The sequence below is a fragment of the Rhyacophila brunnea genome, unplaced genomic scaffold (assembly GCF_057557595.1).
Source record: "Rhyacophila brunnea isolate RB1 unplaced genomic scaffold, BYU_Rbru_1.0 scaffold_20, whole genome shotgun sequence".
NCBI classification, from domain to species: Eukaryota; Metazoa; Arthropoda; class Insecta; order Trichoptera; family Rhyacophilidae; genus Rhyacophila; species Rhyacophila brunnea.
The window spans coordinates 8,848,073-10,000,000 of record NW_028232860.1 but is presented as its reverse complement, the minus strand read 5'-3'; the positions used below and the strand labels follow the sequence as shown (position 1 = coordinate 10,000,000).

The 1,151,928-nt window shown below is 32.4% G+C and overlaps 4 protein-coding genes across 4 annotated transcripts; 2 read left to right on the top strand and 2 right to left on the bottom strand.

The window, feature by feature from the left end:
* Nucleotides 1-40,885: 40,885 nt before the first annotated feature.
* On the top strand, nt 40,886-66,627 carry LOC147071153 (uncharacterized). Its single transcript, XM_085948538.1, has 2 exons — nt 40,886-42,496; nt 66,517-66,627. Exons 1-2 carry the CDS (start codon nt 40,886-40,888, stop codon nt 66,625-66,627), a joined length of 1,722 nt encoding a protein of 573 aa, XP_085804664.1.
* A 34,106-nt stretch (nt 66,628-100,733) lies between these two features.
* LOC147071152 (uncharacterized) lies at nt 100,734-120,852 on the bottom strand. Its single transcript, XM_085948536.1, has 5 exons — nt 120,719-120,852; nt 119,640-120,016; nt 113,779-113,935; nt 112,649-112,851; nt 100,734-100,882 (listed from the first exon to the last, which is right to left on the bottom strand). Exons 1-5 carry the CDS (start codon nt 120,850-120,852, stop codon nt 100,734-100,736), a joined length of 1,020 nt encoding a protein of 339 aa, XP_085804662.1.
* Nucleotides 120,853-184,548: 63,696 nt separating this feature from the next.
* On the top strand, nt 184,549-708,886 carry LOC147071150 (cell adhesion molecule DSCAM-like). Its single transcript, XM_085948380.1, has 17 exons — nt 184,549-185,142; nt 242,857-243,251; nt 344,769-344,895; nt 524,977-525,185; nt 526,688-526,798; nt 527,792-527,998; nt 541,473-541,624; nt 544,455-544,599; nt 559,174-559,304; nt 639,701-639,860; nt 645,630-645,781; nt 647,425-647,575; nt 678,511-678,701; nt 680,481-680,661; nt 695,216-695,441; nt 705,420-706,348; nt 708,548-708,886. Exons 2-17 carry the CDS (start codon nt 243,065-243,067, stop codon nt 708,604-708,606), a joined length of 3,318 nt encoding a protein of 1,105 aa, XP_085804506.1. The 5' UTR covers nt 184,549-185,142; nt 242,857-243,064; the 3' UTR covers nt 708,607-708,886.
* LOC147071151 (uncharacterized) lies at nt 325,858-328,264 on the bottom strand. Its single transcript, XM_085948516.1, has 2 exons — nt 328,259-328,264; nt 325,858-327,780 (listed from the first exon to the last, which is right to left on the bottom strand). The coding sequence occupies exons 1-2, from the start codon at nt 328,262-328,264 to the stop codon at nt 326,329-326,331; spliced, it is 1,458 nt and encodes a 485-aa protein (XP_085804642.1). The 3' UTR covers nt 325,858-326,328.
* Nucleotides 708,887-1,151,928: the final 443,042 nt, after the last annotated feature.

The following is a 1,151,928-nucleotide window of genomic DNA, read 5'->3' as shown; positions in this document are numbered from 1 at the left end:
TCGTTCAATAACAGTACTAAGTTTAATAATATACCATAGTATTATAACCAACTGTGCTTTACAAGAAACATCGGCTGTTGTTTCATCCGCTTGGATTGAAACAAAATTCATGGTAGATAATATCTCCTCTTTGAGGAATTCTCTATATATCGTAAATCGTACATGGAATCGAAAAGCTCATTTTGAATTGTTATTGAAGTCCCTTTAAATGACGACGAATTTTCGTAATAGTACGTACATCATCTACAATAATCTACATAGTAACTGGAACACTGAGCGATTCGGAAGTCTCATCACGGCCACGGATTCCAACTTCGCACGAACCACAAAGGGTACAGTTCGGTTATGAGGAATACAGCGGAAAACACATTTGAAAATACCCGATATACTAGATTATTTGTTAGTTTGGGTTAGTTAAGGTTAGGTTAGGTTTGGTTAGGTTAACTTAACAAATAACCCAGTATATCGGCTATTTTCAAAATGTGTTTGCCGCTGTATTCCTCATAACCGAACTGTACCTACCGGTGAGGTCCTAATCGTTTCACTTTTAGTTTATCTTCAAATATCAATTATACTGAACTTATATTTCAATAAATAATCCACCCATTCATCATAGTAGGTACCTACTTAATATTTTTTATCAAAATTATTTTACTAACGTGAGATGAAAATTATCTACAAATAGTACTTTACAATATAAATAAAGAGTACCTATGTATTAACAAAAATAAGTTAAAACTTATTTTAGATAGATGACCGTTGGATCACGACGTCTGACTGGCAAACTAAAACGGCGTGTGACAGGATATGCTCCGACCCACAAATATAATAATAATACGTCAACTCTTACTTAGGTACTCACATTTATGCAAGACAGGGTATTTTGAACCGCATCCCCGAGCTAGCACTAATACATGTACGGCTAAACGTGCATATGACGCGGTTAATGTTCCACACAGTTACGTGATTCAGAATTTTGAAAATCATAACCGACAATCGCATATAGCATCTCATAATAAAATAAACATTGCTTTCATTCGAACGGGTCCATCTCCCAAGACCCTGCCTCAAGGAATTCATAAATCTGTTCTTAGAAGTTCTGTGCCCCGCCAGCATCGTGGAACATACCTGCTATGTAGGTAGACTGAGTGTGATAGCATTAACAGGGTTGCGCCAAGAAACAAGAATCAAGGATGGGCAAACAAACGGTACAAAAAAAATATATAATTAATTTATACTTAACAAAAGCAATGTATTGTGGCAGGCACGTGTAATATGAATATGTAATTGAATATTGATTATAGAATCATGGGGGGGGGGACCGTCCCCTCAGTCCCGTAAGGTAGAGCCGCCCCTGATAGTTTCAATACAAATGATTCGCGCTTTTGGACGCTCACGATGGCAGGCGGCTTACGCGTCAGCTTATAATGTCGTGGGTCCCAGGTTCGAATTCTGGATCTGAAAAATACACATAGTGTTTTTCAAATTGTGTTTGGAGTCACGAGTATTGGCCTAATAGGTTGAGTAAGTGGCTAACATTCATTTCTTGTAAAAACAAAAAAAAATCTGTTGATAAAAACCTCCATCCTATGGAGGGACATATGACATTATTATGATCGGACATGGTCTACGTCTTCGCAATTCCTGAAATTTTAACGGAACACCTTGCATATTTTGTCGGGTAGGTAAGTAATACATAAACAACAGAATTAAAAAAAAAATGAGAAAGAACAATAATTATTTATTCGGTAACTATTTTTGTTTTCGGTCCTTGAATAGAAAATCTTCTTGATATCATTTACAACATTAGAGTGTTGTATTCTTATACCTGGTGTGGCATCGAACCAGTTCCTGGACTTTGACTTAGTTACAGCATCTTAAGAAAATCCTGCTTTGCCTGTCATATGAAGTTAAACATCTTTGAATTTGTTGCAGCATATAAAACCACTCCAGGTTCTCCACGTAACACAGTTTGGGAAACCCTGGTCTAATGAATGATAACGGAGAAGCAACTTGATCAATCAATGCTAAAACATAGAAACCAACAGTGACGTCCCGAGACAAAATGCCGCCCATAAACAGCGCCAAAATGCCGCTCTATTTTTTTTATCATCCTTTCATGACTCCAATATCTAAGAAATGTGTTAGATGGATACATTGCTAAAATATAAATATATATATATATATATTATATGTGCCATTAAATCTAATTTAAATGCCATACCTATGTACTTCAGTTTACAATATTGCGTGTCCACGGTTTCATATAAATTTAAATATACACCTGACAACTTTCAAAACTCGCGAATGACTGGCAAACATATTTCGATAAATTAAGGTCACTACCTATAATTCAAATATACTTCGCAAATATGCACCTGTTATTGCTAGTCATCAAGGATGTGACGTCCAAGGACAACGGAAGTAAACTAGACATCGCGAACCCGACAAAAAAATCAGACCTGTTAAGCTTTTTATGTTAATTAATACGTACATTTTGTTTCTAATCAGTGAGGTCAATCTTTTAATGGAAAGATATTTCCGTTATTACTAAGTTTAGATATCTATTTCTATATACTTAACCTAATGATTCTCCTCGATTTGCCGCCCTTCGAGTAACTGCCGCCCCCAAGCGACGCTCAATCTGCCTACCCCCACGGGACGTCACTGTAAACCAAAGTAATTCATCATAATATTGTATTGTAATATTATACTTACTTACTGTAATATGGTTCGAAAGATTTTCTTATCAAAGTCCAAATAATTAATCATTAGGTATACATTCCCAGAGTCACCAACGAATCGAATTCCACCATATCGGCAAGTCTCGTGTCTGCCGGGTAGGAGAGAGCGGCCGGAAGTGATTTCTTGGCATTTTATATTACGCCGCTTCGATCCTCCGCCCCCTTCAGCTCCCCTCCCATTCCTCCCCGTCGCGCGGGTTCCGGAAGTCGAATACAAACGACCGAATTAAAACCGGAAGTTCCGGACCGGTTCATCCCTTCGCAGGAGCTTAACGCCTTCAGGCACAGATGAAATCGAATCGTTGTGGCTACATATATATTTTTTTAAATTATATCACATAGTGATTATTATAACTCCTACTAATTCTACACCCTATTACAGCATCCTGCAACCTGCAGCTAAGGCCACAGAATTCTTTAGGGTATGTCACAAGGATACAAAGTGTGGGATACTTGTCCAAGCCACGTGAAACGACTCTTCATGGTTACACCAGTCACCATTATCACTTAGTTTTCCTTCCACCATCTGCCACGTTTCCCCACGTGACGTAACGAAACATAGGTGCAATTGAAAGTTGTGTTAAGAGCATGGCCCCCACATCTTGAAGCGGGCCCCTAGATTAAATTCTTCGGCGGGCCCCCCTACCTATCGCTAAGGTGTGATGTGTGACGTGAAGATCTACAGTTATGTAATAGAAATAGTGTAATTTAGGGTAGGTATTTTATAGAGATTTTTTGTTTTTTTAATACACCCATTTGAATTGTGGAGTTGTCGAATATTAACAAACAATAATCGAAAATTGCATCGCACGAGTACCTACATATTTTGAAATGTTAGTATGCTTGAAGTGAAATAGCGCTGCAGGCGACATTTTTTACTAACAGTGCAATTTTGTAATGTGTATTTGTTTCATTTGGCTGGTCGGTCCATCACGCCGGGTCCCCAGGCTAGAGCCCTGTCAGCCCCCCCTTGTGGGGGCCATAGTTGAGAGTATTCTACATGCCCCCCACATCCTGAAGCGGGCCCATAGGCCAGGATGTTTTGCAGGCGCCCCTACCTATCGCCAAGGTTAAGGGCAATGTGACGTTCTACAGTAGTGTTCCCCAAATGGTATTCCGTGTATTTAAGCTATTTTCTATATCTTTTGAAATAAATCCCCTTGAATTAATAATTTTTCGGCACTCATATCATATTAATCATATTATGAACCACTGGTCGCGACCCCCTCTTGTGGAAGCCAAGTAGCATTCGACCCGTATATATTGAATAAATAATAATTTTTATTATTCAGTAAACACTAAAAATAAATGTAATATAAAATGATACACGTGAAATATCATTTATTTACTTATATCAATCATTATATCACATCAAATTGTATTGCAAAACTACGTATTATATTTTAATGTTTATTTTGAGAAAGTAGTATAGCGCAAAATATAATACAACAAGTTCATGGTTGGCAGGCACTAGTGAGTGTGCGTGATACCTATTCTGATATAATATAATATGTATTACGGTCAATCCTCGATGAGAAAAGACCTTTTCGATCGCTGTAAAGTGCAAAAAAAAAATTAATTGTAACCAGAGATATTTTTCTGTCATTGTTACCAATTGTCGCCAATTGAGTCGCCAATTGAACGTAGCTATGCAGAATGTAGCCAGTCCACAATAATGTCGAGCTGAGATAGTGGAGTGGCACTTTAGTAACAACATGATTATTAAAAATGTAAAATGTAAAATTGTAAATAGTATTTCATTTCAAGAATAATCTTTTTGCGGCTTGGCTATTTTCAGCAGAATGCAGAGAAAACCTTCTCGCATCTGATCTATATCAAATCTAATTTTTTAATTTTTTGTGGACTGGCTACTTTCTGCATAACTATGTCCAATTGAAGATTGGACCAACTTGAGGCTCTTCCCTTTTAACCATCATACGGGTATACTTCCAGAGAATGTGCTCGGCATCCTGCAATATTATTGTCCTCATTTGGTCCTGGCATTATTTTGGTCCTCACGGCGTTGATCTCCACGCGATTTTAAGTTGGCTGAATGCAGACTCCGCCATGCCAATGCGGATTCCAAGTTAATATTACAAAAATAAAAATGAAGAATTAAGAGATATTTGGCAACACTTAACGGTTATTCTTCAATATTTTTATTATGTTTGAATTGACAACTATAAAAAAATAATATTCTAATTAAAATAGTAATTTACATTTTGTAACAAGATACAAGTAGGGAAACGCGATGTTATAGAGGTCGCTATGGCAATAGTTTGTATATGTCGCTCGGCGTGTGGACAACCGCTGGACAAATGCTGTCATACAGTGGTTGGTATCCAAGGGGCACTGAGGGCCCACATAGACACCCTAAAACCCATTGGATAAACGAACTCATAAAGTTCGGTGGACGTACATGGCAGGGAAGACCTAGGGACCAAGAAGATTGAATGGAGCTTGGGGAGGATTTCATCTATGTATGTTAATACGGACGAGATTTCTTGATCGCAGCCTCTATACACAGTGCACGATGATTATTATTCACTAGACTAGAAGGAAAAAGGACGTAATCCACACAGATCAAATTTTACAGTAGGCACAAAAACGTTTTTGTTATGGTTTCCAGTCAAAGTTAAAATAAAAAAATAGAGACAACCGTGAAGTGTATGATAAATATTAATAATTTGGTTTTTATATTCCTATTCTGATATTAGTTATAGAGTTAATTAAATAAAAACCAACAAAAATTATGGTTAAGTCGTTTTTCCCAGTGAACTCCCTTCATTTTTTTTTAAATTTCGAGCTACATTTAGATAATAAATAGGAATTTGCAGCTTACATCCTTTGAACACAGCGTGTATTTAGTCGTGTTCAACGTTATTATCCAATAAAACCTATTTTGAAAAAACTGAGGGTTACGTCCTTTTTCATTTGTACAGTCGATATAATAATGTGGTTTTATTATAAAATGCATGTCAGTTTATCGCAAGCGGTAGTGTGTGTGTGTGTGTGTAAATAAATAAAATGTCATCACTCCATAGATTGCTGTTATTTAATCTCTTTGGGATAAATGATATTTCTTAGCAGTGTGGTTCGTGGTGTAAAAGGGTTAAGAAGAAGGTAGCTTCTTGGGGGTGAAAGTTAACCGATTGGCGCACTCCGGGGCACGGTGGCGTGGCAATACCAGAGGGGTAAATTGATTTCCGAGACGATTATGCTGGTGTAAGGATAACGGGGTAATGCCATTGGAGTTGCAACTTTGAACAGGGGAATCCAATTCAAACACCGCGGTACGATGGCAACATTAATAATTCACAAAAAATATCAATACTCAATACATACATGTTGACAACGCTGTTTCATATACCTACCTATTATATTATCGTTTAATTTAATAAAACGCATTTTTTTGTAGTACTTATTCCACTTTTAATCAATAAATTAGGACCGGTTTCGTCCGCCTCAGAACTACATTTTCAACTCTGAGGCGGACGAAACCGGTCCTAATTTATTGATTAAAAGTGGAATAAGTTCTACATAAAAATGCGTTTTATTAAATTAAGCAACCATACGATGCAGTTCCACCATGAATTGACAATTAAGGGGGGACATGCTCGTCGAAGGTCAAAATTGAGTTTTTATTGTATTTTCAAACCATGATCCTGGACACTCCTTAAACGTTGTAGATAATCTATTTATATAATTTTGAAGCCTTATTATCCTTTATAGTTATTTTAAACATTTGATGACTGCATAAAGTATTTTTGTTACATAAAATAGTATTCTTTTAAACCTCTCGCTCTAATGTTTTAGAATATAGTCATATTTCGGTACATAACTGTGCAGTGGTGTTAAGTTTTTTTACATTTATTAATTTTTAAACGCATTTATAAAACTATTAGTATAATTTATTACGAGATAATTTTTGTAAAATATTCACGATAAAAAATTATATTGATAATCTCTGTGATCCCAAATTTGACAAGAATTAGGCATTTTATTATTCAAAAAATCGGCAAGATTAACGCATTTGAAGATGATTCTAAAGATACTTATTATAAGCTATGTCTTTGACCATTCAAATGTGATAAACATCTTATGAATAATGATTGCTTTATAATAATTATTGACCTAAAAATAAGGTAGTGTTTTTTTGAAATACGCCATTTCTTTTGTCATTCCCCAGTGGTTACGCTACAACATACGGCCGTAGCCATAAATTGACAAACTATAATTAAAGTAGGGAGTAAAATGATATTAACGCGCGTGTTTGAACATGTACCGTTTAAAAAAAATTAAAAAAAAAATCGGTTAGGTACATGTTCAAACACGCGCGTTAACATAATTTTACTCCCTATTTTAATTATAGTTTGTCAATTTATGGCTACGGCCGTATGTTGTAGCTTAACCACTAGGGAATGACAAAAGAAATTACGTATTTCAAAAAAACACTACCTTATTCTTAGGTCAATAATTATTATAAAGCAATCATTATTCATAAAATGTTTATCACACTTGAATGGTCAAAGACATAGCTTATAATAAGTGTCTTTAGAATCATCTTCAAATGTGGTAATCTTGTCGATTTTTTGAATAATAAAATGCCTAATTCTTGTCAAATTTGGGATCACAGAGATTATCAATATAATTTTTTATTGTGAATATTTTACAAAAATTATCTCGTAATAAATTATGCTAATAGTTTTATAAATGCTTTTAAAAATTAATAAATGTATAAAATCTTAACACCACTGCACAGTTATGTACCGAAATATGACTATATTCTAAAACATTAGAGCGAGAGGTTTAAACGAATACTATTTTATGTAACAAAAATACTTTATGCAGTCATCAAATGTTTAAAATAACTATAAAGGATAATAAAGCTTCAAAATTATATAAATAGATTATCTACAACGTTTAAGGAGTGTCCAGGATCATGGTTTGAAAATACAATAAAAACTCAATTTTGACCTTCGACGAGCATGTCCCCCCTTAACAAAATAAAAGAAATTATTATATTATCATAATTAATATATTCATCAGTGGCGAAGAGATCTTTTAAGATACACTATAAATAGTGCACACTAAACGTTGTCAGTTATACGTATTTGTTTTTATTGTACTAAGACTACAATTTACAGATGGTGTTAGAAATTTAATTAAATTTAAAGGGTTAATGATTATAGGGTTAATGAAATATTATTATTTCAGTATCGAAAAATATTGGGATAGGTACCGGTTTTGAAATACTGGTATTGTAATCCCTAGACATATGGACAAACCTGTCGTTACTCACGATGCCATCGCATATAAAGTTGAGTTTGCGATTTGGAGAGACTGGTTGTGTTATTTGGCTATTATGAGCGTAATTCAATACACACTAATTAATATTTTAAAACGTTTAATACTCCTGTGAAGATAATATCTCGAAGGGGGACGACAAAGTTTGTAGGCGAAATACCCGAGAATGCGTTTGATTCACTTTAAACGTTACTTACTTCAAATTGCAACGAGCACTTCAGACGATTGGCGAAACCCAAGCGATTTCTCGATAAAAAAAAACGAAATTATTTATATAGTACCTACTAGGGACTCCAATCCCGGGATTCCGAGTTATTTTCGATACCTATGAATCCTGGAATTGATAAACATAATCCCGAAACTTTCGGCATTGATTTTTTTTATGAATTTTTATGGAAAATAAAATAAAAATGAAAATATAACAGAAAAATACGTTTAATAACAAATAACTACATTAGAAATAAACTGAGTTTGAATGAAGTTTGATTTATACCTATGTGTAACTTGCCGATTCATTTTATTTTTTCACATAAATGAGAAAGATTGGAAAAAAACAATGCTTCGTACTATTAACAAAGTAATTCCACCATGATCTCATACGTTTTACGGCAGTTTCATATTTGCTGACTAATTAGATTTATGAAGCGGAAACTCCACAAGTACACACTGATTTGCTTTACTATTTTAAATCTCGCTAACCCATTCATTAAGTCTTTACTATCAGAAACAGTAATATCATATTCAATTCACATTATTATTTATATTAAAATATTATTTACTCCATTAAACTTATGTATTTCCAAGATTGAGCGTATACAATATTAACAATAAATGTCTTAAATAGTATAAATTATACTAGATTTATTTTTGACCGATTTTATCAATGTTATTTGTAAATATACAATTTTTATATTAACAATGGAAAAAAATGCTAATCCCGGGACCAGCCATGACCAGATTGTCAAATTGTAATCCCGAAATCCCGGGATCAGAATTTTGGCTCGGGATTGGATTCCCTAGTACCTACTACTAGCAGTGGGGGCCTACTCCAAAGACGAGAAATGTATCCTGCCCATTTGAATTTAATATGTTTACCAAATTCTATTGAATCGCATCATATTATAGACATACCTACCATTAAAATCGTCAGGTGTTCGAATTTAGAACTAAAATCATCATAATATAAAAAGTTTTGAATGTTATGTTAAATGTTAGCATATTGCGCCCTCACTCAGCGGACAACTTATACTGGTGGATCTATAGATACATATATAAATTTTGGTGATAAACTACTTTTAATTATTAGATGCCCGACGTATTGTTTTTATCTGTTATAATAAAAATAATTTTTATTTAACAATTTTTTTATTCAGAATGCAGAAACATTTGTCATAAGTAAAATTTCCTTAGCAGAAAACACTATGCAGAAACATTGTCCTTAGTTAATATCATTTCTATTGAAAATAATACCATATTTAAAAATTCTCTTTCCTGTAGTTTAGGTAAATTATTTTATAATTGTTAAACGATGACAAAAATATGACAACTGCATTTTATAAACGCAATAACTATAACTATAAATACATATTAATATTTAATTATAATACTCTTATATTTCCGTTATAAGTCATCATACGTGATTCCACAGGCACCGCAAGATATTTTTTTTAACATGGTAACACTAGCGTCAAGTGTTATTCTATCACCAGTATCATCTGGCATCTTGTATTTCTGCGGGCTGGCGTATAAAAGTAAAATAATATTCTGCAAGTACATGCCTAACGAATTAACACTATCAATAGCCATATTGAGATAGGTACATTGTTAAATGAATTTGAGTGTATGAACTGTTTTATAGACATGCAAATTTATTTTGACAGCAGCTGTCAGTGGTAAATGGTAATACAGAAGGGGGCGTGCTCATATCAAAAGTAGTCTATGGTTAAGGATTCCTTAACTCTATACTCAGGATTGTCTTATAGTTAAGTCATGCTTTTCGGCGACTTATCCTTAGGATCGAAATCTTAGATTGTACATGCCGCTCAATATTCTAATTATTGAACATCCATCAATTTGAAAACACTTCTGAGTAAATATATTATAAACCAATAGATTTTTTTTTGATAAAAGTAGGGCACCCCGATCCCCAGGAATCGATTTGGAAAGCGCTTCAGTGAGAATTAAAAGCTATTAGTTGAAATTTGTCGCAATTAAGTAATCCTTTAGCATAGTGGTCTATGTGAGTGGGCGCGATACCCGAGAGATGCAGGTTGGATTCCTGCGGGGTATCTAACTTTTTTTCAAAAAGATTTTTTTTATTAGTTACAATATAATATATTTTCTCAGAAGTGCTTTCCAAATTATGTATGCTAAATATAATAATTGTCAAATTATATGTAATTATCTTAAAAAAACACCTTGAAATTCTGATGAAATTCTATCACAACAGACTGTAATTAAAAATAAAATATAATGATTTTATAAAGCCCCCCTCGGTTTTCAGCTGTATCTTTACTTAATTTCCATGGGCGGTCCTTGGCAGGGGGAGGGGGATACATACTGTCTACCCTTGGAGGAGATTATTTTTGAAAATTGCCCAGATTATCCCTTCGCGAGTTTCTTGAACACATGAACATCCTTACTACTTAATAGTCAGTAATCTCCGCTCGGGCAAGGTGTGGAAGTATTAGCCAGGGAAAATAATACTTTTAGAGGGCTGTTCAAGTTCACACAATTGGAGTAACTAGTACATATATTACGTGTATTATTTCCAAATGCCGATAAGCCCACAATTAATTATTTGAGGTAAATGTATTTTTTACAACGTTCTTATTAGCTCGTATTCTTGTTTGTCCGGTGGTTGTTTGTCCAGTACAAATCTTGCAATCGATTTTTAACTAACTTCCTGACTAACTAGACATTTGAAACTTTTACAATATATCAGAACACGAATGCCAATGCATTCTTTTAATACTTTTAGCAATATTTAAGGCAGAATTAATTCATTTTCAGTTAATTCTGTTTTGTATGAAAAGTTATTTCGGAAGAAATCCACTATTATTGGTTGCTAAGTGGGTGGTCCTAGCAACTAAATTATTAATATATACGTGCGTTACTATGGAAATCAATATGAAATGTCAAAATGACAGTGCAAATTTCAGTATTATTTCTATCAAGTACAAATTTTTTTGATCGTTTCAGCTAGTCAAGTCAAGTTTATATGATTCAACAGAAAATTTAAAAACGTTGTATATAAAAAGTTCTTTTATCTTGTAATTATTTTGTTTCAAGTAAAATGGTTGAGTAAAACTTTAGATTTGTTTATGGTGTATTTTAAAATTAGAACAATGAATTTATGTTAAAATTTTTGAATGTCCATTTATATTAACCGATAAACCCTTCCGTTCAATAATTAATATAATATCTGCAATTATTTTTATTTTTTAAATCATTTTTTCGTTTCGCACGCCAGACGATTAATCCTGATGCCGCCTACGAATCAACAATGCCCCGATTTAAATAAGATAATATTATATTACATTAGCCACTAATAAGGCTTAGTTAATTATACGCATACTAATGTTTTATTGCTCGAACGGGATTCGAGCCAAAAGTGGCGAGGGTTGGAGGTAGGCTGTTAAGATTCGACATAAATAGTGCACACTGTCAGTCAAACGTTTTTTTTTTCATTCATCAAGTCATTCTTATATTTTGTTTTCGTTGAATTAAGAATATGTAGGTACCTACATATTATTATTAGAGAATGTGTTGGTTAGTTTTTTAAATTCATTAAGCCATGCCTAAACCAAAACAATATAATCGATAAAAAATATTCTTATATCTATAACATATGCAAAATGATGTACCTATGGTTTAATGGCATAATTTTAGATATTTTATAGATAAACGAATATTTTTTTAACTTTTATCTACTATCTCTTTGACTAGGCAGGGTTTAATTATTGAATTTTAAAAACTAACACATACCATGTATACACTGTAGTCTTAGTTAAATGAAAACGAAAACGTTTCACTGACAAAGTTTAGTATGCACTATTTATTTCGGATCTTAACAGCCTACCTCCACTTATCTTAATATATTATTAAACTATCAACCCCAGTTTCTAATTACCTATGCTAAAAAATGGTTACGATATTTATTATTGAAATCAAGATGAAATCATTACTTTAATATAAGGATGGTGTCAGAAATATTAGTCATTTTCATATAAATATATTAATTTTTGAATAAATGCAATTGCTCTAAGATAAAACAAAATTTTAGAAATACCTATTACTTTAAGTTCATTTGCCTTCCAAGTAGTTAGATATTTTATGAAGTGAAAATATAAATAGATAAATATATATCGCATTTTAACTGCGAGCGTGAACCACCCCATGAATAATATGTTAAAGGCCTACTCCAAAGATTATTGGTGAGCAGTGTTTTGTGAAGATAAGAAGATACTTCTCCAAGTCTTGGGTGAATATTCATCAAGACAGCTTTTAAGATCGCAGATTGATGCCAGGATCCTGGTTCACGTGGATATGCGAAAATACCTTATACGAAATTAGGCGCGAACTTTTAAACGATATTAATATAATGACTCGATTTTTAACCTGGATGGCTTGAGCCTCATGTAGTTTAAGGGTTGAATGTAGAATTCAATTAATTTAACGCTAGCAGATGGCGGATTGAATGCGGTCGCTAGCAGTGGCGGGTTTTAAGTACGTGGAGGCCTGAGGCGATGACCGATTCGGGGGAACTAAAAATTGTCACTGCGATTAACCGTTATTTATTTATTAAAAAAAAACAACGCATTGAGCACAACAAATTATTAATTCAAGACGTTCACAACATGACATTTAGAATAAAAAAATACAGGTAAATCAACTCAGCAAAGAAAAAAAACAAAGCGAAAAATAATTACATAGTAAAAGAAATAAAATAAAAAAAAACAATAATTCAATTCAAGAAAAATATAAATTAAACAATAAAGTAGAATCGCTAAAAATGTCTACGTCTCTAGGGAGTGCATTGACCAGTCACATAGCTCTCGCTATTGGTGGCTGGTGAGCATGACATGAGAAAACAGCTTTTACCCAAAATAGATCATGGCTGCGACCACGCATGTAATTGACGGGTGCATAAAAATTTAAATTTTTCATAAAGAAGTGATTGGAAACTATACCACGTGAGAGCAAGGAAAAATGCTTTAAGAGCAGATGTGACCTACGAGCTATATAGGCGAGCCAGCCTTGAAGAAAGTTAGTCGGAAAATACTCGTTTGAGAAACTGTCAAAAGGAAAATAATTATTGAATATTGTCAATATAATAACAGCTTAATGTTGCCGCATTTTACATTGTTTGGTAATATATATAAGTAACTAGATGTTATAAAACATTCATATTATACATTTCATAACAAAATAATCATAGATAAGTATATGGCTATTAATTTTATTCATTAAAAATGAAATAATTGCCACTGTCTAGTTTATAATGGTAATTGTTTTTTGAGCATTTATAACTGTAATTATTATTATGAATATTTTATATAAACCGTATGCCGGAGTACATAAGTCATAACTGCCCCATTTTATTGTAAACAATTCCACAAAGTAAATGCCAAGCCTATGTTACCAGCCATTACTTAACCGAGTTGTTTGTGAGTTGATATCTAGACCAGAACTTCCCAACTGGTGTGTCGTAGGTGTATTAATACATCGTCTGTTGTACTACAAGATGTTTGCCTATCATTGCAGTTAGAGATGTAGTTTCCTTTGTGATTAATCTACTTGAGAATATTATTATTATACTAGAACCATCATAACTTGGTTACGATTTTATAGCGCTGTAACGGGGACGTAAATTATAACCTGAAAGTGCGGGGGATCCGTAGTTCCCTAGATCACCATTATGGCGTCCGTAGCCAAGATACGAGTATAATGGTCAGAAGTAAATAATTCAGAATATTTTTTATCATATTTAAGTAACCAAAAATACATGGAGACATAATATACATTTTTAAAATCTTAATCCTTGACAAAAAATACGTGCAGCTCTTTCGAGCATTAAGCCAGACGTAAAAGTTATTTTACAGGTCTAGAAGTTGTGAAAGTATCAGTTTGTATAGTCTAAAATAAAGAAAATATTTCCATTTATTTCTTTGCGTGGTATACATAAGAACTATGCCATTCTTGGTAGTAATGTCTGTGTATCCTTAGTAGAGATGTCTTCAAAATTGGGAGCATTGCTCTCCCAAGATGTCAGAATTAAAGTAGGTAATGCCAATTGGGAAATCGATAACTGTGTTCAACCACGTCCTTTCAGATATTGGATATATTTCACTTGAGGGTGAGTTTATGTAGACCTTGTTTAAGATAAGGCACTAGTTAGGTCATACGGTATAAATACTTCCTTGTATTTATAATTTTGAATATTTATTGTATACCTAATCAAACTGCTTTTTAAACTTATGTATATGCATAATACATATTTAAATTAATACATTCACTGCTGAGCTACTAATTACCTCTTAATTACCCCAATTCGATAACATGCTAATGACACCTAATGGCCTTGGACCAGGCGCATTGTGCGTACTCAACGAGTTAAGGGATGATGAATGCTGTTCATGTGACAGCAACACTTCGAAAACAGTGTCGTATGTCATTAACGACTGCCTAATACTAGCAAAATAACGATACGCTGTCGGAGCTTTGTGCAGATAACATAAATCCGAAATTAACCTTCGAAAAGCACATAAAATACTAAACAACAAAATAACACAAGAACACTACACAATATATTTAATTCTAGTCATTAGAAATGAAATAAATAAATTGAAAAAAATAATAACGACTTGGTACTCACTACATACACCATTTAAAACTAGCAATGTAGAAATACTACTTTAGCATTTAGGTATTTTATTTAACCAAACTATCTTTTTAAATGATTACTTTCTTAAAAATATGTCCATAGAAATTAACTAATGTATATATTGTACTAATAACATAATCACAAATATGGTTCATAAAACATTGAAAATAATATTGAATGTTTTCGTTACATTATATTATATTACATATATTTATTTAATAAATTATTTTTTGTGACATTTTGTGAATGTTTTGAACTTAAAATTCAAATTATTTGTAACGTTGACCCATGTTAATAAATAAAATGAATTATATTGAATTGAATCTCATTGAAAGCATCGATCAGACACCTGTCACTTAGCTGTGTGATTATTTTTGATGACGGTCCAATAACAAAATAAAAACATAATGAAGGTAGAAATACTTACCTATATTTTATTATAAATATACCCGATACGGGTGGGGTTCGATAGTTTTTGCACGAAAAAATATAGTGCAAGGAAGATTTGAGTGTCAGAATGAAAAGATTTTAGTGCCACACTTCTTTGTCTCGAAACAAAGCTACACAAGACTGATGTAGCAACCATTGCCCCCAAAAGGGGGGATGACAGGGCTCTAGACTGAGGGCCCGGCGTGGCGAATCGACCAGATAAATGATTTAAACACAAAAAAAATTCTCTCGAATAGTAAAAAAAGTCACCTGTGGCGCTATTTATCTTCAATATTAGTATTATTTAAAATTATGTGGTTGTACGATACAATGTTTGATTGTGTATCGATACCCGACAACTCCATAATTCAAATAGATGAATTCAAATAGGTATAAAAAAACACTAAATATAGGTACACATTAATTTTACCGCGTACCTACATCATTTGGAAAACGCTACTTAGAGCGTCACACTGCCTTTATCTTTAGCAATAGGTAGGGGGCCCCTCAAAGATCCTAGCCTGGGGGCCCGCTTTAGAATGTGGGGGCCATGGTAGCAACCATGCACTTTCGTGCTTAAAGAAAGAGTTTAGAAAATATAAAAAGAAACTTGACTTGCTCTGCCGTCATTTCTTATCTTTAATGACATCTGTAACCGTGTACTGAAACTCTGCCGAAACAGAGGAGTCAGGAGTTGAAAGTGATGAATCTAAAGAGGGATCGGAATTATTCCATCCTTCATATTATGATGCAGTTAATTTTTTAAATGTCTCAAGTTGGGCTTGATGGATATCAAGTCGCCGTGGCTAATCGAGTCCGTGTATGGACGGACCCTGGCAAGCAGCTTTGTCGGTTGGATCCCATCAGCGGGCGGTCCCAGAGTACGTGTTCAGCGTCTTGATGGTCGTGTCCGCATGTGCATTCCGGCTTATGTCCTATCAAACAAAAACCGCGCAGCTTGGCTGCAAAGTCACCATGGCCGGTCAGAAACAGGCTTACTTAGTGTGTTGGTCTTAGTTGTCTCATCTGAAGTCTGCAGGATACATCTGAAAAAAAAACAGATATGGGGAGAGTGAGAAAAAGTGATGCAATAGGCTTGATGTAAGTAACGTTGACAATAGCAATTGTCACCACAATATTAGCCCTGCATGCTTAGGTTACATGTAAATTATACGTCACCGTGGCACAGTACGATGAGAGCTTTCTTATTGGAAAGAGATGACCGTATACCAAACGGTTTTCAATTTGATTAGATTCAATATGAATATTAATTCAATTTTAATAGCTGATTTTGCCAAAATTCATTAATTCAAGAATAAAAACCTAACGTGACTTAACAAATAATCCAGCATATCGGCTATTTTAAAAATTTGTTTGCTGCTGGCTTTCTGCAAGTGTAAGTGTAAAGTGTAAGCCGACAAGAACCATGTTTTATTTAGACATGAATTTTAAGCCAGTACTATACGACCCAAAGAGATTGGACGGTCTTTAATATACGGCCATATATTTCCGATACAACATTCCACGGTAAAGTGTGATACGGCGAATTGCATACGCACAAGTTTCCGGACACGGCATGCTTACAGCGCACTGAAGAAATAGCATCTTTGCATAGTCAGGCTAAAAGCGCGTTGACACGGTCCAAGTGCACCCGTATGAGACATCTTCATACTAATTATTTCTATCCAAGCTACTTGGACCGCGTCATACTCATCCAAGTTAGCTTGGATAGGAATAATTAGTATGAAGCTGTCACTTGGATGGCACTCGGTCCAAGTGTACTCGGATCGTACTTGGACCGTGTCAACGCGGCTTAAATGTTTAAAAAAAAAAGTAATACCTGCGTAAGCATTCTTCAGTGTGCCATGAAAAATAATCTAAATATTGTGCCGCGAGGAGTTAAAGGTTAGGAAGCACTGATCTAGACAGGCGAGTTTTAATATACGAGATCAGTTTTCCGTGCACACGTAATACCACTCGCGGCCATGGCAGTGAGAGGTGTTCTATTTTCAATTCATTTATTATTTCCCGTCAAATTTACGACACCCGCGAGAGATTCCCAACACGAACACTTCATATAAAACGAATTTTCAATAAAGAAAGTGAGTGCATTTTAGTATAATATGCGTCGTATATTACAGGCCAACTTGTAGAGTTACAAGTATTTTGGTCCCAGATGCCGCATAAACACTTGCTATCGAGTGCGTATGCACACTTCGGTACGAGGCATTAAAGATACTGTTTGGTGGAATACATCAACTAACTATTCAAAACTACTACGAACAAAGCCTCAATCATACTTGATTATCGAGTAACAATCACATTGAGGGAATGTAAGAAAATTTGAAACAATATATCGTCTCTGTTCTGGCAGAACACACTAAATGGAGAATACTAGTTTTGAGTAATTTAACTTTGAAGTTGTTAAAGTGTTTGAAATGGTCTATCATGTGAGTATATTAAGTAATCTAAAAAGGATGACTTTAAAATAAAGACTGTTTATTTATTAAGAAGGTTTCCAGACGGTAAAGTTTGAAATAAGGAACATTTTGGTATGACTAACTCAATATGTCATTTTTTCGAATTAGTGTCTTCTGACAGAACAGTGACGATATGAGGGTCCTATTTGCAAACACGGCTCATTCCCAAAAACATAATTTGCGGCAAAATACAATACACTGTTTTATAGACTAATTAAAGACTTATTTGTTTGATTTATCAGTTCATTTGTAGTGTAGTAAATTTAAAATAGAATAATTACAAGATAAAAAGAACTTTTTATATACAACGTTTTTAAATTTTCTGTTGAATCATATAAACTTGACTTGACTAGCTTAAACGATCAAAAAATGTGTACTTGATAGAAATAATACTGAAATGTCATATTGATTTCCATAGTACCGCACGTGTATATTAATAATTTAGTTGCTAGTTCCCCCAGACCCCTACCAACCAATAATGGTGTCGAAATAACTTTTCATAGAAAACAGAATTAACTGAAAATGAATTCAATTCTACTTAAAGATAGCCAAAAGTATTAAAAAAATGCATTGGCATCGTGTTCTGATAAATTCTAAAAGTTTTAAATATATAGCTAGTCGGGAAGTTAGTTAAAAATCGATTGCAAGATTTGTACCAGACAAATATTAATACGAGCTTAGAAAAACGTTGTAAAATAAAATGTATTCAGTTGAAAATGTCCCACTGAGGCGGACGAAACCGGTCCTAATCTATTGATTAAAAGTGGAATAAGTACTACAAAAAGATTGCGATATATAGGATCGGACATGGTCGAAAGAAAGAAAAGAAGACCATCTACCTGCACCTCACCTCGCCACTCCGCCGCTACTATCTGACCACTTAAGATGCGATAAATTGTTGCAAGTGTGTTTATTTTGACAAGTTTTAAGTTGATTTTTGAACTTTTTAAGATATCGATTTTAAGATTCGACGTAATTTTAATGATTTACGTGTGTTTTTTTCCTCTTTTACGCTGTTTTTCGTTTAAACATTGTGAATAATCATATTTATTTTTTTGTTTTTTCCATGTCACTATCAGAGAGCATCTTGAATTTATATTTTTTTATATTCATTTCACGTAAATAAATAAATTTGGATTTGAATATGAACTTCAAAGACGTTGGGCCGCCGACAGTTTATGATAATATATTTTAAATGAATACTACTAAATTATTAATTACGTATTTGTGTAAATACAGCCTTGAATAAAAAAATCGGTGCGTGTACTTATGTACCCGCGTTAAAAGGTAAGCGTCAATTACATTGAGCTTCTTCACGAGCTGTTTGTTGGCGAATTTAAAAGCGGGCGATTCAGCTACTGCGATTTGATGATTACACGCAAAACTTTCCATTCGCTGAGAAGCCACAAGCCAGCGACTATTTTGACAGAACGTAGTTCGTTTTTTTACCGGGAGGTTGCTACTGCGCTCTACTGCGCAGACGCAGTAGGCCCACACGCCGGCGTGTAGCTTGTAAAGTTGACCGGCTTTCAACTTTTCTCGGTAGAGTGTTTACAACCTGCTTGTTAGCTTGTTCGATGATTACACTGGGCGATTTTACATGCAGATTGTAAAATCGCCAACAAACAGCTCGTAAAGAAGCTCAATGTAATTGACGCTTTATGCTTCTTTGGTGTAACAAAACAAAAACAAAACTTTTGATTGAAAACCTAGATTCGTCGACTAATTCTCTTAATTATCTTGTTATTTTTATTTTTAAAGTAACAACTGTCACTCTGGCGTTTAATCGTTTGTTTATGCAAGGAATTGAAAATGGCCGACAATAATAAATTCGTTGCCTAGGCAACGGAACAATTCTACTATCAAACTTGCGTTTGTATACAACTGACTGATTCGTAGCTATTTTAATACTGTCGTAACTTTGTGCGCGCGCAACTCTCAATTTACCCCAAAAGAGGTACCTATAACTTCAAAAATAAATAATTAAATAAAATTGTACAAATTAATTAAAACCGACTAGATAATCTTATTAATAGCACGCATTATATTATTATTTGTGCGTGCGCTTTGTGTAAACCGTCCTTAATGGGCGTAACATTACTCGGCAGGCAAAGTTTGCCTTCATAAGAGCTTTCCGCGGCAGCCTTAAACTTAATCGGCCCAATAAAAGCTCCTTCTCCACTCGCGTTATGAAATTAATAGTTGGGTTATCGGAAATCGTACAACTTTACACGCAGTGGCACTGCCAAATTTAATGCCAGCAAGGATCACTCGGTCCGCTATGCTATCAAATAATTTATTATTGTAGCCGTTTTAAATGACTTTTTTTTTTACTAACATCGTATTAATTTTACTCAATATTTGCAGCGGCGATTTTCTTTGACGCAGATTCACTAGAAAGTTCACAAGTTGAGTAGGTACCTACTAGGGATTGCAATACTGAATGAAAATTTCAATACCGGTGGTTCGGTATTTCTCATTGAATACCGGTATTAATACCGGTATTTCTTAAACATTAAAAAAATATAAGTAGGTGCTTATTAATAAATATAGCTATTAAAATCTTTGGTACTGTTCGGTTATACGGAATACAGCGGAAAACTTGGAAATTTTGAAAATAGCCGATAAACTGGATTATTTGTTAGGTTAACCTAACCAAACCTAACCTAACCTAACCCAACCTAACCTAACCTAAACTAACCCAAACTAACAAATAATCCAGTTAATCGGCTATTTTCAAAATGCGTTTTCCGCTGTATTCCGTATAACCGAACAGTACCAAATCTTTTTAAAATAATATTTTATAGCATAAATCTACAAACGTACATTTATTATGTTGACATTTAAAAATACGTATAGATTATTATTGTATAACTAGTGATTTTTTACAAATAATTTGAATATATTGATAATTTTAACTTAAGCCCTCAAAAGTCCATCAAGTGCAAATAAGTCCGGCTGCAGGAAAAGCTTCTTAAATTCAACGCTTGTACAGTCATCAATATAGAATAATTGAATATTTTTGTCACGGAAGTTTTCTATTTCGAAATAATATTATAATTCATCGTGACAATTACTTATATAAATATATTTGATGAAATTTGTTTTATTATTCTTTCACCTTTGTTGGATTCACTCAATATATTTGCATTTTAGCAGCACATAACTTATAATTCATTTTCAAAAACCTAAACGAGTGTGCTTTCTTAATACCGAAAATTCCGGTATTTTGGATTTTTAAAACCGGTATTTCGGTATTGATAAATACTGGAATACCGGTATTGTAATCCCTAGTACCTACAGAGTGGCCACTGAAAAACTGATGAGTTTATTAAAATGTCATAACTTGTTCATTTTTAATATTTTTGAACATACATTATTCTGAAAACACTCATGAGAAAAATATAATATAGTCAATAGAAAAAATCTTTTTTGAAAAACGTAAGACACCCTGCAAGAATCGACCTTACGCCTCTTGGGTATCGCGCTCTGTGCATAACCACTATGCTACGACTGCCATGCTTAATTGCGACAAATTTTAACAATTGGCCTTTTTAATACCTGCTCATAAGCGCTCTCCAAATTGAGTTACGGTAGGCGATCGGTTTTTGTAAGGCATGTAATGGCAGTAGTACATTTATATTAATGTTGTTGTTTGTTGTATCGGATCAATGTAATATAATATGTCCCTATAGTATTGAGATCAAATTCATGTCTACATAAAACACTTAAAAATACGTAAATACTATATAACACTATAAAAACCTTCGGTATATAAGGGAGATACAAGAAAATAAGTAGGTAAGTAAATTAGAAATACCATGATATCGTATAATATATAACCATTGATATACTACTGGATGAATCATATGATTCTTAAAATGACGCCCGATTTTCAGCGACTCGGCCAGTGTTAAAACTTACTGTTTTAATATCAGCGGACTTAACTCGATATAAGCCCACTTAATATTTGTCTCGAAAACGACCTGGCAATAATTATGAGTAAGCCCGATCTAGCTTGCATCTTACTCTAACCCAGTGCTCCGCAACCTTTTCTCACCCATGGCACACCAAAGGTATTCCCAGAATTCCGCGGCACACCACAGGTAAAACAATTTATACATCAAAATATGGACCCCACATGCTGAACTGGGCCCCCTACCTATCGCTAAGGTTAAAGACAGTGTGATACTCTAAAGTAGGTAGTGTTTTTCAAATGGTGTTCGAGGTAAAATTAATGGTATTCATTGTGTGTTTAGCTATTTTTTGTATTTACTAATATAAACACTCCCAGATTGGATATTTAAAAATATTAGTATCAACGCAGTAATATAGCGCCACAGACGACTTTTTTTTAACCATTAGAGAAAATTTGTAATTTGTGTTTATCTCACTTATCTGGTTGATCTGCTACGCTCCCCTTGAGCCTGGCCCCTCAGACTAGAGCTCTGACGAAAGAGAAACCCGAAGTTCTTATCATCCGTCAAGTATGACTGCTTATCATTTTTAATCATAGCTTGAGTTGAAAAAAGTTGCCCACATAGGTATATGTCGTATAAAATGGGAGCTGAACTGCGATAGCCTTGTCGGAAATCCGAGGATATTCTTTAAATTGAATTTAAATTTTTTAAATTTAAATTTAAATTTAAATTTTGAAATCCAGAAAATACCCAATGGCACATCGGCGAAATTCATTTTTAGCGTCACGTCGTTCCTCAATTCAACAAAATTCCTCACGAATATAATTATATTCGTGAGGAATATAATTATAGTGCTTCTATAGAATTTCCGGCATTGGTTGCAAAAGGATTTCGAATCCAGTCGTATTGATTGTATGAAAGTAATGATGAAATTTCTTTTGCAGCAAAGTTATGAAGTTTTGGGCCGGACCCAAAATTCATTGCTTGTTTTCAATGGCAGTGAATTTATTTAATATCCCTATGGCAGTGAAGCATATCAATATATTTTCATTCTGACCTTACATTTTCTTTATTAATTTTATTCAGGTGCTCAAATATATTACCAGCCATGCACGCAAATTTGGCCATTAAGTAAGTATTGTATAATATACAAAACTAAAACACAATGCGCCGCCGCATACCTAGCATCGTCTCGCGGCACACCGGTTGCGGAGCACTGCTCTCACTAATAGTCAGCGCATGACGACTTGCTCTGTCCGCTCAGACATGAATTTTTGGTAGCTTGCAAGCTTTGGGTTGCAGACACCCTTAGGGTCACTATTCCAAGAACGCAAAATTTAGTTTTACAGCCAGGGCAATACGGGTGAAATTCGGGAATCCATGTTAACGCTCTTAACGCATTATACCTACAAGGAAATACTATAAGACGATATTCGTAATATCTTCTTTTGTGGTACATTTTTAAAATGACACTTGTATGGGAACTCCTCATCTAGTAGTATATCAATGTATATAACATAGGGAATCCAATCCCGAGACAAAATTCTCATCCCGGGATTTCGGGATTACAATTTGACAATTCCGGGATTGGGATTTTTTTCCATTGTTAATATAAAATTTTTATATTTACAAATTACATTGATAAAATCGGTCAAAAATAAATCTAGTATAATTTATACTATTTAAGACATTTATTGTTAATATTGTATACGTTCAATCTTGGAAATACACAAGTTTAATGGAGTAAATAATATTGTAATATAAATAATAATGTGAATTTAATATGAGATTGTTGTTTCTGATAGTAAAGATTTAATGAATGGGTTAGCGAAATTTAAAATAGTAAAGCAAATCATGGTGTACTTATGGCCCTTCCGCTTCATAAATCTAATTAGTCAGCCAAATATGAAACTACCGTAAAACGTATGAGATCATGGTGGAATTACTTTGCTAAAAGTGGGAAGCATTGTTTTTTCCAATCTTTCTCATTTTTATTAATTTGTGTGAAAAAATAAAATGAATCGGCAACTTACACATGGGTATAAATCAAACTTCATTCAAACTCAGTTTATTTCTAATGTAGTTATTTGTTATTAAAAATATTTTTTCTGTTATATTTTCGTTTTTATTTTATTTTCCATAAATCCCGGGATTAATAGGTATCGAAAATAGCTCGGGATCCCGGGTTTGGAATCCCTACTCCAATCAATATCAAATTAATGTTTTTATTGAATCTAATAAAATAATTGGAACATTACTTATGTGTAGTTTTCCACGAATACGCACGCACTGTAATTTTTTTTCGTTAAGACAGCTCATGGTGAACTGTGCTACGGCGAATACGTACCTACAAGTTACATGTAGCCATTTACTATGCATGTGTATTTCTTGAAATCAGTAAGCGGTGTCTAATCATTCTAGACCAGTGGTTCTAACGTGAAATTTAACGGTGGCCGCACAATTAACATTGGCAGTTCTATGGAAACGTCTGGTGGCCGCACCGAATTTCACTTTTGTTGTGATTAAAAAAAATAAAGATAAAATTTTATTCACTAAAAAAATGGATCAATTTATTTATAGACAAGTCCATTTAATAAAAGACATTTGAACATTTTAGTACATATCTATTTATTTAAAAATAATGCAGATAGAAATTCCCCAATACTCATTTTTTCAAATGCGAGCCGCATGGTTGCTTCGAAGTTTACATCTGTCAACTGGCTACGATATTTGTTTTTATGAAGTGCATTACATTGAATGATCTTTCACAGTATACAGTAGTAGTAAAAATCGACAATACTAATAAAGCATTTGTTGCCAAATCTTTGAATTGACTTGATTCTTGGTCAACGTATAACTTCGACCAAAATTTTTCAACCGTGGTATTATTAAACTGGTTTTGAAATACTCGGTTATCACTCATTTCAATTAACGCATATTTAACGTTAACCCAGTTAATTTAATTAAATACTGAAAATTATGTTGATGGCCGCAGCAAAATCCTTTGGTGGCCGCACATGAGAACCACTGTTCTAGACCCTCCAGCATTATACAATCTGATAATTATTATCTTTGTAGTTGGTTTTGGTTTCTAGATAATATAATAGCAAGTTAGGTTGGTACTGTTGATTGGTACGTGAATTTCAGGATACGCCACTGGTACAATGGCATCAAAGCCTTAGGCGAGAGTTAGGTATAGATTGGAATCCTAGCGAAACACTAGCGACGATGGGTTCTGATCTAATCTCAATCCCAGAATACAGTTTGTAATCGAATGACGAGGTAATTGATACAGATACCGTTTGAGCGAATTCACCTGTTCAATTCTAATAGGCGAATTATGATTTGGCTTCCATTTCAGACGGTAACTTATTATAATAGAATTACGAGAAGTAACGTGCAGACGGCCCTTAATACAAGATAAACGAATAGACGTTGGAATCTAGATGGCATAACAAACTCTATGGCCTATGCGATAATAATTTTGAAATAATATATTATCGTTGATGCAAACTTTGATATCAAGAAACCAATAAAAATATTTGAAACAATTCCAACACATCCAGTGTTGGTTCTCCTTGAATAATTGGTGAGGCACTCTGTCCATAAAAATTAGTATTTTTCACAATTGGAGGGTTTTAAAATGTAAAAAATCTTTGCAGTATAAATATATCATTGGATGTATGTTTAATATTAATAAATTATAGGGCGCTTCTTACAATTGTTATATTCAATAGGTACATCCATTAAGGGGGGACATGCTCAGCGTAGGTCAAAATGGAGCTTTTGTTCGATTATTTTTTAAAACGGTACATGTTCAAACACGCGCGTTAACATCATTTTACTCCCTACTTTAATTATAGTTTGTCAATTTATGGCTACGGCCGTATGTTGTAGTTTAACCACTGGGAAATGCCAAATGAAATGGCTTATTTAAAAAAAACACTACCTTTTTCTTAGGTCAATAATTATTATAAAGCAATCAATATTCGTAGGATGTTTATCACACTTGAATGGTCAAAGACATGGCTTATAATTAATATCTTTAGAATTATCTTCAAATGTGTTAATCTTGCCCATTTTTTGAATAATAAAATGCCTGATTCTTGCCAAAAAGATTATCAATATATTTTTTTATCGTAAATATTTCACTATAATAATGTCGATATAAATTATACTGATGGTTTTATAAATGCGTTTAAAAATTAATAAATGTAAAAAATCTTAACACCACTGCACATTTATGTACTGAAATATGACTATATTCTAAAACATTAGAGCGAGAGGTTTAAAAGAATATTATTTTATGTAATAAAAATACTTTATGCAGTCATCAAATGTTGAAAATAAATATAAAGGATAATAAGGCTTCAAAATTATATAAATAGATTATCTACAACGTTTAAGGTATGTCCAGGATCATGCTTTGAAAATAGAAAAAAGCACAATTTTGACCAACGCTGAGCATGTCCGCCCTTTTAAATGTAATAAAATTAACTTAGTAAATTCTATACAAATAAAATAAAACAGAATCGCGTCGGACATACCGTGGAAAATCACAAAAGAAACCAATGGATGAGGAAGCAGACGTATGTATGTATGTATTATGTATGTTTGTTTGTGACTATGGTTATTTCAAATTATGGACATATTATGTTTAATAAAGATTGCGTCATTATTTAAATATTACTTTAATTAATGATTAGAAATATAACATATATATAGGTATTTAATAGTTCCACAAACATTCATAATTATTATATACATATATGTAGGGCCGGATTTACATTTGAAAGGGCTCTAGGACGATAATTTTCGGGATCCTCAAAAGAGAACTTACTTATATAGATGATTTAAAAATGTTAATTTTTAAAAATTAATTTTCTTTTTGTGCAAAATATCACTTATCATACATACTCTATTAATATTAATGACATTTCGATTTGACAATCAGTCAGACAGGAAAAAAACATACGTTTGGTAAAGTATCTGAAGATGGATTTCTATTTTATACCACGTTTTTATTAGCTCATATTCTTGTTTGTCCAATACAAATCTTTTCATCATCATTTTCAGTTAATTCTGTTTTGTATGGAAAGTTATTTCGGAAAAAAATCGTAAAAAGTAAAACACTATTATTGGTTGCTAAGGGGATCCTAGCAACTAAATTATTAATATATACGTGCTATTATATTATGTGTATACATGCGTTACTATGGAAATCAATATGAAATGTCAAAATGACATTTCAGTATTCTATATTTATTCAGTATTTATATCAAGTACAAAAAAAAAGTATTTATTAATACATAGAATTGTCAAGTTTATATGATTCAACAGAAAATTTTAAAACGTGGTAAGTATATAAAAAGTTCTTTTTGTCTTGTAATTATTTTAAAGTTAGTATGTTTGCGCATTTTTTGACAGTTCGAAAATAAGTATCACCTAGAATTAACTTCTAAAATTTATTTTTCGGCCGAGATGGCCGATTGGTAGCGTGTCGGCTTATAATATCGTGGTGCCCGGCTTCAAATCGCGGGCCTGGAAAATTCACATGATATTTTTCAATGTGTATGTGTATTTGAACCCAGAGTATGGACCTAATAGATTGAGAAAGTCGCTAACATATATATTATAGTAAAAATAAAAATCTCTTACTTAGAATTGAACTCGGTGGTGTAATGTAATATAAAAATTCAACTCTATATGAAAAGATACTATATTATGTAAGTAAGTACATACAAATAACAGCAAACTAAATTATTATATTTAAAGTCTATCGCACCCACGATGTCCGCGCGGTTTAAACGTTGGCCTAAAGCGTCGTGGGTCCCAGGGTTGAATCATTGGTCTAGCAAGTACACATATTGTTTTTAAATTTATTTATGAGTCAGAGTATTGACTTAATTAGCAATATTATTGAGCAACTGGTTGACATCCATTTCTCGTAAAAACAAAAAATCTGTTAACGCAAACCTCCACTCTGTGGAGGCCCATATGATCTTATTAGGATCGGACATGGTCTAAAAAAAAGTATATCTCATGGAACACAGCACAAACATGGACAACTCCAAACCAACCCAATTCAGGAGCAGATGGCCAAGACTGAGATCGCCACGCTCTCGAGTGAGCTTTCACTGAGTTTACTGAAAGACGTAATTTAATAAAAAGTGCCATGGAAGAGGAAGGCACGGAGACTGAATAATTGAATTTATTGATATCGACTGTAGAAAGGAAAAGGGATGTAACCATAAGTTCTTTCAAATCAGGTTTTATTGGATAATAACGTTGTAGCTACACGACTAAATACACGTTGTGTCCAATTGATATAAGCTGCAAATGCCGATTAATTATATAAATTTAGCTGAGAATTTAAAAAAAGTAGAAAGTGAAATGGGAAAAACGACTTAACCATCATTTTTGTTGGTTTTTCTTAAATTAACTTAATATTAATATCAGATTAGAAATATTAAAACTAAACTATTAGGTAATTATCATGCACTTCAAGGTTATGTCTATATTGTATTTTGACTTTGACCGAAAACCATAACAAATACGTTTTTATGGCTCCTGTAAAATTAGATTTTTTGTGGATTACGTAATTTTTCTTTTCTACAGTCGATAATATAAGATACAGAAAACAAAGCTAAAACCATACGGACAAACAAAACTGTAAAAAAATTCAAAACACACTTGGTCTAATTATCCAAAAAAAAAAAAAATATTATTTAAAACTTCAGTATACTCGTACAATATAAAGACCGCGAAATAAGAATCAGAACGTCGATTCAAAAATCAAATCAGAATTGAAAATGTTTATCGAGTCGATCGCTGCAGCGGTTTGGCATCAATCACGAATGGCGCCAATTTTTTTCGCGCCCCGGCAAAACGGAAACACGAACGAAGCCCGCCCAAAAATTCCCTGAAGGCTGACGCGGGGAAGACCAGGCCGCGAAGACGGGGAAATGTCCCATTACCGCGCGTCACGGGTCCGCGACCACGGCCTATTTTATTCCTCTCCTCGAATAATGTCTCAATTCTTTTCTTTGGACGGATTCGTCATCAGTCTCTTTATAGGTTCCGTTACTACGGGGAGACATTGTTGCTGACTAATTAATCGACGTGAAATATAATTGAAAAGATTTACGTTGTCATTAAAATTATATTGATTACTTCGGATCATTTACGAAGACATATACACTGAGTTGTAATAATACAGTTTGATTTATTTATTTGTATTTAAATTATGATGATCGTTAGAAAATAGTGACATATCATCAGTGACGTCCCGTGGGGGTAGGCAGATTGAGCGTCGCTTGGGGGCGGCAAATCGAGGAGAATTATTAGGTATATATATATATATAGAAATAGCTACATAAACTTAGTAATAACGGAAATATGTTTCCATTAAAAAATTCAGCTCACTGGTTGGAAACAAAATGTATTAATTAGGTACTTACTATAAAAGTTTTAACAGTATTTTTTTTTTGTTGGGTTCGCGATGTCTAGTTTACTTCCGTTGTCCTTGGACGTCACGTTCTTAGTGAACAGCAGTGGCACGTGCATACCTAATTTAAAATTTATTCAAATATATTTGCCAGTCACTCGCGAGTTTTGGAAGTTGTCAAGAATATGTGTATTAATTAAGGCGCTAAGTACCAAATTAATAAAAACTGATATTTTTAAAGAAAAATATTCTACATACCAACGCCAATAACTTCAACTATAGTCTAAGTGCCTCAAGCAAGTCAAAAAAACACAGCAAAATAATTAAACCTGTCGACGTTGTAAGTCCGTTGGCGTGTTTTATTTATAATGGTGTAAGTAGCACTGCAGTGGTCAACGGCATTAAATATAAAATAGCTGACGATGGTGTGTTGACACTTGCGAGTTCTTAATACCTAAAATTATAGAATCTGCCGTGATTACTTCACACTGTAAAACTACATTTTTCAAAAGGTCTGCTTCATGAAATTTTACTGCAATGACTCGGTATTTTGTATCTACAGGCAATACTACTTTTTGGTACTTAGAGCCTTATTTAATACACGTATTCAAGTGTATTTTTAAATGTACCCATCTGAAACCGTAAACTCGCAATATTGTCTATTTAACCAGAGATGCCATTTAAATTAGATTTAGTGGTATTTATCGTGTTAGTAATGTATCCATACAACACATTTCTTAGATATTGGACTCATGAAAGGATGATAAAAAGTACCGTATAAAAAAAAAGTGGCAGCATTTCGGCACTGTCTAGGGGCGGCATTTTGTCTAGTGACATCACTGCATATCGTCACCTTACTATTAAAACCTCGTAAGTATGTTTGGGAAGAATATTTAGGGGAAGGAAAAACATAATAAAAAAAAATATGTTAAACACTTTTCTAAACGATGAATCTGCTAACACTGATTGTGAAATACGAGGTTTCAATTCCATGTTTGAAACCACTAGACCTACGAGTTTTTAAAATTTGTCGACATATGGACAGCATAATAGTCTAGAGAACCAAGGTTTTGATATGATTTAAATTGTTTTTTTGTTTAAATTTTGTCGAACAAACTTATTTTTTCCATTATATCGGACTTATGAGGTCTTAATAGTAAGATGACGATACATAAGATTATCAAATTAGTACTATAGATTTTAAAATCGTCATAGCAGCCATTTTTTTTTTTTGATTTTCACCAAATTTTCATGACATTTGTGTTTGTGTAAATCATCATGGAAAGATATACAGTTGCACAGCGTATAAAATTGTTAAAAAATATTTAAAAAAAATTAATCTATCCGAGCTACGTTTCGGGCACTACGTGATATGTATGGTCAAAATAATCAAGCCTACAAAGCTTACTATTTATAATTTAATTGAAAAATTCGACTCAAATAGTAATGTTGGTGATGTTAAAAATCTAGTCAAAAGCGTAAAGGTACTGCTGAAAATATCGATGTTGTGAATCAAAGTGTGGATGAAAATCCAGAACAATTAATTACACGTCGTTCTCGAGAACTTATGGCACTACATGGAATATTCTTCATAAATATTTGTATTTGAAGGCGTATAAAATACAGTTAAATAGAACTTAAACCGAATGACCATTAAGTGCGTCGAAATTTTGCTGATTGGGTTTTAGAGTAACTTGATTATTTCACGAAAAAAATATCTTTAGCGATGAAGCTCATTTTTGGTTCAATAGCTTCGTAAATAAGCACAATTGTCGCATTTGGAGTAATGAAACCCACATGCAAGTTTTGAAACACGCCCACAAAAAATAACACTTTGGTGTGGTATCAGACTATAATTGGTGTAATTGGACAGAATTTTTTAAAAATCGAAAATGCCAATGCAGTTACTGTTAACGGAAAACACTACAGAAACATTCTAGCACGAATTAGCTGATTTTGATCTGGACGATATGTGGTTCCAACAAGATTGTGCAACATGCCATACAGCTCGTGACACAATCAACTTATTGAGAGAAAAGTCGGTACTGTTCGGTTAAAGCGGATACAGCGGAAAACACATTTTGAAAATAGCCGATAAACTGGATTATTTGTTAGGTTAACCTAACCAAACCTAACCTAACCTAACCTAACCCAACCCAACCTAACCTAACCTAAACTAACCCAAACTAACAAATAATCCAGTTTATCGGCTATTTTCAAAATGCGTTTTCCGCTGTATCCGCTTTAACCGAACAGTACCGAAAAGTCTCTTATTTGATAACCCTTCACATAGGTTAAAATTAATTTCAATGAAATCTATGGATTATTTTAATTTCGTTATATACTTTTATTTTGATTTATCTGTCTGTCTGTAATACAGTGCAACAAAGCACAACACACATATTCTCTCTGGCTGCTCGCCGAAAGTATGCAGCAGCTAACAATAAGCTATCTCTCTCTGACGCACGTCAATTTGCATGCGAAAGAGTTTGCGTCTTTCTTGCGCGATCGCATAAATGGAACAGCCACGTTCCATCCCTCTCGTGTGTGCTGCGTAAGCGTTTACACGTTTCATAACCAATTCACTGTATTGTATTAAGAGCGTACATAAGTGAAACGGCAAATAATTTTCAACTGTATGTGGAACGAAATTTCGGCCGTGTAGCCATTCTGAGAGCGATAGTCGACCTGTTTGCACGTCAATTTGTTTTGTGATGACGTCGGAGGAATATATTCTTAAATCGTGTAAAGATGACTAAAAAACGTTCCGCATGTACTTGAAAAAGAAAACATGTCAATGAATATACTATTATTATTACGAATATAATAATAAACATAACATAAAAACGACGCATGTTGAATTTTTATGACAAATTATATTTCGTTCGGCTCGCGTCATTTGCACAATCCGCGCATCGCCTAGTCACGATCTTTTCAGACCATGCCTCAGCTGAGGTATAGCCTTAAAGTTTCGTTATTTTTATGAATACAAATTCTTTTTAGACAATACCAATGAAAGTCACGTAAAATACACCAGCTTTATCGAAATATATACATATTAACCTACCTATATTGGTATTCTAATCGACGCATTTTTTAGCTATGCATATTGTTACCCTATATATTACTTTGCGTATGACATAAAGCATAGTATTATTCATTGGTAGCTAAATAGTACTATTATCTGCATCGGCGAGAATGTTGACATTACATATACCATATACCTATTGTTTTTGTTAGATATTCATCTGGTGACAGTAGTCAGAAGTGTAAGTAAGAACAATCTTTTTGGGTAGAATAAGTATGAGGTGAAATAGTAATTGTGTAATGCATGGTTTCCCAAACTATGGGTCCCGACCCACCAGTGGGTCGCGGGCGAATATTGAGTGGGACCTCGCCACTGTATACCTACATAAATTTAAAAAAATGGGAAGTGATAAATTTGATATTTCATTCAGCTATTTATAATACGTAAAAATTGAAATAAACTTAAGTTACGGAAAATATTGTGATAAAATAATGAATGTTCGATGAAGCTATGAAAGTCCTCCTCCTCTTAACTACCTCATATCTATGTGAGGTCGGATTTTCGGCTATGGTTAAGGTGACGCATCAGTGAAACGCCAAATAATTTTCAACTGTACGCGCGACGAAATTTTGTACTCGCTTCGCATTCATTGAGAGAACGTCGAGTCAGACATACGTCACTTTGCTGCGGGATGGCGACGGGCCAATTAATTCTAAAATCGTGTAAAGATGACTAAAAACGTTACCCATTTACTTTAAAAAGAAAACATGTCAATGAATATATTATTATTGTTACTAATAGAATAATAAACAGAACATAAAATGGACGTATGTTGGATTTATATGAGAAATAATATTTCGTTTGACAGACGTCTTTTGCACCCGCGACCCGCAATCCGCACATCGCCTAGCAACGATCTTTTTAGACCGTGCCTCAGAAATAAATTGGATATATCAAACTCACTGCGATTAAAAGTAACTAAAGTTGAAGTTGATGCTAAAACTGTAATGAAGAAAAATAAGAAACAAATACATCCTTCCCATTGAAATAACTTTGTAAAAAAACCTTGCAGGTGTAGGTATTTAATTAATATATTTTTTTTATTTAAGTTGTTTCTTATTTCAACAGTCTTTCATTCATATTGGTAACACTTATAAAAAATATTTTTTTTATTTCAATTAGAACAAATAAAACAGGATTAAGTAGTTCCACGACTCGCCACTAGGGAATATGAGCATTACCAATATGTATGCCCTCTTTTCTCTAAGACAGCTAAGAGGTGGGTCCCAAGATTGGAAATTTTTGTTAGATGGGTCGGAGCCCAGTCAACTTTGGGAACCACTGGTGTAATGCATAAAAAAAGAGACACTATTATATAATAATATTACGATTTTAATGGGGAATGTTTGGCCAATCAAAAAATATGGCCACAACTTAACGCGTTCGCGGAAATAATGGCGGGCCAGAAGAATATTTTATTTTATCGCCCTCTTATTCCAGAAACAAAACGAAGCATTAAAAATGGCGACAAAACGCTGCAGACCATAATAAAAGGAAGAAAAAAGGATATCAATTAATGCTTCTCGGCCCGCGGGGAATAATTAGCCCCCCCTCAAAGAATAAAGAGTCAATTATGATATTTTTATTGTGCCACATTACCGAAGGCCGTTTATAATATTTTTTTATATTTTAGTTCAGGGGCGGAATAATGATTTTCTTTATTTAGGAATATTTTAACCGTTTAAGATCCAGAGTTCAGAATATTTGATTAATATTTTTAATTAACTGCAGGGTACCAGGCATATAATACATTAAATGGGGAATGGGACAACTGGACGCCAGGACAATTGGACGCTGCACTGTCGTAGACACATAAACAGAACTAAGACGAGGAATTTTAATCAGTGTCTATCTACGTGTAGTTTTAATTTATTTTACTCTTAACATAATGTTTTTTTATTGCGGATTGAGAATTACCTGCTTAAAACTTTATATTAAAATAAAAAAACTCTTTTTTCGTTGGAACTTAAAAATGAATTAAAATGCACGTTAATTACATCGATCGGCCGCCTGGTCATTAGGCGCCGTGTGCGTCTTCCGCGTCCAAAGTATTAAACATATGCACGATTAAATCATTATTTAGGTGTGCATATTTAAATTCTCACCAACTATTAAATCATAATATAATAATTTAAATATAAATAACAATATTAAATATTTTTTTAAAAAGTACTTATAAGTACCTAACGTCTATTTATTCTCGAATTGCGTGGCGTCCAATTGTCCGGCGCCAAATCGTTTTAGACCCATTAAATGTAGCCAACGTAGAGCATTTTAATTTTCGTACGGTTGTAGCGCAAATAATTTTCATTGTTTGTTTCATATTGTCTGGAAATTTGTCAGGTGCCTTCCTACTAACTAAATTTCTGTTCGACTACCTTAAATATACACGAAACATCTTAAATTGACATACACACGACTGTCAGATGGTGGTGGTTTTAGGTACGTGGAGGTCTCGTGAAATTTTTGCTTGTGCAATCAATAGCTAGAACAATATACTTATTTATTATGTCATTATGTTATTTTGTCATGATTTTTTATGCTTCGATTATTTGTTAAAGTAAAATGTCAATATTTTATAATGAAGAAACCGTATCGTCTACTTCATGGAAAACCGCTACAAAGTTGAAATATTTGTATTCGTTACTCAATTCCCCGCACTTTTTTATGTGTCGCCACTATGCAACGCATGGCCTGCCACCTCTACGGAACGTCACTGAATACATCTTCTTACGAGACAGCATGTAAATAAATATAGTGTCATTTTGTACGTAATTTGGAATTCACCCACGGAATACGTTAATAATTATAGAAAACTGTTATTTTTTGCAACACGCTTCACATGTATTGGAATTATTTTAGTTACCACTTGCAGTCTCAGCCGGCTCTCATATCAAAACTCGTCTCGCCTAAAACTTGTCGATGTGACGTCATCGTTATACAAAAAATACACGTTGCCAAATGGAGCTCCGCAGATTGGTCGAATGCGACTGTTTCGTTTGAAAAAAAACATCTGCTGTTACAATCGACAAGATGCATCCTTCTCGGGCTCCGAGTCGAAGAGTCGAAGTCACATACGAACAGCTACAAATTGGTCATTCCTACACCGGCTCGCCGATCACCGCATTCAAATAATATCTATACGTTTCAAAGGCTACACGAGGTACGATAACATCTTCTTGGCTAAGCTTCTAGGCGCTGCTGTCTACTAAATGGGAGGAGCTTCTTAGTTTATAATGGGATTCCGAGTAAAAATGGGCGGAGCATGTAAGTTCACAGTATTAACACGTAGCCAAAAAGATTTTGTCATAAATACCAATAATTATCAAATCTAACCAATTTTTCATTATTAATGAAAAATTGCCATTCGAAATCATAGATAATCTGTTCACAGACCCTTAATTTCATATTAGGTAATACTATTAAAATGGTTCCTTGTTCTATGTTACAGTAACATTAATGGATACGTTACGAAAGAGCATGATAATAAAGAACATTGGTAATGTTTCACCACACATATGCATAGGAGTATTAAATAGTTTCATAAGCAATTAAATTCACCGAAAATTCCCTCATAATCCGCTGGAGCCGCGATCGGACCACAATGCGTTAATATTTATCTCAGGAAGAGGACCCCCTCATTTCGTCTGACTTGTGGCTTTTTCCACGCTTCGGTTGGCTGGCCCCCCATTTCCCTAACCCGCGTCACCCCCCGGATCCTCTTCGGGGTTGTTGTAAGTAGGAACTTCATCCCTAATGTAATTTGAAAAACATTCGAATAATGAGATTAGCTACGCAAAGAAAGACAGGGGTAATTTTTTCGAGCTTGTAATTAACATCGGTAGATGGAAGAGGAGGCGTCTTCGCCTTTAACTACAGAGTGTTTAAAAATTGGCTAAGGATATTTTTATCTAGGAAATATGCCAAAATATATGCATGCTAAAGGTTCGTAAGAGGATAACAAAACTGAACTATATAATACCCGTAGAGTAATATTTTAAAACCAATGTTAAATTTGACCTATACACAGAATAAGATAGAATAGTCTTGAGTGATTTCTTCGTTCCGTGCAACCATGCCGTGTTTTTGTCTTTTTTCAAAATGTAAATTGCCATTGGCGAAACTTTGTCTGACTTCAGCTCACTTTTTGTTTGGGCTACGTATACGAAATGTGTGATGTTATATTCGAACAACATCTCCTTGGATACGTGTTAAAACTGTGAACTAACAAGCTCCTCCCAGTTTTAACCGCAATTCCATTATAAACTTACAAGCTCCTCCCATTTAGTCGACAACAGCGCCTTTCGGCTTTTGCCTAAATCTTCTTGTTGGAGAGTAGTAGCGCGTCTGTGTGCCATGATTGTTTGGCAGAGGAACAAGTGTGCCGTTTTAGTAAAAGTTTAAAAACTAGACTTAAAACTATTTGCCAAGAAGCGCCAAAAAAAGAAGTTCCCCTCCTCCTATGATGATTTTAAAGAAGCAATTATTTTATATATGACGGCGAGAATAAGATAGGGGATGGGGGCGCCATCCGGTGGCAAAAACTATTTGATTACATTATTGTTTAAATATGAATTTACGTTATTGGGAGATAATAATGCTAGTGTATGAGTCCACACTCCACTCTCGACTACTTCAAAAGAAGGTTCTTATTCAGGTAGCCAGTCCCATGGCCGGTCTCGTCACTGGGACAAACATATTTATTTAATATTTTTTTTTGTCTCGAAAGCGCGAAAATTTAGAAATAAATAAATATACTAAACGAAACAATTATTTAGACCATAATATAGTGGATCGGAATATTAAATTTTTATAACTTTTGTGGTGTTCAATGTGTGGGTTATGCTGTTGAAGATGATGATGAAGAAGTCGAAGATGTATGCAGGAGCGAGTTTTATTTGCAGCGTAACGGTCGGTACGATAGTATAAATACAATGACAGTACATATTATGTACTGAGATAGTTACGAGCCAGGTACTTAGATTCGAGTATATAAATCATTATTCGTAATTTATACAGTCAAAAGTAATACCTAAACATTATATTCTAGTACATAATTATATTGAACGAGTCAGTGGTTTAAATACGAGTAGCTGTGAATTTTATTTATTATTACAGTGATAATATAATATGATACTATGGGAATGGATATTAGACTAATTTTCCATTGCGATACCGTATTTAATATCGCCAATCAATCTGCTGACACAGGTAAACAGTTGTTTACCGGTATATGAGTCGCTGGGAATTTATTATTGCGGTCGAAAATTTTGATACGTTCAAAATATACATTTGATCAATAATATACTGACAGCTACATTTTTTAAACCACCTGTGTATATATACGCTTACTCTCTGGGTAAAAAGGAGGCTTGTAATTTTTCTAACCGAGTTGGCGACCCTTCTCTCATTTTTTTGTATAAAAAGGAGAATAAAAAAGAAAACTGAGGGACAAGGAGCCAACATTAAAATAACACCGTTGCATAAAATTTTATGCTAAATTACTGTTAGTTATGTTAGTGTAGTGAAGAAAAAAGTGTCTCCTTACACAAAGGTTCCGTTTTATGTAACCACTTTTACTAACCTGATTTCACCGTGCTATCTCGAACTCCTTCTGTAGAAATATTATCTTCAAAATATCTGTAAAAATAAATATATTCATTTTCAGGTGTTATGTTTGAAACGATTATTAATTGCATTAATTGTCTGTAAATGATTGATATTTTATCGATTTGTTTAAAATATAATTTTTTGGTTCTACAAAATTTAATAGAAAAATGTGTTTTCCGCTGTATTCCTCATAACCGAACTGTACCGAAAAATATATAAATATAATAAAGCCTGTACACGTATATGGATTTACTTCCACCAATAGTGTGTATTTTTAAACTATCGCGATACCAACTGTTTACACGTAAAAGTTCTGACGGTCTCGCCAATATCATTCTTCAAAAGTAACCGAAAAGCGATCTTGTAATTTTATGGCACTTTTTGAAAGGTCGTGAAAATCGGTTAACCTCAAATGAGTATCTGCGCGGTGTAGTTCGTTTTTTTTTACCGACAGGTTCGCAACTATCGTTCTACTGCGCAGGCGCAGATTTTGCACGGTCCAATTGTGTATGCAATCTTTTAATTTGCACGATAATACATATTATTTAAACGTGCATTTTATGTTATAGCAGCGATAATACGTATTGTCAGTAGTAAATCCATGCAGGTCTAAAAGAGGCATAAATCTGAAAAAAAAGCAATATTACGGAGGAGTTTCAGCCATATACCAGGCCAAACCGGTGGATGTTCCGTGAATTGATGATGCTTGTCGGTCTCAATGTGCCTGTGATGTTCTGTGATTTTTATTTTTTCCATTCCGCCATCTATTAATATTTATATATTATGAATTATTATTTTTTTTAAATTCCACGGCGCTTCAAGGTATCGAAAGGAATACTTTGAAAACCTATGCTTAACTACATTTTATTTGTCCACTGAACAGTAAGGTTTTGAGCATATAATAGGTATGTCGGAATCAGTGACGATAATAAAATTTTTAGTAGAATTTATAAACTTAAAAAAATAACAAAAATGAAAGAGCTTTTCCTGTTACATTTTTGCAAAGTTTCAAATAGGGCCCATACGTCATTGTGTTGCCTTGAAAATGATAGCTTTCGCACTCTGGAAGTTGCACGGTGACAAACGAGCGTTTTGTTTAATCTCTCTCCTGGTTATAATCACGAAACAGGATCTCGCTTTGAGGTTAAAGGGCACCTTTGTTACTTCGTTAGGACATGACAGCGATTCCAAAGCGATGCCGCGAATTAAACTTTTATATAAAGCATCTCGAGCTTCGCGCAAAAACCGCCCGAAGTGTTTAATAGAAAAAAATAATGATACCTTCAGAGTTTCAGAACAGTGTCTAATATTACTTATAGAGAATTACTTGCTTCTGAAAATTGTCAAAATTATTATTAAAATATCATATATATAAAAAGTAATGAGCCCAGACGGGCCAGAAGGTATAGTAGGTAACGAAATATAGACGCAGGTAGTTAATTACAAAATAAATTTCTATAAAAATTACTGATACAAAATAACTTCGTATTAGTAGAGCTCTAGTCAATCGAGTCTTCTTCTTTTCGTGCGTGTTCTATTGAAGGTCAGCAACCAACTTGCAGTACACCTCCCTATCTTGGGTCAGTCGTATCAGATTACCAACGCCTTGGACATTGAGCCATTCTCTCTACTATCCATTGCACCATGAGTTGGAGTAATCCTATTTTTCACTGGGGAACATTTGACCAAAAATAGCATTCCTGCGATTGATAAAAGTTCTAAGTTCTCATTTTATTATTGGCTCGTCTTAAAACCTCTTCATTGGTAATACGATCAGCCAGTGAGAGCAGATTGAGCGTCGATTGGGGGTGGCAGTTACTCGAAGGGCGGTAAATCGAGAATAATCATTTGGTATATACGAGGGTGGGTCAATAAGTCCTTAGAAAAGCCGACAGGTGGCGCGACTAGTACTGCAAGCGGTTTGTTTTCATGCAGCGGCACTACCGATTCAGTATGCTGCGAAGTTTCAATCAGATTGGTCGGGTTGTTGTGTGTTTCTCGTACATTTAAAAAAAAAATTTGTTTGTGGAAAATGGAAAAATGGAAAATGGAGAAAATTGAGTTTAGAGTTGTTATTAAACATTTTAATATAAAAGGGTTAACAGCAAAGGAAATAAAAAATGAGTTGGATTTAGTTCACGGCATATCTGCTCCTTCACTTGCAACTATTTATAACTGGTTAAATGAATTTAAACGTGGTCGTACATCAACAAAGGATGAACCACGCTCAGGAGGTCCTGTAGAGGTGACTACACCAGAAATGATCAATAAAATCCACGATATGGTGTTAAGTGACCGAAGATTAAAGTTGAGTGAGATAATTGAGGTTACAGGGATCTCAAAAGGTAGCGTCATTTCTATTTTACATGACAAATTGGGCATGAAAAATATTTCTGCAAGATGGGTGCCGCGTTTGCTCACAGTCGACAATAAACGCAGTAGGGTGGTGGCCTCTAAAGCCCTGTTGTCGCTTATACAACGCAATCCGGATGAATTTTTTCGTCGCTTTGTGACTGTGGATGAAACATGGATACACCACTATACTGCCGAGACGAAAGAACAGTCAAAGCAGTGGATTGCGAAGGCAAACCATGTCCAAAGAAGGCGAAAACCGTAAAATCAGCTGGTAAGGTTATGGCTACTGTATTTTGGGATGCACGTAAAATTATTTTCGTTGACTATTTGGAAAAAGGAAAAACAATAACAGGGGATTATTATGCATCTTTATTGGACCAGCTAAAAAACAAAATTGAAGAAAAACGGCCTCACTTAAACAAGAAAAAAATCCTCTTTCATCAGGACAATGCCCGTGTTCACACATGTTTACGATCAATGGTTAAAATTGAAGAATTGAAGTTCGAATTGGTCGACCACCCACCGTATTCGCCAGATTTAGCCCCCAGTGACTTTTTCCTTTTCCCAAACTCCCGTGAAATCACCAAAGGTTACTAATACTACACAATGCCTCGGACATATGGCAACCGCTTCTAGACGACCCGGACCGAAAAATGGACTACGAATAGGATTTTGGAACGTACTCAGCCTATACCGAGCTGGCGCAGCTCAAAACCTAGTGGAAAAACTGTCAAAATATAAGGTCCAAATTACCGCCATCCAGGAAACCCGTTGGCCGGATAGCGGAGAACTTATAGTCGGACAGCATGTTATCTACTATAGCGGAAACACAGAGGGGAAACATGTTTTCGGAACAGGTTTTGTGGTCGCTAGAGAAGTAGCAGATGCTATACTTTCTTTTGAACCCGTAAACGAGCGCATATGTGTGCTCAGAATCAAAGGAAGATGGTTTAATATATCACTTGTGAATGTACATGCCCCGACAGAGACTTCAGGAGAGGCCGAAAAGGATAATTTCTATGATCTCCTTGAAGCGACTTTTGACAGGCTACCGGGACATGATATCAAATGTGTGCTAGGAGACTTCAATGCGAAAATAGGGAAGGAAGCTGTATTCAGACCCTTTATTGGAAAAGAGAGCCTACATGATCATTCTAACGAAAATGGTAAAAAAGTGGCTCTCTTCTGCATCGCCAAAAACTTAATCGCCCGAAGTACCACTTTCCCTCGTAAAAATATACATAAAGTGACTTGGAATTCAAGGGACAGGAAGACCTTTAACCAGATTGACCATTTTCTAATTGATAGACGACACCATAAAGCTATTGAAAACATTCGAAGCTACAGAGGCGCTGACTGTGATACGGACCACAACTTATCGATAGCAACCTTTAGGGAAAAACTTAAAAAGACAGCCCACGCAAATGCGAAGACGAGAGTGAAGTACCATATAGAAAAGCTGACAACTCCAAACGGAAGAGATAGCTACAGAAAAGAGTTAAAAAACCAAATCGGAAAACTCACCGAAGGAGAAGCCTGGAGTATCGATGAGAGGTGGAAGAGACTAAAAGAAGGAATGGTAAAAGCTGCGGAAGTCTCGATAGGACTGGCACCCAAGAAAGTAAAGTGCCCTTGGTACGACGACACTTGCCGACAAATGGTGGAGGAGAGAAGAGCAGAAAGAGCGCTCTATCTGCAAAATACGCAGAGCGAAGAAGCACAGAAACGATATAGCGAGACGTGCAAAAATGTCCGAAAGCATCTGAGAAAGTGCAAACGAAGCTTCATCAAAAGTAATTTTGAGCAGATGGAAGAAGAAGCAAAACGAAATAAAACTCGATCATTCTTCTCGAAAGTGAGCTTTGAAAAAAGAGGCTTTCAACCTAGCACGCTACAAATCAAAGATCAACAGGGTCAGATAGTGGCAAACAAAGAGCAAGTGCTAAACATATGGAAGTCCCATTTTGAAAACTTACTTCAACGCTCTGTACCAGATGAACCTTTGGAATCGCCAGAAATCGCGACAGCAGAACCTCTTATACCGCCACCAAATAAGGCAGAGTTGATGGGAGCACTGAGTTATTTAAAGAATAACAAATCGGCAGGAAACGATAATATTCCATCGGAGCTTCTCAAGCATGGAGGAGAAACCTTTCTTAGTGCCATGCTTGAGCTACTGCAACAAATATGGGAGGAAGAAAAGATCCCTGAAGCATGGAAAGAATCACTGGTCTGTCCTATCTTCAAGAAAGGGGACAAACTCAACTGTGCAAACTACCGTGGCATCTCTCTTCTTCCTACTGCATACAAAGTTCTGTCGAACATTATTCTCGAAAGAATTCTACCATATGCCGAAAACATTCTTGGTGACTACCAATGCGGCTTTAGACGAAACCGCAGTACTACCGATCAAATCTTTACACTGCGCCAAATCTTTGAAAAGAAATGGGAATACGCCCAAGATGTACACTGTCTCTTTGTAGATTTTAAAACCGCATATGACTCTATTGATAGAGAAGCTCTCTGGAATATATTGAAAGAATTTGAAATACCGTCAAAACTTATAAATATAATAAAAGTATGCATGGACGGATCCAGAAGTAGAATTCATATGCAAGGTAGTATATCAGAATCTTTTAAGGTGACAGCAGGACTAAAACAAGGCGACTCCTTATCACCAATGCTGTTCAACTTAGCTTTAGAGAAAGCCGTTAGAGAAGCTCTGAAAGCAGAAGGTGGAGTTACCCTGAATGGGTCCCATAAAATATTGGGCTACGCAGATGATTTGGTGGTGCTCGGAGAATCTGAAGAAGAAGTCAGAGATATTTTCACTCCTCTGGAGGACACAGCGAAAAGGTTGAATCTACGAGTAAATGTGGGAAAGACCAAGTATTTGAAAATGACAAGAGGCATTGAACCCTCTGGAAACATTGGAATAAGAAACTCCTCGTTCGAGAGAACCTCTCTCTTCAAGTACTTGGGCTCCAACATTACCTCTAAAAATGAAATGTCCCTAGAGCTCTCTGACCGACTGAGAAGTGGAAATGCAGCGTACTTCGCGCTGAGTCGTCTGTTCAGGTCCAAAATGCTGTCCATCAAAACGAAATTCCGGGTGTATAACGTGGTCATCAAGCCAATCGTCATGTATGGATGTGAAACGTGGGGTTTAACAGAAAAACAAGAAAAGGCGCTCCAAGTGTTTGAAAACAGAATCCTCCGGAGAATACTTGGACCCGTCAATGAGAACCACCGGTGGCGCATCCGCACAAACGCTGAGCTCTTCGACCGATACCAACCTAGAATCACTAATATTCTGAGGTCAAGAAGGCTCAGATGGGCGGGCCACGTTGTACGATCTGAACGATCTAGAACTCTCTATAGGATTTACAAAGGCACACCAGCTGGCACTCGACCTCTTGGCCGCCCTCGACGGAGATGGGCGGACAACATTCAAAGGGATGCGGAAAGGCTGGGGATAGTCAACTGGGAAGAGAGAGCGCTGGACAGAGATGCCTGGAAAAACGTTGTGCAGTCGGCCATGGACCTGAACGGCCCCTAGCGCCAGTTTAATAATAATTAAAAAAAATTGAGAAACGTCTAACCAAGTGTATTGAGCTCCAAGGAAATTATGTTGAGAAATAAAAAAAAAATACAAAAATAAAACCTGTTTTAATGCTTTTTTCTAAGGAATTATTGACCCACCCTCGTATTAGGAATAGCTACCTAAACTTAGCAATAACAAATATATCTTTCCATTAAAAAAATCCGTTCACTAGTAAGTTGGAGACAAAATGTATTAATTAACATAACAGGTTTAACAGTACCTACTGTTAACAGTTACTGTAATTTTTTGTCAGGTTCGCGAAGTCTAGGTTATTGTGTTTATTTAGATATTAGTCTGTATCAAAGCAGCGCGCCGTCATTATATCGATTTAGTAATATCTAAACCTTTGTGATCTCATACTAAAAATATCATTATAAATTTTACCAAGTTTTGTGAAGAAGAAAAGCGACACGGATCTCTCTTAATTCCTCAAGACGGAGCAAACTAATGTGTCGCATATACCCAGCATCAAAAAAATCCCCACTTTTGGGTAAAACATATCATACAACGTTTTTATTAGCTCGTATTCTTGTTTGTCCAGTACAAATCTTGCAATCGATTTTTAACTAACTTCCCGACTAGCTAGACATTTGAAACTTTTAGAATATATCAGAACACGATGCCAATGCATTTTTTTAATACTTTTAGCCATCTTACAGCTTACTTACATGCTTACAGAATTGAATGCATTTTCAGTTAATTCTGTTTTGTATGGAAAATTATTTCAGAAAAATCCGTAAAAAGTTAAAGATATTATTGGTTGCTAAGGGGGTGGTCATAGCACGTAAATTATTAATATATACGTGCGTTACTATGGAAATCAAAATAAAATGTCAAAATGACATTTTAGTATTCTATATTTGTTTGTTTTTTATTTACTTCATATCAAGTACAAGTTTGAGCATATTGAGCATAATAATTAAACAGAAAATTTAAAAACGTATATAAAAAGTTTTTTTTATCTTGTAATTATTTAAATTTAATTTTGTATGTTTTAGTGGTGCTTATATATTTTATAAGTAACGTATCTATACAACACCTTGCTTAGATATTAGAGTCATGAAAGATGATAAAAAATACTGTATAATAAATGGGACGGCATTTTGTCTAAGGAAGTCACTGTGATCAGTCCAGGATATCTTCATAGTACCTACGCCAATTTAGATTCAAATCAAATCTCGAAAGCATTCTTATGATAGTTCCTTTAACGCCTAGGCTTTAAGGCTATACTTCAGTTGAGGCATGGTCTAAAAATATCGTGGCTAGGCGATGCGCGGATTGTACAAATGACGCGTGCCGAACGAAATATAATCTGTCATAAGAATCCAAAATGCGTCCATTTAATGTTATGTTTATTATTATATTACTAATAATAATAGTATATTCATTGACATGTTTTCTTTTTTTTTTAAAGTACATACGTAAAGTTTTTTAGTCATCTTTATACGATTTAAGAATATTTTCATATTCAGAACAAATCGACGTGCAGATAACTAGACTGTCGGTCTCCGATTGGCGACTAGTGAGAAATTTCGTCGCACCTACTGTTGAAAATTATTTGCCGTTTCACTGAAGTACGCTCTTAAACTCTAGCATTGTTAATCTAGACTCAAGTAAAACTCAACTTATCGTTTTTTTAGAATTGTAAAACGATCAAACCCACACCTCAGGAGTTCGCAAATGGGCACTCTATTTACTACACCACCGTGAATTGTTTTTGAATAGAGTTTATTTTTAGATTATTGTATTTAGCATGTAAAAGCTCCGCCCCTGCGAGGATCCATTGACGTATTTGACATGCAAACCAAGACCCATTAAAGTCAGGCCGTGACACGAAACTGTAAATTTTTATGGTAGTTCTAGTTATTCCTCATACTTTGAATGCATTTGTTTGATATTTAAATAAATGGTAATAATATGAAAACAATATGCAGTCAACAATCTTCATGTATTGCAAACATATTACCGCATTGGATTTAAAGTTACGCATTGACTATCACTACCATCGTATCTCGCAATTAAGTCCCGCGGCTTGACTATGGATGGCCTTGACCTATCTGCATTATTACAATTAGGGATTCCAATCCCGGGATACCGAGCTATTTTTGATACCTATGAATCCCGGGATTGGTAAGCATTCCCGAAGATTTCGGGATTGATTTTTTTATCAATTTTTATGGAAAATAAAATAAAAACGAAAATATAACAGAAAAAATGCATTTAATAACAAATAAATAAATTAGAAATAAACTGAGTTTGAATGAATTTTGATTTATACCCATATGTAAGTTGCCGATTCATTTTATTTTTTCACATAAATTAATAAAAATGAGAAAGATTGGAAAAAATCAATCTTTTAACAAAGTAATTCCACCATGATCTCATAAGTTTTACGGTAGTTTCATATTTGGCTGACTAATTAGATTTATGAAGCGGAAAGGCCATACACCACGTTTGCTTTACTATTTTAAATCTCGCTAACCCATTCATTAGGTCTTTACTATCAGAAACAGCAAACTCATATTAAATTCACATTATTATTTATATTACAATATTATTTACTCCATTAAACTTATGTATTTTCAAGATTGAACGTACACAATATTAACAATAAAAATGTCTTAAATAGTATAAATTTTACTAGATTTATTTTTGACCGATTTTATCAATGTTATTTGTAAATATTAACTATGGAAAAAATGCCAAATTGTAATCCCAAAATCCCGGGATCAGAATTTTGGCTCGGGATTGGATTCCCTAATTACAATGTACTGAGATGACGCTTCAAAGTTATTTGTAAAAATTTAAGCAAAAGTTTTTACGGTTCAAAATATTTATTTGTGTTGAGTTGGCTATTGCGATTTCGCCATAGGTTGGCTATCCTAGGATTGACCCTTTAACAAAGCGGCTAAGAAATCATCCCACGCGAAAGGGTCAAAACGAGCATTTGACACTAATTGTTATGCTTTGTGTTTGTTTAAAATACAAATTTGATAAGATATAACAAAACCAACTACCGTAGAAACGAGCTAGCCAATAGAATTAAAAAAGTTACATATATAAGCATTATCTTATTTATACAAAGAAAAACCATTGATTATTAAAAAATGAAAAAAAAAAAATATTTGCAAGTTTTGCATAGATGACATAACAAAAATAGATTTGGATTATTCCCTGACTCTTGTTATAAATAATTACAAGATAAAAAGAACTTTTTATATACAACGTTTTTAAATTTTCTGTTGAATTATATACACTTGACTTGACTAGCTTAAGCGATCAAAAAAATTTGTACTTGATAGAAATAATACTGAAATGTCATTTTGACATTTCATATTGATTTCCACAGTAACGCACGTATATATTAATAATTTAGTTGCTAGGACCCCTGACCCCTAGCAAACAATAATAGTGGATTGGATTACGGATTTCTTCCGAAATAACTTTTCATACAAAACAGAATTAAGTGAAAATGAATTCAATTCTACTTAAAGATGGCTAAAAGTATTAAAAAAATGCACTGGCATCGTGTTCTGATATATTATAAAAGTTTCAAATGTCTAGCTAGTCAGGAAGTTAGTTACAGATCGATTGCAAGATTTGTACTTGATAAACAACCACCGGACAAATAAGAATACGACATAATAAAAACGTTGTAAAATCATGATAGTGATTCCATTCGCTACTGGTAACGATTTTCAGTGGACTGTAGAAAAGGGGGTTTCAGATGCTGAGGGAGGATGGTTGCATAGGGATTCAATCCAGGTACTAACTGTTGATGTTGAGATGGCTCGAGCACTGGAGCTGGTTGCGTGTTCACGCACTCACACAATTAGTACGATCACTTTCACAGTTACACTGTACTTATGGCGGAGACGTGGGTAATGAGTTTATGAATTACGGTAATTGACGCGGCGTTGGTCGAACCGTAATTCGTAACTGAATTACTGCTTCGATGATGCTATGGTGGTCAAACTAGTACATGTCTTGATGCTCTCATGGTCTACTTACAGGTAACTAACTTTTGCAAACACGGTTGAACAGTCACTCGATAATTTATTAAAGTGCCTGGATGGCAACAATGAGTATAATAGTAGGTAGGGTGGAAATATGGGACAGGGTTTATGCTATGATAATTGGCACCAACAGTTACATTGATTTTAATTAAAAGCTGATAGTCTTTCATTGGTGGAATTTGGGGCGCCTCAAATAAAATAGTAATTAGTAATAAATCGCATGGCATACACAGATCAGTAGCTTAAACTATAGTGTTTCCCAATCGCCAAAATTAAATTGTCGCCCATTTTAAATTGCATAGTATGCCAACAGTTAAATAAATATGTATATATTATATTATTAATTGTATAATGCTACTCTAGTGTTCAGACATAAAATACAAACAGTACTTCAGTTTTAGGTATTATTAAAATGTTAAAATATTGTCCGGATTTTCGACTATATTATATTATTGTGACTTTTTCGACCATGTCAGCAATAAAAACAAAATGTAGAAACCGAATGGATGTCAATGCAGCGCTTCATGTACCCGAAACAACACAGAGGCCGTGGTTATCAACTATTAGCAAAGATGCAGCTGCAGATTTCGCACTATTATTAATAATTTACTTACAGTTTCTGATTATTTCTGTTAACGATATAATTTTCATGGCTTATTATTATATTTTTGTATTCACAATCAGACTATCAGTTATAATACAAGATTTAAAAACTAATAAACAAAATACTATATAAATAATAGTTCTTTTGTTTTGTGTTAGCGGTCCGCAAAATATTTCCCAAATTTTCACTGGTCTGTAGGTGGGAAAAGGTTTGGAAACACTGGTTTAATGAATAAAAATATTCATTAGGTGCAACGCTTGCCCGCATTGGCCGCGTGGCTTAAGTGTCGGCCTATAGCGTCGTGGGTCCCAGGTTCGAATCCTGGGTCTGGCAAGTACACGTATTGTTTTTCAATTTCTGTCAGAGTCAGAGTATGGACCTAATAGGTTGAGTTCATAGATGTATTAAAAGTAGTTGAGCTAGTGGCTGACATCCATTTCTCGTAAAAACAAAATCTGTTAATACAAATCTCTACTCTGTGGAGGCGCATAGTATGATCCTATTAGTATCTTGATGGAAGGAATGAGGAATGAATGAAGGAGATGGAGGAATTTGATGCTTTCTATAATAAAATATGTCTAAAACGATCAGGAGTGATGTTAGAATCATTATTAGTATACTTTTGATTTATTGCGAAGAAGAAAAAAAGTCGCGCCTAAAAAGAGAGCCGATACATTATTTAAACACGCGTTGCCGCCATGACAGATACGTCACTGAGAAGTCTTCTATAAATGCGACTTCAGCGACTTCCTGTTATCGACGAGATCTTGTTGGCTGACAGTAAGTACCAAAATATATACTAACCCCTAATTAAGTATAGGTACCTAGTTACTGTTATTCAAATAATTTAGCGCCCTTTTATGTTAAATATGGCCAAAAATGTCTGAAGGGGGTTCAAAGAAATGTCGGATAATCTTTGAGCGTTGTGTAAGGTTGAGCAACGAGTTATACACTCTATTACAGTCTGCTCATATAAAATATTAGCCAATTTACCGCCAGACATTTTTCTACTCTCTTTATGAATAACCCATATATCTTTTCTACACTTAAAACGTTTACTCTAGCAGCAGGGACTCTGAAAGTGTCGATCGGAACCCGAACAAAAAATAAAGATACGTTTAAATGCAGGAAGTTGATACACGCATTTTGGCGCCTTCCGGAAATGATCTAGAACGACATAGGTATTAAATATTTTTTTTTATATAAACTAGTTTTAAAACCGGTTTAAAGCGAAAGCTGACAGAAAAACAGGACGCCTCCGTCAGAGCCGGGCACATATATATTATTATGTTTTTTTTTCTAAATAACAAATAGTGAATGGAGATAACCGCTTTGACTCCAGACCATTACACCAGTCAGTTCGCAACAGAACATAGTGTCTTCGCTGGCAGGCTTTATGAATTTGGTCTTGTTACCAGTCCAAATTGTACACGTAAGGTAAAATACATGATACAAACCATATCCCTTTGAAATTTCCTAAAATATATACGGAAAGAGAAGACCTGCTCAGATCAATCCAACAAACATAAAAGCTTTCATCAGTTTTGTATTAGCTTTTCTGGTGACTTCTCCCATGGGCACTCTTAACTTAAAGTCATGTAAATTCAGTCAAAGCACGCCTGAGTAGTGACCTCAATCTTAAGTAACTACTCCTGAGACATTCCCAGTCATGAAATTTTTTATGCTTTACATCAAACGTTGGGTTTCATGTTACGTTAGATTAAGAGTGAATGTCGTGCGGGACGTTTATGTGTTTGGGTGAAGTCATTAATCTCAATGTCTAAAATATGTATACCCTGAATTACGTCGGGATCGACTAAAACATTCCAAAAACCGAATCGTCACTCGGACCCCACCTATTTCATAATACACACTAGCTGTTTGTACTATCGGTTTAAAAATAAATACCGTTCTCCGCAACCATTTTTATCATTGATTGCATACTACTCAGCCTTCTGACTAAGAAATTCTACCGAACAACGCCCTATTTCAAACATTATCAATCTTAATTACTGTTAACTTTCGTTAGTATATAGATACTTTATTTTGCGTATTGCGCTCTGTCAATAAATAGAGACACTAATTACAAGGTAGATACTGAAGATCACTTGAGGAAATCATGTTTTATTACATAAAATTGAATGGTAAAATATATATCACAACATATTTTAATTTATTTTAAATAAGACTGAATTATTAACACAAATATAAAGTTTTAACTAGTATGAACATTATTAACTTTATAATGATTAGTTTCTTTGAGATATTTAAATACTTAACTCAAATTACGTAAAAAAAAATACAAAAAAACTTTGTGTCAAAACCATTATAATAGAGTTAGTTGTACTACATAAACGCCACTTCAATTACTAAGTATATGGCAACATTACCAACTGACCGAAAGGAAATCAAATGCCAGAATATTATTTATAAATTTAATATACAGACTAATATCTCATTAGTTAACCCCATCAATTGTTTTTCTTAGAATTGACGATTTACACCTCTTGAGTGTAGTATTTTTATTGTTTATAAAGAATAATGATCTATTATTAGGTTTTGACGATTATTATAATATGCTATCGAGTGTATTGTTATTAATAAGATAAGGTTTTTACTAATTAGGTTTTTAACTGACACTTCAACTATTCATAGTTTGTTTATTGTATTTTTTGTGACCTTTGACTTGATAGGTAGGTAATGGAGTTTTTACCTACTTTATTGTATTGATTTATTATATAAGCTAGAGTAAAGAGTGTTCGTTGTCAGTGTATGTTTGCCTTTAGTGAGTGTACACGGCGCCTGAAGATGCCGAAAGGCGAAACCCGAGTAGCAAAAAACGACTTAAATGGAATAGTACAGAGCTTGAATCCATTAGAATTTAAATTCAAATTCCATCAAGTACCTTCAGTCGATAGTATTAATATTGTATATACCATCATAAATCGTCAGGTGTTCGAATTTAGAACTAAGCTCATCACAGTATAAAAAGTATTCAGTTATATGTTAAATATTAGCATGTGGTACCTTCACTTAGCGGACAACTCATAGTATCAATTTATCGCAGGCTGCATATTGGAGAACTCTGTTTTACCTTATTACGGAGAGAGGCATTTCATATTCCTTTAGACGTCTTTAAAAATCTCTAGAGATTCAATGCTTGTTTTTGCAATATACGTTTTTAATTTACTGCCATCCCAACTTTTAGTTTCGGATTTCGTTCAAACTTCCTGGTGACACTGTTTACCTACGCCATTTTAAATATTACCAAAGATGTTAAACCTTTTTTGCAGATTGGGCTTTTATACACACAAATAAAGTTTATCAAAGCTGATAATTAACCTGGCTGCGATTTATTTTACGTAATGAAAGTTAAGTGAGATGTAATTTTCCTTTGTATTTTTTTTAACTTTTAAATCAACACATTCCATGTAACAGACACAGAATGATTGCACAGGAAATGACTTGTTCTATAAGATAAAATTTAAACATTCTAAAATAATAATACCTACGCATCGGAAACCTGGGCATTAACTCTGCAAAATCAACGAACTCTGAACATCTTTGAAAGAAAAATTCTCCGCCGTATATATGGACCAATCAAGGACGACACCAATTGGAGGAGAAGATATAATGCTGAGCTCTACGGGCTGTACGAAGATTGCAGCGCAGTTCAATCGATTAAGATTAGGAAACTGCGATGGCTAGGTCATGTGCACCGTATGAATGACAATGAACCGGCAAAGAGAGTGATGACCAGCAATCCAATAGGGCGTAGAAGAAGAGGCAGGCCAAAGATTCGCTGGTTGGATGGAGCTGCCAGTGACAGCCGTATTCTGGGGATACCGAATTGGAAAGCGACCACACTGAATAGGGACAGGTGGACGCAGCTGTTGGAGGATGCCAGGACCCACACCAGGTTGTCGCGCCCCTGATAACGATGAAAATAACTATAATGCAACTAGAAATTATTACCTAATGGCGGTACAACCTGTCAACATCACTCGTCCACTTCACTCACTTCATCCACTTCATCCACTTTGCCCACTTGATCCACTTCACCCACTTAAGCCACTTGATCTATTTTACTTATCTCATCCACTTTATTCACTTCACGTACTTCACCTACTTGATCCACGTCACCCATTTGATCCACTTCACCTACTTCACCCACTTTATCCACTTCACACACCTGGTCAACTTCATCATCCATATTTTTTTTACTTGTCTATTATTCTAATCACTCGATATGCTATTACCGCATTTTGATCATATTCTATCAAACTATTATGATAGTATAATTTGTTTTCTTTTACGATCCGAATAAAATTAACGATTCCTCTGATTTTTCAAATATGTATATAACAAGGAGGAAATACATAATATGCAATTAATAGGAACTGAAATACCTAAGGGGTATTAACAAGACACACACACATATATATTATATATATAAGATAATTAGTGGTACTTACTCTAAAAATCTTTGGACCCACCTTGGAAAATGGGAACTACAGAATAAAAATAAACCACGAGTTGGAAGAGCTGATTGAACAGCAAACAATCATAAGATACTGTAAGTCCCAAATACTACGATGGGCGGGACATGTGGAGAGAATGCCTGAAGTTAGAGCGCCAAGGATCATGACGAAGTGGCTACCCCAATGGAAGAGACCTAAAGGCCGACCAAGAAGAAGATGGGCTGACGACGTAGAAGTGGACTGGCTTCATAAAGGAAGACCCGGCAACTGGAGAAGTGTGGCGAGAGACCGGAGTGAGTGTAGAGCGGTTGTGTAGGAGGCCAAATCCCACCTCGGGATGTAGCGCCGTGGAAGAAGAACTCTATTGTAGTATGTTATGGTATATTAACATTCTTTTTTAAATAAAAAATAATACGGAGCAAAGCCGTGGAGAAGGATGTCAAACGGCCAAATATTCTACGTCACAATCCTCAGCAATGAGGTTCCCACGTAGAAGAAGATCGCACTTTGTTTATAGGGAGTGTTATGTCTAATTATTACTATGTCGACGCACGAAGTGCCACGTATCTTTCGCAGAGGGTCGAGTGTGCTGTTTTAGTAAAAAGGTTGAAAACACTTTATTGTTCAATGTCTAAAAGCATACATAAAACGCTCGCGCTCTCAAATTATGTACAAAAAATATTTTAGAACGATAAGTAACCTTAAAATAATAAATAATGCCTGTGTAGATCCTTTGGGCCATTCAACTGCTTTTCAAGGCGTACGTGTTAAAAATTAAAGAGCTCAATGGCTACTACTTGAGAGGTCTATTCACTTTCGTCGGGCTACATTTTACCGGTTTTCTACAGTGGAGTATCTATAACGCAATCGACTATTACGAAATATTATACTATTATTAGTCATGCACAATAATTTATATCAAACTATTTTTATTCAATGTAAAATACACAAAGTTTAAAAATGTAGCATTAACTTGGAAAACTTCCTTTATACAAAATGATAATAATATAAATTATATTAAATTGTGGGAGTCATGGTGTTGTGGATGAAGAGGTCGTCAGAAGGAGAGATGAGAAGTCGAGATTTGGTGGTTGCTCCGATGAATGGAGGAGCGAGTTTTATTTGCAGCGTAAACAGTTGGTGGAAGAGTATGTTACAGTAGTTATGTTACAATACTTATGATACTGTTCCGAGGTCCGATCTGGGTAGAATGAGATGTCGTGCGAAGTGATTTCGAGACTGAGATACTAACAAACCGGGAACTTATATTCGAGTGGCATGTCCAATGAATTATGATCCGCTATTTATTGACGTACTCACAATCAAAATAATATCTTGAAAGAATACTTAGGAAGGATATCGCGGAAACAATCATTGCAATCAGCTATCTACTGAGCTTGTCATAATTGGACACTACGGGAAATGGGTATTTAATATCGCCGATAAATATGCTGACAAGGATTGAGTTATTTATCGCCATAAAATTAAATAGGTGTTTTTTTTAAGTCGATAACTATTTCGGTTATCCACACCATTATCAAGACTACGCTTAAGTATACAGCCCATAGGCCTTGTCCACATGGCGCGTGTCTCGCCGCGAGTGCATATGGACACCTCAATGAGGTCACTATACCTCGAATGCGCGCGATAGTCGTCACGTCGCGAGTGCATCTGGGTGGCTCAATCAGGTCACATGTACCTGAATTGCGCGCGAGTAAAAACGTGCCATGTAGACAAGGCCATAGAGAGATTATTTGGAAACAGTATTAATTTAAAACAATAGCTATCGACTTAAATAAATCCTGTAGAATTTAATATTATAATTTAAATTATCATGTTTGTAAATGTAGCATTTGTTATTAAATGTAGATAATTTATGGAACACCTATTAGAAATATTAACATTTGAAATTTTTTCTATGCCGAATAGGATTTGAACTCTCAGCCATCGCATTTTATTGTTGTCAATGTGTTTTACTAATTAAGTGACCAGTGCAATATTAATCACGCTAGAACGCGTTTCAAATTAAATATAACTAATTAATCTGCAATCTCTTATTTCTTCAATAATGAGGATTGAATATTTTATTAATCAAACTGATGATACTAATGCTCTGGGTAGTCTTCTACGCTATAAAACCCACAATAGCCGGAAGTTACCCTTTTAATTATTTATTTCTGATTTTTTTTTAATAATAATTTCATTAGACGGAAAATGGAAAATACTTATTTATTTTATTATTCATAAAAAATGTAGTATAACAGTGATTGAAAAGTACAGAGTGTGCAATAACTGTAATTATTTATAAAAAAATAATATACAATAAAAAAACACGTTATTATTAACAAAGGATATAAAACAACAATAATAATAAATTTGAGGTAAAATAACAAAGCAATATAATGTCTTGTTGTGTATAAATAATAATGCACGAAAAAGATTACTTATTTAAAATATCTACATTGGAGTTAATGCAATTATACCAAAACCTGCATTACTAAAAGCTTTAGGTTTTTAAGACATCTACGGCTCGCGTAGAAGATCTACGCTCGAGCGTAGAGACTGTAATATCACAACTTATTGTTTACTATTATGATTAGAGTAATCCGAGGTAGATCTATTGCTGGATGAGGACCTTCATCTGTTTGTTGCCTAATTCATCACTGCCACATAATTCCACCGAAATTGATGTAATCATCGAACCAGCATGTTTCATGGCAGTCCTGTCTTTGATTAGTTCCTGCATTAATCCAGCAGATATCTACTCACCGAGCGCATATAATATAATCTATATTGATGTAAACTTCACGTTGACCACACGTTACGTATAATTAAAATTTGGTTTAAAAATGTTTTCTTGATATTTGGGGGTATCTGGTAGTGAAAATTTCCATACAAAATTTCTACTAGAAAACCAAACCATACTTTCTTAACTGAAAAAGCTGAAAATAAATGAAAAAATGCATTTTAAATGTCTAGAAAGTATTATAAGTTAATAAAGAGATTACACTTTTTTTCCATTATCAATAATTCTACTCGAATCTGATATAGAATTCTTTCTTTTCTTTCGACCATATCCGATCCTAAAAGGATCATATGGGCCTCCACAGGGTGGAGGTTTGTATTAACAGATTTTGTTTTACGAAAAATGGATGTCAGCCACTTGCTCAACCTATTAGGTCCATACTCTGACTCATACACAAATTGAAAAACAATATGTGTACTTGCCAGACCCAGGATTAGAACCTGGGATCCACGACGCTATAGGCCGACGCTTAAGCCACGCGGCCACTGTGGGCGTACGGATAGAGAAATAATTATTCATCGTTAATCCATCATCGTCGTAGATAAGGATGATTTTTTTTCTTATTGTCATCAGTTTCAGCTTTAACGTCACGTAACGTAACATCATTTTGTGCATTCAGTTTACTGATTATGACTATACCTTAACATCGATAATTGAATTTTTATATAAAAATTATGTAGGTCTGTTTAGTGACATTTCCCTTTAGCTATTTTTGTTAAATGCGCAAAACGTTACCCAGTTCCATTATTTTAGTAATGACAGTTCAATGCCCGATAAATTAATAGTGAGTATCTAATTTATCAACTATGGTTTTTTACAAAGACTTAAAACATTCCAAATTTGTTTTTATACCAATTGATCCTTTACATAGTCGGTAATAAGGTTTATACATTATTGTATTAATTTATTATTTTAACGTGAATTAACTGTATATTTGTTGTCAATGTGTATTTATAATTGTTGAGTGCGTACAGTGCCTGGAGATACCGAAATGCGATACCCGGGTCGCAAAAAACAATTTGAATCTCAGAGTAATAATACAAAGAGAGTGGGTACTGTTCGGAAAAATTAAGCCGTGTTTCTTGCGTATAACGCACAGTAGAACCTCAATTTTATTATTATTAACCTTAACTATGAAGCTTTATACCATCATGTTGCTTCTCAGTACGGCTACCAAATTTAAACACAACAAAGTTGACCATATTTTCTATTAAACTAATTAAAAATAATTACCACTAACTTTATATTCAACACAACAATAATATATTTTAGCAACACGTGCTCACAGTTTTTAAATGACTGTAGTCATCCAAATCAATATTTACCGGCGACGTGTACAAACAATATTTAATTCAGCCGTAGAAATTCTACCTTACTCTAACGAGTCAAAACTAACAACCGATTAGAATTTAACGTAATGTGGTAAATCATGATTTTTGCCCCTAAACAGAATATAATATGGGGCTCCACAAGAGTTTAAGTCATAATAATAGTTTTTTTATGAGGAATGGTTATTAGTCATTCGTTCAATGGCTAAATTAAGGCTATACCTTAGTTGAGGCATGGTCTAAAAAGATCGTGGCTAGGCGATGCGCGGAATGTGGAAATGACGCGTGCCGAACGAAATATAATTTGTCATATAAATGCAACATGCGTCCATTTAATGTTCTGTTTATTGTTCTATTAGTAACAATAATAATATATTCATTGACATGTTTTCTTTTTCAAGTAAATGGGTAACGTTTTTAGTCATCTTTACACGATTTAAGAATTAATACCCCCGTCGCTATCACGAAACAAGTTGACGTATTCACACTTCGACGTTCGCTCTCCGAATGCCAGCGAGTCCAAAATTTCGTCGCGCCTATAGTTGAAAATTATTTGACGTTTCACTGAAGTATCGTCTTAATCACATATTTTTGTTTTAACAGATGCGGGAATCAAACATGTAGTTAGGGTTTCAAAAATGGGTAAATGACCCACAGTAAAGGTATATCAAAATGTTATAACATTTGTGAAAGTTATCATTCAAATCAATTGCGTTTAGTTTACCTGGTACCTTACTAGAATGCTTTTTCAGCGCGCCACTGTATAAAAGAGGCGAACACTCCAGCTGATCATTAACAATGTATGAGCCGGCCAAGTCTTCTGGCCGTCTATAGATTCCTCAGCCTGATGAAATGTTTAAATATTCAATGTCGGTCAGCACTGCCGAAGTTGCCCATCGCTTTTCACGAGCACCCTCTAAAGAATGATTTTACCGCACGTCATTGAAAATTACTCAACTGGTTTAAGAATCAATTACTTTGTGTATTTTGAAAGATATATTATTTATATTCCAAGAATTAAGATCCCATAGATAGTTCATCACTTGGCAGTATATGACCAACGGACATGGAAGCATGACATGGATATTGTTATAACTTAATTTAATTTTTTACCACGTTGAATCAGGGCTCGAAATGGACAGGAGCGCACCGGAGCGCCGTTCCTGTTCGTGAAATCGGTAAAATTATCGGTCCGTCTCGTAGAAAAAATAATTAGACCATTTGAACCAGATAGGCCAAAAATAAAAAATCTAACACACTTATTTTTATGAAATACCTATATAATTTGATAACTATGGAAATATCTTCAGAAAACTGTCGAGCGCTCCGGTTCGTAAACTTTTCCATTTTGAGGGCTGCGTTGAATACTGTAGAAGCACCGAGAGATTGCCAACGAAGAATATTAATATAATTTACCATACTGTGGTGACGATTTTGTTGATTTGTGGTATCCATTAACACTCTGTAGCACTGGGGGTTGTGTGAGTGCGAGAACACGAAGCCAGCCAAGCGCGCCCGCCTTAACATTAAAAGTGTTGGGTCACCACTGTGGTGTTCGATGTGTGGGTTATGGTGTTGAGGATGATGATGAAGAAGTCGAAGATGTATGCTGGTGCGAGTTTTATTTGCAGCGTAACGATCGGTACAATAGTATAAATACAATGACAGTACATATTATGTACTGAGATAGTTACGAGCCAGGTACTTAGATTCGAGTGACAATTTGATAAATCAGTTTTCGTAATTTATACAGTCAAAAATAATACCTAAACATTATATTCCAGTACATAATTATATTGAACGAGTCAGCAGTTTAAATACGAATAGCTGTGAATTTGATTTATTATTACAGTCATAATATAATATGATACTATGGGAAAGGATTATTTGACTAATTTTCCATTGCGATACCGTATTTCATATCGCCAATCAATCTGCTGATCCAGCTAAACAGTAAACTTGTTTACCGTTATATGAGTCGCTGAGAAATTATTATTGCGGTCAAATAATTTGATACATTAAAAATAGATATTTGATCAATAATATACTGACAGCTACAAAGGTTAGTGCCCTCTCCCCAGCATTCAAATCATCCCCTTTCTATAGTCCACTAAAAAGCGCCGCCTTAAAATGGTCCTTCGAGCCGGATATAAGAAATAATACGTATGAATCATGGTCTGTTGAGAGCTTAGAGACCAAAGCACTCACCCGCAAAGTGAAATACATGAGTTCGAGACCCACTCGGTTCAACTTATTTTCTAGATATTTTCTAATATGTAGGTATGTGTCTTAAGTTTTTAAAAATTATATTTTTTCCATACTAAAAGGAGAAGATAATATGATAATATACGAGATAATTTGTAGCTTTTTAACCTTTTCCAAGAAGAATATAGGTATTTCCGTATCCGCACAAAATTGATAGTCTACAATGGGCGCACTATATAGCAAAAATGGACAGTACCCAATTGTCGAGGGTCATCCTGGATACCAGACCGGATGATCGGAGGTCGATTGGCATGCCAAGACTTAGGTAGTTGGACGGTGTTAACAAGGGTGCTAGAGCGGCTGGGGTAGATACCTGAAGGACACAAGCCCAGGATAGGTAACTATGGAGGAAGTTAGTGGAGAATTTGCTTTGGATTGTTAACCCACTGAGATGATTGTGTAATTGTTTATGACTGCACGAATGATATCGTCACCTCAATACTACAAATAGATAACCCTGATTTGGTCATTGTTGGGAAAATGAAATTTAAGCTTTTCTTGATTAACATAAATCTAGGCTATAATTATAATTTAAAATAAAAATGGAAAATCACGCTTGTCTAATTGGGAAAAATTAAATAAGGGTCAATTGTATGAAAAATATTGTAGATATATTATTTTATTTATTTAATGCATTTAAGGTTTTAAAGTTATCTAATATTTTCAAACACAAAATTAATACAGTTCCCATTAACTTCTGACTTCTACCATTTTGTAGAGAAGGACATGCAATATCTATCTCAAAAACAGTGAAAATCAAGTTATCTAGTATTGAGGTGACGATATATAATAATGTTCTTGTACATAAAACTTATTTTTTAATATACAACAAAAGAATTTTCTATAACTTTTTCACTTGTGTGCTTCATCCTTGAAAATAGTTGTTCACAAATGTTCGTGCTACCAAATATGTCATCAATACGCTGCAGGCCAGACACGATTGCATTAATGTTAAATAATTTATATCTACAATCAAATGAAAAAAAGTTACACTTTCTGCAATGAGAGATATGATTTACTCCAACTGACAACGCAGGGAAAGACAAACGGCGGAAAACGTCTCCGTCAGTGACTCCAAGGCATTGCAGATATAAAAAAACAGGTCCTTGGCAATATCATGTACTGCAATTTCGAATCGTAGTAGATTTTTGGTTTTCCATCGTGTGTTTTACTCGACGTTTAGGGCTCGTTGCAGAGGCCATTATCAAGAGATGATATGTTTTATGATGAAAATGTAGTGTAGGTATGTGAATGTGAACGTTGCTCTAAGAATGTCAAAAGGAATCCGATTAGCTAAGAGCAAACGTTGCTCAGAGTAATCTGTCAATCGTTACGACGAGGGATACCGGCTCGAATATTGGATTTTGCTGATAGTGCTGGAAACCATGACGTTTTTAACCATAATCCATCATTCCTATTAATATTTTCAGGGTTTCTACGGATTTCAATGGCCTCCTTTACCAATCGTACGAAATATCCTTTATTCCTAATATCTTGGTTTCAAAGTCAAATTTGTGTCCTGTATCCATCGAGTACTTGGCAATTGCCGACATCGTTTAATGTTTAAGCCGGTATGCGCTCTCGTGTTCACTCACACGCTTCTTTACTGTTCTAGAAGTTTGGCCTATATATTTTTTTGGGTATCCGTGACAGCTTAACTGGTATACACCGGTATGTCCAAAGGTTGCGAGTCCTTTACTGGTCTTAACATATTTCGGACCTTTGTCGATGTTGAGAATATTCTTTCGATTTCATGTTACGAGCCCGAAACGTCGAGTAAAGAAGGAAGAAGGACACACGGTGGAAACCCATAAATCTACTACGATAAAAAAATAACCGTGAAAGCCTCAAACATTATGCAATTTGGAAGTTCAGCTTTGATGGAAAACAGCAGCATGAAAAGAATAATGCATACACCACGTAGTTACCTGTTAAACAAATTTTGGCATGAGCTTACAAAACGACCAATTTAATGTTCATTACTGTTTCTTTTAAAAGCCATAAAGCGTATTCTAAAAAGTTAAACTATTAAAAAAAGATAAAGAACTTTTTAAAGAACTATCGTAAAGTCTTTTGTGTTAAGTATTTCGAAACTGTCTTTAAAAAAGATAATGTTTTAGTATTTTATAAAACACTTTGACTGCAAAATTTACCTTACAATGGAAAAAGATTATAAGTAGTACCTAGACTTATACTAAAAAATCGAGTGAATAGATTATATTTTATTCTCTTTCTTAAAAAAGGGAAAAGTTATGTTTACATACAGTGTAGAACTCGTAGTTCAGTTCGTAAGGCGCTGTTTTTTCATCTGGGGGCTCTGGGTTCGATTCCAGTGAGGTTACAAAAATATATCGCAAAGTCTGGGTGTTTGTGATTGATTCACATCAATTACTGTCAATGTTTTTATGGTCTCTTGAGGCCAATCAGAATCCAAGGTAGCATCCTTAACTAACAATTCGTATGTAGAGTTACTAATCAATATAATTTAAGTGTCCGTCTGTGATTCCGAAATATTTGCATTTTGATAATTGTTTTGACTATTTCCATGTAGGAAGAAGTCATGAAGTATTTCCATTTAGCACAAAATATTTTAATGTTTCTGTTTTTTTTTTCTTCCGTTATAACTAAATGAACCAAAATATATTAATCTTGACGTTATTAGTAACAATTAAGTAAAGTTTCATATCGATATCTCAAAACGTTCCAAAGTTACAAGATAACGCATTTGCAACAATTCGAACGCCCCGAGCTAATGAGTCAAAGCATGTATGGTACACTTTTCCGTCGGCCGCTACATTCTCAAGCCGCCGATACACATGTTTTTAGGACCGCAGCCATTTTTATGTACTAATTTATATCGTGAAATTATGCGTTGACTCATTAGCTCTGAGTAGGTAAAATGATAAGATAGCGGTGGGGTTGTTAGGTGAAATGCGGGTAGTAATGTGCGTGCCAATATCCAACAGCTGTCGATTGCGTGGGTCTATGACGAGTTAATAATTGAAGTGAATTGTGAGCAGGTAAAGTTGTTTTATAGTAGCGATGGGGTGGTGAGGTGAGGTGTGGGTAGAGGGCGCATGCCTGAATCCAACCATTTTCGGTGCGTATATATACGTGGATAAACTTTATTACTTTAAAATCGAATCAGTCTATTTCTTAAACGATCTTTTGTTATATTATGTAAATAAATCTAATATATAAAAATCAATATTTGTTTGTTTGTTTGTTCGTATTTTATGCGCTGCCATACCGTTCATCCGATTGCGATAAAATTTTGTCAACTTACTGCTTGCACTTGCGCGAAGGTTATAGGCTATATTATCTTATATGTAAAAATGAATGTCTGTCTGTCTGTTCCGTATGCAGTCCTGTACCATTCATCCGATTACGATGAAACTTTAGTGAGTTGTTGTGTGCACACCCGCGAAGATTTCTGAATGAGAAAAATCATGTTCTTCTTCTTCTTCTTCATTCTATATTATTTTATTCGTATGGTTCCTAAACCATTCATCCGATTGCGACGAAAATTTCGTCAGTTGTTGTGCGCATACCCGCAAAGGTTTCTAAATTAGTACAACCATAGTCTTCTTCTTCTATTCGTATGCGTTCCTATTCGTATAACGTTTGCATATTTTGGATTAGATTTTAATTTAGTGTTCTTTTGTTTGACCTTTACTCCTATTAGAATTACCTTCATATTGCCATATTGTATTACACAGATATTATAATATTAAAAAGATAATTACTTATTATTATTTTTTAAATATCTAAGATAAATGTATCCACAAAGCGACTTTGTCCGAAACCGGGTACTTCAGCTTGTATAGAATATAAATGAATGCCCAAAATTCAAATACTACAATATTATGTAAAGAAGTGGCATAGCTTTTTAATAGATTGATTGTACAGACATACATGAAACCAATGCTTGAATGTCATATAGCCAAACTAATATTATAATGCAAATGTGTTTGATCATAATTTGAATTGTAAAAGATTAACCATAATTATATCGTTTAGTATCGGTAAAAATGAAAGAAAAAACTCAATACAACAGACACGTAGATACTTAAAGAGGTATTTGTAAGGAAAATCGGATGTTTACACAACTTGTTTACCTGTTTTAGTGGGTGGTTTTTAATAGGGCTGTCACATGTCACACTCAAAAAATATAAATATTTAAATGTTTTGTTGATAAATTAATTATTCAGAGTGATTTATTTTTGTAAGTATGAATATTCTAGTAATATAAATCTACAATTGAAGCCTCTCCCTCCGTTAACACAAATGTGGGGCACTTTGTCGTTACTCTTCATCGTGTTGCTGGATTTCAAAATCAGCCAAGTCCACCTTTAGGTATTTTTGACTTATTTGTGAATTGTTGAAGAACTACTGCTCTCTAACATTTCTACATTATCGAAATGTGGAACTTATTAATTTTAAATATTCTATAATTGAAATAATATAAACTTTCACCCTTGTGACTTTAGAAAACAAAAAGCTGTTTTTCTCCTATTCATCCATTATGGACTTGGCTGATTTTGAAATCTAGCGACACTTATTCGTGACAAGTGACTAGTCCATATCAGTTGATGGGTTTTGGTAGATTTGGCAATGTTAACGATGGAAGAAAATAGGTAAGCAAATTAGAGATAAAAATACAATAGCATCGTGGATAATTATATGGTAGAGAAAGTATCAATTCGTATCTATCATATATCTGAAAATAATGATTTCGATATTATCAGAAATTTAATACCAAGCAATGTCAAATGGTATTATTGAATCTAATCAGAGTATAATTGTCTATAAATGAGTTGTCAACTCACAAAATCTGCTCTGGCTACTTTTTCTAATAAAAAAACACAAACAATAAATTTTTTTAAAAATCACACGAGTCATTCAATTTATAAAAATGGGGTTTTAAAATAACCAAAGCGGGTTTTGCGATTCGACTATTCAAATAAGTGTCGCATCCAAAATCAACAACAGATGTATTAAATTTGTAAAATGGGAAAAAATGACTTCACGGTCAAATGCTCAACGAAAAACCCGTCATTTGGTTTCAATGTTATACTGCCATCTTTCACTGGTGCCAAAGTTCAGGAAAACCAATGACATTAATATGGACGAAGCATCTGGAAAAAATGACACTTTTTTTGTCGGGTCTGCCGAATGGCATAATCTGTTCTAACGCCATTAAAATATAGGTGATATTGCTATAAAATCCCAATGCTTTTTTTTGGGCTGCAGAGTGGTTTGGTTCGAACGAGTTCGCTCAAATGAACATTGACACTAGAAATACTAACGCCATTACAATAAAGGTGATATTGCTATAAATGAGGCAAACTGCATACGTAACTAACTATAATTTTTATGAAACGCAAAAGATCATTCTGAAGGTGGGTTTGCATCTTGTAATCTGTCAACTTCAAAATCGGAGTCAAATACACAATAAATTTATCAAAATAACCATATCCTAATTTAATACTGCCGCAGGATTAGAACCTGTGACTCACAGTTTAAGAAACGAGCATACAAGAAGTTGTGTCGATGCCGATAGTGAAAGATGAACATCTCTTAAATTACAATTTAAATTAAAAAAAAAACAAAGAAGTCAGTTGATTGATGAATAAATAAAATGTTATTTTTTTGTGGTAACCCTTGATTCAAAACTAGGGCGGGCATCAGAGGCGCTGGGCGAAGGTGCTTAAGGGGGGACATGCTCGTCAAAGGTCAAAATTGAGTTTTTATTGTATTTTCAAACCATGATCCTGGACACTCCTTAAACGTTGTAGATAATCTATTTATACAATTTTGAAGCCTTATTATCCTTTATAGTTATTTTAAACATTTGATGACTGCATAAAGTATTTTTGTTACATAAAATAGTATTCTTTTAAACCTCTCGCTCTAATGTTTTAGAATATAGTCATATTTCGGTACATAACTGTGCAGTGGTGTTAAGATTGTTTACATTTATTAATTTTTAAACGCATTTATAAAACCATTAGCATAATTTATTACGAGACAATTTTTGTAAAATATTCACGATAAAAAATTATATTGATAATCTCTGTGATCCCAAATTTGACAAGAATTAGGCATTTTATTATTCAAAAAATCGGCAAGATTAACACATTTGAAGATAATTCTAAAGATATTTATTATAAGCTATGTTTTTGACCATTCAAGTGTGATAAACATCTTATGAATAATGATTGCTTTATAATAATTATTGACCTAAGAATAAGGTAGTGTTTTTTTGAAATACGACATTTCTTTTGTCATTCCCTAGTAGTTAAGCTACAACATACGGCCGTAGCCATAAATTGACAAATTATAATTGAAGTAGGGAGTAAAATGATATTGACGCGCGTGTTTGAACATGTACCGTTTAAAAAAAAATAAAAAAAAATTCGGTTAGGTACATGTTCAAACACGCGCGATAACATAATTTTACTCCCAACTTTAATTATAGTTTGTCAATTTATGGCTACGGCCGTATGTTGTAGCTTAACCACTGGGGAATGACAAAAGAAATGGCGTATTTAAAAAAAACACTACCTTATTCTTAGGTCAATAATTATTATAAAGCAATTATTATTCATAAGATGTTTATCACACTTGAATGGTTAAAGACATAGCTTATAATAAGTATCTTTAGAATCATCTTCAAATGTGTTAATCTTGCCGATTTTTTGAATAATAAAATGCCTAATTTTTGTCAAATTTGGGATCACAGAGATTATCAATATAATTTTTTATCGTGAATATTTTACAAAAATTATCTCGTAATAAATTATACTAATGGTTTTATAAATGCGTTTAAAAATTAATAAATGTAAAAAATCTTAACACCACTGCACAGTTATGTACCGAAATATGACTATATTCTAAAACATTAGAGCGAGAGGTTTAAAAGAATACTATTTTATGTAACAAAAATACTTTATGCAGTCATCAAATGTTTAAAATAACTATAAAGGATAATAAGGCTTCAAAATTGTATAAATAGATTATCTACAACGTTTAAGGAGTGTCCAGGATCATGGTTTGAAAATACAATAAAAACTCAATTTTGGCCTTCGACGAGCATGTCCCCCCTTAAGTGCGTAATTACGGCGGCCCTGTTTTGTTATTCAGGGTGTGATCTGTCGACAGATGGGCGGAAACAAGGCCAGCCCTAGAAATCGCCTAAACTTTGTCAGGGCCGGACTCGATCGCGGGGAAAGATCGATTAAGCCTACGTATTAAATTCGGTGCGTAATTAATATTACATAATAATTTACGTTTTGAAGAGGGTGGGAATAACCCTGGACCAAAATAGTTAATTATTAATCCAACTCCACAGTTTTTAAGTATGTAATAAATATTTTTATAAAAAAGAGAAAACAAGAAACAACGATCCAGTTTTAGATGAAATGAACACTCATCAAAGAATTTTGAGTATAAATGTGCCAGCTAGACGTATCCAATACCTCTCACTGAGGCTTGTTTTTTAACATTCTGGTATCTTCTATCAAAGGTTGGTTAATTTCTCAGCGTTCTTCACTTTAATGTCAGTTATCCGGATCAGTTCGGAGGAGCAATGCTCGTATCAATCACGGTGATTGTTAGATCAAGAAATTTAGTGTTGTCATCCACTTTTTTCCGTTATTTTATGAGTTAATGTGCTAAAGAGTGCTGTACTTATTATATTCTCTTAGAATAAGGCCAGAGCACTGTAACTTTATAGTTTTAATACTATCTTGGTCATTTCTCATTCGTTTGAGGACGTTAGCATTGGTCGTCCTGAAAGTTTAATTAATTTTGAGGATACGTTTATACAGCCATGTATTGAAGGCATCAACTTTCAGTATTATTTACTTATTTAACATACATACATCTATGTCAGAGAATATTATTTATAGGATATAATAGTGAAACAAAAGTAGCCTGAATTATTTGAAGATTCGATAGCGCGAAGGATTTTCGCATAATAGGCCCATAGATAGGAATTGAGGTGTAAAACGTAAAAAGCGTGGACATTCAGTTGTAATACGTGTGACCCAGTCGTATTACTTGATTCGTATTACATTACTCACGGCCTGTTGCTATAGTGAGAGAAAGAAAAAATATGATTTCTCGTGTTTTAAACTGACGCATATTTTTAAAAAATGTGATTGCGTATTTCTTTGTGTAGGGGAAAGATAAGTTTTGTTTAATTTTTAACGTTTTTTCAAGTTGAAGAAGGAGAATGCAGTAGATGATTATCAGTTTTGATACTGGATAGTAAATCACAGTGTACTTGAATTTAGATTATGTCTGCTTAATAATCAAATTATATTGGCAGATTGCGCCTGGCCCGATCGTCTGCCACAATTGCCAAAATGTATTATCTATGGTTTTACGGGATCGTGAACGATCATGAGCAAATTGGAACCAATCCTATTTCCGTCTGCCACGATACACGAAGATTGCCGAGAACTTACGAAACTATCCGAAGCTACCGCCCGCTTGCGAGGTTAGGTTTGACAGCTGAGTTTTGACGTAACATTGCGAGAGAAAACTGTTCAGTGTAGCCACCAATCTAATTATTTTAAACCAATCAAAAGCAAGGACCAACACCATCGAAACGTTGAGTATAATTGCTTATAGTGCAAAGACATTGATTGGTCACGACGGTCAGCGTGGATCGTTGGATCTGGTTGGATCTGCTCGTCTGCCTTAACCTCTACAGTGAACTGAATTTCACGTTTCTGTTTTTAATTGACTCAACATGTAAATTGGTTTTGAAAGGAAATATAATTTACGTATATACGAAATCTGTTCAAACTCATTTTCAGTAAAAACTGATAATATTCACTGGTTCTGATGTACAGGTATTATGACGAAAATTAATTGGTCATAAAACTACGGTGTTTTAAAATACCTTGACTCCGTCGCAGTTAAAACCGACCATTAAGTATTCGCCCCACTCTCTCTTTCAGAACGTATATACGTTACCAACTAAAATAGTTTACTTACGTGATGAACTAATTATTTGCCATTACGTCTGCGTCTACGTTTCGCTTGCATTTCGCTGGATGCAGAGTGCTGCTTAACTTTTTTTATCTTTCTCAAAGCCTTGTAGAGAATAACTGATTACCAGAAGAAGTCTTGAATCAATTTGAATTTAATGTTAGTACATTATTATTTAAGTGGTAAAAATTCTAGAATCTGATTTCAACTAATTTTATTTATACAAAATAAAAAACAAATATTTTTGTTAAGATATCTTTATAATCTGTCGCACAGTGGTGAAGGGTAGAGGTAGGCCGTTAAGATCTGACATATTATATAATGCACATCATTTATATTGGTTTTCATTTAACAAACGTTTAACTAACTAAAATTCGATAAGCATTTCATGTCACAACTACTACTTAAAATCATCGTAGTTCAGTAAGATGCCCGTAGCCTAATTAGAAAAACATACTGGCGCGAATCCAGCAGATACATGTTCAAGTCCCGTCGGCGTCGGGTGTCGTATTTTTTTCTACAAAATGATTTTTCCTAGTGTGTATATGCATGAGATGTTTTAAAATGATGTATAAATCAATTGTTGAGAGATAGCCGTCTAATAGAATAATATAACTGAATAAAGAAGTACGTGTTTACATCTAGCGCTCGCTGCGCGACTCTGCTAGATACCGACTATTGTTTGTAAGAGGGAGACAGATTCTTCTTCCCCCTCTTACGCCGCACCTGTGTGTGTGGCGTGATAGTATTTAGTTCTCATCGGTTATCTGTAACACGCGCATATAAAATGTGATCTTTCTGTATAATAATATTCATGCAGTTTAATATAAATAAAGTTAATCGTATATTAAAACTACGTTGCTTATTTACGATCCTCAAAACAATCCACAATTCCCAACATCAATAATGGTCATGTTTTTCCACTGACTGAGGCCCTAAGTGTGGCAGAATGGTGTGAAGGGTAGAAACACATAATATACAGTAGAAGGCTATCATGCTGCCAAATCATCAGCGTCTCGAACCTTACTAATATAGTCCCAACGAAGACGAAGTCAATGCATTGAATTTTAGGTATTCATTATTACACCTTTATGGTGTGCAATTTCAAGAGTAGGGATCATCGGCCCTTATTTATTTCAAGAAAACCGTTGTGCTGTAACCCTGCCCACACCGCCAGGGTTTCAATGATTTTTTTGAGACAAGCCTTCCCCGGGCGGCTGATCTCCCTGAGAGAGAATGTAAACTGGCCTGCGCGCTCGCCTAATTTAGCCCCCTGTGATTATTTTTTGTGAGATTATCTTAAATCCCTGGTTTATAACGATCGTTCACAGACCCTGGAAGACCTACAGAACAACATCCGAGCCGAAATTGCCAATATACCGGTCGGGATGCTTGAAAGAGTGAACCGAAACTTCCGAATTCGACTGAATCAGTGTATTGAAAATGTAGGGCGACATTTACAAGATGTTATTTTTAAAACGGTGTAAAATCAAATGTTAAATGTTGTGTGACAGGCAAAAACTAACAATAAAAAAATTTGAAACCTGTACAGTCTTTTGTTTTATTTTCAAAAAAGGAAGTTCTAACGCCCCACCCGTATATTTTGAAATAAATAATCCGAATCAAAAACATCATTAGTAAACAGTTAATAGTATTAATTAATTTAATAATATTCACAGATATAAATATGATAATGCAATTGTATTTAAACTACAAAGGTATTAGGTTCGTTGCATGCATAAAGCAGCATTTTCCAAATGGTGGTCCGTTAGGGTTATTGGTTTTTGTGACATATTGTGATTATCCAAAATATCAATTCAAAGAAAAGAAAAGAAAATTAAAGTATTTTTAAGCGAGAGATAAAAAAAAAATCACTGTCTCGTAAGTTGCAATTATCTCAAATGTGGAGACAAATAAGTCTCATTCAATGTCTGATCCTAATATGATCCGTATCCGGAAATTTGTACGTATACAGTTCACCGTATCACACTTCACCGTAAACATAAATGTTGTATCGGGAATATATGTCCAAGCTCTTTTTGTCGTATAGTACTGAGGTAAAATTCATGTCTAAATAAAACACGGTTCTTTTCTATTTACAGGAAGCCAGTGGCAAACAAATTTTGAAAATAGCCGATAAACTGGATTATTTATTTTGTTAGGTCAGGTAAGGATAGGTTTTCATTCTTGTTATTCATGAATTTTGCCAAAATCGGCTATGAAAATAGAGATGACTGTATAGTATACGCCGTATACGGTCATCTCTTTCCGATAAGAAAGCTCACGGTGAACTGTGCTACGGTGAAATGTAATACGTACAATTTACATGTAACCAATATGATTGTATGGGTTTCCAAAGTGTAGAGGTTTGTATAAACAGATATTTATTTTTATGAGAAATGGATGTTAGCCACTTGCTCAATCTATTAGGACCATAGTCTGACTCCAACACAAAATTAAAAATAATTTGTGTATTTACCAGACCCAAGATTCAAACCTGGGACCTTACGATAATCGTCGGTCCCTATTAAAAAAAGTCGGATCTGCAAAATGATATTTTTCAGTACGAGCAATCAAAGATGTTTCATCAAATATCCTTTGTGACCTATTGCTTGCCATAATGAATAAAAATATGGGTTATAGAAACTTTTCTAAACGTTTATAAAAACATCCGTCTGTCCGGTGAACATAGCAGCAACTGTCAGATCCGACGCATCTTACTCACCCACGCCCAGCCAACAATGTCGGTTGGTAAGAACCGACATTGTTATTCGGACACTCTCGGTAGATCCGTCATTTTTACCTTGAGTATCTCGAAATTTTTCAAACAAACAAAAAAAACTGTGATTGTGGTATAAATGTTTAAAGTGTTTAAATAACTTTTACGTAATAATCCCAAAATGACAAAATTAAAAGGGACCGACGAATTATTATAAGCCGACGCGTATGCTGCTGGGCCACCGTGGGTGAGGAAAAATTGAATATGCATTGCTATTGAGAGATTCCGTTATGTTTTAAATGTATGAAAGGGTTCCGTGACTGAAATTAATTGAGACACTTTGGCACAGAGTAACCACACTAGGTAGTGCGTTATTTTACCTGTTCAACTAATGCACTTTAGCTTTTGATATTAATTTATTACAGTTATGACTGCAGTTGAATTTTGGTACGCCTGTTTAAATTTTGATTAGTACTCACAGATGACGTAATAAATAATTTATAAGTAACCCAATTAACCTGAAATGTGTACGTAATAAATCCACACGCTTCACTGGATATTTGAATTTCAGGATTTAAAAGGAGAAAAAAATCACTCCTACCCGTATTATCAAACTTTATTTGTGGTAAAACAAAGCGGTAAACCAACTATTTATTTTTTGAATTCAAATGAATTCAATTCCACACCAGAATAAAGATAGTGGATGAATTTAGATTAATTATAACTCTTAACCTAAAACGTTTTTCAGTTTTTTGCTATTTTGCAACAAACAAATATAGAATACTGAAATGTCATTTTGATTTCCATAGTAACGCTTGTATATATTAATAATTTAGTTGCTAGGACCACCGCCTTAGCAACCAATAATAGTGGATTGGATTACGGATTTCTTCCGAAATAACTTTTCATACAAAACAGAATTAACTGAAAATGAATTTAATTCTACTTAAAGTTGGCTAAAAGTATTAAAAGAATGCATTGGCATCGTGTTCTGATATATTATAAAAGTTTCAAATGTCTAGCTAATTGGTAAATTAGTTAAAAATCGATTGCAAGAATTCTACTGGAAAAACAACCACCGGACAAACAAGAATACGAGCTAAGAAAAACGTGGTAAAATGACCTTTGGTATACTGTTTAAATTGTAAAAAAATGACTTCGCATTGGCAGAGGTTAATTTGAAGAGAACTTTAAACTTATGCTATGCTCTCGATGGCAGCGCGGTTGAAGCGTCGGCCTAATACCATCGTGGGTCCCAGGTTCGAATCCTGGATCTGACAAGTACACATATTGTTTTTAAATTTGTGTATGACTCAGAGTACGGACCTAAAAGGTTGAGAGGTGGCTAATATTCATATCTTGTAAAAAAACAAAATCTCTGAATAAACCTCCTTTCTGTGGTGGCCCATAAGATCTTATTAGGATCGGACATAGTCTAAAAAAATCTATTATGATAACAGATTCACGCAATTAATTAATTGTATCGATGATTATATTTATATACATATGCAGATATTGGCAAAATAAGCTTTGCATTCTTATATTCATAGGATTGGATAGTGTTTACTTAATTCAATTTGACATTTTACACATCTTCAATATTATTACCGTATAAAAACAGGCATTTGAATAAAAAAATAAATGTGGAAAAAGATTCCTTCATCATTTGTATATAGGCAGCCAAAAGCAATAGGTATTTTGGCCATTATTTTTAAGATGAATAATAATCACGCAAAATACCGAAAAATGTGTACGAAGGTAATATATACAAAGTAACAGGCTTCAAACCGGAACGCGAACCGCCATTTTATTTTTAAGGCTTCCAATAGAAGAAGAAACTAATGAACTTGTCACCAATACAACCATACATACGATTGATTCGTATATCGAACTACTTACTTTCAAAATTTCTAATTCGGAATGGATATCTTTTTCCTATATACCTAGAGTTCAAATTCTTTGTTTTGTTAAGACAAACCACGTTGTAACTAATACATGTATAAAATCATCAAAGATTTTTTTTACTGAGGTAATTCTATTCTATATACAAGACTACTATCGGCGGTTAACGAGGGTAATTGCATGGATTGCAGTATTATAATTGTTTCAATAAGTTGAATGGTCTAAACAGTCAAAACTGTCTATCTCGCTCTAAAATTTATCACAGCCAAGAGAGGTACTGTTAAAACATAGCACTTATGTAACAATTACAACTAAATTAAGTGCTAATACTTAGACACAAAGAAAAACTACCTTCGATAGCTGTCAATGGCGGCCGATAGCAGTCTTAGTCAGAATAGATGCACTGGAAGGTATTGAGCATCCTAATCGGCGAATACGTCTCATATGGGCGTGGGGAGGTGTAAGACGTTACTTATATGCTGATCAGTCCTAGTATTAAAGTCAAATACAAAGAAGATAGCCTGCTAAATACAAATAATAACAAGATAAAAAGAACTTTTTATATACAACGTTTTTAAATTTTCCGTTGTATTATTATGCTCAATTATGCTCAAACTTGTACTTGATATGAAGTAAATAAAAAACAAACAAACAAATATAGAATATTGAAATGTCATTTTGACATTTCATTTTGATTTCCATAGTAACGCACGTATATATTAATAATTTAGTTGCTAGGACACCCCCTTAGCAACCAATAATAGTCTGCTTAAAGATGGCTAAAAGTATTAAAAGAATGCATTGGCATCGTGTTATGATATATTCTAAAAGTTTCAAATGTCTATCTAGTCGGGAAGTTAGTTAAAAATCGATTGCAAGATTTGTACTGGACAAACAACCACCGGACAAACAAGAATACGAGCTAATAAAAACGTTGTAAAAATGACAAGGAGATCTCCGCTACAATGTTTTGGAGAAAGTGATGTGATTAGATATACTCTGACTAGGGATTCCAATCCCGGGATCCCGAGCTATTTTAGATACCTATGAATCCCGGGATTGATAAACATAATCCCGAAACTTTCGAGATTGATTTTTTATCAATTTTTTTTTTTAAGATGCCGATTCATTTTATTTTTTCACAAAAAATAATAAAATGAGAAAGATTGGAAAAAAACAATGCTTCGCACTTTTAACAAAGTAATTCCACCATGATCTCATACGTTTTACGGCAGTTTCATATTTGGCTGACTAATTAGATTTATGAAGCGGTACGGCCATGAGTACACCATGATTTGCTTTACTATTTTAAATCTCGCTAACCCATTCATTAATTATTTACTATCATAAATAGCAATCTCATATTAAATTCACATTATTATTTATATTAAAATATAATTTACTCCATTAAACTTATGTATTTCCAAGATTGAACAATACAATATTAACAATAAATGTCTTAAATAATGTTATTGGTAAATATAAAAAAACAATGGAAAAAAATGCCAATCCCGGGATTGTAAAATTGTAATCCCGAAATCCCGGGATCAGATTTTTGGCTCGGGATTGGATTCCCTAACTCTGACTGTCTACCTGTATTAATATGTTGGTAAAAATATACATACTGTATGTAGATGGCAAGTAAAGTTAATATAGTATGAATATGTAGATACTGCCCTCAAAGTAGGATATATCCATAATATCAGGTTTATTTTGCGTCTATAAACTGCATTACAGACGCAAGAAACTGAATATTAGATTCGCGTTTATGCGACGGATCATACTTTTATTTATACCTGATTCACGGTAGGTATTGTAAATCTCCAGCAGACGGAAAACGCTAGCGGTTTTCCGCGATAAAGTCGTAATCGCTAAAAGTCTCTTCTACTAAGAATGGTGAAACACTTAATGAATAAAATACATCAAAAGGAAAGTGAAACATTTGAAATCAAATCCAAATGGGTAATTTGATTTTGTAGGATTTTTCTGGTTGGTATGTTTTTGATGTTTATTAAAATAAATTATACTTGTATTACATATTTTCAATAAATTGAATATTTATTTTATAATATAATTCTTTGCTTAATATTTTCGTATATCTAATGTATAAATAACTGTATTCTAGGGAATCCAATCCTGAGCCAAAATTCTGATCCCGGGATTTCGGGATTATAATTTGACAATCCTGGGATCCCGGGACTGGTCCCGGGATTGGCATTTTTTCCATTGTTAATATAAAAATTTTATATTTACAAATAACATCGATAAAATCGGTCAAAAATAAATCTAGTATAATTTATACTATTTAAGACATTTATTGTTAATATTATATGGACGTTGTTATGCAGTAACCAGTTAAGCGACACTTTTGTGTTTTTGCGTTTTTCGATTTAACGACAATATGAATATGTTTTCTACGTTTTGCAAAAAAAATCGTGGTCAAATTCGGTCTGTATTGCCATCTATGAGACTTTAAAAAAAATGTGTGTATACAATATAAACAAATCCATTTTGCAGTAAACAGTTATCCACCAAACAACATGGCCGCTGTTGTAAAACTAAGATGTCAAACGTCGCCCTACTTACTTAAATTCATTATAATTATTGTTTTATAAGTTACAGTGGAAGTATAAGGCTAAGATAAACTGAATTGAATAATAAAAAGGGTTTTTTAGGATGTGTCACTTTCAGCCTTCACTAAACTGATTATTGCAAAAATTATGTTCCCACCTGATTATTGCAAAATGTGATTCACGTTTTTCATTTTATTTGGTGCTTAACTGGTAGTTGCAAAATGATTTATTGAAATATTTGGTTGTTACATAAATATTGCCTTAACAATAAAAATATTGTCTTTAACAATTTATTAGTGTATTATAAGGAGATTTTCTATAAAAATAATTTTATTTATATGTAAATGGTGATTATTGGTAGTAATATATTTTTTTCCCTTATTTCCAAGATGAATATAGGCAAACTCATGGTTGCTATGGTACGAAATGAAATGGCTTTGAAAAATAGAAGAGAAATTACCTGCTCGGCAATGATTGAAGAAGATATTGTTGTATTATCAGTAGATGATAATATTGATAATATTGTCAATGTTATTGAAGATACCGTTCTTAGTTTTGGAGGCACGTCAAATTATAATAATACATTAACATAGAAAAATAATCAGCAGAAAAAATAACTGATGTAAAAAAATTACTGAGCTTTGTACTCAAAGATGCCAAACCCTTCTACCAATTTCTCAATAATGACGGTGCTGATTATACTAACGATGTAGAAAGGTAGAGAATAATCCAATCTTTGGATTTTGAAATCGAATAGAACTCATTTTTGATTTTCAGTTATTCGTACTATATTGTAATAAACACATAATTTTGTAATAAATATTCTATATTTATATTGTTTTTTTAATAAACAAAACCAAATTCGTAAATAATTGATATGTTAATGGAAAATCAGTTAAGTCACACTTTTGGTGCATAGTGGAATACTGCAAAACTAAAATTTTTTTTTTTTGCAACAATTACAATTTTTCAGTAACCATTTACCTAATATGTTATAAACAACGGATCATATTATTAAACAAGTATGTATACAATCACAAGGTACGTTTTCAAGTAATAATTTACAAAAAAAATAAAACTCTATTCATTATCTTGACTAAATGGTGTACATTTTAACTTCAAATGCTTATAACTCAAAACTACATTTTGGTGAATAACTGGTTACTGCATAACACCGTCCATATATGTTCAATCTTGGAAATATATAAGTTTAATGGATTAAATAATACCGAAAGTTTCGGGATTATGTTTATCAATCCCGGCATTCATAGGTATCAAAAATAGCTCGGGATCCCTACTGTATACTGATGTGTATCCGACAGTGGCAAAGCGTGGATGTAGACTGTTAAGATCCGCCATAAATAGTGAACACTAAACTTTGTCAGTAATACGCATTTGTTTTCATTGAAATAATACTACAATTTACAGATGGTGTTGGTCAGTTCCTAGTTCGTTAGTTCTACACTTCTTACGGGGTACCCATCAGATTGGGATTTTTAATGTCCTATCATTTGGCATTCTTTCAATATGTATGGCCTGTCGTACCTCCACCGGACTTCCAATAGTTTGTTGTTCGACTAGTCAAGGGTACTCAACCTGGTCCCTACCGCCCACTAGTGGGCGTTCCAGCTTTCATGGTGGGCGGTAGGGGTTTTAAAAATATTTTCATTATGTTTTCATAAAATCCCCGTGACAATTTAAATTTCAGAAAATATACTATTTGTATCGCCATTGCATATGTTTAGTTCTTCTATGTGTGCAAAGTATAAATAAAAAGATAAATTTAACTACAGTAAGTTGTTTCATAAAGATTTATTCTGCCAAAATTAGCGAAGTCTTACATAAAGTATTTAGTAAGTAATTATTATTATATGCTTTAACTTGCTGTAACTCTGCTATATTAATTTTATAAAGTAAAGTTACTTCCCTACTTTATAGATCACCATTACTGTGGAACCGGTGGGCGGTTAGAAAAATTTACTACTAATAGAGATACAAAAGTAGGCGGAAGGTAAAAAAAGGTTGATTACCCCTGACTAGATTATCCAGCTTACGGTTTACCTTAGTTTTGTTGGTCCAATTTCTTAGTTTGAGTCCAAAAATTTAACGTAAATATTTTCTTTCCAAAGACTGCTATTTTTTCATCTTTTTTCTGAGTAAAGCATCGAGTTTCACTGGTTGTATTATGGTTTTATATAATTAAATGATTAAAAAATAATTTACTAAGTAAATCAACTGAGTTGCGATTTTTTGGCGGTAAACCTTTACCGCCATTCCTATTTTGAATGCAATGCAAACCTATGCATTCGCAGTTAGCTGCACAGCACTATGCAGCGGCAGAAATGGGAAATCATGAGGCCATAAGTCCGTGTTATTGGTTGATTTGAATTTAACACCACAACGGCTTAACACTTTGGCGCCGGAAAACAAACGAACCGCTGTCAATAGACTAATTTAAATGATAGCTCATGTCGCGGACGGCTGAATATATTGCCATACGATTCGATACAATATGAATGGAAAATTTACTGCATTGTTGTATTAAGGAGATCTCACACAATATAGTATGAACTCGAAGACTTATTCTTGTGACATTTCCAGTATAAATTTCAAATATGCTTATTGTTCTTTGCGATAATACGATCGACATTAGAATGTCAAACCCTCACCGAGCCCATATTGCGATTCGGAGTACTGGGAATTATCAAAAAATATTAGATGAAGCTGAATATATTTAAAATGGGGATTTTGCAAAGGATCTCCAGAGAAGAAGATACGACCGCGAATTATACATTATTCATCCCCTTATACTATTCGATATTCCAATTTTTAAATATTTTTTTACCATAGGTACTGATTTTATACAAACTTTTTAAAACAAATGAACATTTTTTATTAGCCGTAATACGTATTACTCACTGGTGAAGAGTGGGCTAAGTACTTTCTATTAAATTATATATCTACAACTTAATGATAAATAATGACATATTGTGACATTGATATTCTTAACCAAAATAAACTATACTAATTTAATTTTTCACTATTTTCAACCAGATCACTTCGGATATCGATATATTCCGTTTACGTGAGAGTGAGTTGACGTTGTTTTATGAATTCTTAAAATAGGGTCTACTTAGTTCATTCGCAAATTCATTCAAAAACTAGAATTGAGATCGCAAGGAGCGCTTTTCTCAAAATGAGACGCCTCCTTAGCAATCGAGATCTTAACTTAGGTCTGAGACTGCGTATGGTACATTATTATGTTCTCTCAATTCTTTTCTATGGCATGGAAGTATGGACGCTAAACCAAGAGATGTCACGGAGACTTGAAGCTTTCGAGATGTGGCTGTATAGGCGCATCCTCAAAATTCCTTGGACTGACCGGGTGACAAATGTTGAAGTTCTCAATCGAATGGGGAAGGACCGAGAAGTTCTACGTAGTATCAAAACCAGGAAACTACAGTACCTTGGCCACATTATGAGAGGACAAAAATACAGCATTCCCCAACTTGTCATTCAAGGAAAGATCAATGAGAAGCGTAGCAGAGGACGGCGCCGCATTTCGTGGCTTAAGAACCTCCGTGATTGGTACGAGTGCAGCTCCACTGAACTGTTCCGGGTAGCAGACGACAAAGATAAGATCGCCTTGATGGTGGCCGACCTCCGCTAGGGGATGGCACAAAGTTCATTCGCCGTACTTCCATGTATCTACTTTATGATTTCCATCTTATGCTGTGAACGCCTTGAATTTGTAAGTTGTAAAGTTTACTATATCTAAATCGAATACTAAATCGAATTATTATGTTAGGATATACCTATTGTAAATTAAATTGTTATAAAACCTTTGATATTGTATTTAAAAATATCCATTTAAAAACAAATTTGTTTTAATCACTAACATAAGTCTATTTCGATAACAATGTGCTAATGGTAAGTATATTTTATTCCAACAACAGTACGTGTAGTGAAACTATCACATAAGCAATGATTGGACCTAAATATCGTACTTATAAATTTGTATAAAAAAAATCACAAAATGATTTTATATACTATTGTATATTTTAGTTAGCAAAAAAAAATTGACGCTTTATGTTTGTGATACAATATAGTCTATTAAAATAAGTTAATAAAAAGAGGTATTAATTTATAAATGCAATTATTTTAAATGAACTGCCGCCGTGAGATGGAAACCTAGGAAATATTATTCCATTGTCCACACGATGCAATAGTTGCGTGGAATATTTCTCAACATAATTCTTTCAGAGACAGAACATTAGACTACATTGTTGGTGCCAATTGATTACACACTTCTCAAATAAAGCTGGTTAAAAAACGCGTGCCTAGAAATCGAGAAAATTCTGTCATTTATTTGCAACACTATGAAGTGAGATGTAAGTAGAGTAGCTTGCGCCCATAGTAGAACAATAATTTGGCTTTGAAAATGCGCAGATGCGATTTATTATATTGCGCAGGAATTACACAGTGCGAATGTGATTACTATTCTGGTTGCTATTCTCGATTACACTTATATCAAGCTAAATGTATCGATTTTTCTCACTCCGATTATGTCTTGTTTTTTGTGAAAACTATTGAACTTAACGTGAATGTGGTATGTTTATAGAGATCAAACAATTGATCAGTGTATCTCCAAATGTGCTCCGAAACGGAAGAGATGCTCAAGTTGGTCCAACCTGCTGTCAGGCCCATCGGGCTGTCCAACCTGGGGCATGCCGCCCGCTCGAGCGTGTATTGGCTGACGTCACAATTACGTCATGTCGTCTGGTGCCACACGAGACGATAGTTAGGAAATCGGGCTGCTGGTCGCCATAAATGCCAACTACAATGTTTAAAAAAAATCGGCGTCTTATTGCGTCAAGATCTCTTCACATAGTTTAGTACGTTCGTATTGTTTTAGCTTTGTTTTTACATACTATATGTAAATTAATTAGAATCGATTATTTTTGTTCATTCTCCGTACTCTTCTCTCGCATGGGCAATTTTTATTAAATAAAGTCTCAGTTAATTCAGTAAAATAACACTTTAGTGCGTGGTGAACTCCAAGACTTGGATATCTGATATTGAGACATTCCTAGGCATAAACAACTACTGATACTTCACACATAACGTATGGCCGCATTGGCCGAGTGTGGTGCTGGGCGGGTTTGTTTGGAGGGAACTATTTGGTAGTAGGTGTATATTATTAATTATTATATTATATCTGTCTTCTTTTTATTTGCGTATTTCACGCGAACGATAATGTGGATTTATTCTAAAAATTATAAGTGAAACCGAATATGACGTACATTACATGGCGTTCGTATATTGATGATCGCTATTTAAGTGTGTATTGTTATTCCTTCATGTTTATTGCGCCCGCTAGACGGCAGCGACTTGCCTGCGCGGTATAGTTCTGCAAAAAATATACAAAACAGAATTAACTGAAAATGAATTCAATTCTGCTTAACGCTTTCGCTGCTGAAGAGATAATGAGATTTAAATTGCCCCCTTTAAAATGCACGTTAATTACAACGATCGGCCACCTGGCCATTACGCGCCGTGTGCGTCTCCCGCGTCCAAAGTATTAAAGATGGCTAAAAGCATTAAAAGAATGCATTGGCATCGTGTTATGATATATTCTAAAAGTTTCAAATGTCTAGCTAGTCGGGAAGTTAGTTAAAAATCGATTGCAAGATTTGTACTGGACAAACAACCACCGGACAAACAAGAATACGAGCTAATAAAAACGTTGTAAAAAACGTTGTAACGTTGTAAAATAGTGTTTTATGCGCCGGCTAGACGGCAGCGACTTGTATAGACTTTTACAGCGCTTTTCGGTTTGCGCGAGCTACAGTTTTCCCGTCCATATATACGGACTTCCCGATACAAACCGGTTTGCGCAGGTAAGCTTGTGGTAAAGCATGAGCGTCTGGCCGGCGCTTTACATACAGTTTTCCCCGTTGGTTATAATATGTACAGTGGAGCTATAGAAGGCTGCCATGATCATTGAAGACTGTCAAAAGACAAGGATTCTTGGAGGCGCGTGTATACAGAAGAAGATTTTTTCAAGAAATATAAGCGAACCATTTCGTGGTTTCTGTCATCGAAATATATTGTCCAGTTGGGACTGGAATAATCAGGGACGATAAAGCAGAGTTTCTGAATTTGAATTTTATGCGCTCGGAAAGTTTTATACACTGCCACTGAATTAGACTTTTAAATGCGTAATCTAAATATTATTCCACTACGAGAATGGTCATCCGAAGCCGACAGATGCTGGCCAAGTTTCAAGCCCGGGCGTTTTGCAGCGACAGTATTTAGTAACTAATACCGAATGGAAGCACTGAAAGCTGCGCAAAATCAAATGGGACGGAGTTTTTAATTTTGCAATGGCGTATTTTTTTAATATTGAAAAAAAACCGGAAGTTTTAAACTATATCGGGATGTTGTAAGGAATAATTATTATGAAAATAGGTTGGAATAACACGATCCTGGATTCTTCCAACAATCTTCTCCAATCCAACAACGATATGGCATTACTGAATTTGAAGAAAATGAAGAATTTTTGGTATCTTTAGGAGCCCAAAAAAATTGTAGAAACATTTAGCGCTTGTGTATGTATGTACTGTAATTTGTGGGTGGTGGTGGATTACGGATCTGGGGGGGGGGGGGGGGGGGGAGTTTTACACAGGATGCCAGACACTGACTGACCTTTATATCGAGAGGGCTGGCGCACGCTGGAGCCGCTTCGGTGTTCACCTACTAATAAACGGACGGTACACTTTTAATGGATGGTATATTATGAGGTTGATGAATGATGATGACAAGTTCAGGATGGATGACGCGACGTTCGCTCAAACCGTATCAGATTTAGCGCAACGAAGGTCAAACATATACGTTTTGAGTCACTCGGTAGTTGACGACGGCTAACGGCTAGTCTTAGGTAAGCGCGTTCAGTGGCGCGATGAACCGCGCGCGCAACTCAAACGTATAACTGTATAAACGTATAATCAAAAAAGACTTTGTCTACGAACATTTTCACACACGGTTATACGTTTGAGCTGCGCGCGCCGCTCAACGCTTCGCCGACTTCGCCCACGTAAGACGCTATTAGAAGCCCACAACGCGATCGCTTTCTTGATGTCACTTGAGTAACTGAATGTAATTCAATCACGGTCGCCTGATGACCTGTAATTGCTCGTCATCTGGTCTTGTGACAATAATAAATAAGGGATTTGGAAGTAGATGGAAGAAAGGAATAAGGGCTAGCATATTTGACCCAACCATTATGTCATTATGATACCCTGTCTTTTCTCATCTTGGGAAACAATATTTTATGATCATATAATATATTATAATATATATCACATATATTTAATATAGAGTGTTTATTACAGAACAAACATAATGTTGAAAATCCTTAGAAACATACTAATTTTAGAAAAAAAGTTTGACATAGTGAGACTCGTTTTCGATGTTTACTTAGGTATGTATGTTGTTTTGATTAAAGTTTGACTGCATTCAGTTAATTGCAAGTATTTTCACCCCTTTTTAATATGAGAAAACAATATTTGAATAAAAAAAATATAAACTGCCTTTGTCAGTTGACTGATATACGATTATAGTAATATTCCAATATTGCACCAGTTTGTGACCTTCAATGCTTCCTCTCACAATTTAAAATGTTGAACAGTACCTATATCAAGTTAGCGATTGGCTTCGAAAATACTTTCAAGAGGATAATAAGGACTCATGGTGAGTTCTCTTAATATTTGAGTGAAATGACGGTGGTTATAGTGACGTTATGTGTGAGTAAGTCAATGACATTAATATGGACGAAGCATCTGGAAAAAAAATGACACTCACTTTTTTTGTCGGGTCTGCCGAATGGCATAATCTGTTCTAACGCCATTACAATAAAGGTGATATTGCTATAAATTCCCGAAACTTTTTTCGGGTCTGCCGAATGGTTCGGCTCGAACAGGTTCGCTCAAACGAACATTGATACTAGAAACACTGTTCTAATGCCGTTACAATAAAGGTGATATTGCTATAAATTCCCGATGCGTGATATCGTATAATGGATGTTGCGTGACGTCTACCTATGCACGTGCGAATGTCACTATGGGCGAATTTACTTGCTAGCTACTGTACTGAGTGCGTCGTCCATTAATAATGTCATTGGAGTATGTAGACTATGCGTTGTTTGAGGGCTATAGATTCTCAGGGGGCGGAAAACTAAGATAGAAATAATTGAGCTTTGAGAAAATTTTGAGAGTAGATTCCGTTGAAGTTGAGAAATGAATTATGTATCTTTGTGGATACGATTTTTTGGGTGTATACATTTAGGATTTTAAAATACATAAATCGATAATGAATTTACTTCAAATTTAAAATTAACTAACACACTGCTGTGTGATAAACAACTTTTCCCGGGTCTATTTTATTGTACGCCATGAAATTTTTTTTGTCGACTAATGGTGCTGTGGAAAGAAATATTTTGAAAACCACAGGCCTAGCTATGCCTAATATGGAAATTCCGACAGTGGAGAATGACTCGGCACGCGTGCTTAAAATGGCTCATCTATTCTCTATCTATTTGTCTGGACTCGCATTAAAATGAAATTAATATTTATGAAATCGTCTAGACACGTACATATGTTCGCTCTGAAATTACTCGTTTCTAGTTTTAATTCCATGTTACGAAAACATTTCGATTCTTTATCTGCTCATGTTATGAGTTTTTTTTGACCGTATTGCTTTTATGTTTCTAATTATTCGTATTTTTATATCAACGTCGTGTTCGGTTTCTATTCACACAGATTTTTTTCCCCATGAAAGCTACGTTCATTAAATATTTTATAGACGTCTTAAAATAAATGCGCCCACTGTCCTTTTTGATAGTTTTATATGACATGGTGACCATCTTTTCTAGGAAAAAACTAGGTACTAAAACTACTAAATTTGCTTCAGTAGGATTCCTCAAAAATTTGTATTTTAACGTCCTTAAATAATAATTTAACTTAAGTCTCACTGGTCGATAAGTACGTTTTGGCAATATTAACCTTCTGAGCCGAGTATATTTATTATGCCAAATCAAGATACATCTGACCATGAACAAATTATACAAATGTCTCTGTATTATAGCCATTCGTTAAAAACTAACTCACCTCCAAAATGCAAACATTGTTACCAAATTGAATATAGTTTAGACAGTCGTTATCGTACAACCATATTTCCCGAGAAAATCTCAATCTCAAGATTCGGGATTTCCCGAAATGATGAAATTTTTAATTCTCGAGATTAGGGATTTCCAGAAAAAAAATCTCGAGAATTCTCGAAAAATCGGGGAATTTCAAAAAAACCTGTAAAAGTCCTAAAATCTGTGTAAAAACAGACAAATTCCAAAAAAATATGATTTTTTTTGAAAACAAAAATAATTTAAAACGTTACTTATTAAAATAGAATTTCAAAAAACACAGACTGTCAATCGCTGCGTCTGACAATCGGGTACGCTTTTAAGACACAAAATTTCCTGATGTTGCAAAAATTGCGCTCATTTTGATTCGACGTTGGCTATATTGTGTTAAATGCCCCGATATGTCCTTGAATTTTGTGTTTTCTGTCCACTTTTTCCATATAGAAAGACGTTTTTTCAATTAATATTTGATAATAAAGAAATCCCGAATCCCGAGAAAAGATTTTCGAGATCCGGGATTTCTCGAAATGTTAAAAATTTCCATTCTCGAGATTCGGGATGGAAAATCTCGAAAATTTCTCGAGAATTCCTGAAACCCAACTCTACGTACAACGTTGAGAGTTTTAATATAAAACAACATTCTACGAGATCATGCGTCCCTAATTTTAGATAAAAAATTAAAATCCCCCACCCCCCATCAAAGTTTACATATGTTTATACATATACGGGAAACATACCTACAGAATAGGTAATACCTACAGAAAAGGTAATATATTCTAAAAAAATTTTTTTTACATAATATGTTATCTATTTATTTATTTATTACTACAAAATATATTATTATAAGTTAATATCATTTGATCTAATTTTATCCGAGGTAATCGTGCAGAGAGGCCTATCGGTGTAGTAAAAAGTGTAAAAAAGGCAAAGTTATAAAACGTATACTCTACATATTATAATATATCACCGTTTATTATATTGGTTATTTTTTATTCCATCAATGCAGAAATTAAAAAACGCATCTCTTCCAGCGTCGTTTGCCATGATCCCCGAAAGGTCTCGGATGTTCGCAATGTTATAAAATGGTCGATAGGTACTAATACATTAACAGCATTATTATTTTTTTTAATATCCGCAATCCAATCCAATCCAACTATGTAAGAACAACATTTTTTGAATTTCTTCATTATGCATAATGTACTACATTTTTAAATGTCGTGTACGTTAAGTATTGAATACAACATATTAGCTTAGAGCGGCATGCACAATCTAAGATTTCGATCCTAAGGATAAGTCGCCGAAAAGCATGACTTAACTATAGACAATCCTGAGTATAGAGTTAAGGAATCCTTAACCATAGACTACTTTTGCTATGAACACGTCCCCTTCTGTATTACCATTTACCACTGACAGCTGCTGTCAAAATAAATTCGCATGTCTATAAAACAGTCCATACACTCAAATTCATTTAACAATGTATCTCAATATGGATATTGATGGTGTTAATTCGTTTGGCATGTACTTGCAGCATATTATTTTACTTTTATACGCCAGCCCGCAGAAATACAAGATGCCAGATGATAGAATGACACTTGACGCAGGTGTTAACATGTTAAAAAAATATCTTGCGGTGCCTGTGGAATCACGTATAATGACTTATAACGGAAACATAAGAGTATTACAATTAAATATTAATATGTATTTATATATAAAATGCAGTTGTCATATTTTTGTCGTCGTTTAACAATTATAAAACAATTTACCTAAACTATAGGAAAGAGAATTTTTAAATATGGTATTATTTTCAATAGAAATGATCTTAACTAAGGACAATGTTTCTGCATAGTGTTTTCTGCTAAGGAAATTTTAGTTATGACAAATGTTTCTGCATTCCGTTCTTAATATAAATGAATAAAAAAAATATATACAATTGAAATAAAACTGATGATGATAGAACCGTAATATGCCACAAGTATTTCATCCCATGTATAGACAAAAGTCATACATAGCCTCTTGGCCACATTTCAAGTAGCTAGTTTGACCTGCAGGAATAACCTAATCTGCTCGTTGCTTTTATCTTTACCGTCTCGAGGGATTGCGAAAGAGCCCGGCGAACGGGAAGGGTTTAATGCATGTGGACGCTGGAACCGGACCGGACCGGAATAAATATATGTCGTAAATAAAGAAAGATGCTATACTTAAACATTATTATAATTTATGTCGTTATTAGTGAAGGTATTTTTCACCAAATTAAGTATGTAGAGGAATTTGTGGTACATAATATATCGTCTCTGTTCTGGCAGAACACACTAACTGGAGAATACTAGTTGTGAGTAATTTGACTTTGAAGTTGTTAAAATGTTTGAAATGGTCTATCATGTGAGTTTATTAAGTAATCGTAAAAAGGATGGCTTTAAAATAAAGACTGTTTATTTATTAAGAAGGTTTCCAGACGATAAAATTTGAAATAAGGAACATTTTGGTATAACTAACTCAATATGTAATTTTTTCGAATTAGTGTATTCCGCCAGAACAGTGACGATATGCGACGCAGTGTTTCTATATGAAATAATATGTGGATATATTGCGACAAATATTACATTATGTATTCAGCCAATTTGGAATTGCATAAAGGTCAAGGCTGTATTCTGTGAGGATCAAATGTCGTTTGTTCAACGCGTGCGAGCTACCTGTGCTCCTGTATGGCTGTGAGACATGGTATCTTACTAAGCTTCAAAGGTCTCGGATTTGAGTTTCGAGAATCGATGTTTCCGTCGAATTTTAGGGGTGCATTGGTACGACCGCGTTCGTGAGCGGACACAGTAGTCTTCGGTGATTGAGGAAATTACGAAGAGACGCTTTACGTGGCTGGGACATGTGTTCCGGATGTCGCCAGAGAGTGCGACACTTCTTACCCTTATGGTGCAGCCTCAAGAGTTCCGTCGCTGTGACCAGCCCTCTCTCAACCTGCAACGGTGTTACAAAATCGATCTACGCGCTGCAGGTCTGGTATGGCAGGAGGTGCGAGAGTTGAAAATTGACCGAGAGAAGTGGCGCGAATTTATGCTTTCCCTATGCCACAATGCTGGGTCGTGACAGGGTGAAAGGTGAAGATTACATTATATTGCTTATGTTAGTAACTTATTGATATAATCTGTACTACACACAAAGTTTTTCCGAGATTCAAATGCAACGAAATAACTGAAATTTTCTTTGCCAAAATTAGGATCAACGCTTGTAATAAACTATTTTTTTTTATTTAACGAATAAGAAACAAGATTTTATAATGTAACAGTCTATATAATTGAATATACATAATTTGAAAACACACTAGAAAAAATCATTTTGTACAAAAAATACGACACTCGACGGGACTTGAACCTGTATCTGCTCGATTCGCGCCAGTATACTTTTCCAATTAAGCTACGGGCATCTTAGTTAATTACCACGATTTTAACTAGTAGTTGTTACATGAAATACTTATCGAATTGCGTTATAATGTTGGATATCGGTTTTAGTATATTAAATTAAGGTGGGTATCAATTAATTCCTTAATTGCTAACCGACATGCATGAGATGTTTTCAAATTATGTATAATCAACGCATGTATTTTGAGGTTTTTGATAAACATTTGAAGTTTCGCATACATAGTCAGAATTTAAATTTATGGACGTACCTACTTAGTTCTAAACTATATTTCTTTCAAATTTCCGATTCCTGCCTGTCTTACTTTTTTCAAAAAAATTTTTTCTATTGGTTATAATATATTTTCTCAGAAGTGTTTTTCATAATTATAATGCATGTTCAACAATTGGAATGGTACATTCTTAAATCTTGTGAATTATGCGTTGAATAAAAGGAATAGTTAATTAAAAATTATTAGCAAGTTCGAATAAGTTACATCATAAAATATTGGAGAAATCCGAGACATCGGTGAGTAATTGAAGTAGTAGGTACCAACTTTGATTTAATAAACAAAAACCGATTGCCAGTAGTAGCTTGATTTGGAAGAGCGTTGATGAGCAGGTATTAAAAGGGCAATAGTTAAAATTTGTTGAAATTAGTATGTCACCTCGCACCATAGTGGATAATGCGCGGACGGGACGTAAACCCAAGAGATGCAGGTTCGATTCCTGTCGGGTGTCTTACTTTTTTCAAAAAGATTTTTTCTATTGGTTATAATATATTTTCTCAGAAGCGTTTATCAAAATTATGTATGTTCAATCTATGTTTAGATTATTATATTCATAACACGCCATTTAGTGTTATTTCTCCTGGAATTTTGTCAGTGCACGTTTGAAATAATAAAATATATATTTCTCGTCTAGTATAATATATCAACATTTTTCAACATTTTTACCCACTGTGTACCGTACAAAATTAGAAAACGGATAAACTGGCTCTTCTTTAAAATAGGTTGTGCACAACTGATATAAAGTCTTGATATTAGACAAGAGAACTAACAGCACAAATTCATTATTTTGTTTTTCGTAAAATAATATTGAAGTAGTAAATATAGAAAACATAAAGAAAAACCCCCAAGCAAAGCTGGGTACAACTACAAACCCTAGAGTAATATAAAATTTATTTCTTATTTAGGTAGGCTCTAAATAATTGCATAAAAAGAAGTAGTTTTTGCCACTGTTAGGAACAGATGGAGAGTGTTGATGGAGGAAGTTAGGATTTACCCCGATTTATCACGTTTCTGATTATGAATATCTCAAAACTTGTATTTATATCCTTAATTAGTACCGACTAATAACTTAATACTCTGCAATTAAGGCATATAATATATATATATATATATATATTGTAAAGCTGTAACCAGCTTAAAGGGATTAACTAATATTCGTTTACAGTTATCTGACGCAAGATTTCTGGTTTATAAATCATTGTTGTGGAAGGTTTGGTAGGTAATCCCCACGCTGTTGGTCGCGGTAGACACCGTGGTTAAAGGGTTACTTCAGTGCCATGCAACGGTACAGTTTTGGTTAATATATTTATCTTTGGATGAAACAAAGTGATCTATACTTGTATATAATTTGGAATAACCTCACACGCATAGCCAAGAGAAAAAAATATATCTACCAAGCGGAGTTCGAACATGGATCTAAGAATATGACGATTCCTAAAATGGTTGTGAAAATTAAATTAAAAGGATACACAAGTTAAGTGAAAGCTGCAAAGTAGGTTTCAAGATAGATTTCTCGAAGAAATCTACCATCTTTATTTATTATTTACATCCAGGCACTTAACAATCACGGGTCATCAGTAGACCATGATGTTATAATAGTCAGTTATTCGTAGACCACGACCGGATCAACATGATACAGGGTGACCGTCGTCCAATTGAACTAATCTGATATATGTCTAATTGTCTATGTATTGGCAGGCCGTGATATCGGCTCTTATGATTCATCAACCCTTTTCATCAAACGTGTTACAGTGGTATCCAAGGCACACTAAACTTAAGGATGCTTTAAAACACACTGGATAGACGTACTCATAAAGTTTGGTGGATGTACGTGGCAATAAAGAACTAATGACCCAGAAGAATGGGGGTTAGAGGAGGCCTTCATCCAGCAGTGGATCGACCCCGGCTGATAACAATGATGGTGACACGAATGAAACATATATAATCGCAATGTTTTGAGACATAACAAAAAGCTCATCAATATAACAAAATATGATTCTTTTGAATGATTAGTTTTTTATAATATATTATGTTTTGTTTATTTATCAATTATTCAGAGGTAATTTTATAACCAGTCGCAAAAAAAATACCAAACGTTTCGTTTTTGATTCTCTTCGATATTATATCGATAATGGTATCATTATTATGGGACTATTTTAAATTGAGTATAGAATCGCGTGAGCCCCTCCCGTTTCGGCAATCATTACAACGCATCTTTATCTCAGCCCAAAAATAATGAAAAATATATTAAAAACTTTAACTCTTTTACACAATAATTAAAATTTAAGAAATCTTTTTGTATCGTGCGTTTGATGGGAGTCCATTTAGTCACCGTGGAGGAATTCCGACGATTTCGCGACCATTGCAGGAATTTTAGATAATCGCATGCAGTTATTTAAAAAAATGTAGTATAAAGAACGTTGATTGGAATTCCACGGGTCCCTCTCGGTAGACACGCATATCTTAAAAAATATTTTTTCTTTGCACCTCAAGTAAAGCAGTCTCAAAATTTCTTTTGAACTTGCTCCATCATAAGGTCGTATTTCAACTGATACCTGGCCCAAAAAATCAATCCATTCTCAAGCCGGTTGCAAACTAAGGAGTTATAGAAAATTTTTAATACCGTAACATATGAAAACATTCGGGAAGTACGCAAGAAGAAGCCAAACATTTGTAGTGCCTTTTTACAAATGAAGACCATTTGACCACTAAAATATGTCAGCGTACTATCAAACGCAATGCCAAGATTTCTCTCTGCCATGCATCGAATATCGAAAAAATAATACTTTTGGGGCTCTAGTGAACGATAAAATATTGCATTTTTCAATATTGAAATCCAGTTTGTTTTGCCTGCCCCAATCTAATAATATATTATCTATATCAAGTTGGAGTTGGCGACAATCGTCCAAGGTGACAACCTCCATAAAGAGTTTCAATTCATCAGCGATAACAAAAACATAGTATTTGTAATGACCATTGCTATGTCATTTATAAAAATCATGAACAACAATGGCCCTAAGTTTGATCTATGAGGGACACCAGAAAATGATGTTTAACATTGTATAGTATAATACTCGTATATTCGGCAAAACTTTGCATTGAAGTTTGAAATTTACTCAATAGCCCCTAAAGCGCCGGCTAGACGCTCATACTTTACGACAAGCTTACCTGCGCAAACCGGTTTGTATCGGGAAGCCCGTGTGTATGGACGGGAAAACGGAAGCTCGCGCAAACCGAAAAGCGCTGTAAAAGTCTATACAAGTCGCTGCCATCTAGCCGGCGCATAAAACACTATTTTACAACGTTACAATGTTTTTAATTGCCCATTCAAGACATTTGAAACTTTAGAATATTTCAGAACACGATGCCAATGCATTCTTTTAATACTTTTGAATTCATTTTCAGTTAATTCTGTTTTGTATGGAAAGTTATTGCAAAAAAATCTGTAAAAAGTAAAATACTATTATTGGTTGCTAAGGGGTGGTCCTAGCAACTAAATTTTTAATATGTACGTGTGTTACTGTGGAAATCAAAATGAAATGTCAAAATGACATTTCAGTATTCTATATTTGTTTGTTTGTTTGTTTTTTATTTACTTCATATCAAGTACAAGTTTGAGCATATTGAGCATAATAATTCAACAGAAAATTTAAAATCGTTCTATATAAAAAGTTCTTTTATCTTGTAATTATTATAATATAAATTCATATTTTAAATTTAACATTTAAAAATATTACAGTATTATTTACTTTGCTGCTGCCACTGATTTAAATCCGCTTAAAGAGTTTTCCATCTCTACATAGGTGAGCGCAATTTTGGTACGAATTTTTAATCTGTTATAGTATTTAGGAGCTATGTAAACTGGGGCTGTTTCAACCCTTAGGCTTATATGATTAAACTTTTCATGGAGAATTGTAGCAATGATCTCTCAAATGAATAAATTATTTTTTAATTTAATTTATTATGATAACTGTAATTCTATTAAAATATACCCGCTTTAAAAGATAATTTTCGTGCTTAGAGATTTTTTTAAGTCTACTAGTAAAATGGGGAAAGTAACGTAATCCAAACCTTTCAAAAATCCACATATAATATTATCGTATTTAACGAATGCGGAGAAGTTAATGTGTCAGGATATCCGTGCAATCAAAAATTCGGACTGGGGAAAACAAAGCCATGACCCACCCAGAATATTATTATTACCTCATAATTGATTTGAAAAAATCTGTTTTAAAATTGAAAAAAAATCTTTTCTGTACAAATTTACGTGGATATGCTTTGGGGTTTTCAAGAAACTAAATTTAATGAACTGCATAGGCAGAGAAGGGTCGTAGGTATATCTGCCATGATATACTATAGTTTTTATTAATTTACAGAAGTTTGGGGAGAAATATACTCAAGAAATTGTCGTCGTAAATACAATATAACCGTCATAAGGTTTCCTCCAGCGAGACAGGCACCAGTGCCTGGTCTGCGACTCTCCTATTATCTCGGTTAGTTTTCTAGCCGCCAACATCAAATAAAGAATCGAGTGTCAGACTTGTCCTTACTAGGTCAGTCTCTATCCAGATTTTCACTGATTAAAAATGATTAGCGATATCATTAATATCGTAATTGCATTAGGAAGGGCCAATACTATAAAATTATGGACAACATTTGTATTTTTTAAATAAGAATATGTCAAGTTACATATTTACTTAAACTAAAACTAGGTAGAGGAATGATCTAAACTAAAAGAAAAAATACACACGATTGATTTTCTCTTTCACATAAAATGTAACGTTTGCTGCAAGAGAAAGGCTTTCGATTCCTTTACTCGGTCGCTTTCAGGACTCAAAATGGATCGGAGTGCACCGGAGCGCCGTTCCTGTTCGTAAAATTGGTAAAATTATCGCTCCGTCTCGTGGATAAAATAATTTGACCGTTTGAGCTAGATAGGCCATATAATACAAAATCTAACACACTGATTTTTATGAAATACACATAAAATTTGATAACTACGTAAATATCTTCAGAAAACTGTCGAGCGCTCCGGTTTGTAAGCCTTTCCATTTCGAGCGCTGGTTGCTTTAACCTTGACTTCACACATTGACGGATCTCTTTACTGAACAATCTATCTTGACGGTTGCTTTCAGATGGCATCCATTTAGATTCAGTGGAATATGTAGCTTATTTTGAAATTTTTAATAGCGTCAGTTTATAAAAGACGAAGAAGATTCATATAAGAATCTATGTACCTTTAATAATTATCTCAATATACTGTATCTGCAAACCAAAACTCACAAGTCTCAATTGATAAAAATACCATGTATCTTCTTTTTTCATTGATTCTAATTAGATTTATATGTTATAGTATGCTTGTAATAAATGTTTTTCCAATCACCTTAATTTCAGTGTTTTACTTTAACATCTGAGGTATTTCTTTGTGTATACATTTAGAAGATAACACTTAGCGCCCATTTTTTAAATACATACTTACATATATTCATATTTATTAAGTTTTCTATTTATACTATCATTGATTTATATATTATTATGTATACTTATAGGTAAATCTTTTTTTGTTAGATAAATCTACATGACAGCAAGATTTCACAGCCTGATATTAAGAGTCGAAAACTAATATCTATTCCAACCTATTTTTACTTCTATACCAACATTTACTTTTTTATCTGACAAAAAATAAATATTAAAAAAAATGGAATCTACGTTTAAATATAGGTGTTTTCGTGCTACAGTTATATAATATATTATGTATCCTGATCATCTTTAAGGATAGGTAAATCAGTTCCTGTGAATAGGATTTTATTCAACATTCAGCTCTTCGAACATATTCGAATCGATGATATATTATTATTATCCAGAATAGTTTATGTGGATTTTTTAGTGGTGTTTTTAAAATTTTTAAATATGCAGTTTAACATTATCTAGGTAATTGTTTTTCTCTGTAAATACCAAATAAATAAATGTTTGTCATTTTAATTAAATTAATGAAAAAATAATTACGTGAGTATTTTGTGTGTAGGTAGCTTTATTTGAATAATAGGTGAAATATAAAATTACACGTGCTTTCTTATATAAATAATACGTTGTGAAAATCTAATTACCACTAAATCTATTAACATTTGTTGTATAATATATAACTAATTATTTATTAATATTAGTTAACAGTTCATCAATGATTTTGCTATATCTAAAAATTGTATATAAGAACATTACTTGTAGACAAAAGTGGTACATTTTCTACATAATTATTGTACATAAACAGTATTGAACATAAAATTAAAACAGTTTATAATATTATATAAATTGTAAAATGGTCATACAATTACTATTTGAAGAATTATATTCTATTGAGTCTATACATCCAAATAATACTATCTATAGGAGAATTTATAATCCAAGACACTTGAACAACTCTACATTTCGCTAACTGAAAGCAACACTGAGATAAAATGAAAAAAATCGAATTTGAGATAAGTAATTCCAATCCATTGCTGAATGCTCTACCTAGGTATAAAATAATATATCTCTGCGACTCAAAAATAATAATTATAAAACTCCATTTACAAGAAAAATACCAATGTTGAATTCGTTAAAAAATATCCTGTAACTTCTTAGTAATAGTGGTATATCTTAAATAACCCACTGTTATTAATATTAATATTAATAAAATCAATTTTAAGCGTGTGTTTCTAGCGTTTTCAACATACATAATAAATTCGTGACACCTACTAATTTATATGATAAAAGTAAACCTAAATCTTACATTAAAAAACTTGTAATCGACAGAATCAAAATATGTGTAACTTTTAAAAGATCAATAAGTACTAGACGGAGATGCAAGACAAAGAATTCCACGGTTTTTTAAATGACGGAAGTACAGTTACCTTTATCCCTACAGGGCATGCAGAAAATATATCGAAAGCCACTTGAACCGCCGTTCAGGTGCGTCCAAACCTAATTCGCCACCCTTTTCGCGCCAACCAACCAGTCTAGTTTAAATAATAACTTGTAATCCAAATGTAAAGTCCTTAATTAATATTAACCAGTGCATAAATAAATAAAACAGTGTTTCATTCCTTATAATATAATAACAAAGTGCCATGACATATTGACAATTATTACATAAACTTTCACATATGTTTTTTTACTTCATCAACAAAATTTATGCCATATATTATAAAGTGTGAAAATAAAAATATAATATGTACGTAATATTCAAATGCCCCGATTCCAAGGTTTTAATAAAAATCGAAACAAATCTTCTTATCTCTAATTGATTTGAGTTTTGTACTATTCCAGTATTTACGTATATATAACACGGTTTTTAGTTCCATTGTCTCACAGTTAGTACTGAAATTTTAATGTGATTACCTATTGAATATATGAATAATATATAAGGTACTTACTACGGATATTTACGAACATTCAAAATATTAAAGATTTGATTTTATACCTGATCCCATACTTAGGAAATAAGATTTTTTCATTCTTTTATTGTATAAAATTGATATATAAACAAAAATGTCTTTACCGTTTTCCAGGGTCCAGGGTCGCAAAATATTACTTAAATAAAATAGTGCAAAACTTAAATTAATTAGAAGATATAAAGTTAGTCAACATATTTAAAGAGTTTTTTATTGCGTTTTAAATTAGCCTTGATTGTATATTTTGCGTAGAGTATTTCCAGCATTAAAGTACACGATGAAGCGACGTAACCCATGACAAGGAACTGATAAATCTCAATGAAATTATAATATTCCAATGGTTTTTCTTCGTTCTTCTTTCCAAACACGCGTTCTTTTTCACTGGACCTCATAAATAGTATTCCACTCTCAGATATCCTGGATGCTACCATTTGCATCTTCTTTCTTGCCGGGTAATTTCTCCACAACACGAAAATTGGATATCCAGATGTAACCTTTTGAGCAGTTGGGCATGTTAAAGGTAGTTCAGTTTTCGGCTTTTCTGTCCTCTCATAGTATTTTATATAACTCAAAGAGATTAGTAAAGCAAAATTCCATTTATACGCTGCTCGTTCTATGCAGTCTTTAATTGGAGTACAACTTTCGTAGTTTTCCATTGAGGTTACTTTACCTTTTTCTGACAATCCTGACAAATATTTATCCATCGGATGTCCACCATAATCATAACCTTCAGATATAATACCTTCCAAAGTGTACAAGTGTTTTTCTAATATCGAATTAAACAAATTACTTTGTAAAGAGCTTTGAAAACCTACATTTGTCACTATTGCTAATAACAACCAAGAAATAAAAATAATTCGAAATATGAATCGCTTTGGTGCAAACCGTGAAACGTTTCCTAACAGCATGGATAAAACGTCAAATGTTATACTAAAAATACATAGTGAACACACTCTGGACTCTTTTGACAATAACCACCGAAAAGAAATACTGACAAAGACGACCAAAAATCCCATTAATAACCATGATTGGTTGGTAAAACAAAGCTTAATGTTGGACCAAAACCTTGCCCTTGAAGCCGGAGGAAAACACCAAACTAAATGATCTTCTAAATGATACGTTATTGCATGAAAATCCCTAGTATATTGACTGACCAAGTATTTTCCACCGATTATATCCACAGTTTCATTAATAATGTTATCAATTGGGTCGTAGATAATTCCCATTTCATAGCTGACGGGAGCTGGAACTGCTATTAATGTCATATTTAGTCTCTGAGTGATTAATTTTATAAGCCTCATTTCGATACCATCTGTAAATATAAATCTACCAGTTTCATTATTGTATCTGGGAGGATTTATGTAAGGCGGAGAAACTATAGCCAGCATATTTAACGGACATCCGTGAAATTCTTCCGGGATTTTATTTTTGAACTTATTAATCTGAATTACTTTAGTGTCTTCGCATACGTCAAGATCGTATAATTTTTCACATGATTTTCCACACGAATTACCCTCGTACGGTAACCAAGTATACGACCATACTTTATTTGTATAAATTTTCATCACCAAAATGAATGCATCAAAAATTCTGTAACTCCGTAAGTCATTGAATATTTCGATGACATAATCTCTCTCTATATTTTCTTCTTGTATTGTGATGTAAAAGCTTGCTTCAGCATTCCAAGCTTCGCTGGTTTGCATCCGGAAGATATCTTCGAATATTTTATCTCTATGGCCGAAGAATATATATATTGAAACTTTGTCCTGTAGTTTTAGGTTATGGATTGATTCATTTTGTGCGTCAGTTGTGAGTACTGCAACTGAATTTGAGTCGAATATTCCTTCTAAGAAAAACTCTTGAGTGAATCTATTGACATCTTCAGATGTTTTTACGCAGATTAAATCAAGGATTCCAACAATTTGACCACTTTCAATGTATTTCTGTATTAAGTTGATCACACACTGGGAAGCCTCGTCTTTATTTTTCGAGTGTATTCTGCTTAGAAGAATATCAATACCATTAGAGGTTGTGTTCTTGAAAGAATCACTAATAATTGATTGAGCAGATCCCAGAATAAGAAATAAACTAAACAATCGCAGACAATACATAATAAATAATATTTAATTACACTTTTAATACAATATTGTTAATGCCAGTGATTCTTCGAAGTTGAAAATATTCAAAAATAAATGGTTTCGTCTCCGACGACTCAATATATGTTTCCGTATTAATTACATTTATCAACTGTTTGATGAATTTGATGGCATCTGATTTATAAAAGCCCAACGTCTTCTATATCATGGCTACGTGATGCGTATGGATAACCAAGCAAGTGAGAATCAAATCACCTGGTTTGGTGGTATCGAAATTGACTTGGAAGTTAATAGCTGAGAAGGAGAGCGAATAACTAATCAGAATGAAAGCTTTTAAAGTCTGCTTGAGATGGCCAGGGCCCAGAAGGGGATAAAGCACCACAAAAGAAATGTAATATTTAACTGCGACTTTTAAAAAGCGATTTCTTTTAAATATAATGTTGTACAGCTATATCATTGTTTCGTGTCAATATTATGTTGTAAGGCAATGGTTCCAAACAAATACTACATTAATAATTACTTATATTATAATGTATGTTTAAAAACAGAAAATTAGTATTTCACACCTAAGAGAAACACATTTATCTATTTAAGAAAACAAAACATTGTGAACATAGCAAATCTAAATTCAAGACTTTCACAATATGAGATTTTCATTATAATAAAATATTACCCTCACAAGAGAAGAAGAGAATATAATAATAATAAAAAACATAAGTACAATTTTATACAGAAAAATAAAATTTCGAATACATTGAGGAGCGCATTGATTGGTCTTTTACCACTCACTAATCGTGCCTGATAGACTTAACCCGAGGATCGGTTCAGATCCAGAATAAATCATGGCTGCGACCACGTAGGTAATTTACAGGCGCGTGTCAATTTCAATTCTTTAGGACACCCGTATTAGAAACCATCCCTCGCGATACTAGGCAAAGAAGTGACCTTTGAGATTCACGAGAGTGAAAAGTAGGCGTGCCTTGTAGAAAAGCAGTCGGTAATCATTTCACAAACTGTTGAAATGAAAATAGTTACATGTATGTCTTAAAATAAAGACATCGAAAAAATTTCTTCTGTAGGCGTTCTAAAATAAGCTTATAGGAAACTCCACACGGACAAAGGAAAAGATATTTTAATTTGTCCAACCAATTGGATCCATATTCTGGATTAAAAACAATTAATAACACTTATTTTTTGTTAACCGCATAGATGGCGTCAGTGATAATTGATCAACCATGCCACCGTCATTAAGTCGGTACAAAATTTGTAAATAGATTATTATAGTGTAATTATCTTTATCAGCATGGCCAGCGACCGTGCATGAATGATAGAAATTTAAAAGCTGCCCAACATAAAAAAAATATTGAAATCTATTTTTGCAAAAAATGTATGTTCAAATAACTTAATTGAAATATTATTATAAAGATGAATTTTTCTAAGTAGTTTTTTTTTGCGGGTTTTTTTTTCAGGAAATTAAACTAAAAAACAGCTCACAAAAGTGTTTTTTTGTAATGGTACATAATGCGAAATATATAGCATCCTATGTTCAAATTATACCTAATGATAATAAAAGTTTTTCAGCACTGATCTAGAGTAAGTAGGTTTTATTTATAATTGACTTATCAAACCCAGATTAATGTTAGAATTTTCCATACTGAATGTCATTAAATTATACATATTAATTTAATACGTAAGTATTCATCAATTTTTTAATTTGCTGTTTGATTGTATACCTATAATCATGGCCCCCACATACTGAACCGGGCCTCCATGCTGGGATCTTTAGCGGCCCCCCTGCCTATCTCTAAGGATTAAGGCAGTGTGATGCTCTACAGTAGCGTTTTAAAAAATAGTGTACGCGGTAAAATTAATGTGTATATTTAGTGTTTTGTGTTGTATGTTTTAATACATCTATTTGAATTTAGGAGTTGACGAGTATTGATACACAATTATTTTTGTTATCGTACAACCGTATAATTTTAAGTAATAACATTATTGAAGAAAAATAGCGTCACAGGCGACTTTTTTTACTATTAAAGCAAATTTGTGTTGTGCATTTATCTCACTTATCTGGTCGACTGGCCTCGCCGGGCCCCTCCTGAGCCCGGGCCCCCAAGCGAGATCCCTGTCAGCCCCCTTCCTTGTGGGGATCATGCTTATAATATAATATGCCACGTATTATAAAATATTATGTTTATTGCGTCACATATTCATTGAATATATGCTACGGTATGGGGGAAAAAGAAATATATGTAAGTACGGGATTTTATGACACCTCTGGATGATGAAACGTATACATCTAATGGTTCACATTGAGAAGATTAAGTATTTAATTGTATTTAGGAACAATAGACACAAAGGAAACTTTTTGGTAAGTAATACGACGTTCAAAAAGACTGCTATTTTTAAGAAGATCAAAGAGTGGAAGTGCAGCATTCTTCGCAATGAAGAATCTATTCAGGTAATAGATTCTGTCCAAAAAAACAAAAATCCGAAAAGATATTCAACGTGACTGTAAAAACAATCGCTCTGTATGTGTGTGAAACCTGGAGCCTAACGGAGAAATAAGAGAAGACTATCTAAGTATTCGAAATCAAAATTCTTGGACGAATACTTGAACCGGAGGCGGCGCATCTGTACGAATGCTGAACATTGCGAATCATTTAAGTTTGAGGACGCGAAACCTCAGAATTCTGATGTGTCGGTCACGTTGTTAGATGCGATGGGTCTAGAGCTCTCCATAAAGCTTATTAAGGAACCTCTGTGGACACTCGGTCCATAGGCTGCCCCTCGAAGAGATGGGCAGATAACGTCAAGAGAGACGCAGAAAGGCTGAACGCGATCAACATAAGATTGGGAGAGAGCTCGGGATAAAGAACTCTGGAGACGATTGCGCAGTCTGGCATGGATTTAAATGGTTTATAGCGCCAAGTAAGTAAGTTTATACAAGACATGCATAGTCGTAAAGGTTACCTGATTTAGATACCAAGATTAGCACACCGTCATATGGAACGGTTTATGTTGGGCATAACACGGTTACACCATAAAAAACCAATGGGCAAAGAAGCAAATAAAATATAATTATTATAAATATAATATATTATTATGTATAAATGATAATGTAGTCAGTAAATTTTGTCAAAATTTTTAAATCCATTATCATATTATCTAGTTATTTATAGTGTAGTGTTTGAAATGGTGTTGAAAATCGAACTATTTTCATTTAAACTAGTAAGGTATTTTAAAATTAGTTAAGTGTTGTTGCTTCACTTATAAATATGTAGGAGTCGTCGATGTGAGGGTCGATGGTGTTGTAGAAGAAAGACGATCGTGGTTATTCGTGATGATGGAGGGGTGAGAGTTTATTTATGGTTTCATAAGCATGAGGCTACAATCGGTACAATAATATAAATAAACTGACCATACATAGACTGAGATAGAAACGGACCAGGTACTTAAATTCGAGTGACATGTCCGATTAATTGTTATTAGATATTTATACAATCAAAATAATATCTTTCCGCTATAATTATTTAGGAAATAACTATATTAATTGAGTCAGCTAATTACTGTCATATGCGTCAATGGACATACGAGTAGCTGACTATTGTATAAAATACAGATATCGCGGAAATAACATTTGCTGTAAGCTATTTACTTATTGTTCTATAATTTGACACTACGGAAATGCATATTAAAGAATTTGTAATTGCGGTACTGTATTTAAAATCGCCGATCAATCTGCTGACACAGGTAATGAGTTGTTTATCGCCATAAATAATATAACCATTCGTAGATATATAACATTCATGACAAATATGTAGATATATTATAATTTAATAAGGTAGGTATTAACAATTCAATGCAACTTTACACAGTTAAAGGAGACAAAATAGTTTTGCTTAATTACAATGGTGGTTTATAACAGTTCTGAAAAGTTGTCTTATGTTCATAATTAGATATCATTAAATTAATTTATCGATTCTATTGAACTTATATAACGGTGTTAACTGTCAATTCATGATGGAAATTTAAATAAAGCACCATTTTATAGTACTATTTCCACTTTTATTATATATCGTCACCTCAATACTACAACTAGATAACTTTGATTTTCACTATTTTTCAGTTAGCTATTGAATATGATTTTACATTTCTTTCTCTACAAAATGATAAAACTAGGTAAGTCAGAAGTTAATGGGAACTGTATTAGTTTTGTGATTGAAAATATTGAATAACTTTAAAACCATAAGTGTATTAAATAAATAAAATAATAATATATGTATATATGCAATATCTTTTTATAAACACATAATATAATTCTTCCCAATTAGACTAGCACAATTTTCCATTTTTGTTGAGTGGAGATATTAACATTTTTTTAATGAGAAATAGTTATTAGCCACTACTTACAATGAAAAACAAAATGTGAATTTGGCAGTCCCAGGATTCAACCCACGAAATTATAAGTCTGCACTCAGACTCTAGGGTCAAAATGATGTAATATATTCTAAAAATATTTTTCCACATATTATTATCTATTTATTTATTTATTTATTACTACATATTATATTAATTCAAGCGAATATCATATGATATAATTTTATGCGAGGTACAGACAAAGAGGCATACCAGTGTAGTTAAAAATGAAAAGTTATGAAGCGTATAAGTACTCTTAATAGCTTGGCTATTATTAATTATTACAAAAATAAATTTATTAATTTCAGACATACAGATTGACAACCGTTGGAATTTACCTGTGGAAAATGTATCAAAAAATTTAACATGTTTTCGAACATTCATAATATTATGATAACACTTTAAACCATTGATATACTACTGGATGAATCATATACTTCCTAAAATGATGCCTGATTTTCACCGACTCGGCCAGTGTTAAAACTTACTGTTTTAATATCAGCGGACTTAACTTGATATAAGCTTACTTAATATTTGTCTAACGACCTGGCAATAATTATGAGTAAGCCCGATCTAGCTTGCAACTTACTCTAATTTATAATCAGCGCATGACGACTTTATCTGTCCGCTTAGACATGAATTTTTGGTAGCGTGCAAGCTTTGGGTGCAGGACCGAACTCACATGAACAAAAATAAAATGGAATGATAATGACATTGTGATGATACTTAAATTTGGCAAATTTCTTATTTAAATAAAACATTAGTCTCAATTTACAATATAACTACCAATATTATGAAAGTAATAATTTGTTTTACCATACGCTTTAGATATCGCATATATTATTTATGGTACTCAGTAAACTATAATGCCAGCGCTCCATTGGCGAGCCAAAAGTCCGAGGACAATTAATCTTCCGATTTGTCTATGCTCTGCTACTGATCAACGAACGAATAAAAAAGTCGAGCTGTCAAAAGTCAAAAGTTGAGATTATCGTAATGTCTTCCGATAATCCTATAATTTTGTGTTATTTATATGTAGACTTGCATAAAATAATAAAGCAGGGAAAAAAACAAGTTTTACGTTTTCTTTTATGAATTTTATAAATACAAATAAAAAAATAATTGTTAAATTTCTCATTTTCTAATGTCTAATTTAACATATTAATCAATGAAAATGTTTAAAACAATTACAGATTTTTTTTAGGTCTGAATGATTGCGTATTAATGTCAAATCGAATTTGCATAGTGATCGACGGACAAAGTCTGGCAGCTCGGAGAGGAAAATATCAAACATGTTTGACATCCAACGAGCCTGGTCTGCGGATTAAAAAGTCCGCAGATGTGGGGTGCTCCACGCGAAAAAAAAGTCCGAAGACTGTAAATCGTCTGACTTGCGTGCCAATGAAGCGCCGGCATAATGTTTTTCTTGTACCTGCTGTCATGTTTTCATAAATTTATTTATAATCAATTCAATAATTATTAATCTAGACATATATAATTGTCACTAATAGCTTTACCATTGTTTGTATTCCATTATAATTGTTATATGAAATATTAAAAAAAACATAGGTATAATTAATGCGATTAGATTTTCTCGCGGCGAAGAGGCGATAAAAATACATAAATACAGAGTTTAAATAAAATAATAAAAATATTACAATTTCCATTAGACTAATTTTTATATTTGGAAAAATCCATTATTTTAAAATTTCATTGTTGATGTTTCTTTGTTTGGAAATCATAATGGTTACATAATAAATATAATTAAGTTTTATTATTTATTTCAAATGTAAATACCCTAATTCTCAAATTTCGGCGGTTTCGTTGTTGACATGAACCGAAATTTTCAACTGATTAACTATCACTAGACATTTTAAAATGCTTTATTGATAAAAACAAAACATGGGAAAATAGGTATTATTAGTATAGTATTAACATAATATGTAACAATAATAACTATTGTTTCTTATCAAAATATGTTTAAAAGATCTTCAATAAATACATATCTAATATCATATGAAAATGTAATATTGTTTAATTTTCTATGTTAATATAATAATATGTATCTCCATCTCTCATATTAAGTACATTGAGACTTAATATATCAATGTGACAAATTATTGTATTCTTGCTCCTCAACACGGTTATTAATCTAACAATGCATAATATGTAGATTATACACAGTATACCAGCAAAGTCAATGTATACAAATGTAATAAATATACTAACATAATATTCAAAGTTATAATAAATGAAAAGTCATATTCTCAGCTCGTTCCTGATTATTTTTGAATAGCATAAAAAGTTTTTAGCAGAAACCCTTAGGGTCACTATTCCAAGCACGCAAATTTAGTTTTACAGCCAGTGCAATACGGGTGAAATTCGGGAATCCATGTTAACGGTCTTAACGTATTATACCTACAAGGAAATATTATAAGATGATATTCGTAATATCTTCTTTTGTGGTACATTTTTAAAATGACACTTGTATGGGAACACCTCATCTAGTAGTGACACCCCGGAAGTCCAGGTAGGGAGGGTAGTCGGGACCGCACAGCCCGTTCCGACCTCCGCACTCAGCTCTCCGGTCGACCTGGCGTTGATGACGCCGTTGGTAGCGCGTCGTCGGTCGATATGTGTAAGTTACACGACCAGCTTCCACCCTTTGACTAGCTCAGTGATGTTAAATTGTTCAAAGCGGTCAATAGAAGCTGGATTTTGTGTTGGTAGAGCACGTTCGGTGTAAGGTTAGTCTCGACAGTCGGGTAAATATAGGATGCCGGGATGATAAAAATGATGAACGCACCAATTAATTGACGCAAAGGTCAACGGTTTTTATTATTAATTATGGTTCACATTAAGGTTACATTTACAACACAACACACAGGTACACAATTATTAAGTTTTTCACAGTTTATAAAGTTACCGGCACATTCGAGTTTAAAGGTCGGTCACTGAAAATTCTATATATATTAATTAAATTTTCACAAGTTCATTCGTTAATATTTTTATTCGCAGTAATCGCACGGCTACACTATAATTTATAGAAGGGTTATCTAAGCTAATTTTCTCGATTTTTAAATTAGCTAGACAACTATGGGCGCCTTGTGTAGCTAACAAACAAAATAAACAAATCGCGATTCACGTCACTTAACTGATATGAGAAGTTGGTACGTACACGATCACTTTTGACTGATCGGTCAATTCCTGTCGACACAGAAATTGTTTTTAAAGAAAGTAGGTAAACAGCAAAATTATAATTTACACGGCGAGACGTGGTGTCCACCTCCGACCTCGGCTTACTGACCTGGCAGATGGGACATCTACCGCGCGCTGCGGCCATGTCCGCTTTTTTGGCTTTATCGCTGTCCCTCTCAATCTACCCCTGAACGCTCACCTCTCTCTGTCATTCTTGCTCGCGGCGGGATGCTTGGCTTCTACCTGCCATGGGTTTTTTTGGCTAGAATTCCAGCCAGGTAGTGGCGAGTTACAGCGAATTTGGAGAAATTAGGTATCCGCCGGACAATAGACATTGTGTTTGAAATATTTTAACCTAACTAAGCGCACAGCTATCGTTACAGCAAAACCTTAACATAAACAATTTAAAATCTTAAATTATTTCTTTGGAGTCTCGATTATTAATACTAATCTCGCGTGACCAACCTTTATCTCACCAATCTAGTAATTTGTACATTTTTTAGTTAATAAATAAAAGTACAGAGCATTTTATTTGATCGAGCGGCGATAGACGGATATTTGGCTTAGCGGACTATAAGAAACATGAATGTGGCATCCATAGCTTTGCTCGCATTTTACCTTAAAAGGGTCCTCCATATACGTAAAAACGTGTAGGTATCAGTAGTATATCAATGCTTAAAACATAGAAAATATGTCAGTTATCACGAGAGCTCTAGATTCATTATTAATATTCTTTCTAAAGTCAAAACGATGTATTTAACACAATACCATGTACCAACAAAGTGCGTAATTTATTGTGTTTACAATAAAACATGTTTTTAGTTTGTTGATAAAATCAAATGTATATTTTTTTAAAACCATTTCATACTTTGTTGGAGTGATAATTTTACAATACTGTACAATTTTATATTGTTTCCATTTATTTTAGTGTTTATAGGAAGGTACATGTTGATATTTTTGTTAGATAGCAGATAATATAAATCAATACATATAAATTATACAGAAGTAAAACCGATAATCAGTTTTCATTATAAATTAACGAAAGTGTTTGTTTATCATTGATTGCAGAGGCAAACTTTACAAATTGAATATAACAGGAAAAAATATAGTTATGAAAGTGAAAAAGAAGCTAATAATGTTATTATAATATAAACAATTTTTTGTTGGGAATAATAATATGCTATTGTATATATTATGATAATACCAGGGAATATATAATTAATGGGAACTGAAATACCTATCGGATGTGGAGTAACAGGCAACCGATATCGAGTGTGGAAGAACATGGGATAAACTTCAACGTGTTTCAAGAATATGTCATTCTAATCTTGTTCTTCGTTCTGTTAACTAATCTCAGTTTATGCACTGATGATTATTCAATATTGGTGTATTTGAAGGTTGAAACACATACTATCGCACTCTATAATGTGTTTCATTTTTGTAGGACACTCACACATTTGTGTTTTTAAAAAGAGTATTTTAACATTGTCTAGCAGTGGTTCTTAACCGGTGCACCGCGGAGCATTGGTGCACCGCTAGCTTGTTGCACCGTGAAAAAAATGATGAAAGCAGAAAAACCGCGAAATAGTGAAATCCAAAAAAGTCTTTCGCGAGATTATAAAAGCCCACAAAGATCTAATGTGATTTTGATTTTGCTGAAACCACTTTAATGAAAACATTGCCAAGGGAATTATTTTCGCTATAACAGAACATTTAACTTTCCTTCCTTAAATATAGAAAATTACGAAATCGATTTGCTACGATTGATACATCGAGTTGTAAATTTTTGTACCAAAAAGAAGAAAACTTGGTCATCTTGTGAACGGATCGTACCTATTCAAAATTAAAATTTCTGAAATAACTATGGAGGAATTTTGGATTTCTGTCCAAGACAAAAATAACAAAATATTCAGCTCTCTACTAACAGAGGGCACTGAAAATTTTGGTACAGTTTTGTATTCAACATTATATTTTTGTGTGAGCTCGGTTTCTCAACAATAACACTAATATAAAAACTAAAAAAACGAGAAAGACTTACGAATGTAGACGAAGAAATTGAGGGTAGCTATATCACATATTTGACCTAATATTTCTGAAATCTGCAAAATCAGAAAAGCTCAGGTATCACATTACTTGATTTTCATATCAAATAAATTCCATTTTGTCAAGGGTGATTTTAGTTACAATTTTTCCATATACGTATGATATATCGTTTCCTTAATATTTTTTTTCTTTGACTGTTATGTTATTATTATTATTAAACTGGCGCTAGGGGCCGTTCAGGTCCATGGCCGACTGTACAACGTTTCTCCAGGCATCTCTGTCCAGCGCTCTCTCTTCCCAGTTGACTATCCCCAGCTTTTCCGCATCCCTTTGAATGTTGTCCGCCCATCTCCGTCGAGGGCGGCCAATAGGTCGAGTGCCAGCTGGTGTGCCTTTGTAAATCCTATAGAGAGTTCTAGATCTTTCAGATCGTACAACGTGGCCCGCCCATCTGAGCCTTCTTGACCTCAGAATATTAGTGATTCTAGGTTGGTATCGGTCGAAGAGCTCAGCGTTTGTGCGGATGCGCCACCGGTGGTCCTCATTGACGGGTCCAAGTATTCTCCGGAGGATTCTGTTTTCAAACACTTGGAGCGCCTTTTCTTGTTTTTCTGTTAAACCCCACGTTTCACATCCATACATGACGATTGGCTTGATGACCACGTTATACACCCGGAATTTCGTTTTGATGGACAGCATTTTGGACCTGAACAGACGACTCAGCGCGAAGTATGCTGCATTTCCACTTCTCAGTCGGTCAGAGAGCTCTAGGGACATTTCATTTTTAGAGGTAATGTTGGAGCCCAAATACTTGAAGAGAGAGGTTCTCTCGAACGAGGAGTTTCTTATTCCAATGTTTCCAGAGGGTTCAATGCCTCTTGTCATTTTCAAATACTTGGTCTTTCCCACATTTACTCGTAAGTTCAACCTTTTCGCTGTGTCCTCCAGAGGAGTGAAAATATCTCTGACTTCTTCTTCAGATTCTCCGAGCACCACCAAATCATCTGCGTAGCCCAATATTTTATGGGACCCATTCAGGGTAACTCCACCTTCTGCTTTCAGAACTTCTCTAACGGCTTTCTCTAAAGCTAAGTTGAACAGCATTGGTGATAAGGAGTCGCCTTGTTTTAGTCCTGCTGTCACCTTAAAAGATTCTGATATACTACCTTGCATATGAATTCTACTTCTGGATCCGTCCATGCATACTTTTATTATATTTATAAGTTTTGACGGTATTTCAAATTCTTTCAATATATTCCAGAGAGCTTCTCTATCAATAGAGTCATATGCGGTTTTAAAATCTACAAAGAGACAGTGTACATCTTGGGCGTATTCCCATTTCTTGGTAATCTGCTTAATTTGTAATAAGAGGTATGTTCGAATATTTTTCTTTGTTTTCTAACCGTTTGATTTTGGTGCACCGCAATTTTTTCTTATGATCAAAAGTGCACCGTGACTTCGAAAAGGTTAAGAACCACTGGTCTAGACTCTAGGTATTTTTTTTCTGTGTACATACAAAGTATATAAATGTTTATCATTTTAATTAAATTATGAATAAATAAATTACGTTAGTATTTTGTGTGTAGGTAGCTTTATTTGAATAATAAGTGAAATATAAAGTGACACGTGCTTTCTTATATAAATAATAAGTTGTGAAAATCTTTTTACCACTAAATCTATTAAAATTTATTATATAATATATAACTAATCATTTATTGATATTTTAGTTAACAGTTCAACAATGACTTTTGCTTTAGCTAAAAAGTTGTATATAAGAACATTACATACATAATAATTTAAAGACAAAAATTGTACATTTTCTACACAATCATGGAACTTAAAATTAAAAGTGTTCATAATATAAAAAATGTAAAATGGTTATATACTTACTTTTTTAACAGTTATCTACTACTGAGTCTATATATCCAAATAATACTATCTATAGGACACTTCACCAACTCTACATTTCGCTACTTGAGAGCAACAGTAAGATGAGATGAAAAAAGTTGACTTCGAGATAAGTATGCCAATACTTTGCTGAAAGCTCTACCTACGCACATAATAAGATAAAAAAAAGTAAATCGTAAAACCCCATTTAAAAGAACAATACCAATGTTGCATTTATTAAAAAAAAATGTCCAGTAACTTCAAAGCATTAGTGGGATATCTGAAATAAACCACTGTTAATAATGTTATACAAAAAAATCTCCCCATTAAAACAATTTAACAGAACCTCTAGCGGTAACAAACTGAGCCGCATCATACTTAGCTCTGCAGTATTAGACGAAGTTATAATTTACTTGAGTTGTTGCGCCTCTCGGAAAATTGACACTCACACCGATACACCGACATATAGTTCGAAGAGAACACACAATTTAAGAACAAGGAGGCGTAAAATGTCAAAAAAGCAGGCAAAGTAAGTGGCAACGAAATGTACCTACTAATTAAAAGAAATTAGGTAAGTCAACTTGTAGAGGTTTTTATTCAACATTGGATTGACCTTGCCGGTGATAATTATTTTTTGGTAGTCAGTAACATTATTGTATTTCAATAACACATTCAATGCTGACCAGATAATAACCAATTAATTACCACATTTAAATAGCATGCTTATTATATCTAATGACCAACTAATGGCTACGCGCCTAGCGCGTCTTTTGCACCGAAAGACATTACAGCTAATTAAGAGCATTAATTCTTTATTTTATAATCATAATCATACTCACACATAATATTATTATAATTAGAAGTATTTTAATAAACTATTGAATTACATTTTAATATTTATTAATTCTATTATCTATGACAATAATTTTAATCTACTCATAAAAATTAGGCATTTCTGTCATATACTTCACAAAATCTCAGCATTAGGAAAATTAGGCAAATATATGAAGGCCAATTTGCAATATAAGCAACTGTCATTTTTCAAATACATTATTAATGAAATTTTATATATATATATATTATAAACAGGGTTGTTTTATTCTATAGATGCTGCTACACAATGCAGTAGAAAATCAATAATATTCCGATGAATTTATTAAATTATATCTTTCTTTATGGCTGTTGTACATATTATATAATTTGTACACGATTAAAAAAAATTGAATATTTTTTAACTGAAAATACTATTTTGAAAACTAACAATTAAAAAACAAAAAATTATTTTTAGACAAAAATGTATAATGAAAATTAGAGATATTGAGATTCAAACTACCATTTTTCACTTTATCCACGATATTGTGGATTACTTCTTATGACGCCATTTATAAATGAAGTAATTTACAACGTTATTACTTTGATTTAAATTAAACGAGTAGTAGCACTTTCTTAATGACATTTGAAACACTCAGATAGCGTAGTTACTATCAATTACTCGCAAAAATTACAGATGGATAGACACGCTAACGTACTCTCACTCGGGAAGGGAAAGATATAAGATCAATTTTAAGCGTATATTTCTAGCGTCTTCAACATACATAATATATTTATGTGTAGTGACAACTACCAATTTATATGATAAAAGTATACCTAAATCTTAGATTAAAAAACTTGTAATCGAGAGACTCATATTATGTGTACTTTTAAAAGATCAAGAAGTACTAGACGGGGATGCAAGACAAAGAATTCCACGGTTTTTTAAGTACAGTTAGTTACCTTCATCCCTACAAGGCGTTGAGAAAATAATATATCGAAAGCCTCTTAAACCGCCGTTCAGGTGCGTCCAAACCTTTTTCGCCACCCTTTTCGCGCCAACCTACCAGTCTAGTTTTAATAATAACTTGCAATCCAAATCCTTAATTAATATTAAATAGTGCATAAATAAATAAAACAATGTTTTATCCCTTATAATAATAAAATGCCGTGACATATTGACAATTATTACATAAAATTTCACATATGTTTTTCTACTTCATCATCAAAATTTATCTCTTATATTATAAAGCAAGAAAATAAAAATATAATATGCACGTAATGTTCAATTGCCCTGATTCCATGGTTATAATAAAAATCGAAACAAACCTTCTTACATAAATCCTTTCATATCAGTAGATATAGAAGTAATACAATCGATTGAGGGTACTTGAATGAATTTGAATTTAAATTCTAATTGATTTGAGTTTTGTACTATTCCAGTATTTACATATATATAACACGTTTCCTAGTTCCATTGTCTAACAGTAATGACATTTTAATGTGCTTGCCTACTGAAAGTATGAATTTTACGAATATTCAAAATATTAAAAATTTGATTTAATATCTGATCCCATACTTCGGAAATAAGATTTTTGCCTTCTTTTATTGTATTTAATTGATATATAAACAAAAATGACTTTACCGTTTTTCGTTGTCAGTGTGTATTTGTCATTGGTGAGTGCGCATAGTGCTGAAAAACGAAACCAGGGTCGCAAAAAATGACTCAAATAAAATAGTGCAAAACTTAAATTAATTAGAAGATGTTAGTCAACATATTTAAAGAGTTTTTTATTGCGTTTTAAATTAGCCTTGATTTTATATTTTGCGTAGAGAACTTCCAGCATTAAAGTACACGATGAAGCGCCGTAACCCATGAGAAGGAACTGAAAAATCTCAATGAAATCATAAAATTCTAATGGTTTTTCTTTGTTCTTCTTTCCAAACACGCGTCCTTTTTTACTGGACTTCATTAATAGTATTTTACTCTCAGATATCCTGGATGTTACATTTTGCATTTTCTTTCTTGCCGGGTAATTTCTCCACAACACGAAAATTGGATATCCAGTTTTAACCTTTTGAGCAGTTGGGCATGTTAAAGATGGTTCAGTTCTCAACTTTTCTATCCTCTCATAGTATTTTATATAACTCAAAGAGATTAATAAAGCAAATTTCTTTCCATACACTGCTCGTTCTATGCAGTCTTTAATTGGAGTACAACTTTCGTAGTTTTCCATTGAGGTTTCTTTACCTTTTTCTGACAATCCTGGCAAATATTTATCCATCGGATGTCCACCATAATAATAACCTTGAGATATGATACCTTCAAAATTGTAAAAGTGTTTTTCTAATATTGGATTAAACAAATTACTTTTTAAAGAGCTTTGAAAAGCTACATTAGTCACTATTGCAAATAACAACCAAGAAATAAAAATAATTCGAAATATGAATCGCTTTGGTGCAAACCATGAAACGTTTCCTAATAGCATGGATAAAACGTCAAATGTTATACTAAAAATACATAGTCTATACACTCTGGACTCTTTTGACAATAAATACCGAATAGAAATACTGACAAAGACGACCAAAAATCCCATTAATACCCATGATTGTTTGGTAAAACAAAGCTTAATGCTGGACCAAAACTTTACCCTTGAAGCCGGAGGAAAACACCAAACTAAATGATCTTCTAAATGATACGTTATTGCATGAAAATCCTTAGTAAATTGATTGACTAAGTATTTTCCACCAATTATATCTACAGTTTCATTAATAATGTTATCAATTGGGTCGTAGATTATTCCCATTTCATAGCTGACGGGAGCTGGAACTGCTATTAATGTCATATTTAGTCTCTGAGTGATTAATTTTATAAGCCTCATTTCGATACCATCTGTAAATATAAATCTACCAGTTTCATTATTGTATCTGGGAGGATTTATGTAAGGCGGAGAAACTATAGCCAGCATATTTAACGGACATCCGTGAAATTCTTCCGGGATTTTATTTTTGAACTTATTAATCTGAATTACTTTAGTGTCTTCGCATACGTCAAGATCGTATAATTTTTCACATGATTTTCCACACGAATTACCCTCGTACGGTAACCAAGTATACGACCATACTTTATTTGTATAAATTTTCATCACCAAAATGAATGCATCAAAAATTCTGTAACTCCGTAAGTCATTGAATATTTCGATGATATAATCTCTTTCTATATTTTCTTCTTGTATTATGATGTAAAAGCTTGCTTCAGCATTCCAAGCTTCGCTGGTTTGCATCCGGAAGATATCTTCGAATATTTTATCTCTATGGCCGAAGAATATATATATTGAAACTTTGTCCTGTAGTTTCAGGTTATGGATTGATTCATTTTTTGCGTCAGTTGTGAGTACTGCAACTGAATTTGAGTCGAATATTCCTTCTAAGAAAAACTCTTGAGTGAATCTATTGACATCTTCAGATGTTTTCACGCAGACTAATTTAGGGATTCCAATAATTTGAACGCTTTCGATGTATTTCAGTAATAAGTTGATCACGCACTGGGAAGCCTCGTATTTAATTTTTGAGTGTATTCTGCTTAGAAGAATATCTGTACCATTAGAGGTTTTGTTTTTGATAGAATCACTAATAATTGATTGAGCAGATTTCAGAATAAGAAATAAACTAAACACTCGCAGAAAATACATAATAAATAATATTTATTAAATTTTTAATACACTATTGTTAATGCCAGCGATTCTTCGAAGTTGAAAATATTCAAAAATAAATGGTTTCGTCTCCAACAATTTAATATTTGTTTCCGTATTAATTACGTTTATCAACTGTTTGACGAATTTGATGACATCTGATTTATCAAAGCCCAACGTTTTCGATATCCTGGCAAGTGAGAATCAAACCATCTGGTTTGGTGCTATCGAAATTGACTTGGAAGTTGATAACTGCGAAGGAGAGTGTATCACTAAGCAGAATGATAGCTTTTAAAGTCTGCTTGAGGTGACCAGGATCTAGAAGGGGATAAAGCGCTACACGGGAAAAATAAAATTAAGCTGTGACTTTTTATAAAGTGATTTCTGTTAAATATTACGTTGCATAGCAATAACATTGTTTCGTGTTGTATATTATGTTGTAAGGCAATGGTTCCAAACAAATACTACATTAATATACACTTATATTATAATGTATAAATGTTAAAAATAAGTAAATTAGTATTTCACACCAAAGAGAAGCACATTTATTTATTTATTTAAGAAAATAAAAGATTGTGCATATAATAAATCTAAATTCAAGATGTTCACAATATGAGATTTTCATTATAATAAAATATTACCTTCACAAGAGAAGAAGAGAATATAATAATAATAAAAAACATAAGTAAAATTTTATACAGAAAAATAAAGTTTCAAATACATTGAAGAGCGCATTGATTGGTCTCGCACCACTCACTAATCGTGCCTGATAGGCTTGACACGGGGAAACTGTTTAGCTCCAGAATAAATCATGGCTGCGACCACGTAGGTAAATGACAGGCGCGTGTAAATTTCAATTCTTTCGGACACCAGTATTGAAAACCACCCCTCCCGATAATAGGCAAAAATGTTTCAAGAGCAGAAGTGACCTACGAGATTCAAGAGAGTAAAAAGTAGGCGTGCCTTGTAGAAAGGCAGTCGGAAAATAATCATTTCACGAATTATTGAAAGGAAAATAGTTATATGTCTTACAATAAAGACATCGAAAAAATTTCTTCTGGACGCGTTCTAAAATAAGCTTATGGGAAACCCCACAAGGACACCAGATAATCGACCTTAATTTAAGAATGCTAGGTCTCCATGGAGAGGAGGATACATTAACAAATTTAACTTTCCGGTACATTTGCAGTGGCCATTTGTCCAACCAATTGGATCCATATTATGGATTAAAAACACTTAATAACACTTAATTTTAGTTAACCGCATAGATGGCGTCAGTGATAATCGATCAACCATGCCATGATCAGATTATTATAACGTAATCAGCTATGATTCACTAACGGCTTGCGACCGATCATTAATGATAGAAATTTAAAAGCTGCCTAACATAAAACATATTGAAATCTATTTTTGCAAAAAATGTATGTTTAAATGTCATTAAAAATGTATTCATCAATTTTTTTGTTTGCTTTTTGATTTTATATAATAATTTAATATGCCACGTACTATAAAATATAATCTTCTTTTATTATCTCTTCTATTATGTTTAATGCCTCATACATTCATGGAATATTTGCTACGGTATGGGGGAAAAAGAAATATATATACGGGATATTATCACACCTCTGGAGGATAAAACGTATACATCTAAAGGTTGACATTGAGAAGACTAAGTATTTAAGTGTATTTAGGAACAATAGACACACAGGAAACATTTTGGTAAGTAATACGAAATTCAAAAGGACTCTCAGAAGATCAAAGAGTGGAAGTGCAGCATTCTTAGCAATGAAGAATCTAATCTATTCAGGTACTAGATTCTGTCCAAAAAGACAAAAATCCAAAAAGGTATACAACGTGACTGTAAAAACAATCGCTCTGTATGTGTGTGAAACCTGGAGCCTAACGGAGAAATAGAGAAGGCTATCTGAGTATTCAAAAACAAAATTCTTGGATGGATATTAAATTTGTACCAGTTAAAGAAAACCAAACGTTGTGCATCCGTATGAATGCTGAGGTCTGCAAACCATTTAAGCCTAGTTTATTCAAAGTCATGAGGACACGAAACTTCAGATGGTCGGAACGTTGTTAGATGCGATGGGTCTAGAGCTCTCCATAAAGATTATTAAGGAATCTCTGTGGACACTCGTTCCCTGGGCTGCTCTTCGAGGAGATGGGCAGATAACGTCAAGAGAGACGCAGAAAGGCTGAACGCGATCGACATGAGATAGAGAGAGAGCTCGGGTTAAAGAACTCTGGAGGACGATTGCGCAGTCGGGCATGGACTTAAATGGTCTATAGCGGTAAGTAAGTTTATATGAGACATGGAGAGTCGTAAACGTTACCTGATTTAGAGACCAAGATTAGCATACCGTTATATGGAACGGCGTATGTTGGGCATAACACAATAAAAAAACCAATGGGCATAGAAGCAAATAAAATGTATTATAAATATAATATAATATATTATTATGTATAAATAATAAGGTAGTCTGTAAATTTTGTCAAAATTTTTAAATGCATTATCATACTACCTAGTTATTTATAGTGTAGTGTTTGAAATAGGGTTGAAAATGAAACTATTTTTATTTAAACTAGTGAGGTTTTTTAAAATTAGTTAAATGTTGTTGTTTCACTTATAAATAGGTAGGAGTCGTCGATATGAGGGTAAATGGTGTTGTATATGAAAGACGATCGTGGTTATTCGTGATGATGAAGGACTGAGAGTTTATATTTTATGGTTACATAAGCATGAGGCTATAATCGGTACAATAATATAAATTAACTGACTGTACATAGACTGAGATAGTAACTGACTAGGTACTTAGATTCGAGTGACATGTCCGATGAATTATTATTCGCTATTTATACATATCAAAATAATATCTATCCACTATAATTATTTAGGAAATAACTATATTATTCGAGTCAGCTACTTACTGTCATATGCGTCAATGGACATACGAGTAGCTGACTATTGTATAAAATACAAATATTCCGGAAATAACCTTTGCCGTAAGCTATTTACTTATTGTACTATAATTTGACACTACGGAAATGCATATTAAAGAATTTTTAATTGCGTTACAGTATTTAAAATCGCCGATCAATCTGCTGACACAGTCCCAGGATTCGGCCCACGAAATTATAAGTCTGCACTCAGACTCTAGGGTGAAAATGATGTAATATATTCTAAAAATATTTTTTCCACATATTATTATATATTTATTTATTTATTGCTACATATCATTTTAATTCAAACAAATATCATATGATATAATTTTACGCTAGGTACAGACAAAGAGGCGTATCAGTGTAGTAAAAAATGAAAAGTTATGAAGCGTATAGGTACTCTTAACAGCTTGGCCATCGTAGCCTTTGAATCCATATTATTAATTAATACAAAAATAAATGTATTCATTTCAGACATACAGATTGACAACCGTTGGAATTTACCTGTGGAAAATTTATCAAAAAATACAACATGTTTTCAAACATACATATAATGTTTACACTTAAAACATAGAAAATATGTCAGTTATCACGAGAGTTGTTAATTCATTATTAATATTCTTTCTAAAGTCAAAACGATGTATTTAACATAATAACATGTACCAACAAAGTGCGTAATTTATTATGTTTACAATAAAACGTGTTTTTAGTTTGTTGATACAATCAAATACATATTTTTTAAAACCATTTCATACTTTGTTGGAGTGATAATTTTACAATGCAGTACAATGTTACATTGTTCCCGTTTATTTTAGTAGTTATAGGTACATGTTGATATTTTTGTTAGATAGCAGACAATAAAAATCAATACATATAAATTACACAGAAGTCAAATCGCTAATCAGTTTTCATTATAAATTAACGAAAGTGTTTGTTTACCATTGATTGCAGAAGGGAACTTTACAAACTAAATTTAACAGGAAAAATATAATTATGAAAGTGAAAAAGAAGCTAATTTAGTAATTATAATATAAATAATTTTTGTTTGGGAATAATATGCTATTGTATATATGCTGGCACCAGGGAACATATAAATAATGGGAACTGAAATACCTAACGGGTGTGGAGTATCAGGCAACCGATCTCGAGTGTGGAAGAACGTGAAATAAACTTAAACGCGTGTCAAGAACATGTCATTCTAAGCTTGTCCTTCGTTCTATCAACTACTCTCAGTTTATGCACTGACGCTTATTCAATATTGGTGTATTTGAAGGTTGCAACACATACTATCGCATTCTATAATGTATGTTTCATTTTCATATGACACTCACACATTCAAAACCCTGCCTTAAAATGTTGTGTATTAATTGGGGGTATAGCCTATCTGAATTCTATTTATTAATCTGTTCTGTGGCTCATACTTATTCTGTAATATGTAGTATTTTTCTTAATTGGCTCTACAATCCACAAAGAGGTTTCATTGACTAGTAGCCAAATGCTCAACCTATTCAAAATCCACGATCTGGATCCAAAGACACATTGAAATAATAATATGTGAATTTGCCAGATTGGGAGTTAAACCCGAAGTCCATGACTTTATACGCCGATATGTTACCGATCCGCCATCAGAATTCATAATCTGTCATAATTTGTGACCATCATTGAAGTTAAGGCCCCAACAAACCACACCCAGTATTAATCGGGCGTATCACGGGACGCTACGTTTGGATATGAAGCATGATTTTTTAATGTCGGGGAATGTATCAGGAGCAGCTAACCAAGACTAAGGTCGCCATGTACTCAGGTGTGCTTTAACTGAATTTACATGATGATTAAGTTAAGAGTACGCATGGAAGAGAGGACTAGGTAGAGGCAAAATTAATTTTTTTAGTAACAATACAAAACTGCCGAACAATCTTAGTGAAGAGATCTTCACGTTGGCAATATGACACTGTAAGTTTTCTAAATGCAACGGTCCGATGGGCCCATCAGCTGGTTGAACCGACTTGAGCATCTCTTCCCTTTCCGTACACATTTTAAGACATTCCCAGAAGATGGTGGATAGTGGCCGTCAACTTAAAATGTGCAGTAGTCATCTCTTTTCTATCAGTTTATTTGGTACAGTTCGGTTATCAGGAATACAGCGGAAAATACATTTTGAAAATACCCGATATACTGGATTTTTTGTTAGGTTAACCTAACCAAACCTAACCTAACCTAACCCAACCTAACCCAACCTAAACTAACCCAAACTAACAAATAATTTAGTATATCGGGTATTTTAAAAATGTGTTTTCCGCTGTATTCCTCATAACCGAAATGTACCGTTTATTTTTATAGATTAAAAAAGTAATTTTGTAAAAAGCGAATACAGCGCTGTTGATTTTTAAAACTGATTTGAATATATTTGGTAAAATTTGGAAATCTATAAAATATTTTTATTACAATTATTGATGAAATTCCAATACTTTCTACGTCACGCATGTACATGGGTTTGCCATCGCTTTACTATAAATAGTATCATTTTATTTTTAAAGATGATTTGCAGGATGTAATCATCATTAAAGAATGCATATTGGCAGGTGTAAGAAATTGACTAACGTTGTTAATTCACAAAGGTAAAGTTTTTTTTTCTTTTATTACATATATATTTTTTACAATAATATATTAAAACCTCCATAATAAAAACAACAATGCATGTCAAGTAACCGATCGTTAACAACAAAAACGCTCCAAGCACGTGTTCTATGCCAAGAGGAACCATATCACTGGCTATAAGTCTATTCATATGCGTGAATACTTCATTGTTCCATTTCCAAATCAGACCGTTTTCAGAGACACTCCTCATATATCTATTAAATCTAGTGGTCAGAGGAAACCACTTTCTAAATATAACAACAACACCATATTTATAAATTCCAGTAGCTTCTGGAAAGCAATACATCAACGAAGTTCCATTCCCTAAGAATTGTTCTTGATACATAGCTTGTCTTTTTGATCCAGCTACAGCGAAATTCTTGTCAAAAGAAACGCGTTTGATACAATTTTGAAAAGAACTACAAGTCTCGTAGTAATTGTATAAATAGTTACTAATAACATCTGGATTTTTAAAGTTTCCTTTTAAAGCCTCCTTACCACCCACTTTGTAACGAGCATTAGCTATTTCAACATCAGACTCAACTTGTTTATCATACTTCGGATGAATTAGAAAACTCCTTAAAAGACTTTGGTAAGAGGTGTTCAAATTGATTGCAAATAATAACCAAGACATGAGTAATATTCTAAATGAAATTCGTTGAGGCTTAAATAATCCACCCCACCCTAATATCATTCCATATGTCATAAGTATAGATTTAGTAGGCCATTTAGTGGTTTTTGGGGTTTCGTTATAAGTAAACCAGTGTAGAATAAATGACACAATAATTACCGCTGCAAATGTTGTCAACCACGTTGACCAGGTGAATATTGTAATCAAATTAGACCAGGTAGATGCTGCTCCGGCTTTGGGTACGCACCACGTAATTTCATCTTGCATATAACTGCTTGAAGCGTCAAACCATTTTCTGATATCTTTGTTCACTTCCATATTACCCATGATAACGTCGACATCATCGTTTCTGAGTTTTCCAAAGAGTCCAGTAGCCGTACCATCACTTTCTAGATTCCCCCAATCTCCTGAAACGTTTGACATTCTAATGATAAGTGTCATATTGGCGAACTGAGATAAAGTCTTCATAATATTAACATCTATACCCAAATCAAATTTGTACTCATCGTTATAAATGGAATTTTTCTTCTTCCTTGAAGGTGGCATTACGTACGGTTCACTTATAACAGTATAAACTGTTAATGGACACCTTTTCATGTCCATTGGTATAACAAAACTCGAATGTTCAATTTCAGTAATCGTATCGTTCTGACATGTATCCATCAAATATATAGCATCACAAGGCCCTCCACAGTTTGTATCACTGAAGGGTTTCCACGTATAAGCACGTAGCTCTTTTAATTCAGGAAAATTTACAAAAACAGTTGTTTGCAGAAACTTATATTTCCTCAAAACATTAATGATTTCTTTCACCAAAGAATCAACTTCATATTTTGGTTGTAATTCTATATAAATACCAGCTTTTGCTAATGGATTCCATGATGGAAGCTTATTGAGTTGTAGTATATTTCGTTCTAATTCTTCCTTCTCCTCCAGAATCATCATGTAATTCTTGGCCTTTTCAGGAAAATGGGAAGCGTTTTTATGACGATTTGCTGAGTCTTTAACCATAACTGTCAGTTTATATCCATGGTGTATAGTTTCTAGTAGGGTTTGTTGTGTTGTTGAAACGTAAGAGTTGATATTTACAATGACGATGCTTCCACTAAGAGCAATTTTATCAACGAAATACTTTGAGCAAAATCTTAAAACGCACTTAGCAGTGTCTTCGTGTTCACCTTTCTTGCTCAATAGCAACGGATTGAGTCCAAAATCCTGAGCGTACGTAACGGTCAACAAATGTATAATTGCAAAATAGATAAACATTTTGAATTGTTTGAATGATACGCTGGACTAGTTTGTACACTATTGTTTGGTTTCAGGCAATAGCATGTCACCAATTATTTGACTGATTTCATTTAGATACATCAGTCAATTTTCTATATTTGATGTTTTTGATTAGTGATGTGACAAAAAATAAAACTATATTTTAATGTTCATTATGTAGGTTATTATTATTTTAAGCACACTACTGTAGTTAGATGGTAGATTAAACTTTTATGCCACAACATTCAAGAGAAAAATATCTGTTTTTTATCACTGACTTATATAATATATTCATTCAAATGTTAGTTACGATTATCGACCCAACAATATCATTGTATTTAAAGATGTCGCTGTTTCTAACGTTGTAATTTTGTTGATAACGAAAAAAATAATAAACAAAGTCTCACAATTTGCGACGGCTTTTTCTGTATATATTATGTTTAGAAAAGTAAAGGTATCTGTCAAATAATCGCTCAATACCTACAGTAACAACGCATATTATTTAATATGTCATTTTTATTAAAGTTATATTGTTATATAATTCACTTCACTGTAAGAATATCGTATTTTATTAATTATCAACAACCTGTTCGATGAGACACTAGCCAAACTTAACAACCGGTTTCACAATGCGTAATCTTGTTCAACAGCCGGTACGCATAGATTCACGGGAGCCCCCAACAGATGCACGTCACTGATACTATCTAATAATGTCAATGGTATATCTAAACCAAGAACACAATGCCGGCCGGGAAATCAATGTCCGCCTCGTCCGGGATGTTTCTCCCCCGCTGAATTGTACCTGGCCTCCAATCCAATTGTCTAGTTCTAGCGTCTATCATAGAAATTAGCTAATATTGGATGGTACACGCGGAGTGGACAATTATTGTGCAGTGGGCAAATCAGATTTGTTAGGTATTGTACTCTCGGGAAAAGGCACGATGTACTAACTGAATTCTATATTGTACACTGGACGCGAGCTTTGGTTGTCTATGGTACGCGATTGTGTGATATTCGATTCCGTGAAAGTGGATAATGATAGTGATTTGTTTACGGTCGCGATGGGAAATCAGCGGCGGCCGGTGAAATGGGAAATATATTTTGTTTTTGTTTTTTTTACATTATTATTTTTGAAGTTATACTTCTTTATGCGCGTTTGGAAAATCAGATCAGAGTGTATTTTTGGCGTGTAACATATAACACATAATTTTTTCACACGAAAAAATTTGCACTCGGTTGGATTCGAACCACGATTGTTCGATTATCAGCGGAACGCACTGCCTTTACGCCACAGTATGATAATGCAATCGTGACGATTATATAGTATACTATTATAGTTTATTCCGTTGCCTAGGCAGCGAATTTACTATTATATTTATGAAGAATTGTTCTGTTGCCTAGGAAACGAATTTATTATTGTTGGCCAAAATAAAATAAAAACTTCTTTTTATATATGATTAGCTGTCAAAACTAAGCTTAATATTTTTAAGCGTGATAGGTACGTTACTTTTGTTTGGTATTACATATTTAGTTTATGTGAAAACTATTTTCTAATTATTTGAATATTTTTGGTTGATATGAATTTTGACTAACGCGGTGTGCGATTATTTTATTTTGTTACGCCAAAGAAATATATCTTCTAACGCGCGTACATAATAATATGTACACACACCGATTTTTTAAAAATACAATACTGAATATACACATGGTCTAAGAATTTTAGATTATTTATTATAGAAAAAACACAATTTTGAAATCATTGCGAACATAGATCCGTCCATGATTCATGTAAATTGTTTCTTATATTTACATTATTTAATCTGAGATATTTCATATTCTACCAATCAGGAAGCTAGAAATTCTTTCTCTTCATTCTTGAACCTTATGTATATTATTCAGTAAATATATATTTTTTCATTAATAATCAGTACAAGAACGCCGGCAATCAAATTTGGCTGGCGTCAGACGTCTGTTAAGATATAGTTAGTAGTGTAATTTACCTTAATTGATCATAAAGAAGATTATCTAATTGGTGGAATTTAAAGTACCTCGGGTTAAACGTAAATTTTGTTTATATTCACCAAGAGTTTTCAGTAATACTGAGACCATTTAATTCAGGAATTTAACGGGATTGATATCCTTATTAATAACGGTTGCAATTCTTAACTGTATTTAAATCAAGATCATTGTATTGCTATCCTTCGCTTAGCGTTATTTTGTCTTGTTTCGTGTCAAAATTATCGTCAATCTAAACTGACAATGAAAAAATTTGATGAAAGAAAAAAACCGCACTTCTTGAAGACATCAAATCAATAATTATCGACGCTTAGGAATAGGAGTCACCTGAAATTTATCCGCCTAACAAAATAGTCATCATATTTTTCAAACTGCCTCCAATAATATTTGAATTGTTTTAATAATAAAAGTTAGGTATCGAATTAAACGTTGTTAGGGATGCTAAATTCCCTCAATTAAAAAAAAGTTCTCGCATCTCATGTCTGGAGATTTTCTTTCGTGGACGATCCCGATGTTCCAAGAAGAATGTATCTCTGCATTCGTTAAACTTGATAGACCAATAGGTGGGCCATGTAGCAAGAATGAAAAGTGCTCAATCGCTGAGGGGAATCCTGGATATCAGACCGGATGGTCGGATATCAATTGATAGGCCCAGACTGGTGATACTAGCATAGAGTAGAGGGAGATGGAGGAAGTCCTTGGAAGAGGCTAGGTCCCGCCTCAGGTTGTTAGGCCACGAATGATGATGATACAGATAGAAAAGCTGGTGTCATGGAAAGATTTCTGTGACGTAACGCTAAAGGGTTTGTAGTGTTCCTGTATTGTCATAATCATGGCCCCCACAAGGTGGGGGGCTGACAGGGCTCCAGCCTGGGGGCCCTGGCTTAAGGGGGGCCCGGCCTGGCAAATTGACCAGCCAAATGAGATAAACACACATCAGAAAATTGCACTAATATTAAAAAAATGTCGCCTGTGGGGCTATTTCACTTAAAGCAAAATTAAAAGCAAATGGTTGTGCGATGCAATTTTTGATTATTGTTTGTCAATATTCGATAACTCCATAATAATTCAAGTAGGTGTATTAGAGATACAAAAAAATCGATAAAAATACCCTAATTATTACCTCGAACACTATTGGAATACATTACTGTAGATAGTCACACTGCCTTCACCTTTAGCGATAGGTAGGGGGGCCCGCCAAAGATTCTAGCCTGGGAACCCGCTTCAGAATGTGGGGGTCATGGTTATAATATACTCCTGTAGTGCACTGTGATAGTGTCTATGCGCATCTTTTGCACAAAAGAAGAAAAGTAAACCTGGGGCAAAGAAGCATTCTGACAACCATCTAAAAAATATTTTATTCGAGTTAATTTTAAATAAATTTATTAGATATTTTATCAAAAAGATGTATTCTTTTTGAACTGTTTAGTTTCTGTTAAAATTAATTTTATGAATAGGTACGGCGGTTTTCTTTCTCCCCTTCAGTGGATAATGGGTAAAAAAAGTTAATCACTCAAAAATAATAATATGTTAACCGTTCGTTACTACATGCTAAATTATTTGTCACACATACTTAGATTTCAATTAAACAAATTGGAATATTTCTCGTACTATTTCACAGTATTAATTTACCCGCTTTGGTCTACACATACATGACAATAAGCGTTTAGCCTAAAAGCTTTTTATAGATCCCTTGTGATAATGCTCGAATGAACCGAAGGCACGGGTAAGTGATATATATATATATATATATATATATAATGTTATATTATTTTAAATATTTATCTGTACACGGTGAGATACCCTTATTGACTTGGGTGGTAGGTATTCCACGACAAAATACTATATTATATCATGGAATATACTATAGCTATATTATAGCAAAACATTGATGTTTTAAATTGTTCTTCTTCTTCTTCGATAGCGATACAGCTCAAATTAGGCCACGTCAATCTTCAGCCGACTGCCTCCACGGTACTTGTTTTTCTGCTGCTATTATCTGGTCGTCCACCAGCAATTCTCTGACGTCTCTAACCACATTGGTTGTCCAATTAAGTTCGGTATATAACCCTGGGAATCTATCGAGTATCTTCTTCATCCGCTGCAGGTGTTTCGCCCATGTAAGTTGAAGTAGTTAAATATGCATGAAAAGTTGCGGATGCTCAAAGAGATTAAGTATACTATTCATCATTGTACTCTATTGTCTCTAGTTGGTTTCGGGAATTTCCCGACGGGAATTCTCGAGAAACTTTCGAGATTTTCAATCCCGAATCTCGAGAATTTAAATTTTTAACATTTCGGGAAATCCCGGATCTCGAGAATCTTTTCTCAGGAATCAGGATTTCTTTATTATCAAATATTAATGGAACAATTGATTTTTCTATATGAAAAAAAGTAGACAGAAAACATAAAACGTTCACAGACTGATCGGGGCATTTAACACAATTTAGCCAACTTTGACTCAAAACGAGCGCAATTTTTCAACGTCAGGGAATTTCGTGTCTCAAAAACGTACGCGATTGTCAGACTCAGCAATTGAGAGTCTGTGTTTTTTGAAATTCCATTTTAATAAGTAATGTTTTAATTATTTTTGTTTTCCTACTTCTATTTGTTTGTCTTCTAACATAAATAAAAAACAAATTTTTTTGGAATTTGTGTTTTTAGGATTTTTTACAGTTTTTTTTTAAAATTTCCCGATATTTCGAGAATTCTTTTTTGGAAATCCCGAATCTCGAGAATGAGATTTTCTCGGGAAATACCCAACTCTAATTGTACCTACTAAATTTTTCATACGCTTACATTATTTACAGTTCATTTATGTTAGTTACATGTAAATTGCACGTATTACATTTCGCCATATCACAGTTCACCGTGAACTATCGTATGGAAAAGGGAGATCGTATAACATTCAGATAAAAATGTCTTCTTCGTAGAGCATTGCAGAGAGTAATGCTCCAATTCTATTAGATTCAATAAGAACATTAATTTTAAATTTATTCGTATCAAATATCTGATAATAACGCTGTCATTATTATGAAATATTTGATATGTACTTGCTAACCAACTTTTTGATTCATTCAGCATTTTATATAATTATATACCATATGATTGTATTTCTAATTTACTTATCTATCTATTTTCTTATGTCATTCCATTGTACTCCTGTTGTTTTTATTACATATTTTTTTTAAATTGTTTATATATGTATGAACTCGATCTCAATGACATACGGCGACCTGTTTTCAGTAAAACAGGTTACGGTAAACTGTGATACATTATTAAATATAATATGAAATGATTACAAGATAAAAAGAACTTTTTATATACGTTTTTAAATTTTCTGTTGAATTATTATGCTCAATATGCTCAAACTTGTACTTGATATGAAGTAAATAAAAAACAAACAAACAAACAAATATAGAGTACTAAAATGTAATTTTGATTTCCATAGTAACGCATGTATATATTAATAATTTAGTTGCTAGGATCACCACCTTAGCAACCAATAATCGTCTTTTACTTTTTACGGATTTTTATGAAATAACTTTCCATACAAAACAGAATTAACTGAAAATGAATTCAATTCTGCTTAAAGATGGCTAAACGTATTAAAAGAATGCATTGACATCGTGTTCTGATATATCCTAAAAGGTTAAAATGTCTAGCTAGTCGGGAAGTTAGTTAAAATCCATTGCAAGATTTGTACTGGACAAACAAGAATACGACCTAATAAAAACGTTGTAAAATACTTCCAAAATTTAAAAAATAAGACAGCAATCAAATGGCTGTAAAGACGTGTGGAAAGCAATCCATGCCTTCAAAATGTGATATTGGCGCGCAATGGTTCGTATTTCTTGGAATGCTTCGTATTTCCAGAGATCCCAGATAAAGAAACGGCTCTGCACAATATGTCGGAGACGCATTATGCAGTTTTTTCGACATATTATTTGACGTGGATCAGATATCCTAAGGAGACTGGTAGTTTTGGGCAGCCTTCGGCGAAGAAAAAGAAGAGCTTGGGCGTACTGGAGTAATCGAATGAAGGCGTTTACTAGGGATAGCCTTTACAGTCGTCTAAGAGAAACAGAGGGAGCCAAGAATACGAGTTAATATCAACGTTGTTACGATCCTCGGCCATGATAGACTGACCAAGAAGAGAAGAAAGGAATGAGAAAATAAGGTATACATAATTGTTTATCATAATTATTTTCCTATACCTGTAGTTGTTCGTTATTTCAATTATATTTTTATTTGGTTTTACGTTTAACTACAAAGTTTATTTTTTACACAAATACATATTATTTAATTAATTAACACATAACTGTTTTTATGGTTGTTTATTGTTTCATGTTTATTTGAATATAACATAATAATATGTATAATATTTTGGTTGTTTTATGTCTATTGCGGACAAACGTCGTATGCGAAGATTAACTTTTTGATTGATAGGTTTGATACCGACTACTACTTAATAATTAATATAATATACAATATGATAGGTTCAGTTAATGCCAGTTTATGTCAACTGTTTTTGTGAAGAGTACTTAATTATCCACTGAGATCGTTAGTTCCACGTTATGTCGATAGATGTATACTATATATTTTTTACTTAAATGTATCTTTGAGTTGAGTGAAATGTATAATATATTGAGAAACTAAGAATTATTATTTTATTCACTGATATTTCTAGACGGAAACACATTGCATAGAATTACGATATAGTAAATTCTTTTCTAAAATATTAGTATTTTCTTTGTCTACATTTTTTTATTTATCCTGCACTTTTTTGTGGACTGTATCAGACGGTGTAATGGGTGATGTGGATGATGGAGGGGGTTATACCAAGTATGCTAGGCACTGACCTTTTCTGATGCTGAAGCTGGCTCCGTGGTCTTGGTAGTCACTCACTCGCACTACCACTCTCGCGCGTTACTGTTTATTTTGAGTCACTCCGTAGTTTTTTGCTATGTTGTTTTGGACTTACGGTGCTTTCCATAGCACTGTGAAATTCGATAGTTCGTAAGCAAATTGTTTCTTTAATGCACGTCTAATCGCGTTATTGGTTTAGGTTTAGAGGTAACTAAATTTGTTTATACTATGCCTGAAAGCGGTGTGGTTGGTTTAAGAATTTGGTTAGGTTTGCGTTACCACAATTATTGGCCCAAATATACCCCATGGCTGGTTTTGTCTTTAATAAATTAAAAGCCGGACAATGACTAGGTAATTAAAAAAATAAAGGAATATAACAAACAATAAACTGTGATAACTAACAAGATTATATAGTGTGTGTGTTATCATTTCTCAAAACTAACAATCGTTCACGTTATTTCAGACGAAAATCCGGTAAAAGCTAATACTAGAATTCTGGGATTGCAGTCTAGTATATCGATGGTCTAATGTTCATTTTTACAAATTGTGCAGGAAGCTTAAAAAACTAAATATTTAATATCCCGTATCTACACATGCTGTAACTACATAGCATGCAAATAATCCGTCACGTAAAAAGTGGTAAAGCAAAGCATATAACGCCTAATATAATGATAACATCCAATAAAATGTGATATATATTATATAAAGATAAACATCCAAATTTGTTATAGTACCTACTTAATGTTTTTCCTTTTAAATAATTCGAAAGTGACATTTTGAAGCTGAATTCAACACATGACATGCAACACGCTTGACAGCTTAGAGGCAAGATAGATAATATATTCCTGCAATGTTTTGATATGGGAAATGACTAAACTGACTGTACCATTTTTGTTAAAATAACAACCTAAAGATATGGGAGTTTTGCAGTCGATGGGCAGTATTTTTGTTGTTTTTAGTACATCGAAAAGTCAATTTCGTCATATAGGTCAGATAGTTCCATGATAAAACAGAACAGCCAGAGGAAAAATAAAATATTAATTTTGTGGAATCTATTTATTATTTAAATACTTAAAAAACTTAAGTTTATAAACGAAATATAAATATTTTTTTTTTTATATTTTTAAGTGAAATCATCAACTGTTTATTAGGTTTATATACCTATAGGTACTTTTTTTTTACAAAACCGTTATTTTGAAAATAATGCATTTTTTTATATTTAGAGTAAGACATAAACTTTTGCATGATACGGAAGCTGACGACCCAGAAACAATATTTGCAATTGGGAATGATCTGCTATCAGAATTAAACAAAGATGTCATTTATGGGGATGGAACATTTTGATAAAGCACCCAGCATGTTTTATCAGCTGAATACCTACATAGCATGCCAAGATTGAAAATTCATATCTTCCATTTTTCAAAATAACGGTTTTGCAAAAAAATGTATTTCTACCTTATCAACAGTTGATGATTTCACTTTAAAAAAATATTAAATATTTATAAGTACTTATATATTTTGTTTATATAGATTCCATAAAAATGAATGTTTTATTTTTCACCTGGCTGTTCTGTTTTGTCGCGGTTCTGTTTTGACACTGTTCTGTTTTGTCACTGTTTTGTTTTGTCACTGTTCTGTTTTGTCCGGTTACCGACGTCATGTCGACCGGGCAACTTCAACTCGCAAGTTACAACATAAGGCCCCTGTGCGCCACAACTTGCGTCAAATATGACAAAATGTTTTTAGTGAAGAAAATTTAGAACTTCACTGGCGTAATCTTAACATCGCGTTTTTATAATATGTAAATCTGTTAACGGAACGTTTTGGCATATATAAGGTTAGTAGATACGTGTTTTCCATAAAACATTCATATTCTTAGAATCATATTTTCCAAGCAAAAGGTTACTGGAGCAAATAATGCAGAACAGTTGCCCTGTTTTCGATCGACATGCAACAATTATAATAATAATGCACTATTTGCACCGATTGTACGTACGAGGTATATATTGTATTCAACTATACTGTGTTTTTTAGACGCTAATAAATCTGTGATGTCATACAACTAGAGACGTGATACCTTTTTGATATTCGTCCATACAACATACTTTATATAATTGATTTCAAGTATAATAATTGTGATTTTAAGTAAATGAAATAATTGATACAATGTTGCAAAGTTATAGAAAAACAATTTAACCTTGAACGAGCGTAGATCTCAGAGTTATAATATAAAGAGAGTGGGTATTGTTCCGCAAAATAAAACCGTGTTTCTTGCGTTTAACGCACAGTAGAACCTCAATTTTATTATTATTCTAACTCAACTATGAAACGTTGTACCATCATGTTGTTTCTCAGTACGGATAACAAAATTTTAACACAACATAGTTAACCATATGAAATTAACTAAACATAATTACCACTTACTTTATATTTAACACAAAACAATAAATTTCAGCAACACGTGCTCGCAGTTTTTAAATGATAGTCAACTAAATCAATATTTATCATATATAAGTAGAAAGTCTATCTTACTCTAACGCATATTGCGGAGATATAAGCGTGCCAAATGCTTTCTCGCTCGCACTTATGGTTCGTTTTTGTTGAGGCCTTGGCGTAGATGTAATATATTCTACAGCGCAGGAATTATTCACGGCGAATATGATTATCGCTACGGTTGCTATTCTCGACGGCATTTACATTAAACCTGCGATGTTCATGTACGACTGATTGACTAGGTACATTGATGGTTTGTCATGCACAATATTCTATACGAATGCGTCATTGCTAAAAAGCTATGTTTCTATAGTCAAAGTCAGTGGCTGCTTGGGCAACAGTCACTAACTTTTATGCGATTGCAACAAGAGGGTTAGAGCGAACCCCTTTTGAGTTGCTCCACTCAAGCTCCGCTCCAGAACCTAATATTTGTTTGACCTCTGCTCTGGGTAAAAAGTTTATAAACTAAACAGTGGCGAAGACTCCATACTAGGCTATTATTTAAAGCCTACGTTCGTAAGAAAAATAATTTTAACCGCATATTACGTATTTAAATAATAACTTGATTATTTTATATTCTACAAAAATAGTTTAATTTGCCAACGACAGCAGACAATTCTGTCATATTTGTATAATGTATTATTACAAATATCTACATAGCCATCTGTCAAAGGTTAAAAATGCAACAGCGCCATCTCTCTTCAACTATTGTATGTATCGGATTATTGTGCGATGAATGTCAGATTTTTTTGTATGTACTTTACCTCACGGACCTCAGCCCAGTGTACGGTAATGTATACAACACGTTAGGCTCGAGAGGTGAAGCCTAAAATCTTTGCGCATAGTATTATTGTCGAAAATAATTAATAATAAGATAAATTAATCACAAATAAATATAGATTGTTTTTAAAAATAACAATTTAAATGATTTTTGATGTTTAGAAAAATACATAATTTTAACAGAACGCTCAATTTTATATCGTCAGCAAGCCATTACAATTTCGACGATGCAGTGTGTCTAGGTCATTAGTGTGTACCTATTCATCAGTATACTATCGTATTATTTTCTTATTTCCCGTAACTATACCTGACAAGTGTGCTATTTTTTTTTATTAAATTTGATGTCCACAGCATACCTCTTCCCAAAAATCACCCTTTGCCACTGGTATTAATTATTATAGGTACAAATGTAAAAAAATAAGTATTTTTGAAATAATGTTTATTTTTCCGTCCTTTTCATTATTAATTCTATGAAAAAAAATTCCGAGAGCAAATCGTTTTTCATTATCTGCCTCTTCTGTCAAAAAAGTGAGGTTATTTATCACTCGGTAGTGTTGCCGTATTTCAAATAATTCCAGTGTTGCGAAGTGTCAAATATAATATTTCCATTGGATTTTAGGATGAGAATTTAATAATAAAACATCTGGAGCAGTGGAGCACTACAAATTTTCGGTGCTTCCGTGCCTCTGCTCCTGCTCCGGGTAAAACCCCATTGCTCCACTGCTTCGTGGTCCTGCTCCAACCCTCTGATTGCAACATACAATTTCATTACGTCATAAGCAAGTTTCATGATTCATGACTTGATGATATGATTATTTCTTTGAGTAGGAATACTGAGACGTCATGTATGATGACGATAATAAAACAGACTCGCGTGTTAAAATGTTATTGCGCAATACGTTCAACTGACTCAAATACTTAATGACTCAAATAAAGTAACCAGTCGGAACGGATCATTACTTCGCTAATTAACATCAATCCTATTTTATTTCCTGTCAAAAAACGCTAATGAGGTACTTATATTAACTATAGGTAAAACTTTTGATACTTAAAAAATATATTTAACCAACATGATTGATTAGTGTTTATTATTTTCTTTCAACTGAAATTTAGACCAATCATTTTTTTTTGATATTAAATATAAACAATATTTAAAAAATTAATTTATTGAAAATATATAAGTACTTAAAACAAACATAATATTTATTTTAAGGAAAAAAGTTGGACCGAGCGAAATTCAACTTCAAATCATTCATAAATTTGGATAACCACTGGTCCGATATAATAATATATAAACCATGCTAGTAATATCATTCATTATCTTGATATCAATTATAAAGTTAGTTGCAATTCTTACACGTGGTTATACACACAATTACGTATTTAAGCTATAGAATTATGGTCATAAACAACTCAATCCGTGTCAGCATATTCATCGGCGATATTCAATATATTACCGGAATTACAAATTCTTTCCAATTATTGTAAACTCACTAAATGGCTTACTGCAGATTATTTCTCAGTTCTCAGTTTTTTCCATATAGTCAGCTATATCCGATGACGCAAAATCCATAGTAGCTGACTCAATTACAATAATTATTTCCTAAATATTCTTTTCAAGGTATTTTGATTGTGAGTACCTACATCAATAAATAGCGGATCATAATTTATTGGACATGTCACTCGAATATAAGTTCCCGGTCTGTTAGCATCTCAGTCTCGGAATCGCTCCACACAACATCTCATTCTACCAAGATCGGACCTCGAAACAGTATCATAAGTATTGTAACACTCTTGTACCGACTGTTTACGCTGGAAATAAAACTCGCTGCTCCATCCAACGGAGCAACCACCAATTCTCGACTTCTCATCTCTCCTTTTGAAGACCTTCTTCATCCACAACACCATAACCCACAGCGATGACTTCCACAGTATGAATGATATTTGGAACCATAATTAGAAATAATGGAGAAGACGCACGCGGAAGTTTTCTTTTTTTGAGACGAAAAGTTTATTGTATTGTGCCATTCGTCCAATCTATTAGTCAAATGCTTTGAATCTGAGCATACACCATAAAACATCACGAATTTGGCAATTAATATCTTTACATACAAAACATATTAACACTTTTTCAACTATTACGTATAATTATAACGCTGAGTATTTCTTGTACGTTAGGTGCACTAATATAAAACATTCATAGCATGTGCCTTAATATATTGGATTCAGCAGAAACTGGGAGGAGCGAAAAGTTTAACGCAATTAATGTAGCCACAGGTTTGCAGTTGGCAAATTCAAAGTTTATAAAACAGCCGCTAATTGTAAATTACATAAAAAAACAGTCGAATAAAAGGTTGTTTGAAAACCTGTCTGAAAATATGGAAACTAATTTTATAATACCTCACATGTATACTATTGTAAAGCGTTCTGGCTATCTCGTGAAAAAATGAAATAAAAGGGTCAAATCATAATGTTAAAATTTGAGGCAAATTTGTTTAGGAACGATAATTTTGTTGTTAAACTTGTCTATTTGGTTGAAATTTAAAAAAGTGAATAAATCAATGCAAGGACCACTAATGCATTCACTGATTTAAAAAGACAAAATGGTGGCATTCATAAAAAATGGAGCTTTGGAAATCAAAATTACAAAAAAATAAGTTCGCAATGTTTCCACTTAAATGACTTCTGCGCCAGATATCATGAAGCAAATAAAAATTTATTTACTGAGTTCTTGATTAATTTGCTAATGAACTTTTCACATTATTTTATTAATAGTAAAAAAAGTCGCCTGCGGAACTACTTTGTTTCAATGCCAATGAATATTTTAAATATGTGCTTGTGCGTTGCAATTTGATGTGATACCTAAATGATGATTGATATACTTAAATGATGACTCCAGTGTATAATTTAGGAAACACTACATTAGAGCAACTCACTGCCCTTAACCTCAGTGATAGGTAGGTGGGCCCGCCAAAGAACCTGGCTTAGAGGCCCGCTTTAGGATGTGGGGCTCATGATAGAATCCATTTGTCAATGAACGAGGATTGACTACTATTGAAATTGATTGTGCAAATAAACAAGCATATTCATCGCATGGAAAACAAATTAATTTAAAAATGAATATAATAAGTAGTAAAACTTTGTTTATTTTTTTCATTTTGTATTAGTATATTGTTGATTATTTAAAAAGGTGTCTGTATTATTTAATGATATAAGAGGGGGGGGGGGGGGAGGCGCCAAGATTAGATTTTTTTATAAAGGGAGGTGTAGTAACATAAAGTTTGGAGACCACTGGGATACAGTACCATCCAATTTCAAGATGCTCCACTCACCAGCTGTTATAGCCAGTTAATTTCCGCCATGGCAATAAAAGAAACTACCCAAGATAAGGCGTGATACATCGAATGTCTTCTTTCAGATTTATATGCACCGAGAATACCTGGTAAGATGTTTCATTTATAATGTAGAGTACATTTTTATACGAAATAACATATAACATTAGAACAAAGAAAATAAAAATAGGTAAAATAGATAGATAATAATTTTATAAACTATTTCTTTTATTTAAGGTGATGTCTTTACCTACCAGAGGCACCTAGCGGAAAAATACGAAGCTTGCAATTTGAGACATTTTTTTGATAATTTATAATTTAAACTATATTAATTAATACAATATATTATGTATCAGCTGAAAACATTAAAAAATATATTTTTTATTTTAAGTCAAAGATGATATGCTATAAACGTGTCAGAATGAAAAGATTTTAGTGCCATACTTCCTTGTCCCGAAGCGATGCTGCACGGGACTGATGTAGCAACCATGCACCGTAGTGCTTATATTAGTTAATACAGTTGAAATTGTAAATTATCAAGAAAATGTTTCAAATTGCAAGTTTTGTCTTTTTCCGCTGGGTTCTTCTGGTAGGTCTTACCAATAATTCTGAATGCTTAAAAATATAACATTCTTTACATTGAACATACATAATTTGAAAACACCACAGGTACCTATATCTACTAGAAAAAAAAACTTTTTCGCAGGTAGGTAGAAGTATGTCTACAACTTGAATGATCCAGGCGTCGGTAAAGCCGCGTTGACACGGTCCAAGTACGATCCAAGTAGACTTGGATAGGAATAATTAGTATGAAGATGTCTCATCCAAGTGACAGCTTCATACTATTTATTCCTATCCAAGTTAACTTCGATGACACTCGATCCAAGTACACATGGACCGAGTGCCATCCAAGTGCACTCGTATGTGACATCTTCATACTAATTATTCCTATCCAAGCTACTTGGACCGCGTCTTACTCACCCAAGTTAACTTGGATAGGAATAAATAGTATGGAGCAGTCACTTGGATAGGAATAAATAGTATGAAGCTGTCACTTCGATGAGACATCTTCATACTAATTATTCCTATCCAAGTCTACTTGGATCGTACTTAGATCGTACTTGGACCGTGTCAACGCGGCTTAAGTAATTTGGATACTTAATAATAATTATTGATTTTTTTTCCCGACCATGTCCGATCCTAATAGGATCATATGGGCCTCCACAGAGTAGAGGTTTGTATTAACAGATTTTGTTTTTTACAAGAAATGAATATTAGCCACTTGCTCAACCTATTAGGTCCATACCCTGACACACAAATTGAAAAACAATATGTGTACTTGCCAGACCCAGGATACGAACCTGGGACCCATGACGTGATAGTCCAACGCTTAAGCCGCGCGGCCACCGTAGGTATTATTATTATATTGTTGTTATTATATTGTGTGATTGTTGATTACCTTGATTTAAAAAACACAACCAATAGAAAAAAAGTATTTAATGTAAAATCTACTAGTTACAGTGATGTCCCGTGTGGGTTGGAAAGTCATGCTTTGCTTGAAAGGGCGGTAAATAAAGGAACTAACACGAATTTTACAACTTTTGACAGCAGCGGCGATTTTCCATGAAGCAAACAATGCGTCGATTCATTAAAAAGTGCCGACATCTTAGTATAAAAAATGATCGTAGCATTAAAAATTCTGGTAGCCTATCAGTATAATAATATATATATGAATTTAATCACAGTGATATACGGCCATTTAATCCCGGTACAGCAGCTCACGGCAGTGCTGCCCTTAAGCGAAGTGCCACCCTTACGCAGACTTAGAATGTCATCCAATTTCATTTTTAGTTTCAATTTGTGTGCAGCATTCTTTATTTTGAACATACATAATTATTTAAAAACATCTCAGATTGTGTTTGTTTGAAAACGTCTACTTTATTGAAAAAATACAACACTCGGTGGGACTTGAACCTGTATTCAGTAGATTCGCGCAAATACTCATTACTAAATAAGATACGGGTTTCCTATTTAGTTATGACGAAATTAACTAAGCAGTGACATCCCTAGGCAAATTGCCACCCTTAGGCAGACTTGAGATGTTACCCCCTTTCTTTTTACAACGTTTTTCTTAGCTCGTATTCTTATTTAACTAACTTCCCGACAAGCTAGACATTTGAAACTTTTAGAATATATCAGAACACGAGGCCAATGCATTTTTTTAAATACTTTTAGCCATCTTTAAGTGGAATTGAATTCATTTTCAGTTAATTCTGATTTGCATGAAAAGTTATTTTGACACCATTATTGGTTGCTAAGTGGATGGTCCTAGCAACTAAATTATTAATATATACGTGCGTTACTATGGAAATCAATATGAATGTCAAAATTACATTTCAGTATTATTTCTATAAAGTACAATTTTTTTTGATCGTTTAGGCCAGTGCTCCGCAACCGGCGTGCCGCCAGACGATGCTAGGTGTACCGCGGTGCAATAGCCAAATTTTCATACATGGCTGGTAATATATTTGAGCACCTGCATGAACTTAATAAAACAATGCAAGGTCAGAATGAAAATATATTGACGTGCTCTAAGAAATTAGAAGAAGTCAAAAATAAAATGGAACTTTGGCAGAAGGAGTTAAGACAAGGATCTCTACAAATGTCCCAGAGGAACTACCAGACCACCATTGAAAATACGCAATTCATTTTATATCCGTCTCAAAAACATTTAACTTTGCTGCAAAAGAAATTTCATTAGTACTTTCATACAATAAATGCGACAGGATACGAAACCCCTTTGCAACCAATGCCGAAAATTCTATAGAAGCGCTTTTCCTATAAATTCGAGAGGAATTTGTTGAATTGATAAACGACGGGACGCTAAAACTGAAGTTCACCGATGTTCCATTGGCTATTTTCTGGATTTCGGTTAATAAAAAATATCCTCGGATTTCTGACAAGGCTATCGCAGTTCAGCTTCCATTTTCGAGTCAAAAGTTAGATTTTCATTCTATGGCCTATCTAGCTCAGACGGTCAAAATATTTTTTCCACGAGACGGAGCGATAATATTACAAATTTCACAAGCCGGAACGGCGCTCCAGTGCGCTCCGGTTCATTTTGAGCCCTGGGCTAATGTATTATACAGCTATTTCCTCACATTTTTTCATTCACTATACTTATTCAGTTTTCAAAACCATACTAGGTATGTTCATTAGGTAGGTACTATTATATTTCGCAAATCTCCATTGTTTTTCTTCTTCCATTTTCTGAGGGTTCGTATTTATACTGCAAATAAATAAACAAGTGACAAGGGGTTCACGCGAACGACACGCAGCGCACACGGCTAGGTATGCTAACTGCCCGAATCTATCACCAGAGGGTCTGCGGGACAGGAGGAGAATGTGTTTGGTCAGCGCGGAGTGCGGACCGTTTAAAAATGGAATGGGGCGCTTTTATTTTGAGCGGGAAAGCGGGCGTACGCAAAATGGCGGACGGTGAGAGGTAATGGCCGCGTGTGAACGGAATATGGGTATATTATTTTTATTGTACGTAAAATTTTACGATGTCCATCGGATTGCAAAGTATGTTTATGTTATATTCATTCACTATGTATTATTTCGGACTTCGGCGTGTGTAGTTTTCTGTTTCAACTAGACACTTTGCCTGAAATGAAAGTACTTTTTATCGGTTTATATTGCTATGGTTTTCAACAACTGCTTTTATGCTTTCTTTCTACATCAAAACTGTATAAATTGTCCTAGTAAAAATATATTTTGGTTGTAAAGTAAGTAAATAACTAGGGACGTAAACCTTTTATTATATGGACAAGTATATAGTTTTTTAAAACTAAAATACTCATCATTACCAACCCAAACATGTACTAGTATATCCCAAGGCTCAAACACAATAGTTGGGTATGATTTTGAGGATTTGTAGGTATACTTAGATGCTCTGACTTCGTTCTATATTATGCCTGCAACGCGTAGAATCTAAAGTAAGTAAACTAAACTGAACTAAAGAGGTAAGGTTTTCGCGTAAAATCGGTACAGCTGTCTCACAAGAACGCAGTATATCAATTTTTTAAGCGGAATCTGGAGTATGTCCATTGTCTACGTACCAGTTACTGGAGGCATCTCTCATCATATCAGCTACCAAGGAGTGAAACGAACTCGAGGCATCATGACGTGAGTATACTAGTGCACATCTAAACCTAAAAAAAACTGACTTACTTAAGTTGGCGCTAAAGTATATTCAACTGCAATTCCGCACAATCAATCTATGTGGATTTTTCATTGATATTATCTGCCCATTTATCTTGGGTAGAATAAAGGACAGTTGGGATTCATTATCAGTCCCTAGTTCTTTGCTGCCGCGTACATCCATCGAAGTTTATGAGTTTGTCTATCCAACGGGTTTTAGGATGTCCCTGTGGGCGTATAGTGCTCTTTAGACACCACTGTATAACGGCATTTATCCAGCGGTTGTACACTCGCTGAGCGACACGTCCAAATCATTTCCATACTGTTTAACGACCTCTATCACATCGCGTACTCGTATCTGCTTCCTTATCCATTTATATCTCAAATGGGATTTTATGGTTAGAATATATGCATTAATCATCGGCACTTTAACCTACAGAAAATATCTCCACTTCTTTCTGTCTGCTAAAATCACCCTTTAAACATAAGAAATATTATTTTTCCGTTATATACAATCCAACTACCGCAGTTTAGATTTCCATAGCTTCATTTTCCCTTATGATATATTGAAGAAGAACCATACTTGAAATATGACCAACGGAATCACCAATAGTCGCCAAGGATAGAATTTATTTCATAAAACAGTAGCTCGGCACGTTTTTCAACATGAAAAGTGTATGCAGGGCTGCAATTCAGTAATTCATTCGCAATAGCCACTTTGGGCAAACAACAGTAAGAGATAGGTACGCAACAAACGGGAAGATAAAGAAGAAAAGAGAGAGAGAGAAGAAGCGCCGAAAGACTAGTCCGGGCCTCGCTTGTTTCGCAGGGTCGGCGTGAAGTGATATATTTTTTGCCTAACGCACCCATTTGTTTATTTATTGCTTACTTATTTACGCGGTTCTTGTGCGGAGACGCGCGTACCGCAAGGAATAATATCTGAGGCATTTTTTGCCACCCATTTAACTTCCCTGAATCCAAATTTTTCTATAAATTCATGGTAAATTATTTTAGTTTTGAAAACATTATATTTATACTGCTAAAATAAAGAGAACATCTACTGCATGTGCATGCTTTATAAAGTTTTTTGTGGTGTTACATCCAGCTATATACACTTCTCCATTTCGTTCGTGTGTCTTTCATTTTCTCCACCTGATGACTTACGTCACAGTGCGCGCTTTCCGTGTGTCATCAAGTCACGGAAGTCACGATATTCCTGCACTCCATTTTAAATGTAATTCACAAAAGGTGAGGTGATTCGCTTTGAATTTGATTGATTCGAAGTGAAGCGATACTTGACCATTGAAGGCTTAACCAACCCCATTGAAATTACGATGTAGGAATATCTAAAATCTTCCAGAAATCCAACCCAGATATCGACCGTGGACAGAATGAGGTCCATTAATATTCAAATTTTCAGTCTCATTACTTGTAAAGGAAATAATCAAGGTTAACTTAACAGGTTCTATGCATTCAGCAAGTTGCGGCCGTGATCTACAGGCCGCACATACAAATTTCGCGAGTTATCTCGTCCGACTTTTAACTCAAATTACTAGCTACTGTCGATTGATTTGCATATTCTAAAAAAATAAACACACAGTGACATCTGTTTGAATAATTATGAAATACTAAGCTACAAATTATCAGTATTACAGTAATTGAAGCAGGAGCTTCGCTCTACATTCGACGTGTATCATTAAAAATCAGATACTGCCAGACAAGAAAAGATGGGTGAGACAATCAGAGGTAGGGATTTGGTGCTTATGATAGGCCAATATGGATAATTTTAAAGGTGTCTTCTTCATCATGCAAATTTTGGTTTAATGTCCACATTACCACAATATGTCCACATTACAAAAGTTACACAGTTGCAAGATATCTTTAAATTTTATTTTAGTGTAAATCCCATTGATTGAATTTTGACACACTCGCAAGCATGGTCATCATGCGACCTCCTTTTTCACCATGATATTGTATTGGGTGTGCCTTAATACAGCTTTTAGTTTATTGATGGTTTTCCATGATCGGTTCTTGAGACTGGCTCCGCTGAGATACCCTGTCATTCTACCAGACCTTCAGAGACTAGATTCGCTACACCTGGGCACAAAGATAAATAATGTAATTAAGGTTATACCTCAGTTGAGGCATGGTCTAAAAAGATCGTGGCTAAGCGATGCGCAGATTGTGCAAATGACGCGTGCCGAACGAAATATAATTTGTCATATAAATCCAACATGCGTCCATTTAATGTTCTGTTTATTGTTCTATTAGTAACAATAATAATATATTCATTGACATGTTTTCTTTTTCAAGTAAATGGGTAACGTTTTTTAGTCATCTTTACACGATTTAAGAATTATTACCCCCGTCGCCATCACGAAACAAATTGACGTGTTCACAGCTCGACGTTCGCTCTCCGATTGCCAGCGAGACCAAAATTTCGTCGCACCTATAGTTGAAAATTATTTTCTGTTTCACGGAAGTACCGTCTAGTTTATTTCAGGTTACTAACACAAAGGAACTATTTTCCTGCCCATCATTTCTTACAGAAATGATTTCAAAAACAATATAAATACCATATTAAATTAATAACCAAACAATAATAATATTACATCGTAAAGTATGGACCTCGATAGGATAAGAATAAAATTATTTGCCCGTGTCTTTTTTTGCATGGGACGTTTTATTTTATTCGCGCGTTTCGTGTTTTATTAATATTTTATTGCTCTCCAGATATTCAACATGGACATAGACTGTTTTTATATAGTACCAGTATGATTTTAATGATATATATTTTTAGATGAAGTTATTATCATCAGAGACATTCATTTTCATGCATTTATATAGTGTAGGTATATTATGTAGCAAATATCGATAGGAATTATTTCCTGATTAAAGCTTGATTTCACTATTTTGAAAGATTTCCCCATTCGCCTACGTAAAAATGAGACGTATATTACATATTAAAAATTTTGCTTTGTAACAATGCCTGAACTTGAAAGTAACATGTTAATACTTAGAGGGCTCGCACATCAGAACTCGCCGCATGCGTCTTACGACGAATTCGTCGATGTGACGTCATCGTAAACCAAGAAACAAACGTTATCAAATGGAGCTTCGCAGATTGGCCGATGCAACTCGACGCTGCGACGATCCTGCATGCAACATGTCGCATTCTGCTACAGCCTGCATTTTGTATCCAAAAAAATTCGACTCCGCGCAAGCGCACAGCCCGCGGCCATCGGCCATTTCTGTCTCTATCTCTGTCTACACTGTCATTGCTCGCTCATCGCTGGTCACCGCGTTTGACGTTTGTTCATACAATCAACACAATAAAAATGGCAGACGAGAGACTCTCCTTTTTCGCGTTTGACGTTTGCCGCTAGGCAGATGTGCGAGGTTGTAGCATGCAACATTCATCGGCGGTCTCAGAAAATTTGATTTATGGCCGTCAGGCACACAAGGCGAGTTGTGATGTGCGAGCCGGCTTACACCCAGAAGCGGTTTTCTTTGACGCAGATGACGCGATCGATTCGTCAGAAGAATTAAAAAGGGTATTCAAAAGATTTTGAATTAGTAAATAATAAGTATTATTAAATTATATCCAAATTTTAAATGTTATCAATAAGTACATCAGGGCTCAATTTTACTAAATACAAAGAAAGTATTCCCTAACGGACCACGTGCGCCACGTAGGTCAAATGGAGATTTTATGGTATTTTCAGAGCATAAGCCTGGACATTCCTTAAACGTTGTAGAAAATCTATTTATATAATTTTGAAGCCTTATTATCCTTTTATTTTACACATTTGATGACTGCATAAAGTATTTTTATTACATAAAATAGTATTCTTTTAAACCTCTCGATCTAATGTTTTAGAATAAAGTCATATTTCAGTACATCCGTGTGCAGTGATGTGGAGATTTTTTAGATTTATTAATTTTAAGCGCATTTATAAAACCATTATAAATATTGTTTTTTTTATCATTATATAGTGAAATATTTACCATAAAAAAATATATTTATAATCTCTGTGATCCCAAATTTGATAAGAATTAGGCATTTTATTATTCAAAAAATGGACAAGATTAACACATTTGAAGATAATTCTAAAGATACTGATCATAAGCTATGTCGTTGACCATTTAAATGTGATAAAACATCCTATGAATAATGATTGTTTTATAAAAATTATTGACCTAAGAATAAGGTAGTATTTTTTTGAAATACGCCATTTCCCAGTGGTTAAGCCATAACATACGGCCGTAGTCATAAATTGACAAACGATAACTGGAGTAGGGAGTAAGATCATGTTAACGCGCGTGTTCGAATATGTACCTAACCGAAAAAAATCCTTTATTTTACTGAGTTTCATGTTTCGGATATATCTGCAGTGCTGAAGTGAATGTGGTTGAAGACTTTATATTTTAGGCACAGTGGAAGGTCACCAATGATATACTAAGTTCGTAGACGTGGACATTAGCTTTGTGATTACCTGAGGTTACAGGTATTTTAGTAACACATCTTATGCAATGTCGCAAGCCTCTACTGTGTGGATGGCTTCTAGCTACGCCGCTACAATCATGGTGTTAATAAGTTCTTTGTATGATAAAGCCAATGATATTATTAATGGACGACGCACTCAATACAGTAGCTAGCAAGTAAATTCGCGCATTCGCATGTATAGGTAGACGTCACGCAATTTCCATTATGCGGTATCACGCATCGGGAATTTATAGCAATATGACCTTTATTATAATGGCGTTAGAGCAGTGTTTCTAATGTCAATGTTCATTTGAGCGAACCCATAAAAAAGCATCAGAAATTTATAGCAATATCACCTTTATTGTAATGGCGTTAGAACAGATTATGCCATTCGGCAGACCCGACAATAAAGTGAGTGTCATTTTTTCCAGATGATTCGTCCATATTAATGTCATTGGATAAAGCATATTTTTGTTGGCCAGGAGGAGAAGGCGAGAAGATTTAAACTTTGGTGGCTTGGTGGCTGGAGAAGGAGAGTGGAAAGTTGACAAAAGTGGAGGAGGTTATTATAGACGGCCAACGTTTACCCGGGGCTGTTGCGCCATGAAAGAAGAAGAAAAGCCTCTTTGAAGACAGTATAAAGACGGGTTTCGTAATGTATCGAAGTTTATTCTTATTCTTTATTGCAATAATTCTCCAATAACTCACAAAACTCTCACATAATTCACAAATCGAAGCGGCGGTTGTACTGGAAGATTATCTCCCATACAAAAGTTACGGGACTTCCCCTCGCATGTAGCGCTTTTTTGCACGACCTGAGGGAAATGTTTCAGAATAAATATAATCGCTGGGAGAAAATTTTTCATTCCGGTCCCGGCCCGCCGTTTTTCTTACAATAACCCACGAATAAATTTGGAAAACTCCCACCCCTACGCGCCATCGCCCCGTAACCGCGCGACCCCTCTCCGGTCGGTAAATTCACCTCCTTTATTCCGAATTTTATTCATTTCGTCAATTTACGGCCCAGGTAAAGCATACATACATACATAACTTATGCGGTAATGACGGGATATCCCTTATCGGGATTTCTTTTTTATTATACGTTGGTTATCCGCAATACGCGCTTGTTTGAATATGCGAATGTTTGAACGCACCGAGAGTAATATATTTTACAGCGGGTTGTTAAATCAGAAATCAATGGTAATATTAAATTTATGTTACCCACGTTAAAATGGCAGGTATATAGTCTCACCTCTACATACTTAACGTTGGTATTAAAGGTGTTGGTCTATATTACTTAGTATAGTATAGTAATATATCTTGATCCTGCATCATCTAACTATTTAATTACCAAATTGCTACGGGATGCTGGTTTGACCTGGAACGATGCAAGAAGACTGGCGAGGGGCAGGGATTCTTGGAGGCGCCGCGTGGTGTCCATATTTTAGAATTTTGGCTGCACAATGAAGAATACATAAATAAATATTGTTACCTTGTTGTTTAATTTAATAAAACGCAATTTTTTGTAGAACTTATTCCACTTTTAATCAATAAATTAGGACCGGTTTCGTCCGCCTCAGAGGGACATTTTCAACTGAATACATTTAAAAAAAAAAACAATATTTATCAAACAAAATCCGAAGCGACAGAAATATTATAACAATAAGTACATAAATTATCCGTCCAATAATACCTTCCCAATAACAAATTAATTTTAAATTAATGAGGTTGGACATTAATATTTCATACTGCAGGGGGAATAAGCAAATTATTTAAAAATATTAACAAAACACAAAATATGAAACAATCAACACTTAAAATAACATTAATATCAACAAATATTTATGATTAGTCAAAATTTACAATAAAAAATATATAAAAAATAAAATAAACAATATTATCAATTGAAGTAAGATCGAATACAAAAACAAATACAACCAAAATTAAATAAAAATAAAAATAATAAATAATGCACAATATATAAAGTTATGTTATAACAATCCCAAATATTAAATAGGGTATAATAACGGAGAAGACACAAAATATAATTGATCATTTAACAAATTAGAATTGGGCAAAAATTTATACGTATCAATTTCTAGGATTTCCTGTTTATCCAATTTTATAGATTTCTCATTCAAATGCAGGATTTTAAAATTTTTAATTATATTAAAAAAGTGGAATAAGTACTAAAAAAAAATGCGTTTTATTAAATTAAACAACAATACGATGCAGTTCCACCATGAATAATTGACAGTTAACAAAATAAAAAAATATTGTTACCAATCAAATAATGTGTCGTCAGGCCCACGTAAGTCGACAAAGTTATTATTAGGCTTGGACGACATACAATCTTGGGAAAGCAACGTTTAAAAAAATATCAATAGACGCCACCCTAACTGCAGATGATCGAATTGATTCTATACTTTTACTCAAGCACACTTTCAAAAAAGTTTTTACGAACCCGTAGTTAAAATTGGGGGTTTTTTTTTTAATAACTGCATTCGTGATATTTATAGTGCAATGTAAATTCTTTGTTTCAAAAATATTATATAGCGTAAAAAAATAGAAAAATATATTTTAATTCTGAGCGTCTAGTGCAAGCACTAGCGAAATAGTCTATGGTCTCGAACATCTGTATACGAATGCGTTCGCTCCGCCACAAACCAAATGCACGGCACGCAGCGTCATTTAGCAATGCAATGGGTTGCGTGGCGTCTAGATGTATCTATAGTCTAAGGCAGGGGTTCCCAACCTTTTTGTACTCTAGAGCACATTCTAAAATATCGGTAGGGTGGCGGGCACCACCTATTTTTAATCGACAAACTCCTTCCATAACTTCTCATTTTCCCATAATTTATTTTCTTATATTCATAATTTATTAATAAATAATAAACAAAAATGTTTCAAAATAATAAAACTATTATTCAAATTGCATACATACAGAGAAATGTATTTACAAAACGTAAACAAAGTAAACAAAAAACACAAATACAAAGAAAACATTTTATAAATAAATAGAATATCAATATGTCAATGTGATCTTTGGCATTGCATATCATTGGCCAGTGCCTCATAATTAGTAGAGTATGACGATAATCATGTTAGCAAACAATCATGAAGATGCTCATCGGTGAGTCGAGATCTATATCTTGATTTTATTAAGTTCATGTTTGAAAACAATGATTCGCATAAATATGTCAAACCGAAAAATGATTCAATTTTATATGCCGCTTTTTTCAAAAATGGGAACTTTTATCTGTCCACTGTATTCCAAAAGTCCTCTGGTATTAAGGATTTAAGCAAAATATCATTTTTAAGCTCCAAAATTTCTAACTCTAGTTCTTCTGTCTTACCTTGAAATAAATCTGCAATACATGCGGCCATTTCCATTACATTTATTTGGCAAGTAAAACGATTGATACAGAAGGAAACAATTGGCTCGATATCTGTAAACTGCAAAAATCTCTCATCAAATTATTTTTTTAACACTTGAAGATGCCTAATAAATAATGACCCGTTTAATTCATTGTTACCTACCATTTTATTCATATGTGGGAAATGCACGAGAGAATTGATCTGCAGATGGGATACCAACAAATCCAATTTAGCTTTAAATGACTTTATAGAGCTTATCATTCAGCAATGTTTTTGTCTTTCCCCTGCAACTCCAAATTTAAAGAATTCAATTTTTCCATGATGTCTGTGAGAAATCCCAAATCAATCAGTCAGCAAGAGTCAGCTAGTTCATCATAATTTTCCTTTTTATCGTTTATAAATGTTTTTATTTCTTCAATTAAACTCACAAATATTGTAAGAACCTTTTCCTTTACTGAGCCAACGTACTTCAGTATGCAGAATAAGATCATGTATTTTATTTTCAGTATCTTCTCACAGGGCCTTGAAAAGTTGGTGTTGCAAAGGAGCTGCTCGAATAGAATTGATTATTTTTGTAACTATTTTCATAACGTGTTCAAATGGCAATATTTTACAACACAGAGCTTCCTGGTGGATAATACAGTGGTAGGACATAAACTTTGAAAATGATTCATCCTTCTTGCAGAGGGCAATAAATCCTTTGTTTTTATCTACCATTGCTGGTGCCCCATCGGTGGTTATCGCAGACAGCTTGTGCAAAGGCATATTTATTGACTTGGCGTATGTTCTGAATGTATTATAAATATCCTCAAACAAGGGTCCGTCCTTTCATAGGTAATATTTGCAACATATCCTCTTTTACTGTGAAGTTACTAAATACCATTCTCACCAAAACTGCTATCTGTGCGGTATCTGATATATCTGTTGACTCGTCAAATTGTAGCAAGAACCAGTCACATATTTCCAAGGCAGTCTTTAACTGAGTTTGTATGTTTGTTGAAATTGCATGTATTCTTCTTGTGACGGTGTTATTTGACAACTGTAAGTCTTGTATTGCTGAAACAATTTCACGTTTGTTAGAAAATCCATCAAACAAACAATCGGCACCAGTCAAAAATAATTTTTTAAACAACTCACCATCAATGAAAGGTTTCTTCATTTTTGCGAACATGTGAGAAATTTTGGAAGAAGCAATGGTGGCCTTTTTAGAATTTTCCACATGTCTAGTGAAAACAGTCTGTTGTGCAGTTAGACTTGATTTTACTTGACATATTTTTTTCTTTCTTACTTCAGATTTAAGTGGATAATTCACATCAAAATTAGAATGAATTGTCTGAAAATGTCGTTCAACATTATGTTTTTTCGGCACTGCAATACTACTACCACACAACAAACAGACGCATTTATTTTTCACATTAAAGAAACCATATGGTTCCTCCAAGTCAGTGTTAAAATTATAGGTTCGTTGTCTTCTACTCGGTCCACTCATTTTAGAACTATATAGAAGCAATATCCAAATTCCTAATTCGTGTTTCGTCAGACGAAGATGTCTCCTAGCTAACTGTCACGACCCGAACAAGGCAGCAATCGCAATCACAATGACAACAACGCGGTTCCAGGCGGGGAATGCTATTTGCACATCCACTCCTTGTACACGCCGAAAACCTGAACTGAGCCGATGATCGCCGAAACAATCGGGATGCTACGAGCACGTGACTACTGTCACGTGCTTCGGCGTTCATCGGCTCAGTTCGTGGCGTTCGTTCACTTCGGGTTTTCTGCCTGTGTCAGGCTAGCGTGAAAATTCTGTCTCTGTCGAATAGTGGCGGGCACACACGAATCGTTCCGCGGGCGCCATAGTGCCCCTGGTCTAAGGGATTAATCATGCAAATGGATGTTAATACATTATCTGTTAGCCTCTGCGATGAGTCCAAAATGTCAAGGAAAAAAAGAGGAATAACACCCCCGGCGACAACCCAAAAACTTATTACAATCATCCAAAAAAGTAAATCAATTCTGTTCCGCATATTGATTTGATAAAATTTCCACAGTTTTTTTGCGTAATTCGACGAATTATTAACACAAGATAACAGTTAGGAACTGAATAAAAATGCCACAGCCGAATAACATGTTTAGTATACACTGATCCAGGTTTCAAGGAAACAACAGTTATGTCATGAGAAGGCTTTTATGAGTTAAGTACAGAACGTTGTTTTAGTTTAAAACGTTATCGTGTCGTGTATATAAAATAATATATTGATTTGAAGTATGGCGATCAACGCGTCATGTGAAAACAAGCATTGTCAACAAAATCCGTGACATACGAAGCGATCGCGAAAATATTATTTATTTATTTTTATATAAATTTCCATAAACTGTTAGTGGGTATCGATTAGTGTTTACTCAGTGGGAAACACTGAATTTTACAGTCGCTTGGAGTGATAACTCACATATTGCAATTTTGACATTTTTAAGTTAAATGTGCCAAGTGATTCTAAATGCATTAATCTATAATACAGAAAAATAGTTGGGTATCAAAAGTCACTTTAAACCGTGTGAAAATCGTTGACAAAGTTCACTGTTGGTGTTAAACTCAAAAAAATAATGTGAGTTTTTTCATCAAGATCTTTCTAACCAATCAGGGAGCTTTATTTCTCATAGTATGCTGTATGTATGCAGCGTTATAAATTATATCTATATATTTAAAAAAAAAATGTAAATCGACTCATTCATTAATATTCAAAGGAGTTCAATACTTTTCTTCAAATTACAACATAAATGCTCTGGTGGTTTATTGCAATTATCTCAAAACTGAACAAAAGGAATATGTGAGTTATGATTCTAAGCGACTCTGATGGCGAAAAATAATATTGTTTAGTACACACATTTTTAACATAGAAATTTCACACGAATCTAATTACAAATTGCAAATAATAACTTTTACATCAGTTACCTATATTTATTAATATTATTTTATTATGTTAAAATGCATTTCTTACTGAAGGCATAGGATACTCAGTGTCAGCATTATTCAATCGTGAGAAAGAATATCGCACTCCGCTTTTATTTTGACCATGAAACAGTCACTCAGTATCGTCAAGCCTCGGGCTACATATCTCACTCGCTTTGTTATATCTCATTTTGCACCTATATAAACTGCACTGGTCCATGAATGTCGATGTGAACAAGACTCTTCACATCTCACATCATCAATTCTCATCTCCACACACACTTCCCACTGAAGAAGAAATATTTCCCCCCGCCCCGATTTAAGTAATATTAATACAAAGTATTATCTATTACAAAGCGATTATCTGTATCAATGGCACCCAACTCGAGCAAGTCAGCAGCTACGTCTATCTCGGACAGCAGGTGCCCATAGACGGAAGCACGCACGATTAAATTTCTCGCAGAACAAAGCTGGGATGGAGTGCTTTCGAACGTCTGAATAGTATCTTCAAGAATGACCTACCAGTATGTATTAAGCGTAGGGTGTTCCACCAATGTGTGCTGCCCGTGCTCACGTATGGCTGCGAGACGTGGACACTCAACACGAGAGATGTCCAAAGGCTAAGAGTCGCACAGCAAGGCATGGAGAGGTGTATGTTGGGCGGGACAGGACTGTATGAGAAGCGAATAAGTTAGGAAGCAGACATGAGTACGCGATCTAATATACGTTGCCAAACAGCTGAAATGGAGATGGGCGGGGCACATTGCTCGCCGAAAGGACGGCCGCTCTACAAATGCCGTCATCCAATGGTACCCAAGGGGCACGAAACGGCCACAGGGTCGCCCTAAAGCCGCTGGATTGACGAACTGATAAAGTTCGGCGGAAATACGTGGCAGCGAACGACACAGGACCGAGAGAGTTGGAAGAAGCTTGGGGAGGCCTTCATCCAGCAGTGGATTGACCCCGGCTGATGATGATGAATACAAAGTAGTTATTTCATAACATTTTTATTTATCGATCTCTCCGTACGAAATTGAATTTTGAGATAAAGATAATTTGGGCATGTTATCTTATAAGGCAAATTTTGATTCCATTCCTTTCCTTTGATAAAATTCTTCATATACCTAACCCCATGCCTCCCTACTCTCATAGCCATCAACTGAGTTTCCGGAGTTTTCCTATAACCCACCCTTTCAATTTTTATTCATTTTGTCAATTTATAGTACAGGTAGAGCATTATGGAAAATTCCACAATACGCTTAAGGCGAGGCAGAGAGGAAAGATTCGTTTTGATCGGTCTTGTCTTGTTTTAGATTTATTTATACGCCAACGTAGTGATAAGAAACATTTTCATAGTTTTGGCACATTCAATTTTTGAAAGTATACTTCTTTTGGCGCGTTTGGGAAATCAGATCAGAGTGTATTTTCGGCGTGTGACATGTAACACATAATTTATTTTTTCATACGAAAAAAAAACGCACTCGATTGAATTCGAACCACAGATTGTTCGGTTATCAGCCGAACGCACTACCTTTACCCCACAGTATGATACTGCAATCGTGACGATTATGCAGTATAATATTATAGTTTAGAATTGTTCCGTTGCCTAGGCAGCGAATTTATTATTGTCAACCATTTGCAATTCCTTACGTTAACAAACGATTAAACGTCATTGTGGCAGTTGTTACTTTAAAAATAAAAACAACGATAAATAATTATATAATTTAGTAATATAAGTTAAAATTTATAGAAATAAACCAACGGCGCTTCAAAAAGCGGCCGGTTTTCTTACGTGTGTAATTTAACAAGATAATTAAGAGCTAGTGGAAGAATCTAGGTTATCACAAGTTTTGTTTTTGTTTTGTTACTCCAAAGAAGTATAACTTCTAACGCGCGTACATAAGTACACACACCGATTTTTTTACACGACTCGTTCAGTAAAATTTATGTAAATATATAATGCGTTCAATATTCATAGTTTTGAAAACACTTCTGAGAAAATATATTATAACCAATAGAAAAATTCTTTTTGATAAAAGTAAGACACCGCAATAAACGAACCTGCATCTCTCGGGTATCGCGCCCATGCACATTGACCACAATGCTAAAAAAGTCATACTTAATTACGACAAATTTTAACTAATGGCTTTTAATACTCAATTAAGTGCTTTCTAAATAGAGCTACTTATTGGCGATCGGCTTTAGTATTTTAAATCAAAGTAGGTATTACTTTAATAACTAACCGACGTCACTGATCACCTCCAAGATTTTTTTGTTGTAACTTACTTGAACTTGCTAATAATTTTGAATTAACTATTTTTTTATTCAACGAATAATTCACAAGATTTAAGAATGCAACAATTCTGAGAAAATGTATTATAACCGTGAGGTATTTGTTCAATAAAAAAAATAGTTAATATAATGACGTGTTATTTGGAAATAATATTTAAATATTTTTTTGTCGAGCCTAAACACAACTGAAAGTAGAGATTTTTTTCATATTTTACACACCTTCTGCATGGTTACGTCATCTTCTCAAAATTATGAAAGCATAATATAATATACCAGTGGCAAGGGGTGTGGGTAGGTTGTTAAGATTCGACATAAATAGTGCACACTAAATTATTTGTCATACTTATTTGCTTTCATTGAACGAAGAATACAATTATTTGCAGATTGTGCTTGTTAGTTTTTAAAATTCAATTAAACACTGCCTAAACCAAACTATTATATATTAACATTTACTGGCGTATGCATATAACTCAGCAAACTGCATTCAAGCTATTTGATGCAAATTTGCTTGCATAAACCTAAACAGAGTCCGTTGAATAGTGACGTCACGTCGCTGACGTAATACGCGTCATGCCGTGACTAATGCTACCAACTTTTAAATTTTGATTCCGCAATAATTAATTTAATTTTTTTTGAAATTGCGAATAGGTGTAAAAATGTGCAAACGGAACCATATAAATTTAATAATTATCATGAACTTTAAATAATTTATTTGTTATAATATCATATTATAATATCATATAATTATTTGGTATACCCAGTAAACATTTTCATAATATGGCAATACAGCTTCGCGGACTCATTGACAATATTGACATTTCCATCGATCCTCGATATGTGTATACATTTTTACAATTTTAGCATGTTTACCATCATGTATCCATCTATAGCCCAACGACGACGGGCAGTTAACTTCAATCAAGACGAACTAAACCTACTAAACGCTTGTTGTAATGACCTCATTTTAGACGTATATTAAAGTGACACTGACAGATCGCGCAGATCGCCGCAATTTTAAGTTTGGTGCGCATTCCTGTACGCATCTTCGTGACGTATGCATTTCTTATAGTTTTCTTATTCGGCCGATGAACCACTAACTGCGTTGAGTGCGGTTCAAGACTGTATGAATACAGCTGTAGTTAAGCTATGGGTGATCCGACAAAAATAGTACATACTTTTTCAGTCATGCTTATTTGTTTTCGCTGAATTATTTTTTTTGTATTCAAAATTTAATATTACGTAGCATTATTATTATTTTTATTGTAAAACGTGTAGCAGATGTAATGTCTAATCATATGCAATATATATATGGTAGATAAATTTGGGGTAGCAAATAGTTAAAACTATAAAGTGATAGATTATAATATTGCAATGCCTACTGAAAACAGATCAAAGCTGCACACATAAATGACACACTTCTTGAAGCAATTTCAAAAAGCAATTTATCACCGACATCTTGTAAGAAACGGGGTGGAGACATACAAATTTGTGCCATTATAATTGTATTTCAGATTTATTAAAAATTCCACAATAAATAATTTTGTGTGCAATTTCTATTCTGCGCACAGTTCACAACATTGTTGCTACATTGATACATCTGAGCAGATTGGCGACACCAATGAAGATTATAATATCGCATTCTTCATTTGATTGGTCCAACGAGTGGATGTTATTCTTCTTCATATTGCGATAATCATGACTAGTCTCTCAAAGCTATTACCCTCCGAGCTCATGGACAGATTACTAAATACCTTCTTCATCTCAAAAAGATGGTTGAAAGTGTGTCCCTTATCCTTCTCAAGGCTCTTAAAGGAAGTATTCCTTGGTACTTATTTGTTTCAGATCTCTCATAATCTTTCACGCAGGGCTGTATTTACCATAGGGCCAAATAGGCTATAGCCTATGGGTCCTGAATTGGTAGAGTAGATGCTTTCATTACAATAAAACATACGGCGTCGGAAGATATATGTACAGTGCATAAATATATCAAATAATATCTCTGTAATATATCTCGTAATAACATGGTACGAGTATATTGAAGAAATCTTGTATTGCATTCACTACAAATACCTATAATATGTCAACTGCGTTCAAGTTTCATTAATTTCATGTTTGAATACGAAAGCTTCTTTCTTGTAGGACAAAGAGAATTAAAGAACATACTTTTTGCTAAATTATTATTTTATATACGCGGAGATTCGGAATAAGATACAAAAACATTAAATAATGCATGACATTGTTTAATAGTGTTTTATTTTTCACTAAAATAGGTACCGACCTACCTACATTAAGTATCTGATAGTCATTAATTTGATGCGCATGAAAATAAATAAACTAAATATCTAGCGTTTTTTCACATTTAAAGCTTTTGGAGGCTTCAAAAAATGCTGGTTAAAAGGCCACAAACCAGATGTGTTTTTTTGCAAGCTAGATGCTTATCGAAAAATGCCAGATCTGGCAAGATAAACGCAAGATTGGCAACGCTTTGTATAGTACCACGCGTTTTGGTTGCGTTCAACTGCTTCATGAAGAATCTACATATTGCATAAACAAAGCGTTACCTATACGCGCTTAACGTATTTTATGTTTGGGCATCTTATATTCAAATATTTGTAATAAACTGCCAAAGTTTGCGAAGCTTTAAATCGTACATATGAAACGGGGGGATTTATTTTCATAACGTTATGTCGGAAAACGTAGTCAAGTTCACCTTTAAAAGAGGCTGTTTGAGAATAGTTATTAGTTAAAACAAGCACAATGTTAAACATTCGTGGATTGGGGCGTAAAGAGAATTTGTATTAAATAATGTGTATCTAGTAGAACAGGGTTTCTCAAACTTTTTCTGCAATGGAACGCTTCGCAAACCCGGAAATTATAACGCAACACTTAGTTTATTTTGTAGGCTATTTATTAGCGCAGCTAACCGTTCTGCCAATTTTGGCAACTGTCGTCAAACTGACAAGACTTGTCAGCCGGTCAGTTAAAAAACAATATACCGCATATTTTTCATGCGCATGATGTGAGAAAAGATGGTCCTCCGCCTGTACCTAGATCATGGCCCCCACATCCCGAAGCGGGCCCCCAGGCTAGGATATTTGGCGGTTCCTTACTTATCGCCAAGGTTAAAGGCAATGTGACGATCTACTGTTGCATATTCCAAATGGTGTTCGACGTAAAATTAAGGGTATTTTTAGCGATTTTTTGTATTTTTAATACACCCACTTTTATGTTGATATGCACAATTATGGACATGTCAAGACATTTTTTTACTATTACTGCATGTTTGTGATGTGTGTTTATCTCACCTGCTGGTCGATCTCTCACGCCGCCCCCCCCCCGTAAGCCCAGGCCTCCAGGCTAGAGGCCTGTCAGCCCCCCGTTGTGGGAGCCATGACCTATCTAGACACTTGACGTCATAAACATCAGTGGAGATTGATCATCACTCGCCTTTCAATATGAAGTAGATTCTTTAATTATTTTAGTTTACTTATTTTACTTCTACTTAGTAGAAGATCATTAAATGTGTTGCAGTGTATAAAACCTTTCCAAATGGTCACGGAACACCTGTTCAGGTTCGGTGGAACATAGTTTGGGAAATCCTCTACTAGAATATGCAATATTTATAATAATTCACTTTATACGTAGTTTTTCTTTAACATCTACTATGTTTCCATTAATTCCATGAATAAACAGAACGGTGACAAAACGGAACAAAATTAGAAATTATAAAACACAGGCTTTATCAGAGTTATTAAAAATACCCGTTGCTTCAGACATCGAGTTCTCTCTGAAAGGCCTTGGCAGAATTTGAACAATAACTAGGGAAGTTTAAATTATAAACAACACATAATATATTATATATATATATTGTATTACCACGTCATATCGATATGCTATGATATACGACATTATAAGCCGACGTGGTGACTATCGTGTAAAATAAATCTACAATAAGAAATTATTTTCAGCCTATTTAATAATAAGCGTTAGTAACATTTTTTCAGTTTCGCTTTGATATATTTCGGCTCTGGAAACAGAGGTAAAAAGCCTCAAATGAAAATTTCAAAATATGTAAATTTTGGAAAAGTCTCTATGAAAAATACAAACGTCTCTACAATAAATAATTACAAGATAAAATAACTTTTTATATAAAACGTTTTTAAATTTTCTATTGAATTATTATGCTCAATATGCTCAAACTTGTATTTGATATGAAGTAAATAAAAAACAAACAAACAAACAAATATAGAATACTGAAATGTCATTTTGACATTTCATATTGATTTCCATAGTAACGCACGTATATATTAATAATTTAGTTGCTAGAACCACCCCCTTAGCAATCAATAATAGTGTTTTTACTTTTTACGGATTTTGAAATAACTTTCCATACAAAACAGAATTAACTGAAAATGAATTCAATTCTGCTTAAAGATGGCTAAAAGTATTAAAAGAATGCATTGGCATCGTGTTCTAATAATATATTCTAAAAGTTTCAAATATCTAGCTAGTCGGGAAGTTAGTTGAAATCGATTGCAAGATTTGTACTGGACAAACACCCACCGGACAAACAAGAAAACGAGCTAATAAAACGTTGTAAAATACAGAATAATTACTATAAAGTTTAGTTTAGTAGAAGGTTTACCAATTTGACCAACGTGGTGTATACCAGTTCTATATAATATAACAGTGGCGAAGGGTGGAAGTAGGCTGTTAAGATCCGCCGTAAATAGTGCACGTTAAACTTTGTTAGTCATTATTTGTGTTTTATTGAACTAAGATTACAATTTACAGATGTTGTTAAAAATCAATTAAACCATGCCTAAATCAAACCATAACAGTTTTGGAATATTATTATTTGGTATATATACAAAATTGTGCACACTTTTTTATTCATATTTATCTGTTTTCATTAGATTAAGAATACATATTACCCATATTGTTGGTTCATGTATTTAAAATTAATTAAGGCTTACCGAAACCAAACTATAATGAAAACAAAATGTTATTCTGTCTATAAAATAATTACAAGATAAAAAGAACTTTTTAAATACAACGTTTTTAAATTTTCTGTTGAATCATATAAATTTGACTTGACTAGCTTAAACGATCAAAAAAATTTTTACTTCGTAGGAATACTGAATAATGAAATGTCATTTCATATTGATCTCCATAGTAACGCACGTATATATTATTTATTTAATAATTTAGTTGCTAGGAGCCCCTAGCAACCAATAATGGTATCGAAATAACTTTTCATACAAATAGAATTAACTAAAAATGAATTCAATTCTACTTAAAGATGGCTTAAAAGTATTAAAAGATGCATTGGCATCGTGTTCTGATATATTCTAAAAGTTTCAAATGTCTAGCTAGTCGGGAAGTTAGTTAAAAATCGATTGCAAGATTTGTACCGTGCAAATAAGAATACGACCTAAGAAAAACGTTGTAATATCCGTTGTAATAAGTTATGTATGATTTATTTGTTGCATAATTTAAGATATTTTATAGATATACGAGTATTTTTTGACTATTATCTATTATGGCTTAGTTTTCTCAGGGTTTAGTTGAATTTTAAAATCTAACCAACACCATCTATAAATTGTAGTCTTATATAAATGAAAAAAATAAGTATGACTGACAAAATTTTATGTGCACTATTTATGGCGGATCTTGACAGCCTACCTCCAACCATGTCAACTGATATATAATAATATGTTATCACATAACATAAAAAAATAGTTATATTCACGATTTGTGATGCAAATGTGATCTACAATTTTTTGCCCGGGTGTCGTGAGACAAAACACTCCATACGTAAGCAGTTTATGGCCAGCGGCACAAACGTTATGTTTCATTTCATAAACTTTTATTCTCGTATCTCTTTCGTTTCGGGAGGGAATCATGTAACAGTAACGGGACCAGAAAAGGTACCATTGCAGTGGTTGAAATGGAAAAATAAGCTTTTTTTTAGAATTCCGATTTTTTTGATGTCATTATATTGTGAAAAATGTAGTTCTTTTACAACAGTCGGGCGGACAGACGCACAGTTTAAGCAAATTTAGGACATTATGTAAATAGATTTGTTATATACTTTATGAGAGAACGAAATAAAACTATGGCAATGCGTACACATTTTAAATGTGTACGCATTGCCATTTTCAAAAAAACAATGTAGAATTAAACCATGTATTTAGCCTGAATTTAAGGTCATTCATCAGTGAAACGGCAAATAATTTTCAACCATAGGCGCGACGAAATTTTGAACTCGCTCCCATTCGGAGAGAGAATGTAGAGCTAGAAACACGTCATTTTGCTTCGTGACGGCCGTAATAATTCTTAAATCGTGAAAAGATGACTTAAAACGTTAACCATTTACTTTAAAAAGAACACACGTCAGTGAATATATTATTATTGTTACTGATAAAACAATAAACAGAACATTAAATGGACACATGATGGATTTATAAGACAAATTATATTTGGTTTGACATGCCTCATTTGCACCCGCGACCCGCAATCCGCGCATCGCCTAGCGACGATCTTTTTAGACCGTGTCTCAACTGAGGTATGGCCTTAAGAATGCAGCATTATTCATTAAAATTGCACGATTTGAAAATGTCTCAGAAAAATTGAGGAAACAAATTTTTAGGTCTAGAAATCAGACGTTGTTTCTGTTGATTTAAAATACGTGATTATTAATGGAGTATCTCGAGACAGTAAAGTTGTTATTAGGTTACTCGTATCTACAAGGTGAGTTGGTAAATTTTTTACAACATAATTATAATATAAATTAGTATTGTTTATCACTCTACCTTCACAATAAAGTCCATAGCATGCTATTGTTGAGATATTAGGAAAACAGGAGAATGGAGAAAAAATGATATTAAGTCATATCTGTGGGCAGGGGCGGATTGACCAGTACTGTCGAGGGGCCACCAAGCAAAGCAAAAAATGAAAAAAATATATTAAACGTAGCAATGCTGTTTTTACAATATTATGGAACCGTTTGTAAAGAAAGAATGGAAAAGGTAAATATCTTTAGCAAATTTAGAAATATATTTTATGGTATTGAGTGAAATGCATGGCCTTTAACGGAGTTGAAAAAAATCGACAAATTTGAGAAAAGAAATCATTAAATTAATATAATTATAGAAATTATTAATTGAAAAAATTATGAGTTTCCATGTGTTTCGCCAAGTTTGATAGATATATTTTTTTTAAACCATATCCGATTCTAATAGGATTACATGGGCCTCCACAGAGTAGAGGTTTGTATTAACAGATTTTGTTTTTACGAGAAATGGATGTCAGCCACTTGCTCAACCTATTAGGTCCATACCCTGACTTAGACAAATTGAAAAACAATATGTGTACTTGCCAGACCCAGGATTCGAACCTGGGACCCACGGCGTGATAGTCCAACGCTTAAGCCGCGCGGCCACCGTGGCCAATAGGGTGTCCTAATCAGTACTGTGAGTAGGTCCTATGACTAGGTAAATCTGCACCTGCGTGAGTTGGGGAATGGGATAGAGAGCGATGTAAGCCGGGTCGCACATATAAACTCGTCTATACCGCAACATGTCAAATATATCGATATGATTTTCATGGTATTCACAACATACATTATAACCTAATGTACTTCGCACACTGCCCGAATGCAAAATTTTAATTTGACAAAAGTATCTAGTGTCACAAGCCACAAATTTCACTCGACATTTGTGGCGCAGGTATAGTACCAAAATTTGCACGTTGTCATTCATTTTGATTAATGACAAGTCAGACTAGGGATTCAATGTCAATAACTGAAGAATGACTACAGAGCTTTGCGCCGGGTAGAAGAACACAAGATTAGAAAGTTATAGTAGAAGGAGCAGAATTTTCAGTAATATGAAGCTCCTAGTTTCAAAACCCCCTAAAACGATTTTAGGTAGGTTTGAGTTTAGTTTAATGTGAAAAAACTGATATCTATTAAATCTGTGAACTTAATGTATTTATTATTTAATTCGTACATTTTAAAGAGTATTTTGGCTTATCCATTTTAGGGGTATTTGAAAAACACATCCAACCATTTTAGCGGGTTTTGAAATTTACCCTAATTATTGATCTAAAACGTATTGTTGGTTTTTGGCGTTTTTTTAAGTTTAATATTTAGCCATTATTCAGTAACAAAAATATCCATCTAAATACTCAAAAATTTTCAAAAACCGTTTTAGGGGATTTGAAACTAGGCGCTTCATATGTAAATAATATTTGATAAAAAAGAAACATTTCAATCACTGATTGTCAGCTACAAACAATTGAAATTTCCAGCTCGCTACTTGGGTGAGATGATGCGACGGTGAAAGGACAAGTAAGAGAACAAGATACAATTACGAAGAATAGACAGAGATATCTCGAGCAAAAAAGGTTGACAGCAAGGCCTGAACAAAAACGATGCATGAGTGCGAGTGAGAAAGTATTCGGCACCCTTACAATTTCTGCGACACGCGCTAGAGTAAGATAAAAGGTCTACTAGCTACAAGCCAGTTTCCAAAAGTATCGCCATCAAATCGGGGCGAAACGCTTCACATAGCGTCGATAACTTGCGAGCTCATGTTGCTAAAATTGATATTTTTTGTGTTAAACATAAAGTCAGTGGTAAATATTTTTGGTTAATTAAGTAGAAAATATGGTTCTGTGTGTTGTCTTAAAATGTGGTAGCCGTACTGATAAGCAAGAAGATGGTATTACGTTTCATAAGTAAGTTGATACATGTTCGTGATAATTTATTTGTATTTTATTATATATTTAAATATCAGTGACCTAGTATATCTTTAAAATAACTTAAATTATGGATATTTTTATCGAATGGTTGCATTTTGACCGCTTAAAAATACTATATAACGTAACAAAATAGAAAATTATATTTTAATTCTGAGCGTCTAGTGCGAGCACTTTGGGCGAGCACTAGCGAAATGGTCTATGGTCTCGAACATTTGTACACGAATGCGTTCGATCGCTCACAAACCAAACGCAAGGCACGCGGCTTCATTTAGCAATGCAACGGGTGGCGTCTATATGTATCTATAGTCTAAGGTTGACAGCAACTTTAGTTTAGTGCCGTGGTGCTCGGCAATATTGTTTTTCGAGTGCAATCAGACGAGACATGCGCTCAAGTGGCGGTGGAGTGTTATTATTTTGCACAAAAATGTGTACCGAGGTCCTGAATGATCTCGGAAGAAAACGTATCATTCTTTTATAGCTTGTCTGACTCCATCTTACATCAGAACATAAAAATACCCTAAAACACTGCTCACACTGCACTGATTTTTAGAAGAAATAAAATTAGGGGTGTCATTTTATTTTTCTTAGAACTGGCTCGTATAAGTCAGACAAACCAACTTGTTAAATCAGCGCAGCTGGGCGGTTGTCTCTTAAGGCCGGTTCGGACCGGTCGAGTGATTAAGTAGAGTGGCGAGTGATTTAGTGAATTAGTAACTGAAAAGTGTCCAACCACAGTGCATTAGTGAGTGACGTGTCAAAAAGAACAAAGCGACGGATATTTCAAAACGGACACCATTCGCGCGACACGAGAATGCTGCTGTCTGTCAGATAAAATTGTAACTTCAGAAAGAATTCGGATGTCTTTATGCTCCATGGTCTTTACTGAATATACAAAATAAACGGAATGATAAATGAATGTAACTTATAATAAATTATTCTTATGAACACTAAGATAACGTGTACCTACCTTTTTACCTATTCTCAATAACAACACATTTTCTGTGAAATATTGCCATTATTATTAATTATAAACGTATTAATCAACAAATTATCCACACTACCTACCGACATGACATAATATTCTTCATACTGAATATACAAAGTAAACGGAATAATAAATGAATATAACTTGTCTTATAAGATAATTTACCTATTCTCAATAACAACAAGCTTTTTGTAAAATATTGGAATTTATCTACGGATCTATCAACACACGTTTGCGACGGTTATCTTAATGTTTGTCATATTGAAGTATAATTATAAGTTATATTATTTCGAGTAGCATCTTCGCTCCAACGCTGTGTCATTTCTACGGCAGTCGGCGGCTAATGAACTCGCCTGTTCAAACTTGTTTCGTGGGTTATTTAGTATTTAGTGAGAGGTGGTGGGGGTCGCTACTCGGCCGAAATAATAGAATAATATGGATCGACTGGATTGACGATTTTACTAAACTACTCGACTAAATTTGTTTGTTCAGACACGTTTATTTACCAAATCACTCGCTACTCGACTAAATCACTGGAACAGTCCGAACAAGCCTTTAAGGATGACAACGGCGGTTCCATGAATAAACCGAACATAACACCAATAAACAGAACTTTGGCATTTCGGGAAAAATATAATATTTAATATTTAAATGGTCGTATCTCCATTGTTGTATAGTTTTTTAATAACACAGCTTTTCAATACACCGTAAAAAAATCAATTTAAATAATTTATGCATTCCCAATCGCTGTAAAGCCTCAATTAAACGGGACTCAACTCGGTGTTGCTGGAAAGCTAGATATATCATGTCTTATTCGATATAATATGTTTAAAATGCATGGGTGACTAGGTACAACGAAATAATGAGTTTAATAATTCTTTGGAGTTATGTATGATTATCAAAATCAAGCAGATAAATTGAGGTTTTTACGACGAATAGCTTAACATGCAGTAATTATCTATATTAAATATTTATTCATATTTATCTTATAAACTTAAGTTTTATAAATATTTAATTAATAAATACGACAACAATTTATGTTTTATTTATCCACTGGCTGTTCTGTTTTGTCACTGTTCTTTTTCTTCATGTTCTGTTTTGTCACCGTTCTGTTTCTTCATGTTCTGTTTTGTCTGGTTATCGACAATATCGCATGCTTGGTAGGAGTTTAGAATATAATATATAGTTAACACCAGTGATGTCTCGTGTGGGTCAGCAGATTGAGCGTCACTTGGGGGCGGCATTTACTTGAAGGGCGGCAAATCGAGGAGAATCATTAGATATATATTATAGAAATAGGTAAGTACCTAAGCTCAATAATATTGGAAATATCTTTACGTTAAAAAAATCAGCTCACTGGTTGGAAACAAAATGTATTAATTAACATAAAAGGTCGAACAGGATTTAAATTTTTTGTCGGGTTCGCGATGTCTAGTTGACTTCCGTTGTTACATTCGAATTATATATATTTGAATTATAGGAAGGTACATAAATACTCAAGTAATTACCTAAGTAATTAATTTATCCAAATATTCTTGCCAGTCATTCGCAAGTTTTAAATGTTGTCAGGTGTATTTTTAAATGTACCTGAAACCGTGGACTCGCAATATTGTCTATCGAAGTAGGATAGCATTTAAATTAGATTTAGTGGTATATATATTTTTCTAATAATGTATCCATACAACACATTTCTTAGATATTGTAATCATAAAAGGATGATAAAAACTACTGTATAAAAAATGTGTGCTATTTTAGCGCAGCCTAAGGGCGGCATTTTGTCTAGGGACGTTACTGGTTAACACTAGACGAAAGACAAGTTGAAATGATAATATGTAATAATTTTAGTATCATTATAATAATGGTTATATATTCGATTAAAAGTAGCTCTATCCATAAGTCAATCATAATAAGAGATTTTTTAAAAGTAATTTGCGTGAAGAAATATTATTACAATTTCAAATTAGCCCTATTTCGTGGAATTTTGATCGTGTGATAGGTCATAAAAAAATAACGGATCATCAAAACGGGTCTAAGAACATTCTTCACGTACAAAATATTCGACCACAGTTCTTTACGAATAAATATTTACCGCATAGGTACGAGTATATTGAAAAAAATATTTCTGATAAATCTATAGACAATTGTTATTTATACTTATCCACATTTATAAAGAAGAGTTTTACTGAAGTGTGGTATCATGAAATAAAATATCTATGCATAAAACATGGTTCAAGTAGCGTCCTGGCTCACGTCAATCCGTAACAGGCCTCGGTACTGTCAACAACACAGCCACAAGTTGTTGCAAGATAAACTTTCATAATTTTTAACCAACCCAAATAAATGGAAATGTTAAATGAATTTATTAAGAAAGTCGTGTAGGTTTTCATTAATTGAGCACAGCTTTGAATAAATGTAAGCCAAACACAAAAATGCCGTTATAAATAAAACCTGTCACATTTATCAAAAATACTTTTCAAGTAAATACGAAGAATTTTCTGAACATCACTAAAACGTACGAAATTATTATTTTCTTTATACGCTCTTGATATTGTATTATGGATAGTTCTACATTTTTTATTCTATACAACTCAATTATTATCTACCGAACGTTTTACTGTCTAGCATGAAAATTTTTGATATTATTTTGGAATATTTAAAAATAAACCACTTTTCTTCAATCATAACGAAGTGCCTTTGGGGAAAAACGTTGGGAGATTAGCATTTAAGGCAGTCTTGGTGTCTCATTTTTTACGTGTTTCCGTTTAAGCCACGATTTTTTAAAAATTGTACATTATTTTTTTATTCATAAAACCTACACATCCCCTCACTTGATGACCATTTTTTTCTATTCCGTTTTTCTCAATTCGTATTTACAAAAGAGCACACTTAAAAAAGGTTAATTAATATAATATTAAAATACGGATAAAAAAATACCTATAAGTACATGTATACTTCTGCCCGTTTACACATGCGTGAATTTACTGCTAACAATACGCATTATCGCGGCCATAACAAAAATGCACGCGTAAACACGTATTATTGTGCAAATTCCAAGGTTTTATGTTTAGATTAAAAAAGTTCAGAAGCTTCTGAATTTTCACGCGACAATTGGACTGCAACAGTTGATGTTTTTTTTAACTAAAAAGTCGCATTTGACCAATCTGCGGAGTTCCATTTGGCAACGTGTGTTTTGTGAATAATGATTACGTCCCATCGACGTATTCGACACGTTGCAGACGGGACGAGTTTTAATGTGAGAGCCGGCTAAACGAAACGCAAACATAATATTATTATTATTTAAGGACACAACCGTCATTAAGTCATAAACTAAAAGCCTTAGTTTATGGCGACTGACTTTAGCATTTCTATCTTACTACTCTGTACTGTGGGTATAAATACAGTAAGTATATCTAGGTGGGCGGCTTAAGCGTTGAACTATCACGCCGTGGGTCTCAGGTTCGAATCCTGGATCTGGCAAGTACATATATTGTTTTTCAATTTGTGTGTGAGTCAGGGTATGGACATAATAGGTTGAGCAAGTAAGTGGCTGACATCCATTTCTCGTAAAAAACAAAATCTGTTAATACAAACCTCTACTCTGTGGAGGCCCATATGATCCTATTAGGATGGTCGAAAAAAAATACCGCACGGTGTAGAATATGTTGCACGTCGCAATTAAAATTTATTATCCCATAAATTTAAGTTACTTTGGCTTGACAGGCTAAAAATAGGCTGATTTTGTAAAGTCATAATATATCTAAATCTAACTGGCAATTAAATTTTTGTTACTTATTAAAGTTATTACTTAAAATTTTAAAGTTACAGCTAGGGAGACATTCTATAATTAAAACTCATGAGGGTTTACTAATAAGCTATTAGTGTTGTAGTGGTTATCAACCCCTAAGAACGTTCACCCTCATATGGAGACGTCATTGATCGATTGGTAGTTATTTTTTTTTCTTGACGTGGCGGGAAAAATAAATTTTAGAAATATCTCGTCTCGGGCAATTACGGTGGTTTAACTCAGGCATGCAATGCATGAATTTCGTTTTGCATTTTGGTACAAGAGATAATTACCTAAGCCTGTGATATTCATTATTTCGAACCATATGTCTATAATCCTGTGCTCCCTGCATTTATAACCGATTTATGTAAACTATCTAGATTGTCTTCTATTGAATTAGCGATATTGAAATATCAAAAAATCGTATAATATAAATCACACATTTCTTTAAAAAACTACATAGCAATAAAATAAATGGAATGATGCTATAAAAAAAATGGGCCAAAGTATGTGGATAGATTTTCACTATAGGGCATCATTAGAAAAGGGGAAATGAAGTCTATTCTACCATCACCACGAGAGGTACCCTGGTTTATAGAGTCTACTTTGACGATGAATGAGCTTAAGTCAATACTGAGGATAAGAACAGGGCACATAATGGGCAAACGATTTGATGTACTCATGGGAAGAAGCAAATCGCCACTCTGCGATGGATGTCATGTTTTAGAGGACATTGTACATATAGCACTACAATACCCTAAATATGAACTTTACAAAGTACAGCTGCGAATTGGGGATATCTATGAGAATGTCGATGAATCGAAGGGTGTACTGGCGGTGGGTTTAGAGCTAGGCAAAATTGTAAAGTCATTTAACAGAATAGGAGTGAGGACCTGATCGACGGATCCCATTCTAGAACAGAAGAGGCGATATGACAGCGAGTCGCAGTCAAAGCCTCGGTAAAATCATGAAAAAATAATAAAAATAAAATGAATAGATCCAAATAGTGAGAAATTTTAAATTGAGATACTTAATAGTTGGGTACCTTCTTAAAAAACGTAAAAAGTAATTACTAATTATGCATTTACTTCGTAGAATTTGATTTTGTAAACAGTTTTATGTAAACACTTATTTATTTTGAAATTGATGACTGGATTACTGAGGATTTACGAATGTAACATTCTTTGATATAGCCTCGAAAATATATCTCGTAAAGCCAACCAACCAATCAATTTAAGCCATTTCCTATAATAGCGGCTTATTTAAGACTGGTTAAAATATTTGTTGAATCATTACTTTTGTGCCACCGTCGTATTTTTTACAACGTTTTTATTAGTCGTATACTTATTTGTCCGGTGGTTGTTTGTCCGGTACAAATTTTGCAATCGATTTTTAATCAACTTCCCGACTAGCTGGACATTTAAAACTTTTAGAATAAATCAGAACACGATGCCAATAATTTTGGCCATCTTTTAGTAGAATTAAATTCATTTTCAGTTAATTCTGTTTTGTATGAAAAGTTATTTCGCAAGAAATCCGTAATCCAATCCACTATTATTAGTTGCTAGGAAATTATTAATATATACGTGCGTTACTATAGAAATCAATAAGAGTGTCAAAATGATATTTCAGTATTATTTCTATCAAATACAATATTTTTTGATCGTTTAAGCTAGTCAAGTCAAGTTTTTATGATTCAACAGAAAATTTAAAAACGTTTTATATAAAAAGATCTTTTTATCTTGTAATTATTAAAAGATTATTTCTAGTAGGTATGTTTCTGATGTATTTTCATGTCAGTTTTGTATAATTTAATTATTTTTTATTATTTTATTCAAAGAATAATTCACAATATTTAAGAATGTAACATTCTGTATGTTGAACATACTCTATACATACACCCACTTATTATTAACGCAATTTTATAAGCATTTCATGTAAGAAATACCAGTTAAATTCGTCGTATTTAAATAGGATGCCCGTAGCTTAATTGAAAAAGTATATTGGCGCTTATCCAGAGTTAACAAGTTCAAGTCGCGTTGGGTGTCTTATTTTGTTGGTATAGTTGGTATACCTACTAATAATTATGCATGAAATGTTTTCAAATTATGTATGTTCAATAAATGGTGTGACATTCTCAAATCTTGTTAATTATTCGTTGAATAAAAAAGTAACTTATTAAATTATCATCAACAAAGTAAGTACGTACCTACCTATTATTGGTACCTACCTTGAATCAAACCATAAAAGCCGATTACCATTTTGATAAGCGCTTCAGCAGTATGAATACTAGTCAATTTTGTTGTAGACGCAGGTGGCTCAATTGGTGAAGGATATTGACCGGAATCCGACGGATGTTGGTTCTGTCTCGCTCGGTGTCGTTTTTTAAGTCGGTATGTACGAGTATGTTCAATATTGTCTTTTTTCAGACAATTAAATTATCTTTCTAAATAGGGATTGAAATACCTGTATTTAAAAACCGGTATTCAATTATTTATCGATACTAAAATCCAGAAGAAATGAAAAAATCCAAAATACCGATATTTTCAGTACACAATGCTTACGGGCCCTTTTAATTAATTTTGTAATTACCGTGTTATTTGCATTTGAAAAGTAATTAGCAAAAACACAATTTTGTGCGGCCCGTAAGCTATGGGTTGAGGAAACATACGCGTTTATATTTTTCGAAAATGAATTAAATGTTATTTTTTATTATTTCTGTATATACTTGTATATTCAATTTAGAATATAAGATTAATGCTGCCAAAACGCAATTATATTGACTGAAGTTGAAAAGTTAAATATTAATAAAACAAAATCCCTCAAATGTACTTATAGAATTGTCGCGATGAATTAAATAAATTAAAATATTTCGAAAAAGAAAACATTCATGGCAAATATTTCCAATCATTTTATAATAATTATTGATTCAACGTTGATAGTACATCTAACAACTCTGCCATTCTGGGCAGTGTTGACCTGTGTGTCCTTGATAACTATCTTGGAAATAGAGGACATCAGTTGTTTATTCTCCCAAGGTGCAGAACCAACCTGCCACTGGTAATGCCAATTGGGAGGGCGATAACTATGTTCAACGAAATTGCTTCGGGTGTTGATATATTCCACCTACGTGATGATGAGTATAGGTGGACGTTGTTTTATAAATTCTTAAAAAAGGGTCTGCTTAACTCATCCGGTGTACTTCCTTGTACCTATCTAATTTATATTTTTTGTATGTACATATTTCTACTGTTTAATAACATACTATCTATCTCTATACTGATCTATCTCTTTTTTTATGTAATACTGTTTTATATTTATTTGTTTCTAAATGTCATGTTATGAACGTCTTAAATTTATAATTTGTAATGTCCACAATATGTTAAAAATAAATAAATTGAAATTGAAATTGAACAAATATTGAATTTGAGAGAGATTTTTCTGTACCCGGTTGTACAAATTATCAATTCTAAAATATTATGATCTATACATACTATTTTAGATCAATATATTACATGATATATATGTAGGCACTTTAGGTTGCTATAAAATAGTGTATTAAATAGATTTTAATATCCATAATTATTGATATTTATGTTCTTCTTTTTTTCTTCAATATATTTTTAAGAATACCGGTATTCAATAATAAATACCGAAATACCGGTTATGATATATTCATTCGGTATTGCAATCCCTATAATATCTAACATTTGGAGTGATTATTACATACCTACTGAATATTTTTATTGAATATCTTTTCGTTAGGCAAATTGAATTACATTCGGAATACAATGAACAACGAGCGCATAACGGGCGACAGATATTCGTATTTTTGGAAACAGAATTTGTTTTGTCTCGGTGCATTTGAAAATTTTCGAACCGGAGACAAAAAAGGAATTTCACAAAAGTCTCCCGAAAGTCTTACAAAATTATTGTCGATGTCGCAAGGATTTATTGAGTTTTACCAATTTTCCTAAAATAGTAGCATTCTTTGTAAAATAAGAGAAAGTATGTTTTTTCAAGACTGCTTCATGTTTAAACTATTAAATGCGCCATAGTGTTCTGTCCCCTCGAATTTGAAGACAGGCAGTCAATCTTTCAGAGTAAAAATAGTTGAGAAACGAAAAGATTTTTCCTTCGAAATATATTTGTATGTCAACGACCTACGTGTAAAGACAGTCGTAGTAATTTATGATACACTTATATTAATTTGTAATACATTCAATTAATATTTATGGTTGTTGTTTATTTAAAAATGTGAATGTGAATATTAAATTCCCACTCAAATATATTTCTATGATTTAGTTTTTAGCACGAGATAGATGAAGTGGAACAATTTAACATTGAATAAGCGCAGAAATGACTTCTAAGCTGGAATAATGGGTTACATGTAAATTGTACGTAGAACATTTCGCCTTGAGCTTTCTTATCGGAAAGAGATGACCGTAGATATAGTATACGGTCTCCAATTTTATTAGATTCAATACGGACATTAAATCAATTTTCATAGCTGATTTGGGCAAAATTCATGAATTCAAGAATAAAAACCTAACCTAACCTTACACATAATCCAGTATATAGGCTATTTTCAGAAATTGTTTGCTGCTGGATTCCTGTAAAGTGTAAACCAACATGAACCGTGTTTTATTTAGACATAAGTTTTATACCAGTAGGTATTATACGAGGTTGGTAGGTATTATACGAGATAGGAAAGTTATAATATACATGCGAAGCAGTAGGTAGAGATACATTGACTCAAAGTATCGCTCAATAGCTGTTTAGGTGGACTAAAAACGTAGCTTCTTACTATTTGTAGTCTCAAAGCAAATACATTAGTGTTACATATAAGTACATAATAATATATTTATACTGACACACGTCTTGTCCAAAACTATTCGACAGGATAGGTAAGTATAGTGATAAATCAATATTGTGTAATAACTACAACGTTATCATGTAACATTTAAAAACGTCGACAGAAACAAAATGAACAGTGCGTAGTAGGTGGTGATATTCAATACTGACAACTGGTTTTCTCAATGTTTACTTTAAACTTAAAAATACTTATTTGTAGTACTTATTCCACTTTAATAAATAAATTTAGACCGGTTTCGTTCATCCCTCATACCTCAAATCTCCAGTTATAGTCGCAGGACCAGGCGACCAGCAATATTTGAGTGGTTCACAAGCATAGTCAACCAAGTCCATTATGGTTATTTTTGAGTAAGCTAAGTTCAAACATAATATTTGAGTACTTCTTATTCTGTATGGGTATACTTTTCATTACATAATAACTTAACTGTACTCAAAATAACACTTCTGAATTACAATAATCCCCTACAGAATTAGAAATACCCAAATATTATGTTTGAACATAGCTTACTCAAAAATAACCAGAATGGACTTAGTACACTATGCTTGTGAATCACTCAATTATGAGTTTATCAGCTGACCGTGATGGAATAATATTTAGTTACCTCAAGACAACGGGCGCGTTTAGGCTTGTTACAGCTAAACCGACATTATTTAACGATTAATTCGATTATACCGACTGTTAAGTGCATACCACGAGCGTGTTCAATGCAACCTCCATGGAAACCTTAATTCTATCCAAGTCTCCATGCAAACTCCGTTAATCAAATCACCTGTGTCCGTGTTACCAGCACAGTCTCCTCATTAATCAAAAGTGTACCGTGGAAGTGCCTACTACAACGTGAGGGCATGCCCCAGTGACCAGCTTCAGCCAGACATTATAAAACATTATAAAAGGTCAGTGCCTGGCATCTTACGTGTAACCACCCCGCAGCATCCACATCCACCTTTAGTCACAAAATGACAGTCCAATATGAAAATCGCGACTAGTCACGAAACTTTTCTTTCTCTATTACCAAATTTGTTTTAGGTTTTCAAATTCTCGCGGTACGCCCATTGGTAATCACTGAGTTAGAAGATATTAATATGTAATATGTATTTAATAATCTCCAGAGTGCGTTGTTATTTTTTTCCATATGGGATGATATAATTAAAGTTTACAGAGTTGACTTCAATATGTTTATAATTAAGCAACCATCTTTTTGAAAATTACTTTATACAAAAAATAATAAAAATATATACAGGGGACTACAACATTTGCAGGGAGGAGTTCGTACGCCAATTGAACCGTCAAATTTAAATGATGTATTCGTCAGCGGCGCTGTTTAAATGATGTAATTAAAGCCCACCAACAAACACGACTACCACAATTACCACACGCCCAAATCTTTCACAGCAGGACCGTAATGTGTTTGCAGTGATAGCGAACATTTATAAATAAACGTTTTTTTAAATATCCTACATAGACACTAATAAAGAACTTTTTTTTACACTCAATGACTTATAATATAATATATATGTTACGCCGAATGTGCGAAATTGACTATTTCATGAAATGGGAAAAATTTAATCTAATTTATGTAATAGTTAAGCCTGTTGCCTTATTCATGAATTAGATAAATTATCTGCCGAGTGTGTGAATTCGCCAGGGTATGGAATTCTTAAACTGTCAACATGACAGTAGAAAAAGTAAATTTAATACGGATGGTTTTATTAGTTATAATTGGACATAATATATTATTATTATTATTAGGTTAGGTTAGGTTTTGTAATTCTGAATTCAGCGGAATGTCTAATTTGAGGTTAGCTAACAAGTGTCAACAGACTATCAAATATATCATACTATCACAAACAAACAATCAACCATTGCACGATTGATACCCAAGTACGAATCAAATCGCGAAAATACCTTTTAATAAAATTATTCCGTTATCATATTATAGTTCTAGATTATTTTTGGACATAGTAAATGGATATGAACGTCATTATAGTTATTGATTGGTATATTTTTATATAATCAATGACATTTGATACATTTGGTTAGTTTGATTAGTTGCAAAAAACACCAACGGAGCGCGACCATCTATTTTGACCAATGCATGAGCATTTGACACATTTGGTTTAGTTGCAAAAACACCACCGTAGCGCTACTATCTAATCTGCCCAATGCATGAACTAGGCAGAAAAATTACTGCCGAATTCACGCACTCGGCAGATATTTTGCCTTATTCATGAATAAGGCAACTAGCTTGCATTTTCCATGATTTAGGCAAAATATATAGATAGCAATGCGATATTATTGAATGTATGTGAATGGTGATACCAAGAAGAATGAAAGGAACTCACATGTGGACTGGCGGGGTTCTTCGTCAGCGTCATTTCAGTTAGGGGTGTGGACATCACGGGATATAATATCGATAAAACACATTGTTTTGATTTGACAATTTCCCCGCGCAGGGACGTTTTATTTCACTAAATTATACAGACATCGGTTGATATTATATTATTGGTTACATTGTAGGTTACAACAGAGAAGACACATTATTATTACGGGCCATTGTCGTAACACTTTTAATTTATTCGGCGCTGACACTGGGGCGAATTAATTTATTTGGGCACATTGCCGGAGTTAACACCGAAACCCTTTGTCGGACACGTGATTCGTTTTAAGGGTGGTTATATGGATCACTATTGACGTAATAATGGTAACAGGGGTTCACAGAATTGAAAAAAACTAGGAACAAGCGCAGCCTGCATTATTGTATTGAGGAAAGCCGCGCGAGCCACGCGGCACGAAGCGCGCGGCACTCGGTACCTTCTTCCACTTTTGCCGGAGAATTTGCACTGTCTCACAATTATCTAAGTCACAGGTCTAAGGGATCAGCGCCCTTTCGTGCTCGGAAGGCGCGGTATCCGAGGGGTGCGGGGCGGGTTATTCGTCGCCGCTTCGAACTGTAAATTTTATGCGCGAATAGGCCCTTAGAAATTATCGGTCAAGCGAGGACGCCATCTCGCACGGCAGGGATGCTAAACTTTTGGTCGGGGCCCTCCTAGTGAGGACTTTATTAGATTGTGGATTTGGAATTTGAAACTGTCGCGCCGGGGTCTTTTTTTTGTCTGGTAACAATGGGAATGCGTATGTGCAGGATAATGGAGGTGTTGCTTGATGTTTGGAGGAGAAAGTTATCGATACAAGAATATAATATACACCTACAATAACAAAGATGACAGCATGCGATTATAATCGCAGATAATGATGTACAGGTAAAATCAATGTGATCAAGAGATTGATTATATTGATGAACTAAGAGACTTGATTCGAGTGGAATCTCGGCTGACTACGTCAAGTGAAGAGCTCGTGACGATAGTGACGGACTCGATGAGTGAGTGAAGATTCATACATTGGACTTCTAATTTATAGAAATGCAGTACATACATTCTAAGAGATATTGTCGCAAGTAGCAAATCATAACAGACCCTACTGATCTAGTTATGATTGAGGAAATGCTGATAATTATTATCGCTATATTGTTTTGTTTTGACGACAAAACATACATATTAATGTCTGTCACTCATTTGAATGCTTAGTAGTATGATTGCTACATTTTTAAAATTATTATATTATATGAACGCATCGAAGATATTTTTGAATACTGGGGTAAATATTCACAAGAATTTTATACAAACTTACTATACAAAGAATTTTGTATTTTTTTTACAAAAGGGGCTCGTAGTTTTCATGTTTTTATCAAATATTTGTTGGGTTACCAAAGTTGATAAAGGCATGAGGCCCCCTTGAGCAGTGGTTTCCAAACTTTACGTTACTACGCCTTCCTTTTAAAACAATCTAATATTGGTGCCCCCCCCTATATTTCATTAAATACATTTTTACATTAAAGTGTTTTTTTCTACTAAACCGGCTCGATATATGGATTTCATTGCATATAATGCAGAAAATTCCGTTTCGCATAAATATGATGTTGCAAATGGTAGCAGTACCTACTTGCATTGCTTTTCTTGACAAAGTATTGTATTATTCTTCAGTTCGATTCAACCAAAATTGAACAAAGGTTATTGTTCCCATATAGCCATTTTTATCAGTCTGGAAATACATTACAAATAATTATAAAATAATATTCTACATGTGAATTATCATCAATCACACACACCACACAATCACATCAAATTCTATCACAAAGACACATATATTATAAAATGTCAATAACCTGCAACCAAAACAGCGCCTTTTTTAATAATATAATGAATTTTTAGCGTATCTCACTTAACTGGTCAACCCGCAACGCCGGGCCCCCAGGCTGGAGCCTTATCAGCCCTCCTCTTGTGAAGGCCATGCACAATATTATAGAAATGAGGTATACTTAATTAAATTGGTCTCCATATCTGCATACATGTTTGCAAACAACCTAACTTTTATAGGAATGTTTTTTTATGTAGTTTATAATTAGCTGCCGTTTTATAAACTATGCACTTGAAAACTGCAAACTTGTGGGCCCTGTGGCTACATTATTGTGTTAAGCTTTTCAGGCCTCCCTTTAAAACAGTCCACGCCTAGAGCACGTGGAATGATAATGAATTAGCAGTGGATTTTACAGCTGCAGTAAATTACCTAGTGATACATATTTATCCACCTGGATGCAACAATGAATATACTAATATATTATATGTATCTTAAGGGGGGCATGCTCAGCGTAGGTCAAAATGGAGCTTTTGTTCTATTTTAAAAGCATGATCCTGGACATACCTTAAACGTTGTAGATAATCTATTTATATAATTTTGAAGCCTTAGTATCTTTTTTATTTATTTTAAACATTTGATGACTGCATTAAGTATTTTTATTACATAAAATAGTATCCTTTCAAACCTCTCGCTCAAATGTTTTAGAATAAAGTCATATTTCGGTACATAACTGTGCAGTGGTGTAAAGACTTTTTACATTTATTAATTTTTAAACGCATTTATAAAACTATTAGTATAATTTATGACGAGATAATTTTAGTAAAATATTTACGATAAAAAATTATATTGATAATCTCTGTGATCCCAAATTTGACAAGAATTAGGCATTTTATTATTCAAAAAATCGGCAAGATTAACACATTTGAAGATAGTTCTAAAGATACTAATTATGAGCTATGTCTTTGACCATTCAAGTTTGATAAACATCCTATGAATAATGATTGCTTTATAATAATTATTGACCTAAGAATAAGGTAGTGCTTTTTTGAAATACGCCATTTCTTTTGTCATCCCCCAGAGGTTAAGCTACAACATACGGTCGTAGCCATAAATTGACAAACTAAAATTGAAGTAAAGAGTAAAATGATGTTAATAAATAGAAAATAGAAAAAAGCTCTATTTTGACCCACGCTGAGCACGTCCGCCCTTAAGGCAAGGGATGGATTACGATATTTTGAAAATTTTAATGAGATGATTGGCATGGACAGACATCTGGTTAAATTTATTTCGGTAAGCGTCACGCATGCCGGTAATTCCGCCTTACTGTATATCAACTATGGCGTGTATGTCTGCTTATTGTTTCAGTATGTAATACGAAAACGATGACGAATCACTGAAACAAGGACAGAAAAAAATATTTTTAAATCAAGTTCATTGATATGGACTATCAGAGGAATAACAATTATTATAATCCTGCTTCTCCTACTATAGGAAAAAAGGTCACTAAGAAATGATTTTGTGGCTTTATAATATTTTGAATAAAGCAAGGGTTTTCCATTTTCCACCACTCACTGAGTTATAGGTGTTAAAGAAATATTGCAATATTATCATGTTGGAAAACTGTACCCACACGCAATTATTAGTCACAATGCGGTAAAAATGATTAAAATGGATTATAGACGATATCTTCTAATTTACTCGGTGGTTCTTTCGTACAAATCTTGCAATCGATTTTTAACTAAACGAAACTTTTAGAATATATCAGAACACAATGCCAATGTATTTTTTTTAATACTTTTAGCCATCTTTAAGTAGAATTGAATTAATTTTCAGTTAATTCTGTTTTGTATGAAAAGTTATTTCGACACCGTTATTGGTTGCTTAGCGGATGGTCCTAGCAACTAAATTATTAATATATACGTGCGTCACTATGGAAATCAATATGAATCTCAAAATATCATATCAATATTATTCCTATCAGGTACAAATTTTTTGGTCGTTTAAGCTAGTCAAGTCAAGTTTTATATGATTCAACAGAAAATTTAAAAACGTTGTATTTAAAAAGTTCTTTTTATCTTTTAATTATTTATAACATAATTTTTTTTAAAGAATGTTGAATTTTTATATAAGCAGGTAATTATATTATGTTAAAAAATGTTGTGAAGAGTTTTCAAAAGTATTTTGTTGCTTTTAACAACCACTTTTAAGGGCGTAAATATTAAACAAGCACATACTTGAAAATAACCGAAGTATCTAAGTTTTTAGTGTTTAACGTAATATTTCCCTCGTCATATTATATAGGTAATTGTGCAAATTTATGTGCCAGTTTGCACTACATTAAAAAGTCGAATTGAATGCAAAATGACACTGCATAACTTATGTTGTTTTTGTTGTTTATTTTAATTTATTAACGATTCAATGTATCTTATCTCACATATAAATGAATATATTATATAACTAGCATCATGCGGTGTTATTGCACCGCATTTTACGTATTATAGTTTATCATTTGAAATAGATGAAATATTATAATATTAAGCTTGTCGTGTTGGGTAATTTGTACGAAGGAAACTAACTGACCGAAACCATAGTGCCGATTCACAAAGTACAGAAGAACATTAATTACCAAACGGATATTTAATCGATCAGTTCTTTCATTATGCGGCCGTTATTTAGGATTTAAATATACATGGGACATAATAAATATTGTCATACAAGTTTTATTTGAAAATAATGAAAATGAAAAATTACTACATTTTAGTCGCCCACAAGAAACATTAAAGTACCACATCTGCTATGATATCGTCGCTATAGGATTGGTTTGTCGAATGTCCGTTTTTGTCAAAATCGACCTTTTTGTGCAAAATGATTTTTTATATCTAAATGGACCAGAACCATCCTTTTATTTAAATTACATTGTAATGAATACAGCATTCATATGATGTAAAAACAACAATTTAAATACCTCCATGTATTTAAATATAGGATAATGAGATTTGGTTTTTGTCTCCTGAACATTTGACATTTGGTCAAACCACAAGAAGCATTAAAGTACCACCTCTGCTATATTATGTAGCCTTTAATTTTATGTAAAATCATTATATACTACATTTTATTATTTCTGTGTGTCTCTCTTAAGCCGAATACATATTTAAATTTTTTTTATTTATAAATTCATAATTATTATCTATAGCCTATTAACGCAGTAGGTGATACAAATTATCTCTGCGGAATCTAATCTCAAAATTTGTGATATCCGTATTTGTTTTTTCTAAATTTCCGACGCTTTAAAACTTGCCTCTCATAAACAACGCATGATCTATCCACATATGATGTTACTGGCATTAGAAATGAGTAATTAGAAGTAGATTACTACTTATTATTGTTTAATTAAAACATATTAAAATAATATCATCTTAATTTACTATTTGGATACACATCTTCGTATATATTTCGATACATTTTTTCGCAAGTTCTTGTGAATTCTCACGAAAGTACATTGTTGATATTCACTGCCTTATAATATCATAGTTATTATAAGCAACGTTCCCTCTAATTTTTCTATTTTGTGTGAGGATCATCAACGCATCTGAGCAGTGGCGTAACTACTAGGGTTGGTGTCACTCGTCAGTGACGGGCCATCACCCAGTGCGGTAAATTTACAACCCCTCCCCCACAAACACACAGATACAATTTTTCATTAAAACTTATATTTTAAAGATATTTATTAATTAACTTGCTCGCGTTAGTCGCACTTGACCTTCGCCTTCCGAGAAATGAGTCGAAGAATTGTGCATATTGTGATGGTTTCGTGCGTTCGAGCAAAACTAAATCTGGCAAAGGAAAGTTTATTTTAGAATATTTTTGTGAGGACTGTACGGGGGATGAAAACATGTGTGCGGACACATTTTGGTAAGTGTGCGCGCGCACATGCGCACACCTTGCAGGGAACATTGATTATAAGTATTAATTTTTTAATGCATTTCCAATTCTCTAAATTAATTCTCATAATATATCTAGAAACTTTGTTTTAAAGTGGACGTATAATCTCAAATAAATGTAATTTTAAAATTCGAACAAATTACCTACCATGTCTGCAACCAGCTGACTCTAGAATGTTAAAATTTGATCATTTGTTTTGTGATCTTTAAGGCATAAAGTCCACTAAAGCAGGCTTGCGGGGCGCTCGCGCATTTTCTATGTGAATCATGGAAAACACAACGTAATCAAATACGCGAGCGCACACTGGATTTGACGACGCATTGTGCCCGCCTGCCCCATGAGTCACCGTTTTTTGGCTTCTCAGCGATACGAATTAACGAAAATACAACGTAGTCCATTCATTGAACACGGCAAGCAAAATCACGCTCCTCGAAGCGTCGTCGATAGACGGGCGAGAAGCCATTATTTAAGAACAGTGAACTCTTTGTTTAGTTATTGCGTGTCCGATATTAATTACAAGCCCCGAAAAATTTAATAATATTTTTATTGCTTTGTTATGAGAGACGCTGATAATAATAATTATTTTGTGCTCCTTGAGCCCCTTATTACATATGTGAAGGGTAATGCGCGGGTGGGAGGGGGCCTACTCAGTAGTGAGCGCACCGAACGCTTTTTTGGTGGGCTTTATGCCTAAGACTTCAGGCGTTAAAACATGTATCTATATAATGCGTGTCTGCGTGTATAATAATTAATACACTATGGTCACAGAATTATCTATTAATTTTAATAACCAGTATCGTTGTCAACTTTTTAGAGTACAGTGTGACACGCGACTCTTGACCTTATGTAACAATTATAGAACAGAATGGGCCGTTTAAATTTGGGGAGGGTCATGAGAGATGAGCATCATTGTACAATCTGTATTATTATTAAACCATTATTAGTTTGAGTACAAGCTGCTGTATATTTAAAATATTAACACTTACGAAGAATTACGTTTGAGTAAAATTATTATAATATACTATTACCTATTGGTATACCTAAGTAGATTAGGTATAATATAATAATAAAAACATATTTACAAAAAGCAAGTTCTGTACAGTGAATCTGAATCAACAGCAGGAAAACAAAACAATATAAAAGTCGTACACTAGTGTTACAAGCGTAAAAAAGGTTTTTAATACAATTACCATTTTTTAGAATGGTTAAGTCGCCAACGACGGCGGCTATAAATACGAGTTTAATAAACTATTTCTTTTATTCAACGAATAATTCACAATATTTGATAATGTAACATTATAATATATTGAATATACATAATTTGAAAATATATGTAGGTACCTACTTGAAATTATGTAAAGATACGACGCCTGACGGGATTTAAACTCGTTACCACTGTATTCGCGCCAATATGTTTTAACCAGTGAACATACGGGCATCCTATTTCATTACGACGAATTTAACTAGCAGTTCTCACATGAAATGCCTATAATAAAATCCTAGTGGTGACAGGTTCGATTCATATCGAACATAGTATTTTACAACGTTTTTATTAGCTCGTATTCTTGTTTGTCCAGTACAAATCTTGCAATCGATTTTTAACTAACTTCCCGACTAGCTAGACATTTGAAACTTTTAGAATATATCAGAACACGATGCCAATGCATTCTTTTAATACTTTTAGCCATATTTAAGCAGAATTGAATTCATTTTCAGTTAATTTTGTTTTGTATGGAAAGTTATTTCAGAAAAATCCGTAAAAAGTAAAAGACTATTATTGGTTGCTAATAGAGGTCCTAGCAACTAAATTATTAATATATACGTGCGTTACTATGGAGATCAAAATGAAATGTCGAAATGACATTTCAGTATTCTATATTAATTGTTTGTTTGTTTACTTCATATCAAGTACAAGTTTGAGCATATTGAGCATAATAATTCAACAGAAAAATATTAACATAAAAAAACGAAATCTGTCAATACAAACTTCCACTCTGTGGAGGCCCATATGATCCTATCAGGATTGGACATGGTAAAAAAAAATAAAAATAAAATAATAAAAAAAGGTTCTTTTTATCTTGTATTTTTTTTTAAATTTTTTTTAGTAGGTAAGTATATATCTGAGATGTATTCAATTTTCAATGTCTACGAATTCAATCACACTAATGACGTAATAACATTTCAAAATGAAGACTTGGTTCAACAGCTCTTTTGGATGAGTCTTACAAAGCCAACAATACGACTGTCTGTCCCCTGGGTTTCGAGAAATTTGGACCCTGGAGACCGTCTGCTCTGATAACGGTGGCTGATATCGGTCGTCGCTTGATTGATAAGACAGGTGAGTGTCGTTCAACTGAGTAGGTAGCGAATAAGCATATAAATTCAAAGAGGTAAAATGCAGTCGCTGTTTTAGATACTCTTGAGGTATTCAGGGGACTGGTAGGTATTTTATATACTTGAGAAAACCTAGTATATCAATAATTTTATAATTATTATTTTATTGGTTTTATATATGTGTTTTAGTTCTCTATAGGTACCTATAATTATTCTCAATGTAATATAGTACTATGTAGGTAAATGTTTGTTTGCAATATTAAAATTGACTTTTAAAGTTGTCTATAAAAAGTTTATGTGACTTCCTTCAATTATTGTGTAAGCTTAGACCAATGATTGTTCCCTTGAAAGAGCTTTCGATTAAGTTATATTGTGTAGTTTTTTTTTTAAATCTAAATAAAATTATGTAAGTGTCGTGAATATGTCGCGAGATCTAAAAAACACATCATATTCTTAGTAAACATAATAATGTCCGATGATGTTATGGCAGCTGGTATACTATATGTATATAATATGTATAAATATAATTTATTCAGTCATCGATTGTCTTATGAGAAAAATTAGCATACTTTTGGCAATACAATTCATTCTTTAGTGACTTTAGAAACGTATTTCATGAAAAGAAAACTTGCAATTCATTTCGTTGATTTGTCATTTAAAACACGTACGAAAACTACTTTGTTCAATAGAAAACATTTAGAAATACCACAAACAAAAAAATCACTAGTAAATACTGTATTGAACCATTATACTTCAAGGATTTTATGTGTTAACTTCTTATGTAGATATATTGGTATTTCTTTGATACTATAACACCTGCATTATGTAAATTATGTTATATTTCTCTTGTAAGTAACTTTTTTGGTCTATACGTAAAATATCATGTATGTAAGTGACAATTTTTGTTTCTTTATTTAGCATTTTAAATGCTATGACAGTTGTAAATACAGATATATTATACTTACATGACACAGCGCATTATAGTACATATTCGATATTAATTTAGAGTATTTAGACGATGTTATCAGAATGAACAATATTCGGTACTGTTCGGTTATGAGGAATACAGCGGAAAACACATTTTTAAAATACCCGATATACTGGATTATTTGTTAGTTTGAGTTAGTTTAGGTAAGGTTAGGTTAGAGTAGATTAGGTTAGGTTAGGTTAACCTAACAAATAATCCAGTATATCGGGTATTTTAAAAATCTGTATTCCGCTGTATTCCTTATAACCGAACAGTACCCAATATTCTTTTAATAATATGGCATGGAGGAGAAGCACGGGGGACATGAACAATATTAATATTATACAACTCACTAACATTAACCACAAATCCGTACCACTGATTATATAATTAGTATTCTGCACGTCAGTCGTTAATTTTTAAACAACCAGAGTTTTACATGTTCAAAATTGACGGCTTAGCGACAGAAAGGTTGGTTGGCACTGCATAATTTTAAATGTTCTGTTTTTATGTAGGTATCTTTAGGTATTCAAATTGAATGCCTCCCATTTTGTCGATCTGCCAGTGTCATAATCTCATCTTAAAGACTAAAAAAGACTCGTTTTCAACATATTATAAAGTCAGGGACACCCCTAAACATGTATTGTAATTAAATGTTGCATTACTAATAAACGCTCACTGGGCTGTTATAATAGATAAAAAAATATGTTTTAAAACAGGAAAATGGCGTATTTTTTACTGAATGAAGGTTTTGAAAAAAAGGGTGACATTACACATTTTTACTCCACAAGCATTGCTAAAGGAAGCAACAGAGGAATTCACTGCAAAACCAAGAGCCAGGTGGAACACCAGAAGCGTTCGATCCAAACGCTAGTTGGCTTGCAAAACCTTCAAACCTGTGAACAGTAGATCATGTAAGATGTTCTGTTATGAGTTAATACTCTAATCCCATTTTATCACCGATTTATCATGGTACAAACTGAATAATTTTTTTTCAAGTGTCTATTATTATCAGATGCCGAACGAAAGCCTTGTCTAGCTCTATTCACTCTTCACGGACATATTAATAAATATAAATTTGAAGCCAGTCGCCATATACCAAGGCTTAGAAGCCAATTTTGGGTAAGTAAATGATGACAGTCATACCATAAAATGCAAGAAATACAAAGTTTACACAGTGTCTTCAAATATTACCAATATTGAATAAGCGTTTCGTTTACGTGACAAAATTTAATGCATGTTATAATACGGATGAAACTTTTGAAAATGATATATTCCTTCTTCTTATTCTTTGTCATTTCCTCATGACCGAAGATCGTCGCTATCTTTGAATTTTGTCATCTTTTGAATGACCAAGACTTTCCACCCATATCGATCCTCTGTTTTTCTCAGGGAAGAGTGAACGCTGCTCCCAGTTAAGTCTTTCACTTCGTCGCTCCAGCGCGCCGACGCTCATACTCTGCTTCGCCTTCTCTGGACGCCACCCAAAACCACCAGTCTCTCCAGGTTGTCCGGTCCGCACCGAACAATATATCCAAAAAACTGCAGTGTGAGAATATTCCTTAACACATATTTAAGCTTATCCCATATTACTTCACACTCAAGAAATAAACCTTGTTTCAGCTCAGAAGACAACCCACTTCCCATTACTTCCTGGTATCACTCTGTATGACTGCATTTATCCAAACAAATATAATATCCCGTTTACACTTGCATGGATTTACTGCTGACAGACCTACGTATTATCGCACCATAATAAGAAAATCTACGTATAAACATGTTTTATCCTGCAGTTTCAAGATGGCATGCATGAATCAAAAAAGTTCGGAAGCTTTTGATTTTTATGCGACAGTTGAGAATTTTTCGATCCGTGCCTGCGCAGTTGAACGATATTGGGGAACCTGCCGGCAAAACGATCTACGAACGAATTTTGAGGTTAACCGATTTTCACTTCCTGTTAAATAATAGTATCTACCATCGAATGACAACATCGCGTCTCGCTCACTCTTGAAGAATGAGATTGGAGAGACAGTCAGCAATAATAATTATTATTTATTATTGTTTATTCAATTGAATATTTTCCAATTATTCAATTATTAGTGCTGTATAATTAATAGTATAGTCAACTTAGTTATTTAATATTTTGTACAGGTTTGTGCATACGGCGCGTGTTACAGAGTAAACGACGCAATATTTTATGTTGTATTTCGTCAAAAAATCGATATGCAGCATCCCGTTTAGGCTTAATTATCATCACCGTGTCTCACATCCGGTAGCGCGACACATCTCGCTGGATTATTTCGGGTCGGAACGCCGCATTTCTGTATACCAAAACTGAAAATACGACGTCGAGATTATCGCAAAGCTGCTCCGGCGCACGACGATCAGTCCGCGACGCGGCCTCCCTGCGCACGCGTCGATCTCGATCTGCGCTTACGAATTCGAAAAAACGTCAAAAACAAATTATTCGGAAGGAAAATCGATAACAGAACCCTGCGTAATAATTTATTATTAAACTTAATGTCAGTACTCATTACACCGTGTGTGCACTCTACCAAAGAAAATAAATGTTTATTGTGTTTTGAAATTTTGAATTTGGAATGCATGTCAGTGTTATTTTTCTTTTCTTCATCGTATAAAAGTGACATAAATAATCACACACCGGTATTAAAAAAATAAATTTAAAAAGTTGTTTTATAATAAATATTTCTAAAAGTTTTATCATTAATAAATAAACGAATAATAAAAACAATGCATCAATATATAAATCGCGTTTTTTTTTATGTTTGAAAAGAATGTGTTGATTTATTTTCATGGAAATGAACAAGTGAAAAAAAACATTCAGTGGAATTTTATTAACGTGAATGATAATAATTATGCCATAGTTATTTCAAGAAACTGTTTTGTGGAATATTTATACAGATACCTGTATCGAGTGAAAGAAAACATCAAAAACTATTCTGGGAAATGTTTCGCATAGGTAAATAGTATAATCTTGTTTTAAAGATCAATTAGTTTAATAGGCATGTCTATGTAAATATCTGTAGAAAATTACACATGAATTTGATCTAAATTTAGTAAACTAAATGATATTTTCAACATGTGCTAAAATTCTTAGCGTGGGAGTTACGTATAAAAAAATATTAAAAAAAACATCATAGGCCAAGTGTATTTATTAACTGACACGTCTTTTATTTTAATACCATTTTTACTGATACACGATTTTGAGAGCACTATTTAAAATTATTTACGTATTCATCTTTATACCTATGACGTCTTCAAAAGTTCTATATCTACTTATGATTTCACTCATAAGTTTTAAATTTATGGGATTTAATCGTACAGGTCCTTGCTCTGGATCAAACACATATAAAGTGTTTTTCCTTAATACGGTACTCGAACCCACACTTACGGGTTCAGTGGGTCTTTTCTATAAACTAGGCAGCTATCGGTGGCCATTGACGTTAGTTCATCATATTTATGTATTGTGGTGGTTAATTGTTTTTTTCGATCATGTTTGATCCTAATAAGATCAGATCGTTAACAGATTATGTGTTTACGAGAAATGGATGTCAGCCACTTGCTCAACCTATTAGGTCCATACTCTGACAAAAATTGACAATAAGTGTACTTGCCAGACCCAAAATTCGAACCTGGGACCCACGGCGCGATAGACCAAAGCTTAAGCCGCGCGGTCATCGTGGGTGTTGTGTTAATTGTTACAATAAGTTAACCGTCTAAATTAGTAAAAAGTGCATTGTAGTGCAGTGTTATTGTAACAATTATAATACCTTAATGCATACATATGATAAACTACCGCCGATAGCCGCTGATAGCCGCCGTGTGTATAAAATATACTCACAGTGACGTCCTGCCTGTCACTTCTATATTGTGGACACAACGTAACATAATTACGATATTCTAAGTCATTAATGATTGATATTACAGAAGTAGTCTTATTATGTTTATTTACCTGGTTGACAAAAACCGATTATAGTCAAACCGTGGCAATGAATTGAGAACTGTGATGGTAGTGCTAGTTATTGATTATCTTAGAATACAATGCAGTAACCCATGGCCCCACATCCTGAACCGGCCCCCCATGCTAGGATCTTTGGCGGGCCCCCCTACCTATCTCTAAGGACAAAAGGCAGTGTGATGCTCTACAGTAGGGTTTTCCAAATGGTGTACGCGTTAAAATTGATGTGTATATGTAGTGTTTTCTGTTGTGTATTTTAATACATCCATTTGAATTCAGGAGTTGTCGAGTGTCGATACACAATTAAATTTTTATTGTACAACCATATAATTTAAAGTAATAACATTATTGACGGAAAATAGCGCCGCGACTTTTTTTTACTATTAAAGCAAATTTGTGCTGTGTGTTTATCTCACTTATCTGGTCGGCTGGCCTCGCCGGGCCCCTCCTGAGCGCGGCCCCCCAGGCTAGAGCTCTGTCAGCCCCCCCCCCCCCTTCTCCTTGTGGGGGCCATGCAGTAACCTGTTTGCAATAAATGAATATTTTAGTTTGCCTATTTCGTATATTATATATTATACAATAATCATCATTTTCGACAAACAGTTAACCATATTATTATTTGCATTTGAAGTATGAGCAATAATTACTGTAGTGGAACAACCTAACCTTGAAATTGTACAAATTGCAATTTCATCTACTGCGGACGAATACTATAGGGTATATTTTATTGCTGTTACCATTATTATTTCCGACTGCTCTTACATGAAGCCTATTGCATCGTTTTCTCTGACTCTGCGTCGCTCTAACTGCATCATATTTTCCGTCAAAACTATCGAACTTCACGCTTATGTGGAATGTTTATAGCAACACATAATCGAAGTTTATAGTTTCATGTCACGCGCTGACTATAGTGTGCCTTGTTTGTAGACAGATACGGTAGTAAAAGAAATAATAAGCTTAGATTTTGATACATTTAAAAATTTTTGGCAATTTTTATGATGATTTTGTTTGTAGTACAATAAAAATCGCAGGTGGAATGAATCCGGTTGAAGTGTAACAAATAGTATTATAGACCATTATAAAAATGACAGAACTTGCCAGGGTAGGCTCGAACCGCTAACTTTTCTATTTGTAGTCGAATACACTACCAATGAGCTACATCCCCAGATTTATGCTGATGACAATATAATACATGAAACCGCGGAGAAATTTTGGTGAAACGTATTATTATATGTTTATATTATTATTAATACTATCGACCAAGGGTACTTGATGGAATTTTAATTTAAATTCTAATGGCTTTAAGTTTTATATTATTCAATTTGTGTCGTTTTTTGCGACCCGGGATTTGCTTTTCGGCATCTTCAGGCAACATGCACGCTCACCAATGGCAAATTCACACTGACTATGAATACAGTTAATTCTATCTTATATAATAAATTAATACTAAAAACTTTATCACCTATCTATTGAGTCAAGGATCAAAATAAAAATACAACAAACAAATTATTAATTATTTGAAGTATTTGTAGTGTAAATCAGTGTGTATTTGCCATTGTTGAGGGTGCATGGTGCCCGAAGATGCCGAAAGGAAAAACTCGGGTCGCAAAAAACGACTCAAATGAAATTGCTCAAAACTTAAGAATTTAAGTTGATGTTACTTTGCAAGGTCGTTTATTGTATTATTACAACGTTTTTCTTAGCTCGTATTCTTATTTGTCCGGTACAAATCTTGCAATCGATTTGACTTCCCGACTAGCTAGACATTTGAAACTTTTAGAATATATCAGAACACGATGCCAATCCATTTTTTAATACTTTTAGCCATCTTTGAGTAGAATTGAATTCATTTTCAGTTAATTCAGTTCTGTATGAAAAGTTATTTCGACACCATTATTGGTTGCTATCTAGCTACTAAATTATTAATATATACGTGCGTTACTATAGAAATTAATATGACATGTCAAAATGACATTTCAGTATTATTTCTATCAAGTACAAATTATTTTGATCGTTTAGGCTAGTTAAGTCAAGTTTATATGATTCAACAGAAAATTTAAAAACGTTGTATTTAAAAGTTCTTTTTAATATCTTGTAATTATTTTTTTATATTATTAAGTAATTTTTTTATTGTGTTAACTGTCAATAATTCATAGTGGAAATGCATTGTATTATTATTTTAATTTAATAAAACGCAAATTTTTTTTAGTACTTATTCCACTTCTAGTAAATAAATCTGGATTGGTTTCTTCCGCCTCAGAGGGACATTTTCAACTGAATATGTAATCTTTATGAAACAGGCATTTATCAAAGCAAATTCAAAAGGTGACACAAATAATCTACCAAGATATTGAATTATCCGTCCAAAAATACTTTGCCAATAACAATTGAATTTAATTAATAATACTCTAGTAATTGATACATTTTAAATAACAAGATTATTAAAAATTTCGGTAAAATACCGTTTATTTTATTGTATTGGTCATATTATAATCCTGACCATGTCCGATTCTAATATGATCATATGGGCCTCCACAGAGTATAGGTTTGTATTAACAGATTTTGATTCTATAGCATTGGAATCTCCACAGAATAGACGTTATAGTATATTATATTAAGTACTACATTATCACTCTAAGCAATGGGATAATGCAGCACCATCTTTAGATTAATAAAGCCTGAGCATATCTTTTTGCGTAAGCAACGAGTGGTCTACTGTTCACATGTCAAAATCAGATCCCAGATTGTTTGACATATTGATTCGCTCTTCCTCGTTTCAAATTGAATTATAAAAAATTCTCAAATCAAACATATATAAATAAATTATAAATAATATACATTCCTGTTATTCATCAGCTGTCAAAGTCAGACTAGACCGTCACATAAACCGGTGGTTATATCGATTTCCAAAAAAATATGTAGCATTGATCTATGCATTACATTTGTAGAAGGTGTGTTAATTCTGGTGTATTATTTATCATGTAACTTATCTATTCAAATCAAACCATTCCTTGTGTGAACACAACAAACGCGTCAGTATGAGCACTCTGTAGAAAAATGACAGGCAATGACAGGTCATCCTTAGACAACAATGGGAGGGGCGAAAAAAGTAGGGACCAGTCGTTGTGAATGTATCGGCTTTCTACTCGAGTCGGCAGTGGATAATGTCGTAAGACGATACCGGTTTTAGGATTACATAAAATTCTAAAGACCTAAAAATAAACAACACATTAACGAACATAATTGGTGTTTGTGATTTTTTAACTGATCTCTAGAACCTCTTTGTAAAAATATATTTTAATCGATTCCACATAATTGATGTATATCGGTTAAATACTATGGCTTGTAATTTAAATAATAATTCAATTTATTGTAAATAACATGTTTTGTAAAAATAACTTGGATATCTACTTAATATTTATGTATACGGTTTTCTTATCCAAACCGCAAGACGACTGATTCTGACGGCCATTTAAGTAATGAATTTAAGTGTTTCTTTATGAAAATTGATGTCGAAATTGCATGCGAAACGAAATATTTCCTGAACAAACACGTTTTAAAATGAAACTGTCAAAATGCATTTGCTTATTAAAAACGTGTCATTTTTTATTTTGTATTAGTTCAGTTACCTTACTCAGGTTTTTATTTTCGTATCCATAATTAATTATTAACAAAACAATTTGGAATATTAGAAACACTGTTTGGATTATGACCCCTTTTGAGAGTATCTTATTTTTCTGTAGCATCCAACAGTAATAGTTGCTTGGGTCAATAAAAATAAAATAATTACAAGATAAAAAGAACTTCTTATATACCTACAACGTTTTTAAAATTTCTGTTGAATTATTATGCTCAATATGCTCAAACGTGTACTTGATATGAAGTAAATAAAAAACAAACAAACAAACAAGAATACTGAAATGTCATTTTGACATTTCATTTTGATCTCCATAGTAACGCACGTATATATTAATAATTTAGTTACTAGAACCACCCCCTTAGCAACCAATAATAGTCTTTTACTTTTTACGGATTTTTCTGAAATAACTTTCCATACAATACAGAATTAACTGAAAATGAATTCAATATTTCATTTTGATTCCCATAGTAACGCACGTATATATTAATAATTTAGTTGCTAGAACTACCCCCTTAGCAACCAATAATAGTTATTTTGCTTTTTATGGATTTTTCTGAAATAACTTTCCATACAATACAGAATTAACTGAAAATGAATTCAATTCTGCTTAAAGATGGCTAAAAGTATTAAAAGAATGCATTGGCATCGTGTTTTGATATATTCTAAAAGTTTCAAATGTCTAGCTAGTCGGGAAGTTAACTAAAAATCGATTGCAAGATTTGTACTGGACAAACAAGAATGCAAGCTAATAAAAACTTTGTAAAAAATAAACAGTTATCGACGTAGTTATAAAGTTGTTATTTTTTGTATGTAATAATATTATTTAGTATGCTCTTTGTGACTAGATGAAACTAGATGAAAACTAGCAAGTTTTTAGTATCTGGTTCCAATGATGTCAGTGAGAAACAAAGATCGCCTCTATTCGCGATATGATGATAGTTACAACATTTTGATAATATATGAATAACTCGACTATAGTGGAAAAATTTAACCTTGAATACGCATAAACGTGTTTATTTTCTATTATTATTATTCTAGTGAGTAGCAGTTAGGCAGGGCAAATGTGATTATTACTACGGTTGCTACAACAATATTGCATCGTTTTCTATCGCTCGGCTTCCATATGCCTATTGCTAATTTTTTAAATCAGAACTATCAATCCAAACGCTAATGTAGTACGTTTATAAATCCAGATTCAACAAGAGTGAAAAATACAATACAATATAAAACACCCCTCTTAAAGAAGATGCCGACTACATTTAGGCCATGGCACTGAATTGCGAATTACGGTGGTAATGTTAGTTATTGATTATCTTCGAACGCAATGTGGTAATCTGTTTGCAATAAATGAAGATGTTCGATTGCATATTTCGTTCACATTATTATCATTAATCTCAATATGAAACGATCATCATTTATACAAACAATTTATTATATTGCATTCGAAAAATGAAGAATAACTGGCACTACCATCAAAGTTTACAATTTCCTGTCACGACCTGATTATAGTAGGCCCCTTGATTTAGCTCTTATACTAGTTTGCTATTGGATTCACTTTCATAAACTTCTAGACTCTAATATGAAGTTTTAATATATTTTATTTTCATTATTCTTGTTGTAGACGTTTGGTCTATTTTATTCAGTTTTTTTTTCAATTTATGTAATTGCTGTTTAAAATCAATAATTGGTCACGACAATTGGCTTGGATATTTGAACCTGGTTAGGTTTAAAATTTTGCTAAATAGAACTTTCCAACTACTTACTACATATTATATAATATTTAGTAGGAAGTCAATCCATAACGCGCGATTGTAGTATCATAAGAGGATCATCACACCAGTGGAGATTATAATGCCTGAACTGTTCCTCAAAACTCGGAATACCTATATAGGTATATAGGTAGGCGGGATAGGCTCGATGTTCATTCCGCCTATGCATTCCCCAGCTTAGTTATCTATGGATGTTCTAAATTTAAAGATACGCTATGACAAAGGAGATTTGAGGCCAAATAAATAAATATATTACTTTTTACAGAGTTTCGACAGTATTGCTATTTTTGGTTTAAAAATATCTATCAAGAAAGACATTAAAATGAAACCTTCTTATATAAAGATGGAGCCAAACAACATAGATTGGTTTTGTGATTGTGTATCTAAATTTAATAATCCACGATTGTCCAACTACACCAGTGTTGCTCAAAGGATCTGGGGGTGGGAAATTTCTGGCTTCATGGGTATTAGGGGCTTGGAGGAGTAAGTGGCCAATATAACAAATATATCATAATCTAAAAAAATGGTTTCAACTATTTATTTTTAATTTTTCTGGTACAATTTCTAATAATGGTCTGAAATAGAGTGTAGATACACTTTAATATGCGCAATTATATCTTTATTATATTGTTTAGTAAATATACTTCATATAATATTACGATTTCAGTTAAAACTCATTTAATTACAACGTTGTTATTAGGCTGTATTCTTATTTTTCCGGTGGTCCAGTACAAATCTTGCAATGGATTTTTAACTACCTTCCCGACTAGCTAGACATTTGAAACTTTTAGAATATATCAGAACACGATGCCAATGCATTTTTTAAATACTTTTAACCAACTTTAAGTAGAATTGAATTAATATTCAGTTAATTCTGTTTTGCATGAAAAGTTATTTCGGAAGAAATCCGTAATCCAATCCACTATTATTGGTTGCTGAGGGTCTGGGGTCCTAGCAACTAAATTATTAATATATACGTGCGTTACTATGGAAATCAATATGAAATGTCAAAATGACATTTCAGTATTATTTATATCAAGTAGAATTTTTTTTGATCGTTTAAGCTAGTCAAGTCAAGTTTATATGATTCAACAGAAAATTTGATAACGTTGTTGGTATATAAAAAGTTCTTTTTATCTTGTAATTATTCTTAAACTAGCTTTTTTAAATTCTTAGACTACACGTACCTAATTATTTTGGTAAAATTTAAAAACTAACAATTTTATTATTTACTTGTCATATAGAAAGAGAACTTTCCAAAAGGGGCGGTAAACTGAAAACATTTGAGAAACTATAATAACGGATCACCATTTAATAAATTAAAGTTTATTTTTGTTATGGCAATATCTAAATCACAGAACAGATTAGTAAATAGAATTCGGATAGACTATATTCAATATACTACATTTTGACGCAGGGTTTTAAATGTGTAAGTGTCCTATGAAAATGGACAACGCATTATGGACAACGCATTATGGACAACGCATTATGGACGTGCAATAGTGTGTGTAATACATAGATATAAAATGAGCGTCAATGCATAAACCGAGAGCAGTTGTCAGTATTCGACGAATGACGTATTATTCACACGTGTTTAAGTTTATCCCGTATTCGTAGGCACTCGAGATCGGTTGCCTGCTACTCCTTACCTTTAGTTATTTCACTTCCCATTACTTTTGAGTTACCTGATCTAAATAAGTCGTGGAATAATATATACAGTTCTTCATAAATGCACATGATAACTAGGGTGTAAAATAAATGTGCTACATAAAATAAAAATTAAGCCAAAATAAGCTAAATTATCATTCGTCTGACCCTTTTTCCAGCTTCATTTTCACATATTTATTACACAATTTTTCTTCAATGTCAATGATCAAGCGTTTCTCTTTGTTAAAAGTGAACCGGCGCATCCGCACATTCTACCGGAAGTAAATACAGCCTGCACGTTCGGCGCCGTGACGCCTCCGCGGGCACACTGCGCGGCGTCGCCTTGCGTTTTCCCCCGTGATAATTTTGACTGACCACTGCTGCCTCTGTTTTGATACGTGCCGCATGCCTGATGCAAATTCCACCCATCAATAATACGTACACCACAAATCCTCGATTTGTGGAAACTGCCTCTAGGTATTGGCGATACTGTAGGGTGGTTTGTTAAGGAATTCATTAATGGAGACTTCATGTACAACTATGGTTTTAACTATGTTGGCATTATTATATCCCTATTATGAAATATTTACTTCTGACATCAGTCACCACAGTTAAGTGATTTCCGTGAATGTAGTAACCATGTTTAATATACGACTTAAGCGCGAAATATATTATGGTGCATGTCGCGGACTATCATGTGACGTGACAGTAAGCTACCGTTTCGGGAAAAAAACTGTGTAATGTCGTTTTTCTTGGTGCTTAAAATGATATCAGATTGATGGTTCCATCCCGTAGCACATTTTGAACCTTTAAACGAACATTGTCTGTTGGCAATATCTGCCGGAATCACGAAAACAACAATGAGGTCACCTCGCGTTGAACCGCACTGCATCGACACCTGCATCATATTTTGAACGTTTTTATCATTTTCTAGATGTCTACACTTTTTCGAATCATGTCAAAATCACGTTTTTTGTTTTTAGTGGTTGGCACTACCTATGTATTTTCTATAAGAATATTGTCTATTATCTATGGTATGTAAGTTGGGTTCTGTTCAAAATATTATCTATGGATATCATTATGCAAGTAATTTTAACGTACGCACACGTAGATACTGTTAAAATAAATTGAAATTAGCATGAATAATTATTAATAATTCAAACTAATTAAATAAACTAATCAAAATAATTCACTCTCTATAATTGATTTTAGAGAGGTGGTGATCGTTCAAAATATTCTGCAAAATGACGAAACCATAGACTAAATTTCTCGCCGTGACAGTGACGTGACATGCATCTTAATTTTAACACAACTTAAGTCACCTATTTTTAAATTCACCTTGTCCATTTTGTTTTGTTTTGAGATATTTACAAAAAACGAGCATGGAACCTCTACATAACTAACTACTAAATAATCATTTTTTTCTTGAGCCATTAGGCGGGTGTTTTTAATATTTTAACTACAGAGCTTTTCCAATCAAACACTTGAAGGTTTTGCGGAACATGATATACTTTGACGTATTGAGCGAAAGTTTCACAATGCTCACTCTGTAATAATGGAAAAGATGATATATGAAAATTACCACCAGACAGACAAGATGCATTTTTAAATTTTATGTTATTTTTCACCATTATACTGACTGCAAAATACTAGTTTTTGAAATGTTTATTGAACACGTGTGTGCCACTTTGAATAAGGAATACAATTATTGCTTAATTAGTCAATTTTTGGTCAAAACTGGTCTAGATGATTTTTGGAAATGAGCGACTTAGTCATATTTTCATGATTATGACAGTTTTTTTTCTGACTATCGCAGCGATCAAACTAGTATGTGAGATTACTTAACCAGATCCAAGCCCTCGCATTACGAAAATCTTCCATTGAATAATACTATTTAGTGTATGTATGCTAACTATCTAGTTTTGATTTTTTTGATTATTTTTACAACGTTTTTATTAGCTCGTATTCTTGTTTTTCCGGTGGTTGTTTGTCCAGTACAAATCTTGCAATCGATTTTTAACTAACTCTCGACCATCTAGACATTTGAAACTTTTAGAATATACCAGAACACGATGCCGATGCATACTTTTAGCCATCTTTAAGCAGAATTGAATTCATTTTCAGTTAATTCTGTTTTGTATGGAAAGTTATTTCAGAAAAATTCATAAAAAGTAATAGACTATTATTGGTTGCTAAGGTGGTGATCCTAGCAACAAAATTATTAATATATACGTGCGTTACTATGGAAATCAAAAAAGTCAAAATGTCATTTCAGTATATTTGTTTGATTGTTTTTTATTTACTTCATATTATCAAGTACAAGTTTGAGCATATTGAGCATAATAATTCAACAGAAAATTTAAAAACGTTGTATATAAAAAGTTCTTTTTATCTTGTAATTATTTTGTTTTAATTAAAATAAACATACGATTATGACGTAGTAGTAGAGTTTCACTTATTTTAATACCAGTATTATATAGTTTATCATAATAATTATAGTGTATTGAGGTATTATTCTTGTTAGAGTTGAGAATTGACAGATTTTTTTTTGTTCTTTTTCATAATGTTTCATAATGTTCTTTCCAATTTTTACGGAAAACGAAGTATCCGTAGGTACGTCTATATTTCAAAAGCTTCAATCATCACGCTTCCCTTAAGTGCAGTACCACCGAAAGGATAGCATTTTATCATTTTAATTATGATTTCCATGGCATTGTTATGACCGCATAGTATGTTTCCATATATTATACAAAAAACTTAAAAAAATATATATAATATGACAGTTGACATAATTATGATGCCATACCGAACAAAAACATATAGGTAATTTTGATATAGTATCAGTTAAACCACGTATAATTATGTATATTAATTCTAGTCTGAGTAATGAGCAATTACAAGATCGTTTCAAGACTTCTTTAAATTAAATAATCATTTTGTCTCCTGAATAAAGATTCCAGGAATATGATGATTTACATAATTATAGCTTGTGGCAATAGTATGTAGTACCAGTTGGTGCAAGGCGTATTTGTTTCATTCCATGTAAAATGTAATTGGCTTAAATATCTTAATTTTTTCCACACTTCAACACTTAAAAATGCATTTTTTGGGTTAAGATTTCTGATTCTTTATAATATTAATTCATTCATAATTTCTAGTACATACTTTAATACCTACTTTTTAGTTATTTTTTGGCATACAAAGCATTTAACTCAACTCCAAAAACAGCTATAACAGTTGCTTGAAATTAAACTAATTATTATATAAGATGATGCACTTATTCATATAATTAGAAATAAATATTCGTAAACTTGATTAGGTACAGTTTTTTTTCGAAATTCAAATTATTATGACAAATTATAAATTATAAAAATACAGTGTTAATATGAGTAAATAATAGAAATAAAAGTACCTACATGGAAGCACAATGTGTGAACTAGGTAGAATCTATCTTAAAAACTCATAAAACAATGTCCACCTAAACCACTCTCTCGTAAGTGGAATCTATCAATATCCGAAGCGATTTCATTGAATATAGTTAGTTATTGTCCTCCCAATTGGCACTACTAATGGCATGTACGTTTTGCACCATGGGAGAACAAACAACAGATGCTCCCGATTCCTAAGATACATTATTAGATATAATACACACAAATCAATACTACAAAAAATGGTAGAGTTATTTACGTCGCGTATAAGTCGAAAAAAATATGTAACTAAAAAAAAATTTTTCTAAACTTTAAACTACAGCATGTAAGCGTATATACTATAATATATAAGACAATACAATATTTCAATATTAAAATAGGTAGCTATTTTATTAAGTTTTTGAGAATATATGAAACCAAGTAAAATTTGCGTGCCTTGGTCGGGAAGAACGGGTTCCAAAAAAACAAGAAGTTATCGCGGAGAACTGAGTTTTTTTGTAAAAATTACGATTATTGTATGATACAATCAGGTATTGACAGATCGAGAGTTAAAATCTGATTGACTCAGCCTAGGCAACTGGCCGGGTCTGAATTGCGATCGAAGGTACAGCCTGCCTTCTCGAAATTTGGCGGCCTCATTCTTGGCGGCTAATTTTGGTTACAATTCTAACAGCTAATTTTTACATATAATACATAGAATACATATAAAATATTATTATAGCTGTCCCAGGTAATCCGCTAATCCGTCAAATGTAGGTATTGGCATATTTTCAAAGGCCGCTGACAATATAGGTATCAGTAAGTAAGCACCTGTAAGATATTAGATAATTAAACATATATAATTTTAAAAAACACTTTCTGAGAGAATATACGAGTATTATTACCAATAGAAAAAATCTTTTTTGAAAAAAAAAAGTAAGCCAATCCCGTATCTCCCAGGTTTACGCCCTGATCCGTGCATTACCACTATGTTACGAGGTGACATACTAATTGCGACAAATTTTAACCATTGGTCAATTTTAATACCTACTCATCAGTACTCTTCCAAATCAAGCTACTTTATTAAATTACTCCCAAATTAAATTATATATTATGTTCAATAATCAGAATGATATATTCTTAAATCTTGTGAATTATTCGTTGAATAAAAGAAATAGTTAATTATATATTAGATAATATTCGATTCAACCAAAATATATAATACAATATTATTAATTTTGTTTGATAATATTTGAGTAAAGCAATGTTGTGTGGTGACATACAAAATAACATCACAAGTTGTCTAACCAAAAGGAAAAATATAATATTCTGTGGTTATGTATCACAATTTCTAGTAGGTACTCGTAGAGCGGCATGTTTAATAGAATAGTTAAAAAAAACATCTATGACTCTTATTTGGATGCGTCGGTACCATATTGAATAGAATACCCATCGTCATAATAAAAAAAATTTGACTGGTTGCTAATATAACGTGAGAATTTTTCGAAGGAATGGCGGCCCTCGTACGTAAGGCACTGGTTTCTCATCCGGGGGCTCCTGGTACGATTCTCGGGAATACATTTATATAATTTTTTCTTGTGTGGTTGTTTTATTTCTGCTACTTCAGTACTGTTTCACTATACAAATGTAATAGGGCGGCATGGTTTGCTGTAATGTTAAAAAATACAATAATTTCATTTACAAAGATTAATTACTATTGTAAATAAGTTGAGGGCAGTCGAACTTGGAATCAACCACCGCGCTGTCTCTGGGTATTTACTGTGGCACCCCCCCGTATGGACCCCATTTGAGGATGTCTCTGTGTATCTGGAGAGGCCCGAATCGGTTTCAAACCCAACAAATAGTAAAGCACTGATTACGAAAATAAATAATAATAACAGAGCCGAGCCGGCAATGCCGTAGATTATGACCGTTGAAATATTGCAACGTCGCCGTCTTTCGACAACGGCTCTCGTTGAAAAGCGAAAACACAAGATGGCGCGAAGAACGCTACAAACAGCTAAATCGCGAACACGCCAATTTCGTCCTCCGTAAAATTAATTTATTAAAAATGTAACTATTATATAATATTAACTTAAATATACCTTGCCGTTTCCAAAAAAATTCCGGTGTGTTATTTGTTCATCTCCAAATCCTAAAATCTAGACGAAAAACCATACTAAAAATAAAAGTGACAGTTTGCTATTCACATACCAAAATGGAGGGAAATGACACTACCTAACCTACTACTACTACTTTTGGAAATAAACAGGCTCTGGATATTAGACAAAAAGAGCAAACTTGTCAGGTATACTTACGGGAAACTAATGACGACACACTGAATCGATGAAATTTCAATAGACCACTGATGATATAAAATTGAGCGATGAGTTTAATTAACTCATTTAATGCTAACACCGCGACTGGCGCATTTTGAGTCGTTGGCCATTAGTTATAATTAGCGTGTTATTTAAATATAGTAATTAATTTGATAATCATTGTTAACCTTCTAATAACACGTTAATTATATCTAATGGCCAACGACTCCAAACGCGCCAGTCGCGGTGTTAGCACTAAATGAGTTAAATTATGTATTTTCCTAAAAATGTATACAAATCATTAGATAAAAATAATATATATTTAAAAAAATTACTATATTTATAATATGTGATTGAATGTAATCTAAATCATTAATCAAATCATTTTAAAGTTAAATCTTATTATTAATTATTTTTGACAGAGTTGCACTCATAGTCAATAATATTATGCGAAAAGGTTTTAGACTTCGTCTTTCGAGCCTACTGTATTGCATGCATTTCGGTAGACGGGGCTAAGAACATGTGACCTGACGGTCACGTAACAAAACATAACCAAATAATTGTATAAATACAATACTTGAAGAAAATTCGCGCTGTCATATATTTTTAACCTTTGATACAAATTCTAAATTCAATACTTTAAGATTCTGACGACCGACGCGTCGGTCGTCGTCGCAACGGGTCGGTTTATTTTCATTATAATATAATGTCTTTAATATATTGTTGGTACTGGTATGTATATTTTAATTTCTACTAGCGATGGCATGCGATTTTCTCCACGAAATAAAGAAATAAAAAGTAGAAAGATATACATAATTAAAATATAAACGGATTATATTTTATCAACCCATGTATAACGACGATTAGATAAAGGTTCGCAACACCCTTTTCGCACCTCACTTTCCTACTTTATCGCTGTTATCTGATAATTTTACCTACCTAATCATGATACATTTTTGCAAGTGTGTTATTCGACGACAGTTGGATGTAGGTACATACCCCCCTCCCCGCACCTCACCGCCTTCCTTCACTGCTACTACCAGACTAATTTACCTAGAGTATATGCTTCATAACTTTGCACTCAAGTTCTAGGATGAAAATGATGTAATATATTATTCTAAAAATACTTTTTGTTTTAAATATATTATCTATTTATTAAATTTTTACTACATATTATATTAATATAAATTAATATAATAAGTTATAAAACGTATACTCTACTAGTGATGAATTGTTACATGTGTATTATTTTTAATTAATTCGTCTATAGGCTGTGTAAATTTCAATAATATATTTTATCGAATAGTTTTTGAGTTACCTATGTGGTTATAGATGAGTCTAGAAATTCGTTTGCCTAACAAAGACCTGAAATGAAACTTGGCAATCGCTCGCTTAGTTAATGAAATAAAATGGCGGAGGGATTTTTTAGCAGTTCAGCTATCAATATGTCATTTATCAAACTGTCTTATTTGATTACATTCGCAATAAAATATTTACAGCTTACAAATACCATTGTGATATATCTTCGACGCTTTCTATTTTCAATCATTACCCATTCCACTAAAACTACGGTAGTAAAATAATCATCAGATGATCGTAAATTTTATTATTTTAGCATGGAAATTCATCTTCACACTATTTAAATTCTGCGACTTTGTCTTTGAAACTAATTTCAAATAGTAAGCAAGGCTTACTGAGAATTTTGGCATACGTAGTAATTGACGTGAGACAGTGAGCGAGCGTTGACACATCTATGTGCAGGAGATGACATTCAGAAATGCTGTACGGTTTTAGTTTGAAGAAAAAATTGTTATATGCAAAGAATTTGGACTCTAAATAGAATGAGTCTTATTATACACTTATTAGGAAATTTGAAGATAGTTCGATTTTCAAATCGAACGTATATACGTGTGGTTGTATTTTTTACAACGTTTTTCTTAGCTCATATTCTTATTTGTCCGGTGGTTCTTTGTCCGGTACAAATCTTGCAATCGATTTTTAACTAACTTCCCGACTAGCTAGACATTTGAAACTTTTAGAATATATCGAAACACGATGCCAATGCATTTTTTAAATACTTTAAGCCTTCTTTAAGTAGAATTGAATTCATTTTCAGTTAATTCTGTTTTGTATGAAAAGTTATTTCGGAAGAAATCCGTAATCCAATTCACTATTATTGGTTGCTAGAGGAGTCTGGGGTCCTAGCAACTAAATTATTAATATATACGTGCGTTACTATGGAAATCAATATGACATGTCAAGTACAATTTTTTTTGATCGTTTAAGCTAGTCTAGTCAAGTTTATATGGTTCAACAGAAAATTTAAAAACGTTGTATTTAAAAAGTTATTTTTATTTTGTAATTATTATCAAATTCATTGTTTTTCTTCTTCTATTGACAGCTCTAAAAACAAAATGACGGTTTAAGGCGTGATAAGGTTTGAAGTATTTTGCTTTGTTATCATAAAATACATTATTTATCTTTAACATAATTTCGTTTGATAGAACATCGGCCTGAATGCAGGTGTGGGCATGACCATTAAGACGCTGAACATATCTTCTGAAACCTGTCCGCTGATGGGATCCGACTGAAAGAAGCTGTTCGCCAGGATCCGTCCACACACGGGCCCGATTGGCCACGCCGATATGATATCAACCAAGGCCAACTTTGAGGCATTTGAAAAATTTGCTGCGTCATATGGAGAACGGAATAATTCTGATCCCTCCTTAGATTCACCACTTTCAACTCCTGACTTCTCTATGTCGGCATAGTGTCAGTACACGGTCACAGAGGACATTTTATGTCATTAAAGATAAATGATGGGAGAGCAAGTCAAGATTATTTTATTTTCTAAAACTCTTTTTTTCTGCACCAACGTATATGGTTGCTACATCAGTCCCGTGCAGATTCATTTCGGGACAAGAAAGTGTGGCACTAAAATCTTTTCATTGTGACACGTTTATAGCACCATGAAAGGCAACCGTGCACAAATCGCGGTTGCATATTCATGGCGGGTGGAGATGGGGTAATTTAAATCAAGGTCCATGTATTAATTTTGGCTCCATATATAAAACTGATGACAAATTATCTTTCGCCCACGTGAGATGCGCGAAATGTCAAATTTAATTATATACATTGAAATCGTACAAATTTAAGTATTCGATGTATATTTTGGCAATCTCTGCACATATAATCATGTGTGTAATTAACTAATTGGGTGAATCTCTAATTATAATGTAATTTCATAGTAGAAGTATGAAATTCTCTTCAAACGAAATTATATAAAATTTGATGATATTAATTTTATTGTAGAAAATAAAGATTTTTTTCCATCATTATAGTAACAGTATCCTTCGATTGAACAGAACTTCGTTCATCCTATCACTATTTGCTTTAGAAAATGAATTTTCTTTTAGGCGGATTGGGTTGTAAATTAAGAAAAACTCCTTTTCTATTAGTATAATTTGGTGAAATACCTGGATAAGTATTTCGTCTGTTTGTGTATAATCCAGTAAGGGTATGCCATGCAAAAATCGTCAAATCAGATGGCGTAACCAAGGATGTCCAATCTCAGATTGTAGAATAATTAATAGTGGAATTTAGATCCGAATGGTGACGATAAATAAAGGAGGTTTGGTTAAAACCAAATATATTGACAGCAATCCTTCAAATTTGGACTATTGATGTAATAGGACGAATAAGAAAATAATATGAATATCATACTTGCCAGTGTAGAACTTACCCTTTCTTATAATTCTATAAACGAAGACTATTATTCAAAATACTGCGACTAAAAACTTGTATACGGTTATTTTATTTTAAAACAAACATAAATGATTATTATTTATCAGCATTTTACACGTATCCGGAAATTTGTACGTAAACAGTTCACCGCAGGACACTTATTCGTGGGCCGCAGTACGGAAAACATGAGTTCGTGTATCATTCAATCAAATGACGAGTTCTTCGTTGAACATCTCACCGTGGAGTATATTTGTACGTATGCTACAACTTATGGCGAATTTTATGAAATGTCTTTACTAGGTTATGGTTAATCTAATTGGAATAGTACTATTTGCAAACTATCGCCATATTTTGTAAGATACGTACAAATGTATTCCACGGTGAAATGTTCAACGAAGAACTCGTCATTTGATAACATGTTATACGAATTCATGTTTCACGTACTGCGGCGCACGAATAAGTGTCCCACGATGAACTGCATACGTACAACTTACATGTAACCCATTTTACAATGATATAACTTAATAGGTACTATATATTATTATAGGGGGAGATAGGGTACATTGATACACGGGGCACATTGATTCACATGTAATATATCGAGTTATGGCATTGCTATGAGATTGAAATTTTTACTAATATATGACAATACTGGTACTGATTTTACCATTCAAATTTTAAATTTAACTGCCATCAAATTATCATAATAATCACATTATAAAAATAAACTAGCCTAGGTGTATCAATCTGTCCCTTTAAGTGTATCAATGTGCCCCGTCACCGGGGTACTTTGATGCAAATACCAAATTTCGTTTAAATTAAATTAGGTTTTAAAATTATTAATTAAGTTATTATTAATTAAGTTATTATTAATTAAGTTTAAAAAATATATAAATTGCAATGATAATTTTTCTTAAAATCATGACGTATGAAAAACCATACTTAACACTTTTAAGTAGATAATGTTTGAAACACTTAATAAAAATATTGTATTTAGGGAGATATTATAGCAAAAAAAAAATCGTATCATTGTGCCACGTCTTTCCCCAACCCTAATAATAGTTTTCAATATTGATTGCTGTAAATAAATTATTGGTATTCATTACTGTTAGACTTTATGATTTCCACATAAAATACTTAAATATCATTGGTAGAATTCAAGATAATAATATTCTAGCGAAATATTTTAAAATAAAATTATGCGTAATTAAAAGAAAATACGTCCGACATTATGACGGGATAAAAATATCAGTATCGCTAATCAATCATTCTGAAATATAAATCATTTTAAAAATCGCTTGATTTTCATTTAGATAATTGATATATTTATATTAACAAACAAAAATGTAACGGCTTAAATGTTTTTTTTATACACCGCCACTTTTGCAAATAAGACCACACATACCAGAGCAAAAAAATGAAGTGAAAATGATCTTAGTTGAAAGATTTTCATTTGTTTTCTATGAGGTAACTTACCTACGCAAATACGTACATTGAACTCAAATAACTGCCAATGAATAATAATTGTAAAAGTAATATTCGTAAAGTAGTAGATATTACAAAGGAATTACGTGTGCTTATTTAGTGTTTATAATTACTATTTTTTCTTGAGTTGCCGGTTAACTTTGGTTTGAGACAGTTTATGACTTGTGGATTATAGTTTGATCAGAATCTAAAGTTTGCTGATAGTTTAAATGTTACTCTATAGAAGATTGTCAAAATCGTTGCTGACATCTGTTAATGGTTATGGCACATGAAAAAGAAGTTTCTTAAGTAATTGAAAGTGATTTTAATAGGGTGTTTTATTTCTCCAGAAAGATGAATATTTTGTTATGAATAACTACCTGACTGAATTAAAATGCAAAAAATTCTAACGGATTTAAGTTTTGTATTATACCATTTGAGTAGTAGTATTTTTGGGACCCGGGTATCACCTTTCGGCATCTTCACGCACTATGTGCACACACCAAAAGGTGAATACACACTGACAACTAATACAGTTAATTCTAACTTATATAATACATTAATACAATAAAGTAGGTAAAAACTGTATCACCTGCCTATTAAGTCAAGGGCCACAATAAAAATATAACAAATAAATTATGAATAGTTGAAGTGTTTGTAATAAACCCCTACCTTATCACTAATAATACAATAAATAGGCGTATAAATAGTCAAAACCTTAATAATAGATCATTAGATAATAATTAATAATAATACTACATTCAACAAGTGTAAAATCGTCAATTCTGGGAAAACAGTTTTCAAATGAAATAGTAAAAAATTAAATTCCATCAAGTACCCTCGGTCGATGGTAATAATATTAAAATGCAATATTGAAGTCGTTTCGTGCGAGTGAGAAAACATTCGACACGCGTATAATCTCCGCAATTATAATGAAATATGAGAAGTATGAATAAAGGAGTTAGATTTTATAACGTGAAGCCGATAAATAACAATTTGATAGATGCACTTAGGGTAAACACTGCGGGTACGTGTTGCAAAAATCCTCTGGAAAGCGATAGCTGTGTTTTATAATCATAATTGGTCCAAGTTTTATTTTCTATAATTAAAAAAATAGGGATGTTACAAAGAATTTATTATGTACTGTAGGATGTATTGCGACTTTCTGGACTTTAGGCTTCAACAGAAATAAAATGACTTGTGTCTGGAGCAAACCTAATGTGGGTATTGCAGATTTGCTTGTATTATGTTTAAAGAGTTCCAACTTTGTGAGTGTAGTGGGATTGTGACCACAAAGCACATCACGGAGTCATGCAGCATGAATGTCTTCACCGGATGAGTTTTAGCCGTACACCAGGCCAAATCAGAGGCTATTACGTGGATTGATACGTTGCCAGTTTCAATGTGACTGTGACTTGTTATGTGATTAGTTCTGTGATTTTGTTTTCGTAATTTTATTTTAAAACAAATTTTTACAATTATCTTTTAATGAAGAATGTAAGGTTTTTTTTTTAACTTGTATACTTACCTGTATTCAGTCGTGAATAAATAATAATTAATTTAAAAAGTTTAGAAACATTTACACATGTAACTAAGGGAAAAGTAAAAGCTATATGAAAAGAAAAAGAGACATTACAATACAAAAAATGAGAAAAAAGTAAATTTACCTATATAAGTAACCCATCGCGCTCTATCGGCGCCAATTTGGCGCCGGTGTTACAGAATGCAGGACATGATGAAAATCAAAAAAAAATAATCATATTTTGATTTTTTTAAAAGTTGAAATTACTTAATAATATATGTAGCTATCATTTTATGATGTTAGTTATGAACAATTTAATATTTTTTTAAAGAAATATTTGATTTATATAAAATCTATTTTTATTTAAATTTGTCAAAATAATGATCAGTTCACTAAGTATGAGGTGTTTGAGACAGTAATAAACATTAAACAGCCCTCCATCTTTTAAATATCTTGAAGAGTATTATATTTAGCTCCAGTTTTAATATATCTTTTTTTTATTATTTACTTCTATCATGGACTTTATATCTATGTCATTTTGTATAAAAAAGGCTAAAAAAACCCAAAAACTATATTTGACAAGTTTTATTCATTCCACTTATACACAAAGTTTACTTAAAATATAAATACTTAATAGAAAAATTCAAAACCCATAAATATTTAAAAGATTTATTTGAATTGAATAAATAATACATGAGTTAAATCAATTTTAGTAATCAGTGTGCCTTTTTAAGTGATCCTGAAAAATTAATTCTGTCTGCAATGGGCAATAAATAACTATCTACTTTTTTTATTTTTATTATACGCAAGTATATTAAGGTATCTACTCAATATGCCTAATTTATAAGTTTATTTAACAATCGTTTGGCAATAGTCCCTATTTAAAACTATTAAGAATGGGGCATCAGAGTAATTTTGAAAGATTTAAATCAATAATCACTTCATCGGTATTTATTTTGACAGTGTCGTGTGGGTCAGCCAAAAGACTCGTCAGGGCGATGTTGTAAAATCATTTATTTGGGGAAAACTGTTGAAAGAGTAGAAAGAAGGATCCATTGGTATGCGGATTCTTTCGGTGAACATTTTACACTGCGGTAACATCTCTAATAGATTCTAGTTTGTCTCGAAAATGCGATGTATTAATATTTTAAAGCTATATGAATCGCTTGTCTGACAAAAATTAGAAATGGGCCGTTCCAATAATAAGGAATGTCATGTATAGCGATTTGTATAATCGTGAATGCCAAATGGGCGTAAATGAAGATTTGCAACTTTAAATTTTTAAGTATTTTAATGGTTTCGTCACTTTTTTTCAGAAACTAACCTATTAAGAGCGTACTTCAGTGAAACGGCAAATAATTTTCGACAGTAGGTGCGACGAAATTTCGCACTGGTCGCCAATCGGAGACAGATAGAGGTGTGCGTACGTCGATTTGTTTTGTCATGGCGTCGAATGAAAATATTCTTAAATCGTGTAAAGATACGTATGAACTTAAAAAAGAAAACATGCAATGAATATACTATTATTATTCGTACCTAATATAACAATAAACATAACATTAAATGGACAAATGTTGGATTTTTATGACAAATTATATTTCGTTCGACACGCGTCATTTGCACAATTCGCGCATCGCCTAGCCACGATCTTTTTAGACCATGCCTCAACTGAAGTATAGCCTTAATAAATAGTTTTTAATTAATTATTTTTTTTATTCAACGAATATTTCATTATATTTAAGAATGTAACATTCTAATTATTAAACATACATAATTTTGAAACACTTCTGAAAAAATATATTATAACCAACAGAAAAAATCTTTTTGAAAGAAGTAAGACACCCCGCAGGAATCGAACCTGCATCTCTCGGGTATCGCGCCCACGCACATAGTCCAGTATGCTAAAGGAGTCATACTTACGACAAATTTTAATTATTGGCCTTTTTATACTCACTGAGGCGCTTTCTAAATTGAGCTACTATATTCGCGATTGTGTTACTTTAATTACTACAAACCGACGTCACTGATCACTCCATACAAACAAAATATAAAAGCCTACAACACCATCTATACTAAAAATTAGTACGTTTAACTACGAGTATCTAATGTTTTGAACAACTCCACAACCACAGAGAATAAAAAAGCGTGGTATCTACAAAAGAAGATTAATAAATGGAACATGACTAAAATTTGTAAAATCGGTTTTTAAAAATGTGTTTACGAGAAATTATTTTTAGCCATTTGAATGAAACATCAAAAGATATATTTTTTTTGATGCGATCTCAGATATCATTTTTATTTTTGGCATTGCTATGAATTCTTCGCGCAATGAAAACATAAACTCTGGTTTTCATCGATTGGTTAACGGCTATTACGAATGGAAAAATCATCTATATACAAATGCGTTTTCACAGATAGTTAACGTTAAAACATATAACATAAGTCTAGCCTAATCGGACTAGCACAACTATATAAATATTGTGGTAGATAATTCGTTATTCGATTGAATAATCAGTGTTGGTTTTAAAAACGTGCAAAGCTCAGATTTTGAGCCATTCCAACGATTCGTGATCAGTAGGGTTAGCATTTTTTGGCAGGTGTAGATATAGATAACATTATTATTTAAAATTATATAAATATATATCAGATATTCGGGTAACTACATCATACATACTGTCACTGTACAGGCCAATTAAGTAATTTACTTTTCACAGAAGTGACATTTTGATGGCAATGGACTTAGTGCATACTCTTACACGAACTGGCCAAATATCATAAATATCGTAAATCCCAAAAATTATTTCATATCAAAGAACTTCATAACAAAATTTTAATCCATTTGTAACTTGACACAAAATATTCAGCTAAATGCAGTAACTGTAATGATGTTAACCACTTGCTTGCCACTATTAGGTCGATATTCTGGGTCGAAACACACGTTGGAAAAAAAATGTGAATTTGCAAGTCCCGGAATTCTATCACGAGATATTTATTTGAGATAGATAAAATAATATAATTATGATACTGTAGGCCAGTGATCGCCAAACGGTCGCTCGCGAGCTACCGGTAGCTCGCTTATGATATTTTATCATATTTATAAATTTGCGGTTTAGTGACTTTAAAAAAGTTGAGCTGCTTGGACAATTGGTTTCAGCTCTCTTAATTAATTTCAAATTATTGCGCTCAAAAAGAAGGCACTGTTTTGTTCTAAATATTATGTGAATCAACGTTTTCCACTATAAAGGTGGTTAAAAGTAAATACATATAGAAACAGACTCACACATGTACATCTTGATAAGTGCATTAGGATGGGAGTGACAAGGTACTCACTGACAATTTAAAAAAATGTGAAGGAAGGTGAATGCCATTCTTTTCATAAATTATATTTACTTTTACTCACACTTTATTCTAGATATTTTTTAATTAATATTTTGTTTATAAATAAATAATTAAAGTATGCATTTTATGTTTTATTGGAAATCCGATGTCCTAATTTATTTTAAGTAATATAATAATATTATTGAATGCTGCGATAAAGGACAATGATAAAAAAATATAAAGAAGGAATCTGTATAAGTAGCTAACCAGAAAATTTCAATTTCTGAAGGTAGCTCACATCCATATTGAGTTTGGAGACCACTGCTGTAGGCCGTAGAGCTATGGTACTTTACTGGAAACTCGATATGATTTAGATTCGAAAGGTAGGTAATTGATAATAGGTAGAGTTGGGTTTCGGGAATTCTCGAGAATTTTTCGAGTTTTTCCATCCCGAATCTCGAGAATTGAAATTTTTAACATTTTGGGAAATCCCGGATCTCGAGAATCTTTTCTCGGGATTCGGGATTTCTTTATTGTCAAATATTAATTGAATAAACGATTTTCCACATGAAAAAAGTAGACAGAAACACAAAACGTTCAAAGAAATATCGAGACATTTAACACAATTAAGCCAACGTCGACTCAAAATGAGCTGAATTTTTGCAACATCAGGGAATTTTGTGTTTCAAAAGTGTACGCGATTGTCAGACGCAGCGATTGACAGTCTGTGTTTTTAAATTCTATTTTAATAAGTAATGATTTGAATTATTTTTGTTTTCCTACTTCTATTTTGTTTGCCTTCTTACATAATTTAAAAAAAAAATATATTTTTTTGAAATTTGTCTGTTTTTACACCGATTTTAGGATTTTTACAGGTTTTTTTTTTAAATTTCCCGATATCTCGAGAATTCTCGAGAATTATTTTCTGGAAATCCCGAATCTCGAGAATTCAAAATTTCATCATTTCGGGAAATCCCGAATCTCGAGATTGAGATTTTCTCGGGAAATACCTAACTCTAATAATAGGTACTTACTTAAGTTATAGTGTTTCATTTAATTTAAAGTAAATTTGACTAGAAATAAAATATATCGTCAATATACGATTTCCAATCATATTACAATAAATTGAATTATACTTTTATTTAAACGTGTGTTAATAATGAGTGTTAATCGATTTTATCCTACAATTTTCTGATTGATACCATACATCTTTCTGTATTGAATAATGCAGATGTATGATTTATACAATATATTCGGCGGATGCACAGGTATATCCAGTTTATTATGATTGTTGCTATTTCATACCATTATGTGTGTCAAAGAGACCAGTTTATATTATAGTATAAAACAAGACGTTTCTGTTAGACTACTCCATTTATTAATAACACCAAGCTTATTTCTCAATGACAATAAATTAAAATATTCGTATGTTTTAGACATAAAACAACGTTCATGAAAAATTTTAGACATTGAATAATTAAATGAATTATGATGAATTTAATGAATAATGATTACAAATTATATAATTAGAAAAGATTTAATAAAATAGCCTTATAGTAAATAAATAAAAAAAAGCCTTTTTATTTCTTACAAACAAAAAAAGTAAATGACAGTGAATTGACTATATCTAATGTATATATAACCTATGATTTTATCTATTATGTATATATATATATCTCTCTATCTATGATTGTATTATCTACTTAGTATCTAGTTTATATAATATTAATTGTTATTATTTTTATATTTTTGTATAATAGATATATATATTAAGATTTTTATTTTGTATATAGTACTGATAAATATTGTTTATATATCAAACAGTTCTATGTAACGTTTATATTAGTATATATTTTTCTATTTGTAACTTAAATTGCTAAGATACTAGTTTTTTTGGTTTGTAAGAACCAATCTTCGGATGAAGGCTTCCTCTAAAGAAAGAAACCCCACAGCGTTTCCCTTTTGTTCTATTGTAGGTTAATATGTAAAGCTTGGTTGATGGGATAGATGCAAGGTTTGTTGGCGTGGTTGTATTTTTATTAAGAGGGTTATGATCAAGATCTTCCTCGGTGACCAGCCGTATTGGAAGATGGTTTTTGTTTCTTGTTATAATATGTTCATGTATGAGATCTTCGTAGGAGGGGTGGGTTGGTTGCTATGTGTTCTTGTCTATAGCCTTATAACGTTATAATAAACATGTTGCCGGGCGGGAGTCGAACCCGCATCTATCGGATTCCAATCAATGTGATTTACAAAATTAGCCACCTGCACCCTCTCTAATTACGATAAAATTAACTAACCACCACACAAATGAGGCTCTTGATACAGTGTAAGGCACGTTATTAATCAGAATACTGATTATAGTAATGCATTATAATATTTTTTTGATCTACATAAATTCGAAACGTACTCCTGGACAAAGTCGTACATTATCTGTTTTTGAATAGATTATTTCATTATTTTACACAAATAAGACAGTAATTATAATATTTATTCTTATATTCAATTAATTGACCAGTGTCCTTTCCATCTACAAGCAGCTCCAACCAAACTATTTCAGATGACAGCGGCAGATAGTCAGAAGAAAATAAATTGCTAAGAACAGTAGCGTAGCAATTAATATTAGGCCCCTATGAAAAAAATATGAAAGGCCGCCTCAGTTTTTATTTAATTTGAGAGCTTTTTATCTTATCGACTTGTTCCTTGATTTCCATGCTATTTATTATTATAATAACAATCGGAGCTTGTCCTAGCAATGTGAGACCTAATTGGAGCGTGCCTGTGAGGTCTCTAGGTAGGGGTAAACATATTATTAAATAATCCTTCAAAAATGGCTAGTACCTACAGGATACTAAAATAACATATATATTATTATTAATTTAACTCTCAATAAGTTGTTTGTGCCACGAGCTGTATAACATATTATACCTATTGTTGAAACCACATATCGTGCAGATCAAAATCATCTAATTCATGCCAGAAAAAAAAAGTAATCATGTTTCTGTAGCGTTCTCAATTTAAATGCCATTTTAGTTTTTAAAAAAAGTTCAATTACACCCCTAGACTATTATAAACCACAAACTGTTTATTTTTGTGGATGTAAATGTGTTTCAAGAATAGAATGTGGGTTTTCATAACTCAAAATGTGCTTATTTACGAAGTCGTTCAATAAAAATGAGCTTCATCGCTAAAAATGATTTTTTCGTGAAATAATGTGTCTGATTCAAGTTGCTCTAAAGGCCAATCAGCAAAATCCAGACCATAAACCACCCCAAACTGTTAATTTTTGTAGATTTGTTTTCATTACTCTAAATGTGATATTTGTTTTTATTTACGAAGCCTATAGACTATATAAAAATGAGTTTAATTGCTGAAGACGATTTTTTTATGAAATAATGAGTCTGTTTCAAGTTGATCTAAAGGCCAATCAGCAAAATTTCTTCGCACTAAATGGTCATTCGGCTTATGCAAATCCTAAGAAAGTCCAAGTTCTTGAGAACGACATGTGATTTTCATTTATATTTTGAATCACAACATTGAAATTTTAAACAGTGCGTTTTGCTGGTTGTACGTTGGATTCGTATCATTCACACACATTATCATTTGACTCAAAATTTTCAATCATACGAATAGTAAGGCCCTGTAGGTCGATTATTTTGACTATAAATTCTACATAGTGCCCGAAACGTAGCTTGAATAGGTTCATTATGGTTTTAATAAATTTTAACAATTTGTGTACCGTGTACAACTGCGTATCTTTCCATGATAATTTGCCAAACAATACTGAACACATGTAAATTTTGGTGGGAATCAGAAAAAAATGGCTGCTATGATGTTTTAAAAATCTACAATACCAATTTTATAACACTTTACCTTTAAGGACATGACAAGAAATAAATAAAATGCAAGATAGCAAAGTGTTTTCACACTTTTATTCGCCCAACAATATTGCTTTGTCATGCATCTTCCATGATGCCAATAAGCTAATTTTGGATGTGTTTTCCAATATAGTGGTCCTGAATATCTTTATTAGATATATGTTGTCTTCGAATTTCATAATACTATTCACCCTTAAAATGTTTATGTTTATTTTTATATTTTTGTATTTGTCTATTTTTATTGCGGTACCTACTGTCAAACAAGATGTTCTTGGCTATGTGTTAAAACTATAAACTAACAAGCTCCTCCAATTTTTAACCGCACTTCCATTGAAGCGCCTTTCGGTTAGCGATGAGTTGTCCACGTGTTAAAACTGCAAACTAATAAGCTCCTCCTACTTTTAACCGCACTGGCGACTTCTGGTCGTTGCCTAGATTATAGGTTTTATTATAGATTATAGGTCACGCTGTTCACATAGCGTGAAGTTAGATTGTGTCTAACAACCATAAGACTGGGCATCTGAAATGTAAACTATTAAATACAAATAAAATCATTAAACTCCTTTGGACTAAGATTTAGGGCCCCTTGTCTGACTGGGCCCCAATGCTTTGCATTTTCTTGCGACGAGGTATCTACGCTGCTGGGTGAGAGTATTCAGAGAGATTTCAGCAGTAGTTTGTTCGCAGATATTATAAATGGGAGTTCGTTCATAGCTTGGCCACATCAGCTATTCCTGTCACCCACGCGACTACTTACCACTCTGTACCGAAATAACCGCGCGATAATTTATGTCGCTCTCTATCGACGGCCACTCTACACTTGCACTTAGGCCAGTGAAATATGTAGCACTGTTTATGTATCATTCGTAATGCAGTCAAATTTATACACACGAATACGTTCGTACAGTTTTTCAGAGTACAGTTTAAGAATTGCGAATAAATTTCTGTATGTAGGTAACCGTGGCGAAGGGTGGAGCTAGGCTATTAAGATTCGACATAAATAATGCACACTAAACTTTATCAGTCAAACGTATTTGTTTTCATTGAAATAATACTACAGTGTGAAGATTATGTAGGTTAGTTTTTAAAATTTAATTAAACCTTGCGTAACCAGGCCATAATAGATAATAGTCTAGATAGAAGAATATTTTTTATTTATAATGGTTTGGTTTTTTCAGGGCTTAACCAATAAAAACCATGATTACTGAAAAGTATGATTGAAAAATGTAGCACTATTTTTGGCGGATCGCCAATAACATACCAAAACTATTATGGTTTGGTTTAGGCAGGGTTTAATGGATTTTTAAAAACTAACCTACAGTGTCTGCGCATTGTAGTCTTAGTTCAAAGAAAACAAATACGTATGAGTGAGAAACTTTAGTGTACACTATTTCTGTCGGATCTTAACTCCCTAGATCCACCCTTCGCCACTAGTAGGTGTGTACAGTTACAGTGGAGAGGTATTTGTGGGGTTCGATGTGGGTTACCACTGTGGAAGTCGTCGACGTGTCGTAAATCATGATGTTGTGGATGATGATGAAGTCATCATTAGGAGAGATGAAAAGTCAAAGATGGATGCAGGAGCGAGTTTCATTTGCGGCGTAATGTTCATTACAATAGTATGTTACAGTAGTTATGTTACAATACTTATATGATAATGTTCCGAGGTCCAAATCTCGGTACAATGAGATGTTGTGTGAAGCGATATAGAGAATGATATTTTAACAGACCGGGAACTTATATTCGAGTGACATCTCCGATGAATTATTATTCGTTATTTATACATCAAAATAATATCTACCAATTATAGTTTAGGAAGTAACTAGGTATATTAATCGAGTAAGCTACTTATTGTTATTTGCGACAATGGACATCCGAGTAGCTGATGATACCAAATATCATAATGCCTAAACCCCCCATCAAAAATCCTCCAATCGACAGAGTTGGGAATATAATGATAATATTATTGTAACTGTAAATGAATCAAGGCTAGACCAGGATGCACAGCGAAACAAACAAAAAGAAAGTTACCGTTATCTGTTTCTGGGTGGACGAAGGATCGAGAGTAGGTACGGTCGGTCGGTAACCTACCCCGAGCCTTGAACGTCGCTTCTAAATACGATTTGCCTCCTTTTCGCGCCAAAGCGTGCGTTTACAAATGTTTCTAATAATTAATTGTTACTTGTCAAGCGAAATATACTCACGTAATACTTAATGTCCGTCCCTGAATCCGTGTTTTTAATAAGTGGAAAAGTATAAATCAACACCCTACGTAAACCCATACCTATCACTGACTATTGTATAAAATATAGATATCGCGGAAATAACTATTGTTATATGATTTGACACTACGGAAATGCATATTAAAGAATTTGTAATTGTGGTACAGTATTTAATATCGCCGAATAATCTGCTGAAACGTAATGAGTTGTTTTATCGCCATATATTTATTAAAAAAAACAGGGTAGTCAATATCAATAAATCAGAGGATTATCTGACGTGAGCCGTGATACCCGACTACCAGGTATCGAAACGTATTCGACATTGGCGACAAACTAAATCAGATATAGGGTTACTGCATAACATAATCTCAACTTTCCGTATGTACTGTGATACAGGGGCTTATTGTCATTTAAAGGGGATGACATGAAACTGGACGTAATCACGATTTGAAGGGTAGTTATCGACGATTGGCACTTCCTTAGAAGTCAGGTTCGACCAAATACGTTTATTTTGATACTAATTTTCATAAAAGCATATTTATATGGTATTATACCTATAGGTTATTAAATTGATTTTTTAACCTTGGCCGAGATTTTGACATGCTCTCACAGCAAGCCTCGGGAAGTTACATTTATTTTTTGGATTGGCAGGTAGCAACTACTTAACACTTTTTCAGGTGCCTGCCTGAAATCCAAGCGTTTGTATTAAGTATCACTTTCGCAGAAAGAAAATGGGTCTTGTAAAAAAACGCGCTAATTTTAATTAAAATCAACTGGGTGTGCTTTGGTTAATCACTCATAATTACAATAATACATCGATTCACACGTACTATCGTTATTTACCTCTTTTTTATTGAATTAGTCAAATGATAACACCATTCTCATTGAATCAATCGATTAAAGAGTGTGACTTTTTAAAATATAAATGTATACATCACTTTTTCCAGGTATTTCGCTCATAGTATAAGCTTTATCAAGTTATACGTGTATCCTATTTCTATTTCATAGGTATACCTACTTCGTAATCAGAATTGAGATTTTGGAAGCTTTTTATGAACTGTAAATTGAATATTTCTCCGTCGTCTAAATCAAAATCAAAGCTTTTTTTTTTAAATTTAATAAAATAAATACGTACACAAAGTTTCAAGATAGAAGATTCTTTATTAAACTCCCATATCAATATTTATAACAATATTACCACTTTTTTGGCTTTTCTATATTTTTAGTATTCTTACACTTTAAATACCACTGATTTATTGAACATGAATTTAGTGGTTAATAGTCAGTAAAATTGTTACAAGTCTGTCAGTTACCAGTAACCATAATTCCCTTAATGTTTGAGGGGAGTTGAAAGAAATATTGTCTACTTAAAAGGGGGTGTGAACGGAAATCTGTAAGCCGCTGGTATTAAGTATGTGGCTAGCAAATAACACCCTAATTTATGTTCACGTACTTGACTGTACATAGGGTTGTTTTGTAAATTAATGTATAATTTTCCCATTGGATTTATAATTCGATGTGAATTTTGACTACCTCCCGAAGAAATTTTTCAGATTCCTATCATTTATGAGAAACTGTCGATAGCATTAATCTTATCCTCTAAGGTTAACTAAGTTTAAGGTAACTAGAGAGTTTGTGGAAACCAGGATCCACATTCGGTTGTAGCACTCCTGGTGATGATGGGCACTCAATTTAACATCTTCCAATGAAAATTCCAACATTGTATTTATAGTTTGAATAGATTTTCCTACAAAACACTGGTGTGGGAAAACGATAGGACTGTTTTTAAATGGCAAAGTGAATTTTAATAATTGTTTCATCAAGTAGGTTTTGTTTTTTCTCTTTGTCTCTCTCTTGTTATTCCGCGCAAGGCTGCTGTAGTAATATCCGTTTTGAAATTCAAATTCAGAACGTCTTCCAGGGCGCTGTCTATGCGCACTTCCGGTTTTCAATGGATACCTACACACAATCGCAAAATATTCAACAGTTCATATTATAATATACTCGTTTATTTTATTGTTGGCGATAAAAAACAATATGGCAATATTGTCCTAATGAAAGTAATATAATCTAATGTGTGTTGGAATATTTCATACCTAAAAGATACGGATCCTACATTCAGGATATTAATCTTGTAGATTTTTGGTTGTATATAATTTATTATGTTTGTATACATAATACAACATAATTGTATTATTTATTTTATTCAGACAATACTAATATTTTGCTTTATCGTAATTGCTGCTTGCATTTCTATACAAAATCCATAAAATTTAAAAAAAGGTTATTTAGTTGAAATCACTGCATTTTATATAGTATTTAAAAATTGTATTACAGCAATAAATGCGTTCTTTATCGGGATGAATAAATTTGAAGTTATTATTTAAATTCCTTGTTCTTTTGATAAATCCTTCAAGGTTAACTGTTTGTCGAGTAGTTTTTGTCACCTGTCGTTAAGTTAGTCGAATTTTATGATGCAGAGTGTTCATGACTTATTATTTTACGTAGGGTCGATCTATTAAATCACCAATAGTTTATTGTTATTATCTCAAAATATTATGCATATGTCTTGGACCCTGAAGGCAAGAGAACGGAAGGTAATTGATGCCTTTGAGATGTGGTGTTGGCGCCGAATGCTTCGTATTTCTAGGACGGAGAACAGGACGAACCAGTCAATCATCTTGACACTGCATATATAGGAACGGCTCTCAACAATATGTCTAAGATGAATTCTGCAGTTTTTTGGACATATTGTCCGGCGCGAACTGGACAACCTGGAGAGACAGGTGGTTTTGGGTGGCCTCCAGAGAAGGCGAAGCAGATCAAGAGCGTCTGCACGCTGGAGCGACCAAGTGAAAGAGCTGACTGGGGGGGGGGGGGTATAATGATTGTAAGTAAATAAATGTGTTATCTACAAGAAAAATTGCTGTGCGGATACATAGGAATTGTACAATATGCAATATGCAACTCTGCAATATTTTATAACGTAAACATATTAAGTAAATGTTTAGTATATATCTACTCAATTTAATGATTCTTTAAAAAATGTGGACCAAAAATTTAAATATTTGATGAATTCTATTATAAATATTAATATAGCATAGCAGTCCCAATTGTTATTATTACTGTCAGTGTCCGTTTGTGCCATTCGCGCCGCATCCTCGTCTTTTGAACATGCTGCATGACAACATTAATAGCAAACAATTCTTCCAATATCATTGTGGTATTTTTTCATTTCTAGTGGGGGTGTCTTAAGCCCCTTTCCCCTCTTTGTGTATTTCCTATTAGCTTATATTATTGTACCGACAAATAAACCGCACAATAAATTTAGTGTCAACAGGTAAGAATATTAATTAGATATATTGCAGTGTTCTTTAAACTTATAAAGATTTGATGAAAAATCTTTGAAATAAAACTCGCCAATTGACAATCTCCTTCGTAAATATTCGGCGATGTTCGTCTGCGTTCGGTGTGTCGGTATGACGCCGTGAAACAGAGTTTGTTTATTTATTTTGATAGCACGGTTAACTTTGTCGGTTATTTTCGTTCGCGCCATCTTTTATTTGATTTTTTTTTAAATTAAGAAAAAGTCCAAGACGCCCGCTTCACTCAACGGTTTAAAATATATTATGCGCGAGCGGCCATTTTGTCAAAACGATGCTTTTGTCTATTTGCATTCTAGTATACATACTTAATGATGTTTACACACTAATGTGTAGATCTAATGATGAAAATGCATAGGTACTAGTAAACAATAAGTTATAGGTTAAAGTAAATTGATTCTAAACTAACTAACTACAACCACTACTAATTGTTTGAGAGTGGGTTTCGTAAAAATTGTATAATTTTCAGTAGACGGCGTGTATGTTAATTTAAGATTTTTGGTGTATTTGTCTATTTGAGATAGCCGAAAAAATAAAATAAAATATGTATGTCGTACCTGCCTAAAAAAATAAAAATGATTTACGCAGGAGAATAGAATATTAATTCTTCTTCTTCATCAGGAACTCATGGCTGAGGGTTATCTAATTATAATTATGTAAGATGAACTTATAACTAATTATTCATTTTATGTGTATGCATGTATGTCTGGGTTCCATGAATAAACTGAACATGATATAACAGAATATGAAGAAACAGAACAGTGATAAATAGAACTATAACATTTCAGGAAAAATATAACATTTAATATTGAAATTGTCGTATTTATAACACAAATTTTCAATACGCGGTAAAAAAAATCACAATATTATTTAATTTCTGTATTCCTAATCGCTGGAAGCCACAATATTAAACAGGACTCAACTCGGTGTTGCCGGCAAGCTAGTTATATCTCGTCTTAATTAATATAATATTTTCAAAATTCTTAGATGACTAGGTACAACGAAATAATGAGTTTAATAATTCTGTAGAGTTGTAGATGATTATCAAAATCATTCTGATAAATTTAGGTGTTTACGCCGAATGACCAACATGCAGTGATTATTTATTATAATATATTAAATATCTACATATATATCGTTTATAAACTTAAATTTTATATCATCATGTTCATTATCATGTTCTGTTTTGTCACCGTTCTCTTTCTTCATGGTCTGTTTTGTAAGGTTACCGTATATTATTTAGATATATTTAGTGACTCATTTATTCCTTAAAATTGGTAGGTCATTATTAACTATTTTTTTAATATGTCGCTCGCAATAACAACGAAGTTGAACATCTCTGCTGTACATAGTATTATTATTATTGTTATTATTATTTGACATCTGTTCACGGATGAATACTGGTATAACATTTCATAATAATAGATTCATTGAGTAGCTGTGTGTTTATTATGATTGAGTAAACTGAGGGCTAAAGTTAAGGATTGCGTGATGCAGTAGCCACTTTACTACAGCTGCATGACAAATGACAATTTGTTTATTATTACTACCAGTTGTCTAAGGCCAAGACCATATCCTGTAATAATTTTTGAGTGGGCGAGGATGTTACGTGGACCTGATTGCCTTGCGGATAGTAAATACACAGATAAATAAAACGATCCATACCAAAGGGGACCTTATCTTCTGTGATGAAATTGTTTAGTAGAGCTGAACAAATCTTTTTGATACGAAATAATGTACTGTTTCTTTATGGTTTATGGTAAATGTCTCATCATTTGTCTGATAATGAAAATGAAATTGTATAATAAAAACATGAAAAATGTGTAGATTAACACTGACAATATTAATGGTGATGATTTTAAAGTCGTAGGGGTTAACACACGTCAAATAAATGTCTTTAATTGTTTTAACTATCAATTATTCTTTGTGGAAAGATATACTCTATTCATTACAATAAAACACAATAGTATGTTGCAATTATTCCACTTAGTTTAATAATAATTAGGACCGATTTCGTCCATCTCTAAGATAACAAGATACAAGATGTTTATTAAAACAAATTTTAAAGGTAAAATTATTAATAGGGATAATATAGACAATATATAAATAAAATTCTGAAAAAAAAATTAAATAAAATTTATCTAATTTTACAGACTAAACGGGTTTTAATTATTATCAAACCAAGTAGGATAAGTAGTTATATTACAAGGAAAACGCAATGAATGGGAACTGACTCGGGTGTGGAAAAATATGGGATAAACTTAAACACGTGTTAAAGAATATTGTTACGGAACAGCGGGATCAACTTCATATAAACACCTTTCAATATTTAAACTGGCTTTATTAGAAGGTAATATAATAGATTATGTTTTAGACAATTACTTGTTAACAGTCTTATTTGATACAGTGATTGAATGCAGTCGATGAGTCCTTCTTTAAGGTTTAGTTAAAACTGAATTTAAAAGCTATTTTGATTCTATATAAAAAAAACTTCATTAATATCACTTATGGCATACTCGGACGTTTTAGTTTAATAAGAAAAGTAGATACATATAAAACAATATCCGTTATGAGGAATTTTGATACAATGAGCGATAAAGATGCATTGCATTCAGTCGTTTAGATTTGATAAGAAAAATGGTGCGATAAAGCAAATCTTTATCAAACGCATTCTAGACATTCATTATGCTGCTTATTAATACTTGATAAGAATACAACGTTAGGCTCAAAGCTGCGGGGCTATAACAATATGTTGGTTTTCTCATCCATTATAATAATTAGTCACGTAAATACGCGAAAAGAAAAATAATGTTGAGTCAAACAGTATAAATACCAAGATATTTCATCTCGGATGACTAATTAATTATAGGTAATTGACTAAAATATATTCACAGTGTGTATTCAATGTACTACGGTATTTTTAAAGACTTCCAAAGGCTTCGAATATCCAACACTAGATTTGATACAAATGCTTCTTTATTTATTATTGTTTGTTAATGTTTGTATGTTTTTTTGTTGCATTCATTTGTTGTACAAAACATAAATTAATTAGAATTTAATTCATTTATTTACATGATATTTATACTGAACTTTACATTCAATAATGACATGAAAAAACTAAGAAATAAAAGCAATATTTGTTAAAGAGTAAATACAAACATATGAAGTAGATAAAAGTACCTACGCCAAGCCTATGAGCTAAGTATACCTACTCTATTATAAGAATTGATTCACGTACCCTTAAGGCTATACCGCAGTTGAGGCATCGTGGCTAGGCGATGCGCGGATTGCGGGTCGCGGGTGGAAATGACGCATGCCGAACGAAATAAAATTTGTCATATAAATCCAACATGCGTCCATTTAATGTTCTGTTTCACGCAACTCTACAAAGAATGCATGAGTAGTGGTATATTCCCTGATTGCTGGAAGAAGGGCCACCTCACGGTGATCCCCAAAGCCGGCAGTCACCCTCCTTGTGACCCGAAAGTGTATAGACCGATTACGCTCCTTCCCGTCTTCGAGAAGATATTGGAAAGATTGATAAACAGCAAGATTGAGTCCCACCTGTCGGAAAACTGTCCAATCTCGCAAAGACAATTTGGGTTTAGACCCGGAAAGTCCACCGAGGATGCGATTCGCTTTGTGATCAATTCTGTGGAGAGCTCTGGCATGGACCTCGTTGCCGGGATTTTTATCGACATCGCGGGCGCGTTCGATACTGCGTGGTAGCCCTTGGTTCTGGCAAAGCTTCGGCTGAGACAGATCCCCGGGGACCTCTTTGCCTTGGTTCAAAGTTACTTCAGCAATAGGGAGATAACCTACGACTCCGGCCCCAGTCTGATTCACAGGGCTCCGTCCTGGGACCTCTTTTGTGGAACATACTGTTTGATGACGTTCTGTCCCTGCCACTGCCTCCGGGCTGCACTCTCGTTGCGTACGCCGATGACTTGCTCCTGCTTGTTGGGGCGACGAGCAGCCGACCGGCAGTGCAGCCACGGACGCCTTGGGCAGAATCCTTAATTGGGGGTTGCTGAACAAGCCGACCTTTGCCCCGAGCAAGACGGAAGCTGTCCTCGTCAGGGGTAGTTCTCGGGTCAACATAACTCGACGGACGCCCACGGTTCGTTTTGGCCAGACCTCTGTATTGCATTTTGTGACGTTGTCGTCTACATTCTGTTGACTGTCGACATACGACTGAAATAATTATTACACCGACCACTTACGTTTTTTTATTATTAAGTCATTCATCGATGTTATATTACCTATTAGCCGGGACGTAACAGGTTTAGTCAAAAGCGTTTTGTGAATCGATCCAATATTATAATTTCTCATTTTATCCGCCAGAGCACTTAGCAAGTGAGAAGTAAGTGTATATTATATTTGTATTAAACTGTTGTTAAGAAGTCGCTACTTCCTGCCAAAAGCTCAATGGAATTGTATAATTATCAAAAAGGAGCTTTTAATGCGTAATAATTCTTACGAAATAACGGTGAATTAGCGTCGTTAAGTTATGCCAGATGGCTCAACACCCTACCCTTAACACATCCAAACCGGTAGCTGTTTATCTCATCTTATTTTTAATAATAATTAATGATAGCAAAACAATCGAGGGTTCTTTTGTTATTGGGATTTAGATTCATTTGTTATTTATCATTATCAACGCATGTTAACGATACATTAATTTGAATTACTTAGGGCCTCACGACTGTAGTCGGTTAAAACCGATTTTTATCAAGGTTCAGATCAACTGTATACTGTGTTTTGAAAATAGGTGTTTACGGCGGTGGTATAACTTGAGGTGTACCTAATGAGAAGATAAGAGAGCAGACGAAGCAGTCTTTCATCATGCTGAGAGTGAAGAGACATTGTTGTACCTGGCTTGGCCACATACTGCGGATAACTTAAGAGAATTTCAACCTTACTTGCCTATTATTCGAAGAGTGGCGGTATGCTGTTAAGATTCGACATAAATAGTGCACACTAAAATTTGTTAGTCATATTATTATTGGTTTTCATTAAACTAAGAATACGATTTGTAGATAGTGCTGGTAAGTTTTTAAATTCATAAATAAACCAAACCATAATAGTTTAGGTATGCTATGGGCGATCTGTCAAAAATAGTGCACACTTTTCAGTCATACTTATTTATTTTAGTTCAATAAAGAATATATAATTATTACAAATGGTTTTTGTTAGTTTTTTCGAATTCATTAAGCCTTGCCTAAGTCAAACCTAAAATTGTATAGATTAGCGAATATTTTTTGACCATTATCTACTACGGCTTGGATTAGGCAGGGTTTAATTGAATTTTAAAAACCAGCAAATATTATTAACACATTGCAGTCTTAGTTCAATGAAAACAAATACGTTTGGCTGAAAAAAATTTGTGTGCACTATTTATGTCGGATATTAACGGCCTACCTCCACCCTTCAACACTGATATTTTCTGTCAAGAATTGTCTGGTAATACCATTGAATGTTCTAAATATATATATGGCTACTTCAAAGCGACAGTGAGATAAAGTGAAAAAAGTCGATTTTGTTATAAGTATGACAGTCGATTGCTGAAAACTATACCTACGTAATGAATAACAGAGATTAAAAAAAAACAAATTTTAATGCTTATCCAATTTAAAAAAAATTACAAGATAAAAAGAAATTTTTAAATACAACGTTTTTAAATTTTCTGTTGAATTATTATGCTCAATATGCTCAAACTTGTACTTGATATGAAGTAAATAAAATACAATACTGAAATGTCATTTTGACATTTCATTTTGATTTCCATAGTAACGCACGTATATATTAATATCACCACCCCACCCCCTTAGCAACAAATAATAGTCTTTTACTTTTTACGGATTTTTCTGAAATAACTTTCCATACAAAACAGAATTAACTGAAAATGAATTCAATTCTGCTTAAAGAAGGCTAAAAGTATTAAAAGAATGCATTGGCATCGTGTTCTGATGTATTTTAAAAGTTTCAAAAAATGTCTAGCTAGCCGGAAAGTTAGTTAAAAATCGATTGCAAGATTTGTACTGGACAAACAGCCACCGGACAAACAAGAATACGAGCTAATAAAAACGTTGTAACGTTGTAAAATGCCGCTGTTGCATTAATTAATATTATTCTGTAACTTCAAAGCAACATTGGGATAACTGAGATACCCCACTGTTAATAATGACAATACCATTATCATCTATTTTATAAACAAAATAAAAATAATTTATTAACTATTTTATTTATATGACACAACACTAAACCTCAATTAATTATTTCAAAAATTTCATATTTCATTTATCCCACTGTTGATTTCAGAGAGCGATATGTTTAATGATTACATCATTTCCTTAGCGAAGCGTTTTCCAAACTGCGTTCTACCCTAAGTATTCGCTATGCATAAATCGTTAATTATTATGAAAATAAGCTTTCTACTACACCTCATTTTTCTCATATTTTAATTCAATGTGATAACTTTGCCTTTAATTTAAAAAAAGCTTAGTCAATGGTATTAATGCAAAGTGATTATATTTTGTGGACTTAGTGTAGTGTGCAATATTTCATGGAAAGGGTAGATTTGATATATTTAAACACTGCATTTAGCACGTGGAAACACTTTTATTCTTGCAGGCAAGTAAGTTACATTTGGGTATAATATTACACACTCTGCGAATAAATGCTACTTTGGCATGTTAAGACATTTTAAGTCCCGCATACTATCTCGCCGAACTAAAAGCACTCTTTACAAGACACTTGTAAAGCCAGCGCTCACCTACGCATCGGAAACCTGGACATTAACTCTGCGAAATGAACAAGCTCTGAACATCTTTGAAAGAAAAATTCTCCGCCGTATATATGGACCGATCAAGGACGGCACCAATTGGAGAAGAAGATAATTTATAATGATGAGCTCTACGGGCTGTACGAAGATTGCAGCTCAGTTCAATCAATTAAGATTGAGAGACTGCGATGGCTAGATCATGTGCACCGTATGAATGACAATGAACCGGTAAAGAGAGTGATATCCAGCAATCCAATAGGACGTAGAAGAAGAGGGAGGCCAAAGATTCGCTGGTTGGATAGAGCTGCCAGTGACTGCCGTATTCTGGGGGTACCAAATTGGAAAGCGGCCACACTGGATAGGGACAAGTAGAGGGAGCTGTTGGAGGAGGCCAGGACCCACACCGGTTTGTCGCGCCCCTGATGATGATGATGAGTGTAGTGTGATCGAAACAGTGTGTCACAGAAATTTTCATTACACGTAAACTATTATAATATGTTATTAAATTTTGTGTTTCTGCTTCGAGCAAATAAAAGCATGAGTAGTTTGTATTACAAATATAAAATTCGTCGGCGCCAGGAACGCAAAAATAATAGGAAGTCGGTTGCCTTCTGGGTAAGGCTGAAACAAGGGTTAGGTAATTCCCGAGAGTAGAAACATATCTCCTATATTATAGGAGAAACTGTCAAATGTGTTTAAGAATAAATGTTATTTTAAATGGTTATGCCTGTAATCATAATTTGCATTAAAGGTTCGTCACGTAAACTAAACGTTCATTCAATATTAATAATTTAAATTATAGGTATTATATTCTACAGGTTGTAGCTATTTCGGTTGTAACACCATTATGCTAGTCTTGATAAACGTCCTGTGGAATTGGATATAATTAATATTATCATTTGTAAAGTAGAGTTCTACCAAGTAAATGCTGATTCTATTAATATTGATACTACTTGAGGACCTTCTGGAGGTTTTGTATTTTTTTGGGTTTTATAATATGACTATCGTGAAGTCATAAAGGAAATCTCTTTTAATATTCTTGTTCTATTCGCATTAAATGTATTAATTTGTTCTGTGGTCGCCGTCCTTAGTGTATAAATTTTTTTCACGGCGTCGGAAATTATCAATATATTATTATGTAATGGATAAAGTCATTGCTATAGATTCGCTGTAATATAATATATGTTATATTATATGAATGCTGTCAGAAAAAGAATGAGATGCAACTATTGCGAGGAAATGAACTGAAACCAGTTTAATGTTAATTTAATAGCTAAATATATAGTTAATATAAATATAAATAGTTTCTGAGTTGAAAATCTGCATGAAAGGAAGAGCAGTATGTTATATATATTATAGAAAACAATCACCGAAGCATACAATAAATATATTATAATATTTTGTTTTTTTTTAAATCAATTACCTCCACGAATATTTATTTCAAGATAATCTCAAAAAGCGTGAAGTACATTTAGAGCCACTAATTTTTTAAATGTCGGCTGAGTGATATAGCCGACTTTGAACCAATCTCCCATTTTAATACGATTTTACTTGCAAAGGAGCTAGATTAATAATTGAATGTTTATTTATTTACACTCGTTATAATAGTAAAGACCTATAAACTTATCTGAAGAATGGGATGGAGGAGCCACTGTCGAAAACTACCCAACCAAGACTCGTAACTGGACAAAATCTGACATTCTAATGATATTTTCAAAATGGCGTCTTATGATAGTTCATAGTTCCATTTTTGGCCATTCTACAGATAAGTTTGTAGATCTGTTCTTAGAAAACCAGAAGCATGTAAAACGGAAATGAATAATCGTGATTCGTAGATTATTATAAAAACAATTATTCGTATATCGAAAATTACACTTTTGACCATGTCCGATCCTAATAGATTGTATAGGCCTCCACAGAGTGGAGGTTTTGTATTAACAGATTTTGTTTTTGCGAGAAATGGAGGTTAGCCACTTGCTCAACCTATTAGGTCCATAATCTGCTTGATACACAAATTGAAAAACAATATGTGTACTTGCCAGACCCAGGATTCGAACCTGGGACCCAGGTCCCGCGCGGCCATCGTGGGTTAGTCAGAAATAAAACATTATTAACTAATTTCAGTAGTAATTTTCTGGTAGATCTCCCTTATTTTTTACATAAAGTTATCGATGAATCGTTCTCGAGATGGATCTGTAAACCGAAGCCCCTGTCAACGTCAATAACTCAAAAAAGTAGAATTCAAATCAACTTTGTTTCAAAACCATTATTGCTCCGATAAAACTTAAATTTGATGTCTTTTTGTTCGTGATAGGTAAAATATTATATTATTTTAAAACGAGTATCTACAGTGACAGGTGTTTAATATGTTTTCAAGAATCGTTAAACATTTTTGGTTTTCAAAACCATACTGCCATGTCAAAACAAAAACATGAATTAAAATTTGACTTAAGGATAACTTAAAATAACACGGTTCTAACGGGCATTTTTTATAATAATCGGTTTAACGTATCAAAATATATTTTTTGGCATTTAATTGAAATTTAATAATAGTATAAATACCGACTCTGTATTGTCATTAGAATTCTAGTTACCATATAACTAACATCGATGGAGCTAACTACTACTAATTATTAACCCTAAGATTACAAATAAAAAAATATCCCTGTAGGTTTGATGATACGCATCAACGGAGACGATATATTTTTTAAGGACTTTTAGTTAATATTATTTTTTATCGCCTGTCAAAGCTTTTACGTTATGGTGTTTGTTATCTTGTATATACTATAACAGTATAACGTCTACATGTGTAAGTATCTATATAAGATAAAAACTCTACTATTATAATTAATATTGATCTGTATGCGTCTGATAATTTTTCTAAAATTTCAGGAGTATCTTTTATTTGTTTTCCTAAAGTGCAATAATAACCTGCCATTGATGGTGCCAATTGGGAGGATAATATCTTCAATATCTCATTTTAAGAATTTTAAAATATCTCAGGATTTCAGAAATATCTCATATTATAAAATATGTATTATATTATTATAAGGAATAAAACGTTTGTTGGAAAATATTTTACGTTATGTATCTACATTAAATTTATAAATATTGCGAATTATTCATTGAACAAAACAAATACTTTAAATAATTACAAGATAAAAAGAACTTTTTATATACAAAGTTTTTAAATTTTCTGTTGAATCATATAAACTTGACTTGAACAGCTTAAACGATCAAAAAAAATGTACTTGATAGAAATAATACTGAAATTTTGACATTCATATTGATTTCCATAGTAACCATAGTACCATATGTGTATCAAAGACATCAGTTTATATTATAATATAAAAGAGGACGTTTCTGTTAGACTACTCCATTTATTATTAACACTAAGCTTGTTTCTCAATGACAATAAATTATAATATTCGTATGTTTTAGACATAAAACAACGTTCATGAAAAATTTAAGACACTGAATAATTAAATGAATTATAATGAATTTAATAAATAATAATTAAATATTAATATATAATTAGAAAACAATTAAAAATAATTACTAGATAAAAAGAACTTTTTATATACAACGTTTTTAAATTTTCTGTTGAATTATTATGTTCGATATGCTAAAACTTGTACTTGATATGAAGTAAATAAAAAACCAACACACAAACAAATATAGAATACTGAAATGTCATTTTGACATTTCATTTTGATTTCCATAGTAACGCACGTATATATTAATAATTTAGTTGCTAGGATAACCCCCTTACCACTTAACACCAATAAATAATCGAAATAACTTTTCATGCAAAACAGAATTAACTGAAAATTAATTCAATTCTACTTATATTACAAAAGTTTCAAATGTCTAGCTAGTCGGGAAGTTAGTTAAAATTCGATTGCAAGATTTTTACTGGACAAAGAACCACCGGACAAATAAGAATACGAGTTAAGAAAAACGTTGTAAAATAGCTGTGTATATTGAGATCGTTTCGGGTATTGATATATTCCAGTTGTGTCAGTCGAGTTTAGATGTACGTTGTTTTATAAACACTACTTCTTTAAGTGCCGTCTTCTATCCAAAGGTTAGCTATAATTTTTATTAAACTGCTTCCTATTCATTGTGGCTCTGAAGATTTATTCTGTGCTTTGGTAGTGTCACTAATGCAGATTATTTAGGCAAACATACGTTTTTTCTTGATCTTCCTTTGTCCACTATCTTCCTTTGAACGATTAACTAAAGCAGTGTATACGTTTCCGTGTCCTCACTATGAATAAGATGATGTCTCTGTTATTAAATCGAATCTTTGGAGTGCTGTGTTGTTCCGAATTTTTATCTCCATGATATTGTTAGGATCCTTTGGTAAACCCACACCTCAAAAGACACCATTTTTACGGTAACCGGACAAAACAGAACATGAAGTAACAGAACAGTGACAAAATAGAACAGCCAGTGGAAAAATAATATTTTGTCGTATCTATTTATTAATTACATACTTACAAACCAAGTTTATAAAAGAAATATATTTATAAATAAATGTTTATTATATAATTAATCACTGCGTGTTGGCCATTTAGCGTAAAAACTTCAATAATTCATCTGCTTGATTTTGATAATCATGCCCAACTCCACAGAATCATTATTAACGCATTCGCTGCTGAGTAGATAATGATTTTTTAATTGGCACCTTTAAAATGCACGTTATTTACATCGATCGGCCGCCTGGTCATTACGCGCATGTGCGTCTTCAGCGTCCAAAGTATTAAACTCATTATTTCGTTGTACCTAGTCACCCAAGCATTTTGAACATATTACATTGATTAAGACGAGATATACCTAGCTTGCTGGCTATACCGAATTGAGTCCCATTTAATTGAGGCTTTTCAGCGATGCTTTCACAAATGCAGAAATTATATAATTTGATTTTTTTCGACGTATTGAAAATCTGTGATATTAAAAATCTAAACAACATGTAGAAACACGACGATTTTAATATTAAATGTAATATTTTTCTTGAAATGTCATAGTTCTGTTTATCAGTGTTCTGTTTTGTCACGGTTTGGTTTCTTCATGTTCTGCTTATTCGTGGTACCATTTCTTAATCGAGAGTCCATGTCGCCATTAAGGTGAATAAAGAAACCACACCAACTAGCTAATCGTGTCCTTAATACCAGGTGTAATCACGATTGGACAGAATTTAGTTAAACTTACTTCCATGTTTTGGTTGCAATTTCGATTCAATCATTAACAGATAAATTATTAAGATATAGTATTTAGTTCACTCGTTGTTGATTTTTTTTTCTTATTTTGCTGTGTATTGTTTAAATCTCGTCATGATGGCCAAGCTGTAACGCCGACAGCTTATAATGTCATGAGTTTGAATCCCAGGCCTGGAAAAGTTTACTTGTTGTTTTTCAATGTATTTAGGGACAGACTATATACCTAAGGATTGCAATACCGGTATTTCAAAACCGGTATCCCTGTATTTTTCGACATCGAAATACCGGTTTTAAAAATCAGACAATACCGATACATTCGGTATTGACAGTGGAAATAAAATGTATTAATTAACATAACATGCTTAACATAACTGTATTTTTTTATTGGATTACGCGATGTCTGGTTTACTTTCATCGCCTTTAATCATCCATGGCGACCAGCAATAACATATGCTATAAAATATTAATATTTTAAAGATATTTTTATTAGTAGATACCTACTTCTGTTTTTTTTTTTTTTTTAATTATTTTACGAATACCGGTATTGATATTTTCATTCGGTATTGCAATCCCTATATGGTCCTACTAAGAGATGAAAAAGAGGTTAATATCTATTTCTTGCAAAAAAGAACATCTGTTAATACAACTTTCACTCTATGTAGGCTTAGTATTGAACATGGTGATGTAATTTAAAGTAATATAATAAAATTATTTATTTTCTTAAATTTATAATTTTGGATATTTTCTACTCAAACTGGGCTGTAGTACCATTGACAATAATAATATTTTTCTCTTCTCAAAAGTTTAAAGCTCATTATCGTGCTTTCAAAATACAAACAATGCGCCATGGAACCTTGTTGTTCTGAAATCAGAATATTACCGCGAGATTAGTAGGTACCTTTGACAAAACTCTTGTTTTATGACAGTTTATAAAATAAATTTACTTTCCGTAGAACAACAATATCGTGAAGACGGCGGCGGTTGATGAAAGTGTCAAACTGTTCTCAGATAAGTCTCCCAGTTTCAAAAGCAACTATCTTGATTTGTGCCACTGAAAAGGACTCGAGTTAATTACACAAAATAATATTACAATAAAACGATAATGTCTAATTTTGACCTTGTATCTCTCTCCCTTTCTCTCTCTCTCTCGTATTAAAGTCATAAAGTCACTTAACTCTGGCAAAGTAAGTGAAAGGCGTATTAAATTTTATTTCACTCTCAAAAATTAAATGAATTTTTCGTAAGTATTGCTTTCTTTTTCTTTGTAACGACCTAATGTTATTAAAGTGTTTTATTATAATACAGCCTTTGTTCTTATAAAAAAATGCAATTTTAAAGAAATTAATATTAAAAAAAAAAAATGTCATAAGTTCATAAATATGGATCTCGTAAAGTATTCAGTGGTGTCCCTAGATAAAATGCCGCCCATAGGCAGCGCCAAATGCCGCCCCATATTTTTATACAGTATTTTTATCATCCTTTCATGAGTCCAATATCTAAGAAATGTGTTGTCTTTTGGTTACATTACTAATAAAATATCAGACTGTAATTATTCGCAAATCTGCACGTGTCGTTTCTGGTCACTAAAGACGTCGAAGAGCAACGGAAGTAAACTACACATCGCGAACCCGACAACACGAGTGAGCTGAGTTTTTTAATGGAAAGATAATTTCGTTATTATTAAGTTTGGGTAGCTATTTCTATATATTGCAAATGATTCTCCTCGATTTTTCACCCTTCAAGTAACTGCCGCCCCCAAGCGACGCTCGATCCACGGGACGTCACTGGATATATTGCTAGATGAAGGGTTCCACGGTTTTTGCTCTTATCGGTATAATTTCCAAACGTATAGTGTTATTCTAACATATCAATTAATTCCAAAATCAATAATATTGCGGCTTAAGCGTCGGCCTACTAACATAAATTTTCTCGTAAAAACAGAAATCTGTTAATACAAACCTCCACTCTGTGGAGGTCCATGATCTTAATAGGATCGTACATGATGATAAAAATGATAAGTCGTATTCAAAGATTTTTTCCTACCTTTCTTAACTATCTTCTCCGATTCACTGCAGATAATTTAATTACTTTTTGATTACCACATTTAAATAACATGCTAATTATATCTAATGCCCCCCCCAATCAGGATACACTAAGCACTACGGTGTATATGGTTGTAGCATCGGTCCCGTGCAGCTCCGTTTCGGGACGGAATGAGCACTTAAAATCAGTTCTTTCAGACACGTTTATAGCGTCATGGAAGGCGGCCTTGCATATCCACGGCTGTACATACATGACGGGTGGTGGTGGGAAAACAAAGTAGTCAATTATTAACCCGGGAAGTTAACTATCAGGCTTGATATTTTTAGGCCACCCATAACACCGTTAACCGCGAGTTGGCAAATGCCATTGAGTAACACAGTTAACACATCTTACTTTATTCCAAATGCATCCAATAGTAATATCTAATTGGAAGATTTGATTTTTCATCTAAATTATCATGGTGAATAACCAGTCAAACATCCAGAGACTGTAGATAAAGGAACAGGTCTCGAAAATATGGCTGAGAAGCATCCTGCAGTTTTTTGGATATATTGTCCGGCCACTCTAGGACTATTGAACCGGGCACTCTAGAGAGATTGGTGGTTTTGGGTAGCCTTCAGGAAAGGAAAAGCAGAGAAAGAGCGTTGGTGCGCTGGAGCGACTAAATGAAGGAGTTGACTGGAGGCACCATTCATTCTGCCCTAAGCAAAGCGGAAGATAGAGAGGGATTGAAATTCTTGGTCGCTCAAAGAATGACAAAATTCAAATGTGACGATCCACATCTATGAGGGTACGGCCAAGAAGAAGATCATGATGAATAATATATAGGTGTCGTGAAGAAACTATTTTATTCCATTACCATTCTTTCACTACTGAATATCATTCATACTACCAAGTATCCTGCCCATAATATTCTCATAAGTCGAGACATTTTGATGCCAGTATATAACAAATTATTAAAAGTTTTTTTGAACATTTATTATTGTTTGCTTCATTAATCACATCCTCTTTACAAAATTAAATGATGGATTTTTTCTAATTGCCATGAGGTTGAATGACACTTGAACACAATATTTATATGAAGCGAAAAACAGCCCACCTAACCGTATAATAAACAAAACTGAGTGAATGGAAAACACTTTGCTACATATTATTAGCATACTTTGTAAGCAAACGCTCGATTCTCTATTCACTGAGACAGGGGTAAACAAATTTATTATTCCTTTATTAATATCATCGATTGAAGTATAGGATGTCACTAATAATGTTACCTCTTTTTTTTCTAAATGAGATCGCAATCTAAACCAGTAACTATGGTTTGTTTTTATATCCCCCCTAATTATTTTATAACATATATGACATGATGGTAATACTGCAATCATTTTATAAAAGACGAGAAGGGATACTACACTGCGTTAAAGTGAAGCTTGCACAACGGACAAAAAATGTATATTGGCTCGTACGTTTATGTTGGCTGTATATTGTTTGTAATAAGGGTGGCAATTATTATCATTTAGTATTACATATTTTTTTTTATTCTACAATCAATAATTTTGTTAGTTAATTTATGTACGCCTTCCATTTTGTTTTTTGTAGTTAGCTGTCAAAACAACACTGGACTGAAAAAACTTTATATGCTATACTTATCTTGGGCTTCGTACTTCCCGGGTCTTTTCAGATGTTACGGTATTAAAACTTTTATTTAATTCTTTAGTTCGAAGCAGACTTGAGAGTGGGTCTATTGTTTGGGCACCGCATCAGTTGAAGTATGGCCTTATGGCGGAGAGTGTACAGAAGAAATTCTTGAAACTCCTTTACTTGAGGTTGTATGGATACTATCCGTGGCTTTATCCAACCGACTTTCTCTTAAGCATGCTTACATACTGCAGTCTGCAATTTAGAAGAAATCTTTATATAGCTACGTATTTTTTTTGACTTATACGAGGTATAAATGAGAACTCTGCCATTCTGGACAGTGCTGACCTGTGTGTCCCTGATAACTATCTTAGAAATAGAGACCATCAGTTGTTTATTCTCCCAAGGTGCAGAACCAACCTGCCACTGGTAATGCCGATTGGGAGGGTGATAACTATGATAACTAACGAAATTGCTTCGGGTGTTGATATATTCCACCTACGTGAGAATGAGTTTAGGTGGACGTTGTTTTATAAATTCTTAAAATAGGGTCTGCTTAACTCATCCTGTGAACTTACTTGTACCTATCGAATTTATCTACTGATCTAACTGTTTTTATATGTAATACTATTTTATATTTCTTTGTTTCTAAGTGTCATGTTGTGAACGTCTTAAACTTATAATTTTTAATGTCTACAATATCTTAAAAAATAAATAAATTCAATTGAAAACGTAATGTCGTTAAAATATGTAAAAGATTTTATTAAATATTATTCATAAAAGATATTTGTCAAAGATCTTTGATAGTTTTATAACACAGACCAGATTATTAATTAGAATTCTGATAAACTATACCCCAATACACTACATTTTGACACATGACTTATAATGTGTGAGTATCCTACGAAAATGAACCACATATTATAGACGTGTAATAGTATGTGTTGCATCCTTCGAATATACAAATATTGAACGCGCGTCAGTGCACAAACCGAGAGCAGTTGTCAGAACAAAGAACAGGTGTATTTTTGATACGTGTTTAAGTTTATCCAATATTCTTCCACACTCGAGATCGGTTGCCTGTTACTCCACACCCGTTAGGTATTTCAGTTCCCATTATCTCTGAGTTCCCTATCTAATAACGACCTAATACATAAGGAAGACAGGTAAATATCACGGAAAGTTAAGTCCTTTAGAGATGAACTTAGCTGTAACAATGTTCAAAATCCATAAAAATAATGATAATACTTAAAACCAGATTACAATTACAATTTCGGTGATTATCACAAGTACAGCTCCATTAAACTGATCTGGGCATCAGACAATAAAGTGATTACTGCCTTGCCGGTCACCAGCACATGCTAAAGAAGAATTTGTTATAAAAAATAGTTCAAGTTACCATACATTCTCTATAATTCAAATCTTTTCTATAGACTAAATTCGGGTTTGGGTCGAAATCCTGAAGGCCGGAATCACGAAGGCCGAAATTCCGAATGCTGAAATCCCGAATGGCCGAAATTCCAAATGGCCGAAATCCCGAATGGCCGAAATCCCGAATAGTCGGAATCCCGAAAAAAAAATACAAACAGTAATATTTGCGCAATCTTAACAATTATCTTGAATTGCGCAAATTTTACAAGAGAGACAAAAACCATTTCTATGGGAAAATGTTGTAAAATTTTCACAATTCAATATACGTGTTAAAATTGCGCAATTATTAATGTTTGTATTTTTTTTATTTTTCGTGATTCGGGATTCCGGCCATTCGGGATTTCAGCATTCGGGATTTCGGCTTTCGGGATTTAGGCTTTCGGGATTTCGGCCATTCGGGATTTCAGCATTCGTGATTTTGGCCTTCGGGATTTCGTCCGGCATCCACTAAATTCATCTAATATTATGACAACTCTTGTTCTTGGAAATACCTCATCATACTGTAGCATTCCACGTTGTCCCCATCTAATGATTATACTTTCTTGTTGCTACCAATACTCGGGTACCTTATGTTGTGCAGTGAAATTTTCGTCTCGCTTTAAAGCTAAACATATTAAAGTTAAATACACCAAATTTAAATTTTGTAGTCTAATTTCTGTATAATGAATTTCTATTGTATTCAATAAAACTATCGACACGGACAAAAACTTGTCCAGGCCGTGTATTTTGTATTTTTTTCTGTTAAATTTTTGCCTCTTTTTATTTCTAGCCATTCCGGCTGAAAGAGACACCATAAATTAATTTCTTCTTCCAAAAGACTATACACTATATATTATCATACAAAAATATATATCCTACATAAATCTATAATGATTCCCGATACCAAAAATGCAGCCTATTGTATATGTATACCTAGTATTTTTGTACATATTGATGATTTTAATTATTCTTCATATACTAATCTTATCACTACTAATTATTTTTTACTATGTAGACATGTGTAGGCAAGCTATTTTTGGAATTAAATAAATCCTTTAAAAAATAAGAAATGAGTACAGAATTATAAATATATGTGAAATTTACCAAATCAACATGTTTCTCGAGTTTATCGTGACTATTTTCACAGTAAAATGATATATATATATTGTTTAGAAAATATATACAAACAGTTTATTCAGAAATTATGATGTTTATGACTCGTCCATAGCCTGATGTGACATAAGTAGATACTTTGACAAGTTAACTCGACTCTAGGATCAGGTTAAGACATATAAAAATGTAGAAATAAACTCCTAAATATGGATAAAATTTAATTACTAAACTAACTAATTAAGTAGACCATATCTGCTACATTTTACAAAATATACGTATTCATTCAATATGTTTATACTAAACAATTAATTTCATGTATACAATAACTCATTATTGTTTTACAGGTTACTTCTAGTACCTACCTTTAAATTGACACAAGTATTTATACAGAAGAATACCAAAGCTTTTTTTAAGTTTAAAAGCTCTGTATTAAGTCGGCAGCGCTTGTTACTTAACGACTGTTCGGTCGTGGAATTTCCAATCTGGTACAACATTGCATAAACGAAAAAGCTCAGTGCGCTACATTTTTTGACTTTATTTATCGAGCTTTGCGAGAGCTTTTTTGTTAACATAGAATATCAGTATACAGTGATATCAATCGTATTTATTTTCAACGGAAAATGTATTGCTATGTATTTTTATTTGAATAGTTATAAATTTGTAATTCTTCGGAAAACAACCAACTAGTAACATAATGGAAATTTGTATATATTTAATATTTGCCCATACCATACATAATATAATTATTGTATATTATCAAGGATGCTTAGTGAAATATATGCCGAGAACCATGCTGTTTCATAAAATAGTATTTTTTTTTTAAATTGTCGATATATAAAAATACAAAACTTTGAAGAAGCCCAGAAACAAACCTACCCATTAGAAAAAAGGGTACTGTTCGGTTATCAGGAATACAGCGGAAAACACATTTTGAAAATACCCGATATACTGGGTTATTTGTTAGTTTGGGTAAGTTTAGGTTAGGTTTGGTTGGGTTAGGTTACGTTAGGTTAGGTTTGGTTTGGTTAGGTTAACCTAACAAATAATCCAGTTTATCGGCTATTTTCAAAATGTGTTTTCCGTTGTATTCCTGATAACCGAACAGTACCGAAAAAATCTTAGAAAAAAATATTATATACATTTTACTTTGCAAACGTCATTCGGTCACTCTTGAACAATGAAACCAGCTGACGATATATTAAAATTTAATATTTCCGTTAATTCCAACTATATCTCATGACTTTTATCACCAACTGCCTTCCAGAAACATACCTGATATTCATCCAGATTTAGTGGAAACATGAAAACTATAAAAAATATAAATTATATTTAATTTTCAATGATGTATGTATTTTTTGGTGTTTCATTTGTATCTTGGTGAATTTTTGAAGTAAAATTTTGTTTTTTATGTCTCCTGGTTCTTTTTTCTCTCTCATTCTTTATAAAAGATTAGGTTCCTCTTTGTAATAATCAATTATATTCAATAAATCTGGTATTCCTTGATAAAAATCAAATGTTTTCATTATTAATATGATTTTTTTTAATGTTCTAATAATTGGCCATAATCACATATGTCAGCCAAAAAAGAAAAAAACTCATGTGTATATACACATAAGTCAGTTATTTACTTTATTTTAAATATTTCATACTGTCTTATGAATTTATTACATATAAAATAACTATAAACTGAAAAAAAATTAATTGAATAGCAAAGTTTTCTTGAAAAAAAAGAAGATATTCACAAAAAACACTCTCCTGAAAAATGTTGTTTTTTGACTTATGTAGTTTTACACCCCGGCCACAGAAATATCAGAGAATTTAAAGTGAGAACCGTTTCCCTTATTCGAAATTTTTAAAATCATATAATTATTTCCTCATAATATATTTCCGAAAGTCTATTATATATAAGCGATTTTATGAGTAGGTACTTATATAGTAAGAAAGGGTTACCCCATTATTTTTTTTATTTAGACCTAAATTTCCCTATAGAATAATATGTTACCATTACAGCTTTCCATACAGTATAAATATAATACAAAACTGTGAAAAGCATGATCTCCGTGAGAAATTCTATAAATATCATCCGATTAAACATGGTTTAAAGAAATGATTGCCACAGTGCATATAATTTTTTAACTACTTGCCTATCAATCAGTATACACTAGAGTCAAGTGACTAGACCATATTTCACAGGACAGTGGAATTTTAAAAAAACTCACTTCATCAAATCTTAAAGTCAATTTTTCCTCAAATTTCTTCCTTTTTACCCACAAACCACACGCTTAAGTGATTAAATGACAAAATATAGGCTATTAAGTTGAAAATGTTCCACTCAGGCGGACGAAACCGGTCCTAATCTATTGATTAAAAGTGGAATAAATACTACAAAAAAAAATGCGTTTTATTAAATAAAAACAACAAGATTAACATTAAGATTAACCTTACATATTTATAATATTTATCTGTAAGGGAGTGACCAAGAAATAGGAAAATAAGGAAAGTGGGTGTGGCTGTGAGAAAGTACAATAATTCTCAAATGTTTAGAAATGTGGGATAAACTTAAACGCAGTGTGTTAAATAATAAGTTGGTTTCAATAATGACGGCTATATTAATTATAATATGCATTAAAGTTTGCCACATAAACGAAACGCGTGTTCAATTCGTCTGTGTTTTTAACTTCGTTTTTCTTTCGTCATAAACCAAAATTGTCTTTAAAGTCATAGCCTACGGCGACTGTCCAGTGTATAAAGTATTTACTGGCTTCTCATCCATGGGGTACAGGTTCGATTCCCAGTCCGTTAAATTATATTTATGTGATTTTCTCAAAGGTTATACGTGTTTATGTCATTGTTTCCCTTATACTACTATATTAATATTTTACTAAACTACTCTTATTGGGCTGTATGGCCTGTTATAGTGTTAAGACGAATATAATATAATATACATAGTAATAATATTTATTTTATTTATATGTTATATAGGGGGTACCATAGTGGGCATAGCCTCTATGCCACCCGCCTTTGTCACAGAACAATATTAACAGAATAATTATTGAAAATACATAATTTTGAAAACACTTCTGAGAAAATATATTATAACGAATAGAAAAATCATTTTGAAAAAGGTAAGACACCCCGCAGGAATCGAACCTGCATCTTTCGGGTATCGCGCCCACGCACATATACCACTATGCTAAAGGAGTCACACTTAATTGCAAAAATTTTTAACTAATGTCTTTTAATACTCTCTGAAGCGTTTTCCAAATTGAGCTACTATTCGCGATCGGCTTTTGTATTTGAAATCAAAGTAGGTATTACTTTAATAACAAAACGACAACCTACTTGAACTTGTGAATTATTCATTGAATATGAAAAATAGTTAATTAAGAATAATTATTATTATTTATTTATTTATTTAAGAATACAAAAAATTGTGGGCAAAACAAATCTAAATTCAAGACGTATACAACATGAGATTTACATTTTAACAAATGATACCCTCACAAGATAGAGGAAGACAATATAGAATATGATAATAATAATAACAGAAAAACAAATTAAATCAAAGCATACTTAAGTAATATTTAATACAGAGAAATAGAATTTTTAAAACAATAAACATACAATTTTACACAGAAACTCTTTGCTATTTATAATAGTGAAAGAGGTACATAGCTGAATAATGGAAAAACAACAAATTAACAGGTAGATAAATTTAACGATAACCTCCCCCTTTTGTAATTATCTGAATGTGACATTGATTAAATCTAATAATTGCTCCACGAATTTCTCACGAATGTGCTCATTAAAATAGCGGATATAATCTTGGCGCCATGCAATTGATAATATGACAGATTCACATGTGTTGAGCAGGCTGCGTCAGCCTGTCACGTGTCAGAGCGATGTCAAAGAGGAGCCTGTCAACATGGGGAGGGGGCGAAGTTGACTGGCGCGGTTTCCCCTGCTGAAGCACTAAAGCTCCCGTGGGATTAAGCCGTGATCTCGTTTTTATTTTTTGTGCGCTATCTGGTTCGATGATCTAGTTTTGTGGGTTAGTCATGTTATATGATTGTTTATGTAGTGAAAATTTTTGGGTTTGCTGTTTCATTTTCAATTCACAAGTTAAGCTGGTAAAATATTCGGGAAGTTTGATTAAAAAAAGTATTCGGTTGAGTTCGTGTTCTATTTTTAAATTAGGGGTGGTATATATTTTTTTCACATTAAAAAAAAGAGTACTTAATATCGTAAGCTGGACATAGAAATACTATTTTTCATTTTCAAATGGATCATTTCAATATAAAACTGGTATTATATACCTATCAACAACTTATATTTAAGTTATATTAATATCGAAAAGAACTATTCAAACATACATAATTTGAAAACACTTCTGAGAAATATATAATCACTGAAAAGATCTTTTTTAGACCTAGAAGCATTCAAACTTGCGACCTCCGGATTTGTGCCAATGTGCACTGACCACTAAGCTATACGTGACCTATCTAATTGCGACGAAGTTATCTAGTGTTTTTACAATACTCTCTGAAGCGCTTTCTCAATTGCGATACACTAATTGGCAATCGGCTTTTGTATTTTAAATCAAAGTATTGATTTATCTTAATTACTAACCGGTGTTAGGATCACTGCAATTTTTTTTTATAACGTACTTGCATTTATAATATTTAACTCAATAAGAAAAAAAAATAAGACCTGTATAAATTTAGCGATTTTTAATTACAACAATTATATCTATATAACATATAACTTCTCCTTTCTGTTCTTCTTGGGGCTACAGCCCTGTGTGAGTATTGGCTTTCTCCAGCATCTGCCTCTATCCAGATCTGTCCAAAGTAGCTTCTCTCCAGTTTAGAACGTCCAAAGTCTTCGTTTGCCTTCCGGTTTCCCGAAAGTCAGTTTCTTTGTCACGCGTCACTTGATATCTTATGCATATGCCCAATAATTTGTTGGACTGTACAATGTGCGTGCCCCAGTATAAACCGTACAGAATTTAATTGTAACTTCATCTCTATCCTAACTGTGTATTATTGATGTGTTCAAAGATACCACGCAGTTAGTTCAACTCAAATGAGCCCAACACTCTTTCGATACTTTTAGTCATGTATTATTAATGTTTTCTACAAGAGACATTTCAAGTAAAGCTTCAATGCATTGGAACGTAGCACCTCCATTAGACCAAAACGGCATTATTGTTATCTAGAACAATTCTTCTTTAATTTAGATTTATAGGTGACTCTCACTATTAATAATTGAGAACCCCATGTACACAAAATTGTTAACCCTCTCAAAATCACTGTTGTGTGTTTTGAAATTATCACAAGGTCTATCGGGCACTTGGTATAACCATATTTGGTTTTAACATTTATAATAGTGTGTCCTAGAGTGCTGGCACTTTCTTCAAAGTCCATAAATACTTCTCTGACAGTATTTTTGTTCTGGCCTATGGTATCTATAACAGCTGGATTCTACTGTGTATAGTATCATCATCATCAGCCTGAATATATCCACTGCTGGATCCACTTTTCTTGGACATGTGCGTTGCGTTTCCACGTACTTCCGCAGCACCTAATCATTTCATCAATCTAGTGGCCTTTAGGTCTACTTTGTGGACGTTTTGTGCCTTTTACCACTGGATAACTAGATTTGTCCAACGATTGTCCCTTCTTCGAGCTATGTGTCCAGCCCATTTCCACTTTAGGCTATTAGCGAATTCTATTACATCGCAAACCCTTATCTGTTTTCTTATCCACTCATTCCTCTTTTCGCCCTTTCGCGTTATGCCTAGCATGCACCTCTCCATACCACGTTGTGCTATTATTAGTTTCTGGATCTCTCTTTTACTTAGTTTCCATGTTTCACACACATGTGTGAAAGAACAGACTGTTTGAACACTTTGCGCTTTAGGCACAGTGAGAGGTCACTTTTCAGGCAGCAAAACTTACTATTTGTTAGTTCAATAATTTATTATTGTCTATGAAAATACAATATTGTAGTTTTTAAGAGATTCAACGTATTTTACTTGATTGTCATTTATTATAATTTATTATATTATAAACAAAAATATTGTGGGTACTAATTTAGTTTTTATCTTGAAGATCATAATATTGTATTAATAATATCATATTGTTGTTTGATATAATGAAAGATACTAATATGTTTTTTTTTAAATTTGTTTCAGATCATAAAATTCAACGATGAAGTGAGTGCAACATGTGAAAAAAAAGATCACACGATTTTCTCTACAAGAGCTTAAAAATAAAAATAAAAGCTTCAGTACCGATGTGTACAGTAATAATATAGTCAAATAAAATCAGAATAAATGTAAGCAGTATGCTTTTATGATGCAGTGATTACGAAATAACGGAGTAAAAACATTATTATAAAATATGTTTGTGACGATTTGTGAGTGTGTAAAAGCTAATAAGAAAAGAGCTTTTGCTAAAGTGTGTAATTGTGATGTAATAATGAAAGCTCGTTCAAAACACTTGAACATGATTTTCCTTTTGTGGTTAGTGATTTTGTGTCGATTTTCCGAAGCCGCCATCAACGATTCGGGAGAATTCGAAAAAGAAGGTAAGCTAGCAAATTATTTTGTTTTTTTTATTATAAATGAAAAAAAATCTATGGACAAAGGATTACTTACATAATACTTGCAATATTTCTTTATTCATGGCTCAACATCGTTATACCTATACATGTTTATAGAACCAATTAAATTTCTGCCAAATATTATAAAATGGCATATCAATTACGTTTTTTCGGATGTTACGGCTTAAAAATTCTTTATAACTCCTTAGTTAGAAGATGGTTTGAGAGTGTGTCGATTGTTTGGGCCCCGCATTAATTGAAATACGATCTTATGGTAGAGCGAGTTCAAAAGAAATTTTTGAGACTCCATTACTTGCGGTTGTGTGGATTCTATCCGTGGCTTTATCCAACTGACTTCTTATTAGGTATGCTTACCTACTGTAATTTAGACACTAGACGATATATATACTTGGCCATGTATTTTTTCCGACTTACACTCGGTGAAAATGAGAACTCTGCCTTTCTTGGTAGTATTGACCTGTGTGTCCATGATCACTATCTTGGAAATCGGGAGCATCAATTGTTTGTTCTCCAATGTGCAGAACTAACCTGCCATTGGTCATCCCAATTGGGAGGGAAATAACTTTGTTCAACCAAATCACTTCAGATATTGACATACCACCTGCGTGAGGATGAGTGTTCAGGTGGAAATTGTTTAAAAATTCATAAAATAGAGTCTGCTTTGCTCATTCGGTGTACCTACCTCCTTGTATCTTATTTATATTTTTCTGTATTTATACTTTTCTACTTACTACTATTAATACTGTTTTAATAATAATTTTTGTTTCCAAATATCATGTGAACGTCTTAAATTAACAATTTGTAGTGTTCACTATATTTATGTAAAAAAGAATTTTTAATTATATTTGATTAAAAAATGAATCTGTTACATTGCCCACTTTTAATATTTTAATTGATAGCTATTTCGTAGATATTTCTAAAAATACTTTTGTTGGAGACGGCCCCACGATGGTCGAACGGTAATGCACCGGCGTATAATTTCGTAGGTTTCGGGTTTGAATTCAGGGCCTGAGAAAATCAAATTTATTCTACTTATCTCGTGCCAAACTTTAACGAAGGTTGGCCACCATCAGAGCGATCCTTGCTTTATCATATTATTATACTGCCCGGAACAGTTCGGTGGAGTTGCACTCGTACAAACCACGGAGGTTCTGTAGCCACGAAATGCGGCGTCGTCCTTTGCTGTGCTTATCATTGATCTTCACTTGGATGTTGTGAAAATCAGTACTTTTGTCATCTCACAATATGGCCGAGGTACTGTAGTTTTCTGGTTTTGATACTACGCAGAACTTTTCGATCCTTTCCCATTCAATTGAGAACGTCAATATTAAATTTGTCACCATGTCAGTCCAAGGAATTTTAAGGAGGCGTCTATCCAGCTACATCTCGAAAGTCTCAATTATTCGTGAGGTCTTGTCGTACCTATTGCTTAAAAAAATAATTGTTGAAATAATTAAATATTAATTATGTTGGTTAAATTTATTATTTTTTGCACTTTTTTCAAATTTCTTTAAACCCACTATCCGTGCCGTTTTTCGATATTATCAAGTTATTTTCATATAAATGTGGAAACAGAACTGAAAATCATGGCCCCCACAAGGGGGGGGGCTGACAGGGCTCAGGAGGGGCCCGGCGTGGCGAGGCTCGACCAAATAAGTGGGATGAACATACATCATAGTGCTCTTATAGTAAAAAAAAGTTGCCTGCGGCGCTATTTGCCTTCAATCATATTATTTAAAATTATGTGGTTGTACGACACAATTTTTAATTGTATATTGATACACGACATCTCCATAATTCAAATGGATGTTTTAATATATACTACAAAACACTAAATATACCTACACATTAATTTTACCCCAAGTGGAAAACGCTACACTGTAGAGCGTCACACTGCCTTTATCCTTAGTGATAAGCAGGGGGGCCCGCCAAAGATCCTAGCCTGGGGGCCCGCTTTAGGATGTGGAAGCCATGCTGAAAATAATATTTTATTAAAATACAACCCAATTAGTATATGTTATTCCTATTTTTATTTAAAAATGATAAATGTCATAGTCGTGGATTTATGTTACAGAAAATTTTTTAATCTTTGAAGCTTGAAATATCACAAAGTTTGTCTAGCCATCTCGATAAAGAGTATATTATTTGGTTTTTCCACATTTACAGAGAATCCTAGTGTACTATCATTCTCCGCAATGTACACAAATACTTTTCTGACAGTTATTCATAATAGCTGATACCAGTTTCAATAAACCAATATATACAATCGTATCAAATATTAGCATATGCGGATGATATTAGTGTACCTAACATTAATGTAGAATTCCATTTTAACTGTAACACGAACAAAATCATTTTCCGACTCAATTCATTACTTGAGTTATATATACATACATTTCAACTTTTCCAAAAATCTTTCAAGACTCGTAGTTGAAATAAAATTATTTTTCTGGAAACAACGTAATAAGCAAATTGTAGAAATTCAGTTTTGAAATAATTATATTTAAGTAAAAGAAACGAGTTCTTTAAGTCTATTTCAAAGAGAGAAATAAAATTATTAAGTTTTTCATAAAAATTAGTTACATATTTCAATATATTATGTATACGTTGTGGAAACTGCTCCTAACTCATTTCATTACTTATATGTTACAGTCACAGTCAATGACGGCAGGCCCTTTAGATCAAATGGTCATTGACCCTCCAAAAATATCTATACAATGTAAAATTATAATTATTACTAGCGAAACAGGCTGGCGAAGATCAGCTAGTAATAAATTATTACCTATCGGCTACGCTAAAGCGTCAACGTTATATGCACGCTAATGTATATTATATACGTGTATGTAGTTACAATACTCGTCTCGTACAAGTCTCGCACAAGTCTCGCACGCAACGTCCAACTGCTCGTCTCAGCGCGCTTGGGTCAATTTACAATCTGCCGGAAATATTTTATATTTCTTTCTCTCTCTTTTTCATATGTGAGACGGAGAGTAAGCTCAAAGCATTTTTTTCTTCATATTATTTTGCCGCACTATTAGGCTTCGTTTCGTTCATTGCCGAAAATGAAAGACATACATATTTTATATCGTTGTACACACAGAAAATAATTATTTTTGAGTTCCCTGGTCATACAGTAGGTACCTACTACAGTACGCGATGACGACTTGCACTTCTGACAGTTGAAACAGTTGTTTTAATCGTATTAATAAAGTATAAATCGTATTTGGTACAGTTATTATAATAAATAGACACACAAAGTTTGGTTTTTAGTGATTTACTTTTGTGAAGTTTTGTGGCATTGGCGACATGGCAAGTGGACCTAATTTACAAAAAATTATAACGTGTTGTGTGCAATTTTGGTTAACGATGGTTGGCGGTGTGAAAAATGTAAATGTATGTAAGTATTTACTTATAACAATTTCTAGCAGTTCTTCTATAATGTATAAAAAGCCAATTTGCAATACGTCTTTTAAGTATACAACGAAAAGGCAAATTAAAATAATATAATCAAAATTGACCTACTACTTTTTTGGGCCTAAGGCCGCCAATGGTCACAATAATATTATGTAATCCTTTAATCCTTAAACGCTAAATTCATTTATATTTGCATTGTAAAACGTACGCTAATTAACGTGTTAACCACAATAATTATTACTCAGTCAGTTAAAAGTTATAGCGTTTGTCATTCTGATATAGTAATTAATTAAACAATCGCATTTAACCAGTATACTTTTAAATATCAAGTAAACATTTTGATGTACACAATTTTTATCTCTTCTATGGAAATGAAGCTAAACAAATTCTCACAAATTGGAGTCACTGTGACTCAGTGCAATTTAAGTCAATTGGCAGTGATTAAAAATTGTTTTTTTGGCGCCTAGCCACATTTGACTTATTACTTTAATAAGCGTTCATATTTTTTCAAATCAAAATATTATTTTCACGCTACGCTTGGTAATTTCTTCGTAGGTTTCTCTGAATTGAGAAAGTGTCATTTTTTTGGCAAGACGTATTGAATGTTGTGTCATTATAAAATATTTATAGAAATACGTATACACAGGAGCGGTCTATGGAAGTGCGAGGCTCAGTTATATTATGTGCGCGAGCACGTTAATTAACAATTTTAATAATTTAATCGACTTTGATATTTAAAAAAAAATCTACTTGAATTGTCGGCACTCAGTATCATAATATTATGATCATGGGCCCCACATCCTGAAGTGGGCCCCCAGGCTAGGATCTTTGGCGGGCCCCCTTACCCATCGCTAAGGATAAAGGCAGTGTGACGCTCTACAGTAGTGTTTTATAAATGGTGTACTCGGTAAAATGTTGTATTCTACATAATTTAAAATTATAACGCTGTCGAATGAAAATAGCGCTGCAGGCGACTTTTTTTGTTATTAAAGCAAATTTGTGATGTGTATTTATTTCACTTATTTGGTCGACTCGCCACGCCAGGCCCCTTCTTAGCCCGGGTCCCCAGGCTAGAGCCCTGTCAGTCGCTCCTTATGGGGGGCGTGATTATGATGCACTGATCACGACCCCCCTTTCGAAAGCCAAGTAACATGCGACCCTTCGCTCTATTGGATTAATATACATTTTCATTAATCAGGAAACAGTAGATAACAATAATTATAAACTAAAAACCTACACGTGAAATAGCGCTTTTATTTATCTCACTTGCCTGATCGACCCGCACTGCCAGCTCCCTCTTAAGCCCGGGCCCCCAGGCTAGAGGCTTGTCAGCCACCTCCCTTGTGGGGGGCTATGTTTAGTGTATCGTAAACTCGTGGCTAACGTCTTTATATAATATACTACTATTTTTTTTTTAATTCCTCGCTTGCCACTTATAAAGAAGTTGTGAATTGGAAGAAATCAGGGGAATAATAAAAATATGTATGCAAAGATAATAATAATATTAAAACGGTCAATAGAAATAAATTTAATACCTACATTAAAATAGTATAAAGAAAAAATGTTTCCGCAAAAAATATTACAGATATTTTGTCATACTACTTGGTTATCAATTATTATTGGAGTACAGTGACAGGTTTGCTTTGCAAGCTCTTCATCTACCTATAAATAATTCAGTGATCCTTTGATGGCCCTTAGAGGTCATAACACGAAGTGATATCAGTCACGTTCGATACATTATTACAGAGAGGCCCGAAAGCCTCCTCAACACGTGTCATCCTCACTTACCACGTGTGCCAATGACTGTCTTCGCGTGTACGGGGTGTTTGTAATAAATTATCCGGTATATTGTACATTTTATCAGTATTATCGTCAACACTATAACTCAACGTGGCTCATAACCATCACCAAGATACATCTTCAATTCTTCTGATGCTGCAAGTTCCATACTTTAATTATTATTCTACATGTTAATCCAACAGTCGCAGTCTAGGTTTTCCGACCTCATTTTTTAGGTACACATATTATAATATATTGAAAAATTTCCTCTTGAGTTATCAAAATTGAACGTAGTTAAAAATTTAAAAAAAGAAAAATAAATGTCAAAAATATTACATGTACAAAAAAAAAATACACGGAAGCACACTGACTGAACTAAGTCGGCTCTATCTTCAAAACTTATAAAACAGCGTCCACTTAAACTTATTTACACGTAAGTGGAATACAACGGAATTTGATTAAACAGTCATTGTTCTCTCAATTGGCATTGCCAATGGTACGTTAGTTCTGCACACTGGGATAACAAATGGTTCCGATTTCTAAAATGAGTAAAGTTAAGTTGCCATTTGCACTACGTTTCGCAAGAATGTATAGTAAAATATAAGTTTTTTTCTAACTTTATATAACAGATAATGGGGTGTCTTCTATCTATGAGAGATAACTTTCCCAATGGAGTCGCCCTGATTTTACTTATGAGACGAATGCGCCACCCTTTGTCGAATATGGCTCCGAAAACTTTTGTCGCTATTTACCTTTCAAAAGTATTTAGATTCCTCTCACTGTTTTGTTCACTCCTACCTATAGATCAATATACTCTTAATGAAGATTCCTTCGAGAATTATTTTATTTTTCTATGGTAATAAACTTGATCTAAACTCTAAAGTGTCTTCGAGTCCGTCAACCGTAGTAGAATTTGTACACTTTAATTTTTTCTACTTGATTCCATAACTGATGTCCTCTTGATGAATGATGTATAATCCCAATTAATATATGATGAAAGTGCGCCCTAAACATATTATTAATCCTATTCTCACAGAAAACATCAGTGCAGTATTCCCAGATAGTGAAAAATGAGACTTTTGAAAAATATTTCATCACCCAAATGGTGGAATATTATTTAGGGTTCGATGGGGTAGAGGTGATGACTCGAGAGGAAGAAAGTGAGTTGATTGAGGCGGCAGTAGTGGAGAGGATCATGTCGGCTTTGTTTAATCATGTCGTGGTCACCACTTTGGGACTCAATGAGGTGATGTGGTGATAAAGGCAGTGTTACTGGAAATGGATGTAAATGTTTATTGTCTTGATGCAGAATACAGAGAGTTACAATTGCCGGAGATTAACGGTAATTGCGTTGAGCTCCTCCTCAGACCATGCCATTATCCGGTAGTGACAATTAACGATTTTACTGTTATTAATTAAGGTTGACTCTATCGAGTGACCGGACTCGAGATATGTGGTAACGAGTGATGGATCTTCCTTGCTGTTTATACAAATGAAATCAATACATTACAAGTGTCATTGTCGCAATTAAATACATCATAATATACACTGTTGATCTAGGTTATGATTGAAGAAATGCTGATCTCGCATCCGACATATGATTTGTTTTGACAACAAATCATAAATATTGAAGTGTGTCATACTTGTAATGCTAAGTGATATAATTGCTACACAAATCTGATTAATTATGATTTAAATCAATATTTTTAGATACTTTCTCACATTATATTGTGTATTAGTAAAAAATGTAAAAAAGCAAAGGATTTCACGGTGTTGCTAAATGCGACGTTATTGTAAGGCAGTTCTAGCCAGAGGTTGGAGCGGATGCCTTTTTGAGTTGCTTCATTTTAATGGGTTTTATATTATTATGTATATGTTATAAAATTAAAAAATAAGTAGTTTTAAAATAAGGTTTATTATTCATAATTTTCATTATTAATTCTAATTAACAAAACGACAGCAAATCGTCTTTCATTATCTGCCTCTTCTGTCAAAAAATAGAGATAATATTTTCATTGTATTTTAGGACGACAATTTAATAATCATAAAAAAATATACGGAGCAGTGGAGCACTACAAATTTTTGGTGCTCCAGCTCCTGGTAAAACCCCATTGCTCCACTACTCCGTGCTCCTGGTCCGAGCTCCGCTACAATGCTCTGGTTCTAGCAATAACTCAAAGACAAATTCCATGGGTACAAAAGATTTTACAGATACAAAACTATTCGATCGCCCTGTAGATATCCGTATTTCATCTATGTGTTTAGTCAGCAGTGTATCAAACCGGTCCCTTGTACCACGTGACGCATTAGATTAAATATACTTTTTCCCATATAAATTATGTGACCCTCTTGCGCCACACTTGTGTATGTACGGTGGATAGCCAACTATACTTCACTCACTCTTAATCTCTTCGTTTGCGCTTTCTTTCTTTGCCCCTAGCTCATCGCGTACGGACAAGCGCAAGGAGGAATTGACAAAATAAACATGTTCAAAAAACTATAAGGACTTACAAATAACGAATCCATTTTTTGACGCAGATGACGCAATCGATTTGTCAGAAGATTTGAAAGGGGATCGCGAAACGGTTCAAAATAGTCATGCAAATATTGAATGCAAACACCGAATTCTTAAGGGGGAACATGCTCAGCGTACGTCAAAATGGAGCTTTTATGCTATTTTCAAAGCATGATCCTGGACATTCATTAAACGTTGTAGATAATCTATTTACATAATTTTGAGGCCTTATTATTCTTCATAAATATCCTGCATAAAGTATTTTTATTACATAAAATAATATTCTTTTAAACCTCACGCTCTAATGTTTTAGAATATAGTCATATTTCAGTACGTCCATGTGAAGTGGTGTTAAGATTTTTTATATTTATTAATTATTAAAAGCATTTATAAAACCATTACCAAAATTTATGTGGACATTATTATAGTGAAATATTTACAATAAAAAATTATATTGATAATCTCTGCGATAAATGAAGTAGGGAGTAAGATCGTGGTAACGCGCGTTTTTGAACATGTACCGTTTAAAAAAAATCATCTTCAATAATTCCTATATTTAGAAAAAATGTGATTCTAAGATAGAGTATATTGATATTTTTACTAGATATCAATATTAGAACGTATGAAGTCACGAAAATAGTTTTTATTGTGGAGTAGCTTAAAATCAGTCAATGCGTCGGATTTCCATGTCCTTGAGCCTGACACTGATTAAGTAATATATAATATTAATATTTAAGCAAGGGGTTCTCAACATGTGCATGGAACCTCTAGTAAATGTTTGGTCAATGCTGGCACCTACTACATAATCATTTTTTTTTCTATTATTAGTTTTTCCGCTCAAAAAATCAGAATACAAACCGAGAGCTTTTTAAAATTCTGCTTCGCATTTTCCTTCTAATTCCAAGTCTACTTTCACAAAAAATCAAGAATTTTTCTTCGACAAATTCTTTTCCACATTTTTGCACCCCATGGACTGGCATCTCACTGTCTTTGCGAAAACGTGTATTTTCCAAGTACATAATATTATACATAAGCAAACTGGTATAAAATTAATGACTTGCTTTCTTTAAACGCACTTTTACCAATTTTTCCCTACTCAAAAATCTCTTACACCGAAATGTATAAATTTCAAAAATACCTTAATATCAATGTTCCCTTTGTGTTCCTTAATAAAAATTGATTTTGTTTGATTCATATTTCAACACTGCCGCAGGAGTGACAGAAGAAGGATAAGTGAATTCCCGCGCTTTGAACGGAGTCGTAATTATTATCCTTACTCCACCAGTAGACTCTTTGCACAATAGGATAATAGTTTGAATTTGAGTGCAATGAGTGTCTAGGTTCGAATCCTGGATCTGGCAAATACACATATTGTTTTTCAATTCGTGTGTGAGTCAAGGGGTATGGACCTAATAGGTTGAGCAAGTGGCTGACACCCATTTCTCGTTAAAAACAAAATCTGTTAATACAAACCTCTAATCTATGGAGGCCCATATGATCCTATTAGGGTCGGAGTGTCGAAAAGAAGACTAAAGATTACGGCAAATAAGACAATGAGTATTTCTTTGTGATTATGAGAGACAAACGTTTTCTTATATTTAAAATGCTTCAGTGTCCAAATATAAAACGTTTTTTTCAAGTTGAAGAATGTCAATGGTGAAATGTAGTAAATCACTGTCAGTTTTGCCTCTGGGTAGTAGAACACAGCTTATTAGAAGTTGGACATGCCCGGAATGCTTCTCATACCTATATAAATGTATGTTTAGCGGATTGTATAAGAGCAAAAAGACGTGACATATTGTTCTTGTACTGGAAAAAGTTTATTTGATTTGTACACATGAATTTTGTATTTACAATTTTCAAGAATTCTACTACCCTCCTTGTTTGTCCAATTCTTTATTGGGATAACATGCGAAGAGCATGCATTGCATACTGAAAAATATATTGAAACTATTTTTTCCGAAATGGATTACTGAGGGGATGGAATATTTTTGCAAGTGAAATATACATATTTTTACAGTATCAAAACTTACAATGCAATCCACCATTATTTAAAACATTGATATGCAGCCTTTTGGTCAATATTTTAATTGCTCGCTGACTGCACGTTGTACAAATGCCATTGACGAGTTCCTGGTATTCAAACTATGTCATCTTAGAAGTGGAAAGTAAGTGATAAATAATTTTTTTTTAACATACATAATTTTGAATTCATAGATAATTTTGAATCCTCTCGGGATTCGCGCCCACGCACACCGACTACAATGCTATAGGTTTCCTATCTAATTGTGGAAAACTTTAACTAATGGCTCTTACATTACTCTCTGAAGCGTTTTACAAACTGAGTTACTATCAGGAATGGGCTTTTGTATTTTAAATCGATGTAGGTATTAATTACTTTAATTACTAACCGACGTGACGGATCTCTCCAAGATTTTGTAACTTGAACTTGCGAATAATTTAAATAACTATTTTTTTTTATTCAACGAATAATAATTGACAAGATTTAGAATTAGATTAGAATGTAAAATTATTTATACTGAGCATACATAATTTAAAAAATACATCATACATTCTTAAATCTTGTGAATTATTCGTTAATTAAAAAAAATAGTTAATTTAATTTTTTAAAGTCACGGTGTCACTCATTATTCTCATTTACCTCACCTACTATGTACTGACCATAGACTATTGATACATCTAGACGCCACCCGTTGCATTGCTAAATGAAGCTACGTGCCGTGCGTTTGGTTTGTGGGCGAGCGAACGCATTCGTCTACAAATGTTCGAGACCATAGACCATTTCGCTAGTGCTCGCACTAGACGCTCAGAATTAAAATATAATATAATATAATTTTCTATTTTTTTACGTTATATAGTATTTTTAAGCGGTCAAAATGCAACCATTAGGTAAAGATATCCATAATTTAAGTTATTTTAAAGAAACACTTGGTCACTGATATTAAAATATATAATAATATACAAATAAATTATCACGAACATATTGTATCAACTTACCTATGAAACGTAATACCATCTTCTTGCTTATCAGTACGTTTCCATATTTTAATACAACACACAGAACCATCTTTCATACTTAATTAACTAAAAATATTTACCACTGACTTAATGTTTAACACAAAAAATAGCAATTTTAGCAACACGAGCTCGCAGGTTATCGACGCTACGTGAAGCAATTCACCACGATTTGCCGGCGATACTTTTGGAAACTAACTCACACATAATATAATAGACCTTTTATTTTGCTCTAGCGCGTGTCGCAGAGATTAAAAAGGTGCCGAATACTTTCTCACTCGCACTCATGAATCGTTTTTGTTCAGGCCTTGGTACTGACAGTTTATCATCGCTTCAACCGCAATTTCCCGTAATACATTCCTCATACTCAGACACGTTGAATCTAGCTATGGAAACCTAGATGCTTGCATCAATTTACTTATGCGTGACACTGACACAGGACTCGTGTAGTAGAGAGGAGTGACACCGACCCGTTCTCACTGTTCGATGGTCAAATCATCCGGGTCATAATCCTCAGTTCTGGGTCCTGACAATGTAAAAATCTGACCGGGCTCGAAACCCACCCCACGAAAAGAAACCCCTTTGTGCGCACGTCTGTTTTCTTCAGTTTTACTTCACCGAATATATGTATATTTTTAAAATTCAGATCGTAGAACCAACGTGCAATAATTAAAAATATTAGCGTTTTTTTTGATTTTTACAACGTTTTTCTTAGCTCGTATTCTTATTTGTTCGGTAAAAATCTTGCAATCGATTTTTAACTAACTTCCCGACTAGCTAGACATTTAAAACTCTTAGAATATATCAGAACACGATGCCAATGCATTTTTTTAATGCCTATTTTATAAAAAATATTCAGTTGAAAATGTCTCTCTGATGCGGACGAAACCGGTCCAGATTTATTTATTAAAAGTGGAATAAGTACGAAAAAAAATCGCGTTTTATTAAATTAAATTATTAATACAATGCATTTCCACCATGCATTGATAGTTAACAGGTTAAAAATAATTATTTATTTTACAACGTTTTTATTAGGTCGTATTCTTATTTGTCCGGTAGTTGTTTATTATCCGGTACAAATTTTGCAATCGATTTTTTACTAACTTCCCAACTAGCTAGACATTTGAAACTTTTAGAATATATCAGAACATGAGGCCAATGCATTTTTTAAATACTTTTAGCCATCTTTAAGTAGAATTGGATTCATTTTCAGTTAATTCTGTTTTGTATGAAAAGTTATTTCGACACCATTATCGGTTGTTAGGGGTCTGGGCTCCTAGCAACTAAATTATTAATATATACGTGTGTCACTATGGAAATCAATATGACATGTCAAGTACAATTTTTTTGATCGTTTAAGCTAGTCAAGTCAAGTTTATGTGGTTCAACAGAATTTAAAAATGTTATATTTATAAAAAATTCTTTTTATCTTGTAATTATTTAAAAATATTTTGCATGAAAGTTGCTTGTGACAATAGTAATAATTACAAACTATTTATTTTGTAGCTACAGCAGAAATGCGGAAGATATTGCATTTATTGCTTAATCTTATTTAATTTAATATTGAGCTTAGAGCTTAAACTCTAAAAAAGTAAAGTAGTCAAAAATGTCTTTTAGTACATATTTCAGGACATATTTTATAGAGCATATTATAGGAAGAATCAATGTGTCTTACTGAAGAGATAACACACAAAATCTTAAAACCTGGATAACGATGTAGTGCGTTGTCTGAACCTAGTCTATATAACCCCAGTTAAGGAAAAACGTATGTAAGTAATTTATAAAAGTATTTATAAGTACATTCACAATTTCTACGTAAATATTTTACTGTGCAACAAGGCGTGACTGAAACGGAAGGACGTACGAGAAAAAGCGCAAAACTTACAAACGAAATGTTTCACGCGATTCTTAGAAAAATAATTTTGAAAGACGTGACGATTTATTTGTGTCAACTAGCGACAAGGAAAAATGTCCAGTAAGTAGATTATTTTATAAATCCATAGTCATTAACTACTGTATCAGTATGAGTATGAGTTTATGTAATTTCAAGGATTTATATTATCTACCCACTCATTTTTAATTCAATTTCAATATCAATTTCAATTTAATTTATTTATTTTTACATATTGTGGACATTACAAATTATAAGTTTAAGACGTTCACAACATTATATAAAAAAAGAGATAGATAGTATGTTATTAAACAGTAGAAATATGTACATACAAAAATATTAATTATATAGGTACATGGAAATACACCGGATGAGTTAAGCAGACCCCATTTTTAAAATTTATAAAATAAGTCCACCTATACTCATCCTCACGTAGGTGGAATATATCAACACCCGAAGCAATTTCGTTGAACACAGTTATCGCCCTCCCAATTGGCATTACCAGTGGCAGGTTGGTTCTGCACCTTGGGAGAATAAACAACTGATGTTCTCTATTTCTAAGATAGTTATCAGGGACACACAGGTTAACACTGCCCAGAATGGCAGAGTTCTCATTTATACCTCGTATAAGTCGAAAAAAATACATAGCTAAAGATTTCTTCTAAATTGAAAACTGCAGTATGTAAGCATGCCTAAGAGAAAGTCAGTTGGATAAAGCCACGGATAGTATCCGTACAACCTCAAATAAAGGAGTCTCAAGAATTTCTTCTGAACCCTCTCCACCATAAGACCAAACTTCAACTGATGCGGTGCCCAAACAATAGACCCACTCTCAAGTCTGCTTCGAACTAAAGAATTAAATAAAAGTTTTAATACCGTAACATCCGAAAAGACCCGGAAGTACGCATGACGAAGCCCAACATTTTAAGCGCCTTGTTACAAATGGTAACTATATGGCTAATAAATGTCAGTTTACTCTCAAACGTAATGCCAAGATCCCTTACAGATGACATTCGTGACAGAACTCTGCCATGCATCGAGTATTGGAAAAACAACACTTTTGAGGCTCTGGTAAACGACAAAAGATTGCATTTATCAATATTGAATTCTAGTTTGTTACGCCTGCCCCAATCTAATATATTATCTATATCAAGTTGGAGCTGACGACAATCGTCCAAGGTGACAATTTCCAAAAAGAGTTTCAAGTCATCAGCAAACAACAAAAACATAGCATTTTTTATTACCAATGCTATGTCATTTATAAAAATCGTGAACAGCAACGGCCCTAAGTTTGAGCCCTGAGGGACACCAGAAAATGTGTAAAATGTCTGTGACTGATAAAGGCCGTACAATACGTATTGTTGACGGTTCCTAAAATAACTCCCGAATAGCTTCAAAAATCGATCAGACAATCTAATAAGTTGGAGTTTTTCGATCAGGACATCATGATCGACTTTGTGAAATGCTTTAGAGAAGTCATTGTAAGAACAGTCAACCTGGTGGCCTCTATCCAGGGCCGATCACACATAATTGGTAAATACCATCAGGTTAGTTTCCGTTGATCGGCCTGCTCTAAATCCATGCTGTTCATTTATTATAAATGACTCAATTTTTGGAGAAATCATGTTGTGCATGATCATCTCAAGAACTTTTGCTGGTGCAGAGAGAACAGCTACCGGCCTGTAATTTTCCACTGATGACTCTGTACCACTCTTATGGATTGGAGTAACCTTCGACATCTTCCACGTTTCCGGAAAGATACCTGTCTCCATTGTAAGATTATATATATATGCAAGTGGGCCTTTGACAAAATCCACACACCCCTTTAAAAAAAATGTAAGGACGTTATCAGGTCCCGAAAAGTGAGTATTTTTTAGTTTTTTAATAAATTTTAACACATTACTCTCATCAACTGGAAAAATATCAATGGACTGGGCACCGCATGATGGCTGTCTCTACCGGCACTATAATCCAATGTAGGTCTTTACGCCGGCATGCATATCTAAACTGCATCTGCAACGTGTCGAATACGTCGATGTGACGTTATAGTTATTCATAAAACACACATTGCCAAATAATGGAGTTCGGCACATTGGTGCAATGCGACTTTTTTGTTTGAAAAAAAACATCTATTGTTTATAGCGACAAATCGCATGCGTCTCAAGCTGCGAGTCGAATTCACCAGTACGCATACATACGCACACGCTATGAATTGGTCATCCCTGTTTAAACGTGTCACTATAGGCGCCCATGTGCGCGGTCTTCATATGCGACATCGGTGCAACGTTCCTAGAAGGTTTGATTAATGGCTGTGCGGCAGATGAGGCGAGTTTAGATGTGCGACGCGGCTGCCATCTACAGGACTCCCTTCTATCACACTTACTTACTACACAGTCTAACCATCACATTATATGACTCCAAGTAATCCAGTCTATTGAAAAAGACCCTTTTAGTGGTTAGGTGTTTTTAATAGTTGACACAATATGACCTGCCTTATAGAGTCACCTTACTTTAACAAGAATACAGGTATATCAATGTACAATTACTCATATAGAATGTCACAAACAATTGTGAAGAACCTTGTCTATTGAAATATAATATTTTTAAAGATATACAGTTATTTTCCATATTTTTCTTTCTAAGATAAAGCATTTTGATCTATAAATCAATTTCTGCATGATGACAATTTTATAGTGATTTATTTTAGTTTATTTGGGGAGAAGTCTTGATCGGAGTTCCTTGGGCAGTGTAATTCTTCTACATATTGTTGTTTTAATTAAATAAAACGCATTTTTTTGTAGTACTTATTCCACTTGTAATCAATAAATTAGGACTGGTTTCGTCCGCCTCAGAGGGACATTTCAACATTTATTTATTGAATAAAAGTGGAATAAGTAGTTACTACAAAAAAAAATGCGTTATATTAAATTAAAACAACGATACAATGCAGTTTCACCACGAATTATTGACAGTTAACAAAATAAAAGAAATTTTTCTACTTGCATCTTGATTGATGTTTTTTTGATTATATAAAAGTGTATTATGGTATTTAAGAGATTGGCCAATGCGTATATACAAGTTATAAAAATGATATAATTACTAATAATAACCAATATAACAAGAAAGAAGAAGGGAAAGTGTGTTATTATGTAAATATTTGAGTAAAATGATTAAAAAAATAATAAATGTAACCTATTTAAAACGTTAATCGCATGATACACACCATCATGAAATATCACATCCGTCATGCAACAGGGTATCACGAAGACTGCAAGGTTACGAGTGATATTGATGGGAACATGAAGATTAATATTTGCCATTATGAACAGATCGTAAATGAATCCACGAATAAGTAAAAAAAAATGCTTTAAAAGTCACTCGTCGGGTGGACAGGGATTGCATTGATAGTATACCCAGAAGGAAATGAGTCGATTTTTGTTTTATTATCATTATCATAAGGAAAGAATCCGCATGTCCTTAATTGGAGATATCTAAGAAATATATCGTGGACTCAATCCAACTTCATTATGATGATTCGAGCAGTGATGTGTGGTACAGATGCCATTGATTATGAATGTAGGAGTTATGTTACCATGAAATTACGTTTGTATTATTTTTCTGTATTGTTGAAAGTCGTGACGTGTAATCTAGTCATCACCGTCGATGGTTCTTCGTTTTTTTTTATATTCCTAAACTATTTATTAAATAAGGAAAAAACTGTGGTGTCGTTCAACTTCCGATAAGGGGAGAGTAAACAATACGTAAGGAGAATATGTAAAAGAAGAAAGAGGAAAAAAATCAGTCTAGCCAACTATAAAATGAGAATATCCTCTTGCTCGTCCCATGTCAGATTAAAAAAATACCAAACGTCAAATTGGCGTTTGTATCATCAGATGGACCGGTGAGTTCAACAGCTGGTTGGTTCGTCTCCTTTGATACACATTTCAAGACATTCCTAAAGAGTATGGTTAGCATAATTTGGGTAATCTAAAAGTCCATACTATATTCAATATCAGATAAGTGCGGGATAAATAAAAAAATATTTTATAGCTAGACTCAGTAGAGATTCCCAAATCTGTTTGGCCCACTTCAGAAAAAAATACTCAACCTGGAAATCTACCTTCTTTCAGCGAACGAACAGAAGGATTCGGATATTTCTATCTAAGGAACATAGTAAAGAAAAATGTTATTGTAAATAACAAGTCGTGGTGCCTATAATAATATAAAATTATGAATATATGTACACCAACCGTAGTTACATTTGCATTAAACAACAATTAAGATACCAAAACATTAATTAATAAGGGTACACTGTATTAATGTTTGGCTCTATTTTTGTCAGCACCATTCTTAAATTACCGCGTTTAGTTATTTTTTTAATTAAGACATTAAATTTGTGAGTAGGTACATGTTTTGCAAAATATGATGAAGGAAATGAAATTAAAATTTCTCTACTATATTGCCAATAATCCAGGATACATTATTATATGTGCAATAATTGCAGCCAGATTCTTTTGTAGCTGTCTCTAAAGTAATTTGCATTTTTCCGACCATGTCCGATCCTAATAGGATCATATGGGCCTCCACAGAGTAGAGGTTTGTATTAATAGATTTTTTTGTTTATGAGACATGGATGTCAGCCACTTGCTCAACCTATTAGGTCCATACCCTGACTCACACACAAATTGAAAAACAATATGTGTACTTGCCATACCCAGCATTCGAACCTGGGGTCCACGGCGTGATAGTCCAACGCTTAAGCCGCGCGGCCACCGTGGGTGTTTGCATATACTGCCCTTTTATTTATATTCAACGCCCCCAATTGCTTCCTAAGCTACTACCGCCCTCCTAGATCATTGCAGCGCCCTCTTAGGGACGGAACTGCCAAATTTGGGAAACTGCTAGAGATACATAAAATTGTCTCATCCCTCATGATAGAGTACACCCAAATTGCTCATTTCTGAAGTAGTAAGTGTGGGATAGATGCAGTTGTGTAGTTTTTCAACTTATGTTTGATTAAGAGAAATCACGCAATTGCACGAATGGTTGACAATAATTCATGATAACAAAGCTTAGGTATGTTAATATACCTTATTTTGTAAATAGTAATTTGCAGTGACGTCCCTAGACAAAATGCCGCCCCTAGGCAGCGCCAAAATGCCGTCCCATTTTTTTATACAGTATGTTTTATCATCCTTTCATGACTCCAATATCGAATAAATGTGTGAACGAATTTGTATGGATTACTAAAAACATGGCTGAGGATCGTGACCACATTTAAATTTCGCCATCCTATGAGCGACCAAGACTTTCCATCCTTCTCGATCTTCCGCTTCTCTCAGGGCAGAATGGATGGTGCCCCCAGTCAGCTCTTTCACTTGGTCGCTCCATCGCGCAGACGCTCTTCCTCTGCTTCGCCTTTCCTGGAGGCTACCCAAAACTACCACTATACAACAAAATATATACCACTACCAAATTAAATTTAGATATAAAAAGCGAATAAATAAGATAAGTATGTTAGACACTTACCCAAACCATCAGAGTCTGAGGTACCAATTGGTTGCTTGTTCTGACACATTTGGTTTGTACCATTTAGCAATATAAAGATTTATTATTTTCACACCATTTTTACTATGCTATTATTGTACAACATGTAAACAAAATAAGTTTAGTTATTTCTATACATACCAAATGATTTTCCTCGATTTGCCGTCCTTCGAGTAACTGCCGCCCCCAAGCGACGCTCAATCTGCCTACCCCCACGGGACGTCACTCGTAATTTGCAATTAACATTTTTACGATCAGAAAGCTCGGTGTATAACCAAAATAAATACCGACGAATTAAGTCATGCTTTAAATTTAATAAATGGGTAGGCGTGGAAAAGCTTTCATTCAGCAGTGAAGCGAAAATATTTGCCAATGATGTTGTAATAGGAAAATTCGACGGATATATTTCAGTGATACGCCAGGTTTTTATTTTTTCCAATTTTATCAAAAAAAAAATGCTGTTCACAATTTTCTGAGCTATTCAATCGTAAATCTCAGGAAGATTTTCATATTTTGATTTTTTCGTGTTAACAAGGCAAAAAATGCGGTGGGACCACCGTAAGAGAAATGAGTATTTTTAATGCTAAACTGATGTGACGCAAAGATGTCTGCCATGATTAAGTACATACTACATACTCAAATAGTTTATTTTATTGCGGTATGTTAAAAATAAATCATTTAACTTTATATAGACCAGAATAAAAATAAACTTTTGGATGCTTTGACCTGAACAAAAATAAGATTAAAAAAGTAAGGCAGTCACGACTCACGAGTAATTATGTTATTTAATGCAATTTAAATTTATCTTAAAAATCATCACCTGGAAAGCATGAATGAAAACGTTATATGAAAGGCAAATCCTAAATTTGAAAAATAATTACAAGATAAAAAGAACTTTATATATACAACATTTTTAAATTTTCTGTTCAATTATTATGCTCAATATGCTACAACTTGTACTTGATATGAAGTAAATAAAAAACAAACAAATATAGAATACAGAAATGTCATTTTGATTTCCATAATAACGCAAGTATATATTAATAATTTAGTTGTTAGGACCACCCACTTAGCAACCAATAATAGTGGATTGGATTATGGATTTCTTCCGAAATAACTTTTCATATAAAACAGAATTAACTGAAAATGAATTCAATTCTACTGAAAGATGGCTAAAGTATTAAAAGAATGCATTGACATCGTGTTACGAGTATGATAATATATTCTAAAAGTTTCAAATGTCTAGCTAGTCAGGAAGTTTGTTAAAAATCTATTGCATGATTTGTACTGGATAAACAACCACCGGACAAATAAGAATACGAGCTAATAAAAACGTTGTAATATAGGAATAAAGTAATCATGTCGTAAAAGAAAACAAAATATGATTTTCTCATAATAGTATTATCTCATAATTATTGACAGATGCTTAAATTGTGGAAATGGTATATATCAGTAGCGAAAGGTGGAAGTAGGGTGTGAAAATCCACCATAAATAATAGTGCATATTAAACTTTGTTGGTCATAAGCATTGGTTTTTCTTCAACCAAGACTACAATTTGCAGATGGTGTTGGTTAGTTTATAAAAATCAATTATACCCTGTCTAAACCAATAATATAATGGATGATCTTAAGCATATACATCCACCCTTCGCCACTGACTGGTGTAGTTTATCATATTTATGTATTGAGGTATTATAATGTTACAATAAGTTAGCCGTCTAAACTGTCAAAACTGTCTATCTCACTCTAAAAGTTAACACAGCCAAGAGAAGGGCTATTAAAATATAACACTTTTTTTTCATATGAACTTAAAAAGAATTAAAAATATACCCATTATAGGTACACCTGGCCCTTAGGTTACTTTCTAAGGACAGAAGAGGGTCAAGTCGGAATGTCATCTTGGGGAGTGATGTTGCAATAATTGATAAGAGGTATTTTATCTACTCTATCTGAGATCCCATCAAACACATTAATTTTTGTTATGAAAATTATTCGACAAAGTAGATTTATAAGAACTTGTCTCGGTCAAACAATTATTTTTTTTAACATACTGGAAGGGGCTCGAGAGTAAAATATGAATGATGTCAGATTTTAAATATTACGTTTTTTTAAAAAATATTTTTTTTTCATATTTAAATTACGAAAATTTGGATTTATGATACGTCATAAATATTAATTAGTTTCGTATTCACGAACCGGAATGCTATTTTTAGATTTTACACAAGACGGAGCTGCACTCTGATGCGTTCCGGTTAATTTCTAACCTTGGGTTTTCTAATTGTATTAGATTGGAATAGGATCGAAAAGTTGGAAAACCGGAGAACCAAATCTTGCAAAGGAACGTTGAACCGAGGAAAAACATAACCAAAATATTGAATACAAAATATATTACACCACTAGAAGGCAAGTAAATATTATTGTTATTAATTTTCTCATGGTTTTATCTGACCACATTCCGTGTGAAAACTGACAGTAAAACAAATTAACAGCTTTTCGTGAATCACTGCAGAGGCGCTGCTCACCACACGTGTTCGTTCATCACAGAATTAAATAATAAACTAAACAGCATGTGAATATTCATTTTTTCTCATACAATACACCGCGAGGAGAGTGAGTGAGTTTAGAAGTGACTGTTGTATATCTTTTCCGAGAAAAAAAACATATCGGCTCCTTTTGTGAATCAGATCGCTAGCGGTTAGATGCGTTGTTTTATTTTTGTATGTGGTAATTTACGAGGGATCTTGATGCAGTTAATGAATGTGTATATAATATATTATATTAAAACAAGATTATTACAATCAAACGATTGAAATAGAGATTTCTCTACGCTGAACTGAATTGGAACTATTTGGTAAAATCGTGCAATAAAATATAAAGAAACTAGTACTTTCAATGCCCCGCATGGTACCACATATATTGACAAAACAGCTGGAGGAACTGAGGATTATTCACCTCCTGAACCTCTAATTCAAAAATAAGTCATCCCTACAATAAAAACAGCACCCGTATTTATTGCAAACACCATAAATTGTGACTTTGAAAAATTCAATGACATTATTAATGGACGACGCACTCAATACAGTAGCTAGCAAGTAAATTCGCGCATTCGCATGTATAGGTAGACGTCACGCAATTCAATTATGCGATATCACGCATCAGGAATTTATAGCAATATGACCTTTATTGTAATGGTGTTAGAGCAGTGTTTCTAATGTCAATGTTCATTTGAGCGAACCCGTTCGAACCGAACCATTCGACAGACCCAACAAAAAGCATCAGGTATTTATAGCAATATCACCTTTATTGTAATGGCGTTAGAACAGATTATGCCATTCGGCAGACACGACAATAAAGTGAGTGTCATTTTCTTTTCCAGATGATTCGTCCATATTAATGTCATTGGAAAAATTAGACAAATAATTATTGTTCTGTTGTTACTTATTTAACTATTATGGGGGCCACCAACAAATAACAGTATTCTTCTTTTTCGTCGAGACTTCATGACTGAGGATCATGGGTCAGATGATTTAGCCGCTTTAGCCTTCTTCACAGCTTTGCTTTATCCCTCTCGGCATTCAGCGGGAATATCTTGGGGCAGGGGCGGCAGAGCATTCGTTAATGTGAAACCTGTGGCACTCTTTCACCGATTTTAAGCTCTCTACTAAAAATCTAACCAAGCCATATTGACTGCGGAATCTGCAAACCAGCTAACTGCACTTTTGAGCAACATTGAGATTTTATGGTAATTTGTTATCAAGAATGTTTCATATTACTCACACAAAAATTTTAACTACTAAAACCTATAAATAAATGCGTTATCGTTCTTCACACACAACTTACTGCCAACTGCAGGTGCAAAATTTCTAATATCGTTAAGGCTATACATGAGTTGAGGCACGGTCTAAAAAGATCGATTGAAAAGCGACGATTTTGCGTAAACAAATATCACGTGGTCTGTACGTGTGCGGCAAACTTCGAATGTGTTTGTAATTTTGTGTATTTTATGTTTGTGTATCACGCATTGTCGGCCATATATGCCGGCCTTTCTGATTGCCGTGATTTGTTTGTTCCTGTCTTTTTTTATTCGTATAAACAAACAGTATTTTTTATTAGTTATATGAAGTTGGCCTTGAATCTGTAATAAAATAATACACAATTAAAAGATTTTGAAATAGAAAAAAACACATTTCCAAGCTTTAAGCCGTGCTCACTCATGAATGTCATTCGTCATTTAGATAAGTATATAGACATTTTGATGTTATCTTGCAAAGTGCGAATGTAATGTTTTCAAATAATTGATATGGATTAATTATACCATCGTATTATTTTCTCGAAATCATAAACATACTATAATAGTATTTGAGTATCAACCTATGTTCAATTTGAATTGGGTTATAATAATAATATACCCGTATATATATCAATAGTATGTTTGCTACAAAATCCACCCAAGTTATCAGTACGTACTTGCACAGGTTTGATTAAAAACTATGATGAAATTAACATTTAAAAAATATTAATTCTTAATATTATTTTGACAGCCCTGTTTTCTGATCGGCGTAAATCTTGCAGGTGTTTATAAAATAATAATAATGTTCAGCGGCAGACAATATCAATAATAATAATAATGTTTCTTAAAATAAAATCTCCGATGATTAGTGATTTTTGCGAAAAGATCGATTTAAATTAACGTACTTACGACGCCGAGGTCTTTTTTATACTAAATTATATTTGAATGTCGAGCTCTTCAGCCCCCCCTTAAGCACTACGGTGCATGGTTGCAGCATCAGTCCCGTGCGGTTCCATCTCGGGACGGAATGAGCACTTAAAATCACTTCTTTCAGACACGTTTAAAGTGTCATAGAAAGCGGTCGTGCATATCCACGGTTGTGCATATATGACGGGTGGTGGTGGGAACTTTACGTATGTTATATTAGTAACAATAATAATAGATTCATTGACATGTTTTCTTTTTCAAGTAAATGGGTAACGTTTATTGTCATCTTTACACGATTTAAAAATTAATACCCCCGTTGCCATCACGAAACAAATTGACGTGTTCCCAGCTTGACGTTCTCTCTCCGAATGCCAGCGAGTCCAAAATTTCGTCGCGCCTATATTTGAAAATTATTTGCCGTTTCACTGATGTATCGTCTTAATGGAACAACTCCGCTCTTTATATAAATTTTCTTTATACACAAAAGAGAAGGCAGCTTATTTGTAAAAAAATAGTTTTTCAAGTGTATTTTTGATATTGTTGAATTCCGGTCGATATTTAAATTATTAAGGTTTTTCACATTCCTGAACAATTTTCCCAAATGGAGTTAGCCGGTTTGCAGACTAAGCAGTCGTTATACGAAAATAATTTTCAAAAAATAAATTCGGTACCAAAACATCTTTTGCAAGTTTTCGTTTTTTATTTTAAAATATTTAATTCAGTTTAGGATAAATAAATTATAAAGACCGCGTTTCGATTTATGCCTTTCTGCACCGAGCTATCTAATTAATAGACCAAAGTGGCATCAACTATAAATGTCGCATCACAATCAAAATAATATGAAGACATATTTTAATCGGCATGACACCATTATGCCAGCCATGCTAATGCTAAACAGATACAGACAGAGGTTAAAACTTTATAGTGTTTTTATGGTTCGGATTTTTCTTTGTTCTATTTACAGAGATAGTAAATTTATTTCGTTGGAGAATTTCTTTTGTTTTTTTTAACCGAGGCTTTCACCACAACCTGCTGTCATATCGTTTTTTTCCTCATAGTAAAATCTAGTTGATCAGGTCCTCCCTGAAGAACCTTACACCTCCGCCGAGACCTTTCATCCTTCTCGATGTCAGGGTACATTTCAGTCTATGTACGATAGCTTCCTTTAAAATAATATTACATTTTTGTCACATAGTTGTGATTTACTCCTCCCAAAAAGAACGTATGTTTTTACTCATAGTATTAATATTATTTTTAACTAATTTCTACTCGAAAGAAGAACAAGGAATAGGGTAGATAAAATTTAACTCATTTACTCATTTTCTATAAACAGTAGATTACTAATTAACTAAATTGAATTCATAATTTTGTTTTAAAAAATAAATTGGACCGAGTAGGATTCAAATTAACAGCGTTCACTTCCAGGGTGAGTGCTCTTAACTTTACTTAACTTAACTTTAGCACAAGAGCATTTATTGGGACAGTAAAATAGGGGAGCCAGAGTCCCACTCGGTCCAAGTTTATTTTTAGAAATTCTATGTGGTTTTCAAAATAACTTATTTTTCTACAATAAAGAATCTAACATCTAATCTTGTATGTATTTTAGAATTATATACATATATTATTAAATTTGACGAATTAGTATTTTAATAGATATATATTTCGGCGATTACACCATTATCTAACTAAACTAAATGATTCTTCTGTACTGATTTATGTACAGATATAGGCGTATCTTCTACTTTGTTTTATTTGTCCCAAAGCGCTGACTAGACGCTCATGCTTTACCACAAGCTTACCTGCGCAAACCGGTTTGTATCGAGAAGCCCGTGTCTATGGAGGGGAAAACTGTAGCTCGCGCAAACCGAAAAGCGCTGTAAAAGTGTTTTGCACAAACTGTACCGCGCAGGCAAGTCACTACCGTCTAGCCGGCGCATAATAATTATTTCAGAAAAAATAGCGCAAAAACAATAAAATTAGGCATATATACATAAAAATACGTTTTTAATTGTTAGCCGAAATTGTTGAGCATAAAATTGGAACCTTTTTTGATAACTTAATGTCATAACAGTTAGTTCTTGGTGAAGAGGTATGATTATTTATTTAAAAATATGACCTATTGAGTACTTACTTCTTTTTCTTAGTTGTTCACTAATTCTTGAGGATCGTGGCTATTCTGAAATCCAGTCTTTTTTGAGCAACCAAAACACTCCATCCTCATGATTCTCTCAGTGTGAAGTGAATGGTGCATCCAGTAAGCTCATTTCTTCTGCTCTGCTGAAAGTATAATAATGTATTTTTATCAATATAACCATTTTTTTTAACTTTTAGGGCGAGTATATTATGCGACTTCAAAGTTAGTTAATTTTTTTTTTAATTTTATTTATTAAGGAAAACAAACAGTCACATATTGATTACAGAAATTTAAAATATAATAATAAAAAGTTATTGCAACCAGCAAAGTTTCCATATATACACTATAATATAGTTAAGCCTAACAAGATAGAGAGTACAAATAACATAAATATAAAGAAATTACATAAGAAGATTACATGAGAAAAATGAGGAAAAATAAAAAAATAACATAAAAAATAAAAGAATATAAATATAATATATATGTATAAGTAAATACATTATTTATCTATTTATACAAACTTTTGGAGATAGCATGTTTAAATGAAACAGGTGAATTATTAAAAGGATCAACGGTGGAGAAATACGTATTATAATTTAAACAAGAACGCCGAATAAAGGGTTTTGTGCATAATTAGAACCATTAGGTAACCCGTAGTTATTTCGAGATAATTGCAAAACTCCGTTAAACATATTGGAAAAAATCAATGGTGATATAAAATTACCCGAAAGTCTTTCAAGTTAATAGAAAATCATGTTTAAACTTACTGTGATAGGTGGATCTAATCGAATTTGCAACCAATCTTCGGTTTAATACTATTATACTGACACACAGAGTTGAGGTAGATAGTTTATGGATAGTACGATGGAAAAGTATTTATCCAACCAGAATCAAGACAAATATAAAACAAATAATGGAGGTAACCGACTGTTATCAGAAACCGATATCTTTACTCTGTCTCTTAACTGTTTTTGGCTGCTGAAATAGTATTATCTATTGATTTTATTTGAATTAATATAATTTCCAATATTGGCATATTACTTATATCGTCTATAAAAAAGTTTTGATTAGGCATATATTATATTTGTTTAATTTTCAAAGTACTTTTTCACATCGACATTATATTATAAAAAACTAAAATTATATCAAGACTTCTTATATAATTTATTTTTATTTATTTACAAAATTCTAGTTTTACTATAAATTATCAAATAATATTATTACTAAAGCACATATTATAACGTGTAACAAAGAAAATTTGAGTACTCTACGTGTAAAGTTTACGTTATGTGTTACTTTTGCTTAACCCGGATTATCTGAATATTTCTCCATGATACAATCTATGAATAGTTAAACTTACACCCCCTACGTATCATTTGTATTGCAATATTTTTTTTATAACAACAATATTTTAAACACATATTGATGTCTCCAAAACTAAATTATTATATAGATATAGGTAGGTACTATTAAGGATTACTCTATTATCTTATGGTGGCGCTTTTAGCAGTGGACTGTAATTTTAGGAATGCTGGTTGGTGGATTGATGATGAAAAGTTCAGGATGGATGATAGACGCGACGTTCGCTCGAACCGTATCGGATTTAGCGCAACGAAGGTCAAACAGATGCATTTTGTATGAAGCACTCTGTAATTAACGCGCCTCATTCGTATCGTATCAGATAAAGCGCGATAGTTTTAACAAACCTACGCACCCGGCTGTCTTCGAGTAACTAAACTTAACTTTCATCGCGGTGGATCTTGACCCGTGACTGGTGGTCTCGTGACAATAATTGGGGATTTGAGGTCGATGGAAAGAAAGGATGAATGCGAATAAAATTGGCCAATCATCTTATTTTATATATTTATTTTTTAATAGTTCCCGATATTTATTCAGGGTTAGAAAACAACAAGAAACCAGAATTCATATGTCGATAAGCAGGGCTCAATTTACACTTGGAAAGCCTTGTGCTAAGCTTATTGGGGCACCCGCAAACACAAAAACCTATAAATTAAAACGTATTTTAAAAGGAAAATTCAATTATTATAATATATTATATGCTAAAGATGTACAGAAAGATGCCCAAACTACAAAAAGAATAACTGATAATATGCAACACGAGACTTCCTCAATATATTTGTTAAATTAAATAATGGAATTTTCAATTTATGTTTTAGGCACTGAGGCCCGTAATAATTTTTAGGCCCATGAGTTATATATACGTAGCTCCTTTAGTCCTATGGTAACTCCTGCCTTGTTAATAATTAATAAAACACTACATTTAGTGAATATCAATTTATTTATTTATTGTCCTGTTGAAAGGATTGCTCGTTATCACATCGAAAACAGAAGTTACAGAACCACTGTAACTTTCTAAAAGATACCACATGCCAACATAGCCCATGTGGTCTAGCTCAACCAATACATTTGCTAGTGATGATTGTTTGCATCGTTGTTTTACGATCGGCTGGAATAAAAGTATACATTGTGATTTTACGACTTCAATCAGACTGATTAGCGAAAGCTTTTTGAAGTTTTTTTTTGTGATTTCTTGACAGGGCCACTTTATTTGAAATTATACTCACTGCTCCAAAATTTTGATACGTCAAAAATGACGCAATGTTGACTGGCAAGCTTCATATTAGATGACAGAATTTCATACACATGTTTGATGTTTTAAACATAACGCCATGACAACGAATTACTTAACACGATACAAGTAGTTGTATAAATCATTTTGTATAATTTAACAATATAATAGTCACTTGGTATTTAATCATTGTTATCAGTTGATAGTCAGAGAGTCAGATAGATATCACTGATATCAGTCAGTCTCTTGGTTGGCTGATGATAATGATATATATATATTAAACATACATAGCTCTGAAAACACTTCTGAGAATATATATTACAACCAATAGAAAAAATCTTTTTGAAAAAATATGACAACCCGCTGGATTGAACCTGCATCTCTCGGGTTTCGCGCCCATGCACATATACCACTATGCTAAAGGCGCCTTTGCTAATTGCGACAAATTTTAACTAATGGCTCTTAAAACTCTCTGAAGCGCTTTCCAAATTATGTATGTTCAATAATTAGAATGTTACATTCATAAATCTTGTGAATTATTCGTTGAATAATAAAAAGAGTTAATTAAAAATATATTTGTGTATTATAACGAATTTTAAAAACTAGCCAGCATCATCTGCAAATTGGATTCTTAGTTCAATGAAAACAAATAAGTGTATTATGACTTATGACTGTCAAAGTTTAGTGTGCATTATTTATATCAGATATTAACTGCCTAACACCACCCTTCGTCACTGATGTATGCCTATATGCCTATGTTATAATTAAATATATGGACATACGTGGCACCTTCGTCAATTTTCTTATAGAAAAAGGCACTAAATTTACACTTTAGTGCCTTTTTATTAGGGCTATACCTCAGTTGAGGCATGGTCTAAAAATATCGTGGTTAGGCGATGCGTGGATTGCGGGTCGCCGGTGCAAATGACGCATACCGAACGAAATATAATTTGTCTTATAAATCCAACATGCGTACATTTAATGTTCTGTTTTTAGCCAGTTCCTCACCGGCCATGGAAACTTCGCCGCCAGACTCCACGAGTTTGGCTTGATAGTAGATGGGCCGGGTTGTACCTGCGGGCATGATCACCAAGATGTTGAACATATCCTCTGGGATTGCGCGCTTATGGAACACGAATGAGCGGAGCTGTTTGCCAGGGTCCGTCCTCACATGGGCCCAATTGGTCATGGAGATCTGATAGTAACCGAGGCCAACTTTGCGGCATTCGAGAAATTTGCAGCGTCGTATGGGGAGCGGGATAGTCCCGACTAATCTGTAGAATCATCCATTTCAATTCGTGACACTCAGTATGCGGGTACACAAAGTGCTTAACGTCAGCGGACAGCAAAGCCAGTCCAAAAAACAAAAAAAAATCTTTCTTAACTTTCTTCTTTAAGCACTACGGTGCATGGTTGCAGCATCAGTCCCGTGCGGCTCCGTCTCGGGACGGAATGAGCACTTTAAATCACTTCTTTCAGACACGTTTAAAGCGTCATGGAAAGCGGCCGTGCATATGACGGGTGGTGGTGGGAACTTTAACGTTAACGTATGTTCTATTAGTAACAATAATAATATATTCAGTGACATGTTTTCTTTTTAAAGTAAATGGGTAACGTTTTTATTCATCTTTACACGATTTAAGAATTAATTCCCCCGTCGCCATTACGAAACAAATTGACGTATTCACACCTCGACGTTCGGTCTCCGAGTGCCAGCGAGTCTAAAATTTCGTCGCGCCTATAGTTGAAAATTATTTGCCGTTTCACTGAAGCATCGCCGTAAGCCAAAATCTGGTTGACTTGAAGAAAGGTATGTCAGAAAGAGACTCTTGAGGCATCTATAGCAGAGACAGTTTTAAAGCCTCATCTCAACCTTATATATTATGAGTAAATGATTTAATTATTAGATCAGTAAGAATATTTTAAAATTGTTTGATTCATCTCCGAACGCTGATAAATTGAACCACAAGTGTTATTTTTTTATCCTTAATTCTACATCAAAACATTAAACAAAACTAATTAAAAAAGGGTTTATTGACAAGATGTCTGCTCGAAGAATTTCCCTTAAATTTAGACAGTTAAACTTAATCAAATTTAATGAGGCGTGACTTTGAGCGACATTATTTCTTACCCTCATAGTTTATTATTGTTATTCCCTGAAAGACAGTTTTTTTATGTTTAAGGTAATAAAATGAATTACAATGAGTGGGAGACTCGAATGGTCATATTAAATTACAAGGGGAAGCTTTAATTAACGTCTGCCCGTAAAATGCTTTGTCTTTTGTCCAAATTGCATTACAAAAATAAAGAATGCAGTAGTTTTGTATACACAGGTTTAAATGTATGCATCGCAACTGTAGAGTATTTTAAATATTTTGTTGAGACATGGATGCGATTGTTAACGGGGGCTAACTGCAAATACTTCAGAGAGTTACAGAAATACTCACAACTTGATCACAGATATTATTTGAATAATTACAAGATAAAAAGAACTTTCTATATACCACGTTTTTAAATTTTCTGTTGAATTATAATATAAACTTGACAATTCTATGTATTAATAATTTAGGACAAATCAGTTTTTTGCTATTTTGCAACAAAGAAACAAATATAGAATACTGAAATGTCATTTTGATTTCCATAGTAACGCACGTATATATTAATAATTTGGTTGCTAGGACCACCCACTTAGCAACCAATAATAGTGGATTGGATTACGGATTTCTTCCGAAATAACTTTTCATATAAAACAGAATTAACTGAAAATGAATTCAATTCTACTTAAAGATGGCTAAACGTATTAAAAGAATGCATTGGCATCGTGTTCTGATATATTCTAAAAGTTTGAAATATCTAGCTAGTCGGGAAGTTAGTTAACAATTGATTGCAAGATTTGTACTGGACAAACAACCACCGGATAAACAAGAATACAATCTAAAAAACGTGGTAAAAATAAATACAAAAATAATATAAGTAAAATAAATAACAAATAAAGTTGAGTGAATCGATTTCTAAGTTAAGTTGTGCGGTCGTAAATTCCAGTATTAGGCTCATTTGAGCGGGGCGTGTTGCATGGTATCTTCGGACCGATCCGTCTCCACCCAAACACAATTTATTGGGGTGTGCGAGCTGTACGATTTGTACGGGATCCGCACTTTGTACAGTCCATCAAATTGAGATGCCTTAGACAGCTATGCCATACACAAGATGGACGAGTCACATATGAAAAAGAAACTGACATTCGAAAGGCCAGAATGCAAATAAAGACCTGGTCGACCTCGTCCAATATGAAGGGTTGAATTTAAAGATCTCGGGTGTCCTAAACTGAAACCGGCCTTGTACAGGCTTGAATGGAGGTAGATGCTGGAGAAGGCCATTACATTATGATATGAAGTTTGATATATGTAGTTAAATGATAATTCAGGTGTAGAATTTCATTTTATAATTACTTTTGGTGTGTTTCCTGACTATAAAAATGGCTATTTATCCAATATGTCAAAGGGTCGCATATTATATATAACTCAATAAATAAACTGAATTTATATATAAACTGAAAAATAGAAAAATCGCTAAGAATACGAGAAACACCTTTAATTTGACCTCAGAGAACCCTGGGGTTTCGCGGAATACCATTTGGGGAACACTAATGTAAAAAAATCACACTGCCCTTCACCTTAGCGATAGGTAGGGGGGCCCACCAAACATCCTGGTCTGGGGGCCCGCTTCCGGATGTGAGGGCCATTCATTATATTATTTATAATATACCGAGATCCGATAAAAGTCGTGTACACTTTGTCAGTCATACTTAATGGTTTTCATTGAATTAAGAGTACAAATTGGAGAAGATCATTTTTTAAAATTCATGTTACCCCTGCCGAACCAAAAGATAATATATACAAATATTTTTGACTATTATCTATTATATATTGGTTTACGGATAGTTTAATTGAAAAACACTATCTGCAATTTGTAGTTTTAGTTCAATGACAACAAATACGTATGGCTAACAAAATTTACTGTGTACACGTGGCAGTGGCGAAGACTCCATACTAGGCGATTATTTAAAGCCTACCTTCTTAAGAAAAATATTTTTTAATTGCATATTGACATATTTATATACTTAATCACTTCATTATTTTATTAAATTTAGTATTAGTTTTAGTAAATTAAATAATAAACGCCGCGACGTCTCGGCGTAAATAAATTTCCGATTATGTGTGAAATAATTCTGAATTTTTTTCGTATGGACTTTACGTCTCGTAACCTCAGCAAGTCTGCTGATTTGTACGAAATAAGGTAAGCTCCTATCGCAGAGCCTAAAACATTCGCGCATAATATTGTTGTCATGACTGCGCACTTTGTCCAAAATCATTAATAATTAGATAATTAAAAAAATAATTTCAACGGCGTTTAATCGAATATTAATAAATAAATAAGTATAGATTGTTTATAAAAGTAAAAATAAATTTTATCTAATGATTTTTGATGGGTATACATCTTTTGAAAAATACGCAATTTAAACACATCGCTCATTTTTATGTCGTCAATGAGTTTTTGAAGTTTCATTGAATAAGTGTGTCGTTGTCATTTATTAGTGTGTACCTATTCATTAGTAGTAAATATCATACTATTCTCGTAATTATACCTGACAAGTGTGCTCTTTTTGTCAGATCTCCACAGCCTACCTCTTTCCAAAAGTCACCCTTCGCCACTGACACGTGGAATCCTTCGCCACTGTCCTATTCTGATATAGGTCTAAAAATGGTCTGACCAAGTGAAGAATATTACAGTTTTAATCATACTTCTGTAAAAGTAGACAGACGAATGCGGAGATCGCTAAATATCGGAGAGTGAAACTTTTGAATATCATGATTTTTTGTATAAAAACTGACGTTTATTTGATTTTTTCGTATCCCCATCGCACCTATACCAGTGGTGAAGACTCTGTTTTAAATGTAAGTAAACGATGATCATAATAAAGGAGGGATTTGTCGACGGAGAAGAAACTTGTTATCGAGAATGTGTCCGAAAGTCTACTATAAATAATTCAGTGTCAATTAATTACACTACAAGAATAAATTGTCACATCAGTACGGTGACCATATTTTCTTATAAACAATAAAGGTTATGTTTACGTGATAAACTTTAATGCATATTATTATGAGACTAGGGAGCACAACATTAATGGAAACTTGCTTACCCCATGCGGCGTGGTAGTGGTTTTAAGGCAGGGTCTACTTTATTATTTTAAGCCATAAAACCAAGCTGACTATCCGCAAATATTGAATGGGAACTATGTTCAAGTGAAAAATTTAAATGCATATTATGAGACAGACGTACCTATCCATTGAAAATAATAAATTCTTTAACACGTGCTTAAGTTTATCCCATATTTTTCCATATCCGATAAGATAAGCCAGATTCCATTAAATTTATGTTTCCTGTATGAGAGAGACAAAAATAGTAATTACTAAGACGTTTTCCGATACGTGTTTAAGTTTATCCCACACTCGAGATTTGTACCTTGTTATACCACAACTGATAGAATAAGACAGTTTCGCCAGTTCCCATTTATTTATTCCCTGGTGACCTTGGATTCGAGTTCAATCCCGGTAAGGTCACAATATATTTATGTGATTTTCTCAAAGCCTAGGTGTGTGTGATGGTTTTACTTATATTACTGATAACACAACTGTTTCCACTACACTACTGTGTTTGGGCTTCACGGCCTGTTGTAACGTTAAAAAGAATATATATATTTTAATATGTAAAAGTATATAATTTATAAATATATAATAATATTCGACTGTGGGAAGGAAAAAGGACGTAACCCTCAGTTTTTTTAAAATAGATTTTATTGGATATTAACGTTATACACGACTAAATACACGTTGTGTTCAAAGGATGTGAGTATCAAATGTCAATTTATTATCTAAATTTAAATAAAAAAAATGAAATGAAGTGGGAAAAAACGACTTATCCATAATTTTTTTTAGATTATGGATATAAAAACCAAATTAATAATTATCGTGCACTTCATGGTTGTCTATTTTACAACGTTTTTATTAGGTCGTATTCTTATTTGTCCGGTGGTTGTTTATCCAGTACAAATCTTGCAATCGATTTTTAGCTAACTTCCCGACTAGATAGACATTTGAAACTTTTAGAATATATCAGAACACGATGCCAATGCATGCCATCTTTAAGTAGAATTGAATTCATTTTCAGTTAATTCTGTTTTGTATGAAAAGTTATTTCGGAAAATATCCGTAATCCAATCAACTGTTATTGATTGCTAGGGATCTGGGGTCCTACCAACCAAATTATTAATATATACGTGCGTTACTATGGAAATCAATATGAAATATTAAAATGACATTTCAGTATTATTTCTATCAAGTACAAATTTTTTGATCGTTTAAGCTAGTCAAGTCAAGTTTATATGATTCAACAGAAAATTTAAAAACGTTGTATATAAAAAGTTCTTTTTATCTTGTAATTATTATTGTATTTTAACTTTGACCGAAAACCATAACAAAAAACGTTTTTGTGCCTCCTGCATTTTTTTCTCTTTTTACAGTCCAATTATATACCTATGAATGAGCAAACAAGATATGAAGGACTAAAGTGGGTTTGTCATAAAAAAAAATAAAGGGCACCAATCTGTAAGAGAGGACTGACCTCTATAATATAAGATGCATGGTCACCGTACACATAGCTCAACATTGCCTACGTTGTCTGTCAATATCACGCGTAGCACGTCGCGTTTGACTCACATTAATTAACAGGACTTGCGAATTAATTACGACTAATAAACATTAATAAGCCCTTATGTTGAAATGCGCGGCGAACGGTGACGTATCATCGCTCAAATTCCTGGATGATGGGACTTGATGTGAACCCGCTTATTGCGCTAAAAATACCGCGGCATTTAGGCGAAATATGTTTGCGTCGTGCAATATTGCGGTCACGCTGAACAATTTAGACCAGTGATGTAAAACCTTTTTTACTTGACGGAAACTTTCAACCATTTTGTAAAATCTCAGGAAACCCATACTTGGATGACACACATTAACTACAAATCGTAACTTAATCTACTGTTGATGTTGCCCTCTTAAAATATCTTACACTAAGGAACGCATGACCTGTCTACCTTAAAATTACTGGCGGTAGGGTTAGTAAACAATAATGTTTTTTTATTGAACATACATAATTTAAAAACACTTTTGGGAAATATATAACCACAAAAAAAATGATTTTGAAAAAAATGCAGTAGGTATTCGAACCTGCGCCCATGTGGACTGTCCACTATGATTATACTTGTCCCATGTAATTACAACATGTTAAAAAATGCGTGGGGATTCACACCTTCTCTTTCTCTCACTCCTATGTATGATTACTAATCAAGTGATAAGACGATGTCACGCGGGTTTTCTCATGATTAATTACATAAGCTAGTGAAATGAATGGACACTTACCTACGTCCCCTTCAAAATCTGAATGAAATCGTATTATAATAGAGTAATAGTTTGGAATGATCTAAGCTAAAAACCTTTTTTACGTTCATAATTCAGATATCCTTGTTCTGACTCTATACCTATAGTGAATCAAAAAAGGATTTTTTTTATTACAATAAAAGTATTTTCACAAAAAATCAGTTAGGCTAGTTCTGTTCTAAGGGGACGAAATATTCTATTGAGTTGATAAAATCGGAATTATTTGTTCAATTCAACATGATAATAATATACCTACTCATGTGCTAAATTTTACCGATACATTAAGCAGCAGAAAAAAACTCTTCAGGAAGTAAAGTATTCAGCCAAGCACAAATAGGCAAGTTTGGCCTGTTAAGACATTTTAAGTCCCGCATACTATCTCGCCGAACTAAAAGCACTCTTTACAAGACACTTGTAAAGCCAGTGCTCACCTATGCATCGGAAACCTGGACATTAGCTCTGCGAAATGAACGAGCCCTGAACATCTTTGAAAGAAAAATTCTCCGCCGTATATATAGACCGATCAGGGATGGCACCAATTGGAGGAGGAGATATAATGCTGAGCTCTACGGGCTGTACGAAGATTACAGCGCAGTTCAATCAATTAAGATTGGGAGACTGCGATGGCTAGATCATGTGCACCGTATGAATGACAATAAACCGGTAAAGAGAGTGATGTCCAGCAATCCAATAGGACGTAGAAGAAGAAGGAGGCCAAAGATTCGCTGGTTGGATGGAGCTGCCAGTAACTGCCGTATTCTGCGTGTACCAAATTGGAAAGCGGCCACACTAGATAGGGACAGGTGGAGGAGGCCAAAACCCACACCGGGTTGTCGCGCCTCTGATGATTATGATGACAAATAGGCAAGTGGTGTCGGGAAAAAAATCTGCTTAATATTATAATTTTGATAATTAAAGAGTTTTAGTGTCAGTGTCATGTATGATTGATATTATAGAAAAATTAAACTGTGGGCAGTGATCTATGTGGTTTTTTGGTTGTCCTGCTTTTTGCTCCTAAATCCCAACGATCCCAAATGGCAATTCTGGGTGTTTCAGACGCGTTAGACACACATGTCATAACTTTATCAAGGTATCTATCAGTGGCGAAGGGTGGAGGTGGGCTGTTAAGATCCGACATAAATAGTCCACAATAAACTTTGACAGTCATACGTATTTGTTGTACATTGAACTAAGTCTTTAATTTAGAGATGGTGTTGGTTTTTTTTTTTAAATTTTAATTAAACACTGCGAAAACCAAGCCATAATAGATGATTGTCAAAAAAATAATCATCTATCTTTAAAATATCTTTAAGTATGCGATTAAACCATACATAATTTTGGATATTTTATAGATATAATAATATTGTTTATTTACTATGGTTTGATTTAGGCAGGGCTTAATGAATTAAAAAGAAATTAACCAACAACATGTGTAATAATATGTATTTGTATAACATACAAAACTATTATGGATTGCTTTAGGCAAGCTTTAATTAATTTTTAAAAACTAACTAACATCATCTGTAAATTGTAGTCTTACTCCAATAAAAACAAATACGAATGACTGACAAAGTTTAATGTGCACTATTTATATCGGATTTTAACAGCCTACCTCCACCCTTCGCCACTGGTATCTATTATCATACTGGTAATACTTATCATTGAAATTTATATATGTACCTATAAGCAAGCAAGAAATTGACGACTAATTTAGGGTAACTCTTACAGAAGATGTTACCATGTAGATATTATGACGTACATATATATGCAGTACGCTGCAAACCCAATCCCTGGGCATCCAAACTTGATAATGGATATTGCGGAGATAATATCACAGGTAGCCAAGGTGGCGTTTTAAAGTTTCAATCGGTAATTGCGCCTCGCGTGTGGCCTCCCTCATCCGTCTTCATTGCAGGTAGCCTGTCGGTCTCCCTCAAGTACATTATGCTAATTAAAATCAATCCCATGTAGATATATCTACCTGTGCGACGGGAGTGTGATTTGATACGTGCTAGGTTTGGTTAGGAACGAGTTGAATATTTTCATGACGGACGTTTATTGCAATGACATACGGAAATCGGAAATAATTTTTTTATAATATAAGTTATCACTATATTAGGAAGTATGGTAGGTACCATACAAAGAGATTGGTGTAACTAAAAGAAGTCGTATGATTTTTTTTGTATTACAGTGTGATTATAAAGGGTTATCAAATTAGTACGCCATTATATCTATCTTTAAAAAGCCATAGCAGCCAATTTTTTTCTGATTCCCACCAAAATTGACAAATCTGTTCAGTATTGTTTGGAAAATCATCACGGAAAGAAACACCGTTGTACACCGTATACAAGTTGATAAAATTTATTACAACAATAATGAATCTATGGGTATGACGTGAAATTTATGGTCAAGATAATTGACCCACAGAGCTTACTACTACTTAATTAAAAAAACTCGTGTCAAATAGTAATATTTATAATATTAAGAATACAATCCATTAAAAAACGTAAACATGGTGGTGAAAATATCGATGTTGTGAATCAAAATCTAAAAAAAAAATAATTACATGTCGTTCTCCAAGAACTTGGACTTTCTTATGGCACTACATGGAATATTTTTCAGAAAGATTTGCATTTGAAGGCGTATACAATATACCTAATACGAGAACGTAAACCGAATGATCATTTAATGGGAAGAAATTTTGCTGATTGGGCTTTAGAGCAACTCGAAACAGACCCAGCATTTCATGAAAACATCGTCTTCAGCGACGAAGCTCATTTAAGTGCTTCGTAAATAAACACAATTGTCACATTTGGAGTCATGAAAACACACCTATAAAATTAACAGTTTGGGTTGGTTTATGGTCTGGAGGTGTAATTGGAATGTATTTTTTTGAAAACGAAAATGGCAATGGAATTACTATCAATGAAGAACGCTACAGAAACAGAATTACTATTATTTTCTGGCTTGAATCAGATGATTTTGGTCATAAAGATATGTGATTTCAACAAGATAGTGTAACATGACATATAACAACTCATGACACAATTAACTTGAGAGAAAAGTTTCTGCTATAGGTATAAGTACAAGTAAATTCTTCTTTAAAACTGACTTATAATATTGGAAATAATGACGATTCGGTTATTTGGGTGCCTATGTATTTATAACACTTGCCCACGATCTGTCTTTTCACATTCAGTATAGCTTCTTATTAGTCGTACCCTAATGGTTGAGTTGATTGCTCTAACACGCTCTTCTGCTTAGCCTTCCCTCGAGGCTGCCCTAAAATACTAGTCTCTGTAGCAGAGCATCCAATTAACCGGGGTAAAATACTACCCGGTTTTCGATTTATTTATGAATAAATAACCGGTTAACCGGGTTAGACCATCCGATTGTTTAATTATGAGTTCTTATTTTTATAGTGCATTTGCATACAACAAAAAGGACAGTCGTTAATTTTTTTTATTACACTTTCAGAAATTTAACTTCTCTGCAGCAAGGGTCAGATGCAACAAAACTGACCTAGAATATTGACCTGGATAATAAATAAGGACTTATCTGTCCTTATCGTAAAATTTATTTATTGCAAATCTATCCTAGAGTCTATTTCTTCAAATACCTACTAAGACTTTGGCTGGTCAGCCGAGTAAAACTACAAGGTTCTCAGTAATTTAAAAACGGTTATCCAATTTCCGATTTCGAATTAACCCGGTTTGGAAGCTCTGCTTGGCACTTTTATTAAATTACGTCTTTCAGTAAACTCAGTCAAAGCTCACTTGAGAGCGTGGCGACCTCAGTCTTGGATATCTGCTACTCAGACATTCCCAGGTGTAAACAACTGCTGATACTTCTCAATCAAACGTAGGTTCTCGTGATATGCACAATTAAGACCGAGTGTGGTGCGGGGCGGGAGGGTTGGTTTGGAGGGTCTATCTTTGCGTTGGAAGCTCTGCTCTCCAGGTTATCTGGTCCGCACCGAATAAAACAGCATAATGCGTCTCAGACATATTATTGTCGAGAGACCGACTCTATGAGCATTTATTTTTATCCGGACGGTGAATAATGTGGGTTAAAATAATTATAATTATTCAGAATTAAAAAAAAAAAAGGCAATGGCTTTTACCTCTTAGCTTCCTAGACAGTTTTCTCATATATATTTACAGGCTCATACAATTTATTAATAGGTATAATAATCGAAGTCATTTCAAATTCTGTCTTTAGATGATCACCATATTTATCTTAAATCAAGATAGTAATCATTACTGAATTTGGTATCTTCATTACTCAATAATAATACAAAACATATATTTATCATGACACTCTGTCGTCATACAAGTGAATGAATTTTAACCAACGATTTACTTAGCTACTTTAATAAGCCCAAAATAGTTCAAGCAGTAGTCACTGTAGCCATAATAAATGAGTGCATTAAAGAAATTCACAGTGCAAGAAGCAGAGTCTGTCACTCGCGCGCAGTTGAAAAAACAAACAGGACTTCCCCCAAAAGCGGAATCTATTTCGGCCAACGGCATCGATTCCCGCCTTATTCGAACAAGGAATTAATTTTTATTTTATTTTCCCACGTCTCGGATGCACATGCATTTCTGTCGCTCGAGGTGATGCAGCTTTGTAGATAGCGACGGAGATGGCTGGTTTTATGCAGTTTGGAACCCGACATAACAGGAATATCGTACATAGTATTCTTTCTAATGGATTCCAGCTCTGTACTATTCCATTTAAGTCGTTTTTTGCGACCCGGGTTTCGCCTTTCGGCATCTTCAGGCGTCGTGTACACTCACCAAAGGCAAACACACACTGACAACGAACACCCTTAACTCTACCTTATATAGTAAAACAATACAATAAAGTAGGTAAAAACTCCATTACCTAAATGGAATAGTACAGAGCTTGAATCCATTAGAATTTAAATTCAAATTCCATCAAGTACCTTCGGTCGAAAGTATTAATATTATAGTATTCTTTACTTAACGGCTCACATGCTCAGCGTAGGTTAAAATGGAGCTTTTATGGAATTTTCAGAGCATAACCCTGGACATTACACTGGACTTAAACGTTTTAGATAATCTATTTATATAATTTTGAAGCCTTATTATCCTTTATATTTATTTTAAACATTTGATGACTGCATAAAGTATTTTTATTATATAAAATAGTATTCTTTTAAACCTCTCGCTCGAATGTTTTATAATATAGTCATAATTCGGTACATCCATGTGCAGTGGTGTTAATGTTTTTTAGATGTATTAATTTTTAAACGCATTTACAAAACCATTTGTAAAATTAATGTTAGCATTATATAGTGACATATTTACGATAAAATATTATATTTAATAATCTTTGTGATCCCAAATTTGACAAAAATTAGGCATTTTATTATTAAATAATGGGCTTGATTAACACATTTGAAGATAATTCTAAAGATACTAATTATAAGCTATGTCTTTGACCATTCAAATGTGATAAACATCCTACGAATAATATTTGCTTTATAATAATTATTGACCTAAGAATAAGGTAGTATTTTTTTGAAATACGCCATTTCTATTGGCATTTCCCAGTGGTTAAGCTACAACATACGGCCATAGCCATAAATTGAAAAACGATAAATGAAGTAGGGAGTAAGATCATGGAAACGCGTGTGTTTGAATATAGACTGTTTTTAAAAAAAAAAATTTTTTTTACGGTTAGGTTAGGACTCGAAACCAGATCAATCGAATTTCAGCTAATGCATTTTACCAATACTCTAATTACGACGAAATTAACCAAAAGTAATTTTTATTTATGGTAATTCTTACGACTATTGATATTATCATTATCAGCCGGGGACGATCCACTGCTGGATGAATGCCTCTCTTAGCTCCCTCCATTCTTCTCGGTCCTTAGTTCTTCGCTGCCACGTTATCCACTGAACTTTCTGAGTTTGTCTATTCAGCAGGTTTTAGAGCGTACTTCTGGACGTTTATTGCTCCTTGGGTATCAATGTATGACGGTATTTATCCAGCGGTTATCCAATCACCGAGCGACAGGCGGCTCTCGTGGTGCAGTTGGTAAGGCGCTCGCCTTCCACCCGAGAGTTCCTGGGTTCGATTCCCAGTCATGACAAAAACATTATGTGTTTTTCTCAAAGCCTGGGTGTTTGTGATTGTTCAAAATTACTAACTTGTACGAAAAAGCAAGGACATGGTTATTAATAATTAAAAAAAAAAAAAAAAAATCACCGAGCGACATGTCCAGCAAAACATTGATTTATTTGATTGATGATATTATGATATTTATGATATTGTTTTATTATATAAAACAAAACAAAGGTAAAAGTATACTTAACGGCCCACATGCTCAGCGTACGTCAAAATGGAGCTTTTATGCTATTTTCAAAGCATGATCCTGGACATTCCTTAAACGTTGTAGATAATCTATTTACATAATTTTAAAGCCTTATTATCCTTTATATTTATTTTAAACATTTGATGACTGCATAAAATATTTTTATTACATAAAATAGAATTCTTTTAAACCTCTCGCTCTAATGTTTTAGAATATAGTCATATTTCAGTACGTCCATGTGAAGTGGTGTTAAGATTTTTTATATTTATTAATTTTTAAAAGCATTTATAAAACTATTACCAAAATTTATGTCGACATTATTATGGTGAAATATTTACAATAAAAAAATATATTGATAATCTCTGTGATCCCAAATTTGATAAGAATTAGGCATTTTATTATTCAAAAAATGGGCAAGATTTACACATTTAAAGATAATTCTAAAGATACTGATTATTAGCTATATCTTTATCCATTCAAATGTGATAAACATTCTACGAATAATATTTGCTTTATAATAATTATTGACCTAAGAATAAGGTAGTATTTTTTTATGCAATAAAAATACTTTATGCAGTCATCAAATGTTTAAAATAAATATAAAGGATAATAAGGCTTCAAAATTATGTAAATAGATTATCTATAAAGTTTAAGGAATGTCCAGGATCATGCTTTGAAAATAGAATACAAGCTCCATTTTGACGTACGCTGAGCATGTCCCCCCTTAATACACAGTACCTTCATATTATTTTAAACCATTTTCATTAACATCTATTTGGGTAATATGGAAAAATTGGGGTTGCTTGTCATCTTAATAGATTTTTGGGTTTCCACCACGTGTTCTTTCTTCTTCGGCGTTTCGGGTTTGTTCTCATTCATCGATATTACAGTACTCTTCATCAACATAATATCTTTCAAAAATTGCCTCTACAACAGGCCCAAAACGTCAATGAAAGAAAGAGGAAGAACACGCGGTGAAAACCCAAAAATTTGTAATGATGCTACTACCTATTTATTACAAAGAAGTTAAAATTGTTAACGTATCAGTTAAATTTAGACCGATAAATTTAGTTACCCAAATGGATTATATTATGAAATAGCATCCCTTCATCGATATGTTATTTACAGTTTATCGCAAAACGACAAACACATCATCCCTAATGCACGAATTCCAAATAATATAACAATCGCAGCCAATTTCATGCCGTGGGTAATTTTCACAAGTAGTAATATGTACACATGAATGCCCACAATGGCGGAAAAATACGTTTTTTTTTCTGAAGGCACAGAATATTATATCCCCCTGAAAAGAGAATAATATATTCCTTGAAAATAGAATATAATATTTGAAATGCGTCAGGGCTGATACGGTCTGGTTGTCACATATAACGAAAATCGATATGATTTTTGACAAGCGTTTGTAGTCCCAAGAACTCTTATTATAAAATTGATGGGTAAAACATGACAAGGTTGAAGGGTGACCTATATTATGGCTATATTACACAACACGATTCGAATCTAAATTCTTATAATTCCTCACATATCGGATGATAGTATTTTACAACGTTTTTATTAGCTCGTATTTTTATTTTTCCGGTGGTTGTTTATCCGGTACCAACCATGCAATCGATTTTTAACTAACTTCCCGACTAGCTAGATATTTGAAACTTTTAGAATATATCAGAACACGATGACAATGCATTCTTTTATTACTTTTAACCATATTTAAGTGGACTGAATTCATTTTCAGTTAATTCTGTTTTATATAGAAAATTATTTCGGAAGAAATCCGTAATCCAATCCACCATCATTGGTTGCTAAGTGGGTGGTCCTAGGAACTAAATTATTAATATATAAGTGCGTTACTATGGAAATCAAAATGACAATTCAGTATTCAGTATTTCTATATTTGTTTGTTTGTTTTTTATTTACTATCACGTACAAGTTTGAGCATATTGAGCATAATAATTCAACAGAAAATTTAAAAACGTTAAATATAAAAAGCTCTTTTTATCTTGTAATTATTTCATTTACATGCATATACAGTTTAATCGAGACAATAATTAATTGTTTATTCTATTTCAATTTTGGTTTCACATTTAAGATTTTTTTGCAGTTATTGAAAACTGTCTGACTTAAATCATATCAACACTCTTGTTTTTCAGTAAATGGCGAAGGGTGGAGGTAAGCTGTTAAGATCCGACATAAATAGTGCACATTAAACTTTGTCAGAAATTTGTATTTGTTTTCAATGAACTGAGACTTCAATTTATAGATGTTGCTACTCGTAGTAAGTTTTTAAAAATCAATTAAACCATGCCTAAACCAACCCATAAGAGTTTTGGCATGTTATGGGCGATTCGACATAATAGTGCACACTTTTTCATTCATACTTAGTTGTTTTCGTTGAATTAAGAATACATAATATTACATAATATGTTGTTGGTTACTTTTTTTAAATTCATTAAGCCTTGCCTAAACCAAACCATAGTAGATAAAAATATTATTTTATTTATGAAATATCGAAAACTATGTATGGTTTATTGGCATAATTTTAGATATTTTATAGATAGACGATTGTTTTTTAACTATTATCTATTATGGCTTGGTTTTTGCAGTGTTTTATTGAAGTACTAACTAACATCATCTGTAAAATTGTGGACTTAGTTCAATGAAAACAAATACGTGTGACTGACAAAGTTTATTGTAGACTATTAATGTTGCATCTTCAGTCTACTTCCACCCTTCGCCACTGATGTTAGTAGAGCTAGCCAGTTTATTCACTACACGTAAATGTTTGCAGACTGCCACCCTGCTCATTAAATTTATTATTTGCTTATACATTTTTAACCGTGTTCGATCCTATTATCATAATAATTCCCCCCCCCCCCCCCCCCACAGAGTGAAGACTGTATTATCAGATTTTTGTTTTTTTTGGAGAAATTGATGTTATACACGTGGTCTACTAATTAGGTATATATTATGGGTCCAAACACACATTGAAGGTGAATTTGCCAGACCCGGGATTTGAATTCGGAATACACATCATTATTAGCGGGTATGTTATCGCTCAGTAATCAATAATATAGACATTGTTAACTTTCTTTTATTTTGTGTATAATAATTTTGTAGATACTAAATTATAGTGACGTTAAATAATTTTTACACGTTACAAGACATATTAGTTAGTGGATTAATTTACTATTGAACATGTGCAGATGCAATTTTTATATTGCGAATGAATTAAGTATCGTGAATGCGATTATTATTACGGTTGCTATTCTCAACACCCACGGTGGCCGCGCGGCTTAAGCATTGGACTATCACGCCTTGGGTCCCAGGTTTGAATCCTGGGTCTGGCAAGTACACATATTGTTTTTAAATTTGTGTGTGAGTCAGGGTATGGACCTAATAGGTTGAGCAAGTGGGTGAAATCCATTTCTCGTAAAAACAAAATCTGTTAATACAAACCTCTACTCTGTGGAGGCCCATATGATCCTATTAGGATCGGACATGGTCGAAAAAAAAAATAATTCTCAACTGCCTATTGCATCTTTTGTTTCTTAGACTGAGGCTTATTTAGCTGTACATTAATTGTAAACTGTTGTTCTTTTACATTTATACAGGATTAATGATTAACTTATATTTAAAATATAGAAGTATTATTCATAATGGGTGGATTAATTAATAAATGATTACATGTTAACTTCAACCATGTGGTATTATAACTGCTTACAGATAATTATATTACCTAAGACACATTTGGAGACAAAAAGCGCTTTGATGTTTGGCTGAGTTATAAACATCTCTAAATTAAGTGGTAATTTATAATATTGACTTAAAATTTCAATGAACTTTCATGAATGAATCATACAGCGATCATTGCCAAATATCGTAATTAATATTTTCATTGTCGTTTCCGCATTGACACTTAGGATCATTTTTTATACCTAAGTAAGCTAGGAATACTGAAATATTGTGTTGATATTTTTCATTAATAAATTATATTAAATGTATTGCATCTCTTTCCCTCGTTTGTTGTACCTATATTGTTGATTTTAATGATATCAAGATCATTTTTTTTCTAACGTATTGTAATTCTAATTTCTAAAAAGTATGCTAATTTTTATTAGGCAATAAATACTGAATTTTCATTAATGTAGGAAGAATAAAATTCTGACCAATTTTAATTTATTGGTTTCCGTAAGTCCATATTTGTACACATTTTATTAATATATCACACTTTTGGTAGGTTTCGAAAAATATACATAAGTCACATGTCGTAGATAATTATTATTTAAAATTATACATAGAATACTACGTATACCTACATAGTATTAATAATAATATATGGTATTATTTGCTGACCGAATATTTTTATTTTTTAAGAATAATATTTATATCGCCTGAAGACGAGACGTAACGATTTATTCATACGACACAAAACTGTCGGTCGTGTCTTTGGGTTCGGTTAACAAGATATAAGTCTTGTGTTGTAGTACTGATTGCTCGAGTTGTATGCTATCTCGATACTTTCATTTTTTATTTGTCTCAAAGAGATTCCGTTCGAGATTTATCTTACAATTATTTTTCGATTTTTTCCCGTTGTTATTATTTATTTTGTGCTTCTGAATAATTTATTGAAACATTCTTGTAATTGGATATAAAATAAAGGTTCACATTTATATTTTATTGTTAATTTTGTTTTTGTTAAGATAACTTTCTTTGTGTTTGAATGAAGACAGCTAATGGCGAGAGCATGGGACAATAGCTTGATGGGCAAACCGGAAATTGTGAAAAGAGTTTTTAAGTAAATAGGTAATACTGTGTTGGAGATAGTAGTATTTTGAGAATGAGTTAGGAATCCGTAAGGGTATGGCGGGTTCTGTTGTCTACCAACTTATAATAGCATGAAAGCGTTGTATTCAATGTAGCTATATTAGCTGTACCTACTTGACATCTAATGATAGAATTAAGATACATACAATTAAATACAACATAACAGGCAAGTCCAACTTCAAGTAGGTTATGCTTAGGGAATCCAATCCCGAGCCAAAATTCTGATCCCGGGATTTCGGGATTACAATTTGACAATCCCGGGATCCCGGAACTGGTCCCGGGATTGGGATTTTTTTCCATTGTTGATATGAAATTTTTATATTTACAAATAACATTGATAAAATCGGTCAAAAATAAATCTAGTATAATTTATACTATTTAAGACATTTATTGTTAATATTGTATACGTTAAATCTTGGAAATACACAAGTTTAATGGAGTAAATAATATTGTAATATAAATAATTATGTAAATTTATTTTGAGATTGCTATTTCTGATAGTAAAGACATAATGAATAGATCAGCGAGATTTAAAATAGTAAAGCAAATAATCATGGCGTACTTATGGCCTTTCCGCTTCATAAATCTAATAAGTCAGCCAAATATGAAACTGCCGTAAAACGTATGATATCATGGTGGAATTACTTTGTTAAAAGTGCGAAGCATTGTTTTTTTACCAATCATTCTCATTTTTAATAATCTATGTGAAAAAATAAAATGAATCGGCAACCTACACATCAAACTTCATTCAAACTCAGTTTATTTCTAATGTAGTTATTTTGTATTAAAAGTATTTTTTCTGTTAATTTCCATAAAAATTGATAAAAAAATCAATCCCGAAATCCCGGGATTATGTTTATCAATCCCGGGATTCATAGGTATCGAAAATAGCTCGGAATCCCGGGATCCTGGGATTCGGGATCCCGGGATTGGATTCCCTAGTTATGGTCTATATATGATCAAAACTGGCAGTATTGTTCTTTAAATGAAACAAATAAATTTGTGGCGCTTTTAGCAGTGGACTGTAATTTGAAGGTGATGGTGGATTACGAATCTAGAAGGGGGAGAGGGAGGGGGGTAACAGGACAACCGCGACCGTCTTTCATCTGCATCACCTATCCACGGCCGAAGTAGATACATACACATGCGCCTCCAGATGTTTTTTTCAAACTGCAATGTGTTATTCCAGCAGTGTGCGATGGTCCATAAGATAACGCGTGTTTTGTAAATAACGATGACGTCACATCGAAGTTTTAAACACGTTTTAGACAAGACGAGTTTAAATGTGAGAGCCGGCTAAGGAGTTTGTGTGTAGATAAAAATGATTCTCCTTCTTCGGCCATATTCGCCCCGTAGTTGGAGCATATGTACATCACGAGGGGAATCCATTAATCCCTGTCGCTCGTTAGTCTTCTTGCATCATTCCATGTAAACCAGCATCCCGTAGCTACGCCGTATATACTCTATAGATAGTATTTAGCGGTCTTCCAGGACGCCGGAATCCGGTCAGCTTGAAGAACAGGCAAGCAAGGTTAAAATTCTCTTCTGGCATCCGCAGCACGTGGCCGAGCCAGGTCCAACGTCGCTTCTTCACTCTAAGCGTAATGAGAGGCTGCTTGGTGCGCTCTCTTATCTCCTCGTTGCCCCTAAAGTCATCACCGCACAACCAGTATCCGTCGCAAACATCTGTTTTCAAAGCTCTGTATACGGTTGCTCTCAGCCTTCGTAAAGTGCCATGATTCACTACCGTAAAGTAGCACCGTCAGAATGTAAGCGTCAATCGTCAAGCGTTTTGACCAAGTACAATCGTGAGTCCCAGATACTCCGCATTGAGTTGAACGTTGCTCCAGCCATTCCCATTCGGATAGCGAGCTCACTCTGCAAAATGCCATCTTCCGTGATGTGTACCCCCAGGTATTTGAAGCTGTCGACGCTCTCGATGCATTGCCCTTCGCTAATCATATGGACATCTGGATTGGGACAGGTGCTGGTGTATAAAACGTTGGTTTTCATCGGGTTGATTTTCAAAACAACGCGAGACGAGTTGTCATGCAACCTAAAAGCATGCAAGATAAAAATGATTACGTCGAAATAAATATTATTGTATTGTTTTATGTAAATTTTGCGCTAATATTTACATCAACACGGGTGTTTTGTATTTATTATATTGCTCTCGTGGGTTTGCCGTAAAGTTTTCCCAGTAATTATTACTTTGCATGTTCGTCGCAAAATAAGCGGACGTCTAGATGACTGTGCAACACTTTGGTCGCCAAATGTTTTGAAAAGTTTTAATGGCTAAAACTAACCTGCAAATTAAGCGAATAAGCACTTTGACTGAAACGTGATTTAAACGTCCATGATAAATTATTTGACGTAACTACTTCTTGTCAATAGCTGTTCTTGGAAGTTGTGAAAAAACATAAATTTTCTACTTTATTCTTATTTAAATTTATTCTGTACACCAAAGGTCGAATGTCGGATAACCGTTTTTTACAAAACTGAGTTAAGTATAAATAATGTATCATTTTTTATCTATATATTGGTGTCCTACTACGGATGATATGTAAATATATATATTTTTAAATTGTAAACCATTCTCTTGATTTTTCGTATACGTTGATTATATTATTACATAGAGAGGTTAAAAATAGTACAAATTATCTAAAGTGAAGTTTGTAGTGAGTTATAAGTGCCACTTTTTTGAATGAAAAAATTTTGATAATAATTCGCACCGTGAGTGTAAAACCAAAGTATCTGCAAAAGACATATTTTAGATATATTACTGTTTGAAGTATTCGTTTTATTAGGAGAAATAGAGTTTCTAAAAAAAACCATATTATTTGGTTTATACCTACATTATATTGCATATTCTTTCAGTTACTTCACTTTTACATTATCAAGTTCACGACTTTTGCAGTTGTTTTGCATTTAATATCTAAATTGAAAAATTTGCAGATGCCTTGGTTTTACACTCACGGTGCGAATTATGTTGTGTAGTGTTTGTATTTTTTATTATTGTTTAGAATTTTGTTATTTATTTATTTGTTTTTAGGACGATACCTAGGTACTCTAGATTTAAACGGATATTGAAAAAACACTATATGATTTTTTCAGACCGTGAATTAGAACTCGAAACCTACGACTATTTATAAGCAGATGTGTTACCGCACGGCCATCGTGGGCATACAAAATTAAGAGCACAATAATATGAAGAAAAAATATTTGTTTATTTATTTATTTAAGATAACAAAACATAACAAATACAATTTCAGGACGTTCACATGAGATGACGATGATAACATGAGATTTAAATTATAACAAATATTACTCTCACAAGAGAGAAGAAGTAAATACCTAATAATAATAATAATAAACATAAACAATTTTATACAATAAAATAAAGTTTCAAAAACAAAATTCAAAGAACATCATTGAAAATTTCTGTCTTTTGGGAGCGCATTTACTAGTCTTGCACCCCTCGCTAATGGTGCTTTATAAGCTTGACTCGAGGAAATTGTTCTGACCCAGAATAGGTCATGGCTGCGACCATGTAGGGAATTGACAGGCGCGTATAAATTTTAATTCTTTATGATGACAGGATTAGAAACCATCCCTCGTGATAGTAACAATGAGAAACACAATACGTAATAATATTAAGTAGGTTACATTATTTTAAGTTGCAGAATTTTTAATAAATGACAGAATGACGGTATAAAACATTGTCTATATCGTTGTTAATTATTTTCTACAAACACGTATCTCAAAAAATACAACTTTTCAGGAGAGGCAAATAACAACTTTATTCTCTCGGTTTTTAATTTAGAAATAAATTGTCTTCTATAAAATATCCATTTAGTATAGTTACACATATTTTCATGAAAAAACTGCAATGATTCTTCAATTTATCGCATTATACTTTCGACCGATCAGTCATATTGTCGAAGATACGAGAATGCGTTGCAACTTTACTGTGAATATTACTGCAGTAAACACAAATCTTGACTTTCAAGAAAGAGCTTGAGTATAATCATCTCTCGGAGTTCAGTATTGTGTATAATAAACACGTAACTCAAATACGAGTTTATATTATTTAGAAAAGTCTTTTATTCTGATACGAGTTTTTGTAATTACTTAAATCTATTATGTTATAAAGTATGTTTTGAGATACGTGTTAGTGGAATATGTGCGTATTCAAATTCTGAATTCATTACATCAAACAACTCAAAACTGACAAAAATTGAGATACGTGTTTGTAGAAATTATCGACGATATCAGAAAACTACTCAGAACAAAACATGAAAAATATTCACGTACAAAAAACTAGAAAAGCATACATGGTGTAGAATTTGTGGTATTTCAGGTATTGTGTCAAAATTAAAAATCTATATGATGAATTATTTGTCATTTTTCTTAAAATATGTTAAGACAGTAAGTAAGCATGCGAAAATTAAATACATATCAAGAGTGCGACATCTTTTGACTGTGCTTTCGGGAAAAGAATTCACAATTTTGTACCGAATGCGAAAATATTATATAAGCCGTCGCCGCGGCGGGTGGGTATTTTTTTAATCATCTCAAACGGTTCCTGCTTTGTTCTTCTTCCATCTCCGTTCGTTTAATTTCCGCTTCCGCCGTTATAGAGCCTTCGCGTTGAGCAGGGACTCGAACCATAAAATAATTAGCGAAACTCTACCGCGATTAGAATTGATCGCGAGATTTCATCACTAAATGAAAATGTCAAAACCACGTTATCTTTTATCATTCACTTAAAGATTATTTAAATACGCCTCCTCAAATCCGCCACGTACGTCAATAGAAGCCTTCAACATGCGACCATAGCTACTTCCTGTTATAGCCGATTTCTTGTTGTCAGACAATAGTAACAAGTATTCAGGGTAGTGCATTTAGTGGGATTCGGATCGTCCACAAAACTTTAACATCAAGGTTACTGCCCATGGCCTAACACTTCCGCCATGAAAACCGACCCATCCATACAGTCCACTTAAAATGAAATCAAATGGATTGAAATATATTCGTAATCTAGTGCAGGGTTTCCCAAACTATGTTCCACGGAAAACCATTGTTCCGCCGAACTTGAATAGGTATTCCGCGACCATTTAGAAAGGTTTTATACACTGCAACACATTTAAAGATCTTCCACTAAGTAGAAGTAAAATTAGTAAAACTAAAATAATTAAAGAATCTACTTCATATTGAAAGGCGAGTGACGTCAAGTATCTAGATAGGTCATGGCTCCCAAAAGAGAGGGGCTAACAGGCCTCTAGCCTGGGGGCCTGGACTTGATACGTGAGAGATCGACCAGCCAAGTGAGATAAACACACATCACAAACATGCACTAATAGTAAAAAAATGTTTCACAGCAAACGTTTAATAATATGTGGTTTTACCATATTTACAATTTTTGATTATTGTCGATATTTGACATGTCCATAATTGTGCATATCAACATAAAAGTGTAAAAGTGTGTATCTTAAAAATACTAAAAATCACTAAAAATACCCTTAATTTTACCTCGAACACCATTGAGAAATATGCAACTGTAGATCGTCACACTGCCTTTAACCTTAGCGGTAAGTAGGCGCCCGCCAAAGATTCTAGCCTGGGGGCCCGCTTCGGGATGTGGGGGTCATGATCTAGGTACAGACGGAGGACCATCTTTTCTCACACGGTGCGCATGAAAAAGATGGGTTATATTGTTTTTAACTGACCGGCTGACAAGTCTTGTCAGTTTAACGACAGTTGCCAAAATTGGCAGAACGGTTAGCTGCGCTAATAAATAACCTACAAAATAAACTAAGAAGTGTTCCTTTAAAATTTCAAGGTTTGCGAAGTATTCCATTGCAGAAAAAGTTTGGGAAACTCTGATCTAGTCAATGATAGTCAATTGTGTAAACGTCATTTTGTGATGTTTTTAGTGTAATTGCATTTCGATATAATATATTTATTATGTACTATCAAGGTCCACTATAGTAATGCCGCGACATAAAACTGTAAACTTTGATGATAGTGTTAGTTATTCCTCATACTTGAGAATACAATATGGTAAACTGTTTGTAAATATTAAGATTGTTGCATATTGAAATAAATAGTAATAATTTGAACGAAAAATTAAATGGAAAATCTTTATTTATTGCGAATAAAGCTGTGATTATATTGAGATGCACGTCGCGTACTATCACGCTATCACGGCGACCAATTTAGTCTATGGTTTCGTCATATTTCAGAATATTTTGAACGATCACCACCTCTGTAAATTCAATGATGGAGAGTGACAACTCTTATGTATTAATATTTTGAATTATTATTCATTATTCATATTAATTTTAACAGTTTCTATGTGTGCGCACGTTAAAATTACTTGCGATATTATATCCATAGACAATATTTTTGTACTGAACCCAATCTGCAGACCGTAGATAATAGACAACATTCTTATAGAAAATACATAGTGCCAACCGCTAAAAACAAAAAACACGCGATTTTGACATGAATCAAAAATGTGTAAGCATGTAGAAAATGATAAACGTTCATTGAGTTATGCAGGTGTTGATGCAGTGCGGTACAGCGTGAGGTCACCTCATTGTTGTTTTGGTGATTTCGGCAGATTTTAGCAAAATCTGCCAACTGACAATGTTCGTTTAAATGTGCTACATGATGGGAGCATCAGTCAGATAACATTTTTAACACCAAGAAAAACGACATTCCACACTTTTTTTTCTTTAGCGGCAGCTTAGTGTGACGTCACGTGATAGTACGAGACGTGCATCTCAATATAATCACAACTTAAGTTTCCATACTGCATTAAAAAAATAATCAATAAAAAGCATTACCATCGCAATACGTAATACAGTTCGACGGCCCGAATATAGTCGGCATTGACGTATTAGATATAATATAAATACCCTTGACAATAAATTATTTGTTTATTATAAAATCTGCGTTTAATACATTCATGCAATCAATTTTCATAACCCTATTCGGAAACAAATCAGGCGTGAAAGACTGACTCCTTGTATAAAACTCAGATACTTACTCTTTGAACTTTAGTGTGTTTAATATGAAGTCAGTAGATAATGAAAACTGTAGTTTTCCATTTAAATAATGCAGAAAATAGTAAAAGCTTTTTCATATTTTCATCATAAAATACAGGCTTCGGAGAAGGGAAATGAAAATGACATATGATTGGTTTGATTAATTTACTGTAATTCCATATTTTATTTTTACCACTCATTACGTATCAACATCTTTGCAAGTGTGTAACAATCGAAAAACATTCTTCAACGTTGTACTGGAACCATGGCCCCCACATTCTGAGACAGCCCCCCCAGGCCAGGATTTTTGGCATTTCCCCCTACCAATTCTGAAGGGTGATGTGATATAACAGTGGCGAAGGGTGGAGGTAGGCTGTGGAGAAAATAATGCACCCTAAACTTTGTCAATCAAAGTATCTAAATAATTTTAAAGCTATATGAATATTTCTATTCTATAATGGTTTGGTTTCTTTTTTTGACCATGTCCGATCCGAATCATATGGGCCTCTACAGAGTAGATGTTTGTAGATATATTTTTTACGAGAAATTGATGTTTGCCACTTGTTCAACCGATTACGTTCATACTCTGATTCCATACAAAAATTGAAAAATAATATGTATTTGCCGGACCCAGAATTCGATCCTGAGACCCACGACATTATAAGTCGATGCGTAAGCCACTCGGACATCGTGGGCGTATAAATGGTTTGGTTTAGGCGGGGTATAATTGAATTTTAAAAAGATCTACAATAATTTGTATTCTTAGTTCAATGAAAACAAATAAGTATGACTGATAGTGTGCATTGTTTATGTCAGATCTCAACAGTCTACCTCCACCCTTTGCCACTGCTATAGAAATGTTGCACAACTGGTATTCCACGGAACCCTAGGGATTATCTTAATGTTTTCGAAAATCGAAGAATATGTACACAATACACGTTGCGCGGCTACGTAAATTTTATACACGTACAATTATTTACTTTCATGGTAATGTATGTAATGTATATATACAACAGTAATGTATGAAAATGTTACTTGTCTTATTATGTAGAATGTGTGTTATTGTTAACATTGCTGAAACTAGGATATCAAATAAACTTGATTTGTCATTATTTTGCATTGTTTATGATGATAATAATAATAAATTAGATGGACTTAGGACCTTTTTTTTACAATTAGAATTTTTTGATGGTCAAAGGGTGTAAATGACATGTGGGTAAAAATTATTATTTTATGGTACCTATTCGATTGTTTAGCTTAGGCTTAGACTATTGTAATATTGATCAATTTATTATTGGTAACATTGCCGAAACTAGAATACTTTTATTATACGAATAATTTTCGGTCTCACTATTTTGCGATGTTTATGATACTAATAATAATAATAATACTATAATAGAGATGGACTTGTGACTTTTTTATATTTAGGGTCAAAGGGTGTAAGTGACATATTGAAAAATATTAATTGTTTATGGTGTTTGATTGTTCAGCTTAGCTTAGACTATTATAATATTGATGCAGTCATAATAAATGAGTCTTATTTCGTGAAGAAATTATTTTTTGGTTGAATAGAGAAAAATATTTTTCATATTGGATTTTATTAATATGTGCTACTATATATATAGTAAAATACAAAGCGTACTATTATAATAGTTATTAAGACGGTACTTCAGTGAAACGGCAAATAATTTTCAACTATAGGTGCGACGAAATTTTGGACTCGCTGGTAATCGAAGAGCGAACGTCGAGCTGTGAACACGTCAGTTTGTTTCGTGATGGCGACGGGGGTATTAATTCTTAAATCGTGTAAAGATGACTAAAAAACGTTACCCATTTACTTGAAAAAGAAAACATGTCAATGAATATATTATTATTGGTTCTAATAGAATAATAAACAGAACATTAAATGGACGCATGTTGGATTCAGTTGGTGTTGGTTTTCGGCATGCGTCATTTTTACAATCCGCGCGTCGCCTAGCCACGATCTTTTTAGACCATACCTCAACTGAGGTATAGCCTTAAATATAAATTAATATAATTAATATGTGGAAAATTGTTAATTTTTTTTAAAAATTATTGTTCTCCCGTGGTATTGAAAATTTTATTGTCACTTACGTCGTTTTGCATTAAAATACTTAAACAAATATAACGTGGTATTTTACGGAGTTATTTCCAAAAATAGAAATATACGTCAAAATCAAGTGTTTTTCCATTCAGACTTGGATTTGAAGGCAGACAAAAATCATATTTAAAATTAATTCCCACACGGCAATTCAGCTCGGATGATAAAAAATACATTTAATTTCAGAAGAATAAAGCTATAAAAAAAAATCTGGTGGTTTTCCTTTCACGAGGATCCGGCGGCCCGCGAAAGCCTCTTTTCAGGGAATTTTTTTCACCCACGAAAAGAAGAAAAAAGCGAGTGATTTCCCAGTGGATTTTCCGAGCCCCCGACCCACGCGTTGGCGCACTCTGCGGAAAATGTCACAATACGCAACGCCGCCGAGTATAAAACGACTCGAGAAAATGCCTCTAAGAGTCTATTGATAGATTCAATGTTATTGTAAGTAAAAAAATATAAAACATCAGAAAATCGATTGGATAAGATAGCTCTGTATTTTTTTCATGTATCTACAGAACACTGTATTAATTTTACAACGTTACAACGTTTTCTTAGCTCGTATTCCTATTTGTCAGATGGTTGTTTGTCCGGTAAAAATCTTGCAATCGATTTTTAACTAACTTCCCGACTAGCTAGACATTTGAAACTTTTAGAATATATCAGAACACAATGCCAATGCATTTTTTAAATAATTTCAGCCATCTTTAAGTAGAATTGATTTCATTTTCAGTTAATTCTGTTTTGTATGAAAAGTTATTTCGGAAGAAATCCGTAAAAAGTTAAATTATTATTGGTTGCTAAGTGGGTCCTAACAACTAAATTATTAATATTTATATATACATGCGTTACTATGGAAATCAATATGACATTTCAGTATTATTTCTATCAAGTACAATTTTTTTTGATCGTTTAAGCTAGTCAAGTCAAGTTTATATGATTCAACAGAAAATTTAAAAACGTTGTATATAAAAAGTTATTTTTATCTTGTAATTATTAATACTACTGTATATTATTATGACTGTGTATGATTTCAAAAATCTACGAAAATACTTTGTAATAATTAACACACGTCAAGTGGGTTCACTGTGATAATTTTGTTGCTATCGTATCTTTTTTTTAATTGGATATTAGAAAAAGCACAAATAACAGTACGTGTTAAATAAAAATTAGTGACTTTAGGTTAACTCTATTAGTACGGTTTCTAAAATATTTATTATAAGTAATATTATGTATTATTTATGAAATAGTTGGTATTATATAGGAATATTTATGTGTTATTTAGCTATTATTAATAAGGATGATGCAGTCTCTTTCTGTGCAATTTTGATAATGGCGTTACCACTGAACTTTTGACTAATATACTCATTTTTGGAATTAGAAAAAGGAATTTAATATTAACTTAATTGTTTACTAATATAACGTATTTTTAAACATAACAAATAACAATTTAAAGCCACTTCTTAAGGTTCTAAATTTTAAAGTATATATGAATATAATTATGTATTTTCACGCATTATAAATTGGTTTTGTGATATATTATGTATATATGAAAATTGCATGTACGTTTTTATATATTAATCAGTTGATTATTTTAATAGGTCTGACTTGTGAGTATCTATAATTAAATTGCTGGTTATTTTGCAGTTTTTTTAAATCTATTTAGGCCAATCAACAGGATCAATCACAGAAAATAAGTACAATGAGAATAAATAATAAAATAATATCACGTGATGGTCTCAATAACAGGCGGACACAAAAAGCATTATAAATCAAATATTAAACACAAGTTATAATAATTTATGATTGTTAATATATTATTAGTTTTCGAAAATGTTAAAAAAGTAAAATAAATTAAGTAGACGTAAGAAAAATATAAATAAGTATATTATATGAAGAGAAGACAGGTAGTATAATAAATGAAAAATACAATAAAATATCAAATAAGCAGTCGTCCAGATACAATTAGTTTTTAAAGAGGCAATAGAACAAAACAGATCCACTCGATTACTGTGAAGATTCATGGTTCTGCAGAGTCGAGCACACAAAATCACTTATAAAATATAATTTATTAAAGTTTTTTTGGTACAATATTATTTATAGTTACTCTTTAAAAAGTAATAAATGTGGCATACCTATAGTCTTTATTAATATTAAAATGATTTTTTTAGCTTTACACTAAGAAGTCTTTCTATCATAGAAATACAATTTCGTCTCTATACGTAAGATATTCCATACATGTTTCCTTTTCACCACAATCACAATGACGATATTGCTATATTATATTCTCAATTATTCTAATTGTATTTTTTGTTTCGTATGTAGGTATATTTAGTGATATTTCTCATAAACTAATTTTATTATTCTACTTAATGACTTTTATACCATCGTTTTCTGTATTAATCTATATATATAAAAATTAATGTTTGTTTGTCTGTCTGTCTGTCCCGTATACGTTCCTATACCATTCATCCGATGGCGATGATAATTTGGTGAACTGTTGTGTGCACACCCGTAAAGGTTTCTGAATTAGAAAAACCATCTGCTTTTTCTTCTTATTCATTCTATTTTCATTTATTCGTATGGTTCCTATACCATTCATCCGATTACAATGAAACTTTCGTCAGTTGTTGTGCGTACACCCGCAAAGATTTCTGAAATAGTACAACCATATTCTTTTTCTTCTATTCGTATGCGTTTTTATACCATTCATCCAATTGCAATGAAACTTTTCTGAGTTGTTGTACGCACGCTCGCGAAGGTTTCTGAATCAGTACAACCATCTTGTTTTTCTATTATATCTTTTTCTATTCGTATGCGTTCCTATACCATTCATCTGATTGCGATGAAATTTTGGTTAGTTCTTGTGTGCTCATAAGTAGTAGGTATAGCCATATTCTTCTTCGTCTTCTTCTATTCGTGTGCGTTCTTATACCATTCATCCGATTGCAATGAAACTTTGGTGAGTTGTTGTGCGCACGCCCTTGAAGGTTTCTGAATTAGTACAACTATTGTCCTCTTCGTCTATTCGTATGCGTTCCTATACCAAAATTGGTATAGGAACGTGTACGCACCATATGACAAAACAAAAAATATTGTGTATCCAAAAGCACTTCAATAAACAGAATTAAAACACTTTCTTTCTTTGAGTGGCATTGCAACGAATGCCGGGTACTCGCTAGTTTATTATATAAGTAAGAATTAACATTATATTCGTTGTCAGTGTGTATTTACCATTGGTGAGTAAGCATAGTGCCCGAAGGTGCCAAAATATTGAAGATGACAGATGGAGTACAGAGCTTAAAACATTTTTTTTATAAAAAGAACTTTAAATTCAAATTCCATCAAAAAATACGCTCGCTCGAAAGTGTTATTTTTTTTACATGTACCTATACTAATTATTAAGTAACTGTATTCTAATAAACCACAATAACCACAATACGTTATCTGTATGGAATTAAAGTTAAGAATTGAACAAGCTATTGATTGATATTCAATTCAAATTATTATCAATGACTGAGGTGTTTTATACATAAAATTATAAAAAAGGCATTGTCGCTGAAAAAACATACTCGAATGAACAACGTATTTGTATCACCGATTCAATTTACTTCAGCAAAGAAAAGCACTGAAAATAAAAACTGCATCGGAAAAATTGCTCAACAAGAAACTGTGCAAATATTCAAAGCAAAGCAAACAAGTTTTTCGTGCGGCGAATTCTGACAGAAAGCTCGAGCCACCAATGCAGGGATTCATCAAAAAATTGGTTTGTTGATAAGTATATTATTTTGCAATGTGTTAAAAAACACACTGACTTATAAAATACCAGTTTGAGAAAAGCGTTGAATTGATACTTAAAAACGGCCTCGTTTAATATTTATTTGGGGCATAAAAACCGAACTAACTAAAATGTACAAAAATAAATAAATCATATTAAATTCTACAAGATTATTTTTTAACATCATTATCACGACTACAAAAATGAACGACTTGTATACGTTTAAGTGTAAAATTCATAGAAACAGACGAAATGATCTCTCTCTCTCACACTCTGTGACTATTCAAGAATAATACCTAACTTGAAAACCATATTATAAGTTTAAAACAATTAATTTACTTTCATGCAGGCGATTAAGAATATTGTTTGTGCGAATCTGAGCTATTCCTTGGTGTAGACAAGTCGTTTATTTTTGTAATCATGACAATGGTGTTACAACCGAAATAGTTATCGACTTAAAAACATTGTGTAGAATTTGATATAATTTAAATTGTCATTTGTAAAATGTAGTTTTATCAAGCTGTCTCAAACAATAAATTAAAACGTGTAGAGGTTTTACCCAACTCTACGACTGACATATCTATGCTCTTAAAATGAGCATAGACAAAAAGCAAACGGAAAAGTCAAAAACGTCAGTTGTCTAGAAATATAAAGATAACGAGGCACCCGTCCTTTTCTATAATATCAAGTTAAAAGTATCATTATAAACCTGTACGTGTGCATCATAGATTAATATAGGTACTAATTTTGTAGATTCTGCCATGTAATATTACCAGAAGTGTAGTTATTGTACTTTATATAAAATACAAAACGATATAAATACTCACGCGCGTTTCCTTTTGTAAGGACCCACATTATAATATCACATCGACCAGGGGCAGCTCTACCTCAAGGGTTCGTAGGGACCATCCCCACATCGTTATCATGTCAAAAATATACGTCCGATATTTTTATCATTGTCATAATATACCTATTTAATTACACGTTTAATTGAACGTTTAATTTTATTTTATCCATCTAAACTCGTCACGATTTTATGGAGATATTAAAATAATTAATTCAATTAAATACGCCCTATTTCATGGCGATGCCATGTACAAATTAAGAAAGCTATATCGTCTATTTTTGGCTGACCGGGGGTCACTCAGTCCCATCCCGTCGCCGCGGTACAAATCTCGTTCTACAAAGGATGTGAATGCATTAGCGTTAGTATGCGCATACTGAGGAGCGAATCAAATGACCCCTGAGTGAGTAAAAACGCTCGCTCTATGTCGTTGTTCGAAACTGATAATGGTAAGTCTATAATTATTTGATACGGTCACAAATTGTATCTGTTTGATCGTATTTCGCGATGTAATAGTAGAATTATTGAATTAATACTTCTTTTGGCGTGCTTAGTAGAGGGTAAAATTGAGAACTGCACGCGCACACCGTTACGAAAGTGCGACATGATGAAGTTAGCCGTAATCGCGGTATACCCAACGCGGATGTGCGAATCAGTCAGCTGTATACAAACGCAACGTAGGTACTTAGCATAACATCATTGTTAAAATCCATAGTGAAGCAGTTCATGTATTACATTTTATTTATATTTAATAATTTTCTATTTTGTTGAAGTTATACTTCTTTTGGGGCATTTGATAAAGAGTGAAATTGAGAGCTACGCACGCAAACACCGTCACGAAAGTGCGCATCAGTATGAAGTTAGCTGCGAATCAGTCTGCTGTAGACAAACGCAAGTTTGATAGTAGAATTGTTCCGTTGCGTAGGCAAAGAATTTATTATTGTCGGTCATTTGCAATTCCTTACGTAAGCAAACGATTAAAAGTCAGAGTGACAATCTGTAATTTTCTACAAACACGTATCTCAAAAAACACACCTCTTCAGGAGAGGCAAAAAAACTTTATTCTCTCAGTTTTTAATTTAGAAATAAATTTTCTTCTATGAAATATCCATTTAGTATAGTTATATTATATACTATATTATATTTTTATGAAAAAACATGTTATGTTTCTTCAATGTATCGTACTATACTTTCAACCGATCAGTCATATTGTCGGAGATACGAGAATGCGTTACAATTTTACTGTGAATATTAATGCAGCAAACACGTATCTTGTCTTACGAGAAAGAGCTTCAGTACAATCATCTGTCGGAGTTCAGTATTCTGTGTACTTACAAACACGTAACTCAAGATACGAGCTTTTGATATTTATAAAAGTCTTTTATTGTGATTTGAGTTTTTGTTATTGCTTAAATCCATTATGTTGTAAAACATGTTTTGAGATACGTGTTAGTGGAATATATGCGTATTCAAATTCTGAATTCATTACATCAAACAACTCAAAACTGACAAAAAATTAAATACGTGTTTGTAGAAAATTAGTGACGAGTTGTTACTTTAAAAATAAAAACAACGAGAAATAATTATATAATTTAGTAATATAAGTTAAAGTGTATAGAAATAAACCAACGGCGCTCCAATAAGCGGCTCTTTTCCTTGAGTGTGTAATATAACAAAATAATTAAAAGCCAGTCTAAGAATCTAGGTTATCAAGTTTTTTGTTTGTTACACCAAAGAAGTATAACTTCAAACGTGCGTACATAAGTACACACACCGATTTTTTTAGAAGCATGTCAATAGTACAGTGAACCCCCACAGCAGATTGCTTCATGTATGCCGAAACTTTCAGCATGTCTCTGCTGCGGATAAGAGATTTCTCCCATCCTGTTTGTTTATTGGGACATTCATTATTTGATCAGAGCGATGCATCTGTTCCGCATCAACATGCAAGTAAATCGATAATCGGAACTCGCGAACGTATTGACTGCTAAGGTTATTTCAAAAGTGTATACTTGTATGTGATAAAATATACCAGATAGTGTGAGAAATCGGCAGATTTTTTTTTTTCTAATAAATTTTTTTTTTTATTCACCGACTAAAGCGCAAAATATATTATGGTGCATGTCGCGGACTATCACGTGACGTCACAGTAAGCTGCCGCTACGGATAAATAAGTGTGTAATGTAGTTTTTCTTGGTGTTTAAAATGTAATTAGGCTAATGGTCCCATCCCGTAGCACATTTTGAACATTTAAACGAATTTTATCGTTTACCAGAGCCTCAAGAGTATTGTTTTTCCAATACTCGATGCATGGCAGAGTTCTGTCACGAATATCATCTGTAAGGGATCTTGGCATTACGTTTGAGAGTAAACTGACGTTTATTAGCCATATAGTTACCATTTGTAACAAGGTGCTCAAAATGTTGGGCTTCGTCATGCGTATTTCCCGGGTCTTTTCGGATGTTACGGTATTAAAATTTTTATTTAATTCTTTAGTTCGAAGCAGACTTGAGAGTGGGTCTATTGTTTGGGCACCGCATCAGTTGAAGTATGGCCTTATGGTGGAGAGGGTTCAGAAGAAATTCTTGAGACTCCTTTATTTGAGGTTGTACGGATACTATCCGTGGCTCTATCCAACTGACTTTCTTTTAGGCATGCTTACATACTGCAGTTTGCAATTTAGAAGAAATCTTTATTAAGCTACGTATTTTTTTCGACCTATACGAGGTATAAATGAGAACTCTGCCATTCTGGGCAGTGTTGACCTGTGTGTACCTGATAACTATCTTAGAAATAGAGGACATCAGTTGTTTATTCTCCCAAGGTGCAGAACCAACCTGCCACTAGTAATGCCAATTGGAAGGGCGATAACTATGTTCAACGAAATTGCTTCGGATGTTGATATATTCCACCTACGTGAGGATGAGTATAGGTAGACGTTGTTTTATAAATTCTTAAAATATGGACTGCTTAACTCATCCGGTGTACTTCCTTGTACCTATCTAATTTATATTTTTTCTATGTACATATTTCTACTGTTTAATAACATACTATATATCTCTATAAATACTGATCTATCTCTTTTTTTATGTAATACTGTTTTATATTTCTTTGTTTCTAAATGTCATGTTGTGAACGTCTTAAACTTATAATTTGTAATGTCTACAATATGTTAAAAATAAATAAATTGAAAAATAAATGAATTGAAATTGAATTGTCAGTTAGAAAAATCTGCCGAAATCACCAAAACAACCGTGAGGTCACCTCACGTTGTACCGCACTGCATCGACACCTGCATGACGCAATGAACGTTTATCATTTTCTACATCCCTACATATTTTTGATTCATGTCAAAATCACGTGTTTTTCTTTTTAGCGGTTGGCACAATGTATTTTCTATAAGAATATTGTCTATTATCTACGGTCTGCAGGTTGGGTTCAGTACAAAATATTGTCTATGGATATAATATCGCAAGTAATTTTAACGTGCGCACACGTAGAAACTGTTAAAATAATATGATTAATACTTTTAAACCTTTAAACCAGTGCTCCGCAACCTTTACACACCCACGGCACACCGTTGGATTCTGCAGCACACCACACGTAAAACAATGTAGGTATACACCAAAACATGAACTCCGCACCCTGAAGGGGGATCCCACGTCAGGATCTTTGGCAAGCCCCCTATCTACCGCTGAGGTTAAAGACAGTGTGAAACTCTAAAATAGTTAGAGTTCGTGAGAAGACACGGTAGCCTTCAGTGATAATAATCACGAAGAGACGTTTTACATGGCTGGGACATGTGTTCCAGATGCCGCCAAAGAGTGCGAGACTTCGTCATCATCCTCCATCGGTGCTATAAAAGCGATTTACGCGCTGCATGTCTGGGATGGCAGGAGGCGCAAGAGTTGACGATGGATCGAAGGAAGTGTTGCAAACTTGTGCTTGCCCTATTCCCCAATGCTAGGTCGTGACAGGGTGAAAGAAGAAGAAGGTTAAGCTACATTTCAAAAAGGCTCATTAATGCAAATTTTGCATTTGGCATATTCTGCGAACCCGTACGCTTAGATATTATAGTGGTTTTACATGAAAAAAAAAATCGGTACAGTTCGGTTATGAGGAATACAGCGGCAAACACGTTTTGAAAATAGCCGATATACTGAATTATTTATTAGGTTAACATAACCAAACCTAATCTAACCCAACCTAACCTAACCTAAACCAAACTAACAAATAATTCAGTATATCGGATATTTTAAAAATGTGTTTTTTGCTGTATTCCTCATACCGAACTGTACCAAAAAACCTTATAATAAGTAATAAACAACAAGGAAATCAGAGAAAATATTTACTCAAATAAAAATCACTTTATATATCTCACTAAACTGACAGCCCGTAAGAGAATCTGTTTCATAATATTATGACAGAATAATATACTCGTACGTAGGTGGTTCATTGGCCAATCTCTATCGTCAAATATACTCGTATTTATAATAATTATCGTTGTCACTATTATCACTTAAAAGACAGACCAATCATCTTATCCAACAATAATTGGGCTTCACTTATTCTTACTTACTAATAATCCTTCATGTCGCCGAGTAGGGATGAATATAGGGGGTTGACGGGCTGGAGGGAGGGTGAGAAATAGTGGGTTCTAGGGGTTGACGAAACTCATCTAGCAGGATGAAAGGTAGGTGGATTTGGATTGTCACCCTAGTTGGAATTACACATATTAAATTCGACGAACCAGGCAAATGAGCTCGCGGTGTTCGTTATCAAAATAGTATAATCCAGGGATACATAAATAATAGAAACATATTAGTAAATTTTCAAGTGTTGTAAGTAGCTATTTAGTAAATTCTCTTTTTGGAAAAATCGCAAAAAGAGATCTTCGTCAATGGCACTTAGCTCGAACACGTGAAAAGCTACATCTATTTGGAATAATAAGTGCCTATAGATGGATGTATATTAATGATAAAATTGTTCGCAGAGTAAAGCTATGCTGGAGTGCTTTTGGCCGCCTGAATAATGTCTTCAAAAGTGACCTTCCACTGTGCCTAAAGCGCAAAGCGTTCAGCCAGTTTGTGTTTCCCGTGATCACATATGCGTGCAAAACATGGACCCTTAGTAAAAGAGAGATCCAGAAACTTAGAGTAGCACAACGTGGTATGGAGAGGTGCATACTGGGCATAACGCGAAAGGACAAAAAAAGGAATGAGTGGATAAGGAAGCAGCCAGGGCTTGCGATGTAATAGAGTTTATTAAAAGCCTTAAATGGAGATGGACTGGACACATAGCTCGAAGAAGACACAATCGTTCGACAAATCTAGTCATCCAGTGGTATCCAAGAAGTACGAAACGTCCGCAAGGTAGACCTAGAGGCCGCTGGATCAATGAAATGATAAAGTTCTGCGAAAGTACGCGGCAACGCAATTCACAGGACCGAGAGAAGTGGAAGCAGCTTGAAGAGGCCTTCATCCAGCAGTGGATAGATTCAGGCTGATGATGAAATTGTTGAAAATTGATGAAAGGTTATCAGAAAAAGCTATACCAATAATTCCAAATACAGTGGAACCTCGAGTTAAAATTATATTATAAATAAATAATATTTAAATTATAAATAGTTGTTATCAATATAACAATGAAATTTTATTGCATATGCTCAAATTTTATGAAAAGATGGTTAATTCTATTCATATTTATAGCAATTACTATATAAATAGTGGTTGTGGTTTTTGCAGTGGACTGTTATTTGGAGATGCTAGATTAGCTAAGATTACGGATCTAGGGGTGGGGGGGGGGGAGTTAAACAGGATGTGAGACACTGAACTTTTATGTTGAGGGGGCTGACGTGCGCTGTAAGCTGGTTCGGTGCTCGTACTGGTAAACGGACGGCTTGGAATGTCATTCTCACAATTTCAATTGGGTTTTGGGATAAATGATAATGACGAGTTCGGGTTGGACGATAGACGCGACGTTCGCTCAAACCGTATCAGATATAGCACAGCGAAGGTCGAACAGTTGCGTCTTGGATGAGTCACTCTGTCGTTAACGACGGCTTTACTCTAACAAGCCTAGACGCGTCCGCTGTCTTGAAGTAACTCCATGTAACTATAACCACAGTCGAATAATGGCCAGTAAATGCTGGTTGTCCTGACTTACGAAAATAGCTGGGATCTTGGGGAAAAAATGAGGGCTATTATAATTTGCCCAACCAAATAGGTTGGTGTAAACTAATATCTTCACCTTTAAGGTAAACCACAGGTATAATTATATTTATTTATTTATTTATCAGAAAAAACAAAGTGGAGGAAAAAAAAAAAGCAAAAATAGTTTTATACAAAAGAAATAAAATTTAAAAAAAACAACAATGATTCAAAAAGTACAAATTAAACAATAAAATAGAATTTAAAAAACAGAATATATAATGGATCGCCAAACATATCTACATCTCTAGGGAGTGCATTGACCAACCGCACAGCCCTCGCTACTGGTGCCTGGTGAGCCTGACATGAGGAAACAGCTTTCACCCAAAATAGGTCATGGATGCGACCACGCATGTAATTGACGGGTGTGTAAAAATTTAAATTTTCTAGAATATCGGGATTGAAAATGATACCACGTGAGAGCAGGGAAAAATGCTTTAAGAGCAGAAGTGCTTCAAGAGAATGAAAGGCGAGCATGCTTTGAAGAAAGTTAGTCGGAAAATACTCGTTTGAGAAGGTGTCAAAAGGAAAATAATTATAAACTTTAAAATAGAGATGACGAAGAAATTTTTTCTGAACACGCTCTAAAACAAGCTTATAGGAAACTTCATAAGGACTCCAGATGATGGAGCCATACTCAAGAATACTCCGTACTAACGACACATAGAGTGTACGTAAAACACTATATGTACCTATACCTATACCTACATGGAGCCTAATATTTTGTACCACATTTGATGTATTCGCTTTCCATAATATGGATTATAATTTTTCCTTAATCCTTACAGCGCGAACGCCACAGCTGTTGAGTCATGATTAGGAGGCCATTAGATCTAATTAGCATGCTATTTAAATGTTTTAATTAAAAAGTAATGAAATGCTCCGAAGTAAATCGGTTATTTATTTAATTTAGTAAAATGTCTCATAACATATTATTTATATTAAGTGTTAAACACTTTACCGAGATCCATTGTTTATATTATAAGTCGTTTTAATGGGCTTGCTAAATGTATTAACAGTGGTTATCTAATGTACTACGCCCACGGTGTCCGAGTGGCTTACGCGTCGGCTTATAATGTTGTGGGTCCCAGGTTAGAGCCCTGGATCTAGAAAATATATAATATATTGTTTTTAAATTTGTATTCGAGCCCAGAGTATATGCAACTAATAGGTTGAGCAAGTGGCTAACATCTTCTCGTAAAAACAAAAATCTGTTAATACAAACCTCTACTATGTGGAGGCCCATATTATGATCTTATTAGGATCGGATATGGTCTAAAAAATCTAATGTACTACCTACGCCATTCTAAAATACTTTAAATTTCCAACAGTAGATGTTGAAATTTGCTTCTTTCATAGTAATTATTTTTTCATGTTTTTTTATTGAATTAATTTGATATTATATAAACAAAAAATACGTCTCAAATTTCTATTATCGTCACTATACAGGCCAATTGACGTAACCTTCACTTTTCACCGAAGTGATATTTTAATTTTAATGGACTTATTGCATACTCTTACACGAACTGGCCAAGTATCATAAATCCAAAAAAATATTCCATATCAAAATAATTCAAAATAATTTTGAAGCCATTTGTTACTTGACAAAAAATAGTCCAGCAAAATGCTGTTACCCTCTAAACGCAAGCCACTGGTGTGTCAATAAAAGAAAATTCTCAGTTTGCAAATCCAATTGGCGTACAGTTTTTTTTTCACTTCCTGAATAATTTGATATTTGAGGGTTATGCCAATTGGCCAGAACAATGACGTTAACTATTTATTGTGACGCATTTGGTTAAGAGCATACTTCAGTGAAACGACAAGTAATTTTCAACTATAGGTGCGACGAAATTTCGGACTCGCTGGCAATCGGAGAGCGAAAGTCGAGCTGTGAACGCGTCAATTTGTTTTGTAATGGCGACGGGGGAATTAATTCTTAAATCGTGTAAATATGACTAAAAACGTTACCCATTTACTTGAAAAAGAAAACATGTCAATGAATATATTATTATTATTATTAATAGAATAATAAACATAACATTAAATGGACAGTTGACTTTTTATTACAAATTATGTTTTGTTCTCCACGCGCGTTTGCACAATCGTCACGATCGTTTTAGACCGTGCCCCAGCTGTAGTATAGCCTTAATCATTTTAATGTCAATATTATTTTATCTAAAAATAATATAAATAACGAAATATTGAAAGTTTTTATTTACAACATTGATAGCGTTTCGAAATTTACTGCCCCTGAAATACTAAGCGGGATATAATAAGGGATGCTGTCAATTAATTAGGATATTCGCAGAGCGTTGAAGAGCGTCCCACACCGTGGGTTCCAGGTTCTCATCTATCTGCTTATTTCCTACTTTGTCATTCTGTTGTGTTGTAACAAAACAGAGACACTCCTATATGTAATTAATGTTATTCGCTCGAGAGTGCTTGATAGGTAGCTACATTTGCAAAGACACATTATTACTATTATGAAAATGGCTTATGTGAAATTCGTTTGATTATAATACGTGCCTATAAAATAACATGTTTTCAACGAGCCTGACATGTCTATGGAATTTAATACCGAGTCACTTAGTATTTTAGTTTCTAATGTGACATGATATAGTGGAATTATTTAATATGAATAACCATTCATCAAAAGCACTGAAGAAAACATTGTTCTATAGAGCCGGGGTGCATATTACCTAGGTATATGTGAAATTGAAACTGAAATAATTACAAGATAACAAGAACTTTTTATATACCACGTTTTTAAATTTTCTGTTGAATCATATAAACTTGAAAATTCTATGTATTAATAAATATAGAATACTAATATGTCATTCTGACATTTCATATTGACTTCCATAGTAACGCACGTATACATTAATAATTTAGTTGCTAGAACCCCCTTAGCAACCAATAATAGTGTTTTACTTTTTACGATTTTTTTTCCGAAATAACATTCCACACAAAACAGAATTAACTGAAAATGAATTCAATTCTGCTTAAAGATGGCTAAAAGTATTAAAAGAATGCATTGGCATCGTGTTATGATATATTCTAAAAGTTTCAAATGTCTAGTTAGTTAAAAATAGATTGCAAGATTTGTACTGGACAAAAAACTACCGGACAAATAAGAATACGACATAAGAAAAACGTTGTAATATACCTAATTATGCAGATAATGCAAGCAATAAAAGAAATCGCCGAAACAACCGATGATAGTCATCGGGTGTTATTTTGATCTCAAAATAATGCCATCTCAAAGAAAAACAAAACAAAACAATTCTCGTGGGTTTAAGGATACCCAGCCACAGTAATTGCAACTTATGATCATTGTGGATCAAGTTTTTGAAGAATGTCACAACCGGTTAAGGGTTGCAGTGACGAAATTGTGATAAATGAGAGAATATTAAAATAGTCTATTTAGAGTTTATTGTAATAAACAAAACAATTTCTATCAGTAATTCCAGTTTACTCAAGGAGGGTTGAAATTTTTTTCTGTCGAATTTCTGTATGTAAATCAAGAAGTATATACTTAATAAATTACTAATATGAAACATGTATATATTAGAGGAAAAACATATCGAAATAAAACTGGTGAAATCAATAATTACATGCCTACTAATAAATAACAATAATTTTAATGATTGAATTAGTTATTTACTCTAAAATGTGTTTGCACTTGCATAATAATGTTTTACATTGACGAAAGAAAATGCGCAAAGTCTAGTTAGTAAGTTGTAGTTAAAATTCTAAAAAAACTAGTGTGGCTGATGCATTTTGGTGTAACTTAGTGGCATTAGGGATTGCAATATCGGTATTAAATTATTTATCGATACCGAAATACCGATTTATAAAATCCAAAATACCGGTATTTTCGGTATTTAGAAAGCATACACGCATGTTGTTCAAAAATGAATTTGCTATTTTTTCATTATTTACTACTATAATGTATATTATTAAATTTATTGTATAAGTTTTTTGCTACCAAAATGGAAATATATTGACTGAAACCAACAAAAGTTACGAGTAAATAAGATTAAAAGAAAATCTCTCAAATACACTTATAGATTTGTCGCGATGAAGTAACGTATTTCGAAAAAGAAAAAATCGTGGCAAATATTTCCAATTAATCTATAACAGTTATTGATCCACAGTTGATAGTACATCCACCAAACGTTGAATTTCAGAGAGATTTTTTTTCTGTACCCGGACTTTTATACTATTTGTAAAAAATTCTAGATTTAAAAATTTTCTTAAAAATTAGCGTTCTAAAGTATTATTATCTATACATATTATTAAGGTCAACGTAATAAATGTAAGTAGGTATTTTAGGTTGCTATAAAATAGTTTGTTAAATAGATTTTAATTTATGTTTTGACGAATACCGGTATTCAATAAGAAGTATCGAAATACCAGTATTGATATATTCATTCGGTATTGCAATCCCGAAGTGGCATGTCACCACAAAGAATAAATAGAGGTTTGAAATGCATATAAGAGAGTCATGAATAGGTTAGGGCAGTGGTAGGCAAATCGCGGCTCTTTGGCCCCTTGAGTGCGGCTCTACCACAAATGCCCTCTGCTTATTTTACATGGCTACAAAGAAGAAGAAAACGGAAGATGAAAACAGTGAATTTAAAGTTGAATAGACCGAGACTTTCGCGTTTATTCAAAACTTATTATTATATCAAAACCTGTATTATTTGTTGGGAAAAATTAGCGCATAACAAGAAGTCAAATTTGGAGGGACAATTTACAACTAAACACGCGTCATTTAGTACTAAATATTCTGTCGGTGATGCAAGGAAGAAAACAGTTGAGGAACTTTAGAAGAGTCAAGAAAAGTCAAGTTCTGTATTGAATTACTGAATATAATCTTCCAAAAATATTAACATTGCATGCTTTGTGGTTAGAAAAGAAATTTTTAAGAGAGGAAATCAAGAGTAAATTATTGAGAAGTCGTCTTATTGATGAGAACTTAGAACTATCAATAAGACTTAAAATTAACATACAAACCTGACTTACCCAAACTTTCCAAGGAGATGGAAGGCCGTAATTTACATTGAGTGTGTTTGTCAGTCATTGTCATGATTTAATTTTATGGACACCTTACTTACAATTTAATTTTTATCAATAAATAAGGTCATTATTAAGTATGATACTCGTATCAAGTTTTATTCAGTGTACGTATAGTTTAAATAAGACTTACATCTTTAACTAAAGTTTATTAAGTTATTAACAGTATACCTATATAGGTATATAATTTCAGTTTAAGAAATTTGGCTCTCAAAAGAAATCTCAATTGTTGAACTGTTGATATTTGGCTCTGTTGACTAATGAGTTTGCCGACCACTGGGTTAGGAGGATAATGTGAAAATGATTCCACCGAATAGGATATTTAAAAACTGTGGTAGCTGAATATCGTATGAGCTGTTAGTGGTTTTCGTCGTTTACCTATTTTATATAACAATATTACACTTTTAGTACATAATATGTTATTAGATTTATTTTTGTAGACTGTAGACTATTTGAGTTACTTCCAATATTACATAATAAATTCTGGTTTAAACATGAATATTACATTTATTTGATAATGACTTTATCTCTCACTCTAATAGTTTCTCCGAAATTATAAGAAACACATATTATGAAGGGAATATTAGATATGTCTGTGTTTAGCGAGTAAAATGTATCAGAATGAGAAAGTTATTTATACGTACTAATACTAAAGACAAGTTTTAGTCTAATTGTAAATAGGAAGAGCTTTTAAGTTGGTTTGATCCTAGGTTGGACGGGTTAGTCATTTCGGCTTAGTATTTACGAGGGAATTTTTTTAGCTTTTCAAAAGTCACTATTTGGAGTTATTAAAAGGATTGGCCGTTGTAGATATCATTACAATATGACGTACATCCAAGCTTTTGAGAAGTTGCTCCTGGACACTCCCAGCACATATTTGAAGGGCGCCTAACGTTCGTTCCGTCACTGTTTATGTGGGCATAACGTATGTGTAGACGTGGAAGGTCGTGGAGAGAAAATCAAGTATAATTGTGAATAATTGAACTTTTACTCTTTGATTAATTATTTAAAAAAGCAATTCTTTTCTAATTCAAGTGGTGATATTTTATGTATTGATGTTTCTAGTGAAATTTGTTATAAATGTCGTAATGGCTTGTATCAAACAGTTAATTCTTCAACTCAATATTGGGATGATATTTCAATTATTATATTTTTACAATTTTAAATTATTTATTTAAAACCTTAGAATGATATAAATTTAAACAAATCTTAAAACAAAAGGTTAGACTAAGATCAAACACAGTGACCGAATATGTGAATTGCATTGGTCCAATTTATTCTAGTCTTTTTTTTAAATGAGTATATTAAATTTAGTAGGATATTATACAAAAAAAGCCTCATTCCATATACGCCCTTTATATTTTGAATGTATTTAGTCGTTTTGTTCATACTTTCAATAACTACTAAGACTCTGTACCTTTCATCCTACTTTTGGCGTGAAAACTGCCCTCAGTTACAAATAATATTGTTTGTAAAAGTAAGTACCAATAATATTATAACAGTGGTTTATAAATCTCCAATTAATTTTATTTGTATAAAATAGTTTATACCTACGAATTGCAATCTTGTATAGAACTTTCAATACCTACTTGATTTGGAAATAATAAATGGCGTAAATTGATTTTTGCGTAAAAATCTATGCTTTGTGTCGAAGAAAAAGTTTTATATAAAAAAGCATTCAACCTATAGCATCAATTATTGCATGACATTTTCTCATGTTTATCATCATCACCAGTCGCAGTCGATCCACTGCTGGATAAAGACTCCTCTGGCTTCCTACACTCTTTTCGGTCCATTGTTATTCACTGCTACGCACATCTACCGAACTTTATGAGTTCGTCTATCCAGCTGCTTTTAGCGTTTCGTGCGCCTTGAGTACCATGGCATTTGTCCACTCGCCGAGCGACATGTCCAATCCATTGCCATATTGTCTGCTTAGCGACCTCTTTCACAACATGTACTCTTGCTTGCTTCCTCATTAATTGGTTTATTTTGTGATCTTTCCGCGTTATGACCAAAAGTCCATGTTTCACAGACTGTTGTGTCCATGTTGTGTTGGTAGCACACATTGGTTGAAAACTTTACGCTCAAGACACAGTCGGACGTCACTTTTGAAGATACTATTCAAGCGCCCAAACGCACTCCATGACAGTTTGGTTCTGCGATATCATCTGTAAGGGATCTTGGCATTACGTTTGAGAGTAAACTGACATTTATAAGCCATATAGTTACCATTTGTAACAAGGCGCTTAAAATGTTGGGCTTCGTCATGCGTACTTCCCGGGTCTTTTCGGATGTTACGGTATTAAAACTTTTATTTAATTCTTTAGTTCGAAGCAGACTTGAGAGTGGGTCTATTGTTTGGGCACCGCATCAGTTGAAGTATGGCCTTATGGTGGAGAGGGTTCAGAAGAAATTCTTGAGACTCCTTTATTTGAGGTTGTACGGATACTATCCGTGGCTTTATCCAACTGACTTTCTCTTATTGTATGCTTACCTACTGCAGGTTGCAATTTAGAAGAAATCTTTATTTAGCTACGTATTTTTTTCGACCTATACGAGGTATAAATGAGAACTCTGCCATTCTGGGCAGTGTTGACCTGCGTGTCCCTGATAACTATCTTAGAAATAGAGAACATCAGTTGTTTATTCTCCCAAGGTGCAGAACCAACCTGCCACTGGTAATGCCAATTGGGAGGGCGATAACTATGTTCAACGAAATTGCTTCGGGTGTTGATATATTCCGCCTACGTGAAGATGAGTACAGGTGGACGTTATTTTTTAAATTTTTAAAATAGGGTCTGTTTAACTCATCCGGTGTATTTCCATGTACCTATATAATTAATATTTTTGTATGTACATATTTCTACTGTTTAATAACATACTATCTATCTCTTTTTTTTTATGTCATGTTGTGAACGTCTTAAACTTATAATTTGTAATGTCCACAATATGTAAAAATAAATAAATTGAATTGAATTACTTACATATCACTGTCATTTATAAATTATACTAAAATAAATAAAATAAAATATTTAATTGACTAAAACACATTTCTATACATTTTATTCTAATCCCGAAATTTCAGAATCCCAGAATATTATTAATCCTGTGGTTTCAGGATTAGAAATTGTATGATATTCTTGTAAATAGGTATAGTTAATACTATATACTAATAGGATGCCAATTTACAAAGAGCGTTTACTATTTGAATAGGAATGGATAGATCAGTGTTCAATAATTTAATGCGGAATATTGTCCCAACTTCGTCTATATTTTCTTAAAGCCAATCGGATTCTGGAATTCTGACGGATTGCTTTATGTGAATATTTCAATGCTGTCGCCAGATAAGTGAATGCATCCACATAATTTAATTTATTAGATATATAAAGAAGAATACTGTGTAATATCTAAATAATTGTATCTATATGACCTGGGAAGATGAAGGAAAACTAACGAAAGACGGGGATTCTTGGAGATTACTTGTGGTGTCTGCCTAAGGAATGGATATGTGCAAAAATAATAAAAATACAAGATTAATTTCTAGATGAAAAAAAACAACCACATGTTAACTATACATTTAAAGTAAGAGTAGGTACCTAATATTCTAACTTCTAACAGGCGAAAATTCTTGGAAGTGACTAGTCGACGTGGTGTATATAATATGTTGCAACTAACGAACGGAATTATTTTATACATACAAAGAAAATTTAAATTCAAACTGATAATTTTTTCAGATGAAAATAAGCACAAGTCCAATCTAACTAAGCACTTTGCGTACTATCCTAAGAGGCCACTTACGGGGGAGCTCGAGTCAGACTAACAATTTCGAATGCAAATAGTTAGTAATGCCAGCAATTCCCCTATCGTCAAGGTTATCCAGGCTTTGCTAGTCACATTATTTTCTCATGTCTATCTCTCTGTATGAGGAGGGCATACTTGTGAGTATACGAACATGTCGAATTGTAATGCGATTACATATGGACGTTTAGTCGAACATGGAGCTGACTTAATGTTGTATTCTTTATAAATGTTACAAAAAAATACACCTCTTTAACGGTAATAAGTGAGGATTTTTTGTAATAAAATAAAACACAGTGTGTTGTAAATGCTTACTTATTTTATATTATAACTAGTTTCGTCCACTTAATATGACATTTTCAATTGTTGGGCATCTAGATTCACCAGTTGATTTGATGTATCAGTTGAGAATGTCAAATTGAATCGGATATAACGATCGTTATTAAAATATGTGGAATAACTACACAATACTGTGTTTTATAATAATTTATAAATATTATATAATATAATATTATGTCACTAAACATGTACCTTACTGTACGACCAGTCGTTATAATATAGGTTTTAACTTTAATGGTATGTTTAATTATAGAAAATTTTTGATTTACAGCCCAATTGTTTTTCGATATAGGTACTGTCATAAAATATTATACATATATTATTTTTTCAAGATCGCGCAAAATATTGTATGTAATGTGGATAAACGGTAACACGTCGGTTTATAAAGTCGTGGGTCTCGAGTTTGTTTTCCGGGTATGGCAAAGTCACATGTTGTTTTTACTACATGTGTTTATACTCAGAGTATGGACTGTAGTAGAGTAGGTTGAGTAAGTCCAAGATCCACAAGATAGATCCACATAGGAATGTTATGGTAATTAAAAAAAGGATCTAAAACTGGAGCAAATTAATAATTAGAAATAGTAATATTTGGTGTGTATGCAGAACAATAGAAAGTCCGGAATATCTGAATTATAAATTTCGACAAATAGACGTGACAGGAGCTATATACTTTGAAGAATTTATCAACAACGCTTTATCATCGTCCGCTATTTTACAAGATGGCGACCCATAGAACAGCATATAAGAGCATTGATTTTTGGTATGTTATAATATATTATAATCTTTTTAGCATTTCAATAGGCCATGCGGCCTAATAACAGTAGTTAGACAGTTAGTAGATAGTGAAACAATCAGAAACACACAGGCTTTGAGAATATCACGGCCATGGCAACTTCGCCGCCAGACTCCACGAGTTTGGCTTGATAGTAGATGGGCCGGGTTGTATCTGCAGGCATGACCACCAAGATGTTGAACACATCTTCTGGGATTGCCCGCTGGGAGCTGTTTGCCAGGGTCCGTCCTCACGGCTCAATTGGTCATGGAGATCTGATAGCAACCGAGGCCAACTTTGCGGCATTCGAGAAATTTGCAGCGTCGTATGGGGAGCGGGATAGTCCCGACTCTTCTGTAGACTCATCCATTTCAATTCGTGACACTCAGTATGCGGGTACACAAAGCGCTTAACGTCAGCGAACAGCAAAGCCAGTCCAAACAACAAAAAAAAAAATCTATCTAACTAGAACTCTATATAAACTTTCTTCTTTAAGCACTACGGTGCATGGTTGCAGCATCAGTCTCGTGCGGCTCCGTCTCGGAATGGAATGAGCACTTAAAATCACTTCTTTCAGACACGTTTAAAGCGTCATAGAAAGCGGCCGTGCATATCCACGGCTGTGCATATATGACGGGTGGTGGTGGGAACTTTAACGTATGACCTTACCGGGATCGAACCCGGAGCCCCGGAACTGAACTACGAGGAGCTACGGGATGTTGTTTCTGGGTATGTTCTTGTACTATTAATATATATGATTTCCAGGTAAGGGGTAATTTTGACCTAATATGCATGGAGTTATAATATATGGAAAAGGTTATAACCAGTAGCAACGAAAACCGCTAAGTGTTCAAACAATATCTTATACTTAATAGTAATAATATTGATTGCAATTTGTAATATATTATGTATTCCACGGTTGTTAGATCTAAAAATATATTTCTCCTACGATTCAAGTTAATTGTTTACATGTAAACATATTCGAGATATAGACTTTCGTTGCTTCTCATAGAAACGTTATAGCAATTATAATTATATCACTAGAAGCTTACCGAACCGAAGTATTTAATAATTTATTTCTATTGTGGATTTCAATGAAAATTATCCGCGACAGGGCCCTGAACATGTCTAATATTAATGAAATGGATACGAGAAAATTTTATGTTAATGAAATTAATATTGAAGAAATTGAGTAGGTACATTACTGAATCGCGCGAGCGTGAGTAAATACGTACTGGAAAACTCAACTTTGGATTAGTATGTTTGAGGATACTAGATGCAAAATCAGTTATTCCGAGATACTCAGAAGATAGTCATCTATCATAGTAGGAGTTCCAGAATAAATATTTGTTTATATCTACAAATTCATTTTCATTTACTGACTTTATAATATTAATTACTAATATTACTTACTTGCAAATTGTTTAGTATAAGATGTACACAATAAAACTATAAACAATAAAATTATTGTGGAAATAGTTCTTTCAAAAAATTAACAAAATTAGTCGTTTAGATGTTAGAATCACATTATAATACATCATAATAAATCAAAAATTAAAAGATTTTTTCGACTTAACGGCCCACATGCTCAGCGTAGGTCAAAATAGAGCTTTTATGCTATATTCAGGGCATAACCCTGGACATTCCTTAAACGTTTTAGATAATCTATTTATATAATTTTGAAGCCTTATTATCCTTTATATTTATTTTAAACATTTGATGACTGCATACAGTATTTTTATTCCATAAAACAGCATTCTTTTAAACCTCTCAATCTAATGTTTTAGAATATAGTACATCCATCTGCAGTGGTGTTAAGATTTTTTAGATCTATTAATTTTTAAACGCATTTACAAAACCATTAGTAAAATTAATTTTAACATTATATAGTGACATATTTACGATAAAAAATTATTACCATAAAAATGGAAATACAAAGGAAAATATCATAAAAGCTCTATTTTGACCTACGCTTAGCATGTGGGCCCTTAAGTCTAATTAATGTTAACATTATATAGTGACATATTAACGATTTTTTTTTTTATATAATCTTTGTGATCCCAAATTTGACAAGAATTAGGCATTTAATGTACAGGATCATGCTTTGAAAATAGCATAATATCTCCATTTTGACCTACGCGTTGCACGTCTTCCCTTAAGTTATTTATTAGTTATATCTTATATCTTTATATTTTTTGATAGCATATGACAAAATCTGTGATACAAAATTTCAATTTCGTCAAAATGTAACCATGTAGCTACAAAATTTAATGTTTTACATAAAAATTAATTAATAAATTCAAACATAAAAATGATTACGTAATAATATGTAGTTAATTGATAATAATAATATGTCGGGTTTTTGTATAGGTATTAATATTACCGATAAATTGTATAGGAAAATAATTGTGTTTTGTTGTTAACTCGATATAAACGACTGCCCATAAATAGCGCAGCTTTTTATGATAATTTAATAGTAAATAAGCCCCAAAAATAAATTTAATAATGACAGTTAAACGAAATATTACATTAAATATTTAATTAGATTAAATTTAATTCGGATCGAAGGTTATCAAAAAAGGCACCCAGGCCACTCACCCACTCCCCCCGGATTATGGCCCTGTTTTCAGTGCCCCCCCCTCAGGGCTAATCCCCAAATGCGACAACAATTCTAATTAAGATGATTAGGGGCGCATGATAAACGCGTTTAACGCGTGACGCAGCTCCTGTAATTGCCGAAAATTCGAGGAGGGGCGAAGGGGGGGTTAGATTGCTCCCCTATTTTAACCCCAGGTAGACCCTTATTAAGAGACATGCCGTATACTTCCCTAGATTTTAATATATTGACCACACACTACTAAATTACAACCATCATCAGTATTCTACCAACATGGCTGCGATTTCGTAGTGATGTATGTAGTGTAAAGATCAAATGTGTTTTTTGGAGGTATAGATATATTATATTTACTTTAGAGCTATTTGGTGATAAATAATGTCGTGGGTCCCAAGTTCGAATCCTAGGTCTGGCAAATACACGTCATATTGTTTTTCAAGTTGTGTTTGCAGTATATACCCAATATTTTAAGCAGTGGCCAACATCCATTTTTTATAAAAACAAAAAAGAAATCTGTTGATACAAACCTCTACTCTGTAGTGGCCGATATGATCTTATTGGGATCGGACAAGGTCAAAAGAAAGAAAAAAGAAATTTATTTATTTCACATAATATAATGAACAAAGTGTTCATGAAATGACATAAATACGTGTTAACAATATTTAAATAAAATATATGATTGAGTTAAAAAGTACATGGAAGATCGTGAGTAAACTAAATTGATATTATCTTGAAAACCTGTAAAACAACGTCCACATAAATCCACGTAAGTGGAATATATTAATATCTGAATATCCAATTGACATTACTAATGGCGGATTAGTTCTGCACTTTTTGAGAAAAAAACAACGGATGCTCCCGATTTCCTAGTTATCAGGGACATACAATTCAATACTGACCAAGAATGACAGAGTTTCCATTTACTAAGTCGGAAAAATAAAAGCTAAATATAGATCTCTTCTGAACTTTAAATTATAGCAGGTACATACGAATACAGAAGAGAAAGTCAGTCGGATAGAGTTACAGATAGAATCCATATAGACAGACAATTTAGTAAACTACCAAATATAGAAGAAAGTATTTCCAGCATGCTGTCTTCAAATAAAACAATTTGCTTGAAAAAAACGGGACACTCTGGTGACCACATAAAAGTATGAGACAATAATTTTTTTAATTATTTTTCTATTAGAGATATTTTTTCATTTTATTATAGCCCAAAGTGAATGAGTCTCAAAATTGTCTTCTGAACACTCTCCGCTACAGGACCATATTTCTACTGATGCGAGACCAAAATAATAAATATATCCACTTTCCAGCCTACTACGAAATAAGGAATTATAAAGAACTGTTAATACGGTAACATCTGATAAGACCCAAGAAGTACGCAAAATGTACCGTAGCAAGTGCATTTGAGGATATCAGTTTTCTCATACATCATAATGTAGAAGACGATGGCTTATTTCGCTTGCCAGTGGCTTACGGATTATAATCCTACACCTACATGCTTGGTGAAATTCACGTGTTGTCTTTAATAAATAAAAAAAATGACGACACTATGCCCGCATCATGAAATCCCGCTTTATGCATCCTGTAATATGAATAATATACTAATAGAGTACGTATTTAAGGCAGCTAACATATTAAGATGACGGAATATATTTTGATTTTGATATCTGCCTCAAAATTAATCCATAGACTAAGCTAAGAAAAATAAAATATTTATTTATTTAAAAATGACACGTTGAGCACATAACAAATTATTAATTCAAGACGTTCACAACATGACATTTCGAATAAAAAGTACAAGTAAATCAATTAGAGAAAAAAGAAGATAGTGAAAAAAGCCAATGTAAAAATAATTTCATAGAAAACAAATAAAATAAAAAAACAACAATAATTAAAAAAAATACAAATTAAACAATAAAATCAAATTTCAGAAACAGAATACAGTTCGCTAAAAAGTCTATATCTCTAGGAAGTGCATTGACCAGACGCATAGCCCTCGCTATTGGTGCTTGGTGAGCCCAATGACATTATAAATGGACAACGCACTCAATACAGTAGCTAGTAAGTAAATTCACGCATAGCGACATTTGCACATGTATAGGTAGACGTCACGTAATTTCCATTGTACGATATCACGCATCGAGAATTTATAGCAATATCACCTTTATTGTAATGGCGTTAGAACAGTGTTTCTTGTTTCAATGTTCATTTGAGCGAACCCGTTCGAACCGAACCATTCGGCAGAACCGACGAAAAACATCGGGAATTTATAGCAATATCACCTTTATTGTAATGGCGTTAGAGCAGATAATGCCATTCGGCAGACCCGACTAAAAAGTGAGTGTCATTTTTTTCCAGATGCTTCGTCCATATTATTGTCATTGGGTGAGCCTGACATAAGGACACAGCTTTCAACCAAGATAGGTCATGGCTGCGATCACGCATGTAATTAACGACTGCATAAAAATTCAAATTTTCTAGAATATCGGGATTAGAAACTATAGCACGTGAGAGCAGGGAAAAATGCTTTAAGAGCAAAAGTGACGTACGAGCTTCATAAGAATGATAGGCGAGCATGCCTTGAAGAAAATTGGTCGGAAAATACTCGTTTGAGAAGCTGTCAAAATGAAAATAATTATATACATTAAAATAAGAAATAATTTCTGAACACGCTATAAGACAGCTCTAAATATATTATAAGTATCAACAAAACTGTATGTTTGAAGTTTTTTGAATTTCGTACTTTCGGGGGTGTAAATAGATATATATATATATAAAATCATTCGTATGTCCGGCATCCGGAGTGTCAAAAACGATTACATACACTTAGTCCGCATAACGTAAGGGTTGTTCGAGATGCCTTTGTGGGAGGGCGCGTCCTCGCATGAAAGCGCCCTGAAGGGTGTCATCAAATGAATTAAATGCTATATACGCTCAAACCAGAATAAAAACCTACCCCTCGGAGACACATTTGCAATATTCGTTTTATTAGAGCCATCTTGGCTTGGGGGGGGGGTAGGTATATGGAAAGGTTTTGGTTGGCAGGCATAGGAAATGAAACTCATATTGAAAAGCGTGTTTGTTATTTGATAGTGAATGCTTTTGATAGTTTTTGCAAAGTACGGTTTATACAGTCACATATAAATGAATCATATCATCGAACAATTTATGCATTATTATCTATATTGTATTAAATGGTTAGATAGTATTATAGTTGTTACACTTATTCAGGCAACTTGATAGGAATGACAAAGGGATCCCCATAAATGGAGAATACCTGAGTCATCTGCGCTTTGACATAGACATTGACGCGATGACATAGTAATTTTCTCGCAAGACTCAGAAGACCTCCAAAGCAGAATGCAGGAACTTGCTGAAGTAAGTCAGCTAAAGTAGGCTTGAAAATAAATGTGTAGCTGCAGAATAATAGCATATATCTATTGTTTATAAAAATATCAAATTACTTTGCAGTAATATATTCCCAACGAATCCATTTCCAGTAAACAACTCAGCTAGACCAGCAAGTCGATTGGCAAAATTAGAGACGGTGTATTATTACATCATATCACAGCACATTATACCATTACGATGTATTAGCCGAATAATCATTTTTCATAGTATTATATTTTCTTACGACTGCAATAACAGATAATATTTGAAGATCTTGGCATAAAAACAGCAAATGTCACAAAGGTCATTTTTTTCAGGAGAGGGTAAAAACATAATATCTTGGTTGTCAAACACATTTTTAATAATTTGACAATGAAGATTCATGGAGGAGCCTTATATGCACTGCATGTATGTAAATAAAATATCAAATTGATGTTTGTTAAATAGATATTTAAAAAGAAATGAATGTGACATTTGCTGTTTTTACACAATTTTTGGACCTTTGTCGTTTTTATAACAAAATTGAAAACATGGAAAAGCAAATAGTATGAATAAAATTATAATTTTATTAAATAAAACAAAAAATATATATTTCTGTTATTTTTTAATCATAATACTACATTTAAGAAGGTTTTGACACATCATAACCAATTATTAAGCTACATACTTACATGTTTTAAAAAAATCTTCAATTAAATATTTAAAATAAATCAATCATGTGCATATTACTACTGATTAGTCTTGATCACTCACACCTTCACTGTCTTCTTCAACGTTATCATTTGTATCATTGTCACACGGCAAATTTTCATAAAATGATGCATTTATTGGATTTTGTAAATACTTAGTTAATTTTAAAATATCTTTTTTCTTTGCGCCTTTCAATGGAATTAAGCCATCATATGCTGGCTTAAACGCAATCGTGACTGGCATTTGATGTCTTTTCACTATATTGAATCTATCCCACAGTCCAGAGAAACTGAGATGTTTGCAAAGCACTTCTCCCTTACAATCCTTGTCTATTTTGTACATTCTAACTTGCCTAAGATGAAAATCTCTGCCGAAGGATGACTTAAAGTAAGGCTTTAACGTATCTTTAATATTTAAAAAATCTTTTTGCTCCGGTTTCTCCAAAATAAAGGGCCCAGGAGTTTTTCTGGCATCCAATACAACTTTATCCCAATCCTCTGGCACGTCTGCAAGGATTGTTTTCCTTGCACTGCTGAACAAATGAAAGTCAGCGTCATTTGGTAAAAATGTGTGCCCTCTGATAGGAAATATATGGATGACTCGTTCAATTTTTTTTAATACATGTACCACCATATACCAAAACCAAATCATAACAAAATTTTTGTTTTGTCCAGCACATCCGTCACTCAAAATATACAATGTTTTCGTGCCTGCTGGCAGATGGTGGTTTATGTAATGTAGTAACAAAGATGTTACATCATTTTGACCTCGTTTGGCGAATCCTTCATGATACGTGTACATATATACATCATTTCTGGCCAAGCCATGTATCCCAAAAATGTAATACCATAGCTGTCTGGAATAAAATACCGCATTTGTTACCATATTCGGTAAAGGCAAATTTTGCATAAAATCAAACGATATGACTGTGGTATCACTTGAACCACTTGCGAGTTCTTTTAATCTTCGCTTCGTTGTAGTAAACTGTTGTGCTTTAGCCAGGTGAAGTTGATAATCTATCTCAATCTTACGTTTTTCATCTTCAGAGAGATCGGGTAATTTCAGTTTGGTTGTAACTGAATCACAGTATGAACACGTATCGCTTCGAGGAGCTCCAAATGACAAATTATATCTAGTTGTAAATACTCTGTAGTATGTGTCATAGTTTAGTTGAAGCCTGTATTTACTTAAAAACATCTCGTGCATTTTCATAATAGTCAAATTTTCCGGAAGATACCTAACATTCTTATTTTTCGCGAAAGAATAATGACTTTGACGTGCCTTAAATGATTGTATATGAATGTGAATCAACTGAATCACTGATTCAGGCACTGCTCTTGGGAGATTTGGATGCTTTCCTCGTTTGTCCATAGGAGCCGAACCCGAAAATGTGATGTTGTCTTGAATACGTCGCAGCCGGGAATGCGTAATACCATGTATTGCCACAAATGCCTTCATACAGACTTCTTCGTTAATACCATCAGATGTAGATCGTATCTAAAGTAAATAAAGAGAAAAAATAATTAATTTTTCAAACACATTATCATTAGGTATAATAGGTGTAATGCCTAATTTGAATGTACATTTTTTATTAATTCAATGAATACTCACTTTATATTTATATGATGCTGAATGCTTGAATATACCATGATCATTGACATCATTTATTATTATCGGAGTATTTTTTCTGGGACGTCTTCTCTTGATCGGTACCTACTACTTCTATACATCCAGATATATAGCCATCTTGTTGATTTTTAGAATCCATTTCATAAAAATTCTCAAATATTTCTTTCCGTAAATCTTCATTTATTTTTGTAAAACAATGAAACCTCTTGCACCTGGAAACATAATAATCAATTAAATACAATCCTACATAATATACTTTATTACAATCATACATACATTTACATAAAACAACATAGTAAATACAATGCTTTGCATTCGAAAGAAGTCATAACTTCAAAGTAATCACAGCCATTGTGAACTAAATTTAATCACACAAACTATTCAGCATAGTAAATATTTTAGTACGTATTAATAATGTATAAGTTTTTAATTGAATATATGTTATGAATACATAATTATTCCTACCTGCAATCTTCACCGATAACTTTTTTTGAGAGTCGTTTCCCAACATGATTGACATGATCACTTCCCTTTATTTTGGCGGTTTTTATTAATGTTTGCTTGGTTTTATTAACTTTTCTCTTACGAGGCGTTTCGGATGTCTGTATCCTATTACATTCCATGATAAAATATACAAACAATCGTTAAGGAACTTCATAAAATGGCAATGCCAATGACTGAACGAATGAAAGATAATTTTGACAGGTCAGGCACTAACAAGTATGGAATGTATACTAACGCCTAACGCCGCCTGGTGATAAAAGTGTGGAACTACTGGACCTTTGTTGTTTTCAAACAAAATTCCTTGGACTATTGCTGTTTTTAGAAAAGTGGCATATTTTTGAGAGCGGATTTGAGGGACTTATGATTTTTTTTAAAAATATATCTTTGCACAGTTGTATGTAACCATACATAGGGAATATAGAAATGCAATAAAATGAAAATGGAAAAAAGTGGACATTTGATTTCTTTTCGCTACTTCGCTACTCAATTTAAAACGCTGATTCTATAATTAGTCTAATATGATTATCTACCAGAATTTTATGTTAATGTGTTAATTTTTATTGTATAAATAACGAATAATAATTTATCTCAATGTCACTCAAACCCGAGTACTTAGCTCGTAACTATCATGTATAATATACTATTGTACCGATACGCTGCTAATAAATCTCACCCTGCTACATCGTAGACTTCATCATTATCATCATCCTCAACTTACACATCGAACACCACACTAGCGACCCAACAAATGTAAAAAAAGAAAAAAGTGATGTTCAACTGCTTTGTGGACCAAAAAGAGATCCTTAACCATGGTATCTATCTGGGACAACAAGTGTATATAGATGGATGTATATTTTGATGAAATTGTTCGTAGAGAAAAGCGAGGCTGGAGTGCTTTTGGTCACCTGAATAATGTCTTCAAAAGTGACCTCCCACTGTGCCTAAAGCGCAAAGTGTTCAACCAGTGTGTGCTTCTTCTGCGGAAGTACGTGGTAACGCAACGCACATGACCGAGAGAAGTGAAATCAGCTTGAAGAGGCCTTCATCCAATAGTGGATAGATTCAGGGTGATGATGACTAATATTAAAAATCACTACAAACTTGCAGCATCTTAGCTCGATTATGTATAACAAATGATCCTAAATGTCAACGCGTAAGCAACGATGAAGATATAAATCACGTTGCTTAACAATTTTCGCTTTATGATAGTCAATAACGAAAGCTCATTGAAAAAACTAAAATAATTGAGATCGCAAGGAGTGCCTTTCCCAAAATGAGATGCCTCTTTAGCAATCGCTTAATGCTCCGTATGATTTGTTGTTATGTTCTCTCAATTCTTTTATGTAGTGTGAACACTATGAACGCTAAATCAAGAGATGTCTCGGAGAGTTGAGGGTTTCAAGATGCGGCTGACAAATTATGATGTTCTCAAACGAAAGGGACATGGTCTAGAAGTTCTGCGTTTTATCAAAATCAGAAACCCAAAGTACCTCAGCCACATTATGAGAAGTACGCCATCCAGCATCTAACTTCTAATATAATATAATATAATGGTATGAATGTTAAATCTGGAGATGTCTCGGAGAGTTGAGGGTTTCGAGATGCGGCTGACAAAAATGTTGACGTTCTCAAACGAAAGGGACATGGCCTAGAAGTTCTGCATAGTACCAAAGCCAGAAAATAACAGTACCTCGGCCACATTATGAGAAGTATGCCATCCAACATCCAACAAACAGCATCCAATACGTTGATACATCATCCTATACGATTTATTCATCCATCCAATACGATGATACGTCATCTAAGTAAACGGTAAGCGTAGCAGAGGACGGCGTCGTATTTCATGGCTTAAGAACCTCCGTGATTAGTACGAGTGCAGCTCCACTGAACTGTTATCAATTAAAAATTAATCTTGAGATGTTTATAATTCAATAAAATATCTCAAGATTGATAAATGTTGATTTAGTGTGCTAATTTTCTCTATTTAAAGTTCTATCGGGCTTTAAAAACATCCGTTAACTATATTATGTTTTGTAATTAATTTCACTATTGATTGTGATTCACCTCACATGATATGATTTTTGCTATAAGAAAGCTCCGAGTCTTAAATCTAGCATAGCCTTTATATTACGAAGAAACATAAAATATTACATAGTAGGATACTTTAATTCCGTTGCATTTAAAAAATGCAATTCACAGCAGATTTATTACGTGCACGGCGAAAAGTCACATACGTCCGCTCTATGTCATCCGCCCCCTTTTTCCCACACTCGCCACCCTTGCATTTTGTGCATTTTTCACAGACGGCACAGTAAAAACGCTAAAAACCCGCACTGCCTTTTTTAGTTGCATGCCAGTGTCTCGTTGCGAGCGACTCGCCCATTTGCAAGACCACCCGAATAAACAGGAGGATGCCAGGGAAATTGCACTCAGTCATTCGCCAGCCAAATGCAGTCTATTTAATTGGTTTAGTTGGGTCGATCGCCAATTATGCTTTCCAAGAAATCTAATAAATTATCACTTAATATAAAGATATATTTTTCCATGGCGCTGTGAATTACGCCGATGACCTAATTAGGGTATTTTTTTATTTAATTTACCTATTTAGCAGCTAATTGATTTAACAATGTAATAGTATTTTTGCTTGCCAAGATACCGATCACATCATCATTACCACATCCAATACGTCAGTTAAAAAGATAGAGCAACTCAATTCTGATCTTTTGTTAAGCTGATCGGCTTTTGCGACCTGGTTTCCACGGTAATGGGACAACTGGGCGCTGCACTGTCGAATGAATTAAATAGACGTTCGATACGATTTATATACAAAGTACGAGTAGATAAGAATTTTTTATCAGTTTCTATCTACTACTTAGTAGTTAAAATTTATTTTGCTCTTAACATAATGTTTTTTATTGGGGATTGAGAATTATCATGCCTGACACTATATAATATAAAGAAAAAAGCTCTCTTCTTGTTGGAACTTAAAAATATGCAGAATTAAATCATTATTTACGTGTGCATATTTAAATTCTCACCAACTATTATATAATATTATAATAATTTAAATACATATTTTAAAAGTAGGTATATTTATAATTCATTTCATTCGATTGCGTGGTGCCTACATGTCCCGGCGTCGAATCGTCCTAGACCCATTTTGACAAATGTGTAGTGTAGCGACATTTATGATAAGAGAGAAAATTCATCCCCATCTTAAATCAACGAAAATAATAATATAAATATTCATATTATATAATGCCACACTCTGCAATACACGTTATTCATAACCAGAATCTTGTTAATATTTTACTGGGTCACTATCAGTATAGCTTTTAATGCGCCGGATAGATGGCAGCAACTTGCCTGCGCGGTATAGTTTGTGCAAAAAATACGGAATACGTTTGCGCGAGCTACAGTTTTCCCGTCCATACACACGGCCTTCTCGATACAAACCGGTTTACGCAGATAAGCTTGTGGTAAAGCATGAGCGTCTAGCCGGCGCTTTATAATAGTATTTTCATTCGTTACGCGATGATAATACTATTATATATGTACTTACCTGAAAGTATGTGTACACATGGGGGTAAGTTAAGTTACACCATGTAACCTATTTGATAGCACCATTGAGATTTATCTGTTTTTATAAATTATTTACATAGGTAATAGTTTTATTTTTCTAGATGCCTTTATGGATACCTCGCATTTACTATCAAGGTTTCTTAAAGGACTTTGGAATGCAAACTACTCTACTTGATGCATAGTAGCATAATAGCCCGTGTGCACGTGAAACTGCTGACAGTATACATTATCGTGGCCATAACATGAAAATGCGCGTGTAAACACGTATTATCGTAAGTTCCAAGATTGATCAAAAGCAGCGGCTTCTAAATTTTCACGTAGTAGCTGGTTGGGTCAACCGTTTATTTGCGCCAAATATCAAGAAACAGTAATTTGCATCACTCAATTGGGACAGTACATTTCAGAACGATGTGAGGGTCGATGGTGTTTGTTGATGAAAGACGATCGTGGTTATACGTCATGATGGAGAAGTGAAAGTTTATCTATGGTTACATACGTACAAGGGTACAATCGGTACAATAATATAAATAAACAGACAGTACATATACTGAGATAGTAATAAGCCAGGTACTTGGATTCGAGTGACATCTCCGATGAATTATTATTCGCTATTTATACAATCAAAATAATATTCTTTTTATTGAAATAATCGAGTCAGCTATTATCTGGCATTTGCGTCATTGGATAAAGTGAAAAACGGATATGCAGAGTTTATTATTGAGGTTAGCTCCTTACCGAGTTTGCTATAATTTGACACTACAAAAGATAGATATATTTAAATTGTAATTCTATATCTCTATACATATTATATTACACATTACATAATCTAATGTGTATATCAAAAATGAGATACAGAAGATGATTATGATTACCAGAAAATTATAACCGCCTTACAGCGTTATTTTATGCAAGAAGGCAATGAAGGGAGCCCTTAATCTGTGCTGAATACCTGAGGTGATTTTATAATAATTACAAGATAAAAAGAACTTTTTATATGCCATGTTTTTAAATTTCCTGTCGAATCAAATAAACTTGACAATTCTATGTATTAAGAAATACCTTTTTTGTATTAGATATAAATACTGAATAAATATAGAATACTGAAATGTCATTTTGACATTTCATATTGATTTCCATATTAACGCACGTATATATAATAATAATTTAGTTGCTAGGACCCCCTTAGTGACTAATAATAGTGTTTTACTTTTTACGATTTCTTTCCGAAATAACTTTCCATACAAAACAGAATTAACTGAAAATGAATTCATTTCTGCTTAAAGATGACCGAAAGTATTAAAAGAATGCATTGTCATCGTGTTTTGATATATTCTAAAAGTTTCAACTGTCTATCTAGTCGATAAGTTAGTTAAAAATTGATTGCAAGATTTGGACAAACAAGAAAAAATTGTACGGGACAAACAAGAAAACGAGCTAATAAAAACGTGGTAACAATGGAAACTTACAAAAACATTTTGCGGAATTAAATTGATTGTACATACTATTATTTAAATTTAGAATTTATTATTCTCCAGGCTATAGTATAATAAACTATTTTAAGTGAAATTCGTTTTATTAGGGCAACTGCTTAATTGGCAAAAATGACTTAGCTACCGATATGTTCCAATTAAGCGGAATCGACGTATAAGTAAAAGTAAATAGGTACTTTCACTACCTAATAACTATCCAATGCGGTGTTCTTGAAGATATTTTATAATATCAGTTTTTTTCCTAAATTACGTTTTAACTTAACAGCTTATTTTTATCAATGGCTTCATTGAAGAGTAATTTCAAAATAAGTCTATCACAAAATATTACAATAAAGATAACGAGGCAGCTCTCGTGGTGAAGTGGGTAAGGCGCTGGCCTTCCGCCCGAGAGTTCTGGGTTCGATCCTGGTGAGGACACAACAGGTATTTATGTGTTTTTCTCAAACCTGGGTGTTTGTAATTGTTCAAAATAATATAACAAAGCAAGGACATGGTTATTAATAATTCTGAAAAAAAAATGAAGATAACGAATTAGATACTTACAAACTTTATTTATAAAGCTTAGTTGGCTTTTCTTTCAATTGATATCAGACATCTTAATTATTTCGTGGTGAAATTAATAAAAATGCAATATAATGTGTTAAGTAGTTGAACAATTTTATTAATATGAATCACAAATTTAAAAAATACCTATATTTAACTTTTACAATATAAAAATAGCTAAAGAATTAACTGAAATTTACCTAAACATTATTTCCAAGAATTTTCTCAAAATATTTTATTTTCTGATGGAGTTATTTTTAAATTATACCTAGTTGTTGTTTTATCAATAAAAAATATTTTTGTTTTGTTTTGTTTTTATATTTGACAATTTAAAAAAAAAACATTAACAATTCTCGTGTAACACACATTAAAAAATCAAAGTGTTTTTATTTTGTAGAGACGGATTTAAGTTTTATCGTATTCGATCATTATTTGTAATAAAATCGTAGCTTTACAGATTTTATTTTACAGTCAGTACTAACCTGTTCGGCAATGGCGTAAAATAATTCGCAGGATTAATTTACACTATCATGATTACTTTGGAAATAATGTTCAGATTGACACTAAAAATGTACACAAATATATTACAATATATTTGTAGCTGTCAGTATATTAGCGATCAAATGTATATTTTTAATGTATCAAATTATTCGACCGCAATAATAATTTCTCAGCGACTGTTTACTGTTTAGCTGGATCAGCAGATTGATTGGCGATATGAAATACGGTATCGCAATGGAAAATTAGTCGAATAATCCTTTCCCATAGTATCATATTATATTATGACTGTAATAATAAATAAAATTTACAACCTACTCGTATTTAAACCGCTGACTCGTTCAAAATAATTATGTACTAGAATATAATGTTTATGTATTACTTTCGACTGTATAAATTACGAAGAAAGATTTTTCAAAATGTCACTCGAAGATACGTTTTCAGTCTGTTACCATCGCAGTCTCAATATCGCTTCGCCCAACATCTGATTGTACCGAGGTACGGAGCCGAGGTCCGCACCATTTAGTATTGTAACATAACTGAGGTAATATACTATTGTACCAACCATTACGCTGCCAATAAAACTCGCTCCTGCATACTTCTTTGACTTCTGCATCATTCGAACCCCAAATATTTAATATTGTAATATATTTGTATACATTTGTATATATAGATTCTCCAATTCTTTACATACCAACAATGGTTTTTCTGTTTTTTTTTTTTGTAATATATTAGTTTAGTATATAATCAGTAAGTAACTGTATTCTCAGTTATAATGCTATATAAGAATGTGCATAATATATTATATTGAGAATGCCAAAACGTGATTCAAATAGAATACCTCAAACAACACTTAAGTCTATTTTAATGAATTAGTGTATTTTTTGTGTAATTATTTCGAATTAGTATTTTTATGTTATCAGTAACGTTTAAGCTAAAACTAATGAATGGTAACTAAACTCCAAAGAGGTGCACTTTCTGTTAAAAAAACCAACATGCAAAGAATATGCTCCGCCTGGAAGTTGGGATGAATAACAATAATGCTTTCATCGGGAATCTTTACAGTATAAAGCGATGTCTAAAATCACAAGCCTCCTCTGGAAGATATCACCAGGACCGTTTATTAGAGTTATTTGTTGAGAAAGCTATAAATAAAAGGCAGGGAACAATTTCTGCCCACCAAAGCACGTTTCCTACATAATTTTACTTGCTTCTATAACTACCCTATGTTGGAAGGTTATTGGCCAGAACACAGTCTCGACTGGGAAATGCATCGATTGTTCATTCAAAATACCACTTGAAGCAATTTTACACGACATGAACAGCCTCAGACGTCATAATTATAGCCAATAATATCAAAATTCATACTATTGACTACGGGTATTTGAATATTTTTTTGCGGTTCGAGCTCTTGCTGTATGTAATTTGGTTTTCAATAATTATACTCTGTATTTGAATGTAACAGTTATTTTCTTAGGATTATCACAAAACAGTTAATAAGTAATTCGTAATTTAGTGTTCCACGGGTATGATACTAAGGTACAAAAGATTAGTCTGATGGTTATCAAGCAAACCTAGTGTAATATTCCAGCTTTTTATGAGGTGTTTTAACCAGCGGATTTTATATAACGCAAATGATGCAATAAATTCATAATAAAATTTAAAAGAGGGCCTCCAACATAGAATTAATTATTGATGTACCTATACCAAAACCTGCAAGTAACCTGTAAATAACATGAATTTCGATTTCACTGTTAAATCATGTTAAAATCAGTGACATCCCGTCGTACTAAGCAGGCCTTCCGCTGCCTAGGGACAGAAAATTCAGGTAGATAGTTCCAATATTAAATTATACATCTTTGATAGTAGAATCCTTGGAAATGATTCTTTTCGCCCGCGGTGCTTATGATGCGATCTGAAGTGGAAGTATATAAACTTACAAGCCATCCATAGACTGAAACCGCATGTGGTTTTGAACCGTGTGCCATACTAAACTTATGATTTCAGGTCATATAAATATATTTTCATAAAGTATAAGCATCTGATCGTATCCATTTTTACCGTACACTTACACTTACAAACTTAGTGAAAATATATTTTCATAAACAGAAATCATACGTTTAGTATGGCACACAGTTCTAAACCGCATACAGTTTCAGTCTATGGATGGCCTCTTACATTAAATATTTTCATTAATAGTTGTAGGTACGAGTATACTTAAAAAAAACCCCGTTTGAACGTACGGATATATTTGTGGAAAAATAAAATTTGCTTGCTTGCCCCAAAATCAGTCATTACGTTGGGCCTCTACGTCGCTAAACATGCCACTGTATTTGCGTTGTTTTAAAACGTTACATTTAATTCCATAAGCTGGAAGCTTAATAAAAATGAAATTGGTATTTGACAGAAGAAAATAATAATAACTTGCTAACGTTTATAAATGAGTATTTTTCTTTCAATGCAACTTGTCAACAAAAAATTAATTCAGTTTGAATAATTCATCACTGGTGATAATCCAAAGTAAACCTTGTAAGATTTTGATTAAAAGGATTTTTATAGTTTCAGGCTTACACTGGTATTATTTGCTCTTACTGACTACGTTTACTATCCAGCTAGGACGAGTTTCTGTTACGACAGCTTTTTATACTTCCTATAACTTGCTATATTTAGAAAAGACTGACAACGCAGTGAAAAACAATATTAATGATCTCAAAATGCTTCACATTAATCACAGTTATGTACTGAAGTTTGTAATAATATAGATAATTAATACAAACAGCAGTCATTATTTTGATGATTAGTAGTGAGAATATTTATATTGACAGCTAAATGTGACTATCTTTTTAGCAGAATTTATTATGTTATAGGTATTATATGAAAAATTGTTTAAATTCTAATTGTTTGAAGTGTGGGAGACGTGTAGGTCAAAAAGTGAAAAATGAACAATATGTTGACATGTTTCATTTTTAATCTGAAAAATAAATTAATTAAACTCCGGCTATCGAATCTTAATACACTAAAAATGTTCTAGAAAATCTATAATTAGTGTTTTAATAATAACATAGTTTTCATGTTATATATTATCAAACTCTGGGTTGAACACTACGCTTTAAGTTTAGGGATAGTGGGCATGACTGTTGTAAGTTATACTATTTCTTGGAAAATTATTGTGAAAAGTCAATAATGATTTTAATTATAATATCATAAAAAAATAATTGCATACAATATATTATTATTCAGCTCAGCTCGGCTCGAACAGGTGAAAAGCTACATCTATCTGGGACAACAAGTGTCTATATATGTATGTATATTTGATGAAATTGTTCGCAGAGTAAAGCTAGGCTGGAGTGCTTTTGGCCACCTGAATAATGTCTTCAAAAGTGACCTTCCACTGTGCCTAAAGCGCAAAGTGTTCAACCAGTGTGTGCTTCCCGTGATCACATGTGCGTATGAAACATGGACCCTAAGTAAAAGAGAGATCCAGAAACTTAGAGTAGCACAACGTGGTATGGAGAGGTGCATGCTGGGCATAACGCGAAAGGACAGAAAGAGGAATGAGTGGATAGGGAAGCAGACAAGGATTTGCGATGTAATAGAGTTTATTAAAAGCTTTAAATGGAGATGGGCTGGACACATAGCTCGAAAAAGAGATAATCGTTGGACAAATCTAGTCATCCAGTGGTATACAAGAAGTACAAAACGTCCGCAAGTTAGACTTAGAGGCCGCTGGATCGATGAAATGATAAAGTTCTGTGGAAGTACGTGGCAACGCAATGCACAGGACCGAAAGAAGTGGAAGCAGCTTGAAGAGGCCTTCATCCAGCAGTGGATAGATTCAGGCTGACGATGATGATATTATTATTATTATGAATAACAATTGTCGAATTTTACGCATTTTAATTGCCTGTTGATTCAGGGTGTTTTTTGGTTCATACTTTTTTTTACTCCACTTTGTAATTAACATTTTATTGTAAAGTGATATTCACACTTTGTTTAATGCATAATACACTCGTTAATTATTTTCACAGTCAAAATAATGTCGCAACACGAATTTTTACGCATTTTCCGGAACACGGTAACATGATTAAATATTCATATTTTTCAAAAATACTTTTTGGCAAGTATCCACATTGCATAAACAAGTCAAAGAGATTATTTGTTAATGTATATGAAAAAAGTATATTATATTAAAATTTACCAGACATTTCAATGACTTTTTCTATGTTGGTGTTGACATAATTAATTTTACATGCGTAAGTATTTATTCGCTTATTTATTTATTTTTATGTGAAAGAAAGAGTTACAAGAAGATTAAATAGAATATCATTCAGTAAAATAATATAATTTGCTAGATCTTGGAAGGAAAAGGAACGTACCACTGAACTATAACTTACTGGTATGCAGACGCTTTATTGACGATCCAAGAGTCTGAGAAAAATGAGTCGTTCGATTTGCCTATGCTCTGCTACTGACTAACGAATGAGTAAAAAAGTTGAACTTTGACAGTTGGAATAGTTAACAATATCATAATATCTTCCAATAATTGCGAAATATTGTGTTATTTACATGCATATTTTTACAAAATAATATAAGAGTGTAAAATAACAGAAATTTTACGTTTTCTTTAAGAATTTCATAAATTAAAATAAAAAAATAATTGATAAATCTAATATGTAAATTAATCAATAAAACGTTCAGAACAATTACAGGTATTTTCAGTCCGAATGACTGCGTATTAAGGGGGACATGCTCAGCGTAGGTAAAAATGGAGCTTTTATGGCATTTTCAAAGCATGATCCTGGACATTCCTTAAACGGTGTAGATAATCTATTTATATAATTTTGAAGTCTTATTATCCTTTATATTTATTTTAAACATTTGATGACTGCATAAAGTATTTTTATTACATAAAATAGTATTCTTTTAAACTCTCGCTCTAATGTTTTAGAATATAGTCATATTTCAGTACATGCATGTACAGTGGTGTTAAGATTTTTTACATTTATTAATTTTTAAACGCATTTATAAAACCATTAGTATAATAATTTATGTGGACATTATTATAGTGAAATATTTACGATAAAAAATTATATTGATAATCTCTGTGATCCCAAATTTGACAAGAATTAGGCATTTTATGACAAATAGAATTTACTCAAATTCAAATATTCAAAGAGAATATTTTAATATTTTTCCAAATACATTTATTAGTAAACGATTCGGAAAAGGGGATAGCATTAGTGAAAAATGTTTATACGTATACAAATAAAATACTCAACGTCGGTAAAATGAATAAAATCGTGTGTTTCACGGTAGCCACGCGGCTTAAGCGTTGGACTATCACCCCGTGGGTCCCAGGTTCAAATCCTGGGTCTGGCAGTCTGGCAAGTACACATATTGTTTTTCAATTTGTATCTGAGTCAGGGTATGGACCTAATAGGTTGAGTAAGTGGCTGACATTCATTTCTCGTAAAAAATAAAATCTGTTAATACAAACCTCTACTCTGTGAAGGCCCATATGATCCTATTAGGATCGGACATGGTCGGGAAAAAAAGATAGTACATATTTTGAAAATACCTCAGAGAAATATATGATTAAAAGAACCCTTTTATGAAAAATATGCGACGCCTATCTAATCACGACGAAATTAACTGCTTATGTCAAATTATGGACGTTCAATAAAGAATGTTATAATCTCAAATCTTCTAAAAGTTCTCAGTGGTTTGTTTGTTTGTTTGTAAATTGTATTAATGTTTTCATAAAATAAAATGTTATCCCTTCAATATTAAGGCTATACCTCCGCTGAGGCATGGTCTAAAAGATCGTGACTAGACGATGCGCGGATTGTGCAAATGACGCGAGCCAAACGAAATATAATTTGTCATATAAATTCAAAATGCGCCTTTTTTATGTTATGCTTATTAATATATTCATAATAATAATAGTATATTCATTGAGATGTTTTCGTTTTCAAGTACATACTGAACGTTTTTTAGTCATTTTTACACGAAGAATATATTCCCCCGACGCTATCACAAAACAAATTGATGTGCAAACAGGTCGACTAATGGCAACGCGGCCGAAATTTCATTCCATATACAGTTGAAAATTATTTGCCGTTTCACTTATGTATGCTCTTAAACAAAGTTTAATGCATTTTACGGTCACTTGAGCATACACATTATACATAGAATACTAATTATACAAAAATCATGATTGCACCTCTGAAGCTAACCTGAAACATTGTAGAACATATAATTAGGCGAAAGGGTGTGCAATTAAATCGCAATTAATGTGATGCAAATATGAAGCGCATGCCTCTCCTAAGCACTCGTGTCGAATGGCGTGCACTTATGTCAAATCCTTAACCGGCCGGCGTTTTCCTGAGTACGCCACTGATGTTGTGGGATGGTCCACTGTAAAGCTTACCGTACACATGATGAGACAACTAACTGTCAATAATTTTTTAAAAAATCTGCATTTTTACTAATCCTTAAAAAATAGGGAACGAATTAAACTTTCTCTTCTAGACGGAGCTTAAATAATATAATGGGATAGAAGATGAAAAAAAAGTCTCGTGTACCTACTAACGCTTAAACTATCTGCACGTAATTTTGAATCGTAGATTCGTTTGTAGCAGACTTAAGATTAATATCGTCCCCATCTGTCGAAAATCGCAGCACAATGTTAGATTATCACACATAGATGATATTGTTTTATACTATAAACGTGACCACTTTGACACGTTTGAATTGTGCCTCAACTAAAATGTATGCATTATAATGTATATGTTGAATATTATTTAATTATTTATACATATACTTCTTTTTAACACTAAAACAGGCTATGGAGCTTAATGACAGTAGTGTAGTGAAACAGTAGTTTAAATAATAATAGAAGAGAAACAATTACCAACACCCAAGCTTTGAGATAATCACATTAACTCATTCACTGCATACCTTTTAATTACTAATTCAAATACACAATTAAATAACATGCTAATTATATCTAATGGGCGACGCAATAGTTGCGTTGGTCGCACGTAATTAGTCAATATATTGTGATCTCATCGAGAATCGAACCTGGAAATGAATATCCAAAGACAGACTTCGTACATAGATATAATATAAGAGCAGCCAAATATACGTTTATTACTATACTATAATTATTAAGAATATTTGTATGAACTGTCACAAAAAAATTGTTATACTTATATTACTAAAATGTCAACTGCCATCTGTTTTAATACACGATGTTTTCCTCATTGGAAATTAGAAAATAATGTGTTGTCATATTATCTCTTTAGGTTTATAAATATAATAAAAAATGAGATGTCTGAATAAACGTAGGCTAGCAAGACACTTTTTGTGTTTTTACTTTTGAATAATTTATATCTTAAGGGCGGACGTGCTCAGCGTGGGTCAAAATGGAGCTTTTTTTCTATTTTCAAACCATGATCCTGGAAATACCCTAAAAGTTGTAGATAATCTATTTATATAATTTTACAGCCTTATTATCATTTATATTTATTTTAAACATTTGATGACTGCATAAAGTATTTTTATTACATTATTCTTTTAAACCTCTCGCTCTAATGTTTTAGAATATAGTCATATTTTGGTACATAAGGTGGTGTTAAAATTTTTTACATTTATTAATTTTTAAACGCATTTATAAAACCATTAGTATAATTTATGATGAGATAATTTTAGTAAAATATTAACGATAACAAATTATATTGATAATCTCTGTGATCCCAAATTTGACAAGAATTAGGCATTTTATTATTCAAAAAATGGGCAAGATTAACACATTTTAAGATAATTCTAAGGATACTCATTATAAGCTATGTGTTTGACCATTTAAGTGTGATAAACATCCTACGAATAATGATTGCTTTATAATAATTATTGACCTAAGAATAAGGTAGTGATTTTTTGAAATACGCCATTTCTTTTGGCATTCCCCAGTGCTACAGCTACAACATACGGCCGTAGTCATAAATTGACAAACTAAAATTGAAGTAGGGGGTAAGATCATGTTAACGCGCGTGTTTGAACATGTACCTAACCGAAAAAAAAAATTTTTTTTGGAGGTGGTAACAATATCTATAGATAGGTACCTATTTTACCATGTTTTTATTAGCTCGTATTCTTGTTTGTCCAGTACAGAGTTTTCTTGTGTGTCCGGTACAAATATGTTCTTGTTTGTCCCAAGATTTGTAACTTACTTCTCGACTAGATATTTGAAACTTTTAGAATATATCAGAACACGACGACAATGCATTCTTTTAATACTTTTGGCCATCTTTAAGCAGAATTGAAATTTATTTTCAGTTAATTCTGTTTTGTATGTTTCGGAAAAAAATAGTTAAAAGTAATATTTACCACTCACTATTATTGGTTGCTAAGGGGTCCTAGCAACTAAATTATTAAAATATACGTGCGTTACTATGGAAATCAATATGAAATGTAAAAATGACATTTCAGTATTCTATAATATTTATTCAGTATTTTTATCAAGTACAAAAAAAGTATTTATTAATACAAAGAATTGTCAAGTTCATATGATTCAACAGAAAATTTAAAAACGTAGTATATAAAAAGTTTGCTTAATCTTTTCAAGATATTCACGGTCGATTGATAGATCATAAACTATTTGCCGAACCCTGCTGTAGTGTTGAAATTTTATAATGGTTTCTCGTAGTAAATATTTGTGTAATACGTCCGTATACGGCTGGCATTATGGCAAGCTCTGTTACATTTTAATTGCCCGTTGTTGACAGAAAAATGTTTGCTAATTATAATGCATAGTGTTGAATTTTATTGTCTATGCTCGAAGCAATTTCTCTATTTTAATAAAAATATGCGCTGTGTGAGTTTTTTTTCGCAGGAAGCGTTTAAAAACATTTGCACAACTTTATATATTACCATGATCCATTTAAAGTCGGATTTTACACTTCATACTTTATAGCTTAGTTGAGTAGTTTGCGTAATAATTTTTTAACACACATTTAAAAATTTACAGAGTAGGGTAAGTATCCAAGGCGAATCAAGACAATGGTATACTACTGCTAAATATAAACACGATTTTTTGGGAAATATACAGAGGTACGCATTCTGATCGCGAAGGGTGGAGGTAGGCTGTGAAGATCCGACATAAATAGTGCACACTGTTTCAGTCGTACTTATTTGTTTTCGTTGAATTTAGAATACATACTATCTATAATATATGTATGTGCAATATTATGCTGTGTATTATGCGATTACCCTTTTTGGTGCCACCACAAACGTTTATATTATATTAATAATCTAATTTTATATTACATAATTACTTAATTTTTGTCAGTTATTATATTGTTTTAAGTTTATTAATTGTTATGATTGGTAAATACGTATATTGTAGTCTATAGTATATTTAATTTTTATAATTGAAGGGTCTGGAAAGAAAAGCAGTAATTTCGATTTACGAAAAATGTTGTATTATGCGATTACCCTATTTGGTGCCACCACAAACGTTTATATTATATTATATTCTAATTTCCTATTACATAATAACTTAATTTCTGTCTGTTATTATATTGTTTTACTTTTATTAATTGTTACTATCGGTAATTACGTGTTGTTATCTATAGTATGTTTAATTTTTATAATTGAAGGGTCTGGAAACAAAAGCAGCAGTTTCCATTTACGAAAAATGTTGTATAGTATTTAATATAAATGTCTTATTTTTTCTTGTGTGTATAATGTTTGAATAAAATATTATATTATTATGTTATTAGTATACAAAGAATATTTAAGAATTTTTTTAAGAAATCTTATCTTAAAATAGAGAAACGACATTTTTATTCACATGGAATTAATATTTTATGACAATGGAAACGTCCGTTTTTGTTTCCAGAGAACTTATTGTATTTTATCTATTTTGTATTATGATATGTATTATAGCGCATTTATTAATAACTGCTATAGTACATAAATAAGATTCGTTTATTATGTATTTTCTTTTAAAATTATGATGCTTTTCTACTAATTAGAGTGTATACCAGATGTTGACATCTTGTCCAGACCTGGCTTACACTAATAAACTTGCATATTATAATGTAACCTAATAATATTTCTCCAATGTCCACAATGTACCTATGCTAACCCAATCCCATAATTATTCTTGATAGTTCTCAATATATATTTTGTGTCAAATATTATAATTTCATAATTTGTTTGTTTTGTTATTTTCAGGGGAGATAGTATGGGCTAAAGCTGGCGGTGAGGCAATATTGCCTTGCGACGTCAGCGTGAGAACGCCTGGAGATGCTGTCAGCATGGTTCTTTGGTTTAAAGATTCCACCGGAATGCCACTCTACAGGTAATTTATTAATATATATATATAGGTATATTTTTATATTGATAATTTTAAATTTGCAATTTTACACAGTGACACGATAGGTATATGTGTAAAACGCACTGCGTATTAGTGTATTAGTAAAATAAATGCCAGGCGCCTGATTGGCTGATTTCATCAAATAAGTAGTTCAAAAAAATCTATTCCAAATTGCAAGGTTACGTGGAGGGTAGTATAAGTCGAGCGAAATGTTAAGGCTATAGGTACTTCAGCTGAGGCATGGTCTAAAAAGATCGTGACTAGGCGATGCGCGGATTGTGCAAATGACGCGAGCCGAACGAACTATAATTTGTCATAAAAAATCGTGCCGATACGTTGCGTTACCGGACTTACCTTTTGTATCAATTTCATGTGAGTATTTTAAAATAGAAATACCAATTTTCGATTTTGAATATAAATATATAAATTTATATATTTTATATATTTGATTTTAGTAATAGCTGAACAGTAAAGTGCGTGATGTGAAATATGACACATGTAAACATATATTTTGTAATACGTCTTGAAGTCACAGAACATTAAACGTTGATTTTAATAACTGGCAACATTTTTTTTGTAATATATCTTTTCATTTATTTTATTTTCAAGATTTTCACTGATATTTTAAATTGATTTATTTTTAAAAAATATAATAAATAATAGTGTTAAACGCTGTCAAACGTTTATTTTTAAAGGTCACTTGCTTTATAAAACTTTTCTAGGTATAACTAATTTTACTGCACATGTATGCCGCATGTAGTCAGCTTATATGTTTAAGGTTTTGGGTATATATATATATTATCTATTAAGATATAAGGATGCGGGTTCTGGGGTCAATTTCCGGGTCTGGCGAAAAATCACTGTGTGTTTGGACCCAGAGTATAGGCCTTATAGGTAAAGCAAGTGGCTAAAATTCATTTCTCGTAAAAGAAGGCCTATTTTATGATCTTCTTAAGATTTGACATGGTAAAAAATACAGGTATTAAAACTTTTTTACATTTCTTTATTTAAAGAATTTTTTAAAACAATTGAAGTCATATTTTACGTTAGAGGTAAAAGGATGTTTAAACTACTCTCTAAATGTACAAAATGATTTCCAGATCACAAGCAATCAGTTAAATTATACTACAAGCATTCGAAATATTTTTTTTAATACACAACAAATGAAAAACATGTGTTACGGTGAAGTTTTATAATAAAACTGGAATAATGCTCAGTTGTGAATATATTGGTAACATATAATTAGTTGGTAAATATTATATCTGGCGTGTAGGTTAGCCTATTATTATTTCACCCAATCTTTGGTGCTCCTGTTCTTGGATCACTGCGTACATATGTTCGTACACACGTCAGCAATACTTCTTTATGCCTGAGGTGACAATCGACCCGGAACTCGCCATACATTAAGGGTACTGATATTACTCCATCGAATACATAGTTCTTAATGTCGAAAATACCCTTTGAATAAGAAAAAAATCCTTGGTTTATATAATTTTTATAATACACATATCAAAAATTTTATTTTGTATTACCATATTCAACTGAATTAATTTTTTTTTACGATAATATTAATAATCCTATAAGTTATAAAGCTCAAAAGCTAACGTTAAGATTTTTGAAATTCATACTGAATGAAAGCTTGAAATCATAAACAAAGAGATTATGTTTAAAATCGATAGTTTTTTAAATTAATAAAAAAATACATTAAAATATGAATTATTCAAAAATCTCTATGTTATCTTAGAACGAACTAATTAAACTACATTTTAATGATGTAACTATCCTAAAATATGATAGAGATACTACTAAAACTGCGATTAATGTATTAAATTGCAGTTTTATGATTTTCCTGCAGATAAATTAAAATAGTAATCTTCCTTTTCATTGGAACCTTATCGTCGCTGTAGGATTGGTTTGTCGAATATACCAAAGGTCAAATGTTCAGGAGACGAAAAACAAATATCATTATCCTATATTTAAATACAAAGAGGTATTTAAATTGTTGGTTTTATAGCATATGACTACTGTTTTTATTACAAAGCAATTTTATGAAAATGATGGTTCTGGTCCATCTAGATCAGTGATACTCAACCTGCGGCCCGCGGGCCTCATGCGGCCATTTAAGCTTTTATGTGCGGCCCGAAACACATTTATTATCGGGAATTTCGTATACGAGTATCTTGAGATTCGTTCCGACTTTGACGCACAGATAGTGATACCCGAAGAGGATTGTAATTATGGTTCAAATCAAATCTGGTATAAGAGTGTTGCTGTTGAACATGATTTATTTAAAAAACACGCATAATTTTTAAAATTTCAAAAATTTTTTGTAAAAAAGGGGGGGTTTCATGATTTTTTTCGTTACACCAGTAGTGATGCGGCCCGCGTTACTTTACAAATATATGTATTTGGCCCAAAGAAAAAAAAGGTTAAGTATCATTGATTTAGATACAAAAAAAATATTTTGCATTGAAACGTCGATTTCGACAAAAACGGATATTTTCGACAAAACAATCCTATAGCGACGTTATGACGTAGGATCGCGGCCGGGATGATTTGGCCAGCGCGCAATCTTCTTCACAATATGCCTATCTTCTCCCGGATTCAGTCATGTTCAGTGGCAAATATTATATAAGGCTTGCTTGATTTAGTCTCTCAATCTGCAATCTACCGATTTCATCCACGAGTTTTTCCAGGTTGTTTTTATACTATAGAATGTCAAGTGATAGTATGTTACACACTAATTACCGTCCTAACCGGGCATGTTTGCGAGTCTGAGTATTCCGTTAAAATTAGCACGAAACTTTCTTTCCCGTACTTCATGAAAAATTCGCAAGCATCAGTTCCGTACATATCCAAAAAATGCGGCTTCCAGCCTCCGTCTCCCCATTTTGCAAAAGATAGATTTACCTAAAAGTATAAATTTCTTATCACTCAATATAACTCGGTGATATGTATCGCTACATTTCAAAATAAACCACGTCCACCTTTAGGTATTTTTGACTTTTTTGTGAATTGCTGAAGAACTACTGCTTTCTAACATTTCTGCATTATCAATATGTGGAATTTATTAATTTTAAATAATCTATACTCGAAATAATATAAACTTTCACCCGTGTGACTGTGTATTTGAGAAAACAAAAAGCTGTTTTTCTCGTATTCATCTATTATGGACTTGGCTGATTTTGAAATCTAGCGACACTTATATTGTGGTTACTCTGTTAACTGCAAAATGTTGAATTTACAGGAGTGCAGTTTTAAGCTTTGAATTGTCCACATAAATCTCGGTTCATTTTTTTAAAAATCTAATATTGAGAAAACATTATTTTATAATAAATAACTGAAGAAGAATATGATAATAATTAGATTGTCAATTATTCTACTAATTAGGAAAATAATCTCACTTAACAGTGATCAAACTATGATAAGGTCTTTAGTCATGTTTTGACCAAACTAAACGTTGTGTTTGTTCATATACCATCATATTATTACCATAGAATTTTGAGCATTTCAAACGAAATATAGATATCGGGTTATTACCAAAATGGAAAATAATAATATAGTGACCAAATTTTTACTCTTAACATAAAATGATCAAAAAATAGTTGTCAGGTTATGCCCAAACAACACCAAACTGAATATAGGTTTTGGTCTCATTCTTCATCTCTATCTATTCAGGTTTATCCATAGTCACTTCCTTACATTTTTTACGCTCGAAGTCTTTTTATCCGACTCGAAAATATCCCTCCATCTTGTTTGAGGACAACCAAGTCTTTATTTGTCTTTCGGCTTAAAACTAACAGTTGTCATAAGTTAATACAATGAATTTAAATGTAATATATATGGTTATTATAATACTTACTTCGAATAAAACATAAAAACAAATGCGCGATACTATATACGCACAATGCCGATATTATTACTAGCATTGATAATTATTTTTACTTTGTTTCTACAAAAACGGTCTAATGTTAATATTGATTGTTATAATAGATACTATTTAGACAGAGAGATTTGTGTATCCTCAATTCCATTATTAGTCGCATTAATTCAGTAAATTAGGTTGACTATTTGAAAGTCGCTTGGTAATTTTTTACAGAACACCACCATATTGCCTTGTGACAATACGTTTACGCTAAGCGTTGAAAAATTACGTCCTTGTCGCTCATCGGTGAGTCGATTACTAACTTTTTTTTTTTAGAATTATTAATAACCATGTCCTTGCATTTTCGTAAAAGGTGGTTGTAAGTACTTTGAACAATCACAAACACCCAGGCTTTGAGAAAAACATATAAATATTGTGTCCTGACCGGGAATCGAACCCAGAACTCTCGAGTGGAATGCAAGCGCCTTACGCACTGCACCACGAGAGCCGCCGATTATTAACTATTGAGATATATAAAATACATTATTTTGAAAAATATTTGTAGAAAAATTCTAGAAAAATAACCAATACCTTGGATAGCATAGAAATTATTGGCAAGAGTGATCATCAGTTTAGGTCCTAAGCGGTGTTCCTAAAAAGTGTTTCCCAACCGTTGATCCTTGGACCGGCGCTGGTTTGCAAATAGTTCTCTAATTTAAAAATGCGTAATATATTTTCAATTTCAAGCAAATCCTCATTCAAAAAACTAATCCTTCCATGGAAAACATCAATCGATACGCTATAAATTGATAGTCAAGAATAAGGAAAACTATTCGAGTTTTGATGTCTCTATACATTTCTATGTATTAAAAAGCCATTCAATTATTGCCCAAATTTTTGACTAGATACGTAATAAGTGACTATCCACGTAATAAGACTTTTTTTCACTATGTCAGTAAAAAAAATCGAAACATAAACCGAATAGATGAAAATGTGTTACTTCATCTCTCACTGGTGCCATCTCTATCAACAATTCTAGCAAATATGCAGCTACCGATTTTGCATAATTTTTAAAACAAAGTTTCTCAAACCTCCAGGAGTACTATTATTTACAAACTATTTACTGATCGGTTTTGATTATCGTTTGTTATTTGTCTTTTATGTATATATAATGTTAGCGATAGTGCCCACAGAACGCGTCGGGCGCGCGAAGTCCGCGTATGCAGTGTTTATTCATAACCATAATCACACGTCTCTCGCCGCGCATTACTTTTCACCTATGTAGTAAGCGGCTGAAGCAGCACAAAATAAATATTATTACAGCGCCTCTCATAACAAAGCAATAAAAATATTATATTATTTCGGGGCTTGTAATTAAAATTTACGACGACATTCTTCAACCAGCGATAAACTGAACACGAAATAAAATAAAACAATGACTTTTCTGTAATCAAATAATTGCTTTCCGGCCGTCGATCGACGATGCCTCGCGCAGCGTGTTTTTGCTCACTGTGTTCAATGAATGGACTCCATTGTATTTTCTTTCATTCGTATCGCCGAGAAGCGGTGATTCGCGAAAAAACGATGATTCATGCGGCGCGCGCGTATAATGCGTCGCCATATCCAGTGGGCGCTGGCGTATTTGATTACGTTGTATTTTCAATGATTTATGCGCCACTTGTAGAAATTTTGCGCGAGTGTGGCGCCTGACGCGTTCTGTGGGCACCATCGCTTAGATTTAAAAACCAATTAACAATATACTGTATTAATTTTTTCCGTGTTAACGGTCTTCGCAGTATTTCTCTTATGTTTACCAGCCCACAAGTGTAAAAAACGTTGTCTTAGAGCACTCCTGCGGGAAATGTAAGATGCACATTAAAACCAATTCTGTCCATTTTTCGATTTTTTTAGATTGGTGTGTTTCTGAGATTCTTCAAAATTATGTATATTTCATAGAAAGAGTCTTTTTACATTGCTGAATCTTGTATACGTAGGTATATTCAACATTATATTAAAAAATAAATATATAATAATGATAATATGTACTTGAACGTTATTTCCAAATTCCACTGGGTTCTCAACGTATACGTTGATCCCTTGGTGTGTTCTGTTTACTTTGTTAATTGAAATGTTGAAGACTACCCCAGGTCCATCATCACCACATTTTTCCATTCGCAATATTTGAATTTTCGCTGGACCCTAAAAACATATATTATGTTAGTAAACATTATTGCATAAAAAGTTTCATGATTATAGTAGATTTCTATTCTTTGGACCCAAGCATATAGACTTACACATAGTGGAGGTAACCTTAATATTTTTATATTAAAAGTATAAATACTGCATTAGGTAAATAAATTGAATAATTAAAAATTAAAAGTTAATGCCTACTAATAAACTTTTAATAACAAAACGGTTGCTTTATCACTGGTTAAATCTGAGCAAATGGATGCATCGCGGGTAAAGTATACTTACAGTGTTTTTATTATTTGTATATTTGTTTATTAACATAGCAAAGAAATTCATATGATATTAAGGGGGGCATGCTCAGCGTACGTCAAAATGGAGTTTTTATGCTATTTTCAAAGCATGATCCTGGACATTCCTTAAACGTTGAAGATAATCTATTTACATGATTATGATAACCAGAAAATTATATCCGCTTTACAGCGTTATTTTATGAAAGGAGGCAATGAAGGGAGCCCTAAATCTGTGGTGAATACCTGAGCTGATTTTATAAAAATGGTAACTAACAAAAGACTGGTTACACCTCATGCATTTTGCGGAATTATATTGATTGTACATGACTAGTATTATGTTAATTTAGAATTTATTATTCTCCAGGATATTATATAGTATAATAAACTATTTTAAGTGAAATTCGTTTAATTAGGGCAGCTGCTTAAGTGGGGACATGCTCAGCGTATCGTCGCTATAGGATTTGTTTCCCGAATAGACCAAATGTCAATTTTACAGGAGACGAAAAACAAATTTCATTGTCGTATATTTTAATATCAGTAGATGTATCAATCATTCTTTCTACACTGTAAGATTGCAACATTATCTAAAAATAGATTCCAAGAATAATATACTGGTATAAATCATTAAATGCACAGAAAATGCGTTTTATTTACAAGTACTCACTGTGGATATTCGGGAAATTTTTAGCGCTCTCTCAGAATAATGGATATTCGGGACAAAACATGGACGTTCGGGATTTAAAACCGTAGCGTATTGCTGCACGGCCCACAGATTACTGAGTGGTCAAAAAGTACGCGCCTCAAATGTTATATTTATTTACACGATAATTGTTAATAATTACCTCTACTATTTAAATACTTAATGATCGTAATTACCCAAGTTCGTATGTAATAATAACATGCGGCAATCGCTTTTTCGATTTTTTTCGGATTAAGTAATTAAATAGTTATTAAGTTTTCTTTCAAATGTATAGATTTCTGAAGTTGTGTCATAATACATAATATATATAATAAACTATTTTTTTATTGAACGAATAATTCACAAGATTTAAGAATGTACCATTCTAATAATTGAACATACTTACATATTTTTTTAAAATCACTTCTGAGAAAAAATATTATAAGGTATCTACTACTTCAATTACTAGCCGACGTCACGGTCATTTCTCCAATATTTTATGATGGTACTTACTCGTACTTGCTAACAATTTTATATTAATACTTTTTCAAAAAAAAAAAAAACTATTTTTTATATATCTGTAAGATTATTATATCTATATATTTCTATAATTGACAATTAAACTTATTACAAACCACCAAATAAATATTATATATTTACTATTAATTGTAAGGAATAACAACACAAAATAATAGCATGTATAAATTAATTACCATTGGCTGCTAATATTAGGTAGGTACCAATATCCTAAGTATATAATATCCACCAAATAAATAGTTACTAACATACATATTAAATTAAATTAACTATCAGCGCATTCAAAAATAAATAATAGCATCGCCTTTATTTTCATAGAAATACCTAGATTAAAACTAAAATAAAGACAAACAATGTTTGATTAAAAATAATTTGAAATAATAATTATTTTTTACGTCATAGTAGTTGCCGGGTCATACTGTAGAATTCATATAACCGTTGGGATTTTGTGTCATTTATCAAAACAAAATGCAGTTATTTAGGTTAAAATACTCACTTCCACAACTCTACTGTAAGTTCAGGGCAAACTAGAGATGTATCAGCTATGAATAATCTCTTAAAATTTGATGAATTCACTATTAAAACAATAGTAACGTTAAAAACAATATCAATAAGACGAAATTTGAAAGAAGTCTCCGGACGGCCAAAAAATATAAAAGTGGGCGTGATTGTTTTAGAGCTAGACAGCGTGAATGTGGGAGCGAGATGCACGGCGTGAGCGCAGTTTGATTGGCTAAAGTCGTATTCGGGAAATAAACACTCAGCCAAAGATATATTTCGACCGAAATTAACTTGGATATTCAAGTACGAATAGTTGGACATTCGGGAGAACACCACGGAGTAATTGTAACTTAACATGGCGTATTCGGGTTTTTTTAAAAAAATATCTCTGTTCCTAGATAAAAATATATTATTTTTATAAATGATTTCGGTAGAGTTCGATAAAAGAAATTGAACTGCATTAAAATGTCGATTTCGACAAAAATGGATATTCGGGAAACAAATCCTATAGCGACGGTATATCACCTCATACTACCTTATACTTAGGTCAATAATTACTATAAATTGATTATTATTCGTAGAATTTTTATCACATTTGAATTGTCAAAGACATAACTTATAATCAGTATCTTTAAATGTGTAAATTTTGCCCATTTTTTGAATAATAAAATGCCTAATTTTTGTCAAATTCTGTGATACCAACAGAGATTATCAATATAATTTTTTATTGTAAATATTTCACTATAATAATGTCGATGAGAATGAGATGGGCTGACGCCGTAGAAATGGACTGGCTTCATATAGGAAGATCCGGTAACTGGAGAAGTGTGGCGAGAGACCGGAGTGAGTGGAGAGCGGTTGTGGAGGAGGCCAAATCCCACCCCGGGATGTAGCGCCGTGGAAGAAGAAGAGAAGAATGTCGACATAAATTTTACTAATGGTTTTATAAATGCTTTAAAAATTAATAAATATAAAAAATCCTAACACCACTTCACATGGACTTACTGAAATAAGACTATATTCCAAAACATTAGAGCGAGAGGTTTAAAAGAATACTATTTTATGTAATAAAAATACTTTGTGCAGTCATCAAATGTTTAAAATAAATATAAAGGATAATAATGCTTTAAAATTATTTAAATAGATTATCTACAACGTTTAAGGAATATCCAGGATCATGCTTTGAAAATAGCATACAAGCTCCATTTTGACGCACGCTGAGCATGTGGGCCGTTACGTTGGTGTATGTTTACACATTATGATATGTTCATCTAATGTGGATACTAATATTATAATAAAGCGTAAGTATTTGATACTGATAGTCTTTCGTGTTCGTGTATATAATTGGTGCTGAAAACAAATTTGCTTTATTGGAAAGAATTAAACGGAATTGAAAAATAATTTTAAAATGTGACAGTTTTCTTTCACATTTTTTTCATTTTAATAACTTTCATCTCCTTCACTCAATTATGAGAATTATACTTTAGTTACCCACCTCCTTTTCTATATAGTATTGATAATAATAATTATAATATATACAACAACATCAAAATCAAAATTTCGGTAGCCATAATGGAAAAATGTTACCATATCGTAGAAACACGGGAATGGGACGATTTGGCACCGCGAACTGGCCTCCGCCGATTGGTCTCCGGTAATTGGCCGCCGGTACAATCGGACGCCGGCCCAATTGGACGCCGACCCAATTTGACGCCGACCCAACTAGCCTCCGGGAGATTGGACGCCGCACAGTTGAATTAAATGCGCAAAGGAATAGACGTACGTTACGATTTGTTGGAGTAAATAAGCAAGTCAGTTTAATATGCTTCTATCTTCTCAGTAGGTGTACCTTATAAATTTCGCGCTTGACACATTTTTAATATAGATTGAGAAAAATTATTATGCCTGATGATGTTTATTAAAAGAAAATAATTCTTCCCTCGCTAAAACCTAAAGATGTGCATAATCAATTAATTTATTGTCTATACATGGGTACTTATTTATATTTACAAAAAATATTTAAAATAATGTTAGATGTTAGAATGAAAATTACATTATATTTCAGCGTTTTATCGACTTAATATTATAATAAAGCTTAAATATGTATATTATTATGCATAAATGCGTATTTTAAGATAGTATGAAATTACAAACAAAATATTAAGTAAGTTATCTGCTAAGTATAAATGTTTAAGTAGTTTGATTGATAAACTACTTAGGTACTGGATGCCGGATGAAATCCCGAAGGCCGAAATCCCGAATGCTGAAATCCCGAATGGCCGAAATCCCGAAAAATGAAAAAATACAAACATCAATAATTGCGCAATCGTGCGCGCAATTTTTGTAAGAGAGACAAATTCCATTTTTTCTGATTGCGCAATTTTTTTTCAGGAGAGACCATTTTGTAGAACGAATGGATTTTGTGCATCTTATAAAAATTGTGCAATTCACGATTGCGCAATTATTTATGTTTGTATTTTACATTTTTTTTATATTTCCACAAAAAATGGGTTTTTGTGTCTCTTGCAAAAATTGCGCAATTATTGATGTTTGTATTTTTTTTTATTTTTCGGGATTTCGGCCTTCGGGATTCCGGCCATTCGGGATTTCAGCGTTCGGGATTTCGATATTCGGGATTTCGGCTTTCGGGATTTAGGCTTTCGGGATTTCGGCCTTCGAGATTTCGTCTGGCACCCAGTACCTAAGTAGTTTATCAATCAAACTACTAAAACATTTATACTTAGCAGATAACTTACTTAATATTTTGTTTGTAATTTCATACTATCTTAAAATACGCATTTATGCATAATAATATACATGTTTAAGCTTTATTATAATATTAAGTTAATAAAACGCTGAAATATAATGTAATTTTCATTCTAACATCTAACACTATTTTTAATATTTGTTGTAAATATAAATAAGTATCCATGTATAGACAATAAATTAATTGATTATGCACATCTTTAAGTTTTAGCGAGGGAAGAATTATTTTCTTTTAATAAACATCATAAGGCATAATAATTTTTCTCAATCTATTTTAAAAATGTGTCAAGCGCGAAATATATAAGGTACGACTACTGAGAAGATAGAAGCATATTAAACTGACTTGCTTATTTACTCCAACAAATCGTAACGTACGTCTATTCCTTTGCGCATTTAATTCAACTGTGCGGCGTCCAATCTCCCGGAGGCCAGTTGGGTCGGCGTCGAATTTGGTTGGCGTCCAATTGGGCCGGCGTCCGATTGTACCGGCGGCCAATTACCGGAGGCCAATCGGCGGAGGCCAGTTCGCGGTGCCAAATCGTCCTAGACCCTAGAAACACTATCTAAATATGATAAATGATGACTTGTTTTATAAAATATATGTACTTTAGTTAAATCAATAAAATTATTAGAGCACGATAATATAATATAATATTTTATTATGATTAAAACAAGTCAAATTATGTACTTACGAGAAATTGCGATAGACACACAGCAGGGACTATTAAGGCTAACATCAACCGGTACATGTCGAATATGTATGTAAAATGATTTTGTTGAGGGAGCAATTCGTAGTAAGTATAATTTGCAATAGGTAGTAATTAAGTAAATAATAACGGCTATAAAACAATTGTTTTTGTTTTGTTGTTTTAATTGAATCGTTTGTTTTAATTGTTTTAATTAATTGATTGTTTTAATTGAAATCAATCTAAATTTTGGTATTTGATAACCCTGCGTGTACACATCGAATTCATTTAAAATATTTATCTCATAATACTAATAATTAACACGTGTATAATTGCAAAATTTAGGTGTTGCACTTTTTACTAGATCAGAGCTGAACACACCGAGCACAACATATTGCGGATATCAAAAAAACCGACTGCAATAAGTTGGAACTGTTTCAAATACTTTACGCACAGCTGCATTTGCTTTAATATATTATTCTGTTGCTCAATCTTGTGCCACCGCCTTGTCCTGTAGACACAAGAGTTAATGCAGCTATCAGTAGCATTAGTGGTACTTTATCTTCTACGTTGCTTTTATAGCTGCCCGTGTTGTCAAGGATAATTCCACCGAAGATAAGGTCAAATATGTGGGTACTCATGGTGTTAAGGATGATGATGACGAAGTCGAAGATGGATGCAGGAGCGAGTTTTATTTGCAGCGTAAACAACCGGTACAATAGTATGTTAAAATACTAATGATAATGTTCCGAGGTCCAAATTTCGGTACAATGAGATGTTGTGCTGGACGATACGGAGATAAAGATAGTAACAGACCGGAAACGTATATTCGAGTGACATTTCCGATGAATTATTATTCGCTATTTATACATCCAAAATAATATTCTTTTTATTGAAATAATCGAGCCAGCTATTATCTGGCGTTTGCGTCAATGGATGACTGACTAAGTGAAAAACGGATATGCAGAATTTATTATTGCGGTCAGCTCCTTACCGAGTTTGCTGTAATTTGACACTACGGAAAATAGATATTTAATTATATTCTCTATAAATATGACAACATTAAGAAAGCATAATATTTTTTTAAACAGCGCAAAACTTCCGCTATGTGCTGATATAACGTCTCCACCGACGAAACGTCCTTCGTTGGAGGAATCCTTTCTTGGATGCAGGAGAGGACCAGCTTTAAGCTGAGAGCAAGCAGGAGGATGCCTGGCAACGCGACTTACATCTAATAATTGTGGATCTGCCAGATTAACTATCTTGGTATACTTATTTATTTTTTACTATTGCCATATTATGATCATAATATATCTGTCAATAACATAAAAGCACTTGGTATTAAATTTATTAGCTTAATTAAAACTGATTCCAATCCATTTTATAAGTGAGTCTTAGTTTATTTATTTATTTATTTAAGAATACAAAACATTGTGGACATAACAAATCTAAATTCAAGACGTACACAACATGAGATTTACATTATAAGTCAAACATTACCCTCACAAGAGAGAAGAGAATATAGAAAAAGAAATATATATAAAATAACAATAATAATAACAAAAAAAAAAAAATTAAAACATACTTAAGTATAATTTAATACAGAAAAATATAATTTTTGAGAACGGAAAATATACAATTTTATACAGAAAAATACAGTTTCAAAAATAAAATGCAAAGTACATCATTGAAAATGTCTATGTCTTTAGGGAGCGCATTTACTAGTCTTGCACCCCTCGCTAATGGTGCCTGATAGGCTTGACACGAGGAAACGGTTCTAATCCAGAATAAATCATGACTGCGACCACGTAGGTAATTGACAGGCGCATGGAAATTCAAATTCATTAGGACACCAGGATTGGAAACCATCCCTCGCGATAACAGGCAAAAGTGTTTCAACAGCAGAAGAGACCGACGAGATTCAAGAGAGTGAAAAGTAAGCATGCCTTGTAGAAAGGCAGTCGGAAAATAATCATCTGACGAATTATCGAAAGGAAAATAGTTAAATGTTTTAAAATAAAGACATCGAAGAAATTTCTTCTGGATGCGTTCTAAAATAAGCTTATAGGAAACCTCATAAGGACACCAGATAATCGACCCATATTCAAGAATGCTACGCACTAATGAGACGTAGAGTGTACGTAATACATTAGGATTCTTGAATGGTTTGGATTGTCGCATGATGAATCCTAGAAGCTTACTCGCACGTAGAGCCGTGGAAGTTATATGCGAGTGAAAGGATAATGAAGAATCAAAAATTATCTCAAGATCTTTCGCCTCAGATTGACGTTTTAAAGAATTTTTTGACATAATATAATTGTATTTAATCGGAGTTCTTGACCTATAAAAAGGAAAACAAAAGCATTTGTCAGTATTAAATTCTAATTTATTCTTTTTTGACCAACTTTCAATTGAACAGAGATTTCTCTGTAACATGCAACAGTCCAACTCATTGCGAATTGGTGCATATAATTTCAAATCATCCGCAAAAAGTAAAAATTCTACTCCATCCATGGCTTTAACTATATCATTGACAAATATGAGGATCATAATTGGTCCAAGATTTGATCCTTGGGGAACACCTGAAAGAGTTTGAAAGACTTCAGATGCACACCCAGCGTACTCGACATATTGACAACGATGCGAAAAATAAGATTTGAAAAAATTTACAAAATTAATAGATCCGCCTACTGCACTCAGTTTAGTTAAAAGAATATCATGATCAACTCGATCGAAAGCCTTTGACATATTCGTATAAATTGCATCAACTTGACAATGATTGTCTAGTGAACGAGATATGTATTCAGTGTACTCCATGAGGTTGGTAACTGTTGATCGAGTAGATCGAAAACCATGTTGAGCGTCAGTCAGCTGACCATCCACATGTGTATATATATATTTATGTAAAATGGACTCAAATAGTTTGACCGGTGCAGAGAGAACAGCCACTGGTCGGAAGTTAGTTATTTCAGATACCGAGCCTTTTTATACACCGGTCGTATACGAGTTAAGCTCCAACATTCAGGGAAGGTAGATTTACTTAAACATAGATTGAAAATATACAACAAAGGATCGCTTAAAAGTTTTTTGCATCCTTTTCATAGCCATGGAGGAATGCCATCTGGACCTACTGAGGATTTCGGATATAGTCTAGAAAAAGCATATTTCATATCTGACTCATCCAGAAGACCAATATTTAGTATGGGCCAAGAAGACGAAAAGTATTCAGGTTGAGGTTGAAGTTTTGGTAGAATCGTGGAATAAACTGACCTAAAATATTCAGCAAAACCGTCAGCGATGGATTTATAGCCATTCAATACACTACCCCCAAAAGACATAGACGATAGCTGTGCAGAAGAGTTACGTAAGCTCCTAACATACGTCCAAAAAGTTTTCGGGTCTGAGGTTAAATTCAAGGAAATTTTCTCAATGTACGCTTTGTGAGCAGCGTCAATGGCGCGATGAACTCTTCTGCGCATATCGGAGAAAGCACCATAATCATTCAGCCACTTCGAGCGCTTCCATCGTTTATGACAGATGGCTTTCAAGTAAATGGATTTAATAATGCTATGAGTGAACTATTTAGGGTAGCTGCGCGAAGTACCCGAAGACTTCTTAATGGGAAAAGACTTGGAAAATACACTATAAATATTTACATAGAAAACATCAATTGCACTATTAATATCATCGTTACTATATAAAGCATTCCAATCAATACTCTGCATTTCATAATACATTTGTAATAGGTCGCCTTTGAAGAAATTCCATTTATTAAAAAAGAAAGTTTCCGAGCTAACAGAATTGAAATTATTGCTATCGATAAGACGACTATTGGAAAAATTATGATAATTGATTGGCAACTCAAATAATAGAGCAGGATGGTAAGCGTCTTCCTGCACAAGGGGATCAACGCAAGCATTCACCTGTGCATTACAATCTGTATCCGCCAAGACCAAGTCCAATATGCGTGATTTCACATTTTTAATTTGAGAAAACTGTTTAAAGTGCATACAGCTCAGAAAGTGCGCAAATTCCAAATCAACATTGGCGGATGCCGAATAAAGATTGAAGTCACCGATGATTGCAATTGAGCTGCCAATAGACAAATTTTCAAAATATGAGAAAAACATATTATAAGTATTACACGATGATTGAGGCGGAAAATAAACACAGCTAATAATAAAAGGCGACCCATTACACAGCAATTTGACAATAATTACATCGATACCAGTAAATATATGGTCAATCACAGATACACTATCTACCCGATCAGAGCGAACGGCAATTAACACACCGCCACCCCTTTGACCAAATGAACGATCACAACGAAATACAATATATCTACTATCGAAAAGTTCACCATCACAAATCGAGTCATTGAGCCAGGTTTCAGTCAAGCATATGACAGAAATGTCACTTATCAGGAGAGTATTACGCATCTCGATTGTCTTCGTCCTGAGACCACGAACGTTCTGATAATAAACGTCAATGTATTTAGGTGACCGTCACGAGCTTTTGCTTGTAGTATGGGGTGAAGCTGACTTATTCCAACGCCATTCATTGACTATCGAGTCAACCGGCCAAATTTCAGGAACAAGAAAATGGCCAATAGAGGACTCTGAAACTGTTATCCTGAATGAAGAATATTTATTCTTTGTATTTAATTTAATTACTTCAAATTTTATATCACCTACACTCTCCTTCACATAATCAGTTAGGCCGCTTACTGTAGTGTTTGGGTGTAATGACCAAATATGTAGACTTCTGCGTTTTTTAACGCCAGAACACGATTTGGAACCAGGTTTGGAACCACATATTTTTTTGAGGGTAGAAGTTTGCAGTCTAGGTCGCTTAGATTCATTTCCAGTGGATAAATTACGATGACTCATTGGGCTCATTTTTTTACCGTTGACCATTCGCCAATGCTTGTAGATTGTGACTGAATGACGGTAATCTGTTCAGCAAATAGTGGCTCAATTTGTTTGTTTTTATCTTTCACAGCCGTAGATATGGACACCGGTGGTGACGGAGCTACAATAACTTCGTCAGGCAAAACGTCTAAGGGCGAAACCGAAACACTCTGTGCGTGTATGTCCTTGTACTCCTTGCTTGTACTCCTCAGGGTCTCGTTTTCAACCGTTAATTCAGCAACTGCAGCAATCAAATCATTCGAAGCAATAGCCAGTCGCCCTTGCAGTTCTTTTTTGACTTTAGATTTCACTTCAGCCAAAACTTTGAGGATATAGTTTAAAGAGTTTTTGCACGAAATCACTTGTTTGCACGCCATTTTTTATAAAATTATTTAATTCGTGAATGTAAACAAACACAATAATTATAACAGTAAATATCAGTAATCACAAGAATTAAATATATACTTAATGACCGGTAATTACGTTTCAGCCAGCTTGGCAATAGAGTCTAACGGTATAAGTGAAATTAATTAGTGGATTATGATTACTTATTAACAATTAAATACCTCTGATCGCTTTGAATGCAGTAGGTCAACAGCGATACCCTCAAGAATCCCTGTCAATTGTTAGTATCCAGGTCATGGCAGCACCTATAGGTATAATATAGATGATATTTAGCTGCCTTCCCGGATAGAAATGCGGTTGGATTGAAAAACAGGAAAGCCAGGTTAAAATTATCTTGGGGTATCCGCTGCACGTGACCAAGCCAGGCCCAACACCTCTTAGCTCTTAACGAGATGAGAGGCTGCTTGATCGTTTCTCTTATCTCCTCGTTTATCCCAAAGTTATAACACCGCATACCCAGTATAAGCTGTAAACATTTTCAAGCTTAGCATATGGTTATTCTGAGCTGTTATAGGTGCAAATAACCTCCAGAGTGCAAGCGTTGCATAGACGGGATTTGGTTTTAGCCAAGTTCAGTCGTGAATCCCAGACATTCCGAATCGAGTTGCTGCCAATCTCTCAATGATTTGAGTTACTCCATCTCTACCCGCCATGTATATGCAGTCGCGATTTGTGCACGGCCGCCTTTCATGACGCTATAAACGTATCAAAATGAAAAGATTCCAGTGTTACACTTCCTTATCTTGAAACGAAGCTGCAAGGGACTGATGTAGTCGTAGCAACCGTGGACCTTGGTGCTTACAGAAACAGTTTTAGAAGACAAAAAAATAATCTTGACTTTTATTTTTAATAACATGATGTGTACCAGTGTACTGAAACTCTGCCGAAACAGAGGAGTCACGAGTTGAAAGTGATGAATCTAAAGAGGGGTCGAAATTATTTCGTCCTCCATATGACGCAGAAAATTTTTTAAATGACTTAAAGTTGGCCTTGGTTGATATCAAGTCGGAGTCAAGTTTTTGAAAAGTTAGTCTCCCGCGATGTGGAGCTATGTGTATACAGAGCTGTTTCACTCATCATAATATTTTGTGCATTGCTAATCAGGAGGAAACGTGGATTTAGATTTAGTACCTATATTTCACAATATACTATCCGTCAAAGTTAAAGAACCATATTTTTGTAATTTTAAATCAAGGTTGGACTTAATAATATTTAAAACATTGATGTATTATATGGCGTCGGGAGATCTCCAAATCAACTTGTAGGTACTTGTTAATAAGTTAAAACTGTGTACCATATCAGTCGTAGCGGTTCTAATTATGCACAAAACTCCTTTATTCGGCGCTCTTGTTTAAATTATAATATGTATTTCTCCACCGTTGATCCTTTTAATAACTCACCTGTTTCATTTAAACATGCTATCTCCAAAATGTTGTATAAATAGATATATAATGTATTTACTTATACATAAATATATATATTATTATCTTTTATTTTTTATGTTACTTTTATATTTTACTTTTTTTCTTTTGTATATCATTTAATTATGCATTATTCTTCCTCATTTTTTTCATGTTATCTTCTTGTGTAATTTCTTTATATTTATGTTATTCGTACTCTCTTTCTTGTTAGTCTTAACTATATTATAATGTATATATGGAAACTTTGCTGGTTGCAATAAATTTTTATTATTATATTTAAAATTTATGTAATCAATATGTAACTGTTTGTTTTCCTTAATAAATAAAATTAAAATTTTTTTTTTTTAATTTAAATTATCTTTTATTGAATTTTGAACACACAAGGTCTAAGATTTTTTAAAAAAAGATTTTTCTTTAATTATTGTTCCTGATTCAGTTCCAAGTTATGTATTTTCAACGAAGAATGACACATTCTAAAATCCTGTGCATGATTTGGATTTGAATAAAAAAAATATTTAATTAAAATTATTAAACTAATGAAGCAATATTTTCAGTTAATCCGAGGGTTATTGTCAATTCCTGTATTTGCCGACATTGATGTGCACTTAGGCAAGTGATTGTCATTGGACATGCAATTTATTTGTGAAACAATAGCAAAAATCAGTTCTCGCAACGTTTTTGTAGTCTATTATATTAATTAAATATTTATAATTGTATCACATAATGTGCATTATTGCAGAACGCGTTTTTATCAAACTCAAGGTTATGTCAATATTATCGTTATTATGGTAATATTTGTTAATCACTATTGTTACAGAGATGATTCTATTATAAATTAAAACGCTGTTAAGTGGGATTGTAAAATTCATTAAGTACTTAATTATTTTATATATTAAGACAGACCCGAACGACTAGACGTTCATGTTTCACGACAAGCTTACCTGCGCAAACCGGTTTGTATCGGGAAGCCGGTGTATATGGAAGGGAAACTGTAGCTCGTGCAAACCGAAAAGTGCTGTAAAAGTGTTCCATATTTTTTGCACAAACTATATAGGTAGGTACCGCGCAGGCAAGATGCTGCCATCTAGCTAGCGTATTAAAAGTGAAATTGAACATAGTTATGCAGAATGTAGCTAGTCCACAATAATATCGAGCTGAGATAATGGCACTTTAGCAACAACATGATATTAAAAATGTATGTAAAATGTAAAATTGTAAATAGTATTTTATTTCAATAATAATTCGTTTGCGGCTTGGCTATTTTCAGCAGAACGTAGAGAAAACCTTCTCGCATCTGATCTATATCATATCTCACTTTTTTATTTTTTGTGGACTGGCTACTTTCTGCATAACTATGTCCAATTATTGTACAGGAAGAAACTACCAAGAAAATGGATGACTCGAGACAAAATACACACTTACGAGTGGCTTCAATCGTGCATCTTTGAACAGGGCTGGTGAACTTTTTTATGTTGAGGTGCCGAATATGGGTTTCATTCCATGTCAATATGTTTTGAAAAATATATTTTCTTATATTTAGTAGGTTTCTGAGGTATTCCAAATTAATGCTCTGTATTATGATATTGATGATAATATTTCTCTCCATTTAATTAAATATCAGTAGATTCTAGTTGAGCCAACGTTATGGAGTTATGTAATTTTTTTTTTTTTTTTGTAGCATGCCTTTTTCCACAATTTGGAAAATTTTGATTTATTATCTTGTACCCAGAACAGTTTGGTGATGGTGAACTCGCATTATACATGGATGATCTTAAACCACGAAATGTGTTGTTGTCATCTGTTAAACTTACAGTTGATTCTTCCTTGGGGTATGCTTTGCTACACATTTGTTCTCTATTTGGTTTTGGTTCTATAGTTTCATGGCCATAATAACACAGCTGAACTTTTGTAATTCTTAATTGTCCTCCAACGATGACCGAGCCCCTTAAGCGTCGGCTTATAATGTCGTGGGTCCCAGGTTCAAATTCTGGGTCTGGAAAATATACAAATTGTTTTTCAATTTGTGTTTGGAGTCAGAGTATGGACCAAATAGGTTAAGCAAGCGGCTAACATCCATTTCTCGTTAAAATAAAAAAAATCTGTTAATACAAACCTCCACTCTTTAGAGACCCATATGATCTTATTAGAATCAGACATGGTCAAAAAAAGCAAGAAAGAAATTGTATTAGGTATCCATGCCAGTTGGAAAAAGGCATTGCCTTGGTTTGGTCCCAGTAGACATTTTAATATACCTAGTGATAACTAAATTTCAAATATCATACTGGAGTATGCGAATTAGGATTTTAAAAGAATAATAGTATTCAGGAATAGCTAAATTCATCTTCATGATAAAATGGTTGAGCATTATGATATACCTATACACTTTAGATAAAACATCCTCTCAAAGAAACTAAGCCCATAGTAAGGTATGGGTCAGGATGCAGGACCTCATAAGAAAGATAACGGTAGTTGGACACCTATATAAGGAATGTGACCCGAAGCTGTAAGTATTTAAGCCTAATGGACCCTCCGGTCCATTTAGGATGTATTTTTTGTAAAAATATACTTTCTTGCCATGCTTGCACATTTTTCTGCCCGAGTTCGAATTGCGGTCGGGTACTACTTTTATTTAATATCTATTTGAGTGCTTATAATCTTTTTGTCATGCACTATTGGTTATAAAAAGGTAAAATATAATATTTTTTGTTCAGTAAAATACTGAAGATCAATAAAAAAAAAATAAAGTCAGTATGTACTGTAAATAATATGGCTGTCATGAAACTTTTTTCAGTTATCTATCCACAGCATACCTACTTACTTACTTACTTACGTCGGCAACTTTTTAAGAGACTATATTTTGTTAGTGGGTAAAAGTTTGAAACAAATTTTTATTTTAAAAAAATAAATATATATAAATATATATATATTAATACGGGGAAGAATGGGTGGAGAACTCACATGTATGCTGGCAGCATTCTTCACGAGTATCACTTTGATTGAGGGTTGTGTGGACATCAGGACATATAATTCAAGATAAAACACGTCTTTGATTTGACAATTTCCCTGCGCAGGGACGTTTAATTACATTAGGTTATACAAGTTTGGAGCACAAGGGTTCAGCATGAGCGGGATAAAGAAACATTAAATTGAAGAAGTTACGCAACGCATGTCGATGGCTGACGTGTACACGGCATTCCACTGGGGCACACTTCACTTTACTTGACTTGACTTTGGATATTCCTAGGTTATGGGGTTCCCGCACTTTCGTAGCTGATCCCCTTCATCTCTGGGATTTCATCTCTAGTATAGGTTTAGCTGAGTTTACGTGTGCGATTTTAGTTCGGATCTTGAGGAGATCTTTGTGAGGTTTTTTTTTGTCCTCATGAATGCAATTGGTGTTGTTGTAAGTAGTTTTTTTACGTAAAAGTAAAGTAGAAAGAGTTTATGATTTAAAATAAGTTAAGTGCTTTTAAGTAAAGCAGAGAAGATTTTATGATTTTAAGTAAATTAAGGGCTTTTAAGTAAAGCAAAAAGAAAAAATCTTAGAATTTCCCCCCGACATCCCCACTCGAGCCACCGCCCGGGCCACCTGGACCCTCCCTCGTGACGCTCTTCCACCCGCCAATCATCCGCCGCCGCAGACCCTCCGGTACCCAGACTTCTAATCCGGTGACTTCAGGGGAGGAGGAGTTTTGAGTTGGCTTCAGGGCGTTGTTCCAGACATCGGAAATCCTCCAGACATCGGGAAATTTTCGGCCGGGCCCATTCCATGCCAGCCCGCCTATCAGCCGGTTTTCAAAGGCGATCACCACACCAGCTCCAAGCGAAGCTCCAAGTGAATTCGAAGAAGAGAGGAAACCCAGTAAAAACCTCTGAATGATATTGAATCATTCGTGACTTTACGTCGTTTGTGCGCTCATCAAAATTTGAGCCGCGGTGGGGTGAAAAACTCCGATAGTGTGTGTGAGACACTCCCGGCCAAAAACCCTGCCGCTGTGATTTTCATCTGAAAGCTTTATTGTCAAAAAGAACAGATTAGTGTTTAAGGAAATACATGTATGGTTATGGTTATCGTCTGAGTTGTGGGTTCTTTGGTGGATCTTTGGTTGCTCCTCTCTGGTCTTCTGGTCGCTAAAGAGGCCCTTGCGCGCTCGACTCTGGTATTGAGGGCGGCTTTGGGCGGGTGACTTTTGGCAGCTTGGTGCTGAGAACAGAGGGGCTGTTAATGATCTGGAATCAAAATGGTCTATTAGTTTTATTTTATTGTTCGTCGCCGTGTTTGTTTCTTTTTGGTGGTTAAGTCCTTGTATCTCTTGAGTATCATTCTGGGTCTATCGTAATCCATTATGGCGTTTTCATCGTAGTCATTTAAGTTTTTTATCGTTGGGTTCGGATGGTTATCCAACGAGGCAAAGAATTTTGTGGCCAGTTTCTTAATATGCTCTTCTAGCGTTTCTATTTCAAAGTCTCTCTGCAGGGTTGTGTCTCTGACGTAGTTCGGTGCGCCTGTAATTGTTCTTAGAACTACGTTTTGTACTCTTTGCAATTTCTTAGTGAGATTTGGACTACTATGTGCCCATATGGAGCACGCGTAAGACATTATTGGTCTGATTATAGCTGTGAGTAGCAGCAGTTTGCCTCTCGTTGAGACTTTGCTGCGGCTACCTAACATTGGAAGTAATCTAGCTCTGACTATTCTAGCTTCTCTATCTTTTTCGTTGATATGTTTGAAAAATGAAAGCTCTTTATCTAAATGTAATCCTAGGTATTTAACTGTTTTTGACCACGGTATTGTCTTATTATTCATGACTATGCTTTGCCTGCTTTTGCAGAGTCTATCTGATCTGTGGCAGAATATGATTGCTGCGATTTTTTCTGTATTTATTTTGATGCGCCACTTGTCGCACCATTTGGCTATTTCGTTCGCGGCTAACTGGACTAGTTTAGTGGCCTGGTTATGTTGAATTGATCTAGATAGTATCGCGGTATCGTCTGCGTACTGTGCGACTATGCAGGATCTTGCGGATGTGTTTGTAGGAATGGTGATGTCTCTAGTATATAGGTTATATAAAATGGGCGCTAATACTGATCCTTGAGGGACTCCTGCTCTGGTGAACCTAATGGAAGATTTGGTTCCATGGTACTTAACTGAGAATTGTCTTCTGGTTAGGAAATAGTTTAGGATTTTAATCATTGGCAGGTCTACTTCTGCTCTGGAGAGTTTGACGATCAATCCCTCGATCCAAACCTTGTCGAAGGCCTTCGCTATGTCTAGGAACAGTCCTATAGTGAATTGTCTGTGGTTGAGTGCATCTTTAATGTACTCTGTGGTGCGTAACAGCTGGTGTATCGTAGAGTGGCCTTTTCTAAAACCATGCTGTTCGTCTGGTATGAGTTTTTTCTCATCTATAATGATTTGTAATCTTGATTTTATAGCTCTCTCTAGTATTTTACTCATCGTTGGGAGTAAACTAATTGGCCTGTGGTTCTCTGGGAGCTTTAAGTTCTTGCCGGGTTTTGGCAAGAGGATAATATCGGAAATTTTCCAGGAATCAGGGAAGTATTGCTGTTCTAAGCAGGCGTTGAGTATGTTGGTTAGATACTCAACGCCCGTGTCTGGGAGCTTTTTTAGGGTAAGGTTACTTATCCCGTCGATGCCAGGCGCTTTGCGGTTTTTAAGTCGCTTGATTAAGTGACCACTAGTAAATTGTGGTTGTTACGCAAAACTACTAAATTTTGATTTTGGAAAGGCACATATATTAACACAATTATATTTTTATGTTGACGAGTTGTACTAACTTTGGTAATAGTTTGGTGACGTGTTTTGTGTGATTTTTATTATCGACCGAGATAGTTAGTATTATTTTATTCCTATATAATTATGTTATTATGAGTTGATTATAAATATAGCTGTCGTTTCTACTAAAGAGTAATGGATGTTAGATCCTGTCTTGCATTCTTACTGTGTCTTTTTGGGAAAATAATGATACTAATGCCATATTTAAAAAAACTATAAAATGAGATGAATATTTTTCCAAGTTTAGAGATATTATGTGCAAAACAAAATTGCACTTGTCTTCTGACAGAAAGCTCCAGCTCTGCGTTGGGGTGTAATAGATGAATGCAAAATAATTAAAAACATTTAATAATTATTTATTTGCATGCAAAGAAAATTGTATTTTTTTAGTTAAATACGTTGAAAGTATGACATGAAAACATTAATATAGTAAGTTATTGACACTCTTATATTTAATAATATAAGTAGAACAAATAACAAGAAAGACGATTATTAACATAATTATATAACTGTAATGGAAGGCAGGTACTTATAAATACAATCAATTTATTCTTGATAAAAAGATGTTATATTAATTAAAATTATATTATAATGGAACATGAAATAAGAAATTGAAATTTCCCAGATTTCGATTTCTTCTAATGTGCACGAATTACAGTATATTTAATTTTTGTTACCGTTATTTCTTCCGACTGTTCTTACATGAATCCTATTGCATCGTTTTCTCTCGCTCGACGTCACTCTAATTACGTCACTCTAATTACGTCATATTTTCTGTCAAAACCATCGAACTTTACGCGTATGTGGTATATTATTGGTTTTACCTTTGAAGGACACATGTTGGTGTAAAATAAATACCCTTTTACATAAATATAAAATAATCCTTTTTTAGCAAACAAAAATGGTCCTGATAGTAATATGGGTCAATGAGAAATGGGACAAGTCTCAGAAAATAAAAACCAGAATTAATAAACCAATAGGTGGGTTTTTCAAAATATAATACCTCTTTAGTAGATTTGAAACTGTGTAGGTATGGTTTGCTGTTCTCTAAATCCTTTTATGTGTACAGGTAGACTTGGGAATTTCACGAGGAAATCTCAATCTCGAGATTCGGGATTTCCAGAAAAGAATTCTCGAGAATTCTCAAGATATCAGGAAATTTAAAAAAGAAACCTGTAAAAATCTTAAAATCAGTGTAAAAACAGACACATTGCAAAAAATATGATTTTTTTTATTTATGTAAGAAGACAAAACAAAAAAGAAGTAGAAAAACAAAAATAATTCAAAACATCACTTTTAAAATAAAATTTCAAAAAACACAGACTGCCAATCGCTGTGTCTGACAATTGCGTATGCTTTTTAGACCAAAATTCCCTGATGTTGCAAAAATTATGCTCATTTTGAGTCGACGTTTGCTTGATTGTGCTAAATGCCCCGAACAGTCTTTGAACGTTTTGTGTTTTTTATCCACTTTTTTCATGTAGAAAATCGTTTTTTCATTTAATATTTGATAATAAAGAAATCCTGAATCCCGAGAAAAGATTCTCGAGATCCGGGATTTCCTGAAATGTTAAAAATTTCAATTCTCGAGATTCGGGATGGAAAATCTCGACAATTTCTCGAAAATTCCCGTCGGCAAATTCTCGGAACCCAACTCTAGGTACAGGTATTAGGTATAGACTCTAAACCAGCAGATATCACGAAACATTGAGGCCAGTACAGTACCAGGAGTAAAGATCGTCAGTCGTCATCAGTGTTTCACCTCCGTTAGAAAATGTCACGGTAAGAATGAGATGTAGGTACTATTATATTGTGCTTGTTTTTATTATGTATGTATGGAAGGTAGTCCATTGATTGAGTTGCTTATGGGACGCAGAAATTTGTGTTTTTGCTAATCGCTTTTCAAATGCAAATAAAACGTTTATTATAAAATCTGTGGGAACTACATGGATCTCCAATCATAATTTTTTTACGTACCTTAGAACCTATGTTACTTTGTAAGAAAGCTAGTTGTTAGGTATGTCTTTTAATATCAGTTATAAATCACTTGTCAACGGCACGCTCTGCGGTCAGTGAACTCGGATGAGTAAAGCCACCTTGACGATGATTTCATAATAACACATAATATTTTTCTTGCTAAATTAACTGTTTATAATAATTCAGAATGCGAACATGATAATATCGAGTCATTGTTATTGTAAGTAAATACTTGCATCGATTGTGGAAGAATGCAAGTAGTGCAACTTTGTATCACAAAATATATTATTAATTATTTTATAATGCGATTTTGCAAAGAGTAATTTTTCCATGAATTGTTTACCAGGGCATGAACTCTGCATCGGTCATGCAGTAAACAATGACATGCATCTCCAGGTCGTTCGCCTTAAGCTAACATAGCATTTACTTTGTCTCAAATTACTATAAAAACCAAGGGAGCGAGAGACCTAATAACACAAGTCGTCAAATCATTCTAACATCCAGTCGAATCCACGATCTAACAATTGAAGATCTTGGCATAAAAACAGCAAATGTCACAAAGGTCATTTTTTTCAGGAGAGGGTAAAAACATAATATCTTGGTTGTCAAACACATTTTTTAATAATTTGACAATGAAGATTCATGGAGGAGCCTTATATGCACTGTATGTATGTAAATAAAATATCAAATTGATGTTTGTTAAATAGATATTTAAAAAGAAATGAATGTGACATTTGCTGTTTTTACACAATTTTTGGACCTTTGTCGTTTTTATAACAAAATTGAAAACATGGAAAAGCAAATAGTATGAATAAAATTATAATTTTATTAAATAAAACAAAAAATATATATTTCTGTTATTTTTTAATCATAATACTACATTTAAGAAGGTTTTGACACATCATAACCAATTATTAAGCTACGTACTTACATGTTTTAAAAAAATCTTCAATTAAATATTTAAAATAAAATCAATCATGTGCATATTACTACTGATTAGTCTTGATCACTCACACCTTCACTGTCTTCTTCAACGTTATCATTTGTATCATTGTCACACGGCAAATTTTCATAAAATGATGCATTTATTGGATTTTGTAAATACTTAGTTAATTTTAAAATATCTTTTTTCTTTGCGCCTTTCAATGGAATTAAGCCATCATATGCTGGCTTAAATGCAATCGTGACTGGCATTTGATGTCTTTTCACTATATTGAATCTATCCCACAGTCCAGAGAAACTGAGATGTTTGCAAAGCACTTCTCCCTTACAATCCTTGTCTATTTTGTACATTCTAACTTGCCTAAGATGAAAATCTCTGCCGAAGGATGACTTAAAGTAAGGCTTTAACGTATCTTTAATATTTAAAAAATCTTTTTGCTCCCGTTTCTCCAGAATAAAGGGCCCAGGAGTTTTTCTGGCATCCAATACAACTTTATCCCAATCCTCTGGCACGTCTGCAAGGATTGTTTTAATTTGTAATACATGTACCACCATATACCAAAACCAAATCATAACAAAATTTTTGTTTTGTCCAGCACATCCGTCACTCAAAATATACAATGTTTTCGTGCCTGCTGGCAGATGGTGGTTTATGTAATGTAGTAACAAAGATGTTACATCATTTTGACCTCGTTTGGCGAATCCTTCATGATACGTGTACATATATACATCATTTCTGGCTAGGTCATGTATCCCAAAAATGTAATACCATAGCTGTCTGGAATAAAATACCGCATTTGTTACCATATTCGGTAAAGGCAAATTTTGCATAAAATCAAACGATATGACTGTGGTATCACTTGAACCACTTGCGAGTTCTTTTAATCTTCGCTTCGTTGTAGTAAACTGTTGTGCTTTAGCCAGGTGAAGTTGATAATCTATCTCAATCTTACGTTTTTCATCTTCAGAGAGATCGGGTAATTTCAGTTTGGTTGTAACTGAATCACAGTATGAACACGTATCGCTTCGAGGAGCTCCAAATGACAAATTATATCTAGTTGTAAATACTCTGTAGTATGTGTCATAGTTTAGTTGAAGCCTGTATTTACTTAAAAACATCTCGTGCATTTTCATAATAGTCAAATTTTCCGGAAGATACCTTACATTCTTATTTTTCGCGAAAGAATAATGACTTTGACGTGCCTTAAATGATTGTATATGAATGTGAATCAACTGAATCACTGATTCAGGCACTGCTCTTGGGCGATTTGGATGCTTTCCTCGTTTGTCCATAGGAGCCGAACCTGAAAATGTGATGTTGTCTTGAATACGTCGCAGCCGGGAATTCGTAATACCATGTATTGCCACAAATGCCTTCATACAGACTTCTTCGTTAATACCATCAGATGTAGATCGTATCTAAAGTAAATAAAGAGAAAAAATAATTAGTTTTTCAAACACATTATCATTAGGTATAATAGGTGTAATGCCTAATTTGAATGCACATTTTTTATTAATTCAATGAATACTCACTTTATATTTATATGATGCTGAATGCTTGAATATACCATGATCATTGACATCATTTATTATTATCGGAGTATTTTTTCTCGGACGTCTTCTCTTGATCGGTACTACTTTTATACATCCAGATATATAGCCATCTTGTTGATTTTTAGAATCCATTTCATAAAAATTCTCAAATATTTCTTTCCGTAAATCTTCATTTATTTTTGTAAAACAATGAAACCTCTTGCACCTGGAAACATAATAATCATTTAAATACAATCCTACATAATATACTTTATTACAAGCATACATACATTTACATAAAACAACATAGTAAATACAATGCTTTGCATTCGAAAGAAGTCATAACTTCAAAGTAATCACAGCATTGTGAACTAAATTTAATCACACAAACTATTCAGCATGGTAAATATTTTAGTACGTATTAATAATGTATAAGTTTTTAATTGAATATATGTTATGAATACATAATTATTCCTACCTGCAATCTTCACCGATAACTTTTTTTGAGAGTCGTTTCCCAACATGATTGACATGATCACTTCCCTTTATTTTGGCGGTTTTTATTAATGTTTGCTTGGTTTTATTAACTTTTCTCTTACGAGGCGTTTCGGATGTCTGTATCCTATTACATTCCATGATAAAATATACACACAATCGTTAAGGAACTTCATAAAATGGCAATGCCAATGACTGAACGAATGAAAGATAATTTTGACAGGTCAGGCACTAACAAGTATGGAATGTATACTAACGCCTAACGCCGCCTGGTGATAAAAGTGTGGAACTACTGGACCTTTGTTGTTTTCAAACAAAATTCCTTGGACTATTGCTGTTTTTAGAAAAGTGGCATATTTTTGAGAGCGGATTTGAGGGACTTATGATTTTAAAAAAAAATATATCTTTGCACAGTTGTATGTAACCATACACAGGGAATATAGAAATGCAATATAATGAAAATGGAAAAAAGTGGACATTTGATGTTTTTATGCCAAGATCTTCGATTATCTACAGCGTTTAAGGAATGTCCAGGATCATGCTTTTAAAATAGCATAAAAGCTCCATTTTGACATACGCTGAGCATGTGGGTCGTTAAGGGAAATATGTTGGGTCTTTACCATAAATCAATTAAAAGTGATCGTAGCCATGATAATTGGGAACCGAAATTGATTCAGAATACTGGCGTCCACAGCAGTACTATAATAATAAAATACTACAATGGATCAATGCCTGCCTACCGAAAAGAAATCAACAGGTACATTAATTATTGTTTTGACATAGACAAGATTTGTGATATATTGTTGACACAAAAAACCGTTTAATCAATATTGAATGATATAATTATATTAAATTTAGGTGCTGAGACGTTCTTCATAAATGAGTTTAATAACATTAATCATCCTAAAATAAAGTTTCGTGGGTCGTTGTGAATGTAAATTTTCACACAAACCATTTGCACTCCATCTTGCTTGAGATTCATTTCGATCATAAAGTCGCCGTACATTACCGGAAAGTCTACGAGTCCATCAAAGACGTAGTTGGTCACTTCGTATGTTCCCTGAAAAGAAAAAGTTTTTTTAACAGTTACGAGTATTATTTTATTTTCAGGAGAGTGGTGAGCGCCGTGTGCAATGCGCCAAATTCACAAACTCCTCTATCGCAGCCAAGCTTAGCGGAAGTGGTTAGGAATTCCATAAAGTATACGATACTTCACTAACAATACACTAAGAAAGGTATCGATACTTTCTTATCGATATTTCGATATCTAATTGGATATTAACACTCTCTTACTGTAATGTCACAATTACTCAGACCATTAAACTGCAAATATTACCACATTTTTATTAGATCGTATTCTTGTTTGTACAGTACACATTTTTTCTTGTTTGTCCAATACAAATCTTGCAATCGATTTTTAACTAATTTCCTGACTAGCTAAATATTGGAAACTTTTAGAATATACCAGAACACAATGACAATGCATTCTTTGAATAATTTTAGCCATCTTTAAGCATCATTGAATTCATTTAATTCTGTTTTGTATGGAAAGTTATTTCGGAAAAAATTCGTAAAAAGTAAAACGCTATTATTGGTTGCTAAGGAGGTCCTCAGAGTCTCAGGTCTCTTCTACTTCCGCTCCTCGGTCCCTGTTCTTTGTTGTTACGTACATGCATCCTTAATCATTGGTTTATTTTCTGTTCTTTCCGTGTTATGCCCAACATTCACTTTCCATACCATTTTGCGCTACTCGTAGTTTTGAATTTCTCTTACATTAAGCGTCCATGTTTGATATATATACGTGTGCAGCGTTTTTGATTGGATACTTCACTATAATATATATTTATAAAAAAACGTAGGTATTGTGTACCGAAATTACTGATGTCTGGTATTTTTTTTTAAATTCCGTTCATATATATATTCTTATTGGTCATTATCTCGTGGTTGAGGATCGTGACCCCTTTAAAATTCGATCGTCTTTTGAGCAACCAAGACTCTTTTCTGCTTTCGGTCCATAATCTCTCTCAAAATAGAGTGAAGACTGCCCCCAGAAAGCTCCTTAACTTGGTCGCTTCAGCGCACCGGCTTCTGCTTCTTCTGCTTTGCTTTTCCTATAGGGTACCCAAAACCACCAGTCTCAGACATATTGTCAAAAGTTGTTCTATTATCGGTAGTCTCTGGATGATTGATCGGTTCATCCTGAGCTCTATCCAAGTAATACGAAGCATTTGATGGTAACACCACATTTTGAAGGCATCAGTTGTCTTCCGCACCCTTATCCTCAAGGTCTTTGAGTCAAAACCATATAAATATATCAAAAATACTAATATCTGAACAAGTATAATGTCTGTGGCAATAACACATATGGTTACAGTCTTTATATTTAAATTTGAATTCTAAATATTGTATACCTACCTTTATTCAGTATTTATTAATAATAAAATAAGTGAAAATTATTTACCTTGCTAACAGGACAAAGCTCTGGTAGACCACGCTCTTTCAGAAACGCTATGAATCTGTCTTTTGCGTACTTCATTCCCAATTCGCAAGCATTATTATCGACATAATCAAAAACGTGTGGTTTCCATCCACCATCTGCCCATTTGGAAATAGTGGCGTTTACCTAAAACAATATTAAAATATAATATTATTACTAAATTATTGTATGTCACTTAGAAATATCAAGGCCTAAGTCCCGAGTGAGCTTTCGGGGGGACATGCTCGTCGTAGGTCAAAATTGAGTTTTTATTGTATTTTCAAACCATGATCCAGAACACTCCTCTATTTATATAATTTTGAAGCCTTATCATCCTTTATATTTATTTTAAGCATTTAATGACTGCATAAAGTATTTTTGTTACATAAAATAGTATTCTTTTAAACCTCTCGCTCTAATGTTTTAGAATATAGTCGTATTTCGGTACATGAATGTGCAGTGGTGTTAAGATTTTTTACAATTATTAATTTTTAAACGCATTTATAAAACCATTAGTATAATTTATGACGAGATAATTTTAGTAAAATATTCACGATAAAAAATTATATTGATAATCTCTGTGATCCCAAATTTGACAAGAATTAGGCATTTTATTATTCAAAAAATCGGCAAGATTAACACATTTGAAGATAATTCTAAAGATATTTATTATAAGCTATGTCTTTGACCATTCAAGTGTGATAAACATCCTACGAATAATGATTGCTTTATAATAATTATTGACCTAAGAATAAGGTAGTGTTTTTTTGAAATACGCCATTTCTTTTGGCATTTCCCACTGGTTAAGCTACAACATACAGCCGTAGCCATAAATTGACAAACTATAATTAAAGTAGGAAGTAAAATTATGTTAACGCGCGTGCAAAAAAACACTACCTTATTATTAGGTCAATATTTATTATAAAGCAATCATTATTCATAAGATGTTTATCACACTTGAATGGTCAAAGACATAGCTTATAATAAGTATCTTTAGAATCATCTTCAAATGTGTTAATCTTGCCGATTTTTTGAATAATAAAATGCCTAATTCTTGTCAAATTTGGGATCACAGAGATTATCAATATAATTTTTTATCGTAAATATTTTACTAAAATTATCTCGTTATAAATTATACTAATGGTTTCATAAATGCGTTTAGAAATTAATAAATGTAAAAAATCTTAACACCACTGCACATTCATGTACCGAAATACGACTATATTCTAAAACTTTAGAGCGAGAGGTTTGAAAGAATACTATTTTATGTAATAAAAATACTCAGTCATCAAATGTTTAAAATAAATATAAAGGATAAAAAGGCTTCAAAATTATATAAATAGATTATCTACAACGTTTAAGGAGTGTCCAGGATCATGGTTTGAAAATGCAATAAAAACTCAATTTCGACCTACGACGAGCATGTGGGCCGTTAAGACGACGGATGGAAGTAACTGTCTCATAGAAAAGAGTCGCACCCAAAAATGGAAAAAAGAAATACACTAATACCAATCTGGATATAACTAACAGAGAAACTCTCCTCAGGATACTGAGTGTCTTCGATATTTGGAAGATAGACAAGGCGGACATGAACAGGTAGGTGATGTTATTTGGTGAGGATGTTTCATGTACGTATGGTAGTTGTGGATTATTAGCGCAGCTAACCGTTCTGCCAGTTTTGGCAACTGTCGTTAAACTGACAAGACTTGTCAGCCGGTCCGTTAAAAACAATATAGGTCCCTCTACTCATCGTTAAGGTTAAAGGCAATGTGACGATCTACAGTTGCATATTCCAAATGGTGTTCGAGGTAAAATTAATGGTAGTTTTTATTATGTTTATATGCACAATTACGGACATGTCAAATATCGTATATATAAGTAAGTATGGCAAAACCACATATTATTAAATGTTAGTATGCTTGAAGTGAAACAGCGCCGCAGTCGACATTTTTTTTTTACTATGAGTGCATGTTTGTGATGTGTGCTTATCTCACGTGGCTGGTCGATCTCTCACGCCGGGCCTTACGTAATCCCAGGCCCCCAGGCTAGAGGCTTATCAGCCCCCCCTTGCTGGAGCCATGACTTATCTGGATACTTGACGTCATAAACATTAGTGGAGATTGATCATCACTCGCCTTTCAATATGAAGTAGATTCTTTAATTATTTTAGTTTTACTTATTTTACTTCTACTTAGTTGAAGATCATTAAATGTGTTGCTAAAACCTTTGAAAAAGGTCGCGGAACATCTATTCAGGTTCGGCGGAAAGAAAATAACTTCTTTTTCTTACCTCTGTGCCCTCTCCGAAATCTTGCGAAGTTACAACATATACGCTTATTCCTTGATGGGTTCTATTCATCTTTCTAACGGTGAAGTTAACAAAAGTACCTAGTCCTTCTTCACCGCATTTCTCTACTCGTTGCAATTTTATCAAAGCGGGCCCCTATAACACAATTATTTAATTTATTGTTTTGTAGTAAGTGTCATACGAGAGATAAGACAAAGTTGTCCATTCCACGCCTTGTTCACTGTTATAGCCACGTCACCTACACGCGTATTACTGGCAACCAACCAGGGCCATCAAACAGAAACATGGATTAATAATAAGAAGTCTGTCTAGACAAAATTTTTGACGGCGTTTTTTGGCAGCAGGATTTGTACCTGCATCCTTCGGGAATCGCACACATGTGCATTGAGCAATATGCTATAGGTATCTTATATAATTGCGACAAATTGAAATAACGGTTTTTACAATATTCTCTGAACTGTTTTTTTTAATTAAGTTACTTATTACTTTGTGAAAAGCCAATGTAACATTTTTACTCGACTGTGAATAAGTTAATCTTTTTTGAACATTATATTATTTAGAAGAACACTAACTGAGAGAGTATATCACAACCAATAGAAAAAAAACTTTCTTTGAAAAAAGTAAGCCAACCGGTCGGGAATCGAACCCGGCATCTTTTAATTTATTGAAAATCTAATCTAAAATCTAAGCATTTTTTAATTTATTGAATACGTTATGAAGTCACCATCTTGCGAAATATACGTCATGATCTACAATTCTACACATATATATTGAAAGCAATGATCGGGCTTACTAAATATAATATTAATAATAATATCTACTAATTAAGAAACAAAGTTATTAAGGCTTTATAAAAACTGTTGTTAACGGAGTCGTTAAAAAACGAATTTCAATAAGAAGGTACTATAAGAGGTAGTTAATAGAAAACTAAAAAAAACTTACAAAGAAATCTGTGCCATATATCACCGGAGTCGAAATAATAAAAATAATTAGATACATTTTCAAGAGCATGGTGCTTTTTTTAATTCCGAAATTAAATGTTCACTAAATGGAATGCAATGTTCATCTGATAGAAAAAAATATTTAACTTTATTATATTTTGTCAAGAACAAATGACAATATTGTAATATTGTTGGGTATGCATGTTAGATTGTTATCGACAACCTTTCGTGTAAGGTCGTGTTATGTAAAAATATTTTTTTTAAAGCATAAATCACGTTTTAGCAACATGATAATCTATAGCAGGGGTCGACATCGTCAGATCTTTCATACGTCAGTATTTGGGAATCCAATCCCGAGCCAAAGTTCTGATCCCGGAATTTCGGTATTACAATTTGACAATGTCGGGATTGGCATTTTTTTCCATTGTTAATATAAAATTTTATATTTACAAATAACATTGCTAAAATCGGTTAAAAATAAATTTAGTATAATTTATACTATTTAAGACATTTATTGTTAATATTGTATACGTTCAATCTTGGAAATACATAAGTTTAACGGAGTAAATAATATTGTAATATAAATAATAATGTGAATTTAATATGAGATTGCTGTTTCTGATAGTAAAGACTTAACGAATAGGTTATCGAGATTTAAAATAGTAAAGCAAATCATGGTGTACTTATGGCCTTTCCGCTTCAAAAATCTTATTAGTCAGCCAAATATGAAACTGCCGTAAAACGTATGAGATCATGGTGGAATTACTTTGTTAATAGTGCGAAGCATTGTTTTTTTCCAATTTTTCTCATTTTTTATTAATTTATGTGAAAAAATAAAATGAATCGGCAACTTACACATGGTTTAAATCAAACTTTATTCAAACTCAGTTTATTTCTAATGTAGTTATTTGTTATTCGTAATTCGTATAATATTAGAAATAAATAGAGCACAGCTGCAAAGCTTACCTATATTGAACGATCAACTTAGCTTTCCTAGTAGTCCTTTGTTATATTCTATATGATGTTTTACATATGAGACTACATTATGGTCAATTGTATTGACACAAAATTTATATATGTTTGTATGAGAGTCTATGGATGAGGATTTAGGTATGTATAGTTGTATAATATATATATATATATATATTATATTAGGTGAGTAATATATTATATTATATTAAGCGAGTTTATATGTGTATATAAAGGCGGGCAAATGGTTGGCTAGGGCCTCAATAAAATGCACTAATGCCGATAGGTACATTTCTATAACACGAGAGATGTCCAAAGGCTAAGAGTCACACAGCGAGGCATGGAGAGGTGCAAGTTGGGCATCACGCGAAAGGACCGTAAGAGGAACGAATGGGTTAGGAAGCAGACAAGAGTACGCGATGTAATAGACGTTGCCAAACAGCTAAGATGGAGATGGGCGGGGCACATTGCTCGCCAAAAGGACGGCCGCTGGACAAATGCCGTCATCCAGTGGTACCCAAGGGGTACGAAACGGCCACAGGGTCGCCCTAAAAGCCGCTGGATTGACGAACTGGTAAAGTTCGGCGGAAATACGTGGCAGCGAACGACACAGGACCGAGAGAGTTGGAGAAAGCCTGGGGAGGCCTTCATCCAGCAGTGGATTGACCCCAGCTGATGATGATGATGATGATATGTATAATTTTGTTTTTGTTAAAAAATAATGTTATAAAAGTAGGTACCTTGTAAGAGTATTATTAAAGACTAATATCTCATTAGTTAACTCGATTAATTATTTTTCTTAGAATTGATGATTTACACCTCTTGAGTGTAGTATTTTTATTGTTATAAAGAATTTTGACCTATTATTAGGTTTGACGATTTATTATAATAATATGCTGTCCAGTGTATTGTTATTAATAAGATAGGGTTTTTACTAATTAGGTTTTTTACTGACACTTCAGCTATTCATAATTTGTTTATTGTATTTTTTGTTGTAATTTCTGACTAAAAAGGTAGGTAATGGAGTTTTTACCTACTTTATTGTATTGATTTATTATATAAGGCAGAGTTAAGGGTGTTCGTTGTCAGTGTGTGTTTGCCTTTGGTGAGTGTACACGACGCCTGAAGATGCCGAAAGGCGAAACCCGGGTCGCAAAAAACGACTTAAATGGAATAGTACAGAGCTTGAATCCATTAGAATATATTTTTTATGTGTATGTGTATTTTTTGCGGGTTGTTTTGTCTAGGCGGATTTTTCCGGGCGGTATTGATGAGCACTGGTACGAGCGGATTTGGTTTGGTGGTAATGTCTGGGCGGCAATGGCCGGGGGGTTTTGTCGGGTTACCATGTACTACCGCTGATGTATTCGTGTAAAATATTGAGCAAGATAAATCCAAATATTACGAGTAGCGCAATATGCTATGTGAATGGTAATATTGGACATAACGTGGAAAGACAACAAAATGGACAAAGAAGCAGACAAGATTACGCGATGTGATAATAGATGAACAGGTGAAATACCAATGAGCTGGATAAATCGATTGACGATTGGACAACCCTTGGTAAAAGGCCGTTATTCAGTGGTACCAAAGGGGTGTATTCTAGATGCTCTAAAACCCGCTAGATAGACGAAGTCATAAAGTTTGCTGGATGTATGTAGCAGCAAAGAACTATGCACCGGACCAGGTGGGCCTTCATCCAGCATTTGATCGATCAAGTAATACAATTAGGTAACAAACAAATACGTTTCATGTTTATTATTCAAGAATAAAATCAGATAATTCAATGACATTTTAATGATATAGTCGTTATTCGGTGGACCTTAATCATTGAGTAAATTAATAATCCTGGTATAAAGTTTTGCGGATCGCTAAACCCAACTTAACCTAACCTTACACAATTTATTTATGTTATTTAGTTTATTTAATCACAATACGGTAAACTCTATTTATGAGAAATTATACATACTTGGTTCTGGTTTACGTCTGATACAATTGAAATGATTGGACAGTCACCGTTCTATCCCTTTTCAAGCTCAGTCTTGTTGAATTTTAGACTTCATTTCAATGCATGTTGCCATAATGATATTGATATATATTAATATCGGATGCTTTTCATCGCACATTGGAGTATTATGAATAATTATGATATACAATTAGCTAAGTAGATTAAACGAGTACAACATAGTCAGTGTGTTGTGTGTAAAGTGTTATATCTCACTTATATCATATCTCTCAGAGTTAATTAACCTTTTAAGCCCCGGTTAGACGGCAGTGACTTGCCTGCGCGGTATAGTTTATGCAAAAAATACGGAACACTTACAGTGCTTTTCGGTTCGCGCGAGATACAGTTTTCCTATCCATACACACGGGCTTCCCGATACAAACCGGTTTGTGTAAGTTTGTGGTAAAACGTGAGCGTCTAGCAAGTATATTCTTAATATAATTTCCTAAAACAAGAAAAGCTGTAAGTCCATAGACATCAAGTGGATAAAAATCGTTAATTGCGTTTTACAGAAAGTCACTTTTTTTAAATAAGGTTAAACTAGCTCTCAGGTATAGAAATATAGATACAAATTATGCAGTTAAAGCCCCATGAAATATTTATGTGCGACACTGTATCTTTATCATAAATTATCTCATAAGTATATTTTTACCAATGGATTATATTACTATATTTAGAGGAAGGGCAGATTCTTCTGGCATTGCGGCTACGATGAAATCACTTTGGAATAGTTGTAATGTCATTATTGAAAGTAATGATCCTGACACCTGAATCTGAGACCATTCTACCTACTGAAAATTTATGCTTAAAACTTTGCAGACAACTGTTTCGGATAAGGCCTTAATTATTTTAGCAAAGATCATCAACGGTCACTAGTAGCTCACTTCTGTTAGAGGATAGTAGGGTAAGAAGAAGACGTAGGTAGGTACTATTATTATGTTTGATATTATTACGTTTTTTTATGAAAGGTTACATATCAATTTAGTTAGGATTTATTAGTTTTGTGGTACATAATCGAGAAATGGAATTGAATCTAAATACTGCGTATAAAAGAGTACAGTGGATCAAATTATAGCAATGTATACTGAAAAGAAATCAATACTTACATTTTTTTACAAAAAAGATTTTTTCTGCTGGTTATAATATTATATTCTCTCAGAAAAAGTTTTTCAAAATTACGTATGTCCAATAATTAGAATGATACATTCTTAAATTACGTGAATTATTCGTTGAATAAAAGAAATATTATAAATTATTAGCAAGTTCAAGTAAGTTACATCATAAAAAATATTGGAGAAATCCACGACGTCGGTTAGTAATCGGAGTAATAGGTATCTATCTACTTTGATTTAATAAACAAAAATTGATTGCCAAAGTAGCTTGATTTGGAAGAGCGCTGATGAGTGGGTATTAAAATTGGCTAATAGTTAAAATTTATCGCAATTAGTATGTCACTGCGTAGCATAGAGGTAATGCGCGGATGGGGCGTAAACCCGGAAGATGCAAGGCTCGATTCCCTGCCGGGGTGGCTTACTTTTTTCAAAAAAGATTTTTTCTATTGGTTATAATATGTTCTCTCAAAAAGTGTTTTTCAAAATTATGTACTTACTTACATTTTTGTATTGACAAAAATAGAGTTTATAATAATTGTTGACATAAAAAAAAGAATTTCCCTTATGATAAGTTAAAACTGGTTTAATCAATATTGCATCATAACAATTATAATAATATTAATTTTAGGTGATGAGACTTTTTTCATAAATGAGTTAATTAAAATTAATTATCCAAGCATTTGGTTTCGCGGGTCGCTGTGAATAAAAACTTTTATACAAGTCATATGCACTCCATCTTGCTTGAGATTCATTTCGATCATGAAGTCTCCATACATTATCGGAAAGTCCACGAGTCCATCGAAGAAGTAGTTGGTTATTTTATATGTTCCCTGAAAAGAAAAAGTTTTTTTTAACAATTATCATTTTATTTTTCATGAGAGTGGTGAGAGCCGTGTGCAACACATCAAATTCGCAAACCCCCCTATCGCGGCCAAGCTTAGTGGCCGTGACTAGGAATTCCATACTGTTGATTCTTAAAAAAAAAGTGTATCGATATTTCAATATCTAATTTGATCCACTCTCGTTACTATAATGTCACTTAGTTTATTCGGCTCATTAAACTGTTAGTTTGAATAGTTTCAGGGCAGACATGCTCAGCGTAGGTCACCGTTTAAAAAAAAAAAATCGGTTACGTACATGTTCAAACACGCGCGTTAACATCATTTTATTTCCTACTTCAATTATAGTTCGTCACTTTATGGCTACGGCCGTATGTTGTAGCTTAATCACTGGAGAATGCCAAAAGAAATGGCGTATTTCAAAAAAACACTACCTTATTCTTATGTCAATAATTATTATAAAGCAATCATTATTCGTAAGATGTTTATCACATTTGAATGGTCAAAAACATAGCTTATAATCAATATCTTTAGAAGTATCTTCAAATGTGTTAATCTTGCCCATTTTTTGAATAATAAAATGCCTAATTCTTGTCAAATTTGGGATCACAGAGATTATCAAAATATTTTTTAACGTAAATATTTCACTATAATATTGTCGACCTAAATTATACTCATGGCTTTATATATGCGTTTAAAAATTAATAAATGTAAAAAATCTTAACACCACTCCACATGCATATACTTAAATATGACTGTATTCTAAAACATTAGAGCGAGAGGTTTAAAAGAATACTATTTTATGTAATAAAAATACTTTACGCAGTCATCAAATGTTTAAAATAAATATAAATAATAATTATGCTTCAAAATGATATAAATAGATTATCTACAACGTTTAAGGAATGTCCAGGATCACGCTTTGAAAATGCAATAAAAGCTCCATTTTGACCTACGCTGAGCATGTCCCGCCTTAAGTGTTTGTATTAAACCCCCTACCTGATCAATATAATAATACACGCGATAAGCATAATATATAACTGGGATGGCCAGTGCGTCGATCGCAAACATAAAATATAATATTAAATATTGTACTATTTCTTGTTCAAACGAGTCAAAACTACTCTATGTTCCAGCTATAAAAATCCGCTAGTCCTTATCTCTTCTCTTCTATATCATCATCATCAGCCGGGGTCAATCCACTGCTGGATGAAGGCCTCCCCAAACTTCTTCCAACTCTATTGGTCCTGTGTAGTTTGATGCCACGTATTTTCGCCGAACTTTAGCAGTTCGTCAATCCAGCGGCTTTTAGGGCGACCCTATGGCCATTTCGTGCCACTTGGGTACCATTGGATGACGGCATTTGTCCAGCGGCCGTCCTTTCGGCGAGCAATGTGCCCCGCCCATCTCCATCTTAGCTGTTTGGCAACGTCTATTACATCGCGTACTCCTGTCTGCTTCCTAACCCATTCGTTTCTCTTACGGTCCTTTCGCGTGATGCCCAACATACACCTCTCCGTGCCTCGCTGTGCGACTCTTAGCCTTTGGACACCTCTCGTGTTGAGGGTCCACGTCTCGCAGCTATACGTGAGCACGGGCAGCACACATTTTTTGAACACCCTACGCTTAAGACATAATGGCTTAAGACATAATTAACATATCTTACATATTATATTTATCAAGAAATACAATCATGCGAAGAACACAAGTGATGAGCTTAAACTTGAAAGAAATTCTATAGGAAAACATTAATAAAATAAATGTAAATTCCTATCCTTGCAATTTGACGAGTCGGTAGATTACACGAATATTGTACGAGTACAACAATGCGTTATTACTCTATTGGTTTTTAAATACATGTCTGCTTCAGAAGAATTATTTTACCGATTTTATATTGAAAAATCGTTTTAAAAACAGTTTTACCAATGAAGGAACGATCCAAAAGAGAAGATATATTTAAGTCGTATATAAATCGTACTCGATATCCTATTCATAAACTAGTATTTGTAACGACTGATGTAGCTCCTGCTATGGTTGGGGATCATGTTAGGTTTATTACTTTATGTAAAAATGAGGAAGCAATGCCCACATTTATCAGCTATCATTGCATTATACACCAGCAGGCATGGCTCTTACAAGGGGGTCTGACAGCGCTCTAGCCTGAGGGGGGCCCGGTGTAGAGGGTCGACCTTGAAAGAGGTGTAAAATTGTCAGTCTCTGTCAGGATATATTGGAGACTGCCCCCAGCAAGCTTCTTCAGATGGTCACGTGGTCTGCTTCGCTTTTCTTAGAAGGTACCCAAAACCACTAGTCTCTAGTCTCTCCAGGTTATCCAGTCTGCGTTAAATTATGTGTTAAAGAACTGCAGAATGCGCCTCAGACATATTGTCGATAGCCGTTTCATTATGTGTAGTCTTTGAATAATTGATTGGTTCGTCCTGTACTCCGTTCAAGATAATATACGACACCGTATAAAAATATAAAAAAAAAACACTAATATCTGCACAAGCATAGTGTTTGCGGTAATTACACATACGGCTACGGTTTTTGTATTTAAATTCTAAATCTTGTATACCTACCTAAATGCAGTATTTATTAATAATAAAATAACTGAAAATTATTAACCTCGCTAACAGGACAATGCTCTGGTACACCAAGATCTTTCAGAAGCGCTATGAATCTGTCTTTTGCGTACTTCATTGCCACTTCGCAAGCATTATTATCGGCAAAATCAAAAACGTGTGGTTTCCATCCACCATCTGCCCATTTGGAAATAGTGACGTTCATCTAAAATAATGTTACAATAAATTGTATGTCACTTGGAAATCTCAAGGAGCAAGCCCAGAGACAGTTTTCATGTTTTTATGTGTGACAAATGTGCTCTTTTTCTCAGATCTCCACAGCCTACCTCTATCGAAAAGTCACTCTTCGCCACTGAATTATATTAATTATAAAAAATAGTAAATTTTATTTCTCAGTGCGACTGGGCAGAGTGGTGAGTAGGGAATCCAATCCCGAGCCAAAATTCTGATCCCTGGATTTCGGCATTACAATTCGACAATCCCGGGATTGGCATTTTTTCCATTGTTAATATAAAAAACATTATATTAACAAATAACATTGATAAAATCGGTCAAAAATAAATCTAGTATAATTTATACTATTTAAGACATTTATTGTTAATATTGTATACTTTCAATCTTGGAAATACATAACGTCGCTATAGGATTGGTATGTCGAATATCCGTTTTTGTCAAAATCGACTTTTTAATGCAGAATGATTTTTTGTATCTAAATGGACCAGAAACATCCTTTTCTTCAAATTACATTGTAATGAATACAGCATTCATATGCTGTAAAAAACAACAATTTAAATACCTCCATGCATTTAAATATTGGATAATGAAATTTCTTTTTTGTCTCCTGAACATTTGACATTTGGTCTATTCGACAAACCAATCCTACAGCGACGATAAGTTGAATGGAGTAAATAATATTGTAATATAAATAATAATGTGAATTTAATATGAGATTGCTGTTTCTGATAGTGAAGACTTAATGAATGGGTTAGCGAGATTTAAAATAGTAAAGCAAATCATGGTGTATGGCTTTTTCGCTTTATAAATCGAATTAGTCAGCCAAATATGAAACTGTCGTAAAACGTATGAGATCATGGTGGAATTACTTTGTTAAAAGTGCGAAGCATTTTTTTTTTCAAACTTTCTCATTTTTAATAATTTATGCGAAAACATAAAATGAATCGCCAACTTACACATGTGTATAAATCAAACTACATTCAAACTCAGTTTATTTCTAATGTAGATTTGTTATTAAAAGTATTTTTTCTGTTATATTTTCGTTTTTATTTTATTTTCCATAAAATTGATAAACCAAATCAATCCCGAAAGTTTCGGAATTATGTTTATCAATCCCGGGATTCATATGTATCGAAAATAGCTCGGGATCCCGGGATCTCGGAATTGGAATCCTTAGTGGTGAATGAGTGGTCTCTTGTAAATGGCATTGGCGTAGTGAGTGAGGCTTTATTTTCACCATAGATAAGGTCTGAAAGAATTGTTTCCTTGTATGGCCTAGAAAAGCTGTCTAAATCAATACCTTGATCACACCCCATTTTTTTTAAAGTTTACAACGTTATTATAAGAAAATAACATTTTTTTCTTACCTCAGTACCCTCTCCGAAAACTATCGAACTTACAATATATACGTTTATTCCTTGATGTGTTCTATTCACCTTACTAACGGTGAAGTTAATAAAAGCGCCTATTCCTTCTTCGCCGCATTTCTCTACGCGTTGCAATTTTATCAAAGCAGGCCCCTATAACACAATTATTTATTTAATTAAGTTATTGTTTTATAGTGTCGTACGAGAGATAGGACAAAGTTGTCCATTCCACGACTTGTTTACTATTATAGCCACGTCATCCACACGCGTCTTACCGGCAACCCACCCGGGCCTTATTAAGGGCCCACATGCTCAGCGTAGGTCAAAATGGAGCTTTCATGGTATTTTCAGAGCTTAACCCTGGACATTCCTTAAACTTTGTAGAAAATCTATTTATATAATTTTGAAGCCTTATTATCCTTTATGATTATTTTAAACATTTGATGACTATATAAAGTATTTTTATTACATAAAATAGTATTCTTTTAAACTTCTCGATCTAATGTTTTAGAATAAAGTCATATTTCAGTACGTCCATGTGCAGTGGTGTTAAGATTTTTTAGGTTTATTAATTTTAAATGAATTTACAAAACCATCAGTAGATCTTACTCCCTAATTCATTTATCGTTTGTCAATAATTTATGGCTACGGCCGTATGTTGTAGCTTAGCCACTGGGAAATGACAATAGAAATGGCGTATTTCAAAAAAATACTACCTTATTGTTAGGTCAATAATTATTATAAATCAATCATTATTCATAGGATGTTTATCATATTTGAATATTCAAAGACATAGCTTATAATCTGTATCTTTAGAATTATCTTCATATGTGTTAATCGTGCCCATTATTTGAATGATAAAATGCCTAATTCTTGTCAAATTTGGGATCACAAAGATTATAAAATATAATTTTTTGTCGTAAATATGTCACTTTATAATGTTAACATTAATTTTATTATTGGGTTTGTTAATGCGTATAAAAATTAATATATCTAAAAAATCATAACATTACTGCACATGGACGTACTGAAATATGACTATATTCTAAAACATTAGATCGATAGGTTTAAAAAATACTAGTTTATGTAATAAAAATACTTTACAAAGTCATTAAATGTTTAAAATAAATATAAAGGATAAAAAGGCTTCAAAATGATATAAATAGATTATCTACAACGTTTAAGGAATGTCCAGGGTTATGCTCTGAAAATACCATAAAGCTCCATTTTGACCTACGCTGAGCATGTGGGCCCTTAAGGCTTTATTAAAACAGTTGTTAACGAAGTAAAAAAGTATTATAGAGGTAGTTAATAGAAAACTAAAAAAACTTACAATGAAATCTGAGCCATATATCACCGGAGTCAAAATAATAAAAATAAGTAAATACATTTTCAAGAGCATGGTGCTTTATTTAATACTGAAATTAAATGTTCACTGAATAGAATCCAATGTTCATCTGATAGAAAAAAAATATTTTTTAGATTTCGTCAAGAACAAATAATGAAAATATCATAATATTGTTATGCATGCATTTTAGATTTTTATCGACAACCTTTTGTTTAAGATCGTGTTATGTCCAAATTAATCTTTTAAAGCATAAATCATATTTAAAAAACATGATAATGTATAGCAGGGGTCGACATCGTCAGGATTTTGATTCGTCAGTGTATATATTTCCATTTTAATTAATGACTTTCAGTGGTCGTTTATTTAATTTTAACCTAATGCGATTTAAGCAGGCAGGTATGGTTAATGATGAAATTATGTAATTATTTTTAAATGTTCTCATCTTGGCCCATTTTTGACAGTTTATTTCGATTTAAATAATTGATTGGTGAGGTGTAACAAATTGAATGTCATTATTGTTACTAGACCCTCAAGAGAATTTCTTTTTTGATCTTCAATAGATGGCCGGGTTCCAAAATAGGTAACCGGACAAAATAGAACCTGACAAAATAGAACAGCCAGAAGAAAAATGAAACATTATTTTTTGTAGAATCTATTCAGCTTAGGTTATGTTGGGTCATTATTTCGTTGTACCTAGTGTCACCTCCGAAAGGGGGAGGGGTGAAGGATGATGCGCTGGATCCCCTCTGATGATGTAAGGTCACGGTGATATCGTCTGCTGGCGTCTTCCTCCGGGGACATACTTATGTTGATTGACAACGCGAAAACAGGGTGTTAATTTGTCGGAATACATTTACAGTAAATTTACAGCTTAGAAAATATTTAACAAAAATATTAAAAAAAAAAAAAAATTTAAATGGCGGTGACGTCGGCGAGCGTGGCGCCGGCCGACGTCACCCTCGAGAGTTCGAAAACCGAATGAATCTTCTAGGGGCTGGGGTAGTATCAAAGTAGGTAATCATAATACACAACAAATAATTCACAATTCTATCACTGAAAAATGACAATAGGAAAGCCTTTACACCCTATGTACCTGGCTTGTAGGTACATTGGGTGTCATATTTCTGAGAATTTCTGGTCACAGAAACAGACCTTTTCCAGGTACATGCTTTGAAAGGGACTGTGCTGGGATTATCATTACTGCATTTCTTTGCTTGATAGGTACATATTTTGAAATCCCTACCACTAAAATACCTCCAAAATGAACACAGACATATTCTTATAAATAAAATCTTAATATACATAATTTTAAACTGAATACATTAGACATTGAATGGCTTGGAATTAATGGTTTTATAGGTATTTAATTATTATTATGCATGACTTTAATATAAGTAGGTAAGTGCCTTTAGGATGCTCTTTTTTTACGCTAGGTCAATGATTTTTTTTTATGCTAGGGACGAATTTAATGGCAAGGCTTCTGATAAAATTATTAATGCTGAGAAAGTAATTATTCTAAATACCTACGTATTCATGGAATAATACTTATTTAGTTTAGACTTTGTTGGCTATGTTTCTAAAGGGTGACTATACATTTTTATACGTCTAAGCTTACGGGCTAGAAATTTGTCTCGCAGTCGATCTGCTCATGTTTGCATGAATCCGCCCAATGATGATTCAGGCCTCATGGCCTTGGATCCTCTGAAGATGCCATGGTTTAGGCGGTAACACTAGTCACTCAATCATTTTTAACATATTATATTGATTAAGATGAGATATCCTAAGCTTGCCAGCAAAGTTCCGTTTATTTAAGTCTTTCTAGCGATTAGAAATGCAAAAATTAGGTATATAATTTGATTTATTATGGCGTATTGAAAATCTGTGCTATTAAAAATCTATCAACATAATAGAGATAGGACAATTTTCAATATTGAAATTAAAATTTTTCCTGAAAGGTCATAATTTATTTATCGTTGTTCTGTTTTGTCACTGTTATGTTTTGTCATGTTCCGTTTTGTCATGTTCTGTTTTGTCACTATTCTGTTTTGTCATGTTCTATTTTGTCACTGTTCTATTTTATCATGGAACCCGAAAATACTGTGTGAAAGACGTAAAGCCAACGGGAATCGGGTGTTGCAATAGCGCATGCATCATTTTGTCGAGCGATGTGGCCACTTATACAAAATACTTCTTATCAAAGTATAGTTACCACTCCAAGTATCGTTAAGAAGAATATGATGAGGCATAAGTATGCGAAAGGTTTTCTATTATTATAACTGTCAGTAACTATTGAAGTAGGTACGCAGATTGTGGTTGCTCCGTAAATATTATTTTTTTGCTAATAAACTTAACGGAGTGCCGCTCATGTTTTAAACTACCTAGTATTTTTATCCAGCTATTCTTCATGTCTAAATAGTTCATGTAATAAGCAGACTTGAGAGTGGGTCTATTGTTTGGGCTACGCATCAGTTGAAGTACGGCCTTTTGGTGGAGAGGGTCCAGAAGAAATTTTTGAGACTACTTTACTTTCGGCTGTATGGATATTATCCGTGGCTCTATCCCACTGACTTTCTCTCAGGTATGCTTACATATTGTAGCTTTAAATTTAGAAGGGATCTTTATTTATCTACATATTTTTTTGGACTTATACCTACGTGGCGTAAATGGAAACTCTGCCATTCTCAGTGGTATTGGCTTGTGTGTCTCTTGATACTTATCTTAGAAATTGAGGCCATCTGTTTTTTGTTCTTCCAAGGTGCAGCCTGCCATTGGTAATGCCAATGGGAGGGGGGCAATAACCATATTAAAAACAAAAGCTATCTGTTTGGACAACACTCGTGATCATTCAAAATATGGGTATATTAGCTTGACGATTGTCAACGTCAATATATCGACCAGTAAGAGATTTGCGTAAGTTTACAACTTTATTTTATAAAATAAAACACTTTTTTCCTTACCTCTGTGTCCTTTCTGATAATCATCGGACTAACTTTGAATACGTTGATTATTTGGTGGTTTCTGTTCACCTTATTAATTGTGAAGTTAACAAAAGCACAATGTCCTTCTTCACTTTTAATTAATAACGTCTATTTCGGTGGTCTCTGTACGAGGGATGAGATGAAACTGCCCATCCTCGTGCCATGCTCATTGTATAGCATAGTGGTGACAGTACCACCCTCTTTTCCCTCCACCACCCGCCACGTCTCCATACCCGTCATGCAAGCGTATACCTTGGCGTAACGAACGTTAGGCGCTCTTCAAATTTTTGTAGAAAGTGTCCCAGAAGCAAATTCCGAAGATCTTGGTTGGCGTGCACTAAATAATATTACGGTCAATTCTCGATGAGAAAATACCTTCTCGCTCGCCGTAAAATGTCACAATCTTTTGAAAAGCTGAGAAATTATTTTACCTCGTAGATACCAAGTCGCAATGACCGATCGGTCCAACTGAGGGTCGGACCGACTTGAGAAGCCCTTTCAACCGATATATGGGGACACTCCCAGAGGATGTGATCGGCATCCTGCAATTCGTCACATAAGTAAGTCGAAGATTCTATTAAACCAAGCTGATAGAGCTTGGAGGCAAAACCACCGTGTCCGGTTAAGAACTGAGAAGTCCAATGGTCTGGAGTCAATCTGGTTATTTCCATGCGCCACTTTATATTAGGAAAAAAGCAAATGCGTTTGTCTGCCCTTGGAAGAGGTGGTCTATTGCCCCTGCCATGCATGCAGCGCGGTGTCATACGCCAGTACAATAACTTTTTGAGCCCACCGGCCCATGGAACCAAGACTTGAAGGCGGCCATATTAAGATACCACCAACCTCCACTCCCAGACCTCCAAGCAAGGCGGTCGTGGCACCACGGACTTAAATGTGCAGGCCTTAGCCCGATAGTACCACTAGAATTCTAATGGATTCAAGCTCTGTACTTATTCCATTTAAGTCGATTTTTGCGACCCGGGTTTCGCCTTTCAGCATCTTCAGGCGCCGTGTACACTCGCCAAAGATGAACACACACTGAGTGTGTGTTTAAGGCAAATCCCGGATTGCAAAAAACGACTTCAATGAAAAAGTACAGAGCTTGAATCCATTAGAATTTAAATTCAAATTCTATCAAGTACCACTAAAAGCTTACAGATTGTCTGCACGTGGTTTGCGATTTCCTTAGTGGCACAGTCATACATAATATATGATTGGGATTATTAAATTTGAGTACCTAACATAATTTATTTACAATTTATTTGGTAATTACAATACTGTAAACTCCTTTTTTGAGAAATTATACATATTTGGTTCTGGTTTCTGTCTGGTACAATTGAAATGATTAGACAATCACCGTTCTATCCCTTTTCAAGCTCTATCTGGTTGAAGTTTAGACTTATTTCGAGGCATGTTGCCATAATATAGATAGCGGATGCCTTTCATCGCACATTGTAGTATTACGATTTATGAAATATAGCCAGTATTTTGGGTGTAAGGTGTCATATTTATATTGCAGAGCTAATCGTCTATTAAGTATATTCTTAACATAAATTGCTAAAACAAAAAATCTCTAAGTCCATAGACATCAAGTGGCTAAAAATCGTTAATTGCATTTTACAGAAAGTCACCTATTTGAAGCGCCTAGTTTCAAAACCTCCCAAAATGGTTTTAGTTAGGAAGTTTTGAGAAAGACGAGAGAAACGATTTTAGGTAGTTTTGGTAAAAATGAGAAACATCACATCTATTAAATCTGTGAACTTTATATTGTATTCATTATTTAATTCGTACATTCTAAAGAGTATTTTAGTTTATCCATTTTAGGGGTATTTGAAAAGCACAGCCAACCACTATAGCTGGTTTTGAAATTTACCCTAATTTTTGATCATACGTATTGACGGTTTTTGGTCATCATACGTATTTCATCTAAATACATATATAACTACAAAAATTTCAGAAACGTTTTTAGGGGGATTTGAAAATAAGCGATTCATATTTTGATCATACGATAAACTATCTTTGAGGTATAGAAATATAGATAAATACATGCAGTCCCATGGAATATGTACGTGCGACACAGAATAAGTATCTTTTTACCAATGGATTATACGAGGGTGGGTCAATAATTCCTTAGAAAAAAGCATTAAAACAGGTTTTATTTTTGTATTTTTTTTTTATTTCTCAACATAATTTCCTTGGAGCTCAATACACTTGGTTAGACGTTTCTCAATTTTTTTTAAACCGTCAGAAAAATAAGTTTTCGGAAGGTCCTCAAAATAAGCATTTGTCCGATCGATGACTTCTTCATTTGAAAAAAAACGTTGTCCACTTAGCCATTTTTTTAAGTTTGGGAAAAGTAAAAAGTCACTGGAGGCTAAATCTGGCGAATACGGTGGGTGGTCGACCAATTCGAACTTCAATTCTTCAATTTTAGCCATTGATCGTAAACATGTGTGAACACGGGCATTGTCCTGATGAAAGAGGATTTTTTTCCTGTTTAAATGAGGCCGTTTTTCTTCAATTTTGTTTTTTAGCTGGTCCAATAAAGATGCATAATAATCCCCTGTTATTGTTTTTCCTTTTTCCAAATAGTCAACGAAAATAATTTCACGTGCATCCCAAAATACAGTAGCCATAACCTTACCAGCTGATTTTACGGTTTTCGCCTTCTTTGGACATGGTTTGCCTTCGCAATCCACTGCTTTGACTGTTCTTTCGTCTCGGGAGTATAGTGGTGTATCCATGTTTCATCTACAGTCACAAAGCGACGAAAAAATTCATCCGGATTGCGTTGCATGAGCGACAACAGGGCTTTAGAGGCCACCACCCTACTGCGTTTATTGTCGACTGTGAGCAAACGCGGCACCCATCTTGCAGAAATATTTTTCATGCCCAATTTGTCATGTAAAATAGAAATGACGCTACCTTTTGAGATCCCTGTAACCTCAATTATCTCACTCAACTTTAATCTTCGGTCACTTAACACCATATCGTGGATTTTATTGATCATTTCTGGTGTAGTCACCTCTACAGGACGTCCTGAGCGTGGTTCATCCTTTGTTGATGTACGACCACGTTTAAATTCATTTAACCAGTTATAAATAGTTGCAAGTGAAGGAGCAGATATGCCGTGAACTAAATCCAACTCATTTTTTATTTCCTTTGCTGTTAACCCTTTTATATTAAAATGTTTAATAACAACTCTAAACTCAATTTTCTCCATTTTCCATTTTTCCATTTTCCACAAGCAATTTTTTTTTTTAAATGTACGAGAAACACACAACAACCCGACCAATCTGATTGAAACTTCGCAGCATACTGAATCGGTAGTGCCGCTGCATGAAAACAAACCGCTTGCAGTACTAGTCGCGCCACCTGTCGGTTTTTCTAAGGACTTATTGACCCACCTTCGTATAATATAGAGGAATGACAGATTCTTCTGGCATTGTGGCCACGAGGAAATCACTTTGGAATAGTTCAAATAGTTATTATTGAAAGTAATGATCTCGACACCTAAATCTGATACCATTCTACCTACTGAAAATCTATGCTTAAAACTTTGCAGACAACTGTTTCGGATAAGGCCTTAATTACTTCAGCAAAGATAATCAATGATCATAGCCGACCTCCGTTAAGGGGATACACGATAAGAAGAAGCGTAGGTACTATTATTATGTTTGATATTATTATGTGTGTATGGAAGGTAACATATCGTTTAAGTTGCGATTTATTCGATTTGTAGTAATCGAGAAAGGGAATTGAATCTAAATAATGTCCACGGCAGAGTTAAAAGTAGGTATGCGTATAAAAGAGTACCTACAACGCATCAAATTATAGCAATGTCTACTGAAAAGAACTAAGAACGACAATATGTCTGAGAAGAATTCTGAAGTTTTTTGGACATATTATCAGGCGCGGACTGGATAACCTGGAGAGACTGGTAGTTTTGGGTGGCTTCCAGGGAAGGCAAAGGATGGCGAAATTCCAATGTGGTCACGATTCTCAGCCATGAGTGCACGATCAAGAAGAGAGAGAAGAGAGACTGAAAAGAAATCAATACTTACATTTTCGTTTTGACAAGAACAGAATTTGTGATAGTACCTATTGTTGATATAAAAAAAATCCCTTATGTTTAATTAGAAACTGGTTAAATCAGGATTGAATCATTACAATTATTATATTATTAAATTTAGGTGCTGAGACTTTTTTTATAAATGAGTTAATTAAAATTAATTATCCAAGAATTTGCTTTCGCGGGTCGCTGTGAATAAAAAGTTTCACACTAGTCATGTGCACCCTTTTTTGCTTGAGATTCATTTCGATCATGAAGTCTCCGTACATTATCGGAAAGTCCACGAGTCCATCGAAGAAGGTCACTTGATATGGGCCAGTTGGTCACTTGATATGTTCCCTGAAAAGAAAAAGTTTTTTTTTTAAACAATTGTTATTATTTTATTTTTCAGGATAGGGGTGAGAGCCGTGCGCAATGCGCCAAAGTCACAAACCCCTTTATCGCCAAGTTTACCGGCCGTGACTAGGAATTCCATAGAGTGCTGATTCTTAAAAAAATGTATCAATATTTGAAGCACCTAGTTTCAAAAGCCCCTAAAACGGTTTTTGAAAATTTTTGAGTTAAATTTATTTATAGTTAGAGGGATATTTTTGTGACATACCTATATGATGGCCAAAGATTGAACTTTAAAAAACAAATTCGTCAATACATAGGATCAAAAATTAGGGTAATTTACAAAACCCGCTAAAATCGTTGGGTATGCTTTTCAAATACCACTTAAATGGAAAGCCAAAATACTCTAGAATGTAACAAATTAAATAATAAATACATAAAGTTCACAGATTTAATAGATATGATTTTTTCTCATTTTTCTCAAAACTACCTAAAATTGTTTTTCTTATTTTTCTCTGAACTACCTAAAATCGTTTTAGGGGCTTTTGAAACTAGGCGCTTCATTTCAATATCAAATTTGATATTAACACTCTCGTTACAATAAAGTCACTTAACTTATTCAGCCCATTAAACTGAAAATATTTCAACCTCAGATTTAAGCTAACTTTGTCATCTTCATATTTCAACTATTCCTAGAATCATAAATATAACATCTAATTAAAATTGTATCATTTAAAAAGTCCAATAAATACATATTATAATTGATAGAAATACATTAGATTTAATTTACGTGTTATATATAAATTATGAATGGACATTGCAAATAGAGCATCGCAGTCTATTACAAACAAATGAGATAGTGAGATAGATAAGTGATGAGATCAAGATAGTGTTTTTTTTTTAAATAATTAATAAACATGTCCTTGTCTTTTCGAACAAGGTGGTTGTTAGTAATTTTGTACAATCACAAATACCTTTGAGAAAAACACCACGAATTCTTGACTTCTGGTATTTTTTTAATTCCGTCAATATACTTGGTCACTTCAGCGTACCGGCGATTTACCTCTGCCTACCTCCTGAAGAGTACCCAAAACTACCAGTATCTATTCTCTCAGGTTATCCGGTCCGCGTCGAATATTATGTTCAAATACTGCAGAATGCGCCTCAGATATATTGTCGAAAGCTGTTCCATTATATTATGTAGTCTTTGGATTTCTAGTTTGTCGTGTGCTCTGTTCAAGAATTATGAAGCATTCGGCGGCAACACCACTATATGAAGGCATCAATGCTCTCCATGCCATTCCTCTCAGAGTCGATGGGTTGACACATGGCCCCCACAAGGGAGGGAGGCTGACAGGGCTCTATCCTGGGGGCCCGGCGTAGCGGACCGACCACACATCAGAAAATTTCACTAATAATAAAAAATGTCGCCTGCGGAACTATTTCACGAGTATACTAACATTGATTATTGTTTGTCTATATTCCACAACTCCACAATTCAAGTGGGTGCATTAAAATACAAAAAATCGCTATAAAATACCCTAAATTACACTATTTGTATTACACAACTGTAGATCGTTACACTCATTTTAACCTTAGCGATAAGTAGGGGGGCCCGCCGAAGATTCTAGCCTGGGGGCCCGCTTCAAGATTTGGGGGCTATGGGTTGACACCGTATACAAATATGAAAAACAGTAATATTTGCACAAACATAATGTTTATGGCAATTGCATACACGACTACGGTCTTTGTATTTAAATTTAAACTATAAATCTTGCATACCTATCTATATTCAGAATTTATTCATAATAAAATAAGTAACCATTATTTACCTTGCTAACAAGACAATGCCCTGGTAGACCAAGATCTTTCAGAATCGCTATATATCTGTCCTTTGCGTACTTCATTGCCACTTCGCAAGGGTTATTATCGGCAAAATCAAAAACGTGTGGTTTCCATCCACCATCTGCCCATTTGGAAATAGTAGCGTTCATCTAAAACAATGTTAGAATATAATATTATTGTTACCAAATTGTATGTCACTTGAAAGCCTCAAGGCCCAGTCTAGAGATAGTTTTCTTAAGATGACGATGAAAGTAAACTGTACCATAGAAATGAGTCGCACCCAAAAACGGAAAAATAGGAATATGGATAGAACTAACAGAGAAACTCTCATCGGGATACTGGGTGTCTTCGATATTTGTAAGATATTTAATAGATGTCCCAAACTGAACATAAATACGTAGTGCATTTTAATCGGTCAGGATGTTTCATATTAAGTGTTGCCTCTGCCTTCGTTTTATGGTCATATGCAAATTGGCTTACTAATAAATGATGCAATAATTTGATGCTTTGTAAGTAGACGAGTCGAGTGATATTATTTCAGACACGCTGCGTAATTATGCCACTTTGATTGATTATCTTATTATTCGGTTACTTTTGGTACAACTAGTAGCAATTTTATTAATTTTACTGGTATGTGAGCGATAGAACCTTGTGAATGGCTTGAAACCATTTTAGAACTTTTTATGTTGACAGAAGCTATTGTTTCTGGCATCAAATCCATCTCCAACACGTTTTAGCGATACTCAAGATAGATCAAGACTCTATAATAGGCGATTTTTTAAAGCCTTAAGAAAAATATTTTTTAATTGCACATTGACATATTTATAATATAATCACTTGATTATTTTATATTCTATATAAATAATTTAATTTATCAACGACAGATGTCGTATGATAATATGTTGGAATATAATCAAATCATAAACAGCAGGGTTTCCCAAACTTTTTCTGCAATGGAACACTTCGTAAACCCGGAAATTTTAACGGAACATTTAGTTTATTTTGTAGGTTATTTATTAGCGCAGCTAACCGTTCTGCCAGTTTTGGCAACTGTTTTTAAACTGACAAGACTTGTCAGCCAGTCGGTTAAAAACAATATACCTAGGTACCTGATCTTTTTCATGCGCACGGTGTGAGAAAAGGTCCTCCGCCTGTACCTAGATCATGAACCCACATCCCGAAGCGGCCCCCTAGGCTAGGATCTTTGTCGGGCCCTCTACTTATCGTTAAAGTTAAAGGCAATGTGATGATCTACAGTTGCATATTCCAAATGGTGTTCGAGGTAAAATTAATGGTATTTTTGTTATGTTGATATGCACAATTACGGACATGTCAAATATCGACAATAATCAAAAATTGTAAGTATGGCAAAACCACATATTATTAAACGTTAGTATGCTTGAAGTGAAACAGCGCCGCAGTCGACATTTTTTTTTTACTATTAGTGCATGTTTGTGATGTGTTCTTATTCTCTGTTTTCATTTGGCTGGTCGATCTCTCACGCCGGGCCTTACGTAATCCCGGGGCCTCAGGCTAGAGGCTTGTCAGCCCCCCCTTGCGGGAGCCATGACCTATCTGGATACTTGACGTCATAAACATCAGTGGAGATTGATCATCACTCGCCTTTCATATGAAGTAGATTCTTTAATTATTTTAGTTATACTTATTTTACTTCTACTTAGTGGAAGATCTTTTAATGTGTTGCAGTGTATAAAACCTTTCCAATCGCGGAACACCTATTCAGGTTCGGCGGAACACTGGTGTTCCGTGGAACATAGTTTGGGAAACCCTGATATACAGGCTCCTATCAGTCCTATCGCTAATCTTTAATAAAATAACTTTTATTTCTTACCTCTGAGCCCTCTCCTAAATCTGTTGAAGTTACAACATATACGTTTATTCCTTGATGAGTTCTATTCACCTTTCTGATGGTGAAGTTAATAAACATGCCTATTCCATCTTCACCACATTTCTCTGCGTGTTGCAATTTTATCAAAGCGGGTCCCTATAACACAATTACTTATTTAATTAATTTCTTGTTATTGTAGTCTCATACGAGAGATAGGTCAAAAATATCTATATCTACGCCTTGTTCACTGTTTTAGCCGCGTCATCTAACGCTATACGCTCGCTTAACACTACATATATACGGTTTTTTCCATCATGGCTAAAAATTTAACCGCAATATTCCATTAGTGGCGCGAAGAAATGACTAGCCCTTTTCACATTACACGGCTATTAACCGTCGCCGTGTAATGTGAAAAGGGCTAGTCATTTCTTCGCGCCACTAATAGAATATTACCGTTCGGTTTTCTGTCGTGGCGGCAAAAACCGTATAGTGTGAAAGGAGGGTAACGCTATAAGAGTTTTGACGTCGTTCGGAAAGCGGGCGGTAGTCGGAATAAATCGGGAGGCGTTAGCGAGCGGTTGCCTACTGTACCGGTTAGTCGATTATATCGCCTCGTGCCACGGTCAAGGCCACAGTGTTTTTCGCACTCAAATTAGCCATGTTTTGACGGTCGCGGGTCGCATGTGGTTGCAAAATGAAGAGGCATTCGGTATCCGTTACCCGCGGCTTACGTGGCGTTTTACGTGGTACTTATTGTCATATTATTCAGCGTTTCTACAACGTGCAGCCATTTAGTTCTGGTCAATTTGGTTATCGTATCTTTTCGTCTAACTTAATATAAATACATATGCAGCTATTTCTTTCCGTTGCAAATAGTTCCACAAGCTGCTCACCGTAAAGAACATCTTTCTAAATTTGAGATTTGATTATAGAGATTTGACACACATTATACTATTATCATAAACTAGATATGGCTAATAAGTCAATCATAAAGTATTTTTGGTCGACCATGGCTGTATTAGTAAACTGCGTCAAGTTTTTAAATGTTTTATGACACAAGTTACCAACAGATTTTACAAAAATAGAGCTTTATGAATTGAAAACTGAATCGAACAAATAACGCAATAATATTATTATGTACGTAACATGATTGTTTATAAAAAAAATAGATGCAAATAAATTTTAAACAAATGTTTTTTACAATATTGAATGACACATACTGGTGAAAAACCATATCAATGCGAAGTATGCTCATTTAAATTCTTCCATATGCACCTGTATAGGTTAATTTAAAAGACATAGAATATCTCAATGGCTCAAGTTAAAGGGCATTTTATTGAGACCATTACTCATTTATTTTGCGACGAAGTATTTAAGCAAAAATCGATAACAACAACCCGGTATTTGGTCACTTCTGTTATATTATACAATTAATCAAAAACTACACATTAAATAATATTTATAGACTTAATTTACCGGAGCATATTATATGATTTCGAAATACTTCTGTGAAGTATATAACTTCTTTCGACCATGTCCGATCCTAATAGGATCATATGGGTCTCCACAGAGTAGAGGTTTGTATCGTCAGATTTTGTTCTTTACGAGAAATGGATGTCAGCCACTTGCTCAACCTATTAGGTCCATATCCTGACACACACAAATTGAAAAACAAAATGTGTACTTGCCAGACCCAGGATTCGAACCTGGGACCCACGGCGCTATAGTCCAACGCAAAGCTGCGCGGCCACCGAAGAAAGAAGAATATAACTAGAATTAAAAAAAAAAAAAACAACGCCCAGGAGGATTCGTATTCGCATCCTTCTATATACTATAGGCAGTGGCGCACCCAGGAGGGGGGAGCAAGGGGCCCTGGCACCCCTCAAAAATGAAAATTATTAGAATGATTTTAAACATTGAAATTGAAAGCCAATAAACTATACATTTGGGATTAGACACATAAAGTCACGGCAAAAAAATGATTTGTAATAATTCTCCAGCACCCTTTTTAGAAATATTTTTTAGATTTTAATTTCTAACACAAAAATTTCGAAACAGGTTTTATTAAAAACACAATCCTTAATGGAACTGTCAAAAAATTCTCGGTGTCCACCCGAATTCCAGAGTGGTGTAGGTTATGGTTGGGGAGGGCTGACAGAGCTCTAGCCTGGGGGCCCGGCGTGTCGGGTTGACCTGATAAGTGAGATAAACACACATCAAAATTAGCTTTAATATTTAAAAAAGTCGCCTGCGGCGCTATTATACTTCATGGCCATGAACATTTTCAATTACTTATATAATTGTGCAATATATTTTTTGATTATTATGTGTCGATACTCGACAGCAGCTCCATTATTAAAGTATGTGTATTAAAAATCGTCAATAATTCACTGTACCTATAAGTACCCATAATTTGAACTGAAACACAATTTGAAGAACGTTAATGTTTCACACTGCCTTTAATCTTAGCGGTAGGTAGGGGTCCCGTAAAATATCGTAGCCTGAGGGCCCGTTTCAGGATGTGGGGACCATGGTGTAGGTACACCGAGTGCAATAGACAAAAGACCGATAAACGAGAAATTAGGCTGTGAAGAAGAAAAAGATCCTATGGAACTAATTAACATTCTCCTCCTTGTCCCCCCCCCAATATTAAATCCTGGGTGCGCCACTGACTATAGGTATCTATCTTATCTAATTACAACAAAATGAACTAACGGTTTTAACGGTCTAAATTGCGTTACTTATTATTATGTAACAATGCCATGGAACATTTTCACTCGACTCTGAATAAGTTTCTGACAATTTTTGCGGCCCACCCAAAAATCTTTGCGGACCATCGGTTAAGAAACTATGTTGTAGAAGTAGAGGATAGGGAGTAAACTTTTTGGACGATAATTTGCTAGGTCTTCTCTGTCACCTTTTTGTGAAGAATGATATTGCTGGCATTTTCCCATGCCTCTGAGATATCCTCCGTGCGCATGCAGGCTCTGAAAAATAATTGTACAAGTACTTCGTTTGCATCTTTTTCCGCTTTTTTGAAGATATCTGTCGTTAGACTATCGTCCCCCGGAGCTTTCCCACTTTTCATGTAATTTAAAGCATGGTTTAATTCCCAGGATGTGATTTCGAGAGTATAGTCTTCCACATTTCCATTTCTCTGAAGAACACTGAGTATATAGTCGTATTTTTAGTGTCGTCGCCATGGGCCCCACAAGGGGGGGCTGACAGGGCTCTTGCTTGGGAGCCTGGGCTTAGAAGGGGCCCGGCGTGGCTCAGTTAAGTGAGATAAACACATACGACAAGGTTGCTCTGATAGTAAAAAAAGTCGTCTGCGCTATTTTATTTGAAGAATATTAACATTTACAAATATGTGGCTATATGATGCAATGCGATGTGATATGATGATTGATATAATTAAATGATACTTCACGAGTAGAAAATTATTTTAATTATTTTTATTGTGTTTCCTGAAATCGCTATTTAACAAAAAATATATTGAAGGGTCGATACTTAACTATCATGAAAGGGGGTCGCGATCAGTGCTTCATAATTGAATACCGAGTGGCGACAACTCTATAATTCAAGTGGGTTTTTATAAAAATACGAAAAAATGTTAAAAATACACAGAACGTCCATAATTTTACTTTGCGGAATGCTAGGGTTCTATTGGGGGTACCATTTAGAGCAGTGCTCCGCAACCTTTTCCCACCCAAGGCACACCAAAAGTCTTCCCAGAATTTTGCGGCACACCACACGTAAAACAATTTATACACCAAAACATAGAATCCACATCCTGAATGGGGGACAGGCAAGGATCTTTCGCGGTCCCCTTACCTATCGCTAAGGTTAAGACAGTGTGATAAAATAGCCTTATTTAAGGTAAAGCTTTTGAGGTAAAATTAATGGTATTGATTGTATGTTTAGCAATTTTTTGTATTTATTAATACATCCACTTGAATTTATGGTTTGTTGTTGGGCTTAGAATAATTTTATTATTTGTCTAGAAATGACATAATAATACAAAATTGTATCCTACAATCGCATGTTTTAAGATATTAATACCTGCGTAGTAAAAATGGCGCCTTTTTTACTATTAGAGCATATTCGTGTTTATCTTACTTATCTGGTTGAACTGTCACGCCGTCCCCCCTGAGCTTGGCTCCCCCCTTGTCGAGGCCATGTTACAAAATTACATTAATTTATGTTTTTTATTTGATAAATAATTTAATATACAAACAACACATCACAAGACGAAGAACTACATGTATAATATATTTCCATGTATTTGTATTATCGATATAATAACTAATTAATGTGATAAATGAGCTTGTTTCAATGAACGTAAAAGTTTTATATACTATTTTGACTTGACATTTGAAAGAGAAACCCGAAATTCTCGGTCAAGACCCTTCAACTAAGACTGCTTATTATTTTTAATTATAATTTGACTTGAAAAAATTTGCTCACCTAGATTTATGTCGTAAAAAATGGGAGCTGGACTGCGATAGCCTTGACGGAAATCCAATGATATTGTTTGTTAATCGAAATGGAGAAAATAACCAACGGAACATCGGCGAAGTTCGGTTTTAGCGTCCCGAGGTTTTTCAATTCAACCAATTCCTCTCGTAATTATAGAAAAAGTGCTTCAATAGAATTTTTGGAATTGGTTGTAAAATGGTTTCGAATCCAGTCGTATTGATTGTATGAAAGTTATGATGAAATTTCTTTTGCTGCAAAGTTAAATGTTTTTGAGACGGATTCAAAATTAATTGTTTGTTTTTAATGGTGGTCTGGTAGGTCCTTTGGTACATTTGTAGAGATCCATGTCTTAATTTCTTCTAATTTATCAGAGCACGTTAATATATTTTTATTCTGCCCTTGCATTGTTTTATTAAGTTCATGCAGGTGCTCAAATATGTTACTATCCATGTACGCAAACTTGGATATTAAGTAATTATTGTATAATATACAAAATTATTTGTTTTTTTTGAGCGCACCTCGGCACACCTAGCATCGTCTCACGCCACATCGGTTGCGGATCACTGATTTAGATAACACTAAAGTGAACAGCATCACACCGCCCTTAACTTTAGGGATAGGTATGGGGGCCCGATTCAGGATGTGGGGGCCGTGGTCATTTATAAGAGATCGATATAATAGATCTCTTCAACTCGGCTTAATAATTTCTGATGATAGAACCATCGTTTGCTTTTAGTGCTGTGATTTACTGTTACCTATTGACAAGCGTTGTTGCTTTCGTTTAAATTTCTCGCTGCTTTTTTTGTTTTTTGCTTGTTTTGCTGTATTTGGTTGCTTGTATGAGGTTCACATGAATTTACGAAGGTCTTCTTTTATATCAAAACTTGCTCCTCCATGTACCACAGCAACCACCGATCCGACTTATCCTCAACTTCTGGTCACTATCCTACAGCGGCCTCAACCCTTTACAACGTGACTGCCAAACATAGTATATTAAATATTTATATATATATATAATATCTTCTATAAACCTAACGGCCCACATGCTCAGCATAGGTCAAAATGGAGCTTTCATGGAATTTTCAGAGCATAAACCTGGACATTCCTTAAACGTTGTAGATAATCTATTTATATAATTTGGACGCCTTATTATTCTTAATATTTATTTTAAACATTTGATGACTGCATAAAGTATTCTTTTAAACCTCTCGCTCCAATCTTTTAGAATATAGTCATATTTCAGTACATCCATGTGCAGTGGTGTGAAGATTTTTTAGATTCATTCATTTTTATACGCATTTACAAAACCATTAGTAAAATTAATGTTAACATTATATATTGACATATTTGCGATAAAAAATTATATTTTATAATCTTTTTGATCCCAAATTTGACAAGAATTAGGCATTTTATTATTCAAAAATGGGCACGATTAAGAGATTTGAAGATAATTATAAAATTACTGATTATAAGCTATGTCTTCAAATGTGATAAACATCCTATGAATAATGTTTGCTTTATAATAATTATTGACCTAAGAATAAGGTAGTATTTTTTTGAAATACGCCATTTCTATTGGCATTTCCCAGTGGCTAAGCTACAACATACGGCTGTAGCCATAAATTGACAAACGATAAATGAAGTAGGGAGCAAGCTCATGGTAACGCGCGTGTTTGAACATGTACCGCTCCATTTTGACCTACGATGAGCATGTGGATCCTTAAGTTTTTTAAGTATTTAATGAAACGAAAAATTTATGTTTTATTTCTCCCCTGGCTGTTCTGTTTTGTCATCGGTCTGTTGCTTCGTATTATGTTTATTAATGTTCTGTTATATCATATTCTGTTAATTCATGTTTTGTTATATCACAATATTCTGCTTATTGATGGAACCTACAGAAACATATACTCACCGCAGAATCTTTCTCTCAGAGATGTCGACCAATCCAGCTGATTTTGTTATCATTAAGCGTAAGAAAATTTGTATATAGTTTATATCTGTAGCAGGGAGCCGATATATTTGAAGTATTGGCGGCTCTCGTGGTGCAGTGCGTAAGGCGCTGGTATTCCATCCCGGAGTTCTGGGTTCGATTCCCGGTGAGGTCAAAATATATTTACACAATCTAGTTATGTAAATTCCTCAAGCCTGGGAGTTTTACCACTATTATTGGGCTTCACGGTCTGTCGTGGTGATAATAATAAAGGAACAAATAATAAATAACAAAATTACACACAGTATTTTTTTATTCAACGAAAAAATACAAGATTTTTAGAACGTGACATTCTTATATTGAATATAAATTATTTGAAAACACTTCTGAGAAATTATAATATAACAACTAGAATAAATCTTTTTGAACAATCATTAATTAAATTTGTCGCAATTAGATAAGAAACGTATAGCCAATGACATTATTAATGGACAACGCACTCAATACAGTAGCTAGCAAGTAAATTCGCGCATAGCGACATTCGCACATGTACAGGTAGACATCACGCAATTTCGATTATGCGATATCACGCATCGGGAATTTATAGCAATATCATCTTTATTGAAAGGGCGTTAGAACAGTGTTTCTAGTGTCAATGTTCATTTGAGCGTACCTGTTCGAACCGAACCATTCGGCAGACCGGACAAAAAGCATCGGGAATTTATAGCAATATCACCTTTATTGTAATGGCGTTTAACCAGATTATGTCATTCGGCAGACCCGACAAAAAAGTGAGTGTAATTTTTTTTCCAGATGCTTCGTCCATATTAATGTTATTGCTTATATCATAGTAGTTGGTGTACATGGAGGCGATTAACGAAAGACGAAAGTTTGGTTTGAAGGTTCGAAACCTTGCTGGATGTCGTATTTTTCTAAAAAGATTTTTTCCAGTGGTTATATATTTATTGGTATATTTATTATTGGTTATATATATATTTTTCAAATTATAGAATTACCTATACACGTCTTTCGTGATAATGCACTAACGGTTTTATTATTCTAAGAATTTCAATTTTCTGTTATGACAGTAAGTACCAAAGTACTAATATAAAATAAATGATTAAAACAATAAATAAAATAAACGCAACTGGTAAAGGCATTGGTAGGCAACAGAAAGAAAGCTTTCTTTTTGACACGTCTTATGAGCATGTCGTTCAGAATATAGATTATATACCAAAATAGCTGTCAATACAAATAACTTAAAATACATCGTAGATTTACCAAAAAACTTAGTTTTAAATAAATCCAAAATCTGAATTTAACTCATTTTCAGTAAAATCAGACTTGGAATTTACCGGTTCTTAAATTGTGTACTTATATATCACGGTGACATGTGAAAAGAGCGAACGCAGCCTGGCTGTCTTCGTGAAAAAAACCGACATAATATAACGTGAGTATGCGTAAACTTGTTCTGAGTGTGTTCTCGATACCGTATAATATACTTCCACGCATGCCGTAGCGCATTCTCGGCTCGTCTAATTCTCGCAGGTTTGTACGCGGCATAAGTAGTGATAACATTATTTAATGTTAGTTGTAAAATGTACAAAAATTGAAATAACCCAATAGCAATTTATTATAGCAATAGAAAATAACAATCCACAAATTAAAACAAAAAAAAAAAACAATAACTATTTTCTCTCATGTGCCACTGTAGGGTATCTTGACTTAGTATATTTATCCTGATCCAGGTAATTTGTTCTTCGGGTCACTACGGAAAAAGACCTTGGCACAAGTAAGCTGTACACCATCTTGATTTAAAGTCACATCTACCATGAATTCTCCAAACATAATTGGTACATCAAGTAGTCCGTCAAACACGTAATCCGATAAGTCGAATGTTCCCTATAACAAATAGAAAATACAGGAATAGTTCATAAAAACTGAGACCGAACATAATACAGAGAAAAATTTTGAAACTGCACCCAAAGATACGATCAGTTAAATTCAAATATCTTCTCTGTTATCTTGTAGTATGGAGTAATGGAAAGCTGTCAATTTGAGGATTTACTGAAAAACTATATGGTGTTACAAGAATACAGAACACATAATTATTAGTACCTCTTCAAATAATGTATTTAAAATAATACAAAATTTATTTATTTATTTGGCAATATTTCGTAAAAGGATGAGCATTGCAACTGAGGAAAATGAAGGGCAAACAGATATGAAGAAGTTTTGAATTATTTAAGTTTAACCAATTCAGAAAAATATTTGTATTTAGACAGAATTAAAAAAAATACTAAAAAATCTATGTTAATCAATGCTTACAGCGCGAGCGCCATGGCTGTAGTTGTGTCCTGATTAAGGGGCCATTAGATATAATTAGCATGTTATTTAAATTTGATAATTAAATGCTATGCAATGAATCGGTTAAGACCAAGAAAAATATCTGTACCTACCCAGAGCCAGATTGTCTTATCTCCATAAACAATTTTCGGAAAAATGCCATTTAGAATTTTCATGAATGTTAATTTATTTTGGTAGTATTGTTTTAAGAATTTCTGTTATGATTAGACTCAAATTGTGAATTAGATCTGATAGAGTGATAGGTACTTCATATACGTCGAAATTGGGCTTTCCACCAGCTACCTACTTATTGAAATATTTAATATCATCTCGCGTCTTCTGCTGTATATGCTGGTACGAAATGGGGTAGTCCATTTATTGTTTCACGTCACTCGCATGTATTTTCGTTATAGATCTTATCGATCTCAAACGATTCTTGGTGATCGGTTTTCAGAGAGAAATGTAAAAATAATTATTCCGTCGATCTGTTTTCCGAGTTAATAAAAGACTAACCTATCACGATTACGCTATTAAACTGCGAAGTGTGGTGAGTAGTTTCCTGCAATGTGCGTTGAGAATGCCACATAAGTCCCAGTCGAATCCCACACACTTGCAATTGAGCATGAGCTTTGAGCTCTGCATACTGATATCAAGGTGGTGTGGTTTTTCTTTTGTTAATTCTTCACACTATAGCATTAAGTTAAAATCAATATTGTATTTTATTTTAAACTTACTTTAGCAACTGGACATCGTTCCGGTAATCCACGTTCTTTTAGAAGAGCGTTAAACTTATCTTTAACATATTTCATGAAAAATTCACATGCATTTGTTTCGAAGATGTCGAAAATGTGCGGTTTCCATCCCCCGTCTCCCCATTTTGAGACCGTAGCATTCATCTAAATATTAATATAAAAATAAAATCCATTATCACAGTTTTTTGTCATTTAACTGGGTATACAATTAACGGCAAAGGTGGGTATGCAATTGACGGCTCTCGTGGTTCATTGTGTAAAGCACTGGGCTCTCACCCGTGGGCTCCGGGTTTCTATTCCCGGTGAGGTCACAATGAATTTATGTAATTTTCCCAAAGCCTTGATGCTTATGTGATCGTTTCACTTCTATTACTTCACAACTGTCATTGGGACTCATGTTCTGTTGTGTTAAACAGAGTAGATATGTATTTTTTGACCATGTCTGATGTCCACAGAGTGAAAGTTTATATAAACATATTTTTATCTACAAAACATGATTGTTAGCCACTTGCTCAACCTATTAGGTCCATACTCTGACTCCAAACACAAATTGAAAAGCAATATGTGTATTTGCCAGACCCGGGATTTGAGCATGGGACCCACGATATTATAAGCCGACGTATTTTAAATAATGTAACAAAAAATATCTTAAACGATAGTTTGTTTTTTAGCTGACAAGATAAATAAACAAAAGAAGCAACGTTCTGTTTATTAATAATTATATCTTATTATAGTGGAATAATTTAGCATTGAAATTGCGCAGATTGCGATTTATTCTAGTGCGTACAAATTACTAGGGTGCATATTATTATCGTAGCCCCAACTACGTAATTATTTTTGTCAAAACTATCGAACTTCACGCTTATGTTCCATTCGAATCAAAAAAAAAATAGCACTCATCTTGGTGTTTTATGTTTTTAAAATTACAAAGTATCTAGTTTATCTGGAAAATAGTATTAAGCACCATGTACCATGATATTAAAAAAATGAGAATTAAGCCACCAGCTTGTATTTTTATAGATTTCCAATCGCACAATATCATAATTTACTTAAAATTTGTATTCAGCACTATAAAATACATGTTAAAACTGAAAGTCAATCAAATTAAACTTTCATTATTAAAATTGATTTTTTTCCAATATTTTCAAATGTAGAGGCTCCAGGATAAATTTTCAAACAGCTTAACTCATTAGTGGCAGAGGTGTCCATATGGATACATCAATTTTGTTGATGGTGTCACATGAATTTTTATTTGTTTTAAAAAGAGTTTATTTACATTTTTTATGTATCTGTAATATAACAGAGAATGAATAGTGAAAATAAAATTTTCATATCGTTTTTGAGTTTTGAGATAATAGCCGTGTCCATATGGACACGCGTGACATTTATGTTATCAATTATTTTTTGGATTGTATAGTTTATTAGTAGAATTATTATAAAGTATGATAGTTTTCAAGACACATTACACACAAGCTTATATTGCATTTTCTTCACTGCGTTCTGATTTCAGATGTTTCCTTTTCTTTCAAAAATCAGTCACAGCGTTAATTTTTTTCTATTTTTTGAATAAAATAATTTAACCCAATAAATTGTATATCTGCTAGAACCATTGATTTTGATGTACATAGTTTTGCATATCCATCATATCAAGATCCATCAGCGTTCTTGTTTTCCACATTTTTCCCGTAAAATTGATATTTTGTGCAGCTAGGTGTAATTGCATGTAGAATCTCTAGTTATAGTATAAAATATCAAATTGGTCTATCAATGTTCTTGCATTCCTAGATTTCACTTGTGTATCTGCTTTTAATTGTCTATGATTTAAATTATCGATTGTTCCACCACCATCCTCATCTGTTAAAACCGCAGGATCTGGTCGGTGGTGAGATAAATAATAATATTATATTCGTCGACATTATCATCATCACTAGCTTCATAAAGTGCATTCAATGCATTATTTGCCAGCATTTCTCTTTCTTCAATCTTAGACATATCCCAGAAACTAAATACTTTGACAAAATGAGAATAATATATTTTATAAAAAATATAGTGATAACACTGATAACAAATCATAATTTAAATTTGTAGTGTTAAGTGGCACGCGTGTCCATATGGACACGCATTAATTTATTATGCAATAACACCACATAAACAAAAATAATTCCCTTTCGTAATTACATTTCATGAAACTGAACACGTTTATAATGCATTCAATGACAGAAATATTATTCTTTGAAACAATATAATCAGAAAACCACGGTTACCTTTAACATAAGTCCATCATTTTATGATTATTAAATGAATGGCCACTTTGACACTTGATATTAATTTTATTATGTCAGCTAGATCATTCAAATGACGAACAATTGAAGCAGTGTACTTATTTCAACTGATTAACGTTTATAAACCAAATTATTATTTTAAAATAACAATTAGCCAAAGTAAACTGTACTACAATAATTGCGTGTCCATATGGACACGGGTGACACTAACGTGAGCAATTGGGTCTGGCACTAAAGAGTTATTATCTTTGATTACTTAATTGAATATCTCGATATAAAAACCATTTACCTCTGTGCGTTCTCCAAATTCTATCGGACTAACTATATACACGCTGATTCCTTGGTGGGTTCTGTTCAAACTTCTAATTGAAAAATTAACATATGCTCCTGGACCATCCTCTCCACATTTTTCTATGCGCTGTATTTTCATAATTGCTGGGCCCTGTAATAAAGAGTCATTTATAATTAGTAAAGGTACGAGGGTGGGTCAATATGTCCTTAGAAAAGCCGACAGGTGGCGCGACTAGTACTGCAAGCGGTTTGTTTTCATGCAGCGGCACTACCGATTCAGTATGCTGCGAAGTTTCAATCAGATTGGTCGGGTTGTTGTGTGTTTCTCGTACATTTAAAAAAAAATTTGCTTGTGGAAAATGGAAAAATGGAAAATGGAGAAAATTGAGTTTAGAGTTGTTATTAAACATTTTAATATAAAAGGGTTAACAGCAAAGGAAATAAAAAATGAGTTGGATTTAGTTCACGGCATATCTGCTCCTTCACTTGCAACTATTTATAACTGGTTAAATGAATTTAAACGTGGTCGTACATCAACAAAGGATGAACCACGCTCAGGACGTCCTGTAGAGGTGACTACACCAGAAATGATCAGTAAAATCCACGATATGGTGTTAAGTGACCGAAGATTAAAGTTGAGTGAGATAATTGAGGTTACAGGGATCTCAAAAGGTAGCGTCATTTCTATTTTACATGACAAATTGGGCATGAAAAAAATTTCTGCAAGATGGGTGCCGCGTTTGCTCACAGTCGACAATAAACGCAGTAGGGTGGTGGCCTCTAAAGCCTTGTTGTCGCTCATGCAACGCAATCCGGATGAATTTTTTCGTCGCTTTGTGACTGTAGATGAAACATGGATACACCACTATACTCCCGAGACGAAAGAACAGTCAAAGCAGTGGATTGCGAAGGCAAACCATGTCCAAAGAAGGCGAAAACCGTAAAATCAGCTGGTAAGGTTATGGCTACTGTATTTTGGGATGCACGTGAAATTATTTTCGTTGACTATTTGGAAAAAGGAAAAACAATAACAGGGGATTATTATGCATCTTTATTGGACCAGCTAAAAAACAAAATTGAAGAAAAACGGCCTCATTTAAACAGGAAAAAAATCCTCTTTCATCAGGACAATGCCCGTGTTCACACATGTTTACGATCAATGGCTAAAATTGAAGAATTGAAGTTCGAATTGGTCGACCACCCACCGTATTCGCCAGATTTAGCCCCCAGTGACTTTTTCCTTTTCCCAAACTTAAAAAAATGGCTAAGTGGACAACGTTTTTTTTCAAATGAAGAAGTCATCGATCGGACAAATGCTTATTTTGAGGACCTTCCGAAAACTTATTTTTCTGACGGCTTAAAAAAAATTGAGAAACGTCTAACCAAGTGTATTGAGCTCCAAGGAAATTATGTTGAGAAATAAAAAAAAAATACAAAAATAAAACCTGTTTTAATGCTTTTTTCTAAGGAATTATTGACCCACCCTCGTATCTATACTATTATATTTGTAACGAAATTAATTCTTTTCGAATAATCGTGAGTTTTTTTAAGTTTCGGCTTCAACTCTCTCAATATTTATTAATTGTTATTCTGATAAACGATTTTGTCTATAGATCTATAGGGCGCCGGGACAACTGGACGCCACGCAATCCAAAAATAAATAGACGTTAGGTACTAATACGTACATTTAAATATGAACATAAATAAATATTTTATTTAGTATATTTAAATTATTATATTATTATGATTTAATTGTTGACGAGAATTTAAATATACACACGTAAATAATGATTTAATCGTGGATACGTTTAAGTTCCAACGAAAAAAGAGTTTTTTTTATTTTTATATAAAGCCTTTGGCATGGTAGTTCTTAATCCGCAATAAAAAAAAACATTATAAAGCTACTAAGTAGTAGATATTAACTGATTAAATTTCATCGTCTACGTTCTGTTTGCGTGTCTACGACAGTGCGACATCCAATTGTCCTGGCGTCCAGTTGTCCCATTCCCAGATCTGTATGTAGTTCTTTCTCGTCTACTTGGATACTTGAAAACATCAAATACCATGAAGTTGTAGAATTGTTTGACTTGCTGGTTATTATGGCAAAAGAACAAACAGCAACTCGGATAAATCGTGAAAATGACTCGTTCATTCACATGGTCGTCCATTATGTTTTGAGCGATTGATTTACTATTTAAATTTACAAAGTTTTGAAATACCTACGTACCTAGCTTATAGTGTCGGCTGATAAGTAGGTTACAGGTTATAAAGGATACAGGTGAAGCCAAACTGAACGTTAACTTTGTACAATTTTCGCTTGTTAGGGCGTCTCCATGAGTGCAGTTTTTGAATTCATTGTCGACTTAGCAGATTCCTTACCACTCGGCCATCGTGGACCAAACCCATCAAGCAAACAAATTGGTTTATAGAATTTATTTAGTAAAACTAGAAATATCTAAATAATTATAAATTATTTCGCAATGATTACAGATAAAAAAATAACGATTTATTAATTAAAAACAAACTGATAAATAGTATTTTATGTAATATTTTATTTTTATGATTATAAAAAAATTAGGTAAGAATAATGTATTAATAAATTATAATTTAGTATTTTTTTTCTTTAATTATGTTAACTGACAACAAATTCTTGCTAGAAAAACAACTTAAGTAAACTTAATTGATCTATTTTACGAACAGAGAATATCTTAAAATCGATGTCCATAATTATCTTTAACACTTAAATAATTTTGGCTTTAGTGTAAATAGCTGTAGGTAATATTATAATATATTTTGTATACGTAAAGTTAACAATGTTCTTTTGAAGCAGATGAAGCCGGTAACTGACTTTAATTAAGTTACGTGGAATAAGTACTATAATTTATTGTGTAATAATAATAATTTAGGACTTACAAGAAAATTCGACGTACAGATCGCAGGAATAATCGTTAAAAATAATAAAAAATACATCTTTACTGCTTGTTAACCAAGCGTCAAATCACTGCAAGTTACATGAATGTTTCTGTATGCATCCGGCACAGAACAATGATACAGTATGAAGCCATTATTTTATACCACGTGAACTATATAAAGTGAAATCTAATAGGTGATCCACATGCGAACATTTAAAACAATAACGGTGCACTGCCAACTATGGAATGATAATTGAACTATTCACAAAGAGATTGCCATCCTGATAAAATAAAACTTGCATTTGATTATAGTTTTATGAAAATATAGTTTTATCTAGTGATAATGATTTTATACGATACTAACGAGTACCCGGTATGCGTTGCAATGTCATTGAAAGAAAAAAATTGTTTGTGTTTTAATTCTGTTTATTGAAGTGCTTTTGGATAGACAATAATTTGTTTTTCCGTCTGGTGCGTACACGAATAATTCAGAAGGTTTTCCAACGCGTGAGCAGGCCACATCCAGCTGTCCATGTAAAAAGCATGGATTTTTCAAATTTAATCCACACACTTGTAGCGATTGTCTCTGTGCTTTGTTGATGGTCATTGCAAATGCGAGTCGTACCGGTAACTGCAGATGTTTGAATTCAATTTATTTAATTTCAATTTTTTTCAATTTATTTATTTAACATATTGTGGACATTACAAATTAAGTTTAAGACGTTCACAACATGACATTTTGAAACAAAGAAATATAAAATAGTATTACATAAAAAAAGAGATAGATCAGTAGATAAATTAGATAAGTACAAGGAAGTACACCGGATGAGTTAAGCAGATCCTATTTTAAGAATTCATGAAACAATGTCCACCTAAAATCATTCTCACGTAGGTGGAATATATCAACACCTGAAGCAATTTCGTTGAACATAGTTATCGCCCTCCCAATTGGCATTACCAGTGACAGGTTGGTTCTGCACCTTGGGAGAATAAACAAATGATGGTCTCTATTTCTAAGATAATTATCAGGGACACACAGGTCAACACTGCCCAGAATGGCAAAGTTCTCATTTATACCTCGTATAAGTTGAAAAAAATACGTAGCTAAATAAAGATTTCTTCTAAATTGCAGACTGCAGTATGTAAGCATGCCTAAGAGAAAGTCAGTTGGATTGTTGTGGTGGAGTTATGTTTCGGAGAAGAATGATAAGTACGCCAATTTTCAATGTTAAAACATGAGGCGGCATTCCTGGCAAATCAAGTGAATTCAAGAATTCAGTTAATTCAGATAATTGACAACTTCGCCTTGATTCATTACAGTATCGATGTACTAATACATTATCGCTTCACCTGGTATTTTGTTTTGAACGCTGACATTGATGACATTGACATAGTTGTTTTTGGCTTCTAGTATTATAGCACACGCACTGAGCCACTGATGATTTTTGTAATTATGTGCGATATTTGGGAAAACTTTGTGAATCAATTTGTCCGTGGCTGCTGTGATTTCACAGAAGTTTGTTGGCAATGTGATACATTGTGTAGATTCATCGATTACCATTTTCCCATTCCGAATATCATTTGATTTAATTCAATCCTGTCGTGCATGCGCACCCATACACCAGAATCTATATTATGAAAAAACAGTTGAAATGATTCGCGCGCCATAAAATGGTTGTACTAATTCAGAAACCTCGGGCGTGTGCATAACAACTCACAAAAGTTTCATTGCTATTAAATGAATGGTATAGGAACGCGAATAGAAGAAGATAGTATAGAAGAAGAAGAAGCTGGTTGTACTAATTCAGAAATCTTCGCGGCGTGCGCTTCTAATGATTTTTTTTGCCATAGTATATTCGTCCCATATAATCACTTGACATGATTGGAGTACTTTACCCATTCCAGAATATTAGATTTTTTTTTGAAACCTTCATTGCAATGCCACTCAAAGAAATAAAGTGTTTGTGTTTTAATTCTGTTTATTGAAGTGCTTTTGGATACACACTATCTTTTGTTTTTCCTTTCGAGTACTTTTTTTTTGTTTGCTCAAGCCCGTTCGTCTGAAATCGATGATCAACGGGAAGCAAGACTGGAAACCACTTTTTAGATTTAAAACATTTTTTTCTTTTCGTTCAGCTCGTGCCTCTTGTGATTGAGATGCACGCAATTGCGACATGCTCACACGCACGTTTTTGTTATCTTGTTGGATTTGTTCATCTGTTTTTTCTGCTCTACTATTTCGCATGTTTGTTGCATTATTCATTCGACGGCCCAAATGGCCCCCCTTGCGTCTTCCTGGCATTGTGCACTGTAATAAACGCACACAAAAATAGATAAATTAAAATAAATCGTAAAAAAATTTGCACGCACTGCGTTGTGATATGCCGAATGAAATGTCAAAATGACGCGACGCTTCTCTTGAATTCTTCTCGGAATCTAGCGCCATCAACATTACAACATAAATAATTTCGCTCTATTTGAAATACGAACGACGGTTAAATTTGTTCCTACAAAAATAATAAAATCACGATTAAAAATGGGGGGGTGGGGGTAGGAAAGTAAAAATTTGGGGTTATAGGTATTTTTTGATGCCAAATAATAAAAAAAATTAAAAATGTCAAAAAAATAAAAGAATTTTTTTTCTGGATAGAGAAACCCTAATCACCTAGCGCAGGGGTCGGCAAACTCTTGGACCAAAAGAGCCAAATATTAGAATCACAACGGTTAAAAAAATTTTCGAGAGCCATACATATATTTTTATAAAATATGATTTATTTCAGTGAATGCTATTGTTTATTTATCAAGTGAAGAAGATTTTGCGAGTAAAACTAACGCAAATAATATAAGTTTTTTATTGTTAAAATCTAAATGTATTTTTTTACAGAAAATGAGTTACATACAATTTTCACGCATTCCTTAGAACTAATGTGAACAATAACCTTGATTGCATTTCTTTGAAGAGTGTCCTATATGTTTGGTATGTAACTTGTAGTTTTCAATTTTAGGCGCGACTCCAAATTCTCATCGGTTATTTGGCTTCTCTAAATGCTATTTATATTGTTCATGTTTGAAAATGATTGTTCACATACATATTATTATGTAGACTCGAATATGAGCTCGGATAGCTATACAATGTATTAAAAATCATAGTATCTACCTTATTATGTAGATCTTTTAGAGCGCTCCGCTGTGTTGTGAAATTAAATTGCATTTTTCTCTCTCAAAATCCTCAATTTTGATGGCAAGATGTACAAATGAGTCGCTTAGAATCATAACTCACATATTCCAAAAATCAAGTTTTGAGATAATCGCTAAAAACCAACAGAGCACTATTTTTTGTAATTAGAAGAACAGTATTGAACTCCCTAGAATATTAATGAGTGAGAGAGTCGAATAACTTTTTTTTTTTTTTTTTTTTTTTTTAAATATATATACCTAATACTCCTAACGTTGCAGACATACAGCATACTATGAGAAATAGAGCTCCACGATTGGTTAGGAAGGCGTTGGTGACAAAACTCTATTCTTTGAAATATACGACATATTACACCAACAATGAACTTTGTCAACGATTTTCACATGGTTTAAATTGACTTTTAATACTCAACTATTTTTTGGTATATAGATTAATTCATTTAGAATCACTTGGCATATTTAACTAAAAAACGACAAAATTGCAATATGTGAGTTATGATTCTAAGCGACTCAAATTTGGAGCTACATAACTCTTTGCTTGTTAAATCAACAAAAAAAATATTTTTTCAAAAGTGATTGTGTCAATATGAAATGGAGAAAAATTTTATTTGTCGACTTTTGCAATGGGCGGATTTAAAACGACAACAATTATACATTTTTTGTTAAAAATGTGAAATGGGAATTTGGCAAAGAGCCGAACGCCAATACCCAAAGAGCCGCATTTGGCTCTCGAGCCGCAGTTTGCCGACCCCTGACCTAGCGGTATGAAATATACTTGTTGACCTATTCTCATACCTAACAAATATACATAAAAAAATCATAAAAATCGGTCGAGCCATTTCGGAGGAGTGCGACCACCGTGACACGAGATTTTTATATATATATAGATATATTATTTTGTTTTATTAATGCAAAATTACTTTCATACCTACCTATAGTTAAGTTCTTATGAAAGCATTTTCAAAAGATTGAGAAAGATCAACTTACATTTTAAAAATCATTCTTTCGTCTTTCTTTTCTTTCGACCATGTCCGATCCTAATAGGATCATATGGGCCTCCACAGAGTAGAGGTTTGTATTTACAGATTTTGTTTTTTACGAGAAATGGATGTCAGCCATTTGCTCAACCTATTAGGTCCATACCCTGACACATACAAATTGAAATACAATATGTGTACTTGCTAGCCCCAGGATTCGAACCTGGGACCCACGGCGTTATAGTCCAACGCTTAAGCCGCGCGGTCACCTAATCGGAAAATCATTACCAAATGGTAATTCGTTCAAATTTAAAGATCCCATCTTACTATAATAAAATTATATTTATTATTTTGTGGTCATGTTTATTAATAAAATTGAGTTTATTAAGTTTTCTATATAACGAACAGAAAATATTTGTGATAAACACACAGTTTTAAGTTTTTTTATATTTATTTAAAAAAAAATCGATTTTTATATTGAAAAAATGTGTATTATTTAAGTATTCGTCTTAATTTCTTAATTTAGTTAATTTATACTCAATGTGACTAAACACCCTATTTTCCTGTAACACAGTTATTTATTATGTTATTTCATTCGAGAGATAGGTCAAAGTTGTTCATCTACGCCTTGTTTACTATTTTAGCCACGTTTGAAAATGCGAAGAAGACATGGATGACACACAATTTGGCTTCAGAAGTGATTTGAGCACTCGCAAAGCACTTTTTTGCTTGAATGTTCTAGTGCAAAGATGCCTCGATTACAATGTTGATGTTTATGTATTTCATCGATTACGAGAAAGCATTAGATATTGTTAAGCATCCTAAACTTCTCGAATTCTTACAGGTGAAAGGCATCGATGCTAGAGATATTCAACTGATATAACTTATATTGGAAACAAACAGCAAATATTAAGATCTAAAATGAAATCAGTGGAGAGGTAAAAACTCGTCGCGGTGTACGACAGGGGTGTATATTGTCACCTCTGCTATTTAAGCCTATTGAAGCCTTACAAGGTGAATCGGTGGGTATTTTGGTTAATGGGAAACATGTTTCTACTCGGTATAAGTAGTGATATTATAATTTAATGCTAGTTTTAACTCATTATGTGCGTCCAACGCAACTGGTCGATATAATTTGCATGTTATTTAAATGTGGTAATTAAATATTAATTCAAATGTATAAAAATTGAAATAACCCAATAGCAATTTATTATAGCAATAGAAATAATTTAATTATTAACAATCCATAATATATTAAAACTAAAAAAAAACTATTTTCTCTTATGTGCCACTGTAAATATCTTGACTTGCTGTTGCTATGATTTTACAGAAGTTTGTTGGCAATGTGATACATTGTGTGGATTCATCGATTTCTATTTTCCCATTCCCAATATCATTTGATTAAATTCAATCCTGTCATGCATGCGCACCCATAAACCGAAAGAACACGAACATTACATATGACACGAACTGCCGCTAAACTATATTATGAAAAATACAGTTAAAACGATTCGCGCGCCATAAAATGGTTGGACTAATTCAGAAACCTCGGGTGTGCGCACAACAACTCACCAAAGTTTCATTACAATTGAATGAATCGTATAGGAACGCATAAAAATAGAAGAAGAAGAAGAAGAAAAAGAAGATGGTTGTACTAATTTAGAAACCTTCGCGGCGTGCGCTCTGATGATTTGTTGTGCGCCATAGTATATTCATCCCATATAATGAGTTGAGTACTTTACCCATTCCAGAATATTAGATTTTTTGGTCCTGTTCGGTTAAAGCGGATACAGAGGAAAACGCATTTTAAAAAAAGCCGATAAACTGGATTATTTGTTAGGTTAACCTAACCAAACCTAATCTAACCTAACCTAACCTAACCTAACCCAACCTAACCTAACCTAAACTAACCCAAACTAACAAATAATCCAGTTTATCGGCTATTTTCAAAATGCGTTTTCCGCTGTATCCGCTTTAACCGAACAGTACCGATTTTTTTTTCAGAAACCTTCGTTGCAATGCCACTCAAAGAAATAAAGTGTTTGTGTTTTAATTCTGTTTATTGAATTATTTAATTATTTACAATCCATAATGAATACTAAAACTACTAAAAACTATTTTCTCTCATGTGCCACTGTAAATATCTTGACTTAGTATTTTTATTCTGGTCCAGGCATTTTGTCCTTTGGGTCACTGCGGACAAAGATCTTGGCACACATCAGCTGCACACCATTTTGATTCAACATCATATCTATCATGAATTCTCCGAACATAACTGGTACATCAATTTGTCCGTCATACACGTAATCTGTTACTATGTATGTTCCCTATAAAAAACATAAAATACAAGTGCAGGTTATAAGAACTGGATCCGAACATAGTATAATTAAGATTTTTGAAACTTGCTCCCAAAGATGCGATTAACTAATTTAAAATAGCTTCTCTATTATCTTGTATTGTGGAGTAATGGAATTAAATCTGTCAATTTGGGGGTTTACCGGAAAACTTTATGGATGTAATAGGAAAACAGAACACATAATTTTATACCATTTCAAAGAATGGGTTTAAAAATACAGGACATGTATTAATTCATTTGGCAATAGCATGTAAAAGGTTGAGCACTACCACTGGTAAAGATGGAAGGCAAACACACATGAAAAATATACAAATTTAGGCTGTACCCAAGAGACAGACTATCTCATCTCTAAAAAACACTTTCGGAAAAACGTCATTTAGAATTTTCATGCGCTTAATGTTAATTTTTACTTTAGCATTATTGTTTTAAAATTATCTTTTTCCGTTATAATTAGACTCAAACTGTGAATTAGGCCTGACATAGTGACAGGTACTCATTTACGTTGAAATTGTACTTAAAGCAATCCGGCTCTAAGGTCACCTACCTACTTATTGAAATAGTTAATATGCATCTCGCGTCTTTTGCTGTATATGATGATACGGAATGGGGTAGTCCATTTATTGTTTCACGCCACTCGCATATATTTTCGTTATAGGTCTTAACGATCTCAAACAATTCTCAGTGATCGGTTTTCAGAGAGAAATGTAAAAATAAGTATTCCGTCGATCTAATTTCCGAGTTAATTAATGACTCACGTATCACGATTACGCTATTAAACTGCGAAGTGTGGTGAGTTGAGAATGCCACATAAGTCCCCGTCGAATCCCACACACTTGCAATTCCTTTCTTTGAGCTCTGCATACTGATTTCAAGGTGGTGTGGTTTTTTTTTGTTAATTCTTCACACTGTAGCACTATGCTTAAATCAATATTGTATTTTATTTTAAACTTACTTTAGCAACTGGACATTGTTCCGGTAATCCACGTTCTTTTAGAATATCTATAAATCTATTTTTAGCATATTTCATGAAAAATTCACATGCATTTGTTTCGAAGACGTCTAAAACGTGCGGTTTCCATCCCCCGTCTCCCCATTTTGCGACCGTAGCATTCATCTAAATATGAATATAAAAATAAAACTCATTATCACAGTTTTTTGTCATTTGACTGGGTATACAATTAGCGGCAAAGGTGGGCATGCAATTGGTGGCTATCGTGGTCTATTGTGTAAAGCACTGGGCTCTCACCCGGGGGCTCCGGGTTTATATTCCCGGTGAGTTTACAATAAATTTATGTGATATTCCCAAAGCCTTGGTGTTTATGTGATCGCTTCACTTCTACTACTTCACTACTATCATTGGGACTCATCTTCTGTTGTGTTAAACAGAGTAGATATGTATTTTTTGTCCATGTCTAATATCCACAGAGTGAAGGTTTATATAAACAGATTTTTATCTACAAGAAATGGGTATTAGCCACTTGCTCAACCTATTAGGTCCATACATTCACTCCAAACACAAATTGAAAAACAATATGTGTATTTGCCAGACCCAGGATTTGAACCTGGGACCCAGGATATTATAGGCCGACGTATTTTAAATAATGTAATAAAAATATCTTAATTGATAGTTTTTTTATAACTGACAAGATAAACAAAGGAAACAACGTTCTGTTTATTAATATATATTTGTATAGTGGAATAATTTGGCATTGAAATTGCGCAGATTATGATTTATTCTAGTGCGCACGAATTACTAGGGTGAATTTTATTATCGTAGCTCCAACTATGTCATTATTTTTGTAAAAACTATCGAACTTCACGCTTATGTTACATTCGAATCAAAAAAAAAATGACACTCATCTTGGTGTTTTATGTTTTTTAAATTACAAAGTATCTACTTTATCTGGAAAATAGTATTCAGCACCATATTATGTTGATACTATAAAATTGAAAATTAAGCCACCTCTTTGTATTTTTATAGATTTCCAATCGCAAAATGTCATAATTTACTTTCAGCACTATAAAATACATGTCCAAACTGAAAGTCAATCTAATCAAACCTCGATTATTAAAATTGAATTTTTCTCCAATATTTTAAAATTCAGGGACTCCAGGATAAATTTTGAAGCGGCTAAATATCTTTGTTTACTTAATTTAATATTTCGATATCAAAACCATTTACCTCTGTGCCTTCTCCAAATTCTATCGGACTTATTATATACGTGCTGATTCCTTGGTGGGTTCTGTTCAAACTTCCAATTGAAAAATTAACATATGCTCCTGGACCATCGTCTCCACATTTTTCAATGCGCAGTACTTTGATAATTGCTGGGCCCTTCAATAAAGAATCATTGATTAGTAAAGGTATTTAAAATATTATATTTGTGACGGAATTAATTCTTTTTGAAGAATCGTGAGTTCTCTCAAGTTTCGCCTTCAACTCTCTCAGTATTTATTAATTGTTATTCTAATACAAAATTTTGTCTATAGATCTGTAGGGTTTGTAGGACGATTTGGCGCCGGAACAACTGGACGCCTCGCAATTCAAAAATAAATAGATGTTAGATACCTATTTACACGTACTTTTTAAAAAAGTATTTATTATTATTATTTATATTTAAATTATTATATTATGATTTAATTGTTGGTGAGAATTTAAATATGCACACGTAAATATTGATTTAATCGTGTAAACGTTTAAGTTACAACGACAAAAGAGTTTTTTATTTTTATATAATGCCTTAGGTATACGGTAATTATCAATCCGCAATAAAAAACATTATGTTAAGAGTAAAATGAATTAAAACTACTAAGTAGTAGATGAAAACTGATTAAAATTCATCGTCTACCTTCTATTTGAGTGACTACGACAGTGCGGCGTCCAATTGTCCTGGCGTCCAGTTGTCCCATTCCCAGATCTGTATGTAGTTCTTTCTCGTCTACTCCGATACTCGAACAGATAAAATACCATGAAGTTGTAGAATTGTTTGACTTGTTGGTTATTATGGCAAAAAAACAAACAGCAACTCGGGTAAATCGTGAAAGTGACTCTTCTATTATATTTTGAGCCATTGATTTACTATTTAAATTTACAAAGTTTTGAAGCGTACACAATTTTTGACAGTTCATAAGACAAGCGGGGGGCCATTTGTTGGTCGGCCTATTTGTTTTAAGAGGTACGTAACTAGCTATTCAGTGACGTCCCGTGAGGGTAGGCAGATTGAGCGTCGCTTGGGGGCGGCAGTTATTCGAAGGGCGGCAAATCGAGGCCAATCATTAGGTATATGTGAACATAGCTACCTAAACTTAGTATGTAATAACGGAAATATCTTTCCATTAAAAAAATTAGCTCACTGGTTGGAAACAAAATGTATTAATTAACATAAAAGGTTTAACAGGACTGTAACTTTTTTCAGGTTCGCGATGTCTAGCGTACTTCCGTTTATTTTACTTCTTTTTTATCCAAAAATATTTTTGCCAGTCACTTGAAAGTGAAGGTGTATTTTTAAATGCATCTGAAACCATGGACTCGCAATATTGTCTATTGAAGCAGAGATGACATTTAAATAAAATCAACTTTAGTGGTAATTATATTTTGTTAGTAATGTATCCATACAACACATTTTTAAGATATTGGAGTCATGACAGAATGATAATAAACACTTTATAAAAATGGGGTGGATTTTGACCCTGCCTGGGGGCGGAATTTTATCTAGGGAAGTCACTGTAGCTAATAGAGTGTCGGCTGATAAGTAGGTTACAGGTAATACAGGATACAGGTGAGGCCAAACGGAACGTGAGCTTTGTACAATTTTCGCGAGTTAGGGCGTCTCCATGAGTGCAGTTCTTGAATTCATTGTCGATTTACCAAGCAGATTTCTTACCACTCGGCCATCGTGGACGAAACCCATCAAGCAAACAAATTAGTTTATAGAATTTATTAAGTAAAACTAGAAATATCTAAATAATTATAAATTATTTTGCAATGATTACAGATAAAAAATAACGATTTATTAAGTTAAAACAATCTGACGAATAGTATTTTATGTAGTATTTTATTTTTATGATTATAAAAAAATTAGGTAAGAATAATGTATAATAAATTATAATTTAGTATTTTTTTTTCTTTAATTATGTTAACTGACAACAAATTCTTGCTAGAAAAACAACTTAAGTAAACTTAATTGATCTATTTTACGAACAGAAAATATCTTAAAATCGATGTCCATAATTATCTTTAATACTTAAATAATTTTTTCTTTAGTGTAAATAGCTGTAGGTAATGTTATAATATATTTTGTATCCGTAAAGTTAACAATGTTCTTTTGAAGCAAATGAAGCCGGTAACTGACTTTGATTAAGTTACGTGGAATAAATACTATATTTATTGAGTAATAATAATAATTTAGGACTTACAATAAAATTTGAAGCACAGATCGCAGGAATAATCGTTAAAAATAATAAAAAATACATCTTTACTGCTTGTTAACCAAGCGTCAAATCACTGCAAGTTACATGAATTTTTCTGTATGCATCCGGCACAGAACAATGATAAAGTATGAAGCCATTGTTTTATACCACGTAAACTATATATAGTGAAATCTAATAGATGATCCACATGCAAAAATTTAAAATAATAACGGTTCACTGCTAACTATGGATTGATAATTAAACTACTAAATAAAGAGATTGCTTGCGAGATAAAATAAAACATGCATTCAATTTTATTATTGTTTTATGAAAATATATTTTTCTCTAATGATAATGATTTATTACGATACTAACGAATACCCTGCATGCGTTGCAATGTCATTGAAAGAAAGAAATTGTTTTAATTCTGTTTATTGAAGTGCTTTTGGATAGACAATATTTTTTGTTTTTCGTTAGAGTACGTACTGCTTAAACCCGTTCGTCTGAAATTGATGATCAACGGGAAGCATGACTGGAAACCGTTTTTTAGATTTTTTTTTTAATTTTTTGATTTTTATTTCAGAAACCTTCGCGGGTATACGCACAAAGACTCACCAAAGTTTTATCGCAATCGGATGAATGGTATAGGAACGCATACGGGATAGACAGACAAGCAAACAAAGATGTATTTATATATATATATATATTATAATATTTTGTTTTATTAGCGCAAAACAACTTATATACTTTCCTATATTGAAGTTCTTATGAGAGCATTTTCTATAAAAATAAGCAACTTTTAAGTATCCTTGTAAGATGCTATTAATTTTCATATACATACAACTAAACGAAATACATCTGTATTCATATAAAACGTTTAAGATGAATTCTCCACCTATCAGAGGCACCTCGCGGAAACATTATTTGTGATAAACACACAGTTTTAAGTTTTTTTTATATTTATTTGAAAAAAAAAGATTTTTATATTGAAAAAAAATGTGTATTATTTTATGGAGGTGAAGTATTCGCCTTAATTTCTTAATTTAGTCGATTTATACTCAATTTGACTAAACACCCTCTTTCCCTATAACACAATTATTATTTATTATGTTGTTTCATTCGAGAGATAGGACAAAGTTGTCCATAATCTACGCCTTGTTTACTATTTTAGCCACGTTTGAAAATGCGAAGAAGACATGGATGACACACAATTATTTGGCTTCAGAAGTGGTTTGAGCACTCGTAAAGCACTTTTCAGCTTGAATGTTCTGGTGCAAGGATGCCTAGATAGCAATGTTGATGTTTATTTGTGTTTCATCGATTACGAGAAAGCATTCGATACTGTTAAGCATCCTAAACTTCTCGAATTCTTACAGGAGAAAGGCATCGATGCAAGAGACATTCAACTGATAGCTAACTTATATTAGAAACAAACAGCAAATATTAAAATCAAAAACGAAATCAATGGAGAGGTAAAAATTCGTCGCGGTGTAAGACAAGGGTGTATATTGTCACCTCTGCTATTTAACCTATAGAAGCTATTTTCAAGGAAACCTTACAAGGTGAATTGGTGGGTATTTTAGTTAATGGGAAACATGTTTCTACGCTGTATAAGTAGTGATATCATAATTTAATGCTAGTTTTTACTCATTACGTGCGTCCAACGCAACTGGTGCGTTGCCTATTAGAGGGCCATTAGATATAATTAGCATGTTGCTGTCTAGCATTGTCTCTCATGTGCTACTGTAAATATCTTGACTTAGTATTTTTATTCTGGTCCAGGCATTTTGTTCTTCGGGTCACTGCGGACAAAGATCTTGGTACACATAAGCTGTACACCATTTTGATTCAACATCATATCTATCATGAATTCTCCGAACATAACTGGTACATCAATTTGTCCGTCATACACGTAATCTGTTACTATGTATGTTCCCTATAAAAAACATAAAATGCAAGTGCAGGTTATAAAAACTGGATCCGAACATAGTATAATTAAGATTTTTGAAACTTGCTCCCAAAGATGCGATTAAGTAATTTAAAATAGCTTCTCTATTATCTTGTATTGTGGAGTAATGGAATTAAATCTGTCAATTTGGGGTTTACCGGAAAACTTGCGCTACTTCTAATTTTTGGATTTCTCTTACATTAAGAGTCCATGTTTCACAATATGCAAAGATACGTGAACGTTGGTAGCACATATTGGTTGAACAACAAGACACAATTGGGTGGTCACTTTTGATATCATAATTCGTATTTTGTAAATAATTTTAAAATTTGTGTTCATTTGTATGAATGCAGTATCCAGACACCTGTGTGTCGTGTGAAACGGTTCTTATGGTACAGTTCGGTTATGAGGAATACAGCGGAAAACGCATTTTGAAAACACCCGATATACTGGATTATTTGTTCGTTTGGGTTAGTTTAGGTTAGGTTAGGTTGGGTTAGGTGATGTTAAGTTAGGTTAGGTTAGGTTAGGTTTGGTTAGGTTAACCTAACAAATAATCCAGTATATCGGCTATTTTCAAAATGCGTATGCCGCTGGATTCCTCATGACCGAACTGTACATAACAGAACTGTGTTCTTATTTTCTGGGTTGCCGTTGTGAAAGGTGTGGATCGACTATTTTCCATTTAGAAGTAAGTTTATAACCGATTTCAACTGCGTGCAGCATGTCTGCAATAAATTAATAGCAGTAGGTATGGCAATTTAAAAAAATATTATTGTCAGAAAAAAAAATATTAGATGCCTACCTATTGTGCGTTCTCGCAAAATCTTGCGGGAGTCAGTTTCAAATATATGTTTAATTTGTAAATTGCAACGTGCATTATTCATGCAAATGAATAAAGCATGCCGCTCATTAAAAGCCCGCCATAATGAGAATCCGCTATTCCGTGGCAGCAGAGAAACGGACGGCCATTTTATGAGATCACCGTTCACCACGTACAGGGTGAGGCGTAAAACGCGCTCCTGTTTAGTGCTAATAAAAATCCACGTTTCGACTGTTCACCGTATGGATACATCAAACATTGGCTCCGAACTTTCCTCCGTGGCTCACTTTTATGGTCGAGGCATGATCAGGTGCCGAGAGGTGCTCGCAGCTCTAGTAATTGATATCGTGAGTAGAGTTTATGAAGCTTATTACGGACGCCGGCGGCGAACGTTCATGATGGTATATTACCAATTGAAACATCATAATATCGCCGACGAATATTAGGATAACGTGATCATGCTCGAATTGCACTAGGAACATTGATATGGCCTCTCATTTTTATAATGGTAACAAATTTTATAATAATATTGGGGATTATGGAATATTTCTACAGAACAATTAAAACCAGATAAGTGATATAAACACATGCATCGTAAATTGGCTTTAATAATAAAAGTAATAATAAAAAAGTCGCTTTTTTGCCTACAACTTTTGATTATTGTTTGTCGATAGCCGATAACTACATAATTCAAGTGAATGTATTAGGAGCGTACATACGTGAAATGGCAAATAATTTTCAACTGTATGTAGAACGAAATTACGGCCGCGTTGCCATTCGGAGAGCGATAGTCGAGGCGTCTGCACGTAGTTTCGTTTTGTCATGGCGTCGGGCGAAAATATTCCTAAATCGTATAAAGATGACTAAAAAACTTTACGTATGTACCTCAAAAGAAAACATGTATTTAATTATTTACCGTTTCACTTATGTTTGCTCTTAAAAATATAAAAATCGCTAAAATTACACTGTACCTATAACCTTAATTTTACATCGAACAACATTTTTGGAAAACACTTCTGTAGGCCTCTAGGGCATCACACTTCCTTTAATCTTGGCGAAAAGTAAGGAGGCCTGCCATAGATCCTAGCCAAGGGGCCCACTTTCGGATGTGGGGGGCATGGCTGAGATCTAATCAGTCTCTGAGAATCTTGTGCAAGAACGTTTTTTTTCTTCCAAGGGCTATGTTTACTGGAAATATTCCCTTGAATGATAAGAAGCAAAAGGTTGATATCTCTTAGGGTGCCGCATGGTTTGCCAAGCTTTCTAGTTTTAAATTATTTGATTATGTTGCTGTCGTACGTCTATCCAGTTAATACAAAGCATGCATCCGCACACCCATATTTCGGGTGCTCAATTTTATTGAGAGTTATCTCTGTGAGTGTCCACGCCTCCACTCAGTATAGTAGTGTTTACCTTGTCGTTATTTAGTAGGTATATATGTTACGCCTAATGTGCGAAATTGACTATAACATGAAATGGGCACAATTTTGGCTAATTTATGTAATAGTCAACCCCGTTGCCTTATTCATGAATTAGGTAAATTATCTGCCGAGTGCGTAAATCGCAAGGGTATGGAATTCTTAAACTGTCAATATGACAGTAGAAAAGGTAAATTTAATACGGATGGTTTTATTAGTTATAATTGGACATAATATAATAATATTATTATTAGGTTAGGTTAGGTTTTGTAATTCTGAATTCAACTGAATGTCCATTTTGAGGTTAGCTAACAAGTGTCAACAAACTATCAAATCATACTATCACAAACAAATAATCGACCATTGCACGATTGATACCCAAGCACGAAAATACCTTTTAATAAAATTCTTCCGTTATCATATTATAGTTATAGATTTTTTTGCGCATAGTAATTGGATATGAAAGTCATTGTAGCTATTGATTGGTATATTTTTATATAATCAATGACATTTGACACATTTTGATTAGTTTGATTAGTTGCAAAAAACACCAGCGGAGCGCGACCATCTATTTTGACCAATGCATGAGCACAATGAATAAAAATATCTTACAGGTGCAACGGGGCTGAAGATTTTATTGGTATTTTTGGCATATGCATTTGTACGCCAAAAAATTGCAGACCACCGGTTGAGAAACACTGATTAATATATAAGCGAGAATTAACTGTATTCGTTGTCAGTGTGCATTTACCATTGGTGATGGCGCCCGAAGATACCACAAGGCGAAACCCGAATTGCAAAAACCAATTCAAATAGAATAGTTCAACAATTAAATCGATTACCTTACTCTAGTAGTTAGATATATATTTATAGTATTTAGTAATATTACTTTAAAATAATAATGTGTAAGTAATGTGTGAAATACCTATTTTTCATATAAATAAAATACAAAAGGGTTTAAAAAGCTAACTGATGTTAGCGCCACCTGAATCATTAGCGGAATGTCCGACTCATTTGGCGCAACAGGATATCCGGCGCGTCACTTGAATCCACTGCGCGTGCGCAAAGCTTACAGGAAGCTTTCGGCGGAACAAAGTGACGACTGGCACGTGCGAAAGCTCGCCACGTCATACACGTCCCCTTTTTAAACTGATGGCAGCCAGAGTAAAGGTGACTGAATTTGCGAAGCTTTAAACCTCTGCGATTGTTGAGTCGCGGTGAAAAAATTGAATTTATTTTTAAAGTATTTAAAAGTTTACAAAGATGATACACATACTCCAACTAATAAAAGATAAAAGCTAACCGCAATGTAGTTTAAAATTCTACAATACTTTTATTATCATCAATTCTTTAGTTTAATTAATATAATCCACTATCAATAACAATACATCACAGTTCTTTCATATGTTTCTATGTAATGAATAATAATTATATACGTTTTAAGAATGTACAATTATGGACGATAGATCTGTGTATTGTAGGTTGTAGGATCCAACATCTATTATTTGTACGCAGAAGGTTGCTTCATGTGTGTGATAATATAATGTTTCGGGGGGGGGGGGGGGCACAATTGAAATGAGACACATAATTGATATGGACTGTTTTATATTGTCATAAAAACATTTAAGATTTACACGGCACTAAAATAAGACTGTCACATTGTTTTTATACTTTGTTACTGTAGGTTACATTATGATTTTGAATTTGATATCGAAACTTTATACGGAGTTGCTCGCATGATTGACTGTATTGTTGGAGGCCCAAATTGCAACTGAATTGTTGACTCATTTCATTATTATTGTCTATGGTCGATCAATGACCATAGGAAACAACTTGACGTTTGTAGAGTTAAAATATAAAACCTCTACACAATGCACAATTTGATAATAAATGGTTATCAAATTAGTACTATGGATTTTTAAAACGTCATAGCAACCATTTTTTTTTCAGATTTCCACCAAAATTGACATTTGTGTTCAGTATTGTTTGGAAAATCATCATGGAGCGATACACAGTTGTAAAACGTATACAAATTGTTTAAATTTATTAATAAACAGTCAAAATAAACGAACTACAGATTACTGATACTAATTCGAGTCACTTGGTAATTTCTGTGATGTTTAGAATCCAACCCGTCAAAAACATGAACGTACTGCTGAAAATAACGATGCTGTGAATCAAAGTGTGGATACAATCCAGGACAATCAATTGACGTCATTCACGAAAACTTGGACTTTTTAAATTAATAAAAATTGTATTTGAATGCGTTTAAAATACAGTTAACACAAAAAAACCGAATGACCATTTGGTGCATCGAAATTTTACTGATTAGACTTTAAAGCAACTTGAAAAAGATCCATTATTTCAGCGATGAAGCTCATTTTTGGTTAAATAGCTCCGCAAATAAGCACAATTTTTGTTGCATTTTGGGTAATTAAAACATGCATGCTATTCTTGAAACACCTTAAGGGGGGACATGCTCTATATGGACAAAAAAATCTTTTTTTTTTAAACGGTACATGTTCAAACACGGGCGTTATCATGATCTTACTCCCTACTTCAGTTTTAGTTTGTTAATTTATGGCTACGGCCGTATGTTGTAGCTTAACCACTGGGGAATGCCAAAAGAAATGCCGTATTTCAAAAAAACATTACCTTATTCTTAGGTCAATAATTATTATAAAGCAATCATTATTCGTAGGATTTTTATCACATTTGAATGGTCAAAGACATAGCTTATAATCAACATCTTTAGAAGTATCTTCAAATGTGTTAATCTTGTCCATTTTTTGAATAATAAAATGCCTAATTCTTGTCAAATTTGGGATCACAGAGATTATCAATATAAATTTTTATCGTAAATATTTCACTATAATAAAGTCAACATAAATTATACTGATGGTTTTATAAATGCGTTTAAAAATTAATAAATGTAAAAAATTTTAACGCCACTGCACATTTATGTACTGAAATATGACTATATTCTAAAACATTAGAGCGAGAGGTTTAAAAGATTACTATTTTATGTAACCAAAATACTTTATGCAGTCATCAAATGTTTAAAATAAATATAAAAGATAATAAGGCTTCAAAATTATATAAATAGATTATCTACAACGTTTAAGGAATGTCCAGGATCATTCTTTGAAAATAGAATAAAAGCTCCATTTTGACCCACGCTGAGCACGTCCGCCCTTAAGAGCGTAACTTCAGTGAAACGGCAAATAATTTTCAACAGTAGGTGCGACGAAATTTGGCACTCGTTGCCAATCGAAGACGGATAGTCGAAGTGTGCGCACGTCGATTTGTTTTGTCATGGCGTCGGATGAATATATTCTTAAATCGTGGAAAGATGGCTAAAAAACTTTACGTATGTCCTTGAAAAAGAAAACATGTCAATGAATATACTATTATTATTAGTATTATAATAATACACATAACATTAAATTGACGCATGTTGGATTTTTATGACAAATTATATTTCGTTCGGCACGCGTCATTTTCACAATCCACGCATCGCCTACCCACGATCTTTTTAGACCATGCCTCAACTGAAGTATATAGCCTTAACATCTACAAAAATTAACAGTTTGGTTTGCTTTATGGTCTGGAAATGTAATTGTACCGCATTTTTTTGAAAACAAAAAATGGCACTAGAGTCACTGTCAACAGAGAACACTAAGTACGGAATTATGATAACTGATTTTTTCAGGTATGAATTAGATGATTAAAAATTGATCTGTGCGATATGTGGGTTCCAACAAGATGGTACAATATGTTATACAGCTCGTGACACAATAAACTTATTGAGAGAAATTTACAAGATAAAAAGAACTTTTTATATACCAGGTTTTTAAATTTTCTGTTGAATCATAATTGACTTGACAATTCTATGTATTAATAAATACTTTTTTTGTTCTTGATAGAAATACTGAATAAATATTATAGAATACTGAATAATAATTATTATAAGAATAAATATTATGGAATTTTGACATTTCATATTTATTTCCATAGTAACGCACATATGTAATAATTTAGTTGCTAGGACCACCCACTTAGCAACCAATGATAGTGGATTGGATTACGGATTTCTTCCGAAATAACTTTTCATATAAAACAGAATTAACTGAAAATGAATTCAGTTCCACTTAAAGATGGTTAAAAGTATTAAAAGAATGCATTGTCATCGTGTTCTGATATATTCTAAAAGTTTCAAATGTCTAGTTAGTCGGGAAGTTAGTTGAAAATCTTCAATCGTCCAATACAAATCTTGGACAAACAAGAAAAAATTTGTACTGGATACACAAGAAAAAATCTGTACCGGACAAACAAGAATACGAGCTAATAAAAATGTTATAAAAATTAAAAATATATATCTTATTTGATAATCATCATATTTATACCTACATTATGTATCACCATTATTATCAGCCAGGTCGGTTCAATCCACAGCCCCCTCTACCACCCTTCTCTCTTATAGGTTCCTAAATCTTCGATGGCACATTAATGCTTTTACTAATCCATTGGTTGTCTACTCGTCCAGTTCTAGTTAAATTCAATTTCTCGTCTGATGACAAGCTTATTAATTCGAATCAACGGCTGAGACCAGATACCGGCTTTAGCATCTACAAGAATATGTCGCTACAAGGGGATATCCCGATCAAGGATGGAGGGTATTTATGAATAAATTTCAATGCGGAAATTGTGTATACGATTGGTCATACGCTGGCTGAGCGGGTAATGCGCTAGCTTATAACATTGTGGGTCCGACAAACACAGAATAATAATATGTAGTCTTTTAATATGTTTTTGGAGTCAGAATATGAATCCAATAGGCCGAGAAAGTGTTTAACATCTATTTCTCGTAAAAAAAATAACAATTAATATTGTTTAATATAACCTGGAATTTGCGTAGGCCAATATTATGATCAAAAATGAAAATATTACAACTGTCTATGGCGCGCGCAGGTGAGACCATGGTGGAATAGTCACGCGACTAGTCAAAACGAATTAAAAAGAAGCTTCTGCACATGCGCCGATACAATATTGTACTATTCTACAGAAAAAAACTACAAAGTCACATCAGCCAAATATTATAATATGATAAACTCTCGTGTGATACTTTGCTTGCAGTGCCAAAACAATAAAATATTAAAACGGTCCTTTAGTGGAACGGTAAATAGTTTTCAACTATAGGTGCGACAAAATTTCGGACTGGCTGGCAATCGGAGAGTGAAAGTCGAGCTGTGAACATGTCAATTTGTTTTGTGATGGCGACGGGGGAATTAATTCTTAAATTGCGTAAAGATGACTAAAAAACGTTACCCATTTACTTGAAAAAGAAAACATGTCAATGAATATATTATTATTATTAGTAATAGAACAATAAACATAACATTACATGGACGCATGTTGACTTTTTATGACAAATTATGTTTTGTTCTGCAAGCGTCATTTGCACAATCTTCGCGTCGCGTAGTCACGATCGTTTTATTTTCAATTTCAATTTCAATTTATTTATTTTTACATATTGTGGACATTACAAATTATAAGTTTAAGACGTTCACAACATGACATAAAAAAGAGATAGATAATATGTTATTAAACAGTAGAAATATGTACATACAAAAATATTAATTATATAGGTACATGGAAATACACCGGATGAGTTAAGCAGACCCTATTTTAAAAATTTATAAAATAACGTCCACCTATACTCATCCTCACGTAGGTGGAATATATCAACACCCGAAGCAATTTCGTTGAACATAGTTATCGCCCTCCCAATTGGCATTACTAGTGGCAGGTTGGTTCTGCACCTTGGGAGAATAAACAACTGATGTTCTCTATTTCTAAGATAGTTATCAGGGACACACAGGTCAACACTGCCCAGAATGGCAGAGTTCTCATTTATACCTCGTATAAGTCGAAAAAAATACATAGCTAAATAAAGATTTCTTCTAAATTGCAAACTGCAGTATGTAAGCATGCCTAAAAGAAAGTCAGTTAGATAAAGCCACGGATAGTATCCGTACAACCTCAAATAAAGGAGTCTCAAGAATTTCTTCTGAACCCTCTCCACCATAAGGCCATACTTCAACTGATGCGGTGCCCAAACAATAGACCCACTCTCAAGTCTGCTTCGAACTAAAGAATTAAATAAAAGTTTTAATACCGTAACATCCGAAAAGACCCGGGAAGTACGCATGACGAAGCCCAACATTTTAAGCGCCTTGTTACAAATGGTAACTATATGGCTAATAAATGTCAGTTTACTCTCAAACGTAATGCCAAGATCCCTTACAGACGATATTCGTGACAGAACTCTGCCATGCATCGAGTATTGGAAAAACAACACTTTTGAGGCTCTGGTAAACGACAAAAGATTGCATTTATCAATATTGAATTCTAGTTTGTTACGCCCGCCCCAATCTAATATATTATCTATATCAAGTTGGAGCTGACGACAATCGTCCAAGGTGACAACTTCCAAAAAGAGTTTCAAGTCATCAGCGAACAACAAAAACATAGCATTTTTTATTACCAATGCTATGCCATTTATAAAAATCGTGAACAGCAACGGCCCTAAGTTTGAGCCCTGAGGGACACCAGAAAATGTGTTAAAGGTCTGTGACTGATAAAGGCCGTACGATACGTATTGTTGACGGTTCCTAAAATAACTCCCGAATAGCTTCAAAAATCGATCAGACAATCCAATAAGTTGGAGTTTTTCCATCAGGACATCATGATCGACTTTGTCAAATGCTTTCGAGAAGTCATTGTAATGGTGACCTGGTGACCTCTATCCAGGGCCGATGACACATAATTGGTAAATACCATCAGGTTAGTTTTCGTTGATCGGCCTGCTCTAAATCCATGCTGTTCATTTATTATAAATGACTCAATTTTTGGAGAAATCATGTTGTGCATGACTCTGTACCACTCTTATGGATTGGAGTAACCTTCGACATCTTCCACGTTTCCGGAAAGATACCTGTCTCCATTGTAAGATTATAAATATATGCAAGTGGGCCTTTGACAAAATCAACACACCCCTTTAAAAAAAATGTAGGGACGTTATCAGGTCCCAAAGAGTGAGTATTTTTTAGTTTTTTAATAAATTTTAACACATCACTCTCATCAACTGGAAAAATATCAATGGACTGGGCACCGCATGATGGCTGTTTTGACGCAGAGGCAACATCCAAATAAGGAATACTACTTGCGTAGACAGACCTGAAGTGACCAGCAAATGCTTCTGCCACTCCATGTCCGGTCACCTTTTCGCCTTTCCAACTCATCGAATCGGCATACCCGCCATCCCTTCTTAATGATTTAATATAATCCCAAAACGATTTGGGATTTTCACGAATGCAATCTTCTACCGATTCCATATATGTTCGATAGGCCACTCGAACAGATTGCCTCACTCTCAAGCGATAAAGGCTAAACATTTCATAGTCGCGTTGACCATGCTCAGCCTTCCAAGCTTTGTGATAGCAATGCTTGATCTGAATGTCCCCAATAATCTCTCGAGAAAACCACCTCGGGTATCGCCTTCCACCACGACATGGCGACTTCCTTGAAAAACATTCATCAAACACATTATATACAGTATTATAAAAGAATTGTACCGCCTCATTTACATCACAAATCCCGAGCAACTCACTCCAATCTACTTCACTCATTAATGAGTAAAGTAGCTCGAAGTTTCCACCTTCAAACTTCCATCCCCTGCACCGATCGGTTTCATGTGAGGGTATGTCAGTTCGCAGCGGGCGAATCGACTGAAACCTGAGCACAAAAACCAAAGTAGGATGATAGTCATCCTCCCGTACAAGAGGGGACATGCATCGGGAAACTGACAAATTGATGTTGCTGAATACCCTATCCAGAAGCCCATTACTAGAGTTAGAAATATCATTGTGCTGAGAAAATCCAAAAACAGCGCACATAAATTCCAGGTCACTATTGACCCTTTCACCGTTGCGCGCTGAAGTTAAATTAAAGTCTCCCAACACAATAATACTTCTGTCTCCAATCAAGTTGACACTAGATAGCATATTCTCAACAAAACATTTATACACCTCCACGTCACTGGCTGGAGGAAAATATACAACACAAACGTAAATAGTGACTCCATCACAGGTTAGTTTCACCCAAAGGTCCTCATTTGGAGTCTCTAAAGCATGGACACGTTCGGCCTTTAACCCCTCCATGCTTCTAACCCCCAAAAGACAGCCTCCACCCTGCCTGTGGCCTGCGCCGGAATCTCGATCCCTCCTAAAGACTAAGTACTCACTTCCAAAATATTCGCGATTAAAAACACTGTCATTAAGCCATGTTTCAGTTAACCCTATGACATCATAGTCGTCAGCCAAAACATTTCTCAAAAAATCGACAGCTTTTGTCTTTAAGCCACGTACATTTTGGTAGTAGAACAATAATTGCCTTGGGCAATTATTATTTTCATTGTTAAGTCAGCTGGTTGGCAGCCGTGGTGTTTCAATTTTTGACACCCATTCTTTAATGAATGAGTAACGTGGCCAATTATCGGGCTTTAGAATCAACGTACTCAGTTTAACAGGGATCCCTATCTTAAAAGATGCGTAGTCCCCTTTTGACTTTAGCTTTGCAATTGTAAATTCGGCGTTACAATTTGCAAGTTTTTTTAAATAATTAGACATATCCGCAGCAGACGTCTCTGGGTGAAATGGGTAGAAGTGGTAGTTTTTAACTACATCGCTCCCCTTCACTCCTCCGCCTAAGATGCCACGGACAGCCGCTGGTCGCTTCTTCTTCGCTACTGTAGACCATTTTCCGTCTTCAGTAGATTGTCCAACAGCCGAAATGTCTATGACGTCACGCTCTGGATTAGAAGTACTTTCCCGCGTTTTTGGGATCTCGGTCGTAGACTTTTTAGATTAGACCGTGCCCCAGCTGAAGTATAGCCTTAACAATCTTCGGACCTATTTTTTTGGCATTTATTTATAGTTTATTGAATGACCAATTAGTAGTCGCTGTTTTTAGCACTACAATAGGCCATGAGGTCCAATCGTCTAATGAACGTTGTATTGGACAAGTAGTGTAGTAATAGCAGTAAAACACTCACAGTAACACCCAGTCTTTGAGAAATTCATAATATAGATTTATTGTGACCTCACCGAGAATTCAACCTGGAGTCCCCCGGTGAGAAGCCGGTACTTTATACAATATACTACATTGACCGCCGGATAATAGATTAAACACCAAATTTCCTGTACCTATTATTCCTTGATAATGGTCTCTACTTATAAATGCTCCACTAATACACCAATCTAAATTTAATGTATATTTAAAGAACATACATAATTTTGAAAAACACTTTCTGAGAAAATATATTATAACCAATAAAAAAAATCTTTTTTGAAAAAAGTAAGCTACCCCGGCAGGGATCGAACCCTGCATCTCCCGGGTTTACGCCCCATCCGCGCATTACCTCTATGTTACGAAGTGACATACTAATTGGGACAAATTTTAGCTATTGGTCATTTTTAATACCCACTCATCAGCGCTCTTCCAAATCAAGCTACTTTGGCAAACGATTTTTGTTTATTAAATCAAAGTAGATACCTATTACTACAATTACTAACCGACGTCGTGGATTTCTCCAATATTTTTTTATGATGTAACTTACTTGAACTTGCTAATAATTTATAATTAACTATTTCTTTTATTCAACAAATAATTCACAAGATTTAAAATGTAACATTCTAATTATTGAACATACATCATTTTGAAAAACTCTTTCTGAGAAAAACACTTTCCGGGGTGGCTTACTTTTTTTAAAAAGATTTTTTCTATTGGTTCTAATATATTTTCTCAAAAAGTTTTTTTCAGAATTATGTAAGTATGTTCAATAATAAGAATGTTAATTCTTAAATCTTGTGAATTATTCGTTGAATAAAAGAAATAGTTAAGTATATTTAAAGATTTTATGCACTGTAGTTGGCAACCATGGATGTTAGAGACCATTTCTCCAAGTACCCACTCGAGTAATGTGTCAAGTCTGCGCGATACTATTTTCGGAGCGCAAACTTGTTTTGATTTACCTGCGCGTTGATTGAAATAAGTGCGCAGAAGCCAATAAATCGATCCATCATGCCCCATATAGGTTTCCGCCTGATCTAAATTTGGAATGTAATAATGCACAGAATTGGCATAACAGTATTGTTATTGATCCAGTGGTAAACACTCAAGTTATTAATAGTGGAGTTGTATATTTGCATTGCGGAATACCGAAATACTAAAAGAAAAAAACATAATTACAAGATAAAAAGAACTTTTTCTTCTGAATCATATAAACTTTACAATTCTATGTATTAATAATTTAGGACAAATAAGGCAATTGTCAACAAATCATTTTTTTTGCTATTTTGCAACTAACAAACACACAAATATTGAATACTGAAATGTCATTTTGATTTCCATAGTAACGCACGTATATATTAATAATTTAGTTGCTAGGACCACCCCTATAGCAACCGATAATAGTGGATTGGATTACGGATTTCTTCCGAAATAACTTTTCATACAAAACAGAATTAACTGAAAATGAATTCAATTCTACTTAAACATTGCTAAAAGAATGCATTGGCATCGTGTTCTGGTATATTTTAAAAGTTTTAAATGTCTAGCTAGTCGAGAAGTCAGTTAAAAATTGATTGCAAGATTTGTACTAGATAAACAACGACCGGACAAACAAGAATACGAGCTAATAAAAACGTGGTAATAAGTAAATATGCCGCCTATACAATCGTATTATAATAGGTTTTTGGGTTATATCCGCGGGTTCTTCTTCCTTCTTTTATGAATGTGTGATAATGGACTCACATTATGTAGTAATCGTTTTTATCAAATAAAGTGACGCAGGTGATATTGTGTGTTTAATTGACAAATTATATAGTTCTGTGTCCTGGCCAGGATTCTCCCTCTTGACCTGTACGTACAGGTACGCGGTGCATCTACGATGCTCCTCAAAGGTGAGAAGGCTGTTGTTTGTGATTTTCACCTTGCCCAGCCTCCAAGCCTATATTCTGAAAAGTATCACTGATGAAGCGGACACTTGGCGCCAAATGATGCTGGATGCGGCGTTGAAGACCTAGCATTCTAACAACGAAAGTGAGATACCTCCACCAAAGGCAGGCAGGCAGACATAAATATTTGTTATTTCCTAATATATAATGGTAAATGGAGATAACCAATCTGATTTATGACCACTAATGACATAATTTTAATGGAGTAAATAACATTTTAATATAAATAATAATGTGAATTTAATATAAGATTGCTGTTTCTGATAGTAAAGATTTAATGAATGGGTTAGCGAGATTTAAAATAGTAAAGCAAATAATGGTATACTTATGGCCTTTCCACTTTATAAATCTAATTAGTTAGCCAAATATGAAACTGCCGTAAAACGTATGAGATCATGGTGGAATTACTTTGTTAATAGTGCGAAGCATTGTTTTTTTCCAATCTGTCTCATTTTTATTAATTTATGTGAAAAAATAAAATGAATCGGCAACTTACACATGGGTATAAATCAAACTTCATTCACACTCAGTTTATTTCTTATGTAGTTATTTGTTATTAAAAGTATTTTTTCTGTTATATTTTCGTTTTTATTTTATTTTCCATAAAAATTGATAAAAAAATCAATCCCTAAAGTTTAGGGATTATGTTTATCAATCCCGGGATTCATAGGTATCAAAAATAGCTCGGGATCCCGGGATTGGCATCCCTAGTAACAAAGACCTGCCTAAAATATTATCCACTTGTTTATATTTAAGAAAAAATACCAATGTTTCTGTTGTGTAAGGTTCGCCAAACTCTAAATGGAAATTCTGTTTACGAAAACAACTCAATTTTTTCGGCGAGGCACCGCCAGTTAATTTAAATTATTTTTTTCACTTAGTTTCCCGCGCTGGTTGGTACCTTTTTTGAGATATTTCTGAGATAGGTAGTCGTTATCTCTGAAGATGGCGGAAACCGGACGCATCAGGAATGTTTTGGATTCGCCCGCGCGGAAAAACAAATGAAAAACAAATTACATCGTACTTGGAATGCTAATGAGAAACACATACAAATAAATAGAGCGGGCGTTCTTAACTACTACCTGCGGGTCTTGTTTTTTTTGACTACTACATTTCCATTTTAAGGAAACAATAACAATATATTTGTTTAAGAATTTTCCGTCATTTTTATTACAAGATATATTCGGTTTCCTGTGACAAGTAGAGCTAAGCTTTATAAGGGCTATGATAGAATTTAAATTTCGAGTCTAATCGAGCCATTGCGACCTAAGCAGCAAGCATTATAAAACAACGAATATTTCTACAACCGTGAATTAAGGCGATACCTCTACCTACCAGAGGCACCTAGTGGGAAAATATGAAGCTTGGAATTTGAGACATTTTTTTTTTTGATTATTTACAATGTAGTAATCTGTTAAAGATAAACTTACAATAATAATAAATATTTTAAAAAAATGTTACAAAATGTGAATTTGTTATAGGATCCCATCTTATTATCTCCTATATATTATTATCCTAAGAGATTTTGGAAAATACGTCAACTTTTTTATTTAAATACCACTTTGTTGATTATTAAAGGAATTCACTTCAATTTTTGGAGTCCCGAATCTACTTCCATTTGAATCGGGCACAATCTAATAAAACTCGACACAATCACAAATAAAATCATTTTTAAATCGCGTTTTATATCCGTCACCATACATTTTCGCATCTTGCCTTTCGTCTACCGCAAATTGATTATAATGTCGCTTAATTCTTTCTATATAATCAATATTGCAAAATATCTAAATTAATATTCCACAAAATTATTCAAATCTGTAAGTAGCACATTGGCGTGCTACAAGAAATAAATACATCTTTCCTCACTAATTACTACGAAAATATAATCTAAAACCATGTCACTGCTTTTTATCTGTCAAACTAATAGTCTTAGATTGTCATTTGTTTTCTTTCGCAAAACAAGTTCATTTGACGTGTCAGAATTCAAATTTAGAATTCGCAGAATTAATCGAAAAAATGTGAGATTTCTATTAGCATGTTAAATAATCAATATCAATCAAGATGAGTTTTCTATTAATTAATAACAAATTTGATTTTTTTTTAAGGGGGGACATGCTCGTCGAAGGTCAAAATTGAGTTTTTATTGTATTTTCAAACCATGATCCTGGACACTCCTTAAACGTTGTAGATAATCTATTTATATAATTTTGAAGCCATATTATCCTTTATAGTTATTTTATACATTTGATGACTGCATGAAGTATTTTTGTTACATAAAATAGTATTCTTTTAAACCTCTCGCTCTAATGTTTTAGAATATAGTCATATTTCGGTACATAACTGTGCAGTGGTGTTAAGATTTTTTACATTTATTAATTTTTAAACGCATTTATAAAACCATTAGTATAATTTATTACGAGATAATTTTTGTAAAATATTCACGATAAAAAAATATTTTGATAATCTCTGTGATCCCAAATTTGACAAGAATTAGGCATTTTATTATTCAAAAAATGGACAAGATTAACACATTTGAAGATACTTCTAAAGATGTTGATTATAAGCTATGTCTTTGACCATTCAAATGTGATAAAAATCCTACGAATAATGATTGCTTTATAATAATTATTGACCTAAGAATAAGGTAATGTTTTTTTGAAATACGGCATTTCTTTTGGCATTCCCCAGTGGTTAAGATACAACATACGGCCGTAGCCATAAAATGACAAACTATAATTAAAGTAGGGAGTAAAATTATGTTAACGCGCGTGTTTGAACATGTACCTAACAGAATTTTTTTTTATTTTTTTTTAAACGGTACATGTTAAAACACGCGCGTCAATATCATTTTACTCCCTACTTTAATTATAGTACGTAATTATAGTAGTAATATATACTACGGCCGTATGTTGTAGCTTAACCACTGGGGAATGACAAAAGAAATGGCGTATTTCAAAAAAACACTACCTTATTCTTAGGTCAATAATGATTATAAAGCAATCATTATTCATAAGATGTTTATCACACTTGAATGGTCAAAGACATAGCTTATAATAAATATCTTTAGAATTATCTTCAAATGTGTTAATCTTGCCGATTTTTTGAATAATAAAATGCCTAATTCTTGTCAAATTTGGGATCACAGAGATTATCAATATAATTTTTTATCGTGAATATTTTACAAAAATTATCTCGTAATAAATTATCCTAATGGTTTTATAAATGCGTTTAAAAATTAATAAATGTAAAAAATATTAACATCACTGCACAGTTATGTACCGAAATATGACTATATTCTAAAACATTAGAGCGAGAGGTTTAAAAGAATACTATTTTATGTAACAAAAATACTTTATGCAGTCATCAAATGTTTAAAATAACTATAAAGGATAATAAGGCTTCAAAATTATATAAATAGATCATCTACAACGTTTAAGGAGTGTTCAAGATCATGGTTTGAAAATACAATAAAAACTCAATTTTGACCTTCGACGAGCATGTCCCCCCTTAATTTGTGGCTGTTTACGCACTGTTTTTTATTGAATAATTACCTAGGCTACTAATTTCTATAGATATAGTCATATTAAGTTGTCATTGCAAACAATGAAATAAATTAATACGAATTGTTATAGTTGACAAAATTTGTGATATTGTATAATATCTACCTATTTTTACCATCCTTATCATCATCAATCTGGACCTATCCACTGCTGGATGAAAGCCTCCTCAGCCTTATTCTACTCCTTACTTACACATGAATTGTTATATTTATCAAAATCAGTGATATTATATTATTATCTACCTATCTATATATTATAATGCCATTATTATCACGAGCCTTATTCTACACATGAAACTCAGTGATATTATACTATCTATATTTATAATGCCATTTTTATCACGAGCCTTAATAAATCCACTGCTGGATGACGGCCTCTCTACGTTGATTGTATTCTTAATAGTCTTGAATTTCATCATCATCATCATCATCAATCCACTGCTGGACGAAGGGTTCCGCAACGTGATTCTACGACTATCGGTTTAACGAATTTGTGATATTATACCTATTTCTATCATCCTTATCATCATCGACCTGAACCAATCCAATGCTGGATAAAGGCCTCCCATAGCCTGATTATACTCCTTGCTGTCATATGAATTGCTGTATTTATCAAAATCGGTGATATTATATTTATCGACATATTCATATCTTCACCATCATCAACCACAATCAATCCACTGCTGGATGAAGGGTTCTGCTACCTGATTCTACTACTATAGGTTTAACGAATTTGTGATATTATACCTATTACTATCATCCGTATCATCATCGACCTGAACCAATTCACTGCTGGATAAAGGCCTACCTAGCCTGATTCTACTCCTTTATGTCATTTGAATTAATGTATGTATCAAAATTGGTGATATTATATTATATCTATTTATATTGCCATTAGCATCATGAGCCTGAATCAATCCACTGATAGATGAAGGCCTTTCTAATTTGTTTGTATTTCTGTCGATCATATGAATTGCTATATTTATCAAAATTGCTGATATTATATTTACCCATTCATAATATCGTCATTATCATCATCAACCAAGATCAATCCACTGCTGGATGAAGTTTATCCCAACCTAATTCTACTCTTCTTAGTCACATAAACTGCCATTTTTTTTTAATTTTTGATTTTATATACCTACCTATTTATATCGTCATCAACCTGTATCAATCCACTGCTGAATGAAGGCCTCTTTAAGCTGATTCCACATTTTTAGGTTTTATAAATTCCTGTTTTTATCAGAATTGGTCTATTCCTCCCAGATATAATATGTATTGCTTTATTATTTATTAACATTTGTCTCAATATGAATGTCCCGCACCGGGAAACTATATTGGCTAAGGTTAATTTTGAATTCAAAATTTGATTTGTAAATATTATTCTATTTTTTACATACATTTATTTTTTATAGACAATGAAACAAAACAATGTTTAAATTTGTTTTTTATGCTGCTAACCTTTTTCTATTACCTATGTAAATAGGACCCGAAAGAAATTAATATTTGGATATAATGGGTCGCTTTTTATGATAATCACATAATATTGCTGTATATTCGAATGAATGAGATGTATAATTATTTATCATATTTAAATGCACATACCTACACATATATTGTATTAAAATTAATATGTCATTGGTAGCAATCGGCGATTGTCAGCTGTTCTGCTAGGCCTAGCAGCCTAAAGTGGTGTCAGGTGATATTGTGAAGGCCTGACTCCAGAATAGACTACGCATATGACTCCAAATTTGGATTGGCAGTGACGAGATGCAAATCGTAAAACTGACAAATCAGCGAAATGTCAAAATGTCTGACGTAAATGAAAATCCATCCCGAAGGGAAAACTATGGCGCCGTTTATGCATACTTCACAATTATATTAATATACAATACCGCCAAGCCGTCTGCAAGACCTAGCGAGACAGACTGGCGAGAGCCAGCTGGCTCAGCTAGTCTCCTATATATTATTATCCTAAGAAATTTTGGAAAATACGTCAACTTTTTTATTTAAACACCACTTTGTTGATTATTAAAGGAATTCACTTAAATTTTTGGAGTCCCGAATCTACTTCAATTTGAATCCGGCACAATCTGATAAAACTCGACACAATCACAGATAATATCATTTTTAAATCGCGTTTTATATCCGTCACCATACATTTTCGCATTTTGCCTTTCGTCTACCGCAAATCGATTATAATGTCGCTTAATTCTTTCTATATAATCAATATTGCAAAATATCTAAATTAATATTCCACAAAATTATTAAAATCTGTAAGTAGCACATTGGCGTATTCTTGAGTTTTAACCCAAAATAAATACATATTTCCTCACTAATTACTACGAAAATATAATCTAAAACCATGTCACTGCTTTTTATCTGTCAAACTAATAGACTTAGATTGTCATTTGTTTTCTTTCGCAAAACATTATCTATAATATGTTATTGTATGGTCATATTTATTATTAAAATTTAGATTATTAAGTTTTCTATTTTTATTTATTTAAAAAGACACGTTGAAAAATATTAATTCAAGACGTTCACAACACGACATTACTTAGAATAAAAAGTACAGGTAAATCAACTTAGTAGAGAAAAAACCAAAGCGAAAAATAATTTTATAGGAAAAAAAAAACAATAATCTTGTATTTAAGAGATTTTTGACTAATTCAGAGTTTTAATATTTTTTATATTTATTTAAAAAAAAACATCATTTTTTATAAAAATATAAATGTGTAAGTATAACTTGAAATAATTTTTATTTTTCATTTCATACCTATTACTACGTAAATATATTATAGTTTATTTTCACATTATATATACTGATATATTATTATATCAATGATGACAAACACCCAGATTTGCAAGGAAATATTACCTTTCTATTTTATAAAAAATGAGGTTTAAAAAATCTCCAGATCGGGTTATGCGACTCTACAGCCCATTTAAAAATACTAATATTTATATTAGTTCAGTTGTGTTGGTATCAGTAAGTTTTGCAAGTAATTTGAATATATAAGACTTCTTTCTGCACTTAAAAAGAAAGTGAATGTAGGTACATACACATGCATAATTACTTAGGATGCGTATTTTTTATTATGGTTTAAAAAGATGACGAAGAAAGATACTACGTGATTAATTACTTTAAAAAACTTCATAACGAGAATATCTCAAATTAAGACACAGGCTTTATCAAAATTTATTGTCTTAGAGTGCAAGGTTATTTTAAAAATACAAGACGACTTTGTACGAAAGAAATCCCAGCAATATATTATACTATTTAAAATTTTCTGATTTAAGTAAGTTTATTTTTTTGTGTTAATTATTGTCAATTGGTGGAAATGCATTGTTCAATTTGTAGTACTCGTTCCATTTATTTTAATATTAGTCAGGACCGGTTTCGTCTGTTTCAGTGACAATGTCAACTGGTAAAGAATATACAATAAAACATTTTATAATAATAATTTTTAAATATTCCGACCATATCCGATCCTAATAAGATCATATGGGCCTCCACAGGGTGGAGGTTTGTATTAATTGATTATGATTTTACGAGAAATGGATGTCAGCCATTTGCTAAACCTATTAGGTCCATACTCTGACTGATACACAAATTGAAATACAATATGTGTACCTACTTACCAGACCCAGGATTGGAACCTGGGACCCACGACGCTTTAGGCCGACGCTTAAACCGCGCGGCCATCATCAACACTGTGGCGGCCATCGTGGGTGTGAAAAAAAAAGTTTCTCTTTCGGTGTTAATTGTCAATTGGTGAAAATGCATTGTACAATTTATTTTGTAGTACATTGTACCATTTATTTTAATATTAGTCAGGATCGGTTTCGTCTGCTTCAAATAGACAGTATTAACTGGTCAGTGGCGCACCCAGGGGGGGGGGGGGCAAGGGTCCCTGGCACCCCCCAAACATGAAAATTATCAGAATTTTAAACATTGAAATTGAAAGTCAATAAACTATACCTTTGGGCTTAGACAAATAAAAACACGGCAAAAAAATGATTTGTAATTCTCCAACACCCTTTTTAGAAAAATTTCTTAGATTTTAATTTCTAACACAAAAATTTCGAAACACTAATGTCGGGTTTTTTTAGAAACCCAATTCCTAATGGAACTGTCAAAAAATTCTCCTTATCCACCCGAATTCCGAAGTGATGTAGGTCATGGCTGGGGTGGGCTGACAGGGCTCTAGCCTTGGGCCCGGGCTGTGGGGGGCCCTGCGTGTCGGGTTGACCAGATAATTGAGATAAACACACATTATCTTTAAGCATCATCAGCTTTAATAGTAAAAAAAGTCGCCTGCGGTGCTATTATACCTTATGGCTATGAACATTTTCAATGATATAATTATTTGTGCAATATATTTTTTGATTATTATGTGTCGATACTCGACAGCTTTATTATTAAAGTAGATGTATTAAAATCGCCAATAATTCACTGTATAAGTACCCTTAATTTGAACTAAATACAATTTGAAAAACGTTAATTTAGTGTTTCACACTGCCTTTAATCTTAGCGGTAGGTAGGGGCCCCGCCAAATAGCCTACCCCGAAGGAGGTACACCGAGTGCAATAGACAAAAGACCGATAAACGAGAAATTAGGCTGTGAAGAAGAAAAAGAGCCTATGGGACTAATTTACACTCTCCTCCTTGGGATTCCCCCAAAATTAAATCCTGAGTGCGCCATTGCAACTAGTAAAGATTGTATAATAATATATTTTAAAAGGCAACATTATTTATTTAAGATATAAATACTGTGAAACGTTTAATTTTAGAGAAAATATATGTCATGGGAAAATGCACAGGTAATATTGTCATTGCGCTGTCAAAACCGGTTATATGTTTTATGCAACACTAATATGAAAGGCAAAGGCCTTAATAATTGCGTTATAGTAAATGGATTTCTTAAATAAATTAAAGGACATTAAAAAAATTTAACAATACTATATGACACAGTTATTTACGTTTTCTGTATAGTTTTGCAAATACATAGCTGGTTTTGAAAGTGCAATGACGGTATTAGGCATAACGCGCATGCACCATAAGAGAAAGCAATGCTTATTATGATGTCAGACACTACCAATGATAATATTTTTTTGTATTTATAAAACATATAATACTATCTGAGCGAAAATCGCCAGGGCCCTACAAGTGTTTACAATGCCCATGCGACGTGCGCGTGATGCGAGCGCCGGTACCAGTGGGCGCTCTTAAAACCGGTCTTGCTTTGTAGCCGCGTTACGCTGCGGGAATGCCGATTGGGTGATAAATCGACGGGGCGGGACGCGAGGGTGACGGGGGTGGTGGCTTCTAGCCTTATCGGAAATGGTGATGTATTGGTAGTTTTTGAAAAGAAATTTCTGACATATTTATGTGTTATTTATATATTATAATTTTAATAAGTAACCAACACATATATTCCCGACCCCCGTATATTATATTTAATGCCAGAAAGAGTTAAGTATTTAATTTTATGACACATTTTTGTCAAGAATAATTTATTGAAGACCAAATTTTTGATCAACATCAACTTTACTCAAAGTTATATTTTGAATTATTTTCGAATCTTTACAGCGTTTTTAAATCTTTTTATATTTGGGTGCTGAAAAACTAAATAAATATTAACTACCTTGTTTAGGAAAAAGGACGTCACCCTCACTGAACAAATTTTACAGGAGAGGAAATACGTTTTTTGAGAATTTTTAGTTTATAATTTTTTTTAAATGGGCACAGACATTGGGTGCATGATGGTTGGTGATTTGTTGTAATATATTTTCGATCTAATAATAATTTAAAGAAGTTATTACAGAAAAATCATTAAAATTGAGAATAAATGCTTTTTTCCATAAATTAAAAATTAAGTAATCTCAATTAAAACCTAAATTTAGATAATAATTCAGCATTTGCGTCTTAATTTCTTTTTATAGGACGTGTATTTAGTTGTATACATTGTTATTATCTAATAAAGAACTTTTCGAAAAATCGAGGGTTACGCCCTTTTTCCTAAACATAGTCGTATGTAATAATACATGTAAATTTAATATTAATACTATCGACAGAAGGTACTTGATGGAATTTGAATTTAAATTCTAATGGATTTAAGTTTTGTACTATAAATGGAATAGTAAAAAACTTAAATCCATTAGAATATATGTAATTATAGCAGGGTGAATTATTAGGAGAAAATATTTTTAAAAACTCCGACATAAATCTGAGTCGAGATTTTTTGAAAGCTTTCTTCACATTATTTTTTTCCGTACGAATAGTTTTCACTTCAATAACAAAGTTCCTTCGAGAATTTGCGTCGGAACCTATTTTTAGCTCATATTCCATGTCGTAGCACTCCAAATACTTTCTTCATAAAAATATACATTTTGTCAATAAACGATTTCATTTTGATTTTCTACGTATTTAGTTTTTTTCGGGAAACTTTCCCCGTTTCGATTTTCCTCTCAGGGTCTTACCTGTCAAATTCCTTACCTGTTAGAGGTGCCAGGTGCTAGTCCAAATTGCCTTTTAAAAAAATCCGTACCGTGCTTTTTAAAGTTCGAGATTTAACTGGCGTTCAACTAGGATCAGGGACAGGGAATTGATTTCCAGCACAATACCACTTTTATATAATTTATTCTTTCGCATGTCAGCAGAATTACGATATTATATACCAGAAGTGCCACGAGTTTTTTGAATTACATACACTTTGTGTATAACAGTCTTAGGTAACTTGTCATTCGAGTCTTTCATATTATTGTACTATGAGTTCGTTTGGTAGACTTATATTTTAGTCATGAAGTCTATTTATTATATATCGTCTTCGGGCACCGCTGTGTATTCAACATTAACATACGAATAAATGCAAAAAAAATATAACGGCATCCATCGGGTGGCTATGTAAGTTCGTCCCTGTTCTAGGACACTTTTGTTCAGTGACTTTCGAATGTATTTTCATTATTGTCCACTACAATGATTTTTGATATTTTGTAACGAGGGTTGGTGAAAATCGATGGAAAAAAAATTACCAAGATGTTTTCTTTGGTAATTAATTGCAATGTCATTAATTTGGTAGAATTCTGTTAAACAAAAAAAACAATAAATAAATTGTATTGAATACTTCAACTATGCTATATTTTTATTAAAATTTTTTCATCTGTGAAACATGCACCGGAGTGGAAGGCCCATAAAATTAGTCGTGAGAAATATTATTATGATGTGATCTTTTAAAAACGGAAGAAAACGATTCTCAGTTTGACACACATGTTTAAGAAAATTCATTCAAAAATATATTCAAGGATCTATCGCTTCAATAATTTTATTTTTGTAATAATGGAGTTGATTTAAATAGTTTACTAGAATTCGTCGGATTTTTTAACAAACAAATTAGCGAATTATTATATTATAATCATTTTATTTTATTTGAAGGGTAAAAAATAGATATTTAAAATTTTGTCATAAATACAAATTATATATTTACGTCATGAAAAGTTTTTATAATTTGATTTATTATGTTATCATTGCCAGACTTGATAAATGAAAAAAATGTGCCACTCTCAAAAAAACAATCTGCATATTAGTAATGCTAGATCAAACGTTTCCTCGCTTTAACTTGGGTATTAATCATAATTATTGAAGTCTAAATATATCGTGACATATTTCTGGGGGAAATTTTCTCCAAGTTGTATCTTCTCAGCTGGGAAGTCAGGACACACGTCGTAGAGAGAGATTAAATTTACCTTGGCGCCAGGAAAGAAATTCTTGACTAAGTGCCAAAGAAAACATAATATCATTGGATAAGTTAAAAATTGACATGTTTTCTGGAGAAGATAAAAATATACCCTTATAAAAGTAATACAGATATATGTATGTATGTACGTATATACATATTAAAATAATTCTATCGACTTCGGTTACTGAATAATACATTGTTGATCTTTCATAAATTATTCAAAGTACCGACGTATTTTAATATATCTACCGTAGAAATAATATTATACATTGTTCAATTTTAATACGCAGAAAAGCAATTTTATCAGTATGCACGAAAGCAATTTATTATGAAAATATTTCCACTAAAATAAAGATAAGTTAAGTTATGATCCACAAAAGTTTATTGTCTTGGCTCTGTGTCTTTAATCGATAGAATGCAGGTGAAATAAAATTTGTTTGTGCAATTATGGGGTGGTAAACGTGCTTGGTTTATCTAATATACATGGCGCTGTATTTGTGAACGTATTAAATAACTGCAAAGCCGTTTACTTTGCTTTGACGTACAACCTTTTTATTAGGAGGGACAATTTTAATTATTCATTTTTTTAATGTTGGCACGCCGTACATGATGCAAGCGTCGCGGATAATGACATTTTATTAATCTTTCCCGAGTTTAGTTATTATATTGTTATTTTTAATTACATTGGTAGGTAAATGCGGATTTTACGGTCACTTTATAGTGTACGTTATTCCAGTGGCGAGGGATGGAGGTAGGCTGTTCCAACATAAATAGTGCACACTAAACTTTGTCAGTCATATGTATTTGTTTTCATTGAACTAAGACTACAATGTGTCGATAGTGTTTAGCCGGCTCGCACATCACAACTCGCCTTGTGTGCCTGACGGCCATAAATTAAAACCTTTGAGACTGCCGGCGAATGTTGCACGATCACAACCTCGCACATCTGCCTAGCGCTGCTAGCTCTAGCTCTACCAAACGCAGCGACAGTCTGGAGAGAAATGGCCGATTCGCCCGATTCTGCAGCTGTGTGCATGCGCGGAGTCGATATTGGCCGGACATCGACATGCAGGTTTTGGCCAATGCAACTAGACGAATGTCGCAGGGTTGCAGAGTTGCAGTTGCATCGGCCAATCTGCGAAGCTCCATTTGATAACGTTTGTTTCTTGGTTTACGATGACGTCACATCGACGAATTCGTCGTAAGACGCATGCGGCGAGTTCTGGTGTGCGAGCCCTCTTAGTTTTTAAAATTCAATTAAGCCTTGCCGAATCCTAGCCATAGTAAATACGAGTCAAAAAATATTCGTTTATCTATACCAGGGATGGCGAACCTATGGCACGCGAATGTTTTATTTTGAAGAGAACAAAAAAGACAAGAGCTTTACAAATAAAATAAAAAATAATGACGACATAGCCATGCGTATTTTCTTCGGTTTTTAATATTATTTTTACGAAACATATTTACCTATCGAAACAACGAAATGCATAATAATGATAAATCGCATTGTACAAAAAATAACATGCAAATACTACAAATTTCAAGAATAAGAATTACGTTTGTAAAATTAATGTAAATATATAATTTTATAGATCGGTCCTTTGGATTGCGTCACACATAATATTATCGCACTGACCTTATCAGGCGGCGGGAGAAGCCGTGTCGTGAATCTCTGCTTTTTATCGATTTACAATGCTTGAGACCAATCAGGTAATTATAAATGAAAATAGACAATCAATAAACCTGATGAAATTTATCGACAGTCATTCAAATACAAACAGCTGATTGTTATTTAGCCTCAACATAATCGCTTACAATGGAAGAGAAAAAGACGAATATATGAAAGAAGCGTGGGTAAAATGCTTCCACGATCTCTTAGGATATGGAAAAAATTATTCAAAGAATAAAATATATAAAAGGCTTGAAACACGGCGACAGATAGAATCTCAAGAACTCAATTGTATTTTTTTGGATTTCTTCTCTTATATTTCAATTAATCATTGTGCCGAAAAATTGCATGAAAAGCAACGTGGTATACGCCGATGACTTAAATTGACAAGTAAATTAATAAACATACTACTTAAAATGAGACATTCGTGTGCTTTGGTGATTCCAAAGTGTTGCTTAATTTTCAGTACTTAGTGTCCTTAGGGACTAATCTTTCGTGTAGCACATTTCAATTATTAGTCTTTCTTCTTCTTAAGGTTCTATATTATTAGCATTTAAAGGGAATAGAAAAACTAAATGGGAGGCTTTATTATTAAGGAGTTGAAGTAGGAATTATACCTAAATTTTACATCTGATCTATATTGAATTATACTTTGTTACCTCGTGGTCTCAATACTCTCAATACTATTAAAAGATTGGAGGCGTTATCGATAGTATTAATAGGTAATGCTAGTTAATTTGACATATTCAACTTATTTCCCATTTTATTCAGACTTGTCTCCTTAGAACACATAATACATAAGCCGGCTCGCACATCACAACTCGCCTTGTGTGCCTGACGGCCATAAATAAAATTTTATGAGACTGCCGATGAATGTTGCATGCTACAACCTCGCACATCTGCCTAGCGGCAAACGTCAAACGCGAAAAAAGAGAAGTCTCTCGTCTGCCATTTTTATTGTGTTGATTGTATGAACAAACGTCAAACGCGGTGACCAGCGATTAACGAGCAATGACAGTGTTGATAGAGACAGATACAGAAATGGCCGATGGCCGCAGGCTGTGGGCTTGCGCGGAGCTGACATTTTTCGAGATCAACATGCAGGCTTTGGCCAATGCAACTCGAGGCATGCCGCAGGGTCGCAGAGTTGCAGTTGCATCGGCCAATCTGCGAAGCTCCATTTGATAACGTTTGTTTCTTGGTTTACGACGACGTCGACGAATTCGTCGTAAGACGCATGCGGCGAGTTCTGATGTGCGAGCCCACTAAGACTTACGCGTGTTTTAATTGAGCAATCCTACCAGAAATAAGTACAGTCCGTCCGCTTTAAGATTCGCATAAACCAATGAAGTATCAAAATCGCAAAGCACAGGACCGGATAATAAATTAAGCAACGTTTTAAAATAATTACAGGGCCCCCCTTTACGTTCATTTAACTAAGCCGTCAGTCTTTCTCCGCTTTATCTCCAACTGGAGTTTTTGTTTATGGGCCGAGCCATAAAGATCAAAGCACCTCGATAACTGCTTCAAAGCGCGCTTTTTGGCATCAAAGTCACAACACGGCCGAGGCTGCTATGGGCCGATCTTGTACTTTAAAATTATCGGTTGACATCTTTATTCCGTCCGGTGATATGATTGAACTTTTGTACGTTTTGTTTTGTAGAGTTACGAGTGATATTAGTGGGAACATGAAAATTAATATTTGCCAATATATACGGATTGTAAATGAACCCACGAAGAAGTAAAAAGAAATGCTTTAAAAGAGCAATCACTCTTCGGGTGGACAGTAATTGCATTGATAGCATACCCAGAAGAAAACGAGTCGGAAAATTCATTTTATTATCATTGTCATAAGGAAAGAACCCGTATGTTCTTAAGTAGAGAAATAATTGTGTAGATGGACTTATTAGGACTTCAAATAATGCTGGAATATTCAAGAATACTCAACACAAATGATCTTATTAGTATATATGGATTTTTGGCGTAAGCTGTAAAAAGTTTGAGAGACTGTGTAGTGAATAGAAGATTCACTTATCTCATTAATTGATATTTTAGAGCGGCGTGTGAAAGCTTTGTGCACGAAAAAGTTTTAAAACCACTGCTACAGTTGATGCGCTGAAATCTTTTTGCACTTGTGAAGCATCGAAACTTTTCTGTTTAAAATTTGAAAAAAATACGTTAGTTGGGTTACGTTACGACCAAAGATTTTGAACTATATCTAAAATGAATCGCCTCTTTGACTATGAGAATGATGAAGGATAGGTAGGTACATATTGTATTATATCATTTACCAAAACAATATGGTATTATCGGTAACTATATGTAGAATAAATATTTTATACTCTCTATATAGACAAATTTTTAAGACATTAAAAAAGCTAAATGGCGGTACGCATTGTTTTGGTAACCTACTTATTTATTATGTACCTACTATTTTTCCGTAATGTATTTATGTATTTTTTCATAAAATCCTGTGCTTTCCTGTCCTGTTCTGTTCTGTTCTGTTTTGTTTTGTTTTGTTATAAATTATGTTATATTCTATTATTCTATTCCATTCCATTATATTTTATCCTAAAATAAAGGGGGCTATATGGTAATCAGGACTCGAAATGGACCAGAGCGCACCGGAGCGCCGTTCCGGTTCATACAATCCATAAACTTATCGCTCCATCTCGCGAAAAAAAATATTTGACTGTCTGAGCTAGATATGTCTATTATAATATTTTAAGTATTTATAGCATATTATAACAAAAAGATAACACACTTTTTTCATGAATCACACACATTATCGCTAACATTTAATTAACATTGGATAGCTATGTTAATATTTTCGTTAACTTATCAAGCGGTCCGGTTCGTAAAATTTTCCATTTAGAGCGCTGATGGTAATAAAATAAACATTGAAATTGAAGAGTGACATTCCAAACCTGCCTAAGTCTAAAAACCTGATTTTGAGATAATCATATTTTTGTGATTTGCAATTTACCTCTTAATTTTTCGGTACTATAATGTTTGGCAATTTCATAGAAAATTCAAAGACTCGAAAACATGAAATATAAATAACATTAAAAAGTATAGTAAAACTTCGTTCAAAAACTGACTTTTTTTTCAAAATGGCCCTAAGTCTGTACTAAGTACAGTTTGGAACACAATAAAGTAAAGTTGAGTATCTTTTGTGTGTACAATTATGATTGTGTAATAGAATGTGATCACGGACAGGTCTGTTGGGATGATTAATGAATAAAAATAATATTAAATTTCTTTCACTTTATTGCATTTTTTGATAAAAGGGTAAAAATTTTAACCTTTACAATATAATAATATATTATATAATTATACTACAATGTAGGGATCATCTTCAATAAAAAAAACTTATACAACACAAATTCTCAAATATTTCGTCTGACATTTCTAATCTGACGTGTTACAATATTATATTATGGCCGCTTGGAGCGTAAATGTAGCAAAAAGAGTTGAACTGCGAATGCGCATATATCCTTAGGTGAGTATGGAAAGAATCAACCGTTACCTTATTAGTGCTGTTTTGAAAAAAAGGCACATTTCGACATCAAATTGAAGAGACTTTTTTGTAAAATATAAGTTTTAGTGAGACTATAGATCTCACCGCACTCTATCGGATTCCATCAAAACATGAAAATTTGTAATTTTGGACTAAGGCTGGTTTGGAATGTCACACTTCAATTATACAGAATCGGACATCGTCCGAATATTAAAATCTATATTAACGGATTTAGGTAAGAACACCAATAATATAGGTAAATGTGACATTTTATAAATAAAACGAAACACTTTGATTGTCTTATTTAAGCATTTCTCAGTATGGAAAAACTAATTAATTGCTGACGGGTGGTTATGTTAGAAATTAAATGAGAGAAAACAAATATTTTTCCATCGCTCTTTCGTGTCCGAATAAAGTGAAAATTCAGCGTTCTCGTGTTTTGTATAAAAAAAAAAACAAAATTGAAAATATACAACACCGACAAAAAAAAAACAGTAAAAGTGTCCATGAAAATCAATTGTTATTTATTTTGCAAATCCAATCAATATTCGCGGTCTGCTGAAAATAAAACAGAGTGTTTCAATAAAGAGCTCAAGTCTGCATTTGGGTTAACAAAACCAAATTAAATGGAAAATAATGCAAAAGGGGGGAAAACCCGAAACCTATTTCGTATCAAAACGAATAAGGTAATATCGCAGTGTGAAAAAATCTCGCCGGCCTGACCGCGCGGGAGTCAGCGGAAAATGCTACTTGATGCGATTACGGTGTAAGTATCATTTTCGCTTGAAAAGTAACGGTGTTTTTCTTACTGTTTGGTTATGGTGCGTTATGTTTTTTATGGTAGCTATTTTACGAGCGATATTTGGCGCTATTGGTGAGACTCGTATTATGTAGAACAAGGATGCTTGAATAAGACTCCTGCGTTGACAACGACAAAACTGAATAATATAATAAAATAAGTTTTTAATTTAATACTAGCCACACTGTACTGGTTCGTTACAGCGGTAGAGTATAGTTACTAGTGTCACTTCCCTCCATTTTCGAAAGTGGAAAGCACGCTGTCACTTTGTTTCTTTGTATGGATTTTCGTCTGGATTCAGGACTTGGAGGTGGACAAATAACACACCGGAATTGTGGTGGAAACGGCGAGGCTTATTTGGGTTAATAATATGTACTAATGGTTTCATTCTTATAATTTCTTTAATGCGTAACGCGAGTGAACAATTTTTACTGTCTGGCAGTCGGCCGCGTATTACCCGCCATTTTTTGTTTTGCTTTCAGCGAGAAGCGTTGTCGAAAACGGTGACAATAGCGACGTTGCAGATATTTTTAAACGGCCGGGCTTTACAGTATTGCCGGCTTTATTATTATTTATTTTCGTAATCAACCCTTACTATTTGTTGGTTTGATACCGATTTGGGCCTCTCCAGATTCACAGAGATATCCCCAAATGGGGACCATTGGGAATGTAACACTAGCGTACTTACTGTCCAAATTACTAAATTCGACCGAATTTACTAGAGTACCTGGTAATTACGAAGAAACGTTTTAGGTGGCTGGGATATGTTTCTCCATGCCGCTTAATGAGCTTAAATATTGGGAACATACCTTAATAAGATTTCATATAAATAATAAGGAATTCAAGTTATACATATTTAATTTTTTTATAAAAATCGATGTTTTTTTTAAATATATATAAAAAATTCTAAATGGCGAAAATTTGAAAAATCAATAAACTAAATTTTAATAATAAATATAACCATAAAAATAATGTAATAATAACGAAAGCTATGTACCAAATATGTGAAAAGTAAGTTAGTAAGTAAGTTTATCTTTGACTTAAAAAAAAAATCTTTTTAATGTTTTCAGAGAAGTAGATATTTATTAATTAATACAGTTGAAATTGTAAATTATCAATAAAAATTCTCAAATTGAAAGTTTCGTATTTTTCCGCTAGGTTCTCTTTTGCCATATAATATGATCACCCTTAACGTATGTCGATTAAGCCGTGTTATACTGAAGCATTAATATCAAAAAACGTGATTGTTCGAAAATTTGAATTCATTTTTTTGTGATTAATTATTATTATTATCAATCTCTCGACGCAGGCATCTATTGCGGTAAAATAAAAAAAATACACACAGCAGACTAAATATCCGTCGGCCAGAGTCGGCGGAGTGTGCGCGGAAACATCAATGGGGTGGAAAAAAAATGAGAGGGAAAAGGCGAAAAAAGCGGGAGGAGACCGGTTTTTTAAAAAAATGTACCGACACACGCCCGCTAACACTTCCGAGACCGTGCGCTACTACGAAAATAGTGATTTTTCATTGAAAGAGATTGAGGTTTTAATTTATCGCTATAAACCAACAAATATGTCTTCAATGGTAAATTTTCATGATCGAATTTCAATAATTTAGTTTGATAAAAAGAAACAGCTCACAAAACTTAAACTTAATATGCAGCAGTGCCATGTGGTCATTTTGTTAAGTGGGTATGTTAACAAAAAATGCATAATTATATTATAGATTACCTACTATAGTACTATTGTCTATTTAGCCACTTTTTGAGTTTGGGGAATACTTTACGTTTATCCTCTAATTATTTGGAGCGATGTAATGTAGTGTCAACATTAAATTTGTCACTATAGTGATATGCCTGCGAAATGAACGAGCCCTGAACATTTTTGAAAGAAAAATTCTCCGCCGTATATATGGACCGATCAGGGACGGCACTAATTGGAGGAGAATATAATGCTGAGCTCTACGGGCTATACAAAGATTGCAGCGCAGTTCAATTAATTAATATTGGGAGACTGCGATGGATAGGTTATGTGCACCGTAAGAATGACAATGAACCGGCAAAGAGAGTGATGCCCGGCAATCCAATGGGGCGTAGAAGAAGAGGCAAGCCAAAGATTCGCTGGTTGGATGGAGCTGCCAGTGACTGCCGTGTTCAAGAGGTACCGAATTGGAAAGCCACCACACTGGATAAGGACAGGTGGAGGGAGCTGTTGGAGGAGGCCAAGACCCACGTCGGATTGTCGCGCCCCTGATGATGATGAGTGATATTCCAGTCGAAGAGATTTTCCGTAGATATGTAGAACTAACTATGCAGGTATAAATTGAGTTAAAACAATTTTATTTAAAAAAAAGTTTCTCCACGTTTTTTTTTGTTTCATTAATATAATTTATATATAAAAAATCTATCTACTGATAGTGTTATGTCGATGGATTAGTGAACGTAATATTAGTTTGTACCCACAGTTAGTTAGTTTGATAGTTAAGCTGGCGCTTTAGACCATTCGAGTCCATGGTCGACTCCACAACTGTCCTCCAGTCATCTTTATCCCAAACTATCTCTCCTTTCTGTTGGGCATACTAAGCCCGTATGCATCCTTCTTGACTCTTGAGTCTTGACGATATCCGCTCATCTCTTCCGATCCAATCCAGAGGCCGAGCATATTATATTATATTGTCCAGTTTTTACCAAAATTGTTTTATTTTACACAAAATTCTCTCATGTAATACCTTAATGTATTGTAAAAATATTGCAATGGCGAAGGGTGGAGGTAGACTGTTAAGATCTGACATAAATAGTGCATACTAAACTTTGTTAGTCAAACGTATTTGTTTTCATTGAACTAACAGTGTGTGAAAAGAGTGTTTATTAGTTTTTAAAATTCAAATAAACCCTACCTAATCTAAGCCATAGTAGATAATAGTCAAAACATATTCATTTATCTATACAATATTTAAAATTAATCTATTAAACTATGCATAATTTTAGATGTTTTTTAGATAGAAGAATATTTTTTATCGATTGTACTCGTAGTTTGGTTTGGCAGGGTTTAATTAGTTAAAACTAACCATCTGTAATAAGTATGTATTTTTAATTCAACAAAAACAAATAAGTACGAATGAAAAAGTAAGCACTATTTATCATTATGTCGGATCGCTTATAGCATACCTAAATATGGTTTGGTTTCGGCAGAGTTTAATTGAATTTTAAAAACTAACCAGCACCATCTGCAAATTGTATTCTTAGTTCAATGACAACAAATAATAATATGAATAACAATTTTTAGCGTGCATTGTTTATGTCGAATCTTAACAGCCTACCTCCACCCTTCCTACATGTCTGCTTATACTGCCCCATTTCGCCATCTATTTTCAATTGCTTCGAATCTTTAAAAAACACAAAATTATTGAATATAGGATCTATGGAATAGAGTAGGCTATCGATATTTTTGGTGTTTACCTACAACAGTATTTTTTAACAAATATTTCGACTTAGCTAATTTAAGAATATATTTCAGTCAAAACATTAAAAAGAATATAAATGATTAATTCGTCTTTGCTTTATTTGTTAAAGAAATCGACGTTAAAACTAATTTTGCTAAAGACAAACGACGCATAACAACGAAAATGTCAAAAGTACCGAAGTCTTTGATTATGTTACGAGATTCAAATTACTTTCAAAGTATTGGGTTTCAAGAACACAGCGATTTCTTAATAAAGACATTTAAGCTTTCTTATTTAGGTAATGTAAATAATGTTTTCATCTATTAATTAATAAGTAGGTTTTACCTACTATTACTCCTATAGTATTTTCAGGCAAAATTTTAAGAAGTAAGTCCACAGAAGGCGGCGTGGTGATGTGTGAAATTTACGAATCGTGGCATGTTACCACACAAAAAGATGCGGTATCCCAATATTTTTCAATACCGAAATACCGGTTTTAAAAATCAGACAATACCGATATATTATAATATGTACAATATGTTAGTGGCGAAGGGCGGAGGTGGGCTCTTAAGATTCGACATAAATAGTGCTCACGAAACTTTGTCAGTCACACTTATTTGTTTCATTGAACTAAGAATAAAATTTGCAGATGGTACTGGTTAGTTTTTAAAATTCAATTAAACCCTGCCTACATCAAGCCATAATAGTGTAGGTATGTTATGGACGATCCGAAAAAAATAGTGCACACTTTTTCAATCATACTTATTTGTTTTCGTTGAATTAAGAATACATAATATCACAGATGGTGTTGGTTACACTATCTACACATTGTAAGTTTAATGAAAACAAACATAATATGACGACTAACAGAGTTTAGTGTGCACTATTTATGTTGAATCTTAACAGCCTACTTCCACCCTTTGCACTGAAATTTGTTTTTTATGATTCGTGTATTATGTTAGTGGCAAATACTGTCTAATTAATAGAGGGAAATGATTAAAACAAACTAGAGAATAATAATTTACACACTTATATACCTGAAGCGTACTCTCATTTTATAGTATGTTACTATTAGGAATGCATTCTCTCATAATCTCCGCAACTTCAACATTTCAGAATTAATGGAATATTATATTAATCAGTTTATTTAAGATATAAATATTTTTGTTTATTTAATGTTTTTTCTTAATGCTCCGAAGCGCAGTACTTATCATATTATAAGGTTCGTAAAGATATTATTAGTTACGATTACAGACATAATAATTGCATGGTATTAAAAAGTGTTGCTAGTGTTTCATAAAGTAATTTCGTTACTGATAGATGAATATATTATGATATATCAATTTGCGACATTTGTGGCCACGTAGGTTTTTAGAAAATTATGGTTATTGAATTATTTTTACGATTCAAGATAAACAATAAAATATAATCGCTCAGAGTTTGCCACTGATTTCTAACTTGCAATACCGACCATGCCACAAATCTGCCACTAATATCCATATACGCGAGGACAAAATATTTTCATGCCAAACCAAATAAAGTACTAAAGAACAAAATATAATGCAATCCGAATAAACATGTCGGCGTGGCGCTTTGCAGCGGTAATTTTCCGGATATACTATTTTCATTTTTCCCCACTGCGCTGTTGGCACACGGCTTTTGGTGTTTTCGGACACCTTATCTTTGCCGCCCCTTCAAACTCGTCCCACTTTTGCCAAATTCGCGTCTCATTTGGACGGCATGCCAGCAATTCGTGCAATTATATTATATTAAGATGTATTATTTTTCTTAGAAAATGTCCGCTCCTTAAATGGAGCATATGGAAACCACGCTGCGCCTTTAAGAACCCATATCGTGGGTACCCTTATGCTGGTATCCCGAAACCCCGTTGTTTACAGCATTTGTCAAAAACTTATTTGACGAGGAACAGAATCGGAAGGAGCGTCTATATAACGGATCCTAGCTCAGAGAAGAAAAGAGGTTACAATAGGAAATTGCAGTCATAGCCTAGTTAAAAAAAAAATCGGTGTGTGTACTTATGTACGCGCATTAGGAGTTATACTTTTTTGGCGTAACAAAACAAAAACAAAACTTGTGATAACCTAGATTCTTCGACAAGCTCTTAATTATCTTCTTAAATTACACACTTAAGAAAAGGGACCGCTTATTGGAACGCCGTTGGTTTATTTCTATACACTTTAATTTATATTAGGTACTAAATTATATAATTATTTATCGTTGCTTTTATTTTTAAAGTAACAACTGCCACTATGACGTTTAATAGTTTGTTTACGTAAGGAATTGAAAATGGTCGACAATAAAAACAATTATAAATATGTGTAGGGCAGGGCTCGAAGTGGACCGGAATGCACCGGAGCGCCGTTCCGGTACATAAATCCACAAAATTATCGCTCCGTCTCGTGGAAATATTAATTTGACCGTCTGAGCTAGATATTTCATATACGAGTACTAAAAAAAATAACACACTTATTTTTATAAATCATATTTACAATTAATGTAGTATAGGATAATATAGTTGATATTTTCGTAAAATTATCCAACGCTCCGGTTCGTAAAATTTTCCATTTCGAGCGCTGGTTTAGGGTCGTCAGTTGTTGGATGTATAAACCTTACTAAGTTACACATAATATGAAAACATCTCAGATATAATTATATACCCACTAGAAAAAATCTTTGAGTCAGGATTCGAACACGCATCCAATGGATTTGCGCCAATTTGCTTTACCAATTAACCCACGTGTCTCCTATCTAATTATCAAAGATCTTAAAATATTGCGTTCATTTTAGCAATTGGCTTTGCGATTAAATTAGTGTTTTCCAATCGCCGGTCCGCAAAATTTTCTACCGATTCAAAAAAAAAGAAATCTATTCATCTCTAAGTTATAAAACTATTAAATTATGATCTACATCTTCAATTCATGCGACATCCCATTCAGCCATTCCTCTCCAAAACAAAACTGATGCCACGATTATCAACTATTCTAGTAAACTATTTTTTTTATTCAACGAATAATACACAAGATTTAAAAATGTAACATTCTAATTATTGAACATGCTTAATTTTGAAAACACTATTTTGCGAAGACGCAGAAAATGCTATAGGTGCCATAACCATAGTGGTCTATGTGCATGGGCGCGAAACCCGAAAGATGCATGTCCGATTCCTGCGTGGTGTCTAACTTTTTTCTATTGATTATAATATATTATTTTCTGAGAAGTATTTTCAAAATTATGTATATTCTAGTAAATATGAAGCAGTAGATTTCGAACTTTTCTTTCTCAATTAAATATTGCTTTCACGAATTCCAAAATATATAGTACTTATCACAAATTTATTTATTGATCAGTTTCTGATTATTTCAATTGAAAATGGAGTTATATTTTTTTGTATTCGCAATCATACTGCTATGTCTGTTATAATATACGATTTAAAAACTAATAAAGAAAATACTATATAAATAATATTTGTTATTTTTATGATAGCGGTCTGCGTAATATTTCTTTTATTTTTACCGGTCCGCAGGTATAAAAAGGTTACGAAGCACTGGCTTAAATCAATGCATCAATTCTAGTATTTTAATTACTAGCCGACGTCAGGGCCTAAATTAACTTATAACCAATGATGGAATTGTTTTTAAAATGTGGTCGAATTATCAGGATTTAATTTAAACGCAGTACCTACTGGTACGGCGATTGCATGGAAGGTTTTCTGGACGCTTTCCAGGACGTCGGACGTTCCTGGACTGGCGATCAAGTCGCTCTAGAATTTGGCCGAATTTTTCAGCTTCGGGCCACGTCTGGAAAAATGCATACGCTGCATCGTTCGCAATAACAAGCCGTACAAGCTTTAGAATCCTACACCAACAATAATATAATACTGAAAAAACTTATGTATTGCTAATATATATTTTCGTGTGCAAAATGTTAGCTTGCTTTCCCTTCTTACAACAGTATCAATTATTGTATTACTAATAATTAATCTCAGAAAAATATAACGAAACATCGATAGAAAATAATATGTCATGCACAAGAAAAACGTCACGTGCGTCAGCTAAGTTGGGAATGGATAGTTGTATTTATCCGTGGAGTGATCGTGTGGAAACAGTGACAAAATCTTCTGCGCGCTTCCATGCTGTCGCTCGATGCAACATAATAATATGTGGGCGGCTTTTTTACATCCATGTCATGCATTAGTATCTTTATAATTATCTTCAAATGTGTTAATCTTGTCCATTTTTTGAATAATAAAATGCCTAATTCTTGTCAAATTTGGGATCACAGAGATTATCAATATAATTTTTTATCGTAAATATTTCACTATAATAATGTCGACATAAATTATACTAATGGTTTTATAAATGCGTTTAAAAATTAATAAATGTAAAAAATCTTAACACCACTGCACATGTATGTACTGAAATATGACTATATTCTAAAACATTAGAGCGAAAGGTTTAAAAGAATACTATTTTATATAATCAAAATACTTTATGCAGTCATCAAATGTTTAAAATAAATATAAAGGATAATAAGGCTTCAAAATTATATAAATAGATTATCTATAACGTTTAAGGAATTTCTAGGATCATGCTTTGAAAATACAATAAAAGCTCCACTTTGACCAACGCTGAGCATGTCCGCCCTTAAGGGTCGGTATAAAAAACTCTCTAGTGTTTTTTGTTACGAGTGTACGGTTCTTCAAAATTATCGAAAATTAAAATATTTATTTCCAAAATTGATTGAAATACCGCTGACAAAACGATGCCACCGTTTTCATGGACAGCCATTCTAAACATGTGGGAATCTTTTCTATGACGGATTCCAGAATGCATGAATAGTGAAGTTTTTAAGCTTTTTAATAATTCTAATGAATTCCTCTCAAATGTCAACCATTTATTTTGTGTTTGATCTCCAAATTTATACGTCTTGGTACTGGATATGAATATCTGAAAAAATAAAAAAGCAATCTGTATTTACAACGCCAATGAGGTACTATGAAGGATCTACAGATTGCAGTCACAACTAGTTTCTATAGGAGGCTGTTTTTATTATTCCTCTTAAATCGTTACACCAATAATCAAGCTGTTAATCATTGTTGTTCTCAATTACAAAAGTATACCTAATATTACGTACTTGCATGTTCATATTGATATTATATTACAAACATTTAATGACCCACGATGGCCTCGCGGCATAAGCGTCGGCCTATAGCGGACTCCAGGTTTGAATCCAGGGTCTGGCAAGTACACATATTGTTTTTCAATTTGTGTATAAGTCACAGCAGGGTTTTCCAAACTGCTTCTGCAATGGAACACTTCGCAAACCCGGAAATTATAACGGAACACTTAGTTTATTTTGTACGTTATTTATTAGCGCAGGTAACCGTTCTGCCAATTTTGGCAACTGTCGTTAAACTGGCAAGACTTGTCAGCCGGTTAGTTAAAAACAATATACCTCATCTTTTTCATGTGCATGGTGTGAGAAAAGATGGTCCTCCGTCTGTACCTAGATCACGGCCCCCACATCCCGAAGTGAGCCCCCAGGCTAGGATCTTTGGCGGGCCTCCTACCTATCGCCTATGTTAAAAACAATCTGACGATCTGCAGTTGCATATTCCAAATGGTGTTCGAGCTAAAATTAAGGGTATTTTTTAGCGATTTTTTGTATTTTTAATACACCCACTTTTATGTAATATGCACAACTATGGACATGTCAAATATCGACAATAATATTTTTTTTAACTATTAGTGTATGTTTGAGATGTGTGTTTATCTCACTTGGCTGGTCGATCTCTAATGCCGGACCCCCCGTAAGCCCAGACTCCCAGCCTAGAGGCCTGTTAGCCCCCCCTTGTGGGAGCCATGGCCTATCTCGATACTTGACGTCATAAACATCAGTGGAGATTGAACATCACTCGTCTTTCAATATGAAGTAGATTCTTTAATTATTTTAGTTTTACGTATTTTACTTATACTTAGTAGAAGATATTTAAATGTGTTGTAGTGTATAAAACCTTTCCAAATGGTCGAGGAACACCTATTCAGGTTCAGCGGAACACTGGTGTTCCGCGGAACATAGTTTGGGAAACCCTGAGTCAGAGAATGGACCTAATAGGTTGAGCAAGTGGTTGACATCCATTTCTCGTAAAAACGACTCAGCTGAACAGGAACAAGGTCATTCATAGTTTAGTCAGAAATAAACCTCAGCGTTGAAAGGACGTCATTTTAATTCAGTCTAACCTCAAAAACCTCTAACCATCGGGGATTTATTTTAAGAAACGCAATAATTATTAATTACAATTCTCGGTCGAACGAATATCATTATTATTATTCCCTTCAAACATAACATGTATGCGACGTAACCTGAAGCCCGCCGAACGAATACAGGGCTGTCAAAAAATTTAAAGTTAAAAATAGCTTACTGTACAGATGGAATAATTACATACTTCCAAGCGTCAAACGGCATACAACATTCATCTAAAATAATTATGAAAAGACTAGCTGATAATGTTATGTTATTTTTGTATTGTTCTTATTTTTTTGCTTATCAAAATATTTCACACATTATCTGATGATGTGTATTTTGGATATATCGTAATATGTATCTGGTCTCATTAAAATTGCTATTAAGTTGATATAACATAGGAAAATCTGTAAATCATTAAAATGTTAATTTCGTTATAGTTTTTAATTAAACCGGTGCAATTACATATTAGATTTAAACACTGTTGTACTGTGTGACTTTTATAATATCAGATAAAACTGTAGGATGTCAGCAAAAGAGTAAACAAAACCCAGCTCATGGGATAACCGAATGGTAAGCAACTGTATATATTATATTTTCCCGCCAAATTGCACACAATTAAAAACAATTTATCATAAAAACAAGTAAGACGTCTTCGACAGCCCTGGGTGATTGATTCGATAAAGTCGGCAGTTTTTTTTGTCTTGTTCTCTGCGATCGCTAGCTTTGAATAAAAAAAATCTATGGGTGACCATTTTTTATGAGTATAAATTATTTCTTGCATTGGCTTTTATTAATTAATAATTATTGTACCTACCAACTAAAAGTAAAGTTGCGTTACTTGTTTGTAAAAGTGTCAGACTAAATTAATTAAACTAATCGGGTAAGTAATAAAAAGTCATTAATTGAGTTAGCATTTACTTGGTAGAATTCCATTTTAAAAGAAATGAAAATATAATTAATTATATTTTCATTTCTTTTAATAAAAAGTCACTTTCTTTTATAATAAACAGACATCACTATATTAATTTTTTTTTAAATATGCATTAGAATTAAACAATATGTACCCATTTTTTTTTTTTAAATAGTTATGTAATAGGTCTTACATATTATTCAAAATAAATACTATTCATTAATAATGTTTTTTGGATAGCACATGAAATAAAGATGTAGGTAGATATGTATTTCAACATCCTCTCGGACAATTTCAGGTTAAAACGTTATTAATATATTATTATTAGGTTTATATCGTGGCTATCCATCATATTGGTTGCAATGTTTTCCACCAAACACCTGATTAACAAATTGAATTTAGTAACATTTACGTATATTAGAAGATATCATTTTTTGGTCACCCCATATTTTATACACTTTGACAGTGTTATGATTTAAATTAAATAAGAGATCATTATTATTACTTTAGACCAAAGCATTGTCGGCGACCTTTGCATATTACCAGTAGAGCAACAATTCCGGACCACATGTAAAAAAATCATATTTTCAATTCTCAAGGGCAATTCTGTAGAGCGTCCCCTTAATACAAACCACTATTATGTGAAGGCCCATATGATCTTATTAGGATCGGACACGGTATACATTTTATTATAATGTAGTTGTCTACTTTCTGTGTTCTTCAATATAATCACGGTTATCGCCAACTATGCTATAAATATGACGAATACAAAGTGCGTAGTGACTACCTACATTACTTAATATGGAAAGCTCTTGTTTTCGTAAATAAAGCCGTATTCTCTTTCATATTACGTAGGTAATATAATATTTAAACAATGTTTGCAGATAAAACATCCGGAAAACTATTCTGTTTGAATGATTTTCTATTACTCGTATTTACATGAACGTAAAATATTTTCATGCACCGGAAAGAGGAAGTTAGCAAATTTTCAATAATAATCCTAGATATCTATATTTGCTTCTCAATTTGGTGTAGGTAATACTTTAACCATATCGCATATACGAAATTCTTTACATTTAAAACAATTCCACGTGTTACTTAGATTAGAAATATCTAGCTGTTTTCTAGTTTTTTATTGTAATAAAACATATAGAATATAGAGAATGATAAAATGTTTTATAGATTGTGTTACTTTTTAGCAATCGGCTTTTGTATTTAAAATTAAGGTAATAAAATTACCCTAATTACTAACCAGTGTCAGGCTTATTCAAAATTTTTATTATAACGTACATACTTGCATTTGCTAATAATTTAATACACCGATTTGTAAAAACCATTACTTAACTTCGTCGCAATTAGATATTATGATTCACATAGCTTACTGGCCAGGCACATGAGTGCGAATTCCAGGGGGCGCAGGTTCAAATCCTGCTGGGTGCGTATTTTTTTCAAAAAGATTTTTTCTACTGGTTATATATATCTCAGAAGTGTTTTAAAATTGCGTATGTTCAATAAAAGAATATTATATTCTTAAATATTGTGAATTATTCGTTGAATAAAAAAAGTTTGTTTTATGATAGCAGGCAACGACCTCGTGCCTTGTCAATTTTATTTCGATAACGTAAGAATCAGCAAGTCATTTAACTATCACACAATCGTTGCATCTACAATCTGCATATTCAACAGGTGTGACATTTTGATGGGGTTTGACTACTTCGGGCTTGGTCATCAAAATGCCTCGAAATTGCAACAATGCAGCGGCTAGAAGATTTTAAAATATTCGTGTATATAAATAGCAAGTCATAGCTGATGGGTTCCCTAAGTCTTTTAGTGTCAGTCAGATATCCATCGCAGTCAAGTTTCAGTCTTAGTATAACACCGCACAGCATCTATTTCACTGAGCCTCGGTCCAGCGCACTCTCTCGTCACGTTTTTCTTTGAAGCATTCACTCACCGTGTCTAATACTACGGCATCACTTCCACCGAGCCTCGGATCGCTAACATAACTCCTGTATCATTTTCTCTTGCACCAACTGTATACCGTTTTGCAGCAATAAACTCTTGCTCATCAATACATCTGAGCAACCTACAATCCGACTTTCATCTCTACATTTGTCACCCCTAAAGTGGGTCTGGTCCCTTTACAACGAGACGAATAATATTTTACTAGCTATAGTTAGTACCTATCTGATATTCCTTAGTGTCTTTAACACAAAAAATACTCAAATATCACTAGTTTTTGAGAGGAAACACTTAATTAAAATGTCGTCCCTACGAGTACTTTGGAGTGATCCTTTGGAGTGAAGCGAAAAATTCCTTCACATTTTTGGTGTCGTATTGTTAATAAGATATTTCGCTGTTAAAATACGATATGTACATCAATGAAGTTGAATCATTTAGGTTAACGTTTTATAATAGTCTCTACTAATTTTATTTTTTTTATTTTCATATTATCTATATTAAATGATTGGATAAAAATAATTATCTAATGGTAATAAAACAAACCACAATATTTTTTCATCAAGAATAATCATTTACAACATACCATTAAAGAAAATAATGGTAAAGAATAGTGGTTGAGCTTTTTAAGTGGACTATAATTATTTTGTGGGAAGATGAGGAGGTCGGATCTAGGGGTGGGGGCGATGGAATAGAATGTCAGACACTGACCTTTGCGATAAAGTATGATGGCTTCGTGGTCTGGTTTCAACTTTCGCTCGCGTGATATTGTTGTTTTGGGTCACCCGGTTCGTACACTCACGCACTTTGTGACACAGTTTTATGGATTATATGTTAGGGTGTATAAATGATGGTGATAGATTCTGAATGAGTCTGTATCTATTGAGTCAATCACTTAAGCGACGGAAAGCTATTAGAAGCCCGCTCACGCCCGCTATCGAGATGCAACTGAATGTTCTTTCTAACACCGTCTCTCATCACCCGTAATTGCTTATTGATTGTCTGGTGACAATAACACTGGGGATTAGGAGGTGGGTGAGGAGATAAGGAGTGCAATGAGAACATAAATGACCCAACCAAATAGTTTCATTCTAAATATGGTGCTGCAGTTAAATGCAAATCTTGACGAGGGGTTCACAAACTTTTTCATCAAAGGGATAATAATAAAATAATAAAAAAATTTGTCGGGCCGCCTTTTGTTTTGTAAATATGTTCCGTTTTTAAAAACATAAGGCAGAAAAAAAATATTTCATTGTGTAAGCATTTTTCATTAAATATACAGTATTTATTACTCTTCTCTATTCTATTATTCTACAAAATAATATTTAAATTTCTTCACCATGTGATCTATGCAATTGTTTGTTTGAAACTAAATCCTGCAATTCAGGCTCAGATTTTGTGGTGTGAATACGTAAAACAGATTCGATATGGTTGTCTGTTAATTTTGATCTTAAGTTTGATGACTGACAAAGTGTACAGTGCACTATTTATATCAAACCTCCACAGTCAAACTCCACCCTTCGTCACTTGTAGTTAGAGGTAGAGTTATATAGGTAAGTCCCTAACTATTTTAAATTAAGAATACTAAATTCCTAAATCTTTTATATGTGTATTCAGTCTGGAATATAATATATGAATACAATTTAAATACTTAATATAAATATTCTAATAATTATAAGGTGAATTAGGGATTGTTTTATTACAGTTGCCAAAGGGGTGGTTATACTTATTTATGCATTCGAGTATTATACAAAAATATTTCATAAAAAGTGACGAATGGGCTACGATCAATCTCTGAAATAAAATTAATATTCCCTCTGCGAAAACACCTACATACAAAAATACATAACTCCATTTATAATAGCAGAGTTCATCCATATAGGTATACATAATTAATCTTTTTTTTTCGCTCATCAATCAAGTCCACAGAGTTGATAGTTGCAGATCGCTAATTGAGAGATTTCGGGAGGCTGTTGTTTAATATATTTTTTTGTTTTGTTAAAAAAACACATAAACACATTGAAGACTGTTTAATATAATAATTATCGACTGAAGAAGAAAGTTTACTTGTCATACATTACCATACCAGAAGAAATTTCTTCGATGTTTTTATTTTAAGGCATTTAACTATTTTCCTTTCGATAATTCGTCAAATGATTATTTTCCGACTGCCTTTCTACAAGGCATGCTTACTTTCCACTCTCTTGAATCTCATCGGTCTCTTCTGCTCTTGAAACACTTTTGCTTGTTAGCGCGAGGGATGGTTTCCAATCCTGGTGTCGTAATGAATTTGAATTAACATGCGCTTGTCAATTACCTACGTGGTCGCAGACATGATTTATTCTGGATCGGAACCGTTTCCTCGTGGCAAGCCTATCAGGCACCATTAGCGAGGGGTGCAAGATTAGAAAATGCGCTCCCTTAGGACAATGATGTACTTGCATTTTGTTTTTGAAACTTTATATATTTTCTGTATAAAACTGAATATTTTTTGCTTTCAAAATTTTATTTTTTTGCATTGAATTTTACTTAAGTATGTTTTCATAAATTTTTTTTCTGTTATTATTAATATATTCTGCATTTTCTTCTTCTCTCTTGTGAGGGTAATATTTGTTATAATGTAAATCGTGTAAATTGTGTACGTCTTGAATTTAGATTTGTTATGTCTACAATGTTTTGTATTCTTAAATAAATAAATAAATAATTATTCTTATAATAAATGAAAGATACGAAAGAAAGCAACGTATCAATACACGGTATCCGTACAGTATCAGAATAAAAGAATCGATCTTTTTTTACATTACTCGTCGTGTTACGTCTAGCTTAATTGCAGGATATTAATTGCATCACATTGTTTTGTAATAATCTTATTTTATCGTAATAATTATAGTTTTGACATTATAAAACCTGACTAAAGAAAACAATCTATGGATAGATTTAGTGGACGAATGATCATAATACCCCGTTTACACGTGCATATATTTACTACTGATCAGTGGTGAAGTGTGGAGGTAGGCTGTTAAGATCCGCTCTAAATAGTGCACATTAAAGTTTGTTAGTCATACGTATTTACTTTTATTGACAGATGGTGTTGGTGAGTATTTAAAAATCAATTAAACCCTGCCTAAGCCAAACCATAATAATTTTGGTATATTTTGGGCGATACGACAAAATTGTGCACACTTTTTCATTCATATATCTTTGCTTTCGTTCGATTAAAAATTATACATATTACACGTATTGGTTCATTTTTTAAATTCATTAAGCCCTGTCTAACCAAACTATAATAGATAAACAAGTATTCTATCTATAAAATATTCTAAGTTATGTATGCTTTATATGCATAATTTCAGATATTTTATAGATAGACGAGTATTTTTTTTACTATTATCTATGACTGACAAAGTTTAGTGTGCACTATTTATAGCGGATCTTAACAGCCTACCTCCACCTTTTGCCAATGCTACTGATAGTACGTATTATCACGGCCATAACAAGAAAATGCACTTGTCAACATGTATTATCACGAAAGTGGCAAGATTGCATGCAAGTATGTAAAAAAGTTCAGAAGCTTTTGAATTTTCACGCAATAATATTACTATTGCATAGCGGTGCGTATGCGCAGTATACCGATAGTGGCAAACCTGCTGGAAAAAATACGAACTACACCGCACAGAATATTTTGACGTCTACCGATAATCAACAAACTTGTCCGAACCTGTTTGAATTTTTCAAATAGAACCAATACAATGACAACATCGCGTCTCGCTTATGCTTGAAGAATGGGATTGGAGGGACAGTCAGCACTTTTACTTGTAAACAGTTACTATCGCGATAGTTTAAAATACATAAAATATACAAATATTATTTATTGGTGCAAGTAAATCCATGCACGTGTACATGCGCTATACTATTTATGAAACCGTATTATGTGTGATATCGCGATTTTTTTATTCATACATTTTCATTGCTGGGTAATTACAAATCATTTTGCAACTGGTGGGTTGCCTTCTGATGACACCTGTTGAAAATTTCTGAAAGAAGTAAAAAAACAATAAATGTTGTAGTTTATTAACGACAGCCAAATGTTTAAATAGCAAAAAATACTTAAACCTATTCAGAATATTGTTAGAGCGATTCCGTCTTGAATAAAATACGTTGCTGGTCTCGAAAACTATCCCATCAATATAATATTTTCTTGTGTTTTTTTCCAGCATTCAGCGACGCAGGATATATTTTTTCCTCACAATGGCTACACGCCGACTTGTTGATGGGCAATACAAATGAATTGTCTTGTTTCGCAGCAAATTACTTCGAAATGACAAATGACACTCGAGGTTCCACACAATGCCCTGTAACACAATATGCTGCGAGGTTAAAGATGTGTCTACACGGCAGCAATGGGCTTTATAATATGTCGCGGAAAAATGTTATAGATAGTATCAACATCATGATGATTATAAGTGGCCCAATAATAACCCATAGCAGGTTTTAGTCTCGTCTCCAAAAACTTCATCCTTCTTCCCCAATACTGGGTCAGTGTTATCCAGGTATTCGCTCTGGCATATAAGTTGACCCTGTCCAACCACTAGAATTTGGGCCTGCCAATCAACCCCCGATCGTCTGGTATAGTATAGTACTGTCTATTCTTGCTACATTGCTCGCCCATTGGTGCCTATCAAGCTTAATGAATGTAGACATTCACTCTTCTTAGAAGAAGTAGTAGAGCTCCATGTAATGCCGAATACGACATTCTTCTCCTTTTAGTATTGGTACATAATATAACATACTTACCACCTTCCTCTAGAATATTCATCGACCTTGGTGAAAGTACAACACTCTGACTCGTAGATTAGTATTGGTCAAATCATACATCTGGATTATTGTACGATGGGAGAGAATGAGAGACTATTACCCCATCCACCCATAATTTTCGAATGCGATTTTACGCCAGATGGCGTGCGAAACGTATAATTATTGCGTTCATGGAGATTTTGTATATAAGCATCTCGCCGAATCTGAGCACAGAATACCCCTCTACCATAAGTTTAGCGAACCGATTCCTAAATTTGGCAGAGTCGATGTTTGACAAATTGCAACTGACAGCTTGCGTTTGTTGATAATTGTCATAGGTACTTGTTTTCTTCCGTATTTCATTATGATTCAGTGAATTATTTTGATTATTGCCTAATGGTATTATTTATTTTACAATTGATCCTATAATTGGAGCTTTATTTTATTCAATCATGACTGCTTTATTTATACTAAACTTTCCTTCCATGAAGCTAACCTACAATGCCGCAAATTTCGTAAAAGCGGCGACGCTTTCGAATTCAAAAAGATGTTAATACACATCAGATGCTGGTTCATGAAAATCTAATAAATATAATATAATATTTTTAACAACTCAATTCACATGATGTGCTGGAATCGATTTATGCATACTAATTATACGGTATACTATCACGATAACTATTTATTTTTATTTGTTTACCTTCCACGTTAAGAGATTTCCTATAAATAAATATTGTAATGATTATATTTATTCAATAACGTTTATTCGGCATTCGGATTATCCGGCCATAATGTAATATTAAATCGAAAAATAAAAAAAATATGAAAGTATGTAATAGCGAGTTCAACATATAGGGACTACTAGGGATATCTAGCGGCAAAATGCAAAAAATTATCGTTTATTTGACAGTTAAGCGCCCATAGACATCAAAAAGTGACCATAGAGAAAAATAATTTTCTGTTTTTATATAAAGAATACTTGTTTCGTTTACGTTCGACTAGTTAGTAAATGATTGTAAACGGAAACAGCGTAAGGTTATAGGGTAACAAACGATTCGGTTTGGCCTATTTCGATGGACGGCCGATTTAACTGATTTTGTAGACCACAGTGTTTGGTGATATGACTCTCCATTTTATTTAATAATCACTTGTGATATTCTTGTTGGTTGCCAAGGAATCAAGTTGAAAAAAATTGTCGATACACTCGAAGAGGTAGTCATTGATTTGAAGGTCCGAGGCGTTATGTAGTTGGTTAATCAGTACGGGCATAGGTATAATTTATTTTTGTCTCATTGATTTTCAAACCCGTGTTTTTCAGAGCAGTGAAAGCTTTAACTAGCGTATATCTGGATCTAACAATTATGTATATGTCATCCGCATTGGCATCAATTTGCACTGGTTTACAAAATATATTTCCATTTTGTCTAGACTTTTGAATCCCGTACGGCCTTCCCTAGGGCAATGTTAAACAATAATACTACATGCCAAGGCACCACCCTGTTAAAAACAATTTGTAGTGTATAATTTGTAGTGGCCTGGATAGGTCGGACTGCAATTTTACTGTACAATCTACATTTTTAATGATGGGCTGTATCATTGCAATAAGTTTTGTAGATACCTCATAGCTCACTCATGGCTCTATATTATATAGTATACATGCCATTTGATATATTATAGGTGCTTGAGTTATTTTAATGTCTCTCGTTAAATTTTTAAGGGATCTCTGCATTCCACCATTTGCTTAGCAGCTTAGCTAAAGGTATTAAGAAACCCATACTGTTCATTACTTCGTCGGTCCATCGTATAAGCGACATCCTTATGCCCGTTTTAGATGGGACACCGGTGTCGCGTTCGTATATAATAAGGAGACCTTTGTATTCGAATTAATGAGCCTTTGTAATGTTTATGAACGCGCCAGAGCTAATGAGTGAATGCGTGTCCGGTACACATTTCCGTTGGCCGCTGCATTCTCAAGCCTCCGATACACTTGTTTTTATTACCGCAGCCAGTTTTAAGTTCTAATTTATAACGCAAAATTATGCATTGAATCATTATCTCTGGGCGTTCATAAACATAATACAAAAGCCCGTTTATTCGAATACAAAGGCTTCCTATATTATATCGAGCGCGACACCGGTGTCCCGTCTGAAACGGGCCTTATTATATGTCGATTCTTGATGTGTCTGCTGACAATGAGTCTTTAAGTTATTGATTTCCATTTTGGCTATTTGGACCAATGACTGTATTTCTGGCGGTAACGTATAATAAGATGGATGAAGTGTGCTTTTAATTGAAAACAATAACATGGGATTAAGACTTAAGAACCAGATAGTTTGCCCGTGAATGGAATAAAGTAAATAATGCTTTAAAATAATATTAGATTATTGTGAAAAAACCCCTTAATATTGTGTCAATGAAAACGCTACACAAGGGGAACCAGGGGTAAGAGGCAACAGGGACAAAACAATACGGCCCGAGGAGAAATGTGAAAAATAAACAAGTGTATCTGTTACCATTCATTCCGCTGTTTCATTATTATCGGATTCCATTAGTATTTTCAAGAAAAAAAATCAAATCTTGTTTACATTCGCAAAATTTGAATTAATGATATTATATTGTAATAAAGCAAATATCTTGTATTCGGATGGATCCTATTGTTATATCTATAGAGTGTTATTAATCTTAGACTTATCCATTATAACGAGAAGCTTGCCTACTTGAGGCGGTCCATAACATTTTGAACTCAACCAATTTATATTTATTAATAATTTTAAGCGATATAATAATAATAATGTCAAATATTTTTCCACAAGTGAATCAAATGCCAAAATTTTAGAGGAAACACACACAACGTTGGAAATTGCCAAGTTTGCGCCAGCGTTTCAGTGCGTCGTGTGGGTCTTAGTCTCTAAATACATGTCACAGGATTAATAAAAATACACCTAACTGGAAAATAATTAAACTTACAAGAGCTTAAATAATATAAAATATTGTGTTTTTTATTGGTTTTAAGTCTTTCTTGTTTTTTTAAATTAAAATAATTAAAAAAATATGATATATTGTTCAATGTTCAATAAAAAACAATCACAGGTGAATTTGACGTTCTGAAAAAGACTCTTGTAAATAGATATTCAAGATAAGTAAGAATATTTTTTTTTAATTTGAGAAGTACACTCAATGGTTAAGATCTTTGGAGAGCTTTGGGTCCATATCAATTTAGGACCTAGATGGGATTATACGTAGAAAAATTAGGATCCTAACATATCGGGCCAACCGCCAAAAGACGTAACCATACTGGATAAGAATGAAAAAAATGTAATATATTAAAAATGAAAGTATTGGTTTCAAATTAGGTTATCTCCACTATTGTTGTTGATATTTTTTTATGATCTGATACTATTCCATTGTGTGAAAGTGCATTAACTACTATCACATCGAGGTTGGTTGATGGTGAAATAGAATTTGATTTCACCAATAGCTAATAATAATTATTAACTAATATTATTGAAAAATAAATAAAATATTCTATTTAAAATCCCATTAAATAAATATTTACGACGGTGACCAAAGACGCGGCAAATATATTATAGAATTAGGTATATATGAGTAATTTTTTGGTATGAAATAAAATGGTCACATTTTGTATGTTTTTCTATAAATTAATGCAAATAATAAATTTTAACGATTAATTTTTTTACGATGTAAAATATGGATCTATGCCAAAATACTTAGACGCATTCTGACCATACTCCAATCGATTACTTAAACTTTTCTTTGTGCAAATAGAAAACGGCTCCGGGAGTAGAAATTTATACCGTTCTTATTTCCGAAGCAATGCACTTAAGGTCTTTCATATTAGTCTTGCGGATGTGCATTCGCCGAGCGTTCAGCCTTGCTCCACCCTACTCGGTAAATTGCCTAAACTTTTGGACGCAATACATTAGCAACTAAGAAAGATACGGAGTTTATACCAACAAACACCACCTTACCCTTTTGATTCGTGTTAAAAAAAAAAAACAATTTTATTTTTTGAGAAAATTTAAGGCTATACTTCAGTTGAGGCATGGTCTAAAAAGATCGTGGCTAGGCGATGCGCGGATTGTGCAAATGACGCGTGCCGAACGAAATATAATTTGTCATAAAAATCCAACATGCGTCCATTTAATGTTATGTTTATTGTTATATTAGTAATAATAATAATATATTCATTGATATGTTTTCTTTTTTGAGTACATGCGTAACGTTTTCTAGTCATCTTTACACGATATAAGAGTATATTCCTCCGACACCATCACAAAACAAACTTACGTGATCACACCTCGACTACCGCTCTCCGATTGGCGATGAGTACGCAATTTCGTCCCACCTTTTGTTGAAGTTTATTTGCCGTTTCACTTATGTATGCTCTTAAACCTCTTTGTTTGCGGTTGCGTAGGTAGAATCGCCCAATAAAAAGAAATTTTATGCCATGGTTCACAGTGTCAGTGTAGAATTATATGCGAATAAAATTTGATTTTAATCGAATGCTGTGAGTCAAATCAGCAATTAACGTCGCGAATTCAAATGCATTTTGAAGTTAGTTTCTGTCGTTTAGCCTTTTTCGACACCGTTTTTTTCCGACCATGTCCGATCTTAATAAGATAATATGAGCCTCCATAGAGTGGCGGTTTGTATTAGCAGATTTCGTTTTTACGAGAAATGGATGTCAGCCACTTGCTCAACCTATTAGGTCTATAATACTCTTGACTTGTACACAAATTGAAAAACAATATGTATACTTGCCAGACCCAAGATTCGAGCCCGGGACCAACGACGCTAATCAGCTTAAAATTTCTCATAATAAAGTTAACAAATTATACCGGATTTGCTTGAAATTAATATACCGGTATTTTTAACCGTATACTTAATAAAGGTAAAAATAATTAATATTACCAAATACAAAAAATAATTTATTACTACATGTGTTAAATTTAATTTTATGACTTATTTTATTAGTTGTAAAACACGAAAGTCTTCTCCAATATTTATTCTTGTAAAATAAAACGTTATTAATTTATTGACATTTTTTGAATTTTGAGAAAATCTAGTATTTTTTACAGACATCTATATTATTTTCTTACCCTATTTGGGATATTTTTGTAAATAGTAGTTGGCAACACTGATCCTAATTATGGATTAAAACTCAATAAATTATAACATTAATACACTTTGTAAACTACAATAAGGTAATTTTTTTAAAAATCAAAACTCACACAGGGTTTACGATCATTTTATTGTTTAATATGGAAATATTTTAACTACCCACCAATACATAATTTTAAAACGTTTTTATTAGCTCGTATTCTTGTTTGTGCGGTGGTTGTTTGTCCAGTACGAATCTTGCAATTAATTTTTAACTAACTTTCCGACTAACTAGACATTTGAAAGTTTTACAATATATTATCAGAACACGATGCCAATGCAATCTTTTAATACTTTTAGCCATCTTTAAGTAGAATTGAATTCATTTTCAGTTAATTCTGTTTTATATGGAAAGTTATTTCAGAAAAATCCGTAAAAAGTAAAAGACTATTATTGGTTGCTAAGGAGGTGGTCCTAGCAACTAAACAATTAATATATGCGTTACTATGGAAATCAAAATGAAATGTCAAATTGACATTTCATTATTCTATATTATTTGTTTGTTTGTTTTTTTTTTATTTACTGCATAATTATCAAGCACATACAAGTTTGAGCATATTGAGCATAATAAATAATTCAACAGAAAATTTAAAAACATTGTATATGAAAAGTTATTTTTATCTTGTAAGTATTTACAATTATTACAACTGCAAACCTCAAAATGTGGTATTAAGTTGGAAGGCAAATCAGTATGACACATTCGTCTTTTTGCCAAAACATATTCCTTTTTTGCAGTCGTCCAAATTTCTTTAATAGCAATCTATATTTTTATACACGTTCAACGTTTTTCCAAGATAACTATTTTGCTCTTTTACCAAAATAGGGACGACATTCTCCTTAAAATATTGGAAATAATTTTAAAATTAAGAATGTTTCTTGTAACATTGAAAATTTAATAAAAAATCTCTATAGAATGTTCATGAAAAATAAATAAATACCAATACACCAAATATTATGTAAGTAAAAATTTATAAGATTCTCATAATCTTGGAATTGCTTTACTTACGAAGGTATTTTTTTTGTTTTTTTATTATGTATCCTGATATATTAATAGATATAATATTGTCAACACGCGTCGCAGAGATTGTAAACTCTGATACGCAAAGACAGAGATAGAGGGAGCTGGTATATTTATTGTATGTACAGCTGTTATGATTTATTTTCTACCTTTAGAGAGAGGGGTGCATTCGCTGCGGGAAGCTGATACAGCGAAAGCCCTTATTGAGATTCAAACCCCGGGGTTGTAAATCAGAGATGAAAATTGGAAATGCATACATTATTAGACAGTCCTGCGTGTCGCTAGGGGCTGCGATATCGGCTTTTGGCAATGGATTGTTCGGTTTTCACACAATCACTAATAAATAATATAGTTGCAACATTTTAAAATAATACACATTTAGAGTAGTATAATTAATATAATAAACAAACCATTATCATTATCAGCTTGGATCTAAATTCTATTTGATTTAAGCCTCTTTCTAGTTGCCTCTATCCAACCATCAAAACTCGCAATGAATTACCACACTCTCATATTATTGTCATTATTAAATTATTCAAACAAATATATTATATTTGGCTAGGGGAAATGAAGCGTTACAAATTATATGATAATACTAATTGTCTTACATAATCAAAAAACTCCCAATTTTCCATTCAGAGTGAAAATTGATAATTTTGGTTTTCTTTTGGGCACTCATTGCACTCATAGTAAAACTATTCTACAACTGTAAAACGAGCTTATTCCTAGATGAAACTGCATCTCAACTTAAAACACAGAGATTCATAATATAATCTTCTCTTTTTCTCACTCCTGTGGCAGTCCGTAAGTGAGTCCTAGTTAAAGAAATAAAAACAATATTATACTTATGTTATGGTGTTGAGGATGATGATGAAGAAGTCGAAGATGTATGCAGGAGCGAGTTTTATTAGGCGTAACGGTTGGTACAATAGCATGTTACAGCAGTTATGTTACAATACTAAACTTATGATAGGTACGGATCCGAGGTCCGCATCTCGGTATAATCAGATGTTGGGCGAAGCGATATAGAGACTGCGATGGTAACAGACTGGAAACGTATATTCGAGTGACATTTTGATAAATCATTATTCGTAATTTATACAGTCGAAAGTGATACCTAAACATTATATTATGGTATATAATTATATTAAACGAGTCAGCGGTTTAAATACGAGTAGCTGTAAATTTAATTTATTAGTACAGTTATAATATAAAATGATACTATAGGAATGGATATTAGACTAATTATCCATTGCGATACCGTATTTAATATCGCCAATCAATCACACGCTCCTTTCCCTGGCTGCTCCTCTCCAGTCTCCAGCCCTCCACATCTTTCTCCAGTCCTCTTCGATACAGTCAGCCCACCTCTGCTTTGGTCTGCTCCTAGACCGTTTCCACTGTGGGATCCACTTGGTCATGATTTTTGGCGTCCTGTGCTCAGGCATTCTCTCAACGTGTCCAGCCCACCTTAGTCTTTGGGATCGACAGAATTTCACCACCGTTTCATGTTTTATTAACTCTTCTAACTCGTGGAGTTTATCATTGCGGTCGAATAATTTGATGCATTAAAAATAGATATTTGATCAATAATATACTGACAGCTACACTTAATATAACTTCAGAATATACACGTTTTTACATATTCACGTCTCTCTCAATCTTTATGTGATTATGGTGTGATCGACCAAAATCCATCTCGCGATCGATGTTTTGAACATTCTTGACGTAGAATAATGACAACAACTTGGATAGATATTCATTCAGGCTGATAAGATAAACTAAATATAATACCACCATATTACCGAGACTCTTAGAATGAAAATTTGACGTGGTCTCGTAGATAAAAAGTTTCGCGTATCTATCAATACGAAAACAAGAACTTTTGTTAAATATAACTATAACTGTGTTCTGGATACATTAACCCTTATCATACCGGACCCGAAAATTTCCGTGATTAATGTTTATTCCTTTTAATACCGGACCCGGAAATTTCCGGTTTTTTTCCTGGCCGTAATTAATTTAATATTTTAAGCTATCTATAGAATTTGTCGAAAAAAATTGCTTTCTGAAAAATTCGGAGAATTCCGAATCAGAGATATTGGAGACAGTTGGCGAAAGTTGGGGACAGTTGGAGCCAGTTGACAAGAGATGAAGACAGTTGACGTGAGTTGTAGACAGTTGAAGACAGTTTTAGACAATTGGAGACAGTTAAAGACAATTGGAAACATTTGGAGACAGTTGGTGAGAGTTATAGACAGTTGACGAGAGTTAAAGACAGCTGGAGACAGTTTTAGACAATTGGAGACAGTTGAAGACAGTTGGAAACATTTGGAGATAGTTGGCGAGAGTTGGGGACAGTTGGAGACAGTTGAAGACAGTTGGAGACAGTTGGCGAGAGTCGGGGACAGTCGGAGACAGTTGGCAAGAGTTGGAGACAGTTGACAAAAGTTGGAGACAGTTGAAGACAGTTGGAAACATTTGGAGACAGTTGGCGAGAGTTGGGGACAGTTGGAGACAGTTGACGAGAGTTGGAGACAGTTGAAGATAGTTGGAAACAGTTTTAGACAATTGGAGACAGATGGCGAGAGTTGGAGACATTTGAAGACAGTTGAAAACATTTGGATACAGTTGGCGAGAGTTGGGGACAGTTGGAGACAGGTGACGAAAGTTGTAGAGAGTTGAAGACAATTGGAGACAGTTAACGAGAGTTGGAGACAGTTGGCGAGAGTTGAAGACACTTGGAGAAAAAAATGAATTCACCGGCAATAATAGATTGTCTCGAATAATGTCCAGACATACTCTGAAGGTGATTCCACAGATTGCAAAAAAACAGTATCCATCGCGAGTCTGCCAAGCATGTGCTGCGCATAAGAGGCGAGGAGAGACCAGATACCTTTGTCAAGAGTGCAATGTGCCTCTTCACAAAGGATCATGCTGGCAAAAATACCACACAATAAATAAATATTGATTGCATTGTCAAAAAATCTGAGTTTTATTCCAATGTCTCCATAAATATATCTTTTGTAAGCATTTTAGTACAACACTATGTAATGAAAGATTTTTCTGAAATCATGCCGGTGTGGGAGGGTTTTCTATTTATTTTTTGCCGGTATTGAAAAGGTTAAGATCATCTAGGTTTACTATTAATAAAATGGTTCACTGTATTCAAGTGCATATAAAACCGGATACTTAAAACCGATAGTGGTTTCAAAACGTATTTGTAGAAATAACCGGTATAGGGATTTTGTTGAAGTACCTATGTATAGCAATCCTCGTGTTGCATTGCTAGTTATTCGTGTATGATGCTGCACACATTTTAATATCTGTATCAACAAGATAGTGAAACGGAAAAACGTATTGGAAAACATGTGCAGATTACAAAAGATTTTTTAATGTAATATATTACATTCGTGTTTATGTTATTATTATTTCAACATAGTTATTCGGTTTTAGGGCATTACGTAAATAAATCATATAACCATCTGGACAAATTAAAAAAATAATACTTGACATTTGCTGAACAGTGTGTAAGATAATATATATTTAGTAGGTAAGTACTTACATCTTCTTCTTTTTCCTTGTGCTACAAACCTATGTGGGACTCATGCAGCATCTGCCTCCATCCAAAGCCGCTTACCTCCAGTTTAGGACGCCCAACATCGTTAAAGTCAACTCGACACTATTCCTCCATCTTGTATAAAGTTGACCAAGTCTTCGTTTGCCTTCCGGCTTCCAGAAGAAAGTTTTTTTTGTCATGCGTGACTCGTCCATCCTGTATACATGACCCAGCCATATAACTGTGAACAGTATATAGCTCGTAATTTTAGTATCGTCTCCACCCCAACTGTGTGTTGTCATTGATGGGTCCGAAGATACCACGCAGTACGCTCCGCTCAATTGAACCTAATGCCCGGTCCACACCGAAAACAAGTCGCGCGACAACTCGTTAAATTTTACGATAAGCATGATAATCATCGTAAAATTTCTTAAGCAATTATGATAATTATCGTAAAATTTAACGAGTTGTCGCGCGACTTGTTGCCGGTGTGGACCAGGCATAATATACTTTCCATGTTTTTAGTCATGCAACAGGTCTTCTAGCTTAATCTTCGGTCTTATTGGTATTTTGTACAAGATTCATTTTAAGTGTTGGTTCAATGCCCTATAATGTAGCGTAGCACCTTCATTAGACCAAAGCAACATTTATTACTTAGTAGTATTCTTCTTTTAATTTGGATTTCAGTGGTTTACTTTCAAAACTGGACATGTCCCATATGTGCCGAAAATGAGTTATTATCGGAATATCATTCTATGACCTCATACACACTTTGTTGATTTTCAAAAATAGCCACAAAACCCCAATTTAATATTGAAAAGAGGTTTCAAAAAGTAGGGTTGACATTATTTATTTCAATATTTTCATCATTATTTCATTAAAACTTATTTCCACTGCATATATTCTATCTTAGAATTGTTATTAACGTTTATAATGTGAAGATTATATATATGAAATATTTTTTTATCTTTATCATTGTGGACAAATTAATCTAGTTACAGAAATGTTCATTTATCTCTGAGGAGTGAATAGTGGTCATGTCCAGTTTTGAAAAATAACCACTGATTTCTAGGCTGCTCTCACTGTCATAGAAGATCCCGGGTACACGAAATTATGACCCTCTCAAAAACACTGTTGTGCATCTTCAACAAGGTCTGTATGGTCCTCTTGATATAACCTTACTTAAGATACTCCAGGTACCCGCATACATGGACCTAATTTGTACTTCTTTCTTATGTCTGTAAAATATCAATTTTCGGACGTATACGATGATTGTGGCCATCTTTTACCTGTACCTATATCGCTGCTTTGGACAGGGATGAGTTCAAACTAATCTCTAAGAATCTGGCGCAACTACGTTGCTCTTCTGCATGGACCTGGTTTACCAGAAAATTTCCATTGAATGATAGAATGCAGAAATTGATATTTCTCTTAATGCCACACGAGGTAATTTATCTTACACTTGACATTGTCTGATATTGTGTGAAAGTGTTTATTATAAAAATGTCATGTTAATCATAAAAAAACAAACATAAATTGTACATAATAACAATATTATAATATTGGTTTTACTCCAATACAACATAAAAATAAATAATAAATCAATAGTCATAATAAATAATATAAAGGTAAAGAAAACTATACCTTTTATGATCTCTGACAAAACATAATATTATATTATTATTATATTCAGATACTTCTTTGAAATCTTTGGACTACATACATATTAGAGTAGAAAAGTAATTTATGTATTTCTTAAGTTTAGTAGGTTTTTTTTATTTATTAAAATATGTGTATTATGTAGCCATATCATATCGGTCATTTTCAAGATATTGAGCTTTTTCAAAATTTAGCCAGGAGCCCCTAAATTCCAAAATGGCGGATAAAAATTTAATATCCTATATTTACCGTCTCGTTTGGTTGAGAGAGCTTCAGACATAACATATCTCATCCTTATAAATAGGCCATAGATCTTTCAAAAGATTCTATATTTAAATATTTGTAACTTCTGGGAATAACTGAAAGTTAATATCTACGTACAACAATATGTTAATATATATATATTTTGATTGTCCTTTTCCATCCAAAAGTCTTGCAATTATGTCAAAGAAATGGATATGTAATAATAATGTAAGTATATGTACATTTATTTCTTTTTTAGACCGTGTCTGATCCTAATAGGATCATGTGGGCCTCCACAGAGTGGTAGTTTGTATTAACAGATTTTTATTTTTACGAGAAATGGATGTCAGCCACTTGCTCAACCTATTAGGTCCATACTCTGACTCATACATAAATTGAAAAATATGTGTACTTGCCAGACGCAAGATTCGAGCCTGGGACCCTCGACACGAGAGGCCAGCGCTTAAGCCACGCGGCCATCGTGGGTGTATTATGTATAGGTACATTATGTATTGAATATTATGGTAGTTGATACTTACAAGGACTCTTGAAGTCTTTGTCTGTCATATATTTTAAAGTGGATATATCCTATGGAATACACCACCACCGAATAGGTACAATATGAGAACAATTTATTTATTCATTCCACGAACTAAAACAATTCAAATTAATTTACAAACATCTGCCGCCATTGAGTTCGAGGAAAACGTTTATATAGGGTAAATTTGATAAATCAACAAGGAATCCATTCCACTATCGAAACAAACCCTATAACTGGCACAAATCATTTGCATTTTCCACAGCCCGGAAAACCCCTCTTCCGCGAAAGCGTAGTTGTAAAACTTGAGAAAAACACTGAAGGTATCTTTTATATAATTTAATTCAAGTATATCCTTTTTAACAGATATTTTTCATTTACTTGAAACTATTGAACCATTTTTATAATAAGAGTAGAAAAATAATTGATTGTGTTTGTACATACTGTATTATTTATATTACATACTATTATTAATATATACATATTTAATATGTATATGTCATACAGGGAACTCAGAAATAATGGGAACTGAAATACATAATGGGTAAGGCGATAGCAGGTAACCGACTCGAGTAAGAAAGAATTCGTGTTAAACTTACACAAGTGTCAAGAATACGTTTTACGTCGAATACTGAAAACTGCTCTCGGTTTATGCATTTACGCTCATTTAATGTTGGTGTATTACACACACCATTGGAAGTGCATAATGCGTGCTTCATTTTCGTAGGACACTCACACATTCAAAACCCTGCATCAAGATGCGGCATATTGAATATAGCCTATCGGTATTCTATTTATTATCTGTTCTGTGATGTCATATTAAATACCATGAAAGATCGAATAGCCATTTTAGCACTACAACAGGCATTGGGCTCAATGATAGGAGTATAGTGAATAATAATAAATAAATAAGTAGTATAGTAATATCAGAGAAATAATGACTGAGAGTTAGGATATTGTCAGGTTATATGAATCCATTTTCTTTGCTTATGGCAAACAATAGAACTTCAATTTTATTATTATTAACTTACTGATAATCTTTCTTCTTAGTACGGTTACTAAATTTAAACATAACACAGCAAAACAATGTTTCTACTAAATTAACTAAAAATATTGACCACTAACTTTATATTTCGCATACAAAAACTAGTTATTCCAGCAACACGAACTTCCGGTTTTGCCCTAAGCACATAAGCCAAACCAATATTTTAACTGGCTTCACTTCTAGCTTTACAAGTCAATTAGTCATATAATCTTCTATCTTACTTTAACGAATATTGATGAGATTATACGCATGCCAAATGATTTCTCACTCGTACTTATGGATAGTTTTGGTTCAGGTCTTGGTAGTAATAAAAGTGAATTAATTACGAACACCGAGGCGTTGTGAAAATTACATAAAAACATTGTGACCTCATTAAGAATCGAACCCAGGACCCCGGATGAGAGGCCAGCGATTCACGCACTAGACTACGAGGGCTTCAGATAAAGGTGAAAATCTTATATAACTGATTAGGTAACTGCAAAATAAAATATGGAATACTTATGTTTTAACTCCCATGCAGTTTAGGTAAACTAAATTGAATTATTTTTCAATGCTGTTGTGTTGAAATCCTTGCTTGAAAATTTGTTTGAAAAAACATTTTAAAATCCTTATTCGATTGTGTGGAATGAATATTATATATAATTTTCATTAGAATTATAATGATAAAATAATTCAGGATAAACAATAAGTTAAAGTAGGAGAATTAATTCAGAATATTAACTGCATTGGTTATGGATATTTAAGTAATCGACTACGGTGCTGATATCACGAAAATATTTTTCGATCGTAATACTTACTCCAATAAGTTTGTGCGAGTTTTTATTCCAAAGTTTTGGGGCTGTCGCTCTGGACACAGGGCTAGCAAGATTTACATACACCGCGGTCTCGCGTTGCATATTGAAATTACGAGCATGGCCTGCGAGCCGAAGCCGCCAACTCTAAATCTAAAAGATATATTCAAATTGCGTTGCGATTTGTGGATGCGGTCTTTTAAGACGTATGCGCAAAGAAAAAGATTAGACGCCGCATGCATTTCATGCCAGTAAGCTTGGCAGGCGGTTGAGTGGTGTGACGCCACAAAATAAATGAAAAACAAATAATAAAAATCTATATTTTCATATATAATCAAAGCTTTTGATATGTGATTCAGTGCTTTTGTTAAATTTAAGATTCTTCCGTCAATAAAAGCTTCATATTTCTGTTTTTATACTCTCTATATCAGGAGGGGGAGGTAAATTGCGGCCCGTGGATGTGGCCCACCGGGTATTTTTTTGCGGCCCGCCATCATTAATTGTACTTCTGATAACGAATAACTTTTTTTTTAATTCTTAAAAAAATATTGACAATAGATTAAAATTTGAAGAATTTGTTGTTTCGTAAATGTATTATCTCAGTACGTCTTCCTTGCGTCTCGTCTCACACTATGTAACCACTATTTTCTACGTTGAATATTGTCACACATTTAAATACTTTTAACTCCGCGTTGAAATGAAAAAAAATATATGCCCATGATATCGTAAAAAGTTTGAATGGATTTCAATTAAAACTCAAGTTATTCCTTCGACAAATATCGAATAACAACGTGGACCACTTTCCAACTTTGAAGTTGCTGAATATATCAGAATATAAATTTGAAGAATACGGTAAAATTATTAAAGCTCTGAATGACGATTTTTCACAAAGATTTGGTGACTTCCGAAAAATTGAGACAAGTTTAGCAATAGTACGCGATCCATTTTCAATATATATTGATAGTGTACCGACGGAGCTACAACTTGAGATTATTGATCTGCAGTGTGACACTGACTTAAGAAAATTGCATCGTCGTGAAGAAATCTCCAAATTTTACAATGCCCTTAATTCAGACAAATTCGACCAACTTAAAGATTATACAAGAAAAATGTTCATTATTTTTGAATCAACCTATGTATGTGAACAAACACTTTCGATCATGAACCTCAATAAAAATTCTTTACGATCAAATATCTCCGATGCCCATTTACAAAGAGCTTTGAGAATATTAACTACAAAATTAACACCAGAATATTAAAAAAATGTTAGAAAATGTACAACAGTTTCATTCTTATCATTAGTTTTTTTGTAATGTTTATTTGTCGTGATAATAAATAGTATATAATATCTAAAAATGGTATTTTACTTACGGCCCGCCACTCATTTTGAATTCTTGAATTTGGCCCTCCATCCAAAAAGTTTGCCCCCCTCTGCTCTATATCTTATAAAGGCTCGCATTGAGTCAGTTTACAAGCTGCTTGTCGGCGAATTTAAAAGCGGGGGAGTCAGCTAGTGCGATTGTGATGATGACACACAAAACTTTCCACTCGCTCAGAAGCCAACAAGCTAGCGAGTTGAAACCATAATATGTTGTTTTTTTAATTTGCGGTGACGGAAATGTAAATAAAAGTTTATTGGGATTTACGCCGGACCCCAATATTGAAAGTGTACATAGGATATACTTTATGTATCTTAAACGTCATTTTTGGTACTATTTGACAGGACGTATTGAGTAGTTCGTTTTTTTTAGCGGCAGGTTCGCCACTATCGCTCTACTGGGCAGACACAGATCGGCCCACACGCCAGTGAGTAGCGAGTAAAGTAGTCCGGCTTTCAACTTTTCTCGTAGATTGTTTACAATCTGCTTATTAGCTAGTTAGATGATGACATTGGGCGAGTTTACTAGCAGATAGTAAATTAGCCGGCTAGTAGCTTGAATCTCGCTCAATGTCATTGAGCCTTAACTAACTTGTAACTAACATGACAGTAGAAAATCGGGAAAACCTCCCACAACTTATCAAGCTACGGGAAAAGCGATCTTTGCAGCAGAAAACGAATAAAATCTATTAATGGAATTTTTGATTAGGTGGTAAATAATTTTGTTAATATTCTATGATATTAAAGTTAATAATGTTGACAGCTGTTTCTGTTATTGTAAATAAATAAATGAATAAATAATTAGACCTACGCCACTGTTGTCAACGAGAAGGAAAGCAGATATTATCATACAGTGGCGAAGGGTGGCTTTTGGAAAGAGGTAGGCTGTGGAGTAACCACGCTTGTCAGAATATATATTTACGGAAAATAGGAAGATATCCCAATATTACTACTGATGAATAGGTACACTAAATCGATAAAATTTCAAAAGCTCAATAAGTTTGATATAATTAGTTTATAATTAAGCAATTGGTTTGAATTATGTATTTTCCTAAACATTTATAAACTTAACATACCTACGGTCAAAATACATTACCTATCATGTTTGAAAATATCCGTTGTTGTGTATAATAATATGTTCCAAAACAATTTATAATTTAACCCGTAAAACTAGACATTTTAAAATACTTCTATATTTAAAACACAGACTTTAGTATAAATAACTGATAAATAAAAATTGCGAGATAACTTATTTTATATTTTTAACAACAATCAATATTTATATGTGATTGAATCCCATTGAAATTATTTTTTAAATTATCGTATTAACAATTATTTTGAATAAATGTGCCCTAGCGATGTAAGCGCTAACTAAACAACTTATGATTTCGAAATAAAAAGCCAGACAGTGATCGGCGCCAAGAGACCGAAGTTATACAAAACAGATCTGGAGAAGGGATCAAATTAATTCATAATATAGTTGAATCCAGGCGGCGCTAGTATAGGTATATGATTATAAACCTTACTAAATAAAATAAAACTTATAAATTCGGACGATAGATGACTCTCAATTGGATGGATTTTTCAGTGTATTTATTTATTTTTTAAATTAAACTATTTACTTGAAGATCTATTTTTCTTAGAAGGTAGGCTTTAAATAATCGCCTACTATGGAGCATTCGCCACTGTTATCATATAGGTATACCATCTCGCTATCATATGACTATCTGCGTATGAAGGCTTGTCGTTTGAATTTTTAGGATTAGTAAGTTATCGTAGACCATTCTGAGGACGTGTTTATAGCCCAAAACGTTTTTCAACACGAGTTACTAAAATATCACAAGGATTAATAAAAAAAATACTGTTTCAAAACTACGAATGTGGTGATTATCTACGGACATATTTGTATAAGAGGTTATCGCGCACGCGTCGTATAATAGTTCGTAATTACTTAAGGCTATACTTTAGCTGGGGCACGATCTAAAACGATCGTGACTACGCGACGCGAAGTTTGTGCAAATAACACGTGCAGAACAAAACATAATTTGTCATAAAAAGTCAACATGCATCCATTTAATTTTATCTTTATTGTTCTATTACTAATACTTATAATATATTCACTGACATGTTTTCTTTTTCAAGTAAATGGGTAACATTTTTTAGTCATCTTTACACGATTTAAGAATTAATCCCCCCGTCGCCATCACAAAACAAATTGACGTGTTCACAGCTCGACTTTCGCTCTCCGATTGCCAGCCAGTCTGAAATTTCGTCGCACATTTAGTGGAAAACTATTTGTCGTTTCACTGAAGGACCGTCTTAATACTAGGTACAGTAAGAATTTGATTAAAATGAAGATTAAATTAATCCAAGTACATCTATTATAGCAGAGTGAGTTAAATTTTAGACTTACATACGCGATTGTTAAATGTATGATTAGAGTTATTTGACATAACTGTTTTCTACTTTTTGTAATAAATTATTCGTATGCTAATGGTTATTTATCTATGTTGATAAGTGTTTTCTCAATATATTGAAAGTGTATAAGAAATACCAAAACCTTCATATAATAACTATTTTGGGTAGACGAAGGGTGTATTATTGAAGAGACAGGGGTAGAATAGTTCATTTTAATTTATTGAAATGTAAAGTGTATGTTAAACTGTTCGTAATATTGTAATAGTTTTCAAGTTATAAACTATTTAAAAATATATTATTTCCTGCAAGCACACATATATTTCGATTTGCGTAGGAAGAGTGTATTTATTCTGAGAAAATAAAGTTATTTTTAAATAAAATACGTATTTTAGAGATTGTTAGTTTTAGTGAAAATTATTATTATTTAATTTTCTCAGCGAAGGATCGCAAAATTAATATTTGGCAACGAAATAGGAAGTCCCACTAAAAATGAAACAAAAAATTATTTGTATAGATAGTAAAAAAATATATTTTAATAACTGAAAGTAAAGTGGACGTGAAAAAATATTAAAATCGAAATGTTTTTTGACTTTCACTGCCAATAAGTTAGTCACTTTATTGTAAATAAGCTTTTTAGAAATGACTCTTAATACATTAAGCTTAGTGGTAATGCTCAGTGAACGGCCATTATAGAGTAAAAGTAAACAGATATATATCACACAAAAATATTTAACACATCATTAAAGAGGTCAATTATCACGTGGAGAAAAATACTAATGTATAGAAATATTTTTTTAAATCGTTAAAACCTATATTGCATTTATCGTTGTTACTAAACGTAGTATTGGTTGAATGATTGTAAATATATTTCCTGGAAGAATAAGGACGAATTTAATTCAACGATGCTAAATACATTATATATTTGTCTTGATTTATCTGTCTGTCTATCTGTAGTGCAGAGGAGAAGAAAATAATCACAGAATACGGAAATGTGCGGGAGAAAGTGATATAGAGAAAAGAAATATTGATAGGGGTAAGGTGAGAGAAACTATACGTAAATGTGTGTGAAAGAGTGTAATTTAGTACTATTTTGACTTGCTTCACAAAGAATACATTTCTTTAAATATGCCACTGCCCTTAAGGCGTAGTCTTCACTGAGCCTTTTTTAAAGAGGCACCTAGCGGATAAATACGAAGCTTGCAATTTGAGATATTTTTTTGATAATTTACAATTTCAACCGTATTAATGAATAAATATGTATCTGAAAACATTAAAAAGAAAAATATTTTTTATTTTTAGTCAAAGATAAACTTAAAATTGTAAAAAATGTAATAAAACATGAATTTGTTGAATCGGACCGCACCCTATTATTACATATATTTAAATATAAAATTTTTATTAAGTTTTCTATGCATCACCTAAGAGATTTTTGACTAATTCATAGTTTTAATATGTTTGTATGTATTTTAAAAAACATCGATTTTTATAAAAAATATAAATGTGTAGGTATAACTTGAAATCCTTTTTATTTATATCAAATTTTATTTACGTATGGTCCTAATATTGAAGTTTAAAGCAGTGAAGACTTCGCCTTAACCACTTCTGCCACCCCTGCCAGTATGCATACAAAAAGCAAATGAAATAGTAAAAATGTTCAAAAAAATATGCCACAACCTTTCTTCAAAATATACTGTAACCAACTACAACATTAGACAACATACACAATCAACCAGAACGGCAAGAAGAATTGCCACCTTGTAATTTGCTAATTAATAATAAAGAAGACAGGTAGATTCTTTATCAATAATTGACGGTGTTTTCTTGTCGATTTTCTGCTAGTTGGATACGTAGTACCAAATATGTGGGTATTAAAGTGTGTTTTTCCAACGCGTACGTGTTACTTGTGGTCCCATATGACTGTGACACGTTGCATCTTCCAAGACCTAAAGGTATCGATTTTTAAAATTTGAGAATTGATATAGCTGCCAAATCTTAAGGATATATTGGAACACTCGAGTTTGTAAGCTGATACGTAAGTATTTGGTAACAGAAATAATCACAAATAGGCATTTCAAGTAGCTTAGACATATGCTCCAGTGAGTGTGACACTGCGTGCGGATTCGTTGCAGCGACTGACTCTCCCTCATAAAAGGAACGTCGCTACAAAAGAGAGCGCCGCATGTGTCACATATCGGGAAGTGTGGTATGTGACAGTATACAACCATGTGATTGTTCTGTGATCTGATACTTGAGTAAGAAAGGATGTCGTAAGATATATCCCGGTCCCAAATACAAAAATTAAATCTCTAAATATGCTAGCATGATAATAGATTCCAAGTATTTTGATGCCTCAAAAATGTGAAATAATTTATTGACATTTCCGACCATGTCCGATCCTAATAGGATCATGTGGAGGGCCTGGTTCTTCATTCGATACAACAGTTCAATAGGGGAACAACTCAAAATTAAAGATTTTTAGTTAAGAATGCCATTCCATGTAGAATAATCTTCTCTTTATAATTCGATAAAAAAAATAATCAAAAATTTCTTTAATATGTCATAAAATCGAATAACCCTTTCCGAGATTAATCAGTAATTCCGTTATTTAATCAAATTTATTGGTTAATTCTTTAATAAAATGTACAATTTCATTGTGGATTGATGAATTCCACTAAATTAAATATAAAAAAAACATACATTTTCATCGAAATCAAGGCTTTAAAATTAAAATGAGAATTACTGCAAAAAATTCAAACGCCATTATCTTGGAAGAAGGTTTTATGAGTTGTTCCCCTATTGAACTGAGGTATAGACTAATATAGCGCCTGTTGCAGATGTTGATTCCGCGATTTATTTCACTACATGGGCCTTCAAAGAGTGGAAAGAGGTTTGTATTAATAGATTTTGTTTTTACGAGAAATGGTGTTATTGACAATATATTGCCATCTTTACATTTTTAACGTCATCAGAGCCATTCAATATTCGACAATAAGATTCATGCAACTGTCATGTTAATAAGTATTTTCTTTTATAAATATAAATTTAAATTTAAAAAGTCGATCTGGATGGAAGTATGCTGTTTGCTGGCAAATCCTATAGGCAAAGGGTAACAACAAAACTAAGTACACGGGAGTTAATTTATGATTGTGACTCCAGGCAGTAAAACACGTCGCAATTAGGTACTAGAGCAGCTACACGTTGTTCGTCGCGACGTCTTTTGGCGCAAAGCTTACAGCGTCGTTTTCGGACGCCTGTCCCCCGCGCTAGAAAGGGGACAGGAAGCTGGAATTTTTTCGGCACCGCGCCAACTCCGTCCGAAAGCAGTCTCTTCCGAAATAAGTTAAAACATAAATAGCGTGACGCGATAGGGATATTCAGGGGGGGTTCCTCCACGAGGTGTGTTTTGCTTTCAACGACTCACGTGCCAGTTAAATTCAATTCAAATTAATATACCTTTAACTTACGGTGAATTGAAATAGGTAATTGAAACAATACTATTAGTGATAGATTTCTACAACCACAATTTTTACCAAACCTGTGCAGTGATACCATATCAGTGATGAAAAATGCATTCTAAGATCTAAAAACATCGGCCTAAAGAGTGACAAATAATCGCCATGGAAAACTGCAATTAAATTGATTTCAATACATGTGACTACGGCCTTCTAAAATATATCGACACTTTTCTTTAAATATATTTGTCCTACATGTGACAATTTCGAATATTTTAGATGTCTCCAATATAGTGATAGCATAAAGGAGATTAACGTCATAATAATTACTATGTCAGTAAATATTTGCCACATCGGTGGGTATATTTTATATCTCGCCAAACTCAATCACGCTTTAAAAGACGTAGTAATCTACTCCTCGGAAAACTGTACAAAAACTGACGACGGTTGGATTTATATGAATATTCAGTACTTTTTGACGCGTAGATCAGTATCACACTCGACTAAGTCCGCGTGATCGACAACTATTGGATGTAGATGCGCATCCTTATACCATAGCCCCATCTCACCACGGCACCGATGTTATAATATACCTAGTAATTGTGATATTTTCAAAAACATGTATTTTATAACTAAGGAAGGTAAAGAAAATTGGTAACAACAGTGCAGTTTGCAAGTTTCATCAATAATGCTTTAGAAGTTTTAGGGTTATAATGAAACAACAGACAAAGCAATCAAATAATTTATTTTTTATTAATAACCTTAATAGCCAAAATCCAACGTAAACCCAAAAATCAACGACGAAAGGAAAATATTATGCCATAATATATTATTATGTTTTAAATATATAATATTTAATCTGGAATTGTAAAATTACTGTGTGTATTGTCTAATGTTTTCATTTTGTTTTATATATTTGTATGGCTTCTTTACAAGTCTAAGTGTAATGAAAAATGGTTTATATTATTTAATTTTCTTTCTGTATAAAAAAATTACAATAATTTTTGATAATATTGCTGGGAACTATACGTGTTAATATTTGAATCGAAGTTTTGAATGATTTATCTTGCAAGTTTCCTCGGTTTAAAATTTTCCTCTCATATATTACGAAATATATGGTCTTGTATTTTAATATATTCAATACGCGTGTTTCTCCGAGAAAGAAAACCAAAAAGATATTACTTTGCTTTGTATTATCAGAGCGGATACACAGATTATTAAATTTTCCACTGTACGACATGATATACATTTTAATACATTTAAAAAATATAGTTATTACATTATCAAATTCATATACTATATTAATATTTCAGAATGATTTGACGACGCGCAATATGGCAGTAGAAACAAGTAGTTTCCTATATTGCCGTCTTAAATGCTTATGAAATAATTGAAGTTAGACAATTATCGACATAAAATGGTTATATTTCTGCAATCGAAATTTAAAAATTGGTGAAACACAATATACTTATATACTAATATAAAAATAAAACGTAAATACAGGAAACTTTCCACCAAACAATATGAGTAATACAGACGCCATATTAATACATCAAATTTAGCGACAATTATTATATTCTGGTGGTATATTAAAACATCCTTATTTCATCAACATCATCATCACCAGCTGGGGCCAATCTACTGCTGGACGAAGGCTTCCTCTAGCTCTTTTCACTCTCCTCGGTCCCTAGTTCATTGCTGCCTCGTACATCTACCGATCTTCTATCCAGCGGGTTATAGGGCGTCTCTGTGGGAATTTATTTTCCCTTGGATTCCATGGTATGACGGCATTTGCCCAGCGGTAATCCACTTGCCGAGCAACATGCCAGCCCGTTGCCATTTCATATGCTTAACGATCTCTTTCACATCGCGTACTCTTGTCTGCTTCCTTATCCATTGGTTTCTTTTGTGATCTTTACGTGTTATGCCCAACATGTTCCTTTCCATGCCACGTTGCGCTACTTGTAACTGTTGAATTTCTCTTACATTAAGAGTTAATGTTTCACGCGCATATTATATTATGAGCAAGATTTTTTCTAACGCATACTTTTCTGAGGTGTTTCCAAATTATGTGTGTTATATAAAGAATGTTGCATTCTGATATCCTTACACATTGTGAATTATTGGTTTAATAAATAATAGTTTATTAAATTATTGGAAAGTTGCGATATTGATTAAAAAGATGCCGACTTCTTTTCTTCTTCTTTGGCCATATCCGCCCCTTAACTGAAACATGTATACACCACACGGCGCCTCTAAGAATCCCTGTCGCTCGCCAGTCTTCTTGCTTCATTCCAGGTCAAACCAGCATCCCGTAGCTCCGCCGTATACACTCTGTAGATTGTATTTAGCGGCCTTCCAGGACGCCGGAATCCGGTCGGCTTGAAGAACAGGCAAGCCAGGTCGAAGTTCTCTTCTGGCATCCGTAGCACGTGGTCAAGCCAGATCCATCGTCGCCTCTTCACTTTCAACGTGATGAGAGGCTGCTTGGTGCGTTCTCTTATCTCCTCGTTGCTCCTAAAGTCATACCACCGCACACCCAGTATTCGTCGCAAACATCTGTTTTCGAAGCTCAGTATACGGTTGCTTTGAGCCTTCGTAAGGTGCCATGATTCGCTACCGTAAAGCAGCACCGTCAGAATGCAAGCATCGAATAGGCGGCATTTGGCTTTGACCGAGTACAATCGTGAGTCCCAGACATTCCGCATCGAGTTGAATGTTGCTCCAGCCATTACCATTCGGATAGCGAGCACTTTCTGCAAAATGCCATCTCCCGTGATGTGTACCCCCAGGTACTTGAAGCTGTCGACGCTTTCGATGTTTTGTCCGTCGCTAATCAGAGGGAAATCTGGATCAGGACAGGTGCTATTACACAAAGCCGGCTTAGTCATCAATAAATTATTAAACAACAAAAGAGTGGCATGGAAGTTGATTAATTTCGTCATAATTAGATATGATGTAGGTGGCTTAATTATTAGGAGGCCATGTTTCACACGCATACGTCAGCATTGCTAAAACACATTGGTTGAACATTCTACGCGTAAGACACAATGAAACGAGACTTCTTAAGTTACCTACTGTATACTTAAAATAAAAATATTGTCTGATATATTCACAGAACAGATAATAAATAGAATACCGATTGGCTATATTCAACACGCCGCACGTTGAAGCAGGGTTTTTGAATGTGTGAGTGTCTTACGAAAATGAAGCACGCATTATGCACGTGCAATAGTATGTGTAATTCACCAACATTAAATGAGCGTAAATGCATAAACTGAGAGCAGTTTTCAGTATTAGACGTACAACGTATTCTTGACACGTGTGTAAGTTTAACCCGGATTCTTCCTTACCCGAGACGGTTACCTGCTATCGCTTTACCCGTTGGGTATTTCAGTTCCTATTATTTCTGAGTTCCCTGGATATATTATATTGTAAATTGTAATTTATTATTTATTCTGAAATCCTTATACATTGTGAATTATTAATGGTGTAATAAATAATATTTTAATATGTTATTAAGAAGTGTTAGCATATTACAACACTGAATGTTTGTGAGATCTGGATGACGGCTAGTATTCAATAAATTATTTATTAGAACCTTGATTCAAACCACAAAAGAGTGATATGAAAATTGGTTAATCTGTACATAATATTTTGTAAATTAGTAAATCATATTTGCCAGAATCAAATATATGAAAATTAGAGTCCTATTTGGCATCATATTTTTCTAATTGTAATTTATCTGAGGTGTTTTTGGTTATCAATGTGCAAGATGTATGTTTTTGAAGTTTATCAAGTAAATAAAAAAACGGTGCGTGTACTTATGTACGCGCGTTAGAAGTTATACGTATTTGGCGTAACAAAACAAAAACAAGACTTGTGATAAACTAGATTCTTTGATTAGCTCTTAATTATCTTGTTAAATTATATACTCAAGAAAAATGACCGCTTATTGGAACGCCATTGGTTTATTTCTATACATTTTAACTTATATTACAAAATTATATAATTATTTATCGTTTTTTTTATTTTTAAAGTAGGTAACAACTCTATGACGTTTAATAGTTTGTTTACGTAAGGAATTGCAAATGGCCGTCAGTAATAAATTCGCTGCCTAGGCAACGGAACAATTCTAAACTATAATATTATACTGTATAATCGTCACGATTGCAGTATCATACTGTGGCGTAAAGGTAGTGCGTTCGGCTGATAACCGAACAATCGGTGGTTCGAATCCAATCGAGTGCGTTTTTTTTTGTTTCGTGTGAAAAAATAAATTATGTTGTCACACGCAAAAAATACACTCTGATATGATTTCCCAAACGCGCCAAAAGAAGTATAACTTCAAAAAAATGTTTTACATTATAAGTCCTGTAAGTATATTATATTATATTTAGTCTTGAATAAAAAAATAATAATAAATTACATTAACAAAGTATTCGCGAAATCTGTCAAAAGTGCAAATTGACGAAGTAAAGTTAACGAAAACGCGTGATTGATTGATGACGGTCATTAACCGTTCACAAAATTCTGATGCTTTATTATTATATCTTTATGCTTTTTTCGCTTCGATTTTAATAAAAGGAAAACTTGAAAAATTGTGTTCATGTTTATTATGAGAAAAACTCACCTTGTTAAAAAAAGACAACTTTAATAATAATGTGATTATCGGAACAAAATTTAGGTTTTTTTGGAATCGAATATTACAATGAAAAGTTTAGAAAAAATATATTTAAAACTAGCTTACTTTTTTTGAAGTTATACTTCTTTAGGCGCGTTTGGAAAATCAGATCGGAGTGTATTTTTGGCGTGTGATACATGTAACACATAATTTATTTTTTCACACAAAAATAAACGCACTCGATTGGATTGGAACCACGGATTGTTCGATGACGATTATATAGTATAATATTATAGTTTAGAATTGTTCCGTTGCCTAGGCAGCGAATTTATTATTGACGGCCACTTGCAATTCCTTACGTAAACAAACTATTAAACGTCATAGTGGCAGTTGTTACTTTAAAAATAAAATATTTATATAATTTAGTAATATGAGTTAAAGTGTATAGAAATAAACCAACGGCGTTCCAATAAGCGGTCCTTTTTCTTGAGTGTATAATTTAAGACGATAATTAAGAGCTAGTCGGAGAATCTAGATTATCACAAGTTTTGTTTTTGTTTTGTTATGCCAAAGAACCATTACTTCTAACGCGCGTACATAAGTACACACACCGATTTTTTTTATTTATTGGTACTAGATTCCAGAGCGGTAGGTTTATGGAGAATTGTTTGAATGGTTATTAACTTACATCTACTCTGCCCTTTTAAGGAAGAAGGCAGTAACTGACTCTCACACACTTTCGAGATAAATGACGTAATGTGGTTTTTTCCAACTTTAGTACTGTGAATTAATAAAGAGCGGTGATAATTTTTATTAATAGGATTTAAAAATACAAATAAAGTAATAATAAACAAGCAGTGACAGCAATAGGTACATAGTTGCAATTACTGGCTTTTTGCTAAGAAATTTGTATTATTTTAGCAGATGTCCATTTTTTCACTAAGGATTTTAACGGTATTTTAGTGATAATTCTGATTTTAAAGTGAACAGAGTATATAGCTTTCAAAATTATCTAACGTATGGCATTCATAACTCAATTTCACAAATTTTGCGAGTTACTGCCTTCTTTCTTGGAAGGGCAGATTACTGGTGTCATTCATATATTATTCCAGTATTTTTCTAAACCGATAATTTCTGCCGGCCTGCAATAACAGTATTGTCGCCCATTTTAAAATGCATAATATATACATACCTACAAAAATTTTCAAGCAAATCGTCGTTCAAAAAATTTAATTAGGTATACAAATATTATTATCCCTCTAATGCCTATCAGCAAGTCTTTTCTTAGCGGTTATTAGTTTAGCATGTTTCCGTTATTTCCATCGGTCAAAGTTAATACGGAAGGCATTCTATTACAGCGCTTGAAATGGACTGGAACGCACCGGAGCGCAGCTCCTGCTCGTGAAATCCCTGAAATTATCACTCCGTCTCGTAGAAAAATTATATATTACATTTTTGAATTAATTTACTTTTTATATAATATGTTTTAAAGTTTATACGAAACTTGTCGGAATCATAGTAAAAAAATATATATATTTGACGTGACGTAACGTAACGCCTCGATTTTCATCTACGGGCGCTGACAGCGTTATGCCACATGTTTAAAGAAAGTTACTCCATTTGACCATCTGATCTTGGCAGGTGTATTTCCATATAATACATACAACTACTACGTAAATATATAGTTTCGGGAAATTATCGAACCATCCGGTTGGGAAAATCTTCCATTTCGAGCGCTGATTCTATACACTAAATGATTATCGGCGGCTATCTCCAATTCGTAATACGTACATACAATATGAACAACAATTGCGAATCTAAACCTCAGCAATATTTCAATGATATTATGAGTTTAAGCCAGAAAATAAGTTCATAAGTTTAATAAGTGCTTAAAAGATCATATTGTGAAACGTGGCTCCTAAAGGAGTTGTCAAGAAACAAATAATTATTAAACTACGCTTAGTTTGGTATCTACTCGATCCAAACACATATTGGAAACATAACATGTAAAACCAATGTGTTCACTGAGAACTTCAATGGTATAGGGTAAATCTAATTAAATTAATTAATTAATCTTCATGCTACTTTAATGGCAATAATTATAATGCAAAATAATACAGTAACTTTACTGTACTATGGTGAATTCAATTAATGTACAGAATAACATAGCAAAAAATGAGATGAATAACTGGCAATTCCGATTTTTGAAGCCATATTTTTCACTTATGCAAAAGCTCACTATATTTTTTAAGAATCATTTATTGTTAAAAAATATAATAAAACTACGAAAATAATTTTGAATATTTAAATCATACATTAATCATTTGATTCTGACGATTCATAACATTGAAAAACTTCAATATTACTTTAGAACCAGACGTTTTGAAAATCATAGTATTAAATAAAAGAGATGTCAAACACAAAACATTTTCTTTGATAACATCGTTTTTACACTTTCTGGCGATGACTGACATAAAAATAACAATATTGCACACAATTCGTATAAAATTATGACGTTCTCCATCTATAAAATAATGGTAATAATCTTTTCTAAATATATAGTTTTAAAAAAAGTACAATAGATGGCGATTTATTGATCTTTCACAAAGAGGCTGGACGAGCCTTCAATCTCTTTGATCTCTCCTATCGTACCATTTTATTGATTTCAAAATTCCCGCGTTTCTGGAAAACATTAAAAAACATACCAATTTAGGCGTTGCTTGTTGCCTGAAATTTACACTAGACTTCTACCTGAAAGGAAGACGGGACCAGGAGTAAGTATTATGTACGCCACTTTTTTCTAATTTGCCCAGAACAGCCAAATATGTAATCAATTAATTTTGGTATCGGGCAGCACTGCTCCCATTCCATAGTGATATAAAATAATATTACCATGTTTAAGTAAACCCAATGTAAAGGTCTTTGATTTAAATAATAAAAACAAAACACACGTGGTAAATACAATTTTTTAATACATCAAACCCACCTTCGCTAAGAAATCTTGCTCTGTCGGCTTGTGTGTTTTATTAAATTGACCGAAAATCATGAGTTTATACCAGGGAACTCAGAAATAATGGGAACTGAAATACATAACGGGTAAGGCGAAGCAGGTAACCGACTCGAGTAAGGAAGAATCCGGGTTAAACTTACACACGTGTTAAGAATACGTTTTATGCATTTACGCTCATTTAATGTTGGTGTATTACAGACACTATTGCACGTGCATAATGCGTGCTCCATTTTCGTAGGATACTCACACATTCAAAACCCTGCATCAAGATGCGGCGTATTGAATATAGACTATCGGTATTCTATTTATTATCTGTTCTGTGGTTTATACATTATAAGCTGAGACAAATAATAAATCGGTCAAATCGGGTATAGTATAGTAAACCTACTTATAGAACGAATCTGTTTGCATACGAAGAAGATGCCGACACGAAAAATAATTAAATTTTTAGTATACAAATAACGTTCTGAGTGAACCATAATTTTAATTTGCATATTTGAATATTAAACCTTCAATTAGCATTCGCGCACTTTACATTTTACGCGGAACCCAATAAAAGCTGCAAATATTGTGCAGCGAGCCAGGTGCACTTAAGAGATACTCACTATCGGCGAGGTAGAATATTACGCCTTGCCTACTTTTATGCAGCCCGTGATCAATACCTGCGACGTATCACATTTCTTACTCACTGTGACATATTATAAGTGCTCTAAGCCTGCAGAGAAGATATATACGAGATGACATACATACCTATACAAAAAATATGCATTGATCAAAGTGAATTCATTTAGTGCTATCGTTACTATGAGTAAGCATAGCGTATGGGGATATTATCAGGTTATTTCATGGTTCAATTTAGTTGAGTAAAATTTAAATTAAACCGCAAATTTAATGTAGAGCATAACGCTGACAAGTTGAATGTTGACGATCTGTTTAGAAGACTATAGTTAGGTGGTTTTAACATGGCCGTACATTTTTGAGTAGATTTTTCGGTGTTTTTATTAAACGTGTAGGTAGAAAAAATCCTTACCGTTTGATGCCGGTTACTGTGGACAAAATGTAGTTTACGCGAAAGTCAAACACCGCGAGCGCGTTAAAAAGTTTATGAACCAATTTGTATAATACTTCTTAAAATATCTCATAACCGTAAATAACGATGTAAAAATATAATATGTTGTAAACGTTGTAAATGACAGGGGCCTTTACTAAAGTATACGCATAATATAGGTCATTCGGGATCTTGTCGCTATTTCCACGCGATCACTCCACGATATTTCTGTAGCGGAGAAAGTCTAAAAGGCACACGTGACTAGAGTTGGGTATTTTCCGAGAAAATCTCAATCTCGAGATTCGAGATTTCCCGAAATGATGTAATTTTGAATTCTCGAGATTCAGGATTTCCAGAAAAGAATTCTCGAGAATTCCCGAGATATCGTGAAGTTTAAAAAAAAATCTGTAAAAATCCTAAAACCAGTGCAAAAACAGACAAATTCCAAAAAAAAAATGTTTTTTTTCATTCATGTTAGAAGACAAACAAAAATAGAAGTAGGAAAACAAAAATAATTCAAAACATTACTTTTTAAAATGGAAATTCAAAAAACACAGACTGTATCGATGCGTCTGACAATCGCGTATGCTTTTGAGACACAAAATTTCCTGATGTTGAAAAATTGCGCTCACTTTGAGTCGACGTTGACATAATTGTGTTAAATACCCCTTTCAGTCATTGAACGTTTTGTATTTTCTGTCAACTTTTTTCATAAAGGAAAATCGTTTTTTCAATTAATATTTGATAATAAAGAAATCCCGAATCCCGAGAAAAGATTCTCGAGATCCGGGATTTCCCGAAAATCTCGAAAATTTCTCGAGAATTCCCGAAACCCAACTCTACACGTGACCGTCGGCTTTCATCAAGACCGAACCTTAGTACTCGTTCAACTGCATACATTTTCGTTTTTTTTTTTTTTTATTAAATACGTAGTAGAATTTCAACCAACGCTAGAGACAAACCGCTAGGTATGAAAGAGATAAAATGCACAAGCCTAAGTACCACACAAAACATGGATTTTCCAAAGAAGACGTATTAATAAGAAAAAAGCTTATACCTAATTTGTTATCACACGTATAAAGCAGCCAACGAGCATACGAATCTATTATTGTTATTGTGCATCAGCGCATTGTATTAAATTTGTATTATGTTTTTAAACAATTTGCAGCATCCAAGGTGCTGTAGGGCAAACTGTGAATAACACTGCATTATAAGTTTACTTCATGAAGTGCTTCAAAACTTCAAACGTTTTACATTGCGATTTATTGAGGCTCCCTCTACATTTTCGATTGTTTTCAACAAAGAATAATATACTATGGTATTAGTCTTATTAGTTATCAGGATTTAATTTTAATTAGTAATATTTTATTGTGCTTAAATAGCTATGTATATTGTATTTTTTATCTGTTGACAATTTCCATACAAAAATCTGATAATATTTTAAATATTATAAAAGCTTAAGTAAAGCTTTCTTAAATAATATTTTCTGCCTCCGATGTGTCGAGTTTTATAATCATAGCGTAGGAGGGGAGCTCAAGAAAAGTTTAGCTCGTTCTCAAGTTGGACTTTTATTGGGAGACGGCCCTCCTGAGTGTCGTCATCTGCAAGTTTAAAATGCGCGCGAGTTATGGACGTGAGCCGCGAAGCCTTGAATTTTCCCGCGAAGCCTTACTTGACGAGGCGGTGAAATCATAATTCTTGTTTTCGCACGATTCAGAAGCCCACTTTCATATGTACCTATGTATTGTTAAAATTACGAGGGTAAGCAAGGCTGAATATTTTTGAGTAGGTAAGAATAGCATTTTTTTTAAATGACGTCGTCAGTAGACTGTTTTCAGTAGGTATAGATTTATTTTCATGAAACCAAACATTAGTTACACATGGTATCTTGTTATATTCAGAACTTTATTATGTTATAAATATAGGTACCATAATCTTAATCACGTTATTTAGTATACACTGATGCAATGAACAAATAATGAAGGTCTTCAAAATAATATTATAACGATGATGCATTTATTATGGATAATCATTGTTTAACAATTTAAAATTATTTAATCAATATTTATACTTACCTAGTAATTAAGACATTAATTGGGGCATAGTAATTACAAGCAGATCCAAACAGAGGATGATCGACCATGGTGGCACTATGAAAATAAAAGCAGAAAACGCTGGGCTGCAAATAAACCAGACAAAAACTAAGTATATGGTCAGCACACGCGATCAGGCACTGTTGCAGAATATATACATAGGACAGCATGCATATGAAGGGGTGGACAAGTTCACGTATCTCGGATCCAGCCTAAATGCCCAAAATAAGACAGCAGAGGAGATAAAAATCCGCCTTATCTCCGAAAATAAATGCTGGCATACCTTCAAGCGACTGGTGGGGTCGAAAATTCTAGGCCGAAGAAGTAAACTTATAATTTATAAGTTTAATTCCGCCAATATATAAGTATATAAATAGTAAATAATTTATAAGTTTACTTACGCCAGTGGTCACTTATGGCTGTGAGACTTGGTGCTTAACTCAAAACAAGGAAAACAAATTAGCATTCTTCGAGCGCAAAATACTCCGCAAAATCTTTGGACCCACGTTGGAAAATGGGAACTACAGAATAAAAATGAACCACGAGTTGGAAGAGCTAATTGAACAACAAACAATCATAAGATACTGTAAGTCCCAAAGACTACGATGGGCGGGACATGTGGAGAGAATGCCTGAAGTTAGAGCGCCAAGGATCATGACGAAGTGGCTACCCCAACGGAAGAGACCCAGAGGCCGTCCAAGAAGGAGATGGGCTGACGCCGTAGAAGTGGACTTCATATAGGAAGACCCAGTAGAGACCGGAGTGAGTGGAGACAGGTTGTGGAGAAGGCCAAATCCCACCCCGGGATGTAGCGCCGTAGAAGAAGAAGAAGAAGAATTTACCTATTTTAACTTATTCAAAAATCATATTCATTGTTTTTATAATTAATTAATAATCGTTTATTTACGTAAATTCCCATTACCAAATCTTAATATAATATACCTCCAATATATGCATGTATCCTACAAACTTTTTAATGACGATTCTTTTTTTTATGTAATCATACTGATACTTTGACTATTATCAGCAGTCATATCGCCTTTTTTCTTCTCAATAGGAATCCATTGTTTAATGAGGATATTATTAGTGATCAAAATACATAAATAATGCTTTAAAAAAGATTTAATTAAGTTGCAGAAATCTAACTTGGAACGTACTGCTCAGTAATCAATTGTGCTACTCGTGAGTATATCCAACTTGGTATATATAAATTACATTATTTATTAAATAAAACCAAAGTTCCACAAATTAGTAAAATCCATCATACAAAAACGCTTTTAAAACTGAGAATCGTGATTTGGATCAATTTAATTGATTTTTTCATATCCACTGCAAGCCTTGTGGTGGATGCTATTGGTTTTTTAATGCTTTCCTTCATTTGGTAACTCCATCACATCATGGTTCACCTTATGCACCTTTTACCTGGCACATAGTTAAAATAATTAACTATTCGAGGTTTTATCGACCAGGGTAATTAAAGAATTATCTTAATGTTAAAATACTATTCGAGAGATCGAGAAATGTACAATATTACTATATCGATAATTAATATCTAAATCAGTACAAATTTTATAACACTGTGTTATATCATCTCAAGTTGACACTGAAGCATTTAGTAAAGAAACAACATTAATCTATGACAATAACGTATTTACAATGGGTTTTTTTCAATGCTTAAGATTTTTTTTAATGTTCCTCAATCTTCATTTCAGTTTTATTAAATATTTATTAAATGTATTAATATAAATATCTCCTGACGTCTCTTTATGATTTTTGTTATGAGTTGATGAACAACTGAACAAAATATATGGAGTTTATAAACACAGTAAAATTTACAATAGATAATAAATGTCGTAGAAAAACCTATGCTAGAAATATTCGATAGTTTGGGTAAAAAACAAGAGATAATGGGAGAGGCACCAAAATAAGACAGGGTGATACAACGGCGATCTTAACAAAGTCAGTGCTATGAACCACAGATAATAAATACTTTCTTCTTTCGCAACTACGCATATTTATGGTTAAATGGACCCGCTGTAAATGAAGTCTTTGTATTATTTTTATGACCTTAAAGCTGAAAAAAAGTTCATAAGGGGAATGATTGAGTTTATAGACATTTGATATTGCAGATTCATTCAAAGAAATATCACACGGATGTTCTTAAATGTATTGATATGGATTATTACCTGTAGATAGTATTGCACTGAGGAAAAATCGTTTTATTACAATAATCAATCAATAGTTAAATAAACAACCAAAGCAGAGACACAGAGAATATTATTTTTCTTAAATACAGACAAATATAGAATACTGAAATGTCATTTTGACATTTCATTTTGATTTCCATAGTAACGCACGTATATATTACTATTTTAATTGCTAGGACCACCCCCTTAGCAAACAATAATAGTCTTTTACTTTTTACGGATTTTTCTGAAATAACTTTCCATACAAAACAGAATTAACTGAAAATTAATTCAATTCTGCTTAAAGATGCCTAAAAGTATTAAAAGAATGCATTGGCATCGTGTTCTGATATATTCTAAAAGTTTCAAATGTCTAGCTAGTCGGGAAGTTAGTTAAAAATCGATTGCAAGATTTGTACTGGATAAACAACCACCGGACAAACAAGAATACGAGCTAAGAAAAACGTTGTAAAATAGTGGTTTTCTGGAGAATTCACAATATTGATTTAATTTACACTCATTTATAGTTTGTGGAATAATATCTTTATTACACAATGCAAAGCTTCGAGAAGCTTTGAAACACTTACTTACATAGGAACAGTAAAATAATTGATTTAAAAAATGACAGGCGTTTAATCTAAATATTAATAAAAATTACTTTAGACGTACTTGAAATTAGATTCAGTATTAATATTATTATGGAAGCAGACACATTTGTAAAGATTAAAATAGTTGGCATGAATATTAAAAGTTCTCATAATAACATTGTGATAGTAAACATTGATCAGTGTGTTCAAGATAACTTTTGAAAAAAAATCTATATGCTTCAATTAAAATCAATTCTGTACCTCAGAGCCAGTCTCTCAGAGAAAATGAATTGTGTAGATTTTTTAACAAAATTATTATATTCTACAAAATCAGTCATATTTTTGAGTCTATTTATTATTAGAAACTTATTTTTATAGAAGCATATAGTCGTAAGTTCATTATCGTTATTAAAGCGCTTGGAAAAATATAAATTGCGTTTTATTTTCGTTTTGGACTTAATATAATACCTACACTGAATCCCTGGTATAGCATTAAAAAAATATTGTTACGTCTTGAAGTAGGTACATATTTATAATATTAATTTAATAAATCAACCTAAAAATATCAATGATTTAAAATGGTTTAAATTCTTCTCTGTGAATTTCCATAGGTATTGAAGATACATAATTTTTTTTTTGGAAAAAGTAAGACTCGAAAGAAAGTAAGGATCGAACCTGCATCTCTCGGGTTTTGCGCCCATGCACATATACCACTATGCTATAGGCGTCTTACTCAATTGCGACAAATTTAACTAATGGCTCTTAATACTCGCTGAAGTGCTTTGATTGAGTTACTATTGGCGATCGGATTTTGTATTTTAAATCAAAGTAGGCATTAATTTAATTACTAACCGACGTCACGGATCACTTCAAGATTTTTTGTTGTAACTTACTTGAACTTGCTAATAATTTTTAATTAACTATTTTTTTTATTCAACGAATAATTTACAAGATTTAAGAATGTAACATTTTAATTATTGAACATACATAATTTTGAAAACACTTCTGAGAAAATATATTACAACCAATAGAAAATAGGCATGGTGCGCTTAGGAATAAAAATGATATGTTAGCTTTTTGAATATTAATACAAGATATAAATGACAGAAGTGTCAAAATAAATTTCGTAATACATAACTTAGGGTGTTATGATGTTTGAAGTACTTTACGTACACATCGAAATCATTTTAAAAACTACACAGCGGCAACAAACTAATCTTTCCTTTCGCAGTACCTCTGCGTCGTTGGGCCAGGTCTCTAAGTAAAACGTGTACACTAAATTTTCCTGAAAGTGGCAACTGCGAATTGGAATTTGCTACGTGATCCCGCATACTTGCACAATTCGCACATACTGAACACCTACCAACACAACGAGGTGAATATGGGCTCGTTTCGATAGAAAAATACAGAGATTAGGTAATACGCAGACGTGTATAAATAAATATTAAGCATTTCAATTTCACACCGACAGCATTTTGTTAATGGTGTTGGAATTGGATTATAAACAGATTTTTTATTGTTGACAGTGATCTCAGAAGTAACATAAGCTTTTAAAAGTAATATTCAAAGAGATGCCACAAGCACAAGACAATCTTGGTTCAATATGCTAGCCAACAATCGCGGTGATAGATTTGTATGGTTCGGTGCTTAGACTATAGTTACATCTAGACGCCACTCATTGCATTGCTAAATGAAGCTGCGTACCGTGCGTTTGGTTTGTGGGCGAGCAAACGCATTCGTATACAAATGCTAGTGCTAGTGCTCGCACTAGACGCTCAGAATTAAAATATACTTTTCTATTTTTTTTTACGTGATATAGTATTTTTAAGCGGTCAAAATGCAACCATTAGGTAAAGATATCAATAATTTAAGTTATTTTAAAGAAACACTAGGTCACTTGATATTAAAATACATATTAATATACAAATAAATTGTCACGAACATGTATCCACTTACCTATGAAACGTAATACCATCTTCTTGCTTATCAGTACGGCTACCAAATACTAATGGCTAATACAACACGCAGAACCATCTTTTCTACTTAATTAATTAAAAATATTTACCACTGAGTTTATGTTTAACACAAAAAATAGAAATTTTGGCTACACGGTTATCGACGCTTAGTTAAGTAACAAACTAAGATTTGGCCTTGGTTCGGTGGGTATTTTTTTAAGGCGATAATTGAATTTACACTGCGTTTTTCTTTTCGCAAGTATTATGTATGCAGTGGTCTCCAAGCAAAAATACCTTGTACCCCCAATACAATAATATATACGTAAATCAATATATGTACTTAATATACAAGGAGATAACACTAGGTACACACAGTAAAAATTTAATATTGTAAAGAAAAAATAGGCATTAGCGTAATCATATTATAATAAACCAACCATTATTGCATATTATTTATCTTTCAAATTATATTTAGTAATGGGATTGGATTATTTATTTATTAATATCTAGAAGTTAGGGTCTCATGCTTTCTGATACTAATATACGATGGTCATGTAGTCATCGCGGAAAATGATACTTCATATAGGTATCTACGAAGCTAAGCCGGCTCGCACATCACAACTCGCCTCGTGTGCCTGAGAGCCATAAATCAAAACTTCCGAGACCGGCTGGCCAGTGATGCATGGCACAATCTCGCACATCTATCTAGCGACGGTCACGCGTAGCCTTCGAAACGTATTGATATTTCAATGCGGTGATCGGCGAGCCGGTATAAGAATGACCAATTCGTATGTGTTTTGTTGTGACTTCGACCCTCCGACTCGATGCTCGAGAAGGATGCAACGTGTCGAATGCAACAGCCATGTGTTTTTTTTCAGACGAAACAGTTGTATTCGATCAATCTGCGAATTAACGCGTGTTAGCCGGCTCGCACATCACAACTCGCTTTGTGTGCCTGACGGCCATAAATCAAAACCTCCGAAACTGCCGGCGAATGTTGCGTGATGACAACTTCGCACATTGCCTAGCGCTGCTAGCTCTAGCTCTGCCAAACGTGGCGACAGTCTGGAGAGAAATGGCCGATTCTGCAGCTGTGTGCATGCGTGGAGTCAATATTGGCCGGACATCGACATGCAGGCTTTGGCCAATGAAACTCGACGCATGTCGCAGCGTCGCAGAGTCGCAGTTGCATCGGCCAATCTGCGAAGCTCCATTTGATAACGTTTGTTTTTTGGTTTACGATGACGTCACATCGACGAATTCGTCGTAAGACGCATGCGGCGAGTTCTGATGTGCGAGCCCACTTATGTTGTTTCGTTAACTAACGATGACGTCACATCGACGTATTCGACGCGTTTTTAGGCGAGACGAGTTCCGATGTGCGAGCCAACTAAACGGTAGGAGTGCATCGGTTGTTGTGTAAACTAAATTGCGAAATTCGGTTTTAAGTCATATCCACCAATAATGGATTATAAAGAGTTTTTTGTAGAAATTATTATCGTAATGTTGTATTGTATGTGGGAATAATTAATTGATCTATCACTCTATCTAATAATTAATACTATCTATGTGTTTAATGTTTAATCAACGTAAGAATTTTTTTTCCAATCAGTTTTTAATATGTATCCTATTATGTTTAATATGTATATATGATACTAATTGTTTTATTGCGTATGCCTACGGATAAACTGGCGTTCCTACCCCTATGGATTAAACTGTGTAGCTTACTTTGGAGACCAATAATGTATATAGGTAAGTACTCAAAGTTAGATATCATTTTACTTCTGATTTACAAATACATTTACGTTTTATCAAAAGCTACAAAATGTCCCAAATCTGATTCTAATAGAAATATTCAATTGACAGTTCATAAATGAACATATATCTTTTATGGGGGCATAAAAAATCATTATACAGTTAGACGTGACACGTAAAAGTTTATGTTATAAATTTTAACAGTTATTTATCAGTGAACATCCACTTACTTACGTATCGCGGATCGCCTAAAAGTTTATAAACCATTGGAATCGATTCTTATTAAAGTTTGTATATATTTTATATACTACCAATATCTATACAATTTGTTATGTTATTTTCCACACTATATATAATATCTACCTAAATATTACCTGGTAAATAAATATCTACCAGGAATTTGCAAGTTAATACAACTATAATAATAATACTTAATTTGTAATTTATAGTGTTGTATAGATTTCATCTGCTCAACGCTATTCTCCATAATTGTGCTCTCTAAATAGGACGGGAACATGTGGGATGAACAGACGTTTTATTGCCAATTTTTGTTATCATCCAATTGCTAAAATTAAAATATTAAACTACTACATATGTGTCGCTAGATTTCAAAATCAGCCAAGTCCATAATAGATGAATAGGAGAAAAACAGCTTCTTTTTCGCCCTCAAATACACAGTCACAAGGGTGAAAGTTTATAATATTTCGAGTATAGAATATTTAAAATGAATAAATTCCACATTTTAATAATGCAGAAATGTTAGAAAGCAGTAGTTCTTCAGCAATTCACAAAAAAGTCAAAAATACCTAAAGGTGGACTTGGCTGATTTTGAAATGTAGCGACACATATAATCATAGAGAGTAGGATAAGTTTTAGTATCGTTGAATCTTGGTATGTAACCATAGAGAACACAATATTCTTACGCTCACAGCATTGACTGCATTATTGGTTGCAAGCAGGTTTTCGATATCTTGGTTTGGTTACTTAATGACGTGTAGTTAACAAAACACCACATAAGCTGTCAAATTATATGTTATTAAAAAATAAAGATATAAACGGAATGACACAGTACTTAAGGGCCCACATGCCCAACAAAGGTCAAAATAGAGATTTTTATGGTATTTTCAAAGCATTAGCCTGAAAATTCCTTAAACGTTGTAGATAATCTATTTATATAATTTTGAAGCCTTATTATTATTTATATTTATTTTAATCATTTGATGACTGCATAAAGTATTTTTATTACATAAAATAGTATTCTTTTAAACCTCTCGATCTAATGTTTTAGAATTTAGTCATATTTCAGTACATCCATGTGCAGTGGTGTTAAGATTTTTTAGGTTTATTAATTTTTAAACGCATTTATAAAGCCATTAGTAAAATTAATGTTAACATTATATAGTGAAATATTTATCGATAAAAAATATATTTTATAATCTCTGTGATCCCAAATTTGACAAGAATTAGGCATTTTATTATTCAAAAATTGGGCAAAATTACCTCATTTGAAGATAATTCTAAAAATAGTAATTATAAGCCATGTCTTTGACCATTCAAATGTGATAAAACATCCTAGGAATAATGATCCTTCGAAAATCTCTATGAAATAAGAGAATCACTTTGTGCAAAAAAGCAAAGGTATGGTATATAATGAATTCAATAAACTTTCTTTTATTTAGACGTAATCTAAAAAACCCCATGTCTACTATTTTTTTTATAAAAAAGTAAATTGGAAATGATAATGAAAAAATTGCATTTACGATAGACTGAAAATTACTTCAGAGAAATTATAGAGAAAATACAGAAAGGTCTACTGGATATGAAAGACGGTTCTACGATGTCATTAAATTAATCTACAGAAAAAACTTTTAACCTTGTAACGTTGGTAGGTACGATTTATCAAGCGTATAGCTAGAAAATAAAATCACAAGTGCAAATATTATAACAATATGCATAATTATTATTATCTTGAGGATACTTTAATGTAATCATTTTCATCATTGTTTTGATTTAGATCAGCTGTGTTATCGCTTCATATATTCTGTGTGTATTGCTCGGCCCTGCTTTCAATACAATTCTATTAGTAACCCTATATCAGTTTCAAGTTTATATTTCATATTTTAATAATATGACAGATTTGATTATCACCCACAAAAATTACATAATATCTGGCGTTGGCCTAAACAGTAAAGAAAATCCTGTATCACATTAAAAATAAACAGACTACCGTATCCTAATTTTTCACACGCTGCCGTGTTTAAATATATGTCTACATATAATAATATAGGCCCACACGGAGGAATGCAAATAAGCCAGGAATGTTATTTGCTTTTTGAAGTACTGGCATATGAACCATAAGAGATCATGTAGGTGTATATTTTCATGTGTGGATTATGTTTAATGTTGCCATTCGTAATGTGTTTTTTTAAACGGCAATTTTTTACGTGTGAACGATGGGCTGTTTCGAAACGTATATTTTTTTTTTTCAGTTTCCTTGGAAATAACAATGTAAGCTTATTATCGCAAAACCTTTAGTAAGGTATTTATATGTAAATATTCTATATTATGCTATGTAAAGATGTTAAACGCAACCTTATTATATGAATTATGTGTGTAACCTAAATATAAATCAGTCATATTATATTGAATATTCATTTGTAGCAAACTTCATACTTATTTGTGTTTTCAGAGAAATATTCATGGTGATAAAAAGTTTCATGCTATTATTATTATGTACATGCCTAGATTGCGATGCAGGGGCCTTATGTTAGAACTTGCGAGTTGAAATCGCCCGGTCGACATGACGTCATATGACATCATTGTGACGTACTACCGGAGTGATAATAGCATTCGAGAAAATAACGTTATTCAAATACTGGCGTTATTCATTGTCCCCATACAAAAAAAGGTGTTTCATCATAATAATATCTATGGTGAGCAGTGTGTGTTGGGCGGCTTGCCTCGAGCGTGTATTGGCTTACGTCACAAATACGTCATGTCGTCGGTTGACACACGAGTCGATAGTTAGGAAATCGCAGGCCAGAACCATTCTTAGGTGTCTAAGTCTCCAAGATACGCGCCTAACTTTAAGAGTCCAATTTCAGCGACATATTATATTAATCTTATTAGAATGCCCAAGTGGAAGAGAGAAAGAACATGTACCGTGTTTCCTAATATTATTATTTTTAAAACGGCTGCTTAACATTGAAATGCATTACGCCTCTAGTACTGCAAACAGTATGCTGCCCTCGTAGAATATCGGGTATTGCACTGGTTTCTCATCCAGGGACCCTGGGTTGAATTCCTGATCAGAATACATTTAAGTACTTATGTAATTTTTTCAAGGTCTGTGTTTCTTGTTAATATCACATGGATATTATTAAACTAATGTCTTAGTAACACTAAACTGTATTTAGGAGCCATGGCCTGTTGTAGTGTTTAAAAATAAAGTACCACCAACCACCAAAGCAAAATAAAAAAAAATGCTGACATTTATTACCTATAAACAAAGTTGTGATGTAGAGACTATTAATTTTTCTATATTTACCAATAAGAAAGACCATAGGTACTGATTTTTCTCTGGAATCGCTTTTAAATAATACCATACAAAAAGTTTATACGATTCCCTCTAGGTATGTACATAGAGTATTTTAAATATTACAGCGCTTGAAATGGAATATTTTACGAACCAGAGCGCTCAATATTTTTACGAAAATATTAAGATAGTTATTTAATTGCATGTGTATTTTATAAAAATAAGTGTGTTAGATTTTTACATTATATGGGAAATCTATCCGAGATGGTCAAATAATATATCCACGGACGGAGCGATAATTTTGGGGATTTTACGAACCGGAACGGCGCTCCGGTGCGCTCCGGTCCATTTCGAGCCCTGAATATAGTATTTATAAGGAAAGGAATCTATTATGTCTATCTCGTTAGAGAGTATTGACATCGTGCTTTAAGAAAATCATAAGGGTGCCTCCAAGCTTGTCAATGCCTTAAACCTTCACGTAGTTAAAACCATTTTTGTTTGAGAGTAGTTTTTGTAGAAATGTTCTAATCATCAGTGGATGATATTGTGTACTTACATTTTTATTTTTTAAATTGTTGTTGCAATTGTCAGGCCAATGTAGCAAAATAGGTAAAACAATCTTGCATATAATTTAAGAATAAAATGAAAGGGGACGGCATTCTGGATTTGCCTAAGCAACACTTTGTCTAGGGAAGGCACTGTTGCCAGTTAGTGATATCTATTCACACATCTATATTATTGTATTGAAAATTACGATATTTAGGAAGCAGTCAAAATTTAAAAAGTGTGTAGGTCATGCAATGCAATGCCTCCCTTCTTTAAACATCTCAGACAGTGAAATATTTCCTCTGATTCTCTCGAGTCTTTAATTTTCCACTAATCATGATACTGACCTGGATGGTACTCACATTTTTAAATATAATTAATAATTATACATACAATATTTGTTTCATTATCATTGAAGACGGTACCATTAAAAATAACATTGGGTGGGAATGAGGTAAATATGAATAAATTAGAGAAACAAAAAAAAATATTTAATAGTGTGATATTTAAGCTATTCTTTACATTTATTATTAATTTATTGTCCCTTTCTATTAATCAGGAATATTACTTAAAATAGTAATTCTCAAAGTTACAATACGCCAGTACCACATTTCATTTGCTCTACAATCAGTATCAATCGTTGTGTATCTTGGCTGCCTCACAAAAATGTATGTTTTTATTATAAATGTATGTTAGCCACTTGCTTATCGGTCAGATCTCTGAGTTAAAATAAATACCAAAAAACAAGGTCTAGAATTCACGACTTTGGGAAAAGACATGTTACTAGTCAATGTCATCAATCATGGGTGCTTAAAATGAGGTTTTCCGAGCTCCCAAAAGAGAAACATCACAACCATTTTACAGCGTTTTAATTTTCTTGTATTCTTGTTTGTCCGGCGGTCGTTTATCCAGTACAAATCTTGCAATCGATTTTTAACTAGCTAGACGTTTGAAACTTTTAGAATATATCAGAACACGATGCCAAAGTATTCTTTTAATACTTTTAGCCATCTTTAAGTAGAATTGAATTCATTTTCAGTTAATTCTGATTTGTATGAAAAGTTATTTTTGAAGAAATCCGTAATCCAAACCACTATTATTGGTTGCTTAGGGGGTGGTTCTAGCTACAAAATTATTAATATATACATGCATTACTATGGAAATCAAAATGACATTTCAGTATTCTATATTTATTTGTTTGTTTTTTATTTACTTCATATCAAGTACAAGTTTGAGCATATTGAGCATAATAATTCAACAGAAAATTTAAAAACGTTGTATATAAAAAGTTCTTTTAATCTTGTAATTATTTTTATTCATATGCAAGGGATTTTTTTGTCTCAATGGAATTTATACGAAATATTACTTTTCCGATTTCCAATATGCGGAACACGGTTTGAAAAATACTGATATTATAATTTATAAAATTGCATTTACGCAATTGTTGAATGACGTTGAAATACTTTATCAGTAAATTTTAATATAAATTATTAGGTTAATAAAATATGGAATATTAATTTTATTCTCGAAATTATTCATGCTCTTAAATTTCACAAGAGAGACTTTAGACACATAATATGATATTTTATAGAAGCGTGGCAGATATATGATACTCGTAGTATGTTATAATATAATATGTCAGAGTTGAGAGCTGTGAACAAGTTCGACGTATCTTTGACTCCGGGCCATAAATTTTCGCATTAAATGTTTGGTGGCGGTTTCTTGAGACATCGGGGAGTAATCTTCAATAAGCCATGAGTGCACTTGGATTTAAACTAACTGCGCAGTTTGCGTAGGCCATGGGCCGGTAACCATTGATGTCATACAATAAAAGTAGATCTAATTAAGATTTTCCATGCAAGGAGAGGATATCGTCGAGCGCAGGTATATATTGAACTAATATTCGAATCCTGCCGAATGGCTGAAACTCATATATTTTTTTAATCAATATTTTGCATTTGGATACAAAACACGTGGATTTTCTGATGTCCATTATTTGATAAAATAAGTGCTGGTTTGAGTTTGGCACCAACTTAATAAAGCTCAAATCGATATAAATAAAAATGATGTCAAGTTATACATTTTTTTTCCCTAAACAAAACGATGTCATTTTAATTAAAAAAATACAATCATAAGGACTGGGAAGTATTAACAAAATATTTGTTTATTATTCGAGATACCTTTTTTAGAGACCACCTACATTTAAATTATAAAAAAAATCATAAAACAAAATGAATTTATTCAACAAATCTTCATTTAATAATATTTTTTAATTGAAAGTATTTTATGATTTAAAAAATATTCATTATGTAATGTTTTTAGATATGTATTGATTATTTTAAAATGTACATTACTAGCAAAATGCATAATATAGTACCATATTATAACGTACAGAGGCCCATATCAGAAAAATACGAAGCTTGCAATTTGAGACAATTTTTTAATAATTTACAGTGTTTTAATTGAACAATATAATTTGCTATCGTTTGTTTATGAATAATTTCGGTATGTTTCGGTACTACTGCAGCTCGATTTCATATAAATAATAGAAAAGACTTATTTTATAAATAAATATAATTCATTAAATCTATGAATTATTATTCTAAAAGAGTTTCGCTGCATTAAGGAAAACCTAATAAACTGATTCATAATGATAAGCATCGGTAGGCACATACCCTATAAAATATTATGAGATAATAATATATAATAATATGAAATCCTAATGAGATAAATATTTTTAAGATTGTGAGCGGTAAGAGATTCTTCTATTATAGTCTTCATAGTCCCCCCCCCCGACCATGTCCGATCCTGATAGGATCATATGGGCCTCCACAGAGTAGAGGTTTGTATTAACAGATTTTGTTTTTACGAGAAATACATGTCAGCCATTTACTCAACCTGTTAGGTCCATACCCTAACTCACACACAAATTGAAAAACAATATGTGTACTTGCCAGACCCAGGATTTGAACCTGAGACTCACGGCGTTATAGTCCAACGCTTAAGCCGCGCGGCCACCGTTGGTGAAACACTAAATTAACGTTTTTCAAATTGTGTTTTAGTTCAAATTAAGGTTACTTATAGAGTGAATTATTAGCGATTTTTAATACACCTACTTTAATAATGGAGCTGTCGAGTATCATAATAATCAGAAAATATATTACACAATTATATAATTTAAAATGTTCGTGGCCATGAAGTATAATAGTGCCGCAGTTAAGTGATATAAAACATAGTTATATATATATATATATATATATATATATATATTAATAAAGCAAAACTTTGCTTTCGTATAAAACAAACCCCGCAGTAAAATTCTAGTGTTAGTTATTAGTCTGAATTAATAGTATTATGTTAAACGAGTAGCAAGCAAACAATATTTTATAGTAAAAAGTAAAAACACTGCTAAGAAATGTCTTCGAAAGGCAGTCAAGACCCACATCAGACAGTAGATAGACAGATCATAGATGTATTAAAAGTAGAGATAGGCAACGATTTGGCTTCTTCATACAACTCAATGAAACATGCCGACATCAGCCGATAACTCACGAGAAATGGCGACGCGATAAAAAAAAATGCAGAGCATCACGGAGGATTATCTTTGATCTTTATATCGCACCCATATAATATAATGTTAACGTGGAAATTTTGCCGCAAATTGATTACCAACCTGTTTCACCATACTTTTTTACCATACTTGCCGGCTTCACCATACTTTCATATACAATGCCGTCCCTAGGTACAGATAATGAAAAAAAAATGCACAATGACCCATATTCATGACATAGAATTTATTAATATACCTACATAATTGATTGAAGAATAAGTAACAATAATTAAAAGATAAAAAGAACTTTTTATATACAACGTTTTTAAATTTTCTTTAAATTATATAAACTTTACTTGACTAGCCTAAACGATCAAAAAAAATTGTATTTGATAGAAATAATACTAAAATGTCATTTTGACACTCATATTGATTTCCATAGTAACGCACGTATATATTAATAATTTAGTTGTTAGGACCCTAGCAGCCAATAATAGTGGATTGGATTACGGATTTCTTCCGAAATAATATTCATACAAAACAGAATTTATTGAAAATGAATTTAATTCTACTTAAAAATCGCTAAAAGTATTAAAAAAATGCATTAGCATCGTGTTCTGATATATTCTTAAAGTTTTAAATGTCTAGCTGTATATTATTATAGCTGATTTGTACCGGACAAACAACCACCGGACAAATAAGAATACGACCTAATAAAAACGTTGTAATAAAAAATAATATGACTCTGCGGATGGTATAACATATTATTTATTTTGAAATTAATTTTAGTTTGAAAAATGTTTTCAATTTCTGTAAAATGGTAATCCCAAGATTTTATTTGGCTATGCAGAGCGTTAATTTTACTGCGCGATTGTCGACATTTTCCAAGATTTGCAAAATTTACTGAACTGTCAACAGTAAGTACCTACTTTATATACTTTACTGTCTCAAAAAAAATTGATTGCCAGAATATTATTATTTTATTTTATGCGTTTGTTGAACGACTATTTTTATATTCTATATAAGAATTACGAGCACATAATAATATACTGTGAATATAGAAAAATAAATAATAACTACCAAGTTGTAGGTATTCAATATACTCTCTCTATTGTAATATGTTGTACTGAGCAGTAGATTTTGTATAAAAAATGTATGTGCGAATATTCACCATTTTATTGCGTAGACAGATTTCATTTGAGTATGTCAGTACGAGTAATAGTCCATATCCGAAAATTTGTACGTAAAAAGTTCACCGCAGTACACTTATTCGTGCACCTCAGTATGTGAAACATGAGTTCATGTAACATTTAATCAAATGACGAGTTATTCGTTGAACATTTCACCGTGGAGTATATTTGTACGTATGCTACAACATGTGGCAAATTTTATGAGATGTATTTACTATGTTAGGTTAGGTTAGGTTAGGGTTAATCTAATTAGAACAGTACTATTTGCAAACTATCGCCGCATTTTGTAAGATACGTTCAAATGTATTCCACGGTGAAATGTTCAACGAAGAACTAGCCATTTGATAAAATGTTATACGAACTCATATTTCACGTACTGCGGCGCACGAATAAGTATCCCTCGATGAACTGCATACGTACAACTTACATGTAACCCGAATATTCACCATGTTATTGCGTAAATAAATTTCATTTGATTATGTCAGTAATGGTCCTGTGTCTTTTAATGCAACGTTTAAAAAAATAACTGTAAATTATTTTTGTTAATAATTAATGTGTTCACATATTAATTACATATTCAATTTCTTTGTTGACAGTTTGGACTTCCGAAACGGCCCCCTAGTCCATTGGGCGATGACTGACGATCTTGGAAGTCGGACGCACTTCGTCCTTGAAGAGTCCCGACCGGAAAGTGCTCACCTGGCTGTTAAAGGCGTCAGCCTGATGGACGAAGGAGTCTTCAGATGTAGAGTGGATTTTATGGATTCACCAACTAGGAACCAGAAAGTGAATCTGTCAATACTCGGTAAGACAAACTGTTTAATTATATCTTTAAATCCATGTCCGACCTTAAGAAGATCTACCTACAGGATGGAGGTTATATTAACAGATTTTTGTTTTTACGAGAAATGTATGTTAGCCAATTACTCAACCTAATAGGTTCACACTCTTGGCCCAAACACACATTGAAAAAAAAATGTTTTTTTGTTGCCAGACCTTGGATTCGAACTCGGGACCCACAAGAGTATAGGCAGTTATCTTTGGTTTACTAAAAACCTTTAAATTTTAAAGGATTTAAGTTTTGTACTGTTTTTGCGACCCGAAAAATCGACTCAAATGGAATACTCAGTACAAAATTTAAATCTGTTAGAATTTAAAGTCAAATTCCATCAAGTACCTTTGGTCGATAATATTAATAGCTTTAGTTAAAAATGAGCTTCATGACGTTATTTACGTAAAATTCAAAACCCAAGGATTATGTATTACAAAATGTTCCTCGACGGTAATTTTGAAATAGTATTGCTTCCATTACGGTAACATATTTTCGAATTTGATACCGGCTACTAAACTGGCCACCCAATCATTATCATCATCATCAGCCGGGATCTACCCACTGCTGAGTGAAGGCCTCTTTAGCTTCCTCTACTCTTCTCGGTTCTTAGTTAGTGCTGCTATTTACATCCATTAAACATTTTTTTAATTCGCTACAATCCTTTGTAAGTAGACCTGGAGTGCCTCACGAAGTTTCTTAACTGATTTTTGATTTTATACATGGATGTTATTCACTTGTTTAACCTATTAGGTCCATACTTAAGATTCAAACACACCTTGAAAAACAATATTTAAAATTTTTCCAGACCCGAAATTCGAACCTGAGACCCACAACATTATTAAGCTTGACGCATAACTGCTCGGCCATTGTGGGTGTGTTTAGGGCATCCTTGTGGCTATTTGTGTCCCTTGGGTACCACTATAGTCGTACATGACAGCATTAATAATTGTCCAGCGGTTGTCTACCCGCCAAGTGACATATCTCGTCCATTTTATCTTCTTAACGACATCTATTAATTACCTACATCGCGTACTCTTATGTGCTTCATTGTTAATTCATTTATTTTGTGGTCCTTCCGCGTTATGCCCAACATGCGTTTTTCTATGCCACGTTGCAGTACTTGCAATTTTTTGATTTCTATTACATTATGAGGCCATATTTCAAACGCACAAGTGAGCGTTTGTTACACACATTGATTGAACACTTAACGCTTAATACACAGTGGGAGGTTACTTTTGAAGATACTATTCAGGCACTATTTTAATTATTCACCCACGCCGAGGTCACTGTTGTAGGAGTCGTCTGTATGGTCATCGAGTGAATACTTATTCTTTATCTTTTTATTTGTGTTGATTATAATATTGGTAAGATGTTAACTTATTAACGTATGCGTTTTGACTGTGCCGAGATCCGCAGTGAGCTCATGAGTCGATAACGCGAAATAATTATTATATATTTTATTTTATTTTTTCCAGTGTCGCCAAATGAGCCAAGAATTTTCGATGGACAAGGAAGAGAGATCGCGGGCGTTGCTGGACCATTCAGAGAAGAGTACGATCTCTACTTATCGTGTCAAGTTACTGGAGGTATGTATACTAATATATCCTTTTTATTACACGATAATTATTCTCAAATATTTTTAAAATAGAAAAGATAAACCAGACAGTATCTTTTAGGGATAAGATCGGGCATAATTCTCAAATCATCAGATATTCGGGATTATTATCCCATCCTAATTATTCCGTTCTCAAGAATACGGAATTGGTCAGAACGGATTATGAAATTGTGCTAGATTTTTTTGCAGTGTTGAATGAATATAGTTTTTTGGTTGTGAAAAAAAAACATTATAATATACTTATTTATGTATTCATTTGTTGATTGTTTATGTTATGATATAGCAGATAAAGATAGTATTTAATTTATTATTGTAAGGTTAGCATTAAAATTAAGTTTATAACGTTTTCTTTATGCATAGTTTTGATGTCTGTATTTATGTTAATTTAAAAAAATATAGATAAAAAAATAAAATGTGTAAAACTTGAAATTCTTTTAATTTGTATCAAATCGAGTTTTAATATTATGCCTATATGTACCTACTGGAAATAGATTCGATATAAACAAAATGGATTTCAATTTAAGTATTTGCATTTAAAACATATTTAACCATAACATAAGACGAAAAGTATGTTGTGTATCTTTGACATCAAATACAAAACAAATATTTTTCTTGTACTCTTAGATTCATATTGACTTTAAAATTAATGTAAATTGTCTCAAATCGCAATCGTCGTATTTTTCCGCTTGGTGTCTCTCGTTGGCGGAGCATTTTCATTAAGATGAGCCTTTAGTTATTATGACAAAAATAAGTACCTCATTTATACGATATTTATAATAAAAAATAATGATATTTCAAAAATAACGAAAAACAGTCCACGTGTAAGAGTTTTTGAATACTTATATTAGGAGTTATAGTGTATTGTTTAATTTTTACATATTGTAGATTTATTGAGACCTTAGTCATTTTATGTAAGGAATATATTCTTCATTTACAATATTTGTTAAACTTGTATAAAATATAGGTCGCCCGCCTCCGGAAGTAACCTGGTGGCACAACACCTCAATGCTGGAGAGCATTGACGACACGACCAGCCCAACAGGTACTGTAACCAGCCAACTCTTCATTGGAACTGTCACCAGGAAGCTGTATGCGGCCAGGCTCCAATGCAGAGCCAAGGTGTCAGACCAGTTGCCGCCTGTGGCGAAGGAGGTCCAGTTACAAGTTTATTGTAAGTACTGTTTTTTTGTATAGGTACCTACTAGAAAAATATACCGTTTTTTAAAAGTTTACTATATGTTTAGCTTCATTCTGTAGAGGCTGTGCTTAAAAGCAAAATGGTGATTAAAAAAATCTAATAATAATAGTCGATCACTTAGCAAATTTATATCAGAATCACGAGGACAATTAAATTATCAGGTTCAAAAGAAGTATTTTTGTCTACATAGTAAAATTTTGGATAGCAGTACATTTCACAACTTTAGTTTAATTGTCGATAGCTATTTTGGTTGTAACACCGTTATCTAAACTAGTATTTATATGGTTTTACAACCGTAATGTTGACTAATAAATGTGTAATTAAATATCATTGATAGTATAATATCATTAATTGAAATTCTACCAAGTAAACGGTATTTTCACTAATTTTATTATAAGATTTTTTTTTATTTTTTTACCACGGATAATCGTTGGTCCAATGAAAACGACCCAGATAAATCGAGAGTCAACTGAGATTAGAATACAAAATAAATTATACATAATAATATATATTAAATGTATAATACGTCATTTAGTAATAATTAAACTAGGTAATACCTACCTACTTTGATTTAAAATACAAAAGCCGATCGCCAATAGTAGCTCAATTTAGAAAGCGCTTCAGTGAATATTAAAAGCCATAAGTTATAATTTGTCACAATTGAGTATAAATCCTTTAGCATGGTAGACTATGTGCATGGGCGCGATACCCGAGAGATGCAGGTTAAATTCCTGCGGGGTTTTTCAAAAAGATTTTTTATATTGGTTATAATATACTTTCTCAGAAGTGTTTTCAGAATTATGTATGTTCAAATATATCCGAGCTTATCTACTCTTTCTCATATTATGTTTTTTTAAATAAGGGCCCTATGTAACGGGTTGTACGGGCCCTATGTAACCCTATGTAAACAGCTGATGGAGTTTATAAAATAAAAATTATATTATGTAATGAACTATTTCTTTTATTCAAACGAATAATTCACAAGATTTAAAAATATATCATTCTGATTATTGAACATTATATAATTTAGAAAAACGCTAACTGATAGAGTATATCACAACCAATAGAAAAAACTTTTTTGAAAAAAGTAAGCCAACCGGCGGCTGAGTGGTAGGTATTTAATAACCAATAGCTAAAATATTTGTCGTTATTAGTATGTCTTACCGTAGCATAATGGTTGAATGCGACGTGTTTGGGGCGTTTACCCGTTGTAGATATCGGGTTCGATTCCCGACCGGTTGGCTTACTTTTTTCAAAAAAGTTTTTTCTATTGGTTGTGATATACTCTCTCAGTTAGCGTTTTTCTAAATTATATAATGTTATATTATGTACCCATATCAATAAGAATGAACTTATTTGGATAGTAAGATATTATACTATGCGGTTGAAAATGTGTAGATTGGGTACAGCACCCACACAAGTGAAGTTGGTAGCAAGTTGGTAATGCGGTCTGTAAAATTATTGGCAAGGTGTGTTTGCCGAGCTTATTTGCGCTTGTAACTCAAAGGTGAGTAATGAGCTAAGCATCAAAACCTACCCCCGAACAAGTGCTTACAATAAGGGATGTGAAATCACAGTATTATAAAAGCTTCATCATACAATAACTCTTTCATAATATTGCAGGTTTGGAAACTAAATTAGAAAAATTGACTCAATTAATTGTTTTTTTTTTTTAAATTGTGATTGCATCTTAACAAAAATAATTATTTATTCTTCTAGTTATAAATGAGAAATATATAAAATCGTAATAAAAATATTAGTTAAAGATATATTAATTTGAAACAAATAATACAGATAACTAAATAAAATGAACATGAATTCTTGATATTGAATATTGAATAATTCATTCAAAAGTTTGATATATTATTCCTGAAATAACGGGATTGATAATATTTATGTCCGAGATTGCAATAAAAGAAAAAGATAAATGATTTATCTATTTTACAAATAATTTTTCAAAGTCAGTAATCTCCATATTCCGCCATTTTAATATTTTTGCATAAAACCGTCAATAATAATATAGGTATAACATATTTTTATGTTTGAAAATTAGTAAATAACTAGAAAAAGCGTAATAAAATCTCTTTAACGTTATTACATTTAATAAAAATCATGTTTAAAGTTAGGTTAGTCTTAAAATATAAAAAAATAGAAGCTGATGAATATAGCCAACTTTTCAATTCACCCCCGTTTAATACTATTTTACTATGCATGGAGTAGGGTTTGGTAGTTTCAAGGTACCAACTTGGAAATTAGGAAAAATATCAAAATAATTACTATAGATTTTACTGACTTTGAAACCAATAGCCTCATTAAATGTTATTCTTTTGCTAAAGTATCAAATATGCGTATGTTTAATTTTACATAATACTGACTTCTTTGTTTTGTTTTTTACCGTTAGATAGTTGATATATGTGGCATACATATTGTTATTCATTTCGTATACCCACATATGTACACCCACGATGGGCGCCGGGCTTAAACGTCGGCCAATAACGTCGCAGGGTCTGTAGTCATGGGTCTGACAAGTACACATATTGTGTTTCAATTTGTGTATGAGTCATAGTATGGACCTAATAGGTTGAGCAAGTGGCTGACATCCATTTCTCGTAAGAACAAAATCTGTTAATAAAAACCTCCAATCTGTGGAGGCCCATATGATCCTATTAGGATCGGACATGGTCGAGATGCCGAGTATGATACATTTAGCATACATGTTTTACATTTCGTATATAGATCCTACATAATACATAATATTATTAAGAAAGTAAAGCCAACTAAAAACAATGGAAATTCGCACTCTTTCTGATACATTATTGCGATAAAATGGGAGGATTTTAAAGCCCTTTGTGTCAGCCCTGCTTGAGAAGTGCCCATCCGTGTTGAGACGTGAATCAGTCAAAAGTGAGTCAGGGTTTTTGGTCAGCTGCGAGCTTCCGACCGACCGGACAACCCCATAGTTTGACCAGGAGGTGGACAAAGACAAACAGAATGCACCGGAAAATGCGCACTGTGCGACCGCTCCGGTGAGCAAGTTTGCATTTACTTTGCCGGGAAATTGCGGGCTTTCGAAAGTTTACTATTGGGACGGCCATCGCACTGTGGGTGCACTATGCGAAAATCTGAGCATCAGACGATTTTCACTGTGTTTGTATCGGGCTTGAGGACAGGTGTTGGATCTTAGGACTAGAGGTTGTATTTGGAATATGAGTGTTCCACAAGCATAGTGAACCAAGTTCATTCTGGTTATTTTTGGGTAAGCTAGGTTCAAACATAATATTTGAGTATTTCTAAATGTATAATGGTGTAATTGCAATTCTGAAGTGTTATTAAAGTTATCGTGTAAGGGAAATCATACCATTACAGAATAAGAAATACTCAAAAATTATGTTTGAACCTAGGGGCGGCAGGTTATATGAAAGTATGGCGAATCAGGCTAGTATGGCGAAAAAGTATGGTGGGGCGGGCTGGTAATCAATTTGTGGCAAAATATGAACGTTAACATTATATTATATGGGTACGTTATAATGAACAAAGTAAATCCTCTGTGATGCCCTGAATTTTTTTTTATCGCGTCGCTATTTTTCGTCAGTTATCGGCTATTGTTGGCCTGCTTCATTCAGCTGTATGAGAAAGCCGATTCTTTGCCCCTCTTTTAATTTAATACCTTTAGGTTTGAACCTAGCTTACTCAAAAATAGCCAGAATGGACTTGGTTCACTATGCTTGTGAACCACTAATATAATGTCCGTATGATATCTAATGAATAGTACAATATATCGTGAGGCATAGTGGCAGATGTTGATTTACATTACACAGAGTGGTGGTTATAGATCTTTTTAAATGTTGGCATCTGATATTAAGAACTAGTATTTTTTTTAAATTAACGTAAGTTCTCTGCATCTGCAGCTTTCGAACAAATACATTCAAACATTAATGAGCGGACATGCTCAGCGTATATCAAAATGGAGCTTTTATTGCATTTTCAAAGCATGATCCTGGACTTTCCTTAAACGTTGTAGATAATCAATTTATATAATTTTGAAGCCTTATTACCCTTTATATTTATTTTAAACATTTGACGACTTCATAAAGTATTTTTATTACATAAAACAGTATTCTTTTAAACCTCTCGCTTTAATGTTTTAGAATATAGTCATATTTCAGTACACGGATGTGCGGTGGTGTTAAGATTTTTTACATTTATTAATTTTTAAACGCATTTACAAAACCATTAGTATAATTTATGTCGACATTATTATAGTGAAATATTTACGATAAAAAATTTTATTGATAATATCTGTGTTCCCAAATTTGACAAGAATTAGGCATTTTATTATTTAAAAAATGGGCAAAAGCTCCATTTTGACTGACGCTGAGCATGTCCCCCCTTAGCATTGCAAATTCGTATGTTGGTAAAATTACCGGCGCTGAGCGTTGATTGTATAGGAGAGCCGAAAGTCGTGCCCAATTGATATGGGATTAAAAAAATAATACGGATAGCTGAATAAAATAGGATTAGTTTTTTAATTGTCTCTATAATATGAATCTTAGCCGCCTTAAAAATAGGTTTCCTAACAGAGTTTCAAAGATCTTAGGGGGAATTAAAATGTTTAAAAATCAGGTAATCAAAATTAAAAAAAAATACAGTTTCACTAAAAAATTAAATAAATTATTATTTTGCATTGAGCGTATTTTACAACGTTTTTCTTAGGTCGTATTCTTATTTGTCCGGTGGCTGTTTGTCCGGTACAAATCTTGCAATCGATTTTTAACTAACTTGCCGACTAGCTAGACATTTGAAACCTTTAGAATATACCAGAACACGATGCCAATGCATTTTTTGAAATACTTTTAGCCATCTTTAAGTAGAATTGAATTCATTTTGAGTTGATTCTGTTTTGTATGAAAAGTTATTTCGATACCATTATTGGTTGCTAGGGGGTCCTAGCAACTCAATTATTAAATAATATATACGTGCGTTACTATGGAAATCAATATGAAATGACATTTCATTATTCAGTATTTCTATCAAATACAATTTTTTTTATCGTTTAAGCTAGTCACGTCAAGTTTATATGATTCAACAGAAAATTTAAAAACGTTGTATATAAAAAGTTCTTTTTATCTTGTAATTATTTGTTTTCATTTCGTTTCATTCAATAGTTTTATAACATTTTAACTCGCCCTGTCAAACATATTGAATGTCAGATACGAGGTGTCAGGGTTAGACCATCGATTTGGTTTTAAGAGAAACGGATGCCGCTTATTCAACTAAGGTAGATCCACCGAATGAGTGTACTCCTTTAAATTTCGGATATATTTCGTTTGCTCTTTTGAGTCATTCTTAAAGGGGGATGTTGTACTACATGGGTCATTTAAAGACAATAAAAATTATTTATAACTGTACATTTTAAAGTCTTTGAATATATTGAATTCGTATGTAGGAATAATATCGAAGCTCAACTCGAAGAAAATACTTGTACTAATGATGTTGAGTTGAGCCCATTTTTTTCTTGAGACAATGATGTATTTTAAACTAAATACATATTAAAATGAAAATATATATAAAAAAATATCTCTTTATGCCGCCTATTGATAAAAGAAATGAATATAATAGAGCCAATACATTAATTTTGAATACAAAAATGTATTTTATATAAATATAGTTACTAGGTACTGTAAAGCGTCGAAAATTCAATTTTTAATATTGCCAAGTGAAAAGGTTCATGCTTAAAAATCCCGTATTTTTTTCATTTGTCCAAAAATAAAGAGTAATTATTCATCGTCAATTAAACCCAAACAAAACACATTTCATTCGCCCCATTCCACTTGCTTTAATGGCAAGAAGGCAGCATTTCCGGTTGGAAAAATGTGACAGAAAATCCGAGCAAAAAAAACCCACAATTTTCATTACCAATTTCCAGGAAACTGACAACCGAGAACATTCTATAACTCAGGTATATAGGTATGTAATTAATTATACAATTATTTTCAATTTATGTAAATAATTAAGTGTGTTGTAAATTCGCCATTATCATCAAATACAAATCGATGTGCCTATCCACCTACTAGCTAAGTTGTAAAATATTAACCTTCAAATGCATGGTTATTTATAGTTATAATAAAAAAATATTCATTTGTATGTAATATACATGTGATACAGGAAACATAATTTAAATAACATTTAATATAGTGTGTTTCATGGTCCCTACAAGGGGGGACTGACAGGGCTCTAGACTGGGGTCAGGTCTCTGGGGGAGCTTGGCGTGACGGGTCGACCTGATAAGTGCGATAAATACACATCACAAATTGGCTCTAATGGGAAAAAAATCTATGAAGTTGTGTGATGCGATTTTTGATTATTATTTGTGGATATTCGACAACTCCATAATTGAAGTGGACTTATTCGACAATACAAAAAAATCACTTAATAATTACAAGATAAAAAGAACTTTTTATATACAACGTTTTTAAATTTTCTGTTGAATATCAATATGCTCAAACTTGTACTTGATATGAAGTAAATAAAAAACAAATAAACAAACAAACAAACACATATAGAATACTGAAATGTCATTTTGACAGTTCATTTTGATTTCCATAGTAACGCACGTATATATTAATAATTTAGTTGCTAGAACCACCTCCTTAGCAACCAATAATAGTATTTTACTTTTTACGGATTTTGAAATAACTTTACATACAAAACAGAAGTAACTGAAAATGAATTCAATTCTGCTTAAAGATGGCTAAAAGTATTAGAAGGATGCATTGGCATCGTGTTCTGAAATATTCTAAAAGTTTCAAATGTCCAGCTAGTTGGGAAGTTAGTTAAAAATCGATTGCAAGATTTTTACCTGATAAACAACCACTGGACAAATAAGAATACGACCTTATAAAAACGTTGTAATAAAATACTTGAACACCTTTAATTTTACATGAAATAGCATTTAGAAAACTATTCTGTAAAGCATCCCACTGCCTTTAACCCTAGCGATGGGTAGGTGGGTCCGCTTCAAGATGTAAGGGGCCATGGTGTGTCTATACAGTCATATTTGAATAAAAGCAGTTTATATTTACCACCATGCATTAGGGACTTAAAATGTAATACGTTAAAACTTTACTTACTTACTACAAAAACAAATATTTTTAATTTTTAATAGTGCAGGTAGGTACGTAGATTTATTTTTATTATAAAAAAGAATTTCGCACCGTTGTACCTGTTCTGGATGTCTGAGCATTTAGGTCAATATTAATAATTATCATCTTGCATATTATATTTTACTGAAAATACATCAGGTTTCCATTTTTAGTCGTTTTGAAAAATGTTTGATTTCAAAGTAACTGATTGAATCCTTCCACGCTTAATATTTTGTGATCATGTTTGTTATTAACATTGGGTTTTCTAAGTTTTCTCTAACGAATTGAAAAGATTTTTGACTTTGTTTTAAAGTTTTTAAATATTAATTTTAAAAAAATAAGTGTAACTTGAAATCCTTGTGATTGATAATAATTATAAAGTATTGATCACAATACGAATAATTGAAAGTAATTGTTTGATAAGAAACTATAAGAAATTTAACATTTTTAAGAAGAATAAATTGTAACAGTGGTTCTTGAATTTGAGCAACACACTTCCGGCTTCCGTTTTTTTGTATTATGATAACAACTTTCAACTCAATTAAACGCGGAGCAAGCCTGGATCCTGGAGTTAATAAAGAACGTCTAATGGAGGCACTCCGCTATCTCTGACTAATCAGGAAACTTCGGCGAAAGGGATGAATCCACCCCTTCCCTCCACTTCTTTGCTTTCTCACCCCGTGGTGCTGTCCCAGATTGGACTGCCGAGAAAGTCAACTTTTTATTGTATTTAAAAACTAACGCGGAGGTGTGCTGCAATGCGTTTCGCTGAAAAGGTAATTAATTTAAACGCCACTTTGTGTACTTATATATAAATATCGTATTATACAATATATATATATATAAGCATATAATTCATGGTAGACGTGTAACACAGTGATTTCGCTATAAGGTAATGCGAAAAAATATAGGTACATATTTTGTTCGGTTTTGCGACAAAGAGCAGCGTAATCTCAGCGTAAATCATAAATTATATTTATTTACTATCCTTTACTCTACAAATTCTGCGTAGGTAGATATCATTTAGATTAAAAAGATAAGATGAACCTTTTATATATTATAATATATATATATAAATATAATCGTCATGTAGAAAAGCACCAGTGGCGAGTTTGGAGGCTCGGGGTACAGATTAGTGGTGAGTTGGAAATACTGTCACCAGTTTGTGTAGTCAAGTTTCGGATGAAACTACCCAAACTCAGTATGTGTGGCCCAATAAACTTATTCCAAAAAACTTGTGATGATATCATCGTGAGTTGCTGTTCTGTGAACTATTGACATTAAATGCGCGCGAACGAGATAGCACTTGAATATAGGTATATTTTAATTTATTAGTCTATTGCGTTCGAATGTATGAATAATAGGTCATAAATTTTCTGTCGCAGCACAGTGGTGAGATGACGCACAGGCCTAGGCTTGTTATATAACCGCTCAAAACATGTTAAAATTTAAAAAAATCACTCAATCAAATCAAAATCACAACTTTTTTTTATATACAACGTTTTTAAATTCTGTTGGACCATAACCACTAAACGATCAAAAAAAAATTGTACTTGACATGTCATACTGATTTCCATAGTAACGCACGTATATATTAATAATTTTGTTGCTAGAACCCCAGACCCCTAGCAACCAATAATGGTGTCGAAATAACTTTTCATACAAAACAGAATTAACTGAAAATGAATTCAATTCTACTTGAAAACGGCTAAAAGTATTAAAAAATGCATTGGGATCGTGTTCTGATATATTCTAAAAGTTTTAAATGTCTAGCTATTTGGGAAGTTAGTTAAAAATCGATTGCAAGATTTGTACTGGACAAAGAACCACCGGACAAATAAGAATACGAGCTAAGAAAACGTTGTAAAAATGAATAGTATCTTTACTATATTGTGACAACGCCAATCAAACTAAAATAGATAATATACGCCAGTTTATTAGTGTTTAATATCAAAAGTTTGATTGTGTTATTCTAACTTTTCATAATAGCGTCTGTACACGTGCATGGATTCACTCGCACCAATAGTGAATAAATTAAACAATCGCGATAACTGTTTACACGCAAAAGTGCTGACTATTTCGCCAATCTCATTCTTCAAGTGTTAGGCCCGTTTCAGAAGGGACACCGGTGTCGCGCTCGTATATAATAGGAGGCATTTGTATTCGAATAAAAGGGCCTTTGTATTATGTTTATGAACGCTCCAGAGCTAATGAGTCAACGCGTATCCGGTACACTTTTCCGTCGGCCGCTACATTCTCAAGCCGCCGATACACTTGTTTTTATTACCGCAGCCAGTTTTATGTTCTAATTTATAACGCGAAATTATGCGTTGACTCATTAGCTCTGGGGCGTTCATAAACATAATACAAAAGCCCGTTTATTCGAATACAAAGACCTTCTATATTATATCGAGCGCGACACCGGTGTCCCATCTGAAACGGGCCTAAGCGAGACGCGTTGTTCTCATTGTACGGTGCCATTGAACAGGCTGTGAAAATGGCTAAGCATCAAAATGCACTACGAGGTGTAATTCGTATCTTTGCCGGCATGTTTACCACTATCGTTTTACTACGCATGCGCATACGTCATGTAAGTTGAAGTTTTCGGGTGACAATTCAGAAATCGTCAAACTTTTTTGATCCATGCATGCAGTTTTGCAACATGCACAATAATACATTTTTAATTGCATTTTGTCTTTATTGTCGCGACAATACGTACTGCTGCCAGCAAATCCATGCACGTGTAAACGGGCTATTACTAAATACCCTTTAACATTCACAATTATAAACATTCAAGGAAAATTGATTGGCACGAGCACTTGAGCTGATACGAAAAACATTACCCAGTTACGTCAAAAATAATCAAAGAAAATTGCATTCAATACTGCCAATCTTGAAAATAATGATTATACTATTAATTGTTACCCATTTTAGCATACTAAAAACGTTCAGGTATCTCTATCAAACGCTCTTTCTATTATAATAATAGTTCAATCTCCTTAAATATTAACAACAAAATACTTAGTTATAGTTAACCTAAAGATATAAAAATAAAATTATAAAATATATTTTTCTTACTCAGTTTAAACAGCGCTGCTAAAACTTGCGTTACATAATTCCCGTCGCTTTGCTTGTAATTAATGTTTTTTGTCTCGAGAAAAAGTTGCTTTTTTTGTTTGATTAGGGGAAATTCGTAGACGGACGAGCCGAGGAAAGGGGTGGGGTGGGTATGGGGTAGATTTCAGGTTGGCTCACTTCAAGGGATGAAATTTACGCTCCGATGATTTATGATAAGTCACCTTTTGCTAAAAATTCTACTCCAAACTATATTTTTATGAAAATAAATGATACACGAATTAATTTGATGAAGATTTTCCTAAGTGATAAAAAACGAGAAAAAACTTAATTTTATTTCAAGAAAAATATTATTTCACTTTATTTTTAATACAGCATTTCACTGTTATTAAACTAAATTTTATGGGTAAGTAAGTTTATGCACCCACGGCATCGTAGTTGGTAAAGCGCCCATCCTTGAAGCCGTGAGTGCAGATTCGAACCCACGTCTGGACAAAAGGACAATTTTCAATTCGTATTTGGTGGACAGAACATGTGGCACCCCTACTTGTAGACTATGAGAAGTCAAAAAATAGCATTTGAAGATAATTTATTTGATTCAAAGAATAATTATAATATAATATATATTATTATGTATACAGATAGTATGGTTTTGATGTTTTGATTTGGTTACTTACTTTCGTACTGTTATTTGTAATTTATATGGGTTACGATAATTAAATAATAAACTTATTTTGAAACACTTATATAAGATGGTTCTATCTTAATTATACATTATATTACTTTTAACACACCAGCAGGTTATAATTTCCAATTACATTAATGCAGTAGTAGAAGTGAGATAATCACAGTTAGCGTCTTGGACTGTGCAATATGACTTCTTTTACTAACAAATTTTATCATTAGCATTGGTTAGTTTTTTTTACTCCCATATATGAGCAGCACATAGAGGTATTAAATTAAAAGAGGGGCAAGGAATCGGCTTTCTCATACAGCTGGATGAAGCAGGCCAACAATAGCCGATAAATTCAGATTCAGAAATTCAAATAAAATTCAGGGCATCACAGAGGATTTACTTTGGTCATTATAATGTACCCATATAATATAATGTTAATATTCAAATTTTGCCACAAATTGATTACCAGCCCGCCCCACCATACTTTTTCGCCATACTAGCCGGCTTCACCACACTTTCAAATAACCTGCCGCCCCTAGGGGCAGCACTTCTAGTCCAGTGCGTAATCCGCTGGCCTTTTATTCGTCCGGTCCGAGTTTGTATCTCAGTGAGTTCACAATATAATATTATGTAGGTATGCTATTTTCTCAAAGCTTGGGTAGGTGTCTATGATTGTTTCTCTTCTATTACTAAATGCACTACTATTATTGGGCCTCATAATCACAATTTGACATGGGCTCCAACTTCATTGAACAAGCTTTCTTAAATATATTCGGGTTTATTATGTTGGTAACTAATTATGTATTTGGTTATACGTTATATGGCTCAATATGCATATATTAGACTTCATTTTATTATTAAAGTTACTTTTACATTGATATGGCAAACGCTTAAACTATATCATTTATTTACAATAGTATACATTATGTATATTTACCATGAGAGCAATAATAAAGCTCATCAGAACAGTATAAGAATTATTATTATATAATTTCTATGGTTGCAGGTTGCAGGGTAAAAGTTTACGTTTTTACATAATTAAGATTTTATTGACGTGTCCAAAGAATTATTGTGCTCTTTTTGTGTATATTTTGTCAATCGTAAGCAAACTAAACAGATATTTTAATTTGTAGAAATAGGTTAAATTGAGAAAACCATGTTTAACTCAAAGTAAAAATACTTATTCAAAACAGTGAATATAACACAATATCAGAAAATTAATTAGGTACATAAATAATGTAAGATGATTAAAAAAGATACGGCAATTAACTTCTAAGCAATAGTATTTTGAAAACTGTGATTTATTTCAAAAGTGATTATCTCAGCTGCAAAGGAACTGACTCAAATACTTTTCCCCCAAAAACTACAGATTTAATAATAATATTATGTTGTTGGTTGTCACTACGTAATTATTATTTGTTGAAGCGCCTAATTCATATTGAATGCAAACCGTATTACATTTCTGTATCAAGTGACGTGCATTTTTATTAGGCGCATTCTCAGATACAGTGGTTTCTTATTCACAATAAACATACTACCATGGCTCTATAATAATTATTACAATAAAATAGTATACTTAATTCTATCTCTCTTTATATTTTGTATTATAAGCTACCTTATCCGAACAATTGCATACGCGTACACATTCATAGGGTTATTAAAAATACATATCAACAATTCACTGTGTTAGGTATTATAAATAGATATAACCTCCAGTGACGCCCCGTGAGGGTAGGCAGATTGAGCGTCGCTTGGGGGCGGCAGTTACTCGAAGGGCGGTAAATCGAGGAGAATCATTAGGTATAATATATAAATAGGTACCAAAACTTAGTAATAACAGAAATATCTTTCCATTAAAAAATTTAGCTGACTGTTTTTGAAATAAAATATATAAATTAACATAGAAGGTTTAACAGGACTGTAATTTTTTACGGGTTAACGATGTCTAGTTTACTTCAGTTGTCCTTGATCACCAGCAATGACACCTGTAGATTTGCGAATTATAGGTAGGTACATACTTAGATACCTAATTAATTTATCCAAATATTTTTGCCGGTCACTCGCGTGTTTTGAAAGTTGTCAGGTGTATTTTTAAATGTATTTGAAACCGTGGACTCTGTCTATTCTGAATACTGTCTGTTGAAGAGATGGCATTTAAATTAGATTTAGTGATATATTATGTTTTGTTAGTAATGTATCCATACTACACATTTCTTGGATATTGAATTCATGAAAGGATGATAAAAAATATTGTACTTATAAAAAATGGGGCGGCATTTTGGCGCTGCCTAGAGGCGGCATTTTATCTAGGGACGTCACGGATAACCTCTACTCTGTATGGGGTTACAATAAACTGACAGGTTGGCAATCCTATATTAAAATATATTATACATTGATGTTCCTTTTCCCATTAACTTGATACAGGGGTTATCAATGTTTTAAAACTATTAATGCGGGCAATAATGTGCATATTGAAATGACGAGTGAAAATATACCGATTAAAGTAGTTAAATTTATTGTTGTGAATAATTCATTGTTTTTTTTTATATTACAGTAAAACCGCTGATGGTACATATCGTGTCTCCAAGTGACCTGGTGGCGGCTTCTAAACCACACGCCTTCCGATGCGAGACCATAGGTTCTCACCCAGTCGCCAGACTTTCGTGGCTCTTGGATGGAGAGGTTATAAGATCACACCCCGTTACGGTAAGAAATTTGAACAAGTTATAGTTAGAGGACTCTTCACAAAATTTTATTTTTGTATTCTCTTATACTACCTATTTGTTTTTTTTTTTCTTGTAAACGTTTTACGTATCTTCCCTACTATATGCGATTTTTCTTATCTGTGTTTAACGTTTGATTCAAGTATGCTTTCAGTCCCCGCCTATTAATTGTTGGGACCGCCAATTATTCATTTACATTATAATATCCTATACTAATCAATATTATATTATTATACTTCTGGGATTGGTCCTATTGACAGATATGGATGTGATTACAAATAGATATTAATATTATGTTATAGGATTTCATTTAAATAATATTTAGGTATTGACCATCACTGTTTTTGCATTCAACTTTACGTGCGTTCAAGAGAGACAGCTTATGAATTATATATATCGACCATATTTGATCTTAATAAGATTATATTATGGGTCTCCACGGAGTGGAGGTTTTTGTATTAACAGATTTTTGCTTTTACAAGAAAAGGATGTTAGCCACTTCTTGCTCAACCTATTAGGACCATACTCTGACTCTACACAAATTGAAAAACAATTCTTGCCTGACCCAGGATTCGAACCTGGGACCCATGACGTTATAGGCCGACGCTTAAGTCGCGCAGCCGTCGTAAGTGTAGAGTTACAGATAGATAAATCAAGATAATATATTATAATATAATGTAAAATAATTATTAACAATTATACAACATTTATGGTTTTGAAATTATAAATATAATCTTGATATTTTATTCTTGATGTAGCTTCCTAGGGGTTGCTGTGCTCCCTCAAAAGTTTATTTCTGGAGAAACGTTGTAATAGTGTACGTTCAACAGATGGCTCAATAATCTCAATTACAATTTCTTTCTATCTTCTTAATAATTATAGACATCCATTAAAAACCTACACTAAACCAATCTTTAATCAAATTAAAAAAACTAGAAAGGTTAGGTACGCGTAAATTAATAATTGGGTACATAAAGTCAGAGAACAAAATTTTTAGTTTCAAACACTCCTGTCAAGATTTTTTCAATAGATATTATGAAACTTTTTAAAATTTCGTTTGAAAACTAACTAGATAATTATGCTTGAATAATCTTCAATTAATATCAATAAAAAAGGAGCATCTGAGAAAAAACCCGGTAGATAGGTACACTGAAACTTATCAAGAAGAATAATATTGAACTTTCTTTGAAATTTTAATGTTTTTTTGTGTTTATGGAAGTTATTATTATAAAACGATGAGCGTTCATCTTTTAGTATTATATTAGAATAAACGTTGTTGAAGAAATTCTTCATTTGCCGGATATAGTCTTCTGTGATGTTTATATTATAATAAAGCTGAAATAAATTTCAGTTTGTTGTAAGTGCCATTTTTTGATACCAAGTCACATTGAGCCCTATCTTTATAAATTAAGATTTTCTTTACCATCTTTGATTTGAATGAAAAATGTTTCAATTTTAAAATTTTTTTAAATTTTTTTTTCAATTTCAATTTATTTATTTTACATATTGTGGACATTACAAATTATAAGTTTAAGACGTTCACAACATGACATTTAGAAACAAAGAAATATTATTAAAACAGTTTTATGTACATAACACAAGAGATAGATCAGTATTAAGTTATTCTACAGTATAAATGTGTAAATACAAAAAATATTAAGTATATAGGTACAAGGAACTACACCGGATGAGTTAAGCAGACCCTATTTTAAGAATTTAAAAAACAACGTCCATCTAAATTCACCCTCACGTAAGTGGAATATATCAATATCCGAAGCGATTTCATTAAACATGGTTATTGCCCTCCTAATTGGTATTACCAATGGCAGGTTAGTTCTGCACCGTGGGAGAACAAACAACGGATGCCCTCGATTCCTAAGGTAATTATCAGAGACACACAAGCCAACACCATCAAGAATGGCAGAGTTTATATTTACGCCGCGTATAAGTCTGAAAAAATATGTAGCTAAATAAAGATCCCTTCTAAATTTTAAGCTACAGTATGTAAGCATCCCTAAGAGAAAATCAGTCGGATAGAGCCACCGATAATATCCATACAGCCGAAAGTAAAGGAGTCCTTTCCTATAATAATGTCTATATTGGGTGTCAGTAAGCATTATCACATGGGCAAACTGCGTTGGAATTAATGTCGGATTTAAAACATAACACATAACATTTTATTTCGATTGATAGACATTTTCAATGTTTTTTTTATATTTTGTGTTTCAATTCATTACCTAAATGGCGATGTATCAAATGGCTATCAATCAATTCTCAAAAAGCGTGTTCGGATTCAAGAATCTCTCTTTTAATAGTACCTATTTATAAAGATCCAATATTAATTTTGACATATTTTAAAATATAATATATCAATAATTCTGTATGCGACAAGAAAAGGGTGAAACGTATAAAAGATAATATACTTAAAAGAAAGACAATTTTTTGTGTGAATATTTTTGTGGAGAAATATCTAATTCAAAGGTGTTGATTCAACTTGTCATCTTTATCCTTTATGCATATTTAGCCATAATGCATATTATATTCAACTCATTTTTCAATGTTCAGTCTTATCTCCATTTTTCTTTCGCATACATTTATATTAGGAAGATGAATAGACAAAAAATACCTATTATAATTTTGTAGAGTGTAGAGTCACAATAATATGATGATTGTGACATCATGACGACTATTTAGGTAACTAAAAATCCTTCTTTTTTATATTACATATTAAAGAACACATACACAAAAGAGATACAAAAATAGAAATAGTACATAATTGTAATAATTTCATCATTGTAATATTTTTTCTATAGGTGAAAACCACTGGCAACACCACTTCAAGTATTGTTACCTTAGTACTGGCCGCATCTGATGATGGCAAAGGTCTAACCTGCAGAGCCACTAACCCTTGGTTTCCTGGAGGCATCATGGAAGATACCAGGACTATAAATGTTGCGTGTAAGTAAAAATTAATAACTTGTTTCTAAGTTTGTTCGAATTGTATTCTCGCATTTCTTCCGATAGAGCAGGTAATAAGTGTTAACCTATAAAAAACCTCTCCTAAGCATTATACGGTGTAAATTATGTGAATTAAATTTTATCAGTTAATACAACATCCTCTCTGTGGAGACCCATATAATCTTCTTAATAGTGCAGGATCCCATGGACTTTTCGTATAAATAATATGCGGAACGCTTTCTGACTATTAGAAAGTTTCTAGGGGTCACAAAGATATATAACATCGATGTTGCCAGGCGATATTAGTGGTAATTTTTTTTTTATTGAGGTTTTAATTTTTTTTCTTATAACCCACCAAAAATTGTTCTGAGTTCTTTAATAAAACCAAGATCGAATCAGGGATTGATTGAACATGCAATAATTGTACCATGCCATCGGCATGGTCGTAGAACGGTTCGTCCCGTTTGAAAAAATAAAAATAGCGGGTAGTGCAATGTGTTCAAAATTATCGATTCTTAGGATCCTCTTTGGCTTAAATTATTTTATTTAGTAGTATTTTTGTATATAATCACCCAGATTGGTTTCTTCACTATATCTATGCATATGACATTAGTTTTAGTATTATGGTTAATCCAGAAACAGTGTAGGTTGCATATATAGGTAGGTGAATAAATGAAATAACGATAACCACTAACCACACTAAATACACATTTATTAAAAAAAAGGAACAACAAGTCAAGTGTTCAAACTGCTTTAAGTATCATGATCACAGTTTTTATAAACACAACTTACACATTTGCACAATGATATATATGTCAAAGCCGATTTCTTATAACTACATGATAATGTCGCCTGGCTACATCGACATTATATATTATCTTTGTGACCCCTAGAACCTATTCCAATTGTCAGAATGCGTTCCGCTTATTATGTATACGAAAGGTCTATGGGATCCTGGACTATAAGATCAGATACGATTAAAAAAAGGCACTCTGTAATATTGTGTTTTATTTTAAATATAATAAAAAAAATGTTACCATCAATCAACTATTTGCAGAAATATTAACATATTCTATTATTTAAAACTTTCGAGCCATTAATCTCCTAATCACCTAATCTGGAGTAAGGGTTGTTTAATTTAGGACAGTATGGGTGTGAAATCAATTATTTTCGATATTAATACTATTAAAACAATAAAATGATTATTATCAGTGATGATAATAAACAATATTATAATTTAATATTGATATTAATATTGGTCGGGAAACAATGGATTTGTAAAATATTGCTTTAGAAATTTCTAATTAAATTTGCCACTCTGTAATAAATGTCGTCTGAATCACTAAACGATTGTTTTTGTGTAAACGCACGATTTTGTTCGTACAGGAAGGAGTTGACGGGTAGTACAACACAGGTGTGCATAACCTTTGGAATAGCTACTGAAATAATATATAATACACATTTCTTAATAATAAGTGGAAAGTTAAATGCAATACAAAATAATTACAAGATAAAAAGAACTTTTTATATACAACGTTTTTAAATTTTCTTTTGAATTATTATGCTTAATATGCTCAAACTTGTACTTGATATGAAGTAAATAAAAAAACAAACAAACAAACAAATATAGAATACTGAAATGTCATTTTGACATTTCATTTTGATTTCTATGGTAACGCACGTATATATTAATAATTTAGGTGCTAGAACCACCTCCTTAGCAACCAATAATAGTCTTTTACTTTTTACGGATTTTTATGAAATAACTTTCTATACAAAACAGAAGTAACTGAAAATGAATTCAATTTTACTTAAAGATGGTTAAAAGTATTAAAAGAATGCATTGGCATCGTGTTCTGATATATTCTAAAAGTTTCAAATGTCTAGCTAGTCGGGAAGTTAGTTAAAAATCGATTGCAAGATCTGTACTGGATAAACAACCACCGGACAAAAAAGAATAAGATCTAAGAAAAATGTGGTAAAATAGTTAAGTCTAACAAGATAGAGAGTAAGAATAACATAAATATAAAGAAATTACATAAGAAATGTATCTCAAATATATCTCAAAATATCCTTTATCTATTTCAGTTACTTATAATATGATTATACTACTTCTAATATGTAAGTTTTTCAAGTATATTGTATCAGTATGAATCATTGATATACTACTAGATGAGCAGTTCCCATACAAATGTAATTTTAAAAATGTACCACAAAAGAAAATACTACGAATATCGTCTTATAATATTTCCTTGTAAGTATAATGCGTTAAGACCGTTAACATGGATTCCCGAATGTCACCCGTATTGCCCTGGCTGTAAAACTAAATTTGCGTTCTTGGAATAGTGACCCTAAGGGTGTATGCAACCCAAAGCTTGCAAGATACCTAAAATTCATGTCTGAGCAGACAGAGCAAGTCGTCATGCGCTGACTATTAGTTAGAGTAAGATGCAAGCTAGATCGGGCTTACTCATAATTATTGCCAGGTCGTTTTCGAGACAAATATTAAGTGAGCTTATATCGAGTTGAGTCCGCTGATATTAAAATAGTAAGTTTTAATACTGGCCGAGTCACTGAAAATCGGGCGTCATTTTAAGAAGCATATGATTCATCCAGTACTTAGTATATCAATGGTATGAATAGATAATATACTATTTTGTCTTATTTTTTGACATCTCGTCATGTCGCATACCGATGGTTTCCTTTTGCTTTCAAACAGGGCGATGGTTGTCAAGTGGTAGGGGTCGGGTAGGCTAAGCGGAAGAAGAGAGGGGGGGAGAGTCTTGGAGAGTTTGCGACTTTTGAGGCGCAAACAATAACGTACAAAGACGTGCGCAATACACCGCAATTAGGAAAATCAGGGCTGACACAAACGTTTTTTGACGCATACTAAGTTTAATAATAAGATATTTTAAGCAGGTGAATTATTTTTTATGAATTTATTTTAAATGAATATAATGCATAGAACGTAGTATTAAATTTGATACGTATTTGAAATACAAGTCAGTGACTATTTAATTTTAATAGGAATATTTAAGGTGCATCACATCTTCGTTTGCAGGTGAAGAGTTTAGACCAAGCAATTTAACAACCATTTGTGTTGTTAATCATTCGTTAATCCCAAACCGACGAGGCTATTATAATACATACAATTATCCCAATATATTTTAGTAGTAGTGTAAACAAAAAAAAAAGAAAATTGCGACCAACTATTGATGTCATGGTTTTGTTATTTACTGAAGAACTGGTTATTTCTAGTTTTCACATAATTTAGGAACCAAAAAAGGTGGAATGAGCTAAAAGAGGCCTTCGTCTATCAATGTATTGACCCCGGCTAAAATGTTGATGTATTTTTTTTGTACATACAACTTAGTTTTAATTGAATGCGGCGCAGGAAAATAAATCTCAGAGCACACATACCAAACTTAAAATGGTTTTGATCTATTTTAACTGTTAGGTAACCCAAGTTTTGCTTTGTTAAACATCAATAATTATACCAAACACAATATATCCATGCTTTATATAATATAAGGATTATGTTCAACACATTTGGTTAAACCATTATTTTGGTATTAACATTCACTATTTTAACTCCAATACCGGCCATGTTTCCACATCGTTTTGGTCGTATACATGGGACACAGAAAAATAAATGGCCTTCAAAACTTTGCTGAAACTATCCCAAGGAGAACTCTTCATGACTCTAGTTGTGAATGACACCGTGTCCGGAAACTTGTACGTATGCAGTTCGCCGTAACACATTTCACCGTGAAATGTTGTATCGGAAATATATGACCGTATATTAAAGACTGTCCAACCTCTTTGGGTCGTGTAGTACTGACATAAAAATCAAGTCTAAATAAAATACGGTTCATGTCGGTTTACACTTCACAGGAAGCCAGCAGCAAACAAGTTTTGAAAATAGCCGATATACTGGATTATCTGTAAGATTAGGTAAGGTTAGGTTTTCATTCTTGAATTCATGAATGTTACCAAAATCAGCTATGAAAATTGGATTTATGTTCATATTGAATCTAATAAAATTGTAGACCGTATAGTAAACGGTGATCTCTTTCCGATAGAAAGCTCACGGCGAACTGTGCCACGGTGAAATGTTTTACGTACAATTTACATGTAACCGAATGACACGCATTAGAGTGTAGGGAATTTCTAATGTAACATAGATAAGACAAAGCCTCTTTTGTAGCTGCATATAACTGTACATTTACTTAAATTTGAATAAAACCAGAACGTAAGAATACATTATTACTGAGTTACTGCATAAACGAGTAACCATTTAACTTACTTATTTTTGCACCTTGCCATGCTCAGTATTGGGGCAGAGGGCGAGTACATGGACACAGTACCAGAGTTCACCGATGGGGCTGCCACCTTAATCACACATCCGAGTATGACAAAACTTATTTGCAATGTCACAATATCACATCTCTCAGAATAATAGCGCACTTGTGCTATCACGAATGTTCAACTTACTGAATTACCCTTACTAAATTTAAATAATATTTTTAAGCTATGAGTAAAAATATTTGTATATTGAATGGGCTATTGATAATTATTGAATGACGTTCAACACCCTGGCGGGTAAACCTCTTTTCTTAAGCAGGTCTCGTACAGAGCTAACTGAATTTCGCTTTTCCCAGACAAAATGCCGGCCTCACAACGTTGCCTCTCCTCCTAACTACTGCCCTGCTTTATAGCTTATGCCAAGTATAACAAGATGCCTGTAGTCGTACTGAAAAATCTTTTGTTATGACTTGGTGGAGAATTAAATTAACATATTCATCGGATTGCTATACAACAAAACAATGCAATTTATAGTATTGACAATGTCATAATACTAAAGGTCGGAAACACTTTTCAGTTTTATAGAAAAAATCAATCGATTTTCATAAAAAGAACATAAGTACAGGAAATGTATGAACAATTAAAAATTATTTTAAATCATATTGTTCCACTGCATTCTAATTGATTTAAGTTTTGTACTGTTCCATTATTTGAAAGATAATAGTTAGAGTGTTATACAATATCTAACTTCTTAAAGCCTGACAATTGTACTAATTTATTTGTTTTTATTTTCATTTATGTTATATGTATTACTGATTTTTATTCAGTTTCCAACAGTTCCATTGTTTATGAGTAACGGTATTTAATCGGCTTGCTCAGTATATTAACAGTGGGTATCTAATATACTACGGTATTTCCAATACTAGTTTTAATACATTTTACTAAGTTATTTTTATTATATTATTTTTTTATACAAACGATAATTAACCATGTTAATGTGCATTTGCTAACGGTGAGTGTGAATGGTGCCGAAAGGTAAAACTAGGGTCGCAAAAATTACTCAAATGAAATAATACAAATTGAAATTGAAATTCTATATTACAGTACCCTCAGTTCATATTATTAAAAGATACTTATTTCACTAGATTTTGATAATTTTTTTATAATAGTAACAAAGTTAAAAATCAATTAAAAATGATAAAAAATATGTTAGTTTTCTAACAGTTTATGAAATCAAATATTTTTATAAAACATTTTTTTAAATCGTAATTTGGTCACTAGTGTGGTTTTAGTAGTACTAAAATACCCCCCTTAAATTGATTTTAGCACTCGAAAATCTGTCAACGTCATTTTTACATATTTCCTATAGAAAAAAAACAGCAATAAATATAATATGTTAAAATAATGATGTTGATTTTTATGGACACACTGGACTTTGGTCTTTAATTATTATTCTTAAATGGATTAGCTTGACCCTATATGAATCATATAAACATGTAGGTAAAGCTGCATATGTGGTATAAGAAGGAAACGATAAAGCCGAGTCAAAAATTATGCCAAGATCTTCAATTCAAATTGTCGCTTTAACCATCTATTTGAATGTTAAATGTAAAATGTAATTGAATACGGAAAGAAAGTTTTATTCATTAACATTGTTTATAACGCATCACTTTGATAGCGAATGAGTGAATAGGTGTACTTCCTACATTATACATAGCGTATCTTTCCGTAAATCGACTATGCATATTTCAGCGAGATGCTCCGCATTGTTCCTGGGTAAAGTGAACGCTAGGTTATGTAATGAGAAAAAGTGTTTATCACGACGTGTTAACTCTTGTTCAAGTTACGTCGCATTTATATGTCCTCTTTGAAGTTACGACAAGATAGCGAGACTGCTTATAACTTTATCAAATTTAAACAAAGAAAAATGTAACCGAATTTTGTTATCTCTGTATACAAAAATAATTGTTTATAGTAGAAATGGGTCACCACTTCAAGAAAATAAACTATATTTCCAATATACTTACTACAAAAAATAGCGGATGTCAGTTCCACTTGTCGACATTATTGGATGTGACTGAGTTCTTTAATGTAAATTATTTCAATCAACTATTCCTTTTATTCAACGAATAAGACACAAGATTTCAAAATGTAACATTCCAATGTCATCCCTAGACAAATTGCCGCCCCAATTTTTATACAGTATTTTTATCGGGTGCCGGACGAAATCCCGAAGGCGGAAATCCCGAATACTGAAATCCCGAATGGCCGAAATCCCGAACGACCTTCGGGATTCCGGCCATTCGGGATTTTAGCGTTCGGGATTTCAGCGTTCGGGATTTCAGCGTTCGGGATTTTGGTATTCGGGATTTCGGCTTTCGGGATTTCGGCCATTCGGGATTTCAGCATTCGGGATTTCGGTCTTCGGGATTCCGGCCTTCGGGATTTTGACCCAAACCCTTTTTTATCATCCTTTCATGACTCCTATATCTAAGAAATGTGTTGTATGGATACATTATGTACTAACATTTACCATTAAAACATTCAAAATTAAATTTAGATATAAAAAGCGAATACGTAATATCGTCTATGTAAGTTAAATACCGCGTATGACCCAATATGTTCAAAATAAGTTTTTTTTCGCTCTCGCTTAAACGGCACTAGCCGCATTGATTGGTGCATTAAATGGATGACCAATAGACTACTTGCACTCGGTTAAAATTAATACCAAGTATGAATTATCTATACTAAAGAAGCAAGCAAGACCGCGTATATCCCTGATCCAATACAGCGGACGAACGGAGAGTTGCGGCAGTACCGCGTAAGGTCCAACTGATTTACAGAATAATCATATGGCAATTAATTTTCACAGACGCATACGATAGTAAAAATATATTTATATAATATAAAACAGGAAGACACAATAAACTGCATTTAATTTTATTTTTTTATCTTTTTTTATTAACGAAATTGCAATTCCATCCTTCCCGAAATTCCCTCCTGAACATTTTGACAAATGGTTCTTCCGCGGTAATAAACTTACATAGACGATATTATATAAAGTTAGACACTTAACCAAATCGCTAGAGTCTGAGATATTGGTTTATATTTCTAACACATTGGTTTGTACCATTTAGCAATACACAGATTCATTATTTTTCCACCATTTTTATATGCTATTATAGTATGGCATGTAAACAAAATAATTTTTCTTATTATTTATTTAATATAATATTTATCTAATTTTAATTATAAATACACTATTAATTAATAGACTAAACACTCATCACTCACTCAATGAAAATGTCAATACAGGTTTTTCGGTATTTCTTATTGAATACCGGTATTGATTCCGGTATTTCTTAAAAATTAAAAAAACAGAAGTAGGTACTAATCAATAAATATAGCTATTAAAAGCTTTTTAAAATATTATTTTATAGCAAAAACCTACATACCTACATTTATTATGTTGACATTTAAAAATATGTATTGATCATATTTAATTGTAGAACTAGAGAGTTTTTACGAATAATTTGAATATATTGATACTTTTAACTAAAGCTCTGAAAAGTTCATCAAGTGAAATTAAGTCTCGGCTGCAGGAAAAGCTTCTTAAATTCAACGCTTGTACAGTCATCAATAATTATTATAGAATAATTGAACATTTTTGTCACAGATGTTTTCTATTTTGAAATAATATTATGATAATTCATCGAGACAATTACTTATAGAAATATAATTGATGAAATTTGTTTTATTATTTTTTCACATCTGTTGGATTCACTCAATATATTTGTATTTTAGCATCACATCACTTATAATTCATTTTCAAAAACGTAAACGAGCGTGATTTCTTAATACCGAAAATTACGGTATTTTGGATTTTTAAAACCGGTATTTCGGTATTGATAAATACTAGAATACCGGTTTTGAAATACCGGTATTGCAATCCCTATACCAAAACACTACAAGAGAGCCTTTAAATGCGTTGTATTTAAGAACATTTACGTTTGCCAGATGGACATGGCAGCGAATGACCGGAAGCTGTGAAGAGTGGAAAGAGTTAGGGGTGGTTTTCATCCAGAATTGAATCGACTCCAGCAGATGATGATAATAAATAAAGCTGGAATATTTTGTATAAGGAGGTATTCAGTAACATAACTGACCTACTTATACCCCTGACAATTTGTAAGAATTGATAACAGCAAATCGTCAGCAAACGTATGATATTGTAATTATGTGTAAATTATTAGTAATTCATATCATATATTCTATTGTATTAACATCATTATAATCGAAAAACTAATTTATTACAAGTAAGAACGCTTAAATAGGCAAAATTATTTAATATCACTTTTTACTATTATAAGAATTTATTCAATTTATTCTGCGTACCTACAAAATTTTTAATTATTTTAAGCCGTAATACACGCGTTTTAAATTACCAATGCCAGTAAATTGTAGCATGATCTGGATATTTTCACCAATTTATAATTTGACAGCAATTCACTGAATGTTTTTCATCCGAATACGAGCTTTATTTGATTTGCAAAACTAATAAATGGTATGAAATTAGTGACACAGTGCAGTAGAAAAAAACTTATATAATATTTATAATTGGAATAAATGTGTTGCTTCTCTACCACCAAACATTTTTTAGTTTATACATAGAATATGTATTCTTTAAAGAAGTGTATAGGTTATACCTGGATACAACTCAAAAAACCTTGGAAAGTGTGCACTAGAGTATGCATGCACGATGTCCATTTTAAATAACGTATTTGGTTATAATAGACGTTGATAGTATCCATTACTGCAGTAGCAACATTGAAGTCGCGCGCACGAAGAAAAAGTTTACTCTGAAACTATTAGGTACATCCAATCTAGTGAAGTATGATACATCAGTGTGTGCATGTCGAACTCCTATGGGCTCAGAGTGAGAGGCTTTCTTTGCTTACAAACAACTTAAAGTTAGTGCTCATGATTCCTTATTTCCGTCATCCTATCCAGATCAATACAGTTCATTAAATTACCACCACAGTACATTTTATTACCGTAAAAAGGTCAACATAAAAAAAATGAAAAGTCGACTATATAATGAGATTGGCTTGTCCGAACTATCCGAAGTCCGACTGTTGGACTTGCAAACACCGGAAAATTATTAAGGTAAAAATATTATTATCACCAGCTTGGGGTCAATTCATATCTGAATGAAGCCATCCCTTAGCTTAGCTTAGCTTAGCTTGAGTATCAATGTATGGCTGCATTACATTTGTAGAGTGGTTATCCATTCGCCGAGTAATATTTCCGGCTAGCTGCTATTTGGTTTGACGATTTCAATCATATCCCTTCACTGCATGATTTTTTTTTTTTGAAAATTTTTATATTTCTCGGTGTCAAAATGCCTTGTGAATGAAGGAAAAATAATATTTTTTTTTTTGAAAATTACATTAAATTTTGTATGTTACAGCGTGGTGTCGCAAATTTACGACATTAGGAAATCTTACATTTCAGTATGACAAAATACAAAACCAAATGATAACAATCATAAAAACACTAATGTACACACCTTATTTGATGTGTAGATATTTTTATTCGACCAATTTCAATCTTCTGTACATTTTTTTTTATTTGTTTACAAATGCGCATTTTCACGTACATACGAATTCATCAACTGTCAAAGCAGAAATGCAAGGACTATAATGCAGAAATGCTTTATTTCTTGAAATGTCCAAACAAAATCGGTAAAGTAGGATGTTTATGGTAAAACAGTTTTCTAGGCATCGAAAAAGGATATTATTTGATAATTTACACAGATGGCATTGGCTATATCGAAATTGTTTGAAATGTCGTAAATTTGCGACACTATGCAGTAAAGGGATATTGTGTTGTCTTTCCTGACTCTTGATCGATTTTATAGACTTTACGCGTTATATCTAACATGCACCTTTCCATGGCACGTGCCGCTACTGTGTTTATTGTCTTATATTCAAGGTGCATATTATTATTTACGTTAATACTATACAATAGGACACTTGTTTAAAATTTTACGCTTTATGCAAAGTGTGAGTTTACGTCATAATACGTTCGGTTGTATGAGCAATCTCTCCATATTAATTATACATCCTGTCATGATAGATGCTGTTGATCTACTTAATTTAAGTACCATTGATGACGATCTATTTTACTGGAGGACAGTAGTTGGTCAATACATTTGCTTTCGAGATAACTGTCTTTTAAACTTACTTTACAGTTTTTATTTGCTAGGTGACGCATCTTATCCTGGAGATCGTTCGAATACTTCAATGATTACTGTCATAATCATTATATAGATTTGATGAACGTCGATGAAAAAAACTCAAATAAAATTTAATCTATTCAATATTTTTTTACCTCCTGCCTCTGGAAACCAACTAAAACATCGAAGGCCGACATTTATTTCCACGGCGGGATTGCAAAAACCGCAAAAATATCATTGAAACAACCTGTTTTTAACGAATTTCCAGTTTCGCCAGTGGAAACTAGTGAATTGGGAAATTAATTCATTTCCTGTCTAATCACGTATTTCATTAAAAAACACATTGAAAAGTTACAACCGGTTTGAATGGTATCGGAAAATGTGGTACGTTTAATAGAAAATTTGAGGTAAAATTATTTGTAGTACCTACCTATGTATGTTATAAATGGTTTCGTAGTTTAGTTTTCCGTTTTCAATTTGTAGTACAAATAATTGAGAATTTTTGTAGTTACATAATAGTACTATATCATCATCATCAGCCGGGATAAATCCACTGCTAAATGAAGGCCTCCCCAAGCTTCTTCCAACTTTCTCGGTCCTGTGTCTTTTGCTGCCACGTATTTCCGCCGAACTTTACCAGTTCGTCAATCCAGCGGCTTTTAGGGCGGCCCTGTAGCCGTTTCGTGCCCCTTGGGTACCACTGGATGTCCAGCATATTTAGCCCAGCTATTTGTCCAGCGGCCGTCCTTTCGGCGAGCAATGTGTCTATGAGCAATGAGCGTAGTACCTACTATATAAATCAAAATAAAATATTGACATATCAAAATAAGGTGAGTTTAATAATTTATTATATACAATTCTTATGAATGCCTTAAAAACGGATTATTAATTCTCTACAAATGCATTACAATTTATAATATACTAGCATTTGTACCTAGTTTTGCTTCGGGGTTTTCCTTGGGGTATGTGAATTTTTCTGTTCCTGTTATATTTTACGAAAAATAAAATAATGAATGAGCTGTTAGTTATTTGGTCCTGAGTGTCAATGCTTTATATTATATTAATGATTATATTTGCAATATTATTAATCAATAATTAATACCTAACTACAAACAATGAAAGAAAGAAAATTATCATACATACTTTAAATTAAACAAATTTAATTAAAATCAACTGGAAAAAACGAGCCATTGAAAATAAAATTACGCATAGATCCTTTTTTAATTTAAATTATTAATATTTTGTTAATTTAAAAAACATTGAATTTTTTATAAAACAAAAATAATAAATTTTTAAGATAAAATTATTTTTGCGTTACTTTCTGTTGAACAGCTAGGTTAGGGAACTCAGCTTAATTAGGTTATGTATACAAAAAGTAAAGATGAAAAGTTTATTATTATAAATATAACCTAACTTAACCGAGTTTCACCCCCAAAATACCGCGGTTAAACATATTGGAATCTTCAAATTTTTAAAGTAGTTTTTATATGAGTTGTGACAAATAAATTTGAATATAAGTAATAATATGTATAATAAAAATAATTCATTACTACAAATTGTGAAATTAAAATATACATTGTTATTCATAAAACGATGTACAGATGAAATGTAATCAGCGAAAGGTACTAAATTTATTGTTGTGATTGTTGGCGTAAACTGATATTATGTTTTGCAAATTTCTTTGGGAAATTTTTGTTTTTTTCAAATTGAAAATATTCGCAAGTTTAAAAATTCTATTCAGGTTGCAGACACTAATTAATTTGTACGCATACTTGCCTCAATATGGGAAAATGTATAATTGTATAAATATAATATAGTAATATTGCAAATTTACGTTGAATGAAGTATACAATCAAATACGAAACATGAAATCCAAAAAGCCGAGACAAACTTTTGCATTCATAAAATTTATCGAAAATTGTTTTCTGATATTACAAATTATTTTGTTTGGGCTGAATATAATTTATCGAGTTCTCCATTGATTCCTCCCTCACGGTCCAATGGGCAATACTTTTTGATTGGAAATCATTTGACATTTTTAATGTTTATTAAAAACATCAAAGTCTGAGAATACGTCTAATCAAAAACACAATAAAAACTTTTTTTTATTAACTCAACGAAAAAAAACTCTCTCGATTGATTGATTTTATTTTGACGACAGAACGGATAACAAAATCGTTGAGTTCCTAAGGACTATGAATAACAATATACAGATGTAGAATTAATCGAATTTTGTTAGAATATTTTATAATCAATTTATTCAGTATAACAACACGAATATTTATTAATCATATCTGTGTTAAAGTTTTGACAATAAGACAAGTACAATTAGTGATATAATATTATAAATAAAAATGTTAGGACAACTTTTCACATTTATTTATGCGACAGGATTCAACCATGTAAATACATTAAATTTATGTTTTAATTTTTTAATATGCCAGTATTCTCAAGTAAGTTCTCAAAGTCCTGTTCACATAATAAAGCTGGATTGGGCACATAATACATTTCTCCAATTTATGTATTTAGGCAAGTATAGATTCTTTTTCTAAATGTAAGTCAAAAGAATTATTATCATCCACGTTTTCTTATACGTATAGGTACCTACTGTCAATAATATAAACCATGTCCATCCGAAGAGAATTTTTCATTTCAAAACATTTTGTTCTACTTCTTCATGGGTTCATTGACAATCAATATTTACTAGCAAGTTTTATTTTTCATATTTCCACCAATGTCGCTGGTAAATTTGAGGTCTTCAAGATATCATATCACAGGACGGAGGTAATGTTTAATGATGCTTTATATCGTGAGGTTAACCTATTTATTAAAATTGATAATTTTTTTTCATTATTCTCAAGATAAATTGTGTTTTCAATTATATTATAATTTATTAATTTCTTCGGTACTGTTCGGTTATACGGAATACAGCGGAAAACGCATTTTGAAAATAGCCGATAAACTGGATTATTTGTTAGTTTGGGTTAGTTTAGGTAAGGTTGGGTTAGGTTAGGTTAGGTTAACCTAACAAATAATCCAGTTTATCTTCTATTTTCAAAATGCGTTTTCCGCTGTATTACGTATAACCGAACAGTACCATTTCTTCTTCTTCTTGGTAGGTACTAAAATACTATGTAGATCGTAGACTCCTCCCATATGACACTATCCATCCATATTGTACGAGGTCGACCCGGACCCATCCTGTGTAAATGTGGCATCCCGTCATTAAATTAAACGATTTATGCGATGTGTGGGCCTCCGTACACAGCCTACAGTTCGTAGTTGTATCTTCATCTCCACCCAAACTGTGTGTCATTGATGAGTCAGAAGATACCACGCAGCACGCTACGCTCAAATGAGTCCAACACTCTTTCCATGATTTAGCCATGCACCAGGTTTCCGAGTCACACATGACAACTGGTCTTATAGTGTTTTGAAATTTCTTATTATTAGGCATATTATTGATTTATTTTATGTTATTAGTAATTCGGTAATTTTTTGCATAATATTTTCATTGTTATTTATAATTGTGCCCACGGTGGCCGAGCGGCCGAGCGGGTTTCGCGTCAGCTAATAATGTCATGGGTCTCAGGTTAGAATTTCTGTTTTTCAATTTTGTGTTTGGAGTCTAAGCATGGACCTAATACAGGCTGAGCAAGTGTCTACCATCCATTTCTCGTAAAAACAAAAATCACTTTGTGGAGGCCCATATTATGACTTTATTAAGGTCGGACGTGGAAAAAAATATAATTATTGTTAATTTTGTATCTTCACTATAATTTAATTATGGCTCATTGACCTATCTCTGCTCTGATTATACTGTTTTTATACACTTAATAAACCATTGACAATTTATTTTTGATGATGACCTTGTCGTATTTTTTTTTCGTTGTTTTATATTTCTTATTTTTGAGGTAGTTCCAAATTATGTTTGTAAATTAATGCACACATCTTAAATTAATTTTATAACCATTTAATTCTTAACACTGAATTATTACAATCCGTTAATTAATGATTTTCCACGATTTTAGATCCACCACGTGTGACGATAACCGTTGGTTCCAGCGAAGATCCTGAGACACTGAAGGAAGATGGTGATGTCCAGCTCATCTGCAATGCAGAAGGCAGACCAGTCGTTGACAAATATGCATGGTTTAGAGGGGTAAGTCATAATAAATTGTATGGCAATATCAATGGAAAATACGATTTAACTAGGCTATAATTATAGATATGAATAGGAGATTAATAATCGTATTTAAAAAGACATTTAGACGTGACACGTAACATAGTATAATTTAATGTGTTGAATTTTAGCAGGTTATGTTGGATTACAAAAATATCAGTACCTATTAATGTAGAAAAAAGTCCTTTAATTTTTTTAACAGTGTTTTTTTGCGGAAGTGCAAACCCTGCATCCGTAGAAGGTAAGAAGTGATTAAAACTACCCTTTCTGAATTGTACGCAGTAGCTTATTTCAGATATCTTCTTTTCCGCTTTAACCCCTTCGACTTGGAGTTGAAAATGATCAAGACAAAACGCAATCGCTGACCTTTGTCGCCTTATAATTCAACCCCTTCGGGCAGATGCCGAGCAATTTATCAACCCCCTGCGGCGGCGCGCAACCCTGCGGTCGATCCACGAATTGATTGCCGTCTCGAAAGGGCTGTTTTTCCATATTGATCCATTTTGTGGATTCAATTACGTTGGGAGAGAGATATTCCAAGAAGGTTTTTTTTAGCCAGTGATCTAGTTTTTATATTCATTTTTGAAGCTGTAGAAAGTCGCGTCTCGATTGGTTAAATTTGTATTTTAACAAACAAGTCCAAAATATTATAGACAACCTCCACAATTATTCATCACATCTCCACATATCTTTTTAAAAACCCTAATGTCTCGATATTATTGTTGGGGTACAAAAGAACGGAGGCACATTTATACGATTCTTTCCGTTACCTACTCAGTACCTACCTTTTCTAAAAGTTATATCTTTAATGTGTTGGCTACCTTCACTTGTAAAGTAGTAATATAATATATTTTTATATGTAGCTGAGGAACTGATAATGTTATTCTAAATATATTCTGTATTAATGTGCCCCAGTATCGGAGGACTTTGACGCGGATTGATGGGATATTGATAGTTTTATTAAAATTGTAATTTTCGAAAATATGTCCTGTAATTATTATAGTTGTTTTTACGCGTATATTTTTGTTGTTCTACTGTCTTTTGAATTACGGGAGTAAGTTAAGTGGGAGCTACATTTTAATACAATTGATCAACGTGTAAGTTGAGTTGAATAAAATTGAGGTTCTTTACATTATTTAGGTCGAAATTAAATCGATCTGCGGAAATAACTTATTTCCATTTTGATATGATTGGTTGACTGTCGTGAGTCACAAGAGTGCGTTTGCCTAAGTATATGAATTAAATGAGCCATCTTCTTCCAAAATTTTTTTGAAGTGATCTGGTGAAGTGATGTTAACGAATTAATAAACTCGCAATGATGCCATCGTTAGAACGACTCTATAATTCAACTTAAACTAGTATGTGAAAATATTCATAATATCAATGTATTTTTCAGCATTTAACAGAGCGTAGAACAATAAAAGTTAATATATGAAAACGCGGCATTAGTGATATAGGTATACACGAGTCAAATTTCAAACTAATTTTGTTCTAAATTTATTGTAGTAAAACCACATTTATCAAGATCACTCATACCCTAGATCAGGGTTTCCCAAACTATGTTCCGCGGAACACCAGTATTATGCCAAACCTGAATAGGTGTTCCGCGACCATTTGGAAAGGTTTTATACACTGCAAGACATTTAAAGATCTTCTACTAAGTAGAAGCAAAATAAGTTAAACTAAAATAATTAAAGAATCTACTTCATATTGAAAGGCGAGTGATGATCAATCTTCACTGATGTTTATGACGTCAAGTATCTAGATAGATCATGGCTCCCACGAAGGGGGGGGGGGCTGACAGGCCTCTAGCCTGGGGGCCTGGGCTTATGGGGGCTTGGCGTGAGAGATTGACAAGTCAAATGAGATAAACACACATCACAAACATGCAATAATAGTAAAAAAATGTCACCTGCGGCGCTGTTTCACTTTAAGCATACTTACATTAAATAATACGTGGTTTTGCCTTACTTACAATTTTTGATTATTGTCAATATTTGACATGTCCATAATTGTGCATATCAACATAAAAGTGGGTGTATTAAAAATACAAAAATTGCTAAAATACCCTTAATTTTACCTCGAACACCATTTGGAATATGCAACTGTAGATCGTTACGTCTCCTTTAACCTTAGCGATAAGTAGGGGGCCCGCTTCGAGATGTAGGAACCATGATCTAGGTACAGGCGTAGAACCATCTTTTCTCACACCGTGCGCATGAAATATTGTTTTTAACTGACCGGCTGACAAGTCTTGTCAGTTTAACGACAGTTGCCAAAATTGGCAGAACGGTCAGCTGCGCTAATAAATAACCTACAAAATAAACTAAGTGTTCCGTTAAAATTTCTGGATTTGCGAAGTGTTCCATTGAATAATTTAAGTTGTGTGCTACTTACTAATATTTTATTGGTAAATTTTTCAACTTCGTAGACGTTACAATACTCAGGAAAATAACCCCTGTGTTAATCCGTCATCATTTTCCCTACTAAAATCTCAGCTGTTAAATAAGTAATTTTACTATGGTAAATAAATTCAAATCTTTCCTCTCTAACTTATTCATAAATCCAATATCACAACCTTGAAACAATATTATTATTGACTTTCTTAATACATAATCAATAACTTTGGGTAGCTGGGTAGGGCTGATTCGTTTGACATCATTTCGAATTATCATTGTGACTGTGTCCATATTATTGTTACTACTTAAAGTATCACTCAGTATCAAGGACAAAGAATATCGTGAGATATAATAATAATCATTGTGGATAATGTCATCTTAAATTAAGATATTTTTATTATAAATTATTGAACCTTCAGGGTACTGTTCAGTTATACGGAATACAGAGGACAACGCATTTTGAAAATAGCCGATAAACTAAATTATTTGTTAGGTTAACCTAAAAAAACCTAACCTAACCTAACCTAATCTAACCTAACTTAACCCAACCTAACCTAACCTAAACTAACCCAAACTAACAAATAATCCAGTTTATCGGCTATTATCAAAATGCGTTTTCCGCTGTATTCCGTATAACCGAAAAGTACCAAAATTTCAAGTGGTAGTTTCTTGGCTGTCGCTTAGTTCTCCAACAAAAATGTTTTCAATCTATTTAATTTGAATCGTAAATATTTAAAAAAAAAAAAAATGACGATTTCAGGGATACATCATTTTCAAAATCATGTTTCCTATCGGGAACCATACTCCTTTATTATTTTTGTTACATATTTAATATGTTCAATATAACACTCGATACGTTAGTAATGTACTATAATCATCTGTCAAACTATCATGAGATTTTTGATCATTTTGATGAGAACCATTTAGTTTATTTCGTGACTCGATTAAAATACGATTCCTTTATTTGTGTCAGTTTATTTTACCACGTTTTTTTTAGCTCCTATTCTTGTTTGTCTGGTACAGATTTTTTCTTGTGTCAAGTACAATTTTTTCCTTGTTTTTTCAAGATTTGTATTGGACAATTGAAGATTTTTAACTAACTTCCCGACTAGCTAGACATTTGAAACTTTTACAATATATCAGAACACGACGACAATGCATCCTTTTAATAGGTTTTTATTTTACTGGCTTTTAATTAACTTTTGGCCATCTTTAAGCGGAATTGAATTCATTTTCAGTTAATTCTGTTTTGTATGTTTTGGAAAAAAATCGTTAAAAGTAATATTTACTACTCACTATTATTGGTTGCTTAGGGGGTCCTAGTAACTAAATTATTAATATGTATACGTGCGTTACTATGGAAATCAATAAAAAAATGTCAAAATGACATTTCAGTATTCTATAATATTTATTCAGTATTTGTATCAAGTACAAAAAAAGTATTTATTAATACGTAGAATTGTCAAGTTTATATGATTCAACAGAGAATTTAAAAACGTGGTATATAAAAAGTTCTTTTTATCTTGTAATTATTTAAAATTTAGAATTGGCGTTTGTGTATTTAATACATGTCAATCTCTCTTATACATTTACGCTTTTTATGCATTGCAGATAGGCAGATAGATAGATCAAGACAAAATAAATATATAATGTTATAAAAAATATTCAGCAAATAATTCATAAGATTATTTAAGAATCATACATTCTTTATTTAAAAACCCTTAGACTCAAACCTGTATCCATCGAATTTTGACGAATGTGCTTTATCAACTTTTCTAATATGTACATTCCGGAAGTATTTTACAATTATATAATATTATGTTCAATACACATTTGTCTTCTCTTCGCTAACGCCACATCGTCATATCCTTTCAGGCGCATACCGTGACGTGAAAAACAAGAGACGCTCTTCAAAATTGTGCTGGGAGCATCCCAGGAAGAAATTTCCTGGACCATAGTAATTTTTTTCATCGGTCGAGCGACATGAGAAGAGACCTTCTCTCACACTGTGTGATGCCGAAAGCTTACTAAAAGCTTATTAGTTACACTTTGTGGAAACCTGGTTTAAATTAAAAGTTCACTGAATGTCCTCAAATATTACCAATATTGAACGCACGTTTAACGTTATAAACTTTAATGCATAATATTATGATTTTTTCAATTTATTTATTTTCAATTTATTTATTTTTAACATATTGTGGACATTACAAATTATAAGTTTAAGACATTCACAACATGACATTTAGAAACAAAGAAATATAAAACAGTATTACATAAAAAAGAGATAGATAGTATTAGTATGTTATTAGTAGAAAATAATAGTAGTAAAATTAATAGTAGAAATGTGTAAATACAAAAAATATTAATTAAATACAAGGAAGTACACCGGATGAGTTAAGCAGACCCCATTTTAAAAATTTATAAAACAACGTCCAAATATACTCATCGTCACGTAGGTGTAATATATCAACACCCGAAGCAATTTCGTTGAACATAGTTATCGCCCTCCCAATTGGTATTACCAGTGGCAGGTTGGTTCTGCACCTTGGGAGAATAAACAACGGATGCCGTCGATTCCTAAGGTAATTATCAGAGACACACAAGCCAACACCACCAAGAATGGCAGAGTTCACATTTACGCGGCGTATAAGTAGTAGTTAAATAACATGTAGCTAAATAAAGATCCCTTCTAAGTTTTAAGCTACAGTATGTAAGCATACCTAAGAGAAAGTCAGTCGGATAGAGCCACGGGTAATATCCATACAGCCGAAAGTAAAGGAATCTCAAAAATTTCTTTTGGACTCTCTCCACCATAAGGCCGTACTTCAACTGATGCGGGGCCCAAACGATAGACCCACTCTGAAGTCTGCTTCTAACTAAAGAGTTATAGAGAATTTTCAGTACCGCATGCATATTATGATGCAGGCGTAATTATTGAATCTATAACAAAAGTTTATTGTATAATTATTATTGTACCTGAAATGAAAATATAAATAATATTAAAATCTACAGGTTTTTTAAAAAAGGTTTTATCGATAGCTATTTCGGTTGTAACACCATTATCAAGACTATTCAGATAAGCCGTTTGCCTTTTCTTAAATACTATGCGTATAGATAGAGACAAAATACATTTTCTTATTCTTTCCAACAATATTATGACTGTGTAACATCTTTGAAAACCCTGAGTGGGTTTTTTAATGGATATCAAAATTTACAAAATTTCTCGAAAGTACACTGTTCGAGTGCTTTGGTTATTATTATTCTTCTTGACATTATTAATCAATGAAAATATTATTAGTATGATTGTATTAATCATGTGCTTAAATTATATTTAATAGTGGCGACGAATGCATTTTTAAAAAACCTGTAGAATTTAATATTATTTATATTTTCTTGTAAAATGGAAATCTACTAACTATGCTTACTCAATTAATTATTGTACCTTATTACAGTCACCCTTATATTTGTGTTTCCTGTATCCAACTTTATGTTCGACAAACTTGAGAATTTCTTTCGTTGAAATTGAAATATGGTAATACTCAAAGGGGTTGTGATTAGCATTTGTCATGATTCAACACATAATCTTGTGCGGGATTCAATAAAGCTCAACTGATAAAGCTCTCTGCGAAACCACCTTGACCGGCAAAGTGCAATTATCTGATATGTAGATGTTTATTGTATTAATTATTTTATTCCACAAAAGCCCCACGAATTTCATGGTTATGCTAAACCCCCCTCACCTTGCAATCATTCTACAGGAACAATCTTTGCACTGCAGTGTGGACACAGAAAGATGCGCGGGACGTGATAATATAATTCTACACGCGTTTCCTATAATATATCACTTGGGAATGCCATTATAGTACTTATTATTATGTGGGTTGAAAGGGAAATGCGTTTGAAATCTGTCCAACCTTCAGTTCGCCTTGTGACTTGGTTACAAGTCTAATTATTCCATAATACATCACAGATTAAGTTAAATAAACAGATGGATAGCTTGTCAGAGAATTTAAGCCAATTTAAAAAATTAGGCTATTTGTTTCAAAATCGGTTACTTACCCCCATTTTAATTTAAAAAAATATTTTTCTTGATTATGGTTCTCCGAGTTATTTCAATTACGCTGCTTACGCGTTGGCTTATAATGTCGTGGTTTCCAGGTTCGGATCCTGGGTCTGTCAAATACTCATATTGCTTTTTAATTTAAACCTTATAGGTTGATAAAATGAAAAACAACTATTTCTGGTAAAAACATTTTTTTTAATGAAAACCTCCACTCTGTGGTGCCCCATATGATCCTATTGGAATCAGACATGGTCAAAAGGAAAAAAGAAGAAAAAATAAAATTCAGCTTAGTTTGTTAGTAAATAGAATAATTGATTCGTAGATTGATAACAGAGTCGGTTATTTTTTACAACGTTTTTCTTAGGTCGTATTCTCATTTGTTCGGTGGTTGTTTGTCCGGTATAAATCTTGCAATCGATTTTTAACTAACTTCCCGACTAGCTAGACATTTGAAACTTTTAGAATATATCAGAATACAATGCCAATACATTTTTTAAATAATTTTAGCCATCTTTAAGTAGAATTGAATTCATTTTTAGTTAATTCTGTTTTGTATGAAAAATTATTTCGATACCATTATTGGTTGCTACGGGGTTCTAGCAACTAAATTATTATAAATCTCTATATATATAAAAATCTCGTGTCACGATGTTTGTGGTCGAACTCCTCCGAAATGGCTTAACCGATTTTTATGAATTTTTTTATGTATATTTGTTAGGTATGAGAATAGGTCAACAAGTATATTTCATACCGCTAGGTGATTAGGGTATCTCTATCCAGAATTTTTTTTCTTTTATTTTTTTTGCAAATTTCTTTTTGTATTTTTTTTATTATTTTGCATTAAAAAATATCTATAACCCCAAATTTTCACCCTCCTGCCCCCACCCTCCTATTTTTTAATCGCGATTTTATTATTTTTGTATGAACAAATTTTACCGTCGTTCGTATTTCAAACAGAACGAAATTATTTATGTTGTTAAATGACAGATGGCGCTACGTCCGAGAAGAATTCAAAAGAAGTGTCGCGTCATTTTGACATTTCATTCGGCATATCACAACGCAGTGCGTGCAAAATTTTATACGATTTATTTTAATTTATCTATTTATATGTGCGTGTATTACAGTGCACAATACCATCAAGACGCAAGGGGGGCCATTTGGGCCGTCGAACGAATAAAGCAACAAACATGCGAAATAGTAGAGCAGAAAGAACAGACGAACAAATCCAACAAGATAACAAAAACGTGCGTGTAAGTCGTGTTTTGCGTGTAATTGTGTCGCAATTGTGTGCATCCCAATCACAAGAGGCACGAGCTGAACGAAATCAACAACGACAATTGGAACGGAGCCAAGCGCGCCGGTTCGTAGTTAACACACGCAGAGCAAATGACCGACAACGCCAACAAGTACATCGAACATTTACATCCGCTTCGTTCCTTCGTCTCGCATTCGAGTACGAGCCAGATATTGAATATTCCGCTCATCCGAAAGTACTGATTGGTGCTATGGACAAAGAATGTCCCCATTGTCATGTGCTCAAATTCAAACATGAGTCAGCCGGGATGTGTTGCGCATCAGGAAAAGTGCAACTACCAGAAATTGAGATACCACCAGAACCATTGAACGGCTTGCTCATCGGCACGGTTCCAGATTCAAACCTGTTCCTGAAGTCCATTCGCACATTCAATTCATGCTTCCAAATGACTTCGTTCGGAGCAACAGAAATAGTTCACAATACTGCGGCAAATGGTCAACAATTCCATTCTACGTTCAAAATCAAAGGCCAAGTATAAATACCACAAAGTAGGCTCATTGCTGCCAATGCCAAACGAACCACATAAATTTTTACAAATCTACTTCATGGGCGGTGAGGACATCAAACATGTGGATGCACGTTGCGGCTACAATAGCCTCAATTTGCCCAATGCCAGCCGCATCGTCGGCGAACTGGACGCTCTGTTGAATGAGCACAATGAATTATTAAAATTCTTCAAAGCACACATGCACGAATTTCAAAGTGACAATCACGCTATTGTCATCAATCCTGATAAAACACCAGCTGGAGAGCACGTGCTTCGATTCAATGCGCCTGTTGTTGACGACATTGCTGGAATCATGGTTGGCGACCGCACATCGACGCGAGAAATCGTGATTCGAAGAAGAAACAATAATCTGGAGTTCATCGCTGACACACACCGTTCATACGACGCTCTCCAATATCCGCTAATTTTCTCGAAGGGACAAGACGGATCAATATTGCATAAACATTAAACAACGAGATCCTGTCACAGGTAATTCATTCATTATGAACATCATTACTCATTTTGAATTGAGAAAATGAATGGTTGATGTTTTTTTGTTTTTATCGGCGGTCATCGTCTGCAGCGCTCTATTCCTCTTTCTGTCATATATCCCATCCCCACACACTTACGATACATTCGTTATTTTTTATTTAACAACCAAAATATTCACTAGAAATAATTTATATGGCAGAACAACGTTTGCCGTGTCAGCTAGTAATATAATATTATACGTGCGTTACTATGGGAATCAATATGCAATAACATTTCATTATTCAGTATTTTTATCAAGTACATTTTTTTTTGATCGTTTAGGCTACTCAAGTCAAGTTTATATGATACAACAGAAAATTTAAAAACGTTGTATATAAAAAGTTCTTTTTATCTTGTAACTATTATTATTTTTGTTTCTTTGTTAAACACCACAACAGGCCGTGAAGCCCAATTACTGTAGCAAAACTCCCAAGCTTGAAGAATTAACATATAAGATTATGTAAATATTCTGTGATCTTACTGGGAATTGAACCCAGAGCTCCCGGATACGCACTATATGATTATGATATTAATCGACCGCCATTTTTTATATTTTTAAATAACATTTATTTAAATTAATTTGAATGATGTTTACATAATTTTATTTCACCATTCGCTTTGCCCCATTGATAAAAGACTATATTCTATTTGTAGTGATAACTCCGCTACACGGTTTTTGGTACATTTGCAGCTTCATTATGAGCACATTGTATTTCCTGCCATTTTCAATTCTTAATGGGACCATCCGTCATACTACCATGCCAATGGCATGGTAGTAGTTAACGTATATTTTATTGCTTCCGACTTGTATTTCATGTATAAGGCTTGTACATACCTTTATATAACAGCATATTGACCTTCAATGTATCTCATCCTTACGTAACTATCGGCCGCATTCATAATGAGGGAATTATTCAGCGGGGCGAAGTTTTAGCGTAAAAGCAAAGTTTCGCCCATTCCAAGCGCGCGTCCCTACCGATCGACCTCTCGCCCCGCGCGTGGAATGGGAGCGGACTTATAAATCTCGACGAGAAAAAAAGTAATCACGGCCCCCACTAACACAATTTAAACTTTCCTTCGAGCCGAAGATGCAATATTAAGACTATGCGAATATATGTATATTTTTTTTTCGAATTTCGTTTCCGGTAATTTTTTCTCCTTTTTCAATATGGCTTATAAATTATATTATACCAAAGATTCTGAAAAAAAAATTCTTCACTTAATAGTCTAAAATGTATAATGCGAGTGAAGTTAGAAAAAAATAGTACAGTCAATAATAATTGATTAAAATTGCTACGGTTCATTACTGTCTAATGTCGCAAAGACCGTATTGTATTAAACTATTGTAACAAGCATGGCCCCCACATCCCGAAGCGGGCCCCAAGGCTAGAATGTTTGGCGGGGCCCCCTACCTATCGCTAAGTCAGTGTGACGCGCTACAGTAGCGTTATTCAAATTAAATGGTATATTTTTAACAATTTTTAATATGTATATACATCCATTTGAATTATGGAGTTGTTGAGTATCGGCACACAGTAAAAAATTGTATCGTACCTACAACCAAATAGTCTTAATTATTAATAACATCAAAATAAAATGCGACTTTTTTACCAATAGAGCAAATTTGTGATCTGTGTTTATCTCGGTATGGTCGGCTCGACACGCCGGACCCTTCTTGAGCCCGGGCCCCGAGGCTAGAGCCCCGTCAGCCCCCCCCCTGTGGGGGCCATGGTAACAAGCATTGGCGGTCTAAGGCCCGCAAAAGCAGTAGGTCAATTTTGAATATATATATATATATATATACAATGAAATATTTTTTTGCCTTATGTTTTCTAAAAACAGAAATATTTACAAAAGAAAGGACGGTCCGCCAAAGATTTTTGATTTCGAAATTGTCCCTTTGACGAAAAAGTTTGTGAACCCCTGATCTAAACATTGCAAATATATTTTATAACTATAGGTAAAATGCGATTTTGTCCTGATAAGCGCACGCAGGTAAAATATATATGGATGCTTCTTATCATTGTGCGTCCGATGCGTGAATGTTCGATGCGATTTTGTCAGGGTAGCATTTTTAATCTATCTCAAAGACAAAATTTTACCCATTCGCAGGTAAGTTCAATATGTAATACGTAGTATGACGTAAATCATCGAGATTCATACACCGAGCAGGTAAAAAAAAAACTCAAGAATTCGATCGTAGATTTCCGAACACAGCCAATCGTGACGTGGATAGTTCCCGGGCCGGCAGTTATGGGGAACCTTATCGGTTTAAGCACTAAGCAGTGGTCGGCACGCGCCAGACATTCATCTTTTCCGCGCCATAGAAGTCCGTTTGATTTTGCCCATATATCACGCAGGGGTCGAAAACTTCTTGTCTGGTATAAGGAAAGCTTTTACTTCATATTTTATAGTTTTTTTGTATTGCAGTGCAGTAAGTATATTATTACATCTTATGATATGAATAAGTATATTTGAAGAGTTGAGGATTAAAAGAATTGAAGTGCTTATAGATCAGTTGAGTAAATTGATTTCAAAGCGATTATTTTATAGATTTAACATAACTGTTTTCAACATTTTGTAAATAAGGTTTTTTTCTCAAATGATCTGTTATTAATACTAAAAAAAATCTGTTTAACTGGAGAGTCACTGTCAAGTAAACAAAAATCTAATTTTGTCACGTAGGTGTAAAAGAAAATATTTTATACATACGAATTTAGTGTGAATGGGAAAATTGGGTGCCAGGACAATTGGGTGCCGGACTATTGAATGAAATAATTATTATACGTTTTATACAGAAACTAGTCGAGCAATTTTAATCAGTTTCTATCTATATTACTTAGTAGTTTTAATAATTTTGCTCCATAATGTTTTTTTTATTCAGGATTGAGAATTATCATGCCTGAGGCTTTATATAATAATAAATGAATTCTCGCTTCATTTGAACTTAAACATAAGCACACATAAATCATTATTTAAGTGTGCATATTTAAATTCTCATCAAGTATTAAATAATAATAATTTAAATATAAATAATAATACTAAATATATATTTTAAAAGTACCTATAATTCACGAACGTCAATTTATTTTCGAATATCATTCGATTGCTTGGCGCCCAGTTGTCCCGGCGCCGAATTGTCTTAGACTCAATTCAGTGTACCTAATTGTTATTATTATTTCTCTTACAAAACTATTATATGCTTGAATTCGTTTCCCATATTATGTTGATGTCTTAATTATTTATATATCACATGAACTCTTTTTAAATCCAGAACCTATCATAAAGATCAGATCAATCTATCTTAACGAAGTTTGATATCTTTTGGGCTTCACTGGATGACAATATTAATTGTCCATCAGTTGTTATTTCTTCCAGCCCATTTCTATTTGAGGTTTCTAACGAACTATATTACATCCAGGGAACACAAAAATAGAAAAGTGGGTTACCTTCTGATTGTGGCTGTAAGAAGGTCCAATTCTCGAGTGTAGAGAAATATGAGACACACATGAACACGGGTTACAGAATATAACGTTATTTACAATATTTACGTCTGTGATATAATATGCAATAAACATTAAAGTTTGATATGTAAACGAAACATGACATATTCAACTAGCCAAAATAACACCATCCCAGCATTATTTTGCAAACAATTTCATAAAATATACATCCATGTAATCGAGATATTTTCCTTGCATATTGGGGTATTTATCAGCATTGTTGGGTCAGAATAAAATTATTTGTTTGGATGTAGTAGGTATGAAGTGAAAACCAATTTATGTGATTTTTCCTTTAAAATTTCCAGAGATGGTTTTGTGTCTCGATGACACCACTTGCTGTCCCTGCGCTATGTAGTTTTTTATCTATTTGAACTGAAGTGCCATTAATAAAGATATCTAAGAGGAAGAAGAAAGTTAAAAATAACCATATTACATTTTAAATGCTATTAATTTCAAAGTCGGTAACCTCCATTTTTACTAATATGATATTTTTCTTGATTCTGAAGTACTTTTCCACCGTATATAAAATATCAAATTTAAAATCGTTTGCAGAGTCGCTTATGTTTATCAGCCGTCATTTTTAATATTGATAACTTAAATATGATTTTTTAATAAGTACCTAATGTTAATGACATTTTAATTCGATATTTACTTTTTTTAATTTTTTCATAATAGGTATATAAAAAAAATATATCCTACTTGCAGTCGACAATCTGCTTGACGGTTTTATGCGATTATCTCAAAATCGTTATTTTAAGCCTACTTTGCTATTTACTTCAGCAGGTTTCTGTATTCTTGTTTGGACGTTTTTTATATATATTAATTTGGTATGTTATCGGCAAAGAGCAAGCTGAATCAGATTCTCTTAATTTTTGGAGATTTTTTTGTTGATATTGTATCACCTTGTCGGACGCCTTTTCTGATACCATGTAGTAGTGAAAGGGACAACTGGACGCCAGGACAATTGGACACCGCACTATCGTAGATACGTAAACAGAGCGTAGACGATGAATTTTAACATAATGATTTTTTTATTGCGGATTATAAATTATCATGCCTAAGGCTTTATATAAAAATAAAAAAAATCGTTTTTCATTAGAACTTAAACATTATGTACGATTTAATCATTATATACGTGTGTATATTTAAATTCTCAACAACTATTAAATCATAATAAAAAATAATATTAAATATTTATTTTAAAACTACGTATAAGTACCTAACGTCTATTTATTTTTGAATTGCGTGGCGTCCAGTTGTCCGGCGCCAAATAGTCCTAGACCCATGTAGTATTATGTTTTTTTATTTTTATTAAGCTACGAAGTCTCAATTAAGTCTTATTTAGCCTTACTTTTTAACATACACTATTAATACATATTGTTACAATAATTACTAATACAGTTATTACAATACAAATTTACAGGAGAGGAAAAAAAAAGAAAAATAACAAACAGTTTAAACTTGTAGGCCACACTCACTCAGAAACATTTGGACACACACACACTGGAACGCCTTGATATTTGGCCGAGCCAAAATTATCGTGAGATCCAGTGGCAATTGGTACTTTTGTTAACTTAAATCTTTAAGAAGCCGCTGTCTTCGGGTGTCATACAGAGAACATTGCCAAACAACGTGGTTAACATCTTCAGTCTCACTTCAGTCGCACCGGCACCCAGGGTCATTTATTATACCCAAGCGAGCCAGGGATGAGGCAAGATTATTATGGTCCGCTCTGCATCGATTGATTGTGACGATTGTTTCCCTCTTTAGCATTTTATTGGTATACCATTTTGTAGTAGTTTAATTAGAAAATTTTATTATTGCTATATTATCTACCAATAAGTGCAGTCTATTATAACGGCGATTAAACGATTATAGCTTAACATGACAGGTGTCAAACAGGATGAATAGTTAACGTCAGAACAATATCAATAAATTATTTATCGCCGGTATTCCCCAGACTGTATTATCAAATTTAATACGTCATATTATTCTCTGCCGGCGAGGGAAGTTTCGTAACATTGTTGGAGTTCCACACATTTGTAACACAGTCGAAACTGTCGAACGAATACCGTTTTCGGGCAAAACTCACACCACTATCTCTTGGATTATATGACTTATTACCTTTCCTTGCAATCTTACTGTGGTAGCTTGCTTGCTTACATATGATAATAGAACACAGTCTGAGTAATAAATTAACGTTTAATTTGGAATGCAAATGTTTACATCAAATTATAAAATAAACGAAAATGTTTATCTTCAAAGTAATTTATTGATATTTTAAAAGTGCAAAAAATGTTTTTTGTTATTATAATAATAAAATTGAAAAAAGTATAATATTTTTTCTTTACTTATAGATTATTTCACTGTTATTATTCTACTCTAAAAGCTGGAGTATAAAAAATAGTCTATTATTAAAAACATAAATAATTTTATATTTTGTTTATTCGCTGCTAGACTTTCGAAGGCATTTTTATTGAAATAGATAACGTGAAAAAAACTCAAAAGCTTAACTTTTACAAAAAATCTTCAAAAAATATCATAGACCGGGTTGTGATTCGCGGAATTTGTCTATCTGGGGATTTTAAAAATCTTGTGTATCTAAAAATATAGTCATGAATAAAAATTTTAACTAAATTTTAAATTATTCTCAATTATTTATAAGAAAGTCAAATTATATTTTGATGTTATTCAAACGCCCTGTATTAATCAGATTTCTTCTTCTTTTGGTACTACTGTCTTCTAACGAAGATTAGTGAACAATTATCGTGAACCAGTCGTATCAAATCCCCAACGCCCTAAATATTTAGCCATTTACAGACGTTGTCAAAAAAAAAATCTTTTACTTAAGTTTCTGGTGTCCTTTACCTACCCTTGCATCATGAGTTGGAGTAAATTAAAAAAAAAAGCTATTCTGTACTTGATAGTAGCTATAAGTTATCATGTCTCATTGGTCGTGATGATAGTGTTGAGTTTATTGACTTAATGACAGCTAAAAATATTTTTTTTATTTTGTCAGGAATATGAATTAATAAAAAATAAAACCAGCCTCAAGAAATAACAAGAAAGAGAGTATCATTCTCAATATGAGACGCCTCGTTTGCACACATCTGAGACTGTGTATGATTCTTTATTATGTCCTCTCAATTATTTTATATTATGTACGGATGGCTGAACCATAATGTATTTAATTAGAATTATAAATAAATTAAAGCGATTAAATATTTGACTTATATACATTGTAAGATATCTTGTATTTCCAATCTGCATTCTGCATTTAATACTTGGACGATATTATGTGCAAGAGAAGAATAAAGCTATTATTAGTTTTTTGAAATGTGGCGCAGAAGTCTAGACTAGTGGAGGGCACAGTGATTCAATCATTCGAGAAAGTTTTTCCTTGTTTTTTTATTGGCGGAATCTTTAAGCTCTGTGTAACGCTGAATATCGAAATTGGTAGAGTCAAGTCATGGAGAGGGCTATCAATGGATAAATCATTAGCTCACGGTTCTCAGTAATTAGGTACCGGTGATTGAGAATTCTGTTAATCGGTCATTGAAGAATGCAAATAAGATTTTAACTTGTAGGGGTGAATACCCTACCATCTAGCATGACTTGGCAGGAAACCATAAATTTATAATTACAATGTATCTTGCAACATATTATTGTTAAAATTGCAAAACAAGCAATTTATGTGAGTCAATCAAATTTCAACAGAAAGCTAATTTAGCAAAATAATATAATAATTCAATTAATCAACAATATCGCAAATTAAGAAATAATGCAATGTAAGTTTACCATGATATGCACAAAAGTTGTTTGTATGAAAATCAATCTTGCTCAATTAATAAAACTGCATAACTGTTCAAATTAAAATCAATTGTTTATAATTTACAAAACGAATCATGCATTGCACAATAAACCTCATAAGCATGATTATCAAAAATATTCAAGTAGCCGATGGCAGCATTTTATATTGTATCGAATCAATATAAAACATTCAGTAGAAGAAAGCAATATTGTCATTCAGTTATCAAAGATTTAACCATAAAGTTATCGTTTTCGCTTCGCCCGATCCACTCGCTTTTCATCAGAACGCATACTCGTGATTTCACCCAGCTAAATTTTAATCTGTAAACTTATCTGTAATAATTAAATTGATATTTATTTGGAAAGAGATAATAAAACCAGGGTCCATTTTATTCACGAACCAGTTATTCATTCAGGAGTCAAACCAACCTACTCGTACCTTGCCTGTTCCTTATTTAATCTTCTAACGAAAAACTCTAAAATACGCGAAATATTGGTAATCTTAAATAAATTGTATAATTAAATTAAAATTTAATGTTAACGTTTTAAAATACATATTATTTAAGACAAAGCGTTATCACCTACTTAAAAATGCAAATGCAAAAGCAAAAAAAAACCAATACCAAATAAACGCTCAAACTTTCAAGATATCCGTTACGAGATTTCGTTTCAACGATTTTTTTTTTGAGAATATTAAATTCTCTCAAAGAAATCCGTGAAAAGTTTTGATACTTGTAATTAATTTTCTAGGGGAAAGTTTTCTGTTTACTTTAATAATTATTAAAATCCTTCTTGGGAATTAGGCAAACAAAAGTTTGAATACAAACATTCGCTCGACAAATGAACGGTATATTGTAAAAAAATATATATTAAGAGAGGACTGTGTGCGGATTATTGTACTTATCTGGGTATTTTTGAAATTATAAAATTAAATGAATACTTGAGGTATCTTAAATTAAATTTAGAAACTTTAATAAAAATACACAGATTGTTGAATTTTTATATTTTAAATTTGGAATGCATTTTAAATTAAACTACCCCAATTAGAAATAGTTTACAGTGTAAATACGAGAACCTTCTCAGAATCTTTGGGCACAATCGACTTTCAATTTAAATAATAAGGCTGGGAGTGATAAATATAAAGTAATAGATAATGTAAAAAAATAGCGTAAATATCAATTTTTATTATAAAAGCTTTAAAAATGCTATGTGGGTACAGACATAGTTATCTACATATTTATGATAAATGAAACGAAAATGATTTATTAATCATTACAATTAAAACGATTTAAAGCACGTGTTTGTCGATGATTTTATAAAATGAAAATTTTTACACAAACATAGACCCACCAAACAAATTTACTCTTAATCTAACGTAAATTATCAATGATATCATCGAAAGTGCCTTTATGTTTTTATGGTCACATAATTATGCAACTCGCAGGGTATCGGTTACTGACAACTGGCTTATAATATAACTAGACGATATTTTTCGAATTTGAATACATAGAAAAAATAATATTATATAAATGTTATGTTTGCGCATTTTTTTTTCGACCATGTCCGATCCTAATAGGATCGTATGGGCCTCCACAGAGTAGAGGTTTGTATTAACAGATTTTGTTTTTACGAGAAATGAGTTATGTATGTAGTAATAAACTATATCTATTGTAATAAACCGAGTCCATTCATTTATAACTAATTAAAGTTTCACTGTTTATTTTGATAATATCCGTAGATTTATTAATAAAGCCCATATAAGATAGTATTAAAATGCTTGCAGTTTTTGATATATTCAGTGACGTCCCGTGGGGGTAGGCAGATTGAGCGTCGCTTGGGGACGGCAGTTACTCAATGGGCGGCAAATCGAGGAGAATCATTAGGTATATATAGAAAGCTACCGAAACTTAGTAATAACGGAAATAATATCTTTTTAATTAAAAATTCATCTCAATGGTTGGAAACAAAATATACCTATCTATTTATTAAGTAAGTACTATACAATTTTCAACAGGACTTTATTTTTTGGACGAGTTCGCGATGTCTAGTTTACTTCCGTTGTCCTTGGACGTCACATTCTTCATAGTCACTCGCTAGTTATGGAAGTTGCCAGGTGTATTTATAAATGTGCCTATCTGAAACCGTAGACTCACAAAATTGTCTATTGAAGCAGAGATGGCATTTAAGTTAGATTTAGTAGTATTAATAGGTACCTATATCTTGTTAGTAATGAATCCATACAACACAATTCTTAGATATTGGAGTTATGAAAGGATGATAAAGTACTGTATAAAAAATGAGGCGGCATTTTGGCACTGGCTAGGGGCGGCATTTTGTCTAGGGACGTCACTGGATATATTCGTCCAATACTACTGTGGCATTTACTGCAAATGGAAGTAAATTAATGATTAATCTTATTTTTTTAGCATAACATGTAACATTCATATTTTCTTATTGGATTAGATTATAATATTCAATAATTTATATATTATATTCATTATTTTTATTCGAGATCATATTATCAGATGATAACGATCTACTCTAGCATAACTGCTCTCGGTCCTTTACTCTTTACTGTAACGTATTTCTGCTGGACTTAATCGATTTGTCAGTCCAGATAGACTAGTTTTTATCATGGACTATCATGGAAATTTATCATTTCCCATGAAATATCATTATTTTAAATTTAAATATTTTAAACAAATGATTGCTTAAATGCAATTTTTATATTGTTAACATAAACAATGAGAATGTAATAAGTTAAATATAAAAGGAGCAAATAAAATAATACATAATATTATTTTTAATGAGTTAAAGAACAGAATTATTTAAAATTTTACACATTATTGTACACCAGACGCAAAAAAAATAATGTCGTTTGTAGGCTTTGTTATTTTTTTATTCTAAAAAATAAAACGCTATGAAACAAAATAAAAATCCCAAGACGTTTCAACTTTTCGTATTACCAATACGTGGGGAGAAAAGAATAAATAAAATAAAACAAGGCACAGCCTCTTTCTCTATGCGTTAGGCGATTGAATTAAAACGAAGGCTTCGACGGTTGCGTATTGGCTGCGGGGTGGGGGGTGAGTTTTTCAAAGTGCTTCGCAAGCTTTTCGCGGGCTTTTCGGGGGAAACTTTTCAGGATTATCTAATTATTTGTTATAACAACACGCCGAATCGAGAAGGCTTTACTGCCACTAGAATCGTTAACCACGTACTACGGCTAACACCGCGTAACAGATAGCAGAAAATAACCATTCTCTTCTGGATGTAGCAACAGAATAGGTGTGTGTAGGTAAAAATAATACATCTTTAAATGTTATAAAACAACATGACTTTTTTATTATTATCCTGGATTTTAACTTTCATTGACACAGTCAACATACTTTCACGGTGCATCTAAAGCTTATTATTATATTTGCAACCCTTTCCCAGTCGTGAGATTAATTCAAAATTTTAAAATCGCTAGGGCTAAATAATTAATATCGTCTTTAAACCCGTTAAAAGCTCAAACTTAGTGTAATTTTAAACGTATAAAGTTGATAAGATATTTTTTTAAAGAAAAAAAAACCTAAAAAACTAAAACTAAAACAAAAAATATTTATAATACTTGTTTTAAAATGCGTATTGATTATTTAAAATGAAAGATATCAGTAAAATGTATTAATTTGCAGTTTTTGCTAAAACCTCTACTCCCTACACCCTTAAGCATTCAACTGTTAATAATTGTGATGCATTGTATTAATTTTAGCTAGCGTTTACGTAGTACATAGAATTCAATTAAGTATAATAAAATTCTATGGGATTACAGTATTTATTATTATACTGATAGTTCTATCAAGAAAAATATAATTATTATGTGCCTTACATGATTGATTGTGCCCTTAGTATAAATAAGTTTTCTAATAGATACTGTGATAACATAACGTCTATTAGGATTTACCCAAAACCGGCTTTTACTGTAGTGGTCAAAAAGCTCAGGCCTTGACAACGCAAGAATCAGCGAGTCATTCAACTATCGCACAATCACCGCACCTACGATCAGCATATTCTACAGGTATAACGTACTTTAATGAGGATCGACAACCTCAGGATTTGTCATAGAAATGCATCGAAGTTGCAACGATGCGGCTGTCAGCAGATTTTTCAGTTGTGAACTACCACAACAATGACTCTCGCAATTTACAAAATATTCTTTTATATAAATAGCGAGTTATAGTTGATAGGTTATAGAATATTTAGTCTCAGTATCACACCGTACAATACTTACTTCCACCTAGCCTCGGACTAGCGCACTGTCTCGATACGCCTCGCCCGGAAGCATTCTCTTACCATGCCTGAGACTCGAGCATCCTTTCCACCGAGCATCGGACCGCTAACATCTTTCCTGCGTTATTTATTAATCATTGTAACACCTTTATACTGTCAACGCAGCAATAAACTCTCGCTCCTTCATTCATCCGAGCAACCTCCAACCAGTCTCTTTCCATCTCTACTCATGTCATCCCCAAAGTACCGTGACAGTAGTAGTGATTCTAATTTTACAAGAAACGCCTTTATTCGACGCTCTTGTTTAATTTATGATACATATTATTATATATGTCTCCACCGTTGATCCATTCAAAGATTCACCATTCCCCGAAATTTTTTATAATTGACACAATGTCACCGAAATATATACCTTTTCTCTTTCCTTATTATTCTCTTTTCTGTTCTATCTTAGATAACTCATATGCGAAGATTTCAATAATTCTTAGCACACATAATAATAATATTAACATGTTTTTTCCTTCTACCCTTTCGTGAATATAATAGTTTTTTTTATTTTTGAAGTTATACTTATTGAGGCGCGTTTGGAAAATCAGATCAGAATGTATTTTTGGCGTGTGACATGTAACACATAATTTATTTTATCACACAAAAAAAAACGCACTCGATTGGATTCGAACCACCGATTGTTCGGTTATCAGCCAAACGTACTACCATTACACCACAGTATTATACTCCAATCGTGATGATTATACAGTATAATATTATAGTTTAGAATTGTTCCGTTGCCTAGGCAGCGAATTTATTACTGTCGGCCATTTGAAATTCCTTACTTTAACAAACTACTCGTATTAAACGTCATAGTGGCAGTTGTTACTTTTAAAATGAAAACAACGATAAATAATTATATAATTTAGTATTATAAGTTAAAGTGTATAGAGATAAACCAACGGCGTTCGAATAAGCGGCTCTTTTTCTTGAGTGTGTAATTTAACAAGATAATTAAGAGCTAGTCGAAGAATCTAGGTTATCACAAGTTTTGTTTTTGTTTTGTTACGCCAAAGAAGTATAACTTCTAACGCGCGTACATAAGTACAAACACCGATATTTTTTATATAATTTCTTTCTATTTTATAATATTTTTTTTAGTTTCCATCGTGTTAAGCTTTACTATAAAATAATTATTTATATATGGAAACTTTTCTGGTTACAATATTATCTAATCTCTAATATATTTTTATACATATTTATAATTTTATCTAAGTGTTTGTTTTTCTTAATAAATAAAATAAAAATAATTACATGATAAAAATAACTTTTTATATACAACGTTTTTAAATTTTTGTTGAATCATATAAACTTGACAATCCTAATAAATAAAATAAATAAATACCTTTTTTTGTACTTGATAGAAATACTGATAGAAGTAAAACACTATTATGTTTTACTTTTTTACGATTTTTTTCCGAAATAACTTTCCATACAAAACAGAATTAATTGTTAATCAATTCAATTCTGCTTAAAGAATGTATTGCCATCGTGTTCTGATATATTCTAAAAGTTTCAAATGTCTATCTAACGGAAAGTTAGTTGAAAATCGATTGCAAGATTTGGACAAACAAGAATACGAGCTAATAAAAACGTGGTAATAAGATAGGTGCGCAATAAATAAAAGTGATTGGGAACTCACAATAATATTTTTAATTAGAACAAACGCCTTATGCTGTTAGATAGTTTTATGTTATGATACCAAATCTTTTACAACGTCTTAAATCTATTAACATCGTCGTTATAATGGCCAGGGACCTACAATAATAATTCGAAGATGACGTCAATCGGAACAAAGGCCTAGAGGGGTACTGGCGTCTTTTTCAAATTAGCTTCGCCAGGATCTGAATCGTAACTCAATTAAAAAGATAAATTAACAATTCCTCAGTAATCCCGGCTCAACCATAATAGCGGAGCTTTTAAACAAGCGCAGGACCGTATCTACGACAGGAAAATTATTATTTTTTAATTTCATAGTACCTACGTACTTACTATTGTCAAACAATAACTTCTGGTCCGCGTGTTAAAATAATGAACTAACATACCCAGCGAACTCAGAAATAATGGGAACTGAAATACATAACGGGTAAGGCGATAGCAGGGTAAGGAAGAATCCGTGTTAAACTTACACACGTGTCAAGAATACGTTTAACGTCGAATTCTAAAAACTGCTCTCGGTTTATGCTTTTACGCTCATTTAATGTTGGTGTATTACACACAATATTGCACGTGCATAATGCGTACTTCATTTTCGTAGGACACTCACACAATCAAAAGCCTGCATCAACATGCGGTGTATTGAATATAGCCTATCGGTATTCTATTTATTATCTGTTCTGTGAACATACCCCTCCTTTGCAATTTATTGCACTTCCGTTTCAATTATCATTACACTTCATACTTCCTTGGTGTACGGATCTATCAATTTACGTAATTTGATAAAAAAATATATATAAAGCTATCAGGAGTGATATTAAAATTATTATTAGTAAACTTTTGGTTTATTTCGAAGAAGAGAAAGAGTCACATCTAACAAGAGAGCTGATACATTATTCAAATACGCGTTGCTGCCATGACAGGTACGCCACTTAAAAGTATTATATATGCGACTACAGAGACTTCCGGCTATCACAAGATCTTGTTGGATAGTAGACATCGCTGTTAATGCCCCCACCAAAACGAAGAAAAATATCAAATACCAGTAAAATTAGACGGACAGTCCGCTTTCTTGTGAATAGTTTTCAGCCATCGAGACGCGGAGGCGGCATAAGATGAAAGTCACAGACGATCACCTCCTCGCCTGAGAAGCATCGTGAATTCGCGACGTAGGTACTTGGTAGACTGTTAATGCCCCCACCAAACCACACCCGGTCTTCATCGGGTGTATCATGGGACCCTACATTTAAGTGTGAAGCATATGTTTTTTAGGACTGGGAATGTCTCAGGAGCAGTTACCTAAGAATGAGGTCACCGTGCACTCAAATGTGGTTTGACTTAATTTACAATATTACTGTTAACAGTGCCCATGGTAGAGAGGAGTACGTAGAAATAAAATTAAAATTGTAGTAAATATACTGAAATAGTGTTCTCTACCCTCATTTCATAATTATTATGCTGTACTAAACAAGAGGCGTTTCCTGGTTAGACAGCCAAGTACATGTATTGGGTTGTGATACCTGAATGTGGTAACGTCAGCCTCACCAAAGAGCTTATAAAGCTCATTACTATGGTGGTGTTCTAAAGTACCATCAAGATTACTTTAAAATACTGTGATACTTGGGGATAGGCTATTTTTCGGGAAATTACAAGTAATTGATAATCGGCAATTTCAAACGAATATATTATTTATTATGGTACTAATCAATTTAACATTTTTGACAAAGCACAATATTCATATAAATTAATGATAATTATACAATATATACACAGTTATGGAATTGATTTTTATTTTCTTATTGAAAGATAATACATTGTCTCGCCCCGAAAAAAACAAGCCCAGGTAAGATACTTTTTAAATGAAATGCTTGTTCGTGTTCGCAAAGGTGGCGGTCTACTGACCCTTTTACAGGTAGATACTTATCTCAAACAATGCCGGATATCAAAGACTATGATATTATTTTGTTTTCGCAACAACGAACGCACGTCGTGGTAAAAACGTGGCAATTTCAAATAAAAAAAAACCGGCTTTGCTATGGTCAATCGATCACAATAATAATAATAATAATGTTTATATCAATTTACACGTGTCGTGGATATATTGTATTGGACGATTGAAGATTTTTAACTAACTTACCGACTAGCTAGACATTTGAAACTTTTAGAATATATCAGAACACGACGACAATGCATTCTTTTATTATTTTTAGCCATCTTTAAGCAGAATTGAATTCATTTTCAGTTAATTCTGTTTTGTATGGAAAGTTATATCGAAAAAAAATCGTAAAAAGTAAAACACTATTATTGGTTGTTAAGGGGGTCCTAGCAACTAAATTAATAATATTTACGTGCGTTACTATAAAAATCAATATGAAATGTCAAAATGACATTTCAGTATTCTATATTTATTCAGTATTTCTATCAAATACAAAAAAAGGTATTTATTAATACATAGAATAATTTTCAAGTTTATATGATTCAACAGAAAATTTAAAAACGTGGTATATACAAAGTTCTTTTTATCTTGTAATTATTAAATACTAAGTGAACGATTGATATGTTGAGATAGGACTATTGATTGCCATTGGATTATTGCTAGCTTCAATTAATTACCAGTTCGGCCCAGTCCGGAGTACTTACAGGCCCCCAGCTTTGCCAGGGCCGGAGTGGCCCCCGTATAAATATTCGCTAATCCGCTTTTGTTATACGAGAAGCGACCATGCCTCGCTTTAAAGTTAGTCAATATTTCACCCGGGAAAGCTTAGAACAACCAATTTTACGAATGCCTTGCATTGCAACCAACTACAGAGAAATTAAAACGACCACTATTTATTTTTTAAACGTTTATACTTTCACGAAATTTTATTTTACATATACAAGGTACCTAATAATAATCACGTCTATGTACATAGAAAAAATATAATAATCATGTTTAATAATACCTACTAATACGAGGATACACTAGAGCAGGGATTGCGAATCTATTGCACGCGAGATGATTTTGAATGGCACGCGAATGATGGAAAAGAAATTACTTACTATTTTATAAAAAGGATTTACAAATAAATATATAAGTAGTTACTTACATTATAGGCAATATTAAAAATAATGACGACATAGCCATGCGTATTTTCTTACCAATCAAAATGACGAAATTCATGCATAAATGACAAATCGCATTGTATAAAAAATAGTAGGCAAATCGTTTTCAAGAATAATCATTACGTTTAATGTAAATATACAATTGCATAGGTCGGTCCTTAGGATTGGGCAATTAAAGATAAAAATATTCTTTTCTATAAACAAACCCTATCAAATTAATTATCGGTAGTCATTCAATTAATATAATTGATTTTTATTTTGCCTCAATCATAATCTCTAAAAATGGAAAAACCTTGAGTGAAGGAGAATATAATATGAACGAAGAATGGTTTAAATGCCTCCACGATCTCTTTAAGAATTTTGAAAAAAAGGTAAAAAATATTCAATGAATAAAAGATATGCCTTCGGCTAGAAATACGGAGAAAGAAAGAATATCAAAACGTCAATTGTAAATTTTAAACTTTATTTTATTGGTATTCTTAAAAAATATTTTTTTACAAAATTTTAAAAAATCTTCCGCCATGAAAAACTGCTTGGCACGCCAGACAGTATTATTTGGGAAATTTTGGCAGGCGTACGTAAAAAGGTTCGCTAACCCTGCACTAGAGTTTACCAAACTTAATGGCTGTCGATTTCAAAGTCAGTAACCTCTATAGCTATAGATAATCGCAAAAAACTTCGTTAAATAATTAATTATTAATTAACTTTATAAAAAATATGATTTTACATAATATTTATATTTTGCACTCCGCGGTAAGTTAACGTTAGTTTGGTGAAAAACTAGGTGAAATGGTTTACACAATATAAAATAATCATAGTTTTTAAAGTCCATAGGTACACTTTCATTTGAAAAATGTAGGTATTGTCTCTTATCCAGAGTTGTTGGAACTCCAATTTTTTGGTTCGATTGCGGGCCCGATTCTTGTAAAAAAATAAAATAATGAGTTCAGTTGCGACTCTAAAACTTCAACCTACCTATCTTAGTATAAGTGTGTTATGAATATTTTATTTTAATTTAAAAATGGAAAAAAATACGTCTAAGTGTATAACATTGTTTGCTAGTTTTTGAAATAACTGATTCTAGGATGAATGAATGATTGATACACAATGGAATAATGAAAACTTCTAAATCGGTTCCAGTTCCTTTTTTAGTTCATAATTCACAATATTTGGAATCAAGGGATTCGGTTTTAAAATAATTAATTGGTTCATAGGGTTCTGGTCTCGGTTTTAGTTCCAACTCTGATTTTAACAATAATTAATACTCAAAATAACTGAAATATTCATCGCTAAATACGTAAACGAACCGTGCAGGAAAAACACAATCTAGGTTTTATGGGATTGAAAAAGGTGCGTTCTGTTAATAACTTGCCTTACCTCTTGGGCTCTAGAAAAATAAAAAATAAATGACTAGAATTAAAAAAACGGTCTTTATTAATAATACCTAGACAAATAAAACTAATAATGCAAGTAGAACACGTAGAGATATGAAGGAAAAAGTTCTTAGATGAAAAGGAAAACCATAAAAGAGCTCAAAATACGTGCAAAAGAAAAGGAAGACATTAGTCAATCCCACGACCAATCATGTGGGAGCGTTTACTTAGTTTTTTTTCGCACCCGAACCTTCGTTTTTATTTTCTTTTTCACTTTTCATTATTTTCCGACTGCCTTTGTCTGAACTCTTCTGCGAGAAACTTTCCCACAATGACTGAGGCTCCTTTGATGGATAAAGGTATTTTTTATATCAATATATTTGTGTATATTATAGATGTATCATTTTCTGACGTGAAAGTTGGTGGACTGCTAAAAGTTGCATCAAACAAAACTTATAATCTAATGAGTCTTAAGTGATTTTTGTACGGCGTGATATTTTTAGCAGACATATTATTATTATGTAATATAAAATAAGGAATGTATTTATATTATTGGTTAGGTAGCTACCTCTTTCTTCTTGTAGCATCTTCAGTGGGTGGCAGCTGATACATTTAGTTTATACTCTATACCAATACCTGATCATACCTTTGGAGAGAATAATAAATTTGTGGACAGAAGATATAAAATAGTTTATATTTTAGAGAAAACTACTGGTTATAACTTCTGACCTCTTTCAGAACCAACGGCATAATATAGTGTATGTGGTCACATATTTAACCATTATTTTTTACACGCGTTTGAATGAGTAGGGGGTCCATAAAATGTCGAGTAACGTTAAATCGAAGTAACATCAAAATGCCATGCATGTTATATCAAAATAGAATGACAACTGGGAAAACAAAAAAAGTAGTTAGACAACGTCGGGTTCCGCAATCAGAATTGTTGCTGTTTAATTATTTTTTTAATTAACATACAATGGGCTAATTTATAAATATAGAATGAGTAACAAATCATATTATGTTAATGGTTATTTAATTCGTAGTAAATTATATAAATTGACACATTCGTGGGTACAATATACGTACCGACAATGTAATATTTTTGTATATTTTCATTCGTATATTTTTATTGTTATGACAATAACTTTTAGTACAACATATCAAGATGGCGTCTATTTCCATAAGTAAAATCAACACTGTTGATAATAATTATTATTTAATTCTGCTGGTCTTTCATTTTTGCGTGTATAATTTATTGATACAAAAAAAATCCCTTATATGAAACAATTGCACGACATTAAAAACTATTTATTTAATTTATGATTTTAAATGGTTATTTTATTCGTAGTCAATAATATAAATTGACACATTCGTGGATACAATATACGTACCGACAATGTAATATTTTTGTTTATTTTCATTCGTATATTTTTATTGTTATGACAATAACTTTTAGTATAACATATCAAGATGGCGTCTGTTTACATATTAAGTAAAATCAACACTTTTTATAATACTTATTATTTAATTCTGCTGGTGTTTCGTTTTTGCGTGTATAATTGATATGAAAAACATTGCTTATATGAAACAATTGCACGACATTAAAAACTATTTATTTAATTTCTGATTTTAAATGATAGATTTTCAGTTTATTCGTCTTGCACGCAAACTCTGTAAACGATAATCATCCGAATAACTGGTAATCAGTGTTTAGTGATATTCTATGTATCTCGGTGACATTCTTTCTAAAATACCTAATATTTTCTTAGTGACATTCTATCTAAAATACCTAATATGGATTCAATGTGATGAGATGTATTTTAGAAACAATGTAATCATTGACGACATGGTTACTCCGTATGGAATATTTATTGAAGTAGAGTATTCGTTCAATTTCCGCTGTTTCCCGCAACATAATATTGATATTGACGATACCACTGTAGTCCGGGATGGAAAATTTAATAAGCAAAGACGCTAAATTCCACGCTGTACTTCATAGTACGGCCATCATACATAATACATCATACACAATACAAAAATAAATCATTGTCGTCTCATCAGCTGGGATCTTCCTCTAGATCAAAAACACATTAAATAATAAAAGGTTACCTATGGCTAGTGCAGTTTTTGAACCTGCACCCATAACTTAAGAGACGATTGCTTTACCAGCTACTTCACCACAGAGCTTCTACAGAGCGGAGGTAATATTATTATTAACTTGCTATTTTAAGAAGAATGGCTGCCAATTATTTGCTAATTATTTATTTATTACACGCCGCATAAAAAAATATTCGGAATTTGAAACGGCATCATATGGCTCTAGATACGGGTACATAACTCTCCTTTTACATTAAACGGTTTTGATCGCACGGCATAAAGTCCAATCGCGACATTCTTTTACTGGCATGAAAAAGAGCATGGCACTTTTCACATTACATGGCGACGGTTAAAAACCGAAACGGCGCCGTATAGCAGCCGTCTATTGCCACTATATTCACAGTACCCGGACGATCACCGACGACTTAGTGGTGTTAGTACGTGACTTAATACACGCTTTTACATTAGACCGTTTAAAATCGTACGGTCAGTAAGTCATTATAACCAAACAGCACAATGCTCAACCATAAACTGAACTTGTGACGGAAAAAAAAAACTGTGCATAAACCGTATAGTGTGAATTTGTTGCAGATTCGGATTTTTATCGTTCGTTTTTTTCCGTACGCTTAAAACCGTATAGTGTGAAATAACCCTTACCCACCACCCTAGCGCAAGGTCTCTACAGATCGGTGTTTACCCCTACCTCTGCTTGGATAAAATAATTATTGTCAATCATTATATCAATTAATTATTAGAATCTTTGGCGTAGATCAAATTTAAATACATGTAAAAAAATAATATTTGAATTCACGAGATGCGGATTTTGAAACCGCAGGCTACGATTCGGCAGGCCCGACGCGGGCGTTCTATCATACTCGCGTACCAAAAATAGAGTCTATGTTACCTGTGATATCAATACAATATGAAACATGTAAGATTAATTATTTTTATGATGGATCAGAGTTTCCAGAGAAGACAATAATGAGTTTCCTGGAAATTGTTTTTCTACGTAAAGAAATTCTTTTGTCTCTTTTCGATTCATTACGTAGTATCTCGAACGTGTCGGTTTTAATAAAAGCAGGTGTAACATGTAAATGATTGAAGAGACATGCCTGCCGAATGTCGAATTCATTTTTCCATATGATCAGTTAGAGAAATCTCGTATTCATATTATTTTCATTATTTTATCAACGGGGAATTTGCTGAAAGAAAATCGCCGAAACAACGTGTGCTTTTTTGCGCGTTTGTCACAATAAAAGTTTTAAAAATAATTTTTCAGACAGTGTTTCCTTTTTTGAAAAAAAACACATATTGCTTTTTATATTTTTAGAATAAAATCTATCTCCTGTAAAAGGAACAGTTTTTATATTTTGTAAAATCTCAACATCGAAATTAAATAATATATTATGAAAAATAGGTGGGTAGTAATATTTTATAGTATCACTTTGTCTTCATTACATTTGAAGTCATATACTTACAGTAATATTTTATAGGTACGGTAAGTGTTTTGTTTACATTGTTGACAATATCAAGTACAAATTTTGTTATTTTATTATTTACGTACTTGTAATTAATTGCAAATAATTGCTTTACTATATACAAATTAAATGACTTAAAACAGTATTCGAAAAAAACTATTAAGAAAAATAAATGAAAAAAATTCATGGGTATGATAACGTTTACACACCTAAAGAATTTTTATAATGTTATAAACATTTTAAAGATGTGTAAGTATTTATTCATTCATTTCTATTTGACTGATTATATTAATTCATTAATATTTTAGTTGGGTTTTAAAATTTTCCTAATACTTTTCGATAGTATGCAGGTACAGGCACTAAGCCGCAAAATGTCACAGAAAGTTGAAGCTTCCAAGAAGTGGTTATATTGACGTATTCTGAAAATTCATTGGAGTAATGGTTTTGCTTGCAAATATTGCTGTACTCATGGAAAATGACAAAGAAGATCTGCATAGTATCACATTATGAAAGTATAAAAGTACAATATTCCTCAACTTTTTAACCAAGGAAATAGTAAACATACCAGAAGACGACGCCGTATTTGTAGCTTATTAGCTCCGTAATTGGTACGAGAGCTGCTTTATCAAACTGTTTTGGAGTTGAAAATGATAAAGGAAATGTTGTCCTTGTGGTGACCGACTTCTGTTAGGGGTTGGTACACTAAGAGAAGAAGTTACGATAGATTAAGTACTGGCTAGACGCTCATGCTTTACCACAAGCTTGCCTGCGTAAACCAGTTTGTATCGGGAAGCCCGTGTGTATGGACGGGAAAACTGTAGCTCGCGCAAACGGAAAAGTGTTCCGTATTCGTCTAGCCAGCGCATTAGGAAAAGATTTAGGGGATAATAAAGAATCAAAAGAAAATAAGTTTAAGCGCTCTTCGCACCTGGTGTCACTTACTTGCCTTTATTCAATACCTGTTAAATAGCATACAACATTTACAAATAACGCCTCATCGTTTACAGTGAGAAGATATATTTACAGATATGTTTTGTAAAAGCTAAATTATGCGGGAATCCTTCGAACACTTGCAAGTTTTTCCATCAGAGTCTAAAGCTTTCTACCGATGCAAATGTGCTTTACCCCGGGCCTCCGCTGTCTTTCATTTCTATAACCGTGCGAGCTGTTTTCAGGCGGACCGAAAACTTTTTACTCGGATGATATATCAGAACCATTTATATCAAAATGATATTCAATTTATCACGAGTGGTATTTTTTGAAATGTGTGGAAAAATGCAAAGTGCGCGAGAAATTTTCATGGCTTTCATGATTTTCCAGTAAGTACCTACGCGTGGCGTTATCCGATTTAATTTTTCTAAAGATACCAATATGCCTACCTAAGTATATATTATTAGTAGTCCTTATACTATATAATATGTTTAATACGTTAAAGGTGTCCACTTACTAATTTCACTGCAACACATTGACACCGCAAAAAGGTGTCATTTGTAGAGGTTTTATCAAACTCAACAACTGTCATACTATTGTCCATGCTCATGTCTGGAGCATAGACAATAGTAGAAACGGATACGCTCGAATCTGACAGTTCGCTGGTAACTGCCTTTCCAGTAGACCGAGTTACTAGGGCGCTCCTGTCCACTAAAATGTCAAGTTAAAAGGTCTTCATGTAAAAGCTTACAGCTCAATATGTCACACATACGCGCAAATGCAACCTTCTGTTTAAATAATAACTGATGTATCCTTAACACCGAGTAACATAGGAACATCACTTTTTATACATTCATCCCTTCAAAACCTGATTCCCATAGAACCTGAAGTTGTCCTGGACTAGTAACGGGCTACTTGTAATATAATCAACCCAATGACAGTAGTGTAGTGAAACAGTCATGTAGTAGTAGAAATGAAACAATCAAATACACAGACATTGAGAGCATTACATAAATATATTGAACCCAGAGCCCCCGGTTGAAAGGCACAGGATTAGGAGGGCCAAAATGAAAATCTATGACGGTAACAATGCATAATAAACTCCTAAAAAGTCCTAAAACTTTGATTTTTCGTCTAGTAAATTGAAACTAAACACAGTTTCTTATCGTTACTTTTAGTTTGCTAGGACAAATATACATAGACATCTTTTCTTTTGAATTGCTAAGATAGTAATTGGTAATTCTAGTAATAAAACCATACTATTTTTAAATATTAATATTATCAACCGAAGGTACTTGATGGTATTTGAATTTAAATTCTAATTAATTTAAATTTTTTACTATTCTGCGACCACATTTTTTGCGACCCGAGTCTCGCCTTTCGGCATCTTCAGGCACTATAGTGCAATTGAATACTATTTTTTATTCAGAAGTCTTCATTTTTTGGTGGCATATTCTATCGAAGGTTGGCGATCCAAGTGCAGTAAGCATCCCTATTATGGGTTGTATCATATCCCTATTGAGCCACTTACAGAGGTTGCGTAACCAAGAAAATTAACTTCCGCCCACGCGTATGTTGTCCTCTACCATCCCCTGCATTTTGATTTGGAGTAAATCATACTTATCATTGCAAACATTATGACTCAAATATTTAATATTTTTGTGCTTGATAATAGCTATAATCACAGTTATCTTGTCCTAATTAATGGTTCGTCTTAATTAAAACCTCCTCGTTGGTAATGTGGTCATTTCAAGAAATCAACATGATATGCCAATACAGCCATATCTCGTAAGTCTCTAGTTTCCTTATTGTCATTTTTTTTATTGTATTAAAATGTACAATGTAAATGGACAATATTTGAAATAATGTGGCAATCTATATTGTTAAAGTCCAATTTTATTGATGGTTCAAGTTCCATTCGGTATAATTTTTTCACGGATTTTAAAAAATAGATAAAATAATATATTTGTAAGGTTGCTTCAAATTATCTATAATTAATATTAAAGAATGCTGTGTTCTTAAATCTGGTTAAGTATTCATTATTTAATAAAACCGGCGTCTATTTGAAATCAGTTAAAGTAAATATTAATAAAAAGAAATTGTTTTGTTATGCGCAGTAGCCATTAAGTTGACATCATATCACATCAGCGCTGGTAAGCAGGTATATTATGAATCATAGTTTCCCTGCTATGAACGATGGCTGAGTCGTTTTCGGTTCGTTTGCAATGATTAATGATCCCTACTGAAGTCCTCGCGTCACCTAAACCTCATCGAGTCTCATACGCGCGAGTTAGGCAGGCACCTATGAAATTGGCCACTGTCATGACGTCACGTGACAGGTGACAGATTTAAAAAAAAATCTTGACGGAAAATTATGCCACCTTTGCTGTTTTGATTTGGGTAGCGACCTTGTTTTTGTGTTATTAACGAAAATGCTATATTGGCTTTTACAAGTCTTTTTTTCTTTCACTAAATATAATATATTACGTCTTATCTACGAGTATACCGCGTCTAGGACGATTTGGCGCCGGAAAAACTGGACGCCACGAAATTCGAAAATAAATAGACGTTACGTACTTATACGTACCTTTATAAAAATATATTTAATATTATTATTTATATTTAAATTATTATATTATGGTTTAATAGTTGGTGAGAATTTAAATATGCACTCGTAAATAATGATTTAATCGTCCATATGCATAAGTTCCAACGAAAAAAGAGTTTTTACTTTTATATAAAGCCTTCGGCATGATAATTCTCAATCCGCAATAAAAAAACATTATTTTAAGAGTGAAATGAATTAAAACTACGAAGTAGTAGATAGAAACTGATTAAAATTCATCGTCTACGTTCTGTTTACGTGTCTACGACAGTGCGGCTTCCAATTGTTCTGGCATCCAGTTGTCTCATTCCCAGTATACACATTTACCAGTGACTTGTGGTAACTTTTGTATGTTGAAAAAATAAATAATTTCTTTTTTCTTCTTCGGCCATATCCGCCCCTTAGTTGTAGCATATGGATACCACGCGGCGCCTCCAAAAATCTCTGTCGTTCGCCAGTCTTCTTAAATCATTGCAGGTCCATACCATAATTCCGTAACTCCGCCGTATATACTTTATAAATAGTATTTTGCGGTCTTCCAGGACGCCTGAATCCGGATGATTTTCTCTTCAGGTATCCACAGCACTTGGCCGAGCCAGTTTCAACGTCGCTTCTTCACTCTCAGCGTTATGAGAGGTTGCTTTATGGGTTCTCTAATCTCCTCGTTACTCCTTAAGTGATACCATTGCACGCTCGGTATCCGTCGCAAATATCTTTTTTCAAAACTTCTCTCTCCCATGGGAAGTTTTCAATATAAAGTCTCTGTAAAATCAATCAAAGCTCACTTGAATCCGTGGTAATTTCAGTCTTGGGTGCTTCTGAGACATTCCCATGTGTAAAAAACTGCTAATGCTTCACATTCAAATGTAGGGTCTATGTTTGTGTTGACGCAATAATTTTAATATGGATAAGAATTACGTACACTTTAGAGAGCGCCAACCAAAGTTTAAGAAGGCAGCTTATGGGACCATATCTTTTTAGGGCGTGTAGCGTTGTTGTGTGGATGCATGGCGAAGAATGGTGGGCGGAAAACTATGTATGTATAGCTTATAAAATGATCCAATTAAAAAACTATTTCTCTATGCTCTGTTTTGAAACTGAAATGGTCATTTATTTATGACTTTGGCTTAAAATTGGGAAAAATGGCTGGGAACCAAAACGGTAGTATACGGATCTAAAAATCCTCGCGCTCTTTAGTTTACGTCATAATACTACCCAGACTCCGCTTCCGTTATCAATCTAAATTGAATATGATTATTGTATATGGTGCAAACTAATTGTTTATAAAGGTAGTAAGTACTGTTAAAATATAAGCTTATGTCCGAAACTGTTTTAGTATCAATTTAAACTATCCAAGTAACTCTGTTTCAAGTTGCACAAGGTGTTTGTTGCATAGTTGTGTCTAGTGGAACGCGACCGGAACAACATTCCGCCCGACGTAACACATCCGGGACCGCAAATCGGCAGACCTAGCCACATCAGATCCGTGCTATGTTAGTATGTTCGCACCTTTGCAGGAGAACAATTTGCGCACACAATAACAAAAACTAATGTATATTTAAAAATAATGTTTATTGTATACAGAGACTTTGACTACATCTAACACGGAGGAGCCTTATGAAATGTTTTAATAATATGTGTTATTATAATATGATAGATTTGGTACATAGCCAATACAAACTTAATATTTTGAACAGCTTTCTCAGTTATGATAATAATATAAAGTCGTTCATATAATTATTTTTTTTTTTACTATTAATTGTCTAAAGAATGTCACAGTATCTACATAGGTCTATAAACAAAATCCCCGTTTTAACACAAATTAGTAAACATTATATAATTTAGAAAAACACTTTCTGAGAGAGTATATCATAACCAATAGAAAAAATCTTTTTTGAAAAAAGTAAGCCACTCGGCCGGGAATCGAACCCTGCATCTTTTTTTCTATTGGTTATGATATACTCTCCCAGAAAGTGTTTTTCTAAATTATATAATGTTCAATAATCAGAATGATATATTCTTAAATCTTGTGAATTATTCGTTTGAATAAAAGAAATAGTTAATTACAAATTAGTAAATTCATATTTTTTTAAAATAAATATGGTCAATGTAGGTATGTATGAATATAATTTTTAATAAAAATATAACAGATTAAAATATTATGTGTTCCATTTGTAGCAACCAAATATATTTGAAAGCGACATAATATTATAATATAAAATATTTTTTTCTTGCAATACAAACCCTGTAGTGTAGATGCCGCATTCTTATTTAGGATAAAAGAACGGTATCTTATCTACCATTAGTGCCAAAATAAACTTAAAAACTAAAAAAAATAAAAGAAGATAATATAAAAAAATATTTGAAAATGTCAAATTAAAACTTGTTTATAAAATCAACTATTCAACATAAGTTCATAATTTAAAAAAAAATCTCAGGTATATACCTACTACAAAAAAAATACAACACCCAGCAGGATTTGAACCCAAATACAATGGATTTGCGCCAATTCGCTGTAGCCCTTGAGCCACGTACGTTCTATGTAATTAACGACAAAATAACTAGTAGATTTGTCACACCTTGAAACGTTTTACAAGTTGCGTTAAATTTTGGCAGTCGACTTTTGTGCTTTAAATTAAAGTATCAATTACCTTAATTACTTATCGGTTTTAGGATCTCGCCAAATTTAAGTCTAACGTACCTGCACTTTTTTTAAATTTAATTATATTGGACATAATATGTGCTTATATTAAACAAATGTTCAATATAAATATGTTACATTATCAAATCTTGTGAATTAGTCGATGAATTAAAAAGATAGTTTATCATAATACCTGAATTTACAGCACTACAAAATTTTGAAAAAAATATATTTATTGTGTCTTAAATATCATTATTTGCAGGTATTACGGACTGTTATGGATTCTGGCTTCCTCTAGACCAGTGTTTCCCAAACTTTTTACACATGACGTGTACCCCTTATATAATTTTTGTAACACTAAAAAAAACTGCATATACTTTAATAACAATTAAAATATTTTTTTCCTTTTTTAGTACCTACCTACATAACAAAATAAGAATAAACGAAAAATAAAATTCATTTATAATAAAATATACTTAAATAAAATAAATAAAAGTTATATTATAAATAACATTCATTATCATCAATGAAAAGGATGACATTATTTATGTTGAGACAGATCATCATCATTTGGTTCCCTGGTTGTTAATTATTATATTATGAGATGCGGTTCCACATCTAAAAGCTTGTTCCTAAATACTGAAAAAGCAACTTCACATAGAATGTGATATGAAGTTGGAAAAGGCAAGATGTATTTCAGGACTTTCTCTGTTAAAACTGGATACACAATATGTTTCATTTGCAACCTGAATGATGTTAAAGTACACTCCTTATATTTATTTTTCAAGAATCCGTCTGTAGCTGATTCCAACAATAATTTCTCTTCTTCCGCATGCGATAAACCTCCTAATATGGATGTTGTATTGATACCTCCACCAAACTCTTCCCGTACCTCAGGGGGTACGCGTACCACACTTTGAGAATAACTGCTCTAGACGCTTCCGTTAGTTAGATTAATATACCCACTACGTTTTTAGACTATAGGTACATCGATAAATTATAAAAGACGTCTGTAACTTATATAATAAAAGACTTATCCGAGTATGATGGAAGAAAAAAAACTTTTATTCTTATAGAAAAGATTTTCATGACGATTTTCCCGCCCTACCATTTTTGTCGCCCGTCAGCGAGGCTCAGCTTGGGCCACAAAGACAGACGGACAAATGCGGCCCATTTATTTGCGATACGCTAAACAATGGTAGCGTCACGAAAAATCCACTAGAGATAGTACCGTTATAAAGGACTGGCATAATGTTTATTCAACTCGTGCTCCAATGGTTCATTGTCTCTGCAGAGGATTGAATGTGGTAATTAATATTATCGTTTTTAAGATAAATTCCGTTCTAAGCCGTTGGGAAGAGTGATTATAAAAGGCATTATTTAAGAAATTCTGTAACGTTTCTAATCGTTTCTACTAAAGACTTAGGTACATACAATTTGAAAATCTAAGTATTTCATTACGACTTATAATATCTGTGGTTTTTGTGTTATATTGTGTTTGCATTACTTTTGTATGCCTTCAAATTTCTTACGGTAAAACATTATTCTATAGAAAGTGAGTCTAAACATATAATAATTACAAGATAAAAAGAACTTTTTAAATACAACGTTTTTAAATTTTCTCTTGAATCATATAAACTTGACTTGACTAGCTTAAACGATCAAAAAAATGTGTACTTGATGGAAATAATACTGAAATGTCATTTTGACATTTCATATTGATTTCCATAGTAACGCACGTATATATTAATAATTTAGTTGTTAGGACCCCAGACCTCTAGCAACCAATAACAGTGAATTGGATTACGGATTTCTTCCGAAATAATTTTTCATGCAAAACAGAATTAATTGAAAATGAATTCAATTCTACTTAAAGATTGCCAAAACGTATTAAAAGAATGCATTAGCATCGTGTTCTGATATATTTTAAAAGTTTCAAATGTTTTGCTAGTCGGGAAGTTAGTTAAAAATCGATTGTAATATTTTTACTGGATAAACAACCACCGGACAAATAAGAATACAACCTAATAAAAACGTTGTAAAAAATTAAGCATATCAAAGATCTCTAGGACCTCTAATATTGAAGGCGTGAAAAAACTTAATTGTACAGGAAAGACGAAAAACATGCAATACTATAATTAACTTAGTGTTTTATAGTTAGATAGTTATATTAAGCAAATGTCTATGTATTACTTACTATATAATATATATTAAAAATAAGACATATTATGTCAAATATTTTTGAATATTATGAACCTTATTTATTGAAGTAAATACCTAGTGAAACTTTACTATCCATGATAGATATAGCAAATTTGCAATTTGAGCAAATCAAGCTGTGCCAGCACAAAGTATCACAGCCGGCCAATGACATTAATATGGACGAAGCATCTGGAAAAAAAATGACACTCACTTTTTTGTCGGGTCTGCCGAATGGCATAATCTGTTCTAACGCCATTACAATAAAGGTGATATTGCTATAAATTCCCGATACTTTTTGTCGGGTCTGCCGAATGGTTCGATTCAAACGGGTTCGCTTAAATGAACATTGATACTAGAAACACTGTTCTAACGCCATTACAATAAAGGTCATATTGCTATAAATTCCCGATGCGTGATATCGCATAATGGAAATTGCGTAACGTCTACCTATAGATACACGTGCGAATGTCGCTATGCGCGAATTTACTTGCTAGCTACCGTATTGAGTGCGTTTTCCATTAATAATGTTATAGCAGCCGGCTCAAAAAGCAAAAAACTAACAATCACCCCTGGGTGGACTCGAACCACTTACCCTTTTATTTGGTATTGAACGCTCTACTATTGAGCTATACCTGCAAGCTCAAATCGACGTACACATTATATTCTGTTATTCTTGATATAGGCATACTATTTTATACGAAACGTGAAAAGAATAATGCCCATTATTACACCATAACTAACAACCTTCCTATTTGCACTCGAGCTCCTGAGATGCAAATTGGCAAAAATATCCCATATTTTACATCATTATAATATTTTATTTGACACAAAAAATATGTTTAAAAAAATATCTCCCGATTAGTTTAGACTTCAAATTTTACTTTTAGCGCGTATCCTACTACACTTACTCTCTTTTTAATACCTTCAATAGTGTGTGATTTTAGTGATTTTATTAATAATGTTATGAAGTGAAATCAAGGCTTTTTATTGTATATTTAAGGCTGTGGTTGAGTGATGTCTATGAAAATGTTTAATTCAGCATATTTGTTGCTGAGACCCACCGTTCTGCTCATGTTCTCTGGTACTCTTGTATTTCTTGTATCTGTGGTATTTAGGATAAAAGACGGAAGACAAAACAACGTGCAATTGAGTTATGGGGGTTAACTGTCATTTGAAGCTATTATAAGCAAGGCAACAAAGTGAAAAAAACAAGCAATAGTAGGTTATGGTCTGTTTTAAATACCCAATTATTTATATTTAAGAAATGATTATTTCATGTTTTGGAAAAAAATTGAAAATCGACTAGATGTCAATTTAATTTGAAAATATTAAACTTTGCTGTATTTGTCACACAGTCACAAAGTCAGTAATCTGAATATTTATAAAAATCTTTGATATTTTAATATTCAGTCTATTAACGTATAGTATCAGTGTGTAAAGATTGATTATTAATGATTGATAGTAACAAATATAATAAAAATATAAGAAGAGTCTTTTGTTGTTTGTTAATAGTGAAACTTTGCATACTGTCTTTGCGTCTAATAGTTTCTTTTTTTTTATAGAAAATAAAACAGTTCATCAAATTAGGCCGCCTTTGATGGGTGGATAATACATACAAAGTGGACGAGTCACGCATTATCCTGCATTGAGATAATCTTCGCATTTTTCATTGCTTACATAATATTATAAGATAGATATTAATTTCTTTTATTTTGTTAACTGTCAATTCATGGTGTAACTGCATTGTATTGTTGTTTTTATTTAATACTATTACTACTAATAATAAGTACTGCAAAAAAATTGCGTTTTATTAAATAAAAACAACAATAGATATTAATATTAATAATATAATTAAACCATAACTATGTAATATACAACGAAGTATTTTAATAAGGGCATAGGGTGAAGGTAGGCTGTTAAGATCAGACATAAATAGTGGACACTAAACTTTGTTAGTCATACGTATTTGTTATCATTGTAAGACTGCAAATTGCAAATGGTGCTGGTTAGTTTTTAAAATTCAATTAAAATAAACTGCCTAAACCAAACAATAATAGTTTAGGTACGCTATGGGCGATCCGATAAAAATAAAATAGTGCATACTTTTTCAGTCCTACTTATTTGATTTCGTTGAATTAAGAATACATATTAACGATAGTGTTGGTTAGTTTTTAAAATTCAATTAAACCCTACGTAAATCAAGCCATCTAATATATAAAAAATAATATTTGTTTGTGTGTTTGTTTGTTCGTATTGAATGCGCAGCCATACCGTTCAACCGATTGCAATAAAACTTTGTCAACTTATTGCTTGCACTTGCGCGAAGAGTATAGGCTATACTAATATATAAAAATGAATGTCTGTATGTCTGTCCCGTATGCGTTCCTATACCATTCATCCGATTGCGATGAAACTTTCGTCAGTGGTTGTATGCACACCCATGAAGGTTTCTAAATTAGAAAAATTATCATCTTCTTCTTCTTCTTCTTCATCATTCTATTTTCTTTTATTCGTATGGTTCCTATACCATTCATCCGATTGCGATGAAACCTTCGTCAGTCGTTGTGGTTACACCCGTAAAGGTTTCTGAATTAGTACAACCATCTTCTTATTTTTCTTCATTTTATCTTCTTTTATTCGTATGCTCCCTATATCATTCATCCGATTGCAATGAAACTTTCGTCAGTAGTTGTGCCAACACCCGCGAAGGTTTCTGAATTTGTACAACCATTTTCTTCTTCTTCTTCATTATATCTTCTTTTATTCGTATGGTTCCTATACCATTCACCCGATTGCGATGAAACCTTCAGCAGTTGTTGTGGTAACACCCGCAAAGGTTTCTGAATTATTTCAACTATCTTCTTCTATTCGTATGCGTTCCTATACCATTCATCTGATTGCAATGAAATTTTGATCAAGTATTGTGCTCACGCCCGCAAAGGTTTATGAATTGATACAACCATGTCTTCTTCTTTTTCATCTATTCTATCTTCCTCTATTCGTATGCGTTCTTATACTCTTCATCCGATTACGATGACATTTTGACCAGTTGTTTTGCGCACGCCCGCAAAGTTTCTGAATTAGTACAACCGTCTTCTTCTATTTGTATGCGTTCCTATACCATTAATCCGATTGCAATAAATTTTGATAAAGTATTATGCTCACGCCCGCAAAGGTTTCTGAATTGCTACAACCATGTCTTCTTCTTTTTCATCTATTCTATCTTCTTCTATTCGTATGCGTTCTTATACCATTCATCTGATTGCGATGAAATTTTGACAAGTTGATGTGCACACGCCCGCAAAGGTTTATGAATTGATACAACCATGTCTTCTTCTTTTTCATCTATTCTATCTTCCTCTATTCGTATGCGTTCTTATACTCTTCATCCGATTACGATGACATTTTGACCAGTTGTTTTGCGCACGCCCGCAAAGTTTCTGAATTAGTACAACCGTCTTCTTCTATTTGTATGCGTTCCTATACCATTAATCCGATTGCAATAAATTTTGATTAAGTATTATGCTCACGCCCGCAAAGGTTTCTGAATTGCTACAACCATGTCTTCTTCTTTTTCATCTATTCTATCTTCTTCTATTCGTATGCGTTCTTATACCATTCATCTGATTGCGATGAAATTTTGACAAGTTGATGTGCACACGCCCGCAAAGGTTTCTGAATTAGTACAACCATCTTATTCTATTCGTATACGTTCCTATACCATTCATCCGTTTACAATGAAACTTTGGTGAGTTGTTGTGCGCATGCCCACAACGATTTCTGAATTAGAAAATCATCATCTTCTTCTATTCGTATGAGTTCCTATACCATTCATCCGATTGCGATGAAACTTTTGTCAGAAGTTGTGCGCACACCTGAAAAAGTTTCTAAATTAGTATTATATAAAATACAAAGTTTTTTGTTTGTTTGTTCCATCTAATTTTGGTTTTTTACTGCATATTAATAACATTAATAACGTTTGCATATTTTGGATTCGATTTTAATTTAGTGTTCTTTTGTTCGACCTTTACTCCTATTAGAATTATTTTTATATTGCCATATTGTATTACACAGATATTTTAATATTAAAAAATAATTACCTCTTATTATTTTTTAAATATTCAAAATAAATATAACCACGAAGCGATCCTGTGCGAAGCCGGGTACTTCATTTAGTAATAGATAATAATTAAAAAAATATTTGTCTATCTGTAAAATATCTAAAAGTATGCCAATAAATCATTCATAATAAAATAATATTTTTAATATATTATGGTATGCCTTAAGAAGGGTTTAATGAATTAAAAAAAATATCCAACACTATCTGTAATGTACGTATTCTTAATTCAATGAAATCAAAAAAGAATGACTGAAAAGGTATGCATTATTTTATTTTTATCGGTTACATATAAGTTGTACGTATGCAGTTCATCGTGGGACACTTATTCGTGCGCCGCAGTACGTGAAACATGAGTTCGTATAACATTGTATCAAATGACGAGTTCTTCGTTGAACATTTCACCGTGGAATACATTTGTACGTATCTTACAAAATGCGGCGATAGTTTACAAATAGTACTGTTCCAATTAAATTAACCCTAACTTTACCTAACCTAGTAAAGACATCTTATGAAATTCGCCACTTGTTGTAGCATATGTACAAATACGGTGAAATGTTCAACGAAGAACTCGTCATTTGATTAAATGTTACACGAACTCATGTTTCACGTACTTGGGCACACGAATAGGTGTCCTGCGGTGAATTATTTATGTACAAATTTCCGGATACGATTTTTATCGGAGTGGTAAACCTTAAAACTTAACTGGTTGGCATAGCTTCAAACCTTGCATACTATGATTGTATTTTTGTGCATGTATGTTAAATTCTAAGTTATATATAACTATCTATAAATACAGACTTGAATAAAAGAAGTAACTCTGGTTGATATACTTTATTTATTACATAAATAGATTTATGACGTATTATGGTATTATCAGTGGATCGTAAACAAAGTGACGCCTTAGCTTTCCAGTGAATGGCCATTATAAAAATAACAATGAATCTCGGTTGAATGGAAGTAAAAAAAGGCGACACCTTGAAATAACTTTATTGACGTGATGATAGGCACTTCGCTTCTTTTGTATAGAATTAATGAAATAGAAACAATAGGAAGGGATAGCCGTGGATAATCACAAATTATAGACATTTTTTTTTATATATGCCTGTTATATTATTATAAAGGTTTCACATTTTTGATTTTTTATGGTATATTTTTTGTTCTGTCTTAGTTACCCGATAGAACAATGAATTAGATTAGTAGTCGTAGAGAGTTATAACAATCTTCTTATTCTATTTTGTTTTGTGTAGCATTACACTTATACGCGTGCTACATAACTTGTCATATCTATCGATATCATTTATGTATAAGTCAAATATGTTTGTTTGATTTCCTTTTCTCAACTGACATAATATAATATATATATATATATAATAATTGCAAGATAAAAAGAACTTTTTATAAAATACCTACAACGTTTTTAGATTTTCTGTTGAATTATTATCCTCAATATGCTCAAAATGGAACTTGATATTAAATAAATAAAAAACAAACAAATATAGAATACTGAAATGTCATTTTGATTTCCATAGTAACGCACGTATATATTAATAATTTAGATGCTAGGACCCCAGACCCCTAGCAACCAATAATAGCCTTTTACTTTTTACGGATTTTTCTGAAATAACTTTACATACAAAACAGAATAATTAACTGAAAATGAATTCAATTCTGCTTAAAGGTAGCTGAAAGTATTAAAAGAATGCATTGACATCGTGTTCTGTTATATTCTAAAAGTTTCAAATCTCTATCTAGTCGGAAAGTTAGTTAAAAATCGATTGCATGATTTGTACTGGACAAACAACCACCGGCCAAACAAGAATACGAGCTAATAAAAAACGTTGTAAAATACAAAGTTTGGTTCTTCAAATTACTTTTTCTGCTAATTACAATTTCGAATTATCACGACAGATATACATACTCTAGGCCCAGATTGAGAATGTAAGTAGAATCGAGCTCAGCCGCAAAAATTGTAGTGTATCATTGACTCTCAAACCATGAGCCAAGCGTAATAATATTTAAAATATCGCACGCTGAGTACACGATTATAATTAATATAATATATCATTTTTAGTGGGTGATAAAAGCAATCCAATTATTGTTTTCCGTTAGTGCTTACGACTTGCAAATCATTTTTATATGGCAATTTGTTATTGTTTAAAAAAGACCAAAATTATTTTTTGCGTTATAATTTTGCATTGCGATATAAAAATCCCTTACATCACTAAAAAATATTGTTTATAAAATGTCTAGATTCTTTGATTTTTATTAAAAACTTTAAAGTCATTTTCATATTTAATATGTACTCAGCTTGAGGACTATGCTGGGTAGTTTTTTTTAATGTGCTCTGCAAATCGATTTTTATTTTGGCAACCTCATGAAAATTTATTTGACGAATATTTATGTTGGCCACTTGCTCAACTTATTAAATCAATGGCTCTAAACACGCTGAAAATTAATAAACTTATGATTTTGCTGTATTCGGTATTCGATCCCGAGACCCACGACGGACACCAAACCACTCGTCCTATCACCAGTGCTGATACTCATCTCTATCTGATAAATTATTTAATATGATTATCATATCAAAGTAGTTTATAAACATGTGATCCTGTACAGTATAATTTTATACTAACATATGGTATGTAAGTATGTACCTACTAGTGCTTGAATATTAATATGTCTAATATTTAACTTGGAAACTGTGTACATCCACGTTTTTGTGCACCCCTCGCCATTTCCGCTCAAACCACTTCCGCCCATTGACCGTTCCGCTGTACACCTTTACCGCCAATAAATAATGAGACTACGTCATCATCCCTCATCCTTTTATCGCTGTATTGCGATTGGCCGAGCCGAGGGATGATTGAAGTGCCTAATATTTTTGTAATTCATACCTTGACGCGTGGGGTTACCCACACACAATAGAGTGAAAGGTTTGCGTCTTTGCTGTGAATGGAATAGCGTTGGTTCGTTGACACGCCGTAAGATGGAGTGTGAGCACGTCTGAATTATATTACAAAGGTGACACAGCACCTTAAATGCATTACCGATTTAAAAGTTGTACCCACACCCCTTTCTTATTCATCATAATATATAATAAAAAAAAACAACTTTGTGCATTAATCAATAAAATTTTAAGTAAAATGTTTGTAAAAAGTTAAATGTTACGATTCTTAAATAAATTAAATATCCTAGAAATGAAAAAAACATATTTTTTATTAAAAAAAAAAAAATACCGTTATTGTTATAAAATACTAAGGTTTACTTATATTAAAAGTTTACAAATTTTTATCGAACATTTAATACTAGTAAATATGGATTGTCATTAGTATCCGAACCATCCATTGATGTATGAGTACCTAATGGATGGCGACCCTTACGGTCCAGTGTGTAAGACACTTGGCACCCACTCGGGGCCTCAGCGTTCAATTCACGGTGAGGTCGCAATATTATGTTTATGTGGTTTTATGAAAGCATTTATGTGCTTATGTGATCGTTTTGCTTCTACTACTGCATTATTGTTTCACTATACTGCTGCGATTGACCTTGTGGCGTGGTGTAGTGTTAAACAAAAATATTATATGTACATAAATATATGTAAATACCACAAATTAAAATACGGATTATAATCTTCCCTTGACCCAATCATGTCAAAAGGTGTAGTATTAAATCCAAAAAATGATTATTGTCAATTTTTGTCAATCAAACAATTATGTATTACAAGATTAAAGTATTTCTATTTAGTAGAAAAATATGTTTTATCAAAATAAATAAAACAACTGATGATTACCTTCCCCGTCGTTTTAACGCTTTTGAAACCGCATAATATAGGCGCTTCCAAATTCGTATACCTACAATGAAAAGATCAGTTTCACTCTTGCTAACATGAACAAGATTCCATTAAAAATGATACTTCCCTAAGCTTATTTTTTATGGCCGAGAGACCGTGTTGTTATCTCGAGCCCCGCCAATAAGTTAAAAATCAATTTCATAACCGTGTATAATTACCGCACCTACTATCTAAATCTGATGATCTAAATTAGTAACAAAATTAATATGTTTGGTCGGACCCGACCGTAAATAATGAAGTACTTATTATCAATTATAATCATAACGTCAAGTTTCCTTCTATTCCCCGTAAAGTACCGAAAAAGCCAAGTGTCACAGTACCTTCTTAGATCCAATAGTTGGATTAAATAATTGGGAATGGGACAACTGGACGCCAGGACAATTGGACGGCGCACTGTCTTAGACACGTAAACAGTATGTAGACGAGGAATTTTAATCAGTTTCTATCTACTATTTAGTAGTTTTAATTCATTTTACTCTTAACATAATGTTTTTTTTTTATTGCAGATTGACAATTACCATGCTTAAGGCTTTATATAAAAATAAAAAAACTCTTTTTTCGTTGGAAGTGAAACATATGCACGATTAAATCATTATTTACGTATGCATATTTAAATTCTCACTAACTATTAAATCATAATAAATAATAATTTAAATATAACTATTTTTTTTTTTGAAAGCACCTATGAATACTTAACGTCTATATATTTTTGAATTGCGTGGCGTCCAGTTGTCCCGGCGCCAAATCGTCATAGACCCAAATAATTAACTTAAAAGTTAGGTATATATTGCGCTTCGAAGATGTTAGAACTGGGTTAAGTTAATGTAAACATGTGAACAGATAAATATAATACTATAAAAACTCTTGTTAAATAAACAGAAAATAATAACAACCTTTTGTTTTTACGCGAATATTCTATTTCAGTCCACCTTTTGTCTTAAGCCGAGATCTGAAATCAGAATACATTTACGTTTCTAAATGTAAAAGCAAACAAGGAAGTACGTAACATAATATTATATTTTCAGTTAGGTACGTGTACGTTTTGGCAAACACGTACTACGCTGAGAGGCTATACTCGCCAGACTAGTATAACACACGCAGAGATGTACGTTAGGCAAATAACACGTCGTCTAAGAGCGACGCATTCGATGGGGCGGTTAAATTGCGAGGATTTTTTTCACCATGCACAATAATAATATAATATGAAGTGGTTAGTTTTAGAGTTATGTTATGAAATGGAACTTGAATTTATTTATTCAGAAAAAAAACAGTCGTATAACAGTGATTTAGCTTAAAGGTAGGCTTGATTAAGACAGATTCCGCGCCTATTGAACCGCGATGAAATTAATAGTTGTTCAGAAAGATGCTTTCCGTGCGGAAACTGACCTCAGAGCTTCAGTGTTAAGAAGAAAGTCGAAGAAGCAATATGTTTATATGGCTACTAACAAATACTACAGAATTAAAAAAACAAGGCAGGATTTTGTTTAACCGATATTAAGAGATAACCTTATTATCCCAAATTGAGATATTATATTGACCCAAAATTCTTTAATTATATCAGAATGTTAATAAAATCATTCGACGATTTAGTTGCTATAATTTAAGAAGAAATTTTTAGTTCTGATACTCTAATAAAGGATAGTGACTCCTCTCCATCCGCAAATAATTCCTCTAATTTCTTCCAAGTTCGCTTTTTCATTATTTTATTGGAATAATCAGAACTCTGGATATTTCAATATTTATTTCTTTTATCCACTTCATCAATGGACAATTGTGTCCAAGCGCTCCATTATTATGACACGTCAGGATCGCGCGGTTTCCATCATAGATAAATAAATATATTATATAAAGTTTCCATGCCCCAATTATTGAACACTCTGTAGGCATTCCGAGCGGGTCAATTTTTTGGCAGTTGACTAGCGGATTCCTGTTCCGAGAGGACAAGTGTGAACGAATATTATATTCTATATAATATTTGTAGATGCCAGTACAAATTGAAAAACGTGTAGGTACATCCATTATTTTTGAAAACACTTCTGACAAAATATATTATAAACAATAGGAAAAATCTTTTTGAAAAGAGTAAGACACCCCGCAAGAATCGAGCCTGCATCTCTCGGGTTTCGCGCCTACGCACATAGACCACTATGCTAAAGGTACCATACTTAATTACGACAAATTGTAACTAATGGCTCTTATAATACTCTCTGAAGCGCTTTATAAATTGAGCTACTATTGGCTATCGGCTTTTGTATTTTAAATCAAAGTGGGTATTACTTTAATTACTAACCGACGTCACGGATTACTCCAAGATATTTTAGTGCTGTAGCTTCCTTGAATTTGCTAATACTTTTTAATTAATTACCTACTTTTATTTATTCAATTAATTAAATTATTTGAATTACCGCTTTACCAACTTTTGGCAGCAACATCACAATATTTATATAAAGGTTCATGCATTCAATTAAACAGTTTTTTTAATGTGGAAATGGGCGTAATTGTCGCTAGTGCCGTCACTGCATGCGAGAATACTTGCGCAAGTGCGCCGTGAATAGGAAGGAGTCTAAGGATATGGCGTTTGCAAGACCTCATTTATTTAGAACTTCCTCCACATCTCTCTTATCCCATTCGAATCAATTGTCTATGGGCAGACCTGTGAAACTGGAAACAGGCATTATTATAATAATATTATGTCAACTTCGGGACTGATCGCGTTTTTTAAATGATAATGCAATCGATTAAAAAAGATCTTGAATGATCAACTTAGCTTTACTAGTAGCCCTTTGTATTATCCTATAATATGACGTTTTACATATGAGACTATATTATTATGATCAATGTTATTGATACAAAATTTATATATTGTATGTATGAGAATGTATGGATGAGGATTTAGTTATGTATAGGTGTGTATAGACATATATATTATATTAGGTGAGTTTATATGTATGGTTTTTCCAAATAATGTTATAAAAAAGTAGGTACCATGTAAGAGTATTAGTTAATTCCATTAATTAATTTCCAATATATGACTATTTTTCTTATAATTGACGATTTACACTTCTTGAGTGTAGTATTTTTATTGTTTATTAACGATAATGATCTATTATTAGATTTTGACGATTTATTATAATATGCTATCGAGTGTATTGTTATTATACGATAGGGTTTTTACTAATTAGGTTTTTTACTGACACTTTGACTTGATAGGTAGGTAATTGAGTTTTTACCTACTTTATTGTATTGATTTATTATATAAGCTAGAGTTAAGAATGCAGTATGTGTTTACCTTTGGTGAATCTACACGGCGCCTGAAGATACCGAAAGGCGAAACCCGGGTCGCAAAAAACGACTTAAATGGAATAGTACAAAGCTTAAATCCATTAGGTTAAAAAAGAGTTTTTCTTGTGGTACTCAAAGACAGATCAGCTAAGGAGTATTTTGATGCTATCAAGTGGCGTAATACTGCTAATAGCATGGTTAAAAAAAATAATAACTGGAGGAAAAATTACACAAAATATTTGTGAAAAAATTTTGCGACATTTTCAAAATTATGATGCAATTGAAAATTCTAAAATAATGTTTTACCAAATATTTTTAAGAGAAAATCATTTTTCAAAAATGTGTAATGGGCGTATAAAATAACAGAAAAAGATTGCATAAAGTCCCTTAATGTTGGTACATAATCCCATCGTCATTATTTTACCACTACCAAGAAGAAGTTGTGCGTATATAAAAGTATTGTGTGCTCTAAAACCTTCCAAAAAATCTTTTTTAATATGATTTACAAACAGTTCCCCATTATGTTAAGGAACCACCACAATACAATATCATATGCACGTATAATTTACTTAATACATAACATTTTTTTCAATGCATAATGCGAAAGGGAGCAACGCTATTTTCATCTGTTTTGTTCATCTGTCATCGACTTCAAAAAAATGTTTTTAATTATTTGGAGCTACGCGTAAACCCCATGCGCATTTATTTTTTATTTATTTAATACATTTATAGGTATTATTAAATATATAGGTACTATATAAGACTGTAAAAAAACTTTACTCTATACTTACGGATTAGTCATTCCGGAAATTAATCCTCAAACCCTATTTTTACCACGTTTTTATTAGCTCGTATTCTTGTTTGTCCGGTATAGATTTTTTCTTGTGAGTCCAGTACCTACAATTTTTTTCTTGTTTGTCCAAGATTTGTATTGGACGATTGAAGATTTTTAACTAACTTCCCGACTAGCTAGACATTTGAAACTTTTGGAATATATCAGAACACGACGACAAAGCATACTTTGATTACTTTTGGCCATCTTTGAGCAGAATTGAATTCATGAATAATTCTGTTTTGTATCTGTCGAAAAAAATGTGTTAAAAGTAATATTATTGGTTGCTAAGGGGGTCCTAGCAACTAAATTATTAATATATACGTGCGTTATTATGGAAATCAATATGAAATGTCAAAATGACATTTCAGTATTCTATATTTATTCAGTATTTCTATCAAGTACAAAAAAAGTATTCATTAATACATAGAATTGTCAAGTTTATATGATTCAAGAGAAAATTTAAAAACGGTGGCCGCGCGGCTTAAGCGTTTGACTATAAAGCCGTGGGTCCCAGGTTCGAATCCTGGGTCTGGCAAGTATAAATATTGTTTTTCAATTTGTGTGTGTCAGGGTATGGAGCTAATAGGTTGAGCAAGTGGCTGACATCCATTTCTCGTAAAAAACAAAATCTGTCAATACAAACCTCTACTCTGTGGAGGCCCATATGATCCTATTAGGATCGGACATGGTCGAAAAAAATATAAAAGTTCATTTTATCTTCTAATTATTACTTTATAAGAATTTATTTGATTTGTTTCCTTTGATGAAAACCTGGTATGTTCCTAGAATTATGGTCAGATAAATTGTCTTTGAGTGATTTTGGAAAACATGTCCAATTGAGCGTTCAATAATTGTATAATTTATAATGGCGTATCCTGTCTTTCAGGCATATCCTACTTCAAGTAGGTTGTGATCTACTATCCAGTATAAAAACTGGCAGTGATCTCCCAAAATCTTCCATTGCCATTCTTCAACTTTAAAAAACGTAGCTATGGATACTGAGCCATATCAAAAAACAGTAATACGTCTGTCACCATAGCAAAAAACTCAATATTCATTATTATTTTGGACACTCATCGTCAAACTATTCTCTCATTGTGAAAAGAGCCTACTGTGCGACGGTAATCGGAACTACGCCACAGTTTAAAGCGTGAGGTTTACATCTTTTTCTTTCTATTACTTCTGTGGCAAGCCTTGAGTGATGCAATACGAGTAATCACGCGGACTTTCTTACAGTAATTAATTAGAACGAGTTTAATGAAAACTGGTTAAGGAAATATAAATATACATAATAAAATAGTTGAGGGGAAGTTAAAAAAACAACAGTTAACATGAATTAAATTAATTTTATGTCTTACTACGAGTCAGTGGCGAAGGGTGGAGTAAATAGTGCACACTAAACTTCGTCACCTGTACGTATTTGCTTTCATTGAACTAAGACTACAATTTACAGATGGTGTTGGCTAGTTTTTAAAATTCAGTTTAACGCTGCTCAAACCAAGCCATAACAGATAATAGTCAAAAAATACTCATCTGTCTATAAAATATCTATAATCATGATATTAAATCATGCATAATTTTGGATGTTTTATAAATATAACTATACTTTTATATATTATAGCTTGGTTAAAGCTATAATAAATATAAAATAGTATTATAGCTTGGTTTAACAGGCCTCAATGAATTTAAGAAACTGACCAACAACATGTTTTATATTATGTATTCTTAATTCAATGAAAACAAATCAGTATGAATTAAAAAGAGTGTTAAATTTTGCCGGATTGCCCAAAGAATACCAACATTATTATTGTTTGGTTTAGGCAGGGTTAAATTGTTTTTTTTTTTTAATTAACCATCTCCATCCGTAAATTGTAGTCTTAGTTACATACAAGCAAATACGTATGATTGATAAAAGTTTAATGTGCACTATTTATGTAGAATCTTAACAGCCCACCTCCACTCTTCGCCACTGCTATGAGTCCGTTATTAAGTATTTTTGAATTGATGCTATTATTATCGATCTACGATATTTCCAGCATCCGTCGATATATTAACATTTTAAAAGTATGCAGTTGCTGTTTCAATATTTATTTACTATTGCAAGATCTCTCACTCAATATCCCTGACCTTTCAGCTAGTATGCATATTTCTCTTGAATTTGCTAGTATCGGAAACGCATCTACCAAGGTATTGTTATGGACGACTGTACCTAACGATATCTACGGAGAATCTAACTTGCATACAGAAGCATCATACTTGAATACGAAATAAAGGTTGAAATAGCCTTATAACAGATTTACACACTTACTTAATTAATATATGAACATACATATTTTGCATATCAAATATATGTCGCAATTAAATATGACACATTTAGCATAGTGGTATATATGCATGGGCTCAATACTCGAGAGATGCAGGTTCGATTCCTGTATCGGGGTGTGTTACTTTTTTCAAAAGATATTTTCAATTGGTTATAATATATTTTCTCAGAAGTGTTTTCAAAATTATGTAGTATGTTCAATAATTAGAATATTACATTTTTAAATCTTGTGAATTATTCTTTGAATAAAAAAGATAATTAATAAAATATTTTTGTGCAAACATTAGTTTTCCCAATATTTGACATGGAACCTGAAGACAAGGGAGCGGAAGGCAATTGATGCCTTCGATATGTGGTGTTGGCACCAAATGCTTCGTTTTTCTTGGACACAGAATGAATCACTCAATCATCCAGAGACTGCGAATAAAGGGACAGCTTTTGACAATATGTATGAGACACATTCTGCAATATTTTGTAGATATTTCCCGGCGCGGACCGGATAACCAGGAGGGTGTGGTGGTTTTGGATAGCTTCAAGGCAAAGCAAAGCAGATGAAGAGCATCGCTGTAGCGATCAAGTGAATGATCTGACTGGGGGCACCATTCATTCTGCCTTGAGAGAAGTGGAAGATCGAGAGGGATGGAAAGTGTTAGTCGCTCAACGAATGATAAAAGTAAAAGGTAGTCACGATCCCCAGTCATGAGGGTACGACCAAGAAGAATTATTTCATTCCGTTGTAGGTATCATCTTGGGGAATGAAGAAAATGTCAATGATTTTTTCAATAGCAAAATTTCATTCTATAATATCTAATATTAATGTACAACTATCAACACGTTCAATACCTCCATTCAAGCATTACAAGCATTTTTTTTCAAATAATGGAGTTAAGTGGGAAAAAAGATTTTAAGAAAGAAGAAATTTTATTGGTTTTTCTTTAATTACCTAAATACCTAAATTAGGAGAATAAAATACTCAATTAACAATCACAGTGCATTTTATGCCTATTTTGTATTTTAAATTTCACCATAAACCATAACAAAAACGTTTTTGTGCCTGCTGTAAAATTTTATTTGTGTGGGTTAAGTCCTTTTGCCTTTCAAAAGTCGAAATATGTAATCACAAGACTATCTGTGCTGCGTATTGGAATTGGCTGTCTCATATATTGGCAGCTTTTAGCAATTAGGATGTTTTTATTTTTCCAAATTAATCTTATTTCTAACATGACTTTAAAAATATATTAGAGTAGAATACTCTGTTATTATAGTTGTACCTATATCATAATATTATACTGGGTGAGCGTGTATCATGGTATTAGAAATACGTGTCTGTTAACTCCTATTTTCAGATTTCTTTTTACACGATCTGTATACGGATTGAGTGATAAGTTAATATTGAAATCTCATAAATTAGTAACACTAGAAATTATTTAGGTTAAATAAATGCTTCTGAAGAATGTGTCATCTTCTTCTTTAACCACCTGGTGAAGCGTAGGGCGGACCTCGAAGACACCACACAAACCTTTAAAAAGCATATTTCTCACAGAATACTTTTCAGTTAACTTATTATTGTATAAGAAAAATTAATAATAAATAGAAGACCGGTGAAAACCTTCCTTTTGTTACACGATAGAAGGGTGTATTATGTAAAAATACGATAGCGACGCTGTAAGGGTGGCAGTAGGTAAGTGTTACAGTGTTGGAAAGCGCATCAGGTGTACTGTGCACCCCCTCCCTTTGCCGGAGGCTGGGTGCAACAAATTGCATGGCATCGCGAAGCTCTTCGTAAAGTGTCAAAGCTTTCTTGCCCCGCCGTTGCAGCGTCGGTGTCGCCGTCGACAGATAATCCCGAGAAGTGAGACGCCTGCCGTATTGAAAATAATGCAGAACAATACTGGCTTTCTATTAAGCTTTCACTTTGCTATATTGTTGTAATATTTCAAATCGTTTTTAACAAGAAACAACGATAATTATTATCACAAGACGTTGTTTGCTAACGACCGTTTCTCATTCCGGACTTGTAGTTGAGCATTGTATCGATTTATTTTATCAACACTGTAATTAATGTAGATAGTTTTTTAGATCGCAAGATACAAAAAAACAAAACCCTTTATTTAGAATTTAATAGTATTTTTTTTCATGGATTATTATTTTTATCATACGGTGATTTTTTGGCGGACAGCTGATATTATATTCAACGAATGAAAACAATGTTGGGTTATTTATTTTATTTTTTAGCACAATACATTCGTCCCTTTTACCGAAGATTAAAAAAAATAGTGAATATACATATTTTTGGAAGACCGGTCCATTTAATTTGACACAATACATACGTCTTTTTTGCCGACAAAGGATTTTAAAACTATAATACCTAGTAATATTATAAGCTTTAAGCTCGAGCAAAAAATATAAGCTGCATACTTCAGCCATATATTCCGCAATGAGAAATGTATTTACTGATTACTCCTACACATAACACAGGGTAATATAGACAACAACAACAAATTAGAAGAAAATCTTAGTTACGTAATCGGTTTAATATTTAGAAGTGTTGAATCTGATATGATAGACCCTTACCGATTGATGTTTACGAGGAAATAGATAATACGTTTAAAGTTCTGGCACTCCTGGCAGAGAAAATGGAATGCTTCCATCGAGGGCAGGCACACTTATTTGCTTTTACTTAATCTGCAATGGTGATTTAAAATATCCGCATTGACTCCTAACTAGTACACCAGTCATTTTCTATGATTTCAAGTTCTATGAGTTATAGACTACTAATATGCCTGACTAATATGCCCATATAGTGGAAAAATACAAGATTCAAACACATCTTCTTAGAATGCCTTGAAATGTGTTCTGAAAGGAAAGAATTACTCGATTCGATCCAATCAATTGTTGGACCCATAGGGCGGGGGCGGGCCATTCGACTTGGTCGCCACAAAGGCTAATTTTATTCATTTAAAAAATCGGCCTCATACTGCAAACGTAAAGATCTCTTTACTAATTTACTTAGATCGTTTCAATTTTATCATTAATTTCTCTATTCTATTCTTTGTGCTATTATTCCCCATGGATTTTTTAATTTAAAGTCACATAAACTCAGCCAAAGCACACTTGAGTGTGTGGTGATTTTAGTATTCGGTAACTTCTCCCAAGAAATTTCCATGTGTAAACAACTTACTGGTAATGCTTCACACCAAACGCCTGATGAGGCCAAATTAATGTATTCCGAGACGAATACGTTTTGAGGGGTCTATGTTTGTGATGGACGTTGGCCGAGAACAGATAGGTATATCTACTACAAGTTTGTCGCTATCTTTAGATAAAAAACGGCACATAAAAAAGAAAAAGTAGTAGATATTTAAAATAATGTTTGGTGATAACTTAAATAAATATATCCACATAAGAAATAATACGTGAATTAAAAATAAATACACACACGGAATTAAAATTGAAATTATATAATTTTGTCTTAAATAAATGTCACCTTTAGGGAGGAATACAAAGCACAAGTTTTCCTTTTATAACATCGCTGTGTAAAATAATAATGGCAAAAAATAGTATTTTCTGTAATAACGAGTCGAGGGAAAGTTTGTAGTCACTCGAATAGTAAGTTTCTTTTAACAATATTCGAAAACAGATGAAAACTAGTAGTTAGTGACTACATGAAACTAATGGCTAATTATATTACGAACACTTACAACAACTAGCAGTTAGCACAAGCGACTGTTGTGAGCAATTTTAAATCATACATAATGATTCAGATACCAGTGAGATCATTTCAGTCATGTTTGTAATGCACATATTATTAAAAGTTTGTGCAATATATTAAACCAATTGAAGTTTAATGAAATACATTACGGACTAGGTACTTACGAATATGTATTTTGCTCATGGTTGCTAAGGCTTAGTGCACATCATCGACACGAGTCTTGAAAACCTGGATTTATTACAGGGAAATTTATGGCTGGATGGTTGCGAATTTAATAAATAATAACTTGTTTAGAAACGGTGTACATCTTACAGAACAAGACAAACAGCGTACAGTATTCAGATAGATTAAACTAGATGAGTGTTAACGTTACTATGATGTCTCCGGCAAAAATTATCCAGAAATCGATACCTATTGCTTATGACGGCTCACGTAGTCCAGTGAGTAAGGTGCTGGCATATCATCTGGCAGCTCCTGGTTCGATCCGGCAAGGTCACAGCATTATATACATGATTTTTTGTCTCTTTGGTATTTGTGATTATTTCATTTATACTAACGACAGCACATTCATTATGCCACATGGCCTTTTGTAGTGTTAAAAATAATATGTATATATATATATTATTGTATTAAATAAAAAATATTGATCCCTGTACCTTTAGTTCTAAAAAACGGGACCAAGTAAAAGGTTTATTACACAATGTCTAATGCCTATTTTAGATATTTATTTTGTAATACTATTCAATCAAAACATGATATTATGTTTATCTAAGTAGCAGCCAACTCCTTGTTAAAAAACCATCAAAAGCCGGTTTCGGCCTAATCCCCGAAGATGTTTATTGTGGTGAATGTTAGTACATAGGTACTTTACATTAGTTACTTGCTAGTTGTTGTAGCTTACAAGTATTTACACACACCACAAATTCGCTCTAATAGTAAAAAAAGCCTGCGGCGCTATTTTCCATTTAGGATTTTATTTTATAAAATTTTTTAGTGTGTTTCCTGACTAAATGACTATTTTTATCCATTATAGCGAAGGGTTGTATGTTACCTGGCTATCACAAAAGGGGGTGGCGATCAGTGCTTCATAATATTCATATCAAATCAAATCAAATTGATTTATTTTACATATAATGAACATAACAAATTATAAATTCAAAGCGTTCACGACATGACATAAAATAAGTGTTAATAATTTTTAAAAAATAAAATACAGAGAGTAAGTAATACAATAAGAAAATAAATAAAATAAGTAACAAAATAAAAGCAGATGGAAGCACACAGAGTGAACTTTGATAGACCCTTTCTTAAAAACTTATAAAACAAAGTCCACCTAAATTCACCCTCACGTAAGTGGAATATATCAATACCCGAAGCGATTTCATTAAACACAGTTACTGCCCTCCCAATTGGCATTACTAATGCCAGGTTAGTTCTGCACCGTGGGAGAACAAATAACGGATGCCCTCGATTCCTAAGGTAATTATCAGAGACACACAAGCCAACACTACCAAGAATGGCAGAGTTCACATTTACGCCGCGTATAAGCCTGAAAAAATATGTAGCTAAATAAAGATCAGTTCTAAATTTTAAGCTACAGTATGTAAGCATCCCTAAGAGAAAATCAGTCGGATAGAGCCACGGATAATATCCATACAGCCGAAAGTAAAGGAGTCTTAAAAAATTCTTTTGGACTCTCTCCACCATAAGGCCATACTTCAACTGATGCGGGGCCCAAACGATAGACCCACTTTCAAGTCTGCCTCTAACTAAGGAGTTATAGAGAATTTTTAGTCTTATATTATGATACCGAGTGCTGACAATTCAAGTGGATTTATTTAATAATCTTGAAAAATACTCGGAATACCCTTTATTTTACACGGAATCCTGGAGTTCATGTTGTAGAACATTACACTGCAATTAACCTTAGCGACAGGTTGGGAGGCCCGCCAAACATTGTGGCCTGGGGTTGTTGCTATCGCTTCAGATTGTGGAGGTCATGCGGTGAGTATAACGGGCTGATGAAGAACGAATTCTGGAGACCAATGCCCATTTGGTAGTGGAATGGGCATGGCCCCCACAAAGGGGGGGGGGGCTGTCAGAGTTCTAGCCTAGGGCCCGAACTTAGGAGTGGCCCGGCGTGGCAAATCAACCAGTTAAGTGAGATAAACACCGTAAATTTATAAGACTAATAGTAAAAAAGTCGCCTGCGGTGCTATAAGGCATATATAATTTTATTTTAGAATTATTTTTAGTGTGTTTCCAACTAATAAAAATACTATTTATCCAACATGGCGAAGGGTCACATGTAACTTGTTTATCACAAAAGAGAGTCGCGATCAGTGCTTCATAGTATGATGCTAAGTGCCGAAAATTTAAGCTGTTTTATTTAAAAATATCAAAAATTGCTAAAAAAATACACAGAATACCCTTTATTTTACACGGAGCCTTGGAGTTCCGCGGAATATAATTTGGGAAACACTACTATAGAACATAACACTGACCTTAACCTTATCGATAAGTTGGGGGCCCGCCAAATATCGTCACCTAGGGGCCCGCTTCAGGATGTGGGGGCCATGGGAATGGGTGATATGATAAAAAAAAACATGAGTAGGTATGCGGTACGAAAGGTCACAAAGAAATAAATGGATTTTATGAATATTAAAAAACATTGAAAATTGTATAAAAAACGAATATAATAGTAATAATAATACACGTAAGTATCATATTTCTTTGTCAAAAATAGAAAATAATGAATATTTTTTTAATGTACTGAATAATAATAATTCATCTTTGAAAATGTCAAACTTCCCATCTGTTTTCATTTCACATTGTATTAACGACAACAGAAACCTTGTGCGTACATAGGTATCTGTATACCTTTATTGTTATTTTAGTCAATCATACTAGAAGCTTTTAGCGCCGGTTTATCAATAAGGTGATTTTTTTCTATTGTAATATTATTTCAAACGCGATGATGGATCAAAAAGATGTAAGAGCAGAAAAACGTTTTTTTCTGCAAGTATTAAAAAATACTTAGGTATATTATATAACTACCATTATTTTGTATCTTATCTAATATGACAAATAATAATAAAATATTTTTCATTACTTAATACACATTGATTACTGACTTTAATGTTTGTCACTAATACATAAAGTTCAGAGCGAATTTATAAAAGAAAACACTTGTTATTTTAATAAATACAAATATCGTATTGATAATCTCTAACGAATTCGTCATTGTTTGGTTGACAAAACAGGTGATTGCCGCTCAGATGAGTATCTACCTGAGATAAAAAAAATAAGCAAATAAATGCAAACAGGTGTTATTCTATTATATATTATAATGTCACGTATTTTCAACTGTTTTTTGTGAATAGATAAATATTTTTAGGGATAAATTATTATTCAGTTATTAACATAAATAATTTGGAACACTTCAGATACATACCTACTTCATATTAAAATATATTGGTGTCGGACGAGACTCGAATGCGGGTTCCATCGTTTTTCAACCAATATGCTTTACGAATATTTTAGCCTCTTCGCCACCTTTTATGCTATGTTTTTGAGATATTTATATTTATTTCTGTTCAAAATTAATACTTCATATTATTTTAATTATGCGTAATATTTATTGTAAAAAAATAATAGGGTTCATAAATTAAATTAAATTTAATATTTCAAAATATTATACACAGCTAGGTGTGAAACATATAAAAAACCAACCCAATGAAAATAGTAAGAAAATAATACAAATATTAATAAAGTTTAATCTATATATTAATCTTACTTGCGTATTGGTAAAAGATTTTTTTTCTTTAGGAGGCTAACAAGAAAAAATATTGTACCCGAGATCGATAAGTTATAAGGGGAAAATAAGAGAGAAAGTGCAGTAAGTTGAAGTCATGAGTATATTATTTTTAAAGTACATTAAAATATATATTTATATCAGTGGCGAGGTGGTGGAGGTAGGCTGTTAATATTTGACATAAATAGTGCACACTAAAAAAATATAATGCACTGTGAACGTCATTTAGTTTTCATATAAAAACTAAGCCTGTTGGTTTTTATTTTGAAAAATAAATTATAATTCAAGACATATGTGTCGATACATTTCAAAATCAGCCAAGTCCACCTTTAGGTATTTTTGACTTGTTTATGAATTGCTGTAAAACTACTGCTTTCTAACATTTCTGCTTTATCAAAATGTGGAATTTATTAATTTTAAATATTCTATACTCGAAATAATATAAACTTTCACCCTTGTGACTGTGTATTTGAGAAAACAAAAAGCTGTTTTTCTCCTATTTATCTATTATGGACTTGGCTGATTTTGAAATCTAGCGACACATATTGTATCAGTGTTGCATAGAGCAGTGTTGCTTCAATTGCAATGCCTAATTGCCCTTAGATTACGCTCTGCAAGCAATTTATGCCATAGGAACTAAATTAGATCTGAGATTAAACAGATACATCCTAATACGTAAGTGGTATACTATTTCCAAACTTATTTTATTATAATACTAAATATTGGTCCTCAGTCAGGCATTTGGTTTTAAGTGAATCCCAGATATTCTGCAGTCGAATGTTATTACAGCCATTTCCATTCAGTTAGCGAGTTTTTTGTGAAATGCTATTTCCCGTTATGTGTATCCCTAGCTGCTTAAAACTGAACTGTGTCATATTGTAATAGGGAGAAGATAGCAATGCTGGCTTATTATAATTAACACGTTCGTTACTGAGCATGATTTATAATTTTTCCTCCATCTTCCTTCTTTTCTGATGCATAACACTCAATATTCTAAATACAAGATAGGTCAACTTAAAATTATTATTGTGATATAAAAACGGTCATTATTTGTTACCGTTATATACTTAATGTGTGCTACAAAGCCAAGAATGACGTTGTTACATAATCGTGACAGTGTGTGTGTGAGAGTGACTGGGAGCCAAGAGTACAGAATTTCTTCTACTGACTATAAACTAAAGCTTTGTGCCCGAAGTTACCCAGTTCACCCTAGCCATTCGAACAACCCAAATTACAGTCCACTTAAATTATCGCCAAACAGAAAATATCCGAGAAAATCTGAAACAACAAAATCTATAATGTAGATAATTTAATAATGTACCTACGTAACAATTTATATTTTCAAAATTTAATATGTAAGTAATGTACGAATCCAATATAATATATTTATTTGATTGTAGGTACTTATTAAGTGACTTTAGCAATTGTTAACCCACAGTTTTAAATTTTAATAGCCAATCCATGCGATCTCCGATAGATTAACCTTTGCACGTGTATTCCAACATCTTGGACACGTGCCTTTGACCGAGCGCCAGGTGAGAAAATGGTCGTCTTCTCTGCCTCCAATTAGACACCTTCTGCTACTGACCTCTGTGAACACGTATCAGCAATTGATGCCATTTAATCGATTCGGTATATGTTGCAAAAGCTCAACTTGTAATATATTGCCTACGTATAAGAATCGACGTAGAGTGTGACTTTACGAAACATAAAGTAATACACATACTAATATAAAATAAAATATATAATAATACATTTTTCTTTCACTTTGTAAACCGATAGAGTTGTCAGTTGACTTTGGTTGAGTCAATTTCAACTAATATGTGTGTATAACTTAAATATGATTATAATATTTGCTTAGATATTATCACCACAAGCAATGAATAATATTCAATTTTAGGCTTGCTTACAAGCAGCATACCTAATCAATAATTATCTGTGAAAAATAAGTAATTTATATATTATTGGTCGGCTACCTTCAGTGATTTAACTCATCACTAGAGGGTTTTGTCTCTGACCTCCATTATCTACCCGCCTAGACCCCCTGTTAGACTTCTGATCCTTCATTCACTATACGTTAAAAAAGGAACGCTCACGAATGCAATGATTACGTTTCATTATTTCGGAAAGTAGATCAATGAAACCCATGTTTTTAATGTGATAATTATTGATAACGGTTCAGAAAAATCACTTTACTTTAATGCTATTAAAGAAAACCGTTTCATATAGAGATGGAGTCTAGAAATGGTAAAATGAGGTAAAAAAATATTTATGAGGCCACTAATTAATAATTATCATACAAACTCTTTAATGAGAAGTTTCTCATATATTTTGTTGCATATACAAATGGCACATAAAGGTTCTATCTTACTGTTTTCGTTTTCACTCATTTGCCTGTGAACTGCTGCATGAGACCGACCAAAATAATTTGATATTTATTTTTAAAAAACCGTTTTGTAACTAAAAGAAAATAAATAATTACAAGATAAAAAGAACTTTTTATTAACCACGTTTTTAAATTTTCTGTTGAATCATATAAACTTGACAATTCTATGTATTAATAAAAACTTTTTATTGTACATAATAGAAATACTGAATAATAATATTATATAATACAGAAATGTCATTTTGACATTTCATATTGATTTCCATAGTAACACACTATTACATATTATTAGTTGCTAAGACCTATTTAGCAACCAATAATAGTGAGTAGTAGGTACCTATATATTACTTTCAACGATTTTTTTCCGAAACATACAAAACAGAATTCAATTCTGCTTAAAGATGGCCAAAAGTATTAAAAGAATGCATTGTCGTCGTGTTCTGATGTATTCTAAAAGTTTCCAAATGTCTAGCTAGTCGGAAAGTTAGTTAAAAATCTTGTACAAACAAGAAAACAATTGTACTGCACAAGAAAAAATCTGTACCGGACAAACAGGAATACGAGCTAATAAAAACGTGGTAAAAATTAGATTATTTCTCATTATTTGATTATTAGACTAGCAGAATGCATTTACGTTACATCTCATAATAAAATCCAATGTATTAACAAGACGATGTTAGTTATTCGTAAGGAGTATCCAAGCGAGATCCTTTCTGGCAGAAATTGTTAAATTGGAAAACCGTAATAAGGGAGAGGTAGTTTTGTAGAGGTAATTAGGACGTCTTTATTGCCTATGTGAAATCAACACATCTGCTATAGTCATAACACTGACACTTTGCCATGATAATAATAATATAATGTAGGTAAAACAGTGCGACCATTATACCAAGTCGAAAACTATGGTATCAACTTACTATACATTATTATAATTAATATTTTTTGCAATTTTCGCTCTTAAGGGCGGACGTGCTCAGCGTGGGTCAAAATTGAGCTTTTTTCTATTTTCAAAGCATGATACTGGACATACTTTAAGCGTTGTAGATAATATATTTATGTAATTTTGAAGCCTTATTATCCTTAATATTTATTTCAAACATTTGATGACTGCATAAAGTATTTTTATTACATAAAATGGTATTCTATTAAACCTCTCTCTCTAATGTTTTGGAATAAAGTCATATTTCAGTACATAAATATGTAGTGATGTTAAGATTTTTTACGTTTATTAATTTTTAAACGCATTTATAAAATCATCAGTATAAGTTATGTCGACATTATTATAGTGAAATATTTACGATAAAAAATTATATTAATAATCTCTGTGATCCCAAATTTGACAAGAATTAGGCATTTTATTATTCAAAAAATGGGCAAAATTAACACATTTGAAAATAATTCTGAAGATACTAATTATAAGCTATGTCTTTGACCATTCAAGTGTGATAAACATCCTACGAATAATGATTGCTTTATAATAATTATTGACCTAAGAATAAGGTAGTGTTTTTTTAAAATACGCCATTTCTTTTGGTATTCCCCAGTGGTTAAGCTACAACATACGGCCGCAGTCATAAATTGACAAACTATAATTGAAATAGGGAGTAAAATGATGTTAACGCGCGTGTTTGAACATATACCGTTTAAAAAAATTCGGTTAGGTTCATGCTTTGAAAATAGAAAAAAAGCTCCATTTTGACCCACGCTGAGCACGTCCGCCCTTAAACAAAGAAAATGTGCCTCGTTAGAGTATATTTTATTTTTTGTTATAAATAAATGTTTTATAAAGTAAAAAGTGATGCGATAGTGTAACAGTGGCGAATACTCCATACTAGGCGATTATTTGAAGCCTACATCCTTAAGAAAAATATTATTTTTAAATTTCAAATTGACTTATTTATATAATCACTTGATTTATATTATATTCTATAAAATAATTTATTTTACCAACGAGAGATGCCGTATGTGTAGGAATGTATTATACAGATACTTCAAAGGTTTTAATAAATATAGCACAGCGCGCCATCTGTCTTGACGTAAATAAAGGTCGGATTATGTTTCAAATAATTCTCAATTTTTTTCATATGGACTTTACGTCACGTAGCCCCAGTCTATCGAATTGTATGAACTAAGGTAAACTCCGATCTCAGAGCCTAAAACTAAATATTTAATAATTAGATAGATAATTAATTTAAAAATATTTTATATGGTGTTTAATCGAATATTAATAAATATAAACTGTTTTTAAAAATAAAAAGAACTTTTATCTAATGATTTTTGATGTGTATAAATGTTTTGGAAAATACGTAATTTAAACTGATTGCTTAATTTTATGTCGAGTGTGAGTTTTTGAAGTTTCATTAAATTAGTGTGTCGTTGTCATTTAGTGTGTATTCATTAGTAGTAATTCAATTCAATTCAATTCAATTTATTTATTTTTACATATTGTAGACATTACAAATTATAAGTTTAAGACGTTCACAACATGACATAAAAAAGAGATATATAGTATGTTATTAAACAAATATGTACATACACAAATATTAATTATATAGGTACATGGAAATACACCGGATGAGTTAAGCAGACCCTATTTTAAAAATTTATAAAATAACATCCACCTATACTCATCCTCACGTAGGTGGAATATATCAACAACCGAAGCAATTTCGTTGAACATAGTTATCGCCCTCCCAATTGGCATTACCAGTGGCAGGTTGGTTCTGCACCTTGGGAGAATAAACAACTGATGTTCTCTATTTCTAAGATAGTTATCAGGGACACACAGGTCAACACTGCCCAAAATGGCAGAGTTCTCATTTATACCTCGTATAAGTCGAAAAAAATACATAGCTAAATAAAGATTTCTTCTAAATTGCAAACTGCAGTATGTGAGCATACCTAAGAGAAAGTCAGTTGGATAAAGCCACGGATAGTTTCCGTACAACCTCAAATAAAGGAGTCTCAAGAATTTCTTCTGAACCCTCTCCACCGTAAGGCCATACTTCAACTGATGCGGTGCCCAAACAATAGACCCACTCTCAAGTCTGCTTCGAACTAAAGAATTAAATAAAAGTTTTAATACCGTAACATCCGAAAAGACCCGGGAAGTACGCATGATGAAGCCCAACATTTTAAGCGCCTTGTTACAAATGGTAACTATATTATGGCTAATAAATGTCAGTTTACTCTCAAACGTAATGCCAACATCCCTTACAGATGATATTCGTGACAGAACTCTGCCATGCATCGAGTATTGGAAAAACAACACTTTTGAGGCTCTGGTAAACGACAAAAGATTGCATTTATCAATATTGAATTTTAGTTTGTTACGCCTGCCCCAATCTTATATAATATTATCTATATCAAGTTGGAGCTGACGACAATCGTCCAAGGTGACAACTTCCAAAAAGAGTTTTAAGTCATCAGCGAACAACAAAAACATAGCATTTTTTATTACCAATGCTATGTCATTTATAAAAATCGTGAACAGCAACGGCCCTAAGTTTGAGCCCTGAGGGACACCAGAAAATGTGTAAAAGGTCTGTGACTGATAAAGGCCGTACGATACGTATTGTTGACGGTTCCTAAAATAACTCCCGAATAGCTTCAAAAATCGATCAGACAATCCAATAAGTTGGAGTTTTTCCATCAGGACATCATGATCGACTTTGTCAAATGCTTTCGAGAAGTCATTGTAAGAACAGTCAACCTGGTGGCCTCTATCCAGGACCGATGACACATAATTGGTAAATACCATCAGGTTAGTTTCCGTTGATCGGCCTGCTCTAAATCCATGCTGTTCATTTATCATAAATGACTCAATTTTTGGAGAAATCATGTTGTGCATGATCATCTCAAGAACTTTTGCTGGTGCAGAAAGAACAGCTACCGGTCTGTAATTTTCCACTGATGACTCTGTACCACTCTTATGGATTGGAGTAACCTTCGACATCTTCCACGTTTCCGGAAAGATACCTGTCTCCATTGTAAGATTATAAATATATGCAAGTAGGCCTTTGACAAAATCAACACACACCTTTAAAAAAAATGTAGGGATGTTATCAGGTCCCAAAGAGCGAGTATTTTTTAGTTTTTTAATAAATTTTAACACATCACTCTCATCAACTGGGAAAATATCAATGGACTGGGCACCGCATGATGGCTGTCTCGACGCAGAGGCAACATCCAAATAAGGAATACTACTTGCGTAGACAGACCTGAAGTGACCAGCAAATGCTTCTGCCACTCCATGTCCGGTCACCTTTTCGCCTTTCCAACTCATCGAATCGGCATACCCGCCATCCCTTCTTAATGATTTAATATAATCCCAAAACGATTTGGGATTTTCACGAATGCAATCTTCTACCGATTCCATATATGTTCGATAGGCCATTCGAACAGCTTGCCTCACTTTCAAGCGATAAAGGCTAAACATTTCATAGTCGCGTTGACCATGCGCAGCCTTCCAAGCTTTGTGATAACAATGCTTGATCTGAATGTCCCCAATAATCTCTCGAGAAAACCACCTCGGGTATCGCCTTCCACCACGACATGGCGACCTCCTTGAAAAACATTCATCAAACACATTATATACAGTATTATAAAAGAATTGTACCGCCTCATTTACATCACAAATCCCGAGCAACTCACTCCAATCTACTTCACTCATTAATGAGTAAAGTAGCTCGAAGTTTCCACCTTCAAACTTCCATCCCCTGCACCGATCGGTTTCATGTGAGGCTATTTCAGTTCGCAGCGGGCGAATCGACCGAAACCTGAGCACAAAAACCAAAGCAGGATGATAGTCATCCTCCCATACAAGAGGGGACATGCATCGGGAAACTGACAAATTGATGTTGCTGAATACCCTATCCAGAAGCCCATTACTAGAGTTAGAAATATCATTGTACTGAGAAAATCCAAAAACAGCGCACATAAATTCCAGGTCACTATTGACCCTTTCACCGTTGCGCGCTGAAGTTAGATTAAAGTCTCCCATCACAATAATACTTCTGTCTCCAATCAAGTTGACACTAGATAGCATATTCTCAACAAAACATTTATACACCTCCACGTCACTGGCTGGAGGAAAATATACAACACAAACGTAAATAGTGACTCCATCACAGGTTAGTTTCACCCAAAGGTCCTCATTTGGAGTCTCTAAAGCATGGACACGTTCGGCCTTTAACCCCTCCATGCTTCTAACCCCCAAAAGACAGCCTCCACCCTGCCTGTGGCCTGCGCCGGAATCTCGATCCCTCCTAAAGACTAAGTACTCACTTCCAAAATATTCGCGATTAAAAACACTGTCATTAAGCCATGTTTCAGTTAACCCTATGACATCATAGTCGTCAGCCAAAACATTTCTCAAAAAATCGACAGCTTTTGTCTTTAAGCCACGTACATTTTGGTAGTAGAACAATAATTGCCTTATGCAATTATTATTTTCATTGTTAAGTCAGCTGGTTGGCAGCCGTGGTGTTTCAATTTTTGACACCCATTCTTTAATGAATGAGTAACGTGGCCAATTATCAGGCTTTAGAATCAACGTACTCAGTTTAACAGGGATCCCTATCTTAAAAGATGCGTAGTCCCCTTTTGACTTTAGCTTTGCAATTGTAAATTCGGCGTTACAATTTGCAAGTTTTTTTTTTAAATAATTAGACATATCCGCAGCAGACGTCTCTGGGTGAAATGGGTAGAAGTGGTAGTTTTTAACTACATCGCTCCCCTTCACTCCTCCGCCTAAGATGCCACGGACAGCCGCTGGTCGCTTCTTCTTCGCTACTGTAGACCATTTTCCGTCTTCAGTAGATTGTCCAACAGCCGAAATGTCTATGACGTCACGCTCTGGATTAGAAGTACTTTTCCGCGTTTTTGGGATCTCGGTCGTAGACTTTTTATTGATGTTATCCAAAACCTTCTGTGATCTGGTTATTCGGGACGTCATCGTATTAGATAGAGTCGCAGTTGTTGTTGTTGATTTCTGTTTGACACTCGCTTCCTTAATTGGCGCATTACCGCTAATTACCAATTTGGATTTTGACTTGCACGGTAAAGCGGCGGGCGGTGCATCGCGCGGGGCCGGAGGGGGGCACACCATTTGACAGGTACACGTTTTATTCAACAGTTCTTCTAATTTTTCAACTTTTTTTAGCAATAACTCCACAATCACTAACGTATTATGTTCTTATTTCTCGTAAGTACCTATACCTGACAAGTGTATTCTTTTTATCAGATCTCCATGGCCTACCTCTTTCCAAAAGTCATCCTTCGCCACTGTAGTGTAATATCATCTGAAAGAAAGGGATGCGAGAGAGAAATTATTTGGACTAATAATTGGTATAAAATTTCTATTCTAACTAGTTAACTCCATAACACCTGTTCGTTATTTTTATTTATCCGAGATAAATCTGATAATTTCTTCATTATTTCTGCATATAAGGCGGTTTAAAGTTAACGCATAAGATTAAGGACAGTAAAATGTTCTACAACAGTGTTATTTTCATAGTAATCCGTGGAACTCCAGGGTTTCGCAAAGTAAAATTTAGAGTATTCTATGTATTTTTACGGATTTTTTTGTATATTTAAGTAAATATATTTTAATTATTGTGTTGTCTGCACTCAGCATCATAATATGAAGCATTGCTCGCGACCCTTGAAGCTGAACCGAAAACCTAAAACTGGAAAAACCGTTATTTTTTTCGGAACGAAAACCGAAACCGAACTAATATAATATATTTTTCCACTTGAACCGAAACGAAAAAAAATAACGGTTCAAAGCCCTGATTATATAGTCTAAAAATAATACAATATTTCTCTCAATTTATATTATTTACTTTCACCTTTATAATGTTATTTGAAACGTATAATATAGGCAAGTCCCAAATGTATTCTAATTATTATGATTCCGACGTTCAAGGGCGTACAGTGGGAGGAGGCTTAGAAATGGTCCGCGTAGGGACCTTTTGAAAATATTCAAAACAGCTTGGCATCTAGTGTCCCTTTATAAATTATACACGCGTCAGGTGCTATAGCAATAAACTAAGTACACAAAACTCGTGTATTTTAGTATCACACCCCACCGCTGGGAGTTTAATGTATCATACAATAACTTGTGTAGGTTTTCATTCTAGAAAACAGAAATTATTTATTAAACAACAACACAGGTAGTCTATGTTTACAGTGCCCATGTAAGTGCTTATGAGGAGATTATATTATTAGATTTAGGTACACATAAAAACATATTATGTATAAATTGTTTTTTTTAAATTACATTAGGTACCTATGTATTATTTGAAAAGTTAGTTAGATTCACTGTAAATTTTATTATTCGATAATTATTTGTTAAGAATTCTAGTCCTAGAATCCTGAAAAGATCATAATTATTATGAACTTCCACAGAGTGGAGGTTTGTATGAACAGATTTTTTTTTTACGAGAAATGGATATTAGCCATATCTGCCTCCGAACATAAAATGAAAAATAATATGTATATTTATCAGACCCTGGATTCGAACCTGGGACCTATGAGATTAAAAACGCGTAAGCCGCTCGCATATCATAGGCGTTCTATGTAATCTAAACTAATAATAAATCTGAAACTGTTATCTATCATACATATCGAAATATTTGCATTTCGATTAGTGTTTTGATAATATTAATAATTAATTTTTTTTTTGTTTGATCCGTTATAACACAAAAATTACTATTACCAATTTAGTAATTTTTAATCTTTAAATCTAAAAAATAAACTCCGAAGTTACAAAATAAAAATAATCAAACATAATACTAAGTATAACGGTGAAGTGGTGAGGTGAGGTGCGGGTATAAAGCGTGCACATATTATATGCAACCGTTGTTGAATAGCGAATTATTTGAAACAATTCATCACGAGTGTATAAAGTGGTCAAGTAGCAGATGTGAGGTGGTGTGAGGTGAGGTACGTGTAGAGAAACGCGCACATAATATATTGAACTGCTGTATATATAGGTAGACAAATTATATTTTAATCGAATAAGTCAATTTTTTGGACATTTTCGTATTTTACATGGACGATGTCGCAAGTCATCGCTTATTGGGGAATACAAGTTTATGGAGATAACTGACTTTGAGAGAGCTGTGCACCTTGAAGATTTATCATCGGGTTTTGTGGCCTCATGGGAGATCCTCAGCACAGACCAGGACATCAGACTTCAACGTCTCGTTTATGTAGACTGACAAAGTGCCTTGCATAGGGTGCTTTAGAACCCCGTGCGCATTTCAGGGTTAATTTTTTGGAAAATGAATTATTTTATATTTAACAAAAAAATGTAGGATGACCGTATTCATTTATTCGCTATTTCGACCAACATAATATTTATTCTGACACTGTTTTTCAAAAAGCATTTTGTAACTCAAAGAAAATAAATAATTACATGATAAAAATAACTTTTTATATACCACGTTTTTAAATTTTCTGTTGAATCATATAAACTTGACAAATCTATGTACATATTAATAAAAACTTTTTATTGTACTTGATAGAAATACTGAATAAATATTATAGAATTCAATATTCATTTTCACATTCATATTTCATATTCATATCACAATTGGGAGGGCGATAACTATGTTTAACGAAATTGCTTCGGGTGTTGATATATTCCACCTACATGAGGATGAATATAGGTGGACGTTGTTATATAAATTCTTAAAATAGGGTCTGCTTAACTCATCCGGTGTACTTCCTTGTAACTATATTATTTATAGTTTTTGTATGTACATATTTCTACTGTTTAATAACATACTATCTATCTCTATACTGATATATCTCTTTTTTTATGTAATACTGTTTTATATTTTTTTGTTTCTAAATGGCATGTTGTGAACGTCTTAAACTTATAATTTGTAATGTCCACAATATGTTAAAAATAAATAAATTGAAATTGAATTGAAATTGAAATATTGATTTCCATAGTAACGCACGTAGGTATATATTAATAATTTAGTTGCAAGGACCCACTTAGCAACCAATAATTTAGTGAGTAGTAAATATTACTTTTAACGAATTTTTTCCGAAACATACAAAACAGAATTAACGGAAAATGAATTCAATTCTGCTTAAAGATAGCCAAAAGTATTAAAAGAATGCATTGTCGTCGTGTTCTGATATATTCTAAAAGTTTCAAATGTCTAGCTAGTCGGGAAATTAGTTAAAAATCTCAGACAAACAAAAAAATATCTGTACGAGACAAACAATAATACGAGCTAATAAAAACGTGGTAAAGTAGCTACTTACCACGAAAAAAAATAATGGCTATCAAAAGAATCATATTATTTGGTTTCATCCGTTTGTCGTTTGGGTGCGCTTTATTAAAATTTACTTTTATACACGTAGGTTAGCATAGGTATATGTCTGGGACTGGGTAATAACCAACGTATGTATATTATAATACATGTATGTAGATTGACAAAGCATCTTGCTTGGGGTGTAACCGCGAAAACCACGAGAGACACCGGTGACTCTAGGACTTTACCCAAATAATCCTTATCCCGGCGTTAAGGATTGACATATTCCATATCCTTAGAGACTGCCATTGTCTTGTTACTTAATGTATTAAATACAGTATGATATGTTAGGGGTGTTTATTATTGACCGGAAAATGGCTTCTACCTATTAGTGATTGATATAAACCAATAGTTGTAAGAAGCGAATAGTTTACTTTGACATCACAGGCACTAGTATTATGCTTAAGTATAAAACTTGTAGAATGAGACAAAACAATCTCTCTCCCTCACCTTGTGACTATTTGAGGATAATAAATATACTTACTGGAAAATAGTATTAATTTAAAACAATTAATTTCCTTTTATGTACACCATTATAATAATAGTATGATTGTTTATGAGTCGATGGTATATAGAACATTCATATTGTATTTAACCCATTTTGAGACAATAGGCGCCAATTTGATGGCCGCTTAAAAATATTATATTTATTATTTTAAAACATTTCCTAAAACCTTAAAAAAATACCTATATATTTATTAAAACAATGATTAATTGAAGTGTTTCAATGCCTACAAAAGATTTGTTTTTAAAAGTTTAAATTAAACTTAATATTATAAAAGAGTTGCAGCAGTTTTATTAAACTCCTATAAAAATTACCCGGTTGCTGGTCCACTTTTTTATTCTATTAAATCTGTTCTTAATGGATTAATATATAATAATTTTGTCAAATATAGAATTCTTAATTAATAATAAGTAAAGTATCAGAAAGAAAAAAAGTTAGACCGAATGCAATTCAAGCAAACTTGATTTAAATTTAAAATATAACATTATTGACAAATTTTGAAAATGAATTGACTTAAGACACTTAGGTGATAATATTTAAGGTAAATAATAGTGTCGTTGGGATACATATTGATTAAATTTCTTAGTACTAATCAAAATATGTGTTTTTTGTTTAAATCATATCAATGGAAGTAGATGGTGGGTTATATTATATTAGGTAATATTCTGATAGTCCATTCCTTCAATGACCATTTTATAATTAATATTTTAATATTATGTTATATAATTCGCGCCTTAAAAAATGATACATCTTCAAGATAACAACTTTACAGGAGAAAGAAAAAAAACTTAATATTTGATATCAAAATGTTTTGTGTTTTGTCTATAGTTAATGTATGTAGTATAATATTATATTGTAGTATGAGGATTACTTAAATGCATTTGACTGGTGGCTGGCGGCAAATAAAATGATGCATTTACGAGTTATCATTAGTTTCATAGTAGATACGAAATATCACTTCAAAACATTTTTAGGAGCTAAATGTTTCTTTTAAGAATTTTCAGCTTTCGCTCGTAGATGTCGATACTACGAATATGTTTAATAATGCTAAAACGTATTTTGAACAAATTTCATTTTCTAGGTGTCATTTCTTAACTCTTGAATTATATTTATAATGTTCTACTACGTAATATTCAAAGTACAGTAGGTAGTGTGTACCAGTAAGTACATTATCATCATCAGCCGGGGCCAATCCACTGCTGGATGAAGGCCTCCCCAAGCTTTTTCCAACTCTCTCGGTCCAGTGTCGTTTGCTGCCACGTACTTCCGCCGAACTTTACCAGTTCGTCAATCCAGCGGCTTTTAGGGCGACCCTGTGGCCGTTTCGAGCCACTTGGGTACCACTGCCCATCTCCATTTCAGCTGTTTGGCAACGTCTATTACATCGCGTACTCCTGTCTGCTTCCTAACCCATTCGTTTTTCTTACGATCCTTTCACGTGATGCCCAACATACACCTTTACATGCATCGCTGTGCAACTCTCAGTCTTTGGACATCTTTTGTGTTGAGGGTCCACGTCTCGTAGCCATACGTGAGCATGGGTAGCACGCATTGGTTGAACACCATACGCTTAAGACATAATGGTAGGTACATTATAATGCTATCAATCCGTATTGTACTAGGAATGCTAATAATGAAGGCAAGTCGTTAGTTAAATTAATGAATATTTTATACGTGATCAAAGTGCCATTCTCGTAAACTAAGTAATAACATAACATAACAAGCCCTCTGTTTTCTTGCACCGTCGGCCGCTCCTAAGATAGTGTGAATTCAATAAAGCGCCCACCCGAGCCGCACTTTGAGTTATTCTCTTTGCCCTGTACAGTTTTGGCGGGAGTAGAGTAAAGTCTGTCGGTTACGGGAATCCCCAGGTGCCGGACCTTGTGGAAGCGGAAACGTGGGGAATTTTGAATTTCACCGTGTATAATACAGTGGATACGTATACGTTTATTTTAAGTTTTCTTTGATTCGAAAAAATATAATTTAATTATGCGACACAACGCGATGCATGTGCGATGAATAAAGCTTTATATTTCCGTAATTATTAGGCACAACAGTAGAATATATATATGTTATGGAATAGTTTCACTAGTGACTTCAACCTCAAAACATACATACATATTAGAAAAAAAGTTAAACCGAGTGGGACTAGAATTCACGTCTTTCACTTTCTGGGTGAGTGATTTCGCCTCTAAGCTATCGATTAGTCTATGATTCGTGCGAATTATTTCTAATAAGGACGTTTTAACTGAGGATTTCAAAGTACACTAATCATGAGGCAATCTGCTGTGTGATCAATTAAGGTAGATATAATTACTAATTTATTACTGACTTTTTTCTACCCATGAATAATGAACTTATTGTTTTTTTTGTTTAATACTTAATATACATACACAAGGGTTTAAGAACGTTAGATTCTTTAGTATAGAAACAATATTTAAAAAAAAATAAATATTCAATTATTTAAAAAAAAAATAATTACTTAGATAAAGTTTGTCAAACAATAATTATTATATAATCGAATTTCAATAAAAACCTGAACGGAAATTTGCCACAAATATTTTGAATGTCAACAGCGCTTTCAACGATACAATCGTCACCTGCTGTATTCTTTGGGTTTCATTTGAAGAAGGAGGAAAAAGATGACAATTATTATGCCTGGAAGTCTCGCTGTGCCTCATTAAAGAGGCGATAACGATAGCCTTGAAGTTTCTTAGCAGCATCACAAAGCGTATTCAACGACACATTTTTACAGGGAATTTAACGTATGAAATGTGGCGGACCGTTTTCTTATTAATATTGGCATAGTACATTTTATTTCATTATCTCTCTCTAATAGGTTTTTTTTAACATATCTATAGAATTGGTGACCTGTGAAAAACGAATAGATGCTGAACACCTTTCCTCGCGACTGTTATTTTTCCAATATTTATCGCACGGCAGAGTTCTTTTGCGAATACCATCTCTAACGGATCTTGGTATTACGTTTGACAGTAAACTGTCTTTAAGTGGCCATATGGCTATTGTTTATAAAAATGTGCTACACAATATGTTAGTCTTGTAAACTTCGCGGGATTTTTTTTAAATTAACATTAAGAGTATAATAATTTGTGCCAAAGTCATTAAAAGGGAGAGGCATGCCAGCAGAGGTACCTAGCGAAAAAATACAAATCTTGCAATTTAGACATTGTTTTTGATAATTTACAATTTCAACTGTATTAATTAATAAACATATATCTGAAAACATTAAAAAGATTTTTTTTAAGACAAAGACAAAGTTACAATTATTGTAAAAAATGTGATAAAATGTGAATTTGTTGCAGGGTCCCATCTTATTATTAAATTATATTTTATGGTCATATTTATTATTAAAATATAGTTTATTAAGTTTACAATTTTAAACATTTAGATTTTTGACTAATTCATCGTTTTAATATGGTTTTTATTTATTTAAAAAAATATCGATTTTTTTAAAAATATAAATGTGTATAACTTGAAATCCTTTTTATTTATATAGCTTCATATTTTTCCGCTAGGTGCCTCTGTTGGTATAAGGATCCCCCTTAATAAAACCTCAATAGTGTTTTATGTACCTCCTCGGATGAAATCATTATTATTATAATATTTAAATCGAAGAACAAAATATGTCTATAGAAATGCAACATAAACATAATATTAGAGTACAGCAAGAAAAAGACACATTGTCTACTAATTTTAATGGTACAAAATCTTAAAAGAGGAAAATAGAGGTACTCATAGTATGCGACATGGAAATAATATTCTAATTCATTTAAGTTTAGTATTTTTGAATTTAAGTAATTTTCACGACGCAGGTTTCATATTTTGGCATCATTAGGCACAATGTAAGCTCATCAATGGAAAATAAATTTCTGACAAGTCAGGCAAATGGAAAAAAACATAAATTTATTGGAATTTTAATTAAATTATAATCCTTAGTTGATTTGATTGTATTCATTTTGGATAAAAATATGCTGACATAATTCGATTCATAAATATCTAAATAATAAAAAATAAAAACATCTTGAAATAAAAAAAGTTGTTCAGTTTATATCGCAAAACACGTGACCTTATTCTCTTAGATTCTTTGGAAGAGTTTTTGTTGTTTTATCGGTAGCTTGATAAAGCAGTTGACAAACGCAAACACTCGAGTATCGATAACAATATCGTTTCTATGGGGTAGTAGGTGAGGCGATGATTCGAGGAGGCTCCACGGTAAGAGGGTGGCAGGTAAAGTCACCTTTGTGACAAGTGTCCAACTCTCTGCTCGTTAGCTTTAAATCTATGGCCAAAATAAGGGAACGAACAATCGTTAGTTTGCTGGCAGTATGTATTATCCTTGTCATCGTTCAGTTGTTAAACTTACAATGTGACAAAATTTAAATTATGCAAGACAGACAATTTTTTTTATAAGTTGAAAAACTAGGATATACTTTCATTATTTTTGTAAATCTTTAAATAATTTTCGGTAGGTAATCTACGGCTTTCGGGTCAAATACGGCCCTCGTACCGTCTGGAAACTAACAATTTACCCTTTTAAAGTCATGATTGCCGAATTAGGTACTTAAAAGTTTTAGATTAAGTTTACACTTGCGGACCACGCAGAATCAAAACTATTATTTATATATTTTGAAAACATTTCAGAGAAATATTATATTATAACCACTAGAAAACATACGATACTCCTCCGGGATTCGCGCCCATGTGTCATGACCATGGTCCCCACATCCCAAAGCGGCCCCAATGCTAGGCTCTTTGTCGCCCCCCCCCTACCTATCACCAAAGTTAAAGGCAGTGCGACGCTCTACAGTAACGTTTTCCAAATCGCGTTCACGGTATCAAGATAGGTATTTAGTGTATCTGTATACTTGAATTACCTATGGAGTTATCTATATATAAAATATAACCTTTACTAAAGGATAATAGTGACTTAGACATTTTTTTACTATTAGAGCAAATTCGTGATGTGTGTTTATCTCACTTATTTGGTCGACTCGCCACGCCGGGCCCCAAGGCTAGAGCCTGGTCAGCTCCCCCTTTGTGGGGCCATGGTCATGACTACTAAGCTATACGTGTCCTATCTAATTGCTACGAAATTAAGTAATGTTTTTTGTAACAATATTCTCTGAAACGCTGTCTAAATTGCGTTACTTATTGGCAATCGGCTTTTATATTTTAAATCAAAATATTCAGTTGCCTTAATTAACTTAATCGGTGTCACGATCACTCCAAAATTTTGTTACAACGTACTTGCATTTGCTAATAATTTAAAAAACTATTTTTTTATTCATCAAATAATTCACAAGATTCAAGAATGTAACATTATTTTGCATACTTTTTTTTCGTATTCTTTTACGTAATTGTAAATTATGTATGTTTAATAAAAGAATGTCACATTCTTAAATTCGTTGAATTCAAAAATAGTACCTACGTTAAATTTTGAAATCGTTTCGAAGAAAACTTACATATCTACGAATTAACAATATTATCAGAATGTTCTTACGATCAAAAATATTTTTCAGTATGTAATTATTGTTTAGTCAATTTCTTCGTAAAATTAACTGTTCGGCAATTATTGGAAATCTTTATATATTATTTTAAGTCCCTCGGGCAATTGTACTAAGAGAGATAAGATACTAATTACTCATTGATTAATAAAAATACTTTCGAAATAGTTCTACTGTATTTTAGTTTACAATAATAAATACTCAAAGAACTTTATTAACTTTGGATAAGTAAGAGTAAGTAATATGTACATACATTTACATCATAATTTATTATGATTTTCAACGTAAATAAGAAGATTAATATTAAAACAGAAAAATATATTATTGATCAACGTGAGAGAGTTTACAGAAGGCAATATCTATGTTTAACCGATCATATAAGATAGTTAGTTATACATTCCGTTTCCGTGGACTGAGAACTGGAAGATTTTTTTATTGATTCATAAAATAGGGTCTACCGTTACTGTACTTTCAGTACTATTTTGTGAGGACGTATGAAATTTGCATTAAGTCATGTACACACTGGGCTTGGTAACAAAATGGAGGTCTATGTAGTACAATGTTTAAAGTACTGATTTATCACCCAACATATCCGAGAACGATTCCTGGTGAGGTCATATTGGATCTATGTGATTCTCAGTTGTGTGGCATGCCCATCGAATTGTGTTATTTTACTTTATAAAAACATGATGTTTAGCGAAATTTAAAAAAAATGTGTTTTTTTTGCCTTAGAATTACAAAATACCATGTTTAATTTCAAAATAATATTCAGCATCATAAAATACATGTCCAAAATGAAAATCAATTAAATCAGACGGTAATTATCGAGAATTATTTTTTTTAAAGAAGAAATTTGCATAAAGTAATTAATATACGCATTGAAGCAATAGCAACATAGTCTAAAATCGAAGGTACTGTATTCTTTAACAAGAGGTATGTGAGTAATTTCCAGTAAGTTTTCAATACATCTAGGTGATTTTCTCAAAGCGTACTAAGTTTAGTGAGACGGGAAAGCTCGGAAAATTCAAGTTGTGCACTATTGTGCACTATATTAAAGCACGAACTTAAGCACAGTGAATAGGCAACATCTTAGTATTTATAAGCTTACAACTTTTAAATATCACGTTTAACTTCTAATTAGTATTCAGCAATATTAAATATATTATGCAAAGTAAAAATCAATCAAATCAGATGGAAAAAAATATTAATTAAAATTTTGCCAATTAAGAATTTAGAGGTTCCTAACGGCTCATTATCTTAACCTGTTTACTGCCGGTAGGTGTATGTATGGCGGTACCTTGCAGGCCGCAAATTTTAATGCAAACCTAAAATCAATTTACGCTTCAAGTGGTAAAAACGAATTATGTTTCAATTCTCAGTATGTGACGACATTCCCAATATTTGTTGTTCTGTGTTCAACATATTTGTATGTTTAAAATAATTGGTTTATCCCCCGATTTACCACCCGTTTCCCGTTTAAAGCGGGACGTCCAAAGACGTCATTTTTGTATGAGCGGTGTTCACGGAAAAGTTTGCGTCTTAAGACGTCATTGGCAGCCATCCGGTTAAAAATGAAATAAAATAATGCTTTTATAATATAAAAGCACACATTGTTTTAGCTCTGTCGATAAACAAGTATTTTTTAATACTACTGTTGTACTAAAGTGTCATCGGATGTAATTTGCTTGCATAGTGTACAAAAATAAAAATAAATTAAAATTTGGCTCAACTTATGCGTAGAAAAAAATGATAAAAATACAGTTGTTATCAGCAATAGAACCCATTAAAACTATATTTTAACATATTATTATGGTGATTATACCTAATAATATACTTAATGATATTATCAAATTTGGACGTATTTCTGCAAACAAGATTCAACCCACACGTGTAAGATTCTGAGAAAATTTAATATTTGAGAGAAGATTTACTAAAAAAACATGATGTGTGATTATTTAATTTAAAAATTTGATGGAATACTTTAATAAAAATAAATAATCACACATATTGAATTTGATGTGTGTGTACATGGCTTAATACTGGCAGTAAATATCACTATTAGATCATAAAACTAACGTTTACATATTTTTATTTAAATCTTTGGGTAACCATACAATTCCAGAAAAATACAGAGAGATAAACCATAGGTACTGATTAGTTATTTTTTTATTCATTTCAGGGTGAGCAGCTCTTTCATAATCCTGGAGAAGGTCTAGTCGTCTTAGGAAGGACGATGCGAATCAGAAACTTGACTAGAGAGGACACCGGAAATTATTCTTGCAAGGCAGCCAACTCCGAAGGAAGCACTAGGAGTCAAGTTTTGGCGCTTAAAATATTATGTGAGTACAAAACAATAATAAGTAACACTTGATTTTGTTGGATTTTTAAAAATGTTTTTATTACCTCCCTGACATTCGTCACATATTTTATAAATTATTATAAAGTAAATGTTGAATCTATTGGAAAGATTCCAGAATGTTTACACATTGACTGCTGACTAGATAATTACTTTTTAATCACCAAATTTAAATAGCATGTTAATTATATCAATTGACCACCTAATCGTCTTATCGCTAGGTGCGTCTTTAGCGTCCAATATATTAAGTATGAAATATTAATTAGTTTTCCACCACTTTCTACTGAAAAATATTCAACCTTATCATGTTTACCGAATGAAATAAAAATTATAAATACTATCTAATGTAATGTTCATTTTATTACGATGAATAAAAGTTACCCGTTTGTTCAACCCAATGGCTCCTTGAACTGCATTACAGACAACTCGAAAATAACAACATGCATTTTTGTACGTCGTGGGGGTGAAATCTGCGAATAAAATTATCATCCATAATATTATTATTTCATTTTTTATTTGTTTCTTTATTAAACACCACAACAGGCCGTGAAGCCCAATAATAGTGGTAAAACACCCAGGCTTTAGGAATTTACATATTAGATTAGGTAAATATATTTTGACCTCACTGGGAATCGAACCCAGAACTCCGTGACGGAAGGCCAGCGCCTTGCGCACTGCACCACGGTAGTATTGGGCGTAGGGGAGTTTTATCAATAGTTGTTTGTATTTTATGATAAGATATTGTGCTTACCCTGATATTTATTTTGTTTATAAAGGTCAGTCTACCAAATTATATTTTAGCAGCAGAGAGTAATTTGTACATATCATAAAGGGCGGACGTTCCTTTAGAATTCTAAAATATGTTAACCTGAATGTTTTGATTAATTATTATTAATATATTTTAAGCATTCCATATTTTTATTGTTTATATATTTATAAAATTATTTATTGTAGATAAATTTAAAGAATATTTTTTGCTTTTTAAAATATAACATGGTATGATTTATGTAAAATTATAGCAAGAGTAAAAATTATTTTGCTTTGATGTATTTTTTATATCACAGAAAAAAACTGTTGAAAAAACAAACACAATACGCTGTGTAGCTACTAGTAAGTCTTTAGAAGCGTAAATACGGTATTTTTTTAAAATCCTTGTAACACAGTCGAACATAACAATTAGCGCACATTTTCCGCGTGAAAATTTCCAAGTTTTCCTCTTGTTAATAGCCTCGCGCAGTCTATATTATGTATATTTGATACGGGGGCGCGAAGAAAAACGCGCCCCCTGCTAAAATTTTCCGGCCGACTTCACAATTACGAAGGCTCACTTTTTTTGCGCGAAACAATACGAATTTTTCAAAGTTAACCAAAAAGAAGTCATAATTTTTCAGCTGTCTAGAGCAATCCGAAACGCTTTCGAAGTTTATTCTTAAGGGGGGTCTAGTGATGTTAAGACCGGGAGGTTTAGATGTTAAATTTTCTGCCCAGGGTGCGTGAGTGTGACTACCTAGCGAGCCGAGGGTGTAATATTCGTGTTTTTTTACGGAGGCAATTTGGACTGTTCGCTTTTTAGAAGTATGAATTTGACTTGTGTGGGTACTAAAGGTGACTAATAGGTTTTATACTTTAATATTATTGAATCAAAGAAGTGAATTCTCTTGCTTAAATATATTTTTTCTTTCCCTTTGATTTATTTCAATTGTTAGATTTATGTAGAATGTGCAGCATTATTAACGTAATATTTATAATAATTTTAACAAAATATTAACACGGCCGATCCAAGTTATATTATACTTAGGTACTATGTTTCGATGTTTTCATTAAAAAAAGAAATTATGTATGTTCAATGAAAAATGTTACTTTCTCAAATCTTGTGAATTATTCATTGAATAAAAACAATAATTTATTAAATAATTAGCATTGCATGTACAAATAATAAGAAATATTGATAAGTAGACAAAGTATGGCATATAATTATTGCAATGGCTAAGGATGGGTGTAGGTTATTAATATCCGATATAATAATGGTGCACACTCAACATTTTCAGTCAAACGTATTTGTTTTCATTGAACTAAGATTACAATGTGTAGATAGTGATTGTTAGTTTTTTTTAAATTCAACTAAACACCGTCTAATCTAAACCGTAGAAGAGATTAAAAAGTCCATAAATTTTCGTTCATCTATGAAATATATAAAATTATGCCATTAAACCATACAATATTTTGAATATTTTATAGATAAAACATTATTTTTAACGATTATGGTTTGGTTTAGGCAAGGCTTACTGAATTAAAAAAAAAACTAACAAACACCATCTGTAATATGTATTCTTAATTCAACGAAAACAAATAAGCACGCCTAAAATAGTGTGCACTGTTTTTGACAGATTGCATACCTAAATATTACGGTTTGATTTAGGCAGGGTTTAATTGAATTTTAAGACTAACCAGTATAATCTGTAAATTAATTTTATTGTATTCGCAGTCCAGTGAAAACAAATAATTATAACTGATAACGTTTAGTGTGCACTATTCATGTATGTCGAATATTAACAGCCTACCTCCACTCCTCGTCATTGAATTTGATTAAAATCACAATTAATGTGAGTCGCTAATATTAGCGAAATTTGTGTACCTAGTGCTACAATTGCATGATTACTGGTTAATTAATTTTGTTGTAATTAAGTAGTAAGCAGATGCGTCAATTGATAAAGTTGAAAACATGTTCGTCTTGTGGCCGGCGCACTATTTTAAAAAGATTTTTTGTAATATTAGGTATGTTATCGTAGTATATTCTTGGATTTCCACCGTGTCTCCTTCTTTCTTCTTTACTCGACGTTTCGGGCTCGTTGCAGAGGTCATTATCAAGAGATGATATGTTCTATGAGCATGTTTTATGATTTTACGAGCACTCGATGGATACAAGATACAAATTTGACTTTGAAACCAAGATATTGGGTCGGAATAAAGGATATTTTGCACGATTGGTAAAGAAGGCCATTGAAATCCATAGAAACCCTGAAAATATTAATAGGGATGATGGATTACGGTTGAAAATGTCATGGCTTCCGGCCTTATCAGCAAAATCTATTATTAGAGTCGATATCCCTGGTCGTAACGATTGACAGATTACTCTGAGCAACGTTTGCTCTTAGCTAATCGGATTCCTTATAACATTATTAGAGCAACGTTTACATTCACATACCTACACTACATTTTCATCATAAAACATATCATCTCTTGATAATGGCCTCTGCAACGAGCCCGAAACGTCGAGTAAAGAAGGAAGAAGGAGACACGGTGGAAACCCAAGAATATACTACGATAAAAAACAACCGTGAAAGCCTCAAACATTATATTAGGTATGTTTTTGAGATATTTTAAAATTAAGTAAAATATTTATTAATTAATGGTTGCAAGACAATATAAGTGTCGGGAATAAAAGTTGACTTTCAGATGAAATTATTGTAACTAAGTCTCACATTCGCAGTTGGGAGTTAGATAGTAGTAGTTAGCAGTGGAGCGCATACTATGGGCACCGCGAGATAAGGCTAATATGAGAAATGACTATGGCCCGCAACCCCTTCAAGCTGTGTCAGTAAATTTAAGCGAAGCCCAGACAAACCTTTGTCGCAAGACACGGTTTCTTGCCAGACGCAATTTAATTTTAGATGAAATTAGAGTTATCGTAAAATTTTAATACAAAATGTATAGTACTATCACTTTATTTTCATTTTCAAAACGTTTTTATTAGGTTGTAATATTATTGGTCCGGTGGTTGTTTGTCCAGTAGAAATCTTGCAATCGATTTTTAACTAACTTTTAGAATATATCAGAACACGATGCCAATACTTTTAGCCATTTTTAAGTAGAATTAAATTCATTTTCAGTTAATTCTGTTTTGTATGAAAAGTTATTTCGGAAGAAATCCGTAATCAAATCCACTATTATTGGTTGCTAGGGCCCTAACAACTAAATTATTAATATATACGTGCGTTACTATGGAAATCAATATGAGTGTCAAAATGACATTTCAGTATTATTTCTATCAAATACAATTTTTTTTGATCGTTTAAGCTAGTCAAGCTATGATTCAACAGAAAATTTAAAAACGTTGTATATAAAAAGTTCTTTTTATATTGTAATTATAACATTTTACCTACAAAAATAGTGATGCCTCTGTTATATTCTTATTGTTTTACAATATAATTTAACGAACACTTAAATATCTAAGTAAACCTCCGTTTTCATTAAAATTGAGTTGAATATTCTATCTACGAAAATCGCCTTTAACTGTTATTCTTTTGGAATACATTTATAATCTTGTGGTGCAGTGCGTAAGACGCTGAACTTTCATCCGAGAGTTCCGGGATGGATCCCGATGAGGTCTCAATATATTTGTGTGATTTTCTGAATGCCTGGGTGTTTGTTTGTGATTGTTTCACTTCTATTACTGAATACACTACTGTTCATGGCCTCCACAAGGGGGGGCTGACAGGGTTCTAGCCTAGGGGCCCGGACTGAGAAGGGGCCCGGCGTGGCGGGTCAACCACTTAAGTGAGATAAACATATATTTCAAATTCGCTCTAATAGTACAAAAATGTCGCTATTTCACGAGTGAGATTTTATTTTATAATTATTTTTAGTGTGTTATTTGACTAATAAAATGACTATCCGATATGGCGAAGGGTCGCATGTTACTTAGCTATCACAAAAGGGGGTCGCGAGCAGTGTTTCATAATATGATACCGAGTGCCGACAATTTAATGAGCTTTATTTAAAAATGCCAAATTTTTAGAAAAGTACACGCAATACCCTTTATTTTACAAGAAACCCTGGAGTTCCTGTTGTTGAACATTACACTGCCCTCAACCTTAGCATTAGGTTGGGGGGGCCGCCAAATATCGTGGCCTGGGGGCCCTCTTCAGGATGTGGGGGCCATGCTACTATTTCACGACACTACTGTCATTGGGCCTTTTGGCCTGTTGTAGTGTTATAAAAAAATATATGTCAATAAAGAGTGTCAACCATAAATTATCGGTAGTGCATAATATGTAAATAATTCGGAAATACTTGAAGATAGTCGAGAAATGTATAACCACTAGAAAAATATTTTTTAAGAAAATATGACGCTTAGCAGGGTTTTAATCTGCGCCCACTGAATTCGATACAATATGATAATTAATTAAGCTACATGCATCCTACTTATTGCGACGAAATTAACTAGTAGTTTTATACACCTCTCTGAAGCGCTTTATAATTTGTGTTAAGTTAGTAGGTACCTATTATTTACCTTAATAATTACAATGCCAGGATCTCTCCAAATTCGCGAATGTTATTTGTTGAATAAAAATAGTTTATTATCGGTAAAATCCCTGTAACTCGTTCTTGCATTGTCCAACCCTTGACTTGTCTTGATATAAACATAACTTAAACTTTTTTTTTAAAACACAGTTGTTCTTTACATAGTTTTATACCGGATTTTTATTTTCATATTCGTCACAAAAACATATTTCTTAGTGAATTGCTTGAGACTTGATAATTATTGTTCTTGCAATAAAAATCGAATAACCAAAACATACTGTTACATGGACCAAATTTTTCACTAAATATGTATTAATATAGTTCAGTTATTTTATTTGAATTGACTGGAAGCAATATCTGATGAATGAAATTACTATAAAATATATTAACATATTATAATATATTATACAATTTTTAGACTTTGTATAAAATAAATATTTTTTTTCAGATGTGCCAGTCTGTTTGGGAGACATGACACCCAAAGAAACTGCGGCAATTCGTCACTCTCCACTATCACTACGTTGCGAGATCGACTCACCACCTGAAGCCGGACCTGTCAAATTTTCATGGACTTACAACAGGACTAGAGATGTTTTACCTGTGAGTATAATATACTCGTTTAGGTGTTGGTACCGTGACTTTCAAATGGCACTATACCATTGCACAGTGATTTTGTCTTGGCTGCAATGCTAGAAGAAACTGTTTTTCCTATAATTATCTCACTCTATCATGGTCAAGAAGGCATGCACAATGTTGCGTTACTTCACATCGAGGGTATACTGACAGAGCGCATTATTTCAGTTTTTGCTGTTTTTCTGTTTTAAATGCCAAAATGTATACAGTTTTACGCTCTACGTCCTGGTAAAACGCACAAAGGCATAGGATATAATGGTGAGAAAATATAAACATTATTAAATCATATTGTTATTTTTTTATTCTGGTAGAAAGCATGATAATGACCTAATGCGTTCTGCGTAGACAAAATACAGGACTTGTAACATGTCGTATATTGTGTTTGCCATTAAGGTTAGTCTTTATAATGTAGACAACATGTTTTTATATCATAAAAAAATCTACGTGGGAGAACGCTTTGAAAAAAAATGAAAGTCCTTTTTGCGATTATCTCAGAACTTATTTTAATGAGTTAACGCTTTCTGTCAGTATACCCTCGACATGATCCAGCGCAATATCGAGCACCTAATGTCATATTATCATACCTGCATCACATATACTGTAGACATCCTGCAGAGCAAGGGAGAGTGTTTTTACGTGTCTGCTCACAACTCTAATATTTGTGATGAACTCGTACTAGTGTTAGTACAACACAGGTACTCAACAATAATATTTTATAACATCTATACTACCGTAATAGCCCTACCTCTTAGATTTCTTCATAAATTGAGTACAATTGGATGACTACAATACTATAAAACGATTTTCTCATCTTTGAGCTATGTATCCTATCCATCCAATAAAATGAATTTCCCGACTCGTTTTCTTCTGGGTATGCTATCAACGCAATCCCTGTCTACCCGAAGAGTGATTGTTATTTTAAAGCATTTCTTTTTACTACTTCGTGGGTTCATTTACAATCCGTATATACTGGCAAATATTAATTTTCATGTTCCCACCAATATCACTCGTAGCTCCACGGTCTTCAAGATACCTCGTCGCAGGACAGATGTTATGTTTCATGATGCTTTGTATCGTGCAATTAGCTTATTTGTTTTTTATTAACTATATAATGTTTGTGGACGTATTAAATAGGTTAAATTTATAATTGTATATATTATCATATTTCTTTAAAATTTACACATGCTGTCTTTTCCACTTTCTTGTTATATTAGTTGTTATTTGTAATTAAGATATTTTTTATATATTTGTAATTATTATGTATTATGGCGCATTGGCCAATAGCTGTAATGCCGTAATACTCTTTTTTTATAAATAAATAAATTTGCATTTGTAGGTTTCAGCAGTCTACTAACCTAAAAATAATTACTTACTCGAAATATTAAATACTGGATAGTTCTTTTTTTAATTATATAGGTACATCACAAATATTTTGTTGTTAAACGTAGCTTAGCGAATGAATAAACTATTTTTATTTGACTAAATAACTTAGTATAGGTACTAAAATAATATTATATAGTCGAAAATTAAAGCACTTGTAATAGTTCATCAATTATTATAATGTACAGTATGTAATAGAAAAATATTCAATATTATTAATTGTTTTACAGATTCCCGCTACGCTCGTGACTAGTGAGGGTACAGTCAGTGATTTGGTTTATACTCCAAGATCGTCAGGAGACTTTGGAACATTAGCTTGCTGGGCAACTAATGCAGCTGGACATCAACGACACCCCTGTCTCTTCAGCATCGTACCCGCAAGTGAGTAAAATTTACAAACTGGCAAGATTTTTAATGAACTCAGTATTTGGATGTTGAGTTTTATGGGTAATTCGAGACGCCGAGCACTAACTTTTAGAGTTTGGTGAGAAGATGAAGTCTTCCTGGACTCTTGAAGCACTCCTGAATCCCGGGTCACTCACTCGCACACTTTTTATATTATATAATTGGGTTACTTATTCAGTCGCGTACATACCAACTTGTGTTATTGTTGGTTAGTGATTTGTAATTGACGTTTTTTTGTCTGGTGGCGGTCGGTTCTCGGGAAATATATAAGCTTAGAAGGTGGGGTCGGAATAGGGATATAAATAGTAAGAAACCAATTTGTTATAATTTTATTAAATTACTTAACTTACTTTTGGAATTTAAAAAAAGTTAGAAAACTTCTGCTTCATTGTTGCTAGAATAGTTGATAATTGTAGTAATACTGCCGTATTCATACACTTTTGAACTGCATTTAACGGAGTAAGCGGTTTATCGGCCAAATAAGAAAACTATAAAAAATGCACACATCACGAAGATGCGTACAGGAATGCGCACCAAACTTAAAATGGCGGCGATCTGCGCGAGCTGTCAGTATCACTTTAATATACGTCTAAAATGAGTTCATCACAACAAGCATTTAGTAGGAGACTTGAAACGTGCCGTTGGCTATAATCGGATTCATGGTGATCCTAAATGATGCTAAATGCTTGTAAAAATGTATACAGATCGTGGATCGATGGAGATGAATGTAATATTGTCAATGAGTCCGCGAAGCTGTATTGCCATATTATGGAAATATTTACTGGGTATACTTTATCATTTTGTGCATTAAGAAGTATAAAATAAATATGATTTTATAACAAATAACTTATTTAAAGTTCATAATAATTATTCATTTATAATTATTAGATTTATATGGTACCGTTTGCACATTTTTACACCTATTCACAATTTCAAAATTTTAAATTATTTATCAGGAAATTTAAATTTAAAAGTTGGTAACATTAGCCACGGTATGACACGTATTACGTCAGCGACGTGACTTTACTATTCGACAGATTCGAATTAGGTTTATGCATGCAAATTTGCAGTAAATAGCTTGAATGCAGTTTGTTGTTATATGCATACGCCAGTCAGTGTTGTTTCGAGTAGCTTTATTTCGACATCAATTCGGTTTCTTTATTTCGTTTTTAATTCTAAAATGTCCGAAAAAGTCTTCTTGCATAAATGTGGATAATAATTTAATGGATTTGTAACTTAGAAATAGGCAGTTTTCTTCTTTTTAAAACAGGCGACAACCATTTTTGGACCAGCAGAAAAAAATTGCTGACCTGCGGTTGGAAAACACTGCACTAGTTCATCTCAATACGTACTATTTTGTACTGCTCTTAAGGGCCCACATGCTCAGCGTAGGTCAAAATGGCGCTTTTATAGTATTTTCAGAGCATAACCCTGGATATTCCTTAAACGTTGTAGATTATCTATTTATATAATTTTGAAGCCTTATTATCCTTTATATTTATTTTAAACATTTGATGAGTGCATAAAGTATTTTTATTACATAAAATAGTATTATTTTAAACCTCTCGCTATAATGTTTTAGAATATAGTCATATTTCAGTACACCAATGTGCAGTGGTGTTAAGATTTTTTACATTTATTAATTTTGAAACGCATTTAAAAAACCATTAGTATAATTAATTTTAACATTATATAGTGACATATTTACAATAAAAAAATATATTTTATAATCTTTTTGATCCCAAATTTGACAAGAATTAGACATTTTATTACTCAAAAATGGGCACGATTAACACATTTGAAAATAATTCTAAAGATACTGATTATAAGCTATATCTTTGACCGTTCGAATGTGATAAAACATCCTACGAAATAATGATTTTTTTTTTAATAATTATTGACTTAAGAATAAGGTAGTATCTTTTTGCTATTTCTATTGGCATTTCCCAGTGGTTAAGCTACAACATACGGCCATAGACGTGACAAACGATACATGAAGAAGGCAGTAAGATCATGGTAATGCGCGTCTTTGAACATGTACCGTTAAAAAAATTCGGTTAGGTCTACAACGTTTAAGGAATGTCCAAGGTTATGCTCTGAAAATACTATAAAAGCTCCATTTGATCTACGGGCCATTAAAGTTAGCTTCATTATTTTCTTAAAATGTACGTGCATACAATGTATGTTTACAAAGAAAATTTTAAACCATTAAACAAAACGAACACATTATCTGTTTATTCTTTTCTTAAATACTCTCTGAGCCAAGTACGTAAATCTTCGGACTTATGCGCAATTATCCAACATAAAAGCCATTCCGCCACTAAAGATTGTGTTATTTCGCAAAGAAAGAAGCACAAAGTCACATTAAAACTGTTGAAAGTTTCCGATAACAGTCGTCTTCGCTGGCCCAAGCCAAGTGGAAATTATTCGCGGTTTTTAAACCGTTCCCCCTCCCTACCTCTGCCCCAATCAGTCTCTAAAGCATTCAAAATAGTGGTGCATAAACTGAGGTCTTTTGCGCCATACGATTAAATGAAACTATCAATAGTTTCAAAGTCGGTTACTTCCATATTCCACCATTTTGACATAATAGTAAAAAAGCAAGCATATTTAGCATTATTTTGAAATATTAATATTGTGAAATAAAATTATCTAAGATTCTTGAAAATTAATAAAAAAAAACCATGTTTAAAGTTCATTAAGAAATAATATAAAAAAATGGTGGCTTCTACTTCCAGCTTCCAATAAATTGAAGTGAATTTGATAGTATATGAATAAACATTACAGTGAAAAAGTGCATATAAAACACGAATCAAGGAAAATATCAAAAAACGAAAATGAAGGTAACTTCGTTTAAAATCAATAGCATAAAATTAAAGTATGTGAAAAATCATATAATAACAATAATCACAAAGACTATATTATTGTTTTCAATGAAATATGTTAAATTGGTTTCGTCCCTTATAGTTTTTGGAGTTTAATGTTCTGGGACCGATCTGGCATATAAGTGCGAAAAACTTGGTGACATAAATATTACGAGTTAGAGTATAATGCAATAAACTAGAACGTAAGCGTTAGATTCACTGCAGCGAAGCCACTTTTTATGATTTTACCGAGGCTTTGACTGCGACTCGCTGTCATGTAGCCTCTTCTCATCTGGAAGAGGATCCGCCGATCAGCCTCTAACTCCAATTCTGTTAAAAAGCTTTATAATCTCGCCAAGCTCTTCCGTCTTACCCACCGCCAGGGCACCTTTCAATTCACCGAACGATATCCGCAATTTGCAGCTAGTGAAGCTACCTTATTTGCCCTTACATTATGTGGTGTATTTTACTTAAACATTTGGTTTTGCCTAAAAATGAAGGAGCTGTTAATAATTATTCTTTAATAGACGATTTATAGATATAGTTCGCTGATTGGTATCAAGTTGAGTAACTCATTTGAGAAAAACGATTACGGTATAATGCTTTAATATAGTAAAACCTCAAAAATGCATAGTTCAAATGTTCAAATTGTTGATTATACAATAGTTTTCACTAATATTATCGATTTAACTTTTGTTTATGTCAACAATGAATGTATGATTTAAAAAATTCGCTATTGTCGAAGAATAAGTTTTATTTTAAGAGAGATTTAACAGAATATTATTGATATGCACTGTATTATACAATTATATTGAATTCATTATAACTTAGTAGAAAAAAAAACGTTACGTAACGTAACCTACATAACGATTAATATGTATTAAATTTTGAATAGTAATTTCTAATGGATTAAGTCTTTTAGTAAGAAAATAGTATCTAGACTTATTAGAAAGTGTATTATTATCCGCGACAGTTGTTCCCTGTGCAGGGTGGGAAAAAATAGAAAAAGAATAATCTTTCCCTAATTTTATAGTTGGCACGAATAATTCCATTGGTGATAATTTTGAGATGTTGAAGAGTCTTCAGATCTCTATGTGACATAGATGGCACGTGTCGTCTCACACGTGAAAGTAGGGTGACTATGACACCCATCTCATATCCCAAGAGGCTCATTTTTTCTATACTTACTTCTAGAAAATTTTATTTTTAAGAGATTTCAAAGAGACTTGTTCACCGTAATGCTCTATTAAAATTCATTTTATTTCGTAGCAAAAATACACTTTGTTCTCAATTATTTGCCAATTCTGTACCTACTTGTTGGTCTTATTGTCCTAATAAAAAAAACTATCTTCAGTATAATATTGTAGCATACTTAGTTGAAAAATTCATTTATAACTTTTTAAACCCCTCTTAAAAGGACATGCTTTATTGAAAGAACGAACAATTAATATTTACTGTCATATATATTATTCTGATTTATTGTTGAGTGGTATATAATATTTTTTATTCGTCGTCAACATAAAAGGATTTTAAAATTCATAATATTGCGAGTCAAATTAAAACATTTTTATCAAACTAAATTAACAATGTAGCCGTCTTAAATAATTTTATACAATTTTTAGATTAGTGCTTTGCAACCTTTTGGCGACACGGAACACTTTTCAAAAAACATAACTATTGTATTATTTTTCCCATTTATTTCCACTGCAAAACAATTAGATTCAATTACAGTTTTTCATAAAAACATATTATTTTACATATATAATTTTGAAAAACACTTTCTGAGAGAGTATATTATAACCAATAGAAAAAAATCTCTTTTGAAAAAAAGTAAGTCACCCCTACGGGAAATCGAACCCTGTATCTCCCGAGTTTACGCCTCATCCGTCGCATTTAACCAATATGCTACGGCATGACATACTAATAGCGACAAATTTTAACTATTGGTCAATTTTAATACCTACTCATCAGCGTTCTTCCAAATCAAGCTACTTTGGCAATCGATTTTTGTTTCTTAAATCAAAGTAGGTATATTACTATTACTTTGATTACTAACCGACGTCGTGAAATTTCTCCAATATTTTTTATATGTAACTACTTGCTAATAATTTATAATTAACTATTTTTTTTATTCAACGAATAATTGAAAAGATTTAAGAATATTATTGTTGGTATTATTGGTAATACATCTTTAAAATGTTATTATTGCAGAAAATAATATGCAAGCATATTCCATAAAATGTAATAATTTTATTGGATACCAAACATAAAACAATTACATTGATTGATAAAAGTGATATTATATTATTAGGTAGGTATGTAATACTTTTTTTACCAGGACCTACGTATGTAGAATTATTATAAGTTTAGTTAAACATGTTGTAGGTAAATATACTTTTTATTATGATACATTGACATAGCGTCAGTTTACTATATTACGTTTATATGTAGATAATTAAAGAAGTCTTTAGAGATAAGTTTTCAAAATTGTAAAAATTAATTTAATTTCTGTAAGAGTTACTTTTATATTAGAAGTAACTTTAAGTAGGCAACCCGACTGCATGTCTCAGAATGGCAAATTTAATTCTAGTAATCATCTTCTTAACTAAAAGTACATCTTGCAGCTTACAATGCTAACTTGGGTCGTTCTAAAAGTTCTGTGTTAAAATAACAAACATAAAAAGATTTAATGTAGGTTAGTCAATAGTTTCAAACAAATTTCTTTTGGAAATAATTATATTTCAGTTAACTATATATTATAATATAACAACGTATTATTTTTCATCGTGCTTCTTACCGTTGAGGATCATGACTTCTTTTTTATGTCCTCAGTATCACCTGGAAATATATTTTAAATAGCCGATTTTTTATGTCTTTCAAAGCTGGTATATTATTTGTCCATAGAGTTTGTACACGCGCTTCTATAACAATATCTAGACGGCATTAATCTTGCTTCTTTCTTTTTGCTTTATGATTCAAGTCTGAAGACAAAAAGTAAGATGTGATATAACTAGGTAACCTTTGTTCCATTTTGATAATGATTCTTACTGGTGTTATGTACTTTGAATTACATTTTTCTTATATACACTGTATATTAAATTTGTATATTATGTATCTGTACTGTTGATTTTTTCTTTCATATGTAATAAAATAATTTATCAATATCTAATATAACAAAACCAAAAAATAGTAAATATAAGAACACTCATTGAACGTAAGATTAAATATTTATATTTCTCATTGATATAAATATATAGAGTTAAGATAACAAAGAGTGCCCTTCTCAAGACTGACCTCAGAAAATAGTAGGTTGGTTGATGCATTTGAGATGGGGTTGTATACAGCTGTAACTTAAAAAATCCTTAGAATTACTGAATGACAAATATTGACGTCGCCAAACAAGTAGGAAAGGAGCAAGAACTTTTGCGTAGTATCAATGAATGGTTATTAGTTGTAGGATACCATCAAGTATGCCAAGATCCTTGGATTGTTGGACCAATAATAATTAATATGATTTCTAGAGACTGAACAGTATAACAGGATTGGTTCCCGGTGGACCGGTTTACTAGCGACAAACAAGAAAACGTAAAATTAAGAAATAATACAATTAATTTTTTGAAACATAATGCAATAAGTAACTGCATTATGTTTCAATATATATAGAATATGCGAATATTTTATATTATTTAAACTTCTGCAGATAAATGTGAAGTAACTGAGAATTATCTATGAACTACAGTACTGAGACTTATAAATCATCCCTTAGATTTTCTTAGTCTTAGTCATATTTTTTAGTTTGCATTCAGATAAACCAAAAGTTTTCGTCGCTTGCAAGTTTTTCCGGACTGTCCTCTTCGAAGTTTGAAAAAGGAAAACGGAGGATCACGTAGTAGCAGGCTTTATAAACTTACCCCCATAATTTCAATATAATGAGATTGATATAAAAAGTATTGTGGTCGAAGATTGATACTGAATAATATTATTTGAGTCCCTTTCCGGAAAAGTAACGTTATCATTAAATCATTGTTTTAAGATAATATTGTTTAAGCATGACACACTTGCAGAGTTATTCCAATATAACAAACACTTAATGGTATTACACGTTTAACATGTTAGTTATCTTAACGTAGAACTGTCAAATAATATTATCTTTTTACTACCACCCTTGGTAGTCGCGCTAGGTAGGTAAATAATTTCAACAAATTTAATTGCAGTAGGTACTGTACTTGCATTTAAGAATTTAGAATATTAAAAAATGTAATATATATTATAAATATGATAAAAAAACCAAAATAATATCTTGTATCGATAAAGCGGAAAAATAATTTAAATTAAACCATATATTTATAGGTTAACCAAATATCAAAGTGATATAAATTCTAATGGATTCAAGCTCTGTACTATTCCATTTAAGTTGTTTTTTGCAACCCGGGTTTCGCCTTTCGGCATCTTCACGCGTCGTGTACACTCACCAAAGGTAAACACGTCAGTGTGTGTTGTACAGAACAGAACTTGAATCCATTAGAATTTAAATTCAAATTCCATCAAGTACCTTCGGTCGATAGTATTAATATTCAAAGTGATATAATTAAAAAAATGTCAGCGGTATTGAGTAGCACATCGCGCAGCATATTGTGTTATGGGTTAACTTTAGATAATGTCCTTGTGTACAGAATTGATTTGAGAGTTGAAGGAATTATGTCGAATCAAGGAAAATAACGGAAAAATAGCATGGTGCTAACAATAATAAGCTTGTAAGTCAAAAATCATTTAATACTAACAGCTCGACAAAACTTGAATGTTAAGAATGTTGTCTGTTGTAGAAATTATGATTTTTGCTGGTATGTATATGTATTGTTTATGATTTAAATTGATTTACTGAAAACTAGCGTTAGTGCGATAACGAATTTTTTTTCTGGAAAAGGCTCAGTTATTATTGGGTCATATTTTAAATGATTACCTAAGATTGTAAAGATATTATAAATGTAGGTAAGCATTATAACAAAAAATGCATACAAAAAATCATAAACAAACTTCTTTTACAGTGATTGATGAGGAAAAAAGTTTAGTATGTAGTTATGTTAAAAAACTTGTTTACTCTGTAATCCTAAAAACATAACTTTGTACACTTTAATATTTTTTTTTGTAAAAATCTTTTAGCAAAAATCTAAAATACATTTTTATTTTAAAATACATGGAATTACTGTCGGTTATTATTGTGCTTATTTTAAATTGTTATGACAATAACTGTTTACACGTAAAAGTGCTGACTGTCTCTCCAATTTCATTCTTCAAGAGTAAGCGAGACGCGAGGTTGTCATTTTATACTACCATCTGACAGGTTGTATTGAAAATCGGAGCTCAAAATGTGTAGTTCGTTTTTTTACCGCCATGTTCTCTATCGCTCTACTGCTCAGGCGCAGATCGAAAATAATCTTACTGTCGCGTTAAATTTGGAACCTTCCAAATTTGTTTGATTGATGCACGCAATTTTGCCAACTGCAGGATAATACATGTTTGCCCATACATTTTATTACTGTGCACAGTAAATCTATCCACGTGTAAACAGGGTATTAGTATTTTTAAAAGTGTAGTGACTGGTAATACTGACAAATATCATTGTCCGCAGAAAAAAATATTAAAAATCCTATTTATCACTTCTGGTTCGTAAATATAGTCACTCTTGTTAGATAAGCCATCGAATACAGACGTCTTTCAAAACGTTCTATCAGAATTACTCTAAATTCTATATAATAAAATCTAATGTTTCGTATTTTATTATAAATCATTAATTAACTCCTTCGAGAATATGCGCAATGTCACATTCACAATATTTTGGCGATGTAAATAATATTATTATATTAATACTATCGACTAAAGGTACTTGATGGAATATGAATTTAAATTCTAATAGATTTAAGCTTGTACTATTCCATTTAAGTCGTTTTTTGCGACGCGAGTTTCGCTTTTCGGCATCTTCAGGCGCCGTGTACACTCACCAAACACACACTGACAACATACGCTCTTAACTCTACCTTATATAAAAAATCAATACAATAAAGTAGGTAAAAACTCTATTATCTACCTATTAAGTCAAATGTCACAAAAAATACAACAAACAAATTATGAATTCTTGAAGTGTTAGTAAAAATCCTAATTAGTAAAAACCCTATCTTATTAATAACAATACACTCGATAGCATATTATAATAAATCGTCAAAGCCTAATAATAGATCATTAATCACGAAACCCGGGTCGCAAAAAACGACTTAAATGGAATAGTACAAAGCTTAAATCCATTAGAATTTAATATTATTATGTATGAAGCTATTAATGACCATATTGACAATGTTGGCATATAATTTATAAAGGATAAAGCAAATATTGTTAATACTGGACTGTTAAAATAATGCAGTGATCACAATCCAGAATAATAACTAAATAATATTAATACTAGAAATATTTACTATTTACTTATAAACATGCCTGCGATGCGTTCTATAATACTGTTTAGCAAACAATAATATAATATAATATATATATTTTTTTAAATAAAAGCAAAGTTGTGTAAGTGGTAACAATATTCACAGCTAACGAACGCGTTGATTTGAAGAGTAATATAGATGTGTAGATATCTATTTTGATAAAGCCGGTGTATATTATATGGCCAAACGTAATGCATAAAATACGTGACAATTAACTGCAGCGCGCATGAGAGGGATGAGAGAGCGCAACAAAGATGCAAACTCTTACGCATGCAATTTTTTGTGAGAGAGACAGCTAATTATTGTTAGCCGTGCATACTTTCAGTTAGTAGACAAATATTTATAGTGTATTTGTGTTATGTGTATATGTGTAATGCTACGTTACAGCAGACATGAAAAATTAAGACAATATGTGTATACTTAATGTAATTCTACCTTACTGTTGCCATATGCAGAAGATTGATAATTAAACTTCTACATTTATTATTTTGGTTGAAATACATCTGTCATAAGAAAACTTGTTACGGGCGACAGAATCGCTATCTCTATTCAGGGAGCTACTGGGAGCTTAATCAAATTAAATTTTATAAGTGCAACGAAGCGGCAGGCAGAATTCTTTAGTAACAACTGTTTTTTGCGAGAAAAAAACATCCGCCAAATAACTCCTAAGACTTACGGAGTTAATTTTGTTTCATTATTTCTAGTGATATAATATTATAAAGTTACCTTTTGACATTATTTTTTTTAGTTACTGATGTTATGAGCTATTGCTATAAACTTACTTTTAGAAGAATCCACGTAGGTACTACCAACGTAAAATACCTCAACATTATTTATTATTTTCGGTTTCAATACCATATTGAAATGAATACCGAATGGAGCGAGGGTGTTGACCACCTCACTAAGAGGTTTTAAAATAGATTTGATGTTGCGAGAAATAAATAGAGTCAACACCAAATGAAAAATAACAAGTGAGTTTTGCCAAATTCGAGATTCGAATCCGTGATCCATGACTTTATAAGTATTTTTAAGACTTTATAAGATTTTATCACGTGTCAAACGTTTTACTAATTTTGGAAAATGTTTTACGAAATTACGAAACGCATAAACAATATGCCCATTAGGAAAATCCTGAAATATAATATAATGTCCAGACAGTTTCTGTTCACTTAAGAATGTTACAGTTTTAAATCTTGTAAATTATTTTTCAATATAAAATAATTAATTAAATAATAATTAACAAAAGGATGTACGATAAGAAAAAAAAATAGAGAGACCCTGATGATGGCTAAGAATATAATAAAGTATTTGGTACTTTGATTCAAAGCACAAAAGCTAGTCAGTCGCCAATATTAGTGGAATTTGAGATGGGCTTTAGTTGGATGACTTTTGGTTGTGTATCAGTATCAGTGGCGAAGACTCTATATTAGGCGATTATTTGAAGCCTACCTTCTTAAGAAAAATATTTTTTAATTTCATGTTGACTTATTTATATAATCACTTGATTTATATATTCTATAAAATAATTTATTTTGCCAACGAGAGATGCCGTATGTGTAGGAATGTATTACAAAGATAATAACAAAACAATCTGCAAAGGTTTTAAAAAATATACCACAGCGCGCCATCTGTCTTGACGTAAATTAAGGTCGGATTATGTTTCAAATAATTCTCAATTTTTTCTTATGGACTTTACGTCACGTAGCCCCGCCCAGTCTATTGAATTGTATGAACTGAGGTAAGCTCCGATCGCAGAGCCTAAAACTAAATAATTAATAATTAGATAATTTAAAAAATATATTTCTATGGTTTTTAATCGAATATTAATAAATACCTATAGACTGTTTTTTTTTTAAATAAAAAGAACTTTTATCTAATGATTTTTGATGTGTATAAATGTTTTGAAATTTGAAACTTCGTAATTTAAACTGATCACTTTTTTTGTCGTCAGTGAGTTTTTGAAGTTTCATTAAATTAGTGTGTCGTTGTCATTAGTGCGTACCTATTCATTAGTAGTAATATGGTATTATCTTCTTATTTCTCGTAAGTATGTCTGACAAGTGTGTTCTTTTTATCAGATCTCCATAGTCTACCTCTTTCCAAAAGTCACCCTTCGCCACTGATCAGTACCTATTGATATACTTAGTATGACAGTCGAAAAAGCTATCTGCCAAAAATAACTATTTTAAAAGATTTTTAACAGCAATAAAACTGGTTTACTTATTATGAAAACTGAAATTCCATTGTTAATTTAGTGTTAAATTCTTGCGAATCTTTTAAAATAATATATACGAGTTATTAGCAAATTTTCCACTCCAATGAAATATCTATTATAATCTTACACACATTTCTTAAAGCTTGTTCAAATCAAACATGTTTATTTATTCATAATGTCAAGAGAAAGTTTCCCTTTCGCACAAAATCTTCTAGTATGTTCAGAAAACAAGTTTATGGTATGAATTCATTTATAAAACAAAGTACACGTATAAAGTTTTCCTCTTGAAGTTTGCCTTAAACGAGTCGTAAGTGGGTAGTCAAAAATGAGGCGCTTAAATTTATGAATAATTTACTTTAGAACAGTTATAAAAAACTTAATCGAGATTAATTATTATTTTATCTAGAATACCATAAATAACTAAATAATTGAGGATTTGGTGATTAAAGAGTTTCAAGTACATAGGTAAATAGTTTTACGTTAAGTAAATCAAATTTGAATTTAAGTAAATAAAAATGTGTGTAAATTTTACATAATACGACTGCTTTCAAAATTCTGTAAGCGATTACTGTAAAATTAGAGCTTCGGATTTGCCAACTTTTTTCAATTCTTGAGATTTGAGAATTCTCGATCGAATAATTTTATTAATAATCTACCTGAGATCTCAAGATTTTTTTAGAAAAAAAAATGTTTAGATTTTACCCGAACAGGTATAATAATAAATTCCATCCGGATTTTAAATTTAAGTTTTCTTGGCAAAAATATAACTCCATCCTTCGGAATCAAGGTCGACAGCTTTATTTTAAAATTAGCCGAAAAATAATTCAATCCTGACTACGAAGTCTCAATATTATTTTAATAATAATATTATATTCCTGATGAAAAAATCTCATTGACGATTATTTGAGAAATGAGTATCTCTAAAATTCCGACAAAAATATCGGGGAATAAGAATAAACGTTTTTTATAATTTCTTGAGGAATCTCGATCACTACTTATAATAAATATGTAAAACAAATAAATCAACATAGAGAACCTACTATAGGTAATAATAATTATTGGTACCATCGAGTGCAGGAAGGTTACGTATCTCGATTATGTTTTCCACAGTTTGATTTCTTTAGTTCGAAGCAGACTTGAGAGTGGGTCTATTGTTTGGGCACCGCATCAGTTGAAGTATGGCCTTATGGTGGAGAGGGTTCAAAAAAAAATCTTGAGACTCATTTACTTGAGATTGTATTGTTGCTATCCGTGGCTCTATCCAACTGACTTTCTTTTAGGCATGCTTACATACTGCAGTCTGCAATTTAGAAGAAATCTTTATTTAGCTACGTATTTTTTTCGACTTATACGAGATATAAATGAGAACTCTGCCATTCTGGGCGGTGTTGACCTGTGTGTCCCTGATAACTATCTTAGAAATAGAAACCATCAGTTGTTTATTCTCCCAAGGTGCAGAACCAACCTGCCACTGGTAATGCCAATTGGGAGGAATAGTAGAGGGTAGCAGAGGCAGATTTACTTGTCTACGAAACTTCTAATCAATTACCTAATACGACGTGCCTGCGATAGATAGATACTATAGAATAGAATGTGATCGCTAGTGCTTAAATTAAGTTAGGTACACGTTCTTTCTAAATCTTTTATAATTGCGAATACACAAGACTGCCTACTTAAAGTTTCTATTGCTAAAGATTATCAATCATGTTTGGCCGGAATAGCATACTTGGCAGCATGTAAGCTTGCTAATTGAAAACTCTATGGATTAAGCTTAACTGCTATCAATACTTTATTTTTTCGGATTTTGACTCAGTTGTGATACTTTTTACAACGTTTTTCTTAGCTCGTATTCTTGTTTGTCCGGTGGTTGTTTATCCAGTACAAATCTTGCAATCGATTTTTAACTAACCTCCCAACTAGATAGACATTTGAAACTTTTAGAATATATCAGAACACGATGCCGATGTATTCTTTTAATACTTTTAGCTATCTTTAAGTAGAATTGAATTCATTTTCAGTTAATTCTGTTTTGTATGAAAAGTTATTTCGGAAGAAATCCGTAATCCAATCCACTATTATTGGTTGCTAGGGGTCTGGGGTTCTAGCATCTAAATTATTAATATATACGTGCGTTACTCTGGAAATCAATATGAAATGTCAAAATGACATTTCAGTATTATTTCTATCAAGTACCAATTTTTTTGATCGTTTAACCTATTCAACTCAAGTTTATATGATTCAACAAAAAAAAATAAAAACGTTGTATATAAAAAGTTCTTTTTATCTTGTAATTATTAGTTATTCACTCTACTGGCATTTTTCGTATTTCGCAAGCAAAAAAGATTTATTTCATAATCGTTATGAGCTCCCATATTCAGTTAATTATCCATGGGAGAGTATAAGATAAAAAAAAAGGTCAGAAAGGCGAGACTATTATTAGCCGGAAAATCTGCGTCAGTAATTCAAATAAAGAAGACATTTTTGGAGGTACCTACAATGAATGAATTGCTAGGTGATAGGAGACATAGAGAATAATATTTACGATTGTTGCATAATATAACGAACGATCCTTCAAAATTTCCTGTCGACAGGTTATGAGGGTGTAAAAAGGCACTATAATAATTGGCGGAATGTTTCCCGGGGAACCAGGAGACGGCTGGCGGGGTTCCCCGTTTTCCATTCTCAGTTAGTTGCGATTGTAATCCATGTTAAACATCCAGTTTATATTTATTGCGCCATTCTGGATCTCGGGTGATTATCCACATTTCTGAAGTGTTTTCACGTTCGCTCTTTTTCTCGCTGGAAAATGCGCCAGTTCCGTGCATAGCGTTTCACCGAAAGCTTTGGCTTTAAAACGATTTTTAATTTATTTAATCATAATAATGTAACTATTGACGGGTGCAGCATATGACCTCAATATTGTGTCGAGATATTTTACAACGTTTTCCTTAGCTCGTATTCTTATTTGTCCAGTGGTTCTTTGCCAGGTACAAATCTTGCAATCGATTTTTAACTAACTTCCCGACTAGCTAGACATTTGAAACTTTTAGAATACATCAGAAGACGATGTCAATGCATTTTTAATACTTTTAGCCATCTTTAAGTATAACTGAATTCATTTTCAGTTAATTCTGTTTTGTATGAAAAGTTATTTCGACACCATTATTGGTTGCTAGGGATCTGGGGTGCTTGCAACTAAATTAATAATATATACATGCGTTACTATGGAAATTAATATGACATGTTGTCAAAATGACATTTCAGTACTATTTCTTTCAAATACAATTTTTTTTGATCGTTTAAGCTAGTCAAGTCAAGTTTATATGATTCAACAGAAAATTTAAAAACGTTGTATATAAAAAGTTCTTTTTATCTTGTAATTAGTTAATAGCTAATGCTTGCTCAGTTATTAACAGATTGAATATAACAACGATCTCTTTAAATAAACTAAAATAAAACAATAATTGAAGGTATAATTTGCGTAGTCAGTTCCCTCCATAAATTTGTTTTACGAGATATTTTCTATAAAACGGAAGGATTGCATATTTTCTGTACCAAAAATATTATTAAACGATTAGGAAGATAAGGGAAATAGGATACGCTAAAAATATAATATTCAAATTTTAATAAACTATTTCTTTTATTCAACGAATAAGACACAAGATTTCAGAATGTACCATTCTATATAATACTGATTATACATAATTTAGCACACGACGGAACTTGAACTTGTATCTGCTGGATTTGCGCCTGTATATTTTACCGATTAAACTACGGGCGCCTTAGATAATTACGACGATTTTAACTAGTAGTTGTTACATGAGATAATGCTTATCGAATTGCATTAAAATGTTAGCTATTGGTTTTAGTATATTACATTAAGGTAGGTATCAATTAATTCCTTTATTACTTACTACTATTTTTTTGTAACCGACGTTGCAACTAACTTTCGATTTGAATACAATTTTGGGTACTGTTCGGTTATCAGGAATACAGCGGAAAACACATTTTGAAAATACCCGATATACTGGATTATTTGTTAGTTTGGGTTAGTTTAGGTTAGGTTAGGTTGGGTTTGGTTATATTAGGTTAGGTTAGGTTAAGATTGGCTAGGTTAACCTAACAAATAATCCAGTTTATCGGGTATTTTCAAAATGTGTTTTCCGCTCTATTCCTGATAACCAAACAGTACCCAATTTTGTTACTGAAATGAGCTATAGTCGACAATTCCGTGAATAAACGAATAACACATTGAATAAATATTATTCATTAACAAAAATTTAGTTATGTTTAAAAGTGGATGTAATTGACTTTGCAACTAATATCCTCTAATTATCTCTGAGTATACGCCAGGGGGTTCATGAAGTTTATAATAAAATTACTCTCTGTCGCTCCGGTAGATATTTATTTATATATATTATTAGAAATACTATATTAGATATTGATTTATAAGTTGTAAGGAAATATTTGGAGAACTTCCATTCCATGTTACGATTTATTAATAAAAATGTCCTGTAGGATTCTAGTAATTCTATAATATTTCTGTCATTAATACGTATATACTGGTTGATTTAAGCTTTCGTTAATTGTGGTTATCATCATCATCAGCCTGAATCTATCCACTGCTGGATGAAAGCCTCTCCAAGCTGATTCCACTTCTCTCGGTTCTGTACTTTCCGCTGCCACGTACTTCCACAGAACTTAATCATTTCATTGATCTAGCGACCTCTAAGTCTACCTTGGAGACGTTTTGTACCTCTTGGGTACCACTGGATGACTAGATTTGTTGTGCTACTCTAAGTTTCTCAATCTCTCTTTTACTAACGGTCAATGTTTCACACGCATTTGTGATTACGGGAAGCACTCACTGGTTGAACACTTTACACTTTAGGTACAGTGGGAGGTCACTTTTGAAGACAATATATTCAGGCAGCCAGATTGTGGTATATATTGAATAATAGGTAGTTCTATGTTTGCTTCTATATTATAACTAAATATATAATTTTTAGAAAAATATTTTAATTATTATGCTATCATTTATATTGGATAATATATAATGATTAATTATACAATTTACCGTACATTTGTTGTAAGGTGTATATATTACATTGCCTTGCTTTAGCAAATAAATTTAATATATTAAAATCATATTCTAATACGGAAACCCTTTGATAAGAACTTCCCTGGTAAGAAAACCGTGCAACATTATCACCATCCCTTTCTTTCATGTGCACGAGTATATGAGATAGTTGGTGACAAATACGGCTGAGAGGAGAAAGAAAACCGAGAAAATATGCAATGTTCTATGAAAATGTATGGGACTCGTAATAACATGACACTCAAAACATTTTCTGAGTCAAGAAAGTTAAAATACAATTTGTTTTAGAGTAGTACTTAGGAAACAAGTATTCTTAATTTTACAATATATTATAATTTTTGGAATTGAATACAATTAAATCTATAGTTTGTTATAAAATTAAATATTACCAGATATCTCAATTAAAGCATTTTATTTTATTTAAAAGATTCTGAATCCTATATAAATAAAAAAAAAAAAAAATCCTTTTTATTTCTTAAGATTTCTTCTTCAAAAGTAAATGACAGTTAATTGACTATATCTAATGAATATATCTATTATGTATAAATATCTATCTATGATTGTATTATCTACTTATTTTATAGTTTATATAATATTAATTATTATTTTTTTTGTATTTTTGTGTAATACATATATATCATCATCATCATCATCATCAGCCTGAATCTAAACACTGCTGGATGAAGGCCTCTTCAAGTTGCTTCCACTTCTCTCGGTCCTGTGCATTGCGTTGCCACGTACTTCCGCAGAACTTTATCATTTCATCGATCCAGCGGCCTCTAGGTCTACCTTGTGGACGTTTTGTACTTCTTGGATACCACTGGATGACTAGATTTGTCCAACGATTGTCTCTTCTTCGAGCTATGTGTCCAGCCCATCTCCATTTAAGGCTTTTAATAAACTCTATTACATCGCAAACCCTTGTCTGCTTCCTTATCCACTCATTCCTCTTTTTTTAGAAGATTTTTTATTTTGTATATAATAGTATAAGATAATGTTTATAAATTAAACAGTGATATGTAATCAGTTTGTTTGGCTTGTAAGAACCCCTCTTCGGGTGAAAGCCTCCTCCATCGAGTCCCAGTGGACTCTGTTTTTGGCTATTTGTAGCCAATTTGGGCCCGCTGTCTTTATGATGTCGTCGTCTTGCCATCTTGCATGGGGTCTTTCTCTATAGCGTTTCCCTTTTGGGCCGTTCCATGAAGTAATTATGTTTGTCCATCTTTCATCTTGTAGTCGCGCTACATGATCCGCCAATTTCCATTTAAGTCTTTGAGCATGGATTTGAGCGTATCTGAATCCTATATAAGTCGATAAAGAAAATACCTTGGTTTCATAAACAGAATAGAGAGTTGAAATTTTGTACACTTGTGGAATTTTACTTGCCCAAGTGTCTGCTAGCTCCAAGCTACGCAAGATTGTGTCAAAAATGTCGATTTTTCCATATTAATGAAATTTAATAATTATTTTTTATTATATTTTTTTTCTATCTTTTTCTTACATAAAATTTCAAAGCGTTTTTTAACACAATAAGCCTCAAAGACCTACCATAGAATTTAAGTATATTAGAGACCTAATATCGCAAAAACTACGAAAGTACTTATATAATTATGTTTTTTTTTTAAATTATTAATAACAATGTCTTAGATTTTTCATACAAGATGGTTGTTAGTAATTTTGAGCAATCAAAAACACCCAGTCCTCACCAGAAATCGAAAGCTAGCGCCTTCCTTACACATTGTACCACGAATGCCACCCCTATACAAGAATCGAAGTTGGCACCCTCAATATTAGAAGCCAGTGCCTGATGCATTGGACTTCAATGGTGATCAAATGAATAAAACGCAAAATAAAAATCATATTAATTTGGATTTTATGGTACTTTTATATTGTATACTCGTGTATCGATAACCTCTGGAACAAATCTCATTAATCACCAATTATCCGGACAGCATCCAAGAGGGTTGTTATAAAATTTAATGCTTGGGGATTGATCCAAATACTGGCCTAAGATATAGTGAAGAGAAAAATAAATGTCATCAGAAGGTACTATTTGCAAAGCCAGTTATCTCCAAAAGCTGTTATTCAAAAAAAAATCTGTCAGATTAAATTAAGACTTGCAACGTATTGCTTATTAAACTAATTTTAATGTAGAAATTAACCGAATTTGTTAGCTAGTGAAGTAATACGTGGAATTAAAGTATTTATTTTAAAAACAAGATACTAATAAAATTATTAACTAAAATGTAAAAAAGTGGAGCTAACCAACTTTGCAAGTGATACCCTCAAACAAAACCGTATTAATTGAATCACAGAATAATAATTAATTTCAATAATTGGATTGGCAGCGACTTTATAAATAGTGGAAAATATTTTCAGTTGACATGTTACTGGAATACTTAAAACAGTCATTGATAATAATGTACTGCTTTGATATTATTGACAATATCAACTATTCACCATTATAACAACACTCAATATAAATTTCGAGGAATGTTTTAATATACTCTTGTATTATTTTTTTAATAATAATGTATTTTGTTAAGTAATTGCACGGCAATTTTTCTCATGCCGGAAATATGATGTTTTATTTTAATTTATATAAGGCACTGAAAAATTAAATTATCGTAGCCAAAATTTAAAATGTTGGTTTTAGTCTAATTTATTACACAATAAGAAGATAAGTTGAACTCCAGAACGTTTGTCTGCCCCAAAAACTTTCTTGTTAATAACACTGTGATGGACGGTTTCTAGAAATGTAAAAAAAATGGATATCGTACGTTTTCTTTTCGAGATAATCAAACTTTTACCGTACAATGGACATTTACGGAATACCTGGCTTTGCAATCAGTAAGTACCTTTGCATGGCATTTTCTAATGTTCCAATATCTATTTCTTCACTTCTGTACTATAATATCTTAGGTCAGGATTTGGACTCACCCGCTACTTTCCACCAAATCTTGTTTCTATCCCAGTTCACAAGTGTTCCCATTTTAAATGAATCCCTAAGATGCTGTAAATCGACATCTTTATATATTTTTTTCTGACATTGGTTAGTTCCAGATAGAAACTTTGCTGATTGCAAAATCTTCTCTCTAATCAATTTTTATACATATTTATAATCAACTGTTTATTTTCCTTTAAAGTATACATTATATAATATATTGTTATCATTATACATTTTGCGCTTATCGTAAAGATAGGGTAATGATTCCAATGGGCATATAAGTGGGGTGGGGTAAAGATGGGTAGTTGCGTGGTATCCTTCTAATAATATATTATTATCATAAAGCACTATAAAAACTAATTTGTAAATAGGTTACCGTACCTACCTACAGTACATACAATTTATATTTTATTACAAAAAAACTTATATATAATGCACTGGTGAGGGCTGGGCGTAGGCTGTTGAGATCCGACATTAATAATGCACACTAAATTTCGTCAGTCATACGTATTTGTTTTCATTGAACTACGGATACAATTTGCAGATGATGCTAGTTAGTTTTTTAAATTCAATTAAACCCTGCATAAACCAAAACATAATAGTTTATGTATGCTATTTCACACTTTTCACTCATAGTTATTATTGTTTTCGTTGATTTAAGAATACATATTACAGTCATCACTATTCTGGCAGAAGACACTAATATTGAGTTAGTTATACCAAAATTTTCCTTATTTCAAACTTTACCGTCTGGAAACCTTCTTAATAAATAAGCAGTCTTTATTTTAAAGTCATCCTTTTTACGATTACTTAATAAACTCACATGATAGACCATTCTAACCAACTAGTATTCTCCAGTTAGTGTGTTCTGCCAGAACAGAGACGAGATGATGTTGGTTTTTCTAAGCCCCATCTGAATCAACCCAAAAGGGACAAAAATATTCATCTATCTATAAAATATTTTAAATCATTATTTTACATGTCTTATAGATAGACGAATATTTTTTGACTATGATATATTAATAAGTATGGCTTGGCTTACGCTGGATTTAATTGAATTTAAAAAAATTAACCAACGCTATCCGTAATTTGTAGTAGGCTTAGTTCAGTGAAAACAAATACTTATGACTCACAAGGTTTAGTCTACACTATTATTTATGACAGATTTCAACAGCATACCCTCCACCCTTCACCACTGAATAATGAGTATCGTAATAATTAATTTCAAAATACGAATTGCCGAATCAATGAATAAATTCCAAATTTTAAAATTGTAGCATTTTTCAATGAATTCATTATTTTTTTACAACGTTTTTACTAGCTCGTATTCTTGTTTGTCCGTTGGTTGTTTGTCGAGTACAATTCTTGCAATCGATTTTTAACTAACTTCCCGACTAGCTAGACATTTGAAATTTTTAGAATCTATCAGAACATGGTGCCAATGCATTCTTTTAATACTTTTAGCCATCTTTGAGCAGAATTGAATTCATTATCAGTTAATTCTGTTTTGTATGGAAAGTTATTTCAGAAAAATCCGTAAAGAGTAAAAGACTATTACTGGTTGCTAAGGGGGTGGTCCTAGCAACTAAATTATTAATATATACGTGCGTTACTATGGAAATCAAAATGACATTTCGGTATTATATAATTGTTTGTTTTTTATTTACACAATAACAGAAAATTTAAAAACGATGTTTATAAAAAGCTCTTTTTATCTTGTAATTATTACATTTATATATGATTTCTGAAGTGTTCCAAATGTATATTAACTAAACATATTATATTTTAATATAGCTATTTTTACGATTTTAATAATTATATAATATTTGATTAAAAAAATACAAAGATAACTTTTAGTATATTCCTGTCGCATTGATTCCAACAATCAACCCGCTGATGACGTGTATTCTAGCACGTAATTTGCATTTCATTATCTGCCATTATACAAATGACAAGAGGCATTTTATGGAACAAAAGCTTTTACCAATGCACCGTTTTACACAATTGAATGCCCGATGTATTATTATCTTGCATTGAGAGGGTTCACAAATAATAATACGTTGTTGACAATAATGTGGGTGACCTGAAAAAACCTGAATGGACACTTTTAACGTAAAATATTTACAAGGATCGTAACTAAAAATTGAGATTCTGAGGACTAAACTGAGTGTATTGGTGACTAGAGTTGGGTTTCGGGAATTTCCCGACGGGAAATTTTCGAGATTTTCCATCCCGAATCTCGAGAATTGAAATTTTTAACAAATCTTTTCTCGGGATTCGGGATTTTTTTATTATGAAATATTAATTGAATAAACGATTTTCAAAAAAATGGACAGAAAACACAAAACGTTTAAAGATTGATCGGGACATGTAACACAATTAAGCCAACGTCAACATCAGGGAATTTTGTGTCTCAAAAGCGTACACGATTGTCAGACGCAGCGATTGACAGTCTTTTTAAATTCTATTTTAATAAGTAATGTTTTGAATTATTTTTGTTTCCCTACTTCTGTTTTGTTTGTCGTACATAAATAAAAAAATCGTATTTTTTTGGAATTTGTCTGTTTTTACAATGGTTTTAGAATTTTTACAGCTTTTTTTTTAATATCCCGATATCTCGAGAATTCTCGAGAATTCTTTTCTGGAAATTCAGAATCTCAATAATTCAAAATTTTATCATTTTGGGAAATTCCGAATCTCGAAATTGAGATTTTCTCGGGAAATACCCAACTCTATGGTGACCAAGTGACTACTCGCACTGATAGCGCCACATGTAAACAGGTCGAATTAGTAATAAGCATTAGTATTCGATTTGATTAGTGCGAGTAGCGAGTATTAATGATTAGCACTAAGCCCGTGTAAACAAACCCTTATTCAACTCAATTTAAATATGTGATTTTAAATTCTAGCTAACTGTTTATAAAATTATAAAAAATGGGTTTGATCGAGTACCTAGGTAATGGATTTCATTCATTTAAAAGTATATCCTGAAATAATATTCCTTTTTATATTCACATTGATAATAAAATAAAGGTACTTATTGTAGGTATTTATTACAATCGTATTGTAAATTTTAAGTATATAAAATTCTCGTAGTATCGATGGCTGTATAGTATTGAGATCAAATTCATGTCTCAATAAAATACTTAAAATATACATATTAAAAACCATTGGAATACAAGGGAAAGATAAAATAATAATTACAAGATAAAAAGAACTTTTTATATACAACGTTTTTAAATTTTCTGTTGAATCATATAAACTTGAATTGACTAGCTTAAATGATAAAAAGAAATTGTACTTGATAGAAATAATACTGAAATGTCATTTTGACATTTCATATTGATTTTCATAGTAACGCACGTATATATTAATAATTTAGCTGCTAGGATCCCAGTCTCCTAGCAACCAATAATAGTGAAGTGGATTACAGATTTCTTCCAAAATAATTTTTCATACAAAACAAAATTAACTAAAAATGAATTCAATTCTTCTTAAAGATGACTAAAACAACCAGCAGACAAATAAGAATACGACCTAATAAAAACGTTGTAAAATAGGTATGCAGGTATGTAAATTAGAAATATGTAGGTACGAGGGTGGGTCAATAATTCCTTAGAAAAAAGCATTAAAACAGTTTTTATTTTTGTATTTTTTTTTTATTTCTCAACATAATCTCCTTGGAGCTCAATACACTTGGTTAGACGTTTCTCAATTTTTTTTAAACCGTCAGAAAAATAAGTTTTCGGAAGGTCCTCAAAATAAGCATTTGTCCGATCGATGACTTCTTCATTTGAAAAAAAAACGTTGTCCACTTAGCCATTTTTTTAAGTTTGGGAAAAGGAAAAAGTCACTGGGGGCTAAATCTGGCGAATACGGTGGGTGGTCGACCAATTCGAACTTCAATTCTTCAATTTTAGCCATTGATTGTAAACATGTGTGAACACGGGCATTGTCCTGATGAAAGAGGATTTTTTTCCTGTTTAAATGAGGCCGTTTTTCTTCAATTTTGTTTTTTAGCTGGTCCAATAAAGATGCATAATAATCCCCTGTTATTGTTTTTCCTTTTTCCAAATAGTCAACGAAAATAATTTCACGTGCATCCCAAAATACAGTAGCCATAACCTTACCAGCTGATTTTACGGTTTTCGCCTTCTTTGGACATGGTTTGCCTTCGCAATCCACTGCTTTGACTGTTCTTTCGTCTCGGGAGTATAGTGGTGTATCCATGTTTCATCTACAGTCACAAAGCGATGAAAAAATTCATCCGAATTGCGTTGCATGAGCGACAACAGGGCTTTAGAGGCCACCACCCTATTGCGTTTATTGTCGACTGTGAGCAAACGCGGCACCCATCTTGCAGAAATATTTTTCATGCCCAATTTGTCATGTAAAATAGAAATGACGCTACCTTTTGAGATCCCTGTAACCTCAATTATCTCACTCAACTTTAATCTTCGGTCACTTAACACCATATCGTGGATTTTATTGATCATTTCTGGTGTAGTCACCTCTACAGGACGTCCTGAGCGTGGTTCATCCTTTGTTGATGTACGACCACGTTTAAATTCATTTAACCAGTTATAAATAGTTGCAAGTGAAGGAGCAGATATGCCGTGAACTAAATCCAACTCATTTTTTATTTCCTTTGCTGTTAACCCTTTTATATTAAAATGTTTAATAACAGCTCTAAACTCAATTTTCTCCATTTTCCATTTTTCCATTTTCCACAATTTTTAAATGTACGAGAAACGCACAACAACCCGACCAATCTGATTGAAACTTCGCAGCATACTGAATCGGTAGTGCCGTTGCATGAAAACAAACCGCTTACAGTACTAGTCGCGCCACCTGTCGGCTTTTCTAAGGACTTATTGACCCACCCTCGTATCATAGGTATCATATCATATCGCAAAAAGTAGGTTAGGAATTAGGTGCTCGTAAGTATCAAGTCGTACCTCTTAAAATAAATATCTGATAATAACGACAGTGTTATTATAAGATATTTGATACCAGTCAATATCAAATACATACATAAATGTTCTTATTAAATTTATTATAATTGGTGTATCCAATACTGTAAGAGTTTGTTATTTTTTATTTCAATGCTATACAGCCATCTCTTACGGGTATAGCTCAAGGTGAAATATAATAGAAAATATTTTTTTATATAAAACTGGATCCATCTCATGTTATAACATCCTGTCGGTTATTTTAATATATATATTTCTAAACGTTTCTATGATAAACATTATTGAGTAGGTACTATAGCTTTTTAACGAAATTGAAGTTTTAAATCAATCTGCGTCTTATCAATACTCTAGATTTAAGATTTGTCTATTATTAGATACAATTTAATAGAATTTTACATCAATAGGTATTTAACATAATATAGAGTTAATTCACCCACGCGCTATATTGAAAGGCGATGGAGCATACTATTGGAACAAAACACGTCGAGATGTTTAACATTATCCATAGCTAGAATAATGCCATGTTATTAATTATTATTTGAATAGGTAGCAAATTTCAGGAAGGAACCTATCTTCAAATAATGGTGAACCATTGGAAAATAATAGCAGTGTGGTATTAGTAAAGCTGGAGTTATACTAAAATATATTATTCAGAATCTTGTGATGTTGTAATGGTAGATATTAACGGTTCTTATTTATTGACTCAATAAAAGTGATTCCCAACCTTTTTATATATCGACTGTGTTTAGGAAAAAAAGCGTAAACCTCAATTTTTAGGTATTCATAATGTTTACAACTAAATGTACGTTCTGTAAAAAGAAAGTAAGCCGCAAATGCCGAATTATCATCTAAATCCAGATTTTAATTAAGCTTTAATTAAGTTTTAATTGAAGAAAAAAAGCATTTACCCTCAATTTTAATATTGTTTCTTTAATAACTTCTTTAATTATTATTAGATCGAAAATGTATTACACCAATGTTTGAGGCTTTCACGGTTGTTTTTTTATCGTAGTATATTCTTGGGTTTTCACCGTGTCTCCTTCTTCCTTCTTTACTCGACGTTTCGGGCTCGTTGCAGAGGCCATTATCAAGAGATATATCTAGAGATTATATAGAGATTATATATATATAGATTATATATATATAGATTATATATATATATATATACTATATAGAGATTATCTCTTGATAATGGCCTCTGCAACGAGCCCGAAACGTCGAGTAAAGAAGGAAGAAGGAGACACGGTGAAAACCCAAGAATATACTACGGTATTACACCAAATCATCAATCACCATGCAACCAATGTCAATGTAATTTTTTTTATACTCGTATTCAACCAAAATCATTCAAAAAACGTTTTTTGCCCCTCCTGTAAAATTTCTGCTGTGAAGGTTACGCTCTGTTTCCTAAACACGCTCGATATGGTGGAACCGATCCAGACTATATACTATTCCAGTTATTAATTATCTTCAAACTTTGTTCGAAATAAATGAAGATTTTACGATTGCATATTTCGTTTAAATCAGGCGCACATACAAGGGGGAGGGGAAGGTTCTCGCTCCAAGTTCTGCGGAACCTTGGTTGAGAATCACTACCTTTATTTATAATATAAATAATATGTAATACAATATAATATGGTTCTATTGTTCTGGTATATTGTGGACTTTGTGCACCTCAGCAGACTCCTCTACTCTACAAAGCCTTGTGTTCTTCTTTAGCAGTCGATCATTTTTAGCATTCGCAAGTCTCTTTCAAGACCATCAAGCCATTAAAGTCGTGGTGTTGTTTACTCCGTTTTCCTTCTGGAACATTAAATATGAGGCAGTTTGTAAGTGCTGTTTATCCAAATATCTCATGAAGAAGACGCATTGCAGGCAATGGATTTTATAATTTATTCTCTTTCATACTGAAACAGGCCACGATGCCCAATGACAGTAGTGTAGTAATAGAAGTGAAACAATCACAAACTCACAGGCTTTCAAAAGTCTAATAAATATATTGTGACCTCACTGGGGATCGAACACGGTCAGCACCTCTGGAATATGGGGTCGCAAAAATATAAAGTCGTAATTATTATAGCGATAGTGCGTCATCAGATGCCATTATCGCATATTGGGCGAAAGACATATCATATCGTCATTGTTCTGCCAGAAAACACTAATTCGAAAAAAATACATATTGAGTTAGTATCAAAATGTTCCTTATTTCAAACTTTACCGTCTGGAAACCTTCTTAATAAATAAACAGTCTTTATTTTAAAGTCATCCTTTTTACGATTACCACTCACATGATAGACCATTTCAAACATTTTAACAACTCCAAAGTCAAATTACTCAAAACTAGTATTCTCCAGTTAGTGTGTTCTGCCAGAACAGAGACGAATATAGACACACTTCGCTACTCTATCCTGAAACACGTGTAGTTTCTGGGAATCACTGACAGTAAAGGTAATATCCACATCTCTGATCGGTAGAATAATAGATGCGATGCGATGTATTATGTATTGTGTTTGGGAGTAATTTGTTGTTGGTAAGGTAGTGAATTAAAAATAAATTCACAGTTCGATTTAAACTTTATCTTTGAGATTATAATATTAAGAATTTATGGTAAAGGTACATACTTATTAATCGAATCAAACTTCATTAACGAAGATATAAACTCTTTTTAATATACCGTAGAAAAAAATAAAAAATATATAGTCTAAATTTATTCTTCTAGATTCTAGAATGTATTAGATACATTCTGAATGTGGTTCCTTGATCATGAATTTACATTCAACTAACTTTACATTTAATGGATTAGGTAATTTCACATAGTCAGTATAACGGATTCTCTTCTAATCGATCCACGATACGACAACAAATGTAAACATTAACGATTTGTAATTATTGTAAGCTATATTTAGATTTAAATAAGACGTAGTGATTAGACAAAATGGCTAGATTCAATTCATGCGCGTTCTACTCATTGTCTTCAGTAAATGGCTAAAGTGCCTAATATGTACTATGAATAGAGCATTAATTTGCTTTGTTAATTCAATTAAATAGTATATTATATTGTTGGACTTTAAGGTTGTCATTAAATAAAAAGTCAGAGATACAAGGCTACATATTGAGGGTAGGTCAGTAATGAATTTGGATCATCTAAAATATCTAGGGTGCTGTCTATACGATGACTGGTACTGGCACGTCTGAAACGTAGATCTAAAGACAGTTTGATAGAGGACATAGTTAAGTTCTGCAGATGTACCTGGTAGTAAAATAGAAAGAGCCGAGAGGAATAGAATCCCTTAGAAGAGGCCTTTATTCAGTAATTGAAAGATTTGAGGTAATGATGACACTATTGAAATAATATTGATGATTACAATTAATATGCGTCTTGTGTCTTAGTGTCTTAAGCGTTAAGTGTTCAACCAACGTGTGCTACCCGTGCTCACGTATAGTTGCGAGACGTGGACCCTCAACACAAGAGTTGTCCAAAGGCTAAGAGTCGCACAGCGAGGCATGGAGAGGTGTATGTTGGGCATCACGCGAAAGGACCCTAAGAGAATCGAATGGGTTAGGAAGCAGACAGGAGTACACGATGTAATAGACGTTGTCAAACAGCTGAAATGGAGATGGGGCACATTGCTCGCCGAAAAGACGGCCGCTGGACAAATGCCGTCATCCAGTGGTACCCAAGGGGCACGAAACGGCCACAGGGTTGCTCTAAAAGCCGCTGGATAGACGAACTAGTCAAGTTCGGCGGAAATACGTGGCAGTGAATGACACAGGACCGATAGAGTTGGAGAAAGCTTGGTGAGGCCTTCATCCAGCAGTGGATTGACCCCGGCTGTTGATGATGATGATGACAATTAATATAGTGTTCATGTTTTTATGGAAGTGTTGTCATATTATGCTAACGTATCTGCAGGTATTCCATATTGTGTTATACATATTACATTCCTTTTAACATTATAGCAGGCTATGATGCACAATGAACATAGTGTAGTGAAACAGTAGTGTAATTAGTAATAAAATAAAACCAATAAGAAATACACGGGCTTTGAGGAAATCACATAAATATATTATTGTGACGTCACCGAGAATTAAAGTCGGAGCTCCCGGATGAAAGGCTAGCGCCTTACGCACTGTTCTATGATGGCCGTATTAAGTTAACCTGTTCTATGTCTCACGATATTACTATCTGATAGGCTGCAGATTTTTTACGACTCACGTTGAATATAGATCAAAGCTCTTACTACAATAATTGCTATAATACCGATATTTTTTGGCTTAGTATGTCATGATTATTCAAACAGATGTCATTGTGTGTTTAATTTTTTAGATTATACAAATCAACCGACAGTGGCTAGTAATTTATGTTTAAAGTCGGACGATATAACTCGCGAAGTTTGTATATGCGGCTTGCCAATCATGGCCTCATATAGTGAGGTAACTTGCTGAAGGCATAGAACCGGTTAAGTTTTTTCTTAATTCTACTTTAAGTCATTTACGTAGACAGCTGTTTCGGGCTGTACACTTATTTTCTGAGTTATAGCCAACCGTTTAGAATGTGGGAAACAGCTGCAACGTAAATGACTCAATTAAAGTAGAATTAATATACTCGTAAATATCATTGTTTCAAACCCATAATAAATGTAATCATTGCAAAATTCGTTTACGTTGTTGACTCTATCTAATAATAATGGTATGTTCTATGGCCTGAGTTCAACGTTCTGGAATGTGAACAACTCCGTAAAATCATAGCATTTGTTACTACGCAATAATTATTATTCTATACAAAATAATACAAAAAACACTTTTAGATAGTGTATTAAAAAGTTATTAAGATATTGCTATGGTTATCATATTCTATTACTAGTTTTTATACGGTTTCCATATAGAGGTACAACAATTAAACCACTACCAAACGCATTATATGCATCAGTATTAACATATTAATCCGTGAAGAATTTATATTTTTAATTGATTATACCAAATACGTAAAATTTTATCTACCATTCTGCTATAGAAGATTCCAAGAATTGCAATTCAAATAAGAAACGTATAATTGAGAATAATAAATTAGCAAACGTATTAAATTATAGTTTGTTTTACAGTGATGTTGGTAGGTATAAATCATCACACGAAATCTATAGAATCGAAGGCTCAAAATATCAGCAATCGTCCACAATACTTAACATTCAAGTTTCTAAGCCCTATTCGGTAGAGTGGCCATTTTACCACGTTTTTCTTAGCACGTATTCTTGTTTGTCCGGTGGTTGTTTGTCCAGTACAAATCTTGCAATCGATTTTTAACTAATTTTCCGACTAGCTAGACATTTGAAACTTTTAGAATATATCAGAACACGATGCCAATGCAATCTTTTATTATTGCGAATACACAAGACTGCCCACTTAAAATTATGAGTTTCTATTGCTAAAGATTATCAATCATGTTTGGCCGGAATGGCATACTAGGCAGCATGTACGCTTGCTAATTGAAAAGTCTATGGATTGAGCTTAACTGCTGTCAATACTTTATTTTTTTGGATTTTGACTCAGTTATGACACTTTTTGCCACGTTTTTCTTAGCTCGTATTCTTATTTGTCCAGTGGTTGTTTATCCAGTACAAATCTTGCAATCGATTTTTAACTAATTTTCCGACTAGCTAGACATTTGAAACTTTTAGAATATATCAGAACACGATACCAATGCATTCCTTTAATACTTTTAGCAATCTTTAAGTAGAATTGAATTCATTTTCAGTTATTTCTATTTTGTATGAAAAGTTATTTAGGAAGAAACCCGTAATCCAATCCGCTATTATTGGTTGCTAAGGGGGTGGTCCTAGCAACTAAATTATTAATATATTATACGTGCGTTACTATAGAAATCAAAATGACATTTCAGTATTCTATATTTGTTTGTTAGTTGCAAAATAGCAAAAAAATGATTTGTTGACAATTGCCTTAATCATCCTAAATTATTAATACATAGAATTGTTAAGTTTATATGATTCAACAGAAAGTTTAGAAACGTGGTATATAAAAAGTTCTTTTTATCTTTAATTATTTGTATATTATGTTATATACAATGTCGGGGTCATGGTTTTACTCACGCGACTGGTCAAAAAAAGATCTAATGTAGTGTTTGATTCAATGGTCGAATGGGTTGGGCGAATGGCTTATGACTATCCCACATAAAAAGTATAATGTAACGTAATATAACATGAAAGAGTTTATTATGGTTTATACATAGTATCAAAAAATACCCAGTGCAAAATCATAATCACGCATATACGAGTGATACAAATTAATTGTTTTTTTTTTGTATTTTTTTTCAGAGGTCCCAGAAACTCCACAAGAATGCGTCTTAGTGAACGGAAGTCTGGTTTTAGAAGTTTCTTGCAGAGCTGGTGCTGATGGCGGAATTCCCCAACATTTCGTCCTCGAGGTTTTACCTGGTAGTATTCCAGTCACCACTGTGGAGCCACCATTGGATATTGAGAATGAAATCTCTACTATGAATGATCAGGTAAAAAATAGTATACGTGCTTACAAAATATATTTATAATACTGTGTGATTTTAATATATTTTTATACGTTTGCCAATGTATACGTATAATTTTTAAACGATTGTCAGATAATATCGCACATAAGTATAGTTTTGATTTCTCTACTATCTTACCCCCTTCGTGCCATTTTCTTTCAAGGGTAGGTGATAAAAATTACAGTATAATATCTCCCTACCATGAGCCATACAAATCAGGTGACCAATATTTTGGAAATTGACACCAATTACAGAGGTTTGTTGCCATATCTTACACCTTCCCAGTGGTGACATGATTTGATTATGATAATCGGTACAGTTCGGTTATGAGGAATACAGCGGCAAGCACATTTTGAAAATAGCCGATATACTGGATTATTTGTTAGGTTAACCTAACCTAACCTAACCTAACCTAACCTAACCTAACCTAACTTATCCTAACCTAACCTAACCCAACCTAAACTAACAAATAATCCAGTATATCGGGTATTTTCAAAATGTGTTTTCCGCTGTATTCCTCATAACCGAACTGTACCTGATAATCCTTACCTTAACATACATCCATTTGTCAAAAGTCTCCAGTCTTCAGAAATCTATTATATTATTTATTTGTATCATTGGGTTTCAACTCAGTAGGGATAATGATATTATGTTGTTATAAATTCTGACCACCTCCTCTCTTTTATTTTAATCTCGTAATGTTGACTTCAGTCTTCTTGAAGATTATAATAAATTATATATTTTACCCGGTACCCCATTTTTAGCAGAATGCTCTATAGTATATACAGTGTAATAACTATATAACAAGGAATATATTTGCAAAGCTTATGTTTGGCATACGGTAGACTTGTCCTGCCCACCTGAACCGTAATAACTAAGAATGTATGTCCATGCTGTCCAGCATGGGTTTATTGGGAAAGCAAATTATAAAACAGCTGTTTATTATATTATATTTGCCAGGCTCAGCCTTCACACTTAAATGGGATGATTAGGGATTCCAATCCCAGGATCCCGAGCTATTTTCGATGCCTATGAATCCCGGGATTGATAAAGATAATCCCGAAACTTTCGGGATTGATTTTTTTATCATTTTTTATGGATAATAAAATAAAAACAAAAATATAACAGAAAAAATACTTTTAATAACAAATAACTACATTAGAAATAAACTGAGTTTGAATGAAGTTTGATTTATACTCATGTGTAAGTTGCCGATTCATGAGAAAGATTGGAGAAAACAATGCTTCGCACTGTTAAAAAAGTAATTCTACCATGATCTCATACGTTTTATGGCAGTTTAATTTTGGCTGACTAAATAGATTTATGTAGCGGAAAGGCCATAAGTACACCATGATTTGCTTTACTATTTTAAATCTCGCTAGCCCATTCATAAGTCTTTACTATCAGAAACAGCAATCTCATAATAAATTTATATTATTATTTATATTACAATACTATTTACTCCATTAAATTTATGTATCTCCAAGATTGAAATGTCTTAAATAGTATAAATTATACTAGATTTATTTTTGACCGATTTTATCAATGTTATTTTTAAATATAATTTTTTTATATTAACATTGGAAAAAATGACAATCCCGGGATTGTCAAATTGTAATCCCGAAATCCCGGGATCAGAATTTTAGCTCGGGATTGGATTCCATATGGATGATCATATTAGCAGTTATTATCAATATAACATTTGGTTTTTTTAATTTGTTTTTTTTTTAATATTAAATACAAGGTCAAAATATTATTCTATAGGGTACTGGACCAGAGATACGCCCTCTTTACCGCGAATCTGGAGGTACACCGCATTTCTCGCTACGAGGGCTACGACCGGGGCGCCGCTACGGAGTTTTGGTCTACGCTGTAAACGCTAGAGGACGTTCATCGCCTGCCATGCTTAGAGATATTGCTGTACCGGAGCACTATGCATCTGCTGGTTAGCTTAAATTCATTATTACTTACTGATTTCATAATGTAAGGCTGAATATGACATTTGTTTACACTTGATTATATTTAGTATCAAAAATAGCGACACTAGACACCAACACAAATTTTGATATTAACAGCGAACCAATCGAACGTGTGATCCATTGTACGTATTTAGGTACATGGGTCAATGAGAAATGGGACCAGTCTCAGGAAATAAAAACTAGAATTGAAATCGCAAGGTGCGCCTTTCTCAAAATGAGACGCCTCCTTAGCAATCGAGATCCTAACCTAGGTATGAGACTGCGTATGGTACGTTGTTAATATGTTCTCTCAATTCTTTTCTATGGTATGGAAGTATGGACGCTAAACCAAGAGATTTCACGGAGATTTGAAGTTTTAGAGATGTGGTTGTATAGATGCATCCTCAAAATTCCTTGGAATGACCGGGTGACAAATGTTGAAGTTCTCAATCGAATGAGGAAGGACCGAGAAGTTCTATGTAGTATCAAAACCAGGAAACTAGAGGTACTGTAGTTTCCTGCCACATTATGAGAGGACAAAAATAAAGCATTCCCCAACTTGTCATTCAAGGAAAGATCAATGGGAAGCATAACAGAGGACAGCGCCGCATTTCATAGCTTAAGAACTTCCGTGATTGGTACGAGTGCAGCTCCACTGAACTGTTCCGGGTAGCAGACGACAAAGATAAGATCGCCTTGATGGTGGCCGACCTCCGCTAGGGGATGGCACAATAAGAAGATTATATTTATTAATTGCACACATTTTCTCCCAACAGGTCATGATGTAATATAAAGACAGTACCTAGTCATATTATTATATTTAGAGTAATCATAATAGTATGTCAGTGGTATTCAAAAAATGTACCGCAAGATGAAAGAAACTAATACTTAATCGTAGAATAAATAATGAATTAAAGTGTTATTCGAGCTCACGTCTTTCAATACATGAATGTAAGTGCTATGATCCTCTAACCAACATACGGCCGTAGCCATAAATTGACAAACTATAATTGAAGTAGGGAGTAAAATGATATTGACGCGCGTGTTTGAACATGTATCGTTAAAAAAAAAAAAAAAAAATCGGTTAGGTACATGTTCAAACACGCACGTTAACATAATTTTACTCCTTATTTTAATTATAGTTTGTCAATTTATGGCTACGGCCGTATGTTGTGGCTTAACCACTGGGGAATGCCAAAAGAAATGGCGTATTTCAAAAAAATACTACCTTAATCTTAGGTCAATAATTATTATAAAGCAATCATTATCCATAAGATGTTTATCACACTTGAATGGTCAAAGACATAGCTTATAATAAGTATCTTTAGAATCATCTTCAAATGTGTTAATCTTGCCGATTTTTTGAATAATAAAATGCCTAATTCTTGTCAAATTTAGGATCACAGAGATTATCAATATAATTTTTTATCGTGAATATTTTTCAAAAATTATCTCGTAATAAATTATACTAATGGTTTTATAAATGCGTTTAAAAATTAATAAATGTAAAAAATCTTATCACCACTGCACAGTTATGTACCGAAATATGACTATATTCTAAAACATTAGAGCGAGAGGTTTAAAAGAATACTATTTTATGTAACAAAAATACTTTATGCAGTCATCAAATGTTTAAAATAACTATAAAAGATAATAAGGCTTCAAAATTATATAAATAGATTATCTACAACGCTTAAGGAGTGTCCAGTATCATGGTTTGAAAATACAATAAAAACTCAATTTTGACCTTCGACGAGCATGTCCCCCCTTAATATTGATAATAAAATTAATAAGTATTCTAGGTATTATTCACACAATGACAGACAAAATATATGATAATATGATATAGTCTTAAATAATTATATTATAATTATATACCTCTCAAAATTCCTTGTTAAAGCTTTCTCCTACCTGCAACAATGTAGGACACATTTAAAACATTGATTCGGTAAGTATTTTTAATGAAAGAATATAGCATATTTTTGCGGAAAGGTTAATTCATACAAACAAAAAGTTCATTAAAGTTCAAAAAAATGTATCCCATTTTGATATTATAAAATTAATAGAAGTACTATTTATATTAAACTATACAGCTAAATATTATTTTATTGACAAAATTTGATATATAGAATTTCACACTGTCAGATTGCAAATGTGAGATATCAAAACAAATATCATTATTTTTTTTAAATAAATTACTGAGTATAATTTTTTCGTCTCATAGAATTAATATAGTAGAAATAAATACGGAGAATTTCTTTTTCTTGAGAAACTATCAATGAGAATCTTGAGAAATCGGGAAATTGCTACTAAGGAACTCAAATGGAAACCTTTCAATTCCCTGAGGACGAAAAAAATCACCTCACATACTGAGATATAAAGGCACCCTGTATAACCCTCCGCCTCCTCCCCCTAGTTCCGCAATCCACCAACCAGCATCACTCTTAAATTACAGTCCACTGCAAAAACGCCACCAGCTTTTTATTATATTATATTGAAAATGCACACTGAGGTCTATAGGGTCTGCAAAAAACCCAAAAATGACTTATGAATGCACTTCAATAGAAAATAAAATCTATTTTTAATGCTATATGGCATTAACTGCTACTTGAAAACAGTGGCCTCCTACACAATTGTGACCATGGTTATTTTATATTTAAAATTTTAATTTAGAGCAATATAGAGGCATTATGTTACATGAGACCCTTTGCCTAAAAAATATTTTATCTTTGGTACAATATTATTATTGTGCTAGACCAGCGTATTTTTAAGCAGTCTACTGCAATTAATTAAATCGTAGTTAATTATTTAAGATTCAAACTCAAATTACTTATGATCATGTTATTTGCAGTTATAACCCTATAGATCTCAGTGTGCAACTTCAACTTGGAAATTTGCAAAAAAAAAAAGAAAAATAAAATTTTGAGGAGACAATTATTTTTCTAAATTCGTCAGTGAAGATAAATGAGTTAAAAAACTTTAAAAATCGGTGCCAAATTTGATCTCAAACGGATTCAGCAGGCAGACAAAAGAAAGAAAGCTATTTTTTGAAAATGATCGAGAATCTAGATAAAGTCGACAAATCACAAGCTCTACATTATGACAGATTTTACTTTAATTTATCTGAAAACCTATTCAAAACTCTCAAATTAGCACGATTGCGTATGATTTGCGAATATTAAAAAAACCCGCGCCCGCAGGCGTTTCTGCTAACAATTATGATGATATATTTGGAATACAATATCGAAAATTAAGTGAAAAGTAATATATTTATAGAATACCCTGTAACTTAGTGGGAGTTACAAATGGACTTTCTTTTCATAGAATGCTAAAAATACTATCATTCATAATAATTTATCGGCAGGTATCTTTTTCCATAAGATTATTTTTTTTCACAAAAAAAAGAATTATATTGTAGTGAAGTAAGTGGGCATACAAAAGTTAATTATTATATTACGTAATACAATGCTTAGTGCGTAGGTTACTATTTGTCATGATTTTATTTCGAGAGATTAATTAGTACGTTTGAAAGGCAATATAAGTTTTCACGTGGTTACTACATATTTTTACAACGTTTTTATTACCTCGTATTCTTATTATATTCAGTATATTCATACAAATCTTGCAATCGATTTTTAACTATTTTCCCCACTAGCTAGACATTTGAAACTTTTAGAATATATCTGAACACGATGCCAATGCATTATTTTAATACTTTTAGCCATCTTTAAGGGGACGTTCTACAGAATTGGCCTTGAGAATTGAAAATATGATTTTTTAACATGTGGTCCGTAATATCTGGTCTACTAGTTAATATAAAAAGGTCGTGTCAAAGTTGTTTGTGTCAATAAATTTGCTCTATGACTCGATCCGACTCATATTTCATCAGGGCTGTCGAAGACATAAATCGTAAATATTTAAAATTTTAATTTTTTATTTATTATACATATTATTTAAGTTTTGTGCATCTAATGCCGGGTCCAGACTGGCAACAAGTTAAGTTGCTGGCAACCTAGTTAGATTTTACGATAATTATGATGATTATCGTAAAATTTCTTAAGCAATTATGGTAAGTATCGTAAAATTTAATGAGGTTGCTAGCAACTTGTTGCCAGTGTGGAAATGGCTTAATATCCACTGTGGTTCACGTAGTGGCATGGACCTGGGGTCAACACCCATGATAGAATTTTTTCCAGTTTTGGTTGCATTATATTCCAAAACTCTTCTGTAAAAATCGTTTCCGATTATATAAATGGAAATTTCTCGGTGTACATAGAAGAAGGAACATACTGATTCATCGCAGTAAAATCTGGCAATCAAATTTGCTATTTTGAAAAGCGACGATTTTGCGTAAACAAATATCACGTGGTCTGTACGTGTGCGGCAAACTTCGAATGTGTTTGTAATTTTGTGTATCACGCATTGTCGGCCATATTTGCCGGCCTTTCTGATTTCCGTGATTTGTACACATCTTCCTTCCTGTCTTTTTTTATTCGTAGAAACAAACAGTATTTTTAATTAGTTATATAAAGTTGGCCTTGAATCTGTAATAAAATAATACGCAATTAAAAGATTTTAAAATAGAAAAAACCAAATTTTCAAGCATTCAGCCGTGCTCACTCCAGATAAGTATATACACATTTTGATGTTATCTTGCAAAGTGCGAATGTAATGTTTTCAAATAATTGATATGGATTAATTATGCCATCGTATTATTTTCTTGAAATCATAAACATACTAAAATAGTATTTGAGTATCAACCTATGTTCAATTTTAATTGGGGTATAATAATAATATACCCGTATATATATCAATAGTATGTTTGCTACAAAATCCACCCAAGTTATCAGTACGTACTTGTACAGGTTTGATTAAAAACTATGATGAAATTAACATTTAAAAAATATTATATTACATAATATTATTTTGACAGGCCTGTTTTCTGATCGGCGTATATCTTGCAAGTGTTTATAAAATAATAATTATGTTCAGCGGCAGACAATATCAAAAATAATAATAATGTTTCTTGAAATAAAATCTCCGATGATTAGTGATTTTTGCGAAAAGGTCGATTTAAATTAACGTACTTACGACGCCGAGGTCATTTTTATACTAAATTATATTTGAATGTGGAGAATTCATTTTCAGTTAATTCTGTTTTGTATGGAAAATTTATTTCAGAAAAATCCGTAAAAAGTAAAAGACTATTATTGGTTGCTTAGGGTGTGGTCCTAGCAACTAAATTATTAATATATACCTGCGTTACTATGGATATCAAAATGAAATTTCAGTATTCTATATTTGTTTGTTTGTTTGTTTGTTTTTTATTTACTTCATATCAAGTACAAGTTCGAGCATATTGAGCATAATAATTCAACAGATAATTTAAAAACGTTGTATATAAAAAGTTATTTTTATCTTGTAATTACTTGTACCTAACCGATTTTTTTTAAACGGTACATGTTCAAACACTCGCGTTAACATCATTTTACTCCCTACTTCAATTATAGTTTGTCAATTTATGGCTACGGCCGTATGTTGTAGCTTAACCACTGGGGAATGACAAAAGAAATGGCGTATTTCAAAAAAACACTACCTTATTCTTAGGTCAATAATTATTATAAAGCAATCATTATTCGTAGGATGTTTATCACACTTGAATGAACAAAAACATAGCTTATAATGAGTATCTTTAGAATTATCTTCAAATGTGTTAATCTTGCCCATTTTTTGAATAATAAAATGCCCAATTCTTGTCAAATTTGGGATCACAGAGATTATCAATATAATTTTTTATCGTAAATATTTCACTATAATAATGTCAATATAAATTATACTGATGGTTTTATAAATGCGTTAAAAAATTAATAAATGTAAAAATTCTTAACACCACTGCACATTTATGTACTGAAATATGACTATATTCTAAAACATTAGAGCGAAAAGTTTAAAAGAATACTATTTTATGTAATAAAAATACGTTATGCAGTCGTAAAATGTTTAAATAAATACTATAAAGGTTAAAAAGGCTTCAAAATTATATAAATAAATTATCTACAACGTTTAAGGTATGTCCAGGATAATGCTTTGAAAATAGAACAAAAGCTCCATTTTGACCTACGCTGAGCATGTCCTCCTTTAGGTGTATATTTTTTTAATATTTTTTTATTATCTATAATATGATTGGTTGCATTTTTTTTCATAAGCAGTATGGATTGGTTCAAAAGTGATGCATTACATCACTATTCAAATGTCAAAAAAGTCTCGCCGCTCGATCAAGTGATTATCGGGCGTGCCTACAAAGGGCAGTCACCATTTTAATAAATCACATCTTTGGTGAATACTCTGTACTCTTACCATAATAATTGATAGATCGATATTTCATCGATTCGGATAATTTTGGTAACCGGCCTGACTTTGACCCTCTTTTGATGTAATTTGGTAAAAGCATCATAGCCAAAGAATTTAACTGGAGAGAAATAATGTTAATATCTTTCTGTAACACAAAGTAAAAAACCGTTAATAGGAGAACCGTTTTAGATAAAATATATAAAAAGAAATCACTAAAACACAATTATATTGTTTTTTTTTCACTATGTCCGATCCTAATATCTCCCGCATCAGTTGGAGTACGAGCTTATGGTGGAGCCAGTTTAAAAGAAATTTTTGAGACTTCTTTATTTGAGGTTATATGGATACTATCCATAGCTTTATCCAACTGGCTTTCTCTTAGGTATGCTTAAATACTGTAGATTAAATGCTAGAATATTTGGCTATGTATTTTTTTCGACTTATACGTGGTGCAAATGAGAACTGTGCCATTCTTGGTAGTATTGACTTGTGTGTCTCTGATAACTATGTTAGAAATCGAAACTATCAGTTGTTGGTTCGCCCAAGGAGCAGAACTAACCTGCCATTGGTGATGGCAATTAGGAGGGCATAAACCAAATCGCTTCGGATGTTGATATATTATTCCACCTACGTGAGGATGAGTATTTATAGGTGGACGTTGTTTTAAAAATTCTTAAAATAGGATCTGCTAAGCTCATTCGGTGCACTTCTTTGCATTCAATTTATATTTTTTTTACATTTTTTTTTACTATTTAATAACTAAATACCTACTGGTCTATTTCTTTTTTTATAAATAATACTGTTTTAATATTATTTCTTTGTTTCTAAATGTCATGTTGTGGACGTCTTAAATTAATAGTTTGTAATGTACACCTCTACAGATTGGAATGTTGACTTGGTACTTTACGAGCATTCGATGTCATCACTAGTGCAGTATTTACAAAATAATATAATACTAGCTGAGCCAGCTGGCTCTCGCCAGTCTGTCTCGCTAGGTCTTGCAGACGGCTTGGCGGTATTGGGTATTAATGTAATTGTGAAGTATGCATAGGCGGCGCCATAATTTTCCCTTCGTCATAGATTTTCATTCACCTCAGACAGTTTGATATTTCGCTGATTTGTCAGTTTTACGATTTGCAAGTCGTCACTGCCAATATAAATTCGGGGTCATATGCGTAATCTATTCTGGAGTCTGGCCTTTACAATATCGTCTGACACCACTTCAGACTGATAGGCCTAGCAGAACAGCTGGCAATCGCCGATTGCTACTACTGATATTTTAATAGAATATACCTAATATGTTTATATATTGAACTTTCTCATTCATTCTTGTTTATTTTCGTTAAACTAAGAACATACATTACACGTCATGTTGTTGGTTACCTTTTTATAATTCATTAAACCCTGCCTAAACCAAACAATAGTAGTTAAAATATTATTCTATCTATTAAATATCCAAAATGATGTATGATTTAATGGCATAATTTTAAATATTTTATAGACAGATGCGTATTATGGCTTGGTTTCCCAGGATTTAAGTGAATTTAAAAAACTAACCAACAGCATGACGTGTAATGTATGTTCATAGTTTAACGAAAATAAATATGAATGAATGAGAACACTATCTGTAAATTGTAGTCTTAGTTCAATGTAAATAAATACGTATAACTAACAACGTTTAGTCTGTTCTATCTATGGTGGATCCACCCTACCTCCACCCATCGCCACTGCAGGATAGTCTTATTTTTCATACATTTAGATTATTGCGATATAATACGTTTTATTTATTCAATGGGATCACCTTAGATTGCACCCACTATTTCTTATAATAAGTCTTTTAAGATACTCGTAACTACCACTCTGAAGGGGTGTGTCCATATGCTTTGCTTAGGAGCAAAAATGGTACTTTATTTTAAAATTCGTAAGTTCTTAATATACTAATGAATAAATATCAACATGCTAAAATTATTATTTAACAAATTATCTTTGTGGGGAAATAAAAAAAATATTATTTTTATCATGTACAAAAATGGAAAAAGAAACAGGTAGGTACTTACTTATTGTACCTAATTGTGTCGTATAAAGGTCATAATCGACTATATTTGACTATAAGTATATATTTCACTTAGAAGAAATAAAAGATGAAATAGCAAACAACATGCATAATATCATTATCAAAAGAAACATTATTGCAATTTAATTTTTATTAATATTAATAGTTACTAATGATATAAAAGAAGAAGAAAAGTTACTGTAATTTTATATGTAATTATTATTATAAAATATATACCTTAACATTATTAATGTTTAATATGAATTTCATTTACCAACGAAATGTAAAAATAATACAATAATTACTGAATCACGATAACTACCTATCTATTTTATATGGAAGTGTGTGATACTTCAACGTTGATCTGACAATAGTATCTATCTGACATTTATAGTCAATTTTTCAGGGGGTTCAAAAAACTGTTTTTGTCGGTATCAGTATTATGTTTATTTTTCAAGAGAAATGATTTAATATTAGTACTAAAACAGTCATTTAAAGATGTATGAAAATTGTAATGTCATAATAAAATAAATCACGCAGATAGATAATATTTCTTTTTAGTTTCTAGACACTTCAATGCAGATAGACACTATTTTTCACGTCAAATTTGAGCATTTTAGGATTTTTTTCGTAGAACAATAATATTTCCATTCGATCCGTCACCATTTTGTACAAAATACACCAATAACCTAGAATTTGCCAAAACTGCAGATAGATACTATTGTCAGATCACAGTCGACTTACTATAATATTGAGAAGAGCGTAATATGTACCTATATAATGTAGTTTCTTATTTATTAAGTCTGAAATTATTCAATTTATTGATGGAATTATTAAAATTATCTTCATCTTACAATAAATGTCTTGATTGAAATTGATTATTTATGGGTGCTAATAGAAATGTCACATTTTTTCGATTACTTATTCCTGCAAATTCTAAATTTGAAATCTGATACGTCAAATGAATTTGTTTTGCGAAAGAAAACAAATGACAGTCTAAGTCTTTTAGTTTGACAGATAAAAAGCAGTGACATGGTTTTAGATTATATTTTCGTAGTAATTAGTGAGGAAATATGTATTGATTTTGTGTTAAAACTCAAGAATACGCCAATGTGCTACTTACAGATTTGAATAATTTTGTGGAATATTAATTTAGATATTTTGCAATATTGATTATATAAAAAGTATTAAACGACATTATAATCAATTTGAGGTACACGGACTGCAAGATGCGAAAATGTATGGTGACGGATATAAAACGCGATTTAAAAATGATAGTATCTGTGATTGTGTCGAGTTTTATCAGATTGTGCCCGATTCAAATGGAAGTAGATTCGGGACTCTTAAAATTGAAGTGAATTCCTTTAATAATCAACAAAGTGGTATTTAAATAAAAAAGTTGACGTATTTTCCAAAATCTCTTAGGATAATAATATATAGGAGATTGATATTTTGCCGGAATCCCGAAGGTCGAAATCCCGAATGGCCGTAACCCCCAAAGCTTAAATCCCGAAAGCCGAAATCCCAAATACGAAAATCCCGAACGCTAAAATCCCGAATGGACGAAATCCCGAAAAATAAAAAAAAAATGGTTTTTTTTCTCTTTTGTAAAAATTGTGCAATTTAAAATTGCGCAATTATTGATGTTTGTATTTTTTTATTTTTCGGGTTTCTGGCCATTCGGGATTTTGGCCATTCGAGATTTCAGCATTCGGGATTTCGGCCTTCGGGATTTCGTCCGGCACCCTAATATTTTAATTGGAGTGGTCTTTATCCAGAAGTACATTGGTTCAGGATGATGATGCTATTATTCACTTATTTATTAAACTCAAGAGCGTTTTCCATAATACCATTGCATTATTTATTACAATAGAAAATCAATAGACATTGTACTAAAAATAAACAAAAATAAAAATATTTCCACTAAGATGTCAATGAAAATTCGCCTGTCCAATATGTTTCGCCTTGTTGTTTTTCTGTGATAACAGTATTTCAATAGACATTTTTCCCTTCGCAGAATATGAAAATAGCGTGCTTTTACCTTTTCCAGACGTTTTCGAGCTTTGATGTGAAAAGTGATTGATTTTGCGTCGGTATTTCAGATTTTCGCAAATATTTTTTCGCTAAAAGGACTTCAAAGAGGGCTGAAATTTTATACATAGTATTTTTGCAGATCTATCACGCAACGCAACTTTTTTCGTCTTAAAGGCATAACTTAGATTTTTTCGCTCAAACAGAACTAACATTGTTACTTAACGTGGTCCCACGCAAAAGAGAATCTCGAATATATATCCGACATCTTTCATATTTTCAACGCAAAGCGGTGGTCTAATGTAATGGGCTAAAAAAATTCAAATAAAAATACTAGATATACACATTAATTTTACCGCGTACACCATTTGGAAAACGTTACTGTGGAGCGTCAAACCGCCTTTATCTTTAGCGATAGGTAGGTGGCCCGCTACAGGATGTGGGGGCCATGATCGATACTATAATATAAAATAAATAATCCTTACTCCTTATAAGATATTTTGACATAAAATACTTAGGTATTATCATGGTAGAGAGGATAATAATCCAGAAAAGACAAAATGAGACTGTGATACGTCTAATAAAATCTGTTGTCTTTGAAATTTGTATTATAATTATATGCCTCTAAGATTTGAACGCCACGGTAAGAGAAAGGCCGAGGCTAGACGTTTTTCAATTATGGTATTGAAGGTGAAGCCGAGAATTTTGTGGATAGTCAAACAAACTAATAATTCTATAATCAGTATTTTTATCACAAATCACACAAGAAGGATAACAATCTAGAAGAGATCGTGATATTTTGTCAGGTCAATGGTCAAAGAGGACGATGAAGTGGTCATTTGAAATGGACAGGACAAATCAAGAATGTCACAGTTTTTTTACTGCCATAGTATGATGCCACTGAAAGCTTATATGGATGGAGCCCGTAAAGGCTGATTAACGTCCAAATCATACACTATTCTCAGTCATATTATGGTCCCGATAATAAATGAATAAATTATTGATACAATAAGTTTAAATAAATATGACAATAATATTTTGAGGTTTTTAGATACTTAATTACTCCTACGGAAGCCAAGTTACAGTAGTTGACTTGTCAAAAAAGTAGATACACTTGTGTAGCTCTGTCTTTTCAAGCGATGTATGTAGACATTCTTAGATAATTGTGGCTGACATTCTATTAGGTCACGATGAGAGATGTTAACATTATTATGACGATTATTAAAAGTTCTAATTATTCGGGTTATCTTGTAGGTTTATATTATATTATTACTAGCTGACCAGGCAAACGTTGTTCTGCCATATAAATTATTTCTAGTGAATATTTTGGTTGTTAAATAAAAAATAACGAATGTACCGTAAGTGTGTGGGGATGGGATCTATGACAGAAAGAGGAATAGAGCGCTGTAGATGATGACCGCCGATAAAAACAAAAAAACATCAACCATTCATTTTCTCAATTCAAAATGAGTAATGATGTTCATAATGAATGAATTACCTGTGACAGGATCTCGTTGTTTAATGTTTATGCAATATCCGTCTTGTCCCTTCCAGAAAATTAGTGGATATTGGAGAGCGTCGTATGAACGGTGTGTGTCAGCGACGAACTCCAGATTATTGTTTCTTCTTCGAATCACGATTTCTCGCGTCGATGTGCGGTCGCCAACCATGATTCCAGCAATGTCGTCAACAACAGGCGCATTGAATCGACGCACGTGCTCTCCAGCTGGTGTTTTATCAGGATTGATGACAATAGCGTGATTGTCACTTTGCAATTCGTGCATGTGTGCTTTGAAGAATTTCAATAATTCATTGTGCTCATTCAACAGGGCGTCCAGTTCGCTGACGATGCGCCTGGCATTAGGCGAATTGAGGCTATTGTAGCCGCAACGTGCATCCACATGATTGATGTCCTCACCGCCGCCCATGAAGTAGATTTGTAAAAATGTATGTGGTTCGCTTGGCATTGGCAGCAATGAGCCTACTTTGTGGTATACTTGGCCTTTGATTTTGAACGTAGAATGGAATTGTTGACCATTTGCCGCAGTATTGTGAACTATTTCTGTTGCTCCGGACGAAGTAATTTGGAAGCATGAATTGAATGTGCGAATGGACTTCAGGAACAGGTTTGAATCTGGAACCGTGCCGATGAGCAAGCCGTTCAATGGTTCTGGTGGTATCTCAATTTCTGGTAGTTGCACTTTTCCTGATGCGCAACACATCCCGGCTGACTCATGTTTGAATTTGAGCGCATTTTTTGTCCATAGCACCAATCAGCACTTTCGGATGAGCGGAATATTCAATATCTGGCTCGTACTCGAATGCGAGACGAAGGAACGAAGCGGATGTAAATGTTCGATGTACTTGTTGGCGTTGTCGGTCATTTGCTCTGCGTGTGTTAACTACGAATCGGCGCGCTTGGCTCCGTTCCAATTGTCGTTGTTGATTTCGTTCAGCTCGTGCCTCTTGTGATTGAGATGCACGCAATTGCGACATGCTTACACGCACGTTTTTGTTATCTTGTTGGATTTGTTCGGCTGTTCTTTCTGCTCTACTATTTTGCATGTTTGTTGCTTTATTCGTTCGACGACCCAAATGGCCCCCCTTGGGTCTTGCTGGCATTGTGCACTGTAATACACGCACATAAAAATAGATAAATTAAAATAAATCGTACAAAATTTTGCACGCACTGCGTTGTGATAATGCCGAATGAAATGTCAAAATGACGCGACGCTTTTCTTGAATTCTTCTCGGACGTAGCGCCATCTGTCATTCAACAACATAAATATTTTTGTTCTTTTTGAAATACGAACGACGGTTAAATTTGTTCATACAAAAATAATATAATCGCGATTAAAAAATGGGAGGGTGTAGGTAAGAGGGTGAAAATTTGGGGTTATAGGTATTTTTTTATGCCAAATAATAAAAAAATACAAAAAAAAAATTTTAAAAAAAATAAAAGAATTTTTTTCTGGATAGAGATACCCTAATCACCTAGCGGTATGAAATATACTTGTTGACCTATTCTCATACCTAACAAATATACATAAAAAAAATCATAAAAATCAGTCGAGCCATTTCGGAGGAGTTCGACCACAAACATCGTGACACGAGATTTTTATATATATAGAGATGTATCCAAATGATCTGCAAACAGTATCATTCTATAATAAATGATGGTCTAAACGTTTTTAAAAATGCTTATCAACGCAATTAAGATGGCATCGTAGCCTTTTATAATTGTTTAGCACTTTAGAGGTAAAACTACATAAACCGAAGCACGTGACAACTTTTTGATCAGCGCGACTACTCAAAAACAATATAATGCGTTCTGATACTTACAGAAGACGAATGAGCGTACGGGTGGCGCGTCGTTAATTTTACGCCACCGGTGGAGCGATGCTGCCCTGGCTAAATGCCTGTCTTTTTATTATTGTTTCTATCGGTCGACAACTTTCGTCAATCGATTCTTTGAGATTGATTTTCAGATCACTTCGGATATTCAAATATTCCACTTGCGTGAGATGAGTTTAATTTGACGTTGTTTTTTTTTAATAGCAACTTACATACCACCTCATTCGTTATATTATCTATTTTTTTAATGTTTTTATTTACTCTGCATAATATTGTTACTACACGTTCCTTCATTTTTTTCTTCCATGTCATAATATTGTGAACGTCTTGAATTTATAAGTTCTAAAGCAAGAATATGATACAAATAGAAATTTAAAACAATTATTAGGTATGCCGTTGATCTACTTTCAGAGATAATGATGGGATCTCTACTTCGTTACTAATATAGATAGCGAAAGAGTGTCTCCGTAAAGAATTGATTCGCAAACCCTCGCGAAGTGCACACTTTGGCACGCCGTCTTCTGTGGTCATTTTCACTTAGATCCTGGTTGTTGCCAGAAAGCTCTAATTGTGTTATTATCATTAATTATTATGTTCTTTTAATGCACAACGTGGTCGAATTGATAATATAACTGTCATTTAAAAAATAATAAAGTTTATTTACTATGTTTAAACCAAATTGTAATAAATATTACATCATATTATATAGAGAAGCCACTTGCATAATTATGTTCTGATATTTTTGTTTCCAGATCACTACGCTATCCATGAAGGGAAATCACACTCCGATACCGATTTGATAACACTGACAGGTAGTCAATCAATGGCAATGATAATTGGAGCTCTTGGAGCTGCAGCACTGCTCATTCTGCTGGCCATCATCAGCGCAACTGCCGTAGTCATCTGCAAGAGGAGAATCAACAATAGTGGCGGTTCGGGACTAGGGTGTACGAGCAGGAAGGATAAACGGGAATCCACGTACGTTTTTATAAAAATATATTTTAGCGTCGATATTAAATTTTATATGTGCGGCATACTAGCGATTAGGGAATCAAATCCCGAGCCAATATTCTGATCCCGGGATTTCGGGATTACAATTTGACAATCCCGGGATTGGCATTTTTTTCCATTGTTAATATAACATTTTTATATATACAAATAACATTGATAAAATCGGTCAAAAATAAATTTAGTATAATTATAATTAACTATTTCTTTTATTCAACGAATAATTCACAAGATTTAAGAATATATCATTCTGATTATTGAACATATATTATTTTGAAAAAACACTTTCTGATATAGTATATAATAACCAATAGAAAAAATCTTTTTTTGAAAAAAGTAAGTCACCCCGACGGGGAATCGAACCCTGTATCTCCCGAGTATGCGCTCATCCGTCGCATTACCATTATGCTACGGCGTGACATACTAATAGCGAACAAATTTTAACTATTGGTCAATTACTATACCTACCCATCAGCGTTCCTTCCAAATCAGCTACTTTGGCAATCGATTTTTGTTTCTTAAATCAAAGTAGGTATATATTACTATTACTTTTGATTACTAACCGACGTCGTGGAATTTCTCCAATATTTTTATAGATGTAGCTACTTGCACTTGCTAATAATTTATAATTAACTATTTCTTTTATTCAACGAATAATTCACAAGATTTAAGAATATATCATTCTGATTATTGAACATATATTATTTTGAAAAAACACTTTCTGATATAGTATATAATAACCAATAGAAAAAATCTTTTTTTGAAAAAAGTAAGTCACCCCGACGGGGAATCGAAATTTTTTCAAAAAAAGATTTTTTCTATTGGTTATTATATACTATATCAGAAAGTGTTTTTTTCAAAATAATATATGTTCAATAATCAGAATGATATATTCTTAAATCTTGTGAATTATTCGTTGAATAAAAGAAATAGTTAATTATAAATTATTAGCAAGTGCAAGTAGCTACATCTATAAAAATATTGGAGAAATTCCACGACGTCGGTTAGTAATCAAAAGTAATAGTAATATATACCTACTTTGATTTAAGAAACAAAAATCGATTGCCAAAGTAGCTGATTTGGAAGGAACGCTGATGGGTAGGTATAGTAATTGACCAATAGTTAAAATTTGTTCGCTATTAGTATGTCACGCCGTAGCATAATGGTAATGCGACGGATGAGGCGCATACTCGGGAGATACAGGGTTCAATTCCCCGTCGGGGTGACTTACTTTTTTCAAAAAAAGATTTTTTCTATTGGTTATTATATACTATATCAGAAAGTGTTTTTTTCAAAATAATATATGTTTAGTATAATTAATACTATTTAAAACATTTATTGTTAATATTGTATGAGTTTAATCTTGGAAATACAAAAGTTTTAATGGTGTAAATAATAATAAAATATAAATAATAATATGAATTTAATATGAGATTGCTGTTTCTGATAGTAAAGACTTAATGAATAGGTCAGCGAGACTTAAAATAGTAAAGCAAATCATGGTGTACTTATGGCCTTTCCGCTTCATAAATCTAATTAGTCAGCCAAATATGAAACTGCCGTAAAACGTATGAGATCATGGTGGAATTACTTTGTATATTTTACAATATTTTTATTTTTTATTAATTTATGTGAAAAAATAAAATGAATTTACTTAAAATGTAATTACACATGGGTACAAAACAAACAAATATTTGTTATTAAAAATATTTTTTCTGTTATATTTTCGTTTTCATTTTATTTTCCTTACAAATTGATGAAAAAATCAATCCCGAAAGCTTCGAGATTATGTTAATAATCCCGGGATTCATAGGTATAGCTCGGGATCCCGGGATTGGAATCCCTACTAGCGATAGACATAGACAAGTCTAGTATCGAATTGAGTATGTCTACGAGCTATGCTTACTAAGTATTACTTATTCAAACGTTTATTATTTTTATGTAAATAAATAAGCGTACCTACGCATTGTGTAGCCGATTTTCGGAGGTAAAATATAAAACACAATATAAACACATTGAAGTGACAGAATCTGTCAAACATCTCTCAAACAAATTCATTTTGTAAACAGACATAATGTAAAAAATATAATATTTATTATACTTGTTTCCGGCCTAGTATTATTTTTATTCGTTTCCGACATAGTGCTTACTCGTTCCTGATAAAGAAAATTTGTGTTGACTACTGATTATCGACGCAAACAGAAAATACTAGCGGTTTTAAAAATGTTGTATTATATTAGTCATCTTGAAATATGTTTGACATTTTTGTATGCATGCGTAAATCGATGTAGTATACTTTAAATTATAGGGAAAATGAAATAAAAATCGTTTTCAATCGCAAAGGGTGACTTATTTTTTGAATTAAATTATAAAATTATAATAAAATAAATAACATTGTAAAAGCGAAACTTACGCAAATTTTTGGAAGTTAACCATCAAGAGCAACAGTTTAATCAAAGGTTTGCATCACTCTTCTATGCATGCGGTAGATTAAACTGTGACCTAGTATTTGAGGTGTTTATTAAGAAAATCAATATGGTAAAAATCTATATATATAATCTATAAATCCATGGCCCCCACAAAGGGGGCTGACAGGGCTCTAGCCTGGGGGCCCAGGCTCAGGAAGGGCCCGGCGTGGTGAGTTGACCAGATAAGTGATATAAAATACACATCACAAATTCTCTCTAATAGTAAAAAAAGTCGCCTGCGGCGCTGCTAATGTTATTATTTAAAAGTATGTGTTTATACGATACAATTTTTATTTGTGTATCGATACTTGACAACTCCATAATTCAAATAAATGTATTAAAATATAAAAAAAAACACTAAACATATACACATTAATTCTACCGCGTACACCATTTGGAAACGCTACTGTGGAGCGCTACACCGCCTTTATCATTAGCGATAGATAGGGGGGGTGCCAAAGTTCCTAGCCTGGGAGCCCGCTTCAGGATTTGGGGGCCATGTATAAATGTATAATAATATAAAGCAATACCAAGATAATGAATCACTGAAATTAAAAAAAAAGTGTTATACCTTATTTGAAAGAAAAAAATTCCGCTGCTGTATTTATTAAAATTGTCCCATAACTTCAAAGTGACAGTATGATAATCCACCCCATTGTTAATAATGTTATACATACTAATATGTAGTACATAACATACGAGTACATAATAATATTATCCTGCCATTATCATCTTTTTATAAACAGCAGAAAAACAAAATGCACATAAATATTTAACTATTTAATTTCTATGACAAACAATAAAGTTCAGTAATCTCGAAAGTAGTATTTTTTACTTATTTCACTCTTGCTTTCAGATAGCGATATTATGCTTTGTAAATATATTTTAACACAGTGATAAGAACTGTCCTAATAACTCGTTTTTGTCTTTTATTATAAAAATCATACTTTTTGGATTAAATGGATGTGTTAATGCATTGGTGTTTGTCTTTGCTTAACTACTATTACTAACTACATTACTTTTTCACTACTCTATTATCACTAAGCCTCGTGGTTTGTAGTAGTTTTAAAATGTACAAAGATAGTTTTAATAAGGAAAAATGTTTAAAAACTTAATGATTTAAAACTGATTAATAAAATAATATTATAAAGAAATGCCGGTGTTGTGAAAAATCTTTTTTTTGCTTATAGCTGCTTATTGCAATTATTGACTGGTAGAATGGAAATCTCGTTTAATTTATCCTTCAGCGGGCCACGCATCATTTATCGTCGCGCCAAAACTTTAAGTTAAAACTCTTCGTGTATGACGTGCTATTGCAGATTTCCCATGGTTTACAGCGGACGTAATATGTTTGTATTGCAGACAAATAGACCTATTCTAGAGACGTAGGACCGTTCAAAAGGGCATGATGGCCGCAAGCCACAAGTATCCCACCTCACGCCCAAGATATTCTAATGCGAATTGACTATGTCAGCGGTTCCAATTAAATAACCGCCGTAAATTTAATTTGTAAATGATATTATTGAAATAATATTATTTTTAATAAACTCGATTAAAACTATAATATTTTTTGTTATTTTGTTGAGACCTTCGAGATCTGGTTACATAAACGCATCCTCAAAATTCCTTGGATTGGCACAGTGATAAAAATATATATTGACGTCTTCAAATGAATATGAAAAGACAGAGAATTTTTACCAGTGGTGAACGGTGTTGTAGGTTATAAAGATCTGACATAATAGTGCAAACAAAACTTTGTCAGTCATACTCATTTGTTTTAATTAAATTAAGAATGTAATTATTATTGCAGATGGTATTGGTTAGTTTTTAAAATTCACCAAACCCACCGCCCCGCACCATACCCGGTCTTAATCGCGCTTATCACGGGACATTTTTACATAAAATTTTGATGTGAAACATCATTTTTTTTTTAAATGATATTTCTCAAGAGCAGTTACCCAAGACTAAGGTCGCCATGCACTCAAATGTGTTTTAACTGAATATACATGACTTTAAGTTGAGAGTACCCATGGGAGAGATGAGCACGTAGAGGCCATATTAAAATTTTTGATAAATAAGAAAATCTAATAACTGCCAAAAATTCTAAGTGAAAAGATGTTCACGTTGGCAGTGTGACGCCGCAAATTTTCTGAAGCATTTTTTCCGCAGCTCTTCCTTTTCCGTACACATTTTGGGACATTTACAGAGGATGTGGTTTGCATCCTGTATTTCTCCGTCACATGGACATGTTGATCGGGGGACAAGATAATGATAGTTATATAGTTTAATTAGACAATTAATACCTGGCATGTCCAACTTTAAGTAGGCTATAATCTACTCTCCAGCATCAAAACTGGCAGTTTTCCCATTCGCATTCATTCCACTGTCATAGTTTGAACTTAAATATAACTATATTGGGGCAAGGAGACTGAGTCATAATACATTAAACAACAATTAAAACTTGTCTAACGATCATAATAATTAAGAAATATTTAATTTTCCATAAAAATTTCCAAATGGAAACAATATTTGAGGCGCCCAGTATTTAAGTAGACCAAAGGCACTTTTCAGCGTTTTTAACATTTTATTTCCAAAAAATTCTTTATATCAATATCTACCATAATAATTTTCGTGCATCAAAAACGGCCAGAACTTATGATAAATCGACTTTTAAAATGTGCATGAATATAAAAAACGGCCAAAAGATTGACGAGCCAATCACAGGCCTAAAAATATTCTTCTTCTTCCACCCTGTCACGTCCCAACATTGGGGCATAGGGCAAGCACAAGTTGGCGCTACTCTCCTCGGTCCATCGCCAACTCTTGTGCCTCCCGCCATGTCAAACCTGCAGTACGTAGGTCGCTCTTGTAACACCGCTGCAGGGTGCGGGAGGGCCAGCCACGGCGACGGAACCCTTGAGGCTGTACTACAAGGTTACGAAGTATCGCATTCTTTGGCGGCATCCGGAATACTTGTCCCGGCCACGTAAAGCGTCTCTTCTCCTAAAAATATACAAAATTTAATATGGCCGCCATAACACATCTTTCGTCTGCAAGACCTGTCATGTTTCAAAAATTGAAAATGAAAATTATTTTTAACCGTGTTTTATTCAAGTTTTTAATAAAAAAAAATATGAATACTCCAATAAGTTTCGGTAAAAAAAATACGGCCATCTGCATAATATTAGTTTCAAACTTGGCCAAAAGATCATAACTTATCAAAAATGGCCAAACTGTCATCAGTATCAAAAGTGGCCGAGAGCATATTTTATTTTAGATGTCAAATTGAGCTTTGTTATTAAAGTTAAATTTAATTTTACTATTTAAAAATATTCAGGAAAGGTTGTATATTACAAAAAATGTGTCGCTAGATTTCAAAATCAGCCAAGTGCATAATAGATGAATATGAGAAAAACAGCTTTTTGTTTTCTCAAATACACAGTCACAAAAGTGAAAGTTGATATTATTTCGAGATAGAATATTTAAAATTAACAAATTCAACATTTTGATAATGCAGAAATGTTAGAAAGCAGTAGTTCTTCAGCAATTCACAAACAAGTCAAAAATACCTAAAGGTGGACTTGGCTGATTTTGAAATGTAGCGACACAAATAATATACATTGTCAATAGTATAACTGTATATAGTTAATATATCAGTATAAAAGTTTTGCCGACTTTGATGCTGGGCGCCTCATTTATTGAAGACACGAACAACAATGAAATAAAAGTCTAAAAATTCCAAGTTCAAAAATAAATTAATTTAATTTACCTAATTTTACAGAAAATATTTATCATTGCTCCTTGAAAGTCAAATTTCTATTATTTATTTCATAGAATATGTTAAATAGAATATGGTAGAATAATATCATATAATATATCGAATCAAGCTTTTAGTATACTTTTGAGAAACACTTAACCAAACTATTTCCTCGACACAGTGGTATCCGAACGAAGACTGCTGTGTCAACAACAATATTCAAATAATAATATAGTATTGCAAAATTTATTGCCCAAATTTTCCGACCCAAAATAGTTATGTGGACCGACAACTTACAGTGCTCAATGCTAAATATATCATTTGCACAATTCAATTTCGTTTAACGAGAATTCCATAAACTTCATTTCAATGGGAGCAAGTTTGGATGTAAATGTTTCGTTCAATTGCTGAACTTTTGCCTTAAAAAATTCCCATGAAATTTAATGACAATGGAGCCCTGTGACACTATCTGCTGAGAAATAATAACTATAATTCAGTTACGTGACGGAAATAAACGCTTTCTGAATATTACGTATGCATTAGAGTAGTGATAAAACGTTCGTTTCTAGATCTTTAAATCAATAAGTAACGGGTTAATATTGCATAGTGATGTCCCTAGGCAAAGTGCTGTCCTCTTTCATGTTTAGTTTCAAACTGTCTGAAAATTTGTTAGATACCTGCTTACTTATCTTATTATTTATTTTCATTCATCAAACTGACAAAAATATACAAAAAATCTTTATATACACAGCAAGAATTAAAGCATTTTCAAGAAGCCTACTCTCAAGTAACGATAGTTTTAGGTACGCGTGGCGCTGATAAGTTTGAATGCACCTTGTCAAAATTTTACCTTTGCGATAAACCACAATTGCAATGTATATTATAATGGGTCATCATCATCAGACGGGGTTTACCCACGGCATCCCCTATCTTCTTCTATTCTTCTCGGTTCTTAGTTTCTTCGCTGTCACGTACATCCACCGAATCTTATGAGTTCGTCCATCCAGCGGGTTTTAGAGTGTCCCTGTGGACGTTTAAGTCCCCTTGGGTACTGTATGACTACTTTCCATTTACTGAGAGATATTTCCAGATAATTGCCATTTCATTTGTTTAGCGACCTCTATCACATTAAGTTCTTTATATGCTTTGCTATCCATTGGTTATCTATACAACATACACCTTTCTATACCACGTTGCGCTACTTAACTATTTAACTATGTTGTCAAAAATTATTACGCTTCGATTTTTTTAAAATAAAATGTAGATAGGTGCTTTGTAAAAAGCGACCGCAATGTTTGCTTCATTGAAAACCACCACTGCTCTTAAAAGTTATAATATTTATATTTGGTCATTCATTCGCCGCTCTTTATAAAATACTGCCTCTGTGCAATGTATCACCTGCCTACTTTCACGGGACGTTACTGATCATGCGTTTGAAAAGTTTGTTTGTTGTATATTTTTGTCCAGAGCATATTGTTAAGTGATTGACTGACTATATTTATTGTCAAAATATCAGGAGTCAGAAAATATCAGTATTTTTGGCATAATATATGAGCGGCTCACCAAAAATTTTGTGTGTTTTCATTGGCAACAGGTACATTGGCATATTTTATGTAGATTCTGAATTATTTATTTTTCTTTAATAATATCCAATGGAATTACCACTTGCCCTGAGTAATAAAAAAACATATTTACTATGTTGTGAAAAATTCTATTGCTAGGGTTTTAAATTAAAATTAATGATATATTATATTACATTATAAATCTTTTTTAACATTAACTTAAAAAATCACCGGAAAATTTAGGCAATTCCGTTCAGAATCAATATTGAGAGGTTTTTTTTAGCTCTTTCGGATAAACAATATTTCAACGGAAATTTTGAAACGATTTTTTTTGCGTTATTTTTTAAAGTGAGACTCACATCGGTGATTTCTCGAAAGATGAAAATGTTCGACATTACAAAAAAATGGTTTCTTTTTCTAAAATTCCGGGATATTTATTATACGTCCCGGGTAAGTTTCAACTGCGATTTTAGATAACACACCAATAACGAGACGATCTTGGTCAATCCAGGACAGTTGTAAGCCCAAGTGTCATAGATTTTCATCCAAAATATTATCTTAAATACTATCAAATAGTTAAATAATTTGACAAAAATAATGTGTTAAATAAGTTACATAATAAGATACAATACTATTAATCTATTATAATAGTTACTAGTGGTAGTACACTGACTATAAAAATACTAATAATAATAATTGTGTTATCCCGTATATTGCCATGTTAAATGGTCGCAATGAAAAATATTTGTGTATAAGGCACACACAAAACGACAATATTTCACGACGCGCCATCGTCTTGGCAATTTGGCCTTATATGGATCCTTTTTCATCAGCCGAATGCATCCCGTTGGGAATAGTTGACAGTCAATATTATGACGTATTGTGTTTGGAAAACAATATTTGAATTGCTAATACCTATATATACCTAGTAAGCAATCTACATTTTACCCTAATGTAATATTACTGGCAACAAATGTGTTGTGTTTATAATACTGCCTTTATTAGTAATTGGTTTGTGTAATGAATTTCCGACTTAGGTAGTTATCAACAGAATTATATTTTTTCATACATACTATAATATATATCATTTGTGTCGCTATATTTCAAAATCAGCCAAATCCACCTTTAGGTCTTTTTGACTTTTTTATGAATTGCTAAATAACTACTGCTTTGAGGCTTTCACGGTTGTTTTTTATCGTAGTATATTCTTGGGTTTTCACCGTGTCTCCTTCTTCCTTCTTTACTCGACGTTTCGGGCTCGTTGCAGAGGCCTCTTGATAATGGCCTCTGCAACGAACCCGAAACGTCGAGTAAAGAAGGAGACACGGTGAAAACCCAAGAATATACTACGATAACTACTGCTTTGTAACATTTCTGCATTATCAAAATGTGGAATTTATTAATTTTAAATATTCTATACTCGAAATAATATAAACTTTCACCCTTGTGACTGTGTATTTGAGAAAACAAAAAGCTGTTTTTCTCCTATTCATCTATTATGGAATTAACTGATTTTGAAATCTAGCGACACATTTGGGCATGCTATTAAATTATATAAAGTTCTTTTTTTAGTTATTCATTTAAATACTTATACATTTTATTAAATTAACAACACCGATTTATATAATTTCATCTTAGCGTGGATATATTTTAATAAAAACGTTCATTTTATACGATTTTAAACAAATATTCGTTTTATGTAGGTACCTTACTGTTAAGAATCGTGACTTCTATCAATAAATTTAAATGTCTAAGTAACATCTCTCAAGAGATCATTAAATTTCATTATCTGCATACCTGTAGGTATTGATAGACTTATAGCGTCCTTTATGTAATTGATATGATAATAAGACTTGTCAAATTAGCGTTTTCTCATCTTGATAGATTTTTGTCACCGCGCGTTCTTCCTCCTTCCTTTAAGAAATCATGTCTGTTTCTGATGATGATTTCTATGATCTGAGATTCATCTCTTGATTAATGTGCAATGAGCTCGAAACATCGAGGAAGGAAGGACGAAGAACACGCAGTGAGAACCAAAGACTCTCAAACATTAATATATATTGTAAGAAATATAGATCTCTTTACAAGTATTATTTAAAGATATATTTTTTTACAATTTATTTCTTTAGGAACGGATGTACATTATAATTAAATTTTACAGATCTGGTCCTTCAATGTATGCAGCACCCGATGATGAAAACGGTTTTGGAACCCACTTCGGAGCACCAAACGTCATGATAAGACCATGCGCCGACATCAGACGTGATGGAAGACGAGCATCAAGAGCAATATCTACTTTGGAAGCACAAGAATTAGACTCTCAAGTTCTTAAATCAGAAAGGGACGAAGAAATTGCTATGGGAACATTGACCAGACCAGTTGGTCCATATGAAATTATTGATCCAGCACAGTATGAAGAAGAAGCAAATTTCTTACCACAGAGAATAAACGTACGCCCACAAGACATGGACATTTATGCTCAAATTAATAAGAACTATCTGAATGCCCAACAACCATCATTTAGGATAAATAGAGGTCCTTTAAATAATTACTCTGAGATGTTGCAAAATTATCAAGATAATATAGTGTACCCAGGGATTAATAATTACAGACAATTGGGACCTCTACCTCCAATACCCAGAATGCAGCCACAAGAAGTGATGGTGCATTCTCAGGGAATGAGAACTGAACCAATGTCGATGAATGATTATGAAGTGATGATGTCGCATGCTGGACTACACCCTCTCAGAAGAGATTCCAGAGAAGTTTATATAGACGATTCGAGAAGAAGTTCTTTGGACCAAAGACTAAGAGGAAGCATTGATAACGGCGTATGTTATCGAGGAATGGGTGTTGCTTTACAAGGTTTGGATATATTGAAAGGAGGTGCGGATTACTCTGGAAGTAATATGGCTAATATTGGAGTTAATGCGAAAGACATGGAATTCCAAAATAGAGCAGCTGATGTGACACGACCTTTACTTGAGAATCAAAATGGCGCTATGCCAGGAACTTCGAGTCCGTCTCCAAGAGAAATTGTTCAAGATAAAGCTACGGCAGCGCATCCCGTGGTTCGGTTTGAATTAGACAGTGAGTAATAAATGTTTAATATATATTTTTTTTAGATTATAAAGCTCTCAGGTCATATTAATTTATATAATATTTTGATACTTTCGCGAAATTTACTTATTAAGTATAGGTATTGTGTTTTTTTATCACTTCACATCAAATCTCGACTCGCGCTTGAAATTGACAATTTCACAAACCGGAGCGCTCGATAGTTTTCAGAAAATATTGACATATTTATTTAGTTTTACGTACTTATATTATTTTATAAAAATAAGTATTTTAGTTTTTTTGTTATATAGCTTACATATCTCAGTTAAATTATTATTATTTTTACAAGACGGAACGATAATCTCGGGGATTTTATGAAACGGAGCTGCAGACGGTGCATTCCGATCCATGTTGAGCCCTGAATCTCGTTTTAAATTTTATTGGAAAGAAATCATAAAAATATTGTACTGTATAACTAAATTGAAGTCAACAGGTCTACTAAGCTACATGCGCAATGCACCATACCCAGTCTTAATCGGGCGTGTCATATAACAATGTTTATCCATTTGCTGATTTTGTGTGCCAGAGCACTCGTCTTAGAAGTTATTGGTCTGGGTTTGAATCCTGCATCTGGAAAAAATCACATGTTATTTTTTCAATGTAAAACGGAGTAAAGTCTCAATGAATTTGACGAATCATCTTATTTTTTTAATCCATGTTTGCTCTTAAGTAGAGTTTACGGATATACCATAGGTCTCCAAGAATTCCTGTTGATTGCCTGTACCTTATTATGTCATATATTTGCTGTACATATTTACCTAATTTGGTAAATAGCTAATATAAATACCCAGTGTAAAATGCTATAAATAAAACCTGTCCTGATTGGCTATTTATTAATTCCGCTGAGGAGGAGAAATATTATAATATACATAATATCTTAGTGGTGATTGTAAAGGTCAATTAGCATTTTCGCCCTTAGGGGCATAGTGACTTCTACGGAGTGGATGTTATACAGACATTTTTTTTAATATTACAAATGGTTATTAGTTATCTGCATGATCTAATTCCTAATTTCTTGGATTTTCTTGGAATAACCGGGTGACAAATAATGTTTAAGTTTTCAATTAAATGGGAATGTATCGATAAGTTCCGCCTAGTATCAAAACCATAGTAACCTCAGCCACATTATGAGAGGACAAAAGTACAGCATTCCCCAACTTGTCATCGAAAGAAATATCAACAGTAAGCGTAGTCAGGACGACGATGCATTTCACGGCTTGCAGTGGAGTCCAGCTCCATGGAACTGTTCCAGGTAGAAGATGATGAAGCTAAGATCGCCTTGATGGTGGCCAATCTCCGCCAGGCAATGGCACGATAAGAAGAGTATAATCTATTGGGTTTTTACTTTGTATCAAAATAAATACACATTAAAAACGATAAATGATTTTTTACCGATGCGGGACCTTAACCCACATCCAACGCATGAGAGATATCAATATTTGGCCACGTATTTTTATCGACTTATACGTGATGTAAATGAGAACTCTGCCATTCTTGGTAGTATTGACTTGTGTGTCCCTGATAACTATCTTAGAAATAGAGACCATCAGTTGTTTATTCTTCCAAGGTGTAAAACCAGCCTGCCACTGGTAATGCCAATTGGGAGAGCAATAACTCTGTTCAACCAAATCGTTTCAAATGTTGATATATTCCACCTACGTGAGGATGAGTATAGGTGGACGTTGTTTTATAAATTCTTAAAATAGGGTCTGCTTAGCTCATTCGGTGTACTTCCTTGTATCTTTTTTTTTTTTTTTTTTTTTTTTGTATTTACAGTTTTCTACTGTTTAATAATTTAATTCTGATCTATTTCTTTTTTATATACTATTGTTTTAATAATATTTCTTTGTTTATAAATGGGATATTGTGAATGTCTTAAATTAATAATTTGTAATGTAATATGTAAAAAAAATTTTTTTTTGAATTTTACATGCGAGTGAGTAAGTACTACTCCATTGTAAGACAGTGATACTAGACATTTATCAACTACATTGTTTTTTTTATTCATAACAATAAATGTTAAAGACTTATTTACTGCGTATAATATATACATATATACTGATTATATAAGTAATTTTGAATGTAGTGCCATCTATAAGTTATGTAGTATAGTTATTGATAGGTATTTATATTACTACATATTTTAAACTGTGTTTTGTTTTCTGTTTCCAGAACCGGATCTTATAATATCTCAACCAGGGCAAGACGATATAACAATTGATAATACTTAAGAATGGTGAATTACTTATGTAAGTAATGACCTAAAAAATGAAACACAATCGCAGTTCGTAGGGTGGTTTTTATTATTTTGATTACATAAGAAAGAAACTAAGTTAACGAATATTTGTTTTTTATTGAGGACTATTAAATAAAAATTAACAACGTCAAAGCAACTGTGTACCAAAGTATCTACTTTATTAATAATATGATTCATTTTATTGGTTAATCATCACTTACGAAACAGTTGATATCTTAACTATCTCTACTAAATTAAAACATTGTATGATAATGAAAAAAAAAACGATTTTTTGTAACGATGTTTCCTTATGTACTAAAAATAAGCTGTCACTTAATTTTATTTGTAATAAAATACTGCAAGATTGATGGAAACTGTAGACTGTAGAGTTTTGAGCCTGAAATTGAAAGAGTCTGGATCCGGCTTTGGGCGATGACGGATGAAGGAAATTCGAGAGTTGGCCGAAATTTGATACAATAAATCTTTTAAAGTATGAAATCAATGTACTATTAATTTATGCTATTTACTTGTATTATGTATAATTATATATTATTATATACATCTACTATATTATTAGATAAGACAACTTCATTAATTTTATCAAATCAATATACGAGGGTGGGTCAATAAGTCCTTAGAAAAGCCGACAGGTGGCGCGACTAGTACTGTAAGCGGTTTGTTTTCATGCAGCGGCACTACCGATTCAGTATGCTGCGAAGTTTCAATCAGATTGGTCGGGTTGTTGTGTGTTTCTCGTACATTTAAAAAAAGAAATTGCTTGTGGAAAATGGAAAAATGGAAAATGGAGAAAATTGAGTTTAGAGCTGTTATTAAACATTTTAATATAAAAGGGTTAACAGCAAAGGAAATAAAAAATGAGTTGGATTTAGTTCACGGCATATCTGCTCCTTCACTTGCAACTATTTATAACTGGTTAAATGAATTTAAACGTGGTCGTACATCAACAAAGGATGAACCACGCTCAGGACGTCTTGTAGAGGTGACTACACCAGAAATGATCAATAAAATCCACGATATGGTGTTAAGTGACCAAAGATTAAAGTTGAGTGAGATAATTGAGGTTACAGGGATCTCAAAAAGTAGCGTCATTTCTATTTTACATGACAAATTGGGCATGAAAAATATTTCTGCAAGATGGGTGCCGCGTTTGCTCACAGTCGACAATAAACGCAATAGGTTGGTGGCCTCTAAAGCCCTGTTGTCGCTCATGCAACGCAATCCGGATGAATTTTTTCGTCGCTTTGTGACTGTAGATGAAACATGGATACACCACTATACTCCCGAGACGAAAGAACAGTCAAAGCAGTGGATTGCGAAGGCAAACCATGACCAAAGAAGGCGAAAACCGTAAAATCAGCTGGTAAGGTTATGGCTACTGTATTTTGGGATGCACGTGAAATTATTTTCGTTGACTATTTGGAAAAAGGAAAAACAATAACAGGGGATTATTATGCATCTTTATTGGACCAGCTAAAAAACAAAATTGAAGAAAAACGGCCTCATTTAAACAGGAAAAAAATCCTCTTTCATCAGGACAATGCCCGTGTTCACACATGTTTACGATCAATGGCTAAAATTGAAGAATTGAAGTTCGAATTGGTCGACCACCCACCGTATTCGCCAGATTTAGCCCCCAGTGACTTTTTCCTTTTCCCAAACTTAAAAAAATGGCTAAGTGGACAACGTTTTTTTTCAAATGAAGAAGTCATCGATCGGACAAATGCTTATTTTGAGGACCTTCCGAAAACTTATTTTTCTGACGGTTTAAAAAAAACTGAGAAACGTCTTACCAAGTGTATTGAGCTCCAAGAAGATTATGTTGAGAAATAAAAAAAAAATACAAAAATAAAAACTGTTTTAATGCTTTTTTCTAAGGAATTATTGACCCACCCTCGTACCTCATATTATTTTATTTAAACTATGTACATAGTGATTGCAAAAATAAATATGTTTGGAACAAAAATTTCATTAACTGCTATATTTAAAAAAATATATAAAATGTACGTAAGAAAAAGTATCTCAAATGAATTATATTTTTTTTTGCAGTTTTATTGTTAGGTAGTAACTGTAAGCACTATCAGTTTGTATTTTGTGGAACTAACTATTACTGTTACAACTATTTTATAAATAGTGAAAAAAGTACAAGATATTATTAGTTCTAACATGTAGATGATATATAAAATAAATAAAAGTGGTTTATATGGACTTGAAAGAGTCAGAGTATTGTAATATGTCCATACATAATACATTTATGTTAGTACCTACCTCAATTTAAGATTTTTCAGTCACTTGTTGTCTATGAATGGACATTCGGCGTTTTCGTTTTCATATTATGAATAGTCCCAACAAATAAATTGGCTCTGAAAGATGTTATGATATATTAGGTAGAAAATATGTAAGTTATTTTCTTCATAATCGGACGTACGGTACACTGGCTCTGAAGTTCTGAAAAGTATGAAAGTATTATTATAAACGTAACCTATACTTACATGTATAATATGGTGACAAACGTCGAATCTATACAATTAATTGTAATGCTATAAAAATAAGATATTCGTATGTATAGATAGATGTTCTTGTTATTAAAATCAGTAAGATAAAACGATGCTTGAGACAGCTTCATAAATTTACTTAATAGAAAAATCCTAAAAAAAATAACTAGGATTCGAATACACAATTTACATTTTTCATTAATTAATTCACCGACATACTAAGTCAAGATTATATAATTAGTTTAATATATATTCTATATTAACGGCCCATATGCTCAGCGTAGGTCAAAATGGAGCTTTTATGCTATTTTCAGAGCATGATCCTGGATATTCCTTAAACGTTGTAGATAATCTATTTATATGATTTATTTTGAAGCCATATTATCTTTTATATTTAATTTAAACATTTGATAACTGCATAAAGTATTTTTATTACATAAAATAGTATTATTTTAAATCTCTCGCTCTAATGTTTTAGTATATTCGTCTTTATCGTATATATCATATTTCGGTACATCCATGTGCAGTGGTGTTAATATTTTTTTAGGTTTATTAATTTTTAAACGCATTTACAAAACCATTAGTAAAATTAATGTTAACATTATATAGTGACATATTTACGATAAAAAATATATTTTTTAATCTTTGTGATCCCGAATTTGACAAGAATTAGCATTTTATTATTCAAAAATAACACATATGAAGATAATTCTAAAGATACTGATTATAAGCTATGTTTTTTTTCCATTCAAATATGATAAACATCCTATGAATAATGATTGCTTTATAATAATTATTGACCTAAGAATAAGGTAGTATTATTTTGAAATACGCCATTTCTATTGGCATTTCCCAGTGGTTAAGCTACAACATACGGCCGTAGCCATAAATTGACAAACGATAAATGAAGTAGGCAGTAAGATCATGGTGACGCGCGTGTTTGAACATGGTACATCCATACCGAAATATGACTATATTCTAAAGCATTAGAGCGAGAGGTTTAAAAGAATACTATTTTATGTAATAAAAATACTTTATCAAATGTTTAAAATAAATATATAGGACAATAAGGCTTCAAAATTATATAAATAAATTATCTACAACGTTTAAGGAATGTACTGGATCATGCTTGAAAATAGCATAAAATCTCCATTTTGACCTACGCACGTCTTTGAGCACGTCCCTCCTTAACTACAATCTTATGTATATACAGTTTTGAAATATAACAAATATTAAACATAAAAATTATAAAGTATTGTTAATAATTAGTAGTCAGATTTACAGAGATGATTTATTTTATACAATTTATCATAGAATATAAGAAGAGCTATTTTTGTACAATGTATTCCATAAAGTTTGTGTTTAGTAACTTTTAATAGGTATAGATTATTGGTATTAATAATTTGAAAAATATTATCGACGACGATTGAATAATAATTCTAAAAAAATGTTATACTTATTTAAAATATTTTACTTCTCATATTAAAATTTCATATTGACTGTAGAATGTATTTTATTATCAGAAATAAGTAATTTATTTAAAATAAGTATACAAAAATACATAAAAAAAACTCCAATCAATTCACAGTACTGTAAGAATATGAATTGCTTAATTAAGCAGGTATTAAATATTATGTTATAATATATCTAGTACGTACTTTAAAAAGTAGTAATTATATTTCAATAATAAAATTTTTCTAAAAGTCTCCTTAATAGATAGTAAGTAAGATTATCCACTGTATTAGTATAACTTTATTCTATTAATATTATTATTTTCCACACATTTTTTCCATATAAGGATTCAAAAATACCTCATTTTCATAGAATAACTGCTATTAAAGATAAGTATTTATATTGTAGTTATAATAAAAACGTTCAGCTCTCTATAAGTGATATTGTAGAATTTATAATATTATTTAAATTTCAATAATATTCATAATATTTTTTTTAAATCTATCAAAATAAGTTACAAAAATAACTTATCATATTTTAGATAGTTTTTATTGATGGGCGGGCGAAAGAATAAAAAAGGACGGTTCAGACATGGCGGATTCCGCGCGGATGCAAACCGTGCGGTCTGATCCGTACAGAGCCAATTTCTCACGATTCGCTTGAAACAGCAATCCGCTAGTCGACCGCAAAAATAATGAATCCCACCCGGAATCCGCATGGCTACAGAGCGCGTTCATTAAAGGCATGAAAACTGCGCGGGCTCTTATAAGAGTATATTACTATTGCAACTAATTCGTAAATTATTGATTTTATCAAAATTCTGTAATAATTAAAGAATTTTGGTTAATATTTTCGCAATTTGAGATATAAATCAGTAAAACGGCCATCTCTTAATGTCGAGATGCTTTTCATTGATTTTTTAAAATATTTTTTTTTGTAAGGCACAAAACACAGATTGATTCTTCGACTTACCTACCTACGTCGTGTTAACGTACTGAATCCGCCATGTCTAAACCGAGTTTTAGTTTTCTCATTATTTTAATTTGACTGCACACGATTATTACAATGTTTTCTTTTCAATCATGTCGGAGTTTTCTGTGAGAAAATTGATTTTTTCCATGTTACCAAAAATAATATAATAATTATTCTCTCCCATATATTTGGATATTATATATTTGACTCGATTGTTAACAAAATACAATGCAAATAATTTAATAAACTAAAATATAATTGATATTTCAAATAAATATACTTTTGCATCATTTAATTTATCGAAAGTTAAAAAATGCCTCTAATCAAATTAGTTTGGCTTTGTGAATTATTATTATAAATTAATAATATTACTATTGAAGAGTATCCTGTAAACAATACTTAGAATTTTACACTTAGACCCATTTACCTTCAATAATTGAAAACAAAATTAGTAAACAAGCTATTTAACTTTCACAGTAGAATCCAAATATAGTATACCTTAGTTTCCATATAAACAGGAATGATAATATGTTTAAATATTCTGTAGATTTAGTATATGAACAACTATTTTTGATTGTAAATATTGAATAAATTTATATACAATAAACAATTAAAAAATATATACATGTATGTCTTTTACTTCATCGATGTAAGTCATTAGTATTAGATTTATATTAAATATAAACAGTTCACCGTAGGACACTAATAATTGACATTGTCAATAATGTTCAACTAATAATCAATAGAAAATACTTTTTCACTTTAACTAATTTAAGATTACTTTAATCATTTTTAAGTCAGTTTTAAGTTTGTCTTTCTCTTTTATAAGCCAATAATACCATCTACATGTTGTAGTTTTTAGAGTTACATGTAAGTTGTACGTATGCAGTTCATCGTGGGACACTTATTCGTACGCCGCAGTACGTGAAACATGAGTTCGTATAACATTTTATCAAATGACGAGTACTTCGTTGAATATTTCACCGTGGAGTATATTTGTACGTATGCTATAACATGTGGCGAATTTATGAGATGTCTTTACTAGGTTAGGTTGGGGTTAATCTAATTCGAACAGTACTATTTGCAAACTATCGCCGCATTTTGTAAGATACGTACAAATGTATTCCACGGTGAAATGTTCAACGAAGAACTCGTCATTTGATAAAATGTTATACGAACTCATGTTTCACGTACTGCGGTGTACGAATAAGTGTCCAACGATGAACTGCATACGTACAACTTACATGTAACTCTAAAAACTACGACATGTAGATGGTATTATTGGCTTACAAATCGAGTGCTTAAAGTCAGACAACGTTATCTACAAAAAAGTGTTTTTTTTTTGAGATAACGTTATTTTACATTTACGGTTACATGATAGTCAAACAACGTTATGTCAATCTTTTCTAATTTCTTATTAAATCGTCAGTAAAGTTTAACGCTAATTACATAAGTTATCCTTGTTTTCATATTTTTTTTAAACTATCCCTATAAATTTTAACATCATCATAAGCAAGATAAATGTACAATACACAATTAATTATAAAATATTAACATTAGGTTTTAAATAAACATTTCCCTTGTTAAGTTACAAGAATCTAAAATAACGATTTTTGGCTCTCCTGTAAAGTTGCACTTTTGTAGATAGTGTCGTTTGACACTAAGCCCTCGAAATGAGAAAGACAAACTTAAAACTGTCGTAAAAAAGATTAAAGTAATCTTAAATTAATTAAAGTAAAAATGTATTTTTTATATTATTAGTTGAACATTATTGACAATGTTAATTGATTATATATCACGTCATGGTTATCGCCGTATATAAAATGCGGTTCTTATAATATCATTGAACCATTTATTGCAATGAATGAATACAGTAAGTAAATCACTAGTCAAAAATAAAAAATAAAAATCGTCATTTCGTAATGGGTGTAGAATAATAATTATCTACTCATAAAGCTTTTATTTTCGAACTATGAAAATAATTATTATTCGAGAAAAAATTCTGATGTGAAATCGACGTTATTCCACGTAGTGAGGCATCGTCTATCTTAGGGGTAGTCAACCTGGTTCCTACCGCCTATTAGTGGGCGTTCTAGCTTTCATGGTGGGCGGTAGGGGTTATAAAAAGATTTCCATTATGATTATTTTCTTTATAAATCACCATAACTGTGGAACCGGTGGGCGGTTAGAAAATTTGACTACTAACAGAGATACAAAAGTGGGTGGTAGGTATAAAAAGGTTGACTACCCCTGGAGTCTACCTGATAAGGCTGACATTCGAATGGACAGTCGTCTTGCCGAGTAATATTTTTTTGCAAATCATCCCGGTATGTGCAATTATTTATGTTTTAGTAATCTAATTTCAATGTTAATAAAAAAAAGAAATAGATTATCAATATTTCAATATTATAACGATATCATAGATATAAAAACATAGGCGGTAATGGCTTAATTTTTCGATATTTCGATGCAAACTCTTGATTTTTTTTACCATGTTTTTATTATCTCGTATTCTTGTTTGTCCCGTAGAGATTTTTTCTTGTTTGTCCAAAAAATTTAACTAACGTCCCGACTAGCTAGACATTTGAAACTTTTAGAATATATCAGAACACGACGACAATGCATTCTTTAATACTTTTGGCCATCTAGGATACATATATATATACAGGATGCTAGACACTGATCTTTATGTTAAAAGGGCTGGCGCGCGCTGAAACCGGTTCGGTGTTTACGCACTCACATGCTGGTAAGCGGACGGTACAATTTTGATGAATGATATATCATAAAGTTGATGAATAGTGATGATAAGTTCAGGATAGATGATATAGACGTGACGTTCACTCAGACCGTAATAGATTTAGTGCAATGAAGGTCGAACAGATACGTTTTGTATGAGTATCGCTGTAGTTAGCGCGGCCTCGTTCATATCGTATCAGATATAGCTCGATAACTTTAACAAGCCTACGCTCTAGGCTGTCTTGGAGTAACTAAATTTAAATTGCAATCACGGTCTACTCATTACCCGTAACTGCCGGTCGTGCTGGTCTGGCGACAATATTACATATTAGGGATTCGCGGGTAGATGGGAAGAAAGAATTAAGGCTAGCATATTTGGCCCAACCAATATCTATAAGTATATAAAATACTTTATATTCTGAAAAAGTTCGAAAGTATCACATTAAGTAATTCATATGAGGTTTATTTATGAAAAAAAGTGTCTCGAATTTTTGTGTTTCACTCATGTACGTACCCTGTTAACAAAATATGTCGACGAATATAATTAATAGTGGAAGTAACTAACTCAGGTAACAATAATATACAATACGTATATGATACTTCTTATATATCAGAGGTTAGTAGGCACTTGTCTCATATAAGCGTTCAAAATCGGCTCATACCACCCTCTCACGCAAGAGGTACCATCTCCACGTGGAGATTCAGTCTACACTAGGATTAAGCGCCGCTTAGGAAGCCTCTCGTCACATTCACCTTAATTTAAATCCTGGCAAAAGCCTTCCCTCTAAGGCCGCGCTGCGACCACCCCGTAGCAATTTGCTAGACCCCTTTGATTCACTTAGCTGCTCACTACACGGGGTGTCATTGTGTTTTTGAAAGTTTAACCCCTATTACTCCGCAATATTATATATAACATATAGTACAATCACCATAACAACTAGTATAATATTACAATCTATACCACTTACTTAAAAATGCACTGTCTGTATTTTCGTTTATTTTATTGTAAAAACTACTGCAAAGATAAACTCATAAAGTTCGATTGATGTACATGGCAGCTAAGAATAAGGGACTGAGAAGAGTAGAATGAGCTATAGGATGACTTCATCTAATAGTCCCAGCTTATTAACGAGTAGCTTATTTATAACTCAATGAGTTTTTATAATAAATATTTTATGCCCACGATAGCCGAGCGGTTAGCTATTATCCATTACTCGTAAAAACAAAAATTTGTTAACAAAACCTCCCAGTGGTGGCAAATATTATCTTTTTAGAACCAACATAAATATATAGGGAATGGGACGACTGGCCTCCGGACAATTGGACGCCGCACTGTCGTAGACACGTGTAGACGAGGTATTTTAATCAGTTTCTATCTACTACTAAGTAGTTTGAATTCATTTTACTCTTAACATAATGTATTCTTTATCGCGGATTGAGAATTACAATGCCTAAGGCTTTATATTAAATAAAAAACTCTTTTTTCGTTGGAACTTAAACATATGCACGATTAAATCATTGTTTACGTCTGCATATTTACATTCTTACCAACAATTAACCGGTTAAGTGCCCAAAGCGTCTTTGGACGCCCTAATTACACCAATTCTTATGTTAATTACTATCAATTAACTTATTGCGGCATAGAAAGGATTAAATCATAATAATATAATCATTGAAGTATAAATAATAATATTGAATATTTTTTTTAAAATACCTATAAGTACCTAACGTCTATTTATTTTCGAATTTTGTGGCATCCAGTTGTCCGGTGCCAAATCGTCCTAGACCCAATATATAATATTTGAATAAAATACCAGGTGGCAGTGTCATTTTTGTCGATGCGCTCAATGCGTTCTTTGTCTTAAATGCTCAAATAGAGAGTGTGAGGCTGTGATTTGTTACGCAGCGTTACAGACAGATAAATCAAGGTAAATATATAATGTAATTTATGTACAGTTTTAATAATTATTATTTTTTATGTCATTTTAGTTACAATATAAAAGGTTTTCGTTTATTATATTATTACTTATTTGTGAACGTACATTATATCCGATTTCATGTTCGATCCTAATAAGATTTTATGGGCGTCCACAGGGTGGAGGTTTGAATTGAAAGAGTTTGTTTTTACGAGAAATGGATTTTAGCCACTTTCTCAACCTAATAGTTCCATACTCTGACTCAAACACAAATTGAAAAACGATATGTGTATTTTGCAGACCTATAAATCAAACTTGGGATCCACGACACTGTAAGGTAAGCCAACGCTTTAGCTGTTCAGCCATTGTGGATTATATACTGCAGATAAAAAAATGCTCTCGGTTATTACAATAAATGTGTTATAATATAACGATTGTACTTTATCCATTTTAATAAACATTAGCATTGGTTTCATCCACTCATTTGGGCATTATTAAGTGATAATAAAAATATAATTAAAACAATTAGTAATACATAGAGACACTTAGTTACAAGTTATTAAAGAACACATCAAAAGTAATTAGTTGATTATAAATATGACAACATAATAATATAATTTATATGTTTATTTTATGTTGTGTTTAATGACTTGGCTACTTTAAAATACTCACATAAATATTTCGGTTCCTGTGTGTAGATTCTCCCTTAAATATTAAATCTGTACAGTCGGTATATATTGTGTATATATATATATATATATTACGTATATGATAGAATTACTGCACTGATTACGATATAATGTAATGCGTTCCCAATATTTATTACACCAAACAAGTATCGTTAGATAAAGGGTTAAAATGTTATTTATACTCTTCGATTAAAATCTTTATGAAAACTGCTTCCCAAGTAGGGGAGCTTAACTCAAATATAATTGGGATACGTCCATTATAATATGGTTAACGCAACCTAACTAAGTTAACCCTTTCGCTGAATGGAAGGTCGTCTTTATTCATGGAAAAATAATTTTCTTAGTACACTGGGGACACTGATCCGCAAACAATGTTTACGAAATTTTAAATACTTTAATGTAAACAATACGTGTTTATTTAATGAAATCATTTTAAGTCAAGGCTAAAATAATAATATTTACACAAGATTAAAGAAAAAAATATTATTTTCCATTGAATGTATATTATAAGTAGGTATCATCTATCGACTGAAAATAAAACTAACAATCTCAGACGATAATTATTAAGTAATCACTACTCTAAATTATATTATTATACTTAGTATTAGTCGATATCAAACCTTTCAATCATTCATTTCAAGCATTCAAAAAATAATCTTTTGATGGAATAGTCGTTACACAAAATTACCGTGTTTGTCCGAAAATGACGTAAAACTATTAAATACTAAATTAATATTATTATTATCCAAATATAAACTGTAATATAAAATGTAATACAGTGTAAGAGTGCGTACTATGTACATGTTTTATAAAAAGGTTATGAAATGAACTATTAAAATAATTATATGTGGATATATAATAATATATATATATATATATATATATATAATAATGTGGATATATATATAATTAAACTTAGTAGTTAGACATCATACCAATTAATTTAAATAATAAACAACTACAAAATGGTGATCCCGACGGAAAGTGACAATCACACCATTCGGATGAATATAACTACTTGCTATTAATGTCTGGTTAGGTTCTGACTTAATTACGTATTGTTTTTTGCAATTTTATGAGATTTTTCATCTAAATATTGATAGTTTTGTTAAAAATTATTTAGATATTATGAATTATTATTACGGTCCTGATAAATAAATCTTCGGCTACAAATGAATTTATAATATAAAGTGATTAATGCTTAATTTACTAATGAGCTTTAGTAATATTTTCTTTTTAAGACTACATCAGGTCATGTGGCCGAATGACAGTAGTATAGTGAAATAGTAGTGTAATTGGTAATATAAGAGAACTCAATAGATACACAACTATACACATACTGAATTGATATGATTTTTTTAAAATCAATGAGATAGATAACGATTTAATTTAGGCACTTGCCCCAATACCCCAATTTCAACTCACCATTCCACGGCTGTCATCTGACTTTATCTAAAGAATTATTTTGAAAAAAAAAAATTTTGTATCTTTACAATTTGTTGACATAATTATAATTGAGATATTATTATACATATGGAGATAAAACTAAACTAAAGTGTTATCTATGTAAGTTTTATAGATATAAGTTTAGTAGCTTTTGAGCTATTATAACGGAATAGACAGACAAACTGACATATTATAATACTATGTAGGTGTAGATATTTTATCTAGTCTCCTTGGGAGGCTTGAGCAAACAAGCGCTGAATTCGGCCTCAGCATTAACGAATCTAAAATTATGCGCTGTTCACACCTAGACCTTCAGAGAATCCGATAGGAAAAGAATTATCGCCTTCCAGATATGTCTCTGTACTGGAAGAGTTTGCCATCAAAGAACGTGTCCTGGCTAACTGGAAGAGACGAGTTTTTCAATTCTTCAGACACGCGATAAGAAAAGATCCAAGTAGCCTGGAGAGAAGAATGGTGGCGTCGAAAGGAGGAAGTCGCTAGGGAGTATACCTTCCAGGTGGAGTATCACTGTTAATAAAACCACTCTAAATGAATGGAAATTGTTGACAATCCTTATAAATTCACTGATCGCCATCCTTAGTAACGAGGCAAACGATATTAGGTCATTTAGTGCTAACACCGCAACTGGCGCGGTTGTAGTACTTGGCCATTAGATATAATTAACGTGTTATTCAAATGTGGTAATTAAAAGGTAATTAAAATTTTAGCAGTGATTGTGTTAAGAGAGATAAATGAAGATTGGATTCAATACTGATTGCTTTTATTGTTAATATGTATATTATAAAAGGTACGGTAGATTGAAAGATAATATTATTATAAAAAAGATAGGTAACTTTATTTAAGGATGTTCTTATCTTATTGCAAAACAATATAGAGAAAGGTTACAATCGTCAGCGGTGAAAAATCGGCGAAAAAAGCACAATATGTGGTGATTGCCCTTATCTAAAACTTTTTGCAAGAACCACTTTGATACATCAATCGGTTTCACAATATTAGAAATCAGAGCGACTTTCGACGTTCGGTGCGTTTCCGGCGTAATGGCCCGGAAGAAGGCTTTCGAGGAAAATGTTTTGCCTCACCGCCGGCTGGGGTTGTGTCAATGGATACACGTGCAAGGAGGGAGGGGAATTTCACGAGAGAAGAAACACTCACTTGTCAGCAATATTGGGGAAAAAATATGCTCTACCTATACGTTGATGATACGAGTATGAATGTAAGCTTAGTACTTAAAATATTTCCTTTATAATATCGTTAAAAAAAATCACTTAAGTGTTTTAACACCCACCATTAAATTAATGCAGAGATCTACTCGTCTCATTATTATTATTATTATTATCATCATCATCATCATCATCATCATCATCATCATCATCATTATGATTATTATTATATTGTCATCTTTATAGATTATTAATCTGAAAGTTAAGCCTTGAAATGTTTAGCTCTAGCGAAATATTAATTAAATCATAAATGGAGGTAAACGATAGTAAACAAAATAGTATGCACATGGAAAGAATATTTTTCGGGACATAAGTATGTGCCACGATGGCTGATCGATAATGTGTCGAGTTATATAGACTCGCAAACCTCGATTTCGAATCTCGGAGCTGGCAAATCCACATGTCATGTTATGTTCAAAATGAACATAACCAACATTCATACCTCTGGCAACCTCGACGATGATCTATGGTAACGTCGATGGAGCAACGCGATTAATAACAGATGTCGCTGTTGGAATTTCCGGCCGCAACGGAGGTCACAAGGTGCGAACGCAGCAACCAGGCTTTTTGATTCTGTCTGTCATCCAGTATAGTCGTGCTCTGCTTTGGTTTTACCCAACATTTATAATGGACGTCACTTAAAGCAGCACGATTGCAGCCGCAGTGCTTGAGGCCTCTGTGTCGTTCCAAGTTTGGTATTTTAAAACTATTATTATTTGATTCACTTATTTTCCAATGTTTCTTTTAAAACTTAGCTTCTTGCCTTTATTATAGTATTTCCTTAATAACCTTTTAATGTAATATTCTTGTTTTTGCTATAATATAGTTTCGGTCAAGTACATAAATTGCTCTTTCATTTATTATTCCCCCTTTCTTCCTCACTGCAATATAATTATAATCTTTCACGGTATCAAGACCGTGTGGCGTCCAGGATTTTAATAAGTACATCTTTTGACCATAGATTGCACGTGCCTTCAGCCGTGCAATTCCTTTTTGTATTCTAATTTAATTTTTACAGTTGTCAGTTGCGAGGTTACGGAAGTAATTATTGTTCAGCTTGAAAAGGATGCATGTAACCCATGGCCCTTGCTTATGTCTCATGTCTCTCTTTAACTTTATACTTTATTTTCCATCCTATCTGTCGATTTTCTCTTTGATTTTGTAGTTGTGACGATAAGGATCACAACTACAAAATATTAATATATCAGTCATTATTTTAATATGACGTGTTTGTACCCAGATAACAGTCCTATTAGGTTTCGCACGTAGCTAACACCCATTTTTCGTAAAAACAAAACGTTGCTAACATATTATTATGATCGAACTTATTAATTTACTTTCTTTTTTTATACTATATGTGGTTGTAATATAGTATTAATATAGACGGATATGTATCACACCAATGATAATGACATACAAAATTATTATGGATCAGTCAGAAAGTTTCAGGCAATTTTATAATAAGTTTAAGGGGGGACGTGCGCCGCGTAGGTCAAAATGGAAATTTTATGCTATTTTCAAAGCATGATCCTGGACATTCCTTAAACGTTGTAGATTAAATATTTATATAATTTTGAAGCGTTATTATCCTTTATATTTATTTTAATCATTTGATGACTGCATAAAGTATTTTTATTACATAAAATAGTATTAATTTAAACCTCTCGATCCAATGTTTTAGAATATAATCATATTTCAGTACATCCATGTGCAGTGGTGTTAAGATATTTTAGATTTATTAATTTTTAAAAGCATTTATAAAACCATTAGTAAAATTTATGTTGACATTATTATAGTGAAATATTTACGATAAAAAAATATATTGATAATCCTAACCTAACTGTCTAAGTAACTCCCTAACTGCAAGGCTGTCATCTACTATCCAGTATCAAAACTGCTAGTGGTGTACCGTACTCTCTCAGTGTTATTCTTCGACTAAAAACAGGTATGTATTTAGTTAAGGACGCTAATGGGTTACAAATTAAACAACACTTTTTTTCACCACAACTCGATTTCCCATTCGTTATAAAAATGAGTTTTGGTTTTATTTTGTGCACTCGTTACATTTATCGTCAAATTATTCTCCTGCTGCGCGACGGTAGGAATCCTAAGTTTAAAGCGGGTCAATTCAAATATTCTCTTTCTCTCACTCCTGCAGCAGATCATTAATGACGCCGTGTGAATTAAATGATACGAGCGAGGATATGCGGGTTTTCTCATGGTTAATTTAGAAACGACTTTTACGTAAACTGGTTAAGGAAATTAATATAAATCGGATTGTTAATTTTTTTCAATTATAACAGATTATAATATTGTACAGCATTTAAAAATTTCCACACTTTATTCGTATGAGTCTGTGGTTCGATTGAATAAACGCGTTCATAGAATGTGGATACGTTTTCCCTAGAAATGCGGAGTAGTAAAATGCTTTAATAATCTTCCACTAGATGGTGTCGTCGACACAAAACATGATATTAAACAAAATATCGATTAATGTTTAATATTTAGAGTTAATCAATATTCGCAATTTATAATAATTGAATGCTTAAATTTGGTGCGACACGTAGAAAGAATTAATGAAAAATTCTTACAATACACCATACACAATGTCAAAAAATAACGATAAGGAGGTAAGAAGACCACGACAAAGATATCTGGACGAAATATAAGAGGATCTATTGACTCTACTGATGATCTAATTAAGCCATAAGAGAAAAGCTTGTAAAGAACGAAGTTGGAGTAGACCAAGGTGATAATAATAATAATCTTACATTTACTACAAATTACATAATATAATAGGTATATATGTTGTATATAATATATATATATACATTTTATAATATGTTGCATAATGGAAAAAGGGCGTAACCCACACAGAACAAATTTTACAGGAGAGGCAAAAAACGTTTTTTTGAATGATTTTGGTTTAATATTAATAAAAAAATATGCATAGACATTGGGTGCATGAAGATTTATGACTTGGTGTAATATCTTTTCGATTTACTAACTATTAAAGAAGTTATTACAGAAAATCATTAAAATTGAGGGTAAATGGTTTTTTCCTTCAAATAAAACTTAATTAAAGCTCAATTAAAACCTGAATTTAGATAATAAATCGGCATTTGTGGCTTACTTTCTTTTTACAGAACGTGTATTTAGTTGTATACATTGTTAATATCTAATAAAAGCACTTTTCGAAAAATCGAGGGTTACGCCCTTTTTCCTAAACACAGTCGAATATTATTGCGGTGATTTAAAACACATATCATAATAATTAATATAAACAGTATTTTTAACCACACTAATGTAATACATACTTGCGAATTCAGTCAAAAATATAATGTTCGTAAACAAATATTTTTTATGTAATTTAGTCATTCACTGGTATTTATTTATGCGTCTGAAAGTAATACGTATACTTAAAAATAAATATGTTATTATAATACGAATTTAATATTAATCTAAAATTCTTCAAGAAGAGCTCAAATTCGATAAACACATCAAGCGAATAAATTATTACTGAAGTAAAAATATCCTATCATATCGTTTGAAAGTCATTGATGTGTATAATAAAATTTCTCCGGTACTAAAGTCAAAAGCAGAGATCTGATATAAATTAATACGCCCAAGTTGGAAAGCTCCCGCCGCTAAGGATTTCCTTGATTAATAAGATGATTTTCCGCAAGTATTGGAAAAGCGTAGGAGCTCGGGAAATGTACCGGAACAAATTAACTGCAAAAGGATGAACGGATGTCCAATTTTACGAGAATTTTCTTACTTTCTTAAGCGAGCATGTATTTTTTAGCGCACGCAAAGATATGTTTTTATATATAAGATAACAATACATATAATATATTCAAATTAAATGGCAAGTTAATACAGTTGTAGCCACTTTAGGCTATCTACCAGACAATACGTCATATAAAAACAAAGATACAAGCGAAGGCAGCTGAATTCAAAACAGCCTTGTGACCAATTCCAGACCAAGAACAAACACTAGTCTAATCTAATTGCATATTGCAAAGCCTAAACGTGAATAAACACTAATGCCTTACAGTTGGATACATCAGAGATTAAAATAAGAAATTAATGTTTTTCATAAATATGTGAATTCGATGATGTAGTTAGATGTATGATACGACAATTGGAATATATACTGAAAATGATATGCGAAACTAGAACTCCATACAACGTAATGCATAAAAGATCAGCAAGTGTTTCGTTATTTACCTAGCAGACTTTTATAAAAATATAATGTTTTCTGGGACTCAAATATGCAAAAATCTAAATAAAATAAAAATATTAAGAAATGGGAATAAGTGAATAGACATGGAGATAATAATAATGATAATAGATAATTTGAAAACTCCTCAGAGAATTTACAACCGTGTAAGCAATAAGCGTTTTAGATAGAATTGAAAAAGACACTGTTGACAAGACAAATTTCGTCTCAATTGTATAGAATATACGAGTACCTAGCTTAGTTGGTAGAGCACATGAGAGCGAAGCCAACGGCGCGGGTTTTATAATATATTATTTCTGGTGTTTTAAAATTTGTATGTTCAATAAAGAATGTTACATTCTTAAATCATCAAAGTGTTAATATATTAAATACAAAAAAACATGGGTCATTCGAAGAAGTCATGAGTTGAGGGTTTACTTTTATAAGAATTATCGGTTCGCTTTCAACCCCGCTGTACAGAAATATGTAATAATGTTTAACAGTCAAAAAATTTGATCAGTATTGAGTTATATTATTACTCACATGATTTATATTAAACTATACATTATCTTACGTTCATATATCATGACGTATTGAAATATGTTAGTTTTGTCTGTTAGTAATAATTTTTTTTTTTTTAATAAGAAACATGTTTCAAGTTTTCAAGAAAAATATTTTTAAAAAAGTTTTAATAAATAATTATATCAAGAAGTTTATATTTCCTATCATGATTTTAATTGGACTTCTTGTAAGAAATTTATAAGAAAAAACTGTACGTAACTTATAAAAATATTATTCCAAGTAATGAAAATAAAATAAAAAGCCTGTAAACACCTTTTACGAAATAAAATGTTAAACTAAATAATTATATAGGTCCACAAAACTTTCATTCTCTACTGATTTTATGAATAAATAAATTTTCAATGCTAGTTGCAAAATTGGTAAGGATTTTTGTGGTGTTATTTACACAATATTTTATCAAATATATCATATTTTTATTATTCCAATATACAATATTAAAACTGAATTAACCAAATGATTACATTAAAAACTAAACTAAATAATATAATACTATCATAGTGCTACTCAAACGTTATTTTTTTTTTACATAGAATCTCCGCGTTAGTATTAATAAAATTATTAAAGTGTAATAGTGTTTTAATTGAGGTACGTAAACACAGTTCGAAAAATGTAAAATGATCATCGTCTAAAAAGATTGAACTATCATCTATCTCTTCAGTGATAACCGATAACATACTATATAATGATCAGATGTAATTAATTTTATCTACCCGTTAGATGTAATTTTATTTCTTCGCTTTATATGGACGCCATGAGTGTATTTGTTTTTTTATGTATAAATAATTGCAGTGCTTATTCTTAATATTATGAAAAGAACCATTGGCCCCACATCCTGAAGCGGGCCCCCAGGCTGGGATCTTTGGCGGACCCCCCTACTTATCGCTAAGTATAAAGGCAGTGTGACGCTCTACAGTAGTGTTTTCCAATTGATATACGCGGTAAAATTAATGTGTATATTTAGTGTGTTTTGTATATTTTAATGCATCCATTTGAATTAATATAGAGTTGTCGACTATCGATACATAATTAAAAATTATATCGAGCAACAACATAATTTAAAATATTAACATTATGGAAGGAAAATAGCTCCGCAAGCGACTTTTTTTCTATTAAAGAAAATTTGTGATGTGTGTTTATCTCACTTATCTGGTCGACTCGCCACGCTGGGCCCCTCCTTAGCCCGGGCCCCCAGGCTAGAGCCCTGTCAGCCCCCCCTTGTGGGGGCCATGAAAGTAACCCACCGGTGAGCTAGTCAATTCACGTGTGAGTTTTTTTATAAAATTGTTAATAATTTATGAATGAGTAATATAATAAATTTTGCCGTCGTTACATCGTTGCCAACCGTCGTTGACTGTAATCCAGACAGGGTAAGAAAATAACCCGGTCAGCAAATATTGGATTTTCTCAAAATCTAAAAAAAATAGTCGTATTTTTATGAACATTGTAATTTAATTTTTTTTTTAAATAAATCCAATGTTTCGCAAATTAAGCAGATTATGGTAGTAAAATATATATGATTTCATGATATATTCAGATAAATATTTTGAAAGCTATATTTTTTGGAAAAAAGAGCTATAAATTGCGAACATTGCACGTAAATATATTGCCACCTGTCCATTCGGTGATAGATAATAATATTATGTAAATTCTTAAATTCACACATTACTCAGCCAATCTCCAATTGAAATATAAAGTCATATCTCGTGATTCTTTGTTTGAAATAAAACCGAAAAGGTTTGAATGTGTAGCATATTATCATATAACAGTATTTTCAAGAGATTACTTAGGTGGCAAAAATTGATGATAATTTGGTTAAAGTTCGCTTTGTGAGCAAAACACTTGTCGTAGAAATAATATCTATAATAATATGTTGTAAATACCCATAAAAACTTCTATTACAACATAAGAAAACATAATAATTAATATTAATGTAGACTAATTATCACAGATTATTTGTCTTTATTATAGAAAAGCATTTATTTTTATGATGTAGTTAATAAGAGTGTATAATTTTACAACGTTTTTCTTAGCTCGTATTTTTGTTTGTCCGGTGGTTGTTTATCCAGTACAAATCTTGCAATCAATTTTTAACTAACTTCCCGACTGGTTGCACATTTAAAACTTTTAGAATATATCAGAACACGCTGCCAATGCATTCTTTTAATACTTTTAGCCATCTTTAAGCAGAATTGAATTCATTTTTAATTAATTCTGTTTTGTATGGAAAGTTATTTGAGAAAAATCCGTAAAAAGTGAAAGACTATTATTGGTTGCTAAGGGGGTGGTCCTAGCAACTAAATTATTAATATATACGTGCGTTACTATGAAAATCAAAATGAAATGTCAAAATGACATTTCGGTTTTCTATATTTGTTTGTTTGTTTTTCATTTACTTCATATTAAGTACAAGTTTGAGCGTATCGAGCATAATAATTCAACAGAAAATTTAAAAATGTTGTATATAAAAATTTCTTTTTATCTTGTTATTATTTAAATCTCAGAGTTCTATCTTTGACTTTTGATACTTTGGAACCTCAATTTTTCATCAGTGATATATTTTATGGAAATCGTATCATTATTATCACAAGTTAGAATATAAGAAACATTTAAAAAGTTTGTATTTGTTGCTTCAGAATGTTTTAAAAATCTGATAGAAAATGTTATCTGTTCATAATATGTGAGTACAAAATAAATACTCTAGCATGCATTAATAGGACATGCAGATGAAAAGACAAATTTTAAGTACAATTTTGAGCACGACACATGCAGAAACAGAGAAGTATTTATACTTTGTGTCTAAGGTAAACTGTATATTAAACTAACTTTACAATATTAAAAGCTACCATATTTGTACCTTAACCCTGACAATGTATTGTTTAACTACAATCAAATTAAGACGTATAAAATAAATAATTTTTGTATCCTATTCTAAATAAGTCGGTTTTATAATGCATCTAGGTCTATCTTTTGAAATTTCAACGTCGGAATGTATACCTATTATAAACGATTGATTTCTAGGCACGTCAATAAAAATAAATATACAGATTTTCCAGAGAGGATATGGAGTATTCAAACACCCAATTTACCACGTGGGCACACCCAATTATTTTATTTTTTATTAAAACAAAATAAACTTAAATTTAATATAATCTTAAATACAGTTACATAGAGTAAGTGATCTGTATATGAAATGGGGATGTAATAATTGTATTATAATTATTTTAAAGAAAAAGTACAGAGAGTGTGGAGAAACAATTAGATGATGAGCTAGCACTGATCTTGGTGCTGTCTAAAGGATCCTGTAGATGGCGATCATATGCCTAAGACCTAGGATATGTATCCAAACTTAAACTTATTACGCGGAATATATATTTAATATTACCGGTCGTAGGTCTTTCATTTTAAGCTTTTAAATCGAATCGTTTTTAGTGAACGTTTTGTTTTAGACTGTTTAAATATCTAAATTACACTGATCCGTCTCAAGTGTCTGAGTTACTGCTGTATGCCTATGGACCAGGATAATAATTGGTTCAAACAAACACATCATAACAAATAGCTTTTATTTATATTCATCCTTTTATTGGTATATGGATATTTCAAACATAAATATATTAAAAACGTGTATAATAAATGTATATTTTTGACAAGCAGTATTGTAAAATTATAGAAAGCATTCAACTTTAATTATGTACTCCAGAGTATAAAATTCAGGACTCAAATGTTTGATTTTTTTTCTGGAATGAGCAAAATATAAAACAATGTAACTGTTTTGGTTCATACTTATGATTAAATTCATAAATTTTTCCTCCTGTTTTTCTATTTTTCAGAATATTATCGTTCTATTATAATGTCATATTTTATGATTTTTAGTTTCATTTTACCACGTTTTTCTTAGCTCGTATTCTTGTTTGTCCGGTGGTTGTTGATCCAGTACAAATCTTGCAATTGATTTTTAACTGACTTCCCGACTAGCTAAACATTTGAAACTTTTAGAATATATCAGAACACGATGCCAATGCATTCTTTTAATACTTTTAGCCATCTTTAAGTAGAATTGAATTCATTTTCAGTTAATTTTGTTTTGTATGAAAAGTTATTTAGGAAGAAATACGTGCGTTACTCTGGAAATCAAAATGACATTACAGTATTTTGTTTGTTTGTTTGCAAAATAGCAAAAAAAATGATTTGTTGACAATTGCCTTATTTATCCTAAATTATTAATACATAGAATTGTCAAGTTTATATGATTCAACAGAAAATTAAAAAACGTGGTATATAAAAAGTACTCTTTATTTTGTTATTATTTAGTATATGGACACTGGTTATTTTACATCTGATATAATACAGAACATTATTTTGAAAAACTGTGACTTAAAATAATTTATTTTATAAGGGCACTATTATACAAGGGTTAACATGTGTGATTTTAAAACATGTAAGACACAGGTTGCAGCTTGTAAAAGACATTTCATGCACCAACATTCATAATTAACTCAGTTTTAGTTTCTATAACAGAAAATAGCATGTTAAGAGGTCGGTTCTATTATGAATTGAAATCATTTTCACGTATATGTGGTTGCACTACTTTCACCTTGTGTATTTTCCACATGCAATCTAAAATACTATTTGTGCCAAATTGCTTTTAAACAGTATAATATCAAAGTTTGCGGTTAGTCTCCTGGTAAGACTGCATTTCTGGAAATTCGAGAAATACTTTGTCATGAATGTTACTTGCAAACTATCATAATTATTTTAATTGAATTCAGTTATGTTATTTTCTTGCATAACAATTTTATATATTATATTTTACAAAACTATTTACAACTTCCAGTGCTACGCCGTTTTCAAGGAAAGCTATTAAAATAAGAAGTACTTCCAATGAAATAAGTAGACCCTATTTTACGAATTTATAACACAATATCCACCTAAACTTATCCTTACGTAGGTAGAATATATCAATAACCGAAGCGATTTTGTTAAACATAGTAGTTTGGCTGCGCATATTTAGTGGACTGTATTAAGACGGGATGATTCAGATATTGGGGGGGATTATACCAAGGATTCTAGCACTGATGTTAATGATAATGAGGCTGGCTCCTGGTCTGGAAATTTGCATTAGTGAGTGCACAATTAACTCACTGCAGTGGCAAAAGTTGGAGGTAGGCTGTTAAGATTCGATACAAATAGTGCAGATTAAACTTTGACAGTCACACTAAGAATACAATTTGCAGATGGTGGTGGTTAGTTTTTATAATTCAGTTAAACCCTGCTGAAACCAATCTATAATATGTGTGATATGGGGCGATCTGACAAAAATTCATTAAGCCCTACCTAACCAAACCATACTCGACAAAAATATTATATCTATAAAATATCTAGTATAATGTATGGTTTAATGGCATGCTTTTAGATATTTCATAGATAAACGAATATTTTTTGACTATGATCTACTACGGCTTGGATTAGGTAGTGTTTAATTGAATTTTAAAAACTAACAAATACTATCTACTCATTATCATTATAGTCTTAGTTCAATGAAAACAAATGCGTATGGCTGACAAAGCTTATTGTACACTATTTATGTTCGATCTTAACAGCCTACCTCCGCCCTTCGCTACTACAATATATTGAATGAAGATGCCGAAACGCAAAACGCGAGTCGAAAAAAATGACTAAAACGGAATAGTACAAAACTTAAATCAATTAAAATACAAAGATCACACTTATACTTATTACAAAATAATTAAAATATGTATACATCATTTTGAAAAACAATAACCAATAGAAAAAATCTTTTTTTGAAAAAAGTAAGCCACCCCGGCGGGGAATCGAACCCTGCATCTTCCGGGTTTACGCCCCATCCGTGCATTACCACTATGCTACGTAGTGACATACTAATTACCACAAATTTTACCTAATGGTCAATTTTAATACCTACTCATCAGCGCTCTTCCAAATCAAGCACTTTGGCAATCGATTTTTGTTTCTTAAATCAAAGTAGGTACCTATTACTTCGATTACTAACCGACGTCGTGGATTTCTCCAATATTTTTTTTAATGTAACTTGCACTTGCTAATAATTTATAATTAACTATTTCTTTTATTCAACGAATAATTCACAAGATTAAAGATAAGAACTAGTTAATTATAAAATATGTATGTTCAAGAAATAAAATTTTAAAATTTATTTTGAATACATTCTGATTATTAAGTGTTAGTCCTGGATAACCTTGAATAGAAATTTCTTAAGTAGAAGCGGGTTAGTAAAATTATAATTGTGTGACACTATTTATTTTTGAAGCGCGCAATAATTTCGTATGTTTGTTTGCTTTGCTAAGCATTTTACTAATTTAGAAAGTGCTGCGTATTCTTAACACGTTGAGATACTTATTCTAAAAGTATTATTAGAAAAAATTATCTACGTGATAATTTCGTAGTCAAGAAGAGACCTGACAAACATGAAGAATATTAAAAATATTAGATTTTGATTAGATCTATCAGTATGCGTAACTAGCATTCACACATTATAAGGAGTGTACATGTTAATTTTCTCACACGTGGTATCGTTGACCTGTCTATCTCTGATAATCTTATAAATCGGGAACATTAGTTGATTATTCTCCTAAGTTGTAGAAATAACTTGCCATTAGTAATGTCAATTGGGCGGGTAATAGCTGTGAATACTTTGGACGCGGAAGACGCACACGGCGCGTAATGACCAGGCGGCCGATCAATGTAATTAACGTGCATTTTAAAGGGGGCAATTAAAATTTCATTATCTATTCAGCAGCAAATGCGTTAACCAAATCGCTTAGGATAATATTTCACATATTATGTAAGAATGTGGACGTTGTTTTAAAACTATTTATTAATAATTACAAGATAAAAAGAACTTTTTATATACAACGTTTACAACGTTTTTAAATTTTCTGTTAAATCATATAAACTTGACTTGACTAGCTTAAACTGTCAAAAAAAAAATGTTCTTAGAATAGAAATACTGAATAATGAAATGTCATTCCATATTGATTTCCATAGTAACGCACGTATATATTATTATTTAATAATTTAGTTGCTAGGACCCCGTAGCAACCAATGATGGTATTGAAATAACTTTTCATACAAAACAGAATTAATTAAAAATGAATTCAATTCTACTTAGAGATGGCTAAAAGTATTAAAAAAAATGCATTGGCATCGTGTTCTGATATATTCTAAAAGTTTCAAATGTCAAGCTAGTCGGGAAGTTAGTTAAAAATCGATTGCAAGATTTGTACCGGACAAACAACCACCGGACAAATAAGAATATTAGAAGACGAGCTAATAAAAACGTTGTAAAATAGGTCTTCTTAGCTCATTCGGTGTTTATATTTATATGTCATTAATACTGTTATGAACGTCTTAAATTTATAATTTGTAAAGTTATATTTAAATAAATAAATTTGAAAATTTAATTAAAAATAAAATTATATTGTCGATTTAAATGTCATATTGTGGAAGTCTTGAAATCCGATACGTTACGCACGGAATATTTTGCTTTTAAATAAAAAAATAAATTTATGAGCATAATTTATTTATAATTTCCATACCACTTGCTATGCTTATAAACTAATTATGCAGGCGTATACCATTAGATGCCCTACAAAGTTCCGTACAGTGTGTCCCACGAGCAACTTCCCAGTACCTCGGTTGGAGCGCACTAGCGACTAGAGTGTGTGTTAGATCTATTCTGATTTAATATAGATATTAAAGTCAAGCCTTCATGTGAAGAAAGCTCTTCTAGCTTGCCATATTAAATGTAGCAAGCTTTCGAAAACCTGATAATTTTCCCCCTAAAGATACCGTGTCCAAATGACTGATCGGTCCATCTGAGAAGATCTTCACATTCAACCGACATAGTGGAAACACTCTCAGAGGATATGATTGGCATTCTTCACTGTGTCACTTAATAGGCATGTGTAGAATTGATTCCATGACAAAACAGAACATGATAAAACAGAACATGACAAAACAGAACAGTGATAAAACAGAACAACGATAAATATAACTATGACCTTTCAGAAAAAATATAATTTTAATATTGAAATTGTGCTATCTATATTACGTTGATAGATTTTTAATAGCACAGATTTTCATTACGCTATAATAAATCAAATTATATATCATATTTCTGCATTCCTAATCGCAAGAAAGCCTCAAATAAACGCGACTTAACTTGGTGTTGCCGGCAAGCTTAGGATATCTCATCCTAATCAATATAATATATTCAAAAATATTGGGTGACTAGGTACAACGAAATAATGACCTAACCCAACCTAAATAGATTCCACAAAAATTAATGTTTCATTTTTCCCCTGTTCTGTTTTGTCATTTTCCGTTTTGTCATGTTCTTTTTTGCCATGTTTTGTTTTGTCACTGTTCTGTTTTGTCACGTTCTGTTTGGTCACCGTAGAATTACAGGCTGACCGATTTTGCCGGCAGAACCACTGTGACCATGGGTCTGGACACAGTCTAGTTATCTCTATTCATCAGTATAAGGACATAATATATATTTTCCGAGTATCTATAATTTACAAAAGAACGAAAAATGTAATTAAGTTTTGGTATATTTCAGAAAAAAATATATTAATTCTTTCTTCTAAGAGCTTAAAGCTTCGTGTGTAAAGCCGGAGCCAACTGTTTCAAATTAAAGCTCGCTTCAAATGTTTATCCTGTTACAACTGCCGAGTGATGTCAGCTCCAGGACACGTGCACTGGTGCCTAAATAATTTCATTATTTTAACATATTCTAATGCCTCCTTACGGCACATATTCTATGCATGAGACTCTAACCTATGTCCCTGCAAACTCTCTGTACCTACTTACCAGTTGAAAATTATTATCATTAAGGCTAAGTTACGACGTTATCATTGCGATGGCTCAGTTATCATTACGAACAATATACAGAGTTTCGAGAACAAATGTCTACGGTGAATTCTCAGTATGACTTTGACAGATATATTTACTTGACCTAATTGTAATAAACAGCCATAAATCCACAATAATTATTATTGCGGTATTTTATCAGATCCATTCGCGTAAAAACTAGACGTTTAACAATTTTTTTAAAAAGTAAACTAACTAATCATTTCAAAAAGAGTATTCAAATTATGTATGTTCAATAAAAAATGTTACTTTCATAAATGTTGTGAAGTGCAAGTACGTTATAACAAAAATTTGGAGAGATGCTGACATCGGTTACTAATTAAGGTAGTAATACTTCGATTTAAAATACAAAAGTCGACTGCCAACAATAACGAAATTTGAAAATCGCTTCAGTGAGAACTGTAAAAACCACTAATTAACTTAGTTGAAATTAGCTAGGATACAGCCTAATGGTTAATTCAGATGAGCACAAATCCTAGGAGGCGCGGGTTTGAATCGCGCTGGATATCGTATATTTTTCAAAAAGTTTTTTCTAGTGGTTATTTATATAATTTATCTCAGGTGTTTTCAAATTATGTATGTATTAACAAAGTGTCTTTACAAATAATTATTGGTAATGTAAACTAACACCACAATAGTTTGCTGGATGCTAATAAAATATATATAACTCCTTATTTGTATTTTTTAAAGAAAAAGAAATACGGGTAGATAGAGCGTGTATAGTAGTTTGAATTTATCAGTCATGGTGGTATAACCTTTTATATATTGGGATATATAGTTGAAAAAAATATCACAATTATTAAAATAAGCAAATGATAAATATAGTTTTCTCGGAACTGCAAAAACCAAAGTGTGCTTAAAAAAAAATTTTTATTCACATGTGCCACTGTTAATTTATAATAATTATTGATTATTTTTAGTAGACTGTAGGAAGTTTTAGAAGCTGGGGGAGGGCGTTTATACAAGGATTTAGTTTAGGCACTAACCTTTGATATTGAGATGGCTGGAGCTGGTTCCGTATTCATGCACTCACACAACTACTACGACCACTCGTACGGTTAAACTGTAGGTACTTGTGGAGAATGTGTGGGTAATGAGTTTATGATTGTTTATGAATTACTGCTTTGATGATGCTATGGTGGTCAAATTAGTGCAAGTGTTGACGCTCACATGGTCTACAGGAGAGGTGAGTTGGAAATACTGTCACCACTTTGTGTACTCAAATATCAGATGAAACTACCCATACTCAGTACGTGTGGCCCAATAAACTTGTTCTAAAAAACTTGTGATGATTATCATCGCGAGTCGCTGGCTAGTTGGTAGACTTTCAATTCTATTGACATTAAATGCACGTGAGAGAGATAGACTTGAATACAATTATATTTTTATTAATTAGTCTATGCATGCGAATGACATCATTTTATGTATGAACAGCATATTATTCCCTCAGAAATGTGGTGAAGTGACTGAGGTGAAGCAGTTTACAATAAAAAAATCATTGTTATTCATTTTATGTTAACAAGAATATTATAACATAACATGAAAACAACTCATAAATTTAAAATGTGTTTAAAATTTTATAATAAATGGGTCATTTCAAAAAGCCCAGCTCAGTGTATTTTTAGCGATTCTATTGAAACCAATATTTCAAATACATACTAACATGGAGTTAAGTAAGTTTTAGTTCCAGTTTAGTATGAGACTTATGTCGTATACATACGCACGCCAACCGCTCTATATAGTATTCCAAATACTAGTAAGTATTTTGGAACAAGTTTTGTTACTAAGTATTTTTTTATACTGGTAGTAAGTATACTTAGTCTTCAAAATCGACCGGTTTTCCTACCTCTAGTCTACAGGTAACTACCATTTTGCAAACATGGTTGAACAGACACTCGTTAATTGATTAAAGTATCTGGATAACAACAATAAGTGTAGTAGGTAGGATGGAAATATGGGTTGGGATTTACGCCATGATAATTGGCGTCAACAATAATATAAACATGAAAAGTAATGTTATTGATTAGAAAAGTATTATATTCATTAAAGGATTGCCATAATGGATTTAAGGGCTAAGGCGATAGTATTTTGATATGTACTTCATTCTCTAAATGAAAAATAAGTATCATTTCCTACATTATAAAAATATTAGATAGTAGTTGGTAATAGCATTCATCCATTGGAGTCCAGATTTATAAACATAATATATTATTTCTGTATACAACTTCCCATCGGATGTTTCATATTATCTCTGTAATATCCGCATGCATAATAAGCTCGTTTCGGCACACTTGCTTAAAAATTACTTATCTCGGGACTCTGAGCCGAAGTACCTACTATCCGACAGAGAATAACTTAAAAATTCCGCGCCGCCTTGCAAAATGAGACGAAACTTCTCGAAAGTTAATGACGGCAAACCTACTCTGACACCCTGCCTGTGACAGTCCTGTCTGGAATCATTATTCAAAAGTACCCACTATATTGTGCGCGCAAGAAGAGAATAATGTTATATTATGTGATTTCATTGAGAAAAAGTGAAATAAATTAGGGAGGCATCAAGGAATTTGTTATTGAGAAATGTACTTTTTGCTGGAGAATAAAAGTTCTTTATTTGTCGTTTTCAAAAATTGAAAGAAAAAATTTTTGTAGGTAAACAGTAATTATTTTAACTGTATTCTTGACTGTCAATTTTATTATTGGAAGAAAATTAATATTCTTTTTTCTTGCTTCTCAGCTTCTCAATTCAAGAGCCAGTCATATCAGATCATAAGGTTGCTTATAAAAAAAAATCTACTTTTGAGTGGGCAAGAAAGAAAATGCCTTTTCTCTAATTTTTAAACACACAACACTCTTCAAAATTCTTAAATTAAACCAAATAACTTTATTATTTTTTGTTTAAATAATAGTTGAATGAGCTCAATATACTCTATTAATATACTTAAACTTATTATTTATACATAAAATTACCTCAAATCTGTGTCATTAGTCATGTGTAAGTGAAAATTTCTTTTTCTGTATCTACGTATTCATATGTTTTTTACTTTTACTAGCTATGGTAGTCGGAGTAAATCGTATTTATTTTATGAATATTATAATACTGTCATATTATCTGTAAGCTTATGGTGCTTTACGATTAATGGCAAAAATCTCAATGTGATTTCGATTCGAGGGGATGAATTGGTATGAAATTTTATTGATATTACGGTCATTTCTAAACAAGCATATTTATATGATTAATAAGTTATAAATTGACTTTGTAGTTTAATGAAAGGGCCTCGAGATTACAACATAACATTTTGAATCGGATGGTCGTGAAGACAACTAATTATTTTTTCTCTTGTATTATAATGTAAAAGTGCTCATTTCGCTGGAGGGTAGCGCGTTTAGCTTAAGGGCGAGAATTTCAAACAAAAATAAAATGGGCTATGTTTCGGTCAATAATTACCGTTTACACGTGCATGAATTTAGTGTTGACAGCAAGTATTATCGCGGCTATAACATGAAAATACATAGCTAAACATGTATTATCCTGCAGTTACAAGCTTGCATGCATGAATCAAAAAAGTTTAGAAGCTTCTTAATTTTCATACGGCAGTAGGGATTTTTTCGATCTGCGCCTGCCCAGTAGAACGATAATGGCAAACCTCGGCAAAAAACGAACTATACTCATTTTGAGGTTAACTGCTTTTCACTACCTGTCAAATAGTATCATAAAATGACAACATCGCGTCTCGCTTACTCATTATACAGTTATTGTTACGATAGTTTAAAATACGCACTATTGCTACCAATAAATCCATGCACGTGTACACTGTACAGGCGTTATAATTACGATTACAATAATAATACATCGGTTCACACGTCATGTTACCGATGTATCATTAGGATTAGGGAATCCAATCCCGAGCCAAAATTCTGATCCCGGGATTTCGGGATTACAATTTGACAATCCCGGGATTGGCATTTTTTTCCATTGTTAATATAAAAGTTTTATATTTACAAATAACATTAATAAAATCGGTCCAAAATAGATCTAGTATAATTTATACTATTTAAGACATTTATTGTTAATATTGTATACGTTCAATCTTGGAAATACATGAGTTTAATGGAGTAAATAATATTGTAATATAAATAATTATGTGAAATTAATATGAGATTGCTGTTTCCGATAGTAAAGACTTAATGAATGGGTTAGCGAGTTTTAAAATAGTAAAGCAAATCATGGTGCACTTATGGCCTTTCCGCTTCATAAATCTAATTAGTCAGCCAAATATGAAACTGCCGTAAAACGTATGAGATCATGGTGGAATGACTTTGGTGATAGTGCAAAGCATTGTTTTTTTTCCAATCTTTCTTATTTTTATTAATTTATGTGAAAAAATAAAATGAATCGGCAACTTACACATGGGTATAAATCAAATTTCATTTAAACTCAGTTTATTTCTAATGTAGTTATTTGTTTTTGAAATTATTTTTTCTGTAATATTTTTGTTTTTATTTTATTTTTATGGTAACAATTCCTATAATACCTGAAGAGAGAACAACGTCGGAGTATGATACATAAATTTACTAGTTTGTCACTTGTTAAAGCTAAAGCATCAGTAGCAATACAAATATTTTTATACCAATCAATCACTTGACACCTTGCGAGACTGTTTTTTATTTCAGCTCGCTATTATTTCGGATGACATCGACAGTGATCAATCAATTTTCCCTAACAAAGTGATCGAGGATGCCTGGAAGCTCTATCGAAAAAAATATTTTAAATATGCTTACTTTTCGGTAGAAAATTTGAGCGCGAAAAATAATAATGTTACCAGCGATTTTTTATTTTATTTATGGAATGGTAAATTACGAAATTTTCTCATTATTCATCGCGAGATAAAATCATATACAAAAAAAACTCTTTATTTTTTGTCGTGTTAATATTGAAAAGAAAACAACCCTTGTTTGAAATGGGTAGGTAGTTTATTAATCATAATTATCCTTGTTTAGTATATTATTTATCACTCTAGTTAGCTTAAAATATTGACTAAAGTAATATTTTCAAAATTATTTGGGATTAAAACAGTAAATTAAATATTATAATATAATTTTCCATCATTTGATTATTATTATACTTTATTACTGCCCACGATAACCACGCGACTTAAGCGTCGTGAGTCCCAGGTTTGAATCCTTGATCTGGCAAGTAGGTATACATATTATTTTTCAATTTGTATATGAGTCAGAGTATGGACCTAATAGGTTGAGCAAGTAGCTGACATCCATTTCTCGTAAAAACAAAATATGTTAAAACAAACCTTCGCTCTGTGGAGGCCCATATGATCATTTTTGGATCGTACATGCTACTGTCCATGTTATTATTATTGGAGAGTATCATTATTAATTAATAGTATATTATAATATAATGGTTGGGCCATTTATGTTCCCATTCCACTCTTTATCTCCTCACTCACCTCCCAATCCCCAGTGTTATTGTTACCAGACAATCAATAAGCAATTACGGATCATGAGAGATGGTGTTACAAAAAACATTCAGTTTCATCTCGACAGCGGGCGTGTGCGGGGTTTTAATAGCTTTCCGTCACTTAAGTGATTGACTCATTCATAATCTATCATCATCATTCATACACTCTCACATATAATTCACGAAACTGTGTCACAGAGTGCGTAAGTTCACGAACCGGGTGACCCAAAACAACAACACTGCGCGAGCGAAAGTTGAAACCAGACCACGGAGCCATCATACATCATCACAAAGGTCAGTGTCTGGAATTCTGTTCCATCGCCCCCACCCCTAGATCCGACCTCCTCATCTTCCCACAAAATAATTACAGTCCACTTAAAAAGCTCAACCATATAATTCATTATCACTATCTCATCTGCTGATAAAATACTTATTCTAGCTTCTAATACTCCAGTGTTTGCTATTATGTAAGAATTAGGTACTGATCTTTTAATATATATATAACGGCTATAAAATACAACAAAATTAAACTAGGTCTTTATAAAATGGTATAAATAGGTATGTAACAATCATACTACTCAGCATTAAATGAGTGACATACTTTAATATATATTTTTTGTTGTCAAAACAAAACAATAGTGCGATAATATTCGTCAGCATTTCCTCATAACTAGATCAGTAGAGTCTGTTATGATCGGTAATTGCGACAATATCTCTTATAATATACGTACTGCATTTGTATAAATTTGAAGGAAAATTCAGAACTTAACTCATTTATTCCAACGCGAGACGCACTACTATTGTTACGAGTCCTTCACTCGACATAGTCAACCGTCATTCCACTCGAATCAAGTCTCTCAGTTCATTAATATAATCAATCCTTTGATCTCATCGATCTCACCAGTACATCATTACTCACAATTATAATCTCACGTTATCATTATTATTATTGTATTTAGTATATTAATTCTTGTAACGACCAATAAACTCTCCTCCACATATCCACTTAACAACGACCTTTTATATCTACATCATCCACTTCCAAAGGTATTTCATTATTTGGAACATTTTTTTTTTGTAAAACATATTATTATTTATATTATATTTACAAAGATATGATGTCAAATGCCAATAGTGCACTATAATATTAGTGTAGTTAGTAATAGAAATAATAAAAATACTCAGATTTTGAGAAAATCACATACGTTTATCATATTTACCACACCGGGATCAAGCGCGGGTCCCCCAGATGAAAAACCAGTGCTTTACGCACTGGATTACGAGGGCTGTATCAAATAACGGATAACATCTGTAAATAATGCCAGAAGATCAAGGTGAAAATTTTAGATACTTATATCAAAATAAAATTTATGACATATTATAAGTTTCCACATAAGCTATATACTATTTTTTTAGAATACGTACCTAGTTATTTACTAGAAAATCATAATGGATAATAATATTATTAAACATAACGTCCTAATCGAATCTAGTAAAAAAGTGAAAAACTAAAGTCAGGATACCAAAAAACTTAACCACGTAAGTACTTACACTTCCAGAAACGACCTTAATGGAAGCTAAGAATGAGACGACTGTTTGAATCAGAATAGGAACGTGGACGTCAGTGAAGGGTGCTTGTAGAAGAGGCTAAATCTCACCCTGAGATGTAACGCTAAGGAAATAAATATAATCAAAAATAGTTTTCTACTCTATTCTAGAATTTTTAACTCTGGCGTCGATCAAAATTCCGAAACCCAAATTGCCAAAAGTCTCGACGTGTTAAAATCCTGAAATATCGGCTAGGTTTAATAAGTAAACTTTTTTCCAATATAATTTGGTTCACTGAAGAGTGAAGAGAGAGTTTAAATACAAAGTCATTCCTTAAAAAACATATAATGAATAATAAAATTTGATACAAAACACTATGTATAATATGATTAACTATTTTTTTTATTCAACGAATAATTCACAAGATTTAAGAATGTACCATTCTGATTATTGAACATACATAATTTTGAAAAACACTTTCTGAGAGAACATATTGTAACCAATAGAAAAAATCTTTTTTGAAAAAAGTAAGCCACCCCGGCCGGGAATCGAACCCTGCATCTCCCGGGTTTACGCCCCGTCCGTCGGATTTACCAATATGCGATGCAGGGTTCTATTCCTGGCCGGAGTGGCTTACTTTTTTCAAAAAAGATTTTTTTTATTGGTTTTAATATATTATTCTCTCAGAAAGTGTTTTTCAAAATTATGTATGTACTATGCATAATAATATAAACTGCCATATCATAATTATATCTGGATATTTAGCAAAGTCTCGTTGTTGAAGTACGAGACCTATGTATTTGGGGATGGACCAGGAGATGTAGATGAAGAGTTGTCAGGAGGAGAGGTGAGATTTGGTGGTAGTTGCGCCGATGGATGCAGTAACGAGTTTTATTTGCAGCGTAAACAGTTTGCACAAGAGTATATTGTTATAAGAGCGTTATGTTTAGGGAATCCAATCCTGAGCCAAAATTCTGATCCTGGGATTTCGGGATTACAATTTGACCATCCCGGGATCCCGGGACTGGTCCCGGGATTGGCATCTTTTCAATTGTTAATATAAAATTTTTATATTTACAAATAACATTGATACAATCGGTCAAAAATAAATCTAGTATAATTTATACTATTTAAGACATTTATTATTTACGTTCAATCTTGGAAATACACAAGTTTATTGGAGTAAATAATATTGTAATATAAATAATAATTTAAATTTAATAGGAGATTGCTGTTTCTGATAGTAAAGACTTAATGAATGGATTAGCGAGATTTAAAATAGTAAAGGAAATAATCATGGCGTACTTATGGCCTTTCCGCTTCATAAATCTAATTAGTCAGCCAAATATGAAACTGCTGTAAAACGTATGATATCATGGTGGAATTACTTTGTTAAAAGTGCAAAGCATTGTTTTTTTCCAATCTTTCCATTTTGAATAATTTATGTGAAAAAATAAAATGAATCGGCAACCTACACATGGGTATAAATCAAACTTCATTCAAACTCAGTTTATTTCTAATGTAGTTATTTTTTATCAAAAGTATTTTTTCTGTTATATTTCGCTTTTATTTTATTTTCCATAAAAATTGATCAATCAATCAATCAATCAAGACAAAAATCAATCCCGAAATCCCGGGATTATGTTTACCAATCCCGGGATTCATAGGTATCGAAAATAGCTCGGGATCCCGGGATTGGATTCCCTAGTTATGTTACAATACTTATGTTATATTGTCATGATGTCCAAACTCGTGGGACAGGAGCGACTTACACGAAGCTTACTGATCGGACCGAGATTATGATTGATACTTATAGGTATTTAGACTGAGCAACGAATCAACTTACTATAACCTTCTAATTATATACATGAATATAGGCAAAATCGCGAATCATTGTTGATGAAGTTTGCTATTGAAAAATCTGCTGGCCTTTGCATTATTGCACTTCTATTTCACGAGTGTAGAATATGGTGACTATAGATGCGACTATTGTGCGATAGTTTAAATGATTTGCTAATTATTACAATGTTTAAATAACAATGTCCGAGGTCATTGACCACTACAGATATTATACTATGTTTACTGACCATTTATTTAAATTTACTTATAAATAGAGGGTTAGAATTTGCACAAAGATACCGACAAAATGTATTTTCAGTAATAAGCGTAAACAGAGAGGCGAAATAAATCAAATATCATTGCGGTGGTGTTTATAAAAAGAGAAACTTTCTTATCGCCATTTTCCGGCGGAAATTATTCAAAATCAATTGAGGCCGGCTCTAAATTTTTCGCACAGTAAATACTCCCGCCGCTAAAAATTTCCCTTATCTCAGTACAACAGACCGGGGATGGCCCGACTTGAAGCGGGAAAAAAGCTTAATATTTAAACCGCAGGTAGTCCCCCAAGTGGTTATGTATCTGGACCATGGCCCGGGAAATACGATTGCGAATAATATTATGGACTGCAGTCGATTTGGCCCGTGAATGAAATGGAAGGAAAATAAATTTAGAATTGTTTATTTTATTACTCTTCACTAGCCAACGTACCAGATTCACTTACCTATATTATTATTATTCATAATCACTTCATTCATGGTTTTTGGATCCGTTGACTATGAAGTAATTCATTTGCGGTACCTAATTAATAGCATTTGGAAAAGTTTAGATGATCTGTATGCATACTTTTTTATTTTTATTCACATAATAATGTAGAATAAATTATTTTGTCGATTTGTTTTACATTATCGTCATCAGTGTTTATTGACATTGAATTTATCAAAAAAAGGCCACTTGAAACGTGAATCCATATCAAGTTATTGGATTTCATGACATACATCATGTTTTTCTCTGTTTTTATTATCTATTGACTTTTATTTTGCAGGTACTTGATTTTTTGCAGCATTAATTCGGACAAACTCTTCATCCTGGCCGAGGTAATAATTTGTCCACATATTGTTAACTATTTATATTTTTGTATTGTGTACTTTTTAATAATAATAAATATGTCTAAATTACCGTGTGCTATACAGTCACTTTATATTATTGAGTTTTCAATTTCTTCGAATCTTCAAGAACTACAAGGAAGAGTAAGGTAGCAGCCGTTGTTTAATAAAACAAAAAATGTGAATTTCTATAAATTTATTTATCAAACAATAATCAGTTTTGAAAAACCTAATCAATACTAATATATCTTACAACTGCATATTAAACTTTTATTTTGTTTATTTACGAGTACGTTTAAATCAGATAACTAAAAACGTTAAAACAATTGAGATATTTTTTAAAGTGCACTTTTAACAGTTTTTCTCGAAAGTGATTATTTGTTAGTGGAAATTTTCACTACCATAGAACATGCTATAGATTGTTCAACTGAAGAATTCCGTTAGTCTGGTATTTATTTCCATTTCAGGTAACGATGCGTACAGCACTTTAATATTTCTTTATTATCAGATACCACGACGTTATGTTTTGCGTTATTATCTGAATTTGAACCACAATTAACGAAACATAGGCGAAGTATATTACACCTGTCGATATTAGACAACTAAGTCGAGACTAGGGAATCCAATCCCGAGCCAAAATTCTGGGATTTCGGGATAACAATTTGACAATCCCGGGATTGGCATTTTTTCCATTGTTAATATAACATTTTTATATTTACAAATAACATTGATAAAATCGGTCAAAAATAAATCTAGTATAATTTATACAATTTAAGACATTTATTGTTAATATTGTATACGTTCAATCTTGGAAATACACAATCTTAACGGAGTAAATAATATTGTATAATACTGTTTCTGATAGTAAAGACTTAATGAATGGATTAGCGAGATTTAAAATATTAAAACAAATGAATACGTGTATTAAATAAGGCTCTAAGTACCAAAAAGTAGTATTGCCTGTAGTTACAAAATACCGAGTCATTGCAGTAAAATTTCATGAAGCAGACCTTTTGAAAAATGTAGTTTTACAGTGTGAAGCAATCACGGCAGCTTCTATAATTTTATGTATTAAGAACTCGCAAGTATCAACACACCATCGTCAGCTATTTTATATTGAATGGCGTTGACCACTGCAGTGTTACTTACACCATTATAAATAAAACACGCCAACGGACTTACAACGTCGACAGGTTTAATTATTTTGCTGTATTTTTTTGACTTGCTTGAGGCACTTAGACTATAGTTGAAGTTATTGGCGTTGGTATGTAGAACATTTTTCTATAAAAATGTCAGTTTTTATTATTTTGGTACTTAGCGCCTTAATTAATACACGTATTCAAATAATCATGGCGTACTTATGGCCTTTCCGCTTCATAAATCTAATTAGTCAGCCAAATATGAAACTGCCGTAAAACGTATGATATCATGGTGAAATTACTTTGTTAAAAGTGCGAAGCATTGTTTTTTCCAATCTTTCCATTTTTAATAATTTACGTGAAAAAATAAAATGAATCGGCAACCATGGGTATAAATCAAACTTCATTCAAACTCAGTTTATTTCTAATGTAGTTATTTTTTATTAAAAGTATTTTTTCTGATATATTTGAGCTTTTATTTTATTTTCCATAAAATTGATTAAAAAAATCAATCCCGAAATCCCGGGATTATGTTTATCAATCCCGGGATTCATAGTTATCGAAAATAGCTCGGAATCCCGGGATTGGAATCCCTAGTCGAGACTCACAGTGTAAAAATTTCTACTTACTATCTGATTATGAACGATTTTAACAGAGCATCGAGTAATTAGTAAATAGTTCAAGAGAGCACAGAGTATCGGACTAGAGATTGCAATACCGAATGAAAATAACAATACCGGTATTTCGGTATTTCCTATTTAATACCGGTATTCGTGAAATAGATGAAAAAACAGAAGTATCTGCCAATAAATAACATAAATACGGTAGGTATAGGTACTGATGTTTACAAATACCTAGTAGTTGAACTATTGGTTACTTTCTTCATCGAATGATCTTTCATTAAATTTATATTATGAAGTATTCTTAGAGCGCGATGCTCAATTCGTACTTACCATAAAATAACAGTAAAAATTGTAAGTAGCCGAAATCCATCTGTTAACTATAGATTATAGAGATAAGGAATCCTTAACCATAGACTACTTTTGTTATGAACTCGCCCCCTTGCCCCCCTTCCGTATTGCCATTTACCACTGATAGCTGCTGTCGAAATAAATTGACGTGTCTTTAAAACGGCCAATACACTCAAATTCATTTAACAATTGATCTCAATATGGGTATTGAACAACTATTAAATATCCGTGACATTTAATACGACATATTTTCCTTGACTTTCTTGATTCTGTACATGTCTTAATTTATTTAAACCGATTATCGAATTGAAATGTCAGTGTCAATGAATTATGAATTAACTTTTCTTATTCAGATTTAGATATTTATGTAATATTAAACCAATAAATAGGTAGTTGAAATATATAAGTACTTAGTGACCTACACACCAACATGGTAATATTAGTTTTAATCACTCTATATAATTATTCACATCATGGCATATATTTGTAATAATTGTAAATGACAAAATCTGACATTTCAACGGCAAGTGTTACCGTATCGGGAAAAACATGGTCAAAAAATAACTTATATTATTCACTAATTGCGGAGACATTTAATCATTTTCATTAAATATTAATTGTGTATTATTTATAGTTATTGAATTTATTTTGTATATTTTTTCATATTTTTGTCATCGTTTAACAATTACAAAATAATTTACCTTAATTATGAAAAAGAGAATTTTTATATATGGTAATATTTTCAATAGAAAAACAGAACGAAGCTATTGCAGATTTGGTGGACCATAGACAACTCGATCATAACTATGAAAGGCTTTCTGGATAGTGCTTTGTTGTAATTTTGTTGTAATTATGACAGACGATTGTGCATAGGGCTCTTAGATGTATAGGTGCCTCACTGGTAATTCCACCTAATGTTTTATTAGTTTATTGTACTTTTTACACTTAGCAATTTCTTTACTTTTATCCTGTAAAAAGTGAACCAAACACAATGTTGTTCAACATAATTATATTTATTCATTATTATAATATAAGCTAATCTTTAGTTAGTAGATAAATATTTAAAAAAAATAGGTGCAGGTAAGTCCATTGTAGTGTATAATTATTATTTCATCATGAAATATTCGCCACTAAGGCTGAGGTTACTAACGGATTATACAAACGAATGACGTAATCCGACAAAAATAATACACTACTCTTAGGCGTAAAACCCACTTAACGCAGCAAGTGTGGCTCTCGCGCAAAATTTCACAAGTGGCGCGTAAATCAACGAAAATACAACGTAATCAAATACGCCAGCGCCCACTGGATTTGACGACGCATTATGCGCGCCCGCCCCATGAGTCATCGTTTTTTGGCTTCTCGGCGATACGAATGAACGAAAATACAATGCAGTCCATTCATTGAACGCGGCGAGCAAAATCACGCTCTGGAAGCGTCGTCGATCGACGGGCGAGAAGCCATTATTTAATAACAGAGAACTCATTGTTTAATTTTATTGCGTGTCCTATATTTCGCTGGTAGAATAATGTCGTCGTGAATATTAATTACTAGCCCCGAAATAATATAATATTTTTATTGCTTTGTTATGAGAGACGCTGTAATAATAATTATTTTGTGCTTCTTGGGCCGCATATTACTAGGTGAAGGGTAATGCGCGGCAAGAGGCGTGTGATTATGGTTATGAATATACGCTTCTCACGCCGACTTCGCCCGCTTGTCCGTCTTGGTGGGCTTTATGCCTTAAACCATTCACGTTAGTACAATTTTTTTTCCATTTTTGGTATTGCCTGATTTTTAAAACTGGTATTTCGGTATCGAAAAATACTGGAATTCCGGTTTTCAAATACCGGTATTGCAATCTCTATATCGGACTAATCAGATAATTTTATAAAGGTCTTATAAAGCGCATCTGATATCTTTAATAAAGAAAATGCAGAAAATTAATATAACTAAAACTAGTACTAGTACTTTTTTAGTATAACATATAATCTTTTTTAAGTATTGTTCAACCCAATTCGGAAGACTGCAATGGGACAGAAACCAAAACAGCTGTAGAATAATCTACATGTTAAGCTTCGGTGGACGATGTCAAAAAATATTCCAGGGTAGCCGGTGCAGCCAATTAAATGAAACTTTTGCATAATAACAGAGAATGTTCTTATACAATGCTAGGACCGATATTGGGTTGTCATGCCACTGGCATCCAACAGGCGTTCTCTTAGTTATGTATACATACTAACTGTAATTTAAATGCTAGAAGATATCAATATTTGGCTACGTATTTTTTTCGACTTATACTTGGTGTGAATGAGAACGATGCAATTCTTGGTAGTACCTGTTGACTTGTGTGTCCCTGATAACTATCTTAGAAATTGGGAGCATCAGTTGCTTGTTCTCCCGAGGAGCAGAACTAACCTGCCATCGGTGATGCCAATTGGAAGGGCAATAACTCTGCTCAACCAAATCGTGAGAATCATACGTGAGAATGAGTATAGGTGGACGTTGTTTTATAAATTCTTAACTTAACTTAACTTAGCTCATTAGGTATGCTTCCATGCTTGATAATTTATATATTTTTTTTATAATTTTTGTACCCTTTACTGTACCATACTGTTTTTGTGATACTGCATATTATATTTATTTCTTCTTTATACTGTTTCTTTGTTTTAAAATGTCATGTCGTGAATGTCTTAAATTTATAATTTGCAATGTTCACGGTATGTAAAAATAAATAAATTTAAATTTGAATGATGATGAGTTAAAAGTTATAATTACCGGAACCACTTGATGAAATTGAACGTTCACACGGAAGGACTTTTCAAAGCTTTGAATTCACGAGGAAAGAGCAGGAAGATCACCATTTATCGAAGAGACATATCTGTAGAAGTCTTTCGAAAGACAAAGGACCAAAACTTTATTCCAAAATTCACTTAGACAACTTTGCATAAGAGTCTTGTAATAATAATTAATAATAGAAAACTTTTAATGACTTCAAAATCTATGTATAGTAAAGTATGGTGTCATAATATTAGACTAATTTGTGATATATACCTATGTGATAAAATTTTGAATATGCTTTTTACATTGAACTAACCTTCTAATACTCTAAAAACTATGTAAATAATCATTTTTGCTTATCTAATCGATATGACGTATACTTATTAATATGATCTCGGAATATGTCAAACTAGTTTTGAGTATGTGTGTACATGTATGTGTGTACATGAAAAAAAAATGAATTAATTTTAAATACGACATCGTTATAGATTAAGACTTGCGCATCGCATTAGTGTCAACTAAAATACGATAATGTGGTTGTGACAATTGAGTCGCTTATATTCATGACTCACATTTACTAATTTTGTCATTTTTGAGTTAAATATACTAAGTGATTTTAAATGTATTAATCTATATAAAGACAAATAGATGGTTAAATTCTAATGGATTCAAGTTCTGTATTATTCCATTTAAGTCGTTTTTGCGACCCGGGTTTCGCCTTTTGGCATCTTCAGGCGTCGTGTACACTCACAAAGTTAAATACACACTGACAACGAACATTCCTAACTCTAGCTTATATAATAAATCAATACAATAAAGTAGGTAGAAACTCCATTACCTACCTATCAAGTCAAAGGTCACAAAAAATACAATAAACAAATTATGAATAGTTGAAGTGTCAGTAAAAAACCTAATTAGTAAAAACCCTATATTATTAATAACAATACATTCGATAGCATATTATAATAAATCGTCAAAACCTAATAATAGATCATTATTCTTTATAAACAATAAAAATACTACACTCAAGAGGTGTAAATCGTCAATTCTAAGAAAAATCTTTAATGGAGTTAACTAATGAGATATTAGTCTTTAATAATACTCTTACATGGTACCTACTTTTTATAACATTATTAAAAAATATATATACGTATAAACTCGCCTAATATAATATCAAAAAACGACTTAAATATAATAGTACAGAGCTTGAATCCATTAGAATTTAAATTAAAATTCCATCAAGTACCTTCAGTCGATAGTATTAATATTATAAATAGTTGGTTATCAAAAGTTATGTCATCAAGGCCTTTCTAACCAATCAGAGAGTTCTATTTCTTTAATGTGCTGTGTGTATGTAGTTTTAGGATACATAGTATTTAAAAAAAATGTAAATCGACTCACTCACTCATAAATATTCAAGTTCAATAAAATTCTTCTAATTACAAAAAAACTGTGCTTTGGTGGTTTTTTACGATTATCTCAAAACACTATTTTTGGAATATAGCTATGAGTTATGACTCTAGGCAACTCATTTATTGAAACTTAGTCGCACGGTAGCTAATACAAATTGGCTGCATTACAATAATGATTTACTCTACGTTCGACAATCTCAATTAAATAAAACAGATTATTAATTTATAAGGAAATAGTATGGGTAGTTATTATTTCCTACTGAGGTTCATTTACCTCTCTGAATTCTAACGAAGGCTTATAAATAAAAGTAAGGCTAAAGCTTACACTAAGGAAATGAGTTGCAGGGGTGAGCCAAGTGTATTACCTGCTTATGTTGTATGATACCAATATAATAATTACAAACATTTAACTTTGTATATATGAATTAATACTAATTGCAATCATTGTATTTTATTGTTAATAATCCTGTATTTCACTTCATTCAGTAGTGAATTACTCTAGACAGAAGAGTGGCGCTTTTAAACTAAAAGCCCATAGGATATAGCGAAGCCAGGCGTGACTTGTAGAGGTTTTACACAACTCTATAACTGACATGTTATTGTCTATGGTCATTTATAGAGCATAGACAGTACCGCAACGGAAACGTACACAGTTGTCAATTAGAGTTTCTAAAATGTAGACATTCCGAGCAGCTCATCCATTCCATTAAAATATCTAAATTTAAAAGTATTATTATAAACCTTCACACTCAAAACATAGTTTAATATACTATCATTTTATCTTGCCGTGTAATCCGCATTTGTGCTTCATACTAAATTATAAATAATATATATCACACACAACGCAACCCTCTGGGACTGTCGGGGAGTGTTGATTGGCGAAACCTTCAGATCGATAGAACCATTAATAAAAAATATTTGCGAGTGGCGTAGTTACCTGAGCAACCCACGCCTCCCTTTCGCCCCGTCACATCTAGATTGCACTATGATGTATTTTGATTTAGTGGTCGTAGCGTTCAAACAATTGACGCCTTGCCGCCTCCTGTGCAATTTTGACGCATTAGAGTAATCGAAACTAGGTGTGACTCTCTGCAATGGCTACCTCTTAATTCGGCAGTTATTTTATTGATTAATTCTGATAGTTAAATAATCATGGATAATCACAGAACAGCTTATTAAAAACGTAAAACAAAAGCCAGTAACTATAGATCAAGACTTTGATGCCAGTTTTAGTTGATGATGGTCAGGTCATGAAACTCAAGAAATAAAAAGCCCTGAGAATGTCATCAAATATTAGCAATATTGAATGCGCGTTTTGTTTGCGTACCAATTTGTAATGAATGCATAAAATGACACAAACGTCACTATTGAAGATGATAGATTTTTTTAACACGTGTTTAAGTTTTCTTTAGATTTGTCCACAATTGATAATTGTACATTTTTACAGTCACACCCAGAATGTAACCCACTTTCTTTATTATTGAAGTTATACTTCTTTAGGCGCGTTTGGAAAATCAGATCAAAGTGTATTTTTGGCGTGTGACATGCAACACATAATTAATTTTTTTACACGAAAAAAATCGATTGGATTCGAACCACAATTGTTCGGTTATCAGTCGAACGCACTACCTTTACGCCACAGTATGATAAAGCAATCATGACAATTATACAGTATAATATTATAGTTCAGAATTTTTCCGTTGCCTAGGCAGCGAATTTATTATTGTCGGCCATTTGCAATTCCTTACGTAAACAAACTATTAAACGTCATAGTGGCAGTTGTTACTTTGAAAACAAAAACAACGATACATAATTATTTAATTTAGTAATATAAGTTAAAGTGTATAGAAATAAACCAACGGCGTTTCAATAAGCAGTCCTTTTTCTTGAGTGTGTAATTTAACAAGATGATTAAGAGTTAGTCGAAGAATCTAGGTTATTGTTTTTGTTTTGTTACGCGAAATAAGTATAACTTCTAATGCGCGTACATAAGTACACACACCGATTTTTTTTTTCTAAATAAACGTAAAAAAATAATGTAAACTAAAGCTTTTAAGTGAAATTTTATTTATTTTAACTCCTAATGCGCTTTTATGTAGTTATATTATTAGTCGTATTATACAGTAGTGAGGTTATTTATTTTCGTGAAACGATGCTTTGTAATATTTATGTTTTTTTGATTTATGAAAGCTTTTTAATTTATGAAAACTTTCAGTATACTCATACGTGGGTGTAAAAATTTCGGTATTTCTACCTACAAGCTAATGTTTATGTTAATTATACAATGTATCAGTTTATTAAAAATCAAATACAGGTTTTTCCGTTACTAAAATTGGGTTAAAAGCGGAGATTACTTGCAAAGGTGATGTGTGGAAAACTTGCCACCAGTGACGGAGGGTGGAGGTAGGCTATTAAGATCCGACATAAATAGTGCACACTAAACTTTGTCAGTCATAAGTATTTGTTTTCATTGAATTAAGACCATAATTTCCAGATGGTGTTGGTTAGTTTTCAGAATTTAATTGAAACCTGCGAAAACCAAACCATAATCATAGATAATCGTCAAAAATACTCTATCTATTGAATGTCTAAAATTATAGAATAATAATTTCTATCATTTTATAGTTTGGTTTAGGCAGAGCTTAATGGATTAAAAAAACAACAGGATGTGTAAAAGTATGTATTTCTAATTCAACGAAAACAAAAAAATAAATATGAATGAAAAAGTGTGCATAATTTTGTCGGATCGCTCAAAATATACCGAATCTTTTATGATTTGGATTAGGCAGGGTTTAATTGATTTTTAAAAATAAATCAACACCACCTGTAAATTTAAGTCTTAGTTCAATAAAAACAAATACTAATGACAAAACAAACAAAGTTTAAATTGCACTATTTATGTCAGATCTTAACAGCCTAGATATCTCCACTCTTCGCCACTGCTTGCCATTGTGGATAAATAAAATAGTGCGCAGTGGTTTGCCAATCCCACAACAGGCGTCCAAGATCTATATCGGATAATATAATATTATCAGAGTCTATAATAATGATTATGACACTTTCCTGAATCTTGTCATCTGAGCGCAAATATTTCGCTTGGCACTTCCCTACCTGGGGCGAAGGCCACCCCTTTCCACTGCCAACGGCCTGATTAGATATCAATTACCGATTGATAAGACAGGTATTCACGTTGCTTTAAACAAAGCCTCGCACCCTAGGGCACCAGAGTCTACGCCCACTCCTTAAACTTCTACATGAAAATGATACAATCTATAGTTTATTATCAAAAATATTTTCTCTTGATGAATAAGACTATCCACTCATCGAAAAATGATTCATAATAATTATACACCCCCATCAGAAATTTATGAAAGGAAGAATTGGGCAGTTGTTATCATGACGTGTGAATGATAATTATTTTTGATGTACTAAATCTAAACTAATCGTATTTTTTTGTATTTTGATCGTCATAATTTATATTTTGAATGCCATCATTATAGTTTTTTTAGTAGCTACCTAATATTTTTAAAATTTATAATTATCAAGCACTGTACAACCATACCAATGGTTTATTTGTTTTTTACACAATGGGTAGGGGAGGGGTATTTAGTGAGAATTCTCATTAGCTAATTTCATTAATTTCCCAACACATTACCTACTTTTATTGTCTACAAGTAATGTATATTTTATTATGCCTACCTACTTAATGTATTCGTAGTATATAAGTTGTTTACTTTTGTTTTGTTTTTTACAAACACTTAAAATATTTAAAATATTTAAAAAATGTTTTTAAATAATTACAATCTTCTTCCACGGCGCTACATCCCGGGGTGGGATTTGGCCTCCTCCACAACCGCTCTCCACTCATTCCGGTTTCTCGCCACACTTCTCCAGTTACCGGGTCTTCTTATATGAAGCCAGTCCACTTCTACGGCGTCAGCCCATCTCCTTCTTGGATGGCCTCTGGGTCTCTTCCGTTGGGGTAGCCACTTCGTCATGATCCTTGGCGCTCTAACTACAATAAAATAATTACAATATAAACAATAATTAACTTGATTCGCATTTGCCATTGGTGAAACTTGGGTCACAAAAATGATTCAAATTGAATGCTACAAAACTCAAATCAATTAGAATTTAAATTAAAATTACATCAAGTAGGTACCCTCAGTCGATTTAATGAAAACTGAATTATTTAAAATGTTTTGCCAGAAAGAATTTATTTGCATATTAATTAAAAGTAAGCCAATAAACATTTTAATTAATAAAAAATCTTTCAAACAATAATACGGGAACATAAATAACTTATCTCATAACGTTGTACTGAGAAATGTGTGGGAATTGTTAGAATATCAAAGTGCAAGTTGAACCTATATTATATATAATTATCGCGTAGCTTTTTCGAGCTTCTGAGTGATTATATTACATTGGATGGTCCAACATATTTAAACCCGATCAGGAGGCGTATTATAATATCAGCCAGAGTATTCTATGAGAAGTTCACGTTCTGCCAAAGTACATATCCACGATTGGCATGATAATATTCAAAGCAGTGAGTATTATCAGAAGGGAGGGGAGGGAACGTTTGGTAATTCCTCATGCATGGTGGGTTGGCTGATGACGTCGTCTGCTGTTAGGTAACTCTGGAGAGATAAAGAAAACATTGGATGGTTGTAGAGGACGACTTTTTGTTCAAAAGAGATTACAGTAGTTGTTACATTATAATTACAGCGATATAAAAAGTACAAAAAAATACGGTTAGAACGATCACCGTGAAGTAAGTAGTTTCTGAAAGGCTCTCCTTGCCTCACAAATAGTTTGTATCACCGAAATCGAAAATTTAGCCGGTGAATATTTATTTTTATTTAACTGATAATGATTTACGATTAATGATAACTTAGAGAATTGTTATTTGGTAAATGTCTTCAATTAATTATAGCTTATAATAATACAAAGTTTTGGTATGCTTGCTCAAAACTTATTGAATGGCAAAAAGGTAGGAATTGTTAGTCATTAAGGGTTGAATACGATTATATGCAACTTGTAAAAATGTAAAAGTTATCAAAGGGTAACTAAAAAAAATATTTCAGTGCTAGAAAATTGCTATACCTCGTAATATCAACCCTGCTCATATATCTATGAGTCGGTTCAATAATAATTTTGAATCTTTTCTGGTGGAGATTTCCGTAAGTAATGACACTTTTGAAGGTATTAATGTCTGGTCCACCATCGACAGTGCACACGAAAAATTTAAGTGTTCTTAAAAGTAGTCAACCTGCCAGTGTACATGAATATCAAGGGTGCTATCCGTGTCCACACACATCTGCCGTTCCATCCCGTATTCCATACAGTCCACTATTATTTACAACCAATATTACAAAATATCAGAGCTACAAACATTAATTACCCATCAACATAAAAGTCAAAAGTTTATTGATCCTTTAATATGACTGTTATTGTAGAATTATTAATATTTTATCATAATTTAAAAAAATATATCACATTAATTTTAAAACTGATTGTACCTAGGAGTTTGTATATAATAATATAAATTAATAAAATAATGTATGGTACTCGTACATTACCGTATTAGTCTATTTCATTTGTCTTATTATTAACTAATAGTTTTAATTTAAAACAATGCAGTACATGTACTACTCAATTGACATTGTATCTCATAACTCCAGTAGAACTATTCTAATACATTCCTTAACTCAAAAATCTTTTGTTAGTATCATTATTAACTTACCGGTTTCTATATGTCATTAAGTTTTTTTTTGTTTGATTTTTGAAGTTATGAATAATTACATATTGTGTAAAATTATATATCACACTGCAAAATTTTTACTACAATATGCGAACTGCTCGCTTCTTAAAAAATGAGCGTCTAAATAATTAGTAAAACTGTCGGAATGTCAGAAACACATCTCTCAGTGTAAAATTGCCTTCTTATTCTCATAATACGTAGGCTGTATCGTTATTTTTGCCACCCCACACCCCTTCTTTTCAACCCCCGTCTCATGTTTTCATGGCGCTAAGGGTGTCGGGTGTCAAAATAAAAGAGAGACGTCGCCAGGGATACCTGTCGATCAAGCAGGTAGAACCTTGGATGGGAGGCCACTCAGTAAATCTCAATGAAGCAGGAAGGCAATTCATTACTCATTTCTATACTTACGCAATTATAACAATATTGATTTTATTATTATGTACCTATTACGGTGAATAGTTAACAATATATTATAAATAGGACCTATATATGACTTCTATTCATTCGTTGTTTGATGGTAATAATTAAACATTTATTATGTATGTATTCAAAAATATTAGTTTATAGTTGATGATATGCGACCGACGAAGAATAATAGACTACATTTAATAATTATAAATTATTGGTGACGATTTTCAGTGGACTGTAGGAAAGGGGTTTTGCATGATGGGAGAGGGTGGTTACACAGGGATTCAGTCCACGCACTAACCTTTGATGTTGAGATAACTGCAGCTGGTTCTGGGTTCACGCACTCTCACAACTAGTATTATTACGGTTCGGCTTATCACTCTCACGGTTATACTGTACTTGTTTGGGAAGAAGATCGTACTGAATTTATGATAGACGCCACGTTTGCTCAAATCATGGAAAATGTAGGGGCAACGACGGTTGAAAGATAACTGATTGATGGAAGAGTCACCCTGTACACGCGACGTTTGACGGTAAAAGTAGTGACGCTCTCGTGGTGTACACTTAACAGATGTTTACGCAAACACGGTGGAATACTACTGGTGGTAGACTAATTGTTTATAACTTGCCTAGACGCACAATAATGGTTGTGGGAAGTAGGTTAGGAATTTGTATGGGATTAGGGCCACCATAATTGGCTTAAATAATTATTTTTTTATTTAATTGGCTGTAAAATGCGCTGTAGATCTTGGCCGTCCAATGAAGAGGATATTTTGTAACAGATTTTTATTTAAGAGAAATGGATGTTAGTCACTTACTAAAGCTTTTATGATCGCGCGCTGGGCTTTAAAATATATTGAAAAACAATGTGTAATTTTACAATAATGTCAGATCCAAGAATCGAATCCACGACTCACTACTTTTATTCAGACATTTTATTGCTCGGCCATTGCGGCTATAAATACAAGTGAGTCAAAATCAAAAGGGCTACTTACTATCAATCATTTATACATTGAGGTATACGTATAAAATAGTGACACAGTTTTAGTAAGTTTTTGAACAGCATTTCCGATACATAATATGATGAGACTCCTTTTGCTTCTGTATCATAACTAATTACCAAAATTATAAAGTTAGTCTTGTGGCGAGTCGGGAAGATTTAATTTCCATGTTGGCATCACTAAAAGACTGAGCGACGCACCAATGCATAAACCCTCCTTTTATAAAACATCTCCAAAAATTTTATATTGAATTTTAGAAAAATATATAAGATCAATTTATTATTATAATGGTGATATATTTAACAAGTTAACTGCACGATAGGCAGTACCATGAAATATCACACCATTTCTAGGATGTGATTGTATACATAGCGCAAAGTTACGATATGAGTTTTAATAATTGCTTGTGAGTGGTACATATTATAAATGAGAATTTATGAAAAAATAAATAATTTGAAAAAATATCGTGTTTCGGGTAGAAAATGATTGTATTAATAGCATACCCAAAAAGAAAACGAGTGGGAAAATTCTTTAGTCTTTCATTGTTAGAAAGAAAAAATCCATACGCAATATAAAATCGAAGAAATTCACCCTGGAACCAATCCCGCTCCATTATATGGATTCCAATTAAAACTGACATACGTCATAGGTATTCGAGAATACAATTGTATTTAAGCTCTGCCGTTATATAAAAACATCATTGAAGTATAAATAAAACGATATTAATATACTTTTGAAGAGAATGTTATTTCATCATCATCATCATCAGGGGCGCGACAACCCAGTGTGGGTCTTGGCCTCCTCCAACAGCTCCCTCCACCTGTTCCTATCCAGTGTGGCCGCTTTCCAATTCGGTACCTCCAGAACACGGCAGTCACTGACAGCTCCATCCAACCAGCGAATCTTTGGCCTGCCTCTTCTTCTACGCCCTATTGGATAACTGGAGTGGAGTGCACATGACCTAGCCATCGCAGTCTCCCAATCTTAATCTCAAACCTCCATCTCCCCCTTCTTCTCTTCCAATTGGTGCCGTCCCTGATCGGTCCATATATACGGCGGAGAATTTTTCTTTCAAAAATGTTCAGGGCTTGTTCATTTCGCAGAGTTAATGTCCAGGTTTCCGATGCGTAGGTGAGTACTGGCTTTACAAGTGTCCTGTAAAGAATGCTTTTAGTTCGGCGAGATAGTATGCGGGAGAATGTTATTTAGGTATATGCAAGCGGGGCGGTTATCGTGGATTATTTTATAGAATTGAGAGAAAAGCTTGTAAATACATTTTGGAAAATATTTCAAACCTTTAAAGAGAATGTTATTTAAAGGCTTGAAATATTTTCCAAAATCTATTTACAAGCTTTTCTCTCAATCCTATAAAATAATCCACGATAACCTCCCCGCTTGCATGTACCTAATATTATGGAAGGTGCAGTTTACGTTTCGCAAAACGTGATTGGCCAAATTGCCCTTTAGGCATACATTGAGGGAGGACAAAGGAATCTTTCGAGAATGCTTTTTCCCCAATCGGTTTGATATTGGAGAGCTTTTTGTTAGTACGGAAGCTCGCATGAAAGAAAGCTCAGCCACTTCGCGAATGAAACAAAACGTTTACCCGTCTAAACACACGATAGCTTGAAATCGACCGATGAGCATTTTATTTTTAAAGCGTTTTTTCGTTGTTAATTTATTTTTACTATAAATAAAAATATTTTGAAAATTAATATTATCGATTGCTGGAATTTGAAGTAAAATTGTAATTGATTTAAGTTTTATACTATTAGATAATTTGGGCTATTTTTTGTGACCTGGGCTTCGACACTAAATGTTTTGTGAGAGTGAATTTGCCATTAGTGTTATTATACATAAGACTCGATGGAGGGCGATCGGGTGCTACATGATTTCCGTATTGTTATTCAGAGTAGAAGGCTGGACGAGAAGTGTATAATAAGAAAATGGAGGTTTTTGAGATGTGCAAGTATTGGCGTACCACGAATATAATATCGTCACCTCAACACTACAACTAGATAGCTCTGATTTAGTTATTTTTGGGAAAATGAAATTTAAACTTTACTTGATTAACATAAATCTAGGCTATAATTATTTTATAAAATAAAAATGAATAATTACAAGATAAAAAGAACTTTTTATATACAACGTTTTTAAATTTTCTGTTGAATCATATAAACTTGACTTGACTAGCTTAAACGATCAAAAAAAGTTGTATTTGATAGAAATAATACTGAAATGTCATTTTGACATTTCATATTATATTTCCATAGTAACGCACGTATATATTAATAATTTAGTTGCTAGGACACCAGATGACAATCAATATTGGTGTCTAAATAACTTTTCATACAAAACAGAATTAACTGAAAATGAATTCAATTCTACTTAAAGAAGGCTAAAAGTATTAAAAAATGCATTGACATCGTGTTCTGATCGGAAAGTTAGTTAAAATCGATTGCAAGATTTGTACCGGACAAAGAACCACCGGACAAATAAGAATACGAGCTAAGAAAACCGTTGTAAAAATAGTGCGTGTCTAATTGGGAACAATTAAATAATATTCAATTGTATGCAAAAATATTGTAGATAATATATTGTTTTATTTATTGAATGCATTTATGATTTTAATGTTATCTGATATAATTATTTAAACTCAAAATTAATACAGTTCCCATTAACGTCTGACTTACTTAGTTGTGTCATTTTGTAGAGAAGAAACTGTAGAAACATATTCAATAGCTACCTAAAAAATAGCAAAAATCAAGTTATCAAGTTGCAGTATTGAGGTGACAATATATTATATAATATCTAAGCTAATCATATTACCAATGAAGAGTTTTGATGCTAACCAATAGAGAACTTATTTATAGCTAGGCACTAAAAGCTGCATACTTCAGTCATTTTTTTCACAACAAGAAGTGTGATTTAATCTAACTAACTCTAAATGCAGGATAAGGTAGACAGAGGATAGCAGAAATATAGGCAGAATATATTGACTTGACTACGTAACTTCTATAAGTGGCTCAATGATAAATACCTCATTACATCTCATGGGCTTTCTTATTTTTGAATAAATTGATTTTATTGTACCTCAATATTTTTGAGCTTTTTTTCAATATTTTAAAGCGATAATAGCTTAGTACCTACAGGTTTTCTTAAGTTATTTCGGTACAGTTTTCGGAACAAGGTTACGCGCTGGTAAAATAGATAGTTTTTTTAATGTGTAAACCAATATTAATGTGAAGATACGGCACGAACTTGGAAACTTTACACGAAAACGATAGATACAGAAAGAGATAAATAATAAACACTGTATATTTATTATACGTCGGGTTTTAAAAAAATATTGTAATGGTAGGTGTTTATATATTATAAAGATAGTAAAAATATTTTATGGTAAAAGTAACCCTACGTATTATACCGCGGTAAAGACTCCTTACTAAGCTATTATTGAAAGCCTGAATAATGCAGATATATTTTAGATTACAATATATTAGTAACATACCGTCAGATGCATCGATAATATCAATATGTAATAATATAATAATTGAATACGTGTATTAATTAAGGCGCTAAGTACCAAAAAAATTAAATTGACATTTTTATAGAAAAATGTGCTACATACCAACGCCAATAATGTCAAATATGGTTTAAGTGCCTCAAACAAGTCAAAAAAATACAGCAAAATATTTAAATCCGGCGACGTTGTAAGTCCGTTGGCGTGTTTTATTTATAATGGTGTAAGTACCACTGCAGTGGTCAACGGCATTCAATATAAAATGGCTGACGACGGTATGGAAGCTGCCGAGATTGCTTCACACTGTGAAAACACATTTTTCAAAAGGTCTGCTTCATGTAATTTTACTGCAATAACTCAGTATTTTGTAACCACAAGCAATACTACTTTTTGGTACTTAGAGCCTTAATTTTAATACACGTATTCAATGTCGCAATATACTACCTACAGGTACGCTACATAGTATATTTTATTTCAATTTTTTTTAAACATATTGTGGACATTACAGATTTAAGTTTAAGACGTTCAAAACATGACATGAAACATTATTATAAAGAAAAAAGTAAGAAAAACGATAAAAATGAAAATGTAAAAAGAGAATATAACATAAACATTCAAAAGCAGTGAAAATACAATTATATATATATATAAGTTCAAAGAAGTACACCGAGTTTGCTAAGGAAACCCTATTTTAAGAATTTATAAAATAGCGTCTACTTAAACTCACGCTCACGCAAGTGGAATTTATCAACACCTGAAGCAATGTTAACCGCCTCCCCCCAGCATCCACATCCACCATCACAATCATTTCACCAATCAACAATTACAGTCTACTATGAAAAACGTAATCAGTTTCTTTATGATGATTTTTAACTAGCCAGACAAGATCATGACGTAAATATTAATATATGGCACAAAAAGTCCCGTAATACTCGGATCTATGCAGGCCTTTTGTGATTAATAAGACAATTTCATAATACGAATGAACAATTTTACCATTCTAAATTATTATTAATATTAATAGCAGGTATATAAAACATCCACGCCAAATACGAATATTGTAATTGACTGACAGGTCGTGGAAAGTGTAACCCAATACAAATAGGTACATATTTAGGATATAGGTAAATGAGAAGTGGGATCTCTCTAACAAACAAACATAAAACAGATATAATAGAGCATTTATCAAAATCATCCTTAGTAAGAGAAACCAGACATAGATATTCAAAACAATAGATTATTTTCCATGGTTTAGAGATACCAACGTAAAATAAAAGAAATTTCCCAGAACGTTGAGTCTTGGTTTCGTTGTATCCCCATTGTTTGACTTGTGGTTGTTATTGACATCATCAAACAAAATAAGACCAAAATATACTGCATATCGTCATAAGTACGAAACTGCAGTATTTCGTATCTAACAGAGATGGACGTCATATTTCATGATTTAAGACATTGGTAATTATTGATCCAATTTAATTTCCACTAAACTATTCCCGGTAGTAAACATTTAAAATATCACTCTGATGATGAGTGATAAGGCATGGTATTCATTGAAGATTGATCATCGGTCCAATATCGACTAGATTATTCATTATTACCATGGCGTTATGCAGCATGAGACTTCTCGATTTGCTAGACTAGCATGTTAATAAATTCCAATAGTCGCGGTATGTGAAGAATTTGCATATTGTTATTGAAACTATGCCTTTCAAAGCTCAAACTTTCAAGTTAATAAAATGAACTTTGTTCGTTACAAGAAAACTTTCGGCGCTGCATCATCAAAAAGCTCCTACTAGAAATGCTTGTTACTTTCCGCGCATATTGGAAATAATTCAGCATTATGTATAGAAGAAAGCTTTTAAATCAGGATTTTTAAAATATAAAACTGTAAATTAAAATTAACTTCACTCATGCACTATACATATAAATTCTTTTGCATATATATTCCAACTACTTTATTCTTGAATATGCCAGCCTTATTTGGTGTCTTAACAGTTTTGTCCACGCAATTAAGTTGGATTGAGTCCACAATAGATTTCTTAGATATCTCCGCTTAAGGACATACTGATTCTTACCATATGATAATGATAATAAAATGAATTTTCCGACTAGTTTTCTTCTAGGTATGCTATCAATGCAATCCTTGTCCACCCAAAGAGTGATTGCTCTTTTAAAGCATTTATTTTTTATTTTTTCGTAGGTTCATTTATACTTACTTAACTGGCAAATAATAATTTTCATGTTCCCACCAATATCACTAGCAACTTTACGGTCTTACACTGGTTTCAAGTTATGTAAAATACTTTAATGTAAAATACTTTAATGTAATATTTATAGGAAGTAATGGTACATTTAAGTTAATGGCCCCACTAAACCAGTCTGTCCCGCACCAAACCCTGTATTGATCGGGCGTATCACGGGAATATCTCAGGCACCTACTCAAGACCGTCACCATGCATTTGAATGTGCTCACAGAATTTACATGGCATTATGTTAAAATGACCCGTTGGAGAAAAGATTACGTAGAGGCAAAATTAAAAATTGTAAAAAAAGTAATAAACAAAAGCTAAAACAAAACTGCCGAAAAAAATCTCTGAAGAAATCTTCACGTTGGCATTATGACAAAGCAAATGTTCTAAATGCAACAAAATTAGTTTTTCTAGCAACCAGGTCGGATGCTCTGATGTGCCAACAGCTGTTTGAACCGATTTGAGCAGCTTTTTCTTTTCCACATAGATTTAGAATATTCTCAGACGATTTGGTTTGCATCCTGTATTTCTCCGCCGCACCACATTTCTACGCCATGTAGTATCGGTGCATAGTAATAAGTCTTGTATCAAGTAAAGAGAATTTTTTTATTACTACCCCAGTTGCCAAAACATTTTGTCACGTCTATGCTTGTAGGGTATTCAGAGACAAAGAATTTGGTATCTACATAATGGTTACGCAAGGTATTAGGTAGTGATATATACATAATCACTACCTAAAGCTTTCTGCACCTTAAAGTCAATGTAAGCCAGTAAATGACTAAATCAACATTAAAACTGACCACCTACTTCAAATGTAATGGAATCTATTCACACTTATAGGTTAACAGCAAATGCAGACTGTGTGAGTGCACCCTACCATATCTCTTCAGCTAACAGATATAGTAGTAAATGAACATCAACGCGAAATGAGAAGGTTCAATGAAGTATGTTTAGGGGATTCGTGAAGGGGTAGAATGAAGCACTAGTAGCCACTAGGTGCACATTAATTTTATAGTTGAACACAATTAATACGAGTATTATTTCCACAATTGTTTTATGTAGGTAGGTATTAGATTAAACTATTTCAAATTCTTTATACTCAATGATATTTTATCAAATATTTTGTAGCATTTCTTTTAAGTGCATTATTTTAAATATAATAAGGTGTTTATAAAAAATATTGTTCTACGATCAATATTTTTGTTGTTTTTTATTTATTGCCGTCTTTGATATTAAACGAGCTGTCATAATAGTTACTTAACTTAACTTAACTTAACACAGAAAATCGAGTCTTAGGGGAACATTGGTCCGACCGCGTTACAAACACTGGAGACGCTTCACGTGGGTGGGACGTATGTTCCGAATGCCGCCAGAGAGTGCGGCGCTCCACACCTTTGTGGCTATTCCTCATTCTGTAGTGGTGCTACAAAAACGATCTACGCACTGTAGGTCTGATAAGGCGAAAGGAGCGAAATTTGACGATGGACCGAGGGGAATGACGCGATCTTGCATTTACCCTATGCCCTAATACTAGGGTTGTGGCATGGTGAAGTAAGTATGTAATGCCGTATCTTTTATGAAATATATATTTTATAAAATATGGACTACACTGTAAAAGATTTTATAAAAGATATTTGTCAAAAATATTTTATAGTTGTATAAACACCAGTATTAAGACTGCATTACTATTTAACGAAGCTGCTTATGTATTGTTATTTAAAAAGTGTCGAGCTTATTCAGTTGAGTAATAATTAATATTGTGAGCATACCGAAAACAGTTTTGATATAACACTTATAAATAAAATTGATTTCAAGTTATACACATTTTTTGAAAGAATTAGTCATAAATATTTTCAATTCGTGATTTTTTTTAATAATAAGATAGAATATTTTAACGAATTTACATTATATAACATTTTTTTCAATTTGTAAGTTTATCTTTGACTTTGAATTACATATTTATATAAAAATGACTCAAATTGCAAAATTCGTATTTTTTCGCTAGGAGTCTTTGGTAGGTGGAAGTATCCACCTTAAAGTGAGGGTTTCTGAATTTGTGGGATATTCCGTAACTAATATTATCATGAAGGGTGCGTATAAGCTTTGGAAAGATATCATGGATAGTGCGCCCATTCAATGGACAACGTGAATAGCGTACTTCCTGTTAACAAATTATTTACTTCAACGGGTATACTCTGTCACATTGATATCCACTGCAAGCTATATTTCCCTTAATACTACAGGTAGGTAACTGACATGCTGGGCATAACGCGAAAAAACAAAAAAAGGAATGAGTGGATAAGGAAGCAGACAAGTGTTTGCGATGTAGGTAATAGAGTTCATTAAAAGCCTCAAGTGGGCTGGACACATAACTCGAAGAAGAAACAATCGTTGGATAAATCAAGTCATCCAGTGGTATCCAAGAGGTACAAAACGTCCGCAAGGTAGACCTAAAGGTCGCTGGATCGATGAAATGATAAAGTTATGCGGAAGTACGTGGCAGCGCAACGCACAGGACCGAGAGAAGTGGAAGCAGCTTGAAGAGGCCTTCATCTAGCAGTGGATAGATTCAGGCTAAAGATGATGATGATGATATAGTTTTAACGTCCTTTTTTATGTGTTGAAGATAATATTATTAGATATTGCCTTTTTGAAGTAAAATGGATGGATAAGTAATATTTTAGTAGTCACGTTTTGAAGATACTTTAAAGATATTATGTTAGCAGAATAATACAACATCGACATTAGTTTGATCGTACTCACTGCATATTTATTATAGATATTAAGGGCCCACATGCTCAGCGTAGGTCAAAATGGAGCTTTCATGGTATTTTCAGAGCATAACCCCCTGGACATTTCTTAAACGTAGATAATCTATTTATATAATTTTGAAGCCTTATTATCCTTTATTTTTATTTTAAACATTTGATGACTGCATAAAGTAATGTTATTACATACAATAGTATTCTTTTAAACCTCTCGCTCTAATGTTTTAGAATATAGTCATATTTCATTACATCCATGAGCAGTAGTGTAAAGATTTTTTAGACTCATTATTTTTTAAACGCATTTACAAAACCATTAGTAAAATTAATGTTAACATTATATAGTGACATATTTACGATAAAAAAATATATTTTATAATCTTTCCCAAATTTGACAAGAATTAGGCATTTTATTATTCAAAATATTACGATTGCACATTGCACGCACTATTAACACATTTGAAGATAATTCTAAAGATACTGATTATAAGCTATGTATTTGACCATTCAAATGTGATAAACATCCTACGAATAATGATTGCTTTATAATAATTATTGATCTAAGAATAAGATAGTATTTTTTTGAAATACGCAATTTCTATTGGCATTTCCCAGTGGTTAAGCTACAATATACGGCCGTCGCCATAAATTGACAAACGATAAATGAAGTAGGGAGTAAGATCATGGTAACACGCGTGTTTGAACACGTACCGTTTAAAAAAAATCGGTTAGGTATCTTCATCTATTCATCACTTTGGCACTATTGAAAGGAGATAAAAGATGTCTTCTCTCTTCATCCTCCTCATAATAATTATATCTATATTCAAAATAATGCTCTTCGTCTGCCTCTGTAAAGGTTTAGGAATTTTAATGTGATACACTGAATTATGAACATGTGGAATATAGTAGCTGGAAAGTAAATGTTGCGGGAAGGTTTTAGTTCTAGAAGCGACCGTGGTGACGTAGAAGACATCTTGATATAGAAGTTGCAATGTATATACAGTTATTTATGATATTTTAACTTCATTGTATATGGTCAACGTCGGCTACATGCTACGAATGCCAGAAGAGAACCTCAACCTTGCTTGCGTGTTCGTCAAGCCAACTGGATTCCAGCGTCCTGTATAGCCGCTAAATACTATCTACAGAGTGTATACGGCGGAGCTACGGGATGCTGGTATGCCCTGGAACGATGCAAGAAGACTGGCGAGCGACAGGGAATCTTGAAGGCGCCGCGTCGTGTCCACATTGACTAGCATACTTTTACCACGTTTTTATTAGCTCGTATTCTTGTTTGTCCGGTACAGATTTTTTCTTGTGTGTCCAGTACATTTTTTTTCTCGTTTGTATTGGACGATTGAAGATTTTTAACTAACTTCCCGACTAGCTAGACATTTGTAACCTTTAGAATATATCAGAAGACGTCGACAAAGCATTCTTTTAATATTTTTAGCCATTTTTAAGCAGAATTTAATTCATTTTCAGTTAATTATATTTTGTATAGAAAGTTATTATTGTCGGTTGCTAAGGGGGTCCTAGCAACTAAATTATTAATATATACGTGCGTTACTATGGAAATCAATATGAAATGTCAAAATGACATTTCAATATTCTATAATATTTATTCAGTATTTCTATCAAGAACAATAAAAAGTTTTTATTAATACATATTATAATTGTCAAGTTTATATGATTCAACATAAAATTTTAAAACGTGGTGTATAAAAAGTTCTTTCAATTTTGTAATTATTTAACTCTACAATAGGTCGTGAGGCCGAATGACATTAGTGTAGCTTAATACGATAAGTAAATTAATCGCAAACACCCAGACTTTGAGAAAATTACACCATAAGCGTAGAGGAAAAGCAGCTAGAAGAGACATTCACCAGGTAACGGATCAACCCGGATGATGAAGATGGCGATATCGATGATTTATTTTATTTGCCGTTTAATAAAACGAAACGACAGTAAAAAAAAAGTGTAATTATGAATTGTATGACAGAGCATCTGTTATAGCTAAACATGAATCATTCAACCCTAGCTTACAGATGTACTCAGAGCTTTCGTATATAAATACAGCGAGGCTGTCGTCCCGAGACAAATTGATATGTCACCGTATGCATTGTATTCCTGGCTATATCTACCCATGCCTTCTGCGTCGTGCAGGATTTGTATTGAATGATAATATCACAGAAAATGTGATGAGAAAAATTTGTAAGGTCGTGCTTGCGAAACGTATGAACATATGGGAATAACTGACAAGAAAATGCATAGTTTTGAGTAGGTGACTTATATACCTGCATACAGTATCACTAGTTTAGTTTGACAGGTTTTCTTTTAATTTCTTTAAGATTGGGTCACAATTAATAAATTAAAGACACTGCTGGCAAGTGTAAGTCTTCAAATGACGTATGACAGCTATTTGAATCGTACACTTTCGCATTTGTGGGAATAGTTTTATTTGAAAAAAATAATAGTAGCACATTATCAAAGCCGAGTTAGATGAAGCTCACGAGATTGCACTAGCGTTAAGTACTAAAAATGACCAACTGAAATCTATGTAAAAATATAAGTCGTGTACAAAGAAAATTAGTAGGGGAAAATACAAATTTCGAGAAAATATGAGAAATAATATCATTTATAATAATTGAGTTCTTTCTACGTAGGGAGGATTATATAATATATATGTATTTTTTTTACCATTTCCGATCCTAATAAGATGATATGGGTCTCCACAGAGTGGCGGTTTGTATTCACAGATTTTACAACGTTTTTATTAGGTCGTATTCTTATTTGTCCGGTGGTTGTTTATCCAGTACAAATCTTGCAATCGATTTTTAACTAATTTCCCGACTAGCTAGACATTTGAAACTTTTATAATATATCAGAACACGATGCTAATGTATTTTTTTAATACTTTTAGCCATCTTTCAGTAGAATTGAATTCATTTTTAGTTAATTCTGTTTTGTATGGAAAGCTGTTTCGGAAGAAATCCGTAATCTAATCCACTATTTTTTTTTTGATCGTCTAAGCTTGTTTAAACGGATGTTAACCTCTTGCCCAATATAATAAGTCCATACTCTGACTCGAACACAAATTGAAAAACAATAAGTGTATTTACCAGACCCAGGATTTGTTATGATATACCTTGATTTTTACTAAAATAGCTGGTGACCAATATTACCGAAATTTGATATGACTTGATTATTGAAACATATAGTTATTACTTAATTTCGTCATATGAGTAGGTATGGCACGGGTGGTTTAAATAGATTACGTTGGTCGAAAACAATGGATGCAGATTGGAGTCGCTGTTTCCGATTCCTATCAATATTTTACCTTATCCGTTGAAAATAAAAAGGTTTAATTAATAATAAGTTACTGAATGGTAAATATTGGATATTGGTAAAATTTAGAGATGGAGAGGTTTTTAGCAGGAATCTCAAAAGTTTTCAGTTTATGACTAATATTTTTGATCAGTTCCCAAGTTTCATTCTCATAAATCAGGATGGAAGGTATGTAATATAATATAATTTAATGCCAAACTACTCTCGTCTTGGCGTAACTCTAATCTCTATTACATGTAATAACCGAGCATTCTCATTCCAAGTTCATATATGATTCGAGAATTTCTTTTGTGATTTTTAGATTATATTAAGCAAGACGATAAGTTCAACTGTGTAGGTATGTAATTTGTTCGAAAGACAAGCAGATATTTTTCTTTGGATCAAGTACAAAATATAATATTTAAAATACGCGGGGTTATATCTGCACCCACGGCTTCAGAATAAATTATCTATATTATAACCTAATTACTCATTCGTAATGCATCACTATTTATACCTACCTACATAATATTATTAATATATTTGTAAAATATTTGCCTGATTCGTTATCAACCAATATTTTTATATATTATTATAAACCATACAGTACAGTTTTATCAAATACCAGATGAGTTGTTATTTTAAGCCTGGTTTTCCATATAATTATTATATTGATTGACGATTTTCCATTTTATATCTAATTATAGATGCTGTGGTATTATAGGTAATAGCCGAAATAATGCATCTTGCAAAAATGTGTCTTAACCACATATTGTGTGGACATAATTACGTAATGTAAGATTGTAATGCCATAAGTGTCATATCCATCTACCTAGGGTAAATAATATATACAAGTTAACATGAAACAAAGTTTATTGAAGCTATTTCGCATTGCAAATTCATTTGCAGAGAGTTAATACGTAATACGTTTGGCAAGCATTAATTTATTATATTGAAAAAAAAATAGATAAGACTATACATACATATTAAATATTTTTTATAACACTACAACAGGCCAATAGGTTCAATGACAGTGAAACAGTAGTGTATTTAGTAGTAGAACTAAAACAATCACAAACACCTAAGCTTTGAGTAAAACGAAATGATGAAAGCTGGCATATTGTCCAGGATTATCAAGGTAATGAAATACGGTTACAAGCGTAAATTAGTTTCTAAAAAGAATGAAAAGTCGTTAATTTAAAACAATATTACATGCAAAATCACAAATAATGTTATCTGATGTATTACCCCAGTATTGTAAAAACGCTGCTGTCTATTATATAATTATATTTTTTCTACGGCTGTCAATTCAATTACATCTAAAATGTTTTATAATCACGACAGATTGTTATATTGATGACTATATTCTATTCAAATGAAGAATACCCAATATTTAAGAATGTAGCGAAATGAATGTAAGAGTGCATAAGGAAGCAGATAGATGTTTGCAAAGTAATAGAATACATTAAAAGCCTCAAATCGAGATGGGCTGGACACGTAGCTCAAAGAAGAGACAATCGTTGGATAAATTTAGTCATCCAGTGGTATCCATGAGATACACAACGTCCGCAAGGTAGACCTAGAGGCCGCTGGATCGATGAAATGATAAAGTTCTGCGGAAGTACATGGCAATGCAACGCACAGGACCAAGAGAAGTGGAAGCAGCTTGAAGAGGCCTTCATCCAGCAATGGATAGATTCGGGCTGATGATGATGATGATATACTTATTGGAAAAAGCATATCATTCAGAATGCAATTGTTGTGGTTTGTCGTCCCATTCAGTGTAAATATTTTTACAAGTAGTATTTCGTGTTCTAAGAATTTTAAAATTCAACAATAAATGATTTTTCTTAAATGTCCTATTTTACTCTTGGGGAAAATGGAAAATAGATAAGACAAGATTTGATCAACATTTTTAACTGAGAATTTATTGTAATAATAATATAATTGACGTAAATAATATGTAAACACGTTTTTAAAGAAAAACTGTACCAACCCAGCTGTAAAATACTAGACAGATTTTTTACCGCCAAGGTCGAAGTTGATTCAATGCTAAACTCTTTTATATGTTCAAACATAAGGCTTTTCAACGCCACCCTTTCAGTCAGGCTTTACAAGTTAGTATTACGTCTGTTTAAAATTACGCGGGAAACTCGTTTAGCAATCCGCGTTATCTTATTCGTATAGAAGAGGCTGAGTGTGCCAATAAGGCACGGCGATAGATCGAGACTCCCGCGCTTTTTTCCCGCCAAAATCGAATGAATTTTTCATCCCCGTTTGGTTTTTGCGCGTCGCTCCTTTGTGCGATTGAGTTTCCCGCGCGCGGCGCCAGATAAAAGGCTTTCGTGGTTTTCTTTGACGTTTATTTGTTTTCGGCTGTGTGTTTGTGTTTTTTTTTGCGACGTGGTTTATTTTAAAAAGTGAATCCATATGAAATCTCCTCACTGATAGAGTCATTTAATTTTGCTTTGCAGACTGAAGTATAATATTAATGTAACACATGTCCACAACGGTGTTTTTAACAGCCCCTATAATATTTTATTGATACTTTGCAAACATTAGTATTCTCTATAGTATTTATATAGTATTGCGTCATAGGTTCTGGAAGTGGAAAGAACCTGATATCTGTAAAATGTGTCATTGGTGGCAAATGTTTAGTATATCATGGATAAACCATATAATAAACCAGCCGATCATCCAGAGACACAAAATAAAGGGATAGCTATATTATAATATAATATTATATAATATGAAAGCTTTCTGCATTTCTTCAAATACATTGTGGATCAAATAATCTGGAGAGATTGGTAGTTTAGAGTAGCCTCCATAGAAGGCGAAGCAAAGGAAGAGCGCTGGAGTGACCAACTGCAGGGGGTTTTTATGCCATGAGAGACGCACAGGATTTTGACGTTTAGAGAATCTTGATCGTATATAGGGATTGCAATACCGAATAAAAATATCAATACCGGTTTTTCGGTATCTCTTATTGAATATCGGTATTTGTTAAAACATTAAAAAAACAGAAGGTGCTTATCAATAAATGTAGCTATTGAAATCTATTTAAAACATAATTTTATAGCACAATCCTACCTACATACATAATTTATTATTTTGACATTTAAAAATATGTATTGATCACAATAATTTGTAGAACTGGTGATTTTTAGAAATAATTTTAACTAAAGCCCTCAAAAAGACTAGTTCATCAAGTGCAATTAAGTCCGGCTGCAGGAAAGGCTTATTAAATTCAACGCTTGTAGAGTCATCAATAATTATATAATAATCGAACATATGTCACGGATGTTTTCTATTTCGAAATAAAGTTATGATAATTCATCGCGAATCAAATAAATATATTTGATGAATTTGGTTTTATTATTTTTTCACCTTTGTTGGATTCAGTCAATAAATTTGCATTTTAGCAGCACATAACTCATAATTAAATAGGTATTAAACACGTAAACGAGTGTGCTTTTTTAATATCAAAAATTCCGGTATTTTGGATTCTTAAAACCGGTATTGCAATCCCTAGTCATATGGAAACTGGTTGCATTTAATTGTGGTGATGCTGGAACGACTGAAAATAGAAAAATAAGATCTTTCGCTCATATTTAACGCAGGTACCTATATTACATGGCACATCAAAGAATACTTGTCGTTAGCCAATGTAATTATGTATTTTCATGTGATACTAGTTCATCTATTGGAATTATTAAATGTTGTTTTAAAGAGGGCGATAACGGGTGCTTGGAGAGAACATATTATATTGTATACTTAAGTTGCACTCTGGATGATAACTGGAACCATACCATTGCTCTAAAATTCCCAGTCGGGAAAGCCATGAATGAGGAAGATACTGTAAAGCCGCGACGAAAAACTGGGGCTCAGAATAAGAAAGGTTAGACACAATACTTTTTCAGTAGAATCATACAAAATGAAGGCGTGGACACTACGCTCAGAAAACCTGTATGTAGCTTTCATCAGCTAGAATTATTTAATTTTTGAATTGAATTTATTGAATTATTGGAAGCATTTAAAATTACTGGTTAAATTTGGCGTCATTAGATAAGATGGCTGAGGCTTAAATGAAAAAATACGTTCGCGCGTATCCAGTAGATATAGGTTCAATTACTGTCGGGTGTCGTATTTTTTTCAAAAGATTTCTTCTACAGGATATATAATATACCTGAGGTGTTTTCAAATTATGTAGATTTAAAACATAATATTACCTACCTACATAAAACCAAACGTAAATCTATGTACTCATACTGGAATTGTACTATACGACTATTTATTTTAACTCATACTAATATTATCATTATGCTTTGAAACGAGATAAAAAAAAATGGCATACGCTGTCTGGCTGTAGGTATATACTCTATTTTTCGTATAAAAATGCGATCAGGACAAACAGTCTAAAAAACACAAACTGAAAACATTTCAACACGTTTTTCACACCACCTCCCCTCCTTTCAGCCCCCTTTCTAGCATAAGCAAATGAGCATTTCCATCTTTCCATGCTGGGAAATAGGGTTGGCTCACCTTTTAAGTAATGAATTCAATAAAAGAACGAAATTCTAAACAAAAGGATTTGATTTAGCCATCAATGGGATTGTTTATTTTTCAGTCTCTTGTTCACATTTAAAAAGTATAAATTCTATTACCAACATAACAATGTACCAGTAAAGGAAGTCGACTCGATATTGTATTATTATGAATATTTTTTTAAAAAGTACGTTTCATTAAATTTTATTTATATATTTTTTTTATTTAAATACCATATATTCGTTGGATAGTTACATGTAAATTATACGTATTACATTTTTCCGTAGCACAGCTTACCTTGTGCTGTCTTACCGGAAAGAATTAATCGTACAGCATTGAGATAAAAAAAACCCGTTGTTCATGGAGCATTGCAGACAGTAGGTACTATTCAATTTTTATTATTATATTCAATAAGAACATAAATTTGATATTGATTGGCATCAGATGTTTAATAATTACGCAAATATTATAATCAGAAATTGATACAATAACCTACCAGATATTTTATGAATTATACGAGATATCATAATTGAATTTCTAATTTACTTACCTACCTATTTTTCTGTCTTTCCCTTGTATTCCGGTGGCGTGCAGGCATTTGATTAGGGCACTGATCTTGGGAGGGATCTCGTATGCCCCCAGTATCCACCAATGCAGACTGTCGAAAGCCTTGTCATAATCCACAAAGTACCAGACCAACGGAGTATTCAGCTCATGACTCTGGTGGAGAAGACATCGAAGTTATAACTACTACTGCTAGGTGGTATCTACTACTAACTAATTAATATTGTCGTATTTAGATATGACGCACCTATTAACTCCAGTGGAGAAGTCCCGTCGAGCGTCGTATTTTTTCTCAAATATGACGTGGAAAATAGTGTCTATCTGCATCGAAGTGTCTAGAAACTAAAAAGAAATATTATCTATCTGCTTGATTTATTTTATCATGACAGAACAATTTACATACATCTTTAAACCACTGCTTTAGTACTAATATTAAATCATTTTACTTAAAAAATAAAAATAATACTGATACCGACAAAAAAACAGTTTTTTGAACCTCTGAAAAATTTACAATATTATGTCAGATAGATACTATTGTCAGATCACCATCGATTTACTACTCACTATTATTGGTTGCTGAGTGGGTCCTAGCAACTAAATTATTAATATATACATGCGTTACTATGGAAATCAATATGAAATGTCAAAATGACATTTCTTCATTCTATAATATTTATTCAGTATTTCTATCAAGTGCAATAAATTTTTTTTATTAATGCATAGAATTGTCAAGTTTATATGCTTCAACAGAAAATTTAAAAACGTAGTATATAAAAAGTTCTTTTTATCTTGTAATTATTTATTAAATATATTGTTTAATAAAAAAATGTTTCATTATCGTAATATCATTTGAAAAATAAAAAAACCAGTTTAATATAATGTTATAATTATCATTTATGGGGTGTGAATTTTTTTTTTTTTTTTTTTAAATATTTTGACATAAATACATAATAATAATATAGTCGTTCTTCTGTGATCAACTTCAGTTTCTACTCAAGGAAGTCGCTTCACTTAATGCTTTCTTAGAATTTAGTCGGTTAAGTGCAATTTTGTCATAAACCGTACATTTTTGGGGGGTGCAGAATTTTCATTAATATAGTGTTATCGGTATTATTGGTGCTATAAGTGTTATCAAGTAATTTTAACTGTCCAATAATTGTACGTAATATGTTCTCCTATGTTTTTGTATTTATTTAATAAATAAGCCAATCATCTTTAAAACCTTACTGGTTGGTTCTTTAGCCTGCATATTGGTAAGCATACATAGAAGAAGAGCTTAACCTTCTCATTATATTATGATAAGTCTATAAGAATATATTATTATATTGTGAATTGAAGATAATGGTATATAAATATCATTATTATATACTTATTTAACATTGTAAAAAATGGGGTTTTCAATACTAGGGGGTTTTAGTATTTATGATTTAAAATATTACTTATAACCAATGTAAAAGGGTTTTAATTGTTAATTATGTTAGCATTTACTTGGGCAGAATTCCATTTTACAAGAAATAAAAATATAATTAATATTAAATTCTACAGGTTTTTAAAAGGTTTTGTCGATAGCTATTTCGGTTGTAACACCATAGTAACCTGTAGAATTTAATATTAATTATATTTTCATTCCTTGGGGTTTAATTGATTTAGGGGTTTATTGACACACTGTTTACATAAGATAGTTTGTAGATTAATCGATCAAGAAAACAATGATCAAAACTACGCCATTGTAGTAAACGAATTGTAAAATAGATAGTTATAATAATATACAACATAGTGTATACACTGTATACCGTCTCGTTTTAATATGTCGACTATCCGAGCAACAGAGGTTGTTCAAATCACTAACGTTAATTATTATCGTATGGGTTTGTAGTTCGAAACAGCAGTCGACACAAATATCGTAGAATCAACAAACAAAAACTTTTACAATGACAATTTTAACTTCTTTAAAGTCTGACTTTCTCACCAATTATGGATTATAATAACCCTTCTTTATCTATTATCAGTACATAGGTATATTTTATACTATTATTATTATTTAATTATAACGTTTTTATTAGCTCGTATTCTTGTTTGTCCGGTGGTTGTTTATCCAGTACAAATCTTGCAATCGATTTTTAACTAACTTCCCGACTAGCTAGACATTCGAAACTTTTAGAATATATCAGAGCACGATGCCAATGCATTCTTTTAATACTTTTAACCATCTTTAAGTAGAATTGAATTCATTTTCAGTTAATTCTGTTTTGTATGAAAAGTTATTTCAGAAGAAATCCGTAATCCAATCCACTATTATTGGTTGCTAAAGAGGTGGTCCTGGCAACTAAATAATTAATATATACGTGCGTTACTATCGAAAACAAAATGACATTTTAGTATCGTATATTTGTTTGTTTGTTTTTTATTTACTTCATATCGAGTACAAGTTTGAGCATATTTATAATTGAACAGAAAATTTAAAAACGTGTAATATAAAAAGTTCTTTTTATCTTGTAATTATTTCTTTAGTAAGCTATATTAAATTCTCAAAACGTTACCTAATAATTACGATTTTACGCATATTGATTGTGTTCTTAATTGTGAGTAGTTATCCAATGATCTATTATTTAGGGTTTTAACGATTTATACGTCTATTGATTGAATTAAGTATTAGTCATTAGGTAGGGTTTTTTTTTAATACCTAAAATATTTATAATTTGTTTGTTAGGTATATTGTTTAATGTGATCCATGACTTGATAGGTAGGTGATAAAGTTTTTACCTAATTTTTGTATTAATTTATTGGTGAGTGTGTAGGTGCCTGAAGATGCCAAAAAGCGAAACCCGGATCGCAAAAATGACTCAATTGAAATGGTACTAAATTAAAATCCGTTAGAATTCAAATTTAATTATTTTTACTTAATAGTGAACTTTACAAGTTATAAATTAAAAATCTTCACAGTAAGACGTTTAAAAACAAGAAATAGTAATAAAAAAGTATAAAAATAATGAAGAAATATAATATGCGTTATTAGAAAAAAGACAGAATAAAAAGGGAATAATTAGGTACAGAAATAATTATAAAGTTGATACATGGAAGTACACTGAATGATCTAAGAGAAACCTCCTTTACGCATTTCACGTAATTGTGTCGCTAGATTTTAAAATCAGCCAAGTCCATAATAGATGAATAGGAGAAAAGCTTTTTGTTTTCTCAAATACACAGTCATAAGGGTAAAAGTTTAAATTATTTCAAGTATAGAATATCTAAAATTAATAAAATCCACATTTTAATAATGCAGAAATGTTAGAAAGGAGTAGTTATTGAGCAATTTACAAAAAAGTAAAAAATACCTGAAGGTGGACCCGGCTGATTTTGAAATGTAGCGATACGTATGTGGAATATTCCAACAATGGAGTTCTACTACATGAACGCTAGATCAATTAATAAATTTTGTAAATCATGATGAATTTACCACTAAGAACCACCAAAATGCTTGAAAACGTCTCTTGCATTATTGGATACTATAACAGTTGGCCGATGTCGATTCCAGCGTTACATTGTCACCTATTGACTCATAGTATACGAAGCCCTGTCATAATGTTTGGCGGAAATAATAATATCAACCCCCTCCCCCCGTAAAAATGATCCTGGCTGCGTGTGACGTGAACAATGTCGGTTCATCACCCCTCTATTTGCAAAGCGGGCGAACAAATCAAATCGGCAAAAGAGAAGTGCAAAAAAATCCAGTCACTCACTTGCACGAGGATGATTTTGCTCCGCTGGATTTCCTGTCCGTTTATCTCAGTGTTTTCCAACACTGATAAATCTACCGCCCACTCAGTATATTAAAATAGCTTTTACCCAGTCTGTTATTATTTTAGACATAATATTAATATTAATAATATTAATGCAGTGTACCTGAAAACTCTAAATTTCTTTCTAACATAATTTGACCACCAATAAACCAAAAAGTATCGAATCTTCTACTCATGATTATTAATGAATTAATATTATTATTAAAATTATAATGACATTAAGATATTTGGCAAACAATATTTTCAATCATATTACAGTGTAGTATTTTTTGAGAAATTTCATAATAATAAAGACAATCATAAAGCCAATCATAGTAATATTGTTATAATGTTAAATACTAATTTTTAAGTTGGTAGTATGTTATTAACATTACTTTTAGGTAGAGTATAATGTGTAAATATTATGTTATCGTTATGCCATCATCATCATCAGCCGGGGTAAATCCACTGCTGGATGAAGGCCTTTCCAAGCTTCTTCCAACTCTCTCGATCCTGTGTCATTCGCTGCTACATATTTCCGCTGAACTTTACCAGTTCGTCAATCCAACTACTTTTAGGGCGACCCTGTGGCCGTTTTGTGCCCCTTGGGTACCACTGGATGACGGCATTTGTCCAGCGGCCATCCTTTCGGTGAGCAATGTGCTCCGTCAAGCTCCATTTCAGCTGTTTGGCAACGTTTGGTAGTATGTTATTAACATTACCTTTAGGTAGAGTATAATGTGTAAATATTATGTTATCGTTATGCCATCATCATCATCATCCGGGGTAAATCCACTGCTGGATGAAGGCCTTCCCAAGCTTCTTCCAACTCTCTCAATCCTGTGTCATTCGCTGCTACATATTTCCGCCGAACTTTACCAGTTCGTCAATCCAACGACTTTTAGGGCAACCCTGTGGCCGTTTTGTGCCCCTTGGGTACCACTGGATGACGGCATTTGTCCAGCGGCCATCCTTTTGGTGAGCAATGTGCTCCGCCCAGCTCCATTTCAGCTGTTTGGCAACGTATATTACATCGCGTACTCCTGTCGGCTTCCTAATCCATTCGTTTCTCTTACGGTCCTTTCGCCTGATGCCCAACATACACTTCTCCATGCCTCGCTGTGCGACTCTCAGCCTTTGGACATCTCTCGTGTTGAGGGTCTACGTCTCGCAGCCATACGTGAGTACGGGTAGCACACATTGGTCGAACACCCTACGCTTAAGACACCATGGTAGGTCACTCTTGAAGATACTATTCAGAGGTCCGAAAGGACTCCATCCCAGCTTTGTTCTTCGAGCAATTTCATCGTGCATGCTTCCGCCTATGGACACCTGCTGTCCAAGATAGACGTAGCTGGTGATTTGGTCGAGTTTCGTTATGTATTACTATTTATTTCTTAATTTTGAATGGACAGTGCCTAATAAATGTAATATTATATTGTGTTATATTTTGTGTACTATTTAGAGAAGTTTTTAAGGGTTAATTTTATAATAACTATACTAAGTATTATCTCTACAAAGCTCCTAGAGCCCATTCCTTCCTTCCTAGTATTTGTCAATTAATTTTAATATGATATTGATTGGGAGGTGTTGCCGTTACAAGTATATTGTTCTAGCACGTAAATATGACTATTTTTTCAGGCCCTCTATAATATTTTCTGTGTATAGTTTTGTTTGAAAGTTAATTTCATAACCGAGGAAAATTATTTCACTGCAAATTCCTTCCAGCTTGGTAAATTGGTAGAAACACCACATTGTCAATGCATCAATATTCTTTTGCACATAAACAATTAATAAAAAATATGTTATTTTACAGTTTGTTGATAAATGAATGCATCGCCTAAAATGACAAAGGTGGCAAAAGAAGGAAAGAAAATCCAAACTTAAAAATATACTTCATAACCAAATACAATATTTTCTATTTTATTATTTAGTAATTTTGAAAGGAATAGTTACTTAGGTCAGTTAAACTGATCACTATACCACCCCAATAGACGAAACGGAATAAAGTTCTAAATACCCAAATAGAAAACAAACGCTGCATGTTGAGAGCCGCTGGCTTTGCCAAACACAAAGCAGTAGTGCCACTCTGGCGGGAGATTTATTTGTTCCGCGACAGTGGCAGCCTGCGTTTATAGCCGTGAAGTGAGCGTCATTTTGATGTGGACGGTGGTAACCATTACGTCAAAATGCATCGTTTTTTTAAATATTGCAAATGGGATGCAAAGTTTCTTTATTGAGCGGCTAAGCCTTAATTTATTATTGTGTTTTTTTCCTATGACACACAACCCAAATAGAAAATAATATGGATACTTAGTAATTTAATTATTCATTTTACATATCATCAAATACGCTACTATTAATCGACACTAATGCAGTGGCAAATAAACAACCCTTATAATTGTGTTAAACTAATGAAAATGTAGACTTTTTTTTAATTGTTGGGTCACTAGTGTAGTGTCGATGTGTAGGTAGAGGATGATGATAATGAAGTCTTCGATGTAGCAGGGTGAGATTTATTAGCAGCGTATCGGTACAATAGTATATTATACATGATAGTTACGAGCTAAGTACTTGGATTCGAGTGACCTCTAGATAAATTATTCTTCGTTATTTATACAATATAAAGTAACACATTAACATTAAATTCTGGTACATAATCATATTGGACTAATTATAGAATCAGCGTTTTAAATCGAGTAGCGAAATGAAATATTATTTGTTATTACAGTTGTAAGAAAATATGATATTATGAAAAATGATTATTCGGCTAATACACCGTAATGGTATAATGTGCTGTGATATGATGTAATAACACACCGTCTCTAATTTCGCCAATCGACTTACTGGTCTGGCTAAGTTGTTTACTGGAAATGGATTCGCTGGGAATATATTACTGCAGAGTAATTTGATATCTTAAACAATAGATATTTGATCGCTTATTATTCTGCAGCTACAAAATAATGTGTTGATGTGTACCGGGTATCGAATTGAGTAAATCAACTCATAATAAATTGATATCATATTGTAAAAATAGATTTACTTTCAATTTACCCATTATTACTAAATTTCTACTCTTAAAAATATTATTGATATTATTTATTTATGTTTAAAAATGGATTTTAAGTTTTTCGGAGGATAAATCAGACCAAAGTATATACGTTAATAATATGTAAAAATAAAAATATTTTATCCGGAAGAGTCCATGTAATATAATTCAATGTATGAACCAAAATATTAAAATATACGTAAGTAGATAAATTGATAATAAAAAATAAGAAACGCCTAGTTTTAAATCCCACTAAAATGGTTTATAAATGTTTTTGAGTTCGATAATATGAATTTAAATAGATATGTTTGTTACAAAATATTGTTGGCCAAAGATTGAACTTAAAAAGACGCCAGAAACCGTCAATACGTAAGATCAAAAATTACCGTAAATTTCAAAACCTGCTAAAATGGTTGGGTGTGCTTTTCAAATATCCCTAAAATGGAAAGCCAAAATACTCTTTAGAATGTAACGAATTAAAAAATAAAAACATAAAGTTCACAGATTTAATAGAAATGAGTTATCATTTTTCTCAAAACTACCTAAAATCGTTTTAGGAGCTTTCGAAACTAGGCGCTTTAATAATTATAATACGCCTAATATTTTTTTTTTGTTTTTAAATAACACCTATATCTGGCACTGGGACGACTGGACGCCAAGACAAGTGGGCACCGCACTATCCAATGAAATAAGGTTCATTAACCAAATAAAGAGACGTTCGTTATGATTTGATACAGAAAGTAGACTAGGAAGTTTAATAAGTTTATATCTATTAATTGATTTTGCTCTTAAAACAATGCTTACGGGCCCTTTTAATTAATTTTGTAATTAACGTGTTAATTTGCATTTGAAAAGTAATTAGCAAAAACACAATTTTGTGCGGCTCGTAAGCTATGGGTTAATAAAATAAAAAACTCTCTTATCGTAGGAACTTAAACATATTATGCATAATTAAATCATTATTTACATTGCATATTATTTAAATTCCCACCAAGTAATAAACAATACAATAATTATATAGATATTAAATATATATTTTATAAGTATCCTATAATTCACGAACGTCTATTAATTATTTTCGAATTTTATTATTTGAGTAGCGCCCACTTGTCCTGGCGCCAAATCGCATTAGACTCCTAATATAGATTTTATCATGACGTGATAAAACCAAATCGTAGACACATTTTTAAATTACTTCACCTGTATCAGTCTAATGCTAGATGAAGACTTCCCCAGGATGATTGCCATTCGTCCCAGTTCTGTATGCTGCTATTTTTAATAATTATCATGCATGAATAATTGTGTTTTTTTATACCATATTGTCTGATCTTAATACGATGATAATAATATGGGCTTCCACGAAGTGAAGAAATATGTGTTGGCCACTCTCTCAACCTATTAGGCCCATACTCTGAATCAAACACAAATTGAAAAACAATGTGTATTTACCAGACCCAGAATTTAAACCTGGGGTCCACGATGTTATAGGCCAGCGTTGTCGCATAATGGATAATTGATATATAATTTGGATGGTGATAATTATCGGATATGTTGCAATATTTTGCAAAGTAAACGCAATATAATTATGAAGTAATATGTCTTTATTATCGGTGTCATGATTAGGGAATCCAATCCCGAGCCAAAATTCTGATCCCGGGATTTCGGGATTACAATTTGACAATCCCGGGATCCCGGGATTTTTCCATTGCTAACATAATTTTTTTATATTTACAAATAACATCGATCAAAAATAAATCTTGTATAATTTATAGTATTTAAGACATTTGTATACGTTCAATATTGGAAATACCTAAGTTTATTGGAGTAAATAATATTGTAATATAAATAATAATGTGAATTTAATATGATATTACTGTTCTGATAGTAAAGACTTAATGAATGGGTAAGCGAGATTTAAAATAGTAAAGCAAATCATGGTATACTTATGGCCTTTCCGCTTCATAAATCTAATAATACTTTGGACGCGGAAGACGCACACGGTGCGTAATGACCAGGCGGCCGATCGATGTAATTAACGTGCATTTTAAAGGGGGCAATTAAAATCTCATTATCTCTTCAGCAGCGAAAGCGTTAATTAGTCAGCCAAATATGAAACTGTCATACAACGTATGAGATCATGGTGGAATTACTTTGTTAATAGTGCGAAGCATTGTTTTTTCCAATCTTTTTCATTTTTATTAATTTATGTGAAAAAATAAAATGAATCGGCAACTTACACATGGATATAAATCAAACTTTATTCAAACTCAGTTTATTTCTAATGTAGCTATTTGTTATTAAAAGTATTTTTTCTGTTATATTTTCGTTTTTATTTTATTTTCCATAAAAATTGATAAAACAATCGATCCCGAAAATTTCGAGATTATGTTTATCAATCCCGGGATTTATAGGTATCAAAAATAGCTCGAGATCCCGGGATTGGAATCCCTAGTCATGATATATGGTTACCAGTATAAGATAGTAATATTAATATTTATTAGATGCACGGTAAAAATAAATCATGAAGAGAATTTGTCAAAATCAACGTCTGATCTGTCTTTAAAATAGTACTTCTATTGAAAACCAGACAGAGCTATAAATCTTTGAAAGAAAATGCAACGCAGCGAATATAAAATAAAATAAAAATACTATAGGAATCCCGCTGATGCAATCAGAATTATTCGATTGCATTAGTAAGTTCGTGGAAACATTGTTTTTTCTCCTCCGGTCGCGGACTTCATAAATATGTATGACTACTATATTATTATATAGAGCCAAGTAACGGCCTCACCGCCTAAGGGCACTGTACTCAGCATGCGAACAATTCATTGTGAGTTATAAGCATTTTTGTAAAATGAACTTTTTTTACACACGTATAAGTTCAGTTGATAAGTAACGAAAACTCATCATATTCAAAAATCGTAAAACTGAAAAAGCTCACGGTAGGCTACAGTCAGATTTGAACTAGCAACCTTTCGATTCACATCTATCGCGCTATCAAATGCATCACTGAGGCCGTGGAATTTTTGATTTCATATTTGACTAAATATCTTTATTTTACACATCACATAGGTTATTTCAACCTCGTTGATCTTGATCTGCAAAATATTTCTTCAAGATACAATATACTGAATTAATGTTTAGAGTCATGATATCAATGAGTTATATGGATATAATAAATGCCGTCTGGTCCAATGGGGTGATTCTAAAATTGGTTGTGAAAATGAAAACAGGCGTGTACATTGTTAAAAAGAAGCTCTAACTATTTTTTAGTTGAAAGCTGTTTAAAATTAATCATGAAAAAGGTTGTGTTACCTTATCGCATCATTTGATTCGTATAACATGACTCACGGTTTGCTTTAACGCTTTCGCTGCTGAAGAGATAATGAGATTTTAATTGCCCCCTTTAAAATGCACGTTAATTACATCGATCGGCCGCCTGGTCATTACGCGCCGTGTGCGTCTTCCGCGTCCAAAGTATTAATGGTAAAAGAAAAAGAATATGTGAATCCCCATGCTTTTAACTGAGACGTAGCTCTCCCTTACCATTGCGTAGTTTGCTCTCTACACAGTCGGAAAATATTTTGTGCCAATGAGTGCCCAAAAAAGACCAAAACTTATAATCTTTATGACTAATGGGAATTTTCGTGTTTCTTTGTAATAGTGAAAAACAATTATAATTATTATTGTTGTTAAATATACGTTTATTTAAGCATGCCAATGGGGTAGTATATTGGATCACAGCCTTCTTGAATTTAGATATGCCTGCACTTAAGGATATATAATACATGTAAATTTTTACGATATGAACATTGAAGACAAATATACATGTTACAAAAAACTAAAATTAATGATTATGCGTAATATCTTCCAAATTTCATGAACTGCCAAGTATCTGATTTTAATAGATTTTTTCCATATTGTCTACGAGAGTGCCGACTATCGAAAGAGGATGTTAGTCAACGAAATATTATAATATGAAGAAGACGAAAAAGGATATATCACTGGGGTTATCAGAAAAATGATGATTTGATATACCAATGATTACCAGAGTTGAGGAGTATCGTTGAAGATAAAGGAGCGATTTCGGTTAATAAAGGTCGCTATTCACAGCCATGAGCTTAACGGAAACTACTTCAAAGATGAATCAACGAGTTACTTCAATCATCATAGCTCTTTTGAAGATAGATCAAGCCCACTCTTTCTGCGTATTTCAGCTTATTAAAAGCTCAGTATTATTTGGATAAATTTATATGTAAACACAACACTTCAAACATTGTTTGCTTTAAGCTTTGTTGACTAGATGAGCTTTCTACTATATCGAGCTTTTAATATCAATACAACTTTACTGGCAAAGTATGGATTAGTTCAACGAATTGTCCGTAAAATACGTAGTATTGGTACGAACTGTCCGTAGAGCAACGAACCTTCTACCGCAATTTCACAAAGCGCACACCTAAACTGTTTGGCCGGCATCCAATAATGCATCGCTTCGGATATATTTTGCTCCCCCATCTTGCACAATGAGGTTGTAATACCGTGCGGATAGACGTGCTCTGGAAAATGCATTTCATAATGTTGTAATACGAGAAGGAAAATTTATCGATAATTTATAATAATATTATCTATGCTAATTACACTAAGAACAATGGGATAATTATCTCTCAACTCTACTATATTAGTTCCTGTTATGTTTAGCTAGTATTTGGTATTTTAAGTTCTTCCCAAAATACGGACAACTTTTGAAAAGTCTACAGACAATTAATTTATTATGCTATTAAAATTGTCTAATGAAATATTATTCATTTTGAAAGATAAAACTAATAATGTAAATTATTTTTACCACAAAGTTAATAATACATTTCCTGGTTGGGCCAATTATGGCCGCCTTCCCCCCAATAGTCCAGGCGCAACTCAGTTACGGGTCATAAATCGACCGTGATTGAAAAACATTTAGTTACATCAAGATAACGAGCGCGTCTAGGCTTGTTACAGTTTGGCCATCGTTACCGAGTAATTCAAAGCGCATAAGGAATGATTCAAACGGTTAAGTGCAGAATATGAGCGTGTACAGTGTAACTGTCGTGAAAATAATAATTCTTTTTGAGTCTCCTTGCAAAATCAGTTAATCAAAACACTTGCCACGCCTTGTTACCGACACAGGGTGTCTCCACTTTTATCATATAAACCCAAGTGTATGGTACGAGTGCCTATTAGGACGTGAGGGCATGCACCAGGAACCAGTTTCAGCGAGACAGCTGAATATCAATAAGGTTTGTGCCTGGACTAACTCTCGAATAACTGCCCCCCAGTATCCACATCCACCATCACAATCATACAAAAAATACAGTCCACTATAAAAATCGCCGCCAGTTCCTATTCAAAATTCTAAAGTAACTACAATATTTGAAATTAAATCAAAATATTGATCGATTTTTCATGGTTATTAAGATTTTCTTTCATTAATGGTATCATAATTTTATTCTCAATTATGTATAGTTTTATCAATTATTGACAATTTCCCATTGAAATTGATGAAACTCAGTAAAATAAGCGATATAATGTACATATAAAACACGTACATAAGAATATGTAGTTCGAATTGTATTTTACTTTATGAAATGGAGGATGAAACTCATGATAAGTGAGGGTTGATCTATTGCTGGATTAAAACTTATCCCAGTTCTCTCCGCTCTTTTATATCACAAGTTATTATTTGTTCTAAATATTTAACTATTTTGTATACAATTTATTTCAATTAAATTTTCTTTATCATTATTTTTTGATGGAAGGTTAAATAATAGGTAGGTACTAATAAAAATATAGCTGTTAAAAATACAAAGTAAAAATAATAAATTACAAATAACTATTAATTGTTATGTTATTTATTTAAAATACAAACTTTATTCGCAAAAGTAAAAGCAGAAATAAATTACAAGATATTTAATTAAAATATTTTTGATTCGTTGTCATAAATATTCACAAATTAAATTGAATTGAGTATTACTAAGAAAATTTTGTTTATTATTTTTGATAAAAAATACGTAGTAGGTATATATTTTATAATATACTTTTTTAAATATATATTAATATTTGAATTGCTAAACAAGATACAATTGCAAATTGCATTCAAAGCTTTCTGTATAGTTACGTAAAACGTTATTCACCTATTGTGTATTGAATGGTTTTCACTCATGCATTTTCTTTTTATTAGTAATACAATCAGATGTGTATCTTGGCCGACTCACAAAGATTCTTCCAAACAGATTTTTAAGAGAAACAACACACACATTGGCCCTCCAACCCAACTTACCCGCACCACACTCTGTTTCAATCGAGCGTATCACGAGGCCGTACGTTTGGATGTGAAGGATAATTAGTTTTTTACGCATGGGTTGTATCAGGAGCAGATACCCGATACTGAGGTCACCATACTCTCAAGTGAGCTTTTTAACCTAGTTTAATGAAAAACATAATTAAGTAAAAGCATCACGGAAGAGAAAGCTACAAAAAATATATAAGATACAAAAAAACAAAGCAAAAACAATATGGAAAAGAAACTATGTGAAGAGATCTTTTTGTCCGCAATAAGATGCCGCAAATTTTGAAATGTAATATAATTGGCCTTTATGGCGACCAGGTCGGACGACCCGATGGGCCCAATAGCTGGTGGACCGATTTAAGCATCTCTTCCCTCTCGGAGCACATTCTTGGACAATCTCAAAGGATGTGTTTTGCATCCTGTAATTAATATGCAAATAATATGTAATAATGCCACATGGACATGTTGATCGGGTTACAAAGTTATCAAAGGTTATCAAAGAGAAATAGTTTCTAACCACTAGATCAACTTATTAGGTTAATGATCTGGGCTAAACACACATTAAAAATCAATACCTACGTAAATTTGTCAAGCCACGGCTTCATACGCTATATGCATGATTCAATATGCGGACATATCTTACAGTTTAGATTATAGTTATTAAATTTATTATAATTGAAGGGTTGAAATTTTATAATATGATCTAAGTGCCAAAGAAATTTGAAACAAGTTTTTTACTTCAATATAATCAAGTATAACATGCCAAGCCTAATCATATTTTGAAGGGTCTAAGTTCCTAACTCTACCATTTTTGTCACACAAATACATTGGAATATGGGCGGAGTCTATGTGCCCCTACATGCCCTTCTACATAATATAACGTTTCAATATTGTCAATGTTTAAATATTTTATTCTTCCTTTGTTTATTTTATCTATATAATTATGTAAACTTATCATATTATTATACTGATGTTCTTCTGTAAATTTGTAGAAATATAAATGTAAGTTTTTATATAGGTATGTATGGTTTTATTATTTTTTTCGTTATTTCTCAGATTAAAATTTTTGGCACTTACTTGGCATAGACTTTAGACACTTCAATTATTTAAAAAAATCTTTCTATTAAAATATTTGGTATTTTTTATTAAGTTTTCTCAAAAGAAAATGGTTAAAACGTTTTCAGTATTTGAGAATCCTTATATAAGGTGAAAACTCGACGAGTTATCGGGTGGTTTGCGGAAAACTTAGCACACTTACGATAATATATGCAACTGCCATATAATGTAAGAAATGGTTCTGTTTACAACTCTTGCAGTTATCGTCACAATGAATATTCGTGCAGTCATATCATTCGGTTGATATCCTTCAAAAGAAAAACTAATATTATATTGTGTTGTAACTGCATCAAAAAAGTTTCTTAATATGATTTATTTTAAAACGATTTTCGCTTTACAATCCGAAATGACTCTCGATCACTATATTATACATTCCAACATTTGTGCGGCTTAAAAAAACAATCGATTAATAATTTTTTCTCTAAAGTGCAGTCCAGCTATCTTATGCCGCGTTCCCATTTGTTCATTTCTATCGATCAACTGTGTATTGAAAGACAGTTGAAACTAAATTGATAATTACTGACCACATTTCAAAGTTGATCAACAAGTTAAATTGAATGAAGTTGTGCTCTCTTCTATTGTTAGTCGATTCAACTGTGAATTCCTATTAGACTCGAAAATGCATCGATGTACGAAAACAAGTAACTTCCATATAATATGATGATGGGCAGATAACGTCAAGAGAAACTTATGGTCAATACATAATATGAAAATACTTCTAAAAATATATATAACCACTACAGCAAATCTTTTTGAATAAAATACGATACCTTGCGGGATAAGTAAGAACTTGCACCTCCCGGGTTCCATGCCCATATTATGCTCTGACCACTATGCTATTTATACATGTCCTGTCTAATTGCAATAAAGTTAACTAGTATTTTACAAATCTCTCCGAAACGCTTTCTAATTTTCGCTATTTTTAAGAAATCATCTTTTGTATTCTATTATTAATTTTTGACTACTTATCACAGACAAAATACACAAAATATCTTTAAATTGTCATAGATACACACTGTTTTCCACGAAATCTACTTTCAAACAGTGGTGGTTTTAGGTACATATATGTCTATGGCACAGGTTTTGAGGCTTATGTTGTCAGGATTTTTTAGGCTTCAATTATTTTTTAAACTAAGATTTTAAGACTTAATTCAGACTCACTTCAGACTCAAAGAATACTTTCTAACAAAGTGATCGCATCCTCTGCTTCATTGAAAACAGCCACTGCTTTTAAAATGTATAATATTTGTATTCATTTCTTTATTCGCCACCCTTTGTAATGTGCTATCCCCATACAACGCATGGCTTGCCTATCCATATAAGATGATACTGTTTACTACATTGTATCATTTTTTTTTTATTTCGAATAAATACCTCTTTTTGAATAAAATTTTTGTTAATAATTACTATTGGATTTGCAACTCCTAGTTGTAACAATCTCTTAGACCTTTTAGCCGGATCTCATATCTTAACTCGCCTTGTCTGCCGCACGGCCGTAAATCAAACCTTCTAAGAACGTCGCTGCAATGTTGAATATGAAGACCGCGTACATAGATACCTCTCTAACCTCTCGAAACATGGATATATTGGGATGCGGATGATAGGGATGACCAATTTGTAGGTATGCGTATGCGTTCTGGCAGCTTCGACTCACAGCCCAAGACGCAAACGATTTGTTGCTAGCAGCACTAGATGTTTTTTTTTCAAACTAAAAAGTCGTATTCCACCAATGTGCGGAATTCCATTTGTCACATGAGTCACATCGACGTATTCGACACGTTGCAGACTGTGAGTTTTGATGTGCGAACCGGCTTAGTATCGGGTAGCGCATGCGATGTATATAGTTATGATCGATCTTTCAAGCATTACATATTACATATTAGTAGCGAAGGGTTGAGGTAGGCTATACACCATAAATAGTGCACATTAAACTTATCAGTCTCTAGGCATACGTGTTTCTATTTATTGACCTATGACTACAATTTACAGACGGTGTTGGTTAGTTTTTAAAAATCAAATAAACCCTGCCTAAACCAAACCATGTTAGTTTTTGTATATCTAGGGTGATACGACAACATTTTGCACACTTATTCATTCATTCTTTTTTTTTCGTTGGATTTAGAATGCATATCATACATAAATTATTGTTAGTTATATTTTAGAATTCATGAAACCCTGCCTAAACCAAACTATAATAGATTAAAATATTATTTTATCTATGAAATTTATTTGCATAATTTTAGATATTTTAGAGGTATACTATACTATTAAGTACGGGTATTTTTGACTGTTATCTATTATGGCTTGGTTTTCGCAGAGTTAAATTAATTGAATTTAAAAAAACTACCCAACAGCATCTGTAAATAATAGTTGTCTTATTCCAATGAAAAAAATACGTATGAGTGACCAAGTTTAATGTGTACTATTTATGGCGGATCTTAACAGCCTATCTCTACTCTTCGCCACTTTTACATAATGTAGCAACAACATATTATTATGAATGCATTTTAATCTGGTTTATTTTTCAGATTTTGACTCTAAAATAGTGCTTAAACTGCAGTCAAACTTTTGGTGGTTATTAGAGCCTTGTGTATATTATTATGATGTTTCCCCGCCACGACGACACGAAAATATAATAAAGAGATGATTTATTATTGCATGCAGTTTTCTTGAAAATTAACACACTGGCTTATAAGTTTTCTAAGTCATAAGGCAGATGATAAATAAACTTTTCATTTTAACTACTTATTTACTGCACAGTAAAATTTTGATACTACGCTCAACGTGGCACGTAATATTATAATAATACTATAAGCTTATTTTCAATATACAGAATTATGCCATACTAAGGCTGTTAAATATATTAGATTTTTTGAACAACTTTAAGTACTTTATGGTGTGACGTATAAAAGCTAATCCAAATATAATAAAAGGAGGATGCTGATCAAATATCAAGTAGAATCCCTGAATGAAAAACCCCAATCTATACAACACTAAAAATATAGAAAATTATGATTATAACAAATATCAAACGTATAAGTTGTATTTTCCGATATAATGAGTTTAGTTAGATGAGATCATTCTAAATTGAAAACACAATATTTTGATAGTTACGCATTTTATACAGAATTAAAAAAAAAAAGAACGAAGGTCGTAAATTCTGTCACTCGCAAACTACATTTATATGACATTTTAATATTGTCTCGATTTGATATAGAGAAAAAGGATTTCAAATTATTTTATATTTTATATACACATTTATATTTTTTATAAAAATCGATGTTTTTTAAAATAAATATAAAAAATATTAAATCAATGAAATAGTCAAAAATATATACGAAAAAAAATAGAAAACCTAATAAACTAAATTTTAATAATACATATGACTATAAAATATAATGTAATAATAAGATGTAGACCTGTGACAAATTTTATATTTTTTTTACAATTTTGTTTACCTTTCCTTTAAAAAATAAATCTTAATGTTTTCAGATACATGTTAATTAATTAATACAGTTGAAATTGTAAATTATCAAAAAAAAATCACAAATTGCAAGCTTCGTATTTTTCCGCTAAGTGGCTGTGCTGGCATGCCTCTCCTTCTTAAACATCAGTGATTAAGCTACAACATACGGCCGTAGCCATAAATTAACAAACTATAATTGAAGTAGGGAGTAAAATGATGTTAACACGCGTGTTAAAATTCGGTTAGGTACATGTTCAAATAAGCGCGTTAACATCATTTTACTCCCTACTTCAATTATAGTTTGTCAATTTATGGCTACGGTCGTGTGTTGTAGCTTAAGCACTGGGGAATGCCAAAAAAAAGACGTATTTCAAAAAAATACTACCTTATTCTTAGGTCAATAATTATTATAAAGCAATCATTATTCGTAGGATGTTTATCACACTTGAATGGTCAAAGATATAGCTTATAATTAGTATCTTTAGAATTATCTTCAAATGTGTAAATCTTGTTCATTTTTTGAATAATAAAATGCCTAATTCTTGTCAAATTTGGGATCACAGAGATTATCAATATAATTTTTTATCGTAAATATTTCACTATAATAATATCGATATAAATAGTATAGTGATAGTTTTATAAATGCGTTTAAAAATTAATAAATGTAAAAATCTTAAGGGGGGACATGCTCGTCGAAGGTCAAAATTGAGTGTTTATTGTATTTTCAAACCATGATCCTGGACACTCCTTAAACGTTGTAGATAATCTATTTATATAATTTTGAAGCCTTATTATCTTTTATAGTTATTTTAAACATTTGATGACTGCATGAAGTACTTTTGTTACATAAAATAGTATTCTTTTAAACCTCTCGCTCTAATGTTTTAGAATATAGTCATATTTCGGTACAGAACTGTGCAGTGGTGTTAAAATTTTTTACATTTATTAATTTTTAAACGCATTTATAAAACAATTAGTATAATTTATTACGAGATAATTTTTGTAAAATATTCACGATAAAAAATTATTTTGATAATCTCTGTGATCCCAAATTTGACAAGAATTAGGCATTTTATTATTCAAAAAATCGGCAAGATTAACACATTTCAAGATGATTCTAAAGATATTTATTATAAGCTATGTCTTTGACCATTCAAGTGTGATAAAAATCATATGAATAATGATTGCTTTATAATAATTATTGACCTAAGAATAAGGTAGTGTTTTTTTGAAATACGCCATTTCTTTTATCATTCCCTAGTGGTTAAGCTACAACATACGGCCGTAGCCATAAAATGACAAACTATAATTAAAGTAGGGAGTAAAATTATGTTAACGCGCGTGTTTGAACATGTACCTAACCGAATTTTTTTTAATTTTTTTTTAAACGGTACATGTTCAAACACGCGCGTTAATATCATTTTACTCCCTACTTCAATTATAGTTTGTTAATTTATGGCTACGGCCGTATGTTGTAGCTTAACTACTGGGGAATGACAAAATAAATGGCGTATTTCAAAAAAACACTACCTTATTCTTAGGTCAATAATTATTATAAAGCAATCATTATTCATAAGATGTTTATCACACTTGAATGGTCAAAGACATAGCTTATAATAAATATCTTTATAATTATCTTGAAATGTGTTATTCTTGCCGATTTTTTGAATAATAAAATGCCTAATTCTTGTCAAATTTGGGATCACAGAGATTATCAATATAATTTTTTATCGTGAATATTTTACAAAAATTATCTCGTAATAAATTATGCTAATGAGTTATAAATACGTTTAAAAATTAATACATGTAAAAAATCTTAACATCACTGCACAGTTATGTACCGAAATATGACTATATTCTAAAACATTAGAGCGAGAGGTTTAAAAGAATACTATTTTATGTAACAAAAATACTTCATGCAGTCATCAAATGTTTAAAATAACTATAAAGGATAATAAGGCTTTAAAATTATATAAATAGATCATCTACAACGTTTAAGGAGTGTCCAGGATCATGGTTTGAATATACAATAAAAACTCAATTTTGACCTTCGACGAGCATGTCCCCCCTTAACACCACCGCACATTTATGTACTGAAATATGACTATATTCTAAAACATTAGAGCGAGAGGTTTAAAAGAATACTATTTTATGCAATAAAAATACTTTATGCAGTCATCAAATGTTTAAAATAAATATAAAGGATAATAATGCTTCAAAATTATATAAATAGATTATCAACAACGTTTCAGGTATGTCCAGGATCATGCTTTGAAAATAGAAAAAATGCTCCATTTTGACCCACGCTGAGCACGTCCGCCCTTAAGGTTATTAATATTCATTGATTTAAAACACAAAAACCGATAGTCAATAGTATTTCATGTTGAACTTACTAGTTTAAATTATCACAATTAGGTAGGAGGCTCGTAGCTTAATTGGTTAAAGCATATTGGCGCGATACCAGTGGATGTACGGGTTCATATCCCATCGAGAATCGTATTTTTTCAAATATGATTTTTTATAGTAGGTATACTTATATGTGAGGTGTTTTCGAGTTATGTATGTTAAATTAATATTGGTTTGTTGGGAAAATAGCTCCAATCTAGGGATACTATTCTGGCCTTAGTAAGTATTTTGTGATAAATTTTGGGTCCTAGATTTTTCAATCAATCTATCTAACGCCAAAATAGGTTTTTTTTTTACAATGCATAATAGGGAATTGTATATATTGTTTGGTATAATAATCATATAATGTAGGCCTTAAAAGTAAATAATACTGCAATAATAGCAAATAATCAATGTAAATAAATACCTCAGTATTAATAATTTTATTATATATATCGTTCTAAAAAGGCCTTCAACATAATAATATTATATATTATACTCTGTGGTAAAGTCTACTTTTGTGATTAGCAAGAATTTTAATCTATTTCGTCAAACATGCTAAATACACGTATCCCAGGACGCAAAATTTAATTATGTGTCGATAATTGAACTCTTGGTTAAAAGCAAAATTATAACTATACAAACAAATCCATTCCTAATGAGTTAGTTTCAGTCATATTGTGCATACATTAATCAGTAAAGTTTGTCATTGTGTGGGTATACAGTATTATACAACAGTATTGTTAATAATTATTATTATTATTGTATGCATATTATGGTGCATAACTGATTATATATTTATAATATACGTGATGTTTATTTTAATTGCACGTGGGATGGAGCATGTGGACACCATTTTACGCCGAAGATTTTCAATTATATATCAAACTCTATCTATGATTTGAGAGAAATTTACGGTGCAAGTCTGTTTACTAGAAACCAGGCAGGAACAGTAGCAATTTTTATAGGCGATTTCGGCAAACTTCATGAATTCAAGAATGATAACCTAACGTAATTTTACCTTATCTAACCTAACCTAACCTAACCAACGCGAACCTGACAAATAATCCAGTATATCGACTATTGTAAAAAAATATTTTCCACTGGCTTCTACTAAGGAAACGAGAACTAAATTTAATATTATTATACTCTGTAATAATATTAACACGTTTTTCTTAGCTCGTAAGTATTCTTGTTTGTCCGGTGGTTATTTATCCAGTACAAATCTTGCAATCGATTTTTAACTAACTTCCCGACTAGTTAGACATTTGTAACTTTTATAATATGTCATAACACGATGCCAATGTATTATTTTAATACTTTTAGCGATATTTAAGTAGAATTGAATGCATTTTCAGTTAATTCTGTTTGTATGAAAAGTTATTTCGGAAAAGATCCGTTAAAAGTAAAATACTATTTTTGTTTGCTTAGAGGATGGTCCTAGCAACTAAATTATTAATATATACGTGCGTTACTATGAAAATCAATATGAAATGTCAAAATGACATTTCGGTATTCTATAATATTTATTCAGTACCTATTTCTATCAAGTACAAAAAAAAAGTATTTATTAAGGTATAGAATTGTCAAGTTTATATGATTCAACAGAAAATTAAAAAATGTGATTTATAAAAAGTCCTTTTTTATATTAAACTTTGTAAGGCTCTATTAAATTTCTCAGTTCGTTTTCCGGTCATGATAATCTTTCGTCTATTTTCAATATACCCAGAAACTTGTTACATTCAGTAAATAGATGCTAATGCTGTAACAATATGTAATTATATTATTGGGGGCGGTTCGGTACTCTAATATGATATTTAATAAACATTATTAAAAACACTAACTTTTACTTCTTAAAGATTCTGTCAATAATTTGTCAATAGGCCACCACTTTTATATTACATGCAGATTTTAATAACGTTATGATATTGTATTATTTGGTTATTTGATTTTTTAAAAATTAATTAATTCATATCTTTGTTAAAAAAAAATTATATGTAATTTGCAGTCCTAAATGTGGTTACATACGGTTTTTCGCGATGGCGCTCAAAATGGTTGAATGTTACTGACTTTAAAACTAAGCCAGGTCGCACATACCAACACATTTCAATTGCAATACGTCCAGTATGCCGCCCCTAGGCAGCGCCAAAATGCCGCTTCATTTTTTAGTGTTTTTTATCATACTTTCATAACTCCAATATCTAAGAAATATGTTGTATGGATACATTAGGTAGGTACTTACAAAATATATACCTACCACTAAAACATAATACAAATAAAAAATTAAATTAAAAAATATTGTTTCCGCTAAAGTGGGATTTTTTTGACGTTGGTAATAAAGTGCCTTCTTACACATCGCGTACCCGATAAAAAAAAATACAGTCCTGTTAAACCTTTTATATGAATTAATACATTTTGTTTAATCCAACCGGTGAGCTGATTTTTTTAAATGGAAAGATATTTTTGTTATTACTTAGTTTAGGTACCCATTTCTTATATACAAAATGATTCTCCTCAATTTGCCGCCCTTTTAGTAACATCCGCCCCCAAGTGATGCTCAATCTGCCTATCCCCACGGGACGTCACTGAATATGTCGAATGTCATTTTCCTGGTTTTCACAATACACATGTAACTTATTTCACCTATGCGCAGAATGTCAATGTTATAGTTGCTGTTGAAAAAAAAACGCATTATATTTGGAAGCACACAGCATGAATGTCTCTTGTGTCCAGTTCAAAAAGTCATGGCTACCACTCCGCATGGAATCCGTAATATTTTACAGCGCGTCAGCCACTTTCAACACACGATCGTTGCGCCACTTCGGCGGGCCTATCAGTGTTAGATCACGACTGAGCAAAACTGTCAAATGGCCGAGAACACAATGAAATGACATTTACAGGTTACGATATATCCTTCTATCTGCAATGTCGTGTATTTGTATCTAAATAATAATAATAATTAATATAACAAATAATATCCCCGCTTTATTATTTTTTAAATGCCAATACAATATCGCCATTTTATCGGACGTACAATGATATTTTTATCCGTTTTGACAATGGACTACTCGTCGCTGTAGGATTGGTTTGTCGAATTGACCAAATGTCAAATGTTCAGGAGACGAAAAACAAATTTCATTATCCTATATTTCAATACATGGAGGTATTGAAATGATTGTTATTTTTACAGCATATGAATGATGTTTTCATTATAAAGCAATTTAAAGAAAATGATGGTGCTGGTCCATTTAGATACAAAAAATCATTTTGCATTAAAAGGTCGATTTCGACAAAAACGAATATTCGAAAAACCAATCTATAGCGACGTACTGTCGCGACTGTATGCGCGGGAGAGACTTGCAATATGGCTGGCAGTTATGGTTTATGACTATGTTGATGTAGAGTTGAATTTCAGTGTGCATTGCATTTGGCAAAATGCAGCCTCAATTGTTTGTACACATATTTTATGATTTGTATATAATAATTTATATTATAATGACAAGAGGCAATTTAAAATATTTAAAATAAAATTTATGATTTCAATAATAATATTTGACATCTCTTCGGACATTAGGTTTCAGTAAAATTTCATTGTCAGTACAGTATAATATTTATTTTAATGTTTTATAAATACAATAATTTTTCACAGTTATTATCATAGCATTAGTTTTTTTTTTTAAAGATTACAGAGCAAAAAGAAAAAGATTATCGTCCACGTTTCGCAGCTATCATTTTATTCACAATATTCTTCACTTCCAAGCATTCTTTGGTTGGAGTCTTTGTGCTAGGACAGCCGCCCTTGAAGAAGGAGTTAAATGGTATATCCTCGTCACTTTTTCCAACTCCTATTTTTTCACCTTTTTTTCCTATCACAAGCATTACGCAAATTGTCATAAAAAACAAGATCCTCAAAAAGTTAGTTTTCATTTTGCTACTAAAGAAACTTGTGATTGCTTTCACTGAATAAAATAAAATAACATTCTAAATTTGAAAACGATCACGCTTTTTAATCTTTGTCAAATCATAGACCAGGGGTTCTTAAACTTTTTATGCCACGACATGATTAGATTACGCGACCTAAGAAAAGATTAATAAAGAAACACAAAAAATAACAAATTAATAAATTATGTACGTTAACAAAAGATATTTTTTTACCGACTTAAATTGGGTTTAATGAATACAACAACAATACATGTTATGATAATATTGTCATATAATGCGAACCAACGCTTTCAATAAAATATTTAAAGCTTTTGTCGAATATTGATAAGAAATACATTATATTATATTAGATAGGCTGTATTTGAATTATTAACATTTTTCGGCTGCATTCTCTAATGCCGGTTACTCATTAGCGAGCCGTAACTGTATACCTACAGTAACCAGTATGGACGCCAAATAATTAGTTCGCGAACCTAATAAATAATTATTTCGTACCTAGGGTTGGTCTGCAACGGTTACAGTTACGGCTCGCTAATGAGAACCCAGCTTTATGTGACCTTTTTATCGTATTATTGAAATATATAAATATAGTATGTGGGTAGTTGCCACAATATACTGTAATGAAATCTAAATACCAAGAACTAATCTTATTATTTTTGATGTGTAGCGGCTTGAAAGATGTTTTAAACGATTTTTGTATATTCATAACGGAGCATAATATATTAGTATCTCCAGAATATTGACATTGTTTAAACTGTTTCAAGACATACTCAATATGGCAATTAAAATAATGTTGGGTCACGAGCCAAATTTCAAGAAGCTCTGCAGTAAAGTATAATAAATTATAATTCGACGTAAAGCATTGAAAATTGTAAAGCATTTAAAATTTATAATAAAATTATCCGTAACAACGATATAATTTTTCACAGTAGCATGAGATTATTTTATAAAATAATGCAATGTTTTCAACATTATACCTACTCCGACTATAAAATTTACGAGACGAGGTTGATAAATTATTATGAAACTAGAAAAAAAAATATCTGGTGACAGTGCCACCTGTCAACACTATCAGTTATCTATCAAACTATTATGAAAGTATTCTATTATTTGTTTTATTTTACGACCCGATTAAAATAAACGATTTCTTTATTTTCGTGTCAGCTAATTTTTCAAATTAAGAATTGGCGTTACGTGTATGCTTTCTTTTATCTTACCCTATTTAATACGTGTTATTCTAATCTCGTTGTCTCCTATACATTATCATAATAATATATTCTGTCCTCTTCAGCAGACCAGAAAGAAAAATCAGGGTCGGAAGGACTAGACCTAGACTGTGGTAGTAGGAATGTGCACAAAGAGATACAGCATCCCTGAGGCTTAAGTATTAGAAGCAGATTGCGACAGATTAGAGATGAGTAGAGATGTTTTTTGGAGATGTCCAAGGCTCACATTGCGTTGTAGTACCGACGACGACGATTATGATGATAACAATTTTAAAAGATAAGCTAAGATAAGATCTATAACTTTTTTATTTGGCTCAACTTTCATATATTTTCCATATATATATAGAGACTTTGTTAGGCAGGTGATAATACATTATATTATTGGGGGCGGTCCAATACTTCAAACACAGGGTCTCCATACAACGTTCTTAAAAAAATTTTTTTTTTTTTGTAAATCATTGTATTGATCAAATTGTAGAGGTTTTACCTAACTCCATAGAATTGACATATCAATGCTCTAAAAATGAGCAGAGACAAAACCAGAACGGAAACAAAAATTTGATCACTTTAATATATACGCGACTTTTGCATACAAACATTACTACGTAATGTACATATACCTACGAGTAGGGAATCCAATCTCGGGCCTAAATTCTGATCCCGGGACTTCGGGATAACAATTTGACAATTCCGGGATCCCGGGACTGGTCCCAGGATTGGCATTTTTTTCCATTGTTAAAATAACATTTTTAAATTTACAAATAACATTGATAAAATCGGTCAAAAATAAATCTAGTATAATTTATACAATTCAGGACATTTATTGTTAATATTGTATACGTTAAATCACAATCTTGGAAATACATAAGATTAATGGAGTAAATAATATTGTAATATAAATAATAATGTGTCATCGATCTACCTTTTGAGATAATAAAAATTAAATATTGCGTCGTTTTGCGTAGTATCGAAGGAAGGGTGGGGGTGATGGAATCGGGGGGGGGGGGGGGTGGAGCCCTTCTAGTATTATAATAATGTGATTGAAATTGTTGTTATATTACAATTTCGACCAATTTTAGAACAGATTACTCAGTTTTTCTTTTAGTATTGTTTCAATACTGTCACTGGTGCAATTATTTAAATAATTATTCGAGAACATGCTTTATATTGTAAATGGCGATATATCGTCACTAATTTAATAAAAAACGATATGAATAATGATGTTTTGAGATATTTATTGTCTAAAATAAATTAATATTATAATTTTTTAAAAATGAGACTTCTATAAAAAAAATGTAACATAATACTGTCAAATATTGTATTAATCATTAATGGTTACTCGTTTTCAGTATGTGTTTAAATTTTTATTTTATAATATACTAGCTGAAGTATCAGGCTTCGCAGAGGGTCGCTTCGTGGTTATATTTATCTTAGATATTTAAAAAATAATAAGAGGCAATTATTTTTTTAATATTAAAATATCTGTGTAATACAATATGGCAATATGAAAATAATTCTAATAGGAGTAAAGGTCAAAAAAAAGAACACTAAATTAAAATCGAATCCAAAATATGAAAACGTTATAAATGTTATTAATATGTAGTAAAAAAAAAATCAAAATTGAATGGAACAAACAAACAACAAACTTTGTATTTTATATAATACTAATTTAGAAACCTTCGCATGTGTGCGCACAACAACTGACAAAAGTTTTGTCGCACTCGGATGAATGGAATAGGAACGAAGACGAAAAAGATGGTTGTTTTAATTTAGAAACCTTTGCGGGTTTGCGTACAATAATTGACGAAAGTTTCGTCGCAATCAGATGAATGGTACATGAACTATACGAATAAAAGAAAATAGAATGAAGAAGGAGAAAAATATGATAATTTTTCTAATTCAGAAAGCTTTGCGGGTGTGCATACAACCACTTACCAAAATTTCATCGCAATCGGTTGAATGGTAAAGGAACGCATGCGGGACAGACAGACAGACAAACAGACAGACAGGCATTTATTTTTATATTTAAGATATAGCCTATACTCTTCACGCAAATGCAAGCATTAAGTTCACAAAGTTTTATCGCAACCGGATGAAGGGTATGGCAGCGCATAAAATATGAACAAACAAACAAACAAATCAACAAACAAAAAAATATTAATTTTATATATTAGATTATATTCCTTCAGATATTAGATAATTTTATAAAACGATGGAGTAAATAAACAATATCAGTTTTATAATAATATTTCATTTATTGTTTTATTAACATAATTCTTTCCACAAATAATTAATGACATTTTAAGAGTAGCCAAATTTAAGAAATTAATATATCAAACGAAAAATAAAACGCTTATCATCTCTGATTTTATACGATCATTTTTTAATTCATAGTATCCTACACAGGCCAGCAAGCTTTTGTTGGAGAATCAGGGCAGCCACCAACGAGGTTTTTAATAGAACAACCACCCTTAAAGAATAAGTTTAATGGTATATCTTCATCGAATTCTTCATTCCCTACCACAACCATTGCGTAGATAGTAATTAAAAACAACACTCTTAAAAAGATGGCCATCATTCTGCTACTAACAAAAATCTGATTATTTCTACTGAATAAATAACGTTGTATATTTGAATACGTGCGAATTTTTAAAATCTTTGTTAACCAGAGTTTATTAATCTTTTTTAGTCAAAAGAATGATTAGGTTTTAGTTTTGGTTGAAACTTTTTATGAACTAATACAAAAAATAGCAATTTAATATATTATTATTATAATATTTTTAATACTGTTGTGAAAGTTGCCTTTGAATAAATATTAAATTGAAAGCTCGTCAAATTATGATGGGTATTACATATTTATTTTATTAGATGGCCTATGCCTTAAGTTGTGATTATATTGGGATGCACGTCGCGTACTATCAAGTTACGTGACAGTAAGCTGACGCTACGGGGAAAGTTTTGTAATGTCGTTTTTCTTGGTGTTAAAAATGTTATCAGACAGACCCGTAGCACATTTTGAACCTTTAAACCAACATTAGCAGTTAAAAAAATCTGCCAAAATCACTAAAACAACAATGAGGTCACCTCACGTTGTACCGTACTGTATCGACACCTGCATGACTCAATGAACATTTTATACATGCCTACACATTTTCGATTCGTGTCAAAATCGCGTGTTTATTATTTTCAGCGGTTGGCACTATGTATTTTATATAAGAATGTTGTCTATTATCTATGATCTGCAGGTTGGGTTCTGTTCAAAATTTTATCTATGGATATAATATCGCAAGTAATTTTTGACGTACGCACACGTAGAAACTGTTAAAATTAATTGAAATTAGCATGAATAATAATTCAAAATCCTAATACGTTAGAGTTAGCACTCTCCGTCATTGAATTTACAGGAGTGAAGATCATTCAAAATATTCTGCAAAATGACGAAATCATAGACTAAATTTGTCGCCGTGACAGCGTGACATAATAATCACAACTTTAGATTATCTTCAGGCAGTAGTCTACATACATAATTAATATAGTATGTGGGTAGTTACCACCATATATTTCTTCTTTTTTTTTCTTCTTTGCCCATATCCGCCCCTTAACTGGAGCATATGGACACCACGCGGCGCCTCCAAGAATCCCTGTCGCTCGCCAGTCTTCTTGCTTCGTTCCAGGTCAAACCAGCATCCCGTAGCTCCGCCGTATACACTCTGTAGATTGTATTTAGCGGCCTTCCAGGACGCCGGAATCCGGTCGGCTTGAAGAACAGGCAAGCCAGGTTAAAGTTCTCTTCTGGCATCCGCAGCACGTGGCCGAGCCAGGTCCAACGTCGCCTCTTCACTTTCAGCGTGATGAGAGGCTGCTTGGTACGTTCTCTTATCTCCTCGTTGCTCCTAAAGTCATACCACCGCACACCCAGTATTCGTCGCAAACATCTGTTTTCGAAGCTCAGTATACGGTTGCTCTGAGCCTTCGTAAGGTGCCATGATTCGCTACCGTAAAGCAGCACCGTCAGAATGCAAGCGTCGAATAGGCGGCATTTGGTTTTGACCGAGTACAATCGTGAGTCCCAGACATTTCGCATCGAGTTGAATGTTGCTCCAGCCATTCCCATTCGGATAGCGAGCTCTTTCTGCAAAATGCCATCTCCCGTGATGTGTACCCCCAGGTACTTGAAGCTGTCGACGCTCTCGATGCTCTGTCCATCGCTAATCAGAGGGAAATCTGGATCAGGACAGGTGCTATTGCACAAGACGTTGGTTTTCTTCGCGTTGATTTTCAAACCAACGCGAGAGGAGTAGTTGTTATGCAACCTGTCGATTGTCTCTTGAATGCCCTCGATATTTCTATGATATCTAAATTCCAAGAACCGATTTTAATACATTCATAACATAGTATAATATTATACTACGAGTAGGTATCTCCAGAATATTGTTATTGTTCAAACTATTTCACGACCCACTTAATGTAGCAATCAACCTAATTTTGAGTCGCGAAACATATGTCAAGAATCCTTGGAGTAAAGTATAATAATTTTTAATTCAAAGTGAAGCATCACAAATTACAAATGAATTGAAACTGTGATATATATTTTTACAGTAGCATGGAAATCATATTATAAAATAGTACATTAGCATTACAAAATATATTATATTCAGGTAGGTGACTAAATAAATAGTTAGGTACTATTAATTCGTTGAGATATATATTATAGTGATACCAAATATCATAATGCCTAAATCCCCCATCAAAAATTCTCCAATCGACAGAGTTGGGAATATAATGATATTATTGTAAATGAGTCAAGGCTAGACTAGGATGCACAGCGAAACAAAGAAAAAGAAAGTTACCGTTATCTGTTTCTGGGCTGACGAAGGATCGAGACTCGAGAGTAGGTACGGTCAGTCGGTAACCTACCCTCGAGCCTTGAATGTCGCCTCTAAATACGATTTGACACATTTTTGCGCCAAAGCGTGCGTTTACAAAATAAATGTTATTAATAATTAATTGTTACTTGTCAAGCGAAATATAGTTAATGTCCCTGAATCCATGTTTTTAATAAGTACCCCATACCTATCAATAGATATACTATATATTTTTATTAATACTACAACATGCTATGCTGGCCAATGACAATAATGCAGTAAAACAGTAATATAATTAAAAATAGTGGAGAAACAATGACAAACACTCGGGCTTTGAGAAAATCACATAAATATATTGTGACCTCTGTTATAAAAAATATTATTAGATAATAAGACATGAATCAATAAGTAGATTTTTATTACTGACCGAATACTCACAGTATTATGTTATATTGTGAAATATTATAGCAAGGGTGTTTTATACATATAAATAAGAGATGCTCTTAGATTAGTAGGTACTGATTATACTAGATTTATTGTGTAATTTTAAAAACTAGCTTTATTCCCACAATATTGAACAGGTTTGAGCAATATTAATTGTAATTGTTCACATCATAAAATGGATAGTTTATGATGTTTTTTGTGGAAGATCTGCTATATCTCCTATACAGATTATTATGGTCCTAAATATTCTCACAGTGACTTTAGCCCGTGATAATAGACGTATCCGGAAATTTGTACGTTAACAGTTTACCGTATGACACTTATTCGTGCGCCGCAGTACGTGAAACATGAGTTCGTGTAACATTTAATCAAATGACGAGTTCTTCGTTGAACATTTCACCGTGGAGTATATTTGTACGTATGCTACAACATGTGGAGATATCTTTACTTTTAGGTTAGGGTTTATCTAATTGGAACAGTACTATTTGTAAACTATCGCCGCATTTTGTAAGATACGTATAAATGTATTCCACGCTGAAATGTTCAACGAAGAACACGTCATTTGATAAAATGTTATACAAACTCATGTTTCACGTACTGCGGCGCACGAATAAGTGTCCCGCGATGAACTGCAGTACAACTTACGTGTAACCGTGGATTACAGTGCGCTTACGCGAGTAACCGATAATATAGATGCATGTGCAGTTTTTTACCTATATATTAAGCATATTATATTGATGACTCTTGTTTCAGACGTCATACTGATAAGTTATGTTTAATATCTGATTTTACAATTGTCAATTAATTGAATCGAATAAAGTATTTTAATAAGATAAAATCATTAATTACTAATTTTGGATGATTACAGTAGGCTGGCAAAACCAGAGAATCAAATCCAGAGTCATATCGCAACTAGGGAATCTAATCTCGAGCCAAAATTCTGATCCCGGGATTTCGGGATTACAATTTGACAATCACGGGATTGGCATTTTATTCCATTGTTAATATGAAATTTTTATATTTACAAATAACATTATTTAAGACATTTATTGTTCATATTGTATACGTTCAATCTAGGAAATACATAAGTTTAATGAAGTAAATAATATTTTAATATAAATAATATTGTGAATTTAATATGAGATTGCTGTTGCTGACAGTAAATACTTAATGAATGGGTTAGCGAGATTTAAAATAGTAAAGAAAATCATGGTGTATTTATGGCCTTTCCGCATCATACATCTAATTAGGCAGCCAAATATGAAACTGCCGTAAAACGTATGAGATCATGGTAGAATTACTTTGTTAAAAGTGCGAAGCATTGTTTTTTTCCAACCATTTTCTCATTTTTATTAATTTATTTGAAAAAATAAAATAAATCGGCAACTTACACATGGGTATAAATCAAACTTCATTCAAAATCGGTTTATTTCTAATGTAGTTATTTGTTATTAAAAGTATTTTTTCCGTTATATTTTCGTTTTTATTTTATTTTTCATAAAAATTGATAAAAAATCAATCCCGAAAGTTTCGGGATTATGTTTATCAATCCCGGGATTCATAGGTATCGAAAATAGCTCGGGATCCCTAATCGCATCATCTCCTCTGATCGAGAATCCGTTATTTATAGTCTTTCTATTAAAAAAACTATAATATAATCGTACCGAGCTCTTCCGTATTTTTCATGCATTGATAGATAATTGATAAAGTGCATCGGCATTTATGATTCTCGTCAGGTGGAGAACGACCGTCAGGCATGGAATTTACTGCGCGAGTCTAGCTAGACCTACAAATTATAGCTGTAAAATGTAATTTTGTTTATTTAACAATGTACCTCTAAATCACAGTTTCAAAACCCAACTGTCGCAATCCTCAGGGAGTTGCAAAGTATTTCCTAGGGAGTCACCAACTACTTTTAAATTCTAATAAAAAATAATATTTTTGTTCTTGTAAATTTGTTCCATGAATTCTCGATTTGCAGCACTATTTCGGTTCACGTTTATTTATATTTTTAAATAATATGTGGGTGTATGATGGTTTATACTTATTTTTTAAAACATCTGATTAATATTATCGTGTCAAGATTTCAATTTAATTAATATTTTATGCTGAAAAAACACGGTAATTGTAAGCTATCGTCAATTTTGTCTAAACGAAAAATTTCGGCTTTAATCTAAATAAACTCTAAAAAACACTAAATATAATATATAAATTGGGATTGATTTAAAGTTGAATTTTCCATTATTGTTATATATTTCCATTATTATTATATTATACAGGTATAGAACCTACCATACCGGTCAATGCTAATAATTGGTGAAGATTAAGTTACATAGGTAAAACCAGTGAAAAAGTAAAAAAAAACATATTTCTAAAAATAATGTCAAATTGGCATTTTATGGTAAAAACACAGTTGGTAGATTATTGATAAACAATACAGTCTCCACAGAAATTAAAAATAAATCCGGTATTTACAAATTAAAGTGTAACAACTACCCCAAATTTTACGTTGGTAAAACTACGAGGAAACTAAATACTAGAATTTCAGAACATTCAGCAGTCCAAAGATTGGAAAAGGATACTTCAACATTTGCAAACCACTTATTAAATGAAAAACACACGTTTGACATTAAAAAGGGTGCAAAACTACTTCACAGTCATACGGGTGATTATAAATTATTCTACCAAGAAATATTAGAAATAAATAGAGCACAGTTACAGAGCTTACCTATCTTGAATGATTAACTTAGCTTTCCTAGTAGCCCTTTGTTATATCCTATATGATATTTTACATATTATGAGACTATAATTATTATGGTCAATGTTATTGACACAAATTTATATAATATGTATGTATGAAAATGTATCGATGAGGATCAAGGCATGTATAGGTGTGTATATACATATATATTGTATTATGTGAGTTTATATATATAATATTAGGCGAGTTTATATTTATAGTTTTTTTTTTAAATATTGTTATAAAAAAGTAGGTATCATGTAAGAGTATTATTAAAGACTAATATCTCATTAGTTAACTCCATTAATTATTTTTCTTAGAATTGACGATTTACACCTCTCGAGTGTAGTATTTTTATTGTTTATAAAGAATAATGATCTATTATTAGGTTTTGACGATTTATTAAAATATGCTATCGAGTGTATTGTTATTAATAAGATAGGGTTTTTACTAATTAGGTTTTTTATTGACACTTCAACTATTCATAAATTGTTTATTGTATTTTTGTGACCTTTGACTTGATAGGTAGGTAATGAAGTTTTTACCTACTTTATTGAATTGATTTATAATATTAGCTAGAGTTAAGAGTGTTCGTTTTAAATTCAAATTCCATCAAGTACCTTCAGTCGATAGTATTAATATTAGAATCTTGATAGATAATAAATGCCTTTTTCAATATTCAATTGATGGCAAAACTCTCCTGCGAGTATTGTCTGTAAGTGATCTCGGCATTATATTTAAAGCCATGTATTTATCATTTTATAACATGGGTTTGTCTAGCGTACTTATTAGGTTTTCAGATATTGCAATGATAAAAGTTCTTTATTATTCATTAGTTCTAAGCTGGTTTAAGAATAGAATATCGTGTGTGCCCCGTTTCAGTTAAAATATGACGTTGTGAAAGAATACAAAAGAATTCTTTGTTTCAGATACTATCCAATCTTCCATAATTCATGGTTATTTATTGTATATTTACCATTTTATTCATTTTTTATTATTAATAACCGTGTCTTTGCTTTTTCGTACATGGTCATCATCATCATCAGGGCCGCGACAACCCGGTGTGGGTCCTGGCCTCCTCCAACATCTCCCTCCACCTGTTTCTATTCAGTGTGGCCGCTTTCCAATTTGGTACTCCCAGAATACGGCAGTCACTGGCAGCTCCATCCAACCAGATAATCTTTGGCCTCTCTTTTCTTCTACGTCCTATTGGATCGCTGGACATCCCTCTCTTTGCCGGTTCATTGTCATTCATATGGTGCGCATGACCTAGCCATCGCAGTCTCCCAATTTTAATTGACTGAACTGCGCTGCAATTTTCATACAGCCCGTAGAGCTTAGCATTATATCTTCTTCTCCAATTGGTGCCGTCCCTGTATATATACGGCGGAAAATTTTCTTTCAAAGATATTCAGGGCTCGTTCATTTCGCAGAGTTATTGTCCAGGTTTACGATGCGTAGATGAGCACTGGCTTTACAAGTGTCTTGTAAAGAGTGCTTTTAGTTCGGCGAGATAGTATGCGGGACTTAAAATGTCTTAACAGGACAAAGTAGTATTTATTCGCAGACATGATTCTCTTGTTGATTTCTTGCGTAATATCATTATGTCGAGTTACGAGAGAACCAAGGTATATGAAACTGTCGACCGTATCAAACTTGTATGCACCAATATCTAACTTTGGTGCACCTTCTCGTGGTGGTACTTATTAGTTTACATATTTTATTATAATATTATACATCCGGCAATAGGTTAATCCGGGCTAATGACGATGCTACATATTGAGTCCAAGTGGTGTTAATATTATATAAGATAAAAGAAGTTAAAAAAGTATGTCTCGACGAAACACGTTAAACGTAATGTGACTTACCGCAAAATAAGTAGTTTCTCTAACGAGATAAAACAAAGCGCTGATGGAACATTCGTCGTGCGTAAAAAAAGCCGTACGCTAGTTCAAAAGAACTCCAGTTAAAAGTTTACCGTAATGACTCTTTCTCTGTTCGCTGCTATGGGTGGAAAAGGAAAACGGCGTGTGACGTCACAGATGGAAACGGAATTTTCTCAATGGCTCGCGTTAGTAAAAAACGCAGTCTCAATGGCGGAATTTATGTCTGTTCCTGAAGCTATTAAATGACATACTTGCGTTGATATTTGAGAAGATTACTTTTAACAGTAAGAACCTTTTGAGTAAGTATTTTTACAGGTAGATATCAACAGGTGTACATGTATTTTGATAATTTTATTATATTACCAACGAGTTCTTTTTTTAATTTTTTAGTAAATAAGTCGCCTAGAGTCAAAACTCACATTTTGCAATTCTGTTATTTTTGAGTATTCTTGTTTTTCCGGTGGTTGTTTGTCCAGTAAAAATCTTGCAATCGATTTTTAACTAACTTCCTGACTAGCTAGACATTTGAAACTTTTAGAATAATATATCAGAACACGATGCCGATGCATTCATTTAATACTTTTACCCGTCTTTAAGCAGAATTGAATTCATTATCAGTTAATTCTGTTTTGTATGGTAAGTTATTTCAGAAAAATCCGTAAAAAGTAAAAGACTATTATTGGTTGCTAAGTGGGTGGCCCTAGCAACTGAATTATTAATATATACGTGCGTTACTATGGAAATCAAAATGAAATGTCAAAATGTCATTTCAGTATTCTTTATTTGTTTGTTTGATTGTTCGTAAGTACAAGTTTGAGCATATTGAGCATAATAATTCAACAGAAAATTTAAAAACGTTGTATATAAAAAGTTCTTTTTATCTTGTAATTATTATATAACTAACCTTCTAATACTCTGAAAACCATGTAAATAATGATTTTTGCTTATCTAATCGATATGAAGTATAATTATTATGATCTCGGAATATGTCAAACTAAGTTTTGAATATGTATGTACACGTTAGAGGAAAAAAATTAAATTATTTAAAATACGACATCATTATAGATTAAGACTTGCGCATTGCATCAGTGTCAACTAAAATACGATAACGGTGTTGTGACAATTGAGTCGCCTAGATTCATGACTCACATTTACTAATCTTGTCATTTTTGAGTTAAATATACCAAGTGATTCTAAAGGTATTAATATATATAAAGAAAAATAGTTGGCTATCAAAAGTCATGTAAAAATTGTTGTTATTGTTATTTATTGATGTCATAACTCACATTTTTAATGAGTAATATGAGTTCTTTAATCAATACCATTCTAACCAATGAGGGAGATCTATTTCTCATAGTTTGCTGTATGTCTTCAGCCTTAGAGTATTATATATTTTTTTCAAAAATAATGTTAATCGACTCACTCACTCATTCATATTCAAGGGAGTTTAATAAATTTCTTCTAATTACAAGAAAACAGCACTCTGGTGGTAGTTTTTTTTTTTGCAATTATCTCAAAACTTGATTTTTGGAATATGTGAGTTATGACTTTAGGCAACTCAAATATAAAGTATTTGGACAATATAAAAAAAAAAAAATATTTAACAACATGAATTATATACATGGCACAGTAGTCGAGTTAAACATCATCAATAATTAATTATCACATACAGTATAACGTTATATTGCATCACCGTTTTCGATCATAAGATGATCATAATATTAATATGGGCCTCCACATAGTAAATGTTGTATTAACAGATTTTTATTTCTACGATAAATGGATATTAGCTAGTTGCTCAACCTATTTGATCGATACGCTGGGTTAAAAAAAAACAATAAAAAACAACTTAATTTGTCAGATCCTGGTTTCAATAACCATATCCTTGCTTTTTCATAAAAGGTAGTTAGTAATTTTGAACAATCACAATTACCCAGGCTTTGAGAAAATCACATAAATATAGTGTCCTCACCGGGAATCGAACCCAGAACTCTCGGGTGGAAGGCCAGCACCTTACGCGCTGCACCACGAGAGCTGCCTTGAACTCACAATATTATAAGATAATAATATGTTACCGCTCAGTCATCCTATAGTCATTATTATTATTATTTATTTAATTGTTAAAAAATAATAATGACTTCAGAATCCGATGTAGATCTTGGTCGTTTCATGAAGAGGATTTTTTTTTTTAATATAAGTATATGTCGGTTTCACGAGAAAAGATATGTTAGCCGCCTGCTCCATAATATTATTAGATCCACGTTCTGGGTCTAAACACACGTTAAAATATAAATTATTGATATCCTCATCAGTCGGACAGTGTATAAAGAAATATCAGAATAATTATTACTTATGAAATACAATAATAATCAAATCAAATTTAATTATTTTACATATAATGAACATAACAAATTACAAATTCAAAACGTTCACGACATGACATAAAATAAGTGTTAACAATTTTTAAAATAAAAATACAGAGAGATGTGACTTAATAATACAATAAGTAATAAAATAAGAAACAAAATAAGAAAAGAAATAAAATTAAAAGTAGATGGAAGCACACAGGGTGAACTATCGATAGACCCTATCTTAAAAACTTACAAAACAACGTACACCTAAATTCACACTCACGCCAGTGGAATATATCAATATCTTTAACGATTTTATTAAACATGGTTAATGCCCACCCAATTGGCATCACTAATGGCAGATTAGTTCTGCACCTTGGGAGAACAAACAACGCATGTCCTCGATTCCTAAGGTAATCAGGTATCAGATACACACAAGCCAATACCACCAAGAATGGCAGAGTTCACATTTACGCCGCGTATAAGTCTGAAAAAATATGTAGCTAAATAAAGATCTCTTCTAAATATTAAGCTACTGAATGTCACCATGCCTCAAGACAAAGACATAAAGTCAGTCGGATAGAGCAACGGATAATATCCATACAGCCGAAAGTAAAGGAGTCTCAAAAATGTATTTTGGACTCTTTCCACCAAAAGGCCGTACTTCTACAGATACGGGGCCCAAACGGTAGACCCACTCTCAAGTCTGCTTCTAACTAAGGAGTTATAAAGAATTTTTAGTACCGTAACATCCGAAAAGACCCGGGAAGTACGCAAGACAAAGCCCAACATTTTTTGCGCCTTTTTACAAATGGCAATGACGTATTAAATGGACAACTCATTTCATATCGGCGAGCACGAGAAATAGTGCACGAAACTTATTCACAGATGTATAGGTAGACGTCACGTGATCATATGACGTTGCATTTCCATTATACGATATCGAGCTTCGAGAATTTTAGAGTAATATAGCCTTTATTGTAATGGTGTATTAATGTCATCGCGTTAGAAATAGATTCTCGGGTTACTTACGTCTTCCGGAGATTCAGCAAAACGCTTCGAGGCATTCAGCGAAACGCTTCCAGGCGCAAACTGGGAATTCTGCCCTTAATTAATAACTTTAAATATTTTTGTAACTCGTTATTTATATAATTATTCTTTTTGTTGTGTGTATAATAAATACATGCCTTTATCAATTAATAACACAGTTTCGAAGTATGAATACAGAAGAAAGTAGGTACCTATGATAATAATACAAGAGAACGGAGGTAGATAAATATAACAAAAAAAAATAGTCAAGCAGAATTAAATTTTTATTGAACGCCATTTATTCGAGATAAAAACAAGTTATAAAAATATATTATTATTGTATGTTTGACGTATGTACCTTCGTACATTTATTTTCAAACAGGCGATACAAGTTTCATAATTACGACATTTTCAACTGAAAGTTGATCCGTGGAAAATGTTATAACAACGATACCCGTATATTATCAAATCATGGTAATGATAACAATGGTATTGTTAATTTAATTATTATGACATAAACAATGAAAACAAAAAATATCAAGAAACAAGTTATAAAAAATACACGATAAGCAGACCAAACGTTGCTTAAGGGCGCCACATTATGAGGGGCGGCAAATTATGGAAGAAATACGAATATTACGTAGTTTTGAGAATTTAGTTTTGAGTTGTTTGTCTAAACAAAATATTCTTTGCTACGGCGCTAACAAACCATACAGTGTGCAAATAAATATCAACGAATATGTAATTAGATTTTCACGTTTTGATCATATTGCTTTGCTTAAGATGTTTGAGATTAAACAATAACATATTATGATGGTTATTGAATTGCAATATAATAATTTGGTATAATTTGAAGCGGCGTTTAATAAGAATATTTTGAAACTGAAAATTGATCCGTTGAAAATGTTTTAATGACAAAACCAGTATCAGTTTATTGGAGAAAATATTATTTCAGCATGAAAATGATAACAATTCTATTACTATTTATTTAAATATTATAGAATTACAACAAGAAATGACAATTAAATCAAGAATGAAGTTATAAAAAATACACGATTAACGTTATATTATAGGTGCATGTTTTAATAATTCAGAGAGCAAGCAAACAGAGAAAACAACAGAAAGTAAATAGAAATATTCATAAAAAGTAAATGGAGCACATGATATGAGATTATTATCTTTTGTTAATCGACGAAGTCCATTCCTTGTCGTGATGAAATGTTTTCTATCAAAATGATCAGAACATATTACACATTCATCCGATGGTGTCCAACATGGATCGCATCTTAATACTCTAAGTATATATGTCTAATGTAATTGCCTTTCTGCTTTGCGAGGAACTCTAAAATTTAATGAGAGATAATAATGACAATAAAACCGCTAAATCCATTGACATAATACTACTATTCTCCCTTCTTCATTATTTCACTTTTTAATTTGTAGCGATTCAATTATAAAAATATATACTTCACAATACATTTATCGATTTCGCGACAAAAAGTATTTTAAATTAAACAAACGATGTCAAAAAATATGTTTAATTACATATAATAAATTGAAAATAATATTACCAGTCCGTTCATGCAAATCAATTAGCTGAAGTACGGTGCAAACAGTACTACCATATTTGAAAAATTGAACGAATATATACCTTACTGTCAATACAATACGGACCAAATTTATAAATCACCATTTGTGCGTTGAGCCCTTATAGGAACGGAGAAATCATCGCTGCCTGCGTAAAAATGTTCGGCCATTTCTGTCAAATTGTTCTGTCATTGAATTGCATCGATATTTTGTATGGGCAGACCCAGCGGTGTCGCCAGACCGCTTGCAAGCGGAATGTTCATTTGAGCGAAGGATACCGATATTAAAATATGAATTTCGCCATCCGGCAGACCCAACACAAAGTGAGTGTCATTTTATTTTCCACATGATTCGTCCATATAAATGTCATTGACAAATGGTATCTATATGACCACGTCAGTTTACTGTCAAATGTAATCCCAAGATCTCTTACAGATGATATTCGCAAGTAATGAGACACATCGGTTAATAGAAGCTACCTACCGTGATTTTTAGTGTTATTCATTTATATTATCATCGAAAAATTTTCTACGTACTTCTATATACAATCAACTCTCTCCACTGATGTGATACTGCGTTTCTCTCTACACCATTGACATACTAATGTCATTGCTCTACACAGTCCAACTGCCGCAGTTTAGGTCCATTGAAGACAAGGCTCTTGGATGGTTGGGTATTTTGCATCCGTGAGATATGGCCCACCCAAATACATAAATTGTCGAGGATCTACATCTGAGATGATGGGAGGATCATTTTGTACGTGGGTATATAGTTTATGGTTGTATATTCCTTACCACGCGCCAGTTTTATTCGAATACCCATCTCAACTATTATTCTAGTTTAAAGGTTAATATTATGGAATTATTGAGATATTCACATTGATTTATTTTAGATTTTTTCGTGAGGAGTTCTGAGAAAAATAATAATCAAATGATTAAACTAAATTAAATTATTAAGCCATGGGGGATGGTTATTTCCTTAAAATATCAATTAGGTACAATTGTTTGATACGTTTAATAAATGTCACACTTATAGACCACATTTCCGTTTATGGAAATGTGGGGTAATATTAACGAAATCTATTTTTTAGACAAAGGATATTTTTTTAGGTTTTATTAATTATACAAGTACTTACTCAATAAAACATTTTTTATTCATCTAAATATGTGCGCTATTATCGTCAAAAAGTTTTATAATGAGTTACCTATAATGTGTCTTTTTATTGCAATTTTATTAGCAAGTGTCAATAATTCGCCCTACTTCTATTATTACATAACTAAAAAATACCAGGTGGCAGTGCCACCTATCAACATTCTTGAAGATGGCTTTGTTCCGCAATATAAATAATTTGATTTAGAATGATTTAGACATTTAAATCATAATATTAAGACATTATTAATCCGTCAATCTGTTACAAACTAATTTTAATGTCGTTTAATACTTTCTGTATACTCTATATGCTAGTACTGCATTGCCAAAGAAATTATAAGAGAATCATATAATTTTCTTCCTTTCACGATCCGATTAAATAAATAAGTTAGTATATTATTCAAATTTAGAATTTGTGTACCTTTTCTTTCACCTTACCCCATTGAATACATATTTCCTGTTTCGCTCTCCCCTACAAATTTACATATTTATCTTCTCTTCTGCGTTACAGATGAATCAAGACAAATACCTATAATAATATAAGATAATAAAGCCATTCTAGCATAAAAATAAAAACTTATTTATTTCAAATTTTATATAGTTTAGATCTCAATATTTAAGCTCGATTTGATATAAATAAAAAGAATTTCAAGTTATACAAATTTATATTTTTATAAAAATTGATGATTTTAAAAATAAATATAAAAAATATTAAAACTATGAATTAGTCAAAAATCTGCACGAGACAAAATAGAAAACTTAATAAACTAAATTTTAATAATAGATATGACCATAAAATATATGCAATAATAATGTGGGGTCCAAATCAACAAATTCACATTTTTTACAATTGTCAATCTATGACTAAAAATAAAAAATATTTTTCTTTTTAATGTTTTCAGATACGCAGAAGACTACAAATACTGGGTGTGCGGTGGGGTGGTATGACTTTAGGAGCAACGAGGAGATAAGAGAACGCCACAAGCAGCCTCTCATCACGCTAAAAGTGAAGAGGCGATGTTGGACCTGGCTCAGCCATGTGCTGCGGATGCCAGAAGAGAACTTCAACCTGGCTTGCCTGTTCTTTAAGCCGACCGGATTCCGGCGTCCTGGAAGGCCGCTAAATACAATCTACAGACTGTATACGGTGGAGCTACGGGATGCTGGTTTGACCAGGAACGAAGCAAGAAGACTGGCGAGCGACAGGGATTCTTGGAGGCGCCGCGTGGTGTCCATATGCTCCAGTTAAGGGGCGGATATGGCAAAAGAAGAAAAAGAAGAAGATTTATTAATTAATATAGTTGAAATTGTAAATTATCAAAAAAATGTCTCAAATTGAAAGCTTCGTATTTTTCCGCTAGGTGCCTCTGCTGGTATAAGGATCCCTCTTTCGTTTCTTTGCTAATAATTTTATTTATAAATCTCATTTTTTAAATTTATATCGATTAATTCTTCTATTCACTCAAAACTTTAAATTTTGTTCCCATATATAGTACTATGGCATCGACATATTGAAGGTATTAAAGGGCGTCGTTCGATTATTTTGCAGCCTCCATAAGGATGTGAAAACTTGGCTGTGCTATATGAAAATATTGTGAGAGTTACCGTATGTCTATAATGTATCTCTAAATTACAGACAAAACGTTTACATCACACGCAATCATTTAATCGCCCTAAGCTTATTTTTAACAGTATTATAAAATAAATTATGAAAGCCAGAGTAATCTCTTACTTTGCTCAAAGGAAGTTCTAACAGAGATATCAATTTATTTAATATTATAATGAAAGCATACATTGCGTACTGCACGTGTTGAAATCTAAACGTACTTAATTATGGAAGATAATTACTCTTCGCCTGCTTTTGAGAAATATTAGTGTCCTTTGAAGGAACGCCTCTCAAACGCTCTGCGAGAGAATTTCGCTAACTTCTCATCACATTTTTCGTGTTAATTTTATTTAATGTAAATATTATGGCATTACTGAGGAGACTGGACAATTTTTATAATAAAATACCTCAATACGTAGGTGATTATGAGATAAGCGACTTAGTTTTATGGCCAAATGCAGAGATATTGCTGTTAAATAAAACTAAATTGGTCGTTCTTATTATTAATAAACACATTTCACGTTTTTATTATTGTTATTAAGGTCCATTCTTAATGAATATGTAAAATACCATGGTTTTTCCACTGTCAACCGCGCCATAAAACATTACCCTACTTAAACGTTTTACCGGTCGTGAAAGGAAGCGTTTGGAACGCATCGGGAGGCCGTTGTATCGTGTATGTCCAGTCACATTATTTATATTCTGCGCGTTTACTCGCGTAAGCGCACTGTAATCCACGGTTACACGTAAGTTGTACTGCAGTTCATCGCGGGACACTTATTCGTGCGCCCCAGTACGTGAGACATGAGTTCGTATAACATTTTATCAAATGACGAGTTCTTCGTTGAACATTTCACCGTGAAATAAATTTATACGTATCTTACAAAATGCGGCGATAGTTTGCAAATAGTACTGTTCTAATTAGATTAATCCTTACCTAACCTAACCTAGTAAAGACATCTCCACATATTGTAGCATACATACAAATGTATTCCACGGTGAAATTTTCAACGAAGAACTCGTCATTTGATTAAATAATACACGAACTCATGTTTCACGTACTGCGGCGCACGAATAAGTGTCTTTCGGTGAACTGTTTACGTACAAAATCCACGGGGGTTTGGTCACGTAGACCGACCATAAGTCGTTAAAGTAAAAGCTTTGCTTAAGATCAATCAAACATGCCTATGCATTTGGTCTGTAGAAATAACATTGCTCATACTTATGTAAATACATACCAATTAACCATGTCACACTCTAGTGATAAGGCATAAGGCAAGCACAAGTTCATGCTACATCTGGTGCCTCCCACCATGTGAGATCGGAAGCACGTAAATCGCTTTTGTATCACCGCTGCGGTGTAAGGGGTTGTCGAGGGCTGTCATGTCCGCTTACAAACTAAAGTGTCTGTAATACGGTCGTACCAATGTACCCATAAACTTCGACTAACAACCAAAAACTCCCGTGATAATAGTAATTTTAGCTACCACCATGTTTTACCATTTTGAAAATAGAATACCTACATAATCTGTACCATAATATAACATAATAATTTATTATATCTCGGATAAGTAACTATAACGAAATAGTATATTATTCTGATGCTACGTACCTGGTTGGAATAGTATTGCAAGTCATATTTTAGTATTGTTAAGTTAGAAACAATACAAATGTCAGTATTTAGGTATAGGTATTAGCAATTTACTGAATACATTATTTGATAGCTTTCTGTTGACGACATGCAAATGAAACGACTATATTGGTACATAATATGATATTACGCGATTTTTTATTTCCATAATTCTCTCACTAAGGCCTTGTCCATATGACTCGTGTTCCACCGCGAGTAGATGTGGACACCTCAATGAGGTTACATGTACCTGGAGAACGCACCACGTGGACAAGGCCGAAGTAACTAAGGCTGTTGTATGAATGTATGAATTGTATATGAGTTGTATGAATATATACTAATTAATGAAAATAATGCTAGAAAATGGCTTCTTCTTCTTTTTCCATGGCGCTACAGTTAAAGTCGAGCCCTAGGCCCTCCTTTACCGCCGTCCTCTAGCTGGAACGGTCCTGCGCACGTCTTTTCCAGTTCATGATTTTTAGCAGTTCGTTGGCATCTTTTGTAATGTTGTCACCCCATCGTATATGTAGCTTTCCCACTGGCCTTTTCCCCCCTGGATTTCCTTCGAGGATCTTCTTAGGTGTCTGTGACTCAGGCATGCGCTGGACATGGCCTGCCCAGTTCAACCTCTGGAGTTTTATGAAGGTAGAAAGTTTTGAATCTTGATATAAGCGGTATAGTTCCGTATTGTACCTAATTCTCCACTCCCCACCATCATTCATGGGTCCGTATATTCGCCTCAGGAGCTTTCTCTCAAAGCAATCCACCATTTCAGCTGCTTTCACATTTAGCGTCCATGACGCGCACCTGTATGCAACGACTGTGCGTATGACGGTTTTATAGAGCCGGGTCTTAGTTTTTCTGCGGACATTTCTGGATTTGAATATGGGCAGCAATGAGAAGTACGATTTATTTTCAGCGGTTTTACGGGCTTTTATGTCTTCCAGTTCCTCGTTCTCTTTTGTAATATTGAAACCCAGGTATGTGAACCGGTTGACAACCTCAAATTGATGGTTTCCAAAACTGGAACTTTGGCCCAGCTTACTCTGATTTTGTCGGCTTTTTGTACCATGAAAATAGAAAATCCATAGAAAAAAGCTACTTACACTAATTATTAAATATTTATCACGCGTGTGCTTTGATATTTATTTTCCAGGATTGGAAAGAGATAAAATGTATTTTGAAAGCCTAAAATGAGAACTTATTTTATATTATAAACAGAATATACTTAATAGAATCCTCCACCAAATTCAACCTATTATTCCATAGTAGACAAACACATCGCTTTAATGGTGATGATTATGTTTGTAGCTACAAAAAATGATCATATTACTTGATAATATTTCTTCAGTAACCAAGTCTGAGAATCATGTCGTAATTCCAAAATTTATACATTGTAAGGAAGCCTTATCAAAGCCTCCGCTACTTTGGAGTTTTACGAACTCTATGGGGGTATAATTCTCTATATATACGGTTATTAAACGAAGAGGGAGGGAAACAATGCCTCGGGGCAGAGAGGGTAAAACTTTATGTGGTAGGTGGGTAATAAGGACAATCGAAATGCTTACCTTGACCCGTTGTATGCCAAAAAATGTAGTGTTGTTTTTTTATAATATTATTTTACTAGCAAGTACCTTTATTTCTTTAAAGAATTTGTTTCACGGTTTTAATGTCAAATTCGAAATTTATACTAAGGTTGTATTCGTTGTGTTAGTTATTTATTTATTTACACACACTATAATACCAGCATATTATAGTTTACCCAAAGATGACATTAGTTGTATAATATAAATAAAAAACTAGTAAGTTCCGCATATTTACATGCGAAAAACATTACATCAATATTTTTTTATACATTAACATTGGGTAGTGCGTTGATTCAGTGACGTCTCTAGACAAAATGCCGCCACATTTTTTGTGAAGTATTTTTTATCATATTTTCATGACTCCAATATATAAGACATGACGTGTTGTATGGATACATTACTAACAGGATGTATACCACTAAATCTAATTTAAATCCCATCTCTCCTTCAATAGACAATATTGCAAGTCAACGGTTTCAGATAGGTACATTTTAAAATACACCTGACAACTTCCAAAACTCGCGAATGACTGACAAAAATATTTGGATATATTTTAAATTAGGTAATTATGTACCTACCTATAATTCAAATATATTGCTGGTCACCAAGGACGTAACGTCCAAGAACAACGAAACTAAACTGGAGATCCCAAACCCGACAAAAAAAAATTACATTTCTATTAAACCTATTATTATAGTAATTAAAACATTTCGTTTCTAAATACTGTATTCAAAAACATTAAGTGTTTAAGCAATAGGTCTTAATGTATGCATGTCAAACAGACTATAATTAATGTAAGAGAAAAATAAAAAGAGATGTCTAACGTGACATGGAAATGCGCATGTTGGGTATAACGCAAAAAAGAATATTAAATAAACCAATGGATAGAGAATCAGACAATAGTGCGCTATGTGATAGCGGTTGCCAATCTCACAGTACTACATATGTACGTGGCTGCAAAGCTCCAGGACCAAGAACTGTGGAAAAAAGGGATTCGGGCCTCAGATTCGGAAAAGACTGCATTTAGCAGGTGATAAAATTGTGGAAAATTATGATGACAAATAAATAGATACCTGGTCAGAAAGGAGATAATTACTTATATTTTACAACGTTTTTATTAGCTCGTATTCTTGTATGTCCGATGGTTGTTTATCCAGTACAAATCTTGCAATCGATTTTTAACTAACTTCCCGACTAGCTAGACATTTGAAACTTTTGGAATATATCAGAACACGATGCCAATCAAGGCCTGAACAAAAACGATGCATGAGTGCGAGTGAGAAAGTATTCGGCACCCTTATAATCTCTGCGACACGCGCTAGAGTAAGATAAAAGATCTACATATTTTTGAGTCAGTTTCCAAAAGTATCGCTGGCAAATCGTGGTGAATCGCTTCATGTAGCATCGATAATCTGCAAGTTCGTGTTGCTAAATTTGCTATTTTTTGTGTTAAACAAAAAGTCAGTGGTATATATTTTTAGTTAATTAAGTAGGAAAGGTGGTTCTGCGTATTGTATTAAAATATGGTAGCCGTACTGATAAGCAAGAAGTTGGTATTACGTTTCATAGGTAAGTTGATACATGTTTGTGACAATTTATTTGTATATTATTATTTATTTTAATATCAGTGACCTAGTGTTTCTTTAAAATAACTTAAATTATGGATATCTTTACCTAATGGTTGCATTTTGACCGCTTAAAAATACTATATAACGTAAAAAAATATAAAATTATATTTTAATTCTGAGCATCTAGTGCGAGCACTTTGGGCGAGCACTAGCGAAATGGTCTAAGGTCTCGAACATTTGTAGGCGAATGCGTTCGCTCGCCCTCAAACCAAACGCACGGCACGTAGCTTCATTTAGCAATGCAACGGGTGGCGTCTAGATGTATCTATAGTCTATGATGCCAATGCATTTTTTTTAAATACTTTTAGCCATCTTTAAGTAGAATTGAATTAAAATTCAGTTAATTCTGTTTTGTATGAAAAGTTATTTCGGAAGAAATCCGTAATCCAATCCACTATTATTGGTTGCTAAGGGGGTAGTCCTAGCAACTGAATTATTAATATATACGTGCGTTACTATGGAAATAAAAATGGCATGTCAGTAGTCTATATTTGTTTGTTTGTTTGTTTTTTATTTACATTATATATCAAATACAAGTTTGAGCATATTGAGCATAATAATTGAACGGAAAATTTAAAAAAGTTATATATAAAGAATTCTTTTTATCTTGTAATTATTTTAAATTAATGTGGTATGGGTACTCCATAACGTCCCACAAGTTATAATAGAATATAATTATTATTATTATGGACAGTAAGGCAAAAAGTTCATTGCCGATTTAATAACAGATACTACGTAATATAATAATATACGAGTAGAGTCCAAACAATGCTGATATGCTTAGACAGCTTAGTTTTAAAGTTAGAAATGAATATTATTTGACATTACATTTGAGTTTTTAGAGATCGGGCATATCAGGTGTTTGCCCTATTTAGGAGTTGTCAATTAGTAGGGCAATCGTTGAATTGGTGAGTTATACTGGCGTCCAGTTATAGCCGAATCGTAGTATTTCTAATTTAACGGATAATATATCAGCTAAAACTGTGCTTAAATGATAATTTACGCTGGTTTTTGAAATTGACAATATTAAGTTATGCCGGTTTGCTTTTTTAAGTCTAAAATAAACCGTGATGTATTTTAAGAGTTGAGGTGTGAAGAGGATCTTTACCTGAGACACTAAAAAGAAAACGTTCCTACAGAAAACACAGTTTAGATAATAACAAGGGTGTAACGGACCGTAACGGCTGAATATCTCGAGGAAATGTTTAGCGAACATTTTACCGAAATTACAAGAGAATTATTATTAATAAAATCACTGCGGTGGATATTACATTATTTAAGTATGTTTTACTTTGATTGTCTGTTTTAGTAGGAGGAATTATTAAATTATAATAATATTGGAATTAGTAGGTAGATTGAGAATTGCTTGGGGGCGGCAGTTATTCGAAGGGCGGAAAATTGAGAAGAATCATTAGATATACGTAGAAATAGCTACCAAAACTTAGTAATAAAGGAAATATCTTCTTTCCATTCAAAAAATCAACTCACTGGTTGGGAACAAAATGTAAAAATTAACATAAAAGGTTTAACAGGTCTGTATTTCAGGTTCGCGATGTCTGGTTTACTTCCGTTGTCCTTGACGTAACATCCTTGATAACCAGTAATGACAGGTGTAAATTTGCGAATTATGTTTGAATTATACGTAGGTAGTGTAGGTACATACTTACCTAATTTTAAATATATATATCCAAAGTTAGTTAGTCAGTTACTCACGAGTATTGAAAGTTATCAGGTGTATTTTTAAATGCATCTGAAACCGTGGACTCGCAATATTGTCTATTGAAGCGGAGATGGCATTTAAATAAAATTAGATTTAGTGATAATTATGTTTTGTTAGTAATGTATCCATATAACATACAACACATTTCTTTGATTTTTGAGTCATTGAAGGATGATAAAAAATGGGGCGGCATTTTGTCTAGAGACGTCATTGCCTATATAGATGTAATAAAAAGGAGCTACTTAGTTTTAAGTTAGTTGCCTTCATATTTGTTAAGAGTTTTGTTCTTTACGGTAATTGCTATCCCATGTTAGTTCATTAAATATGAAATTCATCAATCCTTTTTCGATAATGAAATATTTATAACTTTTAATTTTTTTTTTTTACGATTTCCGATCCTAATAAGATCAAATTATGTGCATCCATAGTGTGGAGGTTTATATTAACAAATTTTTTTCGTGAACTAGATATTAGACCTATAGGGTCTATAGTCTGACTCAAACAAAAATTCAAAAATGTTACGTGTAGGTACTTGCCAGATTCGAACCTGGGATCCACAATTTTATATGCCGACGCTCAAGCCGCTCGGCCATCGTGAGCGTTATGCCATTAATTATAAACTAGATGTAAATGGTCAAACGAAACGGCGAAAAAAGGCTATATTTTCGAGACCAAAATAATACCAACATGCTGGCAAGATTTATAAGGTACCTTATTGATATTATTTCAGACTGTCTATGTATTACAAAATATTTTTCATGAAGAATACATGGACTGGTTAAAGAAAAGCAAAGGTGCCACATTCACGAAAATGCTGAGCTCTTCGAGAAATTTATGACCAATATAGTTAATATTTTCAGGGCACGAATAGTCAGATGGATCAGACACATTGTTAGGTACAGTCTCTACAAGATATGATGACGAACAGAACATGTTAAGGAATACAGAGAGGCTGACTGTAATTAATTTGCGTTAGTGAGAGAGGTTCAGAACAGAAATACCTGGAGGACGGGTATGCTGTCAGGCATAGAGATTAGAGGTCTATATTACATTATAATATTACCAGCATAAAATAATAACTTATATAGTCGTAAAGAGAGACCTAAGTAAAGTTTTTAATGAGATGTGAGGGTTTTTATGTTGGAATATCAGTTTATGGAGATAATGCACATCACTACTAGTTCCCTATAATAATATATATATATAATATTACAAAATTTGTCACTGTTCTGGCAGAAGATACTAATTTGAAAAAAATGACATATTGGGTTAGTTATACCAAAATGTTCCTTATTTCAAATTTTACCGTCTGGAAACCTTCTTAATAAATAAACAGTCTTTATTTTAAAGTCATCCTTTTTACGATTACCTAATAAACTCACATGATAGACCATTTCAAACATTTTAACAACTTCAAAGTCAAATTACTCAAAACGAGTATTCTCCAGTTAGTGTGTTCTGCCAGAACAGATACGAAATAATATATATAATACGCCTCAAAGAAAAAAGTTGTTGTCAAAGTTGTAGTAAAGATGTAGTCAGATCTTAACAAAATTTAATAACAATGTCATGCACTTGTAAATTATTATTTATTATTAACTACTTTTTTAGTATTTCTTCTACAATGTATGTTTCTGAGGTTTTTCAAAATTACATATTTTTAATATTATGTGGTGTGTTTTGTCATTACATATAAAACATATTAATTATAATTAATAATTATTATATTATTACAATCTGGTGCAGATCTTAGTTGCTTTGCGAAAAGGATTCTAAACTTATTTTTCTGCAGAAATTGTCATTTTGGTACTCAAACCTATTAAATGTGTGATCTGGATTAAAGACACATTTAAAAAACATGATGTAAATTTTTCATTTCCAGAGATTCGAACTCTTATTTTGAGGATGCTAGGTATATTACATTTAAACAAATAATATATCATTAAGTTAATATATTTAAATATATATATATATATATGTATATATATGTATATATATATATATATGTATATATATGTATATATGTATATATCTGTCGTGCATAATTAATACGTTTTTACGTTCAATTATCGCTTACTTTTCGTATACTCAAAGGGTCTGGTAGGTACTCGAAACATCAAGGACTCCTTCTCCAAGGTCAATAGTTAAGGATATTAACTACCTTGGAATGCAGTCATATTCTGATCTATGTTACTCCCCAGCTCACAGTCATTTGCTTTTATCAGGTCAGAGTGAAGACCGACTCAGTAAGCTTCTTTACTTGGTTGCTGCAGCGTTATTATTTTTTTTATACTTCCTGGAGGTTACTCAAAACCACTAGTTTGGACTCGACCAACATGACAATTGTCCTTGTGGCGGAGAATTAGAGGATGCAAGTCACATCCTCCGGGAATGCCCGAGAATGTGGTACGAGAGGGAAGAGATGCCCAAGTCCATCCAACCAGCTGTTGGTTTTCTCATAGAGGGTTTCAAGATAGAAATGTAAAAAATACGGTTGACGTTGCTCAACTTTACGAGACAATTTAAGTTAAAAAATTTAATTTTTAAATACAATGTTTTTCAAAAAATAACTAAGAATAATTGTTTCATTAATGACGCTATAAATCTGAAACCTTCACTGATAGATGTTGAGGAATCGGCGAGGTTAGGCCGAAGGCGACCAGGGGACGAAGCCTCTTGGTAGAGGCTCAAGCCAGGAGGGAGTCCACTAGTATTATGTATATATATATATATATATATATATACACTTGTTCAATAATTATTGATAGTTTTACCCCCCAGGTCATATTCAATACAAAAATAAAGATAAAGTTATGGGTAGCAAACATCATCATTGTTGTGTTTGACCTTCGATAGAGGGTCACTTGGAAAGAATGTTATTTATTATCAATAACTGTTCAGTTAGTATGATTACTTATTTATTATACCTATAAAATAAACTTTATTAATTGTATTTAATGTCAATTCATGATGAAAATACATGTATTAATAATTTTATGATACACACATTTTTTTTCTCATTATTTTATTAAATAATTGTATTAGTATAATCCACCTCAGAGTGATATTTTCAACTCTCACCCAACCTCAATTCAACTCAACTTAGTTGCAAATGTCTGTCTCAGGTAGATGGAATTGATACAATAATTTAATAAAAAAGTGGAATTAGTACAAGAAAAATGTGTATATTAAAATTATTAATAATAAATAAATGATACATTTTTTTAAAACTTTTATACTTAAGATTTAATCAAGGAATCAACTATTTTCTCGAAAGGTTTTGTTTGCCGGAAAACATGTGTTATAAATTGAAATGACCTGCAAAGCTAGAGTAAGAAAGTTCTCCTATCTATAATATGGATGAAAATCCTTTGAAAATTTCGTTTGCATTATTACGAGTTTTCTTTAAAAAACTCATACTGCCGGCGTACGAAACCATTCTTTAAAAGAGTTATAACTTCATTATTAGAGAGTTTTTTCTTATAATGAAATTATTATGCAAACAATCCCCTCTCAGCCACAAGGGTTGGCGAAAAGTTATTTTATCTGGAGAGCCAATTTTGAAAGTATCTGCTTGCTTCGGCCTCTTATGTAAACTCAGCAAAATTGTTTGAAGAAAATTAACAAATACTTCAGTTTTTCATATTATAATAGAGTGTAATATAACTGTGTATTTAGAATCGATATATATTTGTCAGTATTGCTAATTTTCTACTAACTTTATAACAACTTTATAGAGAATGGTTTTATAACAAAAATATATTATAATAAATATATCTGGGACATATAAAAAAGGGGTTATAAGGCGCAGCTACTAAGGCCCTCAATTTTCAACTCTGTTAGAAAAAAAAACCATCACTTATACGTATCGTACACTCATCTATAATATAGCTTCATTTACTACGTGGTGTTCTTTTTATGATTTTGATTTGGAAATTTTTACCGTGTCTGTGAGTAAGTATAGTAGTCTCTGGCCCTCGTAGTGTAATGAGTAAGATTTTGTCCTTTCATCCGGAGCTCCGTGTTTGATTTACGGTTAGGTCACTATATAGTTATGTCATTTTATCAAAGTTTGGGTATTTGTGATTGTTTCACTTATATTACTAACTACACTACTGTTATTGGTTAGCCTGATCTGTTGTGGTTTTAAAAAAATATATTTTATATATTATAATATATTTACGAATAATATTATATGATATAAGGAGATAAGTAAACAACTGAAAAGCATTTCTTTCTAATGCATTAAGAACAACGAAATGAAAAAATAAACTTTTAAGTAATATAAAACGTAGGAAGTTTTTATTATTATAAAATATTAACCAAATAATAAATTATTATTATATAAATGGTAGGTATACCATGAAGAGTAATTTTGTATTTTGAAGGGTGTTGGAGTGCTCTAAATATTGTTTGTACTGCTTTCGATAAAATAATAATATAGAAACAGAGGTTACTGAATCAATAGTTACATTTTCCAAAAGCGTATAGCAACACAACGTATAGGACCGAAAGGAAAGAAATTATCCTGTAGAAGTCTTTGTCCAATAGTCGATTCCAGCTAGGTGATTATGATATCATATCAAAATAAACTGTCTAATTTCACATGCCAGAACGCTTGATATATTATTATTTTAAACAAATTTATTAAAAAAAAAAAATGTGCTTTTAGCCAGTCCTGAACGTGCACTCAAAAATAAAGTTTTAGATGAAGTATGCCTTATTTTTAAAAGTTATTCTTTACAAGAAAATATATATTATAATACTTGTATACAATATAAAGTATAATGCACAGCGATGACTAAATAATATTCATCTTAATGTAGAGTTCTTAACAATATATAGGAATACAAATTGAATTATAAAAACTGTAAAAAAAATCAATTAAGCTTTTAAATTTGACCTATTATAACTTTTTACTCTACGTTTTTTACAACGTTTTTATTAGCTCGTATTCTTGTTTGTCCGGTGATTGTTTGTCCAGTACAAATCTTGCAATCGATTTTTATCTAACTTCCCGACTAGCTAGACATTTTAAACTTTTAGAATATACCTATAGAACACGATGCCAATGCATACTTTTAGCCATCTTTAAACAAAATTGAATTCATTGTCAGTTAATTCTGTTTTGTATGGAAAGTTATTTCAGAAAAATCAAATAAAAAAAAACGGGTGTTCCTAGCAATTAAATTATTAATATATAAGTGCGTTACTATGGAAATCAAAATGAAATGTCAAAATGATATCTCAGTATTCTATATATTTTGTATGTTGGTTTTTTTATTTACTTCATATCAAGTACGAGTTTGAGCATATTGAGCGTAATAATTCAACAGAAAATTTAAAAACTTTGTATATAAAAAGTTCTTTTTATCTTGTAATTATTCATATTTACATTATGTAATAATTAGTACTAACACTGTGGGTCAGCTTTTTTTCAATATTATCTTTTCATAATATAAAGCTTTGATCTAAATAACTTTTTTGATATTTTTTTTTATTATCTATAAAAAAAGTTATCGTAAAATTCAATGCAAAATTAACACCTCTTAATATCTTTTAGTACAATATTCCGAGCCTGCAATTAGTTTGCGGGTAATTAGTCCATTTGTATACCTATAACTAGGAATTCCAATCCCGGGATTCCGGGATTAATAAACATAATCCCGGGATTTCGGGATTGATTATTTTTATCAATTTTTATGGAAAATAAAATAAAAGCGAAAATAAAACAGAAAAAATACTTTTAATAAAAAATTACTACATTACAAATAAACTGAGTTTGAATGAAGTTTGATTTATACCCATGTGTAGGTTGCCGATTCATTTTATTTTTTCACATGAATTATTAAAAATGAGAAAGATTGCAAAAAAACAATGCTTCGCACTTTTAACAAAGTAATTCCACCATGATATCATACGTTTAACGGCAGTTTCATATTTGGCTGACTAATTAGATTTTGCAGGTTGAGCAAGTGGCTGACATCCATTTCTCGTAAAAAAAAAAATCTATTAATTTAAACCTCTACTCTGTGGAGGCCCATATGATCCTATTAGGATCGGACATGGTCGAAAAATTAGATTTATGATGCGGAAAGGCCATAAGTACGCCATGATTATTTGCTTTACTATTTTAAATCTCGCTAATCCATTCATTATGTCTTTACTATCAGAAACAGCAATCTCATATTAAATTCACATTATTATTTATATTACAATACTATTTACTCCATTAAACTTGTGTATTTCCAAGATTTTACGTATACAATATTAACAATAAATGTCTTAAATAGTATAAATTATACTAGATTTATTTTTGACCGATTTTATCAATGTTATTTGTAAATATAAAATTTTTATATTAACAATGGAAAATAATGCCAATCCCGGGATCCCGGGATTGTCAAATTGTAATCCCGAAATCCCGGGATCAGAATTTTGGCTCGGGATTGGATTCCCTACCTACAACCAAAACATGTGGCTAAATTATGTTTGTTTAATAAATAATGGTACAATCTCAGATGAGAGTATTTATTATTATTAATATTATTATAATATAGTATATAAGAAAGTGCAAGTGCGCGACAACTGACATTTTGAAATATTCTGACGTCAGCTGGAAATTATGCTCAGTGTAAGTACTTTGATTCAAATCGCAAAAGCCGATTGCCTAAGTTAATGTAATTTGTGAAACGCTTCTGATGTATGCATACGTGTTTTTCTCTCCACCATCCACCACGTCTTGACACACATTATGTAGGCGTATACTGTGGTATAACGAACGTTATGCGCTCTTCAAAGTTGTGTTGAAAGTGTCCCAGGAGCAACTTCCCATTGGATGGCGTTTACTAGGTTTCCCGAACTGTGTTCCGCGGAACACCAGTATTCCGCTGTTGGAAAAATTTAATACTTTGCAACACATTTAAAGATCTTCTACGAAGTAGAAGTAAAATAAGTAAAACTAAAATAATTAAAGAATCTACTTCATATTGAAAGGCGAATGATAATCAATATCCACTGATGTTTATGACGTCAAGTATCTAGATGGGTCATGACTCCCACAAGGGAGGGAGGGACTGACAGGCCTCTGGACTAGAGGCCTGGACTTACGGGAGGCCCGGCGTGAAAGATCGACCAGCCAAGTGAGAAAACACATATCACAAACATGCACTAATAGTAAAAAAATGTCGCCTGCTGTTTCACTTCAAACATACTAACATTTAATAATATGTGGTTTGCCATACTTACAATTTTTAGATATTGTCGATATTTGACATGTCCATAATTGTGCATATCAAACATAAAAGTGAGTGTAATAAAAATACAAAAATCGCTAAAATACCCTTAATTTTACTTCGAACACCATTTGGAATATGCAGCTGTAGATCGTCACATTACCTTTAACTTTAGCGATAAGTAAGGAGGGTGCTTTGGGATGTGGGGGCTATGATCTAGTTACAGGCGGAGGACCATCTTTTCTCACACCGTACGCATGAAAAAGATGGGGTATATTGTTTTTAACTGACCGGCTGACAAGTCTTGTCAGTTTAAAAACAGTTGCCATAATTGGCAGAACGGTTAGCTGCGCTAATAAATAACCTACAAAATAAACTAAGTGTTTCGTTAAATTTCCGGGTTTTCCACTGCAGAAAGAGTTTGGGAATCCTTGCACTAGAGTGTGCGTGATTCCTATTTTGATATAATATTGTATTCTCGATAAAAAAAATACCTTCTCGCTCACCGTGAAATGCCGCATACTTTTTAAAGGCTAAGTGATTATCCCTCATAGATACCAAGTCGCAATTGCCGACCGGTTCAACTGAGGGTCGGATCGACTTGTAAAGCTCTTCTTTCAACTTTCAACCGACATATGGGGACAGAGTATGTGCAGATACCAAAGGATGTGATCGGCATCCTGCAAATTCAAGTTGACAGAGCAGTAGCAATAGTAGATTCGTTATAATTAGGTAGGAGACAGGTGATTTAATTGGTAATGCATATTAACGCGAATCCAATGAATGCGGATTCAAGTCCTGCCCGACGTCGTATTTTTTTTTACATTAGTATCTATCTACCTAAAGCGTCAATTACATTGAGCTACTTTACGAGCTGTTTGTTGGCGAGTTTAATAGTGGGCGATTCAGCTATTGCGATTGTGATGATGACACACAAAACTTTCCATTCGCTGAGAAGCCACAAGCCAGCGACTATTTTAACAGAACGTAGTTCGTTTTTTTACCGGAAGGTTGCTACTACGCTCTACGCGCAGTATGTCCACCTACCTACGACGGTAGCCTACCTACGACGGTAGCCTACCTACACGGTACCTACGACGCAGTAGACCCACACGCCGGCGTGTAGCGTGTAAAGTTAACCGGCTTTCAACTTTTCTCGGTAGATTGTTTACAATCTGCTTGTTAGCTTGTTCGATGATGACACTGGGCGACTTTACAGGAAGATTGTAAATTCACCAACAAGCAGCTCGTAAAGTAGCTCAATGTAATTGACGCACAAGGTGTTTTAAAATCAGGTATGTGTACATATAGTCAAATAGCTCATTGTCGAATTAATTGGGGATGAAGGGAGGCAGTTGGGTAGTTTATTCAATAATAAATGATCGTAACAAGTTTATCGAACTAAATACAATATGGATGTATTCAATTTAAATTGGCAGGAAGGTATAGCTAATTTTAGAATTTTGTTTGCTGTTTGTTTACGTACTTATTTATCATTCTATGTGAAATATTGTAGTCACTAAAAGGTTCGTAGCCCCAAAAATGTTCATAGCCCCTAGGCACTTGGCCTATTGTGCCATATGAATAAGTGTACCGTGACTACTTGTTATCAACAATTATAAATTTAATATTGAAATATAAATTGAGAAGCGTAAATAAATTATAAATACTATTTGCATGTATATTTTTTGTAAATATAAACAAATATACATTAAAAATAATAATTGCGTTTGGACAAGTGAGCAATATTCAAATCGATAATAAGCGTTTACAATTAAATAATTTATATTCACCATACCCACCTCGTTCCACATTCAATTTTAATTGGGAATATTCAAAGACAGAAAGATGCTGGTGGTGCTTTTAGCAGTGGATTGTAATTTGAAGATGCTGGTGTGTCGATTACGGATCTAGGGGGGATTAACAGGATACACTGACCTTTACGGTTCGGTACTCTCACGGTTTCACTTGGTTTTGAGATGAATGATGACAAGTTCAGGATGGATGACAGATGCAACGTTCGCTCAAACCATATCAGATTTAGCGCAACGAATGTCAAAATATTCGTTTTGAGTCACTCTGTAGGTAACGACGGCTTAACTTTAACAAGCCTACACGTGTCCGCTATCTAGATGTAACTCCTTGTGACGCACGCTACTCGATGGACGAATCACTCTATACGCACAACGGTTTACGAACTATTTACAAGTGCCAAATAGCAACGGCTAAGCTATAACAAGCCTGCACGCGTCCGCTTTCTTGATATCACTTGAGCTAACTGAGTGTAATTTAATCACGGGCTACTGATGACCCGTAACTCCTGGTCGCCCAGGTTTTGCGACCATAAATAATAAGGACGTAAGGTAGGTGGAGAAATTAGAAATGACGACCACCACAATTGGCCCGACCAGTTACTGTTTTTCATCTGAAGTTGTTGAGGCATGGAAATATTTTGTAATATTTTGTAATGAATTTTTTATAAAATAACTCGTATGACAACATTAAAGAATTAAACAACAAAACAACAAATAATAGAAATAATGAAAAGCTGTCGAGTTAACTAAATCTGCGCGTATATTAGTCAGCGATCCAGTGAAATTCTATTCAACGGCTCACCAACGGAAAATGCACAGTGTTTGCGTTTTATCCCCGTGTGTTCTTTACCTAGCATTATAAATTCCACAACGATACTCCCGATTCATCCCACTTCCTCTCTCTTCATACAGTAAACAATATATACGGACTGCATGTGATTATGTTCACGCATAGGCCGTCGGGTTGAGTTGCACCATTACTAAATGGGCGCGCAGGTTAAAGCTACCAGCAAACACAAACTAATAGATATATCGTTTCACCACGCTACGTGCCTGTCATCCCTTCGTCCATAAGAAGTAAATCCTCAGAGGAAAACGCAATGTCTAATGGTTCTGTCAGTGGAGAGATTAATAAATGAAATCCTTTCACTAATTTTTGACGTTGATTTTTTTTAATGCAGTAAAATGTCCCTACGTACAACCAAGTAAGAGAGTCTGATGTGACTAGTCGTCACAGAGGCTAACTATACTGCTTTTAAAAGATGCAGGGTCTTATTGCGGTCGTGAAGACCTCTTCACACACTTTAGTATGTACGTATTATTTTAGCTTTGTTATATGTGAATTATATACAATTTTTTTTTTTTGTTAATATTCTTCGTATTCCTCTTTCCCATGGGAACTCGTATTAGAAAGTCTCTGTAAACTCAGTTACTTCATACTTGAGTGCTTGGTGACCTCAGACTTGGGCATCTGCTCCTGAGACTTTACCAGACGTAAAAAACTGCTGATGCTTCACATCAAAACACAGGGCCTCGTGATACGCTCGATTAAAACCGGGTGTGGTGCGTGACAGCTTGGTTTGGAGGTAACTATTAGGTAGTCTGATGGACCTTAACTTTAATCGTGTAAAAGTATATGGTAGAAATTATGGCGGTATATGTTTAAAAAAAATCAGTGTAGGATCAATATAGTGGATGCCGCAGGTTGAAACCGCAATCCATTTTGGCGAACGGGTCGTGCAAATATGAGGATTTGTGTCTAAGCCAAAGGTAGGGTCCGTTTTATGGAGGCATTCCCATGTTGGTGTGCAAACTTAAACTAAGTATTGCATCACCTAGACACGAGTAATATATAGATAATTATAAATAAAATATCCTCCCACAATGCAAATAAGTAAACATGTATAATTATTAATTTAGGTATATTTTATTTTTAAACTTGAATAAACAAACGTAATATTATAATTGACTGAGGACACTGATGTTTTACAAATAAAATAATAACATTTTTCACCATTCACCATAACCATTACGAGGGGATTTTCATTTTTTTCATTCGCCGTGAAAATTATAAGTTTAGGTCTTATTTTGGGCACTCATAGTCAATGAGGATGTAAGGAAAACTACATCACAGTTTAAAATGCAGGGATTCACACTTTCTCTTGCTATTTATTACTCTTACAGTGGGCGGTATCTCTACAAATACGGGTGGTTAATGCTTGCCCCTCAAAGTCTTGAATTTATAATAATATGTTACGAATGAAAATTTGCACTTTTTAGACCTTCACGACACAATTCCTGTAGGCCTATGGAGGGAGCATGGTCGACTAGTGAGACATTTGTGTATAGCATATCGTTAGAATAATATAATATAAAACTATTATTCAGTTTTATAGTTTAATTAACATATTATTTGATCTTAATATTATCACAGATATTGTCAGTGATCGGAAACCTTAGACTAACCAACCTCTATCTACGTTCCACATCTGGCACCTAGATTATCCTTCAGTGGAACAGTTTGGATTACTATTCAATCAGACTTGCAAAAGTGCATTTACCATTTTTGATCCTGTTTGTCTATGTACTATTTTTATTTTGTTTTACAAGAGTTATTTATATTTGTTGTAACTTAAAAAGTACTAGGTACATAATTTATCTAACAAAAAAAAGCTTGTTTATATATTTATATTATTTTATTGTATGCATGTTGCTTTTAAAAAGCTTTGAAAGCTTTTGGCAGCGAATCCACGGTGGCGAATCAAGAATTGACTGGTATAGTGGTCAGGAGTCAAATTAAACATGGAAAGCACAAATATTTATGCCTGCCCTTAGTTCAGGCATCTCATAGGTATAATATAAAAAAATTACAATATTTTCATTGAATTGAAAATAAACAAAATGACTTTTGGCATTGTATTATGTCAAACCGAGAACCGCGGACCGCCAGCAGAACTGACACGTGTGCTGTATTACTGATCCCTGGTTTGTGACAATGCAAACTGTAGCAGGCAGCACATAAGCTGGGTTTGTTAATAATAGAATGAGCATTAAAAAAGTCGGCATTGAATAATTATATGTCTTTTTAAAACTATATTAAAAAGAGTTTTGATAAAAGATGTTTTATATAATATGAGCTATGAATGTTAAATAAAGAAAAATGATGGGTAACCAGAAAGAATAATGCATACTTGTAGATCACAAAGATATTACTGTGATATCGAACTGATATAAGATATAATCTTAAGTGCATTAGTGCATTATATAGGAAACAATTATTGATTAATTAAAAATTACACTATATAATTACTTTTATATTATGTATCTATATTATCACAATACATTACATACATTTATTTGAAAACACATCAGGTATACCTATACCTACTTACCAGAAAAAAACGTTTTTTGAAAAAATACGACGCCCAACGGGAATTGAACCTATATTCATTAGATTGGCGCCACTATGCTTTACCAATTATTAAGCTATGGGCGTCCTATCTTATTACGATGAAATGATTAACTAGTAGTTTTTACATGAAATGTTTATCGGGTATCGGTGGTTGTGTTCTAAATCAATTAAGTGCCCTAATTACTAGCGCTATACCAAGATAATTCCAATTTTTGCACTTTTATTATGTTTATCTTGAGTTATGCAATTGAAAATTACCTTTCTCGCTGGATGGTGTTTTCAAGATGTATTTTTGACTATCTTTCGATAATTACACATATTCGACAGAAAGATTTTGAATGATTAGTGATAATAGCTGTACCTAATATAAAATTCATTAAAGAGATTGGTTAAAGCTTAAAACTTAACTAACTATTTCTTTTACTCAACGAATAATTCACAAGATTTAAGAATGTACCATTATAATTATTGAATCTACATAATTTTGAAAAACACTTTCTGAGAGAATATATAAAAACCAATAGAAAAAATCTTTTTTGAAAATCCACGATGTCGGTTAGTAATTGAAGTAATAGGTATTTACTTTGATTTAATAAAACAAAAACCGATTGCAAATAGTTAAAGTTTGTCGCAATTAATACGTCACATTGTAGCATAGAGGTAATGCACGGACGGGGCGTAAGCCCAGAAGATGCAGGGTTCGATTCCCTGCCGGGGTGGCTTACTTTTTTCAAAAAATATTTTTTCTATTGGTTTTAATATATTCTCTCGGAAAGTGTTTTTCAAAAATATATAAGTTTAAAACTTAACAATATGATATAAAAATATTATTATAACAACCATTTCAGTTTCACCAATCAATTAACAGCTTGGGTGTTATGTAAAAAGTGTTCGTAATTTAAAAATATTTTCATCACATCGCAAATAGTACCTACATATTACTGTGCTTACCATAAAAAATAATCAAAAATACAATATAGGTAAGTATTTAATTATAGTTTTGGAACATACATAATTTTGATTAACATCAGTAACTCACAAATAATCTGATTGGGAGTCAAACTCACATATTTTACTTTCCGGGTGAGTGCTTTGGCTGTATTCTATCTATATTTAAATGATTTTTTCTACTCGGTATATTTCTGAGGTTTTTAAAAATCATATATTTTCTTTGATGAATAATCTAATATTATGTTGTGTAAGTATATTTAGTATGTATCGAATGAAACTACAAATTGCTTCTACACTACTGCTTCAACAATTTCATACTTTGTAAGTACTATTATCTGATAAAAATCTTGGCAGCCTCACGAAAAGATATTTAAAAGATTATTTTTTGAAGAAATGTTTGATACTCATCTTTTAAAATTAAACCTACTGTTTAGTCCATGCTCTGAATCTTAACACATATTGAGAAACAGCATAATATTAAAAATAATTACAAGTTACAAAGAACTTTTTATATACAACGTTTTTAAATTTTCTGTTGAACTATTATGCTCAATAATTATGCTCAAACTTGTACTTGATATGAAGTAAATAAAAAAACAAACAAACAAACAATTATTATAGAATACTGAAATGGTCATTTTGATATTTCATTTTGATTTCCATAGTAACGCACGTATATATTAATAATTTAGTTGCTAGGACCACCCCCTTAGCAACCAATAATAGTTTTTTACTTTTTACGGATTTTTCTGAAAAACCTTTCCATACAAAACAGAATTAACTGAAAATGAATAAAATTCAATTCTGACTAAAGATGGCTAAAAGTATTAAAAGAATGCATTGGCATCGTGTTCTGATATATTCCAAAAGTTTCAAATGTCTAGCTACTCGGGAAGTTAGTTAAAAATCGATTGCATGATTTATACTGGACAAACAACCTCCGGACAAACAAGAATACGAGCTAATAAAAACGTTGTAAAATAGAAGTAATTATCTCCTTTCTGACCAGGTATCTATTTATTTGTCATCATAATTTTCCACAATTTTATCACCTGCTAAATGCAGTCTTTTCCGAATCTGAGGCCCGAATCCCTTTTTTCCACAGTTCTTGGTCCTGGAGCCTTGCAGCCACGTACAGATGTGGTACTGTGAGATTGGCAACCGCTATCACATAGCGCACTATTGTCTGATTCTCTATCCATTGGTTTATTTAATATTCTTTTTTGCGTTATACCCAATATGCGCATTTCCATGTCACGTTAGACATCTCTTTTTATTTTTCTCTTACATTAATTATAGTCTATTTGACATGCATACATTAAGACCTATTGCTTAAACACTTATTGTTTTTGAATGCAGTATTTAGAAACAAAATGTTTTAATTACTATAATAATAGGTTTAATAGAAATGTAATTTTTTTTTGTCGGGTTTGGGATCTCCAGTTTACTTTCGTTGTTTTTAGACGTTACGTCCTTGGTGACCAGCAATATATTTGAATTATAGGTAGGTACATAATTACTTAATTTAAAATATATCCAAATATTTTTGTCAGTCATTCGCGAGTTTTGGAAGTTGTCAGGTGTATTTTAAAATGTACCTATCTGAAACCGTTGCCTTGCAATATTGTCTGCAATACAAACCTGCAGTTTCAGAAGCGGACATTTTGTCACCCGACTATATTGTAGGCGCCGTTTTTTTCCTCTTTTAATAATATTTGTATGTAGTAATAAAAATTGTTAAAATTTCAAAATGATTACTTAATTTGAAATATAAACTATCAAGCAGTGATATTCAACAATAATAAGTTGATGTTGGTAATAAATAGTATGCGATATCGTCAAATTATTTTTCACACGAGCGCAACCGAAAACCCGCTACTGTCGTTTGCACCTGCCATTTTATTTATTCATTCGCTGCCACTGCGTAATGACACATTGATTGCTTTTCAAAATCATTAGCACAAGTTAGAATAATATGTATTCATAAATGCCATTACATAATATAATGCTTATGTGGATATTTTCATAGAATAGACTTGTTTGTCGGTCGACTGTTGTGGTTTATTTAAAATAGCTTTATGTATATCCTGTGTTGAATTACCACCAAACAATTTCCATAATAATACTTTGACTTTATATTCAACTAATTTAACTTTAATTTTATTCAATTATTGTATTTTATTTCATATTCATCGAATTTAAAACATATTCAAGATGAACGTGTTGATCAAAAACTTAGTAGTATGAATATAAACTGTTAAAGCATTCGGTGGCAAATTTAAAAAACGACAATTTGACAGAGAGAACGATTTAGATTTTAAAGATCAAAACAGAAAGCATTAGTTTTACAATAATTATTTTATAAATCAAAGAAGAAAATCATCACGGCCTACCCAGCAAGAAGTGGGCATAATTCTCAGGTAACACCAATAATTAACAATACTACAAGTATTTAATTATTGTTTCCTCTTAGTTTCAAGCGACAACGTGACTTTCTCGGAACTGATTTACTGGCAGAACATTCGTGAAAAGTTGTGTGATAATATGACAACTAATCAAATTTATACAGATACATAAAATACAACTAAATTCTAATATTACATTTATTATTTTACTTTAAGCAAGATCCTAGTTATAAGCCTGCCAGAAGTTGGTTCCGCCCTAATCCAATAGCGAGGTTATTTTAGTAGTAACGTAGTATACATGATAGCTATGCACTTCTTATATGAAATCGGAAGTATTCATTGTTCATCCTACCAATGTGCAGAAATCATCAGCCAATCCAACATCGACCGTAGGCATCTTCATGAAACTATTTTACATCCCTATATTTGTCCCAAGCTCCTTCTGCTACCTTAATGTTAGTGTTACTGTGGTTCGTTCTATATTATATTCCACTAACTGCAGTTTTAAACCTTTCAGGCTACTGAAGAGAAGTCTTTCGCGTAGGTGGGTGTCTTCCACTCTTGAGTCATGGACTCTCTAACGGAGTCGCCTCACTTTAGAGAGTAATAATTATTTTCCAAAACTTTTTTAATATATTACTTTTAATGGTATCTAAAAGTCCAATACTCGAATCGATCTACAGGTAAATATGGGCCTGATAAAGTTTTTAATGAGCTTTATTTTTGAGCTTTTTCAAATTACCTATGAACGTCTCTTACTCAAAATTCTTAATTATTAATTTTTATATTTATTATCCTGTCAGTCGATAATCTCAATATTGCAAACTTAATCCTACATTTTGAGCAATCTGAATGAAAAATATATTATAAGTTTATAAGTATAATAAAAAGTTTAATTGAAGAAGATTATTGAAGTTGTATAGAAGAAGAAGACAAATTCTTATGTATAATAATATTAGATAATATATACTTACACAAAATAACAATAAATACTTGCATATAAGTGAAAAATACTTTCTAATAAAAACAAAACTTTTATTTTTTTATCAATAGCTTTTTTTGATTACACTGAAAGTTACCAACGGAGTGCTTTTATTCTAGTATTTTTCTACCATTACAAAACAATTGGTTCAATTCAATTTTCCACGATGATTCTTTTTCCCTTGTCGCATTTCTATGCACCCTTAATTTCCATCCCCTACTGTCTATAGTGAGTAGGGGTTTGGTTGATTTTGATTTGATTCTAACACAATTGTTGTTCCGGTGTTTTTATTCAATTTAAAAATGGAACATCTTTTCTATTTTTCCCTCTTTGCCACTACAATTTGGCAGTATATAATATACTCTCTTGTTTTTTTGTATAAGAATAAGTAACTAAACAGAGTATTTTTTACTATACCTAATAATACCAACTACTTGTGATTGGAAGAAAACGGCTTGTTATTGAAAAAAATTCGCCGCTTTCGGTCATAAAACCAAGTGAATAGATATCGCTCTGCGTGGGAATGCAACGAAATTCATTCCCCAAACAAACGTAAAATGTTATTATATTTCAGTGTTTGCTTACTAAATTTAATATCTAATTTAGAAGTGTTTTAAAATTATATACCTTAATACTCGGTCTTACACGCAATAAAGGAATTAAGAAAACCCATTTTGCTTTGACGCATTGAGATTTCTAATAATATTATGTATATTTCAATAAATCAGTTATGTAATAATGAATTATAATAATATAATATAAAACTGATGATATTACCGCAATCCTAAACAAATATTCAATTTATTCACTTTACCTTTTCCCTCTCCCTCACCTCATATTCGGCCGTTAGCCAGAAGATGGTTTGTTAGTACCTACCTATTGTTATATTAAAAATTGCCTCTTTATTTTAGTGTGGACCTTGACCGCCTCACAAAGAGGTTTCTTTACAGTTTTTTTTCTCAATATATCAGGTACATGGTCTGGTTCCACACACACTAAAAACAATATGTGAATTTAAAGATACTGGATTCAAATACACAAATCCTGGATATTATATTGACACTGTATAATGCCGGGTGTATTATAATATATATATAAAATATTAATCAAATGCAAGTATATTATAATATGTCAATACAACTGATCATTTGAGTCTTTAAATAACCAGTATTTTTTTAATAATCATTAGGAAGTACAAAACGATGGAATGGGTTAAATTGAAATATGAAAATTTGTATTATATAATATTATTTCAATTATTCCAACTACTATTAGAGCAATGGGCAACTCGCGTCGTGCTTTTAGCTAATCACGTGATTATTGCCATAGATTTTCAAATATTTACCTATCGTCACATCGAACAGTATAGTACGAGTATTATAGTATTTGACTGTGGTTGCAATTATAAAACGTTAATTAGATATGTCACTTATGATATTTTACAAAATGTGATAATTTTATAAATTAGAATAATTTTATTAATCATAAAACACAATTATTATTGTATATCATAATAAATATATGTAACACTTTGTCGAAAAATAGTCATAACTTTCCCGGAAAAAAATATACAAGTTCCCGATACCCCGGTTTAATAAGCCCTAGCGAGAGTGCGACAAAAACAAGCAGTTCCTTTCCAACCCTTTCGAAATAGCCCTTAAACTCCGGTCATGCACGGGTATATGTTTCCGCTCATTTCAAATACATTTTCCGGGGAATAACCGTCTATGCCTTGCCGTTGTTTTATATTGTCGTGTATTTTGTTTACGTGGTATTTTGCAACGGACTTTACGCCCGATAAGCTTCTTTACAGGGATGTGAAAATATTTATGGTACGAGTTTGAAAATAAATTTAAATAGTATTTCTAAATATTTATTGAGATGGTTTCAAGAATTTTTAGCAGTTAGTTACATATTGTATTTTTAAATTGAAGTTTAACGATGGCTTTGTATTCGGTAGGGTTACCAATCTTTTTTCTTTTCTTTCGACCATGTCCGATCCTAATAGGATCATATGGGCCTCCACAGAGTAGAGGTTTGTATTGGCAGATTTTGTTTTTTACGAGAAATGGATGTCAGCCACTTGCTAAACCTATTAGGTCTATAAATACCCTGACACCTACAAATTGGAAAACAATATGTTTACTTGCCAGACCCAGGATTCGAACCTGGGACCCACGGCATTATAGTACAACGCTTAAGCCGCGCGGCCACCGTGGGCCAATCACTCAATGATTAATTGTGTTCAAAAAAAGTTTTATATTACAATTTTTGAAAAATAAATATTGAAAATCAAATAATATCACTGCGTAGAAAAAAGATTGGCAAATTCGAACCGATTAGTTCCTTAAAAAAACGGGTGGGGGAAAACAGGTTTAGATAACTGCGTTCCGGGCAGCCATTTTATTCCATTAATTTATGTTGAACTTTGTAAACCATTCATTTATTCAATAAGTAAAACAAATTTAAATCCGGAACCGCCTTCTCTCACAAGACGTGTAGTTTTACGTAACTCGTTAGTTCACTTGGATAATGAGCCACTCGTTTTTTTAAAGCACTTTAACTCTTCAATTCTATACAAAGCCCTCAAATATCCACCAGCAAAATCTTTATGGCGTCCAAGGTACCTTTTCCCTACTGGAGATCCATCGAGCACCGTTCTAAAGATTCAGGAGTCATTTGTAGATGTCCACTCATTTTAGTCAAATCATTCTACATTGTGTGTTGTAGAGTCTAGTATTCTTGTATAGATTATAATTTATTTGCCATAATTAATAACATTAGACGATCTACCCTTCTCCATTCACAAATCGATAATTTTATCGCAGATTCTTCATTTTGAATACAGGCAATATATCGGCAGCTGTCAACAATATAGTCCAGAATTTACAACTGTGATATTATATTAAAGTAGAGAATGTGAAGAATAGTAGATAATTATTACAACCTATTTGTTTGCTATGTATATTCATAAATATTATAATATGCAATCAGTAAAAGTGAGAATTATTAATTTTTATTCTCACTCGGCTATTCATTAAGTGAAACATTGATCGATTTTTCATTGTATATCGTAATGTTACATCTGAAGTATGTAACCAACTAAAATGTGATATATCATGTACTTGGTTTCCTTCCTAATATTAGTTTTCCATCGATAATTTTTAGAATAATATCAATTGTAATGGATTTCTCAGAGTCGTTTATTCACACCAGTATTACTCGTAATTCAGCGATATTCCTGCTACTCTATTGCAAGACTGATATGATGTTTTCATAATAATGTTTAGTTCACATATTATGTGATATTATAATGATCAAGATTAAAATATTTATAATTTCTTTTTTAATTTAATTTTCACATTAAGCTGAACTTTTAAGTGCTATGTTATTATTGGTAACCGGACAACAAAGAACATGACAAAACAGAACAGCTAGGGGAAAAATGAAACATTAATTTTTGTGGAATCTATTTAGGTTAGGTTAGGTTAGGTCATTATTTAGTTGTACCTACCTGGCCGCCCAAGCATTTTGAACATATTATATTGATTAAGATGAGATATCCTAAGCTTGCCGGTAACACCGAGTTAAGTCCCGTTTATTTGAGGCTTTCTAGCGATTAGGAATGCAGAAGTTAGGTATATAATTTGATTTATTATGGCGTATTGAAAATCTATCAACATAATAGAGATAGGACAACTTCAATATTAAATTTACATTTTTCATGAAAGGTCATAGTTATATTTATCGTTGTTCTGTTTTGCACTGTTCTGTTTCGTCATTTTCTGTTTTGTCATGTTCTGTTTTGTCAAGTTCTATTTTGTCATTGTTTCTTTCCATTTGTTAATTTTTGTGTTCTCTATATTGCATTTAATTTTGATTTGTAGTGCATTGGAATATCATATAAATATTAATTATATAATATTAAGATGGTAAATTAGCTATAATAATAAGTTAGAGGGTACAATAAACTGAGGTTACTTTACCCGAATGGAGGTAACTTTACTCCACTAAAAAAAATGTTTCAACGCCATCTGTCAATAATATACTTACTAATCCAATATTAGCAACTAATTTTTATTCAAAAGTGACTCTACTGGTTTAAGTAGCACCAATGTAATATTAAAATAGATTCATTTTGTTTTTAGTTAAAATTTATAGTTAGTGTAGTATTTTCGTCTTGAAAAAAGTCACAAATTAATCTATCTCCAACTCAGACATCTTCTAACAGAATCGGATAAAAATCCTCAGATATAAATATACTATACATATAACGCATTTAATATAGTTTGGATCAATATCATAACCATGGCCCCCACAAGGGGGGGGGGGGCTGACAGGGTTCTAGCCTTGGGGCCTGGGCTCAGGGGGGGCCCGGCGTGACGGGTCGACCAGATAAATGAGATAAATACACATCTTAATTATGCTCCAAAAGCAAAAAAGTCGCCTGCGGCGCTAGTTTACTTCGGACTTATTCCCATTTTGAAACATATGGTTGTTCGCTTAATTTCGCAAAATCGCTAAATTACACTGAATTTTATTTGACCTCGAACAACATTTGAAAAACAATACTGGAGAGCTTCAGACTGGCTTTAACCATAGCGATAGGTAAGGGGCCCGCCTTAGACCCTGGCATGGGGGCCCGCTTCAAGATGTGGGGGCCATGATTATAACAGAGGTTTAGATAACTTATATTATTCTGCTTTACGTTATTTTATACACTATGAAGGAGTTAACGGCCAAAGACACTATGGCAGCTTTCATCCAGCAGTGAATTAGCCCTGACTGTTGATGTTTATCACTATACAGTTTATATATGTTACTGTACTGTTATATTATGCATAAAAATATAATACCTACGGTATATATTATGTATGCTTACATGGTCTGGCGTTGAATAATTTTAGAGAAATATTTTTAGTGGTATACGAGGGGAGGCGTTTTGGAAAAAAGCATTGATTTTATATTTACTTGTGAAAAAATGACACTCACTTTTTTGTCGGGTCTGCCGAATGGTTCGGTTCGAACGGATTCGCTCAAATGAACATCGATACTAGAAACACTGTTCTAACGCCATTACAATAAAGATCATATTGCTATAAATTCCCGATGCGTGATATCGCATAATGGAAATAGCGCGACGTCTACTTATAAATGTGCAAATGTTGCTATGCGCGAATTTACTTGCCAGCTACTGTATTGAGTGCGTTGTCCATTAATAATTGTTGTAACTTATAATATTTAATATATATAATGTAGAAGACCTTCGAAACATACCAACCTGAAAAATATGTGTACTGGGCGGGACTTGCACCCGCATCCATCCTATTCCCGGCAAAGCGATTAAATAATTAGGCTAAATAGATTAAATAGTCTGTGTAATACTATCTGACTTTGATTTTTAAATTGCTTCAAGATCTCCTTCAAACACTTCCTACATCCTGTGATAAAATCTCACGTGGCTTAGTCCAGCCATCTAGCCAGCCCATACAGATCGTCTCTTGCTTTTATAGGATACGTATATACCCTCTATTACTGATAACCTCTCCAGAATTATACGCACAAGGCCAATTATTTTCATATTCCATGTGATCTTTTCCACATTGATTCAACTTTATTTTATATTATAAATAAAAATTAAGAATGTAACATTCGTTATTTAATATACATAATTTATAATGCATTCAAATTTGGGTTGCGTTAAGTATTGAATTGGTGGCATAATGACATAATTGATAAATCACATTGTTCGGAATATCATAGATACGGGTTCAAGTCCTGCTCGGTGCATTTATCTTTGAAACGTATATTTTTTATTTCTACTACGATGGCCAAGCGGTAATGTTGCAGTATTTAAAGTTGTGTGTCAATAACAAAAGATCTGTTAATATTATCTGTAGAGGCTATAATATTTTGATCTTTTTAATATCGAACATGGTAAAAAAGAGTGTTATGTATATTATGTCCAATAATTCCTGTTATGCTTATTATTAATATTCAATTGCATCTAATTTTAAATTTATAATACAGAATACAGTCCTTATTTATATATTAGGTACCTAGATAATAATTCCTCTTTTATTATCGTATGAGTCTGTATTGAAACTGAGTGACGTCCCCACGTTCAGCTATCGTTCAGTTGATGTCCTCGTGAGAAAAGAGCTTAAAGCGCTGAAAGCTTTCGCGCATAAAGCTCGCCGTTAGAGAGCCGCGCCGTTTCAGCAGTGTGACGCGCCGTTACACCAGAGAGGTAACGAATATTCGCTCACAGCCGTACAATTTTGTAATGCTCAAAGCGAAAAATGTAATATTGGATAAGTTTATTAGATGTTCCTACTATTATGGCAATTATTATTATTCATCCATATTTTCGACGGTTTGGCGAGTTGGGAAGAAGTAGTTTCTAGTGCGATCAGTATAGAAATTACTTTTTCTCAACTTGTCAGACTGATTTTAATTAGTTTTAATAAATCAAGCTTTGTTTATCAAACTAGTGACTAAGCTCAAATACGTACGTTCAATAATTGCCAACGATACTATTTAACTGAATTTGAAAAATCTTCTTGGGTATAAGGAAAACTGCTTTTCTTAACAACGGTTACAGTTACAGTGTTATAATAAGAGATAATTTTAAATTTTTTTGCAATTCAATTGTTTTATGTATGGTTAATTTATTGTTAAATATTCGTAGCTTTTTTGTACATTTTTACGGAACCCACTTCATTAAATTTAAAGCTGCCTCTTCTGGTTGCTTGTATGGATGTGAGATTTAGTGTTTTATGTCCAATATACAAGGGTATTTTTGAGGCGTCTAATTCCAAAAAGCGAGTCATAAAAAAGTCCACATTTGGTCAAAATCGAGAAAAAAAATACGCATGTATTCTTTGTATATTACACAATATGTATTGATCTATAAATTCCAAAACGTGACATAACCCTGCGAAAAAAAAATTAAGTCTTGATTTATTAAAAAAAGCGCCAAGTCCGTGTTTCATATTATTTAAAGCTTGGTTGATTTCGCGCGTACTTAAATCAACGAATAAGGGCACTTTCAATATTGAAAAGGGCGTCTCCCATGCTGTAGCATCTGGTAAACTCATGACAGTGCCACGGAAATATGTGTCTTATGCGGAGTAAATTAAAAAGTGAGGTACAAATAGCGATACGTCCAATTTTATGTTGCCTATATTTATTACATTTAAGAGTTTATTGGCTGAAACAAATTGCCATTTGGTTCTAATTTTGACACAGAACACAACAGAAAAAATAATCTCACGTTAAAACAAACAATTGAAGCTTGAAACATAAAAACGTCGTTCCCCGAAAATATTGAATTGTGGACTTGTCGCTTTTGTAATTAGACCCCTCATTTATTTTCGCAGCTTTTAAAATCGATGTCCCCGTCGCATCTAATGGATAAACTGATTTGACCTGACATATCAGGCATTGCTGATGGATGTGGCAATTAAAGATGAGGCATGTGTTCAGGTTGCCATCTAAAAATGCTACACTCATTATATGCACCGATACTGTAAATTATGTAAGGTATAAATGGTTGAAAACATTTTGCATTTTTATCTTTTGCATTAGGTAAGCATTATTATCTTCGTTAATAAAACAAAGTACACCATTATTGTAAAATTTACAGTCGAAATTTTTAAAAACTTAATCGCGCATAGAATTTTATCGGACGAAAAAATAAGTAGATCATTAAACACTTGCAAATATTTTCATAGCTGGTCATTATAATTCAATGTCAGAAATGATAAAACAAAACAAAAAGTGTAACATCTCCGCGCATAAAAACGCTATTAAATTCCGTTCATTGCGCCGTTACAATATAACGATTGTCGTTATCTTTATGCCTTTCGTTATTCCGCCGAAAACTTTTTCTAAGTGTTCGTTACTGTTTGCAAAGTTATTGCTCAGAGATTGTCAAAAACTTTAAATCGAGACCAATCACAGACTCGAGACGGATATCATTATTGTATTGATTGAAATCAAAACTTTTTGGTCGTTGAATTATTAGCTATGGACTGATACTAGACTATTATTTTGAACAAGGGTTGTTAACCAGTTGTGACGAAATTCGTCATAAATAATATTGAAAAAAAAAAAAAAGTTTAGATTAAGGCAAATACTCTACCTAACAGAGGCGTATAGTGAAAAAATACGAACCTTGGAATTAATGACATTATTAAGTATCTAAAATATATTTTTTAATTAAAATCAAAAATAAACTTACAAAAGAAGCTTTATAAAATGTGAATTGGTTCAAGGATGCCATCTTATTATAACATTGTGGGCATGTTTATTTTTAAAATTTACTTTATATAACATGGTTAGAAATAACGCACACAAAAGATTTTTTACAAATTCAAAGTTTCAATGTTTTTTTACAAAATGCAAACCACATTCTTTTGGAATTTTCTTACATGTGCATGGAATGGAAAGAGCAGCTCAAGTCAGTTCAACCAGCTGTTGGGCTCTTCGGACTGTCCGACTTGGTCACCAAAAAGGCCAATTTGTTGCATTCAGAAAATTTGCGGCGTCATATTGCTAACGTGAAGATCTCTTCGCACTTAGAATGTTCGGCACATAACGGCAATACAACACGTATTAGCTTTGTTACTCATTACACTTTTAATTTTACCTGTACAAAAGCAGTCATGGTGACCTCAGCCTTGTGTAACTGCTCCTGATATATTACCAGTCAAAGAATAATGATGCTTTTTTATGAAATTCGGGAGTAGTTTGATGGGGCATTAACTTTTTTCTTTTTTCTTTCGACCATGTCCGATCCTAATATGATCATTTATGGGCCTCGATAGAGTAGAAGTTTGTATTGACAGATTTTGTTTTTACGAGAAATGGATGTTAGACACTTGCTCAATCTATTAGGTCAATAATCTGACTAACTAACTAAAATAAATTGAATAACAGTATGTGTGCTTGCCAGACCCAGGATTTGAACCTGGGACCCATGATGCAATAAGCCAACACTTAAACTGCGCGGCCTTTATGACATCAACTTCAATATGATATCACAAATATTCCAAAAAATACTTATACTGAAATGTCATTTTTGTCGGTTGTTGTTGAATTATTAGTTCTGTTAAAAGGCTTAAAAGTAGTTATATAAAAAGTATTATACGTAATGTGTGTATAGTAAGAGGGTTGACAACACACTATTTTTGTCATTGTGATTTGATATCGCAAGCTTTTTCGCTGAAAGCTCGCGTAGGCTGCGGTCGCGCGACCTAGCTTTAATGCCGTAATGAAAATTTTACTGTACAAAAGGCTCATTACTGGAGGCTGTTTGCGGTACACGGCAATCTATCACTATTGTTTTAATTGTTTTTGAGCGCCCGTTGGCTGGTTGATTAATGCGCGAAATTAACAGCGCTCGTGGCGTAAAAATGTATTTCGCGCGCGTGCTAAAAATCCCGCCATTGTTGTGACCGTATCACGACGGACGATGCAATTATGGCTGTTCGATAACGATAAAGACTTATTTAATTCGCATGTAATTTTATCACTTTTATCACTCTACAATGGATATTATTTTGTCAGTCACTGTCAAGTAGGTCTCTTCACTCCATTAAATATACGCAGGCCCGGCAGCGTATTGATATCTAATTACTTATCAGAAAGCAAAGTGGGCCCAATTTTAGCGCATACATCGATGTAGTTTTTCAACGTCACCCATACAGATTACATGTTAAAATCCTATTTATCTCAAATAAGTAGATTTTAGTAACTTTTGATGGAAACAGAGTTAACCGAGATCAGTGACGTCTCTAGATAAAATGCCGTCCCTAGGCAGTGCCAAAATGCTGCCACATTTTTTTATACAGTACTTTTTATTATCCTTTCATGATTCCAATATCTAAGAAATGTGTTGTATAGATACATTACTTACAATATATATGTATACCACTAAATCTAATTTAAATGCCATCTCTGCTTCAATAGACAATATAGCGAGTCTACGGTTTCAGATAGTTAGATACATTTAAAAATACACCTGACAACTTCCAAAACTCACGAGTGACTGGCAAACATATTTGGATAAATTTTAAATTAGGTATGCACGTGTCATTGCTGTTCACCAAGAACGTGACGTCCAAGGACAACGGAATTAAATTAGACATTGCAAACCCGACAAAAAAATAAAGTCCTGTTAAAACTATTATAGTAGGTACCTAATTAATATATTTCGTTACTAACCAGTGAGCTGATTTTTTTAATGGAAATATATTTCCGTTATAACTAAGTTTATGTAGCTTTCTATTTATACCTAATGATTCTCCTAGATTTGTCGCCCTTTGGGAAACTGCCGCCCCCAAGCGACGCTCAATCTGCCTACCCCCACGGGACGTTACTGGCTGAGACTACTTGGAAGACTAAAACTGAGATAACTGGACTGCACCATATTATATTTGAGAATAGTATTTAATTATTTATAAAGCACTAAATTATTTTCTGTTTTTTTTTTTATTATATTGCGTATATTGTTTTTTTATTTTAATATGGTGTCGTCCAAAACGTGAATATCCTTTATCGACTACTTAAATTGCAAACCGGCTAACTCCATTTGGGAAAATTGTTCAGGAAGGAGAAAAAACATAATAATCTATCTATCGAGCGGAATTATTTAACTATTCTAAAAATACACTTGGATTTTTTTTACAAATAAGTTACAATATCAATTATTAAAATACTATGTTAGCTTCCCTTTTATATATAAAGAAAAATTATATAAAAAGCGGAATTAGTCCATATACAATGTCGGAAATTTGGCACCTGCAGTTGGGTGTTTTGTGTGAAGAACAATAACTCATTTATTTATATGTTTAGTAGTTTGAAATTTTGTGTGAGTATAGAAAATATACTTTATAACAAAATACCATCAAATTCTTATTTTTGGTCAAAGGTGCAGTTAGCTGGTTTGTAGATTACACAGTCTTTATATTAGCTGGTTCGTGGTCTTCTCTCCCATGGGTCGAGAAAGGACAGATTCTTCTGGCATCGCTGCCACGATGAAATCACTTTGGAACGGTGTTAGTGTCATTTAAAAGTAACGATACTAATACATAAATGAGTCACCTGTACTAACAGACGACTTTGACACCATTCTACTCTTCACATAATATTGGTCAAATAACACTTGAGAGCAAGGTGACCTCATTGTTTGTTAACTGCTCTTGAGACATTCCACAGGCATAAAAAACTGGTGATGCTTTACATTCAAATATAGGGCCTATTGATACATCTGATGAGGAGGGATTCTTGTTTGTGTTGTCCGGAATGAAGAAAGTTTCTGAAGAAGTCCAATAGCTGCTAATAGTAAAGTTGTATTGCCAACTAAAATTTAAATTTAGCTTTCATCAGGTTTAGTAGTGTCCGGTCTAGTTTAATCGAATTGAATTATCCCATGTAATATTACAATAATTAATGCGGTTTTATGTGTTGGGATAAACGGACGGAGGGTGGTGTAGAAGGCATTAATGCGAGTCCAGCAAGTGTTTATGGTGTAAATAATGATTGCGGTGTCTGTTTTACTGTTTTTATTCGAATAATGCGCTAATTCGGGCCTGTATTTGATGCCGTTTTAACGTATCCACCCCAAGGCTGATGGGCCGTTAATTTATTAATAAAATTGTAATTTTACTTACGTATATGGTATGATAATATTTTAATTTCCTACCAATTAATATGAATGGAAAAAAAATATATTATTATTTATTATCTACTATTCTTGTAATAAGAAATTTTGGTACAGTTTGGTTATGAGGAATAAGCGGAAAACACATTTTGAAAATAGCCGATATACTGAACTATTTGTTAGGTTAACCTAACCAAACCTAAACCAACCTAACCTTACCTAACCTAAACTAACAAATAATCCAGTATATCGGGTATTTTCAAAATGTGTTTTCCGCTGTATTCCTCATAACCGAACTGTACCGAAATTTTATTAAGTAAGCCTAATTTTTACTTTGACGGATTACTTATTGTAAAATAATATATGTATTAATAAAAACATATTTATATTAGAAAAAAACTGGGTTATAATATTAAGCAGCAATACTATTAAAAAATTAACTGGAAAAATATAAAAACTTTAAAAATTAAAAATTCAATCTTCCTCCACTTTGTCAGGGGAAGATGCCACAAACTAAAAAAAAACTACAAGTAACTGCCGCCCCTAAGTGACGCTCAATCTGCCTATCCCCACGAGACGTCACTAATTAAGTAATTTTTAATAAAGTTAAATGTTAGAGAGTTCTTGTTACGTTTACTGTTGCCAAGATGGCAATTGCCCAGGTGGTAGGCATATAGTATGTGGATGCACCAAATCGTTTTAAATTGTATGAGTACTAGTGTGTTGTAAACAAACATATTATAAGTACTATTTTTTATTAATACAGTCTTATCCAGCGAAAGGGTGTATATTAAGAAAGAGAAAACACGTTCTCAGGTTATATGGTTAAAGCATTAATTATTTGAGTCTTGATTACATCTAGAAATATAAAGACTTGCGTTAACTTTCCAAGATTATAATAATATGAAGAGGTCACATTTCGGTTAGCTCATTAAACTTGTATGTAATTCGGATCCACAGTATGGCATCCAAAAGGTGAATAAACTTTTTGCGAAACTTTCTTCAAATCCTTAAACTCGACTCGGAGGAGCAATTTTAAGTAATGTCTTTTTGTTACACGATGTACTTAATTTTATTTTCTCGGGCAAGATGGAGAAATTAAGAATTAACTTAGGTGAATTTTGGGCATTCCCCATGTGTCTAGAATTTAAAACACTTTTGAAATTTTTGATATTTGGGTGAGAGAATTTTTGAATTTGCTTGTAAACAATCCAAAGAAACGTCACTGAGGTACTATTTTTTTTAAAGTATTATTATTTTATCATGTCATTTAAATATTAATATTGATGGCCTGCTTATAAGACATCTTTATTAATTTGTTGAAATTGAAAAATGAATACGCTCGATTACGATCGGGTGTGGTGTAGGGTAGTTGGGGTTTGGTAGAAACATAACATAGGTATACCTGTTACCCCTACGGTGAAACTATACGACCTGGAATACGCCGATGATGCTGTCTTATTCGATAACTCAATCGAGGGCATTCAAGAGACAATCGACAGGTTGCATAACAACTCTTCTCGCGTTGGTTTGAAAATCAACGCGAAGAAAACCAACGTCTTGTGCAATAGCACCTGTCCTGATCCAGATTTCCCTCTGATTAGCGATGGACAAAACATCGAGAGCGTCGACAGCTTCAAGTACCTGGGGGTACACATCACGGGAGATAGCATTTTTCAGAAAAAGCTCACTATCCGAATGAAAATGGCTGGAGCAACATTCAACTCGATGCAAAATGTCTGGGACTCACGATTGTACTCGGTCAAAACCAAATGCCGCCTATTCGACGCTTGCATTCTGACAGTGCTTCTTTACGGTAGCGAATCATGGCACCTTACGAAGGCTCAGAGAAACCGTATACTGAGCTTCGAAAACAGATGTTTGCGACGAATACTGGATACTAACTTTAGGAGCAACGAGGAGATAAGAGAACGCACCAAGCAGCCTCTCATCACGCTGAAAGTGAAGAGGCGACGCTGGACCTGGCTCGGCCACGTGCTGCGGATGCCAGAAGAGAACTTTAACCTGGCTTGCCTGTTCTTCAAGCCGACCGGATTCCGGCGACCTGGAAGGCCGCTAAATACAATCTACAGAGTGTATACGGCGGAGCTACGGGATGCTGGTTTGACGTGGAACGAAGTAAGAAAACTGGCGAGCGACAGGGATTCTTGGAGGCGCCATGTGGTGTCCATATACTCCAGCTAAGGGGCAGATATGGCCAAAGAAAGAAGAAGAAGAAACATTAATTTTAATGATTTGCCATATTGTGATGTAACTGACTTCAAAAGTAGTAGCCTCAGTTGATATTCTTTTCATTCATTCTTTTTTTCAACACTTCAGCAAACCGTGAGGCCTAATGACAATAGTGTAGAAAACCAGTTAAATAGGTAATAGAAGAAGTAAAATAATCACACTCAGACTTTGAGAAAAATACATAAATATATTGTGACCAAGGCCTGAACAAAACTGAACTATAGTGGGAGAGAGAAAGGATTCGGCACGCTTATAAATCCGCGACATGCGTTAGAGTAAGATAGAATTTATACGGATGACTACAATCATTTAAAAACTGCAAGCACGTGTTGCTGAAGTTTATTTTTTTTGTGTTAAATATAAATTTAGTGGTAATTATTTTTAGTTAATTTAGTAGAAAATATGGTTAAATATGCTGTGTTTAAATTTGGTCCTGAGAAATAACATGATGATACAACATAACGTTTCATAGTTAAGTTAATAATAATAAAATTGAAGTTCTACTGTGCGCAAGAAACATTGTTTAATATTGCCGAACAATACCCACTCTTTTTATATTATTACTTTAAGATTGTAATCTTACCGAAAATTCAACAGCATGGATGAAAATTTAACTCCTCACGCACTAGCCTACGAGAGTTGTGAATGCTCTCTTTAATTTATAAGTATCTGACGTTGTAACAACTGTCTTAATTTAGTATTAGAATAATACAGTTTATATTATGTATATCGAATTTGCAAACTGAATTACACATGATGAAGGGAATTAAATAATCCCCCCAGTTTGGTGCACTGTACATTCACCCAAAAACCGCCGAAACAGTATGAAAGTCAGACTGCAGTATAATTCTTGGCCGACTGCTTAATAATAACGTACGGACCACCATGCCAGTGAGCTCCGCCGTAGCTCGCACGAGCCTTATAAATTATTACCCCCTATTAGGAGCTATTGCTACTTGTAATTACTCCTTACAGCCCCTCTTAAACAGAGGGGTGGATAACTTAAGAACTTCGCTTAGCCGCATCTTAGGCTCTACAATGGGGCTTAAGTAGAACGACACCTGAGGGAGACGGAGGCATTGTGCCCTCGCATTCTCGCGATTGCATGGGAATATCGCAATTGGTTGACCTATATCAATACCCTCTTGACACAAGATAGATGGCTAGACGCCAGACAATAGGTAGGTACATATAAATCTTTATCTTCTTTACATTATTAATGACTAACGAAGTTGGCCAGCTGGTAACTTTCGTATAAGTGACTGAAAAAATGAACGTCTACATTAGGCTTAATATAATATTTTCTACAAACCTACTTACTTTATTTTTCGTTATTCTTGAAATTATTTTTACAAGTTTCAGTTTTTTTTTTAACTAAAACATTTTCAAGTGGGACTTCTGCCGAGGTTTAAAGGGGATGTATTACAACTAGGAACGTGTGGTACCTACTTAAAACGTTCTTCTATAAAAATTAATGAGTTTTACTTGAGATTCTTGTTACTTATATCTTATTGAGTATTCAAAAATTTACTCTACAAAAAGACGTTGAAGATAATATTTTATTTTAAATATTACATTATGAAAGTAAGCTTAACTCGTTCAACGCGGATGACACAGCCGCCATGTCCCCGTTAAACGGCCATTATATGCAGTTAGTGTGTTATTTAAATGTGGTAATTAAAAAATAATTAAAAGGTATGCAGTGACCGTGTTATGCAGATGAAATGGCAATATGCTGGATATTCCGCTCGGCGAATGGACAACCGCTGGACAAAATGTAGTCATATAGTAGTACCCAAGGGATGTTAAACAACCACAGGGATGCTCTTTAACCCGCTGGATAGTTTAGTAGTAGAGATCGATAAAAGCGGAACAAACTAGGGATGACCTTCATCCAACAGTGAATCGACTTTTATGATGATATTATAAAAATGAAGCTGAAAAAATGAGTCCTGGTTTACTGCTTCAAGTAGCTAAAATTCATTTTGCAGTGTTTTCATTCTTGACAGTTGCAAACTTGCAACCAATAAAACTACAAGAATAATTACAAGAATAAAAATAATTTTGGATTTATTGGAAAACAGTCAATTCCACAAAAAAAAATATTTTTATGGTTATAATTCACGAAATTCAAATCGTGTAGTTTTTTTTTTACTTGTAATTGACATAATATTATAAAATATGACTTTAGGCGGCAATATGGTGGGTGGTGGCAAGTGACCATGAAAAACAGGCTCTCCTTAGAGTTGAATAGTCAAATAGGTCCTCAATATAGAAATCAATCGAAATTACCTACTAACGTATTATACAAGTTCACGGATTCAACAAAATAAATTTATTGTGCTAATATTACCGGAGTATTAAGATTACGACATCAAAACAAAAAGTAAAAACATAGTCAAAACCTGTAAACTTATGAACATAATTATTGTGTTAATAATTCTAATGTATTAAGTTTAAAGTTATAAATTTTGCTCTGGCTCTCAAAACTACCACACTTTAGTGAAAAAAAATCACAAGGATCCATCTTTTTATAATATGTAATAGTGAAGCTATACGTTTCTACAACTTAGATATGACTTAGTGAGCTGTAAATAAATTTGACAATACATAAAAGTAATACCAAATTATATTATTTGAAAAAATACGAGGCTACCTACTTTTATAATATTTCTTACCTGACAAAGACGTGATGTTGCACTTGGTGAGTTCTACTATTAAACCGATAATATTATATCAGTCAACGTTGACAGAAACTTGACGGTGATAGATAGAACACCCGGAAAAACTACTTCAGAAAGTCTAATATATCTCAACAATTTTCATTCAATTTGCTAATCAAGCCTCGCTATCTGTGAATAAAACCATCTGCCTGAGATAAGAAACTCCGGGGATGAAAAATATACCTGATTCAAGCTTTATGTGCAAAGTTTTCAGGCGATCACGAGGATCGGTGGTCGGTGGAGGTTGTAAAACGAGGCATAACGCTTGCCTTTCCGCTGCGTTTTATTTTTCGCAGCGTTATCTTGCCGGATATGACGCCCGCTCGATCCGGCGTCGTTATTTCACTTCCGGCGCGTCGCAAACTCGTGATGCTCAATGCGAGGTGTCGTCGCGATGTCATTCTTCATCCGTCGAAGCCTCCGCGATTTTTTATCTGATGCCCAGGAAATCCCATGGCGCACTTGTTTTTTTTTTATTTCGATTGTTGTTCGTATTTACCGAAAGTATACGTACCGTAATTATTGTATGTTGTTTTTGGAAAAATAAGTAATATATAAAATTGGAACCATTCTTATAAATCCCCAGAGTATCTACGGGAAGATAAAATTTTCAACTTTCTTCTGAGTTTTAAAATCTTTTCTTATATTGGGTACACAAGTTTCATTACGCGAGTTTTAGTAGGATGCTAAGAACATCGCAAGAGAAATCATATCTTATATGTGCACGTACTAGGTACTATTGGAAGATTCTGAACAATAGAAATTATCTACATTTCCCTCATTGTACATTTAATTTTTATTTAATCGTGTATAATTAAATTACTTTTATTGTTTATTTCTAAGAAAACAGTATTTACCACTTTTGGCCAGATACAAAGTTGTTATCGTGAAGTTAATCTAACAAACGTCCTTATCTTACATTATAAAATAGTATAAGGATTCCAAAGCTTGGTACCGATTTCATTGCCAACAGTGCTTTATTGATAAAATACTAAACATACTAGATCAGTGATGACGAACCTATATGGCACGCGATTGTTTTATATTGAAGAGAAAATGTAGATAAGTAATAATAATTTAAAAAAAAATATTTTTTTACAATATAATCTTACAAATTAATATATATTAAAGTATAATAATATTAAGAAATAATGATGACATCGCCATGCGTATTTTTTTCGATTTTTAATAATAGCTTTACCAATTAATAATATTTACCAATCGATGCGCAAACGGAAACGACAAAATTATGACAAGTATTATTGTATAAAAAATAGCATGCAGATATTCTCCAAGAATAAGCATTACGTTTAACCTAAATTGCATAAATCGGTCCTTAGGTTTTATGAGACACACACAATATTATCACACTGACTTCATCAGGTGGCGGGCGAAGCCGCGTCGCGAACCTCTGATTTTGATCAATTTACAATCATTTTACAATGCTTGAGACCACTGTAGCGAGAGAATGCCTTATTTATTCGGAAAAATTTAGTATTTAATCATTAATTAGTTACGTTAATAAAAATATTGTAACTGATTTCCATAAGTTTTAAACCTCTATGTTTCTAAATTTAATAAATAAAAAAATAATTAACAAATAATTGTGATGGTATGCAAGTAACCTATAGAAAAAGCAAAGTTTTCATCTTATATACAGTTATATAGACCTTTTAACCTAATTCGCATACAGTAATGATGCCCAAATAATTATGCAGTATTTTTTAATGTTTGCAGTCTAATAATATTTTTAATGATTCTAACTTCCTCTCCAAAGTAATCACCGCGAAGCTTTTTGATTCTTTTAATAATTCAAGAGAATAGCAACACACATTTTCAGATATTTTCTTATCTTATTTTAACTGGCAATCAAAAATACTTTACGAGTCAATTAAACTTTCGTTAGTATCTAGAACGGCTTTATTACAACGATTCGATGACCGTATACTGTTATCGTAAAGATTTCACTCAGAAGGAAATAAATACTAAAAATATTTCGAAGAATAAACAAAGACTATAATCGAATCATTTCCTGATTCATCTGAAAGTATTTACTGAACTAAGATGTTTTGTCAATTACATTTCATAATTCTTTCGTGACTGATTAGGTCATTAGAGTCATGGGTAAATACGAACAAAACTACTCCTCTCATTCTCCCTTATCATGCTTCTGAATTTGAATAAATACTATATTTTGTTAATCAATGAGTTTTAATCTTGTTCCTTTGTTCTAAAAAGGTCACTTTTACTGATCTTTTTAAAACAAATCTTCAAATGCTTTTGATAGACGCGACGTACTAATTTGATATATATAATATATCAGGAGAAAGCCAAAGCTTAATTCTGACATCCTTGTTTTTAAAATTCCATTTTACGATTTTTTCTTCTTCTAGGATTATTGATTTTGAAAATTTTATTCCATTGTATATTTTTTTCTTTAAAATTATTTTACAACGTTAGGTCGTATTCTTATTTGTCCGGTGGTTCTTTGTCCGGTACAAATCTTGCAATCAATTTTTAACTAACTTTCCGACTAGCCAGACATTTTAAACTTTTAGAAAATATCAGAACACGATGCCAATGCATTTTTTTAATACTTTTAGCTATCTTTAAGTAGAATTGAATTCATTTTCAGTTAATTCTATTTTGTATGAAAAGTTATTTCGACACCATTATTGGTTGCTAGAGGTCTGGGGTCCTAGCAACTAAGTTATTAATATATACGTGCGTTACTATGGAAATCAATATCACATGTCAAGTATAAATTTTTTTGATCGTTTAAGCTAGTCAAGTCAAGTTTATATGGTTCATCAGAAAATTTAAGAACGGTGTATATAAAAAGTTCTTTTTATCTCGTAATTATTTTCTTTAAAATTATTTTTATAACTTCATATTATTTAATTATTTTACTCTAAATTTAATATTGTGAAATAATAAATTGTTATGTAGTACGCAATATATTTTTTTTAAATAAAAAATAAATACTTTTTGTGATTTTATTTTTATTTAAGAGACTGAATATAGATACTACCCACAAAGTGAAAGATATGTGTGTGTGTGTGTTTGACACTTGGTGCAAGATTCCATCTAGGATTTTACTAATGTGACGTATGTTTCTGAGACTTTTCAAAACCATAGGTACCTATATGAGAATGTTTGTTTTTGATTGGCAATACAATAATAGTATTATCAAATAATTATATGAACAGCCAAAACCAATAAATCGTTTGTTTTCTGTTGAGTATTATTGCTTCAACTACTAGATATAGAAGGCTTTTATATACAGAAAACACGATAATCATTGCAAGCGTTGTTTTCTCTCTGACCATATGAATTCTACAAAAGCTATTCTATATTGGTTATAGTTTAACTCGTGAAGGTTGAGTAATCGAACATAATAATTTATAAAAATAGTAATAAAAAACAAGCATAAAAATTTATTCTGAGATTATAATCTATGTACCTATTCAATTTTTTCATAATAGGTATAATCTAAGATCTTAACTTAATATCATTTATTTTTAACACCACATGACCAACTAGACGAAATTTATAAATGTAATCATTTGTCGCTTACTAGAACCTTAAGAGTTTTTTTTCCAATATTCGATGCATGGCAGAGTTGCATACTTTCTAGGTCTTTTCAAATACTACAGTCACAGAACAGATTAATAAATAATATAAATGTAAAAGCCACCGTCGCGGACCAATATTTTGAAGCAGGGTATTTTATGGCGGTCAAGCCATAAAACTCAAATATAACAAAGCATGCCGGCGGTACTCAATAGTGAATGTACGTTACATTTACGTAAAAAACTTTAATGCATACTATTATCGTACAGACGTAACTATTAAAAATAACATCTAATACTCAAGATCCGTTGCCTGTTATTTATACCACACCCAGTAGATTAGGCCAGTTCCCATTATTTTGGTTTTCCCTGTCTATAGTTTTACAATTATTTCTATATAATCTCTTGGTTCGAAGAATTTAGACTTAAGAGTGGGTCCTTTATTTGAACCCTGCATCAGTTGACGTACGGTCTTATGGTGAAGAGGGTTAAAAATATTGAAGCTGTATGGTTACAATTTATATACTATAATATAATATTTACTTGAGAGTGGGTCTGTTGTTTGGAACGCGTATTTGTTGAAGTATTGTATTATGGTTGCTAAGATAATTTTTAAGATTTATTTATTTATGCTGTATGGATATAATATTATGTAACTATATCCAACTGACTTTCTCTAAAGTAGGTACGTTTACTTATCTAGTGCAATCAAGGTAGCATGTAGAGCGGCTATTTCTTAAGTTGTGTGTAGCAGATTCTATGTTGTTTACATTTCTGTATTGTGATACAGGTCGACTAATTCTATATTCTCGACGCTGTGGAGAATTTATAATATAGCACTTGGTAATGTCTTTATTAGGCTTATCTAGTTATTGTAGATTTAAATTTTATTAGTAATGTTTTAATGACTTATAACTGAGGATGCCACGATTGTGGTGATAATATGTATATTTCTGACAAGTATCTCAAAAAATAATTATTGAAGAATTAAAGACATTTGTTATAATTTATTTCTCTCTAAGGAGTAATAATTAGTGTATATCTATTTTTAAAAAATATGCAAAAAAATATCTGCTCACTCTATTTTTTATCATTTCGTTGATTTTTTTACACATATTCTTATATTATAGTATAATATAATTACGTAATATTTCACTGCTTTCATAGTACCACTTCTTTATGTTCCATATTATGTTGTAAATGTATTGATCTTGTAATTTTTAATGTTCATTAATGTTATAAAATAAATATTTTAAACAGTTCACTATTAAAATACTCTCTTTAGAATAGCCTCTCCAACGAGTCTGAAACACGTCGAGAAAGGAAAGTGAAGGAACAACACAAGGTTAAAAAGAGTAAGTAATCTATCATTTTCCGTGTATAATATTATACTATAAGATGGGGCTTGTAAGTGAGTTTTTATTTTTATTTTCCAGAGAGCTCATATCTCACAAACTTTCCTATGAATAAGGCTAACGTAAAGGGGATGATATAGGGGCAATGTTTATTTAGACGACAATTATTCGCGACGCAGTGCATTAACGCGTGGCTCTGTTAATTTACGACGACAAATATGTAAGCGCAAAATTTGTTCGGCCTATTATCATGTAGGTATTTATAACGTAGTAGTTGTTTATAGTTGAATTAATATTATCAATAAATATAAAATTATTATACTAAACTTAGTGATACCGATAAACGTATTAAATCCCTAAACACTCCATCAAAAGTTCTGTAATAATCAGAATTTAAAGAAACATATTATATTCTAGCCAAATGTTGTAACCCTCTTAACCTAAATGTAAGCCACTTGTATGTCAATAAAAGAAAATTCTTAATTTTATTAAATCCAATGCCCATAGTTTTTTCACTTCCTGGACAATTTGATATTTGAGGGTTACGCCAATTGGCCTGTACAGTGACGTTGTAATAATGGCACATGGTAGATATTAAATGCGAAGGATCTTCTATTTATCATACATTTTTTTATGTCACAAGATGAAGTACCCGGCTTCGCACAGGGTCGCTTCGTGTATACATTTATCTTAGATATTATTTAAAAAATAATAATAAGTAATTATCTTTTTAATATTAAAATATCTATGTAATACAATATGGCAATATGAAAATAATATGACAGGAGTAAAGGTCAAACTAAAAACACTAAATTAAAATCGAATCCAAAATATGCAAACGTTATTAATAGTATTAATATGTAGTAAAAAAATTAAAATTGGATGGAACAAAGAAACAACAAACTTTGTATTTTATATAATACTAATTTAGAAACCTTCGCGGGTGTGCGCACACCACATGACAAAAGGTTCATCGCAATCGGATGAATGGTATAGCAGCGCATACGAATAGAAGAAGAAGATGGTTTTTCTAACTTTTACGAGCGTGCGCACAACAACTCACCAAAGATTCATTGCAATCGGATGAATAGTATAGGAACCATACGAATAAAAGAAGATAGAATGAAGAAGAAGAAGATGGTTGTACTAATTCAGAAACTTTTGCGGGTGTTATCACAATAACTGACGAAGGTTTCATCGCAATCGGATGAATGGTATAGGAACCATACAAATAAAAGAAGATATAATGAATGAGAAGAAGAAGAAGGTTTTTCTAATTCAGAAACCTTTGCGGGTGTGCACACAACAACTGACCAAAGTTTCATCGCAATCGGCCGAATGGTATAGGAATGCGTACGGGACATTCATTTTTATATATAAAATTATAGCCTATAACCTTTGCGCAACTGCAAGCAATAAGTTGACAAAGTTTCATCTCAATCGGATGAACGGTATGGCAGCGCATCAAATACGAACAAACAAACAAACAAATATTGATTTTTATATTATAATAATAATATTAGATTACATCAATTATTCCAGCTGATTTAATGTTACGTATATTAGAGACAATTTAGTATATACAGAAGATTTTTCAACGTCTTAAAATAATCCCATATTGAAATAACGAAATACTTCGTGATTTATTTCTTTGCACATACAACACTGTATAGCTACATAAGATGTATTCGTAGAATTAAAATAATCCCTATGAGTACATTGTGGATCGGTTGAATTATTTATGAGAGTTTCCGGAATAAAAGTAAAAATAGTCTATTTATGTGCATGCATACTAAAAATACCGATAAATCAAGAAACGACGACCTCTGGTTTTCGTGGACTCGATTTTCTTCTGAATCTGTCTCAGCGGCAAACGCGTAAAGTAAATTATTATCTCTGAAATAGGGGAGTAAAACAATGAATTCTGTTAGCTACCACGTATAACACAGGACTATTCATTATCAATAATAGAATACGTAATTGTCAAAGACAAATCACCATTTCCGCTTTAGAAGTTGCGTTATCATCATCATATTATAAGCTTGGGTCATTCTATTATTGAATGAAAGCCTTCTTGTAAATAAGGTCCACTTAGATTATTCGGTGTGCTTCCATGCTTTATAATTTATATTATGTTTTTTATAATTGAAGATCTGAGAATAAAAACTGGACAAAGACCAAATAGTGAATTTTACAGGAGAGCCTATAAACTAATTTTAAAAATATGTGTGATTCTATCATTAAAAAAGAATGTTAAAATGGTTTTAAACATGTTATAATATTTGCAGATACATATAATTTTTTTATCAATTAAATTGTGTTTGGTCTTTATCCTGTTTTCAATATCTATATTATAAATGAATATTAATTCCGTTTTTTGACTTTTTTATTTTCATAACCGTTTTTTTATTATTTATAAGTAAAAGTGTTACAAAATATGAGAGTGTCAAATATAGTTTACATTGATTTTAGAGATCAACATCTCAACATCTCATATCTCGTTCTCAAACTCATCGTTAGATGTTTTTTTTAATATGAAATCACCGAAAAACGTTTTTAGACTTTTTGGTCTTTGTCCAGTTTTCATTCTCAGGTCTTCAATTTCTGTACTTTTTACTTTACTTTTCTTGCCGTTTTTGTGATACTGCATACATATTTATTTCTTCTTTACTCTGTTTCTTCGTTTTTAAATGTAATGTTGTGAATGTCTTAAATTTATAATTTGTAATCTTCACGGTATGTAAAAAATAAATAAACTTTAATTGGAATTTAAAGCTTTACTGAAATAAGGGAATGACATAATGATTCACGATAGTTACTATATTGTCTTGCTAAGTAAGAGGTGTTTGGTTTTAGTGAAATGAGAACCCAAGTTTTAAACTACCTTTCCTCTTTTGGTGTTGAAGTGGATGAGCGGTGAAGGAGTGCAGTCTGAGGATGACAATACGAAATTACAAAAAATTTAAGTGATCCTGGTTAGTAATTAAGGTAATTTAATACTTTGATTTCCGATACAAAAGCAGATTGCCAATAATCAGTAACGCAATTTAGAAAGCGCTTCATAAAATATTGTATTAGACAATACACGTATAACATGGTGGCCAGTGCATATGGGACCAAATCCCGAGGGGCGCAGGCTCAAATTCTACAGGACGTCCTATTTTTTTCAAAAAGATTTTTTCTAGTGGTTACCTATTTATAATTTGAAATTATATTGTTAATTATAGTGTTTATAAATTATGTAAATTTTGTGTACTTATGTTTTTTTATATAATAAGCACCACGAATTTCGCTGAATATTATGTTATACAACATAATATTTAATGTGTACCTATACACAGTTTTCAATTTCTTCTTTTGCTTTATTTTGAGCTTTTCATTCCGAGATATGGAAATGTAATGCAAGCCTGTAGCCAACATTCGATAGAAGACAGGATTACAATATAAAGTAGTTGTCGATTCAGAGCTGCATAAATGACGTCAAGTTTTATTAATTTTCATTTACTTGCCAACTTTATCACAATGCATACACCCCTAGCCTCCACGCGGCGTCCCCAGATAATGCAGGTAACAAGAAGTCGTATGAATAAACAATCTATGTGTCTGTATCTAATAGAGAGGGGTAAAAGGTGAAATTCTGGCGACTAAAAAGACAATCTGCTAGGCAACGGGACGGGCAACCCCCGGAGTGAAAATAGCATGGTGTGTTATGAGTAATGTGATCAGATGTCCCGTTTTCAGGCGGCGTGTCCTAGTGTCTCTGAACACAGCTTCAGGACGCCAAAATGTCCCGTTTTTTGAAAAAAAAGAAACTTGTGACCAATATACTGAAATATTCGATGAGTATTCACTTTTTTTTTAATTACATTACACCACAAAAAGTGTCTGCATAGAACACTGGGAATGTTTCAACAGAAAGTCGTTCAAACACTTTCGCGCCAATAATTTGGATAACAAAAATTAATGAATATATTTTATGTCTGCCCGGCACTAATGCACCAGTAGAAAGGGTCTTCTCTCTTATGAATAAGTTGTAGACGAGTGAAATAACACAGTTGAAAGAAGATGTCCTTAGAGCAATGTTAATTACAAAAGTAAATTCAAAAAAAATCTGCCAAGAATTTCATTCGTTTTTGAAATCAACACCAGATATACTAAATTTGTTCTTCGGAAAAATATAACATCAGATAAATTTTCATATATTTAATACCTGTGTGTGCTTTTCATTAATACATAATGTATTTCATACCCGTGTGTACATTTCATTAATAAATAAAATAATATGTATATACTATTATGTAGTATGTAAAGTGTCAGGCGCCTAAAATGGATAAGTAGGTACCTACTTTTTTAGGTGTCCTGGTTTGGGGGAAAAAATAAATGGTCACGTTAGTTATGAGTGACTGTTTACTTTTCTAAATATCGATTTTCTTCTCTTGGTACCATTTCATTACCATTAGGATCGGACATGGTCAAAAGAAAAGAAGAAGGGTCGAAACTTATTTTTTTAATGGCGGCTGTTGAATATAACCGACATTGAAAATGAACCTTCGGGTCAATACTATACAATGTACCATCAAACGGAGTTAGATTTGATATTTAATGAATGTATACATTCTAATGGATTCAAGCTCTGTACTGACACACTGACAACGAACACTCTTAACTCTAGCTTATATAATAAAACAATACAATAAAGTAGGTGAAAACTCCATTATCTACCTATCAAGTCAAACCTCACAAAAAATACAATACACAGATTATGTATAGTTGAAGTGTCAGTAAAAACCTAATTTGTAAAAACCCTATCTTATTAATAACAATACACTCGATAGCATATTATAATACATCGTCAAAACCTAATAATAGGTCATTGTTCTTTATAAACAATAAAAATACTACACTCAAGAAGTGTAAATCGTCAATTTTAAGAAAAATAATTAATGTGAACGATTTAACTAATGAGATATTAGTCTTTATTAATACTCTTACATCCTACCTACTTTTTATGAAATTATTTAAAAAAAAATATACATGTAAACTCGCCTAATATAATCTTCTCTATATATATAAAAATCTCGTGTCACGATGTTTGTGGTCGAACTCCTCCGAAATGGCTCGACCGATTTTTATGATTTTTTTTATGTATATTTTTTAGGTATGAGCATAGGTCAACAAGTATATTTCATACCGCTTGGTGATTAGGGTATCTCTATCCAGAAAAATTTTCTTTTATTTTTTTGACAATTTTGTTTTTGTATTTTTTTTATTATTTGGCATAAAAAAATACTTATAACCTCAAATTTTTATCTTCCTACCCCCACCCTCCCATTTTTTAATCGCGATTTTATTATTTTTGTATGAAAAAATTTTACCGTCGTTCGTATTTCAAACAGAACGAAATTATTTATGTTGTTGAATGACAGATGGCGCTACGTCCGAGAAGAATTCAAGAGAATCGTCGCGTCATTTTGACATTTCATTCGGCATATCACAACGCAGTGCGTGCAAAATTTTGTACGATTTATTTTATTTTATCTATTTTTATGTGCGTGTATTACAGTACACAATGCCAGCAAGGCGCAAGGGGGGCCATTTGGGCCGTCAAACGATTAAAGTAACAGACATGCGAAATAGTAGAGCAGAAAGAAGAGACGAGCAAGTCCAACAAGATAACAAAAACGTGCGTTTAAGCATGTCGCAATTGCGTGCATCTCAAAAACAAGAGGCACGAGCTGAACGAAATCAACAACGACAATTGGAACGGAGCCAAACGCGCCGGTTCGTAGTTAACACACGCAGAGCAAATGACCGACAACGCCAACAAATACATCGAACATTTACATATGCTTCGTTCCTTCGTCTCGCATTCGAGTACGAGCCAGATATTGAATATTCCGCTCATCCAAAAGTGCTGATTGGTGCTATGGACAAAGAATGTCCCCATTGTCATGCGCTCAAATTCAAACATGAGTCAGCCGGGATGTGTTGCGCATCAGGAAAAGTGCAACTACCAGAAATTGAGATACCACCAGAACCATTGAACGGCTTGCTCATCGGCATGGTTCCAGATTCAAACCTGATCCTGAAGTCCATTCGCACATTCAATTCATGCTTCCAAATGACTTCGTCCGGAGCAACAGAAGTAGTTCACAATACTGCGGCAAATGGTCAACAATTCCATTCTACGTTCAAAATCAAAGGCCAAGTATACCACAAAGTAGGCTCATTGCTGCCAATGCTAAACGAACCACATACATTTTTACAAATCTACTTCATGGGCGTGGCGGTGAGGACATCAATCATGTGGATGCACGTTGCGGCTACAATAGCCTCAATTCGCCTAATGCCAGGCGCATCGTCGGCGAACTGGACGCCCTGTTGAATGAGCACAATGAATTATTGAAATTGTTCAAAGCACACATGCACGAATTGCAAAGTGACAATTACGCTATTGTCATCAATCCTGATAAAACACTAGCTGGAGAGCACGTACGTCGATTCAATGCAACTGTTGTTGACGACATTGCTGGAATCATGGTTGGCGACTGCACATCGACGCGAGAAATCGTGATTCAAAGAAGAAACAATAATCTGGAGTTCATCGCTGACACACACCGTTCATACGACGCTCTCCAATATTCGCTAATTTTGTGGAAGGGACAAGACGGATATTGCATAAACAGTAAACAACGAGATCCTGTCACAGGTAATTCATTCATTATGAACATCATTACTCATTTTAAATTGAGAAAATGAATGGTTGATGTTTTTTTGTTTTTATCGGCGGTCATCGTCTACAGCGCTCTATTCCTCTTTCTGTCATAGATCCCATCCCCACACACTTACGATACATTCGTTATTTTTTATTTAACAACCAAAATATTCACTAGAAATAATTTATATGGCAGAACAACGTTTGCCGGGTCAGCTAGTATATTATATAAACTCACCTTATATAATATATATGTATATAATATACACATATCCATACCTAAATCCTCATACATACATATATGAATTTTATGTCAATAACATTGACCATACTAATATATAGTCTCATATGTAAAACATCATATATGATATAACAAAGGGCTACTAGGAAGTTGATCATTCAAGATAGGTAAGCTCTGCAACTGTGCTCTATTTATTTCTAATATTTCTTGGTAGAATAATTTATAATCACCCATATGACTGCGAAGTAGTTTGACTTGAAGTGTTCGTGACTGTGAAGTAGTGAAGTAGTAATGTATAAATAATATTATGATAAAAAAGTACTTGCAGAGTTATTATAGTAAAGAAAATAATAAAAAACGACCTAAAATGGAGGTAACTGACTATAAAACTAATATCATCAAGTTAAAAACAATCGTATGTTTTTGGTGTATCTTATTTTTTTATTGATGGCCGTGTAAAATAACATCTACTATTTAAAATTATAATAAGTAGTTGAATATTATCTATTTTAAATTCTAATGTTTGTTTTTTAATCGATTCGTATATCGGTTGTCCCATCATTATCGGTATATTATTATTAAATAAAAAGAAAGATACAGAAATCGATCAAAATCAATCGCCTTTTCCTTTCATTTGCCTACCTACCGTAAGAATGTGTACATTACGTAGGTATTGGACAGGTAGATAAATAGGTAAGTATGTATGTCTTTCGATTTTGGATTATGTTAGGCGATACAATGTTTACTCGGTCCAACGTCTTTGGAAGCTGGTAACAACTTTCAACGCCACATAAATTCTCCATGGGCAACTAGACTACTGCGTTGATGTAATTTAAAATAATCGTTTATATTAATAATGTAAAAATAACTTGCTAACATGATTTTAAAAAGCTTTACACATTCATATCTTAAAATATTATAAAAAATAATCTGAGAGAATTGACTGAAATCAATAAAAGTTAAATAACAATAAAATAAAATGCCTCAAAAATACTTACATACATCATGATGAATTAACATATCGATGGTCTAACATTGACACTTCGTATCTGACATCCAATATTTTTGATAGGGGGTAGTTAAAATTAATGCTATAAATAAACTTTTAAATGATAATAAATAAAAACAAAAATATAGCTATATTAAAAATAAATTAAATCATTTTTGCGCTAAGCGTTTTTTGTTTTTATTTAAAATCATTTATTAGTTTTTCTATAACATCTTAACTACCCCCTGTCAAAAATATTGAATGTCAGATACGAGGTGTCAATGTTTGAACATCGATATTTCAAAAAAAAAACCAATCGTGGCAAGTATTTCTAATTATTCTATAATTATTTCATTCAACGATGATAGTACATCCATTTGAGAGAGATTTTCTTGTAGCCAGAATTATAGTATTTGTAAAAATTTGCAGTTTTAAAATATTATTATCTATACATATAATCTATAAAGGTTAACATATTAAATGTACGTACGTTTTAAATGTAAAATATTTTTTTTTTATATTTTAATAGTTATGTATATTTATTGATAGGTACTTTTTCGATAATTTTTTGACGAATACCAGTTTTCAATAATAAACATCGGTATTAATTTATTCATTTGGTATTGCAATCCTCGCAGGTTTTAACAGCATGATCAATGATTTTGATTTCTTCAAACTCACATAAAGGAAATGGTGTTCATCCCAACGTATGCATTATATATTCAAATATAGAATTAATTAATAAACAATAATTAATTTCGTTGTTTATCGGCGCACACTTATTCGGTGCAGACAGGCAGATGCATTTTGTTACTAAAGCGAGACATCACCAGACAAAATGGATCGACACATTCCAGTGCACCTTTAATCACTGCCTCAGTACCCAGCTACATCATCTTGCTGATGTTCCGATATAGATTCATGTTCGATATTCGACTGTAATGAATGACTCCGGGGTATTTTTTTATTGTCTTAGATTTATTCATACCTAATAGATCTTTTTTTCCAGGTGCATTTTTTATAATAACAATATGATATGAAATAAATTTGACGGTTCTCTTAAGGGCGGACGTGCTCAGTGTGGGTCAAAATGGAGCTTTTTTTCTACCGTTAAAAAAAATTTGGTTAGGTACATGTTCAAACACGCACGTTAACATCATTTTACTCCCTACTTCAATTATAGTTTGTCAATTCATGGCTACGGCCGTATGTTGTAGCTTAACTGCTGGGGAATGCCAAAAGAAATGGCGTATTTCAAAAAAACACTACCTTATTCTTAGGTCAATAATTATTATAAAGCAATCATTATTCGTAGGATGTTTATTACACTTGAATGTTCAAAGACATAGCTTATAATTAGTATCTTTAGAATTATCTTCAAATGTGTTAATCTTGCCCATTTTTTGCATAATAAAATGCCTAATTCTTGTCAAATTTAGGATCACAGAGATTATCAATATAATTTTTTATCGTAAATATTTCACTATAATAATGTCGACATAAATTATACTGATGGTTTTATAAATGCGTTTAAAAATTAATAAATGTCAAAAATCTTAACACCACTGCACATTTATGTACTGAAATATGACTATATTCTAAAACATTAGAGCGAGAGGTTTAAAAGAATACTATTTTATGTAATAAAAATACTTTATGCAGTCATAAAATGTTTAAAATAAATATAAAGGATAATAATACTTCAAAATTATATAAATAGATTATCTACAACGTTTAAGAAATGTCCAGGATCATGCTTTGAAAATAAAACAAAAGCAGCTCCATTTTGACCTACTCTGAGCATGTCCCCCCTTAAATACATGACAGAAAATGCCTGGGGCCTCCCATAAATAATTTTGACAAGCAATAATAATATAATAACCTAATATTTAAAAGTAAATTATTACGTTTCTATTATACGGGTGCTATACTTTAACTGTTTACTATTGTGAATAAGAAAAAAATATGTAAAATTATCTAATATTTCTAGTTGGAAAAAAATAATATGCAAGGACAGATCATTAATTTATTCTTCTAGTATTGATAGTCATTTATTACAGCCAACATCAGCTAGCTATTGACTAAATTTCATTGTTGCACAATACCATTTTGCAACGATAATCGCAATTTTATGTAATTGATTAAATATTAAAAATATTGATTGTTATTTTGTCATTTTATAATTATTATAATATATCAATTTAACATAATATATAAAATATGTAGATACGTATATAATTTTATTATGGTAAAAACAAAATGCAAAATTTTGCAATTAAAGTCAATAAAATTACTAACTCTATTGGAAAGTTTACCTAATGCTAATATATAAAGCTATTTAAGAGCATACTTCATAGGTGCAACAAAATTTTGGACTCGCTGGCAATCGGAGAGCGAAGGTCGAGCTGTGAACACGCCAAACTCTTTCGTGATGGCGACGGGGGTATTACATCTTAAATCGCGTAAAGATGACTAAAAAACGTTACCCATTTAATTGAAAAAGAAAACATGTCAATGAATATATTATTATTGTTACTAATAAAATAATAAACAGAACATTTAATGGACGCATGTTGAATTTTTATGATAAATTATGTTTTGTTCTGCAGGCGTCGTTTGCACAATATTTGCGTCGCGTAGTTACGATCTTTTTAGACCATGCCCCAAGCTGAGGTATAGCCTTAACATTCAACATAATTGAAGATCTTATTTTTTTTTATTCATTTGTTTCTTTGTTCAACACCGCAACAGGCCGTGAAGCCCAATTACAGTAGCATAACTCCCAGACTTGAGGAATTTACATATAAGATTATGTAAATTAATATATTTTGACCTCACCGGGATCGAACCCGGAGCTCCCTGATGAAAGGCCAGTGACTTACGCACTGCACTATGTCTTCACAAAATAATAATTTATTAAATCTTTCATATAAAATTCTACATACTATTCAGACTAAGTTTCATCAGTTTCATTTTCTACCTTTAATTGACACGTTAACTAGAGTGATTATAGTGTGATATTTGCTACAGCATAAATATACCCCTCCAAACCAATGCGCAACGCATCACTTGGTTTAGAAAGAGCTTATCATGAAGCCCTGCGTTAAGAATGAAGCATCACCCGTTTTTTACGCCTGGGAATGTCTCAGAAGCAGATGAAATGAAGACGATTTTTACATTTTCACGATTCAATTCCTATAGGCCTAAGGTGTGATTAGCCAAAATCTATTTCACGATAGACGCATTGGACATACTTTATATATAAATGATGATTCTAAAATTGTGTTTAAATACTTGTAAAAATTGTAACGACATATTATGTGATGTTTTCTACAAACAAATTTAATATAAAACACAAAATCCAGAAAATTTAATCAGAAGTCTTAATAACCGCCTATTCTATATTATAATTAATTATGCTCCGTATTATATACAGGTACGGCTTACTAATTCAACGTCTTTTGTAGACACCTGTATTAGAAAAACTTTAGTAGGTACCTAGTGTTTTTATTATTAATTTGATTAACCACACCCGTCCAATTTAACAAAGCAATACAAATGGTGGACTCTATTTAAACATTATTTGTCTATGACAGGTGCCTTTAATTACTTTACAAAAGAGAATATTAGGTTTGCCTAATGTGTCTGTTTATAAAATAATTTATTACAAGTATTACTGCCTTGATGCATGTCTAAGGAGGTGGGTATGTAATAATAATATTATTTAAGGCTACAATAGGAAGACAATAATATTTAAAATATTTTTCGTGACTGAGAACTGATTTATTTTTTATTCTGTGTTAATGACAATTTTATCATTAACGAAAAATAATTACAAGATAAAAAGAACTTTTTATATACAAAGTTTTTAAATTTTCTGTTGAATTATTATGCTCAATATGCTCAAACTTGTACTTGATAATATAAAGTAAATAAAAACAAACAAGCAAACAAATATAGAATACTGAAATGTCATTTTGATTTCCATAATAACGCACGTATATATTAATAATTTAGTTGCTGGGACCACCCCCTTAGCAACCAATAATAATCATTTTACGGATTTTTCTGAAATAACTTTCCATACAAAACAGAATTAACTGAAAATGAATTCAATTCTGCTTAAAGATGGCTAAAAGTATTAAGAGAATGTATTGGCATCGTGTTCTGATATATTCTAAATTTTCAAATGTCTAACTAGTCGGGAAGTTAGTTAAAAATCGATTGCAAGATTTGTACTGGACAAACAAGTATACGAGCTAATAAAAACGTTGTAAAATATATAGCATTCTGCATTATCTAATTTTATTGATATTTAAAATTATTCTTTTATAGACATTTATAGAATTAATACATATTGTTTTAGTTTTCAAATACAAATTTGCATTTTTTTAAATATGAAATTAACGTCCACCAAATCAGTTTGCTATCACTTATTTTATATAAATATAGAAGATTTATGAATAGCTCATACGTTTAAAAGTATTTCAAGTTGTACACATTTTTTTTTTTTTTAAATATGTTTTTTTAATAAAACTATGAACCATTAAAAAATATTTTCGTTGTGAAAGAAAAAACTTATTAAACTAAATTACGATGATAAACATATCCATAAAATAATGTGTAAAAAAATGAGGGGATTCTCCAGGGAACTAAAATATCTAACGGGCGTGGAGAAACAGGTAACTGATCTTGAGTTTAGAAGAACATGGGACAAACTTAAAGACGTGTGAAAAATACGCTTGTATTTCATTCTGACAACTGCTATCTTTTTTTATGTACTTACGTTAATTCAATATTGGCTGCAACACACACTATTGCACGTCTATTATGCGTAGTTAATTTTTGTATGATACTCACACATTCAAAACCATGCGTCGAAGTGTATTGGGATATAACTTATCGGAATTATATTAAATTTATTAATCTGTTCTGTGGGATCCTCTAACGAATTCCTATTTTATATCGATGTTTTAAAATTGTCAGTAACTTTGACTTACTTTCTTAAATACAATATATTTTTCATTTAAATTTTTCTGTATACCTATTGATTAATTAAAACAATTTAAAATTGACAATAAATGGTCTCAAATTCTAAGTTTACCGCTAGGTGTAGGATTATTTTTTAGCATTATATCAGTAACAGACTAATCACTAATATATAGGCGAAATATAATTTAATATTTATCGCAATATATCTATCTATAAACGCCCTGCGTTCAAGGGTTGTATAAATCAATTTTGTATGATGTATATCTTAACAAACTGTAAATAATTGATAATAATTTATAGTGGAAATGCATTGTATTATTAATTTTAATAAAAACGAAAATTTTATGCTAATTGTGAATGTTTCTGTGTCTTTTTGAATAATTTATCTATTATAAATGTCTGTTTTATTTTATATTAGCTTAGTTAAAAATGTCCCTTTGACGTGGATGAAGCCGTCCCAATTATTTAACAAAAAGTTGAATTAGTACTATAAATTTTGCGTTTTTATTAAAATTAATAACCAATTATTATGAACCATACCTACAATATTTAAAAAACAACATTTAACTTGTATCTCTTAAAGTTTTTTGTTCATGTTTTAATTGAATTTAAAAAAAATACAAATTATATATGAGTTTATTATATTATTTCTCCTATTTTATGCAACGTTGACTTAGTGTGTACCTATTTATCATTATTTACTAATATCATAACGTCACTGTTCTGGCAGAAGTCACTAATTCGAAAAAATGACATATTGAGTTAGTTATACCTAAATGTTCGTTATTTCAAACTTTACCGTCTGAAAACCTTCTTAATAAATAAAAAGTCTTTATTTTAAAGTCATCCTTTTTACGATTACTTAATAAACTCACAAGATAGACCATTTCAAACATTTTAACAACTCCAAAGTCAAATTACTCAAAACTAGTATTCTCCAGTTAGTGTGTTCTGCCAGAACAAAGACGATAATATATTAGGGGTAGGGGTTACTGCCAAAAGTCTCAAAATCTTATTATGGCGTAATTGAAATATGAAGTTTGACATCCACTCTGATATTATATAAATATTATTTCCTATTTTTTAATTTAGTCCCGTTTAATTGACTTTATTTGACTAAATTGAAATTAATAAAACTAATAAATGGTAAACTAGTATTATATAGAACAAAAGATCGATTTTTATGTACCTAACATAAGTAATTGAATCCGTGACCTTTGCATAGATTTCCGGTGGCTAACACCACCTCTATGTTACGGGGGTCTTTATGTAGTGTATGTTAGGGCCTAATAATTAATGATCACTCTACAAATGATGCATGGATACCCTTTCATCTTTACCCAAAAGCTCTGCCTGTTTTAACTCACAACTAAACTTAAACAAAACATATCCAAACGTAGAACTTGCACATACTGTTTAGTACAGATAATAAACAAACTATTCCGGGTTAAACTTTTTGTAACTACTAACTCCTTTTTTGTTAAAAGTTAAATTTGACTAAAGCGCTAGATAAACACGCATGCGACTTGCTCTATGCATGAGTATATTGCAGCTGCCAGTACCGAATCCCATAATGTTGCCGGTAAATGGCTGCTCTGCAGAAATCATGGCATTGGAAAACATTATAGTACCTTTAACAAACACTAACTATATACTAATTGCAGACAGCAGTTAAAATTGGATTAATAATAAATATTGGTCTTTTTTCGGCCATTATTATATATGAAAATACTAGCATTGTAAAGGGAATTAAAATGATAAAGGATAAGAAACGTAATTTAAAAAAAAAAATAAGCTAATATTGACCACTATTTTGTAAATTATTATTGAAGACTGATTTGTAAATAGATTCAGCAGAATATACTACTATGTACCTAGTGTTTATTTTTGAAAATGCATATGTAACTTGTAAAGGTTGCAGAAACAACAGTTTCTACGATATTTAAAATAATATTGTCTATTTTGACAATAATTTTGGGCTACGATTCTAAAGTCTTAACCGGCTTTCACATCTAAATCCATCTCGTCTGCAACGTGTCGAATACGTACGAATGTGCATCGTTATTTACAAATATTTTACAATACATCGTTATTTACAAAACACACTTTGCCAAATGGAGCTTCGCAGATCTGTAGAATACGACTTTTAAGTTTGAAAAAAAAACATCTAGTGCTCAACGACGTTAATAGCTATGAACGTTACTAGACTCAAAGTGCGGAGTATCTGGATATGTGGAATATACCCGGAAAAGTGGGAGAGACCGCGGTTGAAGCGACGAGATCTTTTAATTAATAGGCGGAAATTGCTGAAACCAGCACCCCTCACAACCTTAATCACTGCGTACATTTTAAATAATTTTTAATTACCACATTTAAATAACATGCTAATTGCAACTATTGGCCGTTTAACGGGGATACAGTAGCCGTGTCGTTCGCGTCCAATGAGTTAATAATAAAATTATTATGGATATTCTTTCAAATATACCTACCCCCATGTCATTTTTCTGTATGCAAAGCCGGCATAGTAATAATAATTACATTATATTATTATTAAACTGGCGCTAGGGGCCGTTCAGGTCCATGGCCGACTGCACAACGTTTCTCCAGGCATCTCTGTCCAGCGCTCTCTCTTCCCAGTTGACTATCCCCAGCCTTTCCGCATCCCTTTGAATGTTGTCCGCCCATCTCCGTCGAGGGCGGCCAAGAGGTCGAGTGCCAGCTGGTGTGCCTTTGTAAATCTTATAGAGAGTTCTAGATCTTTTAGATCGTGCAACGTGGCCCGTAATAATAATTACATGAATTACTATATTTATATTCTATATGTAATAATATATTATGCTAGTTACCAATTTACAGAGTCATCGCTACTAGCATGCTTTTCACTGGCGTGTGTATTATCCGCATAAACGAGTTAAGTACGCACTAACTTATTGCTGGCTATTGTATTCCTCAATTGGTAGGTCTTTGGATGCACACAATGGGAAATATTATACTTATTTATAATATAAAAAAATACTTTTGTTGAAATCTTATTATTTATGATTTCACTTCAATTGTCATATTTATTATTCTGTATTTATTTTTAGTCGAGATGCTTTTAAAACAATATTCTAAATAATTTAAAACCCTTTAACGTTTTTTAATAACCATCATCAGGAGTCGTCGTCGATCCAAAGCTATATGAAGGACTCCCGAGTTTTCTCCATCTTCCTCCATCCATAGTCTCATATTTCATACAATCTTTATCATTCCACTATTTATTACACCCGACTCCAGTCATTTATACTACTTGATTTCCAGAGAATGTCTATATTTGCCAATTGATAATCTCGTTTCCATGTTATTGGATATACTATGTGAATTTCACTGTACAGTGAGCTATTCTACCAAAAAGAGATGACTATATAGTATTGTGATAAAAAATAACGTGTTGTTTGTGGAGCAAAATATTAATTTGATATTTGATAGGTACGAATCGATACTAAGGTATTAGACCCTATTAGAATTTTATATAAACATATACAATAAGATAAGTATTTCTAATTTACTTACCTACCTATTTTCTTCTGTCTTTTCCTTATATTCCATAGGTTTTATTACGTATTTTGAAGTGTTTTATATAGACATGAATTTGATCTCAATACTATACGGCCATCTATTTCTAATAAAACAGGCCACGATGGACTATGATACGACCAATTGCATATGTACGAATTTTCAGAGCCCATTCCTATTGCATTACTTATTACGCGAATTTTATTACATATAATACTATTGTGCATTCATATTCTCATTGCCTCTTTTTCGTGTCCTTACGCGTTATGCCCAATATGCACATTTCCATTCCACTTCGCGCTAGTTGAGTTCTTGTTTTGTATTTAATGATAAGTTGATTAGTTCAAGTATATTATTTGAAAAATCGATACTTTAGTAATGTGTCAATGAATGTCAAGATATTGGGTTAAAGCGTGGATAATAGTGTGCGCCCACTGGAACGTCGAGCTGTTGCATTTTGATCCCGCTATACTCCATACAAAGATTGACTTTAGTCAGGCCGTGACAAGGAACTATAAACTTCGACTGTAGTGCCAGTTATTCCTCATACTTCGAATGAAATATGGTAAACTGTGAACTTGAACGAAATATACAATTGAAAATATTCATTTATTATGAACAGGTCACCGTATTGTATTTCGAGATAATAAAAAGCAGTACCATAATAATTGTCAATTCACTGCAACAGTCGGCCTTGACTCCTTACAGATCTCACACGGAGGAAGTTTGGGAGGCGATTGACGAGTGAGGTCTATGGTATTATAGTGAGGTCAAGACGCAACGTCCTGTGGTTCTAGTGGACGTGCGCTGTTAGTCTGTTCTTCAGGGGACAAATCTTCCAAGTAACCACCCTCATTGAATGAAATTCCATTGAAAGACGAATAAGTACCATTTCGATGCATTTTATGTTTTTTTATGAATAAACATTTTACTTAGGGCAGATTATTAATATTTGTAACAATATTATTATTCCAGTAACTTAATTATAACAAACTATAAATTATTATAAGATGGCCAGTACGATATTGCTAAGCAAATATTTCTCTTAAATGTGTGTAACTACCAACACTAAGTAAAATTCCTAAAATTCCACTCACAATACTTTGGTAAGCAAACACAAACTAAAACTTATACGAAAAGCAACTGATATTATAGAACGTAGATTATTAATAATAGGTAGTGTTGCCTAGTCAAAATTTTAAATTTCAGTAGATTTTGACAAAAAAATTCAGTAGATTCTAATATCTGTAGATTTTGGAAAATGCACTTATATTAGATATGATTTTAAAATATGGAGAGAACTCACATTGTGCAGATAACGACTTTCATGCACTTCATAATATTATGCTCGTATAATAAATTATGAAAAATAACAATAATAAAACTATTCAGTAGACATGAAACCATTGAACAATGCCACTTGTTATAATTGTTCAACGTCGATAAATTTTATTTATTTATTATTGTCGTAGATAAGTAGGTATATTGTTATATGTAAAAATAATTACAAGATAAAAAGAACTTTTTATATACCACGTTTTTAAATTTTCTGTGGAATCATATAAACTTGACAATTCTATGTATTAATAATTTACGACAAATCATCACTGTTCTGGCAGAATACACTAATTCGAAAAAATGACATATTGAGTTAGTTATACAAAAAAGTTCCTTATAAATAAACAGTCTTTATTTTAAAATCGTCCTTTTTACGATTAATTAATAAACTCACATGATAGACCATTTCAAACATTTTAACAACTTCAAGGTCAAACTTCTCAAAAATAGTATTCTCCAGTTAGTGTGTTCTGCCAGAACAGAGACGAAATAAGGCAATTAATGTCAATAAATCATTTTTTTTTGCTATTTTGCAACAAACAATAATATAGAATACTGAAATGTCATTTTGGTTTCCATAGTAATGCACGTATATATTATTAATTTAGTTGCTAGGACCACCTCCTTAGCAACCAATAATAGTGGATTGGATTACGGATTTCTTCCGAAATAACTTTTCATACAAAACAGAATTAACTGAAAATGAATTCAATTCTACTTAAAGATGGCTAAAAGTATTAAAAGAATGCATTGGCATAGTAACGCACGTATATATTAATAATTTAGTTGCTAGGACCACCCCCTTAGCAACCAATAATAGTGGATTAGATTACGGATTTCTTCCGAAATAACTTTTCATACAAAACAGAATTATCTGAAAATGAATTCAATTCTACCTAAAGATGGCTAAAAGTATTAAAATAATGCATTGGCATCGTGTTCTGATATATTCTAAAAGTTTCAAATATCTAACTAGTCGAGAAGTTAGTTAAAAATCGATTTCAAGATTTGTACTGGATAAACAACCACCGGACAAACAAGAATACGAGCTAAGAAAAACGTGGTAAAATAACATAATTTTATTATAAACAATGATGATGTCGGTGGGTAAAATGGCACCCTTGAGTTGAGTTGCAATGCCTTCTTTGTCAATTTGGAAGCATCATACATAAAAAAGGCGTGCGTTAAACATTTTTTAAGTTTATTATTAAAATAATCATCAGTTAACTTACAAATATGGAAAAACAAAAAATATCAATAGATTCCTTGAATTTCGAAAAAAAAATCAAAAATTCAGTATATTGGCAAAAATATCAGTAGACCTTGCAACGCTGATAATGGACAATGATAAATATATTATTCTAATATTAACATAATATTAGCACAACATAGATTCAATTTAAAAACTAGCAACGCTGTTGCGTAAATAATTATGAAAATACTACGTTCCGTTTCATTCCGGTTCATTTGCCTACTTTACTGACCTCTGGATATTATACAATATGCATTTGAGTACCTAGATATAGGCGGTATGCTGTTGTTATCTGTTACAAGAATATTTTATGAATTTAAATTTTTATCTATTTATTATTAAAAAAAGGTACGTACAGCGTAATAAATAAAAAAAATCCCACCACAGTTTTGACTGGCTTGAACAATTTTCAGGTTTTACTGCCATTGTTGTCCCAAGATTAAGCTTAATAAATTTAGTTTTAAGAAACAGTGGGTGTATGGAATTTAGTGAACAGGAAATAATTGGTTATAGAGAATAGGGCTGCCACTAACATTTTTTTATTATGTATATAAAATAATTTTAACAAATTGAAAATGAAATTATATAAGAAGATAGATAAATAGATAGACCCTCCGAGTCATTTTATATTCGATAATTTGATTCATTCAGGTTGATGCTACTGGATTGTTTTTTTTTTAAATTTTATTATTTTAACCTACTTATGTTTTAGTGTGAATTGAGATTTTTTTAAAATAATTAATGTAGATTCCATAACTTTGTGGTTGTTTTGTCTGATTATAATTAAATGTAATGCCAGCAACTTTTTAAACTCGTGTTATTTTATTAAACTTAAGTTAATACATAATAATATTATAACAGTGTGATTTATTGTAACAAGGTACAAACCAACGTATGTATGTAGAAAATTGTGATACAGAGTGTATACGGTGGAGCTACGGGATCCTGGTTTGACCTGGAACGAAACAAGAAGACTGGCGAGCGACAGGGATTCTTGGAGGCGCTGCGTGGTGTCCATATGCTCCAGTTAAGGGGCGGATATGGCAAAAAAAGAAAGATAAAATGAAAAATAAAATTATTCGATGTTAGTAGGTACCTACTATTCAAAATATGTCTTATTTATTAATAGGGCAGCAGTAATTTTTTATAAAATATATAGGTACAAAACCTAATATTATATAAAATAATATCATTGACTTTTTGACTTTGACGAAATGAATTATGTATTTTATACCATTACATTGCATAAAACCTCATTATGTATGTGTTTACGTTGGAAGAATAGGATAAAAAGTTATTTTATTATTGTCTTATTTAGGGGTAATCTTTACGTAATGTAAATATAATAATATGAATTCGAGTTTATAATAATCACCCTTATTACATAAACATATAGTATCCATTTGTGATTTGTCGGGAGGGTCATTGTTTATTGTAAGAACCTTACATAAATCAAATGTTTAAACCGTTATTTATTTATTTAATACTTTTTTTCTTTTAGAAATACGGAATATATAATTGTTAATCTGGGCCTGATTGCAAGGAGTTAAAATTTAATTTTTGTATAAAAAAAATAGCCAACCCTGTATGTATAAAATTCTATAAAAAATATATTACTTCAATCGAAACTAGTAGTTTCATAAGAGTACGTATTATTATTAGTCGAAATACGATTTTTTTACTGCCCTGTTCTATGCCATGTTAGGAATATGTTTGGAATTCTCAATCGCTTCTCGGGTTGTTATTTTTGAGACTTTATTACAGCTCTTTTGTTGCTAAGCATGTGATATTGTGAGCAGGTTCAAAGGGGTATGGCTTCCAACTGTTAAATTGTAACACATTTTCTTGTTATTTTTTAACTACCATCGAATGGGTGAGATCTGTACATTTTTTATCATGTGTATTCTCGGGCATTAAAATAATAAAATAGTGCTCTTGCACTCCCTACATGTACAAAGTAATATAAATATATTACATATTTCATGTTACGTAAACAATCATCATCATTATCATAAGGGTCGATTTACGAATAAAAAATGACCTACCCTTACTTCTTATATTCTAATCGGTCCCTAGTACTAGTTCCATACGACATACTTGAGTAGCCTTGTGTTTTTTAGTGTTTTAGTAGTAGTTTAAATACCACTATATGATTGCATTTCTCTGTTGAAGCACGGTTTAACCAGGCTGCTGTAATTAGCTAAAAATAGTAATAAACGTTTTTTCCTTATTAAAATAACTTATTGGATTCAATTAATTGACAATTAATTGTATAATTATGGGTAATTTATCAGTGCGTCTGAAATAAAAGTCATCCTACATTCACCAGATGCTTAATAATAAGGTTAGATAATGAATAGGGATTTATTGTATTTTCGATCTGTTTCCACGGACAAAGATCAATAAAGGGAAGAATATCTAGGGATATATAATAATCTGTATAGGAGATACGCCACAAAAAAATCATAAACTATCGATTTAATGATACTAACTACACCCTTTAAAGAATTGTGAAAATATAGCTAATTCTTAAAATAATTACACAATAAATAGGTATAGTTCTTAACCTTAAAAGTATCCGTTATTTATTTATATCAAAACGTTTCTTTCTATAATATCTAACATTATAACATAATACTGTGGAACTTCGGTCAGGCATATATTTACTTGATTAACTATTTTTTTTATTCAACCTATAATTAACATTCTTTTCATTGAATATACATAATTTTAAAACACTTCTGAGAAATATAATATAACCAATAGAAGAAATCTTTTTGAAAACAATATACGACACCCAGCAGGATTCTAACTTCGGTCTCTTGGTATTCGCGCCCACGTTCACTGACTGCTGTGCTATAGGTATCTTATCTAATTGCGAAGAATTTTAGCTAATGGTTCTAACAGTATTCTCTGAAACGTTTTCTAAATTGCATTACTATTGTCAATCGGCTTTTGTATTTATTTTTTAAATCAATGTACGTGTATATTATATAGATTACCTTAATTACTAACCAAAGTCACGGATCACTTGAAGATTTTTTGTAGTTGTAACATAATACTTGTACTTGCTAATAACTTAATTACCTCTCAGGTGGGTCTCAGATTTGAATCCCGGGTCTGGCAGATTTATAATGTATGTTTAGACTTTTAGACCCAGATAGGTTGAGTAAGGTGTCTAAAATCAGTCAACAAAAACAAAACCATCTTTTAATATAACCTCCAGTGTGGAGGCCCATTATAATATTATGATCTTCTTGGATGGAACATGGTAAAATAAAATAATGGAAAAAAGGTCATTATTCATGTAGGATTGTAGATATAATAAAAACAAATTTATTATAATATTTATTTGTGTAGGCACATACTGTTTTTTTATAGATTTCCCATCAAATAATCTTGATGTTATTTTATTTATTAGTGCCAAGTATTTTTTATAATAAGAATTTTATTTTCCAATGTAGAAGTAAGATTAAGAATAAAAAAGTTTTATTCTCATCTACAATAATTTTAAAGTTACATTTATTATATTATAGTATTTATCGTAGTATGGCATTATATTTGAGTCAGATAGCCGAGCTTAGAAAGAAACATCACTTACAATTGTATTACCTTTTTTATAACAATGGTTATATATTATCATTCTATTCTTTGTAGCTTAAAATAAAATAAAAAGTAAATAAATACAATCTTGTATCTATCCTTTGTGTCCATGCATTAGTTGTGGGAATATTTCGTTCAAGACAACTAACTTTTGACAATGCATCATTTCGTTGGATAATGACAATAACGATTATCGTGAAATGCAATTGAACATTCCTGGTTTTCCTCTATAACTTAACATGGAATGAATAAAATTTTGTATTTTACGGTATCGTTTGTTCCAAGTTCAAAATTAACCAATTTTGTTTCTATTTTTTACCTAATAAATAATATGTTACAAGATATTAGAATATAGCAATAATTGTTTTTCCTCAGAAACACCTTTTAGAAAAATATTTTTCAAAAATTATTAGTACAGAGACGGACTCAAACTCACATTTATTAGATTCCAGCTAACGTACTTTACCAATTAAGCCATCCGTGCCATACCTAATTACCATGAAATTAAACAATATAACCGATTTAACCAATGTCAAAAAATATCGTAAATATTGGCGACCGAATTTTGGGGTTTGAATGAAAGATCTCCTGATCTCTCAAAATTTTGGTTATAACTTGCTTAAATTTTGAGATAATTTTATTTTATTCAATGGATAAATCACAAGATTTTATAAGGTCGTACCTATTCATTATTAAATAATATAAATAGCTTGTAACTTTCAGAAACATACTTGTTAGAAAAATATGTTTTCTAATCTATTTTGTATTCCGGTCGTAATAACGCCGAAACTAACCAATTTAAATACAATTAAATTTATTTATTTTTAACATATTGTGGACATTACAAATTATAAGTTTAGGACGTTCACAACATGATATTTAGAAACAAAGAAATATAAAACAGTATTACATAAAAAAAATAGACAGATCAGTATAGAGATATATAGTAAGTTATTAAACAGTAGAAATAATGTGAATACAACAAAATATAAATTAGATAAGTACAAGGAAGTACACCGAATGAGTTAGGCAGACCCTATTTTAAGAATTTATAAAACAACGTCCACGTATACTCATCCTCTCGTAGGTGGAATATATCAACACCCGAAGCGATTTCGATGAACATAGTTATCGCCCTCCCAATATGTGATAGAGGTCGTCAAATAGTTGAAATGACAAATGCCGTCATACAGTGGTACCCAAGGGGCACTAAACGTCCACATAGACGCCCTAAAATTAATTCATAAAGTTCGTCTTTCCAGCGTGACAGCAAAGATATAGGGACTAAAAAGTATGGAGGAAGCTAGAGGAAGCCTTCACCCAGCAGTTTATTGATGATGATGATGATGATGATGATGATGATGATGATGATGATGATGATGATGATGATGATGATGATGATGATGATGATGATGATGATGATGATGATGATGATGATGATGATGATGAAAAAATATTATAAAATATATATTTTTGAGGTGTTCTAAATAATGCAGTCATTAAGATTTATTTACAGATTATTACGGAATCGAGTCGTGGACCCTGAAGGCAAGAGAACGGAAGGCAATTGATGCCTTTGAGATGTGGTGTTGGCGCCGAATGCTTCGCATTTCTTGGACGGAGCACAGGACGAACCAGTCAATCATCCAGAGACTGAAGATAAAGGAACTGAGAGAGTCTGAGAAGAATTCTGCAGTTTTTTGAACATAATTTCAGGCGCGGACCGGACAACCTGGAGAGACTGGTAGTTTTGGGTAGCCTCCAGGGAAGGCGAAGCAGAGGAAGAGCGGCTGCTCGATGGAGCGACCAAGTGAAAGAGCTGGCTGGGGGCACCATCCATTCTGCCCTGAGAGAAGCGGAAGATCGAGAAGGATGGAAAGTCTTGGTCGCTCAAAGGATGGCGAAATTTCAATGTGGTCACGATCCTCAGCCATGAGTGCACGACCAAGAAGAGATACTAACTTACTAATATTAAAATTAATGCATAATATAGCATAAACTTCTAAAAGTGATATTTATCTTACAAAGATTTTGTAGGTATAACCTCTTCTTTATAATAATATTATGTACCAACCTAACTTCCATTCTAATAATTGTTGTATGTTGGTATCAGTGGTTTCGCGGTCGAATAATAAAACTAGGCTCTATTTAATTAAACATATTCATGTATACCGGGCTTTATAAGGTAAAAGCTTTTAATGGTTTATTGTTTTATTATACATTATTTGTATATTGTAGCACTTTTAGTAATAAGAGCAATTGAATTGCCTCTATATAGATTTAATCTAGAAAAAATACTATACTTTCCATACTTTTAATTCAATATAAAATTTGTAGTTAACCACCTAATCTAATCACGAGACTAATTTATTATATTAGTGGATTTTTACCATTGTTTTTGTGTTGATAAAACTGATTGTAAATGTATTAATTCCCTGGGTCAATTAACATAAAAATGGGTATGTAACTAATTATTTATGCAATGCTGACAATCTGTATAGATTTTTTTTTAAATTAAGTACATATTTTTAAGCCTGTAAGACACACGAAATAATTCCTAGTAGATTTGAGACAGGAAAATAATATGGAACATTGTGATAGATATGCCTAAGTATCAGGAGAGTCAGTATTGTATATATGGATTCCAATAATATATTTGTATAAAATTTTCTGTATTATCAGCGATATTGATTCGATTTGTCCCTTTTCTTCTATCTAAGTTTTACATGTATAACTAAGTGTAGATAGAAACACGAGTGAAGATACCTTGTTGTAGTTGATTTTTGGGTTTTTACCATGTGTACTTCTTTCTTCTTTCTTCGACGTGTTATAATATAATTATTATGTTTGATTATGATATCTCTTGATAATGGCCTCTGTAAATAGCCCGAAACATCGAAGAAAGATGGAAAAAGTCCAGGCGGCGAAAACCCAAAAATCAATTTCGATGGCAAGCAACCGTGAAAGTCTCAAACAGCAGATACCTTAGTAAAACCAAAACACATGCTTCTTTATTCAATGCTCTGATTTTTAGTAAATTGGATTGATAAAACTATTTTTTCATCAAATCAAAATCCAACATGTACTAAAAAGCAAGAGCATCAACCATTCACTGCAGAAGTTTTAATTTCATTTTTATTAGCACATTTAAATAACACGTTGATTATATCCATATAATATATCCATTATAGCCAACTGCTCCAAACCGCGCCAGTCGCGGTGTAAGCACTAAATGAGTTAATTAAAGTATTATTTATTATAGTAGATATCACCTAGTTTTTAGACTTTTTTCTTTCACATACAGATATTTGATTTGACATACCTGTTAGAATGTTAATAATAAGAATGCACGCGTTGAAATAGGTTACAGGTAGAAATACATTACAATAAATAAAACTAGAACACCAAACACCTAGATAGATTTTGCTTAGAGAATTTAATTAAAATCAATACCTAATTTTTCTACATGAGATTCGATAAATCTTATTCTCTTTCATTGAGTGACTTCTGCAAACGGAGGTTGGCCGTGATCCCTTGTAGTCCGTTTCTTAATGCGCTGGACAAGAATTTCAGTTTGATTATCTGTAAGATCACAATATTTATACGACTGTATCACTAATTGCACTACTGAAATTGGGCCTCATAACAAATATTGTAGTGTTAATAAAAATAACAAAAAATAATATCTTCTTCTTCCTGATTTATCGCTTCATCTAGATCTGTCCAAAGATTCTTCCCTCCAGTTTAAGATGCCCAAGGTATATAAATTCGATTTTACACTATCTCTTCATCTTCTACGAGGTCTATCAGGTCTCTGTTTACCTTCTGGTTTACTGAATGTCAGTTTATTTGTAATAATATGTGACTCATCATCTAAGGTGGCATCTAAGGTGGCATCTAAGGCATATCCCGACTGTATATCATTGATGGGTCCGAAGATACCACACGGTACACTCTGCTAAAATGAGCCCAACACTCTTTTTATACTTTTAGTAATGCAACAGATCTCCGAGCCGTACATGAAAACGTGTTATTAGTGTTTTGTACAAGATGCATTTCAATTGTTGAATACTTCAGAACGTAGCAATTTCATTACGCCGAAGCGATATTTGATGTTTGCATGATTTTTCTTTTAATATCGATTTATACCCCAGGTCATGACCCCCACAAGAGGGGGGCTGACAGGGCTCCTAGCCTGGGGGCCCGGGCTCAGAAACGGTCCGGCATGACGAGTCGACTAGATAAGTGAGATAAACACAGATCACAAATTTGCTCTAATACTAAAAAAAAGTCGCCTTCGGTGCTATTTTACTTCAGTGATATTATTAATTAAATATTTTTAGTTGTACGATGCAATTTTTAACTCTGTGCTGACACCCGACAACTCCATAATTTAAATGGATGTACAAAAATACAAAAAATTGCTAAAAATACACTTTTACCGCGTACACCATTTGGAAAACGCTACTGCAGCGTGTCAAACCGCCTTTACCCTTAGCGATAGGTAGGGGGGGCCGCCAAACATCCTAGCCTGGGGGCCCACTTCAGGATGTGGGGGGCCATGCCCCAGGTACACGAAATTCCTGACCCTCTCAAAGAATGCACAATTCAAATTAGATCTGGTCTTGTTTACCTATTTTTTTGTTATGCAAGATGCATGAAAGTAACAAACTTGTACTAATAGTACATAGGCTTTACCAGCGTTTCATGTCGAGCATGCCGCTATTTAGTATTAACACAGCCCTAATTATCGAAAAGCGATATTACATAATAACACTATATTAATCAATCTATAAATAAGCTTTTAAATTTTTTAGGTAATTTTAATAGATTTAGCACATAATAAGTTTCTAATACTATCAGTATCAATATTTATTTTTTTCTTTGTTTGCTAGCTACAGCAGGTTCAATACAAATGTATTAAGTACCTAATTATTATTAAAAAAACGACCAATAAGTAAATATTTTGGTAAACAGTAATACACATACATAACTTGAAAACACCTTAGATACATAGCGCAATTTGATAAGCATTTCATGTATGACCTACTAGTTTAAATTGTCGTAATTGGATAAGAAGCTCGTAGCAAAATTGGTTGATGCACAGTTGGCTCGATACCAGTGGTTATAAGGGTTCAAATCCCGTCAAACATCGTATTTTTGTATGTTCAATATATGGAATTTTGCATTCTCAAAATCTTGTGAATTATTCGTTGAATAAAAAAAATGGTTTATTAAAACGGTCCTGTGATTATGGTCCATACTTTGAAGATACTTTCTATTGTTATAAACCATATTGAGTTTTTAATAAGAATTTAGATAAACTATCTTTTTCAACGAATAATTAATAGGATTTGAGTCAGTACCTAATATTGTTTTATTGAAAATGCAACATTTGAGAGAATCTACTATAAATCTTTGGAAATCAGAAAAATGGTAATCTACTAGATTTGCGCTAACGTGCTTTACAAATTATTGGGTTGTGTCGTCCTGTCTAATTTCCCATTACGTATATTGCAATAGTCAAAATCACACCGATCGAATATTCTTAACAATTCTTGTAGATAATTAGTAACTTTGGGTATCGATGTATCAAACAAAAGACAATTTATTGTCATTGGAGAGATATCATAGAGAGGGGAGTTACAGATCCATAACAAGTACTTAGATTATTCATTCATTCCATTATAAATAATGCGGAGTTCTTCATACTGGCACCACGTATTCTGCAACTGAGAAGTCATTGGACGCTGAAGACGCACCTGGCGCGTAACGACCAGGCGGCCGATCGATGTAATTAGCATGCATTTTAAATGTGATGATTAAAAAATAATTATCTACTCAGCAGTCAATGTGAATGCAGATGTGCGTATGGTGTTCGGTTCTTTAAAATACCGTTCATATTGCAGACTTTATAATATGTTCCCGGCAACTTGATCTTCGAACAAACGCTAGTGTGCAAGTGGCATAAATGAAGGCTCATAGCCTCCACATAGTGACGATTATGATTAGGTAAACTTTCCTATTGTAAATTTTGTTCTCAAATATTATGGAATGGATACATATTAATGGAAATATAGTGAGTATGTACATAATAATATATAATAATCACGGCCATTAAGTTATCCGGTACAGTTACCCATTATGGTGTTCATGTATCATAATATTATCATGCTCGATATGCAAGATTATACTATGGTTAGTATATTTTTTGTAAATGCGATATTTTGATTACAGTGTAATTTGCTGTAACGGATATAGCAAGTCGTTTAAACTTGATGCAGCGTGCATACATCAATAGGCTCGACAAGCAAGTTGCGTTCCTATACACAAAACGATTACGCATTCGAAAAGAGTATCTGTTGTTAACGTAAACATTACCCGAAATGCAGTAGAGAATATCCACTTGCATGGAGACTAAATCATTAAATAAATAAATATTATTGTGACTAATAATATTAACTTGACAAAATTACTTAACGTTTCCATGAAGTTTTCAATTCAAGTTCAATTAATTAAATAAAAACATGAATTAGGAACCACTGTCAGTTTTAAAAAAAAAATCTCTTTGTAACCCGATAGTTTTTTTTTTTAACGTTTTACACAATATCTTCTATCATTATATATTATATACTAGCAGAGCAAGCTGGCGGTCGCCAGTCTGTCTCGCTAGGTCTTGCAGATGGCTTGGCGGTGTTGGATTTTAATATAATTGTGAAGTATGCATATATGGCGGCATAGTTTTCCCTTCGGGATGGGATTTTTGTTCTCGTCAGACAGTTTGACATTTCGTTGATTTGTCAGTTTTACGATTTAGTTCATTCGTGGGGTTACCACTGAGTTGATAAGTCTCGAAATCATGTTTTTTTTTTTTTTTTTAGAATTATTAATAACCATGTCCTTGCTTTTTTGTACAAGGTGGTTAGTAATTTTGAACAATCACAAACACCCAGGCTTTGAGAAAAACACATAAATATTGTGTGTCCTGCAGAGAATCGAACCCAGGAACTCTCGGGTGAAAGGCAAGCGTCGTACGCACTGCACCACGAGAGCCGCATCTCGAAATCATGTTATGGAGTAATTGCAATTTAAAGTTTGACATGCCCTCTAAAATCAGGCATAATGCCAATTTCTTCATGCTTTAGGTATGTGCATGTTCCATAATGTCATATTACCTTGATTTTTTTTTGCATACAGATTTTTTATAATTATAGATACATAATCCGTTTTTAACTCTAAATACCTAAATTATCGACTTACTACTTGGACAGAAAAAAAATGTGTATTTGATTAATATCTATTATTTAAATATTATTAGTACTAGTGAACTCACAAATAATGGGAACTGAAATACCTAACGGGTGTGGAGTAACACACAAGCGATCTCGAGTGTGGAAGAATATGGGATAAACTTAAACACGTGTCAAAAATACGCTTATCCTTCGTTCTGACAACTACTGTCAGTATAAGCACTGACGTTCATTCAATATTGGTGTATTTGAAATTTGCACACACACACACTATTGCACGTCTATAATGTGTGGTTCATTTTCGTAGGACACTTTCACATTCAAAATCCTGCGTCAAAATGTAGTGTAGCCTATCGTATTTATCGTATATAAAATGTAGTAGGTATAGCCTATCGGAATTCTATTTATTAATCTGTTCTGTGAGTATTACCTTTAAAACATTAATTTAAATGAAACTTTACTAAATAATTAATATTCCACAACTATTTTATAGATTGATATTTCATTTGTTTATTCGTTTTTTTTTTTTAATTTTGAATAATATGAAACTGAAAGGAAGTTTTTTATTGCCGGAATAAATAAATGCATTACTGTTATCTCTGTTTGCCATATAATTAAATTATTCTTAATTTAAAATCAATTTTTAGATAATACATAATATAAGTCTATATAATTATTTGCTAACATATTACAATTTGTATGAATGATAATATTATAGTGTTTAACATGAGAGATTATCAACTTACTATTGTATTTATTTGTATTAAAATTAGCATCAAAAATCTTAATATAAAATAATATTTATTCATGAAATTTAATATAGTGTACTAATAAAGCAATATTATTTATTTTGCGTCCATGGGCAATAACGTGTTGCGCGTACTCTTTTCAAAAGCTCACCGTATTTAAACAACTTGATTGAAAGCATTCACCGTCGAAAGGCATATTTTTCACTTCACACATTCATTATTCAATACAAAGTTAGTCAAGATTTGTTTTTCAAAGAACAGTCGTTCAAACGATCAGCTGTCCTAATATGCAATATGTTGAAGGCAGATGTCTCGATGACTGATGATGATTGCTTGAAAGAAAAATGCTTAGTAAATACTTAAGTAGATATTATAATTAAGTAAGTAGTGTATGTCCACGGTAGCATAGTTGATAAAGCGCCCATCTCTGAATCATAGGATGCGGGTTGGATTCCATAATCTATACTTTGGACTTCATTAACTGAAATGCCGTGGGTCCCAGGTTCGAATCCTGGGTGTGGCAAGTACACATATTGTTTTTCAATTTGTGTGTGAGTCAGAGTATGGACCTAATAGGTTGAACAAGTGGCTGACATCCATTTCTCGTAAAAAACAAAATCTGTTAATACAAACCTCTACTCTGTGGAGGCCCATACGATCCTATTAGGATCGGACATGGTCGAATAATAAATAATAATAATAAGTTTACTAACCTCCATTGATGAAAGTATTTAGTACTAGGTAAAAGATAAAAAAATCTAATGATTAATATGAGACCTTTTTGAAAATTACTTGTTCATTTAATGATATTAATATAAAAATTAATCATGCATAATTCGGAAATAGGTACCTCAGAAACACATATAATATTAGATAGAATTTTGAAAAACTATAGGTGCCGAGAGGGACTCGATGCCTTACAAATTTAGCCACTTATTTTCATACCTAATTACGACGAAAATGTATCAATATACATGCGTCTGGAGGATTTTTCAAATTTCTTTAATATTAACGATCGGATTTTGTTGTTTGAATCAAGGTAACAATAATAACTACCTACCTACTTACCTTCCAGAATCTCTCTAAATTTTAGTTATAACGTACTTGGACTTGTTAATAATTGTATCTACATTGAACTATTTTTTATACGACGAATAACACAACATTTAAGAATGTAACATTCCTTATTGAACATAATATATTATTTGGAAACATATCATTAATATATATAGTACTTAATAGAAAAGTATTAAAGAATGTTGCATTGTTAACTCTTGTAAATTATTCGTTGAATATGAAACTAATTTAATATAAACCCTTCCACACAGAAATTAAAAAATACAAACAATTTACGTGACTGGAATATTTCTTCTTCTTCTTCGTCAGGATTCCATGACTCGGAAGTTTGGTTATCGAATATCCTTCTCAAAAGGTTGGCCCCACTCCTCTCTGTATTATCTTCTACGGCGCTACATCCCGGGGTGAGATTTGGCCTCCTCCACAACCGCTCTCCACTCACTCGGTTTCTCGTCACACTTCTCCAGTTACCGGGTCTTCCTATATGAAGCCAGTCCACTTCTACGGCGTCAGCCCACCTCCTTCTTGGGCGGCCTCTGGGTCTCTTCCGTTGGGGTAGCCACTTCGTCATGATCCTTGGCACTCTAACTTCAGGCATTCTCTCCACATGTCCCGCCCATCGTAGTCTTTGGGACTTACAGTATCTTATGATTGTTTGCTGTTCAATCAGCTCTTCCAACTCGTGGTTCATTTTTATTCTGTAGTTCCCATTTCCTCTCTGTATTATATAACCCACAAAAAACCTATGTCAGTAGAAGACTGGCACTTATGAATTAATGCAATCATCTAAGGCATCCGGTATTTACCTTAATAATGACATGTACGTATGCCTTAGAAAGCAAATACGTATGACTTACAAAGTTTAATGTGCACTATTTATGGCGGATCTTAACAGCCTACCTCCACTCTTCGCCACTGATCTACATGCACTTAATTAATATTAAAAAAATAAATTACTTGAAACTATAATCTAAATGTATTTCAATTCCCACGATGGAGTCGCATAATTTAAAAAAGCAATTTAAGATTCATTTGAACCGTAAAAATCTGTTTATTGGTCTAATCTCCACCAATCATTCCACGGCCATACACATCGTCACATTCTTGTAATCATTTTCTGGTGCATCTTATTAAAGAAATACTTAATACAATCTACTGCACACAGAACCTTTGACTTCAGCCGCCCGTTTTTTTTGTATACCTTGTGTGCTACGTGTACCTTACTAAACTGTATTTTACAACGGATGGGAGACGGGGTGTAGTCTAGTTTAAAATGAATATTTTTTATTCAATATTCAATTTCAACCATCCAGCAGGTACGTTTAAATTAATATATTTGTACAAAAGGGATATTTAATAAATCATTTCTTTTATTCAACGAATAATTCATATGATTTGAGAATGTAACATTCCATAATATAAGTATTGAATATACATAAATTGAAGATATATTATACCTAGTAGGAAAAATTACATTTGAAAAAATACGACGCCTAAGATAATTTGAACCCGTATATCCACTGGTATCGCGCCAATATGCTTTAACTAATTAAGCTACATGCCTCCTACCTAATTACGATGATTTATACTAGTAGGCCTTACTCGAAATGTTTGTCAAATTGCGTTATTATTGATTATCGGTTTTTGTGTTTTTACTCAAGGAATATTAATTGCCTTAAATACTAACCAACGCCCGGCTCTTTTCTAGTAAGCAGGTAAGTATTTTCAAGTTATGTATGTTCAATAGTGATATTTTTATAAAACATATACTTAAATAAATAGTGCCTTTTTACTAATTATCGTAAAACTCAAATATTTTCTATATCAACCCACCCGCATACGCTTGATAGTAACCAAGCTGGATGTCCTACGTTTGTTGTAAAGTATCAGCAGTTTTTGCCTAGAAATGTTTCAGGAACAGATTCCCAAAACTGAGGTCACCATGCACTCAAGTGCGCTTCGACTGAGTTTATAGAGATTTTCTAATAAAACTTGCCCATGAGAGAGAGGTTCGCATAGAAGCAAAATATTATTTATAAAAATTATAGTAAACAACAAAAAATAATACAAAACTGATGAACAATATAAATAAAGACATCTTCAAAATGACAGTTACAGGATGTCGACACGAATTTTTTAAATGAAACTAAACCATTATTTATACCAAATTATTGCTTTTTTCATAATTCCTTGTCAACAACTTGATGAGTCCGTTCAAAATGGTGACCATAACGCAGCTTGTACGATTGTTTATTTTATATATATTATTACAAGATACTTACATCTACTGGGATTGTCCTAACATGTGTATGCAGCGCTCGAAATGGAAAAGTTTACAAACCGGAGCGCTAAAGGATTTTCTGAAGATATTATAATATAGTTTATTAATATTTTATAAAAATAAATTATTTTTTCCATGATACGGAGCAATAATTTTATCGATTTTACGAACAGGAACGGAGCTTCGGTGCGCTTCAATCCATTTCGAGCCCTGTGTGTATGGGAAGGGAAGAGCTACTCAAATCGGTTTAACCAGCTGTTGGGTCTATCTTAGTCGCCCTTTTCTTTTTTGGGCTAAAAATATGCATCTGATTACAAATCAGTTAGATATCCATATCGTAAACTAACAATGGACATATGAAATGAAGTGCGATTATTAAGAAAAATAATAAAAGTTATTAGTTACAATGTGGATATTACTTAATTTTAAGATAATCGCAAATATATAATATTATTTATACAAGCACACATGTGATTGCAAACTATATACTTACTAAATAATTAATAATTACAAGACAAAAAGAACTTTTTATGTACAACGTTTTTAAATTTTCTGTTAAATTATTATGCTCAGTATGCTCAAACTTGTACTCGATATGAAGTAAATAAAAAACAAACAAACAATATAGAATACCTACTGAAATATCATTTTGACATTTCATTTTGATTTCCATGGTAACGCACGTATATATAAATAATTTTGTTGCTAGGACCACCCTTTTAGCAACCAATAATAGTCTTTTACTTTTTACGAATTTTTCTGTAATAACTTTCCATACAAAACAGAATTAACTGAAAATGAATTCAATTCTGTTTAAAGATGGCTAAAAGTATTAAAAGAATGCATTGGCATCGTGTTCTGATATATTCTAAAAGTTTCAAATGCCTAACTACTCAGGAAGTTAGTTAAAAATCGATTTCAAGATTTGTACTGGACAAACAACCACCGGACAAACAAGAATACGAGCTAATAAAAACGCTGTAAAAAAAGAATAGTGTCATTAAATTTAATGAAAAAAAAACTATGTTTACAGTTGGTTTACAAAATATAAAAATGTCGGCTGACAACTATAAACGACTTTGTAATCCATCTCTGGCTTAATACTATTTTATCAATAGATGAAGCTGGATATGATTGTTTATACATATACATACTATGGAAAAGTACTAAGAGAAGCAGGACATAAAAAATATATATGAAGTAACCGGCTATAAAACTAACATCCTCAAAATACTGTGGTTTTAATATTACTGGTGCGGTATTCACATATATGAGATCGTATGTCTAATTCAGCTTTATGCATTGTTTTACACAAGTAGGGATGAAATATTTAATTATAATTTTTTTGTTCTTTTACAACGGGCTGCACCCCTTTTTGAAGTGCATAACATAACATAACGTGACCCACGGCAGTGTAAACACAAGAAGTTACACGCGACCGCGCTACTGAAGCGACCTCTCGCAAGCTACATACTAACCTAACATACAATATCATTATTTCATAAGTTTTGTGAGAACACTTTTAAGCAACTTTGGAGTTAGGAGCTCTGACGATTTTGCAACCAAATAAAATGTTAAATAATTATGGAGAAGATAACAAAGAACCCACATGTTTTATAATGAACGTGTATTATAATGTTTATATAGACGAAAATGTAATTGTAATTACTTGGACCTCATTCCCACACACGACAATCATGTCTGGAAACTTGTACGTATGCAGTTCGTCGTGAAATGTTGTATCGGAAATATATAATAAGTCCATATTATATTAAAAACCGTCCAACCTCTTTGAGTCGTATAGTACCTACTGACATAAAATTCATGTCAAAACAATATACGGTTCTTGTCGGTTTACGCTTTACAGGAAACCGGCAGCAAACAATTTTTTTAAATACCCAATATACTGGATTACTTCTTAGTTTAGGTAAGGTTAGGTTAGGTTTTCATTCTTGAATTCATGCATTTTGATAAAATCAGCTATGAAAATTGAATTTAATAAAATTGGAGTCCGTATAGTATACGGCCATTTCTTTCTGATAAGAAAGCCCACGGCGAACTGTGCCACGGTGAAATGTTTTACGTACAATTTACATGTAACCCACGACAATCACCAGACGTTATCAGAAATAGTAGGAAGTCTCAATGCATGGGTGGCTTGGACACGGGTACATCATGCGTGGCATCTCATACCCCTCAGTCCAGCAGAGAAAGGACTCGCTTGGGAATTGGGGGGGGGGGGTAAACTATACACATATTATTATAATACAGTGTTGACAACTATAATGACAACTTAATTATTATAATATGTTGTACGATAATAATTTAGATATTGATTAACGAAAGAGTTAAAACAAAAACTTTCGGTTTTGTGGAAGTTTTTAAATTTTCTGGGTGAAACATTTTAGTTGTTTGACTTTTGACTTTGTTTCCAAAACATTATTTTTTTTCAATCTTTGTTTTTGTGAAGGTAATTTATTATTATGAGTTTTTATTTTGAAATACTAATTAATTACACATATTTTCTATACTTTGAGAAAATCTAGCGTTTTTTTCTGTCACTTAGCCTATTTATTTTTATAACTTTATCTGTCATATTATTTTGTAAATGACAGTTGGCAACACTCAGGAAACACTCGAGACTCCCTTTTCTACCAGCGTGCGACACCCGCGCATTACCCGAATGATATCCCCATGTTCAAACCGTCCCTGTTTTGTACACGAAACTTGTGATTTCCTTCAACTTATGGTAACGTGTAGTGGTTATCGATCAATGGTATTCGGCAGATTGGGCTAAGATCGTTGATATAATTATACACTAAAATCTATATTTACTAGTAGCAGTCACTAACAGTACTTAGCAGTAGCACAAATTTGACCTCAAAATTTTTTACATGGGTATAATTATCACTATAATATTTATAAATATAATGTACTATTTTTTTTTAGAATTATTAATAACCATGTCCACCATAACAAGGTGGTTGTTAGTATTTTTGAACCATCACAAACACCCAGGTTTTCAGAAAAACACATATATTGTGCCCTCACCGGGAATCGATCCTTGAACTCTTAGGTGGAAGGCCAGCGCCTTACGCACTGCACCACGAGAGCCGCCAATATTTATAGTATTATTAATATTATCGACCGAGAATGCTCGATGGAATTTGTATTTAAATTACTATTCCATTTGAGTAGTACTACAACACTTAAATGCTTTATAATCGTCACTCTTCTGGCAGAAGACACTAATTCGAAAAAATTAAATATTGAGTTAGTACCAAAATGTTCCTTATTTCAAACTTTACCATCTGGAAACCATCTCAATAAATAAACAGTCTTTATTTTAAAGTCATCCTTTTTACAATTACTTAATAAACTCACATGATAGACCATTATTTCAAACATTTTAACAACTTCAAAGTCAAATTACTCAAAACTAGTATTTTCCAGTTAGTGTGTTCTGCCAAAACAGAGACGAAATTTTATTGTAATATTTTACATTAATTATGTAAGTACCTATACAATTAATAATTTCATGCATTTGACATCAATTTTAAAATTGGTTTAGGTCGGTTATGGGGGAGCCAGGTGGGAACCGCGCTAATTGTTAAGAATGAAAACCTAACCTTACTAAACTTAACCTAAACTAATCCAACCTAACAAATAATCCAGTATATCGGCTATTTTTAAAATGTGTTTGCCGATAACCCCATAACCGACTTTTACCTTAAAATTTTTAATCTGTATAAAAAAAGTTAGGTTAGGTTTAGCTATGAATTAAATAAAATATTATGTAGTGGTTAACTTTAGTAAATTGTCCATTTTTAAATGCATTTGTGAGAATCATTACGTCGTGATAATCATAACGCGTGAGGAATTCACACCACGTTTTCGGGAAAAGATTACTCAAAATTGATACCTATTAATGGACGTATTGAAAGCCATAATGGCATCGCAGTATAGCAATTATCGCCCGTTATGGACACTGGATTCGACACCCGGTATAAATATACCTACAATTAAATTGTTCGGCAGGTGTTTTTGAGCGAATAATTCAGTGTTATGGCTTCCTGATATCCTTGCACTCGTCAATGACATTGACCAATAAGACTGCGAGAAAAAACATATAATAATATAATATTATAATATGCGATGTACTCATATTATATAATTGTGTTAGTCTCTATTATTATTGTATCCATTATAAATCGGTATAATAAAACATGTCTCCCGTCTAGGGATAGTAACAATGATAGTAATAACGAATAAAAATATTAATACCAGTTTTTCGGTATTTATTATTAAATACCGGTATTTCTTAAAACCAGGGTTTTCAACCGTTATTTTTTTTCGTTCCGGTTCAAGTACAAAAAATATAATACATAAGTTCGGTTCAGATTTTCGTTCCGAAAAAATAACGGTTTTTGCAGTTTTCTGTTATATATTATCACTATTCACTACTTATTAAAAAGTATTTTGCAAAAACGATAATAATATTTAGATTTTCTATACGATACCAGTTATCGTAATTAATGTAAATGTTATATTATTTTTTTAAATCTTCTATCATCTGGTAAAGCTTAAATAATTTATTAAAAATAATGTGAGACAATACATTAAGTACGTAATACTATTTAATATAGTGTTACAACTGAAAATATTCCATATTATGCTTCGAATATACGTGATAATAAATTTAATGTTCTATTCGTGGGTTTGCTGCCAAAAGTTGTTAAGTCGATAATTTAGGTATTTAGACTTAAAGACGGATTATGTGTCTATATAATATAAATATTATGTATGTTAGAAAAAAATCAAGGTCATCTGATATATAGAACATGCACATAAAGCACAAAGACATTACCATCATGCCTAATTTTTGAGGGCATGTCAAACTTCAAATTCCAATTACTCCGTAACATGATTTTGAGACTTAGCAACATAATATAATATATTAAATTATCTACAAAAATTTACATAGTTAAAATACATATTATTAAAAGAAATGAGTTATTCTAAGAAGTTTTAATTACTCTGAATGGTCTACGTCAGTAATTTGATCACCCAATATGACATTTATTAAAAAATTGGGATATATTTTTTATGGAATAACTGCGGAAACCTGAAACATTAAATCATCATTTTAATAAACGTAATTAATTACAAAAGAAACAATCAGAACAGTTTCGGGGCTAAATTGACTAATTACCCCTCCCCAACCCTATCCAGAGCGATGAATTATCGGCAATTAAAGTTGTCATGTTACCGACTCTGGCAAAGGAAGTCGCTTTTTATCGTCAACAAACTAACCCTAATTGAGCCCCGAAAGGACTGCCCCAAATTGATAACAGGGCAAAAGGCAAACGGCGGGGGAATATTGTAAAATTTCTCCGCCGCCGTTTTGCTGCAACCGTTTCAGAGTCGCCATTTGTGCGCAGGCCGTTTCGGCGTTAATTTATAATAACAATTATAACTACTCAATAATTGAATACTAACATCCTCCATGATTGATGTAAGAATATAAATATTATAAATTATTTTATATTGTAATTTTTGCGAACAGTTAGACAAAGAACATTTTTGTCCAGTGACGCCGCTATCAATGTAAAATCCCTCATATTTATATGAGTATGGAGAAATACAAATCACTGAACATATTGTTAAGACTTGCGTTCTATATGCTATTCCCAGAAGATCAGATTATAAGCTAACATGCATTTAGTAACTATTTAACTTCTTCTTTTCCCACCCTATCACGTCCCAACATTGGGGCATAGGGCAAGCACAAGTTGGCGCCACTTCCCTCGGTCCATCGCCAACTCCTGCGCCTCCCGCCATGTCAGACCTGTAGCACGTAGGTCGCTTTTGTAGCACCGCTGCAGGGTGAGGGAAGGCCGGCCACGGTGACGGAACCCCTGAGGCTGTGCCACGAGGGTACAAAGTGCCGCACTCTTTGGCGGCATCCGGAATCGTGTCCCAGCCACGTAAATTTAACTAGTGCATATATTATCAAGTATGTAACAGATATTATTATTGACAATGTGATTTTGTTTTTTGTGGATATTTCTATATCGTTATCTACATTCTGCCGCCATACGAGTGAGTGAATGAATAATTTTATTATACAAAGAAGAATTATTGAATCTCTATGCTAACTCAATAAATATTTCTATGTAATACAGATTAGTTCGCAACTTAGGGGCCCGCTGAAGAGCCCGCCGTTCAAATATAATTCAGTATAAAAAGGACCTCGGCGTCGTAACTACATCAATTTAAATCGATCTTTTCGCAAAAATCACTAATCATCGGAGATTTTATTTCAAGAAATATTATTATTATTACTGATAATTTCTGCCGCGCGGAGAATTATTATTATTTTATGAACACCTGCGAGATGAAGCCGATCAGAAAACAGGGCTGTCAAAATAATATTAAGCATTCATATTTTTTAAATGTTAATTTCATCATGGTTTTTAATCAAACCTGTGCAAGTACGTACTGATAACTTGGGTGGATTTTGTAGCAAACATACTATTGATATATATACGGGTATATTATTATTATAACCCAATTCAAATTGAACATAGGTTGATACTCAAATACTATTATAGTATGTTTATGATTTCGAGAAAATAATACGATGGTATAATTAATCCATATCAATTATTTGAAAACATTACATTCGCACTTTGCACAAAATTACAAACACATTCGAAGTTTGCCGCACACGTACAGACCACGTGATATTTGTTTACGCAATATCGTCGCTTTTCAAAATGGCGAATTTGATTACCAGATTTTACTGCGATGAATCAGTATGTTCCTTTTTGTCTTTTTTTATTCGTAGGTTTGTTTACTATGTACACCGATAAATTTCCATTTATAAACTCGGAAACGATTTTTACAGAAGAGTTTTGGAATATAATGCAACCAAAACTGGAAAAAAATTCTATCATGGGTGTTGACTTCCTGAATTAGCTAACCCCAGGTCCATGCCACTACGTGAACCACAGTGGATATTAAGCCATTTCCACACTGGCAACAAGTTGCTGGCAACCTCATTAAATTTTACGATACTTACCATAATTGCTTAAGAAATTTTACAATAATTATCGTAAAATCTAACGAGGTTGCCAGCAAATTAACTTGTTGCCAGTGTGGACCCGGCATTAGATGCACAAAACTTAAATAATATATATTATAAATAAAAATTTAAAATTATAAATATATATTATGATTTATGTCTTCGACAGCCCTGATGAAATAAATGTGAAATATGAGTCGGATCAGTCACAGAGCAAATTTATTAACACAAACAACTTTGACACGACCTTTTTATATTAACTAGTAGACCAGATATTATGGACCACATGTTAAAAAATCATATTTTCAATTCTCAAGGCCAATTCTGTAGAACGTCCTCTTAAGTGGACAAAATAAGTACTTTTCAGTACTTAATACTACTAACACGATGCCAAACTACAGTTAAGTAATAATAATAGTCATATAAGTGTGAAGCTTGATAAAATCTCATAAATATATTGTAATCCCACCAGAACCCTCGATATGAGGATCCCTTACCTTACTTATTTAACTTCATGGAGAAACTAGCGAATTATTACAACAAAAATGTCTTAAACCAATAATTTATATTTGGTTTGCACTACCTATCTTCTTTCTAAAATTTAATATGATAAAAGATTATACTTTTAAAAATACATCAAAAGAGAATTTGATGAGTTGTATTGCTGTACTTATGGTGTTGGTTTCTATTTTACCGTGTTTTTATTAGCTCGTATTCTTGTTTGTCCCGTACAGATTTTTTCTTGTCTGTCCAAGATTTTTAACTAACTTTCCGACTAGCTAGACATTTGAAACTTTTAGAATATAACAGAACACGACGGGAATGCATTTTTTTAAATACTTTTGGACATCTTTAAACAGAATTGAATTATTTTCAGTTAATTCGGTTTTGTAATATGTTTCGGAAAAAAATCGTTAAAAGTAATATTTACTACTCACTATTATTGGTTGCTAAATGGGTCCTAGCAACTAAATTACTAATATATATGTGCGTTACTATAGAAATCAATATGAAATGTCAAAATGACATTTCAGTATTCTATATTTATTAATACATTGAATTGTCAAGTTTATATGATTCAACATAAAATTTAAAAACGTGGTATATATATATAACAAGTTCTTTTTATCTTGTAATTTATTTAAATATTTATTAGGTGTGTAAGATTATCTATAGTTTTGATATATAGATTTTAGCATTACTTGTGTACGGTCCATGGATGCTGGGCATCTGGAGCATACCCATCCTCAAATTATGGACACAATACTACGTAATGACATTAAATAGGTAGATATTCATTGTTCAATCGTATCGAATTTTTTTCTCTTTTCACGTATAAAGTTTCTTCTACGTAAATATTTATATAATATTTCAGAGCTATCATACTGCAAAATTACAAACTATACTACTTCAATGGCGAAATACCAATATTCAATGACCTAAGATGACAAAATATTTACAGCGAAACATTGTTATACGTATAAGCAGAAATCACCGCACGCTACTGTTTAGTACCTTTCTAAATTATTATTATCATTTTAGATAATGTTATAAAATGGAAAAATCATTTTTAAAAACCTATATTCTATATTATTTTTGCAAAGGTTTATTTTACTCTAATGTAAAGTTGTCAAAACGGCCGCGCTGGAATGTACTAGTAGACAACCGACGAATAAAAAAAAGTTTCAAAATAAATACGCGGGGGCCGCAGCACAAATGCTAGACAGCAAAGGGTTAAATTTCACACCGGTACTAAAAAAATTGAACGAATGTGAGAAATAGTTTCAATTTTTTACCATTCCATGGGCGGTAGTTTATCAAACAGAAATTTTGGGAGATGCTCAAATACTTCGAGCTACCTACGATCTGTTACAAAATGTTATAAAACTTTTTCTAGGTTTGCAGAGTAGTGAGTAAAGATTACATAACGAAACCAATGAACCTCCTTTTTGAAATTGCCGTTGATCATCATCATTTATATTGTGTACTTTGCTGGGTCTTGTCCGTTTCAGAAACCTCCATCTTGGACGATTCAACAACAACGTTATTCATGTACTTTGTCCGAGAATTCTTAAACATTCTTTGGTGCAGTTCAGCCATCTCAGTTTTAGTTGTCCAGGTTTTCTATTACCCTCAAGAGATATGTACATAATCCACCTTACTAGTAAATCCTTCGAAATTATATACATGTGGTCGATCAGCGGTCGAAACGGATTCTTTACAAACCGGATTGCTCGATAATTTTTCGAAAATGATTACATATTTCTCGAATTTTATGTATCTAATATATAAAAATTAATATTTGTGTGTTTGTTTGTTCGTATTTAATGCGCAGCCATACCGTTCATCCGATTGCAATAAAACTTTGTTAACTTATTGCTTGCACTTGCGGGAAGAGTATAGGCTATACTATTATATAAAAATGAATGTCTGTCTGTCTGTGTGTCTGTCCCGTATGCGTTCCTATACCATTCATCCGATTGCAATGAAATTTTGGTAAGTGGTTGCATGCACACCCATGAAGGTTTCTGAATTAGAAAAATCATCATCTTCTTCTTCTTCTTCATTATATTTTCTTTTATTCGTATGGTTCCTATACCATTCATCCGATTGCAATGACATTTTGGTAAGTGGTTGTATGTACACCTATAAAGGTTTCTAAATTAGAAAAATCATCATCTTCTTCTTCTTCATTCTATCTTCTTTTATTCGTATGGTCCCTATACCATTCATCCGATTGCAATGAAACCTTCGTCAGTTGTTGTGGTAACACCCTCAATGGTTTTTGAATTAGTACAACCATCTTCTTCTTCTTCTTCTATTCTATATTCTTCTATTCGTATGCGTTCCTATTCCATTCATCCGATTGCAATAAAATTTTCGTCAGTAATTGTGCCAACACCCGCGAAGGTTTCTGAATTAGTACAACCATCTTCTTCTTCTTCTTTTTCTTCTTCTTCATTCTATCTTCTTTTATTCGTATGGTCCCTATACCATTCATCCGATTGCGATGAAACCTTCGTCAGTTGTTGTGGTAACACCCGCAATGGTTTTTGAATTAGTACAATTATCTTCTTTTTCTTCTTCTTCTATTCGTATGCGTTTCTATTCCATTCATCCGATTGCAATAAAATTTTCGTCAGTAATTGTGTCAACACCCGCGAAGGTTTCTGAATTAGTACAACCATCTTCTTCTTCTATTCTATCTTCTATTCGTATGCGTTTCTATACCATTCATCCGATTGCAATGAAATTTTGATCAAGTGTTGTGCTCACGCCGCAAAGGTTTCTGAATTGTTACAACTATTTTCTTTTTCTTCTATTCTATCTTCTTCTATTTGTATGCGTTCTTATATCATTCATCCAATTGCGATGAAATTTTGACCAGTTGTTGTGAGTACGCCCGCAAAGAGTTCTGAATTAGTACAACCATCATCTTCTACTTCTATTCGTATGCGTTCCTATACCATTCATCCGATTGCAATGACATTTTGATCAAGTGTTGTGCCCTTGCCCGCGAAGGTTTTTGAATTAGTACAACCATCTTCTTCTTCTTCTATTCGTATGCGTTCCTATACCATTAATCCGAATGCAATGAAACTTTGGTGAGTTGTCATGCGCGTGCCCACGAAGATTTCTGATTTAGAAAATCATCTTCTTCTACTATTCGTATGCGTTCCTATACCATTCATCCGATTGCGATGAAACTTTTGTCAGTTGTTGTGCGCACACCTGCGAAGGTGTCTAAATTATTATTATATAAAATACAAAGTTTGTTGTTTGTTTGTTCCATCCAATTTTGATTTTTTTTTTACTACATATTAATAACATTAATAACGTTTTCATATTTTGGATTCGATTTTAATTTAGTGTTCTTATGTTTGACCTTTACTCCTATTAGAATTATTTTCATATTGCCATATTGTATTACAAAGATATTTTAATATTAAAAAAATAATTACCTATTATTATTTTTCAAATATCTAAGATAAATATAACCACGAAGCGACCCTGTGCGAAGCCGGGTACTTCAGCTAGTATTTTATAAAAGTAAGAGTGTTGGATTTTTTTAAAATTATATTTATAGCCTACCTTGCTCAAACAGTCAACTTAATTTTTCTACCAGACGGAGCAATAATCTCTGGGATTTCATGAACCGGAACTGCGCTCCGGTCGATTTTGAAGCCTATGACCGATTTTAAAATATCACGTGATAATATAAATTATGTAAAATCCGCATTATATTATCTCGTCTTCCAAATGCCACCTTCCTAAAGTTTCTCTTCACGACTCTCCTGTCAACGATATCCTGTTACCAATTACCCAGCATTCTGGTCCATACGTTAATAATGGACTCAAGAGAGTTGTATATAGAGTTGTTTCGTGTTTGTATTATTTGGAGACCAAAATAGCATATTATCATTTGTTGATGAAAATATTCGATATTAATAAAATCACTGCTGACTTGCTAATTAATATTTAATTACCACATTTAAATATCATGTTAATTATATCGAATGGTCAGGTAATGCAAATGCGCTAGTCGCGTTGTCAGCAGCACTAATTGAGTTAATGCAAAATCTGTGTGCTAAGGAAGTATTACAATTAAAATATTTTGAATTTTATTTAACTTTCCCGTCGTAAGGAAAAACTAATTTTTAACGTTGTCATAATCACACAGTTAACTAACAATATTAAGTTTGAGAAGAAAATATTCCAGAAGAAGTATTACTAGGTGTATATTTAAAGTTATGATAACGTAATAACCACTTAGTGGAGTAGTTAAACTTTAACATGCGTTGCTTCTCGTTATAATTTTTTGTGCGTGGGAGAGTATGATTAATTTGTTTAATTTTGTAACAATTTGTCGATGATAAATAGAACTAGAATTTCAAGATGTAATAATTTACATTGTGCATCTGGTATAGTCAGTCAAACGGATTTATTTTTATTGCCTTACTGAATATGTTTAAACATTAACATGATAACCGTGTGATTTTGAATGAATATAATAAATTAGTTTGCCTATGTATAATGGGTAAGTATTTTTTAATCTCATTTAGTATAATTACACCAACTCCACTCAATGCCGTTACAAAGTTAACCCCATTACGTTTTTATATCAATACTATGATAGCTATCCATTTCGTGATATAAGTCAACAAAAAAACTGGAGAAGGAGGTCTGGGAACTTACTGGCAGCAGGGTATCAGCATTGTCTTCTGGGACACTAGCAGATAATGTGAAACCTACAATTTATTATCTGGGTCACGAATCACGATCATTGATGATGGAGAAGAGAGATTATTATTTAGGCCAATCAAAAAGAAGTACATATACTTACTTTTTCAACGTTTTCGTATCCCTCACTAATGATGATCATTCTTATTTTGATCATGTCCGATCCTAATAGGATCATAATAATATTGTAGGCCTCTACAGGATGGAGGTTTATATTAACAGGTTTTGTTTTTACGAGAAATGAATGTTAGCCACATGTTCAACTTACTAGATCCATACTCTGACTCATAAACAAATTGAAAAACAATATGTGTACTTGCCAAACCCAGGATTCAACACTGAGCCCCACGACGTTATAGGAAGATACTTAAGTCGCGCGGCTATCATGGGTCATTGATGATCATGACTCCTTTAAAATATCCTAGTTATGTCTCTTCACCTTTCCTTGGTTTCCATTGACCGCGTAGTTGAAGTTATTGAGAGGTATGTGGTGTCCTTAACTTTGTAGGATGAACGCGACCAATTTCATCTGGGTTTACCATTAATGTTTCCTCTTCTTCTTTTCTGTCGTGTCTTAACCTAACCTAACCAAGTCATGGCCACCGTAGTAAAAGTGTTATTAGATTTAAACATCATTTGTCATCAATGGTTTATCTGGATGCACAGGGCGAATGGACAAAAAATTATGCAGTTACCTCGGCGCCACATTCACATTTGAATCGTCATCGGTGCATCCTTACTTCTTCGTATTGGTTGTAATTATGGTTACTCCGGGTCTCCTAGAAACCAGAGCATACGTCCTAGCCACGTGAAGCATCTATTTGCGTTTATATTCATCAGTAAGAATTTATTGACGTGTCAGTTCATAAAATCGTGTATTTGTAATGTGGTCATAACAGTGTAACTCGGGTAAGATACGGTGGAGACATCGATTATAAAAGCTCAATATTTCAGAAACCTAATTCTTGGTAAGATGCTATGTCGCAGTATCATATTAATATAAGGTCACCCGATGTAATGCGGTAATCAACCGGGAGGTATTTTCCATTTGGTCCCAACAGAATATATCGGTGACGTACATGTGAATCTAGAGATGGTTAAATTTAAACCCCATCACAAATATACAAATCCCGTGTGCTGTAAAGTTTAATGAGTTTGACTTAGTTTAATAGGTCCAACTTTGTTACCAAAACTTTTTATGGATAGGTATTATGGCTCCGAATTTATAAATTATATATTTTCATTAATGATTATAATCCGATATTCTTAAATCTAGCCTATATTTATTGCGTATTGAATAAAATAATAATAATTTCATTAGTAATTATTACTATTTACAAGTTAAAAAGAGACACAAACAAGTTAATTTAATTATCACTGGACGATATAATATATAATCATCTTAGTAGGTACCTGATAACGTGAAAACATTACTATGATTAATTACAAAGTTGGTTGCCCTTCCATTGGCGGTATTTGAACGTATTATGTGATAGTATTATGCTTATTAGAATTAATTCGCCTGACTCATAGACGGATCGGTACTAGTTTAAAGGATTAGAAACAGGGAACATAGAATTAATGGGAACTGAAATACCTAACTGGTATGGAGTAACAACCGATATCGAGTGGGGAAGAACATGGGATAAACTATAATGCGTGTAAATAATACGTCATTCTAACCTTGTCCTTCATTCTGACAACTGCTCTTGGTTTATGCAGTGTTGTTCATTCAATATTTGTGTACTTGAAGGTATTGCACGTCTATAATGTGTATTTCATTTTCGTAGGAAACTCACATATTCAAAACGCTGCTTAAAAATGTAGGGTATTATAACCTATCGGAATTATATTTATTAATCTGTTGTGTGATTAGAACACTCATTTGGGCAGTGTAAGATGAAAGTTTGAACCCCATTCAGTCATTTTTTTACTAAGGTTTTTTTCTAATATGGATATAACTGAAGTTTATCCAAATTATGTAATATGCTTACTTATATTCATTAGGTAGGTAGGTACACTTAAATTATTTTTCCACTTACTAAGAAAGTTGTATGCAGAGCGTTGGAGCGGACCCTTTTTTGAGTTGCTCCGCATCCAACTACGCTCCGGGACCTAATACTTGCTCCGACTCCGCTCCAGGGTCTGCTCCGCTCCGTATTATAAGTATAAAAATAATTAAATAAGTGGTTTTAAAATAATCGTCATTTTCATTATAATTCTATTACTTAAACAAAATTATCGGCAGCAAATCGTCTCTCATTATTTGCCTCTTCTGTCCAAAAAGTGAGGTTATTTATCACTCGGCAGTGTTTTCATATTTCAAATAATTCCAGTGTTGCAGTGTCAAAATATACTATTCTCATTGGATTTTAGGACGAAACTTTAATAACAAAAAAAAATATCCGGAGCAGTGGAGCACTACAAATTTTTGGTGCTCTGGCTCTGCTCCTGCTCCGGGTAAAATCCCATTGCTCCAGTGCTTTGTGCTCTTGCTCCGAGCTCCGCTCCAACGCTCTGATTATAAATGTAGATTAAAAAAATAAATAATAGGTACAACTGGTATTTACATACTTAAAAATAATTATTTTCATAAACGAGCATCAACGGATGCCATAACATATCCAGAAACTAGTTCTTTATCATTATTGAAAACGTAGTTCCAAACATTGCCAGTAAAATTATTTTAATTTGCATATTAAAGTATCATGATTTATTACTAACTCAACACTGGATCCCTTTAAACAAGACTTGCATTAAATTTACCTATGCTATAAACATAATAATACGAACTCCCGGTGTATTCCAGTTTGGAAGTTTAGAATATATCAGGGGTCGTCAAATTATTATTTGAACGCGGAGTAATTAGTTAGTTTAATTTTCAAATGCATACTATGGAGTAGGGAATGCAATCCCGAGCCAAATTTCTGATACCGGGATTTCGGGATTACAATTTGACAATCCCGGAACTGGTTCCGGGATTGGCATTTTTTTCCATTGTTAAAATAAAAAAAAAATTATTTACAAATAACATTGATAAAATCGGTCAAAAATAAATCTAGTATAATTTATACTATTTAAGACATTTATTGTTAATATTGTATATGTTCAATCTTGTAAAAACATAAGTTTAATGGAGTAAATAATATTGTAATATAAATAATAATGTGAATTTAATATGAGATTGCTGTTTCTGATAGTAAAGACTTAATGAATGGGTTAGCGAGATTTGAAATAGTAAAGTAAATCAAGGTGTACTTATGGCCTTTCCGCTTCATAAATCTAATTAGTCATTCAAATATGAAACTGCCGTAAAACGTATGAGATCATGGTGGAATTACTTTGTTAATAGTGCGAAGCATTGTTTTGTTCCAATCTTTCTCATTTTTATTAATTTATGTGAAAAAATAAAATGAATCGGCAACTTACACATGGGTGTAAATCAAGCTTCATTCAAACTCAGTTTATTTCTAATGTTGTTATTTGTTATTAAAAGTATTTTTTCTCTTATATTTTCGTTTTTATTTTATTTTCCATAAAAATTGATAAAAAAATCAATCCCGGGATGCATATGTATCGAAAATAGCTCGGGATCCCGGCATCCCGGGATTGGAATCCCTACTATGGAGTGATATATTTTGATTATTATAATATCTCGGACAGATTTTTTTCAATCAGACAAAAACTGTTAAATATATGGTAAGTATATTTTTTTCTTCCACTTAACGCAAATTCAATGAAACAATCAACTATTGATGTATTTATCTATTTTGTTCGTTCTTTTTATGCAAATATGAGATCAATAATAATTACACTTACATAACATTTATATTTATGTTTTCCACCGTCACTAAAATTTCGTACCCTTTTCCACATTTTATGATTTCACATAAAATCAGTTTAACTAGATCTAATGGATATTTTTAGTTAGTAAATACCACCTACACAGCATATTAGTATTTTTTATAACACATCTCTTGTCTACAACAATACGTACATTTTATTATTATATTTTATTCTTGATCTATTTTGAATTAGGTAGGTATAGATGTGATAAAGGCAGACGCTGGAAACTAATTTACTTTTTTTCTGCATTGGATATATTATTATAAATAATTAATTGTAATAGTAAAATTATAAAAACATATCTGAAAAACTCTATACTTGCACTGGAAAAAGAAAAGAAAATATTTCAACGAAGCGATAGCTTTAAATTTAGGATACAAAAATGAAGATTTAAGAAACTATATTTTGTCGGTTGTACACGTTATTGATCAAGCAAACAGTTGACGACTAATTTGTTAAAATAACTCTTTACTATGGGAAACACTTCAATATCACCACGAGAAGTAAAATAGTGGCTGTGTAGACTGTAGAATAATGATCACCATGTAAATAATATGATAGAATAAACTTTTTTTTTTTTTTAAGAATGTATAAGAATTATGAGAAAATACCTCAGAAACATACATAATAGAAAAATAGCCTGATAAAAATTATAAAGCTGGGCCCAACTCGAACCTGCATCCATCGGATTCTGAGGACTTGATAAAATAATAAAAAGATTTAAATTAATTAAAAAAAAATTAAAAAAAAAATAAAAAGCACCTATAGTAGTGTAGTAGAACGCCAATAAACCAGAATTAATAGTACATAATATTATTACACTAAACTTTATTATTTTAATATATACACTATTTTTGTCTGATACTGCTCCATTTGGCATCGAAATGTCTGATCTAAAGTGAGTTTTGCTATTTAATAGTATTTTTTTCAATTTGAGTACCTACCATTATCTATAATATGTATGCTGAACGAAACTAGGAACAGCACGATGATATTTTGTTTAGGTATAGTAAAAAAAAAACTATAAAATACAATGGAGCTAATTTTTAGGTAAACTGAGTGTTATCGGGTGTCGACCGTAACTCGCTCACGTACCTGTGGTTGTCAATATTTGTTATTTACATATACATAGGTAGATCGTAGCGTAGGCAAAGGCATGTTTTGTTTCATAGCTCAGATTAAAGAGTTTATAATTTCAACTCTGTTTAAGTCACGTGTCTTAATACTTCACTAATTTATGGGAGTTTATTTTTATAAGCATAAATTAAGAGTGCCTGTTCCCTAATCATGTGTAAGGGGATTTACATAAATAATTACGGACCCAGGAACAATTTAAAGTTGTACGCTACTAATCACAATAAACTTTTCTCAGTTTTGTTTTAAATCGCTTTCAAATTAGTCCGCTTTGATATTCATATCGTTATGAAACAGCATGTTTAACTTTTGATTATTATTCACAAATGCTAACTGTCTATTAAATAGTTAAAGTATACATGTTATCTACATATTAAATTAAAAGGGTAGACATCTAATTAAAATTCAAATGTTTACTACAATCTTTAAATTATTAACTCTATGGCCAGTCAAGATACTTTGCAATTCAAAATAAAATATTTTATTATCATGTATGTAAGGATTGCAATACCGGTATTCAATAATTTATCAATATCGAAATACTGATTTCAAAAATCCAAAATACTAGTATTTTCGGTATCAAGAAAGCATACATGTTTGTATTTTTCGAAAATGAATTTAATGTTATTTTTTCATTATTTAATACTACTTACCTAAGTATGTACTTACTAATTGTATATTTTAGTGTAAGTATAAGTTTTACGCTGCCAAAACGAAAATATATTGACTGAAATCAACAAAAGTTAAATAATATTAAAACAAAATCCCTAGAATATACTTATAGAATTGTCGCTATGAATTAATATAATATTTCGAAAAAGAAAATATTCTTCGCAAATATTTTTAATTATTCTATAATTATTGATTAAACATTAATACGTAGGTATATCCAACAAATGTTGAATTTGCAAGAGCCTTTTCTGTACCCAGATCTATATTAGCAGGCATAAAGGTCAATATAATTAGGTACTTTAGGTTGCTATAAAACAGTGTTTGAAATAGATTTTAAAAGTTATATTTATTTATAGGTATCTACTTATTTTTTTTCTATAATATGATTTAACGAATACCGGTATTGATATTATATAATATTCATTCGGTATTGCAATCCCTACATGCATGTACTCCCTATAAATAATTAATATAAATAAATAACACTAGTTATTATTATTGTTCATTTTCCCACTTTGAATAATGTTGGTTTTAATGTCATTGAATGTTTGTAATTCATTGGAGTAGACCAATAATTTAACGTATATTAGGTACCTAACCCCAGAGAAAAAAAACTCAAATGGAGTTATATCGTATGTATGATCTTAGTGCCCAGTTCACATCGGCATTTCTTGAGATTACACGGTAACTGAACTTTTCAATCAATAAGTTGGTTGTGTCACGAGTTGAATGCCAGTTGAACCACATATCGTCCAGATCAAAATCATCTAATTCATGCTAGAAAAAATCAGTAATCATGTTTCTGTTTTTTGTTTCCATTGACAGTAACTGCATTGCCATTGTCTCACACCCATACAGAAATACCTAAAGGAAATAATAATCGTTTTATTTGTTTATCTGAATATTGGAATCCTATGCAGCCTAGAGAATAATATAGGAGCTTATTTTTTTGTTACCTATTTAAGTATAAACTCATTAAGTATTTTGTTGTTTGGTAATAAAAATAAATTCGAAGTAGCAGGCTTCAATGAAATCAAAAATAAATTAAATATAACTTAACTAAGAAGCTGTCCAACTTATAAAATAAAACGAATTTCTTCTCCGAGTAGATTACTATTTCTAGTGGTAGTAATCTGTTGTTCGGTGGATCGGAATAAATCCCCTGCGGTTGATATTTAACGAGCTAATGGTGCTCGATGTCACTAAGTTTGATTGCAAGCAACGGGATCATATTATTCAGCAGTTGTTTTCAAATAGTATTCAATTTAAGAACATAGTTTGATTAAAAAATATATATCTTGTAAATTGCACTAAAACACTTGTAAGTGTACAGTACAACTGAAAACATTTAGGTATATCCATTACAGATGACAGGAGAGCTAGTGCAGGATCCCATAGACTTGTCGTATACATAATATGCGGAACGCATTCTGACAATTGGAATAGGTTTAAGGGGTCACCAAGATATATAATGTCGATGTTGCCAGGCGATATTAGTGGTCAATTTTTTTTATTGAGGTTTTATTTTTTTTTTCTTATAACCCACCAAAAATTGTTCTGAGTTCTTCAATAAAACCAATACGGGATCAGGGATTGATTGAAAATGCAATAATTTTACCATGCCATCGGCATGGTCGTAGAACGGTCCGTCCCGTTTGAAAAAATAAAAATAGCGGGTAGTGAAATGTGTTCAAAATTATCGATTCTTAGGACCCTTCTTGGCTTAAATTATTTTATTTAGTAGCATTTTTGTATATAATCACCTAAATTGGTTTCTTTACTATATTTATGCATATGACATTCGTTTTAGTATTATGGTTAATCCAGAAACAGTGTAGGTTGCATATATAGGTAGGTGAATAAATGAAATAACGATAACCACTAACCACACTAAGTACCTACACATTTATAAAAAAAAAAAGAAACAACAAGTCAAGTGTTCAAACTCCTTTAAGTAGCATGATCACAGTTTTTACAAACACTACTTACACATTTATACAATGATATACATGTCAAAGCCGATTTCTTATAACTACGTGATAATGTACGGCAGTTAGAATTAGATTTGCATGGTTTAATTAAATAATTTGGTAGAGGTTCATTCGTCATTTGTCTTGGATACGAATTATTTTCTCGTAACTCATAGTCAAGTTGTAGGACATCAAGAGGCTCAAATAGTGGAACATATGAGCTTTCCTGTAAATAAACTTATGCTGAAGGCTTTAAACAGTGTAAATACAATGAATCATATGTGCATATCACTCTTGACAAATTTAAACTAAATTCAATATTTTGGGAAATAAATTTATGCCGAAGCTCATTCGCTATTGGTTTTTGTTTATATAATAAGTAAGTGCAAACTTTTTCCAGGTCTTGAAACTGCTGTGGTCTCCAATAAACCATTTCCTAAAGCTGAAAGTGCATCCTGAACAAAACTCGTTGACGAGATGGTTAAAGCTTGTTTCTTTGTACATATGCAGTCACTAGTGGTGTCGCAGCCGGTTAAACAATGTAATGCTGGTATAATATTACAAATATTTTCGCCAAGAGATTCAGCTGCCAAATGGCATTCTAAAACATGGAATTTCTTCTGAGATCCTTCAAACCATAATCCATGGCAACCAATCGTTGCAAGTTTATTCCAGAAATGAATGCCTAAAATTAAAACATCTGTATCGGGACTGTGATAATCTCCAAATTTGCATTTTTATAGCATGAAATATATGACAGAACATTCTAGACTCCAGAGTCTGCTTCTAAATGATTTTGATTTTAAATCAATGGCGTCAGTGAAAATTGATCCCTGCAATTTAAACCATTGTGTGGGGTCGTCAAATCCACCACAATGTACAGCCCACTTTTTCCGTTGATTTTTGCAAATGTGGGAGCATTTTTGCAAATACATTTAACAAGCTGTAATTTATTTTGAGGGCTCACAAAAAAATCTTTGCAATTAATCCACCACATACCTACTACATACACTAAGGGACAATCTCCAAGGCTTAGATATTATAAGCATTTACACTGTTTAAGGGCTTCAGCACAAGTTTATTTATGGAAAAGCTCATCTGATCCACTATTGAGCCTATTGATTTCCTACAACTTCTAACAATTATAAGAAAATAATTTGTATCCAAGACAAATGACGAATGAACCTCTGCCAAATTATTTGGTTAAACCATGCAAATGTAATTCTGACTGCCGTACATTATCACGTAGTTATAAGAAATCGGCTTTGACACGAATATCATTGTGCAAATGTGTAAGTATTGTTTGTAAAAACTGTGATCATGATACCTAAAGCAGTTTGAACACTTGACTTCTTGTTTCTTTTTTTTAATAAATGTGTAGGTACTTAGTGTGGTTAGTGGTTATCGTTATTTCATTTATTCACCTACCTATATATGCAACCTACACTGTTTCTGAATTAACCATAATACTAAAACGAATGTCATATGCATAGATATAGTAAAGAAACCAATTTAGGTGATTATATACAAAAATGCTGCTAAATAAAATAATTTAAGTCAAGAAGGGTCCTAAGAATCGATAATTTTGAACACATTTCACTACCCGCTATTTTTATTTTTTCAAACGGGACGGACCGTTCTACGACCATGCCGATGGCATGGTACAATTATTGCATTTTCAATCAATCCCTGATCCCGTCTTGGTTTTATTGAAGAACTCAGAACAATTTTTGGTGGGTTATAAGAAAAAAAATTAAAACCTCAAAAAAAAAAAATAACCCTAATATCGCCTGGCAACATCGACATTATATATCTTGGTGACCCCTAAAACCTATTCCAATTGTCAGAATGCGTTCCGCATATTATGTATACGAAAAGTCTATGGGATCCTGCACTAAGCATTGAGAGCAATAATTATTGGCGAAGAGTATTTAAAGTGCTTAAAATCAAATAACGTTATCTCTAAAAAGTGTTTTTTTTAGATAACGTTATTTTACATTCTCGGCTAGATGATAGAAGAAAACAACTTTATGTTAATCTTTTCTAGTTTCTTCTTAAATCGTCATTAGAGTTTAATGTTAACTACATAAAGTTACCTTTGGTTTCATATTTTTTTAAAACTATACCTATAAATTTTAACATCACTATAAGCAAGATAACTGTATAATACACAATAAATTATAAAAAAAATCGGTGTGTGTAGTTATGTACGCGCGTTAGAAGTTATACCTCTTTGACGTAACAAAACAAAAACAAAACTTGTGATAAGCTAGATTCTTTGACTAGCTCTTAATTATCTTGTTAAATTACACACCCAAGAAAAAGGACCGCTTATTGGAACGCCGTTGGTTTATTTACATACACTTTAACTTATATTACTACATTATATAATGGTTTCTCGTTGTTTTTATTACCTAATATCAATCTGACGTTTAATCGTTTGTTTACGTAAGGAATTGCAAATGGCCGACAATAATAAATTCGCTGCTTAGGAAAAGGAACAATTCTAAACTATAATACTATTCTGTATAATCGTCACGATTGCAATATCATACTGTGGCGTAAAGGTAGTGCGTTCGGCTAATAACCGAACAATCGGTGGTTCGAATCCAATCGAGAGCGTTTTTTTTTGTGTGAAAAAATAAATTATGTGTTACGTCATGTCACACGCCAAAAATACACTCTGATCTGATTTCCCAAACGCGCCAAAAGAAATATAACTTCAATATGAACAGTAGGTTTTAAATAAACATCTCCTACGTTGAGTTACAAGAAACTACAAAAAACGTTTTTTGCCTCTCCTGTAAAGTTGCACTTTTGTAAATAGTGTTATTTGACATTAAGACCTCGATTTTACCTAGCCAAACGTGATAAATTAATTTCAAATTAAGTTAAATTAGAAAATTTTATATTGATTTGTAACAGATATTTATCTTCCAATTTAATAGCTGTTTTGGAGTATCTACATAATAGTAGACTTTCGTATCCCAATAAGCTTCCAATATACAACAGAGAGCAATGAGTTTTGATTTCATTATAAAGGCAGTAAATCGTATATAGTTGAGATTTTACTGGATGTTTACATGTGAATGTGTACAAAAATATGAAAATTACTGTAAAAAAATGTGATATTGTTAATGCTGATATGTTATGGGTTAAGCACACGTTAATTACTGAATTAATTTAATTATAAAATTTCCAGACAGTATAATATTGTCCATATTCCAAACATATGACATAAACTCGAAATAAAGTCGTCGGAAGTTTTAGTAAATAAGTCTACCAGACAATAATATCTCCTAATATTATTATTAGAATAAAGGAAGAGCAGGGTTCCGTGTCTATTTGTATTTTCTGTCTGAAAGTAAATAATAATACCTACTCATGTTTATTACGTAAGTTATATAGATTTGCGTTACAAATCAAGCAATCGTTAAACTAAATATTATTATGTGGCGATCAACGAGTCTTGTGAGAATAAATTAATATTGTCAGCAAAAATTCGTGATATAAGGAGACTTCTCATATTAATATCTTTTAATTATTTTTACATTCATTTTTCACAGACCATCAGCGTGTTGGTTAGTACTTACTCAGTGAGAAATGCAGATAGACAAAAATAAGATCCATTTAAAACATACATTTTAAACATACAAATTTCACACGAATCTAATTATTACTAGTTGTAAATAAGAACTTGTACCTCGGTAACATTATTAATATTAATTATTATGTTAAAAAGATGGGATACTCAATTTTAGCGATATTCAATCATAATTGAACGAATATCTCACTCTACATTTTATCTTGGTAGAGAACTGTCACCCTGTATCATTGTGCCTTGTGCCAAAAATATTTACCTCGCTGTTTTCTTTCACCAAAACTAAATTATAGTTAGTAAAAATAGATAACTTTAGAAACCCTAAGACTATAAAAAATATTGAAATGAGTTATAGACCAACAACTATAACTTGAGGTATTGGCAGTTTATGATAATGTTAGCTCACGATACACATAATATACAGCGATATTCACATCGCGACACTAGCGCCAAGGTCGTGCCTCAAGTTATAGTTGTCGATCTACAAATTGTCTTTCGTGCAAACTTTGTCCAATATATAATATGTGATAATATGAGGTGAGTTATTTCAAAATACGTATAGGTTAAATCGTAAGCTCTTTCGGGTTATGTATTTTCAATAAAAATAATGCTACTTACATTCTTCAAATTTGTGTATACTTCACCTTACATAAAAAAATATTCAAATTATTACGGGATAACAAAAACATTAATTTATACGTTGGTATAAAATTTTAAACTTTTAAAGCTCCATAATATGGAGCTTTATATTATAATAAAATTAAGTTGAATCAATGGTTTTTTCATTTTTTTGTTTTTGTGTCGTGTTCAATTTACAATATTATCACCACTGGCGGCTCCCTCTATAGGTCATTCGGTCATTGACCTGCCAAAATAAATATCTAAAAGTGCGGCCACACCGGCAACAAGTCGCGCGACAACTCGTTAAATTTTACGATAATTATCATAATCGCTTAAGAAATTTTACGATAATTATCATGCTTATCGTAAAATTTAACGAGTTGTCGCGCGACTTGTTTTCGGTGTGGACCCGGCATTACAATCGACATAATAATATTAATAATATGTGCAATGTCATATATAATAATATTAATAATAATCGGTGGATTTGAAATTATAGGGCGCGCGATATTGTGTCAACCCAGTCTATTGGGCTTTTTTTGTTTGGGCGATAATTCCCCGAACAAAAATATTGTGTTCGCCGGCAGTCTGAAAATTGACCCAAATTGAATATTTTTATAAAATTTTCTCTCTCGTTTCTCATACATAAGACAGAGATCGATATAACACAAAATACGAGATCGAAGCTTGTAACGGTGCGTGAATTACTGTAATATCGGCAATGCCCGAGTGTGAGACAAAAGATTTTTTCACCTAATTAAATGAAACAGAATGATAACACTGACTAGATAATTGGTCTCAAGACGCAACTGTGTATGCGGTTCGGATTCATTGACAGGTTTTGACGAATGCCTTTGGTTATTTTAATAATATATAAGGAGTTTTTGGTGATTTATAACATTTTTGTTTAGCAGTTAGTACGCACGCAGTAGCAATTGAAGTATGTGATACAATTATAATGGAAATGGAAGCACGATTTGCATCCAACGATCATCTCATTATATCCGATTTGTTCAATAAAGAAAATTACACTGATTTTAAAAATAATTTTCCCACACGTCAAGTAAATTTGGTAAAACTGTAAGAAGAAATAAACATAATCAAGTTAAAAAATGAATTATTGGTGTTTTATCAACGAGATGATTTGCATGGCGCTATTAGTGCAGTTTCTCTTCTACATTTTTTACTCAGCAATAATTTCAACGAAACATTTTCCGAGTCGATCAAAGTTCTCCAATTTATTTGCGTCATACCAATGACAACAGTTGAAAGTGAAAGATGTTTTTCCACTCTCAAAAGAATAAAAACCTTTCTACGCAATATGGCCAGGATAGACTGACCGCTCTTGCAATGCTCAGTATTGAAAAAAAATATGTGGGAAAAATAGACAATTTTTATAATCGTGATGATTTTTCAAAAAGCAAAGAAAGAAAAGTGGACCTGATTTACAAAAAATTATAACGCGTTGTGTGCAATTTCGGTTAACGATGGGTTGGCGTTATGAAAAACGGACATTTCTTGAAGGGTTAGTAGGTACCGACCTATAACAATTTCTAGCACTTATTCTATAATGTATAAAAAGTCAATTTGCAATACGTCTTTTCAGTATACAACGAAAAGGCAAATTAAAATAATATATTCAAAATTGACCTGCTAGGTTTTTCCGGATTAAGCCGCCAATGATTATCACAATTTTTTGATCCAAAAAATATGATGCTATGAGCCTTCACGATATGGAGGTTATAATAACAGACTTTATTTCTATGAGAAATGGATGTTAGGCACTTTTTAAACCTATTAGATTCATATTCTTGGTTTGAACACACACTGTAAAACAAAACATGATTTTGCCACATCCGGAACTCAAACCTAGAACCCATGACATTATAAGTCAACACGGTGCCGCTCAGGCATCGTGTTTCAATTACTTAGTTTGAAATAAAATTAATAATACCTATGCACTTTTTCATTAAGTTTGTAGTACAAAGTTGAAAGCCCAGATCGAAGCAAATAAAAACAAAGCGAAAGCTCAATGTTTTTTGTCGAGCTTAAAGTCTTCGACTCACCGGCTATGTGATACCAGAGGGGGGCTTAATTTCGCCTTCGGGCCTTATCTCTGTACACCGCGCACTAATCCCCCCAGATTGATTCGTGGTGCCAACATCTTTGTACAAACTGTCGTCATTAAATGGTGTGCATCGCGACGGAACAAATGAGATATCGATGCACGATAGGAGGATGTTTTATAACGAGTATCCTTGGAAAGCCGCAGAAATATACATATTTGAAAAATCCTGGAAACGATCTTGGATCAAATAAGATTTCGTCAGTAGAGAGACAAGTTACAAAATAATTTTCCAAATAGCACTTTCTTACTAAAATATCAGCTATAAAGCAAATTACTTACTTCATTCTGTCACGCCTCAGTACTGGAGCATAGGGCAAGTCCACGTACACAAGTTCGTGCCACTTCCATTGGTCCATCGCTAAATTTTGCGCTTCCCTCCACGTAGCAGATTTGCAGTGCGTAGATCGCTTTTGTAACACCGCTACAGGGTGAGAGAGGACCGGAACGACGGAATCCTTAAGCCAAAGGTTGGTATGACTATGTCGACTATCCATAATAGCTCTGCCAACAAATCCTACTTTTTATCTCTCCATGGGGGTCTCTAGGCAATGCAGGACATTGTAACAGATAGCGTTTCCGGAAATTTGTACATAAAAAGTTCACCGCAGAACACTTATTCGTGCGCCGCAGTACGTGAAACATAAGTTTGTGTAACATTTAATCGAATGACAAGTTCTTCGTTGAACATTTCACCGTGGAATACATTTTTACGTATGCTACAACATGTGGAGATGTCTTTACTAGGTTAAGTAAGGTTAGGTTAGGTTAAGTTAGGGTTAATCTAATTGGAACAGTACTATTTGCAAACTATCGCCGCATTTTGTAAGATACGTACAAATGTATTCCACGGTGAAATGTTCAACGAAGAACTGTCATTTGTTAAAATGTTATACAAACTCATGTTTTACGTACTGCGGCGCACGAATAAGTGTCCCACGATGTACTGCATACGTACAACTTACATGTAACCAACAGATAGAGAGGCCCTTGCAGAAAACCAGGGCATGATTACGGGACCTAAGGTGGCAGTCCCACCATTGAGCTCGGGTGCTGTAAGTCGATCATCTAGATACCTAAAAATCAAACAGATTAACACAAGCACAGTCATAAGGTAAATTACTTAAATACTACCCATTGAAATTATTCTTTTATCAATAAGCATACTATATCTTTAATTTTAACTATTAATAACATTATTATAATAATATATTATATCCGTGTTTGACATGCCTTCTAAAATCAGGCATAATGCTAATTTCTTTGTACTTTGTGTGCATGTTCTATATATCGAATGAACTTAAATTTTTTTGCTACTCGTAGCTTAGATATTTATATAATATAGATATACTATAATCCGTTGTTAACTCTAAATACCAAAATGATCAACTCACCAACTTGAGGGGTTATTGTCAAAATCAAGTGAGTCTCGAAATCATGCTTTTTTTTTTTTAATAATCTACGAAGTCTCAATTGAGTCTTATTTAGCTTATCTTTAAAACATATACTGTTAAAAATTCTTTCTTTCGACCATGTCCGATCCTAATAGGATCATATGGGCCTCCACAGAGTGGAGGTTTGTATTAACAGATTTTATTTTTACGAGAAATGGATGTCAGCCACTTGCTCAACCTATTAGGTCCATACTCTGACTCATACACAAATTGAAAAACAATATGTGTACTTGCCAGACCCAGGATTCGAACCTGGGACCCTCGACTCTATAGGCCGGCATTTAAGCCACGCGGCCATCGTGGGTGTTACATTTATAAGAGATCGAAAAATTTTGAACACAGAATTTAAGGCTATTCAAGCGTGAGTCAATTAAAATCATCAAAACCATAGCACTTTGAGACCAAATATTATAAATTACATGTCGTCAGTCTAGCTTAAAAATCTCATAAATCCTATTTTGGTAAAAAATTAAATTTTTATTAAATCGTCATTGAAACTAGAAAAATGTGTAACTCCGTTTCAATCGAAAATTTACTTTGAATGCCATCTAGTGGCCGTTGTTAATATCTTACGTCTTGCAAATGATATAATTCAAAAAAAATTGTAACATTGTCAAATCATGGATGTTTTAACTCTATAACCATACCATGAAATCAAACTGTTTTTTGTCTCTCCTGTAAAGTAGCGTTTTTGAAGTTACACAATTTTCTAGTTTCAACGCCGAATTATGCTACATTTGTGGTAAGATTCTTGCATCCATAAGCAGTTGGAAATTGAACGGATTCTTCATTATTTTGGAACTGGAACCCTTGATTCTGAAAATCTTGAGAATCCCGAACAGGAAACACATAAAATGAATGTGAATAACTCACATATGGTTTGAAAATCAATGTTTAGTGCAATAGCACAATGTCCTGATATAGGTTTTCCCCTGATTAGCAATGGGCAAAACATCGAGTATCTACAGTTTTGAATGGGAACGACCGGAGCAACATTCATCTCGATGCAGAATGTCTGAGAATTCGCGACTGTACTCTGTGATAATCAAATATGAATACTCAGTTTTACGGTATGAGTTTTGAGAACAGATTCATGCAATAGTATAAATTTAGATGTAATGAGGGGATAAGAGACCAGACCATGCAGCCTTTCATCACGCTGAGAGTGAAGAAGCATCGTTCGACCTGGCTCGGCCACGTGGTGCGGATACCTCAAGAATATTTCAACCTAACTTTTCTTCAAGCCAACTGGATTCTGGCAAGACCAGAGAAGATGCAAGAAGACTGACGAGCAACAGGGATGCTTGGAGGCGCCGGGTGGTAACCATATGCTTTAAATGAGGAGCAGATATTAAAATCACTCATGCTGGAACGGGTTACATGTAAATTGTACGTAAAACATTTCACCGTGGCACAGTTCGCCGTGAGCTTTTTTATCAGAAAGAGATGACCGTTTACTATACGGTCTCTAATTTTATTAGATTCAATATGAACATTAATTTAATTTTTATAGCTGATTTTGGCAAAATTCATGAATTCAAGAATGAAATCCTAATCTAACCTAACAAATAATTCAGTATATCAGATATTTTCAAAATTTGTTTGCTGCTAGCTTCCTGTAAAGTGTAAACCGACAAGAACTGTGTTTTATTTAGATATGAATTTTATATCAGTACTATACAACCCGAAGAAGTTGGACGGTCTTTAATATACAGCCATTTCACAGTGAAGTGTGATACGGTGAACTGCATACATACGAGTTTCCGGACATGGCTGGAACTAGTTATTCCAAAAAATTGTAATTAATATTTGATTACGTATTCCGGCGTAATGTTTTACAATTTTTTTTTACTAATAGAGCTGCCTAAAAATTGTGGTACATACACAAAGGAATGCGGAGATGCCCTGATAATAGATTTGTAAACCAAATTGATCACATATTAATAGATTCAAAATACAAGCACGACATAACAGATGTACATGGATTCAAAGCACAAAATGTTTACTCTGACCACCATCTGCTCAGATCACAAAAATAAAAGCTAAATGCTCAAACACAGCTAACATAGCGAAACACAATACTGGTATCAAAAATGTTTTATATAATCAATGGCACTACAGCTATTGTATGGGCTGCGGAGTCTCCAACATCTCCTTTCTCTTGAACATCAGTTGGATATGCTGAAATTCTAAAGGATCTTTTACACTCCGTCTAGCCACCAAAACTACTCATACAGTTATTACAATACAAATTTACAAGAGAGGAAAAAAAACAAAAACAATTTAAACTTGTAGGCCACACTCACTCAGAAACACTTGGATACACTGGAACGCCTTGATATTCGGCCGAGCCAGAAATATTGCATGATTCAGTGGCAATTGGAGCTTCTGTTTACTGAGATATTTTAGAAGCCGCTGTCTCTGGGTATCATACCGAGGATATTGCGAAACAACGTGGTTAACATCTTCAATCTCACTTCCGCACTGACACCCAGGGTCATTTATTATACCCAAGCAAGCCAGGGATGAGGCAAGATTATAATGGTCCGCTCTACAGCGATTGTGACAATTGTTTCCCTATTTAACATTTTATTGGTATACCATGGTTTGGTTTCAGAATTTTAATAACTTTAAAAGTACTTTTTCCCTTTTGTTAGACCTTGTTCTTTTAATAAATTGTCTGTTTCAGTTTTGGCTATTTTCTTGAACGTTTCAAAAGAGTCTGTACTTATATGATATGGGGAGTTTATTAATGCTTCTCTAAAGAATTGCTGTTTTTGCAAGGCTATCTGCGTTCTCGTTCCCCAGAATTCCAATGTGTGAAGGAATCCAGTAGAATGTAATTGTGCTGTTATTTGTATAAATTTTTTAATCTTTTTTTTAATCTCCAGTATATATAAATTGGTTTTTACGCCAAATTTTAGATAAAGTAGACATTGGAAAGCACTGAGTGAATCCGTGAAAATGATTATATTTTTGTCGACGTGTTTGAGCGCTATGTCAAGTGCATCGTTCAGAGCGATACATTCCGCAGTAAATACAGATGCATTTTGATTAATGCTTCTTTTTATTTGAATATCCAATTCCGGACAGTAATTGGTAGAGTAATTTGACATTTCCTCTAAAATCAGGCTCAATGCTATTTTTTGTATTTTATGTGCATGTTACATAATATATATTTATATATATCGGATGACCTTGATTTTTTTTAGCATACATAATATTTACATATGACACATAATCCGTTATTAACTCTAAATACCTAAATTATCGACTTACCAACTTTTGGTAAAAACCTAACGATATTATATAACATACTTACATAATAATATTCAGTCAATTTAACGTTGGAGTTGTGAAGCCTTAAAAACATATCTTGAGTAAACAGTAAAGTAAAGAAAATTATATTCTTCCTACTACAATTAAAAAGTATTGCAATACAACGAACGAATAACTTTTACTTGAATGCTCATGAAACTGATTTATTTTGTTTTTCCCGACAGCACTTGTGATAAATTAAAAAAGTAATTTGCTTATCAAACTCTCGAAAACGAAAAAATAAACACAACCGTCCGAAACGGTTCTCATCTTAAAAAAATGTAATCTCGCAGAGTATTTAAAAACTCACAAGTTTTCCGTCGGCAGTCCGGCGCGTTATCTCGATTTTTTCATAATAATATTCAAATTTTACGTTGCCATGGTGACAGGTTAATTAAGAAGTCTTTACTTACGGTAATCAATAATTAAATTCTTTGAATATTTACCGGCGCGATAATTAAATTTCACTTTATTACAAGACGGACCCGGTTTTATAATATGTCTTATAAGACCGAAGTCTATGTAAAATAAATTGATATGAGAAGATTTATGTATGTTAATATTCAGTGTTACTTACGATTTAATGCAGTTACAAATAGTCATTTTATCCACACGGTGACATTTTATTCGTACAATGTTTGGAATGGTTAAATTATTAGAACTTCGGAACACAATTATATTTACTAGTTTAATTATATTGTCTATTGGGTGACCACTATTACACGATTTAAAAAGATGTTACCATTGTTGAATGAAGCAAGTTGGGACTTGAATTTGATTGTGATGTATGAATATAGTGAAAAATCTAAAATGGCGATCTTAAGTAGTATTGTTTGTTGTAGTTACCGTGCTTACCGTAGTATTATCAGTAAAATGTACAGACCTACAAACTTATCTATAGAATGGATGGGGGAGCCACTGTCTAAAACTACACAATCAAGACTCACAACTGGACAGAATCTGATATTCAAATGACGTTTTAAAAATGGCGTCCATTCGGTAGTTCGTAGTTCCATTTTTTACCGTTCTTTAGATGTTTGTAAGACTGTATATTATATTCCCGACAAACTACATCTCTACGTTTAACATTAGTAGGTATGTATTTTACAACGTTTTTCTTAGCTCGTATTCTTATTTGTCCTTGGTGGTTGTTTGTCCGGTACAAATCTTGCAATCGATTTTTAACTAACTTCCCAACTAAATAGATATTTTAAGCTTTTAAAATATATCAGAACACGATGCCAGTGCATTTTTTAATACTTTTAGCCATCTTTAAATAGAATTGAATTCATTTTCAGTTAATTCTGTTTTGTATGAAAAGTTATGTCGACACCATTATCGGTTGCTAAGCGAATGGTCATAGCAACAAAATTATTAATATATACGTGCGTTACTATGGAAATCAAAATGACATTTCAGTATTATTTCTATCAAGTACAAATTTTTTTGATCATTTAAGCTAGCAAGTTAAGTTTATATGATTCAACAGAAAATTTAAAAACGTTGTATATAAAAAGCTCTTTTTATCTTGTAATGATTTTGTTCTTTGTTCAGTACATTTATAGTTATTTACAGCACATGAATTGCACACGACAATTCCAAGAATCCTTACTACTCAACAGTTTTCTTGAATGATTTCAGACTGTGACGTGATCCCATAGCTATACACCATGTTAATATATTAAGCGACCTTTCAAAATGCTGCGATCCTGTTGACTTAAACAAAATACTGGTCAGTTTTAGACGGTAAAAAACATATGAACAAGCGAGGGTGAATGTCACATCTTTACCATAGATGTGACGAAAGGCTGCACTGTCACCCTTCTTTTCGTCTTAGTACTTCTTATGTATCATATCGGTGCATATGGATTTGAAGCTCAGTATACGTTCGAAAGGTAACATAACTCACCATCGTAAATAAACACCGTCAGAACACAAGTATTGAAAAGGGGCCATTTGCTTTTAATAGAAGATTTTTCTTCCCAGTGCCTAGACTTTACAACTGTCCGCCTTCAGGACACATAGTCCTGCGTTGCTCTTCTTCAATTATTGTCTACCCCACATTGTCTTTATCTTTCTACGAATGTCTTCCTACCCGGAAATCCGTCTACCATCATTAGAATGCAGGAGTTGTTGATCCATTACAGGTGTCCCGACCACCTAAGTTAAAATATTTATATATGCACATACGTATGGAGAATCGCACTTAAACAGTTTATCATTGTACGATATGCAGTATTCATTTGTTAACAATCCCGTATTTCAAAGATTATAAATATTCATTTTTATCTAGATAGTGAGATTCAGTTACTAAACCTAAATAATTTCCTACTAAACAGTCTATCTTCTGGACAACTACTGATAATGTGGGTGGCATTTGATCCACTGATTACTAAATAATCCAAGAATATCTGATCTGATTATGTATGAACTCTGTGATGTATTGTTCCAGTATCTTATATAATTGATAACCACACACTTTTTGAATTCCGATAATAAATTATAGGGTTCCTAATTTTACTTTGCAATATGTTAATTACGTAATGTGTTTGTTAATCCAATATTAAGTTAGGTAACTACTGATTTTAAAATAATAATATAATTAGGTACACGCTAACTAACTGATTATACTTGTTTTTGTTAATAAATTTAATTTCATGTTCAATAAAACAAAACAGCGTCAAAATAAATCCATCACTGGCTACACTGTAAACTGTAAAGAATTCGAAGCATTTAAAACAGGCAGTTAACGTTCTGATCACGGCATACCTACTGAAAATAGGTATGCAGTTATATACAAAACTATAAAGGTTTATAGTTTATCTAAAATATTGTATTGGAGATAAAGCTATATGTCTACTTTTTAACTATGATATTGTGAATAATCAATAAAAATAATAGTTTTTCTACCATCGATTTTTACTTAAACAATATTTATATTAGTTGAACGGTGTCAGATTCTTTTAACAATGTAGGCGATATATTTAGGTGTTGGTATCGTTATTTTCAAAATTACACTAACACTAATGATTTCATCATGGTCGCAATTCCAGAAGAATCTCTCCTTCTTCTACACATTAATATTTTACTTATACAGTATAATTTTTTTTCCAATACATTCTTTCCCCCTTCAAAGATTAGGCTGGAACCAACTTTTGGTGGTTTTATAACTAGGAGTTAGTTTAATATGAATAATGTATTATAATATTAAGATATTGTTTAACATACTCACGATGGCCGAGCGGTAATGTATCGGCTTATAATAACGTGGATTCCGGATTTGAGTCCTGTGTCTGGCAAATTCAAATGTTGTTTTTTTCATTTTGTACATATTTGAAGCATAATATAGTTTGGACCTAATAATCCGTTAATACAATTACTAGTATGTGGACCAGTGACGTCCCGTGGGGGTAGGCAGATTGATCGTCGCTTGGGGGCGGCGGTTACTCGAAGGGCAGTAAATCGAGGAGAATCATTTCGAATATATAGAAATAGCTACCTTATAACTCATTGCGTGCTGACAAGGCGACCGGCGCGTTTGTATTAGTTGGCCATTAGATATAATTAACATGATATTTAAATGTGGTAATTAATTATTAATTATTTGGTCACCAGTAAATGTGTTCTAACTTAGTCATAACGAAAATATATTTTCATTAACAAATTCAGCTCACTGGTTTTTTCGGGTTCGCGATATCTGGTTTACTACCGTTGCCCTTCGACATCCTTAATGACCAGAAACGACACGGGCAGATTTGCGAATAATTAGTCTGATATTTTGTTAGTAATGGATCCATACAGCACATTTCTTAGATACTGCACTCATGAAAGGATGATAAAAATACTGTATAAAAATGGGGCGGCATTTTATCTAGGGACGTCACTGATGTGGACGTTCATATACTCTGCTTAGGATCGAATATAGTAATTTACTTACGTACTTACTTCTTATTGAAAAATTTTGGATACACATATACAGATAACAATATAACCTACGAATTATCTTTACATATAGATATATTTTAATGGATGTTGAAACACTATATTTTTGCTCGATTACCAGTTTCATGTTTTAGTTTTTAGCAATCTTTTGAATTTTTTTATGTTTCACTTTGTTGAAACCTACCTGCCTTAATTTATTTATATAACGTAGACGAGCCGTGTACAAAAATAAACTCCACCTAATAAACACGTTTAAAAAATGATGATGAATCTGTTTTTGGTTCATCCCCCATTAAGAGTGTATTTTTGTATTTTTGTTTGTAAAATTATTTTATAGAAAAGCAGTCACGTCAACCTGGCGAAGCTATGTCAAAATTTGACCGGTAAATTGACAACAGCTTTAGGGGCGGATGGGGTTGCCTGCAACATCAAACGATTTTTGTTTAGAAATTGTGACACAAAGTACCATTTTTTTCTGAATTATTTTTTTATACAGAGAAACCCTTTTATAAAATAATACCATGTAAATGTAAAAATGCATATTATTATTCTTAGCAATTTTAGAGCAAATGTATTCATTTTGAGGAGAGCGCAAAGTATTTTTCAAGACTCCTTTTTAACGCTATTTTTCATATATTTTTCCTTTTGAAAATAACGGTAATCTGATGCAAAAATATGAAGTTAAATATTCAACAAAATGCGTACGTCTCTCTTTTTCCGGCGGCCGAGCGTGAAGCGGGAGCGAGACGCGAGACCGCGGCCCGAGGCTTGAAAGCCTTTTTCGATCTGCATATCATTTGCAAATTTAGTAACATTTTTTTTCTTGTTCACAACCAGCGAACGAGTGAATATAATGTTGAAAATGAAACCATTAAATATATTATCTGTTCGGGTAACACTGGCCTATTAACCTATACCCTTTAAGTTCCCCAGAAGAAGTTGAAAATCTTGTGAAATATAGGAGGAATCTAGCTATATAAAAGTGAAGCTGAATAAATGTTAATCGCGTTTACATGGTTCACTTTTGATGAACATCGCGGAGGAATCATCCGCAATGACCAGTGTAAACGCACATTCATTAACGGATCATCGGAAGTGAAAATGATTACGCGCATGCCCATGCGCCACGGATGCGCACTGCGCTCCTGAGTACTGTCATAATATTTATATATGTAGGTACGTGAACTGTCATTTTGAATAATTGAAAACCAATCGGTTAAATAGATGTTCCTACAGTCCACAGACGTGGCGGGTGGTGGAGGGAAAAGCAAGTCCACATCATATTAATTTGATAGTATATATGTACTGATTGTAATAAACAAAGTGTTGTTTTATGATTCTTTGTTGCTGTTTCTATGAATTCTGTGTTCGCTATTTCACTTGACGCAATTTTGGAATGAATCGAGTATTTCACTTTCGATGACACGTGTAAACAAAAAGCGAATGACTGAATCCAATTCCCTGCGGAGGATCATCCGCAGTGACTCGTGTAAATGAACCTTAGGTCTTCAATCTCTGTAATGTATTTGCTAGAGCTACACTGGGATAAAAATGCTTTGAATAAGTCTTACAAGCACAAATCAAATTATTTTTATATACCTATTAGAATATGCCCACAATGGTCGAGCGGTTACCGTGTCGGCTTATAATTTTGAGGGCGCTGACTGCCGGGTTCGATTTCCGAATCAGGAAGAATTCACATGTTGTTTTTTAATGTGTTTGGACCGGGAATATTGATCTAATAATTTACGAAAATCTACACACGATCATCCTAGGATCGAACATGGTAAAAAATGAATATTTGAGATGAACAATCGCAAAAATTTTCGTCATTAAGTGGGATTCCCGTAACATAATTGGAAAAGTACACTGAATCCAGCGGTTATTGGTTCAATCTCAGTCGAGTGTCTTATTATCATCTGACATTAGAGAAGACGGAAGAACTCGGTAAGATTATGATGTTTTTTTTAGAGAATAAAATTGAAGAGACGACTTAAAAAGGGAGCTTCAGGATCACTCAGAGGTGTAAATTTATTTAATTTCAATATTATTGTATGTACCAATATTAAAATGAATAGGTACTCAATATTTTACAACGTTTTTATTAGGTCGTAATCTTGTTTGTCCGGTGGTTGTTTATCCAGTACAAATCTTGCAATCAATTTTTAACAAACTTCCCGACTAGTTAGACATTTTTGAAACTTTTTGAATATATCAGAACACGATGCCAATGCATTCTTGTAATACTTTTAGCCATCTTTAAGTAGAATTGAATTCATTTTCAGTTAATTTTGTTTTGTATGAAAAGTTATTTCGGAAGAAATCCGTAAAAAGTAAAACACTATTATTGTTTGGTAGGGGATCTGGGGTCCTAGTAACTAAGTTATTAATATATACGTGAGTTACTATGGAAATCAATATGAAATGTCAAAATGACATTTCGACATTCTATATTTATTCAGTATTTCTATCAAGTACAATTTTTTTTGATCGTTTAAGCTAGTCAAGTCAAGTTTATAGGATTCAATACAAAATTTAAAAACATTGTATATAAAAAGCTTTTTTTATCTTGTAATTATTTATGATAACTACATAGCATCGTAACTTGTTAAATTAAACGAAAAACAAACGCAACGAAAACTAGTTCTATAAATTTAAAAAAATAATGCCTCAAACATTATAGTATAAATCATCTTAATTGAGAAAATGCAATGATATTTATGGTTTCCGTTTTATCAATATATCAGACACCAATATTTTTTTATGAATTGTTCTTTAATTTTCCCTATATAAACGAATAAGTTATTGATTCAACATAATTCTATTCACGTTATGAATATTATGAATTTACATTAATTAAAAACTATATGAAGGGCATGCAAAGGTTCTTTTCACTCATCTTGCTTCGTCTTAGATGGTGCCAGATTATTGGATGTCCTGTACGTCCTAGTGGTAATGTTTTGTATTATATAGTCAGTCATATGGCAAATAATAAGAAAAATATAAATTGTCTATGAGATTTTGAATGAAGAAATTTAATGACTACCTGAGGTAGGTACATTTCTTATTTACTCTATGAACATGGCGTACAGAATGTTTTATTTGAAATCGTGGCAGGTGACATATTCTATGACGTTTTGAATCCAATATGGTGGTCGCTCTAGATATTGAAAAAAAAAATTAACTCCTTTCAATTAAAAAAAAAATCAATTTATGAATCGACCGCCATCTTGGAGTCAAGATGCCATACATACCACCCACGACGATTTGTAAGTTATGATTGTAGAGTACATTAATGAATGTAGGTATATCATGTATTGGCCCCCACATCCTGAAGTGGGCCCTTAGGCTAGGATCTTTGGCGGGACCCCTACCCATCGCTAAGGTTAAAAGCAATTACGTACTACATTAAAATTTTTCAAATAATTGTGTTTTAGGTCAAATTAAGGGTACTTATACAGTGTATTATTAACGATTTTTAATATACGTATCTACTTTAATTATGGAGTAGTCGAGTATCAACACACATTAATCATATAATTTAAAATATTAATAGTCATGAAGTATATTAGCGCCGCAAGCGACTTTTTTACTATTAAAGCTAGTTTATGATGTGTGTTTATCTCACTTATCCGGTCAACCCGCCACGCCGCTCCCATTTTGTGGGAGCCATGATGTATCCATTCAATTTATTAAAATATTATAAAAATAATGTGTTCTCGATTTCCTCAACAATATAATTATTTGAAATTTACCTCGAATTGTGTTAAAAATTAAATATTCAAAAATGTACATAAATGCAAGCGCTTTCGAGGTCCAGAAAAACAACATTTGAGTAAGGGAAGAAAAAGATAATTCCAATGTAAGCTTTGTAGTTGTTGTTCCGTATGCCGTTTCCTCAAGGATTCCGTCACCGTAGCCAAACCTCTTTCACCCTGCCTCAGTGCTACAGAAGTGATCTATGCTATATGTCTCACATGGCAGGAGACGAGGCGATAGACCAAGAGAAGTGGCCTAACCTTGCGTTTTCCCTATGCCCCAGCAGTAGGGCTTGACATAGTGAAATACGTAATTAATTTAGTAACTTTTGGCGATTTATATGTGTATATAATTATATATATCATTGTAACTCTTTATTGTTCTCAATATTATCAATCTTCCAATTGCATTACAAGCCTTCCCGATTCTCGTCACCCATCTCCCTAAATAATATGTTTGGCTATAGGTGAAGGCGAAGGAGAGATAAGTTGGTTATAGTACAGTTTTCAAGAAGATTTTATTGGTCGATACAAGAATATAATAATAGTTTAATAAAGATGACAACGTGAGATTAAAATTGCGGATAATGCTGTACTGGTGAGATCGATGTGATCGAGAGATTGATTATATTAATGAACTGAGAGGCTTGATTCGAATGGAATGACGGTTGACTATATCGAGTGAAGGACTCGTGAAAATAATCCGTCTAGTGACGGACTCGATGAGTTGAGTGAGGATTCATGCATTGTCATTCCAATTTATACAAATGCAGTACATACCTATAATAAATATTACAAGAAATATTGCCGCAATTACTAATCATAATATACCCTACAGCGCATCTATTCTACACATAAGACAGCTATCAGCCGCTATCGGCAGCTATAGAAGTTAGGTTTTCATTTTTTGTATCGAAGTATTAGCACTGTCGATCTCGCTCTAAAATTTAGCACAGCCAAGAGAGGTGCTGTTAAAACATAGCACTCATTGTAATTGTTACAATAACTGCTATTACTTAGATTCTAAAAATGAAAAACTACCTTACATAGCTGCCGGTAGCGGCTAATAGCTATCTTGTGTATAGAATAGGTGCGCTGTAGGGTATATTATGATTAGTAATTGCGGCAATATTTCTTGTAATATTTATTATAGGTACCTATGTACTGCATTTGTATAAATTGGAATGACAGTGCATTATACCTCATTAAACTCATCGAGTCCGTCACGAGACGTACTATTGTCACGAGTCCTTCACTTGGTATAGTCAATCGTCATTCCACTCAATAAAGTCTCTCAGTCTCACAGTTCAGTTCAATTCACCCTCGATAGCTGCCGAAAGTAGTCTTGTGTATAGAATAGATGCGCTGATCTAGTTATGATTGAGGAAATTCTGACCCTTATTATCGCTCTATTGTTTTGTTTTGACAACAAAACATACATAATATTATTTAAGTGTGCGACTCATTTAAAGCTGAGTAGTATGATTTCTACATAATGTATTAATTGTATGTATAAATTCAAAGTCAAAAGTGTAGTAATTTTAAATACTATGTTCGCATAGCGAAGACAAGACAGACATGCAACCTACACAAACATATACCATGTACCTCTGAGTTTTCCGTATTTTATTTTCATAAAGACGAATTTCCCCTCTTAGTTTATCAGATCTTTGTCCTTTTTTCCTTTTGTTTCCCAAACAAAACTACAAACATCCTGCTTGTTGCTGATTCAGATTAAGATATGATTAAAATATGAGCTGCTTAAAACGTTACATAAATTTTAAACGGGCCCTAAAAAGGGATTTATTTACCAACCGTATTTTATACTAAATGACAATGAATTCTATTAGTATTTATTTGGTATTTATCTTCATATTATTATTATTGCCCTTAACTTATAGAAAATACCAGTGTGACAAAATTTAACAAGATAAATAAAAAAAAACTGCTTTTTTTACTTTTAACTTTCAGTTTTTATTTGTCAGTCTGCCAATAACATAATTAAATTAATCCATATAACACATAATAATAATGAAAGTACGTGGTTCGTCATCACCAAGTGTTTATTATAATACTATGTTGTGATTACATAAATATTGGGAGTTTTTATAATTCTATTATAAAAGTTGTGTATAAGCTAAAACTTAACTCTACAGAGAGGAAAAATAAATATTTACATTAGTTTTAAGGTGTTATATAATTTGCAAGTTGAGCAAATGTCTGCATAATACACATTATTGTTATCTAATATTAGTGCTTTTCATTTTCTCATGTAAAATGTTGGTTTTTACATAATATCTCTAATAGTTTCGGGCACCCAATTTACTGGGTGAAATATTATACCCAGTTGGCGGTTTTCTACGAATAAATTGCCTAACCTAACCGGTTATCAAGTATAAACCGTCAGATTTTAAAAATATACTAAAAAAATGTTCACATATTATTTTGAACAGGAATAAGTAATTACGTCAAAAAATATTTTTGATTTTTTTTAATATTTAAAATTATTTTTCATTATAAGACGGAGGTAGAAGAAATATCTTGATTTGGTGTTAATCATTCTATGTTTATGTTCGTACAAATACATCTAACAATTCTGTTGGTTAACCTTTTAAATTTATCCGGTTTTCGGTTACCCAATAAACTAGTTTCGATGCTCTAACCCTAATCTAATTGACCGCATTTATAGGGATTTCTTTAATAAGTTATTTTTTTATATAAAATACAATATTATATAATATTGAGGGTTAAATGAAAAAAACATTTAAACTAAATTAGTATATAAGGGGTTTTATAATATATTATATTAATTTATATCTAGACAATAATTAATCTGAAACTGTAATTAATCTGGAAATATTTGTATCATTATTTTGTATCGGCCAAGTCCATGGAATATCGGAGGAGCTACTGATAAGGCGGATTACGTATGTATCACCTTAGAGCTAGAGAAGACATGGAGGGCCAAAACTGAGATGGTTAGACTGCGCCATGAAGGATTTATCCGCCAATGCAACTGGAAAGCTGTGTTGGATCCTGTTATGATGTTAAACGTTTTTGTGAGAAACCAATACCAAGTTTAGTACCAAAAATACCGATGCCAAAAGTAGGTACCCCATATTAATAATATGAACTGATACATGGGGAAGTTTTAACCAGGCTGGTGGTAGGGTGGTCACTTTTTTGTATTTACAAATATATTAGATATATATAATCTTTTTAAAAAGAAAAAATGAACAGAAATAATTAGGTCCAAAAAGTGATTGAAGGTTTGTTAAGTACCTATATGAAAAATGTCTTGAGATATTACAGTATCAAGAAAAAACATCTTTGTAGATTTAAAAATAAGTTTCTTATATAATTTTGATAAATAGATTATTGACGATTATGTGCCTTCTTCGATCGGAAGTACACAAAAACTCCATAAGAGACAGTGAACCCCGCGTCACGATACAACCTTCAGAGGCTGGCCAGGTGCCCAATCGATTGGACCCTTTTTGAGGAGATCGACAGTAAAGTTTCTCTCCCGCGTCACTGTAAATTATATAACTTTGTAAGAGAGGAAGGCTATATCTCCACTTTTCGTCAATATTCTATAACAAAACCATTAATATAATTATGTCGTTATTCTAGATGTGGAAAATACAAGTATATTTAAATTTAAATTCGTGAAATAGATAAGCTGGCAATAAGGTGTCATATTTTTTGCACCATTTATCTACTATCTTTATAATGAGATCTCATCTCCCAAGAGTTCTGTTATCAATTTTGAAAGTAACCACAAGGCCCACAAGTCATTAGGTTAGACTACTTACTTATAAATTCCTGATATCCATAAGGAATTATTTTATAGGTAGGTACCTAAGTTTTAAATAATTTTCAATTCAATATTTATATTTTATGAGTATATAGGGCAAAACACAATTTAACCATGTTCAATGTTGAAGTACGCGTGAAACGTGAAGGGAATAGACGTTTTTTATTGTTATTATAAATTATTATAGTCACGCTTTATATGTCTGGAGGTGAAATTTTATTGGACACGGTCAGGGTGCAAGTTTTTCAAAGTGGCCGAATGCCAGAAAAAGTTTTGATAACAGTTGGCACCCTCCAAACCTTTTTTTGCTAATAAAACACAAATAATAACTTCAGATTTTTATACAAATAAAAACTCACTATTTTCAATATTATTATAAATATTTTTTTTCTGGATAGGGCAGGTCGTAGGTTGCTAAATTATTGCTAATGTATGCAGTTTCGAGTCCTGTCCAGCACCAAATATTTTTCCAAGATTCTCTATAATATGTATATTTCTGAGGTGTTCCAAATTATGTTCTGTGATTTGGCTGGAAATAATGCACACATTTTAAAATTAGGCTTACTTATTGGCTATAATTTTATTATTAGGATTGTCTACGTTCTGATTTAAATTGAGGTGATGTTTGTGAGATAAAATTACAACCCAAATATTAGGTATACCTACGTTATCTTATGTAAATCAATAAAACAAAGTTTCACTTCTACCATGCGTCTTCTACACAAACACCATTTTCTCAAATAATGTCAGAGAATTGGTTCGTTTTCAGTTATTTTAGTCCATTGATCTTCGATCAAGAATATAGTCACTATACTATAGATATATCTTCTTCTTCTTCCCAGAGCTAGAACTGTATGTGGGAATTGGCCTCCTCCATCATTTACCTTCATCAAAGTCTGTTCAAAGCTGTTTCTCTCCAATTTAGGATGCCCAAGGACTTTAAATACAACTAGAAACAGTCCCTTTTACGAGGTCGACCAGGATTTCGTTCACCATCTGGCTTCTCGAATGACAATTTTATGTTATGTGTGACACGTTCATTCTGTGTGCATGGTCCAGCCATTTAAATTAGCCCAATTTGATGGACAGTACAGTGTAAAGACCCTCATATAAAGCGTACGGCTCGTAATTGTATTTTAGGCTCCACTCCAACTGTGTATCATTGATGGGTACAAATATACCACGCAGCACACTCTGCTCAAATGAGCCCAATACTATTTCATACTTTTAGTAATGCACCCAATGACATTATCAATGGACAACGCATTCAATACAGTAGCTAGTAAGTAAATTCACGCACAGTGACATTCGCACATGTATAGGTAGACGTCACGCAATTTCCATTATACGACATCACGCATCGGGAATTTATATCAATATCACCTTTATTGTAATGGCGTTAGAACAGTGTTTCTAGTGTCAATGTTCATTTGAGCGAACCCGTTCGAACCGAACCGTCCGGCAGACCCAACAAAAAGCATTGGGAACTTATAGCAATATCACCTTTATTGTAATGGCGTTAGAACAGATTATGCCATTCGGCAGACCCGACAAAAAAGTGAGTTTCATTTTTATTCCCAGATACTTCGTCCATATTAATGTCATTGAATGCACCAGGTCACCGAGCCATATTATATAATAACTAATCTTATAAGTGTTTTGTACAAGATATAATATATAAGATATAAATACATACTTCTATCAAAATGTTCATTTTAGATTAAATTGAAGACGAGATACATAGATGTATTGACATTATGCTCTGAATGTCAACAAGCATACTAGATTATTTATTAATTTTGTTGTGGTAGCTCCTAAATAAAGCAATACAGGAAACCATTATTGAACACGTCGATTTAAAATGGTATCTTTAAAAACTACTCATGATGTTCATTTGTATTTAAAAATGTTAATTTACCATAAACGTACGTGTTTCTCTTGGAATCGTGAGCTGTAAACAAATCTATGCATCTAGCCACACAGAAATGCTGCACAGGAAAGTTAGGTTATTTTTAAAATGCTTTCATACATAATTAATTCGATGCCTGAAGGAATAGAGAATTAATTTAGAATAATAATGCTTACATACATACCAACATCATATGGAATATTCAGAAACATTCATAATTGTTGTTTTTATTTAATAAAACGCAATTTTTTATAGTACTTATTCCACTTTAATTAATATATTAGGACCGGTTTCGTCCACCTCAGTGGGATATTTTCAACTGAATACATTTTTTTTAAAACAATATTTATCAAACAAAATTCAAAGCGATAGAAATAATATAACAATAGGTACATACTAGTTATCCGTCCAATTGCCCCTGACGTAGTATGAAATATTAATGTCCAACCTCATTAGTTTTAAATTAGTCTGTTATTGGGAAGGTATTATTGGACGGATAATTATTATGTACCTATTGTTTTGTTATTTCTATCGCTTTGAATTTTGTTTGATAAATATTGTTTTAAAAAAAATGTATTCAGTTGAAAATGTCCCATTGAGGCGGACGAAACCGGTCCTAATATATTAATTAAAGTGGAATAAGTACTATAAAAAATTGCGTTTTATTAAATAAAAACAACAATACAATGCAGTTCCACCATGAAATGACAGTTAACAAAATAAAAGAAATTAACATTCATAATATCAGAAGAAATGTTTGAAACGTATCCGTCGATAATCGAATCCTAGGTCTGGTAAATACACATATTGTTTTATAATTTGTATTTAAGTCAAACTATGGACGTAATAGGTTGAGCAAGTGACTAACATACATTTCACGTAAAAACAAAAAAAACTTTTAATACAAACCTCCACTCTGTGTGACAGCGACTCTCGTAGGTCTCGCACTGGCCTTCCGTTCGGGAGCTCTGGGTTTGATTCCCGTGTGATTTTCTCAAAGCATGGATGTTTGTGATTGTTTGTAATGAACATACTAATTACAAGATAAAAATAACTTTTTATATACAACGTTTTTAAATTTTCTGTTGAACCATATAAACTTGATTTGACTAGCTTAAAAGATCAAAAAAAATGTACTTGATAATATTATGTCATATTGATTTTCATAGTAACGCACGTATATATTAATAATTTAGTTGCTAGGACCATCCGCTTAGCAACCAATAATGGTGTCGAAATAACTTTTCATACAAAACAGAATTAACTGAAAATGAATTCAATTCTACTTAAAGATGGCTAAAAGTATTAAAAAATGCATTGGCATCGTGTTCTGATATATTCTAAAAGTTTCAAATGTCTAGCTAGTCGGTAAGTTAGTTAAAAATTGATTACAAGATTTGTACCGGACAAAGAACCACCTGACAAATAAGAATACGATATAAGAAAAACGTTGTAAAAATGGCCGTCATTGCTTACGTAATTAAATCCAATTGGTAACTAAGTTATCTTAATATTTGTGGAGTTCACTAACTTAACCATGATCCGTGCCCTTGCAAAATTATTTCAAATGCCTAAATAGAAATAGCGTAGAAGACTCCTTATATTTCTACTCAAAATTCTTTGGATACACCAATAACTAACTGTACTAATCACCCCAAAACTTAGTAATATCTCGTCACCGAATGTTACTTTAAATGTTATATTATTATGTAAGTAAGCGAATGCCTAATTCAACTAAGTAATACTACTTAAAAACAGATGGCTCTGTCGGTATTTTTTTTTTTTACTTTTTCTATCTTCCTTCTTCTTATAATGCCATCCTCGAACAAAGGTCGGACACCATCAGGGCGATATTTGCTTTATCATCTGCTCCCCGGAACAGTATGGTGTAGTTGCACTTGTGCCAATCACTGACGTTCTTAAGTCACGAAATGCGACGTCGTCCTCTGCTACGCTTACCGTTGATCTTTTCTTGGATGATAAGTTGGGGAAATGCTTTACTATTGTCATCTCACTCTGTGGACGACTTACTGTAGTTTTTTGGTTTTGATACTATGCAAAACATCTCACTCATTTCCCATTTCTTTTGAGAATATCAAAATTTATCACCCGAACATTCCGAAAATTTTTGAGGATGCGTCTATACAGCCACACATCGAAATATGCATTTCTAGTGACATATCCTGGTTTAAGTGGTTTAGCATACATACATACATAGAAAGGATTTTGAGAACATAACAACGAACTATACGCAGTCTTGACTTGAGTAAGGTTTTGTTTGTTAATGAGGCGTCTCATTTTGAGAAAAGCACTCATTATGATCATAAGTCTATCTGGTCTCATTTTTATTGGCCCATATTTATAAATATTTATAGTGGGTCACTTATCAAATCGGGTTGATGTTAACACTTGTGTTAATATTTTGGCGTTGCTAGTTTTCACAATGATAATAATTGTGTTTTCTTGACGTTCATTTGCAAATCATAAGAATTGCTAAACTTATTAAGAGCATATTTCAGTGAAACGGCAAATAATTTTCAACTATAGGTGCGACGAAATTTTGGACTCGCTGGCAATCGGAGAGCGAAAGTCAAGCTGTGAACACGTCAATTTGTTTTGTGATGGCGACGGGGGTATTAATTCTTAAATCGTCTAAAGATGACTAAAAAAGTTACCCATTTACTTGAAAAAGAAAACATGTCAATGAATATATTATTATTATTGTTACTAATAGAACAATAAACAGAACATTAAATGGACGTTTGTTGAATTTATATGGCAAATTATATTTCATTCAGCACGCGTCATTTGCACAATCCGCGCATCGCCTAGCCACGATCTTTTTAGAACATGCCTCAACTGAGGTATAGCCTTAAGCATTTCTACCATTTTATGTAAGCTTTTCAAGGTATCAACACTGTGTTATCAGCATGCCATATATTTTTTTAGGTTTCCCTTGTCTATAAAATCTATTTTTCTTCAAAAAGTATGTTTTAAATACTCGCCTTTTATGGAGTCTTTTTTACTGGTAGTTTGTGCATTGAGGACATATTTCTTTTAGAGGATATGAAGATATATAATTTTATGATGTCGAACTTCCTATCAGAATGAAAACATTGAAAAAAAAGGAAAGAGATTAAAGTTGTAATTGAACAATGCACGTAGGAATTAGTTATTTGAAAACCTTGATTTAAATGAATAATACAAATATTTTATCTTCAAGGCTGTAGTATTAAACAAAGTAAATGTTGAATAAACAGTAAAATTGTTCAGCACTGAATGGTTAAAACAATGCAAAGAATAATGTTATTTTATTAATAATGAGTATGTCATTGAATTATTTGTCCTTTGGTTTAATTGTTATTTATGTCGTGACAATGCAATAAATCAAGTAACAGCCACAGCGAACTGTTTCATTTGCATATTATTTAAACTGAAAGGATTTAAAAAATACTAAAATGTATTTTTTATTACCAACTATTTTTAAGCAACATTCAATATTTGATTTTAATAATATTGTGATTGATGATTTATGGCGAACAAAAATACCTCCGATGTTTTAACATTCCAATAATGTAAAAAATGCAGACAGCCAGTGATAAGACGTCTTTGATGCGATTGTCTTAGAATAATTAATTTAATTTTAATATGTTCTTTACCATTTAAGACTGCCCCAAGCTCGTGAACTATAAAGTTAGATCGCTTTCATTTTTTTTTTAGAAATCAAACTTCACAATTCATTATTTTTTTATGATTTTGCCGAGGCTTTGACTTCGACTCGCTGTCATATTATCGCCTCTTCTCATCTAGAAGAGGATTCGTCGGTCAGGCCCTCACTCCAATTGTGTTTAAGAACTTTACACTTCTGCCAAGCCTACCCACTACCAGGGCACCTTTCAATTCGTCGACATTCTCAAAGATATCCGCAATTTGCAGCTGTATTCTGTGTCGTTCATATTTAGGGCGTTGTACTACTATATGTACAATGTCCTCCAAAATATCTCATTCATCGCATAGCTGCGAATCACTTTTTCCTAATCCATCCAAATAGTACATCTATTGACATATTCAATACCTTCGTTCAGGCACTCGAGCATTATAGTGCACAAACTTGTTTTTGTTGTGTCTCCACTTGTCTTTTAAAATTTATTAAATATTCATTTTTTTTCAAATGTTAACTTTAGAAGTATTTTGTTAAAAAATATTAAAAATAAATTTCACAAGTTTTGTAATTACTTCCTATGTTATTTTTCAATGTGTATTTGGACCAAGAGTGTAAAAATACTAGATTGAGTAGGTGGCTAACATTAATGTATCGTAAAAACAAAAAAAAAACAACCTTCACTCCGTGGATGTCCATGGTAAAATTTAAAGTACCAAGTAGTTTTGTAATTATTAAACAAGAAAACTAATATTAATTACCTAATTACAAGCGTAATTTGAAGTACCTCAGATAGCGTAGATTTTAGTAATAATTTGTTTGAATTATAATAATTATGGATCAATAGCTCAAATAATAGGATCATTTTTACACGTACAATAAAAGGTGTGATAAATTCTTGGGTCTCAACCGCGTGTACTTCTTCCTTCTTTCCTCAAAGTTTCGGGCTCGTTGCAGAGGCCAATATAAAGACATTTGTTTTATGATGAAGAGTATGAATGCAAACGCTGCTCTAAGAATGCCAAAAGAAATTCGATTAGCTAAGACTGAATAGCGTATTGTATCTACGTATGTTTCTGAGGTTTTTATACATAATATATATTTTTATATGTATTATTGGAACGAAAAATTACATTCAAAATTATTGGAGATGGTTTTTTTTTTTTTTTAGAATTATTAATAACCATGTCCTTGCTTTTTCGTACAAGGTGGTTGTTAGTAATTTTGAACAATCACAAACACCCAGGCTTTGAGAAAAACACATAAATGTTTTTGTCATGACCGGGAATCGAACCCAGGAACTCTCGGGTGGAAGGCGAGCGCCTTACCCACTGCACCACGAGAGCCGCCCTATTGGAGATGGTTGTAATGTACATTTTAATATTTATGTAGGTAGGTACCCGCTCAATTCCATTATCACAAAGTCTCGTAAAAGATGTATGGAGGCTGACAAGAATGGTGACATAGTATTAATAATTGCTTATTATTAAATATTATGTACTATTGATATAACATACAGGTACACTTTGGTGGTCTTCATTAACAATAAATTCACGTTATTTAAAGCCCGCGGCTTGATTTATTTAAAAGGATCATACAATCCTTTAAACTAGCAGTGGTGTGGTATAAAAATGTTTTTAATATAACTTTATAGTTTTCAAGTCTAAAACTATGAAAAAATGTGATACTAGTGTTACAAACTTATAGATATTTTAGACTGATTACATAAATTAGAAAATCAACATGCTCTGTCAGACTACGAGAAGTATCATCTTTTAAATGATAAATTGTTCTATTGTCAGATCTAATGTACTCAAAAGACTGAGTGTTTATTGTTTTTAGAAATGTATGTGATATCAAGCTTTATAGGAAGCAAATCAGTTGAATTTTTAATTTACGAGTTTTCAGTAGGTAATAATACATGAAATGTAGATTAGATATGAGGCGTGTACTTTCAAAGTGAACTTATTCCACTTCAAAAAAATTATGGCAAAAGCCAAAAAACTGTTGTTTGTATTGAAATAAGTTACTTTTGTAACTAACACCGATTTTAAAGATGATTTTTCTACTGGATTGAATATTATTAGCTTCTTCTACACTTGTTCAAATTTTTATCCTTTAAATTCTGGCATTCATAGCTCATTTTTGTTAAGTAGTGGAATAAGTTCACTTTGAAAATAGACCCCTCATATTAGTTATAGAAAATGAGCTTAAGATTTCGCATCAATTATACTTTACATCTCGTTTTATTGATTAGGTCATTCGAGTCATGAATAACAAAAATTATCACCGAACATAATTATTCACGAAGAACGTTTGGACTTCAGAACATTCACTATGTAGTCTGACTCGCTAATGCTTTCAAAGCGTTCACGCAAGACGTTAGCTGGATCTTAACGTAGTTTTTAGCCATGATGCTATCTGAATCAATCAGTCCGCATGCGAATAAAACTTGGAGTACGACTCATGTTATTAATCAGTTGTACATGAACAATGCAATCATAATATGTCTAGTGGATACCTGTAAATGACCTGCCAAATAATGATCATTTAATTGCGTCTGGCTAGTTTCATATTATTATATTATGTCGATTGTTTGAAGGTTTTATATTACGGCGTTATGCAACTTATACGTAGATAAAACTTAAGAAAAATTTAAATTAAAAAAAACGACATACCAGTTTGAAAAATACTGCGCTATCGTTTTATGGTCTTCGCCATTACTTGGTGTGCGGCATTTATTATAACAATAAATGGTCGTCAAAAATTGTATTTTTCACATCATTTTAATTATTAATATAAATTCAATATATTATTATTATCCATGACACTCTGTAGGCACTGTGTGCGGCGACTTGCAAAAAATTAAAAAAATATACTTACATAATATTATTTACCCTATTGATAAAATGTTCGCGCATCTCTGCCTTAAAGCAATTGAATAAAAAATTACCGATTAAATAGTTTCCTACGCCACTGATTATTAAATTTATATAAATACATAATATGAATGGCAATGTTTTCATGAAGCTCAAATCAAAATGGGTGGCCCAAGCTCTGAAGTGAGTAACAGCTGGTTTACTAGTGCTCAAGTAATATAAATTATTCGCCTCAGTCACTCACGAGTAATTGCAAAAGCATCTACGTACAACTATTATAATAGCTATAATATTACAAGGCAAAGCCTGGTTTTATTTTCTCGCAAACGACGACAAAATTGTGTTATCAAAATAGAGTTTTTTTTAAATAAATAAATATTACAATATTTTAATAAATTGGGTCATAGAAATGAGAGTCCTGTAAATCAATGAATTTCATTACACATATTACATAAATAAATCTGGACTCGATAAGTAAGATAAGATAAGAGAGAAACTCAACCTTGTCAGAACATAACAAATGAAATAAACTGAGTTAAAATTTTATTTTGCAGTATAATATAGTGTATTTTAATAAGATACAAATTTCAAAATAATAAACTTTTCCCTGTTGCTAGTTCCGATTGTGTCGACACAGCATTTTTTTTTTAAATATTACTAAGGATGTAGGAATGTAAATAAAAAGGATCTTATTTCTCTGAGAGACGGAACTAGGTAACTTAATCTTTACGCTTTTTTTACTTTTGGAATCATCCAAATGTCTGCATCTAAAACCGTGGTTAGCAGATTTTAATAAGGCGTCACAATAATTCACATTTAAAATATGGTTCAAAAGCCCAAGCCAAAATTTTAGTATCAATTTTCTTTTTATGATTCAAAATTGATAATTGAGTTTAGATTAATTCGCATGAATCTTGAAGTGTAATACTGCCGCAAGACACGCACGGCATGTGCGATATGAATTGTCAATTTGATGCAACGTGATAGCGGCGCATGAGTTGTGGATATTATTCGCTTTATTATATTGTTAAAATATAAATTGAGAATGTCAGAATTTAACATCAAAGTCAAGATGGTGGATAAAATATTAAACTACACCGTGGACAACACTACGAGTAGATAGTCATGATGAAAGTACTTTTAAGGGTGAACTTTAAATAAAATAATTCAGTAAAAGATAAAAATACGTAATAAAATTTGTCTATCTTGTTATAAAATGAACTCATATAATATTATAGTAAGTATAAAATTATGATACTGGTGGTTTTCCATGAAGTCAATAAGGCCGTCACTTCGTCATAAAGTATCAACGTCTTTAAAATTAACCGTAGAAACTTATATACTACTATCATTCTGAAATTATGATACATTATTATGGTCTAATTAAATAATTTTTCGATCCAAATTCCCGCGATTTTTCGGCAAAATTTAAAAATATACTAATAGAGGCGTTGTTTGTCGCCCGGTAGCAATATTGCTAGAGTATACACTTTGCTTTAACTTTGCACTTTTTACTACACTGATATGCCTTTTTGCCTAATTACTACGCATAAAACAAGATGAAAATAAACGATATTCACTTGTGTTGGAGGTGGAGGTTGTATATTAATAGATTTTTTTTACCAGAAATGGATGTTAGCCACTTGCTTAACCTATAAGGTCCATACTCTGACTACAAACACAAATGTATTGCCATACCCATGATTTTTTGATACATTGATGACATTATAAGCCGACGCTTAAGCCGCTCGGATATCGTAGTCGTATATATATATATATATATATATATATATATGTAGTAATATTAAAAATTAAAAGATAATAATATATGTAATTTTTTTTTAATAAATTAGATCATTTCCATCCTAGAGCCAGAGTGCTAAGTTATAAAATGGCAACCCTACTTGCAAGGAAGTCTTTTTTAGAAAAGACGATAACATTGAGAAAAGACTGGAATTAAATACGCAACTTTTATATAATCTCTCCAGAACGTAAATTCATATTTAAACCAAAAGGTACCTAATCAATTAATTTGGCTACGAGGCAATAATGCTCCGACGCCCATTTCATGGTGGTGTGTATTATTTAATCATGTTTAAGATTGTATATATAATGTAATTTCTTTGTTTTAAATAATAAAAACAAAAACCACGTGGATAATGCAGTTTTTTTTAAATATATATTAAACACACCCTCTCTATGAAATCTCTCTCGATTATCTGCTGTGTTTCAAATTAAGATGACCTAAAGCCATTAATTTACAACACACATTATTAGAAAAATCACTGACTGACTTGATTTTTAACATGCGTCTTTCGCACCATGGTTTAATCTTAACCAATCAAACTACGGATGTTTGACCGGATTAAAAAGATTATAGAAAATAGATTAATGTTTGTAGCTATAAAATTACTTATAATCCGATACAGTTGTTACTAGTAATATCTACTATGCAATTATTTTCATTGGTTACTTCCGTATGTATTCATCTTATTGCAATTATTTACAACCTGCAATCACAGTCCATAATAATTTAGACACAGTTGTGATGAGTGACGACAAGCACTAAATAATTATCAACAATGTATAATCCGTTCATAAAAATATATATTATTATCTTGAAGTTAATCCGATTAAGCGGAAATTCAAATATAATATTTTTATTAATTTTAGTACTTCACAATTCTCAATTATTAATTCTTTCGACCATGTCCGATCCTAAAATGATCATATGGGCATCCATAGAGTGGAGGTTTGTATTGACAGATTTCGTTTTTACGAGAAATGGATGTCAGCCACTCGCTCAACCTATTAGGTCCATACTCTGACTCATACACAAATTGAAAAACAATTTATTGTATACTTGTTAGACACAAGATTTTAACCCGAGACCCACGACGCAATAGGCCAACGCTTAAGCCGCGCGGCCATCGTGGGTGTACATTATTAATACTTAGTATTAAAACATTCTTTGATACTAGTAAAAGTAACATGGTGAAAAACATAACCTTACCTAACAAATAATCAAATATATCGGCTATTTTCAAAATTCGTTTGCTGCTGGCTTCTTGCAAAGTGTAATTCGTCAAGATTCGTGTTTTATTTAGACATGAATTTTATGTCAGTACTATACGACCCAAAGAGGTTGGACGGTCTTTAATATATGGCCATATATTTCCGATACAATATTTCACGGTGAAGTGTGATACGGTGAACTGTACACGTACAAGTTTCCGGATACGTTCAAAATGTGGATGTAAAGATGTCTGATCCGTATCAGCTGGAAAGACAAAGTTACTAATATCAAGACCAAAGAAATAGTCGGAGAAATAAAAACGGCAAAGTTCCCATACTTTGGTCACATGATGCGATATTCTATGAAATATAAACTTCTGCGTCTAATCATTCAATGTAAGATCTCCTGTAAGCGAGGCGCTGATACAAGAAGAACGTCCTGGCTTAATAACCTCAGACACTGTTTTAAGCTCAGCACACCATCCCTATTTCGAGTCTACGGACAAGGAAAAAATATCATAACCCATTCTTCTTCTTTGATAGCGCTACAGCTCAAGTCGAGCCCTGGCCTCTTCCACTGCCGTCCTCGACCGGAACTAGCCGGAACGGTCCACCGTACGTCTTTTCCAGTTCCTGATTTTTAGCAGCTGGTTGGCATCTTTTGTAAGTTATCACCACATCGTGTGCGTGGCTTTCCCACTGGCCTTTTCCCCCCTGGGTTTCCTTCGAAGAGTTCGGTATCCGTGACTCAGGCATGCGCTGGACATGGCCTGCCCAGTTTAGCCTCTGGAGTTTTATGAAGGTGGAGAGTTTTAAATCTTGGTATGAGCGGTATAGTTCTGTGTTGTACCTAATTCTCCACTCCCCACCATCATTCATGGGTCCGTATATCCACCTCACGATCTTTCTCTCAAAGCAGTCCACCATTTCAGCTGCTTTTATATTTAACATCCATGACTCGCACCCGTATGCAACGATTGTGCGTATGACAGTTTTATAGAGCCGGGTCTTAGTTTTTCTGTGGAAATTTCTGGATTTGAATATGGGCAGCAATGAGATGTACGATTTATTTGTAGCTGTTATTCGGGCTTTTATTTCTTCCAGTTCCTCGTTCTCTTTTATAATATTGGAACCTAGGTATCTGAACCGGTTGAATATCTCAAAATTATGGTTTCCAAAACTGGAACTTTGGCCCAGTCTACTCGGATTTTGTCGGTTTTGACTCATTAACGAATCATATTAAAAATTGTTGCTTGGTTACTGTGCGAGGGATCTAACTACTTTATAATCGATCTAGGTTTATGTCTTGTGGAAGTGAGAAATTTCATTAAATTAACAGATGGAAATATTATCTTTACCTTAAATAAAATTAAGTTACTATTATATTAATTAAGTGCGAATTTGATTCTTAAAAGTGTCTGGATTATTTAAAACTTTAAATATTGAAATATATAACACGGAAAAACAACATAAATATAATATGATATTATAACAGTCTTTTAAAACCAATACTAATAGATTAAAAAAAATCTTTGCATTATAAAAGTTTTCTCAAGATGTATAATAAAATATAAAATCTAAGTACCTATCTATGTAAGTTGTACGAAAGGTTTGGGAAATGCTAAGCTAGCCGAGTGAATATTCACATTGGTCCTGAATGCAATCAAGGATAGCGGATGATCTTTGAGGGCGTTGAATCAATTTTTAAAGTAAATATGTGACTATATTATTAAATTTATATACAATATAATATTATATCGTTCTTATTTCAAATATTGTAATAATAAATAGATATTTGGATATATCCAACTTCGAAAAATGAATTCAAGGTACCTATCATTTACTATTTAATATACCTACCATTTTCCAAAGAAACGAAAAAAGGATGTCAGCCACTTGCTCAACCTACTAGATCCATACTCTGACTCATACACAAATTGAAAAACAGTATGTGTACTTGCCAGACCCCTGATTCAAAACTGGGACCCATGACGGTATAGGCCGACGCTTATGCCGCGCGGCTATCGTGGGCATATATTATGACCAATAAAATAAAAACATTTTTTTATTTAAAGCCCTAAAAATGATGATTAGAAAATGCTTGACATGTAAGTATTTTTATTTGTATATTTTTATTGGGTTAAATATTATTTTAATTTCGACTTTTTAATTCTTCTCACCAAAAATTTAGACATACCTACTTATTAATAAAGAAGGAATATTTTATAATATCTGATATTATATTATAACTAACGCTAAGCTACTCACAATATACTTTGAGCGATACTGACTAAACATACTATACACGGATAATCAGCAAAATTAATTACATTTATTGTGCAAAGTAGCAATGACTCTGATTGCAAGCGTGTGTTTTCAACAAAGATAGTTAGTAGGTTGTTATCAAATGCACGACTTTAAAGGGAGTTAAATGCATTTAGTTGAATTATTGTTTACAATTATAGATTACAGGTAATTGGGATTGAAATTATCTGTTCTCGATCAAATCACGATGCAAATTGTAACTCAAGTTATCTCGTTGCTTATAAATCGTCAGTAGAAAACAAGCACAACTCCAATTAACTCTTTATTTACTGAGAAAAGCACACTGTTGCTTAATGTTCAACGTTAAAGTTTCGTAAAACCGCTCATCTGAAGCTAGGTCTTCTTATGGAGCATTAAACTTAAAACATCCAAGATACAAGGCTGGATAGTAATGTTGCAAAGTTTTATGATAAGATAATATACCTATATAATGTATGTTTTTTTGTTTATTAATTTACTGGGATAGTCTCATTTGTAATTAAAAATGAAAACGTTATTTAGACCATCCATGCAATCATCAAAAGTAGTTTGAAAAAAAAATACTTAACATTAAATTTGGTTTCTCTATTTCGGTGTTATGACTGGAATGGCTTTAAAAATCTTCTCAAATGAATAGAGGGGGTATAATATATGGACTGTTATTATATAACGGCTTTATAGTAATGTTGAAAATGTATTATATGTCTGGATACCAGAGTGGCAACTCAATAAATAAAGGTGGATTCCTTATTCTCGCATATTAATTATTGTGCATGTAATATTTTCCACGCCCACGTTGGTCGAGTGGCTATACGTCAGGCTTATAATGTCATGAGTCCCGGCATAGAATCTCAGGTCCAGCAAAAAATCACATATTGTTTTCAAGGCATGTTTCGACCCAGAGTATGGACCTTATAGGTTGAGGAAGTGGCTAACATCAATTTCTCGGTAAAAACAAAAATCTGTTTAGATACCTTTTCATGAGGCGGCCTAGTGCATCTATTCTATACACAAGACTGCTTTCAGCCGCTACAGCAGATATCTAGGGTAGGTTTGTATCGAAGTCTTAGCAATTATTGTAACAATTACAATAATGTAGCTGGCTAAACAGTCAAAACTGTCTATCTCGCTCTAAAATTTAACATAGCCAAGAAAAGTGCTGTTAAAACATAGCACTTATTGTAACAATAAGTGCTGATACTTCAATACAAACCTACCCTAGATAGCTGCCGTAGCAGCCGAAAGCAGTCTTGTGTATAACGGCATAAATGCGCTTGGCCGCCTCACGAAAAGGTATTTAAACAGATTTTTATTTTTTACGAGAAATGGATGTTAGCCACTTACACGAGTTATAAGTTCCATACTCTCGGTCCAAAAACACCTTGAAAATAATATGTGATCTTTTTGCCAGACTACAATTAAAATTTAATTAAGAACCAATAATAAAAAATGTTTTCAATGATGGGATATGAATGAGGATTTGTTTGGAATTTTTATCATGTGCATTTTTAAATGGGAAACAAGTATTAGCGGATTGTCGGTTGGAAAACAGTGATTTAGATCAAACACATAATAAAAAAAATTAATCAATTTACTAGTTTCGCTAGTGTCATTAATATTCCGTCAATGTATTAAATATTTTCACCTATTAATTTTAAATTATTAATATTTTTTCAATAAATATTATTAATTCTCGGTTATTTATACGTTATGAGTATTGCATGAACTCTTTGAACTTGTTGAAAATGATTTAGAGAACAAATGAATAAATTCCTTCGCGATGTTTTCCTTTGTGCATAATTAGAGATAAGATACTGGTGAACAAACACATTCGTTAATGTGCAAATTTATTGTCTTTGTTTGGTTATTCCAAACAAGTTTTCCAATATGTACAGTGTCAAAGTGTCTATTTTGCTTTATCGCTTGTGTATTAAACAGTTACACACATACATCATTTTTGATTGGCTGCTATACTGTTTGGTCGTGTCATACGATTTGTTGTGATCTTATCTTACAAAACTAACTAAATAATGATATTGTTGATTGCAAAAATATTGTATGACTAATTCCGTGTATATATACACAGTATTTATATATCAGGATAGGAAAACCTAAACTTGAAATATATCGATGGAAAATTCAACATTCAAAATTAATTTTCTTTTTATGTATCGGAATCAACATAATATCCGAAAAGTAGAAAAAACACCTGGAGTTTGTCAGCAGACAAAGAGTGAAAATGCAGCTTCACGCTGAAGAGCAGGTCCAAGTTACTATACGGCAGTGGTGAAGAGTGACCTTTGTGTAGTGACGAAAGTGTTTTCAAAATTATCTATGTTCAATAATAATTAGAATGTCACATTCTGAAGACTTAAGAAACTGAAAATAATTTTCAACTATAGGCGCGACGAAATTTTGGACTCGCGGGAAAGAACGTCGAGCTGGGAACACATCAATTTGTTTTGTGATGGCAACGGGGGTATTAATTCTTAAATCGTATAAAGGTGACTAAAAACGTTACCCATTTACTTTAAAAAGAAAACATGTCAATGAATATATTATTATTGTTACTAATAGAATAAAAAAAAGAACATTAAATAGATGCATGTTGGATTTATATGACAAATTATATTTCGATATGCGTCATTTGCACCCGCGACCCGCAATTCGCGCATCGTCTATCCACGATCTTTTCAAACCATGCCTCAACTGAGGTATTTAAGACTTGTGAATTTATTATTCGTTAAAGTTAATGAGGATGGCACTTGAAATTCTCATTCAGGTGTCCAAAATCCACTATATCCCAGCTTAGGAACGATAAACTTTTTGTTTTTCTTCCTAGTGCTACAACCCTGTTTGCCTCCGTCCAGATCTATACAAAACAGCTTCTCTCCAAGTCTTTGTTTACCTTCCAGTTTCCCGAATGTCAATTTATTTATATGCGTGTCTTGTCCATCCTGTATTTAACGCTCAGCCATCTAAGAATGGACACTACAATGTGCGGGCCCCCTTACAAATCATACAGTTTGTAATTGTAACTTCGTATCCACCCCAACTGTGTGTCATTGATGGGGTTGAAAATACTACGCGGCACCCTCCGCTCAAATCAGCCCAACACTATTTCCATGCTTTTAGTCATGCACCAAGTCACTGATCCATACATTACAACTGGTTATATTAATACTCTGTACAAGATAATATACCGATACACACGTCATTGCAATTCGACGCAGATAGGTCTTGCTTGATTCCAAAAAGAATAAATTAAAATCAAGTAACAACCACTACAGTTTGCATTGATTTTTAAGTAAATTGCAGCGCTGAATTTGCTCTTAGATCTCAGGAAAATTCGTCTATAATTCAGATAAAAAAAATATTAAAAGTTTTCGTATAATCTAAACTCTAAAGGAATGTTTTAACAAAAGTTCTCGCAAAGAATACAGCATTGAAACTGGATGATAATAATGATACAACAATTTGCATGGCTTTGAAATAGTATAACAAAGCTGTCCTTTTATACAGGGGATGGACTTTGTGAAAATAAAATAAGTTTAAAAAAAATAACAAAATACTATCGCATAAAGACCTTTCCTCTTTGATATTTACATTCTCTTTAAAGTCTTTTCCTTCACCTGGTTCATATCCCCGTTCGGCATGTACGGGCTAGCTCAGTACTTATCAATGAAGGGCCGAAAACTAAAATAATTATAAATGGTGTCAATATAATTGTATTATTATTTCAATTTGAATTCCACTGTGGAAGAGGGAAGATACTGGTAAGAGCAACATGCGTCCGTTTACTATGCATATCGATGCAATTAAATTAATATGACACACAGTACAACTTATAACTTAAATGAAAGTATTCCACATACATAATTTGAAAAGATCTAATGCATAATATTCCCCACTAGAATAGTACTACACATAATCTGGTTAATCGTCGTCTCCATACTACAGAATCTACCGCATTAAAGCATTAATTATATTATTTTCAGCATCAGGTCAAGGTATGACGAAGAATTGTATACATTCAACGAGGGAAAAAAGGTCACGTGGTATATTCAAATGTAGACTGCAAAGGATTGACCATGTGTATATAATGTCGGAGGGTATACCAGCAAGGCGGGCTATGTATGCAACCCTTGAGGACAGGAGAATACCTGGAGCACCGAAATTGGTATAGCTGGACTGCGCCACGGGAGAATTAAAAATGCTCAGTCAAAGCAACTGGATAGTGTCGGCGCTGGATTGTCCAGGATGGAGGAAATTTGTCCAAGAACCGCCAAGGGTTGCAGTGACATAAATGAAGATAAACGATTGTTTTCAGCATATCGAATGGAAATGGCTATTTGACTTTTTGTGCTAATATAAACAAATAAAAAATATGCTTTCAAACTAATAATGATGTATTCAGATCAAATACTAGATTTAAAAAAAAATATGATGAAGTTATAGAACGTTTTCATTCAATTTCGTATGGATTTTTCTCTCCGACCATGTCTGATCCTAATAGGATCATATATGCCTCCACAGAGTAGAGGTTTGTCCTTATTGTTATCCTTAACGGTTTACTCCATTGATATACTACTGGATGAATCATATGCTTCTTAAAATGACGCCCGATTTTCAGCGAGTTGGCCTTTGTTAAAACTTACTGAGTAAGCCCGGTCTAGCTTGCATCTTACTCTAACTAATAGTCAGCGCATGACGACTTGCTCTGTCTGTTTTGCGTTGCAGCTACCCTTAGGTTCACTATTCCAAGAACGCAAATTTAGTTTTACAGCCAGGGCAATACGGGTGAAATTCGGGAATCCATGTTAACGGTCTTAACGCATTATACCTACAAGGAAATATTATAAGACGATATTCGTTATATCTTTTGTGGTACATTTTTAAAATGACACTTGTATGGGAACTGCTCATCTAGTAGTATATCAATGGTTTACTCATAACCTTAACTCATAAGGCTGCAGACACACTGCATTGCATTTGACATGCGTCGATGCAGGTCCTATTTGATTCCAATTACATCCGATTAGAATCACCAATTAGGTAAAACAAATCCAACTGGTGATTCTAGTCGAATGCAATTGGAATCAAATAAGACCCTGCGTCGACGCACGTCTACTGCAATGTCCTGTGTCTGCAGCCTAACCGGTTTTGAAAGCGCAACAAAAAGAATTATTATAATTACATAGTAATATTAATATGTAATGTTATTCCAAAGTCATCTATAATAAGCCTAGATTAAATAGGCACTGGAATATTTTTATAGATATATACTATAACCCCTATTAGAAAGTAGAAAAATAGGAAGAAAGAATGTAATAGGTAGTTACTATGTATAAAATGACCATTGTTGATTCTGACTCAGACGGTATGATTATACACATTGAAATAAAAGCATAAAAAATAAAATTGTAAATTGTTGTTAAATTCAAACCTATATTTACGAACAGCAGAAGTGTGACTGGCTTTTAATAGATTTAAAATATTGTAGGTATTACATAAAGTTCATAATATTAAGATTCCAGCTAGGTATAGTTCAAACCGTTTACTAAATACAGTCTAGTCAAAGTTTATAGAAAAGCTTAACATACATAATTTGGAAAACACTTCTGAGAAAATATATTATAAATATTATGTAACCAATAGAAAAAATCTAAAAAAATAAGTCACCCCGCAGGAATCGAACATGTATCTCTCGGGTATCGCACCCATGTATGTATAAAAACCACCATGCTAAAAAAGTCATATTTAATTGCGACAAATGCAAATGGCTTTTTATACTCACTGAAGCGCATTCCAAATTGATCTACTATAATTGGCGATCGGTTTTGTATTTTAAATCAAATTAGGTATTCTTTAATTATTAACAGACGTCACGGATCACTCCAAGATTTTTTGTTGTAACTTACTTGAACTAACCAATAATTTTTATTTTATTCAACGAATAATTCATAAGATTTAAGAGTGAGTATTTAAAATATTTAAAAAAAAATGTGTACGCATTCCCGTGCAGAGAGAACAATACATTACAATAGGACGATTCTATGTACGGGAGAGCGTAGACTCAGGTCACCTTTCTTTTAAATTACTTGATAATATTACGATTTTTGTACAAGATCTAAGTGTAATTGTTGATACAGTAAACATAAAAAATGTTTCAAAAAAGGAGAAAAGAGGATAAAGAAATAATTTCCCGTTCTAATCATGTTTTAAGTTTTCTGGTATTATATATTGAAGATCCCTGCTTTGGCCTTTACATTAGAGGCAGAACCTCTGTGAATAAGTAATCAGAGGACAGCGTAAGCCAGCAATGAGGATTGCGCTGTATATTTGTTTCAGTGTAACTTACTTAAATGGACTTCAAGGTCCGGATGAAAGACAAATTGCTCGACTGGCAATAAACACAAATTGCCTGGTCCGAGATGCAAATAACGACCGCTAGCGATCTCAATATCGCGTCTAGAATAGCATTCAAGCAGCTTTGTTTTAATCAATGGGACACGTTAGGGCCAGACTACACGCCCCGTAATATACGACAATAACGCAGAATCCTGCAACAGTTTATGGTCATATTTAATTGGGCTTTCAGAGGGACGTTTTTGATGAATTAAATTTTATAATATTTCACTTTATCGACTCAAAACTGAATATGATAACAAAAATATAATATGTTATCATTCTCATCTTGTCGGATCGTAATTTTTTAGCAGTATTTTGCATGTCGCAAGTTAAAATTACCGTAAAACTCCTTGCGATGCGTGAGATGAAAGGAATTTGGTTATTGTATTGTTGACCATTCTTGCATATGTTGCATTCACCGCAGGATACTTATAGTAACTGCATATTATTATCTCAAATTACTGGAAGCTTGTCGTAACTGATAGTACGTGTGCGCTTACCCTATTAGATGGCAAAGAACAGTGGAAATTTATAAAATTCTTACGGTACAGTTTCGACTGCTTTGAGAAATAATTATTATTTATGGCTATTTTTACTATTTTTAACATTAATATGTATTTAATAAAATAAAAGTTATTGCATATTTTATAATGAAATTATTTCATGTAAAAGTTTCTTAGAACTACTGGAAATACGGATTATTATAATATGTATTTATAATTAAACTTAAAATATTACTAGTTTTTTTTAATTTCTATTTTATATAGATTTGTCAGAGTGCCAACTCAAATTCGTACTGGTTTAAGTTTTTTTTTTATAATATTATGAGTGATTACTATATTTTAAATAATTGCACATTGAACAAACTGCTCGATTAAAATAGACATTGAATTCATAAGTTATTATACATAAGTAGGTACATAATATTTTAATGGAAAAATATAAGTTAACATTTTTATTCAACGAATATTTCACAAAATTTGAGAATGTAACAATATTTATTGGATATACATGAGCTCATCGAGCTAAATTAGCAAAACACATTGGTACAACTCTAATAAAAATGGACCTCGTATTTTTTTCAACGATTTTTTCTGATAGCTATACTTATATCTGAGGTGTTTTGAAATTGTAGATATATGAAAATATAATATAAAACTTATTTTGGATTTAATTTTCAGATATTTTAATAAAAGCAGTACATAACCGAGTTAAGTATTCTACTGAAAGGAGTAATGAAAAAAAGTGCGCTTCCTACACAATTAAAGTTACGCATCTTTACAGCAACTTTAAAGGCGGACGTGCTCAGCGTGGGTCAAAATGGAGCTTTTTTTCTATTTTCAAAGCATGATCCTGGACATACCTTAAACGTTGTAGATAATCTATTTATATAATTTTGAAGCCTTATTATCCTTTATATTTATTTTAAACATTTGATGACTGCATAAAGTATTTTTATTACATAAAATAGTATTCTTTTGAACCTCTCGCTCTAATGCTCTAGAATATAGTCATATTTCAGTACAAAAATGTGTAGTGGTGTTAAGATTTTTTACATTTATTAATTTTTAAATGCATTTATAAAACCATCAGTATAATTTATATTGACATAATTATAGTGAAATATTTACGATAAAAAAATATATTGATAATCTCTGTGATCCCAAATTTGACAAGAATTGGGCATTATATTATTCTAAAAATGGGCATAATTAACACATTTGAAGATAATTCTAAAAATGCCCATTATAAGCTATGTCTTTGACCATTCAAGTGTGATAAACATCTTACGAATAATGATCGCTTTATAATAATTATTGACCTAAGAATAAGGTAGTGTTTTTTTGAAATACGCCATTTTTTTGGCATTCCCCAGTGGTTAAGCTACAACATACGGCCGTAGCCATAAATTAATTAAAGTATGGAGTAAAATGATGTTAACGCGCGTGTTTGAACATGTACTGTTAAAAAAATCGGTTAGGTTAATACAAATGTACAAATGGAAACATACCAAGTTCAGCAGTTCTTGGTTAGTATTCATTAATATATTATAGGTGCAGAATGAAAAATGATATAAAAAATAAATATTACAAAATATAAAACACTTTTTTTAATTTACCCTCCACCATCTTTTGTTTTTGTTTTCCATATTGTTTTTCAATTTGTGTCTGTCAGGGTATGAACCTAATAGGTTGAGCAAGTGGCTGACATCCATTTCTCGTAAAAAACAATATCTGTTAATACAAACCTCTACTCTGTGGAGGTCCATATGATCGTATTAGGATCGGACATGGTCGAAAGAAGAAGAAAAGAATCCGCCACATCTCCACACCAGTTTAAGTAAAGAACGTAGGTGCCCTTCAAAGATGTGCATGGCCCAGGATTACACTTAGTTCACTAATTGACTTTCCGAGCTTTAAAATTAGCAAAAATAATTTTATCGAATGAGAATTCTATTGATAATAAACATAAATCCGATAGATGCTCTTTTTTCATAATATGTAATATAATGTAATTTTAATAAACCATTTTTTTATTCAACGAACAATTATTGACAATATTTAAGAATTTAACATTCTATATATTGAACATACATAACTTAAAACACCTCAGTTATACACCCACTTAAAATAATCACATTTGAAAAAATAATTAAGGCACTAATGATTTCTCAATTTAAAACACAAAAACCAATAGTCAAAAATAACGCAGTACTAGATAAAATTATCGTAATTAAATAGGAGCCCCGTAGTTTAATTAGTTTAAGTATATTGGCACGCTACCAGTGGATATACGGGTTTAAATCCCGTCGGGCGTCGTATTTTTTCTAGTATATATATATATGAGGTGTTTTTAAGTTATGTATGTTTAATGTAGTTTAAATTAATTTAAATTTCCTAAAACTGTGTAAAGCCGAAACTACTAAAACCATTCGTAAACCAATGGTCCTGATCACTAAGTTTTTTTTTAATACTCGACATAAAAAAACTGTCAATAATTATTAATTATAATACATTCAACAAAGCTCCGGTTCTGTGCGAAAGGCGACTGCGTACCCTTTGTTTCAGCGATAGGCATTTATTGAAATAGCAAAAAGCGAATTCAGATTTGATATAATTAAGCATAGAACTTAAATGTATACCTCGTTTAGTTAAAAACAAAATAACAGTATGTGTCACTATATGTATTTTCTTTCATTTTATACATTTTTATCGTCTTATTGTTGAACCCCTGAATGTAAGATGTCAATAAAGGTATTATATTTAAAATTCAATAGATGGAGCTTCAAGTATAATAATAATTTTTTGTTTAATTTTAGAAAGCTCCTCAATGTATTATTGTACAACACTGATTTCAATAATGTTTAGTGCTTAGATAACATGCTCGAATATGTCAAAACACCTTGTCGACTTGTAAATTTTAGAGGAATTTTTAATACATACACGAGCTCAAATTTAATTAAGTTCTCCACACAGGTAAAAAGGTTTCTTGTTACAAATAATGTCTTTATAAGTCTGATGCATTTAACACTGACATGCTAACATAAAAGATAATTTAATTAAATGAACCTGCATTCAAATAGCCCAAGCATTCGTGAAATACAATATAGAAAGAGCTGTATTATAAAAAATCTATTTTATTACCCTCTATCGAATTTATTTAGCACCTTTCTTTGATGTCCACTTAGCTTAGGAGTTTAAATTCAAAAATTTGATTGTTTAGTTTAGTAATTTTAACATGTAGATGTGTAATCAATCAGTATATTTCACTGAATTTTATTGATTATAAATGAATAATTTATTATTAAACATAATAAAATTATTATACTGAGTAGGTATTCTAGAAAAATTACATAAAATATTATTATGTAGAGACCTACAAACTTATCTTAAGAATGGATGGGGGAGCCACAGTCAAAAACTACCCAATCAAGACTTGCAACTGGACAGAATCTGACATTCGAATGACGTTTCCAATATGGCGTCCATATGGTAGTTCGTAGATCCATTTTTGACCGTTCTTCAGATAAGTTTGTAGGATTGTACTAAATTTATTTAAAGCTATATTAAATATTTTTTTATTTATTAATTTATAATTATTGTGTTTGATCATTTTTGTTGTGCATGTAAATATACGCAAACTCATGGTGTAGAATAATACATATAAGACAGTGGCAAAAGGTGGAGGTACGCTGTTAGGATCAGCCATAAACAGTCCACACTAAACTTTGTCAGTCATACGTATTTGTTTTTATTGAAATCAGACTACAATTTACAGATGATGTTGGTGAGTTTTTAAAATTTAATTAAACCCTGAGAAAACCAAGCCATAATAGATAATATTAGAAAAATACTCGAATATCTATAAAATATCTTAAATGATGCAATTAAATAATACATAACTTTGGATATCTTATTGATATAATAATATTATTTTATCTATTAAAATTTGGTTTTGGGAGGGCTAAATGAATTAAAAAAATAATAATCAATATATTGTGTCATAGTATGTATTATTAATCCAACAAATAAGTATAAATGAAAAAGTGTGCACAATTTTGTTGTATAGCCCAAAATATACCAAAACTATTATGGTTTGATTTAGGCAAGGTTTAATTGATTTTTAAAAACTAACCAATACCATCTGTAAATAATTATTGTAGTCTTAGTTAAAAAAAAAAACAAATATGTATGATGTGCACTATTAAATTTGGTTCAATAACAAAACAGAACAACGATAAATATAAGTATGACCTTTCAGGAGAAATATAAATTTAATATTGAAATTGCCCTATCTCTATTATGTTGATAGATTTTTAATAGCACAGATTTTCAATATGCCATAACAAATCAAATTATATACCTAATTTCTGCATTCCTAAACGCTAGGAAGCCTCAAATAAACGGGACTTAACTCGGTGTTGCCGGCAAGCTTAGGATATCTCATCTTAATCAATATAATATTATGTTCAAAATGATTAGGTGACTAGGTACAACGAAATAATGACCTAACCTAACCTAAATAGATTCCACAAAAATTAATGTTTCATTTTTCCCCTGGCTGTTCTGTTTTGTCACTGTTCTGTTTTGTCATTTTCTGTTTTGTCATATTCAGTTTAGTCATGTTCTCTTTTGTCCGGTTACCGCACTATCTATGGCGGATCTTAACAGCCTACTTCCACCCTTCGCTACTGATATGAGGCGTATATTTCTAAAAACCGATAAGCTGACATAAATTTTCAAAATATAACAAAGTATAACATGTAACTACCGGCGGCTCTCGTGGTGCAGTGGGTAAGGCACTGGCCTTCCACCCGAGAGTTCTGGGTTCAATTCCCGGTCTTGAAAAAAAACGTTTATGTGTTTTTCTCAAAGCCTGGACGTTTGTGATTGTTCAAAATTACTAACAACCACCTTGTACGAAAAAGCAAGGACATGGTTATTAATAATTCTAAAAAAAAATGTAACTATCAACCCAATAATATTATAATAGTAGGTATAATATTCGATATTATGTATGTAATTTCATACATTAATTTTAAGACCAATAATTTCTAAAATTTGTCAAAAGCATACAATAAACCGGTTATTAGAATGATACAAATAAATGTCGATATATTGGTTGATTTTATTTTGCTTATACAATATATTGAATGCTATGCATTTAATATCAGATAAAAAACATGTGTATATTATTATAATTTAAATATTTAATACGATTGAAAAAATAAACCAACCACTTTTGTTTGACAATTAAAAACTTTGCTTACAATAAATATAATATTATTGAATGGTGGGTTTATTGATTTAAAAAAAAGATGGTGGATATTTTAACAATGAATTAATGATAATAGTTAAATATGAAAATAGTATTTAAGTCAAAATTCAATTAAAACCTGGTTATTATCAATGAAACATATTACTACAACTATCTACATAAAGATTTGTGGGACACGAAGACTTGAGTAAAACAAAGCTTCAATTGAATTCTCGACCGGAACTTCATAGATGAAGGAAAATGGCGGAATCGCGAAGTGTGAGAAATGTTGGTACAGTGTTTTGTGAAAGGAAGTCTCGAGCTTTGAAAGCTTTAGATTCTTTAGAAGTTCTACAATGCTATAATGCAAAATATTACTATTCATTTACTATAAATTGATATTTTTTTAAACATTTATGAAGAAAAAAATAATGGTAGTGTATGATAGTGTAAATTGACAGACACTGTGGAATGTAATGGATTCCTTTCAAATCTTTTATGATTAACTAGACTCGCCCTAACCAATGTGCAGTGTTAGGTTTGAATTCAAAATGTGACGTTGACGACATTTAAAATCCACTGACCACATTGGCTTTCAGTATAACGTTGGAAAGGGCAGAGGGCATGACCGACATCAATGTCAATATGCCTTTATAATAATATATACAATCGCGTCAAATATTTGTAAATATAGACGAATTTAACATGATAACCTAGAACGAAAATGTTTTCAAAGAAATAATTGTGTACCATGAAAATAACATCATAGAACTAATAGTTAATGTAAAGAACATCCAATATTATTAATTTAGTGGTATTTAGTGAGCCATAATAGATATTGTGATACTCTCTGGGTTGGATAACATTACTTTTGAAAATGTTAACAATTTCGTGTACCTAGAGACCTTCATTAATAGTGCGATTAGCTTAAAAATCGAAGTTAAAGTATGACTTGTGCTAGACAACAAAATAACATCGCTTCGGTTTAATGATGGTGCCATGTTCCAAGGCAGTCAATCGATCGAATCGAATACTAATAGAACCAGTTGTTATGTATGACTTAGAAATATGATGAAACATATCTACACCCTGCAAGAAACAATTATTGTGAAATTAATATCAGCTCTCTAAAATAAGTCACCAAAAAATCTACAGTTATTTGCTACATAATCAAAAGGAAAAACGATCGTTTGGAAAGGTTCATTGTTAGCGGAAACATTAAGTACAAAGAGGGTTACAAGAAGTTTAAAATAAATTTTGAGACATTTTTACTTGAGGTTATATAGATACTATCCGTCGTTTTATTCAACTGGCTTTTTTTAGGTATTCTGACATACTGTAATTTGAATACCAGAGATATCTATATTTGGCCAGGTATTTTTTCTGATTTATATGCGGTGTAAATGAGAACTCTGCCATTATTGGAAGTATTGGCCTGTGTGTCCCTGATAACTATCTTACTTTTACTCTCGTGGTGCAGTGCGAAAGGCGCTAGTCTTTCATCCGGGAGTTCCGAGCTCGATCCCGGTGAGTTCACAATATATTTTTGTGATTTTCTCAAAGCCTGGGTGTTTTCGATTGTTTGACTTGTATTACTTAATATAGTACTGTTTCACTACACTACTATCATTGGTCCTCTTGGCATGTTGTAAAGAGTTTGTTCTGCCATTGTGTAAAACTAGCCTACCATTGGTGATGCCGATTGATAGGACAATAACCTGTTAAACCAAATCACTTTGGATGTTGATGTATTCCACCTACGTGAGAATAGGTATAGGCGGGCATTGTTTTATAATTTTTTCAAATAGGGTGCACTTAGCTCATTCGGTGTACTTTCATATATCTACTTTATAATTTTTGTACCGATTTACTCTTTATACCAGAGCGTTGGAGCGAAGCTTGGAACAAGAGCACGGAGCAGAGGAGAAATGGGTTTTTACCCGGAGCACCGAACATTTTTAGGGCACCGCTGCCCCGGATATTTTTTTTATTATTAAAATTTCGTCCTAAAATCCAATGAAAATGTAATATTAAATTTGACACTTTTCTGCATTGGAATTATTTTAAATGCGGCAACACTGCTGTATGATAAATAATCTCACCTTTTTTGACAAAAGAGGCAAATAATGAAAAACGATTTGCTGTCAGGATGTTGTTAAATATAATTTATAATGAAAATGACGATTATTTTAAAATATTTACCCGGAGCAGAGCAGACCCTGAAGTGGAGCTGGAGCAAGTATTAGGTACCGGAGCGGAGCAACTCAAAAAATGGTCCTCTCCAACCCTCTGCTTTATACTGTACTGTTTTAGTACTATTTCTTTGATTTTAAATGTCATGGTGTGAACGTTATACGTTTATAATGTGTATAGTTGACTTAATGTAAAAATAAATAAATTTGGGTATGGATTTGAAATACTTACCTACAATAATAATTGAATCGAAATATTGTTAATAATACGCCATCTAGTGATGATAATATTACGTAGATATTCCGTTCACGTTTAATGTATATTGCTATGAGCTTAGTTTAACATTACAGTCGTATAGAACGACTATTACCAAGAGAATAGAACATAGAATAGTATTTTCACTCAGTGCAGGTTAAAACAAACTTCTTAATTGAAGCAGTTCAATTACATACAAACTGCCCAACTTAGGCCGTTCGAAGGTTTGTATTTACAGGTGAGTATACTTTGTAACTTACACGTAACATATTATATAATTTACTATCAGAACCAAACTGGCATGGAGTGCATTATGGCGCCTGAATAATATCTTCAAAAGTGATCTCCCATTGTGTCTGTAGCAGGCGTGCATACAGGGGTGACTATTTTTGGGTCCGGACCTCCCCCAGAAACGAAAAAAATACGGATTATTTAAAGCGATACTTCAGTGAAACGGCAAACAATTTTAAACTATAGGCGCGACGAAATTTTGAACTCGCTGGCATTCTGAGAGCGAGCGTCGAGGTGTCAATACGTCATTTTGTTTTGTGATGGCGACGGGGGTATTAATTCTTAAATCGTCTAAAGATGACTAAAAACGTTACCCATTTACTTTAAAAAGAAAACATATCAATGAATATATTATTATTGTTACTAATAGAACAATAAACAGAACATTAAATGGACGCATATTGGATTAAATGACAGATTAAATTTCGGTCGGCATGCGTCATTTGCACCGGCGACGCGCAATCCGCGCATCTCCTAGCCACGATCTTTTTAGACCATGCCTCAACTGAGGTATAGCCTTAAGTGAATTCATTATCATTTCTTCTTATTCTTCCTCAGGACCTCAAGGCTGAGAATTTCTAATTCGAATAATATGGTGAATAGTTTTCTCAACAGGTTGTCAACCTTCTACCGGTATTCTACGATAAGTGGAAGACCCGTGGAACTCATGAATTGCTGCTCCATATGGGGCCTACAATGTTTTTTTTTTATAGTGACGTGGCATTTTTTTTTTTACTTATTTAGGCCTAAATGAATGAATAGGAAATAAATTTAGTTCTACACCAAGGCCTGAACAAAAACGAACCATACGTGCGAGTGAGTGAGCATTCGGCACGGTTATATCTCCGCACTATGCGTTAGAGTAAGATAGAATTTTTACTTTTTCACTTACAACTCACCGGGCAATATGTACAGCCCATGACTTCTAAATTACACTACGTACTTTTGAATACGCCCATATTTATCAGTATATCAATCTTTCCGCGTTATGACCAACATGTACCTTCTAATGCTAAATGCCACATTACGTAATATGAAGAGGTATTTAGTTAGCTAGGCCCTAGGGTTTATTATATTAAATTATTGAGGAAATGAATTAAATACAATTGTTACAGATATATTCTTTCAGTAAAGTTTGACACTCATATCAGCGCTCAAAGTGGAAAAGTTTACAAATAGGAGCGCTCGAAATTTTTCTGAAAATATTAACATAATTATCAAATGCTATGTGTATTTTATAAAAATAAGTAAGTTAGATCTTTTTTTATATAGCCTATCTACCTCAGACGGTCAAATTATTTTTTTCACGAGACGGAGTAATAATTTTATCAATTTCACAAACCGGAACAGCGATCCGGTGTGCTCCGGTCATTTTGAGCCCTGACTCATGTGAAATAGGTCTTAATATAATATGGCAAATATTATAAAATGTTTTATTAAAGTATATTCTGTAACCAAAAATAGCTAATATAGTAATGGGTTCTTTTACACTGAGCAATAAATTATTACATTTAAGGGATCACACATTATTGCAAAATTAGGGGAAAGTTGCCAAAAATAGAGAACGACCCCCGAGATCTCCCTAGTTTAAGTCAGTAACAAATGAGTGCATTTAGCAAATTTTGTGCCTAACCCAAGCAAAAATAATAAATTTTAACTTTGAAATGACTTTACGCATCGTTTAGTTTAAAGTTTGCATATCGAGGTGAAAATGATCCTTTTCATAATTCTGACATAGATACCGAAGTAAAATATTATTTCCATTCATGATTGTGTTGATTTAACAAAATAGCAACGTAATTGTTTTAATTTGGCTGCATTTAAATGTTTGTATTTTGGCAAGCTAATTGTGTTATAATATTCTTAAAAAAATATTGTTCACGAGGAGTTGGAGTGGAATGCTAAAGAAATCCCCACAAATGAGAAGCATCTGATCCATCTGCGTTTCATCAGAAAAAAATAGTACTCTTCTCGCGAGACTCAGAGACGCAATTATGCAGAAACTCCCTGAATTAAGTAGCAAAGTAGGTTTAAATGAAAGTAATGTTTGATTGTTTTATTAACTGAAAATGTACTCAGATCCACAAAAACTACATCTATTATGAGATAACAAGTGTTTATATATGGATGTTTCTTTGATGAGGATGTTTACATGGCAAACCTGGACTAAAGTGATTTTTATCGCTTGGTATTGAAAGCAGTGCGTACTTGTTGTGTCAGATATTGATATATTCCACTTACGTGAGAATAAGTTTTGATGGACATTTTTGTATGATTTTTTTAAATTGTGGTCTTATTACTCCAGTCGATAACCCTCCTAAGGAAAAAACAACCACGCTAACAAACCTTGCATCTATCCCACCAACCAAGCTTTACATATTATCAACCTACAATAAAACAGAAGGGAAACGCTACAGAAGAAGACCCCATGCAAGATAGCAAGACGACATCAAAAAAACAGCGGGCACAGACAGAGTCCAGTAGGATTTCTTTCTATGAAGGAGGCCTTCACCCAAAGAGGGGTTCTTACAAACCAAACAAACTAGTATCTTAGCATTAAAAATATTATTTAAGTTACAAATACAAAAATATAAACTATATAAACGTAATATATCACTGTTTAATATATAAACATTATTTATCAGTATTATATACAAAATAAAAATCCTAATAAATATAATTTATGTATTATACAAAACTATTAAAATCTAGATAAAATATAAAAAAAATCATAGATATATTATAAACATAATAGATATGATCATAGGTTATATATACATTCGATATAGTCAATTCACTGTCATTTACTTTTTTGTTTGTAAGAAATAAAAAGGCTTTTTTTATTTTAATTTTTATTTATTATTACTCCTGTCGATGTAGGGTACTTCAATGAACTTTTTGTGATTTTTCTATTTACTCTTCTAATTTTTGGCAATGTCATTTTTTGAATTTATGCTTTGTTAAGTTTAGTTAACTATTTGAAAATATATTTATTTGAATATGAATTTATAGCCTAGTAGCTATATATTTTAGAACCATATCGATTGTCAAAACTCACTTTTTTTTCATTTTAATATAATGTTTCTTAAAAATAATTTTGTTTACACTATTTTTAAAAAGATCCTAAGGATAACGGTAGATAAATCTGAAATAATCAACCAAATATAACATTGCTATTTTTAATGTATTATCAGCAAAATAACGCCAATAATTTATAATAAATAAATAGAATGACAAAAATATATTTCAGAAAGTTATATTTTTTATTTTTAAAATAACATCGTATAGCCGGTAATAGACACCCCTAAAGAATACGTCCGTATCATCCCCATCGAAGACACGTTAAGGGTTGCAAAAAAGTGTGTAAACAAGGTAGCGACTAGCGAGCAAACACAACACCCCCGGCGGTTGTCGGTCACTTGAAACTCGTCGAAGCAACACTCCTGCAGTGCCAGAACTCCGTCCCCTTGCCCTTCATTCGAAAGCTCGTTCTGAGCAGCTTTTGAACTTTGATTCGCAGGAAATGCGTAGAGCGAGTCGAAGGCATTGGAAAACTTTTTTGCGAAACTTTCATTTTAAATATTGGCTTAGTGATCACTACCAATTTCTGTGTTTCAACGTCAATTTACAACAATATTAATTATTTATAATTAAACTGTTTTTTTTCAATAAATAATATAAAAATAATTACAAGATAAAAAGAACTTTTTATATACAACGTTTTTAAATTTTCTGTTGAATTATTATGTTTAATATGCTCACACTTGTGTATGAAGTAAATAAAAGACAAACAAACAAACAAATTTAGAATACTGAAATGTTATTTTGACATTTCATTTTGATTTCCATAGTAACGCACGTATATATAAATAATTTAGTTGTTAAGACCACCCCCTTAGCAACCAAAAATAGTCTTTTACTTTTTACGGATTTTTCTGAAATAATTTTTCATACAAAACAGAATTAACTGAGTATACATTGGCATCGTGTTATGTATATTCTAAAAGTTTCAAATGTGTAGCTAGTCGGGAAGTTAGTTAAAAATCGATTGCAAGATTTCAACTGGACAAACAACCACCGGACAAATAAGAATACGAGCTAATAAAAACGGTGTAATAAAATATAGTATTCGTTATTGAGTATACATAATTTGAATTTGTAAAATATTGGCGCTGAGCACGTCTCGTATCCGCATCCGGTGCATTTTTTCTTCATTGAGTCAAAGTCTAGTAAATAATCTTACTAATATCAATGCGGAAGTAACGATGGAGATATAAATCATACTGTTTTGCAATGTCCACTTCATAATGTCTAATCTCCAAAGCCTTTTTCCACTATGGTGGGTTAGTTTAAGTAGGGTTTAAGTGAATAAAACACGAACCAACACTATTTTCAATGTATTAGTATTAGTTTAATGAAAACAAATATGTATTACTGACAACTGGTACTCAAAATTGTACTCAATCAAAACCCAATGCCGACTATTCGACGCTTTAATTTTGTTAGTACTGTTTTATGGTAGCAAATCATTGTACCTTACGAAGACCTAGAGAAACCGTATACTGAGTTTCGAGAACAGATTTTTTCGACACTGGGTGATGACTTTAGGAGTAATAAAGAGTTAAATGAACCCATCAAGCAGCCTCTCATCACGGTGAGAATGAAGAGGTGACGTTGGACCTGGCTCGGCCACGTGAGAACATCAACCTGGTTTGTCTGTTCTTCAAGCCAACTAGATTCCGGCGTCCTGAAAGGCAACTAAATACTGCATTATTATATAGAGTGTATATGGCAGAGCTAAAGATGCTAGTATGACCTGGAATGGTGTAAGAAGACTGGCGACAGGGATTCTTGGAGGAGTCGCATCGTATTCATATGCTGTAACTAAGTGACGGATATGGCTGAAAAAGAAAAAGAAAAAGTTGAGTGACAAAGTTTAGTGTGCACTATGTATGTCGAAAGGACAAAAAGAGGAATGAATGGATAAGGAAGCAGACAAGGGTTTGCGATATGGTAGAGTTCATTAAAGGCCTCAAATGGAGTTGGGCTGGACGCTCGAAAAAGAGACAATCTTTGTACAAATTTAGTCATCCAGGATAATTTAGGTATCCAAGAGGTAGAAAACGTACGCAAGGTAGACCTAGAGGCCGCTGGATTGAAGAAATGATAAAGTTCTTCGTAAGTGCGTGGAAACTCAACACACAGGACCAAGATAAGTAGAATTAGCTTGGAGAAGCCTTCATTCAGCAGTGGAGAGATTCAGGCTGATGATGATGATGATGTATGTCGTATTCTAACCGCCTACCGTCACCCTTTGCCACTGGTAGGTATTTCAACGCCTACAGGTATGCGGGTAGCGGAACGCGCGGAATCGCTAAAAAGAGGACATTTAAAAAAAACGGTTGCTTCTCAACAAAACATAATAATCCTTGACGTATAATTTTAAACTCGTCGATTCAAGCACCATAAGCCCGTCACCAATGTTAACGCAACCCTGCAGTGGAGTATAACAACCCTCTAAGCCGGATAGCGGAGATCTTACCCTCAAAACACTTGCTCCCGTTGATGCAGTACATGTTTTTTCAATTGTGAAATGCTAATAGCATTTGGTATGTAAGTAAACAACGTAAATTAAGCTTTACGTGAATATATCTTCAGAAACTTTTTAGGGGAGCTTTTTAGCAGATGTAAACTTTATATTTATAACATTTTCAAACATATTTATGTTTAGGTAAATAACTAAAACTTATTTTTTGCCTTTGCATTATAATAACATTGGTATTGGGGTATTATTAATTGCTATATAATAATAATTATTATGTTGTTTGTCGTCTTCAGGCGCGGTCGAGCTTCGAGGCCGGACACCCCCCAAAAACAAAAATAAAAGAAGATTATTTAGGTAAATGTCATATTAGTTGTCTTTCTTCTTCGTTAGTACTTCATGACTGAGGATCGAGACCAGGGTGATTTGATTATCAAACAGTATCTCAACTGTTTGGTCTCATTACTTCCAGCATTCTACTATACGCAAGTCCTGTCACCACTTGAAGACCAGTAGCCCTCATAAATTGGTGCAACTGTTTCCGCATACAATGTTTGTTTTAATATTCCAATGCGGCATGTCTAAATAACAAGAAAGCGAGGATGACATAAATGGATTGTAACGATACGAACCTAATAATAATGCAGGATCCCATATATATACATCCCATTCGTATAAATAATATGCGGAACGCATTCTGATAATTGGAATAGGTTCTAGGGGTCGCAAAGATATAAAATGTCAATGTTGCCAGGCGATATTAGTGGTCATTTTTTTAAATTTAGGTTTTTGGCTTTGACATGTATATCATTGTGCAAATGTGTAACAAGTGTTTGTAAAAACTGTGATCTTAAAGCAGTTTGAATACTAATTGACTTGTTGTTTCTTTTTTTTAATAAGTATACTTAGTGTGGTTAGTGGTTATCGATATTTCATTTATTCACCTACCTATATATGCAACCTACACTGTTTCTGGATTAACCATAACACTAAAACTAATGTCATATGCATATATATAGTAAAGAAACCAATCTGGGTTCTTAATTCTACAAAAATGCTACTAAATAAAATAATTTAAGCCAAGGAAGATCCTAAGAATTGATAATTTTGAATACATTGCACTACCCACTATTTTTATTTTTTCAAATGGGACGAACCGTTCTACGACCATCCCGAAAATAGAATAACCGTACAATTATTCCATTTTCAATCAATCCCTGATTCTGTCTTGGTTTTATTGAATAAAATAAATAAAATAAATTAAAAAAAAAAAAAAAATTGAAAAAAAATAAAACCTCAATAAAAAAAATGACCACTAATATCGCCTGGTAACATCGACATTATATATCTTTATGACCCCTAGAACCTAATCCAATTGTCAGAATGCGTTCCGCATATTATGTATACGAAAAGTCTATGGGATTCTGCACTTAATTAGGTTCGTATCGTTAAAATCCTTTTATGTCATCCTCGCTTTCTTGTTATTTAGACACGCCACATTGGAATATTAAAATAAACATTGTATGCGGAAATAGTTGCACCAATTTATGAGGGCTACTGGTTTTCAAGTGGTGACAGGACTTGCGTATATTAATTCCATGCGCATTAAATAGCTTCGTGTGGATGCCACAGCTCGTAATAACACGTAGGTGAACACCCTTAGTTATACCTGCAGGCCAGGTGGGTATGAAAAATGTACACGGAAAAGTGTGGTATTTGGGATAGGAATTTGGAAATCAGTAGCACTCACTACATTTTGTTAAGCTCGTCGTCTATCGCCACCTTAAAACAAAAAAAATATTATGGATAATTTTTCAAAATGGACCACCCTAAATCATTTTTATGTGTCGAATATGTAATTTGTAATGTTTGCTCATGTAAATAAATGATTTTAAATGTAGTTATCATCATCATCATCAGCCGGGGTCAATTTACTGCTGGATAAAGGCCTCCCCAAGCTTCTTCCAACTCTTTTGCTCCTGTGTCATTCGCTGCCACGTATTTCCGCCGAACTTTACCAGTTCGTCAATTCAGCGGCTTTTAGGGCAACCCTGTGGCCGTTTCGTGCCCCTTGGGTACCACTGAATAACGGCATTTGTCCAGCAGCCGTCTTTTTGGCGAGTAATGTGCCCCGCACATCTCCATTTCAGCTGTTTGGCAACGTCTATTACATCACGTACTCCTGTCTGCTTCCTAACCCCTTCGTTTCTGTTACGGTCCTTTCACGTGATGCCCAACATACACCTCTCCATGCCTCGCTGTGCGAATCTTAGCCTTTGGAAATCTCTCGTGTTGAGGGTCCACGTCTCGCAGCCATACGTGAGCATGGGTAGCATACATTGGTTGAACACCCAAATGTAGTTATAAATAGCATAATATACAATATGAAAGACAATATGAAAGGTTTAATTGATTATTTCACAATGTTAATAAAAACATATTATCTACCTATATTATTATATTACATATTTTCTACTATGATTACCAAAATAATTTGGTCTACATTTTGTGATAGTTGATAAAAAATAAAATTTATTTTATACTGGAAATGGTAATAATAATAAATAATAATATGATTAGTGTGGTTTTATACTATGGTTCTTAACGTTTTAGAATGTTTACACCGTATAAAAGTACATATTACTCATAATATAATAATATTGCTGTACTAGTCAATTATGGTACCATGGTTGAGAAACTATGCACTTTATATTATTCAAAGTTTTTTATATGAATAAAAAAAACTCTTTGGTGACACCTTCAAACCTGGTTACATTATTTTTTGAATATTTTATGTTGATACGCATGGGTTACTATAATATACTTTGTATCAAACATTATAATTGATTTTTGTGGTTTTGATGTAACATTTCACCGAAGGTGTGGCGTTTGAACGTAAAAAATATATATATCAAAAAATAAACTGGACAACTACCACGATATTTTATAACCATAATTAATTTTAGGTGGGTATTTAATTTTTTGGAGTGTTTAGATATAATTTTATTTATCGTGAGATCGAAAGGCGCCGAGATAAACAAGATATATAATGCTATGATTGAAAACATCTACCTGACAAAGATTTAACTTGAAATTAGCCCTTGAGAAACTGTTTCGGATATCATAAGACCGGGGTACGATCTGAAAGGTGATCAGAAACATCCAGGAGACAAAACAAAGTATGCAAAAAAGATGAAGATTAGTATATTTTTTTATGTTTTTATGCAATACCTAAGTTCATACGTAATTATTTATGATAAAACTGTAAAGTCTCGACCTAAGAGCAGTGTTTCTCAATATTTTCAGATTACGCCCCCTAAAAATTGAAAATAATAATCTTCAGCCCTCCTCTGTTGATAAATAAATAATTTTAGTTATCAAAAGCTTGGTTTGGCATTGATTGAGTAATTCACAAGCCAAGCAAACCAAGTCCATTCTGGTTAGTTTTTAGTAAACTAGGTTCAAACATAATATTTGAGTATTTCTAATTATGTAAGGGCATGATTGTGTTATGTTGAGTACATTTAAGTTATACTGTAAATTATATATATTAAATTCCACTTCAAGCGAATTATTCGTTCTGATATCGATAAATAATTATTCTTCTTGAGCTGCCCACAATATGATCATATTTGAAGTATTTAGCAAATTACGTTATTATCAAAATGTATGTATCAACATTACGATAATAACATTACGTTATTATCAAAATGTAACAATATATTTTCTTCTGATGTATGAAGCTGTCAGAGAGCTGGGTTAGTACTTTCTAATCAATTGACAATCATGGTCCATGGAATCAGGGTTAAGATAGTCGATCGATCCAACTGTAGGTAAGACAGACTCTAGGAACTTCAACGTATTGATTATACTCAAAAATCGAGTAAGGGGGCTTCGGGTTTGATTTATGGTGAGATCACAAAACATTTAAATGTTTTTATTAAAGCATGGGTATTAGCTTAGCTTACACATAGCTCTATGAAAGAACAATTGTTGGACACATTTAATCATTCAGTGGTATCCAAGATGTACAAAGCGTCCGCAAGATAGACCTAGAGGCCGCTGGATCGATGAAATGATAGAATTCTGCGGAAGTACGTGGCAAAGCAAAGCACATGACCGAGAGGAGTGGAATCAACTTAGAGAGGCCTTCATCCAGTAGTGGATAGTTTCAGGCTGGTGATGATGATGATTAGTTTACTGCTACTAGGGAATCCAATCCCGAGCTAAAATTCTGATCCCGGGATTTCGGGATTACAATTTGACAATCCCAGGATCCCGGGACTGGTCCCGGGATTGGCATTTTTTCCATTGTCATTATAAAAAAAAATTATTTACAAATAACATTGATAAAATCGGTCAAAAATAAATATAGTATAATTTATACTATGTAAGACATTTATTGTTAATATTGTATACGTTCAATCTTGGAAATACACAAGTTTAACGGAGTAAATAATATTGTAATATAAATAATAATGTGAATTTAATAGGAGATTGTTGTTTCAGATAGTAAAGACTTAATGAATGGATTAGCGAGATTTAAAATAGTAAATCAAATTATCATGGCGTACTTATGGCCTTTCCGCTTCAAAAATCTAATTAGTCAGCCAAATATGAAACTGCCGTAAAACGTATGATATCATGGTTGATTTACTTTGTTAAAAGTGCGAAGCATTGTTTTTTTTCAATCTTTCCATTTTTAATAATTTATGTGAAAAAATAAAATGAATCGGCAACCTACACATGGGTATAAATCAAGCTTCATTCAAACTCAGTTTATTTCTAATGTAGTTATTTTATATTAAAAGTATTTTTTCTGTTATATTTTCGCTTTTATTTTATTTTCCATAAAAATTGATAAAAAAGTCAATCCCGAAATCCCAGGATTATGTTTATCAATCCCGGGATTCATAGATATCGAAAATAGCTCGGAATCCCGGGATTGGAATCCTTAACTACTACTACCCTACTCTACTGTAATCGGGCCTCATTGCGTGTTGTAGTGATAAAAAGTAAAAAAAAATATATAAAGAATGAAGAAATATCTTATATTATAATAATATAAGTCGGTGTGTGTGTCTTTTTCGTTTGACAGTCAGTCTAAAACTCGATTCATAACTGAAATAAAAAAAAAACTCTGTCATCTTAATGTAACCAAATCATCTTTAGATTTGCGACCAAGTTGGACAAACTTGCAGTCGAGTCGTGCAAATGGGGCTTTAATTGCACTTGGCTTGCACTTTAAACTTTGAATCAAATCTGAATTAAGTCATCAATTTGCCATATTTTCTCACGCGTCCCTTCAACTTTAAAGTTTCCAAAGACGCCTTACAGCATTCAGCTTGGTACAGGGTGGCGCAAATATAATCATTGTGTCCATTTTTCATCTATCATTCTAATGATGACAGTTGGTAACAGAGTAATGCAAGACTGAAGGTATTGTATATCGAGATATTTTATTCTTCATAATAATTGTAATAAATTGTGTGATTTTTGTTATAAATAAATTCGAGGTCTTCATGTCAAACAACACTATCTACCTAAAAAGGTGCAACTTTACAGGAGAGCCAAAATACGTTTTTTTTTTGTTTCTTGTAACTCAACAAAGGAGATATTTATTTAAAACTCAATGTTCATATTTTTACAACGTTTTTCTTAGCTAGTATTCTTATTTGTCCGGTGGTTCTTTGTCCGGTAAAAATCTTGTAATCGATTTTTAACTAACTTTCCGACAAGCTAGACATTTGAAACTTTTACAATATATCATAACACGCATTTTTTTAATACTTTTAGCCATCTTTAAGTAGAATTGAATTCATTTTCAGTTAATTCTGTTTTGTATAAAAAGTTATTTTGGCACCATTATTGGTTGCTAAGCGGATGGTCCTAGCAACTAAATTATTAATATATACGTACGTAACTATGGAACTCAAAATGACATTTCAGTATTATTTCTATCAAGTACAAATTTTATTGATCGTTTAAGCTAGCAAGACAAGTTTATATGATTCAACAGAAAGTTTAAAAACGTTGTGTATATAAAGTATTTTTTTATCTTGTAATTATTATAATTTACTGTGAATTGTACATTTATCTTGGTTATGGTGATGTTAAAATGTATAGGTATGAATTTAAACAAATATAATTATAAACAAGGGTAGGTAACTTTATGTGGTTAACGTTAAATTTTACTGACTATTTAAGAATAAACTAGAAAAGATTGACATAAAGTTACTATCATGTAGCCAAGAATGTAAAATAACGTAATCTAAAAAAAACACTTTTTTGTAGATAACGTTGTTTGATTTTAAGCATTCGAATTGATATAAGTATAGATTTTTATTAAAACTATTGTCGCTGATATAGATGCGTCCTTCTTAAACCGAGACATAACTCATATTCTTGCAAGTGCGTTATCTTCGTAATGCAAACTATAAGATATTTGACACTCACGGTTTATTTTGTTATCATGATTGATTTTTGGGTTGCCATCGCGTGTTCATCCTCTTTCTTTTCTTGATATTACAAGCTTATTGCAGAGACTATTTTCAAGAAAAAACGTCAAGGAACGTTTAGAAAATAAAAAGCGAGAACATGTTGTAACCCAAAAATCTAATACCTATGCAATCTTGAATCTATAAAGTTATACAGTTTTTGGTTATAACCAAATAAACAGTTGGACACACAGACAATCCAATTTTATTATTATGGTAAATTGGTGTTGCCAATAGAAAAAAGCTGGTTAAAAATATTAAACATAATGAAAAAAAAGAAAAAAGAATATAGCGTTAGCCTAGAAAAAAGAATAATATTACATAATAATTATTGCATCGGCTACATTTTGGTAGCCATTTTGGATATCTCATCCTATGGACGTCCAACAACGTTTTTTTAATTTAGCACCTAAATTTTAGGTGGTTCTTATTCCTAGATGTTGACAATGGGTGTAAATCTGATATACCTATATAAAAGATTGGTTCTCTTCTTAAAATGTGAAGTTTTCCGCTAAAAATATTGGTTGCAACGTCAAATATGGGTACCTATATAACTTGGGTTTTTTATTTTTTTAAATTAATTATTACCTTTATTATATTATTATATTTTAATAGAATGTCATCTCAAATTAAAATAATAATAATAATTATTATGGTAACAGGGTTATCGATGCATTTAAGAAACAAATAACATAAATTAATATCCAGTGACGTGAATGAACTTTTCCACCGATATCAAAAGGGCAGCAATATTATTCCATCTGGGTCACGGTTTATAACTAATTGCTCCGTCATAAATCCCTAAACGACTGGCCATGCAGTCACATATTATTATCATTCGATATGGTTTATGGGACAATTAATCAAACAATTTAATCGTGGCTTAGAATTTTACTGCACGCCAATGGAATCTTCCTGTCTATCACGTAATGCGTATGTACCATCATTATTTTAATAGATACTCAATTTGTCAATGATAAATAATTCGAGTACACTGATTTACAAAGTATTATTTATGTGGGAATATCATGTGGCTTATATATTTAAAATATTATATTGTAGTACCTAATACATGTAATGTATTATATTAATGTTATAGTTTTTTTAACTTATTTTAAAAGAAAAAATCGTTTAGATGTAGGTACCTTCTGAATTTATCAACTTTATTTATTTATAAAGGGCGCATACACCTAGGTATATAAAATAATACAGTAAAACAGAATAAGTAGATAATTATATCCCTGCCTCAGTACAAGGGTACACTATTTAATATAAACCCGTTGGGAGAAAATAGATCTCAAAGTTTTTGAATACCAATAAGAGAGTAATTAGATATTTTTATTAAGTATTAAATTTATATATTATTATTATTTATTTATTTATTTAAGAATACAAAACATTGTGGACATAACAAATCTAAATTCAAGACGTACACAACATGAGATTTACATTATAAGTCAAACATTACCCTCACAAGAGAGAAGAGAATATAGAAAAAGAAATATATATATATAATAACAATAATAATAACAAAAAAATAATCAAAACATACTTAAGTACAACTTACACCCACGGTGGCCGCGCGGCATAAGCGTTGGACTATCACGCCGTGGGTCTCAGGTTCGAATCCTGGGTCTGGCAAGTACACATATTGTTTTTCAATTTGTGTGTGAGTCAGGGTATGGACCTAATAGGTTGAGAAAGTGGCTGACATCCATTTCTCGTAAAAAACAAAATCTTTTAATACAAACCTCTACTCTGTGGAGGCCCATATGATCCTATTAGGATCGGACATGGTCGGGAAAAAACTTTAAAATAAAAATGCCGATCTTCATTCATTGTTAATTTTATGATCTCTTTTATTAGTTGTAAAATACAAAATTGACTGCTTAATTTGCAAACCAGCTAACTGCACTTATGACCAAAAATGAGATTTTGATGCCATTTTTTGTTATAAAGCATGTTTTCAATGATAAAAAAAAAATAAAACTCCTAAACCTATAACTCACTCACGATAGCCGTGCAGCTTAAGCGTTTTGGGTCCCAGGTTCGAATCCTGGTTCTGACAAGTACACATATTGTTTTTCAATTTGTGTATGAGTCAGAGTATGGACCTAATAGGTTAAGCAAGTGGTTTACATCCATTTGTAGTAAAAATAAAATATTTTAATAAAAACCTTCAACTTGTAGAGGCCCATATGATCTTACATGGTCGATGGTCAACATGGTCGGTTAGGATCGGACATCGGTCAAAAAAAAAATAATAAACCAATAAATAAATGCTTTATCGTTCTTTAAACAAAACAGCCAACTAAAGGTGTTAAACTTCCAATATCGTTATTAAATAACTCCGTTCTTTATATGAATAATTGTCTTTATTTATATATATATATAAATAATATATAAAAGGGAAGCTTAAATAGTATATTAATAATTAATTCAAAGTGAAGCTTATTTGTAAAAAAAAACGAAGTGAATTTTTGGAATTATTAAATTCCGCTCGACATGTAAAGTTATTATGTTTTTTCTCCTTCCTGGACAATTTTACCGAATGGAGTTAGCCGATTTGCAAATTAAGCAGTAAAAATTCTTCTTTGTGATTATAACATACATTTCTTTGAAATACTGGTTTCTAGACACTTTAAATTTTGAGAAAATCTAACATTTTTTCGTCTTGCTAGTTAACTTTCTTATTTTATCTGGCATATTATTTTGTGGATGTCAGTTGGTAACACTGAGTGTTGTATGTCTGAATATTGTTTGGCACGCCGAAATCTTTTCAGTAAAAAGAGGTCACACCTATTTCTACAGTCATAAGGACAAACCGATTTAAAATGCTATCAACATAAATAAAATATGATAGAATAAAAACCCTTATTTAATGTATGCCGAGAAATCTCTGGGAAAGGTTTACAGTGTATACAACATTATCTTTGACTTATCACGTCTTGATGCTTTATCAAAAGATTTGCACCTCAAACAACCAGTTAGCGCTGGGATATAATATTTATAAAGTGGCCCAACTCCAAGTAGCAAAGTCGACTTCTATCCTTTAATCGTAGTCCGCCCTTACATAGAGTTATAGCCGCATTAAACCGAAAGACCCAACTCCATTTCATCCGACCCGAGGACCCGAGATGTCATTTTTTGTTATCGTTGACGAATCATACGGTTATCTGAACGCAGTTCAAAAATACTTTTTTTCTTTCAAGAGATCCATCGTTTATCTTGTCGCAATTCATTGTAATTTCAAAAATCAGTTTATCTCGTGGTATTCACAATAAATAAACATATATTCACATTATAAACTTTATTATGTATAAGAACCAAATTTCACCTTCAAGTATATGCAATGCTATAATTTTATTATTGTCTATAATTATGATAAGTGAAATTTCATATATTTATAAAATAATATCATAACAAACGTTTATTTTGGAGGTTTTGAAACATATTAATTTGTAAAAATACAAAATTTTGAAAACATATATAGAGAAAATATATATATATTTTAATATTAATAACCATGCTCTTGCTTTTTCGTACAAGGTGGTTGGGTGGGTTAGTTGCATTGATGTGGGGCTAATTAGGTTCCTCCATTTTTATCTTTAATATTCATTATGGCCAGGATTAAATATTTTGTGTAGCGTTCTTGTGTTGTTCTATTGCTTAGTACTTCGTGAGGCTTTTGGAGGTAAATTTCATGATTATGCTGTCTACACCGAGATAAACCGAGATATAATATATTATAAACAATAGAATAAATCTTTTTGAAAAAAGTAAGCCGCAGGAATCGAACTTCCATCTCTCGGGTATAGTGCCCACTCACATAGTCCACTATGCTAAAAGAGTCATACTTAATTACGATTAATTTTAACTATTGGCCTTTTTAATACTCACTGAAGCGTTTTCTAAATTGAACTACTATATTGTGGCTATTGGCTTTTGTATTTGAAATCAAAGTTGGTATTACTTTAATTACTAACCGACGTCACGGATCACTCCAAGATTTTTTATTGTAACTTACTTAAACTTGCTAATAATTTTTAATAAACTATTTTTTTTATTCAACGAATAGTTCGCAAGATTTAAAAATGTACCATTATTATTGAACGTACATACTAATGAAAAAACTTTTAAGAAAATAATATAATATAACCAATAGAAAAAATCTTTTTTAATTAATTGAATTGGTATGGCGCGAAGCCCGAGAGAAGCAGGTTCAATTTCTGCGGGGTGTTTTACTTTTTTCAAAAAAGATTTTATCTATTGGTTTTAATATATTTTCTCGGAAGTGTTTTCAAAATTATGTATGTTCTATGGCAAGTTTTTATGGAAGCTTTGTATTTTTTTTCAGAATCTAAAATCATATCTTCCGGTGTAATACGGCTGTAAAACCTTCCCTTTACCACCCACCGCGGGTTGAGAATTCCCTGACTAAATTATAATGGCACCAATAAGGATGGAGTTGTCTTTGACCTCCGCTCTGCCAAATGTACTGCTCCCTTTGATTATTTATATACAGTAAAGGCGCTAATAACAACCGTGAAGTCAGTCTTACACCCCAGTTTATCGCTAATGCTTTTGAGGGGTTATTGCTTCCAGGAATAATCTAGTCTGGTTATACGCTGTCGTCGTATGTCAGCCGGAAAGAGTGCCTCTCTTCATACACTATATCTATAATAAACATATTATATGTGTCGATACATTTCAAAATCAGCCAAGTCCACCTTTAGGTATTTTTGACTTTTTGTGAATTGCTGAAGAATTACTGCTTTCTAACATTTCTGCATTATCAAAATGTGAAATTTATTAGTTTTAAATATTCTATACTCGAAATAATATAAACTTTCACCCTTGTGACTGTATTTGAGAAAACAAAAAGCTGTTTTTCTGCTATTCATATATTATGGACTTGGCTGATTTTGAAATTTAGCGGCACATAAAACCTCGTAAGTCCGATATTATGGAAAAAAGAAGTTTGTACGACAAACTTAAAACAAAAATACAATTTAAATCATATAAAAAACCTCGGTTCTCTAGACTTGGTTCTCTAGGTTTTCTATGCTGTCCATCTATCGACAAATTTTAAAAACTAGTAGATCTCGTGGTTTCAAACATGGAATTAAAACAGGGTATCCTGGGTATCACAAATTTGATGCGCATGAAAATAAATAAACTAAATATCTAGCGTATTTTCAGCACATTTCAAGCTGTTGGAGGTATCAACAAATGCTAGGTAGTAAAAACGCCACAAGCTAGATGCCTATCAAAAAGTACTAGATCCGGCAAGAAAAACGCTCAATTGGCAACGCTGATTCTATATATTACACAAGTAATGTTAAAATATATTACACTTAGGGAATCCAATCTCGAGCCAAAAGTCTGATCCCGGGATTTCGGGATTACAATTTGACAATCCCGGGATCCCGGGACTGGTCCCGGAATTGGCATTTTTTTCCATTGTCAATATAAAAATTTTATATTTACAAATAACATTGATAAAATCGTTCAAAAATAAATCTAGTATAATTTATACTATTTAAGACATTTATTGTTAATATTGTATACGTTCAATCTTGGAAATTCATAAATTTAATAGAGTAAATAATATTGTAATATAAATAATTATGTGAATTTAATATGAGATTGCTGTTTCTGATAGTAAAGATTTAAAGATGGGTTAGCGAGATTTAAAATAGTAAAGCAAATCAAGGTGTACTTATGGCCGCTTCATAAATCTAATAAGTCAGCCAAATATGAAACTACCGTAACACGCATGAGATCATGGAGGAATTACTTTGTTAAAAGTGCGAAGCATTGTTTTTTTCAATCTTTCTCATTTTTATTGATTTACGTGAAAAAATAAAATGAATCAGCAACTTACACATGGGTATAAATCAAACTTCATTCAAACTCAGTTTATTTCTCATGTAGTTATTTGTTATTAAAAGTATTTTTTCTGTTATATTTTAGTTTTTATTTTATTTTAAAATTTCAAAATTGATAAAAAATCAATCCAGAAGGTATCGAAAATAGCCCGACATTAAAGATCTACCATCGTAAGTTGGCAGCCGGTCGAATTTGAAACTAAAATTGTCTATCGAGGATAAATTTGTCACAAATGCCATTTAATTTTACAACATGTTTCTTGAATTATGGATTGCGCTTGCGTTTATTTAGCTCTCATGGCGTCAAAATATCAAAAACACATTATATTTAGTGTTGATAAATAAAATATACCGACCTATTAAAAAAAGAGATCAACAAGTAAAAAAAGCATTTCCTTTTAAATAAGCAATGTACCTAATACATAATTTTATATTTGATATAGTATTTTATAATCGAATGAGTGTTTGTTGCTAATTTAGGTAGGTACGCTGTTTTTCTTGCTCGCAAGATTTTTATTGTTTGTACATTTGAAAACATAAAGAGCATTTTAGATTATTAATAAACGAATGTGACCTTTCAATATTTGACATTATTCGATAGCTACTTAGCACCAATTATTTGGTAAGTATTTAAAGTAAGCTATATTTTAATATAATCAACAATGAATTATGTCTCCGCAGACGACGCGCAAGCCGAAAATAACTTTGCAGTAAGTAGTGTTTACTGATTGGGCGTTATGACAAATTTATTTCAGACTGAGTCAAATGTTTACATTTTGAAACGTCAGCGTGCAGAATTCGGGATATATATTGTGTTATTGAAAATACAGAAGAAAAAAGTATAGTGCATAATGGCAAGTAGTTCTAAAACAGTTTGTGGGAATGCCAGAGACATCATTTTAAAAGTATGGCAATTCTGCGATGATGAAAAAGGACAAAAATAATTGATTATTTATATCGATAATGGAATACAACGGCCAGTGGCCATGACAGTTGAAGATTTATTTTCAGTGTTACCAAGTTGCATTTATATTACAACGTAAGTAATTTCTTGTTTTCTTAGTTTTGTTCAAAGTTATGATATAAATAAAAATCTATGTCGGATAGCAATATAAATGAATACTTACTTATTATTTGTGTATGTAAACGGATTTATAAAGAAATTTAGTATGTTAATTAAACTGACATTTACAAGTTTGAATTCCATAATATGACCTCGACTGGTTTTATTTTTACCGTAAATGGTCCTGAGAGTGACACAGAATCGGATGATAGTCTATCTGGAATTGAAACATTATGGTAGTTATATAATTTCTACATTGTTTGTGTAATTTATAGTTATCGTGTTTCATTTAAAATTCCATTTATGTTGATACTATTTAACTGTCTTTAGAGTTTAATTTATTTTCGTTTTTTTTTATTATGTTTTTTTCCATGACTAAAATATACACAATACTACTTTATATTTTCCAATTTCTGATTTTTCCAACTATGCATTTCTTCCTCGTGGTTATAAAAAAGTAACACGTTTTTATTTTGATTGTGTTAATTTTTTATTTTAATATTATTTGTACAGAAATCTACTACCAATAAAAAATTATAAATTACCATTTTTTTGTTAGTTATGGCAACATTCTCAATGTCATACTAGCGCCCTCGCTGAAATGCCAATTTATGATGGTAGATCTATAGAATCCCTAATTACACTATATAGCCATACTTTTCGCAAAAACTTTATTTGCGAAAATATTATAAATGACGCAAGATATTCAACAATGTCAGTGCGGTTTGCCAAATAAGCATGTCAGCACGTCAAACCGACAATCACATTAGCTGGCAATTGACTTGACAACTTGCAAATTCTCAAGGTACGATCGTTATCAAATTAAATGCCGTGGAGCATATTTTGAGCGTGGAAAATTCGATTACGCAAGAAGGAGGGGGAATAATAATTTAGATTAGACGCTGAACGTATTTAACTGCTAGAATAGGTCAATGTGGATCGACAGAGTCGAGTGATCTTGTATGGAGACGCGTTTAAGCCCTGTTTTCAATTTGAATTTTATCACCGCTAATACTCAAGCATAGATAGAGAGCAACATAATATAAAATAAGGGAGTATAATGCACTTACTATCATATAGTCACCTGTATACTACAACAACTAGTTAACTTTGATTTGGTCATTGTTAGGAAATGAAATTTAAACATTATTTATTAACATAAATCTAGGCTATAATTATAATTTAAAATAAATAATTACAAAATAAAAAGAACTTTTTATATACAACGTTTTTAAATTTTCTGTTGAATCATAAACTTGACTTGTCTAGCTTAATCGATCAAAAAAAAATTGTGCTTGATAGAAATAATACTGAATAATGTAATTTTGACATTTCATATTGATTTCCAGAGTAACGCACGTATATATTATTAATTTAGTTGCTAGGACCCCAGACCCCTAGCAACCAATAATAGTGGATTGGATTACAGATTTTTTCGAAAATACCTTTTCATACAACACAGAATGAACTGAAAATGAATTCAATTCTACTTAAAGATGGCTATAAGTGTTAAAAAAATGCATTGGCACCGTGTTCTGATATATTCAAAAAGTTTTAAATGTCTAGCTAGTCGGGAAGTTAGTTAAAAGTTGATTGTAAGATTTGTACTGGATAAACAACTACCGGACAAATAATAATACGACCTCATAAAAACTTTGTAATAAAAATGGAAAATTTTGCTTGTCTAATTATTGGGACCAATTAAATAATATTTAAATTATAATGGATTTAAGTTTTGTACTATTCCATTTGAGTCGTTTTTTGCGACCCGGGTTTCGCCTTTTGGCATCTTCAGGCGCTGTGTATACTCACTTAAAGGCAAACACACATTGACAATGAACATTTACTGTAAATTATATAATAAAGTATGTAAAAACTTATCACCTCCCTGTTAAGTGAAGGATCCAATAAAAAATTAAAAAAAAACAAACAAATTATGAATAGTTGAAGTGTTTATAAAAAAATCCATCCCGAACCATATAGAAATTAAAAATAAATCTGCTCTTCATAGATTACAATGTAACAATTGCCCTACATTTAACGTTGGTAAAACTACGAGGAAACTTAATATTAGAATTGCAGAACACTTAGCAGCCCAAATATTTAAAGTTGTAAAGTTATCTAATATTTTCAATACAAAATTAATACAGTTCCCATTAACTTCTGAGTTACTTAGTTTAATAATTTTGTGGAGAAGGAAATGTAGAATCATATTATTTAATAGGTATCTCATAAATAGCGAAAATCAAGGTTATGCAGTTGTAGTATTGACGTGACGATATGGTTAGTGAAAAAAGAAGTCCTCAGTTTAATTATTTAGTTAGTTGTATAATTATATGTCATTTGTTACAAAACGAGAAACCCCATAAAATACGTGCCTTGACACATGGATCACGAATTTAAGCTTCTCTAATTTAAATTTTTAATAATAATTGTATATCTATAGTTTGTATTTAAATTATCATTTTTATTGATTATACATAATTATTTAAGACATCCTCAGATCCTATTAGAATATACGACGCCCCACATGATTCTAACTGTATCCACGGGGCTCACGCCGATATTATTTATCAATTTATCAATTGAATCTCGTGTATACTATCTAATTATGGCGAAATTAATCAGTAGTATGTACATAGTGACTCGCTTAACGAGTTGTGTTAATTTTTGTCAATCTTTTGTGTTTAAATCAAGGTAATAATATTACCTTAATTACTAATCGGTCTCAGGATCTTTCCAAATTCTATTTATAATGTACTTGCACTTGCACCAACGAATAATTTCACGAATACGAATAATAAAGAACGTAATAATATTTCATTAAACATACGTAATTTGATAACAACCCATATACATATTATATAACCATTAAAAAATCTTTTTGAAAAAAATATGAACTTCAGCGGGATTCGAATCCGTGCCCCTGGAATTTGCAACCTTGTACTATATCAACTAAGATGTGTGCGTCTTATCGAATTTTGACGAAATTATAATATGGGTTTCAAATACTGCAGGGGGTCGTATTTTCTTTAATTAGTTGTTCTAGTGTTTTCAAAGTATGTATGTATGTATCATTATATGTTTTTGAGGTGAATAATTACAATTTAGTTCAATTTAATTAAGTAAAATATAAGTACATCATTTTATTTTGATGATTTAATTTTGGTACCAAGTACGAAATTCATAACTACCTATACCCAAAAAAATTTTAATTTTATAAATATTTACGTGAAAACTCAAGCCCACAAAATATGAAATAATGTGATAATTGATTGAAAATTCATAAAAGCTCTCGACTTATTGAAAGGCGAGCTTTTGTTAAAATATCTGTTTAACGTTTTCAACAGTATTAAATGTATATACTATTGAAACGATTACAAAAGTATCCAATGGATAAGGAACCAGAGAAAAGTATGCGATATGATACAAGTTGTTTATCAGATGAAATGTGTATAACCGCTGAACAAATGCCGTCATACAGTGGTACTCATGGGGCACTAAATGTCCACAGAAGGCCCTAAAACCCGATAGATGGACGAACTCATAAAATACTGTACATGAGCATGGTAGCAAATAATTAAGGAGTAAAAAAAGTGGCGTGAGCTAGGGGAAGCCTTCATACAGCAGTAGATCCACCCCCGTTGATGACGATGATACTATTGAGAAAGTAGACATCAATAATAGTGGCTGTACCTGTAGCTTAAAGTCTGGAAGTCACATTTCTATATTTTTTAGAAGAGCAGTTTTAACATAGTTTATCTAATTTAGTTAAAATATTCACTCGCGTTCGGACTAAAACTCCGTATGTTGGATTTCCGCATTTTGTAATTAATCTTTTTGCTATATGGCTTAAAGAGAAAATGTCTTAGATGAGACATCCACTCTTTCAGTTATAAAGTATATTAAATAAACTACTGTCATTCTAGAAGTATTTTCAAAATCATGTGACATTAGACTCCCAAATTTTTAGCATTAAGAGAACGTGAATACACATTTAAATCTGCATACTTAACTGAAAAATGATAAAATTGTGGGCTCTAACGTAGATGTGCTTTACTAATAAAAAGCTCCTTATAATTTTCAGCACCTGGTATTATGTACTTCAAGTAAGCTTAAAAGTGAGAATGACTAACGTTGTTTTATATATTATGTGGTCAACAACCGTAGCGTTTGTTTAGTGTGTCAGTGGTATTAAGATCGTATAGTAAAAGAGATTCGACCATAGATGAAAACGAGAGTGCCTTATTACGTCCGTACAGCCTCCTGGTCGTGAGTGAAGTATTTGCCCGTAACAAAATATGGAGCCTATCGCGCAGCTATGCCGAGTTCTTATTGGTTCTACCCAGTCAGTATACGCAGCAACGCCGCGTGGTGAAGACGCGTTTGGTGACGCCGGTCGAAGCCTTGTTACGATCTACGTGATACCGCGACGTATTATTTCGATCGCTTTTCGCCGAAATTGCACTCCACTGTCAGGCCTAAAAAGCACCGGGATGATCGATGTTTTGATTGATTTCAAGTGAAGCATACGTAAATTATACACAAGTGAAAAAAACGAATCAGTTAAAATATATACACGCAACATACAGTGTAATTTATTATTTAATATATGTTATTTTATTATTTTTATTATAACAATAAAACTTGTAAATGAGTGATATCAATAATAATAATTGTTAATACACATTTTAATATTATATAAATAATAGTAAAATATATTCAAAATTCGTGTAATATAAAGTGATTATTAATGTGAAATTTACGTTAATTTTCATAGCGTAAATTTTTTAAGTTTTTAAACAGTTTATTATAAAAAACAAATTAGGTGAAATTCGATAAGCTTCTCGAAATAACAATAAATTAATTTTAATTATCAATGTGATGATAATTATTATATTCCGCGTAATTTAAAAGTGTCTTTTTTACACTTTTGGTAAAACCAACAATAAATTATGACAGTTCCAAGTGAATAATTAAGTAAAAAATAACTTTGTTCAACTGTGACAAATTTGTTTTGATACAGTTCCTTCAATACAGCTTTTTACGAGCCCAACGTTGAGGCATTAATCAAAATCTAACAATTGGAAATTCAAATTTAAAAACTGTTTTAAAATTTTCACTAAAAAAAATTAATTAACTATATATTAAAATTATTTACTTACGTATTTTTATGTGTTGATTAAGTATTCAGTGTGAAAAAAATTTGAATGCTTACAAAACCAGTGTTCAATACAAAATACACTACGTGATAGGAATACTTGATGTTATGTTTATACTGTCCCTACATTTCAATGAGGCATAATGAGCGTGAAATGTGTTTGATAAAATCTCAAAGTGAAAAGTAAAAAAGTAAAAACTACCACGTCCTATCAAATGCAATCAATTGTCGATTAGACGGGAAATAAATTAATACAACACTATCGATTTGTGAGAAGTCTCCGCCTAAAAGTGGAACAGTGATTTATCAGTAGTTTATCTGGAAAATATCAGTTTATATTGAAGTGTCAAAATTGTGTATATATTATAATATATACAGAACAGCAGAGAATCTACGGAAGAAACAATTTCACGCAATATCAAATTGATCTGGCAATATATTGCTAGTTTGATATTTTGTTTGACAATAAGGTATGCAATCGTTTTTTTTATGTCTACGGTATAAAATAAAATACTCTTGATGTTTTCCACCGTATTTTATTATATTTTAAGTGAACTAGGTAACTATAATTAATTAAAATACATAATTAGTCATCTATTGAAAGTTAGTACGTATCTTGTGATTTAACTATATATTATAATATTAATACTCATATATTCTAATCATAACGTATTATAACATTCCAAAATGTTTTTTGTAGACTATACGTATAACGAGTATCTACTACCATATTATATTATTTATATATTCTATTCTACGAATGTTTTCTTAGTCAGGAGATAAAAAATAATATTCATTCCATATACTGTTAAAAAATACATATTATTATTATATACATAGAGAAATAACGTAGGTATCTATGTTATTTCACCAAGCGAAGAAAAGAAATCGTATTTCAGGAAAATGTAGGTACATAATGCAATCACGTAAAAGCCTATAACTGTAGCAGAATTTTCCTTTCTGTAGTTTTGTCTTTATAAAAGATTTCCTATATTATTTAGTAACGTATATTTTACGAAAAAAAATACATTCCTTATAATATTTTCTTTCGAAACATTTTAAAAATAAATATTCATATTTGAGAGTCAGTATATTCTAAGTCCAAATAGAACATTTAACATTAATTCTTTATGATTAAAAACAATTTAACATTTTACATTAATAATAATGGACTTACAACTTTATGGTTGTAAATTTTTAAAATAAATACGTATAATCAAAAAGTGAATTACCCTTAAACGTGATGTTAATTAATTAGACAGGCATAAAATCCGAACTTTGCTTATTTAAAAAAAAAATCTGACTTGAGTCACACTGACTCTGAAGTACCTATTAATATTATTTTTTATCAATGTAGGTGTAATAATATAATAATATGATTTTCGGTACTGTTCGGTTAAAGCGGATACAGCGGAAAACGCATTTTGAAAATAGCCGATAAACTGGATTATTTGTTAGGTTAATCTAACCAAACCTAACCTAACCCAACCTAACCTAACCTAACCTAAACTAACCCAAACTAACAAATAATCCAGTTTATCGGCTATTTTCAAAATGCGTTTTCCGCTGTATCCGCTTTAACCGAACAGTACCTGATTTTCTTATTTGAGTTAGGTACTACACCTCAATCATTATTGTAAGACCGTCATTGAGTCGTAGCCCTCAATAATAAACACATACTTCTACATATTATTATTATAAACGATACAAATACAAAATGTAATTACATAATAATATGTAAGTAAGTACTTACATCAGAGCCAGTTTGTCATAAATCCGATTTTATCGAAAATGAGTAAAGTACATATTATTCTGTAGGTACTAGGCAAATCTCAATATTGAGCGCGTTTAACCTTTTCGGTCTATTCATAATAGATACCAGAAATTCTTAAAACCATAAAACTATTAGCAATTTCAGATTGTATTAAATTAATTGCGTTATTGAAGAATTATTTTTTGACTTAAAATACCGATATATTTACCTTCTTTTTATGGTTTCGATGGTATCTTAGTAAATTATAGTTTCTTGCATATAGTTACTTAGTTATAATACAGTCATATTATGGGAGTCTGGATCAATTTTCACCAACTGGGTGGAATTTAAAATTTGATATTTATATTTTCATCTTCATACACGAAATGATCGTTAAATTAATATTCTGCCATTTGATTTTTATATTCCTAATCCACAAATAGAAAGAAAAAAAAGAATTGGCCAATAATTTTACTAATCTTTTTTTTCAATTTTATCATCACTGTAGGGCGTAGGCTATGGTACATGGAATAGTTAGTTGTACGTAACACTAGTGAAACAAACGTCTATTTTGTATTATAACATCACCGAGAAACGAACATGAGCCTTCAGATACGAAGCCAGTGAGTGCCTTACGCGTTGGACTATTAGAGGTGTTTTGTAAAACTGTATAACGTAAATCACAAATACTATGGTGTGGATACGTATTATGGTTTGATTCTATATAAGGTAGCAATTCGAGGGCTTAGTGTCAAACAACACTATCTACAAAAGTGCAACTTTACAGGAGAGCCAAAAATCGTTATTTTAGATTCTTGTAACTCAACAGGGGAAATGTTTATTTAAAACCTAATGTTAATATTTTATAATTTATTGTGTATTGTACATTTATCTTGCTTATAATGATGTTAAAATTTATAGGGATAGTTTTAAAAAAATATGAAAACAAGGGTAACTTATGTTGTTAGCGTTAAACTTTACTGACGATTTAATAAGAAATTAGAAAAGATTGACATAACGTTGTTTGACTATCATGTAGCCGTAAATGTAAAATAACGTTATCTCAAAAAAAAAAAAAAAAAACACTTTTTTGTAGATAACGTTGTCTGACTTTAAGCACTCAAATTTACCTTGCAACTTTTGATTTATATACAATTCAAATTCATTTATAAAACCATAAGTATATTCTTTTTGTAAAATCGCTAAACACTAATAAAAATGTCGTAAATTTGTTTTTCTTGTTTTAATGGCAGGTAGATATCAAAGAGTATTCTGATTAGATTTAAGATACTATTAATAATCATCACACGATAGGGTATACAATTTGTTCAGCACCAGATGAGTATCAAATAAATCCAACATAGAAAGCCGGCTTAAACTAGAATGCTAATTTTCTTTCATAGCCAAATTAGCATTTCACAAAATCGTTAAAATAACCCAAAAAATGTACATATATAAAACCAATATAGCTAAAACCAGAATTGGCAAGGACGTTGAATATATTTAAAAACCGGAAAAAGTAAGTATTCTTGAAGTTTTTATACAAGAAATGAAATTTATGTTGAATAATTTTAAATTCACGACACGTAAAAATTATGAAATTATAAGCGGATGCTTTAATACAAATAAGTATATTTTAAAGATTTTAAAACCTCATGAGATTATATATTTTCTGAAGTATTTTTTATTTATCTTTCTAATTAATATTACGTTTTGTAAAAGTATCTACGATTTTTTGAGTAAACACGTTTTTACAATAATAATTAATACTTAGGTAAATATAAACTTAGTTACTTAATTAAGCTGATGCTGTAGGTCATTCAGGTTCATGGCCAATTGTACAACCATCATCCTGGTGTCTTAATCCTGTGCCCTCTATTTTTTCAGTCATTACACTTAGCCTCTATGCATCTAAACTAATCATTAAGTCTTAGTTGAAATATAGTACCAATATAAATATTTGTTAACAGGCCACAACAGATAAAAGACCTTCAACCTACACACACTTTCCTCTAAGTTACGTAAAACAAAAATAAACGAAGACAAAATAGAGTTATGTAACCACAGGTACACAATATCCGTGACAGGATCAATAACGCAGAAATTTATTCCAAAAATAAACTCTGCCATCACTCTTGCCAGGAACATAAAAATATCACACGGACTCACACAGATACTACGGAGCGGTGCGAGTTTATTTAAAAAGATTTAAATTGAGGGATGATGACTGTTGTCCATGTGACGGCAACACATATCAAACTGTGTGGCATGTCATCAACGACTGCCTAATAGTAGAAAGGGAGCGATGGACTCTCAGGACTCGGTGTAGACAGCATAATCATGAAATTGACCTCCAAAAGTCTCAAGAAGTACTAAGCAATAGAATAACACAAGAAAACTACACATAATATTTTAATACTGGCCATAAAGAAAATTAAAGATATAAATGGAGGAACCTAATTAGCCCCACATCAACGCAACTATGCACGATGGAAAAAGTCACAACATGCTCAAAATTTTAGGTTAAGTTGTTCCACTATTGTAGTTAATTCTGTTGTAATTAAGTAAGATGCCGGTGGTAAAATAGTTAAAGCATATTGTCCGGAATCCTTTGCATATAGTTTTGAATCTTTGAGGTGATGGAGGAGTTTTGATGATTTTTTTCTAATGGTTATATTTTTGAGGTGTAATCAAATTAAAAAAGGGATGAAATCTAATAATTTAAAATTTAAAAATCGAATATATTGAAATAGCATTCATTTAGTAAAGTTACATTTACAGCAGAATATAAATAATAGAGATATTAAATTCCGTAAAACAGTTGTTTAAAAATATTAATACGTCTACGTAAGGTACTAAAAGTACAATAATAACAGCAGGTTTCGGGAAAGCTATGTCAAACCTAATGCTGTGATTATTTATAAATATCGGGTCATATAAATTAAAGAAATAAATTTGGTGTTTTTACTATTATGGAATCATTTATTCTTAAGTCTTGTGTATTATTAGTATTGAATAAAATAAACGCCATTTCATTATATTAAAAAAAACTGCTTACTTAAAGGGAGCTTAATCTGATTTGTCAATATAATTAATGGCAAAACTAAGTAACTGAAGATAGTCAAGCTTTGTTATAATGATTGAGATTTATATTGTAATAAAATACAATGGTGAGAATTAATCGTATTAAAAGATTGTGTCTCAAATGTTACAAAATGATACAAAATATTATATTAGTATTTTATTTATAATCTTTTTTTGCTGATACATTGAATGATACATGTATTATTCTCATATATAACAACCGATTTTAATAAATCAATAATAATGTTTTGTTTATCTCTATAAATAAAATATCGTTACTTGTTATAGTGTTGACAATATGAAAAATAAATATTGATTATGAAGCTAAAAAGATAACGTAATTTTATAAATAAAAATAATTTGTCGACTATATTTTTTTTTAATTGTTAAATACTTTTCATTGTCAAAAATATGAACACAAATGAAATTCAAAAAAACTGACTACTTAACACACTAGTTAGAAGCAAGGTGTTTTCAAATCGTTTCAATAATACAAATAATTAGTAATATCATAAAATATATTTGGGTAATTTCCGTTTATTTACATATATTTACAAAATCAAGTTAATAAGTCTGCTCTGTAAATTATCGAACGATACCACTTGCTGTTTTTAAGCATTAATTTTATTCAGGTTTCGAGTTTCAAATCAGTGATTTGATTAAAATGCTGTGACCTTTGTGATAAAAACACACACACCAGGTATTAATTGAATAAAACTAGCTTAATCATGATAAATCTCAGGAAAACGTCGGAAATCTTCAAAAAAAGAATATGTTTGATGAGATTTTTTTTCCACAGTAATTAAAATTTTGTTTTTTTTATTAATATAAATAATATGAAACGTATTGGATCAACACCATTTTCAAAGTAACATAATTATTTGGATCAAGCTCAGAAATATTATATCGAAGCATTACAAAAATACGAATTTAAAATAGTACTTCAAAACTACAGAATTTCGACGTTGGAAATATATATACACATTATATCGGTAACCTAATCAACAGAAAAAAAACCCAGGATTGTTTTTGAATAGTATATCAACTCAGGTTATTTCAAACCGTCCCCTTAGAACAAACAGGACAAGCTTAACTGTTTTTTTTTTGTAAAAATACTTTTACTAAAAAAATCCTTTTTTGATGTAAAAAGCATATCTGAATTGTGAACATAAAAAACTTTATAAGCTTAGATCATTCCTAGTTTAATTTCAATCTTAAAAACATTTTGTAGAAAAAATTAACCTATCTGACGTTATCTGATCTGATCTTTTCACATAAACAATGCTTTTAACTAATATATTATCATATATTTAAATCAATATTCTTATATTTACAGTTTTCAAATCAATGACAAAAAAAGTTTAAACGTGCTCTCCTGTAAAATGTCAAAAAATCAGTTAGACTTGTTATGTTTTGAGAAGATGAAACGATGTGTATTAAAGAAATTGTTATCCATTACTTACTTATGTGTATCATTAAAAAGCGTAAAAAAAATCATCGTCAAAGCTGAAAAATCTATATACTTCAAAAGTGAATTACGATTCCAAGCTGAATAATAATAAAATATGGACACACAAAAATATATAAATATGTCAATATTACTATTTTTAAGTTAGTTTTATTTTATTAGCATGATTTAAAAAATCATTATAATCCTTACTACAAAATAACAATATTTTTTAATAAATCAGCTTGTGTAAATTAGTGTGTGGTTATTTGAAGTAACACCATTGATTTTGTGTATACATCCGCTAAATGGTGCGTAATGTTTATTTAGTATTAAATAATTATTGTAATTTCCAATACACTTTTGATATTATAATAAGTATAATTTAATAAAAATATCGTATCAAAAAAAAATATTAACCTTTTATTTAATTGGTATTATAATACATTTTTAATTTTTCAAAAATCTGTCAGCAAGAATTATTCCGTGGCAAAGTTGTTGTTTTTCTTTGACAGGGTAGTTAATAAAAATATAAAGTTTCACTAAAAATTTATTTTGGTAGGATATCATAAAAAAACTGCCCAATTTATTAATGCCATAAAGATATTATATTAAATAATCATTTGTTCAACACTCTGTCATCTCTACAATTTCATTTTTGGCAACAACTCTAACGAGTTAAGAGTACTTGGAGCTTTTCTGACTGTATCAATTAATCATAAATATCAAGCTTCCAATAAAACTAATCTCCATGATACTCTGGCGCGTAGAAAAACACGAAAGCTTTAAGTGGACAAGGGTAAATTATAACGTGATTATCTGAAGCTTTATTTACTATGTATTTTAGTAAAGTCTGACTTAAGATTATTTTAAGCACAAAGAGTTTTGGTTTATATTAATTATAACTAGGTATTTTTTATTTGTCTAATAATAATACTTAAATAATTGTAATATGGTCAGTATTGAGTTTCATACAATAAACTAACGTATCCTAACACTGAAATAAGAAAATATTAATTTTTAATTAAATTATTTCTTACACTTCATCATGAACATACATAATAATATAGTATGTAGAGTATTTATACATTTTATAACTTTGCACTTTTGCAGTCTTTACTATTATACTGATACGCATATTTGCCTGATTACCTCGTATAAAATTAGATTAAATGATATTTAACATACATAATTTTGAAAAACAATTTCTGAGAAAATATATTATAACCAATAGAAAAAGTCTTTTTGAAAAAAGTAAGCCACTCCGGCAGGGAATCGAACCATGCATCTCCTATGTTTACGCCCCGTCCGTGCATAACCTCTATGCTACAAGGTGACGTACTAATTGCGACAACTATTGGCCTTTTTAATACCCACTCATCAGCGTTCTTCTAATATCAATACTTTTAAACGTCCGAATATACAATATCCTAGATGTGATTATTAATTTCATGTATTTTTTTAATATAAATTCATTAATTTTGAATAAAATCATTTTCAAAATGAATCCATAATATACGTGTCATGCTAATTGTAAAAATGAAGAGAAACATCCTTTTTAAATTTTCAATTTTCAAAAAGTATTTTCAATACACTTTTATGTTTTCTTTAATCAAAAAAGTTTTCTCTTCGTTTTGTCATTTCAAAAAAGTAAGATTTCTTGTATAACCGTAATAGTTTTTTATAAACACTCATTTCATTTATTTATTTCGTTATCTACTAGTTTTTCAATATATAACTTATCCAATCTTGTTCAAAGATTTTATTCTCAATAAATATTGTAAGTAAAGTTTACACACGCCATGTTGTTTATATAGGAAACAATTTCCAATTGAATATATTATTATGCTAGAATTATTAAATTTAGGAAGTTTGAAAATTCATTGTTGTTTTGAATACTGGATAGTGTTGGTTATGTTGAAAAAAAATTTAAAACAGTTTTCATTTAACTAGGAAGGTATTAATATTTAAGCAAATTTTAGAGATAAAAAATACGCACAACTTTAATGTGCAATGATATATTTTCATCATGAATATACATTAAAATGTATTGAAAGGATAATGAAGAAAAATCAAAAATATAAAATATGTGATTTGCTTTTATAAAAAAATGATGTTTGGAAATGAAATCGAGTTTTGCTAATAGTTGCAAATGGTTTATAATAAAATATTAATCGATTTAAAAACATCAAAATTTAATTAATTAGGTACTGTGTTTTAACAATAGTATTTTTTTTTGTTGCTTAAAATCAATAAAAATCAAATAATTTATTGTTATAATATCGTCGTTATAGGATTGGTTTATCGAATATCCGTTTTTGTCGAAATCGACCTTTGAATGCAGAATGATTTTTTGTATCTAAATGGACCAGAACCATCCTTTTCTTTAAATTGCTTTGTAATGAAAACAACATTCATATGCTGTAAAAACAGCAATTTAAATACCTTCATGTATTTAAATATAGGATAATCAAATTAGTTTTTCGTCTCCTGAACATTTGACATTTGGTCTATTCGACAAACCAATCCTACAGCGACAATATGTTATAGAGGGGACATTCTAAGGCATTCAAATTTTCCATCTTTATAAAGAAAGAATTATCGTCTATTTAATTATAAACTATCCTAAACGCCAATTTTTCGAAATACGTTTTTCTTACATCAATCGATTCTCTATGAAATTTCCAACATTTCTGTATAAACTTAAATGGATAGGACTATATTGAATTTAAGAAACAATTATTTTTATGCCAATTCTTAAGTATCGGTAGTGACATTATTTGCAGTGTATTGAAATTTTCATAAATTTGAAATTGGAAAAAAATTTCCCAAAATAATTGTAATTTTTTGAAACACAAAAAAATGTTTTTTTAATTTTTCGATATTACATAACCAAAAACAAATTAAGTAGGTATAGGTTCGTAATTCCTTAATTTCGCTTTCCTGCATGATAATATGTTATAGTTTGACATTTAGGATAGTTCAATTTAGATATTTCTTTGGTAAATGTGCCACATAGGTGGCATGAGATTTTACAACTTTCTTTTTAGACCAAATCAAACCTAACCTAACCTAACCTAATATTACTTCATATAAATATAGTTTGTGATAATGGTGCATCAAAATAGATGAAAATTTCAAATTTTCAATTAACGATTATTGGATCGAAAAGTCGATGCGCCGACAGAAAAGGGTATTTATTATAATTGTCTACAGGAAATAAACTGTTTTCGTAAAAAAAAAATATAAAAGCTCATGGCCAGCTCTGCGGCACAGTTACCATTTCTTTTCTTTCCTTCACTTTATAAAAGTAGTTCCCAATAGGTTGAAAGTAATTATTATATTATTTAATATTAAGTAAGTACCTATATGTTTCTAAAATGCCATTTATTCCTAAAGCGCTAAGTTATATTAGTCGAAAACTTTACCTTAAAATTCAAAAGAAGTCTTTCACTCTACGTGTGATGACTCTTATTCATTAAGCGACTGCCTCAACTATCACTCTTGCGAATAATTGCTAATTAAGCTATCTGAGTTGTTTAGAATTTAGAACTCTAACTATCAACCAACTTTGTAATTTAAATCAAGAAAATGAAACCACAAACGTGATTGTTCGTAATTCCATTTGTAAATTAGAAAAGTGTTTTTCATTTTTTAGTACTTGCGAGCTTGCAGTTTGTAACAATTATTAATTCAATTATTTTATAATAAATAGTGTGTATGATAAAATAAGATACTATTATAGGTATTACTATTTATTGAAAATACAAAATTATTATTTAGCAATGAAAACAACTTTATCCCTTTCAGACTATAGACCCATAACAATGATAGTCACTTTAGAATTGGTATAAATAAGTAAGTCAGGTATGATTTTAACAAATTCTTGTATTTTTTTCTTATATCACTTGGCCCTATTTTATAGACAAGGTGGCTATCAGCGGATATCGACGCCAGTTTATCATATCTTTTGTGTATTCTGGTAATATAATTGTGACAATAAGTTAGCCATCTAAACTGTCAAAACTATCCATCTCATTTTAAAAATTAACACAGCCTAGATAGATGCTGTGTTAATTAAAGTATAGCACTTTTTACAGTTAAGAGGCGATTAAATTAGTGTTAGAATACACCCACTGGTGTATGAATAATAACAGATATTTAATTAATCTTAAAATGAATTGGTTATGTTGCATACTGAAAAATTATATACATACACACATAGTCACATACAATTAAACAATATTGTATACTTATTATGTACGTTTTAATTTAATATTATCGGTTTATAAAGTTTTGGTTTTGGAATCAGTTAGAAAAACATCAGTTATTATTTTATTAATGTACATTACAATTTTTAATTCGGCTATCTTTTTAATACAATAATATGGTTGACTGGCAATAGTTATTCTTGTAGAAAATGAGTTGTATTTAATTGAAAAAATCATCTGTTGAGAATATCTTATTGAAGCGAAAGAAATCGATTTTGATCGTTAACAATATATATGAGAAAGTACCCAATAAAAATATTAACATATTGTCCATATTATGTTTTCTTTTAAATAATTAACGCTACGTTTGAAATGTTACCTGGATTTGAGTAACCTAACCAGTGTAACATGGAGCACTAATAAGTATAGAGTGTTTGGGAAAATGTGGCGTAATATATCATAAATTTTCCATTAGGTATAATAATGTAGAATGTGGATCATGATAATATGTAAATGTTGATACAAATTATATTTTGAAACATTTTTCAAACAAATTTTTACATTTTTAAGTAGGGATATAATTAATAAATGTCGCCTGCAAAAATTTAAAAAAATCTTTGGGGTTATTTTCAAAAATAGTGCGATAGGTGTTACACATTTTTACAATGTTTTTCTTAGCTCGTATTCTTGTTTGTCCAGTGGTTGTTTGTTCAGTATAAATCTTGCAATCGATTTTTAACCAACTTCCCGACTAGCTAGACATTTGAAACTTTTAGAATATATCAGAACACGATGCCAATGCAGTCTTTTAATACTTTTAGCCATCTTTAAGCGAAATTGAATTCATTTTCAGTTAATTCTGTTTTGTTTGAAAAGTTATTTCAGGAAAATCCGTAAAAAGTAAAAGACTATTATTGGTTGCTAAGCGGATGGTCCTAGTAACTTAATCATTAATATATACGTGCGGTGCGTTACTATGGAAATCAAAATGCAATGTCAAAATGACATTTCAGTATTCTATATTTGTTTGTTTTTTATTTACGTCATATCAAGTACAAGTTTGAGCATGTTGAGCATAATAATTCAACAGAAAATTTAAAAACGTTGTGTATAAAAAGTTCTTTTTATCTTGTAATTATTAAGTTATCAGATTATGTTTATTGACAGTTAAGTACATATTGAAATGAATACAAATACTTTTCACATTTAATAAAAAACGTAATTTTTGATTACACAACATGACGTGTTATATAAAAAATATAATAACCTCTAGTATTGTCAAAAATATTTAATCTATTATTTTTTTTAAAATAAGCCTAATATACTTTAAATTTTTAATTAAGGCTATACTTCAGCTGGGGCACGGTGTAAAACGATCGTGACTTTGCGATGCAAAGATTGTGCAAACTACGCCTGCAGAACAAAACATAATTTGTCATAAAAATTCAACATGCGTCCCTGTTTATTATTCTATTAATAACAATAATAATATATTCATTGACATGTTTTCTTTTTCAAGTAAATGGGTAACGTTTTTTAGTCATCTTTACATGATTTAAGAATTAATAGCCCCGTCGCCATCACGAAACAAATTGACGTGTTCACAGTTTGACTTGACTCTCTCCGATTGCCAGCGAGTCCAAAATTTTGTCGCGCCTATAGTTGAAAATTATTTGCCGTTTCACTGAAGTATGCTCTTAAAGTAATGCTGTATTTAATACGTAGGTATTCTTTGATGTATCTACCTTGAAAATTGTAAAATTTAAATTGTGTGGCTTTGAAGTGAAAAAGGTACGAAAGCACAAGCTTACATAAAACATACACAATTTTTTTATGCCTACTGTTAGTAAAGAATTGGTGAACTTTATGAATTGATCTGATCAGCTGAATTATTCTTATTAAATTCGTTAATTTTAAACAACAAAAATTATTAAAATATAATTAAACAAAATTAGTCGTTATTTATATAATCTTTTGAATAAAAACAATCAAACCACAGTATTCCCATAACCTTTCACTCTAACAAATACTTTGATATCATTTGACACACTATCCCAACGTATAAAATGCTTCCTCTTTATAAATCGGAATATCTTACCTTCCATATGTTGTGAAAAAATTTTCAGATATTCAATTCATACGTAGACATTTCCTTCGATGTGTTACCCACTTTCTCGCGTATAAAACGCAATAATCCAATCTGTTCCCGTTGAAATTTTGCCATGCATATTTACAGGGCTTCGATTTTCCATATGGAGGATTGTATTGATAGGGTACTCTACTAGTAAGCTACGCCGGCACGCAGACCCACAAAATAATATTTCATTGGGCATTGATTTTATTCTTAGAAACCTAAAACCGATTTTAATTTTTTTAAGAATACTTGTATATAAAACACGTTTTGTAAATATAAATTTTGTTTATTTGGATGGGTATTATTAAATGACAACTTTGTCATTCTTATTGTTGAAATAGATATCCATGATAGCTGGCTGTCTATAAGTCAGGCTGCCTATTTTCGATGGTAATTAGGAAAACAATAGCAATGTTCCATCAAATTGCTTGAAATACATTTTTTGTATCACTTGTATGAATTCAGAACATTTTGTATGAGTAGGTTATGAAAATATAAAAAAAAATACCTTGATTTAATCGATATTTATTTATTTTTTGGTTCTCTATTAAAACCTATTAAATTGAATTGAATTAACAATATTGTTTAATAAAAAAATAAACAAACTTTTTTTATAGACTCGATTTTTTTTATTAAATTGAATCAATTTATAACCTAAAAAAATGGTCAAACATAACACAGATTTGCTGTTTCAATATATTTTCATCTAGGTTAGTACCTATTTTTTTATATTGTTCGTGAATTATGTGTGTACTTATTTTATATTGAATATCATATTGTGGACGTCTTAAGCTTGTAATCTGGATAACAATAAATTTATTGCAATAAAGGAATATTAATATTTTATTCAATATCTATCTTTTTAATTTCATATATTATATTTTAGAGTGAATTGATTTTTATTATTGCAAACAAACAGTTACATAAATTATATTGTATTGTGAACTACATAGAAAATTAATAAATTATATAACAGAGTTAAACTAAATAAGTGGCAAAAGGTGTAACATTAAAAGATACAAGTAATATAATATATATAAACCAATTAAATAATAATTATAAAACTATTCATATAGGTACTAGGTTTCCTCAAATTTATAAATTACCTTTTCCCGTTCCCTGGGTACCTTAAGTGTACCCAAACATCGACTTTATTACTTGTACAGGTTATTAATGTCTCGAAACACAGGGAACAGACAATATAATTAGAGAACTGCAGACAGTTGTATTTTTTGACTTTAATAAACTGAGCCAAAAGAGCTGCTGAACCTGACGATTGATCTGATTTTTCAGGTGAGATTCAACGAATATGTACACCACATTGGCATTTCAAACCAATTTAGGTGAATAAATAAGTATTAATTGCCTATTCAAAATTAGTTAGTGTCATTATTTAAAACTTGCAAATAGAATTTTACTTCTCTAAAAATTAGGTACAGATTCAATATTTTTTATTGTTAACCATATTATTTAATACGTGAATCAAAGTATTTTTAATCCACTTATTAATTCCCCTTGATAATATATAAACTTACTGTATGAATATTATCGATTAAATATGAATTAAAACACGAAGAAATATTTAAATATAAAAAAGGCCATAAGATAACATTTCGCCCCATTGTGCGTAGTGAAATCTCGGTGAGACTTTTTCTGTGAACAAAAAAATACATAGAACCTCTACAGCCCCTCAATCTATGCCCAGGCGAACAACTGCTGAATTTGATATGAAAGACAAAGTTTTGAGATAAATTCTCTCGTGTCAATTGCACTCACCGAGGTCTTCTCTGATTCTCTTTTCCGAATACGCAGCGTAAGGAAAATATCTGGAGAATTTCATAGATTTATCTGAATTGTGGGAGAGGATTTTTTGCGTCCGTTTTTCGTATTTCCAAAACTGCGTCAGGACAGATGAGTGATGGGAGGAAGCGGTTTGAAAACGAGAGGTCCTTAGGCATTAAAATGAAATCGTATTTCAATTTTCCAGTATAATGTTTAACACAGTAAAGTCAAATAAAAAAAGAACAAAAAAGCTCACTTTTTCATGGGATTATTTTTGTCGTCTTACTTTTGCATATAATTGTAAAAAATGTCAAAGAAAAATATTCTATATAGCTGATAGTCCTTAAAACTTGTATACATATATCAAACATCCAGTTCCATAGAGATATCTACACATATAAATTACCTATTAGTAGTTTAAAGAAAATTCTAACGAAAATTTATACTCATCTATACTGACTTGTAATAAAGTTACAGCTAATTATTTGTATCATATTTTTAGTCAATTATCCAAGTACTTAATAGTTTTTAATTTTATTTTAATATATTTATTAATGTGAATTCTCGCAATATTTTAATTGCTTAAATTTTGCTTCCCAAACTTTTTCATAGCAAGGTCACAAAAATCTGAAAAAAAATATTTTCTGCCCCCCTCCGCCGAAAAAATTTTCGACAGAAAAGCAAATTATCATACAGTGAATCATACTAAAATCAACACTATTACGTAATTTGTAATGTCAGTAGATTTGAAAAAAAAAACACATAAAATCATATTTCTACTTTTATTTTCCAGCTAATTTGAGTAAATTACATTATTGTAATATTATTAGCTATTTCCGGTATTTTTAAATAATCTGGTGAATGATTTGGATAAGTGGAAAATAAAATAGATTGCTTAGCTAAGAAAATACTTTCAGAATAGTTACATCATATATTTTGTATTGATTTAGCTATCTGTCTATCTATATCATATGAAAGGAAACATAATAAAAATATGTAAATGTATTTAAGAGAGTGAGACTGAGGTATAAAAGGGGTATAATAAGAGAAATGTACACGTAAATGCAAATTCTAAATTTAAAAATTAAACTGACATGCAAATAAATAAATGGTATATTATTCTAATCCGTTTATCTAGTATATTATATAAATTATTCACAATTACTTTGTGATAAATTAAAGAAAAAGTGTAAAGACGTATATAGTCGGATAGGAAACACAATTTTCAAAATGATATGAAAACTCTGAAAATATCAAGATCTGTAAGAATATGCTTGATTAGATGAAGAGATTTTTTGAGTGGATAAATTAAAGTGAAAGTATTAAAAAATCAACAATATGGCATTTAGATAATAAATTAGTGTGTTATCCAATACAGAACCAATCAAAAAATAGTAACATGATTGACAAGGAAGAAGCGATCAGCTAAGCGTCGCTGCTTGACAAATAAACGAGTTTGAGTCACATTCAAGAATGTTGACAGGTTGCACCGCTAGTGGTTTTATCTAGTTAATAAATATGATAATGTAAATAGTAAATGTAAATAAAATATGGATCAATAAATGTTTGCGAATACATACGCATTACATTTTATGGGAATATAAAAAAAAATGCAAAAAAAGCTTCGATTGTATTTAATTTATGTATTATAAAAATAATATTCGGTTTTCCCAGTCGTAACGTCAGTCAGTAGTTTTACAATGGTATTTTTTTAAATGACATTAGTGCAATAATTGAATATAAAAAAGCAATAATAATTATTATTGTTCTGTAAATCTTAGCGAAATGAATGCTATTGTTATTGCATCTATTATTTATGGCATAACAACTGGTTAACATGTGATTATGATCTGAATTTATAATATTTATTACTTCTTTATAGATATAAAATAAAAAGTTTACATACTTACAAATAACAATTTATATTCGATTACGTTATATTGTTTTTTGGATAGTGTTTTACGTTTAATAATATTATATACAAAATAATTTAAAAATGTATTCGCATTCCCGTGTAATAATACATAAAAATAAGACGAATCTCTATACGGTAGAGGATATAGACTCGGGTAACTTTTATTTTAAATTACTCGATGATATCATGATTTTTGTATAAGATCTAAGTGTAATAATAATTGTTAAGCACAGTAACCGAAAAATTCATGAGAAAGTGAAAAGAGGGCAACGATATAGTTTGATAACTGAATAGAAGAATAAAAGATACTCATAATCATGGCCCCCACAAGGGAGGGCTGACGGGGCTCTAGCCTAGGGGCTCGGGTTCTGGGGGGCCCGCGTTGCGCGTCTACATTATAAGTGAGATAAACATACATCATAAATTTTCTCCAATGGCAATTTTACTTTAAGAATATTACCATTTTAAAATAGGTATGTGATTGCCTGATGTAAATTTTGAATATTGTGAGTCGATATTCGAAAACTTCATAACACAAATGAATTTATTGAAAAATATAAAAAATCGTTAAAGATACACTGAATATCCTTAATTTTACCTGGAACACCATTTGGGAAACGTTTCTTTAGAGCGTCTATTTTTAACCCTAGGGATAGGTATGGGGGCCGACAATGACCCTGGCCTAGAGGCCCGCTTCAGGATGTGGGGGCCATGCTCATAATAGTAGTATTATACAACAGTAGTACTATAATATATAATTTTATGTATTTTTTTTCTACATTGAGACTATTTAGAGCCTATTTGAAAATTAAAAATAAATATATATACATATATATGGTTTTACATCATTGTATTGCCATTATTATTGTGATTTCAAACATTTTTTTTATTAAGTTTTGTACAACTATTTAAAATTTAATATACATCCAGAAAAATATGTAGATAATTAGATAATTTTGATGTATGATAAGTGATATTAAAATCATTTTCTTCAACAAAATACCAATAGATTTTCCGAACAAAGATGGTCGCCTATTTTTAACTTATTATAAGGGTTTTGTTAATCGAGATTGAGTCAAAATATTTTCCATTTTGGTTGTATACAGCAATTGGGATATCTGAGACTTGATCAAATATGGCATTGTAGACTGAAGGGTGATTGCAACTGCAAACATTTAATAACTCTATAACGCGGTGACTATTTTATCATTAATTGAAATATAATAGGTGTGTAACAATTATTTGGTAATGTATTCATGCAAAATATTAATTAGGACAAAAATATCACAAGTATTCTATAAAAATCATGTAATACAATATTATATTTTTAACATTATTGTAGTGAAACCAAATAATAACAAGATAAAAAACTTTTTATATACGTTTTCAAATTTTCTGTTGAATCATATTATAAAACTTGACAATTCTATGTATTAATAAATATAGAATTCTGAAATATCATTTTGACATTTCATATTGATTTCCATAGTAACAAAAGTACATATTAATAATTTAGTTGCTAGGACCCACTTAGCAACCAATAATAATAGTGAGTAGTAAATATTACTTTTAACGACTTTTTTTCGAAACATACAAAACGGAACTAACTGTAAATTAATTCAATTCGGCTTAAAGATGGCCAAAAGTAATAAAAAAATGCATTCCCGCCGTGTTTTGATATATTCTAAAAGTTTCAAGTGTCTCGGTAGTCGGAAAGTTAGTTAAAAATCTTCGACAAACAAGAGAAAATCTTTACGGGACAAACAAGAATACGAGCTACTAAAAACATGGTAAAATACGTATGTATGTCTACTGTGGAGTGTTCTAATTTTTAAATAAAATATTTATAGCAAAAACAAAATGACAAATTTACAAAACAAAAGATTGTAGTTTTACTGTCATTAAACTAATTTTGATTCAAAATTGGTTTATGTGTGTAGGTATTATTGCACGTGCTAGGGTGGAGTGGGGTTCCCAGATAATTTACAATAAACTGGGCATTTGTGTATTATTATTAATGAATAATAAACTTTATTTATAAATTTATTTTCCACTATACGTAACATGAAGATAATGTATTATATATTATATAACTGTCTCGAAGTGATATAGCTGATGGTACTTACCCTAAATCTAGCGATATTACGACGTCAATTCGCTTAATATTTGGCTAACGTCAACGTCTCCATGCCTGTCAATTCTGTCAAATTAACAAACGGATATCGTAGCGGCGTTAGCTTTAAGCTCAAAACGCTTCGAAAGCTTAGCCTACTCTTTGCCTGAATATTGATTTGACCTTATAAATATTTCAAGGGACGTTGATAGCCATCAACTTATTCTATCTGCTTTCGAATGGAATGGTATAATTTTTGGATTGCGGAAATGGATAATAATATTATGGAGCACAAATTCCTACAGCAGTATTTAACTGAGATAGAAATTTTCCCTACCCTAAATAAAATACTATACAACGTCTTGTAAATGCGGTAAATTCACTATAATACATATCAAAATCAACTAAACAGGATATTTACCTTACGGGTGATCCTTGTGCCTGCAGAGAACCTAGCGGAAAAAATACGAAGCTTGCAATTTGAGATTTTTTTTGATAATTTACAATTAAAACTGTATTTTAAGTTATTATTATATTATTTCTATAGTCAAATTTATTATAAAAATTTAGATTATTAAGTTTTCTACTTTTTCTCGTGTAGATATTTAACTTATTCATCGTTTTAATATTTTTTATATTTATTTAAAAAAAAATAACGATTTTTATAAAATTATAAATGTGTATAATTTAAAATCCTTTTTATTTATATGAAATCTTATTTAGGTATGGTCCCAATATTTAAGCTCGATTTAGAAATGTAATCATACTATTAACATTATAGAATTAGAAATAGATACTGGAATATTATGTTTGACCTCACTTTACTAAAAACTAACCAGAATGGACTTGGTTCACTAGGCTTATGAACAAAACACTAATCGCGTATTCATACAATTTTCATCAAAAAATATCATAAAATTTCTAATGAAGATTACAGCTGACATAACATTGCTATATAAAATTAAATTTGAGTAAGTATATATTATTATATTTAATATATATATATATATAATATTATGCAGACATACTTTGATACATAATATCTAGTTAGTCTCGTGACCTAAATAAAAAAAACTTACTTATAATAATTTCAGTAAACTTCAATACGCCCCTCAAACCGGACGTTTTCCCACAAGTTTGTTGCCAATTAGATAGATGTCGGATTATACTAACAACAGAACTTGCTAGATAGTTACAAGTTAACTTTCTGTTTGAATGTCCATTATATCAATTTGATTGTAAAATTTAATGGATTCGAAGCATTTCATGAAGAAACTTTTCAATATGCCACAGCCATGTCTATGTATTTAGGGATTGCAATACCATAAATGAAAATACCAATACCGGTATTTCCCATTAAAAACCGGTATTTGTGAAATATATGGAAAAATCAGTATCTCTACCAATAAATAAGTATATCAAATATAAAAAAAATCTTTAAAACATTGATATATTATAAAACATACATAATTTTGAAAAACATATTATATAATACTAGCTGACCTGGCAAACGTTGTTCTGCCATATAAATTATTTTAGTGAATATTTTGGTTGTTAAATAAAAAAATAACGAATGTATCGTAAGTGTGTGGGGTTGGGATCTATGACAGAAAGAGGAATAGAGCGCTGTAGACGATGACCGCCGATAAAAACAAAAAAACATCAACCATTCATTTTCTCAATTCAAAATGAGTAATGATGTTCATAATGAATGAATTACCTGTGACAGGATCTCGTTGTTTAATATTTATGCAATATCCGTCTTGTCCCTTCCAGAAAATTAGCGGATATTGGAGAGCGTCGTATGAACGGTGTGTGTCAGCGATGAACTCCAAATTATTATTTCTTCTTCGAATCACGATTTCTCGCGTCGATGTGCGGTCGCCAACCATGATTCCAGCAATGTCGTCAACAACAGGCGCATTGAATTGACGCACGTGCTCTCCAGCTGGTGTTTTATCAGGATTGATGATAATAGCATGATTGTCACTTTGAAATTCGTGCATGTGTGCTTTGAAGAATTTCAATAATTCATTGTGCTCATTCAACAGGGCGTCCAGTTCACCGACGATGCGCCTGGTATTAGGCAAATTGAGGCTTTTGTAGCCGCAACGTGCATCCACATGATTGATGTCCTCACCGCCCATGAAGTAGATTTGTAAAAAATTATGTGGTTCGTTTGGCATTGGCAGCAATGAGCCTACTTTGTTGTATACTTGGCCTTTGATTTTGAACGTAGAATGGAATTGTTGACCATTTGCCGCAGTATTGTGAACTATTTCTGTTGCTCCGAACGAAGTCATTTGGAAGCATGAATTGAATGTGCGAATAGACTTCAGGAACAGGTTTGAATCTGGAACCGTGCCGATGAGCAAGCCATTCAATGGTTCTGGTGGTATCTCAATTTCTGGTAGTTGCACTTTTCTGATGCGCAACACATCCCGGCTGACTCATGTTTGAATTTGAGCGCATGACAATGGGGACATTCTTTGTCCATAGCACCAGTCAGCACTTTCGGATGAGCGGAATATTCAATATCTGGCTCGTGCTCGAATGCGAAACGAAGGAACGAAGCGGATGTAAATGTTCGATGTACTTGTTGGCGTTGTCGGTCATTTGCTCTGCGTGTGTTAACTACGAACCGGCGCGCTTGGTTCCGTTCCAATTGTCGTTGTTGGTTTCGTTCAGCTCGTGCCTCTTGTGATTGAGATGCACGCAATTGCGACATGCTTACACGCACGTTTTTGTTATCTTGTTGGATTTGTTCGTCTGTTCTTTCTGCTCTACTATTTTGCATGTTTGTTGCTTTATTGATTCGATGGCCCAAATGGCCTCCCTTGCGTCTTGCTGGCATTGTGCACTGTAACACACGCACATAAAAATAGATAAATTAAAATAAATCGTACAAAATTTTGCACGTACTGCGTTGTGATATGCCGAATGAAATGTCAAAATGACGCGACGCTTCTCTTGAATTCTTCTCGGACGTAGCGCCTTCTGTCATTCAACAACATAAATAATTTCGTTCTGTTTGAAATACGAACGACGGTTAAATTTGTTCATACAAAAATAATAAAATCGCGATTAAAAAATGGGAGGGTGGGGGTAGGACGGTCAAAATTTTGGGTTATAGGTATTTTTTGATGCCAAATAATAAAAAAAATACAAAAAAAAAATTGTCAAAAACATAAAAGAAAAATTTTCTGGATAGAGATACCCTAATCACATAGCGGTATGAAATATACTTGTTGACCTATTCTCATAGCTAACAAATATACATAAAAAAAATCATAAAAATCGGTCGAGCCATTTCGGAGGAGTTCGACCACAAACATCGTGACACGAGATTTTTACATATATAGAGATATTATAACCAACAGAAAAAATCTTTTTTTTTTTTAAAAAAGTAAGCCACCCCGGCAGGGAATCGAACTCTGCATCTGCCATCCGCGAAATTACCTCTATGGTACGCGGTGAGATACTAATTGCGACAAATTTTAACTATTGACCACTTTTAATACCCACTCATCAGCGCTCTTCTAAATCAAGCTACTTTGGCAATCGATTTTTGTTTATTAAATCAAAGTTGATACTTATTACTTCAATAACTAACCGACGTCGTGAATTTCTCCAATATTTATTTATCCAAGATTTAAGAATGTACCATTCTAATTATTGAACATACATAATTTTGAAAAACACTTTCTGAGAAAATATATTATAACCAATAGAAAAAATCTTTTTTTTTTTTCAAAGTAAGCCACCCCGGCAGGGGTTATAATATTAGTCTATTAGGTAGGGGTTATAATACATTTTCTCAGAAAGTGATTTTCAAAATTATGTTTGTTCAATAATTAGAATGGTACATTCTTAAATCTTGTGAATTATTCGTTGAATAAAAGAAATAGTTAATGATAATATATTATAGAAAAAAATATCTAAATAGTTACATTATGTACATACACCTTCAAAAATAGGTAAATATAAGATATTGTAGTAATGCTGATGCTGCTCAACAACTCCTTAGTAATTAATATGATAAACTACCGTCGCTAGCCACCGATAGCGGCTGATAGTAGTCTTGTGTATAGAATAGATGCGCTGAAACGCTTTAAAATTTGCATTAATTTTGACAGTCGGATTTTGTGTTTTAAATAGATTTGTCAATAATTATCTTAATTACTAACCTATTATAGTTAGTTTTTGTTGACATTTTTTTAAGTGTCGATAGTTGAATAAACTAATATAAACTGTATAATGTTTTGCTAATATTAACATACTATGGACAGTTTTTTGACCAGGTGTTTTATTGTAATGCAAAATTTACCGGTTTTCTTGCTAATTTATACTAAATTTACTACCTGAAAACCGGTTATAGTAATTATAGAGAGTTATTATTCGACACATCGCATCTCCGGGCAAGGTTGTTTGGTTTTCCACATCAAAACATAATTTTAATGAACTTTTTTTGTATAATAATGACGTCTTTCACAAGAACTGTGTTAGTATATATTAAAACGTGTTTTATTACAAGACGACATAATATTTATTTGTTTTTGCTTCACCAAGAAACTAATGTCCCTACATATGTTTTTTATGTCGTTATTTGTCGGTTAAATGTAGTTTGTAGTTTTCATGTTATAAAAAATACCATTTTTTTAAAATTAATTTCAAAGTAAACTTAAAACAAAAAAAACATGTCAAATGGATAATTAATTCCAACAAATAATCTCAAAAACAAAATTAATATTGTTTCAAGTATTTTGAAGGTAATTCTCTGATGTTCATTTATAAGTTTCTAAGTCATACTATTCATTATGGGTTTTTTGGATATTTTTTGATAAACAAAGACATACTTAGTCTGTACAGTGATGTGATTGACATTCATACAGTCTTCCATAATTTATGCTCATAATTTATTTATCATTTAATTGATGTAAATTAAAAAAAAACGCATTTTTCCTTAAAACAAGTTACAAACTGGATAACAGTGTATAAAAATTGCATATATTTTAAATTAAGCTTGATAATATTTCTGAAAAGTACAAATTTTGATTTTCAATTTGTATGTGAGTCAGGGTACGGACTTAATAGGTTGAGCAAGTGGCTGACAACCATTTCTCGTAAAAAAAAAACTGTGAATACAAACCTCTACTCTGTGGAGACCCATATGATGCTATTAGGATTGGACAAGGTCGAAAAAAATAAATATATTTTTTAACTTATTTAATAAACTAACTATTTTTTTTCATTTAACGAATAATTAATAACATTTGAGAATGTCACATTCAATATATTACATACATAAATGTTTGCATTATAAAAAAATGTTTCTTTCGTGATTTTAATAAATAATCAATTGTTGAGTAAAAAAAATAGTTTATGAAATTGTTAACAAGTTAATGCAGGCGCTCCATTGACGAGCCAAAAGTCCGAGGACAATTTTAATAAGTCGTCCGTTTTGTCTATTATCTGCTACTGACCAACGAACGAGTACCAAAGTCGAGCTTTGACAGTTGTGATAATTAACCATATCGTAATGTCTTCCGATAATCTTAAAGTTTGTATTGTTTACTTAAAATAATATAGGAATGAAAAAAACAAAAAATTAATGTTGTTTTTAAGAATTTTATAAATTCAAATAAAAAAATAATTGTTAAATCTCTCATATTTTAATATTAAATTTAAAAATCAATTCAATAAAAAAACAATCACTTACACGTTTTTTGGGTTTAATTAATGTCAGTTCGAATACACATAATGGTTAACATTAAAGTAATACTCGTATCAAACATGTTTTTGAAATCCAATGATCCTGGGAAAATTCCAAATACTGTAATCATCTGACTTGAGTGCCAATAGAGCAGGTAATAAAAATTTGGAAAGATTCTAGTCGGCTAGGAATCAGGAAATCACATTTACCTATATATAATTATTGATATCTTGATTCAAATAAAAATCCAATTGCCTATATTAACAAAATTCAGTTATATGAATACTAATTAACTTAATCGTAATTATGTAAGACAGATTAGGTAAATCAGATTGGTCGAAGTTTCATGGATGTAGTTTCGAGTTCCGCCCGGCGTCGTACTTTTATTCAAATGATGTATTTAATTTTATTAATCACAGTATGTCAGTACTAGTACGTTGGTATTTTAACAAGAAAGTAAAATTAAAATAATACTTATTTGTATTTAAAGAAATAGAAAATGTATTTAAATAATATATATGTATGCATATTATGATGCTATCAATACTATACCTTATTGATTATATCTTAAGGTATCCCTTACAAAAACTACCCTTTCAAAAAAAGCAAGTGTCGCTTGATTCGATTTGTGTGTTGTAAATAATTTATCATCTTACCTTAGATAATATTTCTATTGGTGGAACGATGAATGAAATCATTTTCTTTGATGGGAAAAGCATGTGTCAATATTTTTCTATTAAATATTTTACGTGGCAATAGTCATGTTTATTATGATGTTTCTTTTATTCGATGTTATTTATGTAATGTGACCAATCAGAACATTAATATTACGTATCAAAATTTACTGGGCATAATATGTGTTGAAAGAGTAATTTTAGTCTATCTTTATATTGAATGGGATAGTAATACCGTTAACGGAATTCGTAACTGTAATAATTTGTTATTCATTGTTCTATCATAATAATATATATTTAATTTATAACTTTTTACGGTATATTCTCCGATATATCTTTATATTATGTAACCATTCCAAATTTTAAAACAACTAAGCTTACATAATATTATTACCTAGTAACGAAAAATTAAAATAAAAATAAATAATTACAAGATAAAAAGATTTTTTTATATACAACGTTTTTAAATTTTCTGTTGAATCAAATAAACTTGACTTGACTAGCTTAAACGATCAAAAAAATTTGTACTTGATAGAAATAATACTGAAATGTCATTGATTTCCATAGTAATGTACGTATATATTAATATTAATAATTAAGTTGCTAGGACCCACTTAGCAACCAATAATAGTTTTACTTTTTACGGATTTCTTCCGAAATAACTTTTCATACAAAACAGAATTAACTAAAAATGAAATCAATTCTACTTTAACGATGGCTAAAAGAATTAAAAAATGCATTGGCATCGTGTTCTGATATATTCTAAAAGTTTCAAATATCTAACTAGTCGGGAAGTTAGTTAAAAATCGATTGCAAGATTTGTACCGGACAAATAAGAATACGAGCTAAGAAAAACGTTGTAATAATAACGCGTCATGATAAAATAATTAATAATAGGTAACACAGATGGTAAAAAATGCGATGACACGTCTTACGTGTAATATGGAAGAATCTGGGAATTTCGATATCCACAAAAATGATGCTTGTGCAAACATTAGTGTTCTTTATATTTTTATACGGAGTCGAATCATGGACCCTGAAGGCAAGGGAGCGGAAGGAAATAGATGCCTTTAAAATCTGGTGTTGTTGCCGACTGCTTCGAATTTCTTGGACAGAACACAGGACGAACCAGCCAATCGTCCAGAGACTGAAGATAAAAGAACGGTTCTCGATAATATGTCTGAGACGCACTCTGCAGAGACTGGTAGTTTTGGGTAGCCTCCATGGAAGGTGAAGCAGACTAAAAGCGTGGAGCGACCAAGTGAAGGAGCTGACTGGCGGCACCATTCATTCTGCCTTGAGATTAATGGAAGATCGAGAAGGATGGAAAATCTTGGTTGCTCAAAAGATGGCAAAATTAAAAAGTGGTCACGAACCTGAGAGTATGACCAAAAAGAAGTTATAATAAAAAGATTCTGACAATACGCCGTATAAAACGTACACCTAATTACATTTTTATAATTATTGTATTAAGGTGACAGACTTAGGAGGAGGTAGAAAAAATATAATTGTACTGTTATGATAATATCATAATATTTTAATCGATTACAAATTCACTGATAATTATTATTATTTAGGACTTTTTAAATAGTTTGATAAGTACGAAAAGTTGTAAGTAAGTTAGTGGTCTAAAATATTGTACTCTGTCTATTTTATGAAATGTGTTTTTTCTGTCAATGACCTCAGTAATAAAATAAATAAATTTGAAGATCTACTAGGGTGGCATGTCCCGAGAGGAGGTAAATAAAATACAAATGCGTGTAGCGAACGTCATGTTTGCTTATGGCCGCACTACCTACTTGAACAGTATATAGTATGCTGCGTTGTGGAATCACGTGTGTAGGGAAAATATATCAACTAGGTTCCATAAACAATTCAGGCACTATCTGTCCTTATGCAGTAAGATAGAAAGCGCCGGCGGAACCTTCTTACTGGAAAACCTTTATGTTTTTCCTTGCGCCCAGGCCTCGGGTAATGTCCGAGAGTATATCAATCTATTATCTGACCAGCTAAATGTATAACTTCTTCTTAGTTAGCTAATGAATTTTCTTGGCTAATGCAATAAGGATGTATTACCTACTGCTAATAGAACCTTGTACCTATATATTTTATTTTTAACAAGCTACTTATATCCTTTTAATTGACTATTTGAGTTATTATCATATTATTCTAACACTATAATATACATACTTATTATAAGTAATAGTAAATCTTTAAAATCTCATGGATTTAAGTTTTGTACTAATACATTTGCGTCAGTGGGTTTTGGCACTAAACAGGAACAGGCCGGTCGCTGCATCACATACATATTCACATTTCGGAAGGTTACGCGCGACTGTATCTAGGCGCCTATGTGCGAGTTCTTCATATGCAACAATGGTGCGACGTTCCTAGAAGGTTTGATTTCAGACGAGGCGAGTTTAGATGTTCGAACCGGCTTAGTATCATTTAGCTCATTTGGTTCCACATACAATTTTGACGTTAATTTTGTTACCAAAGTCAACTATTAGTAAAATAAATCAAGATGTATATACATTGATATCAGTTGACAAAGTTTATTTATGAAACTGGTCTTATGTAAGTAGTATATTATATTTTTTTCTTATCAAATCTTTCCACCAATAATATTGACTGATAATGTGATTAAAATTAATACATATATTTTTTTAAATATACATTTCTAAAACATTTTATAAAATATTATGCTGAATCTATTAAAAAACAAACACATTTTTAATGGCCAATAATAATAAATATTGAATAAAAAGAAAATTAATTAATTCATCAAAAGTGTTAAAATTTATAAATAGCCCCCATGAATTGATAAATTTAACTGACTCTGTTACTGGGGTTGCTTACACAAATGAGTTGCAACTTCCAACTTCCTTACCTTTGCATTCAATATTGGTAATGAGGCGACTCTTGTGGTGCAGTGGATAAGACACTGGCCTTCCGCCCGAGAGTTCTGGGTTCGATTCCCGGTGAGGATATATTTATATGTTTTTCTCAATGCCTGGGTGTTTGTGATTGTCCAAAATTACTAACAACCACCTTGTATGAAAAAGGACATGGTTATTATTAATTCTAAAAAAAAAATTGGTAATGAACAATACTCAGATATTTAATATTATTTTCTTTCTTGTATAGCAGGACATAAACGTCTGTAAAATTGATTAGGTAGTAAAAATCAGATGATTATATATCGATTCTTCGGTATTAAATTTGAAAAAAGTGGTTTTCACACCGATCTTATACATTGGCGTACTCGTTTAGATTTTACGGGTTTCTCCAAAGTTGATAATCGTTAATATGCAATATGTTAAAGCAGGTGAACTTTTATAAAATGAGTAGGTACCCACCTGTTTGAAGCGAGACAATTAATGTTATATCATTCTGTTTTATTAAGTTTATTAACATACATATTTTGTATTAATTTTGCTGGAAAAGCACAAAGGAATTGTACCAATTAAAGGATAGGTTTTTAATACACTATAAGTCCATTGTAATTACTTAGCTTTATGGAGAAATGGGAAATGTCATCTGGTAAGGAATATATATCACGCCTATGTAGTACGAGGTAATAAACACGACTTGAGCTAGCAAAGATACTATAGTTTTCTAGTTATAATATTACTCAGAATATTCAGATCCTTTCGAATTCATTGGAAGACGTCATCATAGAAAAGGATTCAGGGAGTACATAACAACGAACTATTCCAGTCTCGCGTCTAAGATCTCATTTGCCAAGGATGCGTCCAAGGTCGATTATAAATATTTATGCCGTAGCAATAAAAAGCAAATTACTATGGTAGTCTTAGTTATTGATTACATTCAAATGCAATGGGGTAACTTTTTCTCAATAAAAGAAGATTTTCGATTGTATATAATTATTTTCATACAAATTATTACCAATTATTTCAACATGAAATAAACATAATTTTCTACAAACAGTTTACCATAGTATTGTATTCTATGTATGTGCAATAACTAGCACCACTATTGAAGTCTACAGTTTCGTTTTTGTAAACTTGATCCCGTTTATCATTAATACATGTCTCTAAATATTTTTATTGGGTGACGCCTTTAAGAGCCTTCAGTGAAACGGCAAATAATTGGCTGGCAATCGGAGAGCGAAAGTCGAGCTGTGAACACATCAATTTGTTTTGTGATGGCGTCGGGGTATTAATTCTTAAATCGTGTAAAGATGAGTAAAAAACGTTACCCATTTACTTGAAAAAGATAATATGTCAATGAATATATTATTATTATTATTACTAATAGAACAAAACATTAAATGTATGCACGTTAAATTTTGATGACAAATTATGTTTTGTTCTGCACGCGTCGTTTGCACAATTTTCGCGTCGCGTAGTCACAATCGTTTTAGACCGTGCCCCAGCTGAAGTATAGCTTTAAGGCTATACCTCAGCTGAGGCATGGTCTAAAAATATCGTGACTAGGCGCTGCATGGATTGCGGGTCGCGGGTGCAAATGATGCCAACCGAACGAAATATAATTTGTAATAAAAATTCAACATGCGTCATTTTTTTGTTATGTTTATTATTATATTCGTAATAATAATAGTATATTCATTGACATGTTTTCTTTTTCAAGTACATGCGGAACGTTTTTTAGTCATCTGTACACGATTTAAGAATATATTCATCCGACTCCATCACGAAAGAAATTGACATGCGAACAGGTCGACTAAACTCTCCCAATGGCAACGCGGCCAAAATTTCGTTCCACATAGTACTGAAAATTATTTGCCGTTTCACTTATTTACGCTCAAGCTATATGTATGCTAAAGTGATTATCTGTTAATTTTAAAATCTTTATTAATTAGTATCAATATTTTGAATATTTCTAATAAGTAATACCATATTATATTATTTTGATTCTATACTATAATTTATTTAAAAAAAATGTTCTTATTTTATAAGTCACTAATAATTATAAATAATTCAACTATTTAATTAAAATGTATACTTAGATTGCAAAGTAAGTTTATTACTCTTAAGCGTGTAATTACTAAGTATTATTATGGCGGCAAGGTCTAGCGCGCTTTTGGAAATTTATGAATTTAATCAGGGGTCCTTACATCCCTGACTGCGGTGGATATTATTACGCTGTTTACCCACCCAACCCCTTCAGAAATGGCGAGAGTTAATGATTTTTTGTATTATCATAAAGCTCCAGTTTTACTGCCGCACTGCGAGCTCGGAAGATGGCACTTAAAACGTTTCGAATGGGTCATATTAGCGGTTATACTGCCTAACTAGAGTGGTTATTTTTTTCACATAAAACTTTTGAAGAAAAATGTAAGAGTGAAGATAATGTTTTCAATATACTGTGCCATAACCATCGATGCAACCCTTTTGTGTTATTATTTTTATTTAAAAACTACTTCGGCTAGTAATTATAATATTATGAATATTCAATATGATATATTATTACAATATGAAGTCTGGCAATGACATTAATATGGACGAAGCATCTGGAAAAAAAATGACACTCACTTTTTTGTCGGGTCTGCCGAATGGCATAATCTGTTCTAACGCCATTACAATAAAGGTGACATTGCTATACATTCTCGTTGCTTCTTGTCGAGTCTGTCGAATGGTTCGGTTTGAACGGGTTCGCTCAAACGAACATTGATACTAGAAACACTGTTCTAACGCCATTACAATAAAGGTGATATTGCTATAAATTCCCGATGCATGATATCGCATAATGGATATTGCGTAACGTCTACCTATGCACGTGCGAATGTTACGTTTGAATTTACTTGCTAGCTTCTGTACTGAGTGCGTTGTCCATTAATAATGTCATTGGAGTCTGGTATCTGACTTCTTTATTTTGCATGAAGAATATTATTGAAATGTAATTGGTGTTAACATATATGCGAATTATTTTATTAATATGATTAAATTCAGTTTTCGGTGTTCATTTTAACAATAATGTTGAAACCCTTATTCTGCCATATGAAACCTTTTATGGTTTCCCTATAAGAATTTTTGACCAATTAAAGTTCCGGTTTGACGCCACTGCCATTATTAAAATATGCCGCATTAAGGTGAAGCCTTTACTGAGCCTTTTTTAAAGAGGCACCTAGCAGAAAAATACGAAGCTTGCAAAAGGATTTCAAGTTATACACATTTATAGTTTTTATAAAAGTCGATGTTTTTTAAAATAGATATGAAAAATAATAAAACTATGAATTAGTCAAAAATCTCTTAGGCGATGCTTAGAAAACTTAATACACTAAATTTTAATAATAAATATGACCATAAAATATATGTAATAATAGGGTGCGGTGCGATTCAACAAATTCACATTTTATTACATTTTTTACAATTGTAAGTTTATCTTTGACCTAAAATAAAAAATATTTTTCTTTTTAATGTTTTCAGATACATTTTTATTAATTAATACAGTTGAAATTGTAAATTATCGGAAAAAAATCTCAAATTGCAAGCTTCGTATTTTTCCGCTAAGTGCCTCTTTAAAAACGGCTCAGTAAAGGCTTCACGTTAACCAAAAACCCTTATTTCTTTAAGGTTTAAATAAAAATTACTAATTTAGGGTCACTTATTTTATCCTTACTTTCTTATGACGTGTATAAGAATGGCCATATTTAAAGTTGTGTTTCGAGTGTTTGATCCCGTGATTGAGTACAACAACTGTAGTTATATTATTTTTCAATCTAAGGAAGTATTGACATTTTGAAAATTCTTAGAATGAATCTCTGGGGGTGCACTCTATGTTCCTCTTAGGCACGTTTCAGATGAGACACCGGTGCGGTGTCGCGCTCGATAAAATATAGGATGCCTTTGTATTCGAATTAAAGGGTTTTTGTATTATGTTTATGAACGCCCCAGAGCTAATGAGTCAATACATGTCCGGTACACTTTTCCGTCGGCGGCTACATTCTCAAGCCGCCGATACACTTGTTTTTATAACCGCAGCCAGTTTTATGTTCTAATTTATAACGCGAAATTATGCGTTGACTCATTAGCTCATGGGCGTTCATAAACATAATACAAAGGCCCCTTTATTCGAATACGACAGGCTCCGATATTATATTGAGCGCGAAACTGGTTTCCCGTCTAAAACGGGCCAGGATCGAATATAATATCTACACTCATGTCTCGGAGCATAAGGCAAATATTAGATTTCACCATTATTAATTATTATCTTTTATGAAGAATATTTTTTAATAAGATATTTTCAGTGTAATTGTCTGTATTTTATAAAATATTTATTTTATAAAATGTTTCAGCACAACATAACCTTTTATCACAAATATATCTATCCTAATATAGAATGTTTTGAAATGTTGACAGATGAAAATTCAGTATATTGAAAAATCAATGATTTTATTTCACGAAAATAAGAATATTGACCTTTAAACCGAGCTTTTATTATAATTATTTCACAAGTACTTTAAAAATCACGTAACTGTGACCTTTAATCTATAAAAGTAATGTCAGTAGATTTACTGAAATTTTAGTACTCAATCGTGACAACACTGTGTCATTGTTTTGACTGCTCGTTTCAAAATGGAGGACTTCAAAAAATAAGTAATTAACGAACTAAAAATAAATAACTGTATACGTCATGTAAACGTACAATCTAACATACGTTAGGTTGTTCATATTTTACAACGTTTTCCTTAGCTCGTATTCTTATTTGTCCGGTGGTTCTTTATCTTGTACAAATCTCGCAATCGATTTTTAACTAACTTCCCGACTAGCTAGACATTTGAAACTTTTAGAATATATCAGAACACGTTGCCAATGCATTTTTTTAATACTTTAAGCCATCTTTAAGTAGAATCGTTTTCAGTTAATTTTGTTTTGTATGAAAAGTTATTTCGACAACATTATTGGTAATAAATTAATAATATATACGTGCGTTACTATGGAAATCAATATTACATGTCAAGATGATATTTCCGTATTATTTCTATCAAGTACAATTTTTTTTGATCGTTTAAACTTGTCAAGTCAAGTTTATATGATTCAACGGAAAATTTTAAAACGTTGTATATAAAAAGTTCTTTTTATCTTGTAATTATTTTAAGTTAACTTTTATAAAATATTTTACGAAGTGTTTTGTAAAAGGATGTGCAATAAATGCTATAAAACATTTGATAAAAGATCTTTATCATGATCTTTAAGTTTATAGTCGAATACTGGCTAAAGTGTGATTTATTAATTTTTAGTTGATCTAGTTTAAAGATTGAATCTAAATAAGTATATATAAAATGGTAGAGTAAAATTCTGAGTAGCAAATACTGAAGCGAGTCAAAAAAATAATATCTCAATGCCTTCTAAAAATATTTCAAATGGTTTGTTAATTATTATGATATATTATTTTTAGTATAATTATTAATGTTTATAATTATTTTAATGTAGGTATAAATAAAAACTGCGCCAAATTTACGTTCAAAGAGGCATCAAAACAATCCAATAAGGCTCTCATAAACTACTATAAAATATAAATATGTTGTGAGCCTTTTGTTCATGGATTGATATCCGGGTGGCAAAGGCGGGACCGTCTGTCTGCCGGAGCTTCCGTGATGATTGTCGATTTCCGTAATGCCGTATAATTCAATATCTAATTACATTACCGATTGTAAACGATGATAAAATAACTCCGATTAAATAGTACGAAACAATATGTGATTGCGGTACATTATTGCTGCGGTTGTCGCAATGTTGCCAACTGTCAAAAAAACTATAACTACAACTGTAAAAAATCAAGGCAGTAAAAAATGCTAGTTTTTTTTTTTTCAAAATTGAAAAAGTATCTCGAATCTAGCATTTCAAAAAAATGTGTCACAATTTACTAAGTTTACTATAAAACATCGTTTTTAAAAGAAAAAAGATTGAACTAGTAGAATAGGTCATAAAATATAAAATTTTAGCAGGTAAGAAATTAAGTCGTTTGTATGTAATAATTAGTGTATTAATTATTATAAGCTGTCTTGATTTATCTGTCTGTAACGCAGCAAAAGGCACACACAGATGCTAACAAATACTTTCTATTTGTCTGAGCATTGATCTTAAACGCATTGAGTAAATTGATGAGAAAGTAGACAGGTGAACAGTCACCCGGTATTTTATCGTAGTAAAATAATTAATTAAATACGAGTACATAATACCAGCATGTTGATTTTTAAGCCAATCTGGTATAGTATTCTAGCTTTATTATGAGAAGTTTTAAGCTGTTTGCGGTGTACACTAGATTTAATGGCATATGCCAGATGGAAATTTTGCAATCTAGATGCATATTTAAAAATTCTATATCTGGCAAGAAAAACACTAAATTAGTCGTTGGCATCCGGCGCTCCCTCCACTTTTGCGATGCAGCGTTGGGCTAAGGTTTCCCGATGAAGTCGTTCCTTAACATAACGTATTGTTTGTTGCATGGTTGCAAATAAAATCGGTTCCGTGCGGCTCCGTTCGGGACGAAATGTGAGCAATTAAATATTCATTATGTCGCAATACAGCGCTGTGGAAGGCGGCCGTGTATAAGCCACGGCTGCATAGGCACGGCGAGTGGAGGAGGATATATTGTTTACTTAATCCACTAAGTCTAAATACTTGATCTAATTCGATTGAAAAAATAATACACAAATTTGACCAAGCCAAGGGATTCAAACTTATGACGTATCGGAAAACGTGCTTTTGTATTAATTGTTACCCACCTACTACTGTACTAAAACAGATTAACTGAAATTTGATTTCGTTACCCATTAAAGACAATCGGAGCCAATTTGACGATGCTTGTCCTAGGTAAAAATGTTCCTATAATGTGTAAACCGAGCAGAACCGTGTTTTATTTAGACATACATTTTGTCAGTACAATACGACCCAAAGAGTCTGGACCATAGACTATAGATACATATAGACGCCACCCGTTGCATTGATAAATGAAGCTACGTGCCGTGCGTTTGGTTTGTGGGCGAGCGAACGCATTCGCCTATAAATTTTCGAGACCATAGACCATTTCGCTAGTGCTCCCCCAAAGTGCTCGCACTAGACGCTCAGAATTAAAATATATTTTTCTGTTTTTTTACGTTATATTGTATTTTTAAGCGGTCAAAATGCAACCAATTAGGTAAATCTATCCATAATTTAAGTTATTTTAAAGAAACACTAGGTCACTGATATTAAAATAAATAATAATATACAAATAAATTGTCACGAACATGTATCAACTTACCTATGAAACGTAATACCATCTTCTTGTTTATCAGTACGGCTACCATATTTTAATACAACATGCAGAACCACCTTTCCTACTTAATTAACTAAAAATATTTACCACTGACTATGTTTAACACAAAAAATAGCAAATTTAGCAACACGAACAACACGCTGCGTGAAGCGATTCAGCACGATTTGCCGGCGATATTTTTGGAAACCAACTTAAAAATATGTAGACCTTTTATCTTACTCTAGCGCGTGTCGCAGAGATTATAAGGGTGCCGAATACTTTCTCACTCGCACTCATGCATCGTTTTTGTTCAGGCCTTGGTCTGGACGGTCTTTAATATATGGCCATATTTTTCCGATAAAACATTTACGGACGAACTGCTTACGTACAAGTTTTCAAACACGCATTTAAATTGGCTGTTCATCCACTTTTTTCTCCTTTTCTATCTATATCCAATGAGTTAATAAAAAAATTTCAACAATTCAATTAATTCACAACAAAATAATATATTGTTATTCTTAATCGTATTGTCTTTGTTAGGGAGTTTCCAATGTTTATAAGTCAGTGAAATGAAACAAAAGATCGTTGACTAGTAAGTGTTTGTACAATGGCCATGATTTATATCGCTCTAAATTACGGAGGCTTATAATGACAGTACACAGAATGATGGCTGTAAATACAATCTGCTGAATTAAATTCATCTCCCGATAAGCAAAAGTGCTTCACTCGTGAAATCTTGTAAATTCGGTTAATGTCTCACTCTGGATAGCACCACAATGAGTAGTTTCTATAAAGCATAGACAAGCTGTAAACTCTGTTTTAAATGCGGTCCTTACAATAGAATTTAGAAACATAACAACACCATTAAAATTAATGATATCTATCCAACTAGAAATTGAAAGTTGTTATTACTACGCATTGTTCCTTTTTCGAAAATTGATTTCAATATAACTTACAATCAAAATGATAAAATTAATATTTTAATTTATAACCCTGTTTTGTGACGTCTATTCTGACCTAACGTCTGTAGAATTACATTATATATTTTATTTTTCATGATTTATCTGTCTATCTGTAACGCAAGTAAATTTTTATGGGATAAAGATTGCGCCTTTGTTGCGCGATCATATAAATAGATCACCTAAGTAGTATTCCTCTCGTGCGCACTGCACTTAATCGCTCAGTATTATTATGAATTTAGCCAGTGACGTCCCTTGGGGGTATGCAGATTGAGCGTCGCTTGGGGGCGGCAGTTACTAGAACGGCGGCAAATCGAGAAGAATCATTAGGTATATATAGAAATATGTACCTACGTAAACTTAGTAATCACGGAAATATCTCTACATTAAAAACTGTTTGGAAACAAAATGTATTAATTAACATATTAGAATGTTTAACCGGAGTCTATTTTTTGTCGTGTTTGCGATGTGTAGTTTACTTCCGTTCTCTTTGGACGTCACATCCTTGATGACCAGCAATGACACGTGCAGATTTGAGAATTATATTTGAATTATAGGTAGGTACATACTTACCTAATTAATTTTCCAAATATTTTTGCCAGTCACTCGCGAGTTTTGAAAGTTATCAGCTGGTGTATATTTAAATGTATCTGAAAAACGTGGACTCACAATATTGTCTATTGAAAAGTAGAGATGGCATTTAAATTAGATTTAATGGTAAGTATATATTTTGTTAGTAATGTATCCATGTAGCACATTTCTTAGATATTGGAGTCATGGAAGGATGATACAAAAATACTGTATAAAAAAATGGGGTGGCATTTTGGCGCTGCCTAGGGGTGGCATTTTGTCTAGGGACGTCACTGAATTTAGCTCATATGTTTCTTAACTCAATCTTTGCATTAAAATGGACGCATTCTTTAGTTATGAATATTGTTTCCATATATAGCTTTGTTTATGATAAAAAAATATATTGTTGAGCGTATGGAAAGAACTTTGACTGGTGGTACTACCACTTAATATTTTTTTCTAGTTATTATAATAGTAAAATATAATATATAAGAATTATCAATAAATAGATCTCTTAAAAGAAACTTCTCCAAAATAATTCTCGTAGAAACAGACAAAATTTCAGGTCAATAATTTGTGACAATATAGGGTGAGGTGTAAGTAGATAAGCATGTTTACCGAAAATGTGGTCACGTGTGCAATTCCCATATCTGACAAAAAGTCACATGTTATTTCTCAATATGTGTTTGCAGCCACAGTATGGATCTAATACCTACTATGTTAACCAAGTGGCCAACATCTATTTCTTATACAATTAGGCATCTGTTTATATAACTTCTTCTGGAGGCGCATAGTATGATTTTTTAGGATCGAACATGCTGAACAAAATTTAACATTTAAAATTAGTCGATTTCCTAATTGTGTTCGCCGTATACTTTTTTCTCCGTATTTTACGTGGGCGAAAACGAGTAAACCCTAAAAATCTGATATAATTTGGTCACAGATAATATTATAGTATATAGAAATAATTAATTTATATAGGTGGTTATTAACAATGAATCTTTTGGTTATTTTCATAACGCGTTACGTCTGCACATCCGTTAGCTATCCATTCTTTACAATTTTATTAAAATCCAACACCATGTCATTAAAACGCTAAGCTGTCTACAAGACCTAGCGAGACAGACTGGCTCTACTAGTATAAATAAATATTGTAATTTATATAGGTACTTTATTAACAATGAATATTTCCATAACGATTTATGTCTGCATATCCGTTATCTAAGCATAATGAACATTAAGTTAGGTTAGGTTATAGTTAACCGTTAGACCCTTCAAAGTTATGCAAACAGTATCATAGGAACAAACTCTCTCAGTACTTTAGAATGCACGTGAGTGTGTTTAATTTTCATTCCGATTTAATCTATTGATGGCCTTAGCGTTTGATACAGCGTACAGAAGTTAGGGTTTATCTTACGTAATTCCAAGATAACTTACTTTATAATAAGTATATACAATTTAATTGTTTCAAGCACACTATCAAATGGGTCGATTATTTGAAGGCACTATTAATTGAAGAATGATTTAACTTTAGAAGAGTTTTTTTAGACTTTCATGGGGATAAAAAACTCAATCCTTGTCAGCATATTGATCAGCGATATTAAATATCCATTTCCCGTAGTGTCCAATTATGGAAAACTCAGTAGATTGCAATGATTGTTTCCGCGATATCCATTTTTCCACATAGTCAGCTATATCCGATGACGCAAACTCCATATAGTAGGTGACTCAATTATTTCCTAAATATTCTTTTCAAGATATTATTTTGATTGTGAGTACATCAATAAATAGCGGATCGTAATTATTCATTGGACATGCACTCGAATATAATTTCTTGGTCTGTTAGTATCTCAGTCTCTGTATTGCTCCGCACAACATCTTATTCTACCGAGATTCGGACATCAGAATAGTATCATAAGTAGTATAACATAACTACTGTAACATATTCTTGTACTAAATGTTTACGCTGCAAATGAAACTCGCTCGTCCATTCATCGGAGCAACCACTAAAATCTCGACTTCATCATCCACCCATTCATGACCCCCACACTTCTTTTCTTCAGCCATGTGGATAATATCTATGGCTATATTCAACCGATAAGTTTATTGACCTACTGCATCTTAAAAGTTAAGTTTTTTATCATAATATAAATGTGATGTAATTAAGACTCTGATATTTACTGCTAGTAATTACATTTTTTGATCGGCATTGCGTTAATACCCAACTATTTACGAAATCTAAAGCATTATTTACTGTTTTTTTTAACCAAGAAATGAGACTAAACCGTAATGCAGGAGGTAATTTTCAAATTTGGTCAAATCCACTTTCTCGTTGGCTCTTTGATCACATTCATAATGTATGGTATTTAGCAAAAGTACGTCTACTTTTTCGACGGTGTGAATGGGCAAATAATGGATTTGGCACTGTTTGAAAATAAACCTGCTACATTTATTTAGTTTTGAAAATTACATTCTGCGCATCTATTCTATACACAAGGCCGCTATTGACAGCTATCAGCGGCTATTGAGGGTAGTTTATTATCATATTTATGTATTTAGGCGAGTAATTGTTTCAATAAGTTATCCATCTGAACTGTCAAAAAGTGCTAGTTTTAACACAACTCTCTTGACTGTGTTAACTTTTAGAGCAAGATAGACAGTTTTGATGGCTAACTTATTGCAACAATTATAATAATACCTCAATACATACAATAAATTACACTTAATAGCCGCCGATAGCTGTCAATGACGGCCTTGTGTATGGAATAGATGCGCTGATTGGGAATGCCGATTAAAAGAGTAATAGACAAATTGCTTAATATGTCAATATATTCTACCAATATTCCATCAAATTCAGAGGATTAACGTGGAATGGAAGAGCTAGTGACATATAAGTGTAGAAGAATATGTATGTGGGAGGCACAATGGATTAACCTGGAATGATGATGATATAGAAAATAAATACTTTAACACAATATTTATGACATTAAACGGTTGTTATACGTAGTTTGTAGATAGATAGCATCAGTAAATTACCCAAAAAATGGGTTTCGTTTAGAAAAAAATTAGTGTTAAAGTTTAGAACCGACATAATACTCGATTTCGTCTTGCATAAATTTGTCATAGTCACACTGCGTAATATTTTACAAGCAATTAAATATTGAGCCAACCTGGTGTAACCGTTTCGCTTACATATTACAGTGACCGGTGCTTTCCAAAGTTTTACAATTGACGACCCCTCTTTTAATTCATATTTTTGAAATAGTCAAATAAATTATACTAATCATATTGACAATTTTCTCAAAGATGTACCAACATTACTAAAGCCTAGTCTGTAAAAAATTTCAATGTTGAATACTCTATTATATTGATACAGTTTTGATGTTTTATCTCTAAGTCATGTTTTTCTTAAATATTAAACATTGATAGGTTAGATTAGGTTGTGTTATGTAAATTAAAGTTGATATTATATTTTTGTATTATTATTTCAATAGGAACTGTAAATCGATCAGATCAAAACAAGGTTTCCTTTAAATATAATGCAGTTACGAATTTGTATTTTGTATAAATATCTATTTTTAATGTTTAACACTTTTGTAATTATCTAAGTTGATGTAATGAAAATTTATAATAATAATATTGACATACTATCACTTTATTAACAAACAAATGTGTGAGGAAAAACTCATTTTTTGGTTCCTAATATGTATTTTCAGAGAATAATCAGATTCTATGAAAATACATATTAGGAACATAAAAAAATGCCTTGCATTTTTATTCCACACTTTATGTAATGGACTTTTTACTATAAATAGCATATTCATTTTAGATTCTTTATACTACCTATCTGATTTAAAAAAAATAGTTACATTACTAACTACCTATTATATTAGGTATTAAAGTGTGTTGTTTTAGAAAATTACACTAATTTAAATAATACAATGTGTATTATTTTTATACAAACATTAGTTAAATAGTTAACACACTTTTTTGACTTGGTGTGTTATTCCATGAGAACGTTAAAATATTTATATGTATTTTCCTAAAGATTTTTACAGTTTAGAATACGCTGGGGTAACACGGTAGTCGAGTGGTATAGCCGTTCGCTCGATTGAGCAAATGACACGTAAGAGGGTGTTCTCACTAACGACAATCTTTCGACAGATGTCCCACAAACAAATGGGACGTGTTTTACGTTCCCTGGAGGTACTTATTTCTCACTGACATCAAATTCCTCTCTGCTACCTTTCCCAGTTCGCATGCCTCCGTGGCGGAATTCGACTTCATTCATGTGCGGTTGGATGGAGCGCCTTAAAAAAACTTCGATCGGATTAGAGAGTTGAGATATCGGTGCGCCTAATGGGAAGGTATTTTCTTAAAATATCATTCCGGTTCAGCGAATATTGATTTCGAATCTAATCCAGCGGAAGGAGTTTTATAAACTATCATAGCATGAAAACCCAATACAGTTTTTTAGCTATCATAACTCCAGAATATTTTAACTAATACGTATACACATAAGTAATTTTATACCTTTTTATATATTATTATTTATATAGACTAGCGCTTTTGGAAGTTGACGAGCTTTGTGGGTAACAGTGTATACTACTATGTAGGCACTTATGAATTATTATACTTCCCGGTAAATGCATGAAACAAACTGTATTAAGTACATATTTTTGTATGAATGAAATTTTATTTTAAAACTAGAAGTTTTCTGGTGTGGATAAAATGTACTGGTAAAATAGTTGTAGTTTTTATTCACAGGTGCCACTGTTAATTTATAATAGAATAAAATATTGACTGTGATTGATTAGAAAGGTAATAGTATTATACATTAAAGTGTTGCAATAATGCACTTAAGGGTTATGAATATAATTTAGGTATTTATAGTTAACAGTGGATATGCGTATATATAATTATGTAGAAAAAATGTTTCAGGTCATCCGATATACCTAATATTATTATATAACATGCATTTATAAAGCACAAAGAAATTAGCATTATGCTAGATTTTAGAGGGCGTGTCAAACTTCAAATTGAAATTACTCCAAATCATGATTTCGAGACTTACCAACTTTTGGCAGCAAACACACGTATGATAATAATTATTACTACTGACAAATAGGTGCATACAAAATAAATATCAATGTAGAACAATTCTGGCAATTATAATGTGGCTTTAATATTTTATTTATTGTGGAACTAAAACTTATAAATAATAATCAAAACATGATTCTTGGAAATGGTAAATGATCATAACATTAGGTGGGTAACAACTTTATAAGGTGACATTAAAAGATTATTACAAAAATAACAATATTTTTTTACATACTTACTTAGACAAGGTTTCTGTGATGATTAAATTAAGTTAATATTAACTTAATCGACGTAATTACTTATACATTTTAATAATATTAAGTGATATTATAAACTACTGTTTTTGAGAAAAGGCAAAATTTGAATATTTGATGGCAAATATTATTGAAAAAAGATTATAATTACTATTACAAATGATTGCGGTGGATAATAATTAGTTTTTCAATTTGTCACTTATGAATTTATTACAAATGGCTTTTCTACAAATAATGGTGGTTTTTCGGTAAACCCGTTTTACCTACTGAAGAAGTATTATTCAGCAAATCGCATGTCTACTCGATAACTATTTAAGCTATTTGAACATTAATCAAGGTTACTTGTAAAATCAACGCAAAAACTATTTAAAGACTCGACAACTAGCCCGTTAAATCAATATATTTGAATGGAATTACTCACCGCCATCTTTAGATTAATAAAACCTGAGCATAACTTTTTGCACAAGCAATGAGTGGTCCACTTTTCAGCTGTCAAAATCAGATCCCAGATTGCTTGATATATTGATTCGCCCTTTCTCGTTTCAAATTGAATTATAAAAAATCTCAAATCAAATATATTAACTATCAGTGTTATTTATAAATAATATACATTCCTGTTATTGATCAGCTGTCAAAGTCATACTAGTCCTTCACACAAAAACCGGTGGTAATATCGATTTCCAAAAAACATGTAGCATTGATCTATGCATTACATTTGTAGAACGTGTATTAAGGCTAGTGTATTATTTATCATTTAACTCATCTCTATAAATGATCACGAGAGACGCGTCAGTATGAGCACTCTATAGATAGACAATGACAGGCAATCATAGGTCATCCATAGACAACGGGAGGGACGGAAAGGTAAGACTAGTCGTGAATGTATCGGCTTTATCTTCAGTCGGCAATGAATTACTATAATCACAGGACTTTTTGTAGGCATCAAATTTAATTATCTAATTCAAATTTATATCTACCACATAATGAACTTTACAAATTATAAATTCAAAGTGTTTGCAAAATGACATAAATAAATAGGTAACAGTTTTACTCATTTTAAAATAGTATAGGTAATAATTATAATGGTAAAATATAAAAATAGTGAGATTTTTAGAGAATTATTATAAAACAACGTCCACCTAAACTCACACTTGCATAAGTAATTGTTATTCCAAATGGCATTTCTAATTGTAGATTTTTTTTAGAATTATTAATAACTATGTCCTTGCTTTTTTGTACAAGGTGGTTGTTATTTATTTTGGACAATCACGAACATCCAGGCTTTGATATTATGACAAATGACAAATATTGTGTCCTCACCGGGAATGCCTTACGCACTGCATCACGAGAGCCGCCTTGCTGATTGTAGGTTAGTTCTGCGCGGTGCAAGGAAAAAAAATAACTGATTTTTCCCTGCGGGTTAAATAATAACACATTGGAGATTACGGCGGCAAGCCTAGGAGAAATGGTCAGTCAAAACACATTTGAGTGCATGGCGACCTTAGTCTTAGTTAAATACTCCTGAGACATTCTCATTCATAAAAAAAAATATGCTTCACATTCAAACGTAGGGTGCCGTGATGCGCCCGATTAAGACCGTGTGTGGTGCGGGGCGGTTGTGGTTTGGTTGGGCTTTTAACTTCAATGTCATTCATCGGGCGGGAAGACGAAGAGACCACGCGACCAATCGTCGACCTATCGTCGCTGTAGATTGGTTTCCCGAATAGACCAAATATTCAGGAGACGAAAAACAAATTTCATAATCCTATATTTAAATACATGGAGATATTTAAATTGTTGTTTTTACAGCATATGAATGATGTATTCATTACCATTACTAAGTAATTTAAATAAAAGAATGTTTCTGGTTCATTTAGATACAAAAAAACATGTTGCATTAAAAGGTCGATTTCGACAAAACGGATATTCGACAAACGAATCCTATAGCGACGCTATGCCAATTGACAGGATGTCTGGAATATAGAGTCATCTGATGATGGAATTGATTTTTTGTTTGGTCATCCATGAGACTCTCGACATTCGTCTCCAGCCACATATTTAAAATGTGTATATATATTTCTCTTGTCTTTATCGTCCGTGTATATTTTGAATTATACATATTTTTTGTTGGATATTTTTTTTGACCATGTCCGATTCTAATAAGATCATATATGAGCTTTCACAGAGTGGAGGTTTGTATCAACAGATTTTGTTTTCACGAGAAATGGATGTTAGCCAATTGCTCAACCTATTAGGTCCATAGACAAATTGAAAAACAATATATTAGTATGTACTTGTCAGACCCAGGATTCGAATCTGAGACCCACGACGCTGTAGGCGCTATTATTGCATTATTGTATATAATATTATAAAAATATATTATGGAAAAGATATAATATTATTCGACCAGGAAACTGTGTTTTCTATTTGACCGAGTTTACCAATACACGCGCCGTTCGTTTTATTATCCCGCGCACACCTGAGGCCAGAGTCGAAGCGGGATCCTAGACGTTCGCCTGACGCGGGTGGCCGCAAACTACTAAACTCACCAACTTGAAATCTCATAATAAATCATTGGTCGCTGGTGCTCATCATACACGTGGGTGTATTACACGGGACAATCTGATTCGATATCATGACTTTGGATGTCGTCAAAAAGTTACCTTGCATGAATAGAGTGAAAGTGGATCTGCAGTGAAACATTTTTATTTTTTTTTTGTATTTTTATTATCACATCATAATTTAATATTCACAATTATTCACATACGAGAGAAATTTTATGTATTATTTTCCAATACTTCTTTATTACATTAAAAAAAAGAGTGGTACAAATCGGTTATGTGGAATACAGCGGCAAACACATTTTGAAAATACCCGATATACTGGATTTTTTGTTAGTTTGGGTTAGTTTAGGTTAGGTTAGGTTAGATTAGGTTTGGTTAGGTTAACTTAACAAATCGTCCAGTATATCGGCTATTTTCAAAATGTGTTTGCCTCTGTATTCCACATAACGATCAGTCACAGATGTTCAATACATTTTCTGGTGTCCCTCAGGGCTCAAACTTGGGGCCATTGCTGTTTACGATTTTTATAAATGACATAGCAATGGTCATTAAAAATGCTATGTTTTTGTTGTTCGCTGATGACCTGAAACTCTTCATGGAAGTTGTCACCTTGGACGATTGTCGTCAACTCCAACTTGCTATAGACAATATATTAGATTGGGGCAGGCGTAACAAACTGGACTTCAATATTGAAAAATGCAATATTTTATCATTTTCCAGAGCCTCGCGAGTATTATTTTTCCAATATTCGATGAATGGCAGAGTTCTTTCGCGAATACCATCTGTAAGGGATCTTGGCATTACGTTTGACAGTAAGCTGTCATTTAGTGGTCATATAGCTATCATTTGTAAAAAGGCGCTACAAATGTTGGGCTTCGTCTTGCGTACTTCCCGGGTCTTTTCGGATGTTACTGTATTAAAAATTCTTTATAATTCCTTAGTGAGAAGCCGGCTTGAGAGTGGGTCGATTGTTTGGGCCCCGCATCAGTTGAAATATGACCTTATGGTGGAGCGAGTTCAAAAAAAATTTTTGAGACTCCTTTATTTGAGGTTATATGGATATTATCCGTGGCTTTATCCAACTGACTTTCTCTTAGGTATGCTAACATACTGTAGTTTAAGTGCTAGAAGATATCAATATTTGGCCACGTATTTTTTTCGACTAATACGTGGTGTGAATGAGAACTCTGCCATTCTTGGTAATATTGACTTGTGTGTCCCTGATAACTATCTTAGAAATCGGGAGCATCAGTTGTTTGTTCTCCCGAGGAACAGAACTAACCTGCCATTGGTGATGCCAATTGGTAGAGCAATAACTCTGTTCAACCAAATTGCTTCGGATGTTGATATATTCCATCTACGTGAGAATGAGTATAGGTGGACGTTATTTTAAAAATTCTTAAAATAGGGTCTGCTTAACTCATCCGGTGTACTTCCTTGTACCTATATACTTCATATTTTTTGTATTTACACATTTATACTATAGAATAACTTAATATTGCATAATTACAATATTACATAATACTTTTTTAATAATATTTATTTGTTGCTAAATGTCATGTTGTGAACGTCTTAAACTTATAATTTGTAATGTCCACAATATGTAAAATAAATTAAAATTGAAATTAAAATTGAATAACCGACTTGTACCGAAAGAGTTTTATGTTAAGTATGTGATGTTTTCAATACATCGGTATTTAAATGAGCACAAGTCAAGCCAAAACTAGCATTATTATAATAATAACTAACTAAAATACTATTTTAAAAAAATAATAGAATACACTACAACGAGTCTATAGGATAATAATATAATCCAATATTAAAAATAAAAAGCTTACAATAATACATGTATCATACAATGCGAGCCGTAACATCTCAGCTTATAATGTCGTGTGTCCCGAGTTCAAATCCAGGATCTGCTAAAAGAATACTGTTCGTGTCATCGTGGTGTTCAATGTGTGGGTTATGGTGTTGAGGATGATGATGAAGAAGTCGAAGATGTATGCAGGAGCGAGTTTTATTTCGACACCTCCTACGTAGAGTATTGTAACTTCAAAATCGCAACTTTACAGGAGAGCGGTTTAAAGACACAAAAGCTTGGTGTAAGTCGACCTTTTGAATGTTTTGCACCAAATTTGAGATGTCCATTCTCAATTATAAATAGATTTGTTTTGCATTAAAGGATATCTAATATTTTCTGTGGTTTATCAGAAATTGCAGTTACAATATTACACTGCGGAAAAGAATTTGTTCGAAATATTGTATAAAGTACATACAATAGTTTACGGCGGAACCTCTTACATGCATTTAGTTGTATGTGATACTTATTATAGTTTACGTCGCCATGGTTTTGGTGAAATATATTGTATATGCTAGATACAATTCTTCACCTAGGATTTTTTGCGTATTTAAAATCATAATTCGGTAATAACAATAATTAAAAGTTATGGTATGGGTCATCAGGTAGGTTAGAAAAAATATTCTCTATATAAAATTGCTTTTATTGTCATTTCATAAAACATAAAATAAATTTAAGACTTTCATGACGTGATAAAAATTAAACATACAGGGAAAAATCCAATTCAAGGAAGTATGTAAATATTGAAATAAAATTAAAAGAAAAATTACAATCACTTACAGACAAGGGAATAACAATGGGTGATTAGGTGGAAGGGTGTAAGGCTGGTAAGGTGAAAGGCTTCAGGTTAGAATATACGTGAACCGAAAAAAAATCATTTTGCAACTATATTTTTAGTTTGGAATTAATTTTCAATCATATGATGCAAAAAAAGAAACATGCAAAATTTAAAACATACAACCGAAAATAGATTTTTTACACTGACATATTAATTATTAAACTGATTTTATTTTCATCCTACAATAACACAATTTGCTATAGGTGTTCGTATTCACAAATAATAAAATCAATCTACCTCAGAAACTGCTGGTGGAATTTCAGTGGTAGGTATTAACAGGTATAAAATTACTGAAAAACTCAGGATAATGCTCAGGAATTATTCCACTGTTGCACATACGCAGTAAATCATCTGTATTAGCTTTTGGAATTGGCAATATTTGTGAATAAAGAACCTTTACCGAAAATGAAGTTTCTCGTTGCGTGTGCTAGGTGTTACTTTTCCGGCCATGGTCGAGTAGACAGTCCTGGACAAGTCGCACTTGTAATTAATCCTTAACGGATCATTGTGATTTATATTAATTTGTATTAGTCCATTATATTATATTTTAATAGAGCTTTAAAATCAAACATGTCTACGTGATTTATCTCTACCACATCCTCTGGTTTTCCTTCTTGTTTTGCCCACCCAACTAAACAGTACCGTTCTGGAGGTGCAAACATTTGTTTGTTTTTCGAACATCTTTCAATCTGGGCTTGAACGTAGTCCTCTTCATTTTCCGTATGTCCCCTTTCCAAAAATTTATGCTTTACATTAACATTGTATTTATGGATCACATACAGTCATGTTAAAGTCATAAACAATGCGATTTCTGTTCTGGCCTATATGTTAGAACAAAACCTGAATTCTTTTGCTCATTGAGCACAATATTTGGTTACAAAATTAAGTAAACAACTCGAGTCCTCATTTGCACCTCGTTTGCCTTCAGCCTCCTGCCATATGTATCATGTAGCCACCTTTTGTGTGAATTGAAAAACTGTGAAAATGAAAAATGATAATTTACGTTTATATTAAAATATACTCAAATTTCCGTGAAGGGCATTCAAAACTTTTTGGAAGTCAAAATTCACAGATACAATTTTGCCGTGTGATGATTGAACATCATGTTTATCAAATAATTTTAACTGATGAGCAAGGTTCTTGCCATAAACTGGGAGTTGCTCCGTGGATGCTACTCGTACTTGTAAGTTTTTGAAAAAATGACATTGGTCACACTAGTCCTTTTTAGGGACATAGTGATACAACACAATTTAAACTTTTCATTGTTTATAAATAATTGAGACTGTCTTTCTGTTTGAGCTTTATGTGTGTATATTATGGGTTCATACCATTCATTATATACTTTAAACATAGGGGTAAAATTCAGGTCGCCATCTAAGTAAAGTTTGCTTGATCGCTGTCGAACATAATCTGATTCGACCGGTTGGATGGACTTAACATAGTCGGAAACACTGGTATTCATATCATCAGTTAATACAACATTGTAATTTTTGTGTCGACTTCGTTGATCAGGTGTTAAAACGCCAGTTTCAATATCCACCTTGTCCAAAGCTGTGATTACGAATTGGTCACAAATAGAGAATGTGGCTAGAAACTTTTTTTTGCAGACCTTAACCAGCTCTATGTTATTTTCATTTTGATATTTCGTCAGATGATATTTAAACTTCGCCACGACTGAGTTTCAGTAAAAACTGCGTTGCTTTTCATTTATCGCCAATTTAGCAACATATTACCACTTTTATTTCGATCACCCGAAATCTTAACCATTAAAATTGAGTTTTTTTTTTTAACAAAATGATTATAAAGCATTATAAATCTCATAGTTTATAGTAACAGTACCTCTTGAGGTGATTTTTCACAAAAACAGCTCTATATTTTATAATATATCCAATTACTTTTACTGTTAATCTTTTCGAGAGAATATATCAGCAACGCGGGCATTAGTCTCATCATCGTCACAAATAATGTCTAAAAGTTTCATTATCATATTTTAATCAGCACCAGTGGGTCTATTCTATACTTATCGAACACTAAAGTGATAAATAGTATCAAACTTAGGGTAGGTTTGTATCAAAATATTAGCACTTATTGTAACAATTACACGAAGCTGGTTTTTATTGTTGCAATAAGTGCCATATTTTAACAGCAGCAAGATAGGTGCTGTTAAAATATAGCACTTATTGCAACAATAAAAACCAGCTTCGTGTAATTGTTACAATAAGTGCTAATATTTTGATACAAACCTACCCTAAGTTTGATAATATTTATCACTTTATCACTTTAGCGGTCGATAAGTATAGAATAGACCCACTGGAGGCAGTGGTAACTCTGTAAAAAGCAAAACAACTAAATAAACATGAATTTAAAAAAGTTCTCACGCGTATAATATTGCAACTAAAATTGTATGTCGCCGTATAATATGATAAGTACTACATACAATTTATTTTACTAAAATAAGTACGACGTAAATTACCATAAGTGATAGATACAATATTTTTTTTCAGTTTTTTCCGACGTAAAATATGGTGAATAGTGGTATAGTGAAAAACGTCATTTTGTTAGTTACAATACTATACGTAGGAGGTGTCGATTTGCAGCGTAACGATCGGTACAATAGTATAAATACAATGACAGTACATATAATCTACTGAGATAGCTACGAGCCAGGTACTTAGATTCGAGTGACATTTTGATAAATTATTATTCGTTATTTATACAGTCAAAAGCAATACATAAACATTATATTCTAGTACATAATTATATTGAACGAGTCAGCGATTTAAATACGAGTATCTTGTGAATTGTATTTATTATTACAGTCATAATATAATATGATACTATGGGAATGGATATTAGATTAATTTTTCATTACGATACCGTATTTAATATCGCTAATTAATCTGCTGATACAGGTAATAAGTTGTTTACCGGAATATGAGTCGCTGAGAAATTATTATTGTCGAATAATTTGATACATTAAAAAATAAATATTTCATCGCTAATATACTGACAGCTACAATACTATATGTATTTTTACTCAGAGAATGGACCTAATAGGTTGAGCAAGTGACTAATATAATTATATATCTTATAAAATGCAACTTCCACTCTGTAGCCATCCGTTTGATCTCATGAACATGGTATAGGTATTATAGATTATAACAATATCATAAAAAGTAGTTTAAATCATGTTTCACGCATAAATAGGTAGTATGTTAAAATTACCAATAACTACATACTTATTTTCAATAAAACATTACGTTTTACTTGTAAATACTGAACTGGTTAAATCATTATTATTACGACATTTATTATATGTAACTTGACATTTATTCAAACAAGATTTTAATAGTTTTTCATTATTTTTATATTCTTTTCATATCAACTTACGCCATAGAATTCTGCGTATGATAAGTATGTAATTATTTTCATAAATTCGATATTTTTTAAAGAATTTTAATAGTAGGTTAGGTATTTAAAAAAATGTTTACATGCAAATTGTACGTATTTCACTGTAACACAGTTCGCCGTGAGCTTTCTTATCGGAAAGAGATGACCGTGTACTATACGGTCATCTCCATAGCATAGAGATAAAAAAATATGCGTTGTTCGTGAAGCATTGCAGACAATAATCTTCCAATTTAAACCTAACCTAACCTTACCAAACAAATAATCTAGTATATCGGCTATTTTCAAAAAAAATTTGCCGCTGGCTTCCTGTAAACCGACAAGAACCGTGTTTTATTTAGACATGAATTTTATCTCAGTACTGTATGACCCAAAGAGGTTGGATGGTCTTTAATATACGACCATAAATATTTCCGATAAAACATTTCACGATAAAGTGTGATACAGCAAACTGCATACGCACAAATTTCCGGACACGGAAAAAAATATCTTACTCATAGAATGTTGAAAAGAGTTATGTGAAATGTACATACGTTAAAGTTCCCACCACCAGCCGTGGAAACGTGTCTGAAAGAAGTGATTTTAAGAACTCATTCCGTCCCGAGACGGAGCCGCATGGGACTGATGCTGCAACCATGCACCGTAGTGCTTAAAGAAGAAAGTTAAGAAAGATTTTTTTTTGTTTTTTGACTGGTTTTGCTGTCCGCTGACGTTAAGCGCCCTGTGTACCCGCGTACGAGTATCACGAATTGAAATGGATGAGTCTACAGAGGAGTCGAGACTATCCCGCTCCCCATATGACGCTGCAAATTTCTTGAATGTCGCAAAGTTGGCCTCGGTTGCTATCAGATCTCCATGTCCAATTGGGCCCATGTGAGGACGGACCCTGGCAAACAGCTCCGCTCGTTCGAGTTCCCTTAGCGGGCAATCCCAGATGACGTGTTCAACATGTTAGTGGTCATGCCCGCAGGTAAAACCCGGCCCATCTACTAACTATCTATCTACAAACTCGTGGAGTCATCGCTTACTAATTCACTTCGATGTCGATTTAGCCAACTTGGTCATCGGTGCACTTGTATACGTTCAATCTACACAACTCAATTAGCCAATCGGTCTTTCAGAAACTAGCATGGCATCCTTCCGTCTAATAGGATCTCCGGCCTCCAACACTAAGATGAAATTAAAAACTTTTGTTTTGCATACTCCCATAAATCATTTTCGCCGAATTGAAGTTTATTTTGAGGCGAATCTGTTTTTCGCGTTTGTTCAGTTTGCAAAATTTTAGCGTGGATTATCGTTGTCTCTCGGATGAGCGAGGAATATTTTAATATTGCCTTCATTATTTCTAAATTATCTAATCTATTTATCAACGCAATAAACCTTTGCTATTTTATTTTTTCCGTGCCATGTTTTGTACTAATTGCATTATAATACTCGTTCTTGTCATCGTTTATTTAGCAAATTTTTGGCATATTATTAATTTTCAAATATTTCACTTAATGCTATATACCTCAGTTGAGGCATGGTATAAAAAGATCGTGGCTAAAAAGGCGATACGCGGCATGTGAAAATTACGCGTGCCGAACGAAATATAATATGTCATATAAATCCAAAATGCGTCGATTTAATGTTCTGTTTATTGTTCTATTAGTAACAATAATAATATATTCATCATACATAATTTTGAAAAACACTTTCTGAGAGAATATATCGGCACTCTTCTGGCAGAAGACACTTATTCGAAAAAATGACATATTGAGTTAGTTATACCAAAATGTTCCTTGTTTCAAAATTTACCGTCTGAAAACCTTCTTAATAAATAAACAGTCTTTATTTTAAAGTCATTCTTTTTACTATTACTTAATAAACTCACATGATACACCATTTCAAACATTTTAACAACTTCAAAGTCAAATTACTCAAAACTAGTATTCTCCAGTTAGTGTGTTCTGCCAGAACAGAGACGATATTATAACCAATAGAAAAAATCTTTTTTTGAAAAAAGTAAGCCACCCGCCGGGGTGCTCTCTCAGAAAGTATTTTTCAAAATTATGAATGATAAATAATTAGAATGATACATTCTTAAATCTTGTGAATTATTCGTTGAATAAAAGAAATAGTTAATTATAAATAATATATTCATTGACATGTTTTCTTTTTCAAGTAAACAGGTAACGCTTTTTAGTCATCTTTACACGATTTAAGAATTAATACCCCCGTCGCCATCACGAAACAAATTGACGTGATCACAGCTCGACGTTCGCTCTCCGATTGCCAGCGAGTCCAAAATTTCGTCGCAGCTATAGTTGAAATTTATTTGCCGTTTCACTGAAGAACCGTTTTAAATATAATTATGCGATAACAACATTTTGAGTGACCGTTTAAAACAAGCCAAAAGCAGCATTTGGCGGTCAAATAAACAAAGTTTAATGTAAATGTAACTAACTTTTGTAATAATTATTGTATGCACAACACGTCAGGCATATAATATTATCGGTCTCGTGTTCGAATCCCGGATGTGATAAATTTACATGTTATTTTTCAATGTGTGATGTTTGATCCAGTGTCTGGACCTAATAGATTGATAAAGTGGCTAACACATCCATGTCTCCTAAAAATCTGTTAATATAACTACCACTCTGTGGAGACCCATATTATTATCTTCTTAGGGTCTAACATTGTATACAAAATGTGTAATTATATGCTTTAAGACTCGTAAAAAATTAGATACCTAGAGTGTTGGAAAAGGTCTTCCCTGTGATTATGAAAAATCATGGAATTGAGGTACATAGCTGTGAGAGGACATAGCGCTATATAATTAAAAAACAGATCAATACTTGGAATCTGTCACTTGACCTGTAGATACGAGGTGGACTTTATTATAACAACTGTGTACTAGAGTTAGTTATACCCTTCTATGGACTTCAATAAAAAACCGTTCTCCGCAACCACTCTTGATTATTAATTGGAACTCGGTCGTTGACCAATGCACATTTCCACATTCGCACACAGTTTCCATATTGCGTATTTTTACCACGTTTTTAATAGCTTGTATTATTGTTTGTCCAGTACAATTTTTTTTTGTTTGTCCATTACAAATGTTACAATCGATTTTTAACTAACTTCCCGCTTAGATAGACATTTGAAATTTTTAGAATATAATTATCAGACAATGTATTCTTTTAATACTTTTTGCCATCTTTAAGCAGAATTGAATTCATTTTCAGTTAATTCTGTTTTGTATGGAAAGTTGTTTCGGAAAAAATTCGTAAAAAGTAAAACACTATTAGTTACTATATGCGTTACTATGGAAATCAATATGAAATGTCAAAATGACATTTCAGTATTCTATATTTATTCAGCATTTCTATCAAGTACAAAAAAAAGTATTTATTTATACATAGAATTGTCAAGTTTATAATAAAAAAGTGGTATAATATAAAAAGTTATTTTTATCTTGTAATTATTAATGAATAATGTTATATAACATTATATCAGATATCTATCTATTCCTAAAGTTTAATCTGAAGTCCACATTATTATGGCTAGGAGTAAAGACGACATGTAGTGAATCCATCTATAGTTTTTATAAGCCGCCAAGAACAATCTTATAAACTTCATTCACATTTACATCTTATAAACTTAAAATACTTAACTCAAATCTTAATGACCTTAATTTTAATTACAAAAACAAATCCCAATATCTTAATAAATTGTATTTAAAACAATTCGCGTTTCGCCTTTCGGCATCTTCAATCAATATGCACACTGACAATGAATACCTACCTACAGTTAATTCTCGCAAGTGAATAATATCTACGAAGTGTATTTACAAATAGGTACTTCAAATATTCAAAATTTGTTTTTATATACGTTCTGTTTATGATAATATAATAATGTTGTTAACTTCTTTTTTTGAAAAAAATTATTACCTATATAAGCAAGAATTAACTGGCATATTGTTCTTATTTTAAAAGAAGTTGACGTTTATCCACTTATCATTATCAACACAAAAACGTCGTTTACTACAAATACTTTTTAATAATAGACATATCGATATTTGAAAATAGATGTTTCATAATATATACTCATAGTATAATATATAAAAACCACTTTTCCAACAAGGTAGACTGTTAGTACTTAACAACCGCATATTATTTGATTGAAACATTGATCATTAATCATCTGATTATGTGTGTAATTACTAAAAAATAATAGCACGTCGTGCTCGATTAAGACATCAAAGTGGCTGGCACAAGTCGAATGTGTACACTATGGTTCGTTTATATTCATCGAACATATTGTAACGACTTGTTAGATATTCGTAAATATTTGAACCGACTTCCATAACGAGGCGTGATCACGCGATTTCGATTAGCATACCCTGTGGATTTAATAATCAATATATTAAGAATACTAAGATTTTTATGAGATAAATTGAATTTAATTGCTTGGTTAAATTATATAAGATTTATTATTTATAGTAAATAGTGAGTGTCACTATCTGAAATATTACTATGCATACCCCCTAGAATAGTAAAATTTATGTTTTTCTTTTCACCACATACCATCGATTTATAATCAAAAGTTTAAGGTTTTTTTTATATTTAAATCAAATGCTTAAAGTCAGACAACGTTATCTACAAAAAAGTGTTTTTGAGATAACGTTATTTTACATTTACGGCTACATGATAGTCAAGCAACGTTATGTCAATTTTTTCTATTTTCTTATTAAATCGTCAGTAAAGTTTAACACTAACTACATAAGTTACCCTTGTTTTCATATATTTTTAAAACTATCCCTATTAATTTTAACATCATCATAAGCAAGATAAATGTACAATACACAATAAATTATAAAATATTAACATTAGGTCTTATATAAACATTTCCCTTGTTGAGTTACATGAATCTAAAATAACGATTTTTGCCTCTCCTGTAAAGTTGCACTTTTGTAGATAGTGTTGTTTGACACTAAGCCCTCGAAATGCTTATCGCCATACTGACCTTGCAACGAATCTAAAACGCTTAAAAAGCTCTATTTTTAGTACTTCTTTTAAAATTACGATCAGGAAATTTAGTAAGAGATTTAGGACAAAATTATAGGGCTTCTAAACCCCACATCCTTGAATAGCAGTTTACACCTCTGTCAAAAATGCTGCTGCGGAATGTTGTTCTAAAATAGAAGAGCACCTGATGTATGCTTTTCATAGTGTTTGTCTTTAATAAGAGACCAGCAAATACCATCATACTGCCAGTGTTACTTTTTTCTATTATCTTTTTATTGTATGGCATATACTTTCAGAGTAAAATCCATTCTTTATCCGAAAAGACAGTAGGACCTAATTATCATCAGATTCTTTCAACTTGAAGATTTAAATGGTATGAACGGTTTTGTACTTCAATTTATTGTCCAGGCTCTATTTTTTACTGATAATGTCTACACAATACCTATCGCCAGCTTAATCTGCAAACCGACTAACTTCATTTGGAAAATTGTTCAAGAAGGCAAAAAAGCATAATAATTTAACTACAGATCGGACATAAACAATTTAAAAAAAAAACTCAATACAATTAATATACTTTTTTAACTTCACTTTTATATACCTATATAAAGAAATTTTCTTTAAAGAGCGAAGTAATTCGATTTACAATCTTGGAAATTTGCACCTGCAGTTAGCTGTTTTGTGTGAAGAACAATAATTACGCATTTAGTTATTGGTTAAGGATTTTAAAATTTTCTGTTAGCATAGAAAACATCTTATTTTTGGTCAAAAGTGCAGTTAGCTGGTTTACAGTCACAGCATTATACATTAAATTTATCATTATACATCTACTAGATATAACTGAATTTAATATTATACTGAACTAAGCACGCTTATAAAAAAAATATTAACACATAGGTAGGAAGATATTTGTTAGTAGGTATTCGTTTATGGAAGCCAAATTAGCTAAAATAATAAGTTTATAATTAAATGAAGTACCTACCTAAAAATACTTCACGTATATATTTTTTTATAATATTAAATTTTTAGTGCTTGATTAAACTGTCTGCCTCAGTAAAAATAAATGAATTACTTTGAGAGACAGGTACAGTACCCACATAATAAAATTTCGGTAGACTTTTTCTCAAACAATTTTACAAGCTTTCTATTTTAGTTTTAAGCGGGATGGAATAATTTCTCAGCCGGGATTTGTTTTAATTTACCAAAATAAATTTATTTAAGGCGTAATGTCGACAAATTAATTGCGCAAATCCATCAGAGGCGCGAGCGACGCGGAATCTCGACGTTAAAATAAACGCAAAAGTATTATCCTTTGGCACTAAATATTTATAATTAATATATTCGTATAACTTAAGCGCCTTAGCTCATAAAAGCGTGCATTTTTCAGACTTAGCGTAAAACTTGGAACGGGCGCCGTGACGCCGGCGCCTTGCGAAACGGAGCGACGCCGACGACTTCTTTACAAGTGAGAAAACTCAGCAAACTGAGCTTATAATGAGTGTCAGAACTATAAGGTTTTAAAGGATACTCAAATAAATCAAATTGATGTTCCATATTAATCAGTGTCCGTTTGTGTAATTTTTTCGCCACGTTCACTCCGGAACTTAGTATTTTATGATCACCTTGCTCTGGAAATATTACCTTAAACGTATTTTATTTTACAAATTTATTAGGTTTATTACTTTTTTTGGGTTATATTAATACTATTGATGGAATTTGAATTTAAATTATAATAAATTAAAGTTTTATACTCCATTTGAGTCATTTTTTGCGACCAGGGTTTCGCCTAACTATTAAGTTATGGATCACAATAAAAAATATTACAAACAAATTGTGAATAGTTGGAATGTTTGTAAAAAAACCCAACCTTTACTAATCACCAATAATATATTCGATAAGCATATAAATCCGCAGAACCTAATAATAGATCATTAGTAATTATTATAAACAATAAAAATACTACATGCATGAGGTCTAAAATCGTCCATGGGAACAATGGTAACGTATTGGGAATTTAATAGCATTAACTAATGAGATAAATATTTATGATATCAGTTTTCAAAAAGTTATTAGTTAAAAATTTTATATTTTATTACGATCACTCCGACTATTCATAATTTTGTTTGTTATATATTTTATTGTGATCCTTGACATAATATGTAGGTGATAAAGTTTTTACGTACTTTATTGAATTAATTTGTTATATAAGTTAGAGTTAACTGTATTCATTGTCAGTGTGTATTTACCTTTAGGTGAGTTCGCTCAGTGCATGAAGATGCTGAAAGTCGAAACTCGGGTTACAAAAAACGACTCGAATGGATTAGTACAAAACTTAAATCTATTAGAATTTAAATACTTTGTTGTTGGTTACCAGTAAAGTGCTCGATAGAATAAAGGCCTAAAAAAGACTGTTTAGTTTCAGAAGTTTAGAAGTCATAGTTTCTATTTCTTCTTTACCATGTTATCAAAATATTCCATCAGATAACTAACGACATGCGACGTTTAAGATTCAAATTGAAAAGTTGACAACAAATTTAAAAAAAATGCATTTTTTCTCTTAACTTTAGTTTTAAACACTAACGGATTTCGACTGCCCGGGGTCTTCTCCTACATTGAATAATGAGACATACTCATATATGTTTATTGGCGCACATTTAAAATTAAGTTTTTATGTAGTGTGTAAAGTGACCGTCTGTGTATAAATATGAAATCGTGGGTCGCGACTTTGAACCCAAGGCTGGATAAAAACAAATCACGCAATTTTTTTCAATGTACGTTCGAATTTATGAATTTATTCAGTAAAAAATCTGTCAAAACAACTTCCACACTCTTTGTAAAACCTTATAGGTATGTTTGAATCAGGATTGAATATGGGAATTTACTTTAACTTTAATGAATGCTGTAAAATGATCGTAATTATTTGTTATTTTATTCTGTTATGAAATCAAGCTATACCGAATAAAGAATATAAAATTAATAAAATATTTATATTAATAATTCATATAAAAGTTATATTTTTACTTATAATAATATTCATAACGTTAGTAGTAATAAAATATTGTTAATAAAAATTTGAATCAAAAAATAATATAATATCAGATAAGAACCTACTTAATAACGTGAATATAGTAAAATATTAAGATTTATTAAAAAATATATACTCACACAACGCTCGGATTTTCTTTAATAATTTTCTGCTTTATTTGAGAGGCATATGTATACGGTAAGTTTTGTGTATAATTTTAATGTGCCATAAAATTTTCATTATAAAATTCCGTTTCGCAGTATAAAATTTACATGCAAATTTTGCTATAGCGTTTTTATAAAGCTTTTGCCGTGCGCAAAGCTCTGTGCAGGAAACTTAAAACGAATGTACCAACCATCCACGGGTAGAAAAATAGCGCGTACAGCTATTTTGAAAGTTTGGAGTGCTGTAATTAACAGTAGGCGACCACGCACCTATTTTTAAAAGTTTCCCTATAATCTTTAAAGCTGTGGTAAAGCTTTACAAATACCAGCGGTTCGACGTTTATTGTGGAGAATATTTTAATTGAAATATGAGAGATTAACACTCTTTTTAGTTTTATTGTTACATTAAAATGTTATTATTATAGCGAAAAGTGCTTACTTTCGTAGAAATATATTTTAATATTTTACATCAACGGCAAATATTAAAGAGTTTCTATTAACATTCCCGTTACTGTAATGTCACCGTATATTAAACAGCAAATATTTCAGTTATTATGCACTTCGTCGCCTTTATATTTAGACAAACATTGTATCAAATTAAAATGTTATTATTTTAAAAATTCATAGCATTATCCAGTAAATACACATAATTGATATAATATATCCGTCAAATTTGTTTTACATGTCATAAATTATAAATAAATTCACATTGCATCTCATTTTATTGCGAACAAAAAAGATAAGTCTGAAAGTAGATGCGGTAAAGAGACGCATCGTTTCCTTTATTGTGTGGAACTGCATTGTTTTATTGATTAATTTAATAAAACGCAATTTTTTTTAGTACTTTTCACATTTAATAATACTAAAAAAAATTGCGTTCTATTGAACTCATCAATAATAAAAAGAGGCATACTCAATAATGAGAAAGAGATATGAAATTAAGTTGTAAGATTAAGATAGGATTATTATTATTAGGGAAAGCCTTAACAATTCCTATTTTAATTTCCATGACTAGCATAATTATTGATAGTTGTTTTAAACTTATCCATGAAAAAGACCGCTTGACTTGATGTATCAATTGATCCGTATTGCACACTTACGGCCTGCCGCAAGGGTAAAAGATAAATGATGTTTGAAGCCTCGTAATTTTCTAATAACAGAATAATTTGATGATGGATGCAATGAGTATCATTTTGAATATTTCTATGTGACAGTTGTTGTTTAATTTCTGTTGCCCCTATGTCCTCAGGCGAATATAGAACATACTAATGTGTTTTATATTTAACTTCAACAATGACAATGGTAGGTGGTTGATCACTAGCACTTTTAATACTGAATAGTAGCAGCTTACGTTATGTTTGACATACTTGATCTGTAGTCCAGTAATTCTTAACCTTTGTTGTTTGAAAATGAGATGAAAAATGTTATTTATTACTATATTATACGTGTATTGCAGTATACAGTGACATACCTAGGAAAAGTGTAGCTCTAGTATAGGGCCTGAGTGGATAGTGCTCAATGGCCGAGAGCGGCGTGCGCAACTCAAAAGTATAACAAAAAAAACATTGTCTACGATCATTTGACACACAGTTATACGTTTCATTGTGCACGCCGCTCACGCCACTCCGAACGCTGTCCACTCAGGCCGTACACTTATACGCTGGCTAGACGGCAGCGACTTGTCTGCACGGTATAGTTAGTGCAAAAAATACGGAACACTTTCTACAGCGCTTTTTGGTTTGCGCGAGGTACAGTTTTCCCGTCCATACACACGGGCTTCCAAATATAAACCGGTTTGCGCAGGTAAGCTTGTGGTTAAGCATGGGCATTTATCCGGCGCTTTAAGCAGACGTACGAGACGTCATATCATTTTTGTCTCAAATTATACAGAGTATTTATTTATTATCTCCTGTTCTAAAATAAACTCCCGTTCTCTGCAATATTACCATCCTTATTACTTCCTGACGCTTTATATTTTCTACTAACTCTAGAGGACTTGTCAACTGGTATATAAAATATATTATGTCTCATTGACTTGTTTTAATTTTGAAATATTCAAATGCTACGACCTCCATAATTCTCATTCCAAAATTCATGGCGCATTTGTTTTTATATTAATTTTTAAGTCAAATTAAGCAAAACAAAAAACACAATTTCATGAAACGTCACAAAGATTACCCGCCGAGTAAAATATAAACACTAAAATATTTTAACGCATTTGCTCGCAAACTTTTAATAAAGTCGCGAGGTTAAATGTCGAGATTTATTTTTTACGAGCAACGCACGCGGGGGCTCTCGGGATGGGGGTGCTGGGGTGTAATGCAACTAATAAACCCCGCGAAGATTTATAATATCCGTATAAAATAATGTAGTTTATAAGTCTTCGATATTTCAAGCGAGCTCTTAATAAAACGGGAGCCTTAGTGGAGTGGGGACACGATTGGGAGTATGGTTTATTAATATTTTTCAATTTTAAATAAGAGTGAACATTATTAAACCGTACTATATAAACCAACCATTTGGATTTTCTTTTCTTTTCAATACATTATAAAACTCTTTTGTCTTACGTTGAAAAAATTGTTATTATATATTATTTTAATATCTCATTAGAGTATCAAATATTCATATTTGTATAACACAACATTATATATATCAATATTTACCTACTGTACATGATATAATACAGTTCTTACGAGCTTTTATTTATGGACGTCTAGATCAGTGCTCCGGAACCGGTGTACCGCGGCACACTGGTGTGCCGCGAGACGATGTTAGGTGTGCCACAGAGAATTGCTTAAAAAAACACCAATAATTTTGTATATTATACAATACTTACTTAATAGCCAAATTTGCGTACATGACTGGGAATACATTTGAGCACCTGCATGAACTTCATAAAACAATACATGGTCAGAATGAAAATATATTGACGTGATCTGATAAATGAGAAGCAGTTAAGACAAGGATCTCTACAAATATACCGAAGGACCTACCAGACCACCAATGAAAACAAGCAATAAATTTTGGATCCGTCTCAAATTTGCTTCAAAAGAAATTTCATCGTTACTTTCATACAATCAATACGAATGGATTCGAAACCCTTTTGCAACCAATGCCGAAATTTTTATAGAAGCGCTTAATTATGCTATTTTCTGGATTTCGGTTAATAAAGAATATCCTCGTATTTCTGACAAGGCCATCAAACTAAGTAGTAGTAGTAGGTCTAAAAACTTTTACGTCCATTGGAACAAGCTCGGGTATCATATTATTAATTAGTTATTTTATTGATAATACAAATACATGGGAATATGTTTGGTTCTTCGTCGTGCGTTATGTATATTTAATTATTTATCAAATACGTATGTAATGTAATTTTGGTGCATGTCCCCCACATGGTGGGGGGCTCTAGCCTGGGGGCCTAAGCTGAGGGGGGGGGCGGCGTGGCAAGTCAAGCAGATGAGTGAGATAAACACAAATTACAAATTTGCTCTAATGGCGCTGATTTCTTCCAATTCGATTATGATATACAATTTATTATTATTGTGTCAATACTCGTCAAGTAATTTATTATTGTTAATCCGACAACTAACCATAATTCAAGTGTATGTATTAATAAATACAAAAAATCGCTAAACATAGAAGCAATACGATTAATTTTACCTATCACACTGTCTTTAACCTTAGCGATAGGTAAGGGGGCACCAAATATTCTGGCCTGGGGTCCATGTTTTGGTGTATAAATTGTTTTACGGGTGGTGTGCCGCGGAATTCTGGGAAGACCTTTAGTGTGCCGTGGGTGAGAAAAGGTTGCGGAGCACTGGTCTAGATAAATAACATTATTAGCTAACCAATTTACCTGAAAACACCATACATTATATACCAATGTTTACCTACTGTACATATTATTATAATAAAATTTTTACAAGCTTTTTTTTTTATATACGTCTAGGTAAATAACATCATTAGCTAACCAACTTATCTGCAAACACCTTAAATTATATAATTGAAAAACGTAATTTGATGTTAATGATAACTTCTTTCATAGTCTCTATTTTTAAATCAATTAATGAATGTGACATTTGACATGTGTTATTGAATCTATAAACAAAAATATTTATTATTTTCTACATTGTAAGGAAATGGAAGAAAATATAATAAATGAATGTAATTATATTATAAACACCTTATTAAGAGGCGAGTGAAATATTTTTTAATTAATAATATAATATTATAGTTATAGATTGAATCACAATGTTCACTAAGAGGACAGTAATTCACATAATTAACCCATAGCTTACGGGCCGCATAAAATTGTGTTTTTGTTAATTACTTTTCAAATGCAAATTAACACGTTAATTACAACATTAATTAAAAGGGCCTGTAAGCATTGTGTTAAGATAGTATTATCAGATTTTTTTTTTTTTTGAAAATGGAGCACATATTGAATAAAAATTATGCCCTGTAACAAATCCCCATTAGCTCCAGACGAATACTGGAAGGAATCGCACGATAGAGAGATGGGATGTTTTTGGTAACAATGAAAAAATTACAAAAATTGTATACAATATTGTATTTGTATAACGTGTGTGCGGAGAAAAATATATAAGTCGGTTCATGCGACGTCATGCGTCGGAACAATGAAGCACATATTATTATTGTTATTTCTATCATACAGTGCGTGCATATAAAAGGAGTATGATCAAAAGCGTAGCTGGATCTAGGTATGATAAATTCTAAAACACTTTCAAATTAAGAAGAACGAATTCTGTGAATCTGGCGTAGTCAATCAAATGTGTAGTAATACCCCCTATACACGTGTATGGATGTACTGTTGACAGTAAGTACTATCGCGGCCATGCATCAATCAAAAAAGTTTGGAAGCTTATGAATTTTCATTCGACAGTAGGATTTTTTCGATCTGCGTCTGCGCAGTAGAACGATAGGTAGTGGAAATAAAAAACGAACTACGAACGAATTTTCTGATTGAATGATTTTCACTACCTGGAAAATAGTACGAAATAGTATCATAAAATGACAACATCGCGTCTCGCTCACTCTTAAAGAATTGATTGGAGAGACAGTCCGCACTGTTACGTGTAAACAGTTATTGTCACGATAGTTTGAAATACTCAATATTGCTGCCAGTAAATGCATGCACGTGTACAGACGCTATACCTTGGTGTTGATGACAACGCACATGGGGGGAGCATCCAGATGAATGCAGTCAAAAAAGAGCGTATTTGAACCCAAAACCCATGTCATTGTAAATAGTCGGGTCATCGCTCAGACATCGTAGGTGTATATTATAATAATATAATTTATTTTACAGAACCGTCTGTAAAAAAATCTAAATAAATAAAATACTTTTCAGCGATTGTGGATAACCATTTATCAATATTGATTGTTTGGGTAGATAGGTGTACGTATATATCAGAATTTTATCGTAGGGAAAAGACACTTTCATAAAGATTTTGAAATATCTGGCAATAACGTGCCTCGGGCTCCTCTAGATACCTGTGCGGAGTATTTTATACTGGTGAATTAATTCAGCAGAAAGCAAAAATCCTTGCGTCTCGCGGCAAAGTTCAGAAGTGGCTAAGGGATGCTCAAACGGACACCCCTGAGTGGCACCCCTACTAACAAGAGACATAAAAAAGTAGGCGAAAAGGGAAACACATTTGAATAATGAATGCGATCGTAAAGTACACCGGGCACGGGTCCCGAAGCTTGGCGACACCTGACTCGTTTTGTGTGTAAGCGCGTATGAGCTATAGAGCTATCTAGTTGAAAGCTTCGTAGTTCAAAAGGTCAGACATTCTAAATTTGAATTTTAGCGAATAAATATTCGATATTATTTTTTTCATACATGATTGATAACAACGCTCGCACCATCTGTATTAAATGCATTTATTAAAAGAGTCTACATTTTTTTTTCATTTTTAGTTTAAATAAATTACAAAACTATGATTATTAATTCTTCTATTTAACAAATAGTATATTTTTATATCATTATATTCAACTGTACAATCCAAGGCACATATCGTCACCTTACTATTATTAAGACCTCGTCCGATATTATGGAAAAGTGAAGTATGTTCGACAAATTTTAAAAACTCGTAGGTCTCATGGTTTCAAACATGGAGTTAAAACATCGTATTTCACAAACAGTGTTAGTAGATTCATTGATTAGAGAGGTGTTTAAAGTATTGTTTTCATTATGTTTTTTCCTTCCCCTCAGCTGTTACTTTTTTTCTGAAACAGACTTACGAGGTTTTAATAGTAAGATGACGTTATAGGCTTCCTCGTGTGGTCTTTCGATAATCATGTATACCGATGCCAGCGTCAGCCTAATAAAGTCTCAAACGTTTAACTCCTCTTTATCTGCTTTTGAAAAATACTTGCTTGCAAATATCACCAATATTCACATAATGCATGTGTCTTACCTACCAAAATCGTTCAATTAAGACGTAATGTGAATTTGTCTTTTATATTATATTCCATAATAATTTTATTTATTATTTAAAAAAGTCACATTGAGCACATAACAAATTATTAACTCAAGACCTTCACAAAATGACATTTAGAATAAAAAAATACAAGTAAAACAACTTAGTATAGAAAAAACGAAGCAAAAAATAATTTTATAGAAAAGAAATAAAATACAAATTAAACAATAAAATAGAATTTTATCAAATACTTCACACTCCGACCACTAGATGGTTAATAGATTTTTCATATAACCGATTATTTAATTAATGTTTATGATTAAATATTCAGTTTCTTTGGAAATATATTTTATAAATACAGATTGCATAAAATTCTAAAAACGTCATAACTAACATTTTGTAAATAAACATATTACATAAGGTGATACGATGCTCTGAAATATACTTTTATTAGCAATAATTATAACTTTAAATTTGTATATTATCAAAATGTCATATTGTCAACGTACTGATATAATAATTCGTTTTCTATTTAATATAATAAAATAATTAAATTGTATAATCTGGTTATCTTGTCAAAGATCTGACATTTATTTTTCACTTAAAATAAATTCGTTTTTAACCTTCTCACAGCTATGATAAATTCTTGCATATTTATTTATTTAATCCTGTGCACGGGCAATAAGTAGATATTTAAATTAACGCTTTCGGAATGTGGGTTAATTGCAAAATTACAGGAAATAGTGAAAATAAAGAATTTATTTTAATTAGCCCAAGAATTGTATGTTTAGTACGAAGATTTCTTCGTCTTGGAAAGTGACAAAGATGCACTTTGTCTGTTAATCATATGGAGACAGATAGAAAAAATAAGACCAAAGAGAAGAGGCATTTCTTGGATGGTGATTTCGACAATCAGATAATATTCGTTTAGAAAATGGCATACAAAAAAGAAATGATCATAATATATTGCACGTAAATTTTAGCAAAACCGTAAGTCATAGATTTAGGAAGTTAGTTATTTAGCTTATTAAAGCTTTACAATAAATCAAGTACGATTATAATAATATACAAACCAACTATTAACGTTGATAGTAAAACATATACTTAAATTGAATTAAATGAAAAGAATAAACTGTTTCTTTTATTCAACGAATAATTCACGAGATTTGAAAATGTAACATTCTGTATATTGAACATACATACTTTAAAAACATCTCATGAATACACCCACTAGAAAAAAATCAATTAAATTAACACAATTTGATAAATGTTTCATGTAAGAACTACTGGTTATATTCGTCGTAATTAAGTAGGATGCCCGTAGCTTAATTGAAAAAGCACACTAGCGCAAATCTAGTTCTTATAGGTTCTTGTTTCGATGTTTGATAATTATGTAGGTATATTAAATGTAAAGAAGTAAATTCCGAAAATCATGAAATTTAATTTAATTTTTTAATGAAACAAAAGATTTCTGTGTATTTTTTATTAGTTTGAGAATGTCGTACGACTCATTGCCTCGTATAAAATTAAATCTGGATTATGAATTTTAAAGATGATTTTTTCAGAAAAATATAATTTACATAATAAAACTAAGTAGTTTTTTTTGTTTTGTTTATTCTTAACGATCTACACCTGTTTGTAAGTAAGTGGTATAAGCTGGTCAAAGTCGTTAAGGACATGCGTTATAATTTTAAATGTCACTTAGATGGTATAATAAATTATTAAAAAAAATACATGGCATTTTTTTTACAAATCGTGCATAAACACGTTAACATAGTATAACTTTGTTTTTATATCTAAAAATATGGAAAATAAAAAAAATATATTTATGATATTGTGTTTGAAGTATATTTGTAGTTTTAACACGTTACGGAAACATAAAAATTATCTTGCGATTAGAATAAAAGTTAATCATGTTCCCGTGTTTAGGAGTGGCATATATGACAAGTTGGACGAACGAAATTTTGTTCGTCCAAGATTTATTTTTATTAAGAATCGTGTTCTCACGATATTATGTGTGTATGAAACATTCACTCAACTAGGTTTTGAGTTGATTTGAATAAAAATATGGAAATCAGAACTGTTTTGTAAACAGACGTCAAACATGAAAAACAATTATGTTTTTCATTTTAGGAGTCGAGTAGTGTCAAATATTATTAAATGGGTAATAAAATTTACTGTCTGGTCAAGATCAATAAAATATAAAATGATATAAAAAATCATTCAATAAACCAACTCACAATTTATTGTTGTCCAGAAGAATATATATTTTTTTTGAATTATTAATAACCATGTCCTTGCTTTTTCGTACAAGGTGGTTGTTAGTAATTTTTGGACAATCACAAACACCCATGCTTTGAGAAAAACTCATAAATATTCTGTCCTCACCGGGATTGAACCGAGAATGCTCGGGCGGAAGGCCAGTACCTTACCCACTGCACCACGAGCGCCGCCTCTAGAAGAATATTAATATTTCTAATGATTTGAATAATATTATTATTATACTCGTATAAAATGAACTACGAGATAATAATTGAAGTACGGAAGATTCACTAATATAAACGCAACGGCGACCAGCTTAACTTCAAAGTGTAGAAAGCAGCCAGCCATTTAAGTAAATACCAATATATCTTAAACAATTAATTTCATATCCATATCCATTCAGAAACAAAAAATAGTACATTTAAATTGAGTAGAATTAAATAATCACGTCATGTGTATCACAAAAGTACTTATATCTCAGCTTGTGGTTTATGTGGACTGTCTGCTTTCAGCATAACTACTCTCAATTATGGCACAATATTACTATTTCAAGAAAACAATCAATTTCTATTGTACATTATTCGTAACGTGTTCAATCAATATGTACTACCAATTCAACTATATGCCTGTAAAAGCTGGACTCTTAATGATATGAAAATCTAAAAAATATGAGTAGCGTAATGTGGTACATTACATTAGACATAATGCGGAAAGACGACAAAAGAAACCAATGCATAAGAAAGCTAAAAATTAACGACCGCAGGGATGCCTTAAAATACAATAGTTAAAGTTTGGTGGATGTACATAGCATCGAAGAAGTAGGGAGAAAGAAACGTTTAGGGAGCTAGCAGAGGCATCCATTTATCAGTGAATCCTCCTCGGCTGATGATGATGATTCCTAATCATATTATATTATTCTTCACCAAAAATCTATGCACTGGTTAAGTGAATACTTTTAATAAAAATAAACTATTGAATATTTGGCTGAAATGATAATGTGGATTAATTCCAAAATTAAATTAGCTTTTATTGACTTAATTTTATGGCTGTTTATAAATTCGCACTTTATCATTCCATTTCTGTTATAAATATATTATTATATAATACATCACGGTATTTAAAAAATTGATATAATAATAAACCTAGTTTTATTTGCATTATTATTTGGAAATTTATTATTATTTTATTAATTTTCAATTTGTATTAATTAGGTGATAACATTGATTACAAAACAATTCACGGATTGGGTGAACTAATTTAACATTTTATAAGAGAAATGTTTTTATTATACGGATTAAAATAAATTACTCTTCCACAGTAATGAGATAGCAACAAACATCATACATATTATATTAGTATCAATTATTATCATTGTTTATATATGAAATTAAGATATTTTTGCCAAATAACAAATTATACCACAATCATACATTTTAATTATATAAGTTACATATAGGAATGCAATACTTGTTTTACACAATATAAAGCATGAATGTCATTGATTTTGTTAACTCTCATTTTTTTTAAATTTAAAAATATATTTAACAGAGACTAGAAATGTAACCTTTTCTAAACTGAGACACTTTTATTACAGTTTCACGTTGTTACCAGCCAAATCTGTATAAATTTGGTCATAATTCTAGATTCACACAATTATTTAATAAAAAAAAATACTTTATGCAGTCATCAAATGTTTAAAATAAATATAAAGGATAACAAGGCTTCAAAATTATATACATAGATTATCTACAACGCTTAAGGTATGTCCAGGATCATGCTTTGAAAATAGAACAAAAGCTCCATTTTGACGTACGCTGAGCATGTCCCCCCTTAAACAATGTTCGACTTTTGCCAGAACTGAAGCATTCACGTACCTATGAAAGGTAACAATGCGTTAATTATTGTCCACTAACATGTAGCTATATAAACCGAATCATTATTATTTAGACTATTTAGATGCAATGCATATTATTCTATCACTAGGATAAGATACCAGGTGGTAGTGCCACCAGTCAACATTATTACACGATACGCTCAATGTGTTCAATGCGCAGATAGAAAGTGTATGTGCGCTATGCACGAGAATGTGAATCGTGTATTGCGCTGAGTTAGACAGATATAATATCAATACAAATATCGTCGCTTTGGATTGGTTTGTCGAATATCAGTTTGTGTCGAAATCGACCTTTTAATGCAGAATGATTTTTTGTATCTAAATGGACCAGAAACGTCATTTTCTTTAAATTGCTTTGTAATGAATACAGCATGCATATGCTGTAAAAATAACAATTTAAATACCTCCATGTATTTTAATATAGGATAATGAAATTTGTTTTTCGTCTCTTGAACATTTGACATTTGATCTATTCGACAAACCAATCCCACAGCGATGATATATGACGTCATACGTACCTAATGTAATAAAAACATAATTGTATTATACGTCTAATTCAACCACTCTATTGCCGCCAAGTGTTCTAATACATAAGATTAATAAAATTCTCTCTATTGGACAGTCTAGTCATTTTATTATTTAGAATTTTAAAATTAACGTAAAAAAGAACTAAAAATATAGTTAAGTATGTAGGTACATTTAGTCAAAATTGTAAACATTGCACTGTCGAAAATTTAGCTAACAAGCATGTAAAAAAACTTCCTGTATCCAATAATTAGTGTTTTCTAGTTATTTTGTTTATTTTTAATTTTTTACCGATCGGCCAAAAACAAAATTACAAAATCACTTATGCGTGAATTAAAAACGTCGGTAAGAGACGGCGGTGACATTTACAAGTGGAAGCAATCGGTCACACCTGTCCTGTCTCGCAGCCTTGCTGGTAGATGACCACTCCAATCGCCAGGTGAACTGATCGCCTGGATTCCTTAGTAATTTCCTCACAAGTGATCCATCAAAGTTGTAACATGTTGTGGTGAAAAAAGAGCGGAAGAAAATTATTTTGGTTTATCTTAGCAGCTGTGAGTTATCAATGTATTGTATATCATACGGATATCCTTGTCTCTAAAATCTGGTATGGAATGGGTTATATCTCATATACATGGTGTATATAATTTTATTGTTTTAATGGCAACATATTAATTAATTCAAATGATTTGGTCTTGCTAAACAAAATCTCTAAAGAGAATTTTATAATATACAGCAACATAACATAATTAACATTTTGCATTTTAAAATTTTAATAAAGACACCGGTGTAAGTATTTATATGTATTCATTCAATCATCAGTACCTCAATACCATACCTTATTATTTATATATAGTACATTACTTACCTGTAAAAAATATAACAATAATTAATAACGACTAAATTAAAAATTATTCACTTATTACTGTCAACATTAGGGAACGTAATTTAAAATTTATAATCCAATAGATCTTAGTTATAATATAATATTTTATAATAATTATGTGAATATTTATATAAATACCTGAAGATCCTGAAAGGCGAAATTAGGGCCATGAAAAATGATTGACATAGTAAAAAAAATATTCAAATTAATCAGAATCATATTTAATTAATTAATATTATACATTTAAAATTTGTATGCCAAAAAATACGTCTTTGTTGCGCGATCGCATAAATAAAACATCCACGTTGCATGCTTATTGTGGGCGTTGCACTTAATCTTGTATGTATCTATATTATGCATTTCACTCACACGCCCATCGTATTCAAATCGACGTGCTCTTTATGCCATAATATGGTTATTCTATATTGCTTTGATTATAAATTATGATATAAAGTAGTAGTATTATTACTTAAATTGTGTTTTATAGACTCTAGAGCAATCACAAGAATGATGACTGGACGTAGTTTACATTACCTGGTAGTTTTTTTTGTTTATTAATATTTAAACAGGAACGTCAATTTATTGTGTTTCCAAAAAAGGACACTTTAGGGAAAACGTGATTTAATTTTTTTTTCACCAGTTTAGTTGTGAAGATTTTAGATGTTATAAATAATATCCGTGGGTTTACTGCAAAAAGTTGGTAAGTCTCCAAATCATGTTATGGAGTAATAATTGCAATTTGAAGTTGGACATGCCTCTAAAATCAGACATAGTGCTAATTTATTTGTGCTTTGTATGCATGTTGTATATTATATCGGTTGACCTTCAATTTTATAACAAACATAATATACATGTTACGCCGAATGTGCGAAATTGACCATTACATGAAATGGGCAAAATTTTGCCTAATTCATGTAATAGTCAAGCCCGTTGCCTTATTCATGAATTCTTAAACTGTCAACATGACAGTAGAAAAAGTAAATTTAATACGGATGGTTTTATTCGTTATAATTGGACATAATATAATTATTATTATTAGGTTAGGTGAGGTAAGGTTAGGTTAGGTTAGGTTTTTTGATTCTGAATTCAACTGAATGTCCATTTTGAGGTTAGCTAACAAGTGTCAACAAACTATCAAATCATATTATCACAAACAAACAATCGACCATTGCACGATTGATACCCAAACACGAATCAAATCGCAAAAATACCTTTTAATAAAATTCTTTCGTTATCATATTATAGTTCTAGATTTTTTGAGCGCTACTATCTAATTTGCCCAATGCATGAACTAGGCAGAAAAAATACTGTCGAATTCACGCACTCGGCAGATATTTTGCCTAATTCATGAATAAGGCAACGGGCTTGCATTTTTCATGAATTAGGCAAAATTTTGCCCATTTCATGTAATAGTCAATTTCGCACATTTGGCGTAAAATATATACATAATCTGTTTTTTACTCTAAATATCTAAATTATCACCTTACCAACTTTTGGCAACAACCCTATGATATTTTTAAAAGGTTAATATTGGCTCTTAAAGATATGGTATTTTAATATAAATAATATATATACCTAGACACTTAATTAATGACTAAATCTTACATTCCATATACTGGCTCTGACTAATATTATATATATATATATATATATATATATTTCGATAGTAGTTATCTTTAATATTGGTGCCCTAGATATGCTTGGATAAATTGACAATGAAAAAACTCTTCTTTTAACTATGTGGCGCACCGCGATATTTCGAAACTAACTCAAAAATATGATCTTCACACCAAAACACGTTCCAGCAGGTGATATTATTTACCTGCGTACCTTCATTTCTAGTGACAATCGCGGTGTCCAGTTTCAAGTTTGGCGGCTTGGTGTGACTAAACTAAGGGCCAACCTCGCGTGACGGTCATGGTTTAGAACTCTGGAAGACACGGATCACAATTTCATTTCTAGATTTCTAGCGCTTTGTCTTCTATCCCACGAAGCTTTATATAGGAATAGTGCAACACAAACAAATTATTATTAAAATAAACACACATAGGTATTATTTTAAAGTGCGTTATAACGTTTTTTTGTATACCAGAGGTGCACCGTTTTGAGGGGTTATTTTATGTTAGTAATAATGATACATGGTTTAAGAAGACTAACTATTAAAAACTTTCTGTTTAAATAATTTGCAACCATATAAGGTAGGGTAAATAAATTGACAAGCAAGTAAATACGAATCGGTTTATTTCCTCACTATATTTTATCTATTTACCTACTTATTCTTTCTGTATATTATATAGACAAAGTAATTGGCGAACGCTAGTAGATACTAATGAATTTTGATAAATAGTATGCACCATAATGCCATAATACATACAAATGAAATAACAATCGTATTATACCTAAATAACATGTTAACATTCGTAAGATTGCTGCCAGAAGTTGTTAAGTCTACAATTTAGGTATTTAGAGTTAACAACGGATAACGTGTCCATATTATATTTATATTTTTTAATGGTAGAAAAACACTCAAGTTCTGATATGTATATAATATACACATAAGAGACAAAAAATAGCATTATGCCTGATTTTAAAGGGCATTTCAAAATTCAAATTGCAATTATTCCATAACACGATTTCGAGACTTTCTATCTTTTGGCAGTCCCCACGATATTATCAATAATGAAACCCATACAATTATTTGGCGTCAAAAAGTAATATATTACATTAGTGTTTACAAAGATAAATAAAAATGATAAATATATACATTTTATTATAGAATATTATATGAATGAAAGAGTAGGTGAAATAATAAAAAAACAACTTTGATAATATCGTCACTGTTCTAGCAGAAGACACTAATTCGAAAAAATGACATATTGTTTTAGTTATACCAAAATGTTCCTTATTTCAAACTTTACCGCCTAGAAACCTTCTTAATAAATAAACAGTCTTTATTTTAAAGTCACCCTTTTTAGATTACTTAATAAATTCACATAATAGACCATTTCAAACATTATTACAACTTCAAAGTCAAATTACTCAAAACTAGTATTCTCCAGTTAGTGTGTTCTGCCAGAACAGAACACGATGTTATAATATGATTTTGATGTCTTATTGAAGACGTTGACATCTTTTGATAGTACATAGTTTAATCGTGCAGCATCTGAAACTGGCATCTTATTACAGGTCCAAAATACTATCACGAATTATGACATTATCTTAAAAATCGTACAATTATTGTATATATCTACTAATAAATATGACAATATTCATAAATATTAGTGAATTTATTGAGACATGATATCATAAACATTTCAAATAAATCATTTTTGAATTAAAAAAAATAAGATTTTATAGTAAAATATAGGTAATCATTACCAAATCTACATGTATTATGATATCACACTTAATACAACGTTAAAATCACAAAGATGGTTTCATAAGATAATAATGTAGCTAATTTCTCAGAACATATGAGTGAACCCACGCATTTCTCTATATAGAAAAATCACCTTCAACGCTCAATAAAGAATTTGTATAAATCTACGGGCAATAAGATTTTTTCGATTCTGAATAAGCAATAATGCTTGATCAACAATAGGTATAAATAAGATAGAAGACTTAATTTGTCTTTGAATTAAGTAAAAAAAAACTGTACGAATCCGCATAAAAATGACGGAAAACAAGACGAAAGGAAAAAACTCGTGTTTTTATCATTCTGTTATCAATATAACATCAATTTAAATACGCCCACTTGGTTTCCAAATTGATATTTTATTCTTTTGAGCTTGGATTCGGGGTTAATATTGTATACTTAATTCGATTTACAATACTGGTTAATGAAGCAATTTCTTATGTAATATAAAGTGGGAATAAAACAGGTAGATACATAAATATATCATAAAAATGATGATTTTGAAGAAGTAAGAGTACCTGCTTATTAATAATTTATCAATAATTATTTTCACATAACATAATGAATAAGCAGATGATACTATGCTAATTATTGTGCTTGAGAACTTATAGCGCTGCTACATTGGGTAGAATACGTTAAAGTTCCCACCACCATCCGTCATATTATATGCACAGCCGTGGTTGTGCACGGCCACTTTCCATGACGCTTTAAAGTGTCTAAAAAAAGTGATTTTAAGTGCTCATTCTGTCCCGAGACGGAGCCGCACGGAAATGATGCTGCAACCATGCACCGTCGTGCTTAAAGAAGAAAGTTACGAAAGATTTTTTTTTGTATTTTTGACTGGCTCTGCATACGAGTGTCACGAATTGAAATGGATGAGTCTACAGAGGAGTCGGGACTATCCCGCTCCCCATACGACGCTGAAAATTTCTCGAATCCCGCAAAGTTGGCCTCGGTTGTTATCAGATCTCCATGACCAATTGGGCCCGTGTGAGGAAGGGCCCTGGCAAACAGCTCAGAGTCACAAATACGGCTTCCTTATTAATAGGAATAAGATTAAGTTAATGGTTGTCGATAGGGCTAATCTTCTACCAACAGCAAATATACTCCAAAACCAAGGAACAGTGGACGAGTTTGTATATCTGAGATCGACTATTAGTGAGATAAGAAGCATATAGATTGCAAAAAAAATAGTGTATGGAAGGATCAGTGATGAGACAGAAGTGATACTTGTGCAAACATTACATAGTGTTTTCCATATTATTGTACGTTGTCGAGTCATGAATTCCAAAGGCAAGGAAGTCTTTAGGAGGAATTGACGGCTTCAAAATGTGGTGTTGACGCCGAATGCTTTGTATTTCTTGGACAGAGCACAGGGCGAACCATTCAATCATCTAGAAACGCATTTTGAAGTTTTTGGACATATTATTAGGCGTATATCGGATAACATGGGGAGATTGGTAGTTTTGGGTAGCCACCAGGGAAAAAGATGCAGATAAAAAGGATTGGTGCGCTGGAGCGATCGAGTGTGAAGAAACTGACGATTAAGAGGGGCGGAAAGTCTTGGTCGCTTAAAGATAAAAAAAATCCAAGGTGGTGACGATCTTTAGCCATGAAAAAACAACCAAGAAGAATATGGATAAATATTTTATGCAATGTAATGTACGCCCGTCCTAAATACACTACCTTCAAAAATGAAAGCTTTTCTTTAATGACTTAAGGTTGTGTCATTATTACTTAGGCGTAAAACCCACTTAACGGAGCGAGTGGGGCTCTCGCGCAAAATTTCACAAGTGGCGTGTAAATCACTGAAAATACAACGTAATCAAATACGCCAGCGCACACTGGATTTGACGACGCATTGTGCCCGCCTGCTCCATGAGTCACATTTGTGTGGCTTTTCAGCCGGACGAGTTAACGAAAATACAACGTAGTCCATTCAATGAACACGGCGAGCAAAATCACGCTCTGGAAGCGTCGTCGATAGACGGGCGAGAAGCCATTATTTAATAACAGTGAACTCTTTGTTTACTTATTGCGTAATTACAAGCCCCGAGAAATAATATAATATTTTTATTGCTTTGTTATGAGAGACGCTGATAATAATATTTATTTTGTGCTTCTAGGAGGGGGCTTACTCAGTAGTAAGCGCACCGAACGCTTTTTTAGTGAGCTTTATGTCTTACATTTATATTTTTTCTTTATTTTGTGATTGATGAGTTCAGAATGTAATTATTTTAATTAATAACTCAAGTTTTTATGGACTGAATACATTGCTCGAAGAAGGGGTAAAATAATTTTTAAGCAATGTAGTCATTTCTTTGTTACTCAATAGGTAAAAAACGTCTTAACGATAGATCTAGCGGTCGCTGAATCGACGAAATATTTAAATTAAATGCATAATATGACCGAGAGAAGTCGATTTACATTAGTGAGGCCTTCACTCAGCTATCGATTGATTCAGACTGATGGTGACGATGATAAAATGCGTTATATTTAAATATAGTTATAATATTTTATATAAAAAGTTTATTAGTTAACTATAGCTACAGTATCTACCATTGTTTATTTAATTACTAGGCTTGTAATACGTATACTAAAAGGAAGATTAATGTTTATTTTATGTTTGGAAAGTATCCAGACAACATTTGCCTAAACCATCTGCCATTAAAGCATTTTCTTTCCCCTAGAAACAGTGGGTGCTGCGAAACCGATTTTTATTTGGGGTATCAAACGGAATCCAGAATGGACGTATGGTGAAGCCACCCCATTGGATTTATGGGGAAACAGTAAATCAGCCGTTCAATCTTTTAGGGTGATACTGTTCACACATTATTCAGAGGAATTGGATTAACGCTGTGCGGCCTTCTATTATTAGAAGCCATTGATTTTATCCGATTCGTATTTACTGCTTTTTGTACGTGAAAACTGCTGAATGTCCCGAGCCTCTTGAAGAATACATTTAATTTACGTTTAATGAGAAAAATCTTTTAACTGTAATAAGCAATAGTCGCTTAAACTAACGTATACATCGATGATTATAAATGAATGTTATTTTTTATGCCCTAACTAATTTAACCTCAAATTCAATTATATATAAAATAGATATTAAAATTATCAAGGATAGTTTTGGACTTTTATAAATGTGTGGTGTTCAATGTGTGGGTTATGGTGTTGAGGATGATGATGAAGAAGTCGAAGATGTATGCAGGTGCGAGTTTTATTTGCAGCGTAACGGTCGGTATGATAGTATAAATACAGTGACAGTACATTTTATATACGGAGATAGTTATGAGCCAGGTACTTAGATTCAAGTGACATTTTGATAAATCATTATTCGTTATTTATACAGTCAAAAGTAATAACTAAACATTATATTCCACTACATAATTATATTGAACAAGTCAGCGGTTTAAATACGAGTAGCTGTGAATTTATTTATTATTACAGTCATAATATAATATGATACTATGGGAATGGATATTAGACTAATTTTCCATTACGATACCGTATTTAATATCGCCAATTAATCTGCTGATACAGGTAATAAGTTGTTTACCGGAATATGAGTCCTGGGAATTTATTATTGCGGTCGAATAATTTTATACATTAAAAATAGATATTTGATCAATAATATACTGACAGCTACAAATATTTGTAATATAATAAAATAAAATAAAATAAATGGATATTAATATTTTGAAACACACTATTTATACCTAAAAGTGCGGCCACACCGGCAACAAGTCGCGCGACAACTCGTTAAATTTTACGATAATTATCATAATTGCTTAAGAAATTTTACGATAATTATTATGCTTATCGTAAAATTTAACGAGTTGTCGCGCGACTTGTTTTCGGTGTGGACCCGGCATAATGCTCACATGATTTTCAAAACAATTGAATCAGTATTTTAGTGAAGCTTTTTTGGGCAAGCAAAATTTTATTAACACAATTAGACATTAGTTATTAGTAGTTATATTATTATAGTAGTATTCTATTAATATTTCTCAAGTATTAAAAATAGCATGTCCCCCACCACAACATGTTTGCTTACATATGAAGCAGTACAACAGGCAGCTAGTATATAGTATTATATATTTACATAATAATTGTTAAACTAAAATAATTATACTCTAGGTACTATGTGCGTAATTAGCGGAGAATACCGAATTATATCTACCACACTGTCGTACATCATCTAATACATAGCCATTTATTCAACCCTGTTATTTTACCAAATTAATTATTAACGAAATTTTAACTAGTCCTCCAGACGTTCTGATTTCATTGTATATTGTACCAAATTGGTTAACATAGGGACGTCTGTTGGCATGTCAGATGATTAACGATGTCATCAAAAATGACTGAGCCGTCCAGCTATTGTCAAACAATGTTTTAGCCAAATTAAATGTACGTACATCAGTGCGATTACGATAATATGTGTTAATACTTTATATTTTGTTCCATTGGCCATTACGTTTTTACACTGATAGTATGTTACGATAACGATTTATTTTTATTTTTATTTTTATTAATAAAATAAAAGGAAGAATCAACTAAGACATTTTTGGTGTCTGAAATCAATATCCGTATTAAACCATTTAAGTAATAAAATTTTATAATAACATGTTTTCATCATATCGTAACGTTAGAAGGCATTGGACACTTGAGTCGCCTAGAGTCATAACTCACATTTTGCAATAACCTATTGGGCATTAATCTATATAAATAAAAAAAGTTGGCTATCAAAAGTCACTTTAAACCTTGTGAAAATAGTTGACAAAAATGTCAACTCACATTTTTCAATTTTTAATTTCAATCTCCAACCAATTTCTCTCCAACAATTCAACCTAACCTAACCAATCAGAGAGCTCTATTTCTAATAGTGTGCTATATATTTGCAGCCCCAGGAGTAACTATATATTTAAAAAAAATATTCAAAAGCATGTATTTTCAAAGTGAATTCTTCCACTAATCCACTTCAACAATTTTTTGACAAAAGCCATAAAACTGTTTACATTGTTGATGTTATATATTATGCTTTTTATGTTGAAATAAGTTACTCTTATTTGTAACTAACACCTGTATTCAAGTTAATTTTTCTATGTACTGGATTGAATGCTATTAGGTTATTCTATACAAAAAATACCTATTCAAATTTTTTTCGTTTAAATTCTGGCATTCATAACTCATTTTTATCACGTAGTGGAATAAGTTCACTTTGAAAATACACCCCTCAATTCTGGTCATCTAATTACAAAAAAACAGTGTTCTGGTGATTTTTTACGATTATCTCAAAACTCGATTTTTTTCAATATGTGAGTAGTTATGACTCTAGGTAACTCACTTTACCAAGGCGGCTCTCGTGGTGCACTGCGTAAGGCCCTGGCTTTCCACCTGATAGTTCTGGATTCGATTACCGGTGAAGACACAATATTTATGTGATTTGTCTGAGTGTTTGTGATTGTTCAAAATTACTAACAACCACCTTGTACGAAAAAACAAGGGCATGGTTATTATTAATTCTAAAAAAAACTCACTTCACCATCCGACAAGTTACGGAAAGTATACAAGACTCTAACGAAAGATTCGATTATGTTAATCAGAATGTCTAATATCTTTATGGTTTTAGAATGTTTTTAAAACCTCTCATTTTGTATAATATAATTACGCAGATAACTACGTCAATATTAAATCAAGTTATAAAATAAAAAGTAATTCACGTTTTGGGGAAATTCACGAATTAAGCGCTCTTCATTATTCAAATATAACCTCTGATCTTTGGCGCAACCTGTAATTCAGAAAAATTTGAATACCGGAACGAGTTTTTATTTCACTAAAATGCGAAAGGCACGAGATTTGTTTTCAATATTCATCTCACAATAATATGCTATTACAACATCAAAATGTCTCATTCGGTTGGTTTTAAATTTGCTTTAGAGATATGCGTGAAGTCGTTACGCATCTGACCAAATAACGTGACCAAAATTACATGGATTCTTCGATAGAAATCAGACATTAGGGTTCAATTATCAAGAATAAGCACTATAAGCATTCTCACGCTATGCGCATTTTAATCACCTGTATAAACTTTTATCTCCAGCCAGTTTCTTCATACATGTATTTATAAAAAATATCTACAAAGCAAAACTAAAAGTAGTAAATGTAGTTAATTAAAGTGTGAAGTTGAAAAAATATTAACTTTTAGCAGTCATACCACTCAGAATTAAATAAGTGATACACTTTAATATTATGTATGTTTTGTTGTCATTACAAAACAATAGAGCGATAATATCTAGCATTACTGGTAAAGTTTGCAGTTTTACGACAAGACTTGACTATAGATATTATACACATAATAAAATTTAAGCCTCTGTTTTCGTGGTTTCAAATTATTTACTTTTGTATTAGTATTTTGACTATTTTATGTGATAACTAATCAGAAAATATAGTTTTAGAATTTATTATTTGTCTGGCCTGTTGTTCGCAGAGCTTATATATTATATCTACCTACTAAATTGTTGCCACAAATCTTGTAAAAATTCATTTCGATATCTCTGATGGTTCCGGAGTTAAATATAAGAATAACCCACTTACAACAACTGATCACAAGACTCTATAATGGTGAATAGCAGCGGTAGAGTGGTATGGGAAGATGTGATTAGACGGGTCCATTATTAAATCCGATCGCACGTGTCCCCTCGAACTCTCGGTCATATGTGATACTGGCATAGGTATTCACTGGCCGGTATATTTATCGAAATTACACTGATAAGTAGTAGGGGGGGGGGCGCCACGATCCAACCGTTGTATACATAATTTATTTGTGAAAAAATTATTCGAATCAGTCAATTTCTTTATACCGTATATTTGTCGACAATTTCTTTCCCTATTTCAGGCTGAATCTTATAAAATAAACTTGTGTTAATAAGAAAACACTCATATATGATAAAAGATTTTGGAGAGAAAAACCAAAACCAAGAACGTGGGCATAAAAAAATAGCTTTTAAATTAAATACGAATGCGTTTTATATGGTTGATTTTAGGACCCCAGATATTTATTAACAAATGGCCCCTTGAAGTGTAAATTGAACTATGTATTTCTAACATCGCATAAACCCGACTGAATCCACTTTGACCATTTAAAAACTGCATCGACCTACGTATACCATAAGTATACTAATTTATAGAAATGAATTTTATCAATGTGGGAACTAATACACAGTATAAATTAAGATATGTCTTGTTTAAATAAAATCGTTACAACACACTGACCTGGCATTCCAAGTTCGAACTAGTTGCATCTCTACCTTTTTTTGTCGACAGCCTCTTAATTTCCGCGCCTCTGGTGATTTCCTCAGTTTTCTCAACACGTTATCTTTTTAATTAAGGTGCGCCAAATATTATCAGGTGCCGACATGTATAATTCGAAAATCTAACAAAATAATTTTCTTTATTTGAGCATATCTTTGCATAATGAAAGTTTTTTTAATTAACCCATTAACGTCATCGGACAGTATTCTGTTACTCGGGTCACCGTTAACTTTATTACTTAACGTGAAAAAAAATGGCTTGTGAAATCAGTTTTAAAGTCATTAGTAATCTGTTTATCTTAAAAATTGAAAAATAACAGGTTATTTTTAAAGGTATTTAAATACCTATAATTATAATAAAAATATGAAATACTTAGTCATACATTTTTACATTTTAACATATTCGTGCAGAAAACATTCAACCCACAAATACGACAAACAAAACTTAATTCTAATTTACAGTTAAATAAAGAAACACGACTTTACACGTTTTTGGACACGTATAACTTTAATGTAGAGCACACAAACGTTAAAATCAAAATTTACAATTAATTTTATTTTTCTAAATACTCAATACTAAATACTCTAAGACGCACAATTGTACTCGGTCAAAACGCCTATTCGAGGCTTGCATTCTGACGGTGCTGCTTTACGGTAGCGAATCATGGCACCTTACGAAGGATCAGAGCAACCGTATACTGAACTTCGAAAACAGATGTTTACGACGAATACTGGGTGTGCGGTGGTATGACTTTAGGAGCAACGAGGAGATAAGAGAACGCACCAAGCAGCCTTTCATCACGCTGAAAGTGAAGAGGCGACGTTGGAACTGGCTCGGCCACGTGCTGCGGATGCCAGAAGAGAACTTTAAACTGGCTTGCCTGCTCTTCAAGCCGACCGGATTCCGGCGACCTGGAAGGCCGCTAAATACAATCTACAGAGTGTATACGGCGGAGCTACGGGATGCTGGTTTGACCTGGAACGAAGCAAGAAGACTGGCGAGCGACAAAGATTCTTGGAGGCGCCGCGTGGTGTCCATATGCTCCAGTTAAGGGGTGGATATGGTCAAAGAAGAGAAGAAATAACTATACAGATGCAGAAATTGAATAAATTAAAAACAAAAAGTATTCTCTCCATTTTTGAAATGCAAACCAGTCAATAGCTATAATATTAAAATTAGACACATACCAACCTTATTTTTCAGTTAAAATTAATAATAATTTAACATAATATTATATGTTAACAGGGTATACCTTGTATGCACCCAAAAACCTCTCATAACTATGTTATTATTTTTATGCATATATCGCAGTGTGTAAATTATGGACAGATTATCCCTTGTGATTTGAACCGACTCAGCTGAATTACTTCGATCATAATTTATTGTCTATATTGATTTAAATGAAACAACATACCTAATATAATATAATACTTGGTCCACATGATTTACGTAATAAACATACTCTTGTGCAGTAAATGCAAATAAACAGGCATTTTTATTAAGCTCCTACTGTTCATTTAATACATTTAATGACTTTTTACCAAGCATTAATAGTAAAAGATATAAATACAATTAAAGTAATCCCTTTGTATTGTAGAAACATCAATGATATCGTATTTAAATTGTGAATTACTGACAATTACATAATGTGGATATTGGCGTTATTACAAGTTAGCCACAACCGACTTATCGTTAATAAATTTGTGGGTTGATTGCTTTCAGTATAATATTATACCTATATGGTCACGTATTTTTATGTCATAAAATAATAAATGATATTATAGTATACTTATTTATAGATATTTACAATTAATCGTGCCCGACACGGAATTTTAAACACCTATCAAATGAATGACATAATAACATGGTTTAATCCAAAGTTATGTGGATTGATAATGTTATCCTTGAGATTGTTCGTGATTTTTAAACTGTTTGATAGCATGTTTTAATCAACGCATATTAAATCAGAACACAACTTCTATTTATAATCTCGTGTCATTTTATTAGTCTCTATTAGTGTCTGACTCACGACAATCATGACAAAAGGTGATCTTATAAAAATACATAACTTCATTATCAACAATATATTTTTATAGGCTGCCTTTACAACAAATTAATGTTAAATATTTTTACTACCTTGCAGTGGCAAAGGTTGGAGGTAGGCTGTTTAGATTCCACATAAATGGTGCCCACTAAACTTTGTCTGACATACTTTGTTTTCATTGAACAAGAACACATACATTGTTTTCATTGAACAAGAACACAATTTGCAGATGGTGTTAGTTAGTTTTTAAAATTCAATTAAACCCTGCCATAATAGTTTAGGTATTCTATAGGGAATCAGACAAAAATAGTGCACACTTTTTAAATATGCTTATTTGTTTTCGTTGAAGTAAAATTACTTATTATAGATGGTGTTGGTTAGTTTTTAAAAATTCATTAATATTTTTTTATATATTTTTCTCCCCTTTCAAAAATGTTGAATATCAGATACGAGGTGTCAACTGATGAACATCGATAGTTTATTCAATCATATTGTACTTGAAATTATACGAAAACCACTAAGCTTATTTTGGTACATATTTGAAAGCTTTAATAAGAGACTTGGGCCCCAAGATGGGTGAAGAATTAAAAATCGATTACAAGAAAAGTGAAAGCTGCATGCAATAGTATGCTAGTATCCCTTTATTTCGGGTAACAACCAATAAAGCCACTAATTCATATTTCACAGAATATAAGAATAAATTCGCTATAACTAAACAAACATTGACTAAGTAAATCCCTATCAAAAAATAATGATTCGATATATAATAAGATAAAATCTCGCTACAATAAAATTATTATTATGTTGTCCATACCTACGCGTGCATGTAGAAGTATCGTGAAATCAAATTGAGGTGTTGGTTAGTTTTAAAAAATCATTAAGCCCTGCCTGACCAAACCGTAATCGATAAAAAATATTCTTCTATCTATAAAATATCTAAAATTATATATTATTAATGGCATAATTTTAAATATTTTATAGATAAACGAAATTTTTTGACCATTATCTACTATGGCTTGGATACGGCAGGTTTAATTGAATTTAAAAAAAAAACTGAGAAACACTACTTACACAATATTGCAGTCTTATTTTAAAGAAAACAAAATATACGTTTGACTGACAAAGTTTAGTGTCCATTATTTATGTCGGAACTTAACAGCATACCTCCAACCTTCACCACTACTACTTACCATACAGTTATTGGATACAGTTAATTTGTGTACTTAATTCATTATCATCGACGATCTTGTGTGTAGAACTCGATCTTCTCCAGAATGTCTCTTTCCACTTGCCGATCCTAAGTTATAGTTCTCCAGTTTTAAAGACCCAGTATAATGGGATTACTAATAACGCAGTCTAGCATTTGAAATACATTGTTTATTCCAGTTTTTCTTCTCCTCTTCAGTTAATCTAGATAACGATATATTTCTATAATATTATATATCATCAAATTTCATCAAAATGTTTTTTCATGCAGGCATGTATCAACTATCCAAAATGAGTTTCCTCTTATTAATGATACATTAAATTCATTCGGCAGTATTTTACGCTCATTAATGGTAACATTTATGGAAAATTACATGATACTTAATCCTGATACATATCTACTGTTAGTTCAGTTTTATGGCACTGCTACATTTTTAAACGTTGCAACGAATAAAATGACCATATTAAAAGTCATATGGATTAGAAATAATCATAAAATTCGATATACAATTTTAAATTAAAAATACGGAATGACGTATAGAAAAGTTTTTTTAATTTAAATTTTACATCGCAAATCGTATTTTTATGATAATCAGATTATCACGAAATTGACATAAATTGACAAAGTTTTTCTTTTAGTTAATAGTGATCAAATATTTAAAAAAAAATACATAAGTAATATTATAGAAAAGAAGCAATAAAATTATTTTATGATAACTATCACAATAATTTAAAATAATTCATATTATTATACTTAACATCGTATTTTAAATAATATAGGTAATTGTAGTTATACATCAATTACCATTTATTTTATTTCAAAGCTTGATTGATTGATATTTTTTTTTATATACCATATTCGATCCTAAGATGAGAAATAGATGTTGGCCACTTGTTCAACCTATTAAGTTCATACTCTGGGTCCAAATACACATTGAAAAAATGTAATTTTTTGCCTGATCTGGGATTCAAACCCGGAACCCACGACATTATAGGCCAACTCGTTACCTTTCGACTACCGTGGACGTAAATTTAACGAACAATTTAACTTAAATAATTTATGACACTTTCCTTCACGACACACAATTCTTTAACGTGTAGGTTAATACATATTTTTTTATCTTCCGTTCTTTCTGTGTCATATTCGTTAATACTCGTCGGCGACAATTTTGGCCGAATTTTCCCAGTATGTCACGACTCTAAACAAGCATGGAGATCTGACTTAAATTCAATCGATGAACATATTGAGCCAGTGCATTTTTGGGTATATATTCATATGTCATGAATACCACTGAAACTATTTCCAGGATACTTAGGAAACACAAGATCAAAACTGTATATTTAATGTCGATGAAGGTTCGGAATATTTCAAGACCAATATAGGATTCGCAGCCTTTGGTTTTGGCAAGTACAAATAAGTTATCGCGGATACCCAAGAATTATATTTACCAAACCTCACGAACGGTAAAAAGGCATGTGAGTGAACACGAGAGGGCATGTTGATTAAAATACTACAAAGTGTCGGTGTTTGCCGAAAATACTGTGGACACAGGTCATAAATTGAGACTTTGAGACCAAGATAATATTCTTCATAAAGGAGTTAAATTGAATATTCATAGAAACCATGACTTGATCATCACAACTGATACAGTACAATTTTATCACCCACTTTTTTTACTTTAAACAAAATGTGATCTCGGCTAAACAGATCTTTTTTCGGTACACATATAACAAAATTTGTATTTGTACACTTAGAGTACACTAAAATACATTATATAACGACCTTTGCAACGAGCCCGTTATGTCAATAAAAAAAAAGGAAGAACACAATAATATGTTGACAACCGAAATATTTGTTACGATAAAAAAAACAACCATGAATGTCTCAAACTTAATTGATCATTTCAGTCAGTTTCTCACACTACATGATTATATTTTTAACATCTTACAGGTGTGACAATGATTGAAATACTATAATCATTTTGCAATTTTACTCAGGTAAAAAAGCTTACCGTGTGAGCAAAACATGTGTCGTATACTATTTTTTGTATGATGTGAATACCAAGTTATAAACATCATTAATACTGGTACGCGTTAAATCTAACGAAATCCTATCCATATCACGAGAGAGTCAGATAATGATTGTATGCCTCTCGAATTTTTATATTGTGATAGACATTGTGTAGAAGTGACAATGGTATTTTAGCGTAGGTGAATTATTTAAGTCTCAGGTATTAGCATGTGTGCCGTCCGGAGAATTCCAACGGTAAATTGAAATTTGTATTAGTATCAATGGCCTAACAACGTAGTCTCAATTTGATTTCACGATACTTTTAATTAAATTTAATGAGAGACATGCACGCGTAGGAATGGACAACATAATAATAATTTTATTGTAGCAAGGTTTTATCTTATAATATATCGAATCATTATTTTCTGATATTTACTTTGTCAATGTTTGTTTACTTATAGCGACTTTTTTTCTTATATTCTGTCAAATATAAACTAGTGGTATTATTAAGGTTATTACCCCAAAAAAAGGGAAACTACTATACTATCTGATGCAGCTTTCACTTTTATTTAAATCAATTTTAATTCTTCATCCATCTTGGGGCCCAAGACTTTTATTAAAGCTTTCAAATATTTACCAAAATAAGCTCGGTGGTTTTCGTATAATTTCAAATACAACATGACTGAATAAACTATCAATGTTCATCAGTTGATACCTCATATCTGACATTCAACATTTTTAAAAGGGGAGAAAAATATATAAAAAATATTAAATGAAATTAAGTAAAAACAAAAATGCGGTTAGTGCAAAAATAATAAAATTTAGATTTTTGCTAAATAACTGTATTTTTATTTAATTTGATTGCCAGATTTTTTATAACATTTTAATTCCCCCTATCGTAAATATTGAATATGTACCGACCTAGCTTATTAAGACAAGACAATCTAAAAAACTAGCAACAACCCCAAACTTCCAAAATCCAAAAAATCCTAAATACAAAGAATAATAATATAAATAAATTTAATCTTTCGTTTTTTGTAATGATAATAATATATCATTTAAAAATTATACCTTATTAAGCACATTTTACAATGCTTTGACTAAATATTTTTTTCGTGCAGGTATATTTACAAACTCCACAAACTATTATAAATCACAAAAAGACGTTTTATAATCCTTAGAATTTCTAATGTCCGCATAGAAAATTGTATAACTACCGAATAAACCACATTTTTTTATAAATTCTTAAAATAATATAAAACCTGTCTAATGATAAATCATAAAATATGTTAACATGAAGTTTTACTGTAAAATGTCAATAAAAAACATTTTTCTTATCCGTGATTCCAATAAACAATATTCTATATTACAACGTTCGCGACTGTCCGGCAAGTTTCTGTTTTAATATTAAAATTCAATAATAAATATTTGACGCGTCGCTTCTTGTGTGGTTTTACGAACATGTTCATGGGTATCGTGGTTTGCATACAAATAATACTCTTGGTCAGTAGTAATAATTAAATTAAATAATATAACCTAGCATGAAGCTGTAAAAATCAAGTCTCTTCAGAATCATCTCACCATAAAAATATACATTACAGTATTTTATGTTTTACTTGTCTTTAATGATAAAACATGAAATGGGAAGTGTTTTTCAATTTTGTATGCTTGTTACAAACCTAAGTAAAAGAAAATTTATGATAACAGTAGTATTATGATGTATTTAAACCGCGAAAAATAATACTAAAAAAACAATGTTAATATGAATACATTATAAAATATAGGGTTATTTAAATGTATTTATCGATACCCTATTTCAATAACTGAATAACTGAAATTTTCAAGGCTTTGTGTTAATATTGACATTCGATGTATAAAGGTCTTATCTTTATAATTCAGCAAAAAAGTGAGTCAACAACTTTTTCAATGTGTTATAAAATCGAATAACCCTTTCTGAGATTAATCATTAATTTAATTATATACTAGAATGTCTGTGTTAATTCATTATTAAACTATAAAATTTCATTATGCATTGCTGAGTTCTACTAAACTAAATTAAAAAGCATACATATTACTCAAAATCAAGACTTGAAAATTAAAATGAGAATTTTTGAAAAAAAATCAAATGCCATTATCTTGGAACAAGGTTTTTTGAGTTGTTTCCCTATTATAATAATATGGTATCGATATAATATATAAATTAATTCATTACATAATATGCTTTACCATTATCTAATGAATAAAAGTATCTCATGTTTTATATTAAAATAAAATTGATTGTGAAGTTGATTTTATAATTTATTACTTGCTTATCTTTACAAAAATATTTTTATAATAATATGTTTTATACCTAAGTTCAAATATTTATCTCCAAATAATATAATATTTCAATTTAAATAGAGCAGTATTAAGTTTTATTTAAATCTATTATAGGTAATTTACAATTGTTATTTTTTTCTTTCCACAGATCACTCGATAGAAAACGTGCCCATTAAGGTAACATAATATACATTTTAATAAAACATAAACTAATCAAAAACATAAATAATTGTTTTGAAAATTACGTAATATAATATATAGGCGTAAAGAATGGAATTAATTTAATGTTTTAAAAATCTTTTTCAGTAGAGTATATGCTTCATAACTTCACACCGGCTCTAGGATGAAAATGATATATTATATTATTTTTAAAATATTTATTCGTATATTTACTAATAATTGCTACATAATACATTAATACAAGTAAATATCATTTGATTTAATTTTATTCGAAGTAATCAGACAAAGAGACATATCAGTATAGTAAAGAGTGCAAAAAATTGCAAAGTTATAAAACGTATACTCTATTATAAATATATTAACACCAACTTAACTTTAAGTAACAATAAAATAATGCAAGTCTGAGACAGTCTAGTAATAAAATCCGTAAGTTATATTTAGTTAATCCACAGCAAGTTAAATATGTAGTATAAAGCTGTTTATTTGTTGTACCTTTTCTTAAACATTGTATTAAATTGTATATGGAATTGAATTACCGGGATTTTGTTTGCAATATAATAATCATGTACTTACCTACTAATCAATTTTACTGATCAGTTAATAAACACCTAAGTAATTTTATTTTACGTATTATAACATCGTTATAAAAAATGTGTACATTATTTAAACATATTAAAATGGTTCTGCACATGGCCCCCACATCCTGAAACGGAACACCAGGCTAGGATCTTTGGCGGGCCCCCCTACCTATCGCTAAGGATAAAGGCAGTGTGATGCTCCACAGTAGCGTTTTTCAAATTGTGTACGCGGTAAAATTAATGTGTATATTTTTATATTTTAATACGTACTCTATCTATTTGAATTATGGAGTTATCGAGGAGTGTCGATACACAAATAAAAATTGTATCGTACAAACACGTCATAATTCTGAATTATAACATTACTGAAGGAAAATAGCTTTTTAGAGCTAGAATTTTTTTATTAGAGAGAATTTGTGATGTGTATTTATATCACTTATCTGGTCGACTCGCCACGCTGGGCTCTTCCTGAGCCCGGGCCTCCAGGCTAGAGCCCTGTCAGCCCCCCCTTTGTGGGGGCCATGGTTCTGCATATAACATAAATAATTAAACTTTACATTTAACGTATTATAAAGCTACCCGTGGAAGATTCTACAGGCGAGTGGGAGGGTAAACTGGGAAATCGCAACCAACCGACGGCGTTAATGGGCAGATAACTTAAAATTCCATTATTTCTTACATCAATGATTTATTGATGTATCAAAAATTGTTCTCGTGATTATAGTCAATTAATTACTATGCAGCTATACATATTTTAAAATATACATAACCTCGCAATATTATGATAGGTGAAATTAATGTTATAAAAAATTTACATTTATTGTACAGATGCTACTAATAATATTATATTATATTATGAAGTATTTTCACGCCATGGCTATAGCTACGAACGAACGTAAAATATAATTGGTGAGATAAAAAAATCAATTTGATTATGCGAAATATAATATTTATTGATTTATTGAAAAAGGTCATCTATAAATATGTTACTATTAAGCTCACTTTAATTTTTTGCATGTAAGTATTCTGGAGGTTAATACAATTCACAGCAAATAATTATGTAATACATAATATATATCAGAAAATAAAGTAATGCTATAAAAAAAAATCAACCATTGACTGCAAAATAATGTTGGTATTATTTTTAATGCTGTCTGATCCAGAATCCCGAATCGCTAAAACCAATTCTTATGGAATAGTACAAAATCATTAAAATTTAAGTTGTCATAACCTACTTTGAGTTTAGAGCAATAACTTTGTAAATGAAGACGTTTTTTTAGTGGTGAGTGGGTATTGTTTATATCTATCAAACCATAATATTGATTTCTATACTTATTACAATTATTACCGAATGAACAATAAATAATATTATGTATTTTTAATCGCGTATATTATGTATTACGTATAATTAATCATTACATTAAGTATTGTCTTTACTGTCAATAATTCTAGGTATCAACATACCATATTATAATATTATTAATTATGAGATAATGAGTATGAAACTGGTCGTCATTATTATTAGTGTAATCGATTGAAATGTTATAAATTATTATTTAATATTTTCATTTATTCAATATAATATGGTCATTGTAAAAGTTTCCTTTATTACCAATGACAATAATATGGACGAATCATCTGGAAAAGAAAATGACACTCACTTTATTGTCTGGTCTGTCGAATGGCATAATCTGTTCTAACGCCATTACAATAAAGGTGATATTGCTATAAATTCCTGATGCTTTTTGTTGGGTCTGCCGAATGGTTTGGTTCGAACGGGTTCGCTCAAATGAACATTGACATTAGAAACACTGCTCTAACGCCATTACAATAAAGGTCATATTGCTATAAATTCCCGATGCGTGATATCGCATAATGGAAATTGCGGGACGTCTACCTATACATGCGAATGCGCGAATTTACTTGCTAGCTACTGTATTGAGTGCGTCGTCCATTAATAATGTCATTGTTTATTACTGTCATATCGACAGAACAGATTAATAAATATAAATCCGATAGGCACCCAAAGGGTTTTGAATGTGTGATTGTCCTACAAAAATGAAACACACACTATTATAGACGTGCAATAGTATGTGTTGCAACCTTCAAATACACCAATATTAAATGAGCGTCACTGCATAAACCGAGAGCAGTTGTCAAAACGAAGGACAGGCTTAGAATGACGTATTATTGATACGTGTTTAAGTTTATTCCATATTCTTCCACATTCGAGATCGGTTGCCTGTTATTCTACACCATTCGCGCGACACACATTTCAATAATTCTGTGTTCCCTGGTCATATCTAACACATTTATCGCGGTTACTGTTTAGTCACCGCAGTGGCCTTCGGGTCCATTTTTTGAACGTTTTTTGTCACTTGGTTACCACCGAATGACTAGATATATTCAATGATTGTTTCTTGTTTGTGCTATGTATTCTGCCTCCTTTATTTTTTTTACATTTTGGAAGAAATGAGATTTTTATTGAATATTTATTATAAAAGTATTACTGAAATAGATACATACTTTGCGAAAAAGTCTTGCATATATAACAGTCATTGGTGACCTTTCAAAATTCTGTCTAGTCAAGGGCTGAAACAAATTATTACATAAAATAAATTGATATTAAATTAATTAAAACAGATTTTTACTTAATATTTAATTTATTTATAATATAATGAACGACATAACATAAATCTTATATTCTCTGATTAGTGATTAAAGTTAAATTAGTGTGAATATTGGTCCTGTAATTAAACTACGAGAGTGTCAATGTATACGAGGCGTTGGTATTGCTTTAGGATAATAGCAATTTTGAAGTTTTCTTCCGTTACCTACCCTTGTATTTGAATGTTTCATAAAATGAATTAAATTTTAATGACGCTGAGATTAATCAGGGCCATACCAAAAGAAGTAGACGGTCGGGTCAGATCTATAGCCGGGAGTTGCCCATTTTTCATCTATAAAATTATGTGATCATTTAAAAATAATGCAGAATTTGCGAGGGTTACAAAAAAAACTGACGATATAATATAAAAGCAATAATGTTGACAGTGTCTTTTTGAGAAACAGAAGAAACCGATTTTGTGCAATATTACAAGAAATGAAACTAGTGTGTACCTACCACATAATATTGTTTTTATTTTAAAGAATTGACAGTTAACACCATAAAAGATATAAAAAAGAAAAGATGTGTGAAATTTTAAAAAGATTGATGTTCATTTATTTTTTAATAATACAATATAATATATAAAGCGAAATCCTTTCTTCATTCGCCGCCTATGGTTAGATTCCCATTTTTGCCACGCAGCAAAGTTATCAAACTGCGGCAAGTGGATTTAATTGACCGAACCGGTTTAAAGTTAAGTTATTCTCTTCAACAGGAGGCGTCCGACGTTAATTTGTATTTATAGATTAAACTAAACGTCTTTTAACTAGCTTCTTCTTCATTCTCGCTCGGTAAATCGCTCTTCGACTTGTGACTGTACGTTCATCGATACCCGGACTCGATTTAATTACGAGCGTGTTTTCGTAATTTATGATAACAGTGATAATTAGTGACTTAACTTAGCATAAATGCACAGTTTTATTAGCCATAATAATGTATTAAATAATTAGAGATGCAATTTTCATTAAAGTATATACGTTAAGTGGTAATTTAAGTGAATTGCACAAAAATGCCGAGCTTAAAGACGCACATAAAAAATATCTATTCCACGGGTTCCCAACTCACATACACTGGAATTAAGATATTTTTTTCAAATTTTCATAACAAAAAACAAAATGAAATATGAAAATTTGTGTATCGATTTAAACTGAGAGACGGTGACTGCTGTCTATGTGACAGCTACACATCTCAAACAGTGTGGCATCTCATCAACGACTGCCCAATATTAAGAAAGTAGTGATGGGCTCTCGTAGCTCTGTGCACACTTGCTTTTCCCTCCACCACCCGCCACGTCTCCACACCCGTTATGCAGGCGTATAGCGTGGCGTAACGAACGATAGGCGCTGTTCAAATTTATGCCGAAAGTGTCCCAAGAGCAACTTCCCAAGACCTTGGTTGGCATGCACTAGAGTGTGCGTGATCCCTACTTCCATATAATGTATTACGGTCAATTCTCGATGAGAAAGGACCTTCTCGCTCGCCGTATAATGCCGCAAACTTTTTAAAAGCTGAGAAATTTTTCCTCGTAGATACCAAGTCGCAATGGCAGACCGGTCCAACTGAGGGTCGGACCGACTTGAGAAGCTCTTCCCTTTCAACCGACATATGGGGACACTCCCAGAGGATGTGATCGGCATCCTGCAATTCGCCACATAAGCAAGTCGGAGATTCTATTAGGCCAAGCTGACAGAGCTTGGAGGCAAAACCACCGTGTCCAGTTAAGAACTGAGAATTCCAATGGTCTGGAGTCAATCTGGTTATCTCCATGCGCCATTTTATATTAGGAAAAAACAAATGCTCTGTGCACATAACATATACACTAAATTTACTTCCAAATACCTCGCAAAATACTAAACAACAAAACAGCACATTAATTATATATAATAATTCTGACCATTAAGAAAATTAAACAAATAATAATGGAGAAACACAACTTACCGCAAACTTTACCCAAAACTGTAGGATAAGATATAGTTTTTCAATGAATTTCAATAGAAAAACACATACTATTACACACTTTTTATATCTCATAGTTAAATAATAAAGGGTTATATAAACCAATAAGAGTAATAGCTTACCGTAAACACAAGCAACTAAATAAATTTATTTAAACATACAATACCAGCACTGACACTTGACTACTTTGTTCAAAATTAGCGAGAAATCTGTTCTTTTGATAGCTGTATTATTTTTCGTCTATGGTAGATAGTGCATTCATTAAAGTTACTAAAAATATTTGGATCTAGTATAATACCGTACCAGTTATTAGGGAAATAAAAAAATGTTCAACGAAATATTTAGATGTTGTTCAATGTTACCCAGACTGGCTGTATGTAAATAAATCTATGTAATTATTTGAAAAAATCGTGGGCATGATTAGTAAATATATAAATAAATGGGATTGAATTTACATAAGCGGCGAGCATTTGTTCTTTTATGATTAGTTTATTGTAATAATATCAAAGCACTTATTTATACAACTATTTTTTTGATTGGCATAAAAATTAAATCACTGCTGCATTACGAAATGCAATATAATAGCAGTATATTCACCTCCGCAGAAATTATTGTATAATCAGTAGTCTTATTACTGACTAAGTATGTGTCAAAGGTATCGCTAATATAATAGTAATCCTAGAGATGTAATATGATCATTAATGATGCATGTTATTTTAATACAGTTAGGTAGAGAGAAAGCACATTCATTTGAAAACTACATGCATTTTTTTTTACATTGTTTTAATATAATTGACATTGAGAATACGTAACTATAATATATTAAGTATTTTATTGTTTATGATGGGTACGAGATTTTAATATACTAGAACATTTTTAAATTATTTAGAAGTTAATTAAAATCATTTTGTTTACAATGTCAAATTAAAGTCACATCAATAATAATGCTGGCTGTTTATATGGTATTTTTTAATGCAATCTATGTAAAGATTTACTTACCTAGACTCAGTACAAATTTATAAGACAGTTTTGTGTAGAACGGCTCAAAAATAATAGTTTAAACTAAAAGATTAAATACAATAAAATTTAATTAAAATAACTGATAATACTGACTATTTATATCGGCCAATGTGAAGCCAGACTGGACATATACATATAAAGCAAATTCTATCGGATAATACATATTATGTTGGTATTATTGACCGTCTTAAATATTAAATTCACCTCTACCTGAAATTTTAATTATAATACAATATTATGACACGATTTAGTCAAGTACTATAATATTAAAGCATCTAGGCATATTATTATTTAAGGTCACATCAAAAACCACCATTTTAGCTAATAAATAATACTGAAGTGAACTTATAAATTTGAGCATTAATATTTTATATTAAAAACATCTTAAGAAAGATTTATTTGCATGTTACGCATTAGACACACGAGTTTGCATATTAATTTCGTATAATTATTAGTTACAATCATTTTTTTGGACATCCTTATACAGTGTTTTATGATTTATTTAATTTTTTATATATGCAGGTTGATTGATAGATCCAGAATCTATACATTCACAAAGCATTGAGCAATATCACGCCTATTTTCATTGAATTCACAATTGGGTTGAAACACGATCTTGAATAATCTTTAATGATACGGTTAGGTTACCAAACAAGCCCGGCTCCGTGGGCGGTTGACACGAGTATTCCGTATGGAATTTTTACTTTTGGGTTCATCTCGAGTATTTCCATATTTTATAATAATGTTTACACATTACTATCATCTCCATATGCAAGTTAAAATGCATGAAATACGTAAACACATTGCTATATAAAATTACGGTTTCCTTAGCAAAAGTACCTTCCTACGTAAAATTATATTGGTACCTATTGTAGATATGTTATTCCCATAAAATATTTTATGTATTAAACCAAAAACAATAATACATAACTGTAGTCATATAATGTACTAAAGCACCGTATGTTTTATAAATTAAGACAGTTAATGTCTTATTAATGTACGTAAATAGAAAAACAATAGGTAATAAAATTATCTACGGAGACAGAAATTATCAATGAAATTAGGAAACAAATGTGTCTGGCGAACACATGAGACAGATATTTTCATTATTTTTCTCTCTATTCTCAGATCTCCATTCTCATTATCTACATTCTCATTTTCTCCATTCTCACATATAAGTATCACAAAAACCGATTGCCAATATAACAGCTTGATTTAGAAAAGCGCTGATGAGCAGGTATTATTTATAAAAGACAAATCGTTAAAATTTGTCGTTATTATTAGTATGTCACCTAGTGGCATTGTGGACAATGCGCACGGGGCGTAAACCCAAGAGACGCAGGTTCGATTCCAGTGTAGTATCAACTCACACCCTCATATAAGTACCAACCATGGTGGAAAAAAAATATTCAAAGAATAATTCATAAGATTTGATAATGTAACAGTTTTTTATTAAATGTACATAATTTAAAAACACCTTAGATATAGTATACCTATCTACTAGAAGATATCTTTAAAAAATACGACATCCACTGGATTCACGCTAATATGCTTTAACAATTGAGCCACGTGAGTTATATCTAATTACGTTGAAATTAGCTAGTCGGTTTTTGTAGACCTGCGCATCTATTCTATACACAAGACTTCTATCAGCCGCTATCAGCGGTTATCGAGGGTTGTTTATCATATTATGTTTGTATTGAGGTGTTATAATTGTTACAATAACAAACGTCTGAACAGTCAAAATTGTGTATCTCGCTCTAAAAGTTAGCACAGCCAAGAGATTGTAACAATTACAACTAATTTATTGTAAAAATTTTAATACTTCAATGCAAAAATATGAAAAATTACCCTCGATAGCGGCCGATAGCAGTCTTGTGTGATGATGTGAATAGATGCGCTGAATCCAAAATAATTATTTTTCATTCGTTATCTTATTTACATAAAAACAAATACTTTTAAAAATCGATAATTCCTTGATTGCGTCTACAATAATTAATTGTATTATTTATTCTACATATTATATTTTATTATTTCATATACAATTAAAATGTCATTCATCAGATGACCGGAATGAGATAATCGGCAGCGTGCACGTTTGGTAATCGAAAAGTCTATGGATCGATCCCGCTGACTGCCTTTGATCTTTACTTTGCTTATCGACTAATCATAATGGGTCACAGATCAGCGGAATTTTTATGTACTTCTCATAAAATTGTTTCACCTAAAAACTAAATGCATTTAGATGGTACATTTTACAATAAATAATAATGGATACTTATAGACATAAATATAGTTTTTATTCAATGACATACCTACCTATAGAATTTTAAAAAAATCCGAAAATAAAATAAATAATAATAGATAAATAAAAAACTCAATATGTCAACAACTTAACACAGTCGATTAATAACATGGCATAATATTATTCTCTTAAATGTATTATTACTTATTATAAGAATAACTAAAATTTGCACAATAATTATCAAATATAAATGAAGTTTTAGTATATATCTCCATATTAATGTCAGTGTTTTGTAAAATGGGCGAATCAACCATTTTGGCGAAATTGAAATTTTAATGATAAAAGATGAAATGATAGAAGTATGGACGCTAAGCCAAGAGATGTCACGGAGACTTGAAGCTTTCGAGATGTGGCTGCATAGGCGCATCCTCAAAATTCCTTGGACTGACCGGGTGACAAATGTTGAAGTTCTCAATCGAATGGGGAAGGACCGAGAAGTTCTACGTAGTATCAAAACCAGGAAACTACAGTACCTCGGCCATATTATGAGAGGACAAAAATACAGCAACTTGTCATTCAAAGAAAGATCAATGGTAAGCGTAGCAGAGGACGGCGCTGCATTTCATGGCTTAAGAACCTCCGTGATTGGTACGAGTGCAGCTTCACTGAACTGTTCCGGGTAGCAAACGACAAAGATAAGAACGCGTTGATGGTGGCCGACCTTTGCTAGAGGATGGCACAATAAGAAGAAGAATGATAAAACAATACGTACCTCATTGTTGTGTAAACGTGGCGAATTTGTATCTCTACAGGAAAGTACTTAAAAACGATAATCGTAAGGGCGAATATCCACTGAGTGTTACGGATAAAAAGCGAATGTGACATATTATGCCTTTTAATTATAAAGACAGTACTCTTTCCAAACTTTATTATAAACTTGTTAGACACTTAAAATCATCCACAGGTAATTAATAAATAAATGTTAAAAGTTTAAAATCTTCCTCCTGTAAAATAGTATTTTGGTTAATTCGCCCTTTTTACAAAACACCGACGATTTATTATACCGTAATGAAAATGTGTAGTAGTAGATAAAAAAATACTATTTTTATAGATATTATAATATATTTTTTTTGCTATTACCAACTTGTGATTTTTTCAATGATTCATTGCAAATTTAATAATCATCTGTCTAAATGCGGAATTTAAAAACAATGATTGTCAATCCTGATAAAATTTGCATAATATATCAAGACCTTGTTATGATGAAAGCAAAACGATGTAATCAGCTCTTTGACACTAAACAATATGATTACAATAAAGGCAATTTGAATAATTTTATTTTCATTCGGTAAAATGAATACATGAAACATAAATTATTGCACCTCGATTCTTACCGAGTAACGTTCTCTGGTATAATATAACACAGCTGGAATTTATAAAACGTCTATTACAAAAATTATTGTTCACGGCTAAATAATTATTGTCATAAAAAGTATACAATTTTGGTTATGATTCACTTTTGAATTATGTCCGTAGAGAAATATCTTATTCACTCAATGCAGTTGAATTAATGTGGTTGTATCTAGTAAATGAACATACAATAAACGATCTTCTGATAAACTAAATTAAATAATTAAAACAAATGGATGAATTATATATATTCACTAAATTAAAATATAATAAAGCAGGTAGGTACCTAAGTTAAATTAACATATAAAAATTATATTATGTAATCCATTTTTTATTTGAATGGTGATAATTTCTCTAATAATGCAATAATTATTGATATATTGAGGGTGTACTGACAGAACGCATTAAGTCAGTCTTTGATGGTTTTCTGTTTTAAATGCTAAAATTGTATGCACTACGTTCTGGTAAAACATATTAAGTCATAAGTTATAAATATATTTTTTTTTCGACCATGTCCGATCCTGATAGGATCATATGGGCCTCCACAGAGTGGAGGTTTGTATTGACAGATTTTGTTTTTTACGAGAAATGGATGCCAGCCACTTGCTCAACCTATTAGGTCCATACCCTGACACACACAAATTGAAAAACAATATGTGTTCTTGCCAGCCCCAGGATTCGAACCTGGGACCCACGGCGTTATAGTCCAACGCTTAAGCCGCGCGGCCATCGTGGATGTCTATGCTTTTGCAAATAAAAACATTATTAAGTCATAAATTGTTTTTTTATTATGGTAGAAAGTATGATATGACTTAATGCGTTCTGCATGTACGAAATACAGTAATAATTAATATAAATAAGTTTATTGTAGTTTTTTAAAAATATACCTATATTTGAAGCAGGATTAAAACTGACGTGCATGAATACTTGTTATACCAGCATTACAATATTATATTGCATGACAATGGTTATGTTGTTAGAATTTTTCATGCTTATATTATAATTGTTATTGGAAACTGCTATTTCTCTTAAAACTTGTAATATTTGTATTAGCCCTTTATTATGTGCCGCCCATATAAAATGCATGACTTACCTTACCTACCTTAATGTCACTATAGACATCTAATATATTTGGGTACCTGTTATAATAAGTCTTACGTGAAATCTTTCATTTACTGTCTAACTAACGGCTTAATAGTCGTATTATAATAATGTTTGAATAGACTAACGTAAAGTTAGTTCCGATATTGGATTTTCAATAGTCATTTTCACTAGCCGCGTAATATCTTTATGATTCTCTTTATACTTTCACCGTTTCATATTTCCAGCCATCTGACTTTTATTGCTAATGAATATTTATATTTCTCTAATGAAATGAATTTATTACAAAATGTATTGGTTTTGAATAATTTTAAATGCATTTTAAGAGTAACAATAAATACTTAATGGTTTTTTTTTGCATAATATTCCAATGATATTAGGATCAGTGAGTAGTATTGGGATGATCGCCATTATTTTAAATGACATTATTATACATAATGGCATGCAATTTGGGGTAGCTTTAACATGGATGGATTTTTTCTTTAATGCTAACGAATGTTATTTATTTTGAAATTAATTTATGTATTCACATTATAATAGTATATTAAACCGTATGTAATAGCTTAATTAGTTTTGTATTATCTAATAATGATATTATCCTATGGCTTTTTCCGTTTTGGCGAGCGATTGCCGATTATGTGCCTTATTTGTTATGTCTAATAGGTTCAAAAAAAAATCCATTCCTTTAAATATCTTTATTCAAAAATTTAAGTGTGGAATTTGAAATATCAGTTGACCCCATAATTAATATATCTCCGTGTATTTGATGTTTTTACAATAGGTTTCCAATTCGACACGCGACTTTATTTACCACACACTCGATTGGGGACTTTATTGTATTTATTCATGTTCCCGAGAGATTTTAAATTCATAACATCGTCTCAAAACTTATATCCCCATAACCTAAAAATAAATGTAACGTCATCATAAAATTTATACATACATAGATAGTGTTTCTTTTTTTTGTATGGCTATTATACTCGTACTATTATTTTTGTTACCAGTGAAAATTATCTAATATAACCCAAAAATATTTAAAAACCATTCAACAATAAAATACCTACATATTTAAATACCTCAATTATTACTGATTACTAACGTCACGGATCACTCCAAGATTTTTTGTTGTAACTTACTTGATCTTGCTAATAATTTAATTAAGTATTTTTTTATTCAACGAATAATAATTATTGACAAGATGTAAGAATGTAAATCTTTTTTATCAAACTGTTTTAAAATTATGTATCTTGAATTAAAAGAATAGGACATTCTTAAATCTTGTGAATTATTCGTTAAATTAAAAAAAATAGTTAATTGGATATAATTATTGTGACTTTGAGTAAACACCTCCGGATGAACACAGTTCGGCGACTTCTTACATATTTTAGGAACATCATTTCAACGTCAAAAAGAAGCATTTATAAAATAGTGTAGTTCGTATTTTGAAACATTTTAGTAAATTTATTCCATTGCCCATAAACAAACTTCTGATTGATTCTACACTGAAAAATATGACAGATTTTTTAACGCGATGTTTATCTTCTAATCCTACGCGATTCGTTTTTAAAAGCATTAACAATGCCATTACTATTTTGTCCTTCCGAACGGCGGAGCAATTTTTCAATTTAAGTATCGCAGAGAGATTTTCCATTAGGTGTGTTTAGTATAATAAAATACACTTTATTAGAAATAGCGAGAATAATAAATTACGACTGCATAATATTAAAGGTGTTATGCTGGTTATTTATTGCGGGACATAATAATTCTGGTCCCAGCCATTTGTTTATAACAATAAATAGACATAGAATCCATATAAGGGTGATAGCTTTTCAAGTTCTTTATATTGATGGGTTGTATTTTGTAGTATATATAAATTAATAGCTGGTTATAAAATATTAGTTGTACTAGCTTTAGACTAGTAAGGCGTTGATGAATAATGTGATGAATAGTATACATGTTTTATCACTCTGTGATCGGTGTATTTTAGGAAGTTTTTTTTTTTTTTTTAATATTAATGTAGATATAAGTAATTTGATACGTATCAATGAATTTACTTGATTTTCCCTCCACCACCCGCCACGTCACCACACCCGTTATGCAGACGTATACCATAGCGTAACGAACGATAGGCGCTGTTCAAATTTGTGCCGAAAGGGTCCCAGGAGCAACTTTCCAAGACCTTGGTTGGCTAGTACGTGATCCCTTCTTCCATATACAATGTATTACGGTCAATTCTCGATGAGAAAAGACCTTCTCGCTCGCCGTATAATGCCGCAAACTTTTTAAAAGCTAAGAAATTTTCTCTCGTAGATACGAAGTCGCAATGGCCGACCGGTCCAACTGAGGGTAGGACCGGCTTGAGAAACTCTTCTTTTTCAACCGACATATTGGGACACTCCCAGAGGATGTGGTCGGTATCCTGCAATTCGCCACATAAGCAAGTCGGAGATTCTATTAGGCCAAGCTGACAGAGCTTGGAGGCAAAACCACTGTGTCCGGTTAAGAACTGAGAAGTCTAATGGTCTGGAGTCAATCTATTTATCTCCATGCGGTACTTTATATTCAGAATGAATTAACTCAGGTTTAATGAATACGAAGGTAAAGAGGATTTAATATTAGGTACTAGGATTACAATGGCTCGATGGCCTACATATAGACTTACGGGCGCTTGGTGTGGTTGACTGTTAAATGAAGTCGTTAGAATGAGAGAGGAGGAGTCTGTTTGATTTGGCCAAAATATACGTCATCAGGTTGAAATGCCAAAAAATAAAAACGTAATGACGTACTTACCTGAATATTTAAAAGATTTACTAAAAAGTTATTTCAAACTTACTGCATTTTTGATTAAGCTCTATCAACAAGACAGGTCACAAAAGCTTATAATTAATAGTACCTAATGACTATAAGAATATAAAATAAATACTTAAGTAAGTGACGGTCTCGATAATAGGCAGATACAAAAAGCATATTATACCTAGTTCAATCAATCAAGAGGGAGTTATTAAAAAAGATCACATTGCAAAAGAATGAAAAATATATATTATCTGATGACAAGATAATAAAAAAAATACTTATAATTTTGAAAATAATTAATACCTAATCAATAAAACAAAACAATACGTGTATAACTTATTACTCTAGTTCACTAAATAAAACATTAAATAATATATTATAAACGTAGTTCATAATGGTATCAATAATTATCATACGTATTTAATTTAATCAATTATAGGTTTCCTCTGGTTTTTTAAACTTATGAGCTGTAACCAAGATTACTGTAATAATATTGGTTTTATGTCCAATGACAAAAAAAAATATCCAATATCGAGAGCTTTTTTAAGTTTTTTTTTCCAAACAAACCTTAAAAAATCAAATTTTATACACAAATTAAAAATTACGGCCAGAGTTCAAAAGATTTTATAAGTTCTTCTTTACAAAAAGCTAAAAAAGTTTTTAAAATGATGTTTGTACATTATTTGTAATAAATCGTATCTATGCTATATTGTATTAAAATAAAATTTTAGCTAATATGACAACCCTGGCTTAAAAGAATAAAATATTAATAATACATTGTTTATTGAATTCTTTACTTTACAACATCCTTTCAACAAACTTTCAACAAATAAAAAGGGTATTTATTTTGTTTTCTAAATATTACATCCATTTTTTTTAACATTTAATACTAACATAATTTTACTGAAGTGGGTGTCCTGAAAAAAAGTGTTATTTTTAATGCTTTTTAGAGACAGAACGTGGAGCAACAAACCGCCTGAGTAATTTTAACGATAGCTCATCGCTTACCAGGAGTGGCTCATATCTCTTTAAATGTCAAAAATATGGAAATTCGAGCCATACAAAATACAAAATAATAAAAATGAAAAAAAAAATAACATACTTTTATTTTTATTATTACTTTTCTTACATTATGCAAAATGACCAGGTGTTCGGAATTTTTTCCTTGTGATAATCTTTTGGCGAGCAAATAATTTATTTTTATTGATTATATTATTGTTTATTATTATGTAAGTATGTAACTTTATTTTTATGAAGATGATTTAAGAATTTGTCGCTACTGATTTTTAAACCACTTAATTTGAGTTATTTTTATTGTCTATTGAATATTTTAAATTGATTATCACCAAATAATAAGCCAGTTTAGTGCCGATTTGCCGAAAATAATTGAACAAATAAAACACGAGAGATTTATTAAAATAATATTATCAATTTGACCATTTTAATATTTTAAAATATAATATCAAAATAAATTCCACAGTATATGACGAGATATCTTGCAAAAAAAATCTTCCATTGAGTACTTTCGGATGCTAGAATGACTGTGACGAAGACTGCCTGTTGTTATAATCTGCTTATAAGTTTTAAAACAAACTAAAAGAATAACAATATACAATTGTTAGACAGCACAAACATAGACCACTCCAAACCAACCTACCCCCCTCCATCACACTCAGTCTTAATCAAGCGTATCACGAGGCCCTACGTTTAGCTGTGAAACATCAGCAATTTTTTACGTCTGGTAATGTCCTAGGAGCAGATACTCGAGTCTGAGGTCGCTACGTTCTCAAGTGAGCTTTGACTGAGTTTACTGAGTTGACTAAACTAAAGTTAATACAAATGTCAAAAGCGAGAAAACCATGGAGAACTAACATAAAAGAAAAGTAATTTTGAGTGCATGCTGAAGGAAGGTAGACTATGGTAGATACATAATGGGTTGACGAGATGAGTGAGAAGTATGAATACTTGCAATTGCTGGCAGAGATGGCGAGCTTATTTCTGAATTTACAGATACAATGATAAAAGATAACAGCGAGGCAGGTATTTTAGTCCGAGGTACAATGATAATTAATGGCAGTTCTCTAACAAGGTAAAATACGGAGTGTGATACCAATTCGTTAATCAAAATGGACTTTTTTTATTGAAACCCAACATGTTTGAAAAATGCTAATACTTAGTGTCCCAGGCCCTCGGTAAGAAAACATATTTTTAACACATTAAATTATTAATATATTCCTTAATGATCATATTCCTGAGGTGAAAAGTACTTATTTGCAAGTAGTAATTCGATTTTCGGCGTTACTCACTGAGTCAGTATTATTGGAAACTGCCGACGATTTGTGAATAATGTATAAACAATAATTAAATTAATATTATCAATTTGATGATTAGCTGACACTGCTTATTCTCTCGAGACTCGTTAATTGCCACAAATAATAAGTAAAAAGTGTTGCTCATAAAAACCTCGTATGCCACATGACACTATTTGTACATGAGATAAAAAAAAATCTAAATAATCTCTATGATTCCATCAAATTTATCATATATTTTTCGTATTCTACTATTAATCTTAATAGTGAAACACAAAAAATTGAGAATTTTTATGCATTAATAGTGACTATAGAGAGTTTTATTCATCTCGTGTTGTGTGGCATACGAGGTAGGTATTGTTTTCTCATGAGCGTGATATTTTATTAAAAAATACAACGAGCACTTAAAATAGATATTTTACTTGAGATAACGAATGTCCAACCGGGAATTTAACTGATTAAAAAATCTACGACCTTTTTGTCCATTAGGACCGAGATATATTTTATTTTTATTTACAACGTTTTTATTAGCTCTTATTCTTATTTGTCTATCCAGTACAAATCTTGCAATCGATTTTTAACTAACTTCCCGACTAGCTAAACATTTGAAACTTTTAGAATATATCAGAACACGATGCCAATGCATTTTTTTGATACTTTTAGCCATATTTAAGTAGAATTGAATTCATTTTTAGTTAATTCTGTTTTGTATGAAAAGTTATTTCGGAAGAAATCCGTAATCCAATCCACTATTATTGGTTGGTAGGGAACTGGAGTTCTAGCAACTAAATTATTAATATATACGTGCATTACTATGGAAATCAATATGACATGTCAAAATAACATTCCAGTATTATTTCTATCAAGTACAAACTTTTTGATCGTTTAAGCTAGTCAAGTCAAGTTTATATGATTCAACAGAAAATTTGAAAACGTTGTACATAAAAAGTTCTTTTTATCTTGTAATTATATATGATATTTTATATTATAAGTATGCACCTAGAACTGTCAAAATGGAAAAAATTATTTGTGTACATAATGAAAGAAAGAAAAACTAATTAACGTGATTCTCATTTAAAATACATTTACACCCAACACAAGATTCGGAAAAGTTACTAAAATTCTGAAGTATGCTAAACAAGAACTTTCTCGTTTCGTTTCATTAATAACGGTAAATAATTTAATATTTCTTACGTCGGAATTGCGTTCTCTCGTGGAATCAACAAAATATGACTCGTGGATTTACATTTTACACAGATATATAATGCTTTATGTCAAAGAGTTAGCACCACAATAGCGTACCTAATTGTGCAGAGATTTCTTATGTTAATCACAATCAGTAGTTGACAGTCGATACCTTGAACTCTCGCTTACGACTTGTTGTAGTCGAAATTCTTAAAATCACTTGCGGCAAGGTCATCGCTATGTACATAATGATTGCAGTTTGTAGTTACTATACTCCGTTCGATTTAGGTTGATTATAAAGCGGTTATGTTAATACAACGTAGAATTTGTGTTACTATAAATCAACTTTAGGTCTATCCCGCATGGGTCATATTTTGCAGTCGGTACGTTTTACAAAATGCGTTTGCATCTTAGTAAATTATGTATTATCGTTTTTCAATTATTATGTAGGTGATATGATGTATGTGATGAAACCTATGATTTGATGGGCCGAGCAACTACACGTCAGTCATATAATGTCATGGGTCGTTTTAATCTGTGTTTGGACCCAGAGTATGGATCTAATAGATTGAACAAGTGACTAATATCCATATCTTTTAAAACAAAAATCTGTTACGTGGTGACCCAGATCCACATATTATGATTGTATAGCTCTAGGTATTGTTAAAATTCGTATTGTACTTGGTCGTGGGTAACTAGTAAAATTATGAAAAGGACGAAAATTATTATAAAGCACACGAGTGCAATATATACCAACAGAGAGAGAGAGAGAGAGGAGTAGGTAGGTATGTACTATTTTGTCTCATACCCTGGGTGAAGTCAGAGAAGATATTTATATTATAACAGCGTTGAGTCAATTAAGACCTTTGACCAATTTGCCAAAGAAGTCTGCTGATTTAAAGCACTATATTTTGGTTTCAACAGGCTTATACCGTTAAACGTAATGAATTGATTTATAGTAATAAAAATAATATATATATTTATTTGGAAACCATTTATTTTAATCATATTTTGTTGTTTATTACAATATTAATGTACACAATGTGCGCAGTTGCAATTAATTCAAGACTGTCTCAAAGTATCACAAATCAATATTTTCAACTGATTAAACTTTTATATTAACGTAGATTATTTTACTAGCTGGTAGAACTCATAAATCATCTTTGTAATATGTCGCGTGACTTATTAATGCAAAAAGACGTGAAATTCTGCCTATGTGCATAGATTTTTTAGTTATCAAAGCATTTCATCTCTGTATAGAAACTACAGTTATGACCAAAGTTTGTAGTCGACGAAACCGTAAAAAGCGACCAGTGTACGGTAGGCCTCTGGCTCAGGATACATTTTTATTATAAGCTTTACGATAAATACCTAACTACATGATAATAATATATCTTCTTATTTTTCTGGACATAATACAATCTAAAGACGAGTAATAAACACTCATACCATTTCTATTACCACGTTTTTATTAGCTCGTATTCTTGTTTGTCCGGTACAGATTTTTTCTTGTGAAGTACAATTATTTTCTTGTTTGTCGAAGATTTTTAACTAATTTCCCGACTAGCTAGACATTTGAAACTTTTAGAATATATCAGAGCACGACGATAATACATTTTTTTAATACTTTTGGCCACCTTTACGCAGAATTGAATTCATTTTCAGTTAATTCTGTTTTGTATGTTTTGGAAAAAATTCGTTAAAAGTAATATTTACTACTCACTATTATTGGTTGCTAAGTGGGTCCTAGCATCTAAATTATTAATATATACGTGCGTTACTATGGAAATCAATATGAAATGTCAAAATGACATTTCTGTATTCTATAAAACTTATTCAGTATTTCTATCAAGTACAATAAAAAGTTTTTATTAATACATAGAATTGACAAGTTTATAAATGATTCAACAGAAAATTTACAAACGTGGTATATAAAAAGTACTTTTTATCTTGTAATTAGTGATATTGTTTTTCTTCGATAAACATGCATTCATATTGGTATTAGGTTTAATATAATTGGACGCCTATTTTTGTGTACCTATATAATATTACAACTGGACTTAAATCAATCATTGACAAATTGAAACAATTAGTTTTTATTAAATTATTAAAATAATGTTTAAAGGAAGTAATTCATGTTCTCTATTGATAGCAAGATGTCACATTATGCCTAAGTAGATTATTTTTATAATATGTTTTACTATCTATTATAATAGTAATAAATATATTTAATCAGATGACGTGTTTTACTTTTGAATAGAGTCTAAATTGATATCTACTTACAAAAAAAAATTAACAATAAAGAATGTTCTTTACTGCTTCAGTATATAAAAAAAGCTGATTTCATTCATGATACATCTAGTATTCAATATTACTATACGCTGTAATCAAATACCTATGTTTTTTTTTATTTATAATAAACTTTTTAACGTGCTTCAAAGAAATGTTTATAAATTATTTATTTACTATCTACTAAGCAATTTAATAAAGTAAAAGTAACTTATTCTTATTGTGCCATCCCCTAGCGGAGGTCGGCCACCATCAAGGCGATCTTATCTTTGTCGTCTGCTACCCGGGACAGTTCGGTGGAGCTGCACTCGTACCAATCACGGAGGTTCTTAAGCCACGAAACGCGGCGCCGTCCTCTGCTACGCTTCCCATTGATCTTTCCTTGAATGACAAAAGTTGGGGAATGCTGTATTTTTGTCCTTTCATAATGTGGCCGAGGTATTGTAGTTTCCTGGTTTTGATAACTACGTAGAACTTCTCGGTTCTTCCCCATTCGATTGAGAACTTCAACATTTGTCGCCGGTCAGTCCAAGGAATTTTGAGGATGCGTCTATACAGCCACATCTCGAAAGCTTCAAGTCTCCGTGACATCTCTTGGTTTAGCGTCCATACTTCCATACCATAGAAAAGAATTGAGAGAACATTACAACGCACCTTTCGCAGTTTCAGACCTAGATTTCGATTGCTAAGAAGGTGTCTTATTTTGAGAAAGGCTCTCAATCTCAATTCAAATTCAAATCTCAATTCTAGTTTTTATTTCCTGAGACTGGTCCCATTTCTCAATGACCCATATACCTAAATATTTGTAATGGGTCACACGTTCGATTGGTTTGCTGTTAATGACAACTAACGACTAACATTTTTTAACTATAAATATAAGAGGTATTCACAAATGTTTTTATTTTTTTTTTCATTCTTTATGACCTTTACTCTATTACTATAATAACTCTATACTGCCTTGCTAAGTAAAAAGACAGTGTTTTCTGTTTTCGCGTAATTGTTGTAGGAGAACTCAGGTTTTAATCTACTTTTTATCGTTTATTATACGCAAAATTATTGGATTGTTTTGACATAGTTATGTCTAAGAAGGTAGTATAGCGATCCTTGCGTTCTGTTGTCCGCATAACTAAACGTATTCAGAGACTTGTGACAGTCGTTCGCTTGATAGGACCATCATTTGTATCCTCATCCACGACGACCCTCGATGGTTTCTCTGACTATAGATGGGCATTTTTTCTTCTAACGCCCGTTATTTACGTTTATTTCTTTCAAAATGAAGGAATACAATAATATCTACTTTATCGAACATACATAATTTTAAAAAACACTTGAGAAAATATATTATAACCAATAGAAAAAATCGGTACAGTTCGGTTATGATGAATACTGCGGCAAACACATTTTGAAAATAACCGATATACTGGATTATTTGTTAGGTTAACCTAACCTAACCTAACCCAACCTAACCCAACCTAAACTAACCCAAACTAACAAATAATCCAGTATATCGGGTATTTTCAAAATGTGTTTTCCGCTGTATTCCTCATTATCGAACTGTACCAAAAAGTCTTTTTGAAAAAAGTAAGACACTGCTTCTCTTGGGTTTACGCCCCGTGCACATTGTCCACTATGTTACTATGTGACATACTAACTACGACAGATTTTAACTATTGGCCTTTATAATACCTGCTCATCAGCGCTCTTCCAAATCAAGCTACTATTAATTGGCAATCGGTTTTTGTTTATTAAATCAAAGTAGGTACCTACTACTTTAATTACTAACCGACGTCATGGAGTTATCCTCAAACCGTAATCACCACCAACTTTAAAAGAATTGGTTTTTATTTTTGTAATATTTTTATTCAAATTTATTGACCACTGTTCAACTATGCAGAGATTAATAATTATGCCAAATATTTCAACGTAATGTTTAACAAAAGTATTTATTATTGTAGTATCTCCATGATCCACTTAATATCTTAAAATCATTGTAGGTATGGATACTTTTTAAATTAAAGTAAATATCCGTAATATTGTTTTTTTTAAGAACCAACCCTGAAACAGGGTATTGATTTTTGAGCTTCCGGAAATCCTCTATAACGGGGTTTTAATAGATTTAATTTAAAGCTATATTTACATACATGGTGTAACTGTAAGTTTTACATAAAATATATATTCACATATTATTATCTTAAATTAAGTGAATAATTAATACCGTATTCAAGTTAAAATAATATACAGCCAAAAGAATGTAAAATAATTTTACTCTCTTATTTTCTTAACAGTATTATTTATGCATACTTCAGTTACCTACCTAAAATATTTCATAAGTCCTTCTTTTGTTTGTTTGAAAATTTGAGGGTAGATGTGCATAAATGTGTGTATGCGAGTAATTTTTTATAAAGGCTTGTTTTTAGCCTTGTTATTCGCGGGAAAGAGTGAAATTAGTCATTGTGGCACAGAAATTCTGACCGCTACATTCTTTTGTTCGGTGATGAATGGTTTTTAGCTGGAAACGAGATCGGACGGAAAAATAGCCATTAAAAACACCTCGCCGTTTCAGGGGATGCCGGGGTAATACCCCTCCTGTGAAATATGGCGAATTACTTATCTTTGTTTTGAAAACCAACAAACCATGTAAGTGGGCTTTAAATTTCATATGTAATTAATCTGTGCTGAGTTTTGACGAATTTATCCTTTAAAAATATTATATAAAATTCATATGATAATACTTAATATAGACCACTTACCTTCAATAGAGTTTTGTTTTATTGTTCTTTAAACGTCAAGCCAAATGTTTTTTTTTAATTAAATAAAATAAATGATAAACTTCCCTGAGTTGTGTCCACTTTGGTCATAACACTAAAAGGCTGAAGAGCGCTAAGCTACTGAAAATGGACAAGTAATATATATTTTAATAAGGTAAATAACCGGAATAATTCGGTTTATATTATACATTTATGTAAAAGAAAAAATATTTGAACATATAATATAAAAACACCTAAGATTAAACCTACTAGACAAAATTATACTTGAAAAAAAATACGATTCTCGACGGGATTTGAATCCGTATAACCACTGGTATCACGCCAATATTTTTTTCTAGTCGGTAGGAATATATCGTCGGTGTTTTGTAAAAATGGCGAATCAACCATTTTGGCGAAATCGAGTTTTTAATGAAAATACAATATGTACCCCACTAGCTTTGTTGTGTAAAAACGGCGAATTTTTATCTCTACAGGAAAGTACTTAAAAACGATAATCGACTTAAACTAAATTAATTAAAATTAAGAAATAAAAAGCAAATTTGACATATTAGGCCATTTAAAATATTATATAATAATACCTATTATAATGAAAGTATTCTTTCTAAGCTTTATTATAAACTTGTTAGATATTTATAATCATCTACAGGTAAAAAACAAATAAATGTCAAAAGTTAAAAACCCTCCTCCTGTAAAGTAGCATTTTGGTTGATTCGCCCTTTTTACAAAACACCGACGATATCTGAGGTGTTTTCAAGTTATGTATGTTCAATATATTAATGGAATGTTACATTCTCAAAATATTGTGAATATTCGTTGAATAAAAGAAATTGTTTGTTAAAAATTGTTAGCATGTTCAAGTGGACGTTATAACTAAAATATTTGGCGAGAGCCGGGCATCGGTTAGTAATTAAGGTGATTAATATTCCTTGTTTAATTAGACAAAAACTGATAGTCAATAATAACTCAATTTGATAAGAATTTCATGTGTGACCTACTAGTTTAAATTGTTGCAATTAGATAGGAGGCTCGTAGCAATTGGTCAATGCACAGTTGGCACAATACCAGTTGAGTAGCTAGTAGCTAATAGCTATACGAGTTCAAATCCCGTCTAGCATTATATTTTTTCAAATGCGATTTTTTCTAGTGGATATAGCACTTATTGCAACAATTAAAACTACCTTATTGTAATTGTTACAATAAGTGCTAATACTTTGATACAAACCTACCCTAAGTTTGATAATATGTATCATATCATATTTATAATATCATTTTATTGGTCGATAAGTATAGAATAGACCCACAGGAAGGAGAAAAAAAATAATTATTTAACTATCAAGGGGATTTTAACATTTTTTTTTTACAAATAACCTCCACTATAAATTAATACATTAGCTTAGCTTCCCTTTTATTTATAAAAAAAATGTATAAAGAGCGGAGTTGTTCCGATTATTACGATATTAAAAATTTGGCACCTGGCTGTTTTGTGTCAACGCATTTATTTACAGGTTTAGGAGTTTGAAATTTTGTGTGAGCATAAAAAAATGCTTTATAACAAAATGCGATTAAAATCTATTTTTTGTTAAAAGTGCAGTCAGGTGATTTGCGGATTAAGCAGTGGAAATGTCAATTTTGGTGGGAATCAGAAAAAATTGCTGCTATGACGTTTTAAAAATCTATAGTACTAATTTGACAAAACAAAAAACATTGACAGTTTTAAAATTTTCAACCTACTTTAAAAATGTCATAAACTCGTTTATGTACGGGAATCTCGTAGTAATGTATTGTGTTCTATTAATAATCACTTAACTCGATGGCCTACTTTTTCCGTACCATAAATAGATAATAAGTTTTTCACTCGCACAGTCGCGCATTCGTTAATGACTTCGAAATCACCAACTGAAAAAAAAAAAACAAAAACACCTCCCATTCCGTGTTATATTTTGTCAAAATAAATGCTGGCCCGTGAAAACGATGGCATGATAAGACACACGGGCTAAATGATAAGCCGCCCAATCGAAAAAGTTGATTAAGCCAGTGCCTCATTTGCCCGGCGGTACCCCAGCAATTCTTTATCGGCCTGCCGTAATATTTCTTCTTGAAAATGGCATAAACAACAGGAAATGGCACGCGTTTCACAGGTTATTATCAAAAAACAAACACACGTGCGGTCGTATCACACAGGACGGTGCAACTCAATTACATAACCTTTTTCATTTTTTAAATAACCCAGCTCGCAAGTTCTTTTTTACATCTTTTGTGGGAAAATATTCTGTATTTTATTCGGACAGAGACAATACTTTTAAACCGTAAATAACAACAATAACAACTGAGACATTCGTATTAACGTTGGATTAATCTACAAAATACATTAAATTGAGTTAACCATACAAAAACTATTACTAAACAACAATGGCGAGAGATGGAGGTAGGCTGGCGTTGTTAGACATACTTATTTATTTTCATTAAACTAAGAATATGAATTACAGATGGTGCTGGTTAGTTTTTAAAATTCAATTAAACCCTCCCTAAATCTAACCATAATAGTATATTATGTATGCTTTGCGCAATCCGATCAGAATACTACACACTTTTTTAGTCATACTTATTTGTTTTTATTGAATTAAGAATACATAAATTACAGATAGTGCTGTTAGTTTCCTAAAATTTATTATTTACTACCTAAACCAAACGATAATCGAAATATATTTTTTTATCTATAAAATTATGTAAAACTATATAAGTATAATTTTATTGGCATACTTTTAGATAATTTATTAATATACGAATATTTTTTAACTATTATCTATTATGGCTTGGTTTATACAGGTTTTAAATGAATCTTAAAAACTAACCAACACACTCTGAAATTTGTAGTCTTAGTTCAGTGAAAAAAAATACGTATGACTGAGAAAGTTGATAGTACAATATTTATGTCAGATCTTGATAGCCTACTTCCATCCTTCGTCACTGCCGGATTAGACGACATTAAGTAAATAGTTATTGCATATTTTTTTCCACAAATTTAAGTTCAATATAGGAATGATTTGTATTACCACATCTCCACGTCTCTACACGTTATATATATTATATTATGCAGCATTCCATGAAGTTAAAATATACGTTTAGTGCCATAATTCCATGTCCAGAGACGAAGCCACATTAGAGTGATGTAGCAACCATACATATGGTGCTTAAAAAATAGATAATAAAATAAAAGATTAATCTTGACATGCTTCATTTATATTTTGTGAGATTGAGTATTGTTAATAATATTTAAGGGCGACTATAGTAAGGCCGTGGCATTAAATTGCGAGTTACCATGGTATGCTCATTGGACTTTAGGTAAATATCAGTAACAGTACATCATTACATTGACCCCGGCTGACAATTTCTTTTCTAGGCTTTCTTTTCTCTCCCTGAATAAAACAATATCAAAAGGGTTTATAGCCAATACCAATAAAATCTAGGTATCTGTCTAAGAAAGCTAAACAAACCCATTTATACAAAATGCTAATAGTGTGTGAATTAGGCCGAAGGACTGTAATCGCAGAGTTTATGTACCGTCGTTCAGAACATATAAATGCGTCGTCCGGTGTGATACGGACTATCACGCTAATATGTTTTATTTACACGTGTTCTAACTCACCGGACCTTAATCAAGTCGCGAAGAATTTTTCTGGCACTGTATTCACAATAATTATTATTAATCTACCGTACATTTGCAGAAATGTATTTTAAAACATTTCTTTTTATATGTAAATTATTTACGAGGTAACTTTTATAATATCAATCATTTTTCGCGTAGGTAACGGAACAACCAAATATAAGTATGTACAATAAGCTTCATAATACACGTTTTTAATGATGTTTCCATTGTGTACTGAATAATGATGTTTTTTTATCCATATTTACAATGTAAGTAAGGTACCCACAATTTATTACCCAAATAATAATGGATCATCAGTAAAGGGTGAAAAGTAATTTATTATAATAGTTTAATTTTTGCATTGGACTGTAATTTTAAGGTGATGGTGGATTACGGATCTAGTTGAGGAGGGTTTAACAGGATACCAGATACTGACATTTTAATGTTGAGAGGGGTGGCGCGGGCTGGAGCCAGTTCGGTGTTCATGCACTCACGCACTGGTAAATGCACGGTTCGGAATGTAACTCTCACAGTTTTACTTTGGTTTTGGGATGAATGATGATGAAAAGTTCAGGATGGAAGATAGACGCGACGTTCGCTCAAACCGTATCAGATTTAGCGAAACAAAGATCGAACATATACGTTTATAGTCACTCTGTGGTTAAAGACGGCTAAGATATAACAAGCCCGCACATGACCGCTTTCTTGATGTCACTCAAGCTAACTAAATTTTATTTGCAATCATGGTCAGCTCATGACCCGTAATTGCTGGTTGTCTGGTCTTGTGACAATAATAAATAAGGATGTGATGTATTTTTATATTATATAAGGTATATTTGATTATAAGTGGTAAAGTAATAAATCCGTTAATAACAGAAGAAATCCAAAATAGATAGTACATTATTTTCGTCCGAATAAGTCGCTTTGCCGAATGCTTCCTTTCAACATATTTTAAATTTGAAATCTTACCGGGTGAAATCTTTCCGATATATTTCCGGGAAAATACGTGTAAATTGTTACTGTTTTTAAAATAAGCCAATGGTAGTCTAGTTAGCACAGTGGGGGCGTCATTAAAGCAGTGGGTTATGGGTTCGGCTCCGCGGCTGAAAAAAATAGATTAATTCAATGAAACATCATATTGATTTAACTATACGTACAATAATATATAGAAAGCAGCGTTGAAAAATATAATAAATAATTACAAGATAAAAAGAACTTTTCATATAACACGTTTTAAAATTTTCTGCAGAATCATTAAAACTTGACAATTCTATGTATTAATAAAAACTTTTTATTGTACTTGATAGAAATACCTACTTAATAAATATAGAATACAGAAATGTCATTTTGACATTTCATATTGATGTCCATAGTAACGCACATATATATTAATAATTGAGTTGCTAGGGCCTCCTTAGCAACCAATAATAATAACTTTCCATACAAAACAGAATTAACTGAAAATGAATTCGATTTTGCATAAAAATGGCTAAAAGTATAAATAGAATGCATTGTCGTCGTGTTCTGATATACTCAAAGGTTTCAAATGTCTAGCTAGTCGGGAAGTTAGTTAAAAATCTTCAATTGTCCAATACAAATCTTGGATAAACAAGAAAAAAAATGAACTGGACACACAAGAAAAAATTAGTGCTGGACAAATAAGAATACGAGCTAATAAAAACGTGGTAAAATCATTCGCAATGCTATTTTAAATTAAAACAATCACATTTTTACTGTCAATTTTTTTTTTTTTTTTAAATATGTGACGATGAATTTAATAGTTAAATAATTGTGGTTAGTCATGCGAACTGAGTCACTTAAATTCAAACAAAAAGATTAGGTCATTCGAGTCGTGATTAAATAAAATTCTCATCGAACGCATTCACGAAGAACGCACTGGCTCGCTCCTGCTTTTACAGTATTCTGAAAAGACATTGGGTGGCTGGAAACATAGTTTTAACATCATGAATCAGTCATGAAGTATACGCATTATCGATGGCGTACAACTATTTCACGGGCATCCTTTGACTCGTGTCTCAAGTCAGTCGTATACGAACGATGTATGTCTAGTGGGGTAAGAATATTATTGCGCGCGAAGGATGTTTATACACCCGCACTTGAAGATCCGCTGACAGTTTGCTCTCAGCAGAACTTCCAAATTATGGAAGAATAGCTGGGAACCGGTTTCAACATAATTTAAAGATCAATCAAGCCACAGTCTATAACAGTGGCGAACACTACAATACTAGCAATTATTTAAAGCCTACCTTTTTAAGAAACATGTTTTTTATTGCATATTGACATGTTTATATAATCACTTGATTATTTTATATTCTTTAATAATAACAAGAAAAAAATAGCTTTTTATATACGAGTACAACGTTTTTAAATTTTCTGTTCGATCAAAAAAAAATGTACTTGATAGAAAAACTGAATAAATATATAATACTGAAATGTGAATGAAATGAAAATGAATTCAATTCTACTTAAAGATGACTAAAAGTATTAAAATAATGCATTGTCATCGTGTCCTGATATATTTGAAAAGTTTCAAATGTCTAGCTAGTTGGGAGGTTAGTTAAAAATCAATTGCAATATTTGTACTGAATAAACAAACAACCACCGGACAAACAAAAATACGACCTAATAAAAACGTTGTAAAAATAATTTAATTTACCAACGACATATGTCATATATGTAGGAGTGTATTAAATTATACAGATTACAAAACAATCTGACAAGGTTAAAAAAATATACCATAGCGCGTCAACTGTCTTGACGTAAATAAATGTCGGATTAATTGTCAAGGAATTGTGATATTTTTTCGTATAGACATTACATCACGTAATCTCAGTCAGTCTATCAAATTGTATGATATATGGTAGGCTCCTATCGCAGAGTGTAAAACCTACGCGCATAATATTGTCGTCATGACTGCACTTTGTCAAAAATAATTAATAATTAGATCATTTATAAAAAATATCTGTATGACTTTTAATCGCACATTGATAATATAGATTGTTTTTAGAAATACAAATAAATTTTGTTTAATGACTTTTGATTTGTATATATTATGTGTCGCTAGATTTCAAAATCAGCCAAGTCCACCTTTAGGTATTTTTGACTTTTTTTGTAAATTGCTGAAGAACTACTGCTTTCTAACATTTCTGCATTATCAAAATATGAAACGTATTATTTTTAAATAGTCAATACTCGAAATAATATAAACTTTCACCCTTGTGATTGTGTACTTGAGAAAACAAAAAGCTGATTTTCTTCTATTCATCTATTATGGACATGGCTGATTTTGAAATCTAGTGACACATATGTCTAAAGTTTCATTGAATTCGTGTGTACCTATTCACGAGTTATAATGTACGAGTAGTAACGACGTATTATCTTCTTATTTATCGATAGTTATACCTGAAAATGTGGTTTTTTTCTCAGATTTCCATAGCCCTCTCTTTCCAAAAGTCACCCTTCGGCACTGGTCTAAAATAATAAAAAGATTACGAGGAATCAAAAAAGAATAAGTAAATATTTTTATGTTGTAGCAAAATGATAGAATTAAATTAATGATAATGATAAATAGAATACTTACAACATATAGAACTAATTCGATTTCGTAATAAGACATTTTATTAATCTACGAGGGTGGGTCAATAAGTCCTTAGAAAAGCCGACAGGTGGCGCGACTAGTACTGCAAGCGGTTTGTTTTCATGCAGCGGCACTACCGATTCAGTATGCTGCGAAGTTTCAATCAGATTGGTCGGGTTGTTGTGTGTTTCTCGTACATTTAAAAAAAAAAATTGCTTGTGGAAAATGGAAAAATGGAAAATGGAGAAAATTGAGTTTAGAGTTGTTATTAAACATTTTAATATAAAAGGGTTAACAGCAAAGGAAATAAAAAATGAGTTGGATTTAGTTCACGGCATATCTGCTCCTTCACTTGCAACTATTTATAACTGGTTAAATGAATTTAAACGTGGTCGTACATCAACAAAGGATGAACCACGCTCAGGACGTCCTGTAGAGGTGACTACACCAGAAATGATCAATAAAATCCACGATATAGTGTTAAGTGACCGAAGATTAAAGTTGAGTGAGATAATTGAGGTTACAGGGATCTCAAAAGGTAGCGTCATTTCTATTTTACATGACAAATTGGGCATGAAAAATATTTCTGCAAGATGGGTGCCGCGTTTGCTCACAGTCGACAATAAACGCAGTAGGGTGGTGGCCTCTAAAGCCCTGTTGTCGCTCATGCAACGCAATCCGAATGAATTTTTTCGTCGCTTTGTGACTGTAGATGAAACATGGATACACCACTATACTCCCGAGACGAAAGAACAGTCAAAGCAGTGGATTGCGAAGGCAAACCATGTCCAAAGAAGGCGAAAACCGTAAAATCAGCTGGTAAGGTTATGGCTGCTGCATTTTGGGATGCACGTGAAATTATTTTCGTTGACTATTTGGAAAAAGGAAAAACAATAACAGGGGATTATTATGCATCTTTATTGGACCAGCTAAAAAACAAAATTGAAGAAAAACGGCCTCATTTAAACAGGAAAAAAATCCTCTTTCATCAGGACAATGCCCGTGTTCACACATGTTTACGATCAATGGCTAAAATTGAAGAATTGAAGTTCGAATTGGTCGACCACCCACTGTATTCGCCAGATTTAGCCCCCAGTGACTTTTTCCTTTTCCCAAACTTAAAAAAATGGCTAAGTGGACAACGTTTTTTTTCAAATGAAGAAGTCATCGATCGGACAAATGCTTATTTTGAGGACCTTCCGAAAACTTATTTTTCTGACGGTTTAAAAAAAATTGAGAAACGTCTAACCAAGTGTATTGAGCTCCAAGGAAATTATGTTGAGAAATAAAAAAAAAATACAAAAATAAAACCTGTTTTAATGCTTTTTTCTAAGGAATTATTGACCCACCCTCGTATCTTATTTTTCCTTCAAGAACTGGATCAGAAATCGATCAACGAGAAGTAATCTACTGGTAAAAATAATTAAATCGGTCCCTTAAACATCGCCTGGAAAGTAATTTATTAGCTATATCTCCTTAATTATTTTTGCCTTGGGGTAGTATATCATTTAGCCTTCCTTATTAGTGCCTATTTTCGGAAATGTTTTTTTTTTCTTTTGAAGTTTTTCCATGAAAGTAATGGTATATTTTTCCAACTTTTTCTATTATAGGAGTAAAATAAAATAATTTGTTATGTTTATTTTGTGGGTTATTATTTATTTTTATCAACGACTGTTTACTAATACTGATTACAAGTGGCGAAGGGTGGAGGTAGGCTGTTAAGATCCGACATAAATAGTGCACATTAAACTTTGTTAGTCATACGTATTTGTTTTTATTGAAATAAGACTACAATTTATAGATGATATTTGCTAGTTTTTAAAAATTAATCAAACTCTACCTAAACCAAACCATAATAATTTTGGTGTATTTTGGGCGATTCGACAAAATTGTGCACAATTTTTCATTCATACCTATTTGTTTTCATTGAATTAGATATACATATTAAACATTTTGATGGTTATTTTTTTTTTAATTCATTAGGCTCTGTCTAAACCAAACTATAACAGATAAAATTTCATTCTATCTGTAGAATATCCAAAATTATGTATGATTAAATGGTATAATTTTATAAATTTTATAGATAGACGACTGTTTTTGACCATTATCTATTATGATTTGGTTTCGCAGAGTTCAATTTAATTTTAAAAACTAACCAACACCAGCCAGCTGTAAATTATTGTAGTCTTAGTTCAATGAAAATAAATACGTATGACTGACAAAGTTTAGTCTGCACTATTTATGGCGGATCTTAACAGCCTACTTCCACCCTTCACCACTGCTGATTACATAATAATATAAATACCCTTTAAATATGTATTATTCCAATTTTATTTCTTGGTAATTATTTTCTGCAGAATTTATTTCAATCAAGTGCTTAGTTAAAGTACCTAGTTGTAAATTACATGCATTATCAGACATATAGTTTTACATTTTCCAAATTTTAAACCTTTTTTTTCACAGTTACTATTTCAAAACCAGTACTTTGAAGTCAAATGTTAACTTGACAGATGAACAAAAAAAATAATCGTTTAATTCGCATTACGCACCAAATAATTATTATTCTTTATTAAATCATACGTCGATATTATTATATTTAGTGGTGGTTCTTTAAAATAATAAGAATATTTTGCAAAGCATAAAAAAGATTTATCTGAAAGCTTTAGAAAATATTTTGGCCAACTATATGACTTCATTGATTATTAATTGTGACAAAAAATACTTTTATACACGAGACATTTTCCTTAGAAGTAGAAAAAATATAATGGAATTAAGTATCTACCATCTTTATAGGGGGCTCTTATTCTTTTAGAAGGGCTAAACTTATTTACTCAACCCTGACATTCGTTATTTCTGTCGAGGCCATTTTGAAAACTAAATTTAACCATTGAATTAGTTTCATTTATTTTGTTAACTGTCAATTCATGGTGGAACTGCATTGTACTGTTATTTTTATTAAATAAAACGCAATTTTTATGTAGTACATATTCCATTTTTAATCAAGAGATTAGGACCGGTTTCGTCCGCCTCAGAGGGACATTTTCAACTGAATACATTTTTTTTAAAACAATATTTATTAAACAAAATCCAAAGCGATAGAAATAATATAACAATAGGTACATACATAATTATCCGTCCAATAATACCTTCCCAATAACCGATTAATTTAAAACTAATGCGTAATGAGGTTGGACATTAATATTTCATACTACGTCAGGGGCATTAAACAAATTATTTAAAATATTAACAAACCACAAAATATGAAACAATCTACGCTAACAATAACATTAATATCAACAAATAATTATGATTAGTCAAAATTTACAATAAAAATTTATAAAAAAATAATAAAATAAACAATATTATCAATTGAAATGAGATCGAATACAAAAACAAATACAACCAAAATATGAGTCAAAATTAAATAAAAATTAAAATAATAAATAATGTACAATATATAAAGTTATGTTATAACAATCCCAAATATTAAATAGGGAAGACACAAAATATAATTGATCATTTAACAAATTAGAATTGGGCAAAAATTTATACCTGAAGGTATCCTTTCTAAAAATGCTAAATGTAATAATGTTGTTAATCCTGGGTTCGAATTCTGAGTCTAGAAAATTCACATCATCATCATCATCAGGGGCACGACAACCCGGTGTAGGTCTTGGCCTCCTCCAACAGCTGCCTCCACCTGTCCCTATCTAGTGTGACCGCTTTCCAATTTGGTACTTCCAGAATAAGGCAGTCACTGGCAGCTCCATCCAATCAGCGAATCTTTGACCTGCCTCTTCTTCTACGCCCTATTGGACGCTGGACATCACTCTCTTTGACGGTTCATTGTCATTCATACGGTGCACATGACCTAGCCATCGCAGTCTCCCGATCTTAATTGATTCAACTGCGCTGCAATCTTCGTACAGACCGTAGAGCTCAGCATTATATCTTCTCCTCCAATTGTTGCCGTCCCTGATCGGTCTATATATACGGCGGAGAATTTTTCTTTCAAAAATGTTCAGAGCTCGTTCATTTCGAAGAGTTAATGTCCAGGTTTCCGATGCGTAGGTGAGCACTGGCTTTACAAGTGTCTTGTAAAAAGTGCTTTTAGTTCAGCGAGATAATATGCGGGACAGGCCAAATAGCATTTATTCGCAGTCATGATTATCTTGTTGATTTCATCTGTAATATCATTATGTCGAGTTACAAAAGAACCAAGGTATATGAAACTGTCGACCGTATCAAACCTGTATGCACTTAAATCTAACTTTTGTGCGCTTTTTCGTGGTATGAAATAGACAGGCATGTATTTAGTTTTTGCCTTGTTTATTCATAGGCTTCTAGTGCTGTGGATTCACATACCTACCGACTATTATATTTTTTTTTAACTTATGGACCGTATAGATTGAGCATGTGCCAAATAATATCCATTTCTCGTAAAACCAAAAATCTGATAATATAATAGGACCTCCACTCTGTCCACGTCATGCAACATAATCTTCTTAGTATTGAATATGGTGTGGATGGATCAACCCCCATGTACACCCACAAAGTGAAATCTAAATTAGCGTTAAGGGTGTAGAACTACTATGATTAGTGACTACATTGTCCATTAATGTAATGTAATATGATAAAATAGGTTGAATATATATTAGGATATATATTAAATGTGAAACAGTTATTTATCTTATCCATTGTAATCTCACGATTAAGAGACGTAATCAGAATAATTTTGAGAAGCAGTCTTCTCCGCGGCTCGGTTTTCCTTTCCTCAGAATTCAGCGGCACGCACGAGACGATGGTGGTGGACAACCAGTGACGCTCTTGATTTGGTTCCTATATCTGAAGAGAGTGTCATTCCAATCTCTCTGATCATCGGCTTGACTAAATATTATAAGATTTTCAGGACGAAAAGGATACCTGCAGTCTATATGTTGAGAATCTGGTGGGAATCAAATTAGTGAGAAGAGTCTGTATTGATCTAGAGTTCGCTGATGATTGATTTATTCTTCTATTTGGTCGTTCACGTGAGTTTTAGTATAATATAATAATAATTAATAATAATAAGTTTCGTATATCCTCTGTCTTTATCTTGATTTAATTAACTTGACATAAATACAATAATTTGGGAAGACATGAAATTGTTATATAAGAATTTTCACTAAATTTCTGCGTATCCGGAAATTTGTACGTAAACAATTCACCGCAGACACTTATTCGTGCGCCGCAGTATGAGTTCGTGTAACATTTATTCAAATTACAAGTTCTTCGTTGAACATTTCACCGTGGAGTATATTTGTACGTATGCTACAACATCTGGAGATGTCGTTACTAGGTTAGGTCAGAGGTTACGGTTAATCTAATTGGAACAGTACTATTTGCAAACTATCGCCGCATTTTGTAAGATACGTACAAATGTATTCCACGGTGAAATGTTCAACGAAGAACCCGTCATTTGATAAAATGTTACACGAACTCACGTTTCACGTAATGCGGCGCACGAATAAGTGTCCCACGATTAACTGCATACATACAACTTACATGTAACCAAATTTTTGATCATGACATAAGTCTCTGTATGGGATCTTGGCATTACGTTTGAGAGTAAACTGACATATTGTATTAGCCATATAGTTACCATTTGTAACAAGGCGCTTAAAATGTTGGGCTTCGTCATGCGTACTTCCCGGGTCTTTTCGGATGTTACGGCATTAAAACTTTTATTTAATTCTTTAGTTCGAAACAGACTTGAGAGTGGGTCTATTCTGACCTTTGCCCCGAGCAAAACGGAAGCTGTCCTCCTCAGGGGTAGTTCTCGGGTCAACATAACTCGACGGCCGCCCACGGTTCGTTTTGGCCAGACCTCAGTGCGTTTCTCCGAAAGGGTTACGTATCTGGGAGTAATTCTTGATGACAAGCTGTCTTTCGTTCACCACGCCAAGACGGCCGTCTCTAAGGCCAATTCGGCCTATCAGAGAATGGCCCGAATGGCGGGCAGCAATTGGGGACTTAAGCCTAGAGCCCTTAAGGTTGCATACGGCGCAATTTTCATGGGAATTGCCGGTTACGCCTCCAGCATTTGGCATTCTCGAGTAAACTCCTTAACTCTCGTGAGACGCGCACTATTAAGCGGGCAGCGACTTGCGCTGATCTCGCTTACCAAAGCCTACCGCACAACTTCTACTGACGCGCTTGCCGTACTCGCGGGGGTGCTACCCCTCGATCTGCACGTCCAAGTCAGAGGATCGATCACCCTCCTCTTGAGGGGGATCAGCACAATACTCGCCGGTGTCCATCTGACACCACCGCAGAGATCCGAGGACGTTCCTTACAGGAAGACTGTAAGTGACATTGTGTACAAGACCGCATTTGCGGCATGGCAGGCGAGGTGGACCGCCTCCCCCAAGGGGCGGCACACTTACCGTTTTTTTCCAGACGTATTCTGCAGGCACCAAACTAGAAGACTCCAACCTTCGCACTGGATTAGCCAGTTCCTCACCGGCCATGGCAACTTCGCCGCCAGACTCCACGAGTTTGGCTTGATAGTAGATGGGCCGGGTTGTACCTGCGGGCATGACCACCAAGATGTTGAACACATCCTCTGGGATTGCCCGCTTATGGAATTCGAACGAGCGGAGCTGTTTGCCAGGGTCCGTCCTCACACGGGCCCAATTGGTCATGGAGATCTGGTAGCAACCGAGGCCAACTTTGCGGCATTTGAGAAATTTGCAGCGTCGTATGGGGAGCGGGATAGTCCCGACTCTTCTGTAGACTCATCCATTTCAATTCGTGACACTCAGTATGCGGGTACACAAAGCGCTTAACGTCAGCGGACAGCAGAGCCAGTCCAAAAACAAACATTTTCTTTCTTAACTTTCTTCTTTCAGCACTACGGTGCATGGTTGCAGCATCAGTCCCGTGCGGCTCCGTCTCGGGACGGAATGAGCACTTAAAATCACTTCTTTCAGACACGTTTAAAGCGTCATAGAAAGCGGCCGTGCATATCCACGGTTGTGCATATATGACGGGTGGTGGTGGGCACTTTAACGTATGTTTGGGCACCGCATCAGTTGAAGTATGGCCTAATGGTGGAGAGTGCTCAGAAGAAATTCTTGAGACTCCTTTACTTGAGGTTGTATGGATACTATCCGTGGCTTTATCCAACTGACTTTTTCTTAGGCATGCTTACATACTGCAGTCTGCAATTAAGAAGAAATCTTTATTTAGCTACGTATTTTTTTCAACTTATACGAGGTATAAATGAGAACTCTGCCATTCTGGCCAGTGTTGACCTGTGTGTCCCTGATAACTATCTTATAAATAGAGGACATAAGTTGTTTATTCTCCCAAGGTACCAACATAACCAACCTGCCACTGGTAATGCCAATTGGGAGGGCGATAACTATGCTCAACGAAATTGCTTCGGGTGTTGATATATTCCACCTACGTGAGGATGAGTATAGGTGGACGTTGTTTTATAAATTCTAAAAATATGGTCTGCTCAACTCATTTTGTGTACTTCATTGTACCTATCTAATTTATATTTTTTGTATGTACATATTTCTACTGTTTAATAACATACTATCTATCTCTATGATGATCTATCTCTTTTTTAATGTAATACGGTGTTATATTTCTTTGTTTTTTAAATGTCATGTTGTGAACGTCTTAAACTTATAATTTGTAATGTCCACAATATGTTAAAAATAAATAAATTGAAATTGAAAATAGGTACATAATAATATTATTAGTGCAAATAAATAATTAACAAATCTTTTAGAGATAAGACAATCAGCATTTCTTTAGTTCTGGGATAGATTTTTACAAGAGAATTTGGCTTATTTTCTATTCAATGAAAGTTACTGAATCGTTCATTAATAATAATGTGAAAAACAGAACTAGTTTCCATCTAACGACCCGATAAACACCTTTTTATCTTTGGCAAGATATTAAAAGAAGCGAACTGAGTTTTTATTGCCTCGTAGTTGATATTTGGCTCCGGTCCGAAATTCGGCCGGCCACAAAAACGTAATAAAATCCAATTATATTTTCTTCTCTGACCCTTTTATGCCAAACCGCCAAGACCGTTTATGTGTAGTTAATGATATTATATCGTCAAGGTGAAACTCACTAAGTACAAAAGTATTTTTGGTCACAATATTGACTGAAATGTTAAAAGGTTACATCGAAAAACCATTATTATTCCATCTCATTCCTATAAAATCCAACAGAAAATTTTAATTTAATATCCCACAAAATAAATAAATACCATAAGCAGGTTAATGAAGCTTTAGTTTGGCACACAAGTATACGAAAGTTTACACTAGCGCATCCATTATATACACAATACTATTATCAGCCGCCATCAGCGATTAACGAGGGTATTTTATCATATGTTTGTATTGAAGTATTATAATTGTTACAATAAATTATCCGTCTAAATAGTCAAATCTGTCTATCTCGCTCTAAAATTTAGCACAGCCAAGAGAGGTGCTATTAAAACATAGCACTTATTGTAATATTTACAACTAACTTATTGAAATTGTTACAAGTACTAATACTTCGATATAAAAATATGAAAAACTATCCTCGACAGCTGCCGATAGCAGTTTTATGTATAGATGCAAAGGAGTAGTTAAATCTAGTTATACTTACCTACGTAATTCATGAGAATAACACGGGGTTTTCTCTAACACCAATAAAGTCGAGGAGTTTTGTAATCAGACTCATTCTTTATGGTTGAGTATATATTTTATGGCATTCACAAAAATTGTTGGGAGAACCCTTCAAATATTTGAGAAGAGAATCCTGAGAAAAAATTTTGAAGTCATATTAGAAAATTACGTCTAGCGAAAACGGTTGGTACACAATCAGAACTCTATTAATAACAACTATTTACGTTACGAAGAATAGTATGTTGTTTTTAATTATCATGCGTTCAATGAATAGGTAGGCAATGTTGTGTAGATGAATTAAAAAAATTAGCTGTCAAAAATAATATGTATGACGATGAACGAGGAAGGTCGATGACAATTTAGAAATTAAAATCAAGTAACTATTGAATTGAAAATGTAGACGAAACTGGTCTTACTAATTTATAAATCTACTAAACAAAACAATAACACAGTTATTAAATTAGAAAGATCCTATTCTACGTATTTAACTGGCATTTATGTAGAATAACAGTGTTAACTGCAGTATGTTAATTATTTTAAAACAAGGTTTTTGTTAATAATAATCAAAACCAATGTTATTCCGTTTCAATTGGTATAAAATTTTACCGAGAAATATGTATGAATATAATTAAAATATTACAACAACTAGAATAGACCTTGACTGTGTCAATGGATACCCAATTACACTGTTTTTTTTAACTGGAAGACTACAGAATAAGAGAAGCATGCGTAGAGAAAAACTCCACAGGGGGATCAAAATCTATTTAATTTATATTATAATTATTTTTTAATCAATTATTCTATATAAAAACTTACATAACGTTTTAAAAAACTTAAATTCTTTCTTATAGATAAGATTATTTTGAAATTCCTCAAAAATATACGTATACCTATAAAAATCATAGAAAAAAATGAGAGCATTGATAGCTTTAAGGTGATTGCACTCACTTGTGAAGTGAATGATATGAGTTCGAGTTTCACCCAGTCAATTTTTTCTATGATTTTATTCTGTTTGTTTTGTTTCTGATTTTTTTTTTTAAATAATTATATTTCCTTTTATTTACATAATATCTATATTAAGTTTTAAAAGCAGCTGTCCACGTTATCGTTTCTACGCCTTTTAATACACTTGTCTTATATAGTATATATATAATAGGTATGCAAGTTTTAATTTCGCGAGAATTACCTGAAAGTTGTATCCAATAATTGTCCTCATTTGATATATTATATTATATAAAGAAGGTACGCATAAAAGTAATTAACTAAGTATATACTTTATATGCTATGCGAATTGTTAGTGCCGATTTACAAGCTAGGGTTTAATAACGTACGTTGATAAACCTTTTATAATGTGTCCAGGTACTTCAAATGCCTATCTTTGTCTTACAAGTCTTATAATATTTGTTATAATATTATTTTTTTTACATGTATTATTATATCTCAATTTCATAAAAATAATGCTGACAAACAGAATGCGCTTCACCTAAGAAAGATCACAAGACGTAATATGATGCGTCAGATAGCACAAATAGCGGTGGGCAGGTCACGTTTGTCAAAAACGGAAGATCTTAGAGAAAACCCTGCCACCTGGTGAATACTGAATAGGGGAAAACTAGAACACACGATCCCGGATGACATTTCTTTTGATGTTGGGGTTTTTCTGCAATATTTAATAGAGTCATTCATAAATAATATATATGTATAATAAATTAGTCGGAAACGTACAAATTTACATACCTACATATAAGTGGCGTACGGTGATTTTTTTGTAGGGATTCTATTAAAACATAAATGTAGTATACAATAATTATGCTCTTTGCCAGATTTATGATTATAATGGGTGTTTTTTTTAGAGGTATAGAACTTTGAAATGGAATAAAACAAAGATGACTTTTTATATTGAGATGAAATTTACTTTATTCGAAAGATGCTCTTCTGGCATTATAATTTAAATATCACTTCTGGCATATGACCGCCACGGCTGGCTCGGACGTAGTCTAATCTGGAGGTCCAATTTTCGATGACTTTTTCCAACATTTGTGGCCGTATATCGGCAATAACGCGGCAAATGTTGTCCTCCAAGTGGTCAATCGTTTCGGGCTTATTGGCGTAAACTAGCGATTTTACATATTCCTACAGAAAATAGTCAAGCGGCGTTAAATCGCACGATCTTGGAGGCCAATTCACGGGTCCGAAACGTGAAACTATGCGGTTACCAAACGTTTCCTTCAATAAATCAATTGTGACACGAGCTGTGTGACATGTTGCGCCGTCTTGTTGAAACCACAGCTCTTGCACATCATGGTTGTTCAATTGATTAACGAAAAAGTCAGTAATCATGGCTCTATAGCGGTCACCATTGACTGTAACGTTCTGGCCAGCATCGTTTTTAAAGAAGTACGGACCAATTATTCCACCAGCCCATAAAGCACACCAAACAGTAAATTTTTCTGGATGTAACGGTGTCTCAACATACACTTGAAGATTATCATCACTCCAAATATGGCAGTTTTGTTTATTGACGTATCCATTCAACCAAAAGTGAGCTTCATCGCTAAGCAAAATTCGCTTATGAAAATCGGGATCAACGGCAATCTTGTTTTAAAATAAATTTTCACAATTTGGAAGCGTTTTTCAGGCGTCAGTCTATTCATATTGAAATGCCAAACCAAACTAAACATAAATCACTTAACAGCTGACAAAATGGCCGCCAATTAAAAAAGTGCTGCTAGCTTAAAGTTCTACACCTCTAAAAAAAACACCCTTTATAACTTATTCAATCTTGGCGAGTGGCTATATAGTCGAGGGTTCCAGGTTCGAATCCTGGGTTTGGCAAGTACACATATTGTTTTTAAATTTGTGTATGAGTCAGATTATGGACCAAATAGGTTGAGCAAGTGGCTGACATCCATTTCTCGTAAAAATAAAAGTTGTTAATACAAACTTCCACTCTGTGGAGGCCTATGATCTTATTAGGATTGGAAAGAAAGAAAGAAGAATATACAAGGGGTATCAACTTTAATCATTTAAGCCAGGTTCCATTATTTAAAATGAGGTGATAAATTTGAATGGCAAGTAAAAAGTGTTTTGAAAGTATTTTAATAGTAAGAACATTTATTTGGACCATAGACAGGTGCACATACATGGGAGAGGAATTCTGGTAACTACATGAGATACATATTATTATTTTTGTAAATTATAAATGCCAGCATAAAGTTCCTAATATTTAAAAAAATGTTCGTAAATACTTAAGATTGGCTTTTCACCTAATGCATAAATAATTTCGAATCGGATTTTATTTCGAAAGAAACAAAATATCAAATCATTGATAAGTTTCATAATAATAATATCTTATATGGCGGTCTTTATAATCAATATATCAGTAAAGATACATGTCTAAAAATAATACATTTTTCGAAATCCTATTACGTGGCCAGATACTTTAACAAAAGTCCGAATAAAGTATACTAAATAAACGGAGGCAGAGAGAAACGATGGTAGCAAAAATCATAGAAGACTTCTATTCTAGTATCAAGAGAAAAAGCTCAAATCGGTAAACTTAATGCTTGCTCGTAAAAGACCACAGGAGAAACCTCTTTACAACGCCTTCAGCCGTCTTTACTCTTTTGTATAATCTACGTAACAAAAACTGGAAATATGTTACTATTGAAGTTAACGAAATTGTAAAAAAATTTTGCATAATGAAATTATGACATAATGTTTAATTTATCAGTTTCAAAGTCGGTTACCTCCATATTCTGCAAGATTGATTAATCGCAAAAAAATAAACAAGCACATTTAGGAATGTAAAATATTTTACAAACATATCAATTAATAAATAATAAAAAAACAAATACCTAGCTAAATATATGTTCGTAGTATTTAATGTGTGTGGGTTATCACTTTGGGACTTGTCGATGTGTCGTAGGTGAGGATGATGATGAATGAATCGAAGATGTATGCAGGAGCGAATTTTATTAGGCGTAACATTTGGTACAATATTATGTTACAGCAGTTATGTTACAATACTAAACTTATGATAGGTACGGATCCGAGGTCCGCATCTCGGTGCAATCAGATGATGGGCGACGCGATATAGAGACTGCCATGGTAACAGACTAGAAACGTATATTCGAGTGACATTTTGATGAATCATTATTCGTTATTTATACAGTCAAAAGTAATACCTGAACATTATATTCCAGTACATAATTATATTGAACGAGTCAGCTGTTTAAACACGAGGAGCTGTGAATTTTATTTATTATTACAGTCATAATATAATATGATACTATGGGAATGGATATTAGACTAATTTTCCATTGCGATACCGTATTTAATATTGCTAATCAATCTGCTGACACGTGTAAAGAGTTGTTTACCGGAATATGAGTCGCTGGAAATTTATTATTGCGGTCGAATAATTTGATACATTGAAAATAGATATTTGATCAATAATATACTGACAGCTACATGTTTGTTAAATATAATATGTTTAAAAATGATGACCAATGATAGCCTACATTAAAATCAACTTTTCAAAATATTTTTTACATAAAAGTAGTGAACATTACAAAATATTATATAAGGACGTTCACGATACGACATATAAAAATTATTAAACAGTAGAAAAGTGTACCTGAATACCAAAAAAAATAGATACAAGAAAGTACACCGAATGAGCTAAGTAGACCCTATTTTAAGTATTTATAAAGCAATGCCTACCTAAACTCATCCTCATGCAGATGGAATATGTGAATATCCGAAGTGATTTGGTTAAACAGAGTTATTGCACTCCCAATTGGCATTACCGATAGCAGGCTAATTCTGCACCTTGGGAGAAGAAATAACTGATGCAACTGATTTCCAAGATAGTTATCAGGGAAACACAGGTCAATACTATCAAGAATGGGAGAGTATGTATGTTTATGTTACTAACAAACGGAGACGGCTTTGATAGTTTATGAATGCACGTACGATATAAAAGTATTTCGAGAAATAGAATCAAGAAAAAAATATTTAAAACATGGAGGTAAGTAACCTACTTTAAATCCTACAGTCTAATTTTATTTATTTATTCATAAATAAAATTAAATACGTACATGACATGCCAGTTTTTGCCATTTATTTACATATATTTTACAATAATATAATATATATATATTTACTTTATATTATGGAAACTAGTATAAGCCAACTAATAATTTTCCAATTAACTATTTTTTTTTATTCAAACGAATAATTCACAAGATTTATGAATATATCATTCTGATTATTTTTTACTTTCATTATAAATATTATTTTTTATAGTCCGCTTACTGTGAAATTTTATTAGCTTCTCGAAGTTTTAAATAATGACTAATGTAAGTATATTTTTCTTCATATATCATTTATTATTATCAGTGTCAATATGACATGCATCGTGTTGTCCTGGCAACCAGATGTCGTCACTGAAACGATGGTGTAAATCTAATATAGGTATAAAATAATATATTATTAACATTATTGTAAAAGAACATTTTTAAAACCTAAATATTATGTTACAGCAAAAATCCAACGATTGAAATAATCTGCTGTAGACAACTTATGGGTGTATTATTATTATCTTGTTAATATATTTATTCAGTAGTTCCCAACAACGATCTTGCATGTGAAAAAGCGCCTCCGTCACTATTTGAGTACGGTCGTAGCAATAATTTATATTGATAAACTAAAAGAAATGAAAATTTAAGAATGCGCTTACGATGACCAAGCGGGTAACGTATCAGCCTATAATGTTCTGAGACCCGGCTTCGGATCACAGATCAGATTTAGATACAGAGTATGATCCTAATAGATTAAGCAAGTGGTTAAAACTATTGCTCGTATAAACAAAAAATTGTTAATAATACAACCTCCACTCTGTGGAGGCCCATTATATGATCTTATTAGGATCGGACATGGTAAAAAATTAGTATACAATATGTCATATAATAATTCGTAATATCTGTGAAATCCGATTAATATCTGACAAATCTATTAAAATATAATATAAATAATATGTGTATATTGACATGTAATTATATTTTTATTCGAATGTATTTTTAATTTACAATATTAAATTGAATATACTTTGTAATTATTAATCAAAATTAATCGTTTAGAGTTTATCATGTAAATTACGAATTTACTTTTAATGTTGATTACGAAAGAAATACCAAAAATACTGTACGTAATTTGGAAGGATTGAAGATAACAAATGTTTCTGTACTATAGTTATTTCTTTTAATACTAGGTAATGTGAACCTACATCTTCATAATATAATCAGCTTAGCAATACTGAATTTAGGTACGTTTTATTTAAAGTATGCACTGCTTCAGTCAATCATACAGTTGAAGATAGAGAGTAACAGAAGTGCAGGAAGAAGACGAATTTGTTGGCTGAAGAGTTTTTTTTCAATGTCGTAATGAATAAAAATAAATTTTTTAATTATAACAGCCAACGTGCGCTTAAATGACGGCTCATAACGAATAAAAGAAGAGTATTAATAATTATTAACTTAATCTAAAAAAAGATTAAGTCACGTTATATAATAATGTATTTCTACGGGTTTCATTGAATGAAAACATGATTTTATGTTTTGTTACAAAAGCTTTAAGCACACTATGTTATTGTTGCTCTACGGCTGCTTTGGGCTGCTTCCATCCAGTATATGAGCGAATTATTAAGGAACTATTAGAGAAACGGAGACGGAAGTGATGCGCGTACATCGTTTGACCCTTGCGCTTTTGCGATCAGCGGGGATTTCCGATCTGAGTAATTGAATCCGGGTTTACGATCCAATGGTTCATATTTGTTGTGTAATCTTTGATATACGAGTTTTTTATGGATTCCCACTGACAGAATCTACGGTTGTTATGTACAATATTACATAATTGTATAGTTTTGTTACGAAAACTTCAGTATTATGAGCATACTGATATTCTCCAATCAGTCCGTATATGATATTTGAATACGCAAATCATCTATAATTATTTTATTAAAAAAATGATACTTACTTCTTTTGAAATTACCGATAGATAAACAGTTTTTTACCTACCTATTTTTTATTTATTTAGTTTACGTCAGAATATTAATGCTGTAAGTAACACAATAATAATACATTAGGTGGTTAGTTTTATCATTAGAAACTAATCGAATATAATTTATAAAAATATATTTGTGATAAAATCTTTGTTCGATTATGCACAGTTTAAGATGAAATCTAATCAGATAAATTAATTCATTCCGTCAAGTTTCCAGGGCAAATAAATGCACTCCTTAGTCCCGTCAATTTTTTTTGTTAATTACGGTTATAAATTTGGTTTTTGGAGTATCACCGTGTGTACTTCTTTCTCTTTTCATCGATGTTATGACCTCACTGTATTGACTGTTATAATTGTTAAGCCTCTGAATTAATAGACAAACGATACCTATTTCCGGACCGACCTACCATTTAGATAAATGTGTTGTTCTTTTATGAATGCACTTATTAACTCTTTAAATTGAATTCTCACTTGGTAATCTCTCTCTTATGATTATTTAATAGTAAGTGGAACAGGTGTAGTTACACAACTTAAATAATTTTATTTTTTGTTTCAAATCTCTCACAAGTATTTATGTATTTTATTATTTACCTATTTAAAAAAAAAAACTGAAATATTACTACATACGAAATAACTACAACGACACCAAAAAATATATATTCCAATATATAATATAATATATAAAAAATATAATTTCATATCGACTGCTCAATCTGCAAACCGGCTAACTCCATTTCGGCAAATTGCTTAGGAAGGATAAAAAACATAATAATTTAACTATCGAGCGGAATTTAACAATTCCAAATATATACTTAGAATATTAATACTTTCGACCGAAGGTACTTGATGGAATTTGAATTTAAATTCTAATGGATTCAAGCTCTGTACTATTCCATTTAAGTCGTTTTTTGCGACCCGGGTTTCGCCTTTAGGCATCTTCAGGCGTCGTGTACACTCACCAAAGGCAAACACACACTGACAACGAACACCCTTAACTCTACCTTATATAGTAAAACAATACAATAAAGTAGGTAAAAACTCCATTACCTACCTATTTAGTCAGAAATTACAACAAAAAGTACAATAAACAAATTATGAATAGCTGAAGTGTCAGTAAAAAACCCAATTAGTAAAAACCCTATCTTATTAATAACAATACACTGGACAGCATATTATTATAATAAATCGTCAAACCTAATAATAGGTCAAAATTCTTTATAACAATAAAAAATACTACACTCAAGAGGTGTAAATCGTCAATTCTAAGAAAAATAATTAATCGAGTTAACTAATGAGATGTCTATAATAATACTACTTACAAGGTACCTACTTTTATTTTTATAACATTATTTTTTAACAAAAACAAAATTATACATATAAACTCGCTTAATATAATATAATATATAACTCACCTAATATAATATATATATATATATATATTATACAATTATGCATACCTAAATCCTCATCCCTAGACTCTCATACAAATATATATAATCTCATACAAACATATTATATAAATTGTGTGTCAATACAATTGACCATAATATAGTCTCATATGTAAAACATCATATTATAGGATATAACAAAGGGCTACTAGGAAAGCTGAGTTGATCGTTCAATATAGGTAAGCTCTGCAACTGTGCTCTATTTATTTCTAATATTTCTTGGTAGAATAATTTATAATCACCTGTATGACTGTGAAGTAGTTTTGCACCCTTTTCAATGTCAAACGTGTGTTTTTCATTTAATAAGTGGTTAGCAAACGTTGAAGTATCCTTCTCCAATCTTTGGGCTGCTAAATGTTCTGAAATTCGTTATTACACTAAATTTAATCCTAAATACAGCGTTAAAAATTCGATAGATTTAATTAGTAAAATAAATAATCATAATAATTGTAATATTCCTAGTAATTCCAAATTAATTTCTTTTGACGTAGTCAGTTTATTTACTAATGTACCCGTAGGTAAATGTAAAAATATTGTTCATGAAATGTTAACTAAACGCCGTGTGAATCCAGTGATTATCTCAGAGTTGATGAATATTTTAGACATATGTGTAGAACAAAATTATTTCCAATTTAACGGTAAATGTTATAAACAAATTTCAGGCCTGGCAATGGGTAATTGTCTGTCTCCTTTGTTAGCAGAGTTATATATGGACTTTTTAGAATCTATTATATTCGAAAACAAAACTAAAACCAGAGATATCATATATTGGTTTCGGTATGTAGATGATATACTTTATTTGTTTAATGGTACAGATAGACAACTGACCAAATTCCATAAGTTTTTAAATTCACTAGATGATAATATTAAATTTACATTAGAAGTAGGTGTTAAGAAAATTAATTTTCTAGACTTAAATATTAACATAGAAAAGAACATTAATGAGTTCAACATTTATAGAAAACCGACATATTCGGATTGCATTATACATAGTTCCTCGAATCATCCACCTGCATATAAACTAGCCGCATTTCATTCTAATATACATAGACTTGTAACTGTGCCCTTAAGTAAAACAAATTTTCAAAACGAACTTTCAACGATTAAACAAATTGCTATTAACAACGGTTATGAGGAGTCTCTTATAGACAAACTTTTAATAAAAAAGAAAATAAAATTAGTATCTAAATTATTATATAAAGGTATAGAACCTACCATACCGGTTATTGCTAATCATTGGTGTAGATTAAGTTATATAGGTAAAACCAGTGAAAAAGTTATAAAACATCTGTCCAAAAATAATGTCAAACCGGCATTTTATTGTAATAACACAGTTGGTAGATTATTAATAAATAATAAAAACTCCAAAGAGATTTAAAATAAATCCGGTATTTACAAATTAGACTGTAACAACTGTCCTAAATTTTACATTGGGAAAACTACGAGGAGCCTAAATATTAGAATTTCAGAACATTTAGCAGCCCAAAGATTGGAGAAGGATACTTTAACGTTTGCTAACCACTTATTAAATGAAAAACACAAGTTTGACATTGAAAAGGGTGCAAAACTACTTCACAGTCATACGGGTGATTATAAATTATTCTACCAAGAAATATTAGAAATAAATAGAGCACAGTTGCAGAGCTTACCTATATTGAACGATCAACTCAGCTTTCCTAGTAGCCCTTTGTTATATCCTATAATATGATGTTTTACATATGAGACTATATTATGGTCAATTGTATTGACACACAATTTATATAATATGTTTGTATGAGATTATATATATTTGTATGAGAGTCTAGGGATGAGGATTTAGGTATGCATAATTGTATAATATATATATATATATTATATTAGGTGAGTTATATATTATATTATATTAAGCGAGTTTATATGTATAATTTTGTTTTTGTTAAAAAATAATGTTATAAAAATAAAAGTAGGTACCTTGTAAGTAGTATTATTATAGACATCTCATTAGTTAACTCGATTAATTATTTTTCTTAGAATTGACGATTTACACCTCTTGAGTGTAGTATTTTTTATTGTTATAAAGAATTTTGACCTATTATTAGGTTTGACGATTTATTATAATAATATGCTGTCCAGTGTATTGTTATTAATAAGATAGGGTTTTTACTAATTGGGTTTTTTACTGACACTTCAGCTATTCATAATTTGTTTATTGTACTTTTTGTTGTAATTTCTGACTAAATAGGTAGGTAATGGAGTTTTTACCTACTTTATTGTATTGTTTTACTATATAAGGTAGAGTTAAGGGTGTTCGTTGTCAGTGTGTGTTTGCCTTTGGTGAGTGTACACGACGCCTGAAGATGCCGAAAGGCGAAACCCGGGTCGCAAAAAACGACTTAAATGGAATAGTACAGAGCTTGAATCCATTAGAATTTATATACTTAGAAAATTATTTTATAACAAATAAACTGCACTGTGAATTAATACACTATTTTAGTTTCCCTTTTATATATTATATGAAGCGCCTAGTTTCAAAAGCCCCTAAAACGGTTTTTGAAATTTTTTTAGTTATATATGCAATTAGATGGATATTTTTGTAACTTATATCATGGCCAAAGATTGAACTGTAATAAACGTCAAAAACCGTCAATACGTATGATCAAAAATTAGGGTAAATTTCAAAACCTGCTAAAATGGTTGGGTGTGCTTTTCAAATACCCCTATAATGGAAAGCCAAAATACTCCTTAGAATCTAACGAATTAAAAAATAAATACATAAAGTTCACAGATTTAATAGATATGATTATCTCTCATTTTTCTCGAAACTACCTAAAATAGTTTTTCTCATTTTTCTCAGAAATATCTAAAACCGTTTTAGGGGCTTTTGAAACTAGGCGCTTCATATAAAGATAATTTATATAAATAGCGGAGTTGTTCTATTTACGATATTGGAAATTTGACATCTGCAGTTGGGTGTATTGTGTGAAGAACAATAACACATTTATTTATAGGTTTAGATGTTTGAAATTTTGTGTGAATTTTCGGTAAAATGTGCAGTTGGCTCGTTTGTAGATTAAGCAGTTAGTGTTAATTGTATGACACCTCCGCGTTACGATTTTTCGAGGTAAGCCCTGTCAATAAATGTATTCTACCTGAAAAGTTCAATAACGATTTGTATAGAAGTTTCAACCATGTCCATTATAAAATCAATGGTAAAGGTTATAACGTTTTTTCATTGGCAAGTGTGATATTTTAAGTTAGGTATATGAACAATACTTAATTTGAAAATGAACTTACAAACTAAAGGTGAAAAAACTTAAGAAAACAATGGCACTGTATAATGGAAGTTAATAATATTCTTACTAAGAAAAACGCCAAACAAAGACTTCTATTTTAGGCGTGAGTAAGGTTTTCTTATCTTTTAACTTACAAATGAGGCTCTATATATTTGCGTATGGGAACAGAGGGCCTGCCCACAAGTCAGTTTTCCCGCTTTTTTTTTTTGGGTAATGACCCCGCTGAATTTATTTTAGTTTTTCTTTCTCTCTCAATAAAGCGGTGAGCGTAAATTATTTTCAATCGCGTGATTGATCGCCCATTTTGTGAGAATTTTTTTACAGTTCCGACCAGGGACCTTTTTATATTTCTACGTATGTGAATCATTTACTTATGCCAAGACACTCACTCCCACGTATGGAAAATCTCAATATTAAAGTGGATAGGTCATAACTACGAATTTACAATAGTTAATTCCATGGCCCCCACAAAGCTGACAGGGCTCTAGCCTGGGGGCCCAGTGTGTCGAGTCGACCAGATAAGTGATATAAATACACATCACAAATTTTCTTTAATAATAAAAAAAGTCGCCTGCGGCGCTATTTCCCTTCAATAGTGTTATTATTTTAAATTATCTAATTACATTCTGATGACAACTCTATAATTCAAATAGATGTAAGTATTAAAATAAAAAAAAAACACTAAAAATATACATATTAATTTTACCGCGTACACCATTTGGAAAACGCTACCGTAGAGCGTCACATTGTCTTTATCCTTAGCGATAGGTAAGGGGGTCAGCATTAGAAATACTCAAATATTATGTTTGAACCTAGCTTACTCAAAAAAAAACAGAATGGACTTGGTTCACTATGCTTGTGAACCACTCATATACAAGTATAAATTTCTTTATAATACTACAACAGGTCAAGAGCCCCAATGACAGTAATTTAGTGAAACACTAGTTTGTTTAGTAATAGAAGTGAAACTATCACAAATATCTTTGCTTTGAGAAAATCACATAAACATATTGTGACCTCGTCGGGAAACGAACCCGATTGCAAGGCCAGCGCCTTACGCACTGCACCACGAGAACCTGCATGTTTAACACAATATAACAACAATACAATACAACAGAAAAATATTGGCCAGTTTATAAAATAAAATTTCTTTCTTATAGGAATAATTAATGGATTAAACATTTTGAAATGTTTTATAATATAATTATTATACAAACATTATTTAAATATATCATAAATGTTGAATTTCTCAATCGCTTTTATTTCGAGATTTCGAGATATTTTTCAATTAACAATTTATTATCAGTATAATATTTATCAATTTGCGATAGAATGACATGTAGATGTTTAAATCCAGATGTATATGAGCATTATTTATTTCTTCAGATGCTACATATTATATTATACGTCAATGATATTGTGGTTCTTATAAATATATATTATATATTTAATATTCACAAGGCACTACTCACTCTATGTCTTACTGTATTTGTATTTAGTCACGTATTTTTTAGACTTAATACTTCCGGTACACACTATAGCTTTTCGATCTTCTAGTATTGATTTGGGTGTTTCTACCCTAGGAACAAGGGATAAGTATAGGCTGCTTCTTTTTCTCACAACATTTTTTTGAACTTAGTAACTGTACTCGTGTTGATTCTAATATGAAAAGCAATGAATGAATCTCTTTAACGAAATGGTTTCAGACGTAACTGTTATTAAATTATTTAATTTTAAATTTAACATATTCAAAGTAAATTAATTTATTAGATTATTTACATATTAATCATCATCATTATTAGTCGAAGTTGATCCACTGCTGAATGAAAGCCTCCCCTAGCGTCCTGCCTAGAGTTGGGTATTTCCCAAGAAAATCTCAATCTCTAGATTCGGGATTTCCCGAAATGATGAAATTTTGAATTCTCGAGATATCGGAAAATTTAAAAAAGCCTGTAAAAATCCTAAAATCAGTGTAAAAACAGACAAATTCCAAAAAAAAATTTGATTCATGTAAGAAGACAAACAAAATAGAAGACGGAAAACAAAAATAATTCAGAACATTACTTATTAAAATTGAATTTCAAAAAACATAGACTCAATCGCTGCGTCTGACAATCGCGTACGCTTTTGAGACACATAATTCCCCGATGTTGCAAAAATTGCGCTCATCTTGAATCGACGTTGGCTAATTGTGTTAAATCGGTCACTCTTTGAACTTTTTGTGTTTTCTATTCACTTTATTCATATAGAAAATCGTTTTTTCAAATAATATTTGATAATAAAGAAAACTCGAATCCCGAGAAAAGATTCTCGAGATCCGGCATTTTCCGAAATGTTAAAATTTTAAATTCTCGAGATTCGGGATAGAAAATCTTGAAAATTTCTCGAGAATTCCCGTCGGGAAATTCCCGAAACCCAACTCTAGTCCTGACCTCTTCTGAGTCCTTAGTTATTCGCTGCCTCTTACATTCAATGAACTTTATGAGTTTGTCTATCCAGCGGGTTTGATCTGAAGCTAAGACCAACAGACTGCTTATTAGGCTAATGATCTATATGTAAAGGTTCAAATATGTCGACTCGTGAGTTTAAAAGGCAGTATTTGGTTCACGACTGTGTCTGGTTAAAACTGTCTAAACGATGCGTGCACTGTGACGGTGTTACTTTATGAAACCAAGTCATTGTACCTTAAAAAGGCTTAGAATAAAGGTACATACTAAGTGTGCAGTAGTGTCCATAAGATCCAAATAAAGGACTGATATAGTAAGAAGATAACATTATCGCCTTGGATGACTCAATTGGGCAGGGCATTATGTCTCAAGATGGAAGACATCCAATAACCAAAGATACTCCTCGTGAACAGAAAAAACGAGAAAAATATGTTCAAAAGACTAAGAAGGCATAAAAAGAACCATGAGGTTGAGCCAATGAAAACAGCTTGTGGCAGAGAGAGAGATGTGTAGACGGTTTCTGGAGACTGCTAAGATCCAAATTTGGAAGTACCGATAAAAATGATAAATTTTCCATAAAATTGAATATAAAAAGACATAGTTAATAGAGAGAAATATTATGTTTGTAAGTCGTGTTTTGAATTAAAAGCTTGAATAATAATTTACGTTATTAAGTAAAAGCACGTTAAACAAATATGTTAATTATTTCCTAATAAAATAGTCTAGGAATTTTTCAGAAACCATTTTCTATAGTCAACTAACTCACTAAAGAAAATTTTATGTAGTCACTAAAATGTTTTATATGCATATTGAAAAAAAGAATTTTCCAAATTATTCGGCAATTTATTTCGTTAGAATTATTTGAATTTCTGTCTGGAAAAACTAATAGCGTCTGAGCCTTAGAATTTTAATTGTCCACTACACGACAATTTTCAATTAGACTTTCATTTCCAATTAGAATCCAATGGACTTAATTGAAGCAAATACGGTTGTATAAATTTCTTTAGAATAATAATAGTTCGGGATTGTAATAAAAAAGTTTGGACAATAAAAAAATAAATTCACATGATTACTTACATTTGTATTAGACACTTTGACAATAATAGCGCTGTACACGTGCAGGGATTTACTAGCAGAAATAGTGTGTATTTTATACTATCGTGACAACTGCAGATTATCTCTCCAATCACATTCTTTAAGAGTAAGCGAGATGCGATGTTATCATTATTATTTGATGGTACTATTAATTGACAGGTAGTAAAAATAGGTTAATCTCAAAATGAGTCTGCGCGTGTAGTTTATTTTTTTGCCGGCAGATTCGCCACTGTCGTTCTACTGCGCAGGCGAAAAAATCCCAACTGTCGCATTAAAATTCAGAAACTTCCTAACTTTTTTGATTCATGCATGCAATCTTGCAACTTGCATGACAATACGTGTTTACACGTGCATATTCTTGTTATATCCACAATAATACGTATTATCAGCAGTAAATCCATGCATGTGTAAACGGGGTATAATTTAAGAATATTATTTACTATTGTTGTATTGTTCAGTTGTTAGTTAATTGTCATACTCACTCAGTGGACAGCTGGACTAAGCAGCTAACATCCATTTCACGTAAAACCAAAAATTTGTTAATTCAACTTTCATTCTGTGGAGGCCCATATTATGATCCTCATGGAACATGGTGATGTGTGTGTATGTGTGTAATTACGTATGTATAGTACAGGTGGATGAATCAGTTAATCGCAATGGCGGTCCATCTCAGAAGTTAATTAAATGGTTGTGTAGGAAAATTGTAATGTAGTAAATTTAAAATACAAAATACAATATTCTTTTATCAAATAGAAGGTATTTTTTAAAATTAAAATTTGATTCAAATTAAAGAACGTTTTTAAAATGGATATACTGGAGTACTGGAGGATTTGTATTTTCTGTTATATGGTAACATTGTTTATAAATAAAATCAACGTTTATTCCCAATGTTACGTTATGCTTTGATTACTGACACGATTATTTTTATTTGCGATTTAACGATAATTAAATATTATAAGTATGGTTTATTGGATAAAAAAAAAACGTTTTAATATAGTAACAATGATTTATTATTAAATGCGTCTTTACCTCTCAATGGAATTTTTGATAGATTGATAAATATTAATATACCTGCAAAAACTTGCGACGTTTGCTACAAAAAAAATAGCAACACAAACATGGATCCTCCAAACTAACCGCCCCGCACCACACTCGTTCTTAATCGAGCGAATCACGAGACGCTACGTTTGGACGTCATGCTCTTAAGTGAGCTTTGACTGAGTTTACTGAGAGACGTTTTTTAATAAAAAGTGCCATGGGAGAGAAAGGGACTGAGGTTTAACAGACATAAATCAAAGCTAAACCAATACGAAAAATGATACTATTTGAAGAAATTTTCACATTCGCAATAAGCCGCCGAATTTTTTTTAAAAGCAATATAATTGGTCTCTGTGGCGACCAGGTTTGACGGCCAGATAGGCCCAACAGCTAGTTGGTCTGACCTTAGAATCTTTATGAAAAAAATAGCAATGCGAAATGACTTATTAACCGTAATTCAATTCACATTTCACTTGTGGTAAGTTTCGCACTCGAACTAAAATATTTATTTTTCAGGCCCAGGCATAAATAAGTATTTTTTTAAAAATATTTATTTAGTGGTATAATCAGATAAAATCACTAATAAAAAATAATTTTTTACTAGTAATTTATCGTTGTTTTTATTTAATAGAACGCAATTTTTTTTATAGTACTTATTCCACTTTAATTAATATATTAAGACTGGTTTTGTCCGCCTCAGTGGGACATTTTCAACTGAATACATTTTTTAAAACAATATCTATCAAACAAAATTCAAAGCGATATAAATAATATTTCAATTTTTTCAATTTCAATTTATTTATTTTTACATATTGTGGACATTACAAATTATAAGTTTAAGACGTTCACAACATGACATAAAAAAGAGATAGATAATATGTTATTAAACAGTAGAAATATGTACATACAAAAATATTAATTATATAGGTACATGGAAATACACCGGATGAGTTAAGCAGACCCTATTTTAAAAATTTATAAAATAACGTCCACCTATACTCATCCTCACGTAGGTGGAATATTTCAACACCCGAAGCAATTTCGTTGAACATAGTTATCGCCCTCCCAATTGGCATTACCAGTGGCAGGTTGGTTCTGCACCTTGGGAGAATAAACAACTGATGTTCTCTATTTCTAAGATAGTTATCAGGGACACACAGGTCAACACTGCCCAGAATGGCAGAGTTCTCATTTATACCTCGTATAAGTCGAAAAAAATACATAGCTAAACAAAGATTTCTTCTAAATTGCAAACTGCAGTATGTAAGCATGCCTAAGAGAAAGTCAGTTGGATAAAGCCACGGATAGTATCCGTACAACCTCAAATAAAGGAGTCTCAAGAATTTCTTCTGAACCCTCTCCACCATAAGGCCATACTTCAACTGATGCGGTGCCCAAACAATAGACCCACTCTCAAGTCTGCTTCGAACTAAAGAATTAAATAAAAGTTTTAATACCGTAACATCCGAAAAGACCCGGAAAGTACTCATGACGAAGCCCAACATTTTAAGCGCCTTGTTACAAATGGTAACTATATGGCTAATAAATGTCAGTTTACTCTCAAACGTAATGCCAAGATCCCTTACAGATGATATTCGTGACAGAACTCTGCCATGCATCGAGTATTGGAAAAACAACACTTTTGAGGCTCTGGTAAACGACAAAAGATTGCATTTATCAATATTGAATTCTAGTTTGTTACGCCTGCCCCAATCTAATATATTATCTATATCAAGTTGGAGCTGACGACAATCGTCCAAGGTGACAACTTCCAAAAAGAGTTTCAAGTCATCAGCGAACAACAAAAACATAGCATTTTTTATTACCAATGCTATGTCATTTATAAAAATCGTGAACAGCAACGGCCCTAAGTTTGAGCCCTGAGGGACACCAGAAAATGTGTTAAAGGTCTGTGACTGATAAAGGCCGTACGATACGTATTGTTGACGGTTCCTAAAATAACTCCCGAATAGTTTCAAAAATCGATCAGACAATCCAATAAGTTGGAGTTTTTCCATCAGGACATCATGATCGACTTTGTCAAATGCTTTCGAGAAGTCATTGTAAGAACAGTCAACCTGGTGACCTCTATCCAGGGCCGATGACACATAATTGGTAAATACCATCAGGTTAGTTTCCGTTGATCGGCCTGCTCTAAATCCATGCTGTTCATTTATTATAAATGACTCAATTTTAACAATAGGTACATAACTATAACAATAGGTACATAATAATTATCCGTCCAATAATACCTTCCCAATAACCGGTCCTAATATATTAATTAAAGTGGAATAAGTACTAAAAAAAATGCGTTTTATTAAATAAAAACATTAATGCAATGCAGTTCCACCATGAATTGACAGTTAACAAAATAAAAGAAATTAGTAATTTATCAATACCGTAAAAGCAGTGATTACATAATATATTTTTTTTTTCTATATTTTCTTTGCAACTCTCTTTTTTATAGTAGCTCTACTTATTATAAGTATAGTTAATATAATATAAATATTGAATTGTATACCATTATTTTTAATAATACCGTATTCCACCCTTATCATTGTTTATGTAACTACCTACTTACATTAAAATTACAAATAAATTACGTCAAACTGTTGCTTGCGAAATTTTTTATATCATTTTTCCATCAAAATAGCAATTCATTACGAAATTTTGATGCACAATAAAAGTGTATAAGCTGTTACATTTTTGAACGTAAAAATCAGCCGACTTAAGGCTCTGGCGCACCGAGTTATAATAGTAAATGAGGTATTCACGTGCCGGAGTTGTTCCACACCATGATGGATATTTTACATAAGAAAATTAGCGATGCCTGATAAGAGGGGGTGTGACTGGTTAAAAGAGGGTTTGAATTGGGAGGAAGGTGGTTAGATCGATTTCTGACACCTGAAAAAAGCTCCCGACGAAAATAATCCACTGAATGAACGCTTGATTTGTGTAGCTTTCGATACAAAGGCTGTTGTTACTTTGTTAGGCGTTACTTCGCTGCCAAGAAAAGCTTTTGTGAAATTAAAAGTCATATTTACTTGGATTATTATTAATACTAGTGTACCCATTTAACATACAGTTATGTTAGTTTTATAGTGAGTTATTTCTTCGGTTATATGTAAGAAAGAAGATATGATTACAAACTGTAAATCCGTATATTCGACTGTTTAATCTGCAAACCAGCCAACTGCACTTTTAACCAAAAATAAATTTTTGATGACATTTTCTTATAAAGCATGTTTTTTATGCTCACACAAATTTTAAATAATAAATAAATAAATTGCGTTATCGTTCTTCACACAAAACACCCAACTGCAGATGCCAAATTTCCAATATTGTAAATGGAACAACTCCGCTCGTTGTATAAATGTTCTTTATATATTAAAGGGAAGTTAAAATAGTGTATTAATTCATTGTGTTGTTTATTTGTAAAAAAAAAAATTCCGATTGTATTTTTGGAATTGTTAAATTTAGCTCGATAGTTAAATTATTATTTTTTTTCTCCTTCCTGAACAATTTGCCCAAATGGAGTTGGCCGGTTTGTAGATTAAGCATTCGTTTTGTTTTAATAACTTATAATGTTATATTAGGTATATTGAAGATACGATGCATGTCTGGCACAACCAAACTGACCTTACAACGTGAACGTGGCAACTTGTAGCACTGTGTGTCTTAGTTATTACTCTATCACGTATACCGTTGATCATTCCTTGGACAATAAACTGAGAAATGGTGAGGTTTTTTTCCCATTCATAATGACGTTGTAGAGTTACTATAATAATTAATACTATGTAAAGCTTCTCAGTTATTTCTCATTCATTCAAACTCATTTCGGAAGTCTCAGGAATTATTTACGCTTTGGTAAAACTGAATTTGAATAATTACCTATGTACCTAATATATATATATATATTAAAATAAAAAGGGGTATGTATTCTTGTGATAATATTCAAATGTAAAAAATGTCGAGTTGGGTTATCCAATTCTGAAAAACATTTATCTACATAGTCGATGACCAAAGATTTAAAAAATAAATGTAGCATTTTTGTTGCCATATTGCAACCATATTAACGTCTTAATTACAACTCCACACCATAGCAAATTTATTTATATCAGGAACAATAACGGGGGCTAGTGGCTAGATAACCTAGGAAATTTAATATGTCGCTATGCCATCTATCAAGTTTCTTCGATTTGGCTTAGTACTTCAACAGCTTATATACATGTAGCAATCATACTACTCAGCATTGGATGGGTAACACACTTTAATATGTATGTTTTGTTGTTAAAACAAAACAATAGAGCGATATTGATTGTCAGCATTTTCTCAATCATAACTAGATTAGTAGGGTATATTATGATTGGTTACTAGTGACAATTTCTCTCGTAATAATAATATATGCACTGCATTTCCATAAATAAGAAAGACAATACACAAATCCTGACTCACTCAACGCGTCCGTCACGCGACGCACTACTTTCGTTACTAGTACGTCATTTTACTCCTTATTCCGCCATATTCAACCGTCATTCCACTCGAGTCCAGTCTCTCAGTTCATTAATATAATCAATCTCATTAATATAAAAACCTCACACTGTCATCTTAATTCTTGTATCGACGAATATACTCGCACCCCGGAACTTCACACAGCCATGACCATCTCACTTCCCACACCTCATCATCCCCTAAATATATTTCATGTACTTACTTTAAATCTTCATTTATTAATTAATAGTGTATATATATATACGGAAAGGGAAACTAGATTGTGTACTTACAATAGAACAAAGTGTTAAATTAAAATGATATCTCTCATTATTTAGAGTGTCTGGAATATAACATTTCTATAAGTTGATTAAAGCAATCTAAAATGATGATTTTAACTTCTATATTTAGTGTAATGCCGTACATTTGTCACACGTAACAAAATAACACCTGTACCCGTAAGACTTAAGTTAATTAATGCCTCCAAGTCTAGTTGACAGGAATAATTACTTTAAGTAATTAATATATTCATCAAACAGCGAGTGCTTAGTGGCAAGTTTTAATGATAAAATCGTGTACACTTTTTTTCATTATATCACCAAATGGCACTGTCTGACTCAATATAGTTAATTAAATATTACCCTAGTGTTAAAAATATGATTACTAGACCACGCTGTATTTTGGCAAAACTATTTAATCATTTCATATACACACACACACATACAAATACATTGAAGGTAATTAACGGTAAAAATAAAACTAAAATATTCATACATTTTTAAACATTTACGTTATTAAAACTGCATACCTAGGTACTAACTTTTTTATGTTATATAATTTTTATTTTTTATAACAAACAATCAGTTAGGTACATAATATTATTACAACGTTTTTCTTAGCTATAGATCTACCATCGTAAGTTGGCGGCCGGTCGAATTTGAAACTAAAATTGTTTATCGAGGATAAATTTGTTACAAATGCCATTTAATTTTACAACATGTTTGGATTGCATAATATTTGTACAGAAATCTACTACCAATAAAAAATTATAAATTACCATTGTTTGTTAGTTATGGTAATATTCTCAATGTCATACTACCGCCCTCCCTGAAACGCCAATTTATGATGGTAGATCTATAGTATTCTTATTTGTCCGGTACATATCAAGCAATCAATTTTTAACTAAATTCCCGACTAGCTAGACATTTGAAATTTTTATAATATATAAGAACACAATGCCAATGCATTTTTTAAATACGTTTAGCCATCTTTAAGTAGAATCGAATTTATTTTCAGTTAATTCTGTTTTGTAAGAAAAGTTATTTCGACACCATTATCGGTTGCTAGGGGTCCTAGCAACTAAATTAATAATATATACGTGCGTTACTATGGAAATCAATATGACATGTCAAGTACAAATTTATTTGATCGTTTAAGCTAGTCAGGTCAAGTTTATATGGTTCAACAGGATTTAAAAACATTGTATATAAAAAGTTCTTTTTATCTTATACTTATTTAAATTATAGGTAGGTATAGATAATTATTTAATTATAATATAATTATAGTAATATTAATTAAAGAGTAAAACAAAAGTGGGAAAATGTGTACAATTAACGATAGAAGTACACAATATATGTATAAAATTATAAAATATTGATGATATACTAGGTTTCCCTAAGCATATAAAATACCTCCTCCAGTCTCCTGGATACCTCAAGAGTACTTAAAACAGCGACTGCATTACCTCTTTGGATTTCCATGTTTATTCATTGTCTCAGGTACTAAATTGAAAGGCACTCACCTGTTTTATTAATCAAGCGACGACCGATCTCAGTCACTGTCTTCAAAGCAGACGGTCTGCAAGGTCCAAATGTTTCGAAATTAGATGACACACAGTCGTATTCTTTGGCGGAACGTATTGCGTAAAATTATATTTTTGGAAAATTAAAAATTATAATACTTTACTATAATTATAACAATATGGTTGGCAACACTAAGACCATTACCATTTTTTCGATCTACTTAGCGACCTCAATTGTCTTGTCTGCTTTCTTATTCATTGGTTTATTTTGCGATCTTTCCGCGTTATGCCCAACATGAACCTTTCAATGCCACGTTGCGCTAATCATTTTTAAAAACATTTTTATTAGCTCGTATTATTATTTTTACGGTGGTTGTTTATACAGTACAAATCTTGCAATCGATTTGTAACTAACTTCCCGACTAGCTAGACTTTCGAAACTTTTAGAATATATCAGAACACGATGCCAATGAATTCTTTAAATACTTTTAGCCATTTTTAAGTAGAATTGAATTCATTTTCAGTTAATTCTGTTTTCTATAAAAAGTTATTTCGGAGGAAATCCGTAATCCAGTCCACTATTATTGGTTGCTAAGTGGGTGGTCCTAGCAACGAAATTATTAATATATACATGCGTTACTATGGAAATAAAAATGACATTTCTTTTTTCTAAATTTGTTTGTTTGTTTATTTTTTATTTACTTCATATCAAGTACAAGTTTGAGCACATTGAGCAAATTAATTCAACAGAAAATTTAAAAACGTTATATATTAGGTATAAAAAGCTATTTTTATCTTGTAATTATTGTTTCAAATGAATAAGACTGAGCGTTGGTAACATAGATAGGTGAAATACTTAACACTTAACTACTTAACAATGGGAGGTCACTTTTGAAGATACCATTCAGGCGCCCAAATGCACTCCATACCAGTTTCGTTCTGCGAGCATTCTTGTCATACATACCCACCACTAACTTATATGCATAGTAAAAACTATAAAAATTACTTTGAAATATCTATGTTAATATTTTTTGTTATCGTAATACTCGTATCTCCAAAACATTCGCATCGACTTCCTGGAATAGATGTTTTTCTTTAAGTATTTTTCTAATTGGATAATAATGCCGTACTTCTTATTAACCACGCTATTTATACAAGAGGGGGACAAATTTCCTAATGATGTTTTAATATGAAGAGAAAGGAAATTTTAATGGTAAAATCGTTAGGAGTAGGAAAATATTTGAAGTTAGTAAGTTGAATTAGTCTGCTGTATATAAAAATTCGAGGCATTTTTTTTACAAATTAAAAACGATATTCTATAAAAAAATATTGATTTTTTCATTTTATATTGAATAAATGTTTTATGGTTAAGATTTGTCTTCAATTTGTACACTTTCGTGTTATTTCGTGTGTTGTCTTTTGCGGTATCCATAAAAAGAAACAATAGTTGAATATACAAACAAATGTTTCTTTATTTCCGACGATGACCGCTTCAGTGAAACGGCAAACAATTTTCAACTATAGGTGCGACGAAATTTCGGACTGGCTAGCAATCGGAGAGCGAAAGTCGAGCTGTAAATACGTCAATTTGTTTTCTGATGGCGACGAGGGAAGTAATTCTTAAATCGTGTAAAGATGACTAAAAAACTTTACTCATTTACTTGAAAAAGAAAACATTTCAATGAATATATTATTATTATTAGTAATAGAACAATAAACATAACATTAAATGGACGCATGTTGACTTTTTATGACAAATTATGTTTTGTTCTGCACGCGTCATTTGCATTATCTTCGCTTCGCGTAGTCACGATCGTTTTAGACCGTGCCCCAGCTGAAATATAGCCTTAATAAGTACATAACTAGAGCATAATATACTACCTCAGTGTCTTTTGCCAAAAAGTTGTTTAGTATTTCGTGAGATATTTTGAGGTAAATTTCGTGATTATTATACATAGTTTCGAGAGTAAATTGCTTCTTTTATAATATTGGGTAGTCGTTGATGACATGCCCCACTGTTTGAAGCATGTAGCAATCATATGGGTAGGAATCATCGTCCGTCAATTTATTTAAATCTTTTTACATATACTCTCAGTGCTCCATGACCTGTTAGTAGATGTTTTTATATTTCTGGCAAAAGTGGTAGCATAGATTATGTTTGGAATTAATTTCCTCTGTTTTATAGCTCTGCTGTGTATTTGTGTAGTTTTTTCGGGGGAAGTGTGTGTAAGCTGAATATTTTTGTCTGCTATGGACTGTGGCTTGTTTAGCGTATTTATCAGCTTTCTCGTTTTCAGCTATCCCTGTATGAATTTCCCAGAAGAATCTAGGGCCCAACCCTATTGTGAAATTAAAATTTCTTAAATAAAACTTAAGTTAATATTATTATGTAGTATTTATTGTATTTTCTTTTGTAAAATAAATACTGTGATGGATATTTTAACGATAATATTAAATATTTTGTAAGATCTCTCAAGAAATAATTAATGTTTCTTCAATGAAATCATCAAAGACTTTATCAGTCGATCAAATTTAATTTCTCAATAAATATTATTAGCCCATTTAATTATGATTTATCAGACATTACTCTGTCTAAGAGAAAAACCATCAGTTACCATTATGCTATTATTATGAAGTGAGTTCTAGTAAGTCGCTGTCGGTGTTTGAAGTTCATTTAATCAAGATAAATCAAAGGGACGTGCCGCAATTTTCAATTTCAGATCAATTTGATAAGGAGGCCTCGAAGGTTGTGTTGTGGGAAGGCTCTATAAGGCATCCGACCAACCCTGTGGTTAGCGTGAAGCGTGTACTCCGAGGCGACAAGTTTCGAAAACAGGCATTCGAGTTGATTTATTTAGTACGACTACAAATTTATGCCACATCAACGATGAACTTGAATTAATCAAAATTACCAAGGAAATATATATATTTTTTTAAACACCTTCTTTACCTTTATGTTTATTTTTTATTTCTGTATTATATTTTTTATAATATCAAATTTATTATAACATGACACTTAATCGATTTTAATACTACAAATGTAGTGTATGGATATCTGAGTAATTTTTGAGGAGCGATTTTGATAGAGATTATACTAAAAATATTTGGGTATCAAAAGTCACTTTAAACCAAGTGAAAATCGTTGATAAAATTTACTGTTGGTGTCATAACTAATATTTGTCAATGAACAATGTGAGTTCTGTCATCAACGACTTTCTAACTAATCAGGTAGCTTTATTTCTCATGGTATACTATGTGTTTGAAGCCTTTTGAGTACTATGTATATTTAAAAAAAAATATATATATAAATCGACTCACTCACTCATTAATATATTTATATATTTAAGAGAGTTCAATTATTTTCTTCCAATAACAAAAAACAGTACTCTGGTGATTTTTTACGATTATCTCAAAACTCGATTTTTGGAATATGTGAGTTATGACTCAAGACAATTCATCTGTCCGTTTATTCAGTTTCACAAACTAATACATTTTAAAACCAATTACATTGGTGGGTTAAAAAGCGCATGCCTAAAAATTGAACAAATTCTGTGTCAATAATTTTTAACTATATGGTAGGATGTGTAGATAGAAAAGCACGGGCCTAGAAATTGAATAATTAATAATACGAATCAGTCTATTTATTCAATATATAAGTACAGTTAAGTACCTTTCTATAATAATTTACCTGTATCATAATCCATCAGAAAAATACTAATGAAATTTGAGCATGGAAATTAATAAATGAAGGTGTAAAAATTCAATGTTTGTTGTTTACGGGTCCAAGTCCCATTCGGTGCTAATAAATTTTTCAAAAAATACATATTATGTTTCCATGATGTTATGAAAAATTCATTATATTCAATAAAACATAATGTATAATTGTGAATATTTATAGATATTCAATTGAAAACAAAAATAATTTAACTGCAGTTAAATATTTTGATATTAGTTATTTATATTTTACAAACATGTAAGGTATGAGTTTTAAGAATTTTGAAATGATAAGATATATGAATACTTACTTATTTATTATTTGGCGCTACAGATCATCTAAATCCATGGCCGACTGCATAAGCATCCTTTAGGAATATCTATCTCGAGCTCTCTCTCTCCAGTTGGTCACACTCTGACTCTCTGCGTCCCTCGTCACGTTATTTTCCTATTTCCTCCGGAGTGATAGAAGAACAGAGTTTCTTCATAAACTTCATGCTGAGCTCTAAATTAATTACATCTAACAACGAGACCGGCCCATTTGAATTTTTGCACCCTCAAAAAATAATGAATAGATGATTATATTATAAAACTGTATTATCCGTAATATTGGTACACACATTAAATTATTTCATGTGTTTTAAAATGTTAAGGGAATGGGTAAACAATTATTGAAAGTATAAAGATAAAAAATGGCTGATATTGCAAACGCACGTCCTGTTTATATTTATTCCTTTGTGGTATGTTTCCTGTCACGGCAAGGGGTTGTTGTATAAGAAAGTGAGCCTTTTTGTGTTTTGCTCTTTCCGGTTTGAAAGAAAATCTCAAATTTGAAAACAGTCCAATACTGAAAATCGAAATGTCTATGAAGGCAAACCTTCAAGATGTTAAAAAGCCTGTTTGGTGAAAATTATCCAGTCTTTCATTATTGTTATTTGTGGTTTTATACAATTTGTATTCAGTATTTCTAGAGGTAATATAAAATGAATACAAATTTTCGCTTCTTAAATTAAATTGGTATAATAAATTTAACACGTACAAAGAGAGTAAAAATAATAAGCAATGATGTTAAAATAAGTAAACCAACATCAGAGTTTTTATTATTATTTTTAAAAACATCATAATATAATTTTAAACATTTTTTCAAAATACCTAATTAAATCCTAGACAACAAATTTAACTGAATAGGATTCGCAATCACATCTTTTACTCTCTGGGTGAGTACTATTATGATATAGATAGAGTTACCAGAATATTTAAAGAATAACAAAATATTTATAATTTATATTTTAATATAGTAAAAATATATATATTATATAAGTACACATATTATATCGATGGTTTAGTGCAAAAATGTTGTATGTCCAGTTTTGTATGTTTTGAAAAAATCGAATTTTAAGATTTGAGATGCAAGAAAATTGGACATATTGTGTATTTTTATAAATATCCAATTTGGTGGATCGCGATCGACACACTGGACATGTCTGATTTCATACATTACGTATATAAACAATCATGTAAAAAAGAAAGTTATTAAAGCAATATATCATTAGAGGCATGCAATTTTTTTACCGCAATTATTAACAATTTATAATTCAAAATATTTCATAATTTAATCAAAACGCGCAACAATTTTTTATTCATCAAAAACAGTTTTTAAAAAATTATTATATTAACATGATTTTACAATCGTCGTGTAGATTATTGATTTTTTATGAATAAATAATGGATATACATAAGTAATGACTGAAAAATTCATTCCATTTACGTAACAATCAATCGAGCCTACATTAGTAACCATCTAGGCTCGTATTATTGATTGTACATACTTAGAACGTTTTCAATGCAATTAATTACAGTAAATAAGATAAAAAAAACTTTTTATATACAAGGATTTAAAATTTTCTGTTGAATTATTATGCTCAATTTGCTCAAACTTGTACTTGATAATATGAAGTAAATAAAAAACAAACAAACAATAATATAGAATACTGAAATGTCATTTTGACATTTCATTTTGATTTTCATAGTAATGCACGTATATATCAACAATTTAGTTACTAGGACCATCCTCTTTGCAACCAATAATAGTTTTTTACTTTTTACGGATTTTTCTGAAATAATTTTTCATACAAAACAGAATTAATTGAAAATGAATTCAATTCTGCTTAAAGATGGATGAAAGTATTAAAATAATGCATTGGATTCGTGTTCTGATATATTCTAAAAGTTTTTAATGTCTAGCTAGTCGGGAAGTTAGTTAGATTTGTACTGGACAAAAAACCACTGGACAAACAAGAATACGAGCTAATAAAAACGTTGTAAAATGATCAAGGCTTAAAACAATATGAAACATTCATTTTTCCACGAAGTACCTCAAATAATTTGCTGTTTAAATATTAAGTAGATATAAATCAATATTTTTAAAGTATCTAGTATTGTAAATGACAGTCAAAAGGACGGTTATAAAAATATAATTATTATAATATTTTCAAACACATCCTTTTTCGTGGAGCAAGATTAAAGATTGCCACCCGATTTATTTAAACATCCAAGACATGGCTCTATCCATTGGCGATCAGCGGTACTCATGGTCTGCACCAGTAGAAAATTTGTTGTAGTCTTGACTTGGTCTAATCACATAGAAAACTCAGTTTTTACCAATAATTGTCATCTGCCTGCGGGTTAAATCCAGTGGTGTAGTGCAAATAAAATGATGCTGAGTTTCAGTATTTTACATCGTTATCACCTCCGTCTTTAAAAACTAACACTAAAGATCAATACATAATCGGTTAGATATTGAACCAACTAATCGCTGCATTTGCATTTTATATCCATTGTTTTCAAGTTAAAAATAACAGCGACATAGTATTCCTTATTTATTCAGGTGATTCAAAACGATTGTTAGTAAAATACTTTCTATAACAACTGTCTGGACAAGTTCCGGAGCGCTACTGCAGTGTGCTTTAACTATACTAAATCACTGGTTATAATATTATCAAAAAAATCTGCCGTTCAAAATCAAAAAAATGAGAAAAAAACAATTGATGCTAAAAACTATAATAAATATTTAATGATATTGTCATTTTTTTCTCTGTATACACTATTCACATGGTTTTCTTTATTTTAGTGTGGAAAAGACTTATATCCTAAGATACTAATAATAATAAATATAGGCCTGTAGATATAATATTTTTTATGAAAAAAAATATCCCCTCTGGCCCATTGAAGTCTTTGTATTTACGTCATAAAGAATCTACAGCTATATTCCTTGGGCGCTAGCTGTCCTATTGGTCAGTTATTTCTAGCTGGATGTCACATATAGGGTGATTTATTTTGCGATCACCTCTTCCTTGCCTCAAAACATTATTCATTTTAAAAGGGCTACTGGATTAGCCAGGATTTCTCAATAATTTTTAGTAAATAGCATCTCACAAATTAAGAATATAGCATTCTTTATTAGGATTAAGATTCATGATTATTCATAATCTGATATTAGAGACGTAACTATGTGTTAGATTTTTTTATTTTAAATATTATGTATTTAGACTGAATGAGTTATAAATCCATAATCATCGTATTTCTATAGCTGTATCCTGCTATGTGTACATAATTTAAAAACATCTAATGGGCTATGAATAATTAGATTTATAATACAAAATTATTTAATTTTCTTTTAGTCAATATTAAAAATTTTGAATTTAGTCAGTAATGATTTTTAGTATTGATATTTTAGATTCCTTAAACGTTGTAGATAATCTATTTATATAATTTGAAGCCTTATTATCTTTTATATTTATTTTAAACATTTGATGACTGCAAAAAATCTTAACACCACTTCACATAGACGTACTGAGATATATGACTTTATTCTAAAACATTAGAACGAGAGGTTTAAAAGAATACTATTTTATGTAATAAAAATACATTATGGAGTTATCAAACGTTTAAAATAAATACAAAGAATAATAAGGCTTCAAAATTATATAAATAGATTATCTACAACATTTAAGGAATGTTCAGGGTTATGCTCTGAAAATACCATAAAAGCTCCATTTTGACCTATGCTGAGCATGTGGGCCGTTAATAATTATGGGTAAAATTGGTTATATAACATTTGGTCATGGAGATCTGGTAGCAACCGAGGCCAACTTTGCGGCATTTGAGAAATTTGCAGCGTCGTATGGGGAGCGGGATAGTCCCGACTCTTCTGTAGACTCATCCATTTCAATTCGTGACACTCAGAATGCGGGTACACAAAGCGCTTAAGGCGAAGTCTTCATTGAGCCTTTTTTAAAGAGGCACCTAGCGGAAAAATACGAAGCTTGCAATTTGAGACATTTTTTTGGTAACTTACAATTTCAACTGTATTAATGAATAAATATGTATCTGAAAACATTAAAAATAAAAATATTTTTTATTTTAAGTCAAAGACAAACTTACAATTTGTAAAAAATGTAATAAAATGTGAATTTGTTCTATCGATCCGCACCCTATTATTACATATATTTTATGGTCATATTTATTATTAATATTTAGTTTATTAAGTTTTCTAAGCATCACCTAAGCGATTTTTGACAAATACATAGTTTTAATATTTTTTATATCTATTTTAAAAAACATCGATTTTTATAAAAAATATAAATGTGTATAACTTGAAATCCTTTTTATTTATATCAAATAAATTATTTTTATAAATATAAATAAAATATTTATATTAATATAAATAAAAAGGATTTCAAGTTATACACATTTATATTTTTTATAAAAATCGATGTTTTTTAAAATAGATATAAAAAATATTAAAACTATGAATTTGACAAAAATTGCTTAGGTGATGCTTAGAAAACTTAATAAACTAAATTTTAATAATAAATATGACCATAAAATACATGTAATAATAGGGTGGGGATCGATAGAACAAATTCACATTTTATTACATTTTTTACAATTGTAAGTTTGT

What these genes read in the sequence shown, in the direction of transcription:
- LOC147071152 (XM_085948536.1), bottom strand. Translation starts at nt 120,852, where the DNA reads ATGGACATGAAAAGGTGTCCATTAACAGTTTATACTGTTATAAGTGAA. An exon ending in GTCAATAGATTCACTCAAGA is followed by an intron (nt 112,852 to 113,778) that starts GTTTTTCTTAGA and finishes ATGTATTTTTAG; the next exon opens with TATAACATTTGACGTTTTAT. An exon ending in TGAAGGTATCATATCTCAAG is followed by an intron (nt 100,883 to 112,648) that starts GTTATTATTATG and finishes AATCCATGCCAG; the next exon opens with ACTGCGCAATCGTCTCCAGA.
- LOC147071150 (XM_085948380.1), top strand. Translation starts at nt 243,065, where the DNA reads ATGTTTGTGACGATTTGTGAGTGTGTAAAAGCTAATAAGAAAAGAGCT. An exon ending in ATCGTGTCAAGTTACTGGAG is followed by an intron (nt 526,799 to 527,791) that starts GTATGTATACTA and finishes TATAAAATATAG; the next exon opens with GTCGCCCGCCTCCGGAAGTA. An exon ending in TTTGGCGCTTAAAATATTAT is followed by an intron (nt 639,861 to 645,629) that starts GTGAGTACAAAA and finishes ATTTTTTTTCAG; the next exon opens with ATGTGCCAGTCTGTTTGGGA.
- LOC147071153 (XM_085948538.1), top strand. Translation starts at nt 40,886, where the DNA reads ATGGCAACCGCTTCTAGACGACCCGGACCGAAAAATGGACTACGAATA. An exon ending in AAGCATGGAAAGAATCACTG is followed by an intron (nt 42,497 to 66,516) that starts GTCTGTCCTATC and finishes TTTGTTATTCAG; the next exon opens with GGTGTGATCTGTCGACAGAT.